The 1,152,058-nt window shown below is 29.6% G+C and overlaps 3 protein-coding genes and 2 long non-coding RNA genes across 9 annotated transcripts; 2 read left to right on the plus strand and 3 right to left on the minus strand.

Annotated features, from left to right (window-relative positions):
• Window positions 1-18,348: 18,348 nt before the first annotated feature.
• LOC142321219 (uncharacterized) lies at window positions 18,349-19,176 on the minus strand. Its single transcript, XM_075359215.1, has one exon. It carries the CDS (start codon window positions 19,174-19,176, stop codon window positions 18,349-18,351), a length of 828 nt encoding a protein of 275 aa, XP_075215330.1.
• A 3,770-nt stretch (window positions 19,177-22,946) lies between these two features.
• LOC142322053 (uncharacterized) lies at window positions 22,947-873,009 on the minus strand. Of its 4 annotated transcripts, XM_075360676.1 has the most exons (8): window positions 657,925-658,156; window positions 624,250-624,308; window positions 476,466-476,525; window positions 351,366-351,395; window positions 185,806-185,899; window positions 125,628-125,747; window positions 36,945-37,254; window positions 22,947-26,521 (listed from the first exon to the last, which is right to left on the minus strand). In XM_075360676.1, the coding sequence occupies exons 2-8, from the start codon at window positions 624,299-624,301 to the stop codon at window positions 26,351-26,353; spliced, it is 837 nt and encodes a 278-aa protein (XP_075216791.1). In that variant the 5' UTR covers window positions 624,302-624,308; window positions 657,925-658,156; the 3' UTR covers window positions 22,947-26,350. The 4 variants fall into 4 exon arrangements, with proteins under 4 accessions (XP_075216791.1, XP_075216790.1, XP_075216793.1 ...); XM_075360675.1 differs by lacking the exons at window positions 624,250-624,308; window positions 657,925-658,156 and adding an exon at window positions 872,758-873,009; XM_075360678.1 differs by lacking the exon at window positions 624,250-624,308 and having other exon boundaries at window positions 657,925-658,155.
• On the plus strand, window positions 120,960-159,176 carry LOC142322054 (uncharacterized). Of its 2 annotated transcripts, none has more exons than XM_075360680.1 (2): window positions 120,960-121,073; window positions 158,748-159,176. In XM_075360680.1, the coding sequence occupies exons 1-2, from the start codon at window positions 121,023-121,025 to the stop codon at window positions 159,135-159,137; spliced, it is 441 nt and encodes a 146-aa protein (XP_075216795.1). In that variant the 5' UTR covers window positions 120,960-121,022; the 3' UTR covers window positions 159,138-159,176. The 2 variants fall into 2 exon arrangements, with proteins under 2 accessions (XP_075216795.1, XP_075216794.1); XM_075360679.1 differs by lacking the exon at window positions 120,960-121,073 and adding an exon at window positions 152,108-152,661.
• Window positions 359,556-428,433, plus strand: LOC142320989 (uncharacterized). The gene is made up of 3 exons (XR_012755534.1): window positions 359,556-359,785; window positions 411,400-411,591; window positions 428,092-428,433. It is a non-coding gene; the product is annotated as an uncharacterized LOC142320989 (long non-coding RNA).
• On the minus strand, window positions 681,872-720,943 carry LOC142321325 (uncharacterized). The gene is made up of 3 exons (XR_012755591.1): window positions 720,866-720,943; window positions 691,523-691,562; window positions 681,872-682,000 (listed from the first exon to the last, which is right to left on the minus strand). It is a non-coding gene; the product is annotated as an uncharacterized LOC142321325 (long non-coding RNA).
• Window positions 873,010-1,152,058: the final 279,049 nt, after the last annotated feature.

Consider the following 1,152,058-nt stretch of genomic DNA (forward strand, 5'->3'; position numbering starts at 1 on the left):
TTATATCGAACTCGGACCAAAGTTGTATACATGGCAGGCTGTGGAGTCGTGGGGGATATTATTGACGTAAATAAAGAAGTTAAACAAGCTAATGGTATTAATAAGTACGTAGTCAATGAAATCCCTTTCAATAATTAATAAGCCTGGTATTGATTGACATTGACGATCCTGGTATTGAAATGAACAAATCAGTGAGATTGCTTCAATCAAAGGAACACTATTTGAGCGTGTTGCGACTATTAAACGAGCGCTCGTCAATTTTGATGATAAAATGACAGTCGTCGATAAGGTAAATACTCTAGCTTGGTGGTCACCGCGATATGCCGTAGGAGTTGGTCCGACTGTTTAGATTATTGTAGTTTTCAAATAATAATTTAGGTTTTTTTAGTTAGTGCTCGAATATCTCAAGTGATATAAAAACTTTTATGTGCACTCTAAATCGTTTTACCAGCCAAAATATCACTTGTTGGACAAAATTAATAAAAAAAGTGCCGGAGATTGGATATCTTGTATCTGCTGATTATGATCAGGTGTTCACATCGCAAGTGACGAGACCGCATTCGATGATGATATTAAAAAGGACCAAGATATAATTGAAATATATAACAGTATGAGCATACACAAATGTATAAATTATTTTTATATGTCTCAGTGGTATTTTGTAACGCCGAAACGATTGATCAGAACATCTATAACTTTTTGATATTACTGAAAGATGTTGAATACATCCGTTACGATCACGTTAGAAAGGATATAACGTTCAAGGATTTCAATAACATATGTTCGAAGGCAAGGAAAAACCGTACAGCTGTTTAAACATCGGTAAAGAAAGGGAACTCAATAAAGGCCGTTATCGGACTGGTTTGTTACCAGTATCGGTGACCGTTAATATAACACGTTTGTTGCCGATGTATGTGATCATTAACACTAAAATTTCACTGTTCGAACTTTAACCTTTGGTTAATACTTTTTTGACGAAAGGTTTGCAGTCCATCAAATATAGAACGTATTGCGACAAATAACAAAGACGAGATAAAGTTGACGTTACAATTGGCCTACTTAGAGGATGTGATACGACGCAAACACTCGGCTTTCGTCAATGAATTAGGCGAGGAAGAATTGGAAAGGGAAAAGTTATTCAAACCCGTAATTAAATCCCTTGAGAGCATTACAGATATATTGAAAATGAAAAGACGATAGTCAACAACCTCCGCTAACTTCACCTGTAGTTGTATTTTGAAAGACTTACACGTATCAACAAGCAATGACGATGCTTGCAATAATGAAAAAACTAATTACAAACATCATGATAACGATATCAAGGACGCTGCAACATTAAGCGGTGAGGATGATGATGATTAATCATGTGTGTTATCATCCTCATCATGACACCTTATAAATCACATGACTTCATAAAGCATGGTCTTCTATTTGAAACAAGTAGTGGACTCGCGAATAGCGAAGTAAATAGCTTGAATGTTTTGTGTGAGAAATGAGAGTGATAATTGGATGATAGGCGATAAAGAAGTAAGATTTGAGCATCTGTTGCATATCGACGATTACACTTTCCAACTCTCCACACATGACTTGATGGATTTGATTGTTTATAGAAAGGGGCAGTTGGACCCGAAAGTTCCGTCGAACTTATTCTGAAAACTTATAAGAAAATAGTGATGGCGACTGGTGCCCATTTACAATCAAACTGTTCATATAGAGTAGCAAATCGTAGAATATAATAAAATAATCAGAGAACTGTTTAAACTAAAACGACCGACAAAACCATTAAATGTGAGTCACTCGTTTTCCACCACTCCATATACGATTCAATTTCGTATGCCCAGCACCGGCATACCGAGGTACGACGATGTACATTACGGAAATTTAAATACTTTTTTAATTTCCAGAACAAGCTGCAAGTAGGAGCGGAGTTACACTTAGAAACTCACAATTCACCACACAGATGCCAAACGAAACACATGATCCTAGTCGTCCTTCGTCTGCACGCAGACTTGACAGAATCTCATAACATGCTTGCAACACTTCGTCCGCCTCCAAATCCTGCGATTCATCTGTTTACGGCAGCTAAAAATCCAAAGACGACATACAAAGAAGCAAAACCTCATGTCGTTCACGCGAGCAAAACTGGCGGTCTGTTACGTAGAGTAGATCAAACTTATAATGAACCTGAACGTCATAACTTTAGCCCTTCTGATCTTGAAGAATATTCTAGCAACCATAAAAAAACTGTAACGTCACCACGAGAGCAAAGAATGAGACCCGAACCACCACCTCTGGTAAGAAAATCGGATAGACACGAAAATGAACATCCACAGTCGCCCCCTGAACATTGGGATTCTGTTACCACGAGGGCGCAGTCAATCGTTGGATAGCGATGAATTACGATTCGGCGTAGGTAAAGTGTAAGACAGTCGTGGCCTCGACTCTGATGATAGCCAATCATCTGTCGTGTTCACCTCAAAAAAAGGAAAATAAACAAACGTTATACGGATAAATTATATGACGAAACAAACGTTCCGATGATAAAGCGAGATAAACCAGCGAAAAAAGATTTTACGAAGACGATTCAGCGCCTAGTGGTTCAGGATTATATTAGTTGTAATCAATTTAATCCATACTACATCTACGAAGTGGGCGGGAAGTACCTTTAGCTAAATGAAATGATTACTATTATGAAACGATTATCTACGCTCCAGTCATGTAAATTAGAAGAAATTGAAGCATTACGATGTTAAAATAATTATTTTTCAAATTGTGTTTGACATTTGAAAAAATAAATTAAACATAGAAGAAGAAGTTCACACCTTGTTCTCTACAAAGAACTCATGTCCCTTAAACCACACCAATTAAAATAAATATTGCATAATTTGAAATCGTTTTCTTTTTAAATTACTTGTAGTTCTACTTTCTGAAGTAATTAAAAAGACCTGGTATTTCCTTAGAGGTTCAGTCCTTGTCCTCCAATGGCTACTAGCTCAATTTAATTCAAAATTGAAAGCTTAGGATATTCAGTTTGTTCTTTCTCAATGTGTCATGTTTCTTGAGGGAGTAGTAAAAACTTCATGGTATTTAAGGTTTGAGCCATGTTTGCGAGCCAGGCCTTCTTTAAGTTCTTGAATACCTTTCATTAAGAAAAAGAGGAATCTGGTGTTATTTAAACTATACAATTCTTCAAAACAAAAGCTTTAATGTTAAAGCAGTTACAAAACCCATTGTCGACCCAAGTCTTCTTTTAATTAAAATTAATAAATTTTGGAAGCAATTAGTACGTATCAGAAAATATTAATTTTCTACCTTGAAATTATGAAAATGTAAATAATTGACCAATTTTTTTTAAAGATTCTTTTTTTGAACTGGGTAAAGAATTTATGATGATCATGTCTGGGACCTCTTAGTTCCTCCACTATCCTTTAGTTATGAAATCTGAAGCACCTCCACACTATTGGCATAAAATTAATATTTGAGAGAAATATATTGTTGTTGAACCTTATTTATAAAAAATTAAACTTTGATGTATGTATTACAGTCACTATGATTTTTATTGTTTACACAAAACCTGACTCTAACAAGCTGATAGTATATCATTTTGTTCTGTTTCTGTATTTTTATTTCTTATCACATAACAGGTGTACTTAAAGTAGCTTTGATTTTCAAGAAGAGGGTATCAAAGTCTTTTTTAATCCCTATGAGCTGGATATATCAGTTAAATAAAAAACCTGAAATGAAATTTAATAATTGTGAAGTGATTATTTACTCTTTTAATAGATGTGTTGAGATAATTTATTATTTTTCCCCTTTATATGCATATTTAACACTCAAGTTTTTAAATTGGTTTACATTATTTTCACTTTCAGAAATGAATTATTTTTTTACAATTTTTAATAATAAAAAATTATTTGTTTCTATTATTATGCATAGTTGTCAGACAATAAAACTGAAGGTGTTGTTAGTGAGGAAGAAAAAGGAGATGAAGTAGTAGAAATTAAAGGTTGTTACCACATATATGCCTAGCTTAATATCAACAGATGCAACGCTAGCAGCTCCACCACTCATAGGCCCCACTAAAAGAACATATATGAGAGTGAATTTTCAATTTGTCATCAACCACCTCTGGAGAAGACCTAGAAGAAGATGGAAGAATACAGAAGAAGTTCCCTGGTCGGCTCAATGTGGGACCTCCCGGCAGATGCCAACATCTCCACCAGACCAGCAGGCCTGGCCGACCTGCCAAGGGAGCCACTGGACACAGACTCTACCTTTCTGCTCTAGCTTACCAGGTTTCAATCGCCGGGCTGGTGGACTCAGCAGCAGGAGCTGACCCAGCATGGGACTGCTCGGGGAGAATCATGCCGGTGGAAGACGACCTGACACTTTGGGGCTCTGGAAGCCCCCACTGCCACGGCATGCTGTAACGGGGATCCAACTGCCACTGAGGAGAAGCCCTCTGATTTCAATAGACGAGCTGCAACTACAGCCAAGTCGACATCACTGGAGACCAGCTTCCAGACCCAACAGTTGTTCTCAGAGCTAATGCAAAAACGACCCTTTTCAGGGCCACCACTCCAGAAACCTCAAACAGCCCTAGGTTTTAAATTACAATGTGCTGTTGAAGCCATTCGGCTTCAATGCCATGTGCCATTGATGTAGAGGAAAAAATTGGAAAAGAGAATGAAGAAATTAATGGAACTGGTAAAGTAGGCAGTGACTCAATGTCCAATGTAAATTAAATGAAGGCAGTGATTTTAGAATTCAAAGAAGATATGAAGGTGGTAACGTTTATATTAAAGAACTATTTATAAGTAAATGGACTGTTACAGAATTAATTATTTCATCAAAGATGAAAGTTGATGGATTTGATAATATTTCAGAAGTTGCAGGGGTAGGTGTTATAAAAAGTGGTGATGAAAGGTATGCAGAAAATCAAAACCAGCAGTATTTGTTGTTCCAGTTGGCAGGAAGCTAGTGAAAAAAAAATCAAGATTAAAACTGCCGATTCTTAATGAAGAAAAAACTACAATGGAAACAATTAATGAAAATCCTATTGCAGCTGGAGAAACAGGAAATGCTGAAACAACTCAAGCACCACAATTCCTGTATGGAGCTGGTTATGCATTGTAAGTAAATTTTTTATATATTAGTTTATAAAATGCATGTTTTTTTTAGTCAGTTGTGTTTTTTTAGTCATTTCTGTATAATTTTAAAAAAATTACCTAAAAGTATTTATATTAATATACAAGGTTTGATAAAAAAATCTACAGAATTTTTTAATTTCTCAGGCTATAAAAGTCCAATTGTCCCGATTTTTTTTTTTTGTTATGTTGGTGCACTTATTCCTCATGTATGTTTACATTGGTAACCACATTGACTACATATTTTATTGTTGGCCGTCGAAAAGGTTACATGTGTTTTGGTGTGGTCAGTAATTTTTAACTTGTAGAAAAGATGGAACAAAAAATTTGCATTATGAATGGAATAAAGTGCAGCACCACATTGGAAATGCTGAATGTTGCTTTTGGTGATTCTTCTAAGAATAAAACTAGCATTAACAAATGATACAAACATTTCCAAGAAGAGCATGAAGACATTGACGATGATGAACGCCATGGATATCCTAGCAATGTCGATATCAATGTCAAAAAATTGACGAGAATGATTATGGACAATTGCTGAATCACTATGAGAGAGTAGTAAGGATTATTACCTGGAAGTTCTACAGCATTTGTGTGGCAATCCAAAGAAAACAACCAGATTTGTGGCTAAACAATTCTTAGCAATTACGCCATAATAATGCACCTGCTCACACTTCACAACTTGTTCGTGAATTTTTGGCTAAAAACAACACCATTATGATGCCTCAGCCTCTGTATTTGCTAGCCATTGCCCCTTGTGACTTCTTCTTGCTGCTAAGTTGAAAAGAACCATGAAAGATGACATTTTGCCAACATTGAAAAGATAAAAACAGAGTTGCTGAAGGATGAGAGCTAAACGCCATACCGGAAATTGAATTCCAGAGGTGCTTCAAAGACTGGAAGAAGCAATGGCATAAATGTACTTTATCTGGAAAGGAAAACATTGAACGTCACAAAATCAATATTGATAAATAAATAAAGATTTTTTGAGAAAAACTAAAATTTCAGGTATTTTTTTTATCAAACCTCGTATTCATAAAATATCTGTACATAACATATTTTTTTTTGTCTTCAGTCATTTGACTTGTTTGATGCAGCTCTCCAAGATTCCCTATCTAGTGCTAGTCGTTTCATTTCAGTATACCCTCTACATCCTACATCCCTAACAATTTGTTTTACATATTCCAAACGTGGCCTGCCTACACAATTTTTTCCTTCTACCTGTCCTTCCAATATTAAAGCGACTATTCCAGGATGCCTTAGTATGTGGCCTATAAGTCTGTCTCTTCTTTTAACTATACTTTTCCAAATGCTTCTTTCTTCATCTATTCGTCGCAATACCTCTTCATTTGTCACTTTATCCACCCATCTGATTTTTAACATTCTCCTATAGCACCACATTTCAAAAGCTTCTAATCTTTTCTTCTCAGATACTCCGATCGTCCAACTTTCACTTCCATATAAAGCGACACTCCAAACATATACTTTCAAAAATCTTTTCCTGACATTTAAATTAATTTTTGATGTAAACAAATTATATTTCTTACTGAAGGCTCGTTTTGCTTGTGCTATTCGGCATTTTATATCGCTCCTGCTTCGTCCATCTTTAGTAATTCTACTTCCCAAATAACAAAATTCTTCTACCTCCGTAATCTTTTCTCCTCCTATTTTCACATTCAGTGGTCCATCTTTGTTGTTTCTACTACATTTCATTACTTTTGTTTTCTTCTTGTTTATTTTCATGCGATAGTTCTTGCGTAGGACTTCATCTATGCCGTTCATTGTTTCTTCCAAATCCTTTTTATTCTCAGCTAGAATTACTATATCATCAGCAAATCGTAGCATCTTTATCTTTTCACCTTGTACTGTTACTCCGAATCTAAATCGTTCTTTAACATCATTAACTGCTAGATCCATGTAAAGATTAAAAAGTAACGGAGATAGGGAACATCCTTGTCGGACTCCCTTTCTTATGTTCTTCAATTATTACTGTTGCTGTTTGGTTCCTGCACATGTTAGCAATTGTTCTTCTATCTCTGTATTTGAACCCTAATTTTTTTAAAATGCTGAACATTTTATTCCAGTCTACGTTATCGAATGCCTTTTCTAGGTCTATAAACGCCAAGTATGTTGGTTTGTTTTTCTTTAATCTTCCTTCTACTATTAATCTGAGGCCTAAAATTGCTTCCCTTGTCCCTATGCTTTTCCTGAAACCAAATTGGACTTCTCCTAACACTTCTTCCACTCTCCTCTCAATTCTTCTGTATAGAATTCTAGTTAAGATTTTTGATGCATGACTAGTTAAACTAATTGTTCTGTATTCTTCACATTTATCTGCCCCTGCTTTCTTTGGTATCATAACTATAACACTTTTTTTGAAGTTTGATGGAAATTCCCCATTTTCATAAATATTACACACCAGTTTGTATAATCTATCAATCGCTTCCTCACCTGCACTGCGCAGTAATTCTACAGGTATTCCGTCTATTCCAGGAGCCTTTCTGCCATTTAAATCTTTTAATGCTCTCTTAAATTCAGATCTCAGTATTGTTTCTCCCATTTCATCCTCCTCAACTTCCTCTTCTTCCTCTATAATACCATTTTCTAATTCATTTCCTCCATATAACTCTTCAATATATTCCACCCATCTATCGACTTTACCTTTCGTATTATATATTGGTGTACCATCTTTGTTTAACATAATTTTATATATTAATTTATTAAACTATTTACTTAGGATCATTTATATTAATTTGTATAGTTGCACCCTGTAAAACTCAGATTATGCAGTTACACACTATTACTGTACGACTATTAACAAAAACGTTTATTTCCTCCATTACTCGATTATAATAAGTATCAAAAATCTCTTCTGCTTCTTCATTTACAAAATATGAAGTTAATCACAGATACTAGTTTACTTTGCAAGTATTTAAATATTCTATCAGTGGACCATACTGATATCTATGTATCATTATACAAATTAGTGGTACATGTACAGTGAGATAATGTATACTACTAATCCACATACGAGGTGTGTGAGAAAAGTAATGAGATTGGTACTGCGAGCAATCTGTGTCTACCGGTCTGTGCTAGATCGGTTTGTTCATCCCTTCCACTTGCTCAGTACGAGTTTCAGCTCCATTCAACCAACACATTATTTTTGACAGCGCCATCAGTGAAGTTGTGTGTTACAAAAATGGAGCATCGAAATTTAGAGAGACGTTGTGCAATCAAGTTTTGTGTTAAACTTGGGAAATCCACGAGTGTAACCTTTGAAAAGTTGAAACAGGCGTTTGGGGTACATTGCTTATCACGAGCACAAATTTTCCGCTGGCACAAATCATTTTTGGAAAGCCGAGAACATGTTGAAGATCAACCTCGCTCAGGGAGACCTTCAACTTCAAAATCTGATGAAAACGTTGGGCGTGTGAGGGTTCTAGTGAGATCAGACCGTCATTTAACAATAGGGATGATGAGTGAACAGTTAAATTTAAACACTTTCACCGTACATCAAATTTTGACAGACGATTTGGACATGCAAAATTGTTACTGAAAAACCTCACAACGGAACAGAAGGGCAATTGAAGAAACGCGTGTGTTGATCTTCTTGAGAGGATTGACAATGACCAAGAATTCTTCAATTGTGTGATCACAGGTGATGAATCCTCTGGATATTTGAGTACAATCCTGAAAGAAAGCGGCAAAGCGAAGAGTGACACCCTCTGTCATCTCCTCGACCAAAATAATGTCGAATGAGCAAATCAAAGATCAAAACCATGCTGATTTGCTTTTTTGACAGTAGGGATATCGTGCATAAAGAATTTGTTCCTCCAGGGCAAACTGTCAACCAAGTGTTTTTACAAAGGTGTCCTTGAAAGGCTCAGGAAAAGAATGATTTGCGTGAGACCAGATATTACAGACAAGTGATGCTTCATCATGACAATGCCCTGTGTCACATGGCCATTTCCATCAGGGAATTTTTGACCTCAAAACATATTCCTACGGTTCCTCACCCCCCCGCCCCCGCCTATTCACCTTATTTGAGTCCTTGTGACTTTTTCCTTTTCCCGAAATTGAAACATGTCTTAAAACGACGTCATTTTGGAACTCTGGAGAACTTTCAAAAGACTGTGACCGACCGGTTGAAAGCCCTACCAGTTGAAGCCTTCCAGTGCTGCTACCAGGAATGGGAACAACGACTCCGCTGTTGTATAGCTGCTCAAGGGAACTACTTTTAAGGGGATAATATTGTTTGAAAAAATAAAAACTTTGGTAAATAAAAAGTCAGTCTCATTATTTTTCTCACACACCTCATATATATGTTTTAAGAAAATCACAGATTACATAACTTTACTTCTTTCCTCTCTTTCGTTTCTAATTGTTAATCAGCCCTGAGTAAAGTGGGCTTCACTTTTGTTTTGTAGAAGTGATAGAAATGACTACTTTTGTTAAAATAATTTTGAGGATTTTTCATTGCTGCTATTTAAGTAATTCATGTTGTTTTCCTTTTTAACTATTTGTTATCTTCTTTTAACTCTTTTCAAAGTAATTTTTTCAAACTTCTAACAAAAAAAGGTTATTATGAATGTAATTGAAATATTGATAGTGAAAGATGGTTTGATATTACCTTCGTAGATTGTTGTATCATCTACTGATTAAATTATATCAAAGATGAATTGTACATTAAAGATATAGAATCATTTAATAATTCATGCCCAGTTCATAGCCTGGTGGTTATTTTAATTTGCATGTTACATTTTCTTTTTTTAGGTAGTATGATTTTATTATAAAGTTAATAAAATAAGGGACTTTCTGTGACAGGGAATTCTAATAAGAGCTTATTTTCTTTATAATTATATGTGGTTAGTTATAAATGTTATCATGTAACTCTTTGAAGAGTTACAGTACTGAAAGATTATTACTTCTAAACCTCTTTAGATTCTTATCTAAAGAGGTTAGGTCCTCTTCTGATTCTTATTTTATCCATTCTGACGCGGCATTATTCTGTAATAAATGCACACACATAAATATAAGTAACTTAATTAAGTTAAAATTAGCAGGAATGTGTTCTAAATTTCATTAAAATAACTATTAGTATGATATTACAATGGGTTTATTGATTAATTATGTGTAGTATGGTTAATATTTATTTTCACTAAATATTGAGATCTCCGATGAAAATTGAATTAAAAATCGTAACGTCGTAAAATTAATTATTAGTGTAATTAATAAATTTTCATCCACATTACTACTAATTTTCACTTAACATCATTTTAAAAAAGTACCTCCTACATATTTTTTTATTTATTTAATTATTTTGATGTTTCATAACCATGTAACAACTTAATTAATCAATTAATAACAAAATTAAAGCACTGTAAACAAGCAACGTAGTTAAAATTTTAGTAGAAATTTTTATCATTCTTTATTTTAGCATATATTTTACCAAATTTTAGATACTTGTAAATTAAAAATAATTTTACAAAACATTTTATAAAATTAATCAGCTAAAACATTATAAATTCAATTGTTTAAATATAATTTAAACTATATTATAAGTAACTTATATTTTAATTTTATAAATGTTATAATTTATTTTACAAACTTAAATTTTTATTTTCAAAGAGCCGTTCAATACTTCATAAGTTGAATTGAATCAAATGAGAACTGACAATTTAAATTTGTAGGTTAAGTTGATTGTTATTGAATGCACGTGTATACATCATTAAAATTCATGTAAAATACTCACTTCAATACCTTACAAATTTGCACAATGTACATTTTTAAATTAAACTTTAAAACGTTATTTCAATAAATAATAATATAATATAATATTCTCCATAAGCGCGCAATTCTAGCAGACTCGGCAATGCTTCGTTATTGCTAGATCTAAGTATACATACACAGATTAAATGACAACAATTGAAAGTTTCATAAAACCTTAAAAAACTGAACATTAGCAATTTAACAAAATTTAACCTTTCACCTCACTAAAAGTCAGAATGTAAATAAATCCAAATGGCAAAACAACAGCACTACCTATCGGATTTAATTCACAGTATTCGGTGGAAAATAATTTTTTAACGAAAAGTGTTGTGGCTGCAAAATCATTACAATTAATACTGAACATTAAGAAACTTACAAAACATTACGGAACCTTATAAAATTTCACCTTTAACTTTATAAAATTCAGAATGTAAATAAATCCAATTGTGAGAACAGCACTACCTATTGGATTTAATTCAAACTATTCTCTAAACACAGTAGTCCGTTAAAAATACGAATTTTAATGTAAGAACAACACTAAGCTACGACGCAAGTAACCGATATGCGAAAAAGCAACAAAATAAAAAAAAAATTCCTAGAATCCGATCGCAGCACCAACTACCGGGTTTGACTGATAAACCAAAAATTAAAAAAAAAAACTTCTAAAACGCGATCGCAGCTGTGCCTACCAGACCCACGCGCTGCATACCGGACCCAATTGTGAACCTTAACCATCCCAAGATCAACAACACATAAATAAATTAAAAAAACATTTTCACTTCAATACTGTACCATACAAATTTGCACAATGTATATTTATTAATTACACTTTAAAACGTTATTTCAATAAATAATAATATAATATAATATTTCTCAATACGCGCACAATTCTAAACGCGATCGCAGTGCTGCCTACTTGTTACTTAATCAGTTGTGATTTTGTTTACATTGGAAACGGCCATACGGGCTCTTTGTGTAAAATGTCGTTGTGTTTGACAGCGGCCATCTTGCATTGATCTGATTGGTTCTCCTTTGTTTACATTTCCATCTGATTTATTAGACTCTTATTTATTAACAAATTGTTTTCTCGCGATTTTTTGTAACACAATAATAACACAAAATTACGAAATATTTTTCTCAATTTGATCGCAGCACCAACTGTTGGGACAAACTAAAATTAAAATAGAATATTATTGAATATTCGATACTGCGATGGTAGTGCAGTCTGCCGGATCCAATGTAAAACATTCCAAAATCAACAACTACTTATAAATAAAAAATTAATTTAAAAAAAATTTTCCAGTGGACCAAATTGTGAATCTAAATCATTCTCGAATCCCCTTGAATACACACAAAATATTTCATCAAAATTGGTCCAGCCGTTTAGGAGGAGTTCAGTGACATACACACGCACACAAGAAATATATATATAAAGATATGTAATAACAAGATAACATATTTTACTTAGAAATATTATCTTTATTAATCTTTTGATACTACACAAACTTATAAATTAAATTCAGTATGTTTCACTTAGAATTCTCTAAGCTTCCTCAGGTGACAATACACATTCATACACACACATCATACAGAATTCTCTTCCACACTAAGAAATTAGGTGACATATCCATCCTAGATAATAATATCTTATCCCCACCTTTTTGTAATAGATCCCCTACTCACATACGACTCATCTTTAGTTAATCATATGCATCCCTTTTTATAGCCTGATTGCTATTTCCTGTGTATTGAAACCTTTACAATGCACATATTTTTTTTCAAAAATTACAAACATTAAACATTATTTTCCTTGAAACTAGATTTGTAATATAAATACATGATGTTTTTTTAATTAAATAAACATATATGTTGCTTAATCTGGCTATGTCCATTCTATTGTTGACAGCATCCTTTTATGTGTATTTTGTTCTTTGTCTAATATTTTGGTGCTGTTGAAATCAAATGAGTGTTTATGTTCTATTGTATGTTTTGTGAGCGCTGTCAATTCCTTTTTTTATGGGCTTCTATTCTTTTTTTAAGGTATTGAAATGTTTGTCCAATGTACACAACCTTACAATCTTTACATGTAATGTTATATACTGCATTGATTTGTTAACTTTTTTATCGGTGAATTTAATTTAGAAAACATACTATTCAGATTGCAAATTTATACAAATAAAAGTGATTTATTTCCCATAAGAAAATTATAGTTTTAAATAATTTTCACCATTAACCATCATAGACAAAACCAATTCAATACAAATTTAAATTACTACAGTTATAAAAAGATTGTAATAAAACAACAAAAACTCAATACAGGATGATATGTGGCAGATTTTTATTTTATTTTTACAACCTCAGACATGCTTTTAAATGAATTTTAAAAGCATGCACCAGCATACAGCTGGTGGACTCCCCGTCCACCAGCTGTATGTCCAGTATGGCAGGTCGGCTCGCCGGTTCAGATCTTTTGAGGAATTCGTCCTGTGCCTTGCCTCTTACAACCCAGAGAGGGATAGTGTGGGCACGACGATGTCGTTCCCCGTTATTACAATGCATGTTGGTGTTTCCTTTCTACAGCTTGGATAAAAGATGATGTTTGCATTCTCATAGGTTGCCATCTCTGTCTCTCTCTTTGTACAATCGGCTGGTCCAGACTGACCTCGAAGAAGATCCCTAGATGATCACTTGTGAGCTCCTCTTGTAACACGTACCATGAGGTGACCTTACTGATACTCTCTTCCGAAACAGCAGTTATATCAATCACATAGCCTCTACCATGACCTACGAAAGTACAGACCCTTAGTGTGTTGATGACTTCCATATTGATTGAGCCCAGTATTGCCGCCAACTCGTAGCCACGGCGAGTATATTTTGTGCCACCAAGTACAACAGATTCGGCATTAAAATCTCCCCAATAAGATGATTGGTTCTTATTATTAGAGCAATCATCTTAAGATGATTGCTCTAATAATAAGTCTGTCTATCTTTAGGAGTGATTCGAAGAAATTCTTCGAATCACTCCTCATCACAATTCGGCGAAATGTATCCACATATGATGGCACACATCGATAATCGTATAGCCAGTATTCCTCTGCCATATTTGATTTGCACGACTGCCCATCGATTCGATACATTTAATACGGCCGTGTCCAAAAGTTCATCCGTGATCCAACCACCAGAAACAACCGTTCTACGGTTTGGTTCGACAGCCAATAGGAAATCTACATCTCTGTAGATAGCTACTTTCCACACCAGGTCTTGTGTCGACTCCATTCTATTCATATTAATATGTATTATCTTCATCGTCTATCCGTACCACATAACCGGCCTCCGGTCCGGTGTCCGACTTTGCCACAATTTAAACATTTTTGTGGTTCTAAACATTCTTTTTCTTTATGTCCCGCATCTCCACAGTAATAACAGAGAGAGGTGCGATTTGGACTGCTGCAGTTCCTGGACAAATGCCCTGCGCCCCAACACTTACATCATTTGACTTCGTCGGTGTTAATCTCGACGCGCCACGAATGCTATCCAACTTTTATTCTTGACTTATTGGTTAAAAGTTTAGCGTTTCTTGTTAGTAGTAGAACTGTTGCCTTCTGGGTATTCCCGATAGCGGGCTTTTTAGCGGCTACCCGGAGCGGAATATCGGACCCGATCTCTTTCTTAAGCACCAAAGCCGTAGAGTCAGCATCGAGATCCTTCACGTAAAATGCCGTCTTTCGTCCCCCGTATGGTCTCTCTTCAACTATTGCATCGGTAACCTTGGCGTTTACTCTCATCTTGACGCCATTTCCCATTAAGTTTTTACATATTCCAAACCCCATTAGGTTTTTACATATTCTCTTTTTTTGTTGTAACAATGATTTATTTACTTTTCAAATTCTATACAGTGCAACATTACCCCACCAACATATATTTTTTATGGTTCTTTAAATCTTATTCCAATTTAAATCCTTGATAGAGCTAACTAAGATAAGAATTTTTTAGGCCTCTCCTAACATGTTTAGAAATAATCTTTATTTAATAAATGTTACTTTGAAACCTTTCCGAGTCTTTTTTTGCTTTCCCAGTTCCTCATCATCAAATCTTCGCTTTTCTCCTCGAGACTATGATCACGTAGGTAGTGAAATTATCAGAGTCCTCATCTTTTGGGTAAAATATATCTGGGTAAAATATATCCGTACTTCTTGTGTCTCCTAAAACTGTGCCACATGACATCTTCGTTCCCGCATCCAGTCTCTTCGATATTCCAGGAGCAGCTTATCTTATTGATTTGCCGAATACACCATTTGCCCAGTGCTCTTATGACAAAAGGTATGCCATCTGCCTCTTAAGCCGGGAGGCCGTATGCAACATCCACGCGTTTAATTTTGGCGCCATTGTACGTTCATAACCTCTTCCAAGTCGCCCATATCTCATGTCTCTAGCGCTCTTCCTATTTTGTCTCTAATCTCATTTCTCATCAGCCTTCGTTTATCATCACAATTTTATCCAGCTTTCTCCTGGTTAAGCACTGGATTTGAAAATTCGTACAATGTGTACATTGTGGCCTCCACATCTTTTTTGCATATTCAAGCACTCGGTATGCACAATCCTTAATTTCACACTTGGTGTTTGCAATATATGCAATAAATTCTTAAATTTCATGCATCAGATGGTCCATGTCCGTACCATCTGAGATATCTCCGTTGCTGCTGTCATCAATTTTCCTCTTAGGGACTCTTGCCTCGGTTGTCTCCATCTTGTCACTATCGTCTCCGTCGCCTTTGGTGTCTTTCAACTTTTCACCTTTCTCCTGAGCTTTATCGCTTTTTCCTTTCACTGAAGATGGTCCTGCAGCTGCAGCAGTGCTTCTTCTTGATCTTCTTTGAATGTCTCTGCATACTGGAGAGCGGGTCAGACGCCTCGTCACCTTAAATGGTTGATCAGCCGTAGGAACAACAAAGGAAAAACAGAAAAATCTAAATTTTTCTGTTTTTATTGAATTCAGTGAAATGCCATTCAATAATCAGTCCGTTGTCCAAAATTCACCAAATTTTGTGTCAATGTCTATCAATCTTTCACCAATAAAATCAATCCACTAATCAAAGAAAATCACCAAAAAATCAATCAAAAACACCAAAGCAAATATACACGTGTCTTACCACTAATGCAATCCCAACTCAACTCCCTTTTTCTGAACCTTTTTGTTTTTCCTCTCAACTCCCCTGGGCCGGACCGGATTGTTGGTATTACGCCACCCAGGGGAGTGTCTTTTAACTCTAATGGGCCTCCCCACCTACCGGCTGTACGTCCGGCATGGCAGGTCGGCCACCGGTTCAGTTTGAGAGTTCCTTATTTAGATTTGCCCATTTCTGACACCACACCATACCTGGTTTGTCGTGGCGTGGTGTCGGGTCTTTTCACTGATCTTCTTCCTTTTCCAATATTCCTAACTTAGAGCCCCTGGAGTACCCAGCGGCTCATTGGAACCGACACACCTCGGCATGTCGGCCCTCCCCGCTGAGGCTGTTCTCCCTACCCTAGTCTATACTAATATCCTTGGCTTCTTTCATCCACATATTTCTGGGTTAGAATCTGCCTAACATAACCTGCTACTGTGTTCCAGTTATATTCACTTCTAGTCATAAATTGCACTATATTGTCAGGTGTTAATCCATTGATGTTCTGATTAAATCTCAAGACGGCCCACCTGTCACACATGAAAAAGGTGTGCTCCGCATCGTCAAGTTGGTCACAATACATACAGGTTGTTTCTTCCCTTCTGCCTATTTTATTTAAATAATAATTAAATACACCGTGTCCACAGAAAAATTGTGTCAAGTAATGGTCCATTTCACCGTATCCTCTTCTTACCCACGGAGTAATCTCAGGGATGAGCCGCCTCGTCCATCGACCCACACCATCATCGGTCCATTTTTCTTGCCACAAAGTATTGATTTCTTCTTTGGCCTCTTGTTCTATTTTTCCCTTAGACCTCTCAATCCTGTATTTCGCGATGAGTTCGATCGGTGGCACCCCCGCAAGAACACAGAGTGCTTGGTAGGACACCGTCCTATAAGCGGCCACCACGCCAAGTAGTATCCTCCTGTGTATTCTGACAAGTTTCTCCTTGTTACGACCAATGTCTATCGCCTGATGCCATACAGGTACCGCATACATGAGTGAAGATATTATTGTTGATGCTAACAGTCTGCGCTTGGATCCCCTAGGGGCGTTCTGCGTTGACATTATGATGTTGAGACTCCTCACCATATTTTCGGCCTTCTTACAGATGTTATCTATGTGTTCAGTGTATTTACCGTTCCTCTGGAGGGTAACACCCAAATACTTCAGACTGTGAACCTCCTCAATGACGTTACCGTTGATAAATACAGCAATGGGGTCCAGTACCCTTCTGCCTGTTATGGCAATACACCGACACTTTTCATATGACAAACTCAGACCCCTAGAGTCCATCCACTCATATATAATGCGGGTGGCCGCGTTCGCTCTTTCTTGCACCTGATCAACCGTTCTGCCCTCCACAAGGACTGCAAGATCGTCCGCATAAGCCAGCAATTCCACTCCATCAGGGAAACTTTTAAGCAGGAGGTCGTCTATGACAAGCAACCATAGCAGCGGCCCCAGGACTGATCCTTGCGGCACCCCACAGTGCATCTCGAAATGTATCCTTCCCTCCTGGACCTCGATGCTACATTTTCTATCGGAGAGATAATCCTCAATTTGTCTACGTAAATAAGGGCTCAGCCCCTTTGAGGTCATCGCACTATTTATATGTCTCCATCTAACTGATCCGAAGGCATTCCTTATATCAAGTGAGATTATCAACGGTATGCGTCTAGTACGCCAAGTTCCTCTTTTGACCTCGTTGGCCCAGTTCGAAATTCTACCGATGACCTGCACCGTGGATCGCCCCCGCCAAAAACCATATTGGTTTGCACTGATCCCGACTCCCTGTTCTAATTCCTGTATAATTCTGCTCGCTAACATCTTCTCTACAAGTTTAGCCATGGTATTTAGCAGACTCAACGGCCTATAAGTGGCGTCCTCTGCCGTATGTGCACCTTTAGGAAGGAAGACCACTCTGGCCTCCTTCCAACATGCAGGGAAAACTTCTTCTCTAAACCATAGCTAGCGATCTCTAATAACTCCCAGGGAGTCTTCCTGATCAAACCCTTTATTACCGCTGCGGGGATCCTATCCGGCCCGGGGCTTTTCTTTAATGCCAGACTTTTGGCTGCCAGTTGTAATTCGTCGACGGTAAACCTCCTGCCCTCACAGGGTGTGGGTCCACTGTCTTCAGGCATCGTTCTGGGGAACAAATTCGCCACCTGTATTCCTGCGTTTGCCCTGTCCAGCACAGACAATCGTCTTCCGAATCTCTTCGTCACTATGCGATAAGCTTGACCCCGTGGGTCAGTGTCTAGCTCTTTACAGAGATTGCTCCAACATTCTCTTTTCTTCTTTTTAATGGTTTTTTCAGGGCCCTTCTGGTTTCAGTATACATTCTTGCTGCATGCTGATATTCCTCTCTACCATTTCTAAGTAATCTCTGTTTCCTTCTCCTTAAGGACTGGAGTTCTTGTCTCAATTTACCAATCTCGGTTGTCCACCAATATACATTTCGTCTCCTTGCAGTATTATTTGCCATCCTGTCTATCTCATGCATAACTAAATTCGATAAAGCTTCAGGGGTCTGTTGCTGCCTGTCCCTTAACCTATCAGCTGTCCTATTAACTATTACTTCTATTTGATCGGCTGTGAAATTCAGTGGACGGGGATATTCCACTCGCTCGAGATTTGCGTCTATCAGGTCTAGTCTCGTTGCACGATGATCACTGGCAATCTCATCAAGGAGGACCATCCAATTGTATTGTTTTCCTCTCCATCTGTTATCCAGGATGGTCAGATCTAAGACCGACTGGTGGCCTCTGGCGACGTAGGTAGGGGTGCCATCGTTAACACAGCAACACCCAGTTATTTCCAGCAGATCTGCCAGAATTTGTCCTCTCCTAATCGTGTAGCTACTACCAGCATTCACCATTTTACTATTGAAGTCTCCCAGCATGACCAATCTCTTCGGCGAATTAATTATTATGCCCTGCAAGATGTCAATAAAGCGAGTGAATTCAGTTAAGTCTATATTTGGTGACACATACACCCCCACTATCATGACAGACTTGTTCTCCAGAGCAACAACACCCCTATCCCTGAACCTGAGCCTCCAGTGAATACTGCTACTAGCAACCATTATGGTAACATCGCCCTCCGTATCAGTTATCCAACTAGATTTAGCGGCTTCGTATCTGTTAGGCTCAGCAATTGCAAGAAGGTCTATCTCTTTCTCAGCTACTACTAGTGCGACCAAGACTCCTGTTTACATTTGCAAATAATGTCTTATATATGCTGATCTTTCTTACATAGCCATGCCCCAGTCCTGTGATCTTTGCTACAGCAATCAAGACACCGCTTCGGCTCTTGGCATTCTACAATCTTATGGTCTCGACCTCCGCAATTGAAACAGAGTTCCAACCTATCCGGGCCCTTACAGTCTTGCCTCCTGTGCCCGGTTCCCCAGCATTGATAGCACCTTTCCTCATCCTCGCGTATGTAGGCTCTACAACTTATCCACCCTATCCTCAGCCTCTGTTCGACTAACTTACACGCGGCTCTGTAAGAAGTGATTACCGTGACATTTCTAGTCTCGCCAAAACCCTTTCTGATTGACGGTATCTTAAAATCATCGTTAGGGCCATTCCTGTTGGTTATTGCGGCCATCACCTCCTGTTCAGCAGTATCCATCTCCACATCTCTGATGTGTACTACCGCTCTCCTACTAGCTCTGCTCTTAAGATCCACATGCAGATCAGCCGCCTTGTCCCTGAGTAGAGTGGTAAAGTTCTCTGCATTCTTTACGCCCTCGATCCTAACGTGTAGCTCCTCATTGCGGCCCTTACGCAACGATATGACATTATTGGCCTCCTCGCTCGACACCGCTCCCTTCATCGACCTAAGGAGCTCAGCGTATGAGTTGCCTTCGGCTTTCACAACAACAGTGCGGCTCTGATCCGCCGGCGGTGTGGCTTTCTTGATGGATATTTGATTAGTGCCCACATCTCTTACACTATTGTCTCCTTGTATCGTCAATATATATATTGGTGTCTCCTTATTTCTTAGCAGATACGATAGGATCTTTTTCATATAGTTTCCAATGCTCCCCGTCGGCAAGCCATAGGCAGCATCTGGTGCTTGTGTTACGACTCTCCTGGCTGCCTTCAAAAGTGTGGCGAGAGCCTCCCTCTCAGATACACCAGAGTTGTAGCATATTTTGTACTTGCTTCTCTTTTTCTCTGTTGTGTTGTCTCCAATAACCGAGACTTTGTCTTTTATAATGTCTCCTACAGCAAATCTAGGGCCTTGTTCTTGCTCTCCCGTCTTCTTTAGGTCGTTTAAACTGCATATTATTTCCCTGTCGGTAGGGAATTCCGTCACCAGACTTATCTTACTTCTCAGATTATTCGGCCACCTTCTTTGTAAGAGCCCTAACAGCTCCTCATCTTCTAGCTCCTTGCTAAGAATTTGTTCCATGTTGTCCTCCGTGGCTGGCAGGTCCGTTTGAGTGGCCTGTGGCCTGTTTACAGAGGACGACTTGTCAACCAGTGCATTCAGGCCCTCATAAACTGCCCTCAACTCCTGTTCATGAGTACTGTTCTGAGGTAGAGGTCTGGACCATTTTTATTCAATTTCTTAGATTAAAAACAAGGAAACACCAAATTTATCCCTCAATTTGTACCCCACGAGAATTTTGGTAGTTTAATTGCACAGAAGGAGCAGAAAGCAGGGCTAAATGTTTCATGAGCTGAAACTTGCCAACAAACCATTTTCTGACCTATGTTTATGTGAACTAATTTCTCATTTTTGGCTATAGAATCACCTCCTGAGACTGACATGCAATTTGGAATCAATCATCGATATGCATCAACCATAAGAAAGACTGTAATGGTGTAAAGCAACAAATTGACATGCTCCTTTCTGTATATCACTTCTACTTAGTAGGAGAATGCAAATTATAAAAACAACCTCAAAATTATAAATATTCAGCAATCAATTAAATCACTGCTGTTTTTAGTGTTCATAGGAATACAACTGCAGTTACTCTTATACATCTTGCTAATACAGATCTAAAATTATTGACAGCCTTTCAGTAATAGTGTTCGCAACAACCGTAGGGGAAGAATCTTGTGATGATTCCCGTCATCACACCACCTCCCCCCATTCCTAGTCCTGACAGGCTTTAACGGGAGTCGTCTTCAGACCTTCTAACTGATTGATTACACCTCACAGTAATAAGCCAGGCCTCAGTTGGGATGCCTTGGTAGACATTTACATCAGTGATTTTTAACTCATCTTTTGCCTTTGCTGCAGGCCTCTTCCGAATATCTTGACTGTCCTACATCATTGCTCTCTGAACTAGCTAACTGAGTTTGCAGAAGCACAAACCCCATTCCTAGTTCTACATTTAAATAAGCTACTTGTGATTGTAAATGTCTCATATCATACAAGTCTATTTGGTAAATATAATGCATACCACCAGCAATGTTCATCACAACGGAATTTATTCCTACTTCCCTTAATGTTCTAATTAATCTCTTTCTGATCTAAGCCTTCAATTAGATTACAACTACTGACTCCGGTCTGGTCTACCAGGGCGAGATGGACAGACCGCCGACTCCCACTCAGCTCCATCGCAGTCCCACATGACATTTACTTCATCACCTAAAACAACCATAGTCAAGATGGTGCTGCAACCTACAGCTGCATGGATGCCCATGCCCTCGACAGTGCAGTCGTCGTCCTGCTAACAGCTTATTCTTTACATAATTTCCAATATACTTCTAACTTACAAAGGCGCAATGCTAATGCACCTACCTATAGCCAATCTAACTATCCACGCGGTACCCTAGTTAGCTGGGGTACTACTCTACTCATAGCCCCTCAGCTGATCTGCTCAGTGCGAGATACTTCAGGAAGCCAGCCACTGCTGTCTATTCTCTATGGGTCTTCCAGTTGACCCGCAGATCCAAAAAGGAATTTACTCTCTCGACTTCCCTAGCGACTCTGGTTACATTCAGCCTCATACCAGAGACAAACATAAAAGTCATGGTCAGCACTGTCATCAACTCCACAATCCAGGCAAAGGCCTGAATTAACCAAACCAAACCTAATTGTCCCTAAATGCACCATGTCCTGATAGAAATTATTTTATGTTCCGATTTGGGGGAAACCCACTTAACCACTTTCAATTCTCTAACATCCGGAAATATACCATGCGTATATCGACCAGTAGAAAATTCGTTCCACCTAACTTGCCAAGAGTCAAAACCTTGGTCTTCAATTTCTTGCATATGCCCTGGGAGTAGAAGGCCTTCCTTCTTCAACACACACCTCTTGCTATGTTCTGTACCCAGAATATCTATGGGTTTATTGCCATATTGCCATAGGGTTGACTGCCTCTCACAAGACAGTTCTGTAGCCCCCCTCAACAACTAGCAATAGAAGACGCTGGGCTCACAATAAAATATCCCTATAACACTGAAATTGCATACGATGAGCACAGCATACAACATTATGGCCTCACAGATACCTTTATAAAGAATCCGCATGGTATAGAAATTCAACCCCCCAATCAGGGTGAACTATCCTACGAACACCAAAGAACGCATCTACTGCCTTCCTTGCAACATACTGTAGGTGCTCCTTGGATTGAAGTTTCTCATCAAGGATTACACCCAGATATTTCTATCAATAATAGTCAACATAAAACAAAGATAAATGTGTGCTTCAGTTATGTACAATCTCTAAAGTATATTTTGAAAGCTTACTTATGTATATTTCAACAAGCTGATTTTTGTTGTGAGAATGATTTTGCTTCAATTATCACTGTTCTTCTTCAGAATTTAATTCAGATCACTATAGGTGGTAAAATAAGTTAAAAACAGATTTTTTGAATGAGAAAACACATTTAATAATTAATATATTTATTTAAGTTATACTTAAAATTTGTGTTTAATCACTTTATCAGTTACAATTAATTTAAATTTAAGAAATACACATAAAAAATTTAAAATCACATAAAATTCTACATTTTTTTACAAATATTATTTCATTCAAATAAATTTTGATAATTATCAAAAATGTTAGCAGTTTAAAAAAGCAACAGAAGTAATATAATTCACACATAAAATATCAGTGAACTGTTTAATTGATTATAAAATATTGTACTTTAATTCCCCTATTAAAAATAAATTTTTTGTTATTTTTAACAAGCAGCATGCATAAAAAAATACCAAAAGAAATTATTTGATAAACTCAGAATTAATCAAAATTACATTTTAATAATCACAATTTTTTTATGTTATTTATTATTAACTTCTGTTTTTCTTCACAATTTTCAAATTCTTTATAATAGGTAAAATATATTTAATACATAGCAAGTTGGATTTTTATATTTCTTATTTTATTACATCAATTAAAACAATAAATTGCATGTTCTGTTTTTACAGAGAGAAGGTGACAATATTTGGAGAAAAAATTTATAAATACTGAAGCCAAAACTTGAACTAAGCAGTATAATGATTATATAAATTTTACTAGCTAATAACGACTAATGAATCTAGATTTTTTTCTGACAAAAACTTGTTATTAAGATAGTAACTATCAGATAAATAACACACAGATTCTATTTAAATTTAAATAAGATAATTAGATAATAATAAATTTATATTTTGGTGGTAATAATCTTTCAAATATATATTTCTAAAAATAAACAATTATAAAATTACTGTAATTATTTAATTTTTTTCTGTTGTATTTTATTAAAAAAAAAGAAAAACTATAATCAGATAAAATACTGTTACATAATATAAAAATACTGATAACATATAATAGAATAATTTTTTTTTATCATATGTATGAAGATATTATAACAAAATAAATATTATTTTAAATACAAAAAACTTTCCTTGTAAGAAATTAAAAAAAAATTAAATGGTATAAATATAAAAACCTTAAAAATTGAGAATTTCAATGAACGAGTATATTTTCATGTAAATAACAACAGCAAGATGGACTATAACCATAATCTTTCCTTTTAATCTAAAATGAAGCCATTTCCAACAAGTGAGATTGTAGCTCAAAGGAAACCAGCCAAATATCTCTACATTCAGTAAGAAACATGCCTAAAGAAATTTTCAGTACATATTAACAAAGTGCTGAGAAAGTGGACTTCTAGAAACAAAATATACGCATAATACACTACAACTTCATCAGAATAGCTACCAATGATTCTAGATGTCACACAATTTTTAAGGTTTAATATTTGTACCACCATAATTTTATGAACTTGAATATATGAAGTTTCATTTGATTTTACATTTAATGAAAATTAAGAAAAATAACTTTTAAAAAATCATCGATTTTAATGTACAATTTAAAATAAATGAGTTAAATAAATAAAATAATTAAAAGGTTAGGAAAGTATAAAGAAATTAAATTTTTAAAAATGTATAAAATTTATTTATTCATGTAATAATATAATAGTATAAATTACAAAATAGAACAAGAAATAATAATTAAAATGACACAAAATCTGACATGACAATTTTTCTACACTTCAACAATACTAAATAACTTACCAAACTAAACAAAAATCATAATAACTCAATATGAGTTAATTAATTAACCAGTTGTGTATGCCTGCATTTAGAATTTTCTTTTATGAAAATTACTAGCAAGAAAAAGCACAACTTATCTACTTCATAATTATTAATTAATATATTAAATAAGACAATCCAAACGATGGACGAGTCACTTCAAATAAACTAACATTGATGCTGCACATGAGTGTAATTGATCGATCATACACATATCATCAGTTACCCATAATCCATCTTCCCGCAGCCGGAAACAAAATTAATAATTATTTATAACTAATATGTACAGTACACTTTTGAATGACTACAGTAAAAACCTACTAAAAATATATTTATTTATATAATTATAAATTCATATTTAATCTATTTATTTATTTACATGGAATAAAATAATGCGGTTCACACATATGCATTAAATGGCACATCATTTCATGGCTAAATTTGTGAACCATTATTTTTTTAACTTAATACATATACGATTCACCACAGCTTTTGACTTATCTATTTACTATCGATTCAGTCAGATCACAGACATCACAAACAACTAACCAAGAAAAAGTGGAAAAAATGTAATCGTAATAAATATAATTATAAGGAAAGAATATAAAGAAGAATTATATTATTACAAAGGGTTATGTTCTGATATGTAAGTTTTTCTACAGTTAAGTCTTTGTGATATAAATTAATTAATGGTTATGTAATTACTTGAGGTTTAATAGAACAAGGTTTTTTTTTATTATTTTTGTATTTATTTTTTTAAGGAAAGAAAATTGAAATAACTAATGTAATAATTATGTATAACATAAAACAATGTACAAACTACTATTCCATGGACTTCTTATTTTAAAATCAGACCACACAAGCTGATAATAATTTTGGTTTTTGGATATCTCATTCTCAATAACAATACTGATGATTTAGTTTCTTTTGGTGCCCTGAAATCTTCATCAGTAACTGAACTCTTCCTTATAAGGTCCGATGAATAGTAGTTTTAATGCATATTGATTGAAAATTCTAAAATTAAGTCTTACTTTTTCAATACATTTCAGTTAATAAAAAGTTTTAATCCTTTTAATTTTAAATTTATTTCTGATATATACTATTATTATTTGCCTATAAGGCACTTTAAAGGCAATTTGGAAATAATTTATTAGTTCTTTAAATAAAAATACAATTAAAAAAAAACAAATAAGTACAAATAATAAAAAATGGTAGAAATACTTGAAGCTCTACATAATTTTTTACAATACTTGTTTTGTTCTTTCATTATTATTTATAACTAAGTAAAGAATGTAATAGTTTTAATGCAAATGACAAACAAAAGATTATGAAATTTTCATGAAAAAGTAACTTAAAGAAAAAATAATTCAGCCAGTTTTGAAATTTTATGTAATAGAAAATACCCAGTCCAAAAAGGAATATGTACTGCAAACTTATAATAAATATTATTATAACGTATTAACTCACAAAAAAAAATTATATATTAATTTTTTTTTTAAATTGTTACAGATTAAATTAATTTGAATGATTCAATTCTGGCTGTATTACATAATTTATTACAATAAATAATAACAATTTACATAAAATGTACAGTATCAAGCTCATGAAAATAAAATAAATTAAAAAATAAAATGAGTGAAATGAGGAAAAATATACAGCGAAAGAAATACTATGAGCAATGAATAAGCTTATTATATTTAATGAACTATGTTCTCAATAAACGTAAATTTGTTTTAATTGATCCCGTAGTTCAGCTGGTATTGTATAGACTGCTTCCTGTTGAGGCTTCTTTTTAACAAGTCGTCGCCATTTCCCTCTTAGATTCTTACGGAAACCTTTGCACTCACGGGGCTCCTCACATTGTAAGTTATGTACAAGATTATCCTGCACATAAAAAAATAAATATATATTAATTTAAAAATACAAAAAAGGAGTTATTAATTGTTAAATACAGTACATAATTATCTACTGTATCTGACCAATAATATACTTATCTGACCAATAATGCATGTAAACCTATTTTAGTATTTGGAAAAAGAATGAACATAGCTGTCTTAATTGTTGCAAATTTATTACATAGAAACTGGAAAAAAAAACAAAATTACAAAGATCTAAAGGGGAGTGCCACAACATTTCCAGTGTACAAGTCAATGTTAATTAATTATAACGGCCATTTTGACAGTATTTAAAATATTCACATTTAATTCTTGTTTAGAGTTACTTTATATTTAATTATAATTGAAATGCAAATCTAGACCCAATTTCTTCTTCTTTTTCAACTTTTAATAAGTTGTTAAAAATACTATCTTTACTGTTACAATTTGTATCTTTTCTTTATTCATTATTTTAGTCGTTTTTGTTGACTTAAATTAACAATTAAAATAGCTTTACTATGGAATAAAAAGATGCATCTCATTAGTTACAGAAAAATGAATACCAATAACAAAATTAATGCAACAATTTTTTTTTAATTCATAAATTACCAATACAAAAACTTATATAGTGGATTCAAATTTAAAGTAAACAGAGAGAACAAAAAAGGTGTGGTAAATGTTACATTACATCAAATGAACTTGAAGTTCAGCACCACTTCCTGTAATAATGGGTGTAACTTATATAACAAATACTACAGACATAATACACTTGTAATTTGCATTACAAGAAACTTTGTGGGCGACTTAATTCAATATATTAGTAATTTATAGTACAGATTCAATGATTTTAACATAATTTACTTTAATAAATCATCTGTTTTGGATAAACTGCTGCATTATTTTATAAATTAATTTAAAAAAACAACATAAAAAATATACCATGGTAATAGATATGTATCACTAGTTCAAACATATTACAAAGAATTTAAAAAAATATACACATATACATACATTTAGCAAGCTGATATTAAAGAACAAAAAAAAATCCTCTAATCTATGCCAGCTGGCATAAAGATAACCTAACTTAAATCAGTTACAATGATACAAATTTGTGTATTTTTGATATTATGCCAGAAGATTTTCGATATTTTATCTACCAGATAGATAGGTAGATAGAGACATACATGTGTCTCTATCTACCTATATATATATATGTGTAAAATAGATTTTCTGAGATATAATTAGGTTTTTATATATTTTGTCACAGATTATAAATAACTGAAAATGATCTGTAATAGAAAAAGAGGCTATTATTGTCTTAAAAAATACCCCTGTTTTTTAACCTCAGAAAATAGAAATAAAAATTAATTCCTGCATTAAATAAAATTACTTATCATAACAAATAGACAACAAACAAATCAAATCTCTATATGATTATACATATAAAATCTTAAAACTAACTAGGCCTACAGTTCAATTGATCTTAAAACTGGATGCTGCAGAAGAAATATATCATAATTACAATTATACTGATCATAAGTTCTTCGCAAATTTATCAATTTGTCTGAAATATATGAAAAAAAATGTTTAATTAAAATTTGTAAATTAATAGGAAATGAAGAGTTTTGTTTTAGATTAAATGTTTTGTATACAGAACAAATTTTTAATTTAGAAAAGAATATCTAATCTTATTCCTATTTATAATTTATTTTACAATATGCTAAACAAAGTCATGAAATGGCAACTGTTAACAGATTCTAATGAATCATAGCCTAAGTAGAAAGTGAATAAATTAACAATAACTCTTATTTTCTATTAGAGAAAGTACGCTAATTAAAATTGCAATTAACTGAAGATGTCAGTTTTTTTTTTTAAGTAAGAATTTAGTAAATATTTAAAAAAATATATTCTAATCTCCTTCGTCTTTTAAGATTATATATTAAGTCTTATAATATATCCTATAAGCTCAGTTAATAACTATGTCAAGTTTATTTGTTTGGTTAATGGAGAATTTAATTAAAAATTTACTACTCGACGTCATAATAAATATGTTAAAACAAACCTTTCCCTCCTAAATACATCATTTCAAGGTATGATACCTATCATGGTAATATTTTGGTGGAATACGAAAGTAAAAGTGCATATTACAGTCGCGTAACAAAGCAAAACGCGTCCTTCGAATGGGGAAACTACATACAGTAATTCCCCGTCACAATTCTCAGGAGCTCAGACATCAGTCTCCCGCGCTTTCACATTTAGTGGATCAGTGGGTCGAGCACAGTCTGCTAATGGCGTCATTATCGTTGCCAACTGGGCGCCTGCCTGGGTGCAACAAGCAAGTATAAGGAAAAGTGACTACGCCCATCATTAAAAGTTTTATAAATAATGGAAACTGATAACGTTAAACACTTATTGGTAATTAATTATTGTTATGTGACAATACATCAACTGTTATCAAAATACATTAATTTTTAAAACGTAAATCTATTATCTGACGATAGAATACTTAAAAACCATTCCATTAAAAATAAACCACAAAAAAATTGTTGAACCCAATCAATTTATTAAAAGGAATCCCTTTACTTTAAAATATCAATCAAAAACGGCAAGTGACAGTAACTCGTAATCAAATCTTATAATTCATAATTAATGAAATAATTTTATCCTAACGAACCAAAGAATAGAATTAACTGCAATAAATAACATCAGATGGGATAAGTAAAAGTACAATAGTATTCCGGTGCACACATTTCCATCAATGTTTTCATTAGAACAAAGAAGTGATATATGTATACATATATATTAATTACTGCACATTTTCCATATTTTAATTATTTTATTGTAAAAAAAATATTGCTGAAATTGATACCTTTACGAAATTAACAAAGAACGCTGTAGTTCAAACTAAACTACATGAAATAGAATACGAAAAATAAAAATTTCAAAATACAAGTAGTTAATTTACAACAATTTTTTTTCACTAGTCCTACTTTTAACAGTAAATTAAGTTTTTTCTAATGTAATCTCTTACGTAGAAAAAAGGAAACCAACAAGCTGATAATAAAATGAGTGGACTAAATTTATATTGCCACAAATGTTATATATATTTTAAATAATAAGGGAATACTGACATATAGTTGTTCATAATATACAAATGAATAAACAAAACGAGGGAAGAACCTAACTGTTACAATTACTTAAAAAAAGGAATATAAAAAAATAATCAGTTAATACTGACAAAGAACTTTTTTTAGATAAAATATATATTATACGAATCTAATAGGTATACAGGAATACCAACGTTTCAGAACTAAGATATGGTAATTTTTTATTTTTAAACGAAAAATTACCGTGGCAAGTAATAAATATTGTACACAAATTTTCCAAAACAACTCAATAAGTTAATATTAGTTATTTTTCTAATATCTTGAAACGGATCGAGAATAAAAAAATTAGAAAGAAATTGGCAATTATAAAATACAGTAGTCTGAACAAAACACCAGTTTTTTTTCTATTACAATAAAAATAGAACAATTTACATATTAGTTAATGATATATAATTTGTAAGATTTTATCGAAAATAAAAGAAATTAAACAATAAGCATAAATCTGATTTCTACCGGATTTTCTTATCGGAAACTTAATCAACAAAAATTGAAATATACAGGTAAATATATTTAACTGTACCATTCAAGATATTTAAAAAAACTCAAGAATTGCATAGCTTACTAGATACGTAAAAAAAAAAATTTTAACACTATAAAAATGAAGCCATTGTGTGCATGGTAACAGAACCTGGCATACACGTATCATAAAGGTAACTCCTCCCACAATAAAATAAGACAAGAAGGTTGACAGAGCTATTTTTAGATTGCCCATAGTTAATTTTAATGCAGGGTATATCTGACTCGATATTGGAACTGATCAATAAAGGACGATCTATTAATAATTGGTAAGTAAAAGTACGTTTAGCAACCTCCATCCTGAAATGTTATATAGCATTTAATATTAAAAGTTAAAAGCACAAAGTTCCGTATCAAGCAACTGACGTAACATGAACTCGTAAAATATATTATAACCCTCTCCACTGTTACCAATCCCCACTATTTCCTAGTCTAAAAGAACGTTATTACTCTAAGCCAACAATTTCAATCGACCTATCACGTGTATACGCGTACATTAAATATCAAAAAGGATTTGGTGTAGTATGCAGATATAAAATTATCTCTTGATTTCTTATTAGATTCAAACAAATTAATTCAATATAAATATAATTTTGCAAGAATTCAGCAGGGAAAGTTTGGCAAAAAAAAACCAAATACAGCTTTCACTTCCTATGTCGACATTGGCTTCTATTTTATTATACTGCCTAGTTGAACAACTTTGTTCAGAGTCGTGTAAAAACTAATAACGTACGTAAACAAACCGTTAAAAGATTATAATACAAGTATCATTTTCTGTTAACACGACTTCTTTGTGTTTGGATTAATCAGATTCTACTGTGATCTTGTATGATGCCGGTTCAAATCTACAAAAAGGAAAAGACAAGTATTCCTTTAGATTTGAATTTCCAGACTGAGTTAATATCTTATATTTTATCACTAATTTTCAGTTGCCGAGAAAAAACTGGCCGGGAAGCCGCGATACAGTAACGCAAGGTAACGAATTTCCCGAATTATTTTTCCCTAATTTCGTTCACAAACAAAAAAAACTGTTTGTCTGTTAATCATTAATCACAAATAAATGTAAATTGCCAAGTCTTGTTAATTCGTCCCATTTACGGTTAGTTTACGAAATTTTAAAGAAATAACAATTATGTAATAAAATTACAACACCGGTACATTGTATTTTGATTACAAAAATTTTATGGGTGAAAAAAGAATTTACAAATTTTCCGTCTGTTTTGAAAAGCTACATCTCATTTCGTCAAAAAATCACTAAATTTAAAATGAAATTTAATAAAATATACATTGAAAATATGGTCTCGTTGTACGCAAACACGTATGAATAATTTACTTATCACTAAAACCTTAATAAATGCGCTATAATTAGTCCATCATTATAAGTTCATAGTAGAAAAAACAAATTTGTAAACAAAAACTAAGCGTTAGTCTACTCACATTATTTTTTATGAGCAATACAAATTATACGAACAGTACTTTAACAAAATAAGATAATTATTATATAACAAGTATAATTAATTAAAATTATTTAATTAATTATTCATTAAAAGTATAATTATTTTTAACCGATCAATTAATTCTTAACACTGGAAATACTTAAATATTTACATTTATCTTAAAAAAATATTAAACGAATGACAATCTATCTATAAATAATATATTACATCAGCATACTACAGCCTGAATTTTTATCTCGGAAATGATAATTACAACAAGAAATTATGAAGTTTATATATTTGTACATTTAAAGGAGGTGTAATAATAAAAATATTCGATTAACAAGTATCAATGCCATGGACTATTGCTATCTGGACTGTTTACTGACCAGGATAAAATTATACAATACAATAAAATTAATGCTAGTTTTGCTATAAAAACATAGTTTATTATTATAAGTATTTCGTTTAAAAGAAAATATCCTAATATAAAAAATTACCTACTGAAAACAAAGTACCCATTACGCATAATATAATGAACAGTTAGGCGGGCGTCAATAATTTACGTTATTTGTTAATGGCATTCATCAGTAAAAATCTTGCCAACTGTTTCCATTTTAGAAAAATTGGAATATAAGACAAAATCAAGTAAAGTAAAATAAAACTAAAATAGCACTTTCTTCGCTATAGTTCTTTAACTAGGCCTTTAAAAACAAATAAAAATATTAATGAAAAAATCGCTGTGCAAAATTCATATTTAATTACTGATAAAATTACAATATTTTTGACGATACATGAACGGTTTGTAAAAATACTACAGAATTAACGTAAAACAGAAATGTATTGTTTATGTTCATAGTCTGCGGAAATTGAAATCTGAAAAGAAAAAATGAACTAGTGAGATTCTTTTTTTCTTACTATCCGTCTTCAGTTTGAAATGAATTTTTGTTTACAGTGAATCGGAGGAATATGGTTAAAAATAAGGCCGCTCTACCGACTAAATTATTTTTTATCCCAATTTGACATCTGAAGTAATAATAAATATAATCATATAAACAAGCTAACAAATGACAGATATAAATAAATTAAACAAAAATCTTGATGTAATTTGTAACCGCATGCGTTCGAGTTGAGGTTTGATTGAACAAGTGCAAAAAGGCAATCTTATACGGAATACTTAAATAAGTTCTGCAAGTTAAATTCGCATAAATAAACACGGAAGGTCAGAAAACTTGACAAGGGCGTAAGGAAGCTGGTTTACCGGTTCTCAACTTGGTTGAATGGATATGGAGGTGCAGTAATAACTAACGGGATCTTTAGACAGAACCACGACCTCATCAGATAAAAATAATAAAATACAACGTTAATATCTTCAACATCAATATTCCTATTACACTACATTTGTGTGGGACATTTAAAAAAGTTTTAATTTATATTAGAAATAGTTTTAATGGACACGCGCCCACACACTGATACACAAGAAATATTTTTTGTACAATAAACCGGATGAAATTTAAATTATAGGAAAAGAAATTTATTACATATTATTTAATTTTTATAATTTTAAAGCTAAAATCGAAGGTACTAATAAGAAACTATAACCCTTTAAACAAAAGAGACGCTAAATTTAAAAACTCCTAGGCCAAATTTATCACAACAGATAAGATGTAACGAACCGTTTAAGAAAAATCGGTTCAGTTTTTTCAAAAATAAAAATTATCGTTAGATAAATACAAAAATAAATCTGCGTCACCAAAATGTTGAAATGGAGCATTAAATAAAGTATAAATTATACGCGTAATTAGTTGTTAAAAGATGTAGTAGATGCCATAACGACATTAACGAAATTTTGACTGCATAATATAAATGTAAATTTAAAATTATTCTATCGGCTAGAAACAGTATTATTCATCACTGCGCAAAACTCACAAATCACAATAGCCAGTTCAAGCATTATTAATAAAGGTATAAATTCAAATAAAGGCATTAATAAAAGTATAATTCAAATTGTTTATACAAAAGGTATTAAGTAAAAATAAAAAGGATGTAATAACTTTACACATCTCTACTTCTATCTACTATTACTTTGTTTAAAATAGATTTTTTTACGGCACGTAAAATAATAATGAAAATTAAACAGCTTAGAATTCCAAAAAAAATATTACGAAAACACTAAATACATAAGGACTGTCAATTATCATATCAGATAGAGCAAAAGTTCCACGTCTACATAAAACTATTGTACAATATAATATAGCCTTGTTGTGACCTCCACGTCCTACGATTGCGGCGCTCATAGCACACGCACGACCTCGCTCCTACGTTCCCCACACGGAAGAGAATTTTCCAAACCCCTACTTTTATTTATCAGATTTTTAAAAGTTCTACAGTTTCATTTGTACATAGAAAATAGCTGCGCCGCAATATCATGATAATTAACTAAGAAAACTTTATGAGAAGCTTTCTGTCGTTCAATAAATTAACGATAAGAACTTCAAAGTAAAGTGATCAAGCGTAACTAATGTTAAATCTTCAGTAAAAGACATTTAAACACTTTTGCTGGAGCAGGTAGCATTATTTAACAAATCCTTTAAACAAATATCTAAAACAATGTAATTTTTTATGTTATGAAAAAAAATATTGTTCGTTTAATATGCCTAAAGGATTTATTTCAGGAAACTAATAAAATATTCTTAAACATAAAATTATTTCCAAGTAGGCTTCTTACAGTTAATAAACTCCACTTATCTGTGGAAATAATATCCACTTATCTTTATTCTGACCTCGTTTGTATTAATTAATTGATTACTAGTTACGGAAACTTAAAGTTAGGTTACATTTGTGTTTCAAAAATAAAATTGAATATTCAGTAAATTGGTTAAAAGAACAAACCTCAATAAATAAATAAAAAGAAGTTGACAGGATTTACGTTCAACTATAACAAAATGTATTAAGATATTTACACTGAAAGTAAATACCATACTGATACTATATGAAAAATCACGCATATACAGGTGTTTGGTGGACCTGGATTCAAAACTATCTCCGAAGAATTAAAAATGCTCTTATTAATTTTATGACTATACTCTATATTATTTATGCCCTCGAAAATCAAAAAAATATATATATACATATAAAACATCTGTTGCGTTAGGGAAGAGCTGGTAACACTATATTTTCTTATGTTCCCAGATGCGCAAACGTGATAGCTAACTTAGAACACAAAATAGTACAAAATTTCACGGGGGCAAAATTTAAAACAAAACTAGTTACTTTCCCGTAAAAAAATGTTAGGACTTGTAAAAACCAAAAGTAAGCCGAGATTAAAATTTACAATAAATAATTATGGTAAAATACAAAATGCATTCTGTCAATTTAAATATACAAAACAAACCACCAAGATCAAATATTTAAACTTTTAAAATTAACGATACACACTAAATATGATACTTAAGCTGAATAAACAACGGAAATTAAAACCAAGCCAAAGGTTTTAAATCGATGCAACAGTTTAAGATATCTGAGAAGTTACAAATAACAGACCTTGTTTTTTACACGTCTGATTTAAATCGACCTTAGTTAGTTTACAAACAATAACAATGCCTACAAAATAATGGACATACATAACATATACTAATCACAACCTAAAAAAAAAATTAAAAATGGTTCCTATAGGTGATTACAAATTTCGTTTATCTAGCTCTACGTGTTAAGAAAGCGTTATATACATATATTTTTTTTGCAACAGTAAACACTAACAGCCACGAAACAAGGCGACGAATGTCACGGTCGAATCGTGCTGCTATCTAGCGTACACCTTATTAACTTATTAAATACAAACAGAGTTTGGTTGGCAACCATCAATAGTAAGATTCTTATGACGCTTATTCTTTTTAAAACAAATAGCTATACACATTTCAATGTAATTTTTTCAAGCGTAATTTTCACTTTTTAAATATATGTTACTTTTAAAAAAATGTTTTTGGAATAATATAATTCACTGAATAGAACAGATTAGTTATTTTTCATTTAAATTTATACAGTAAAGCTGTATTACATACTGTATGCTGTTTATACTGCAAATGAGCCGAGTTATTACTATACGAGTGCCTCTCGTGTTTTCTTTATTAAATACGCTTATCAATTTAATTGACAAAAGACGTCCATCCAAATCATTTAAAATTATAATAATAAAGTTAAAGCAAAAAATCAAAATGAGTTATTGTACATAGTAACTGAGTCACGAATCATCAGTTACGTGGGAAAAATTTTAACATTACTAGAATTTCATTCAAATTTCTACATTTTAATAATTCAAAAGTAATTATAAAAAAATCACGTTAACAAGTGTATGTAACCACACGTTTTGGTAAAAAGAAATGTTAATTAATTACAATGAACACACTGGCATCTTCTTTAATATTAGATCCTAAGCGATAGAACTAATGTTTAGTTTATATTTGTTTTACGACAATGTAAGATTACAAAATCCAAAAATAAATTTTGTTTTAACAAAGCATTATATATGATTTACAAATAAACTAGTACATAATAATAAAATTCAGTTAGTCCCACTTTACAACTATGAAAATAGTAAAAGCTAACCCAAGGTTAAAAGTTTAAATATAAAATCCATCCTTAGTCATAAACTAACCATCTATTAAAAAGTAAATCTTGTAGTATGACCATCTCAAGCCTGCTTAATTTAATGTCTAGATTGGGCATAAACAATAATATTGGTTTGATAACATTAATACTGCTATAATAAGATAATGCAATAATTGTTATCAACTAACATAAACATTATCAATAAAAATTACTTAATGACCTCTAAAAAGTTCAATAAATCTTAAAACTGGAATAAAAATTATATTAAATATAAGACAATGATTTTCTTCAAAATCCGTCGTAAAACATGTTTTTTTGTTGTTTTTTTTAAAAATAAAGTATCTAATTTGTTTAACAATTCAAGATCATTCTCAGTTAACTCACATCAGTATATACAATATAAAATATAAAAACTTAATGATTTTTAAGTGAAAACACAGAGTAGTTATTTATAAGCAAAATCTGTATATATAAATAAATTTAAGTTTAAACTGAAACTGCACATACGTATTTAATCAGCAGAAAAAGACTTCTGCAATAACAATTACGAGTTATTTATAATTTAAAACAAAACGAAAAAGCACCAATTAACCCAGTTTACTTGCAAAATAGGAGGTTACAACTTGCCAGAGATGTTAATCTCTAACTCTGTGTCAGCACAGTAATTAATATTACATATTTAATTAATAGATCATATAATTCTTACCTGATCATTGTTGTACAATGTGTACTGAGAAGACGCGGTGGTTGAATTCCCATTAGAATGGTAGACCCACAAAAACGGAGGTGGAAGAGTTTCCGTCGTCTGGGAAACAGTTGTGACTTCTGGCGCTGATTGTTGTTGCTGCTGCTGCTGCGTTGTCTGGTTGTTAGAATGCAGATGATTGTGGTTATTTGACTGTTGAATAACGTTGTTATTGTGGTTGGTTGTTGTTGTGGTAGTCGTGGATGTTGTGTTATTCGTCGTTGGCGTCGCTGTGGTGGTCGGAAGAGTATCTTCCCGTTTCCTCAGCTTGCTGCGAACCAAACGGATAGCGATTAGAGTATTTCCATTACTACCCACCATTTTTAAACTGTTTCTCAAACTACCGCAGTTAAATCTGTTCTTAACCGATACAGACTTTCCCTCGGCCTCTGCCTTTTTGGCTTCCTCCTTATTTTTCGGAAGGGTAGGAAAATGGAATACACCACCAAATGTAACAGTTTTGTTAGACATTTTTGTTAACTAAAGTAATAATATCAGATCTGTCAATACAACTACACTATCATATTATTTTAACTCACAGCCTTATTTATCTACTAACCCACTCGGAACTAATAACTAAGAGATCACAGCTAATACGGCTTTTTTTAATATGTCACTTTTGACTACAGTGGGATAAAAGTTATACGTTCAAAGTACCTGCTCCGATAGACACAAATCGAAACAAATTTTAAACACTTTGGTTAATATCACAGACGTTACAATATAAAAGCGTTCTCCGACTGAGGCAACGCGACACAACAGTTTTCACAAAAATGGTGTACACACTCCAGTTTTCACCAAATCACCAAACAAAAATCACTACTAAAACGGTATTAGCACAATTTTACAACACTATAATATCCAATTGAATGTGTACAGGGTGAAAACTGTGTGATTATTCTCAGAACGGCGGAGAACGACCATTTGTCCTTATACCAGCAAGGCTGAGACCAGTATGAGCTCTAAACCTCGTTCCCCACTCGACCCGGTTATTTAAAGTCTGCGCATGACGTCACGCCCCCTCATTGGACAGACCTGTTTATCTTAGCCAATAACTATGTCTTGTTTTCCCCACCCGTTTTAACCGCGAAGCCAGCTCGCTAAACAAAGAAGGGAACGGTTTTTGTTTCAATTTCCTTCATTATTATTTTTAATTATTAGAACTTATTTGTTTAACGAACCGGGCTAGCAAGATACTATTGTACAACTTAAAAAGTTTTATATGGCAAATTACATACCAAGCAAATAATTAACAATATATCTAGACTATTTTAAGTAATGAAATAGGACGACTAATAATCACGATTCGTTCCGTTTCTCTAACCTACCAGTATTTAAACTACGATACGCGCTCAGCTGTAGACATAACCGTTAAGTGTGAGAACTAACTACGATAACCATTTCTTTTTTTTTAATTTGGCACACTGTCATTAAAAAATAAAAAGAAAATACAATTTTAATACTTATTTTCTGTAATTTAAACGTACAGTTAATTTTGACATAGAATGTCAATACTGGTAACAAAGATACTATGTATTAAACTATAATTTTAGAAAATATAATATTAATTATTATCAACGTCTAACAGTTTTAATCAGCCAATTAACAAATAAGAATAGTAAGTCCAATAAAATAATATAGTTTTACTAATAACTATTATTTATTTATTTAAGTTATAATTTAGTATTTTTACGGTAACTCAATGTTAGTTTCAAAGACGAAAATTTTTTTAAATAAATTTATAACAAGTAGGCCAACTAAAATCATGCTAAGCTATAATACTAAATACTGCCTAAACGATTAAATAATTCTTAAAACTTTAAAAATATTTCGTGGAATCTACATAGAAAAAAAAGCTCCTTAAAATAGAAGTTTCCAACATGTATGGTAATGTTTAATTACACGTATATTTTTTTTTTACATTTAATATTTTAGAGCGAAATAATCCTATTATTATCCTATTATTATAAAAAAAATAAACATATAACAAATCGATATCAAAATTCATGGTAATTTAATAAGCAAATAGATGTTTCAAACCTGTCAATATTTATACATCAACTTATACTCTATAACAAGCAGAAAAAAATAAAATAAATTTAAAAAAAATAATTGAAAAAATCTTAGCTATATTTAACTAGGATAACTAGATAAGTTAGATTAATTATGAATAATCTGTATATGTACATACTCTACCTATAAGCAACATCTCCTTACTGATAAGCGCCCAGAAAAAACTACTGAAGATAGATTAACGAAATTTGTGTACACTATCTTCTTTTACGGTGTAAGTACACTAAGAAAGAAATTTTTGAAATGCCGAATTTAAAGGTTTAAAATGGAGTAACAACGTATTTACTATTTCTCTTAATTTCTCGGTAACAAATAAAGATATCAACTTGGTTTTGGTGTTTGTAATCTTCATGTAAATACCAATTTCAAGATTTTTTAAATTTGACCTTGAAAGGGGTCAAGAAAAGTAAAAAACGTTTGAACAATAATTGCAATTTTCCCCATTTCCGACTACACTAGTACACTAGACGAGATATTCTCTCGATTTGGACTTGCAAATACTAACAATACTTGGTAAACAATACTTGCAATACTTGGTAATTTATGTTTATAAATCTGATTATGTATTTGGTGAGCTAAGCCGCGACGGGAAATCTAAAAAACCAATTAGTGGATCTGTACTGACCAAACTGTTGCTCTGAATAAATTGAATAGGCTTTAATTTTTTTTTTGTCATTATTCTCATAAGTGTGCGTTTAATGAACACAGGAGGTTCAAGGAGAGATCCCCTGGCTAGTCATCCTCTCACCGCGACGGGAAACTCAAGTAACCATATAGCACAGGCGAAGCCGAGATGAGGAAGTATTTTAATAATAATAATGTAATTACAAGTAATTTAAAAATTATAATGATACAGGAGTACCCCACCCTCCCTATAATATTTACAGTACATAGTGAATATTTGTAAACAACAAATAACTGAGTTTTTTCTCATAACAAAAACTTTTTGTAAAAAAGGATATTATAATAATCTTTATTGATTTATCGGATACAGACCGAAAATGTGGTTATAATTTGAAGAAAAAACTGTGAATGTAATAAAAAATATCTCTAAAACAATAATATTATTTTATAAAAGAATGTTTCTGTTTGAATGTAATTGTTGAAATCTGTAGGACAAAAAAATTAAATTAAATTTAATAATTATATCGGCCGATAAATTAAAGAATAAAAAAAATATACTCGAAATAAACTCGAACCGAAAAAACTAATGATGTAGACCGGTGATCTTACAAGAATAATTTTAACGAGATCGAAGAAACATATAATAACTAGGACTCTTATTTAATTTCGTTACTAAAAGAAAATGCAGCAAATAAAAAATGGTAATAGCGAAATCAGAATAAATAAAATAATTAATTTTTAGTAGCAAAATGTAGAAAACATGTTGATGTTAAAAGACTAGCGCAAAACAGAAGGAATGAAAAGCGCATAAAACCGATCAAATAAATGATAAAAAAAATTGAACGTATAATTTTTAGAAAAAAGATAAATTTTTGTTTATTTTTTACCGTTTTATAACTTTTTAAATCTATTCTTACTGTAACCGTACCAATAAAATAATAAGGATAAAACAGAAATGGTACAAATAGAAGGAAATGAGAGAGCAAAGAAGAATTTTACAAAATAGACCAATATAATGAATAAAAAAAATTCATTTATAAATCAAATAATAAAAATAAATAAATACGTGGTTAATTATTATTATTTTATATATATTTTAATTTTTTTCTAGAATCCGCACAAACAAAAAGCTTTATTTATCGATTATTACTTATTTTTAAATAAATAAATTCCTATTTAATTTAATAGTAAATTCATATTTACTAGGCGTGTAATTAAATTTTTTTTTTGTCTTCAGTCATTTGACTGGTTTGATGCAGCTCTCCAAGATTCCCTATCTAGTGGGAAAATATTACATTATATTTTATAATTAAAATATATATTTCTTAATTTTTATAAAAATAAATTAATATGAATTAAATGTGCGCTTGTACTTTCCACTCGAATTCGCGATAGATAGGATATTATCAGTAAATTTTAAATAGATACCAAATGTCTATTCATATCGTAATTAATGCCTATTGTTCAAGGTAATGGGATAATCAATCAGGAAAATTTAGCGATAAAAAATTATTTCAAAGTTTAAGTAATAAGTGAATACTGTACATAACGTAATGACGCTTTGCAAAAATAACATTACGTTATAGACATAATTATTTAACTAAATTTTGAGACGAAATAAATTTACAAAGCTCAGAGAGCTCGTGTAAAATCTAACTAAAAATAATAACGTATAAATAAAATCAATGCTAGATTAAAAATTGTCAGCTCCAAACATCCAAACTGAAAATGAATACCTTAGTTTTTACCGCCTGCCTCTTAAAAAGGCATTTAATAAGCATTTTTTAAAAGGCATTTAGTAGAAGGAAATAGTAATTATATAATAAGATGAACAGACTTGAGAAAGTTTGTTGAATAGGGAATATATTATCGATGGTAAATAGTATTATTATGAAAATAAGGAGAAAGAAAGGTCGTAGGCATTTTAAAAGTGGACGTAGAAAGGAAAAGAAAAAATTGAATGGATAAAGTGAAAAAGAAGGTTTAATGAGAAAGGTAAACAAGAACAGACGCTCATCAGAAAAATTCCGTTTACGAAAGCAGATGGAGGGGAGACACCTCATGAGAGGAAAGGATCGATTTAAACATTAATAGAAAGATTTAGTTGAAGTAAAAAAGAGGTCTGAAAAGAATAAAAATTACAGACGATTTAAAAGGAAATGAGAATCGTTATCAGGAATTCAAAAATTTGGCGGGAAGTAAAAGAGAATGGAAATAGACATAGTAGGAAAGATCTACCTCAAGGAAGATATGATATAATATTTACGTCTTTCAAAAATTCAATGTCGATCAAAGTTAAAAAAATTTATACTTAATTTACATTTAAAAACCCCTTTAAAATAATTTAGATAAGTATTTAAATATAATAGTATATTATAATTTTGTATAGACAGTGTTCTTTTTAAATTAAATTTTAATCAGAATCCGATCTATTAATAGATCCAAAATGTTTATTTTAAGTTTTATTAAAAAATCTGATGTGGACACCTCATGACTCATGACTTCCTTGCACGACTTAGGGAGAATATTGTCCGACAATATCAGAGGAGTTATGAACTAAAAGATAAGAATTTTTTGCAATTAATTAAAGATCGGGCATGTATGCCCCAGTGTATATGTTGTTCTTGTAAGGGTCTATTTTTCAGTCATTCTGAAGTTAACTTTAATGAGATAAAATTAAACAGAAATTACAGAATAATTAAATAAAATTAAACAGAAATTAAACTATAAAATCCAAAAATAATACGGTTCTAAATTATAATTTTCAATTAATATTAAATAATCTGATGTTTCACCAACTAATATATACACATTTGTAATAATGCCTATTAAATTACATATACACATATTTAAAAGTACATAAAATTTTATTTCACTAATAACTGATTTTTTTTATTTATTGTTATTATTGAATAACTACTTATTGTAAATTGTTTTTTACAATCACGGGTTAATAATTATTAATAAATCAATATATTTTTTTTTTTAAATGTTAAAAAAAGTAAATACAAAAAAATAAAAAAATAAAAAAGGAGATGAAGGATACGAACCGATGTGCCTTCCCCTAATAGATCCAAATATTTCATTAATTAAAATTTTATTTAGCTATAACTCTGGAACCAATGAAAATAAGTGCCATTTATAACATATCGTTGAAACGCTCTCAATGAGGGGTTATTACTGCAGTTAAGCAAAAGTCCAAAATCCAATCTTTTTTATTTTGGGCTTTTTTGGACACTTTTTGTTCAGTCGATTGCAATCAAAAGGGAAGATGCACAACTAGATGTTGCACAACAGTTCTAAATCCAAAATTTCAACATGCTACCGTTAATCGTTTTTGAGTTATGCGAGACGTACGTACGTACAGACGTCACGCCGAAACTAGTCAAAATGAATTCAGTGAGGGTCAAAATTGATATTTCCGTTGAAATTTGAAAACCGAAATTTTTCGCGATCACAATACTTCCTTTACTTCGTATAAGGAAGTAAAAATAAAAAAATATATATATAATTGGATTTAATCGGCTACTTATAATATTAAACCCAAGTAAATTGCATTTGTCTGTTCGTTAACGTGTTTCCTCTGCTCACAAGAAAACCGTAACAACGAATACATTTAACCGATGATTGCTGAACCGACAGTACACAAAGCCTAACCAGCATTAATGGTATCTTCAGTAAAGTTATACGGTGAGATGCCCGGTTTTAATTCCCCTCAGAATAAGCATTATCCGTTAAGTGATACTCATGCGTAATATGTTCGTATAAATAATATAAAAATATGTTATGTGTTACATATACATATAAAAAGACAAATATCTGTAACACATATGAAGGGGAGTTACATATTTTTTGTTTACTATATTAGTATAATCTAGTTTAACACCAGTGGTTAATTGAATTATTCTGGTGACAATTTTGACAAACAGGAAAGCCGCAGAAGTGTTTCAGTGTAGTAGTAGAAATTTTCACTGTATTAAATACAATCCGAACTATTCAAATAATCTTAAATATTATGAATGATCATTATTATTACGTAATAAATCTGTTTGAATCTATCCAGTATTTTTTAATACAAAGGGCTAATTTACCATATAACCGAATTCGGTAAAATACATTAATTTTAATTTCACATTATTATTATTATACATATAAAAGATATGTATAAGTAAACAACGGGAGGTTAGATAATTAAATTAATATTTTACAATGTTTCCCCTCCAAACGTATTTCAAATACCACTCCTGTCAAGTTAATAGCATGAATAAACTTAACCCCTAAAATTAGCACCGTAGAATCTTTTACGTATATGACATGTTTTAAAAAAAATATGTAGTACTCAACAAACTATCTCATAATCTTAGTATAATGAACTATTTAATTAACATAATAAATAAAATGTTCAAGTATCAACGAATTTCCTAAAACTTTAATTAATAAATTAATATTGTAAATGTTAAATCACTATTACATAACTCTATTTTATTATTATTTATGTCGATGTACTTACAATTACAGCCTATATATAGATAAGGTACGTGTGCGTGCGTAGGGGGGTATATTTTAAAAATGCATTCCTCTCTCTGGTTAAACATGATAAATACATAAGATTTAATATTTACACTGTAAATATTTAATTAATGATATAATTAATAAACTAATATAAAAATATATATATACTATACGTTTAAATACACCTATAATTTGTAGAAACATTAAAATTAATTTTTTTAGAACTTATATCTAATACTTACACGTATCAAATAGAACAAAAAAATAAAAATATTTACATTAGATCGCAGTTTTGTCATCTATCAATCTTCAAAAGATATCCAACGGAAAAAACTGACAAGCTAATATGTACTAAATTCAAAGAAAACCTAATACTTGAAATTCAATTTAATTTCTCTTTTGACTAAAATTAGATCTGTATAATTTTTTTTTTTGTATTTATGAAGTTTTGTAATTCAAGGAAGAATGTGTTACATAGATTTTTTTTGCAGAACCATACCTTTAATACGTCCCAATCCCCGTAGGGGGAAGACCCCTTGTGACGTTACCGATCGCCACACGACCCCCACCGTTCCAAGCCATGAGGGGCTTTACAGGAGGTCGTCTTTAGACCTTCTAATGATTACATCTCACAGTCATCAGCCAGGCCTCAGTCGGGATGCCACCGACTGATTTGTAAAATACAAATCAAATTTCGCCTTCACGAAGGTCTCAAACGGACATCTTCCTTCACATCCAACCTAAGACGATTCCCTCAAACTAACTGACCGAAACCGCGGAAGCGCGAACCCCGCGCATAGTAAAAATTTGACAACACCGTTCGTGACTGTGAGAGCCTCAGAAAACGAACGTGTTAAAAGATAAATCAGTGCTACACTCGACCAATCAAAATTTTGTTTTTCGCAACATAGAAATTCAGACCTACACCCGATTAAGTCGACCAGTTTAATACAACTTTAATGCATTTAATACAACTAACTATAAATAGTTTTATTTTTTTAGTGTAATTTATTTGAGCTTTTATAGTTAATAAAGAGTGAACTTAATGTATAGGCGTTCAGCAATAAAGTTTTTTTTAACATCGACAAAAATAGGTTAAGGAATTTTTTTGTAATATTTTATTTTCAATCATCCACAGTTTTTTTTTTTTTTTAAGTGGGAATGTAATAAAATATTAAACATTATTTTTCGATGAATGTTTTATATTTATTTAAATGTAGCTTTGTTAAAACCTAAAAAAAATTTATTTCTATATTATAATTTGTAATTTTATTTCCAATAGGGCTGATCGATTATATATATATTAAAATAGAGTCGGTGAATAAATATAAAGAAATGTTTATCCTTTTTATAAAAAAATTGTTAAAAATAAAATTATTTTATATCATCGACCAAGATTTGAATTGTTATTAGTTAACTTCTTTTAAGAAGAAAACAGTTCCGGATCTCATATCTTAACGTATAATGTTAATTCTCTTTTTCTGTTTTAAGCAGAAAAAGTTGAGGTGGTTCAGAGGATGATATTTTTAAATGAAACGTAGTCTTGTACATTCTCAGGTCGACAACTCCTGAAATGTATCGTTAATTGAAACTCAACCACCAAAGAACATCTGTATCCACGATCTAATAAGTAACTGTCTTTATTAGGATTTGAAACCTTAGAACTCACGACTTTGAAATCAGCTGATTTGCGATGACGAGTTAACTACTAGACCAGCCAGGTGGATTACAATGCTAATTCAATCTCCTTAATGAATTCAATTAAATAACAAAATCTTCTTCTGTTTCTTTTTACATTAAAATCATCGATTTAGTTTTATAATGTTAGTTTTTTATTGTTTATAAATTTATTATCTATAAAATTAATAAATTTCTTTAAATGAAAATGCCCCAAAGAAAGTTTTTGACAGGATATACCGTATGAGTACATAAAAATTAATTTTACATTTTAAATTATATTATTAAGTCTACAGGATTTCAGTCCTTTACGTTTGTATAATTTTCAGAAATGATATATAAGGTGTGTGATTTTCACGCAGTATGACTTAAACCGGTAACAGCTACGTACGGCTTTATAGATCGCTTAATTTTAAAATTTGATCTGATGATGAAAACATCATTAGTATTTTTTCACTACCGTAGAAATTTGTGTTTATTTACTTACGGTAGACTAATTAATCTATTTTTATTACCCTATGTAAAGGTAATAAACACATATAAACACTTAAAACGTAATATGCGATACTTAAACTAGTTCAAAGGCATTACACTAAATAATAGCTTACAAAAAAGGTGGGATAAAACCTACAACTATTTGAAACTAACTGTTATTAAAAGCAATTTCTACAGTTTTTCTGTTTATTTTTTTAATAAATAAGTGGAAAATACAATGTGAAAAATTAAAAAAAAAAAGTTTTTTTGGAGGTTACGGGTATCAACTGCTATGGTCATTAGTCCAAATGGAAATATTTAGCGATGATTTTGTTTTACCGATCAAAATCAAAAATTGTTTTTTTACCTTACAATATTTTTTTTTTTTATTAATATCAGCTAGTGTATTTTATAATGTTTTACGACAAAATTAAACAGATTTATTTATTTTATCATTTAGCTACCACTACATTAACTATCACAGTCATTAGTGACTACACTGGAGTTTATATGTTATAAATTTTTCTGACCGTAGCCGGAAGTCGAACCCGGAGAAGATTCGGTATAACAGTCAAGTATACTATTATTGAATAATATTAAAGGAACCTGTGGTTCAAAGACACTATTAAGCGATCACTAAAAATCTAATTATTAAAAATATCAAAATTAAAAGAAAAATTCAGGACTCTTTCTTAAATATTTGTAGAAAATTACAATAAATAAAGTTTAATTAAAGTTGCTATGTAAAGTAAATTTAATATTTAAAAAAGAAACAATCAACATAACTACAATACGTGGCCGTAAAAGAATCCGATAAAAAAGTTATTTCAATTATATTATCGTTTTTAATAAATCATTTTCATATTATTTTCATTCTCATGCATAAGTTTAATAATACATACATTACATTTAACAGCACCGTAAGTTTAATACTACAATATAATAAAAAATATTAAAACACGTGAGATTTAAATTAAGTAAAGAAATAAATTATATTAAAATCGCAAAAATACAGTCAATATTAATTTCATTTTTTTAAATCGTTTTTTTTTTGTCTTCAGTCATTTGACTGGTTTGATGCAGCTCTCCTAGATTTCCTATCTAGTGCTAGTCGTTTCATTTCAGTATACCCTCTACATAAATCGTTATAAAATGTATAAAATTCAAAAAAGGAAAGAGGAACTCGATTTAACGATTGGTTTGACTGATTAATGTAAGTTTTATTTTAAAAAATATTTAAATAATTTTTAATAAAAAAAAAAATGGTAGGCTGATGTACTTCGAGGGTTAACAAATACAAAAATAAAAACACGTGAATGACGAAAAACAAAATAGATTGATATCTAATTAAGTTATAAAAATTAAATCAAAACGGTAAAAAAAAAATATTAAAAAAACACAGCTAACCTTTTCCAAAGATGAATAGCAGTTCTGCTTGATAACTTCACACGTTTCATTATCATCCTGAGTGAAACTCTTTTTTTATTTACTGGAGTATTACAACTATTACCTGTAATAGTAGTAAACTCCTCTTTAATAAAACTACCATTATTAACAAAATCGAGATCCATCCTGCCCGGATACAAGTTGTTTACTAGTTTGCTATCTGCGTTTCACGGGCTTTTATAGGGCAAAGAGATAAGCTGGTATTGTTTTAAAATATTATTCATATCAATATATTTGTATATTGACGCATATTCTCTTTCTAACATTTTACTACAGATATAGTAATAATAATACAAGTAGTAGTAGTAGTAGTAGTAGTAGTAGTAGTAGTAGTAGTAGTAATATATTTTTTTAAAAATCGTTAATCTATGTTATCCTCAATTAGTACTATATCTGTTGTTAATAATTGGATATTTACATCACCAAGAAATAGCTTTTTCATATTTTTTTCAAAAGCATAAATTTATTTATATGAATTTTTAAACGTTTATAATATATATATATATATATAAAATTTTTGTCAGAATAAAACACTACACTAAAACAATAAATTTGTAAGCTGTTAATTCGGAAATTTCCAACATAAAAAAAATTATAAATAAATTGTAAAAATATAGATACCTCATATAAATTATAACATTATGTTGTTTATAATATTTTAATTGAAAGAAACATCATTTCCTTTTTTTAATTTATGATAAAAACGTTTTTGGAAAGAAAAAAAGAATCTGATTTTAACTGTTTGTTTAAAACTGTGACATCAATGAACACATCATACTGAGGTCGGCTTAGTTATTCCTTTTAAAAAATTCTACATAAAGATCAAATTATAGTAACATCCCGCATTACCCACAGAACGTTTCTATAATAACAAGCATAAAACGGGGTCCCGCTGTATTCTATTCACAGATAATACTAGAATCGTAATTTTGGTAGCCGCACGATAATTACAATAGTAGAGGTACTAGAAAATGAATAAATAAAAAATAAACATTAAAAAAGAGTTTGGTATCGATCGCTTAAACGACAGTAAAGTATATGCCAAGAACCGAATTGGAGAAATCATATAGAGTGAATATTTTTTTCGCTAATCGATAATTAAATCCGAATATTTTCATAACCGTTTTGAACGCTTTCAAAATCGTCTTGTTTTTGGTGAAGGAAAAAGCGTCGTTATTGTTCTAATACTCTACACGTTCTTCGGAAAAAATGAAAGATTTAATTTATTTTCATATCTTTACAGTTTACTGTTTGGAATAGAATTATTTACCTTCAATTTTTTACTTCCTTGTACGAAGTAAAGGAATTATTGTAATCGCGAAAAATTTCGGTTTTCAAATTTCAACGGAAATATTTATTTTGACCATTCCTGAATCCATTTTGACTAGATTCGGCGTGATGTCTGTAAGTACGTATGTATGAATGTATGTATGTATGAATGTATGTATGTACGTACAAACGTATGCATCTCGCATAACACGAAAACGATTAGCCGAAGTATGTTAAAATTTTGGATTTAGAACTGTTGTAACATCTAATTGTTCACCTCCCGTTTTGATGGCAATCGAATGAACCAAAAGTGTCCAAAAAAGCCCAAAATCAAAAAAAAAATTGGATTGTGAACTTTTTCTTAACTGCAGCAATAAACTCTCATTGAGAGCTTTTCAACCATATAAGATAAGTGGTTCTTATTTTCATTGGTTCCAGAGTTATAGCAAAAGTAAATTTTAATTAATGAAATATTTGGACTTAAAAGGAGAAGGCACATTCGGTTCAAATTAGACTTCATCTCCTTTTTTCTTAACTTTTTTTAAATTTAAATATATTGTTTTATTAATAATTATTAACCACTGTAAAATAAAATCTTTTACTATAAATAATAATTTAATAATAACAATAAAAAAATATGTATATGTAATTTAACAGGCGTACAAGGAAGTCATGTGGTGTCCACATCAGATTTTTTAAATGAATAATAGTCCTCCCAGTTAAGAGAAAGGGCTACGTAACAATTCAAAGCTTGTATGATGGTAATCTGGACACTTTTAATTTATTGATTTTCTATAAAACTTTCTCTACATTTAATTATTAACTTAGTAGTATACGCATTTTATGAATCACGGCTGGTGTAAAATAAACGGAAATAGAAAAATAAAATTGGAAATATTTTTAAAAAATAGGTATTAAAAATAAATATGAATTTTTGTTCAGTTTTACAAGTTAAGCGTAAAATTAATTAATAATTCTATGAAAAAACGAACAATTTATTTAAATCGATACAAAATTATAAGTGAATATTATAAAATAGAATTTAAAAGAATCCCTTAGCCTATTTTTATTTTTGAAATAAATTTCTGTTTTATTCAGGATCTATTAAAGATCCCGGATGTAAATTTATATTTTTAATGAAGAAACACTTTTCCTACTTTCAAACGTAAGCCTAGTTATTTTAAAATTATTTTACGCTAGAAAGACTTATTTTATAGAAGATTACTTTTTTAGCTAAACAAAATCAGACTCGATAGATTCAGTCAGTGGCTAAATTTTACGACCCTGATTTCATACCATCGGGTTCTTTCGTTAACCTTTACTGCGTCTAAAAAACTCCATACTTAAATAACTCATTCAAAAACTTTTGGCCAAAAAATGAAGTCAAGTGGTTAACTCGTCGTCGCAATTCAGTTGTTTAACAGTTGGCTTTCAAAGCTGAAGATTCTGAGGTTCAAATCCTAGCAAAAGTTAGTTGCTTTTATACCGATTTGAATACTAGACAGTGGAAATCGTTGTACTTTGGTGGTTTTCCTTCTTTGATTATAATTTTTCACACGTTGATAGATAAAGGTTTCCTTCCATAACTTCTACCCTTATTGTCTACTTTCAATTTTTCTATCATTTTCCTTCAGGAAGATTTGCAAGGCTATTCCAGTTTTTATCATTCTAAAGTTTAACCAGATGTTAGAAGACTTTTAGGTAGATTTCATAAGAAATCTACACATTACCTATTGTAATGTGTACCGTGATTTGACTTCCGGAATATTTCGACATATCTTCGCGTTTCACATCCCCCAGACCCCAAAACCACCGTCAGTTCAAACGTTTATATATATATTTCACTTTCTTGTGGACACGATAACTGCCGTAATTTTACGCCAATAACTTTCAAATTAATACATAAAATATAACGATCCAAAATCTCAGTTGAGTTCTTTAATGGGTAAAATTGGAGCATTGGGGTGGAATGGGGGGCTTTTTCGAAAAAACAATAATCGCTATAACTTTCTTATTAAGAAAAATATCGAATTCGTTTAAAGTTCCTTACTATTTTTTTGATAAGGCCTAAAACTTATGTGAGTAAGGGTTTTTGATATCACCAACCATTGGTCCAGAGGGTGGAAAAATGGGGTTTCAAAACAAAAAATCAAACCTCCCTTAATAGGCACAATATCGAATCGGTTTAAAGTAGTCGTTAGTTCTCTAAACATTACCTAAAACGTTTTTCTGAAACAATTTTTGATATGACCAACCCTTACGGCAAGGGATGACCAAGATGTTGCTGGAATTGTAAGAATATGGGGCTTGTCATATGCTAAATGGTTTTTCACATGAAACCATTGTTGTATTGAGTAAATTTGATGTTTTTCTTAACTTTAAGGTGGAAATCTTTTTTATCCCCTACTCAACACCGGTGAAATCTACCTCCACCTTCCGGAGGGCCGAAAGAGATATTTTTTAGTCCAACTACCAACTCATTTTTATAACTGATAAATCGATTGGTTTTCCCTCTTGTTCCTGTGTTGTTTTTTCGGAATTAAATGTTATTCGTTTTTTTTTTATTGTTCCATTTCTTTGTTTTTACAATGACTGACTGAATAGCTGCGACAAGAATTTATAATAGGTATTTCTAAACTGCAAAATTGTTTTATTAGACAATATGTCTCTTAATCAAACATCCGATGGTGTTATCTTTTTTTTTTTGCTATTCATGTAATAATAATGCGAAAACAAAATTATGGTATAAAATATTCTTGATATTTATATTGGTATTGTTTAAATGTTAACAAAAGGTGATGATACTTAACCTCAAAAAATGTAATAATATATGCCGAAGTTCATATACATAAAAATATTTTTTTATAAAAACAGTCAGTAGAAAAAATAATTATCAATTAAAAAATAAATACGAGCAAGAAAGCAAAGTCTAATAATTTTTTTCCTATACACATTTTAAAGTAAATAAATAGTTAAGAAAAGAAAAATATAATTTATTAAATATTAAATTGATAATAATTAAAATTTAAAATAATAGAATGGAATTTTGTTAATAAGACGATAACGTAGTAATATTTACTACTTAAGATTATATGTCGTTAAAAAAATATTAAAGGCTTAATATTGCTTGTATTTTATCTAACTTGCTAACAAAAAAAAAAAAAAAAATTACTGTAGATATAAAAAACACAGGGATGAAATATTAATTATTTTCTGAATATTTATGGAGTCTTTCTTAAAGAAACTTACCCAGTGGCTCTTCAGTATCTGAAGTAAGTTTAATTTACTGATACGTATATTTGAACCGAAACTAGCAAAATCGTTGATAAAGAATATATTTTTCTTTATTTTGAGTAAAGATGTTCCGATCTCTGCAGGAAATATGGACTGAATGGACGTTTTATTTACTAGAATTATTTTGTTGGTTTGGTTTTTCCATTTTACAGTTCCTCGTAATTTGATCGATTACTTTTTCTATTACTTATCATTGTTCCCTTCTCTCCGGTGTACTGTGGATGGTTTTAAGCTATACTGTTCTTTGGACTCGCGTTACCGAACGGATACATTTGTTATTACTCCATTTTGGTTTTCGTGTGGTTTAGAGTTGGAAACTCTACCGTTAGACATTCCAGGATTCCTTTTCCTACCCGCGGAAAAAATCTTTAAAAAACCGAACATGATAATGAGATAATCTGTAAAACCGGATTTCCTAATCTTCTAATTATATGAAAATAAAAATATATAAATCAACAATAAAAATTAAAACTGGAAATGAAGAAATACGTTACTTCTCTTCTCTTAACATAAGAACAATGAAAAAGAAAATTAAAGTAAATAAATAATCTGTATAGGAAGCAATAATTTCTGTGTTAACACACGTGCATTGATAGAGTATTTAATTACAATGCATCATTAAAAATATAGACTGGTTAATTTTATTTTATTTATATATTAATTTAATAAACGTATGGAGCAACCATTATAAAATACGAATAGTTGCCTTTCTTTTTTGGTACGGTTAAATTCTAAAACTGAAAAACGGATTTTTTTTTATGCTACGATTTTAAAAATTAATTTTAAGTAATCAGGAATTATTTATATAATTTATTGTTAAATTACGTAACAATATGTAAATTTTGTTTAGAGGAAAAACGAATAAAACAATCGTTTTTCAACTTAATTTTAAAACTGAAAACATATTACAATATTACGATTTTATAAATTAACTTTAAAAAATAGGAATTACCTGTAGCATGTTTGTTAAATTATGTAAAAACTTCTATAATTGTTTACAGGAAAAATAATTCTGTAAAAGTAATGATGTAGATATGTTTATAATAAAAAATAAATACAATAATTATTTGTAAATTATTTTTAAAAAATCCAGTGAAATATAATTATAGAAGTATTAGTTTATTTTTTCATCACTGCGTTTGTTAATAAAAATTGTTCATCGTTGCGTTTGTTTATAAAAATTACAGAACATTTTCGTTTAGAAAATTATGTTTAAGATATATCTGGTAAAGTGGTTTATGACAATATTTATTTTTTTATATGGTTGATGTATAAAAGATCAAATAACTCAAAGCTGCAAAATTATTTTAAATAAAAGTAAACTTATTGAATGTTATACACAATAAAATCCTAATTTAAAAAGAACAGAATTTCTTTTTACGTTTTAAAGTAAGAAAATAGAATAATCGGCAAAATTCAAATAAAATACATCCTCTTCTTTTACCAGAGTTGTTTTCCTATTCTCTCAAACTTACAAATAAAAAGACCTAAGAAAAGCCGTATGAAACCGTAAGCAAATAAGGTAAAGTATGAGAAACCTGCAAATTTAAATTAATATGGAAATTAATGGAAAGGAACGTTGTATATAAATTATTTTTATTATTACCTTAAATTTTCCGACTGATTTTCTAGAGTTTCGGATAAAAATAATACATAAATCATAATTATTTCAAGTTATATATACTACTATCATGATAATTATTTCAAGTTATATATACTACTATCATGATACAATAACCCCATTCCATAATTAATAAATAAAATAAATCGTCAAATAGTATAAATTTTTTTGAATCTCAATTTATACTTACAATCGTTTTCGTAGATTAGAAACAATAAGTAAATTTTTATCTTAATCAAGTTATATGGGAGTTTTCCTTGAAACACCTTAATTAAATACATTCTAGACATCAACAGTAAATCAAAAGTAGCGAGAGTGTGTTTGTCATAAGCATTAATAAAGCCCAGCAGTAATGAACTAGAAATTATAATAATGTTCAGTACTACGAATAAAACCACAACAAAAAAAGAAAAAAATAGTTACGAATAACATTAGAAATATAGATGATCATACCCATAAATACTTCGATGATGGACAACTTAAAAAAGAGGCCTCGTCCTGAGTATCACTATCAGGTTCCAAGATCCAGTACATGTACCCGCTTTAATCTTCTTACATCTTTCCCGTCGTCTAAGAGGTTAAGAGCTACATAGTTTATGTGGTCGTTAAGTCTTATTTTTTACTTATTTGCAAATCGAGCGACTTCTCGAACACACGGTAACTCTTAGTACTCGTGAATTTTGTTGTTCCGTACGAACCATGACGCCTGCGTAATAGATCAGAAATTTATTACGGAAACGCTGAATAATCTCTATATTGTTGGTAGTTGCCGTACTCCAGAGTTGAATTCCGTATATCCAAACCTGTTTTAGAATCACTGTAGAAAACTAGCTTGGTAAATAGAGAAAGGTGCGATTTTTTCTGCCTGACAACCAGTATAGCTCCTTAAATTTGATATATTGCTTTTCCTTTTTTCTTTAATGTGAACCTTCCATGTCAAACAAAAATCTAAGTGAAAACCAAAATGCCGTACACTTTCACCTCGCGGGATGTAACCTGCATCTAAATGGATTCTTGGACAGCCATCTCTTCTCATCGCGAATATCGTCATATGAGTCGATTTCGCTTGATTGATCTTTATTTTCCATTTCTTCAATCAAATAGTACACATGACGAAATAATCTTTCGTTTAAACATTCTTCCGCTTGGAAATAGTTTAATATAAGATTATAAAAATAATTTCTTCTCAAAATAAAAAAAAAAAAATAATCGATATCGGTTCATTTTGCCATTTGTACGGTTTGAATTGAAAAGAAAGCATAAGATCGAATTGAGAAACTGATATGTTTAAGTCACTTAATAACAGTGAAATCACAAAACTATAAATGGATTTGAAAATAAGAAATAAAAGATTTTTTTTTATGATTGATTCCCGAGATAAAAATCTTACTTCGCAATTAATTTGCACGGTATTTATACTGGTATTTTAAATTTGTTCGATTAAATTCATTTTTCTTTAACAAATTTGGAATGTGAGAATTGAACGATTTTAAATTATAATTTTTTTTAAATAAGTAAATTTAAATACCTTGGTCATTAAAATACTAAATATTAGTTTAAAATTGAATTAAAAAAGAAACTGTAGCGTAATGAATAAATAATGCAGTTAATTATATTTTTTACAATTGTATGAATGAATCTGATACATGTTTCAAGAGTGTTTGCGCGCGCCTATGCGTTTGTATACATATTGGGCCTACTTCTAATATTCACGTTGGTTGTAATGTGAGAATATGTTATTTACATACGAAATGAAATAATTTATGGAACATATTATTTAAAATTCATATTTATTGCTAAATAAATTTTTATCATATTGAATTATATATTTCTTCGATAACGAACGATGTTTATTTTTAAGTGAATTCTTGTCTAAAGAAATCATTTAAATATAAGTAGAACTTTTTTTCTGACTAAACGGAATAATTAAAATCATTATTTTACAAAAATTACGTTTAAGACACTTTTCCACTGGTTTATTTAGTATTTTAACAATCTGATTTAATATAAATACGTACAAAACTTTTGGTTCTGTGTTTGATCATTTCGTATAATTTTATACTAAGTATTGTTTATTTCCTCCATTATGTCGATGCAATATAGTTCTTAAATCAAATTACTTTAAAAAATACTGACTTCAGTATCATTGTTTTTCCAGTAACTTAAAAAAAAGCAGCGTACTCGTAATTATGAAACATTGAAAAATTTAGCTCCTTACTACAGTAAAAACCTAAAAATTATTCCCACACTGATAAATAATTCCCTCATTTAGAAAAAAAAAAATATTTTTTTAAATTTGTTGAATCTTACCCATTTGGAGAAAAATTATGTTTAAAAAATCTTTTTTTTTTTACTAGTTTGCTATATCGTTTTTTCAAGTGGTATTTCAGCTGGTAATATTATTTTGATAAGCCTAAAACCAATTTTAGTTTGAAATATTAAAGTAATATACTAAAATATTATTTTAGTAATAAACTAAAAACCACCAATGAGTAAATGTGTCACACAGTTTTGAAACATCATCGAGCTGTTTTCAATAACTATCTACTATTAAAAAATAAAATAAAATAAAAAAATTGGATTAATTTATAATTTGCAAATAACACATTAATTTTAGGATCGAAAATTAAAAAAAAAATCTGAATATAACACAAATAGATGCCAACAGATATAATATCCACACTGACGTAATTTTTTAAGGAAGGTTTTTTTGTTTTGGATTTAGGAACTGCAAAAAAGTAATAAATATTAAAATCCAAGGAAAGTTCATGTTTTGATAGCAAAATTCTCCTTTGTTGTTTTTTCTATTACCAAAACTAAACCTGAAAAAGTAAAATGGAAATAAACTTTCCTTTACTACTCTGTAAAAAGAAATTCACCAAACTGTCAAGAAAAATATTCAGCATAGCATACAAAATGCAGTAAATTACATCTAGTTTTTTTAAAGAAAAACTTCTTTTTAGCGTGGAGTAATTCCTTATGCTATTACTTATAAAACGTGTCCATACATGAATTATTTAAGGAAGCTATTATTTGTCAAAATGAACAAAACCAATAAGAAAGCGGAAGTAATTACTGATTCATGCCTATTAGTTTCCAAACTTATCGAAAAATCTTTATAGGTCTAAATCTATAGTTATTAATAGCATAATAGATTAACACAATAATTAATTAATGAAATTCAATCAATTACTCATCCACGGTTATCATTAAATAAATCAATTGTATAATCATAATAACGGGGTGGTGATTTCCTTTGCTGGATAAGAGTTTTTTTTTTACAAAAGATTTGTTTGCAATGACTGGATTTTTATAATGACTTATTTTATTTTATTTATATTTATTCTTTGCTCTTATATATCCATTAATAATTCTATTTGAAATTAATAACGAATCTGTTAACATTTAAACAGAATTGGTAGATTCGCTAATCTTTTGCTTATGAGTTTGAAACTTAATAATTCGCGTCATAATAACGATGAAATTTGGTAGCGGTCTTATTATATTCAACAATTTTCTGCTAACCGATAAAATTGTTTCATATTAAAAATTCTTTTCAAAAAATGTAAGAATACTACTTTTTTTATTAGTTCGATTTTATGGCCTTGAGAGTTGCACAAAAAAATAAATGTAATTCATTTTTTCTCACTATCCTAGTTAGATTTAAGTGTTTTAGTGCCGATGGTTTTTCAGTAACCTTTCAAGTTTTTTTTCAGTATTATCCTTTTTCAAGTAATAACTATTTCAATCAGGAACGATTACTTTTAATAATTAAAAAAAAAACTGATATATTGATTTTTCTGGATTGAAGATGAAAATATATAAAGTATTAAAATTATTATTTAAAATAAAATAATGAAGTATATTCTTCTATATTAACTGGTGTGGAAAGGAAAGTATTGCACAGATTTTTTTATAAACTACATAACTTTATTGTGATCTGCTTCTCAAAAAGCAAGGCGTTGACTAATAATTTTCTTGCGACTGTATATCGCCCATTCTGACACAAAATACTCATATATATATATATATATATATATATATATTTTTTTATTTACAAATCTCACTTCATCTTCCACGTAATAATTATAGTTATCTATTTCTTTACACAATTTCTATTCTGATTAGAAAACCGTTGATTCGAAAACAAATGATGACAATGAGAATTAAATCGGGCAAAAGTAAGTTAGGAATTAGTTAAGGCGTATTTTAAGATATACAATTTTTAATTAGATTAAAAAAGTCAAAAAATTTTACTAATTTATATAAATTAACAAAAAACAAACAAAAGACTGATTTAGGAATAAAGTAAGTTAACTTAGAGTGGGTGATTAAAGAAGCGAGTTAGTAGTCTTCAAACGCATTGATAACGCATTGATAAAAATATTTCGCGATCGTAATATACTTAATAAAAATGTATTTAAATTCTTAACAATATTAAAGCACGTCCAAATATCATACAAGCATTTTTTTGCGAATTCCATATCGTCTAAAAAACATTAAACAAAAAAATTATTCTATCTCTCTACAGCCATTTGAATTTCGTAGTTTGTTTATTTAACCCACATATTTATACAATTATTTAAGAATAAAAAGTAGGCTAAATATTCTTAATCTCTTATCTCCTCACTGCCTGACTTTGAAAATAATGTTAGCAAGTTATGAAACTGAACAAATCCATATTTACAATATTTAAGTAAACTACGTTCATCAGTTCTTTATAAAGAACTACAAACATCAAAGACAGCATTTCTCATTCATTATTATTATTATTATTATTATTATTATTATTATTATTATTATTATTATTTTAATTAAACAAAATTTAAGAAAAAATAATACAATATGATGTAAAATGCAATTTTATATGTCAAAGTAAAATTAAGATAATTCGTTTTGATAACTTTTAATGTTGAACAAGAAAGGGAAATCTTCTTACAAGTATCTCGTACTAACGTGTAATTAAAAGAAAGAAATTTAGCTAGTTAATGTAATAAAAACAAATTGGTAATTAAATGAATTATTTAACCTTTAGATGATCATAAGAATTCTGACCGGTCATTCACGGGTAATTGTTAAGAGACAATACCGGAGGAAAATGTCATTCAACGAAATACATTTAACCAACCATTGCATCAATAAATCCTACAAATATTGAATTCGATATATGAATAATCTAAAAACTGAAAAAGGATTGACTATGTTTTTTTCTGTGTATTCTTTGATTCTATATAATTTTTGCCTTATAGAGGAACCATACTTTCTTTCATTCCATTACCCTTTGATGATGTATAATAAAGTAATCGGTAATTAAAATTGGTAGGTTCAAGTTACAGTGAAGAAGAAAAAAAATCATCGTGGAAAAATGTTTTAAAAAATGTATTGACATGAAGGTTTAGATGAGATTTTCTACAGATATAAATCATGATATTGTAACCTTTTATTTAAAGAAAAACGGAAAAAAGAAACTAAAGTTTGAAAGTTCATAGAAATCATTTTAGAGCCAATAATTTCGTTACATTTCATCCCATACCTAACCATTAATAAGAACCCTTTGGTGATAATGGGTATAATATAATTAAATAATTATAAACTAGTAACTAAGTAACAACTATCTATTTACCTTAGTTAATTCAATCGTCAATTCTATTCTGTTGTTTTGATATAGGGATCATATAACAGCGTGAGTAGTAAGTTCATACAAACGTAAAAATACCGTTTACGTCACTACAAGAGGTTCAGTTTCATGCAACTTACTTTCTGATACATGTTTTTTATTCATAAGCTAACTCATCAATTTTTTATGCTGTGTTAATAGTCCGCTAGTACTCCTACTAGCGGACTACTATCCACGTTTTCACAGATCCAGATGTAAGTTACACACGTACACAATCCTATCTGTCTGCTCTCGGCTACTTGGCAATAAATCAGATCTGAACGTGTGAACACATGTGCTACCAGTCACTAGTTATCAACCTAGTTAATCAATTTACACATTAAACGTTAAATGTCGCAGAAAAAAATTCATTAGTTGTGTGAAAAAATTATAATTTATTGATTAATTAGATAAATCTTAATCGAGAAAAGTTTATTAACGTTTTAGAAACAGAAAATAATCATTCATGTTTATTAGCGATGATTTATTAGTCCAGTAAGATGGTGGTACGTAGTTTCATTCTCTCAGGCTTTGAATTATTCATAGCCCAAAATTTAACCGCGAACAAAAGTATTATTATTATTATTATTAAAGCATGTTTAGAATAAAATCAAGTAATACAATCAAGATAAACAAACCTTCTCTTTAACACTGTAAAAGAAAAACAATATCAAAAAATAGTTAAGAAAATACTTTGTTTTAATATTTTATTTCTGGATTCTCTTTCCCATTTTTATTAGAAAATGAAATCTGAAGAAAGAAACCCAAGAAAACTGTATTTTCTTCCCAAAAGGGAAATAGGGCCAATATTCTTCCCCGGCCTAAAATAAATAGCCGACAAGAAAAAATGTCTTAAAATTCTTCAGTTTTTCTCGTTATAAAGTAAAAAAAATCACAAATTAAAATAGAAAGAAACTTAAATTTACACGGTTATCCATGAAATTGAAAATATACTAATTGCAGTAATATTTATGTAACTGACTTAGAGTATTATCGATAATCAGATTTATTTAAGAAGACATTATCAAAAAAATTAAAAAGAAAACATCCTTGTTCCATTTAATTTACTTTATCAAATGAAACAGATTTTTGTTTAGGTATAAAAGTGTGACCCAAATAACAAATATCTTAGATATTAAATAAACACATTTAAATATTCAATATTTTCTTAGATTCAATGATCATAACCTTCTACATATTGGTCCTAAAGGCCCTATTAATGAATTAAAAAAGATGTCCTACTGTCCTACTTAGCTGTAGAACACTGCTGAAGGAAATGATTGCTACAAAATAACTCCACCAGAACGGACCAATAAATTCTGTTCAGTTCCTACAAAAAATGACAATTTTTAATTTAAATCTTCTAAATTTAAATAGCAAAATTTATTTACACACTTAGGTAATAAATTTATCTTACAGAAATTATATAAAACTACCCGTTGAAGAAAATCGCCTGTATGTTGTTTAACTTTATCTGGTTTATTAAATTTGATTTTGGAAATACTACGATTTGCTGATGATATCGTAATTCTAGCTGAAAGTAAAAAAGATTTAGAAGAAACAATGAATGGCGTGGATGAAGTCCTACGCAAGATCTACCGCATGAAAATAAACAAGAACAAAACGAAAGTAATGTAATGCAGTAAAAATATAGTAGATGGACCACTGAATATAAAAATAGGAAGAGAAAACATTATAGAGGTAGGAGAATTTTGTTATTTGGGAAGTAGAATTAATAAAGATGGACGAAGCAGGAGCGATATAAAATGCCGAATAGCACAGGCAAAACGAGCTTTCAGTCAGAAATATAATTTGTTTACATCAAAAATTAATTTAAACGTCAGGAAAGTATATGTTTGGAGCGTCGCATTATATGGAGGTAAAACTTGGACGATCGGATACCTGAGAAGAAAAGATTAGAAGCTTTTGAAATGTGGTGCTACAGGAGAATGTTAAAAATCAGTTGGGTGGATAAAGTGACAAATGAAGAGGTGTCGTGGCAAATTGATGAAGAAAGAAACATTTGGAAAAATGTAGTTAAAAGAAGAGACAGACAGGCCACGTATTAAGGTATCCTGAAATAGTCGCTTTAATAGTAGAAGGAAAAGATTGTGCAGGCAGGCAACATTTGGAATATGTAAAACTGATTTTTAGGGATGTAGGATGTAGGGAGTATATCGAAATGAAACGACTAGCAGTAGATAGGGAATCTTGGAGAGTTGCATCAAACCACTCAAATGACAGAAGACAAAAAAAGGTAATAACCTATTAGTATGGAATAAAGAGGTAATTTTCAACAACCTCCGATAAAATATTTTTATTACACAAAAACGTTGTCTATAAATATTGATTTTCAAGCTTTCCTGTTCAATCTGCAGTAAAATACACGCTTACATAAAGCTACAATGTTAATTGCAATATTGCGCGTGCCATTATACTTGTAACGCAATGCGTTTTGTAAATATTATTTGTTTATTATCGTGTACTTATGTAGTATGTATGAATCCGATATCCGCAGCTACATACTCGTATACAGTGTACACATACATACAAGCTACATACCAACACATATGAATGTAGCTTACACGTGGCTTCAAGTATAATTTTATTCAAATAAACAGATTAATGGTATTATTTTTCATCATTAAAAGAAAATTCAGTATTTACAATAAATCCAAGATGACTAAGAAATGATTCTTCTTTCTTTCATAGCATCCTAAAAATATTTTACAGTATATATCAAGTTAAAAATACTGTAAATTATTCCTATTATAGAAAATAATTGCCACTCGTTCTTCGATCTATTTTTGGTTTCACTATTAAACCTTCTAATGAAATTGACCACCAAATTGAAACCGACATAAATAAATGTAGAAATGAAAAATTCCGAGTTAAAAATTATCCGTTTCCAAATCACATAATTCAATAAGTTAAACAAACATATTTCTTGTTCGCTAGCGAATATAATCTTAGTAACAAAAATTAGATAATAAACCGTATTTAAAAAATAATTAAGAGCCGAAAAAACTGAGAAGTTTAATAAATAATTGATAATTAAGCTTACTAAATACATACAAAAGATTAGTTGTTTATTAACCAAATAAACATCCTTTTTTATAGAATTGGTCGATTAAATTACATATCAACGGGATGGATGTAAAACTACTCCGCAGCTGATTTCACTTTAAAAATCTGACAAAAAATTAATATTAGGATTACAGTTTATTTATAAGATTTTTTTTATTATCAGCTTTTATTTTCCCCTTAATCTTTTAATGCGTAAAACATTCATTCTATCAATAATAAAAGTTTTAATTTCGGATATAACCAAGAAATGAATCCACGAGTTAACCGTAAGTAAATTTCAGCTGTGTATATTTATATATAACCCAACGATAACATTCGATTTAAAAAAAAAACTAAAAAGAACCTTTCTGACTTTATGATGTTTCCTTTCAGGTTTAAAAGAATTCCCTTTGAGGGTAGGTTAGACCAATATACTTTGGAAAATCATGGAATAACCTCTAAAAAAATTCAATTTTTGCTGGTATCGTCTGTTCATTTAGTCATTATATATATATATATATTTTATAAAAATCAATATCTAATAAATAATAAGGTTCTATTAACTATTTTTATCAGAAACTGAAATTTATTGAGTGAATTTACCCTTGGATAAAATGGTTTTTTATAAAAATAATTTAAAAATATGAAAATCGTCTAAAGAAAAAATAGAGTAATTAAAAACTGTAAGTTAACAAATTAGTGAAGTATTTATTTCCATATCTTGAAAATTAGATTATGAAAACATGTCATTAATATGAAATAAAATTTTATTATATACTATCAATCAATAAAAATAATTTGTAATGTTCAAGTAAAGTAGAATTTATAGTAGATTTAACAGTAAAGGATTTCCATTTGATTAAAAAATAAGAAAACGAGCAGTAAAAATATTAAATTAAAACAATAATGACATTAATAACAAATAAAATCTAACGATAAGTTAACAATCTTAAATAATTAATATTTTAAAAGAAAATATTGTTTAATAAAGATAATTTTTTGATAAATATTTGTTCTTTTATTATAATTGTTTTAACCATATTTATAAAATTTTCAAAACATGAAAATAATGGTAACATACTAATATAACATGGTATATGAAGAAGATTTTATTTTACTTTAATGACGAAAAAAATTATGCTGATATTTTATGTATAATGTTATAATTTTAACTACTAACGATGAAGTAATTAAACTTCGAAACCGTTGACTATATTTGGTGTTGATATTATATTTAATTATTTTGTATTATTCAATGCAGTGGCTCTAGTATCTTTGAAAACATAATATATATATATATATATATATATATATATATATATGTGTGTGTGTAAAATGCTAAAATTTACTTTTTAGACATACAATTAGACTGATTTATTACTCTAACTAAAAATGGAATTTATATCAAACGTTTCAATAGGTAAGTCTCATTAAATAGATAAAAATAAATTATTAATCTCTATTTTTAATTTTTCTTTGTACTAAAGAAAGTCCCAATTATACTATCATAAAAACGTTACTTGCAAACTGTTTTGGAATAAAGTGTGCTTTTTTTATTAAACCTGATCCTCTTAACAGATTTAAAGAACGTTTGTATGAAACACACAGTTTGGATCATTAGTAACTGAAGAATTAATAAAGATATAACTATATCAAGAGCAGCTTACATTTTCTTTAACCGGGATAAAAATGTAAGTAAAATGTGTGAAACAGCCTTTATAAAGATGAATGTAGTGTACTAAGACATGTAGTTCAATAAAATTTAAATACACATTTTAACAGAAATGTTTTTTATAAAAAATATTTATTAAATTAAATTTAAAAAATTTTTTTCATAAGATGATAATTTATATAATGGAATAATTTATAAAACCGAAGTATAGGTCAAATGGCCAATTTTCTAAATTATTTTATTATTAATTATTTACTTAGTGTCTCATTGTAATTAAGCATACTAAAATGAAACTATGGTAAGTTAAGTTCGTTTGAATAGAAATACTTTTTGCAATAAACTTCTTGATTTCCTTATTAAAGGATAAAAAAAGGGAAATATTGTACCTGGTTATTTATTAAATTAATAAATTAATTTTTATTCACATGTTAAAGCGAGTAAATCACAAGCTGGCCGTTTTTTTGTTTTTTCTTTTTATTAAAAATACTGCTAAGATTTATTTCACACAACACTCACTGGTAATAAATTAGTTTTATAAAAAAATATCACTTTCAATATTTTAAGTTCTTTCAAGTCTTTGAAAGTTTTTTATTTTTAAATTGACTAGCTTTAAAATAGTTTTTTCTTGAATTTATACTCGACAATATCACAAATAACAATAAACACACAATATAATTTACCTTATGGCAAGAGATGCGCTTCGAAATAGGCCTACGCGAGCCATAGACGTATTTTAAAATTACGCAATTGTATATTTTCTGATAAATAAGAGTGATAACGTCCTTACTGGATTGAAGCAGTTTTCTTACTATTAGTGACTTCAAAACATTTAACACTATACAGTATGCGCTCTATATAATATTATAGTATACGTTATGATACTAAAATCTGTCTAGTCAAGGATTCAAAGCAGAGCCAGAAGCGGAAATAGACATTGAAGTCTGGCGATGAACCAACTTACTACCCCTCAATATAATGAGCTGGCAAAATACACAATAAAGTGGATGGGTCAACACAAAGGTCATAATTGAAACATCTAATTGGTAATAATTGTAGGCTAATTTTTATTTTTTAATCGTACTTTTATGACCTAAATTGCTCCATACTTAGGTTATAATTATAATTGCAATGATAATCACAAATTGCTCAAACTAAAGACATAAAAGTTTTTATTGTTATTGTTATTTTTCTTTTACATAACTTTTATATGTTTAAAACTATATTTCCCTTCACAATTCCATTTTTTTTGTCATTAACATATTTCTAAATTTTCTACAATATTTTACATACAGAAAACAGTATTAGCTTTGAAAGTAATAATATTTAAGCATATGTTAAAAAATCTAAAAGTATAGGATATTGATTTTTTTTCTGCAACTTTTCTAAATCTTTTTTTATAAAGAACTGAAATCAATTATCATGATTTGTTCTGGCATCGCGTAAGAATAACTGAACCGATTTTCAACACAAAAAGAAAAAAGAAAACACTTGTAGGTGAACTTAAGATTTAAGAAACCTGGATTAAAAATTTAATTCACGTCTTTTTTTAATTTTCTAATTAAAGTACGCCTAATAAAAAATGTTAAATAGGTCAACAATATGCATAACATATTTTGTAGTAAATGTTTTTATATATTTTAATTGGGGCTATGATCTTTCTCTCTAGGGATAACTTACCCCTACTCTTAAAGAATATAAATTGAAAACATAAATTGAATTTGTATTTATATACATAAAAAAATATATATATATTTCAAGACAAATTTAATAATTACCGATAAACGTTTATTAAAAAAAAAATAAGACATACCTTGAAAAAATAAAACGTAACGTAAATAAAAAACGTCATTTAGCTCCATAAAAAAGTTATTAAAAAGGATAATTTTGTAACTTTATAAGCAAAACGCAAAAAAGTAATGGTTATTAAATAAAACTAAAAATAAAACATGATAATAAATTAATAGGTTTTTCCTACAGCATCGACTAAGCTTTCAAGATATAAAACTTGAGCAATAAAAAAGTATAGTATTGGAAATGCATTGTAAAAACTGTTAATTAAGCCTTACCGTTTATATAGTGATATTAAATACGCACTTAACGTATTGTAGTTAGTATATAATATTGAATCCATATGTAAAGTACATTCATTAAACTAAATCCGTACTGAGCGGAAAAAAGATTCTCCTAACATAATAATACAATTAATTAATAAGGTTTATCTAAAATAAACAACAAAACAATAAAAACCGACTAAAAAACTTTGCTAAATAGTAAAAACGTAATAACTCTTAAATCTTTCGTTCAATTTCCCGTTTCTGAAGTTGTTGCAAAAAACTAATTATTAATTTAGAGCATTTTGCCATTAAAGCTAAAATAAAAACTTAAAATATATTACTTTTAGTATGATTTTTTTTTTATAGTAAATTTTATTGTACATTTTAAATATAGTAAAGTTTAATTTTTTTAATTAACATTTAGGTATCAAAAGTTCCACATAAAGTTTATAATGTAGTTGTATGAAAACAGTCGTTTGGAAGATACGTAAAAGATTATAAACCGCTTCTAGATAACAAAAAGGAAAATAATATAGAAAACGACTTAAATTGATTGTTTAGAATGAATTATGGTTTTCTGGAATGTGGTAATACATATTATTTTTTATCCTAAGTTTTCTAAGTAATTTTCTTGAATTTTTCCCCAAATATATACTTTGTATAACAGATTGACATAAAAGTCCGATATTTGGCAATATTGAAGAAAAAATATATATATATATATTTTTTTTCCAAGAAAATAAAGTAATTGTTTTATTTTATTAATAGTCATTTTCAATTACATGAAAATACTAAAGAACGTCTTCTATAAAATAAAATTTAATCGAAAAAGAAAAATTTAGGTCACATTGGTCTCTTCCATATTCAAAATCAAAAGAACTATTTTTGGAGAGTACTCGCACATTCTTGAAATTCGCTCATACTTAAAATTACACTATAATAGTTTATTATAAACTATTATTTTTAATTTTTAAATTATAAATAATTAACTTCGTTGTTAACGTATAATAAAAACTAATTTATAAATGAAAAATCCGCATAAAATTTCGAGACCACGTACATCTGCAGTCGGTAAACCAGTGTAATGAGGATAAAAATTTAGAAAATAATAATTTAATTAAATCAAAATTTATGAAGTGTCTATTCTTTCGAATAGAGGAAGACATCTTCTATATGTATATATATATATATATATATATATATATATCCGCGCGCGCGCACTCATACACACTAACAAACAAAATATTTTGGATGCATTTTAGTAAAAAAAATTCAAGTAAAATGATTAAAAAATCTAAGTAAAATGAACTTTTTTCCTCGTGAAAATGTTTAAAATTATATAACTGTGTTTTCAGGGGAAAAAACTATTACTATAATACACTTGCTGAAGATCAAGTGTAGCATAGATATTCAAGGGTGACGTAAAACTAAATAGAATTTTAAGTAACTTTCATGGAATTTTTTTTCATTTTAAGAGAGAAGAGAAGGTTTACGGCTACTAATTTAAAGTAAATAAATTTAGAGAACGTATGCAGGGAATCTTTTTTTTGGAATTTTTATCAGGTATTTCCCAGTTTCTAATAAATATGGAAATACCTCAAGGTACATTACGTAACAGATTAGCAGCTCGTGCCTATGTATATCTCAAGATGACGTTAAGAATAATCATTAAAACTTACTTAATAATTTAAAAAAAAAAATGAAAAAGAAAATCTAACAACGTCATTACAATTACTGTACACAATTTAACTGAATAAATACTGTATGAAGAAATGCTATCTGTCAATAAAGTCATAACATAAAACATTATTAATCTCTTTAGAAGGTCGCATTTTGTGAGTATATTTAAGTAGAATGTACTTTGTAATAATAATAGTCTTTACACCTCAATGTCAAGGGATTGTACCTTCCAGAATATTTCCCCTCCCACCACATAATAATTATGACCAGTAAAGAAACTTGAATAGGTAGTATTTAGATGTAGGATTTATACGTTGGCGAGAATAAAAGCCATGTTATGCTTTGTTTATATAAGAATGCAAACGATCTTTTTTTTACGAATTGTATATTCAATTTTATCAGGTAAGTGACTGACGTATGAATGCACTCTTTGTACTGTATCACGCTATATTATAATTTACTGAATATGATAACTCTAACAAATACGTATGAGAATATAATCATTAGGTAAAATCATAATATCAATCAATGTTGATGCAAAAATAATAAAAAATATTTTCTAATAATCTGATTGTATACACAATTAATTTATCACAATTTAATTTATCACACACGTTAATTAATATATAAATTATGAGAGGTTTTTAAATAAATATCTATTTTTAATAAACATAGAGGTTAACAAATAAATATTTGCATGAATGGATTTTTTAAACTCGCAAGTACGAGTATACACGATACCTTATTCAGATTAATTTAGTCGTTACACATAGATAGTTGTGTCTCTCGTGTCTGTGAAGTAACAACGTATCGCTGGAATAAAGGAAGATAGTTAATGTTGATTAGTACAATCCGTATCGTAACAATTCCACAGACAAAAATTGCTACTAAGTCTATCTATTTTTCCTAAGCGAGAATTTACAGGGTTTATTTTTTTTAGTTACAAGTTAAAAAGTTCTTTTATTTATTAATTTTTTTAAAATTAAATATTTATATAATGATGTTATATCTATAAAATATGATCTTATTTTAAGTATTTAATGATAGAACAACATTAAACCTCTTTCACATTTATGTACGATCAAACCCGGATGTATATCAAATTAACACTATGCGCAACTGTCGCATATTCTTTACAAACCGTAAATAAATATAAGTTAGAACTTTGGTGCCACCTGTAAAGAGCAAAACGATAAACACAAAGCCAATCAGATATGATATTATGTCATATCTCCTTCATCCCTTCAATCGGTATTAGCTTTTTCATTCTGTAATTGTAGCCGTTATTTTCAATATGAATTTATAAAACTATGCGAAAGTAAAAAACCTTCCAAAACTACGAAATTTTATTTTGGCGTAATATGTGATCCTATCTAAATTACTACTATTGCATACAAATTTCTGTTTTACTTATTAGATTTGGTAGATCAGGATGTATGAATACTTAGAATTCAGAAAATGATGATTGTAATTTAAAAAGGAAAAACGCATATGAAACTTTTTTTACGATCAGTACACACGCATAAAGTGGAAGAACAGTACCTTCTCTTCTAATTAATCGTATTACTGAGCGTAAAAACAAGAATCAAAATTTTACTGACGTTTACAAAAACCATTTGATAAAATTTCATTGAACAAGGAGCATAAAACAGGCCTTAATCTTACAATGTTTTAATTTTTAAATATTCTAATTTTTTGAAACAATGCGGCAAGGTAAACCAATCTGGATGAAGTAGGCTGTAACAGACTTACTTATTTTATTTAATAAAAATTAATATTATTAATTTGAATACCATTACTTAGAATACATTGTCTATTATATATAAAATATCTTTTTGATTCATTCATATAAAACAATTAAGGTGAATATAATGAAACAAAACGTTTTTCCTGTAACCTTCAAAATGAATAAAGCTAATACATTTTTTCTACTTTTTATTTTTTTTATTTAAGACGAACAAAATAACAATTTAAATGCAAATCACTCTAAAATCATTGAATATGGCATAATAGAAAAATCTGTTAGACATTTACAAAAATTAATGACTAGTAACCCCATAGTAGTAGTAATTCGTAATTTATTTCATAAGGTATTTCTACGAATCATTTAACACTGGTCTTTGTTTACTGTCTAAGTTCTTCGAATAATCTACTTTTCATCGAAATTTAAGCAGAAAAGGTTTAAATTATTATTAATTAATAGTAAAGAAGAGAAGTATAAAAAGATTATTAATCAACTTTTAAAATGACCAATTTTCAAAGAAAACATTTTATTTTTTAAATTTATTATTTTTTATCACCAATAATTCTAATGAATTCTATTAAAAAAACCGCTTATCGACAAGTATCGAAATCGATAACCTCTTTAATAAATAAATATATATATAGTTCCTGTTTATTGTCAAAGTAATTTGATAGTTGGTTTAATAGATAGGTATTCGAAGATTGCTGGATGTGTAACATGGATCTTGTATGATGTTGACAAAACCATCTTGTCAAAGAAAGAAAATGTGTAGATTAGAAACCCAAGAAAATTATGAATAGGACGTAGAGTAACAAAGAATCTTGGTATGACAGAAAGAAGAGTCTTGAGCTGTAATTCACAGAATTTAAGTGAAGAGGATGATCTAAAATGAAGTTGGTAGTAGAAAATGAAATGTGACCGACAGAACCCGATGGTGTTACTTAGTTCTGGTGTGTGACTCAGATATGAACCAGAAATAAATGAAAAAAAGAAACAAAATGTAAACGTTAACTGTAATTTTTAACAATTTAGTTTTTGTTGTATCCAAGAATCACTGAACTCTTCTTATGTTATAAGGTAAGTTTGCTCATTTTTTCAACTCGTAAGGCAAAGTAACAAATCCATATAATTCAATTGAAAGGCGTTCGTTTAAGTACTTAAATAATAAAACTACAGAGTATTTATTATACGTATACAGCATTTCAGTGTTAAAACTCAAAGCTAACTAACATGGTTTACGTCTGATCTCTGCACAAATGATCTATATGTGAGAAATAATCGTACATCCCTATAGACGCCATAAGGATAAATGGTAATTGTACAGGGGTCTATCATACATCTTACCGGGTAAAAATTACTAATTACATTTTATTCAAATACTTTCTACTTTTATTTTACCTATTTTTGATTTAAAATTCTTTAAGATTTGATTTTGATCGGTGGAATTTGTTTAAAGGAATTTCAAACAAATTACTTTGGATTCGAAAATTTCAATTTCCGTAAAGAGATTTGTTTTTTCTTATAATATAAAATAACGGTTGAATTTCAACAGCTTCGGATTAACTACTGATGTTAAAGTAGCTTAAGAAAGCAGGCTTCCAAATAATAGTTGAAAGATAGGAAGATGGTAAAACCAAGAGGTATTTTATTTTACCGAATTATAGGTTAAAATATATATATATATCAAATCTTATTTGTATTTATTCACCGATAGTAAGAAGACGATCCAAATTAATTGAAAAATAAGATAAAACATTTTAATGAGCGAAAGGAATATTCAGATGTTTATTAAGAAAATAATATTAACAATCAAGAAAGTCTAATTAATATTTTGTTAAATTAAGATAATATGCTTCACTGCGATAAAAGAAATCTTATTCTACTTCGTTGATGTTGAGGCAAAGGATAATGCTACCAAAACTTTAGTACTTATAACGTGTTGTCTACTCTTAAAATAGACTCAAAGGAAATTTTGTTTACAGTCATGTTTTATACATTTGTCATCAATTTCACTCTCTACAGAATACTAAGCGATTAACTCGAAGTTTCTATAATGACTCATAGAAACGTGAATATAATGTACCGTCTTACTTTGGCTACCTACTTGTTGTCTATCAGGTCGAGGACATGACGTCATAATCAACCCGTATTCTAAGATTCATTACGCAATGAAGAAAAAAGATTTAATTATTAAAAAAAACAAGTATAGTCCTGTTATAAAACTTCGAACATAATATTATCTCCTAATCTTTTACCTTGTGTGCTCATTTTTTTTTATCTGTGGCAAGTTAAAAAGTTTTGCAATAGAATTTATAAATGTTGATTTTTTTCTAAAAATAGAATGTTAAAATTATTCTGCCAAAGTTTAATTTGGACAATAAATTTGTTAGTGTTTCTTTTGTTATACGTTGTATTTTTTATACACGCCGATATGTAAAAGAACTTGCTATCTTTTGTCTCTTGAATTTATTTTCTTATTACAAAAGTGAAAGAGTGTTATGTTTTTACAACGAAATTCGACGAAATATAACAACTAAATTAATAATATTCTTGGTTTCTATGAAGTTTATATAAAAACTAATTCTAGAAAGCAAAGGTTGCAAGTAACAGGTAACTTCTACAATTCGTATAGGATTTCATAAGTCTGTAATAAAGTTTTAGTAAAAGACAGGCTGATAAAATGCAGTCATATAAAACGATTATTATTAGACATTTTATCCGACTCGGTGTAGTAAGAAAATCGATTTTAATATAATCGGCAGTGGCGGTAAAACATACTCTCTCTTTTTACTGTTTAGCCTCCGGAACCATCAAAAGGTATTACTTAAGAGGATGAATGACGATGATATATATGAATGTAAAAGATATGTAGTCAGTCTTGTACAGTCTCAGGTCGACCACTCCAGAGAAGTGTGGTAAATTGACACCCAACCACCAAAGAACACCGGTAACCATGATCTAGTATTCAAATCCGTATAAATGTAAGCTGCCTTTACTAGGATTTGAACCTTAGAACTCTCGACTTCGAAATCAGCTGATTTACGATGACGAGTTAACCTCTAGACCAGCTCGGCGGGCCAGGTGAAACATACGATTACATGTATATTTTTGAATCTCCTTTATTATTTTAAAGATATGCGCAGGAAATGGAAGTAGATTAAAAAAATTCATATTTAGCAAGTTAAATCTATTTAAAAAAAATTATTTTACACAACGGATCCTATCTCCAATCGTTCACATATGAGTGAAACTGTAATACTAGGGCTTCACTGATTGTAATAATCGTGGTGTTCGGTATTATTGTAATAATAATTGTGGTGTTCGGTGGACTGTGCTATAAAATATCATCCATCGGATGTAACATTAAAATTTAAATAGAACATATCGATAATTTTACAGTATTTTGAAATAATAGAATCCGCCAGAAGACAGTCGAGGTTATCTCCTTGATATTTGATTTCTCACGGTTATAATTCTGAATACAATTAAAATCAAATTTTTAAAAATAATTCTGTTATTTATATGCAACTTATATAAAGTGTATTTCCGGATAAATGAGGTCAGAGTTGATGATATGAGAAGAGTTCTACATAATCAAGTTGTTAATTATAATCGTGCTAAGATTACGGTAAATTTAGTGGGAAAAAATATAGTGGCTGAAAAATGCAGTAGAACACGTTTTAAAAATTTTGCCAATCTCCGGAGCGGAGTGGTAATGTCTCGGCCTTTAATCCGGAGGTTCCTGGTTCAAATCTGAGTAAGGCATAGCATTTTTTATACGCTATAAAATTCCATTTCCCTATTATATCCTATTTACAAGCTTCAAGCTTATGTGGTGATATAAAGTCAAAAAAAAAAAAAAATTATCGATCTTTGTACAGTAAAATAAAGTAATCTATTCTAAAAAATCGGAAGTTGTGGTAGTATGCCACTATCTCTCGGATTTGAGTTTCCTCTCCTAGTTCCTTATTATGCTTTAAAATTCTAAGATAATATAGGTTTTTATTTTTAGAAGCTGAATTAAAAATTAATCAAAACAATTTTAATACTTGCTTTCTATTGGTTAAGGATCAGCTTATAAAAATTATTCTTAAGTATTTAAAGTTGTAGTTGATCTACTAATTCTTTTTAACTAAGATTACTGTATTTGCTTTGAGAAGAGGCAAATAACGATTAAAACGGGAACTGTCAATCGGTGGGATTTTTTTACCAATTGTTACCGATTAACTTACCGATTAAGTTTTCCCTATGTTTTTTATTAACTTATAAAATAAGTGTTGCTGATTAACCCATGACAATTTAATTGAAAAGTATGGCTATAGCCTTAACATAAAGAAAAGAATGTTTAGCAAAAAAGAAAAAAATGTAAGGAAAAAACATTAAAATATTTAACATTTTATTAAAATTAAGAATATGTTATCAAGATTACGCTAAAACAACCATTCCAAAATTAAGTTTAGCGAGAGCATAATATAATCGAATATTTATAAAATATATCACGTTATTTCTACTCTTATAACTTTATACGAAGAAATAAGAATCTAAAGAGTAATGAAATTCATTCAACCAATAAGATTGAAAATCATTTTGTATGAGACAATCAATTCCAACCAGTCGACAGTCGAAGAAAACATGCTTTGTTTTCAGTTTCTAATTCATTTCTTTAAATCTGAGATTGAGTTAAAACGAAATGAAATTCATTTAATTATTCAAAAAATAAAGTAAAATAATAATAATTAAAATTTTTATCAGTATTTCAGTCAGTACGGTATAATTTATTTAAAAATTATTACCACGTACTGGAAGTCACAATCGACCTTCTATCTCTACAGTTTTTCTTAACACGGATTACTTATTAAATGCATGTAGTTACGATGATATGAAGTGTAAAAATACAGATACATTATGTAGTCAACCTATAAGATTGAAGGGTAGTATGCTATAAAGTATAATAAAGCTTTTCAGCAAAATGATCATATCCAATTGATCGATGGAATCTTCAGCCAGAATATTTAGCCGATCTACGTAGCTGAGTGGCCTTTCATTTGGGGGGTCCCGGGTTTCGAATCCCGATCAGGCATGGCATTTTTCATACGCTAGAAAATTTCATTTCCATATTTACGCGAACAAATTTCCCTGTATGGGAAATGTATTTACCTTCGGCGGTAAATTAAATCAAGTAAAAAAAATAATAAACAAAATGATTTGGCAGGTTCACAGGATATTGTTTTATGTGGTTGCCCCTTATGCTTTCACTGACGATTTGGTTCTGGTCATAGTGGACAGGACCGGGTATGGTAAGGGTAACACAGCTGTATAGATAGTGAAGGGTTGGACGACCGATAAAGGATTGGTACTGGCTCCGAACAAACAGAGTGGTGATCATGACCGCCGGAGGAAGGAGACTTGAATGGTACTGTGAGAAGGGGAGAGCATTGTCGTATGATGATTTTCTGTTGTATGATCTTCTGTCGGTCATCTCTCACCGGAAGATGTTCGATAGAGGAATATCATACAAGACTGACTACAGGTTGATAAAATATGTGGCGCCACCGGATCGGAAGGAAATTCGATAGTTTGATTATTGGCTGACCCAGTTCCCGTTGAGCCATGGTTACTTCAGGACGTACCTGTATGCCAGAGGTCGGAGCGATGATGACCTATGTCTACGTTAGACGATGTCGAGCACGTCGTATTCCACTGCAGTAAATAAACAGGCCAAAGGGAGCAAAGTGTAGCGGTAGTAGGAACGATTGACACAGACAACGCTAACTGTGCGCGTTAACTTATCGGGCGTCGAAGAATGGCATGCGGTATCCGAGGTGGTGAAAAGTATTATCGAGGAAGGGAGGTGGCATCAATCTGCGTTGGGTAGTAGATGTACATCATCCGTTGATGACCGTGGGACTCCCTTGATTTCCTTACCCTTCCTTTTGTGGAGGACGATTCCGCAATACCCACCGGAGCTTGTATTATGATTAGGTGCGGGAAGGGCTGATGTTTCGTGTGTTGCTGAAGGGGAAAGATTTTAGTCGGTGAAAGCCGGAAACGTGCTAAAAGCGGAGGGTGGTATTTGGAAGAGATCTCCCCTCCTCTGAGGAAGAAAAAAAGTCCACAGACTACTTCTGAATCGGTTTTTCTCTCCTAATTTTATTGCATTAAATTCTCAGAAAAAAAGAATGTTTACTAGATTATTTCACCCGGAAAAGATGATATTTAATAAGTTTATCTTACTCACCTTTACAACTAATGATGATAAGAGGATAGACATTAAAATAATATCGATAGGATGAATGAGGTTTGAAACTAAATTATTATTCGTATTTTTTTATTTAATATTAATTTAAGGAAAAATAATTAAATATTCTGGAACCGTATTATTTTATCTATTTATTTATTATATTTTATATTTAAACTGTAAAAGTAACTTGTAAGTGTTCCATTTGTGGAATAATAATGAAATTTTACCAGTATGTTTTTAAAATGTATCATGTGTTGAATTATGCGTAATGCTTTAAAGTGACTTAACGAAAAACTAAGTTTATCATCATTATTAACCATTTATTATGTATTTGTATACTGCGTCTAAGTATAATATAATATCTTGGGACTCCTTCAAAAAGTCAGAACGAGTTATCAGGATATAAAAATCAACTATCAGAACATTGGTGTACGGCCATAAATATGTCATATGATTGATATTTAGTAAATCAAAAATCTTAACTTATTCATCTGTTTATATTTATGAATGTACAATCTTTGTTAAAAAAAAAAACTGTAATATAATCATAAAATTACAATATCCACCTCTATCAAACAAGATAATAGAACTGTTTTTATGTAATCCAGTACGTCGGCTGCAAGAAAGCATGTTAATACTGCCATTTTTAATAAATTAACGAATAATTTTAAAAATTATTCTGCACAAATTTACTTAAAAAACAATTAATTTTTTTTTACAGAAGGAATAATACACGGACGATGAATTTTTAAATAATGCCGATTAAAAAAAAAATCTTGGATTTTCTGCTTTTCATTCAACATCACCTTAAATATATGCTCAAATAATTTGCATTAACGATTTGTAATTTGCGATTTATTTTGTAATTATTTTAGTATCTTCACATATTTATTTTAATATTATTTTATGCGCTTATATTTTAAATATTTAAGATAGCTACGATTCATAACCATTTTTTATTTTATAATTAATAATATATTTTGTGAAGCTGCTTTGATCAACGTATTATAACATAACGGTTTACCTTAGTCTGGATGGACCAAACAAATTAGAAACAGCTGCTTTTTTACTCGTGGAGTAGCATTCCTATCAATTTTTGACCTGATCTACACAATGTATCTATTTAGTTTTTATTTATTTTGAATACGTCACTTAAATCCAATCGGTGATTTCGAAGTCGAGAGTTTTTAAGGTTCAAATCCTAGTAAAGGCAATTACTTTTATACGAGTTTGAATACTAAATCGTGGTTGCGGGTGTTCTTTGGTGGTCTTTTTTTTTCTTTTTCCTGTTTAGCCTCCGGTAACAACCGTTTAGATAATACTTCAGAGGCTGAATGAGGATGATGTGTATGAGTGTGAATGAAGTGTAGTCTTGTACATTCTCAATTCGACCATACCTGAGATGTGTGGTTAATTGAAACCCAACCACCAAAGAACACCGGTATCCACGATCTAGTATTCAAAACCGTGAAAAAATAGCTGGCTTTACTAGGACTTGAACGCTGGAACTCTCCACTTCCAAAGCAGCTGATTTGGGAAGACGCGTTCACCACTAGACCAACCCGGTGGCCTGCTTTTTGGTGGTCTGGTTTCAATTAATCACACTTCTCAGAAACGGTCGACCTGAGACTACACAAGACTACACTTCATTTATATTCATACATATCATCCTCATTCATCGTCTGAAGTAATACCTTACGATGGTTCCGGACGCTAAACAGAAAAAGAAAGTTATTTAAAAGTAATAATCTGTTAGCTTTTCATTTCGTATAAATAAAGCTATTTAAAACTAATTAAATACAATATACTTTCACTAATTTTAATTTTCCCTAAAAAAAAAAGCAATTTACCGGGATTAAAAAATACTAAGCGATAATCCAGTGCGTGAACAACATACAAGAAAATTTTCATTTAAATCGTTGAAATGAAAATTAATTTTTTTGTCGTCATTCAACGTAATTTTATTATTCGGTTTGTAGCGGATAAGGTTGGTTACTTTTTTTTTTTATTTTTGTGAAAAATCACGAAAGTTTTCGTTGCTGTAATAAATAAAAACAGTTCATCCAAGTAAACTTATAAACCATTAAATAAAAGCCGTTGAATTGAATCGCATGCGTGAAACAACAAAAAACTAATAAAATAATTCTTATATTTTTATATTAAGAAAGATTTATATCATAAAGTACAAAACAAACATAAACGTTAGGAGGTGAACGGTAATAAAGTGATAAATTCAATTAAACATAAACGTAAAAAATAATCAGGTAATTATAATATATAAATTTCGATATACTCTATATATACATGTTATATATATATATATATTATTATTATATATATATATAATATTATTGATATTTTATCTTTATATATTTATTGCCTATATGATTCATAAGAGCGTTAAACAAAAAAAAAAATATCAAAACATTAACAATAGATTTATGTGCGCGCGCGATATAGTTTTTTATATATTTTATGTTATCCAACGTAATTTTCTGTTTAAACCATTAATCTTAGCAATAACAATAACAAAAATAATATTACAATTGTGTAAATAACCTATGAAAGATACTGCTCGATAAAAAAAGTCTAAAAATAGAAATAAATAAATAAATTTAAACGTTACAGTCAACAAGTATTTTTCTTATTTGTTGTTTGGTACCTCATCGTTCAACAAGTAGTAAATGTTATACTCGTATACTGCATTTTTTAAAATGATTTTGTAAATTAACTCGCTTAAAATGGGGGGAAAAGCCTTTTGTATATCAGTTATCGTGTATAGTAGATAAACAGCGTGATATTATGTATATTAGAAGAAATATCGTTTTATTACTTTTTGCAATAATAATTTTTTTTTTAGTAAATTTGTGTTTTTGACCTTTGACTAATTTATTTATTCTTTTCAAATTAAAATTCTTGCTTTCACATTTAGATTTTTTCAGATACTCAGATTACACTTCTTTATTCCTCGAAGAATTCTTCATTGCAATTGTTAACATGTTTCTTAGAAACTAAATGGATAAAGGTTATTTTCTGAAGTAGTATTAAATATAAGAACAACGTAAAAACATTACTTGAAAGCTGCCGTATTCTTTGATTTGATGAAGAAGGATTAGGTGACGGATGACGAATTAATATTAGTATTTAAGCTAAAATAAATTAATTAAATACTTAAATAAATACTCTCGTCGTTTACATGTAATATATATTCTTTTTATACTAGTAAGTCTCAAGATCTACTTAGATTTAAATAAAAATAAAAGTATTTAGTAAAAGAATAACGCAGTTATTCTTCTCAGAAATTAAAATAACATTTCTATATTTTTTAATATAAAAATTAATTGATAAATTGTTGGAAAATGTTAAATAATACGCATTTTAATAGAACTCACTATGCTAATCTTTAGAGATGGATACTAGGTTATAAAGATTAGACGACCTAAATAATTTAGCGATCTACTAAGTTCTGAAGAATTTCATTGAATCGAAACTCATTTACTGAAGTTATCGCGGTACAAAAGAAAAAATAAATAAAACATTGACCTAATGTAAACATTTTATTTATCTCTTCTTTTTTTTACAAAAAGAAAAATTATTATCTATTCTTAATATAAAACATAAAAAACAACATGTAATTTAACAAACGTCGTTTTATAAAATGAAAATATTACAATCCAGCGACCAGTAAGGTAATGTAATATTCAAATTTAGAAATTAAAAGCAATGTTTGATAAAATTACTGAGGAAAATCCAAAACAGTGTGTTTTTACAGCCTTTTAAATATATTATCACTATTGATGAAAATCTTTAGGCCCAGAAGATTCATATCGGACTAAAGTCGTTCTTATTTTGTTAGAAAATTGTTTAATTTGTTCCTTCACTGCATTAAGTCGAATACCATTTTATAAATATTTTTTAATGTACCCCAAGGAGTACGTTAAACAAATTTTAACGTTAAGAACTTCATCCTTAAATGTTTCCTTAGATATTTCGTTTGCAATTGTTCTAAAATATTAGGGTAATTCGATGTACTACAAAGTTAAACTCTATATGTCCAAACAGGATTCAAAATTGATTTGTATTAATTTACTTTAGGTTAGCTTGAGAATTAATGCAAATTAAAAAATAAAATCTGTTAAATTTGGTTAAAAGTAAGTTTTAACGGAATACAAAGCTAGTCTCTGTAATATATGATTTCAATTTAAAAGTATAAAAATAAATTTTACTGTAAAATACATTTTAACGTGTTATTTATTTATTCTTTGTAATCTCTACCGATTGATTATTGTTGCAAAATGCAGTAATTTATTTTCTTGTGGCGATCAATATGAAAAAATTACAAAATTTTAATGTAACTTTTACTAAATTATTATAATCTTTAACACAACAAAGTATCATTTAGTTTTTTGAATAAAACCATTCTGATATAATTACAATGGATTATCTACTACGCATTAAATATATTGCATAAAAGCGTTAAATATATATTTATCGTAATTTACAGAATGATAAATCATTTATTGAAGTAGATGTAATAATTATAATGTAGAAAAAAATTGACAATTGTATAATAGTAGATTGCGACTGCAGAAAAAAATTACATCCTTGACTGCTTCTGATAATCATCATTTAGCTTAATCCGTGGATAAAATAAAGTGAAAGCGAAAAACCTTAGCGGGTGATGAAGGGAGTTTAAATAACAAGTCACAACTTTTCCTTGGTGATAATAATATCTACTAACGATATTTATACGCATTTATTTATGAAGACGAAGGGCCCGATGTTAATTACAATATAAAGTTGTATTTATACTGCTAAAAAAAAATTTTGGTTTGGAAATTATTACAGTATTTATTTTTTTTATACTAGTTTCCTTTAAGGAGATATATATATATATATATATAAAAGGTAAGGCACATAATTATCTTAAAAATTAATCAGCGACTAGGCCCATAACGTAAATTTCTGAAAATATAATTCTGAAACATCTCCAAAGGTCTGTTTTTCGGGAATTATACTTCCATCCCTATTCCCCTTCTGTAATTACGTCACTATATCATTCATAGTCGGCTCAGTTACTGCTATCCGTTCTCACACCAATTTCTATTCTATGGATCTCGATATGTAATAGCAGATCATGTTATTATTCAAATATATGTAAATCTAGTATAATAAAAAAATATATTAATATAGACTACTAAAAATAATATAAATTAAAAACGCTCTGTAAAAAAACTAAAAATATAAACACTATATATTTACAACAAATAATATTTTTATCTTATCTGGTTATTAAACATTTTACCCAAAACTAAAAGTGTTCAGTTAGTTATGCGTCGTCGATTTCATTTCTTGAAAATCAATAAATTTTAGTTTAACATATTACAATCAAGGAACGGATCAGTTACACCTAACTGAAGCAAGAGTTGGTTGTTAGTACTTTCGATGAGGAAAATACCAGTAATAAAATAAAACGAGCGAAAAGCGGATTACGAACAAAGTAATAATAATAGTAGTAATAAAACTATGTCAAATAATACGGGAGAAAATATGAGAGTAAGATGTAAAAGGGCTTTATTCTCACGGAAAGCGTAGCATAGTATTGTAGCTTAATAAGAAGACGTGGAAAAAGTACATTCACTTAGCTTTCACCGTCATTACAAGAAAATGTAACTTCATAAATATATGGCATAATAATTAAGTTTAATTATGGTTGGTAATTAATTATATATATTAAATTTATATAATTATGTAGCTTACTTTTCATGATAATAATATTGTGTACATACATGTTCGTTGTATAAAATAATTACTAATGAAACATTTTGTAATTTACTTAAAAATAAGAGAAGCTGCTCTTTGTTTTTAAAATGTTGGGCACAACACTTTTTTTTAGATCAAATAAAGGTATTATCTTGTATTTGAGGAGATTTTTTATGAAAAGGTAACGATGACTAGAAATTTTGAAAATTAGAAACTGTGTATGCTTCGTGTAGAATAGCGTTTTTCATGGTATGATTTGATTCGAGAACTATCTAACTTTTAATCTAATTTATTAACGTTTGAATTAATTTATTAAAATTAATAATAATTAAAAAAATGTTTTACGTAATGCTTTTTCTTTTCAATGAATTCGTTAAGTGCTTTTAAAGAGATATCTCTTCTTCAGAACCGACTTTTTTATTATTTGAATAAGTTAATTAAAAACATAAAAATATGTTTTAATTTTCTATTATAGCAGTAACTTAAGTATAATAAATTATTCTACTGCTACTAGAATTTACAGCTAGATAATAAAAATATTATTTTGGTATCATTTTAAAATACAAATGATGAATTTTGAATAATTGAAATTCGATTTAATATTTAAGTGAGTCATTTATCATGTTCAAATGTTGTTTCATTCGTTCACTGGTTAATTTCTAATTAACCTTTTTTATGACGTTTATTTTTTTGAATGTGAGGGTTTTAAATTTGTTACTAATTATTACTAAAATTAACACGTTCTCAAAACTAAAAAACGAACGTGTTTCCTAATATGACCAGTAAAATTAGATTTTTGTTTGTTGTAATTATATGCTTATAAATATTGTTAAGGCACTTTTAACGTTATTATCTCTCACTCCTATGTAAATTCTTTTTAAATAATTTTGTTCCCGGCATGCTTTTATTGATACCTGATGAAATATTAATTCTAAAAACTAAAATTATATTTATTGCTATTAATTAATTATTTATTTTTATTGTTATTTTTTTATTCCACTGGATTATCTCTACAGTTTTAATGTTTTATTATGCTTTTTAAAAATTTATTATACAAGGACACTAGGGAAGTTTTGCATACGACGGAATGCAAGTTAGCGAGTATTTATTCAGGTTCCAATCTGCACTGAAGCCGCTCTACTAACTGTCTAGTGTCATTTGCTTTTCTGCTGTGCTAATGAGAAGAAGTAGTCAACTTGTCGTACCCACCGGGTTGGTCTAGTGGTTAACGCGTCTTCCCAAATCAGCTGATTTGGAAGTCAAGAGTTACAGCGTTCAAGTCCTAGTAAAACCAGTTATTTTTACACGGATTTGAATACTAGATCGCTGATACCGGTGTTCTTTGGTGGTTGGGTTTCAATTAACCACACATCTCAGGAATGGTCGAACTGAGAATGTACAAGACTAAACTTCATTTACACTCATACATATCATCCTCATTCATCCTCTGAAGAATTATCTAAACGGTAGTTACCGGAGGCTAAACAGGAAAAAAGAAAGTCAACTTGTCGTGGTCGAAAATTGAATACCGGGCAAATTTGCACGTGAGTTAAGTATCGATCAATATTTAGACGAAATGACTCCTGTGCTTGGTGATGATTATCCTCATCGTAAAACAGCATTTAGCTGGTCCGAGAGTTTGAAAGACGAAATTTTGGCTTTGAGGACGCTCTAAGGTCAGGTCGACCGTCTTCGTCTGTGACTGAGGGAAACATTACTGTACGAAAAATGCTGGGGACAGACAGGCGTGTGTCCACCACCAATAGAAGTGTCGTTGGCATTAATACATCAGCAGTTTGTGCTATTTTGCGAGATTACCTTCAAGTTAGAAAGTTTTTATTCTTTGGGTACCACTTGATCGACGATCAGATAGCACGTAGTGTTTCATGATATCATGAAATGCTAAAAAAGTTTGAAAATGGGAAATTTCCCAATGTGAACAGTATTGTGATAGGTGACGAAACTTGGCTGTACTATTATGACGTCCCGACCAAAGCTTAGAACAAAGTGTGGGCATTCAAAGATGAGGACACCCAGTGGCTATTCGAAAATACAGATCGGTGAAGAAAAAGCCCACCGGGCTGGTTTAGCGGTTAACTTGTCATCGGATATTAACATATACGAATTATTAACATAATACAGAAAATTAATGAAAAGAAGAAAAAACTAGGTATTTTAGTGATTGTTTCCAGCTTTACAACTGATAATCAATCATATTTATCAAATTATTTAATTTTTACAATAATTTTAATTAATTTATAAAAAATAAATAATCATCGTATTTTTGGCAATTATTATATCAACGAACAAATAATATGTTTATAAATTTAAGATTAAACAAATAAATATTCTATAGAAAAGAGTACGTTTCAAGGAACTGACCATGTCATGTCGTTGAAGACTCCGCAATGTGACAGTTTCGTTCCGAGCAATTATTTAGCCGATCTAGCCAACGTTCCTTATCAGCTTTATACAGATTCGGGAATTTTTGTTTTAGTTTCTAGTCAAAGTGTATTTTTGTTTATTTATACATATTTCATATTTGTACAATAATATTATATATTTTTATTGCATTTATATAATACTTTAACGATAAAGCAAGGTCAACTTATTTGATGTTCAAACCGGAAGTGTCCAAAATTGTCGCATAATTATGTGACCAAATACTGCTTTGACAATCTTTCTAGATCCGTACTGATTTTATGCGGCATAAATTTGTACCTTCAAATCAATCATTTTTCCATGGGAGATCACCTTACTTCCACTTTCTTGAAGCCTCTATTACATCATTATGGTTTCATATAACACAATTCTGGATTACGTAAAAGTAAATACATAAATGAAACTGTTAATTTTTAAATGAAATTTGTTATAAACAAGGAAATGCACACAGTACGTATGTATACTTAGTAATGATTACATTTACAAATTATTTTCGGAAGAATTCGAGGAAATTGTTATTGTTTTTATAATTTATATTAAAAGAAGTAAATAACTATCATTAAAAAATTAAGTGTTTCATTGAATAAATTAAATACATTTAAATAATACGTAATCTAACGCAATAATATTTTGTTTACAAATCTTCTATACGTATGTAAATATATATGTTAATAAAATTGAAAACATAACAATAACAAACATGTTTCGGCATCCTGTTACGATAAATTTTATTCTCGTTTAAGAAAGAAGCAGAAGCACTATTTTAAGTTACAATTAATTTATGTAATCACTGCTGATAAAGTACGTCAGTATTAAACGTTTATTTCATTTGCTTAGAGATAGTTAAATTAAATTAGTAAGTAGTTAATCTTAGTGTAATTTTATCCTCCCCTCTTTCAGTTTATACATAATATTTCTATTTATTCTTCATTGAAATTTAATATTAACAAAATGTATACGATTGACAATTTTTTTCTTTTATCCACAGACGAATGGAAAGTTAAGACTAAGAAAATTTGATGATCGAAAACTTCATGAGCACTCTATTGAAAGCCCATACGTAATTAATTTTTCCTTTTGTACTAATTCTGATAATCGTTTCTTTAAGTCGATTTTATGGAATTTTAACACTGCATCAACGTTAAATCCTGTCGACAATATTTTAAAAAGATTAAGAAGCCAGGAAAAAGACGTAAAGGAATTCAGAGTTCCACGAGACACAAATTTTATAAATATCGTATAAAAAGGTTTTTGAAAAATTTGATTTTCAATTTTCTCTGGAAAATAATTCGTGATAATTTAAAAAAAAGAATTAAGGCAAAATAAATTATTATTCATTATTTAACAACAAATATATTACATTTTTTCAAAATCATATCGAAAGTTTTTGAGAAATTCCGCACCGAAATTTTTCAGAAATAGTCGCAGCTATTACGTAACACTTAAGCTTTTCAGTTTATGACAGGTTTTATTTTATCTATAGGCTCCTCGAAAGAGCACGCAATGTTTTCATAAACAGAAATGATATTTTGTTATTTATTTATCGTTCTGATTTTTGATATTTTTGTTTCAAAAGTTTAACAAAGACATACGTGCTAAATATTCATGATCATTGACTTTTGACAATATAAGTAAGAGTAATATCCGTAAAACGTGTTCAAAAATTATACTGTCAAGAATCGGAAGATAAATTATTGATATCACCCGATAAATTAATTCGGTACGGCCAAAAAATCTATCTATAAACGTAATTGAGATTATTTTTAACCGGTATGAATTAGTAAAGAAAGAATTAAATAATTCAGATACAAATATATATATATATATATATATATATTTTGCCAAAAATTATTTTAAGACATTAATTTACAAAATTTAAATCTATGCCAAATGTTTATTAAAGTAAATATGATGTTGAACACCAATTAATTAAAAAGCTAAAATATTTTTATTATTAAAAAAAATCAGTAATTGTCGTCTTAATAATTAGTACGGTTAATAATTTTAAAAATAAAGTTAAAAATATATTTACATCACTATACAGAAGATAAGTCTGCAAATAGGTTTGGCTAAGAATAGATCGTAGGCAATGATTATTTACGACAATTACTGGACTAAAATTATCGTGAGATTATTGAAAAATTGCTTACCCAAAAGATTGTGTTATGTTAATCGGTTTTGAAGAGAGGATTCAGTTGGCGTACAATCAGATACAGAAATAAAATGAGTAAGGAATATTATTACATATCCTGTATCATACCTGATTTAAAAGTGTTTTTTTATTACATTTTACTGTAATAAATATCTCCGAGGTAGAATGGAGAGTTCTCAATACAAAATTTATTTTACAAGGACGTCTGAATTTATATTAATATCACTGAGAAGACGAGGATGATGTGGATCATTATTTGGCTGAAGACATGAAGCATCAACAAGAAAGGTCTATCGATAAAAAAATTAAATTGTATAATTTAAGCAATACCTATATATATATATATATATATATATATATATATATATATATATAATAATCGATTATTATGATATTTTCAAATAATTATATTAAGTAATAATAATTTTATAATTAAAATAATTATTATTGCAATTAATAACATTGATTAAAATATCTGGTTTATGGCTTTTTATTAGCAAAGTATATTACTAGTGATCACGCCTCTAAAAAAAAATTATTAATCACAAATATGAAATATAGGTTACGTAACAGACCTACGATTTTTGCTGAAAAAAAATTATAAGTTTTTGGTGTTTCCCATTTTATAAATAATGAAAATAATTTAAAAGATAACATTGATTGCAAAAATATTATTATTTGAATAATAACTGATGAATAAAATCGTCAGTAAATAAAGTTCCATGTCTTTTTTTATAAGAAAATGATAAAATACGGATGTTAATTTTTACATAACTGCAATAATTATCACAGGTAACGTTTTGGCAAGATATTTGTTTCTAATGTCCTTGATAGACGACGTATTTATTCAATCTGTATAAAAACTATGTACAGTTCATAGTATTTAATGAAGTAATAGTATAATGCATTATAATTATTTTTTGCATTATTGCAAAAAAATGTTACGCATTATTATTTTTATTCTGTGTAAATATAAAATATATGCTAATTATCAAATACTGTTACAAACATGGCACTAAAGATATTCCATGTATCATTAAACTGAATAAAGTTATAAATAATGTAATTTATTTTTAAAAGAAAAAATTATTAATAAATTTCTTACGTCAATGTCGTGATTGAAATAATAATATGCACGTTATTATTCGTAAAGTATTCACGCGCTAAGACAAAAGAAACTATTTAATTATTTATTCATTCAAACATTTTACTGGAGCTGCTTACACAAAATTACAGTAACCTATGACGGTAATTGGATTTTGTAGATAGCAAAAAAGCCCAAGCCTGACCAAAATTCATACCTTGAACATTCCAGATAAATATCACAGGTGATATGAAGGCACATCACGGAGGTTAACCTATTTTACCTGTGTACGTAATATATTCAGAGGAAAAAAGTAATTTAGCTTTTTTACTGGTTTTTTATATGAATTCAAATTAGCTTCACAGATCGAGACTCTGTCAATTTGACCACCCGGTAGTATCGGATTCCTTGGAAATAGTAATTGCAATTATACTAGACGGAGTGTATCTTTGTCGATCAATTTGAAACTTAATAACTGTAATGAATTGAGAGGGGTTGCACTTCTTTCTGTCAAAATATGTAAACTTCATTTGATTACTAAAATACTTATTAAAAATATAAAGAAAATTACCTTTTGGGTAATTTAAAGTAACTATTTTTGGGTTTTTAAGATAACTCGAATTTACGCCCGCGCGAAACGTACAAAATATTTAAAAAAGACGGTCTACTAACTGGTTCTGAACCATAGGCGTGTCCAGGATTTTTTCGAGTGGGTGCCCTGGCCGCCTGCGAATGCCCTCCCCACCATAAATTTAGTCTTTGATGACCCGTCTGATGCCGAAGCAAGCTATCAAATAGATATAAGATAAATTGTTTATTTATAAATGTTTTTAAAGTTTTATTAATGCAACTTTTTAAAAATATAATATAAAAGCTCGATCGTTGGTGGGGGCCGGACGGCAAGTTTTATGCTAAATATCTGTCATTGTATTAAAATGCGAACAAAAACCTATTGAAAATAGCTCTCATGATCTGTGATTACTGCATTTTATAGTTTCAATAAAAAAAATTATCCTCTTCTTTAAATTAATTTAAAATGTGGTTCAACTACCTAAACGTTGGCAAAAGGTTCTTGCTCAATCATCTCGGAAATTGTCATAGCTAAGAACATAGAAATTCTTTCCTTTACTATTGTTGAAAATACAATCGTGTCCTATTTTCACCGCTTGTTCTTTATGTCTTATCTAAAGAGCAGTACAGCAGTACCCAGTATCTAATTTCTGTGCCCCTGTGAAAACACGTGTGGGTAACACGGCACCCACTGGGGCACGCCTACGTTCTGAAGTAAGTTTTTTTTTTTCATTGTTTTCATCCGATTTAAGCGATTTTGTATCAATGGATTCTAGTTATAAACGACTAATAATTAGTTAATATAATTTTATTGCCGTTTAACAATAAAATTATATTCTCAAAAAGAGAAACTTTTAAAAATTACTTGACAGACAACCATGTCGGTTGTCATCTGAATACCTAAATGCATAACAAAAAAGGTTTTGCAACTGAAACTAATAATACGAGTAGTATTTAAGGAGGGTAGGGGTAAGAAGTTTAAAAAAAACTGAAATAAAGTCAACTTAAAAAAAAAACCAAAAGAAGTATTTAAAATGATTACCTTTAAATCTCTTTAAAAATATTTTTTATCGTAAAAAAAAACAACCAGATAAACTAAAAGATCTTTATTACCAATATATTTAAAAATAAATTAATGTTAATAGATTGTGAATGCATTCACAAATTAACACAATTCATAATTTGCGTCAAAATGTTTTTTCAATTGACTTTAACAATTAGTCTCGGTTTTAAGAAACTATTAATAATACTGTTTCAAATAGATACTTAGAAAAAAAATAAATCTACCACGACTGTGCTGACGACAATCGTATACTTTCGTCAATGTACACTGAAATTATTACAATTTAATTAAATAACACTTTACTTTTGACGCAAACAAGAATTTTAACTTCAATTGTTCATATTCAGTAATAAATTATTTCACAAGAACATTTCAAAATGATTTAAGGGTATTTCAATATCCCAACTTAATAATAATTAGACTGGAATAGTAAACTATTGAAACCGCTTAAAATTAAATGTGTGTGTGAACCGTTGTGTGATCTCTTTTACATAAAATTACACTATAGTAGTCATGCTTCTATAAGCATATCGATTTATTTTTATTTTTTTAATACTGATCAACGGTACAATGAATTTACTACATTATTTTACGCTGATTTCACTAATAATAGTAAAACGTGATTGAAAACGTGATGATAATATACGAATCAGAAACATTATAATTGGATAAATTTAATGTACTACTGCTATTTCTCGGTTCTATAAACACGTGATCGTTTACTTATCAACTTTTACCGTATACATGCGGATATATGGGCTTATGCAGTTACAGCGTTCTTTTTGCTGTGTAGCGAATAAAATATTAATACATTACAAAAAATGTTAGGGCTACGTGGTAACTTTCTCTGAGCTACAACAATAAGATTCAATATAATACGGTTAAGTAGAAATACTTGTATTCATCAACAGAAGAAAGAAAGGGAAATTAATCGAGAATGATGTGCAAGCATATGAATAAAACGCACTATAACGATACAGATAGTTAATCGTTATTATTTGAATAATTATTAAAAAATTAAAAAATTGTAATTACTTTCGTTAAATGTTTTCCCTAATTAAAAATAGTTTTTTTTTAAATCAGAAAATAGCGTTTTATAATGCTAATTCATTAGATTAGAGGTTAAAAAATTGCACAATTTCACGAATAATAAAAGGAACCTTTCTCTAAATATCTTGGAACTACTAAGAAAAAATACACTTAGATAATTAATAAATGTTTAAACAATAAAATTAGTCATTTATAAGTAGATAAATCAGGAAAAAAAAGTAGAACGTTCAAAATAGAAACCCAACAATGAAAATATCCTAACGTAACATTCGGCGTTTATTATATCATACATCAATTGAAAGAGTAAAATAAATGAATTTTATTATCAAAGATGTAAAAAAGACAAATAATTTTTAGCGGGGGGATTATCCAGCCAGGAAATGGCTTAAGGAGATTCAGAAAATAATATATTACATTTTTTAATAAAAAAAATCTGTTTTATCTGGCTTATACCCAGAATGACATTAGTCACTCTATTATGTCATATTAATGACATAAATGAAGATTTAAAAAAATCTATTGACAAAATTTTTTTGTTGTTTATTTATTGAGATTTAAAAAAATAATAATCAAATCTTACTTTTAATTACGTTTATAATGTTCATTATTTTATTTTTGTTTTCATTCCGGTACAATCAGTTTCAAACTACTTCATTAAACGATTTCAAACGGTTCTATTTAAATCGATTTATAATTATATGATTTCTCAAATTTAGTTTAATTCTTTTTGTTCATACTCGTATTCTCATAATTATTTCTGTAACACATATTTGTAAGAATTATATTTATTTATATTTTAGATGTGTCTTCAAAAATTTTTATTACATCACAACTTGATTGATGATTTCCAAACAATTTTTTTCTTGGATTGGGAAAAATGAAAATTAATTTTCATATTACCCGATGCGTCATTTGATAGCTGCTTAATGGAAATCGGTGTAGCTTTCCGGGAGTTATAGAATCACAAACACGCAAAGGTACAAAAAACATACAATACATCAAAGTAAAATTACAATTTGAAATTTAACTGCTTTTTACAATTTTAATTTTAATTTAATTAAGAGAATAATTTATTGGTGTTTCAAAACTTTACTCAAAACTATATCCAGATGCGCGCTCCGATATATCGAAAATAAATGAAAATGAATGATTTTTGGAATATAAGTTCAATGCAATTAATATTGAAATAGTGTACAATATAGATTATTTTAAACGTAGACTAATAAAACAATTCTCTTGAAGGATGATGTTTCAATATTGTTGCCAAGGTTTTTAACAGATGATGTTAGAATTGGAATAGACAAATCAGCCTTTGGAATGATAAAATGAATATAGATATTATTGTAGATAAGGTACGATATTATTTGTAGATATTGTGTCCTACGAAGAGGTTTCATTTTTCCCAAATTATTTTATTTACGAACCAATTCGGATGAAATTTCATTAGATATGGATGTCAAAACAAATTTAAAAAAGTACACCATTAAATATAACCCGTTATTTGTCGCATACAAACAAAATATTAACTTTTTAAAATAATATTGCCATTTTCAATAGCTGAGAAAATTTATTTTACAGCGAAACAACTACCATTGCTGGAACAATACTTGTAATTACTAATTCTTATCGGCTGAAAATATCATAATTATGCATAAAAACACAACAGGATACGATTGATTACTTAAACTGGAGTCAATCTGCAGATACACAATGCATTTCGCATGACATACACAAATGACATGTTAGCATGGTTAAAAAATTCTTCAAGATTTAAAAAAAATCTTTTTCGAAGTCCCTCATCGGTATTTAAATACTGAAGTACACATATACAAATAATAAAATCTACCGTTCTTGAATGTCAGGCCTGAATTTCACAGTCCCTGTCCAATCCAACGTCCAGGAATTTCATCATTTAAGTTTTACAGTGTTAGCAAAAGCCGAAACACCGTCTAATTAAAAATAGTAGAATTCATCTCGAAACTATATTACGTGAAATAACATGATTATTCAAGATATCTAAATATCTGTTACCCATCAAATCTTATCGATGACATCGCAGTAAAGAGATTTTTATGCAACAAGAAAAGGTTTATATTTTATAGTATTTTTTTTGTGATCTGTTTGGTTTTTATACACTACAAAATTTCAGTCAAATCGGTTGATAAATAAAGTACCTAAACCATTCAAAGAATCTTTTTTTATTCTATACTCTATACTTTACATTTAATGTAGTTTATTTTAATAAGCCTATTTAAATTACAAAATCAAACAAGTTTTTAGAGGTTAAATTAAATAAATTAATCATGTTGCTAGGCTTTTGTCTTATATAAAAAATAATGTATGTGCTATTTATCGCCTCTTTTATAGCCATAAATAAACTATACACAAGCGCGCGCGCGTGCACACACACACATTTAATTATGTTTTGAAAACATTAATTACCTGAAGGATTATTTACACCTCCAACAAAACCAAAGAAAAAGGTTTTTCTTTCATTTTTACTTAAGTCGTTGCAAAATACATTGAATTTTTTATACAAAAGAAAAATAGCTCGAATATAATGAAATGTAAATATTATAATTACATAAAATCAAAAATCATGTATAAATTATTGCTAATATTTTTTGCATTATTTTAATTTCATCCATAACAGAAGTACAGCACATTTATTAAAGCAGCTTAATGGTAGATATTCTTATACTACACCTATAGACTTCAGTTGGTAACCTCACCAGGTGAACCAGTCTACACCGGTTTGATCCTACTACAACAAACCTAACCTTAACATATTACGGAAGCTTCAACTTTTATGTTTTATGATAAGAATTATTCTATATAGAAAAAAAAATTAATGAGTATAGCGATTGTAAACTTGATTAATTAATCAACTATTAGTGATTAATTATAAAGAGTGTTAAATAACATTTATAAATATGAAGGGTTAAATAACAGAAAGTAATGAACATTTAGCTGTTATAAAATTAAAACAAGTAATAAAATAAAAGCAAACACTAAATTAAAAATTTCTGATGTGGACACCACATGACTACCTTGTACGTTTATTAAATTACATAAACACGTGTTTTTTTTTTAAAATGAAAAGGACATAAAATTTTATTTCATTAATAACTTCAGATATTTTTTATATATTATTTTTATTAAATTATTATTCGTTGTAAATATGTTTTACAATCAGAGGTTAATAACTAATAATAAATGAATATATTTAAATTAAAAAAAAAAAAAAGATTAAAAAAAGGACAGTCGGATTCGAACCGATGGGCCTTGTAAGATTCAAATATTTCATTAATTAAAATTTTATTTGTCTATAACTCTGGAAGCAATGAAAATAAGTACCACTTGCGATACATCATAGAAAAACTCTCAATGACTTATACTGCATTAAGAAAAAGTTCAAAATACAAATTCTTTTGGATTTTGGGCTTTTTGGAAACTTTTAGCTCAATCGATTGCAATCAAAAGGAGAGGTGCACAACTAGATGTTACAACGGTTCTGAGTCCAAAATTTCAACATCATACGGATAATCATCGTTTTTGAGTTGTGCGAGATACTTATGTACAGACGTCACGCAGAAACTAGTCAAAATGGATTCAGGATTGGTCAACATGTATATTTCCGTTGAAATCTGAAAACCGAAATTTTTCGCGATCACAATACTTCCTGTACTTCGTACAAGGAAGTAAAAATTAATTTTAAAAAAATATTTAAGTTTAAAAATAAATTTCGAACTATTCTTCCTAAACAAAGGAAATAGGAGGACCTATAAGTAAAAATATTTTTCATTTACATTAATAAATTTTATTATAAAATAAACACTAATGATGATATTGAAAAAAATTAATTCTTTGAAAGGGGAGCCATATTGCATTTCAAGAAAAACCTTTTGTTTTATTTTCATCTTCAACTAGTTGTCTCCGCCCCCCTCAACATCAATGTATAACTCAATAAAATTAAAAAATATGTTTAATCCAGTTAATGAATTATGTGACATTTCACCCCCCCCCCCATCCGTAACACAAAACCAAACATGGAATACCGAAACAGAAGTCTTGCCACAAAGACTTCTTGGTTCATAGTTTCCAACTACAACCTTGTAGGATGAAAAAAATATATTTTATGTAATCATAAACATTTTCAAAGACAAAGCGTAAGAAAACATAATTCCATTCTAATACGTAATTAAGCCCATTGTTAATGTAGAATATAAATGTTTCAAGATGTACCTTTTTTACTTATTTATTCCACTGAAAATACTTTTACAACTTTACCCTCATTTGGAACCTAACTAAATGAAACAGTATAATATACCGAATCCAGAATGTATCTTATTAAGAATCATTTACATTTCGAACATTTGGCTGAAACAACGTTTTAACTTAACAGTTTGTCATGAAATAAGCTAACCTTTTTTTTTTGTACTCCAAAAAATCATTTACTTGCAAAATTTGTAAATACCTCATTATTGAAACATTTGGTCAAAGTTCAAATTGCAGTCAGCGAAATAAATAAGCCCATATATTATTTATATAGAATTGCATTATAACTATTAAAACATTTTTCATCAGCGCAGGAAAGTTTTATATAATTTGGCCCTATTTAAAAATATTTATTACATATCGATCAACCAAACTGCTTAACTTAACAATATTCGGGGGAAAATCTTTATAAGAAAAAGCACAGAAATTTATGCCCGATTGAAAACAAAGTATTTACTTCCTTGTACGAAGCAAAGGAAGTATTGTGATCGTGAAAAATTTCGGTTTTCAGATTTCAACGGAAATATTCATTTTGACAATCCCTGAATCCATTTTGACTGGTTTCGGCGTGACGTCTGTACGTACGTATGTATCTCGCACAATTCAAAAACAATTAGCCGTAGGATATTGAAAGTTTGGATTTTGGACTATTGTAACATCTAGTTTTGCACCTCTCCTTTTGATTGCAATCCACTGAACAAAAAGTGTCCAAAAAAGCCCAAAATCCGAAAAAAAATTGAATCTTGGACTTATTCTTAACTGGAATAATAACTCCTCATTGAGTGCTTTTCAACGATGTATAAGTGGTACTTATTTTCAATAGTTCCAGAGATATAGCCAAATAAAATTTTAATTAATCAAATATTTGGACTAGAAGGAGAAAGCACATCGGTTCGAATTAGGCTTCATCTCCTTTTTTTTTAATTTAAATTTATTTATTTATTAATAATTAGTAGCCTCTGATTGTAAAAAATAGTTTTATGATAAATAACAATTCAACAATAAAAAAATAATAATAATAAATGAAAATATATCAGAAGTTATTAATAAAATAAAATGTTATGTACTTTTAATTTAAAAAAAAGTGTATATGTAATTTAATAGGCGTACAAGAAGTCATGTGGTGTCCACATCAGATTTTTTAAAATGTAGGAAACAACATTATTCAACAAAAATTTTCCTGATAACGGCTGTAGAAATATAAGATAAGAGTCAGTACTATAATCGTTTTCTTAGTCACTCCAAAAATTAAAACTTGATTTCTTTATTTTTTTAACAACAATAAACTTAAACTAATAAACCAGAGGTCTCTTGATTTTTTTTCTTATTTCAACTACGCTATCCCATCCACTTTTTAACAAGAATTTTGGATGTTTGGTTAGTGAACATCTGAACTATTTGCTAAATTATACTCAATTATTCAGTTGTCTATATAATTCCGAGCCAGAAAATAAAACTCTAAAGAAGGATAAAAACTGCATAATTCTTAACAATTTATCCTGTATAAATCGATAATTTGCTCGAAAACTAAAAAATGAAATTAAAATAATTTGTTTGTTTTTCTATTTTAAGAAGTTTAGTTTTTTTAATAAAACATTCAGAATATTTTTCATCTTTCATTTTTTTTTTGGTAGAGGTAGTGGGGAGGGAAACAAGAAATAAAAGAGAACAAATATCAAGGCAAAGGAATCTAAATTGCGTTAGAATGAATAAGCAAATAAAAAAATTTTTTCGATGAATAACTCATTAGAATAGTAGAACTAAAGAGGAAAAAACCAGTCATAATTTCTAGTTTTGAATCGTGAAATCGTATCTCGTTAATATAAGTTTAGTTGAGTAGGGTAGAACAGTTATGCCAGTATTTATTTATTCTAGTGAAAAACCAGAACTTACTTGTTTGTAAACGTGGGAGATTGCAACGTTTCCTAACAGTAAGCAGGATATGATGAAATATGTAAAAAGAATATATTGTTAACATACATCTGTACTAAAACGATGAATTTGGTTTTTAACACTTTCAACACAAACTGTTATACGCACTACGTCGATCTTCATCAAAACGATTTTTTCTAGTCAAGCAAACCATATTTACCTTAAAGTAAAAATTGAAGAAATTATAATTTTAAAACGCATTTACGCTATGATTTACTTGTCTCATAATTTTCAACCGTAACATGGAGAAGGTTTGTTAATTCACTAACGGTACAATTACTGAATATTTTATAATTCTCTCTTCTCAGATAGAATTATAATGCATATAAAATGCATTAAATCTCGATGAAAGGGACTATTAAAAAAGGGAATATTTGCATGAAACTTTACACTCTTTACAATCTATCTTATGGTTGTGAAGCATGTAAAACAGCCGAATAACAAGCGACACTAGTTACGAGTTGTTGCTTTCTCTGGTAGTAGTGTTGGTTGCTAAACTGTTAACCTTGGGATGAAAAAAATTAAGGTTTCACTGATACTGAACTTATACTTGGCTGAATGTTTCCTGCATTTTGGAGGACTTGGCACGTTTATGTGCAGCAGCATTAGGTTTGGTTCGGTGAAAAATACAAGGAGGCACCACTTCACTCCTCACTTTCAGCAATAAGCTAGGGTGGGATGTATATATATATATATATATATATATATATATATATGTACATACACCAAAAAAACTAAATGGACTAAAACAGGCAAACAAATAGAAAAAACATTCACTACATACAAATTTAACAAAGATGGTCATTACTCTGTGTTATAATTTTAGAAGTAGATTAAGTTGACTGTTTATTTTGAGTGGTTATTTCAGTTTTTTAGTATCAACTTGTAACTTCAGTATAAGCTTGCACTCAGAAATGTAATAATTAATTAAGATTTTTGCGCAGTTCTGCGAAAGAAGACCCACATTTCAATTTTCGAAAAGCCCTCACGATTTTACAGTCAGAAACGCCCTGATTTCCAGAATACAACGCACTACATACGTACGATTAAACACTAGATCCTACACACAAGAATAATTTTCAACTCGCTCACCACTGTGACTCCCTGCATAGCACGTATGAAAAACACACCACTACACACACACACATTCAACATAACCTCAAACTTATTTTCTACATTAAATTGGGCGTAACTCAAGAACGACTCAACCAATCATCATCAAATTTTCACATCCACAACTTCAGATACACTACTACAGCATATTTAAGTTTCAATGAAATTGATTGGATGTAGTTTGGAGATTTTTGAGCCACAAGTTTTATACATTAGGCCTATAAATATATAAGGAAAACCCCAATTTAAGTGAATGGTATTTTCGTACTTCTTATACCTCAAAACGTAAAGAAAATTAATTTTCACATCCCACTCCACTATGCAGCTAAAAGTACTTTTTTTCGAAAATCCGGTAAAAAAATTAAACTAATGTTATAAAATTTCATCAAATATCAACTATACGGGCAAATGTATTAATCAAACAAGTGAGTTTTTTCAATCCTTAAAAAACGGTATCTTGATTTCAGTGAAAGATTTAACAGCCTTTCAAAATATATGGAAACATCTTTTTCTGTATACGTTGTTTCCAAGTTAATCAACTTTCTTAATAATTTTTTTTACATGCAGAATAAAATTATGTGGTTCTTTTTATATAGATATCGATTATCTTTTACCAGACCTTATTTATATCCCAAAAATGAATTTTCTTGGCGACCGATCGTAAAAATGAACTGCTCAAAAAATAAATACAAAAAGAATAAAACCGTTTTTACAACAATAAGTGCAATATATAAGTATAAGTATATATAGTATATAGTGTATCAATAGTGTCTTTTTAATAAAAAAAGACAACAAATTTCAAAGAAATATTGAAATCATTTAAAAATAATTCTCGCTTTAAACTTGTAAAGTTCTCTCTATGCCTTTAATTTTTTTTTTAAACAATGGATATTGTTCACAATAGAAGACAAAAAAGGAGAGATAAACAATAAGAGGGGTTGCTCACTACTACTTCGACTCCATATTATAGTCAAAGAAATACACATTTAGCTTATTATTTTTATTTTAAAATGCTTTGATAACTTTAAAATAGTAAGAGTTTATCTTGAAGATTATGATTTAAGATCTTCGCTTTAACTAACTAAATTACCAATTAAGATATTACTTAAGTAAAATAATACTTTACTACTAAATTAGCCAACAGCTAATCTCTTACATTGTTAAGAATTTTCAAATATTTTAGTTAAAAAAAATTAATGAATTTTTTTTAATCCAAGCAATATTAAATTAGAGGAATTTTATATATAAAATTAGCATTGACTATTAAATAAAAGAAACCTGATTTAAGGTAACTTTTACTTGACTTCCAGGATCTGAATAAATTGTAGGCTTATTTTATAGAAAACATAAAGTAGTGTGTGCGCGCGCGCGAGCGTATAGGGCGCATAAAAAAGGAAAAAGAGGAAGAAACTAAGTTCCATTTTGAAAATTTTAAAAATAATTTCAAGAAGATATTTCAAATTTCTTTTGCTAGCTAAAATGCATCCTAAGCAAATAAATAAAAGAAAAACCTTCCATCAAAAGGGGCTCCACCAAATGTAGATATATTTTTTTTACAATTTATTGCAGATTTTACTTCTTTTAAGTTGTTTATTTTTTTTTTTTTTTGAGGAATTTATCCTGAACAAGTGTTTACCAGAGATATAAACGTTTTCATCTTAAGGAACGAATAACCTTACAATATTTTTACTTATGACTTATTTTAGATTTTAAACAATGCGAAGATTAATTCATTCTGCTAGAGTCGTACAGTCGTTAAAATATATAACTGTTCTTGTAATTTATTAAAATAAGACATTAATCGAGAAAATTTGCTACTTTAATAGAAATATGAATACATCGTGAAACATAATGTGTGCTTTACATGAAAATGTTATTCTCAGTTGTGCGCCTATACAGGTAAAACAAGAATTTTATTACCTTTATCAATGCATTAATCACTTGACTTCTTTTATTTTATTGTCTATTCCTTTCTCTTCTGTTCTGTACTAACATTCAACCTCTACATGTTTACTAGATTCTACAATCTCGATTATCTGTTTCTTATATTTCAATTTCAAGAACAAGACAAAAATTAAAATATGGATATCTTAATATAACGTCAACCAAGTTAGGCGATCTCTTTACATTAATCTGATACAAATTTATTTCCTCTCCTATTTGTTTTATGATTTCATTTCGAATTTTATCGAATTATCTAATTTTCAACATCCCAGCGTGATACCATTTTTCAGAGACCTGTATAACATTTTCTTTGGTGTATGTATGTATTTAACGTATGAAAAATTGTTATTCCAAGTCCTTAACAATAAGAACTACTTGTACAATTTATGAAATATTTCCCATATAAATTCTCTGAAGGCACGTGTGAAACATGTTTTTCCCTAACGTAGTACTAAAGCTTGTACTACAAGCTTCCCGTCAGGAAGGGTCGTCGGGTCGTTCTCTACCTGAAACCACAGGTAGGAACTCCATACAGGCGACAGAGTGCTAGAAAAAGATAGTAGATCGGCGGAACGATCTCACTTGGATGTATATACGAGTATACCCTAAACATTCACGCTCACACAAGCGCACATTGAACAGAGTAGAATATTCAAAAGCAATTCCCATCGACTTGTTCGTCCTACAGCTGCTATACACTTGGAGTATTCCCACAGAAATCTCTAAAAGACGATAACATGAAATAAACAGAGAGTTATAACCGAATAAATATTTATGATATTTAATTATTTTACTGGCTAAACGTTCTCAGAACTTTTAATTACAATATACGAGTATTTCTGAGTATAAAATTAGTACTTTTCACGATAAATAAGTTTAATGAGGATAAGCTTTTATAGCATACTTTAAAAATTGTACCAAAATATTATAAATTACATAATTGTAGCATAATATTATAAAAAAGCATAATAAATAATATTATAGATAATATTGTTATTAATATCATATGGTAATTAATATTACAGGCATAATATTATAAATTGTTTGTATCAGACAAACAATTTTAAAAACTACATCTTGATGCATTTGACTTTTTTTCTGTAGAAGACACTATCTAAATCTAAAATGTACTTTTTTTGGAATAATGACTTATTGTTGTATGTAAGGATATATAATATTATTCTGTATTTTTTAATTTTTCTCAGACAGTGCGTGTTAATTGTGTGCCACAATACTTAATCTGATGAAATTATTCATTAAAATTGATCTCTATAAAAAAAATATACAGCAGCCATAGCAAAATTAAAATAAAGATAAAATCAAAAGAATAAAGGAAAAAGTATTCATTGCGTTATATTTATTTTTATTTTTTTAAATTTATTTGTGCTCTTTAAGCAGTTGTTTTGTTTATGTATTACATCGTAATGATTAATGGGTTATACTTACTTCTATCTTTTTTTGTTTAGGCTCCGGAACCGTAAGTATTACTTCAGAGGATGATATGTATGAATGTAAATGAAGTGTAGTCTTGTACAGTCTCAAGTTGACCATTCCTGAGACGTGTGGTTAATTGAAACCCAACCACCAAAGAACACCGGTATGCACGATCTAGTATTTAAATCCGTATAAAAGGCTATACCAATTGTTTCAATAATAATGTTCTAATTAGGCCAAGGTTTTTCGGACATAGGCATTAATAATCTTTTTAGAAAAATGAATTTACACCCACAAAAAATGAGAAAAAAATTGGTATTGTTAAGTTCTGAAAAATCTATATTTTTCATTTCTAGAATAAATCTTTGATTTTTCGTTGTAGATGTAGGCTATATATCCTACCTAGAGACCATATATGAAATGGATTGAATTTAATCAAAAAAACCAACAAAGCATGTAATAAATAAAAAGCAACAAGTTTTAAGTAAAAAAATAATACAATTAGTACAATTTTTCCAGTTTTTCTTATTATTATAATACATGAAAAACATACAAGAGTCACAATCAAAAATGACTTTCTCTGAGAATAATGATGTTTAATAAACATCCACTTTATATGGTGAACAGATTAAAGGTGTCCCTTTATACGACTAAAACTTACTCGCATTTGGTAATGTATTGATATGCAAGAATCAGTAAGTAGAACCAAATATATATAATTTTTCTGAAATCGCACCCGTCAACCAATCAAATCATTATGAATAATATTTACGGATTTTTATACATATCGTCTATTCTTATTATACGATGTGTGGTTATTAAATAACGAGACTAATGCTGTGAAATATTTTATTATAAATTTATACATATTTAGTTATTATCCCCTTCAATATAAACTCCTCCTCAACCCCTACAACGCTCCATGCGAATTTTCCATTGTTCGAAACAGTGCTAGAAGTCTTCTTTGGTGAGTTCTTTCATGACACGTGCCGCCTTTTCTTTCACAGCTTCAGCGGTCTGAAATCTTGTTCCTTTTCATGCAGATTTGATCTTGGGAACAGATAAAAGTCACATGGTGCCAGATCAGACGAATAAAGCGGATGGTCTAACACTGGGACATTATACTTATCTTGACAGACAATGTAGTTTGAGCCGGTGCGTTGTCCTGATGAAGAACCCGTGACTTGTTCTATCACAATTCGGGTCGTTTTTTTCTTATTTTTTCACGGAGTTGAGCAAGGACCTTGAATAAAGACAAGAATAGTTAACAGACGGTCATATCGGATCAGATTACCAATTTTTTCAATATGTTTATCCGTTTTTGACGTGGAAGGGCGACCCGGGCGAACATCATCTTTAACTTCTTTTCGGCCAACTTGGAAACTCTTAAACCACTCAGAAACCCGCGCACGAGATAAACATTCATTGCCGTAAATTTTATTTTTAATAAAAGATAAGTTTCAGTAGCGGGTTTTCCAAGTTTCATATGTAATTTCACGACAATTCTTTACTTTAATAAAACGCTTATCATTTTTTCAGTAAAACAAAAAAAAACAGATGTTTTCCAAACGAAGGCCACGGCTAGACTAATATGTCTACAGAAACTAGAGTGGCAACAATCGAAAGAGAAGGCTTCACGCTACACAGCTATCAGTCGTACAAATTTGGCGCATGCGCAGTTCTTCTGTAGCAGCATTAGTCTCGTTATTTAATAGCCACACCTCGTACATTTATTTTTAATAAAGGTAGTTTTATTTTTATTATTATTGTTTTCGTGCAAGTCGCATATAGTCGTAATGTTATGATATCTAATATATATACACTGCATTTAATCGGAGTCCGTAAAATCTCATTTTAATATCTATTCTCGCGAAGGCCGTGTGTGGACAGAAGACAAGGGAAGTGGCTATTATGTATACATATTATTGAACTGATTGACGTTTTTATCTGTTGCTCTGTATTGTCCGTACACAAAGACGCTAACATTTATATTATGAAATAATATAAAGATTTAAAGTTGCACAATGTTAATTACGTATGTATATTTCTGCTGCGATAGACGTGCCCATGAATGCAAATCTCTACACGAGTAGTAGAATAATAAAGGTTTGGCTCAGGTAGATAATTTTATATACATCACATAATCGATAGATGTAAACCGCGCTTTGTATGAAACGTAATAATTTACGAAATCGGTTAACATTTATGATTTAAGAAGAGGATGAGCAAAAGGATTTGTACTACCTTTCGCTGACTGACATCCCTTTCACATAAAAATACATAGAGTAAAACACAAGGTTATCCTCTGTGTTTATAGCCTGTATTTTTAAAATGAACGCTACCTTGAATAGAATTACTGCAACAAACTCCGCCCTTAGTTGTAGCAGTAGATTACATTACAACATATTATATATTTGCCAGAAGATAAAAATAGACGTTTCATTTTAAACTTGAAGACAAAAGACCCACTACCAACAACGCCAACGTAGCTTTAGGTTATCCACGCGATCAAACAAAAAATAAAAACTGAGGATATATACGATAATACATGAACGTAAGTATATACTTACATTGTTGCAAAGAAGAATAAATATTTATATAACGCTTTGTTCATTATTAGTTAGACTTCAAACGTAGTTATTTAAAACAATGACAGCTGACAGACAAGTTCAAAAATATAATACAAACAAAATAATAACTTTATTTCTGAATGCAAATAAAAACAATAGGTTTTTTCACGGTTGTAAAAAAAATAAATAACTAACATTAGTAAAATAAATAATAATAATAATAACAACGATCAAGTTTCAAAGTATAAACAGAGAAGTAAGGATTTTAGAAACTTAAAATTAACCGTGCTTTATTTTTGTAATATTAAATTAGCAAAGGTTTTCGTAACAAGCAGGTTACAATTTTAAATTGAAGAGATGAGGGGGTAGACTTTTTTTTTGTCAAAGGTTTTTAGACTAGCAAAAGTCTTTACATGCAACTTAATGAAGCACATATATTTATTACTGATCAGTGAAATTTACTCTGTCAAGAAGTAGAGATTGAATTTATAGAAAAAAAGAAAAGAAAAACGGTTAATTTGATCGATCAATTTGAATGATATTTCAGAAATTCCATCTTTCTTGATATGGAATCTGTAAGCAGTCTCATCATTTGTTCGTGTTACAAGTACACCTGTAACTTGTTATATCCACGGATCGCCAGCGAAGGATATGTTTTACTTGGAATTTAAATTCGATAACACAATGGTTGTTGAGACAGTATCTATATGCCGGTCACGTTAGAATACCTTAACTAGTTCGGCCTAGCTTTTAACCATTATCCTCCCGCATGGGAAGACATTTGCCTAACTCTGTCACAAAAAAGCGATATAGGTTTCTACAATTGGAAATTAAAATTATCTTAAAACTTATATCAGAAAAATTTGATCTGTAATACCTCAAAACATTAATATTGATAAATAGATGCTGATTTTTTTTTTTAAAATAATGTTATTTCTTAATGGTTTCGTTGTTTTATTATGTAAGGAATGGCTTTTCTTTTAATATCTATTTTATATAACCTATAACTATTATATAACTGAATAATTATGCAAAACCAGACGAAAATTAAGTATCCAATAAACATTTTTACAGGTTAAATAAAACGGTTGATTCAGACCGGTTGATTAGATCTTAATCTAATGATGAAACGATTGATTTAGATCTTCAAAACTGCTTCTCATCCAGACGTAAATATTTTACATTTTCCTCAAATAATTTTATTCGTAAATTTTAAATAGATTAAATATTTAATAAGCTTAGTGCCTAGAATTAAAATAGATAAATGAAAATCTTGAAATAATGTTAAGTTAAAAAAAAATTCCGTTCTTTAAAACCATTATTATTAATTGGAATTTTAAAATAGATTTAAATTATAAAAAGATATTGATATTTTTTCTCTCTTTGTGGGACTTAATACTGCTCCTTAAAATTGTCTATTGTCAAGTAACAACAATAGGATGTTTTCCACATGTTACCTTTTTTTTTTTTACTTCAGAGGATGAGATGAATGACAATTTTTGTAGCGTGTGAAAATGCCATGCCTGATCGGGATTCGAACCCAAGATCTCCGGAGAAAGACGCTACCACTTTACACATGCTAATTTAGTTTTAGTAAGTATTACGATTAAATATTGAGCCATCTACTATAATCTTTATCCTTTTTCCTGCCGACCTTTTGTTACAATCGTTTAGAGCATAAGATTAATCTGTATGTACAGTAATGTAATATAATTAAATTAAACTAAGGAGCAGCGCCTACTGGCTGATTCACGGTCAGCATTTCAGCATTTTTCTTACTATGTTATATATAGGGAGGAGAATCAACGTTCGCTCAGAGTCGCGAAAAAATCTTGGGTGAGGCCTCATTAGGTGTGACTTGATTCTCCGAGTGTTTTAAGCCGTTGTCCGTTTTTTTAGATCAATTAAGTTTTGAGTTATTAGAATTTTCACGTTTACAGCATTTTTATTACAATTTTATGATATAAGGAGGTTATAGTTGCTGGAGACCGATTTATTGTAAAACTATTGCACATGGAGTAATTTATTTTAATCCTATGGTTTTCTGGGAACAGAATAGGAAGAATAAAAAAATTAAAAACGTTTCCCCAAAAAAACACCTTTTTGTTAGTATATGGCATGTCATTTTAATCAGAACCTACATCTGTTCGGGAATAATAGGTCTAATTTAAATGGAAATTCCTCCAGCCATAATGCTACCTTTTCTTCTCCCTCCTCTAGATGAAAACTGTTTTTTTTTCTTGAATGTTTTTAAATTTACAACAATCTCATCTGAAACATGTTACAATAGATATTAAAAAGAGTGTTTTCCATTTTTTTAAAAAATAAAATCTAAAAAAAACTGATTTTTTTCTTCATTTCATTGCTTTAAAGAAACTCACTGCAAGGGATAGAGCTTTACAATAAGGGATGAAGATATATAGTCTACAACTGTTGAGTTTTCACCGGTTGATACGTTATGGAAAAAATTAAATTTCACTGAATTCAACATTTAATTAATAAAATTTAAATTAAAATGAAACGTAAAACGGAATTTTTGATAGTGATTGTTTATGGAAAGTTTAGCCAGTGCCAAAAATAATATTATTGAATTAGAAATATTGTAAGGAGTATTTTCCACGGGTACTGGATATCAATGATTACTGTCGAGGCTTATAACTTCCAGAATATTCCAATGTTTTTTTTTCTACTAAAAACAATTTTTCTACAGTGCATACAATAAATACACAACAAAATGTAAATTTACAAACAGTTTGTACAAAGAGTGATGTCTACCGGCGGGGTCTTGGTGAATGGGAGCAACAGTCTGTGCTTTTCCAAGTAACCATATTTTTTGCATAATTTTGTAAAATAGTATTAAAACATTTAATATTAAACAAAAAATTACAAGATAAATAAATTGAATGTAGTTTAACTGAACAAAAAATTTATCTGCAGAAATATTATAGTTGTCTAATTACAATAATTTTATTCTTCCTAGAAAATAGTGGTAGTAGAAATTAGACATGCATTAAATAGCCTGTAACTTATAAGAATGAAAAAATGTAATTTATGAATAGATAATTTCTAATACATAACTAATGAGTTCATTGAAACAACAAAACCGCACGGGTTTTGCCCTCATTGTCCAAAATAAAGTACCATATAATATCTTGGCTATATTCCGAGAGACTGTTGCGGCGCGCGGTCTGCCAGTTAAAAAATTCCAGACAGTTTCTTCTAACGTGTTTTCTTAGTGGTCGATCAAAAATAACTCTAGTATAAAATTTACAGAAACAAATATTTAATCTTAAATCTTCAGCTGTTATGAAAACTGACCTCTGATTTATATCTTATACTGCATTTTTTATAGTTAATAAAAAAATAAAAATAAAACTGCGTTAAAAAAAAATAATGTTAAAATGAACCTTGCGTTTAGATTGTATAACATTTAATAATAATAACATTATTTAAGCCTAGGAATTAAAAATAACTACTTATCATAAAAATATTCAATAAATTACAGTATATCTCCATTTAAAAAATGTTTGTTTTTTTTATTTAAAATAATTTTTAAATAACCAATCGGAAATATGCTTTAAAATCTTCTTTTGGAATTATTGACCAGTGCCATCACCCACTGGTAATACACAAAGCGATGGAAAGTCGGATTGTTTTAGGGAAGATTACGTAAAAGCATTTCAAATCTCCAACGATAATTGCGCCAAGCGGTAAAATCTTATTTTACCGATTTTTTTTTCTAAAAAAAAACCGGCAATCTGTATTTCTAAATCCTAATTTAATTTTTTTTTGAAGGATGGTAATATTTAAAAATATTTTCAATTTTATTTATATATATATATTTTTTTTACTAAAGTCTATAAAATACAGAATACTGATAATTTAATGCTTCTCTATCTTCTGTTATACATTGAAGAAGTTATAAAATGAAGAATTTTTTTAAATATTTATTTTATAAAATAAAAAATTAAAGATCATCTTTAAAACTACTGTAAACAAGTGAGAGTTAGAGCTATTCTAAAAGCTTTTAATGAGAAGTAGGGGATATTTTTCTCCATTGTCTTATTAGCCAATAGATGGAAAGAAATCAGTTGATATCTAACGTACTTATATTTTTCTCTCCCCTCTTTTTTCTCTCCTGATACTTTCTCATTTGTTCATAAACTCTCTTCTTTGTCTGTCTACAAAAAAGATCTTTGATGTAGAAATAGAGAGAGAGAGAGAAAGTGATAATAGTACTTCTGCATCAGGAAATCCTTGAGGGGATACTCAGCTGGCATCAGTGACGTTCTCATAATCGTAGATACGTAGATTAATTTCAAAAGAAATTATCAATATTTAATCATTGTTTCCTGTATAGCAATAATTAGTAACAAAAAAATGAATCTTCATTGTGAAGAAGGATGGAAAACAACATAATGAAAAAGATTTTTTATGTTCATTTCAAATTAAGGACAGTAACTAAGGTGAAAAATGTAATCTTTGAATTTGTTATCAGTAAAATGATTTTACCTCAATTGTGAGATTTATGAATTCCGTTTATTACTGTGTTGCTTCCATTACAACCTCTGAGTTTTTTCACAAAAGTTAATTTAATTTTCATACATAAGAAACATTTATATTTAAAAAGTAATGGGTAATATTAAATATATTGGATTTAACTACAATTGAGATAAACATTAAACACACACACATAGACACACAGAGAGAGAGAGAGAGAGAGAGAGAGATATTGACTAAATACAAGTTTGACTAATTAATTAAAGCGAATTGCCATTTTTTAAAGTTGATGTATATAGACTATGGAATATTAAATATTTTTAACCAGCATATAATTAATTCATGCATAAATAATTATTATAATATAAATTAATACATTTTACAGGAAATTGACCAATAAAAAATCCCTTTAATTATAAACATATTAAACAAAATTCAAATATGTTCTAAAAATCCTCACTATTATTCAGATATGTTTGTTATAGGTTAATAAAATAAAACAAAAATGAAGAATATGGTTAAATCGTATCCCATGATAAATGATTTTTAAAGCCAAGTGAATTTATCAGAGGTGACTGAAACGGAAAACAACAATAATTTTATTATTAAAAAGGGTAAAGTAAACGAAGTTTCTAGAAACTAATAATTTTTATTTTAAATCAAACTGTCAAAACGTTTTGTCCAAACGTCCTTTTTGCCATAATATATTTAATTTACGATTTTTTCCAATGTCAGTATTATTCTAATTTATTGTATGTAATTAATTTTAGTGCTGGTTTATGAGATAATGATAATTAACGTATAATTTAAAAATTATGTAAGAACTGAAAAAAAGTTTCAAGTCACTGTACTACATGTAATTTAGAAATAATTTTATTTTTAGAAATCCAATAAAATATATTAATTTTATGATTAAATAAAATCATGCAATCATTGATATTTTTGTAATAACTTGAAAATCATTTAATTAATGTAAAAAAATAAAGCAAGAGTTAAATGTTATTTCAATTAAACTTTTTTAAGTTTAAGTTTAACTGTTTAAGTTTTTTTCTAGTCGCAGAGTTTAATTTACAATCTAACCATAAGTACTGGAACCAATAAGTAAATTTGAACACAAAAAAAAATATGCATTGAGGGGCAAAAAAATATGCTCTGATGGTTAAATGATGATGATTGATAAATTTCAGAATATAAAAAGCAAAGAAAACAGCAAAAAATAGTCTTATGAATCAAACAAAGAATAACTAATCAAACAAAGAAACAGTGAAACAAATCAAACAACCAACAAAAGTAAATAGCAAAACGAAATGGAAAATTTGACGATGCGTAACATCCTACGATAAGCAGATTCAATGCAAATCTCGGAGAACTTATTTTTATTCAGTCTCATTAAGTATTTTGTACCGAATAACAGTATTTCCTCTCAGACGGTTGGCAATCACAGATAATTGGGTATTTAAGTGTTTTTCGCAAACCACGGCGCTTCTGTTATATTTCTCAATATTTTGTTCTGAGATTTCTGCACGATTTCGATGTTACTCTCGCATTCGTGCTTCATAGTTCGATTCCGTAAGTCAAAATCGGTTTCAGGGCCGCTAAATACAGCAATTGATCTTTAGATAATGTTGGTTGCAACTCCCTGCCTAAGAACCAGTACATCTTCCTGAACTTAATATTAATCTGCGTCCTTTCCTCTTTGACATAAATCCTCCACGTCAGACGCCGATCTCAATTCAAAAATATGATTAAATGTTTAAGCATTAAAATATTAAGTCTTTTAAATATATACGCGTATAAATACTAGCTGGTCAGGCCTCGCTTCGTTCGCTGTTCCTTTCTAGCTGGATTCCCGCTGTGTCCATTATCCTCGTGGTTGTGAGAATAATACCGAAAAATAACAATTAAAGCCTGAGAAGTTCTCTTTACAAATTCCTGAAAAAGAAATCAAATTACAGAAAACAGAATAGTAGTAACTAAAGAATAAAAACGTACATCAAAAGTCTGACTTTTGATGAGGAAAGATTCACAACTTCACCCCCAAAGGGACTAGGGCCTCGATCATGGCTGGGATAACCCAAATGTACCCTGAAGATTTGAAAGCAATCGAATGGTTGGTTCTCGGTGATGCTGTTGTAAACGGTCAGGCGGAACCCGTCACTAACTTTTGCATTTATATATGCTAAACTGAGAAAGTCCATTCTCAAAACTGCAGATATTTGTAGACCTTAAACTTACAGACTTCTTTTTATATTTTTCAATTAAAATAGCATATTATTGTATGCATATATTATATTATATTATTATATTATAGCATATATTATTTTTCCCTTCTGTAGAAGGGAAAAATTGTGTAGGCAGGCCACGTTTGGAGTATATAAAACAAATTGTTGGGGATGTAGGATGTAGAGGGTATACTGAAATGAAACGACTAGCACTAGATAGGGAATCTTGGAGAGCTGCATCAAACCAGTCAAATGACTGAAGACAAAAAAAAAAAAAAAAAAAAAAAAATTATTGTATAATTTCTAATATTATGAAGAATAAATTTAAAAAGATATATATATTTATTGGTGCTTGTACGCAATTTTACAATTACACAATGGTAATGTTACATACGTACACCTAAATTTAGGACGAATTGCAAAATCCAGCGTTATTTATTTATTTTTTTAATTATCAATTTTTCCTGGACTTAGGAAAATGGAATTTAGCAAAGTTTTTACGGCCGAATGCATCTACTGATCCGAAAACCTACTAGCAAATCTGTGTAGCCAAATTAACAATCATAATCCATTTATTATTTTTTTTCTTTCGTTTTATATACCTCCTTCCCGGGATTATTATTATTCAAGCCTTTTCTTTTTCCTGTTTAGCCTCCGGTAACTACCGTTTAGATAATACTTCAGAGGATGAATGAGGATATGTGTGAGTGTAAATGAAGTGTAGTCTTGTACAGTCTCAGTTCGACCATTCCTGAGATGTGTGATTAATTGAAACCCAACCACCAAAGAACACCGGTATCCACGATCTAGTATTCAAATCCGTGTAAAAATAACTGACTTTACTTGGACTTGAACGCTGGAACTCTCGACTTCCAAATCAGCTGATTTGGGAAGACGCGTTCATCATTAGACCAACCCGGTGGGTTGGGAATTATTCAAGCCTAATTTAACTTAATTTAACCGAGTTATAAAAACATTATAAAGTCAGGAGGTTATTTACCATTGATTATTTGTTTGTTGTTTTTAAGAAGTTATCGGGTTTCTAATAAATTCTTAGAGAAATTCCTGCTGGTTTATAAAGAAAATTATTATAATCAATTCCTAATTATTAATAAAAAAATAAAATATAATAATTAATCAGATTACGAAAAAAAAGAAAATTTATATTACGATTTTGGCATTTAAAATAAATATGTACATATTTAAACAATTAAGTAAATTTGGTACATCGTACATTTAATGCTTAATTTATATCGACAAATTTATTTTTTATGTTAAATTTTTAATAATTACAAAAAAGAGCTAGCAAATCTTATGAAAAAATCTCTTATCCAAGATTTTGGTGTGGCTCTGTTATGAACGTAACATCAGCAGTTGTAGAAAAAACCCAACCTTGGATCGAGATTATTATCGGATAGCTGGGCTTTATGTATCTTAATACAAATATACATAAAGCTTACCTTTATACAGAGCTTAACGATTTATCGTATAAAGCCTGTAAGAAATGCTTTACTTATCGATCTGCCCTGTGCTACTTGACGGATCATTATCTTAATGTTCTTCTATTCTACAGATTTAAATGCGCATTATATTTTTATGTTGTAAACTAAGCCTGTCTTATGATCAGACGATAGATTAGAGCTTAGTAATTGTACAGTGTTTATCGTGATACTTAAAAATATTGTAATTTTTTTGTTGTTATGGGTGTAAGACCAGTATATCCATTATTTATGTACTGTCTTAATAAACTAAATTACTAAATTACTAAATGAATATATATATATATATAGAATTCTTTTATATCGAAGTTACTGCTATTCATATTCATTTCTATACAATCAGTTTTTCTTTAAAAAATCATTTACTAAATTTTTGTTTACTTCTTTCTATTTAGTTTCTATTTAAAAAAGAAAAAAATAGGTAATTAGTGAAACAAAGAAGAAGCAAAACACGATGAGTTAATTTAAATTTTTTTTATTCTAATGGGTTTTCCATCCATTAAGTTCTAACAGTTCGTTTCTAAGTAATATGACACGAGGCATAAAACTACTGATTCATTACCAGTTCGTTTTACAATAAAGTACATTATAGTTATATTTCTTTTTTGTCTCGTAAATTCCTTTAATAAACCTAATGAGTGATACAAAGGTATGAAGAATATTCTTTGCAAGAATAAGAAGTGCGCAAGTATAAATCTAAGTTTCAAAGAAAATAAAAATGATATAAAATTTTTTATAAATGCAAAGCATGATTAAGCAGATCAGTTCAATTTTCATCCGAAACAGATTTGTATGTAATGTGTATATATATATATATATATAAATTGCAAATTTAAATAATGTATAAATATAGTTAAAAAAAGAATTATTACATAAGAAAGTTAGTAGTGATTACATTAGAACTGATAACGTTAAGAAAAGTAAAGACTTTAGATATTAAAACAAACAGTAGTAAATCAAGTAGCACGCACAAATCACGCTATTTATTAAAGGCAAATAATGTAACACAAAGGTAAATCCGACATAGTATTCCTACATAAGCAGTCTATAGTGAAAATTTAATGTATATTTTCACAATTACAAATATTATTTTTTTAAATTAAAAAAAAATTCAGAAATTAGTTAATGTAAAACTTGCAGAATCGCGACTCTTATATTAAAAAATGGAGAAAAAAAATAAAGAATTATTTTTAAAAAATAGTCGATAATTCTTGAAAATATTTAAAATAAATAGAATACCTAAAAATAATATTTGAATTAATTTAAAATAGAAAATATCTTTGCGTATATTGCCTAGGTAATTACACACGGTGAGGTTATTCGAAGTTGCCTAAAGCTTAGTTATCGTAATTTTATTAATATGAAAATTATTAAGTTACGAGCAAAAAAAACTTGTTTCAATTTGCGCAGTTCAATTTTTATTTATAGGAGTTTAATTGCTCTCAATTATTTTACTCATTATTTCTTTGTTAAATTAAAGCTTAATACAGAAAGAAATTTTAAAAAATATATAAATTATTCCAAACATTTAAGAACATTTACACCATCTTAAATAATTGACATTACTGGACTAAAATTATAGTAATATCATATAATATTTCTTGAATGCAATGAGAAATATCATAAATATTTCAATAGAGCAAAAAATCTTAATTGGAATGTATGTTCTTATATATTAGAAGGACTTAACGAGAACCGACTTTCTGATAACTATGCAGGTCGGTTATTTATTGCCTGCGGACGATAGGTCTATAGACAGAGCCCCTACGTTAAACCGCAAAAATACCCACCAAGTTCGCAGTAACTCAACAAGTAGGCGTCTAGCCTGAATCCACAGAACACAGAGGGATAGAACGGTTAATTTTTTTCGACTGAAAAGATTAGGAAAAAACATAAATATCAACAAAGTTGTTTTAGGATCAGACGTTTTCTTGATCTGTAAGCCCTGTGTAGATGATCCATATTTTTAACGTTTTATACAACATAAACATCAGCGATATTTTGAACTATAAATAAATGTATTTCTGATTTTAACATTATTTTATCTGTTGTATCCATTGAAAGAGGATTGAAGGACGGTCGGGGTCAAATACTAAAAGTAAAATACGGTTGAGAATTATTGGTAAACTGTGAGGGGACAAGATAGGAAATTCATTTGGCTTTTCGTTTAGTTGAGCAGTACCTACATGAGATAATATTTCCGTGAATAAGGCTCACCTGCTCTTGTGTTATTATTATTATTTTATTTTTATCGTATTATTAAAGAAGACTCTGTAAAATTATTAGGAAGAACCAGTATTATTTCCAATTATTTCATCGAAGACTTTTCCAATATCCTCTTTGTTTTTCTCTGAAGAAAAAGTAAGAAACTATGTTTCAGCCAACAGTTAAAATTTATTTAAATTACTTCACATGTAATAATAATATAAAATTTCATAATAATAAAATAACACTTAAAAAATAATGTTAACATTTTTTTTGCGTGCCTTTTACGTAGACTATACTCTCTATGGAGATCTGGTTAAACGATTTGCATAGTTTGATCGATGCTTTCACACAATACACACTTCGGAGGATGAGTTCTTAAGAAAGCCTGAACACTTCCTCAAGTAATTTTTTAGTATTTTCGGGAAAGCAATTCATTGCAGCATGTGTTAATAACCTGATCTACACAAAATCGTTGGTCATTTTAATGATCAAAATGTTTTGCTCCCATTCTCATTGTAGATAAAAATATCCCAATCTCCGGAGTAATTTGAGGTGGGATGTAATGAGTTTGGAAACAGATCCTGAGGCACTTATTCGGGAGATTATTTTCCTGATCTCAAAGACTTTCTCTAAACGGATCATTCCTTTATCACCATTTATTTTTTTCCCTTCTTTTTATTCGCGTCCACTTCGGTGAATTTTCATGGGTATTTGTCAGACACCTATTGGATCTGTGTTCAGGGTGTAGATAGGGTGTATATATGTCTTACTGGTACTTCAGCGTAAATAAAAGTACAATAGCAGTTATAGGAATATTCATAAATATTATTAACTTTAATAGGAATCATTCGTTAGGTTACAAATTAAAACAGTCAAAGCTGGATTTAAACCAGAAACCCTCAGACTGGAAAATTTAATTGACAAATTAAGAAGAGATTATGATTTACTTAAAAAACAACAAAATGCAATCAAGTTTCAGCAGTCTTTTGTAGCGTTTGAAAATATTAATAGATAAAAGATAGTTCCTGTTAAATTGAATTCAGATGATAAATTATTAAATGTACAGAAGACATATATGTAACAGATTTACATAATTACTATTGTTATTAATTTTTTTATAAGGTTGATTTTTTAATATCGTGGAATACTAAATGAATCTATTTATATTTCGTAAAATATAGTGGTATTTGTTATTAATTGTACCTGAAGTTTTGTATTACCTGTCAAGTAAAAATATGTCAAGAGAATAACATGATTAATAACAAAAGCATTTGGAAAACAATTCATTTTATTTGCAATAGGCTTTAAAATTATAATAACCTAGGTTCGCAGTTAATTTACTTTGAACAATAATTTAAATGCAAGTGAATAAAAAAGTTCTACAGGCCTATGAATAATAACAATAAATTTATTATTACTATTATTATTATTAGTTGCGCACGTTTTCGTACATACTTACCAGAAATAAGCGTAGAACAATGTAAGTTGTAACAAAAAAGGAAATAATCTATTTAAATTATGAAATCACAGTTCATAATCCTAAAATAATGAATAGTGTGCATATATAGTACAGTACTGAATATTGTTCACGCATTCTTTCAGATCAGGGGAAATCCATGAAACAAAGCTTTTGGTAAAGAATTTATCGTAAAAGAGAATAATCAAAAAGATAATAAATTTGTACCGCTTATCAATTTAAAATATCTCTATAACTATTATAAAACAAATCATAAGTATTAGAAAAAAAATTCAAATCAAATGAAAATCTAACTTACCATTTTAAAGTTCAGTTTATCATACATTCTATTCTAACAGTCGTTAGAATTTCAATATTCTGTATGATGAAAGTATTTATAGAGAGTTTTGGGCCAATTAACATAAACGGCAAACTTACCTGAATGATAAAATTTTGTGTTAGGATGTGGGACTTTTAAAGAGCGATCAATTAACAAGGTTATTATGATTAATAAATGAAATTAATAATTAACAAAAGAAGTTAGTGCACTAAAAAAGAAGAAGAAATGAGTGGTGTAGAAAGACATTACTTGGATGTCTTGCTGCAATACTTTCGGTATAATATTTTCTTGTTTCGCGATCCCTTTGTGGAAAAATCGTCCCCTTTCTTACTATTTACTCGTTTGGCCTATACTTATTATATTTCTTCACGTTTATGTTGTATGGGTTTTCGCTAAACGTTCATCGAATCCATGTTAAGGACGTGAGAACCTTCTGAAGCACTACAACCTTGGTATTTGTGTGATCCAGTGGATAACAGCTCTGACCTAGAAAAGGGTTTTGTTTTGTGTATCCGTTATATATATATATATATATGTATATAAATAAAGTTAATTTAATTTTTTTCAATCAGATTAATGTTTTATTATATGATTTTTATTATGATGAACATGTAGAAAATATATTAAATATTTGGTAATACATAATATATTTGAAATAGAAAAACCTAATTGTTAAACACAACCTATCCCAAAAATTTGAGAGATATAAAATTGTGTAAATTACATACAGTATAGTAGATCACTAATAAATAGTAAAAACCACATTATTTACTTATACTGTAATTAAGGGGAAATACCAATTATTAAAATAGGTTTTAAGAAGGAAAAGATAACATAAAAAGGAAAAAAAAGGAAAAAAGATTTGAAAGAACAATTAATTAAAAACCTTTTTTAGTAATATTTTGTTTCATTATTCTATTATTTAAAATCGGTTTAAAATATGTGCTTGTACTATTTAATTTAGAAAATTCTAGTCGGGAAGGAATTAAAGAATATTCAATAAATTATAATTATTCCTATAATTATTATTGACACACACAGTCATAAACAAAAATGTACCAATAGTAAATAAGACAGCTGTAGATAAGTTAAAGTAGTTACGTTTTTTTGTTTTATGTTGTTTGTATTTTTTAATTTAAGTTATTAATTGTAGTTAAAATAATCACAGGCTGGGGAACAATCTATCGATGACGTAATCCGAATAAAAAATTGTATTTAAAGGTACTTGGATTACGAAGGAGTTACTTTAAGAGAAAAAAAAATACAGCATTTTCTTATTTAGTTTATAATCGTCAGAGAAACTTTTAATTTAATTCTGTTTTGTCCATATAAAGAAAAAAGTATTAAAATTAGGAAAAGTTTAATTTCATTAATTTTATGAGAAATGATTTTTAAATTTTTTTAAAATTTCGATCAATCCTTTTACAACATTAGTTTAATGAGGTAAATAAAGTAAACTGTGAAAAACAAGAAAAATGAGTTACACTCAAGTCTGAGTGTTACACTCAAGTTACACACACACACTAAAGTTACACTCAACAAATCTGAGTTACACTAAAAGTAATGTAGTTCAAAATTTATAAAATATTTTGCGAGATAAAAACGGTTTAAAAGTAAGAGATTATGAATAATTGTTTTCTGGAATATATGTCGGTAAGATTTATCTACTTCTTAATAATATGTAACTTCTTTTATAAAATAGAGCATCGGGTATGAATCGTGAGTAGTGTGTCAATAAAAAGCGTCATCTTAAACGCATTCCTTTTGTTATTCCAACCCTCCAAAGTTAAAACAAGGGGAGATGATTCACAAGCGGGAACGGTTGAGAAATAAAGTTAGCATAAGTTATACGTACACAAGCAGGTGTGTATCATAAGAGAGGCGGGTAAGTTTAACGGGCCAAATCGGAATCTGTCTAGCCTATATAAACTGATTTTGCCCTACTTTCATCTGTAATTTCATACAATTATCAATCGGAAATAAGTTGGCTTAAAGCCAAATTTTTGTGTAGGCCAAGCGGATACTCCTGTTTCACGTAATACTTGCACTTAGTTACGCCTAGGAGTTTTCACGATATAAACATTCTCAACCTACTACGTAAATATTTTTAATATACATATGTAAATATCACTCAAAATTATACCGATGTGTATTCGTATTCTTTATTTTAGATAACAATATAATGGGAAACGAGATACTTCATCGATCATATTTATTATAATAGAAGTAGTTATTCTTATGGGAACTAGCCACCTGTCTTGGTACGCCTCAGCAGTGTAGCCTACGTTTTATATAATATCATATGATGAGGATGAAATGAACTTTCAAATTGATGATTCTTACTTGGTTAAGAGCCTAATAAGCTAGCAATCATCACGCTAGCTAATAAATATAATGCAAAATACGAATCTGACCGGGAAATTAGTGCTAATTATATTACTATTTACTGATCGCTTTTGAATACGATACAACTCTAATTCTTCTATGATTAAATACTTATTAAAGTGAGAAGTTCAGATCGGTTGGATGTTTGGGATTAAGTTGTACTACCTCAACATAAAAACAATGTATAACGACCCATATATAACACAGATAATGAATGCAGCGCTTTGCGGGTTCTTTAATAATTTAAAAATTTAAATCATAATATTAAGTAAAATACTATTTTAAAGCAAGCGACTGCAAGGATGTACCAACATATTACTAATAATATTCAAGTAGAGTACGGATAATAAAGGACAAACTCTTATACAAAACTACTAGCACAGTTTCTTTTCATGACTAATAAATTACATAGGATTTTTTACATTTTGCAAAGAAACGTACGGTATTACTTTCGGTCGCATGGTGGGAATGGGGGGATGAAAATGAACTTTCTTTACGTTTTGAAGTATAAGGAGTACGAAAATACCATTTCCTTAAAATTGGGTTTTCATATATATATATATATATATACAAAGCACATAGGATTATGTATAAAATGTTGTGGCTCCAAAATCTCCAAAACTACCAAATCAATTTCACTGAAATTTAGGTATGCTGTAGCAGTGTATCTGAAGTTATATATGTAAAACTTTGATGAAAATTGGTTGATTTTTCTCAAGTTACGCTCAATTTAATGTTGAAAAAATTTGATGTTATATTGACTATGTAGTAGTGATTTTTCATACGCGCTTATGCAGTGAGTCAAACTGGTGAGCAAGTTGAAACTTGTTTTTTTTTTTTTAATGTACTGTTTTTTGTAATTACTCGTATTTTTTTATGGATCATAGGTTTTTTATAAAATTTTAACTGGAATGAGTTGATACTTTTTAAAAAGGAAACAAAATAAAACAATAATGGAAAGTCGGTAATTCAAAAATTTTTTATGATTTAAATAAAATCACTTGTATTTGGTTTGCACCTGATATTAACTGTATTACAGATACTATGATTTGATTTCTTTTCTATTTGCGATCGTAAAACTTTATTACTATTGTATTTTGTAAGATACTTTCTATTGTGTACGACGTATACTGTTATTATTATTAATAACATGTAATAATTCACGCAAGCATCATCATCATTATCATCAATTTCATATCTAAATAAAAACAGTAAATCAGTATGACATATAACTGTAATTACACAACAAATAAAAATGTTATTTGTTACAATAATTTTTATGGACTATGTAACGATTACTATATAACGTAATCGTATATAACGTGACGAATAGTGTTTATCAAGATGAAGACGCTGTTGCTCTGTTTACAATATGAGGATATAGTCTTAAACAGAGTTGTACAGTCGTTTTTACTGCAAGTCTAAGATTAGATTATGATTTAATTATTATTAAATACCACAGACTACCAATACACAATAAATAAAATTTTTATTTGCCATATTAAAGTCGTTAGGTATACTATGTTATCTTTAATTAGTGAAAAATGATTAATGAATTGTATCCTTCTGTTATTTTATTACAATAACATTGCAAATTATTTGTAATAGAACGATTTTAAAACAACACAGTAATAAAATGTCAACATTAAAAAAATAATAAATATTATACGATAAACACGTAGTTTCTAAGAATAAATATTGATAATTATTAAATTAACTGAATGTTATCAAAAGAAATCGTAAACAAATACTTTTTTACTGTCTATTTATTACCAGAAAATATTTCCCTAGTGCCGTAAGATTCATTCATGAAGTTAAGTTTATTAAAACTTGTTACTTGCATTTGACAGTAAAATCAACTGTACCACTCTTTATAAGATCATCTACCATCTCTCTCTCTAGTATCATGTAAACTGAACCAGTGATTCTCTTTTGTGTGGATGCACGGTTAACTTTGTTATGAAATATTTAAATTGAGAAGTTACTGTAAATAAATAAATTAAAAATCTATATACCGAGTAGGTACAAAGAAAGTGGCACTAAACTACTTACTACTGGATAACAAAACAATTCTACTCGTAAGAATTTTAAAATAAAGAAATACAACTGAGCAGAGAAAGTGATGGATTATACAAATACAGTACTATTTTAAATTTATTTTCAGATTCATAACAATTACGGGAAGTCTAAAAAACAAAAACAACAACATACGTAGTACTTGTTAATAACAAAATAAGATATTACATGAATGACGAGAGATGAATGAACTTGGTACTGGTGCCGTTGAACTATAATAATTGCCCCTACAGTTAACCCGACGTGATTCTGTTACGGAAGTATAGTATTCATATAGAGTTACATGCTCATGAAATATAAAAAATATATGAGATACCTAAAATATTCGAATATACGTTTAATCCAGAAATAAAAAGAGTAGTATTTAAGTGTGCATTATTTTATTCAATTTCATTATTAATTTTACTATTATCTGGAATAACATTTTATATTTTGAGAATTATACTTATCTAAAATAATAAAATAAAAATATTACTAAAACAGCATATTGTTATTATGAAATAAACATTTATTTAATAATAAAAGTTTAGCATTCTTGGTAAATAATCATCTTGAATGATGGATAGGAAGACGAAATTTAATGACAAATATAGCAAATAAAAAATCTAAATCTGCATAATTAATGTGTCTTCAATTTAAGTGGTCGGCCACATTTTCTTTCCCTACAATTTTCAAATTTTTCGGCTCGGCTAGCGGATTTACCTACTTACAGCAACTCCTAGAATATGCTTACGAACACAATTTTTTTATGAACGAAGGATAAGTACAATGTCGTTTCTGACAGCTGTTATCTTTTTCAGGGATGTGTAACTCACTCGTTTAATAAGATGATTTCCTTTTCATAAAATTAGGACGATGAATAGATACTGTATGGCTCGAAGAAGGACAGCTGGGTCGACTGGGAAGGTAAAACACCGCCTTTTATTAAAACAAAGCACATCTTTGTTAAATCAAAGCACATTTTGAATTTTAGGAGATAAGCGTATTTTTCATGCGTCACATTTTTTTTCAAAGAATCATTATCGGATAAAACAATAACATTTAAATATAATAGCGTAATTACAACTTTTGAATTTTAACAATTTTTTCTGAAGTGCTCGTTTAATTTTTCTAAAGCATGAATTCATTAATAAAAGAACGAATCATTTCAATAAATTATCATTATTTATTAATTTTAATTCTCGTTTCTTTTAAATACTGGAAAAATACAAAAAGAAAATTATTGTTTATTATTTTCATTTTTAAAATTTTAAGATATTTTTTGGTTGTTTGAGTCTTACGTCTGATTATAATCATTTTACAATTATTAAAAGCAGTGCACGTTTAAACTGAACTGTAAAAAATATGTATATTTTATGTACAATAAAGTAAAACGAATTTCACCTCGCAAAAGTAACAGAAGATTGTTAGTTCATGACGTAACTAACTGTTATTTGTTTATATATTGCGGTAGACGGGAAATAACAGATTTTAGACGGGAAATATAGTAAACAGCTATTGTAATTTCCTATCAAATATGTTCTGATTTTCTCATTCTGTCCTAAAGTTTTATTGACCGTTGAACACATTAAAAATTTTATGATACTCTTTAAGATTTATTAGTAATACAAATGCCTACTTTTAAAATAAAAAAAGGTATACAATTTTTTTTATTTCTATAAAATAAAATCATTATTTCATTCCAACAAAATAAAGTTTGAAAGAAAAGGTGTTTATTTTTTAACGATATGTAATTAGTCTAATCAGTCAGTTTTTTCTCGGAAACCGAACCAAATTTTTAATAATTAAAATTGAAAATAGTAAAGCAATGAATAGAGGATTTTTAGATGTAATATTAGTAAAAAAAGAATCAAAATTAATTTGATTGATTGAGTACGAAACGAAGAGGTTGTAATTCGAAATGCAGAATATTTACGTTTGATGTTATTAAAAACCTTGTAAAAAGAGGACAGGAATGATTCTTGAAGAAGGAAGTGTATTAAACAGATATTTTAATTTAGAATGTACAGATAAATCAGGATGTTGGATGGTGAAGTTAAATAACGCGAATGCAAAAGAACGGAGAGCGCACCGGTCTAATGAGAGAGAAAAACATTAAAAAAACCGGAAAATAATTTTTTTATAATCCTTGAAAATTTATAATGTTAAAATTTAAACTGTCAAGCGGTAAAAGTTGAACTTCTTCCTGAATTAAACCAATATGTGATTTTAAACTAATTTATTGGTATACAAACATCACTAAGATCGAATCTTGTTTTCTTTATGATAAGTTCACACAAAACTATTTAAAGCTGCTTTTCCATTCACCTCAGACCCTTATTTGATAAATCCGATATCTACCTTCTACATCCCTTCAATTATTTTAGTTCCTCAGAGCTCATAATTTGTCTTTTCTTTTTCATACACAATACAAATTTTAAGTAGTTCTGAATACTAGCTATTATAATTGTAATCTCTACTGGATCGATGTAGCCATTGGTTTCTTCAATTTAATTATATTTTGGTTCTGTTTTTGTCTTTTGTAACCTGATGAATTGATACATTTTGAGAAACTATACGTTGGTTTTATCTTTTCATAAGAAAAGATTGTGTTCAAAAATTTTTTTTCAGGTGATATATTTTATATGTAACTTACAAATATAATGCCTGGTTGCGCTTCCAATTATTGTACGTTAATTATAAGCGAGCTCCATTGTTTGTTTAGATTCGGAAACACAGATGTTCTTTTAAATTATGCCTGTTAAAATTACGTAGATGTTTGCAACATACTTAAATTTTATGTCTTAGAAATGATTGTTGTTTATAATTTAAACAATTGCTAGAAAAGATGAGCGATTCTTAAAAATTTTTTGTTGGTACTAAGTTTTTTATTATATGGAATTTTAAGTTTTAAAATTTCATAGCACATTTTTTCATTTATTTCTTAAGATTGAAATAAAAATATAAATAATCTTATCGCATCGGAATGACGTGAGAGTAATTTTTTAAAATAAGGTAAGTTAACTTTACTACTTTTTTAACTTATACGGAAGAAACATCCATTATGTAATTCTTGACTTCATAAAAATAAATTTTTGCAAGTCTAACATTTGAACTAACTGGCATAGGTCTTAATTTTTTAATTCACACAATTTTACTTATGAAACTAATTATTATTATTATTTCATTTTTCATTATTATAAGGTAAATATTTAAGCGTTCATTAACAAAGAAACCTTTATATCAATAATATTGTTCTCGTGAGTGTGCTTCATAAAAATAATAGTCACACAAATTTACCGACAATAAACTGATTATAAAATGACATACAGGAATATATAATTTGTTAATTTTTATAAAATATTCGTTTAATAACTATGTAAAAAAGTGTAAAAAAAAAATCATCGAGTAAATTACTTGCAAGGTCTTTTCAAAGCGTTACTACTTAAAAAGAGTTTCTTTCTATACATTAATACTCTACAGTGATGTCTGCTTCTGCCTATTTGTGGTGTACAATGCAACAGGTACAGAAGATATACACCTGGCCACCTACTCCTCCTGACAGACAAAGAAAACCGCTTGCCTGCCAGTTCTACCCTTTAGTTAGCATAACAAGTTCTGACTAAGATGAGAACATTGTCCTTAAGTCCTTGTGTGAGCTAGACTAGCAGCTGAACACTGTTATTATATATTTGGCCTTCACAAGTTTTTCTAAGCCTTCTTTTCTGTTTTATTTATTTTTTATTTCCATTCTTGTTTAGTAAAATGTTATTGATATTTTTTTCAGTTTTATGTATAAAATACTATTTATCTTTAACGAAAAAATTAAAGAACTATTTTTCTAAATAGATTTTCTTTTCACAATTCTAGAACATAAAATTTATTTTTTATTTTAGAACTCATCTTATTGAATCGATTTAAATTTTAAACATCAGTATGAATAAGATCATGTTATATAACCATGCAAATACGAGTGTAATTAAATTCATCCAAACCGGACAAACAAATCACAGTTATCTCCTGAATTTACGCTTACAAATTTGTGTAGGAAATGTAGCTAATCATATTATTCCACAGTTAACACATTAAAGAGGAAATAAGGATTACAAATTTGATGGCAAATTTTATAATAAATGGAACCATTTGATACAGATTGCAGAAAAAGAAGATTGAGATTTCTTGAACATACGATTAGGATGAATGAATCTAAGAGTGAACGTTGATAAAATTTGGAAATATAAAAATCAGCAGGGTTGTATCTAACAAGTGAAAATAGGAATGCAAAAATTCAATCTAACTCAGGAAAATTTTTCAGAGATAAAAATAAAAAATTCTTTACAATCTTAACAACCTCTGAAACAGAAAACGCCCAGTGGCAGGAATTGGACTGAAGAAGAAAAAAGGGTTAAATCAGAACAGATGAAGAAATTCTGGGAAGAAAAAATCAGTCAAAAAAGTGATCATGCGTGATCGTTGGTCGTCTATTCGCGAAAAGAAAATGGAACCAATACAAAAAAAAATTTGTTACCGATGAACTATATTAAAATTTCTTTTATGGAATAAAAAAATTTGTACTAATATAATAGTGCGTTGTATTTATCAAGAAGTTCATTCGAACTTCTCCAGTCAAGTCCGTAGAACTGGACGGCACGGCGAAGTCAACGAACTATGTTTACAGTTCTAAACATGACGTAACCTAAAAGTGAAATGAAAAATTGGGGGGGGGGGGGGAAATAAGCGTGAAAACATGATATTTCAGTTCAATCAGATTTACAATAAATAATACTTTCAAAAAACCTCGGGGAAAAATATTTGTTAGAAAACGTTTTTTTCTTCCGTTTGATAAACCGCGGGTTTCGAATATGTCACTTTTTCCTCAAAAAGTGGATTTACGAATTGCGCCATTACATTCATGTCGATAAACTTTAAAGAAAGTCTTTATGAAAATGAAAAATTGCCATTATTTTCTTGCAGATAAATTAATGTTTACGATTAAAAATATGATTAAATACTTCGCCGCAACTATCAATTACAAAAGCTATGTATGTGACTGTTATAGCAATTATTATTTTTTTCTTATTCAGCTCATTAACACAATCAGAAAAGTATTTTTAATTTTTACTAATTTCTGACACAAATTAATTTATTAGGAAACACGACCGAGGAACTCAATACCGGCTCGTAGCTAAAATTAGTGGGGTTGCTGCTCCAGAAAATTTTTTGTCTTTGTTTTAAAATTGTATAAAAGAAAACAAACATGTATATAAAGAAAATTTATTCAAAAACTTGATAAAATCCTAAAAGTACAAAATCATGGACAGGCCGCGGTTAAAGTTTTCTGTAAAATAAAAGAACCGAAAAAAAAATGAATCAAATAGAATAGCTGGAAGCAGGATAATAATATAATTCTACACTTCATCACATTCAAGAATATGGTACATGGTTTTTAAGCACAACACACGCGAAGTAAAAAAAAACTACCTTCTACCAGCACGCCAGGGTCGGCACTGAAGGAGTGACAGTGCTCTCTCTCCCTCGCAGCCTCGCTTGCAGCTTCCTATTTGCGCATGCACACAACAGCCAATCACCACGCATCTGGAACTGTGAAGCGCACAGTTATACAAAGATTTTTGTATATTTTTCTTAATCTGGGGAATGGCTATTGACATCAAGCTTAAGGATTATATATTGTACAAGTATAAAGAAAAGACTAGTTATATTAAATTTTATCGATAATATCAAGTGGAAATAGGGGGTGCTGCAGTTCCACAGTGCCTATACGCGAGCAGCCATTGGAAGAACTGGTAAACCACAGAATTGACAGCTTTTATAAAAAATGCCACGATACCATATTTGTTTTGAAGAGCGACTCGGATTTAAAATCACAACCTTGATTATGTTATGTAGCGTTGTCGACCGTCACGTTAGTCTAATGACCGTTGTAGAATATAGAAAATTATTATTATTATTAGTCTACCAACAAACAATATTCTGAAATCAGGGGTTTTTATGGGTTCACTTTGTGTATATTAACAGTAGTAACTAATCACTCCGTAATCATTACTAAAAGAAGGAGAGATGTAGCCTATATTAACAATTATTACCAATAATTTTTAAGGGATAGTGTCCTGCTTACTTATCAAACTATAACAGTAAAACAATTCCTTTTCAGACCAACTTCTTTAATATCTTTCATAAATAAGCTGAACTGATAAAATTTCTTCGCTTTGTATTTATAACATAATAATAGTCAAAGAGGCTAGCTTCTACTATACGACTGAGTTTATAAGTTCATTTCCGACAGAGTATTTATTTATTATATCTTTTTTTAACACCTCATTAAAATAGCCAAGAAAACAAAATAAATTTCAATTTTAATCGCTTAGGTTGGTTGCCATTTTGGATTTGAAATTTAGGTTAAATTTTTAATTTATAATTAAATTTTTAAATTTAATTAATTTTAATTAATTTTTAAATTAAATTTTTAATTTTATAAGAATTATATTTTTATCATTTGTAATTTCACATACTTAAAATGTTTATATACTTAAAAACAACCAATTTATATATATTGAATTCACATAAATGTTCTCAGCGGTGTTACAAATCACTAATATAACATATTTAAAACATGAAATTATATTGAATGTTTAAAAATGGCCTCGTGTTAGCACTAAATTATTAGTTCTGTTACATATACTAAGTATTGAATAACTGGAAGATATATCACTATTTTTTTCGATCAAAAGTCTTTTTTCAAAATGCGAATATCATGCGTTTAATAATTTATCATGTTGGTTGCTAATTTTATTTTATTTTTAATTCTATTTTTTTTTTAAGAACTTGGACATGGTTTGTATGTATTTAACGAGGCAAATGAAAGGACAGATGAAAACATGACAGACCCTTGCTGAGAATCGAACCCAAAACCAGCTAATCGAGAAGCCCAACATACTAACCGCTACTCTGGCCGACCATTTAATTTATACTATACTAGGAAAAAAGCGGGCCTAAGGCCGGCCGCGAAAATGTTACATGGTTTACGTTTCATTACACAAGATTTTGTTAAATGTTTTTGCCAACTGTAACTAAATTTAACATGTGTTAAATTTATGTTGAAACTTATGAAATCACGTCCGTGGATTTAGCATACTAACAACAATAAAAACTTTTGCAACGAAAAGGTACAAAATGCTGAACATTTTTATCTGTTTCTTGACTTGTGATTTTTTAACACAGCTCTAACACCGATGTTTTCCTTTTTTTTTATTCCAAAAAAACAAATATAATTTTAGATAAATCGTTCATATCGAGAAGTATAAATCGTTCGATCGAATGAATCGTTGGTGCGCTGCGCGCAGCTGCCCGGCGCACCACCATTGATCGCTCTGCCCAATAGCAACTAAATAAAAACGTGAGCACATACAATAAACAAACAAACTCACGCGCCATCCTTTTTTATGGAGAGTAATTTTATTTATTGCATGTTTATATTTTTCTGAACTTCACACTAATTAAATTATTTTGTAATTTACTTTTATCGTTGCTACATTCTATTTTGTGTCTTAACGAATAGTATTTACCTATTTCTGTTTATGAATATTTGTGATTAGGATAGTTTTATGTGCTGTTTTTTGTTTTCTAGAAAAAAAAATGTAATGTAATTTCCTTCAGACAACATTAGTTAATTTGGCAGAAGCAGTTAGAAAATATGTATTTTGGATTGAAGATCAATTAAAGATACATTTTTGAATACAATTGAATTTGAATTTTTTTAAATATCATTAATTTTAATTTATTTCAAATTGTTATTTTTAATGTAGTATTTATCATATATTTCGCTGTCAAAAATGTAAAACTAATAATTTTGAAGAAACTATGAATGCTCTAACAAAATAAGAACATAACCCGTTTGCAAAAAATGAATATACATTTTTTTCACTTTGAGTTAGTTACTTAAATACAGTTAACTTTCCGTTACTTTCAATTAAAAATAAAGATGAATTTAAGACTGTAAAATAAAGAACATGGTATTTTATGTTTAGTTCTTTCTTTATTAAGAACCTAAATAAATCTATAAAGTCATATTTCTGCTGCTAAATTTAATAAATACGTTATCCGTAACTTTATTATAAAAATGTAGTCATCAATCTAACAGTAAAACATTTTATGTTAAGAGTAGGTATTAAACAGCAAGTGACAGGATAGATTAAAATGTTGTTTGAGTTATTTGGAACGAAATTTCCGGAATATTTATCCCTTCCAATAAAATGTTGTGGAAATTTTTTCACTTCAAATATATGCGTACAGTGTAGTAAATTTATGGTTGTAATTACATTTATTAAAATTAACATAACCTCATCATCACACTGCTATTATTGACTGAGGTGACATAACATATAACGTACATCAGCTATTCTTGTTAAGTAAATGGGTTGAGGACCAGTTTTTCAGAATATTTTTTTTTAAGCCATTAATTAAAATAAAGATTAAATAATCTTACGTCCCGTAATTCTTTTTCTACGTTTTACAACGTGTGAATAATGATACAAAAAAATAAATAATTTGAAAGTCATGTTTAGTATTATGGAATAGCACATACTAGCAAGGTTACATGATATTTCAATTACTTCAACTAATTAAAAAGGATGTTTTTATATGAAAACAGATAAAAAAACTTGTAAATCACGTCAGTATTTTTTAATAATTTATCTTCTATGTTATACAACATATAAGTGACGTTACTTTTCACGTAATTATATTTTTTTTATAAGTATAGTTAAGATAGTAATAAATGAAAATAATAAAAATTTATTTCACCGTATATTCTATCTATTATAAAACGTTCGCTAGGTATTATTTACGTTTTGAAAGGAGGAATTTGGTAAGAATTTTAATAGGTTAACTTTTCATACTGATCGACATCGATGGTAACAGATTGAATTCCCATTCAATCTCAAGAATAAAGATTCTCCCGAATCTTTATCTTTGATACGGCCCGATCTCTATGATATTAAATAATGGAAACACCAAAATACAAAATAAAAATGTAATTAACACTAAAGTCTTTTTAGTTTTAAACCTGAAGTTAGTAGTTTTTGTACAAAAAGAATAAAATAAAATTAGAATAATTCAGGAATTTTTATTGTTATTAAAAGAATAAAAATCTACTCATAGGAATTTTTGAAACACAGAGAAAAAGAAACAGATTCTTGCATTAGTTAGGGAAAAAATAACTTTTATGAAAACAATAATAAAATAAGAGTATGCACAATGGTGAAACAAAGGTTTGACAGAGGAAAATAGCTGGAAGAAAAAGTAGAAGAAAGTAGAAAGAATAGCTGGAAAAAAGAAAAGAATCGAGTCAAATTTTAATTTATAAAATAAGAATTAGAGAATATCTAGAGGCATAGTCACATGAATGAAGAAATGAAGAAACTGAAGGAAAACAAAAGAATGTTGGAGAAGAAGAATCAGTACCGCCAATTCTTGGATTGATGAAGAAAAGATCTTACTTCAAAGAAATAAAAAAATTCATATAAAATTGTTATAACCCAAAATATATAAATAATCAATAAAATGATGTGAACTGTTTATTTTATAAAGATTATTTGTTCCTCTGTCTCACTCTCATTCTCCCTCTCTCTCTCTCTCTCTCTCTCTCTATATATATATATATATATATATATATATAGAGATATAGAGGTATATATAGGTATATATATAGAGATATATATATAGAGGTGTTGATGTATAAATATATATATATATATATATATTTATACATCAACACCTGCCCGCACAAACGCACACACATAACTATTTATATTTATGTGCGTGTGTATATATTACGTCTTTTATCCATAGATCATAGATCATGGTTGACATGAAATTTCAATCATTTCTAAAATGATATAGCCATTCTCAAGAATAACAAGCATTCTGTACCAGTTTTTTTTTAGGATAAAACATATTTCTTCAAGAGAGAAAAATACTGTTGCAAATCCCATTACAAATTCACCGAATTCATACGATATTTATTTCTAAAAATGACAAATTCACACTTTTCACCACAAGGAATGGCTATGTAGATTACAAAATTACTTTTACACTTAAAGAAAGAAATTCCTGAGTTGTATAACTCAAGTGCTTTATATAAGTCATAGCTATAAAGAAAAAAGAGATTGAGCTAGTACAAAGTAAGAAATGCACTATCAAGAAAAAATATATTTACATATTACGCTTCTACTCGATAGTTTCCTTTTTTATGGATGGAAGTGATATATTTATTGGTTCTTGAACGATGAACTAGAGATATAGTCTTTTATTAGTTTTGATGAGAATACTTTTGAATAATTAATAGCTGCTACATTTTATGAACCGATAGCCATGATCATTTTTTATTATTAAATTAAAAGCTTTCAAAACCGGATGTATTTAAAATATTCGAAACATTTACGGAAAAGATTTGAAAGTGTAAATAAGGAAGTTTTGGAATTAACATCGATTTACACACATAATAAATTAATTTCTCCAACAAATTTTTCAGCTACTACCGGGTCTAGATGTGTGTGTATAGGCAAATGCAATTACTACTACCGGCTTGCCAGGCCAGACATAGCTGCAGATGTAGTGCAATGTAAGTGTAAATGTACCGATAAACATCCATTCTTGAACAGACTCAGATCGACCACTCCTGAGACGTGTGCTTAATTGAAATCCAACCACCAAAAGATACCGCTTTCCGATTTACACACATAATACCGACGTAAAATATTATTAAACAAGCAAATAGATAAATATTTCTGACATTTATTGTACATATCATTCAATTACAAATAAATTGTAGATAATTAAATATTAAATGGAATAGACGTTGTTTAGAGATGATCTGAACGGAAGCAATGTTGTTATCTATAGATGAAGTTCGAATAGGCAACACTGGAAAAGGGTACTGCGATAAGCCACGCTCCATGAGTTAGGGTGGCGTAATCCTTTCCCCTTTAATATTATATATCGTATATTACCAGAGATAATAATTGATTTTACAATCCATAGAAAATCCAGAAATAAAAATTCAAACTTTTATTTACAAGCTGATTAAATTGAGGCATATGTAAAACTGATAAATGAAAAAAAAATTCTAAAAAAATATATTAGCTACTCGCTGTTTGAACTATCCTTGATTAACGACTAACTATTACTGATAAAAAAATTGTTTTTAAACGAGTCAGCTTTTATAATTTTTACTATAATACGTAGTAAAGAACTGAGCTTTGAAATATAATTAAAATCAATAGAAATATGATATTTTAACAAAAGGATATGTTACCGTATACAACTTGTTTACAAATTATACATTCGCCACTTCAACGGCGTCATTTTTTCTACATAAGATTAAAAACATTTGAATTATTTCGTTCATACTTCTGCGTATATTTATTATGTGTAATTTAATACGTTATTGATTTAGTGGTTTTAATTACGTTTTTTCTTAAAAGAGTAATATAACCTTATGAATGAAATCCGTCATTGTAATCTATAGAAATACGGACGCTTTCTAACGTTTAGAGGTTATGGGAATCTACAGCTGAATATGTGTATTATAAACAAATATAGTATTATATTACACTATTTATAAATAAATAAATAAAAGGTTATACTTGCTCACAACACACGCCATACGCCTAATTAAAATTCGGTAGTCGTTAGGTTTAGAAAAAATTAGATTAAAACTCACGAACTACCTACAACTTCAATTTAAATTTATCTACATATCTTACATAGAGTTAAACCAGGTTCCTGCAATATTAATGAAGTACTATAATCAATAGCTGTTCACCGATGTTGTTAATCCCTCATTTTCACTATGGGAGAAATATATAGCAAAGCTTAGTTTAGGAGAATACATCTACTTCTGGACACCAGTAATTGCTAATTACTTTGTTCTTATTAGATCCAATTATTGTCTCATCACTGTCACAAACATGGGAAAACATGACGCTCGTTGAATAAATTTCATCAATAAATTACTAGAATATAAATAGAAATCATTGTTTATAGTTTCTTTTAAAGTTTTTTTCTAACAAAACAGAATGCGAGATTAAATATTTTAAAACGTTTTTCAACATTCGAGTCGTTTGAAATGTCGAGTTAATAATAATAATACTGTGATGAAATTATATGGTTCGGTAATTAGTTTTCAGTCGAGTTAAAAATTACGTTTTCTATATTGTAACTAATAGAATTACAAATTAGTAGTGAGATGTAATGAAACAAGAAAAAATCCGTGTAAAATTTTCGAAAATTAAAACTATAGTGGTCGCGTCACGAAACGTTACACAGGAGTAGTCTAAAATGTTGATTAATCTATCTCTCTGTGATAAATTCAATTCTAAAAACAATGGTTCATGATATATTATATGAACAAGCAGGCCAAGCTGCTGCTCAAAGATTTCAAATTACTATTATTAAACAGTAATGTACTATTTGATGTATGCACATTACCTCTGATGGGAGGAACATCGTATAAATGCAGGACTAATACACACTCGACCGGAGCAGCTCTCGGAGTGGCTCTTGGCTATGTCCAGGAACTGACATAATTTTGTAATATTTGCAAGAGCAGTCCTCAGAATATAAGAAGATGATGCAAGACGACCGAGATACTGAGGATTTTAGTTTACAGCAGGGCAGGGCGGACAGACCCGTTCCTGAGGCCTTACATGCCCTAGTGCGTGGGTTACCGTGATGGAGCGGGAACTCCTCGGGCCCATTAGGTGTGGTTTAATGAAAAGACCGAGACCCGGCCGGCGGTGTGGGTTCCCGGATACGCTTCGACTCCTGCGCCGTCGGTTTGAGACTGGCAAAAGGAAAGACCGAGACCCAGTCATCGATGGTGGGGGGGGGGGGCTGGGAACAGCATAGCCGGGCCTGGTTTCTTCCGTCGGAGATTAGAGGCAGGCAATTAAAAGATCCGGAACCGGGGGGTGTGACCTGCTTTGCCGGTTTGATAACCGGTGAATGGGAAGGCCCTCTTAGAGTCGCAAGGATACTTCCCCGAGCCGAGTATATTTAATTAGATGTCCGGCTTCGGGATGTAGGGAAAAAACCATTACCTCAATTAATACTCAGCAATTTCTCATAATCCGCATTTAGACGCATCCGCTTTTGTATCTGTATTATGTTCCTGTTTCTATATGATAATTCCAAGATGAGAATAGTGTCAATTAATTAAAACTAAATTAACAGGAGAGTGATTTATTATCAGTCAATGAAAGCGATTCTTCTTATGATGACATGACAAAAAAAGTAAAAATAATCTTTGAAATACAATTAAAAGTGTGAACTTACCTTTAAAGTCTACATAACTCTACTTATGCGACCACAATAGAAAGATTTTAGATGACAATAGTTATTCAAGTTTAGTATTAATGAAAATTTCCGGAAAGTAAAGGGATAAAAATGAAACAGAAAATAAAGAATAAAAGACATCAGCCATACAATTAATGATATACAGTAAAACGGAAAAAAAACAGAAGAAACATGAGAAATGCATAAAAAATTATTTATTTGATTTCAAATAAAACTTTAAACTGTTGGCGAATGTTATGAGGCATTATAACAAATAAAAATAAATTTTAAATCATAAAACATTATTTAAATTGTTTTAATAAATTTTAAGGTTAGATGTTCAAGATCACTGTCATCAATGGCAGTTGAGATCAAGGTAATTCGGTTTAACCAATTCAAGGGTTCTATATTCGAATCTTGATTAAACCGGTTGAAAATTATATTTACCATTTAACTCGTTTAAGTATAAAAAAATGCATATAAAAATAATAATAATTATATTCTCATATTTTACAAAGTACTTCAAATAAAGAAGAAACAAAAAAAATAAACAAGTTATGTGGAAATATACATATATAATAATGTATATAGTACTGTAGTAATAATAATGAAAGAAAATACCTGACATATTACGATTTTTAGATGGAAAAAGAATGAGAACTGCATACTTCCGAAGAAATCCTATTTGGGAGTTACCCTCTTTACAACTTGAAAGTGTGAAAATATTAAATAATGAACTGTTTATGCTGGGTGGTATTATATTAACATGCACTCTCATCGTGTCAAAGAATAAAAATATTGAAAGACGATATAAGGAATAAACAAATAAAATTTTATCTAATCCTCATATTTTGAACTTTCATAATTATTTATTTTTAGAATTTATTATTTAAATATAAGAAACAAAGAAGATATGCCGATTGTCTAAATTTCAAACATTTGAAAATTTAAAAGAAATCTACCAGAAATCCTGATTTTTTTTGTATTCTTGTATAGCCGACTATTCCAGTTAAGAATTATGATTGTCGTTAAAAATTAGGTTTATCAAGTTTTCTTAAAGCCCTTTTTCTTCAAGAGAAAAATAAATGTAGTGAACTACTTGAATTCCAAAGTTTTTCTTTAATTATAAAATTTCGGACATTCTTCTTTGAAATCAGTAATGAATTGTTATTATACCGACGTTATTATAATTTGTTCTTTCCATTACAGGAATCGATAGTTTGAAATCCCAGAAAATAAAAACCATTTTTTATTTTTTTTTATTTTTATTTTTTTTTAATTAAACATTTTTGTATTTTATATATTTAGATTTTCATTTTCTTTTGAAGCTGAAACTTATATTCTTCAGATTACGATATTTTGGTAATATTTAATATCAGTTTTTCTCTAAGAGTACACTACAAAAAAATATAAATAAAAGAATAATTCTCTTCCAACAAAAGTAAAATTAATCGTTCATTAGTCGTACGTAGTGGAAAGAAAAGGTAACTGTAAGCTATATAAGTACATTATTAAAAAAAAAACCGTGTTACATTTTTATGAAACACGATTTAATATTTTTTTTTTTGTATTAAGCCTATGTTTAGATTCAGATTTACTGTTTATTTCAATGTCTACATTTTAAAGATATTAATAAAACTGGGGAAAATTTGTGTGTGTGTGTGCGCGCGCCTGTTTGATAGCGGAAAAGGGTGTAGACCTAATCGATTTTAAAACAAGCTGGCTAATTAACTTAAGAAACTCTGTATTTAGTTTTCCCTAGTAACGTTTTTTGGTTGTTTCTCGTATTTTCAGTAACCCAGACTATTTAAGAAACAAAAATCCGTAAGCTTCTTACTACGGATGTTAAGTATGTGTGTCCGCATACACACACGTGCGCACACACTAAACCCTCTCAAGGTTAAATTAAATCAATAAAATTAACATCGCCTTTGTTATCTTTCAGTAAATGAAAGCGAAGTTTACAAAAAACGTTTATTAACGAAATTTCTTGAATCATCATTAAATACCATATTGAGAAAAAAATTGTTTTTCTTTCATTTTTCTAACAAGAAAAGCACAGCACATTTTTTATTTTGTTAGATATGTTATGTATTTTCCTTCACTGAATAAACAAGTAGTACAAAATAACAAAAAAGAGATTATAAGAATATATATATATATATATATATTTTTAACAAAAGAACACATTTAATTAAATAGCTTAAAAGTTACTGTTTTACTGATGCAAGAGTATATTTAACAGTCATCGCAGTGGTGATTTATTTACTAAAAAACCTTGCTACCTAAATTTCAGGAAAATAATGAAAACGATAAAATTCCTCCATGTACCGAAGGGAGGTATAAAAAAATTACTGATTATTGCACTTTTATGAACGGACGATGGATAGTTTATTACCAATGCAAACACAAATAATAACAAATATTAACAGAAGATATTCATAAATATTCTATATTATTATAAATATGAAATTACCATGAGCTTTCAAAATAAATAAATTTTTCTTAGCGACAGACATTAACAACGATATAGTTTTTCAGCTTAATGTCACAAATCAGGATTATTTATATAAAAATATATTCAGAAGTTAGTTTAAATAATAAGTTTCATCTTAATTTTAGCAAAAGGTTGTGGGATCAGGAAAAATACAATAATATTGTACGTGGCCCAAAAACACACGCGCGCGCGCACTCACATATTTAATAGAATATACTGTTTATAAATAGAATATTTAATATTGTCAATACCAAATAAATATTGTAAGGGAAAGTACGTGGTAACGAAGGCTGTAACAATCCTTTTGCACTGCAGGGTACAAGTCCTTGATATAATTGTTTTATTTTATATAGGGTCAAAGTATAAAATCCTGTTGTAAGGTTTCTGCTGAAATTTTAAGTTACCTATGTGCCATTATGATTAAATTATAGTATAATATTTTTTTTGTAACTTTAAATCCCTTAATTTTTTCATTCTAACTATACTCGTACTATAATAGTATTAAAATAAAATTATTTTCTCATGTGAAAAAATTCATTCCTAAATTTTTAAATTTTTGGAAATTTAAGTTGAGACATAGTTTCGGTCAGGCATGGCATTTTTTATGCGCTACAAAATTCCATTTCCATATCCCATGCACAAGCTTCAAGCTTGTGGCGGCGATATCATCAAGCAAAAAAAAAACCATAGATGTAATTCCCAGACATTTATAAACAATGGTTTAGGCATTGTCGAATGGAAAAGTCACACTAGTAACAAAAAGGAAGATGTTTTATTTAAACGTATAATTTATAAGTTACTTGGGCTCGAGTCAAAAAAACTTTTACACGTAAACTGGAAGTATACAAATCTTGTTACAACCCATATGGACATAAATTAACCGTTTGTAGGGATAATGGAATTCTTCATCCAAACGAAAACTTTAAGAAATTCAGTGGAAAATCTGCAGATTCACTTACGAAGATCTGAAATTAAATAGAGTCAGATAATAAAAGAATGAATAAATATTAGTACTGTATATAACAGCAATGACTCCCTTAAGCCTTACAAGTTTCGTATCGAACAAAGAGCCCTCGAAAATTATTGCCCCCGACTATAATTAAAACGGTGACTCTTTCGTTTATAAATAATTTTATTATCGTTTTATTACGATTTCTCGCGTAGTTAAATACAATAAAATTTGTAATATTTATGATTGAACAGTGTACACCTTAAAAGTCTAGTGCAGCAGTCTTGATTTTGAGGTTTCAAACTATACCTGTCGCTTGTATAACCGTTAACGTTAGGATCTGGATGTACCAGGCCTGGATGTGTTATTTATTAGAAACCATCAACAGAATGGTGGTCGGCGGCGACAGTATAGAGCAGCAGGGTGTCCCATTTAAGACGCAACCCAACCTTATATTGACAGGTATTGAAATAATAAAAAGGCATGTGTAAATGTAAATGTAATTTTTATTATTACCATCCATTACCTTACATTTAGAGTAAATGTTGGAAGTGGCCGCCATCTTCTTGAATACAAGTTTCAATTCTTTTTACAGCGTTTCTTGCAACTTTTTTCAAAGTTTGTGGCTGGATATTTAATACAGCTTGTTCAATATTGACATTCAATTGTTCAAGTGTTCGTAGTTTGTTGCTGTAGGCTTTTTCTTTGAGGTAACCCCATAGAAAAAAATCCGCCGCAGTCAAATCTGGAGATCTTGGTGGTCACAAGCCTCGACCGATAACAAGATTACCAAAGAATTCCTCAATGAAATCAGAAGTTGAACCTGCGTAGTGCGATGTCGCACCGTCATGTTGTAGCCAGCAGTGTCTGTCTTCCTCTTCCAAGAGTTCAATGAACTGAAATAAAATATCCTGATATCGTTCTGCATTAATGGTGTACTGGAAAAAAATAGGACCGATTATTTTCTTCGGCGATAAACGTGGGGATTTTCAGCACTCCAAATTCTACTGTTTTGGCTGTTTACGTAGCCATCCAAATGAAACCGTGCTTCTTCTGTGAAAAATAACGAATCCATAACATTAATTCCCTCACGCAGAAATCGAAGGAACCGTTGACAATATTGTAGCCTTTTTTCTTTGTCGGGCTCAAGAAATTCATGAACCGTTTGAATGCGATAAGGTCGTAATTGTAATTGTTTGGTCGCCCGATGAACAGTTGATTTAGACAAATTAATTTCAGCAGACAAAAGTCTGTTCGATTTATTTGGCGAGGCGAGTAATCGGTCTTTGATTTCGGTGACTGTATCTGTATTCAACACTGACGCAGATCTTTTGTGTTCCTTGTGATTAACAGAACCAGTCTCTAAATTTTGCAACTAACCTTAATACTGATGTTTTGTTAGGAGCTGGTTTATCTGGGTACTTATGGCGAAACAAATCTAGCACTGCAACCACTGATTTCGTAGTGAAGTACGACTCAACAATGAAAACACGTTCATGTAGCGAAAACACCATCTTGTCTCTAGCAATACACTGAACGTTATGATTGCATTGCTGTTACTATCGGTAGTGTTCTACTGCGTCGCCACGATGTTCAGATGTTGGACGAGTCCATTTCAGTAACGAGTAGGGGAGTAAGCTTGACTTCTGAAATTTCATGGATGAGTGATTGATGGGTTGCGATTTATATGGGACACCCTTATAACTGGATCGGCCGGATTTCGAAGTAACATCTCGCGAGGCAAGGTTTAACTATCTGCACCACTTTGACACACTCAAATTTAAGTTATAAGTTTATATTTCAAAGTTATAAACTAAACAGAGTTAATTTTTTACTTACTGTTGTTTTTTAAGCGATCAAAATTATTTGTCATAAAGTTTTGTAATTCTGATTATTTGTACACTTATGCGTTATTTTATTTATTTAAGCCAGTACAGTTAGAGTCCTTGAAATTCCAATGTTTTATGTAGCTGATGTAATATAGATGGGCCGGTTTTTTTACCCTTATAAATCGTCAAAAAAACTCCTATCAGAATTCTATCTCTTAGTAAATATATATATATATATATATATATATATATATATATATATATATATATATATATATAATAATAAGCTGAGTGAAATATGTCATATCATGCTAATTTGTTCATGTTACTTCATGTAACATACGTATACAACGCAATGTTTTCAATAAGAAATTTACATCGCTGTGCAAAAATAAAACTCTTCCATAATTATGGAGTTTAATTTTCGTCAATTATATAAACTTTAGTCAGCCTAAATTCTTTCCACTAAACGTACATTAGTTTAGTGAAAACAATTTTAGTAATTGCTTAATTTAAACGATCGGTTTTTTATTTTATTGAAATATGGCGTAACATTGATTACAAACAATATAATTTTGAAACTTCTTCCTACTTAGTAACACTTTCACTAACACGTTTATTGTAATTCATGTAATAAGAAACGGTACAACCGACCCATTATTTATATATATTTTTTTATCTTAATATTTATTTATTTATAAAATTATGATTAGTAAAAGAAAGATACAAGGGAAAGAGAATTCTATTTATATTTTTTTTTTAGAAATATTTTATATTTTCCACCGGTCAAGAAGTAGTTAAGATATCATAAATTATCTCTTTTACAAGAATATAAAACTTTATAGGAATAACTTTTATTATTTTTCAACTTTCTAGATAAGAAATAATTCCTGTAGGACGGCTTTGAAAACAAGGATGAACATTATTACTTGGTGTCTTAAAATCTTTCTCAAAACTTGTCTTTAATTGGGCTCTGCATTTATAATATTCTACTTTCTTTAAGATTAAAAACGTTGGAGGATATTTAAAGTTAATAATATTTTAATTAATGGAAATGCATCTTCATCCAAGAAAGTTATAAAAAATCATAATATTCATTTTATCTAATAAATTTATTTATTGTAATAAAATTTAAACAATTTCAAATATACTTTAGAAGTGAACGCGTCTTCCCAAATCAGCTGATTTGGTAAGCCGAGAGTTCCAGCGTTCAAGTCCTAGTAAAGCCAGTTATTTTTACATGGATTTGAATGCTAGATCGTGGATACCGGTGATCTTTGGTGGTTGGGTTTCAATTAACCACACATCTCAGGAATGGTCGAACTGAGAATGTACAAGACTGCACTTCATTTACACTCATACATAAATTCTCATTCATCCTCTGAAGTATTATCTAAACGGTAGTTACCGGAGGCTAAACAGGAAAAAGAAAAAAAATATATATATATACTTTAGAAGGGAAATTAAATAAAAATTGTTACCTTTTTTCATAAATTTTATTTATGAAAATAATTTTATTTATATTCAAAACACAATTTAAAAAGAAATAAAGGATTAAAAAATGATTCCTTTAATTGACATATATTTTTTTTTAAATAAAAGAATTAATTATATATTATATATTATTAATTATAGTAAGCTGATTATAAATTACATAAATTTAACAAACATCTTTTCTTTTTTTTTAATTAATTAATTTATTGTTCAATCAATACTGATGGTAGAAAATTATATTTATACATATTTTTTTATTTAAATTTCTTATCTATTAGCTAAACTTTCAAAACGAGATTATAAATAAATTAAAAAATAATGAATAATAAGAAAAAAGAGAATTCTATTTTTGTAATTATTAATTTTTATGACCACTTGAAGAATCATTCAACCATTAATTTTTAAAAATCAACATTTTTCACATTAAAATAAAAATTAATTATTCAAATTGATATTTGAATATTAGATATCTTAATTCACCATCATTAATGAACCTGCCCTTGAATTAGGTCAGTGTATCAGATATTTTTCTTCATTATTTTCCTAATTTTAGTTTTTATAAATTAATTTTCTGTGATTATATTACCATTAGTAACTTATTCCTTCTCTTCCTTAATATTTAATATCTTCAATTTTACTGAGCAGTTTTGATTTTTTTTTCTTCTACAATATCCTTGACAGTTATAATCTTTTATGTAACTGGATTAAAATATATTAACATTTATTTACTTTACTTGTATAAATTATATTTACATCTGATGGATTAATCCTAGACAACACACGATAACAACGAACTGTATAATTATATGATACAATTTTCACCTTTCATCTATAATATTTTGAGTTCGTATTCCAGTTAAGTGTGGCTGTAGTTTACAGCTACAAATATTTCAAACCATGTTTCTATGAAAATTCTTTAAGCTTATATGGTAAAAATCAAAACAGAATAATAGTTAAAATTTTTAAGAATAGCCAAAATTTCATCATCGGCAACAAAGTATATTTTCATAGGATTCTTCGCATTATTCAGAAGCAAGTGTCAATTAAACACGCGTTATTATCCTAAAGTATTTGGCTAACTATTTACACCCTTTTGCTACATTTTTTTAATGCGTTAAAACTAGTAAATAGAAGTAATAAATTACTGCAAAATATTTCAGTAGAGATATGTATAAAAGAAATTATGAAATGAATGCTGTATCACAAGGTTTAAAATAATAAATTAAATAAACTATTAGAGGTAAATTTTCCATACTTCTAGGAGATGATGTAAGATTTCAAAATGCACTATCAGATTTTTATTTAGATAGTATTTCATTCAAAAAAAGTTTTCCATTGATAAAAAATATTTTATTATTTGACAAACAGATTGCTTGACAAATCTACATGATTAAGTTATTAAATAAATAAATATGAGTATTATAGAAAATAATAAGTTAAGGTAACTACAAATAAAACTTGGAAACATTTTACCCTTGAGTATAACAACTTATTCAGATTATTTTTTTATTATATCATGATTATATATCAATATATCCCTTGCATTTTATTATAGTGCGCATATGTGTGTATGCGTGCTGGCATCCGAATGTGTATAGATTTATATGATTGGATTTCTTCTAGAAATTTGTTTTTTAGTTTTTCTAATCATGAAATCTAAGCATCTATTTACTGAAATAGATAGTTTATTTAATAAAATCATACAAAATTATTATAGTATTTCCTAAGTTTTAAATGCAAAACTATTAATTTTGTTAAATGTTATACAAATTCGAAGAAAATAATTTTTTTCTTCAAAAATCCTGCAATTAAAAGCACTTTGGATAACTTAACTTAACTTTAGTTAAAAGCAGTTAAAAACATTTTAAACAAAAATTAGCAAAAGTAATTTTTTTGTTTCTTTAAGTAAACAGTTTAGTGAATTGTTGAAAAATTCTAGCTGATATCTATAAAATTAGATATATGACATCCGTTAATAATAGTGATCTTTAGTTGCTTGTAATCCTATTTTTGTTTAGGCATACTACAATAAATAATAATACGAATCTTAGTTGATGGTAACGCTAAGTGGTATAATTTCATTGAAATAAAAATCAATTATTCTAGTTGATATTTGAATATTAGATATCTTAATTCACCATCATTAATGAACCTGCCCTTGAATTAGGTCAGTGTATCAGATATTTTTCTTCATTATTTTCCTAATTTTAGTTATTATAAATGAGTTTTCTGTGAGTATATTACCATTAGCAACTTATTATTAACTTATTCCTTCTCTTCCTTAATAACAGCTAAAGAAAAGTGTAAAGATTTTCTCTACCTTCATTCTTTATTTATTATATATTGCTGATTAGCTAATGAAAATCAAATGTAAATCTGTTGAAAAATGTGACTACAAACGTTAATGAGAATTAAAGGGATTTTTAGACATTATTCCTAAGCTAAACGCTACGAAAATAATAAAAACAAACGAAAAATAACGTTTTATTAAAAATTAAGAAAACATGATTGACCCAAAACAGAACGTAACTTTTTTTTGTTGATTTTAAAATATAGATTAATTTTACCGGACGGCAATAAACTACAGCTTAACATAATAGTTGAATTCCAACTACAAGTTATAAATTGTGAAATAATTTTTAAAAAAACTATAGCTACCGAAAACAAAAAAGCCGGTAGCAATGCAAATAGAACAATTTGGAAGTACAGGTATATTTATTATAGTTTTACATATAAATCTATCGCTTCAGTTTTGTGAACAAAATAAAAAATATACAGTGGCTGAAAAAAATTCTGATCGGTTTATAGTATTTTTCTTGAAAAAACAAATCCCGTTTTATACTTTGCGTTAGACGCTAAAAAGATTTATTTCAAAATTAATAATCAGATAATTAAGAAAATTAAAATGTAGAAATTAATTAACCGAATAAAAGTACTGTAAATTTGTAATTGAATTTGAACATTAAAAGGTAATTTTTAAAGCTGCCTGTAATACAATTGTTTTCTACAATCGGTTTTCCAGGTACAGTGATTGCCAGGCCCGAAGTAGTTGCAGATGTAGTGTAATGTAAGCGTAAATGTACCGGTAAACATGTAGTCTGGAACACTTAGGTCGACCACACTTGAGATGTGTAGTTAATTGAAACCCGACCACCAAAGAATACCGGTATCCACAATTTAGCATTCAAATCCATATAAAAGCAACTGGCTTTACAAGGACTCGATTTTTAGTCGAGAACTCTCGACTTAAAAAATCAGCAGATTTTGTGATGATGAGTTTAACCACTAGACTAACCCCGCGGGTTTGTAATACAATTGTCTGAAGATAATAAAATAAATAGAAAGAGTTTATGTTAAAAAATGGTAATAATAATTGTTAACGAATTTACATATGAAACGGGGGTGATAACAGATACAAATAATATTCGTTGTATTACTATTCAAAAGTAAAGATGTGTATGCATGTATCATAGACAGTAACATATTTATTCCGTTAGGTTTCTTCATTCATAAAGGGTTACATTCTTTTTTGAAGTGAAGATATTTTGAAAAGGCTAGGGTTGTTGAAAAATATGTGCCATTACGGAAATCAGTTGTACTTAACGGATTATTTGAGTAATTTTAAAAACAATACCGTTAAACTCAAATGCGGTGGAGTTAAGTAAACGTCAAACAAAAGTTTATCGGTTAAGAAAATATAGTAATTGGGTTATTGTGTTTTGATAAAATTAAGACCATTTTCCAACACAAATATAAGATATACAGGTAGGCGGGAAACCGGTTTAATGAAAACATAAAATTGTTGGAGTCAGGATGTTCAGACAAATCAGAATATTAGCTCTTTTTGACGAGTGTCCTAGAATCTATTATCACGTAAATCTTTGGGCCTGTGTTAAAATATAGATTATTTTAAAGATATTACTTTTTTCAGTTTTTCTAACTGAAAAAGCCGAGGACCGTCTACAGTGAGCATTTAAATAACCGTCCAAGCCAAAATCACGCGAACATGGGTTCATTCTCTTCAGATTAAAAACCTTCAACTACTGTAAGCCATTCTGAAGCTTCTCGTACAACACCGTTTTACCATTTAGATATTAATGCTACACGGTATACGGTATACGCGTCTAGTGATTTTCAACTCCAAATTAATGAAATTAGATCTCCTTGGAAAAGATATTGAATCTTAAAAGATCATTAATCTTAAACTTCCATCTCAAACATCTCAGAGGGAGAACCGCTTATCAAAGGTGTCCCAAAATGAACTAACATTTAATTTTTTAAACAAATTTTTTATTTGATAATTGATAATAATTTTGCTTTATTAAAAATGAGTAACGTAGAAGTTACATGTGATACAAACATCTGTAAAATGAGCGCCCCCGGCCTTAGCTGCACATGATCACTCTTTGGACAAAATTATTCATAACATGTTGACAATTGCTGGGAAATGTCGGTAATGTTGTGTCGAATTTCTTCTTTGAAGTCCTCAACTGTTTGTGGTTTATTGATGTACACTTTATCTTTAAGATAACCTCAAAGAAAAACGTCCAACGGTGTCAAGTCACACGATCTTGGCTGCCAATTCACATCACTTCGCTATAAGATAACACGACCATTAAAGCTTTCTTGCAATAACTGCATGGTTTTGGAAATGTGTCATGTTAAAACCACATGTCTTTCCTCATCGATATCATTAATTTTAGGCTATAAAAAGTTTGAGATCAATTAACGATATCGAACTCCATTCACGGTAACGGCATCTACATTTTCATTTTCGAAGAAGTAAGGTCCAATTAATCTCCCAACCCAAAATCCGCACCAAACCGTAACCCGTCGAGGATGCGTAGGAATTCTTCAATCTTTTCTGGATTTTCTGATCCCCAAATTCGACAATTTTGTTTATTGACAAAGCTGGTAAGAAGAAAATTACTCTATTTTAATTTTTTTCAGTTATATAATTTGCTGTTGAACCCCATACTTCTATAGCTAATTAATGATTCAAAAATTGATTTATAGAACAAAACCATTATTTTTGAAGGCAATACATCACCGAGATAGTAAAATTTACTAGTAACTACATGAAGTTTTTTAAATAGATTTTTATGACTTTCCCATTTTAATTTACTATCTAGAGTATAATTCCTAATATAAATATTTATATTTAACAACTAGTACATAAGAAACTATAGTAAACATAAAAATAATGCTTACAATAATAATGATAATAGTTCTATTGAATATTTATTGTAACAGAATGAAGTTCTGATAAAAATTTGATAAATCGTTTACTAAAAACAGATTAAGATTTCCGAATAATAAATTAAAGCCGGGTGCGTACAGATGTTTTAAATAGAAAAATAAATTAAACTCAGTTCATTGAACTGTTAGCGAACGAATTTGTTTATTAAACTCTTTTTCTAGTTTTTAAATAAAAATCAGCAAAAACGATTGAGTAATTCAGATCATATTGTAAGTTATAAACTTACGCGATCATATTGCAGGGCGTGCCTACGGCACGCCTCCGAAGCTAGGCCCTCCTGACGGTCGGCGTCCCGGAATGCTATTATTAGGTGTCCAAAATTGATAACCTCTTGTGTAAAAATATTTTTTTTTGAATGATGAAAATTGATCAAGGAAAAGCAAAAATCGTTCATTTAAGGACCTTCCTCATTAGGAAATAAGTTAATCTAAGTATATCTAAATGGAAAATCGATAGTATTTTGAATATCGATTTATTTGTATTGACAATAGTTGTGTTTTAAGATCTGCTACGAATTGAACGAATGAATTACGGTAATAAAATGTATTAATTTATTTTATAATTGTTATTACTGTTGTTATTTATTGTTTATAAACATTTAAGAAAAAAATTTTATGATTTTTTGACGGGCAGTAGGTTCAATCATGTAAGCATTTTCTCAGCAAAGGGGGGCGTACACACAGACAGACACACATAAAAATACCCTTTAGTAGGGTAGGATATATTTATTTTATTTAATTTTTTTTTGCAATCGGTTCCTCCTATATGAAACCATAAGTCAATCGTATGATAAACAATTACATGGAGGAGCATCCAGTGATGTTCCTCAAAGAATACAAACAGTTATAAGAATTAATAGTTAGTAAATAAATAAGTTACAATAGAATAATTTGAAAGTATATTAAGATAATTAAATAATAGATAAATAAAGTAATAACTGAAAAATGTTGTGAAACAATTGTTAAATTGTTTCACAAATAAACACAATCATCCTATCATTTAACATACTATCATCTTAGTTAAGATGATTATTCTAGTCAGAAGTCTAGGATAATCGATCTTTATCATCAGATTGCATCACCCAGGTCCAACTTGTGGAGCCTTTTTAGTCGTCTAGTTTCCTCGCTATCGTCTAACAAATTTACAAAAAGATGATTCACATGTGTATTCAGTCTTGATATATGTTTCGAGACGTTCAATCTCCTCACGAACGTACAGAGTATCTGGGTACTCGTAGATTTCATTATTCTTCACGAACCACGGCGGTTCCGTTATGTTCGTAAGTATTTTGTTCTGAAACCGTTGGATGACCTCCACCTTACTGTTAAAGGTTGTGGGCCGAAGTTGAATTCCGTAGATCCACATCGGTTTCTAGAATACGTTATACAACAATACCCCTGTTTGGTAGAAACAAGTCAGATCCCCTGCCCAGTAACCAGAACGTCCGCTTAAACTTAATGTTTAGTTGCTTTCTTTTCTATCTTAGGTGATCTCTCCATGTCATACGACCATCCAGGTGCAATCCTAGGTGCTAAACATTGCTGGTATGTGGAATTTCGATATTTTCCAGGTGAACTCTTGGGTAGGTCTCCTCTCCTCATCGCAAATGTCATTCGATTGAACTTAGTCGCATTAACCTTTATCTTCCATTTACGTAGCCACATGCTACATATTTGAACTATATTTTTAAAAAACTGGTTTAACTTAAACTTATTTTAAGTAAATTCATTTTAATTTTCAGATTATTTTAATAATAGTTTAACGGTTATTTTGTTAAATAATGTTTTTGTATTTAAAACCTTTTTCTACAAATAATATTTTCATTATTATGTATAATCATGATAACGACAATAAATCTTTCATGAAGAATTTCACTGGATTTAGGGTACTAATGTTGTCCTTATGGTTGACAAAGGAAACAAATCATTATTTTTTCAGTAAACATCTTTAAATGAAAACACCCAGACAAACAAATTGTAAAAGTTTTACTGTACAATAGTTTCTTTAATTTTTAAGAAAAATTTAAATCTACATATAGGCATCAATGAATATGTCATCTTCCTCACTAAATAAGAAATGGTCAAAAATTTGTTTGAATATTTAAGTAGGGAATCGAAATTCAGGTCGCGAAGAACGTAGATCACAAATTAAAATCAAAGCAAAGTTAGACGCGCTTTAAATTACTAACAAATTTATTGTTATTTATTAATAAAAGAAGTCATTATAATTAACTGGTTAGATGTTATTTAGTATTAGGCCAACCACGTTATCATATTTCTTAATGGTTCAATTCACCGCAGTTAGGTCAATATTAGTAACATCTTCGTTTTAGTTTTATCAATATGGTCTTAATATCAATCAGCGTTCATAATTAGCTTCTCTTTTTATGATATTAGCTTCTAGAAACTATTTTAAAACAAGCTGGTTAAAAGGTTTCAATTCAAAATGTGTTAAAATGTATATTATAATCTATCTTTCAGTGAAATGTTATATATCTATTTGGTGTAGAGGTAATTTGATAAAAATATTTCTTTTTTATTCTGAAATTATTGTCTTTTTAAGTTAATTATATCTTAAAAATTTTTTTACAGAAATCCAAATAGAAGAAAAAGAAACAAAATATAAAAAAAATCGAAAGAGATGAGTTATATCGTAGTTTGTAGAGGTAAATCTAAATTATAACAGATTTTTGATAAAAACAGAAGAAATCATTCACATCTTTATGTATTCTTATTAACTTGAATTTAATTTGTACAGGAGTGATTGATGAATAACAAGCACAGTTCTTCAGAATTACGAAAATATGACAACTAATACAATCGAGATATTTAAAAAAACTAACCAATTATATGACATTATTCAGTAACAATCGTGATTGCTTACCCGGGAAGAGAGAATAAAAAATAAAACAAATTATCATAATGTTAATTTTGAATAACTTAATTTTCTCACGGTTAAAATTTTTATAAATTCATTTCCAACGATTAGATAATATAAAAGTGTTTCCGTTTTATTGTGACAGCTCTCTCGTTTCAATGTTGAACAACATTTTTTTTTTAAAATGATTTTTTTCATAATTTTTTGTAATTATGAACTTCTTTCACTCCTACTTTTTTTTGTTGGATATATCTTAAGCAAATAAATTACAGGAAAGTTACCGCTAGGAGGAAATCGAAATCCTCGTTCAATACTTCGAAAAACGATCTCTTTTAAAGTTGACACCAATATTCATTTATCTTCTTTCTTTCCATAGGGGTCTTGTTCAGCCTCCGGGAATCACCGTCAGGTATTACTTCAGAGGACGAATGAGGATGATATGTATGAGTATAAAATGAAATGAAAGTCTTGTACAGTCTCAGGTCGACCATTTCTGAGATGTGTGGTTAATTGAAAAATCCAACCCCACCACCAAAGAAACACCGGTAACCAACATCTTAATTCAAATCCGTGTAAAAATAACTGGCTTTACCAGGATTTGAACGCTGGAACTCTCCACTTCCGAATCAGCTGATTTGGGAAGACGCGTTCACCACTAGACCAACCCGGTGGGTTTCATAGGGATCCTATTTTGCTTTATAATAATGCCAAGTGAAACCTCCAGAAAAAAATTCACACAAGTATAAATCTTATTAAAAACAAAACAGAATTTTTCTAGGACTGATTTCGAATTGGCCTTATTTATAACATTATACAGATTAACATAATCGATTTTTTAACATTATAATATCAACATGTTATACATTTGTGTCAGTTGTAAATCATTACTACTTTATAAGTAGAAGTATAATTTCATTAAAATTATAAACAGAAAAAAATCATCATTTTTTCCCAAAATATTCATACTTAAATTTTGATTAAACAAATGAGTTTTGGTTAACTTTCGTTCATTTGTAGTTTTTAAATTGTAATTAAGAAATAATAATAATTTCGGTTATAATAAAACAATGATCGGAGTTCAGAAACGATAATAAAGCTTGAGGGACATTTTGAGAAATTATAGTGGCGACACTGGGTATCTCCACTTCTACAGTTCATTTATTAATGACTATTTCAACAAGTACATTGATTTTTTGTGTTGTTGAGTTGAATCTTTGTGATTACTATGTTCTACTAAAGAAAAAGCAATTGTTTTTAAGTTTCCCGAACTTAAACCGGTAATTTTTGTTCAACATTGTATTTCGATGTAAATGAACAAAGGAGTATCTTATAATTGAACCGAGTACACTCAGTTCAAGGAAACAGGATCTGTCATCAAACAGAAATCACCTGGAAAGTCAGAATCAAAAGAAAATGTTGGAGAATTAGACGCTTCCGTGATTTCAAATAAATCCATTTCTCATCGAACTTCCAACTATTAATTCCAAACAGAAAAACTAATAGAGTTCTTTATAAAAGGCTTCGCATGGATACATGAACGGGTTTAAATTCATTTGCTACAAGAATTCAAATCGACTAATAGAGGAAAACCTTTTTAATTTTCTGCTCTAATATTATAAAACAGAACCAGTCAAAACGATGCATCTCTACCGTTAATTTTTACAGATGAAGCTACTATACTTTTCACTTTAATGAATGTGTTCTTCACCAAGAACCTATTCTTGAACAGACACAGTTCAAGAATACGGGGGAGTCGAAATCCATATGCTTTTTTGTAAAAGCACGAAACCCATTTATCGTTAAGTGTAGTCAAATGAAAAATCTTGTAACTACGCCTTTTTTTCACGAAAGAAATTAGTGGACGTTTTAATTTTCATTTATTCCCTATCCGATGATTACGAAAATGCAAATAGCTTCTTTATTTTCAACAAAATAGGGCAAGATACATTTAAATGTAATTTTTGTTAGGCATTAATTTAAAAAATAGTTCTTTCGAAAAAGGTACGTAACCTAATTCATTTAAAGAAAAAAAAATACGAAACGCAGTTTCAGCCACAAAACGATATAATTATGTTAGATCGTGTGCGGACAGAAATTAAGTTGAACATAGACTGGAAATTTTCACATCACAAGTGGCTCATACATGGAAATTTTTTATGTAAAAAATATCTGAAATTAAGAATTCAATAAATAAATTGTAAGTTAATTTTTTTCATTTAATTAATAATTTTAAAACTGTACCATGATTCTGCATCATATACCGTAAGTCACAGCATATCACAATAATAATAATAATATATATATATATATATATATATAGTATTTCTTAATTAGTTTAGACGTCCTCAGTAGGTGGCACGCGCGAATGAGTAATTCCATCAGTCATCATGGGAGTGGTATAACTGTGCAGACCGTGCTCAGTGTTGTTTACTGTTTTATCAATCAAAATCGACTACTACCGTACAGAGATAATTTATCACTAAATATCGCAAGCAACTACCTCAAAGACCGTCTTTACTGTACGGTACAATCGTTTCATTGAAACAGGTTGTGTATCACAAGGATGCCAGATTAGGGTAGATTTTCAGTTTCTGAAGCGGTATTCGAACAAGTGCGGCAGACATTCATCGTAGTCCAGGTAGATAGATCAACGGGACGCGTCAGCTTAAAACTGAAAATTCCTAGGGTTACAGTATGGAGGGTATTGCGTAATCGACTGTCATTTAAATCCTACAAATTAAAACTGATACAAGTTTGAGTGAAGGCGATAAAGAAAATGAACTGAGTTTTGTGTAAACATGTTAAACAAAATTGAGACTGAAGATAATTAACTTAATAAAATTGTGTTCAATAGCGAAGCAACTTTCCATACCAGCGGTAAAGTAAATCGACATAATGTTCGGATATAGGGTGAGTGAAATCCACGTAAACTCGCGGAATACTTACGGGACTCGCCTAAGGAAAATGTTTTTGTACTGTAAATTGTCACAAAATTTACGGTCCTTTCTTTTTTGCCTAGTCAACTCTACTTGGCATATTAACCTGGAAGTGATTAAACATTATCTACGCCTTAATTACAGCAGGATATGGGTACAGAATTCATTTTCCAGCAAGATGGCGCGCCAACAGATTATCATCGTGCAGTTGTTGCGTATCTTAACAGCAAAGTGTCGACTTGGATTGGACGTGGTGGCCACCATGATCGCCTGATTTAACTCCAATGAACTTCTCTGTACGGGGTTCCTCCGCTTCCAGGAAATGTCGACGAGCTGCAATACCGGATAATACAAACAGTTGCCACCGTAGTCGAAGATATGCTTCATAGGATATGGCAGGAAACTGACTACAGATGGGACATCTGCCGTGTTACCAAAGGTAGCCAAATTGAACATTTTTAAATGAAACTCGAAGATATAGAGTATTCAGAGTTGAATCAAACATTTCTGTAGTAATTTACTTTTATTGAAGGTTACTTTTGTGTAACTAATTTAGCAATACTCTGTATTTCAAATCAAAATTTTATATATCAGTATTATTGTGCACACATACGCTCTATTTACTTATTGTTTACAATAAAACAAAGATTGTTTCTACCGACACGTTTCAATAAACGGCGACATGTCAGAAGTTCTGAGGACAAGGTCACATGACAACAGCAAAGGGACTGGCGACGTGTAGAATGTTAACAGTTGAGTACTGGCGTCGGGCAGAGGAAACACAGCGAGTTCATCGAACGCAGTCGTCTGACAACGAGCGCATGTCGTCCGACCCTCTTTATTCATGTAATTTATAACCTAACATTCAAGTCAGTATTAACTTCGAAATTGAAAATTTCACTCGCATGTTTCTTTTATTTGATCATAAATTGAAAAGTGAAAGATTTATTTTGCTTTTGTACTTCTTATTTTTTAAATAAAATATTCATGGATTGGAGTAAAGAAAAAACATTAAAGTTAATAGAATTATACAAAATGAAACAGATTTTATGGGATCCTAATCACGAATATTATAAAGATATTCAAAGAAGAAACACTGCTCTTTGTGAAATAGGTGAGGAACTAAACATATCAAAAAATGAAATCGATAGGAAATTAAAAAATCTTCAAGGACAGTTCGCCAGAGAAATGAGAAGAATTTATGAAACATCTCTTATGGAAGTCGAAACGTATGAAAGTACATGGTTTGGATTTCAACCACTAATATTTTTAAAAGATAGATATGCAAGACATCCAAGACAAAGATTCAACAAAATTCAGGTATGTACGCAAACAAATGCATATTCATTTAACTTTTCTTTTTTTTTAAACGAAAATAATTTCTAAATAGAAAATTTAAAAGAAATGCCCTACAAGAATAATAATCAAAATTGAGACATCAAAAAGAGCACGTTAATTTGTTTATAGAAAAATATGAAACTTAATTTATTTTATCATCATGGTTCAAATAATAAAAGCCATCGTTGGAATTGTATCAGGGTTATGTAACAGTTACGAGATAATTTTTTGGTATGCCTTAAGTCTGTAGTAAATAATAAGAGAAATGAACATCAGACAACATAGGATATGTTTCTACTGTTACAAGCTATTAATAATACCTTCACATCTTCTAATTCATTAAATTTTAGTGTTTCTGTACAGAATTTGATCTCCAGAGCCCAGTATCACTATTTTTTTTTTATACACAGACATCTGCAAAAAAAAACCGCAAATGGCATTCATATGGTTTATTATGACTATTTTTAGATATATTTTCTGAGAAAATGCTGTTTTTTTTTTTAATTTGTAACTTATTGTACAGATTTTTGATATAAAAAAAGCAATCATAAGTTTTTTGTGAAAATATATCTTCAAATTTATATTTCTAAACATTCAACAATTTAGTGAAACATATTTGTGAGCAATTTCTCACAAAATTAATGTTATAAATGTCAAAGAGTGCATTAATTGGGGAAAAGAGTATCATTAAACTATATGTAAAGGTCTAGTTAAGTCTATGTAAGCTCTTAGATCAGGTTTAATTAAAAAATAAATATAGAATCCAAAAATCTTATATATATATATATATATATATATAAAACCTATTTATATATATATATATGTGCTCAAGAAAACAATACTATATTGTGAATGAAACGCTTCAATATTTGTAATTGAAGAAGGATAACATTTATATCTGCTGGCAATAAAGAAACACTGCATTTTTCTCTACCAAAATTTCAGCATAAAGAAGTTGGAATACCTGGGAGCTGAGTGTTCATTTTATTGGTAAGAAATGCTATAACAAATGTAAACTGTTCCATTTATGTAAAAGTTAAACCTTCTCTGAGTGAAGACTTAATATCTGAATTCACAACATTTTTTGATTGCTTCTTAATAATGAACTGAATCTATATTTGAAATAAATTAGTTGTCATCACTGTGTTGCAATCTAGAGGAGCAAAAAATTGGAGTGCTAAAGCATTGTATGAGATATTATGCTGAGTTTTCATGGTTCTGCAAAATAAGTATAAACAGCAATTTCAACAAACAACTTAAACCTATTACTAATAATCTTTTTACAAATTGTGATGAAAGTAGGCCCTTACATGGGAAGATAAAGTATGAACCTTATTGTTCTAATTTTTTTCAGGCGGTTGATTACATCTGATGAAATTATTAAATTAATTAATGAATTAAAGGATAATAATAGTTTTATAACTAATGGATTACCTGATTACATTCTAAAGTTGCTTAATCCTTTTATTTGTTTGCCTCTTGTTCATATTTTTAATTTATGTTTTGTCAATGGCATTTTTCCTACATTTTTTAAACAGGTAATTGTAATTATATTATATAAAAATGGTGAAAAAAGGAACCCAATAAATTATAGACCCATAGCTTTGATCTTGCCTTTGTCTAAAATTTTGGAAAAGTGTATAAATTTAGATTGGGTGCATTTTTTGAAAAATATAATCTGTTTAGCAGAAATCAATTTGGATTCAGATCTGGGACAGGAACTGATAATGACTTGTTTACTCTTACAAATCTGATTCTGGAAAGGTTGGAAGATGGTGACCATGTCAATCGGATCTTTGTGGATATACAAAAAGCCTTTGATTCTATTTGTCATTCGCTTCAATTGAATAAATTGCATATCGGTATTAGGGAGATTTGTTTTGAATTTATTAGTCATTTTTAAGTAACAGAACACAAAGTGTTAAACTGAATGGTGTATTTAATGATGATCTTCCTGTGATTGCTGGGATTCCACATAGTGCTGTTTTGGTCCCAATTTTATCCTGGTATATATTCAATTTGAATATTCAGATAGACCATTATTTTTGATTATGGTTCTTTTGGTAATATTGTAATGAGGCTAGGCTGAGTGAGATTGGTTAACGGTTGTACGGTGGTACATACGTACGATTGGTACGGTGTATAAACATTTTTTGTGAATTAATACAATTAAAAGTAAAGTAGTTTACTTTTCTGACAGGAGAATAATGATTAATAATAATAAAATAATTCTAGATACATTTTATTGCTGTCAGCTTAATATGAATACTTGTAATTGTACTCTGATAACTTTTGTTAATTCTGTTAAGTATCTTGGGATAGATTATGATTGTAATCTGAAATTTAATATCTGTATAAATAATTTGGTTAAGAAGGTTAAGAGGCTCTTTAACACGTTTAGGATTCTTAGGCATATTTTGTCTTATATCTAGCTTATAATGGTTTATTGTGAATTTGTTCATGCATTACTTTCATATGGCATTTTGGTTTGGGGGAATGTGTTTGACTATGTACTCCAGCCATTATTAATTACTATTATCCTTATTAAAAATCTGTCTGGTTTAACGGTATATGTTTCCTAGTAATTTGCTTTAGTTTTTGTTTAAAGTTGATTATCTTAAAAACTGATATGTTAAAAATATATTATTATTTATTTATAGATATTAACATTTATTTAAATTCTATTATAATCATTCATACGTAACTAGACATTCTTTGATGAACAATATTTGTATACCTGTTGTTAATAGAGTTCATTTTAGGAGAGGTTTATACAATACAGCTAGTTTGTTATTGTTAATGCTTTATATTGATTTGGGTAATTTTGTTTCTGTTCATTCCTTAAAGAAAATATATGAAGGATTTTTCTCAAAGTGATGACTATGATTTTTAGTGTATATTAATTAAATAAATTTGGGAATTTTTCGAAATTGAGCAGTATTTAAGTAATATTGTTTTATATGTAAATTATGATTTTGATATGATTTTTTTGTTTGATTACTCTATGATAACCATTACTCTTGCTCAAGTATTTACTTTTGATAGCAGGTTTGATATGTATTATTAAAAATGATCTATTGTATCTGTATTTTTAGCTTTTTATTGTATGTGTATTATTGTATCTCTTCAAGTGAATTTAAATAAATAAATAAATAAAATAAATCATCCTGGTCAGCGTGGCATTTCTCATACACTAAAAAATTCCATTTCCATATTTCAGACACAAGCTTCAAGTTATTGTGGTTTATGTGGTGATATCATCAAGCCGAAGAATAAAAAAAATAAATAAAAATTATAAACATGCACATATGATCTGCTTAATGACAATTTCTAAAGTATATGCAGAATGAATGTTTTGCTTTCAGATATGACTTTCAGAGTTAAATCTTTATATATTAATAGCTTGAAATTTTTAATATTTTTTTCTAAAGGAAAATACCCATCATTGTAAGTAACCAAAAAATAATCACTACCCACATTTGTTAAGTATTCGGCATAGTGAAAATATTTCAATTCTATGTGTGTGTTTTCATTAACTGCTTACAATGTTAGCCAGTATCGTTAATAGGGTGTTAATAACTAACCTTCATTGTGCGCCCCAAAAAACCAAAAATGTGTTCTTAATATAGTTATGTAATGTAAGCTTCTAAAGAAAAAAGCGAGAGAGAGGAATAATCCCATAACCTACTCATGAAACATGTTGCTTATCTCATGACTTAGACTGCTTTTCAGCACTTATTGGTACTGATTTTAACAGTTACATTAGTGAATTTTAGGTCGCACTTCAGACCCACCGGGTTGGTCTAGTGGTTAACGCGTCTTCCCAAATCAGCTGATTTGGAAGTCAAGAGTTACAGCGTTCAAGTCCTAGTAAAGCCAGTTATTTTTACACGGATTTGAATACTTGATCGTGGATGCCGGTGTTCTTTGGTGGTTGGGTTTCAATTAACCACACATCCCAGGAATGGTCGAACTGAGAATGTACAAGACTACACTTTATTTACACTCATACATATCATCCTCATTCATCCTCTGAAGAATTGTCTAAACGGTAGTTACCGGAGGCTAAACAGGAAAAAAGAAAGAAAGGTCCCACTTCAGAATTACTTAGTACAATAATTTTCAAGCATTTTGTGCGCCTTTATATGTAAGAAACTATCTCTTCGTATGGTAATGAAAAGACACAGAAAGTAGGTTGTTAGATTTCCGGATTGGAAGGTCAAAATGTGTTGTTAATTAGAATTAAATATAAAATGGTAACCAGGAGGCAATATCGAAGAGCTAATTGGATTAAAATATAAATACTATAGCTTGGCCTTGAACTGTCAACTTTCCGAATGAGAAGGTAGTGATAATCCTGAGTGCCACCCCTATGTAAACTTTGAGAGAATGTAACTTAAACATACATACATACTTATTATCTTAAACATTCTACATGCGATTCAGTTTCTTATAATCAAATCTTTAGCTAACTAGCCAGTATGACAGTTTTTCATTCAACCAATCACAAATTCAGTGCTTTCAGAATTTTGTTGAAAAGTTATGGTGACACTTGTATTTATTTGTTCGACTAAAATTGAAGCTGAATTTTTTAATCCAGGAATCAGCGTGCTACTTCAAGAGGTATTAGGCTCAACAGGAAAGTTGTTAGGTTTCAGAAAATGTATGTTTTCTGAAAAGATGTCCTTTAAATAATTTAAAAAAGTGCCTCCTGAAAACATTGTACATAGAGACAAATGAAACTTTGTATTTATATATTATTATAACAAATAATATGGAGGTATATCTAGTGCTATATTTTTGTTCAAAGATGAAAAATACATTTAAAAAATTGTATCTTATTTTATATATATATATATTAGATGTACTTTATTAATCAGAATGTTTATTTTTGACTTACCATTCATTATATGATCTTTTATTTTATGAATTTTATTACTGTTGAATAAATAAATATAAAACTAAGTTCTTTTATAAAACAGATGAATAAACAATGTTCTAGGAAGTTATTTAATTTATAATATATTTTCCTCTCTATAAACAGTGATTAGTTTTATCTATATTTCCTCCTTTTTTTTCTTTATTTCACAGTAAATACCAGCTCACTTTGGTTAAATATGAATAATCTACTCATTTTCCTCCTTCTTGTAGCATACATACAATTTTGTAGTATTTCCTTTTTTCAGTGGTTCTGTGCTTCATTAGAATTCTGTTGGGAGTAATCATAATCATTGTATATATATATATATATATATATATATATATTTGAACTTAAGATATCAACAAAGTTAAAAGAAAATGAGCTCCTTCATATCATAATACAGATGTTTTATTTGTTATGATTCACAACAGAGAAAAAAGAGAGAATGGTTCCATTCCAGAGAGGAAAAGAGAGAATGGTCTCTTTTTATAAAGTATCATTAGAGCAAAAAGAAGAGCTGTACCTGTTAAATGTTTGCTGCCATTACCTGTTTAATTCATATTATGTCTTTGTAAATCTGACATCTGTCATTGTAGAATCTGAATCTATTTTCAAGCTTCTACATCTTACTCCCAATGAGTTAAACATGATAACTGTTTACCACATGATAACCAATACAGCAACATACAGTACTATAAACATATTACAGTTACTGCAAAGTGAGTCAGTTGCACATACAGTCCCTTTCTACACTGTAGAAACAGATGTTTGGGATCGCTTGCCAGACTCGATGCAAATTTCAGAGTTCTTACAAAGATTATCTACCTCTATAAAACATAGTAGAGTTATTTCAGAAAGTACTGTAAATGAACATGTCTACATAAAAGAACAACCACATTCTTTGTGTCTGATTTCAGGTGAAATCTGGTTTCTTTTATTCACTATGGGAATTGAGAAGTTGAATATTTTATTTCAACCCTAGCTTAATATACAACAGACCCTGTTTATTATTATTATTATTATTATTTTTTTAATAGGGGCCTAAATTATTAATATTGATCTTAAAAGGTCTACTGACCTTTAAAAATGCTTCTGTCTAAAATATTTATGCATATTATAAACTGAAATTCTTTTAATTTAATTTCAGGAAGTTGGAAGTGAAATATTTATTGAAAATCCAGTACTCTCACCACACAGTTCCGATTTGCAAAGCACATCTGATACGTATCTATTTGAAAAACGTAAGTTTACATATTATGATGAAAATGAATTTAAAAGTGATTGTGTTACAAGTAACCCAAAACGAATGCATTTTACGAGTATGAATGAGAAGGATGAATTAGATGCTAATATTATTACAGGTAAAAAATATGCTTGTGATTTAAGAGATTTAACAACTTATCAGCGCATATATTGTGAAAAAATTATTAATGATGCTATTTATTATGCAAAATTAGGTAAACTTACTGAAAATTCCTGTATAACAAATTTAAATACAACCAACGAAACTATTATTGATAATTTTAAAATGTGTTGAAATTAATTATGTGTAAATTTGAAATTTTTTTAATATATATCTGCATATGTAAATGTTATACGTATGAACTAATTATTTAAGTCAATGTGTATCATATACAAATATCATGATTTGTTTATTTATATTAAATAAAAATATTTATTTACAACTGAATGACACAAACCTTGTTTTGTTATTATCCCCTATCCTCTTCCCCAAAATGTAATGACTGAGATTTCAGAGGCATAATTTTGGAACCAGTAGAACATACATAGATAGATATTTTTTCTCTGTGATTGTTAGGACTATGTTAAAACCCTGAGATGAACACTTACTAGTTAATGACAGTGCTTTTAATTTATTTTTACGTCTAATAATAATATTGACAATAAATAAAAAATTGAAGTATTTTGAAATGATTCGTAAGTAATAAACTAAACTTATTAAGTTAAAAATGACACAAATTGAATAATTTGATGAAATAATGAAAATGAATTTAAAAATGATTACATTACAAGTAGCCCAAAATGAAACCATTTTATGAGTATGAACAAGAAGGATAAATTAGATACTAATATTATTACTGGTAAAAAATATGCTTGTGATTTCAGAGATTTAACAACTTATCCGAAAATATTTTTTGAAAAAAAATGTTAACAATGCTATTTGTTATGCAAATTAGGTAAACTTACTGAAAATTCTTGTATAACAAATTTAAATACAACTAATGATATAGCATGATCTAATAACTTAAAATGTAATTTTCTTCTGTTTAAAAGTATAAATAGTTTATAATCAGTTAATTCTCTAAACTAGTATATGTTTTTTTTTGTTAAAGTGGAAATGAAATTTGTCCTACTGAATAGAAACATTATTGGTTAGAACAATGTATATTATGAACTGTTTTGCTGCAAAAGGAGACACATTGATTTCATATTTTATGCAAATCTGTTCCAGACTTTCTAATGGAAGTAACACACGTAAAAGATCAGAAATACAAGCTGCAATGTCTTCTCTGAGAGTAATGATGTTCTTTTATAAATCTACTCCCTGTAGTACACAAAGTGAAATTGTCATTTGAAGGGTTGTTTGTATTATATTACACTTTTACGGGCTTGATATACCGATATATAACAGCATATCTGGCTCAGTGAAGAAGGCAATGAACAATTTCTCACTTTCTATAGTACGTCGAACCCAGGATGCTTTTATTATTACTAAGGATAACTTTGCCGTTTTCAGGATTACTGGTATATTTTATTGGGTTGTCTGCAACCGTTTGATTGTGACGCTTGACATCAATTAAAATAAGCTATTTCAATCGATAGTTTCTTATTTTCTTCTTTTTTTCTTTTGGAAAACACTATTTATGCTAATAAGCACAGTCTAACGTTGTATTATGCTTTTGTAATGTTATAGTTATTTATTTAGGGAATAAACCAAATTAAAAAATAGTAAATAATAACCAGTACTTTCATTACAAGTTTTTAATTAAAAAAGTACATCTGATACATATAAATTATACTAGAAAAACCTAAGTTTACAAATTATGATAGCAGTGCATCTCAAAAATATAAGGAAAACAAAATTATTTTTTAATAATATTAGTCGACTCTTAGTATTAAAACTGATTATAAAATCATTATTTCTGCTGCAAAGAACTCTTCTAATCAGAACTTCAATACAGTTAATTTTTTGTACAAAATAAAACGTTCTAAAATAAATTTTATGTATTTACTAGAATAAAACTACAGTTTTTCACAGAAAACAAATTAAATGAATGTTACTAAAACTAAGCTGTAATAGTAAAATTCACAACAGACAATAAATAAATAAAAATTATTACATTTGAACTGACTTTTAAAACGAAATTGATACATATGAAACTGTGAAAAAAAAAAAGATAATCGGTTAAAAATATATAATAAGATTAACCTTGGCATATTTATTTTCGATTTTTTTGCACTTTATTAGAACCAAATTGACATTACACATACATTTATTTGTTAAATCAAAGGGGATTGCATTTCTGCACAAAAAAAGTCATATGCATGAAAAGTTATATCGATAAATTGTACGTACTTTTTTTTAACCTGGCATAAATCCAAAGAAACCTCTGAAATGAAGTATCTATATAAACTGTCCTCACTATTTTTTTTCATTTCAGTTTCACCCACTTTTCACATTTCTTTTAACGCAATCTTAATGTACATTTTTTCTTACTAAATACACACTGCTGAAATATATATGCACACGTACGTATGTATTTGTCCGTCTGTTTTTTAAATAATAAATTTCGTTATTTAATGATAAATTGAGAATGTATTCTTTGATGTAATCATACACAGCTTATTGAAAGACAAAAATAACTGAATCCAATTATTTCATTTATCGTTTTATGGTGGTTTACTTTTTTGTCATGAAATATATCCATTATTAGTTATTTTGAAAATAAGAAATAAATAATACACGGCGTATATCCTTAAAGTATCAATCAACTTAAGATAATCCCATTATATAAAGATGGTGAGACAACAGGGACCCATTTTATTATCGACTTACATCTTTACTTTAACCTTGTCACTATCTAAAATATTAAAAAAATATATTAAACAATAGATTAACAAATCTATTGTTCCTGGCTGGAAGGTTGCTCACCCAACCATCCAGCCAGGAACCCTGGACACGTTCATTATCCTCATGGTTGTGAGAAACTTTCGCAGTTTTATATATATATATGTGTTTATGGTAATAAATAGTTGACTACAATGAGAAAGATTGAAAAAAATACATGGAAGAAAGACGAAAAAATGAATAATGAAAGGAGACGTTATTATTGTACAAAAAAAGAGAAGAGGGAACGTCGACGAAGGAAGTATACAGACTTTACAGATGCTTGAGAAAAAACTAAATTGCAAAAGACAAAATAGTAGTAATTATATAACTATAGTAGAGTGAATATTAAATATTTATTAAAGAAAAAAGAATTAGCCATTTTAGTTCGTTATATTTCTGTTGCGTGGGTGACAAATATAATGAAGTAAAGGATTAATTTTTATTTCTTTAATGAATCTTTAATTCACAATTTTTCTCTAAGGGGGCTAGGGCCTCAATCTATGGCTTAAAACCTTCTCTAGGATAACATAAATGTATACTGAAAATTTAAAAGCAATCGGTCGGTTGGTTCTCGTGAGATGCTGTTACAAACAACTGATTAACTTTCCCATATATACGAGTATATTGTCGCGTGTTCGCGACTTGATCAGCATATTGAGATATTGACAATTAAGAATGTTTATATAATTACAATTCATTGGTTTAAAAACATAATTAAAACCAGATAGATCAACTGTAATGACTATAGTAATAATAATATTAAAACAATCATAAAATAAATAATAAAAAAAGTATAGTAACTACAACCACGGTAATAATCAGTATAATAATAAAAATAATAGACAATAAAAAAAAGCTCACAATAATAATTAGAATAATGGAAAACACTAAACAATAATAATATTAAATGTCAATAATAATAATAGTGAACAGAGCTTACACACAAACCAGAATTTAAAGTAATCGTCAAGATTTATTCACAGATAGATAAATAATGAAAGCCAGAATTCAGTCCATTGACAAAATACATAGCATGACCGCTAGTCTTAACATTTTTAATCACGAGTCTTGTATTAACAACAATAGTACAATGGACAAGTATAAAGTTCTTTTACTGCAAATACCTTGGCTGTTCGCAAATGAAACTACCCTAACAGTTTATGAATGAAATTTAGTACATTATCTCTTTCACTTACAGTAACTCACCGAACCATTACTTGTGACGTTACCTTAGTTTCATCGAACCTGCACTCGAAATTCGCTCCTTCACTGATCTCGCAGAATATTTTCTTTGACTGATGTCTCTCGGACTGATTCACAGAACTCACATCGTAAGACTCACATCTGCAGACTCTCATCTCGCAGGCTCTTCTCGCGGAACTGATTTTTAACTGATCTTCCCGGGAGTATTTCATATTCCTAGCCTCTTTACCAGCCGGACCGGACCCCTCGAAGCGTGCGAACGATCGACCGAGTCCTTTCGTTCCTATGCATTCCTAACCTTGGTCCGGTAACTCTTCTCACGGAACGAACATCTATTTAATGTGTCAGTGGCAATATTACAAAAGACGACTGTTAAACAAAGCTATTACATTTATTAAAAGTATTTCTTTTAGCCCCTTTCTGGATTCCTCTCATTATTATATTTTCTACTACTTTCTTCTTAATTGGCAGGAATCCGTTACCCAGGTCCGCTATACCGGTCATGTTACAATATTACTGGATAATATTCAATTCAATGTTAAAACTGGTATAGGAGTAAATAATGCCTTATTTTTCTTCAACAGACTATATTTTGAAAAAATGAATGCTGGAAAACATGTAAATGCTATTCTAGATCATTCTACTCTTATAAAAATGCTTGGTAATATTACTATTATTAGATGGTGGCACTGAGTTTTTTCGATCTTATTTATGTGACAGAGCCCAGTGTGTTAAGGTGAATGATGTACTTAAATAACAATTTTAAAGAGTGGTGTGCCTCAGTACGGTTTTGAGTTCTACTTTGTTCCTGATACAATTAACCACATTTCTAAAGTAAATATACGAGATAAAGATAACTTGTTATATTTTGCTAATGAGACTGCTATTATTTTTTTAGAGACGCTACATATACGACTGTTGGTGGGAAAACAAGTAATGGATTTAGGATGATTAAAAAATAGATGGGATTTGATTTTTTTTGTATTAATGATGTAAAGCTTTAAGTTACCTACTTTTCTAATTGGTTAATAAAAGTACCTAACTTTTGTTTTACAGTAGTGTTGCGTAATTCTAACTGTTTCTTGACCTCACTAAATGTTTTTAACTACATGATATTTGAATTTCTAGATTCCTTGTGTATTACTGCCGACAAAAAATGTAAATCTGTTATACGTGATAAAAACAACATAGTCGTTAAAATTACGAAATTTTTTTATAATTTCAATTCAATTTAACTGTAAAGTTCAATGTAGAATAAGTTACGATGTTACCAAATAACAGAATTTTTAAAAAACAATTGTTTTGAATATTTCTTTTGATCTTGATTTGCACCCTCTTACTGTGTCCATTAACTCTTTGTTAAAATTTTGTTTCAATAAATAATTTTTCCAGTAAAACTGAACTGTTTGTTAAAAATGTACGTATATTATTTTTCACATCATTTGTAACTAGACATTAAAGAAAGGTAGTATTTGTTTGGAATTTAGACACATGATTGCTTAAAGGAGTCACATGCTAGTTGGCTTTAGCCGAGGTTAAATTTAAATGACAAAAATTTTAGTAATAGTTAAAAAAAGTTTTAATTAAGCATATGACTTTTGACATTAGTATATTAATAATCATACGACTATAGACATAGTATATGTTAATTGAGGTGTATACTCGTATTATATAATTAGTTTTCTTCTCAGCACACATGATTCTTTTATTATTATTTAAAATTTTTTTGTACATAATTGTTATATTAATTATATGCTGTGTAAAAATTATGAAGACTTACGCGAATGTTTTTGTAATATGTTTTCTGTACTTCTGCTCTTGACTCGTGCGTTGCTTTAGATAATATCTGTGCGGCATTAATTTTTTTTTTATGGGTGTTTTTAATTAATATGGAACTATTACTATATACATTTTCTATAATGAATAAATATTATAATTATTCTTAATTAAATATTTTCTTCCGGTTTTTTTGCCAGTTTGCCAAAATTAGATTTAAAAATCATGTTTTCTTGCGGCTCATATTGTTTTATACAAGTTTGATGAATTTTATTTACAAAATTTGATTTTTATTTTACTGCAATTAAAACCTTTTCTCCCTAATTTGTTAATATAGTCTAAAAATCAATTTATATGGCTGCAATAATGAAGAATTAAAATAATATTTGATCGTTGAATTTTTTTAACCGCTATTTAGGAAATGGAATCTTTTGTAATACGTTTTTAGAACAGTAAGAAGAACCTGTTAGTATAATTTAATTGTGTTTGCGAGAGAAAGCACGGAAAGATCCAAGGACTACAGGTATAAGTAGTGCAGGTGTACCGCGGTCGTGCCAGGAAATGTTCCGTGTAGTCTTTCTTATATGAGGAGTAAAGGGAAACTGGGTGGTTTAGCGTGCTTGCGTCGAACAATTTATTTAGCAACATCCGCCAAAAACCTTTGAATGAGAGCTTTGTTTGCTGGCATATGTGAAATTATTACGAGTAAATACGTATTAGAGAAAAAGAAAAAAAAAACACAAGTATAATTCTCAGAAGGATTCAGACATGAAGTCCTGGTACAACGACTGTATAAAAGTTTGATTTTATTGTAATAGCTTTTGCTTTAAATAAATACATCATGGAGGAACATAAAACAATTTTTGTTACGCAGATCTAATATTGTCTGTTAAACGATAATTTCCACGACAGTTATTTAAAAAATATAAGGTTTTGACCAATTTTTCCAACACGGGTAACGAACAGTGCGTTTCTATGTGATATATGGTTTAAAATATACTAAACTGTGTAAAACTACTAAGTTATAGAACTTACCGACTTTTTGCACGGTAAGCACGGTATGTAATCACTGACTGGATTTTATATTATTTTACCATACTTGTTTAAAAATCCATGAAATCTCACGATGTATACTGCAAACTACTTTTCAAAAACTTAAATGGAAAAATGTTTTAGATTACTTTTCAAAATTTTTTAAAAACGTTTTAATTTATGTATTTAAATATAACAATTAGTATAAGAGTAAATATTAATATTTTGATAAACCGATGTAACATTTGGCCTTTCTTGCACAGTAAACTAATGGCATTTTAAATGCGATACTGTTCCTTTCGGATAAAAATATTTACACAAAATACAGAAACTATGAATTAAAGTTTACATTACATCAACTACGGATTAATGTTTTATGCAACTCACTTCCGTTAAATGTAATCGTTTATTTTTTGTTTATAAAAGTATGTAATTCTCCTAACTGCAACTTTTCTTTCGTAAATGGTATTACTACAAATAATATTAATATAAAACAATCTGAAAATAATCACCTCTACTAGATAAGATGATGAAAATGATTTTATGTTTACAACAGAATATATATAATTTTTTTTCACTTATCTTTGTATAAATATTTGTTAGTATCTTCTATTTTTATAAAAAATTACTTTGATATAAAAATTAATTAATATTAAAATTAAACGATCTAATATTCCCTTAAATACTAAGAGAAATTATTATTATTATTTTGTACACCTACATGTAAGTTTCATCCTAGGATAAATGTATCCATATCTTTATATATTATTTTTTAATGAAACAAGTTTTTCTTTTTTTAAATTCTTTAAATTATCCGTTGGCATGTTTAAACTATTGATAAGATCGTATATATTAATAAATTTCAATAATTTAAGAGAAAACGAGCTAAACTCCATTTTAAGAAAAAATTACTGAAGAACGAAATTTAATCGGAAATACGTTTATTAAAATTTTTGTACATCTTTACTTCCTTGTACGCGTACAAGGAAATACTGTAATCACAAAAATTTCGGTTTTCAGATTTCAACGGAAATACCCATTTTTACCATTCCTGAATCCATTTTGATTACTTTCAGCGTGATGTCTGTTCGTACGTACGTATGTATCTGGCATAATTCAAAAACGATTAGCCGTAGAAAATTTTGGATTCAGGACTGTTGTAAAATCTAGTTGTGCACCTCCGTTTTTGATTGCAACCAAAACAGCGCAAAATCCAAAGTAAAATTTGAATTTTGGACTTTTTCTTAACTGCAGTAATAAGCCCTCATTGAGAGCTTTTTAACGATATATCATAAGTGGTACTTATTTTAATTGGTTCCAGAGTTATAAACAAATAAAATTTTAATTAATGAAATAATCATCTTACAAGGGGAAGGCACATCGGTTTGAATCAGACTTCATTTCCTTTTCTTTTTTTTAACTTAAATATATTGATTTATTAATAATTATTAACTTCTGATTGTTAAAAACGTTTTACGATAAATAATTCAATAATAAAAACAAAAAAAGTATGAAAAATACCAAAAGTATTAGTAAAATCAAATTTTATGTGTTTTTAAAAACGTGTATATGTAATTTAATAGGCGTACAAGGAAGTCATGTTGTGTCCACATCAAATTTTTATTAAAAGAAATGATAGATTTCTTTAACTAAATTAATTTCTTGAATAAGGAATGCAGAATTAATGTTAGTTATCCTTCATCTAAAAAAAAATCTTTAAACTTTTTAATGAACTCATGGGGTAGTAATTAAAAAAAAATCATCCAAACATACGAGGCTTTTGTCATTTTTTTCTGAATTTTCATGTTAATTGAGATTTAGCCTATGTTTAAATCATTTCCATCTTCTATGTTAAACAGTAATATAAACAACACCTAAATGTGCATTAAAAAGCAAAAAGTAATATTTTATTTTTTTGTTGAATTGCAACTTTTAAAAATCGAAATTTAAAAAAAATTAAATAGTATTATATTTTTTAGTGCGTTGATGTTTATTTTATGTTTTTAGTAAAGTTCATTTTATTTTGTTTTTGATTATACAGTATTTTTGTTTAAAATATAGGTAGATCTAAAAAAATGAAGCCCGCTTGTTTGAAAATAAGCATATAATTTATAAAGAAAATTAACTAAAGGCTGAACGAAAATTAACTTTCTTGATAAAAATAAAGGAAGGAATTCTGAATCGAGAATAAATAATTACTATCAAGCATGAAAAAAAATGTAAAAAAATTAAATGAATCATTTTTTTTTAATTTTTAGAATAAGTGTACTTATAATATAATTTTATTTAAGTAATACACGTTGTCCGAGATCGTAGATGGAATAAACTTCATAAAGAATCGGCTGAAAGAACGGTGATGTTTGAACAAGAAACACTTCTGTGAATGAATCCTAGTTAAGTATAAACACATAACATAAATTAAAATAAAATAAACAGGAACTCTAACAAAAATAATCAATCTAAAAGGTACAGGTAAGGACGCTTCAACTGTAAACTGCTTAAAATATACTACCTTGTTTACGAAACAAGAATAATCATGAAGGTAGTACGCTATCTTTTCATATCAGAAGTTACATACGAATTGCTAAGGGCTTTAAATCAAATGTCACAATCAATAACTAACAATAATAATTATAATAAAATGTAGCAATTAAATTCAGCCATTGAATTGCTTGTTAACTATTCAATATGACCTGATTTCTTGTATCATACTTTCTCTTCGTAATAAACAGATCTAAAAACTGTTGTAGGTCATATAAGGATTCTGATTTAATGTTATGTTTGTTTTTCAATAATCGTAATAAAAATAAATTATAAAATAATTTTTATTTGTAGATTAATTATTGAAAAGGTGCAGAAAAAAGCTCCGATAAACTACCTAGTATACCACCGTACTTTTAATGACAATTTGATTCAACGCACTCATAATTACCTTTACTTTTATTTTGTACAGAAATGTCTACAGTTTTCCTTTTTTTAAAAAAAAAGTTGTGTTGCCATGTTAAATAATTTTATAATTTTTTTCATAGTTTAAAAAAATATGACTATTTATGGAATTCATCCTAATAAAAACTCTACTTTGTTAGTTTCCTGTTGAATTTAAGGAAAAAATTTATTAAATCTTTTAATTTTAATAATAAGATGCTGACTTTTTACAGAAATAATTTCAGTAATAATTTCTCATTCACAAAATCCCGACTATCGTTGTCAAAATTAAATATTATATTTTTCAAAACTGCTCTCCTTTAGCATTAAATAAAAAAAATAAGCGAAAAAAGCTACGAACGGGGAATTAAACTTCACATTAAAAACTTATTCAATTTGGATTGCAAAAAAAAAATTATTTTAACTTACTATATCTTTTTTCTGAGATTCCAGGAATCAACTGCTGTGGTCATTAGCCCGATGGAAATTTATAGCGTATGAAATATGCCATGCCTGACTGGAATTCGAACCCGGGATCTGCGGATGAAAGACCGAGACACTACCACTCCGCTACGGAGATCTGCTAAATTTTGCTCTGATCCTTATCTCAAAGGAGTTTCATTGTTGTTTTTCGGTAAAGAAAGATTGCACATGAACTAAAAATTTAAGCCATTTACAAGACAGAATAAACTTATTTTAATCAAGATTTGCTTTTTTTTTTAAACATTAATAACACGATCAATTTGACGCTTTGAATACAAAATAATAATTTAAATAAATTTGTTTGCTTCGGAGGATTACATCTAGGTAAAACCAATATCTCAAGTCAGGGAGAACATTTTTTATGATAAGAGATTCGATGAAAATTAACTGAGAGATAAATAAATATGTTTATTATAATTTACACTAGTCAGTCCTCTACACAGTTAGATTCCGAGTTCTTCTGACCTACCAGAATAACAGATCGGTTTTAATGTTACACTTATATTAACAAAAACTGCTTTAATCCTGCAGCTGAGTATAAAAACTTAGGGATCGGTCGACCTGTCACAGTATGGAAACTGCCTGTGATATTTCAACGTCCTTAGTTTATCACGATATTATCTCTATTATTCTGTTTGATTCTAACCAGTAACATATTCTGGCCTGGCCATCCCGGGCAGAAACAAGTTGCAGGTGTAGCCGTTACATCGACAGCTTGTAAATAGTCGACCAAAAATGTATTCGACTTCTCAAGGGTGTTTAGCCTTACTCAGCGATTTCGCTGAATTTCTTCGACGTAACATAGTAGATGAAACATGGATTCACCATTACACGCCAGAGACCAAAAAGCAGTCCAAACAATGGATGGAAGCAGATGAAAATGCGCCAAAGAAAGCGGAAACTGTTTGCAGAAAAAGTCGTGGCCCACCATGCCGGTGGGTTAGGAAAGATTGCAGATACAAATCGAATCGAATCGTAACCGAGAAAGATTTGGTTTCCTATCGCCAATTCAATGTTGAGAATCCAATTTATTGTTGAGAATCGGAAACAGAATCGGTTTCTCCAGCAAACCGATTCTCGATTCTTTCTTTCAGTATAAAGAATCGAATCGAAGGAACGACTCGTTCACGATACTTCCCGTTACTAGTTTATAGACGCCATAGAAAAATTCAAAATCATATGTTTCACTACTGAACCGATTGAAAGGAGCAATTCGGGCTAAAGATTCACATCTGCCCGAAAAGAAAGTGTTCTTTCACCACGCCTACACGTAGGTCTTGGGTTATTGCAAAACTTCATGGCTTACACTTTAAAGTGCTTTTACATGCGTTAATTCGCAGGATTTAATTTCCAGCGATAACGTTTTCTTCCAGAACCTGAAGAAATCGCTCGCTAGACGAAGATTTACTTCAAATGACAAGGTAAGAGCTACTGTTTAGTTTGCATTGTTAGACTAATCGCATTATGTTGAGAGTAATAAAAATTGGCCTAAAATATTAGTCCTTGGTCTAAATATATTGAATTACAAGGTATTGAATTACATTGAAAATAAAAAAAAGAAGTTTCTGAAAAATCTTGTGTTTTATTTGTCATGCCGAGAAATTTACTAACAACTCTCGTATACACGAAGAAATAAAGTGTAGTAAATGGAAAATATGACTTACAGGATCTACCAGCAAAAATTACTTTGACAACTCTTTTTGTTATTCAATAAAAATGGCAATAGCCCTTCAATTTAACTAATAAAGAAAAAATTTCTGAATATGTTTTATGAATATTGCTGACGTTATTACAATAATAAATTTAATTCAATTACGTCATTATTCAATAACTGTAATAAAATAATATTATTAAAACAATGCAGAACGTCACACTACGGAATAGATCTGTTAAAAAGGTAACCAATAAAAAAATCATAATTAATTCAGAAAATATCTATAAATTAATCGTATTCACAAAAGTGAACAAAAATCTTTACGTCAGTAATTAATATTATGCTATAAAAATATATTATGACCAATTCACGTTAGTCGAACGAACACGAGCGAACGGGAACAAAGGCGAATTGAAAATTTCACTAATGTTACTGAACGGAACATCCACAATTTTAAATGAATGTTCGTGTTCGCTCTGCTGTAATGTAATTAAAAGAAATATGTTTATTGAAATTATGTTATACATTCTAGCCGTGGCAATGAATACTTACTGAATTAAATTGTTGCTGATTTTTCTTTTGTAAGTTCATTGATTAATAAAACTTACGCTTTGTAAATGCTAATAAGTACTGTGTTAAATAAATATTTAATGAGCTTATTAAATGTTTAAAATTAAAATACATACGTTGTTAAATCGAAACATTTATATTTAAGTTTATTCCAGTATAATTTTAATGATAAGAAAGAATTAATAACGTAAGAGATTTTTTTTTTAATTCAAATGATTTATAATCTTATAACTTATCAAAATGAATATTAGCTTTTAATACGCTATGAGACGTAACGGTAGAATTATTATGGTATTAATAGGTTTTTATAGAAAGAGGTAAGATAGCTAAATACAAATTACGTATATTATAAAATAAAACTTTGATTGATGAAGAATCGAATGATAACAATACCACAATTTTATCGTGGTGATTAGCAAGAAGTATTTAAAACAATGAAATTGATGTAGAAATGTAATTCTTCCAAAATATATTAAAAATAAAAAGAAACATAAAGAAGAATGTATTCACAGATAACTCTAAAAGATCCGGATCCGGCGAGCCGGCCTGCCATGCCGGACGTACTGTCGGTAGGTAGGGAGGCTCATTAGAGTCGCAAGGACACTCCCCTGGGCTGAGTAATACTTGATTGTTGAGCTGGCCCAGGGGAGCAGGAGAACAAACACAAAAAAAACTAAAAGAAAAAATGAAAATAGTTGAGCTAAAAACAAACAATCTTTGACTGTAATGATGGTAATGATGACATCAAACAAACGAAAATTATCGTTCAAAAGATGAGAAGTGGAATAAAAGTGATTGAGTGGAAATCTTAAAAAAGCAGATAGTGGAAGACCAGAAAGAAGTTAAGTGATTAATGCGTATATACACATAACACAATTAAGTTCGTGACAAATGTTACAAAATAGAAAAATGTATGGAAATTTATCTACGTGTGAGCAGGTTAAAAAATAAAAACAAAAAGTTAAAATTACTTATAACTGTCACATAAATTATATGTTTTCTAAAATTTTCGAGTTAGGTTCACTACATCACATGTAGTTTGTGATAAAGCTAAATCAAATCTTTTTCTATATGCCTTTAAAACTCACCATTAATGTTAATGCATCAAAATATCAATTTTGCGACAAACTTAATATTAATCGGCATTTTTACAAAAATTATACCCACTGAAAGATAAAAAACAGTAAATAATAATATTAAGCACATGAGTATTCCTTTGATTTGTAGTTTTTACTTTTTCTGGAAAATGTTTTTTTTCGCAAAAAAAAGTTTTTTGGTAAGTCAGTCTTTTAAAGCATGTAAAGATCTTCAAAAGCTTCAATAAAACTTAAAAGCTCGTAAAATACCTTCAAAATATATGAAAGTAACTAAAATATAATTTTTTTTGATGTATATAAAATTGTATGCTTAAATGTAAAAATTATGTAATTAAAATTTAAATAAACAGACGATTTTAGAATCAATAATTTTTATGTCAGCAAATTTTTGGGTGACTATACCGACCAAAATCTTAAACGGCAGTGCCATATTGATCTAGACTGAATGTTATATATTGTTAGCCGATCAAGGGAATTTACTATTTCAGTAAACTTAAAAATCGTCATTCTCTTCCTGCTCTATGTATATCTTAGTTGAAATTTACTCAGTCTACTACTGTTCCTATGACAATATAAGACTGGATTGAATGTTACAAAAATACTTTTGTTAAAATTGAAGACAAAATTTTCATTTTTTCGGTTAACCGAAAACATTTTACAACTTCTGTTTCACCAAATGAGTTTTGATATTTATTTTATTAATAACAAACATTTTATTCTTTCGGGTTATAAAATAAAATTAAAGAACAAGATAGTGTAACAGGACCGGTATAATGGACCAGAGTAAGGGGTTTCTTTTCATTAAGAAGAAAGAAAGAGAAAATTATGAAAAGAAGAATCCAGAAGGAACAAAAATGGATTATTTTCTCAGACTAACAGGTCCATTTAAGAATCTTTTCTTTGTAATACAGACAATGGCACTTCCAAAAGCTATTGTTCGGCTAGAAGGGTACCGGACCGGAATAAGAATTTGTAGGAAAACATAAGGGCGCAGACGATGGAAATTATTACGCTTCAACAGTTAAGGGATGAGGCGGTACTGGTTCTACAGGTCAGGGGATTTAAAAATTGCCAGGAACCAACGGAGAGAGTCAGTTGTTCTGCGAGGCGTGTTCGACATAGTCGTGATAAGTAACGATAACAGAGTAGTTTCGTAAGCCCGGAGTTCGACGCGGTTGCGGTGATGGCGGTATCACTAAGCGTGTGGTAACAACGAGTGAAGAGGATGTCACCAACATTCCATTGTGGACTGTGGGTGAATGAAAGCAGTAGTTCGGTGAGTTATTGGTAAACAGTAGTGAAAGTGACAATATTATATTCGTTCATGAAGTGTAGGGTAGTTCTTCTGTAGACAGTAAAAGTAATAATATTAGCAGAAATTGAATTATATGAACTTAAGATTAATGTTATTTTGTTAATGCAATATTAGGTATTTAATATTATCACTTCAAAGCGTATCTTTATAGCGGCAATAAGAAAATTTTATTCATGTGTCGGTTAGTTGGTGATTGTGAAGTTAAGTTGTATTACAGAAGTATGAAATTATAATAATGTTTGATTTTTATAATATTTGATACGTATCAGAATAATTTAAGTATTATAAAAAAAAATAAAAACAGTTTCTACTTTTTTAGTTTTTAATTTTTTTTATATTGTAAAAATTGAATGTATTTCATATAATTCATCAGTAATTAAGAAAATCGTTCCTACCACGATCGTTTCTAGACGCAGGTTTAGTAAATAATAATAATAACTTAAATTAAACATTGGTTTAGTGCATATATAAAAATACAGTCAATGTAAATATATAAATAAATGAAATGAAATTCAACAAAGAGGCTTTATCCTTTATTATTTACCAAATTTTTACCTTAGATGTAAGACCGTTCAGAGTGATTTTCTAAAAATTTCATAACTTCACAAAACTTCTTTTATCTGAAGTAAGTTAAAACCTGCTTAAAATCCCAATATAATTTTCATTTATCAGTTAGTTAATAACCTGCACTCTTTTACCGTACTTAAGAGAGTCTGTTGATAAGATAAAATTACAATAACTGCACAGTTAGTTTAATGCGTTGCTACTTAAATGAAGTTAAGAGGAAAAGATAAGTGGATAATATATTAAAAAAGTACAATCAAACGAATTTTCCTACTGAGTATAAATAATTTAGCAGTTATTAAAATAAGACTTCTAAAGATATAATTCCCCCTTGTTACTGATGAAGTTACAAAATACTTTTTTCCCAATAATACAAATTCATTATTTTTATAAATACTACATTAAATTGATTCCGTTAGTTACAGTTTTTTTTAAACTTTCCTCGTAGAATCTACCTAAAAAATTAATTTACCCAATCTGTTGGTGAATAATTTACAACATGAATGATAATGTCGTGCTGTGATAGCTTCTTTTTTTTAACCTCCGGGTCCACCGTTTAGGTATTGCTTCAAAGGATGAGATGAATGATCTGTAACGTGTGTGAAAATGCCATTCATGACCGGGATTCAAACCCCGGACCTCCAAATGAAAAGCCGAAACGCTACCACTCGCGCCACGGAGACCGGCGTGTTGTGATAACTATCTTGTTTATACTACAGAACCTTGGTTCAATGCTACAGATAGAATATCTATGTCACCAACTTACTTTGGTGAATGAATTTTAATTAATTGAACCACCTCAGGTGTAGTTGACCTGAGTCTAAAAAAAATAAAAAAATGATATCTTTACAGGATAAATAGTGACTGATTTTCAGGTTTACAAGTTAAGTGTAATCTTTAAAATAGAAATTATAAATAGAGGTTGATTTATACAAATCGGAGGTATGGAATAACACTCATATATTTCCTCACATGATATGGTAAATGGTGACTAAAGATGTATACGTTTATCATTAATTGAGGTATTTTTAAGGATTACTGTATTATTTATAAATGTCAGGATCATTTTGTTAAAAAGACAATAAAATTTGTTTCATGTTTATCATAACAATATTTTATTCTTTTATAAAATAATATTTATTTTTTTGAGAAAAAACTATTTACATCTTTGACAGGTGAGTTCCATTCATTAACTGCATTTTAGTTTTTCAATGGTTTATCATAAAATATTAAAAAAAAAACATGCTGAAAGAAAATCTAATGAAAAGAAAAATAATGAGCCGACTTGAGAATATAAGAATAGTAAATGGAAAAACATAATTCACTACACTAACAGAAAAAAATATCTAATTACTAACTAAATATTAAACGTTTTTTTTGTTGTTTTGTTAGGTGCAAGTTAACGAAGGTGTAGATGTCAGAATATCAATTAACGAACCTAGTATTGTGGTAAATATTTACATGATAAAAAGTTAACTCTGTTTCCAGTGTATGACGTTAGTAGTTCTTTTCCACTGCCACACCTTTCATACGTTTTATTTAAAATTTTAAATGTACATTTTTAGACATAGATTTATTTAAATAACATAGGTAACAAAAAAAGTAGAACATATATAAACATTATTTTTTATTTAAATAATTAAAATATACAAAATGAAAATTTTATAAGTAAACTACATAAAATTATTTACAGTAAGAGTTAATGAGCGTAAATATCTGATTCTGAATTCTAATTCTGAAGAACGATAAGAGCATTTGATAAAAAGAAAAGCAACTTTATTTGGTGTTTATAATAGGTTGGTCTTTTTGATAAAATTAACTGAAGTTAATATACACAACTATAACCCATCGGATTAGTCTAGTGGTAAAACTCGTCATCATAAAATCAGCTGATTTTGAAAGTCGAGAATTCTAAGATTCGAGTCCTTGAACCAGTTTTTTTATATGGATTTGAATGCAGGTCTGTGAATACAGGTATTGTTTGGTGGTCGGCTTTCAACTAACCACACGACTCAGGAGTGGTCTACCTGAGTCTGTTCCAGACTACATGTTTTCCGGTACATTTACACTTAGATTACATTATATCTGTAGCTACATCGGTCTGGCAAGCCGTTAGCGGTAATTGAATTAGCCCACATACACACCCAGACCTGCAGTAGCTGGAAAACTGGTTGGAAAGAATAAACAAGTATGAATAACTAAAGAAAGAGTGGTTTCTAAAAGTTTTCTCTAATTACAGTCCAAAATACGAGTACCAACGAATGCTTGAAGGAAGCACATAAAAAAATCAGCATTATTCTAGTAAAAAAAATTATATAAATATAAAGAAGTACTTTATTAAATTATGACAAATTAAATTCTTTTTTAATGTCATGTTTAGAGAAAGTCTCTAAATAAAATTAATATAAAAAAGTTGGACACGTAAAATTTATAATTATGAATCATTCATCGTACAGGATACGTTTTATTTTTACTTATTTTTTAAGTGTATACATCGGTATTAAAATTTTTCCTGTTCAACACATTAAGATATTTTTGGGAGTGGCGTAATATTACTGTCGGTCTGATAATATTTTGTTTCTGGAAAAAATCCATCAAATCTTAATATAACCTAATGTTTTATGCGCACTTACCGCCTTAAAAATAAATAAATGAACTTAAATATAAGTGAACTGCAACTGTACTATAACTTTCAAACATAATTTTAATTATTTAAAAAATATATAATTAAAAATAAAATCAATCGCAAAATTACTGTCAATGTACAAGAATGTCAATAATTAGACAGATTTTTCGTTAATCTAATTTGGTTTTAATTTCTTAATATATATATTTTTGTTAACTGCTTTAATGTTGCTAACTATAGATACCGCAGATAAAGAAACGTCAACCTTCTAATTTGCAGCATCATAACGAACCACGCTTCTAATTATACTAAGTCAGCTGAAGATTTGGCCCCTGTCTTTGCCAACCGAACTGTCAGCTGACTTGACAGTACAGGCGACCGGGGGTTGCTGTACTCTCTAACCAGATGACATCATCCGATTACTAACATGATACACTTGTATATAAAATGCAAACACATCTTGTTACAGTTTAATTGTGATGTGAAGTAAGTAGTGTGTGCCACGTAAAGTTAATTTGTTTATACTCGTCTGTGTTTTGGTTTTTCATATGTTGAGTCCATTATCCTGGGTATAATATTTTTGTAGTTGTATTTTAATATTAATGAATATTTATTTTCTTGAATGTTTTTAGTGTTCACCGATCAATTACGCAGGGTTTTACGTCAAAACTTAGGAATGGGAAAACTCTCCATAGTCAAGTTCGGGAAATTATATGGAACGTTAACCTGTTCATGGAAAGAGAGGCCAAAGAGTACTAAGAACAGGTGGTTCCAAGCGTACCATTCATTATTCAAGTGTATAGAGAGAACTGCTGCTGCATGTGGAGTTTCGGCTAGGACTCTTAAAACTATTAGAAAAGAAAATAATGGGATGTCGGAGGGTGAATGCTCGTTTCAAACCCCAAAAAGATATAAACGGGAAAATAGAATTACCAATTTAGACGTTTTCGATAAATGTTTAGTCAGGCGAATTGTTTACGATTTCTATTTGCTAGAAAAAGTACTTCCTACAGCTAAACGTATTTGTAATAAACTGAAAGAGCCTATTAGGTTTCAGGGTGGTGTATGGAGCGTCAGGAAAGTTTTGAAATCCTTAGGATTTCGATGAAGAAAAACAAAAAATAACAAGTATTTTCATCGAAAATGATGTAAAACGAGAACAAAGAATACGTTATTTAAGGTTTATTAAATGTTACAGAGAAGAGACACGTCCCATTGTTTATGTAAATGAAACGCACATTTTATCTTCTCATATTTCAAACAAAACATGGTTGTACAATTCTGATCAGGGCATACATCTTCCTGTATGTAAAGGAGACCGAGCGATGAGAATTCATAAACAACGCTCTGCTGATGTGGAAAAGTAGCACGTCAAGTGGGGTTTATTACAACATGAACTCCAAAAATTTCATGAAATGGGTGGAAAACAAACTCTGTCCAAATTTACCCCCGTGATCGGTTGTAGTTCTGGATAATCCTGCGTCCATAATAATAAAGCATCTACCACAACATCTAATAAAATGCCATTGGAAATGGCATTTTGGTTACAGGAGAAGCAAATACCGTTTCATCCTAAAATGCTTAGACCGGAACTTTACAAATTAGTTAAGCTGCGAAAGGCATAAGATGTATATTTCGGATCGCCTTCTGGAAGCTCACGGTCACACACAACCATTCGCCTGCCACCATACCACCCGGATTTAAACCCTCATCGAAATGAAATGGATAAACGTAAAAGGGATATGTGATCCAAAGAAACGTCACGTTCAAGTTAAATACTGCGATTGAGCAATGTGAAGAAATAGTCTCTAATAAAACAGAAAAACTGATCACGATACGTGAGAAAGAAAGATGAATATTTGGAGAAAGAACATTTAATTGATAATGTTGAAGAAGAATTTGTTACCAATTTACAAGAAAGTAGTGGATGAAGACAATGATTCATCTACAAACGAAGCGATTTCAGCGACGAAGATTTAGCAACTCCATTAGAGTAATATTTTCTTCATTACGATATATCAAAATAACTATTTTATGTTATCAGCATTTATCTATAGTATACGTAAAATAAGTGAAATAAAATCAAGGAGAAAAAAAATACATTTAAACGGACTTGTGGAGTTAATAAATTTATATCATGTATAAAACACTGCAAATAAAAAACTGAATATGAACAAGCGACACATGTTTTTGCATGACTAGTACACTAGACACAGCAGTTCTCGAGAGGCAAACTGTACAAAACTACACTTCATTTGCACTCATACAGATCATCCTCTGAAGTATTATCTGAAAGGTAATTACCGGAGGCTAAATAGGAAAAAGATAGAAACTTTTAGTTCACGTATTGTAGCCCCGCTCAAATTTTTTCGACCTTAAATTGAGCGAAATTCAAGAACGACTCAACCAATCTTCAAACTTTCAGAAACACAACTTCAGATACACTATTACAACATACTTAAATTTCAATGAAATTGGTGCAGTAGTTTTGGAGATTTTCTAGCCACAAAAGTTTATATGTAGACCCCCAATTTAAGTGATTGATAAGTACTCCTCAGACAAGTAAAGAAAATTAATTTTCACCCCTCTCAATTTCACCATGTGACCGAAAGTAATACTGCACTTTTCTTCGCAAAGTTGTTAAAAATATTAATTTGTAGTTAAGGTAAAGGTACAATAGGTCTTTATGTCTACATAAGACAGTAAGATCAAATCCATAACTTAATTTTGCAAATTAGGCTTATAACGTTAAACTGCTGTTGGAAAAAAGAAAGTACTTTTCTTGGTGAGAAAGAAAGACAAAAGTCTTTCTTTATAACATAATAACATTAATATGAACATGTATAATCGCAACCCAATGAAGGAACCAGCCGACTCAAAAAAGTTGAAAGTATTATTTTACTAATTACTTATTCGAATGGATTGTTTTATAGTGAAGATAAAATCATCATAAATATTGTGTAATTTATTGAAATGTATTCGTGTAACATGCAACTATAATTTTAGAATCATCTGTCACGTAAATTAATTTGATTATGAACACCAATGATTGTAAATACTATCATTTTATCTGCCAATAAAAAAAGAAATCTAGTTGTAACCAGTGATAAGCAATTAATTAGAATATAGGTTTTGTAGATAATAAAAACTCTACATTCATAATCACGAATGGGTTGCTCTCTGGTAATTACGATGCTAATTACAGTTTTATCGACTATTAAAAATTATAACTTTCATGTTAAGTTTAATACGTATTGTTGTAAAACTAAGTTTATGATTATTTGGCGAAATAAATAAGAAAATTACAGTAAATATGTCGAATATGGAAAACGTATTGTAATCGTATAAAATTCATATATGAACATATAATACCATAATTTGCATGTGCATGTCATAAATGACTCCCTGAAATATAAATGCTATATATAGAAATGTGAAAGTGAACTGTTTTTATGGAGTTTATTATTATTGGATGTAATAATTTTTACTTCCTTGTACCAAGTAAAGAAAGTATTGTGATCGCGAAAAATTTCGGTTTTCAGTTTTCAACGGAAATATCCATTTTGACCATCCCTGAATCAATTTTGATTAGTTTCTTTGTGACGTCTGTACGTACGTATGTATATCGCATAACTCAAAAATGATTAGCCGTAGGATGTTGAAATTTTGGATTTATCGACTGAACCAAAAGTGTCCAAAAAACCCCAAGATCCAAAACAATTTGGATTTTGGACTTTTTGTTAACTGCAGTAATAACCCCTCATTGAAAGATTTTCAACAATATATCATAAGTGGTACTTATTTTCATAGGTTCTAGAGTTATAGCCAAATTAAATTTTAATTAATGAAATATCTAGATCTTACAAGGGGAAGCCACATCGGTTCGAATCGGACTTCATCACCATTTTTTTTAACATTTTCTTTTAATTTAAATATATTGACGTATTAACTTCTGATTGTAAAAATTTTTGCGATAATTAATAATTCAATAATAAGATAAAAAAATTTAAATATTCAGAAATTATTAATGAAATAAAATTTTATGTACTTTTCATTTAAAAAAAAAATGTGTGTATGTAATTTAATAGGCGTACAAGAAAGTAATGTATTGTCCACATAAGTTTTTTTATTGTTAAATAACATCGAAGTGATTTATTAATATCCTTAAAAGAAGCAACTAATAGTAATATAACAAATTTTATCACTGGCATTTAAATAATATTATCTCTTTGTTTTAAATTTCTACGAATTATATCAACAGTAATTAGTCATTAACATGTCCAGTTGGTTATTCATTAGAAATATGACTTCGACGGGCTTTGCTTTCGAGTAATAATTTGTTTATTATATTACTCTTAAAAACTAAAATATACTTACCACAACCTATATTCTGATATATGTGTTTAAAACATTGTAATTCTTGTGTTTACTATTTAATTCCTGTATTATCAAATGATTAAAGACGTACGTTTGACGAACTCTTTACAAGATTCTTTCAAATGTTCCTCTCCTATTTGGTGTAAGATTTCTTAATTTAGTTGTTTATCAACTTACCTTCTTTTTCCTGTTTAGCCTCCGGTAATTACCGTTCAGATAATACTTCAGAGGATGATATGTATGAGTGTAAATGAAGTGTAATCTTGTACAGTCTCAGTTCCACCATTCCTGAGATGTGTGACAGTTAATTGAAACCCAATCACCAAAGAACACCGGTATCTACCATCTAGTATTCAAATCCGCAACTTACTTACCTGATCCTCCTGTAATCCCACATTTTAAAGACCTCTTTTGTTTGATTTTTTTTTTTCGCTGTTCTCTATATTTCTTTAATATAATGTCCTAAACTCTCCACACAAATTTGCAAGAACTTATTTCTAATTTATAGATCTGTATCTGGTACTATCGATCTTCTTTTTTTAAATATAATCTACCCCAACTCTTTCAGATTTTGTAATTTTATTATCTAAATAATAAAATTCTGCAGCTACAGGCGTATTATTTTTCCGTATTTTAATATTTAATTCCTCATTATTTTTTCTTTCCATCATATTTAATTATTTTATTTAAGTCTGATTTATTTATAGATTGAATTTTTCTCTATCAATAAATCTATAACTTAGAGTATTTCTTCTAACTTATTTTTGATTTCTGCTAAAGAACAATGTCATTAAAAGTATTTTAATCATTATTATTTCTCTGTGAATAGTTGTCCCAATCTCAAAATTGTTCTTTAATTTCTATATAGTTTTTTCATATGCATATATAAATATAGTAATTCATAAATAACGAGAGTAGACTGCATTCCTACTTTGCTTGATGAATCAGAGCTTGCGTTTAAGTTTATGATAGAAACAAACTCTTTTTTTGGATTTAGGTATTAAAGAGGTAAAAAACTTAAGTTTTAACTGGTGTGAGTGATAACAACATATTCATATTTACTAATAATCAAGAGAGTGAATATGTAACCTAAATAATAATATTTCTACTGACACATTTTAGAAGTAAATATTAAAACGATTAAATAATCACCGTTTTCAAAAGTACTATGGCAAACACTTTGTTAAAACAAAGTAGATAAAAGCTACATGTTTACATACTATCATCCAAAAGTTTATTATCATTTTTTCATCATTATCTTTTAATACACGTATGTAGACATTTAAATAAAGTCAAAATCGATTTTAATTATGTGTAAAATACGACGTAGTTTCGTGTTAATATATAAATACAGAGTGTTCCAGGAAGATTCTAATAAAGTTCAGAAGCAAATGTTTTCGTTATTTTACGTATTAAAAACAAAATATTTCATAAAATCATGTGACCAGAACGCTTTGTTTTTCAGCTAAAAAAATGTAAAAGTAAAAGTTTTTTCTTTTTTAATTCAAAGATACAAATAATGCCATAGTGCACTTCAAAAACAAAATTTATACGGCTAAATTTATTATTTCAAATTTAAGTTTTAGATAATTTTATTTTTAATCGTTCGAACGTTGTTGCACATTGAGTAATTTTTTTTTAGAAATTTCTGAGAAATATCATTAAAACAGTAGCTCAAAAAACTTATTTTTATACATTTTATGAAAATATTACAAAAATTGGAGAAAAATTAAAAAATCGTGGGTACAAACATTGAAAATTTTAGATCTTGTATTTAATTTAAAGAAAACAAAAACAAAATTCAATAGTAAACTAGTAAAAAACGTTATTTTTTTATTTCAGTAAAAATATAATTCAGAAAAATGATGCTTCTTTGTTTATAATTTTTTTATGGTTTTATATATATAACCATAATATTTCTGAAAATTATTTTTTACTTACATATATATATACTTTCACAAAACAAACAAACATTATTATTTCATAAATTAATTAATTATTTCACAGAATTAACTTTTTCATCAATTATTCAAATTGTTCACCAACAATTTGTTCAATTTAGATCATTCAGCTGTAAATGAGATAGAATTCTTTAACATTTTTTTTTATTGTTCTTGAATTCTTCGGCGATAAAATGAATATTTGTAAAAAATTATTTATTTTTGACATACATAAACGTTTTCATATGTTTCCGCAAAAAAAATAGATAGAATTCATATCATTGATTTGACTGACCGGGTGTGTGGTTAAGCCAATTCATCGGTTGGGAAATATTCTATTCAGATAATGAATGATTATGACAGGGCGATAAAAATGAGTTTCATTATGTTGGAAATCCTTTTATATTTGTCATTAGGAGATTTAAAAATTGTGATATATCATAATGAAGAAAAGTTAACCGTTACCATTGAAATTACGAAGTCCAGCAAGAATATTTCCTAAAAACCGCATTAATCATTTTTCACTAAATATAACTGGTAATATTTTTATTGTACCTTGTATTCAATTTTTTCAATGTCAGTTACAATAGTCAAATGAGGATTGTTGTCATTCCAAAGCTTAGTGTTTCTTGAATTGTTTATACTACTACACCTAACCGATGCTTCACCTGTAAAATTTCTACGACAGTAATGCCTATTTTATTTTCCTATTAATCAATGACAGTCGATTACAATAATCTTTTTCAAGATATTGAACGGCTTGAGGATAATGTAGGCACAGATAGTTGTTATTTAATGTTTGTCTTATACGTTATGGATTAATGTATGAAATTTACAAATGTAGATAATCTACGAGTAATAATAGTTGGACTTCGGACTTATCTTCAAAGATAAAACCTGTTGATCATAATTTTTTTCGGTTTCAACGTACTAGTCTTAGACATATTTATCATTAGAATTAGTTGTCAATTCTCATGCGTTACTGTCGTATATATTCTACAGATGAAGCATCGATTAGGTGTAGTAGTGTAAACAATACAAGAAACACTAAGTTGTGGATCCTCATCTGGGAAATGGCCAGCAATGCTCTTCAACAGCTTGTTACAATAATCATACATGGAATGGATATTAATGAATTTTTTTTTTAATGAAATATGTGTCATTGTTCTTTTGGTGTAACCTAAATTATTGTTGTCAATTATTCTGAAAAACAATGCACCACTTAACTACAAGAAAATCGTAAATACACATGGTTTTAATGGTAAATAACGGTAGTTAAATAATTTCTTATTCATATACAATTGTTACTGAAAGTTATCTTATCAATACCCTACACTTATAAGATCTAATCAATTAGTACTACAACAATGAATAAATATCATAGATTTATCTCATTGTTTCAAACTGCAGGATATGGAATGTTAACTTACGTAGCATAACAGCGCAATTAGCTGTAAAGCGGTATTTCATTACGAAATCAGTAATAAAATTAGTTACAACAGCCAGATTCATCGTATCTTTTTTTATTTATTGAAAATTTAACTTATTTACTATTCCTACATAGAGTTTGGTGCTGAATTTTTTACGGTAATGGTTTTCAGAATTAATTAACAACATTTCTAGCAACAACAATTTTATTTTTCAGCAACTTTTGAATTTTACACTAAAATGTGAAAAAATATGTTTTTGATGATTTTTTTTTGCGATATTTCACAGGAATTTCCTAAGAAGTATTCAGTAGACGATATTAGGACCATTTTTTATCGAATATTTTATTATTTATCGAAAATGATAAATTCAGTCATAGAAATTCTACTGGCGAAAGAGCATCTGTAAAAAAAATATTTAAAAAATAGCCAAAAATTGAAGAAAAGTCTTAAATCGAAAAACAAAGCATTTCCTTTTTTTTGTTTTTTTTTTTTTAATTATTTTAATCAGAAAAATACGATAGTAACGTTTAACTGGAATCTTCAGAAACACTTTTTTATTTATTTATTTTTTATTTTGAGGTTTTTTACTTTATCTTTTAGTACAGGAAATATATTTTTTTATCGGATTGTTCTACGTATAGGAGGGAATTTTTACTAAGATTATATACAGAACACACACATACATAAAAGATTATTACACTTAATAGAAAATTAATAAATAAATTTCATTAGAATATAAGTCAAATATTCATCACTAAAAGATGATTAATTGAAAATTTGCTGCACCACTTTATCACAACATCTTACAAAGGTTTACTCGTTGCAAAATAATTCTTTTTTTTTTATTAGTTCAAATACTTCGTGGTAAATAATAAAGCAAACTAGAATTAAATTTAATGAAAGAATTTTCATTGAAAAAAAAAAACGAAAATAACTTTCACATCTATGTAGTTGTCATTTGTATATTTTATATTTTACTGAAATGTGGACTGTTTTTATTTATTACTATATAGTTTAAAGATGTCTAGTCTTATTAAAGATGTTGTAATAACAATGTAGTACAACGAATTTTGAAGATTACCTGATCGTAACTGCTAGCAGAACAATAATCAGTCCTACCAACATCATAGCAATAAGAACACCGCAAACCATGTACACAGATTCGTTTGGTTCCTCTGTAACAAAAAGAAAAATTAATTTAATTTAATAGATTACTAAAGATTCATAAAATAAAATATTAAAATGGAATAGTGTTTGTGGGGAATTAAAACAATTTAATTCATATATATATATATATATATATATATATATATATATATATATATATATATATATATATATATATGTGTGTGTGTGTGTGTGTTGTCAACTTGTCAACAATAAAACTCCTGTTTACAACTTTACTTGAAGACCAAATGAATCCTAATTATTCAGTTTTTTATTTTATTTATATAAACAATACACCAATATGATAAAACTATAGAAATTAAGTAATAAGTAAAAATATATAATATAAAATAAGCAAAAAGAAATAAAATGTTTTGAGTTGATAAGTTCAATCAATCAAATCTAGACTGAAATAGAAAATTTGTAAAATGATTTAAAATGAAACTTTAATCCCGACAGAAGAAAAAATTCAGTCACTACAAATTAATAAATTTACTAAAAGTAAACTAAAATTTTTCATCGTAATTGTTATAGGGTACGTAAAAATAAATGGCGCCAATCGAAGGTAAGCAAGATCAAACCATACGTATTAGCTCATTATAAACATTATAATCAGTACAACTTATATCAGGAAAAAACTAACGTAGTAACTCTTGGTCACCTTGTTATTATTAATTCATTTCTTCATACGGATAAAAAATAATGATTTCAAGCTAATAATAAAAATTATAAGATACCTAGAATATTGCTGAAATATATAAATTATCACATAAAAAACAGACTTCATTTTTACAAACCTCTTAACGAATTTTTTTTACAGAATAATTTTCTATAAACTCATTTTAATAAAAATATAAATTCAAAAGTGCGGATAAAAAATTAAACGAATTATAAGATAAGGAAAAATCGTTAAAAAGCAATTAACCACACCAATGCCGAAATAATACAGCACTCTTTGACAGAAAATTAGTTTTAGAAAAAATACTTTAAAAGTGAGATAAGTACAGGTTTTAATGCAAGTTACATAACAGTACTATTAGGAGAAAAAACATTAAATTTCAAAATTTATACAAATATAATAGTTATTACAATTCTAGCGCTTAAATTTCAAGGTTATGCATTCATATAACAATTTTTAAACGCAAAATAAAAAAAGATTTTATCTAACGCAAAACACTTAAATAAAAATAAAACGTAATGATTTAAGTTTCCTTATTAATGAACACCGTAGGCATAACATTTTTCAATATAAAAAATAATTCAGAAACTCGAATGTATAATCAATGCATAGAAAAAAAATTAAGTATTACTATACATTTAAAATAAATAATAATAATAAACAAATAAATAACAAAAAACCAACCAAAGTGAGGATGAGAAAAAATTACTAGTGAACAACGAAATTCCGCAAAATATTTTTAATTCTTATATAAGAGAGTAATTTCTTGTAATTTAAGTTACAGCTGTTTTAACCTCCTTTACCCAATATAACACCGAATGCAATACATGAGGAACTCAAAATAACATTTTGAAAAATAATTTTGGAACAACCTGAATCTTGTATATTTTCAGAAAGTAAATCTGATATTTAGCGATAACTTTATTATATAACAAGTTAAAAGCAAAGTTTCTTGTTATTTAATCGCAAGTAAATAAATTGTTTAGAAAAAGAAAATACAAATATTCTTATAAGTTTCCACCAACAAACCTGAACCTGAAAAAATACCAAAAAGAGGAGATAACTCGTTTTGGGAATCGCAAAGTCTACGATAAAATCTGAAAAGAAAGTTCTGTATAATATTAAAAGTTCGAAAGTCGTTAAAGATTTTATTTATTATACACAGAATGTCACTCATCCGAATTTGATAAATTTATTAATCAACATCTTTTTACCATATTTTCCGCAAGTTTTAATCTGTGTTTCGTATTTTAGGAAGTATTTAAAGGCCCAGATTTACTCAATCATTAGATATATTCTACAGTCGTAGGATTCCTGGATCGATACAGCAGCTCCCCTCCTAAATATCAGTAGATCTGATCTCGGACATCTAACTCCGCAAGTCTTGGAATCTTAAGCATAAATCAACAGTGTTAATTACAACAAAACATAAACATGAAAAAGGGGTTAAGGATAAGGGAAAGGAACCGTTGTATAGAAAGGACAGCCTATCCTCTCAGAGAGCACAGTAAGAGACAAAGTAAGAGAGAGAGGGTTCAAGAGACCCTCCTAGTAACAGTCACTCAACCCCTTTAAATCCTTCGGGAGATCGGGGCATTTTTATTCAGGTGGGAGCACCGCAAACAAGAGCTTGTGTCGTGCTTAAATACGTTGCTAAAATACGTCCTATTGCTAAACAGTAAAATTAGTCGGTTAAAATGAATAGTTAACTTTTGCCGATATTAAACTGAAACGATGGAAAATATCAGTGCCAAAAAATGTTAGTGAAGAGCTCGTCAATGTCGATTAGGATGCAGGATACCAGATTATTGCAAGGCTTTATTGTTTCGTCAAGTGATATTTCAATATGACCTTTAGATAACTGCTGTACAACGATCGTCACATTCTTCTTAATTCTGCCAAGGTCTCTGTCAAGTAAAGGTGTCTCTACACTCTGTTTATCACATTGTTTACAATCTTTTTGTTAAATATTATCTGGTACTGTATAAAAATTAATTGGCTCTTAGAACTGGCGGTATTATATTTAAATTATATATTTCAGAATTACTATGTTAATGAGCGAATGAAAAATTAGGAAGTAAAACTTGGGTATGTTAAACAACCACAATCCTTAGTGATACCAACTTAGCTATATTAATTTTTATTACACCTCCTAAAACAATTTAACAGAAAAACCAGATATATTTAAGATACTTTCGGATCTTAACTTAAATAACTGTTTAATTATTTATTAAAAAAAAATGATTTCCTCAAAAGTTCTTTCAATTAAGTTTAAATTTTATTTAAAGCTAAGGTATTAAGGTACTTTGTTGGTTTAGTGGTAGAGACAACTGAAGGAATAATAGAAAAAATAAAAAAATGCTTATATCTGAGGGAGTATGGTGGTAGAAGTCGCAAGAGCGCAATGGAAATAAAAGAGCGCAATAAAATAAAATTTCAACCTCTTCCTTTGCCATCGCTATTCTTATAGAGATGGCAAAGGAAGAGGTGGAAATAACTATTTAGTAAATGTTTCGACCTATGCTATATATGGATGGAGTGTCTTGTATGGAAGTGAAGCATGAACATTTTGGAAGGAACATTGTGGGGAGGGACTGGATTGAGGCTTTTGGGATGTGGATATGGAGAACGATGGAGAAAATAAGGTAGACGACTAAAGTGAGGAATGAGGAAGTAATAAACAGGAATAAAGAAGAGGGAGTACTTAAAATAAAAAAAAACGGTTAGGACTTGTGGCTAGAGGAAGTGGAATCTTCAGAACTACAAGAATCAGTGGAAGCAGAATGGAAGCGAGGAAGAAGAAGGATGAAGATTGTAAGCTACAAGGAAACAAAGGAGAAGGCTTTGGACAGAAATGGGTGGAGAGAAAGGTGGCCTAAGAGACCTGCCGCCAGGCAGAACACCAGATAATGGTTGAAGGGTTTTATACAAAGTTTTAATTAAAAATTTAATTTATTCATTAAAAATTTATTTGTAAATCCTTTAAAATTGATTTTTTATTTAAACACTCGAAGATTTGTCATTTTAGTTATCTGTAAAAAAGCGGAAAATTTTCGTACGTATATGACTGATTACATTTCATGATAATATAATTTTAATATAATTTTCATGGAAGAAAATTCATAATATACTTCCAGTTTTGTAAAGTAACATACGTTCTCTTTTCTCAAATATTCTATTAAAAAATCGTAGTTCATTAAAAAATCATAAATTTCACACATTTTAAGGAACTGTCCTCTCTAAAAGAATATTTCAAATCGTTCGTAGATGTTAAAATTATAAATATTAATCTACCGGATGAACCGTCATACAGACAATGCACAAAAATTCCTCTACGAAGATGTAAAAAAGTAAAAATTTACGTAACATAAAGAATAAGAGTTAGACATGAAAATTAAACCCTATAATGACTTTTTTTTACTGTTTTATAAATATTTATGTGTTTTTTTCTTTTTAGTAAGAATTTTATGCAATATCAGAATTAAAATCATTATTATTGGATGGTTTTATAAAAATCAATATTGTTAAGAGCGATTCAATTTTAAGATGTTGCTAAATAAAAGTTAGACTGAAAGTAAAAAATATATAAAATAATGCGTAATAAAAATAATTATATTTATTATGACTGTCTGAAACAAGCACGCTACAAAATTAACACTCCGTTGGGAGCATGATTCCAACTTGTTTGTTGAAAGCAAATCCGCTGTAAGTAAATTATTCTTATTTTAAAACCAAAGGTTGGAAGATCATAAGTAGCATTAGTTACGGTTAGCAGGATTAGATAATGTAAGTAAATTAAAGAGAGAGATATTAGGTAACACAATAATTGCGGCGTTCAGAAGAAATCCACTTCAATTGTACGTTTTTAGTTATTTCACAGTAGTACTGAATGGTTGTGTAATATTTCTATGCCACTTTATTAAGAGATATCAAACACTGCTCAGTATTATAAGAATTCCCGAAATCAAACGATGAACCGGTAATTTTTATTAGCAGAGTATTATTCCTTTCTAAGCGCACTTGATACTTTCCCAATCATTCATTAATAAATAGGTGCCAGCTAGAAAAGAAATTTATGTGGAACACTGATTATATTATAAAACCTACTTGGAATTTTTAAAGGACAACTTCATAGAAAATCTACATGGCAGAAATTCAAAAGATAATTTAATAACCTATTTTGTTAAATGTTTAAGTGCATAAGCATAAATGCAATTATTGTAAAAATATTACAGAATACCAAGTATAGTTTGTTCATGCCCTGGTACAACATTGCCGACGTATAAACTGTTGTGGAGGCGAGGTACACGATTTATGCAATAGCTAAGTATGTCACTATGCCGCTTACATAGCCAGTTTAGTACATAAAACCTTGACTAAGATTGTGATTGAGTCCAGACAAAGATAAACTTCGATAAACAAACTATTAAAGCTAAGGTAATGTAGTTTACAGCACAAAATATATGTATTTCTTAAAAATTTTTAAATACAAGAAATTTCCAAAATCTTAAAAAAATTGTAAACCAAAACCAGAAATAAAACTGGATTTTTTTAAATTTTAAGTATTAAAAAAGGGTTTCTTCAAGAATCGCTGCCCAGTTATAAAAATAAATAATAATAAAAAATAAATAAATAATAATAATGGGTTTATTTACATAAAATATTATTTTAATACTAGGGCCTACTGCTTTAACCTACAAAGGAGGTTTTTTGTACGTTATTTAAGCAGTATACGTTATTTTCTCTATCTTCCGATAGAGAAAATTACATAACATTATTACTCACCTATTATGTAGATATATCTACATAATACCAATATCTCTTTCATACCAATAACAAAAAACTGGTAATTTTAAAATGGAGAACCAAAAAGAAAGTTCAGAAAATTCCTTAAATTTGAATGAATTTCATGAACCAAATCGTTTAAAATTTAATTCTGAGTTTATTATTATATTTATATTTAATCTAATGTTCAAATAAACTAAAAATGTTCAGTCTTCTAAATTATTGTTTATAAATTTAAAAATTTCTGAGTTTATAATCTAAATTATACTTAGTAAAAAATTGCTAAATAATAGAAATCACTTATTGTACATTATTTATGAAGAAAAGAAATTAAGGAAAAATTGCGCTACAAAGAAGGATAATTCTTATTGTAAGTCACATATCATGTTCCGTTATAGATTTAACACAGCCAAATTAGGTATCATTAACCAAATTATCATAGAATTAAATCGATGCCTACAAAGTTGTACAGCCACTCCAGCCGTGTTGTAATACGTTGGTTGTGGTAATACACTAATTGCCGGATAAATAAATATGGATAATTCACACTTCATTTATATTTAAATTTACATTGAATTAATTAATTAATACATTAAATCATAATAGTTCCGTAATGTAGTTAAATAAACATTTTTAAATTTATGTTAAACATACTATTTAGCTAGAAGAGATATAAAAATGTAATGTTGTTTAATTGACATTTTAAAGGAAAGTGAAGTCATAAGTTATTAAAATAATCTCAGCTGGTTCATTATTAAAATATAAGAAATAAGAAAATGACCGGATATGTGTACAGTTTATTAAGAGTATGAAGAAAACACATGAATTTGAATAAAATTTTCTTATTGTTAAATAAGAAAAAGAAGCATTTACAAAGAACAGTGTTTTTTGAGTTTCTTAAACGAACACAAACACACTGATGGATATTCTGATTTTATGAAGCAAGCCGATGTAAAGATCTCTCTAGATAGTATGAGAAATATAGTGAGAGTATTGGTTTCTTAACACAATGGAAAATGTTCTTAAATTTTTTTAATGTAGGCTCAAAGTGATAAATGTTTCAAATTTTATCACTTTAAAGATTGGTTAAGTATCCATTAGTTAATTATCTACCAAATAAATCCCCTTGCAATATCTAAAGTACTAAAATATATTAAGAAAAGAAAAAAAGTGAAAATTCCTTGATGATAAAAATAATTAAAAAGAAATTTTTTTTAGAAATTATCTTAAAGTTATCTTTTATGAATAAATTTGTTTTAATTATAACTCCTAAGAATGATAATTTAAGTTTCTAACCACACTTCGTTTAACAGCAAATGACCGAACCAGAAAACTGACAAGAATAAATAAATTTCTCCATCATTCAGAAAGAAGAAGTTGATATTCAGCATAAAAACATTTATGCATAATAAATATTAATGTAGTTCTCGTTTTTGCCGAACCAGTTAACTTATATAATTAATACAAGTAATTTTTGTTCTAACCTTAGTAATTAATTGATTATTTTTGGTATATTAACCCAGTAACCTGAAATAAAAATCATATAACTGTTATGAAAACGATTATTACTTTGTTTAATTGAGGTAATTAATAATTTAAAAAATTCGATATCAAAATAAGAATAGAAATAATCAAGAATAAGGTAAAATAAGATTAGTACTTTACCTATTTCTCACGTACCAAACATCAATAGTTTTTGACGTAGATATCTTCAGATTGGAGTAATATGTTATGAGGATTACCATTATTTTTTTCATTCTGCTTAATACAATTGGGTCAAATTCCTAAATAGAGTGGTGTATATATGTTTCCTATTGATTTTTTTTTTTGAGTTTACAATTCAAGAAAAGGATTAGCGAATTCAACTCGGTTTAAAAAAAAACTAGAGACTGGTTTACAGCAAGTTCTCGGCACGCTATTACAGCATTATCAAGAGACAAAGCAGCAAAGATTAAGCTATTGACTAAACTTCCTTTTATGAAATAATTCTGTGTCGCTCGTTTCACTGACCGCAATTGCCATCGTTCTGAATATCAGTGGTAATGAATGAGTCTATTTATTCGCGTCGGGTGTTTTATGAACCGCAGAGTAACGGTCACGTTCTGAAAAACATGTCTTCGTGCTATAGAGAATGTGAGCCGCAAAAACAGCCCGACGTTTTCAAACTACATGGAATTCTTATCGTCTACCTATTCTCACGCGCCGCTTGTTTACCACTAGCTGTTGCATGAATCAAATGTAACCTACCACTCTTTCATTTTTTAGTACAATACTTTGTTTTATGCAGACTAAAAATGGGATGATTTTGATGCCAGTTATAACTTTAACCTTTTGCTTATTAATCGATCCTAAAATCTAAAATAAAAAAAGGTTTCCCCACATTTTTCCGTAAGTTTCCCATAAAGTTTCAAAATACGTCGTCTATGAATCTAGCAGATTTTATGAAATGAACATTCCACCTTCTTTACCGTCTTTTCGCTGACAAGTGACGAGAGGTAAATTGCAAAAAGCGATTCATCTTGTTATACACACTTTTCCGCTAACAGTGATATTATAAATCAGACAACAAAAGTATTTGTTATGTACTCCTCTACAACAATTTTTCTACCGTATCACCCCGGGTTACAAAAAACGGTGTTCATAAAAGCAGCCTACAAACCGTATCGCAATTGCCTGTGAAATGGGCTGCCCAAAGCACCTGCATAAAAGGTTAAGCGAGTTTTTGTTTATTCTACTCATTGTACTGATAATTCTTATATTTTCGTTAAGATAAGATCGTAAGGAAACATCTAGGTGAAATCCTTGAATCGATATTTTCGTAATCAATCTATTCACGGAAGATGAAAATATACTTCTTCTAACTCCAAAATCCAAAAGAATTTGGATTTTTTACTTTTTCTTAAGTACTGTAATCAGTCCTCATTGAGAGATTTTCATCGATATATCATAAGAGGTACTTATTTTCATTGGTTCCAAAGTTATAGCCAAACAAAATTTGAATAATAAATATTTTGAACGTACAAAGGGAAGGCACATCGGTTCGAATCCGACTCATTTCCTTTCTTTTTTTTAAAATTTTTTTAACTTAGGTATATTGATTTATTAATAATTATTAACCTCTGATTGTAAAAAAATGTGTATATGTAATTTAATAGGCGTACAAGGAAATTATGTGGTGTACATATCAGATTTTTACTAATAGGATCCGCTCAGATGTACTGTAAAAAAACACATATATTCCGTTAAAAGCTTTTACCTTCTCCTATTTTTTCGTAAACACCTAACGTGTTAAGGATTAGAATATTTTTAGCCCTACATTCTGTATACAAACACGTTTTGTGTATTCGGTAGGATTGACTTGTAAACATGAACACGCTTACGTTTTAAATTTAAGTAATAGGAAGGGGCCTATGAAGTCTTAAATATACCTGGTTTAAATAAATAAATCTGTGCTTCTGTGGCTTTATCTATAAGCTTGTGTGCTTGTTTTAACAGCAGAATTAATAGTACTAGTAGCAGAAGTTATTAAAAACATTCATAAAAATTAACACGCATTCAGCAATGGATATTTTGATCTAACGAAAGCACTATTAGAAACCTAGTTTTCTACCACTTAGCCGCGTAATTAATTAATAAAACTCATCCAGATAATTCTATGAATGCAATAGGCATTCCTTTTATAGATAACATTTTCGAAATAGTTCAATTCTGGTTGAATAGTTATTTAACCTTTTTTTATTTATGTAAAAACAAACAGAAAAATCAACTGATTAACATTTTTGTTTATCTAGAAGAAAATCAAATCAAATTATTGTTATAATCTACGTACAAAATTTTAACTATAATGTTATTTAAGCTGTAAAGAAAGAATATAACTTAATAAAATATTAATAAATTGTATAAGCTAAATTGTTTTTATTCATAACAAAAGTAAATCAAACAAGTTTGCTTTTTTAATTCTCTTCTTTTTTTAACATTTTTTCAACCACAATAACGTTTTACAAGTTTTCTCCCATATATTTTTAAATTTCTCACTGTTAAACGAAAAATAACCAAATTTCTAGAAAATCTTTCGTGTCGGTCTTTCCAGACAAAACTGGTGTAATTTCCATCATATAATAACTATATATACATATTTTATCATATTCTTAGTGTATGTTAAAACACTTAAGTGTTATTATAAAAAAGTAGTGTAATTTTGAGCACATCAACCAATTAGTCAAGTGGGTTCAGGAGTTTTAGTAAATCAAAAAAAAAATTATCTCTATTCCTGGAATACAAAGCTAAACACTTCAAACCCTATTAGTAAAAAAATTTCAATGATAATGTTATGATGTTACGACTGTGAAGATTTTTCCGTAATAGTACGAAAAATATTGACGAAACTGATACAAATGTTTATAATTTGAGTTGGATAGAGATCCTAGTAAAATGATATACAATCTAGATCTATTTCTATATGTATATATGACAAATATTTCTTTTTTGAGCCTTAAATAGGCTGCTGTAAAACATTAGAATTTATTATTTAATTTCAGTAATACATCATCAATATTTATCAGTTACATCAGTTATATTGAAGATTTACTGTGAAAATATCTTTTCTAAAAGGAGAATTCTTTACATTAAAAAATGCACACGCTCCATGATTTCCAAAACCAAAATGCTTCAAAAATAGTCGTAAAGGTAACACAAAGGTTACCTTTTGCTTTTAATAAAAAATTGTGAAGTTTTCATTTTCAGAAAGTAACAATTTAAATTCAGAAAATAATCAACTTTAAAACAAGTCGTACACAAAATTTTTATGTAATTTCATTGAATACCTGCGTGGTTCTAAATTCACGTTTCATTTTCCGTTGAACCGCGTGCAGTAAATCGACTTCATTCCACGGAATAAATAAATAATAATCATACATAAATAAATTCTGATGGGTTCAGTCGATTTTAACGTGCTTTGAAGTGAAAAGTAAACTGTATTTTTATTTCCATTGTTAAACAATAAGAATAATTTACATCGAATGGTGAGGAGACATAACATGTAAAATGAAATTTCATAGTTTTAGAAGACTTTTACTTTCGCACAGCGTTATAGATTTCATACTGAAAACATCGGAATGCAAATGATACAAACTGATTAGACTTCGTGAATGAATGAAAACATCACGTTATTTCACTTGGCCTGATAGTTATCACTTTGTTTACAAATGGTGTAATATAGTTTTGGCGGAATTTTGTCAGCAGTTTGTAACGGTCACGGTTGGAAAATTTTATTTTAGATAGAATTATGGTTAATTTATTTATGGTTAGAAATATTTATAACCATATAAACGGCAATTGGATAACTCACGAAGATAAACTAGATTAGAAGTTAAATGAATATTTGCGCTCCCTTGGACCAATTACATATATAAAAGGATGAAACAACTGGATTTCGATGGTTTGCGTTGGGAAAAAACCTAAAAAAGATATTATTTCAAAGATCAATAAATATGTTCAAGATACATAATTTTCGGAACTACATACAAGATAATATACTGTAACTAATGAAAAGAGATATCCTTTTAGAAACACTTAATAAAGGCTGCATTACATACTTTCAAGATATAGGAAATCTTCAAAAATACTTCTGTCCAGTTTACTAACCTAAATTATTGGCATGGATCAAAAAAATTCTAGATCCTAATTTATAAGCCTTTTTCGATTAAAAAAAAAATATATAGCTGTCTCCAAATAAAAAAATTTAAGAATTAAAAAATATATACGTATTGCAAACGAACAGCAATTATTTATTTGTTGAAAAAAATTAAACGATGAAATCTTAAAAAGCAAAAAGAAACTTTTCAGAATGAAAGTAATATTGTGATAAAAAAGGTTGAAGAATTTGAACATGTTTTAGGGTTTAACATTTTAAGGTATTCTACTGTTATGGAAAAGGGTTGAAAAACAAAAAATATTAAAAAAAACAAAAAATCTTTTCATATGAAATAACCTTTTCATCACCGATTACAAAATCTTCGAATTCATCGAAAATAAAGTAAAATTAAAATAGTGTTTTACAATAGTAATTGTCTTAAACGCACAGACAGAGATAGACTGAGTGAGGGAGCGCGTGAGAGAGAGAGAGAGAGAGAGAGAGAGAGAGAGAGCGAGAGAGAGAGAGAGAGAGAGAGAGCGAGAGAGAGAGAGTGAGAGAGAGAGAGCACAAATATATATACGTATATATGTTTGGCCCTGTATTATGTTATATTAATTATTCACAAAAATGTTATCAGTAACACAGAGTAGATAGAGGATTTAATGATGCTTGCCGTAACATGAAATGTGAATACATAAAAAATCTGTATCATATTAAAAAAGATTTAAATTGTTAGCATGTAAAAGCAATTTTGAATTTTTATCAGCAACGTCACGTTTACTGAACTAAAATAATTATCAACACTGCCACGTGGAAGACGCCTTAATATACTTTAGCTATAATGATCTACATTTTTCAAAATACTGTAATTTTATTTTAATTACAAATTTATGTATTATATAAAAAGTCTGTGATAAAAAAAATGAGCAACTTACTTTCCTTTAAAATTTATATATTACTATAAAATAAATGAAGAATACTACTATAAAACAATATACTAATAATGTCAATAACATAACAGACCGTTAATATTAGCGTCTTTGTCTTCAGCAGGGACGTTCTGGGTTTGAATTCCATCAAGGCTTGGTAATCTTTACTTGCTAAAAATATCACATAGTATTCCTACACACATTGTGTAAACTTAAGTGGTGAATTAATTATCTAAAAAAATAATAATAATAAAATAACTATTTCGTTTACGTACTTAGTATGTAACCTTTAGTTACGTGAATCTTTTACATTTACGTGGTACTAAAATAGCGTTGGGGTGGAGTAAGGAGTAAACCCTTACCTTTCCATACAAAAGGTCATAATTCAAGGACTAGTCATACTTTACCATTATCAGCTTCTCGATATTGTCTCTCAGTCGCTTTTCTGATTCTTATTATATTATAACACATCCTGGTTTATCGAGTTAGGATGTAACAAGGTACAGGTAAACTTATTTCATTTAATAAGGAAGGCAGCTACATAATTAATGACTTGGATTCAACAAAACAATCTAAGATGGGAAGAGATCACATAAATCAATCAATCGATCAGATAAAAATTCAAAGAAGACTAAGTGGGAAGAGAAACACTTAGCGGAAAGGACGGGTTAAGATGAAACACCTTACATTTATATTTTGCCTAATTTTATTATTTATTTAAATTTACTAGGACAGTAACAAAGATACTGTGATAAGCTTAAAACATGATTCCTTAAATAATAAAAAAAATTAAGATGAATCTATCAAGAGGCGAAATTTTTAGTTTTTCTTTTAGTTTCTAAATCCCTTCAAAATACGGAACTAATCTAGTCGTGTAGGTACTATTTCTTCATATTTTAATATTAAAATAAACGAGTTGTTTTAATACTAATCAGTGTAAAATAAAAAGAAAGAAGGTTTTTACGGATACGTCAACAAAATTACGTGATCCAGTCAAAATTATTCGACATGTCAGCCAAATGAAATTATTTCCTTTTTAAGATTTGAGGAACGAACTTTTAAAATTTCAATAAAATTTGCAGTCTCTTCTTTTTTTTAGATTAATTTAATCAGTGCAATCTGATTAACAATAATCGTCAAAAAAATGCACATATAAGTGCCATAAAAATTGTTAACAGTATGGTTACATTATCACAAAGATTTATAATGTAATTTTTATGGATATTACGATATAATTTTGTTTTAGAATACGATACAAATTTGTGATGCAGCTATTGTGAATTAATTAGTATTGTAAAGAACAATTATGGTTCAAAAAAACTTTTGAAGAAATAATTAATTTTATTACTTTTAATCTACCTGGTGAATCAGATAAGTGAAAGACATTTTTTACAAATGCAATTATAAAAAAAATTTAATAAGAATAAATTAAATAGAAGGAATTACTATAACTTACAATTTCTAAATAAATACATCTTCGACTATTCATCGTATACAACTATAAATTTAAAAAAAATCTGATGTAGATACCACATGACTTCGTTGTACGCCTATTAAATTACATATACACATTTTTTTTTTTAAATTAAAAGTACATTAAATTTTATTTCATTATAACTTCTGTTATTATTTCAAATTTTTATTTTATTGTTATTATTGAATTATTATTTATCATAATTTTTTTTTACAGTCAGAGGTTAATAATTTACAAATAAATCAATGTATTTAAATTAAAATAAAAGGAGATGAAGTCTGATTCGAACCGATGTACCTTCGGACCATTGAACCTGACCTAAGGTCCAAATATTTTATTAATTAAACATTTTAATTGGCTATAACTCTGGAACCAATGAAAATAAGTTCCACTTATGACACATCGTTGAAACGCTCTCAATGAGGAGTTATTACTGCAGTTAAGAAAAAGTCCAACATCCAAATTTTTTGGAATTTTGGGATTTTTTGAAAACTTTTGGTTCAGTCGATTGCAATCAAAAGGGGAGGAGCATAACTAAACGTTACAACCATCCTAAATCCATAATTTCAACATCCTACTGTTAATCGATTTTGAGTTATGCGAGATACATACGTACAGACGTCACGCTGAAACTAATCAAAATTGATTCAGGGATGGTCAAAATGGATATTTCCGTTGAAACCTGAAAACCGAAATTTTTCGCGATTACAGTACTTCCTTTACTTCGTACAAGGAAGTAAAAATGATAATTTTGGAGTTGTGTTTAACCCGGAAATTTTTGTATAGAGAAATTTATTGTAGTTTTATTTTTATATTTAGTTAACCACTGAAAAATATTTTAAACTGGGTGTAATAAATAAAATATTACTCTCAGTTCCCTCGATGATTTCTTCGCAAATTAAAAACAAAATAAATTGATTTATTTTTTACCGATGCAAAAATTGTCACATATATGAATTTATTTTAGCATTTACGATAGAATATTAAATATATCACTTATAAACAAACAACAATGTCAAGTTGTTATTGTTTTAGATGCAAATAAATTTTTGTGTCCTTAAGTAATACTGACATTTCATTCATACTGCATTGTTTTAACAAATGAAGAAATGAGCTAATATTAAAGTAAATTAACGGTAAGGCTGCAAATCGAATTCTAACAAATGTAACTTTTTATTATTTTATTTACTGAGTGAATGTTATCAGACTACACCTGTTTAAGTACATTAAAACCTACGTTCTGTATGAAGAGTATTGTTTCTGATATTACGTGTGCACACATGTTAGGTATTATTCGTAATGTAATTCTTTTGCAAAGAATTTCAAATAACAAACTGAAAAGTCTGATTGTAAAAGAAAAGAGATCTTTATTTATTCAAGAGAAGAAAAAATCAATTAAACTGGCTGTATTTAGAATCCATAAACTAACAGATACGACAAAAGACTGCATGATATTTCGGTATTAAATGTGTTTTACATTTTATATTTTTGATGAAATTAAATCTATTTATATTAGTTCTGTTATACTGGATTGTTTATTTTCCTGTATTTTCCCAAGGGGAAAAATGTGTGAAAAATGCCATCCCGGTCAGGCATGGCATTTTTCACACACGCTACAAATTCATTCATCTCATCCTCTGCGGAATGAAATGCTTGAATGCGGACCCGGAGGTAAAACAAACCAAAAAAAAAAAAAAAAAAAAGTTAATCCAAGGGGATTAATTGATTGATTCGTGTGATATTATAGAAATCTTACAAATCTAATCCAGCTCTGTGAATGGGGGGTCGCAGACAGTTGCACCCTTTATTACATCGTTAATTGCCAGTCCAGGATGTGTTACTAATTAGATCCTAATATCTGAAGGGTAGTTGGAAGACCAAATATAACGCTATAAAAAGCGCTAATTGGCAAAAAATGAAAAAAAAATAATACGATTTTTCTTATCTAGACGTCTGTGGTACCTAATGAAGTTTCTTAATATTATATCTCACGTATGTTTTGAATATTTTACTCTCTTTTTGATTAACAAAGTATTAGAAAGTAGGTGGAAATTTTAAATTTGGAAGTCACAGCGGTGTAAGATCGATAAAAATGAGGTCTGGCCGTCCGTATTAATTGACTTTTATCATTAACGATTCCTCGACACAAACTCCTGGTCAATATTTGTAAGATTATAATAACAAACGTATTCCATCTATACTAGTTCAATAATTACAAGATGCACATAATCCGAACTATATAAGAAGATGCACCCGGTTGGGGGGGTGGGTGGAGGGAAATCTCGGAATTATCACTATTGAATATTAAGATTTTAAAATCAACCGAAGAAATCGGCGAACTGTTTCTTGTAATTTAATTATTTAATTTCCATACGAATCATTTTTTCTGTAAAATAGAAAAAAGGAAACATACTAACCGGAAAAAGAAATCGGTAGTCGTTCATAGAGTAATTCCATTATGGCATCAAACTCTCTATTTAATTATCTCATCCTGCGAAGTTACTTCCATCCGAAATTTATATAATTTTTCTTTAACTTCATTTAAGATAAAAACTACAAAATTTCATAGCATAAGTTTGTTAATAATCTCTGTTTAAACATTAATAAAGATGATTATTGCTTTTGTTTTGATGCAACTCATTGTTTTATTGTTGTTATTTAATGTTTAATTTTTCATAAACATATAAACAAATTGTCGTTTAATTCAAATCTGTAATTTTTCAATCGATTTTAATTTTCCTCGGCACGATCGACGATGCACATTTAAAAATGTCATTGAATAAAATGTATAAAAATGTTTACTTTTTATCAGAAATTTAATTAAGTAAGGTGATATCGATAAGCCATATCAGTGTCCAATCACTGAATTATTACTTTGCGCTGTTATAACACGAATAAATCTGTAAAAAACACGAAACACCGAGAGGTCAAGTATTTGCAGAAACCATCAGTGAATTAGAAAATATATTCTGTAGTCATATTATTCATACAACGAGCACACGCCAGTAGTAACAAAGGCTACACGTATTTCATAAGCGCGCTGGAAACGCTATATTCTTACATGTGAATACGATTAAATAAAAAGAGGTTAAAGTAATTTACGATAAATATCTATATTTTCTGTATTGCTCAATATAACGCCATACTACGTAGAAAATCACCGTAAACTAATTTTTCTCTTACAATAGAAAAATTAACACATAAGAGTTTTAACTGAATTAATGGTTTAAACAATACCTATATAAACCTTGGTATCTCAATGGGCTCTATAGAGGTCGTGTTATACCTGAGCTAAGAAAGAGAACTGGTCAAGGCTTGCTGCGGCTTCCCTTGGATAATTTTGTTCGTGCATTAAAATACGAAGGCTTATGAAATAAAATAATAAAAATATGACATTCGTTAATTCATTTTTTTATTTCTATTTTTTTAACCGCAGAATTAATCAGGATAAGAATAAAAATATTATAAAGAAAGAAGATAAAGAAATATTAAACTTAGTTAACGTTACATGAACGTAATTTGCTTAGAGATTAATATTTACTAAAAATTTCGTTGCAATCTATGATTTGCTGAAATTATTATAATGTGTGACATAATGTTTAAATAATTTTCGACGAAAATATATTACTTCCTGAAGAATCTATTTAACTGTGAATAACAAAAACTACAGAATTTTCACGATTCTTGCTTAACAAAATATCTAAAAATTCTAATGTCGTTAAAAAATAGAAACCAAAATGGCAACCATTAAACTTCAATATTGGTATCAAGAAAGAGAACCGATTTATACGATCACTAAATTTTTGTTTTACATAGCCATATTCACTTATTTTCAAGAGCGGGTAATTTGTCTATCAACCTATTCCAAGTTTATCTAGATTTTCTCTCAACGATTCGATAGTGAAGAGAGGTCGTAGTAGATCCTAAATAATGCTTTGCACGATCCTACTGGAGAAAATCCAATAAATACCGTGTATTTCAAAATGAATATCGGAGTTTTAAACTATGTAATATTTCTCAAGTTTTTGATTAGATGAAATGAAAGAGCAACTCAACAGTTTTAGCTGTGCTCAAGCTCATAAAGTGTTTCCTGTACCTTCCGCTTGAAAGTGCTAGCAGTAAAGATGGCGACTCCAGCCCCCCTCAAGAGAAAGCCTTCTGTGTCTTGCTGTCTGCAAAGTGTGAATATGTAATTACCGTTCAACGTGCGTTCCGTTATGATCCCCCAGTGATAATAACACTGGTATATGGTATAAACAATTTGAAACCATCGGCTGTATTTGTAAAGGGAGGTGTACAAGGCGACCGAGTGTGTTCGAAGACAATGTTGAACGTGTTAGAGAGTCTTTTCTGCGTAGCCTAGCAAATCCGTTAGGAAGGCTAGCCGCGAATTAGCAATTCCAGTGACGTCTGTGTGAAGGGTTTTAAGAAAACGCTTTTCTTTTACAGCTGTTATAAGCTCTAAAGCCTACAGATTATGGTTTGCGTGCTTGCTTCGTAATGATGCACCGTGACGATGAAGACATTATTTACCGTGTCGTATTCGGCGACGAATCAAAATTTCATCTTATCGGGAAAGTAGTAAATACTCATAATGCGCGTATCTGGGATCAGAAAATTCTCACAAAATATTGCAGTGAGAACGAAACTCCCCAAAACTGAACGTTTTTTGTGCTGTTTCCCGACGGCAAGTTTACGGGCCGTCGGGATAGGGCCCGTATCTCGATATCTAATGTTCTTAATCTAATTATCTAATATATGTTCTTAATCTAATAAACATATTGGTAATTTATTATAGTCAACTTCTTGTATTCTGTTTACCAATAATATACCTTCATAAAGTGATTTGTTTATCAGGGAGTTGGAAAAAGTAATAATAATGCGTTGTGTATTATGCTTGGCGCCCTACAATTTTGCTGATCAGTTTAAAGCTTGACTCGCTTCATAAAACCGGTAATAGATTCAGGATGATTCTACTCTATTCCCTATCAGTTTTCTGTTAATCTACAGGAAATTCCGGTTTTATGGCTGGATCTTTATTTTAAAAAAAATTAAAAAACTTTACAAGATATTTCAAACAAATATTTCACCCTGGATGATTTCTTTTAAAAATTTAAAAATTCGCGCGATTCATTTTCGTAAGCCGACTAAAAAAATGTGCAACGTAATTAAAAGTTATCGTTATTAAGCCTGGGATGTAGTGGTATGCGAAAGAAAATTTTTAATTCTTTTAAAATAGCTGCTATGCAATTGCTTTCTTTCTTTTTTCTGTTTAGCCTCCGGTAATTACCTGTCAGATAATACTTCAGAGGATTAATGAGGATGATATGTATGAGTGTGAATGAAGTGTAGTCTTGTACAGTCTCAAGTTTGACCGTTCCTGAGATGTGTGGTTAATTGAAACCCAACCACCAAAGAACAACGGTATCCACGATCTAGTATTCAAATCCGTTTAAAAATAACTGTCTTTACTAGGACTATGCAATTGCTGAACAGAAGAATGTGTACTGTAAAATCTATAATAATGTATAATTATAGAGTAATTATACGTTACAATAGCGGTCTACAGTGGGACCGCTGTTTATAACAGTGTGTCATTTAATCATTTTCTTATGAGTTACTGCACATTATTTCTTCTAGTGTGAAATATTTAATCACACTTTAGTAAATTCCAATTCATCCATGACATAATATTGGTTAAAAATAATTATTATACTACACAATTTCTTACTGAGACAGTCAAAACAATTTTATTTATTTTTTATTATTAAAATAATTCCTGAATAGCTGTTACCTGTCAAAATGACTGGTAAAAGGAAAACCTTTGGTCGGAAACCTCCAGATTAAAGATTATTTAAAAAAATTAATTAGGACATTAGTAATCAGTTATATGTAAAAAAATGTTAGGATTTTTCACGTTTCGTTATATATCAAACGTAAAATCGAGAAATATTACAAAATAGTCCAAAAAAAGTGGCTCCTTTTCTTTAATTTTCTTTTAGACAACTTTGAGTAAATGTATAAAGTTCCATATACTAACAAAAAACTGATTGGGAAATTAAGTAAAGACATCGGAAAAGTTTTACTATTATTATTAATTTTCAAACGCATTGGTTAAGATAAAGCTCGAGTAGTATTTATTTTTTGTAATTACAACTAACCTTCATTATCATAGTTATCATTGTCATCATTATCGTTGTATAAGAACAATATATATATATAAAACATAAACACCTACCCAACCACCCACCTAAGCACACACATACACACACACACACACACACATAGATATATATATATATATATATATATATATATATATATATATATATATAGAGAGAGAGAGAGAGAGAGAGCGAGAGAGAGAGAGAGAGTGAGTGAGAGAGTACTACCCTAACACATCTTTCAAAGGCAATTCTTGCTATTCACTTGAAGGTTAAGAAACAATTACGTTTTTAGATTACTATTATTATAAGTAAGAAAATCTTTTGTAACCCGTAAAATAAAAGAGATTCACTGCTGTCTTTTTTTGTACTTAAAAAATAATTGTGTAGCTTTGTTACAGTCTTAAGTAATTAAATATGGATAATTAAGAGATTGGTAACAATAGATAAATGAATTAAAGATCTAAGAACTCAATGAAAATATGCCGCAAAAAATTAACATTCTCATTCTTTGATACAATATTAGTTTAATTTATATCCCCATGAGCTAGTTATTTAATCTTCAACTTTGTTCATTTTTAATTTTTTTTTTTTTATTGAATCTGTCAATAGACAACACGCATATTCTTCTTTAATTAGAATTAATAAATTAAACTTTTTCAAAATTCGTCGGTACCAAGCAAGCAAATAAAATATCGAATAAAATGTATAATTTAGTTTATTTATTTTAGAGATTAAAAAGTGAAGCTATTTCAATAATTCCAGATGCGAAAGACATTCTGAAAATCTTTGTAAGTTCAATATGTTGAAAAGAACAAAATCCGAACTACTTGTATCATAATTTATCCTCCAGTGATTCCAAAATTAAAATAATGGAACATAATTAACAATTCAAACCAACTGTGAAAGACACAAATTTAGAGAAAATATTAAGGCAAACGAAGTTATTTTAAACTTCATATCATCATATTATCTGTCCTGAGACAGATTCCACGGACAATATTCGTTTCTATATTACTTCAATTTTCAGCTAAACTTTGTACTTTCTTATAGCTTCCATTTCTTTTTAATTATTTATAATTCTTACTCTTTTCCATCCTCTATTCATTCGTACCCTTTACTGATTCATCGACCACTTTTAACCAATAATTTCCTCCCATGATTTGTTCCGTTTAGTGGCTTTCCTATTCTCAATTGTTCTTTTTTTTTTTTTGTCTTCAGTCCTTTGACTGGTTTGATGCAGCTCTCCAAGATTCCCTATCTAGTGCTAGTCGTTTCATTTCAGTATACCCTCTACATCCTACATCCCTAACAATTTGTTTTACATATTCCAAACGTGGCCTGCCTACACAATTTTTCCCTTCTACCTGTCCTTCCAAAATTAAAGCGACTATTCCAGGATGCCTTAGTATGTGGCCTATAAGTCTGTCTCTTCTTTTAACTATATTTTTCAAAATGCTTGTTTCTTCATCTATTTGCCGCAATACCTCCTCATTTGTCAGTTTATCCACCCATCTGATTTTTAACATTCTCCTATAGCACCACATTTCAAAAGCTTCTAACCTTTTCTTCTCAGATACTCCGATTGTCCAAGTTTCACTTCCATATAAAGCGACACTCCAAACATACACTTTCAAAAATCTTTTCCTGACATTTAAATTAATTTTTGATGTAAACAACTTATATTTCTTACTGAAGGCTCGTTTAGCTTGTGCTATTCGGCATTTTATATCGCTCCTGCTTCGTCCATCTTTAGTAATTCTACTTCCCAAATAACAAAATTCTTCTACCTCCATAATCTTTTCTCCTCCTATTTTCACATTCAGTGGTCCATCTTTGTTATTTCTACTACATTTCATTACTTTTGTTTTGTTTTTGTTTATTTTCATGCGATAGTTCTTGCGTAGGACTTCATCTATGCCGTTCATTGTTTCTTCTAAATCCTTTTTATTCTCGGCTAGAATTACTATATCATCAGCAAATCGTAGCATCTTTATCTTTTCACCTTGTACTGTTACTCCGAATCTAAATTGTTCTTTAACATCATTAACTGCTAGTTCCACGTAAAGATTAAAAAGTAACGGAGATAGAGAACATCCTTGTCGGACTCCCTTTCTTATTATGGCTTCTTTCTTATGTTCTTCAATTGCTACTGTTGCTGTTTGGTTCCTGTACATGTTAGCAATTGTTCTTCTATCTCTGTATTTGAACCCTAATTTTTTAAAATGCTGAACATTTTATTCCAGTCTACGTTATCGAATGCCGTTTCTAGGTCTATAAACGCCAAGTATGTTGGTTTGTTTTTCTTTAATCTTCCTTCTACTATTAATCTGAGGCCTAAAATTCCTTCCCTTGTCCCTATACTTTTCCTGAAACCAAATTGGTCTTCTCCTAACACTTCCTCCACTCTCCTCTCAATTCTTCTGTATAGAATTCTAGTTAAGATTTTTGATGCATGACTAGTTAAACTAATTGTTCTGTATTCTTCACATTTATCTGCCCCTGATTTCTTTGGTATCATTACTATAACACTTTTTTTGAAGTCTGACGGAAATTCCCCTTTTTCATAAATATTACACACCAGTTTGTATAATCTATCAATCGCCTCCTCCCCTGCACTGCGCAGTAATTCTACAGGTATTCCGTCTATTCCAGGAGCCTTTCTGCCATTTAAATCTTTTAATGCTCTCTTAAATTCAGATCTCAGTATTGTTTCTCCCATTTCATCCTCCTCAACTTCCTCTTCTTCCTCTATAAAACCATTTTCTAATTCATTTCCTCCGTATAACTCTTCAATATATTCCACCCATCTATCGACTTTACCTTTCGTATTATATATAGGTGTACCATCTTTGTTTAACACATTATTAGATTTTAATTTATGTACCCCAAAATTTTCCTTAACTTTCCTGTATGCTCCGTCTATTTTACCAATGTTCATTTCTCTTTCCACTTCTGAACACTTTTCTTTAATCCACTCTTCTTTCGCCAGTTTGCACTTCCTGTTTATAGCATTTCTTAATTGCCGATAGTTCCTTTTACTTTCTTCATCACTAGCATTCTTATATTTTCTACGTTCATCCATCAGCTGCAATATATCGTCTGAAACCCAAGGTTTTCTACCAGTTCTCTTTATTCCGCCTAAGTTTGCTTCTGCTGATTTAAGAATTTCCTTTTTAACATTCTCCCATTCTTCTTCTACATTTTCTATCTTATCTTTTTTACTCAGACCTCTTGTGATGTCCTCCTCAAAAATCTTCTTTACCTCCTCTTCCTCAAGCTTCTCTAAATTCCACCGATTCATCTGACACCTTTTCTTCAGGTTTTTAAACCCCAATCTACATTTTATTATCACCAAATTATGGTCACTATCAATGTCTGCTCCAGGGTAAGTTTTGCAGTCCACGAGTTGATTTCTAAATCTTTGCTTAACCATGATATAATCTATCTGATACCTTGCAGTATCGCCTGGCTTTTTCCAAGTGTATATTCTTCTATTATGATTTTTAAATTGGGTGTTGGCAATTACTAAATTATACTTCGTGCAAAACTCTGTAAGTCGGTCCCCTCTTTCATTCCTTTTGCCCAGCCCGTATTCACCCACTATATTTCCTTCCTTGCCTTTTCCAATGCTTGCATTCCAATCTCCAACTATTATTAAATTTTCATCTCCTTTTACGTGTTTAATTGCTTCATCAATCTCTTCGTATACACATTCTACCTCATCATCATCATGGGCGCTTGTAGGCATATAGACGTTAACAATCGTTGTCGGTTTAGGTTTTGAATTTATCCTTATTACAATGACTCTATCGCTATGCGTCTTGAAATACTCCACTCTCCTCCCTATTTTCTTGTTCATCACGAAACCTACTCCTGCCTGCCCATTATTTGACGCTGAGTTAATTACTCTAAAGTCACCCGACCAAAAGTCGCCTTCCTCTTCCCACCGAACCTCACTAATTCCTACTATATCCACGTTTACCCTATCCATTTCCCTTTTTAAATTCTCTAGCCTACCAACCTTTTTTAAGCTTCTAACATTCCACGCTCCGACTCGTAGAATGTTATTTTTTACTTTTCTGGTGACCCCTTCCTTAGTAGTCCCCACCCGGAGATCCGAACGGGGGACTATTTTACCTCCGGAATATTTTACCAAGGAAGGCGCCTCCATTATTGCTTTTGAAAATGCAGAGCCACATTTTCTTGGGGGGGGGAAAAAAAAAACAAAAAAAAAAAAAAACACAATTGTTCTTATTATGTTTATATTTCTGTTTTTGCCCACTTTCCTCATTCTTTATTTTCTCCAATGACCTCTCTGCCAGAATTTTAAATTCCTCCCATCTTATTTGTTCCTTTTCCTTATTCGAATATTTCACATCCATCCAGAAATTTATTCTTATCAATAAAACCTTACAAGACGCATTTTTCAAATCCCCGTCTAACTAAATAATAACCGTTTGCCTTAAATTCCTCTTACCATTGGTATTCTGGTATTTATTTACTTTTCAGTTTTAGATTTTCTGTAAACATCCCGTTTTAGTTCCTTTAATAATTTACTTGTTCAGTTCTTTCTTTCTTTATGTAAACATTATCGGCTTCTTGCCGTCTATCATTACTTTTTTGTTTCTCAACATTCATTTTCATACCGCATTCTATTATACTACAACAACTATGAAAACATTCGTTTAATATTTTAAAACCATACATTTCTCTGATTCTGTCGTTTTCTTCCACACAGTTTTTTATCATATCTTCAATATACGTATTAAATAACATTACGGACTGGCAGCACCTTGCCTTTTCTTCTTCATTGAAATTTGTAAAACCTTTACTTCATAGCTACTTCCTGATTACGATTGAATTCTTTACTTAGTTATTTCCCTTTCCATTATACATTTCCCTTCCTTTTTGGTACTTCCATTAGCTTATTCCATTTGAGAAAGTTTTTTGACGCTAAGTAATCGAATAATAATTTATCCTTGATTATTGTGTCAATTCTAAGCCAAGAAAAATGTGAAACGATGCCAAACTAGAACGAAGAAATATATTTTGTTCAGTCTATTTTATAATTAAGGATCGTTAATATGATCGAAGTGTGTCGGGGTTATGCAGAGGTTAATCGCTCCCGTTACGTGAAGAAGGTCGAATTATCGAGACTTAGCCCTGGATCAATTAATTTTTAAGATTATTGGATCTTCGGCTCTAGTCCTTACTCGTTTCTAATTAACGATACGCCTAGCCTTGTGGAATTAGAATGTAATACAACTTTTATGATGCCATTGAACTAAAATATTATTATAATAAACTCTAGAAACTTCCGGAATTACTTGCTGATATGCCGAAAACGGGAGTCATTTCTATGTTTTATTATTCTATACTCTTCATTTAACTGCCGAATGGCGAATGATATGGATCAGAATGCATATTGACTAAAAATAACCGATACAAAAAATTTTAGAAAGACGTTATTGAACGGTGTACAATCAACTCTATTAAGGATTCATTTTTAGTAGAAAATTATTAATGATCATATTAACATGAAAATTATTTCATGAAATCCAAAAAATTAAGAAAAAATAAATTAAAAAGGAATAATGAACTGAAAAACCAAAATATGAGTTTTTTTAGAAGATAACATAACTAACATAACTAATATAACTCCATGTTATACATTCCTATATTTTAGGTTTGATATTTATTCATCCATCCCTTCATTTGAGTTTGTTTACGTATCTGAGATTGTAAAAATCAAAATAAATAATATCCACTTTAATAATTGAAAGTTTCGTTTAAAGAAATAAAAAAAAAAAAATCAATAAATAGAAACAAAATTGAGTTAATTCAATTTTATATACTGTCAGTCCCCGAATAGGCCTATGTATTGTGCTGCAAGATTAGTGAAATAATCTTATTCCGGTTTTGATTTGATACCGACTTATATCTCCTCAACTTTCAATTTAAAATTACTGAACCGTTAATAATAAGAAAGTATAGAATTTCAAATGTATTTACATATTTTTGGATTAATACATCAAAACCTTTTTACCTGAAACATAGTTTGTTACCTGAGACGTAAAAGAGCCCAATGAAATGTGGAACTCCCTGAGTTATAGTAGAAGTAACAGTAGCTTTTCTTTAACCGTGACCTTCTACATCCATATAGTAACTGTGTAGTGTAACGTAAACTAAAATTAAAAATAAATAAGCAGGATAGAAAATAAATAACGATTATTATAAATAAGAATAATATTTAAAAATTATTCTACTCTGTATCCTTGTAATCTAGTTTTATTCTGATATAGCCTCGACTTTTCTTAGAATTTAAGTCTGAAGTTTAACTAGAAAAAGTAATAAGATACGCTAAAATTCTTATTAAATTCAAAACACGATAAAAATATGCTAAACTATAGAACTTTTCCACGAATATTAAGCAGACCTGTGCTAAAATTCCGTTATGAACTAGAGAATTACTAATTCATCGTGCACAATAATACAAAATTACAGCTCTGTAAGAAGTAAATTTCATGTAGCATAACCGTTTTTCTTTAAATTGGAAAAAGTACCATCTGCATTAAAATATATATTACGATGACTTCATGACAATTATATAACTCACGGCTTCTCAACGATTTATGTGATTTAAACTATCAATTACTCAACAAAATGCTTAAAAATATTGATATATTATCTGAAGATTGTACGATATAACAGACTGAAATAACAAATTGGCAAAATCCTTGGACTCAAATTTACCGATTGGAAAACGTAAACAATACATCAATTTGGTGGTTAATACTATATGGTGGAGGTAGGCTATATTAATTTTTATCTCGTTTTCCTCTGTATGAATGGATAACGGTGTTTTTTTTATATATATATATATATATATATATATACAATTTTTGAGGAGAACATAAGTTATCCAAAATTACTTAACTTAAACAGCTGATGAAATACTTCTGAGGATCAAAATTACCCATCGGTCTTATAAATATTTTAAATAATCTAAAAGTTAGATAATTGAAAGAGACGAAAAAATTGGATTAGTTTTTCAATAAGACAGTTAAATTCTTTATTCATTTTTTTTTTTACCAAAAAACCTGGAAACAATTAAGTTTAACTGTTAAAGGAGCATCGGTAATTCGATACAGGAGTTGACAGTAAGATTTGTGATAAGCGCGAGCTTGCATGCGCATATATGTATATATATATATATATATATATATATATATATATATATATATATATATATATATATATACATATAATAAAATGATAACTAGGGTCTTCCCTAGGGGCGCATCATGCAAAAATTGTTGGACAGATTTTAATCAACTTTGCAGATTTATACCTTAGAAGCTTGGTCGTTATCTCTAATTACAATTAACACGATATTCCAAATGGGAGTTAAGATACTAAAAGCATTCATTACGAAAAAAATGATCCTTTTAATTTCTGTTACTATGATAAAAGAAAAAGATCTCTGAGTTCAGATCTATATGCTAATCATCTAACTTATCTGTAAAATATTTAATATTTTATTTATTTATTATTATTAATAGCCGATAAGGGCTCGCTTTTTTTGTCCTTCCTTTATAGCCAAGCGGCTCCATCTGCTGAATTTGTTTATCTCATGGTTGTGAAAATAATACTGATAAATAACAGTTAAAGTCTGAATAGCTTTATTTCTTTCAATGATTCCCTCATTCTTGACCCCCAGCAGGATATCCTAACCCCATTAGGATACCCTCAAATACCCCTCTCACGACATCCCCACCAAAAGAGGCTGGAACCTGGAACTATTACTTAAAACCTTCTCTGGGATAATGTATCCTGAAACTTCGAAAGCTATCAGTCGGTTAGTTCTCGCGTGATGCTCTGATACTCTCCTCATATCCCCTTCGATTATTTCGAAAACTATCAAGTTTGGTGCAAAGTACCAATTGGTGTCATCAGGCAAATCTTGTCCTCTGTTAAAATAAAACATTTGTTTTGCTCGATTTCGTATTAGCGTTACACGCGCGCGCGCACACTTTTTCTTAATAGTGTAGATTACTAGCTTAAATTGCTATTTATCAGTATTATTCTCATCATCATGAGAATAACGACACAGCAGGGATCCAGGGGGTGGAACCTCCAGGTTAGACGGGAAGAGGGAGCGAAGCACACCCTGATCGGCTAGTATGTATATAAATATCTCAAAAACTAAGTATGTTTATTTCATGATTTCATATTAAACAACTTAATCGTTAATCGATTGAACTTTCGTAATATTTTACGTATTTGTCACTGCATAAAGTTATTATATTGATTTATTTATAGTTTCAGTTCGCATAAAAGCCGAGTGTAAAACACATATCCGCTTAACATTATCAATAATGTAATCAATGAGGAACTACTTAAAGATACACAGAACCACAAGTATTACGAAAATTTTGCATTAACCTATCGCTGAATAAGATAAGGTACGATTAAATCACGTTTCCTATTCTTCAAGCATGAATACGTGACATCGTTTTGACACGAAAACGAGGACGGTTTTAATTAATAAACATGTTACACGACCGCAACTTCAGGATGTACGTAAGTACCATGACGTAAACATTAAAAGATAAAATAGGAAGACTACAAAAAAAAAAAATTATTAGCGCTTGCTCTGCCTTTTGTACGCATTAGGATTAATCAAACGTGCTGAGATAAATCGCAGATTTACAAAAAACAATGAGTTTTCAAGAACAAATTTCTTTATCGTATTTTCAGTAAATACAGTATTAAATATAAGTTGTAATTACTACCTGATAATAAGTAATCAACTATGTTTAAATAATATAAATAAAAAGTCTTGTTTTTCTATCCTGAGACAAAAGTGGTAAAGTTGAAAAAAAATATTTTGGCATGTTTTGAATCGTTTATTCAATCTGTACTTTAATTGATTTCTTTGTAGTTATGAATTTTATATTGATACACCCAATGGAATTTCTTCAGTTTTAATTGCTTTGTGTAATCTTTAACTTTTCTCATATTTTTTTACTTTCTTACAATATCATGATTTACATTTTTTCCGACATCAAATTGACCGACCGTGGATGTCTTTACGTGTTTGAAAACTACCTCTTCTATGAGCGGTAATGAGAATTTTCCGATTCAAAACAGTAATTATCTTTTTCCGATTTTAGAAAACATTATAGTTTATCCAAATTACGATAGAAAGAAAATTTTACAAAAGAAAGGCTTTTTTAATGTACCAATCTACAAAACTCTAATGGATGAAGAAAAATATTGTAAATCTTTTTCCATTTTATCTAAAAATTTTCATTTAAATATTTATAAACCCATCAGTATTTAATATTTTTCATAACATCAAAAGCAGAAGCCTTTATTTCTGTATTTCTGACTTTCTTATTGTCATGTTTAACTTCTATCAATTTAATCAGTTAACTTTCATAAAAATATGTTAAGATAAATATTTTTCAAATTTTTAAGTGCAATCAAACATTTTTCTACGCATTTCTGTTCAGTGTGATTTCTTCAATCCTTAGTATTTGTACTGTATTGTTAATTATAAAATTTCTCAGTTTCAGGTGCTCTAAATTCTCCTACGTATTAAAGAGAAAATTAAAATCAAACATAACTATCAACATCTCCTTAAATTTATTTCACTTGTCATATTTTCATCTCTTTATCGAATTAAATAATGTAAATTTTTCATACAAACTTCGAAAACTTTAAAACCTAACTATTCAAAAGATATAGCATGTTTGTATCGATTTATTTCGATTAATTCTGATTTAGTATTGAAAAAAAACATTCGAAAAACCTTCATTTTTTGGCATATATTTGTTTAGTTTATTTTTATGTTAGTTGCAGAGGATGTTGATTATAATTTCATATCAAAATAATTTGTTAGATTAAGCTTTTATTTATTTTTCAGTCTGAGATATTAAGAACACACAGCATCCTAAACTTAGGAATAATAAACACGTGAAATATTAGCAATAACAAATACACAATAAACATGAAAAATACTATTATTCTGGCAGCCAGTTATGTAAGAGGAAAAGCTGAACGACAGCAAGAGACGTCAGCTACACTATTTCTAAAATGCATTGTTGCTGCCGTCACAATGTTGTCGTTGATAATATTTACATTCGTAATTTTACCATATTTTTGTCATAATTGTTAGCTTATGAATGTGCAGTAAAAAAATATGATTTTATTTTCATTAATTTTTCGGTGTTTAAGATAATTTGTGGTTCAAGTTTAAGTAAAATTGTTATTACGGTTATAAGGATATAAGTTTACTATTTACTGTTGATGTTATTATCATTTTGGATTATTCTTCTGTTAGGGTGTAACCAACACTAATGGTAATTCTATTCCATCTGGATCTCACTGTTTCTTCAACAACTGATAATATTCATTTTTCATCAGTTCATTTATATTTTTTATCTCGCTAAATCCTCCTTTGTATCTATCTCTTATCATTCATTTCATAATTTTGACTAAAAGTTTTATTTTTACAAATGGCTTCTTTACCAAATACATTTTCTCTTGTAAACAGAGTAATGATTCCCAATGTTAGCACCACGGCGCCCTGGAGAGTCGTGTCTTTCTCACAGGGGCACCGCGATATATTCTTCGACTTGAGAATGTATGCGACGATCAAAAAACAGGCTCATCTATTCTTCTAATTATTATTATTATAACCGACCGAATTTTTTGTGATATAAAATGAGTTTTAGTTACTGTTACCTAACCGTTGCAAAAGGTTATCGACTATTTCGCAAAGTGTACTAGTTAGAATTTGACACAGGTGCCTTGGAAAAGTATAAATTCAGCAAGGCCGCGGAGAATTGAAAAAAGTTTGGGAACTACTGATGTAGTTCTTTCTTCCTTCCTATGTCCTTACAAGAAGTGTCAGCTTGTTTTTATCTATTTCAACTGTATTTTTTTTACAATTTATTTCTTTTATGTTACTCTGATATTAAATTAGAACGATCCAGTATTAGATCAGACTGAGTCACAGACACATAATCTGTTTCACTTGCACAATTCTTCCTCTTTTACAAAAATAGGACTTTTTTTTTACTCAACTTTTGATTTCATAATTTATTATTTATTTCTCTATCCTATATGTTAAAGAATTTAAATCCTGTTTTAATTTTGTGTCGTCACTATTATCTATTTACTAAAAATATTTTTATTTTCCCGTTTATAATATTATTTCTTTTATTTGTGCTTAGTTCATAATTTTTAAGTTAATTTGACACTAATCGCAGTTTGAATACTCGTATTCGATAAATATTTTCAATGTTTATAAAAAAATTATACGTTCACTTACAAACAAAAATTATCGTGATTTAAAATCTTTATCGATCGATAACTAAATGAAACTACAAGGTTTTAATTTTTTTACTTATTAAACATAAATTTGTTGATAAAATATTTCTGTCATCATCGTCCTCGTCGTAATTGGTAAACGTGAATTAAAAAGTGCCAATTAAAAATTTAATAATGTAACATATTAACTTAATAATAACTAAAATTTAAATTAATTTTTCCACTTATGAATATAAATTGGTTTATAATGCATTTTAAATTGAGTTTTTCCGTTGTGAAAGCACGTTACACAATTATATTACTTTAATTTCACCAGAGAATTAAAATGATGTAGCAATATTATATTGTTTCCGGTTTAACATGTGGGGTTACTCGTGACATTTCACGTTTCGAGTTTATTTGTATAACAGAAAGTCAGTTGATTGATCGATTAACTTCAATAAAATTTAAATATAAATTATTATAATTATACATGATTTAATTATTCTTGTCATAAGTTACGTAAAAAAAATTATTAAAATTACATTATTACTATTTATTTCTTTATTTTTTTTTTTACTATTTATTTATTTATTTTTTTAAAAAAGGCAATAATAATTAATTTATCCACCGAATTAGTTTATGATAAACCCGTCGTCGCAAATCAGCTGATTTGAAGTCGAGAGTTCTCAGGTTCAAAACCTAATAAAGGTAGTTTACTTTATTCGGATTTGAATACTAGTTCGTGAATAACTGGTATTCTTTAGTTGTTGGGTTTCAATTAACCACACATCTCAGGGATGGTCGGGCTTAGTTTGTTCAATACTGCACTTTTACCGGTACAATTACAGTATCGCTAATGACTTCGTGCCACTATAAATAAAAATATTAAAAAAAATTACTTAATACTTTAATTTAAATTTAGAAACGAATAATTTAATTAATTCAATAATAATTTAACTAATTTAATTAATTCAAATTCTTATTTAAACATTAAATATTTTTGGAAATATTTAGTAAATTAACCGTTGCTAATTTTTTAATTCAGTAGTAAGATATTCTTAAACTTAATTATCGATCGTGGGATAAAATAAAAATTATTTTAGATTATTTTTCATAGACTATTACGACTTTGTAAGACGGCTAGAAAGGTTGTATTGTTTGGAATTTTTTTGTTATTTCGGATATTGTTTTGTTTGAGGATTCGTATTATATTTAAAAGATAAATTTAGTTTTAAAACTCGGCAGATCTTTTCAAAAATATCTACTCTTAATTAACTAAATTATTTATGTTTTTAAAGATATAATCCAGATCGTTATAGTGTATTTAAAAACGGGGATATTCAGAATTTTGAGCGTCTTTTCTCTTTCCTAAATTATAAAAAAAGAAAATATTATTTGTTAACAAACAAATTGTAAACAAAAACAAATTAAAATATTGTTATTTAAGAACACTTGTCAGCGACAACATATATTACTATAACAAATAATGCATTTTTGGTCAGGCATGGCATTTTCTCACACGCTACAAAAATTTTCATTCATCTCATTGTCAGAAGCAATACCTAACGGTGGTCCCGGAGGTTAAAAAAAAATAATAATGCATTTTATTAAAGGCCTAATTATATAAATACATTTTATTAACATGATACCGATAGAAAATTTTTATTTTTGTAAATAAATTAAAATAAAATACAACTGATTTCTTTTTTTGAGTAATTTTTTGTACTTCTGTTTTTTTTACAGTATAAAAAATAAGCTAGATAAATATTAAAACATAAGATTTACTAGTAGTTTACTACAAATAAATAAGCAACTCATTTTGTATAATCATACAAAATTAGAAAATTTCTTTAAGTATTTTGAAATATTTAAAAATATTTTTATTGCTAAAGAAATTAATAATAAAAAAATAAAATAAAAACTTTATCCCGTAAAGACGGGGTTTTCCGAAGTAATAGTTTAATTATTTGATAAAAATAAAATGTAGACTTAAACGTTTTTCAACTTTTGAAAAGTATTCTGTCATTTTCCACTTTGAATTAATAGTTTCAAGGAAACACCAAACATTTATTTTTAGAAATTATAGACTAAAATTTCCCCCTTCATACTTAAATACCTCCTACATTTTATAGATGAAAGATTAACAGACGAAATACCTTTTCAATGGTTAATTCTACCTCACATTACATGGGTAGAGACCAGTTACAGTAATTAAAATGATTTGTAATAATAGAAACATTATAAATAACTTTACGATAAAATATATAAACTTGAATGCTAAAATTTATTCATAAATCAGTTATCAGTGATAAGTGAAATAAGACTTTCCCTAACGTTCATTCTTATTATTATTGTTACTGTTCTATCAACTATTAACTACTCTCTAATAAAGTTATTATCGCTAATATCTACTTACGATACATGCGTTAATATCATTTATTTATCTCGTGTTTTGGCGGTTTTATGATATATATATTTTTTTCAATTATTAAAAAGTTAGTTTTTCCGTCATTTTGGGGTCTTCCACCTGATTTATAAAATTGATATTTATATATTTTTTTCATTTTATTCAACCTTATATTAGTGACATTTGAACCAAATTCATAGCTTACACCGTTCTTGCGTAATGATTATTACAAAATTTTAGATTTTACAGGCATTTTGAGCTGAATCCGAAGGCAGATCGCGACCGTTCATGTATTTTTGTAATCCTCTAACGATGCTTAATCCGAATCCGTAATCAAAATCAAGATCCTAAATAAAAAAATGTTTACACAAGTACATACATACTGAATTATACATACCGAACTGTTCGTTTGTTGAAAGTAATGTTAATAAAAATAATAATAATAAATACTGGAATTAATATTGTTTTTCTTTTTATAAAAATTATAACCTGTAGTAACTAATTTGTATTTGATAATAATTCGTAAAAAGCCGATCGTATTTGGAATGAAACGATCGTATTTGGAATGAAACGAATATTTATGATTTTCAAATGAATTAATATTTACGGTTGTAAAGACTTGTTAACGTTGTTAATAAGCAGAACACGTCTTAAGTTATGAAATTATTTATTCGGTGGTCTGTACTCAAGACATATACACAAGTATTTTCAGTTTTTTTAGCCCCTTAAGCTTTTACAGTAAATCATAGAATCTTGCTGCGAATAACATAACTGAAAGTTTTGTCTGTTGTATTTTTGTTGCATCATAAATTTACTTCTATAGTGGTATTTTCAATCCTGTCAAATCAAACGGCTAGCTAATTTACGGCTAACTTAATTTGTATTTTCTTCAGATTTTTCAATTTTTCAAATATTCTTTTTTGTTATTATCCATCTGTAAGGTTTAATCCACTTTGTATTTTTTCTAATAATGTTTTACCAAAAACATTTCCCTCAGAGTAACATTAAGAAATCGTGTAAGATTTGAGAACCAGCTGACAAACTTAGTTCTTTACGGAATTCTGCCTGTAATTTTTCTTTTTTTCTGAATTTATAAATTCAGAGATTCTGCGGATACTCAGCAGAGACTCTGTTACCTTTTTTAAAAGACTTTTTTCAGTTTTTTTAAAACAATTGTTTCTGAATCTCTTTAAAATTTTTATGGTAATTTACAGAGTAAAAATAAAATACATTTTTAGATTTTTCATTATTTCAAATTAAATTTATAGCGTGAAACGGTTTTAATTTCTAAATATAATATCTAGACAAAGCAGATTCTTCATTTTTTACTATGGGTAGTGTTACAATTATATTTTCGAATTATTAAAAAAAAATATATGTTTATCTCTCTACTTATTTAAAATTTTTAATTAATAAAGATAAAAACTAGATTAAACGTATTAAATCTATTAGTATTGTATAGTTATGCAGAGTAATATTAAAACGGCTACACTTACTGTAAATGCAGTTAGTTGTAAGTTAAACTGTAAAAAAAATGTTAAAAAATGATAAAAAATACGGGCATTGAAATTTTGATGATGTATTTATATATATATATATATATATATATATATATATATATATAAATTCACATTGTGTTTGTTCTTTATTGAAATTAAATTGTCAAGATCGTAATCGTATATTACAAGATTGTAATATATATTGAATTTTTTGTTTCTATAAAGTGGTTGAGAATTCCGAGCATAAATTACCCCATATCAAAGTACATAATACAAATATCGCAACGTGATTACTCATAATCGATAACATTAAGCTTTTCTAACAATGTAGGTTAAGCTATCTATGTTTAATTCTATGTTTCGGCGGATTCGTGTGTAATGTATTTTTAATTTTAATAAACTTTGACTTTTTTCCATGATTTGATTTAGAATTATTTCCTTAATACTGTTTGTTCAGCTTTGCAAAATATTTAAAAAAAAAAATATTTTTTCTCGTTGTATTTAATATGTAATCAATTTTCATTTAATGTGCATCGGAAATGTTAAAAAATATGTACGCCATTTAGTGTTAATATAGATAGAGAAACTTTTGCAGTAATAGAAATTAGGTAAAGTAAAAAAAAAATCATACTGCTTGGGCGGTACGATCTCATTCTGCTTTGATTTAGTTTTCTACCCTAAAATTTCTTTTTTGATTTTTAAAAACACTTTTAAACACACTCTAAATCTTGTTTACTCAAAAAGCTGGAAAATTTTCTGTTTGATTTCAGTTTTTTCAACAACAGTAATTTTTAAAAGAGCTAACTACGTAGTTTGAAACTTAACGATGTGGGAAAAATTTCCTTATTTACAATTTGTGTTGATTTAATCAAAAAATTAGTTTATTTTATTATTAGATCGTAGACCTTCATGGTTATTACAAATTTTCAAATTATTTTCATTTTTTTGTATTGCAACTTACTGGTAAGTGAGTAACATTTTTGTTTGTAACAACTTACAACTTCCCAAAAATGACTTTTTTGTTACTTCTATTCGTAATCAAATAAATAAATTAGAACTGATTTGTGTGGAAAAAGTGTACATGTAATTAAATAGCTTAATAATACCTAAATTACAAGAAGGCAGACAACATCAGCAATATGTAGCTTGTTCAATACGCTTAAATATGTTCTATCGATAATCTGAAAAAAAATTCCTAACACAAGATATTACTATAAACTCTGCATATTGTATTTTATTGTGATAATGAAATCTCTTCACTTTATTTTAAACTGGACTAATTAAGGTCAAAAATTACATTCGTAAAAATTAGTGAAAAAGTCCGTTTTTTTTGTTAATCATTTTCCACATTCCTTATTATTTAAAATAACTCATTAAAAAATAACTACGAAAAACAGGCTTTAATTTGTTCTATACTTATTTTTTCCAACGATTTAAAAAAAAATTATTATTGTATTTTTATTGTTCATTAGTAGAACATACATGTTAAATAAAAACTATTATTAATAGCGTGTAATAAAATTATTCAGTAGTATTCTTTTGATAACCCACCGGGTTGGTCTAGTGGTTAAAATCGTCATCGCAAATCAGCTGATTTGGAAGTCGAAAGTTCGAAAGGTTCAAATCCAAGTACAGGCAGTAGTTATTTTTATACGGATTTGAATACTAGATCGTGGTTACCGGTGTTCTTTGGTGGTTGGAATTCAATTAACCACACATCTCAGGAATAGTCGACCTGAGACTGCACAAGACTACACTTCATTTACATTCATACATATCAACCTCATTCATCCTCTGGAGTAATTAATACCTTGCTGTGGTTCCGGAGCTAAACAGAAAAAGAGAGTGTTCTTTTGTTATAGCTTCTCGAATTAAACTTTTACGTACGTTAATCATTAATTTAATCCCTGAAGACGATTAACTAATTAATTTATGAACGAAAGATTTAAAACGGTCCATTAATAGTTATTTAAAATCCATGAAAAAGTAAGTAAAAAAATGACGTATATTTTTTTTAAGGACGTATTTTTTTATGTGTGAAAGGAAATCATAAATAAACATAACATAAGATACTCTGATATTTATCAGAAATACCATCGCGCAATAAGTAATACGAAGCGACTAAGAAGCCAGTCAACAAAGCCACCGTAAGAAAATAACTACGTAGCGTGAAATATTGGTCTAATAAAAACAATTATTAATAGGCAGCTAAATGATTTAATCAAAAGCCGTCTTATAATAATAAACCATTTAAACACTCCGACAACTAAAATTAAATGTTAGAAGTAATTAAAGTGTATCGAGACAATTTAAGATTAGCGAATGAAGTATTGTTGGCTGTTTTTAAACACTTATAAAAAGAAACGTGGAATCACAATTGAGGTTAAAAGAAGACCACACTTAAATTTATGTTGTTAACATTTCGTAATATTTTTGTAAAAAAAAAAAACTGCTATAATATACCTAATTAAAGCCTCTTGTAAAACTGTTCATTACTATGAACAAATTAATACAATATCGACACGGTATCTGAAAATGTATATACAAAAGTTATTTTAAAAGAATTAAGATAATGCCTAATGACGACCTGAAACTGAATAAGAATAAGGTCCATATACTAATAATTAAACTCCTATAGGTATATATATTTTTATAGTAGTAATGAAATTAAAATATCACATATAAAAAAATTATTATTTTTTTTTTGGGAGGGAGTGTGTTAAATATTCTTTGTTATTAAACAATAATTATTAATATGTATATTAATATTAGATTTTACTTGGAGCTTTCGTAATTTCGTATAAAAAAATCATATTATAATATTAATATACATATTAATAATTATTGTTTAATAACAAAGAATATTTAACACACTCCCTCCCAAAAAAAAAATAAACCTTAGATTTTAAACCTTAGATAAAAAAAACCTTAGATTTTACTTGGAGCTTTCGTAATTTCGTATAAAAAAATCATATTATAAGGTAAAACCTCTCTAAGGTAAACTTTAAAAGATTATATATTAATGAAAATAATGTATTTCTTATGTAATTGTTATTTCAATCATTGTATTAAAAAAAAAGATCGTTTGCTTCCCATCCTAATTAATTATGATCAATTTGCAAGAAATTACACAACTTTGTTTTATTCGAATCATAAAAAATAACTAACGATTTTATTTCAACTTTTATTTTTTTATTTATTATTGATTGAAATAGCAATTAAATAAGAAATGACTAATTACGAAATTCGATTGATCGAAAACATATACAAACTGAGTAAGGATTACACACTTAGTAATTGTAAATAAGTTTACTTTCTTTAATATCGTTTAATATACTGAAGATTAGAATTATTCGTATTATGATTAAAATATAATCATTAACAGTAAATGATTGAAAAACTTCAGGCCAATTTATGAACTTTGATAATACCATATATAAACTTTATTATACGTTTCAATTTATTGCACAAATATGAGTCGTTTTTTATTTTAAATAATATAATTTATGTATAAAGAAAATATTAAATATTTTCCGCTATTTTAAAGTGATGTGTCTCCAGAATAATAAAAAAAAAACTCTGGTAAACGTGAAGAGAATATAAAATTTATTTTTGTCATTAATGAATCTTGTCATAAAATGAAAATTTTAATATGAATAAAAATTTTAAAAACATTGTTAAATGAAGCATTATAAGTTGCAATGTGTAATGAAGACTAATTATGTGTCATTTTTCTTCAACGTAGTAGGAAACTTGACGGCATTACAAATTAAACTGAAAATCGACCTTGAAATTTAACGATAACAATGATATAAACAATACCTTATTGCATAAGTAAACAAAATATTTAACACAATCGGCGTCATTACTGGTTTTTATCATTTTTTTCTTTTGAAAATAATGAATCAGGGATCAGCATATCTTAACGTACAGAAGGCGTAATTACATAAACCTGACTGTAGAAATTATTAGAATATATACGACAAAAAATTAAAAATACTACTTCTATATATTAACATAAATAGGTGTTAAAATTTTCACATAAAAATTTGATGAAATCGCATAAGTATTTGTCTAAGGAAAGAAGGAACTTCACGGAGGGAACGAGGACGGAGAATTAGGTCGATATCTTCATTTGATTAAAACGCTTTATTTTTAAGTAATCATCTTAATGAAGAAATATTAGTCAAAACAATCTGTTTTGAAAATCCGATGTTAATAATTAATTTTTAAACGATAACTTTTACTAAATCATAAACGATATTTTAAATGTGACTAAGAGGCAGTTTTTTATTATTGATAGTTATACAAAAATCGTTTTCCATCTTTTTGCTGCATTTCTATGTAACTAGTCTAAGAATATTTTTATAAATTCACTAAAATTTCTCGTACTAAAAGGTTCTTCACGTAGATAACTTTAGCCCCGAAAATCTTATTTTAAAATTAATTTTTTTTTTCTCTCAGCTCCCCTGGGCCGGACCGACCGACTTGTTGGTATTACGCCACCCAGGGGAGTGTCTTTATACTCAAATAGGCCTTCCCGCCTTCCAGCTATATACTGGCATGGCAGGTCGGCCTACCGGTAGCTCTTTTTGAGAGTAATCTTTTATTTTATATGCCCCTTTCAGACACCAAGCCATACCTGGAGTATCGTGACGTGGTGTCGAGGTCTTTTCTCTATATCTTGTGTTTTATTATTCCCTAAACTATATCCCCAGGAGTCCCCAGCGGCTCATTGGAACCGACACACCTCGGCATGCCGGCCCTCCCCGCTGAGGCTGTCCTCCCTACCCTAACCTAAATCAAAAACCCAGTCTCCTTTTGTCGATGTTTTTCTGCGATACTGTCTGGTGTAACACGCTATTTTCTTCTAGTTGGATTCCCGACTAGTCATAAAAGGTACTACAGCTTCGGGAGTCATCCCGTCGATCGCCATGTCAAATCTGAGGGCGGCCCATCTTTCACATATGAAGAAAGTATGTTCTGCATCGTCGATCTCTTCGCAATACATGCAGATTGCCTCTGTTATCCTTCCTACTTTATTTAAGTAATTATTAAATGAGCCATGCCCGGTGAAAAGTTGCGTTAAAAAGTGATCCATCTCGCCAAAACCTCTTCTTATCCACAGTTCGATCTCCGGGATGAGTTGTCTTGTCCAGCGACCCACACCGCTATTAGTCCACCTCTCCTGCCAGATAGTATTGACTTCATCTTTGGCCTCTTGATCTGCTCTGCCTTCGATCTTTCGACTCTATATCTCGCGATGAGGACTATCGGCAGTACTCCGGCGAGAACACAAATATAGGACGCGTATAGGACACTGTCCTATACGCGGCCACCACACCTAGGAGCCTAAAATTAATTATTCATTGCTTTTCTTCTATCTATAATAAGGTATTTATTATTGAATCGTCATAGTTATTTGAATGATAAAAAATGTTAATTAATTTTTTCTTTTTTCAATATTTATTATGCTAATATCGTTATATTTTATTTAATAGTCTTATTTCATCCCCAGTTATTTTTCTGATAATCTGTGCAATTTAATTTCAAAATTGAAATCTATTTTTAAAAAACTGATGAAAAAGAAAGAAAACTATCCTTATTGAGTGATTTTTATTACTAACTATACATTTTATCTCCGTATAAAACGGATAAAAATCTAAAAATGTGCCATATTAACTGTTCAATAAGTAATTTTTCTCTTTGTCCTCGACCAGTCGGACGTTTTTAAATCTACACTTTTCCAATTTCCAACGATTCAGCAAGTTATAGGTATGACAGTCAGTAATGGTTATTTGTCAAAATTTAAAAACTATTATGTTTGCTTTTATAACTCTATATAAAAATGCACATAATGATTAATTGAAAATTACCATTTTTACGTTGCGGGTAAAATTATATCTATAAATAGAAATGAGATAAACAATGTCAGTTTGGAAGCTTTATATATATAAATTTTTTGTACTTTCTAAGAAAATGATTGCCGATAACTTTTTATATGAACTACCGTTCACAATAGCAGTACAAAGCTTCTGTTACAGCTTGGTTGCAAAAGTACTTTTCTTTATAGAACATTTATAATGGTAACTAATTTAAAATAACTACTGTATTTATCAAATACCATCTTGTTCAAGGTATAATAGGTACTTTTGTACATATTTTCTTATTTGCTTTATTTTTCCACATAAGAAAAGTTTCTTTTCAATATTTAAATACAATCATTCCTGACAAAAAAAAATGATTGATGATAACCCATAAACTACTGGTTCAAAAATATCCAAATCGTGTGGGGAAATGACAAAAATTAGACGGTTAGTAATTAATATTTTTAGATTTTTTTGTGTGAAACGTTGCACACGGGCTTAAAGTCGACTGAAATTAAGTATTAAAAAAAAAGCTTTCCTTTAGTTTTCCTACAATATTTTAGAAGAAAAATGTTTGAAATGAAATTAAATTGCATAAATGATTGAATATAAAATTAGGTTGGTCATTAAGAAGCCACTTATTAAGCTTTATACTCATCCGTAAAGATATAACGCGTCTATAATGTTTGGAAAATTTAGAATAAAACACTGGTCTTATGAACCATAGAATTGCCAAACGTATTAATTATCCACTCGTGAATGCAGCTAATAGTTTGGTAGAGGAGACTAATCTGTGAATTTTAGAGTGTTGGTGTCTCGTACTCATGCACATACGCATTATTGTACCCGTCGTCAGCGGTCGATATATTTCATAAATACAGTGAATTATCATCGGAGGCGATCAGAGAATATAGAGGAAAGTATAAAAGGAGTAAAATGGTATCCCGGTGAGGCATGGCATTTTCACACGCTACAAAAATTTTCATTCATCTCATCTTCTAAAGCAATACCTAACGGTGGTCACGGAGGTTAAAAAGAAAAAAAAAATGGTAGCAAGTTAATTTTGACAGTAACAGCCGTAAGATATAATGTAGTACACGAAGCTTTACACATACGCAATATATTTTAGAACAAACCATAAAATCAGGAATGTTATGTATTTATTTACATTTACTATATATATATAACTTTATTAGTAGTAGTACAGTACTCTTTACAGAAAACATTGTTTACAATAACAGTTCATTTATACTTATAAATTCTTAATTCGTCATAGTTCTGTTAATGTTAAACGCTACTAAATAAAAAATTGAAGCATTCGTTTCCACAAAAATGTGCGAGAAAATTATTAATGTATTAAAGAAAACTATACGGATAATTAAGTAAGAATATGAGGAAGCAATATGTGTAGCAAGAGTATTTTGCTAATAATCGATGAACATCTGTTGACATTTTCTAAACAAGGACGGTTCAAGAAATTAATATTGCTCTTACGAAAATAGTTTCAATTGAGAGCATATTAATGACGCATTATAATCATTCATACAATACCACCCGGATGTCCTTATGTTTTAATCAGTTAAATAACCGTCGGTATTTTTAATAACACTGTTTTAACGAATTAGGGCAATGTTAAGAAATAAATAAATGTAAGAATGTAATATATATGATAATAATTTAACAAAAAATATTGAAAAAAAGCTTATCCTATAAATTAGTCAAATAAGTAAATAATTTTTTATTTTTGTTTATTATAATTACTTTTCATGGCGTATCCAGCCAGAGAGGGCAAGGTTACACAGCTGCTCCACCATCCAGGATGGAAAAAAAAACATAAATAACAAAGTTTTGAAAAATTTTAAATAAAATATCTTGAAAAAAACTAATTACAAAATAGAGACACTCCCACCATCTGTGAGAAGATTTAAGAACTACTGTTACACACAGCCTCGTCCGATAGTTCTAAGGTTCAAATCCTAGTAAAGGTAATAGTTACTTTTATGCGTATTTGAATACTAGATCGATGTTCTTAGGTGGTTGGGTTTCAATTAACCACACATCTCAGGGATGTTCGACTTGAGACTGTACAAGACTATACTTCATTTACATTCATACATATTCTCAGTCATCCTCTGAAGTAATACCTACGGTTTTTTTATCTCATTCTCGCAAACTACTGTTAAAAAATTAGTTTTTTTAAAATAAATATTTTATAATTTCTTTTGTTATTATTGTATAGCATTCCCTCTTCATCGACTCTCTCTCCACAATGAAAGAAGTTAAATTCCGAAAGTTGTCCTCCCATCCGTTTTGAACTGAATATTTCCCAGTTAGTTTTCGATTTTATTAATTAAGACATGTCTTCGTACATGTTAGAGATCTTTTGGCTCAGTGAGAGTCTCATCACTTCCTACCAGGAGAGACTTTAAGAGAAAGGGAAATTTAAGTTGTGCTCCAAGGGAAGATATTTTTAATCAGATAGATATGTCGTAGCATAATATTCTATAATGTGCCTTCCCCTTAGAGGATTTCTTAACTCGTTCCAAATCTGCACCCTCATGCCTATTGATTTAAAAAAAGTGATTCAATCGTAACAAGAAGCCAGGGAAGATATTTTAATTTTAACTATACGTAGCAAAAATGTCGTGAAAGTAATGTTATTGTCGATATTTCGAAAATGGAAATGTTATTCAGATGAACTGTTAACAAAAAATCATGTAAATATTTTCTTCTAAATCTAAATACAATGTATATTTCCGACTAACATTTTTTAACTTAGAAAATATATCTTAAAATTCGATTCGTAATTTTATAAAATCTGAAAGTTTTATTTAATTACGTGTGGGAAAGTTATTTCTATATTAAGAATAAAGAAGATTTATCCTCTTTTAATATATTCAGTTAATAAATTGTCAATTATATATTGAAGAAATTCAATTTAAATTTTAACTAGTGCTATAAAAAAAGAAGCATTACTCACTGATTATCCTTAACACTACAGAATTACGTCATGATTCGTAGTCTTATATTTGTCCTAAACAGAGGTTAATGCTATAGAGCTTAATAGCTATTAACCTCTATTTATGCTGTAGCATAAATAGAGGTTAATGCAGTATCATAATTTTCCTTATAGCACAGGATACCTCAATGACTTTTATATATCTTCGTGTTGTTCGGTCAAAACCGACTTAAATTGGTTCAACCTTTTTACTTATCTCCAAACCCATCTGTAAGAAGTACCTTATCTTCATCGAAGGGAAAAATATAAGGCGGTAAGGCCAGTTTCTAAGTCACTTACCATTTTATGAATGGATGCCTGATTACGAAAGGTTGTACTATCTATCAGTACACAATACCACTGGGACGCTATCAGTATACTCTAAAGACCTTGCGATAAAATACGACTACTTAAATTTAATATACATACGTTTACTGCAGTTTTATTTGGAAAAAATAAATAAACGAAATGTAGCCTTAGACCATTTGTTTTTTTTTTCAAAGAGAAAGGTTACTAAATTTAATTAAATGAGATAACTTATTTTCAAGTTTATTTTTGCAGCTCAAATAAAATACAATTTGATTAGATTATATATTTGTTTAAATAGCGTAACCTTCTTTTTTTTTAATAGAGATAACACAATTTAAGTTACAGCAACAAAAAGTTTACTTCCGGAAATAAATAAACAAATTAATTTCAGAAAAATACCAATCAATAACTACTAGAAACTAAAAAAAAAAAAAAAAACAGTTAATATTACTGAAATGTTAGTTCTAATTAAACGGAAGTAAACTAATTAAATGAAATTTGTTAATTTTAATTATTTCTTTTTTTACATTTATACGAGTGTACTTATGCAAATAAAATAAAAACTGCATGGTGTAACGAATAATTATGAACCTTGAATCTTGTAAAACCTCTTTAGGAGTTAGTAAAATATAAGAACAATATACGATATATTAATATGAAGTCTTTGTATGACGATGTACGTAAACAAAAAAAAAAAGGAAGATATTATTAGAAATAATTCTCTAAAGAATGTCTCTCAGCTTATGATCCGCAAAACCAACATCATGTTTGTTATTTTTATTGTATATATTATTCTACTATTTTTCCTATTCTTTTTCTCTGAACTGGTCGGTAAACAGACTCTTTTAAACCTTTAATTTTTTTTTTTTAGTGTAGTTTAAAAGTCTACCAAAGCCGGTCGGACATAAACCCGTGTTCTTGAAGAAGGAGAAGTGGCTAGTTATTGAGCTCTGGGAAAGCGCTGATGTTGAATAGATATAGTCATCAAATACCAAAGTTTTATTTGATTGAATTATCTGCTTACATACCAGCAAATCTTACTCCGAATGTGGGTGAGTGTGTGGATGAAGGTGAATTCAGTACCTCAAAACAGATCTTTTTGGATAAGAGAAAGAAATACCAGACAGGAAAACCGTCTTCTACTAAGCTTCGTCGTAATATCTGTAGCTCTACAACGTAAAAAAGTGATCATTACGAAATTAACAGAAGCCTTTGAAGGTGGAAGAGGAACCTGGAAAGCTATTTTGGAGGAAATTATAATGTTAAAAAAAAAAGCTACTGAAGTAACATTAAATCAGAAATTTAGAAAACATTTTATTTATAGGAGAAAAAAATATTTATTTTTTATTTGTAAGTTAGAGCGCCCAAATTGATAGGTAAGCGTTCAGTAAATGGGGGAAAAAAGGTTGATTTTTGAAAAAAATTAATAGAGTTCATGGAGTTATAGATTAGGGTAAGTATAACTTATTTATATTCGACTGGATAAAATTTTGGCTAACTGGACAAAATGACGGCCGTTCAAATGTAGTGAAAATCTGTTTTTCAATTTTGTAGGCCAAGGTAAACTTCTTAGGCGAAAGGATTCTCAATAAAAATTGTAGGCATTTGCAGTACCTATAATTTAAGCTCTCAAACATTGAATTTTGTTAATTAGTTACTGCAAAAAACCCGAAAAACCGTTTAAATGGCCGGTTTTTTACTAAGCCAATATTTATTGCAAATACAGCTTATTTTGCTATTTTTATTGTTTTATAAGGTAGCTCTTGAAATTCCGTATTCAACGAGTGATTACACAAGAAAATTGGTTTATTCGTTGTTGAGATATTATAATTTGTTTATAAAAAGACTCTTCAGGCGACTAATTATTTTGGCTTTTAAGAACTTTTTCGTGTCCATTTCAAATGCAATCTATTCTTCAAGACTTATACTTTCAAATGGTGAAAAGTTTTAGACCAAAAATTTAATGTAAAACTTGTTTAAACTTCTCTGAAAAAATGAGCGAAAAATAGAACGTGCTCGCGTGGTAGTCGTAGAGGAGGATGCGGTTCGCGGCAGTCGCTCGCGAATAAAGCTGAATTTGTAACTTCAAATCGGTGGTGTGCGATAAAATCGCTCTATCTCCCCTAATTTTGGACGGATCGAGATAATTTTTTTGAAAAAAGGTTTAAAATTTTAAACGCGAGCTTTTTCTATTTTTCGCTCATTGTTTGTGACAGTGGTTTTTTATGATAATAATTCAAAATAAAATTATTTTAATATTGATCTGATTTAACCCTTTTGAACTTAAATATAAAAAGGAAATTCATATTTATTAAATGAATTTTGACGGTTATTTTCATCGAAAATTCTAGAAAGGAGTATAAATAGCAAGTAAACAAAAAACATAAAACTATAATTCTTATAATATTATTAAAAATTAAATTAGAATTACATCTCACTAATGACAAAGACTAAAAAAAAAATATATTTTTGTATCGATAACTTAATATAAGTTACTGTACTGTTATCAGCAAATTATTTAACTTTTATAACGGCAAGAAGATTTTACGACTCTTTTTACGAGTATATCTTATATAATGTAATATTAACACTAAATATAGTATTATAGATTTCTTAATTAAAATTTGTATTTAATGAGGTTTATAATTATTCTTGTTATCCTTCAATTTATGTTTTTTTTTGTTGCGAAAAATTTATGGCATTTATACTGTTTTTTATTTTATTTTAATTTTATTTTAAGAACAGTAGGCCTAATTATAATATTTTTACAATAATTATAGCTTGAATAAGTTATTATATCGCAAACCAAAACAGGTACTTTGTGTGTTAAGTAACTACAGAGGTACTACGGACATGTCTAGCCAACAAATAATTATATTCGGAGTCGGTTAAATATAGGTTTAATAAATATAAATTAGCCTACTTTGTAATACTGTGTGTGTATATATATAAATATATATATATAAAGAAATAAAAGTAACATTTTATGTTGTAAAATTCATGCATAAAAAATCGGTGAATATTTATTTAAAAAAAATAAATAAATAAATTGATAGCAGGATTACTTGAATTAACGTATAAGTAAGCTTCTGTGTGATACTTTCATAATAATATCAAATAAATAACACATTAATATGGATTTAATTACGCAGGTGAATAGTTAAAACTAAATAGCCTATGTTTATGAAGATAATTTAAATATAAATTAATTATGAAATATTAAAAATTATAACTTTACGTAAATATTGGTCCCGTTATAAAAAAAATTGCATAAAGAAAAAATAGTACAAGTTACGTGTTTTAGTAGCTTTATCTTTATGATTTAATTCTTAATTTTATAACTTATAATGTAATTACAAGAAGTTAAACATTTTTCTTTAATAGTAATTTTAAATGTTAACCAATGACAAAAGAACCTTACACAGAAAATTTCAATTAATAAAAAACTATATTGAGTAATATAATTTAGTAAAAAAAAAATAAATTAATAAATATTTAAATTAGAATTAGTAAATAGTTGTGGATAGTTATTATATACAGCATGTCAGAAATGGCAAGACGGAACAAATTTTACAGATAATTTTGAAGAACTGCTTGAATATTCTCCTGCACGGATCGATGTAAACCATGTTACTTTGATCAAAGCAGTTAAACATAGTGAAAATTTAATAAATAAAAAAGGTAAACTGTGTTGTCAAGATGGGTATTGTCAAGATGACAATAGACAATCGTCATCATCACCAACTTGGACATCACTCCAAACATGGGTTTATAATAATTTTTTATTTGTCAATCAAGTAATGCTCGTAGAAAAAATATGCTTTTTGATCAAATACTGATTTATTTTGCTTATTAGATCAATCCTACATTTTATTTCATTTTGCCTACTGCCATATTTTCTTTTTTTGTTTCCGAAACAAAATATTTAAATTAATTTGTATCTTCCAATGTTTCTAGCTGCAATAATAATTCTTCTTTGTCACAAATCATTATTTTGGTTTTATTTTAATAAATTTTCATATTATATCAATTTTCATAATTGAATTGAATGTAATTATAAATACGGTATTATAAACAAAATAATTAATAATTGGAGAGTTTTCTTATCTGGTACATGAAGTATGGTGTGCTTATATTAGAGGTATGACCGAACCCACCGGGGTGGTCTAGTGGTGAACGCGTCTTCCCAAATCACCTGATTTTAAAGTCGAGAGTTCCAACGTTCAAATCCTAATAAAGGCAGTTACTTTTATACGGATTTGAATACTAGATCGTGGATACCGGTGTTCTTTAGTGGTTGGGTTTCAATTAACCACACACCTCAGGAATGGTCGAACTGAGATTGTACAAGACTACAGTTCACTTACACTCATTCATATCATCCTCTGAAGTAATACCTGACAGTCATTCCCGGAGACTAAACAAGAAAAAAAAGAAAAATGAGTGGTATGACCGATAATTATTATTAATTTATGAATCTAAAATTTATGTAAGATTCAAGCAGTTGTTAAAATTTATTCTATCATTCAAATGTTATCATAGATCAAATGAAAGATAATTTAGAGAGTTCACAGTTATCACAGGATTTTACGTAGCCGCTCAATATTTTCATAAGTAATAATTTTTCCCACAAACAGTTTTAAAAAAATAATTTATTTATCTGTTTTTACCATCTTTTATCTGTTTTTCGATAATGTAATAACTGAGCCGATTCAACAGAACACTGGTGACTATTGTTCGGTAATATAAATTGTCTTAAAATTAACAAAATTTGTTTGTTTCTTTTTTTTTTTTTTATTCTGTATTTTGGATCAATAACCTTTTCTTAAGTTAATAAAATGTCAAATCTTATTACGAGTACTTAATGTACTGTTGTTACGCGTATTATTTTCTTAATGGTTAACATGTAAAACGTGTTTTACGATAGTTTTACTCATAAAAAAGTGTAAAAATTCTATTTTTTTTTCAACAACGTTTATAATCGTGATTTTTTAATCAATTTACATTTCATCATCGGCATTATATAAATCTTAAGCAAGATTAAAGTGGTCTCCATTAGGAATTGAAATATTAAGATTTACTGATAATTACTTTGAAGCAATAATTTAGTTAATGAAAGTGTAGCACACACCGCTTATATGTGATGTGCCTTCCGTTCTCACGATACTTTAAACAGACTGAATACTAATTTTATAACTCGGTCATTTACGCACACGATTCAAGAACGAATTGGAATTATTTATAGAAAAGAAGGAAAATCTGAAATAATCTCTCATTAGTGTTTCTGCTCGTACTTCAAGAAATTCAGACGGTCGGAGTCAGACCTGTGTGTCTTCTGTGGACAGGTAACATACCGTCTTCAACTGCCATCAATGGGAGCAGAATTTTATCAGACTCTGGGACATCTAGATTTTGATAACGTTATGGGCTGCATGCTCAGATACAGGAGGACTGGGCTGTGGTAGAGTGCATGAGCACTGACATCATCAAGAGTTAACTGGCGGATGGGTAGTGGATGATGACCAGTCTCCGGGAGTGGGAGCGGAGGCCCAACCGGGTCGTCGCCTGCCGATGACTCCCGGTGAACGTCAGATCCTGCTGCTCAGAAGTCGGCAATACGGGTACCCCGCACTCATCACATAGGAAACATATTCATGCCTTGCGGCCAGGTCCAGTTCCTATTGTAAAAAGGGGGAGGATTTTAGTGGGTCTGAGTCCCACACTGCCGTCAGAGCAGGCCTGACGGCTGCTGGTAGAGCTTTTCCCTTCCCCTGAGGGGAAAAAATTAATTAATTTTAAATTAATTGGAAAAAATTGGCCGATTAACGTACGAATGTTACCTAATTATATGTCTTTTATTTTAAAGTATTATTGTTTAAAATACGTAAACAAAATGACAGAAGCATTTGTAAGATTAAAAACTAGCAATTGAGGCGAACAATGCAAAGCAATGCAAAAATAATAAAAAAAATATATATATAAAAAAATTATGAACCACAAATTTTAACCTTATTTAGTACTTAATAACAGGTCTACTAATGTTTGCTACTTCATTTTGAACTGAAAAAAGAAAATATTTATCATTAAAAATAATATTAGTAAACGAATGATAGATAAATAAATCGTAAAAGTTGAAATCCAAAGAATAGGCTGAATCAAGTAAGCTTGAAGAAAGTTTCTTTGAAATTTTGTTGAAATATAATTATAGCGCCAACAGGAAGTGACCTCTATAAAATCATCAAACAAAAAATACGTATATTTAATATTGGTTGACATCGTTCATAGATTAGGGTGATAATTTAAGAGAGCTATTAAACTATAATTATTAACTTAATTTGCATTAAAATAATTGGAAATAGTAGCTAGAATGTATAATGATCTAGGAAAAATAAAGGGAAATTAAAAATTATATTCTAATTTTACCATATCTAAACAAACCATAACCACAACAGTAACATGTAATGTCGAAGGAAGCAGAAGTAGCTTGTTAATATAATTTATATGACTTCAGTTATTTCCGCCTCAATTAACGATAGCAATTAGCAAATGTGAATGAACCCATCACGCAAAAAAACAAAAGATCTCCTTTTAAGTAAACTGTCATGTTCATTATAAAAGAAGAAAATTTTAAACACTTAAGATTATAGATTGTTTTATGTCGATTGAAAAATTTAAACTTTAACAGAAAAGTAAATTTCTGTTAAAATAAAGCAATAAACTTACATATTTTGTTTATTACGTACACATTTAAATAAACCGAGATAAGCACTAAAGTTAACTTAATTTAATGTTAATAGCTATACTCTAGTTATATTTAAACTCGTGCATATATATATATATATATATAAAATTCTCGTCTAATTCACTTGTCAAAAGATTTTAAATAATTTATTATTCAACTTAGACTAACTGATCTTTTATGTAACATATTCAAAAAATAATAGAAGATTTTGAAATATGAATCTGGAAAATATTAAGAAACAGTTCTTGGATAAAAGTAATAAATCATGACCGCCGCAAACAGAGTAACCGAAACAGAATTGTGTTCTAAATTTTAAAACAGAAGAAGAGTGTGGATGTAAATTATTCTTCAACTGATGCCAGACAATATTGTAAGCGAGTTGTTACGATTTTTTTTGTTTCTTCTTGATATTATTGTTTATTGAGTATTATTTTTTTTGGTTAGTATTTACAAGCGGTACCTCATACAGGACCATACGTAAATTTGATTCATGATAAACACGACGAAACCATTTATTAAAGCATACAAAGATTCAACACCTCTATAGGAAAAGCACTTATATAAGTGGTCCAAGTAAAATTAATACTCAACATAGCACTAGAAATAAATACAGTAAGAAAAGAAACAACGTCAGCAATACCAATTTATGAAAACAACACAATAGATAAAATAAATATTCGTCGGTAAAAAGAAATAGTCAGTCTTCTGGTTACATTTCCCAGGTCCAGCAAAGGAAACGTTCTAGATGCCTGATTCATCGCTGTTGACCATTATATTTACTACCAGATACTTTACACATATTTGGATTTATACATATTAGATGAGATTTTTATGGACAGTTATGATATGTTGTAATAATTATCAGAACAAGAGTTATGAATCAACCAGAAATAAGAAATAACTGTTAAACTCATTCACGCTTGAAATAGCTATTTACCTTTTCAATATTGGGCATGTTTTTTTAAAACGTCTTTAATACAAGTGTATTGACAAAAGAAAAATTGTAAATAAGAAAGATGAAACTGAAAGAAAGAACAACTTAAAATATAAAAAAAATAAATTATTTAAGATAGAAGTAATGTGTGTGAAAAGTCTAAGGAATGAAAGAAAGTAGTGAAAGTAGTTTGGAAAAAACGAAGAGAAGTATTAGTGCCAATTATTCCATTTATTTAAAAAAAGGAAAAAAAAAACCAATTATAATATATATAATAGTATATATATATATATATATATATATATATATATATATATATATGTATATATACATTTACGATTACCGATGGAATTATAAAGTGTATAATCAAATATCTTGGAATTTGTCAACAGATTTTAGTCGAGGAATTGATAATACAATGGAAAAAAGTTAAACGGTTGGCAACAACCAAATGGGAGTGTATAAAATATGTCATTTGATTGATAAATTTATTTTCGATGTCATTACACATATTATAAAATAATTAATGTACAGGGTCATCAGTGACGTGAACAAATACTACGACAATCAAAAGAGTAACAGATAGGAAGAATTAATAAAAAAATAATAACTGATGATTTATACTAGCTTAAGTGTAGTTAAATAAAAAAATAATAATCGATGTTGAAAATTTATTTATACCAAAAGATCCTTGATTATATCACTGAGAATATACTAATTCATATTTTTGATTGATTTGAAAGATTATTAATAAATCCAAGTAAGTTAGATAAATTAATTAATTAATAGGGTGTGGTTTTGTGTCAGTTCTTCATAATAGCTCACGCGCCTATTTGTTATTTAATTAAAAGATTAGACCGTTGCAATAAGAATAAAATTAATAAATAAATTTAGATAATATTAGCAGGCTAAAAATAAATACTGCATTAATAAATTAAACTTAAAAGATCCTTTTTTCCATTGTAACTAAAAGAATTAAATTCCATTTAATATTTGAAGGTCATATATGAGCTAAACTACTCCATCCATTTATTTTATCTATTTTTAACAGTGAACTATCAATATTTAGATCTCGATAACAATTAAGAGGTTCAAAAATAAATATGGTATACTATAACAAATGGATTGATTTACAGTCATGAAATGTTTAAAAATATTTCATGAATTAAAAAAATTTCATGTTATATCCCGTTAAGAATAACTTGTATTTAGTTTTTTACATTAAGCTTTTGAGTATAATTCACATGTTACAATAACATCCGCAAAATTTAAGATGAGGTAAGGTCAAATTCAAATTTACTGCCCGCAAACAGTATAAAATATTAAAAACATCCTGCCTTTCTTCAAATACGTTAGATTTATTGTTACAAAAATAACATTCCATTAGCAGAATTTCCGCCATTATAAAGTATTTATATTATTGTTTTTACGAAAATGAGTTTATAGAATTTTTATTAAACTACATGTGACGGGTCCAGTACAAAAATATATATAAAGGAAATTTTAGGATAGATGAAATATAAAGAACATTGATGTATTGATTGGATATTTCATGTACGCCTATAATGCTTAATCCTTTAAAACCTAAATATCATTTACAATAATAAACTGTGTCGGAGGAAGGTCGAGGGTTAGCGCTTGCCTTCTCGAGGTGTAGGTAGAGGAATCGAGGCTTCTACGAAACGGTTGCATTTTAATGTTAACTATGGACGGCTTCCTCGATAATAATTTAACCCGGCTATCTTTCTATTCGTTAGGTTTTAACACGCAACCTTGATATGATGATCTAGAGTTGTCTAGATCATAACATTGACATTCATTACATAAATTAGGATCGGAGTTGCCCGAGGACTTCGATTCTACAAAACGACCAAGATTTTTGTATGACCATTCATCCTGAACCCCGTAGGAAAAAACAGTCGCCTTGTGACGATCCTGATTGCCAAACCACCCCTCCGTTCCTTTTTTTCCTCTTTAGCCTCCGGGAATCACCGTCAGGTATTACTTCAGAGAATGAATGAGGATTACATGTATGAGTGTAAATGAAGTGTAGTCTTGTACCGTCTCAGGTCGACCGTTCCCGAGATGTGTGGTTTATTGAAACCCTACTACCACCAAAGAACACCGGTATCCACGATCTAGCATTCAAATCCGTATAAAAACAACTGCCTTTATTAGGATTTGAACGTTGGAACTCTCGACTTCGAAATCAGCTGATTTGCGATGAGCGTTCAGCACTAGACCAACCAGGTGGGTTACCTCTTCGTTCATATCCCTGATAAGTTTTACCGGAGATAGTCTTTTAGACCCGTTAAACCCGGTAACACATCACAACCATCAGTTTGGCCTCTGTCAGGATGCAACCGATGAAAATGCCTAGGCAGACATTTCTATCAATGTATTTACACCATTTACTATCGCCTTCGTATGGACTCTTTCAATCACAACCAACTACCATAATTTACAAACCTCAACTATCAAATTAACCGATTCGCGGAATCATTCAGTCAACTGCAATAAATAATATATGTAGCTATATATTAATTGCGAAAATAAAAGCATTAAAGGAGAGATGTTTAATATTGCAAAAGCAGTAAGACCTCAAGGTAACAATTTATTAGGACTCAAAGTAACTATTACGTTGCTTTTATATAGTTAAAACGGACTTTTATTTCTATTAATGAAATCCTTCATTAAAGCAATACCTTACAACCAACATGTGATAACTTCTCAATTTTATGACGTAACTCCATCCGTTCTACTAGATGGTTTTTGCTAGCAACTTACAACCCCTGTTTGCTTACACACGTCATATTTAGTTAGGTAACTAGCTAGTCCTTTAAATTTAGTTATGTTATTTAAGAATGGTGATAAAACAAGGTGTTAAGAACTAAATTTTTTATCAAAGAATTATTTATTCTCTGATTATAGGAAAAAGTTCATCCGATGGTCTTACATTTTTTTTTATAAACATGGAATTTACACAACATATTTAAAAAAAAATAACTTGTTATATCACCGCATCTCGTTAAAATTAAACCAGTACAATTAAACATCGATTAAAATAGGTTTTGAAATAAAATAAAGTTACTAATAATGGCGTAATTCAATTCAGCGTGATTTCAATAATACAGTACAATCTAAAAACAAGTAATGATTTAAAGAAAATAAATATAAAAGTTTACAGAAGATCTAAGTAATTAAGGGCACACTGATAAAAGTAAATATATGATTGCACAATGTTATGTGACTTCAAGTCGTTTGAAAACAAACCGTTACAGATTAAAAAAAAAACTCACGTGGCAATAAAAGTGTTACCATTCGTCTACTCTTTAGTGATTCATGATTAACATCATATTTGTTGAACTAGTAACTAATATTTTTTTGTTCGCATATTTAAAAAGATATAACCTTGTGATAAATCGTCACGGTAGTATGAAATGATGACTCAAAGTAATAATAGATTGTGAATTAGATTCAAAAATGTTATATGTAGTTGATAATGACTACAACCAAAACTGAAACCTGATAGCTTAACGTGAAATTAATATTAGTACAGATATTTTATCAACAGATACAGATATTGGTACCGGATAACGTACAGATCTTTAAAAAATATACATATTTTAATATACCAGTAATATGTAATATAGATCAAACACTCCATTATGCTGTTATTAAAACCTGTTCGAGCTGTTCTCATTAATATTTGAACCCTAGTCGAAGTAAAATAAGTACGTAAAATTTTGTTTAACAATTGTTTTCACACGACTCAACTTATAAAATGTGTCGCATAATTACACAAAGATTAATTTCCAGTATAAGGAAGAAAAAAAAATTATAGATGATATAAAGAATTGATGAACAAGTAATGATAAAATAAGAAACAAATATAATTAATATCGTTTCAAAATCGTACCGAGATGCACAAAGGATTTTTTCATATATGAACATTTGATCATTCATTGAAGAATGGAAGTTCCAGCTAAATTAGGGATGTTCTGATTTGTGCCTAAAAGTACTGCTGAGTCAGATTTCTACATCTGCATAGTCTTACATTATATCACGTATTTTTTTACACGTGGATCAGTTTACTGGAATCCCCACTCATTGCCTGTTCATTGGTTCTCACTATTACAGGCCAGTTGAGTCACAGTTGATATTTTTTATTACCGTACTACTAGATTAAACATACGTAATTTTTTGTTGATTAAGTTTTATTGAAAAAAATAGAAAATACGTTTAATAAAACTCAACAAATCACCCACCTGCCTTAAAAATACATAAATGCCCCAATTAAGAAAAAAAAAAAAAATCTATTACACCTTACTAACTTAATTTGATTCCGATTTCAAACAAAAACGTTCAGAGATGAAAACTGAACAAGATTTTTTATCTGTTTAATGAAAAAGAAGGTACTTATAAGGGACCCCTACTGAAATCCAATTGTTTTTTCATTTTACTTGTTCCAGTAAATTTGAATCGTTTATCTATTACTTTATTATATATGATATGAATTTAAAAGTATAACTTAATCAGACGAGGTTAGCGAGCGAAGCGAGCGTAGATTATATTTTATTAGATTATGTTGAATCCGTATAATGACGATCGCGCTCGTATATCAACATAACCTAACGATATATAACCTACCCTCGGTCGCTCGCTAACCTCCTCTAATTAACGTTAAATATACAAATTATATAAATTTTACAGGTACTTATATCATAAATAATAAAATCATGGTAAATAACGCAAATTTACTAGAACAAGTAAAACGCAAAAAACAAGTAGATTTCAGTAGGGGTCCCATATAACCGATAAATACAAAAAAAAATCTTTATTTAAAATATGGATAAGTCTATCTATCTACATAAAACTTTGTACATCTAAAAACAATCATCCTTCCAAAGGAACGCAAGAGCGAGAAATCTGAAACTTGTTAAAGATTTTTTTTAAATCCTCTGAAACATCGTAGGCTGCTACTGAGAGCAAGGGATAACGTTTTATGAATTGCGGAGATAATTTTTTCCTTTTATTTTACTTAATTAAAATTAACCTATCTTTCCCATTAATACTGTTTAATTTTGCCTAGAAAGAATTTGAAGCTCAGATTAAGATTAGGGTGTTTAATATTTTACTACTGTTCTGTACTAAGCATTGATAACGATAGGTATTTGTGATTAATAGAGACAGTTTAATTAACCGTTTAGAAATATCCAACATGTATAAAAAAAATACTAATTATCGTTCTTTACAAAAAAGAAAACATAATCGAAATTGTCTAACTGGTGAAGTTAAGGATTAAACAGATTTAAACAAAAATAAAAACTACAGAACTGAGAACCTTCTTCTTTTTTTGGAGTCTGTTAAAAGTACATTTTTATTCATCATCCCTTCTTTTCATTAGATAAACGGGTCATTACTTAAATAATTACGGTAGCTCAGGGTAAATGGACGAAGATATCTTGGCAGATATCCTATGTAATAGGAAATATCGCTGTCCGTACCAAAATAGTTTAGGCTCTACAAAAATATCTGCTAGTCTGAACCTTAAATTTACTTAATTATAAATGTTAAACAAGAAAATTACGAAGGATATTTTGCTGTAAGAAGAATACTTTAGGTAACAGAAATACTGAAATATTACATAACACTCAAAGGCATAATTTAATTGTTTAATTACAAAATTATTGAAAACATTATTTATAATTGCATTAATTTCTTGAAGGATAGTGGACTTCTAAGTTATAGTTTATAACGGGTTTATGGTAGTAGTTATGATTAAAATTATTTAATTTAAATTATTTAAACAATTTTTTTTTTTTAAAGGATTACTATTGACTGAAATATTGACAATAATGTCTGGAGTTGTTTACGATATGGCTGACGGTTTTCAATGTCGTTTCCTGGGACGAAGGAGTTTCTTAATAGTGTAGATGGATTTCAGTATATGATTTTTCTTGCGGATCTTTATTTTGCTATTAAGAGTAAAGATTAGAAGATTACTGACTGACTGTACTAATTATAAATCTTTATCTAAATGGTGCTGTACGCGGAACAGCAGGATGTGGTTTTACAGAACATACACTATCAACCATGAAGGAAAAGATTTGCATAGACAGCTATTAAATTCACACTACAGTAATCTATATTAAAAAAAATGTTATTTAAATTATTTGTTGTTAAATTTTACCTTTTCACTTCGTTTGTATTTCTCTTAACATAGAATTATCATCTCGAAATCACAGAAATTTCTAATCTGTTCATTAGTTAAAATTGAAAATAGAAACAAATAAAAACGGATAATTTGATTTCTTCTTTTTAATTTCTGTGTGAAATCAACTGTATAAATAAAGTAAAAAAAAAAAATTATCTTGATTTTTGATATGGTGTTATGAAGATTAATATTTTTTTAAAAATTCATCCTTATTTTTAGTTCAAAAGAAAACTTCTATTATAAAGGGAATGAACTGGATAAAGGATTATTTTTGAGAATAAATATAATTCTACATACTTTCTCTTTTTTACATGAATTACAAAAGTTTTTATTAGGCTTATTAATGTACGGTAACGATTAACACTTCAACACTTCAATAGATGTAGACATGTCATAAAGAAAAACAAAGACTGCATTGAAAAATCTCGTAAGTGTTAGAAGTTGAAGTTATGGTACCTACTGTAATATAATATCACATAAACAATGCTATTTACAACTGAATTACAGACGATCGTTAAATGTGCACTGTGCTAAATGACATCGTAAAGACTTCCAGTACTGTTTGATACCTTTATGACGTAAAAACCTTGTGTGAATTGGATTCAATAATACCACCTACAAAAATATTTTCTAATCGGTATGAATCACAAAATCTATTTCATCTCTGTTTATTTTTAAGGTTATTAATTATTTAAAGATTATAAAATCAGGACTAGATCATTATAGTGAGCTACTACTGTTATGTGATATTTTGTAGTTTTGTAGTTTGCATAATAGGTTAATTATAGCGCATCGAATTTCTAATGCAAAAGCCTAGCTTTTTTCTTTATAAAAAGGGGTAAGATTTTCTTTACTTTTATTCACTGAAGCTACTTAACACATTGTCGATTACTAATATTCGAATTAAATGGAAATTGATTAAAAATTTTCTTAACCAAAACATACACATTTTAATTGGAGGGAAAATAAAAGAAAATTTTTACAAGTTTTTTGTAAAACTGAACATTAAGGCGATATTATGTAGGTTACTGACATTCGTTTTAATAAACAAATATTAATACAAATAGTAAACAAAATAAACAAAATAGTAAAAATTGTCTGAAGTGTTAAGGCGTGACGTCTTACGTACGTATGTATGCACGTACGAAGATATATAAAATGTTTTCATGTGTAACATGTATCTCGCATAACTCAAAAACGATTAGCCGTAGGAAATTAAAATTCTGGATTTAGGACTGTTGTAACATCTAGTTGTACACCTCCCTTTTTGATTGCAATCGACTGAACTAAAAAAGCCCAAAATACAAAATAAAATTTGGATTTTTAATTTTTTATTAACTGCAGAATAAGCCCTCATTAAGAGCTTTTCAATGATATAACATGTGGTACTTATTTTCATTGGTTCTAAAGTTATAGCCAAATTAAATTTTAATTAATGAAATATTTGGATCTTATAAGGGGAAGGCATATCGGTTCGAATCGACTTCATCTCCTTATTTTAACTTTTTTTTTTAAATTTAAATGTATTGATATTAATAATTAATTATTCATTGCCGATTGTAAAAAAGTTTTACGATAAATAATAATAATAAAAAAATAAAATAATAAATATGAAAAAATATCAGAAGTTATTAATAAAATGAATTTTTATGTACTTTTAAAAATGTGTATATGTAATTTAATACAAGGAAGTCAATTGGTGCACACATCACATTTTTTTAGTGCTATGTTTTGGTCTAATTATGCGTAATTTTTCTTAATTTTTATTAATCTTGTTAAACTTTATTCGATTAATTCTTTTAATATTTGCTTTGCAAAAATGTGTGAACATTTCTTTTTTCCAATTAAAATCTGTGATATTTTTTAATTTGCATCGGTGTTTACGACAATGTGTAATTACAAACGCCAGTAAATTAATTTGAGGATATTTTACAATTTTATTTTCGAAAATACGGTAAAATAAAATGATACGTTTTGGCGAAACTACAGTCCAAATTTTGAACTATTAATTAGTCGTCTATTATTACATATATAAGATAATCTGTAAATTTATAAATATGCAAAAAATTATTAAAGATACAACTGACATGTTTAAATGGTTTTAATAGATTTTTTAAAGATGGAAAGAAATTCTTGTAGAAGAGTAAACACAGCAGATAGAATTTTGACATAAAAATAACTACTTAAGATTTGAAAACATTTACATCACCAACACTCAGACGTAAACAACAATGAGAAAAGAGTTAGAGAAGAGCAGAAAGAAGGTAAGAAAAAATATACAAGAGACAATGACAGACATTTTAAAATATCTAATTGATCGACATGCCGCTAATGAAGTACAGTAGTTATAAGAAAAAAGTGGTGACTGTTCAAAATACAAAACGATAATAAATTACCTGCAGGCTGAAAAGAATTCTAGATTTATTTTTTATATTTTTAATTTTATTATTATAAATTTTTTATTTTTTCATATGAAAAATATAACTATAAATTAATCAACCGAATGGAATATTCCATGGAAACGTTTACAAGAAGGAATTTTCTGGATGTAACATAAGTTAAATTTCATGTCATATTGTGTAAGCATATTTTTAAACAGCTGTCATTAACGTAATATATAACAATTGTAATGTAATCAAGATGTTATTCAAAAGTTATATTCAGTATATCATATAATTTCTAGGACATTATTTACTAGTAGTAACTAGTTAAAAATAAAAATAAAACACGTAATGCAATACAGTATAGTATTCTAATATCAAGAGGAAACATTACATATTAAAGTGATTCATTTCAAAATAAATACTGTTTAGTATTCTAAAAACATGATTAAATTTAATAATTATACTGATTGAATATATTTTAATGATATATTGTAAAATGTGGTAATATAATACTGTATAATATTAAATAGACTATGTACTTCAAAATATTTAAAAAAGAAATCAAATTCCATATACAAAACTCGTAGATCGATCGGCTAATAAACAACTGAATCAAATAATAAATCGTTTACTGTAGGTGAAGTTAACAATAAAAACATTACTGTCCGTAACTCACCCGATCTAATTTCGGTAATTTTAATTTCCCCATATCTGTCTCTTTAAATTACTTTTTTTTTCTTAAAGATCATATTAACTTTAAAAGAAAAAAGAAAAAGAAAAGAGTTTTTTTAATTAAAATTTTTATTAGTGTAATTTGATCCTTTACACTATTTGTGTGTTTGTTTTTTTTTACGGATTTGTCGCATGTAAATCATCTGAGGTAAAAGAGGGACTGCTGTAATTCACTTGAATTCTTGATGCTATGAAGTATTGACAGGGCATTCACTTAAATGCCATGAAATTCTTGTGGTAAGAGAAATTATGTCGGTTTCAGGATGACTTGTAATATCAGCTCTCCTACAACTTTTCTGATTATAATGGAACTATCATGATTTATATTTATACATATTTTACCTAATTTTATTTCTGGTTCTTCTAAAAGAGAGCTCTTATAAATAAGAAAATTTGTTCCGGGTTTCATTCGGAAGAGGCGTAATGAAGAATACCTTAATATTCTTTCAGTATCTGAAAAAACTATTTACCAATACATAAAAATTATATAAAATCAAAACAGCTCTTAGCAAAATTTATAAAAACTATTTTACAACAACAGTCTAACTTTAAAAGAAATACAGATTGACAAATATTGATTCTCGCTATCTAGTTTATTAACTCCATATAAGCACTTTAACGTTTTCTAATCTATCACCTCAGTAAATTTTATAAAATTAAAACTAGAATATCATTTCAAAATAAATTTCAAACAACAAAATATAACATAAACTATAAGAGAGTTATTGTAAAATTAAACATTTACATTTTATAAAAAAATTGTATTATCTAAGTAGTGTTCCTGGAATTTTTTCTCTTGATATAAAAAAAAAAAACAAAACTAATAACCTTCAGTCAAGAAAGGAGCCAAGTACTACAAAAATAGTATTCTCTTGATTTTTTATTAACATCATAATCCTCCATTACAATGGTTTCATGCAAAGATAACATTAAGCGACTATCTTCTTGTATAATTACACTATATGCGCCTTATATATTAGACGATAAGTTTGAACCTTAATAACTCACTGTATAATAACGGTAAAAAAATCAAGCATTATCTTATTCTGTTTCATTTAAGTTTTTTCTATTAATATATAGAATTTCATTTTATTACTGAAATTTTCATTCAAAAACGTGAGAAAAAATTAAATGAAAATTACTTCCCTGCAAAATCCACGGAAAAATATTCTAAAACATTTTTACTTTGATAACGTAATTTTGTAATTGAAAATACCGTTAAATATTTTTTTTTTTCACTAGTGCTGGTAATATACTGTAGCCTAATAAAATTATAACAAGACCGGTATAACGGACCTGAGTAACGGATTCCTACCGATTAAGATGAAAGTAATAGAAAATATAATATTGGAAGGAATCTAAAAAGGGACTAAAAGGAACCTTTTTAGTACATAACGGTTAAAGAACCGTTTAACAATGGTTCTTTGCAGTACTGCCTACTGACACATCTAAAGAGATGTTGTTCCGTGAGAAGAGTTACTGGACCCAGGTTAGGGTTGCATCGGAATGAAAGGGCTCGGTCGATCGTTCTCACGCTCAACTGGAGTGTGGTCCTGCAGGTAAAGAAGATAGGAGTACAAATACTCCGGGGAAGACCAGTTGACAATCAATCTAAGCGAGACGTTATGATCTCAGTCTGCGAGGAGGACAGTGAAGGAGCTAATTTCTAGTGAATTAAGTTCGATGCGATTAAGTTGACGTCACAAGTAATTCCAGATTGGACAGTACATGAAAACGAGAAATGGTTGGTGGAGTTATTGTTAGACTATAAGTGAAAGAGATAATGTACTAAATTTCATTCATAAGTTGTTAGTTTTATTTGTGAACAGCGAAGGTATTTGCAGAGAAAGAACTTTATAATTCTTTTATCTATTGTACTATTGTTGTTAATATAAGAGTAGTGGTTAAACGTTTTAAGACTAGCGGTCATGTTAATGTCTTTTGTCAATGGGACTTAATTCTTGTTTCCAATATTATTTATTTACCTCTGAATAAATTTTGACGATTACTTTAAATTCTGTTTTGTATATAATCAATGTTTATTATTATTGAATTTATTATTCTTTTTATCATTGTTATTATTGATTTGTCTTATTTTACTTACGTTCTTAAACTAATAAATTGTAATTATATAAACATTTTCAATTGTCAATCTCTCAATATCCTCGTCGAGCCGCGAACACGCGACAATTTAAAAAAAAAAAGTTAAAGTATATCTCTTGTTATGAATATTAGTCTACTAAAGTAACTAAATAGTTTACAATAAAGGAAATAATTTATTGTTCTACCATAGACATGGCTTATTTCAAACAAACAATTCATGATTAATCAATCTGAAAGAAATTGCGAAATGGAAAACTAATTATGAACATTATTCCTTTATGAACATTATTTTTATACAGAATATTCTTATTGACCTGCACAGTGTGGGATCTTTCGTTTTTAATGAATTATTAAATTTCCTTAACGACGATAAATGAATAAAATACGATGTATATGTAATTAAGATTGTTAAGCTACATTAAAACTTTAAGTGCTGTTTACCCAGATGAAATTGAATTAAATAAAATAATAAATGTAGGACTTTACAATAATTTACACAGAACAATTAAATGAAGAGAAGGTCATTTTAATGAAATAAACTGTACAGTACGCCTCATTTGTACGCCAGACATTTCACAACGCATTATATTAAATAGTATTTTAATTCATTGTATTCATTTGAACTGTATCTTCGAACTGTGATAAAGATGAATTCATTGGTAGATAAAAAAGAAAAAATCTATATATTATATTTTGAAATTATATACGTCTAAAAATGTTACAAGAAGTAAAAGCTTAACATTTAAATATTTAACCGTACTGATACATTATGTAAGCTTTGACCGTTTTAAAATAAATCTTTTAAATCACGTGAAATTCTTATATAATAAAAATTGACATATTGATAACCTTTATTGATAATAGGACATCCTAGAACAGAAATCCCACTCGATCTGCTTTTAATTTATAATTTACAGACTATATTTTTAGAACTATGACCCAAAATAACCTAAGTTATTAATTTAAGAATAGTTTAATAATTTTTATAAAATCCTGTCAAATAAATATCGTATATTTTAACAATTAAGTATTGTCTTTATTTCATAAAATTAGTCAAGTTGTTAACCCAGCTTAACAACAATCTGTCAAGATATATAACCCAGCTTTTTCAATTAAAAAGTGAACAAAGTTTATTACTATTCTTTATACAATAGAAACTTACTTTCTAGAATAATATTAACTTTTTAGGCGGGGACTTACAAGGATTCATTTTGCCTGATTAGGACCGCTTGGATTTTTGCGTCACCGACATATATACACAACTTTAATAAAAGTTGACCGATATTGTAAATAAACTTAAGTTAATAATAAGAAACTTTATTAAGTGCATATACTATAGTTTTTTTTATCAGATACATTGAATGGTAGAATATGGTTGATTGACGGATCGGTATTTTGTCGAGGGTCTGCAGAAGTTTATTGACAATTCGACTACGTGTTGACCTCCTTGACTGTTATGTTTGATGTTCTTCAAAGAATCGTTTTCTCCAGTAATTTATCACCTTAAGTATTTCTTTTAGTTTTTCGGTTCGGGAAAAACAGAAAGGAAATTAATTGTTTGTTACGTACTCTTAAGTTGTTTACCATAAGAGAAGACGTAAACACGAAAAAGGAAGATAAGATTTTGGCTACCTGCAGGAAATGGAATAACAAACGATTTTGGAAATGGATTCATACCACTCTTAGAGCTGGCGATGTGGCGGCCAGGGTCAATGTTATTGCAGGTGTAACGGAGACCCTTCCGTTGTCCACATGCCCCCTGCGATGGCAAGCATGTAGCAATGGTGCCCATGTATGTCGGTGCATGGGAGCTCTGAAAGCTTCGGTGAGTAGGAGCCTGGAGTCAGTGCAGAGACTGCGCATCCGCTCTCTGCCAGGACATATGCCGGTTCCACCGGAGTACCGGATCGGACCTCCAAGGTTAGTAGCCCTGGAGTGGGGGTGTACCCCGGCGGCTAGCCTTGCTACAGAAGGGATCCACTGTTCATGAATATTGAACAATCAAACGTGGCAGAGGGTGCACGTAAACACCCTCGTTTAGAAACCTCCGATTCGCCGCAAGCGAAGAGGAAAAAAGTAAAGAATCTGATAGGATAAAGAAAGATGCTGATAGAATCAGTAAAGAATTAAAGAAAAGTCTATTTGGCTATAGCGCACCAAAGCCAAGATTTTTAATTATTACAAGGGAGAATGGAAACTTTCAAAAAGTTAGTCCATTCCTTATCACAAGAGAAGTTACAAATTGTGCTGGTGGTCCTGTCAAGGAAATTCGTAAAACTTTTAATGGATTGCATGTCGAAACCATCAACGACATGCAAAGCCAGAAAGTTTTGGCATTGAAGAAGATCGGTGAATTTGCGGTTTCTGTCCAACCGCATAGCACACTGAACTCATCCAGAGGAGTTGTTGTTTGTCGCGATCTTCTTAATTGTACAGAAGAAGAAATTGTACAAGAAATATCGAGTCAGGGAGTAACTCAATGTCGCAGACTTACTATGAGAAGAAATGGTGAGATTCTTCCTTCGGCCTCGCATGTTTTGACATTTAATAGGCCGAATCTTCCTGAAAAGGTACGAGCTGGCATCCATCGGCTTGATGTACGAGCTTTCATCCCGCAGCCGATGAGATGTTTTAAGTGTCAACGATTCGGACACACAGCAGCAAGATGTGAAGCGCAGGAAATATGTATATGTGGAGAGAAAACACATGAGGGTTATCCATGTAAAGACCCTCCAACCTGCGTTAACTGTAAAGGGCATCACAATTGTCGTTCAAGAAACTGCCCTACATATAAATTAGAAACAGCAATTCAGGAAGTTAAAACGCTTCAGAAGGTAAGCTATCCTGAAGCAAAGAAGATTGTTAATAAGCGTACACCACGACCATCGATTTCTTATGCAGAAGCAGCGGCTGCCCCTTCCACATCTAAAATTAATGTGGAGCAGTTGCTTAACACGATGGCACCAAGTCTTGCGACGATGATTGAAAGAATCATTGATTCAAAGTTTGAGTCGACTCATCAGAGAAAACAAAGTAAAGATGAGAAGGCTCATCCCCGGACTGACGGCGTTGACATGAGAGACACACCAGCGCCGTTTAAAAAACCAGCTAAATCTGCGATTGTAAAGTCACCAACTTGTGTAAGAATTAAAAATCTTGATTTATCTGACAAAGAGAAACAGATCGCTCCGTCGTGCAGTCACAAATCTAAAGAAATTGTGACAAGAAAACCTGAATCTGCGGAAACAGAGGTGCAAGTTATTATAGAAAAAGCACCAGGCGCAGATGAAATAAAACCTGTACCAATAGAGCCTCCCAAAGCGCAAAGACCAGCTTCGGTGAGAGCATCTATTTCAGCCGGACCCAGTACTGCAGTAGAGATAGAGTCCGGCTCATCCGCCGCGGAGACATCATTGCACATTAATTTAGATTCTTTAGCAAAGATGCTAACAGCGCCGGCGAAAGTTTCATCAACTGACGTCAGCCGAAGAACGTCACTGGCATCCGAAATAGAGGAAGACGATGCCATGTCTGAGGCCTCAGATACGCTGTCATCAGAGGTTGAGGCCGTCAGAAGAATGGAGAAACGTAAAAAAGGATGGCCGAAAGGAAAGCCTAGAAAGTAATTTTATTGGATCAGAAGTTATAAGAAAAGTAAAATTTTGATCATTTTTTTGACACATGAAAATGTGAAATTTTGACCCCTTTTTTATTTTTATTTTTTTGAAGTGGGATGGGGCTAATGACCAAAGTAGTCGATGCCCCTAAAAACCTCAAAAAAAAAAAAAAAAAAAAAAAAAAAAACAAGCTCATGGAGATAAACGGAATTTCATGGGGATGTGTGAGAGCACGTTTCGAGCTGGGTCCGGTCCAGCAAGTAAAGAGGATAGGAGTATAAATACTCAAGGAAGACCACTTGAGATGAATTTTGCGAAATCAGTCTAAGCGAGACGTTATGATAAGAATCTCTGAGAAGAGTTCTGCGAGATGTTAGTCAGCGAGAGTATTCTGCAAGGAGGTCAACGATGAAGAAAATTTCTAGTGAATCAAGTTCGACGCAATTAGTGTGACGTTACAAGTAATTCCAGTAGGTGAAAACAAGAAATGGTTCGGTGAGTTACTGTTAGACTATAAGTGAAAAAGATAATGTACTAAATTTCATTCATAGATTGTTAGGGTAGTTTTATTCGTGAACAGTAAAGATATTTGTAGTGAAACAACTTTATACTTCTCTTGTTTATTGTACTATTGTTGTTAATACAAGACATGTGATTAAAAGTGTTAAGACCAGCGGTCATGCTAATGCCTTTTGTCAATGAGATTGAATTTTGGTAATCATATTTATCTACTTGTGAATAAACCCTGACGATTACTTTAAACTACTTTCTGTATTCTGACGATTACTTTCTGTTTTGTATATTATCATTGTTTATTATTTTATTGATATTTATTATTATTATTACTACTATTATTGTTATTGTTGTGGTTGTGATTACATTATTCTAATTATTATTGTGAGTTGTTTATTATTGTCGCTTTATTATTATTACTTTTGTCATTGTTATTGATTTGCTTTGTTTTACATATGTTCTTTAACTAATAAATTGTAATTATACAAACAATTTCAATTGTCCATGTCTCAATATCCTGATCGAGCCGCAAACACGCGACAATATTACATATATTAAATCAATATTTAATATATTAAATATTATATTTATTATTTGTTTTATATTATTTATTAATTTCAGCGAAATTGTTTCCATGAAAGTTGAAAATTTGACCTCTCACAAGAAGGCAAACTTTCTCGACTTTGTCAAAAAACATTTGACAATAATGAGCCAATGACACCACGATCTCTCGAGTGGTTGGGATGGAATTAAATATCAGCTGGGTGAGACGCGAAGCATAATTCTGGATTTCGCAGTTACTCTGGATTTCGCGGTTTATTCTGTGAGTAAATTGTTTTTTCTCATCATTTTCCTGATCTCTCCTTTTCGATTGGGTGTGGTAGAACCTTACCAAACATTTTCCAGGTTCTTACTAAAGTATGAAAAAAATTATTAAACCTTACTACTATGCTGGTTGGTAGGGACCGCTCCAAGATTTTTTCCCTGTGTATCACAAAAAGCCCAATATGTGGGTGGGCTGCGGTGTTTATTTGCAATAGTCGGGTCTCTTAATTCTTCTCTTTCGTTAATAAATTATCTAATAAGTACTAAATTCTGTGAGATATGTGTAACTTAGACTGTTTAAATACCGTTGTTGTAAAGAGCAGTTTTTCTGTATAAATATTCATAGATATCGGAGAACAAATTTTAAGGTCCCTTAACGCGTTATATAAATATAAACAAGACATCGATTATTAATCCCCGAAATAAAGAAATTTGGGCCCTCATAAAGTATTAATGATGTATCATAACAACATAAAATAGGTTCATTTAAAAATTACGTGTTCTTTAGTTTTCGAACTACTTATTATTGTTTATATTTATACAACAACCATTCAAATATGACAAGATAAGGATATATTGTGTATATGTTTAGTACTATTTCTATGTTTAAGGAAAAAACAAACCAGTAGTTGTCTATAAAAAGTGACAATTCGTTTTGATACCTTGACAACAGAAAAACAGATACCTTGAAAACAGAAAAAAATGTACATAATAAGTATAAGTTACATTCTTTGAAAATATGTCTATACCAGTCACATATTTATTTTCTGTTTTTCTTTAAGTCATTAAACAGTGAAATCTGAAAATAAATATAAAATTCAGTTCTATAAAAAGTAGTTTATGCATGAATTTAATTTAAATATTGGAAAGACAAATTTAAACAAGTTTTATGCTATTTGCATTAAAAATATATTTGATAAAAAAACATAATTCAAATGATTATGTTTTCATACCCGAATGCAAGTTTACAATGTAGGTTTAAGGCAAACAAGAAAAATTAGCAATTTATTGAATTATCTATATTAACTTTTAATAACAACTATCAAAAAAAAAAAAAAATTCCTACATTAAAGTTTTGTTCTCAGGGTGATCCTATCAAAACAAATCCGGATCCACAGTTCTAAATAATCCAGTTGTGGGTAATAAGAATAATTCCGATTGTAATAGCAAAAACGTACATTATTTTTAAAAAAACTGTCAACTATGTGAAATGAGAAATAAAAATGAAATTAATAAAAAAAAAAGGTTATAATAAGAAAATTCTTTCTATATTAGTTTAATCATTTAATTTATTCGTCAACCACCCTATTATAAATACTTTGATCTTAAAATTTATCGGTTAAATCTGTTATTATTGTAATACATTCAAATCTTAGTAATAATTATGGAGTGAACAATGAATAGTTTTAAATCTGTTAAAAATTAAAAAACACGGCTGCCAAAAAAAAATTAGGATATCTTCTGGTCACAGTTTTTGAAATTCGCATTTGATTTTCAAATGAGCGCATTCTAGGCGCGTTGGGCGTGCGGGTGATAAATATTGCTCCTTAATATAGGATAATTATAATATAGAACAATTAAAGAGCGTGCGGTTGATAATTTTGCACATAGTAAAGATCCGAGACCGGGGAGGCTAACCTGCCGTGCCGGGCGTACTACCGGTGGGCGGGGGATGCCTCCTTAGAGTAAATGGACACTCTCCCCAACTGAGTTATACTTAATTGGATATCCGGTTGGGGGGATAAAAAAAAAACAAAAAAAACATAGTATTTCTATATAGTATAATTATTTTCAGATTTTTTAAATTTATTTAAACATGTGCATATAAAATAAACATGTGTATAAAATATATGACTATATTTATATAGCCTATGACACTTCCCGTAACATAAGGATTCCAACGCGCAAGGTCATACATCTAAATCGGTTCAGCCGTTGAGCTGCTATGGTGGAACTAACATACATACGTACACCCTAAATATATTATACTCCTTTTGGACAGTCGTGTAATAATAATAATTTTGTATAATTTTTATAGAAACCGTCGGGTATTTTTGTGTCACGATAAATTAATAAGTTATTATGAAACCATATCACTGCCACGGAAATAAGTTAATAAAATTTACTACCGTAATCATTCATTCAATAACGTAGCAAATATTAAAACACAACTATTTTCGATACTGAAAATACTATCGATTATCGATTTAGAATTGAATGTATGATTTTTTTGTGGCTTTTTATTTACAAGTAAACATACATATATACATATTTATGTAACCTATGATAGTTCCAGTAACGTAAGGGTTCAACGCGGGGTCATACGTCGAAATCGGTTCAGCTGCTACGGTGGAACAAACAAACATACATGCATACACCCCAGATACATTACACTCCTTTTTGGCCAGTCGTATAAAATTTAACAGTCTGAGTAATATTAGATTTTATACTAAATGAAAATTTATATAGAGATTCTTTATTAAACAACGTGTTCAAGGACCACAAAAATATCAGAGTTTGAATATAATTAAAGTATTCGAGTAGCCGACTACGTTAAGACCATATTTTGGTAGTTCAATTTTTCTTAAAGCATATCATTCTGAGAATAAGAAACGATTACGGACATTTAATTTGGCTTACAGGCCGTTGTCAAAAGATAAGATAAGATTTTTTATAAAAGGAAGGAAGGAATTTAATAAAAGAATAAATAATCTCGGAATATGCAAATAGATATTGCTATTATACGTCGAATTATTTTCTACACTTCAACCAATTCAAATTTCAATTACTTATAGAACTGTTTATATCTAGTAAAAATATTTCACCAAGACTGATCGGGAACTTCGATCCCACAACTTTCCATCCATAAATGATAAATCATGAACCAGAAAAATGTTCCTGTATTTAGAGGAAGACAAAACAAAGATTAAAGAAGTATAACTTATAGATTTATTACTTTTTTATCTATAAAATATTCAGAATAATAATAATTATGTTATTATTATTTAATTAAAAGATAAATTAAATTTCTTTTTAAATTTGGGAATATGAATAATTAATAGAAATAAGGGATTCTAATTAGCAAATATGTGGAAACGAAATTAACTTGCCTAAGAGTAGAAAAACGGTACATTTAAAATAATTTCTACACAATTTTTATTGTTCTAGTTCAACTAACAAAAATAATTAATGAATATTTTCATATTTTGAATAATGTTTACTTGAATTTTTAAATCCAATTTGTTCTTATAGCAACTTTGATTTCTAATTTTAACTGCCGCCGATCCCATTTGTTAAGAAGTAAATTTTCCATCTCATAAATGCTTACGTTACACATTTCAATTAATATCTACTTTTGTTGGTCACCGAGGCAATTTTTAGCTAATTGATTTGAACTTTTGAATAACTCATTTCGATTCGAAACAAAAGTATATCGAATGTGGGTCGAACAGGCTTAAGATATTGGAATAATCTGTTAAGATAGTAATCTGATTACAGTTGTGCCTTCTATCATCAGTCCGTTGAATTATCTGTCTATTTCGTTAGTTCTTGATTGTCTATTCCAAAGTACTTCTAATTAGTTTGTATTTAACTTAATTGTTAAAAATGAATCGTAGGAAAAACAATCATTTAATTAAAAGAGATAAATTACAATTTTTTTTTTTTTTAAATTTGGGAATATGAATAAATTATAGAAATAAGGGATTCGAATTAGTAAATATGTTGAAACGAAATTAACTTGCCTAAGAGTAGAAAACAAACTAAGTTTGTATTACCAAGAAGTATTGTTTAGCATATTTTATCTATTTATTTATTTTTACATTTTAATTGTATTCATTATATATACCTAGCCTTAAATAATAACATTAATAATTGTTGATTATGTACGAGTAAAACTGGTTGGAGATGAGATATAATTAAATTATCAAATTCACTATTAAAATACGAAAAATAAAGCAATGTGATCATAGATTCTTTAGAAGAAAAGCTCTAGCGAGAATAGGTGATAAATTTTTTAATTATCTCCTCACTGAAAACTTTAAAAATGTCAACTTTGTTGAAAAAATATAAAATAAACTGTCCATTTTAGAAAATGAATATCCTTTTTGAAAATTATCAATAAATTTTTCAGATTTTCTCAATGACTGTATATCTAGAATTGCGTCAAAGTTTGTTTTAATATTTTTAATTATTTTATTCTCTGTAGATTTATTCTTGTTTCAATTATTGATGTCTTTTAAATGTTTGGATTATACAATAAAACTTACGCATTTTATTGGTATTGCAAATCGATTAGATTAAAACTGACTACTTTTAATAATTTAGTATGTGCAGACGTTTCTTTTTTTATTTTTATTCTAACTGTCACAATCTTAATCCTTTCTATAGAATAGATTTATAATTTAATTAATAAATTAGTTCGAAGAGTTTCTGTAAAATTTTATTTAACAATGAAGACATGTAAAAAAATTCTAAATTTATGTCTTAGAAGTCTTAACTGTTTGAGATGATAAATGCTACTAATTAAACGATCAAAACGATTTTACATAAGTAACAAATCACTCCTTAAAATAACATATCGTTCTCAAAAGTAACAGGTTGTGTGGTATGTTAACTAGGGAAAGTAAAAAGTAAACCGGCTTCCTGTTACCTTTTTCGTTTAGTTGAATATTCTACTGAATATCATCAAGCCAAGCCCACTCAAATATAGAAGATGTTCATCCTACAAAAACAGTCTCTTTCTAGTCATTGTAGGATCTGAATGAATTTCAATATCATTACTTTCCGAGAAAGTTTACACATATTTTTACCTCGATTGTTTTAATGATTCAACGCCATAAACAGACTAGGGACACGTTGCAAAGCAACAAACGTACCTCTTTCGGCGATAAAAAATGTTTATTATAGGCTACATTTGCTGTACTTGGTAATGGAACAATATCAGGAAATATTTTATTTATATAAAGAAAAAAAAATAATGCATTTTCTCTGACAGATATCACAAATAAAACTTAATTGTGTTGGAAAACAAAATTAATTAAACACGACTAGGGTTAGAATACTTTCAGGTGGATCAGATAAATTTGAAATAATATTGATCATGTATCAAATTGTCTTAAGTAACAACTATCGTAAACCGTTCACCTCGAAATCATGTAACAAAATTATTTTTTTAAAAGAGTATCTTTTTTTGTAAATTACTATTCACCTATTAATTACTATTAATTAATTTAATTTATGTATGCATAAGTAAAAAAATATTAAGAAGGTATTTTTTGCTTGTACTTCATTAACGCTGAATTTAATTTACTCACTATAATATGATTCATTAGCGACGTATAAAAATAATAACAAATAAATCACAACTAATTACTAATAATGTTTTAAGAAATTTATTTTTGCAGGTGTTCACTGAAATCATAAGTTTGGAAAAATATTTATTAAAAATATCCGTTCGTTTTAAATATTTACAAAGATAAATTTATAAATATATCTTCTAGGATAATTCTGTGATGTGTCATGTCACATGGCTAGATCACAGACGTCATATTACTTGCATTAAGATATTATATCAACGTTTCTGTGACACATACGCGGGACACACACACACACACACACACACACACACACACACACACACACAATTTTATGTTAACATCTAATAAAATCATACATAAACAGTTCATTTCCCTTAAGATTAAAAGATTTCAGATAGTGTGTATTACATTCAAATCTGAAATAATGAATCAGTTAGATTTATTGCAAGAAATTTTTACGAAAAGGGGTTATAAAAATATTAATGAATAAAGTACTTTATGTTTATTATCATTATTCAAAAGTCATGTGCAATCCTTTTTTTTGTAAAGTTGAAAGTAAGATGTGTTGAGATAAGATGCGACGAAAATGTCTCGGAGTAATATCTTGAAATACTCAGCGTCATGTAATATTCTTTTATTAATTCATCCATCTAACATGCGTTAGATGTTTTTATTTTTATAATAAAAAACTTAGTTTAAGAAAGTTCTAAGAAATTGTTAAATGATTGTTTTTGTAAACTCAAACAACTAGGTTATTTTGGTTGTTTTTCTTATTATTTTTTTTTCTAATGAATCATCGGGAATGTTGGTACGATGTTCCATAGATAAAAGTATGTATGTGTGTGTATTTGTGTCAATGTGGTGGGTGTGTGTATGACGTAAATACAACCCATACAAGCTGCAGACCGCTACCGCTATAGCCTTCTTCTTTCCAGTATAATATAGTGCACGCGTTAACTTGAAACGATACTCAATAAATCTTACCGCGATTGCCATAAATATATGTTTATAATCATGAAAAATAGTATAATTTTACATTGTTAAATTTATTTTTTAGAGTTTTAAATTACATTTTGCAAAACCAAAAATTATTTATAGTTTTATAAAGTGGAAAAGTTTGTAGTCTCCCAACAGTTTTAAAATCAAAAGAATTTTTATAGGTTCAATTTATTAGTAATTTCATCTAAATTTTCCGTTACGATTTTTGTATTTGCAAACTGATACCGCTATACATTTTTTTTTGTAAATATCAATTTTGTTTTATCTCACTTGATTGATATCGAGAAATTATTTCCTTATTAAAATTCTACATTAATAAATCTATTAAAAACTCTTTGGGAAGGAATTTCTTTTCTAAAGTAGAAAAAATAAGGTTACATTTCATTTAAAAAAAATTTCTATCTCGTATCAAGTATTAATGTCTAGATATAATTAATATGCGTTATCTAAAAGTTGTTTTGATATTTTATTGATTTAGGAGTTTATTGAAGGATTAACTAAAAATTAAATGGTACTCAATACTTTATGTTGAGTATAAGATAAATATTAAATGGAACAATACTGAACAATTTGTGTCTAAGTTTATGTATATATACGTATATATATATATATATATACGTATATATACATAACAGTATACCAACAGTATTGATTTGGTATTTAACTACAATTAGACTATAAACCATACAAATACACCATACTTTGGGATCGATACATCGATATATCATTCAGATAAATTCTGGTAATCATTATACCTATCAATATTTCTTAAATAATCGTTTTTCCTACAGCTCTATGATCACACAAAGCTAGTAATAGTAAATATTTATTTTTAATGTATATCTATGCTTGCATCTATTACGAATCTTTATCATCTAACTGTTGCAAACGATCATTGCTCGTGTTAATTTACAATAAAATGAGTTGAATGATGCAAGTTGCCGAAACAGGGCTGTTTCCATATCACGTGTCACGAAGAAAATACAATATACATGATACAGGAAGAACGGCTTGGGGAAGTGCAATGCTGCTCAGTTTTAAATAGGACGTAATATTCTGTGCCCAGAAACAGAGCGGGAGTTACAATGGCAATTACGACTTGATATCGTTTAATTTTAAATATTATTGTACAGGAAAACGTCATTGTAAAGCTACGACAGCCATTAGCGATAGAGCGTACAACTTGCCTCTTGAATTGTAACCTCAGATTAAGGTTTTAGTTTTTACTACTATTCAGTGTTTTCACAATTTAATGTGAAAAAAGGACGCCAAGCATACACAAAATTTAGTGTTATTGTTTATTTATCACCGAGTTTCCACTTTATGCTTAATTTAAAAGGCCTACTAAACCGGAAAACGTTAATATGTATTAGTAGTAGTTAGTAAACAAACAGCAGTAGATTTAGTTAATTTTGTAGAGGTGCCCTCTTCAACGAAATTTAATTAATGAAGTGGAATATTAAATAAATTACAAAGTGGATTTATCTGATTTTAAAAGGATCAGATAATGCCAAAATTAATTTTTCTGTATTAGCTATAATACAGACTGAGTATTACCGAGAAGATATTTCTTATTATGTCCGAATGGAAACAATTACAATAAGTTTGGCGGAAACTGACCTAAGATTAAGTATTTAGTAGTGTACTGATAAATGCAGGATGCTGTTTAACAGTATGAAAATGATCTCGGAGACAAACGTTTGGTGAAAGGAAAAAACTAGATAAAGTATCCTATAATCGCTATGAGATGAGAAGTGGTGGTGATCTGTGGGCCACTTCAGGATCGAAGAGAAGTAATGAGTTCAGTATATTAGGAACGAATGCTTGGCGGAAACAGAAATTTCTTTCCCAACATCTTTTCTTTATCCCATCTAAGAAATACAGTAATCGCCTTTTTGGAACGGAAATTTTTATGAAAATCACTGAAAAAATGTCGTTTTGTCTAATAGCGTGGAATCTTATAACAAAATTTCACAAAAATCGAAAACGCGTTTGTCCGTAAATGCATCACAAATACGTAGACTAACTATGAAAAGGTCAAGTTAAAACTGGACCTCATTTCGTACGGTCATTAACCAGACAGAAATGGCTAGAAAACTACTTTAAAATATAATTATTTACTTCTATTTAAAAGAGCAATAACTAGGATAGTTTTTAAATCTTGTTCTTTGTTCATGTTTAACATAAAATTCTTTGTTTATGTTGCTGATAACATTTGGGTAAATAGCAGAAGCTGATCTAAGTAATACTGTTAGCAAAATTCAAAATGCAAATAAACTCACTGCCCACCTTTCCTATAAAACTACCCTAGCATATGAAATGTCATTTCACTGCCTCCGCTATGTCATTGTATTTGTAAGACATATACCTCTTGCAGATAGAAAAAATAATAATTTTTTACAGCTAAAATTAAATATAAATGTAAATGTATAAACAAAATACTGTGACCTAATTATAAAATAGCGTTAGTGAAATTTCCCTGAAACCGAACGTCTGTGATAGGTAAAATAAATTCAAATAATTTGTTTCTTTGTTATGTAAAAGCGAGCATCAATAGCTACGGTGCCCTGTGTAAATTGGTAGCGTATGAAAAAACGCCGTTCCAAACCGGGACTAGAACCCGGGACTTCCGCACGAAATGCCGAGACGCTACGTACTCAACCACGAAGGTGGGCAACTTTCAAATAATTTCAGTCAATTAAAAAAAAATATAAATGTCACAAATTGTGTTTTGTTTATAAAAAAGGGTGATTATAAAACCGAAAAGGCAAAAATAAGTAGTTTTTGAATATGGAGAAATGGATTCGGATTAGTCTTACTGTATTTTTAAACAGGTCAATTTATAATAAATCTATTGACAGTTAGCTAATACTAATTTACAATATTTTCTTTAAACGTTCTCTTTGAACGTCAAGAAAAGAAAGATTGCAACGCTGCAGTAAATATTATTGCAACAGTTAAGACCGCTGCGCTATATTATTTTAAATCCAAAAACCTATATAAGAACTATGTTGTATTCGCTAAATTTATTTCTCTCAAATAATCTATCAAACCATTTATTACTTGTCAGACGTCAGTAACTTGTATTAATAATTTTAATATTTTTTTCGCAAATAAAATCTTTTTCTAGTTTGTAAGCCGTATTTATGATTCGATGATCTCATATTGTAAATTTCCTGTCTTCTCAGACGACCGGTGACGTTTTACGATGTACAGTAAAATGAAGTAATAAAATTTAAGAATAACTTTTCTAACCTCATTTCGATGTTTTATGATACGTCAAGAAAAAAGTCAAGACATGCAACTTTTATTATCGACTTGTGTTCTTCTTTCTTGTTTTGTTTAAAGTAGTCTAATTTGAGTAATCTTATAATAATTTAAATTTCCATTATGACTTTCATAAAATTATACTTTATACTAAAACAAGACACGTACTGAATAAAAAATTATGATATTTTAATTTCTTTCATTTTTAAAAAAGCTTTGTTATGTTGATGATTTATGTAAATTTATTATTTCGTGATCGTGATGATGATTTAATTACATGTTAATAAAAGAATAATACAGGTTTTTTATTCACCAAAATTTTTTTTTGAGTTTATAACTTATTCCCTACCTAATTCTTATCTGGCATCTTAATTTTTGAATTTTTAATTTCATCACCATTAATATTAAAAGCTTATTTTTTAAAATCGAATTTTTGTTATTTTCATTCTTGGAATATCTTTTAAAAGTACTTATCTCAGGCTAGTATAGAAGAGTATATCAGTCACATAATTTAAATATTATTCCTTCGGGAAGAAGTGCGTTTCATTGAGAGTTTCTTATTAAAGTTCTACTGATCTATCTACGTACAAAGATATGTATTAAAACGTAATACAACAGATAAGCAGTAAATAATTTATAAAACCAACTAAATAATCAATAAAAATGGGTGGATGTAAACGTAAAGTATTAACTGGAGATAAATGTATGTTTTATAAATATGGAAAAAGTATTCGACCGATAGGTATTAAAAAGCTAAAAGTAACTTGTAAAGATAAAATTAATTAATTAATTATACATAAATCAGAAAAGAGTTTTGAGGTAAAGAAACAGTGAAGAGTTATTGAAAACTCTGGAAAACCGAGTGATTTAAATAGGGAAATAAGGCGAGGATGCTGCCGTTTAATTCGAATCCTTATTTGATTAAAAACATATGATTAAAAATGCCCTAAAATAGGGTGAATGTTTAATAACTTGTATAAGGTTCTCCAGATGTGATGGTTGTTTTAGGAAGTAAAGGACAGAATATACAGAAGATAATATATAAAAAATAAATAAATAAAATAATGAGGATAGGAGTCAATACAAAAGAAGAAAGAATTAAATAAGGAGAAAACCAGTGCAGGTAAAAGAAAATAAAGATAGTAAACAAGAATAGAAAAACGGAACAATTTGGAATAACAAAGTTCGCTTAAAACAATGTAGGAGGACCAGTAAACCAACCGGGTTGGTCTAATGATGAACGCGTCTTCCCAAATCAGCTAATATGGAAGTCGAGAGTTCCAGCGTTCAAGTCTTAGTAAAGTCAGTTATTTTTACACTTACACGGATTTGAATACTAGATCGTGGATACCGGTGTTCTTTGGTGGTTGGGTTTCAATTAACCACACATCTCAGGAGGATTGGTCGACCTGAGACTGCATAAGACTCTACACTTCATTTACACTCCTCATACATATCATCCTCGTTCATCCTCTGAAGTATTATCTGAACGGTAATTACCGGAGGCTAAACAGCAAAAAGAAGGAGTATCAGTAGACCAGCTTCCGTGGCGCAAGTGGTAGCGTCTCGGCCTTTCATCCGGAGGTTCGGGGTTCAAATTTCCGTGCCATCCCCCGATCAGGGATGGCATTTTCACATACGCTACAAATCGTTCATCTCATCCTCTGAAGCAATATCTAACGGTGTTTCCGGAGGTTAAACAAAAAAATAAAAAGGAGGATCAGCCGACGACGCAAAGAAAAGAGGCCGAAGAAAAAACAGTCTAAAAGGAAATAGGAACCATCAGAAACTCAATATTTAGTTTATATAATACAAGAGAAGGAGACAGAAGTGGTGCAAGAGACCTGCTCCAGCGCAGATAACCATGTGGTGATGATGAAGGTAACATATTATTTACACAGGAATGGAACAATCACCCGATAAAAATTAGTCCAATTTGAAGTTTAGGAATGTCTAATAAGAGAGGATGAGAAGTTTGTAGAGATAATCTAATTTGTACGTATCATTTATATACGACGAAGAGGGATAAATATCTATTTATATATACCTGTTGGAATCTTGTGAAGTATTTATTGTAGTATAAATTCGTAATTTCCATTGATCATCTACTGTTGGTTAAATATTACTGAGCGATTAATTATAATTTATTAAGTATCATCATACGAAATTCTCCTGTAGTTTGCAAACACAGAAAATGGATTCTAATCAAATTGAAGTCATTAAATTATAGTGAAGGTAATTTAACTTCACGTTTACATCTACAAATACCAGCGTTTTAGATGAGTGGACTGTACACAGTCCAAAAAATAATTGGCTGTTAATTACAATTAACAGCTAAAAAATAATTAACACATCTGCTTTTTGTAGTTCACGTAAGTATCATCTGTTATTAAATAATAATTCCCAAAACCGAAAAATACACAGATAAAGTAAAAAAGAAAACAAAGCTTTAAACAAAAAATATCAATTATTAATTAAGTAACTTATGAATAATGTTTCCGTATAATCAAATATTTAATAAATATTTTAAAATAAAATCGACTGTTATTTATAGATTAAATTAGCTGAAAGTAATATAAATTTACTTTTATTAAAGATTAGTATATGTATTTTAAAAATGAAACTGTATACTTATATTAAACAAAACGGCTTTACTCACGAACAATGCTTATTAAAATGCCTATTTTTAAAATTAGTAGTTTATTTCTCAGAGTAAATATTTACTATAACAACAAAAATGTTAATAGTGTTTATATATCTAAACAAAAATACATGTACTTAATATCCAAACGTTTGAAAAACTGTGTATAATACAAGTACTCATCGACTATAACAATAACAGAAAATACACATTAATTTTTTTTCAGTCTATTTAAAATTTGCTGATTAGTATTTTATTTTTAAAATTTCAAGCAAATTCTTGGAAAGTGATTATTTTTGGAACCTTAAAACCAGTATTAAATGAAAATATTTTTAAAACAGCTTTGTTCTAATGCATTAAAAAAGAAAAAAAGTTGTATTGTTAATAGTAACATAAAGAAAATTTATAGATGAGAAAAGCAACAATCTTTAACAACTGTGCGTATGCTGGTTATTTTTAATTTTTAAATGAAATAAACAGATGAATATTTTATAATATCTAATACAACATTTTTGTAAATTTAGATTACGGAATTTATAGATTAATAATCAGGCACAATTAGCATTACGAAAGATTCATTTATTTCTTATAACGGGTAGGATCTTATTTTTATTTTTTTCATTCACATTTATTTATTATTTAATTAAACAACTAATTATTTTAATTTTAAATAGTTGTCTGATTTTGAGGACATGGTAGGTAATTTTTTAATTTGCGATTTCGGGTTGGGTAAGTCGATATACCGACGCTATCCGTATTTTGTTTTATTTATTCAATTAGATAATTTTGTGGCTAGTTTTAACTTTTTTACTTGCAAATAAGTAGTGGATAAATAATTACTATTATGAAGTTTTACATTTGTAATTAATTTTGTGTGAATAGGGAGTTTGTGTGTATTCAGTTTATGACGTTTAGCGAACAGAGGACGTTTATTGATGCGCGGTTGTCGAGTTCAGGAATTGGGTTTGAGCCTTTCCTCATAAATGTCTTCAATTATGTATGTTAATCCATAAAATTCGATTTTTAAATTGGGTCTTTACGTAGAGTCATTAGAATCCATAATAATTTCGAAAAGCAGATTCCTAGATCCTAGAGATAGGCTTTGCAAAAAATTCAAAATTTTCTAATGATAAAAATCAATGTTGATACTGGGAGAATAAAAATTAAAAAGTGTATACGAGTATGTACACTCAAGACAAAATATTAATTTGTTATTGACAACTCAAACAATTAACTAATATTTTCTAAGGAAAGAAAGCGAATAAATTAAAAATAAATATCCCTTATTTATTATTTTTTTCTCGTCTTTCGTTTGCCCTGCCTTCCAGAGCCGGACCCACATTTAAGTATAAACACAGCTCCGGGAGGAGCCCATCGCCTCAAACTGCCTGGGCAGCAGCCCTGGACCCGGCTATGTCGTTCCCAAGGCCGCCATCCTGACAGTCGGGACTAGGTCTTTTATACCATGCCTCTAAAAAGGGGACTACGGTCTTACAGTGCCTACGGTCCGCACCCGGATGTGAAGGTTCTCCCCCTCGCCATGACGCGCAGAGAGGACCCCAGTCTCTTCCGACGGCACACTACTTTTGACCTGCCGGAGGAGGTCTGCATACGACCTTCCATCCGCCTTCACCACGACCGTGGCCGTAGGCGGTCCCACCGTCCTCTTCAGTAAGGATCTCATCTCCTGTTGATCCGCCAATGCACTCTCATTGTACCAGGAGCTTCCTAGAACACCTCCTGGTGGTATATTCCACTAAACGATACAAATATCGACCGACTTGCTCAGCGGGTCCGCAGAAACAAACTTCACGGTCCACCGCCACGACTTCAGGGATCGCCTTCATAAGGTTGCGGATCACTCCAGCATCACTCTTTGCCGAGTTGACAACTATAACCTAACCGGTTCGCTCAACAGTAATAGCGTCACCGGATAAATCGTCTGTGCTCGACTTTACGACAAGCACCCGTCCCGCTTGAAGTTTACCATCTCGTGCCAGGCGCTCGACCCAAGCCACCACCACGCCCAATCGTCCACAGAGCACCCTGACCACAGACCTAAGGCAACGTCTGTGTGGCTACGTCCATCTGCTGCACTTCTACCCCGTCACCAGACGGCTGCCGACCACCCCGGTCCCCTACCATAGGCGTCTGCGTAACTTTGCTCTTCTGTGCAGGGAATTCCAACCAGACATAGCGAAGACCGTTGATATGTGTCGAATGGTCAGCCGATTCCTTTGATCAGTCCTTCATTTCGATCTTCGTGTTACATTATTACTATTTTTTATTACTATTACATAAAGAAACTATAGTACGAGGACATGTCTTTTAATCATTAATTTTCAAATAACGTAACAAAAAATCCATTAAATTATGTAAATCTATAGATAAATTGATTGGTTGAACATTATTTTAATTGGCACTTGGTCAGAATATAGCGATAATGATAATATTAATTATAGTAAAAAGGAAATGTATAAAATGGGCTTTATTTAGCAATGTGAATCATATCATAAAGGCCGAAGAACTATTTCAGATAAAGTTATAATAATTTAAAGGTCGCTGAGATTTTCTTTTTAAGAATCGTTAACAATCCTTCGGTCATTGGTTATCAAATTCTTATACTACTGATTACAATTCAACGGCCTACAAACAAAAATAATATTTTAATAGTAAGTATGACAAAGAAATTAAATTTGTATGTGATAAAGGGACGACAAAGACTGATAATTATAAATAAAAGAAAGCGGGAGAAAGAAAGATACATACACGTACGATCTACTTACTATATAAAAGATGGAGAAATTAAGGGTTAGATACTATCGTAGGTCAAAGGGTATTTTTTAATTATATCTACGGTTTTAACATTTCCAATTAGTTTTTACTACAAAAAAAGTTATTTTTTAGATAGCAAGAAATACAACATTTAAAAAATTAAATTGTTTAAATTTAAGTTATGAGAAATAACATGACTTTTTAAAACGAGAAAAAAATTATATTCCTTTCAAAATATTGACGAATAATATTTCAGTTAGCATGAGTAAAAAAAAAAAATCTGATGTGGGCACTAAATAACATCCTTGTACGCCTATTAAGTTACATATGCACATTTTTTTCTGCACTTCATTTAAACTTATTTCATTTGAAAGTGAGATACGATCTTCAAATTCTTTAATAAAGTGGACAGTTACACAGAAAAATGGCCCTAAAAATTTCCTTAGCATTTTATATTAGGTTTATATATTTTTAATTTGTTTTCGTGTCGCTCAAGTAGATATGAGGTGTAAGTCAAATCGGATCCATAACCATGCACACACTGATTCGTATCCGACATCATATACATATATTTTTTTAAACTTTTTTTTAAATTAAATATATTGATTTATTAATAATTATTAACCTCTGATTGTAAAAAGTTTTGAATCAAAATGAAAAGAACTTAACATTTTATTTCACTAATAACTTCTGATTTTTTCATATTTGATAGATTTCATAAGAAAGCTACCATGATTCGACTTCCGGAAAATTTCGACATATCTTCGCGTTTCACAACCCCAGACCCCAAAACCACCGTCGGATCAAAAGTTTATTTCTTATGAAAACGATAACTGCCGTAATTTTGTGCCAGTCACTCTAAAATTGTTCCTTAAAAATAACTCGTCCCAAAATCTCGGTCGAGTTCGGTAATGACCAAAATCGGATCATGGGGGTGGAAATGGGGGGGGGGGGGGCTTTTTTGAAATAACAAAATATCGCTATAACTTTCTTATTAAGTAAAATATCAAATTCATTTTAAGTTTTCACTATTATTTGGATAAGGACCTAAAACTTATGATAGTAAATTTTCTTGATATCACCACCATTGGCCCAGGGGGGTGAAAAAATGCGGTTTTAAAGACAAAGAAAATCATACCTCCCTTAATAGGCACAATATCGAATCGGTTTAAGGTGGTCCATAGGTCCTCTAAACATTACCTAAAACTTTTAACTGAAACAATTTTTGATATAATCAACCCTTACGGCAACGGATGACCAAATTTTGCGGGATTTGTAAGAAGGTGGAGCTTGTCGTATGCTAAACATGTGAAACTTTTTTCACATGCAACCATTGTCGTATTGAGTAAATTTGAAGTTTTTCTTAACATTAAGGTGGAAATTGTTTTTTCCCCTACTTAGCACAGGTGAAATCGATCTCTGCCTTCCGGCGTGCCGAAAGGGATTTTTTTTTAAATTGTTATTATTGAATTATTAATTTTTTTTATAATCAGAGATTAATAATTATTAGTAAATCAATATATTTAAATTAAAAAAAAAGAAGTTAAAAAAAATAAATGTGTATGAATACGGATTCGAACCGATGTGCCTTCTTGTGAGATCTAAATAATTCATTAATTAAAATTTTATTTGGATATAAATCTGGGACGAATGAAATTAAGTACCACTTATGATAACGTTGAAAACCTCTCAATGAGAGCATATTACTGCAGTTAAGAAAAAGTATAAAATCCAAATATTTCAAAATTGAAATCGCTTCAATTTATACACATTTTTGGCCCAAACGATTGGAATAAAAAGGGAAGGTGCACAACTAGATGTAACAGCAGTCCTAAATACAAAATTTCAACATCCTACGCTAATCGTTTTTAAGTTATGCTACGTACGTACATACATACGTACAGACGTTACGCCGAAACTAGTCAAAATGCATTCAGGGATCTTCAAAATGGATACTTCCGTTGAAATCTGAAAACCGAAATTTTTCGCGTTTACAGTAATTCCTTTACTTCGTACAAGGAAGTAAAAATGATCTATGGATTAACAAATCTAGGACGTTACGGTTTGAAAAACGAGATCGATAATTATTTTCAATTATATGAGTTCATCGTAGTGTTTCACCATAAAATACTGAAGTTTAGATATTTTAATTCTAATGGATGAAGTTCATTTCTATTTCAACAACGAAATTAACTTAATATTAAAAATGTAATACTTACAAAGCGTTATAACATTTAACACTGTAAACTTTCAAGGAAACAACACAATAGTGACTCTTTTGTTTGCATATTACGAGTATGTTGGAATGCTTTAACATGTTATTTACCAATTTAATGCAGAGTTTAGAAGTGGAAGACTGGAAATTGTGATTATAAGGAGATGCTGTTATAATAACTGTGTAGCATGAAAAACAATTTATATTAATAAAACATGTATCCAGGTCGCTTCAGTTTTCGTAATAATTAGATTGCTTTGCCACATGTTTTCGGGCTAAACACAAATTACTTTTTGAATTTCTTTTCGAAGTTTAATGTGTTCATCAACAGATGATGAACGTTACTGAATGATAATAGTGAACGGGAAATCTCAGTTGACTTTAACGTGCTTGAGTAGTCATTCGCAACTTGGTGAACGAATAGTCGTTCACCACCACTATGGTGAATGGATTACCGTATACCTAAAATTGCGTCGGTCATTAAATAAATATAATTCGAAAAATTTAGGATTGTTATTTAATCGCCATATAATGTTACATCTTTCTGATACGTATACTACAGTTTCTTTTCCTTAGATGTTTAATACAAAAAATTCGATCAACATGTCAAAAGCTATTGCCGCCATCAAGTATGTCAATCTGATTTCAAAACGGTAACTGAATTAAAATCATTAACTATCTACATTGCAACCTTATTGTTTCCATTTTGTTAAATAAAATAATATTTATGATTAATATCTCGAATAGGATCATACGAAATATTTGTGTCAAACCAAGTAGGTAGAATTTGTCGATAACTTATTCACTCTCTCAATTTAGAATATTTGTTTTCCGAATATTCATTTGATAATTGTACCTAGTACCTAATATTACCTCAGTACCTAATATTATTGTAGTAGGTACTTTCTTTTTATATGTTGTTAATTAGAAAAATAAAATTATGCAGTGTCCAAGGAGTTGAACAGTAATAGATTTTTGCTAATGATATTCTCTCATAATATATTATCAAATTATATATAAATATTTTATGATTTTATTGTTCAATATTTCTGTTTTGTTTCAAAAAATTTTCTATAATTAAATACGTGACTGAAAGTTTGTCCCTCGCCAACTGCTGTGTCTAGTGCACTAATCATTGTATTGTACTAGCCTGTTGTGTTTGTATTTTACATATTAATTTGTACCGTTATTAGTAATCGGATGATGTCATCTGATTAGATAGTACAACAAACCCCGCTTGCCCTTCCTACCGAAGACAACAGACAATTCAGTTGACAAAGATAGGAGCAAACCTTCAGCTCACATATTGTAAACTTTAATAAAAACTGCAGCTCATTTAATTAATTAATCATCATTATTATTATATATCTTTTTTTAATAACGTGTATTCAATCAAATTCAACGTATACGAGAAACATTCAGAATTTAAAATAAAATTACAATTATTATCAGCTGGTTTCAATGTTTGACATGTAGAGTGAATAATTTTAATTTACCGTACTCAGCTATATTAGGAGTATTAATTTGACAAGACGTTTTATTGTTAATTCGCAGTTTAATGTTCACGTATAGAATTACAGTAAAATTTATTTTATACTGAATAGTTATACTATGTAGTCTGCATATCTTCTGTAATATATTTCTTGGTAATTACGTCATATATGTTTCATGCATTAAAAAAAATTATAATTAGCGGCAATTGTTAGGGCATATTGTAATAAATATCACTAAATTTCATATAAAGAAAAAATAAATAGAGCTGATATTTACCAGAGTTATTCAGCTCATTTATTTCAAACAACTGTAGAAACAATAAAAAAAAAATGACGAAGATTTTATCGGGAAATTACTGTTTATAACTTTTTGCTTGAAACAACAAACGCAATCTGCACAAAACAAACGGTTTACGTCATTTATTTTGCATATACTCACGTGAGTAAATACAAAGGGGCTCTATGAAATAATAGTTGAGTCACGCATTTCATTAAAATCAAACACATTATTCGTTTTTTGATAAAACTATCATCATGTACTACATTTTAATCACGAAAAAACAACAGAAAATATGATTTTGTACTTAAAAATAGGTAAATATTATTTGGGTTAAAGGTCACCAGAAAATCGTTAGTTTTTTCTATATTATATTAACATTAAGATTACTAAACTACGTATTTTCTTTTACTTGATTATTTTTAACAGAAACATATATTACAAAATTTTTGACTTCCTACAGCTACTTAACACAGGCTAATAAGGAATGTACTACCTGGTACCAGTTTTAAAGTGTAATATTCCATATTTATTGAGATTTCTTCGTGCCCATAACCATATTAACCAAATACAGTAACAGGGAAAAGAAAAGTCCGAGTCCCGGCCGGCGGTGTTGGTACCGGGGCTCTTCGGAGATTCTTGGCCGGCATCGTCGGTTAGAGGCAGGCATCATGGCCGAGTCCCGGTTCCTCGTGGAGGGGGTGGGGGACGGCATAGCCGGACCTCGCCTTCGAAACGGGGAATTAGAGGCAGGCACTGAAAAGAAAAAAGAAAAAAAAAGATCCGAGACCGGGGAGGCTAACCTGCCGTGCCGGGCGCACAACCGTCGCCACCTTAGAGTATATGGACACTCTCCCCAACTGAGTATACTTAATTGGATATCCGGTTGGGGAGAGAAGGGGGGGAAATACAGTAACTTCGAAACAGTTAACAACTGATAAATTTCTTAGTTGAGCGATGATATTCTTAGTTGTTATCTTAAGAATAACTTAAATAAAATTGATAATTTATTTAAAGAATGGGGAAATCCATTCGCTTCCAAAATAGTTTGCTCTATTTTTGGAAGAAATTTCACCCTTCCACTAGTGTATGTAACGTATAAATAAAGACGTAAATAGATTATATATATTTTTACTCGTTGAAAAAAAAAAAGATTAAAGTGGAATTATATTAATCTATAAATATCCTCTTTCATGAAAGATAAGATTACGAAGGCAACAAATGTTAACTAGACTTTTATTTAAGGATCTTTTCACTTTTGACACACACAATGGTCCATAGATTGGTTATTTAGTCCTAATTATTAAGCATAAATCATAAGAGTATACTGTTATAGAGTTAAATTGATATCACAGTTAAGAAATGAAGAAATATAGTAAAACATTTAAAAAATTACTATAATAATAAATATGAATAAGATATAATTACAAAAAGTAATCATCCTAGAGATACTAATTATATATATGTAGGGGAAATTGGGGCATGTTGACGAGCGGGGCAAGATGGAACGGACGCAAGGATAGCGGATGATCTACGTATTTCCTTATTAATCGCAGAGCCTGGACAAAAGTTCCTTGGTGCTGTGTCGTTCTTTTTATCGGGCGGGTAATTATTTATTTGGCGATTATATTTTAATTAATTTATTTGTTTATGGACGGAATTGTGTATTCCATTCCGATCCTTTAGACCAGATTGAAAAGATTTACCGGGGCTGATCTTGGGAGACTAGCCGCATATGTGCTTCGTCCTCCCGGCGTGATCCCCCTTCAGTCCGTACGCTTTCCTTTCGGTGCTAACTCCTTCCGGCGTAGCAGGAATGCGCCTCTTGTGGGCCCCAGTTGTTGGAGGATGTAATGGACTCTCTTCACTGGAGGGGGTCGCACGTGCTGAGAGTAAGATAACTGTAAGAATTAGGAAAGGAGGATGGTTGGTTGGTGAAATAAAGTTGGAAGCTTTTATTCAGTCGGGCTTCTTCATCATCACGCTTCGGCAGATTCAGGATGAACCGGGTTCAATCCGCAGTTGTGGGTCGTTCTTTGTTCTTCTTTCTTCTTTAGCCTGCCTTTCCATAAAACCGGCTGTAGATAACTTACAAACCGTAAAGTTTAAATTCTCCCATTGTCCTGAAAAGGGCGGCACAGAGGAAAATGCAGGTCTCTTCTCTCTTCCGTCGGAGGACTGCTGGGCTTTTTCTTCGGCTTTCGTCGCTGTCCATCGTTGGTCTTCTTCACATTTTTGAATTAGAAAAGAGGATTTCGGATGACTTACAATCCATATAGTAATATTCGCGTTCGCGAGGAGGCGGCAGCGATCGCCTTATTCCAGTTACGATGAGAAGTAATTAAGGAATATGGCGAAGAAAAAAATCTTATTTCTTCTAGACGCATGTGCATCTAGAAAGGGTTAGGGGGACCGCGAGGCAAAAAATGGTGGTTCTTTTCAGCTGTATCGCTGTAACTAGTCTGCAGCACCTGTAACAGACCTGAAACAAAAGAAAAAAAAAACATGCCCTAATACTAGAGGAAAGATATACAAGTAAATATATTATCCCGTAAAACAGCAGCGCGATAAAAACGACTCTCCGCAGGCGGGTGCGGAGTGTCGACAGAATCAACCTTTTACGTCCAGGAATCTCGTTGAGGTGAAAGATTTTAACCGGCTGAAAAATCATTCACGACGGAAATTCACAAAAATGCTAACGATTCCCGGCTTAAAAAATATATTTTAAATCAACTGAGAAAATATTAAATGACAAAAACGTCATTAGCTCCTTAGTATAGTAGTGGCGTACTGTTAATGGAAAAGTAAAAAAAAAAAAAAAATATAATAAATGTTAAAAAAAAAGATTTAATTAACAATTTTAAATTGTAATAATCACTAAGTCGCTCATACACGTATTCCCGATTAGTTCTATTGCATAAGACAGCTTAAATCTCATCATAAAAAATTTATAGAGTATATCGAACTAATTTGAAACATAAAGTAAATCTAGGCATACATCAGCAGTATTTATGGGGAAGACAATGTTTTTTCATGATGTTATTCACCAAAAATGAGTACTTCTCAACAAAACATTTTCATGATTAATCTTACAACATTTTTACATTAAATATTTTTACTTAAAATCTGATTAGACTGTGCAGTAATACAAAAAGAAAGAAGTCGTTTTATAGAAATTATGCCATATTGAACAGCAGTAGTGAAATGCTGAAAAATTTAGATATTCTCTTACTTCTATCACTAATATTTATCATCAGTGGGGTTGTAAACTGTAGAACTAAGCAAATAATGAATAATTCTAGCTTGAGATTCATTTAGTGGGAACTACAGTATTAATTATTATTAATTAAAGATGCATAACATATGGTAAGAAGACGTTGTATTTAGCATTAAGTACTGTAAGTACTGTAGGGTAAAAAATTATACTAAGAATCTAAGTCGTAGATTAAAAATTAGTTCTATATACATGACTTGACAATGAACCATTAAAAAATCAATCGGATTCACGTGATGTATTTTTAATTCAGATTCTTAAATTATGCGGCGGATAGCCTTGATTAGGAGTATCACAGTCACAATGACTAATTTATTATTCCTAGATTTTAAGTTGTTTCAATACATGGATATGTATTGAAATAGATGTTACATATATTACATAGATATGTAACGTATGTAATATCTTTACATAGTAAATCATAGTAAATATAACATACATAGATATGTAATCTATGTAATATCTATCTTTATTCCATAGATATGTAAGTTACATATTATACATGAGCTGCCCAAACTCTTTTAAGATATTTCCGTAAAAGGAATTCGAATCCGTGAAGGCAATTTGTTGGATCAATTAGATTTTTACCTCTAGTGAGATATTAACAGTTCAGAACTTATGTAACTTACCCACCGGGTTGGTCTACTGGTGAACGCGCCTTCCCAATTCAGCTGATTTGGAAGTCGAGAGTTCCTGCGTTGAAGCCCTAGTAAATTCAATTATTTTTACACAGATTTTAATACTAGATCGTGGATACTGGATCGTGCAAATCTTTTCTATTTTTTTAATCGTTTTCAAGCGTGATTATTTTTCAAGGGTGAAATAACTACACGGAATAGCAGTTGCTAGCTATTAATAATTAGGTAGATATCATGCTGAAAAATAGTCGGGAAAAATTATGTTTTTTTTTTTGTTTTCTTTGTATAAAAAATATATTATACGTATTTTGGGTCATATATATTAATAAGGGTCACAGAGCATCATACACTACTAAGATAAAATCGTTCATGAAATCATTATTTTAAGAAAATGACATTATATTTTGGAAGTTATAAAATGAATACTAAGAAGAAATATATATTTTAACCAGCTGTGCTAGCTGAAGTAACTGGAGGTGGACGGACTCTAGTAATTTAGTTTACTTGCTCTTAAAAATAATCAAATGAAATTACCTAAGTCTTGGAATCATACAAGATTTACCAAAAACAAAAATAAAAAATAATTAAGAGTAATTTCAGAAAGTAAATTATGATCCTGTTTTTAACTATGTGGGAAGGAAAACAAAACAGCAATATTACTGATAAAATACGATTAAAACGAAATTAAAATTTTACGGATAAGCTCAAAATAAACTATTTGGTAATATATTATCGTTGCTTTTAAACACGTTAAACAAAATATAAACTTTACGTTTATATATTTTAAGAATGTATTTATACAAATTTTTACGGTAGTACATTGAGCACCTAGTCGAATAATAAAAAACGAACATAACTGCAGTTTTTGATAAACCATATTTAACTGTTAAGAACACTCTCTATTTGTCTTCTTTCATTTGAACTTATAAGTAGGACTGTAAAATTATTTTTCGTAAGAAAACGAAAATTTAAACACTCACTGACGAATTATATACATAAATATTATGTCACGTGGTATTATTACTTAGCTAATGTTAATAAGCCACATCTGACTGCTGTTGGTCGATGTATAGTCTAAATTTACTGTTAACAAAATGAATTTTTGAATTATAAATAAACATCGCGTGATGTATAGACGAAGAACAAAATTACACGACTCTTAAAAAAAAAGTTTTCTAATTTTACTATTTAGTGACATTTCACGTCCTTCAACTAGATATTTAACTAATAAATATTGTAGATATGATAAAAATATAAATCGTAAATGAATTTTCAGCATACATATATCAGTCACGGTTAATATAACATTTTACTAGAAATCCACTGTAAAATTATTATTTATTGTACTGAACAGTTTCCATGTGGACTGTTTCATTAAGAGAATATATTACAAGTACTAGAACAATAATAAATAAATATTTGGAAATTTAAACAATTTTTTTTAACTATTGTTAAGATTACTCCTCAGTAATCAATTACAATTACACCTCAGACTAAACCTATATGCTGATGTAGTAATAAAAAAAAATCGTTGAATTACATTTCTTGGTTGAAATATAGTATAATATTTATACTTGGAACGCATTTCAATAACTGCCCTTCTATCAAATATCAACCATTAATACAATATTTAGACAAAAGAAAGCTGTAATTAATCGTTCCATTATTCAAAACACAATTAAAAGAAAATGTCGTAGAAACCAGTTTGGAAACATCATATACTTAATATTAAGGGAAAAACAGCAACTACCAGGTATTAGAATTTCAAAGGTAAAGAGCATTACCCATGAAAATTAATATATAATAGTGATTGTGCAACACATTTACGTCTATAAATTAGAAATTCTCATACACAGCTTTCTCTATATCATTCAATTTTTTTATTGAATGAAAAGTCCTAGCGAAAAACTAGATCGGTATAGCAGACTTCTACTATCGGGATTTGTACGTAATTTTCAAAGCGAATCATTTAATTACCGGAGTGTAATTTTATTTTAAAAATCGTGCAACACGAAGAGAAACTTAAGACTAGTGAAATATAATCTGTTATGAAACGCCAGTAAGACTGTAGTAGTCAATAATCAATGAATTTACCACGAAAAAGAGAACAATTCATTTAAAGAGAATAAATATTTGCGGAATATATTAAAAGATAAGAAAATCGAAAAAGAAAATAAAGAAAGAATAGACGAAATATATGACAGAAGGTAATGGAAAATGAAATTAAATCTTATTAACTTCTTTACTTTGAACATTACTTCCTGAGTAAGAAGTATAGAATAAGAAAATTAATAAGTTAATAATGTCACATTGAAAAAAAGTCAAATTTGTTGAAATGAATATCTAAGGAAAGAAACAGTGTTTGAGAAAAATATAACAGATATATGTATATATATATATATAACTGAATAGAGACTATTTATTGTAGAACGGTGAAAAAGAAAGAAAGGAACGCTTGGGCGAACCGCAGTTGCCGGACTGAACTGCACTCATTAGTATTCTCACACACTCCTCTTTCTATCAAACCAAGAGCATATTCCCTAACTGCTACTGAATGGCAAGCCGTAAGTGAATATTGTGTGATGATTCGTCAACGTTGCGTTCGTAAGAGAGGAGGTAGGGGTTTGTTGCTATGACAACGGACAACAGCGACAAAATAACTGATGCCGGTTAGTTAATCTGAATAATACGAATATAAAAGTGTTTTGTTTTACGACAAAGCTTGTCGAATCGGTTAGAAAAAGACAGAGAAGAGAATGATTCTGTGTTATGAAACGCTAATGGATGAACTAGTCTAATAAAAAATATTGTGTTTACTTGGCAATGTACGAATTCCAACTATAAAACACCGTATAATACAAACAAATTAATGGCATCAGTGTAAAATAAACATTCTCATTTTATTCGTAGTTAATACAAGAAAAAAAAAGTGATTAAAGTATATGAAGAAAGGAAAATTTAAATAATGGAATAAAAATCGGTAACGGTTTAAACAAAGGGACACTGAAGGAAATGGTATATCTTAATTATTAAATGAAATAACAAGGTTAAAATAGAATGGAGTCATCCGTTAATGTCAGGTGTCTTATGGCAGAACACTTTACCTATGTCGATGATGAATATTGAATAGTTAAATTCACCTAATTAAAAAACTGTAAATGCTTTTAAATGATATTCAGAAAGGTCATTTTTACTTCTGTTTATCCTGTTTCTTTAGTTAATTCGGTTTATTAAATTATCGGTCGATGTAATGCGTTAGAAGACGAAATTATCACAAAGGTACATTTATATGACTTCGTAGCTGTTGAATAAAAATATAAAATGAAACTGATTAATAATTTTAAAAAATTAAACTTTATAAATTAATATAGTATCTACTGATGAATTATTAATAAAAATAAATAATTATAACAAATAATTTCTTTAAAAACAAATATATAAAAAAAAAATAGTGGCTCTTGCTGCTCCGGCAGCATTATTATAACAAATAATTAAAAAAATATATTTAAAAAATCAGCTAAAAACCTATTCCATTTATAACACGTCTCACCGCCAAGCCCTGTTTCCTTTTTCCTTTTCTACCATAGGTAAAATGGGTGCTCAAAACGTATTTCCAGTCCGTGAGACATCTTACTGGAGGGATCGGTTAATTTTTTCTATTCTGCCCGGAATGGGCCGCAGATATATTATCAAGCATCGACGAACCTTCAAAATGATTCTTCTATGCGTCGTAACCCGAGAAGTTCCTCAATTAAGGAATAAATGAAGATTTCTCACAGGAGACTCAAATTTTGGGGGCCTATGATGCTTGATGACATATCTACGGGTCATTTAAAGCACAATAATAAAAAATCAGCCCAATTCGTCCAGTAGAACCCCCACACAGACTGAAATAAGTTTTCAGCCCAATTTTTTAATATACAGAATGATATAAGTTATTTACGATTAAAGGAATTAATTTAAAAGTTCTATCATTAAAAAACAGAAATCAAATTTATATATTTTGTAGGTTATTTTGCGTAACAATGTAAGCCAGATTTTTATTATCTTTATAAGCTAAAGTTTATTTACCAGTAAGTATTATTATTCTTACCACGAAATATGCTCGTAACCTTTCCGATTTCACTTCATTTCACCTCTTTAATTAATAAAGCTGTAATTAGAAACATGGATATTATAAATCTACATTGACGATATATCAGAATAAAGTACTTCTGAATTCTGACACGTTAAAAAAGAAAGTAACAGCATACTGCCATTATTGGTTTAAAGTGATTCCGGCTTCAATAAAACAATTAGGTTGGTTCAGAAGTCATTCTATTTCTTTAGATTAATGTATTATATTTAAAGAGTAAAAAACTATTCTAAACGAAATATAAAATTATAAGTATATTAAAATTGAACAAGATAAAATGCAAGATCGATATAATTTTGATGGATATTGTCATTTTAAGTAGTTTTTGTAAATATAAAAAAATACTAGAAAGTTAAAAAAAGGCTGATTATAGATTTGTAAATTTCATATTCAAGTGGTTTGCATTGGTCATGACAAAAAACAGAGAATTATAGATTCTAACCAGGAAAAGAGTTTTGGGGTATTCTGAAGGAATGGATTGGAGACAAATAACTTCATAACAGGGTAAAAGTAAAAATATCTCTGAGCAATTTTGATTTGCTCATAGAGTGTTTTAAATAATTTGGAATTCGACACCGACCGAAGATTGTTAGAACCTACCTTAAATAATAAACGATTGTAAAAGAGATTGACAGGGATCGTGCAATTAATTATCATTCTACAAGCACATCTTAATTTCTGTATTTGTATATAAGCTTAGTTAATAGTTTTTAAGTTTTTTACGTACATTGATATGCATTAAACCTCCAAAAAATGGCTCATGCATTTCCTGATCGGTCATGCGGTCTTCCGCGCCCACCTGTGTGGTAGGAGGAGGGCGAATGACTTCTACTGCCTTTACTGCGGTGACCCGGATAACCCAGAACACGTGGTGTTCTGGTGCCCGCAGTGGGATGATTACCGCCTAGCTTGCTCGGCGATTACCGGACCGCTCAGCGTGGAGAATATCATCGCCACCATGTTGCGGAGCCCCAAGAGTTTTGATACCATTGCAGGGTTCATGACGAGGATTCTTCAGGAGAAGGATCGGAGGGTTTGTGAATGAGGGACAGCCTTCTGCGGAGCTGCCGTTCGCACGTGATTGCACGAGTGGGCGGTAGCGATGAGGCACGGGAACGCACGGGAAAAGACGGAGTCCCGCCGGGGATGTCCCATTCGGGGTGTCCCCAAAAAGACCGAGTTCCGCCGGGGATGTCCCATCGAGGTCCCCGTTAGAGGCATTGGTTTAAAGACCGAGTCCCGGATCCCGGAGTGGGGACCCAGGGACGGCATAGTCGGGCCTGGTGGATCCTACTCTGGGGGTTTGAGGCGGGCGCAAAGTGAGATCCGACCGGCGGGCCGAGACGTGGAGGCCCGTTAGAGTAAAGGACACTGCCCTAGGCTGTGTAATACTTAACTCCAGAATCCGGCCCGGGGAATAGAAAAAACCTCCAAAAAATGATTATTTTTAATCTACTTACTGTTTTTGTATGGATACGTTACAACAATAATTTTATTTTAATCTGAATCAAATTTTATTTATTTATTTTAAACATTATTATTTATTTACTTTATTTTATTTTTAACGTTACATACATTCATTTCAATTCGATTTATTACTTAGATCATTCAACGGAATGATCCAAGTAATAAAGATCAGTTCCAAGATACAGTATATGATGGAAGAATATGAAGGCAGACTATTTATATTATTTTACTGCTCGATAAAAGGTTTTAGTACATCCGAAATAAATTATAAAAGTGTTATTTTGGCATAAAACCAAACTAAAGGTAGGATAAATAAATAAATTTTAAAAACTCCAAATCTTTCCTGTGGTAGCATAATTTTTTTTTCTGATAATTATTTATCGATAACTTGAAATTACACCAGGTTTTTTGTACATAGTCAGGTGTACGAGTTTATAATACGCAACGAACAGTCGTCCAAAAAGTAACATTTAAAGTAAAAGTATAGATTAGAATTACGTACCTAAAAAAAAAAAAAATTCCTTTTTTAATACACATCCTACTGGCACATTGCATTCGACCTACCGGTTTAACTACAGGTTAAATTATGTATATGATAGTTAATAATGAAGTTAAGTTATATTATATATGATACTTAAAAGAAAATATTACTTAAATATACAGGTAAATTAATTTATGTTCTAAAAAATAAATTAACTTTATTAAACGTATGTGTGCTTATTAAATTAATGTTATATCTATAGTTCTCTTTGTATTTTGATGTATAATTATATATTTATGCTTTGAAATATAAACTGATGAAACAATTAAATACATATCATTTAGTCATAGCAATACCGGTAGTTGTAAATCTATCTGTTACTTAATAACCTGCCCGGTTATTCGAGTGATTAGGCTACGAAAATCAGCTGATTTTCGAAGTCGAAAGTTTTAAGGGAGGAGCCTTGTAAAGACAGTTGCTTTTATGCGGATTTTACTGCTAGACTGTGGATACCGGTGTTCTTTGGTTGGGTTTCAATTAACCATACGTTTCCGGAGTGGTCGACCTGAGTCTGTTCCGTCTACATGTTTACCGGTACATTAACACTTACATGGCATTACATCTGCAGCTACCTCAGGTTTGGTAAGCCGGTAGCATAATTGCATTTGCGTAAATATACATTTCCAGACCCGGCAGTAGCTGAAAACTGGTTGGAGAAAACACAATTAAAAAATATATATATATATATATATATATATATATATATATATGTATTGTATATTTATATATTACGGAAAAAAAAATTACGGTAAATTTATAATAAGAATAGTAATTTATTTAAAGAATAGGCCGGATTATATAAACCGGTTAGTGCGATACACTATAATACTGTAGAAACTATTTAGATTGGCCAGTGGACAACAAACACAGAAATTTAATTCTGTAATCAGAGAATTCTTTCACTGGTCGGTGTAAATTTCACAGTGAAATATCTGTTAACAATATGCTAGAAAGTTACAGTAATAACACCGACTGGTGAATGAGTAAGACGCAATATAATTTCACTCGTTCCGATGTTTTCAGTTTTGCGTTTACTTTAAACTCCAGAGTTGTGGCGAATGTTGTTCGTCGTCAATTAGTAACGGTCACGGCCGGTTATCCTAATTACTTTAGTTACACATAACGTTTACTTATCATCAGTCATCTGACTGGTACGATACAGTTACCCATTTTATTCTTCTGCTCTAATCTTTTACACTTCAACTTACTTCTAACGTGGTACATTTTTAGTATAACATGCTACTAAAGTTATATATACTCGTAGTTAATTCTGTCTTCACTTACCTTCCTTTACTTCTTAAACCAAAATAATTTGGTTTCTTCTTAATTTGGAGTTAAGATTTTTTTTTAGATTTAGTTTTACATTTTTTTGTTTTGTTTTAAAAGAAAACCAAGTTTGGTTTATCTACATTGATGACCTCGATTTATCATTCAAGTTCTTTAAAAATATAACAAAAATATATTATTATATAAACTTATAAAAGTAGACAAAAAATTTGTAAGTAGTCTGTAATTTTCCTAAAGAATTCTGGGCAGGCCTATTATACATTTAAGCTATTTAAGCTGTGATACGCCTGTTGAATGGTAAAAGATAGTTACCAGAATAAATCATAGTAGGTCAACTACACCTACTATGCGATTTTTATCGAAGAAATGATAACGTCAGCAATAGAGAAAAACTTCAGCGACTTATACCAAGGAAAGGCAACGTCAGCAATAGAGAAAACCTTTTTTAGCTAATGGCGACGAAAAACTATTATATATCGAGCTGAATATGTTATGCGTGGAAGAATGATAGTGGCAGGTTTTTGCTATGAGTACAATCAATGGCGATTGGGTAACTGATGATGGCTTACTCCCTTCAGGAAAGTTACATTCAGTTATGCAGGAGTAAATTCATTAAAGGGCGAATTCATCAGAATATGATTTGTAAGCAGTAAAAATTTGAAAATGCAGAAGAAAAATATGTTGTTTTTTTTAAACAAAGAATTATTATTAATAAAGAATTATTTAACAAAGAATTCTTACAATTTTAGTGACATGGTCACAGTGTTCGGTCAAACTGATACAAAATACCCGAAATGGCACAAACATGTTCGAACGATAAAACATCTCATACCAGTTAGGGTAGGGATAGTAAAATTTTAGTAAAAAAATTCTTATATACACTGTTTTCTTGTAAGAGTATCTGTATCTTATTTGTACAATGAATATTTCCTTTCTTCACTCGACGAGTATTGTTACATGGAGTATTGTTCCATGACAATACAAGATGAAAAATAAGAAAATCAAATTGACAGAGAATAGAGTACTTTAAAATATTATTAAAGAATTCTGAAAAAAATATTTATGATAGACTAATCTGTTATGAAATTATCGTGTTTTAAAAAACTAAAGGAAGGAATTTCAGATTCATTTATAGGAAAACATTTTAAATCGGTTGCGTATTGGCAGAGTCTTGTATAAAGAAGATTGAGACCGATGGTCCATAAATTAAGGGTAAATTAATTTTGTTGGGAATCAAACCATACTTCAAAGAAAATCATCAGAATCACTAGATAGTTAGTAGATAAAGTGTAGCCTTATTAAATATATCTGTATTTGACCCGTGACAATTTGAGATGGAAACGTTAAAACAAGATAGCAGAATACTGTGAATTATTAACACATCAGCTCAAATTTTTCACTAAATGCCGTACCGTAAAAATAAACATTTTTAATCTAATGCAAGGACAGCCTAATAAATTTTTTTATATTAATAAAATATAATAGAACTCATAATTTCAATTCAGGAACTTCTATTTGTAAAAATGAATGGATTTTAGAAGATTTCCCTCTACAATATATTATCATACCTAAATCGAGAAGACAGAATCTACAGTATTAATAAGAAGTCTTTCAACTTGAGCGCAAAAAATTGATTGTGGAGAAGACGTTGGTTGATTTTTTAAAATTTTTCTAGCGTCATTTATTTTCAGTAATTTGTAACAAATCTTCATGGAATTCTACTCGCCTCAACAGCGTTTACAGATCATAAAATTTTTACAAATTGGAATCGGTTACAGCTACGTATCGTGCACTTCGCCTTACTTATAGTGTGCAAACAAAAGCACAATTCACGTTTGGGTAAAAAATTCGATGATAATTTTTGTACTTGATGTTGAAATATAATTCACAAAAAAAAATACAAGGAGTCAAGAGAATACTACTGCTATAAGTGCAACTGTTCGTAAAATGAAGATTTATTGGTTTCACGTCGTTCACAATTGGGCCTTTCTTCAACAACAATATGACAATTTTTGTGTCAAGATCTTGGTCTACACCCATATAAGTTTCATCTAACTCAAGAATTAAAGCCGTGTGACCAGTCTTTGCGATTTCTTTTTGCTAATTGGACTCTAGAGCAGCTCGTAGTGGATCCAAAATTTTATCAACAAAAATCATCTTTCCAAAACAACAAAATCATCTTTCCAGATGAGGCTCATTTTTGGCTTGATGGCTTTGTAAACAAGCATAACTTCCGTATTTGGGATGATTCCAATCCATAAATGATTCAACAACGACTATTATAGAGGAAAAAATCACTCTTTGGTGTGGATTACGGGCTGGTAGTATTATTGGGCCAATTTTTTTTCGAAAATGAGCAAGTAGATGTTACAGTAAATATAGTTTTAACAGGATGGTGAAAATTTTTGACGCGTTATTAGTTGGAATTCAAGCTGATTTTTGCGAAAGAGTCACACAAAAGTTTGTTGATAGACTTAGCTATGTCAAACAAAGCCGGGACGGCAATATTAATGACATTGTTTTTCGAACATAATGTAATGTTATAAGCTTAAAAAAAAAGGTTTTGGTTGATATTACACAAACTTTTTGTTTTATTGTAGTTTTACTTTTTACTTTTTACTGTTTACATGTTGTTTTTGTTGTTGGACTTTTTTGAAAATGAAAGACCCTTTATAATAACCTGAGATCGAGCTCTTTATTCTTGGAAAAATTATTGCTAACGAATGTGGTATTGCTCATCAAAGTTTAGAAAGCATATACAGAGGCGCAGTAATCCCATTTAGGATATCTGTAGTAGTGTAAGAATTGGTAATAGTACAATGAGGGAATAGTATACCACGACAGGACTTGGTTGCCGGTCCGGCAACCCTCTCTTTAACTGAGAGTTTCAAACACTGACGAGCAATGTAAGTGGCAACTCTTATTTACTCACTTAACTGAAAACATCTGCTTTCACAAAGAATCATATAATGAAATAATATTTTATCGTGGTAATATTTTTATTAAAACAGTATGCCCAGATTATTAACAGTATTCAGGCTAATTAAATGTGTAACGAAGAAGCGACACATAGGTGTCCAAACTCCATGGAAAATACTTGTTCTTCCTTCTCACATATACGATTCTGTCTCCTAGTTCGTGATGCATCAGTTTTTTTCATAAAAGAATATGCGATCTTTTTTCTGATTTTATTCACACGAGCTGAGGAATCGAGAAATGTAATGGTGGATATGAATTACGTCAGACATCACCTGTTACATCATGTACAGATTCACTAAGCATTGGGTTAAAGCTTTGCTTTTTAGAGAATATTTTTATGGTTTTGTTATTATTTAAAATAAATTTATCAGTATAATAGACTGAATGCATTTAGTAAGGAGATCTGTGTAATCCTCTTGCTTTCTAAAATGGAGTATTAGAAGCAGAATGTGGCAGTTGTAGCCCAGACGTCTGTGTGTAATGTATGTAAAATACGTGTGATGATAGCAATGAGGGTTTTATTGACGGAAATGCAGATAAAAACCAAATTGTGTTTCGTGTGAAGTTTCAGCTCGCATGTGTTTCGATGGTGTTATGATCAAATACTTTATTTTAGGTAAAAATATTACAACGTAATAAGATTTAAAACAATCACTTTTGCTCAATTCTTTATCTTCTTCGTAATTTCTTCATTAATTTACAATTATATTCTCAAATATAAACTCAGATTTTGGGAAAAATTAATAAAGCGGTTGTCAGCGTAGTTTTCCTCTCTGTCATACTAGTAGAACAATAGAATCAAGATATGAACGCATAGCTTAAAGGCTGATTTAGCCTGATACAATAAAAATGTTTCGTTTCGAAGGAATTTTTAACATCGGCCAGAGTACTACATTGGACTCTGATGGATGTACAATTTGTACCCTTGTCAAGGGTATTACATGTAGACCCTGATCATATGGCATCGGGTGACGGTTCAAAATGATCAGAGGTCACAAAAGTACACCCGGCAGAGATGTAGACGACACATTAAATACTACCTAGCTATTCGCATATAAATTTGAACTATTCATTTTTTAAATTACACTTTTAAATGTAAAATGTTGATTTGCGTGGTATTTTAAGAAATATTTGTCTGCCGATAAAAACTCAAAACTTGAATGAGATTATTTGTAAGCTATTAATTGTTTTTATAATATGAAATAGATCTAATTTATTTTAACTAATTTTAACAACTATTTGATTTTCAGAAAACAAATACATTTTCTCAATCAAGATTTTACTTTGTCTCTTCCTCCATTTAATTTCTATGGCATAATTAGGATTATATTACATAATAAGGAACTTTTACGCAAATTCTGCACAGTTTTAACTAAAATTATCAGAAATAAAATAAAAACATTAATAATATATCAAAACATTAAGGATAACTCAAAAGTTTATGAAGATACCGTGAAATAATAATTTACGACTTGATTAATTTAAGAAATTAATCATCGACGTAATTTACTGTTACTAGTTTCAAAAAGATAGATATTTAACAATAGATTTTTAACAGATTTATAAAATGTTTTTCGATTTTCTTTCTGAAATCTATAACAAAAAATTCTTAAGATAAAAGCAGCCAACTATAAAATGAAATACATTTACTGTAAAGAAGGGTGCGGGCGCGCTCGCAAGTGCGTGTACGTGGCGTGTCAGTAGTCGTGTGTAGAGGTGGCGGGACGAACATGGCAGCCGAGCCATCAAGGACAGCCTCACCCTCGAGCTCGGCATGTCCGGTCTCTGACCAGAAGGAATTCCTGCCCTGATCTGACCTTACAGCTATAGTCTACAAGGGAGGGCAACGTTCTAACTTCTATTATTTCATTACAAATTCTGTTTTGAATAAGTAATGCCACTCACCCTTTATTATTTTTCTAATCATACAATTTAAATAATTAATTAAAAAAAAACAAAAAAACAAAGGACTAAATTTTGAATTACGAAGTTTTGTTCTGTTGGTCTTGTTTCTTTAGATAATAATTAATGGGATGATGTTAATAATTTTAGGTAGGATGTAAAATAAAGGATACTTGAAATAAATTACGATAAAAGAACAAAATTTATTAACTAGAAGGTATACAGAGTTCTATGAAAAGTAAAAATACATCAACCTACGCGATCAGAGACTATGGAGACGAATATACTGAAGTTAATGATGAAGTAGTACGTATCTTCACCATAAATGTAAAGTGCAATTGAAAAAAAACCTTTAAATCAGAAACATCAATTACGCCCAAACACTTACGTGTGTGTGTGTGTGTGTGTGTGTGTGTGTGTGTGTGTGTGTGAGACACACAGTCACACATACATATTGATGAGCTAGTTCATAGTTTGCTAGCAAATAAAACCAGTTTGTTAAATGATAGATGACAAATAACAAGGAATAAACTATTTAGTAAACTATTAATTACTGCATACAGTAATAATTACAGCATGTAGATTCTAAACATTACGTTTTAAAAGAATTCTGTTATTATTAGCTTCAATTAAAATAGGGAATTGATTCCCTGTAATCAAAGTTAGGTAAGCAGGACTGAAACTCTGATGTTACATGAAATACAATAATTTGTTAAAAATTATTCACTATTTTAGTAAATATATAATAAGTTTATTTTTAATCTGAAATGATTTATAAAAACAGATTCAGTTCATAGATTTGGTATAGAAGGTTAGCGTGGCACCCTGGCACTAAAAAAATTAAAAATCTGAGTAATATTTTTAAGACAACCAGTACTCGTATTTTCCAAAACTCTGAAACTATAGTCAATTTCTCGAAAAAATCCTCAGTTTTATTCAGAATCAACGTTTAAACGTTTTTTAATCTCTGAATTAAACATGTTCTATGTTATTTAACATCAAAATTTTTCAGTTTAAAAGGATTCTTACAATTTATTTTGATTACAGTACAATGGTTAGATTACAATGGTTTAAAGTAATTCGTTCATTAACGGCAGAAGCCCACAGAGTGGTCTAGTAGTTAAATCGTCATCGCAAAATCACTTGTTCAACAACTGATTTTGGAAGTCGAAGGTTCTGAGGTTCAAATTCTAATATACTTTAGTTTCTTTTATCTAAATTTGAATAGTAGACAGTGGATACCGGTGTACTTTGGTGATGGGTTCAATTAACTACACATCTCAGGAATGGTCGGCCTGAGTCTGTACAAGACTACACCTCATTTGCAAGTCATAGATATCATCCTGATCTCATTGGACCGTGGGGAGGGGTTGCTTATTGTTCACTAGTTGTAACGTACAGATTGTAACGTACACATTAGGAAAATAAATTAACGGGTGAAAATCATGAAGTAGCTACGGCCTACATCATAGTTTTATATGAATTTGGGATTGGAAATTGTATTTAAGTTTATATCAAACAAATTTATTTCCAGTAATTCAACTTAATTAAATAACTGTACTTTATATTACTGAAAAATTAATTATTTTTTAGGTTACTTTTGAAATAATTCGTTCAAATTTATAAATCATTACAAATTAATTAATTTAATGCATATAGACCGCATTATATCAAAATTATTCTATGAAAACATAACTCTTTACTGGATAATCTTCTTTTTTTTTTACAAAAAAAACTAAGCATCATTAAACTGAAATTAACCGTAGGTAATTCTAATTGAGTGAAACGAATTCTGATTCAGACAGATGTTAAATTGGATAACGACGAGTGATTTATCTTTATATTAAAATGAATAAATCTGCCAACAGAGATCACTGGCAAATCAATTTAATTCAATTTTATACATACATTAATTTAGAGTTGTTAGAAAATACTTCAAAGGATTTATTTTGTACATTAAGAATATAATTTTAATTTCTGAGTTATTAATTGATTAGTTTCAGCTGAAAATTGATTGCTACCAAATTGTACACATTATTATTGTTAACTATCAATGCGAGAAAATGTAGTTAATTGTAATTTGTAAAAATAGTATAAAGAATATAAAATTGTAATGGATGAAAGTAATAAGTGTAATTAATTATAAATCAAATTTTATTTACCCTTTGGAAGCATTGTAATTAATTAGTAGAATTTAAAAATTAACATCAAAGGCGTCATTAATGCACTAAATGATAAATGAAGATTGAAATACGTTGATTGTAGACTAATTTTTAAAACGATTTGTAGTTTGAAATAATTTTTAATTCACATTACCTTTGGAAAGATTTATTTTATTATGTTTACTACTTCTATGAACAGTAAGTAGATCTTGCTTATTTTGTACTTAATTTGAGCTTTAAGTTCTACATAAAATTGAATTTATAAAGTAAGAATTAAAATAAAGTAAAATTGATCATGAAAGGTTTTCCCTCGTATAAAAAAAAAAAAAAAAAATTGACTATTAGCATATTATAAGCATTGCTTTTAGAGAATCGGATGTTTTTTACTTTTACTACTGAGGAGCTGACTACCATATCTTCATTTTTTTTAATTTTGTTTTTTTTATTACTCTTTTAAACTTTTTGTAGGAAATTCTATTCTCTAGTGCTGAGGAGGGTTTTTAGATTTGACAGATCACTTGATACGTTACTATCTTTATAGTTGTAAGGACAAAGTTCTATTGGCTGTCATTCTAAAATAAAGAGTTTTATAAAAAAATCGTCACATATGTCTTTTGACTAATGACAGATATATATAACGATTTTTCACTGAAAAGTATGGTTCCTTGCTATTAATTTTCAAATGATTTGTAAGTTTTAAATATTCTTTTTAATTCACAAAAACTTATGGAAAAATTTACTTTGTTTATAGTTCTATGAACAGCAAGGAATGTAAAATTTCACAACGAAATTGGATCTCAAAAGTAGAAATCTGACAATACCGAAAGATCAAGGTAAGGGAAATTTCGCTCTGTCAAAAATTTAAAACGATGAAAATATACAGAAGCTGTATTAAATTTCAGTTATTACGTCGAATCGGATATAATATGGGTGAGTGTACCTCACCCGAAAAAAATTTACATAAAGAACAACTTTATAACGATGTGGCAAAATGATCAATCATAAAATAAAAAAAATGAGTCATGAACTGGTTTTAAATTCAAATTCATTTAAAATTGAGGTATCTGAATTTAAAAAAAAGAAGAATTTTTAATATTTTTAAGAAAAAGGTATTTGTCAATTGGCTTAGGTTGGGAATCTGTTTTTCAAATTAGCATTGAAAAATCTTTTAAGAAATGGATATTTTTAGTTCTCCAGATCAGTAAATTTAAAACTGAGACAGTCAAGCCAAATCCGAGAATCCGAACATATATCAGACCTTGTTGACTGACACAACACATGATAAAATAGCTGATGGATTTCTATAAGTCGACACCAATCAACAACTGGATGACTAAAAAACAATTAAAAATACTAAGGAGATATAACTGAAGAAAACTAGCGAAGACGTCGGCCACGAAAACAGTAAAGAAATTCCCACAACCGAGTAAGCTTTTAAAGGTTTGGAAGTGACACTGGCCTTTTTTGAAAGTCAGGATATTATACTGCATTTAAAACCTCTTTTATTAAACATGTTTTTACAAAAATATGACAAGAATTCTAAACAATAAGAAATTATATATTATTTTAAAGGGTAAAGCGGCATTTCATATCTCGGATAATTTTATTATGATTTTTATTAAAATATTTTTCATTTTCATGTACGCATATAAAAATAAAGCACTTATTTTCGAATTATAAAATTTATCCCTCTTTTAAAAAAAATACCAAACAAACAAATAAGCTACTAGGACTATTTGAAAAATTAACAGGCGGAAAGTTGAAAAAGCGATACAACTTGCCGGCCATTCGAAAAGGGAGTTACCCTTATTGTATGTACTGTTTTTTACATTTTTTAATGTTTCCTATTTTTAATACTGTACAACCAATATGTGTTCAATGATTAAGATACAACGTAATAAATCTGCCGATAATGTAATAGTCGAATAAGACCTGGTGGTATCTTTCATAAACCGGTCAATTCTACAATGCCGGTCCTCGTGTGTCCCGTGCATCTGTGCTGCTATAATCTGGGTTTAATGTACTTCCTTGAAAATTTATTGTCTTATTCGTACAATTTACGATGCCAAACGCAGTCTTATGAATTAAATAATCGTTTATTACTTTTTTTTTGCTTATTTGTCTAATGGAAACTTAAGAAAGATTTAACAGATTCAAACAAAAACTTTTATAATTATTGTCATTACGGGAAAAGAAGGTAGAAAAAGTTTTGAAGATAAAACATTTGCATCACCAAACATTTGAATATCCAAACCTTCTTAGCCTATTTATGAATTTTTGCCAATTTATTCTTTCTGTTATATTACCCAACAAAAACATTCTTAAAAGTTAATAAACGTCCTTAAAAAATAAAATAAAAAAATTAGCTGAAACAAGGTACGATAGGCTGTCGTGACCGCTACCAACTGTTTCCCGCGACCAACTTTCGCCCCCAACTCTGATCCCACTTGTAAATCAAAAAAATATGAAATCAAATCGGATGAAATGATACCAAATCTTAATTATTCATTCCTCAATGTTTTTGTTACTTGTACAAAATAAAGGAAGTATTTTAATCGCGAAAAACTTCGTTTTCAGGTTTCAACAGAAATATCCATTTCGACCATCCTTGAATCCATTTTGACTATTTCGACGTGAAGTCTCTACGTACGTATCTCGCATAAATTAAAGCCGATTAGCCGTTTGAATGTTGAAATTTTGGATTTAGGACTGTTGTAACATCTAGTTATGTTTCTCCCCTTTTGATTCCAATCGACTGGACTAAAAGTGTCCAAGAAAGCCCAAAATCCAAAATAATTTGGATTTTGGACTTTTTCTTAAGTGCAGTGATCAGTCCTCATTGAGAGCTTTTCAAAAATATATCATAAGTGGTATTTATTTTCATTAGTTCCAGAGTTACAGCCAAATAAAAGTTTAATAATGAAATATTTGGAATGTACAAGGGGAAGGTACATCAGTTCGAATCCGACTTTATTTCCTTTATTTTTTTAACTTTTTTTAAAATTTTAATATATTGATTTATTAATAATTATTAACCTCTGCTTCTAAAAAAAGTATGCATATGTTATTTAATAGGCGTACAAGGAAGTTATGTTGTGTCCACATCAGATTTAAAAAAAAATTGTTTAGCATTTATTTGCAGGGAAAGATTTATTTAATGTGGACGTAGAAGCTTTAGCAAAGATAACAAATTAATTTTTGAGTTACAGTTCACAGTTTAATGGAAGTTATTTTGAATGTAATGTGAATTTAGGTACCATTAGGATAATTTATTTTACTGTATTCATAAAAAACATACTATTTATTGAAAGTAATTAATTGTTTTGTTATTACGGAAGTAAAAACAAACATGATTTACACGAAACTTGTTTTTGGATAAATAAAATTTAATTACATTTCTATTTAAAACCAAGGAACGATTAGTCTATATGGAAATAAAGATAATTTATAGATGTTTCCCGTATGGTGGAATTAAAAATATCAGTGACATCGGGAAGCAATTTTTATTTTTGACAAGAATATAAGGAAAAATATTCATCTATGATTCAGGAAATTATTTATTTTTATTTTTATTTTTTTAAGGTTTATTGTCTGTATTTATGTCGACGGTTTAATAGAATTAAATTAAATAGTTTTGAATGACCCGTGGAAGTAACGACGTGGAAGCATTCTAGCATCTCATAGACATTATTATTACACAACCTATTTCTACTTGTATTTGACTACGTTAACGCCTACCCTTTAAAAACTATTAACGAAATTTATTTTTTCATGCATTTGTCATACTTACTAGTTATTACCGTAAATGAGATATTGTAATAAGGTAATACATTTAAACCCTAATTCGGGGATGCCCTGGTACTGGAACGTCGATCAAGTACCTTATTTTGGGAAAAATAAAAAATTGGCCTTTCATATAAAATTTGTTTTAACTTAAATTCTGGCCTACATTTTAACATAAAAAATATAACCTTAATCATAAAAATCGTACCGCATTCAAATTGTCCTCGCTTTGGAAATCCATCGGGAAATGGCGATAAAATAAGTCGTTAAAAACCTAATTCATGAATAAAAAAATTACATTTGAGGTGAAAAAGATAAGTTTTATTTCTTATCATCGAAATCATGTAGCCAGATTGTGGCTGTGGACCATATTCTTGTAGTCCGCTATAATACAAAATCAAATGTTCCGATAATGGAAAATTTACGAATGCAACCCTGCCTCAGTAATCTTGACTTCTTTATTAATGAAGACAATTTAGAATCCTAACCGCAATCCGTTAGACTTAAGTTGACTTAGTCTTACTTGGAAATTCAAAACTGCTACATTTTTTTTTTTCAGAAAGAGAAATCTACCACAGTTCTGCGCATACATCTCGTTGACTAAATTTCAGTAAATTTCTTATACCCTTCAATTTAACATCATAAAATATTCCACATTATTTATTAAATATTCTCTTTTAAATATAATATTTCTTTATTAAATATTATCATTTTTATTTAACATGAGGAAATGTTAAACTGAAGAAAAAAAAGACATTGAGCGAAGAATAGAGTATAGGATTCTGGAAAAATTTATCCTAATAAAAGTTTTTGTAATTCAAGTTAGTATAATTAATGATATGTGAAGTAAATAATTTTAATTATAACACATCAGTGTTCCTGAGAATGGATTACTAATCCGAAAGCGCTGGACCATACTATTAAAGATTATTGGTAAGTGGAAACTATTATATATAAATAAAAAAAAAGTTAAATGTTAAATGTGACATTGCAGCGGACAGAAATATAGAAAGTAAGACGGTTAGATTAATAATAAATAATGAAGATTTAACATTTTTGTGAGTCAATTATTTTTTTTTGTTAAAATTACCAAATTTCATTCTAGAGTTGTTTTTTTTTGTCAGAACAACTAGCTACTAAATCCAGAGTAATATTCAGGTGGAATTGAGAAACTGTAAAATTTTAAGCATTGAGCAAATAAATACTTATTAACCAAATTTTGGTTTTTAGAATTTATTTAGTGATATTTATAATAATAATAGTAATAATACTGATGTTAAATTTGTTTTTTGTTTTAAAATAAAACAGATTATAATACAACAGAAAAATGTAAAACAGACACACACACACACTAAACTTGATAATTTTGAATACTGACTATTGCATCCACCCTGAGGTGGATGCAATCTTATACTTTTGATATTTTAGCCTACTACTCAGTAAACTTATTCTGAACCTTAGTAAGAAATAAATTTGGTCAGTTTATTTAAAAATATTCACTCAGCTCTACCACTTCCTATAATTTATTTTAAATTTAAACAAGTTCCTATTTAGCAAGCATCTTCTAAATTTCAAATTTTGACAGACATATCTTATTCGTTCCGTTCATTTTATTACAAAAATCGTCAAATTAAAAACAATTTATTTGTACGTGTGTATATGTATATATATATATATATATTTTTTTTTTTTTTGGTTGAAAAAATAATGATTTTCCACTCATTATACTACTAGTTTTGAAGATTTTCATTTTCAAGAAAGGAATTCAAAATGTTTTCTGTAAACATCATCAATCTCTTCTTTTGAATTTAATCTGAATGAAATGTGAATTTGTTTTTAAATTCTAAACCCGTTTACCAACTAGATGTATTCGAATCATGAGAGTTTGTCAAAATATTTCATTAAAAATTCATACAATCAGGAAAACAGAAAAAAAAACTACACGAACTACATATATTTATACATGCAAAGAGAATGAAAGACAGATCAGAGATCAATAACACATAACTATCAGAGGGCAAAAGACTAACAGAATATTTTTCTTATTGTCAATACGTTATATTATAGACAAATAATTCGAAATTTATTACAGATATACTAATATGTTTTTGTTAATATTAATATAGATTTGTGACGTCAGTTGAATATGTAAATTCAATTAACTAGTATTACTAAGGCTGGCATAAAGATGAAAGCATATAGAAAGACAATACGGGCAATTAAATCAATCAGTTTTAATAACTCTTATTATGGGGTTAAACATCTGTTTTAATTTAGCTTTTATTATAGGCGGTAACCGACATTAATTCTCATAATTTTGCATCGTTGACTGCATTTTTAAACAAAGGACTAGGTTAAGCATTTAAAAAGTTTAAACTAAAATATCAATGAAAAAAATATACGGGCAGAAAAAAATCTCTTATCATACAATACTTATTTCAAATTATTTTAACAATCATTTTATATACTATTATATTTATCAAGGCGTAAAAAAATTGTATATATTAGTAAGATCTATTGTACGTAATACTGTTTAACTGAATGCCGTTAATGATTTTTTTTTACACAAACATATGTTTAAATAAAAAATGATAAACCTTTTTTCTAAATATATCAAATTTTAAATAAGTAGTTACTTTACGTATTTTTTTTTTATGAATTAGGCTAATATGAACTTTCTTTTTTTTCATAGGGACAAGATTAGGTAAATTCATTAATAAATATGTCTTTTTTTTTACTAGGTTTCTATGATTGTCGCTTTATAGTCTTTTATCGTTGAATTTGAAATTTATATCTTCTTTCTCAATTACTGTAAAAAATCGAGGATAATGTAATTTTGAATCTAATTTTTCTCTCTGTCAACCTAAGCAATCTCACTCTAAAAATTGTTTTCAAAAAAACAAACAAAAAATTCCCTTTCGGCCCGCCGGAAGGCGGTGGTAGATTTCACCGGTGCTAAGTAAGGGATAAAAAATATTTCAACCTTAAAGTAACAAAAAACTTCAAATTTACTCAATATGCGACAATGGTTGCGTGTGAAACAAGGTTTCACATATTTAGCATATGACAAGCCCCATCTTCTTACAATTACAGCAAAACTTTGGTCATCCCTTACCGTAAGGGTTGGTCATATCAAAAATTGTTTCAGACAAAAGTTTTATGTAATGTTTAGAGGACTAACGATCACTTTAAACCGATTCAATGCTGTGCCTATTAAGGGAGGTATGATTTTTCTTGTCTTCGAAACCCCATTTTTCCACCCCCTGGGCCAATGGTTGGTGATATCAAAAAACTTTACTTACATAAATTTTAGGGCCTTATCCAAAGAATTATAGCAACTTTAAATGAATTTGATATTTTACTTAATAAGAAAGTTATAGCGATATTTTGTTTTTTCGAAAAAGTCTCCTATGGTCCGATTTTGCCCATTAACGAACTCGACCGAGATTTTGGGTCGTTTTATTTTATGTATCAATTTGAAAGTGATTGGCGCAAAGTTACGGCAGTTATCGTGTCCACAAGAGAGTGAAATATATATATATATATATATATATATATATATATATATAAATGTATGTATAAACTTTTGAACTGACGGTGGTTTTAAGGTCTGATGGATGTGAAACGCGAAGATATATCGAAATTTTCCGGAAGGCGAATCATGGTACCCATTACAATTGATAGCTTTCTTATGAAACTTACCTAACAGAATATATAGAAAATTATTTCTTTTTTCGACTTTTTAATCTTTCTCGATTTATTTTTGTATTAACACATAAAAGATATTTATTATTATCTAGTATAAAATTTAGATAAATTAAATCTAACTCTTAAATTAATTTAATCCAATATTTTTTCTTATTAATTAAAAAAAATATTTTAAACGTTTTAAAATATAATAACCTAAATAATTCCGTAAAGACGTAGATTTCGTTTTAACAGTGATGTATTATAGGTTACAAGAGGTGGATCTAATTTAGATTTGGCCCACCTGCTGAGGCGAAATGTTGACGAACTTCAGAGGTCGATGTTCTTTGTGTGTTGTCCTCTTTGTTTCATCATTTTTTTTTTGAAAAAAAAAGGTTATTGAATTGGAATTATACAAAAGGTCAGGTAATATAATTAATTTCCAAGAGTTACTTATATTATAAAGTCAATTGTAACTGAATGTATTCTGACATTTCTTTCGCGTTTTAATTGACAAATAATACGCCTCAGTATGGACAAAAATTATGTAATTACTATGTTTTAATTCTATAAGAGAGAAAAGTAAATAAATGATGTCACCGGTATATCAGTTTGCTTCTAATATTATGGAATATATTATAAATTAGACTGGTTAAATTAAATTTTTTATCATGAACGGTTAATTAACACGTAAAAGCTTATAGACAGGCTTATAGCCATAGCTACACAGGCAATACAAACGAATAAAAAGGTGACTTTTTACATTCTTACTTTCCATTATTTACAATCAGATTTCTTTTCCTCAACATCCTAAACTGAGACTAAGAAAAGAAACCTGATTTCTTACTTATTTATATACTTTTTAAATTGATTTAGCTCAACTCATTTATTGAAGCTAAACCTTTTTCATCAATCAATAAATTATATTTATTTTAAATGATTTTACTCGTAGTAATGAATTTATTAACTTAAAATTTAATTACGCTGTAGGTTACTTATTTTAAAAAAAGTACAGTTTAAAGTTATTAAGTAGCAGATAAAAATCTTCTTAGATGTTCATCACTAAAATTACGATTGCTATCCAAAACAAAAATCTTCTTTTAAAAAACACAAGTGGAGTTATAGTATTTAACAATTCTTTTACTTTTCTAGCATCGTAGCTCTAGAGTTCTGATCAAGAAGGAAGAAAGAATGGTAATCAGTCGTAAAATTGGGATGTGATATTCAACCATGCATTTTTTTTTAATTTCTCGGTGTTTCATGATCCAGGGAACCCAAAAAATAAAAAAAAGTTGGGGTAATATTCGTACGTACGACATATGTACGTATGTTGGGGTGTTAGTTTAATAACTTTTGACTGGATAAACCGATTTTGATGAAATTTTATACAGAGATTGTGTATATGGGTCAATTTGTTAGTAAAATTTTGGGGTCAATATCTCCAGGGGGTAGGTATTTCTTTCGAGTTAATTTTCTCAAAATTTTGCTAACATAACCCCATTTTTTATTAAGCTCACTACATGCGTGCAAGCTTATCTAGATTTTTTGAATTTTTAAATTAGTTTTTCGTTTATTTAAACTTTTAATAATAATATTAAATAAAATTTCATCATAATTTACCCCCACTCCTAAAAAATAAATCTTAGGAATGTTTTTATTGGTTATATATTTTTCAGTGAAATTTGTTTTAGTTTCTTCCATTTAACATAGTATCGTGAAAAAAAAAATTTCTTAGAAGGTGAGTTTGAAGATGGGGGACCACAAAAAACCAATATTTTGAATTTTTAAAACATTTTTTTGGTATATTTAAAGATGTAATGATAATTTTACAATAGAACGTCAACATAAATTATCCCAACTCAAAAAATAAATCTTAGGTAACGATTTTCATGTATCATTATTTTTCCACTAAATAAAAATAGCAAAGTATTACAATTTCGTTTCAGCTTTTTTAAAGTTGTTCCTAAATTAAAAAAAAATAAAATAAAAAATACAACCGCCATAAACTTATTATTCCTTTATTTGGCGCTTACTTAAAATGTCGGAATTTGAAGAATTAATTTTACCATTTTTTAACATTATACCTTATGGAAAAGGGATTTCAGTCTCTTTTTAAACTTACTTTATTTAAATTCTTAGTTTAATTTTATTTCTAATATATTTTACAAATAAACGTCACCTCATGAAAGAAAATAATCTAAAAAAGCGAAAAACATAGATATTGATAAAACAAATAAGAAAAAAGGAAAGAATTAGTAGAATTAGCTACAGCAAAGCATAAGGTAATATTGTTTAGAATGAGGAAATAGGTTTATTAAAAAACATCTTTTGGCTAATTCTCTTAAATTTCTTGTAAAAATATTATCAGTATGGTAATAACTTTTTCAACTCGTATTTCATTATATCATTAAAGTCCTAATTTAAGTAATGATGAAAACATAAGGAAGAATATTTTCAAGCCGTTTTTCCCTGATCATGTACGTAATATTTTAATTAATAAATCTTTCGTAGATATTAACCGGAAAAAATTACAACAAACAGAGCAACTTCAACTTCAAAATAAAAAAGAATAATTCATATTTCTCACTGAATCTGGGATCGTGAGTTAACTTTGAAACACGGAAAAAATACTTACGGGATAATTTAAAATTTCCTCATTTTTTCTGAAGCCCGATAAAATGAAGACAGTTTCTGATGCATCTACAAGTTCACTGTAGAATACCGAAACGTTTTGTTTTATCAGAATTATGTAAAATATCAATCCATATTGGTACTAAATAAGTTGTTTAAAATAAATAACTGAAATATCTATACAGAATATGGGAACAAAAGTAACGATGAATGATTACAGGTAGAATTTTAGGGAAATTCTTTAAATAAATTACACATACTCTAAAATTCATCATTATCATGTAGAAAAAAATAGTATATTATAAAAGAAAAGATATATTAATTTTTAGTCTATCCTGTTTTACGAACAGCGCTCAAAATATAAGCAGACCTTCATATTTGGTTAAATAAATTTAACAAATAAATCTTGAAGAAATAATTCTTTAACCTAGAAATAAATACTCTGGGAAAATGTGATTATTATTAAATATTCAACCTTGAAAATACTCAGGAATGTAATATTCTCTTTCTATATAAGGGAATGTAGAATTTTATAAATAGTTGTTTTACCCTATTAAAAAGTTAAATAGACCAATGTAGGACAATATTAAACGTCTTCACTGATCTAATAATCGTTTTCTTTGATCTTCCATATTTATCTCAAATTAAACACACAAGACTAAAACAATAAAACAAACATTAATAGGTTACAGTGTATACTTGTCAGAAGCTAATTTAAATTAACTGTGTTAGTAAAAGAAAAAAAGTAAAGAGCTCTAGTGATGATGTCTGAATTGATTTTCCTATCTAAATGTTGCGCCATTTGCTTATTTTTATCATGAATAATGTTGCTACTCCATCAATAATTCTGAGCGTTATTTTAATTAGCCAGTAACATATTTCAGCTTTAAAAACAACTTTAAAAGACAAAAATTTCCATATTAATTGATATATTAGTGAATAGTAAGTTCTTTAATAATAGAATAACAAGTTATATTAACAAGAAAATGTATGTCAATTACATAAGTTCATTTATTAGCAATTTTTAAAATAACCGGCAGACAAGGGTGTCATAAATATAATCTGTCACGTATTTAACAATATATTTTACTAGTAATTCTGAGAACTGTAGACCTCCTTTATTTTGCACTGAATTTAGCAAATTGAGCTCTAAATTGAAGTTGAATTAATTAAGTAAAAATTATATTTATGTAAAATACGTATTTGAACGCTTTTAAATTGATTTTTGACAGTATAAATATAGCTAAAAATAATATTCCTGAATTAGCATATCATAAGTGTTGTATCCAGGAGTACGGACAACATAAGGAAGGTACACCCACTAAAATATACTATGAGTACTAACCGATTCGTATATTATCTAAGGAAGCCAACATCGCGTGAGCAATGAAGGCATAACTTTGTTCAGTCTGTAAGCAGCAGTGGCTTCTCGACGGGGACTTCTCCGCCGCTTCTCCTTTACATATTAGTTAAGAAAGATAACGGCAAACGACTGATCCAATAAAGATTTTTTCTCGCTTTCAGATAGAACCATTTTCCGTAGAAAGAAATATAGAATCACTCTTTAAGCAGCATTGAAGATAATGTAATTGTTTACTTTTCAAAATTTGATGAAAAGTCGTAACACATGTTCTTCCGCCTAGTAGCGGTAAATTTCATAAAAATTGGAAAACCATGTTTGAAGCAAACATACAAACAATCGAATATGCTACAAAGTTGAGTTAAAATTCGATTCGTTAAGATATTATTTGAAGTATTATCTTTTTTTTTTTTTTGATAAAGGAAATATTATTCCTTAACTCGTTACATATTGACCCAAGATACGTACATTTTAAAACTTGTTACGGAGTTCCATTATTAAGCAATTACCATCACTTGATAAAAGGGATTAAAAAAGTTAAATATCAAAAAAAAAAAAAAATACGACAATAAAATAAAGTAATAATAGCAGAAAGAATATTAAAGAGAGAAAACTAATATCTATTCATATAATAATTTTATGGATATAATAATTTTTGTGGAATCTTTAAAAACATTAAAAATTTAACATGTCTAAATTTTATTTAGCAAGAGGAGTTGCTTAAATTTATGACGTTTGAAGGTTCATGTTTTGTTAAGGTGAACTTTTATCTTGTGGCCTATACAAGGAGGGCGAATTAATAAGGCGTTATCGCCAGTCCGAGTGGGAGTTAAAAGTATTTTAGCCTGAATTTAGGCTAAATTTTCAACTTTGTCTTGGTCAATTTTAAAGATTGTATAATAATTTATTCGGCGGTTGTTTTTTTTATTTTATTTTTTTTAATTTTATAAACACTCTTTTTGTATTTCATTAACACTATATTTTCGTTTCGGCCAGTTATGACTACGAATAATATTTTTTATCTTCTCCCTACTCCCAGTACTTTTTAAGTTTCTAACTGATATTTTCCTGGATTTTTCTGTCATTACTATCTTTGGTTTTGAAAATTCTTCTTCAAAAAACCTCTCTTTTTCCGAAATTTCTTGATTAATTATCGATGTAGTAAGTCCGGAATTTTTATTCCTGCTTTGTTTAAGCCTTTTTTAATTTTACTACAATATACGCTTTAAGTTTTTTTCTCAAAAAAAAAAATTTCCTTGGAAATTTTATTATCACTCATCTTTAAAAAGTTCCAATCTTTTCTCATGCGTAATTCATTAAATTTCTGAAACATCAATTTATGGGGCGGAGTTTATATGGATATGTATATTAAAGAGTGCCGTCCTTTATAGGACCAAATATTTTCTTTATCAGTAAATATTGATTATTTATTACATTTTTTTTTTAGCCGGTATTTATTTTATTTTTACTTTACTAATTAATCCGTATATACTGATGACAGGTTGAGTCGAAATGCGGATCTGATTTTTAGATTTTTATTTTTTGTTTAACAGCTTAATTTAATTTAGTAATCATTTAAAACTTTGACAAAATCTCCTTCTTTAAAGCATTTAAAAAATTAATAAATACTAAGTTTTTCGTATTTCGTTTAGCTCAGATAATCCCGCCTATTTCACTCAACATTTTTTTAGTACTTTACTTTATCTTACAGTAGCATTATGTACTGACTACGTAGTACGCGATACGGCTTCTTGGATGTGACCGAAGGAAAAATTACATTTCTGAAAAAGGATGGGTCATCAGCAATGCGTAACCTAAAAGTAAAGTTTAATTTTATAATTAAACCACAGTACTTTGATCTAGTTCCCAGAAGTAGGAAACAATATTAAAAGAGGCGCTTATTGAGTAAAGTTAGTAGTTATAATTGTGTGTAATTTTAACTTGGTAGTTACGCGATTGGGATGATCATCTCGTTAGAATTCGTATTTTAATTAAAGTTTCGTTGTACGTATTCGTAACCTATTTCATATATTACCATGTACTTAGGAAATGTAGCATGTACTTAGGAATCCTAAACTTTAAAATAAGGGGAGAGTTGAGAGATACTCATAAATATCTTCGGATTCCTAATACAGAGTACCTTCGCATCTTATTTGCTACTACGTGGTTTACCAGGAGAATTACCCTTTTTGTGGTTCCTTTTTCTTTAAACTATTGTTATTAGTAAATAACAATATGAAATGCAGCATGGATAATTTGATATTCAGTATCAAATATAGTTACTAAATATAAAAAAATGTCCAATAGTTTTCAATCGAAAGTTAGTAAACTGTTGAACGTTGTTTTTTCGGAAATTTTCTTTTTAAAGGTTATTAGTTCAATGCTGATATATTGGAAAATATAAACGTTGTTTCTTATATTTATTGTTTAAAGTTGTCACGTAACTTGTAAGTAAAGATTCTAGGTATGCAGTAAATAAAACAATCTGTTCACATTTCCACATTAGTTATTTACATTACTTAGGCTACACAATTTTTGTAAGTTTCTAAACGGCTGAACTGTGAATTGTATAGTCTAATACTAAAATAACTTAAATTAAAACAATGTATACTACATACAAAAAATGACTGCTGAACGTATTTAAATAAATAAATATTTATTCTAACTGGCATATAAAAATACATTATGGAGATCATGTCAATATAAGATATAAATATAAAAAGAAATTCTAATATAAAAAATAGGTTTATTTAAAGTCCATATTAATTATTTACATACAAACACATGAAATTGTGTCAAGGTAAATACATTAAATATAAAAAATTTCTCCAAAATAATTCACAATTAAAAAGCCGTTATTAAAAATTATTTTGAGCAGATATAATCAATGAAATTATGATATATTTTACGATTATATGAATGAAATTATAGGTGAAAAACTCCCAGATCCTGGATTGGATTCGAAACCGAGATTAGGTATAAGCAGTATACAAATTAGGCTATGATTTATTACTTATATAATTTATTTTAATTTGTTATTAATTATGACACGAATTCAGATCCAACACTGTTATATTTATAAAAGTCTCGTTCAGAACAGTTCTGTAATTAACGGATCGAATTACTAACAGATTTTATTTTTTTATATTAGCAGGAATAATACAATATAACTACAGGTGTACAAAAATAAACTAAAATTAATAAAAATTTTTCTTTTTTTTCTTTAAAAAACTTTCTTCTTTATCTTTGAAGCGGAAGGTTCTGGGTTCAAATCCAAGTCAGGCTTGGCATTTTTACACGCTACATAATTCATTTCTCATTGTAGAAAAAATTGAACGGGTAGGTAGTTGCAATTGGACATAGTAATTATGGTGGGTGAAATTAATAAAGAAACTTAAAATAATTTTTCTTGCGTATCAGTAAAACAAGGTCACTGTCGCAAAAAAATGTTTATATGACAAGCCACGTATAATTTTTTTATTATATTTTATTTAATATTTCATTTTTAGTAGCATTGTAAGTGAAGAACGAAGGACACATATCGTTGTGGCTCAATTTGATATTTATCACTGGTTTAATAAGCTCATTAAAATCCAATTTCATAAAACAAAATATAAAATAAAAAAATGCTTATCAATCCATCTGTCACGTGTACTATAGTGCATGTGATAACGACATTTAATTCTAATGAATTTTTAAAGAAATAATGAAAGGTAAATTTAATAAACTGATTAATTGTACTTTATACTGTATGTTATTATCTTTAAAATAAAATGTATATTATTACCACATACATTATTGTTAAAAAAATCAAAGTTCATTAAAAATATTATAAGTAAAATAAAAGCTCAATTTATAGTAATAATAAAATAAAAAATTGAAACAATAACCGACTGATTAAAAAAAAAAGTAAAAAATGAAAAAACTGTATAAAAATCACGCTTGAAGTGAAGTGAAGTGAAGCTTATTCAAAAAGTGACGCAACCTTATGGGAAAAACCCACCGGGTTAGTCTAGTGGTGAACTCGTCTTCCCAAATCAGCTGATTTGGAAGTCGAGAGTTCCAGCCAGTCAGTTTGGAAGTCCTAGTAAAGCCAGTTATTTTTACACGGATTTGAATACTAGATCGTAGATACCGGTGTTCTTTGGTGGCTGGGTTTTAATTTAACCACATATCTCAGGAATGGTCGAACTGAGAATGTACAAGACTACACTTCATTTACACTCATATATATCATCGTCATTCATCCTCTGAAGTATTATCTGAACGGTAGTTACCGGAGGCTAATCAGGAAAAAGAAGGTAGAAGAAATCTTATGGGAAAATAAGTAAGTTACAATAATTCAATAATTGTTGAAAGTGGCCAGCCACATTATGCGATTCACATAATTGAATACGGCGTTGCACGCTCTTAAACACATGTAACGTTTGTTGAGGAGTTGTAGGGACATATCGTTCATTTCACTCTGCAATTCGGGAATGTGTCAGGATGAGTTTTGTAAGCAGCATTCTTAAAGTATCTCCACAAGAATAAGTCAGGAGGGGATAGATCAAGAGACCGAGGGATTCACAACCCCTTCGAAATCACTTGTCCATGAAAACAATGATCCAAGAAAGACATAGTGTTGTTGGCTATATGAACAGTCAATTGTACTGCTGCTGAAACCAAGTGTACTCTAGACGGTCTTTTAGACTCAGCAAAGCTCTAGCTGAAAAAGATTATAGTTAAGTTGAAAATTTCAACGTGGCATATTTTTACAGGTATAGCTTGGGTGAAAATGTTTTTCTAAGAAGCTGACGATTTGAGTCACCCTTAACTTCTGGTCAGAAATAAATATTTATTGCAACATATATTTATGATGCCACCATCATTATTTTGTACCACGGCAAATGACACAGTATGAACTATTATCATATATAAACAAAATACACCACCAACTTAACTTTACAGGTGAATAAAAACACAATAAATAAACAAATTTTCTTGTTCTAACCATTCCAAAAGCAACTAAAAAAAAACACACCTTCAAAGTATACAGAAAAACAACAATGAAATCTACACTTTAACTTACAACACATCAAACCACCCAACCTTAACTAAACTATCTGCTTTTAGAAGTACTTTTAAATGCTTGAACAAAAGCTCAAAGAAAATATCTTGCATATTTAAAAAAAATCTTACTACAATGTAACGATCAGAACAACATAATTAACATAAATTCATTACATGCAGAACATAATCATCAGACAAACCTCAAAGCTGAGTATATATTAATCAGGCAATTTGCTCTATACTGATTGTATAATGTTTTACAATGATCAAACAGTACGCAGTTTTAACCAAAAATGTAATACACACTTAAAAATCCTGCACAACAACAAAGAATCAACGTTTGCGCTAACCATCATAATCATAAATCCATCAAAATTAATAATAATATTGATATTCTTCAAATACACAAAAAATAATCACATCTTTACGTACTTGAACAAACTATGAAATATATAAACATATGATATACTAAATACAGATACAATTCAAATCCGATATATTTTTCAATTGCATTCTTAAATATGTCTGCCCAATAAAAAAAAAAACAAAAAAAACTGCAATAATTTCAGCTGACACCAGTGTGAAATAAACAAGTTTATAAAAGAGGTTGCTTTAAAATAAATTAAATTCAGTTTTTAAAAAGATTTAATGATTTCCCCATTTCATACTGCTGAAAATCATAGAAAAAAACAATGAACAACTGCCGTGAAAGAATGTCATGAAGATTCGCCTACGTGAAATTGCACACCAAACAGCCTCTTTTTTGTCTCTGCAAAGGAGATTCGTGCAGCTGATGTGGATTTTACATAAATCAAATGCGTGAATTCTGTACATTCACCTATCGATGAAGGTGGAATCGTGTAGTCAGACCAAAACCAATCATTGAGTTGTTCCCCATCTGGCGTTACAGATGACATGAACCGTTGACAGAAAGCTACACATTAGTGTGTGCAGTATAATTTAGTATATTTTTCAGGCTTTTGTAAAGCTTTAATACTTTGTTATTTATCATTATTATTCTCACAACCATGAGGGTAACGAACACTGCGGGAGTCCTGGCTAGCGAAGCAAGTTCTGCGGCTCTGAGGTCCGCTCTGTGGCCTCAGGAGAACCCCATGGCCGCCCATGGGAGGGCCTTGGGTCGGCCCGGGGTTCACCTGCACTGATATAGGTCATGGGGGGTGTAGGGAACGGAACCCCCACCGGCTAGTTTTTAAATAATTTTTCTATTTTTATTATCTTTTTTGGACAGAATAAAACCTTTTTTTACTTAATCTATTTAGATTAAGTTCTCAATAATTTTATAAGTTGCCTAATTAATATATATGATTTGACAAATGAGAAATGAAGCACAAAAAAAATTTGATTTTGAGAGATCTTCCACGTTATAAAATTTGTAACAATTGTATCATTTTTAGATCTCAATTACGAACCAAATGGACTATATACGGATTTCAATACTAGATCGTGGATACCGGTGTTCTTCGGTAGTTGGTTATAATTTTAAAGAATTTGGGTGTTTTATCTCAAACTCTGTGTAATACACATCTCCGAAGTTATATAAGCGTCTTTTAATCGCGGAATACAACAGTAATGAGGTTTAAGTCAGTCCTGGTCTAATTATTGAAACCTAGAACATATCCAACTATGCCCAGTTTAGTAATCAACCTATCCTGTGGCAATGAATACAATAATATTACGGTGAATTCTAGTAAAGCGTAAATCTAGACAGAAATGTGAAGACGTATCGGTTCAAGAAATTGACGCAATTATATAGCCTGTAACACATGCGCACTTTTACGTAAGTATTTTTATATTGTATTTTACAATAAATTATGGATAAATAAAAAATTAACCAAACTCAAGGGAATTGCGATATCAGGATTTGGCATTTTTTTACATTTATTTCACAATCGTAAATTTAAAAATAATCGGCCATATAAAAGTTTTATCTGCACTGTTCAAAGATACAAACATGACGTCCGTTATGTGACGTTAATATAAAGGAGCACTCCCAGTACCACTCAAGTCGTATATAAGTAGGCGATCCATAAGTCAAACTACATAGAAGATAGATAGTTTTTTACGACAGTTTTTTCATCACATAGCCCGAGCGACAGGAAATGAAATGCCATAGGCGGGTATTATATTCCTTCTCTCTCTTTCATTGGGCTAGTATATGTGTGTGCGGGCGCTAGCTACTAGTTTCCCACGGGTGGCATCACAATCACAGATGCTGTTAAAACTGAATATAAAATACTGTGACCAAATATTTCTTATTAATTCAACAGGTTATTGTCGCCGTATATATTTTTTATTTTAGTTTAAAACGGGTTTTAAAAGAATATTTTTCGTAATTTGAATAAATTTATGTACAAGCTTCTACTATTAAACAAAGATTTTATTTTTCAGTTTTTTAGTAAAAATAATAGGTCAACTAGTTTAATACAGGGCTACAAAAAACATACTGCACAGAATTAACTAGGAACACCGTGTAATATTGTTTATCTGATTCTACGGATATTAAAAACAAAAAAAATATAATAATCATAGTATCTTTTATCTAAATTAATCTTAAAAAAAGTTGATAAATGTATCAGATTTCAAAAACTGTATTGTGTAACATTTCCTTGAAAAAATTGTGTTCTTTTGAAATAGAAAATCCTGGATTGGTTTTATAATTTCTTCTTTTTTGTTAAAAGATTCTTATTAATACTGAAAGCAAACGATTCTGATTAACAAAACGAAGAACAAAAAATTTCTGTTTATAGCGAGAAAAAACATATATAATTATTAAAATTTTTACAGGTACTGAAAATTGGGAAAAAAGGAATTAGCTAATGCTAATTTTTTCTTTGCTCAAAGTTTTCAAAACCAAATTAACAGTAAAAATATTATAACATATTTTGTTTATTTTTATTTTTTTTTTAATGCTTTTTTTACAGTCGCATCAACAATTACAGTCATTAGTGACAAAATAACACTACATGATCATAAATAACAAAAAATATACAATAAAGAAACAGGAACAATAAAGAATAAACAAAGAAAAGTAAAACAACACCTTTCGTTTTATTTTAGTAAAAATACTGTTCATTATTAAATAAAATATTTCATTAAGATATAATTATGCATTATACGGATAATGACGCTAAATAGATGATGTGTTAGTGAATAGTAACCGAAGGAACTGCTTTGACATATGCCTTGAAGGATCAAGGAAACCGTGGGAAAATCTCGAGCGTCAGAATATAAAAAGTTAATAAGTAAAAAAAAGAAGAATTTCATACTTATACATGAATGTAATGTTCGCATAAAATATTAAAAATCAAAATATGTGAAGGTAATAAAATAAATCATCATGGAATTTGTTAATAATTCTGTAAAAATAAACGAGGTTGAATGAGATTCAAGTTTATTTAATTAATATTTAAAAACCCATCAACGGATTCATTTTTTTTTAAGAAAATATTTTAATATAATTTTAGATAAATGTGATGGAACTTCTGAAAGATGTTAATTAACTTCATTAAAACTACAATGGAAGTGTAAAGGTCTATTCGTAAACAACAGTGATGCATTCTCACAGCGCAGTAAAATTCCATCATTGCCATAATAAAAAATATCGTTATATTGTTTTGTAACTGGAATTTACAAATAGGACCTGACAGAATTATGCATTTTACTCGGTTTGAAGAATGTGCGCAGACTACAAAAATAACATTATTTGCCGACGATATATATATTTTTTTTTTAACTGCCATGACACTGTGAGAGAGAGAGAGAGTGTGTGTGTGTGTGTGTGTGTGTGCGCGCGCGCGCGCTTTAATTGTCAATTTTTTTAAATAGAATGGTTTAATATTTTAAAAGTATTTTGTTGTTATCGACTTATTATTTATTTTATTAAATTTAAAATACTGCGTACTTAAATATGAATGATGAAGCTTATTCTCCTTCGGTTTTCCACTTTAATCACGAATACTTTATCCATTTTCTTTTCTTACTATTTTCTTTCTTTCCGACAAGAATTATGGCTTGGATTCCCCTCATCATCGGAAAATTGAAATATTTTGGAGCAATCTGTTTTTAATATTTTTATACAAAAATACTGGTGAATAGTTGATTAAATTATCAATGTCACCGTATGGATATTGAGAGAGCACGTTACTATGAGAGCAGTTGTTGTGTTTGAAGAGAGATCTAATGAGGAACTTGCTCAAAAGTAGCATGTTAACTAATGAAATCCCAAAACTGCTAAATGAATATCCTTTTTTTTTGATAATTTATTTTAATTAAGGTAATTGATTCGTGAACCTAAATGCGTAGAAATGTTAATTTAATAATAAATGTTCTATATGATTCATACCTACCAACGCCAAAAGAAATTTAACTGATATCTCGTTCTTTTTTTTTTTTTGTGGAACATCCATAAAAACTTACACTGAAACAATACTATTTGATCTTGATAAAAACGAAAGGATCATTCCAAGATAGTTCTTACCTGACAAAATATCAAAAGGTTCACTATCTTGTTTCTATATTAAAAACCTCATGAGGGATACATAATGGCTCAATGAATATTAGTTTTTCTAGTGGTTATCATTATGCAGTTTTGCGCAAAAGCGATGACTGTAGCGGGATAAGATATCAAATATTCCCGAAAGGAATGACGCAGTAATAGAAATTGCTAAGGTTACAACTGCCATAAGGACGTTAAGTTATTGCTAATAATAACAACAATAATAACGCTCGTATTTTAGGGATAAAGATGCGTTGGTAATATTTCTTATTATATAATTTTGCGCCTTGTTTATTTTGTTTGTTACTTGTCTCCCGGACTGACATGTTCTATTTGTAGCATCTAGTGGGGGGAGACACAAGAAGCCAAACATTCTAATGCATAATATTAAATTTCGTTTTAGCAATAACATTCGCTTTTAGTACCGTTAGTGTGATTTTTTTTTGCATCAGTAAACTAATGTAAATAGTTCACTTTTGGTCATTATGAAAATAACCTACTGTAATAGGAACGCGTTATTCAAATATTTTTAGATGATTGCATTTTTTTAACGAAGGTAAATTAGAATAAATATTTCCTGTGAATTGACTGTTAATTTTTTATATTTCCAACTAAATTTGTATGTTTTTAAGAAAATAATTTTCCAGTAACAGGATTTTATTTAATTTCAACTTAAGTCTATTTCTGTTAGTAATTCTTTTTTTAAGAAAAAAAAGAACAAATGCAACTAGCTTCTTGTTAGTTTACGAAAATGGGATAGGTTAGAAAGTAAAGCTGCACTAGGTATTCAAAAGACTCTCAGTTATCATAATGTCTCACTTTCTCGTTTATTTTAATGAGATGAATAAGAAAAATTTGTGTATTATTAATAAAACCACTTCCTGGGATACTGCAGTGGTGCACTAATATTTCGCTCACCCTGTAAAATAGTGTCGTATGTCTAAAATGACTGTATTGAGAAAAATCCAGTTGAACTGTAAAACTATTGAAGAACTGTTGGAACAGTTGAACTGAAGTTTTGAACTTTTAAAAGTGTAAAATAAAATACACATATCTCTACTCAATTTCAATAATATTTTGCAAGGAGATTTCCCGAGATATATATGAATTAAGACAGCATTTTCTGATAAAGTACACAAGTTTCTGAATTCTTTGGTATAAAAATCTTAATTTCATGAAAATATAACTTACGACGCTATTTTACTGGGTGTACGATTTGGTATTTCATTAGTAAATTACTGATCAAGCAGTAATTGAACGGTTAACTGCAGTAAAAATGAAACATAAATAATTTATACAAAACCATGATAAGCTCGGAAATGAAACTGCATACATATTTTTTTAATAAAAACAGTTTGGGAATAAAATAATTTTATTTTAATGTAACTAAATTTCTTGAATTTTTTTGGGAGAAATTATGTAATTAATTGTTTAGTTAACTCGTTCGTAAGATAAAACGCGAATGGTAGAATTAATAGTATATCATGTAAAATCCAAAAATAAAGAGATATACTGAGAAATAAATTTGAATATTATCCTGAAAAAACGTTTACAAAATTTTACGTATAATCTAAAGCTAAACCTATCTGAATACTGCGATTGTAAAAAAAATATACATCATCAGATAGACTGCAGAGAAAAATATATATAAAATAAGCAAACAAACGGTAATAGAAAATTAACTAATAAATAAAATGTATTCACAAAACTCTATAAAACGAGTATTTCTAGCAGTGTTTTTAGGATAAGAGTAAAAAAAGGGTCTTACTGTTTATTACTATTATTTATTTTTTAAAAATATTTATCTGTTTATTTACTTTCTTATTTATAAAATATAATAATAACAATTCGATTGTTTAACAATCGAAATGGCCTTCTAGGATTAGATTTTGAGTAACATTTTTGTAAACAATTTTTTGAAACTAATCTTGTTTTCCAGTTTAGTATTCAGATGAAAATAAAACTACGTCAAATGTTTAGTTGGTATCTAATATTAACTATTATTTCAATTTTTATAATTAATCATACGCCACCTACTTACTCATTATACACCTTTCCTAAATATATTTTTCTAAATTACTAGTGTATAACTATTTTGTTGATAAAAAATAATTAAAAATAATAATTTCAGATTAGATTTTCTTTCAGTATGTTCACGACTATCTAAAGCTAAGTTAAAGGATGGCCTATTACTTATAGCTTAAAAAATGACGGATTTTCATTTGTTAATAAACTAGAATAATAGTCGGCGGGATTTTGAATAATACTCAATTACTGTTATAAGCCATAACCGCTACATCATTGTGGTAATGTAAAATGCTACACAGGTCATCAAAAAAAAAATGTTAAGCCATCCTAAAAAAACAATAGCCGACATAGAAAAGTGAGGAAAAAGCAGTTTACCCTTGTCTTCATTTCTAAGCCGAATAAACTATTTCAGATCAGCATATTAAACTCATCGAAATGCAAGTGGCATTAAATTCAGCAACTAACACCATACTGTTTATCACAGGATAGTTATGGAATAATCGTATATTGAACATCATTACTCTGAGAAAAAACAATACTAATTAATTTTTCTTGTACCTTAAGTCCTTTACATTCATCATATCAACCTAGACTGGGAAAAATACTACAGACAAAAAATTCAGTTATATATTCCTTTTTTAATTATAAAACAGTGCCTTGGACAAAGGTTGCCTCTACTCAGAAGTACTTTCTCTATCGAGGTCATTTGATGAAAAAACTTTTAAATAACGTGTAATAAAATTAACATTTGTTACTCGTTAACAATTGGATTAAGACAAACAGAATTATTGTTATACTGAAATTTCCATGACAATCATACAAAATAAAAACAAAATATTTAAAAGTAAACAATATCAATAAACAACCATTACTTAATATAATGGCGGTATAAAGACATATCACCTAGCTTATAATCGTGCACAGGATATATTTTATTTTTCATTGTAATTGAAAATGGAACGTGGGAAAAAATTACGTTTACTGGAATTTTTTTCCAACAATAGCGTTTTATCAGCAATATAATAATATTAATATTGAAAATGGTACATAATACAGCTATTATTATTATTATTATTTATATAAAATGATGGTATAAGAAAAAGAATGAGAAATGACTGACTGACCACTTCTATAATTATTGCATTATAGGGTAACAATAAAAGAAATGTTATCACAAAAAAGATATTTATAATTTTTAAACTTTTTCACTGAATAAATTGAGGGAATAATAAAAAAATTGTTTGTTTTTATTTTATCTACGAGCGATAATTTATTTACAGTTTAATAATAAAAACGGCCATAGTTTTTTTTGTTTGCCTCTATAGCAAAGCAAGTGCATTGGTTACTACTGGACCTTTTTGATCTTTTGTACGTTTTGAATAAATATAGAAAATAATTTCTATATTTACTACTTTTTCTTGAATGATAACATTACTGCAACCAAACTTGACTTATTAGCCTACTTCTTATATCATGGTAAGGATACTGCTGTTGTTCATTTTTTAGAATTCGATTTAAATGCAGCTACAAATAGAAATCAGCCTAATAAATGAATTGAAAAATCTTATCAGTTGTTATATATGCATACTTTGTAATTTAAATTCTAGTAATGATGATTTTCCTTACTCTTAAAAATATCTTTGTGTTATTTATAGTGATAATTATTTTAATAATCATACTCATAATTATTTTATTATAAAATTCACAATTTAAAAATTTTTTCTGTTACCGTTAAACTTTTTAGTCTATTTTTAATTGTATCTAATAAATTGTAATCTATTAAATTGTATCTAATAAATTGTATCTATTCTAAATTGTAAAATAAATAATTTTATCATTTTAATGTTTATTACGAAAAAAACTGAATAAAAATCACTTGTTTATAGTTTTCGAAAAAAATTATAAAAATGTTAAAAGATGAAATGTTATACTTATAGTGTCAAACAAAAGATCATGTTTCCGCATACATTAATATAAAACGCACAATGAGAGTTAATTACAATTTTTAGCTAGCCATAGTAGGTAATACCCTAAAGTTCGTCTTCCTTTATTTTAACTTTCCTGGCATCATAACTCTAGAGCTATGCTGCAAGGAGGAAAATATGGTAATATGTCAAAAAATGGGGTATGGCTTTTTTTGCATTTTTCGACGTTTCATGACCTAGAGACTCCAAAAAACAAAAAAGAATGTGAGGGTAATATTCGTACGTAGTATGTTGAAGCTACGGCATGTTTGAAGCTTAATAACTTTTGACTGGATATACCGATTTTGATGAAGTTTTGTACAAATACTCGCGTATACGGGACAATTTTTTGGTAAAATTTTGGGGTCAATATATCCAGGGGGTGGGGGTAAAATGTTTTTTGGGAGCAGTTTTCTCAAAACTTTGCAAACATAACCCCACTTTGTATTGAGTTTATGCGTTCATGTTTATTAAACAATTTTAAAAAAAATTTGCCCCAAATTCCTCCCTTCTCCAAAAATTGAAAAAAGCTATCTTTTTATTTATTGTAAATTTTTTTTAAATAATTTTTTTTGTCTTCCTATGCATAATAGTAGTGCAAATAGTTCCAAAAAATACTTTTGGGATAATATGGGGATGGGGAGCAGATCAAATATTAAAAATATTGATTTTTAAAAATTTTTTCATGTATCATTATTTTTCCACTATTTAAGAATAAATAACTAATGCCAGGGAAGTATTACAATTTTTTTTGTCAGCCTTTTTCATAATACCAACTCAAAAATCACAAATGTTTGAATTTTTAAATAAATAAAAAAATCATCATTGAAAAATGATGGTTGGTAAATCTTTTACCAATTTTTTTTTCTAGATATTTCAACAATGAAATGTATGAATACAATAAAATTATGCGATCTATTCAATACATAAAATATGTTTTGTATACAGTTAACGTTCAAAAGTGTTTAAACATCTGCATATAAGCTTATATGAATGTACGTATAACGTCTGTGATACCGGATGTAGACCAGACCTTGTTTCATCTGAGACAGAACAGAAGAATTAGATAAAAAAAAAGTAGTGCATATTGTATATCCTACCTACATTAGGAAATGGAGCGTGATATAGACTTAAAATAAATTTCCATATTTTTACCATAAATATATGTGTAAAAAAAGATCTAGGTCTCAATTTAATATGATGATACAATATAGGATGAATTAGTGGATGAGCAGTGGCAACAAGTGCATGTTTTCGTCTGCAAAAAATAAATTACTACTAAAACGCAAAATAAGTAGAATCTATATATAAATCAATAGAAAAACAACTTAATTTTTTATAATTATTAAGAAGATAATTATTAAATATGAAAAAATAATTATTTTTAATTTTAGTGAATATGATTTTTTTTTAACCTCCGGAACCACCGTTAGATATTATTTCACAGGATGAGATGAATGACATTTTTTTAGTGAGTGAAAATGTCATGCCTGTCCGGGATTCGAACCCGGGAACTCCGGATGAAAGGCCAAGCTATCACTCAAGCCACGGAGGCTGGCAGTGAGTATGAGCTTTTCTCTTTCTTTTTCCTGTTTAGCCTCCGGTAATTACTGTTCAGACAATATTTCAGAGGATGAATGAGGATGATATGTATGAGTGTAAATAAAGTGTAGTCTTGTACAGTCTCAGTTCGACCATTCCTGAGGTGTATGGTTAATTGAAACCCAACTACCAAAGAACACCGGTATCCACGATATAGTACCCCCCCCCCTCCGCCCCAAATCCGTGTAAAAATAACTGACTTTACTACGACTTGAACGCTGGAACTCTCGACTTGCAAATCAGCTGATTCGGGAAGACGCGTTCACCACTAGACTAACCCGGTGGGTGAGTGAATATGACCTAATCTTTATTAACCTTACGTTTTAGTTTATATATTTAATGCGGGTATTTACATTTTATTGTTTTGTTAGTTTAATTTACTTTTCTGTTTTTCAATCCTAACCTAGCGTTGCTAGGAATTGTTTGTTTTGAAACCACGTATACATACATTTGTTTACGTTTTGAAGGTGCTTTTCTTCGAGTTTTACGTTATTTCTTCGAGTTATATTTATGTTATATTTAATCAACGATGTCGGGTTCCGGTAGTAAGTCGGAGTCGCTACCGGTGAATCGTGATGGATCTGTGTTAAAAATGGAGAAAGTTATGCGTCAGACTTCTCGCGATTCCTTACGAAGTACTATACGAGGAGTGGTGGTTACTGAGTGCTCTTCAACCGCTTCCTCCGGGGAGGGCAAGTCTGTGTCTGTTTCTTCGACCATGAAGACTAAAGTTGATGGAGGACGGCGGCCAAAGCGAGGAGAGGTTGCAGAGGACCAATCTCATGTTGAGGAGGCTGTCTTGTCTTGTGATCCTACGGGATCTGTTTGCTCGTCGGATGGCGAACTGTCTGACTCGGTTTTGGGCCCTTGTGTGGAAAATATGGAGGGGGCTCTGTAGGGAAGCCAAAAGCAAGCAACAAACTTCCGAAATGGCAATCTCCACCGTTATCTGGCCCAAAAAGGAAACTTCGAGTGGAAGAGGATGCTGTCGCTCGGTCAGACAGAGGATCTGGTGTTTCATTGGCTGGGACAGAAGATATAGATCTTACAGCATTATGTGAAGAGCAGGCCCAATTGTTGGCGGGTTCTTTTGCTGTGGTGGCTTTACGTGACTATACATTTCAGCCTATTGGAGGATGAATTCATCTGTATTAAAAAGTCTGCATTTCATGAAAAAAGAGAAATATTTATACCAAAAGATCTAAGTAAAAGTAAAAGAACACATAAAAATGTAACATTAAATATGCGTATTGACTAATTTTCTAACAAAAAAGTTTTAGAATATTGATATAACTAACTATATTTTATTTTTAGCTCATCAAGATTACTATATATTTTAATTGTAATATTGCAGTGCAATAAATTAGTATGTACAACATGTTTTATTAAGCAATAAAACATTTATTCTTGAAATTTTTACCTTTACTTTCTTTTTATATTTAAATCTATAACCTTGAAAATTTATCTTAAGACGTAAATTTATAAACGATAAAATATTATGGTACATAGAACACAACAAAAGGGATTTGCGCTTTAAAATATTACAATAGCAATAAGATTACAACAATATAAAGAAAATCTTTCATTTATTTCGTTTGTAATGAATAATAAATAAGTAATTTATTAATAAATTATATTTAAAATTAAGAAAATTAATTATTAACTGAAATATATACAAGCATGGAAATATATACAAGAAAATAATTTGTATAATTTACAAAGCATACTGATTTTTCAGTCTCTTCAAAAAAAATAATTATCTGCTCATACTGCGTTGTGCAGAAATAACTTTACACAAAAGGAAGTAAATAAATATATAGTATAAAAAAATAGTTATTTTAACTTTAAAGATATAAATAATTTGAAATCATTATTTCATAATGACTAATAATATTAAATAATAATAATTTTACTATAATGGAGATACGCAATTCTTGGAATATTTCTAAATAATATAAAATAATGAACCGAGAAATTAAGCAATCTTATTTAAGTTTACTAATACAAAGTAAAGAATACTGAATATTATTAATGTCATGGATATAAATAAATGTAATTACTATTATTATTATTTTCAAGAAAAAATAAACCTCACTTTGTAATGAAAAGCTTTCTACAGATTCTGGCTAATTATCATGGAAAAACTTATTTCAATAAATCATTTATTAAAATAAATTATTATTTTTTTAATATGCATCCTATGTTCAAAAAATTAACATTTTCTTTTCATTTTTTTTTTTTTTTTTTTGATTATGGACTATTCTTGTTCAAGCTTCTTTACAAATCCTATTGTCTTTCAGATTCCATCTACATCGGTTAGTAGTTTAGGATATGTTTTGGTAATAAAATATTAGTCAAGGAATTCTTTCCAGATGGTACCTCATCATTCATATTCAGAGATTTTTCTTCTAACATTTTCATTCCAAGTTTGCAACTGTTTGTTGAAGTACAGAATCTTTATTTACTATCACTTAACACAAAATGGCATCTCTACTTGCAACCTGAAATAGATTATCATCTAGTAGAAAGTCCAAATTTTTTACCATAAAGTTCCAGACGTGAAATGCTAACGACTGGAACTGGCTTTCCTTCCCTTTTTTCTAGTTACTTCCACAACTTCCTCGCCGGCAAATCGCAATGTTGGAGCATAAAGAGGTCATGTTCTAGTTGTCATAATTATTTTGTTTCTTATAGCTTCCTTTATTTTCGGTGATATTTTCATCTTAACTTTAGATTGTACTCGGTCAATCTGTTGAGTTCATATACTTATTTTTAAAGTTTTCCCCGTTTCTTGGATAATTTCATCAATAGAGTACAACAAAGAGATGAAAGACTGAAAAAGAAACAAAGAAATGAAAAACATATTCCCAAATTATTATCAGAAATTATATAGAAGATTTTATTTCCATTATGAAGTAAGAAAGATGTAGGTGATATATACATTCTAACCGTAGTCTGGTTAACTATCTTCCTCGTAAGTTAATCTTACATTTTTAAATCGGTATTGTTGTCTTTATCTATATTTCTTACTATAGCTTCCAACTCTTTGTGGACAAACATCTTCTCATATTTAGTTTTGACTGAATAAATTTTTCTAAGCCTTTTCAGAATACAAAAAGGCTACGAAACAATTAATTTTTATCGAAAAATGAACAAAGCACCTCTTTCCCAGCAAAAAATTACACGATAAGATGTAATATATGATAATCAATCCTTTTGACCGACTACACTTAAAATTTAAAAAAATATTTTCATCTTTATTAGAAAAATTTATTTTCAAAATGTCTATATAATTCCTTTGTACTCATGATAGATGATTCTGGAATTAATAATGATAAAATCTGTCAAAATCATTCAAGGTTGATTTTAAATGTTATCCAAATTTTTACGAGTTAGGTACAGAAAAAATATAATATCTTACCACTTCTCTAGAGATGAAATAAATTTTATTTATAGTAAACAGATCAGTTCTGTTTTATTTATGTTCTACAAAATGGAGACTGTCTAGTGTTACGGTATGAAACCGATAAACTTTATCTGTTGTTCATTAAATAGTTCATTAGATTGAATAAACTATCTAAAAACGCTTTACTAAGCATAGAAGAACGACTAAAAGTATAAACTATAACTTTAAGTATACAATGAAAGTACTGCGAGTGTGAGTTATAATTAAACGTTATGATAAAAAGAATTTCGAACAATAATGCAGAGAATTTTCTTTTTTATTTGTTATAATTCTATACTAATGTTAGATAACCATATAATAGTTTGCCTGTGATTAAATAATATTCTATTAAAAAAAAAAAATTTTACGATCGATTCGAGAATAGAAGAAAATATCTCTGGGTGTATAGTCTGGTTGCTGTAACAACTAAACCACAGGAAGAATAATTAGAAAAAAGTATTTATCAAACTTAATAAAAAAATTTACAATTTTGAATAGTAAATTAAAGCATAACCTTTTGAATAATAATAATCAGAAAACTTTAATATTACAAACGTATCCAACCAAGACCGAGAAAATACTGTATCACTCTACTGTGAAATATTTCAATTAAAACGTACGTTTATATTTTATACTAGCCGTTAGGTTTAAAAACAAAATATTTTTTTTTAATAAAATACAACATTAATAAACATTTTTAAAAAGATTCACGTGATAATCTCATGTAAAAATTACCTTTTTCACGTGACAGTTTAAAGAAATAATTAGTTGTCAAGGTCGAATAAAGTATAATAAAATGTTAAATAAGAAAAACTTAACTTAAAAGAAACGGGTAAGGTAGAAAAAGAAATATAAAAATACATTTAAAAAAAGAAAAAAACTAAAATTTGCATACTAGTAGCCAATATAAATGTATTGTAATATGTTACAATAATATACGCTCACACATATGAGCGTATGACTAAATCTTAGAAGCGAAATTAAACCAAATATTGTAATACGAATAAATTGTTTTGCTAACAATATCGCTGCAGTTACAGAAAATTAAAAATACTTTAAAAAATTAAAGAAAATTAATTAGGTAATTAGTAACATATATAATCAGGTTACTAAAATCATATTATGGCTCTATAATGATTAAACAAAATCTTACAAAAATTATTACGAAACAAAAATGGTAATAAAAAAATTATTATTTTATGAATGTATTTAATTTAACATTAGAATGCCTAATTACATCAACGTGAAGTAATGAATTATTAATTTGTTCCGGCCAATACGTAACAATATTTGATTTAAAGATATGCTTAATTTATTACGTTGATAATACGTATTATTTTCAAATTTTCCACTTACATTAACTTTCAGGAAAAATGTTAAAAAATTTTTTTGAAGACTTTTATGTACAATTTACTTTTTTCAATACTCCGATACGTGCATTATGCGCCCCAAAACCATCTGGCTATTGTAAAAGAAGAGATGAATAAAGGACCTCCGGTAGAATCCTGACGATGTTGAGTTAGATACTTCTGAATCCCCTGCGAATAGCAAGGAAGATGTATAAGGATATTTTATGAGAAACACATAAAACTAAAAGATATTAGCACAATGATTATACCTGCTTTTTTCTAAGTAATCGGAACATGGGTGACAAGAAATAAGAAAAACTTTTAATCTGTTGAAATAATTCTTAATCTTTTGTTTCTGAACGAAAACGTACATGTTTCAGTTTGCTACAGTATTTTTTAGACATTTAAAGAAAAAGTTGTTTCCTAATAAGTCCTGCTCTCGTATTTTAGTTCTTAAAACCCTCGTATACCTTCATATGTTAGTAGATTAGAGGAGATGGGCGTCCATGATGAGGTTAGCCTTATAAAATTCCATAATTTTGGACTGTTAGATTCGCTTCTTCAATTAGAATGTTCTCTCACTCTCAGTTCTTTTCTCTAATCCTTGATTTCTTCCTTAAAGGATAATTATTTTTAATAATCCATTTTCTGAATTTTTATTCCCTTTCTCGAGATAACAAAATTATTCTTATTAGCGACTAAAATGTACGTCAAATAGAGCAAAGCTTCCTACTCATTTTAAAAGAATTAAAAATATAATTTTATACTTGTAGAGTTGTAGAGTTGTACAATCTAAATCTAATCATGATTATTTTTTTTATTTTTTCATATATAAATATAAACATGGAATGTTAATATTTTTATATATGAATGTAAATATAGAAGTAATATGTTTTGTTATGGCTACAACTTTGATGTTTAAATTTTTTTAATAATTAACTTGATAAAAAATGAAAATATATAATCGCACGAGTACGCGTCACGTGTCTGACTAGAAGGGTCAAACTTTCTTATAGTTACCAGCAGCAGTAAATAAATAAATAAAATGAACACGCACACGCTTCTTAACGGGTCACTGGCACTATAAGAGGACATAAATACAGTTTATGGGTATCTCTTATACCACACATTATAGTAGTAAGAATGGATATGTATGACTACGGAGTCCTGTACATCTTATAAACCTCTATAATCTAATGGATGGACTGCGTGATACTTAATATAGAATATGATTAGCCTATAAAACTTTCTAAGCGCCATCTGTTAGTTCAATGGAAGAATACCCAATTAAGAATAAGACATGCTTATTTATTAATTTCCATTTATTATGGTGAGTCATAACAAACATATGTTTGTTTAAAGAGGGATGATCATAATAATAATACCAAGAAATAGTTCAATGAGAAACAGTTATTAGTAAAAAAGGTTTCTGTAATTTATTTTTCGGTAAAAATTTCATCAAATGATTCATTTGAATGATAAACGGAACTAAGTTAACAATTTAACGGAAGCTTTTTAAACTACATTTTTAGTCATCAATGACAATAGCCGTGATGTTCTCTTGCCGTTCCAACCGATGAATTCCAATACACCCTGATTACAATTTATGAGGTACGTGTCATTCCGACGGAAAAAATAAAAATTACATTAAAATAAACAATAAATTAAAAATATCTCAACTTGGATCCTTATTATTGCAGTGAAAGCTCTGTGTAATCACTGTTGAAGACAACATTTAGTGCAACTGAAAAGGTTTTATCGTTTATTACAAAACATCGGATATTTTAATTTGGTTCGAACTGCCATTAATAATAATAATTTTATCCTCTTCAAAACGATTAATAAGCTGCGGAACCTTCTTGATATCAATCTCCATAGACGTCTTTTCCTCTTTTCAACTTTTCTTTCTTTTTCCTGTTTAGCCTCCGGTAACTACCGTTTAGATAATTCTTCAGAGGATGAATGAGGATGATATGTATGAGTGTAAATAAAGTGTAGTCTTGTACAGTCTCAGTTCGACCGTACCTGAGATGTGTGGTTAATTGAAACCCAACCACCAAAGAACACCGGTATCCACGATCTAGTATTCAAATCCATGTAAAAATATCTGGCTTTACTAGGACTTGAACGCTGTAACTCTCGACTTCCAAATCAGCTGATTTGGGAAGACGCGTTAACCACTAGACCAATCTGGTGGATTTCCTCTTTTCAACTGGTTTTATAATCTATCACTGTGAACAGAAGTGTCAATCAAAATTTTCTGTTATGTGATTATAGTTACATTTGTATCTTAATATTCTTTAAAAGAGGAGATACTTTCATTTAATTTCAGATTTGTTTTTCATTTCTTGTCAGCGTAATAACAATAATAATAAAAAAAAAAAAAAACAGGTACAACCAATGTGCTAAGATCCTTGATTGTAATTTTTTTATTGTTTTTTTAACAACTTAAGCATTTAATTCTTCACATTTCCCAAACTGATTAATTCAGATCCTTCTTTATGCTCAAATACGTCAAAACATGCCACATTTTAAAATGTAACATATCGTATCTGTCCGAATTGCTTTTTTATCTTCAAAGACTTTAACTTAAAAAACTATATTTCTATTTTATTATCAGTTCAAACCATCTCTATAAAACGGAAATAATAAAAGGCACTTCCTCCTTCCTTTTCTCTAAAATCTTATCATTATTGCCACAAAAACAAAGGACAATGTTCAATTTAGTAATGATTTCTGAGGTAGAAAAACTGACGAACAAAAAAAAACTAACATTTAGGGACAAGGATATTACTTTCCGACTAGCGCTATAGCAGACCTATAGCTGTAGGAAAGTATTGTAATCGGTCCAATTTAGGCATATGCGGTTTTCATCGGATCTTGACGTTTTGACACCTAAGGAATCCAAAAAGCAAAACAACCGGATGGAAAATTTTCCGGATGATCGTATGCACGTGTGTGTATTCGGTGTCGCATTCTAAATCACCTTATATCTCTAGAATTACGGGGCCGATTTTGGTGAAACTTGGTCAGATTTATATATGGGGCATTGATGCTATTAAATTTTCATCTTAAAAGGTCTTAACAATTAAAAAATAATATTTGCAAAAAACAATTTTTGAAAAATTGCTCTGAACTAGTAGCTAAGTGGGTTTACAGTGTCAATACAAAAATGTCACCACAAGGAGCGCTAGTGTAACAATGACGTGCTAAATTAAGTTGTGTGTGTAAGCCGCGTAACGTTAAGTCCTACAACTGTGTTTCTCGATACACCGGAACACGTCGTGTTCGACTGTCGGACGTGGGTTACTGAACGTCGCTACTGTGAGTTGGTGACTGGGTTCCTTACATTTGACACAATCATAGATTGTATGTTATCAGGGGCAGAGAGGTTTCGTGCGGTAACTGACTTTATGACACGGATACTCCGGCACAAAGCCAGGGAGGATGGCGAGGCGAGGGGTTGGGACAGCCCCATGCGGAGCTGCCGTTCGTCTGTGCTTGCACGGATGGGCGGCAGTGATGAAGCACTGGGATTCATTCATCTCTTCGCAAAGAAGACTGAGATCCGGTGTGAGTGCTCTGCGCAGGGTGCTTTCACTAGAGGCATTGACGTGAAAATCCCCAGAAGACCGAGTCCCGGCTTCTGGGATGGAGTCCAAGAACGACATAGTCGGGCTTGGATACTCCGCCCTAGGGGTTAGAGGCAGCAATGAAAAGATCTAACCGGCGGGCTGACCTGTCGGACTAGACTTATGGCCAGCGGACAGGGAGTTCCGTTTGAGTAAACTGTCCTCAGATGTGCTTTGCTTTATTGTGGATACGGCCCGGAGGGTAGGGTGGAAAAAAACTGTGTTGTCAAATTTTTTTTAAAAACTATGTCGCCAATACTGATATTAAAAAAAATTTATACAGCTACTGTAAGATAATTCATACATTTGTACGATGAAATCCTAGTCAAATCCAAGTAAATGGGCACAACCAGAGAAATCGTAGGAATGTACTGTTTCCCTTTAAAGATTGAATATTAAAAATAAATAAATAGAATCATTTTATAAAAATTTTTAAAATAATGGAGAATTCATACTGGAGAAAAGGGTAAAATTTTGACTTCAAATGTATTTTTAATTCTTATAGTAAAATATCTTCTTTTCTTTTTTCCTGTTTAGCTTCCGGGAATTACCGTTCAGGTATTACTTCAGAGGATGAATGAGGATGATATGTATGTATACAGTGTAAACGAAGTGTAGTCTTGTACAGTCTCAGTTTGACCATTCCTAAGATGTGTGGTTAATTGAAACCTAACCACCAAAGAACACCGGTATCCACGATCTAGTATTCAAATACGTATAAAAGTAACTGCCTTTACTAGGAATTGAACGCTGGAACTCTGGACTTCCAAATCAACTGATTTAAAAATATCTACTTTTACTGAACAGATTTTATAAGAAACAGGAAAGTCGAAGAGAATATTGTAATAAATATTACAATATTACAAAACAAAGTACAATTTCGAACAAACATGTTTATTTTCCTTATCTTAAATTTACACTTAAAATCTGTATTAAATGAATAAAATTGCTTTATATTATGTAAAAGTTTCGTTTCGTGTAGAACGTGCGATTTCGTTTTTCTTTAGTTTTTATATTATAATAATTATATATGAAGAAGAAGTAGAACAAATACGTTTCAGGTTACACCAGTTTTGAAAGAAATAAATCTAATTAAAAGAAGTTAAAGTACAGAATTTTTAAGTAAGTGTTGTTTGCACGCTATGATATTTTTAAATGAAGGTTCTAATATATTTCGTAATATGGAGGTGATTGAAATAATTACAGGGATAAAATAAAAAAAAATGCTTTAACATTGTCATTTTTTTTTAAGGGGGAGCATTGTTAAATTTTCCTATTACTGTTATTAATCATACAAAATAAATACTAAATAGTCAAAAAGGGCAAAATTACGTAACTTAAAGTAGAATTAATTACTAATTCCAGACACAAATTACATTTTCGACACAGAGTTCTACTTTTCGGACGAGCAGTATTCGTCTACTTGGAGGAAGAATATATATATCAAAATTTGTCGGTAAATATGCAATTCTTAATGAAATCAAGAAATAAGATTTTGATAATAGCACTTTTACAAAGAAAAAGGTAATCTAGGTTCTGAACGGGACAAATTGTAAAATGTTAATTATCTGAAACTCTTTTACTCCTACGTAAAGGGGTTATTAAATGAGTTTGATTTAAATTTATAGTTGAGTACATTTTATTTTATTTTCCTGACTTATTTTTACTTTATTTCTTCGTACATATCTGTTGTATTAATTAAATTTTCCTTTTATATTTGTACAAAATATTATTTCTTTTGTGGAAAAATTGATCTCGATAAGTTAAATACTCGGGTGATTCAAAAAGGACTTCACAACTTTAAAAGCATATAAAGAATTTATTGAAATAACTTATAGATTCGGTTGAGATCTCATTCCATAGAAAACCACATCCACATTCGTGTAAAAACTAAAATTCATAGAAAACCACATTTGTCAACCGACATTCACTTTGGTTCTATACGGCTTCCATTTGTAATGCCACATGCATCACACTTGAAGTCGATTTCATTCCAGATTGTAGCCAGCAAGTCAGACGTTACCGCTGCAATTCGAAGTCTTAGCTCAACAAGATCAGCAGCAACAAGATCATAAACCCGCAAAGATGAGTAGGCAAAGGTTCAAGATCATAAACCCGATCTTTAATGAAACTCCACAAAAAAATTCTTGCGGGGCCTAATCTGGGGACTGAGGTGACCATACAATTGTCATTCTCGACCAATGCACCGACCTGGGAATCGAATATCAAGAAAATCTTAGACTTCTAAGCGTTAGTGAGTTGGTGCCCCGTCTTGCTGATAGTAATGGCTTCCGACTTGGTCATCATTGTCTAACTGAGTTTTAGGAATTAAGAATTCTGAAGCGGGTCCAGATAAATGATACCATTTACGATTGCCTCATGGAAGAAGAACGGGCCGTACAGTCTTTACATGCTTAGAGCACAAAAAAACATTGACCTTAGTGCTATTACGAATGTGCTGCAAAATTTCATGAGGGTTTTCGCTACCCCATATTCGGGAGTTGTAGGTGTTCACCTTGTCACTGATGTGAAACATTGACTCATCACTAAAAATTACATCGTCTAAAAATGTATCGTTGTCTGCAATTCTATCCATCGTTTTCTCACAACCGAAGAACTTTGCCGTCATCTATAACGTGTTGAACCACGGCTAGTTTGTGTAGTTTCAAGTTCAATCATTTAAATAATACGCGCCAGACAGTCGTTTGTGGAATATCAGTTTCACGTGACGCACGTCGAGTTGTTTTCTTCGGACTACATGCAAAGCTTTCTTTGAGTTGTTCCACAGCAGCTTCAGGGTCGCGTGTGCGCCGTGGTGATTTTGTATGTTTAACAGAACAACCTGTCTCAACGGGTCGGTACCAAGAGTAAATTGCATGCCTACTAGGAGGTACCCTACCGAACTCTCTACGAAAGTTACGTTGAACTGCAATTGCTGACTCCAAATTGCGGAGCCAAAACACAGAAAGACGTTCCGCACCAGTAAATGTATCCATTTTTAACAACACTGGTCGAATTTGGTACTAATGAACTACGCGAGTCAAAACTTGACCAGCTTTGCTATAAAATGAGACCTCAACCGAACCTGTAATTTATCTAAATAGATTTTTATATGTTTCTAAAGTTGTTTTAATCACCCGGAGTAACAAGCTCAAAGTTTTAATGAATAAATCTATTTACGATGCAAATATTTCTTAATTTTTTTTTTATAGTTGCCCACACGGTACACAAACTCGGCAGACTTTCTATCATGTCTTGGTAAGGAAGTTGAAGTATCATAAGCTCATAAAAACCCTTATTTGTAAAAATGCTGAATATAAAATGTACTATTATTATTATAAATACAAGTATGCTACTTTATAATAGTAACGACATCAAAATCATTATTCGAAGAGTTCTTCAATCTATTATTTCCATAATCTAAAATTTCACCTTCACAGTCTTTCATTAATTTAGTAAATTATGAAAAAAAATATACCACATTATAATTTATAGTGACATCACATCACATTAACTCAAATTCTTCGTTCCCGTCGAAGAATTCAATTTTTTGTTCCCGACGAGGTAGTTAGAGGCAATGGCACCCCTCGGAGCTGAGTTTATGGTTAGTTGAGGATCCGGCTCCTGGGAGCGGGGGAAAAATGAAGAAAAACCACAAATTCTTCAATAAGAGATCATATACATTTTTAAAAAAAACAGTTACGAAATTAATTTTTAAAAAAATCACAATAAACTGTGATGATATACTATCGTTTTTTATTATTTATTTATTTATTTTTTTAGAACTTACGTTTAGATTACGTGAATGTGTCATATTACACAACATTGATAACACAAAACGAAATTAAAATAAAATATAGCAAATAAACTATAATTTACTACCTTATCTTTTTGTTTACAGTTTCATTACGTAAAAGTTGTAATGACTTAACAAAAACTTCTAAAATTATGAGATTAATCTATAAATAATTGTATTAAATAATTTTTAAAATTACAAATAAATTAATATTTCCGAAGTGGGAATAAACATAGTTTATAATAAAAACAAGTATTTTATTCTTTTCATTCCGTTGAATGTTGGTAACAAGTAGTTTTCATGTACTTCTCTATGTTACACAGACAAGCAGTGAAATCAATCGTAGAGACTTTAAGTGACAAAATTACCCTACTTTTCCCCACACATTACATGCCTAGGTCAATCCGTTTTCCCTGTTAAAATTTTAACTAAACGTTACCTTTAGAAGTTCTCTTATTTCTGAGAACTTTAAGTAGTGATCTCAATACAATGTCTACCCATTAAATTTCCCACTTCCAATTTAATAAACTATATTCAGAAAGCTCCCTTGATTTTGGTCACAAAAATATTATGACATAAAATCATACTATTCTATTATATTGAGAGAAATGAAAAAAATGATATATATATATATCATATGCAGAATTATAAACTGAAATTCCTGTCGGTCAGAGAATTTTTCATTTTTATAAATCGTTTAAGTTTCTATTTCAGTTTAAAATTTAATATATTTTTGAGCTATTCATGTGCTGTTTATAATAATAGTAATATATTTATTTTCAAACTTTTTATAAATAAAAGTATTTAAAAAATCTGATGTGAACACCACATAACTTCCTTGTACGCCTATTAAATTACATAACCAAATCTTTTTAAAATAAAAAGTACATAAACTATTTCAGTAATAACTTCTGGTTTTTTCATATTTTCTTTTTATTATTGTAATTAATGAAATTGTAATCGAAGGTTAATAATTATTAATAAATAATTATATTTAAGTTAAAAAAAGAAGAAAATGAAGTCGGATGCGAACCGATGTGCCGTCCCCTTGTAAGATCCAAATTTTCATTAATTAAAATTTTATTTGGCTGGAACTAATGAAAATAAGTATCACTTATGTATATCGTTAAAAAGCTCTTAATGAGAGCTTATTAGCAGTTAAGAAAAAGTCTAAATTTCAAATATTTCAAAATTGAAATCCCGCTTTATTTAGAGGTCTGACTGTACACACATTTTTGGCCCAATCGATTGCAATCAAAAGGGGAGGTGGACAACTACATGTTACAACAGTCCTAAATCCAAAATTTCAACATTCTATGGCTAATCGTTTTTGAGTTTTGCGATATACGTATGTACGTACAGACGTCACCGTGAAACTAGTCAAAATGGATTCAGGGATGGTCAAATGGATATTTCCGTTGAAATCTGAAAACTGAATTTTTCGCGATTATAATATTTGCTAATGAAAAAAAAAAACAAAACAAAACAAAACAGATAATATGACACTTCAACTTTCACAATACATGATCGAAAAGTTTGCCGAGTTTTATTACCGTGTTGGCAAGTATCATAAAAAGAGAAAAAACATTAATAAATATTTGCATCATAAATAGAGCTATTTACTAAAACACTAAAACGCTTGTTATCTATAATATCATTAAGATCAATTGATTACAAAAGAAAGTTTTATTTCAATATGTCTACATTTTTAACTTATTTATAAATTAAAGAAAGTATAAAAATGTTTGGAAATTTTCTTACTTGATGGATTATTATAGTATCATAGTTTTGAATATATTATATTTATTACTTGTCAAGTCCAGATCGAGGTACGGTATTGAGTCGTGGAGGAAGTTATTTCAATAAAATTTTATTACTGGTCAAAAACATCTGATTAGGATAATTTTGAGAATGCCTACTGGAGATCATTCTTTTCTACTTTTTGAGGGAATAAAACTTACGTATTGACACACACATACACACACACACACACATATATATATATATATATATATATATATATATGCAATATATATGTATATATACTATAAAGTATATATAGTATATATACTATATATGTATAAAGTACTATTTACATTTTTCTTTAGAAGCGGTAAAGGGAATTAAAATATTGTTCTGTTAAAGAGATGACAGAAATATTTAACTATCAGCATTTCTAAATATCATCTAGAGAAGCTGATAAATTAATATATCTTAAACCAAAAAAATCATTTTTGTTGCACTTTTAATTGCTAACTAGAATATATGAGCTTTTACAATTTTGTTTAACAAATTTTAAAGGATTATTTCAGTATGAAAAAGGTTTTTTGAATGTTGCTGGATTTAGTTTTTGAGATATGTTATTAATTGTCTTACTTATTTTACTGATGTTTAGTATTTTACAGGATATAATATATAAAGTTTGTATTAAATTCAATTTTAAGTCTACAATCCTTTTTTATTTCCTATTTTACTACTGATGTATCAAATCTTATATTTTTCTCTTGAAAAATACATCCAAATTATGATAGATATTTTACAAGCGCTTTGTTTTTTTTATAATTCATGATAATTAGGTTTATAATGTTATTATTGTTTACACTAAAACCAGTAACTTGATATTCTTATTAGTAATAAGATTACATTTACATATATGAGAGAGTAATCTCAAATACAAGGTCTCCTCAGTGGTAATAATATTTTCAGGATTTGTGTAATAAATATAAGTGTAAAGATTAGTTGTGGATTAATAGAAAATATTTTTTATATTGTATAAAAAATAAAATTATCAGTGTTGGAAAATAAATGTACTAGTATTATTGTTAATCCTTTCAAAATATATTCTTTTAGAATTTTCCTGTTATACAATAATCCAATAAATCACAATGAAGATTAACTTAGATTTCTGATTTTCAGAACACTATCTAGCTGATGAAAACAAAACTATTATTTTATTAAATATTTTTAAGCAAGATTTTTTTTTAATAAATTCATATTTAATCGTATTTTTTTATTTATTTTGTAAAAATTTGTAAAGTATGCGCTAAAACAATATCACAATATACTTGAAATTTATAAATATATATCTTCCTGAAAAAGTAATCAATGATTTGACTTAATTCAAACTTAATTCAGTGCCTTCTTTTAGTTTTCATCCTTTTCAGCTTCTTATAAATTTCATAGTTCTTGCCTTTCACGGTTTGCATTACGGATTCAATATTTTTTTTCTTTTATCTTGTTTCCCTACCCCCTGGGCTGGATTCACTTGAAGCATAAGTACAGCCCATGGGATTGTCCACTCAAACGGATCGTTTCAGTGCCTGCCTCTAACCCCTAGGGCAAGAGGCATCCCCTAGTTGGGCATCCAGGCCCAACTATGTCATTCCTGAACCCAACCAGCCATCATTAGCACCAGCCATCATGATATCTTTGAGGAGCCTGTCTATGGTATCAGAACAGGTCTTGATCTCCTTCTTTGTATTCGTGCAGTTCGCCACTAAAGAGCTCAGCACCTTAACTTGTTTCACCATACTTAGGAAGCTTTCGTCGAATCCATTCAAGTCGTGATTCAAGCAGTCCCCACTCTGACAAACAGGTGTACCTGTGGGATCCATGAAGACTCTCCATGTTTACTCATTTGCACACAAGAGGCCTCCGTACTCGCCTTCGATTTCTTCCCGGTCCTTTCCGTCGGCGGGGACCTGCATATGGGCCGTTTATTCGCGTCTATTTCTGTCGTATCCGGTTATTCTTCTCCTCCATGTCAACGTCAAACACGGAGCCTGGCCCATCGGAGGGTTCGGGTTCGTACCCTTCCTGAGCTCCGCGAGTAGATCTCCGCGCACCACTATGGTTTTCATTGTCAGATGAAGCCGAATCCCACTGGTCCATTCCGACCGTTTCTGTAGTTGTATGTCAGATCTCATCCACCGTCGCCGTTGTCCGTCCGTCTGCCTGGAACTGTCTTTCGTTTTGTGTCTTTTGTTCCAGACGCTGCAGGCCGCGAAACAGGTGTCTTAGAACGCGGTAGCCAAGCTCCCCGCATCGAGCCTGAATCATTAATGTCACCAGAACAATGGGTACAATTTGTCCCGCCCCCGATCCATCCCCCGCCACTCGCATGCTGCATGCTCTGAGGAGTGATCTCCAGCCACAATCGTGGTGTCGGTATCAGACATCATTTAGTTACACTAGTAAAATTTTTAAGTCTAATTTGTAAACAAAAATCAGCAGCTAACATCTAACATCTAAATAAATGGTTTTATAAACCAAATTAAATCCCAATGACTTCTAAAACTTGTTTAGAATTCAAAATATTACACAATAACAAAAGTAACGAAAATAATCGGAAAATGACAGAAAAACTGAGTACAACCTACCGTTGCTAAGGTAACAGACCCTAACAACGGGAGACCGGTAGAATAAAATTAAGTAACTGATTAATTAAATAAAAAGACAAACAGTAACATATCAACACAAACAATTAACATAAACAAAACAAACAAAAACTCACAAACAAAGGAAAACACACGAAACTTAATATTTCAATGACACAACAAACGTACGACTGCACTTGAAATCATAATTTCAGCCACTCCTGGCATTCATTTCAGGGATTCAATCTTAAATCGTATCTACTGTAGACACAATAACAAACGTACGACTGCACTTGAAACCATACTTTTAGCCACTCCTGGCATTCATTTCACGGATTCAGTCTTAAATCCTATTTACTGTACGTTTCTTTCGTTCAGCTTGGCTTTCAAGTTATACATGTAAAATAAATTTGCATGTGTGGTTATCATAAACTAATCGTGGTGAATAAATCTAATTTTCCCGACTAGATTAAGAGATCGATTTTTTTCTTAAAAAAAGTGCTTAAAGCTTGTTTTGTTCTCTGTTATCTCATTTGTCACTCCTTCCCGGTTTCTTTCATCAGTTATATATCGTGTTTTAAAAGCATGTTTTTAAACCTGTTTAATTATTCTATCCCGATAATTAGATATATGAAAACATCTATAATCGTGTATTTGTAAATACATTTAAAAACTGTAATAATATTTTAATATTACATTTAATTCTACTGTAGCGCTTTTATTTCAAGAAAAACATAAAATAGTAACTAATCTTGGAATTATTTTTTAATTAAACACATTATTACTAACTATAAATGGTTTTCTATCTTTTGTTCGTTGAAAAATGAATTCCTTAATAATAATTTTATAAACCGATTTAATATTTTTTAATCACTTTATAATTTAAATGGTTCATTAAAAACATAATCATTAATTTTGCAATATCTACTTTCAAGTTCAATATTGTAATACAATCTAGTACTTAATGATCTACGTCTGACGTCAATAATTATGATTAAATTATTAAAACGTTTAACAAAAATACTAATTATGTGTCTTATAATCAACATATGAAGTTAAAAATTTAACGTTTATACTTCATCTAAAAAAAAAATCATTTTTTAATAATTTACATTTTACTTTTTTTTAAAAATTATAATTAAAAAAAAACCATCGATAAAGTTTTTTTTGTCATATTCTTAATGTTTTCAGAGCAAAACGTATAAAATTGTCTTTATATTTCAATAAATTTACATTTAATTTGTATCGGAATGATTGACAATATTTAAATAACAACGGTACTCAATAAAGATCGAGAAAACAAGAAAAGTCTACAGACTAAATGATTTGTTGTTGGCTATCAGCATTTCTAAAGCAATACAACCGCGAATAAAAACAGAATGGTTTTATATTAACTAAACTCACGTAGTATTAAACTAACCTAATAGGTAGATACCAATGGGATGAAAAAATTGATTTTTACTAAAAGAAAGTTAAAACGAGTGTTCTGCCTTCCTTAAAAAATTCAAGAACGGATGGGGTTAATAGTAAATGACTTCATTTTACTTTCCAGTACGCGTTAGCAAAATTTTTCATAAAAAAAGGCAAAATAAAGATCTTTTTATAAATAAAACAAAATAATGAAATTATGTAAATAAAATTGGCTTAGGTTTATAATCTACTGATTACAAATTTTATTTAAGTTTCATGAAAAAGGCACCTTTTTATGACTAAAAATGTTTTTTATAATTAAGAATATAACCTGGTCTAGAGAACCTTCAATACAAGAACAATGCAGAACAACAAAAATAAAAGTCATTTTTTCATTCCTTAAACAGATATATTTTTTTATTGTTTCAAAGCTTATTTTCAATCGGTTACATTTACATAAACCTTTACTAAATTGGATTACATCCCAAATCACCTGATAAGAAGGGTCCTCAGCGAAATTTCTCAAAAATTACACACTAATATAATAAATACTTTTATGCCAGCTACATACCATTAGCAAGCATAAATAACACTTAACATCTCTAGAACAACAGAAAGCAAAATAAGATATAATAAGTAGCAGTAAAGAAAAATAAGTTGAACCGATGAAAAGAAAAGAATAACAATTTGAAATTAAAAGTAGAAGGCACAATGCTCACATTCGTGTTAACTAAATACATATTAAGACTATAGGAACATTTAGGTCTAAAACGTGGAGTCGGTTCAAGCTTCTGACATCCCCATTGTCTAGTGGGCTAACTGCTAAGTGATTTGTGTGGTAGTTAAATCGGTGTTTTTACCTTGAACTGAAATGTTTTATCTTTTCCCGCACGGACCGTAATCCTAAACAATCTTGGATGTCATTGTTTTTTGTAAATCAAGGTGTCTCTGAATAAAGTAGCAAGGTTTATACCTTGCTATACCTTATTCTGAAACGCTGTAAGATGTCGACACTGCTTCTGCTCGAGGTGCTCCATATTTCGATCCCATAGGTACTGATAGATTTTAGAATTTTTGAGTATATCATCAATTTATTAGATAAAAAAAAACGAGAACGTCTGTCCAACAACCAGAAAATTTCCTTGAATTTTATCTCAAGTTGCCTTCTCTCCTCTCTTTTATGAACTTTCCAGTTTTATATTTTTTAAACAAAAAATGTAAAGAGAAGTTTATTAAGATTAAATTTTTCTCATTATTTTTATTATTATTTTTTTATAAAAGTAGCAATCAAAACAGGAAATATTAAAAACCTTGCCCGATGAGGAGGGGTACGACCTCCTCATAGTTAAAAAATATTAAAAAGATAATAAAAAGATAGTTAAAAAATATCTGCATATTTTTTAACTATCCTAAGTTTGGATAGACAGGTCAATATGCGAGTTCCATTAAATACAATTCAGCCTTCAGTAGTGACACCCGCACAAACACGCAAACATTTATAGATTACATACAGAACATATATGTAACAATTTTATAATTGTTAAATGCTTAACTGAACTGTACGGAAAATATTACTACAAAATTGGAAAGAAATCCGACTTTTATCTCAAGAGTTTCTTTATATATTTACCAAAAACTTCTAAATTTTAATTTATTATCATTTTAGCTTCTTTTAATTATAAAAAAGTTTCCAATTATGAAAATTATAATTTTATTTTAAAAAAATTCCATGTTTTAATTTTTCTTCTTATTGAAGGAAACGAAAGCTGAAAGAAATTTATTTCGTTAGATTTTTGCAACAACTGTTCTTTGAAGTCATAGTTATAGAAAAAGGAGTAATTTTTTTCTTCATATAAAATGCTTAAGATTTTACCAATTGAAATACAATTATACAGTAACACTAATATTTACAAAGATATATTAATATTCCTTAACTATTAAGTCTAAAAATTAAAATGACTGCCAACTTGAAATCTGAAAAAATAATACCACAATAGTTTTTATCATTTATTTTGTAAAGCTTTTAAATTTACGTATAAAATATCATCGTAATATGTTAATCCGTATTTTAAAATGAATTTCTACGAAAAAGCAAATGGAATGTTTTTCTTATTCAAACTTCTTTATTCAAGAAAACGAAGCTTTTTTTTGGATACATCAACAGAAGCTCTTTTTTATTTTATTTTAATTTTTGTACCTACAATTACATCCTAGACTTTGATTACATATTTCTGAAACACCTTGTGGATATTACTAAAATATCTGATAACATGTAGCAAAGTAATATGTGATAAAGATATATAATACCAATATTGTGTGTTAGCTACATAATATTAAAAGGCTACAAAAATAAAATTTTATTGTACTCTTTTTAATGTGGTCTGACATAAAAAGAATTATAGTGTATAATACTCTAATTATTTTTTCAGGTACTAATAAAACAAAGCGATAAATTATTCATTGGTATTTCATTCTTTATCAAATATTCTTTTTTGTTTAAAATGTAAAATCTTTCTGACAAAACGACTAAAAACTAAACATGCAATAATTAAAAAACCATACATGGGAAATCAAAATGAAAATCAAGTTGTAATCAGATAAAAATACAACAGTAATAAGAAAGTTTTATTTTATTTTTTATGAATTTTGTTAAAATTTTGATTATATTTGAAAATTCAAGAATAACCAAAAGGAACATATATTCTATTTCAAGATAAAATAATAATAGTAAATAACATATAAAACTATCTTTTAAATATTTGTAAATAAAGACTGCAGCTTGTTCATCAGTTTTACTGGTTAGCTTTTCTATAACAGTACCCACATCATTATGCTTGATCTCATCTGGTGTCGTTCAACCAGTCGGTTGTTACAGGCTTATTGGCGGCGGAGGCGGTGGAGTAGCGTGTCGTACCAGAAGAACACTGGATATGGGGTCGTTCCACTGTGTTTCACTGTTTGTTCCGAAGGGGGAGCAACGCACTATTCAAGGTTCATAGTAGCTACCCTATTCTCTACATCGAAAACATCTGTCTTGTTTTTCAAGTTACATTTAAAACTAAATGAACAATAAGAAAATTTATTTTTAACTCCTTTTTTTAAATTTATAACTAGTTCCTATAATTTGAAAATATACATTGTAGAAAAATTTAATTATTAAAATCCATATAAATGAAATTGTAGACCGTATTTTCCGCCCTGTTATCTGTTTTCCTAATATTATTTTTAGTTAAATTTAAAAAAGGACTTCTGTATCCTTTTCCTTTCTTTATATACTTTATTATCTCTATATTATAAAAAAATGTTTTTATATATACAATTTTAACTTTATTCTGTAAGCTGTCAAAGTATTAATACTATTTGTGTTGTTCAATCGTACTGTAACTAGAAGTATAAGTTAGTTACAACAATGTCTGAAATAAAAAAAAAAAGTGGAATACAATAAAAAATGTTTTAAAAGTAAAAATGTAAATTCCTAGAAACTAATTATATATCAAAGATTTTCAAGGAAAATGCCAAGTGTGTATATCTAAGTATATATTTTAAAGGAATTAATTATTATAATTACCTATGCTTAAAATCTTAACCAGTATGCAAATTAACTTGAAATTTTAAGGTTATTATTAACAGTATTATCATTGTGGGAATAACATTTGTAATTATGGGACACAAAAATCGGAAATTTAATTTTTCTTTTTCTTTTTCCTCAATAGTTTACAGGAAATTTTAGAGGAAATATATTTAATTCCTTATTTTATTTTTGTTAAACATAATATGTTTCTTTTAAAATAAAATAAAGAAAAAATTAAAATTATTTAATCACTCATTCTTGTTGAAAAAAAACTCCCTCATTTAGCCATTCAAAATGCTTTTATACCATTCATTATTTAATACTTGTATTTAACGCTAATTATAGAATGTAAAAAGTAGAATAATGCCAGGATTTTAAGTAATTTTTAGAACCATGTCTGTATTTATGAATTACAGAAATTCCTTTGATTTTCAAGGTTACTATTAAACGTTTAAAATATGAGAACAGTAATATGTCTTAATTGTTAGGTAGCATTGTTCCTGACACGTCTGTTTAGCCTCATATAACTATTATTATTATTATTTAGTCTTTTTTAATCGTACGATTGATGAAACGATTATCGTTTCACTTTAGTTAATATTTTTAGCTGGCTTCAAAAAGACGAAGAGATATCCACTTTTATCCGGATTTATATTATTTTTTTTTTTTTTAATTATTTTCAAGCCTTAAACTTTACAAAATGCACCAAATCGACGATAATCTTTTTTCTGTTTTGACGAAGAACTCTCTGATTAATTAAGTGGAATATTTTTTAAACTAAATTTAACATGGTTCAAGTAAACGATTTGAAGATATTTATTTGTTGTCATCAGTACTTAGTACTGGATTTTAACAACTTAATGATATTTTGTTTGACGTCATTCTGACATTTGAAGAATTTGTACGTCAAACTTCAACAAAATAGGTAGGAGAACTTAAGGTAAAAAATAAATAAATAAATACTATTTCTGGATCCTAAAGTGGAATCTTAGCTCGTTCTCAATAATAATATCTTAAAATCATTTTAGAATTCCTTTTTCTTGTTTTTGTCGAGACGCAGGTTTTTTTTTACCTTTTACGTCTTATGCGAACTCTTTTTTTTTATTGCATACGTGTTTTTTTAAACTTGCCTATGCTATAGAATGCAAATTAAAAAGTATAAAATAAAACAACTTAAAGAGACGACTTTAAAATTTCACTAAAATATAAAAACAATAATAATTTTTCCCTTAGTCTTTACATTTCAAATATATGAAGTCGGTGTTAAATTAGTGGGTGTTGTTTTGGTATAATTTGTAGCTGACTACCAAAAGCCAAAATTAATGAAATTATGGAAGCTGAAAAAGTACTACTTTCTGTAATTTCAATGACAACATATATTTTGTCATTTTATTGTTGATATTACAATGAAGTACGAAATACATTTTAGTTCATAATCAGACTGATAAATTGTTTTTAACTGAAACTAAAGAGCTAAATTTTCATCCATTTTTTTAAAAAGAAGCATGATGTATTTTGAACAATTTCCTTTTATAGAATGAATTCTTATAATAGAAACAATATTAATGGGAAATAACTACGATTAAAAACAACAGGAATGAACATGAATATTTATTTTTGGAAAAATTTCCGATCAGTCCAAAATGATATAGGTTACCAAATTTGTACAGCTTTAAAAGTTTTTTAAATGGCAAGCAACATTTAAGAACTGAATTACTTAAAAAAATTTATTTCAAACTAAAGCATTTTCTATGTGAGAGATAATGTCAATTAGAAAAAAAAACACTTGCTAATATAAACTGTATTAATCGTAAAAGAAATTTGAGAAGTTTCAATTAAATCACTTTGATTATTAATGAGTAGAAAGAGTGAAAGAAGAAAAAATGATAAGAAGTGGGAAGGGGAAAAGTCTTTTAATTATTGGAACAGTTTAAATAAGAGAAATCGCTCACATGAATGTTGGACACTGAAGAACCTCCTCCTCACCTTCAGTAATCATCAATCTTTGACATTTCCCGTCTACACAACTTTCCTACTACTCGATTAATATAACGTTCGTCATTCTGCGGCGAATTCCAGTAAGTGAGGACATAAAATTTAATTTTGTAACAGGCAACTAAATAGAATAAACGATTTCATATGAATTAAACATTAAAAAAAAAGAAAAGAATTTCAGTGTAATTAATTCAATATACCTATATGAAGTATAAATTTAAATTTAATTCTATATTATTATTATTAAACTTTCTTCAAAACGTCTACGTAATATAAAATCGTATTACGTTAATCTAATCGAATTTACTTTAAAACATGTGTATAAAGTGAGCGAGCAAAATGGATGAAAGAAGCGTGATCGTCGACTGAATTCCCGATGTGCACCACCCACGAATGATTAAAGCACTTATTACAGTTATTATTAAAGCCACAAAGTGGTTTATATGTTGAACAACAGATTAATAAATTTAAAAATAAAACTTTTAATTAATCTTTTTTTAAATTTATTTTACAAATTTTATTTATCTTTAAACTTTTATCCTCATGAGATTTAAAACACAACTTATCAAAATTGTGGGGCCAACTATAAATATATATAAATTCAGGTCTAGAGAATTTTTAATTGATATTTCTGTTTACTTATTAAAGTATCTGATTAAAGTAAATTATATATGTATAAAATATTTTTATTAATTTATATTTAAATAAAACTGCCGTATGTATCAATCCTTACTTTATGTCGTCTAATCTTCCTTCGTTGGTATTTGGGCATACGGTAAGGAAAATTATTTATTTAAAGACTTATTTTAACGGTTATATTTTATGATTCATCAATATTATTCGCTTATATGGGTTTTTCTTTTCGAAAAATCTTTAATGATCAATTTTAACAGTAAAATTTTGAAGAAAAAACCGCAATAAATCTGAACTGAGAACTGCTGTTGTTTGGCTTTTTAAAAAAGTTATCGTAAACATAACGAAAAGTAATTTAGAATCACTTATTGCGTGGTATTGAGTGTTTAGTGTTCTATGAAAACTTAGGTTAAATTTGTACTGCAATAAATGCCCTAAAGTTTAGCTTCCATAAATAAAACACGTATAAAATCCATTACAAAAAGATTTGCTCAGCATAATACCAACGATTCATCAAATATTCATATTTTACCGTAATTTTAGTTACATTTTATAACTCGATTGGATAGGAAAAAAAACTGAAAATAAACATTTTATGAAAAATGTTACCAGAAATTACAGCAGTAATTAAGCGTCAGGTATATTATGTTGAAGAATCAGATCATTGTAATAATTTATTATAATGTTAAAAATATACATACAAATAAAATATACAACGTTATGATTTTTCTGTTATTATTCTTATGACTTAGTATGGCACATCTATAATTTAATTATTAAAAAAAAAACAATTCAGTAATTGTGAAATAAATTTTCAAGAAATATTATAAGCACTTTTACAAATTTTAAAAAGTCAACGTTTAATGGATTATTAAAAAATAGCATTGTGAATGATTTATAAGCGACATAAAATGTTGCTTAAGCACTTCACAATTTATTAAGTGCTTTAATTACTTCAAAGATATATATTACATTTTAAAATAATGTAATCTTATATCGTAAAAATTAAAATTCCTATTTAATTAAGGAAATCGACTCATTTTTTACGTAATAATACTTGTTATTTCTTCATAACTAAGAATTGATTTTTCTCGATGTTGGTCTATAGTGAAGCAACCAGGTTAAACGTTTCACATAAATAAAATTTTTATTTTAAGACATTAAAGTAAACTGGTAGTTTGAAATAAAAGACTAGGGAAAATAACCGGTTCGTTTGAGATTTTACTTCGATGTATCTACATTTTGAAAAAAAAAAACATCTTTTTACTATTAAAACCTACGTGTCCAGATCGTGAAGGTGAATCAACAACGTAGGATCAGCAATTTAAAAAAAAAAAAACATTGAGTAGCGTAGTGGTTTATTTTAAGATTATAGGCTCCTTCCTCAAACATGATATAAACGCATTACAGTTCGGAAGTTATTCTTATCCTATCTCAAAACGACCATACATCGTTATGAGCATCGTTGTTAATAAATAATGATTTTATTAGTATACAGAATGGCTGTATAATTAATAAAATCCTTTCTTAAAGAACTTAATGTCAATATAATTACAATTCAATGCACAATCAATCATCCCTTATCGTAATTAGGCAAAAGTAACAAGTGAATCTGATAAAAATAAAAAAAATAAAAAATATTTAATGATTTTTATCGTATAAAAAAGGCAAGAAAATTACTTCGCCCTCGCAATTGTGTAGGTAGTAGAGCAAAAAATACGTTACTGCAATTAAAACTGATGCGACACGGTTTTAATTTTTAGATATTAAGCTCCCAATGTCAAGGCCTATTCGAAAAAAAAATCGAACCTAATTTTTAAAAAATGATTGCATTAACACACGATATGGGTACAAAAAAAAATCAAATCTCACCTTAAAACATGTGATATTACGTGGGAGTGGTCGTTTAACATTGACGTCACGACAGAAATTTACGTCACACGATATGGAATCCCTCGTACTGCACGGAATGAATGACCATTAAATTAATTTTATTTTTGACTGACAATCTGATTTTGTTTACTACGACTGAATTTAGTTGTTTTAAAAACTCTACGACATGATACAAGCTGTCAAGAAACTACTCTTCTTTCCGTCATTAATTTACTATATGGCTCTCTAATGACGTCATAAATGGCCAACAGCTATTATTAAACAACCTTTTTGTTTTTAACAAATAATTTTATAATCTTTTAATAATAGAATGAAAGAATATTCTAGAATGTTTTGTTTTACGTTATACAATAGTTAATTATATCGATATAAAAATTATTTTGAATAACACCACGTTATGTTATAATCTATTAATATTTTATTAATCCTTTCTAATGGAAATTATATTACGGGTTCAAATTTCAAATCCTATAGTACGTTTACCTAAAAAACCTAAATTTTCGTTGAACTGCCTAGTTTTGTTAACTGACTAACATTCCACTACTTTTCCTCTTAAAATCGTTTTAATAATAATATAATGACAGAATAATGTAGGCCAATATCTCAAGTTACGAATAATAATGATATAATTAACAACAAATGAATAAAAATATAATTGCAAATTTCATCATTCGTTGCCGTTTAATAAATATATAATTATCAACAGTAAATCAAAATCAATTTATCTAAAACGGTAAACTTATATCTATGTAAATAGAAAATAACTAAATATATAAAAAATAGAATAAATAAAGAATAGATGATAAAAAACACGATGTATTATAATCAGTAAAACATAAATCATCGTGTATTAGATAGACTGATTTTCCCTCAATTAATTTATATTATTTTTTTATGAGCTCATTCACTAACAAAACTAATTAGGCCGATATTACTTACACTCTGCGAATATTATTCTCCGATATTACTTATCACAGTTTTATAAATTTCTCAGAAAATTATAAATTTTTGTAAATTAATAAATAATTTTTGTAAATAAATAAAATGTAATTTTATTCATTTATCAGAAAAATCTGACAGGTTTCAATAAATGTCCCTAAAACATTTCGATTTCTGCACTGACATAACTGAGGTATGAAAAAACCATTAAGAAGATGAAAATTGTTCACTAATAATATATAATATCGGAAATTTGAGTTTTTCTTTAAAATTGCTAACTCTGTAATCTTTGTTAATTTTTCAACTTCCTGAAACCAGATCCTGTTTAAATACAAGTCTATAGGTAAATTTAATTTAATCTGGGTGTTGATTATTACAGGCTTGTGAGACTAATAATAAATAGAAATTAAAGCCTGCTCAATTTATAAAAATATAAATGCACTGTAATTTCTTCAGAGAAACAGTTTGTCAGTAGAAAACCCGAAACTTTGAATGATCTGAAGAATGCGGGTTTGAAAGTAGTCGGCTTCATCTTATAAATAGTAGTTATAGCTGGTTACCCGTCCTTCGTACAAGTAAAAATGTATATTGCCCGTTCCTTAGCGTTACCCGACAAACACCACTAGGAGGTGACTGTACTTCGTTTCTCACTTTTTAAAAAAAAATTTTTTTATTTTATGTTTTTTAGTGTCGTAATCGGAGGCAGGTGTAGCCAGACGCATCACACATACAGTAACAGTGGCCAGTGCCTCTGCTGTGAATCGACCAAAACAATCACTGCTGTGCAGGTTGAGCCGCCGCGCGTTACACCGTCGCACCCCTTAAAAAATCGAAATTAAAAAAAAACCGAAAATGGTTTTTAGATATTTATCGGAAGAGTATTTGCAAGTTCACATCGAGAGAATATCTCTTTTAATATAGTCGGAAATAGCAAAAATTTACAATCATTGTTAAAAAATTCTACCTTTCTTCACCCCTTTCAAAGTCGAATTACAAAAAATCTAGAAACTGATTTTTAAATATTCAAATGAAGATAACACACATAAAAAATCAAGTCGGTATCTTCATTTGTTACCGAGAAATGAAAAAAAAATAGTAAAATTCAATGTTACTTGATTTTAACCCCTTAATCTCGGAATTTCTATCCTTTCTTAGGGTGCCATAAGAAGAACGTGTATACAAGTTTTTACCAATTTATATTCCGTCGTTTTTTTTTGGGCGTTGATTATCAGTTGGCTAGGACACGTTGTTTATATATAGATATTTAGCTGTAATACTTCTAATATCACCAAAAGAAGAAAAATTATTAATTGATTTCGTTAGTGAAGTTTATTTGCAAAAACAGGAAGAAAAACAGTTTAACTAATCGGGAAGCAAGAACTTCCATGAATGTACTCGTCAGTTACTATGGAGAAAATGTGGAGCTTCAAGCTTCATTAGTAAGGATTGCACGCACGTATGCGCGCGCGCGCGCTCATTTATATGAGTGGACGCTAAAGAATACCGTTGAGAAGAGTTGTTATACATCATAAGAATAATTATTTTTAATATATTGTAATATTCAAAAAATTCCATTTTTGATTTCAAAATTGCAAGGCTTTCTTTTTACTGACGACAATGGTCAGCGCTAAAAGATAGCGTGATTATGAAATTATTGTTGATATCGGTAATCATCAAACATGCTCTTTAAACAAATGATAATTTTGATGAGAGCAGATTGCTTACAGGGTACATAATTTATAATATTTAATACAATATGATACTGATTTATACAATAAAGAACAATTATTAATTATTTTATTATTAATGATAAACAGGTAAATAATATGATGGATAATTCATTCGATTATTACACGTTAATCCCGCGTGCATAATGCACATTAAAGTGAAACAAAAATAATATATAAATTCTAGATAAATTTAAAATCTACTACCGATTTACTCTTCCTTACCTCACTGTTGGTTCCTTAATAATATTATAATGGGTTAGGTCAAGGACTTCTAATTTTATAAAAAGAATAAATAAATTTGATATTGCATTTCACATTATACAACCGATTTGCAAAGTATGGAATAACAACTTGCTTATTTATGTAGTTAAATATGAACACTTGCCGTCCATAGGTCAACAATCCAATAATCATAATCTCAACATTAAAAAAATATGCAACATTTATAGAAATTGCAATTTTATTAATTGGTACGACAAAAACAATTGTGAATTTGCTTAATTGCATTAATAAAATTATTTAGTACATTTATGTTTTTTACAGATTGATTCGGGAGGAAATGTTAATAATTTGAGAAAATTTAAAAACTGCAAAAATTTTCAAATCAAAACTTGTAGAGAATTTAACTCTGAGAAAATTTATGTAATAAAGTCTAAAAAAAAAACAACAAAATATCTACTTATTAAAAACAAAACTTAACAGAAAAATGTTATGAATTTAAGAAAAAAAAAAACTGTTTTTAGTACATTAAAAATCTAAACGCTGCAGTTGAATCAAATTTCTAACAACAATTTTCGCTGCGGCATGATCGACAACCAATTAATAGGCCGTTTTATACTAGAACAACTTATCACGATAGAGATTATATAGAATTTTCAAACAATGAATTTCTTACAGTGTTTGAAGATTTTTCATTGACGAAATGATTTGAGATGTATTAAAAACTTTATGGAGTACTAACACATTTCACGAATGAAGTAAGACAATTCTGAGATGAAAAATTTACTGGTAAATAGATTGGACGTAGAGGGCGCCGGTAAATTGTCCATTTAAATCACTAGACCTTACTTCCTCAGATTAGTGTTTATAAGGATAAATGAAATGCGATATATACTAGAAAAAAGCAGAACACGTAATGAACTGAGCGCTCGCGTTTTCAAGCTACTGATTTCATCAAGGAACGCAAGATATTATCATTAGGCCTGCGACAGAAAATGTAAGAAATCGTGTTGAAAATTACATCGAAGTCAGTGGTGAATTTTTCGAATATTTATTGTAGTTAATACAGTATAAATCAGAATTAGTATTTTTAAAAAGTAAATTAAGTTTATTTTAATCTATCAAAGGTCTAAATTTACTGTACTAAAACCATCTGCTTTTAATTATTATGAATTCATAACATCTTTCAGTTGTTTTGTTTTTAATAATGAAGGTTAATTTTTTTGGTTTTCAAAATTTATTACATAAATTTTTACAGAATTAAATTCTCTACAGGTTTTGATTTTAAAATTTACACATTTATTAGTCATTTAATAAAATTATTGTATTTTAAACCTAAAAAAACGTGTTTTTCTTCATTGAATTTTTCTGTTTTACGTTGGATATCATGAAATATACGGGATATACATTTCTGGGACTTGTTTTATTCAATTTTTCAGGTCAAAAAACATAGGAAATATCAAGTTTACCTCTTATGTAACGCATTAAAAATTTCAGAATGAACTAATTTCACTGGGAGAACTGAAATCTAGGCGAAATTTTTCACTAACCGCAACCCTATAACAAAACGTTTTCGGACATTTGTTTGCATGAAGTTTTTCCTTATTTCAGTATCTAGAATCAGTTCCCAAATTATTTCCCTATCCGCCTAAATCACCTGTTACGTAAAAAATTATTTATAAAATCATTTGAGGCAATACCCAATATTACTTCTAATTATATATAAAAAATATATGAATATATAAAATTAAGAATACATGCCATTGTTATTTAGTTTTGTGAGAGTGTGTGTGAGTGGGAGAAACAGAGATTGGGAGAGTATACCTGCTTATTTTGAGGCACTAATAAAAAACCGGAGCTTTACAGATGTATTTTTAATCACTTTGTGGTTATTTGAATTACTTTTGGAATTTTAGAATGAGAGTCTGAGCAGCTGTTTTTAATTTAAAATTTATTTTTAAAAGAATAAACCGACTTGATGGATGCCCAATAATAATAGTTGTGAAATTACATTTCGTTTATATATAGATTTGACAACAAATAAACGTGAAACATTAATTAACTAAAGGAGCTGGTCTAGAAATTTTCTGTAAATCGGATAAGAATTCAGCTAAGAATTTTATTATAAACTTTCATCAACGTGGTATGCTGTTTTTGTATATTTTATCTACAAAGAGAATACACGATTATCAAAAACGGAAAATTAACAAAAGAAAACTAATTTATTTCTTTATACAATCATTAAATCAATTTCAATTTTAGTTATTCTATTTAATGTGACGTTTTCACAAGATTTTGTAATGAGACCCATTAGCGGTTAAGGTCAACGTTTAACAGTAATAAATTTATCTGGCGAACTATCTTTATTAGTTCTGAGTTAAAATCCCATCAGGTTTGGAATTTTTTCACGGTTACAAAAATTACCATTCTATATTCCCACAAATTCAAACTGACGTGGTAAATTAAACATGTCCAAAAGAAGTAATAAAAAGAGTTCCTCTTTATAGTAGAGTGAATAGTAAATTCATAGTGAAATGAGACTGACGAAACAGAATTGAAGGTAATATTGACAGTAAAATAATTGAAAATGATAAACATAGAATCAAGTTCCTATTGTAAAGGTAAACATTAGGTTAAAAATGAAGTGAAATCGACTTTACACGCTTCTACAGAGCTGATCTTGGAATTTTGTTCGGTATTTTCTTGTGATAGGGTTAAGGAGCATTTAATTCTGAATTTCAAGAAAATATTTAAAGTTCATATGTGTAAGCAATTTTTATCTGAGTGGCAAAAAAATATTTTGTAGCCAAGTGTTCAGTTTCATTCAGTTAATATATGACATTAAATGTACGATTTAGGACTAAACTGGAATTGAAAAGATTATAACAGGGCAAAAGGTTAAAAGCCAGAAATTAGCCTTAAAAGAACGGCTTTAAAAAAAATTGCTCTATAATTAGTGTAGTTTGAAATAATCTTGCTATGTTGTGCCAGTCCTACCCCATTTCGTCTCAAATTGTTCTAATCCACCACTAAATTTCCAAATAAATTTTAATGATTCAATACGTATCCTGCAGACTAAGCGACGTGCCCGATGTTATTTTGGCAACAAGTTAAGGTTGGTTAAATGACACGGATGTATCGCTATAGGAACAACCAAAACAGCTAACACAAACAAGGTTACAATAAAAGCAGAGAGAACCAAGAACTCTTTAGTAGAGAGAACCAAGTTTACAAAGAATAGAGAAACAATTGTCATTACGTGTTTGCTTTGATCTGGTATATAGTTCCAGAAAATAATTTCAGTTCATAAGTAATGGAACCTGTTTAACATCTCTTCCTAGATTGCAGATGTGATTATTTTCTTTTATAAAAATATACGTAAAATTAATCAAGGTTTCTGCATTGTTTGAAATGACATAAACTACTATTATTTTATTCATTATGTCGGTCAATATTTTGTCGAGCATGATGAAAAATCATGTTGTATGTAAAATAACTCCCAGATTAATCTTATTAAAAATTACACATTTAATAATAATAAGAAGAAAATATTAATTTAATCTTTATTAAAACTGAAAACTACCAATAAATAACACACAGATAATATTACGTAATAAATGTAATAAAATAACAATAGGTTTTATAAATTAATTTATTAAAATATACAAATGACAATTCCCAGGATTTTATGATTGTATTGTAAAATATTTTCGTGACCTTTAACATAATAAAATTACAGACACTCCCTTTTCTAATACAGGGGCTTAACAGGCTTTTGATTAGAGTAACCCCGTCAAATATTTTATCGTATATTTTATTCGATTTGTAACAGTGACCTCAATAAGTCATAGTGATAACATTGAAATTTTCATACATGCAATCAAATATTTTATAAAAGGATAATACTGCAAAAATTAAAATTATAATTTGAAATTTATATTTCTTTATTCGGTTATTAAAAAAATCCCTTATCAATCAGTAACAGAATTAAGCATGCTTATTATCATTAAAGAAGTAAAAAAAAAAAAAACAAATGCGAGCTTTAATTTTTTTCGTGGATACTAAATAAATAAATTTAGTCTAACAGGGATCTAATTATAGCTTGTAAACAAGAAAAATCACAGACACACCTACCAAATATACACACAACCAAATTAGAATTTTGTATATTTTGTGTAGTAGTAAACAACTAGTGGTGTTAAAATTATTCTGAGAACAAGTAAGCAAGTAGATAGGAAATAAAATTGAAAATTTATTTAGAAACCGATATCCATTACCATTATATATAACTTACGACTACCAAGATGCATTCCGGTAAATAGGTAGTATAACATTTTCAAAAGTTTACTCACCAACATGAGAGAGAGATTGTAATTCAGATTCTGAAACAAACATAAATAACAAAAAAACATAAATAAATTAACTAATTGAATTGACTTTAACCATATGCTTAACTAGTGTGAAAAAATGTACATTTTATATTAACAAGAATGAAAAGATAAAAAAAAAAATTATGATCTATATAAAAATAAAACCGTATAATTGAATACAGAAAAAACTAAATAATAGTCACTAGTATTATAACTTAGATTAGTCATATTACATATTTTTCAAAGAATATGAAACAATAATAATAATAATAACAACCGTGTTTGAATCCCGGTCAGGCATGGCATTTTTCATAAGCTACAAATTTCCACCGGGCTAATAACCGTAGCAGTTGATGCCCGTAAAAATAAAAAACAATAATAATATAAATAAAAATTGAGTAATTAATCGACTCAATTAGTTAACCTACTCAATTATTCCCCGATCACTTTTCTGTTGAAATCGTTTAAAAAACGTTTAAGCAAATCCGAAGAATAGTCAATTTAGTCACTAATTTTTCACTAGATTTGGAATTTTATTTATGTTTACACAAAATTAAATAAAAGTTATAATAAAATGGCTAATAAACAATCTTTTCTCATTGCCTTCCTCGTTTTGGTTATTTTTCAACGAAAGAATTTTTGATTAACAAATACAGAAAAAAAAGAAAGTTAAAAAAATACCATTTTCCAACTGATAGTTATTTCTGTCGTAAATAGATATGTTTATGAGAAGTGTAAAAATTTAATTTTAGTGAATCATGAACAATAGAAAGAAAATGAATAGAAGACTTTAAATGCTATGTTATAGGAGGGTATTAAAATTTAGGCAGGTCAAGAGAATTCAAAAAGAGGTCTTCGTATAATCGAAAAGAGAAAAAGTTGTGGCAGAATTCTGTACAGAGGTAAACTAGATTGGTTCTAAATGCCACGCATTTAGAAAACTAGATTTAGTTAATTTGGTAATAAAGGATGTGCAGAAGGTAAAAGTTGTAATGAAGAAAAAACTGAAATGGATAATAAATAATTCATAATGTAATATCGTCGAGGGTCTTTAAGAGTCTGTAAAAAATTTTCACAGAAAAAAGAGAAATAGAAAGTCGTATTAAACCGGCCAACTAACTGATGATTAAAAAAAAATATTATCTTATGAAAATTTACAGAGCAAAAAATTTGGTGCCTTTACATCGGAGTTGGGAGATCATTTGAAAATGAATATACTCTGCATGAATTACTTGGCTAATAAAATATACATTAAATATTTGATCAGAATTAAATATGAATAGTGAATCGAAAGTATAAATTTTCTAAACGCGCGCACACAAACACGCATTCATATTTTAAACAGAGTGTTAAATATCCGAATATATGTAATCTTTGTATATAAGTTACTCTAAAGAGTGATAGATTAATCAAATGCCAAAAATTATTAGTTACGCAAATCCTAAGTAACACTAAACAGGACCGATAAATTTTCAGTAATGACTAAGTAAATAATTTTTTTTACATATCAAAGATAGACTATCAACAAATAAAAGGATTGATTACATTAGCAACATAAAATTGTATGTTACATAATTTATTAATAAACGTTAAGTTATAAATTAATCTTCAACTAGTTCTAACATACATGACAGAAACATTTGCCATCTACATAGATAGTTGTATTTTTCTACGCGTGTGGAAATATACATTCCACAAATGTGGAATGTACATTTTTAAGTTTAGAATAGATTAAATGATTGTAATTTTCTTTAAAGTACCAGAAAGCGATAATAAACAGGTTTATGTTGACGGATCATTACATCAGTTTATCAAGCAGTTTGTCTGAGCAGCGATTGAACTACTTGTTCTTTTTAATGATTAAATTTCAAGAAAAGATGCAAAGCAGTTTTATTTAAACTGCTTTGAAAAGTTTTTCATTTTACTTTAGAATGTTTTTTATTAAAATACTACTAATATTTTGTTTACACATCATTGTATGCCGAAAAAGAGGGGTTTTAATGAAAGATGTAAATGAAGAATAAAAATATTTTGGTTAAGAAATCGGTTGTATATAATATTTCATTTGTTATTCAAGCTTTGTCATCTATATAAAAATATTTTGAAGAAAAAAAAATTAAAATCTGTCACAATTCTACGTTGACGAACGATGTTATATTATAACGATATTATATTGTTTATGGGGGTGGGTGCCCCTCATAATATTGTTATAACAATATATACTATAATTTTGCAAAAATTTACTGTGAAGAAAAAATTCAAGTTACTTTGAGCAATTTTAAATATTTATTTGTGATTTTAATGTAATTGAGCGATTTTGCCATTAAAGTATTTTAATTCTTCATGAAATATAAAAATTGAAATTTAAGTTGAATGTTCACAAAAAACAGATTATTCATTGAATTATAGCAAATCCGGGATAGGTAAAGAACCGGTCAGTTGTATAATAAACTGCGAGATAGTTTTTTTCAGTAAAAGGACTACATTTCTTAATAAGCGAAATTTTAATTAAGAAAAATTTGCATTTAAAAATTATTCGATCCTCCAGGTGGCATATTATATCCTCAATAATGTATTTAAATATACATTATTTAATAACAGATAATTATCAATCCATCATTATCATTATATAGATTGGCAATCTGACTGTCAACGAAAACGGGAAAGTAGATTTTTAACAGATTATCGAGTATAAATAATAAAATATCCAAATACTTCTTCCACTATGACACAATAAACTTTTTTGATTAATATTAATGCGAACCGTATCAAACTGAAAAAAATTGTACACACATAGACATAATTATTACAGCATATACTTCAAAAATATTTATCTTTACTAAATTATGAAAAATTAAATATTAAGATACGTACAGTTTTTATATTAGTTACCAGTATATATAAGCCCTTTTGTATTATTTATTAACTGGGGTACAGGAGAATACAAAATTAGAGAACTGTACTCAATTATTATTCATGGATCCTTGTATACATAAAAGAAAAAAAAATCCCTTTCGACACGTCGGAAGACGGAGGTAGATTTCACCGGTGCTAAGTTGAGGATAAACAAAATTTCCAACTTAAAGTTAAGAAAAACTTCAAATTTACTCTTTACGACAATGGTTGCATGTGAAAAAAAGTTTCACGTGTTTGGCATACGACAAGCCCCATCTTACAATTACAGCAACATTTTGGTCATTCCTTGCCGTAATGCTTGGTCACATCAAAATTTGTTTCAGACAAAAGTTTTAGGTAATGTTTACAGGATTAACGACCGCTTGAAACCGATTCGATAATGTGCCTATTAAAGGAGGTATGATTTTTTGTGTCTTCGAAACCCCATATTTTTCCAATCCCTGGGGCAATGGTTGGTGATATCAAAAGACTTTACTTAGATAGGTTTTAGGTCCTTATCCAAACAATAGTACGAACTTTAAACGCGTTCAATATTTTACTTAATAAGAAAGTTATAGCGATTTTTTTTCTCGAAAAAAATATCCCATTTCCGCCCTCATGGTCCGATTTTGCTTACTAACGTACTCGACCGAAATTTTGGGTCGTTATATTTTATGTATTAAATTGAAAGTTATTGGCACAAAATTACGGCAGTTATCGTGCCCATAGAAAGGAAAATACACACACACACACACACACACACACACACACACACACACACATATATATATATATATATATATATATATATATATATGAACTGACGGTGGTTTTGGGGTCTGGGAAATGTGAAACGCGAGGATATGTCGAAATTTTCCGGAAAGCTAATAATGATACCAATTACAATAGGTAGCTTTCTTATGAAATAAAAGATCATGAGGTGAGTCAAGTTACTCCGGATACGCCAATTAACAACAAACTGAAGGCGAAATAAACATCCTTCGCTGATGTTTTTTAAAAAAAAATCGTTGCTTACGACAGATTAATTAATCTATATTAGTTGAGATGATTCATAGCAATACGAAACTAAAAATTTCTTTAAACATTTTTTACTTAACTAGATTTGAAATATACTTAAAAGTCAAATGCATTAAAATATGAAATGTTGAAAGAATAACTGCAGCTCAGATACCTAGAGTAGAAATCCCGGATTAGTAGTAGTAAACTTCCAGACTTTACATTATAAACATTAAATTACGAGTTACTAAATTGTTCGTTGTCTTTCGTTAAATTGTTCGTTGGAATCGACTTCAAAAAGTCGAAATTAATGAAGAAATAATAAGGTATTTATTTTACTTGTTACGACAGTTTTTAAATTTATTTTATTTCAGTTTGATATATGGAGATGGAAAATACCATTTTATAGTGTATTTTTTTTTAAATTGCTACTGCGACTACATGTAAAAAAAAAAATATTTTTCAGGCTTTATTAAATCAGGAAAATGCTTGCCATTTTACTTTATAAAACCTAAAAAAATCACAAGGAAACCTCTTGTGTACAAATAATAATGAGTTGATTTAATAATCAATGCCATATATTACAGTGACAGAACTGCTGAGAACTACTATAAAAAGATAAAAGAGATAGTTGGCTAGTTTCTTTCACACTAAGAAGCAATAATGCATAATGATAATCAATTTACGAAAATAATTTTACAGTCCACAAAAAGATTTGTATACTTCCAAAGTGTACCTATTATCATTCAATCAAACACCTATAGTCTGAATATTTTTTATTAAATTCACATAAATGTGGCTAATTTTACTCAAGAATTTTGTGTTAACACCAAACGAACTTAAGAGAACTGCAACTAGTTTATTTTACGTTTATTTTCTTTTGAATTAAGAAAAAAAATTAAAACTGCATTAGTTAAATTACTGTTATCATCATCGCTAAGGCTACGGAATTAAGTGAAAAATACAAGTCATCATTTGAACTTATGCTAAGTCATCTGCAATATATTAACTTTAAAAATGTAGTGTAGTAAAACTTTAAAAATACTTCAGTTTGGTTTGTCATCTAATAGATTAAGTTTCTGAAAGTCTACATAAATAATTTATAAAGAAAACATATAAATTAAGTAAATAAAGCATAATTAATAATGTAATAAAATTCAAGTTTACGCGCGCACTTACTCATTTTAAGGAAAATTCAAATTTTTTAAATTCTGTGATACCAAAATAAATTAAACCTTTTTTTTAAAAAAAAACATTCACAACTCTCGAAAATTATTACGTAAAAGTCATTATTTATGATCACCTAATGAAGAATTTGGTTTGGTAAAAGCAAAAACACCTTAAATCTTATCTAAAATAAATAAGTATTTATATAAAAAAGGTTAATTTATATTTAATAATAATGTTTGCATATAAGGAAAAATATATAAATTTAATTTTCCTTGTATACTAATTATATATTTTAAAAAATATTAAAAAATTTTTTTATAGAATAGGCTAACCATTTATAATATAAAATGACGTCATTTACCGTGCAAAGAAGAATTAAAACAGAAGTTTGTAAAACAAAACATTTCGTAATTTTTAACAAAGAAATAAAAATATACGCAGAAGAAACACTTGAAAAAACCGCGACCTATGAATATAGCATGACATTCATACCGTAATTTCACGAAAGCACTGTATGAACGAGATATTGTAATAGAATTAAAAAAATCTTTCACTGATAGTAAATTCCCGCCAGTTGTATTATATAAAAAATTACTCGTTTGACCCTTGGGCTACTGAGTATGGATTTAAGAATTTAATTAAGCTTATTTTTTCACTTCCATTGATCAGATTTTATTTTATTTTTACGTAATACTCTTTTAACTAAACGTTCTGCATCAAATAATCATTGTGGTAGAAAACTTGTAGTATCAAGGAACGTATATGTGTGTGTGCGCGCGTGTTACATCTACAGCTGCAATATTTGTGCGAATAGAAAAATTATAATAACCAACATATAAATTATTATTATAATGAAAATCACTTTTGAACCTACGTTTTTAAAACGTACCTTAATTTAGTATGGTTTTGAAAAAGTCAATTTTTCAGGACATACAATTTTAACTTTTCTGTTGGAAAAAATACATCCCTTTTGTAAAGAGGTGTGCGATTTATTAAATTTTATTTATCTATATTAAATATTTAATTGCATAACCTTAAATACCTAAACATATATGACAAAAAGTGTTTTCTTATTTTAATTAAATAAATGAAACTAACAGCTGATATGTAAGTTCATTTTCGTTTTTAAAAAATAAGAAAAAGAATGTATAAAAATTACGTAAAAAGTATTAAAATTTAAAATAATTCCATATTTATTATCAATAAAACTATAAAAATTATAAATAATAAACGTTTTATTCTAACCTTTTTCTTATAAACAAGGCAAAAATAATGTTAATCATATCAAAACTTATACATGAAAACTAATACTTGATAGTCCAAGTGAAAATTAAATTAAAATGAACATTTGCCGATCTCCGTGGTGAAGTAGTACGTCTCCTTTCATCTCGGGATCCCGGTCAGGCACAACGTATTTCATACGCTACGAAATTCCATTTCCATATTCCCACACACAACCCTCAAAGCTTCTGAAATTTTTATCTTAACTATTAAGAAAAAAAAATTATTTTAAAATTTCATCTCAGTTTTTTTTTAGTGTGAAATGTTACTTTGAGAATACAAAATTTCATCATCTATGGTTTATGTCATGTCACGATCTTTTCTTTTATAAAATTAATTTTCATTTCTTATTTCCTTCCATAACATACAGTTAATATGTAAAATTTCCATTATATTTTCCTTTTTCATTCCATAAACCAGTTATAATTCAAAATATGCTTCTCTACATTATGGTCGGGATATATAATGAAAAAACACAGATGAAAGTAAACAACACATTTTTATTTTATTGTTCGATATTCTATTATCATTATCACTGACAAGAGACTGTTTTCGTTCATTTCCGTTAATCTTATATGAAGTGGAAGGTCATTTCATGTAAAATTAACGGACCATTGTGCTTATGTAAAGACATAAGCACAATGATATTTTTTTTTTTATTTTTGGAAAACTACCAATTAATTTTTTTTTTAATTACTGTATTGATTTTCAATAAAAAAATTCAACAAATAAAATTTTAGTTAAAGAAAACTCAAAAACCGATAACAAAAATTATATAAGTAAATAAATAAAAATCACTGAGTAAATAAATTTGAACATCTGAATAAATCCATACTGATTTTGAACAAAATCAAAATGACATGTTTTTGAATAATCCATATATAGAAAGTTAAAGTATATATTAAAATATGTATAAAAAATTTAAAAGACATTAACAAATAATATAAGTTATTATATTATAATATAATAATAATATTAACAATTAATAATATTCATGAAATAATACAAAAATGTGTCTACTACATTTTTTTTTATAAAATAAAAAATAATAAAATTCAATACGAAAGATTTATTCTTGTATTCATTATTCATAATTTTCTTTATTACTAATAAATATTTGTTAAAAACTATCATATTCGTCAGTGTTTAACAATCACAATGCTCAGTTAATTATAAATTTTTAATTATTTTTTTTTTTGTATATACAATTTCTGAGCGTTTTCAATAATTTTCTTAATTACGGTTTTTGAGAGTTTATTTCAATAATCGTTCAGCGCACCTATTTCTAGTAGTTTATTATAATTATTGACAATGCAAGTATAAATTAATTAACAATAATGAAATTTATAGAAATATTTTTCAATGAATAATTTACTTAAAATACATATTAATATAAAATAGAATACCACAAAAAATTACTTCTACTTTTTACGTAACAAAAATTAATAGAATAAATACTAAAGATTTATTCTGGTATTTATAATTGATAGATTGTTTTTATTACTTCTAAGTAAGTAAATTATTTCAAATAAATTTTAATAATATAGGCTGACAAGAAAACACAGACTAATTTGATGTACAAAATAAATTATATTGGAAGTATGATTTGTAAAAAATAACCGTTGTATGTACGAGTAATAACTGCAAAAGTTGTTTGCATTCGAATAGAAGTATCTAGAAGTGAAAAGAAATTAAAATGACAAGTTCATTACGAAGGTTAAATGACAAATAGCTTTCCACGGTCGATACTGAATACAAATCGATATGAAGGACTTATTTTATTTCAACTTATTGTAGTAAGTAATTTTTTCAGTAGAGTGTATCCACATAATATATAACAAATGCAATCTAGAAATTGTCATTAACTGATGGACACGGTCAAGGTTGTATCGTAAACTACCCAGTAACTATGACAACTAATTGCAAGTTTATAGACTTTTTTTGTAATAGGAATAACAAAATACTTTATATCTATATCATGAATCAGGAAACTCCAATCGTTTGTTTAAAAATTACTTTGTGACATTGAAAAAGATAAGGTAATATGTATGAAAATTATTATTATTATTATTATTATTATTAACTGATTTGAACTACAATGCAAAAAATTATGAGGCTACTACACATTTTAATTGTAATATTAGCGTTAGAATAATTAAATCAAAATAAAATAAATATAAGAAAGCAGATTACCTAATTAGCCGTTAAATACTATGATCTTATTTTACCAAATTTTTTATAAAAAATGTATAATTTATGTACAATTTTTTTTATATTTATTCACTTTGGATACAACAGCGTCAATTCATTCAATGTTGATTACGCTGATGCAAGTCAATTACAAATTGACTGAAAAATAATATTACAATTTTAATGGGAGGGAAAAGTTTTTTATACATTCTTTTAAAGCTAAAAGTTAAGAAAATAAAAACTTTTATTTAAATTAAAACTTCCTCAAAACAAAGAATGAAAGAAGTAATATTCTTTACCAATTATGACAGAGCTAACACCAATGTTTATTTATACACCACTGTCTCCAAATAACAATTATTTAATTAATAAACCTGCTTTTAAAACTGAGTTTTGGTTATTAAAAAATGGAATAAATATATTTTTTTTTTTCATTAATTATTATTATTTCTGAGAAATGGTCCCTATGATGATGAACATTCTAATTTCCTTGTAAAATGAGGATAATATGTATACGTGTACAGATACATCACGCTGTTAAAGTAAATGAAAGAAATAAAATGAATTTTTTTCTTCATCATTTTCTTGTTAAAATAAGACTTGTTAATTAAATTGAAAAAAATCAGGATAAATAAGATTACGCGAAATTTTCTGTACGTGATAATTTCTCTCTAGATTTTCATAAATCTTTTTGGCCGAAATTCCTTATTAGTACAAAAAGTTAAAAAAGTTATATAAAATTCAAAATCTGAAATTTTTTTTTTTTTTTTAAATCACGTTAATCCAATATTTATTTTAACAAAATTTCTTTGTTTCGATTTATGGTGGTTCCTTACACGAAAAGAGATATTAAACGTATGAACTGTGTCAGATTAATATTAAGATCGCTTAAAACTCTTTTCTTATCCTCACTTTTATAAACGGACACCCGTGAAACGAACTGTCTCAATGAATTTGTATCAATTATAATATTAATTTAGCAGAATATGTTTAATTAACAAACATTCTTTCATTTAATTTATGTAAATAAACTACCTTGACAATTATAGGCGACATGAAAAAATCACAAGTCAAACCTTAAAAAAATATTACCACTCTCAAGAATAACAACTATTCAATGTCAGGGCAAAAAAAGGTGAAGATTGAGGTTTCCCGTTCCCTTTTTTATAGAGCAAATATATATTTTATAACAGCATGCCAAGCTCAATAAATTCAGGTCACCTAAATTCTGTTCGCGATAGAAATCGGCTGTATAATGAACATCATTACTCTCAGTGAAAGCAACTATAAATAGTGGCTTTTAAGAACACCTTATGTGCTGTACATGCAGAACAACCATAAGAAAAACTGGGACAAATTGTGCAAGGGAAGAAATTTATTTATTTATTACTAAGGAGTTATTATGAACAGTGTTTCTAATAAGAAATGGAAGCCTTTTAATAATATTCGCAAAAATAAAATTATTATTTTTTGGACGTTACAAGCGATATTACTAAATTTCGGTTACTAGAAAGAGCCGCTTCTTACTAGTTAATGTAAGTTTATCATAAAGTGCACTTCCGCAAGGCCTTTGTTTGACCTTCTGACGACTAATGACGTCGTGGGTCAAACATTGGCAAATCATCAAAATTAAAAATAAATATTAAGTTCTCTTAAAGTATCACGCCACAATTGTGACGAAATAAACAACCTCAAAAAAATAAGAGTACATTATTTATAAACAAAGTTTTGTTTGTTGGACCACATTCGTCGCATAAATATGAGGTATCACTTTACGTAATATTAAGTAATAAATATTTTCTGAAACAGAGATTTTTATTCCTAAAACTACATGTATTAAATTAGAAATAATTTTAATATCAGGATTAAATTAAAAAAAATATTCAGTAATTTGATATTTAAAACATACCGTTTTTTTTTTTTTTTTAATTATTATTATTATTAAGATAACAATTGTGTTATTAGATAAATTAACCAAGAATAAAAGATCTTGAAAATATTAATTATTGAGATAAAGGATAAATTTCGAATCTTCCTGTTTTTTTTTTTTGAATTGTAGATTATAAATTTCCTCCCGAATTTACGGTTATACAACTGTAATTTGAAATCAATGATAGTAATCTAAATTTTAGATTTATAATTTAATACTTCGTAATCAATGTTATTGCTTCAGTAATTTAAATCAGTCTTCTTTAATTCTTATGAACTCTTAATTATTTATTGAAGATAAAATGATATTCAATGTCCGTAGTCCGTACATAATTTTTTATAAGTTCAGGCTACAGAAAGAACTTTCAAGAATTGTTTTTTCCTTTTTTTTCCAAATATTATCATTTTTTTTTAAAGGATTACACTTACATCACCTATAATGTTAGAGAAGAAAATTCATTAGATTATTTTTGTAGATGTTAACACAAAACTTAATGTCACCGAACTTCAGTAACCTGTCGTATTATTTTACTCCAATTAAAATTTTAAAGCTTTAAACACTTTTAATAAATTTATATTTTTTTTGGTTTAAACAACGAAGTTATTTTTAGTAACTTTGTTGCAATGTTCGAAAAAAGTTACTCTTATTACAGATTTCAAAACAAATCTTGAGAATAGTTTCATATATATTTGTTGGTTTTTCATTAAGTGAAATTTTCTTTACTATGAATGTGAAGGTCGCAATCGCAATTAAAAATAATAAAATAAATTACTATGACAAGTGAGAAGGTTGGACCAAAAAACTTTCTTACAAATGCGTTTTATTTTAATAATCTAAAATGGTTTAGCTTTTTTTCTGTTGAGCCGGCTAGTTCAGAAACATTGAAACCACTTCCCTGAAAGAGAAACAAAAAACTAATGCATAATTTATTAGTTGCATAATTTATTGCGTAAGAAAATTATTTATTGCATAATTAATTGGAACGCGTGAACCTTCGCTATTTTGGCAAAACAGTGTTTATTTAATCAGCTGGATTTTTATGACAGATTGTAGAATTTTCATTTTACTTTGAAGAAAATAATTTTGTTGGGAGAAAAATAAAGGCCGATATAATACCAGGTAAAAATATGATAATCTGTTCAAAATATTTTTAATACGTTAAATTTGATTACACTTTTCGTTACAACAGGAACAGAAGTGTTATATCTTTACAACCACTCGATTTAAAATATTGAGTTTTTTCCATAATAAAATTTATTGTTTTCTGTTTTCCTGTCGTAAATTGAAATATATTAAGTTATAAAAAAATGGAACACTTACAGAGGAAGTAGTAAGGTCTCTATATATTTTAAGTTTACTGAAAAAATATTCTTTTCTAAAGGCAGTAATTTTAATGGAAATTCTTATTTATTTTTTTCACCTTTTTTCCATTCTATTGCTTATGAAAATTACATAATTATGCACGTATCATAGTAAGTTGCTAAAACGTATAGTTCACCGGAAAAAAAGATTCCTATGTCTATTACGAAACAGTTTTTTTAATGGCGGTTAAATATTGAAACCGATCATCTGGAACGTTATTTAAATACTTCACAACAGATAAAATTCTGTTGTTACTGAAATTAAAAATTTAAATCTCTAAATTTAAAATTGCAGTAGCCTAATAGGCCAAAAACAGAGTACATTTTATTCAGATAAATTGCAACTCAAAAGAATAAAGCAACACAACTAATTTCAATATGATGTAATATTTTTCAATGAGTGGTTTGTAAGATTAATAAATATATAAGAAACAAGCTTTTTTCCGTGAGAAAAACTTTCCGTTTTTACTTATTTGTTTTATTATAGTATATTTAAAGATACTGCAGTTTTAAAAAATAAAATAACACGTTTATTTTTATAAAATTCACGGCGTACTCATAATGTCATAATGTATCTTAAACACACACACACACACACACACACACACACACACACACACACACACACACACACACACACACACACACACACACACACACACACACACACACACACACACAGACACACACACACACACACAGTGAGAGAGAGAGAGTGAGAGAGAGAAAGAGTGTGTGTGTGTGTGTGTGTGTGTGTGTGTGTGAGAGAGAGAGAGAGAGAGAGAGAGAGAGAGAGAGAGAGAGGGGGGGGGGAGAGAGAGAGTCAGAGAGAGAGAGAGAGAGAGAGAGAGAGAGAGAGAGAGAGAGAGAGAGAGAGAGAGAGAGAGAGAGAGAGAGAGAGAGAGTGAGAGACTTTTTTTGGGCTGTATCACAATATTGGAACCAAATGGGGGGTTGTGGACATCTGAGGTATAGATTATTTGAGAAAAGATTCTGATAAGATCCTCTCCACAGGACAGCTTCGCAAATGTTTGTTATATGGAACTGATGTTTAGCGGAATTCTTTAATCGTACTAATCAATTATAGAAACTATTTCGGAATTCTTACTCACCACAATTCCCTTTTAAAGGTATAACTTCAAAAAAATGATTTGAAGGTGTCAAATATTTTTTCTATAATTGATTCATCGCAAATAATTCAGGTCTGATGAATGGAAATATGATGTATGCGGTATTTAGCAATATTTATTCAGGTGAAAATTCCTTCCAAGCCTCACAACAACTGTTAAATTGCAGAATAACTACCATTTGGTCATGAAGGGAGGGCAGAAAAATACTTTTATTCTTAATGTCAACAGTGTTTTTAAAAATTATACTCTTTTATATCATAAGGTTATAAAATAAGTTGATAAAAGGGTACGGTTGAAGTTGTCCGCTGCGATACGCGTTTTCCCTTCTTGCGGTCGAAGATAGAAAGAACAGTTTTTGTCTATTTATTTAACCTACAGTTCAGCAGTAAATTAAAATTTTATGTTTACTTCAACTTTTGAATCTTCCCTAATGATAAAAGCATATTTCCAGATTTCAATTTTTTCTCATGATTACGATTTTTTTCTAGAAAAATGGTTTTATTTTTTCCGGCTGCACAATTTTTCATTTTTCTTTCCTTAAGATTGAAGTCATTTTGTCAAAAATGTATGTTCATGAAATTGAGCGTCCTTATTAAATTTTCTTATCAGTAAGTATAATATCTTTTCGTTTGTCACTTAAACCATCAAAATATTTACGAGTAGTTTTCAGTTTCAGAATTTTAACTAAGAAGTCGAAACACGCATCCTTATTTTCTACTTACAACGTTCTTATTTCTTTGCTTCTGATTTCATTAGTTTTTTTTTTTAATTTCCTCCACCCAAGTATTACAAACTCAGCCAAGCTAGTATTTAATAGCTCATGGGCGTTCACCTTAATATGGCCTTGACATTAACATTATGGTAATTGTAATAGCGATAACAATAATTGTATAATATAGTATACAATATAGTATTAATATTAACATACATCATTAATCTTGTTATAACTGTACTTATGCATATATATATTATAAGCTGCATTTTTTAAATAGTTAACAATTATTTAACATTACAGTAGGAAAGGTTTTATCACATAAAAGTTTATAGGTTATGTCATTAGAATACACATTTTTATATTAAATATTTTTATTTAACCTCCGATAAAGAAAAACAGTACATTTAATATATATATATTTAAGAACATGTGACTTTAAATTAAAAATACAAAAGAAATATGAAGCTTAATTGAGTACTAAATTTCATTGATAAATAATTTGATAATTTAATTTAAAAAATGTAGAGTTTATCAGTATCATTTCCAGATATCAGTTATACAATAATAATATAAAATAAAATGTAATAACAAATAATCATTAAAAATATAAAAAGTTAAGAAAAAAACTAAAAAAATAAAGAATTCGTCGTAAATTAAAATACTTTTTATTGTAAATAAATCAACTACTATTCCAGTCTAGACTGATAAATTAAATAATAATTAATATAAGTTTCCATATTAATTAAAATAATAATATCTTTAATATTACACTTATCGACTAATTTATCAATCTTTATCACAATAGTGATTCATTTGATGTTTAAATAACTTTATTCTGTATGCTAGCGTTTACTTCATCGTTAGCTTATTCATAATTATAAATATTTTCGTAACCAAATAAAGAAAAATATATATAAGCATACTAAACGATTACATAGATATAATAAGTAACGGAAGGATGTGTAGGTGAATAAGGTTAAAGAAATTGATTATATTATCTGTAAGTTTCCTGTTCACTGTTTCAATCCCGAATTTTTAACATAAATTTTATAAATGATAATTATTTAATTATTAAAAATCATCATTTATGAATGAACGGTGTTAAACGTTTATTTATTTCTTTTCATTGAATATATCCAGTTTTTAAATGAGTATTAAGTAATAAATTGTTATTCAAATATAAATTCCAGAATTAAATGTGAAGTGATTATTAAATAGATCACCAATACAAGTTTTATTATCTAATCACGTATGTAATATATTATCTATTTTACGTTATCTATCCTTACAATTTGCATATTTATTAAATATACATGTACGTACTTTTCCAACCTCTGAGCTCATGGTTGGTGATATCAAAAGACTTTACTTAGATACATTTTAGTTCATTATCTAAAGAATAGTAGGAACTTTAAACGAGTTCGATATTTTACTTAATTATAAAGTTATAACGATATTTTGTTTTTTCAAAAAAGCCGCCCCCCATTTCCAACCCATGGTCCGATTTTTCCCATTAACAAACTCCACCGAGATTTTAGGTCGTTATATTTTATGTATCAATTGGAAAGTGATTAGAACAAAATTGCGGCAGTAATCGTGTCCACAAGAAAGTTAAATATATATATAAATGTAGATATAAACTATTGAACTGACGGTGGTTTTGGGGTCTGGGAGATGTGAAACGCGAAGATATGTCGAAATTTTCCGGAAGGCGAATCATGGTACCCATTACAATAAGTAGCTTTCCTATGAAATCTACCTAAAAAAACTATTTTTCGATATCGTTATATTGAACATCCATACACAATTTTTTTAAGCAGGTTTTTTACTTTCTTGTACGAAGTAAAGAAGGTATTGTGATCGCGAAAAATTTCGGTTTTCAGGTTTCAACGGAAATATCCATTTTGACCATTCCTGAATCCATTTTGACTAGTTTCGGCGTGACGTCTGTTCGTACGTACGCATGTATCTCGCATAACTCAAAAACAATTAGCCGTAGAATGTTGAAATTTTGGATTTAGGACTGTTGTAACATCTAGCTGTGCATCCCCCTTTTGATCCCAATCGACTGGAACGTAATCAAAAGTGTCCAAATAGCCTTTTTGTTAACTGCAGTAATAAGCCCTCATTGAGAGCTTTTCAACGATATATCATATGTGGTACTTATTTCACCGGTTCCAAAGTTATAGCCAAATAAAATTTTAATTAATGAAATATTTGGATTTAACAAGGAGATTGAAAAAAAAAAATGAAAAAATCAGAAGTTATTAGAGAAATACAATTTTATGTTATTTTAACTTTATTTCAAAAAAGTTTACAGAGGTTAATAATTATTAATAAATCAATATACTTCAATTAAAAAAAAAAAAAACGTTTAAAAAAATATATGTAAATGAAGTCGGATTCGAACTGATGTGTGCTTGGTTATGGATCTGACACTTTCTCAGTTACACAGTAAAACTACTTGAGCGAGGAGAAATAAAATTAATATAAAATACTGATACGTACACCACAAAAAAAATGTGATGCAATGTGGTGTCCACTACAATGCAATTGTGTAACTGTCCACTTTATTAAAGAATTGGAGAATTGAAGACTTGGAGGATATCTAACTTTCAAATGAAAGTTTAAATGAAGTGCAGAAAAAAATGTGAATATGTAATTTAATAGGCGTACAAGGAAGTCATGTGGTGTTCACATCAGATTTCTTTCGTTACTATTACGAAATTCTGGATGAGAAAAATTAACATGAACACAATCAAAACTATCTTTTTTTTTATCTATTGCGCAGTGTATTTATACATTGACAGAGAAAGTAGTAAATCATTGTGTAGTTAACTTATATCTAAGGAGGAAATGTCAGTATAAAATGTAATTTGTTTCCGTCAAATCAATGAGAAAAGAGTTTTAGAAACTTACACAAATGCTTTCTTCCCTGTTGTATAATCCCTGTTGCTGTATTAAAGCCTGATTTATTCTTTGACCGGCGTACAATGAGTATCAATTATGTTACAGAATACAACGAAATATGATAATAAACAAAATTATTCTGTATTAGAAATTTACACTACAAATAATAGTTATTACATAATGTAAACATTATGTCTACGCGTGAATTATTTTATTAAGTTTTTCTTTTCCTTTTTATTTCTTAGCACAAAAACACGATTATTCGGAAAAGAAAGTCACTGCTATTTTGCGGAGTTACGTTATTTTATTTAAATATACTATAATAATTAAGTGTAATTTCGTTTTTAAAATCACGTTTTTTTGTGGTATTTTATACAGCTGAAAAATTTCGGCAGTTTTCACTGCAAGCCTGTTATTTAGAAAATTACGTTACTCGAAGAAACGTTTCTCTAAATTAACACAAAAAAAAGAAGAAACTCGCTTTATTAAATAAACCTATATTATAATTGTTACTGCATGAATAAATAAATAATTTATAATTATTAACTTTAAATATTTTAAAACTTTGTTATAATAACTGACGATGAATAGGTGTTGTTGATCATCTGAATGTTAATTGATTATTAAATAAGATTACAAACTGTATTAAAAAAGAAGGAATTTTTAACCCTTGTAAAGATAAATACTGAGAAGAAAAATGTATAAACATAAAAAAAAATACTAAAATTCTGTTAAAAGAAAAGAAACGATTGTTTGCGTCAATACATATATTATATAAAAAAAATCCTTATCCTAACTTTATGATAAAGACAGAGCTGTTAATGAAAGTTAGAAACTAACAACAGTTACCTCGGTTCCTATAAATTGATAATAAAACATTTCATAACAACAGATCTGAAGAAACTGTTTCAAAACGCAGTGTTTTTACTAAAGTTTCCGCTACGATGAACTGAAATACTGTAGAATGGGAATGATTTACGATTAAGAATAATTTATAACTGTGACCACGCATACTTTTTATTCCTTAAACCAGTTTCCAGTACAATATCATATATTTTAGGATCCCATCATCTAATGTGTAATAGAATGGCAAAAGAACATCCACAGCAATGCATTACCCATCTTATCAAAAACATAAATGAAATTCGATCCGTTGAATCGTATTGTAACACAGGAACGATTAATGTTTTCGATCGGATAATAAACAAATCGCTTACGTATTGATTACTACTACTTTCGTGTTTCTGTCATGGTGGAATAGAGAATTTACTATAGAATAAGAAATAATCTAGAGAACTTCGGGACAACTTTCCGTGTAGTACAGCTTCATTTGTGATCACAAGGTCGGAATGTTATTAATTAAAGAAACTTATAGCATATGGTATTTAGGAAAAAAGAACAAAGGTATTGATGGTATTAAAAATTAATTGTTGCAAATAGCTTTGATCTTTCAGTCTTCCTTACGGAAAGGCAAACATTTGATCTTTGAACCGCTTCGGTACATTAATAAACGAAGCTAAGAACTTGTTCAAATTTGTTTCAATTTAGTGAATCTACAATAGTTTATATACAAACATTTATGATGCTGATAACGTTTTACTGTTTAAAATTTAAAAAATATAAGGCTTAAGTATTGTTTTGAGTATAATACTTTAGACGATAAGCTTAGGGATAAATAATAGTAATGGTAATACTAATTTAGCTAAATAACGGAAAAATTATGCTACACCTTAATGATTTTAATCGGTTTCCACAATGCATAACTAATAAGTAGTATGATTGACACCTAGGTCAAGGATTCTTCTTTGTAAAGACTAGGTCAATGAACTATAGTACTATAAAATGTTAATATACTGTTTTTCTAAAGCATAACGGCTATGAATACAGCTTTATACGAAAAAACTAACTGTGAAAATAACCAATAAATATGCTAATACAAACAAGTGATCGTTATGTTAAACACTACAAAATTATATTATAAAAATTTTAAATTGGAAGCGATTTTTATGAATACATAATTTAAATTTCTCGCTTTACGTAATTTACTCGATATACTTCATTTGCAACCGCTCTTGATTCCGTTCATTAATCTCTAGTTAATTCAGTATATGTAAAACTTATTAAGTCTGTTTTAAAATTGTGTAATCGATAGTTATTATTATTATTACTAGTTCTTAGAAAAATTACGAAATGTTAATTTCTTTGAAAATTGTAAAAGAGTTTTGTATTATTTACGAACGGAAACCTGTAAAATATATTATTAAATGTCATTGTTCAATTACCTATCTTTGAACTAGAAGGATTGAATTCAGTGATTTGGTAGGACCTAAGCTGAAATTATAGTAAAAGTAAATAGTTTTTAGTAGATTTTAGAAGCCGATGTGCTTGGTCGTTGGGATTCAGCTAACTATGTCACTGAAGTCACGATCTGATCAAGACAAGACCAACTTAAACACGTCAATCTTATTCACACTGATTAAAATACCTAAACTCTAAATATCAGTTTTTATAAATAAAAATGTAAATTAGTATTGTAATGCACTACTAATTAGACTATACAAAAAGACTTGCATTAAAACACCGTTTTGTTTATATTATGTCCAGATAATATGGTATTTATAATAAATAGGCTGTTAGTTTAATTACAGTTTTAGAGGTGTATTTTCTTGTACAAGTTATTCCTGATACGATTCTGTTAATTGAATCCCAAAACTCAAAGCAAATAAGTAATAATCATCAAGGGTCTGAAATAAATTTTCTTTATTATTCGCCTACATTATTTTCATTATAATTTACTAATAAGCGTAAAAGAAAGGAATATAATGCTAATAGTAAGTTGATGTTGAAACAGAGCAACATACTAGTAATACAGAATATTAGTCAAATAATTTCTTTTTACGGTGAATGTAAGAAGGCATTATGAATATTTTAATAAAAGCAAGAAAATCTTTCCTACAAAACGAAAATTAGAAAGACTGTTTTTGTATCTAATGCTTTATGGCAGTGAAACAAGGAAAAAATGAAAGATCTTGAAAAGTAGAGAGTAGAAGCCTTTGTAATTTTGTTTTACGAACACTTACAATTTACAAGATCGATTCTTCAGAGAGGATCGCCTAAACAGTTTTTATTCTTCAGTTTAGTTCAGTTCAGTACTTTCACGAATACGTAATTCTGAGAAAAGTTTACGGTTTTTCATAAAGTAGACTGTGCCATCTTCGGGTGACTGTCGGCACTCTAAGGTGGCTGTTTAATATTTCGAGTATCGGAATTTTGCTACAGCATGTATTTAAGTTAGCCTACAAGTATTTTTGTCTCTCCACGTATTCTTGGATGGAAGTACAAGTATACGGAGGATAAGTGGTCGGTGTGGATACCCACTACCTGGAGGAGCCTAATATTCCTTGGGTGGGAGTTGTTCGTCTTCTTTCGTGTTCCGTTTCTTAATAGATCACCGTTTTGTTGGCATACATTTCTTTACATCTTATCCTAAGTAAAGATCAAGGGGAGAAAAGTTCTCCTGGATGATCAGTAGATTTTTTTTAGACTTCTTTAGATAATTATATTTCTTTGAGTTACAAACTGCCAAAGAAATCTCATTCCGCTTTAAACGAAACAAATCGCGTTTAAACGAAACAATAATTACGGTAGTAATTAGTACATTAATAATATTTTTAAATCGGTTTTCATTACCAAAAATATGTTTATCAATTAAGGAAGTTACCGTTGAACTGTTGTATAATTTTCTTACAATTTATTTTAATTTTACTACAAATGACGTACTTGGTTAACAATTTCAACCCGCGTAAGATAAGTAATTTTTATATTAATACGGTAGCCTATGCTAACCTCTTATTGATAAATTATGATAACTTAACTTCCGAAAAGCCAAAGTAATAGGCTAACATACTAAAAATAATGATATCTGCCTAATTAAAATAAACAACTTGTTTTTAAATAAATTTGCTTAATCTCTTTTTAATTATAATTTAAAAAACAACTACATATTTTTTTGTTTCTATTCTTATCGTTAAATAAGATTTTTTAAAAACTTAATTAGGTCGGATAGATTTCATGTTTGGATTCTTAAAAAACCGAACATCCCAAATCATTTCCTAAAATATTTATAATATGTAAAGGTTTATCCGTTATGTCTATTCCTAAAAGCGAGGTAATACAAAACACAATTCACTTCAGGAATGCTGTAAGCGTGGTCAAAGCATCCCATGTGGAGAAAGTAAGAAACAATGAGACTTCCCTTTTGTTCCATCAATAACTTCTCAGAAATAAATGTGATCTTATAGACTGTACAATCAAATAAAATATCAGTTATCATTGTAAGAAACTTATTTAAGCCCTATCACTTGCCCACAGAGAATTTTACACTCGTACATAATTTAGAATCTAAATGTGCGAAATTCATGTGTTTGGTGAAAAAATTAGACTTCTTTTTAAGTGAATTAATTTCTGGAAAAAATGTTTATCTCCGTTAGGAATCGAACGTAGGCATTCGGAAAAACAGTCATCAGTATAATTAAATATGATTCGCTTTTTTAATACTTACGTTAGGCAGTATCCGATTTGTCTTATGGCTACTCTGCAGTCGCCAATTTTTTTTAACTTAAGTCCTGCTATGTTTAATATTAAAGTAAATTTAGGCTTTCAAAACTATTATTATTTCTGTTTTATTTTTAGAAATAAGATTTAGATGTAAACATCGTGTGACAAAAGAAGTAATTAAAATTATCATATGTGTGCTTAAAATATAAAATTTACTTTCAATTTAAAAGCTCTTTGTCCTGTTAGAAAGATACAGAAATTTTTAACAAAAAAAAAAAACTGTTTCAAGGGATATCCTGTTACATTCAAACAGACCTTAAATGTAGAGCGGGAAAGAAATTACAGTCGATTCTATAAAACGATATGGCTTCGTTTAACCTGATTTTCCTTTATTGAAGTAAGTTTTTCTAAAAAAAAGAGCATATAGTCAGCTAAATTGAAATTTCTAAGATTTAGGATGGTTATATTTTTATAAACCTATTTAGGAGAAGTAACTTTAGACATGAATAAGGAAATTTTCAATAATTTTTAAAACACTACTACGAGATAATTGATCAACTTCAGAAAGAATCTTGTCTGATAAGAGTTTCTATAAAAGGTCTAAAATATCAAATAACACTAAGAAAAATAATATGACTTAACCTTAATCAAGAAGAAGTTTGAAAAAAATTATAATTAGATCGTACCTAATTGTCACTGATCAAGACAAAACATAATCATTCCTTTCTAATAGTTAGTTAATTAGTTACCTTACCCAGTAGTTTTTTTAAATTAGTTAATTGAATTTAATGAACTATATGATTAAATGGAAGTAAGCCGATTAATATATTCCAGGAATTTTTTTAACGAAAGCATTGGCATAAATTTCATTATTCAATAGTTTCTTGACACGATCCTAGGATTATTTTACTTTCAGTCTGCATATCTGATGCTGACCTGAGAGTCTGTACATCCAATCCAGAAATCCCCGAGAAAAAATAACAGATATTCACGAACTTTGTAGAAAAATTCTACGGGGTATAAGAACTTAGCATATTATATAAGCTAAATCATTGCGGTCATATATCTTCTGTCGTTCTCTTTTATTCATGCCAATATTTATGATAATGGCAAGTCAACATTTCTATAAAGAAAAAGAAATCGCGTGACATGGGACCAAAAAGAAGAGTTTCGCATATCATAGGTTTGTCTGTTGCCAGTTGGCAATACAGACGACCGGCCAGAACGTTAGTTATTTGTGATAACTTTACTGGCTAGACCAATAAGTACTGCAAAGCAAAACTAAAGAAGAGACTCCTATAATTAGACCGTAGCTGCAGCAGACCAAATAAACCCTTTGTAATGTAGCTTAGGTGAATTAAATACATTTCATTCTCTCAAGCCAAGATTTTTTTTATTAACAAAAATAAATCAAGAAATTCAAATTTAAACTTAGCCATTTATTTATATATATATTCTTTTTAATTAAATTTATGTTTTTATATGTTTAAAAGATTGTCTAGGAATTTAACATGTATCTTTTTTTAAATCATCACATGAGTAAAACTAATTTTCATCGGTTTTAAAATAAATTTAAAAAATACAACAACAAAACACCCTATAACGCAGGAGAACGGTGTGTAAAAGTATAAGAAGAACAAACTGTGACGTTTGAATTTAAAAATGACGTTTTTGATGACGCGGTAAAGAAGGCAATGAAAGATTACGAACTGTTTGTATATTTACATTATGAAGTCGACGAATGACTTAAATTATGCAGCTGAAACACAATTGCTTGAATCAAAGTTAATAAAATTTAAAAAAGAAGAAATATTTATATTATGAAATATGATTATTACAATGTAGTCAACTACAAACTAAATATTAATTTTACAGTTAGCAACTTTAAAATTATACCTTTGTAATTATAGATAATTATTTAAAGGAATCCTGTGAAATTATAATAATGGACCAGATAAATACATTAAATGTAAACCTTCCTGAATAACTTTATGCCTAGCTAAAAAGTAAACTTACAGATCATAATATCCGATGAATATTTAATCATTGAAATGAATAAAAACAAAAATCTGATGTGGTTAGTACACATGATTTTCTGCTTGAAATCATGAAATAAAAAAAATAACCACTGATATTTTTATTCTTTATTTTTACATACCTTTTTTTTATACTGAAGCAAAGAATATCTTAATACAAATTTATAGAAATAAAACTATCTTAAATCATTCATCTTCACATTTTCATTTTGAACACATTAATTTAAACAAAAATATTTAAATAAAGTTCTTTTGTTCAGTGAATTGTGTTGAAACTTTAAATAATCAAATCTTTGTCTTTAACAAAATGTATGTTGGAGATTTAAATAAATTAATACTTGTTTACAGTAAACACAAATTTAGAGATACATATATTTATTTAGTTATTACTATTTTTTTTTTTTTTTTGTAATATTCTTCAAATCCTGATACGAAAAAACCTGTCAACTGTTATGTAAGAATTATTTTCGCAAATATCTCAACAAAAATTATTGGTTTTCAGACAAAATCCCAAAATAAATAATCGCAAATGGCAAAAAAAAAAAATCGCCAAATCGGTTAAATTTTCCTTTAAATTTAACCTTTACGTACATTTTGATTTACGTTCTTTATAATTTCATGAATATTTTTGGTTCGCTACTTTTATCTTAATAATTAATCTTATTACGCACCAACCTACGATTACTAACAGAACAATTATTTGATGGCAACAACATTACATTTAAGTATCAAGTTTGAAAGAAAAAAAAATCTGTAGAAAGCTGACAATTTTAACTAAAATCGTTATTTTTTTTTAATTTCGGAGCCATTTTTGGAAAATTTTATGATAAAAATTTTCATTTCTTTAAGAGAATTCAAAATTTTTTCGAGTAAAATTATAAATAAGTTCAGTACTAGCGAAGATGTGATCACTGACCTCTTCAAATCTCTGGGAACCCGACTTCAGAATTTAATAGCGTTATTATTACTACATGTATTTAAAATTCTCCACATCAAATTTTAAACTTTTGATACATGATTTTTGGGACGATTACCATATTTTTTCGTCTTTTATAACTACTGGAAAAGTTAAAATTAATTAAGTAAATTACCTAAAAGTAATTTCATGTTTAAGATAGAATTGAGATTAAACTGAGAATTTGTTCATTGTTTCTTCTTGAAAGATATGATGAAGAGGAAAATATGTTTTTTTTCAATACATTTATCTCTAGAACTTCTAGATTCATTGAGATTCTTTATAGAATTGTTTGTAGTAGTTTCATTCAAACATAATTAAAAGCTTTTTACAAAATGTTTCTTCATAAATCGACTTTTTGAACAATCCTGTAGAAATCACAATACTGTTTGCTGAAACCTAATTCGAACTGTACATGAATTCATCATTTAGATATTTGTGAGATAATAAACGCTGTGTAAAATCCGTTCGGTTGATGGATGAATTCTTAAGGAATTATCACGTAAACACATCAGAATCAAAAATCAATTCTTTAGTGTACAATAATAGTAACTGGACAATAATGCTAAGTCAAAATGGCTTTTAAATCATTTGGCTGTTCCTGAACACGATTCATAATTTTTGTTCTTTGTTATTCAATTTTTCTTTAAATATAACGTAATAGTACAGAATTTTTTTAAACTTTAATGAAAAATTATTATTACAGTATATGTAACTAAACAAAATGCTTGTTTTGCTTATTATAATTATTATTTTTATAAATAATTAATTTGCATCAAACTCAGAGTTTGCGTGGAAAATAGGAATGGAAATTTTGTAGCTGAAATACCAAGATTGACTGGGATTCGACGAATCCATGACCATCAGAGTGAAAGGCTGAAGCACGACCACGCTTTTAACTTCCGTGAAGAATTAATTATACCATACCAAACCATTTGATGGGAAAAGTTGAGTTTCATATTTATTAAATCTTGTTATGTTCTATGTTCATTTGGAAAGTTGCAATTCTTTAAGAACTGAAAAAAAAAATTAAAGATACTGCAACTTAAACATGTATTTTTCGATTGCACAATTTTTCCATTCTAGACATTAAGAAATTATGTTTTTAAAGATATTTAATAACAGCCTTTTTGTCTTGTGAATACTTACAATTTTTTTCCAGTAGTACCGGATATGGAGGTTATTTCATCAGAATTGCTATTGCGAGTCTCAGTAAGATGGGATATAAATTTTTTTTACTGAACCAAGAGTTTTAACAGCATTAACTGTGCAGTCACAGTTTTATATTTTTAACTAATAAAAGAGTGAAAAATCAATTGAGAAGAAAAGTAAATTTTCAACTTAAATTGCTAAGAATCTCTACTTTCTGTTATAAAAGAATTTATATAAGAATAAAATAATGTACAAAACTTATACTTGTCTGTACTCTCAACATTCGGGGTTTTGCTGCATAGAATTCGATCTTTTTAAAATCGAATATGCGTAATTATAAAAACAAATTCTGAAACTTTTTCTGTTGGTTTCACCTATAATTATTTATAAGCGATAATTCTTTGAAGTGCATGTGTGTGTGTGTGTGTGTGTGTGTGTGTGTGTGTGCGCGCGCGCGAGTGCTATTGCACAGACCGTAAACTTATACGGCGTAGTTCTTTATTATAGTGTAGGATACTATTGTCTAATTAAAGACTACACTTCATCTACTCTCATACATATCATCCTCATTCATCCTCTGAAGAATTATCTAAACGGTAGTTACCGGAGGCTAAACAGGAAAAAAGAGAAAGAATTAAAGAATTATTAACCAGACTGATTTTATTTATTCTATTTATTTGGCAATAGTGTTTGTACTACGTGTAGTAATCAACTGAATGTAATATTTATTTATTTTATTTATTTTTCACGATTGTTTATAGTTTGTAGTTTTTCTTAAAATAATTTCTTAATAATTTATTTTATACGAATACTATCAAACTGTGTATGTGTGTGCGCGCGCGCAATATAAGTTTTTTAAAAAAGAAAAGTCAATTCGTTATTCTACACACACTGGGTTGGTCTAGTAATGAACGCGTCTTCCCAAATCAGCTGATTTGGTAGTCAAGAGTTCCACCGTTCAAGTCCTAGTAAAGTTAGTTATTTTTATACGGATTTGAATTCTAGATCGTGGATACCAGTGTTCTTTGGTTGGTTTCAATTAACCACACATCTCAGGAATGGTCGAACTGAGATTGTACAAGACTACACTTCATTTACACTCATACGTAGTATCATCCTCTGAAGTATTATCTGAACGGTAATTACCGGAGGCTAAACAGGAAAAAAATACGTTATTCTTAAGAATATACATTTTTATTGAGGAAGAAAAATAAAAAAATGATGCTTGTAGTTTATGTTATCTAATTTTATAAGAAAAAACGATTCAATGAAGTAGTTACAATTATTTTTAAGTTAATTCGAATTATGGAGTGGTATGGAAGTAGTTTCTTTCACGAAGAGAATGAAAATACTTATCACCCATGTATCTGATTTATTTTCACACAAACAGTTAATCACAATAATAAAAGTTATATAAAAAAATATAAGATAAAATCAAAAGTATAAATAATAGTAGATATTATTTAAAATAGTTTGCGTATTGTATCCTATATTAATGAGATTCTTTGTCGTGTTGTAACTGTTGACCTAAAAACACAGCTGCTACTGCATAGACAGTAAGCTTACACGGCCTAATTCTTTATTTTACTATAGGATACTATTATACAGTCTAATTAAAGAATTATCGACCAGACTGATTTTAATTATTTTATTTGTTCTGCAATAGTGTTTGTACTACGAGTAGCAATCAACTGACTGTAAAATTTATTTTTAATATTTTATTTATTTTTCACGATGGTATCCTCTATAATTTGTAGTTTATTCTCAAAATAGTTACTTAATAGTTTATTTTACACAGAATACTATCAAAACAGTTTATCTCAATTAAAAACGAAATCTTATTCATAAATTTAGAGTTCGCATGACTAGATTTTTATAAATTAAAATTTACCGTAAAAAAAATTAACATAGAATACGCTTAATTAAATTTGATGTAAACAAGTTGAAACACGGCTTATTTGTTTAGATTAGAATTCTAGGAACGATATACAACTGCTAAATTTATAAATATTATTTTATATTATTAGATTACTTGTTTTTAGTTATTAGTTTTAAGAGCGGTAAATTCATTTTCGGCATTGGTCCCAGTTCATAAAAATGAGATATGTTGCGTGTGTAAACAAGGAATTCTATTTTTACGAGTAGTATTTTTGGTAATTTAGAATATATATTTATTAAATAATTAAAAATGATAAAACTTTATTTCGTTATTATAAAATATTATTTGTTATTTATATCTGTTAATTGAACACAAAAATTATCGAGTTATTTAGGCATTCATTCTGAAAACTCAGTGTATTAACCGCTTTATCCACATTCTAGTTATTAATTAAAAATTACATAATTACTAACGTAAAAGGTCTCGGTATTATCTTTATTTATTTACTAACGTTGATTCATGTGTACCTCAATTCCAACTTCCAAAATCACTTGGAAGATCTATTTTATATTGTAGTTCCTTAACTGGAGCAGCAAATCCTTTCTGATGTTTGTTTAGTATAATGTTGTAAACAGTATTCTTTCAATATTTAAATAGTTTTTCTGTACCGGTTCGTTTCTACTTAATTCACTAGGTCCGTACATAAATTAGTTTGTAATCTACAATATTTAACAGCTGTTAATAAGTCTTCTTACTATAAATTTAACTCAGAATATATCATTTTATAAGAACACATTTTATAAGAACCAGTTTCGCTGTAGCGCAAAATTGTAATAACTGTGCCATGTAGTCGTACATCTTAAGTTGAATTCATTTATGCTTTTCACCCTTAATGTTTTAACAGTGTTTAAGTAGGAACATAAACCCTGAAATTTGTTCACCTTTCGTAATATATATTTTTATAATCTTTATATGAGAGCTTACACCCCACGTAATGTCACAGCCTTCTGATATAAATTTCGTTTTAATATCTATATCGGTTGATCTGATGCTGCACGCTCAGTTTTAAAATTTAGAGCTTTGGACTAATATATTACATTTATTTAATAAATAATTATATCTACCTATGAATAATACTCTACATAAATTAAGAAATACACATTTACTCGAGTGAGTGGCTTTAAAAAGAGTTATTTACATTAACATTAATATGATTATCTGATTGCTTAGCTCAGATAACGCATTGATTCTCAAACTTTTTCGCACACCGCCCATATTGAGAATCAAAAATTTTCTAGCGCCCCAAAATTTTAAAACTTAACATTTGTGAAAAATAATAATTGCAATTGCTGTATTTTGGATGCGCTCTTAAAAACAGCAATTGCAATTACTGTTTTTAAACGTGGCATATCCTATTTTTGAGTTGAAACTTACATTTTACTTTACATTTTTTAATGAAATATCAGGAAAAAATAATTTTTGCCTTTTTTTTTAATCAGTCATCGCCTTCCTAGACCGTCTCAACATCTCCAATTTTATGTGGGGCTTCTACCGCCTCCCCCTGAAGGCCTGTGTGCCCACAAGAGGGCGTTATCACCCACTTTGAGAACGAATGGTATAATGGATTAATAACTGGCATTTAAATGTAGTGCTTATTCGTATGAAAATTCCATCACAATTATAAAAGAATTAAACGCAATATTGCGATTTTAGATTGCCATATGGTTCAAAGTAATATCTTTCGCTATTGTCAAATTAAATTTTGCTTAAAAATATATTTTAATAGCATCTTTAGATAAGATTGGACATTTGAACTGTAATCGCATTTTGAATCTATTTGTATAACATAAGATTTTCCAATTCTCACTAAATTACGGTGATCTTAAACTTTTTATTGTTTATGAACATGAATTTGTATTGTTTTAATTTCTGTTTTTTTTTTCTAGTTTATTCAGCTATATAAAGAACTTTTATTTTTATACTTTCCATATGCTGGAAACTTATTTTTTTTTAAATTTATTTATATTTAATAACTCTAATAGTTTTCTTTAAAAGTGTCATTTAACAAACGTTTCAATACTTTGTCTCAACAATCACACAATATTTAATCGGTTCAGCACTAGTGTTGTTTTTTAAAGAAATATCAACTTTGATTGGTCAACAGTTTGATCTAGAACTTAATTTTAAAAGGAATCCATAGTTATGGACTTTACTCGGCGAGATATTAGCGATGCGAGTCAGTAACAGTCATTGTTTAGTTATTAATAGTGGTGACCCAACCGCAAGAAGTAACAGTTATGGGCCGTTAATAATATGCAAGAATTCGGCAAGCACCTAGTTATTTAATCTTCAGTTATATATTGACTGGGGATGTTCACCCATGTTAGCACGATTCTTGATACATTTATGTTATACATTTTTCATTTAAAGTCACGTAGAGATGGTTAGCATCAAGATTCCAAAAAAATAAGTTCATCGTTTATTCGTTTTTTAATGTAATTTTTATTACATTTGTAAGTCCAAAAATTCTAGCAGTATGGTATTTATTTTATATATATATATATATATATATATAAATGAATAAATGTACTATGCTAATTAATTTGTATTTATTTTTTAGTAAAGAGCCTCTTTCTTCTGACGTTCAACTTCCGATAAGTACTACATTTTTTCTAATTCGACATTTTTAAAAAAATGGTTCATCAATATCAACCTCTTAACTCCATAACAGAAATAATTTGATTAAATAAATTTCTCCAGAATAATTTTGAATGTTTAGATTTGTATCGATGGGTATAAGGTAGTAAATTAAATATTTTGTTTTACAAAATAAGAAAGTTCCGAGATGATGTATTTCATTTAGACTCACTAGATCTAAATAAAAATACACTTCATGCAAATAGTTTCACATTTATTTGATTATGTTCACAGTTTACTTCATTTTACGAATGAATGGAAGGTGAACTTTTATGAATAAACGCTAAATACCAATCTCAAAGTTATTTATTAAATAATTAAAAATGCCAAAACGTGTATTACGTTATTAAATTTATAGCGGAGTTCCAAAGGGGGTTTCACTTTCAGCGCAAAATTACAATAAAACAAAAATTATATGTAATATCAGCCAAATTTTTTATTTTTTAATTTGAAGCTTATAACACTACGTTATGTTCGAAAAGAAATATCATTCATAGGGCTTTGCTTGACATAGGCAAGTCTATAAACAAAATTTTGGACTCTTTCGCACATATCAGCCTGAATTCCACTAGTAACGCGTCGAATATTTGCTTTAACTCATCAGTTGTTAATGGTTTGTTGCTATAGACTTGTGACTTAACCCCATAGAAAAATTCTATGGGAGTAAAATCACACAATTTTGATGGGCAACTGATATTATTTCGTAAAATTATTGAATCACCATACTTTTTACACAATAACTGAGTTGTTTCAGCAGCTGTGTGTCGTGTGGCACCCTCCTGTTGAAACCACATCTTTTTCAAATCAAAATTTTTCAAATTTGCAAACAAAAAAAAATCATGAATCATGGTCCGACAGCATTCACAATTTACTATAATAGCATCTCCTTGCTCCCTTCAAAAAATTAACCAATAAAGCTACCTGCTCATAATCCACACTAAAGAGTGATTTCTTTAGTGATTATATGACTAAAGAGTGATATAATAGTAACTGTTGCATTATTTGTGGATTGGAATATCCCAAATACGGTAATTTTGCTCGCTTACAAAGCCATCAAGCTAAAAATGAGCCTCATCTGAAAAGATGATTTTATGATGAAAATTTGGATCCACTTCGATCTGTTCTAGAGTCTAGTCAGCATACCGGTCAGTAGTGTATAAATAGGAGTACGGCGTCAGAAGTGCCTAGCCCTCCCGCGGGGAGCGCTAGTGTCGCGTCCGCCATGTTGGTTTTTCCCTTTTCTCCCTGTGGGAATTTCCCGTTTCCCTGAGCGGGAAGTTTGAAATTCCACAGGGTAGCCAACGTTGGTAATGTTAATTCAGTTTGAATATTATTTAATTATTTAATTCAAAGGTTGGTACCGCTGTTGTTCAGCGGTATGTTTGAATTAAATAAATAAATAATATTTAAAGTGAAAAAAAACTCAAGTTTTTTAAGTTGTATATAAGTCGACGACAACAGCGGCGGGCGGTGGTTCAACCGCCATCTTGTGACGTCACACCTGGCGCGTAATACGGTAAGTGTGTGTGTGTGTGTTAGTAAAATAAACGTGTTTTAAGATACTCACCATATTGTCATAGAGTGCGATGACTGCGGGTGCGTGCGTCCACGGAGACAGACATCTTAACCGTGCACGATCCAACGCTCAACTGAATAAATGACGAAATGATTTTAGTTTAGGTGGAATATTTTTTTCTTTTCACCTGCCGCGCTGTCCACCAATCACAATGTCTGAAACCCAGTACCCACATCCTCGACCTGTGATGTATACAACTGCATCAAACCAGTTCACACTGGTGAACAACTGACCGAGTCGGATTAAAATGGATAATTAAAAAAAACGGTTACATTTTTTTTTTAATCAGTTTCCTTTCGTGTGTATATATAAAGCATTCGCATCATTTAGTCATTTTTTCACTAACTGTTGAATAGTCAACATCGTGTCTAAAAAAAGTATTATTTGCTTGTGAAAGCGGTATTTTGAAGAGCGAACGTCGATTGTAAAAAAAAATAGTATTTGCAAAATCGTTATCTAGAAGAGTGAACATCTATTGTAAGAAAAAATACTACTTTACAAGAGTGCTGTCTAGGTAAGTCTAAATACATAAGAATTCTTTTTTTAAATATGACATGGTATGATAAAAAACAATTTAAAACAAGTCGAAAAAAATAAATTTAATAATAACACAAAAAAATAATAAAAAGGAATAAATACAAACTAATAATAATTTTTAAAAAACTAATAAATATAAACAAGTAGACCGGATGCGAGTTGTTGATAAGCAGGTACATACTTGTTCGTTTGCGGTTTAACGGAAAAAAGTTATTTATTGCAGATGTGGTAAAAAAAAATATAATTATTTATTGCGTTGTTTCTTGGAACACCGGATGCGGGATGATGATAAACAGGTTCAGACTTGTTCGTTTGCGGTTGGTTGAGAAGGGGGAATGTTTGTCATCTAGTGAGTATAAATAGCGGTTCCTAAACAGCATAAGGATCATTCTAACGCTGACTACTGGTACATCATGACAGACGGTACATCGACAAGAAAAGCTTTCGTTGAACGGTTAAATACAAAAACCGTTCGTCTAACCGAAACTAAAACTGTGGCTGCGATGACGGTTGGTAAACCGTATGAAATATTAGCGTTTAAGACCGTAGACACAAAATATGGTAAAAGTATTGTGTGTTCTGTAAAAGGTAGCAGCGAAGAGGAACCGTTTAATGTATTCCAACCGAAACGGTTCTCATCGACTATTGAAGAGAGTGAGTTCAAGTCGATAATAGAAGAGAAACTAACACTCGTATTTAAGGGTCGAGTCGGCAATGCGTACGATGTAATATTCGACTAGACTTGGAGGTATTAAAAAAAAACAATAGTCCTTTTCAGGACTACAACACATTACACATTCAACACAATCTTACACATATATACACAAAACAAAAAACACTTTAAACCCCCATTCAATAAAAAAACTGTAACTAACTATTGTTTTTTTTAAAAATGTTTTCTTTAAAGAAAACAAGAAAAAAAAAGATATTTAGTTACGTTTATTGAATGCAGTGGTTCCAAGGCCCGCGACATGATGTGGTAATAGATTTATCTACTATCGGATTATGTTGCAAATGGTGAGGAGAGTGTTTAACAAATTCGGGTTTAGAACGTTGTTGACTTTTTTTAAAGAGAAAGGATGTAGTTTCAAATCATACAAAATGCAGTTAGGATATTTTATATCAGATGGTTGTTTTTCCCACGTTGTTCGGTGTGGGGGGGATGTGGAGGGGAGAATAGGGTGTGGCTGATGTGGTGGGGATGGACTTATAAATATAGTGTAAACGCGCGAATTAGTTTATTCTTTGAGAAGCGCACGAAGTGTAAACATCATGATTCCGGTTAGTGAAGAAGATATACGCGTACGTGTCGGGAACCAACGTCTGGCACCTATGTGTTTTAAGTTAAAACACAGTTTTGCATACGTTGTCGATTTACTGAACACGATTTCGACAAAAACGGTGATAACTTAACCGTAAGGATAATTTTCAAAGATGATTTCGCGTGTGGTCAAAAGTATTATTGCGAATTTGAATGCGGTGACAAAGCGATTGGACTTATTGACAGTAAAGAGGTTATATTCTCCGGATTCTACGGTGACGACGGGAACGTAAAGGCGTTCAAGTTAAATCAATCGTCGAATATGAAATTGTCAGCGTCGGTGTTAAAAGATCTCAATACGTCGCATCGCAAAAACAACGTACTTGCTGTAAACATTTATGTCGCGTACGAAAAACGACGAGTAGCCGCTAATGTGGCGTCGGACTGTGGACTTTTCTTCAAGACGCGCGATGAGGTAGATTGTTCTGCCGATGGTTGTGACGATGATACCCAACCGCTGATGGTCGCGTACGACACGGATGAAAATTCAAAATTCGATTACGTTAAAACCAATCGATATCTGCGTTTTCTTTTAAAGAAAACAAGAAAAAAACGATATTTAGTTACGTTTATTGAATGCAGTGGTTCCAAGGCCCGCGACATGATGTGGTAATAGATTTATCTACTATCGGATTATGTTGCAAATGGTGAGGAGAGTGTTTAAATATTTTTTTTTATTTATACAACTTATGTATGCGAAACATTTTTTTCCTGTTACTTCATGGTATTTCTTTACAAGACCAAGACATATCATGAAGATACTTTTTGTAGATGAGTGTTTTGTAGGCCTACTGGGGAGAGATATCACTCTAAAAAAAAAATCTCAACGCGCCGCGGTTGCTACCTCTTGGGTGGTGTGGAAATGCATCCATTTTTTCTTATACACAGAATACAAGTCTCTCTTTATTTTTATTCGGAGTAATTTTTATAGTATCCAACTTAATTTTTAGCTTATATTTTAAATCATTTGCTTTTTTTTGTACGAGTGTTTTGTAGGCCTATCGGGGAGAGATTTCACTCTAATAAAAAAAAAATCTCAACGCGCTGTAGTTGCTACCTCTTGGGTGGTGTGGAAATGCAACAATAATATTATCATTATTTTTCAAACTAATATTTTTTTTTGTTTGCAGACTTACTAATATCCATCATCTAAGATTAAAAAAAACAAATAGACTACCGTACTGCGCGCCAGGTGTGACGTCACAAGATGGCGGTTGAACCACCGCCCGCCGCTGTTGTCGTCGACTTATATACAACTTATTTCGCTCTCCGACCAGGGGAGTCGCTGCAGCCGATTGGTCTAAGGCGTCAGTCAGTCAGTCGCGTCCCGCCGTGTCTAGCCGACCTGGTTTTTTTTTCACTTTAAATATTATTTATTTATTTAATTCAAACATACCGCTGAACAACAGCGGTACCAACCTTTGAATTAAATAATTAAATAATATTCAAACTGAATTAACATTACCAACGTTGGCTACCCTGTGGAATTTCAAACTTCCCGCTCAGGGAAACGGGAAATTCCCACAGGGAGAAAAGGGAAAAACCAACATGGCGGACGCGACACTAGCGCTCCCCGCGGGAGGGCTAGGCACTTCTGACGCTGTACTCCTATTTATACACTACTCCGGTCTATGAAAAGAAACGGTCCCTTGGCTTTAATTATTGAATTAGGTGAAACTTTTATGACTGTATCGCAAAATTCGGTATGTTGTTGTTAAATAAAGGTTCAATTCTTGTGAAAAATGTGATTTTTACGAACACTTGCACTTACAACAGTAATATTCTCTTAGCCTCTTGCACTTCTTTTATAAATTGGTATTTCAACATCAAGTAGAAAAGATGCTCTTCGAATTTTTTAACCAAACAATGAATTTTGGTATTTTTTGACCGATAATGCACATCATAAGTATCGCGAAGTACGCGATACGTAGCTGTAACCGATTACATATTTAGATAATACATTTTTATGATTTGTAAACGTTGTTAAGGTGGGTAACGTTCCATGATCATTGATCATAAACTACTGAAAATAAATGACTCTTGAAATAAAATTGACGCTACCAAAATCTGCATTTTTTGGGCTCAATTTGAAAGATCTCTTAATAGGTTTTAGGCTAAGAACTTGATTTTTTTAAGTCACTTTTAACGAAAAATAATAGTGGTTGAAATATGATAATGCTTCTCTAATTTACATTTAGAAAATTGTGTTACCCCTATTTTTTGATCGAAAATCACCTAAAAGATTAACTTATTACAGTACTTTAGTAACACAATACAAAACATTGCATCAAGTATTTTTTATCATACGTCATTTAAATGAAAATTTCATTTGAGAAACGTTTAGTGATTCTGTTTCAACCCAAATCCTGTCACAGTTTCAATAATCTTTACGCTATGAATCAGTCTGAATTATACCAAAACGTTAATAAGTTTATTATCAATTTTTATTAAAGTATTCAGCTAAAATTCCTAACTCAGTAATATCAAATAAAAATCATTTATGGTTAATTCTTTATCAGTCTTCTACAGCATAAAGATAAGTTACAAGTGCCTAAGCCATATAAGTGTATTTATACCGATATAATTTAACCTAGTATGATGTAATCATACATTAATGTATGATTTAAGTTCATACATCCTTTTCGATTGAGCGAATTTGTGTGAAATTTAAATGATAATTTATAAAATTGTGTATTCAGTAAAAAATAGAAAACAAGGAATCAGAATAGAAAAATTACTTTGAGAAACAATAAATAAAAAAGAAGCTGATTTGATTAGTATTTTCATAAAGTATAGTATTTTTTATAAAGAAATTTCAGCGACAATATTCAATAATAAAATATAAGTAATAATTTTTAACGAGTAAACAACTTCTATTTTATAGAAGGAAGAAGACAAATAGTTACAAGACATCACGCGTTAACAACTTATATGTTAAGAATATATAATTTTGATGCAAGGTTTCCCACAATATTTTTTTCCTACAACTAACAATAATAAAGCTGAGTTGAATTAAATCCTTCTAAATCAAATATGGCTGTGCACGGATAAATGGGAAGAATAAAAATTCTATATAAGTTTGTAAATCATTATTTTTGCTTTATAACAGCATTATGTGTGAGAATAGAGAAAAAAATTCATTTTCGTCTTGGTAGAACCAGATGCTCTTGGTAATTGATTAATTATAATTAAAAGGGAGTAAAAAACTATTATTTGATCATAGTCAACCGAAACTTACTATTAGATTACATAATTTTTCGAATAAGTTTAAACAAAAATAAAATACAAATATAAATATCACAAAAAAACCTTTTATCATAAATTATGCTACATGAAATTCGACATAACTCAACTTTTACAAATGTTGGTCTTACAAGCATGCCATTTTTCAATCACCCTCAATTGTTTTTAAAATATGAACTTCTTATTTAATAAAAATAAAATATGAATAACAAATAATAAATAAATATCATAAATAATAAAATGGTTAACTATTTGAAAAATGAACTAATTTTAATTTTTATAAATGTTTTTTTTTTGCTCTCATTATTTAAGATTGTATAAAATCCTTTCGATGTTATGTCCTATTTGACGATGAGAGGTAAAAATTTACTCTACAGGAAACATATTTGAATCTCAGTAGAAATTGTATTAAAAAAGTGGACATAGGAACTGGGGATTTCAAAAAGAGATTCCGAATAAAAGGAAAACTCAATTTTTTTCTCGTCACGACACTTATTTTAAGAAACATACACATTTATCTTATATTATTTAATTATCGAGGATAAAGCTAGCTGTTCTTCTAAACGTAAAAGGAGAACCGAAGACAGAGGATTTGATGAATTTCTGTAAATGATGTAATATTAAAAAAATAGGAATAGGACAATTACGAAATAGCTGGTAAGCGTACAATCATATTTAAAAAAGGAAACTAATCTTATAACTGTTGAAAAAATTACAATAAAAAGTAAATACATTAGTTTATCATGTTTAATAGAAGGAAAAAATGAAAGTAAAAAAACAGAAATAAAGCTTATCGGCTTGCTGGAAGTTAAAAAGTTCAAAAATTAAAAATTTACAAATAATAGGAATAATTATAATAATAATAATAATAATAATAATAATAATGTGCTCGGTGTTATAGTAAATTCTGGTTTTCTGAAAATGAATACCTATTATTTATACATTTATTTACTTTCTCTTCGTGAGGAAAGTACTATTTGAAAAAATATTCATCACGGCAACTCTATACGCTTACTTGACACAATATTTTTACAATGTTTAATATGTAGGCCCATTTAAAATATGAAATATGAAAAAAAAATGAAATATGAAATGTGAAATATGTCTGTATTAGCCTATTATTATTGAAAAGAGATAATTATTTGTAGAAAATTAGTGGGAGAGCGTTAGCGAACAAAATTTAAATTTTAAATCTTCACCTTCAGCTTTTAATAAATAATTAATCAGTTTTAAAATGCAACACCCTACAAAAAAAATTACTTGTACTCATATTAAATATTTATAAGAAAAAGTATGAGATAGAAGTAATATCAGTTTATAAAATTAAAAAGTAACATTTTGAAAAGTTTAAAAAACCATTTAAAAACCACTATTATAATAAATGCACTAAAAAGTAAAAAATATGTACAAAAATTTTCTAAAACACCACTTTTAAATAAAACGTACTAACAGGTAAAAAATAATTTTAGGACGGTATCACAGAATGGATTTGACAACAACATTTGTACTTTGACAGGAGCTGCCCACTCTTTAGGCCATTCATCACGCATATGAAAAAATTGGCAGAAACATCAAATTTTTAATTTGAAGCTATGACTTTCACATACCACGATCAAAGCGTGTTTTCAAATCCATTCTGAGATACCGTCCTAAAGTTATTTTTTACCTTTTAGTGCGTTTAATCTGAGAGTGGCGTTTTAAAATTTTTTTTACATATTTTTTATTTTCTTTTTTTTAATGTATTTAATATAAGACTGGTTTTTAAAAAGTTTTTTTAATATATTTTATATTTTCTACTTTTTAGTCTTCATAAGTTTATATTTTACAGCTGCAAGCAGCTGTAAAAGCGGTTTGAGCGATCTTTTGAAGTTTTCATCCCTCCAATTTCCAATACCGCAGACAAGAGTATAGGCAGATTTAAGAGTTCATATATCTTAAAATATTATTGTACGTACTCATATACATTTCAAAATCACAATTCTTAGGTCTCTCTCTAGTCTCACATAATAAAATCTCTCATGCGCTGAGACTAATTCATACACTGAACCAGTCAGTAATGTCAATCAATACACCAAAGGAAATTCCGGATTTCCAAACTCCAGCCATAATCTAAGAAAAGTTGCGGGCAATATTTTTTTCACCGTGTCTGCGGTCGCGTGTTCAAGTTCTATCGGTAGCAAAATTACTTTTTTGATTTTGTTTTTGTACTTTTTTGAATCTTTTTGATGTTTTTTTTTTTTGCAATTTTAAGGTGATTTTGATCTTAGTTTGTAATTTACGAGGGGAAAATGCGCACTTCTCACTTATGATCGAAGAAGAGGAGTAATGACTTTTATTTACTAACATAAGTATCATGAATCAGATATAAATATTGAATGCAACGGTTATATGAAATTTGAATTTTTGCCTCGCCGTAGAAAAAATACTGTTTCAATTTAATCAATTGAAACAATATCACACACATGGATAATTCTTTCACTAAGAAAATATGCATGTAAACGAGGTTGCATAAGTTCAAGGGGCATTTTTTTTCACTTTATTAAGGGGCATTTGTTCACTAATTAATGCATCTTAGCGACTTGAAAATGTTGCAAAAATGTGTTGTCATCAGGAGCAAACCGGTATCTAAAATTTCAGAGCGAATGAAGAAGCGGAAGTGCTTCAAAATTCGACTGAAAGGTTCCGTAACATGTATCTCAAATACATAGTCAAAGAGCGAGTTAATATGAGAATGGTAATAAAAAATAAAAAAAAATCTGTTCTTTTTCAATTAGAATTTTATTCTGTATAACATTCAATAGGTTTACTTGTATTTAAAATAATTTTGCAGCTTTGAATTATTTGATCTTTTGTTTTGTTAAACCAACCTTATTAAAAAATAAATATTGTTATAAAATATTTTCCGGGAATATCTTAAACATAATTTTGTACACGAAAATGTTCTGTAATTTTTATTAACAAACGTAACGATGAAAAAAAAACTAATACTTCTATAATTATATTTCACTGGATTTTTTAAAAATAATTTACAAATGATTATTGTATTTATTTTTTATTACAAACATATCTACATCATTATTTTTACAGATTTATTTTTCCTGTCAACAATTATAGAAGTTTTTACATAATTGAACAAACATGCTACAAGTAATTCCTGTTATTTAAAGTTAATTTATAAAACCGTAATATTGTAAAAAATATGTTTTCAATTTTAAAATTATCATTGGAAAACAAATTTTCTTCGTTTTACCGGTAAACAATTATGCATATTGTTAAGTAATTTAACAATATAATATGGGTAACTCCTGATTATTAAAAATTCATTTTTAAATTCGTAGCATAAAGAAATCTGTTTATGGGTTTAGAATTTAACTGTACTAAAAAAAAGGCAATTATTCTTTTTTATAATTTTTGCTCCATATGTTTATTAAATTAATATATAAATAAAATAAAATTAACCGGTTTATATTTTTAATGATGCATTGTAATTAAATACTCTATCAGTGCACGTGTGTTAACAAAGAAATTATTGCTTCCTTTACAGATTGTTGATTTATTTTAATAATTCTTTTTCATTGTTCCTATGTTAAGAAAAGTAAAATATTACGTTTCTTCATTTCAAGTTTTAATTTTTATTGTTAATTTATATATTTATATTTTCATATAATTTGTAATCTATATATATATATATATATATATATATGTGTGTATTATAGATAACAATATATATATGTTTGAAGATAAGGAAATCCGGTTTTACAGATTATCTCATTCCCATGTTCATGTTTGTTAAAACGTTTCTCGCGATAGAAAAAGGAATCCTCGAATAAGTCTAATGGTAGAGTTTCCAACTCTAAACCACACGAAAACCAAAGATGGAGTAATAATAAAGGTATTCGTTGTCCGTAACGCGAATCCAAAGAACAATGTAGCCTAAAACCATCCACAGTACACACAGGGGAGAAGGGAAAAAGGATTAGTAGTAGAAAAAGTAATCGATCAAATCACGAGGAACTGTAAAACGGAAAACCCGCCCAAAAAATTAATTCTAGTTAGTAAAACCTCCATTCAACCCATATTTCCTGCAGAGATCGGGATATCTTTACTCAAAATAGGAAAAATATATTCTTTAACAACGATTTTACTTGGTTCGGTTCAAATATACGCATCAATATATTAATTTTACTTCAGATACTGAAGAGCGCGATTGGGTAGGTTTCTTTAAGAAAGACTACGTAAATATTATGAAAATAATTAATAATTCATCCCTGTGTTTGTCATATGTATTTTTTTTTTTTTTTGTTAAATAGCTCGATAAAATACAAGCAATATTAAGCTATTAATATTAATTTTATTTTAACGATGAATAATTTTAAGTAGTAAATATCACTATGTTATCGTCTTATTAACAAAATTCCATTCTATTTTTTTCTTAATTTTAATTATATCAATTTAATATTTATTTTTTTTTTAAACTATTTATTTACTTTAAAATGTGTGTAGGAAAAGAATGTAAGATTTTTATTAGACTTTGCTTCTTCCTCATATTTATTTTTTAATTGATAATTATTTTTTCTACCGACTGCTTTATAAAATAAAAAAAAAATATGTAAAAAAAAATAAATTACCACTTTTAAATTAAACGCACTAAAATGCAAAAAATAATTTTAGAACCGGTATCTCAGAATGGATCTGACAACAAGCTTCGATGGTTTTATGTAAGATTATGTGAAAGTCATAGCTTCAAATTAAAAATTTGATGTTTTTGCAAATTTTTTCATATGCGTGATGAAGGCCTAAAGAGTGGGGAGCAAAGATTTGTACTTTGACATGAGCTCCCCTAAAATTATTTTTTACTTTTCAGTGCGTTTAATTTAAGAGTGGAGTTTAACAAAATTTTTTTCATATTTTTATTTTCTACTTTTTAGTGCATTTAATATAAGAGTGGTTTTAAAAAGTTTTTTTAATATATTTTTTTATACAATTCGACTGAAAGGTTCCGTACCATGAATCTCACATACATAGTCGAAGAACGAGTTAATATAATGGTGGTAAAAATAGTTTTATAATTAATATTTGATAGCTAATTCACTATTTTTTATTTGTTTTATTTCCTAATGTGTTTGTTGCAATCTGTTAGTAAACAACAAGCAACCTCCCCCACAGCCCAATGAAATGAGGATGATATGTAAATTAGGTGTAGTCTTGTGCAGACTCAGGCTGACCGTTCCTGAGATGTGTGGTTAATTGAACCCCAACCACAAAAAAGTCACCGGTATTCACTGTCTAGTCGTCAAATCCGTGTAAAAGCAATTAACTTTTACTAGGATTTGAACCTCAGCTTCCACTTCGAAAATCAGCTACTAAACAACTTATTTGCGACGACCACCATTTTCGATTAACCACGTGATCAGCCCAACGGGCTGAATAATATATTGAATAAAAAAAATAAATAAAAATAAATAAATTCAGTGGTTTTTAATAACGTTTAACTTGTTTTGTAAGTAAAACTGTTGCAAGTACATCTCATTACCAATTTTTTTCTATCCAATTTGAAATGTAAATAATGTTTTGGTTTACCGATACATAATTTTAATGTAAATATAAAAGATCATCAATATTTAAATAATTAATGTCGGAATGAAGTCCGTGAATCAAAGAAACAGGCAGCAGAAATTTTAAACTTTCTTCAAAGAAATATTTTTATACTGTAGATATTTGGATCTAGCTATCGTCTGTCTAGCAACGGTAAGTTTTGTATGGTATTGAATGAATCGTTTTCATTTTTCTATTTTTTTTTATTAAATACTGAATAACGCCATGGTTCACGCGGAATGATGAGATTTACTGTTATCTGGAGCTCCGGTCGGTTCGTGAGGTTGTGCAGCAACGTAGTGCCAAATACCTGCAGAGGCTTGAGAATCATGTAAACCACTTTGCAATTAATCTACTCCATAATACTAGGGTCGTCCGACAGTTGAAACGCATCCATATACTCGACTTAGGATTTGCGTAACAGTTTGTAATCTAATACCGTCAAATTTAGTAGTGTCGTATCTAATTTCTTTATTACTTCTCTTTCTTTATGTTCTTGTTTTTCTTTTTTCTTTTTATTTTTATTCTTTGTTATTAATGTTTGTTCTTGTGAACTACACGGTGTTGAAATTAATGTTCTGTGAATTACGACTTGAAATTTCATAGTGGACTTTTAAGTTTACTTGCAACTAGTTATGGTGCATAACTTAATTTGGGGGTTCCTTAAGGATCTCCGTATCACGTGCTTTTGCCAGAAAACTTACTTATGGCTCCGCAGAAGAGCCGATTGTAATAATTAACAAAAAATTGAATAAAATCAGCTGTTATTTTGTGATTTAGCTGTGTTTATTAAGTGTTGTTATATTTCATAATTGTGAAATAGATATTTGTACTCTTGTACAATAATCTCTTATTGTGGAGTTCGTTGCATATTTAGGAGAAAAAATAAAAACTACTATTTTGTAAGGTATTCTTATTTATACGTCATTTTAATCTATCTTTTTAACATTTTGGTTGGGCTAACCTAGGCCATAGCGCGAGTGGTAGCGTCTCGGCCCTTCATCCGGAGGTGCCGGATTCGAATCCCGATCAGGCGTGGCATTTTCACACACGCTAAAATCATTTATCTCATCCTCTGAAGCAATATCTAACGGTGGTCCCGGAGGTTAAACAAAAAAAAACCTAGGCCATAGAGGAATGCAACATGGGTGAGTTACTATCAGCTGATATGATCGACGAAGGGGCATCTGATTGAGGTTATCAAGTAACATCAGGAAAACGTGGTCCATTAACGTCATCAAATAGAGATCCGAGGAGGGTAGCTAGTAGAAAACTAATTAGAGATGACATAGCGGACAATTTATTCGGAAATTCGAGCGATAACGACAGTGTAGTTATGGATATACCTATGCCGAGAAAACAAACTGCAATTCATAATGCAAACAATGGTAATATCAAATCTATTTGATATTACCCATATCAAATAGATTTAGTGGCCTTCCATTAGTGGATACGAATATTACGAAGCAAACGGAACCCGTCAAGCCCCCACCTATTGTACTTTAGGGGTTGTGCTAAGATTGTACGAACTGTTAGAAACGGTCGTATGTAAGGGAAATTAAAACAATCGACTGGTAGGAGGTAAACAACTTAGAATAATTTCTAAAGATATTGAAGCGTACAAGAAAATCACAAATATAGCCAAGAACATGGTTTAATACCTTCATTAGAAAGGATCTACGAGCCTTTTGTGTCATTATCAGGAACTTGTATCACTCGATTCCACTAGAGATGATCAAGGAAGAAATCGAAGGCCACGGGCATCGTGTGAAGGACTTAATAAATGCACCCCACAGAGTAACTAAAGAGCTTACATCGACTTTTTTCGTGAACGTAGAGCCGCAGGAGAACAATAAAACTATATTTGAATTAAAATACATTGCTAATTGCAGCGTGTTGTTCGAAACACAGCGGAATCCAACAGGCCTCTTGCAGCGCATGAGGTGCCAACAGTACGGGAATATCAAAAACAATTGCATGAGGCCCTTCCGCTGTGTAAAGTGTGGGGAAGGCCACCGAACAGCTGACTGTTTCAGGAAGAACAGGAGTACTCCTGCAACCTGTGCTTTATGTCAATCCGATCACCCGGCAAACTATGGAGGCTGCAGAGTGTACCAAGAAATATTAAAGAGGAAATGAAGGCAAAAGGCGAATCAGAAATCAAAACTTGCTCCGAGAGTCGAATCCGCTAGCCGTAGGGCGACCGGCCTCACGTTTGATGATAAAAACTTCCCCACGTTGGGTCGTGGAGTACCTGGAACCGTCGCCGTAATGCCTGAGGCTCTCCACATTACGTAGGCGGCGGCAGCGGGCCGTACTGGTGAGAATTATTAATATTTTGATTTTATGGACTATGTTGGCAGAAATATTTTTTTCTAATGGAGTTTGAGATTACTGCTTACTGATAACAATTATTCCGGATTACTTATTATGGGAGTTCCTTAAGAACCCCTTATCATGTGCTTCTTATCAAGCGATTTAGTTATGGTTTTACTTAAGGAGATGATTGTAAATATACTAATTGTAAAAAAAAAAATTAATCGAGATTTTGAAAAAAAAAATGAATGCTGATCATTTATTTCCATAACGCATCCAGAGCTAATAAAATTAGTTAAAATACATACATCATCGTAAATATGACCATGGAAATTCGAAAGAGGTTTTAAAAGAAAAGACGAAATTAATAGAAAAACAGAAACAGTAAACAATTTTTGGGAACAATATCTTGGGGTTTGTTTTACTTATTAACGTATTAACATCTGAAATGAATAAATTAAGGTGTTCTGTCACACTTAAAATATGCTCAGATTAATTTAATACTTTAAAGACACATAATATTATCTGTTAAAATTTACCTTTTTTATAATTTTTGTTAACAATTATAAAAAATTAAACCCTAATGCGCAAACGCACACGCACAAAGCGGATATTTACGAATACAGACTTTTTATCTATTAATATAATTAGATTCAACTTTAATTATTAAGGTATTATTTTAATTTTTAATATAAATGTAAAACATAATAATACTTAATACATTAATAATATACATTATTGATTTATGTTTTAATATAGATTGATGGTAATGGACAGTAAATGTATAAAAAATTATGTTTCATAAAATATTTGACATCTATGTTACAGAAAAAAAAGAAAATTAATTAATTAATTCATTCATTCACAAAACGTAAATAAAAGTTTATTATTGTTGTTATTTTTAAGACGCAATAAATGATTGTTTTTAACGTTTATCCTTCAATTTAAATAATAAGTATAGGTTAATTAACTTAAACCGTGTTTAAAAGATATTGTTCACGTAGAGTTCATAAAGTATAAAATACAAAAATGTATTAAAATAATACGAATTAAGTAAATAAAGTATATTAAATTCTTATCAAATTCAATAGAGCACACGCATGTAAATTTAAAAAAATAATGTATATGGAAATGTAACGTTATAATATTATAGTATTTTTATTTTAACTATTGCAAACGGTTGACTGGAAATTCATTTTTCAGTATAATATAACAACAAATTAAGTAACAAGAATATTACGAGAAAATTGTTTGTCAGTGAGAGGTATTAGGTACCTATGAAGAAAAGACTGCAAATTTTGATTATAAAACACAATAAAAACCTCTTTCCTTATACAGGTGGGAAATAAAATACCACCCGCGGACCAAAACAGGCAATTGGCAGGTGTGTTAGCAGCTCATCTGCCGTATATAAATTGCTCCAATCACTAGAAGCAAAGCCTCGGGTGTGCCAGTTAATGAGCCTGCAATTGGCGCACTAAGACGACAGGCTCCTTCTGGGGAAGAGAACAGCTGCCTCTCGCCTCAGTCGCTTGGTGAGCAGCAACCTTGACCGTTCAATGTTGTAGGCGACGTTACACCTGAAGCTCAGATGCCCGTCCTTACAACCCGGGGCAGGAGGCGGTTTAAATAGACAATGGAAATAAACACCTTCCTTTACCGCTCCTACCTTCAAATAACAAAAATGGAAACAGATATGAGACCATACAGTGTTGAACTGTACCGCATCATGGTAGAGCGCTTCCCTGAGTAGCAGAATAAGACGGTCCAAAACATTCTTGACCAACGCAGGTCCCTTTTTATATCGCATAGGGTGCCTGCAGATATTGTCACGGCGATCAGGTTGGAGGTTTCGAGGGAGCTCGGTTTGTTGTCCGGCCCATCTTCTGATGACGGCACAGTGGATGAAGCACCCGTTCCTCCCAATCCTATTGATGATCTGTTAGCGGAGAGTTCGCTGCTCTATAGTAGAATGGATCCGACATTGAGACCCAGGATTCCTAGGTTGTGGGAGAGAAGTGGCACGAAAATCATAATTGATCACATCAATCAGCTTTTACCTAATAAAGTTTCACACGTGACAACAATCTAGGGTCTTCAAGAGTTGGTTTACGTCGGTGCTTTCACGGTGACGGTCGCTAATGGCCAGCGAGTTTAAAGAGCTATGAGATGAGATAGATCTCGGATGCCGGCTTGGGAGTTTCGTCTGAGGAAGGTTAACAAGCTGCGGAGAGAGATTGTTCGTCTGACCACATTTATGACAGCCCAGAACTCCAGCCGGAAGGTGCGAACTGCTGCGGAGACCATTGTCAGCATCCATAGAAGCCCGGAAAATAACTCGGTTGCCGAAGGTCTGAATTTATTGAAACAACGCTTCGCGGTGCCATACTGTAGGATGCGCCGTTACAGAATAAGTAATATGCGGCGTGAGCATTTGTTCAGAACCAACCAACTTGAGTTCTATAAGAGGCTGCAAACACCAGTTGTGCAGCGGCTTTAGGTTTCGGCAGCTCCTTCCAACGCTGAAATTTTTGATTATTGGACTCCAATCTGGTCGAGCTCGATACGGCATCGTGATGGAGCTGAGTGGATTTGTGATGAGAAGAGTGAATCGGGTGCCATCTATAATTGACCATATTGTAACTTTGGATGATACGATTGGGTCTGTTGCTCGGACGCACAACTGGAAGGCACCCGGGAACGACGGAGTGAAGAACTTTAGATTCAAGCGCTTGTGGGCGCTTGAATCTAAGACTCAGCTGTAAGTGGGCGTCTTTCTAAAATTTCTTTGTAGAAATATTGGTTAACTGTTTGTCCAGCAGGCACCCACTCTTTATGAACAATTCCCTTGGAATCGGAGAAGCACACAAGCATGCATTTCACTTCTGACTTTGACATGCGAGCTTTTTTGGTCTGGGTGATCCCTTTGAGCACAATTGCCAACTTTGGCGTTTTGTCTCTGGATCGTATTGAAAAAAACCAACCTTCATCACCAGTGATAACACGGCTCAACAAATCTGGATTGATTTTTGTTTGCTCTAACAGATCGGCTGCCACATTTTTCCGTGTTTCTCGCTGTTGTTGTGTAAGATTTTTGGGGACCATTTTTGCACAAATCTTTCTCATACCAAGATCATCAGTTAATATTAGACGAAACGTTTCTTGATTGATGTTGAGTTCTTCTGCAATCATTTTCACGGATAATCTTCGATCAGATCGTACGATTTCACGCACCCTGGTCAAGTTGACATCTGTCCGTGAGGTTGATGGTCGTCCACTGTGGTCTTCATCTTCAACATTCGTTCTGCCTTCACTAAAAATTTTATGCCATCGAAAAACTTGAGCTCTTGCAATAACCTCCTCTCCAAAAGCCTTCTGAAGCTTACCATAAGTTGTCGTCGCGTTTTCATCCAATTTAACGCAAAAAGAAATGGCATACCGTTGCGCAATATTTTGCGGTTTCATTTCTATGATGAAAGACACAAACACGTGTTCACTTATTACAGCACAGCTCACGACTGAGCAGTTTCATCAATGTGCCGCTTGGACTAGAAGTAGCTTATAGACCAAGGTCAAAGATGCTGTGCCTACGCAAGCTGCAGGGTTGCCACATCTTGCAAAGAAAAATCTGTCTCATTACTTTATTGTCGCACCTCGTATATAGGAAAGCCTTCTACTCTGTGCTGCATTCTTGGCTCGTGAAGGTGCTTGTTTGATCCCTTGATTGTCAGGCTCCTGTGATGCGCAATGGATAAATGGTGCACCTGTCTTGTGTTGACCGTCTCTAATAAGGAGTCCGCGACCATTGGCGAGGTGGTTATTCAACAAGGGATATTTCAGGGTGGTGCTCTTAGTGCGCTATGGTTTTGTATGGCGCTAAACCCTCTGTCCAAGATCCTAAAATCGGCCAATGAGGAGTCTGCAATTGGTCAGTACTCTTATAGCCACCTCATGTACATGGATGATATAAAACTTCTTTCTGATACTAAGAAGGTTGTCCAGCGGCTTGTTAGGTTGGTCGAGAAATTCAGTGTCATTCATAAATTCAGCAAAAGGAGTTTGGTCGCAAATGGATGATTGTAGCGTGCCGTTCATGGATCCCCCTTCGGTGATGACAGCTATGCAGCGTGAGGAAACCTACGGTATATTGGCTACATTCAAGATGTGGGAATCAGCCACGGCCAAGCGAAGGAGGCCCTTACATCTGGTCTCAACGCTTATGGGCGTGCTGTCATGAAGTCGCAATTGAGCATGGACAATAAAGTGAAGAGCATGAATACCTACGCTGCTCCGCTGGTTGTACTGTTTCAGAGTTCTGAGATAAACGAGAACAGAGCTTGAAGGGCTTAATCGGGTTCTTAGAAGTGAGTTCACCGGGCACCGGGCACATAACTCGCGCAATTCTACAGTTCGCTTTCATCTGTCCAGAAGCAGGGCCGGAAGAGGTGTACCACTGCAATAAAATGTTTGTTGCAGTGGTCGTGGATAATTTTTGTTTGTGTGAAAGTACAAGCGAATCTGTGGAGCATGTGATTAACGGCTACCAGATTCTGGCCCCAAAAGAATACACATCCCGACACAATAACGTGGCTCGCATTCTCCACCAGAAGCTGAACCTGGACCTGGGACTTCTTGATGTGTCCGTTTCTTACTACAAGTATGCACCTCTGTCCTTGTTGGAAAATGACTGCTGTAGGATTTATAACAATCGCGCGGTCCTCACGGATAAGCCAGTGGCCCATAATTGTCCGGATATTGTTATGATTAAAAAGCAGGAAAACATCACCTGGATCATCGATGTGACGATACTACTGGCCTCTAACATCCAGAAGAAATAAGGAGCGATAGTGTAGCACTGATGTACAGCTGCTGTAGTCGTTTCTTTTTCTTGTTTAGTCTCCAGAACAACTGTGAGGTATTACTTCAGAGAGTAAATGAGGATCATATGCATGAATGTAAATGAAGAAGTGTAATCTAGTACAGTCTTAGGTCGACCATTCCTGAGACTGTAGTCATCTTTTCTTTCTTTTTCCCGTTTTGCCTCCGGTAATTACCTTTCAGATAATACTTCAGAGAATGAATGAGGATGATATGTACGAGTGTAAATGAAGTGTTGTACAGTCTCATCTGTACACTGTAGTCATCAGCTATGTTGTAACGTCATAGGTGAACGATAGAATTAAATAAATAAATAATATTTAAAGTGTAAAAAAGTATTTCAAGTGGCCGCTAGTACTGCCATACCCGCGCGATTTATATGCGCACGCAATTTAGTAGAATCATTAAATAAAATAAATAAAAAATTTTATATTTAAATAAAATTATAAAATTTTACATTAAGTTATGTGTGTATGTGTAAACCGTGCATCAGAAAAAACCCCGCTTGACGGGAAAGTGCTACAACTTTGTTATCAGATTTTTTATTAAAAATTCGATTAAAAAATCATACAAAATTAACCGCTACTAGCGTCCAGCTTTCATAGTGGACAATTAGCACAATAGTACCGAAATTTTTTAAGTCCTTCATAAAGAGATTTTGTTAATGAAAACTAATAACCGTTATAATTTATGAATTCTAAAGAGCATATAAATTTTTTCGTTACTGAGAGTTATCGGTAAATCAAAGATATCCTTCAGTGATAGAAAGATTCGCGGTATTTATTTAACTAAAGAAATATATTTATGAAGGACTATATAATACAGTATGTAGTTTTCAATGACACCCCTTTTATACTTAAAATAATTTCCGGTTTCCTTAACAAGAAACAGCTTCCTTCAACTTGTTAACACAGCGGTAGAAGGTCGCACTCGAAATATATAAACGCATTACTTGGTAGATCGGCTTTTAGTACTAATATAAAAATGCTTCCTACGTTGTCAATTAAGGACATTATAATTCAATTACTTGCTATTTATTATTCCAATCACAATTTATTTCCTCATAAGAATGGCATTACACTTACTTATATATGTAAATATATTATTTATAAAAAATCGTAATTTCCACTGTGTTTTTATAATTTTTTAAATGAATTGGACAGTATTCATGCACAGCTATAAAAATTTTCCCTTAAAATATGGCTTTTTTCAGGATATTTAAATCTAAGAATAACCCACATTATTATTTTATAAAATCAGTATCTTTCAGTATCTTCAGGATACTGAAGCAATTAAAATACTCTGTTACGCCTACGTAAGAAGTCGCCTTGGAGTGCGCTGTACGTATATGAACTCCATTTACCAATTTTATCGGATGTACCGATTAGAATCAATCCAAAACAGGATTTTAAGTTATTCGTTTTTTAAGATTAATAATTACTTTTGATGCTATAATTTTTCTACGTCTCAGTTACGTGCAATGTTAAATATCATACCTCTTAAATTAAGACGTGAGTTATTGTAATTATTAATGCTACTAAGTATGTAAATTTACTAGTAATTTAATCTACTATGTATTTCGCAATACTAATATTATGTATTAGTATTTTACGTGCGTAAGTTAACTAGGGGTAGCTGTTTTTCTTTCTTTATTCCTAAATCTTGTCTTATAGTGTTGCAATTCCTCGTTAATTCTCTTCTTAAACTGTTCAATATTGTGACCTTTATTAACAGGAATACTGATCTCTTAATGTTGGTTTATGTAGTTACGACAGGATTACTGTAGCAAGTTGCTTTTTTCTGTAAGTGGACCGTCATTACATTTTTATGGTTTTTTTTTGTATTTTCATTTATTTTCTTAATTAATTTTTTTGTCTGGTTTTTCTTGTATACTATTTTTTTCTATAAGTATTTCAGAGAGAAACTACGTATTCGTTTAATGTTTGATATTAATTAATAATGTATATTTGGGCTGATATATGTTACCTTCATCTGTAATTATTTGTAAAAAGATAAATAAATATATTAAAGATATAAAAATAGATTAAAAAAAACAGATAAATATATATAAGAGAGGTAAAATATATTTAAAACTTTATCAATGAAATTATACAAAATAATTCTAGAAAAAACAAAGGACTGATTTATGGTTATAAAAGCTCTCAACTTTCAATTTCTACTGAGAAATCGAAAGTTTCTAAAAGCACGTTCAAAATATAGCGAATTGGTGCAGACGTAAAAATATTTCATAAGAACTTACAAATATATTTATATGGAAGAACGTAAAAAAGGTGAACGGAAAATTTATGGGAATTCATAAGAATTTATGAGAGTAGAGAGTAGAATCTAGTCATCAAATTTAAGAGATGAACACCAACATTCGTTTTAACTGTTGCAAATTGTTTAAACAGAAAGTTAATCATTTAATTATTAATTAATAGAAACCCTATTAAAGAATATCAAAGCGCAGAAAGTGTTACAGATGGGTGATAATCATACAATATATGAGTATTTAATTGGTAGGCGGGGAGTTTAGTATTAGCCAAAACGAATTCTAATTAATTTAAAGGAATTTCAAAATTAACTTTCTGATTCTTAGAACTTCATAGGATAATTCTTTTTTTGTTTTTAAGCGAAAAAAATACAGCCCACAATTTTATGTTCATATATACTATTTGAATCTACCATCATTTGAATTTAACATAAATATTATCCTGTTCAGATATAAATCTTTTTGGCAACTTCATAAGATAACATTTTTATCTGAGATTAAATTCTAAGTTATTAATTGAAATACACCGACTCTTGACGCACATTTACGTCTGACGGAATTACTTTTGTTATCTGTTTAATGGATCGCTGAGAAGTTAAAAAAGAAATTATTGTCATATACCTAAGAATAGAAGGTTAAATTTGAAGGGAAATTTAAATAAAACGTTTAAAGAGAATGAATAAAATCCATATTCCTTTACAAATATTTCTTTAATCTCGCAAATAATTATGTTATCAGAACAGATTGTGAAGACTTTCTTTTATTATATTACAATATTCGATCGGAAAGTTCTCGATCTGACAATGAAGTGACAAGATTTTTCAGAAGTTTTTAAAATTTTTTAATTTAGACACCTTGAAATTCGATTTATTTAGAATAATTACATTCCATCTTTTTTAAAACCCTTAGTATAATGCGATTTGTCCAACTTCGGAAAATATCTCAGTTTTGACCTCATCATCTTCGTCCAGAGAGCCGTTTTATCAGGTTTGGTAAGAAGTAATCACTGGAAAAAAATATCCGGCGAATTCGGTGCGTATGTAAGGACTTCAAATAGGTCATGGAGTTTTGCAGAAATATTCCGAGAAGTTTGTGAAGGCGCATTATGGTGGTGAAAGGCACTTAATTTTCGGCCAGTTGTGGACGTTTAGCCTGAATAGCATTCTTCAATCGATTCAGTAGTGAAGAGCAATATTCCCCGACGATGATCCTGCCTTTTTTTTTAAGTAGTCCAAAGCACACATCACGAGATTCGAAAAAAAACCGTAGCAATGACTTTTTCGGTTGATGGGACTGCTTTCAATTTCTTAGGCGCACTTTCACCTCTTCCATCCACTGTTTGGTTGCTAGCATGTAATGTTGAATTCGTTTATCGTCTGCTGTTATAAAACGTCCAAAAAAACTCGGCAGAATCAAGTTTAAGTAAGCCTAAACACCTTGAGAATTGTTCAGTCGAATGCGTTTTTGGTCGACGACCCAACGACAGGAAAGCTTTTTCATACCTAAAACATCGTGTAAAATGTAGTGTACGTATGATCAACCGAGATGTTTGGAATGTCAGCAAGCTCACGTACCTTCAGTCGACCATCAGTTAATACGGAATTGTGGATTTTTGCGACGATTTCGTCGGACGTAGCGGCTTTTGGGCGTTCCGAGCCTTTATCATCTTGAATAGATGCGCGAACATGTTTAAATTCAGCAGTTCTTGGGGGTTAAATCTTTTAAAACAAAGTCCTTTATAATAGCTCGAACTTCAATTTTATCCACTTTTCAGAAAATGCCAAAACTTGTTTGCTTTACTGGGTATTTACTAACAGGCAAATTAATGCACGTTCTATCAAACTCCGCAAAATGCCATATAAAGTACAGTACTTGATGAATATCATAGTCAGTTGGTCGTACTTGCACCACCTCTGTTGTCAGGCTGAGAACTTTACGAATGACTTTGTAAGAAATTCATAGGAAACATTACGCTATTTTTTGGGAGTTATACATAGGGGTAAATTCCAGTTACATTTAAAATTAGAAAACGGGTGCTTTATTCCGTTTTTTGAACTAAATTTTCTTTTAAAGATATGAAATTGTTCAGGTTAACAGAAAGTGATGGATAGAAGGATAAGTCCATCGACAATTTTTTTACGTTATTATTAAGCCAGTAGTTTATAAAGTTCAAAGTCATCGGTAAAGATATTTATCTATACGCCATTAGTAAATATCGAAAATTCTCTTTTAGCAAAGCCTACGAAATTCGCCTGTAAAAATTGGTCTCCTACATTTTCATATTTTAGACTAAAAAAGTTTATTTTTAGTCAGTACAAACTGGAGATTTTTAAAAAATAAGGAAGTTAAAAAAAGAGATTTTTCTCACGTGTAAAATTCTTAAAAACAAGATTATCTTGTCGATTATAATATCTTAATTTCTTTTACATAAAAAAAGAAATCATATAAAAAATAAAAATTGATTGTATTCATCTTAAAATTATCAAAATTCTTTTGTTATAACTTCTGAGTGGTTAAGCGAAACAGAACACCTCCAAGTACAACAACCGATATTTAGACAACTACAGAAAAGACCCGTTTTTTTCTAATCAAGCCGTTAACTTTCTCCACCACTTATTATTAAACAAGAAAAATACAATGTTATAAAATCAAATCATATATAAATTAAAATTAACCATTGTAGATTAAGAAAGGTCAGTTATGAAAGAGTATAAACGTAAAAGTGAAAGTTAGATTGCGTTAAAAAATGGGAATATGTATTTTTAACTATAATGATTTAAATAATACTATTAGTCGTTGTATTACTTAAATAATCTAGAATAACGTATATTTAAATTATCCTTAGGAAAGTTTTATTTTTTTAGTAATTAATTTAACGTATGTTAATCATCGGCTGACGATTTAACTATTAAACATCTTCCTAAACAAAGTAAAACGATAACGCTAATTTAAGAAACCAAAGTTCAAAATACAATGCACTCATTTATAAATAAACTTAGCAGATTAATGTGCACGAGTCTGACAGTTCGATTATCCCGGTTTATAAATATATTCAGCACAGACCTAACAAATGATTTATTTCTAAAATATTCACGACGACGAACATTTTTTGCTGAGATAATCTAATCTTGGCAACATAAAGGATTGTCAGTCAAAAGAAAAAAAGTAAATGTAAAAAAAAAAGAAGATAATGGCATACTTATAAAAATAATAAACAATCATTACTTACTTAGTAATCACAACAATTTTACTTTAACACAAACAGCTTAAATTCATCGTCGGTTTTAACATATCAACCGTCTATTAAGATTTTGGTGTACTAAAATAAAAAAAAGCTTTATATTACTTCAAAATTATTTTATAATTTTTAAACAAAACTTCATGAAATGTCGAAGTAACAAGTTTTAAATCTTTAAAAATGAAAAACACATCTGCCTTAAAAAAAAACTATAAAAGATAAAATAGGATGTTCGACCGTTACAGATCATTACACAACAGTTTAATGGAGAAGTGCGGAGCCCTTTAATTTCCGACCATTTTCGTTAGATCCGTGAAGGCTTTATGCCGATATGACCGAGTCCCACGAATATTACGCATCACAAGGTAAAAATTTTGAACAACAGTTGAGTGAGCCTAACAAGTTCATTTTGGCGTAAGCGACCACAAACAGTAACATTTTGCTGAGTTTTCTGTAACTGTACTGTTGAGAAGGCGTAAAACAGATATTTGTTGGTTTTTTACTCTTTTCATTGCTTCTTTCATTACCCTTGATCGGAAATAGTTGAGTGGAGTTATGGGCACTGACCGATATTCTTTGAACTCATTCCTACCGTCTGGAAACAAGTTTAACCCATCCCACTTCCTCTGCCCTTCGTTCTCTCATAACGCTGATGGGAGGAGCTGTTTTACGCTTCAACTGATAAGTAGATATCGGTGGATCGTCGGTAACATCAGGTAAAATATAGTTCATATTTGCTATATCGGTGACAATTAGCATTATACTAGTGATAATGATTTCACCGCCATATACGAGGTGCGGCAATAAAGTAATGAGACTGATGTGATAAAAAATGTTGCTTACCGTTTTAGTCATGTTTAGTGTTGTCTCCTTCAAAGTAGTTCCCCTCTGATTGCACACACTTATTTCAGCGCTTTTGCCATTGATGGTAACATTTCTGGAACTCACTGTAATATCCTCCAAGACCCTCGTTCCAGCTTTTTGAGCATTTTGTGTTGTTTGAAAATGGTGTCCCTTGACTCTTTGACTCTTTTGACTATTGGAAATAGAAAAACGTCGCACGGAGCGATATCTTGTGAATAAGGTGGCTGTGGTAGTACTGAAATTTGTTTTGAGGTTAAAAATTGCTGTACTGACAGAGCAGTATGTGATGGCGCATTATCGTGATCCAGAATCCAATTATCAGCAATGTTGGCACGGACAAGAAGAACTCGTTTACGAAGCCTTGCTAAAATTTCTTTGTAGAAATATTGGTTAACTGTTTGTCCAGGAGACTCCCACTCTTTATGAACAATTCCTTTGGAATCGAAGAAGCACACAAGCATGCATTTCACTTTTGACTTTGACATGCGAGCTTTTTTTGGTCTAGGTGATCCCTTTGAGCACCATTGCGAACTTTGGCGTTTTGTCTCTAGATCGTATTGAAAAAAACAACCTTCATCACCAGTGATAACATGGCTCAACAAATCTGGATTGATTTCCGTTTGCTCTAACAGATCGGCTGCCACATTTTTCCGTGTTTCTCGCTGTTGTTGCGTGAGATTTTTGGGGACCATTTTTGCACAAATCTTTCTCATACCAAGATCTTCAGTTAAAATTAGACGAACCGTTTCTTGATTGATGTTGAGTTCTGCAATCATTTTCACGGATAATCTTCGATCAGATCGTACGATTTCACGCACCCTGGTCAAGTTGACATCTGTCCGTGAGGTTGATGGTCGTCCACTGCGGTCTTCATCTTCAACATTGGTTCTATCTTCACTAAAACTTTTATGCCACCGAAAAACTTGAGCTCTTGATATAACCTCCTCTCCAAAAGCCTTCTGAAGCTTACCATAAGTTGTCATCGCGTTTTCACCCAATTTAACGCAAAAAGAAATGGCATACCGTTGCGCAATATTCTGCGGTTTTATTTCTGTGACGAGAGACACAAACACGTGTTCACTTATTACAGCACAACTCACGACTGAGTAGTTGCATCAATGAGCCGCTTGGACTAGAAGTAGCTTATAGACCAAGGTCAAAGATGGTGTGCCTACGCAAGCTTTAGGGTTGCCACATCTTGCAAAGAAAAATCTGTCTCATTACTTTATTGTCGCACCTCGTGTATTATCAACTAAATCGCTACATTCATTCTTATAATCTTGTTGCCGCAGGTAAAACGACGCCGGCGGGTAAAAGTAATTCTTAAATATTCTCACAGATAGTGCGAGTGTCTCTATTTTATGATTAGTTTCTTTCCAACTTTTGTTTACTTTAAAATTTTTCAAAAATTCGTTATTATTTATAAAGTACATATATTTAAAAAAAATTCCATCTTGGAAGGGGGGAAGCTGTCCCCCTTTGCAGTCCTCTGGATACGCCCATGGTGTAAAATTCATGCACACACCTACACATTGGTGTCAGTTAAAAATAAATATGTTATAATCTATATAACATTATTTAGAACCTTTTAAGGGTTCTGTTAAATGGATATTATAAAATTACAGTTCAAAACGCTGATTCCGAATAAAGTCACGGATTTCCATTTTCAGAATCTCAAAAAGTGATATGGAAAAACATTAAAACAGTTATGTAATGTGAAAAAATACGTAAGTACGAATATTTCAACAAATTAGTTTAACATTACGTAGAAATAAAACAAAAATATAGTGTTATAATATCAATTTTTAATTTCTTAGTTATATTACTTATTTCGGTTTATTTAGTTTTTTTTGGACATAGCTTACGGTGATCAACCAAATATGATTGTGTACACTACACTTATATATCTACAAGTAGATGTCAATTAGTACATTATAATTAACCAAAATTTATTTTTACTCTTTCAGAGTTCTATTTACTGGCTAGAAAAAAGAAATCTTCAGTTCTTTACTGGATACAGATTACACCGGTTTTAATGGACATATAGAAACAGGGTCGACACTTAATTAAAATTTATATTTTAAGAACACAAAGACTGGAAATTCGCATTAGTGCCACCACCATCAACTATTACAGTAAACCTTGACAGCAAAGTCTAATTACATTAAGTCACTGACGAAGTAAGAAAAGTAATTCTTTATTCCTATCTATGACATACACTACGATTTATGCAATAATCGGAACTATGACACAATTAACACTTCCACTACGCATTAAATCTTTATAACTGCCAGCAATATGATCCAAGAATTGTGGCTACTGTTTTTTATAATTTATATATTTCCTTATTAATATAGAAAGAGGTAATTTTTAAACTTGATTAAAGGAGGAAAGTCTTTTTCACATCAAAGTAAACGAAATAATCAATCGCTATTAAATTATAATAGAAAACTCGTTACAAATCTAATAATAAGTAATTTTTTATTAAAATAAAGGGTAATAACAGGTGTAGATTAATAGTATAAGAAAATTAAGGTTAAAAGAAAAAAATATACTAATTCACTACTGACATTCAAGTAGATCCAGAATATATGAAAATCTGCAACACTTACCTGTAAAAAATGATAAAAATATGATCAGTATATTAAAAATAATACAGATTTTTTTTTGTCTTCAGTCATTTAACTGGTTTGATGCAGCTCTCCAAGATTCCCTATCTGGTGTTAGTCGTTTCATTTCGGTATACTCCCTACATCCTACATCCCTAACAATCTGTTTAACATATTCCAAACGTTACCTGGTTGCATAATTTTTCTTATCTACCTGTCCCTCTATAATCAAAGCGACTATTCCAGGATGCCTTAATATGTGGCCTATAAGTCTGTCTCTTCTTTTAACTATATATTTCCAAATGTTTCTTTCTTCATCAATTTGCCGCAACACCTTTTATTTGTCACTTCATCCACCCATCTGAATTTTAAAATTCTCCTATAGTACCACATAAAAAGCTTCTAATCTTTTCATTTCAGGTACTCCGATCGGCCAAGTTTCACTTTCATATAAAGCTACGCTCCAAACATAAACTTTTAAAAATGTTTTCCTGACGTTTAAATTAATTTTTGATGTAGGCAAATTATATTTCTGACTGAAAGCTCGTTTCGCCTGTGCTATTCGGCATTTTATATCGCTCCTACTATGTCCATCTTTAGTAATTCTACTTTCCAAATAACAACATTTTTTTAACTCCATAATCTTGGAGGTATAAAACACATGAATTTATAATTTAATAGATTACCTCATTTTGCTTCTTTACTTTAAAAACCAACCTAACCCTAATGAAAATTTTACCACATTTCAGAGCTGTATTTTTTAAAAAGCGGTTTATATAACTGAAGTAAAATATTCTTGTGATGCAGATCTTACTACTGAAGAAGAGAGCAACAATTTTTTTTAAACATACCGGCCAATTATCGTAAAATTTTGATTACTTCTTATTTCTTATTCTAAATTTAAAAAATTCCATTTCTGAAATTTGAGACATTTCAGCAAAATATTTTCAAACTCAGTAAACAAAACGTACTACATGAGTCACATATTATATTATATTATATTCTCCATTGAGTAAAATCCCCTCGCGGACGTGCCCAAAAATGTATTTACTAGATTAAAGCCGGTATATATTAATACCATCAATTGATTTCGTGTGTGAATGTTTGTAAACGATTCTATTATTCACTCTATGAAAATAAAACAGCTTAGAATTTACGACGATAATAATATTTATGAGTAAATAATCCACATTTATAGATCTTTCACGATCTGTTAAACTACTATTTATTAAATTTATTTAAATTCTTAGTAAATAAAAAGATCTGTCTTTATTTCACTTAATTTTTTTAATATTTAACTAGTTTTTCAATATTTTAAGCTTGCTTCAGAAGTAAATAGTACATGCATACAGGATAGCATCTATTAATTACATAGAATTTAAGAGTGGTTTCAATTCAATCTGAATAAAATAATTGATAAAACAAATTCTATAAAAAATGTATTATATAAAAAAAATAAACGTTAATTAGTTTTAACGTAAACGTTTTAAACGTAATAATTTCGTTTACTTTGATTCCTTTGCTTCACTTTTTAACGAGAAAAACTTTGATAACATATTCAGTTTCTACCAGATATATATATATATATATATATATATATATATATATATATATATATAAAAGTATAAAAGTTTATATGTAAAACCGATGTGTCGTACAAAACAATAATTATTAAACTTATTTCTATTTCAGGGTTTTTTTTTCAGAAAAAAAGTCTTAGGCAAGTATTTATGAAAATCATATTTTCATGCTTATGTAACTTATTAACGGACTCTTATTGGTGAAACTAGCTGAACAGAAAGTAAATTTAATAAATATTTAATAGCTTATGAATAAAGGGAATACAAAAATAAATACATCTACATGAGGAGTTATCCACTCAAGGTGAACTAGTACTTACATTACGACATACTTCAATTAGCTTATAAATGTAAAAAGAAAAACCTTTTTCTTTTTCCTGTTTAGCCTCCGGGAATTACCGTTCGGGTATTACTTAAGAGGATGATATGTCTGAGTGTAAATGAAGTGTAGTCTTGTACAGTCTCAGTTCCACTATTTCTGAAATGTGCGGTTAATTGAAACCCAACCACCAAAGAACACCGGTATCCACGATCTAGTATTCAAATCTGTGTAAAAGTAATAACTGCCTTTATTAGGACTTGAACGCTGAAACTCTTGACTACCAAATCAGCTGATTTGCGAAGACGCGTTCACCACTAGACCAACCTGGTCTAAAATGTAAAACCTAACATTATTTAAAGTAACGATGAGGGATTGAAGATTAGCAAAGGTAAATGTAAATAATTACTATAAAACAGTAAACGATGCAATACAGTTATTTACGAACTAAAACAGTTGTATTTGATTACTTGTGAAGTAACTGTTTAAAATCAGAAAAAATTGGAAGAAACTGGCGAAACCATATTTACAAAATTAATGACTACTCATTCGCATATACAATTAAGTGTAGCATCTGCAATCTGTAAGATCAAAGGTTTGCTCACACCTCGTAAGAATTTATTAGTGTGTGCATTTTATTGTGGCTCTAAATATTTCAAATCGTGTGCGTGCGGATAATATATAAAGATGTATTATTTCCTCTTTTATAAATAGGAGCCGTTGATCTCAACTTTTCAACGATAACAAATTTGTAATAAAAAGGTAATATAAAAGGAGAAAGTTAATTAATTTTTTACATAAGGTTAATTCTGTATTTATACATCAATATAATTAGATTTTAACTTCAAAAGTTTCTTGATCGATAAAAAATGTCGGGAAATTGTTTTTTTCTACGTTTGAAAAAAATTGAAAAATTTAACTCTCTTTCACTAATTATTTGACATATAAAGTTTTCAAAGTGTAATTTTTTGAAAACACTCGTACCATTCTTTGTTGATTCGACTTTTATCTATAAATAAATACTACTGTATGGAAGGTAGGATAAGTTTATATAATTAAATATATTACGGTATATTATTAAAAATAAAGTGTCTGAGCTAGATTTTCAATACGCACTTGGGATTTGAGGTTAGCTCAAGATTATTTTACCATTGTAATAAGTGCGCGAGTGTTAGAAAAAAATCTTTTTATCCGTAAAATAAGTAGAATCAAACTACTTTAAACGTTTATAGTTGAAATTAATGAAATAATTTAATCAAATTTAAAAAATCTCATCTATTATATATTGATAGTTGTATATATAATTACACCTACTATATATAAAGCATTTTTTCGTGACTGACTGATTCATCAACGCCCAGTAAAAACGACTGAAGATGAAAATTTGTGTACATGTTCATCTTCGGTGTAAGTGAATACTAAGAAAGAATTTTTTGAAATTCCGAGTTTAAAGGATTAATATTAGTAACAATGAAACTCACTATTTTTTTAATTTCTCGATAACAAATGAAGACATTAACTTGATTTTTGGTGTGTGTAATCTTCATGAGAATATCTGAAAACCAATTTCTAGATTTTACGATATTCGTCTTTGAAAGGGATGAAGAAATGTAAAAATTTTTGAACAATGACTGTAAATTTTCTCCTTTTTAGGCTATAGTAAACGAGATATTCATTAAATTGGGGCTTGAAAACACTCTTCAGTTACATACTGATACTAGTATATATGTATATATTTTACACACACACACACACACACACACACACACACACACACACATCATATACTTTCACATACATTATACAGCCTTAATTGCTTAGAACTGTATAACTTAAATTAGTTGGATTATTTAAATAATTCTATCTAAATTATTCAAAATATTTTATAATTTTGAATGATATGATGCAAAATCAATCCTACTGAAGGTCAGTTTGGAAAGGCATTTTAAAATTTGAAATTCCATTTTAAAAACGCATTAACCAATCTCGTAAACCCAATTGTTTTTATTTTACCGATTCGAAATTTTGAGTTGTAACATTTTAAAAATTATTTACGTTAAATAATTTCCTTTAAATTTAAAAAAATTTATTAAGTCTGAAATTTATTATTTAAATAATATCTTTCAAAATTTTGTATAGAGATAAATTATTTAAATTACGTTTAAGTAATTCATATTTTATTTCTTGATGTAGGCAATTCTTATGCATTCAAAAGTTATATATAATAACAAGCCTACAAAATTTGGGTTGTGGAATGTTTTTAAGTTTTGATAATTGATTTCCATGTATTTTGTAACGCTGAATGTGAAAATAACCTTCACTTTTTCCTATCAAGTTAGGATTTTTCGCAAATTTCAAAATTTGTAAAAAGTTGAAAAATTGCAAAAATGTGATATATAAAATACACATAAAACATTTTTTCTAATAATAAATTAATACAGTATATTCACTTTTTTGGCTTATACTATGCATTCTTATAGCTAAACAGTTGAGTGGTCTGAACGGGAAGACGTGGGAAGACATTCCTGAGATGTGTGGTTAATTGAAATCCAACCATCAAAGAACACCGGTATTCACGATCTAGTATTCAAATCCAGGTAAAAGTGCCTTTACTAGGACTTGAACGCTAGAACTCTCGACTTTTAAATCAGCTGATTTGGAAAAACGCGTTCATCACTAGACCACCCGGTGGGATAATGTGACACGACTTAGCAAGATGTAACATGTTTATTGGCAGCTATCCGTGCCGCTCATACACCGTGCAACTACTATCAGTGCTGTTTCAACCACCAGCGTGCGTAAATCGAGTTTTTTTCGTCCTCCGTGATCAAACGCGTTTTTTTCGGTGGAAAATATATTTTCAGGTCATAAAGCAAACTTTCCAACATTATTGGTGAGTTAAAAGGCAAAAAAGAAATATACTAAGTTTCGTTCGAGAAGTGTACCTTACGTGTTTTGGAGTGAAAATAGCAGATAAAGACAAAGCTTGGGCACTCCACTTCGTTTGCTACCCAACTGTTGAAGGACTTAGGAGGTCAAAGGGTGAACAAGAAGCGTTCAGATTTGGAGTTCCAATGGTGTGGCGAGAGTCACGAAATCACACCAATGATTGTTACTTTTGTTGGACTGATGTTCACGGTTTCAATTTGAAAAATAAAAAAATAATCGTGTATTCCAAATATGCCATCCGCTTTACGCCGGGTTAGTCATGGTCCAGACGTACCAGTGCCAATTCCACGAGAAAATTTACCTGAAATAGACGGTTCCACAAGTGATTTAAATGAAGATAACATCGAGGAGTACGAACCCGGAGATATCTGTGCACCAGAGCTTTATTCACAGTCTGTACTAAACGATTTGGTTCGAGGGTTATATCTAACCAAAGAAAATTCAGAATTGCTTGGTTTGAGGCTTAAAGAGAAGAACCTGCTAGCAGCTGGCGCCTCATTTTCCTGGTTCAGGTACAGAGAAAAGGATTTTCTTTTCAGGTACAGAGAAAAGGAGAATTAGTCTTCTGCACTGATGTTTGTGTACTTTTGACTCGATTCCTTGTTTCCTTGTTTTTCGTGTGAATGCGACAGCAGAGACAGAGAAAATCAGTGGACAAGGAAAGATTGGCCAAAAAGAGCTTCATTAGAACCTGGAACCAAAAATGTGCTCCGTAAAGCTTTCATAGATCCGAATAAAGTTGTCCTTCCACCTCTGCATATCAAGTTAGGCTTGATGAAGCAATTTGTAAAAGCCTTATAAAAGAAAGTAAATGTTTTAAATACATCTGGAACAAATTTTCAGTCTTATCAACCGCGAAACTAGAAGAGGGCGTCTTTACTGGTCCTGACATTAGAAAACTTTTCAAAGACGGTAATTTTGAGAAACAAATGGAAGTTGCAGAAAAAGAAGCCTGGGAACCTTTAAAGACGTAGTAACCAAGTTTCTAGGCAACAAGAAGGATCCGAACTTCAAATCAATCGTTGAGAACATGCTGCAGAAGTACAAAAATTAAGACTGTTCCATGAGCCTGAATGTTCACTTCTTAAATTCACATATGGACTATTTTCCTGTAAATCTGGGTGCCGTTAGCAAAAAGATGGGCGAGAGATTTCACCAGGACATGAAAGAAATGGAAAGGAGGTATCAAGGAAAATGGACTACTACGCAGACTATTGCTGGATGTTACACCGAGATGGACCCTATAGAGAACATAGAAGGAAAAGCACGAAGCAGATTATTAGCCGTCCAAAGAAACATTGACACGTGGAATAAAATTGTAAATATTTTACATACTTTGTCGTTAAGGATTTAGGGAAGAGGGGGGGAGGGGTGATTTCCAAAGGCATGACGTACCTCATAAAAATTAATAAAATTAAAATAAATTAATTTAAAAATGCATTCTAATAGACATTAGGCTTATTTTGTGGCAATTTTCATTAGAAATTAAGAAGTCAATGACCCCCCTCGCCATCCTCTTCAGACCACTGAATTGTTTAGCTATACACTCAATAGCTTACACTCAATAGTGTAAGCCAAGAAAGAGAATATATTACATTAATTTATTATAAAAAACGTTTTATATCAATTTCATTGTATCACATTTTCGCAAATTTTCACCTTTTTACAAATTTTGAAATTTGCGAAAAATCCTGACGTGATGGAAAAACTGAAGGTTATTTTCGGATTCTGGGCTAAAACATACATAACAATCTTTTATCAAAAACTAAAAAACACAACCATCGCTTATGTAATATTTTTACGTTTATCTAGAATTGTAATTTAGTTTTAATGAACAAATGTAGGTACGTAAATTGGACCGGTACGATTCTTTTACTTGTATTTCGCTTGTGCGAAGCAATGTGTTAATATTTGGTAACACAAATGTAATAAAAAACACATGTTGTTTATCACAATATTGCGATGATGAAAACACATGTTATTTATTTCAACGGGCATTTATTTATTTAGCACAGCAAGAAATAAGTTAATATGATCCGACATAAACAATAATCCAAAATATCTTCACGCAGGTCATCCTTCAAACATAATTAAAATTTGTTTGTTTCCCTTTTTTGGCCGGAAATTTATATTTCGCTTGTGCGAAGCTATGTATTTAATTCCTTTAAAAATTATCACGTATTTACACATTTACTAAAAATACACGACATATTTTTATCGTTTGTATCTAGTGAATTAAAGTTTGAGTGCAAGAATGTGTGATACTAGTAAGGGAACTGAGCACGCCATTGCTCCATAGCAATTGGTAGTTTTACTACTTGCGGTGTCAGAGGTGGTTTTCACGGAACTTAATGAGAGACCGACCGGTCAAAGCGGTCAGTTAAGAGATTCGTTATCCTAATCAATAATATGCAGAGATTGAAATACATAAACCAGTCAGTAAAATAGTTATTCTGACCAATATCGTATCCCGCGCTGACGAATCTCTCCATCACTGGTAGTCTGGTAGGAGAAATAGGAACCTGTCTGCTCACAATGAAATAACGCCGTCAATGGAGACTGCGATGACTTGCCGAGAAGAAGAAGATGTTAGCTGGAACCAACTAGCTGTGCAGATATTTCTACCGCCTGACGGCAAGCCAGAACTTTTCTTTTAGGAACTAATTCGAGGTTAAAACTCGAAACCAATCCTTGGTCGAAACCAATTTGCCTCGGCCATCAAGGCTGACCACCCAAGCAGCTTAATTAATAAATGAATCCCCTCATATTCAAGATGCTTTTCCGAACGATGATTACAACATTAAAAAAATTAATAAACCCTCGATTTGAATAAAATCAGATGAAAGTATGCTGGAGATTTGCTATTTTGAGACGATAAGACAAATAAAATAAATTACATAATACCAAGGAAACAGTAAGTAGAGGACATGTAAAACTAGATACTAATATCATACAGACAGGTAATAAAGAATGAGAAGAGAAAAGCCGGAAAAGTGCCTTGTATAAAGCAGTGAGTGATACTTCATCATAAATGGTGTATGGACTTAGCCACACCTGAAAAAGACCGGATCGATTATTTAGATATCGATGTGGAATTTGATAGAACAGTAAAAATTCTCATTGTTATCAATCTACATCTTCGAGTATTTAACCTAATTGAACATTTTACATATATATTGACATTTACAATTTTAAAAATAACAGTAAAATTATAAAAACTTGACGTAAATAACCGATTAACACTCCTTAATTATTGATATAACATTCATATGCTAATATCAGTTACGCTTTTGAGTTATCCCACGACTGGACCGGATTTATCTTTTGGAATGACTGATCGGATTTATTTGGAATGCTAATAATTATTAGCATAAAGTGGATTCCATATTTCTAGAGGAAAATAACTCTGACATTTAAACCGAGGTGTCGATTTCTTCATTTACTTGATTCATATTCACTTTATCTAATGGCTAATGATGACAGCAATCTTGACAAGGGTTTTAAATTCGTTTTCCGGTTAGTAATTAATTAAAGAATAAATAAGCGACATATAATATTACGTACTGGGCATAATTAATTATATATTTTTTAAAAATGTGTGAAATACAGAAACAATTTATTTACAATATTAATTAGTAAGCTAACGAAAAAAATTTCTATTTCCTAATAGGAAGAAATTAAAGTTTTCGTAATAGGCAATAACTACGCTAAATTTTACTTTTTAACTTTTCTAAATAAAATGAAATATATACATTCACATATATTAATTAATTACATCATATAATTTTTTATCTCATCAACCAAACAAATAAAACGAACAAAGTAACGAGAAATGAATTATTAACCCTAATTTTTATTTCAGTTTAGCGAATTATTGCCCCATAAACTTTTTTATACAATTATTACTGTATCTGATTAAAACATTATATAACGGTAACACACACACACACACACACAGACACACACACACACACACACACACACACACACACACACACACACACACACACACACGAGGGCGCACGCGCATGCACACGCACATTAATACTAGTAATATTCAAATGACCTCGATGTGGGAACATTTTATTTAAAAACTGGCGAAATGCCAATTGGACAATAAGCCCTTTTCGCCAACGCAACCGAATGAGCGCCACCGTTTTGACTGGAGGGTGTTTATGTTTACGTGAGAAATGTTACAGACTCAACTAAATGTAAACTTGTCATACGTCAAGTGTTTTTAAATGATGAAATCGTGAAAAAAAATCAACGGTTTTAAATTTCGGTTGATTTTTTAAGGATAATTTTACCAGAAAAAGCAAATAAAAATATATTATCAAAATACTTATCGTTATTTAATTAATTACAAAAAGGTTATTAATATTTTTAATATATTTAAAATATAATATTATTAATAATATATAACATTTTCAATGATTAAAATACAGGATTGTTTCTATTTTAATTAGTATAATCAGTTTTAAAGCCATTTTTAACAGGGTTAAAATCTCAATAGCATCAGTTAATGAGATCGTTTCTTATACTACTTTTTATGTAATAACGCAAGTCCGTTGGGTAAGAATCTAATGATATTTACAATATACCATTTTTACATGTTTATAATTTTTTTTTAATTATTTAAATTAGGCTATTTTTAAAAGTTTTCTTAGTTCATCTCATGACACTGATTTATTCATCTGTGTAATACTGTTAAAAAATAAAGATTTTTTTTTAAAGAATATCTTTAATACTTGTGTTCAGGGGTTATATTTTCACATGTTTAGGATGAATTGGCCTAGCCGATCTGACGATCTTTGAAATATGACTCGCGGTAAACATAGAACACATTTATAGATAAACTTAAAGAAATTTCCTGTAAAACTATGCAAGTAATAATTTCCATACTTGAAAAAAAATTTAACATATATACATATATATCACATTTTTTAAAACCGCAGTTTATTTAAGTTGTTACAGTATACACATATACCTCACGAACAGTAAAATACATCATATATTAAACCCGACGAACATAAACCTTAAATTTTCGAAAATTTAAGAAAACATTCGTAAAGTAACTTATACTTTTTTATTATTCTATCATTAATATATAAAGTCTACGATTTATTTTCCAAATAAATTATCTTATGGTATAAATACAAGACATGTTACTGCGAAATATATTTAAAAAAAAAAACTGAAATAAACTTTCAGTTTGTGTTAACACATATAACGCTGAAAGAAGATGCAGAAAAGGAATAATATAAATATTATTTGGTATAATTCCAAAATTATTAAACATTTTACTGAATGATACAAATGAGGTTTATAAGTTTTGATGCCAGTAATAATAATTAGATTATTCATATATGTTGGCAATGTTTTTATCTTTCTATATCTTTAACTTGATCATACTGTGTCGGACACGGTGGGCCAAAAATTCTTTTGTTGTTACGACGCAAAAATAACAAATTGTTCCGTTGTGACCTGTTACTATTTAGGACTATAAGCCTAACGGCAGGCAGATACATCGCAATTATAATAAATATAATATGAAAATACTTTGTAGTACGTTACAGTAATGTAATAAAACAAAGATTTTGCCAGTCACTACACGTACATTGTGTTATAAAAATAAAAACGTGTGGTACCGTGCAGAATGTAACAGTAAATTCAAATAAATAATGTAAGCTTTTACGTATAAGTTTATTCCTAATAAACTACTCGAGATTTTTTAACTGAGGTTTTATTTTTCGTAGGTGAATGAGAATTAAAACTCTGAATTAAAAGTATTTAACGTTTGAAAACCGCGGAATAAACATTGATTCAGCACCTCCAGTACTTAAATTTTTTTTAAAGAAAAACTTTAGAAATATTTATATATTACTTATACAAATTAAGCAGTATTAAACAGACTTATTATAACACATTTATAATAAATATTAACCGAAATTATTTGCTACTGAATTATTTTTACTTTGCTTAAATTTCACGGTAAATACTTATTTTTACAGGAAGTATTATGATTTAATTTTATAAAACGAAAAGACTTGATTATTGTACAATTAAATACCTTCTACAACTTGGGATAGATATGCGCTACAAGTTAATACAATCTGCCTTGTAAATAGTGGGACTATAAATTTGGCAGACTTCTATTATCTTTTATGCTCTGACACATGAGCGAAAGTGTTTAAGAAGGCAGCGTTAAGAAAATCAGATTTTATGAATGATCTGGCTGCAGAGGAAAAGAGCCTGTACCTTAGAATATTACTGAAAGAAAAGTGAACTAACCTTAGTGAGGATAATCTCTATACTCAGTAACAAAAGTTAAAATAATTTTATATGAAAAGTTACAATATTTTAGTTCGGGCTATTTATCTTTCATAGAATATAACATATGAGACAAAAATGGAACGCGGGCTGTCAATATGAGTTTAATTAACCGAAAAAGAAAAAGAAAAGAGGTTACTGAACAGGACCGATGTACACACAGGTAATGGACTTCTAAGTAAAAACATGAAAGAATAAGGTAGAACTTCTAATAAAAATTTCTTTATTGTGATTTATTTAATTAATTATTTAATATAATTCAAGAGCAACAACTATTCAAATAACCTACGCCAGTTCTAGTGATCAGTTAAGTCAGCAGTAATTAAATTTCATTAGTGTTGCCAGACAGATGGGTGAGGTCGGATTTTTTGTGCGTAGGAACGTCTAAGCGCGGTAACCTGTTTGGTCTATAATAACTACAAGGTATTAGGAGAATATTTTTACTATTTGTAAAAACTTAAATTAAGCATTGGTAAACTTTTGTGGCATTTGGCATTATAAAATATAAGTAAATAGTTTTAAAAAAAGTCGACTACATTATTGTGTTCAGTTTTAATTATTATTCAGCTTTTTAACACCAATGAAATAGCATAGTCCAAACAGGTATAATTGTTAAATTTTTTATTGTAGTTGTATTGGGTTTGGTTAATAAAAGAATTTTAGTATTGTAGTAGTTTTTAAGTCAAAAAATAATAATCGATAAAATTCTTAAATGTAATTGCAACCTCAAATAAAATTAATTTAATAAACAAATTTTTTGAGTATTAGTGTTTGTGTTCATTTTCTTCTCAAATTCTCAAGAATGTAGAACGCACAATATTGCTTACGATATTACCCAACTATTGTAACATATGTTCTTATAAATACAGTTAAAGGTTACATTTATTTATTTTTTGTAAAAATCCATGGCTTTAAATAAAATTTCAAAAGTGATTCTCGGTCTTTTGGTTAACTGTTTTAATTGTTATTAAGTCGGTTAAAAGAAATAATATAAGTTTTGTGTTTTTAAATTCTCAAATTATGGAGCAGGGGAAAATAAAAAAAAAGTGGTGCATCTTTAGTAATTCTTGCAATTATCGATAAGACGTAATAAACAATTAAATCATTTAGTCCTTTCTTAAAAAGACTAATATATAAACAGATAATAATCAATTCTAGAAACGTTTCTTAACCACTAAATACTGCGGTAAATGAAATTTTCCTTTATTATTTGCAGCCGATTGAATGAAGCAAAATATTTTCTGAAAGGCTACACTAGAAATTTTAATAAACAAGTTACTAACATTATCATTAGTAAACAATAAGTTACTAATAAAGTGTGACTGATAACCCAAGCTTAAAAAAAAAAACTTAAAATGAAAAATCGTGGTCATTTAAAAATCATTGAAGCAATAAACTTTACTTTATCCATAGTGTATGAAAATATAAGCCCGACAATACTAATTTCAGTGTAGAGTCAATGTTTTATTTCTCTTCCACAATAGAGTAAAAGCGAATCATATGAAAAAAAGAAGAAATTAATTAAATTCTTTTAAAATTTGATCTTTTGTTCAAATTTTTAAGATTCTGGATGTTGGGACAGCGATGTTAATCCAAAGTTAGTGTTTTATTTTTCAATTTCTTTTTCAATACTGCGAGCATAAGTTAATAAGTTATCCTTATATCAAAAGCTATTTATTGTTGAAATTTATGCTACGAGCAGATATTGCAGTATGAAGCCCGCCGGGTTGGTCTAGTGGTGAACGCGTCTTCCCAGATCAGCTGATTTGGAAGTCGAGAGTTCCAGCGTTCAAGTCCTAGTAAATTCGGTTATTTTTACGCGGATTTGAATACTAGATCGTGGATACCGGTGTTCTTTGGTGGGTTGGGTTTCAATTAACCAGACATTCTCAGTAATGGTCCAAATGAGACTGTACAATACAATATCATCCTCTGAAGTATTATGTGAACGGTAATTACCGGAGGCTAAACAGGAAAAAGAAAGAAAGATATTGCAATATGAAAATAAATATTAAATATTGAATTATAACTGATAAAGGTAAGAAAACCGAAGCTTACACTGGGAATCAAAGAACATAATAAACCTACTGATAAATACAGATATAGCAAACGTGTTATAAACCTTAATAAACATCATTGTATAGAAAAAAGTAATAAATAATACGAAAATTTTAATTTTATAGTTTGAAACGAGAATCGCATAAAATCGGGGAAATTATTCTTAAAAATTAAGCATTATATTACAGATGTTTTACATTATACATATGGTTGAAGTAAAATAAAGGTTTTATGATAATATAAACATGTTTCTAGAAAGAACTATTCTATAGAGCAAAAACATACATGTTTACACATACTTTTACACAAATACAGGCTTAATCGTGTTTGTATAAGTGCACGTAAATTTTTATTACAAAAAAAAATAGATAAATATTACATAATATAAACGTATATAATATCAACGATGTAAATATTTACCAAAGCTTATTTAAAAACAATAATAAAAAAATAACAATAATAATAATAATTAAATGTTTCTGGAAAAAACTTAAAATACTTTAAATTTAATTTTACTCGAAAGTACTTTAAAAAAAGAAGATTTTTGTTTAACAGGCGCAAAACCACTTGATGATGAAAGTTAAGTTTAATTTTGAAGTGGTAGTTAAAAATATAAAAAAAAAAAAAATAAATAAATGTGACGAAATCTAGATAAATAATTTAGTTTATCCATTTGCTACTGGAAAGAAAATAGGTAATCTTTGAAAATTGCATCTTATGTATAATATGATTTTAAAATGAATAACTTTGTGTGTTCATTTTGAGAAGAGAAATAGAAGTAAAATCAATTTTCAAATATTTTAGAACAATAGTTTACATTCGCTGACCGATTATGATCCTTCTAAAAACGTCTGGATGTACTCTAACACTAGTTGCGACGATTGTTAAAGATATCTTTACTTACGATCTTCGATTTAAAAAACGACCTTACTACAACAATATAACTTTGTCTTTATACAGATAAGAAAGAGAAAAGAGTAACCGTAAAAGCGGTAAAGATCAAAAGCAAGAAAGAGAACGAAGTTCTATTGACTTAAAAACCATAAAATTTGCTATGATGTTAAAATAAATAATAGTCTAATTTCTTATCATCTTTTAGAAAATAGCAAGGATCAAGATGCTTGAAGAAATAATAAGATGCTTGATTTGAGAAAAATAATTTTTAACAAAGCTTCAAAAATGTTATTTTACAAATTGTTATTTTCGGTACTAATTCTTTCACGTTAATCGCCTAGTTATAACTTTAGCAACCGTATAATTAATTAATTAACTTTAACTTAGATATTGTTCGAAGTTGTGAAATTAGAAATAAATTATTATTTGCTGGTTTAATTTGACATATTAGATAATAATTTGCAGAGTTGATGCGATTGGTACATTTACTCTCTTTTGGGTTGTAAAAGGAATTTAAGGGACTATATTTTTTTCCAACAAAATTAAAATTGTTTCCTAATTTTAATAAACTTTTGAAGCAGGTATTTTCCTCAATAAAAGACATGAATAACTCGTTAGAGCTTTTACCATAATATGCTATGCTTAATTGTTTTTACTCGTCTGTTACTACATGATTACCTTTGAGTTTTGAAAAATTTGAATCCGCCTTCCAGTTAAATATACATCAATATTTTTTTTAACAACCTCTTATTCAATCATTTTCTTGATAATGTAGACCTAATTATTTATTCTAGTAATTATAAAATTTAATTTTTACTTAATTATTATTTTACAATTCATGTAATGTTATCTAACACAACCAGAACGGTTGATCGTGAGTTATAAGTTAACTTCATAACAACTACCATGAATAACTAGAAAAGGATAAGTTTATTGATGAAATTGAGGAGTGAAGTGTTTTTTTCCTATATCCTTCTTCTTCCAACAGAAAATACTGCTGTACACAGAAATGCTAACTTCATCAAAATGCAGTTGATATTTAGGCCTACAAGTTGACACCTTCATTGAGCTTACATAGGGGATGGTTGGACGACTAACATCAACACTCTTAGAGAAACTAACGCTGACTGGTCCCTAAGAGATTCACATTCGTCATGTACGTAAGAAAAATTGTGAACGATAGTGCAAAGCAACGAATTCATTTACATTGTGAAAAAATACGTTAACAAAGCCTGTACTGCCTCGCCTTTGTAGAGAAAATGTTCGCTTTAATTAATGCTCCTGGATGTTGATCCTGACCTTAAATAGATATGAATGACTATAAGCTTAAGTAAGGTTACTACTCGTTTAAAATGATTTTCCTTTTATTCACTGTCGGCTGCAAGCCAAGGTTAAACTATATTAAGTCTGCGTAGGAAAGGCTACACGTAGGAACAAGAGCACTTCTATGTTAAACTTGTCTCTATGTTCGACAACAGTCCCGAAATAAAAGTATATTAGTATTAGAGCATAATGGAAAATGACAGACACAAGTTTAAAAACTAACGACAAAAAAACTGTTTTACTATTAGACTGTATTTAACACCTCTCCGTTAAATAAGCAGATTTATACATCCTATGACATTTTAAGTTGTTAGATATTCATAATTTTAAAAGTTGAGTCTAACAAAGATTTTCTGAAAATTAAATTGTTATTTCACAAAAAAAAATTGTTAAATTATTAACAATTTGCCAGGAATATCTTATCTTATACATCACTTCCAAACATCACAATCATAAAATTTATTTAATAGAATTAAATTTGCCAATTTGAAACATTTACTTAGAAATATAATGCACTTTACAATTGTTTTCTCCAACTACTACCGGGTCTGGGTGTGTGTGTGTGTGCGCGTGAGCGTGTGTAGGCGAATGCAATTACCGCTACCGGCTTGCTAAGCCTGAATAGTTAAAGACATAGTGCAATGTAAGTGTAAATATACCGGTAGATATGTAGTTTATTACAGACTCAGGTCAGTCACTCATGAGACGTATGGTTAATTGAAACCAAACTATTAGAGAACACCGGCATCCTCAGTCTAGCATTCAAATTCGTATAAAATCCTTACAAGGATTCGAACCTTAGAACTCTCGATTTTGAAAATCAGCTGATTTTACGATGACGAGTTTAACCAATAGACTAACCCGGCTGGTTAAGTTTACACTTATAATGTTAAACACATATAATGCATAATATAAAAACACAAGCTCCCTCTCTTTCTTTATTTATTTATGATATGTTAGTTTATATATTTAAAAAATTAGAATCTAAGTAAAGTAATTGATCTGAATGTTATTTTCTGCCCTTCATAGGATGGATACTCTTAACATTTGTAGTTGACGCGTTTCGGGGTACCTCCATTCTTTTTAAGTCTTAAAAGTGATTAATAACACTTAAGTGACAAAGGCTTTAGCACTTCCTGCTAAAAGTTTTACCATTAAGTGCTAAAAGTTTTTAACACTTAAGTAATTAAGTACAAGTGTTTTGAGAATGAAGGTAATCCGAAATGGGGTCAACTACTAACGTTAGAGTGACAATGTTCTGTATGTACTCTAAAAGCACTCTAAGTGCTAAAAGTGGTTTTGATATGAAGTTACAACGAAACTCGTCAACTACAAATGTTAGAGTAATAATGCTAGGAAGGGCAGAAAATAACACTCAAATTAATTACGATAACCGTAGCGGAAATATAAAACATTGTGACAATTTTAAGTAAAATAGATTCGAAACAGTCTGTAATTTGAGATGCAGTTAGATAAAGAATGTTGTCAGTAATTGTTACATTAGCCCGCCCATTTTAGATACATTAATCTGTTTGAAATGACTAGAAATAAAAATTTTCCATCGAAAAACGTTTCCAAAGCGTAATATATAATTTTCATCTCAGGTTTGCAATTTAACTTAATTAAATCTACTCTTCGAAAGATATTTCCATTTGTTTAGTACGTTTCCTTCAAAATAATTTTTAAGATTATAATAAAAAATAAGTAGAACTATAGCTTAGAGTGTGTTTGAACAGAATGAAATAAGTTTCATGCCAAAATATTACTTTGTTTAAAAGATATTCTACATAAAGTATAAGAGTCAATGGAGGAATAATGAACTACGTACGACAAGCATCAAGAAATAAGAACAAATTTAAAAACAGCAAAATACACCTTTGAATTTTGAAGGCGAAATAGTTAAGTCTATAATATCATTTCAGTGATGTGATTTTTACTATTTCATGATACGAAACTTCAAATTACTTCAGATTCCGTAAATAAAACATCTAATAATAAAATTAAAAATACTAACCAATTATAATTTATTGCATTATTTCTTACTAATATAATTATTTGTATGATTTTTAACCTTTAAAATTTCCTTCAAATAAAAATACTTTATAAAATACATTAAGAGTATGTAGAGTAAAAATATAATTAAAAATTTAGATTATATATTTTGCACTTATGTTAAGACTATATTTTGTAAACCCGTATGTTAAAGACTATTTTACGACGGAATGACATTCTTATTATACATCATAAAACAAAAGAAAGAAAAATAAAGGTCTGTACATCCACATTTGTATCTATATAAGATCCATTCCACGTTATTTATATATTTCCTCTTACAAACGATGATACTTATCGATGTTACGGCTCGCATAATTTACGGATAAATGACTGAGAATGATGTAGTTTGATGAAACAGGGCGTATTATCTACTACTTGCTACATGGAAGTCATGAAAAACACACACACACACACACACACACACATATATATATATATATATATATATATATATATATTTATACATACACAAGTGTGGACCATATCACAATAGCATCTTAAAATCTAATATTCGATTACATTGAAAATTGAATATATATATAATTTATACATAGAGTAGTTAAAAACAATTGATAAAAAAATAATATAATTATATTGTAGTCTAATTTTTAGAAATTCTCAATTAATAAATTATTAATTTATCTTTCTGCACATTTTTATCTGAACAGTAATAATAACATTATTTACATTTGTATTAAAAAATAACGTTAATTATGATTTATATTTTTATTAATAAAATAAATTAGCTGTATTTTATGATGAAAAAAAAAACGTTAAAATATACGTTGTTACATTTTATTAATATGAACAAATAATTATTATTTTATATGATGCAATGAAAATAATATATTTCTTAATGTTTTTATTCTGTTATAGATATTTTGTTAACGTGAAGTAAACAGATAAGCACATCAACAGATGAATGAATAAATTTAAAAAAATGAAGCGTAAGTGAAGTGTTTGCGGTTTATTCTTTTTATGGCTTAATATCGCAGGTGTAACAAAGTTTACCTTTGTACGACAAACTGCATCAAAATGAAAATGATCATAAATAAATGTGATGTAATAGTTCACTCCTATCTTACACCCATAATTATACTTATCTTTCATCACCGATGGAATTTTTTTTAATTTACATTCACTTCTATAGTACTGATCACAATTTCATTAACGTAATGTGGGTGTGTATTATTATAAAGATTATTGAAAGAAATTATACCAATCACTTCATAATAAAGAAAAATAAAACGAATCTTTAATAGAAAATATACTAATAGCGTTATCTGTTTATTTTTAGTTTAACAATTTTTTTTTCAACCAAATGCCTATCTATTCAAAAATAATTTTAAAATTATTTGTGCATAAACATTAGAACGTAACGACGCCACTTCTCTAGAGAAAAATTAACATGCACTAAACTAGCATGCAATTTTATTTATTTTATTTTACCTACAAATTTATGTTTTACTTTCCTGGCATCATAGTTATATGATGCCAGTGTTGCCATAGTTATATGATGAGGTGGAAGAAAGAAAGTACCGTAATCAGTCCAAAAAATGGGGTATGGGTTTTATTTGCATTTTTCGACGTTTCATGATCCAGGTATCCCAAAAAACAAAAAAAAAGTGGGGATAATTTCGTACATATTTACGTACGTGTGTTGGCGTGTCTGAAGCTTAATAACTTTTGACTGGATAAACCGATTTTGATAAAATTTTGTACAGACGTGTATATGGGAGAATTTGTGGGTAAAATTATGGGGGTCAATATCTCCAGGGGTGAGGTAGATAGTTTTTTGGGGTCAATTTTTTCAAAATTAAGTAAACATAACCCTACTTCATATTATACTCAGTTCATGCGTACATGCTATCGTACCATTTAAAAAAAAAAATTGCCCCAAAATTCCCCTTCATCCAAAAATCGAAAAATGCTGACTTTTTATTTATTGCATATTTTTTAACCAATTTTTATAACTTCCTAGCCGTAGTAGTAGTGCAAGTAATAAATAAAAGTACTTTGGGAGCATTATTAGGGGTGAGGAAGCCGATCAAAGTTTAAAAATATCGTTTTTTAAATGTAAAAAAAAAATGGTTTATTTAAACTTTTAATAATACTATAATAAAATTTCATCATAATTCACCACCCACCCCCAAAAAAATAAATTTTAGCTAACTTTTAACTGACTGTTCATTTTTCAGTGAAATTTTTTAGTCCCTCTGTTTAACTTACTGGAAGTAGAAAAATTCAAAAGATTTCTTGAAAGATGATTCGAAAATAGGGAACAGAAAAAATAAAAAGTACCGATTTTTTGTACATTTTGAACTTTTTTTGGTTTATTTAAACGTATAACGATAATTTTACATATAATTACCCTCGCCTCAAAAAAGAAAGCTTAGGTAATTTTTTCATCTACAATTATTTTTCAACTATGTAGGAATAAAAACCAATGCCAGGAATGTATAACAACTTTTCTGTCAGTTTTTTATACAGGATTTAATACGTTATGTAAACTTATAATAATTAACAATCAAACAATGTCCGAAGCATTTCATAACATCCACCAAATCAAACAAATAAAAAGCAATCGAATGAAACTCATATAATTAATTGCGTATTGTCGGTTATGATGTACTTTTAATCCTAACTTGATTGGGATTGAAACACAAACCTTCAGTATTTGTGTGTGTGTGTGCGCGCGCGCGTGATTGTGTGGGAAGGGTAGTGATGCTCCACCTACATTAATGGCAAATAACATTATAAATCAGTGTTCTAACGATCTGCGAAAATCACTACACGAAACGATTCTTTATACACAATATTAAATGAAGTTTTCTATATGCAAATAATATGGATAATATGAGTTAAATGGAAAATATTAATAAGCAAAAGTTGTTTTGTATGTTTAATTTTGCATATAATTACAAAGTATACATTAGTTTGTATGTCTATGCTACTTTATAATAAATTATTATAAGAAAGAATTTACATAAAATAAAATGTTTCTTACGAAGAGCATGAGATTCAATAAAAAAAACTTTGTGGTAAGATTGTTAATAATATTCGTGTAACGATATTACACAGTATAAGACAGAGAGCGAAAAAAAATCGGATGACATCTACATTTTTAACAATTATAACGGGTTTTTCCTTAATGGGTAATTCTTAAAAGTTAAAGGAAGTACTACGTTAAGTAGAAAATTTGAAAGCGAGATAATTAGGTTCATAATTTATTATTTTTAAACTATTTTATCTGCGTAAACTTATATAAAATTTGTAAACGCATAAGGATGACTTTATCAATGTGATTCTTTTACATTAAACGTTATTCCTGCAATAAATATTTTGTATTATGTAAATGAAACCTTTTCAGGAAATGGACACATTGTAAGGATTATTGACCCCTCAAATGTTTAAAAATACAATAATGAGTCTAAACCTTATGTAGAAATAAAATGTGAGTTTTGAAAACAAATAAATAAATCGATCAAATTTTACTGTTTATTTTAAACATAGACTGTAATGGTGGAAAAATAAGGAAAGACAAATTCAAATATTTAGAAAATAATGAAATATAAAATTACAGAAAAATAATAAAAAGAAAAAACATTTTCTATACTATTAAAAACCTACAATATAAAATTTCCTTACATATCTATAAAATACAAATAAATTGAACTAAATATTTAAGTTATCTCAGGGATTTTTACTTTTTTATTTTTGGAGGCTTTAAAAATAATAAACGATTGAACATAGGTCAGCGCAGGCTATCAGTAAAAAATACTATCTTCGGTCAAACACAATTCAATAGACAATCCAGCTTAAGGGAAATCTTCTTACCGAACACGTTACATAATGCATGTATTTTTTTCACTTGACTTCGTATGTACATAATAATCTTTATTTTCAATATATAAGTTACTTTTCATTACATTTAATTTATTCTTATTATATCATGCTACTATATACTGTATATTAGTTTTTTTTTAATTTTATGATTTAACCTTGAACAATTAATAAAAATCTCTTTCAGTTTGATATTCAATTACGTAACTTAAATGGTGGTATTATATTTCTTGTTACTACTGTTACCACATTTTAATCTATTTAAACATTTAAAACAATTTTTAATATTAAATTATATCTTAAACAGTAAGTTTATCATTTATTAAGAAAATATAATTATTTTAATTTTATAATAAATATTTGAAAAATGATAACTGGAATTCAGTTAGTCCAAAAATTCCCGAATCGGATGAACACAATGAAATATCAATAATAATTAGGCAGCTTATAGTCACACTTATAGAATTCGATTTCACATTGGGATAGAATCAGGGTATTCAAAAAGGTACTTTCCTTTTTCTTTAGTTTTTGAGGATAGATTTTAGTAATGGAATAAATGAGAAAATCTACTAGAATTAAAAAACCACGATTTTTAGCCTTTTGAGCGAATTATTTTTATCTGACTGGCCAAGTTATAGAGTAAATAGCATAATATTAATCGAGTAGGAACGTAATCACGTCCAAAGAAAAATTTATATAATGTTATTCTGAATGTGGTTTCGTTTAAGTAGATTGATTCAATGTAGAATAAATAATTGAAGCAAATAACTGAATAAATAACTAGAAGCAAATAACTGGAATTCAATTTTTAGTTTTTATACTGTCAATTTAAATCAATAAATTTAAACAACCTGACTTCAAGTTTAAATTAAATGGCCTTAACTGAAAATTTACACTTATTAATATTTATTTAGGACAATAAAATCATTCATGCAGGGTGAGAATTATAATTTTCAGAAATAAATAAACAAATCTAAGATTAAATTTCTGCGTTGTGTACTGTTTCTTTTTCTTAGCTTCATTCTTTTATTATACGTTGACGCGTTTAGGAATAACTCCACTGTCAAAACTTATTGTACTCTTAGTAAAATTAAGTTAAACGTAGTACAAATTTATTACTTTATACTTTAGTTAAACTTAGTACAATAAATCTTGACAATGAAGTTAATCCGAAATGCGTCAACATATAATAATAGAATGAAGCTAACAAAAGGTAAACAGTACTCAATATAGAAATCATAGTGTTCTTAGCAGAAAATATAACAATAATTATTATCTTATTTTTATATTTTGTAACATAAAAAAAGATATGGCTTCATTCACTAGAATGATACCTTGATTTCTCATAAACGCACTTCAAGTTTCAGTTAATCAACCTTCAATTCAGGAAAATATGTTCGGGTTTAAGAAAAAATTCAAATTTTTATATTTAGTTGAAGCAAAAGTAGAAATTAAATTCAAGGCTTACTCGAGTTAACTATATTATTAATTGAATGATGTAATTTAATCAGCTCATATACCTTGAAGATTCATGCTTTGTGCAACATTGAATCAAATAATTTGAAAAGTGTAAACCGGATTTAAGAAAAAAAAATCTCATATGTTTACTTCCTAATATTTTTACCTATTTGCAGGTTAGCCTGTTTTTATATAATATTGATTTAACCCCCAATTTTCATAAAAATGAAACAAAAATAAACATTAATCGGACTGACATTCTACATCAATGGCCGTCTACTTATATGAAACATCCTACATGGGCTGGGAGTGTTGACTGTCGATTTATATCGGTTATAATTGATAAATTTATTCAGTTAAAATATAAAAGGTTATTATATAATTGCATATTTATAAAAATATACTCGTAGTTCTATACTTACAAAAATAACACAAAAAATAGTTGCTAAAGGATTAAACACTAATTGATATATACTGTTTATATACTAGTTTATCTTCTTTTTCCTGTTTAGCCTCCGGTAACTACCGTTTAGATAATTCTTCAGAGGATGAATGAGGATGATATGTATGAGTGTAAATGAAGTGTTAGTCTTGTACATTCTCAGATCGACCATTCCTGAGATGTGTGTATATACTAGTTTATCTAAGACATTACATCTAATGATTAGATAGGGATGATATTTATTATTTTAACCAATATAAAAAATTATAATTTTCATGTAACAACTGAAACAAGCGTTGAGCACTAATAAGTTATCGAGCTCAAACATAGCTCGAGATGATCTGAGACAATGTGTGCCGTGATCCCTGATTTGGTGATGTAGTACTCTGCCTTTGATCAGGAAGGGGCTCTGGGGTTTCGAATACCGTTCTAACGTTTTCATTTGCTACAAAATTAACATTTTACCACCAAATATAAACGTAAGGAGATAATAACGTGAGATTGGGAGATAGCCTGTAGTTACCAGTTAGATTAAATATAAATTTTATTCTAAATCATAGAAATTATGGATAAGCTATAATAGACATTTTTTATTTTAGAAATAGCTTATTCCTTCCCTACTTAGAAAAAATTGTAAATAAACATTAATTATTTTTGTAGCTATTTTTAAATACTATGATTTATAAACTGCTCCCGAATAAATTACGTAATATAAAATGATGTCGATAAATTAATAACTAATTCACGAGCGCTTAAGAATCGTGAAGTATCGTTTATAAATAATTTACCATTCTTTTTCGAGAATAGTCATTAATAATTAATTCATCACTGGATAAATATAGCTTACTACGTCGAAAATAAAAATTGTGACAGTTTCTAATTTACACGCAAGTAAGCGTTCTCACTTACACATGCAAACAACAAATACACACACAAGCAAGAATTTTATTTTATGTAGATTGTGTAATGAAAAGATAAGACATTTATGCGCATAAAGATTGTTATTTCAAAGTAATGTTTACGTTGAAAATTATAATGCGATGTCGGTGCAAACATGTTTACGACTTAATCTAATCAACAACTTTAATTTAAACTTAAAAAAACAATAAATAGCCACAAAAAACAGTTAACTTAAACTTTAATGAATTAAAATTTGATAGCCTAACTTTCCGCAGTGAGTACTATTTGTGTAAATAAAAAACCTAAGCTAATTTCGATGGTTATTCTGATGAAATAAACGTTTTATCTTTCACGCATTTTTTTTCTTAATCACGGTCGGAAAATCTTATACTGATGCTAAATAAATATGCTGATAAAGCATAAGTACGGTCTCCAATATTCTCGTATTTACTTATCAAAATGGTAATCGTTGTAATTTTTTTAATTATCTTTTCTTACAGTATTGTAAACGTAGATGTAACTAATTTTAATTTGGAAGTGTGTAAGTTAATTTTAATATTTTTTCATGAAATAGGTTAGCATAGAAATCTTGTAGAATTAAATGATATTGCGCAGTTTAAATATAATTAAACTATACGAAATGTTTTTTTTACAGCTTTTCTCAAAAAAATTAATTGATAATAAAACCTTTTCTTCATTTACATCAGTACTCTTTAACAGACTTTAAAAAAGCAAATAAGGAGGTTTCTAAATTCGACTCGTATGGATTTATTAACAAGCTTTTGCCAGATAACTTAAGTAGAATATATTTTTAAAAAATTCTACTTAGACGATTCGAAGAGATTTTTAATTTTTTGTCGTTATCTTGCTTAGGCTTATTATTGGGTGATATAAATTTCAAATTCAGATTAGTTCAGCTCAAAAATTTAAGACAATAAGTTGGAAAACAAAGGGTAAATTATACATATTCCCGCATTTCAGAGAGCCTATCAGTAAGTTTATACTTGGTTGCAATACTCTTCGCTGAATGCATTCCTTGGATTTGTTTTCTTAATTTTAAGAAAACCTTAGTCATTTACCTTGTTTTTGAGTATGGAATTTTTTTGTACGAGCATTGGTATTTTGTAGACCTATATATGTCTTAAACATAAATAATAACATTTAAAAATGTAAAAAAAAAACTAAAAAATAATAAATATAATTTTAAAACTCTCTAAGAAAACAACTTTATCGTTATTTTAAATTTTAACCTTTTGAAATAGGCGTCAAATTAAAGGTTAGTAAATTGTAATAACCTAATTTTTGGCGCCGACTTATAAGGGTCGAAATTTAAAGAAATAAGAATTGACAACGTAATTTTTGATTAACTTTTTTGACCTTCTGTTTTAGGTTGATTTTTATTAATATTATTTTAAAACTTTTTCTAATAATTTAATATATGATTCAATTTTTAGTAAATTTTTCAAATAAAAAAATTTAATAATTATAAATTCTACTTATACTGTGTATTAAAATAATTATATTTGATCAATTAAACATTCTACAGTATGACTAAAAATATTTTACAATAAAATTTGAATTTTTAATAAAAGAAAAGAAAATCATATTCATCATATTTTTATAACAGCATTTTTTTAACAAAAATAATTATTTTATTATAGAACAACATAATTACATTTACAATACACAATTTTTATTTTCATTTAAATTGGAATGTATTCTCTGTTACTTAAAAAACCGAAGCGAACAGTTTTATATCTCATTTATGAAAATCGGTGTAGATATTTTTATTTACAGTGTCATTAACATACATATAGTGGAAATAATATAGATTGTCAATGGTAACGTATCACGCGAAAATGAAATGAAAATGAAAAAATTGTTATTTCACAAAACTATTTAAATTTAGTATTGAAAAGAACGAATGTTAAAAAAAATCGACTTAATGAGAATGAGATTGAATTATTACATAATGTCATTTTAATCGGTCTGGTTTTATTGTTTTACTTTACACATGAAACCATAGTTGTGACGGAAGTTGGTTACCAGTTAATTAAGGTCACGACGATCATCCTTTTTTCTTCCTGTTTAGCCTCCGGGAATCACTGTCAGGAATTACTTAGGAGGATGAATTAGGATGTTATGTATGAGTGTAAGTGAAGTATAGTCTTGTACAGTCTCAGGTCGACCAATTCTGAGATGTGTGGTTAACTGAAATCCAGCCACTAAAGAACACCGGTATCCACGATCTAGTATTCAAATCCGTATTAAAGTAACTTTACTAGGATTGAACGTTGGAACTCTGGACTACGAAATCAGCTGATTTGCGAAGACACGTTCATCACTAGACCAAACTGGTGGGTTTTGACCGATCATCCTACTTTATTTCAGCTGTACTTACTATTTGTAAGTAATAATTATGACTATATAGATGATAGAAAACATGTCTCAAGATGTACATAACTCATGAGACCACCCCATTACTGTTATTATTTAACTTTATTGATTAGTAAAAATTTAGGTATATATGTTTGCAAGATTATTTATAGTGATATAAACCTTACCTTACCAAAATTCTTCTAGTTCATACACACTCAAATAGCATCCTTCAGTGCATAAATATAAAACAAATGTATTTTCTTTTCACAATTGGGTGAAATAGATGAATATTTTAAACTACAACATAGACACAAAAAATTCAACTGAACTCTGTACTTTGGTGTTATTTGAACTGTCTAACTCAAGCTGAACTCTACTATTATATATATGTTTTTTATTACCAGACTTTTTATTTTGATGAATGTTTAATTGTTTTTAAGCGATAATTCAATAAAAAAAATTATAGTGTAATTATCTATGTTCTAAATTAAAAATAAAGGATTTTAAAATTAAATAATCACAAAGAAAATTAAACTCTTTTAATTCATAAAAGGTCGCCAAGAAATTTTTAATTCAACAGTCAGTTTTTGTAACCGACTCACTTCTGCAGTTATAAGTCGTCATAGAAATAGTTACCAGGATTTTAACTATATTAAATATAAATAAAGACTTTTAACGAACATATGTGAATTATCAACCTAATGTGGTTTGAATCTCATTCAGTTACAGTTGCTACACAAAGCCTTGACAGAGTGTAGTAGGTCAAGAATTATGTAAAGATCGGCTAGTTCCTTTAAAATAATAATACTGTTTATAACTAAAAAATGAACTGTGCAATTGCATAAGGCAAATATGTACGTAATAATTACGTATCTCCACCTCTACCATGAAGTAATAAAAAAAAATTAATTAGGCATTAGATGTAATGTTTATCTAAATTGATTAATCATCTTGTAATAATTATATCTAAAATAAAATGTCCGAAAACTTAACTTTTCATTGGGTTAAGGTTTCAAATTAGGTTAACAAACGTTAAAAAATTCGGTAATTCCAACAGAGATCTATGTATTTTTTAATTTACTTTATTTATTGTTCTTTATATGGTTTATTTACAAAAATTCGACTCTTTTAACTGACAACTATTCAAAATATAAATTTAGTCAATTTACATAAAAATAACAATGCTGTATTTCCATAAAATTCATCAAACAAAACCTCTTCTTAACCAAGCATTGACTCGTATTATCAACAGCCTTAAATTATTACACTTTCTTTCTTTTTATTAATTAATTTTAGTAAAATTAGATAGAAAATGTAAAATCGATAATTACCAGCTCGATTTAAAAAGTATAAATTGCAAAATTCAAATTGATATGAAAATAAAAATAAAAAATGTCGAATGTCATATACTGCGGATTGTAAAACAATGAGAGTTAACGATGATAATGACTAATAGGATGCCACTAAAAGTCACTCGTATCAGTTAGACCATAGATATGACTAAACCTCTCGGATATAATATCTAACGGTTAAAAAAGGGCAAGTCTTCACACCCTGTAATATATTGTAATGAATATCTATCAAAACAACGTGTATCGAAAACGGCATGTTTGACCTCTCGCGAGTTAAAACAATTAAAACTACTGTTTTTGCATTGATTAACTAAAATATGCAATCACGAATTAAAGTAAAATAATCTCTTAAAAACAAATTCTAATCTAATCTAATTCTAGTTATAATCTATTCTAATACTAATCTCTTAAACAAAGAAAATTCATCTACGTGTACGAATTTACACGAAACTTCCTTCATTTACTTTGACGAAAGAGTTTTCTTCTTTGTTAAGAAATCTTTTTTGTCAGGATGGTTAATTTGTGCACTTGTTATTTTTCTTCTTTTCCATATTTATTAAAATCTATTTTTATAAAATTAAAAATATAAACAACGACTATGAAAATAGATTCGTCATTCGATTAAGATGTTTCATCGCATCGTTTCTTTTTAATGTCTTCATAAACAATGAAGAAAACGACGAAATTTCAACACAAATAAATAAACCCAGTTACGAAAAACCAATTTGAATTAGTCAAAATGCAATTATGATAAATATCGTGGCAACCTACTTATTTATTATATTAAATTTAATTCTTAATTAATTAGGTTATCATTAAATTACGTCTGCTAATATAATTATACAACTTCAGTTTAAAATTATTTTTATAATTTGATTGATTGATGTAAAATTTTACATGATATATTTAATATTAAAAATTAATATATTCTACAAAGTACTTTTTTAATCCCCAAATTTCTTGTACAGCTTTGTTGAATTTACAGCTTGTTTCATAAAAGTACTTATAATTTGGTTAATCTTTCAACTAAGCTAAGCTAATATGATAAATTAATGACAACTGCATAGAGTTCACTTTCATACTACAATTTAAGCAGGTCATATAGATAATTTACAACAGTCTACCGGGAAAATATTTACTATTTCAAAATCGTTATATATTTTTAAAAGTTCGTCTCTCTTGTAGAAAGAATTAATTACGAAAACATTAATTTGTTCTGCAAGTGTTCAATATAAATATATACTTTTTTATAGCGCTAACTGATACGACGTTGTATGAAATAATAGATTTCCCTCTTACGAGTGGTATAATTATAAAATCTAGTTAAAAAATTCCAAATTTTTTCTATGAAACCACATATTCAAAACATAAGGGGAGGATACCGGGGGAATTTTTGCCCCGATAGAGAGCAGATTATTTTAAATAACTCAAAGCTCGGACAGAGGTAACACCATGTTGTATAATCATATTTTAACAAATTTTGTCACAAAATTGTAAATATTATATTATATTATATTTATATTTTTTACAAAATATAAATTTTGTATTTTTCATAATATATATTTTCTATAATTTTTTTTTACATGGGCATCCAAATTGTTAGGGATGAAGGATGTAGAGGGTATACTGAAATGAAACGACTAGCACTAGATAGGGAATCTTGGAGAGCTGCATCAAACCAGTCAAATGACTGAAGACAAAAAAAAAAACATGGGCATCCACTTCTACCGTCATTTGCCCTCGTCACATTCTTTAAAATAGAGTTTAATTCACCAGCAGGTTCGTCAGTTGTATGGGTGTAAAGGGCCCTTACACTTACATAAAAAGAAAAAGAAAAAAGAAACACATTAGAAAATAAATAAAATTCGAAGAGTCTTGGCAAAACCATGAAGACCAAATAAAATCCATTTTCATATAAAAGTTACTTTAGATAGAGAATTTTTAAGTAATCACAAGTCATCTGACTTATAGACTTATTGATCGTCCGCTGGCATGTCGATAAGCTACTAAATATAATTTCTTCTTCACTATTTTCCAAATCAGCATCGATATTATGTGTTGGTCGATACCTCTTTCTGAGATCCTGAAAATAGTACACTCTTCGAGATGATGCACAACTGTAAACTGTTTATCACATATACTGCATATTGGTCTTTCTTCGCCGGTTAAAAAATATGAATTTTTTATTCCTGTGTGATAGATTCTGAGTCTGGTCGCTGCCACTTGTTCTCAGCGAGTTATTTTCACGTCGCTCTTCCAAGTTTTAATTGAATTTAATTTTGTATATAGTCTTCTCCATTGTTGGTTAAATAATTTTTAGCATCTGCCAGTCGAACCGGAATTACATCTATATTATCATACATTGTTGCCAATTTGGCAGCTTCGTCTGGTCTTTCATTTCCTGGGATACCAGCATGCCCGGAGTCCATACTAATCCACATCGCTGTCCTCGTCGATTTAAAATGTACAGAATGGAAAGGATGTTTGCATAAGGAAGTCCTTAAAAGTTCTTGTTTCGAATAGCAGTTAGCGCTTAACGAGTCGGAACATATGAGCACTCTCTCTTCGCAGAAATGTTCTGATTAGCGAAGAGCTTGTTATATAGCAATAAGTTCTGCCGTATAAACACTTGCTATATCTGTCAGTTTCCATTAATGGGCTCCTACATTTACGTAAATGAAGCATCCAACACTGTGTTCGGTTTTAGAACCATCATCATACATTTTTATGTATCCTTCTTAATTACCGATGGTTGACGAAAATTCCTGTTGGATGATTACTGCTTGCTTTTCTTTATTTTTCCATAAGAGAGATCCAATCTTGTGCTTACCGCTGGTAAAAGCCGTGGCAGTATTTCTCTTGTAGAAATTGCTAATGTGTTTAGTAAACCAATTCTATATTTCCTTGTCAATTCATGATACCATATTCCGGCTGGTCTGGAGTAGGTAGCACGACGTTCACATAATACAGCCAAAGGATGATCGTTAAATGTTCTGTACGGGTAGGAAAGCCCATATGTTTGCCGCATATCTTAACAATAGGATCTCTCTTTTGTAATGTAATGGTGAAAATTTGAAACATTATTTCTTGCAACTTCGTTTAGAGCGTTTATCGCTCGTTGAAATTTATACTTCACCATAATCGTCAACGTAAATCGCCAGCGTGATTTCCGCCGGAATGGCTAATATCAGTCTATTGATGGGGATCGTAACCAAGGTATCGTTCAACGGCAAGCTTTGTGGTATGCCATTTTCCAATCTTTTCTCTGATGAGTATTCATTATAAAAGCGTTCTTGAAAAGTACGGTCGTTTATATAGTTGCCAAGTAATAGTGGTAGATTGCCGCGATTGTCTCATTCATATAGTTGAAACATTATTCCATTACGCCAGGTCATATCAAAAACCTTCTGCAGATCAAAGAGACTCCGACACAGAATTTCCTTTTGATGTAGCTGTTGTATATAATATTCTCTAAATTAATCATTTGATCAGTAGTTGATGGTATTGTAGAAATCCTGCTTGATGCAAGAATAAAAGACCTTCTTTCTAAAATCAAAACGAGTCTATTATTTATCATTTTTTCAAGAATTTCTCCAATAGCACACGTCAAGAAAATAGAACAGTAACTATTGGGACTATTGGATCGGTCAGATTTTTATCTTTTTTGGGAATTGGAACAATGTATGCTTTCTTCCATTGCCGTAGGTACATTCCATCCCACCATACTTGATTATACAATTCTAACAATTTGAGTTTTGCAGTGGTGCTAAGCTGTCTACATCATGATATAATGTATTTTGTCTGGACCAGCAAGTGTATTGCCAGTTTTCTCCAAAGCTTTCACAAATTCTTCTATTTTGACTGGTGGAAGTGCTAAAAGTTAAGAAAGCGTTAACACAAAAGTCAATGCGCAGGGTGGGGATGGATCGGTATACACCGGTGGGGGAAACGGATGATCAGCTACTTTCACTCACACACACGCAAGTATGTATTGTGTATGTGTGTGTGTTAGCGCGCGCGCTCAACAGCGCGCTGAATGCTCACAGATACATAACGTGTGACCGTTTTCCTTTTGTTATTTTTATTTATTTATTGTTTGTTTAACCTGCTAATTTTTTTTTTTAATCTTGTTTGTTTAAATTGTTGAAATGCTCATTTTTTTTTTTAGTTTTACAATTACAATTTTTATTACTTTTTGAAATTTCATTTATTCTTTACAAGTTTTTTAATTATTTATTTAATTAACAGAAAGAGATAGGAAATTAAGTTAGATAAAGATTTTTTAATCAAGCGGCTCAATCCCATCCATATCATCGGATCTCGCATCAGTTGTATCATCCTTGTTCGATGACTCTGATTCATCGGCGCTTTCATCACTACTTTCACTGTCATTGTTACTGTCATTAACGCAGACTATAAACCTTTCACTTTGCACGTCAGCAACTCGGCCTGTTTCATAATAATGTTTTTCTATCGTTAGTGCGTGTTCGCAACATTGCTTCCAATATTCCACTGACAGTTCAGAAAATTGCTGCTTCACTGCCAGCGTGAATCATTATCAACTTCGAGCCTTTGGATACAGATGTTTTATAGTCTTTATTTGAGCCATCGATCCAACCATAACTTTTCCCGTGTGTGAAGTGAATATAAGATTCATCTGAAAAAATTATTGATCTTCCTTTCCGTTCGTAAATGGTCATCTTCTTTAGATAATTTACTCGTTTAATAGGTATATCTTGTTTTTCTACTAAACCTTTCCCGTTAATCACTCTCTCTCTATCATTGTAGCTAATACTGGAACGAGGTTTCTAAGAAGCTGGTTTGGATCAACTGTTGGAGCAGAAACAGTAGCGGCTGCCTGAGCATAAGTTGTCGCTCTTGGTTTGCGGTTATTTACAATAACCACAATTTTTGGCTTCGAAGTAGCTAACTTCCTGTAAGGTTTTCACTTCTTGAATAGCTACCTCGTCTTTGTAAACAGGATAGTTTCATGAACGGCATCAATCCTGTTCTTTACAATTTACGTTGGGAGGAGGATCCTTGCGGTCTTTTACTTCGATCGGGAATGTGGCCAAATCGCTGACACCTGAAGCATCTCATGGATTGCGGCAAAAAGGCCTTACATCTAGACAGTGTATTTATGCGCGCACTTTCTTCGGCAGGATAAAGGTGAGGACATGAGAGACCAGAAGGTAGGACTACGCCATTTCTTCTCATGTTCAGCCTTCGGCACTCTATCACTTCCTGCGGTGACAATTCTTCAACAATTCCCTGTTCAGTACAATTGAGAAGATCTCAGAAGAGTTCTTAGTGAAGATGCTGCATCTTCACTAAGAACTCTTACTAAGAACTCAAAGGGTGCTGCACCCTTTGAAGTATTGGGGATGCTGTGAGGATCAACTTTTACAGCAAACTTGCCTATATTCTTTAGTCCAAGAATCTCCTGCGACTGGATGGTATTGGTAATCCCGATGTAAAGACCGTTGCAGGTATTTAAAATTTCCTTTACAGGACATCCAGCACAATAACTTACTTCACGACGGATAAGAAAAGGAAAAATTGTAAAATTACCATTTTCTTTCGTTATTACCAAATACTTTGGTCTAGGTAGACTGTTCTTGAAGACAGTTCTCTGCAGACTCTTCTCCTCATTTCGTATTCTTCCTGACTCATAACACTTTCTGGCGACACGGTTGGTTCTAAACGAGAGTGTTTACGTGAACCCTCTGCCACGTTAGGAGTTGTTCAAATTGCATGAAGATTTAAACCCTTCTGTAGTAAGGCTAGCTGCCGGGATACATCCCCACTCCAGGGCTACCAACCGTGGTGGTCCAGTCCGGTACTCCGGTGGAACCGGCATATGTCCTGGCAGAGAGCGGATGCGCAATATCTTTACTGACTCCAGGCTTCTACACAGCTTTCAAGGCTCCCATGCACCGACATACATGGACACCTTAGCTACATCCTTGCCACTGCAGGGGGGCCTGTTGACAGCGGAAGGTTCTCCATTACACCTGCAATTACATTGATCCTGGCCGCCATGTCGCCAGCTCTAAAGTTGGTATAGGTCCGTATCCAAAATCGTTTTTTAAGCTGGATGATCTGCAGGTGGCCGAAAACTCCAACCCATATGGTTTCCTGTAGATGGAATCAGGTAAAAGAAAAATTATATTTACCGAGGAAAACACTCGGGACCCCGTCAGCGAGCTATATGTATTATACTTATGTACAGCTATTGCAACCCTGGATGTGGAACGTAGATGGTATGTTTCGGTAGTAAGGATGATCTACCCCAGGGCTCTATAATATTAAATACATAATTCTTTTTATATTAATTCATTGAAGCGTTTCAGTATGTATGCCTTCTGTTGATCACACCGAGCAAATTAATTTAAATTTAAGCTTATAAATTTTAATTAGAAAAATGGATTTTTACATGATTACGTAGTACTAAAATAACAAAAAATAATTTTTTTATAAATCATTTATTGTGTAAATAGTTTTCTGATTAAGAGACGTTAATATGATTATGTGAAATCAGAACAAGAACAATTCACAGAAAAATTCTAATCTGTTTTTGCTGATGTTAAGAATTTTAACAGTTAACAGTTTTTGTATTTAAATGAAATATTATTTTGATAAAAATTAAATCACTGTTATTTAGAATTGATATTCAGACTGGTTGACCAATATTTGTTAACAGATTTTTCAGAATTCGAATCGGTACTTGTTTCAAAATCGAAATACTTATGTTCTCAAATTTAAAACAAAATTTTTGCTTAAATTTAACAAATAATACTTCTTTATTGTTTTTATTAAATCCACTTTCTTTAATAATATAGTTTCCTATCAGTATTTAGATAAATTACATGAAAAATTCAATTCATAAATAAATAAAATTCTACAAGGAAGAAATATACCTGATCCAAGTTCCAACCAGGTCAGGTAGAAAGGACACATACAATGATCTAGTCGTGAAGCGTGCGCAAGTAACAATGAAACCCTGTTATTATTTGTTCGATCCTTCGATCGTCTAAATTATTTTGCACACCATTACTAGAACCCCGTACTTTGAAAAGCTGGCTATAGAGCATTAAAATAAATAAATATTATATTACACGTGGTAATGATAAAAATAAATCTAATTTCACTTTCAGTAAACTTCTAAATTGACATTATACAACATCTCAATTCCCCCCCGAGGGGAGAAGATCCCGCCTTGTAGCGTGTCAGGTCGCTACACCCCCCCCCCCGTCCATAGCCAGCAATGGCTTTCAACGGAGGACATCTTCTTGCCCTCAAACTGTAACACATTCCACAGTGTACAGCCCGGCCACGGGGAGATGCCACCGATGCAGATGCCCCGAGGGACATCTACATCGGTAATTCGTCACGAGAGATAGTATGAGTGCTGTCTTCCGTAGAAGACAGCTGACACCTAACGCTACCACGTTGCCCTCAAGAACTAAGGAAAAGCCTAAAACCGCGGAGAAGAAGACCCCGCGCCTACCACAATCAGTCTAAATTATTCCATGCCGAAGCACATCTATTATACAACAACAAAGGCTTAGAAAACTTTTAAGAATATTTAGACATTTATAGAAAAAGTAATAAGCATTTTAAATGATATTGTATTTAACCGCCGCCGTTTTGCAATTTGGCAACTCATCCCCTGTAACAATTCTCTCTTTTAAAGAAATCACTGCCATTTAAAGTTGGAATGTAACGTGGTTACTATAAGTATGGAGCAGGAATATTCCTGTAATTTACTAATCCGTTCGAAAGTTGAATAAGAAACACAAAAAATGCCATGATGGAAATGTTAGCATAAACGGTTAAGATTTACTTTTATTTTATTACCCGTCCCCCTAGGACCGGATCCGCTCCGTTAGGACTACTTCAATCCTAGGGGTGTCATGGCCTCAAGCCTCCCGGGCGACTATGCTGGACCCGGCTATGCCGTTCCCACCCAGTCAGCCGGGAGCTGTGACGCAATATTCCTATTCTAGTTAATCTGTAAAAACTTAATCATTTTTGGGTCCACATTTCCCACTGCCTGTCCTGGCCCGACCCCTCCACATGTCAGACAAGCCGGCCTCTCTCTACAATCTACAGTCTTATGACTGGCAACCCCACAATTAAAGCATGACCACGACCTATCGGAGCCACGACCTTGCAGCCACATGCCCAATTTCCAGACATCGAAAACATCTGGGCTCCCCCCTGTCTCAGAATGATCCGACACAAGACCCAACCCACTTGCAGTCTCGCCATCGACACCAGCCGGGTTGCCGCAGCCTGTGGCAAAACGACCGTGGCGTTCTTTGTACGTCCAAAGGCAAAGGCCTAGTTGCAGTCACCTTTGGATCCACCACTTTGTCATCCATTCCCCTGTTAAAGGCCGCAACGATTTCCTCGTCCAACGTGTCCCTCTCAATATCTTTAATAACCACGTAAGCAGGCTTACCCCTCACCTTACGGGTAAAACTCACATCGACCAGCTTGCTCTTAACTTGCCGCTTGACATCCTCCACTTTATCCTCCTTTTCCTTTACCCGGATGTAGAGAGCCCCACCCGGACCCTTTTTAATAGAAAGAATGTCACCCAAGTCCTCCTTACGCACAGCTTCTTTGACCCTCCTCAACAAGTCAGCATACGTAGTAGCCTCAGACTTGAAGACGATCGTACCCACCGACTACCCCCTAGTTTACTGCCCACTCTTGCTTACTGCCTTAGGCGATGAGACCTACTCTACATACAGCGTAACCTTCTCGGCCTTACTCCTCCCAAAACCCACTTGAGGTATAACCCTACTTGGTTTCCGAGAACACCAAAAGCCACACTAACCTTCGCTTCCATTAACTTCTTGTAGGCCCTCTGCAGATCCTACACGACTGACCTACCATCCGCTTTGGAGTCTACAACAACCGTACAGCAACCCCCAAGTCTATCATCTCCCACATCCCCAAGAACAACTTCGGTATGCCTTCTCTCAGCCACAACCTGACCCCGTCGCAACTTAACCGCACGAAGCATCTTTTTGACAGCCGTCGCCCTGTCCAACAGTTTCTTGTCATACTATGTTCTACCGTCCTTATTTAGATAAAAAACAGTCACAATATCAATGTTCTGCAGGGCAAACACAGACTCCCGCACCTTCTCACAGTTTACAAACTAGTCGGCCACCGCCTCATAATCAGCCTCGTAAACTCCTCTTCAGGAAATCCTCCTCTATCTGCTCTACTATCTTCCTTCCCTCCTACGGCAAGGTTTGCGAAGCCGCCTCAGTTTCATCTCGCTTCGACTCTCCCCGGCAGCAATATGCCGCACTTATCAGACCGTCCCGCCGCCTCTTCAACTCTGTCAGCCAAAGAGAACACTCCTTTACTTCAAGCTAAAAGCTTGAAGGTTTTGTCGCTACGAATTTAGCTAGCTTCTTCACCTGCAAAGCAACTTCACTCACTAGTTGCTCATATGCGCAAAGCCCCTGCGACTTCGCAACCTCCTCCTCCCCTTTACACCTCTGCCTGAGCATTCGATCCAAGGACCCTGTTCTCTTAGGCGATTGAACAAGAACCCTAATCGCTCCCAGTCTTTCCACCACAAACGGCCCACCTTCCTCCTTTTTTGGCGCGGGTTGTTCCTCTTTTCCTCTCACCGGAAGCGGTTAAGATTTTCTTAGTGACTTTCCGTAAAGTTTATAAGTTTAAAAAATAAGTTTAATTTTATTTTATTCCTTGGGAATTTTATAATTAGTAACTTATCGGTTTAGTTGGAATATTGTAATATGGAATATTATTAGCTTAAAGGCATTTGAGAATGAATTTAATAGTGAACCTAAGGCAGATAAAGCACGTAAGGTGTAACATTTAGTGAAAACAATAAGATTAAAAATAATGTAAATTGATAAGTATATGAATGTTCCATTGTAATTGCTACTAACGCAGAAAAGTAGCACGTTTCCTTCAAAGTAAACAAGTACGCTTAAAAAAACTTATTGAACATACATCACAAAGGTGAACTCCATGACCTAAATATCTTCAATGTTATTTAAAGATTTAAGTCAATATATTACTGGTGACAAATTAATTTTGTGATGTACGTTGTACCTTGCTGAAGATTGTATATCGGTTACAGTAAGTCTCTACGCTTTCTAACGGCGATCAGTTAAACTAACTGTACCGCGCAAGTTACGGAGTATTAGAAGTACATTGTATCAACTAAATAGAGGTTATTTTAATGTTAATATTAAGTTATTCAAGAGTAAATTATTAACATAAAATAGATATATTTATAATATATATTATTATATTACATACCATTCTTTATCATTTGGTAACCTCAATAGTTATATTATTTGTACTCGCATAAGAGCAAATATAACGCAACATGGAACTACAAGAAATACATAAATATATATAGACTTTTGTAATGTATAAGTTCAAATAGTATGCGCAATTATTTTAAAATTTTCTGTCAGGTTTAATGCTTTGTAATTAATTAACTATTTCAAAACAAAACAAAAAAAAATAAATTTTTATAAATTACGTTAGTGATATATATTAGTTCTATAACAATCTTGTGAGCCATTTCCAACTGTATGTTTATATACATAGCAAGCGCTATCTCTTGTAAAATAATAGAACTGAATGTGATGATACTGACTAGAAGCAGTAATATTGTTTCCCTTTTTTTTCTTAATAAAATTTGCTCTTTCTGCAGGTTTAGCTATTTTAAATGAAGTATTAATGTGATCTAAGATTAATTTTTTTTTTTTAATTGGGAAAATATTAGAAAACAATATTTACACAATCATTTTGGAAGTAAAATATTTCAGTTTGAATAATTCTTATCCTCTTTTTTAATAATAATATTTTGAATACCTAAAGCTTTAAGACTAGATTGTAAGAAATATGAATTCTTATAATCATAAATTTAGAGAATAGTGTTAGCTTGTCCATTTTCAAAAGGATTCCAACATATATGAATACAAGAAACAAATAAATTTTCTTATCCTTATCATAAAAACAGACTAAGAATATACATACAAAAAACCAACAATAGACCCTCATTCACATATTAAATTATCACACATCACAATATATCTTTACTTTTTAAACAAAGATATGTTTATAGACTGTTCAACATACTCATCATCAGCTAAAGACTATATAGAAGTAAATGTATCCAGTACACATACCGAGATAGATATAAAAACAGATTCATGGTCTGAATTCTTTATTAAATGCATATTAAATGCACATGAAAAAAAAAAGATTCAGAGAAAACAGCTCATAAATTACAAAAAGGCATGGATATAATGTGGTCTTCAAATCAAAGATAAAGGCAAATTTTTAGACAGAATACAAAAACAATGCTCTTGACATATATAAGATGAACTGCTCTGACCCTATAATGCTCTATTGCTATAATGGGACATAGCTTCAAACAAAAATACAATTAACTAAAATTCTTCCATAACATAATTTGCTTCCAACATACAGGCAACAATGTCAAAGATGCAAATTACAATCCATGATTAACTAACAACTACATATCTTCAAAAATAGACCACATTTTAACATAACACAAACATGAAATTTACAAATTCACTACAATGACAAACTAAATGAATGAGTACAGTTTTTAAATCCAACTAATTTTTGACCACATTTTAAATACATGATTGACAAAGACTGTCTGACATCATATTGAAAAGAGCAGCACTAGACACAGAAGGTGGTTGCAAGAGTGGCTGCAAATTTAATGACATGAGTTTTTAAAACATTAAGTTTTAAGATTTTTGTTAAGTTCAAAAAGTAAATAGTTGTAAACAAAACATATCACACAGAACTTGAAAACATAAGTAAGCCACATTATAATAAAAGTAATTTACAAACACAAACATGATTACCAAACAGCAAAAAAATAAATGAAAAAAAATAGAGGATAATCCAGTTCAACAGGTTAGTAAAAGAACGGTCAACAAGGTGCAAATAAATAATTTAGAAAGACATCTGATTATTCAGTTAGAAAATATGAAGAGGAATTAATTGAAATTCTAATAATCTGCTATGATTAACTTTTATGTTTGATCTCATCTGGTTTAATGACAAAAGGCTGGCTTATGTAAACCAAATGAATTTTCTTTTAATTGTTTCGGGAGTTTCAGCAGAATTATAAAACTTGCAGTGCAATATACATGTGATCATACATGCATATATTTACTTATGATCATAACAGATTAATAAAGGCTGAAAAAATTATTTAGGAACAAATTCAGGATCAAGTAAAAGAGAGTCAACTTGCAAACAGCGGCAAAGTATTTGCTCAATTTATTAGCCTGATATTGCAGCATGAATTTCTAATAAACCATCATAATTTGATGTTAAAATAGTATTTAAAACATTTTTTACCAGCTCATAGAGGACTTTTTCTGAGGTTTCAAAGCAGTTCTCACTTTTGGAACAAGGAGTAAAAATGATGAATTTATCATATACAGAGAAAAATTACCCAAATAATAATTATGGTACTTTTAAAGTTAAAACGTATTGTGAATACCAAAATAATTTATTATATGAAATTCATCATTTACAAATGTTTTTCTAAATGATTCATCTGTACAAATAAACTTTATAAGCAAAAACAAAACTATGTTACCTTGTTTACAGATTTGCAAACAAAACCTATATTATACAATAAAGATTTTTTTTAATGAGATATTGAATAATTTTCTTTATACCTTTCTTTAGTTTATGTTATATAAACAGTAATGTGTAGTAAATAGTCTACAAAATAAATAAAACAATAAATTGTAGTGTTGAATGGATCCTTTCATCGGTTTGAATGATGAATTAAACTGATTTCAGTTCATTTCATTGTTGTTTTTTTAACTACGTTGTGTAATATTTAGAGTTTTACAATGTACGTCATTCCTTACCTTACAGTACAATTACAATGACATAACTGATATCCTACTCTTTATAGCTGTACTGTATTTAGTCACTTTTATACTTAGTTCAGGTGATGCTCTACAGATAGCAGTACAATACACTTGTTGCTTCATTAGATTTTCAGTTTTATAAGAAATATTAAAACATTCTGTTGCTTGCAGTGGAATACTAATTTGTTTTTTATTAGATTGCACTTATATTCTTACACACAATTGTCTGAAGATTAGGAACAACTTTAAGTGATGATAACATAAACATGATTAAATAATAATATGTACTGCCTTATGTAACAGTAAGTAAAATGGAGTAAATAATTTTTGGTTTGTGTTATTCATTGCCATTTCAGTGATGGTGTTAGCAATTAAAGGTTTCGAAGTACATAGTTAAGTATACTGAGGGTGTTAATGCAATCTTATGCCCAACTGCTACACTATTTTTATGTTATTACATTATCTTATTTTAAATAGTAATATTTATTTCATGTTGGTTTGTTTTATGTATAACTACATTTTCACTAATAAATGATCTTAAATGGGAAGGAGACTTGGAAATATTTATTGCCTCCATAAAAACTACTGGTAATTTGCATTAATTAAAATCAATTTAGCATAATTATGGTGGTTATCATAATCAAATTTTATTCGATTGTTGGTGAATTTTGGAGATTTGAAACTAGTGCAGTTAGTGTGATTTAAAAATAGTACCGTTTATTAATTCCCAGTATTACCAGAAAATGGACAGTGAATTATTTAAGAAATATAATATAAAATCAGCCAAAATGAAAATATTTACAAACATTAAAACTAATGAAGAAATTTAAGGTGTTTAACTAAATTTTTCTCATCAATAACTTTTATAATCTTTAATTTTAATGAAAAAAAATTGTTTTTTGGTTTACAGTCATTTCAGATTTACCAAAACAACTTATACTTCTAATCATCAGTAAATCATCCTCAATTAAAAAGTGATTAACTTATTTAATGTTGAAATATTTTGAATGATTAAATATTGAGATATAAGTACATTGGACTATTGACCTAACTAAAACTTAAAGAAGAAAACTTATTGATTTAATTTCATTGCCAGCATATCCAACTCATAATCTATGTATCAATCCTGCAAATCATAAATAGTATAGGAAATAAAATAAAAAGGAAAAAAAGTAAATGAATATTTGGTCAAGTATTTTCAAATAATTTGATTTTGCTAATGCAGATCTGTAACTTTAAAAATACTTGAATTAATATTTATGCCACTTTTCTCTGAATTTCTTAATTAATCATATTTACAGAACATTTCCTGTATACTTCTATAATGAGTATGACTTTCAAACCTCACAAAAGGTCCAGTATGAGCTAGTAAAATAATGTATGGTATTAAAAACTATAATATCAAAATTGATTTATGTTAAATTATTTCAATGTACTTTCTGTATATACTAATATTTAACTATTTTTTAATATAATTAATATTTATATTTTAACATATTATTTATATTATGTTATATTTTATAAACAAACAAGGATGGCCTAAACAAACCAAAATTTACCAATTGCCTTAAAACATGGCCAACAGATATAGGGATGACTCTGACCTAAAATTACATACAAAACATAAAAATTTTAAGAATGGTAATGGTAATGATACCGTTGAGCATTCCTACCTAATCTAACTGATTCACAGGCATAACATTAATTTTAATGAAATAAATTTAATAATACAGATTTAGATAAAACAATCTTTCAAACTTATGCAACATTAATTTCAGTTATAAAAGCTACAAGAATAGAACTGCCTAGAATATTGTAAGTAATTCTTATAAATTATTTGTTAATAATCAGTCAGATTAAGACAAATCAGATGATATTTGTAGAAATATACTATCTGATTAAAATAAGAATATAGAAGTACACATTTACACACTGGTTACTACTGATTGCACTGATCATCAACGAGATTCATCAGAATTATTTAGTATAAACATTCAAACAATATAAAAAAAAACTGCCTGAATGAAAATTACTTATAAATCTTAATATTTATTAATTAACTATATATTTAATAATCCAACTATTAGGTAAATAAATCAATAGACCCTGTCTTAATACTGAAATCAAACCAATTAACATGTGACTTTATTCCTATTGGTAATGAAACATTCCATTGTGCTATTCTTATGACCAATCAATCATTGCTTCAAATTATCAGCTTTAAACAATTTTATTTATCCTAACAGGTTTTTATGAAATTCTTGATATCCATATTATAGTAATTAGATCTCATCGAATATGATTTTAATTAACCAAAATCTAAAATGATTAATGGTTGACCATTTTGTTGATTAGATAATTACTAATTAGCATTAATGTTATTTTCAACAAAACTAGAAATAATTTTTTTTGTTGTAGTAATAACAGATCATTCAATTACTTACATTAAATACCTCATACATTACTTGAATAATTACAAATTTAAGTAGACTTCCTTTTAAAAGAATTTAAACTTAGTTATAAATATAGTAGTATTGTTTTTTGGGTTTGCAAGTGTTTTTAAGTTGAGTTATAAATACAATAATTATAACAGGTTTTGTATTATAACGGATATTTTATTTTTATTTTGTTGTTTGTTTCAGCCAACTACAGCTGAACAGGTCAACTAAGTTGAACAGTTTTCTTAATGTCCCTAGCCTTCCTTAGCTATCAGTACTCTACAGTCTCCCATTGGCCTTTTTCCTGAATTCTTCTGTAAACACTCTTCTGTTTTGGAGCTTTTACTTCATAGAAAATTGTACTTTCTGAGATTTATTTTAATTTCTTTGTGATTAATTCCATTTTTAAGCCCACATTCTTTATTCCTGCTTTGTTTAAACCTTTCTTAACTTTATTACATATGTACTTTTTTTTACAGATAAAAGAGGAAAACTTTCTTAGGAATTCTATCATAACTCATCCTTAAAATGTAGCCTAAGAAACCAAATTATTCTTAAGCATTTTAATAATCTCTTAAAGTACAGAGTTCTCTTTGTTATTATGAATTAATTTCACATTTTCATTTTTAAAACATCGAGTCTGAACTTTGTAACCTTTTAATTTTGATTAAAATTTTTGTTATAAATCTTTTTGTTCATTGTTCTTTTTGAAATTTTTTTCAATTTTGTTTTGCTGTTTTTTTTCTGTCTCTTCTTGTTTTCCTTAATACTGGAATAATGGAAATTATTAACTGAGAAAAAACATATACGAGTTATGTTTTTAACATATAGAATCGTAGTTTTGGATAAGTCTTATATGTTCAGAATATTACTTTTTGTTAAAATCAGTCGTTTTTTAATGCGGCAATTAAAAACTGATCAAATTGTCAAATCAAACTTAAATTATAATAAAAAACAACAATACTAAAAATTATATTACATCATAAATATTAGTAATTCTCTCTTTTGTCCCGTTTCATAACGTGCTAGACTCATATTTGTTTTGGAAAATAAAACTGCAAGAGTTTATTAAATAAGATTTTTTTGAAAATAAAATTCGGCCAGACTAGAAGACCAATTGTTGACATAGAAAGTATACTTAATCAAGTCAAAAACTTATTTGAATTATTACAGTTTCAGTAATCACTGAGGTGGTTCGTAAAAAGTGCATGATTTAAGATAGCCCCTAAACTTTGTCAAACTTTGTCATATTTCAACTATTTATAAACAAATAATATGAATTTAAATTGTTTTTAATTAAAATAATAATAAAAGATCACAGAAAAAATAATAAAAATGGAAAAAAGTACCAGAAAAACTGAATGAGATTCACAGCACTAGATGATATATTCGTTACATTATTAAAAAAAAAAAATTAATAATTTTTTATAAGTAGTTATTTAATTTCACACGGTTCTACCTAAACTAATCTACATATTTAAATGTAACATTTATTTGTGTGTAAAAATGGGAATAGATTGGCGTTTAATTACAACGAAGGCCGACCAGATTCTTCTTCTTCATTCGATTAAAGCTTAAAAAAAACTCCCTCAAAAAAACTAGTTTTAAGAAATTTTTCGAGTTTTATAATTATTAGTTATTATATCTTACGTTACAGTAACAGACGTATTCAGCACACAAGATTGACTTAAATGAAATATTTACAATCAATTTTTTAATGATAACATTTAAGGACGACCAGATTAATCTCAATTTTAATAAACCTTGTAAACTGCCAAAAAAATGTACAAAAATGAATGTAAATTTTGACCATTTTTTTATAAATATAACTACAAATATATGAATTATTTTAAATAAATCGATGCATTCGTAATTTATAAAGTTGATTAAAAAAATAATTACAAACAATTTTATATCCAACACCATCGATAATATACCACATTCACCTCGGTTTGGTTTAACCTTCCAATCTTCCGTAAAATGTGTTATAATAGACATAGATAGTTTTTTAAACTAAATACAAGTTAGATATTTTACCTTTTTCTAAATATTCCAGAACAGAAAAAAACTCTTGCGCAGAAGACCGATTTTTCGATAATTTAATTTGATTTAGCGTGCTAATAATGCATACCGAAGATAAAGAAATGTCAACCCACCGGGTTGGTCTAGTGGTGAACGCATCTTCCCAAATCAGCTGCTTTGGAAGCCGAGAGTTCCAGCGTTCAAGTCCTACTAAAGCCCCAGTTATTTTTACGCGGACTTGAATATTAGATCGTGGATACCGGTGTTCTTTGGTGGTTGGGTTTCAATTAACCACACATCTCAGGAATGGTCGAACTGAGAATGTACAAGACTACACTTCATTTACACTCATACATATCATCCTCATTCATCCTCTGAAGAATTATCTAAACGGTAGTTAGTGGAGGCTAAACAGGAAAAGAGAAAGAAAGAGATAAAGAAATGTCGACTTTCCAACTTGCAGCATCATAACAACCACGCTTCTAACTTACTCCGCGCAAGTATTTTCGACTTTAAATTGATCGTAACTCAAGAACGACCCGACCAATCTTCATTAAATTTTCACATGTCCAACTTGTGAGAGACTACGACAGTATATAAAAATTTCAATGAAATTTTTAAGTAATTTTGAAGATTTCGAACATAGGCCTATACATGATATACTCTGTAATCATGTAGTTCTTGCGGGACTTTTACAACCTATTCTATTCGTAAAAATAATGGAAAAACTTAATATAAACATACGAGTTTATATGATTGTGGGACTCGTATGTCCCACAATTCTTCGCTTGCGAGTTACGGATAGAGAAACATTTAGCTCGGATTTCAGCTACCCCGGTGAAATGAGGTCTTACTGAAATTTCTAGGACCTTTATTAAGGAGCAGAATTAGCGACTTCTTATGGTTTTAGAAAAATCTAATAAAGTAGTTCCCAGAACCATATATGCAGTAGTTGTGAGAAATCTGGGGTAAAAAAACAATAAATTGGGGTAAAAAACTCTGCGTAAAATAACTTTGTTAATTAGGTAATAAACAAATACAACTTTTAAACAAAACTAGGGGAGAATTTAACTTTGAACAGAATAGTGTAAGGTAAGTTGAATAAAACAAAAAGAGTTCGAATTTTATGTAGAAACAGTACCCTAAACCAAAGTGGATTATATATACCAATTTATAATAAGTGTTCAAAAATGAACCCTCCATTTTCAACTATTTCTAGGCACGCTTTTTTATTGATTTTTTTGTTCTTTTTAGTTCTTCAGGGTTGTCCTGCCGCATCCATAATGCGGACAATTAATTCCTTCCGAGAATGTGCTTTGTTTTGTATAAAATATTTTTCATCCATCCCCAGACGCAAAAATCTAAAGGTGATAGATCAGGCTATCTTGATGGCCAGGAATTTTGAACTCTATCCATTTCCTAGGAAATGATGATGTAAGTGAGTGGAAGAGGCACGGGAGAGGTGGGGAAGCACGCCATCGTGCTGGAAATACACTTTGCGTCTTGGCGCTAGAGGAACATCTTCAAGCAGCTGCGGCAATTTTTCTTGAAGTAAGTGCAGTGAAGAAAGTAGATCTCAGCATTTAAGCGGACAGGTAATATAAACGGTCCAAACAGCTGATTGTGAAGAAAGCCACACCGTACTTTGACGCTAAATCGGTGTTGAAAATTGGCTTCCACCGTTTCATGACGATTTACTTCTGTCCATGTGTGCTCATTGCTTAAGTTGTTGACGGCATCTCTAGCTGAAATTTGTCTCAACTCGTCAGTAAAAAAAACATATTTGAAGAGTTGTCGATTTGTATTCGACCAGTTGCAAAAATCCAAACGAAGCGGACCGTCTCCTGGGTGTAGATATTGAACTGGCTGTCTGTGATAAGGATAAAACTTGTTTTTTAAGTTTCCTGCAAACTATTGAATGTGCAAACTCCGATCCGCTGAGAAAGATGTTGTGTACTGACTCCTGAATTGCGCTGAACTGCATTGATAATAATTTCATCAATAAGAGCGTCATGTTGGACAGATCGTTCGTAGCTGGTTCGAATACTACATAGTGAACCTGTTTCCCGAAGATTGCGAATTGTTTCGGAATCTGGAATCCTGCGATTCAGAAAACGTATTTCGTACGGTAGCATTACCATTACACACCCAAAATGAATACCATATCAGTGTATTCTTTTGTGGTAAAAAAGTACGGCATTAGTTCAATTGCAAACCGATCATGTTCAAACTAAAATTCATAGAAAACCTTCACTAACGGTAGTACAGTTCACAGTACCCGCTATACTTAATGTACCTTACAGAATGATTTAAATACTAATATAGTATTACCATTTTTGATCGCTGTTGTTATTGCCAACTTTGAAGTAACAATTTTTCAAACAATTTATTGTATATCTGTCATTAATGAAAAGATTATTATCTAAATAATTTTTACTTTACAACTGTGTTATTTCCAGTTTTTTTTTAATTTTTAACAACAATTTTTAACAGTAAATTTTGTTTTCACAAAATTTTCAAATCACCATAAAAGGATTTGGTTTTTGTTAGATTAAATAAGTACTTTTTGGAAAAAATAATAATGTTCTGTTTCTAAATAAAATTCGAATTTTTCTAACTTTTCTTTGTTTTATTCAGCCATATCATATACCAGTTTGTTTAGGATTAAATTCTCTACAAATTTTTATGTATTTATTACCCATTTAACATAGTTATTGTACAACAAACGTAAAATCAGAGCATTTTACCCCAATTTATTGGTTGTCACCTCAGATTTCTCAAAAACTATTGCAGTTACGGTTCCGGGATCTATTTATTCGATTTTTCAGGTAAAAAAAAACATACGAATTCTGTAATTCTGCTCCTTAATTAACCTTTTTAATTATCCTTAATTAAAAAATTTCTGAACGATCTCATTTCACCGGGGTAGCTGAAATCAGAGCGAAATCTTTCACTAGCCGTAACTTGCAAACGAAGCATTTTGGGACATATGTTTATATGAATTTTTTCCATTAATTTACGTATAGAATAGGTTATGAAAGTCCCGGGAGAACTTCGTGATACATTCTGTATATGGAAACCCGATTTTAAATGAATGGTTTTTCGAACTCCTCATACCACAAAATGTAAAGAAAACTCATTTTCACTTCCCATGGGACTGAAAGTAATACCGTATTCTTCTTCGAAAAGTCGGTAAAAGAAATGTTGACAAATTAGCATCCAGTACCATCCATGATCTAGAAGTTTTTAATTTTAAGTTATCTTCAGAGTGGAATGTAAAAGAAAATATTATAGTATTCTTCTTTTTTTTTTAATATCAATTGTGTTTTAAAACAATTCTAATATACATACTTCCTAATATTTTACTCATGTCAATTGGAACCAATCACATCTTTGTATGTTTTAAATATCATACAATAACCATAATTTTTGTAACTATTTTTGTACTACTGTTTTTAATAACGGTTTAAAGATATCCATCCAATCTAATCCGGAGATTTCAGAAGCTCACCGATATAAATTTATCTACATTTATACTTAATTAAATTATGACCGTATCATAATTTATTAAAAAATGTATAAAATACAATAATTATTAGATGTTCAGTAACATTGTTTAAATAAAGACATTGGAAACGCCTAAAACGAGAGAAGAATCCAGTGTTAAGTATTATAGGCTACTGTACCTGTGTTTGTGAATTCAAACAAATTAAAAATGAAATTAACAACGGAATTTGAACAAGTTAAGCTTTTTTGTATATTTAAATAATAATTAGTGATACGGTATTGTCGATCAATATTTATATTAATTGGATTAAGCGGTCTAAAAGAGAATCGATCGATTCAGAAAATTAATAGGGCAGATTTCGCAGTAATCATTTAAAGAATGGACGAAGCGGTATTATCTTATTTTACTTAATATTCAATAAAAGTTTACATTTTTCTCTATCTTTATTTACTGACAATGTTAAGTAGTTTACACAATTGTCGATCACCTGATGCTTATTAAACGCAAATTGACTGAAAAATATGATTACAAATTTTAATGAAAGGACGTAATTTCTACAAATTTACGGAAAATTAAACATTCATATAATGAGAAAAAACACGGTAAAGTATTTACAGTTTTATGAAAATTACGAAAACATTAAGTATGATTGCGACAAAACATAGCATTAAATAAACTTCCTTAGTTTTTTGTTGTTGGTTTAAGACAAGAACTGTAACTGAACGCCGTAACCTATACTACACAATGTTACCTTTGCATTTTAGTTAGTACTTTCTTTCTTTTTCCGTTTAGTCTCCGGAACCACCGTAAGATATTACTTCAGATGATGAATGAGGATCATATGTATGACTGTAAATGAAGTAAAATCTCGTACATACGCAGGTTGACCATTCCTGAGATGTGCGGTTAATTGAAACCTAACCACCAAAGTACACCGGTATCCACGATTTAGTATTCAAATCCGTATAAAAATAACTGCATTTACTAGGATTTGAACTTTGAATTCTCGACTTCGATATCAGCTAATTTGCGATGACGTTCACCATTAGACCAACCCGATGGCTTATTTTAGCTAATACTGTATTATGAAAGTTTATTATTTTCTTAATTTAATTTTTTTCATTGTTCTTTCAAAGCAAAAATGTGATTTTATTTGAAGCAAAATAAAAAAAAATTAAATATTTCACATCATTTTCATAATTTCAGGTATAAGTATGGTTTGAACAAATAATGGTAAAGGATGAAATGGAAAGTTTTCATTGGTCAAATCAGCTTCTCTACACTAATTCAATTAAAGCTAAAATAAGAACAATTTTATTGAATAATTTTGTAATAATTACGTTTTCAATTATAATTAATTTAAAGCTAATCAGTTAGCTAATCATTATTACCCTAATCAAATCGTCAACTGATTAGCGATATTTCCAAACTTCCAAAAACTGACTAGCGATAACTTCCAAAAAAATTGGAAGTTATTTCTCATCATTAACAGAAATATGTGATGTCTAAACAAAATGATGCTACCAGTAATCAAAATCATTTTCTTGTCCTCATTTTAGAAAAAAAAAATCGGAATTGTTGTTTCAGGTACTAAATTATGATCAGCGAAAATTTAAATAGCAATAAAAAAAGTTATAATCTGATGAGAAATCCATGAATACGTTAATATCAAATAATTAATAATTGCATTATGAGAGGTACGTAAAAATTATTGCAAGTATGGAAAGATTAGCCTCTGGCGGTGTAAAGAAAAATTTTTTTTTCTTTATTATTTAATTAATTCTTTATATACAAATTTTAAAAGAGCAAAAGTGGATGGCTGATAAAACAGGATTCTAATAGCGTTTGATGAAACCTGTTTAAATCCAAAATCCTGAATGTACTGAATTAATAATCCGAATGGGTTTATTTATTAATTGATTTAATAAAAATTTCTGGAAATAAATTATTAATATACATCATTTCTCCTATGAATTAAATGCTTCTGAAGGGGTTGAACTTCATTTTCTATATCTGGTTAATCAAATCCACAAGATAGTGTAATTTGATAAGTGATTTTAAAAAATTAACTTAATTTTATTAAATTGTTTGTTGTATTTTCCAATTTTAATTGCTCATTTCTTTGCCGTCATCATATTACGATTGTAATAGAAATACTGTACTTTACTATTAGACTTAGAAAACATTACTTTATTTATTCAAGTGTTTAGTTTCATTTTGTACTACAGATAGCCCTAGTTGCACCATTCTCAGTGCGGCAGTATATCGTACGTTGAACAATAAATTATAATAAATTTAAACACAAAGATTTAGCTTTATTTTTTAATGTATGCTTCAGAGAAAATTTGGTAGGTTAAATTTTAGTTGAATTGGAAAATCTGTTGAAATTATTTAAAACATTGAATGGGTTATAAACATCGAGATATAAATAAGATCGGGATGTACCCATCTCTGGAAAAGCGGATCTCATCTGTTTGGATTTCACTCTCTATTTACGCAGATGCATTACCACAAATCGTCTAAATAAATACAGAGATTCTTTCAAAAAGGCATCAAACGTTTTAAAAAAATTTAGGAAAATTCAAGGATAAATGATGTGCGGGTAAGCGGATAGAAGAAGGACGGTCTCATACAAAAAAAAAAAATTATAACGATAGATTTCGCGAATTTACACGGAATTTACAGTTCTTCTGGACATGAGGGATTTTATCAAAGGCATATATATAAAACTCTGATGGAAACCCTTTTCGATAAGATTGAAAAAGTATTATATCTGAATTTTGCTTATTAAGGATCATATGAAATTATATAAAGTAATTATTTATTTTTTTTTTACGCCAATAACTTCGAATTTCTTGTTTTATGAGAACAGATAGACATAAATATTCATTTCAAATAAAGTATTACCATAAACAATGGGGTTTGTTTAAATTTAATTAAAAAATTTAACTTAACTTCATTAAATTGTTTGTTGTATTTTCTAATTTTAATTGCTTATTTCTTTGCCATCATATTACGATTATAATTGAAATACTGTACTTTACTATTAGACTGAGAAAACATTACTTTATTTAGTCAACTATTTAGTTTCATTTTGTACTAACAGATAGCCCTAGTTGCACCACTCTCACGATGTGCGGCAGTATATCGTACATTGAACAACTTAAATTTCTAATTTATCTTTTCCTCACTGAAAACTCAGAAAATATTTGTTACAAAATTATTTACATTTTTAAAATATACAAATGCATGAATGTAAATCATTAACTTAATTATAAAATCAATTAAAAAATAAATAAACATTTAATAATGAATAACACTAGCGAGCAGAGGTTATTAATCAATCGAGTACTTAATTGTAGATTTAGTTCTATTATAACAAATTTATTTAAGATGCTTAATAATGATTTAAAAAGAAGTATTATCCTTCTTTTCCTATCCTTTTATTGTTTGCTTATATACAAATTTTGAATGTGTAAATAAATTATTTTCCTCTAGAGTTATACTAGGAATATTGAATGTTTAGCTCAGTACTAACTCTTCAATTGATCACACTTCTGAAATTTTATTTAATTAACATTTACTTTTTGCAATTAAATTTTACATATATAATCCTGTATCGTATTTCTCTAGTTTCTAAAGTACACTATGCTAGATACACAAGCATATTGTAAACATATTTACTTTCCTTTTTTTGTGATAATAACCAACAACTTTCTAGTGGACTAACACAACTGAACTTTTCCAGAAATTGCTGAAAAGTTCTTTCACTCCCCACTGAATTGTGAACATGTGAATTTTTTTGTTTTGAGTAGCATAAAAATTTATCTATATTAAAAGTTGTTTAAAGGTAGAAAATGCATTATTACATTGTATTCTGAGGTAGGTAATGAATCTATTTTACTAACTTTTTTTTATTAGTTCTCCTTTGTGGCAGGTACCATCTCTTCCTTTCATCTGAATGGTTCTGGGTTCAAATTCTAGTCAGGCTTGACATTTTTCACATGATTCAAACATTCATTTCATAACTAAAAAATAAAGGAATATAGCTGTAATTGGGTGTAGGCCTGTAGTAGTAGTAGATTGTATACATTAATAACTGTCTAACAATTATTAATGTGTAATAATGGGCGCTACTCATGTGTTACTTAAAGTAAATTGTTTTTTAAAATATGAGTGGTGCCTTGATAAATTGGAAACAAAAAATTTTTACACTTTAAAGTTTGTTATTCCTTATTATAAATGTGTAATATTAATTCTTAATAATTCTGTTTATTGGACTACAGATACAACATGTTCTAATATTAAAAATAAGGAAATTGAAGCACTTTTTATGTCCAATTAGCTGAATTTGAAGATGAATCACAGGACATCTGTTATTTCAGCTGATAAAAGCAAAGTTGTCAATCACATAAACAATATCATCTAAAATAAATGATTTTTTTTTTTTAATAAATTATGCCTATAACAGGTTGTAGAGAATTAATTTAAAACATTTCATAATTTTTTTGCACATCCAAATTAAAATGTAAAACAAACCTTTATTTATTAAAAATTAAAAAAGGACCTTTTTATCACTGATGGACCATTTAACATTCAAAGTAAAAAAGGTTCATAATTTCAGCTATACTCTACAGTATCCCTTTAAAAAACTTAAGCCTAGTTTGAGATGGTGTTCAGTTTCTGGTAGAAAATAAAAACTGTTACAAACATATTTAAGTTTATATTTTTTTATATTAACATTAAATTGTTGACCAGTAATATACTGCTTCTCTACTGGATTAAACTTACCTGATTTTCAAATCACTTTTAATATGGGTGCTCAATGCTTGAAAATAACTTCAAAATAACCTTTGGGTGAGATTGTTATGACATGTAATGATTTTTCCTTTGGGTAGATCATCTTTCTTGACAAGAATTCCTTTTTCCTAATTTAGGTTCTGTGGGTTTGGGACAGATAATCATCGGAGTACAAACTTACTGATGGAAAGTAGTTTGTGTTTAAAGCCTAATTGGATGTAGTATTTCTCAAGTAAAGCAAGGTGTCTTAATATCTCATAATCAAGGTAAACTTTTTATAATAGTTTTTGTTTATGCTCCATTTAATAATAATATAAAGTACAGATGATGGACTGGATAGTTTTAAATATAATAATGTAAATTATTATTAAACCTTAAAATTAATTTCAGAAAATATATTTTATGTTAAACAATTATGTTACAGGCTACAGGTACTCATAAAGATAAAAGTGGTTATTAATCATCAATTGTAACCCCTGTAATGTGGTTAAGCATAACTTAAATACAGATGCTAATATTCTTTAACAGCAACCATAAGCTATCAAGATATAATTGGCAATTCTATCTTGAAATGTCATAACTGAATATTAAATTTAAAAAAAGAATTCCTTTTTTTAATCATAAATTATTACTTACTAAGATGTAATTACTGGGTGTAACTTGTATATCTACTTTGATAATATTGTAGAAGTCTAACTTATTACCTTGTTTTCTTGAACATATAATAAAAAATTATACATTAAACAATTGCTTAGTTCTGATAGGAAATTATTATGAGTAGGAACTAAGTTATTTTTTTAATTTTTATTTTATTTATTATTATTTTTAAAATATAAAATACATTAATTAACACAACAATCAAACAGGCTTTAGTCTAATATCGATAGCCTCAAGAATCTAAATAGTTTCTGACTGACATATAAAGAAAAACTCAAATTAACCACCATTTATTAATATACCATTACTTCTTAAAGAATATTTTTAGAGTTAGTAAAGGCTTGCTATGTATTTGGTACTACTCTAAATCCATCCCCTTATATTTGAAACATCCAAGTCTTCTTACATCATTTAATAATTTAAATAGTGCAATTTTTATACAATGAACGACTGTTCAAATACAAATATTATGAAGATGTGATTGAAGTCTGCGATAAACACAAAACTCAAATAGTCCTAATGTAGTGAATTCTTGTATTGAATGAAACTTAAACTGGGTAGTGTTAATTTTATTAAAAAAAAATAATAGTGTAAGGAATTATAAATTTCTCTATAAAATTTTAAATGGTTTCAAAATTTTGATTACTGTCCATTTTATTTGATATTTATTTTAAATTAATATAATTAAATATACATCATCTGTTTTTATTAAAATTTTTTTTATATGTTATAACTGATCTAATGTAAAGTTTTCTTACTTTGAAGGCTGCATAAGAGTTTTAATGAGTTTAAACGGAGCCTAACTTGAATAAGTAATGAACTGTAATTGTTTTTAGGTAATGAACTGTATTGTTTTAAATTTGAAATTAGGTACTGTTGTATTACCAAATCCTGTTGGCAATTACAGACTGAAATCCAATTACAGGTGTTTATTTTTTTTTATTTTCGATGAAATATTAATTTTTTAGTATGTGAAAAATATCATGCTTAATTACAATTTTAACTCAGAACCTTCTGTATGAATTGTAGAGATGCTACCATTTCAGTACAGAAATTAACATTGATAATACTTAATTATGGATTAGTTGTTAGTAAAACATGGAGGTTAATAAATTCTTTAATTAATAATATTTTATCTATCTAATGCAACTGATCTTATCTAGTGAGGAAGAAGAACAAGATTACTTCTACACAACTCTGGGTCTAATACATCACTTAAAATCTACACAGATTATCAAGGTAGCATAAGTAAGATTTTGATCAGTCTTTGGGGTTAAAACATAATTAAATGGCTGTAATCAATTCATTCATAAAAATTATTCATATATATAGAGATATTTTTAATAATTTCATAATTCACACAAAAGTTTATATTTTATGTGTGTGTATGTGCGCACACACACGCTCATGTAAGTACATGTCATATCTAACACAATTAAGGAAGGAAATCACAATCGCAAGCAAGTTAATTAAAATAACATACAAAATTATAATCGTAGTAAAAAATAATCCAAAACAAGACAAAACATTACATGAAAATGCCTACACAGTTATTAAATTTAAAATATCTTAATATAAAAAAAAAAAACAACCTAAACATAATAAAAGTATATAACCCAGTTTATCTTATCTGTTCTGAATGAAAGAATTTAATAATAATAATTTATGATATTATTCTATATGAATTAGGTTTTACAAAACTTAAAGTAATTCATTAATATGATAATAAAATAATAAATTAAATGTTAGAATTTGTGTCAAGAGATCACACTTATACTTGGTACAAAAACATTTAACGTTATCCTTTGTACATGGTTTACATATTTGTTTCTTAAATTACGGATTAAAAATATGCAAGAATATATATATATGTTTATTGTTAAAATCTTGGAGAATTAGTTTCATCAATTCAGTCAGAGATAAAGTAAATGAACAATTAAATTAACAGTTGATGACTAAGTTTCAAACAAATTAAAATTTAAAATTATGACATCCATATTTATTTACAATACCAACAACAACCTAATTCTTTATAATCTATCACTTTTAAAAGTATTTCATAGACTATTCATCACAACCCGTGAGCTGATCAATTGAAAGAGTTTATAACTATAAAATACCTGCAATACTTTGGATATGCTAGGTATGCACACCCTGTGTTAAGGATGTAACAACACATTCAAAAATATTCATAAACAACATATAGAAAAAAAAAATGAAATAAATTTGATCAAAATAAGAAATATATATTGTACCCTTAAACAAAGCAAAACATAAATGAAAAAATTCTCAAAAAAATTGATGAAAAAAAATTAAAAGTAATAAAACATAAATTATAAATTAAAAATGATAAAGTATGAATAATAATCAGAGAAAAGATCAAAGTTGAAAAAATATCACAAATAATGTACTGATCAAAAGAACAAAATATCCTAAACATACAAACAAAACTGATCTGGCTACACAACATTTTACTATTGACAAATAGGATGCAATTTTAAACAGGAATAAAACCAATGCATCAAATCACTCCACAGCAACAAAGAGCTGGCGTTTGTCAATTATTTCATAAACAGATAAAAGTATAATGAATGGCGTTACCAATTTAGATATTCAACTTATAAATAAAAATAATAAATTTCATTATATTGATCATATTTTTCAACTAAGGGGGAAAATCCCTGTCAGAAAAAAATTTGGTCCTTTAGATTGGGTGTTGGAGCTTCAGATTTGCAGTCTGTTCTTTGTAAAATTGATAGTTGCAAAACATTAGAGCCGTAAATGTTGGACACATCTTTCAGAAAAACTAGTAAGGAAGGAAAAAAATAAATTTTTTGGTTTTGTATAGTAGATGTAGACCTTTTGTCTGAAATGAGAAAGAAGGGAAAAGAGGAAAGGTTATTATTGTTCATGCTATTAAAGTGGGATTAAGGTAAATTCACAAAGACTTATATTTCAGGGCATGTGGTATTGTGGCAAGGTTATAAATCTGGTATGAGTAAGAAAAAAGAAGATTAAAAGAAGAATTACAATTTGGATGACAAAGGATATGTTATCAAACTGAGTCATTGAAATGGAAACCACTTGAAGAAGAGGAGGAGGAGGAGGAGGAGGAGGACTGATAATGGTGGAAGTAATATATGAATTTTGCAATAGAAAGGACAAGCATAGATGTCAGCTGGTGAGAAGACTGGGAAAAGTGACATGTAGTGTAAGAAACAACCAGTAGTGTAAATACTTGCCATAATTAATTATAATAAATGATATAGAATTTTATAAAAAGGAGCTGGTACTTTTAAAAGGATATTTTTTTATGAAGAAAGGTTAGATAGAAGAATTAATAACATATCTTCTTATGTAACAAATAATGAACCAGGATGTTTACTTGGCTGTCTACGTATTTATCATCTACCTATAATACATTTCCCCATTTTATTATTATTAAAACCTTGAATATGTACTTTAACAAGGAAGATTTATTTTCCATGCATTTTAGAGAGTCCAGTTAAGTTTTGCCTTTTATTGAAGTCATAAGAGGATACTTGTTTCACGATATTTCAGTAGACCTACTATATCACACCTTGGTCTCCCCAAACTTCCAAGCTTGGAAATAGAAGAAGATGAATTGATGTGATGTTCTATTTCAAGTTGATGAGGGAGTGTATTGACAACTGTCCTAAGCTGCCTGTGTTGATTTATTTCAACATCTTAAGCCAAATAAGATCAGTGTCAATTTTTAACCTGTTACCACTTTGCTTGTTTGGATTAATTTATTTTATCTTCTTCTTATTGATAATATTAGTATATTATTTGTTATTATTGTTGAATTTTTTTAATAGGTTTCATTTGTATTTTTTTGACATTAGTTTATTCTTAAGATTTGTGTAATACTGTTCCATTGCTATGAGGATAATATTTACTGTGTTTTTTTTTTTTTTAATTATGCATGTTAACTAATATATATGTTATGTCAAATGGGAAGCAACATAAATAAATAAAGATTAAAATATGTAAGAATGAATTTTGCAACTTGTTTGGAATCTAAATCTAGACAGTTGATCTATGCTAACAGTTTTAGTATGCTAACTACTATCTCAACTAGTCAGCCAGCCAATACTTCAAACAAAAAAAATTATATAGTTTAAGAATCTGAGATAAACTTTTTGGTATGACAATAATTAAAATGTAATTTCTACACATTTACGTTGATAAATTGCAGTAAAAACTGATATAAACTTATTCTGGAATATAACAGAGATAAAAAAAATACAAATTTTAGCTAAAAATAAGTAAGATCTTTTTGAAATACTTAAATTATTATAAAATGTATTTTAATTTTTTTGAGAAGTTGTAACAATGGTATTGGTATTTGAGATGAGGATGATGGAACATGAGGTATGTTATTCTGAAATAATGGGTACTAATCCTGAGACAGTACTATAAGTCTAGTCAATAATATATGTACATTTTTAAGGCATTGTGTATGTGTAGTTAATTTTTTGTATTTAATGTTATTCCTTCATAATATTCAGTAAATATATGGCTTTCTCATTGATCTACATATAATACTGTTATATATAGATTAACATAAGAGATTATTTAACTAGGAGTGGAGACCAAACTTCCCCTATTGAATGGAGAAAATAACTTCTGATGAAAGGAGTACATTTTACAGCTTTATATTATTTTTTTTTGTGGTTGTGATATACCTGAAGTATCTGTGATGGAAGTGGGGGACTTTTCAGGTTTATTTTCTAAGTCACTCCCTCTGGTACAAGTTAAATCTTCAGACTTGTCAGGGTGAATATTTTCTGTCTTTCAGTAGGGTTGGCATACTTAAAGAGATCAGTATACTTGGATCAGCGAAGACAGCAATCAGAAACTACTTTCTTCTTTACTATTCCTTGTATACTTGGCTTGGGATGATTGTTATCATTAAGATTAGTTAAAATATTTCAAGAAGTGACAGGCGTTTTATCTCTTGTCACCTAGAATCATTGTGATTATGATATAAAATTAATTTTAACACAGGGATTTTTTTGTTTATTTCTATTTTGTGGCTACACTGCTTGACCACACACATTCTAAGTTTTCTGTGTAACAAGAGGTTATTGCTCTTTGGTTATTAAACAATTTTCTTTTTATAAATAGTGTTTTGTTAAAGTTATTTAATTAAATTTTTTTTGTTGTATTTTTTGATCTGTGTATCTTGAAAATATAATAATGAACATAACTCCAAGAATGTGTTTGAAAATTGTTTCTCTTTCTGAGGATAACAGTATGACACAGTGAAAAATAATTTCTGAATGTGGTGTTGAACTAGGGACAGCAAATGCCATTTTCAAACAATTTAAATAAACTGGTTCATTTTCATCTCAAAGGAAAGGCAAATATGACTGTGAAATAAAACCCACTTAAACACAGGATCGGTTATCAGTGTAAAGAAGTAAAATTGATTCAAAATTATCTACTGTGGACTTAAACTGAGAATTAGCAGTCACTTGAACAGTTTTATACGTGCCAAGTTTTAGATTCCAACTTCTTGGATGGAAAGCTCATCAGCCAGCTGAAAAGCAGCTTTTAACACCAGCAATGTGCAAAAAAAGGATCTTTTGGGCTAAAGCACATGCTAACTGAATGAAAGAAAACTGGAAAAATATTATGTTTCTCAATGAGTCACAGTTTTATGTTCAGGGGTGTTTTTCTAATATATGTCCCATTTGTTACAAAATTACCAGATGAAAATACATCACTAGCTCATATCTAAAAATTAGTTAAACATCCCCAGAAAAAGATGTTTTGTGGTTGCTTCACATCTGAAGGTCCTTGTTCATTACTTCCACCAGACTATGTTGAAAAGTAATGTATAATTATATCAAGATTCTGAAGAAAAGGGTTGTGACATTTTGAAACTAATTCCCACAAGGCAATGGAGTGGTCCGACAAGATTTGATGCCATGCCACACTGCCAAAAAAGTGGAAAAAGCTTTCAAAGAATGAAACATTAAAGTGCTCCTGTGGCCAGGCATCTCCCCAGATTTAAAACCAATTGAAAATCTTTAGGCAATAGTAAAAAAAATGACTTTTAAAAATGAATTGTGTCAGAAAAATTGACCTCATTAAAGCAATATTATTGGTATGGGTTTCATGATGAAGAAATTAAGAAAATGTGTTATACACTTGGTTTATCAATGCCAAATTGTGTATGTGAAGTGATTAAGAATAAAGGAGGACATATTAATTACTAGATATTCACAAATTGTACAAGTATGATTTTTTTTCTAAATAAAGTTACTTTTTATTAAATAACATTTGTGTTTGGATTAATTTCTATGCTACTGTGTAACACAGATAAATTAGGACTCTTTGGGATTAATAACAACCAGTGGGCCCAGTTTTAAATTAGATTAGAAATTTTGAAGACGTTTAGTTCACAATATAAACCATTAATGTTCAAATTTAACTACAACATTCATTCATTGTATTCTCTAGAAACTCATCTTCAATTTTTTCCCCAATCATTATGGTGTAAATTACTCATTCCATTTTTATCTTAATCACTATGGTAAAAGTAAATATAATAATTACATAATATATACTTTTGTTCAGAAATACAATCAATTGAAAACTAGTAGTGAATTTTTGTGATAGGAAAAGAAACTAGCAATCTAATTCGTAACTAAGTTTTGAATCTTTTTCACACTGATAAATTACAGACTAAGGTCTACAATGAAGAAAGAGATCTCATTGAGGGTGTTAAAAAATAATTCAGTATGATAACAGCCAGTATTATAATTAGTAGCAATTGCTTACAAAATTATTTGGAAAAATTTGCTAGTAAAATTGTTTAACTTTGTACATAAGTACTCAAATTTTGTGGATTTCTGAATTGTATGTAGAATAAGCCATTCAAAAGTAATATTAAACCTCCCTTTGTAAAATATTCTTATCACCATTAATAATAAAGATTGTTGATGTAATTTTATTGAGATTACTTGAAGTGTTTTTAAATAAAATAACGAACCTTGAATTTCAATTAATTTAAAAGTAAATTAATATTACACAAAATTTGGTTTTATTGACATTAACAATATTAATGGCGTATTTTAGAATATATTGTTATATTAACTTGAAGAGGTGTTTTTATTCTAAAATTTTCTTTAATTATGGTACAATATGTATTATACAACAAAAGTCAATTAAAATGAAAATAAAAACAATTTTTTAGACAAATATTTTGCTTTATATTAGTTTTCAAGATTCAGTTATTCTATTAATAACAATACATTTATATGTTTGTTTTCAAGGACTTCAAAAAATTACAACATAAAAACTCATTCTATGTAATATAGTGTCAAAATGTAGAATAAAAATGATTTAAACATCAAAAACAATGGTGTATATGTACATACACACACACATATATATATATATATATATATATATATATAAAATGTGTGTCTGTGTGCATGCACGCCTGTGTCTAAAATGTTATTGACTGGCTGAGTATACCATTAATCTTTTATATTCTTTACAGTTACATCTAACAATTGAATAAGCTAATAATTAAGTATTTAATCTTATTATTTCCAATAGTTCTGTGAAGAATAGATCTTGTTCATTTTGAACAAAATTTAAGAAACTTGAGCTACACAAATACTCATAAATTCAATTAATAAAGAGTAAATTAAGATTAAGTACAAAACTTAATTGTCAATCTTTATTGATTATACAAAGTTTAGCCATTGCTAAAAAAAATTATACAATATTAGTAGCAATACTGTAAATATTGTTTTTAGGAACATCAGACATAATTGGCAGATGTTGTCATGGAGGTAATGTCATGTACCCTGTGACTATTTTTTGTATTTTTCAAATTATTTTCTTTGTACATTTCTTTATCCGAGTGGAAAATAATAAGTTTATCAAAAAAGTAACATAAGACGGAAAATATTTCAAAGAAAAATTTTGTTATATATATATATATATATATACATATTCTGAGTAAAGCATTTAATCCGTTAACATTGAGAGATACTTTAAAATAGTGGGTGATGTCAAGAGTGGAGATCATATATTCAGCTGCCAGCAGTTATTAGGTGATGGAAACTTCCCTTCCATCTCACTTCACCAACAACCCTGTTTAAGAAAACTAGCATCTTATAAAAAATCGTTACACATATTGTCTTCTCCCTTATAGCAGTTAATATTACTGCAAAATATCATAAAAATAATATATTTTGCTGTAGCTCCATTGTAGATACAAAAAATTAAACCAAGTTATCTAAAAGTTGAGTTAAAACTCAGCCGATTTTTATAATCTTTCTAAAAAATGAAGAGAAGATATGCTATTGATCATTCACAATAAAATTGGGTTATTTATTTTACATTAATGTAATATGTAATAATGTACTCTATTATGTGATGTAATTTGAAATTATTTCATATCCATACTGCTTCAAGTAATAGAAAAATATAATTATAGTATTTTAGCTATTCTCCATGATCAAAAAGAATGTTATACTTTGTCTATGATTTCTTGGTATAGTAGTGTAACCTTGGAATTATAAGATTACTACCAGCTGTTACGAAGTAATAAAACAACAGGTGTTATTTAACAGTACGTAACCTATATGAGGTTTTAAATCTAAAAAAGGAATAAAAAATATAATCACCTTTTATGTAATAGTAAATGGACAGAAATTAGAAGTGATTATTCTTTCAACAGTAATTATCAGAAAATAAAAACTAATTTTTTATGCATGACTTAAGACACTAGAAAAATTATATTTAAAATCGATAAATATATACAGAGTGATTCACAAAGAATGTAACTTTCAGGACATGTTCTACTGGTGAAAATAAAGAAGAAATTTCATATAAACATAGGTTCGGAAACGCTTCGTTGGTGAATGTCGGCTGATGCCGGTCCGACTCGAACTGAGAATGTACAAGACTACACTTCATTTACACTCATACATATCATCCTCATTCATCCTCTGAAGAATTATCTAAACGGTAGTTACCGGAGGCTAAACAGGAAAGAAAGAGAAGATGCCGGTCCGACTGGTTGGTATTACGCCTCCCAGGGGAGTGTCTGCTATACTCTAACGACCCTTCCCGCCTACCAGCTGTATCTCCGGCATGGCAGGTCGGCTCGCCGGTCAGATCTTTTGAGTACTTATTTTTGCCCTCTTTTCTGACACCACGCCATACCATGATTTGTCTTGACGTGGTGTAGGGTCTTTTCTCTTTAATATAATTTAATTTTGCAATTATTCCCCTAACCTAATTTCCCATGGAGTGTCCAGTGGATCCTTGAAGCCGGCACACCTCAGCATGCCGACCCTCACTGCTGGGGGTGTCCGCCCTTCCCTATCACTATCCCTAAAAACCTAGTGTCCTCTCATCCGCATCCTTCTGTGATATAAGCCCCCTCGCGAAGTCCGCCACCTTCCTCCAATTATTCTCATTGACCATCATATATCTAAATACTTCTATGGGGCTTTTCCCATCAATTCCTGAGGTGGCCCTGAGTGTTCTCCATTTACCACACTCAAAAAAGGTGTGTTCGGCACTGTCTTCTATCCCACAATACATGCAGCCCAGTTCCGGCCTTCTTCCAATTCTACACAGGTACTCATTAAAATTTCCGTGACCTGTAAAGAACTGAGTAAGATAGAAGTCGACCTCTCCGAATCTTCTATCCAACCATCTAAATAAATCTGGGATTACATCCTTTGTTCGTTTGGCGGTCCCCTGCACTCTCCATCTATTTTGGCACTTCGTCCTTAATCTATTTTTGTTTCTTGTACCTCTATCTCCTGCATCCTCTCTATCCTACTCAATGCATTAAGTCTATAGGGGGAGACCCCAGACAGAACACATAGCGCCTCATATGAGACTGTTCTGTAGGCTGAGACTACCCCCAGCAACAGTCTCCTATGCACCCCAGTAAGTCTGCGAAGATTTCTCTTTATTTCCACCGAAGGCCACCAAACTGGCACCGGGTACAATATTGATGATACCACTGTAGATGCGATAACTTTCCTCTTTGATGGCCTAGGAGCTCTCTTATTAGACATAATGACATTAAGGCTCTTTGTCATTATTATATAACCTGATTCCTGCATCTAAACATTTTTGAGAATGTGTAACCGCAAAGCAAAGGAAATTAACTATTCATTTCCAAATTAGCAGATCACGAATTTCATAAATTAATTTCTCTCTCATCCTTAACAGATTAATATTGAATAATAATTGAAATTTCCTGAGGTTCAAACTAAAGTCAATGATCTAATTTCACCCTCAATGTTACAGATAAGTTATTTTAAACTCCATTTTCGATACTGGGATTATTTCGTAGATATTTTGGTGAATTATAGGAGTGGTAGAACGTAAATTCAGTTCTAAATGCAGTTAGTCTGTTTGCAGTTTTGCAGTTTATTTTTAAAATTTGTATAAAAATTCTGTTGTTAAAGTTCTGATTTTAAATAAATTACGTGGAAGGTTAATTCTGAGTGGCTCTAATAGTCGGCAATAGTTCACAAACAAGAATACTTCCGTGTAGCTTTAAGCCGATAAATGGCAAAATCAAAAAAATGCTTTATAACAAAATGGTAAAATATTAGTTTTTTTTTTTGCTGGCTGAATTAATTCACCACAGAAGCTATAATCTTCTACTTACGTGGGAATATAAAAATGAAATTTTGTAGCGTATGAAAAATGCCATGCCTTAGCGTGATTCGAACAATAATTACATTAAATCATTTTCTGAACAGATCCTGATAGTATAAACGTTTAATTGTGTAACTTAAATGCAGTTAAATTGATTAAATGAAAAATAAATTATAGAGTTCTGTTTCATAGTATGGGAATTTTAAACAAATTATAGCTGCTTTTTGCTGTTTGGAAAATTTATATAAATAATTTCCTGATAGCGTAAATGTATGAAATAAATTTCAGTTTGTAGTCATTGTACCCTACATTATACTTTTCTATAAAAATCAATAGGAGTTGAATATAATTAAAAACAAATTCAGTCAATAAATACGTAACCTTTAGATCGACTATAACGGAGATCAATGACGACGACAAATCTGTATAAAATCACATGCGATTTCCGGCTTAAAATAATATAAAAGAACTAATAAAATATTCGTACATATTCGCACTCCATTGGCATTTTAAACTTACTTTAATTAGCGTACTGAAGTATTTTGCTTAATTACTAAGGTAATGATTCTAAAAATGAAGTAAAACTCTCGTGCTTTGAAATAACATTGATAATTTTGTCAACATAGTTTTATGACGATATTTTATGTTTAAATTTGTTCAGGATTTGGAAAATATATCTTAAGTTTACAGTACGACAATACATATAAAGAAAACCTAAGTACTGAATATAAATAGACTTTTTAACAAAAATAAAAAATTACAGTAATAATTTCCAAAAAAAAATTAGATACTTTTTCTTCAATTGGTCGTATAATATTTATTTTATTTCATTTTTTGTGAAAAACTTTCTGTTAAGTCTGATTTTACAATAACATGTAAAGTTATTGAAATTAAAATAAATTAATAACAACAATAATTGAATAATAAATGAATTCATAAAAAAATGATTTAAATTATGATGAAAGTACTGTACTGAGGATAAAAAAAAATTAATCAGAAATTCTTTATACTTAAAATCAAATTCCAAACAGGCCTCTTAAAAAAATAGTTACCGTAAATACATACTATGTTTGTTACTTTGTTATTTAAATAAATGCTAAAGTATAATCTCCACTTATAAATAACAGTTAAAGTTAGGCTTATAGATATTGCTTCCAAGGTAATAATAAAATGACTGTACTGAAAACGAAACATTACATTACAAATTTTTTTCCGATTTGAAGACTAAAAAAAAGGAGTTTAAAATAAAATTAAATAACCTTTAGAAATGTTGAAAAATATTTACGGGTCAAGTGGTGAAAACGAACTATAATTTTCAAAAAAAATATTTTCGTTTTGAAAAAAAATTTTATTGATATTTTTTTCACTCAGTAACGGCGTAATTATCCAAACAGAAATTAAAATAAACTGGAAGCGAATTTATTCTATAATAAAAAAATTTCAAACCCGTAATTAAACATTTCTCTAAAAAAACAGTCAATTTATTTATTTATGTTTCATCTAAGAGATATTTCAGATAATTTGTTTCACTTTTTGCTGAAAGGACTCTTAAAAAAACCTTAAAAAGGACTCTTTAAACTCCAATTCGAATTTAATTTAATTTTTACGTGCAATATTTACTTAATTTTAATAATCAATTATCGCAAATGGTTGCAATCTTTTTAAGATCGAGTATAAACTCTAAAACGCGAAAAACCTAACATTAAAAAAAAGAAGTCAATCTGGTGATAAGTAGATAAAAATTAAAATTATCTGTTTATACATGAATTGAATAAAATAAAACAATCAATTTAAAATGCTTTAAATAAATTTTTCTCTTTTATTACTCACCAGTTGTGTTATTAAGAATATCTTGTTCAATGTTTCTGTCCGCCGCGTCTCCTGACATAACTGTAACAATAAAAATAAATAATAATAATAATTTTATTACACAATTTTAATTGTATTTAGGCTATAGATCAACAATTTTATAACAAAAATAAAAAATAAGCATATGCAGACCTTTTTTGGATGTATAACCCAAAATTTTGGATAACCCAAAATGTAATATTTTTTTCTCAAATGATTCTAATTTCTGTAAATAGCCATTAATAAATGCAATAATAATGTAATGAAATTGTTTTCACCTTTGTTTAACTGTGGTAATGCAAGGTACGTTTATTAAATGTATCTTTGTTCATTAGAACATTGCTCAAACTGGTTGTTTTAATTTTTGAAGATACACTACGATATGGAACTATCCCAATTATTCTAGAACCATAAAATTTTAAGGAATGCGTTTATCTGATTCAGAGACCAAAAGTCTAAATAAATATGCTATCACCTATTACAAAGGTTTCAATATGTTAGACGAGGCGTATTAAATTTAGATTTGGCAGGTGGGTCAACCTGTTTTTTTACCTTTTTGAAAAATATTCTGCCGTATAAAAAAAAAGGATGTAAGCCTAATATCCTAACTAATTTTATAGAACAGAGTTTAATGTACCTACATTACGAGAACAGATAATTCAGAGGTTGTCTGAAAGAAGCGTTAGTACATAGCACTGTTCATTCATAAAACAGATATTGTCTGTATAGTTAGCCATTAGTGACAGTTAAGTCATTAATAACAGTTAACCAATAATTTGCTTTCATTCTCTAAAGAATGTAAAAATATTCATCACGTCCAAGATTTGAAGCCAATTTATCGAGCAGGAAATTTTTTTCATGTTTAGTTACTGAAACACCTGCAATCAAGGTATAATTTCAATTCTCTAATTTTAGTCAAAAAAAAATCCGTAACCGGCAAAATGCAACCAGTATATAAAGAAATCTTGTTATCTATTTCTGTATAAAAAAAATAATAATGCTATCATCATTTTGTACTTTCATATTCTATGTTCTGATGATATTTAAAAGAAGCTTTAATTTTTTACGTGTTTAGAGTTTTAAGAGAGTAAAATAGATTAATTATCATTAAGACAAACGTAAAATGATTCTTTATTACTCATTTCTTAATATAGGAGACCTTGGTGATCGTTTTATTAACCAAGTCAAGAGGATAATTGTTAATTAAATATTAAAAATTGAATGCGAAGTTCCTTTAATGTTTGTATTTCCAATCATTTTATTTAAAAGAATTCTATACCCAGTTTGACAAAAAAACTGAATAAATGGACAACAAACCTTTTCTCTATCCTTAAAGAAATTATTTAGAAAAAAAGGAAGCAAATTATAAAAAAACAGTTCAGGTCTTTGCAAATGAAAATTGTATCTATACACTTCACAAAGAATGAGGGAGACTGCGAAAAGTAATTTAACTCCTCCCGTAAATGTTCTCATACAACTATGACATATAACATAAGAAAATCTTGTTGTCCTTGGACTGTTGCTTAAGGACAACCAGATATTCTAGTACTAACTCTGATTTACATGTAAAAAAGGATTAGCATTTTCAAAGTTGACTCGATATCTGATATATCAAGATTTTCACCACGTCTTAAGTCCGCACGATTTTTGAGATCATACATAAATCATACGGTTAAAAAAGTAACATAGTATTTCAATCAAAATACTTATGTTAATTTGAACGCACCCACATATCTCTAAGCGAAATTTCATAAAAATATCTATTACATTAGTAAATTAACTATCAACCAATAAATTTTGTTTGGTTTTAATTAATGAAAAAAAATGGGGACTGATAAAAAAACTATGTCAATATGAATTGCAGTTACCGTACGTTTAATTTTAATAACAATTTAGGCTTCTTTCTCTCTCCTTAAAAAAATTCCATAGTTTCAAATATTTGAAAGCGAATTAAATTAAAAAGTTAGTAAGTTGCAGTATGAAAAATAAGAAATATGTAGCTCTGAATCAAAATGGGAGAAAAAAGTGGATAAAATTGAAATTTTCCCGAAAGCAATTAATTACAGTTGTTTACTAAATCGAACTTTTTTAAATTCCAGTTCATTCGTCATTAAATTACGAGATAATAGATAACTTACAGGTAGTCTGAACGTAACATTAAACATAGCACTGTTCATAGGTGAAACATGTATTGTCTCTATAGTTAGCCATTAAAAATAAACAATTAACTATAAATTATTGCTTAGACTCTCTAAAGAATGTAAAAGTATTTGTAACGGACAAGATGTGAAATCAATTTTCCAAGCAGAAGCTCTTTTTCACGTTTAGTTTCTGAAACACATGTAATCAAAGTGTAATTTTAATTCTAAAATTGTGGTAAAATACAATCTGGCATAATACATTCAGTATTTAAAGTAATCTTGTTATCTATTTCTGTAAGGATTTTTCTGCCTCACTCCCTAAAAAACTTTCATAGTTTCAAATATTTTAAAGCGAATGATATTAACAATTAATAGGTTGCAGTATGAAAAATATATAGCTCTAGATCAAAATTGGAGAAAAAAGGGTAAAAACTGAGATTTTTGCTGAAAAGGATAAATAATAAACGTTTACAATATAGAATCTTTTTAAATTCCAAGGTCATTCCTCATCGAGATTAATAAAAATTTATTTTACGAATATTTCTGCTTCTATATTTAAGTAAAGAACAACTGATCTAACTACAAACTGATTTTTTATATTGAAGAATTGAGAAAATCCAGTATTATTATTTTTCGTACAGTTAAAAAAATTTAAATGCATACATCTTTTACATTTACTGAATTTCACAACATGATGAAAAAATAAAATGTTTAAGATTTAAAAATAAGGTAAGAAAAAGTCATATGTGGTGCATATCAACGGAAAATATATAAAATATTAAGTCTAATAACAGAGGGTAAAGACTGGTTGAGACGAAAGAAAAAAGATAGATTGAAGAAGATGGTGTTTTAAAAAAAAACAAACACATCCGAAAAACTACGAAATCATAGTAAATGATTGATGGCTGAAATAGATTATGAAAGGGTACGAATGTTGTCGATTATTTTTCAAAATGTAAAAGCTGAAATATGAATTCAAATAAAATTTTCAAATGTAAACCGGTTATCGATGAAAACTCTAATAAGATCTCACGAACGAATATTCTTATTATTACTGTTCTCTCAATTATTAATTTATTTCTAACAAAATTTTTTTTCTACTTACGCTACATACGTTAATATGATATATTTATCTCGTGTTTTGGCATATGTTTATTGTTTTATGGCGTATTTTATTTTTTACAATTATTAAAAAGTTAATTTTTCCGCCTTTTTGGGGTCTTATACTTGATTTACAGAAGTGATATTTATATATTTTTTGGATTTTATTAAACCTTACATTAGTGTGTTATAATCTACTTAATAGCTTACACAGCTACTGCATATCTTCTAACGATGCTTAATCCGAATCTGAAATCAAAATCAAAATCCGAGACAAGACATGTTCACTCATATATAAACATTGAATATAATAACGGACACTGTTCATTCGTTGAAAAATTAAGAAAACTTCAATATTCTCAGAGTAGAACCATGATAACAGGAAATATAAATCTCACAGGTTATCCAATTAATTAATACTCGAAAACGGGCTTAATGTGTATATTTTACGACTATAATTGAAAGAAAAAACTTAATTAAAGCTTGTACTAACTCTTAATAACTTTTAATAGGCTACTTATCTGTAACGCGTAAACGTATTTTAGTTGTTTAAATATGCAGATAAAACCGCTATGTAAAAGAATGCTGCGGTATGCTTCTCGTTAGATAATTGTTAATTATCTTACTACATTCGCATGATTATCAGACGGATAATCATTTAAACATTTTATTCATAATAAACTGCATAAGAATTCATTAGAGTTTATCTACTATTATTATCTGAACATCATTTCATTTAGTTCCAGTAAAATAAGTAAATCTAAGAGAGAGAGAGAGTGTGTGAGAGAGAGAGAGAGTGAGAAAGAATTAAAGTGAACTCAATAAGTGCAAGTAGTAAGTATAAAATAATAAATAGAGCTGGATACTTCCCTTTAATAATACAAATAATAATAAAAATAATAATAATAAAAAAAGACAATTATCTAACCACGATTTCTAACTCTATATTACATTATAGATGAGTTACCTGCGTATTCATAATAAAATAGCTCAAAACAATAATTATATTACAAGATAACTGTTCTCAATTGCTAATCCTATTGTAACATAATGAACGTAAAAGAACAAAATATTCTAAAGAAAACATGTCTAAATCAAACAATATTTTATATTCATTCAGTATGTAGTACGAGTATTATAAATTATAGTGTACTTCACAGAAGTAATTACAACAGTGAAAACAAGTTTTGGATGCTTTTGATTGATTAATGTATTATACTGTTAATATAAAATAAATAACATTAAATTGTTTAATATGTATGTATTTATACGCATGGAAAGGGGTCAGAGACGGATAAACTTATCTTGGGGTAGGCATAGATGACGTAATCGGTTACGCAAGTAAGACAATTTTTATTTATTTTTTTAATATACATATATATGTTATTTATCCAACGATCAAGGATAACAAGAAGCGTCTGCCTTGGAAACAGCAATACATATAGCCTATAACACAGCACGAAAAATTATTACTACTATGATTGTCAGAAGTATAATTAATAATTAGTTATATAGTAGACAGTCCCACATGGAGAACTATTCTTTTGTCACTAAACAACGAAACTCCACCTGTGAGTATAACTTGGCTCAAGGACCTTCCTGTTATAACAACGTAATGAATAATTGTACACAAGTTTTAATAGACTGTTTAAAAATAATAATTATAAATCAACATTAATAATAATAATAATCATAATATTACAAATTTCAATTCTCATAGAGCAAAATGATCAAAGCAGTCGATGCCCATCATCTCAAAAAAAAACTTCCAACAAACGAAATAAATAAATTTCACTTTTTTCACTCCAATTATTTTCCCTCATAATTTTATATAGAATGTAAATAAAATACATATACAGAATGATTCAAAGAAACGGGAAATTTTGAAAGTTGTGTTGGTAGCCGTGGGCGACTGGTACCACTTGATAAGTGGCGCCAGCCTCTCTAACCTAACCTGGCATTTAGTTGTCATGGATCCTTGGAGTGGTACGCAACGTGCATTTGCTATCAAAGCGTTTTACAAAAACAATGACAATGTGGAGGGAGCGCGTAGAGAATTTCGCCGTAATTTTAATCTGGGACGGCACGACCGTGTTCCATCAGCACATGCAATTAAAACATGGATATTTAATTTTGAGGAAACTGGTTCGGCAATGAAAAAGAAACCTCGTGGCCGTGAGCGAACCGTCCGTACACCACAGAATGTTCAAGCTTTACAAGATGCTGTCACACGAAGTCCACATCGGTCAATCCGTCGTCTCTCAGCATCTTTACAATTGCATAGTTCAAGTGTTCGAAGAATATTAGCGAAGGACTTGCAATTCCATCCATATAAGTTGAAGATCGTCCAGGAACTGAAACCGAACGATGCAGTTGTGCGAGCACAATTCTTTAATGTAATGCTTCAGAAGATAAATGATAACGAAGAGTTTGTTCACGAACTGTAGATGTCAGACGAAGCGCATTTCCACCTCAGTGGATTTGCTAACAAGCAAAATTTCAGATACTGGGCACAAGAAAATACTACGCAGCTACACCAGCGTCCGTTGCACAGCCAGAAAGTGACCGTGTGGTGTGCTATGTCATCTTACGGTGTTATAGGCCCTTATTTTTTTGAGGATGGCAACGGTCTTGCGATTACAGTGACGTCGGCTCGTTACGCAGCCATGCTTGAAACCTTTGTTGTGGAACAAAAATTCTTAACACAGCCTGGTTTCAACAAGACGGAGCAACGTCACATACTGCACGAATATCGATGGCAGCTGTACACCGATTGTTTGGACAACGTGTCATTTCACGAAATGGTGACATTAGATGGCCTCCCAGATCGCCCGATCTCTCAGCTTGCGATTACTTTTTGTGGAGTCACCTTAAAAGCAAAGTGTTCCACAGTAGACCTGCTACAACGGAAGAACTGAAGGCAAAGATCCGAGAAGCAATTGCAGAAATTCCAGTTGAGATGTTACGTTAAACCATGAACAATTTAACGAAGAGACTTCGTGAGTGTTTACGTAGAAGAGGAGGACGATGTCATCTTTAAAAAATAAACTATAATGTATGTATCCTAAAATGGCAACATTTGTACAATTACATGAAATAAAATTGATTTTCTAAAAAAAAATTTTCATTAACGTTATTTAATTTTTAAAATTTCCCGTTTCTTTGAATCATCCTGTATATTTTCGTTTTTACCATATTTCCTTTCCGCCTTTCCTCCTCCTTTCTCATTCCTTCCCCATTTCTCTTTCCCTTACTTCCCTCTCCCATCCTCTTTCCCACTTGCTCTTTTCTTTTTTATCCTTTCCCCTTTCCTCGTTTTCCTCTCTTTTTCTTTTTTCCATTTTCCCCTTCTTCCCTTTTACGTTTTTCGATTTTTCCCTTTCTCTCTTTTTCCCCACGAATAAATCGGTCCAGTATTTTTTTAGTGTATAGCGGACACACATATTAGAAACACTGAAATGGAATCGTAAAATATTTAGTATAGCGTATTTTGCTTTTACGTCCAACAGATAGCGCTGTTAAAAAAAAAACATGTTTTTACCTGTCACATGTGTGACATCTTATATATATAAATAATAGGTATATAAAAACACGCGCGTATTAGAATGCAACGTTGTGTCAAAATTTCAAAACAATCGGTGAAGAACTATCGGAGATTTAAGATTTTGAGCAAACGAACATTTACACTTTTCTTTATATAGATAAATGAGTTACTTGCGTATTTTATTCGTTCACGACAAAAGGAATAAAATAAATATTTCTTGTACGTTATGTCTCTTAATCTTTCTTATGAATGTGTCACATGGAAAGTACCTGAGGTACAATAGACATTTCCAATAGCTGATTTCTGTGAAAGTAATGTTTAACTTTAAACGCAATTCCTCAGGTAAACACAGTGAAATTTTTACATTTATTAGGATTGAACATCGCCTGAATTTGATTGGGCTTGGCACACAGTACGTATATATATACGTACGTATATATATACGAAGAATATAACAAACGTTCAGGGCATGTTCTATTGGTGAAAATAAAGAAGAAAGTTAATATAAACATCGGTTCGGAAACGCTTCGCTAGCGAGTGTCGAAAGATTTCTTCTCCTTCGGTAAAATTAAGCCAGACTGTAACTCTTTGGAACCCAAATTAAGCTGCAAATTTAGTAGTTTTTGACAAATGCAGGGTAAAAAACAAAAGACTGGTGTCGAAAAATACAATATTTTTACGTTTGGCTTAAAATAACTTTCTTAAATGAGTGATAAATATATAAAACTTTTAAACAAAACTTATAGAGAATTTGATTCTGAATAAAATGGTAAGAATAAAGTCTACAGAAACTAAATGCAAACATAAGATTCTCGACGTTTATGAAAAAACAAAAAGATTAAAATCCTAGCAGAATTTAACTAGGTATTATTACTAAAATTTCAGAAAACGACTTAAAAAACTGACTTGTCAGTAACATAATTTTCTTCTTAAAACAACAAAAAAATCATTAATGTAATCAAAAATCATTTCCTCCTCCTTTTTTGGTTGTATAAATTATTTTATACAAGATATTAAAAGTTATATTAACTTGTGTAAACTAAAATTAATTCTGTATTTCATTAAAATTAATATTAATACGTATATGTGTGTATGATGCCTTCTTACTCGTTTCTAAAGTTAATAAAAGTGCTTTATTATTTCAGGAAAATGCTTTCAATTTTAAAGACAATTAAAACAGGTTAAAGTAATAATAGAAAAAAAAAACATAATAAAAGTAGCAAAACAATCTATGTTATTAAATTGTTTATTAAAACATCTACCTGTACGAGTATATACTTGAAATTCCCTACTTGTTCATTAGTTCATAAAAATAAAGAAGGAAATAATAATTCCTCTTGTGTTTAACAACACTACATGTATAATATTTATTGTACGTACAAAATCATAATTAGTGTGTGCAATAAACTGTTTTATTACTTTTATTTACAATACTATAAATAATTCAATCATTATTACGATTAAAATAATAAAAATCTTACTGTTATTTACAAAAACTATTCTGAATAAATAATCCAAACGGTTAAAACTAATATAAAAAGTAAATACAAATTTCTTTATAGTATCAGATTTTGCTGTGTTGTGAATGCAATTTAATTATCTATTCAAATATATTAATAATAATGGAGATTTGCGATTTTAATATTATTACATTTTATGGTAATTTTTAATTTCTAAGAAAATATTAGTAATGGTATGCTGGTAATATTTATGGTGAAAACTATCAACAAAATGCATGAAAAAGTTTTTGTTTTTATTAAATCAAAGCTAAACATATTCTTTATTGATATAATTATTTCACTGATAACCTATTTTTCAGTACATATTTATTGTTAAAAAGTTAACAATAACTAATAAAAAAGTTTAAAAAAAGGCAATAAAAAAATGTTTTATAAAAATTTTAAATCCCAAAACAATGGTAATCCCAAACAAAAAAAAAAAACATTTATGTTATAATACAAAAGAGTATGATTTAGATAAATAATTTATTATGTAAAATGTATATAAAAATAAAATATAATATACATAATAAAAAAAATATATTAAAATTCTCCAACATTACATCGTAAACTTACATCCTTCTCCCAAAAATTGAAAATTAACTTAAAATAAAAATAATAAAGATTTATCAAATGATTTTTTTTTTTAAATAGAGAAAAATACTAATAAAAACATATAATAAAATGGATTTCAAAAAATTAATCTACAATAAAAATCTAGTTTATTTGATTCGTTAAATGCTATTTTTGAAGTTACCGCCAAATTAAGCTTTAAAAAATTGTTTATAATTTCAGAAAGTTGAAATTTAATGAACTATAAAATCATATTTTTTTAGTTTTAACAGCGGTTTTTTAAAGTAAGTTTAATTTCTTTTAAAAGTTTATTTTTACCTTTTAAAAATTAAAAATTTGAAATCGCCTGCAAAAATGCTGCCCTACGGAAAACAAACCTTTGGATTAAATTCAAAGCCCTTAAAAAAGAAATGGAATGCAAAGAAACAACGTGTTAACAAGCGGGTCAATAAAACTATCTGGAAAGAGGTGTAAATATTATTTTTTACCCCAACATTCCACTGAGATTTTTATTTTTTCCAACTGACATCTTGAATTTTTAGATGACAATAATTTGAGTGTCATTATGTTATCCAACTAATTTTGTTATAAAATTTAAAAAAAGGCAGTTTATTTAATTATTAAGGTTGAGATTGTTATATTCTGGTAAAAAATTGTCAGTCAAGTGGGAAAAAATTACAACGGGAACACCAAAAAACCTTCACAAAGTAAAAAAATAAAAATATCGAAATTGATCCTTTAGTTAAAAAATAAAGCTTAAACGCACATAGAACAAATTATAAACGGATCAAATTTAAAACTCTTCTTTTTATTATAATCAGTAAAAATAAGTAATAAAAATTGGCACAAACACAATTTCGTGACTAAAATAATCGGGCTTAAGGTATAACTAGATGATATTAAAAACACTATAATTGGACAAACATTACTTTTAAAACGTTTAAAATCTACCTTCTCTTTCAAGACTGAAAGGGCTGAAATAATTCCAACCGTCATTTATAAAAAAAGAGAAAAATCTAGTAATTAGGTTTAAAAAAATGTAATCAGAAAACTGTATAAGAAATCTAATTTTTTAGTGGTGAAGGATGATTTTATGAAATTTTTTTTTTCTAAATTATTCAGAAGTATTATTTATTTTTAATACCATCAAAACAATTTTGATAAGCGAGAAAAATCACGCAAGAATTAACTTTCATTTCTGCTTTCCTCAAGATACATCGTTTCAATGTTTCTCCGTATCTTTCAAGGATTTCTTTAAAACTTTGATACTTGGCATAAACTTAAACTGAATTTCATGACTGTGAATCAAATATTTCCTGACCTATAATCCCAATAGAAGGTAACATAAACACATCATATGCATATATAAACCCTTTACTTTTAAAAATATTCCTTTAAATTTATCAATTTTACTGTTACAGCCTACCGACTTGAATATCTGTTTATCATTATTTATTATTATCTCATTTAAGTAATTTAATGTGAGGATGATAAGTATTTTTAATAATTATCACAGGTAAATATTTAATCATTTTTAAACTTTGAAACAGTACACAGTGTTATGCCAATTGAAGTAATTTTTATTAAATCCTATGGTACAACATACACCTATTTCTGCTCAAGATAATTTGTGCTTATTATTACAAATTTTTTTCCGGTTTAATAAAAGATTCTGCGAGATGGTTTTTAAAATTTTTAATAAGTAAGAAAATAGTTTAAGTCAGTGTTAATAAGAATTTTCAGTTTAATCTCTTGATAATTTATCAGGAGATTTCCAATAATATAGTGGCCAATTATTTTATAATATCGAAATTGTGTAAATCGATTACTTTCATCCTCCTGTAACATCGATTTTACGATTTTAAAAGAAGGATAATTCCTTTAGCAAATTATTGATAACAGATCAATAAAAATCAATAAATTTAATGAAAATTAAATAAATTACAGTTGAATGTATCATTAAAGTAGGACCCCGAAGGGATATCCTCACCGGGACTCCGGTCTTAATGCCCTGCCTCTAATGGGGAACCCCCCAAGGGGATCACCCACCGAAACTACGGTCTTACATTTCCTCCCCCAGAAACGCTGCGAAGGAGTCCCCGTCCAATCATTGATAGTGGAACGCCGAAGCCTCCCATCCCTCCTGGTCGAAGCTGTCCCCCACAAACATCCATACTGTACTGAGTATTGTACAGGTGCCGCATCTTCATGTCACAGATGAAGCCTTGCATCCCATACCCCCGGGTGCATGTCCATGCAACCGACAGGAAGGATACCGAGCCTCTCGCCGGCAGATGACCGGCCTCACCACAGGTGAAACAGTTGCCACTACGATCTGGCCCGGTACACGAATTGGCCCTATGGCCTGGTTTCCAGCAGCGAAAACAAAGTTCTTCAAATGAATGTCTCATAGCCCTACAAGCCACCCATCCAATACGGATACATCCATCAGCCAATAATTTATCTGCAAGAATGGGCGGCACAACCACAGGGACCACCTGCGTCGCACCATAGGTCGGTCGCGTGAACATACCTTCGATCGACACTGACTCCCCCGTGATTTTCTGAAACTCCGTAATGAACTCATCCTGAGTGGTGAATACATCCATATTCTTAATAAGGACGTGGACCCTCCTACCACCTCTTCCCGTCAGAACCGTAGTGGTGCCCTCGACCTTCGCAGAAATATCCACTATCGGTCCGCTTCCGGATGTGTGGAGGTCTTCACCCTGACCCTTACGCGCGGGGAGGACCCCGAACAGTTTTAACCGTTAAGTTTCCCTTCCGATTTTTACTACCACTGTCGTCGTCGGCGAGCCTACCTGCCGACATCTTTCTACATCAACACTAGCAGGTGCACGAAGTGTTTCATCCCGATCCGTCGACTGAAATATTCAACTGTGCGGCGCAATAGTTGCCGAAATCGCCTAGATTGTCCTGAAAAACACACGGCTCGACTGTGTCCATCCTTCATCACCTGAGGAACCGACCGGTAGACAATGGAGGCCACCTTCATCTTCTTAACGGTCCCCAGCTGCCGAGTTAATTATTAGAGCGTAATCAGTACGACCAAGGTCAATTTTGGAACTACCACCGTCTCCAAATAGTACAACAAGGACTTCGCCCGCAGTCAATTTACCCGAACGAGCCAGGTCCCCAATCCATGGTACTTCACGAAATACCGCAGTGTGATTTGGGTAGTCGCCATCCTCCAAATCAATTATCCATGCAAATCCAGTACTCTCTTCTACCCCAGCGGTGTCCTCACCAGGACTGAAGATTGGAAAACATCCTCAGGCCAGCTTCGAAGGACCAGTCTCCCAAGGTTCTCGTCAGCAACACCATCATCAATCATTCGACAGAACTCCGCACCTGACCAGGATGCAGTTTGGTCAAGACCCGCGACTGGAGTCTGCGAAGCCATGTCCGTGACAATGAAATACGTCTGGGTGGTCTCTTCCACCGTACCCAGCCGAGTTGATTGCCTCTCCTGAGGTTCTACGATTATTTCATCAAGAACATCTTGAAACATCTTCATCATACAAACAGAGGCACCCATACGTTCGGAACAATCCTTGATTTCTACTTTTGTGTTCGTATGCTGCCGCACAAGCGAGCTGAACTCCCTAACGTGGTTAAACAAAAAAGTCATGTTATTAATAAAACATCTCTTCCTAGTGTAAGGCTCTTTGCAACACCTGCACTCCTCTTCCCATCCGTTTCACCCTCCACCATTCGGGAGACGTTCTGGAATAACCCACACTTCTCCAATACAGACGCCTTTTCTGAGGAGTACAAGGAACTGCTACCACCAGACATCGACTTCCTTGTTTTCTCTGCAACCGGTGGAGAAAGGCGCAATCTTCGTTTCCCAGATGTCTTTGGAATCCCCTGCCCCACTTCCATATCATCGTCAGACTGCACTGGAAGAGGCGGAAAGTCCTCCGCAAGGCCGCTACCACCTGCGAAACCCGCACGACTAAAACCGGTGAAGTGACAGCCTGTCCCCGCCGTCGAGCCGACGGGCCTTTTTTTCGGTTTCTTTTTCCATCAGTCGCTCCTCACGCCGATATTTTGCAATATCCATTTCCATCGCACAATCGGTCCCGCTGCTGTCCGAGGTGACTTCACTTACCAAAACCCGAGAAGCACCAAAATCCCCTCCAACTGGTCCCCTACCACCCCCGGACCGATCTGGCTCGGTCATAGTCCAACAACAAAAAATAGATTAAAGAAAATAAATCTAAAACTAAAAAAACTAACCAACGAATGTAAACAAACTGAATAAATTAATACTAACAGCTGTGTAACCAAGCAAACAGTCCTTGGTTACTGTAGGCAAACACCAGAAAATAACATTTAAAACAAACAAAAACGAAACAAAACGACTAACAGTAACATAAAACAACAAAAGTAACTCAAAAACGGAAAAAAACAACTAAATTACAATACAAAACCGAAAGAAAACTGCAGAAATACAGAGCGGGAAAAACACGTCCGAACGCATCGAGAGCTTACAAAACCTCTACATATTATATTATTTACATTATATATAATAGCTATAATCTTAAAAACTGAATATAATTTTATAATACTCTCTTCAATCCCTTTATCACTGAGCGAAACTAAAGTGTTTTTGCAGTTTTGTTCAGGAATTGTTATTTATTATTCTTGTTGGACAAAACAGCATCAGTAATACTTGATGCTAGTCTGCATTATCCGGGAAACAACGTTTTAATCGGGTAGGAAAATGTAAACCATATGATCTTTTTCTGGAAAAAATATTTTATGCAATTTATATAATGAAGATAAAAATAATAAATTATTACTCTCAAGAAAAACTATTTTTCACTTTATGTTATTAAATTTAGTTCTTTAAAAAATATGTACAGATTTTGTTTTATTTTATGTTTCCAGAACAAAAATAATCATTTTTTATTCAAAGAGCTAGGTGGCATAATTTCATAAAATTATAATATTTATTTGGAAAGAACATAAATTTGGATACAAATTAAATTATTATTGAAAGGAAAGTAAATAAATTCTGATATTCATAATATTCAACATTCTCTAATATTGATGTAAAACTTCAACATTTTTGAAAATGAAAATTATTGAAACAAATATTGATGAATCTCCAAAATGTTTACAAATTTTGTTAGCAAAATTTATTTTTTAATTTTTTTTTTAGTACTTCTAAAACGGTTGGTATTATGTAAATATTAATAATAAAATAAATAAATTCTGTACCTACACTGTCTACTATAAAGGGATACAATTTTCATAAATTTTTACATATTACGAAGGCGTAAAAACCTACGCTGCTATAGTTGTTTTATGCAATATAAAAAAAAATCTAAAAAATATTTATTAATATTAATGATTTGAAAGTCGACAATAACAAAATACACCTACGTGAAAACAGCCAGTTATTCGCACGTTTTTATATATGGGCGATCTGGTGATTTATAAAAAATTAAATATAAAATCAATTTCAAATAATTACGTCATAGGTGCAATCATTGTTTAAAAATATAAAATTTTTCAACCCGTTTTTGCACTCATGAAAAAAATACAATTCATTTCAAGAAAGTAATTTGTTTGTGTTACTGCTTTCCTCTAATTTCAGGTAGAGGTCTATATTGTTATTAATATGTTTAATACTCTGATACGCTTTTAAATACGAAACTTAAGTAATATGTATGGAAAGTAAAAATAAAGACAAACTTTGTCCGTCTAAGTCCCCCAAAACTAAAAAAATATAAGGTGAAAATTTATATATTACTTAATGTTCACACAAGTTTTTTGAAAATATTTTGGTAACCATTAGTAAATAGCAGGAAAATGATTTTTATAACTGTATTAACCAATGCAGGCCGAAAACCTACAATGAAGAACTGGTAAATAAAAATTTAAGCAACTAAATTAAGTTAACAGAGAAGAGCACAGTTAATAATTTTTACAATCTAAATCTACATCCAACATGTGTGAGTGCAAAGAAAGATATTTTTTTTTTTTATATTTGTAAGTAAGCACAGATGAGATCAAGTCGGTTGCGGGTTTTAAAATTTAAACATAAATAATTCAAACGAAGTTTTTAGAATTAGAAGTAAATGTATTTTTATGACTTTAATTAATTTATTCTACAGTCAGATAAAATAAATATTTTGAGAAACGAGTAAGGATTTTGTGGTTTTGTAATAATCGTTATTGAAATTTACCATGTTTAATTCATAGGTTATTATTAGCAATATAATTCAGTCCTAAGGTACATTTCATTTCGTTTTATTTCAAAAATTTTCAATTTATACAAGTAATAAAAATGTTTGGTGTACTAGGTAAAAGTTTTTTGGTTTTACCTTGCGATAGGTTACAGTCTTATATTTTATTGTTTTATATTTGATATTTTTGAAGTAATTATTATAAAAACCTAATTATTAAATTAGCTATTTATTAAAAACGAACATATAAATAAATATGCATATTATTATCGGAGTAGTAGCGTCTCTGCGTTTCATCCGGAGCTGAAACGGAGATCTTACTGTTTCATCTGAAACCGAGTCCAGATTACTCAAGTGACTTTTTCATTTAGGAACTTGATATACCCTTGAGTATGCTGAAGGTAAATAAAGCTGTTGGCTTTGATGGCGAATATCCGAAGTTTCTTACGGCCATCGGACTTAAAACCAGACTGTGGTGGTTCATTGAATTTTTCAATGAGACTGTGAGAACTGGAAAACTGCTGAAGCTTTTCAAACAGGCTAAGGTAATTTCCATTCTGAAACCAGGCAAAGACGGAACTGATCCTTTTCACTATCGACCAGTATCGGTACTCAGCATGACCTATAAGCTACTAGAAAGGCTTATTCTGAATCGCATTCAAGAGGCCATTGATCAAATCATCCCCATCGAGCAGGGTGGATTTGGAAGCATCGGAGCTGCTGCGACCACGTCTTAACTTTGACAACTCTAGTGGAGACTGGATTTCAGCGAGGTCTCAAATCGGCTGCAGTTTTTGTGGAACATACAGAAGCTTATGACACTGTGTGGAGGGAGGGGTTGATGTCAAAGTTTTTTGACGTCAACCCATGTCAAAGGCTGGCGTTTATAGTGAGCAACATGCTCTTTAACAGGTGCTTTAATGTTAGTAGCTAGTAGTGCTTTAATGGCTAGTAGATGGAGGACTCTAAATAATGGTCAGGGATCAGTTCTGGTCCCCTTTTTGTTTGACCTATATATCCACGACATGCCAGACACGGATTCCATGAAAACCCAGTATGCGGACGATCTAGCATTAATATTCCCGAATAAGGATCTTGTGAGAGTGTGCTGACAGATGATCTGACGAAATTGAGTGATTACTTCCATAAATGGAGACTTTAGCCTAACCCAAACAAGACTGAGGATACTGCATTCAATCTAAATAATAAAGAAGCTCTAAGGAAGCTACATGTGACTTTCGACGGAATGGAAGCCTCGTAATTATAATCCGATATATCTGGGAATCATTCTGAATCGGTCCTTGACATTCAAACAACAATGCATTAGGCTATCCAAGAAACTTGCCTCAAGAGTGAATCTACTTTGCAAGATTGTCGGAAGCAATTGGGGTGCTGACGCCAGTACTCTACGCCCTGCTGAACTCGCTCTTGAGTGTTCGGCTGGTGAATATTGCGCCCCTGTGTGGAAAAACATCGCCCACACAACAAAAATTGATGTACAGCTCAATGAAGCCATGAGGATTATTAATGGTACTGTTAGATCTACTCCCATTCAGTGGTTGCCTGTCCTGGCTAATATTGATCCGCAAGATCTGAGGAGGAAAACAGCTAAGGTAGATTTGCTAAAGAGGATCACTTCTCATAAGAACTCTCCCTCGTACGATGCCCTACAAGATCTACCAACAACTCGGCTGAGGTAACGTAAACCGCCCTGGGTTGATTTAGAAAGTAGCAATTCTGTTGACTTTGACTCCAAGTGGTGACAACGCTGGATTGAACGTCCACACAACAATGTTCACCTGGTTCAAGATCTAAGAAAAAAGGCTGAGGGATTCCAACTACGACGCCAAACCTGGTCGAAGCTGAATCGCATTAGGACGGGAAAAGGGAGGTGTGGTTACACCTCCCTTGATGAGAAGGGGTTTCCGCCCATTTTCTAACTGCGACTGCGGAGCGGAGGAGCAGACCATAGAACATATTGTGCCCACTTCGAGCATTTGACGGTGACCTGGGGACTCTACATCAACTGATTCCTAGTGCTCTGGAGTGGTTGTCAAATTTGGACATTTCCATTTGATTGTGGATACTTTCGTGTACTTGTAAAATCACATGATATATATATATATATCCGGAGCTTCCGGGTTTGAATCCCTGATTAGGCATGGTTTTTATCACCATGCCTAAAACAAAATTCATTTAGCATCTAAAAGTTTAAGAGGGCGTAAGCCTGTTGTAAATAAATAAATTATTAATATGTTTGAAGAATTAAAGCGTAATTCAGTTTAAGTATGAGAAATGGATATTTTCTCATCTTATTTTATGTATTTACTCGTGGCTTTTATCGTTTTGTAACAACTTAAAATAATTTAATGTATATATATATATATATATACATTATATTATATATATATATATATATATATGCGTGTGTATGTTTGTGTTGTGGGTCTATGTACATTTTATATATATATAAGAAAGAGAGTATAAGCCTGAATTGTAGATGCTAAAATACATTAGTTAAGCGAATCTTTACATTTATCCGCAAATATATAAAAAGATTATATAGAATTTATTATCAGAAAACATTCAAATTGCAGCAATGATGCCTACGTATACTGATGACATAATTACATAACGTAGTTAACATTTTTTCTTACCATAAAAAGTCAAATTAGTTACTCATAAATTACAGAAAAAAAACTAAAAACTAAAACGGGCATAAAAAAATAATACATTAAAATAATTTTATTTCGTTTTTTTAAGTACACACGTATCAATTGATAAATAACAATGTGTGTATATATATATATATATATATATATAAGTAAATCAAATAAAAATGAATATAAAATACGTAATATAAGAACGTACATAAAGAATACAAAAGCTTACATAAGTTATTATTATACCTCAAGAATTTGGATATAAATGTATGCAAGATTATTGGTTTATACGTCAGATAAAAGATTTATTATCTACAATATACAACTGGTTTGTAAAAATAAAAAATATTTCTCTATTTTAATATTAAAAAATATAATTTTGGATTTTGTACTGATGTGGGTTTATTATTAACAATGCTGCTTCTTTCACTGAATTCAAAATGAATACATCAAATTTTGAAAATTTTTTTCTAAAAAAATCTCAACTCTCGCTGTAATAATTTTTCAGTATAAAATTATTGTTATTTTTATGTTTAATAAATTAATGATTAAACAACTGGTATAATAATTTCTGGTATTATATTTTTCAACGTATTATGAAAAAATTGAACATTTTATGATATAGAACAAATATATATATTTTATATAAAGAACAAAAAACTTGATGAAAGAATTCTTATTATTCTCCTTATTCAGAACAACGCTTCTTAAAATATCAAAAAACTTATGTTTACCCATACATTATATTATTCTACTATTAAAGTTAATCTAATATGTTTTATAATCTATAAAATAAAGATAATTTAAAAAATAAATTACTTGTTCTACTTACATACTGGCCGGAGTTGCATTTCAGCTGATATTTAAAATTTTTAACTTCAAAATACGGTTCAAATTTTTTAAAAGAATTATGCGTATTGTAATTTCTATCTATATCAAAATATCTTGTTGAAATTAGATCCATTCTTAAAGTTTTCTGTTTAAATAAATCATGTTATATTTTCTTCGATACCATTTTTGAAAAAAAATCGAAAACGGTTCATTTGTTTTGGAATGGTAAATATTATGTAGAAGATTCTACACAAAGTCTTCTAAACAGTATCTAAAATATGTTAATAATGAAAAAAATTTCGAATAATATTTTTATTTATTAATTTTATACAGTTTTTCTTTAAAAATTGAAATGTAAAGTATAAGTAGAAGGATTTTTAAATATGTGTTACTTTAATGAGTATTCTGCAATTTTATATAAGAAATAAAATATTTATCAGAAGCAGCTTTAAAGTAAAACTAAGTTCTATAAAAATTCCAATAATTTATTTTAAATAATGAAAACAAAGTAGAAGAAAGGACGTCACTTTTTGGAAACTAAAAAAAGAACAAGTATTAATTTAAGATAAATTTATAATAAAAATAAATTTATACAAGATAAATCGGCACAGATTACAAAATACAGCCCGCTTATTGAATTATAAAAATATTCCTTACAGTACAGGTTAATAAACTGCGGTTTAAAACAATACTAACTTATAAATTCAGTTAATAATTTTTTTTTTATCAAAGTTTAAAACTAGATAGTGGATCTTTTGCATTTTAACTGTTTAGTAAATATATGTTTTTGCCATATTCACAAGTTGTGTAACAAAAACACATTAGATAGATAGTTTAACTGATATTTATCAGTAAAAATAACATAAATTTTTATGCAATCAATTTTAAAAATGTTTTATCATCAATATAACAAATGCACACTAGCGATTATTTATTTTTTTTTAGATGAAATATTAAATAAAAATTTATAATAGTTATTAAAAAAATAATAATTACGCGTTTGATAAAAAACAGTATTTTAAAAACATCTTCAATATTGATATTATTTGGTTCACAACGTGACGAATAGCTCGCTTCTTTCTACAGCTACAGTGGGAACTCTTCGTGATTCAGGAGAAAAGTTTTATAACTATGATGGAAAAGTCCAGTTATATGGATTTGATGATGGCTACATAAGTTTTACGTTAATTTATAGAAAAATAAAGCAGCCCTTTATCAAACTTATTTCGATTAATATTTACTGCCATTGTTAGATTAAAATGTTACATTATAGTTATTTTAAATACCGAAAAGGTATAACCTTGACTTTGGATTATGTAATCTGATGCAAAACAACTGTACCTTCCGTGTTATCTAAATACTGTAATTATCACGCATCAGTAAATAAATCATTTCTACGTAAAATATAAATTATGGACTGTATAAAAGCGAACGATCCACTATACTAGGGTAAATTTATTATAGTATAGGAAAATAAATAATTCCATAGACATCTGGTCTGTAGAAAAACAAAGTATAACAATTTCTGTAATAAAAAACTCTGTACGAAGTAAGTGTTCTTTCGACAACAAAAAAAGATTTAAACCTACAAATTGTTTTCATATTTCATGGACTTTAAATAGTTCGTTACGTTAATTTTTGTGGTTAGGAATGTATCAATCGCTTAGATAGCCTTCATCCGTGAGTGGTTAATAATGTGAGGGTCGGATGAACCAGTTATATTGTAACGACTCCTAGATAACGATCCCCCTGACACAGTTATGTGATTGGGTTCAAATTAACAGCGACATATCTTGGGCTGCAGCCAATCAACAGCAGCCATATATTGGGATTTATAGATGTCCAAACTACAAGCGTACATTTTAAACGAAAATAAAAGTACTTGTATAGGATCCTGAATAAAGCTACACTAAATATCTGAAGATTATAGAATACCATATCTGATTAAACGTTCTGAAAAAACTAGTATTTAAACGGTTGATCAAAGAAGCGACTTTACCATGTAATAGGACAGCCGACGAATTTTATTATTCGTATAGCATAATAGCGTATTGTGTTCTATAATGTTTATTAAAAAATCTATGAACTCATTCAAATAAAATTTCTTAAAAATATTTGCTATTGAGTGATAAAAAAAGTTTTGTCTAAGACATTCAAATCGATGTAGCACTAAGAGAAATCGATTTGATATCTCTGAATTTTGCTGGGGTATTAAATTTAGACGAATTTTTTCCATTAATTAACGGTCATAGCTTTCAGACAGAAGCTACTACTTCGAAGCAATTTATCTTAAGCAGCATTTTTATAGAATCAGAGCCTCAAACTAGCAAGATGTGGAGAAAACTGTAATTGAGCTCAAAACTTTTTTTACACGACTCGGTATTTTCTTTTCTATGCTTGTTATTTTATTCCTAAACAAAAAAAAAGAAGTGACTGATATGGTTAATACAAATTATTTATGTAATATGTCCTCCCAAAATAATTATCAAATTAGAAAAAAAGTAAAAATTACAGAAACCAAATGTCGTTCCCCGTTAGTAAATATTATACAAGAAATTTTTAGTTTTTACCGATTTTTTTTTTATATTACGTTTTTTACGTATTTTTTTAAAAATGAATAAGGACTTCGAAAAAGTAATAAACAACGTTAATTATGTGTCCAATAACGAGATTCATAAAACAATTGTTCATCGTCTCAGGAAAACACAATGGAATATTTATGTACACTATAATTATTATTTAACACCTCGCTAGGAAACAGCTGGCTTACAACTATATTGGAATTTTTAATTTAATTGGAATTTATTTATGTTGGCAGCACCGACAGATTCCCCCTCTTTTTTTTTATGAATGCAATAAAACTTGAGTACCTCTGTGCGCAAGTATTTTTGATTCTCGTCAAAGTTATTTGTAAATTTGTGAGTATAATGTACAATTATGTCATGTCTTCCATACACAAAGAACTGCGAAATAAAAATAAAGTAAAGAAGATTAAATGAGATTAAATCCTACAAATAAATAAATAATTTTTTTTTGATTAAGCGATTTTTAAAAAAAAGTAAACACGTAAAAAATATTATTCAAATCCAAGCCAAGCGGACTGGTCTAGTGGTATACGCATCATTACGAATAACTTGTTTAACAGCTGATTTTCGAGGTCGTTGGTTCTGAGGTTCAAATCCTACTAAAAGTTGGTTACTTTTATACGGATTTGTATAGTAGACAGTGGATACCGGTATGCTTTGTTGGTTGGGTTTAATCAACCACACATCTCAGGAATAGTTTGTCTGAGTCTGTGCAAGACTACACCTCATTGGGCCGTGGGGGGTTGCTTATTGTTCACTGGTTGAACAGTTAGCAACGTAGACATTAGGATTAGTAATAGATCTATGTGTAACGGAACAGTTTAATAATCGACTTAATTTTAATAATAAACAATTATATATATATATATATATATAATATATATTAACACACATATATATATATATATATATATATATATATATATATATATATGTGTGTGTGTGTGTGTGTGTGTCTTTATATACAGTATGATTAAAAAATTAACTATATCATCCTAAATCAATAATCGATGTTGAACTTAAGATAATAGAGTGCTGAATAGAAATAAGAAATAATTTGAAAAACGCATCAAACTAGTTAAGTGAAGAAAACAAACAACCTTATAATCTTACAAAAATTTTGCTAATATAATATTGGAAAGTATTTATAAAAAAAATTTGTTAAGTACTTATACCTGATGTAAAACCTGATTATTTAAAAATGAATATTTAAAAACCTGATATATTTTTTAAATCCGCATAAATAAAAATATTAAGTATGAAACAAAGTTATTTTTCATGTTTTTTTTTTGTTAAAAATGAATCTAAAATATTTAAATATGACGGATATTCACCTTTTATGAGAATGAGTTAGAGTTCAAAAACCTCGATTAAGATTTTTGAAATGATCTTATCCCTAATAGCATTTAAAAAATGTTATTAATTTGTTTATTAGAAAACAAATGAAGAAGGTGAAGATTGGAACGTGGTCTTTCAGAAGCCAAAGTCGAATACAAAAAAAAAAATGAATAAACAAAACTTGATATATAGTTTAATAGACAAAATAAAATATTTGAGGTCCAAAAATGTATTCATATCAGAGTTACTAATTATAACATAAAAAGAAACAGCTATGCTAAACGGTTATTGCAATGAAACTGTAAGTAGAAAATGGCCAAAACAGTTGAAAAAAAAACTAAAACTAAATACATGTTCCTTTGGTTAACTAATCAGCTTCAGAAGCTACAGGAAATGATAAAATTACTTTAAAAAAAAAACACATAAAAATCATTAAAAACAATATTTATTTAAAGTTATTTAATATTATGATTCATACATAAATAACAAATACTTTACAAAAAATTACGTTAAAAACAGAGATAACATTCTTAAACCGTCACAAAATGACGTATCTGACATTCTTAAGATCTTATTTGCTTTATGAAAGGGGTGTGGTTTAAGATGTATTATACGGTCCGAGTAGATATATTAAATGGTTTAGAATATCTTAAAGCTAACTTTCCGCTTTTGACTTGAACTTTCTAAAATTATATTGAATTATTTTTTATGATCATAGATGGAAAATCTCTTTTGTAGAGTTTCATTCATAATTGTATGTTTATTCATAATTATGAGTGAATAAATAAAAACAAATTGTTTAATTTGTAGATATTTTTAAATGTTGTTTTAATTTAATCTTTGAAACTTAAATGCCTGAGTACTTACTGATTATGGTTGTTTAACAATCGAAATGCACCCAATTATTTTTTTAATTATATTTAAGCGTTTATTATTTACTATTTTATTTTTAAATATCTCTTAATTATCCTCTAAGTAATTATTACTATAATCGACACCCATTACTGGTTAGGTAACTCAGGGGGTTCCGATCTAAAAAAAAAAATATGTCTCAGCGGCCCAGTTACTTCCTTCTTGCAAGAATATAACATATATTGCTTACTTTTGGAGTATAATGTTTGCTGTTCTTTTAAAATATTATCTTCAGCAATTTTATTGTTTTATTTTGCACTGCTAAGAATACCGGTATTTTGCATTAAATTTGCTCCAAAGTTTTAAATACTCGTTATATCATTGCTGCATTGCTGTGCAACCTTTAACAAACAGATCAATGGGTTTTTAATTTAGCCTCTTCCTTTCTTCTTATCCATTTATTTTTAGAATTCCGAAGATTAATATTATTATCATAAACAATAACCGATATAAGTTATACTATTTTATGCAATTATTCCGTAAATTTTTTCTAGTATTAAACCTAATATTTAAATCTGCTTGGGAAACTTTCAAAAAATAAAAATAAAATTAAGTACGGTTTTAACTTACGGGTGCTTGAATGGTAATGCAAATTGATTTCTATCCAATTGTCTGTATACAATTTAGAAACTTAATAAAAAATGCTTCACTAAAAATTAAAAGTAAAAGTTTGTTTGTTTTGAAATTTCAGCAACATATTATAACTGGACCAATTTTAAAAAACCGGCTAAAAAATTAGTTTTTTTTTTTTGGATTTCCATTTCTATTCTACTATTGGAATTCAAGTAACAGCGTTGTCAGAAGTGATCGGTCTGAGAATAGACTAAACTTACTGCTTTAATATAATCTCAATGATAATGACTATCAGAATTACGTTGAGTGAATAATTAAGTATTGCTAACTGAGATAATAAATATTTTTAATCCTTGTGAGGTTATCTGGGTTGTATACAACAGATTATGATAAACTGCTGGAGCTGGTATTATTAAAATAAAAATAGCTACATGTAATGTTAAATATGTAATTCTTATTTAAAAGTTTTAAATGAAAATTGTAACTTTGTACAGAACTTAATTTTGTACAGAGACTAATGCATATTAGGGCAATTTGTTGGCAATTTTATGATTTTTGGGGGTCAATATCTCCAGGGGGGAAATTTTTGGGGATTAAGTTTCTTAAAGTTTTGCAAACATAACCACGCTTTACGAGTATATTATTAATCTCAATATATTCTTATCTTACCATTAAAAATAATTTCCTCAAAATTCCCCCTCCCAAAAAATCGAAAAAGGTATCTTTTTATTTACTGCATATTTTAACCGATTCTTTAAATGTCTTCTTAGGCATAGTAATAACACAAACGACCGAAAAATACTTTACGAACAATATTGTGGGGTGGGGGAGCCGATAAAAATTTTAAAAGTACCAATCAAAAGTATCGATTTTATTGAAATTTTCAAAACTTTTTAGGTTTATTTAAACTTTTAGTATTATTAAAAGTTTAAATAATAAACTTCTAGTATAATATTACAATAAAAATTCATAACCCCCATTCTCATAAAGAAAAATTAAATAACTTTTTACTGGTTGTACATTTTTCAGTGGAATTTTTTTAGATTCTACTGTTTAACATAATAAATGTAGAAAAAACAAAAAAATTCTTGGAAGATTATTTTGGAGGTGGAGAGCAGAAAATAACAAAAAAACCCCGATTTTTTAAAAAAAATGTTTAAAACTGTTTTTGGATTATTTAAACAAATAATGATAATTTTACAATAAAACTTCATCATAAATTATCCCCTTACTCCAAAAAAGAAATCTTAGCTAACTGTTTTCATGTATAATTATTTTTCAACTATATAAGAATAAATAACCAATTCCGGGAAAATGTTGATGGTAGAAATAGAAAGCTGAACTGGATGTATTATTAGTGTTGAAGAGGAAAAACGGTAAAAAAAATAAACAAAGAATTAACATCATTTTCAGGACTGTATAACTACGCATTATTTTGTATAATTAATTAATTACTTTATTCAAATCACCTTACGTTTTTACGTTTTCAGATACAAAGTGTATGAAATATGAATGACAAATAAACTATAAGAAAAATTAATATTATGAATAGAAATATATTTAATACAGAATAAATTAATTCTTAAATAACAAGAGGAAATTGAGCAGAAAACAAAATTTTAAAGGCCTGAAGAAAAATAGAAACGTAAAAAATAGTTATTTGCAGAAAACGTGAAGTCAATTATTAAAATTACGTAGGCTACCTAAAATCTTTCACGTGACTTTTGTTTTATAAATTAACCACACATAATGATATAATTTACTTTAAAAATATTTACACTGTTAATAGACTTAGAAATAATATTTTCAAAAGGATTTTTTGAAAAATTTCATGAAGTAATAATTATTTTATTTCTTAATTTTTTTTTAATAAAAAAATTGAGTTTACGTGATACTGTACTTCATTTCCATTACGTTTACATTCGTTTCTCTTTACACTGACATTTTAGCTGAACTTTTTTTTTTGTATACTAAATCTTTAGTTGTTTGTATTATTAATTTTTATCTTTGTCTCCATATTATTAACGCTTTTATCATCAACATAGCTATTCAAAAGCTTTTATCTACATCATCATATTTACTTCAATACTAAATATGAAGTATCTGCAAGTAGTTCATCTAAAATGTTGTGCTTATTATAAGATTTAAAATGTTTTTGTTGCAGATTTTTTACTTTTTTCTTGGGAGCAGGTAAAAAAAACTTCTTTTCAATACAATAAAAATAGTAATCTTATCTTTAAATTAGTATTTTGCTAGTAATCATAAAAGCGTTGGTCATTATTATTTTATTTTCAAATCGGGTAAAAGTATTTCTCAGGTTTGTCAACCGAAAGGTTTTCGATGGGAAGCATAATTATTTATAAAAGTTACCTTGAGTTCTTCTTTTTCTGTTGGTGGTGGTTATTTGTCTCGTAACGCGGTTACACCATTGGCAGATCTTGATTCCTTTTTCCATTGAGGATTCTGTTATCATGGGCCGAACTCTGCTAGATCAATACTGAGATCTGGTTTACATTAAGCCAATGTCGGCTTCGGGTAACCTGGTGGCTGGGATTTATATGGAAACTTCGTTTTCTATTTGGTAAGTACAAAATTAGCGTAATAATGTTTAAAATAAATTTAAACAGTTAAGAATTTTTCAGATTCCGGCATTTTCCTCCTACTCATTATTAATTAATATTAGATGTACAAAATGTTTTTATCGTTGTATAATACCAAATTTTTTTATACTTAACCACCACATATGTAATCATTTTTTATTAAATCTTTAATATTTGTTTGATATATTAAATTAAGGAGTTATTTTTTCCTAGATATTTAGAAAATGCAGCTAAAATATCTCTTATATGGTATCCGATTTATTTTCGAAATTAAATAGTGGCCCTTTCTTTAGTTACATTACCAGTAGCGCTGTTAATAGCATCCACCTTAAAAATACAAAAGTCTTTAAAATGTCTATACGGTAGTTAATATGAAAATCATTTTTTTGTGTCTTGTTTCTATGAGGTGATTTGAAAGATTTTATTCTATTGTGCTCCTTATATTTATGAGATGAATGCATCCAGTCTGTCCAATATAATATTTAGTGTGACAATTAACGTTTAATTTAATTTTCTTTAGTTGCTATGTTTTGTCAGCGTGAGTTTTGCAAGTATTTTAACAAAATTTGTTCCAAAAAAGTGATCTTATGTTTTTATTATATTTCTTGTTTTGAAATGAAACAGAACTTCTTTATAAAAAAAAAAATCAGTTTTGCTAAACTGTTGGTTTATGTATATTATTAGTATAATACAGTAAGTTGTTTGTCAGTAGGAATGTATCTAATTTTTTTCTATATTTTATGTATATACGATGTTGTTTATAAACGTCGGGCGTCGAATCTGATATTAACTTGCTTCAGATGTTTTATTGTATTAAATTCTTCAATGTAGTTGTCGCTGGATAACTAAAAGCATTTTGAAAGTGAGTCATTCAATGTTTAATCATTTTAAAGCGTTATCACCTTTCATCATACTGTTCGGAGAATTTAAAGTATACTTCGCCTTTCATTGTTAAAATCCTTACTAACTATACATTTTATGTCATTTATCCTTTGTAATTTTACCTTGTCATTAGGAGGTGAAATGCTAAGATGTATAAAAATAATATAATATTTTTTAATTTTATTTTTGTACAATAGAACAACGTTTATGTATACGTAACTTTAAGGTAAACACACAAGTATAAAAGTAAATAACATGGATCGTCTCGGCATCTCATGCGGAGATCCTGGGTTCGAATCCCGGTCAGGTATGGCATCTTCTCATACGCTAACAATCTCCACCGGGTAATGACCGCAGCTGCTGTCAATGTCCGCTTTTTCAAAAAAAAAAAAAAAAAAAAAAAAAAATTGTCTTATCTTGTTAGGTACATTATATTAGTATTGTTAGGTTAGGTTTATACTGTAAGGTGAGGACTCGTGTTTTATTTCCTTTGAGGGAATAAGTTTAGCTTGTAAGAACGGTGTTTGCCTTGTTGGCATGTTTTCGTGGAATGATCGCCGTGTTCTTCGCGTTATCGATTATGTTTTATTTCCGGGTTTTCATGTTTTTCTTTAAAAAATGTGATTATTAGCTTGTAAGATTTTCGTCTGCCTTACTGGCTTGTTTCCATGTCGTGTTCGCCTTTCGTTCTTCAAGTTCTCGCGTTGAGTTATATTTCCGTGCTTTATTCTCGTGCTGTATTTTAACTAAGATTAGGTTAATAGTAAGCTCGTTGTACGCCTTGCTGGCTGGTTTTCGTGTCATGCCTATCGCCTTCATTGTGTTTGGCGAAAATTTATGCGTGTATTATGTTGGTCTCGAGCATTCGAGACGTGTTCTTAGTACGAGTGAGTTCGCAAGGGGGCCTGCACATCCTGAAGTTATGCCTTCGTATGGTCCCGGAGTGTGTAGGTTTTACTCTAAAAGGGGGTGGTTTTAGTCGGTAGTCTGTTGATGGCGGTTAGATTAGACCACCAGCAGAAGTCCGACACTTTCTTTTGTTTCCCCCCCAAAAAAAAACAAAAAAAAAAAACGGTAGCCTCATTGATAATACTTGATTCTAAAGCTACCAAAAATGTTCCGTTCCTACGTGTACGATTAAAATTAAGGATACTTCTCATCGTCCTCATCTGGGTCATTTATAAACGTCAGTTTAGTTTGAATGATAGCGAACAAGTTTGCGCACTATACAGAACGTAAAGTATACACAAATTATCAGTAGTTAACTTTCAACTTCTTTGAGTAGTTCCCTGTAAAGATCATCCTTAAAGACCAACCGATATTTACTCAAACCTAATTTAACATACTAAACGAATGCCTTGATATTTGATCGTGGAATGATAGAATTTTCCCCAAGTAGGTAAAGTCGTTCACTACTTTATAATCTTACCTTTAACCGTGATCGGAGGTCCAATACAATTCAGTCATGACTTTGGTTATCTAAAATTCAATAACAGTCCTGCATAATATTCACCTACCATTCCTTTTGAGGATTTGTCAAACATTAGACCATCAGCAAATTTTAAGTTTGTTAATCTGAATTTTCATACTTTCAGAATTTCATTTAAGCGTGTGAATATGTTGTTCACAATATATTATAATATTCAATATATTATGTACAATTGAAAACGATAGAAATAATGGACAGCCTTATTTACACAACTTAAATATCTTCCCTTCCTTTCTGATTATACATAAACCTTACATTCTTCATAGAGACTTTTTAAGCCATGTGTATAAGGTTTATCTATTCCTTCCTATTGTAAGAGACCCATATGTTATCGAGTTAAAGGGAATAAAATACCTTAAGAAAATCTATAAATCCTACGTGGGTGAAGGGGTATGTTATTTGTAATTTAAATTTAAGTGTATAAAGGAAGAAAATTATTGACAACAGTCTGCCAGAAATTGTTAGTATTCTAATCTGAATGGATAGTATGAAAACTGCAAGATCATCTCTAGCTTCATGCAGAACCTTCAAAAGTTTTTGTTAAGTACGGATTTGCTTCAGTAGAAGAATATTGTTGGTTTGTTAGGATGACAACTTTTTTGGAAGTAGGATCAGTGGTGGCTCGCATACAGGAACGGTGGAACTGCAGCAACCCCTATTTCCATTTGATATTATCGATAACATTTAATATAATGAGTCCTTTTTTCTTTAATTCTTTCTTTATACTTGAACAGTATATAATTCTTAAGCTTAATGTCAGTAGTCATCCCCCAGTTGAGAAAAAGGTACAAAAATCTTTGTATGGAACTGTGCGCTTCACAGTTCCAGCGGGGGTGGTGTTTGGCTGTTGCGCGCATGTGCACATAGGAAACTGCACGCGAGGCTGCGAGGGAGAGAGCACTGTCATTCCCACAGTGCTGATCCTGGCGTGCTGATGGAAGGTGGTTTTTTTTTTTACTTCGCTTGTGTATAGAACGTTCCTTGTTCGTTCTCTTTTCTAGTTTAGTCGGTGGAAGGAGTATTGAAAGTGTTTAGTTGTTTTTTCAGTAGTGATCAGAAGATGGCAGAAAGTAAGGGTTCTTTGATTACCAAATCTGTCCAAAAACACGCTGGAAGGGCGAAGGAGAAGGTAATTAGTAAAAACTAATTTTGTATTTGTTTCTGTGTACATAGAAATTTAAATTAAGCACCGTTGGACTATAGTGTTTTTAAGAGAAAATTTTATTAAGTTATTATCTAATAATATTAAAAAATATTATCTGTATTGATTTTTTATTATTTATTCGGTTAAATGGACCGAATACAGTTTTTAAGCACCATGTGCTTAACAACTGTATTCGGAAACAGTGTACCATAAAACCAGTGTACCATATTCTTGAATGTGATAAAGTGTAGAATTAGATTATTATCCTACTACCAGCTCGTATTCTATTTGATTAGTTTTTTTTCGGTTCTTTTATTTTACAGGAAACTTTAACGGTGGCCTTGAAAAGCCCCAGACAAAACATTTCTGGGGCACCACTTTCACTAATTTTAGCTACGAGCCGCCACTGAGTAGGATGTTAAGGGAAGGTCGTAAAAAATTATTTATTTAGCGAATTCTTCACGATATTAATTATTGTTAACGAGAAGGCAAAGAAGAAAACATAAAAAAAAATTATTATATCTAAAAACCCGTATATCTCTTATTTCTTATCAGAAGAGAGACCTTACTTAATTATAACATAACAAGCAGGTAATTATTTTAGTACGTCATTATAATGAAAAATATTTATAAAAAATGACCTTTAAAGTTACTTTTTAACAGGGCTTCCTCAAACAACGTTTAACGGGTAGAAAAAAGAAACATTTCATGTATAAATTATACAAATAAATAATTAAAAAAAAGATATCAAACTAATATCGCGTATCATATATTGCAGAGTAAATCAAAATAAATACAAATTAACAAATTTATTTAATCGATTCATTAACTTGTACATAAGATAAATTGTTTTAAACATTTTTAACACAGCGTTTAACCAACAATTTCAATTTTTTAAATTTATTTAGACATTTATTAAACGGTTTTCTTTTTTTCATTTTTAATGATGGTCATCTTTCATATTCAAACAAATCTAATATTTTTTAATATTAACCAATGATAATAATTTTTTAATGTTGAAGGTCACACACAAGTAGAATTGAAACAAAGAATAGACGATTAAATATCAAGATGAATTATTAGTATCTTTAATATTTGTTTTACATAACTTATCCCTTCTCCCTTCGATCTGTTATATAAATATAACTAAACAAAATACATATTTTATTTACAAACTATAGTAAATTACTTTAATTAATATCGATAAATAATAAATTCCACAATAGGTCTTATACCACAACATTAATGCCGATTTATAATTATTTAGCCGTTCTAAAATAAGTATTTTGCGTTACAATATTTAATTTATATTTTTGTCAAACAAGTATTACATATTGCTATTGCGTTTTAAATTGAAATATATTTTCTCTTTTAACGTATACATTTTGATGTTAGTCACGTTAATGAATTAGGGAGGTTTATGTGTAGTGTTTAGTTTCTATAGGTTCCAGAAGATATATTTTTATTTTTAGATTTCTTTATATTTTTTACATTATTCTGTTTTCAATGTATTATAAATAGATATATGATTTAACAGAATATTAAACAAGAATAATTTAAATGTAAAGTGAAAACAATGAATAAGGCATATCGCGGTGTTTCCAGTTTTGATTTTTACGCTATTTTTAGCTATTCTTTACTGTATATGATGATTATTCTCCTGCATATTTCTCCAACAATTTACATGGATTTTCTGTATTCTTCTGTAAAATCTATATTCATAAAAATAAATTTTAAACTAAATATTCTATATAATAGTATATATTAACTATATAAAAATAACTTAAAGCGAAAGAGTAGAAGAAACAATTATATATTATTAAAAAAAATTTCAACTTAAAAGATCAAGGGAGTGAGGCTGTAGAGCAAGGTCACCCTCAGAATCTCGAGATTTCGCCTAATTAAGGTCATATTTATCTTAGGCATATTTGTTAACAATTAAAAAATAACAATATCTGCAAAAAAATCTTTTGCAAGATCGCACCCCCTCCGCTTCAAAAATTCTCTAAATATCTAGTGGCTAAAATGGTAAAGGGTACACTGCGTCAATAGTAACCCCTCTCACCACAAGCTGACATCACAGTTGTAGGACTTACCTATTCACGCGGCTTTTTTCTGATGAACAGCTTACACACACACACACACACACACACACACACACACACACACACACACACACACACACACACACACACACACACACACACACACACACACACACACGCACACACACACACGTACACACCCCCCCCCACACACACACACACACACACACACACACACACACACACACACACACACACACACACACACACGGGTGCGGGTGTGGCGGTACCGGCGGCCACTTTAAATATTATTAATTTATTTAATTCTACCTCTCACCTGTAACGTCACAACACACAACATAGCAGTAGACTACAGCAGCTGTACGTCAGTGCTACACTAGCGCTCCTTATAGTGATATGGGGAACTATTGACACAATATATCCATTAGTCACTAGTTTATTTAGAGATTTTTTTGGGATGGAGTGCGATTTTGCAAAAATCTTTTTTGTAAATATTATTTTTTAATTGTTAACAAATGTGCCGAAGAAAAATAAGACCTTAATTAAGCGAAATCTCGAGATATTGAAGGTGACCTTGCTTTACAGCCTCATTCCCTTAACCTTTTAAGTTGAATATTTAATGGTATCAATGCCCCATGTACAGAAGCAATCTGACCAAGTTTGGTCAAAATCAGTCTAGTAGTTGTGGAGATATAGGTGATTTAAAGGATGACACCGAACATATGAACATCTGGAAAATTTCCATCCGGTTTTGGAGTTCCTTAGGTGTCAAAACGTCAAGATCCCGTGAAAACCGCATATGCCCAAATTAGACCGATTACAATACTTTCCCTTCTAAACCTGCAGCTCTGTTATAGCAATAGACGGAAAAGTAATTAAACGGTATTTTTCTTTTAATTTCATTAGAAAGTTTAATTTTCATAAACTTGTGTCAAAATAGAAGATAAAAACCTCCGATTCTTAAGAACTTTTCATAAATTTTTTGTCGGAAAACAAATAAAATATTACAATTCTGACCAAAAGTTTTTTGCACCATTGTAATTTATAATATAAATAAAAAGGTTGCATCAATAATAGTACAAAAATTAATCTACAGATGAATTTTTGTATTTAAAATTCTATTTTCTATTCAGGGATTTAAATATCAATATTTTTTGAAATTTGGAAGTAATATTTTGTCACATCACATTAATTATTACATAAAACATTCTTTGAAAAAACGAAAGTTTGTCAGTTAGACGACAATCGCAAATTAGTAAAAACCCTTGCGCGCTTCTGAGCAAGACCAATTTTTCGTTTCCGACGGCCTCGCTATTTCGCAATCAGAAACACATGATTTTCGGAATACGACGTACTACGTACGTTCGATTGACTCTACACACAAGCATTGACAACGAAATTACCGCTATGACAAATGAGCGTATGAAAAATATACCACTATACAGTCAACATAACCTCAATTTTTCTTCTACCTTAAATTGAGCATAACTTGAGAACGATTCAACCAATCTTGATGATATTTTCACATGCATAACTTCAGATAAACTAATACAGCACAACTAAATTTCAATAAAATTGATCGAGTAGCTTTGGAGAATTTCGGGGCCACAAAATTCTATACATAGGTCTATATATAATACCCTATATAACAGGCCTTATATGTATCCCACTTTAAGTGAGTGGTATTCTCGTACTCCTTATACCCCTCAAAACCTAAAGAAAATCTATTTTCTCCCCCTACTGTTACCATGCTCACGTATCGAAATCAGCTTAGGAGGTTTATGAGTCTTATTGTAGCGAGTGAATTTTCGGTTTGTTATATGCCTGGGTCATCAAGCTAGGATATGAAACTAACATAGAATGGCAAAAATTAGCGTTAAATTTGATCCAGCTGGCATAAAACTGGCTAGTTTTCATACGGTAAGGCAAGCTCTAAACTTGTGTTCCACTCCGACAAACACTGCTAAAATTATTATGTTATTAATAATTATTATTAAAAACAATTATTATATTACAATTATAATTGTACGGGCAGTTTGTAAGCATCGTGTAGTTTTTTGTAATTTTAATAGTGTTGTATTTATAAATGCATACATCATGTTATAAAAGTTACTTGTGGAGACGAATACATAAAATGAAAATAAATAACAAAGTAATCTGTATTTTTTGAACTCTTAAAATATATTGTTGTTGGCACAAGATCAATACAATTTTACACAGAGGCTAAAGATATAGAATAATTTTTGTTAGCGTTCATTCTCATTTAATAAGTATTGCTTAATTTTAGAAAAAGAAAAAATATTCTACGAATAATCTTACGTTTATATCATTTTTAAATAAGTAACCAGACTTTATAATTTTTATATTTTATATCAGGGATTGGAAGAATTATCCGATATTTTTCAATAATTATTAGGAAAAACTAAAATTTAAGTAATAAAAAAATTATAGAACCTTTTCAAAACAAAAGAAATGAAAATATTTAATAATGATTCATTATTAAACAAATGAAGATAAACTACCGAGCCGTTGGAATGTAGGTAAGAATTATTGGTTTCTATAGTAATAGTTCTGATAAATAGTTAATAATAGTAGTTAGTAATAGTTTTGATATATTAGTAGTTTTAATAGCCTTTCATAGTTTTGCTGATAAGGAAAAATATTTTATACAAGTAGAAAAAGGTGTTATTTTCAAAAAGCCTGGATCACAGAAGTAACGAATTTAATTAACTACACATTTCAGAATTTGTGACTTCTGCAAGTGGAATATATCATTCCGCTGTCAGACTGCTATTAAATTATTTACGAGTTACGCTACCTTAAATTACTCCAGTTAGTACCGCGGCTTTGCTTCTGATTATAATTGTTTTCTCTCATACTACGTTGCGCTCCCGTATATAATTTTTATTATTAATAAATTTTATTAAACTCATATTCCATGTTCCACGATTGTGGGAATATATCATGGAGATTCAGTAGTTAACATAATGCATTTCTAAATATTCGGGAAAGGAAGCAAGTTATTAATTTTGTATTATAAACAAAATGTAAAATATGAAATATTATATAATGAGTTAATATTATTTCAGTAATTTAGTAAATAATAATTAGTTAATATTAAAGTAAAATGTTGGAATAGAAAAATGTAAGAACTATATGAATCATACACACAATTATATTGCAACAATATTTTAACGTTTCTAAGTCATTATTATAAATTACTTTTTCTAGAATGATAAAAAAAGTTAAATACACGCGATTTGGTATTTTATTTAACTTTTAAACATAATATCAGTTTTAATTTTGCATTAGTAAACTCTGTGGAATTTTGTGTTATATAGTTTATTTATGGTTTGTTTAAAAAAAAAAAAATTAATTATTGCTTAAACTAATAATCTTTTTTTTTTAATTTTTAGATTATTTACAGAAATACAATTTATAATTTTTATTTCAAAAGCAAATAGTTACGTAGTAAAGAAAAAAATATACGGCCGGTAATAAATGAAAATGTAATCCTAAAAAGGAAATACAGAAGCTATCATTCTCAATAAAGTTTTATGGAAAAGAAAAATTTATTAGATAGTTTACTTTTTTAAATTAATTCTCAGAAATATAATGGCCTTACAATAAAACGTTTGCGTAACCAAACCACAGGGGGATGTGTTATTTGGCAATAACATAATTATACTGGATAAATATTTTTCCTTAATAACTTTTGTTTTCATATAAAACAGTGAGATTCAATTATTACGTTATAAATGTATTGTAATGATTCAGGTTGACGAAGTAACGTAAGCCTCTAAGTTAAACAACACCCGAAATGTAAACATTGTTTTACCCATCACACATAGTTAAATCTGACAACACTGCCATAATTTTTCATCCGCTAATTCTCGGAGATAATCAACTCTGGAGTAAACAGTAGTGTGCACAGTCCGTATATCATTGAAATTGTACTGATTAAAATTTCTAATAAAGTGAAAGAAAAGGTATAGGGAATATAAACCAAACGGTAATAAAGTTATGCTTATCGTTAATGACAAACCATTTAATGGTGTCGATCTGTTATGAAGATATACTTCCTTGAATCTCATTATTGTATTTTATAACTTTCTTCTGGATACTCGTGTGTGCAGTTGATTTAAATCTGACGTTTCATTAACTTTGCTTACATCGTCTACATTAAATAATAAATCATTAATTTATTATTTTATGAAGAAGATAAATGCAACGAATTAGAAGATAAATGTGACTAATCTCAGTTGATAAGATAACATAGTAGTTGATAAATATATCATGCTACGATATATGGAGTTATATAGACAGGTATAAAATTTAATTTTAATTATATATGTACAACAGTTTGTAAATATTAACATCCATTAAGAATTGTGTTTTATACGAAAGTCAGACTTTACCATATAGGTGTAATATACCAACATCGATAAAAAATATAAATTTAGTTAAGTAAATCATCCTTTCTTTCTTTTTCCTGTTTAGCCTCTGGTAACTACCGTTTAGATAATACTTCAGAGGATGAATGAGGATGATATGTATGAGTGTAAATGAAGTGTAGTAGTCTTGTACATCCTCAGTTCGACCATTCCTGAGATGTGTGGTTAATTGAAACCCAACCACCAAAGAACACCGGTATCCACGATCTAGTATTCAAATCCACGTAAAAATATCGGGCTTTACTAGGACTTGAACGCTGTAACTCTCGACTTCCAAATCAGCTGATTTGGGAAGACGCGTTATCCACTAGACCAACCCGGTGGGTTTAAGTAAATCATCCTAGATAAATACAAATCTATGCATATAATAAAATAATAACTATGGTCGTTCCTATACGCGCATCATGCAAAAACTACTCAAAAAACTTTAATAAAACTTAGCAGATTTGTACTTTAGAGGCTTGGTCATTAGCTGCAATTAGAATTATTATGTAATTCCTAATGGGGATTAAGATATTAAAAAAAAAAAAAAAATAGTTTCACTTCATTATATTTCTGTTACCATGGTATCAGAAATTTATATAATATTATTAATCATAATAGGAATAAAGTATTAAATATTTTACAGTCATCAAAGAAAAAAACAAATTTTATAATAATGAAATTATTATTCATTTTTATTAATTTATAATAATTAATATTTTATTAGTTTATTATTATTATTGTAATAGGCTTAAATCAGCACATTTAGCAAACCTTTCTCGGTTTTCATTGTTTATTTTTTTGCTGTCGATATTAGACTTAAAGTTAAAAAAATATGCTTTCAAGAAATAAAGTAACTTTTCTTGAAGTAATTATTATAATAATTAAGTAATTATTATAACAATTATCATATTATAACTATTGTTATAACTTAAAATCTTATTATTCAAAGCCTGTTAAAAGAAAGAGTGTCTCGGCCTCTGAAACAGCTCAAATGCGTGATCTCAGTCAGCTGGTGACAGAGCGCTAAGCCTAGACTTGGCTGTAGCTTCGTCTACAACAGCAGCAGCGTATCAGAGCTTCTACGACAAGATCGAGAGAAAAGTAGGAGGGAAGAAAGATTTTCAGGCTTTAATTATTATTTATCGGTATTATCACAACCATGAGAATTATTTCTATATATAAAAGTCGTTTCAAATAATATTACATAAAAAGGGTTTTGATTTTATCAGCCATATTTTTTCAGTCTGATTTACAAAGTTAAAGTAATTTATTCTTTTTCCTTTCAGCATAAATTACAACCACAATAAAATGTGGTTATATATAAATACCAATATCGTATTATATGCATAATATGATAAAATATAAATACCATCTAAGGAAAGATACGATTTAAATAAATATATATATATATTAAGTTACAATGAAAAATAGTAAATATAGTTTCAGGTAGATTTACTGTCTAGTTACACATACTAAACCTATTAAACCTACAGCGTGAGTAACATTGATAACGCTATAGTCCTGATGTTAAAATTGTAACATTTTTTGATGTTAGATTTAGATGTTAGATAACAGATTGGTATCGGCCAACAAAAAATAACTTATTTTTTTCCGTTATTATTCAATAAATTATCTGATGTCATATAATCAACTCATTTATTATTATGACAGTTGTTTTTAATTTTACTTATTTTCATTCATAACAATACAATCTATTGTTTCGAATTCATGCATATTTAATATAATACGTCTTTGTATACTACAAGGGAGGTCCAGAAAGTAACTTGCGTTTGTGCCTAGCTTGGAGATGGATGGGTATAGAGCCGCCATCTTAACCCACCGGGTTGGTCTAGTGTTGAACGTGTCTTCCCAGATCAGCTGATTTGAAAGTCGAGAGTTCCAGCGTTCAAGTCTTAGTAAAGGCATTTACTTTTATACATTTGAATACTAGATCGTGGATATCGGTGTTCTTTGGTGTGGTCAATTAACCACACATCTCAGGAATGGTCTAATTGAGACTGTACAATAAATACTACTCTTCATTTTCAGCACTCATTATTTTGTTTTACTTGGCATTTCCTCCACCACCAACCCATTCGGTCGCCCTAAAGCATAAGACCGAATATCTGTGGCATAAACGGCTACTGAGCCTCGAAACAGTTTAGCGACCAGTGTTCTAACTAACTCCTAGAGCTAACCTAAAAGCGTGAGCGGAATAAGCATGGTACCATCCACCACTCGCGTGTCCCACTGCCTACTTGTCATATGTCATTAAAATGGGTAGGCGCACCCCGCCAACTTCTAAAACATGTACGACTATCTATAATTAAATATATTTCGTTTAAGACAGCAATTCTCTGCCACGCCTAGGCCACTGAATGCCAGCAAGTACCTGTCCACCATTAAAGCGCTTGAAGCCTTAATCTGGTAGCCAGCGATATCTCTTGGCTAGCTTCCTACGGCAGCGCGGTAGGAGTCTTTTCCCTTAGGCAACTACTGATATTGGTTGAACAAAGCAACGCATCAAGGAACTCCCACACGGTCCGACAATGCGGCTCTTGCCACATTGACTCGCCGCTTGTGAGTTTCATTTACACTATACATATAATCCTGATTCATCCACTGAAGTAATACCTGAACGGTAATTGCCGGAGGCTAAACAGGAAAAAGAAAGAAAAAAGAGCCGCCATCTTGGCGTCAAAACGGTTTTACACTTAATACCCATCAAGCTGTCGTAGCGAGTGAACTGTGATTTTTCTACTTAGTTAGTTGTGAATTATTGAAATGTTCGCTTCATTAGAAAATCCCGCGAGTTGTCAGGTGCGTTCAATGATTAGGTTTTTACTGGCAAAAAACCTCAAACGAATTGAAATTCATCGGAAACTTTGTAAGGTGTACGAAATGGAATAATGAGTGAAGATGGAGTGAGGCAATGGTGCTTCAGTTTAAAAATGGCCGCACTAATGTTCATGATGAGGATCATAGTGATCGGCCTAGCCTTGGTACTGATGAACTGACGATGAAAATCTACGATAAAATTCATGAAAAACGCCACTTTACGATTAAGGAAATCTCGCTTCATTTCTCCCAAATTTTACGAAGTTTACTGCATGAAATTGTATCGGGGAAGCTTGGTTATCACAAGGTGGGTGCCAAAAATCTAAGGCGGCAGATTTCTACAGAGAAGGTATTGAAAAGCTTGTGCATCGTTATGATAAGCGCCTCAATTTAAATGGCGAATGTGGAAAAATAGTTTAAAATTGTCCCTTTCAAATGTATATAAGAAAATATTCTTTTTTTTATTTGGTTGGTATTTTACTTCAAAACGTAATTTACTTTCTAATATATATATGTGTTTCTTGGTTAGTTTTAACCTTAATTGTATGCAGACAATATACATTTAATATTAACTCTTTTTTTTTTTTGAAAGGTTACTAACAATTAAACATAACAAAAATAATCTGCATAACGTTTCTTTTACGGTTCTAAATTTTTCAAGCGCTTACTGAAGTATAGTACAATATATTGCTATCCAATGAAATGGACTACTAAACAATCAACCAATGATAATTTATATCTTGTACTACAATTAATAAAATGACTTCCTATCACAAACACCGTCTATTTCCCAATACCACACATATCTCAATCCGACTGGTTTTATCCATTCTACCTTCTTTTCACTCTCACTAAAATTTATTAATTACAATTTTTTGGAGTGCATGCATCATATAGAATTTTATTATACTGAAATAATATTGTGATAGTTTATTAACTGTCATGAAATGATTGTTAAAGCTAGGTAGCTAATGTAATGTAATGTAGTATGTGCGTGCGTGTATGCATGTGTGTAAAAACTAAACATAAGTGAAATGTCAGGCAAGTTATTAATGTTATGTTTTTTATTTTTTTAATATACAGCTGGAACTTTACGAAACAATAAATGCAATATTAAAATATATGTTTTCTGTGAAATACTCATCATTAAAAACATAAATATAATTTACTAGGAGGATATTATATTATTATTATTGTAAGGAGGGGAACACTATAATTCTTTAAACGGAGGATTTATTAAGTAATGAACAAAATCCCACCACAAAAAATTCCCGCTTTACAGTCGATCTTGGCTGAATTATATATACATGTTTGCAGAAAGAGAAAGAATTAAACTATAATTTTTTGTTAAACTGGCATTCACAGGTTATACGTGACTGAAAATTCAATAACACTCACAGAGCATAGAGGAGTTTGTGATATTAAAAAAAATTCAGGTTGTTGTAAAATCAGTATTCAAATTCTGATTATTAATTTAAAACATGTTCTTTGTCTTCTTTAGATAAATAAAAAAAAAAAAAAATCAACTTAATACTTCTTAAATATACATATTTTTTTAAAAAAGAGAATCATTTTTACTTTTTAAATTATTAATTTATAATTTTTCAAATTTATTGAGTTACTAGCATCCCCGTCGCGGTCTCGCCTGCGCTATATGGTTATGGTGTTCCCGTCGCGGTCAGGGGATGTTTAGCCGGTCACCAATGTTTTCCGGACGGGAAGTTTTCCCGTCTAGTCGGCAGGGCTCGGGTCATTACGAAAACAATGAAACGAACAGTACTACGAAAACAATAAATTGTACAATAATTATTTTCTTTCTTTCTTCTTATGACCCCCGAAATGTTTACCACAGTTCAAACCTCACCAATCTCCGTACTATATAATCATTCAAAAAATAAATAAATAACCCATAACTTCTTTTACTAAATTTAATGTCGTTGTATACATCGAGAGATATCGTCTCTATAGATTGCCATTGTCTACATCGATCGTTGTCTATGTCTATAATTAGACTTCCTCAAACAGTTATTATGTGATAAAAAAATATTATTATTAAATTTTAAAATTTTATGGAACTGATAACATGTAAACACTCCCGGGACAAAAAAATAACAAATTGAACAATTTTCAGCTAAATCGGTTAAGCAGCTTTTGAGTTATTAGGGTACACACAAAGCGAAGATAGTCTTTTATTTATATAAATGTATTAAATTATAATTTACTAAATCTACTTCAGTCGTTTGATATGTAAACAAACAACACAAAAGAGGATATCAAACACAACGTTCTCCTCATAGTCGGTTTAAAAAAGAAAAAAAGAAATTCCATTACAGAAAATATATAACTGGAATCTATCTTTACTGAAGTAAAAAATATTACATTATGGAAAAAAAGAAGAGGAAAATCGTACGGTTTTTAACAGCAAGTTTCTCTATTTTCCATACGAGTAGAATGGAATATCTTATAAATATATATATACTAGCGGACCCGACAGACGTTGTCCTGACGCGGCATTATTCTGTAATAAATGCACACACATAAATATAAGTAACTTAATTAAGTTAAAATTAGCAGGAACGTGTTCTAAATTTCATTAAAATGACTATTAGTATGATATTATCAGTTTGTGATTGTTGTATTATTGTAATGCGTTTATTGATTAATTATGTGTAGTATGGTTAATATTTATTTTCAATAAATATTGAGATGTCCGATGAAAATTGAATTAAAAAATCGAAACGTCGTAAAATTAATAATTAGTGTCATTAATAAATTTTCATCCACATTACTACTAATTTTCACTTAAAATCATTCTAAAAAAGTACCTCCTACATTTTTATTTCTTTAATAATTTTGAGGTTCTATAATCATGCTTAATTATATATAATATATATATATATTATAAGTAACTTATATTTTAATTTTATAAATGTTATAATTTATTTTACAAACTTAAATTGTTATTTTCAAAGAGCCGTTCAATACTTCATAAGTTGCATAGAATCAAATGAGAACTGACAATTAAAATTTTTAAGTTAAGTTGATTGTTATTGAATGCACGGTAATACATCATTAAAATTCATGAAAACTCATGTAAAATACTCACTTCAATACTGCACCTTACAAATTTGCACAATGTACATTTTTTAATTAAACTTTAAAACGTTATTTCAATAAATAATAATATAATATAATATAATATTCTCAATAAGCGCGCAATTCTAGCAGACTCGGGAATGCTTCGCTATTGCTAGATCTGAGTATACATACAGATTAAATGACAACAATTGAAAGTTCCATAAAACCTTAAAAAACTGAACATTAGCAATTTAACAAAATTTAACCTTTCATTTTATAAAATTCAGAATGTAAATAAATCCAATTGTCAGAACAGCACTACCTATCGGATTTAATTCAAACTATTCTCTAAATACTAATTTTAATGTAAGAACAACACTAAGCTACGACCCAAGTAACTGATATGCGAAAAAGCAACCAAAAAAAAAAAATCCTAGAATCCGATCGCAGCACCAACTACCGGGTTTGACTGATAAACCAAAAATTAAAAAAAAACTTCTAAAACGCGATCGCAGCTCTGCCTACCGGACCCAATTGTGAACCTTAACCATCCCAAGATCAAAAACACATAAATAAATTAAAAAAACATTTTCACTTCAATACTGTACCTTACAAATTTGCACAATGTATATTTTTTAATTACACTTTAAAACGTTATTTCAATAAATAATAATATAATATAATATTTCTCAATACGCGCACAATTCTAAACCCGATCGCAGTGCTGCCTACTTATTAGTTAATCAGTTGTGATTTTGTTTACATTGGCAACGGCCATACAGGCTCTTTGTGATTGGTCGTTGTGTTTGACAGCGGCCATCTTGCATCGATCTGATTGGTTTTCCTTTGTTTACATTTCCATCTGATTTATTAGCCTCATATTTATTAAAAAACTGTTTTCTCGCGATTTTTTGTAACACAATAATAACACAAAATTACGAAATATTTTTCTCAATTTGATCGCAGCACCAACTGTCGGGACAAACTAAAATTAAAATAGAAGATTATTGAATATTCGATACTGCAATAGTAGTGCAGTCTGCCGGATCCAATGTAAAACATTCCAAAATCAACAACTACTTATAAATAAAAAATTAATTAAAAAAACATTTTCCAGTGGACCAAATTGTGAATCTAAATCATTCTCGAATCCCCTTGAACACACGCACAAAATTTCATCAAAATCAGTCCAGCCGTTTAGGAGGAGTTCACTTTCATACACACGCGCACAAGAAATATATATATAAAGATATAGTTCGAATTGACATATACTTTGGGTCAGTCTAAGATAAAAAACAATTTACAAAACTTGTATATAAAAATTCAACTTTATTTTCAAAATTTTATAAAATAAATATAATCAGACTATATTCATTAATCTAATTTATAAATTATGTATCAGCGAAAAAGATTTATTAACAATTATTTCTTCACATTTATTTTTATATTCATGAATATAAAAGTTATTAAACGTTTCTATTTTTACGATTGTTTCAGATAGATGAATTTATTTTATTAATTTTTTATGTGTAAATTTTTGTTAGAAAATCCCATAATAAATATTTTTAAACCCAATTTTTAAGCAGTTCTATTTGATGATTTTTACAATAGATTTTTCTTCAATTAATGGCTGTATGCTTGCCATTACTACTTTATTTAATTTAACATTTATTATGTGTTACTCATTCAGTAGCAAGAAACATATAAATGTAAAATCTTAACAAATTATTTTCTTTATTGCATTTCCACGTGAAACCAGTATTACTAGTTGAGTTTTAAAATAAACTAAGAGTGTTTTTCATCCTCGTTTAACGCGTGTATAAATATCCATACATTCTTTTAAACATCTCCGAAAATTACTGTTATTTATTATATCTATATATTTGCAATATTATTTTCGTAAGTGATAAATTACAAACACATTTCATTTTTTATAAAATAAATTCTCTATTTCGTGTTGGTGATAGTTTGATCAAGATTTTCCAATTGGTTTTTTGGTCTGGCAAAGCAAATAACAAATTAATCCATTTTGTTATGAAATAAGTAAATTAATGTTTTATAACTATAGCATGTTCTATCAACATACAATTATATATTATGAACAAACATTTATTTGTGCAAAATGAAAACTTTCTATTGTTTTGATAATATTTTTTAGAATTATAAATCTTTTGACTGATCTGATGCTATTCTTTATTTCTTTTTAAAATGATCTTTTTACCTCAATGTAACAGATTGTTTTATAAATTCTAAAACTTTTCTTCCTCTGCGATTTCTACCCCTGATACATCGACCACCGAATTAAGTAAATACAAATTTCTTAATATGTGATCTATCTACCTAATCGTCTATTTATAGGATTCTAGCTCTTCTTTTCCTACTCATCTAAAGCACATTTTTAGTATTTTAGCCCTAATTTTCAACATACTCTTGTAACATTCCAATTCAAAGGCCTCTTCTCTGTTCTTTTTCTTTTCTAATACTTTTCCTTTTCTTTTCAACTTTTCCAATCGTCCAACTGCCATTAAGTGCTTCATTCCATTTAAATATTACTCTTTTTCTTATTTTAAACCTGAATTTCTCCCCTAGCAATAAATCTATGCCATTTGGATTTAACTAATATTTTATTTGTACCAAAAAATAAGTCGTCAGTGAATCTAATATTTTTACTTTTTCTTCATAGATCATTACACTATTAGAGTTTTCTTTCAAATACTTAATTTTTTTTTAATACAAATACATTTTAAATTGTTGATAATAGGAATAATGGACTAAAGAGTTTCCGTGACTTTCTGTCATGAATTACCATTTTGTGTATGGTTATTATAGAAAAATTATTAATTAAAAAGAATAAATAAATTACGTTTGAAAGTAACTTCTAAATAATTACTTTTTTCCACAGTCCATCTTTTCAGATAAACGAAAAACGCAATTAGAAAAATTTAAAAGCTATCTTCTATTACGATGACAATAAAATCGCAGATTTTTATGTTTAATTGGGTTTAAAATAAACGTTTTAAAAACTTAGAAGAATATAAATTGGAAAAATATAAATTCATTTCGTTTTACTTAAAATGAAAAGAATAACTCCTGTTACAACTATTTCATAAAAAAGTTATATAAAAGTTTAACTTTGATTTTATTATCTTAACAAATATTACAGATTATTAAGATGAGCTTACAAGTATTTTTAGAGATAGTAAAAAGTAGAGAAAATAGTATGATAAAATTAATGTAGTTATACGATGGTAAACAGGTGAAATGAATTAATATAAATAGCTCGACATTAAAATAAAATAAAATTAGAACAAAAATAAATTATTCCAGCATATAGAAATTTAATACATATTTAACTGCAATAAATTTCAAGAATATTAACAAAAATATCAGTTTAGAAAAAAATCATACTAGCGCTTTATTTTTTTTTAATATATAAAAATATATTATTTATTTTCGAATTATAAAACAGGCACTTATCTTTAATTTACTGGATGACTGAACGAACATCCAACATGGAAAGAACAGAAAAACTTCAGAAACATACAGACTTAGATGGTTGCACTATACAAGCGAAGTATATCGGGTCAGGCGTAACTCAGACATTGCAAGACAGTCGTGCTGCCAGAACCATTATACACATCAGAATATACCACAATTGGAGAACGGAAAATACTTAGAAAAATGTTTGGAGCAGTACATAGAAGGTATATGGAATATTGATGAAGAAACCAACCAAAGAATTATATGAACAAACGGACACACTCGCACATGATCAGAAATCGCAGACTTACATTCTACGAGCGCATACAGCGAATGAACAACAACAGATTTACGAAGAGGATCTTTGATGTGGTGAACGGCTCAATCAGGAAAACCAATTGGCATTAAGAAATAGAGGAGGACCTAAGACAAGCAAGATCAACGGGGAAATGATGGGAAAAAGAGGAAAAGTTAGAAACAAAATTATGAACACGAAATATGAAGTGAAAGAAAATAGGAAAACAAGAGCAAATTGGACAGAACAGAGGAACACAGTCAAAGAATGAAGAGATTTTGGGAAGAGAAAAAGGAGAAAACAACTTGGCATCGCATAATGATGAAACATTCAAGTTCAAATACTGCCCTTAAGGACAAAAATGAATAATAATAATATATAAAATAAATAAATCTTTTGAGTTTTTTTTAACCGCTCTAATCTCAGAATCTACTGAAGTGATCTCAATGAAACTGATGAAACTGTGCGCGCTTATAGAAGGCGCTGAGAAGAAGAGTTTCCACTTTGTTTGATATCGATATGTTAAAAAGAACCGGAGTTATTACGAATTTTATTCAGTTATCTTCTTTTCGTTCAGCTGGTGTAAATTTACTAGCTGCTTGCTTTTTTCACGAGCAATTTTGTGTGACATCTTCTCGAGTAAGCATGAGCAGCGAGCTCTTTATTTGTTGTGACAACGGAAGAACCAAAAATGTGGATTGTAATGAGGTGCTGGTGTAAAAATTTATATAAAAAAACTATTTGCATTATTCTACAAAATAAAGATTTCATCTATCTCTATATATAATACATATATGAATCGTGTTACTGCATGTTTATAATTATCGTAAAATTATCAAATTTTGATTTTTATATATCGACAAATATGAATGATGAATCTAATACTTCATACTTTGGATATTCATAAATCACAATAACAAATATTTTACACGTATTATTAGCGATTTATAAACTCGACCACTATTTCAACAATCATAGTTGGCGTGCGAAGCTGCGGGTATCTGCTAGTATACATATTATATCTTTATTTATAACACTGCATAAATAACATCACAATAACTAGTAATACAGTGGTTAAAAAGTAATTCGTAAAAAAAAAGAAAATAAGTAGACAAATTATATTTTATCAAGTAATTTTTCTCTTGTTAGCTATAAAGATTAAAATTAGTAGGCTTTTTTTTTATAATTACCAATTTTAATTTGGTTTTACTCTTAAATATACCATACATATATATTATATTGAGTTGTGTTTTTATATTATGTTATGCAGTTTTAAACATTACTTCTTCATGCTGAGCCATGAATATAAAAACAATTATTTATTACTAAGAATATCGATAAGTATATTATTTTTTATTCCAGTAATTACTGCATATTTTAAAAGAAAAAACTGATTTCAATGTCGTGATAAAATTTGTATAAAGAAACTTTTAGTGCATAATGAAGTTTTCAATTAACGTACAAATCGGTCAATAACAATGAATTAGACTATGAAATTCCACTGGGGAATGTAGGCCTAGTGATTGTCGGCTCAATTGAAAGAAAGAAGGGTTTTGTCCATTTGTTTTGACTTAGAAATTTCTTCGAGGCTGACCTTGGTTTATTACGTAAAATAGATGGCAGCAGCAGAAAGAGATCGGAGTACATACAGTCGACGTGTGGGGGGCACCTATATTATTGGTCACACCCAAACGCGCATGTGCTGACCAACTTCAAGATCAAGGTTAACACTGGACGTTTCGCTTCATAAATGCATAATACGGATTTCCCTAGCTTTTTTTTATACAACTTTTTTTCTTGAGTATAAAACTACAACACTTTTAATTGAAAAATCACACCCAACACGATTTTTAAAAGAAGTAATTTATATCAATATTATATATATTAGTATGCAGAAAAAACGTATATTGTGCAATACATACAACTTAAAAAAAATATTCTAATCCACCCAAAAACAGACATACTTGTACATATATAATGTATAAATAAGTTTACCTCTCTATGAACTGGTTTTTTCAAAGAGTAGCCTCACTGACGTAATTCAGTAAATCGTTTAAGTTAATCGCTTGCTTTATTTATTTTTTTGCTTTAAAATTACGAATTTAATGTGTCCTTAGGTTTTTCCACTAATAATTAGCTGCTCTTGTTTTGTAATGAAAAAAGTTGAAATGTAAAAATCATTAATCATCCCAAATTCCATTTTTATAATTTGTTCCCTCTATTCAAACTGAATTTAATAAAATTAAAGAAAATTCAAGGATTTTTAAAAGTGGGAACCTTTTATATACGCTTAAAAAATCTACGCGTTGGAAAATTAATCTTATTTTATCCTGTAATTTATTTTGCATTCGTCTCTAGATTTTAACAATTTATTATTGGTTTTTGCATTTCTATTTCATTTCAATTGTATCTTTTTTCACTAATAAAATTCTGTCATTGCAACAGTTAAATAACTAGTTTTGTAATTTATTGCATATTACCTTCGTTGATAAGAAGGTTATTGTTTTTGAAATAACTTTAAAACTAATATTAGTTTTTTTTTTACTTTTAAGTCCATAATGGATCACTTTAGTTCATTTTTTGGCAAGTTCCTTCTTTTCTTGCTGATTTGTCTGTTACGGTCCAAATATGGTTTCGCATCCGTAAAGTATTTCTGGTTGGGTAACTGAGTTATAATGTCTTATTTTTGTGTTTATGGACATGCATTTTTTGTTACAGATGTTTTTATTGTGGCTTTGATGAGTTTATTTATTCTTTCATTCCAGTTTGAATTTTCTTGGAGGTTGTGTGTGATGTTTTCCCCCAAATACTTAAAGTTTTCTATTAGTTCTATGTAATTATTGTTTATTTTTACTTTGTTTATGCATAGTGGGTCTCTCACCATAATTTTGGTTTTTTCGTATGAAATTTTTAGACCAATTTTTCCTGCAATCTCTTCCAGGGTTGACAGTTGGTATCTGGCCTCTTCTATATTTTGGGCTAGTAGGGCTAAATCGACCGCAAAGCCTAGGCAATTTAATGAGACATCTCATATTTTAACGTTATCTTTATTTAATTTTTTCCAATCCCGTATTATAAATTCAAGGGCACAGTTGAATAAAAGCGGTGACAATCCATCTCCTTGTCTCAGTCCTGTTTTGATGTCGAATAGATCAGATATTTCTCCCCTGAATTTAACCTTGGATTTGGTATCCGTTAGTGTTAGTCCGATGATTTTGACTAGTTTTGGGTAATAATATTAGTTTTATTAATACTAAATTATACTTTTGTAAAAGTATATATTGATACTTCTTACTGTGACATTTTAAAAATTAATAAATAAAAATCGAATGAACGAAATACAGTTACTAACAATTTTCTATTTTATTAATAAAAATCATCTATTTTATGACATAAAAAATTACATTTTGTCGTTTTTTATGTGTAAATATTGATTCGTATTATTATTCTTTTATAATTAACTGTAATGAAACACTTATTTGATTAATATTAACGTTCCTTCTTTTGTTTTTTTATATTTATTCAAATCACACTACGTTAACTTTCCCTGAAGGATAATACAAGATTAACATGCTCACCTTAGTATTTTTTAATATTGCTATTTAACTTTAATCTTCGCTAATAACTTTAACACTTCAAATGGTAATTACTTAAAATTGAATTAAAAATTGTTCTAAGAATTTTTTTTGGATCTGTTAATTTATCATTGTAGTATTGTTTGGAAAACGTTAAAAACAATAATTTAATACTACTAGAATTTTGGTATGCTTATATGGTCGGACTGATTAGATTTACCTAGACGAATTATTTATTATTTTTTTAGTGACAGCTGATTTTTACTACAAGCTGTACAATCATCATCTCCTGACAATGACAGAAAATTGAATTTCTCCAAAAAATTATTACAGACTGGTTAGATATAAACAACATTTAAAAACTTTGTTACTCTCAGGAAAATATTCTGATAAAAAAATCTTCTATAACAGTTAAATCTAATTCTATGTGTTTTGATATATCTGTTTTAAATACTTGTTTATATATACATCGTAAATTGTTATATTAATAAAAGTGGATGGGTCAGGTAAATATTTTTTGTTAAAAAAAACTTATAATCATGAATAAATTTAAATGCCCCCTGAAAAGTTCGTTAAAATCAGTTCCAGTGTTTGATGAGAAAAAACACAGACCGATACAAATGGAGATAATGGGCTTATTTTCTTCGTTTTGTATATAAAACGCAACGATACGAAGAGAGCGTATTGTATTACATAGACAAGAGTATACTTATGCAGCTTGTCCTTCAATGGGTTTTTTTTTATTGATAGCAGGTATTTTATTTACTGACAGATTTGACTAAAATTTTCATGGAAAAGTCAGAAAAAATATACCGTAAAATACACGTATTAGCCATCTTTTAGTGTACACAGATAAATATTGCTAACTTTCAAAATACTACTAATTAAGAAAGTTTTCAATTTATAGCAAAATAACTACCATTATTGCTTATTTATTAATAGTTTTTTTTAATTTTTGGCATCGACTGTTAACGCTATTAGCTACATATTCTCATATATCTAACACACTTTCTTTTTTTTTTGACTCTGCTCCCCTGGGCCGGTCCGACTGGTTGGTATTACGCCACCCAGGGGAGTGCCTGTATACTCTAATGGGCCTCCCCACCTACCGGCTGTATGTCCGGCAAGGCAGGTCGGCCCACCGGTCAGGTCTTTTGAGTCTCATTTGCCCTTCTGTATCGCTACGCCATACCTTGGAAAGTCGTGACGCATCGATGGGTCTTTTACACTTGTATAGACCTATTCTCCCTCGGAGTCCCCAGTGGATCCTTGGAACTGACACACCTAAGCATGCCAGCCCTCACCACTGGGGCTATCCACCCTACCCTAATCTATTCACTCAGAAGCCCAGTTTCCTATCGTCTTCGGTTTTTACTGTAAAGATATTCCTGAAAGTTCCTTCAATTCTTTTCCAATTGTCCTCACTATGTAGCATGTTACTGTAATCTCCTCAGGTCCTCAGGTCTCATCGTTGATAAATTTGTGTCCCGTCTATTTTGTATCCATCTGATGCATTCCTTGAAGGTATGGTCTGCATCGTCCTCAATGCCGCAGTACATACAGGCCGGCGTTTGTCTTTTCCCAACTCTGTGAAGGTAATAATTAAAATTACCGTGGCCCGTAAAGTACTGCGACAAAAAGAAGTCCACCTCCCCGTGTTTCCTATTGATCCAACTCTCAAGGTCAGGGATTAGCAGTTTTGTCCTGCTAGCAGGTCCTACCTCTCTCCACCTTTCTTTCCACCTAGTTATCAGCCTATGCTTAGCCTCCTGAGTTTCCAGTCCTTGCGATATCTCTACCCTGTAATGGGCCATTAAGTCGATTGGAGGTACTACTGCCAAAACGCAAAGTGCCTCATAGGAGACTGTTCTGTAAGCGGAAACCACTCCCAGCAACAGCTGGGATATATCTAACACACTGCTTGGCCAAAAGGCCACGAGTATTCCTAGCCAAAGACTACACTAATCACCAAAGGATTAATTATCTTTCTCTACAGAGAAACGTAACGATAAAACATATTCGATTCTTTGCTATTCTCCTTTTCTTTTCAGTCGTCTTTTAAGTCAGCCAGAAGAAACATCAGGGGAATATTCTAAAACCCGTTCCACCATGAGGAACGATTATTGAAACAATAAAGTTGAAATTACTGTTATTAATAGTAATTTAAAATTTTCCTATAATTCAAAGAAAAAAGTTAAGTAAGACTACTCTACCTAAAGCCTATTCATATGTACAACATGATAAAGATAAAACCTGATAAAAATAGGTGTTTTCGGTAATTGAACGGTTTGAAAATTAGTTCTGACGTAAGACAACAACCACACCTGAAAATTTTGTAGCCTTTCAAAAGATTAACAAGCGCCCTTACCAGGCTTACGAAGAAAAGTTAGAAGTGAAATGGTTTCCAGTTGTCTTTTTCATAGAGTCACGTATAATGTTGAGTAACAGTTTGGCAAGTCCACCAAATATATAATTGTTATTCAACTCTACAAGTGATATCTACATTCTGAGTTTCATTATTTTCAAAGGAAGAAATTTTACTGTAATCTTGAATGTATAATGAACATCATTACTAGCACAGAAAGAAATAATGAATTTATCTCGTATATTTTACATGTATGTCACTCAAAAGAAATATTGGGGCACGTAGTAAGAAATATGAAACTAACATTTTTGACTTATCTAATTTTGCATTAATTTCAAAACTTTTTATATTGCTGTCAATAAGTAAGAGGTACAAAAAAGATAATTGTTTTGAAAACACTGAGTCAGTTGTCCGTCTAAATTTTATGTTAATTTTCCTCAAAATTTACTAATTAAACATGAATAATCTTAGAAAACAGGAAAAATTATTTAAAAATTGTAATCGTTCGATTCTGAGTCAGTGTTCAGTAATAAATGATATTAAAGTATGTTAACACACAGTCAAGTTATATTCCTTATAAATATTGCCTTAATATTTCCTCACGTGATTCATTTATAAGACCATTTCTTACTAACCTGTAGTAACTAAACCGATACTTTTTTAAATTTCAGATTATTGTAGGACCTAAAATAAATTATATTTATATTCCTTATACAACATTACTTTTACTTCTTAGAATTTGGATTACTTTTATTACTTAGATATACATAAATAATATTAGGGATTATTTCACGATGAAAATGGAACACTAACTTATTTTGCTACAGACACTCTACGTCTGAATTTCGTAATGGGTATAAAGTATGTAAAATAGCTGAATTAATAGACGCAACATGCAGAGTAACCTTTACTAAGATTACGATGTTTAATCATAATATCATTATGTTTGGTGAAAAAACGTCAGTAGTTTATAATTATCGTAGGATGAATGTTAACTGCATATCGATGAGCTTAGAATCGTTAAAACGGTCAACTGCTCAATTTTTTTTTTGATGAAAACAGTAGAATAACCATTTCTATGCCACTTTTGAAAATGTATGTTATTAACAGTAATATTATATTAAATGTTATTAGTAGACATTTAAACACTAAAAATTTTCTCTTGGAATCATTCGTAGCCTAAATTATGTTGCATAAAAATTCACGAGATTTTTCTCAACAAATAAAGAAACTGGAGTTTTTCTCAATATGTTAGTGTAAAATAAAAACACTACTGCTTTACTGAGAAGTATTGGAGACAAAAATAACACTGTGCACTTATGTTTAATTTCGAAACATTCATAGAAGTTATAAAAAATATAATTATTGTACTTTCATTAATAGATCTTTTTTCAACAGAACCATCAAATAAACGTTCCATGTAATAATAAAACATCTTTTTAACATTAATATAGTTTATGGAATTCAAAAACTCTTTTATTAGAATAAACTATCCTACTAAATTAAAATTATTATATCTCTAAAAAATTTAAATCATCAATTTTTTTCACCGACTTTTCGAAGAAAATTACGGTAATACTTTCGGTCGCTTGGTGAGGTTGGGGGTGAAATTGAATTTTATTTACATCTTGAGGTATGAGGCGTACGAAAATACAATTCACTTAAAATGTATTATATATATAGGCCTATGCACAAAATGTGTCGTTCGGAAATCCCCAAAACTACCTAATTAATTTTATAGAAATTTAGATATATTGTCGTACTGTATCTAAAGTTGTCCATGTGAAAATTTGATGAAGATTGGTTGAGTCGTTCTTTAGTTACTCTCAATTTAAGATCGAAAACTGAAAACATAACCTCGATTTGAGGTTACGAGGATATTGACTTTTATTGGTGTATTATTCATATGCGCTTATGCAATGGGTTACAATGGTGAGTGAGTTAAACTTGATGTTTGTGTGTAATAGGTCTACTAGTTATTTTTAATTATTTCATCAAATTACGGTTATAATAATTTAATTTTTTTATTAAAAAAATATATATTTTAATATTACGTAAAAAAAATTACTCCTTTTAGTTTTCGCACTTAATTTACGTTTTGTGTATTTCTAGCGCAAAAAAATTATGCATACAGAATAAAATAACCAAAGGTCGGTCTTCTAGCATAGAACTGCGCAAAATTTTTTTTTTGAAAATAAAACCTGTATTCAAAATAATGATCATATGGATTTTAAATTCCCTTCATTTCAAAAAATGAACAAAAAGTTAATTTGAACAAAAATTTTGTTCAAAGTAATTTTTCAAATTTACAAAATTTATTTCAAATAATGTTTTTTATTTGAATACTAGCAATCAATACTGGAATAATTTTCTTGCAAAATAAAATCATCAAAACTATTATTATCTGTTGTTCTTTTACGGAGAAGTTTGGCCTATCATGTACTTTATATAACTGTTAAGTCTACGTCTCTAATGATTCTTTTTCAGCCTATATCACTCAATAATCAGGCACAATAAAAGAATTTTCTAATGTAGATGGAGGGGAGAAATAAATTAAACTATTTAAAAAATATTACGCATAACGGATTTAAATTAATGTATTCTAATGATATAAAAATAACTCTACATAAAAAATAAAATTATGTAAACATTTTTATGACATTTTTCATCCGAGTATTAAGATAAATGTAGCGTTATTTGTAACATTAAAAAAATGATTGCCCATCCTTATTTTCTATGAATTATTTGATGTAGAGACCGTAGATGCAGAACGTATTCATTAATACTTATAAAGGAACATTTATTTATTTGTAGAACAATTACGTAAGATTTCAATATTATGTATTGAGTTTCTGTATAAATAATTAATAATCGATAGAATACCCGTCACATCATTGAAAAATAAAAGTGAATGTTATAATTCAATAAAATACAGCGCCAAAACCTATTATTTCATCTAATAGAAATAATAATACAAAATAAAATACACCGGTCACAAATACTCGTTCTTCATACTTTACATTTTTCTTGTATCTGAGGTAACGATCGTACAGAAAATATCTAATCTGCTGTTTCTTTACATTAATGGTCTATAAATGATGGTGGTGATCATGTGATCGTGTCATAACCCGAACGTATTTGAAAAATCTTTAATTATTCTTAATGAGGGTATACCATTGAAAAATATATGTGGCATGAATATTCAAGTTACCAATAAAGTAGTAAAAAGAAAATCTAATTTAAAAAAAATTATTTGTTCAGGAAAATATACTGTGCATTGAATTGAATAGTAAAGAAATTCCCATCTTTTGTAATGAGTATTACAGCAGCTCCTTTAAATTCATGACATTAATAATAACAAATATATAGAATATTCCCTAAAACATCTATTTGTAATTTGGCTAACCACAACTCAATGAAATTTTCTAAAGTGCATCTAACATGAAATAACTGTTGAATTATAATTAAGATTTAAAGAAAGCTTTTGTCCTACAGTGCCACTGAATTACGAAAACGTCAAGAAAGAGCAAGATAATTTAGGAGGGAGTTTAGCAGAGATCAACCAACAAGACCCACATGTCCTATAAGAGAAAAATAACTGCTGAGAACCCTCCTTCGATCACCAAAGAGGTATTCAAAGCGGTTTATGAGACAGGCATCTAAAAATTGAATATCAATCACGTTTTGATGCAAGCCTAATGGAAAAGTGACATTCCAACATTAACTCATGCTCTCAATTAAGTTGATTCTGAAAGGAAAGTTGAATTTTGTAAATGGTATCTAAACAAATGTGTGGGAGATGCCAAACAAAATTATCTGGAGCGATAAGCTCACCTTTAAATCGCTAACCATTTGCATCTACTGGATACCACAAAATCCGTTTGTTGCAGTGAAACATCATTTGAATTTAATTTATTAGGTGTTAAAGATTACAACGTGGTATGGCATATCATATTTTTTTACGAAATTATCACTGGAGACGTTTACCTAATTTGGTGCAGGAATCTGTCAGTCCGTGCATTGAATAGATGTTTGGTGAAAATCGAAGAAATTTATTTCGTTACTCGCTTCTATTTTTCAGTGATGAGACATCACAACCATCGTGATGAGACATCACAACCATCGTGATGAGACATCACAACCATCGTGATGAGACATCACAACCATCGTGATGAGCCATCACAACCATCGTGATGTAAGATCTATCTTAATGCAACTCATGGGTTAGGTGAAGAGGTTGAATTGATTTCTCTTTGCTTTCTCCAGATCTCACGCTGATAGACTTTTTTTATTGGAATATCTCAAAGATAAGCTTTTTCAGAACCAACAGTCAATGAATGTTTTAACTGTAGGGCAATTTATTGTAATTCCCAATGAAATTATTAGTAACGTTTGCGAATCTATTGGTCTACGTTATAATCTGTGTCTCAAAATTATGATCAGATTGAACGTTTACAAACAGGAGAGTGGGCTAAACTTATTACTCGTATTTTATTTTTTTAAACTGTTTTCTTTATTTCATCTAATTTTTATAATTTAAAACAACTAAACATGTATCTACCTTAAAAACGCAGAATTTCTTGTTATTTAAAGTGAGAATATTTTTTCTGGGACATCCCGAATGTCCCAGAAATATATATATATTTAAAGCGTTTATTGCTACACCACGTGTGGTTGCGTAGTATCTATTTTATTTCTTATTATCTAATTAAAACTTTATGTAACTTGTGGCGAGTGATAATTACAATTGTTTACTAGAACTTGTATTTTAGTTACCTTTAAATTCTATCGTGCCGGCCTCCGTGGCACGAGTGGTAGCGTCTTCGCCTTTCATCTGGAGGTCTCGGGTTCAAATCCCGGTCAGGCCATAGCATTTTTCACACTTAACAAAAATTGTCATTCATCTCATCCTTTGAAGTAATACCCCTAACGGTGGTTCCGGAGTTAAAAAAATTCTTTCTTTTACGTGTGTGAAATATTAATTCCAACCAAACTTAATTTTTTAGTTTAGAAGAATATATTTTGTAAAATAAATTAGAAAGAAGTAACAAAATAACATAAGGGTAGGATAGGATAATATGCGATATTATTAGAATATCCCAATAAAAAAACTATTTTTTAATAAAAGTAATTATGATGTTTTGTGTTCTTATCGAGTTAAAAAAAATTTTAATATAGAAAAGTTTATTCAACATGTATTGCAAAGTACACGCGCAGTTTTTTTAGTAAAGTGTATGCTAAATGAATAAATACAATTCAAACACAATATACATATACGTACGTCTTAACTTCAGAAAACTGCCATTAATGATATTGCCTGAAGGTAGGTGCAGAACAGCAGTTATCAGTACTAATCGACGAACGTAATTGAAAAGCAATTAAATTTGTTATGACGTGAGTTTTAAAATAATTTACAATAAATTTAAAATAATCATCCATTTTAGCGCTATTTGTAGTAGTTACCGGAGTTCATTATGACCATAACACAAATTTAGCAACATACAACATTCATGATACAAATTATAAAGCGATTACTGATATATTGCACAGTTAATTATGTACCTTAAATACTTTGTAAAATTGATGTCTGTCATCAAGTCCCTTTATTTTATTTACTAAAACGTTTAAGAATTCAATTTAAACAAATATCTTTAAAATTCGTATCGTGTTTTTTGTAGGTCATTTGTATATTATGTTAAACATAAGAGAATAACTTTAGAAAAGAAAATCGTTATTTAACGTATAATCTGAGAAAATTATAATTCATATAAAGTAAAGAAAGTATAAGTTTACAAGGTAAAAGTTACAAATCATATACATTTAAATATGAAATAAAAATAATGTAAAATTAACCGTAGGCTAATCTTTCTCGGCCATCTATTTCATAAAATATAATAACCTATAATATTACATTATTTTATAATATCTAGGCTATATGTATTATACAATGTAACATAACCGTGGATGTCAATAAACAAGTACTAATTTAAATCACAAAGAACAATACTGTTAATAACTTTATTACAACCCAGCCCATTGTAAAGCAACAAAAATACAATATAAGATAAAGGTTATATGTGTCTACGAACTGAGCTGTTATTATAAAATACTAATAATAATAATAATAATAATATGAGTGAAAATAAATAAGTGATTTCGAAATAAAATTTATGTTATTGAATAAAGTAGATCGTTCTATTTTAATGTTTCTGTTGGATTACTATTATTATCATCAGAAAATGCTTTAGATTTAATAATGACAAATAAATTTATTACTTAGTATAAAGTGTAAATATAGGCGTAATTAAACAAATTACAAATTTTCTGAAAAATTAAAATAAAAAATACAAAACACCATTTCTGTTAATAACACGTGAATACACCATACGAAATTTTTTGTTAAAAAAAATTTTAAGTTAGATAAGTGGGACATGTAGAGTTACCGTTTTAAAGAATCGAGGAGCAGATCATGCATGCTATTAGAATAGTTTGTAAGTTAATAGAACGTATACAGAAGATATATTAATAAAAAATAGTTTGATTCCAGAAAAACCATGGGCAAGAGTCCTTTTTCAATTCAGGTTAAGTTTAGAGAATAGGTTTTAGAATATTAAAACCATTAACTAGTTATATTTGTAGATGTGGATAAAGCATCTGATAATACAAAATGCAAAAGAAATTTATAATTTTATAGAAAATGCGTACTTACATGTATTGAGAGAAAAGATATTTGTAATTTATATAAGAATCAATTATAATAGTAGAATATAAGGGAAGGCTAACTTAGATTTAAAAACTGTTGAGGTAAGTATTATTTTATCCCCAATAAGTGTGTATTTTACACACTTATATAGACGAAGCAATACACAAATTGAAGGAGACTTTGTATAAAATGAGTTAATATTCAAGGAGAAAATAAAAACATTGCTGAGATTCGCTGATGACATTGTTCTTTCAGACAAAACCAAAGATGAATTGAAAGATATACTGAATGCCATGGATTTATCACCAAAACAGAAATCTACCTTGTAAATAGATAAAATCAATTTTTTTTTAAATCAAATTTCATTACTATTAAGCAATGAAACATGCTAAAAAGAGGATTATAAGGAATAAATATTAAGAATAAGGGAACACAACATAACAAAACAGAGTTTTTTTTTATTTGCACAACAGAAACATAAGGGATGGAGACTAATACAGATATCGAAAGCTAACTAATATAAGCAAAATTTTCATTAAAAATTAAAACAAGGTTGCTAGTTTTAAGTATAGTTCTAGGAATTGAAGGAAACCCACCGGGATGGTCTAGTGGTAAATTCGTCGTCGTAAATCAGCTGATTTCGAAGCCGAAGTTCTCAGGTTCAAATTCTGATAATGGTAGTTGCTTTTATTCAGATTTGAATACTAGATAATGGATACCGGTGTTCTTTAGTGAGTGGCTGTTGATTAACCACACGTCTCTAAAAAGATCGGCCTGAGTTTGTTCAAGGTTACACATTTACCGGTAGAGTTACATTGCACTGATAAGTCGCTAATGACATTAATTGTTGATGCGACTATAAATAGAAGAATTAAAAAGAAAAAAAATAATAAAAAACAAAGTAAAAGAATAGTCGTTTGAAATATGTGGTACATGTTACAGAAGGATGTAAGGAAGGAAAAGTAAGTAGATCGACAAAATTCGAAAAGAAGAAAGAGATCGTAAGACGAACAGGAAAGGAGAGTAATTTGTAATTGAATTTTGGAGACGACTATGTTTGTTAGCCGTACGTAAACAACACATCCAATTTTAATTAATTTATTTATTGAAGGACGTGTAGAACTAAAAACAGTCGAGCAAGACAAAAATAAAAAATAATAAAACACATAATGGAGGACGTAGGATTTAGTAAGTTTGTTAAGATTAAAAGATTAGCACATAACAGAAAGGATTTGAGAATAGTATCAAACCAATTAATTGATTGATTAAAAAAAAAATAATAATACCTGTACATATATTTTAAGAAGGTTAGGAGGTCCGATTTTATCCGATAGACACGTCAGCGATTAGGCTTATTTTACAGCTACCGTGTAGAATCGGTTTTCAGGCTGTACTCAGACCAGATCATCAAGGACTTTGTGAATCTATAACCCCGGTCACCTCAGCGTAGAGAACTGAGCAGAATGCAGATCTACATCTTCAGAAAAGATAATGGAAAAGAAGAAATCAAGAACAAGAAACGAGATGAGTGATATGAAAGAATAATTTACTTTCGGAGAAACCACACATGAGTCAAATTACTTCCCTCGAGGAAAACTAAACTGTGGGCAGGAAATTGGTGTATTTTTACCAGAATAGCAATAGCAGGAAGTGAAAAAACATTCAAATTCATGGTTCCTCAAGGAAGAAGCTCTCACATCCGTAAAACTGTGGCGTGCGGAGGTATCAGGTGAAATATAAACTGTTCAGTCAGACTTTTATTGCAGGTTTATAGTGTAGATAGGAAGAATATTAATGCAGTGAAAACATACGTAATTAAAGCTATCTATAAACCTCAATATCTTAATTGAATAAATTAGTATTATAATAATGTTTAATATTTATTTACAGGTAATTGGCGTATTGAAAATAAATTAAATATAATATTATGTTGACCATGTTGCTTGCGTAAATGATAATGGAGTGAACAACTGAAGTCAAATTAGGCTTGGGTTGTAGACTATGCTTACACGCAAAATTTATTTGGCTTATTAATAGAAATTTCTAGGAAAATCCTACTGTTTTAGTGCGCAGTTCAAAGCCGTAGCTCATTTACAAGTGAAGAATATAAATTATATCCTTATTCAATAACATAATTATTTGTAAATAGATTATATGAGAGGGTCATCGGATTTGACAGATAGGAATACGTCAATTAAATCTACGATTATCTGGTCAGACATTAGTTATATGAATTCTGTTGCAACTAAATCCTTATTACTATTAATTATACTATTGACAGTGCTGTTTAAGCCTAGATCATGGTTTTTCTTTCAATATAAAAAAAAAAAAAAATCCTTATTAGTGTATTTTTCCAAGTAACTAAACAGAAATAAGTATAAAATTACTAAAAATAGTTCTTGAAAACAATCTGAAAATTTAAGTATAAATAATATTACTTTTAAAATTATGTGTATGATGTATGAAATACTTATAGAAAACAAAAATAAATTCCGATTTAAGATATTACATTTCTTATAATATCATTAACTTTTAGTTAGGTTATTCTTTTTTCTCTTAATTCAAAAAACAGTTGACTGACTTTTGTCGTATAAAAATATAGTAAATATTTAAAACTGATTTGATAAAAATCAAACAAATTACATTTAGATGTAAAGAAAAACCCTAAAGGAAAAAATTCCTGTGTTATGTTCAGACGTGAAAATTCTTTAATTGTATTTTTTTTGTGAAAAAAGTAGGATATTTAAAGATTTTTTAACAAGTAAATAACCGTTTCGTGCTGTTCTGCATCGCAAATCGTGTGAAGAGGATATCCAAAGATAGCAGAACAAGGAGTAAATGATAGTTAAGTTCTACTACTAAAAGTTCTTCTTTTTGTACAATAAAATATTTCATTTTCTTAAAATTTCTTAATTTTATTGTACTCATTGATTCTACAATCTAAAGAAACTTTATGTAATTACCCTTGGCAAAATATTTGCGAAAATCACAGAGAATTAATTTGATTGTCAGCGAACTGGTATTGAATTTTGAGCTGGGGACCTTTACAATGTTAAAAAAACCTAGAAGTCTATTTTCCTAATAATTTTTAATATTAATTACAAGGTAATCTCCAACAATGTCAACAATAATTACTTTAAATTAGCGCAAAATTTATTGGAAGATCAAGTAAAACTGTTCTTAACAAAATTTATCCAGACTATACTTCCAAATATATGAATATATAAAACACACACATACTTCTTTCTGTTGTATGAAAAAATTACACTCAAAAACCCATAACAAGGCGAAGAAAGTTAATAAAAAACAATAACTTAAAGGTATCAAATCTATTTATCATTAAAATAAATGATTTAAAATTTAAAAATTAGATTGGACCACTAGGGCTGCTCTAGTGATTAACTCATCGCCGCAAATCAGTTGTATAACATCTGATTTTCGAAGTCAAAGGTTCTGAGATTCGAATCCTGCTAAAAGCTAGTTGCTTTTATACGGATTTGAATATTAGGCACTGGACACCTGTGTACTTTGGTGGTTGTGGTTCAAATAACCACACGTCTCAGAAATGGTCGGTCTGAGCCTGTACAAGACTACACCACATTTGCATGCCATAGTTATCATCCTCATCTCATTTGGTTTTTGGGGGTTATCTTGTTTACTAATTGAAAAGATTGTAACGTACACCATAAGGAAAAAAAAATTAAAAAGAAGGAAAAAATCTCATTTTTAATTGTTTATTTACATAATTAAAACATAAAGGAAGGGTATGCAAATATAATAAAAAAGTATTTCGTTATTATTTATAATATCTTAAACAATATGTAAACTCGTAAAGTCATTGAGATAAACAATCGGCATTTAAAAATTAAAAACTTTAGTTTACATTTTCATTTCCTCACATTCAGCGAAAAATCTTTGAAGTAACTCAAGTTCACTCCTTGTTAAGATTTGTAAAATACCGTAACGTATCGAACTCTATCCGCCTGGAATTACTAAACAATAAACATCAGTCGTATAAAGCTGAATTAACACGTATACAAATAGTGATACTAATTTTACAACTATGAGTAAATATCTCTTTCTTTAGTACTTGTCTAACAAACGATTAAAAAAAAGCAGAGAGAAATAAATAAAGAAGCAGAGGAAGAAATATCAGACCCTGACATTAAATAAAGTAGAAGAAAAAATTTTTTTAGAAACTTTAGAAACAACAAAGGGAAAAATATTTTCATTAAAAACATTTATGTAATAATTCATTATTAGTTTAATAATTATTATTTTTTTAATTCATTATTTTTTTCCAGTTCACTGCAAACAAATAATATTTCTTTAAAAGTTATTTATTCAATGATAGCAGCTCTTTTCTAACTTTGAAGGACTGCAGGAAGAGAATAAACGCTAATCTTATGTTTATAATCTATTTTTTTTTTTTTTTATATTAAAAAATAAGAAAAACATAAGGAACAAAAGATTTCTTTGAAGGACAGATTAGTAATGTATAAATTTTCCAGGAATACAATAAAAAAATTACTCTAGTTTAATCGTGTTTTTTTAAAAATTTTAATATTCTATAAGTTACCATAACAATAATTAAAAGAACTGAAAGTGACTTGGAAAAAATATATTTCTAGCAAAAATCAATAGTTTAGGTAAAAAGCATTTGAAACAGTATTATTGAATAATAACAAATTAGTACATTATTAAGCTGCAATGAATTGAATTCAAGTTTTTTGCTTTTACTCTCAGTTTTAAAAACGATAAGCGTCCACTATACATGTTTAATTTTTTCCAGGACTGTTACCGAAGCCGTAAAGTTGTGACCTAGTAATGAAATGAGGATTTCCCCTTGCCCAAAGGCACCGCCTGAGGCCGTGTAGTGCTTGATCGTGGATCTGGCCCCAGGATGGGGAGTTGATGAGGTGGTTAGGTTTAGTCGGTAGGGCGTAAAAATACATACGGACTTTCATAACAACTAGCGGAACCTGTTGAAAGTTCGACACTTTGTCCGTAAATGGGATTCCCCCGTCATCAGGAAAAAATGAAATGAGGATAAAAATACAAAAATCATTGAATGGAAAGTTAAATCCAGAACCTCCACGTTACTTCCAGTAAGTTAATATTAATCAACCAACCAATGTATTTTTTAATTTTTACGTAGTAATCAAGGAAACTTATCTTGTCTCGATTTTATCGAGTAAGTGTGATTGTAAATAAATTTAATATAAATAAAATATCTGAAAATAATGTTCCAATCGTACAAAAAAATCTAAGAACTAAGTAATTTGGTCAGTTAACAATTTAATTATTGCATAATTATTAGCCTAAATTTTATTATTCAACTCATAGTTTAACTGATTATTATAAATTAGCTAAAAGTTAATTTTAAATATTCCGACAAACATTGGAAAACAGCATATTAATTTATTCTTTTCCGTGTAGATAATACTATGCATTATACTACTGCCGCTACTTTATAGGAAACTTTTTTTTAGAAATTTTGCTGTAAATTGGCGTATAGAAAGTATGTACATGTTTCTTATTTGTGTAATCATTTTCGTGTACTCAAAAAACTGCCAAATATTAAAATGTGTTATTAAATCTACACAGAATTTTTAGGACGATTTTTTTTATTAAAGGATGCTACGATTAAGTTTCCGCGGATCTTTGAATGGGGAAAAAAATATAATTATTATTAAAAGATTATAATTATATAAAGTTATAGTTAATCAATTAGTAAATATACACTTTAATAGATTAACGAAAATGGCGGAAATAAAAAGCATAGGAATAAGCTATATAAAAAGCAGTTGAAAAATGACCTCAATTAGGAATTAGAATGAAGTTTTCATTGTATACGAACAGGTGGTACACATAAATATATTTATATATAACTCATTACAAGACAGCTGTCAGTTTTCTTTCATATATATTATATTATGTAGCGTAAAAAATAACATTAAATGTGTTAAGAATGTACTTGAAAATAAAAATAAGGAAATATTTTTGAAATGTTGCAGGATATTACATAGAAAGTTAAAATATTAATATTTCAATGATATGAAATTTTAAATTTCTTATATTTATGTGTCTGATGAGTGTTAAGGTCAGGAAACATTTAAAAAAAACTGAGAGTATCTAGTAATTGCCGGAAACCTGTCACCGTAAACTGTCAATACTTTTTTATTTATCATGTTAACACACGATGTACGTGTAAATAATTAATAAAATAAAGTTACTGACACGGCTAACTTCCGTGTTAAATTAAATCTGGTTAAGGACTGGCTGATGAGTTACATATGATTGCGCACACATAACCATAAATCAGTAATAAAGTCTTGGTTAAATTTATTTTTAGAAGGTTGTTAAAGTTTACAAAATTAGCAAGTGTCCATTGTTCGTCTTACAAAATTTAATTAGTAGAAAATACAAAAGTTCAAATTAAATAATATAAAAAGCATTTTAATTATAATTATTATACTAATAAATTAACTTTTAATGTTAATTTTATATCATTTGTTTTAAATTATTATTTTACTTAAAAAAAATAAATAAAAAGTTACTGATAAAATTTTCATACTTAGTGTTCTGTTTGTTTGTTTTTTATTGCATTCTAGTTTTATAATATTACAAGATAATTATAATAATCTCTTTACGTCTGAAATTAAGTATCTAATAAAATCTTTAACATTTTTGTAACAAAAACTTCAGTGGCTCTACTAGAATCAATATCAGTAATTTTATTGGAAATTTAACAAAAGAATCAAAATTATCGTCTAGCAATAAATTACTACACAGAAAAATCCTTAAACCCATGAATACAATGCAAAGAACTCTATAGTATGTCAACAGAAACACTTAGTTTAGAAATTCCAATCAAAAGTATTTCTAATCATTACGAACTCACCCAGGTACGTAACCTGAGTCGAAGTAGTCATCAAGAAAACTGTCAACTGTCATGATACACAAAGAAAATAAAAATTTTCATGTAACACATAAACAACGAAAAATTTCATCAATACAAAAAAAATCTAGAAGATTGAAATGAATAAGTGGATTTATTTTAATAAACCATAATTCATTATTAAATTTTAGTTTCAATCGATATACAAAATAATTATAGTGTTTATTTATTAATTTAAAATTAAAAAAAAATTGTAATGACAAACCGAAACATATTGTATAATATAATGTTTCTAACATCTTACTTCAGAACATTTTCAGCATTTGCAACCATCTCTCTCTTTTTTGTTGCCTACGGAATCACCGCAAGGTATAACCTTAGAGTAAAACCTTAGTTATGTATGAATGTGAATGAAGTGCAGTTTTGTACAGTCTCAGGTCGACCACTCCTGAGACGTATGGTTAATTGAAACCCATCCACCAAAGAATACCGGTATCCACGATCTAATATTCAAATCCATATAAAAGTAAAGTAAAGTGCCTTTATTAGGATTTGAACCATTGTTACTATCTTCAGTGAGACCCTGAAAGTGTTATAAAGTTTGATTTGCGACTTTTATCCTTGCAAAATTTAATTAAAAAAACAAAAAAATTATAGCCGCCTGTCTAGGACAAAATTATGTATTAATATAATATATAGTATATATAAATTATAATTGTTACATATTTTCTAAAAACAGTTAGTGATGTTGAATTACAGAATTCATTATAATACGACATTTATTTATATATCTAGTTTAATTAATGAATGATATAATTATGAGTAATCGTATAATCACATTAATAAAACTGTAACTGGTGTAAAATATTTTAATAACATAGAATCTTTATGAATAAAATAATTAAATAAATGAAATGATAAAATAATTACGTCGAAAAAAAATTATTAGAATTATTTCAATAAAAATTTTTACGAAGTATTCATAACGAAGCTGTAACTATAAACTAGTTTTAGTAGTTTCTCTTTATAACGTAGCGTGGAAAGATGATAAAATTCCACAATTTAAAACAACGATTGACATTGTGGAATGTGTTGTTTTTCTTTAAAGATAACTAATAATTAATTATATATTTTATGTACAGTTCACACTCAAAAATACTATTTAGGAAATAAAATAAAAGTACCTTTTTTTATCTACGATCATTTCTTACCCATTAAAAAATAAGTTATTAGTATATAATTGTTTTCAGTCTACCTTTGTATCGCTTCCATAAGCTTAAATAAATTCTCTGTTGTAGAAAGCAAGTTCTCTTAAGTTACTCATAAACTATTAATATTCAGCGGGAAAATGCTATATCAATGAACTGTTATGTGAAGGATTCGTTATTTAAATTTAATTTATCGTAAGGTCCATGTTGTTAGCCTGTTCAGATTATACGTTACCACAACTGGAATTATAGACAATATTTTAACATACTGTAGTATTTATTGCGCTATTTTGTAAACAAGACAGATGTGTATAACCCCAAAAAAAAAAAAAATGGATAACTGCATAAATTTGTGCTGTGGCTACTGGATGAGGACACAGTCCTTTCCTTCCTGCTCTTCGATATTATTATATGCTGAGGTTTTTAAAGACAACTCAGACCATTTGTTACTATTTTTTGTTCAATAAAAAAAAATCATAGATAATAAATGAAAAAGATTTCTATTTGTTTAAATTATTGAATAATTTTGTCTTAAGGAATAGAGTAATAATGTGTAAATTGTAGGTACACATAATATTTTTAATTTTAAACAATTGCGATACAAGAAGTGGGACAAGCAGGTTTGTAGATATCTAAAGAAGTACAATTATGTGGCTATAATCCATCTTGTAAAGGACGAAAATTATGGAGAAATCACCTTATGCAGTCGCTAAGGATGTAAAAAATTAAAAGAGTGCGGTGTAAAAAATCCATCGAAAAATTTATAAATCATTTATTACAATTTTTTTGTTTTGTTAAGTTAAATCAAGGAAAATAAAACAGAGTAAATAGAGAGTACTGCTGTAAGTTATCTTATGTAGTATAAATGTTGGTGGTTTGGCTAATTTACTAAATCGGTAAGCTTTTCTTTTCTGAAAAATTAACTTTATGTAAATTTGAATCATGATAATCACCTGACGAGAGGTCCCCGATGAAATGCTCATTAAAGCATTCAACCCTAACATATAAGAAAAGCACTTGTACATGTGGTCCAAGTAAAGTTCAATATTTAAAAAATACTCATAATTCGAAAATAGCTAGTAAGCTATTTTAAAAAAAAGATCCTCGGGAGAAAAATTCTTTAGGTCACTCAACTACGCCAACGTAATTTACGGACTGTAAAACGTAAAATTATACAGTTAGATAACAAATTTTGAATGGCCATTAAAATAATAAAACGAATTGCAGGTTGACCAAGGAACGAAACCTCCAAAGGTTTCGTTCTTTGGAGGTTTCGTAATAATAGGTTTTTATTTGAAATAAAAAACGATTGATTTTTATTTAAAATAATTTTAAGGACTAAATTAGAAAAAATTATAATCAACGACAGAAAAGATTATGTTGGCACTTTTCAATTCCAAAATAATTGAATTACAGGCCAATTTTTCACCACAATGAATTAAAATAATTTCTGGTATAAGAAGAAACTGCAGAGTTTCATCAAAATCCGTTGATTGTTCGAAAACTATCATCCCACAACAACACGCGCGTGCGTACATACACACACGCGCATATATATATATAAAATAACAATTAAAAAAAAACAACGATTTGCATCACAGAGACCTCGGTTAACTGCGTAGATAACTTTACATCAAAGTAATGTAGTAGTTTACGCAGGTGTAGTAAAAACTATTAAATAATTAAGAACTCTACGAGGTTACAATACCTAGAAAAACCTATAAAATAATATTGACAAGGTTACAAAGTGGTAGAAAGAAAACATTCTAAATTATTATTTTATAAAATTTTATCGGTCATGACGTAGTGTAGTCTATAGCTACTTTTAAAGATAGACTTAGATATCACAACAAGGATAATCCTTATGTAAAAATAATGTATAAGATATGTAAAATTTGAATTACACTCATATCTGGAGAAGGTATCATCAATACAAAGGCATATACAATATATATTTCCAAAGTAGTTTTTTTTAAACACACACACACATACACACACACACACACACACACACACACACACACATATATATATATATATATATATATATATATATATGTGTGTATGTGTGTGTGCGCGCATGTGCGTGTTGTTGTGGGGTGATAGTTATATATATATATATATATATATATATAACTATCACCCCCCGTATATATATATATATATATATATATATATATATATATATATATATATATATATGTATATATATATATATATATATATATATATGTATATATATGGTTATTAAAAAACTATTCAATATAAGGTCAACCGGCTTTAAAAATCAAATTAGTGGAGTTAATCGTAAACAATTTTATATTTTTTTGTAATCCTTAAAAAATAATATATTAAAACATTCTTATCTTATTAAAATTAGGGAAATATTAAAGGAAAATAAATTGTAAAATAAAATACACAATGTTATAAAAATAAATATACTAAGTTTTTATAAAATGTAAAGTAAAATGTAATATGTATAAAAAAATCTATCTATCTTAACAAAATATTTTAACAAACAGAAGAACCTCTAAAAAGAACAGAATATTTCTTAAACAGTATGATATACCCACCTATAAACGCATACATACCCCGTATATATATGACAATAAACGATTTAAGGAAAAGAAGAATTGAATATCCAAAATAATGAATGGAATACTTGATGGATTATATGATAGCTTAATAGTCAAGGAAGGACGAAAGGCTATTGTACGCGTGAACACAGGAATTCAACTGCGGTCTGTCACCGACGAACTAGTGAATTGAGTTCGACATTTTGGATATCCGCCAGTGTACTTGCAATTGAAGGGAAGTAATATTACGGTACGCAATTCATTGATTTAGACAAATCATCTTCATAAGCATTCTTACAAAAATAATTCTGTGTTTAACATTATATATTATGAATACCATCATTACCTCTTATTCTGGGTAATTGTTTAATAATCATGTTAATATTAGGCAACAAAAAATGAATTGGCTTATAATAAAATTTAATTAAAATGTTTAATGTCATAATAAATTATAGTATATATACGAGTGTATATATATATATATATATATATATATATATATATATATATATAAAACAGTAGGCCTACTATTTTAAAGGGTCATAAATTTAATGGAAAGAAAAGAAATGCTTAGTATAAAATAACTCTAAAATTTAATTATCCATTAAAAAAATATTATTCTACATTTCATCATTAATATTAATCATAAAATTTGTACTATTATAACGAATTATTTACGAAATTTGTTCATAAAATAATATAGACTTGTTACCATAAAAATTATAAACGCAGGTATGATTTTAAACTGATAGTAGTGAGGTTTAAATGATTCAATAGCTGCGATAACGTAATTTAAATCGGCTTGATGGTCGTTACTATGAAATTTCTTATCTTACCTTTTAATGATTGTTTGAGTGTAACCGTTTTTAAAGTATTAGAAAGAAATACAATCTTTCATTGTATTACTTTTCGTAAAATAATTAACGATAATGAATTAAAAGACGGATGTAAAAAAAGAAATAACGATAGTTAAATTTTAAATCGTTGAGATATTTTGCTAACGTATTATAAATTTAATGAAGGTAACATTATGGTTATCATAATTAAATTTTACGTTATAACAATATAACAAAAAAAAGAAGAGAATAGAGTCGATTTTGACTAGCATGAAAAATTAAATCCGCAGAAATCGCTTAACGTTTTATAAAGTAAAGAAACAGAAAAAATCCAAGTGTTCTTGTTATCTTTTCGTTCGTTCATAACGAATAAATTTTTCTGTAGTGAAAATTATCAAAAGTCATTCCCAGATTTACTAAACAATCTTTGAGACCATATTGAAAAAAATTGTTATTTATATAAAATAATTATTTTTTAATATTACGGTTGAAGAGGAATACAAATGTACGAAGTGGTTTAAACGCATAGTACTCTCTTTACACAGCCACACAAAAATTTGTTTCCTTTTTGGAAAAGATACTAAAACATTTATTTAAAAAAAAATTGTTGGAAACAGCATATTACATATTTCTAATGAGGGTTAAATCTTTTTAGGTATGGTTTTGTAGAATAATTTTGATCTTGCTTGTGTTATATAGTAAAATATAAAATATTTTGAAAATAAAATGAACAAGGAAGGTTTTAACCTTGGGAAAAGAAGTCATCTAAGATATATTAGTTTACTTGTAGAGAGAAATGTAGTTTGTTGAAACTATGGAAAATATCAAAGAATAAACTGCTTAATACGGATAGAAGAGCACGTAAGTTAAACAAAATATGGTCAGATTAAAAAGGAGTAACCCACCGGGTTGGTCTAGTGGTAAACTCGTCTTCCCAAAATCAGCTGATTTGGAAGTCGAGAGTTCCAGCGTTCAAGTCCTAGTAAAGCCAGCTATTTTTACACGGACTTGAATACTAAATCGTGGATACCGGTGTTCTTTGGTGGCTGGGTTTCAATTAACCACACATCTCAGGAATGGTCGAACTGAGAATGTACAAGACTACACTTCATTTACACTCATACATATCATCCTCATTCATCCTCTGAAGTATTATCTAAACGGTAGTTACCGGAGGCTAAACAGGAAAAAGAAAGAAGATTAAAAGGAGTAGTACGAAAAGGAAAGGAATGTAGAAAAATATCAAAGATAGTTAATGAACAAAAAAATAAAAATAAAATAATTTGAAATGTATCTTTTTAAGGATTGCAAGGTATAAATAATGTTTATGATTCTTGTAAATTTAATTATAAAAAGGATTAAACAATTTTAAAATAAATTTCAATAAACCAACAAATTTTCAGTATCTGTAAAAATATATAATTTTTAAATCAAAAACTTCCTAATTAAATCGGACAAATCTGTTAATTAAATTAACAAATTAATTAAATCGGTACAAAGAATGACCTACACTTAACAGTTTTTAAAATAAATTCGAAAATAGAAAACTATAAAAAATAAATTATTTTAAAAAAAATCTAAAACTAGATTGTTATTTTAATAGTTAAGCAAACGCCATTGCTAGAAAGGAATTTGTTTCAAAATAACCAAACTTCTAAAGTAAAAAAACACGCACGCGCACACACATACACACACACACACACACACACACACACACACACACACACACACACACACACATATATATTCAATGATAAAATAAAATAATATCAATTATAACTAAATCGTATTTACGGAACGCTTCATAAAGAATACTAGCTGCAGAAATGTGCTGTAGGCACGCCTTCCGCAGCTAGGCCCTCCGGGCGGGTTGCCCTGGCGGGCGGCGTCTCCGAATGGGTTATTAGTTGTCCAAAATTGATTACCTCTTGTGCAAAAATATTTTTTTTTGAATGTTGAAAACTGATATAACGAAACCTAAATTAGAAATTTAACTCTTGAAATTGATACTAACGAATCAGGATTTTCCGCTAATGATTGGTACATTCCGATGCCTACTTTTTGGTTATAGCTCATTATTTTATGAAGAAAATCAATCACAAATAGAAAAAAATATATTATTAATATATTTTTCGCATACATATGCGATATATCGGTATATAATAATATAACAAGCATACACCAGACCACCACGAGACCACCACGAGCGAATCGGGATTTTCTGCTAGTGATCGGTACATTCCAGTGCTAAGCTAAGACACACACACACACACGCGCGCACGAACACATACAAATACTCTTTAGTAGTGTAGAAGAATTTATTTCTTGTTAGAAGAATAAAAATAATTATTCATTAAAATCTATGCAGTAATGTTTTAGAAAATGCCAGCCAAAAACGAAAAGTTGATTTAAAAAAAGACCTAACCTCTCTGGAATTGTTTCCCATATCTAACCACGAGATTTTTCATTTATTTGAATAACAGAGTGTTGAAAATAAATATTTATTTTTCTATTTCAGATATTAATAAATTATGTGCCACCATGAATTTCACAGAACCTATTCAAAAATGAAACATCCTGACTTCCATTTTCAGTTCGAGGTTGTGCAGTAAGAATTAGAATTCGAGAATTTTTGCGTTTGTTCAGGCCCCGTGAAATTCATGGTTTACTTAATTCCATTGTAACATTAATTTCAGGATAACAAAAAGGAATAATTAATTAATTTTCAAACATTCTCTAAGAAAAAAAAAAAATTAATTGTAATAATTTTATTTCGAGGACAAAAAGTAAATAATCATTCATAGATGTTATTATACAGTACTTATAATACAAGTAAATTACTTCGTAATAAAAACGAATTAAAAGTTCAAATTAAATAATAAATACGATTCAATAAAAATTAATAATATTAAATAGAAGAAAAGTAATATTAAAAATAATAACGGGGATTAGTTAAAAAAAAAAAAAAATTAATTACGAAATCTTGGAATAGAACGTATTTAAAAATAAATGTAATAAAGTCAAGGTTCATGTATCTAATTATTGTTATTATTATAGCCTACAATTATTTTGACACTAGTTTATTTTTTAAGGAGAATTTTGATGAAGAATTCGTGACACAATGTTATTCATTTTAATATTTAATATAGAAATAACGAATAAAATAGAATTAAACTGGAATTTATGAAATCTATTGGGATTTTAAATATTAATAATATTTCATCCTTCAAAAAATCTTTCTCGTAAGTACCGTTATTATTACAGGTTATTGAAATTTATCAATAATTTTTAAAAATAAAAGATAAAAAAAATTAAAAAAGGAGCTCAGATGAAGAAATATTTTGACGTATATGTAATTATTTAAATTTGTTATACTGCTTTTTTTGCTTGCTTTACTAATCAAACAGTAGGTTTCCATGTTCTTACACACATTTGCACGCATACATGATATGCACCTATTTTTCGCAGTTTTTTCAATGTCAGCTGCCTAATAGTACACAAGTGTGCATTCACACTCACTCCAATACAAATTACACATATAAAACATTTAATTAAAACGCACATTATTATATTTATTTTTCAATTTTTGAACATAAGACTAAAAAGTTTAATAATTAATCTGAAAAAAAATATATAATTACAAATATTCACAATTTTATTTAAAAAAATAAATGAATAAAACTAATAGTTTATAGCTATAACTAAAACATACAAGTGATGCAATTAAATCCTACCGACTTGTACCAGATTCTAAGTGAGAAATTATTGAAATACATTGCACAGCTGTAAAAAATTTAATTTAGCTAGCGGAAAAGGAAATTTAAATTTACATGTGTAGCAAATCATTTACTGTATTATAATATTTTAAATTTTATAATAAAATTTAATGAAAAATATTGAGTCATGTTCTGATGTTACAAAGTTTATTAAATTTAGGCGTAATAATTATCGGAATTTTGACGCATCAGGAAAGTGATTCAGTACTTCAAAAATAATAAATTTATTAATAATATTTAAAACATTAAAATTAATATTAAACTATTAAATATTAACTTAAAGTTACTTTAGCTTTAGTTGATAATCTTTTGATTAAAATCACATTAAGAAACAAACAGTACGGTAAATACTTTTTAAATCTTACTAAATAAATTTTTAGTAACCACTATGTTAACATACGCAACTTTAAATGAAAACAAAACATGCAATGTAGATTTATTTAATACCTTGCCAACTGAAGATTAGTGATCAAGCCAAATCGAAGATGACTGAAGATTAAATAATGTCGGCGATCAAGGCGCTTGCCGAATTATTAAATACGACGTAATGGCACATATAATTGTTACTACATGCCCTGGCACATAAAATACTGATGGCATATGATTTCTTACTGATGTAAGAGTTTGCAAATGAGCGCTAACAATCGCCATTACATCGTATTCAAGAATTCAGTAATCGCTTTGATTAGTAACCGACGATACTGAATCTTCATACAACTTCGATTAAGCATGAATATACATACACCTTCTATTGGGAAGGAATTGAATATTTATCTCTCTCTCTCTCTCTCTCTCTCTCTCTATATATATATATATATATATATATATATATACATATATATATAAAATGCGCTCGCGTGCGCGTGTGTTTGTATAAAAATTCTCATTTATTACTGAGAGAGTGTTAAACTGAAGTTTTAATAGTTATTTAAATAAACAATTAATAAATATATATTATACGGATTTATTTGTATCTATGTTTTTTATTTTATTTTTTTAAAAGAGTTTCTTTTGAGTTCCAGTTATGGTAATGTAAATTCTAATGGTGTGAGACTATCAGTATGCGGTAGTTCACTGCAGTGAGACAGTTTCTTTGCTTGTGTGGATACAAACAGATACATCGTTTTATAATAGTAATGAGTTCACTAATTGGTCTATTTAGTTATCTTTCCCGGTGTTTATGTAGTTATGACGCACCTGAAGTAAAAGAGGGATCAGTCAACAGTACTTTTATTGAAAGTTACGATGTTCAATGCAAACATTCTCATAGGAAACAGAATGAATGTTTTGTTTATTGATACGCGTTTCAATGGGCTACACACGTTGATGTTCAACAGCATATCGGTTCAGTAAAGAACCGACGATAAACTCATTTCTTCCTCATTTTCCCTAGTGAACCTGGCAGCTTGTTATTCTTGTATATGAATATATCATTTTTCGGAATAACCTAAATCCTATATCAGGAAGCCTGCAACCGTTTGGTTTAGGTTGGGAAAAATGTCAAAATCTCGCAGAACGAAAAATAAAAACAAAATTTGTTTAATGCGACGAATTTTACGCGTAAAGATTTTTATTTATAACAAAACATTTGATATTGTCCCTTAAAAACTAATAAATAGATAATAATAAGCTAATTAATCCTCTCACGGCATTACATAGCATCCGGTAGAATGTGCTGGAGAAACCTCTTTTCCCGAGTAACAGAAGAGACCAAGTCATATTAACTCGGCTAAAGATTGGACACACCAGGCTTACCCACACTCATCTATTTGGCTCTCCTCAGAAGATCTGTGAGGCTTGCAAGGTCAAATGGTCCGTGCACCATCTGCTCTTTGATTGTCCAATATTTGAAATAATCCGACAAAACTTAAACCTGAGTTCAGATATGAAATTCCTGTTAAACCAAAAAGAAGGTATAAAACGTCTGTTGCGGTTCCTCTCCTATAGTGGAATGAAGAATACGGTTTAGTGATTTTTGTCTCATTTATGTATTTTAGTTTGTATTTGTTGTTAATTGTTTATGTTTATTCTTTATTGTTCCGTTTCTTTATTTTTGTTGTTTTATGTAACACTACATGAGAGTGTTACTTTAGTCGCTAATGACTGTAATTGTTGATGCGACTGTAAATAAGAGCATTAAAAAAGAAAAAATTAATAAATAATATTAACATATAAAATCAAGGCAGGATTTTTTGGGGTGTTTCATTTGTTACAATATTCGTAATTAAGATTATTATTTTGCGTTGTGTCAACATTAAAAAAAAGGGAAAACTTTTTTTTTATTTAAAATTCAATTATTAATGTAATGGATAAAATTGTTAAATACAAATTTGATAAAGAAAATACACTATATTTATTGGCATCTATGTCAACATCATGGAAGTAATTTTTTTTTGGCGTAATTACATGATAAAACAAAATTGCATTAAAAAATAGAATAAACGAGAAAAAAAAATTATTTCTACAGGTTTTTTCTGATTACGAAAAATAAATTAAAAAAATTAATTATATAAAATTTTAAGCTTTATAGGAACAATTAATCTTGTGTCCCTTTATTTTTATAAATAAATTACACATATTCTAAATATTAATATTTAATTTAATACTTCGAAGGACGTATTATTAATATTTAATAAAAATTTTAAATATTAGAATTAATCATTTACATACTAAAAAGCTGATTATGTACATGTATTCGTAAGTAAATCTGGATAATCTGGTATACATAAAAAAATTAATTCTTTTGTGAAATGAATTTACTTTTTTGTTATTAATTTTTATAAAAATAAAAAACTTTAAAATAAAACAATCTACGCGAGAGAGCAGGCAAACCATTCAATTAAAATCAAATGAAATAAAACGAATAAATTGTTACGTTTTTATTTATTGTTTTTTTTATTTGAATTATTGAGTTACATAATGCAGTTTTATTAAATCAAAGCAGTTTCTTTTTTTCTGAACAAATATCACGCGTTACGCGAATGTAAGTGAAAAATTATGAGTCAGATCAGTACCGAAGTTTTACTTTATTTTGCTTTAGGCCATTTTATTATTACTGAATATAATACATATACAATTTATTATATACATACATACACACGCAAGCACTTACACAGATACACGTTCACACATATATAATAACAAATCTAGGTTTTCCCAGCGTAAGACTGAAAAAAAATTTCAGTAAGATAATAAATCTACATTACAAGTGTTATACATTTAAAAAGTAGCCTATATTTAATTTACAGTATATAATATAATTTTTTTGTTCGTACAAACTATATGTGCTGTTGGGAAATTACGCATTTCTGATATATTTCATTGTGGGATTAGTAGCCGACTATACATTTTTTTTTGTCTTTTATTTATTTAAAAAAAATATAACTTCACGAGTTCCTAAACCATTATATATATTAAAGTAGTCCTTTTTAGATTCTTAGCTGTTATATATTGAACTGTAACAGAAGGAAAGAGTTGGTATCGGCCAAAATGTTAGACTAATCTTGATTTTGTGTTCTGTACTTAATATTTCAAAATGTTTTTCCCAGTAAAACTCTATTAAAAATTTTCATATCTTTTGATATTGTGATGTATTTGTTAAGGTCTAGTTTTTTTTTTTTTTATTACAGGTGAGATTTAATCTCGGATCATACACTTTTTTGAAAATATCATTTGGGAGAATGTAAGGATATTGAGTATTATAATTCAAACAGTTGAAATTCTATTCAGTAATGGAAGTAAATCCTTGATCATTTAAAATAAAAAAAAACTGTAAAAAATCATCTCACAAAAAATTGATCTTAATCACTTTTATTCAACCAATTAACTTGAATTTTTTTTAGACTTTGAATTGGCCGTGAATTTTTCTATGTACGAAATATTATAGCAGCGGAAAAGGAAAGAACTTCCCTCTTCAAATTCTTTATCTCAAGGGTACAGAAATAAATTATTAATTTTTTAATAAGATTTTGTTCTAGCAACCTGAAAATATTAATATTTGATATGTTTTAAATAAATTTTAAGATATTCGTTAAAAGTCATAGCTATATATAGGACTAAATATGGACAAATTTTTATAATATTTTATTAGTCTTCAAAAGCAATCTAATAATTTGGAAATAATTTCTTCAGATGAGAAAAAACAATTAGACAGAGTAAATATAATTTTCAACATTACCATTGAAGGAAAGATTAAATTTCTAACTCCATGATTATGTAAGGATAACTCAGAAAAAATCGGCTGAGTTAGCTGACTGTTGGCTTTAGCTTTATAATTTCATAAAATATTTTCACAAAATTTAACAAAAACTAATTTTGAAAATAATTAACTCGACTATTCTAAAAGGAAATTTTAAATTACTCGCGAATACTGATTTTTTGCCCAAATAATTTTCTATTTATCTGAAAAACTCTGTTTCTAAACATTATTTAGATTTAAATAAATAAATGTCTTTTAAATACAATTTCTAGAAAATTATGATACAAGTTTTTTTCATATTTTTGAGTTTGTTTAATTATAGTGCTAATATTTCATGAAAATTACGGCCAAAAGTCGAATTCATGGACAAAATATAATTTCAACAATTATTCTGTATCCATTACAGCTCACCTCGTTTGAAATATTCATTCTGACATATTCTCGAGTACATTTCTCTATTACGTTTTGGGAACCTGTAAATAAATTTAATTTTAATGTCGTGATTCTAATTTAGTTAAATTATGTTCGAATATTTAATTAAATCACAACCTAAAAACAGGAAAGGAGTTTTATAATTATTTTTAAATGCGAGAATATTTATAACTGTGAATGTCAAATAATGTGAACAGAAGAAGGGACGTAAAAATTCTTAAAAATCAACAACTACGAGATTCTTAAAAATCAACAACAATACGAGATGGTTGTAGATCGTACAATGAGGTACATTTAGTTTCATGAGACAGACGTAAATTGATCTAAAAGCAAGTTTTTTAAAGGTTTTCGGAAATTTTTATAACTAGTATGAGCTAAATTTAAAATCCTAATAACTGACGTAATCCTAATAGCTAATCACTGAAATTTGAGTAAATAGTTTAGATGCAACTAAAAAAAAAACTACAAATTTCTTAAACGGAAAATGATTTTAATGTTCAACAAATTTTTTAATTTTTTCAAAATGCATATAAAATTAAAATTATTGAAATATTCTATAGACGTTTGAAGTTCATACAAATAAAGGCTAAAAATACATTTATGACATTTAAGGTAATATATAATGATATATATAAAGATAATACAGAATAGTAATATAGAATAACATACGATAAATTAGATTTAGCATTTTAAGTAATAATTTATACCTATTTCTAATGACAAATCCATATTTTTAAATCATTGCTACGACTATAGCCATCAATTCCAATCAAGTTTAAAAAATTAATTTACAAAACACAAAATAAATTCATCTACAAATAACAGATATACTAAAGAAAAAAAAGAACAGTATTAAATTAATGTTTTCAAGGTAACAAGAATAGGCTATATCATCATAAGAAGTACACTTAAGTTAACAATAAAGTACATTAACATTTTTATCTTTCGGTATGAGGCTGCAAAACAAAAAAAAACGTTCGACCCTGATTACAAGAGCAAATTAATTGATCTATTTCGAAATTAAATCCAAAGTAATTTAAAAATCATGTAAAAAATAAAAACAAAGAAATATTTAACCTTCAAAATTCAGTAAAGTAGGCTAAATTTTTAGTTAACGGCGAAAAATAATTATAATCAATTTTGACTTAATACAGAATTCAATAATCATTTTATCATGGGGTTTTAGTATTTAATTTCATGTGGTATTTCCAATAATACTATCATGTAACTAATAATATATTATTATGTAACCAAGAAAACATGCTGAAAAAATTTAATAAATTCAACTTCATTCAGTGTATAAACCTCCTCATCCAATTTTTTCAAAATCATTTACCCTACACAAAATTTAGAAGATAAAATTTCATATTTATAGATTAGTTCCGTTCTTCTCATAAATACAACATAGAGACGTATACAAATATGCAGTACTTAAAATATTCGGATTCTTGTAATAATTTTGGATTCTAGGTACGCGGAACATGAAGTACGAAAATCCAGACACAATTTTTTGAACAATAAAAATACCTCTCTCTGATATATATCAACATACGAGAAAAAAAAAACAACTGTTGAATTTAGTAATGATGATTTGAGTACAATATTTACTACACTTGTTTGATTCTTTATGCAGATTAACGTTCGTTATCTCTGCCATATTCAAACAAGTTGTTTCATATATGCATAGAAAATTGAGATAGAAACATGGAGAACCATTTACGAATTCACCTCATATTCAAGTATAACTTAACGTTAATTTAAATTATTTTAAGAAATATCAGAATTCAATAAATTACGTTTCTAAGAAATCATTGGTGGTATGGGCAAGTTTTAGATTATTCAATTTTACGTAAATTTGAATAAAATTGGTAAAGAAAATAAAAATAAATTTTATATTAATTGAAAAATATTTGAAAAAATGTTATTTGTAACATTAATCAAGTTTATGAATTGACAGTTAATCTTGAATTTTTTTATTGAAGAAGTTGAATACCTCAAAACTCTCTTTGCCTTTGGATTCCGGCTCATAATGGAGCATCCAAAACTGAATATAATCCATTACTGTACTAGGAAATTCATCTCTTTCGATTAAAAAGTGATTTTGGAGTTTCCTATTCATTTGAAATCTAATTTATTTATCAATTCTACCATGAATAGTTTGCTGATTTGTACAGTAACAGAAATTCTGTTACCTTGAATAACACTACAAACTTCATCAATGGGAGATTGCAAAATCGGATTAGAAACACAATAAGTCATCCTCCATTTCGGTTATTGGTAGGAATTCGAAAACTTTTGAATGTTCAATTTTTATAAAAAGGTTCATACTTGTAAAAATTTACATTTAAAAATGTTTTTTTTTTTTTGCGCATTTGGGTAATACATTTTAATTTGTTTTACATTCTATAAAACACTAGAAATCTAATAACTGAGCATTTTTCTTCCAAAGTATCATTTTCAACAGGATTTACATTGCCAAATGAATGGTGATATGTAAGAATCGGCTTTTTTAAATTATTGAGGAGGTGTTAACTTATGATTAAGTTTTACAATTATTATTCATTAATTGGTTAATAATATTTTATTAACTTTTTCGCACTAGCTTGACCAGTGCTGGTCATCACTAGCAATCATTCCTTCGTGCGTGCATAGAAACCAACTGATATATACCAGCATTTTCCCTCAGATGTTAAATAAGTTACCTTAAGGTCAAATTCATTTTCAACTATACAAATGTCAAATCTCTCTCTAACTCTGTGCATATTTTGGGAATGATCAAAAACATTTTTGGCAGATTATTTAAAATTCTTTTTTATAAATATTTAATAATCATTTAATTTACTTTATTATGTCAAAAAGACATCATTTGAAATAATAAACTTGCCAACGATAAAACCATTACGTGAATTTTGTTTCATAATTTCTAATAATTATTATAGTGGATTATGATTCTACTTAACAGAGTACGTGTTAAAAATTACATCACGTATGATTTTTATAATTTAAAAAAAAACGAAAAGAAGATAATTTATCTGCCATTCTTACATGTAACTTACCACTTGTATCTTTTATACAAATTGTTATAAATAAAGTATCATCTCTTTGCCTCAGTTGTGCACATGACGCTGGGATAAACAGATTTGAGAAAATAAATATTTCGAAAAATCTCACTAACATAACTCACACGAAATACTTCTAACTTCGTTATCTTAAATAAGTGTTTTATTTACTTTTTATACGTAGTGAAAATAATGCCGACAGTACGGGGATTTTCCGTAACAAGTCGAGATTTTTTTGTCGATTTTTTTTGTCGAAATTTTAACAACGTACTTGTTTAACTTTAAAATGAAATAACTCATCGAAACGAGATAATTCCACATAAGTTAAAAAATAGTAATAATGCTTTACTGATGTTTCACTTTTTAAATTTTAACACATACAAGGGTGATTCAATAAATAAATACCTACACCTGAAAAAAACATGTAAGTAACAACTACAGGTAGCTGCGGTCTACCACCATCATGAGGTGTACCACTACAGTACATACGGTCTACCTCACTATTGTCTACATTAATTGTATATAATTAGACGAGGTTAGCGAGCGGTTTATTGAGAGGCGCTTGAAGGACCAAATCGAGCGCCTAGGGAGACTATCTCCCCGGCAGTATGGTTTTTGGAAGAAGAGGTTTGTGGTCCATGCTGTCAGGTACGTGATGCGCTTTGTGGACGAGGCGGCGGGAGGTACCTGGAGGACCAGGGAGGTTCCAGTGCTGATCAGCCTAGTTGTGAGGAACGCCTTCAACAGCGTCCCGTGGCAGGTCATCGGCACATCGCTGGAAGAACTGACCATATCGATGGTCAACTTCTGAATTTCATTAAGAGCTTCCTTAGTAAGCGTACGGTAACCACGTCGACGGAGGCAGGGGACTATGTGTTTGAAATGAAGACAGGGGTTCTACGGTAACCACGTCGACGGAGTCAGGGGACTATGTGTTTGAAATGAAGACAGGGGTTCTTCAAGGTTCAGTGCCCCTCCTCTGGAACGTTGCGTACGATGATGTTTTAGGGTTGAAACTTCTGAGAGAGGGTGGAGGTTCTCGAATTTGCTTGATTTGGCGGTACTAGTACGAGGCACTGATGAGGATCAGATAGAAATGAAAGGCAACAAGGCGCTGGAAGCTGTTTACGGGTGGCTCTCTTCGCGGAGCCTTGACATTGCTCCAGATAAATCCAAGGCCCTGGTCTTCACTCGAGAAGGCGGCTACGTGATGTCCGTCTCACAATCAACAACTCAGTGCGGTTAAATATCTTGGCGTATGGATGGACAAAAACAGGTCGTTTGGACTCCAAACGACCTGGAAGAGTTCCAGCGTTCGATTCCTAGTAAAGGCAGTTTTACTTTTATGCCTATTTGAATACTAGATCTTGGATACCGGTATTCTTTGGTGGTTGGGTTTCAATTAATCACACATCTGTGGAGTGGTCGACCTGAGACTGTACAAGACTACACTTCATTGACCTCAGTGTGTACAAGACTACACTTCTTTACATTCATACATATCATCCTCTGATGTAATACCTTACGGTGGTTCCGGAGGCTAAACAGAAAAAAAGAAGGTTATATTGATATCGTACTAAGTTCAGCACACGCAAATTACGTTACCTCTTTTTTTCTTTTCCTGTGGAACCACCATAAGGTATTACTTCAGAGGATGGATGAGGATGATATATATGAGTGTAAAGAAGTGTAGTCTTGTACACACTGAGGTCAACCATTCCTAAGAAGTGTGGTTAATTAAAATCCAACCACCAAACAACACCTAGTACACAAGAGAAAAAAGACGATACCAAATGAAACTTAACCTAACGTTTCGCTTCGCTCGCTAACCTTTTATAATTAACATTCAATATACAAATTATACAAACAGTTTGTATATAATTTATAATATTATTCGTCTATTTAAAATAAATTAGGTGGGACGTTTACCGAGTAGGTGGGTCGGTGCTACTTTAGACCTCATGATGATGATGGTAGAAATCAAATACTAAAGTAGCACCCAATTATGATATTTTCAAAATCTTTAATTGACATTAATTTACAGCAGATGATTGACAACTATTTTAATTCATTTAAATATTATAGATACCACCCAAGATAATATAATTAAAGTTTAAACATACATTAAAAAAAAAGTATAACGAATAAAAATATAATTAAGCGTAACAAAGTACACACAATTCGACAATTAAATATAAAGAACGAAAGAGTTAAATGGTTAACATAACGTAGCTATAGAAAACAATAAAGTTAAATGATTAATATAACAGAGTAAGTAATTGAGTATAATAAATTGTCACAAGTCATATATAAGAAACAAAGAAGGCATAACAATTGATTTGAATGTTATTTTCTGCCCTTCCTAGTAGTGTCATTCTAACAGTTGTAGTTGAAAGAATTCCATTCTCAAAACGAGTATGTTAAAAGTAGTTTTGAAAGTGTAGGTTCCGAAACGTGTCAACTACGTATGTTAGAGTGACAATGCTAGGAAAGCTAAAATATAACACTCAAATCAAGTATGATGATCCTATCAGAAATATGAAATATTGTGAAAAGTTTAACATATAACAGATTAACACTAGTCAATATAAGAAATAAAGTCACAACCACGAAAAAGAATAATTCAGTAAACTTAAACAATTCATAATTCATATTACTAACCAAAATAACTTCATAAATAATATCAGCAAAATTTCAGTAACAAAAAGGATGATATCACCGCACAGCAGTCTCTAGATCCAATACATGCAGCTTTTTCAGCCGTCTCACATCCTTACCCTTATCCAAAGGGTTACCATCCCGATGGTTTTCGGGATGGATTAAATAAAACCATCGGGATTTAGCTTAAATAAACAGTTTGAACTTAGACGGTGAATCTCTTCGCAAACAGACGGCATTCCTAGGTAATCGCGGATCTCCTTGTTCTTCACAAACCTCTGCTCCTCTGATACGCTCCTCGGCAATATATTCTGGAACCATTGGATGATTTCGATGTAGCTATTGCTTGTCGTACCCCAAAGCTTTCATACTGCAGGCCCATATTTGCCTTAAAAAGTTTTATACAATAGCAGTTAGTTACTAAGGTCAATACGACTTCGTGCCTGGAAACCAGTTCATTCACCTAAGTTTAGTATATAATTTCTCTTCTTCTCTCTCACGATTTTTCCATGATAAGCGGCGGTCCAAATGCAGGCCTAGGTATCGTACGTTGTCCGTATGCGGGATGCGAATACCATGTAGGTGTACTGCGGGCAGCACATCCTTCATCATCGCAAACGTTGCATGACTTGACTTCGCAACATTAACCTTTATCTTCCATTTAGATAGCCACCAACTAATAAAGTCTAACTCTGATTGTAGTTTCTCCGACTCCAGTTTTGGATCAACGTCAACCACCATAATCGCCCGTATCATCAGTAAAGGATGCAAGATGACATATTTCGTGCTAGGAAGGTCGGCAGTGTTGATGGAGTACAAAACCGGTGCCAAGACTGAACCCTGCGATACCCTGATTTGATATAAAAAAACGCAGACTAGTTAGTTATAGTAGAAATAATAAAAAAATTAGATTTCGACTATGTTGGTAACACTAAAATCCTTTTTTAATTGAAAAAGGCAAATTTTTTCAAAGAGTGGCATATAGTTCGTTATGGATCCATCATTTGAGACGAAATCTAACCGATACACAGAGTACGGATTTATTCCAGTTTTTCAATCAGAAACAAATTCAAGACCAACAAATTAATATTTATTCAACAATTTTTCAATTAATATCTTTACTGTTATTTTATAGTTTTATTGATTACCTATCTTCATAAGATTGCCGCAATAATACCTAATAAATCATAATTTTTTTTGCAGTAATACTTTGTACTGTAATTCTTATTATGGTTTTTACACCTAGTATTCCTTTACATCTACTATGGTGTACACCTATTATTCCTGTATGTGATCTATATAATGTATAATTATATTGCAATTTGAATAGAGTATTTAATTTTATGTACAAAACATTTTCTGTAATTAAGTAGAATTATATTAGGTTTACCATTTTTTTTAGGTCAAAGTTTTCTAAAAAAATTTTTGATTAATTAAAAATTAACTGAAAAGTAATATATGTAAATGGAACAAAATACGAGTAAAAGATAAATTATATAACAAAATACAAAGTACTTGTTAGGATTTCCAAGGTAAAAATGATTAATTAAAATGAGAAGAAAATTTATGTACATGTAATATTAAATAATTTTGAATAAGAAATTAATTATAATTTAATAAATTAAGGAACTTCAGCTAAATCAATGTTAATTCTTTTAATCTTAATTCATATATTTCAAAATAACATTCAGTGATTATTTAAGAACAATAATTATAAATGTACTTAAGATTACTTTAATTATCTTTAAATAGCTAATTACTTTGACCTTGTACTGGACAAGAACTGTGAGAAAATAACAAAATTCCAAACGAAGGATTAAAAAAAGAATAGCTGGGCTATATAAAAACAAAAGTATTATCGTGTGAAAATGAAAAAAAACATTTGAAACTTTAATTTAAAAAACAAAAACAAAATCGATTATGTAATATATTGTTTTAAATAAAAGATATCCAAAAACATTTTACTTTTGTATAAAAGACATCATTTTATGTTCATTATAAAGAGAACGTGTTACATTCTACAAGAATATTTTAAATATTTGAAGTTGCCCTTTCAAATATAATAAATTTAGTACAACGATAAGAAGTTATTCAGTTATTAAGTTTGTACAAAAAGAAACACAAACAAATAATCAATAGTGAAAAAGAGGTTCAAGAAAAAAATCTAGTTTTATTTTATAAAATAATTTAGTATTCATTTGTTAACAATTATTTATTAAATTCAAAACCGTATGGTAAATTTTTACTTTAATCAAATTTCTAAATTTTTATTACACGTATATTACAAACTTTCGTGGATAAAAACAGATATTTTGATGCGGTAATTATACATGCACATAAGTATTTTTGTTTCCATTTTCTTTGGGACTGAACAGAAGCGTTTTGGTTGGTTCATTTCTTTCCTGAACTAATAATTATAGAAATAAATACAATTGCATTTTAATCAATTCATGTGTCGATATTGCTTTAATGAAGACGATAGTAAAAAAAAAACAATTTATTTTTGTTTTTCATCATATTCCTGCAGGTTTTATGTAAAGAACGGGACGGGACTTTTCCATCACGCGGCTAAAGCCGCGTTCCGGGAAGTCCTACAACTGTAGGCTGCTTTTATGCACGGCTTACACACACAATTTCATTTAAAATATTTATCATTTTATTTAAATATAATATTTTTTCGTTTATTTAATTCAATGATTCTAATTAAAGCGCACGCGCATACCGTATTTAATTCGCGCGGATTAGGCGGTACTAGCGGCGATGGTCGGCACTAACTAAACCAATGTAATTTCACAACTTACAACTTAGAACAAATTTCGCTTGTAGAGTTGGCAGACTGGGTAGCCGCGAGGCTTAACGCACCAGGATCGAGTCAACCGAGCGATCGATTCGCGACCCAGCCAGACAGAGTTACTTTTTTACACTTTAAATACTATTAATTTATTTAATTCTACCGCACACCTGTGACGTCAGAACACAGTAGACAACTACAACAGCATTTTTTTGGGTTGGAGGTGCGTTTTTGCAAAAAAATGTTTTGGCAAATATTTTTATTTTTTAATTCTTTTAAAAAAATCAAAATCAAATATTTTTTAAGAAAAATATGACCTTAATTAGGCGAAATCTCGAGATACTGAGTGTGACCTTGCACTACAGCATCACCCCTTTGACCTTTTAAGTTGAAAATTTAGGGGCATCATATATAGAAGTAATCTGACCAAGTTTGGTCAAAACCAAGTTTCAGTCCGGTAGTTCTGAAAATACAATATGATTTGTAGGCCAGCACCGAACACACACACACACACACACACACACACACACACGAATATTAACATCCAGAAAATTTCCATCCGGATTTTTGGGTTGTTTAGGTGTCAAATGTCAAAGTCCGGTGAAAACTGCATATCGGCCCAAATTGGACCGATTACAATACTTTCCCTTCTACAGCTGTAGCTCTGCTGTAACGCTATCTAGACGTGAAAGTAAAAATCAGGAATTCTGAATGAAAAACCATTATACCGAATTTTTGGCTGAGTGTTTCAAATTTAGTAAATATATTTTGTTTCTCTCAAATTAATAAAACAGAGTATACAGCTAGTTGAATATTTTTTTTCTTATTTACTCTAATATAAATAGAAAAAAAAACTTCCTGCCAATATTCCAAAAACTTAACTTATAAACACCTTAAACTGGTAAAATTCCAAGATAAAGATGAGGCAGTTATAAAACAAACTACTAATTATAGTTATTACATTATTTACAGTAAATTACATTTACTCTATACAAGTAAAAATGAAAAATATGTCAGAAAAATAATTAATAATCGTTTAAAAAGTTTATTCTGAAATTTAATAATCTGAGATTTTTTACCAAACGAAGATTGAACTTGCATTTCAAAAAATCAGTACCTACTAACAGATTTTTGTTGGTTTTTTTTCAGATGTACCACTTGCATACAAAACTTAAAAATTTTACAAAACTTTAAATTTTATTAAAAATAAAAATTTTTTCTAGAAAAAACATTTATTACAAATTTTATTTATTTTTATTAGGACGGAAAATTTACTGGGATCATAATATCGATATAGTGTCTAATATTAAAAGGAAGGAGGTACTCCTTACCTAGAAGCGTGCATATACCCGATTATCGAACATTTCGAAAACAATTAGAAGTAAAGTAATCTGACCCGTAATAGAATTCCAATAGATGATAGGAGACCATAGATAAACTTTTATGCCAAAGTTCAACAAAACGTTAGCGGAAATGAGAAAAGGTACAGATAATCTGAAAAACTGAAGAATCCTTGGGTTTTAAAAGTAAAGGAATAAATAATATTTTAGATTTTCTTTTTTTACAAGAAAATGTTTGACAATAAATCTGTAATTATCCTACGGATAGTTCTGAAAATGATATACCTTTTTTTAAACAATTCTTTTTCTCTCAGTAAAAAAATGGGAAATAAATTTCATAATTATTTATATTTTTTAGTTATAGTAAATCGGTCATCAATCCTTCAGCACTTTCGTCGTGTCAAAATTACTATAAATATTTAAAAAATAACAGTTATTAAATCACATATATGAGATAAAATGACCTTCGGCTTATTATACACACCTTCCAAAACAGAATTAAAACGTATAATAAATACGTTAATTTTAAGATGTTTTAAGAGATTATTTTCGATAAAAAAAAGAAATAATAATGTTGTTCTTGAACTATAAGTTTTTAAAAGTATGAAGAAAAATGCAATCGAATAATAAAACATGTCGTAAGATACATTTTATTATTCTTTAAGTGGGCGGCTTGTTAAGAGTGCAGGGCCTGCTGTGATATCAAGTAGGGAGAGAAGGAAGATGTCCTTGCAGTGTATTGGGGTCAGGAACATGTATAATATCATACAGCTAATGTGTAGTTAACATATATTAGGGTTCAATACTGGGTCACATACTTAACGCAGTGGACACTTTCGAACTTTCCTGTGTATGGCGTTTAGCTTTCATGTCAACCTCATGTCAATTACGATTTTTTACACCTATTTATAAGGCAGAGTTCAATCACTTATATACATTTTTGAATTAGTGTTACCGTTTTAAAAAATAAAAACGTAAAATAATTTTTAATTAATTTAAAAATTATTTAACAAAAATAGCCGATTATTTCAGTTATACACGACTAGTTTCTACTTGTATAAATGTTTTTATTTTAAAAACATACGTACAATGGAAATAAATTTTTTGTGATAATTTTGAGTAATTAAATTATAGTAAAACAATTACCGACTACTAATCCGAAGGTCCCGGATTCGATAACCGTTTTTAGATCTAATCTTTCATTAAGATTTACGAAAGATGGAATTAATAACAACCTTTTGAAGTTTTCCTCTGAGTGAAAGTCGTATAATAAATAACAAATTAAAAAAAGATATTTATTTGAGAACTACGACATGTAATGCCTGCAGAAAAATGGTGTTTGGTAGTAAAAATAATATATGATAAATCTGCCTAATTCATTAAAACACTAAATTACAAGTATTCATAATTATCAAAAAAGTATATGATTTAAAAAATTTTATTAAAAAATAATATTTTTTACGAGAAATATAAATAATTTTATAAAGTAATTAAAAACTAGTAATAACCTAGTTTCTGTTTTTTATACTTTCTCATTCTTAAGTAATAAATTCTCAAAAGTATAAACAATTTCTGAGATGGAAGTTCTCCACCTCATCACACTTAATCACTCCCCGCCGATAATGTTATGGTCGAACCATTCTTGTAGTTTTACTTTCTTGGCATCATAGTGTGATAACCACACTTTCCTTCTTGCCTAATAAAATTTATATCTAAAAACCCCAACATAAAATAACTGGAGGTATGGTTTTTTTTATTCTACTTAAGTTGCTACATAAATATCTCTTTAAATATATTCAAGTGTTTTTAACTTTTTCCTTTGGTTGAAATACTTCTTGATCTGTTTCAAGTATATTACTCTCGTCTCCATTTGGTTTTATCCAGGAAGAAATTCTTGGAGAATGTTTTTCTTGGGTTCTAGTTGATTTTTACTCTACTGGCATCATAGCTCAAAAGCTATACTGCAAGTAGGTAAGTACGGTAAGCAATTAAAAAATGGAGTATGGCTTTTTTTTATTTCTTGACGTTTTATGACCCAGGAATCCCAAAAAACAAAAAAGTGGAGGAGGGTAAATTTCGTACGTACGTACGTACGTACGTACATATGCACTTGTGTTGGTGTGTTTTAAGCCTAATAACTTTTAACTGGATAAACCAATTTTGATGAAATTTTGTACATAAACTTGTGTATATGGAGCAATTAGTTGGTAAAAAACTTTGGGGTCAATATTTCCAGAAGGTGGAGTAGGCAGTTTTTTGGGGTTAATTTTCTCAAAATTTTGCAAACTAATCCAACTTTATATTAAGCTCAGTATATGCGTATATGATTTAGTATATGCCTATTTTTATGACTCTTTAAAAAAAATTGTCTCAAAATTTCGTTCTTCTCCAAATTTCATTTTTATGTATTGAATATTTTTTAACAAATGTTTTTGTCTTCCTAGGCGTAGTAGTAATGCAAGTGATCCAAAAAAAAAACTTGTTGGGGCAATATTGGTGGTGGGGGGCCAATCAAAGTTTAAATATAATTTTTTTTTAATTTTCCAAACCTTTTTTGTTTATTTAAATTTTATTATTATTAAAAATTTAAATAATAAATTTTTAATTATTGCAATAAAATTACATCATATTTTCCCGCAGCCCTAAAAAAATTTAGGTAACTTTTTATTTGTTGTACGTTTTTCAGTAGAATCTTTTTTAGTTTCTTCCATTTAACATAGTAATGTAGAAAAAGCAAAAGGTTTTCTTGGAAGTTGATTTGGGAGGGGCAGTAGAGAGAAAAATACCGATTTTTAAATTTTTTTGTTTATTTAAACATACATATAATAATACAATAAAAGTTCATCGTAAATTACCACTACTACAAGAAAAAATTCTTAGGTAACTTTTTTCATGTGTCATTATTTCTCTACTATGTGAGAATAAATATTCAATGCCAAAAAAGTATCATAACTTTGTGGTCAGGTTTTTTTTACATCTGTACGTTTTGCTGTTTTCGTGACAGGTATTTTTAAAAATCTTTTTACTTTATTTCTTTATAAAGTTTTAATTTAATGAACATCTGAAAGTTTTAGTCCTGCAGTAAAATTTATAAGACCTTTTCCTATCAATATTCTCAACAGAAATGATTTTAAAATATCAAGACGGTTGCTAGGATAATGATTAAATATTGTTAAAAAAGGATATTGATTTTGTTTACATGTTAACTCTTTTTATCTAATTTTTAAAAGCAACTTTACAATAGCAAGCTAATATTTTACTGTATATGAATGTCTAATTAAGAAACACTACACAGTATTTCTACATATACTCATATCTTACCATACATCTACATTCACATTGATTTACACTTTAACCGCAATAGTTCGTTAAGATAAATCGGTTTTTCGCTATGACATCTGAACATATGACAAATTTTTTTTTTCTTTTCTATTTTATGACTGTCTTGTAAGCTACAGTAAACACTTTTTTTAGGTCATCTGCTATTTAATATGGATTCTTCTTTCATGATTTTCACCTGTTAATTTCTGTTTAGTGATAACAATTATACATTAACATAACTACTACTCAGAAATTTTGTAATCTTTGTATTCCTTCATAGATTTTGCCCTCTATAACAGTTGTCTATAAAGAAACCAAACTTTATTTTAAAAAGATTTGTTTGATAATTTACTACTTATTCTTGAAATTTGTTTGTGTGATAACAGAAAACGATCTCTTCCATTATTTTCAAATGTCTCAAGGTTTTATCCTAAGAAGGAAAAGTCCGCGGAAGTAAATTAGGAACAGTAGGATGGTTGTGGAACAACAGCAGTAGCACATTTCTCAAAAGCTCATCGGTAAGGAGCGGCACTTGAGCAGATATTACGCATCCTACCTTTGCAGCACTAAAAGTAACCATTAATATCAATCCAACGCCTATGACACTTTCGTTTTCACCTAAACACTTATCAAATGAAATACTTTGTTGCCTGTCAGGAACTCTTGAACAACGAAATGTGTGGTAGGGTGACTTTATTACTTTTTTCAGGTGATGATTTTATTAGTACTATCATGACTATATTCTGATTTCCATGTTATAACTGCACAAAAATCTCATCAATCAATTACGATATTAAAAAAAAAAAAACTTTTTTCCATCATCACTTGAAAAGATCCCAACAAATCCCAACAGAAACTTATTTTTGCCGGGTAGGATACGTGACACTGATTTTTTCATAGCGCAATAAATGTTCAGTTTTTAGGCAAAATTAAGCGACACAATGTTTTAAATTCTCACTTCTGAGATTCAGATAGTTAGTCAACTATTTTCTCTCATAACACCATGAATTTTTTCATATCTAATTGTCATTTACAGTTCATGACCCTCCAGATTTTATTGCGCTGAAATGTAATTTTTACCTAATTTGGAAGAAACAATTTTGTAAAATTTTATGAACTGTTAAATAATAGATAAATATTTTTTTGTAATTTTATTAAAAAAAAGTATTAATTGTATATAAACCATTATATGCCTGATAGCGGGAAACGCATGTAATACTGAATCATCTATTTTCGTTGAATAATAAATAAAATATTTTTTTTCGAATGGGCTAAAGAAATTCAATAGCCAGATTCCACCTGCAGGAAAATAGACAGGGAAAAAGACTCGCATGTAATGGAAATTTCCGTAACTTAGATTGTGCACGATAAACACGATACAATATCTAAGATTATCTCACATAGAGTAGAATGCACTTTAATGACAGAGAAAAGAAACCCTAGTTGAGAAATGTAGCACTGCAGTAGATAAACAGTTCCAAGATAATAGATGAAAATCATGAAATTAAAAAGAAATAACAATAAATAACAGTTCTCAAACAACAAAAATTCTGATTTAATCTGGATAATTACTTTCTAAATGAAAGTGATTGGTTGCACCGTTAAAATGCAGAAGTACCTAAAAAGTGATCTAGATAGTGGACAGATTGAAAAAGTCTACTTATCAACTTATCGTAAAATAAAAATGACTAAAAAAGAAACAATGTGTTATGATTTGTATAATATAAATAGACGTTTTGAATAGGAAGTATGAAAATAAGAAATTTTTAATAGACTTAACGCAAATAAGCAACTATTTAAATAACGACTAGAAGCTCACGATTTCCACGATTTCATTGCGAACTTATATAATAAGCTATACTTTTTAATATTAAGGCATGACATTACATGATTCTACCGTATTAAAACAAGGTTGCGTACTACGCCGTATCATAGCGTCTAGTTTTGGATATATATGTAGAAAAAAATTATTAAAATAAAATTCTTCTCTGAAAATAGTAATTTGTAACATTCTTGAATTATTAATTTTTTTATAATAATTCTTTTCTTATCTGATATCTAAATAATTATTTATTCCAAACTGATTTAAATGTTCAGTAGATACAATATAAATTGAAGAAAAAGTATGTTTAACTTTCTTTTATACTCGATTGCAAAATAAAATCTATATTATGTTATTGTGTATGCTCATTCGTATAATTTTTGTTTAATTTAACACTGGTATAAACCTCACAAGTTGGTATAAGAAAGAAAAATTGAAATAATGTGAACGAGTAATTTTTACCAATGCATAATTTAAATAAATTAAACATTTACATATTAATGATATAATACTATTTTTAATATTATTTAAGTGTAAAAAAATATATATGTAATACCAAAACAGTTATTTAGATCCAGATAGAAAGGTATGAAGATATATGCAATGAAAATACTAAGAAAATATGTGCATTACTCATATCATTATAATGACGTAACTGCATGTGAAGAACAAATCACTACTCCAAGTGAAATTTTTCTCAGTTAAGGAAAGTAACAAGCCATTACCTTGTTACCTTCCAAGAGAATATATTTATTCATAAACTTTTAAATTGAATGATAATGCACGAGAAAGAGTGAATAAATCCTCTTTAAAAAAAAAAAAAATTTAAAAGTATATATAATGATGCAGGTAAAATGGATAAGATGGAAAAGATACCAGTCCATGAACTAGACCCTCAAGGTCGAAAACTTCAAACAACGCCCGGAAATCATGCTCAAGGCAATTCCCATTGTCGATTCCACCGGCAGTCAAACTCAGTATGTAATTATTTCCGTTTTTATACAATACGAATAAAAATGTTTTAACGAATTAAATAATATAAATAAAACATGCAAAAATCATATGAACATCATGAGAACATTCTTCAGACCATGAAGAAAAAAAATGTAAATCACTCTAGTCACGTGCCGTATGCAAATTTGCTATGAATACATAATAAATAATTTTAGGTTTTATAATATTCTATTTATTTAAAATAAATATTACGTCGTTTGAAAGCGGGATCGTTTACTATGAGTACATAGGACTTCGGCTTGGTTTATAGTTTAAAATTACTAGACTGCAAATGTAAATAGATTAAATACTAAACAAGGGGTATTATTTGCATTTCCTTTCATTACTTAATCAGAGATACAAGCGGAAATTAAATTACAAGGTAGATATGGTGATCGTATTATTTATATCATTGGTTTGATTAGTTTAATTGCGGTACTTCATTACTTTTCATCCATCTTCCATTACTTTTCAGAGCCTAATTTATCTTTAACCAGAGAAGATTGACTATTTATTTGAGAATGGTCGAAGTGTATATATTTTTAAACGTCAAAAATTAATATTAATGAATTTAAGATTAAACAAAAGAAAAAGAATTTTATTTTTTTTTCAAGGGATATCCCTCTTGATTTAAAAGATTAATTAAAAATAATATATACCTATTATTAGGTGAAAACCATTAACTCTAAAAACACACATAAAAATATATAAATTATAAATTCAGCTTACCAACCAATGTAATTAATTAATTATTATGTCCTATCGCTTTCGGAAGTTATTTTACCATCTTTAGGAACATCTGTTACACTTGCATATAAGTATTCACTTTACATATTAATTTGATATAGTTTAAAATAAAAATAAAATAAAATTTCCATAAATATAAAAATCGATCGTCAAGTTATAAAATAAGTCATACATTTGTATGTCTAGTCGATAAAATCGACTCAATTGTTATGTCTATGGTATAAATTGTTCTAAAAACACAGACTGAACAAAAAAATCTAATTTTTAAAAACAAAAATATAGTTTGTTAAAAATATAAGCTAGATAAAAATAAACTTTCTTTAATTTGTACTGGAAGTTTAAAGGCTTTTTTGGGCTTGGTGCATATATTTTGTAGAATGATATAAATTTCCGAAATTCGAACATCACCGGACAAGTATTGTCCTTTCTGATTAATAGGACATTAAAATATGAACTTTATAAAAGTTATCAGAAACGAATAACAAGAGGTTGTTCATATTAGCTGAAAGAAAAGGTTATAAGATAAAAAATACCTCAGCAGATATGAACATTGAAATTTGAAACTAACAAAATTTTAACACTTATAACTACAGAGCTTTATATAATTGGGTAAAAAAAATACTATTTTATGCTCTGTAGTTTTAAGTGGGTAGTTTTATTTACATTCTATAGTTTTATACGTCAAACTAATTAAGTTTTTAAAAATATTACCATGTTTGGAACTAAATTAAAAATATACTTCCTTCCATTCTAATAGAGTAGTGAACTGGTATACAATGGTTTACACAAATACATACATATATACACACAATGTGCTTCTGAAGAAATACTGAGACTATAGCTGAGTTATTAGAACTTGCAAAAGTCGGAAGTGTATCCGGAAAGAACAGAATATTAGAAATGAATACACTGCAGAGAGAGGACCTAAAATTGATCCTTCTAGCTGGAACAGAAAGGTAAGACCATTTTACTGAACCTAACCGCTGGGTGAAAATCTTTACGGAGACAAATCTTTACAGATTACGGAGGAAAATCTGAATTATTAGCAAATAATCAATAGAAATCCGCAGAAAGGAAATTAATTACTAAAGCAGATCATCGTGTTACTATCAATTGGTTGAACGACTAGTCAAAGAAGATGCCAGTACCATATTATTTTATTTCAGGGCTTGTTTCAAGATTATCTAATTGGTGAGTGAATTCTTTTACTTAAAACCAAACTGATAAGTGAATTTTTGAGTTAACAAACAATACTCAGACGATTGGTATCCCCAGTTAGTAAATAATTTAATTTCATTTACTTATGTTTATAAATAGGAATATATTTACATCGTTCGTATTTTAGAGTGGAAATGAAAGACAATCAGAAGAATATACTTGTGTATATTAGTAAAACGTATTATGAAAAGATAATGCTCAGCGTACAACTGAAAGAATGACAGATATTTGGATTGTAACCAATTGAACAAACAGAAATAAATAACATTTTTAAACACTAACTAAAATTTCAACGTGCATACATTTATTTTATGTACAATACACTTACACACACCACACACGCGCGCGAGCGCGCACACGCACACACACATACACTTTCATACAAATTATTTAGTTCTTCTTTCACATTTCACTGACACCTAAAAAAAATCCTACAACACAAATGTCTAAACACCTACCTACACCTTCATAACTTATAAATAGATTAAAAAAGATTTTATGAACGATTTTTAACAATAAATTGTAATTTTTCAGTTGAATACTTTTTTTGTACAGATTTATAAAATTTTAGTCTTTAAATTATTTTACTAATTACTCTGAATATTTTTTAATATCACTATCAAACTAACGTTTAGCGGGTGCTAATACTATCATTTTAATGAACCATATTTTTTGTACGAATAGTTAAATATCTGATGATTATTATCGTTGACAAATTCTGTAAAAATTTGTGTTATAAAATAAGATAATTTTAATAACTTAGCAATTTTATTAAATTTTAGCCTTAAAAGAAGCTCACGGAATTTCGAATATCAATTTCTCATCCAAAAAAATAAATAATACTCAGTTAATATTTTAGGAGGATATTTTCAATTTTATGGAAAATTCCAATTATTTGAATGTAATTAACTAGAAGTATACCATTTCATATGGTTTTCATAAGATTATATAATAAATACACATATTATTGCCGTACAATAGATAGTAAATAAATACCTTTACAGTAGATAGAAAATTAGTATTTTTCAAGAGCGGTGTAATCTATTAATTTTTTATAATCCTTATGAATTTATAATTAAAATGATTTAGCAATTTTTATTTATAATCTCTCCTATAAAATGTAAACATCCCGACTATTTAAAGTCATTGATTGTAGTATGAGTCTGCTTTTATGTATTTTATCTTAAGCTGTATTTCTACTTTATCCAGTCTTTAGTCTATCGTATGATGTTGTTAAATAAAATTATTACTAATACGTAGAACAATAACTTAAGTTTATAGGCAACATTCCTTTAAGAGGATTTATTTTCTTTACCATTATTATTATTATTATTATTTTTTTTTTTTACATCAGTAAGATGTCTTAAACATCACAAGAAAATTGAGTTAAGATTTTTTCTATGTATATTTCTTCAATATTTGTAGTAATTTTAACTGTTTGGGTAAAAGGGCTGCTGTAGAAATCTTGATAAAGTTTAAAATTTTGACAATAAATTTCAAGAAACAAGAGGGACTATAATATAAGGATCACATCAAATATTCAATTACACGGACAACGCAATGCTAGAATCAGGCACCCAATACTCTCTTAGACACCATCCTACAGTCTGTCATAATAAAGAGCCATAGAACCACCCTTATCGATTGAATTGCTCCATTTCGTTTATTAGTTTATCACCGTTCGTTCATATTGAAAAAAAGGTTTTCGAATTAGCTCCATCTATAATAAAACCAGTTGGTCTGTCCTGTGAATATGAGTTTAATGAATCCTCAACATCTGACCTTACTGGTGGGTGGAACGGGTGAGAAACGGACACAGATATTTCGTATGCGTGAATTGACAGTAAAGCAGAGCTTGGTGGGAGTTAAATTAGACTTAAGCATTATTGCCCTCCAACCTTCATCATAAAACTTATTGGTACTTTAATCTTAATTACTTAAAAAGAAATTAACCGCATAATTTGGTCATTTAAAGAATTACATTTTTTTGAATCTAAACCCACGCACGTAGCGAGCGGGGGGCTAAGGAGGCTATAGTCCCCGCCGAAATTGCCGGGTGATGGGGGCTGCAGCCTCCATAAATAATTGATTACTGGGGATTTTCCGCAAGCCGGAAATGCAACACTTGCTTATCGCGTTCCAAACACATGCGTAGGCAGCTAGACGGCGTTCCAAAAATCTTCAAGAAGTTTTCAAGTTCTTTTGCCAAATTCAGCCAATCCTGGAAAAGTGGATTAACTAAAACTCTTAGCGATGTATTATGATAATAAATTTTCTGGATCTGTCCTCCAAGCGAAGTATCTTATTTCGTGCGAAGAGATAAAGTCATTAAATTTAAAATGCGATCTAGAAATGACTGACGTAATGGATCACTGCAGTAAAGAATATTTGCCGAATATCCATTATCTCTTGCAAGTTTTAGCGATTCTTCCGTTAACAACATGTACTAATGAACTCTCGTTCTCTACAATGAAGAGAGTCAAAAAGATAGCGTGTAATAAGTCGGGAGATGGAAGATTAAGTTCGTTACTTTCTTTGTCAGTGCATAGACATATTACTACTAATCTTGATGAAGTTTTAGATATTACGGCGAGAAAGAAAAATAAACGACTAGCTTTCTAATAGTTCATAGATTTTATTGGAGTGTTAAGTGTGTGAATGTAAAGTATAAATTTGGATTATGAAAACAATTATTTATAACATTATGATTCTTATTTGCGTAATAAATAATATATTAATTGTAAGTATATGTTTTGTACCCTTCAAATGCAATAAAGTATTAAAAAAACCTTTTCAATACAAAATAATTTTCATTATTATTATTATTTTATCATCATTATCAGCTCCCTTAGCTCCCCGAAAAAAAATCCTAGATACGTGCCTGAAACCCCCGGGTTGGACTAGTGGTGAACGGTCTACCGTGTGTTGTTGCGTAATAGCAATCCAGGTTTAACCTAAATGTTGTTGATGTTTGGTTCTAAAACTTCTCATAAGTGGGACTGGCAGGGTAATGAATATTATATAATTGTCAAAAAAGTTACTTATGTTGGTGCTGCTTAAACCTAAAGTTTTTTACGTGAATTACAGATACAAGAAAGGCTGGAAGAGTGTGTGAATCAGCTAATAAGTAGGTAAGAAGTACTTATGAAAAAATACCAAAATTATTATTATATACACTCAACTTTCGGTATGGGATTATCTGAGTTGCTGTAATAAAATTATTTATGGTGCTCTCAAGCATTTTTCCAATTATGTCATATTATTTCTTAGTAATCTTATAGTACCTAGTTTATTACGTTGAATTTTATTTTTGTTCTTGAACTGTATGTATTACTACTTTATTTTAGGAACTTACAAACATAATACAAACTGTTCATTCGGTGTATGAAGAAATTTTGATTTTTTTTTATAGCTTTTAGGTTTTTATTTTTTTCACTTAATGTCCTTATAGGCAAACTATTGTAATAAAATATTTTTAATACAATATTTTAAAAAGCAATAAAAAACTGAAAAATTCCTACATATATAATTTTTCTTTTTCCTAATGTGTACGTTGCAATCTGTTCAACTAGTGAATAATGAGCACTCTCCCTCTCAGCCCAAAGAGATGACGATACGTACGACATGAAAATGAGTTATAGTTTTGTAAACTCAGGCCGACCATTCTAGAGACATACACCGTTTTTAAAAGTACACCAATATCTACTGTCTACTATTCAAATTCGTATGCTCGTATAAGTAACCAACTTTTACTAGGATGTGAGCCTCAAAACTTCGAAAATCAGGTGTTAAACAACTGATTCGCGACGGTACTAGATCAGTCCGGTGGGTATATATACAATTAAGTGGTGTATACACACACACACACACATATATATATATATATATATATATATATGTGTGTGTGATATATATATATGTGTAACACACACACACACACACATATATATATATATATATGTGTGTGTGTGTGTGTGTGTGTGTGTGTGTGTGTGTGTGTGTAATTAAAGCTATAAAACTTTTATTTCTCAGTTAAAAAAAATACGTAAAATTTTTAATATTTTAAATTGATCCGAGTTATATTGCAAATTTCTGAATATCAAAATTGGTTTACAGCTTTTCTAAACCGCGGCCCGTAGCAGTTTTATCCCTTGTTCATGAAGTTTGGGTAGTCAATCCATCATGAATTGTTGATTAGAGTCCAATAACCGAGCAGTAGTCAGAATACAATTTATACTAGGTTCATCCTATCGTGATGAAAATATAGATGTTCCTGGCCTCCATACTTTTTTATTTTCTAATTAGTAACAATACATTCTGGCACGGTTATAACAAGTTACAGGTAACCTGATAACATGAAAAGGGAAACAACTGCTGTGAACCCCGATTCAACAAAGCTGTACAAATGCTGTACGAAAGCTTGAATACAATCGTACATAAGGACTTCCAGTATATCATACAAAATCAATCAATCATTATGTTTTTATATTTGTACTCTTCGTTCTAAATATCAATAGTCCTTTAAAAAAAAAAAAAAACTTATATTTTTCTAAAAAAAGAAATAAGAAGTACAACATAAAAAAACAAAAGAATCAAACTAAACTTTCAGTTTATGTAAAATGCTAGATGAATTAAAAAAAAAACAAGAGTTTTCTTGGAAGTAGAAAGCATCTTCATAACAGTTGAATATATTGATTAAAAACATTGTATATTTTTAATACATTTCTTCTTTTTTACTGTAAACATTCCTAAAGGTTTGATAGCTTTATCTATTTCATTCCGAAAATTATGTAACCATAGTTGTTTAATAATTTATCTGGGATTCTAATTCATTTAGCCATTCTTCAGTTAAATTTTCTGTTTTGTCAAGTCTCAAATTTTTTATTAAACATTTTATTATCAATAATTTTATTTTATTTTCATCTTACTTTTTGAAGATTAAAATTCATGAACATTTTAAAGGTTATTCTCCGAAACTTGAGCAATATTAATCACAGCTTTAGTGATTAAAAAGTTTTAACAATGTTGAAATAAAAGTTAGGAAATTATAATTATTACATAATGTGTACAAATCTATAATTATTTATAAAAATCGTTTAAATAAGCACATTTAGTGATATTCTCGTTACCAAATTTGTGAGGATATATTAAAGTTAACTCTTTAATTATATGCATACTTATAGTATAATTTTATAAGTATCATTACATTTTGATAAGATAAAAGAAATTGCTTTACTACAAATTGGTATAAATTTCACCTTTCACACAAACACTTTTAAACGATTAATATGATGTGATTTCAACGTGTATTTTAAATTCAAGGAAATTTTAGAGTAATATGGTAATATAATTAATAAATAGCCTAAAATCTCTTAACCTTGTCTTATTTATTACAAATCAAAATCGGATTTAGTCATACAGCACGGCCGATATCAGTTTTCTCTGTAAATATTTTACTATAGTTGATGTGTTCGCCTTTTACCACTCTAATTAATGTTTTTAATTAAAATATTATTTTTATCAATTAAGATGTAAATATATATTTATTACCAAAAATATGACATTTCCACAACATTTGGCCCAAGTATTTATTGTCTTTACATCAATCTCAGCTCTGTAATAATAAATACGGTATTCTTCACTTGATCTGTTTTTTGCTTTATAACCTTTATTTATTCGTATTTACAAAAACAACCGGTAAATTTGACTTTAAATCGATATTGATGATTTAAATCACTTGAAAGGATTAGAGCAAACCAACGCTGAATAACGTTACTCCAGAGTGTATGACGAAGAAAGTTAGTAAATTAGTAAAAGACTGACATGTATTAAAATTTTTTAACTATATTTTGACGATGGGGCTACGTCAAACAGTCATTTAAAGTTGGTTCAAGTTTGTCTCTTTGTTTCAGAATAGCGTTTTATTCTAAAGTAGAATCAATTAGAAGTGAGTAGGTTTATTACGAATCGTTTTAAACTACCCTCCAGTACAGTTTAAAACCGTTTATACATCGGCAAACTTGCGCCGATAAGGTTATTAGAGGCAAAAATAAAATTTTAGATTATTTTAAAATTTAATTTATTATTTCTGATAGTGAAAAGAGAAGAGTCAGTTGATGATTGTTAGTTTCTTCGAGTTGCTGAAAGAAATGATGAGTGAAAGAATAAATTTTTATAATAATTATTAACGATATGACAGTTATTATTGTTCGCTCTGTATTTACTATTTTAGAATTATTTGTTTAAATTCAGAGCTATTTTACAGTAAATTTAAGTAAAAGACGAGACGATAATAGGAGATTAGAAAAAATGTCCGAAAATCTATTTTCTGTACCCTTATATTTACTTTTGTTCTTCACAACTTATATTTTTCTTAGGACTTGTTTTACACGATTTTTTTCCAAAATTAAATCCTTTACAAGATTTCCAGAAAATACGAGTATATTTTTATACGATGTATTTATTATTTTTAGAACTTTTAAAAGAATTTCCTAAAAAAAACTTAAATTTTTTACATTGGAACAACTTTTTAAAACTATTTTTGTTAAAGTATATCCAAAATCACGAAAAATTATAAAAGTTGGTATTCGTATGCTATCAATATTTTTTATCTTTTAATTAAAAAAGAGGAAATTACTATTTGTGTTTTAACTCGAAATAAGTTGTTCTAACACATAGCTATAAAATTTTTCTAACATTTTTTAAAAATCTCAAATAACAATTACAATCGGTTTCGTAGATTAGAACCCATAAGTAAATTTTAATTAATTGAGTAAAAGGAATACACCAATGACGTAAACCAGGAATTTCCTTCAACACTGTATATAAAATTAAAACTTAACATTTTTATTCATTAATAAATCATTTACAATCGTAAATATATAGATATATATATATATATATAGTAAATCGTAATAAATAGATTAAAAACGATTTTACTGAAAGATTTATAACAATAAATTGTAATTTTTCAGTTAAATAAATCTTTTTGTAAAGATTTATAAATTTTTAGTCTTTAAATTAGTTTACTAATTACCGTACTAATATTTATTTTAATATCACTATCAAACTAAGTTTAGTGGGTGCTAAAATTATCATTTTAATGAACTATATTTTGAACGAGTAGTTAAATATCTGATTATTATCGTTTACAATTATTATTGTAAATCATTTACAATCAATTTCAGAAAGATAAAATTACGGGCATTTTTTCTGAGACGATAAATTAAAAACCTCTGTAAGAATATTTTTATTTTTTTGATTGGGGGATTATTTTAGCAAACAACTAAAAACTTTACCTACAAAGAAATTAAAATAAAACAAAATATAACCTGAGTACTTCGTGGGGAAGAGCGGTAGCGTCTCTGACTTTATCCAGAAGAGTCAGTTTCGTATCCCGGTCAGGCGTGACATTTTTTTACATGTTACAGAAATCCATCTGTTATTAATAAGTAACTATAATTCGGGCATCATCCTTTGTTACTAAGGGAAATAAATACTATCTCCATCTTCTAACAATAATGATAAATCAAGTTAACCGCCAGCTGGAATTTTTCCATTATTAAATTTTAAATAAAAAAGAATAATAATAAAATTAAGTAACATTAATTAAGTAATTTGGAACACTTTTGAATTAACATTTTTAGTGATTATTAAAGATTAACATTTTTTACCCTATATATCATATGTGTAAAAAGAATGTTACATTTTTTATGCTTTTAATTTGACTAGTACTGAATCACCGATCAAGGTTTCATACTTTTGCTGATGTTGTCCATTAAGAGCATCAATATTTATTTATATAATACAACTGTTTTAATAACTGTTTATTAATGATGTTGTTTTTAATTAGTCTATAAAAATTTTTATTATGAATGTACTAAATATGGCTACTAAATAAATTAAGAAGGCACATCTTGCGATTTCTTTAGGAACAAAACATTGTAAGGCTATTATTAGTAGTCCAATAATTTAAGTAATTTTAAAAATACTCATTCATTTTTTTAAATTGTTAGAGATAATTTTTAAAATCAAAGAAAAATAATTTATCTAATAACGAAACGAACAAAAAAATATAAGCTGAGTTATAAAAAACATTTTTTATCAAACAAAGGTAATTAGTTGTACGATTAATATAAAACATTAATATAATTAATAAACAACTCTTACAAGCGAATAGAAGAAAGAGTCCAAGATTCGAGCGCTTTCAGAAATTCAAACCAACATCAGGAGTAAAAGTTACTTAAATTTAATAAAGTATAAAATCATAATTTGTTCTAAAAAAAAACTTTATTATTAATATTTCATTTAAAATATTTAGGTACTTGTCGGTTAGCGTCTCGCCTAATTTATTTTTTAATATGAGCACTTTTTTCTGAAATCTTTATTTACAATCGGTTCTTCCTATGAGAAACCATAAGTAAATCGTGTGATAAAGAATTAGGTGTAGGAGGAATATCCAAGGATATTCCTCGAATAATACAAATAACTATAAGTATGACCAATTAAAAAAAAAAATAAATAAAGGAATAACTGAAAAATGTCATAAACAATGAAACAATTGATAAATGAGATAAAAACTAAAAATAAACAAAATCAACCTATCATTAAACATATTGTCATCCTAGTTAACATGATATTGTCGTAGTCGAGAGATTTATTATTTTTACCATTAGGTTACAACACTCATGTCCAACACGTGGAACCTTTAGAGTGGTCTAGTTTCCTTGCTATTGTGTAAAACATTTACAGCAAGATGGTTCACATATGTATTTAGTCAGATATATTTTTCGAGCTCAGACCTTCAATCTTCTCAAAAACGTACGGGATCCCCAGATTCTCAAAATCTCATTATTGCTCACGAACCATTGCGGTTATGTGAAGTTCCTGAGTCTTTTTTTCTGGAACCCTCAATGATTTCGACGTTGTTGTTACATGTTGTGTCCTGTAGTTGAATGTCGTAGATCCATATCGATTTTAAGAATACGTTATTCAAAAATACCTTATTTGATAGAGACAACTGAGATTTCCTGCCCAGTAACCAGTACATCCACTTAAATTTAACGTTTAGTTACTTTCTTTTCTCTTACGTGACACAGTCTGGGCTAGGAGGGTCTGCAGTGATCAGGTATAAAATCCGCCCAAGAACTGAACCATGTGGAACTTTTGAATTGGTGTCAAAAAAGTTAGGCAGCTTCTGATTATATCTAACTTGCGAAAAGCGACCATCTAGGTAGCTACGTAGGATTAAATAGAACGGTTGGGTAGACTCGACTTCGACTTATAAAGAAGACCAGGCAACCAAACCTTGCAAAGCTGCTGCACATCCAACAATGCTGCTGAGCAATATTATTACTTCCTTTCCAGAAACTGGGTAACACTAATAATTCTATGAGTTTGTGGATAGTTGAATAATCACTTCTGAAGTTAAACAATGGTCGGCTATAATATGGACACTGATAAAAAAGAAGAAACATTAAAAAGTATATTTAATGTTAATTAAACGTGGTTAGCGAGCGTCAGGTTGTGTTGATAATCTAACTAACGATTCCGTGTACTGAACTTCGAGCGATATAACTTTTTTCTTTTTATTTCTTCTGTTTAGCCTTCGGAACCACCGTAAGATATTACTTCGAGGATGTATGAGGATGATATGTACGAATGTAAATGAAGTGTAGTCTTGTACAGGTCTCTAGTTGAACAATACTGAGATGTGTGGTTAACTGAAATCCAACCACCAAAGAACACCGATAACCACGATCTAGGATTCGAATCCGTAAAAAAGGTTCAAGTCATGCCTTTACTAGTATTTGAACCTTAGAACTCTCGATTTCAAAATCAGCTTGATTTGCGATGACGAGTTCATTACTAGTCTAACCCAATATGTTCGTACGATATAACCTACATCTTTTTTTAACCTCCGGAACCACCGTTAGGTATTGTTTCAGAGGATGAGATGAATGAGAATTTTTGTAGCGTGTGAAAATGTCATGCCTGACTGGGATTCGAAAACGGGATCTCCGAATGTAAGGACGGTGATCTATCCTTTTTTTCTTTTTTCTGTTTAGCCTCCGGAACATTGCAAGGTATTACTTCAGACGATGAATGAGGATGATATGTATGAATGTGATTGAAGTGAATTAAGTGTATTAACATTAAATAATTTTTTAAAAAAATCGAAATTTTTTCATGTTATAAAAGTTTGTAATGGCTATTTTTGACAAAAAAAAAAGGAGTAAAAAAAGTGAAAAATAGGTAGTGTCCAGATAACCGACAAGTACCGATATTTACAAGCAAAACTAATAATTTTATCATAAAAGAGAAACTAGGCAATATTAAATTGATTATCTACAAAACATAAAATTCAAATGATGTTAATTAAGAACAAATAAAATAGCATGAACTGAATTAATTACTCATTTTGATTATTCATTAATTAATGTGATGATGTAGCAGGAAGAAAAAAAACCTGAAGAAGTGAGTTGCGATGATTTTTTTACAAATTTATTTTTTAAATGAAAAAAATTCAATTAATGTGGCTAATACATCAAATTTATTGCGTCCTTTTTAATTTCCTCTCTAATTCCTATGCAATTCATTTTTTTAACGATAATAAACATATTTAATGGTTTGAATAAATTATCACGCTAATTATGTTGTATAAAATCGGTTACCATGATGGATTCTAGTTTTATTAGTTAAACTTCAATTAAGTAAGCTTAAAAATTATTTTTTTTGTACTTTTACTACGATAATGGCAAATGAATAATTAAGAATACACTTTTTTTTTTTTGGTTGACACATAGTTACTCGAATTTGTACGATAATATAACCTACTAGAATATTTTTATAATAATCGAATCTATATTAACGTGGGTTGAGAAAAATATTTTGAAAATGTTTGCCAGCAAAAATAAACAAGTTTATGTTTCACTAATCCATGATCTGTTTCTGTTAATAACTCAGATCAAAGATTGATAAAAGTATTTTTAGCAGATTTAATGGTATTAAATAACAATTAGCGTTATACTAAACGTTCTCAAATAAATAGCAAGAAGAATGTTTATGTTTTTAATTTTGTTTTAAATATACTTTAATTTTATTTTCGTAACTCTGATGAGGAAGAGTATCTTTCTAATTCATGAATGTAAGGGACAAAACTAGACAATTACAGTAATTAAAAAATAAAATATAGATATGAAAATATTCATTAAACAAAAAAAACAAATAACAAATATTACGTAGGTTCAAAAAAATTAAGAATTTTAATTTGGTGAGAACAGATCTTAGCTAATATTGCTCTTCTAATTAAAAAAATATATATACATAAAAAGTATGTATGTTACATTTTGATACGTTTTTAATAAAAATCGAAATTCTTACTTTGTGTTTAGTTTCTGTAAACCATTTATAATACCATTTACCATTTTATTAATAATCAAATTCTCTAGATGTTTTGTTTATACTTTTAGATGATTTTAACTAAGTTATTTTACGACAAACATAAAATAGTGTGTTTTTTGACCCAAATCTTTTGTATTACCCAAATTTCTGGAAAACTACCAAAGACATAGTTCTGGGGCTCATTTTATTTTTCAGTTTTTCAATTAAGATTTCATATAAAACCAATAAATTCACCCCTTAATTTGGGTCCCAAGAATTACAGTTTGGCTTAATTTTATCGAAGGCACAGAAATCTTTCGCCGACCGACATTTGGTAACGAAGCAATTCCGAACCTATGCTTATATGAACTTTCTTATTTATTTTTACTAGTGGAAAGGTTCTGAAAGTTGTGGATTCTGAAAGTTGTGGAAATCCTCTCTAGGATTTATTTCTTTTAATTTTATTTTACTTATTTATTTGATAAAATTATCATCATTTTGAATAACAAAATATAGAATTATCAAATCCTCGAATTATTATGTGTTTATCTTCTCTTATATATACAAATAAAATAAAGAACTGAAGTTAAAATAAAGTACCATTTCTTTTATACGGTTCAGATGAATATTCAGAAAAAGGGTAACACATTTTAATTAAATTATCATGTATATTTATGACGGAAGAAAATTAATCATTTAAATCTCTAATTTTTAATTTTTATTTCACAAATTTTATTTTCTATCAGTTAAAAAGAAGGTTAAACCTTTTAAATCAACTTGAGATCTAGATAATAAATAGTGGATAATTCCTGAAAATTTTATCTTGATTATTCTGTTGAAAAGAATCAGCAAGAGTATGAGCAAAATTAATGTAAATTAGTATTAATATTACATTACGTGTTACATAATACAGTTTTTTTGTGTATATTACTATATGTATAATCAGTTTCCTGAACAATGAAACTATAAGTAAATTGTACAGTTTGTAATAATGATGTGAAAAGGAGGCATTCAGTGATACTTCCCAAGACAATATAAAGGGTTAAACACAGTATAGTACAATAAAAAGTATAACGAATACAAAATTAACTAAGAGTAATAAAGTAAAAAAAATTAAAATTAAGTGATAATAACAAAATTATAGATCTATCAGCCTTTTACCTAATCTCTCTAAGATCTTTGAGAGGTTTTTCTGGAACGATTAGACCTATTTTAGTAGAAGGGGTTGTTATTCCTCACCACCAATTTGGTTTCCGGAGTGGTCACGTCAGCAGTGAATAAGTTAGTAGAATTGTTGATGTCATCATCGGTTATTTGGAAAGGAAGGAATACTGCTCGGTAGTATTTTTGAATATCCAACAAGCTTTTGATAAGATATGGTTGCTTGGTCTGCTTTACAAGCTTAAAATGAGCCTGCCACAGCCACATTACTTGGTATTACGCAACTACCTTCATGGACGGTTCTCATAGGTTAAATGTGGCAAGAGTTATCAGACTTTTCTGATACAAAATCGGGGGTTCCGCAGGGTTCAGTCTTGTGCCCGGTTTTGTATTCAATCTACTCCGCTGATCTTCCTAGCATGGAGAATGCTACTCTTGCGTCCTTTGCTAATGACACGATGATTATGGCGTTTGACGTTAACCCAAAAGTAGCGTCGGAGAAACTGCAATCTGAGTTAAGACTTTCTCAGTGAATGGCTACTCAAATGGAAGGCAAAAAACGGAAGGTTAATACTGTAAAGTTGAGCCATGTGACGTTTGCGATGAGGAGGGAAGTTTGCCCACAAGTCTGCCTGGATGGTGTTTACATCCCTCATTCTGATAAAGTACGATATCTAGAACTTCATTTGGATCGCCGCCTTAGATGGAAAAATCATGCGAGAGAAAAGAGGAAACAAATATCAAGCGTAGACGGTTGAACTGGTTGTTAGGAAGAAGGTCCGTGTTATCGTTAAATAACAAACTGATGTTGTACAAGGCGTTTTAAATCCAATATCGGCGTACGGGAATCAACTTTGAGGTACGGTACATCATTCAAAGGTTCCAGGAGAAAGTGCTAAGGAACATTTCGGAGGCTGATTTGCGTAGAACAAAAAGATCCCGATTATCTAGGGGTGCCATCTATTCGTGAAGAAATCCATCGGCTAAGTTAAAAATATGTACTTAAGCTTAACGCTCACGAAAACTAGCTGGATATTAACCTTTTGGGTAATAGTGAAGTTCTGAGATGACTAAAGAGGTTACATGTATTGGATCTAGAGGCTGTTGTGCGTTGAATATCATCCTGTATCATCATATGTCTTCTTTTTTCTCATGTATGACTTGGGACAACTCTTTTAATACTCAATTACTTTTACTGTTTAATTATTTGCTCTCAATACCTACGTTATGTTACGTTATCGTTATATAATTCGCGAGCTTTTTTTATGGTTTTAGGGCAATCTCAGAAAGATAAACTATATACTTATATAAAAATTATATACTTTATAAGAAAAGTAAACGATTGTCGAAATTTCCCTTTAAACCATTCCTAATAGGAAGAAACTGATAAAAAAGGGTTCATTTTAACAATTCCAATTACTAATTGCTGAGAAGACTTAATAAAAGAATTACGCGGAAGAAAAAATCTTAAGATCATATTGCCATTTACATTTTAAATAAACTGAATTTAAAAATGTTAAATAAACTAAATTTAAAACTGTTAAATAAACTAAATTTACAAAAAATGATCTAATAGCACAAATTGCATATTGTTTTCAGGTAAAAATATTTTCTTGAGTTTGAATGAGAAAAAGAAATACACAGAAACGAGCTTACAAATTCAGTATTACCCGTGCGAAGAAAGACCCTTCTGACGTTCATAAAATATGTAATAGTCGAGATACTCTATGTTAAAAACTTTTATTTACGAAAATTATAATAGAGTACTTAAGTAGAACTTAACTGACTTAATTAACTCAAGTAGAAGATAGTTTGTGATACACTTTTTGCTAAGTAGCACTACCCTATTGGTGAATTTGATTCATCTCTAAACTTAACTATAATATTGATGTGATAATACTTTACAGAAAGTTGAATAACAATTAAATGAATCCTTTAATACGTATTACATAAATGATTAAACGGTCGAGTATAACATAAGAGATAACAAATTCTACTGCGAACTTATCATAAAAAAGATGTAATTTTTTTAATAACTTTCAATAATTATCAGTAATATATAAGTGATGTATAAAAAACATAATTATGACATAGTTATTATAAAAAAATCAATATAATTGGAAGAATTATAAGAGAAAGCGTTTTTCTTATTTATATCAGGAAACTTATATATAAATTTATAATTAACAAACAAACAAATCAAATACGTTTAGTACTGACACATATTTAAATCCAGAAACTATAAATATCTCTTCAAACTTACCTGAAACATAAAAAGAAGAAAATTATAAATATATTTTTAAATTATATTTTAATTTTAAATATATTTTAAGTATATTTCAACAATATTTAATTAATTTTGTGTAATTCTGACAACGATTTAATAAAATTTTTCAACATTTGATTTTCTCTGAACAATTTTTTAATCTTATAAAAGAATAACCCTTTTCAACATTTTACCTTCTTCCGTAAAAATTAATTATTTTTATTCTTATAACTATATTTATTTTTGTGTTATTTTAAAATTAAATTTGAGATGCAGCCTCTTATGGGTTCATATTTCCTAAAATTTTTTCCAGTTTCTCCAAGTATTTAATAGTATTTCTTAGTTCAATTCATAGATTCATTGTACCAATATTCGTGAAAAACAAACATCCATTACGGAGATGTAAAAGAAAACTAGTGAACATATAGACGCACAAATTTTACGAAATGGTTCTTTTTTACAAATTTAATAAAATTAACAAAAAGAAAAGTCATAAAATTATCTGTTAAATATGAATGAAGAATACAAAAAAAAAAACATTAACGTAAAGGAGGTGAAATTTATAATATTTTAAATGGTATGTTTGAGTTCCACTTAAAAATAAATTGATGAATTATGAAAAAAGGAAGAAAGGTTAAAAGAAGTTGAAGAACTAATAGAAGAAGAATGACTGCAAGAAGAAAAGCAAAGTATATGGAATATGATAAGAATTTAAGGAGAAGGAAATGTGAGAAAGGAAAATAAAATAAAGAGGCGGAGAAAACAATTGAAAGTTATCATTAATAAGTAATATTTTCTATATTACAAGCGCAAATTGTGGGCTAATTGAAATTTTTCAAAATCTTTTGAAGCAGATAACACAATATTGATTGCAGTAGAATGTATATTGTTTAATTAGAAAAAAAGTACGGCAACTGAAGGTTACATTTGCTATAAGTATAATGTAAAATGATTGATTACTCAATGAAGATTAAATACTAATAATAAACTCTTGCAAATATAAAATATTTTTAACTAAAATATAAATTTTAAGTTGGCCAATGAAAAATTAATAAAAAAAATATTAAAATTGTCAAATTAACCATAATAAAAAAATAAAGAGAAAATAAATAAATAAATGATTTATTAACAGAGTATTTTTTTAAATATTCTAATAAAAAAACTCTTAGTATCAATTTATGTAAGTTAGCCTTGATAACAAGTTATAATATTATAATTGAACAAGGATTCTAATAAGTTATTATCCTAGTAGTATTATATCTTTACCGATGAGTTTAAAACTTAATAGCTCCATTCAGATTACCAATAAAGATTGATGAATTTTATTTCTTAATGCTTCTCTCTCAACCGAAGCAATTTTATTTGATGACTGAAATTTTTCTTAAAAGAATCTAAAAATAGTATCAGAAATTATCCATTCTTGATTAATTTTTAACTTAACACGAATTTATATTCTTGTGAAACGCACAAAAAATTCTACAGACATTTTCTAATACTTGTATAACTACTAATCTTTTATCATTCTCCTCATTTATTTTGAGTATTTTTAGCCAACATATTTTCCATTTAATCGTAATTTACCAATTAAATTCTTTAGCTATTATTTAAACTTAACTTATTTAACTTCCAAATTTAAAAGCTGATATGATCGTTTTGATACGGTGAATAAGAAAATCTGGACTTGGTGTTACTGTGGACTACTGTTCCTACGAAAGAGACTACATTTTCATATTATTTAATTAAAATGAAACTTTTTTCTTATTAAAGAAATTTTATAATTAAAATAAAGTGGTACGAAGATTGCTCAGACTGGCTGAACACAACAAGTAAAGATGAAGTCATTAATCAATCTTTAAGACATATTAAAAAAAACTTTTTGCATGTCTACGAGCTTAAAATCGGTTAAAAAGAGAAAAAAAGACCTTTCTCTTTAAACTTCTTCCCTTTCCCTATGAAGAAATATATTAATAATAAAATAAAGTTACATTAATAAACTGAAAACCGATTGCAGTATAAAATAAGACCACTTTAAATTTTTTTAAATTAGTATGAAAGGGAATTATTTTTTTTAAACTAATTACAAATGCTCACTTGTACGGAAAAGCTTCATGAAGTACTGGTGGATTTATCATTTAAGATTGAGGACTTACGTGATCTAGTTTCCCGGTGGGCGTCTCGGGATGATTTCTAGGAGTGTGCCGGAAATTTGATTGCTGATGCACGACGGGTTGAGACCTTCAAAGATTTTTGGAGCAAGAACGTGCTGCCGGAAATGGCGGAGAGGTCTACGCAGACATAGCCTTCCCCAGTTTCGGAGGAGTTCCGGGAGGGAAGGATACTGGACTTAATTAAAACGGCTTTAACGAATGAACAACTTCTGCGGCTGGCGGTCAGGAGGTGGCCGGCTGAGACTGTTAGGGCGGTTATTCAGCTTCCCGATTATCCTGCTGGTGCGGGGAAGTTCTAAATCGGGAGTTATAAGGACCGCTCCGGCTGTTAGTGATAGCAAGGTTATAAGGGTGCAGGCGGCAGGAAAGTCCTATGCAGATCTTTTAAAGGCGGTTAAGGGGACAGTGACGCAGGAGGAAGTGGGTGAGTTGCTGTCTCTCCGACGGGGCGCATCCGATGTGAAGTGTGCATGCGAGTCAAGGGAGAAAATAAGGCTGAGGAGATGTCGGCTGCCTTACGAATCACAGAGCCAGACTTACGCGTTGATATAAAGTCTCGGGGCACTAAACGGACCGTTGTGTATGATAAGGACGTTGATGCGGATACAACTGACCGAGAGATACACGAAGCTGTAGCAGCTGTTATTGGGGCGACTGACGGCTTTCGGATAACGTCCATTCGTCCCGCTTACGGAGAAACTGAAAACGTCACGATTATTACAACGTACAGAGCGGCTAAACGTATGACGGAAGGGAGGATCAAAATCGGACTGGTTCATTGTAGGGCGGTCATCCGGGAGGATGAGAACAGATGTTATCAGTGGGGCACGTTTCGGTTACGTGTACGGGGACCGACGTCGCAGCTCTGTTACAATTGAGGGAAGCCGGGACACCGGCGGATGGGATGTACAGCGCCTGCGACATGCGCGATATGTGGTATGGAGGGCCACCGGACTGAGGGCTGTATTTCGTCACAATGAGGATGTCTGAGTCTTCACGAGCAAGTAGTGGGTGGGGGAGCTAGGGGATGACGGACAGCCCCCTACGGAGCCACTGATCGTCCGTGTTTGCGTAGGTGGGCGATGGTGATGAGGGATTTCAAAACCCCCGCGTTTAAAAAAACCGAGTCCCACTGAGGCTGCCCCTTCCGGGGTGTCTCCGTTAGAGGCACTGGCGTAAAGACCGAGTACCGGCTTCTAGGGTGGGGCCCAGAAACGATATAGTCGGGCTTGGTTACCTTACTCTGGAAGTTAGAGGCAGGCACGAAGGAAAGATCCGACCGGCGGGCCGATCAGTCATTCCGGATATAGCCGGTAGGCTGGGAGGCCTTTCTTTCTCTTCCTGTTTAACCTCCCGGAATTACCGTTCAGATATTACTTCAGAGGATGAATGAGGATGATATGTATGAGTGTAAATGAAGTGCAGTCTTGTACAGTCTCAGTTCGACCGTTCCTGAGATGTGTGGTTAATTGAAACACAACTACCAAAGAACACCGGTATCCACGATCTAGTATTCAAATCCGTATAAAAGTAACTGCATTTACTAGGACTTGAACGCTGGAAATCTCGACTTCTAAATCAGCTGATTTGGGAAATGCGATTACCACTAGACCAACCCTGTGGGTCAGGCTAGGAGGCCCGTTTCAGTATATGAACACCTCCCTGGGCTGTGTTATACTTAATTGTGGATCCGGCCCAGCGGAGAGGGGAAAAACAATACAAAAAAAAACTCAACAAAGATATAATGCGAAGAGTATAATGTACATTTATTAACAATAAAGACGTGAACCAATCAATTATTCTAATATTATAAACAATTCTTGTACATCTATTTATATAAGTTAGCCTCGGTAACATGTTATACTATTATAAATGATCAAGGATTTCTAATACTTGAACTATTTTGTAATACTATAGACATTTTATTATGTAATAAGAATAATGTCACTTTACATTGTTTTTTTATATTACATGTACAATAAACAGTAAATAGTAAATCACTTTTTAAGTTATAAAATCCACGTAATTTATGATTATAAAACATATTAGCGATATGATGTTACTATCTACAAAATAAATAATATCATTGGTAGGTCTACTGTTATTTGTATTGCAGTTATAAACTAATTTAATATATCTTTCTAGTTTGTTAAAACATATTTATATTTTTTATTTATTGGAGTATAATGTTTTATAAATAATGAAGCCGTTAAATATTTATTTATTATTATTGTCATAAAGAAAATTAGCATTTCTATTCATATTTAGTTTTACCATTGAATAAAAACAACCTATGCGTTATTAAGCTACGTTATTATCAATGGATTCATTTATGTTAATCTTTATTTTCATTCTACTTCATAGTTCCGTAGATAATAAAATGTAGTCTATTGTTGTAACAAGATGACAAATTTAAACTGTACTTGTTGCCAGTTTAGTTGAAGCAATTTTAAATGACTACGACTAATTCTCATTGGCTAAAATCCAAATTTATTCAATTAACTGTTCCTAGTATCTCGATCCACCTATTTGTCAATAAAAAATAAATAAATAAATAAAAAACCTAACTGTAATTTTTAAATAATTATTTATGGTTTAAATAATTTTAATTGTATTTTTTAATAGTTTTTTTTTTCATTTATTAAATAAAAATTATTACAGAATACTGAAGAATAAACAAAAAATTATTAAAATTAACTTTAATAAATATTATTAATAATGAGTAATTCACAATTTGACTAATTACAGCTTTACTATTATGAATATGATTATAATTGTGAATTAACTAGATTAAATTAAAAATTTCGTTCTGGCACGTACGATAACTGACGTATGGTTTAGAAGAAACTTCGTTAAATAAATTTGTGATTAATTTAAATGCAGTGCGTATAAATTATTAATTATTGAGATTATTTATATCGAGGAATTTTATGCGTTTAGAAATATTTGAGGCTATCCTTAGTCAAATCAAAAGAGGCGGTAAGAGGACGTCAACAGTGAAATATTGTTGACATTGTATACGAGTGATAAACGAAGTGCTTCATCCTAACGTTCATCAGTTTTATTTGTTTATACTCACTTCAAGCTTGTCTGGTGCCAGGTCTAAAGAAAAATTAAATTAAAAATGTAAAGAAATATTCTATATCGCATCGCAAATAATTTTTTTATCCTTATTTGACCTTCATGTGTGAATAGTTTTTGTGAAACAAGGTTTAGCGTTTTTTGATATCTACAAAATTAATTACTTTCCGGTCTTATTTAAAAAAAAAAAACACAAAGATAGTTAAATTGGGAGTCAGCTTGTATTTCATAGAAGTAAATAAATAAGTAGCGTTATAGGAAAGTTAATGTTGGTTTAATTATGATATTTGATACTCGAAATATTTCATAATCCTATGTATTATATAAAAAATTTAATAGATCTATATTCTAATTATAAGAGTTAACGAAGAGGGGTTCTCAAAACCTTTTAAAGTCATTTTTAACTGATCGTTATCAGATCCATTAGTACATTTTATTTATTACAATATTATAAATAAAATCTTGTACTTAAAAAAAAATATTATCATAAATTGCTTTTTGAAAATTAAAAAAAAAAAATCCATGAAAATTCAGACGTATTTGGATAACACTGATAAACTTATCTCTTCAGAATTATAGTTTCATAAAACTGGAAAAGCATAATGAAATCAATTTTATTTTGATAAAAAGATGTAACGAAATATATCGGTGGACTAAACGTGATAAGTCATCATGACTCGACTTAACATTGACATTGGCTAGGTCATTTCCAGGCTTGACTCGACATAAGCTGTTATCATTCAATTTATTATTGGAATCTGAGGAAAACGTTTATTTTGATCTTGCATTATTAGATTATTATTATTCTGTTTTTCTTACTACGAATTTTGTCATAAACTTCACAATATTTCTTGCAAAATCCAATGCAGTATTAAGGAATAAATTGTTTGATCTCGTAAGTAAAAGAGCAGAGCAGTATGCAGATTATCAGTCACACCATTTAAAATTTACGTGACGAACAACTAGAAAATATTTTCTAGTGAATAAGACACAATTTTAGATTTCCATATAATTTAAGATTTATAGATGAAAAAAAAAAACAAAGTAGAAAGAAAAACTCTTTTATTGCAACAGAAATTTTGTTATCTTATATACTAAACAAATTGGGCTGGAAACCTATTTCCAGTCCGTCCGGGTTTTCTACTGGACGGACCGGGGTAATTTTTTTTATTTCCCTTGGATGACCCTCACCTATGTCATCAAGTGTCATCGGACACACAATTTGAGTCTCCTCTGAGAAATTTCCATTTATCCCTTAACTGAGGAACTTACCGAAGTTATTACACACAAGAAAACCGCTTTGAAGGTCCATCGATATTTGATGATGACATATCTACAGATCATCCCGAGCATAATAAAAAAAAAATTTGCCCGATCCGTCCAGCAAAACGTCTGGACGGACTGGAACAGGTTTTGAGTACATAATTTACCTATGGTAGATAAGGAAAGAGAAAAAGAAAGGGTTGGGGTGAGACGTAATTATAAATGGAAGAGATTTTTAGCTGACTTTATTAAATATATAACATTATTTTGTAATAATAACGCTGGAGAGCAGCAAGGAACTAAAAATTTCTTATTTTTTAAACACGAAGAAATTCTTAATCATAAAAACATAGTTAAAATCGAAAATATAAGAAGTGTTCTTGTAATTCCCTAACACTGATGTTAGGGAAAAGGACTTCAGTTCAAACCCGATATGGATCGTTGAGTTCTGAATTCAAAAACCAATCTTGGGTCCGCCCAAATCCAGTCCTGATTTATAAATACATGTTTAATTTAAAATTATAGAAACGAGTTCACTTCTGGATTTAAACGAAATCAAGTTCTAATCTATTGATGGTATGTGTTAAAGGCTAAACGTCAGCGTTACCTGTGCTTCAGAAAAATCAGCGAAGTTAAATAAATTATATGGTGTTCTTTTAGAGATATATTTGGAAACAACAAATTAATGTTTCTGGGTAGATAGATAATTTAAAGTGGATTGTAGGCCACAATCGATTTAAATATTTTCCAGTAGAAAATATGTGAGTAACAATATGATCCTGGAAGTATCCAAATTTATTATAAAAATAAACATTATTTAAAAAAATAAAAATAAATGTTTTTTTTTCTGGGATGTTTTAAGTTATTTTTTCTATCTTTTAACATATTTTCATTATTATTTGATATAAACGTTTATGAATTTTATTATTTACGAATATATTCATGGCGGCCTTCATACGATCTCACATAAATAGATGTAACCTGCTTCAAGTTTAAGTGACCGTGACTATCACGGATCAACTTTTGAATGTATATAAAATAATTTCCATTTAGATCACACAAAAATTACTAATTATTTCTTGTTCTATTTTATATATAGATTCTAACTTTTGTTTTCGTAGTAATTAATTACTAGAAATATTTTTTAATTTTTTTCTAAAGGTGCTATTAAATTACGAGTAGAGTCTAATTGGTTGAGCAATATTATTTAGATAAAAAAAATTAAGATTACAATTTTTATTAGGGAAAATAATAAAGAAAAAAATTGTTAAAAATTGACTTAAATATTGAGTTTCTTCTTAAAACTTTGTACTTAAATCTTATTAGCAATTTTTTTAAAAACTTAAATTGGTTAAAATTTTTTACTTTTTAAAAAAAAAAGAATAATCTTTGCAGGGTGTTCCGACAGGTGTTGGCCAGCTTAAAGGACTGATTCAGGGCATCAAACCAATCAAAAAAAGTTCAAAATTTGTTGACAAATACTTATTTTAAGATATTTTGCTTGATTAGGTATTTTGAATTTGATTATCATATAACCAACGAATACGTTAAAAATTCCAAAATGGTAAAGTTAAATTTTTTTTAATCATTAATGCCTCCGTAAAAATCAATTTTATCCAATCTTCTGTTAAATAAAATATTAAGCCTTTTATTATCAACAAAATGACATCTTAGTTATTTAAATTGCTTGATATTGTGAAATATATTTTATATTGGCTGAGATATTGTGAAATTGTTAAAGCAGATCGAAAAAATAATGCAGTCAGACGATCTGTGTTGTTTTCACTTCCTTTATCAACTGAATTAAAGATAACTAATAATAATTACTATTATTCATTATTAATAATTTATATTTTAGAAGATGTTGTTGGGTACAATTTCACCAAATTTCTCTGAAGTATTTCAATGTATTCTTATGACATAAATTTTTGTTTAAAAAATATAAAATGGTAGACAAAGGAACTAAAGCGAATAGGGCATTTTTTGACATAAAATGTTTAGTTTATTTTGATGTCTTGAAACATTTTTTAAGTTTGGTCAACGATTCTCGACATATTATATACTATGTATATATATATTCTTTTTAAATTGTAACTGCATAATTTATGGTTTCTCTCGGAAAATTTTGAGTAATGTGCATAGAACCGTAAATTGTTTTTTCAAGATAGAATTTATTTTTTGAAATTTATTAGTAGTACAATTTTGCGATGAAGATTTAAATCTATTGTTTCTTTTTTATTTTTATTTGTAGAATTATTAATTTTTTATTTAATCAGAGTGGTTTATTTTCACATGAAACTTTTTTAATTTGTCATATTTATATTATGAAGTTGCATAAATTCTGAATTTTTCACTGAAACTATGTATTGTGTAGTAAGAGAATTTTTGATGATTGGTGACAAATACATCTTATCACCACCTTCTATTTCTTTTTTCATACTTAGAGAAATTATTTAATTCATCAAACAAGGTTGCTATATTAATATTGTAAAAAAACTACAATAAACTGTGTAATATCAATTACCTGTAATTTTGTTCTAAAAAATTCATTTAAAACATCAGTCGGTTTCAGTCGGTTCTTCAGCTACATCAAACGGAAAACTTCTTTCTTTTCTATTTAGCCTTCGGAACCACCGTAAGGTAATTCTTCAGAGAATCAATGAGAATGATATGTATGAATGTAAATGAAGTGTAGTCTTATACAGTCTCAGGTCGACCATTCCTGAGATGTGTGGTTAATTGAAACCATACCACTAAAGAACATTGGTATCCACGATCTAGTATTCAAATCCACATAAAAGTAACTGCTTTTACTACGAATAGAAAACTTACCGACATTTAATATGTGCTGGCATAAGCATAACGTTTTAAAATAAGTAAAAACACTGAAAAATGTTTAAAAAGGATGCGTAAAAGATTCTTTATTAGAAATATTTACAGAAAGAATAATACGATTGTCTGTTTCCTTTTTGTCTGTTTTGTTTCAATAAAAAAACAGACTTTCAAAAGTTTATATTAATTTTTTATTGCTTGTTTTTACATTAATTTTCTCACAATTAAATTCTCTTCAAGTTTTACTCCTAAATTTTCCACAATTATTAGTTAGTCATTTAACAAAGCTGTTGTACTACAATGTTAAAAAAATTTGTTTTTCGACATCGAATTTTGTTTTTTACAACGGATATTTTAAAAACTATTGGACTTAAAGTTCTGGAACCTATTTTATCCTATTTCTCAGCTCAAATTACATAAGAAACCACACTAACCTTACTCTTTAATGTGGATCCCAAAAATTACAGTAGGGCTTCTTTTTATTAGAAAAGCTGAAATTTGGGCGAAATATTTCTCTAACCGTAACTCGAAAACAAAGCGTTTCCAGACCTATGTTTATATGAACTTTTTTCATTTATATCATCTAATAAATTATGTCCTGAAAGTTTCTTGGGTCACTCTTTATATATAATATATATTTAAAACTTTAACTAATGATTAATAATAATAAAAGTATATTGTTAAAAAAAAAACTATTAATTTTTATTTTTATAGTTGAAATTCATGTAATATTTAGAGAAAAGTAATTGGTTGCTTCTGCAAATCTATTAAAAAATGTTTATAATGCTGAATTTATTTAGTAATTTAAAAAAAAATTTGACTGGGAAGGTAAAATAAGATTTTATTTACTAAAAACCAAAATGAAATAACTATAACAAATTGAAATTATGAACCATGACTATTGAAGTATACTAAAGTTTACTTCTTAAATTATTAATTTTTACTATATAAATGAAATAAATATAAAAAAATTGTAGTATATTAAAATAATTTACTTATATAATTTTAAAAATAGTCAAACTGGAAAAAATGAATAAAACTGCTGTAAAAATATACACAGTTAAATACTTCTATAAATAAATGAATATTTAATAAAAATAAAAGTGATGATACAGAAGCAATGGTAGCGAAAGAATTTTCATTCTTCTTGACACAAGGTTAAGTAAGTAACGTTAAACATAACATAATAAATATAACAGAAAAACGACACTCATAATTACCACGAAACTTTATTAAACTAAAAGTCATTGTTAGTTGCAAGATATATTTATACCTAACATAATGCAATACTTTATATTTTTTTTTAATGTTATATTTATTGATACAAGAAAAGCAAAACAATTAATGATAGTTAAGGGAGGATGATATAATTTACTTGTTTGGCATGAGATTTAAATCGTCTTAAAATTCCGTGAAGGTGAATTATTTTCAAAAAAGTTCGAATTTAATTAATTTAGAAAAAAATATTTTAAATTATGCAAAAGAATAATTAAAACGTTTTCTGTTAAACAGAAATAAAATATTTTTACTTTTTTTTTGAACAATTATAGTAGACTGTAGTATATGTACATCATAACAGGCTTTTTAATTATGTCATAGTAAAGAGATAATTTCAATAGATGGAAAATCTTTGACATATGTAGCGTGATCAAAAAGTATCCCATCTTGACTTATAAAACAAAAATACTTAACCTATTTTGTTCCCTCTAAAGTAGGTCTCTCCTTCAAATTGTAATTATATTTTGTTCCCTTCCCTTCAAAGTAGGCCTCAGATATAACGCAGTTATTCCACAGATATTTTCATTGTTGGAACCATTTTTCGGAGTCATGTAAATCAGCTTGTTATTATTCATTAGTATTAATGCATTATTAGTATTAATTGCAGTCTGCAGACTGCAATATGTATTTACTTCATATTATATTGTTATCATGTAACCTGGTTTAATAAATCAATCAATCAATTTTTGGTTGGTACCAAGTTCTCTTGTCGCATTTCTTTTGATCTCTTATCGGTCTTCAAATATCTTTCCACAAGCGGAATTTTAGTCCTATGAAATATCCAAAAATTGCAGGGAACCATGTCAGGAAAATAAAAAGTCTGTTGAAGTGTTCGATCCTGCCAAGAATCTCTTGATAAGTTTTGATGCACGGGCGGAAGCGTTCTCGTGATGAATTCAAGGCGTGATAAACCGCTTTGATAATCAAAAAAGATTACAATTATGACTAAATTGCTTCGTGATTGTCTTGGTTTCTTTTGCCACGGAAAATTCAGAGTTTTCCAATTGGATGGCTGTTCTTTTGTCTCAGGGTGACAGCTATAGACCCATGTTTCATCTCCGATTATTATATTTTCATTAAATCAGGATCATTATTAGTACATTCCAACATATATATATTTTTTCCCTTACTCCCCTACGCCGGATCCGCAATTAAGCGTAGAACAGCGTAGGTGTTCTTTCTACTCTAACAGCCCTTTACACCTATCGGCAGTATGTCCGGCATGGTAGGTCGAGCTGCCGGTCGGATTAATATTTTTATAATATTCTCTATTAGCAACCCATTACAGTACCCCACTTCCTGTGCAGATTATTAGCAGTGTTCCTATATGAGGCTATCCAGCTTCCAGTTGTCATTATACAAAAACTACCACAACAGGTTTCCGATCCTTCATCAGAACCGCCCACCACGGCGAACCGTCCTCTCTAGATCGAGGCTGTCCTCCCTAACTAAACACACGCACAGTTACACCGATCGAGGTCCCAACCGTCACAGGATTTTGTCTTCAATATTCTTGTAGCTAGTCTAGTCTTGTGGCTTCTCCACATTTCCCCAGGTTTGCCTACTGGAAAGCATATAACCCATAGTCCTTTCTGGAGTAAGCCAAGTCAAATCCAGCCCCTGTCGAACACCGTCCCACCTACAACAGTAGTATATGGTGTGCTCTGGTGTGTCCTGTGATTTGCAGTATCTACAAACAGAGTTAGCGCGTTTACCAAACCGGCACAGGCACCCCTCAAACTCACCATGCCCGGTTAAGACCTACCCCTGCGGAACCCCACTAAACATATCAAAGGAGATCGCTACATCCTCATTCAGAGTCGTCACCTTCCTCTCATGCAAATAACAATTGACAATACTCAATATGAGGTGCTACCCAAAAGTTCGGGGAATTTTACCATAAAAATAAAATAGCTTACCATAACTTATAATTTCCACTGTCTCCTTCAAAGTCTCTTGGGCATTGATATAGTGATCCCAGCATTTTTCCCATGATTCCATGCATCCCTGGAAGTCTGCAGGTGTAACTGTTCGAAGCACGTTCTGCGTTTCTTCCTGAATCTCCTCAATTGTGTTAAAACGACGGCCTTTCAATTGAAATTTTATTTTCGGAAAGAGAAAAAAGTCGCACGGAGCAAGGTCAAGCGAATAGGGTGGGTGGGGAATCACTACCGTCTTTTTGAAGCCAAGAAATTCCGAACGGCTAGCGATGTGTGCGCGGGCGCGTTGTCATGGTGCAGAACCCAGCTGTTGTTACCCCAGAGATCTGAACGTTTGCGCCTAATGCTTTCACGTAACCGCTTTAAAACTTCACAATAGAACATCCCATTGACATTTTGACCAAGAGGAACAAATTTCTTATGGATAATGCCTTTGATGTCGTAAAAAACAATCATCATGGACTTCACGTTGCTGCGAACTTGGCAATTTTTGGCCACGGTGAACTTGGCGACTTCCACTGCGACAACTGCTGCTTAGTTTCAGGGTCATACCCATACACCCATGTCTCATTACTGGTTATGATGTTGGAGATGAAGTTAGGGTCACCTCTTGCTGAATTTTTCAATTGACTACAGACAGCTACGCGATTTTGTTTCTGATCGCTGTTCAACAGTCTCGGTACGAATTTTGCAGCAATGCGTCTCATGTTCAAATTGTCCGACAAGATCCGTTGCACGGACCCATATGGCATTTATACGATTGCACAAACATCATGGATTGTTTGTCTACAATCTGCAACAATAGTTTCTCGCATTTTCGCATTGTTTTCCGGTGTTCCGCTTGTTGATGGTCTTCCTGAACGCTCATCGTCATCGACTGTCGTTCGTCCATCTTGAATCGTTTGTACCACAAAAAAGATTTACTTTTACTCATAGCGTTGTCACCAAATGCTTCCACAAGCATGCGATAGGTTTCTGCACCAGTTTTTTAAGCGTGAAGCAAAATTTGATGCAGGTTCTTTGTTCTTTAAAATCTGCCATTTAGAACTTCACCGAAGCAGTAAAACATGACGTTACACAACCAGTACGTTGTGTCCAGTCTCGAATCCTATGTTCTATCTGCTCGGAGGTCACCGTAAGGTCCACAACCGACCCATGCCCCCTACCAGCATAAGTAGGTAAAAAACGCTCATTATTGACAATAAGCCCAAGTGCTGAGAACAATGCTGCCAGAATGTATCCTCTTGGGTGGAAATCATTCCCCAAGCTCCAGACATTGCGAGTTAAAATCAGCGGATAATATAACTGGGTTTCCTGCACGTTGGATACAATCCTCCAGATTACCAATAAAAGCTTGATACCGTTCATCGCTGGAATTTGGTGAAACATAACCAGATATAAAAGTGCAATCGGTAAGATTCACCGATACATATCCATCAGCTCTTGATACCCGGGAGAGAGCATACCGGCCCGAAACATTCGTTATGGCAGCATCCCCGGATCGATCAACAATCCTCGAGTGCGTGGCCACCCTACTTCTGTTAGGCTCCGCAAAAGCCAGGAAATCTACATCATGCTCAATCGCAGCACGCCAGATGAAGTCATGCGCTATGATCTATTAGCGTTAACTTACCTTATTCCAATTACGAAGCCTGCTTACCCTCCTTGGACCCAGCCCGATATCCAACATCTTGCAGGCTCCTGACAATTTTCCCTAAAGTGGCCCTGTCCACCACACCTGAAGCAGCACTTCGACCGATCTGGGCCGATCAGAACGCAGCCACGTGGCCGGTCTCCCAGCACCGGTAACAGGGATCATCAGGCTCCCGAATTTTCACGCGACAGTGAATCCAACCAATGCATATTCGCTGTTCTATCAGCTTCTTAGCCGCCCGGTAGCGGCTAAGAAGCTGATAGAACAGTGACAACTGTGACTATCCTAGAGTCTCCAAAGGCGGACCGAACATATCTAGCGCAACTTACAGTTGGTTTTCGTTTTATTCATGCGTGAGAAGTTTGCACAAATTTTGTTTTTACGAGCCGTACCCTGAGATATTTCGTTTAAAACAATTTCAGTGAGCCAAATGAAATGCTTACTTCACCTTCAATCTCTCTAATTGTCGACTGATCGGTCGAAATTGCTCGAGAGTTCGTGGTTTTTACTAGTATAAGGCCTGCCACGACGTTCGTCATCTTCAACAGACATTCATCTTGGGAAACAGCGATACTACTCTTCAATTTGTGTTACACCCATAGGTAGATAATTAAAAGCTGTTTTAATCTTCCTTGATGTCTTTACTTTGTCATCAAGTTTCTGACAAAATTTAATGAAGATTCTTTGTTCAACACGTTCAGTCATTTTGAACGGCAATGAAAACATGACAAGTATTACTCACACGTTTTATTTTCACGACTGCTTAGAAACGACTGGCTGCAAAGGCAGCAGAGCAGTTAATCATATTCAACAAATACTAGTCAAGGTCACATTCCACGACAGTTTCCCTCCCGCGCTACCACTTGTTATCGCAATAAAAAATACAGTCAGATACACCTCGATTTTGATCACGCCTTGTAAAACAGAAAAGAAATTATCACAAAAATGTCAAAAAATTTACCATAAATATCATCAAACGCAGATATATTCCTAAAATAAAAAAAAAATAGCAAATATGTTGAAGATTTTAATTAAATTTGAATTTTTTCATCAACATTTCGTAGATTTTGATGATATGTATCTAAACATAACTAAAATAAAATCCTATTAAAACCGAAGCACATTTTTGTTAATTTTTTAAGTAAAACTCAGTCTTATAAAATGGTTTAGCCATTTTCAAGATAACGAAAATCTCATGTAGGCGTACTAACAGAAATTAGGAGTAAGCCAGATTACCTTTCTTTACAGAACCAAACATAACGTTAAAAAAAATGTAGATGTTCAATTGTACAAGTGACACCTTCACTCTTTGTTGAACACAAGTACTGGTTGCATAGTAATCATTATTACGATTACGAAAACAACTCTGGGAAATGTCTCTTATAACCGAGATATTTTACACGAATTAAAACTATGTAAATAAGAGATAGCGTAAAAACTGTAAAACAACAGAATAATTTATTCTTTCTGTCGAATAAAATTCATAATCTACATTGGTTTTATTCAGTAGGAGAAGAAACCGAATTAAAGGTATAAAAATAACTATTTCTATTTCCTTTTATTATGATGACGCTGAATATTTCTTGGCACTTTAAGTCGTAAACATGATAAGAAATAATTCGAAAATAACATCAGAGATAGAGATAATTACTTCAAACAGGTTTTTAAAAGTTGTATAAAGATTGCTTGTCTATCTTATCTTTATAAACCGATTTTACTTATTTTCATATATTCACTAAAAAACGTTTTCAAAAAGTGAGGGAACTGCTAGTTAAAAACGGATAATCCTTACAGGAGTGATATCCTCGTTAAAAGTGGTGGGAAGTTTCTAACTTTATTCTTAAGGTATTTTTTCTTATGATATTTTTAAGAGTATTACTCCTTAAGGAGTTAATAATTGAAGCCTGAGTTAAAACGCTGTTGTCTTCGACTGTCAATATTTTAGCATACATTAAGTTAATTTTTTTTTATAAATAGGGGAAGAAATATTTTTTTTTGTAGTGTTCCGTAATGTAGGCTATATATATATATATATAAAATATGATTTATATATAAATTAATTTAAATTATGTTGTATTTATATTTAATTTTTTGGTTCATCATTAATAATGCAATGATAAAATTTAACAAGAGAAATGTGCGCCTAATTTTTTAAAAGTTTATTTTTTCTACGTAACCTGTTTTTTGATTATTTCTCATTGATAATTTATTTAAATAATAAAATAACATACAGTTGACAGTTAAAATGAAGAAATAAGTAAGTGTTTTATTCAGATCATAACATTAGGCACACAATTTTTTTTACATTAACAAGAGAAACAGAGAATTGGTTGTATTTATTATTGTTCTTTATTAAAATTATCCTAAGACAGGCATCAACTTTTATTTCCATCTATCTCTATTCTGCGCGTCCTTCCTTAGATTACACACTTCCTTTCATCATATCCGACAACATACTACTCTTTTTTCTTCCTCTTCCTTTTTACCTTTCTACGATTCTTCTCTAAAAGCAGTCCCTTCTCAATGTATGCCCAATCTATGACATTTTTCTATAATCTATATATATAAATATGTTAAGTTCGTTTGTGTACGGCTTCAAAAACTCAAAATGTTCTGCACCGATTGAGCTCAAATTTTAGCACGATATATAACCCGCATCAAAGATTGTTTTTATCTATTTTTCGCATCAGTCATATACCCGCGACCGCGAGAAAACAGTTTTCTTAACGGTCAGCTGTGTACCAGTGACCGCGCCATCTGCCGGAAGTGAGGGGAACACTTGCCATACTAGCTAACGACAACCGCAGTCACATGTGAAACAATACCTGTTCCCAATTACATTGTTTATTAACAAAAAAAACAAAAAAAAACGTATCCACTTGCATCTGATTCAGATTATTATACAATTTGAATTAAATATTCACTTTAATCGAGGTAATTTTGTGTGATCGTGTCGTGATTGAGCTGCGCCTTTCACCAAGCTCTGAATTTCTTAGAAAACGACCAACAGTGGGATATATGTATTAATGACGCGTGCAACACTGCACATCCAAACTAAATTCGCGCATTATTTGCAATTATATTGACCGCTTGCTTCCCTTCATCTCCCACAGAGTTATGGGAAAGATATTGATCGCATATGGCTGAGGATATATTGCATAGAGTACGCCTAGAAAATACCAATATGACCATGGAATTTACAGAAGGCATTTACAACGAAGCATTGATAAATATTGAAGATAAGTGCTTAGCTATTGCAAATAAAGTTCTTAGTCAATTGGGAATGCCAGCACCCACCCGAGCTGCGATTGCATCATTTGATGTGGATTTACGCCGTGAACAGAGTTTGAACATTGGTGATCTTCAGTCATATGTCCAATCAAAAATTCCCAAAATAACGCGTGAACAGAAAGGCATTTATGATCGCATAATGCAAATGATAAATGACGGAGTTGGGGAACTTCTTCTTGGATGCGCCAGGAGGAACTGGGAAAACATTCCTCATTAGATTGATTCTAGCAACGGTTCGATCAAAAAATGACAATTATCCTGTTGCGGAATATTAATCAGCCAAAACTCTGCAACGGCACGCGACTTGCAGTTAAGAAATTGATGAATAACGTAGTGGAAGCAACGATTTTAACGGGGCCTTTCAAAGGTGAAGATGTCCTCATTCCTCGAATACCCATAATCCCGACCGATACACCATTTTAATTTAAAAGATTGCAATTCCCAATTCGATTGGCATTTGCAATCACAATCAATAAAGCTCAAGGTCAATCTTTAGAATTGTGTGGTTTAGATTTAGATGCGGATTGCTTCTCACATGGGCAACTGTATGTTGCGTGTTCCTGAGTCGGTAAACCAAATAGCTTTTATAACTACGCGCAGACAGTGGAAAAACAAAACATATTGTATATCCACAAGTATTGCAAAATTTCTAAGTTTTAATTTAGTTTATTTCATAAATAAGATTTATATGAAATATTAATGAAGTTAATAAATAACTGAAATCAATAAACAATAAATTGACATATTTTTGAATGCGGTAAGTATTAAGGAGTTTACGTATTTAAGTAAAGGTTAAAATTTATATAAAAAATCTAGGTTTATCGAAACTCAACATAATATTTTACTGGAAAGGATATCTTTTAATTTTTTTTTTTTTTTTTTTAATAAATTGATCAAAAAAATGTTTTGATCGTTAGATAATTCGTTAAAACTAGAAAGTGAAGTATAATAAAGTCCTTTTTCGTAGATCAAAACATTATACAATATATCGCACGTAGTTTAATGATGTTCTATACTATATGTTTTAACATAAACATAAATACACAGCTATGTATGATCATATAAGAATAATTTCAACTAAGCTTACTTCGTTGAATAAATAAATGTGTAAAATTTTATGGACAAAAATGAATTAAGTAGCTAGTAAGTTTAATGAAATATTTTCTGTGTTCCGGTCAACTTTTTATAGGATTAATTAAATTTAATTCATATAAAAATTCATTTGACTCAAAATTTTGAGAATGTGACGGGTTGAAATAAAAATAGAAATATTTGTGAAGTTAATATAATGATAACATTTTTAAGCAGACCGACGTCATGAAAAATGAAAGAAAGGAGGTAAAAGAAATAAAAACGTAGTTGATAAGAACAAAAATTTATTTAAAAAGTAATAATTTTTTTATATCACTCGACTGGTGTAACTTGTGTTCTTATCTTATAATTCATAATTTTTTCTCTACTTATTAATTCTTGAATATCTAACAATTACCTTTTTATGTTTTCTTTTTCCATTGTAATATGTTTTAGGATTCCTCTTCTCATATATTAATTAACCAATCCTGAAGTGAATATATATTTAGTAGCTACAGAGTAAGTCGTACTAATCAACTAATTAAAAAATTCCATTAGCTAATGGTATTACTGAATTCTTTGATTGACTGTCTGGCGATAACAATTAATTTTTCGCCACTCAGTATTAAGATATAATTTAAATTAAATCAATTAATAAATCTATTCTTTCATAAGATGGTAAAATTTTAACTAGAATTTTCAATATTAACACTAAAAAAAATAAATTTGAACATATGCTCCTATGTTGAAAATATATATATTTGTATTTCACCTGTAACATTATTTAGTTTATTCCTACTGTGAAAGAGAAAACTAACTAAAAAAAAGGTTTTATCTACTTTTTATGGTTTAAAATATATTTTTTTTTATTTAAAAAAATACTTTAAGGTAAATAAACAAGTTTCATTTACTTTATTTAGTTTTTACGCATAAGGAAAATTGTTCAACTAATGATAAGTTAAATACGGCAGTTTGTCATGAACTTATTAATTCCACAAACAAAGAGACAGACAAACAAATAAACACACACACACAACAACAAACATACACTCACACCTACTACCACACTAGATAATAGCATTGTTTTTAATACGCCTCTTTAAGTTTTAATTTAACAGAATTGTTAATTTCAACAAATAACTTAACGTAAGCAGGTTGTATAATACATGACTATGTTTAAAAAAACCTTTCATGATTATACATGTGTTTATAAAACTGTGCATTTATAAAGGCTAACTTTAAAAAAAGAACAAATAGAATCAAATTAGTAAAACACCAAGAGTAATCGAATTCAAAGTATGTAACATCAGACGGGATGCGGAGTTTATTCATAGAGAGAGAAATTTAAGGATTAATGAATTTAAGGATCTTTAATGGATTAATTTTAACTCCTGATGATGCTTCCAAGTAAGCCGAAAGATCTAGAGAACGTGCTCGCAAGGTGGGTTATGTTAACTGTTAATTTATTTATTTAACATATCAGCGGTAACGTGTTTGAGAAAGTAATTTTATTAATCGTATGAGCATTTCAAGTAATTAAGCATAAGAAAATATAAACCCACTTTTAAACCAAAAGCTGATATGTTTTTAATATTGAGTAATTTTAATGATATTCTAAGTCAATGGAATAAAGTTTTTAAAAAGTTAGTTCTTGATTATAAATTAATCTTATAAGATTAAAAACAAAATAAAATAAAATTAGAAATTATTAATAGTTTTTTTAATTATCAATCAGTAAAAAATAAAAACTCTTCAAAAAAACCAAACTTACATTTCTAAAAATTAAATACTACCACTTTTGCAAAGAAGAAAAACAAATTTTTTCTCAAACAGAAACGTCAACTTTAATTAAACACATAATGATCTATATTAGGTAGATTTTATAAGAAAGCTACCTATTGTAATTGGTACCATGATTCGACTTCCAGAAAATTTCGACATATCTTCGCGTTTCACATCCCCCAGAGCCCAAAACCACCGTCAGTTTATATATACAATCATATACAGATATTTCACTTTCTTGTGGATACGATAACTGCCGTAATTTTGCGCCAATCACTTTCAAATTGATACATAAAATACAGGGTTATCATAAAAGAATGGTGCGGTTTCAGTAATTCATAGGAAGATTGTAGGGACATTTCTAGATGTTGGTATCCCTGAAAGCCTCCAACCCAAAAGTTTGTTTATCAGCAGTTGTAACCACAACGTCAGTTCTTATATTGTTGTTGTGGTGAGTTTAGTGAGTTACTATGTTCTAGGATAAAGACAAAGCAAAGTGTGTTTAATTGATGGCTGAAATAAAATCCGTAATTTTAGTTCAACGTGCGTTTCGACGTGAATTCGGAAGAGATCCACCACACAAAAATAACACAACACGTTGGTTCAAACAATTCAAAGAAACTGGATCGGTTAAGAAACAGAAATCAACCGGCAGACCAAGTGTACCAGACGAAACGGTTGAACTAATTAGACAATCGGCAATTAGAAGTCCTGGGAAGTCCATCCCCCGTCGAAGCGTCGAATTAGGTATTCCAAAATCAACAGTTCACAAAGTTTTACATAAAAAACTGAAATTACATGCTTATAAAATCCAGATACTGCAGGAATTGAAACCCGATGATGGTGTAAAACGTTACAATTTCGCTGTTGAAATGTTGGAGAGAATAAGTGAAAACGAATCTATTTTAGATGATATAATTTTTACAGACGAAGCTACATTTCCATATGAATGGATGTGTTAACAGACACAATTCACGAATATGGGTCTCTGAAAACCCATACGCAATTATTAAGAAACAACGCGATCGCCTAAAGTTAATGTTGGTGTGGTGTGATGAAAAATCGTGTAATAGGGGCTTTCTTCTTTGCTGAAAAAACAATTAATGGAGTTGTATATCTTGACATGTTAACCGATTATTGCTTTCCTCAGCTGGATGAACTCGAAAACATTCATCAACTTCATTTCCAACAAGATGGTACTCCCTCGCACTTCAATGCATTGGTCACGGACGCTTTGAACGAAAAATTTGGAGAACGATGGATAGGTCGGCAAGGACCCATACCTTGGCCTCCAAGGAGTCCAGACCTGACACCTTGCGTTTTTTTCTTGCGGGGGTACATCAAAAGCGTTGTTTATACACAAAAAATTCGCAACCTAAACCACTTAAGCAGGATAATGAGCAATGACAACCAACGAAGAAGTGTTAACTAATGTTTGGAGAGAAGTTGAGTATCGTTTGGATATTTGTCGAGCGACTAAGGGCGCAGATATTGAAATTGATTAATTATGTAAAAAAATGTTTGAGACGACAAATTTGAAAAAATAAAAAACATAAACTGTAAGTAATTCTGTTTTAATTTAAACCATGTTCAAAACCGCACCATTCTTTTATGATAACCCAGTATAACGGCCCAAAATCTCAGTCGAGTTCGTTAATAGGCAAAAATGGACCATGAGGATGGAAAAGGGAGGTTTTTAAAAAAAAATAAAATATCACTATAACTTTCTCATTAAGTGAAATATCGAATTTGTTTAAAGTTCCTACTATTCTTTGAATAAGGCCTAAAATTTATCTAAGTAAGGTTTTTTGATATAACCAACCGTTGGCCCAGGGGGTGAAAAAAATGGGGTTTCGAAAACAAAAAACCTTAATAGGCACAGTATCGAATCGGTTTAAAGTGGTTGTTAGTTCTCTAAACATTACCTAAAACTTTTTACTGAAATAATGTTTGATATGACCAACCCTTATGGCAAGGGATGACCAAAAGTTTGCTGGAAATGTAAGAAGATGGGGCTTGTCTTATGTTAAACATGTGAATTTTTATTTTCACATGCAACCATTGTCGAATTAAGTAAATTTGAAATTTTTCTTAACTTTAAGGTGGACATTTTTTTATCCCCTACTTAGCACCAGTGAATTCTACCTCCGCCTTCCGGCGTGCCGAAAGGGAATTTTTTAATTTTAAATACTAAAATACCTAAAATTAGAGAAGCCGTTTTGGAGAGTCACTGAGCCACAGACAAATGAAAGAATATGAAGATCAAACACATTACTAACACTAATAAGATTACACATTACACAAGACTAATAAGTTTTCCAAGTATAACAAAAGATTTCTTCACATTAAAAATAAATCCTCTATAAATATTTAAATTTTTTTTATTAACATTTTGTAGACGATACTTTTTAAAAACGTTATTTAAATGAAAATAAAATGAAGAGAAACATTAAAAATTAATAAAAAAACCAAGATATTGACTAAAAAGAAGACTGAGTTTTTCCTGTAAAGATTAAGGCGATAAAAATATTTCATTTTTATTTAAGATTATACTTCCTAAAAACCAGCTATTCTGAAAATCTAACCAGAGTTTGACAAAGAGCATATTTTATAATTTTTTTAAATTTTATTTGTGAAGTTTACAAAAACTATCTTAAATTTATGAGCAAAGAAACAATGCACTCACTGCATTTCGAATTTAATAATGAAATTTTTATTTAAAAAAAAAAATAATCTCTACCTTTAATTTCGAAATTAAAAATGAATATAAAGTCATAATAAATAAACTTAAATGAAGGAAAAATAAATTTATTATAAATTGATTACAAACTGTTGACTAAATGATTTTTCTAATGATACTCAAAGTTTTGATGAGGACCAGCAATAAAAAAAGTTAGTTGATGACTTCTTTATCGACTTGGTGATCAATAAAAAAAAAAGAAGAAAAACACAAGATATAATTAATAATATCTAAATAGATAATAAATAATTCTTCCTGAATGCATATTTCCATATTTCACTCTGAAATAATAATAATAACACAGCGATTGTTACGTGTGTGTGTGTGTGTGAGTATATATATATATATATATATATATATATATATATATATATGTGTGTGTGTGTGTGTGTGTGTGTGTGTGTGTGTGTGTGTGTGTGTGTGTATTATATATATATAATTATTCAAGAAGTAAGATTGGGCATAATTTACCTTTACAATTTAATGACAGTAGTAATTTATAAAATAATTAATGATTATTACAGAATAATAATATACTAATTAAACATTCTTCCCACGTTATATTATAAATACAACACAAATATAATATACGTAAAAAATGTTTACTTTTTTGAAGGTTACTTACAATTCAGAAGATGAAATTAACTAACTATTTTGACAACTAATTATTAAACATGATTAGCATATTGGTGTAAATGAAAAAAAACAAAAAACAGAAGTCTGTTATTTTAGAAAGAAGAACCAGCCTAAGCCGAACGCAAAATTTATTAATTTTGATTGATAAACATAACTTTTATTTTGAGAAATTTCAGAGCTGATTTTTTCAAAACGGTTTAAGAAATTTTTATAAAGTTTTAATTACGGGTCATGCAGAAAAAGTTTTTCATACTTTCTCCATCTACAAGTATTATTTTAATGCGTTATTACATATGTCTCATTTTATTTGGTATTATTTTAATAACAATGAAATTAACGATTAAAAGTTTACGTACTTATTCCTTTATTTGATTCGGTTCTCTATTTTACCTCTATAGCTTAAATTAATCTAAAAATTGTTATATTTCGGTTAAAACTTATTCATTACACGTTGTAATTTTCTATATCATTAATTATAATTTCGTTTATAATTTGAATACTTTATTTCTTTCAAAATAAAATATTTTGGTTGTAAAAGTTTCTTGACAGTCGGTACCATTGTTCAACTTTCAATAACGTTAATATTTATTGGTACTTAAATAATAATATTTATTAAACATAAATTAAATTTTGTAGCAACGAAAAACTTGATACGATAAATATATTTTAATTAACAAACAAAGAACTTCATTTTACATTATTCTTCTGATGTTAATAAGCTTTTGCTGAAAGCCCTATAAGATTAATATTTTTTTATTATACGTTTGTACGTTATATAAGTGTTTATTTTTATTTACGTAAAATTCTAAATATAAGATACGAAGTTTAATTGTATTGCAGTTTATTTTATAAAAAACTTACATAATTTATATAAAGTTAAATTTCGTTTTGACAAAATGTAACAGTTCCTGTGCAAACTGTTTAACGGTCAATTGTTTCCATCATTTACTAACTGGATTTTTAAGTTAACATTGTTATAGGATATTATTATTCATGGCTACTAACATAAAATAAAATCTTTTAGAATCAAGTTTTTTATGAAAATAAAGAAAAGATAATTGATTTGTTTACATTTTATTCCCCGGTATCTTCAATTAATTAAGTTAGAAGAATACTATTTGATAAAGAAATATAATTCTGAACAATTTAAATTATTCAAAACATTTAAGAAGTATAAATACGTTTACAATTATCTGCGTGAATTTATTATATAACATTATTAATTGAAGAAAAATTTCAAGTAATAACTTTAAAAAAAAACCGGTCAATTTTAATTAAAAAAGTGCATTATCATCGTCACATGTATCATATAAGCGTAATGGGTATTAATTCTCATTTTTTATGGGAATTAATACCACTCATTATGGTAATAAGATAAGATATTATGTAAGGAAACTTTACGTAATAATTGTGATACCTACATGTGTTTTAGAGTGTTCCTAGAAGTTAGCAATAGAAAAACCTGTAAAGATTGTTTAGACATTGTACATCTACCTACTCGTACAGCCAATAACTAGTTTCTAAAATTTGCAAAAAAATATGTATTTATACTGTCTACTGTAAATTATAGTGAAATTGCAAACAAGTTCTTTCTGCTTCCAAAAAAGTTATTTTCCATTTTTATTCGAACTACAACAAAACTATAATTGAACTTAAAGCCTGCTGTGAGGTAATACGTAAGTATAAAACTTAATATCGGGTCAGGCTTCGCATTTTTCATAGATTAGAAAATTCAATCCTGTATTCTTACGTACCATTATCGAGTTCACTTGGTAAACTAATCGTCTATAAAATAATAAGTAAACTTTAATTAATTTATATATATTATCTGCGTAACAGAAATTCATACGGAATATGTTAAGATTAATACGGAAAAAGATTCCGTAAATATCCAGCCTTTTCTGAAGGCCGTTAAGAAATACTAGAAGAAGATAAAGAATAGGTATGAAAATACTTTATACCTTTCCTTATTCAGTGAGTTATATTTTAATGTTTTATACAGTTTCAATGAATATAAAGTAATAAATGTGTGTTGCAAGATTTAAATTGAGTGTAAGGAAGTGTGAATATGAATGACTGACCGTTTGTTTTTTAATTAATTCAATAAAATATGCCGGATGAATTTAATTAAGATTAGCTAGCAGTCTTAGCAATTAATGTTTAAATTTCAGAATAAAGTAAAAATGATGATGTAATAAAATAATTCAATTATTTATGGAAACTATTGGTTTCTTACAGATTCATATATATATATATATATATATATATATATATATATATATATATATATATATATATACATCTTTTAACAAGGCTAAATCAACTTATTAATAGATACTAAATGATTTTATTTAACCTATAATATCTCATTTAATAATAAAAACGAAAACGAAACTCATGTGTTGATCATTTCATTAAATATAATTATTTTTCTACTTCTGCTTATTTTCTCAATACATTCCTGAATTTAAAGTATGGGAATATAAAGTACTACCCAAATTTATTTTAAAAATGTGCAGTTAGTATTATTGTACTATGATCACTTCTAGGAAAAAAATTGAAGTTATTTTTAATAACTTGGTAATGAAATTCCATTTCATTACCATTTTCCAAAACATGCAAGAAAAATAGACAACTGAATTAACAGATCTAATCTATTAGATTGCCTTTGGTTAAAATTGGTTTATTTTATTGGAAGATTAATTAAAAATTAATTTTTTTAAATTCAAATTGTTTGGTCACATTTTATCAATATATATTGGAATCTTTAAGAAACCAAGAGTTTCCATAAATAACTGAACTATTTTATTACATATTCATTTTTACTTTTTTCTGAAATTTAAACATTAGTTGCTAAGATTCCTAGCTATCTTAATTACATTTTTGTTTTTATTTTATTTTTCAAAAGATTTTATCACGATCATAAATTACTTTAACATTAAACTGAGATATGAGTAATCGGTAATGGATGAATCGAATTATATTCAAATTCGCGTTCTAACCCTTTACCTCCACTTGGCGTTAGTCAATCTAAATAATCTATTCAATAATACTTTACTATTTATTCTGGAACGAAAACCAAACATTTTCTTATGCGCAAGTGTTTAAAAGGAAAATGAAATAAGATAAATCATTTTTTTTCAGTGTTTCACTTATTTCCATCCCCTTAACTATTAATAAATTATAGGATAATTTATGCTGAATATTTTTTGTTACGTGTGTTATAAATCGTCGAATTTCAACTTTCTAGATATCCATTAATTTTGAGCATTAGAAATGAGTGAGAGAGAGATTTTACAAATTTATTTATTTATACTATAGGATAGACATAATTATCGAGAAAATGTAAAAATGAATTTTTTTTGTTACATTTTATCTAAATACAGTCTTTATTATCAAACAGATTACAATTTGAGTTCAAAAAATTTTATAAATTCGAGGACAGAATTTGAGATACTCCATCATAATCACTGAAAATTACCTGGTTTCGTTTATGTAATATCGCTGTAGAAATATCGATTAAATTATCTAAAAATTGTACTCCTCTTGGAGGATCGTTTACAGCAAACGATCTGATGTGAGGTATGTTTTAAACATGAAATTGTTAGTTTTATATGTAACGTATAATACAGAACAAAAATCCGATGTTTGGTAATTCAGACATAGGAAAGTAAGGATGAAGTTCTTACGCCAAGTACATCTGAAAATTCTATTGCACTTAAGTATGAGGAAGATACTGAATTGCGGGTAGCTTTACTGTTTTTGATTTATGTTTGTTCTGCGACTTTCTCTGGTTAAATTTTTTTCTAGGATAGGAGTTTTTATACAAACATTGTTTTTTCTGTTTTGGTTGGATCCCTTTTCAAACCCTTAGCGTAGTTTTCTGACGTTATATAGCACTATGTACAAAACTTTTATATGAATTTATATGATTCAACATTACCACAAGAGTGGATGGCTATAATGGTTTAACTTTAACATTATCATTTATGTGCGGTTATTCGCTTTCTGGTTTTTCGCCAATGAAAAACCTTTTCACCACAAAATATCTTCTCAATTTAACAATTAAAATAATTTAAAATTAGACTAATAGACATGAGAAATATTTTTATCGGCTTTTTAATTGGTTTTTATTAGCGTTAATGATCTTTTTTATTTTGTAATATTTTAAGAAATATATGTAGGAGTGTGATCAGCATAGAACAAACTTTCGTCACTGATAGGCTGGAATCTTTATCTCACGACTGTTTAATAAAGCCGATAAAAATTTGTTAAAATCGTATCGGTAATTGAATTGTATCAGGATTTGTTTATTATTAAAGATTTTGTAAAATATTTTTAAAATCTAACTATAATAACTCAAAAAATTTTATAGATTGGCTGGCCGATGTGAACTTCTTGACGTTGGATTAATTTTTTTCAGATTATATTTAAATTATAGAGATAATTAATTTTTTTTACATTCTAGCAGGTTCTGTACACCATTAATAAGTTTAGTTCTTAAAATTTAAATTAATTTAAATTTAATAGACAAAGGAATAATATAGAATCATTGTGAAAGCTTGAAAAACTATGTCCCGATGGTAAGAATCAGCCTATAAAGAACGCAACACAAATTTCTTCAAAGCTATTATAGGTAAAAATTTTTTAATGTATACTAAGTTTTGTTTTAAAAGGAAAACAATAAAGAAGAATTGCATTCATGACCTAAAAAAAGACAGAATAAAGAACGATTCCAATGACTCTACGTATTTAATAAATAAATTAATTTTAATTTTTATGTCCTTCACTTAAAGACAATTGTGTTAGATTACCTAACTAATGATGCTGAAATAGCTAAACCTGAATCACATTTTTCTATAAAGTAAATTTTATGTGTTTGTATAATAAAGAAAAATCTCGTTTTACTTATGTTTAATTTGTAAATAAATAACAGTTTAAAGTTAAAAAAAAGTAAGATAAATAATTAGATAAAAATAATTAGATAAATGTCCTTCAGTATTTGATTTATTTTGAATAATAATTAAATAAAAAAGAAACTGAATATACTCACTTTGCATATGAATTCACTTTTTAAAAAATAATAAAAGAAAAATGTTAACTGACGCATTCTAAAATGATATGTAGTGGTGTTAATAACCGAAGAAACCATGACATGTATAAAAGAGAACCACTGGGCTTAAAATAAATAGCAAATAAAACGAAATTAGAAAAATGTGTTTGTGTATTTTACGTTGATGAACAATATGTTAAAGTGGAAGAAAATATTTTATCAACTTTTAATACCTCTTTATTATAAAATATATTTCTTTATCGAGCAGCAATACAGAAAAATTAAAATAAAATTATTTTTGTATCTGAGAATAAATTAATTAAAATGTACTATTTTCAAGAACAGTTACTAGACACCGAAAGACTGAAGGTATCATTAGAGTTATAATTGATCTAGTTTAATGTTAACATGTAAAATATATTTTAAATAAGAAAAAACTCTTGCGCAGAACTGTGCAAGAAGACCGACTTTTCGTTTCCGACGCTCTCACTCTTTCAGTCAGAAACGTACTGATTTTCAGAGTACAGCTCATCACATACGCTCGACTAATCAGTGGATCTATACACAAGCATCAAGTTTCAACTCATTTATCACTGTGACTAACCGCATAATTGCGAATGAAAAAACACCACTACACAGTCAACATAACCTCAAAATTTTTCGACCTTAAACTGAGCGTAACTCAAAAAAAAAAAAAACTCAACCAATCTTCATAAAATTTTCACATGCACAATTGCAGATACACTATTACAGAATATCTAAATTTCAATAAAATTGAAAATAAATAAAACTGATAGTAGTTTTGGAGATGTTCAAGCCACAACATTTTATACAAATATATATATATATATATATATATATATATATATATATACATAAAACATTTTAAAATTCCTTATTAATAAAAATGTATTACAAATATATATAAAGAAGATATCATATAAGGAAACTATTTTAAATGAATGGTATTTTCGTTAACTTCATACCTCAAAACGTAAAGAAAATTCATTATCACTCCCCTATTCGCACCATGCGACTGAAAGTAATACCGAATTTCGGCAAAATTTTTTTTAATAAGATGTTTAACAACGAAAATTCTTTTTATAGACTCTTACGAAACATTGTTTTAATTTTTTTTAATACATTTTGTTCTGTATAACTTATATACAATCTGTAGGCGTGTGCTATAATCTGAATCAATCTATACTCCACTTAATATACTATCTAGTAATATTTTATTACAGTTTTTGAATAACAGTTTAAAAATAATCTAGAATACTATCCTTTATCCTTTGTTTAATTATTTATTTTCTTCGAAGCAAAAGACTTACCGGTCCAATTACAATCATTTTATGACATAAATTATGTATAATATGAAAAATGCCAAACCTGACCGTGATCTAAACTCAAAAAAAAAGTGAGTCTATCCCTCTGTCGAAGGTCTGATTTTATTTTGAATGGTTCGAAAAGTTCGCCTGTATATTTCACTTTTGAAATTGTGTTTCACAATTTCAAAACAACAACAATAATAATAATATTTATTAATAATGATAATTATAATAATACAAATAATATTAATGTAAGCAATAGTTAAAAACAGATTATTTAGTAATTTATTCTGTTTAAAATCTAGATTTGAATAAAAATGTGCAATAAAATATTTTAATATGCTTAAAATAAATAAAACTCATTCATTAATATAAAAATCATTTTACATACAATCATATATAAAGTAAAAAACTCTGCTTTAAACCTCAAAAATTTAAATTTAAAAAAATCATACCAGTAAAACTGAATATAATTTCTTTATTAAAATAATTAACATAAAAAAGACAATTTGATTGAAGAAGTGTTCGTTTACAAAAACACTTCTAAATGTAATTGAATTTATCAGCAGTATTAGACTAAAATAAATAAGTGGTTGATAACAAACCGGTATTGTAAACCTAATAAAAATTATTTATTTAGAAGTGTGTAGTTTAAAAATGAATTTATTTACTTCATTTTAAATAAATATGCAATTTTAAGCGACCTCTGTTGTCTATTAAATAACAGGAAAGCTTGAAGTAAAAAACTAAAGACTTGCTAAAGATAGAATATACATGTAAACAGTTGGGATTGTTATATATAACTTTAGGTTTAAAGTTTCTGGTAAAATACATAAAATCTATAGCTTTATTTTATTAAAAATTATACAGAATTAAATTCCTTTGAACAGTAAGAGTACTTAATTTTACGTTTAAACAGTAAAGAGTAATTAACTTGTCAACTTGAGCATCTCAGAATATTAGGCTGGTTTTTTGTCTTCATAAAAACGTCAGCAAACCATATTACAATAAATCAAAACATAACTGAGACGTTTGAAATGTAGAAGGAAGTAAACCTATGTAAATTGAATGCGATAGGGAACTAGTCCAGATCTTGACTTCCGTAACAAAGCAAATAATGGAGATACGATCTCCACATATATTTTAATTTTAATTAATTATTTATCTACTAAAGTGGCTTATAATCTTTATTATGCCTATGATTTGGTTATTGTAAGCATATGTAATTCTTTTAGAAGATTCTATATCTAAATAGATATAAATACATTCTATAGTTTTGTTTTTAATACCGACTTAACTAGGAAGTTTTCTAACACTTCCTATTATAAAGAATCTCAAAATATTATTTTCAAAATGGTAACTAGCATTATAAAACAATTTATAAAAAACAAAAAAAAAAATTGCCATATTTTCTGAAAAACGTTTTCTAAGTAAATGCTTTACATTAAGCAACAAATTAATATTCCACATCACCATATTTATAAAAATTCTATCAAAATCGATCGAACGATTTTTTTTTACTGTAAACTATATTCAATATTAAAAAAAAAACTATTTGTTTTGAACAATTATGATAAAAAATCAATTTTTTGATAAGACTCAACAGTGAGAGGCAAATTTTTTTTTAATCATTTTGGAATTAAAAAATACATTTGTAAATATACTCAATATTTTAAAAAAGAAGTTATTTTATGTAACCCCAAACTATCATTTTATCAACAAATTAATTTTTTTTGTGTTTTATGAATTTATAATAAACTTCTTCGTAAAATATTAAAAAAAGTAAGTTATTATTACACAAAAGTGGTACCAATTACGTTTGTCTTAGCAAAAAAAAAACCACATAAATTGTTTCATTTTCCTGAAACAGCGCCTGGGAAGCAAGAAAGCATGTGCTTACTTGCTTTTTCACCATTTATAAAATACAGCTTCAACGCAAAGTCCGAGTCATATATACTTTATAATACATCATACTGAAGAAAGTTGTTTGTTAAATCGTTGAACTAATTCAGAAAATCTTTAAATAATAATATTACCACATTTAGCTAAAAAAAAAAAAAATTAAAAAATTGAAAAACATTTTTTTAAAATATAATCATTTTTCTATAATATACAGGTTCGTTCTTATAACCTACGTTTGCATCTTCTCGGTAAGCAGAAAAGAAGAGAGGTTAAGCGGATGAATGTAGCTAATTCAAAGAGAATCTACAGCTTATAGTAGAAGGAAAGATATTAGTAATTTAGCAGATGAAAGAAACTATATGTATGGTGGGAGAAACTCACAACAGCGCATGCGCTACCTCAGGTCAGTTTTGCGAGTCATGATATTTTACTTCTATACTAATGTGAACAACGCTTGCTTTTTTGTTGTCGAGTATAATATACAGGTTAAGAAAAAGAAAAAAATCTGTTACACGTATTAATGCAAAATATCATACACGGTTATTCAAGAAGAGTATTAATCAAATTTTACACAAGCACATGCAATTAAGAGATACCTTTTCTTTAATCGAATATAAAAAAAAACAGTTCTCGGTCAGAATAATTCATCTTTATTGTCATTATAACATTTTCAAAAAAAATCTTATATTATTATACTACACGTAACTATGATTTTCTGAATCTGAGAGCTCAAATCCATTTTTACTAACTCTCATGCTTTCTACCGCTCATTAATTCTCTGTTAAATTAAAATAGTTTTTAAGTACATTTTTCTTCACTTTCAGTACTGTAGAGATCTCTAGTTCATCAAAGTTTTACGAAGAAATTATTTTCAAAATATTAAAATTTTAGAGAAATATATTTATATGAATTACTGATATAAAATGAAATATTCTGTTGCTGCTTCTACAGCCGACGGCAAATAATGAAACTACTGTTTTTATAGTAATTCGAATATATATTTTAAATATAAGTTGAATAATTTAAATTAAATAAAAAATTTATTTTATTCAATCATAATGTTCAATTTTACTTAATTATATTTTCATTGTTTTTACCGACTTTAAAGAAAATTATGGTATTATTTCCGAACGGAATAGATAGGTGTGATTGGGAGGCAAAAATTTTTTTTTTTTACGTTTTGAAATATGATGAGTACGAAAATACCATTCAATTTAAATGGGGTTTCCTTATAATGGGATTGTATTTTATATATATAAATGTATATATATATATATATACTATACACAAAGTTTTATACATATATAAAGGATATACCTTTATATATAAGGATATCACAAAAACTTGATTGGCAAAGTTATACGATTTTAAACTAAACAATCTACGTACAAATGCTAAAAATTGTTAAAATCCAGTTATGTGTTTTTTTTTCTAATTAAAGTCGAACTTCCCAAATTTGTGTTCAACATTAATAGATATTAATTACTCCAATTTTCTCGGAATTAAATTCTCAATAAAGTTAACTAAAAATTTTTATTTGTTTACTGGTAAATCAACAAAGTTATTTTATTGAAAACCTAAAAAAGTGTATTTTCCGATAAAAGTTTTTAATGTTTTACCCCGTTTTTCTTAAAATCTAAGTAAGATATGGGATGAAACCTAATATGATCCGGGACCACTTTTATTCAATTTCTTAGATTAAAGACCATAAGAAAGCACTAAATTTACTCCTCGATTTGTACTCCAAGAATTTTAGTACGGTTTTATTTCACAGAGGGAGCAGAAAGTACAGCTAAATGTTTCACGAGCCTAGACTCGCTAACAAACCGTTTTCTGTCCTATGTTTTATGAACTTTTTGGCTATAGAATCATCTCCCGACAGATTGCTGTGCAATTTGGAATCATTCAGTGTATTTATTAAATTCATTTCTTTATTTAATTTTAGAATTAACTTAGTTTCGAGTTCTAGTAATCATTTTGCAGTATAATGCTCATTTTTAGTGACGGGGTTTATAATGTTTTTTATTAATTTTTGTTTTTGGTTAATAATGGTTTACAATAAATAACCCAGTCTTAATTTTTATCCCTTTTTACGAATAAGATGTGTTATTTAGTTATATTTCTACAGTGTGTATTACGAAAATAAGTTTCTATAAGTGTCGTTATATTTATGAATATTATTTAGTTAAGTATATTATATAGTATTTTTAATTAAATTTTTACTCTTTTATCAAAATATCATTAGCTTATCTCAATCCGTAATCTATTTTACGGGTATTTATAACATTGACAACTATTACATCTTAAATAATTTGGAAAAATACTTGTGATATTACGCTAATTAGGCATGTTATTTTTCATACGCTAAAAAATCTCCATTTAATATTCGCATGCAAAAGCTTCAAGCTTGTACGGTAAATAATCCATCCAAAAAAAATAATAATAATAAAAAAGTAAACGGAAGCCTTTAACTATAAGCCTTTTTGTTACCAATAGTTAATATTAAATTTAAACTAATTTTTATTCGTGATCGAGATTTGCTAATGATGGTTCATTAATAGTTGATTAATCTACATTGATTTTGTTGAATATATTTTAAAATTATGTTTGTACTATCATTTAACGGGTTTAAAACAGTTATTTATAAAAATCTTTTTAAATATCTCTCACATAAAAAAGTGCACTATCATAGAATAAGCTTACACAAATAAAATAATCTTATTTAAACATGTCCGCATATTTTGTATGGTAACAAAATTGCCAGTAAATAAGCCTACAATATTAAAAGAATCACTAATTTACTAAACCAATCTCCATTGGAGTGAATTATTTATACGAATAACATTCATATTTTCAGCTATGTAGTTCAGTCATTTTTTTTTTTTTAATTAAAATATTACTCTGTATATATTAATATAAAAGTATTATAACCTACATAAGTTTGTAACGTTTGTATACACCTGCAGATATTTCACATGTGAAATTGATCTAATAAAAATCAAATGCTTTTTAAAACTGAAGATTTATATTATACTAAAAGGTTCAACAAATATATTCGGTTACAGTATTTACTGGGAAAAAAAAAACAGTAAATAAGCACACAAGGGACAATATTCATAAATTCTTTAATCTAATCTACCATTTGTAAGAGCACGTGCTAATTTTGATCCCCGATATTATCCTGAATATGTTTTTCTTTATAAGACCTTTATCTTGTATGATATTTCTCTTTTGTATGCACCAATCCTTTTAATAAAACACACGTTAATTTTATCCTATTTAATTCAATTTTTTTTGTGCATTGCAGTCATAGTTATATTTTATTTAAATTACATTTATATCTTTTATCAACTAATTAATTGATCCGTGAATGATTTTACATTTAAGAAATATAACATAACAATTTAAATCTATTTTAACGTTTTTATTACAATTTTTTTAACGAACTTATTTGCTTCAACCGATCATAAAATATATTCTATTTCTAATTGTAAACAATGTTAGTAGTTTTTGAATATTTAATAGTACAAAGATATGTATTTCAAAAATAACTATTCACATAAAAAAAAACTTGTATAAAATAAGTTACTTTTTTTACTAAATAGGAAAAACGTTTAAGTACGCTCTATTCTTCTCTATACTTTCTAAATATATTTAAAATGTAATTTTAATATGTGTATGGGTGCACCAGCGTGTTTCATCTTTGACAAAATCAAATATCAGTGCATATAATGTTTACCTTCTTGGTTAGGTATACAATTTCTTTTATATCATTATTTATTAAATATTATATACATAAAAAAAATTAAACAACCAAAAACATATCGTTAAATAATGACCAGTACAATGTTTTAGAAGTCATATTTTAAATTCAAATTAATAAATGGAAATCTGTAAAAAAAAATTAATTTATAATTATTTTACTTTACAAGATTCATAAATATATGCCTTCTCAGTTCTCTACATATTTATTCCACATTATACCATTACATTATAATAACCGTTAAATTTATAATTGAGATAAGATAGGATAATAAATCTGCTTCTTAATTAAAAATATACTATAATCGAGCATACAAAAAAAAAAAAAAAAAAACAAGAGCAAAATTAGTATTAAAAAAACTTACCGACAAACCAAACTTGTTTAATTTTGATAATTTGTTTAAAAATCAAGTACATTTTGTATCTGTAAAATGAAAGAAGCAGTTAGATAATAAACATTATGAGAAGGTACTCAAAGAAATAATAAATTAGCATTTCATACGTTCAATTTATAAGTTAGTAAAATACGTATTGGTGCTTAATAAACATGTGCTGCAAATGTTAAACATTAAAACAAACAAGTATAGAAATTTAATGCAAGGTTATATATTATGGCTGTATTTGGGAGTGTTCAAGTGTGTTAATGTATGTTTTTTTTTTAGTTAAATGTTAATTAAATTAGCGAAATATAATGAACATAATCCAATAAGATGTCTTTCCTCGAAAGAAAAATTTAAAGTAAAAGAGGAAACTGTAGGATATTTACTTTTACAACTTCTTAAAAATAGAATTTGTATTTAAATTTCATAGTATAAGGAAAAATAAAATAATACTTTTGTTTAATGTAATTTAATAAATTTTGAGCGTCAGTGAATGTATGATTTAGATAATTTAAATTTTCGTCAGTAATAAATGTTCTTTGCAAACTCCTCGTAAAAATGATAATTTAATGAATTCCAGGACCATGAGTGAATGTCATGTTCCGAGAGCTTAAAATTATTTGCTACATTGCTGTGCTAACTAGTTTAAAAAAATAAAAAACTCTCATTATAATTTTATTTATTTCTTATCTACAAAGCTAGAATCTGTTAAAATTTACCGAAAATTTGAAAAAGAATGATGAATAAGAATAAATGAGTAAAAGTTAGTTATTCAACAATTTTTAACCTGTTGATTATAACTGAACAAAATTAATCAGGTTGAGTTATGACTCATTAACACACACACATACACACACACAACACAAAGAAAATAAACAAAAATACTAAAATCACGAAATCGTTCATTAAATCTAGTAAATTGCTAGTGTTAGTTTCTTAAAATAGTTTCTTTGTATCTAAAAATTTTAGTGCCAATTAATATGTTTATTTTATGGTGCCTTTAATTGTATTTCTTCTTGAATTTTTATATTTCTTGTTTCGTTTTAGAAATAGTAAGATATGCAAAAACTTATGATTTGATGAAGGACGAGACATCTCCTAATCTTGGATCGAAAGCGTTCAAGCATATACATTTGAGCTAAATATGGCCAGATGAAATTAGCTATTTAACGTACATTTGTAGATGATAAAATTTGATGCTATGGATAAATGCAGTATACGACTATTAATCAAGCAATTTTCTATTTTTAATAACTAACTGCTTTGATGCTGAAGACCAAAAATGTAGTTTATTTTATAATATACTATATTCGTAAAAATGCAACCTAATATTTTTTGTATGCCTGACGAATTTAGGAGAAAAAAGAAAAGAAATTAAAAATTTAAATCTCTAGATAAAAAATTAAGTATAAAAAACAGAATTATCTAATAATATACATATAACAATGTATGTTATTATTAGCTACAATTAACTTTTTCTTTAAATATACCATATTCTAGTAAATAATTTTTTATAGAATGTTAAATTATTAAAGTTTTATTGAATTTAAAAAAATTTAAACTGACTTTTATTCATTTAGATAAGTTTTAAGTATTGAAAGAAGAATAATAGTGAAAAAATAAACCGTAAAATGCACAATAGTTATTTATATAGCTTAAGTTGTATTAATCTACGACTTAAAAGTGTACAGAACATGAAATGCAGTCAAGGTTGCTTTAATGAGTCGCATCAATTAGAATAAGAAACATTTCTTTACAGATTTGTAAAGAAAGGTTCCACATATGCTACGTTTCGCTTATATTAAATATTTTACATAATTACTTACAATTCTTATCTTTAGTTTCTATAACGTAATAAAAGAGTCCTCTTTGGATTAAATGAAAAATTATAAAACTATTAAGTCGCTGATTATTAAGAAATAAAAATAAAAAAATCAGTTAAAATGATATGAAAACATTAAGAAAAAGGGTAGAAAATATGAGAATATAATTACATAATAATGCGATCAATTAACTTCATACAAAAATTACAAATTTTTTTTACCTCGATGACGATGTTTGTTCTATAAATTTCATACTTCTGTTTCTCAGAGAGGGTTCCTACCATTTTGATAAAATTTTGAATTGTTTAATGTTGTGTTTTTTTTTAAGTATAATGAAGTTCTTACAGCGTTAATTTATTTAAACAGAATTACGAAAATCACTATTAAAGAAATGACTTGAATAAACACAAACACACACACACACACACACACACAGAGAGAGAGAGAGAGAGAGACACACACACACATATATATATACATTCATATATATTTATATATATACACTCTCACATACACAAAGATAAAAAACGGACTTTTTAAACGATCAAGTTTTAATAAAGGAATTTATGTAGGTCGTAACTAAAATTAAGTATTAAAAACCATGAATTCTACATTTAAAATTAATGGTATTTCATTGAATGGGAGGCCAAGACACAGTATATGAAAACACTAGATCCTATCGAAAAATAAAATCCAAGATATTCAACTTAGACATAGGATGTACGGTGAAAGAACTAAATAATAAAGGATGAAATAGAAGGAATTATTTAATATGATTATGGAAATGTACCAATTTTTTCAAGGCATTATATTTGTGAGGGTAACCCTAAGGGAAGGAGAAAATGAGTATAAAAGATTTGAATATTTTTAGAATAACTGCTTGAATCAGATTGCTATCAACGTTAAAAGAGATATTATAAGCCTACACTTTTAACAGAGTTTTAGTTTATTTTATTATTATTATTTTTTTAATTATTATGTTGAACATTTTTTGCATAAAGAATTTTTTGGTTTTTTGTAATAAAGAAAGCATCTTAAGATTGTTTTTTTAATTCACGTTATTATTTTATAGATAATACCACGCTATTTTAAACCTATATTTTTATTAAATATTTGGGATTATTATGAAGTCAATATATACTCATAAAGAGGAAATTTATTTATTTATTTTTTCTACGCCAGAGTAAGCATTTCCGTCATTTTATTCCACACTGCTCAATATATAGCCGCCATATTAACATGTTTCTTACAGCTAACATAGGTAAAGTTGGTGGACACACAAACAAATGATAGGCTGTCATTTCTTCTTCGTTGCGTAGGATGGACTGAGAAGTCTCAGCCACGCCTATTCTGCTTAGATAGAATCGAAAATAATCGTGTCCAGTGGCTAGCACTGCTACCGCAGTAAAACATACACTGCTACCGCTCTAGGTAAAGTCAGTGGAGGTCGTTTTTTAGGGCCGAACATTGACGTCCAGCATTTGTCACCCCAATCTCTAAAATTTGCTACTCTTGCTCTCTCCATGAAAGCACTTTTTTTCAGACCGTTCGTTTCGCATTACGCAATGAATAAGCAGTATTGGCTGCGATTGGCGTGCAACCAACTGCGCAAGGCGATCCGCTTGTTCATTTCCATAGATACCGCAGTGGGCCGAAATCCATTGCATAATTAGTCCATCTACGGTTTTACTACGGGTGATCATGTTTTTTTCGGCACGAGAGAATTCCATAAATAGAAGAAATCGCAAGCAGTGCTACCTACGAATCCGACAGCAGCACTATCTTTTTTTCGGCAGCATCCATCATTTTTTTCAAGGTCAGTGCAATAGCAGCAACCCCTCCGTCAAAATTTGTGGCATTTTCCCAAGAGCTGCTGAAAGCTGGAACAGGCTTTTATACACACCTGCGCCTGCATCAGTATTTGCTCCAGTAGCTGATCTATCTGTGTATATTCGAATTCATTCTGACTCAGGAGCGTGCAGCTAGGATACCGCCTTTTTTTCTTAACAGAAATCAAGAATTTGTTGATGGACATTATTAAGTCTAAAGCAACCGTAAACGGATACGTCCAAAAGCCATGTTAAGATAGGTCTGGCAGAGGCCCTCTTAATTCAAAGTTCAGGCCTAGGTCTGAGGTGATAGATTTTGTCACATGGCTAAATGTCATGTGTTTTTAGCGTATGGGTTATATCCCTATTGTTTGCCCAGTTGTCACTGCCGCTTCTAAGAATGCGCTCATAAAGGAAGATGGCATTCCTTTCTCATCTGTCTTTTAGAGACTCAAATTCTGCCTGTAATTGCATGGCTAATATCGGGGTTGATTTTGCCGCACCGATAATGATCCTTAGTGCCTTATTTTGAACCAAATCAAGACGCCACAAAGCTGAGTCAGTAACTGTCACCATAATTCCGGATCCATACTCTAGAACTGGTCTTAAACCTCTGGAATAGCTCCCCACTTTACGTTATTCGTTTCATCAGTCGCAGTCTAGATTTACCTTTCACTGCAGCATGTTCACTTTGTTTAGCCCAGGTCAGTACATTATCCAACACTAGTCCCAGATATTTCGCTTCGTTAATCCAACTTATGGACTGATCGTTAAACTACACTTCGAGGACATGTTGCTTTGTCGATAGCGAATATAACTGAAAGACTGTCTTCTGTGGGTTGATGATCATTTCGTTTTCTTCCGACTAGCTCTTTATCACCATTAACGTATCGTTAGTCCACTTTTCAAGAACTGAGATCTTGCTGCTGATACCCCAGATTATCAAGCCGTCAACATAAAGTAAGGTTTCTGTATCATGCAATTTTTCCATGAGAGTATCGATAACATCATTAACCGTAACATTAAAGAGCATTGGACTGAGTACCGATCCATGGGGAAGTCTCTGTTTGAATCCCGAGGTGTTTCTCTTATATTTCACATTAATATGACGTTGGGATAGGAATGATTTGATCCACCACATTAATTCACCATCAATTTCCAGGAAAAAAAAAGTTTGAGCAATAGTTTATCCCTCCGTACTCTATCAAACACAGATTTAAAATCAATGAAGGTCATGTTCATTAATTCAAGCTAGTGTACTTTGCTTTTTATGGAATCCTTCTTTAATCGCCTGGAAAAGGTATGCTATCTGCTCGATGGTATCTCTATGCTTCATAAATCCTGCTTGGCGCTGCGATATGCCATTCTTGATATTATTTAAGGCAGATAATGTAATCTTCTCATAACCATTTTTCCGCAACCTTGCAGAAAGTTCTCGTCAGTGATAATGGTCGAAAGTTATCAAAAGCGTTATTCGGCTTGTCTTTTTTAAAAATTGGTATGACCTGAGTTTATTCCACAGATCTGGGATATATCCATTTTCCCAGATTAGATTAATAAACTTTAAAATAACCATTTTCGCCCTCTCCCCGATGTGTTTGAGGAATCTGGGTACATGCCGTCTATGCTAGGTGCTTTTCCACTTTTTGTGTTCTCTAGTGCCATAGAGGATGGCAAGAATGGCTCATTTATCTGACTAGTAGCAGCTTCCTTACACCAGGTTAAGCGGATTTTTTTTTGTTTGGGTTGAAAATTGGTAGTTTGAGCAAATATCTTGCAAAATTTATCGGCAATATCCGCTTATCTTGTCAGTACTTTTAACCCTTCTGTCAAAGGTTCGTTGGCTACGACATGGCTATAGTTAATTCTGAAAATGAACTTGTACGCTCTAGCTTCATCTTTTCTAAAGTCCATGTTTTCAAGGAATCTTCTATAAATTTCACTATTTTAAATTATAATGCGTGTTTCAAGGACGCCGTTCTTTTGTCTCAGGGCTACGCAATCCTTATGGTAGCTGCTTGTTTGAGCTGTATTTCGAGCTGCATCTCTTTCCACCCAAAGTTTTTCAAATTCATCTATCCAGAAAGGAGTTTACCTTTTGATTAGACCACTCGGTATGAATTTCGCGGCACATTTGATAATTTGGTCTTTTATTTTCTTATATATGTGGTCTATACTACCTTTGAGTAATTTTTCAGTAATGTCCACATCAGATTGTCATGTGTATTCCTCTCATTTAGCTGTTTTAAAATTCTACATAGGGAAGCTTGCTCCTCTTAACTTTTTATATAATTTTCTGTTTTAATCACAAGTAGGAGATTAAAACATCTTCTTTGCCCAGAAGATCCAGCAGCCTGGTGCAACTTGAGGCTTAATTTTTCTTTTAAGGTTGGATTACTAAGAACAAGATCCGGGTGCGTTTGCTGCCCATTGTAGGCGCGCTATCATCATTCTCGATATATACCACTGGTCCGCTATCTATGAAGTCTCCCACTATGCTAATTATTGGATCAGTGGTTTGATATCCCCAATTAAGCGAGCGGGCGTTGAAATCTCCCATCACCAGTGTTTGATTGTCTCAAATATTTTCCGGCCAGCTGAGATCGCACTTGTTTGTTGGTGGATTATAGATAAAATAGAATTTTCACCTTCTATTGTCCATTGTTACCTGTACTTGCATAGCCTAATGTTTATCGTTTACATTAATTTCACGCATTACACATACTTCAGTTGTAAACTTAGTCTTCTCTCCTATCACAATACCAAATGCAATATGTTGTGACCGCTTAAGTGACGTAACTGTGTGTCCTGGTAGCTGGTAATGTATGTCATCTGCCGATTTTCCTGCTTCCACTACGGCGAAAATGTCAATGTCATTGTTGGTAATGAGTGCTTTTAACTCTGTATATTTATCGTGGATCAATCCTCCGGCGTTCCAAAACAGAGACTTGATTTTAATACCAGATTTGTCAGAGCCTTTAAAAAGGCCGTTTATTGGCCTATAAGACATTGATCGTTGCGTTATGTCGCAATGTAAATTTACGGTTATGGGCTGTTTGGCTGCAACTGTTGATCGTTTGGATTACGCAGCGGGTACCACGAGAAGGCGATCAACTTCACCCCCTATAGAAGAAATTTATGGAGCTGTTTATTTATTGAAATAATTAAATGAAAAAATGTTTATTAAATTAGATGTTTATATATTATAATTATCATTTTGAAAAAAAAAGGTCTAAACAACTGACTTTTAATCGGAAAATAAGTTGAAATATTCTGCATAAAAGATAGAAAATTAAAAATTCTAATTTTTATTCAATTATAAAAGTTATAAAATTAATCTACTATAGAGACAGTAATTTGAAGGAAAACGTTGTATAATTAAATCACAATTGCTATTTACGGCAATTAAGTGGAATAGTATAATCAATTGGGAACCTTTGTGATACGAATTTATTTACGAATAATACTTTATCGGATAAATAAAATACGTATTTAAAACGGCAATGTCGAATTATTTGCAATATATATCGAACGATTAAAAAGTTATACAATACAAAACAATAATTTACTTGCCCTGAGGTAGATATTCCCCACGTCCGGAACACAACATCTACGTTCCACGTCCAGGGCGGCAACAGCTGTACTCAAGTACATTACATATAGCTGGCTAACGGGGTTCCGAGTGTTGTTTCTCGGATATACTTTTTTCCGTCGATTTACATCTATAGGCCGAATTACAGGACTGGACTTTACGGCCACCTGCAGATACGACATTATTAACGATTACGGAAATGGATTAATACCGCCGTTAGAGCTGGCGATGTGGCGGCCACGGTCAAAGTTATTTGCAGGTGTAACGGAGACCTTTCGTCGTCCACATGCCCCCCGCGATGGCAAGCATGTAGTTAAGGTGCCCATGTTCGGAGCATGGGAGCCCTGAAAGCTTCGGTGTGTAGGGGCCTGGAGTCAGTGCAGAGACTGCGCATCCGCTCTCTGCCAAGACATATGCCGGTTCCACCGGAGTACCGGAACGGACCTCCAGGGTTGGCAGCCCTGGAGTGGGGGTGTACCCCGGCGGCTAGCCTTACTACAGAAGGGATTATTTGTTCATGAATTTTCCTGAACAAACCAACGTGGCAGAGGATGCACGTAAACACCCTCGTTTAGAACCAGCCGTTTCGCCTGAGGCAAAACGGAGGAAAAGTACGGAAAATAAAAAGATAGAGATTGAGGCTAGAAAAAGCTTACAAAAGGCTTTTTTTAAAAGTAGTAATGTACCGAAACCTAAATATTTGGTCATTACAAAGGAGGATCGAAATTTCTCGAGGGTGAGTCCTTTTCTCATCGCTCGAGAAATTAACAAATGTGCTGGAGGCCCTGTTAAAGAAATAAGGAAAACTTTTACGGGACTTCATGTAGAGACTGTTAATGATATACAGTCTCAGAAGATTTTAGGGCTGAAGAAAATTGGAGAGCTAGCGGTACGTGTTGATCCCCACGGCACGCTCAACACCTCAAGGGGTGTTGTGGTCTGTCGGGATCTTTTAAATTGTTCGGAGCAAGAGATTGTAGAGGAACTGGCAGCACAAGGAGTAATAGAGTGCCGTCGATTGAACATGAGAAGGAACGGTGAGGTCTTACCCTCAGCTTCTCATGTCCTCACTTTCAACCGGCCTACTTTGCCAGAAAAGATAAGAGCGGGGATTCACCGTTTGGATGTGCGGGCATTTGTCCCACAGCCAATGAGGTGCTTCAAGTGCCAACGCCTTGGCCACACCGCTCTTAGATGCGAAAGACCGCAAATATGCGTGTGCGGTGAAGAGGTGCATGAGGGAGAGCCGTGTAAAGAGCCTCCTACATGTATTAACTGCAAAGGAGCGCATTCTTGTAGATCAAGGAATTGTCCTGTCTACAAAGATGAAGTAGCTGTGCAGGAAGTAAAAACCCTGCAAAAAGTCAGCTACTTCGAGGCAAAGAAGATAGTTAACGCCCGTAAGCCTAGAGCAACAACATCTTATGCTCAGGCTGCGGCTACTGTTCCTGCTCCTGCTCCGATTGCTGTAGATGAGGCTCAAATTATAAATAAACTTGCGCCTACTTTGGCTAACATGATTGAGAGGATCATCGAAAACAAGATGAAACCTTTTGGCAATAAAGAATTTGTTAAGCCAAAGATAGTGGTACAGCCTGCTGAAGATAAGTCGATAAAAGCAAAAGTTGCTCCTCCAGAAAAGAAAACGGACACCAAACCAGAATGTCAAGTCCGTCTCAGCGAGATTCTTGATGTCAAGAAAACAATAATACCGACAGAGACTGTTATGGAGGCTCCCAAGCCTCCTGCAACTGAAGTGGCCTCTAAGCCTCAGAGGCCACAAAAAATCACACAGGGGGGGCGAGTGTCCCCCCTCCCACAGGCGGTGACCGGTGCGACCCCCGTGTTGGGGAGCGGCCAGGTTGCCGCCTCTCAATCGGCGCCTGAAACCGGCGCCGATCCATGCCCGTCGTCGTCGGCGGCTTCGGTGGTCTCCGATACGGAGACCGGAAGCCTTACAGGCGACGACCTTCTCCGCGAACACGATGCTGTTCGTAGGATGGAGAAGAAAAGGAAAAGGGATGGCCGAAAGGAAAACCCAGGCAATAATTTAATTAAAAATTAGCGAGTCGATTGTACAATGGAACATCAATGGATGTTTTTCAAACATCCATGAGCTCCAACGCTTGGTACATGACGTAGACCCGATTTGTATATGTCTGCAAGAAACGCATTTCCGCCGAAATGAAAATTTTAAATTAAAAGGATTCGATATATTTCGGCGAGATCAACCGCCAAATGTAAGAGTTAGAGGTGGAGTAGCTATATTAACATCGACTAGAGCTACCACCGAAGCGGTTGTTCTGAACACCAACCTACAAGCGGTCGCCGTTAGAATGAAGCGACCGCTTAAGATCACTGTGTGCAGCATATACTTACCGAACTACGATTGGAATAAGGATGACATAGAAAGACTAATTTCCGAGCTTCCCCCACCTGTTTTACTGGTGGGTGACTTTAACGCTCATAATTCTCTCTGGGGATCGGATCGAGTAGATCCCCGTGGAAGAGAACTGGAAGGGTTCCTGATGAATTCTGAACTTATTATTTTAAACGACGGATCAGGAACCTGTTTCAATGCCAGAGATGGATCGACGTCCTGTATAGATCTTGCACTTATAAGCGGATCGATAGCACCGAGGTACAGCTTCCATGTTATAGACGATCTGCATGGAAGCGATCATTTCCCGGTGTAAATTGTAACTGATGTTACAAGAACAATATATGAATCATCCCATGGCTGCATTATACGAACGTCGTGCTACCTATTCCAGACCAGCCGGAATTAGGTATCACGAATTAAGAAGAAAATATGAGATTGCTATACCAGAGACACTAGCAATTTCTACTAGAGAAATACCGCCATGGCTCTTGCCAGCGGTAAATACAAGTTTGGATCTCTCTCAAGGAGAAATAAAAAAGAAACCAGCAGTGATCATCCAGCAGGAATTTTTAGCAACCGTCAGTAGTTACGAAGAACATATTAGAATTTACACTGACGGTTCTAAAACCGAACATGGTGTTGGATGCTCGATATATGTAAATGAAGAAGCCCACTCTTGGAGACTGCCAGATGTGGCCAGTGTCTACACGGCAGAACTCACTGCAATTCAGCAAGCTCTTCGCTACACTGAACACTATTGCGAAGAGAGAGTGCTAATATGTTCCGACTCATTAAGTGCACTCGTCGCAATTCGGAACAAGAACATTAAGGATGTCCTAATTGCAAACATCCTGTCCATTTTATACGTTCTAAAACAACGAGGACAGCGATGCGTATTTGTATGGACTCCAGGGCATGCTGGTATTACAGGTAATGAAATCGCAGACGAAGCTGCCAGAAAGGCAACAGTCTGCGATGATTTGGATGCATTTCCTGTAAGAGTGGCAGATGTTAAAAACCGTCTAACAAACATAGTAAGAAACAAGTGGAACGCTGAATGGAGGAGTTTAAATACAAAATTAAACTCAGTTAAAACTTCTCCTTATAAATGGAAAAGCGACTTTAAGTTGACTCGCCGTGAACAAGTAGCGGTGACCAGACTTAGAATCGGTCACACGCGATTAACAAATTTATATTTGTTAACCGGCGAAGTGAGACCAATGTGCGGTGTTTGTAATAAAACACTGACAATCAAGCATCTAATAGAAGAGTGTACCATATATGAGGACCTCAGAAAGAGGTTCCGTCTTACAAATAATATTAGTGCTGATCTGGATATTGGAAATGAAGAAAATATAGTTGCTTTTTTACACGCCAGTGGACTTCTTAAAAGTCTATAAAATGGAAGTTTAAAGCTGTGGTAAAAGATACTCTAAGCGGTAGTTTTATATATACATATAGAAGAAAGAAAGAAAGATATGGTATTTATAAGATTAATTATAATTTTAAGTTCATGGTCTTTTGAGAACCTTATCTCAAATTTTAATATTGGGGCCCTTTACACCCCGTAAGTGTTTTGTGATTGTCCTTGTCTTTCATGTTTTACTGTTTATTGTGAAGTTTGTGTTTTTAAATAAAATGTAAAGGCCCTTTACACCCTTACATATGACGATCCTGATGGAGATAATAATTTCTTTTAAAGAATGTGACGAGGGCTAATGACCTTAGCAGTCGATGCCCGTAAAAATTCAGTTAAAAAAAAAAAATAATAATAATAATTTATAAATCAATAAATTAAAACCAGTTATCGATGAAAAATCTAGTAAGACTTTCTGGAACGTACATTCTTATTTTTATTATTACTGTTCTTTGAAATTATTAATTTATTTCTTAATTAATTGTCATTTCTTAATTTTTTTAATCATAATTTATAGTTTTATGTCCCTTTTCAGCATTTGTACCAATTAAAAAATTATACATTTTTCTTATTTTAAATTTTAAACATTTTTAATAATCTGCAGGTGGCTTAAATAAGTTTTTATGGTCTTAATAATTCTATATTGGGTTCTACATACGCTAAGTTAATATAGTTTCTTTATATCGTATTTTGGAGGTTTTATGAGACATTTATTTATTCTTTCAATAATTAAACCGTTAGTTTTTTCGCTATTTTAGGAGTCTTACACTTGATTTGCAAAATTGACATTTATATTATGCATTTTAGTAAAGCTTACATTAATACGTTTGAACCAACTTGATTGCTTAGACCGTTATTGCGTAATTTAATTTAAAACACATTTTTAATTACGGTGATCGTGCTTAGGAATATAAAGAAAATTTTATTTACTTATATTTTATGTTTTTTAGTCAATTATACGGAGGCAGGTTGAACCAATCGCGTCACACATACAATGACAGTGGCTGTTATTACGTATCGCTGCCACTCACCATTCTTCATGCAGATAATGATAATGATAGTAATAATAATAATAATAATCCTTACTTTTCATAGAATTTATTTTTTCAAACAAATACAAGTAAAGTAATTGTGGTTACGAAAAATAAATAGTCTAAAAATTGAGTTACGTCATATACCAGGTGCTCTTAAGAAGGATTTTCTAATAGATAAACATTTTCTGACAGATTAGTCAAAGAATTTAGTTAAGAAGTATTTTGTAACAGATAATCAATAAGGATAAACAAATGTAGACAGCCCATTACATCCTTTCTAGTTAAGCTTATCAAAATAGAAAAAAATACAAGAGATCAAGAAAAAACACCATTCTGCAAATTCCCCCGGCAAAATAAAGTCGCGAATCATTTTTTTTAAACGTTTACATCAAAACGATTTTATTTCATTTCCATAAAATATACAAGGTTCTATATAAAACGAATCAATAAAAATAAAAAGCAAACTTATAAATTAACGTTAAACTAATAATAAATAATTGGTTGAATTAAAGAAATTTGTCAATGAAAAATATAGGAGTTTGACATTAAAAAAATCTTCAATACTTAACTAAAGTAAATAACTCTTAACGTTACAAGAGATATAAGTTGAAAAACTTCATAAGATTATTCCCACGTTTTATTATTTGAATGATTCAAAAAAATATTTCTGCTACAGTTTACATTTGTTGATATCAATTTTTTTATTTTTATTAAAACTTTTTTGAAAAAAAAAACTGACAACTGTGGGTTGTTTCTGATGCACGACTTACACACAAAACTTAATTAATTTTTTTTTTGTCTTCAGTCATTTGACTGGTTTGATGCAGCTCTCCAAGATTCCCTATCTAGTGCTAGTCGTTTCATTTCAGTATACCCTCTACATCCTACATCCCTAACAATTTGTTTTACATATTCCAAACGTGGCCTATCTACACAATTTTTTTCCTTCTACCTGTCCTTCCAATATTAAAGCGACTATTCCAGGATGCCTTAGTATGTGGCCTATAAGTCTGTCTCTTATTTTAACTATATTTTTCCAAATGCTACTTTCTTCATCTATTTCCCATAATACCTCTTCATTTGTTACTTTATCCACCCATCTGATTTTTAACATTCTCCTATAGCACCACATTTCAAAAGCTTCTAATCTTTTCTTCTCAGATACTCCGATTGTCCAAGTTTCACTTCCATATAAAGCGACACTCCAAACATACACTTTCAAAAATCTTTTCCTGACATTTAAATTAATTTTTGATGTAAACAAATTATATTTCTTACTGAAGGCTCGTTTAGCTTGTGCTATTCGGCATTTTATATCGCGCCTGCTTCGTCCATCTTTAGTAATTCTACTTCCCAAATAACAAAATTCTTCTACCTCCATAATCTTTTCTCCTCCTATTTTCACATTCAGTGGTCCATCTTTGTTATTTCTACTACATTTCATTACTTTTGTTTTGTTCTTGTTTATTTTCATGCGATAGTTCTTGCGTAGGACTTCATCTATGCCGTTCATTGTTTCTTCTAAATCCTTTTTACTCTCGGCTAGAATTACTATATCATCAGCAAATCGTAGCATCTTTATCTTTTCACCTTGTACTGTTACTCCGAATCTAAATTGTTCTTTAACATCATTAACTGCTAGTTCCATGTAAAGATTAAAAAGTAACGGAGATAGGGAACATCCTTGTCGGACTCCCTTTCTTATTACGGCTTCTTTCTATGTTCTTCTTTCTTATGTTTACTGTTGCTGTTTGGTTCCTGTACATGTTACCAATTGTTCTTCTAACTCTGTATTTGAACCCTAATTTTTTTAAAATGCTGAACATTTTATTCCAGTCTACGTTATCGAATGCCTTTTCTAGGTCTATAAACGCCAACTATGTTGGTTTGTTTTTCTTTAATCTTCCTTCTACTATTAATCTGAAGCCTAAAATGGCTTCCCTTGTCCCTATACTTTTCCTGAAACCAAATTGGTCTTCTCCTAACACTTCCTCCACTCTCCTCTCAATTCTTCTGTATAGAATTCTAGTTAAGATTTTTGATGCATGTCTAGTTAAACTAATTGTTCTGTATTCGTCACATTTATCTGCCCCTGCTTTCTTTGGTATCATTACTATAACACTTTTTTTGAAGTCTGACGGAAATTCCCCTTTTTCATAAATATTACACACCAGTTTGTATAATCTATCAATCGCTTCCTCACCTGCACTGCGCAGTAATTCTACAGGTATTCTGTATATTCCAGGAGCCTTTCTGCCATTTAAATCTTTTAATGCTCTCTTAAATTCAGATCTCAGTATTGTTTCTCCCATTTCATCCTCCTCAACTTCCTCTTCTTCCTCTATAACACCATTTTCTAATTCATTTCCTCTGTATAAGTCTTCAATATATTCCACCCATCTATCGACTTTACCTTTCGTATTATATATTGGTGTACCATTTTTGTTTAACACATTATTAGATCTTAATTTATGTACCCCAAAATTTTCCTTAACTTTCCTTGCTCCGTCTATTTTACCAATGTTCATTTCTCTTTCCACTTCTGAACACTTTTCTTTAATCCACTCTTGTTTCGCCAGTTTGCACTTCCTGTTTATAGCATTTCTTAATTGCCAAAATTTCTTAATTTAAAATATTTATCATTTTATTTAAATACAATATATTTTCGTCTATTTAATTCAATGATTCTAGGTAAAGCGCGCGCGCACACCGTATTAATTCACGATGGTGGGGCGGTACTAGCGGCGACGGTCGGCATTAACTAAACTGATGTAATTCACAACTTATATACAACAAATTTCGCTTGTACGGTCGGCAGACAGTTGTAGCCGCGAGGCTTAACGCAATAGGCACCGAATCAACCGGGTGATCGAGTTCGAACCCCAACCAGACTGAGTTACTTTTTTACACTTTAAAATTATTCATTTTTTAAATTCTTCAGCTCACCTGTGAAGTCACAATATAGATCACATTTTAACAGTTTAGATCACATTTTAAGGTGGGGATGCGATTTTGCAAATAATTTTTTTGGCCATTATTGTTATTTTTTAATTGTTAACAAATGGGCCTACGAAAAATATGACAATTGGGCGAAATCTCGAGATACTGAGGGTCACCTTGCTCTACAGCCTCACCCCCTTGATCTTTTAAGTTGAAGATTAATAACATCAATGCCCAATTTACATAAGTAATCTGACCAAGTTTGGTCAAAATCGGTCTAGTAGTTCTAGATATATAAGGTGATTTAGAGGTCGATACTCAACACACACACGTACATACAAACATTAACATCCGGAAAATTCCATCCTGTTTTTTGGGTTTCTTAGGTGTCAAAACGTCAAGATTCGGGGAAACCGCATATGCCCAAATTGGACGGATTACAACACTTTCCCTTCTAGAACTGTATCTAGCACTATAGCAGAGTGCTATCTACACGGAAACGTAAAAACAGGATTGGGTAATTAGACAAACAATATTTTTTTTAACTTATAATTTAAGAACTTTTAGAATTTTTATTCTCCTAATTTATAAAAAAATGAGAAGTAGTTACTTTGCGGTTTGGATTATTTTAATTGTTTATAAAAATTATAAATGCGATATACTTCAAATAAAGCGTTAATTTTTCTATCAAGGTTCAGAAAAATAGAGCAACAGTCCGTTGAGGATTACACAACGCAGCAAGAGAAACACTAACCCAACGGGTTGGTCTAGTGGTGAACTCGTCATCGCAAATCAACTGATTTCTAAGTCGAGAGTTTTAAGGTTCAAATCCTAGTAAAGGCAACTTTTATACGGATTTTTATACTAGATTGTGGATACCGTTATTCTTTGGTGGTTGGATTTCAATTAATCACACATTTCAGGAACGGTCGACCTGAGATTGTACAAGACTACACTTCATTTACATTCAGACATATCATACTAGGACTACGACTTTACGAATCTCAGTAATATCTGGATCGCTTTAGGAATTAAAATTCTTGAAACTGAATTACAATACTGTGAAAGTATTGTAATTATATATAATATATTAATTACACATTTAATATATTTTCCTCTAGACTACCGAAATTAAATAACACTGGATGCAATTTTATTGCAAAATATTGGCCTTAATATACTATCTAACGAATATACAACGTAAAAATTGTAAAAAAAGAATCATAATAAAACCAGAAAGAGTAAGAATAAAAGCGACACCTTACATTCAGAAGAAAAGAGTTTAAACAGATCAGTCCAATAATTTTTATTATTCTAATACTGAATTAAAAATAGTACAACATAATAATACATTTAAAAAAAAAACCTAGTCACGTTTAATTAACACTAATCATGACTTGTTAATAATGCAGTTGTAAAATATAAACAATTAATTTAAATTTTAAATTATGAAGTACGCATAATTCATGAACAAGAAAAACTTATAATGTATACAAAAGTCTGATGAAATAATACTTTTTTTAAAAACGAAACAATTACGTACTTAAAAAAAATCAGTCACATTGAAAATTGAAGGCTACATAAATCAGTGCATTTAAAATAATACTTGTAAATAAGTACATAAATATAAATGTAATTCAGTTAAAACAGTAAACAACAAATTTGAATAAGAGTAACTGATAATGTCTATGAATATTCATTACTTCCACCTGATATAAACTTGATATTATATCCGTACAATAAGTTTTCATGGTACCTTATTTTTATATATAAGACGGTAAATAATATTTATTCATTTTAAGCTAGATTTTGATCTCTATGAAACATACAAGTTTGAAATCTATGAGTAAAATTAATAAAAATAAACAGAAGTTAAATTAAATTTCAGAATTATATACTGTTCTAAGGTAACTAAAAAATATCCTTTACATAAAAAAAAAATAATTTTTATGATGATTTTAAAATTAAGTTGAAAGTTGATTTAATGTGAAGATGCAAACTTCAACGAAAAGTTTTACATATATTGTTACTTTTACATAAATATATTGTAAACATACTTTTGCACATTTCAATTAATTATTAACACAGGCATACTCCGAATAAAGTGAAACATACAAAGGTTTTTTACTGTGTTATCTCTTCGTACATGTAAACTCCAATTTCAATATGATTATAAAACTATGATTCATGAAAGAAAAAACTTGTCTTTGAAAAATAATATTTTATAAACCCTTTCATTGAAAAACTGATCTTTTATTTAAAAGTAAACCTTGTTATTTTATGTTTTATTCTTAAAATTAAAACACTGTCAACTACGGAAAATTGCATATAATACTCAATTTATTCCTGTAGTGTTAATTTTATTGCTCCATACCTCATTAAAAGATATTATTGAAACGTTAGTATTAAAATATATTTAAGAATAGTGCTTTATCTGTTGTGTTAAGTATTTAAACAAATTTTTCATTGTTAGGTTTATATATATTAAATTCAATTACGAGTTGTAAGATAAGTAGAGATTTTTTGCACTGAATCTAGTATATTAACAGAGCTGTAAGGAAACATTCATAGTTTCATAATTTTAACGGGTTATGATGAATAGAAAAAAATCTATTACAACTACTACAACTTCGAATATTTGCTAGAAAAAATAACAGTCGCTTCACTCTAGCATAGATCGTAGTGTACAGACCTTGCAACTACATGTCTGTACAGCTGTTTTGCTGTGGGCAATAGTGCGGCTTAGCATCATTTGGACAATACTTATTGTTTAAAATGAAGGGTATCTCTTCTGAAGATCTGAAGAATTTTAAGAACTTAAAAGTAACCAGTAAGAAATGAATAATAGAAAGAAAGAAATAAGAAGCACATACTAAGAATCGATTTGACGTCAGATAATCTGTATTTTTCTCAATCGAGCTACAGAAGCCAATACGTATTAATTGCTATTTATTTTATATTAATGGTTAGATTCAGCTATTATCTCTGAACTTAGAGAATTTTATTCCACCTTGAAAATTTGCCAATATAACAATGTTAGCGTAATTTACGCAGTAAAAAGAAAAAAAAAACATTGAATCGTAAAACTTTAACATTGATAATACGGGTTATTATTAATTATTAAATAAACATTTAATAATAATAATAAAAAAAAATTTTCCTTATTAAAATATTAACTTAAAATCGTGTTTTACTGACAGCATACTTCAGTAATGCATCAAATTTTATTATTTTTTTACGTTTGAAAAATATAGAAGACAATTGATTTTACCTCTTATTTTACATGATTTTCAAGATTCTTTCAAATAGTTATAATTATTCCAATTACAAAGTGCTTTCATTGATGTTATATTAATTAATTTTACTTTGTGCATTGTTATTTTTTAATTTGTCTTCAAATAAAAAACAAATTAGTTTTAGACATTATTTTAATTTAATTTATTATCATAAAAGTGTTTCTATCAATAATTTTACAAAACCTACAACTGATAGGAAGTAATAAGTACTCATAATCAAGAGATAGATAGATAGATAGATAGAGAGAGAGAGAGAGAGAGAGTGAGCGAGTGAGAGAGAGAGAGAGAGTGAGAGAGTGAGAGAGAGAGACAGAGAGCCAATTAATTATTTTATGCTTTTCAGAAATTTATGCATAGTCGATTGAAAGCATTAAGTTATTGCCCTGTATCAACCAAATTATATAAATACAAATAAAATTTAAAATTTATGAGGTATATTTATATATTTTCAAGATGGACTTTGGTATTTAAAGGTATTACGTTTATTATTTCACAATGCTTAAAGTGTTTTTGTAATAAATGACACTCTATGAATATTTTTAATAATACGCAAATCAATATTTTGCTTCAGTCGTTGATCGTTTCGTTCCTGTGGCAAATAAGAAATAAGACTATTCCACCTTATGTCCAACTTAAAAGTGTAGATAGCTATAAAAACTAAGCTGTTAATAATGGAGTATGCACAAAAAATTCTTTCGATTGTACACGATAAAATATTTTTTTATAAATATTATAGGAATCTTAGTGCGTTATTGTAACTTCATCTTTACCAGCTGAAAGAATTTTTATATTTTATTTGTTGGAACGAGGGATGATACAAGTAAATATACAATATGTTTGTTGAATTAAGTAAATATTTAGCAAGTTAATGAAGATAAACAATAAAAATTAACAAATAAAGGAACCCTTGTGTCGTGGAAAGGAGCCAGCCCTTATGTCAGGGTGACAGGGCTCGCTTCACTCGCCCAGCCGTCAAGCCAAGCGGCTCCACTTCCTGAAACCTCGACGGGTTCGTATCCTCATGTTTGGGAGAATATTAAGTATTTTACAAATATTGTTTATCGTAAAAATTTTTCTGCAGAGGTTAATAATTTTTAATAAATCTATATATTTAAATTAAAAAAAAGGTAAATTAAATGAGATGAAGTCGGACTCTAACCGATGTGCCTCCCTCTTTTAACATCCAAATATTTCATTAATTAAAATTTTATTTGGCTATAACTTTGGAACCGATGAAACTAAGAACCACTTATGATAAATCGTTGAAAAGCTCTCAACAAGGGCTTATTACTGCAGTTAAGAAAATGCCCAAAATCAATTTTTTTTTATTTTGGGCTTTTTTGGACAGTCGATTGTAATCAAAAGGGGAGGTGCACAACTAGATGTTACAACAGTCCTAAATCTAAAATTTCAACATCCTACGGCTAATCGTTTTTGAGTTAGGCAAGATACATACGTACGTAAAGACGTCACGCCGAAACTAGTCAAATTGGATTCAATGGGATTGCCAAAAAACGAATATTTTCGTTGAAATCTGAAAACCGAAATTTTTCGCGATCACAATACTTCCTTTTCTTCGAACGAGGAAGTAAAAATGTGAGCACATACAAAAAAACAAACAAACATACCGTGGTTTTTTTGTTTAGAAGAGAAGATTCATTTCATTAGAAATTAAATTTTTTTTACTGTTATTAAATTTAAATTTTTCCATTCATACGTATACAAAAACTTTTCTTGTAAATTTATATTAAATGAAAACCACGATAGGTATTTTTAATAACACTCATTTTGATATGATTTTAGAAAAATTAGGTAGTTAAAACCGACGTGAAAACTTTAATAAACTCACGATTTTTAATTATTAAAACAGAAAAAGTAATAATAAAGTGAAATAATAATTTATTTTTTCATAAACTTGAATAAACTTTATTATGAACAAAAGACAATAACAGGTCGAGTTATCACTGCTAGAGCACTTCTTTTTTTATACGACACAACTAAACGAAAAAAAAACAACTAAATAAAATTTTTAAATTATACTTGTAGCCTCATATCATTGCTAATGAATCTGAAACTAATTAACTCTCTCATAAAAATATTATAGAATCGAAAGATCTTTTGATTTTCAATCAATTTTCTGTTAAAGTTTGTTGTTCTTAATCTAATTTCATTACTAAATTTTCTTTAAAAAAATTAATAAAAAGTAAAGAAAATATCATCGTCTTACTATTTTTATAACGTTTTAACATAAGTACAATTAATTTAATTACTTAATCGTAATTACTTTATGGATGAATGGGGTATTTCAATTACATTGGTTTTGAGTTTGGCCAAACTGTTGAACATTTAATTAAGAACTGCCCGCAGCGAGCATAAAAGAGAGATCCACAAGACGTATTGTGCTACCCCGCCGGGAGTTGAGTGGCTGAAAAAAATGATGTTAATTTAGAGCTAAACTGAAATTTATAATTATACCTGTTTTAATATAATATATTTTGCTATCGTAGTTTGAAAGTTTACTTTAATATTTTGGACACAGCAGATCTATTTAACAAAGATAAATAAGTAAATAATAACTTTTTTTAGCAGTGTAAAACGCGCAAACACCTATAAAAATACGTCCTATAATATATGCTTGTACTTAAAAATTATTCTTGTTCCATTGTCCAATTTATAATAAATTGGGTATTATTTTCTTTAAATTTTTTTCAGTCTTTTTAAAGATAAATTTCAATAACGAAATAAAATTTACCACAGTTCAACAAAAACTCTGATCGGCAAGTAAAATAATACTATTCTAAATTTTTCCCGATGTTATGGAACAATAAATTAAATTTCAAAATTATTGAAAATTATACAACACTTATTTTATCACATTACCCATTTCATATTATATTTTATCACAAATGAACATCATTGATTACAAACCAATTTTGGAATGAAATTATGACCCGTAGGTCTCTTCTTTTTTGACACAGTTAGATATCTACAATTCCCTCGGAATAATGAATAGATGCGTTGAATATCTGTAATTGATTTGAAGGCGACAAAGCAGAACAGCAATTCACTGTTCTATATTTCGCTTTATTCTGACTGGCACCCTGTAACAGCTACCGATGGATGATAAAAAATGAATTTTTTGCAGCTTGTGAAAAAATCCCATGCTTGAACGGGACTCGAACCTAGAACTTCCGGATGAAAGGCAGAGACGCTACATCTCCGCCATAAAGATTTTTTGTCTTGTTTGTATTAAGCCATTTTATTAACTTCTACTACGTTAGAATTTTCCAATACATTTTTTTATAAAAATAAAATGTAATATAGTTATACATATAGTTTGCATCATCACGTCTTTAATAGATAAAATATATAGTCCTTACGTAGCTGTAACATATTTTTAACCTCGTTTGCTTGTTCTCTGTCAATGTGAAAAAGGAATTCGTACACTAAAAAAGTTCCGAAAGTTTTCTGTGGAAGGTTAAAATATTGAATTAAAAAAAAAATTAAAACCAAACTTTTTCTGTTAGTCACAAAATCATTAATCAGAATTATACAGTCATTCAGAATTACAGAATTAATCAGAATAAGATTACAGAATAATCAGTCACATTAATCTCAGAATTATACTCAGAATTAAATTCTGTACAAGTTCGTTTAAAACTTTTAGGTGTTTAATCTTCATTTAACAAAGTTGTTTTACGCCAAACATAAAATAGTGAGTTTTTCAACTCTAATCTTTTGTCTTTTACACCAACTTCTAAAAAGTACTAAAAATACTGTTCTGGAACCTATTTTATTCAATTTTTCATTAGATTTCATATAAAATCCCTAAATTTACATCTAAATTTGGGTTCGAAGAATTATAGTCTGGCTATAAGGCCAGACTATAATTCTGAATAATTCAGAATATATATATATATATATATATATATATATATATATATATATATATATATATATATATATATATATATAAATATATATCAATCAATCATATATCATATATATATATATATATATATGATTCATGAAATATATATATATATATATTTATCATTTCATGTAACAAAAAGCGATGAAAATTAATTAACAAATTTGATGAGGATAATAGTAAAAAAAAAATAAAAAACAGATTTTATTAAATAAAAGAAAAGTAATTCAGAAGAAAGAGCGAGTAAAATAGTAAAAAAAAATCAGTTTGAATAAATAAGGAAAATAAATACTCAAACTAAAATTAATTAAAAAATTTCATGGGTAAATAAATAATGTGATAGAAAAAAAAAATAATAATATAAAAAAAAAAATTATGTCTGGCAATGAAAATATCTTTTTACTTCCTTGTAGGAAGTAAAGCAAGTATTGTGATGGTGAAAAATTTCAGTTTTCAGATTTCAATGGAAATATCCATTTTGACCATCCCTGAATCATTTTGACTAGTTTCGCCGAGACGTCTGTACATACGTACGTATCGTATGTATCTCAAAAATGATTAGCCATAGGATATCGAAATTTTGGATTTAGGACTGTTGTAACATCTAGATCTGCACCTCTCCTTTTGATTGCAATCAACTGAACGAAAAGTATCCAAAAAAGCCCAAAATTAAAAAAAATTCGGATTTTGGACTTTTTCTTAACTGCGGTAATAAGCCCTCGTTGTGAGCTTTTTAACGATATATACAATAAGTGGTACTTATTTTCATTGGTTCCAGAGTTATAACAAAATAAAATTTTAATTAATGAAATATTTGGATCTTAAAAGGAGAAGGCACATCGGTTCGAATCCTACTTCATCTCCTTTTTTATAACTTCTTTTTTAATTTCAATATATTGATTTATTAATTAATATTAACCTCCGATTGTAAAAAAAAAAATACAATAAATAATAATTCAATAATAACAATAAAAAAAAGTATGACAAAATATCAAATGTTATTAATGAAATATAATTTTATGTACTTTTCATTTTTTTTAAATGTTAATATGTAATTTAATAGGCGTACAAGGTAGTTATGTGGTGTCCACAGGATATTTTTTCTATTTTCATTGAAAATCTTAAATATATTTATTGAAAAAAAAAACGGAATAGACTATTTTATTATATTATCATTAAAAAAAAAAAAATATTATAGGTATAAAAAAGAGATATTATTAAGTAATTATTTTAAAAAACCTTATTGAAGGTAAAATACATAAAAAAGATTAAGTGCAGACTTAGGTTATCGGTTTTATACAGGAAAAGATCACGAAAGTTACATTAAATTAAAATAATATATTGATGACAAAAAAAATTAATTTAAATATGAGTATAAACAGTAAACTGTTAACTATTTATAAACTGTTAATACAGTTAACACTTATAACTTATAAGCTATACGCTTATAAGTTATAATCTATTTATTTGTAAACTGTTTACTGTCATTATTTTAATTTTATTCAGATTACCTAGTCTATACAATCTACTACAGTATTAAACAGCACTGACGGCGGATCACTGGTAAATACTAATCTTAAAAATAATAAAAATTGTTTTTTTTTCATTATTTTCTTATACTTCTCTTACTTCGTTTTCTGTGTGAATGTTAAGCAGCTTCTGTTATTAACATTTAGTGGAGTGATTTTTACTTTTCTGTACTCTATTGTATTGCTAGCGATCAGAAAATTACCAAACTTATTTTTTATTTTTTGGAGTTCTACCGAAATAAAAAAGTTAAAAAACATTATACCTATTTCTTTATGTTGTAGGCCTCTATTAAATGATGTGTTAGAATGAAAACAGTTTCAAACGTTTGTACTAATAAAACAGGATCTGTACCAAATAAACAGGATATTTGTATATTTGTTTCCAACCTATCAATTTGGGGCTTTTCAGTAAAATCTTTTCTAAATGAGACGCTATCACAATGGAAATAGTTTATTAAAAGATTTAAAAATAGTTTATTAAGTGAGAAATGTTCTTATCATATTAGAAAGCTATTAAAACCGAAATGATTCGGTTTTATGAAACTATTTTACAAAAAAAAAAAATATATTTTACCTCTTTTTAGAAAGAGTTCATTATCACAGAATTTATCTTTTGCTAATTTTATAGGTAGTTTAAAAAATCTTTATAGAGTTTGTTTGTAACATTTCATTAGTCTTCAGGTGCCTGTTGGAGTTTTCTTGATTCAGGACTTTTTTATCTTTAATAAGAAAATAATTAAAATTGTTATTAATAATAATTTTCAACTGTATCTCTCAGAAAACGTTTTTAAGCTCTATGAAAATACCGGAAAAGTTAGAAACTTTAGTTTATAAAGATATACATATTTATAATTTCTGTTAAGAAATTCCTATAAAGAACTTATTAAATTTAAGACGGAATTCTCACGCTATTTTCTTCAAATATTTTAATTGATATCTAATCAAATAAAAATTTCTAAATATATATTCTTTTAAGAGGACCGTAATTATCGCCCTTTAAGCTAGTGCAAGCGGCTCAATAATAGACCTTAAATAATGGGATGAAATATAAGTAACCAGTTTATTAAACAAAGCCCCTTATTATATAATTAAAATTACAGTGTAATTTTTACAAAAGCCTATCGTAGTTAAAGAACACTATAAGTATTCGAAAACTTGTTTAACATATTTACTTTGATTCACCATTAAATGTGTCGATAATATGTGTAGGTAAATGAGCATTTGTATGTGTATTCTATAGGAATAAATAAATGGTTATTTAGTCGATAAATCTGTTAATTACAGATGGGTGTATTTGGGTATTATTTAAAATAACTGAGTTGTAAAAACTTCAAGTAAATCGAGTGAAATCAATTTTACGTCTATTGTTCCAACATCAAAACAAAACATAAAATTATATATATATATATATATATATATATATATATATAAGGTAATTACACACACACACACACATATATATATATAATTGCTACGTATAAATTATTAGTAGTTTAATGTGAATATTAAGGCTGTATTTTTATTATTTTATATAACAGTTTTAGTATTGTCTCGCTTTAATCTTTGACCTTGATGTCTTAAGCTTGTATTATATTTTTTATCTATTTATTACAGTCTACAGTATTCCACAGTCCACTACAGTGTACCACTGACGTAGTATATAAGATTATTTTACTTCAACCAATAATATATCATCGTTAATTTTAAGAGTATTAAAGAAATTGATTATAAGCAAAATTATAATAAAAAATTGTTTGATTTTCTTATCTTTGTTTTGAAACAAATTTCGTACTTTTTGATTTTCAAAAATGTATGTCACGGGTTGTTTTTGCCAAACGAATTTTGTAAAAATATATGACATCCTATAAAAAGTTCATTAGCAAAAGCTTATTCAATGATAAAATAAATAACACCATATAGCAAAATGTTCTAATACTGGTGTATAGCAATCGAACAGGTAATTTGGAAAATTGATTTTTATTATTAATGATTCAAATATAACAGTTTGTATTCTTTAGTCATATGTTAAAAAAGATTTTAATAACACAATTAATGATACTTTTTTATCAGTCTGTCATGAACCATAACCTGTCTTTGTAGGCGAACTGACCTCAGACACAAGACACTCCCGAAAAACCAAATCATATCCGTTCTCAAAATTGTAACGAAACTACCTCGGCAAAATAAAAAATGAAGCTTTTTCCTGTTCTCTTCTTTGCCGAAGCGATTACGGTGATGCAAGTTAGAGCCACCAATATATAGGTGAAAATCCAATTGCTTTGTTAAAAAATATTGGCTCTAAACGAACAATATCATTCTAACAGAAATTTTTTACCTTGTATTAAATAGTGTGTTACGTAGATTAAAAACAGATAATATTACAAGAATTTTAAAAAATGTTTAAAAGCTTGCTTTATACTTTTTAGTCATACTTTAATCAAATTATTATGATACATTGCAGTTAGTATGAATTTCAAAACATAACATAACATCACATATATATATATACATATCACATCATCAACATCACACACACACACACATATATATATAAATATATATATGAATGATGAAATGTTGTTGTTGTCAAATTCGAAACCACGAAAACTCCAGTACCAAGTTTTTGTCATTTTTTTAATGTCAAGTAGCTATCGGATTTGTCATCTGCGACCTCTAAAACCCTGCATAGACGTTTTACAGGTTTTTCACTTTTTTACACCAGCACCATCAATTTATCCCCGTACGAGGGCTGTTTGCAAATGGTAGAATATTGTAATGCCATCCACCTTAGTAACTGTGCAAAATTTCATCAATAGGCAATGTCAGGAAGTATGTTAAATTAAGGATACAAGATTTGAGGACAAACGTGAAAAAAATTATGAGTTAAAGAAAAGCAAGTAAAAATAGAAAAGAAATAAATAAACTTATCATTTTCTATCATAGAAAGAAGTATTATTAACATTATATGAACTCGTTCACAGAAACCAAAATATCTATATGTTGTAAAAAGCTGAAAAAAATAATTATAACTTTCTCAATGTTAGTATAGAGCGTAAAAATTAAACATTCGCTGGATAAAAGTTATATCAACTTTTTATCTTTTTACCCTTTTAATTTCTTAAATTAAGAAAGTATTATAAATAAATATTGCAGATCTACTAGTAAACAAAAAGCAATCAAAAAATTATAAAAATTTCATTATTTTTCTAGTCGTGTGTTCAGTGAGTGAGAGATACTCTTTCTTAAGTATTATAAAATTTAGTTAAAATATTCTATGTGACAGTATTTTAATAGGTTGAAGTATACATTTTTCTTATAAAAAAAGTACGAAGTAACACAAATTTAAAATAAAACATTACGTTTTACGGATGTATTTTTTTTAAATTTGCATCTGTTGGGATACTTTTTTAAACACTAAAAAATCCTCAAAGGAATGATATTCATATTAAATTTAAAAAAATAAATAAATAAATAAAATATTTATAAGGATGTGAAATTGGGTTTTGTCAAAAACAGGACTAATTAAATTCATTTTTCATTATATTTTTTTAGATTCACATCTTAAAGAAGTAAATAAAATTGTACGAAATTTGCCAGAAAATTGATTAGGGAATAAAATTATTTCCGTTTCAATTTTGAGTGTAAATTTGAAGCAAGCTAGTAAGCTGGATCTTTATTTTCAAGAAAGACATTATGCATGTAGTGGAGAACAAGAACTGTATTTTACTGTGCTGACTGTATATATATACATTTTACTTACGTAATAATACGTATTATTATAATTCACACAATGATTTTTTGAAATGAATAAATTAGTCTTTATTCACCTTTTTAAAACATGTAAAAGCTAATTAATATGTTGTTAAAAATAAATATGTACTGACAAAAATAAATATTATCAGCTAAACGAAACAATAGCAAGGTTATTATTATTTAATTACAGCAATTTGAGATACTCTAGAAGATATGGAGATTAAAAAAGAACAATAAACAACGTGTTTTTTAAACAAAGGTATGTTTAGTTTATGTATAAAATTATCAGTATATTTTAGAACTAGACGTTTATTTAAGTAATTGAAAATTTGAAAGAAGAATGGTAGAATTTTTCATTTACGAGTGAATTTTCTACATTATTTATTTTTTTATTTGTAATCTGTTTATTATTATTTTATTTATTATTGTTAATTTTGTTCAGAACTTCACACAATACATTTAAATATTGTTATTTTACAGTATATCTATTTTTCACATAAAAAGACTCACGCAAGCGTACTTCTTAAACAGCAATATTAATACTTCAATTAATATGTACACGACCTTCGTAAATTGCTAACCACTGGTTCTGTTTTCTTTGTAGAACGTTTTTACATTTTATTCTTCAGTTAACAGGTAATAAAGGCCTATAATACAATGTAAAATTTACACCGTTATAAACCGTTTAGTAATTGTTGAAAACAACAATTAATAAATAAACGTACATTTAATAACGTACAATTAATAAACGTAGACAGAATGTCTACGTTTATTAATTGCGTCGTATATTGTTGTATTGTGTCGTATCTACGTTTATTATTTGTATCGTAATAACTAGAAATTCTGCCTTCGTTTATAAATTGTTTTCGGTAACTAATAAAATAGAAATGAATATTAAGAGAATGAAAAAACATTTCATAAAAAAACGTTATAAAATAATGTAGATTTTAAGTGGTTACACTAAAATGTAACTTTAAAGTTTAATTAACTTTATTATGTTACAATTTAACTTTTATGTTTAATCTACTCGTACATAAAAATTACGTTTTAAGTCGTTCAAGAATTGATTTACACCTTGAACTGCATAATCGGGCAGTCGTAGAATTATCAGCTCAAAAGCTAATTAAACCTTTAATTACTAGTTGATTGATCATTTTAGAATGGAACGAAGAAATACTAATCATAATTGACTATTTTTTATTAAAGGGATAATATTTTCAATTTTTTTTTCCCATTTGAAAATAATAAAACCATTTTTGTTTCATATACTACATGTGAAAGTACGATACTTGTTAGATAATTGTTAAAATACTTATTACACGTTGTGTAATTATTAGTTTACAAAATTTTATCAAATTCATCGAATTTTAAATAAATATTCAAATTCAGGGAATTTCAGGTAGTGTTAACAGCGCTTTCCGAGATCATTCTACAAGAAAAGTAATGCAAAACGTTCGTTTAAACATGGGTCCGGAAACGTTTCGTTAGAGAGTTACGGCTAGCGAAAAATTTCGCTCTGATTCCTGGGCAAAGTGTGAAATAAAACCATACCAAAATTCTAGGAACCCAAATTAAGGGTACACTGATGATTTCTTGTCGTTTTTGAAAAATTGAATAAAACAGGTTTCAGAGCCATATCTCCACTAGTTTTAATAATTTCCTACGTAACATAGAAGTTGTCTAAAAACATGTTATTTTTGCAACAAAAAAGTTTTTCTTTATTTTCGCTTGTAGAATGAGCTCAGAAAGCGCTGGTAACATTATGTGAATCACTCTGTAAATCCGTCAATTAACTACACTGTAAATCTCAGGAATGGTCGGCCTGACTCAGTACAAGATTACACCTCATTTACATGTCATAAAAATCATCCTCATCTCGTTGGGCCGTGGTGGAGAAGTTGCTTAATGTTCAGTAACTGAACAGATTGCAATGTACACATGAGGAATAAAAATAATAATAATGGCATAAAAATATCTTTGCATTTGTGGCATTGCAAGCACCACTTAAATAAAAAATAAAAATAACTACATAAAATTCACCATTATGGATTTGATATCTGTATTTTTAAGTAAGAATTGTATAACGCTTGGAAAAGATAAAATCTCAGAATCGCTCGGCATCTTTTTAAGTCGTCGGCGTGTTTCAAACACCTGTCTTATGGAGATTGGTAATGTAAGATGATGATATTAAGTATGTTTAAACATTAGATGAAAAAAAAAACTACTCACCGGCACACTCAAAATAAATAAGTATTAATTTTTTTAAATTCTAGCTCTCTAGTAGAATTAGTCTTACAATTTTGTTCGAGTAATGTTCAAGGTTATTAATTTCTTTGAAGGGGAAAGGATGTAGAATTATTTAAATGCAATCGAATAATTTATTTCATAGAAAGAAGTAATACAAGTATTCTGTTTTTAACATTAAAAAGCTTAAAATTTTGATCACACTTATGTATCAACCGATATATATATATATATATATATATATATAGTAATCTTATAGTTTTATGGAAGGAACTAACTTTTAACTGTCTACTACGTGTATATATATATATATATATATCAATACAGAATATCTGCTTAATTTACTTCACTCTTTTGCAGTTTTGCGCAGCAGGAAGAAGACCAACTTTTCGTTAATTTTATCTGATTTTAATATTTTATTTTAATTTGGTTTAGTATTACTAACAATAGATAAGGCAGATAAAGAAGCGTCAACGTTCCAACTTGCAGCATCACAACGAACCGCACCTCTACTTGCCCCTCTCAAATGTTTTCAACCTTTAATTGAGCGTAACTCAAGAAAAACTCAACTAATATTCAGAAAATTTTCACATTCACAACTTCAGATTTACTACTAGAGCATACCTATATTTTAATGAAACTGATCGAGTAGTTTTAGAGATTTTCAAGCCACAAAGCCTATATATATGTAAAGGAAACCCCAATTTAAGTGAATGCTATTTTCTTACTCCTCATACCTAAAAACGTAAAGAAAATTCATTTTTATCCCTCCCACTCGCTCCATGCGACCGAAAGTAATATTGTACTTTTCCTCCAAAAGTGGTAAAACAATCCGTTTGCAAAAGTTTCTAGAGAAACATTTAAAAAAAAAAAAGTTAAATTTTTTTAACAAGAAAATTTTTTTCACCTTAAATTTTTATACAAATTTTCTTGTAGTTTCATGTGAAAATGTTTAAATGTTTTAGATTACGCTATAACAATTCTATACTACGTAATGATGACGGTTAACAAAATATAAAATTTATGTAACTAATTCTTCATTAAAAAAAGTTTTATCGATATCAACTGATGTTAACCTATAAATGAGGTTTCTAAAAAGAAATTTCTAAAAAAAATTAAAGGATTTATCAAAATTATTTAATCGAGAGTAAGGCTTAAAGAACAAAATTGAAGAATAAAAAAAGGTTGAATTAATCTCTTTTTTTGAAGTTATATAAAAGCATTTGTTTAAAATATTTAAAAAAAATTGTGGAACAGTTATATTACTTATGGTGTTTAACAGCAATCATTATGTATAAGATAAAATTACAAACTTGTAACATTAGGTAAGGTTCACTGACCTACGTACGGATAAATGGCTTCAATCAGGGTAACTATTACCATTGATCTCTGGTAGTACTGCTAGTCAAGTGATAATTTATCTAATTTAGCTCAGCAATAAAATTATCCTTGAGAAAAGAACATAGTATTACATAGAAGGAATATTAATAATAATTATATTGACAGAACATGAAACTAGAATTTATAATAATAATAATATTTTATTATAAATTACGGGTTAATAAAATATAATAAATATCAACAATGAATTTTTTAATAATTCTTCTTAGTGGCTGATTACTAAATAATTCTTAATGTTATACAGAAAATGGTTACTGATGAAAAAAATGACAATCCTAATCGGGACTTGAACAGGGGACATTATATAAAGGTCGATCGTTATACTGATTGAGTTACTGTAAGTTACATTAATTACTATTATTAAATTAAGTATTCTGTTCAATCAACGGTAAAAAGTAATGTAATAGATTTGGTTATTTGAAAATATTTATTTCCTTTAATCTTTATCGTTTTCAAAAATAAATAATCAGTGAGAAAAACCGTATAAAATTCTAAAAAGCTTTTCCATATTATAAGATATAAAAAAACGTAAGTCTCGAATTTGTGTAAAAATAACTGAATAAAACACGATCTCAAAAATATTCGGTTACGATGTTTAATCTCACAAAAAAATGTAGGATTATGGGAAAAAAGTTTAAAATAAATTTTTGTTAAGATTTGGATATATTAATTGTATGTACGTTAATACACACACACACACACACACACACACACTTATAAATGTGTTTGCTACAAGTATAACAGTTATATAACATAATATTAAGTGCAACTAATTACCGTTATTAAAAATTATATATAGGAAAAAAAGCTGATAACAAGACTGTTATAATTTCCTGGCCTTAGTTATTCATTCTGACATAGTGAAAAAATAATAACGATACATGATTAAAAGTATTAAAAATATTTTTAAACTTAGATCGGCTTCCCCATCGCCAATATTGCCTCTTAAGAATTTTTTTCTCACTTGCATTACTAATGTGCCTAGGAAAAAATAAAAAAATGCAATAAATAAAAAGATATTCAATTTTTAGGGAGGGGAAAATTTTAAGGCAAAATTAAAAAAAAGGTACATAAGCTAGCAAGAGTTTAAGATGCTGAAGTTAATATAAAGTGGGGTTGTATTTGCAAAGTTTTGAGAAAATTGATCCCAAAAAAATCTTCCCTACCCCCTTGGAGATATTGAGACCAAACTTTTATCGACAAATTGCTCCATGTACACGCGTTTCCGTACAAAAGTTCATCAAAATCGGCTTATTCAGTCAATAGTTATTAAGCTTCAAACACGCTACATACTTACATACGTACTTGTGTAAGTGTATAACCCTACAACTTTTCTTTTGTTTTTTGGGGTACCTGGATCATGAAATTAAGAAGTACAAAACCCCACACCCCATTTTTTGATTGATTACCCCATTTTTTTACTTTCCTTCTTGCAGTATAGCTCATCAGCTATGATGTCAGGAAGGTAAAATTTACAACTAAATAACATAAACGGTAACCTAAAAAAAAGTTATGTTTGACAAAAATACTTTTTAACAGATAAATAAAATCAAAAAATAAGATTCATGAACTATTTTGTTTTTTTTTTAATTTTTATGGCAATCGTCCTTTATTAGGTTAATAATATAAACCATCCAAACTACGTTAAACAGAGTTATTATGCAAAGTGAGACTTATTACGAACAATTTCTTATTTATGTACTGTAGTTTTAATAACTACGAAAAACTACTGATAATTTTTTTTCTCTATGAACTTAATAAAAAATGTGTGATCCATTATTAATAATGGTAAATTACGTATGTCTTGTAGGCATGTAGTTTAAGAGTAAAATATTAACCGTAAAATAAATTCGGGTATACCGAATAATAAAGTGCAACTTAACCTAAAATTATTAAAAATAAATATGAGTTTATGTAGCTCACAAAAATTAAATACAAAATTTTTTCCACACTGTCTTAACAACACTACCATATTACTTAAGTGTTAAGTAATATTTAAACATAAGCTATGTAAGTTTATTAGCTATCTCAGTACTATAGTAAGGAGACGATTGATTAATTGACATTAGAATTTTAGTAATATGGGGGGAGAGGTACGAGATAAATCTGGCTCTAACAGAATGCCAGATCGTATTGTCGCACGAGTTGGGAAAGTTACCAAAACTTTTTTTGTTTTCAGGTTGTGTTAATCTGAGCGAATATACAAAAAAAAAAAAAATTAGTAGATATGCAATGTCAAAAGTAAAGCATAATATAAAAAATAAAATAGCAAAATCAGTATTACTGAGATCTTAAAATATAGTTTAGCAGATATAAATTAATGATATGATTTATCACACTTATTTGTATTATTGACTTTAACGTTAATCGGAAAGAAAATTGCAGTGTGTAAAAAAAACAACAAAACTTTCGATGACTGTGAATAAAATAAAATAATTTAAATGTAAAACAAATACAACAAAAATTGTAAAAATAAATAAATGCTTACCGGTAAATAAATTAAAACTGATTTAATATATCCATACTTAAAGAAAATAATATATACACATTCCAAAATCACAGATAATATCACCTCCACACGCATGAAAAATTGTTATCACTCACTATCACTATCGAAAAAAAAATAATAACGATATGAGGAACAATATTAGCAGTGGTATTAGATACCGGCAACATGTATCGCGCGCTTTGGCCTGCCGTATTCTACAACCCTACCACGACCGCGACCTACCGTGGCACTGCTTTGCCAAGCAAGACGCTACCTGGCGGCAGTGTACCCAACTTTACACACCTGTCCTATACCAACAATTCCCTCGTATCATCCTTTTACCTACCATATACTAGGAGATATGTGCGATCTTGTTGTTTCTTTTTCCACGAATGTTGTTATTGTTACCTCTGCACGCGTCTACATTGTCATGTATCATACTTTTAGATTTTTATATCTACAGACCTAATTATTACGCAGCTGTCGTACCGTTTAGCAATAGGTTTATTATCTGTTACGTAACGCACTTTGAACTTATATTGTTTTTAACCGATTCTATCTGTTTATTTTTTTAAATAAACATTTTTGTTTTTATAACTTAAAAGAAATATTGGTGTGGAATCGTGTAACTAAATTTATACTTTAATCTGAAAACTTGACTGCGCAAAAACACATTTTTTCAATATTACGAAATTAAAAAAGTTTTCTGATTATAAATAAAACTAAAATAATTGTAAACATGATCTGAAAACCTTAATCATTAATTTATATCTTTATACCTTGCTTCTAGTTCGTCATTATATGTAGGATTATTTTAAGTTCTATCGTTTAATCTTATGTAGTTATTTCATGATAAGCCGTTAGTGTATTATATTGAGGGAAAGAAACTAGCCATATTACATAAATCAAGTACTCACGTATCATTACCAACCACCTCTAATATAATAACGTCACTACTGAGAAAATTGTTCAGGATAATAATTTGTGCGTAGTTTTGCATTTAAATAAGTTACATACAAACCTACTTTTCAAAAACAGTGAACAAGTTATTCGCTGAACGAGTTTTTCAAAAACTCGTGGGAAACAAGGAAAAATAGTAGCAAATATAACCCAATTAATCATTTCATTTATACAAGTAAGAAACCTTACTAATTCAAAACATTAAATAAATTGAATTTAAAAATTGTTAAATTGTGGAATTTTCTATTCTTCTCTATATATTCTTTCAAAATACTTTTAATCTATGACTCAATTACCTGTTTCGTCTATTTAATTCCTTGTCTTCCTTTACTACTTTTACCATCGAAAACCAAATTCACTTTTTCCGGATGCGTTAATATATAATTCATCATCAAACTTCCTACAAGGATATTTTTACAAAATTCTGCCGCAAACTAATTTTTTCTACTGTTTCTTATTTCTTCTACTGCTCATTTCAACCAATCGAATAATATCATCCGAAAAACTTAACATAATTATTTTTTATTTGTAGATAAATATTAAAAAGCAAAGAAGATATCCATCTCTCACCTCTCATTTCATTTCAACTTGCCTTTCCTCAGATTCTATCCTTATTGTAATAACCTTTACAAATTTAATTACTAATAAGGTTAAACTAAGCAAAAAATAAGAAATAAACTATTAATCTAATTTAAATTATAAATAATAATAATTATTAAAATATTAAATACGCATTTAAACACTATATTTCGTAATGAAATTTAATGAAATAATCCAGTTCTATTCTTTTTTAAATATTATTAACTTGACGTAAATACTACACACGATAAAGACTTTAAATACTGCTTGACACTAATCAAAAAGAATAATAAAGAAAGATTTTATAAAGCAAAATTAATTGTAAATCTACTTTCGGCTATCCATTTTGTGTAGTTTCTTTTCGTTTTTAATTAAAAAAATTTAAATTATTAAAACTAAAATAATTTGAAATTACATGTAAATGTTTCAAAAAGTTTGATGTTTTAGAACTGATTATATCGCAGACTCAGGATTTTCCTAAAATAGAATTGTGTTACACATTTAATGACCCGTTAAACAATGCAATTTAAAATTACAACATAAGATGCAGAGTATACTTTGACAAACATAAAAATACCTCGTAAATAGTTCTCAGTAGATGTTTCTTATCTTATATTTATTTCAATATTAAAATTCAGAAATTAATACAAATTATTTATATTCAGGATTAAATACATTTAGATTGTTGAAAAAATATTGTTTTTAAACAACATGACAAATTATTTTCAGCTGAAGATATAAAAAAATAATTTTTATAATATGACAGGAAAATTTCAATATTGTAAATTAACTGATGAAGAAATAAAAAAGGAGAAAATTCGGAAAATAAAATTTAATTAAAAATAACAAAAAAACATGAAATTGAAAAAATCCTTTGAATGTTTACTACTCTGGTGGAATTCATCGTAATCTCCATAGTTTTTTAAACGAATAATAAAAGGGGTTACCCATCGTTTTTTAATCTAAATAAAATACTAAAATCCTACACTTTTCATCAATTTCAATCTCCTTTCAGATGGATAAAAATTAATTTTATTTTTTTAAATATGATCACACTTTTTATAATTTAAATATTATATTTGCTTTATTATAATCTTCAAATCTTGAGCTTTCAATCTCAAATACAATACTGAAAATTATTTCTATTAAAATAACTAAATGCGTAATTGTAGTCAAATATAATATGTGTCACGAAAGATTAAGATTGTCTTTGAAAAGTAATATCCTATAAAGCACTTAACGAAAAAAGTAGTTTTATACATTATTAAATTTTGTTTTATGTATTTATATGGAGAAAAGTAATTATGGAAAGCTATCTATAAAATGTCTTGTTTTCGTCTTCTTTCTCAGTAATGCTAATTTAACTCTAGATCCTAGAAAAAAAAATGCCTTTAAATCACTTAATAACAGAGTTTTATTGGTAGTTGAAAGATTTAAGGATTTTTTGACGAACGATTTCAATGTGGCAGCAACTTTAAAAAAAACACAATCGTTCCGATTTTCGGTAGACAGAAAATTATCTATAAAATTAAATAATTTTGTTCAATTTTAAAATTGAACTAATAGTTTTTCCAATATTAATAATTTACGTAAAAAATGTTATAATTACAATTAACTACTGAATGGTATATGAAGCTATAATTTCCATTAGAACCAATATGTTATTTCAGCTGTCTTTTGGAAACAAGCTCAGTCGGTTTTCCTTAAGCGTAAAATAAAGTACAGTAATACTTGCTCAACTACCTATTTTTTCAAAAATATTGTCTCTTCAAATGAATTAAAATTTGAAAAAAATAACATGAAAACAATTTTAAAAAAACATAAATTCTTTTACTCAGTGGTACTCAAGATGCAAATCCGAATTCATTTAATTTTTGTCTTATTCAAACTAACTCTAGTAATATTATAATTCCGCTAATAAATATAAATGAAAATATATATTTTTGATTTAAATGGTAAATTAAATGACTTATTATTTTATTTGTTGTATAATTTTAGTCATCCTACAAAGGCGTTTTACTGCATAAACTTGTGAGTGACTGTTTTTCTATGAAAATTTACAATAGTATAAATGACCTTTATGTAATTCCCGGAAATATTTTATACGATATAATAATATTTCTTATTCTTATGTATAGATTTAAAAAATGAATATCAACAAAATGACAAAAAAGAGTAATTACTAATTTTATAGATAAAAAAAATAATGATAATAAATTACTTGACAGTACATTTAGACGTATTGTATTTTTTTCCTGTATGTAATGCTAATGGTAATTAAATGGAGGAACTATGTGAAATGACTTCAAAACAAGGTCTTCAAACAACAGCTGCGTTTATTTTAATTTATATTACAGATATACTACCAAGGTAAAATACGGTAATCCTGCCTGGTAGGGGCTGACCGACGGTTCGTTGCTCTTTAACAACCGAGAGCAAACTACAAGAAAAGGAAATGATTTTAAAAGAGTGTTCATCAAAAGCCACACCCAACAATATCAAGTCGATAAGCATTCTACTTTTATTTTACATTTCGTTAGATAATATTTTACTTGATTATGGAAAAAGAATAATATATTCTTTGATGTTACAATATTTATGAAAAAATTAGATAAATATTCAAAAAATTTGTCGTTAAAATAAAATAATTAACAAAATAATCGCAAACGCAAACTAAATGATAAACTAATACGTTCTCGATTAATCATTTAAGCATATGTAACTTATGAGTAAGGATTATCACTGAATATCCCTTTAAATATGAAATACTTTGCTCACTATAATAATATACTCTATCCTCAGCCCAATAAAATTACTACTTCAGATTGCTAAAAAATACTAAAAGTATTATCAGTCTGAAGTTAAAGGAATATCCATCCACATGAACGCGTGATGATTTCTAGTAAGCCGAGGAATTTATTATGGATCATATTAGTTTAAAAAAAAACGTGAACATCAGGATCAACATTTATGAATATAACAGTATCATTTTACTTACATTATCTTAAAGGTAATCTATAAACATCTATGAACCTCTAAACCTCTAAACCTCTAAGTAAATTTATAGTTCTATAAAGTTAAATTTTTAACTGTTGTAAAAAAATCTGATGTAAACAAATGAGTTACTTGTACACCTATTAAATTGCATATACACATTTTTTTTTAAAATGAAAAGTACATAAAACTTTATTTCATTAACGACTTCTAACATTTTTTCATATTTGTTTTCATTATTATTGAATTATTATTTATCGTAATTTTTTTTTACAATCAGAGGTTAATAATCATTAATAAATCAATATATTTATATTAAAAAGAAAGTTAAAAAAAGGGATGAATTCTGATTCGAATCGAAATGCTTTGCCATTGAAGATCCAAATATTTCATTAATTAAAATTTCATTTGGCTACAACTTTGGAACCAATGAAAATAAGTACCACATATGATATATCGTTAAAAAGCACTCAATGAGCGCTTACTTCAGTTAACAAAAAGTCCAAAATCCAATTTTTTTGGATTCTAGGCTTTTGGTTTAGTCGATTGCAATCAAAAGGGGAGGTGCACAACTAGATGTTACAACAGTCCTAAATCCAAAATTTCAACAACCTACGGCTAATCGTTTCTGAGTTATACGAGATACATACGTACGCACATACATACTTACATACCTACGTACAGACGTCACGCCGAAACTAGTCAAAATAGATTCAGGGATGGCCAAAATGAATATTTCCGTTGAAACTTGGAAACCGAAATTTTTCGCAATCACAATACTTCCTTTACTTCGTATAAGGAAATAAAAAGATAAAAGTTATCCATTTTAAAGCGTAATTTTGAAAACGATGCAACTGAAAAACGGCACAGCCATTTCCAAGAATAAAAAACATTCCAAATTAGGCTTTTTCTAAGAAGTCAAGAATAAAATGTTGAATCTGATTAGTTGCTAATCGAATACCAGTTACACGGCAGGATGCCAAGTCTACTGAAATACAGATAATAATTAGTTCAACAAATCACGCCTACACAGTTTTCACCACAGGATCATGCCGTGTGTTAATCTTTTCCTCAAATGCTTTACAAGAATTATTTACATAAGAAAAAGATAGATATATAATAAAATTACTTCTTCACAGTAGATGGAAATAAGAAATAACAATATAATTGTAGCAATTAATATACTTTTTTTTAATAAAACCAGTTAATTTACTTCGTGATAGCAGACAAAATTTTTTGTATCGCAAAACATCTAAAACATCCAGATTATGAATTGATAATAATCAAATATTGAATTATGTGATAAGTCACGTTGTAAAATGAACGGGTTTAAAGGCATCCTTGGCTATTCATCATCGAAATGTACAATTACAAATATATTTAGGTTTTTTTTATTATAAAATTTCTAATTCAATGAATTGAATTATGAAGGTTAATTTCAGATCGATTCAGTAGGTAATCTTTTAATTCCAAGGATTTCATACTTAAAAAAGAGCAATAATGTTGTTCTTTTTATAGAAAATTATAACTAAACGAGGCAAACAAGTAACCAAAAAAAAAAATTAAAAAAATAAATAAATAAATAAAGGTATCTCTTTGCTATTCATCGTTTCCTTCTGTTATGTATTACTGTATGTACAAAAAAAGTAAAAAAAGGTAAAAATAGTTTGCTTTTTTAAATTAAATAGAACTAATTATTTCTTTTTTAGTTTGATGAATTGCTGTAGTACTAAATTAACATTGAACACTAATAATTAAGATACAATTAATAGTGTTAATAAGGAAACGTTAAACAATCTTAAATTATATATTAACTGTTTTCTTTTTTTATTATTAACCGTGTCACAGAATTAAATTATATGTTTTATTTATTAAGGGTTTAATAAAGGACAAAACCAAATTACCCTAATTATTTTTCTTAATCAAAATGTTTTGAAGCAGTTATTCTAATTTAATAAAAGCGACTATGGTAGAGTACATCGATCCCACAATAAATTTTGATATCCACAATATTTTGTAATCCCACAATAATTTGAATTATTTTCTTGCAGTGGTCTACCTTAATTAAATAAATGAACGTTTAAAAATATCGAACATTAGACTAGAAGTTTTACTGTCAAATTTTTTTCATTCTTCACTAAACGAAAATTAATCTCATTGATAAGTGTTATTTTATTGGATTATTAATTGACAGTATTCAAGACGCTTATTAAAAAAATTCTGGGAACAATATTGCTTAAGTTTTTCATCAATTGGATTGAACTTATAATTTAACCGTTCTTCCAATAGAATGTTAAGAATTATTTTTAACACTTTACCTTGTTAATAAAACATAACTATTATTTAACAAAAAGTGTTCAGAATCATTTTTAATAACAGTATAAAGTTATGAAAATTTTCTTATAAAATTATAATATTTTGCGCTATTTCAGTAGAAAATTGTTTGTTTATTATTAATATTTTATTTTTAATTCCAATTATAGCAGAAGAGAAATATTCCCTGTAAACTAAGCCTTGTTTAAAAGAAAAATATTTTTTTAAATTTCAAGATTATAAATAATAGGAACAATAGAGATATATAAGTATTATTAAAATTTGACTTTTAGGGATTGAGTGATTGTATTTTTTATTAATAACAACAATTTTTTTGAAAAAGTCCCATCCAAATTGTGTTTTTTTGAAAAACGTATTGCAACCCAGAAATTCATGCTTTTATATATTTTTATAATTTTATGAAGACCAATTTGGTTTCAGGAAAAGTATAGGGACAAGGGAAGCAATTTTAGGCCTCAGATTAATAGTAGAAGGAAGATTAAAGAAAAACAAACCAATATACTTGGCGTTTGTAGACCTAGAAAAGGCATTCGATAACGTAGACTGGAATAAAATGTTCAGCATTTAAAAAAAATTAGGGTTCAAATACAGAGATAGAAGAACAATTGCTAACATGTACAGGAACCAAACAGCAACAGTAGCAATTGAAGAACATAAGAAAGAAGCCATAATAAGAAAGGGAGTCCGACAAGGATGTTCTCTATCTCCGTTACTTTTTAATCTTTACATGGAACTAGCAGTTAATGATGTTAAAGAACAATTTATATTCGGAGTAACAGTACAAGGTGAAAAGATAAAGATGCTACGATTTGCTGATGATATAGTAATTCTAGCCGAGAATAAAAAGGATTTAGAAGAAACAATGAACGGCATAGATGAAGTCCTACGCAAGAACTATCGCATGAAAATAAACAAGAACAAAACAAAAGTAATGAAATGTAGTAGAAATAACAAAGATGGACCACTGAATGTGAAAATAGGAGGAGAAAAGATTATGGAGGTAGAAGAATTTTGTTATTTGGGAAGTAGAATTACTAAAGATGGACGAAGCAGGAGCGATATAAAATGCCGAATAGCACAAGCTAAACGAGCCTTCAGTAAGAAATATAAGTTGTTTACATCAAAAATTAATTTAAATGTCAGGAAAAGATTTTTGAAAGTGTATGTTTGGAGTGTCGCTTTATATGGAAGTGAAACTTGGACAATCGGAGTATCTGAGAAGAAAAGGTTAGAAGCTTTTGAAATGTGGTGCTATAGGAGAATGTTAAAAATCAGATGGGTGGATAAAGTGACAAATGAGGAGGTATTGCGGCAAATAGATGAAGAAAGAAGCATTTGGAAAAATATAGTTAAAAGAAGAGACAGACTTATAGGCCACATACTAAGGCATCCTGGAATAGTCACTTTAATTTTGGAAGGACAGGTAGAAGGGAAAAATTGTGTAGGCAGGCCACGTTTGGAATATGTAAAACAAATTGTTAGGGATGTAGGATGTAGAGGGTATACTGAAATGAAACGACTAGCACTAGATAGGGAATCATGGAGAGCTGCATCAAACCAGTCAAATGACTGAAGACAAAAAAAAAATAATAATTTTATGACATTTTCAACTGTCGATTTGAAAAATCTTTTACTTATTTTTGCTTTCTTTAGAGATCAATATGGGAAAATAGTATTGTACAAAAATTCTCAGCAGCTAGCTTTTTTCACTTCTCGATGTTTTGAAATAGTCCTAAGTAAAAGAATCAAACATTTGGTTGCAGTTTCCATGTACATATTTATCATATATATGTATATATATAGTGTTTATGTATATGACACGGCAATCCCGGCTAAGGATGCTGACCCTATTATAGCTTTTGCTAAACTACAAACAGTGTTGGAACTACTTGACAAGTGGTTTGCTAGGTGGAAGATGAAGATTAATCCGGCTAAGGCTACACCTACGTAGCATTACTTTTGCGATGAAGAGGGGTGACTACCCGCAAGTTAATCTTAATGGCGTTTTTATCCCGCATGCTAACAGCACGCGATACTTAGGACTGTATTTGGATCGCCGTCTGACGTGGAAGAGTCATGTCAGGGAGAAAAGAACGCAGCTTAACGTTATGTTCAGGAAGATATAGGTTACTAAGTAAGGGGTCGCAATAATCATTATCAAACAAGTAATTACTGCACTCAGCGGCCCTGAAACCAATTTAGACCTACGGAATCCAACTGTGGGATACGAAAAAAGTAACAATGAAGTCGTACATCCCAGCCCCTTAGAGAAAGACACCCGCCTAGTGACGTTCCGGTCGCCACAACCCCCCACCCCGTTCATAGTCCTTTGTTGGACTTTAATGGGAATCGTCTATCGCCCACTAACTTTTTACATCTCATAGTAATAAGTCTGATCTCGTTGGGATGCTATCGATATAAATGCCTCGGTAAACATCTGCATCGGTGATTATTTAACTCAGCTTTTGCCTTCGCTGTAGACCTCGTCCGGACATCTTGAATGTCAATCAAGTCGTACAGCGTTTTCAGAACAAACTATTGAGAAATGGGATAGCCAAACGTTTGAGAGGAGATACGGCGATTGGGTACGAGATACAAAATGAGACTGAATAAACATGTGAATTGGCTCGCGATTAACCTCCTGGATAACAGCGAAGACGTTAGGCGCCTAAAACGAATGTATATATTAGATCTGTATGTTCTCTGAGATCTGAAGTGAATTAGCATCACCTCATCTAGGGTGTAGTGCATCGTCAAAATTCTTCATTTCGTTTCACCACTTACTTTTGTTGGTTCATTGATTTGTTTCACTCTTTCATTGATTAGTATTGTGTGATTTTATAGGCCTTGTGTGATTGATAAGACTATTTTTTGGTCTTTCCTTTGGGTTTTTATGTTGAGAACTTGATCAGTGTTCTTTGGACTCGTCTATGTATGTACTTTTTTGTTTATTATATATTTATGTATACTGTGTAAGATACGTATATAAAGGGTGATTCACAGGAACCGGATGTTTTTGAAGTGGGTTGTACTCGGGCGTTCGTGGTGGGAGGGGCACGTGGCTGGTGTCTGACGTTTCCTTTGTTCATAGCATTTACATTTTAGTCGTTGAGATGGAGCCGTGGACGCTAGACCAACGCCTGTACGCGTATGACAGTCTTGTGCGAAATGACGAATCCGTAACTGCTGTTCAGCGAGATTTCCGCCGTCAGTTTAATATCCATCGTAATGCAAGTGTCCCTTCTCGTAACACAGTATTGCGATGGGTAAACAACCTTCGAACAAGTGGTTCAATATTGAAGAAAAAACCACCAGGTCCCCGACGAACTGCTAGCACTCCGGAGAACATCGAACGAGTAAGGGAAGCCATTGTCAGAAGCCCACGCCGCTCTATTCAGAGGCATTCAGCAGCGCTTCAAATGAGCACAAGTACGGTAAGACGAATTCTGCATACAGACCTTCATTTCCATCCTTACAAGATAGCCGTCGTGTAGCAGGTAAACGAGCAAGATTTCACGTAGCGATTACAATTTTGTCGACAAATGCTTACCATTTTTGAAGAAAATGAAAATTTGTTATTGTTAATGAGTGACGAAGCCCATTTTCATATGAATGGAAAAACAAACAGAATTGCCGGTATTGGGCAGAAAGAAACCCACATCAGCTTCACGAGAGACCACTTCATAGTCCAAAGGTGACTGTCTGGTGTGCAGTAGGAAAGGTCGGTGTTATTGGACCATATTTTTTTGAAGAAAATGACGCTGCCATAACTGTAATAGCTGATCGTTACATTGCGATGTTGAATACGTTTTTCATACCCGAGTTACGAAACCGGGGAATCGATTTTCAAAATGTGTTATTCCAGCAGGATGGAGCTACAGCGCACACAGCGAGGGCAACGATGGCTGTTCTCCGTAACTTGTTTCCGGGACGGATCGTTTCCAGATTCGGCGACATTCCTTGGCTCCCTCGGTCCCCCGACTTGAGTAGTTGTGATTTTTTTCTGTGGCGGTTTCTAAAATCGCGTGTATACGGCAATAAACCGTGTACATTGGAGAACCTAAAGATCGCAATTCTCATCACGTCACTCAGATTGATGTAGACATGCTGCAAAGAATTGACGCCAGTTACCGTGAAAAGCTACAACAATGTATTGCCCAAAATGGACATCACTTGCCGGACATAATTTTTCGTTCATGAGTAAGTAACAAATGCTTTGATTTAACAAGTGTTTCAGTACCAATAAATTTTTTTAAAAAGTAAATATTCAATTTTTTATGATTATTTTAAAAACATCCGGTTCCCGTGAATGACCCTGTATGCATACGTAGACAGTTCTTTGAGGGATTTCAATGGAAAACCCTCTCTACATGTCAATTGTTTTGGTATTCAAATTTACTTATGGTTCCGACAAATTGGAACCAATTATAAATTAAACATTGCAGCCAAAAAAAGAAGATATATATGTATGTGTGTGCTTAATATCTCTGTAATTTGACGTAGTAACATTTGATTTTATCTGGAGCTTGCGCGATAATTATCTATTATATAGATAATTTATTATTTTTAATTTTTTACATGGTTAATATTAGACATAGTTTACTCTTTTCTTTTCCCAAATGATTATATTCATTATTAATTAACAAAATATAACTTTTTAAATGTTTAAAAGTTGGCACAGTATGTGGGTTAATAATAGCCAAGAAAGTTACATATCCACGTTGCCAGTTAAGAAAAAAAAGAAAAAAAAAACCACTTTAAATAATTAAGATGAAAGATTTTCAATATCTTTTACACATTCGAATATATTTTATAGTTTTCCGGTTTAATTTAAAAATGTGGTTAAGAGAATATGATTAAGAGGGTTTTACATTTTTTACACTAATACGCATCTATAACATTCATCTCTAAAACAGATACTCAAATGTGTTTATTTACTTTTTAGTCTATAAAAGTAAAAGGTTTTAGTGTAAAAGTTAATGTAATAACAGTAATTTTTATAAAATTTTACTATTTCAAATAATATACTTAAAACTCCTTTTTCAATAAAGAGTTATAAAGGCTAGTCTTCATCATTTATCAAAGAATTTATAGACTTTTTTTAAAAACATCTTTCTTCAAATATTTTAAAAGTTTTATCTTTTGAGGTCAAAAACTTGATACTTTTTTAATGAATTAATTTTAAAAAAATGTTTACGTATTTATTTAAATCAATAAAGTGGTTAAAGTAAAAGGGTATTTTTTTACTTATTTACATTACTTGTAGGAAGTTACGTGGCTGAGTTATCCCAGCATTTGCATGAAGTTAGAACTCAATACTTCACTCAGTCTGGGAATACATATTAAACTTTGGACCATATTATTTTCGTATTTATTTGTACATTAATTTCCTTAAAAATAAAAAAAATGAAAGAGTGGTAAAATTATTTGTTAAAAATTGTTTAGTTTTTTTTTATTTTCGTTCATTTGACTGGTTTGATGCAGCTCTCCAAGATTCCCTATCTAGTGCCAGTTGTTTCATTTCGGTACACTCCCTACATCCTACATCTCTAACAATTTCTTTTACATATTTCTGTTTATTTTTACTGTTAATTTGTTTTTACATATTTGCCTGCCTGTAAATTTTTCCCATCAACCTGTCCCTCCAATATCAAAGCGGCAACTCCAGGATGCCTTAATATGTGACCTATAAGTCTGTCTCTTCTTTTAACTATATTTTTCCAAATGCTTCTTTCGTCAATTTGCCACAACACCTCTTCATTTGTCACTTTATCCACCTATCTGATTTTTAACATTCTCCTATAGCACCACATTTAAAAGCTTCTAATCATTTCTTCTCAGGTACTCCGATCGTCTAAGTTTTACTTCCGTATAAAGCTGCGCTCCAAACATATAATTTTAAAATTGTTTTCATGACGTTTTAATTAATTTTTGATGTAAGCAAATTATATTTCTAACTGAAAGCTCGGTTTGCCTGTACTATTCGGCATTTTATATCGCTCCTGCTTCGTTCATCTTTAGTAATTCTACTTCCCAAATAAAAAAATTCTTCTACCTCTATAATCTTCTTTCTTCCTATTTTTAAATTCAGTGGTCCACCTACATTATTTCTACCACACTTCATTACTTTCGTTTTGTTCTTGTTTATTTTCGTGCCGTAGGTTTTGCGCAGGACTTCATCCATGCCATTCATTTTTCTTCTAAATCTTTTTTACTCTCAGCTAGAATTACTATGTCATCAGCAAATAGTAGCATCTTTATCTTTTCACCTTGCACTGTTAATCCGGATCTAAGTTGTTTTTTAACATCATAAACTGCTAGTTCAATGTAAAGATTAAAAAGAAACGGGGATAGGGAACATCCTTGTTGGACTCTCTTTTTTATTACCGCTTCTTTCTTATGTTCTTCGATTATTAGTGCTGCAGTTTGATTCCTGTAAATGTTAGCAATTGTTCTTCTATCTCTATACTTGAACCGTAAATTTTTTAAAATGGTGAATATTTTATTCCAGTTCACGTTATCAAATACCTTTCCTAAGTCGATAAATGCCAATCATGTTGGTTTGTTTTTCTTTAATCTTCCTTCTGTTAATGTGAGTGCTAAAATTGCTTCCCTTTCCCCTATACTTTTCCTGAAACCAAATTGGTCTTCTCCTAGCACTTCTTTCACTCTCCTCTCAATTCTTCTGTATAGAATTCTAGTTAAGATTTTTGATGCATGACTAGTTAAACTAATTGTTCTGTATTCTTCACATTTATCTGTTCCTGTTTTTTTTTGGTATCATGACAATAACACTCTTTTTGAAGTCTGACGGAACTTTCTCTTTTTCGTAAATATTACACACCACTTTATATAATCTATCTGTCACATCCTTACCTGCACTGCGCAGTAATTATGCAGGTATCCCGTCTATCTCAGGAGCCTTTCTGCCATTCAAATCTTTTATTACTCTCTTAAATTCAGATGTCAGTATTGAATCTCGCTTTTTATCTTCCTCGACTTCCTCTTCTTCCTCTATAACACCATTTTCTAGTTCATATCCTCCGTGTAACTCTTCAATATATTCCACCTTATATATCGACCTTTTCTTTGGTATTATAATCGGTGTATTATATTTATTTAACACATTCTTAGATTTTAACTTATTTACCACAAATTCTCCTTAACTTTCCTGTATGTTCCGTCCATTTCACCAATGATCATTTCTTTTTCCACTTCTGAACACGTTTCCTTAATCCATTCTTCTTTCGCTAATTTGCACTCCTGTTTATAGTATTTCTCAATTGTTGATAGTTCCTTTTACCTTCTTGATCACTAGTATTCTTGTATTTTCTTCGTTCATCCATCAGCTGCTATATATTTTCTGATACCCAACGTTTCCTACCAGTTCTCTTTGTTCCACCTGAGATTGTTTCTGCTGATTTAAGAATCTCCTTTTTAATAATCATCCATTCTTCTTCTATATTTCCTGCCATATCGTTTTTACTCAGACCTCTTGCGATGTTCTCCTCAAAAACGTTCTTTAACACCTCTTCCTGAAGTTTCTCTAAATTCCAGCGATTCATTTGACATCTTTTCTTCAGCTTTTTAAACCCCAATCTACATTTCATTAACATTTAATTATGGTCGCTATTAATGTCTATTTCAGGATATGCACTGCAGTCGAGGAGTTCATTTCTAAATCTCTGTTTAACCATGGTTAAATTCCTTGCAGTGCTAAAATTAAATTCCTTGCAGTATCACCAGGCTTTTTCCATGTGTATATTCTTCTATTATGATTTTGAAACTTTGTGTTGGCAATTACTAAATTATACTTCGTGCAAAACTCATTAAGTCGGTTCCCTCTTTCATTCCTTTTGCTCAACCCGTATTCACCCACAATATTTCCTTCCTTGCCTTTCCCGATGCTTGCATTCCAATCTCCAACTATTATTAAATTTTCATCCCCTTTTATATGTTTATTTGCTTCGTCAATTTCTTCGCATACACACTCTACCTCACCATCGTCATTATGGGCACTTGTCAGCATATAGACGTTAACAATCGTTGTCGGTTCAGGTGCTGATTTATTACAATGATTCTATCACCAAACTTTTTAAAATACTCTATTCTCTTCCTTATTCTTTTTTTTCACTACGAAACCTATTTTTGCCTGCACTTTATTTGACGCTGGGTTAATTATGTTAAAATTACCTGACCAAAGTCGTTTTCCTCTTTTTACCGAACCTCACTAATTCCAACTACATCTACATTTAACCTATCCATTTCCCTCTTTATATTTTCTAACCTACCATCCTTTTTTAGACTTTAACATTCCACGCTCCGACTTATAGAGTGTTATTTTTTAATTATCTGGTGACCCCTTCCTTAGTACTCTCCACCCGGAGATCCTAATGGGGAACTAGTTTACCTCCGGAATACTTTGCCAACGAAGTTGGCAAATCCATCTTTTTTACACGAAAATGAAAGTGCAGAGAGTTACATTGTCTTGGAAAAAAAGCAACTGTAATTTTCTATTGCTTTCAGCTGCACAGTACTCAGAAGATTGAGAGATGTTGATATGACCGTTTAAGCCCTCCTGAACTACGCTCTTAACAACTACTGAAAGAGCTGCTGCCCTCTTTCAGAAATCATTCCTTAGTCTGGCTCTCAACAAATACCTCTCCGATATGGATGCACCTTCAGTCCAGCTACTCTGTATCATTGAGCACTCAAGCCCTCTCACCATCGGCAACGTCTCATGATTCATATAGGGAGTACTTAGTTATAAAAATAACTAAACATTCTTTCCTACTTCTTACCCATAAGGAGAGGTGCTTCCTCCTGCTTTCACATGTTTTTATGTATTTCTTTAAAATGAAAATTTAAAATTGTGGGCAAGAGAAAGGGATTAGGGAGAGTTTTACATATTTTATACTAATACGCATCTCTAAAACAGATACTAAAGTATGTTTAGACAGTTTGTAGTCTTTAAAAGTATGTAAATAAATTCACTCACATTGGGTAAAAAGAGTAAACACGAGCCCCATATATTTTGGGTCAATTTTTACTTTCCCGTATAGCGCTATAGCAGAGCTATATAGCATCGGATCTTGACGTTTTGACACCTAAGGAACCCAAAAAAACCGGATGTTAATGTTCTTATGTTCGTGTGTGTGTGTGTGTTCGTTGTTGGCCTCTAAATCAGCTTATATTTCCAGAATTACTGGGTCGATTTCGACCAAAATTGGCTAGATTACTTCTATATACGGAGCATTGATATCATTAAATTTTCAATTTAAAAAGTTAAGGGGGTGAGGTTGTAGAGAAAGGTCACTCTCAGTATCACGAGATTTCGCCTAATTAAGGTCATATTTTTCTTAGACAAATTAAAAAAATAACAATTAAAAAATAACAATATTTACCAAAAAACGTTTGCAAAATCGCACATACACTCAAAAAAAGTCTCTAAATTTTGAAACTTTGTTGTAATTGCTATGATCGTTGTTTTTCATTGTAGTTTCTTCTATTGTCGTCTAATTACGAATATAAATTAACCTTTACTAAACTGGGAGCCCCAAACACCACCAAGCAAAAGTTTAGAAACACCACCAAGACCCAACCAAAAGTCATGCGTTTTTTAACATTTTTTTTCTTTCCCATTTTTATTGTAATCAAGACTACTTTAAAATATATATATATATATATAAAGCTGAACTTTGACTCCCACTTTGGGGTTCGCGCAAAAAGTAATAAACATAGTCAACCACAAACATGGTAACAAACTTTTGAGGTATCAATTACACATTTTCAAGGGTGCTAAAAACCATTTTAATATTTAAATTTGTTGAAATAGAAGCTTGTTTTTTAGTAATACCAGTTTTACAATTTGCGGTTTCAAACCAATATTATTTTCTTGTAATTATTATGTGGAATTTTTTCAATACGTCAATTATATTTTATATATAAATAGCCGCGTGACGGGAAAGTCCTACAACTGTGTTGTCAACTTCTTTATCAGTTTTGGGTAAATAAGATGGGGAGATTTAAAAAAATTGGACTACTATTAATCTTGAAAAGTTTTCCGGTAATGATTTCACTATAACTCATAGTAAACTGTAATTTCGTGAAATAGCAGTCATGAGTTCAAGGGGAAAATCTCTACCTCCTGGTCCGATTTTCATAAAACCTTTATAGCATTAATGCCCTATAACCACAAATCAGTAACTATACAAAGATTTATGTTATACATTAGCCCGTTCCTTAGATACATAAGTACACGCACATACGAACCGAACTGTAATTTATTCATTTGAATTTTTTTTTTTGACTGAAAAGAGCTCTAAACGTCGAAAAATGTAAAAAAAAAACCGGGAACCCATCATTTTTATTTCTTGGAATATTCTTTTATTTTTATAATCTGTACTGTAATAGTCAAGAAAGGAAAAAGTAGTTTTTTTAACGATTTGCAAGATTATTTCAGTAAAGAAAACTAATCAGAATAAATTATAACCAACATTGATATTCTCATGAATATGTAATTACACATACAGGGCCAAATGATGCAGTTTATGATATACGTATTAAGCATTTAAGGAGACTGTTACCACTTTTATTTAATAACATAATTATTTAAATAGAAATATAACAGTAAAATAATGTTCATTAAGGACAAACAGGTATTTCAATTAAATAAAATCGTCATTTTAATAGAAAATAGTAAAAATCACGGTCACAATACCTCATAAATTTCCCGGAAACTAACTTCAAATGAAGTGGGCCAATGTTAAAGTGAATTGTAGTTTATTGCGTGTGATAATATTACTAGTTCTCAAATACGATATAATAACAGTAATATTGACTGCAATAAATTTAAATGGTTTACTGCAACTCGTTAAAGGACGAAAGTTTTTATAGCTACGCGAACGAAAAATTATCTTACAATAAATATTAAGTATTCAAGCTTATTAATGCGCTGTATTTTATTTCCAAAAAAAGGCATATGCTAATGTATAGCAAATAGAAACAATTTAACTTAAAAAAATAATTTTGTCAACAAAGAACGTAAATATCTTTGTTGATGAAACATGTAGTTTATCTGATAATTATTTTCATCAGAATGGGTGGAAAAAATGTCGGTAATGGATGATTCGTTTTTTTTTTATTTGCATTTTACAGAGTAAATGATTTTTTGTAAAGACGATTAAGAAGTAATTTTTATATATGCATCTCTTCCGGGATACATTACATATAATAAGATTTCATCTAAGCAAATGAAGATTTTTATAGTGAAAATTTGATATTTTGCTAATTTATTTTTAAATGAATTACAAATAGTTTAGAAATAACGTTGAATACTACCGGTCCAATTATTTTTTGTTTATTCATAATTACTTAAATATTAAAAACCATTTTGAAAAAAGATTGTAAAATTGTGAAGGAATGTTTTATTTGTAATAATTTCGTTTGATTTATTACTAATATGATAAAACTTAAAAATTTTAGGAAGTCTATTTTAATTTCATTTCTTTCTTATCTTTAGCATTTAAAAATTCAAAATAAAGGTTCGTTATTTATTATAATTATTATTTTTATGAAAGTTTTAGATTTGGTGGTAGCTCTCTATTTTTAACTAAAAATATATATTCCACCTACAATAGAATTTTTGTAAGGTTATTTTATTATATAGAATTTGAAAACTGGATAAATTTGAATAATCTTAAACAATAACAATTTTAAACACGTATATATAATTGTGATTACCATAAATGGAGATTTATTAAAAATAATTTATTTTCAATAAAATAAAGACAAATAATAAAAATAGTCTAATATAATGATTCGAAACAACTCTTGGGTACTCTAAATATGAGCTCTTCTCATATTTAATTTATAACTCAAAGTTAACTCATATCTTTATTTACGAGTTGATAAAATGAAATTTCATTAATAAAGGATTTTTTTTAGATTTATTTCGATTTTTTCTTTCTTTGAACAAATCTTCGAACTAAGACGTCGGTACTGTATCATCAATACGTTTGTATCATCATCAATATGTTGGGGAAAAACAATATAAACATTGGATTTTCCAAAAGACTGTGGAATGCAATTAATTAAAGAATGTTTCTCAGTAATTATGAGAAGCTTACCTACCAAATCTTAAAATATTTAATAAGTTTTCCGAATAAAAATTAATATATTAAAATATTACATAAATATATGAAACAATTTTTGATGAAATTTAAAATTTTTTAAATAAAAACTACAAAATAATTATTTTTCAATAATTTTGTGAGAATTTTTTTTCACGTGCTAAAACTTTTAAGACAATGTATATTGTTTTAAATTTAATATTATTTAAATATATTAAGGTGGTATAAAAATTGCAGCGAATGTTTTAAGAAAAGTTAGCTTAAAAATGTTTAAATAGTGGTTGTGTTTAACAAACATTTTAACCTAAGTGTTCAGCATTGAATGAAGTTACTAGTTTCTACGGTTTTTCAATTTTATAGCAGAGAAATTTACTTAGTAACATTAAAATGCTTGATGTTGAGTTTGTTACATAAAAGTTATTTAAGCTTTTTAAATTTTTGGAGATGGTAAACAAATGTTATATTGTTTTATACGCGTACGGGGTTTACACAAGGCTTTAGTTCGCATTACAATAGTGTTTTATGCGAATATGTGTGTATACATACATTAAACATTAACTTTTTGTTTTTTGTAATATAATTTGTTTTTTGTAAAGGTATCTGTTTCATTTATAAGAAATCATATTTATCATATTAATTTATATTTTCAAAATTACTAAAGTAAGATAACATTTCAAAAAATTAGTGTACGCTCAAATAAATATAAAGATGCTGTAAATAAGAAAATTACGCATAAAATTTGAACACTGTTTCATGAAACGTACGTATTGTTCTTGACATGGATATGTATACCTATTATTACGTCATGCATTCGGTAACTGATATTTTATATTAATATACAATATAGGATCAAAAATTAGAATTAGGTCAAGTTGCTCATTAAAAGTACAAAAGACTTTAAGAGTTATAAAGCTATTTGTAGATACTTCTAAAATGATGTTAAGTAATTATATGTCACAAAAAAGTTTGAATAATTTTGTTACTTTTTATTTATAATAACACTAATTATAACCAACGAAATAATTTTTTATTATTTTTACGACACAATTTTTAACAACCTGTTCGTAAATTGTTCCACATAATGATTAGTTCCTTTAGAGAAAAACAAAATTATAATTGACTATTAAAATTAATGGAAACTTATGTAACTTAATAACAAAAGATTCCTTAACTCATTTTTTATTTATTTGTTACCATCAGCAAAGATTGCATAGTGATAAGATCAAGTTTCTGGATCTGTAACTGGTTATACTAAATTAGAGGAGGGAGACAAAGAATGTTGATATATAAAAGAAAATGAAAACTATAAGAAAGAGATGTGATGGAGTTTAGAGAACAGTAGAACGAACAAGATACATAAAACGATCTGTAAGAATGAAGAGATGACGTAAGATAGCATACACCTGTATTTAGAGAGAAAAGAAAACAGGAAATATATATGACTATTTATAGCTAATAAATTAACTGATTACTAGTTTCACAAAATTAGAACTTGTTAGAAAAACTAAATGGAAAATTTCTTTACAACTTAGGTTTATTTTTGATTAATTTACGTAGCATCTTTTAAAAAAGTTTAACAAAAAAAAAGAAATATTTAAAAAAAATATTAATATATAACTTTTATTATAAATTATTTTGCTGGTATATATAGATGCAATGCATCATTTAAATTCGTGATGAAATATGACGTAAAGATGTAACAAGTTAATAATAGCGAACCTGAAATAACAGTAATTCTGGAAAATGTACTCAATGCATGAATTCATGGAACAATGTCATGAAACATAAATAACAACTACAGATCTGACTTAATCTGATGATTTTTATCATATTACCGTAAAGTTAATAAATTCAGCAGTATTAATAAAAGTACTAAGATTAAATCTATATCGTAATTATTAACAACTACTGAAAAGTGTCTGTAAAGAAACAAAGTCTTCATTAATGGAGAACTAGTGTTTCTCCAAATTACAAAATATCTTTTATTTGCAATGACCATATTGCGGGGAAAGGTGTAAATGTAACCTACATTGATTACGTGTTCTCATTGTAATAAGAGAACGTAACTGACAAGGAACAATACAAAATTTCAATCATTAAATCAAGCTGTACAAGAAAAACTGAACTTTTCATCATAAAATCATAAACCTTAATATAAAAAATGGAATAAGACCAAAAACAGTCTACCTTAAACAATTATAAAGAAGAAACTTATCGATAAGGGATTATCGATATCAGTAAAGTAAAATCTAAAAATTTTTTTTTTTTTTTTTGTTCGACAACTGGTATACTTACAATGGGCTCCTTAAATAGAACCATACGTAAGTCGCTTGATAAGAAGCACATGATACGGGCTTGTTATGGAACGCCCGTAATAAGTAAATCACAATAAAAGTTATCAGTAATCTTAAAGTCTATTAGAAAAAATATTTCTGACTATACTTCATAGTCCATAGAAATAAAATATTAATAAATAAAAAACCCAATAAACAAATAAATAGTCAAATCAAAGAAAAATAATAGTCAAACAAGAATAATATTACTAGATTTGGCGTTGTCATTTATCAAACTGTCATGCAGTAGCCCCTAAGTCAAGCACATGGAGACGTTTCAACGTTCAGATGTCTCTGCTATTATCAAGCATATTGATTGCTAAGTGGTTGACGTGATTTTCAAGTCACTGGTGATTAACACTGCGCTGTCTTACAGCCTCACGAACCGTCGGAAGCTCTTCGTGAATTTCATCATTCCGTGTGAACTATGGTGCCTCTGCAATTGTTCTCGTTACTTTGTTTTGGAAGCGTTGTATGATATCTATAATAGTATGTTACTATTATTTGCTGTTTCCCACATCTCCATGCCATAAGTCCAGATTGGTCGTAGGATAATTTTGTAAATCAGTACTTTATTGGACAACGCGAGGCGTGAGTTTCTTCGTATCAACCAATGCAGTTTCCTATACTTCGCTTATAGTTGTTTTCTTTTCACCCTCATGTGACACTTCCAGGTCAAACGTTGATCTACGTGAAGTCCTTGGTACCGCAAATTCTCCGTTTGTGGGATCAAGACACCATCCGTGTACACACTGGGACAGTCACACGTTCGCATGGCGAATGTGATGGATATGCTTTGATTTATCCTGATTAACTTTAATCTTCCATCTTTTCTGTCATGCGTAGACAAGGTCTAATGACATTTGCAGCTCTCGCGAGACCAAGTTAGGGTCTTCGTTAACGGCAAAGATAGCAGTGTCATCGGCAAATGTGGCGACGATGCAATCTTCCAGGGCAATGTAAAAAAGTGAACTTATTTTTTATCCTTTTAAAGCTTATTTACAATCGATTACATTTACATAAACGTTTAGTAAATTGGATCGCATTCTAAATCACACGATAGTTTGCTGAGGAGTCCTCAGCGAAATTCCTCAAAGATTACACACTAGTATAATAAAAAGTTTTATCTCAAGCACATTCAGTTAGCGCTCAAGGAATTATGAATGACACTCAACACCACTAGAACAATAGAAAGTAAAATAAGATATAAGTAGAAGTAAAAAATACGGTGAACGAATTTAAAAAAAAAGAAAAGTATGTGTAACAAATTTGAAATTAAGGGTCGAATAGATAATACATAATACTCACATCCTAGTTTACTAAAAACACATTAAGACACAATATCGACACTAAGGTCTACAACGTTTAACCTTTAGAAGGTTGAACCTTGTAATATCATCCTTATTGTCTAGTAGGTTTACTGCCAAGTAATTTTGTGTGTCAGTTAAGTCGTTGTTGGTACTTAGACCTGAAACATTTTATCTCCTCCCATACGGACCGTAATCCTAAATAATCCTGAATATCATTGTTACTTGCACACCTCGCTAGCTTATTCTGAAATCGCTGTAAGATGTCGATATTGCTTCTACTCGTGGTACCCCCTAGTTTGATTCCATATGTCCAGATACTTTTTAGGATTATTGAGTATACAAGCAGCTTATTAGACAAGGACAAACGAGAACGTCTGCCCAACGACCATAAGATTTCCTTGAACTTTATCTCAAGTTGCCTTCTCTTCTCTCTTGTATCAACTTTCCACGTTAGTCGACGAATTAGGTGTAGACCTAGGTTCCTCCCGCTCTCAGTTTCTGGAGTTAGAACACAATAAATTTAGACTCGTGGACAGTCAATTATCCTCATCGTGAATGTCATATGATTTGATTTTGCTTGGTTAATGCGTATTCTCCATGTTCTCAGCCATCTATTGATTAAATCCAACTCAAATTGTAGGCTACTAGTTAGTAAAATTGGGCTGGCATCAACAGCGAGTCTGTTGGAAGGTTTTTGCAATAAAGATGGAGATAATACGGGCCCCAAGACAGAACTCTGTGAAAACACCGACTTGATTTTGAAGAACGTGGATAATTTCTGATTATAATTCACCTGAGAAAAACGTTCTTCTAGGTAAGCGCGTAGAATAAGGTAATAAGGTTGAGGAACACTCTTCTTCAATTTCAAAAAAGATGCCAGACCTTCTCAAAGGTCTCTTGGATGTCTAAGAAGGCTGTCGAAAAATATTTTCTCTCTTCAAGGCTTCTAATGATTACGTTTACGAGCCTGAGTGCTCGATAGTGGAATACCACAGCGGAAACCGAACTGATGGTCAAGAATTACACGGCCATACTCCAAAATAGGCCACATCTTCCGAAAGAACAGTCATTCGAACACCTTTGGTAGAATAAGTAACAGGCTTATTGGCCTTATGAAGTCACTCTATGTAACGGTTTGCCTGATTTCGGGATCAAGACTATTTGCAAAGCTTTCCACTCCGCTGGATAGAATGTTGTCCTGAGAAAACGTGAACTTATATCTGACTATTGTATCTAGTATTTAAAAAAGTGAAAAGCTAATATCCATTTTACAATTTTTATTTATATTTATGATACTTTAAAGTCTTTAGGCAATTTGAAATTTTTTCTGAATGGATCGTGTAGATTAGTCTTGATTCGGTTTAGAATTGTTAATCTTTCTTCACGGGAATATTTGCACTAAATACCAATATACTCCCGAAACTGCATTTTTGTTCTGAAATAAAAAAATTTGAATGTAAAACAATATAATTAATTATCAATTAAAAACAAATTTTACAGATTCTATAAAAAAAATATATATTGTTAAAAATATGTAGGCTTTAATGAACTCAAGATATTTTATAGCTTACGTAAATGTTTACCTGCCAAGCTAACAAGGCAGAATAGCCTAAATATTTTACATTATATTTGTAAACTAAAATTATGACAGTAATCTAAAACCTTTGTTATAATTCAGTTCATCCTCAAATTTAACAGCTATCTTTATAATAACTTCATACCAATTAAATAAGGCTTTTAGGTACCGTCTTCAAAAAAGGTGAATGACACATTAGATAGCTGAATGGAAGCGCAAACTTAGTTTATAACGTACTTAATGAATACACAAAAAATATTAGCACTTCGTAGACACAAAACTTTAATTGTGTTAAAAATACAAAAAAAACTTTATTTTTTTGTGTAAAAATAAAAAATTAACTAAAAGTTGAAAGAAAAGAAAGTTCTAAAAAAAAGGAATTATTAAAATCAAATGATGTAACTTAGATGTGTTACAAATAAATTGATATTAGTAAGTCAATTTAATAATAATCCAGCAATTTTAAAATTGTTACATTTATGAATATAATAAATATTATATTAATAACATTTTTATATATTGCGTTTACGATGTCAAAACTTTCTGTATTTAGGTTTTCAAATGTTTACATGAATTCAATATTGCGCGTTTTTGGAGGTTTGAGATCTTCGTTTTTTGATACTTTTTCTTTTGATTTTTTATCTGTATTCTTTTAATTACCAATTAATATTATGCACGCAATTTCTTGGTAAAAATGGTCGACCCTTGCCTTTTACTACACTCAAAAACAGCAGTTTTAAAAAAAGTTTAGATTTTGCAAAATCACTTGGCCGAATAAATTGAAGTCTTGAAACATACGTTGAAACACTTATTACTTGTTAAACTAAGTATTGATAATATATTCCATTGATAAAAACATAGTAGCTTGTTTACTATTTCAACGTATTATACTAGTAAATTACTTTTCTACTTATTTGCTTCTGTTACTTATTATAATAATTAATATAATTTTATAATCAGTGTAATTATAAAGCATTAATATATCCTTGTCAAAATATAATCAAATTGTCGTAAAATATTGTGGTAAAAACATCTGTATTTTAATTGGAATTAATGAACAAAAACAAAATAAAAAAAAATAATAAAATCACCATTCACTTGATTTATACTTACAATGCAAGGACCAACTTTACTAGTAGCGACCACGTTTCCGCGTTTAAAAACTTTATTAGATGTTTAGATGTAACAAAAAAATAAAGAATTCAGAGGCCGTAAAAATACTGCTGCCTGGACCTTCAACAACTTCTGACTTTCGCTTATTTCATTTCAGATCAGCGAATAATAATAAAAAATAAATAAATAAATACACAAACACTTTTTTCTTCTTTTAGATAATTTATGTTAAGTGGCAAATATTTAAGCTTTATGCTTTTTATATATAAAAATTATTACTTGCATAATGTAAGGAAGGTCCATAAGCAGACCCTTAAAGGATAAAGGTCAGATAGTTTTTTTTGTTAATGTAGGCTTACTTATTACACAACTGCCAAAAAAGAAGTGCAATGTATTTAGGGTGTATGTATGTTTATTCCACCGTAGTAGCTCAACGACTAAACCGATTTAGATGTGTGACCCTGCGTTGGAATACTTACGATTCCGGAAGTGTCATAAGCTATATAAAGTATATATATCCAAAAAAATTAGATTGAAATTGTAAACCGTACGGTAAGAATCTCGCAGATATCATTTCTTCCGGTCAAAAAACAAAAATTTTCTGTAATATAAATAAAACTGTTTTTAACAAAACCATACTGATATCCAAAAAGATAAGACACTACATTCTATTATCGAAATCTGTTATTAATTTTATTTAAAAAATAATATATGTTAAATTTATGTAATAGTCAATAGATGTACAATAGTACGTAATAAACAATGCGTTCCATATAATAAAAAAAAAGAAAAATTTGTTACAAAACTCTTACCGGTCCGATTTCATTTATGAAACAACGAATAATCATAAGAATTGTATTATTATATAAATGTGATATGTATTATATATAAATTAAATCGAGCCGGTAAGAGTTTTGTAACAAATTTTTCTTTTTTTTGCTTATTATATGGAACGCTTAAACATTGTTTATTATCTATTATTGTATCTCTATTTACTATTTCGTATATTTAACATGTATGTTTTTTTAAAGAAAATTCAAAATGAATAACAGATTTTGGTAATAGAAATGTAGTGCCTTATCATTTTTGATACCAGTGTCTCCTTTTTAAAGACAGTTTTATTTATATTACAGAAATTTTTGTTTTTTGAGCGGAAGAATTGATATCTGCGAGACTCTTACCGTATGGTTCACAATTTCATTGTAATGTTTTTTGGATATCATTGCGTTTTCTTAGATTATTCTTCTTTTTTTTTATGAATTACTGATTGTTATCTTATGGATTTATTATTAAAATTTATTGCCTCAGAACAAACAAATTGAATTTCACGGCCAATTTTTTTTGTAGATAGTCATATCATTAACTTAATATCATATTTTTCCTTTTTTAATAAAACCAGTATAATGCCTTCACGAATAGAAGATCCGTGATGTTATATTGCACTTATTACTTTGTCGATTTTTAACGTTAAATTCGATTTTACCAGTCGAATATATTTCTGTTTTATTTTTTCCTTTTTTAATAAATCTAGTACAACCTCTTAAAAACTAAAACTTTTATTATTATTTTTTAATTAAGTGATGGGAATTAAAAAAAAATTGTTTCATCTTCAGTACTTTCATTTACATAACGGTATTTACTACTAAAACAAGCGCTATAGTTTTTTTTATTTAAAATTTTATTATTTCAAGTACATTATCAAGTTTTTTACGCCACCTAGTACTATAAAGTACTGCTATCTAGCGGCGCAATTCATAAAACGGAAAAAAAACGTTGTCTAACAAAATTTGAGGTATTTTTTGAAAGTATTCTTTATCAATAATCTAACTGAACTTAAATATAATGTTTTCACGGGTTTTCTTCCCATTTTCATTTCACTGTTAGGTTAGATCATGTTTAGAACTGTAAACGTAGTTCGTTGACTTTGTTCTCTTACCAACGAAGTTCTAACGAACTCCGTGATATGTATGTAGTGGAGATTTATTGGATGAAGCACAAACTTTAATGAATTGAATTAATGAAGTGTGAACTTGAGCCTCTATCACTGTGTGAGCTGGGTTTGAAGTGAACGATTCGAATCGATGGAATGAATAATACACAAAAATAATAGAATTAAATTTACGTTAAATAAAATAATATTAAATAAATTAAAAAAAATTCTGTTTAATAATAATGGAATTCTCGTGGAGACTGCATGTGAGGCTAGATTGGTGAGGTGATAGGAGCACTTCGTTCTAGGCTAGGCCAATCATCACCATAAACTGGTAACAATCAGGGTGACCCTTGGATGCTGTTTTGGGAGATGCTATGGGAATCTCTTATAGTATCTCTGCAAACAATCGTCCGATTTTCAAAATTCAAACGGGGTATTTCTTAGTAGGTTGAAGGCTAAGGTTAACTTTTGCATGCATCAAGTATACTCGCGATCTAACAGAATACAGTATTCGGAAATGTTATATCTTCACAACCATCTTCTGATTTTAAAAATTCATACAGGGTAATTTGCTAGTATAATATAAAATCACGATGGAACCAAACAAGAACAAATATAACTGATATACTCAGAAATGGATTTTATTACTTGACTACCCAAAATGGATTGTAATGTATTTAGGGTGTATGTATGTTTGTTCCTCCGTAGCAGCTCAACGGCTGATCCAATATAGATGTATGACCCCACGTTACAATCCTTACGTTAACGGGAGTGCCATAGGCTACATATATATATATATATATATATATATATATATATATATATATATGTTTAAATAAATTTAAAAAAATTGAAAAAATGTTATACTATACACAAAATTGTTACCCTTTTAATTATCCTATATTAAAGAGCAATATTGTGATAATATTATATTTAAATAAAATAAAGATCGGAAAGAAGAAAGAAGGTATACCTGGATATACTTATTCTATTTTAAAATCATCGAGATCGCAAATCTTTAAATTTAATCTACTGGGGCGATCCGAAGTTTATCTGACCAAATATTTACTGCAAAAGACTAATTTTTCTACTTTATTAACAGATATTACGCATGCAATAACGTCAACAAAAAAAAAAATTATTTAAATTACAAAAGTATTTTTATTTATTTATTTTTTTATTTTTTCTAGAGTTTACTTGGTATTGAATCAAGTAGATTTTTTTGTTGTCAAAAAACCTAATGCGGTTAGCCCTTAACTGAAGGCCAGTCATATGCTTTTACCTTAACTAATAAATACCTTTTAACTAATAAAAATGAATAAATATGCAATGTATAAATTTTATATTAGGATTGTAATTTATGTATTTCAGCTAATATGCATAGGCCGTCGAAAGCTTCGGTAAACAACAGTAGTAAATAATCCCAGAAATCCAGTTTAAGAATACTGTTTAATAAGGCACTGTTGCTATAAATCTCTCTGTCTGTAATCAATGCATATTATTTTTCGAACTGGATACGCAGTGAGAGATTGTTCAGCTTTATTGCCAAAGCAAGCAACAGCCTAAAAAATGAGAGAAAAAATAGATTAAAAAATTCATTTTAATGCAAATTTATTCTTTTCTTCAGCTCTTAGTGAGATATGACCTTAAAAAAATTTTTCTTTGATTTCTGGTTCACACACAGACAAAAAGTTGTGAGTACTAAATTGAACACTAAACATGTAATACTACAAGACACTATATGTGGTGAACTATTTCATACATTTCGAATTCGTACTTCATTGTTCCATACTTTGATTCCAGAATAACCAACTTGGAGGACACACAAAACAAATTTTTTATAAAATAGTTTTTATGGGATTTTCAGTGCTTCTGTTAGGTTGTTAAATGCAATCGGTATTAAAGAAAAAACTGAACTTATTTATTAGATCTTTTTTCGAAATAATGAAATAAACTGAGCAAAATGTATTTTTAAACTAATATAGAATTTGCCACCACAATTTTATTCCATTAAATAAAATAAAAATTCTGAAAAAATAAATAATATAATTTTTTAGAGATAGCAAAAAAGAACTGAATGACAATTTTGTTACATCTTATACCATTCTAACACCTATCAATATTACACTCGATTCAAGAAAATATAACAATTGGTTATTACGTTATGTTTGTACGCGTTCGCAAGCGTGTGATACATATAATAGGTATTATAAAATTAATAATACGTAATTATAAATAAAATTAGTATTATGTATGTTAAAATGTTTTGAATTTTTTCAGTAATGATATATATATATATATATATATATATATATATATATATATATATATATATATATATGTATTCAGTAATGATATATATTTGTATTTAAAATCGTGGTTACGGCATCGACTGATTGACTATTTTAAATTATAAAAAAAAAAACATTTATATAATATCAACAGTATTGAGTCATAATCACGAACATTAAACAGAAACACAAAAATACTGTTACATTTTCCAGTTTTTTCTTCAAACTTTAAGTTTACTAATTACTAAATAAATACCAAAATGTTCACAGTTGATCATCCAGAAACCAAGACGAAAAGTATCATATGAAGACTGTGTACAGCTGTACAGCCGTTAGCAGTATGTGTTTATAGAAAAGAAAGACTTTGTAGAAAAGAAAGAAACGTAAAACAAATTTTTTCCCTAGAAACAGTCGCTTAAAATTTTTATTTGTTTTTTTTTTTTATTTTCCTTGCCTTTTTATTGTAGTTAAAAAATAATTATATTAGGTATTTTTTTAGTTGAGCTGCAGTTATGTAAGAATCTATTTTTTTGACGTCAGTACTATGACTTTGATTAAGGATGTTACTGCGTTCTCAGATTCCGTAAAACAACTATTAACTTATAATTTCAGATTAAAATTTATTTTATGTCAAAATCAATTTATCTGTTGTTTATAATCCCCATTTATTGCGTGTGTAAGATAGTAAACATTTAAAGAAAATTCCTTGAGAGTTGTTATGATCACGTATTCACTGTTAATACGTATATAATTACCTGAATGCCCTAAGTGTTGAATGAAGACGAGCGTAAGTGTACTAGTAGCCTGTTACTGAATATACCAGCAGTTGACCTTGAAAAATATCTTGCGGCTATAAGAAAGCTTGTGTATTTAATATTTGTGGCTTAAGAAATATTACATAGATACCGAACAGTAGATATGAAAAAAAATATCCTACGCTTTTCGTACTTTAAGACACCCAAGGACATAACAAAAACCTGGTGAAGAAGATATCATTGAAATAATATGCATAAAAAGATGGCAGTTGAACCTTTCACATTATAACCACATCATGCCAGCACATCAACGGGGTTCTTTGTATCACATCACGGGGGAGGGGGGGTTCTTTGTATAAAAATTTGCTAAATTCAAATAAAGATAGCTTATATTCAATCTTCTATTTAATGTTTTAATTTCATGAGATGTTTACGTTTTTTTAATTTTATTTACGTACATAGTAATTATATAAAGTCCATATATGTTAATATGTATGACTGTATATAGAGAATATATATACATATATACGTTTTACTGAGGGTGTTCGTTGGAAACCCCTTATCATGTGCTTTTTGAAGTACGATTTATTTGTAGTTCCTTACTCTGAACCGATTGTAAATAAACAAAATAGGAGGCCAAAAAAATATTGTTAAGGAATTAGTACCAAAATTCGTACTGTATTACATTTTAAGAAATTTTACGTTTTTTCTCACCTAATAATCCTAGTGAGCTTTTTTAAACTGAAAAATATGTATTGTAGAGATGATGGGAAGTGATCACTTTACCTACCGTCTAGTATAATAAATCTTGCAAAATATTGCCAATTTACTTTTACTTTAATAACTAACTTACTTTTCTAACAAATTTCAACAGAAAACTTTAATTCAGGTATGAAGTTTCGTATAATAGTCCCATTTTTACCAAAATTACCATAGTTTCTTACTACAGAATAAACGAGTCCCAATTATATAATCTAAAAAGTAAATACATAGACAATGATTTTTTTTTTAATAAATAAAATTAATAGTAACTAAAAAAAAATCAAATACAAAAAAATTAGTAAATCAAATACAAGAAATCCAATTTTGGGATTACAAGGCCGGCGTAATCTTAAGAACTTAAGACTAACGTTGGACTTTTTCTACAGTCACTGGATAAGAAAATGAGTTCCTAGATAAGTCCAAAAGCCACGCCACTTCCATCAAAGGAAAAAATATCAAGATTACAATATCTTCATCGATTTTCACATCCATAGCACAGATCGAATAAGCCTTTACTCATAAACCAAAGAATTTCATTGCGGGTTGGAATAATTGGTTAAAGAATAAAATGGATAACAAAAAAAATAAGAAGATCTTCCTACTCGGGAATCCTCAGTAACTAACAACCAAACCCATAAGAATGCTTCAAACCACTTCCAATCAGTGTGCAACCGTTTCAAACAAAATCCATCGGGAGATTTGGATATTCCTTAGATGAGAGCAACAGATCATTGAAAATAATATTTTTTCAATTGTCTAAAATACACAATGCAGTACTTTTTCTAAATATTAGTACATCTATTAGATTTAATATCTACAAGGATGTGATATCCTTCACATCAATCAGTTCCAAGAGGAGGCACAGGTTTACATGAAGAAAACTCTCTCTATCCTCACAATTGTTTAGTTGGGAAGTATTAGACAAATATCTTAAAATTTAATCAGCCCCCCCCCACCGGTAGTATCCACCATTTTAAAGCGAATGAACTATTATCATTAATAGTGATCATAATTAGAGTGATTTTACTCTTATCATTAATTGACCACGTAACCTTAAGCTTGTCCGTAAGAATATGGAACGGACATTTTTAGAGTATGAAAAATATCATGTCTAATTCATGATAATTGAATCTGACCTTTGGAATAAAAGAATGAGACGCTAATGCTGCTCTTTATATGTCGACGGTAATTAAAAAGTACATGATAACTGCAGTTAAAAATGCATTTCAAAAAGTAAGAATCCTCTTTCTACAACCGCTTTAACCCTAATGGCTTAACAAGAAATGGAACATTTGGGAAATAGAATCCAAACGATTAATCAGTATCACTAAAGATAAATATGGTAATGGCATTTAGGTTTAGTAAACCGGTTCCTGTAGTGCAGTGTTAAAAATTTTAGCTGCATTTTCCCAGTATGATCTTTTCATTTAATGGATAATGTTATAGTAATAGATGCCGTTTGAACAAAAGGAAATCCTGTAAGAATTTTCACCTAAAAGCACACTGTATTTTATTACTAATATTAATAAAAAAAAAGAATGTCTGAAAGAGATAAAAAGAAACTGTGATTTAGTTACCAGCAGCTGGCTACTCTGTGTTGAAGATATTGCAACACAAATTCTGTAAAAAGAGCAACCATTTTTTTTAATAACTTAGAACCATTTAGTGGTTTGACACACACACACACACACACACACACACACACACACACACACACACCGCCACACACACACACACACACACACACAAGTATACAAAAAAGCGCACGTAAAGTGAATTTTTATACCATAAACTCACACATGCACCAACTATTACCACTACACCAAACTTTCCTCGTTCAAACCGGTTATAATGAACTTATACTTGGCTCTTGGTTAAGACAACTCTTTTTCCTAAAAAAACCTTCCTTATAAATTTCCAGACACTAAACAATGAAATAAAATAAAAAAGTTAAATATTTCAACCTGATGGTTTAACTTACATACATTACTTATTATCTTAATAAATAATTACTTTCAAGCTAATTTTAAACGGTCCATAGTTATTAAAAGCCGGTTTTAATATAAATTTTATACAGTAGTTCATTTTTTTTTTTAAATTTAGACCTCACTTGAAGAAAAGTGATTTATTAAACATACCGTAAATTTATAGTTGATATAACTAAAACTAGTTTCAATTATTTAATTGCTGCATAGTTTTATTAAAAAAAAAATTAAATTAACTTATTTTACATCCATAGACACACACACACACACACACACACACACACACACACACACACACACACACACACACACACACACACACACACACACACACATTATTTTTTGTATCTAATTCAAAACTCATAATGGTATACAAATAATGTAATTAACCAAGCGTGTTATAGCTTGATTATTTCGAAATTAATCATATTTGTAACAGCGTATTTGGTGTTTTGATGAAGTTTATTGCAGGATTATTTCTTGAGCGTTAAAGAAAAGTAAACTTAGTGAGGAGAAACAGTTACACAAATATATAAAAATACCTTTACTGATTTTATTTTATTTTTCTGCCAGTGTCTTTTTCTGTAACAGAAAACAAATGTAATAATAATAATAAAAATATAGCCATAAACTTTATTAAAATATCATCACAAATCATCTAAACTTTTATCGCAATGGCACAATCTAATAATTACTGTGAGGTTTGCCTTAGATGCTACTATTATTACACATTTTTATAAAATATAGAAAAAAATTATTATTTTTATTACTCGTATGCAGTTTATAAACAATGCTCTATATATATATATATATATATATATATTTTGTTAACAAGACCTATATAACGAACCTGAGTAACGAATTCCTACCAATTAAGAAGAAAGTAGTAGAAAATATAATAATGGGAAGAATCCAGAAAGGGGCTAAAAGAAACCCTTTTAGTAAAGGTTACAGATCCGTTTAACAATCGTCTTTTGTAATACTGCCTATTATACACATCTAAACAGATGTTATTCCGTGAGAAGAGTTATCAGAACCAGGTTAGGAATGCATGGGAACGAATGGGCTCGGTCGACCGTTCTCTCGCTCAACTGGGACCTGGTCCGGCAGGTAAAGAAGATAGGAGTATAAATACTCCGGGGAAGACCAGTTGAATTCAGTCTAAGCGAGACGTTATGATTTGAGTTTGCAAGGAGAGTTCTAAGAGATGTCAGTCAGCGAAAGTATTCTGCGAGAAGGTCAATGAAGAAGAAAATTTTTAGGCGTACACGTTTAACGCGATAAGGTGACGTCACAAGTAATTCCAGTGTGGACAGTACGTGAAAACGAGAAATGTTTCGGTGAGGTACCCCTAGACTATAAGTGAAAGAGATAATTTACTAAATGTCATTCATAAATTGTTAGGGTAGTTCTATTTGTGAACAGCAAATGTATTTGCAGTAAAGGAACTTTATACTTTTATTAACAACAACAGTACAATAGAAAAGACAAGTATAAAGTATAAAGACTAGTGGTTAAAAATGTTAAGACTAGTGGTCATGCTAATGTCTTTTGTCAACGAGAATGAATTCTGGTTTTCATTATTTGTCTACTTGTGAATAAATCCTGACAATTACTTTAAATTCTGGTTTGCATGTAATCACTGTTTATTATTATTATTATTACTATTATTATTGTTTTTGTGGTTGTGATTACTACTATCATTATTTTTTTATTTATTATTGTCATTATTCTATTATATTGTGAGTTGTTAATTATTGTCGCTTATTATTATTATTATTACTATTGTCATTATTATTGATTTGTCTTACTTTACTTATATTCTTTAACTAATAAACTGTAATTATATAAACATTTTCAACTATCAATCTCTCAATATCCTGAACGAGCCGCGAACACGCGACAATACATATCATTTTATCGTGGATTCCGGTATTCTTTGGCGATTGGGTTTCAATTAATCACACATCTCAGGTGCGTTCGATCTGAGACTGTACAAGACTACACTTCATTTACATTCATACTTATCATCCTTATTCATCCTCTGAAGTAATACTAATACCTTACGGTAGTTGCGGAGGCTAAACAGAAAAAAAAGTAAAGACAGAGATACAGATGTAGAAAATATAAAACATGAATTATTGAGGACCAGATTTCACATGTTTTTTTTTATGCTTCATTTATTGATTGAAATGAAAGAATAAAATAATTAATTAACATTGGAAATTTTTAATTATGCGGCTTAATTTAATGATCTAGAGTACAGATGAGAACAATCAGAACAAAAATTAATCTACAATGAAAGAAAAACGTGTTTTTTTACGTACTGATGTACATTTTATTTTCAGTTAACATGCAATAATTCTCTTCTTTTTCTTTAAACAGATAAAAATAAAATAGTTTTATTGAGTTGTACTGCTATTTCACTGATGTAAATTGTGCAAGTGAAAGATAAGTTTTTTTTTTAATAAAACATTTAAAGACTTTTTCAAGATAAAAATAACGTAAATTTATTTACGATTTTCGGGTTGGAGATTAAACAACGATATTTCAAATTCTAGATCAAAGTTTTATCACTACAACTTATTCGAAAAACATGTATGTTCAATAAATAAAAATTTATTAAAAAATTTACAATACGTATTTACTGCCTGCTGCTGTAGATAGACATTTAGTTTTTTAATAAAATAATTTTATTAGCCTGAATATTTATAGTTTTCGAATTCATCATTCGAACTATCATAGAAACGATCATTCTCTTACATATGCAGACCGATCTACATATTCTTGTGATCTATGCAAAGCACTTCTGAATTCGAAGTTATATTTATCATGGATTTAGATAAATATGAATTTTCTTCGAGTTAATTGATTTACAAGTTGAATAATTTTATATGAAATAATTTATCCGTAAATTTTAAAAAGAAAACAAATCCTTTTTTTAGTTATTGTATACATAAAATTATTCATTACAATAACAACATAGTGTAATATTAAATATTTAAGCAAATGAAAATAATTTCAACATATCACGATATGTTTATCGTCAGTTTACGTATAATTCCGTGCAGTTCAGTTACGATAATACATTAACATAAGTACATAGTACATCATAGAACACGATACATTGTATACGTAAAACTTCCTGGAATTTATTATTATTCACATAAATAAAAATGCAAACTATTATAATCAACAATAATTTTTTTTATTAAAAAAACTAAAAATTACACAATAAGATAATAAAATTGTCTTCTAATAAGAATATTTCATTGTTTATAATAAAATATAAATAATTTTGATTCGCTCTCGTAACGAAACGGAGATAAAAAAAAAAAAATGATATTTATTTTTATATATAAAACTGACGGAAGTCAGTTAACCTTGTAACACAAAATAATACACCTGTTAATATAAGGTAAATAATATTAGCATTAAAATACTATAAAAATTCACATACTTTATATCTAAGGTATTCGGACAAAATTGTAAACAGAAATTAAATAATGCCAAGAAATACATATATGGTAAATAATCGCTTATACCCATAATTCATCAAAACAAAAATAAGTTTAATCAACGCCGTATTACATTTATAAAGCGTAATAATCAAAGAATTTTCTAATCCCTTTTCCGTATTAATTTTTCTAAATTGATGATAAGTTCGAAAACATGTCCCAAATTAATAATACACTTCAATTTTGTACGTACCATTTATTAATTATGTGTTGTTTTAAGAAATCTTAATTAATTCATAATTTTGTCTATTATACTATTCGTTATTTAACGTAATGATTCAGAAATGGGATACCCAAACTCCTACAGTTAGGACATTCAGATAAGAATAAAAGAAACTATATAGAGGCACCGAGGAATATACCAAGTTGAATGACATGACTCGAGCCTCAAAATAGGAACAGAATTATAATTGTGAAATTAATTCAACTGATTGAAAAGGGATGAGAATTTATTTTTTTACATAATTTCAGGAAGAATTTATTATTTCATTTATTTATTCACTCAAAATTACAATAGGAAATTTAAAAGTATTACGTTAACTGAAAAAATAGTATCAAATTACTTAAAACCAGAAAATTAACTCTATCGTGCGAGTTATTAGGTAAAATTTAAGGCTCGCTGTGGAAATATCAAGCAACATTACTAAAATCAATCTTACAATTATAATATAACAAATAATCAAAGCCCCTTAGATTTCTATTTTCAGTTACATGAAGTGAGATAAAATCACTCTTACATAGGCATACCTCTTTTCAAGAATAAGAAGTACGAGTATCAAGCACATTAAGGAAAGTGAGAAGTGAAGGAGTTTCCCATTGTTTTCCATATTGAGCCGAAAGTACTGTTACATATCAGCATCCCAAGTTCATTGAAATGCGATATTAAATTCAACAAGTAACTGCTTTACTCTGTTCAATACATTGACTAGGTATTTACTGTACATCATTACTCTTAGAGAAAGCAATTCCGATTGATGCATCTCTTGTGTTTCAAGTACTAAAGTACTTATATTTTGGTCATGGTATAAATACCATTAGAAAAGAAACAATAAAAATTAAAAAAAATACATTTATACATCCTTTTTGTTGTGAAACAATACATTATGTACAAGTACAATGTTTCATTGAGTAGAAAATAGAAAAAGTTTTACAAAAACGTGGAAATGAATATAATTGTATTGGCACCTACCTTGTTTAGGAACTGTTAAATCTGCTGTCATGAAGTTTAATGTAATATACTTCGTGACCTGGAGTAATATCTTTCTGTACGTTTGAAAACTTTTTAGAGGTGTGGAGATATGAAAGAATATTTGAAGCGGTTTAGATCATATGAAAACATTGCTCCGCATGTAGTTGAGATTTTCAAAAATCTACTTAATTTGAGATCATTGAGCACGATATTTTATTTACGTAAAACTTCATGGAATTTATTATTATTCACATAAATATACAATTAGTATATCTATTAATATATAATTAGTATTAATTATTCATTATAATTAATACTAATTATTAATTACTGTCAAGTAATTAAACTTATTTTGGTTTTTTATAAGTACACCTCCAAAATTCATTTTTGTTAATGTCTAAAAAAATATACAACATACTCTACCAGCCATAAACATTTTAATTATATATTTTTTTTCTAACCTATGACCATTTGCTAACATGAATTATATTTTCTTTTAATAAAGGATAATCAGCTCGAGACAGTTTTTCAGAGAAGTCAGGAGTACACAGTTTTCTAAATATAGAAGTAATTTAATTTTAACTTTTTATCGATTCAGCCTATTAATTAAAAATTTGTATTACTCTTTTCTGGAGAAGTCTTTATGTATAACAGCGTTTATTATAGAGATATTAACAGATTTCGAGTTTTATAGAAAGTAATTTTTTTTTTGTTAAAAGCTTTTAATTATTTTAATTTATGATATTTTAAATCAATTCTGTATTTGATTATAACATCATAATTTAGCACAGAACTAAATTTGAATGAATCTTTATTACGTTTTACTTGACAAATCACTAGTATATATTATTTTTATTTATATAATAGAATAAATACGGTCGAAAGAGTAAAAATTATTTAAAATTTTTTCTACGAAAATTCCGGAAAAGTTTAAGAACAACGTTGCCGACTTTTATAATTTTAACTATATTTAAACTCAGGTTTTAAATTTAAATTATTTGACTACATTTATTTAAACAAATTAATTCTCCTGTTTATTAATCACACACTGTTAAATTTATATGATGAAGAATAAACACGGCAAGTAAAGCTGGATCATTTTTAAGTATACCCATATGTAACAAATCATCTGAAGCATAAAATGTTTTATTTCATTGAATTCACATGTTGCAAAGTTTTATGCAGATAAACACAGAAATACAAAAGTTCCATTATAAACCTGACTCCTTCAGAAGTGAATTAAAAAAGAAGTAAATAAATAAATCTTGATTCTATAAATGTAAGAAAATAAATAAAGTATTATTACTAAAAGTAAGCCGTGTTTAATTATATGAAATGAGGCATGTTTAAAATTACGATATAATTTACTTAATGTGATGCACAAAAATGTTTTACAAAAGTGGCGTATAACTTAAACAGTTGTGAGGTTTTAAACTGAAGTATCTTTAGTTCTATACTTTGGTGAAATGAATTCAATTACCATACTTCAAATACATATTACACAAGTCATAGAGCTGAATGGTTCATCAGCATAGTTAATTGGAGTTAAGTACCGTTTTATTCAATCTACAAAATCTATTAGTAGCAACGCACGACAAGAATATTCTAAATGTTTTCAAACGAAATTCTGTTATATGTTACATTTTAAATACGTTTTTAAACATTCAGCTAAGTTAATATTAATTATTTAATCCAAGATGTATAGTTATTTAAAAGAAATAAGAAATAATGGACTTAAAAACTTAAAATACTCCATAATATTTTAATTAAAATTATTTTTAAAAAATGCTGCTAAAAAGTTTTAGTTTGTACAAATAATAAAATTAAGAAATTCGAAACAAAATGAAACATTCCTTCCATTTCATTCGCTTTACTTCTAAGGCAACAGAAAATAATAAAATTCATAATATAATATAGTAATAATATAATTTTTTTGTAAATGAAATAAATGTTTTATTATATCATGTTCTGAAAAGTGTTTTCTACTCTGGAAGTTATGAGTTTTCTAAAAGTGAGACTTTTTTCTTTCTAATTTGTGTTTGTTTCTTTTTTAATAAAAATTTAATGTTTTTCGTGAGTTGGTTTTTTATTGCAAATGTTAACAACAAAATTTAATGTAATTTGTCTTCTAATTCCCACATTATTGTTATTCTGTTATTTGTATGATTCGGGTAAAATAACTTCGCTTCATACCTAATCTTCTAAAATGTTTTTAAGTTATTTAAGTAAAGATTTAATATAAAAGGACCAATTTTTCAAAATGTTAAGGTAAATGCAGACAAATTATTCAAATTAAACGGAATGAAGGATTCTTGTTTAATAATTTAATTATAAAATCTATAAACTAAGTATGCATTTCTGTAAAGAAATCCTAAGCTAAGAATCCTAAGCTATTTTACAATTCTATTGTAAAGTAAAAGCTACGGTGATTGAGTGAAATGAAATCCTGCTTTCACTGATTTTCGTATTTCGTCTGCTCGTGAATTTGTGATACAATAACAGCCAAACGAAATTCTCAATTTTTATGAAATTTTACACAATAGTTTTTTTCTAATAAGTAAACCGATATATTTGTGCAATTTTTCATAAAATTCTCCATTTCAAGATAGCGGCTGTTATCTTTCCGTGACAGGAAAATGGTGAAATGCGGAGGAGGGAAAGTTTCCATTGCCAAGGAACCAACACTGTTATCTCCCCTTCCATTACTAACGTCGCCCGTCATATTAGTCATTATCATAGCAGCTACGCTTCGGATATTTCACCATTACATATTATTACATCTTTACGTTTAACTTTATCTCAGATAGTGTTATCCGGCTGCAGTTTATCATTGCACCTTTCTTAGTGCACTATCAATCAAGTAATTAATCTTATTTTGGTTTTTTATAAATATTCCTTGTTTTCAATTTTCCTCTGCATATCTTACTGAGTAAAAAATTTTCAAAAATACAAAAAAATCTTAAAAAGCACAAAATCCCATGTGGCGTATTTCCTTTATAGTCATCAATCAGTGTCCCTGAAAACAAAGCTTTTTATGTCGCTAATAAAATAAGGTTGTTTTTTATACTTGCTAAACCTTCCACAATCAACCTCAATCGACAATTCTATTATGTAATTTAATTCAATTTAAATTTTATTTATTACTTTTCGTTTTAAAGCTCAGTTTGTTAAATAAGTAGAAAATGAGAGAAATTTGCTGTTCACAGTAATAGTAATATATATGTTGTAATCGGACAACATGGAACTAATATATACTGATTGTTATATGTGTAATAAAATACTGTATGTAATAATAATAAAACACATTTTGAAACACTGTATATAATAAGAAGATTTATGTTTTAGTATAGAGTATAAAAGGATATTGAGAATAAAGAACTCGATGTAACAGACGTTACGCATTTTTTAATTTGACTTAATTTGAATATAATTTTCGAGGCATACAGTTTCGAAAACGTTTATACCTTATTCACTGGTATTTAATTTTATTTTTAAAAAAAATTCAACTATTAAACTTATATTTATTTGATATCTAAGCGAAAGCATGATGAATATGAATATCAGTGAATGCATTCAGAATAATTTCCACAATACATGTACAGACAATGGCCAACAGTCTTATCAAAAAATGTATTAATTTAATAAACAGAAAACGTGATTCTTTAAACAATTATTATTATTATAAAGTTAATTTTTTGTTCTTACCCAATCACACTAAAACACACTGAATAATAGAATTCGGCACACTTAAACCACACAGTATAGAATTTTGCATATAAATAGCGGATCCCCAAATTAACTAAAATCGTTTTTCAACCAGTAAGATGATTGATTGATTTCTGCCATTTATTGATAGATACTGAAAAACTTATCCAAATACTAGCAAACAAGAAATATATTTACGTAAATTACGTTAATTATATGAATAAAGATATCATTATTATTACAAAAAAGAAGGCTTAATACTGCGTACAATATTGGAGATAAAAGAAACAAAAAAAGAAAATAAATCAAAATATAAAATAAAAAAATATTAGAAAGGTTGACAAAATCTTAATCTTCATTTCTTAAAAGCGAATTAATTCCTTTTTGAATTCTTAAGTAAAGTGAAATGCGTTCAGAAAGCGAATTTAAGAAGCGAGTTGCTAAAATTGCAAGAGATGAATCAAAGTAAAAATCTGAGAGAAGGAACCTGGAGGTAACACGTACGTGAAGAGCTACCGGTGCAAAAACTGTGGCATCAAGTCATAGTTTTGGTGCAGATAAATGGGATCTTTCTTCAGAATTAACATTTTGTAAACAAAGCCTTATAATGCAATCTCCGTTCATTCAGTGTTAGCATTCCTAAAAACTAAATAAAAATAAAAAATAAAAAATAGCGAACCCAATAGTTCAGCACCGTCTTGAATTGTTTTAATTTCCCGTAAAATCTTTACATATGATACTGCAATAATTAAAGATGATCGTTAACCTGATTAAACTCTAAATTACTTTTCCCATGTTAGTGGCTGGAAGATATCCTTACCTATTTAAGTGTGGATACCAGCAAAAACCCGTTTATAAATAATTTAATTAGCAGTCATTTGTAAACAACATATTTTTAGTTGTGAAATATTTTGTTGGAAAAACTAAAAATAACGAAACCTGTTGGTAGATAACCGCATTTGAATGAATTTGAATAGTATTTGAATTCTCATGATGCATCATTTATAAACTAGCATATTCATGTTTTAATATATAGGAATATCTAAAGTATTTAAGTACAGGCTATCATTACAATGTAAGTAATAAAGAAAGATAAACAGTTTTTAATAATTCATCTAATTTTCTGGCTGGATTTGGATGGATTGTATGTCAACTTCAGAAAAATCTGTATTTGCAAACATAATTTCCTGTAGTTTATTTTTATCGGCTATTTTTTTCAGCATTCACACCAACTGGCATCATGTTTAATTATAAATTGTGATTAGATGAAAAATTGAGATTATTTTTTAAAGTTGTTTTTAATGATTGCTAAACTTGTAATACAAAAAATACAAATTAGCTTAAAAAAAAGAAAAATAATGAAATAAAAGTACTCAAAATTTAATGATAAAAGCATTAAATATAAACGTACAAAAACTAATGATCAGAAAAATAAATGTAGAAAACATAAGATATCTGTATATAACAATTTCGATGAATAACAATTAGTGAATTTTGTTTAAATGTCTATTTTACTGTCTATAAGCCTAGTTCACAATTGTTAAATCGTTAAAGCAACACTAGTTATAAAGCGTCCAATTAGCAATCATTTAAGGTTTTTTTTACATCATTTTTTTATCTTCTTTTCATAATTTTTAATAATTTCATACATATTTCCTAAAAGTATGATCACTTTATCTCAATTTATTTATCAAAAAAGACTAATCAAGTGTTACCAAGAAGTAATTTCATTGCCATTACGTAAAAAAAAAACTATAATTTAAAATTTGAAGGCAAACTAACCTCGATAGTCAAAATATTATTGAAGGATACCAGAATTTTTTCTTCCAAATTACGTCATATTTTTCAATATTGAAGTAAAATATTCTTAAATATATATATTTTTTTTAATATATAAATTTTTCCATAAATATTTTAAAGCATTATATATATATATATATATATATATATATATATATATATATATATATATATATATAATAAAGTGCTATTATCTGCAAATTTTGTCATTAAATAGTCTATAATGACATTCATTTTTATGATAATTATTATTTAAATATTTTCAAAACGTTATTCACACTATTGCTGAAAATAAACAACTACTTAAGTTAATATTTTCTTCTTCTTTCTATTATTGTTGTTATTATAATCAATGGACTAGATATTGAAAAATACATTTTTAAAACCATCAAATTTAACAATAGGGATAAACTAATACTTAATAAATACATATTTAAATAACTTCCTAGAATATCGTTGACAATAAATACACTCCTTAAAGTCAAGGTGATATAACCAATACTTTCAGATAAACGAATACGTGTGAATTTTTATGGGAACTTGAAATCCATTTCAAATAAAAATGATGAGTAAGAATGGAGAGAAAGAGAGGGAGAGAAAGATTATGTGTGTGTAGTTTAGTTAAAAAATAGATAAAATTTAAAAAAGCAATTTTTTCCTCTAAGTTAAGCAACAATTTACCTACAAGTTCTGTATTTCATCAGTACTAATATGAAATAAATTTCATGACAGGATTTTTTGTTTTTTAAATAAGAATTTAATTAAAAATATATTGGTTATTTTAAATTCAATATAAACAAACTATTTACATTATAGAATTTTTTGGCAATTTATTAATTATTTTGTTTACGATGAAACTTGAATATTAAGATATTTTTTTATAATAAAAAACCTAACACCATTTTATTTATAATAAAACTCGTTTATCATGCCAAATGCGTTACAATATTTAGTGCATTATGTAATACGCTAATAAATATACGAAGATTGTATACAAAGAAATAAATTTTATTTAATTTCTCTGAATAATCAGACAACGTATGTGAACGCATGCCAAGAATTTTTATAATAAATCTATTAATTTTATTCATACGATAATGATTAAAAAACGAACAAACTTAAAACACCGGAGTAGTTTACCTTATGCTATGTTATAAAACATCAACGATTTATAAAATTGGAGATTAGGTATTAGGTATTTATAAAAACAAACCAGAAATTTATTATTATAAAAAAAAATACAAATATTTATTTAACCAGGAAGTTTTACAATTTAATAATTAAATGAACTAAGATGAACCAAAAAGAGGGGTTATTTTTAAAGTGTTCACTGTAGAAGATTCTAAAAAAAAAACAAGTACAAAAAAATAAAAAACGCAAGTCTGATTACATATAAAATAATTTAGAAATTGAACGGAAATGAATGTGGTTTCAATGCACAACAATTTTTCAATAAAGAAATACTACTTTTTATACTTCCCACTTGTACGTGTAAAATATTATTTTAATTTGTAAAATAATTGTAGAAGAAATAACTTTGAAATTTTATTATAATGACGGTTTAATGCTGCGGTCATGTACTAAAATACTTTAAAAAAGCTTTCTCATTTTATAAAGTATAACATTTAATAATTTTAAAATCATTTAAATAATTAAAATCATTTTCTTGATAACCGATTATAATAATAAAAAAAGGAAAACTTTTTCCTTTAAAAAAAAAATTAATTTTCTATTGCAGCGGTCTTCCTTTCGTTACAACAGAAAATTATTTTTTTTTTTTACTATTTGCGTGTTTATTTTTTATTAACGAGTACAACATTTTTTCTTAAAAACTTTTCTCAAAATGTTTCTTAATTAATTTCAGGAGGGAGGATGCTTTCAATGAAGTTTTAAGACAACCTCACTGATCTATATGACATAAAATCCGGGGTGCCGCAGGAAAATATGTTTAGCTTAATACTGAACCTGCTGTAATGAATCCGCAGATTCGCCTCAAACTTCTTTTACCAACGGTCATAACATTTACAGATGACATATTGAATCTTGATATTAACTTGTAAAAGGAAGAATTTAGATCTCAGTTTCCAGAAAAATACATTTTTTCTTTCTTTCTCCTGTATAGCCTCCGGGAACTACCGTTCAGATAACACTTCAGAGGATGAATGAGGGTGATATGTATGAGTGTAAATGAAGTGTAGTCTTGTACGTTCTCAATTCGACCATTCCCGAGATGTGTGGTTAATTGAAACCCAATCACCAAAGAACACCGGAATCCACGATCTAGTAAAAAAATCCGTGTAAAAATAACTGGCTTTACTAGGACTTGAACACTGGAACTTTCCAATTGAAATCTAAACTTTCAATCCATAAAAATCTGACAAGCCGGTTAAATGTATGGAATCCAATTAAAGAAACATCTATTAATTTTAGTATCTAGAATGAATTTAAAAGTTTCACTTAGTTAAATTTTTAACATCCATCAGTATTCATCATGTTTATCAGCATCGGGTATGCTTATGAAAATCTTAAAGAAATGCTGTTAAAAAATATAGTCAAATTCAGGTCAAACTACAAAAAAAGGCTTAAAAACATTTGAATCTTTTAGCCCTTAAGGCCTGTATAATAGTTCTAGACATTCTATAAAATTAAAGAGACAACAATTAACGTTAATGCTAATTCGATAACGTTAATGGAATTAACATATCGAATTAATGGATAAAATGTTAAAATATCGGATTAATGGATTTTGTTAATTATAAATATAATTCGAAATTTTTAAATAGTTTAGTTATTAACGTAATCATAATTACATGTTTGATCATCGACATTGTCATTATCTCTTCATATCATCCTGTGTAATTCTACGTCATGCAGTGTATTTTCTATTAGTAGAGGGATGTAAATCAATACAAATTTAAATAAACATTTATTAGTTAAGTTATTAGTTTAAGATTTATTTATCATCATTATTACTAATGAAATAAATGTTGCATCAGAAATTCTTGTGTAATAGTATTCTTATTATTTATCATTCATCTTAAACTATACGTCATTGAGCATCTGTTTTGGTAATGATGGATCTTAAATTTAGTTACTTATTGTTAAGTATTGCAGTCAAATCAAACTCAGTCAATCAAATTCAATAAAAATTTTCTGAAATAGATGGAAGAGGACCTCCAAGGCTTGAAAAGTAGTATAAAAATGTATTTTCGTGAATATGTTGGACTTTGTTCCCACATGGTAATCATTAATTTAAAAAAATTTTAAATACGTTTATCGATCACACGGGTGCAATGTTCTTAATTGTAATTATTATTAAATATATTTTTTTATTGATTTTAATAGCTTATTATAAAGTTAACATCGTTTTATATAATGGAGGAAGGAAATTTTTTTTAAATACTGGAAGGAATATTTTTACATGAAAGTCACTTCTTATTTTATTTTTAATGATTACATGTTACTGTTTACAAGTACTAATGAAACCGGTTCAGCTAATTATTTAAATTACACGTTACGAATTTTTAATAAACGTTTTTATATTATAATGTAATTTTTTATAATAAAGTTTTTCTATGATACTTAGTTTTATCTTTATTTTTTACCAAAATTTAAATATTACACATTAAAAGGGTAAATATAAGTCGGTGAGAAATATTAATATTATCCCATTAAATGTCAATGTTAACTTTAAATGAAATATAAAACATAACCTGAATTATATGCTTTAATAATAATTGATAACAATGTATGTTAATTAAGAAGGTTATATTCATTTACGTCAACTCATATTAACTCAAGTTTAATTTATGGGCATTACTGACTATCTGTTTTATCACTCCCTCTCTTTCTTTCTCTACACACACACGCGCGCGCACGAATACACATACAAATTTACGGATCACATTAATTATACTTATTGTCATGGTTAAACCTAAATTTAATCAACAAATACTGCGATGTAAAATAAAATTAAATTAAAGTAAAGGCAAATTGTTAATTCTTTTGTCGTAGTCAGTTTAATAGTTCGATGGTATTCTCCATTCTTTTCCATTTATGCTAATCTTTTAACCTTTTTACATATTCGTATATTTGTCTTCCTTTAAAGTTTTAACGTTCTCATCACTTTATTATCAGATTAATTTCACTTTGATATCTTGATACACAGCCCACCAATCCAGATTATTTCACTAAAACAGCCGCCAAAACCGCTTTTCTACTAAAAGTCTTTCTCTTCGATGATCTCTATTTCGTCCTTTCATTTTTCTTGTTCATATTTCACTATCATTACACTCTCTAGACTTCATAAAGATATTTTAAACAGCCGGTTAGGCTCGGTGCGCTCGCTCTTCCCGTCTAAACAGGGGGCTCCATCTCCTGGATTCCCCACCGAGTTCATTATTTTCCTTATGAGAATAATACTAATAAATAGCAGTTAAAGCCCGTTCAATTTATAAAAACGTAATTTCTTCAGAGCAAACAGTTTGATCAGCACAATACTCGAAACCTTCTGAAGTATGCTGGTTTCAGAATAGCCGGCCCCATCTTAAAATAGTAGTTATAGTTGGTTACCCGTCCTCCTTAAGGGTAAGAACTATTTTGTACGGTTCTTAGCGTTACCCAACAAATGCCACAAAGGAGGTGACGTATTTCGTTTCTAATTTTTTGTTATTTTTTTTTAATTTGTATTAATTAATTTATTTTTTTGGAACACTCTGAAGAACGTAATCCAAACAATGCACTTTGTTCAATATTTATAGACTTTCTCTCTGGAATGTATATAAGCAGATTGTCCCCACAGGAGGCTTTGGAACAATCTACAGTTGCCCATGCGAAAACGTTGACTTTTAAGGGGAGATCAGCCACATAAAGCATCTGCCCTTATGACTTATTAATTGTCATCGTTAAAGCACCTTTAAGTGAGAACTGGAGCTTGAAAATTAGCGGCAAGTCTAAATTAATGTATGACGTACCCTGACGCACCTTTAAAACTTCTTTTATCGAGAACAGAAAGATCCGTCGAAAAAGACAAAAATCTTTTTTGTAGAAAATTTAATTTCAAATACTGTACGAGGTTTTTGAATTTGATTTGACCAATATTTTAGCCATATTAAAGTTGAATATAGTCAGGGAACGTAATCCGATTATTACTAGCCATTAAAACAACCACCGTTCTCAACGGTGAAACATATCTTAACGGCTACGTTCTTTCCAGGTATAAAAAATACGTTCGTGCAAAATTTCAATTGAATCGGTTGTATAGTTTTTGCGCGAAAGAGTAACAGACTCACAGAAACCACTATTCAAATTGATTTAAAAATGACTTTATTGAAGAAAAAAAATTAAATCGAACATTACACATTTTTTATAATATATAATCTTTAAATCTACATAATCTACAATTATATAAAACGTAAGTAAACTTCGTGTAAAAAGCTTTCAAATTACAGAAGTTCTTAAACGACGACACATAATGAGTTATTTTCTCGTTCATTTCGTTCACACACACACACACACACACACACTCACAGAGAGAGAGAGAGAGAGAGAGAGAGAGAGAGAGAGAGAGAGAGATACACACACTAAACATAATATTTTAAAATACAATTGCAATAACTTTAATTTCAATCAAATTCTACAGAAAAGGAAATTATATTATAAATTTTATGTTTGGTTTATATTTAGAATAAACCGCAAGAAGAAGAAAATTAAGTAATTATTTTCACATATGATTCAGTTACACAGCAAATGAAGAGTTCATAGTACATATACATTCATACGTAACTCGTTAATATTTATAACAGACCTTGGACAATAACATATTCAATAAAAGCCAAACATAGAAGATCTAAAAGAGTTGCTTGGTGGCCATCCAGTCGCCTACAACCACTAGGAATCGTTGGGTCAAGGCATACATGTCATCTTCCGAAATTTTATTTCCTCTTTCTTTATGTTAAAACTCATATACAATTCATTCACATCTGTTAAGTAATACATCACGTTTTATATATACCTTTACTTTAAATCTTTTAGTTAGAAAAAATAGATCTTTTTAAGAACCGTTTTTAAATTAATTAAAATATCAGGTAATCATGAGTTAAGATAATGATCTACTAGAAGAAAAATAAATTAAAGATATTTTTAATATACAGCACATATTTTTTTGTTTAGCTAATACTAAAAAAAAAAAAAAAAACAGAATATGTGCTGGGAAAAATGTTAAAAAACAAGGATTATTGGGATGAAGAAGGATCTCGAGTGATCTGAAGAAGAGTTTAATAAATAATTTGTTGGATTATATACCGGTAATATGAGGAGAACGGAGGAAGTGAAATGCACGAAAATTATGAGAAATGAGGAAACATTAAGACGAATAATAAGAGTAGAATTTTGACAAGGAAGAGGTAACCATCTTCGTTAAGACATTCATTGAAATTATTGTCAGCAAAGATTCATAGAGGGAAGGAAAGAAAGGAAAATGAATAAAAGGAAAAGGAAAATTGGAATGATGACGTAAATTAGAAAAGGAAGATCCTATTAAGAAGTGAAAGAAAATACTTAAGCGGAAGAAAAATGGTATATGTTGAGTTGAAACCTGTCTGAAGTATTCGTAAAAAAGGAATTTGAATTATTCGAAAAAAAATATTAAAACAAATTTTCATATTTCTAAAATGAAAAGGAATTGATCTTTTATCTTACCGTTAGACAACTTTTAGTTTTGATAACAGACTTTCTACGGCATCTAATAAATGGAGAGATCAAACTAACCTTCTATCCGTAAAACAAACATGAACCAAATATTAAAATAATTCAGATAATGAAAAATATTGTTGTAAAATCATTTAAATTACGATTGCTTGTAAATAATAAACAAATTAACACTATCATCAAACGTAGATAGAGAGCTAAATAATAATAATAATTACAAATCTGAGAAAAAAAAGATCAGATACGTCACATTATGGAAGGGTTAATTTAATTTTTCTATCCTTAAGGTGTATTTATAATGTGTAAATTATTTTTTAATAAAATTTATAAACGATAATAACACTTAATTAATGTATGGGCTGTGATAAAAATAAACAAATAATTTTTGATAAAACCAGAACATAATGTATTTATAGTGAACTAAATTTTTGTTTCATTATTTTATCAGAGGAAGAACAAAATAATCGCAAAACACTCCATAAATTAAATAATGTGTTAAAGTATAAATTAAAAATTTTAGAATTATTTATCGAAATCCTTATGATTTACTTTAAATCAAGATATCACTATTATATTATATTATTTAAAGTCAATAATAATAAAAAAATACAATAAAAAAAGGTAACTGAAGATATGGATTAACATAATACAAATTAATATTAATTGGTGTTTAAACATTTTATAGTGCAAGAATTTTAATAGATTATATAAAATTTAATTAATTTCATGTATTACATCGTTTATGGTAAGTTATACCAATTTAGAATTACAAACAAAATACTTTCCAGAGCTTCTCATCATTGTTATAACTAAATGTTAATGGTGGAATTATATGACTTAAAAACAAAACAAAGTACAAATATTTCTATGTAAAATTATTGCTTAACTAATTTTTGATTAATTTTATTTAAGAATCAAATTATATGATCAAAACTGATCAGTGTTTAAATACGTACGAGTATACTGAAAATCACTTTATTATTTTTGTTTACGGATATCAGATTAAAACTAATGTGGCCATTTTTATTTTAATTCTTCACGATACCATTAAATTTCTTTGATCATGAAAATAAAATTTACACTGGAAAAGAAACTGATGAGAATTTTTAAAAGCAGTCTTATGACATTCGGTTTGTTTTGTCCAGAATAAAATTGAAAAATAAATTAGGTTTAAAATAATTGTTTCATTAATAATTTTTTGTATAATAAAAAATTAATTTTTTGTTCTTAAATAATTCAGGAAATATGTATTTTTATTAGAAATTTGGAATTAATAATTGATTCAAATTCAATAAAAAAAAATAAAAAATAGACAATTTTGTAGGTTTATTATTAAGTAATGCAGATTTATAAATTTTACCATTAAATCTATGATAAACTCGGGTAAGATATTGGAATAAATAAAAGCTTAGAAAACAAATAATAAATACCAGTTCTCTGTTTATTAAAAATAGATTAATCTGCACCGTACAAAAAATTTGAAAAAAAAAATAGGATGTAACAAAAATTGTTTATAATCACCAAGAAGTGTTCTTTCTAAATGAGTAACATCAATTATAAGTAGCAGATGAAGATGTACGAGTAATAGAACAGTTACTATTATCTTACAAATTTCAGGCAGGTAAAGATATACAGATGATAACAGTGTTGTGAATGCACCTTGAAGATGAGCAAATAGCAAACACAGATCATGCGTAAAGGGGAAGGGAGGAACAACTTCTAATGTGGACGGTCAAGGTTACTTGACCAACACAAAAAATTACCTTCTCATCTTGCTCACTTCACTTCCTATAGAAACCGGTTTTCTCCGCCTCCTAATTCTAAACCACATACGTAACTCTCTCTCACTCACCCACTCTTTTTCACTTGTTCACTCATTTACTCTCTTTCTCCTCTCTAATTCTGTTTTAAGTTTCCTACTGTTCTAAGGATTTTTTAAATTTAATAATCAACATAAACATATGATTGAAAAACACCAGTAAATTATATATTTGCGAGTTATTTCTCTATTATGGGAGAAAACTAAACTGGGTTTTACAATTTCATCATAAAACGGAAGAATCATAAAAAAAAGAAAACTTTATTGGATAATAATTAATTTATGACTATGCTACATGTAAAAATATGTTCATATTAATAAATAAGAGATTTAGAATAAAATTTATTTATAAAAGTATACTATGTAAAATAAGCGAAAAAATTAACGCGGAAGACTAGGCGTAGAATTACTCCTTAAATCATATATGATAACCATCGGATTTGGGAAGGAAAGGATTTCCTCATTTAATAGCCAGCGGTACTTAAAAGGCGATGCGACTAATGAAATAATAGTTTCTTTTACTTATCTCATCATAAAAATAGTCGGTAATAATAGTTGAAGGACAAAGGTTATTTCAAATTTATAAAAAAACTTATATAACAATTTTAATTACTTTATAAAAATTACACAATGGCCTACATACATGATTTTTATATTTTTTGTTTAGATTTTTTTCCCCTCTAACGTTGTAGACTGTTATTATGTGTTAGATTTCATTACAATACTAGATCGTGGATACCGGTGTTCTTTGGTGGTTGGGTTTCAATTAACCACACATCTCAGGAATGGTCGAACTGAGAATGTACAAGACTACACTTCATTTACACTCATACATATCATCCTCATTCATCCTCTGAAGAATTATCTAAACGGTAGTTTCCGGAGGCTAAACAGGAAAAAGAAAGATTTCATTACAAAACGGTTGTGGGCAAACTGACGTAAGCCATTCCTGAAAATAGCCGTCCCCGAGAATAAAATCAATATACACTTACAGGTCAGTATATCAAAATAATCGAAGTATATATTACAATCAGTTCAACGAGTTGCGGCTTCTCTCAACTCACAAAAATAGACTACCTTTTAGTGAACCTTATTACCTTAACATATATAAATCAAAAAGTGCCACAGATGTTTTACACGCATTAAAAAATTAGGACTTCGTATAATGAATTGCAATTAATAAACGTTTTTATTTTCGAATTTTATTTTCGATATTTCGACTTAGAAGAGAAGCATTCATCTAAAACGGGAAAGAAAGTACTTATTTTAGAAAAATAAGCATTTATTTTACATGTAGGTAGGCGATTTCTGCTACAACATATACCGTCTTTAGTTTTTAAAATGTAAAGTTAAAAATATAACCGGCTTACTAAATAGAATTTAAATAAAAATGTTCTCCCTGGTTATTATATACGAGATATTTGCATCATTACCTCACCTGGTATGGAAGCAAAATTTTTATAAAAGTTTTGCTAATTGTCTTATTACTAAAGTATTTCTTCGTATTACTTGTTAAGAATTCTGTGCCTTGCTTGGAAATCCATCTAACTTTTCTATTCTTTTAACAAAAACTGAATGTTCTTCCATAAGGCATCAAATATGAATTACATTTATGCCACGTCGATGAGATTCCTCGATATCATCCGAATTCAGAGGTTGATTGGTATATTCAAGTTAAGGGGTTTTGTACTAAAATAATTTCTCATAACTCCAGTGTATGCTTATCGCCTAATGATGAATTATGGAATATTTACTGCCAGATAGTTTTTCCTTAATTATCCTACGGGTCAAATGTTGGAGCAAGGTTGAGGATTGATATACTTTTTGTTTTAAAGATAAAAACCATTAACATTAACATTATATATATCATATGTTTTCAAATTTCTTTTTCGTTTTATGTCTAGGGATAGGTCATTGTATTATATTTCCAGGGTCACAAATAACAAGGAACTTTAAATCATATTAACAGCCACTTAAATATCATAAATAACGATATCTTTGTGAAAAGTTTATTCACTTCAAATGACTGCCATCCTCATTATGAATGCCAAAGGAATGAATGTTAAGTATAAATTATGTATCTGATTGATAAATTCCTGTATTCTACTGCTGACTGACTTATAAATCGCTCATTACCTAACAGTCATGTTTGCTATTTGTGACTGTTATATCAAATGGGAGGTTTTTAATGTAAGATTTTAAATTAACTAGTATTCTTAAAATATCTATGGAAATATTTAATTAATACTATTTATTTTTAGTTTCACTATGGTTTAGTTAATTAAAAAATAAGTCTCGAGTCACTAAAGAGCAAATGGGTATTAGTATCTACCGCATCTGCGATGGAGTGGTAACACTTTCATTTATCACCCAAAAGGTTCTAGCTTAGAACTCTAGTTAAGTTTTGGATTCTTACTAACTATAAATTAATTTTTCGTTCTAAAAACATTGAAATTAACCACGAGACTAATGTTATTAATTTAATAGGTAATGTGTGGATGTATAGATATAATTCTTTTTAAATTAATGTTACGCGTTTATTTAAAATATATAAACGAAATAATACTGTTGAAAATGGAAGAATATTGTAAAAATCCCTTCTGCCTGTAAAACTTGTAATTTTGTTATTTTTGTAAATTTCACTCTTTCACTTTATGGATTAGTTTTTTTATTAGTGTCTAGATGAAGAACTTTTTTAAGCTATTTTTATACAGAATAGTAGAGAATATGTATTATTAATAAGTGAATTCATAACGAATAAGCTGATGTGTAAAAATTTATAATTTCAAACAGGCTTAAAAATATATATTATTAAAAAAAAAATTTAAAAGGCATGCTGCCTTTTTTTAAAGTGATTCATTTAAATAAAATTCTCTGATACGTTAAATGTAGAAAATTATTATTAATAAGTAAATTAATCCTTACGTTCATATTTAATCCAACTAATAACATTTTATTCTAAAAAAAATTGTAATTAAGATATTTCATAATAACGTGACATAACTTTTTAATTAAAAGGTAATATTTTCATAATAACTATTAATAATAAAATCATAAATTATTTTTTATACTATAAGAAATTTACCAATAGGTTATTAATAATAATAATAATAATAATAATAATACTAATAATAATAATAATAATAATAATAATAATATCAATAATAAGAAAATAGTAAAGTAATTGTAATTAAAAGTAATGATGGATGATGATCTAAATTAATGATCATTAAAACTAATTAATTAAACAACTTGTATAAAGTCGAATTAAACTGATTTCCATATTACTTTCCGTCTAGTATATATATTTTATAATTACTACAGTATATATATATATATATATATATATATATATATTATAATTATTAAAGCCGCAATAATATACACGTTGAAGCTTGTTTTAAACCGGTTTAATGTCAAGAATTCACGACGTATTGTGAAAATGACCTTTCGCATACACGATTGTGGTGCTTACTAGATAAAACCCGGTGGTAAATATTATCATAATCAAATCCGTGATATGTGTTTTTATGAAAAGATGAGTTACAACCGTACGGATTAAAAAATGATAAATTTATTTATCTATGTTTTAAAACGTTTAAGAACAGATTGTAAATTAATCATATTTACTTACTATTGCTCAAATAATAATTTAAAATATTTATTAAATAAATATTATTTAATCATAACTTATATGCTAGATCGCGTGTAAGTATAATCTTTCAATAACTTTCTCATTCGCTTCTTACACATAAAACACTCCTGCTGTTATTGGTAAAAATACTACACACTTTTACTTTACATTCTTTGTTTAGGTTCACAAAAAAACCTCATTAGAATTTAATCATTCAGTCATAAACTTGTACAGGTCTAAAACAATCAGTCATAAACTTGTACAGGTCTAAAACAAATCATAAAATTATCAAATCACACTAAGCTTTGTAACAACGAAAACCAATTGTTTTGTAATTATACTAAATCATCAATTATTTTAAGTATGTTTTATAACGGTATATAAAGTGACAGTAGTTCATACTATCACTTCAAGCATATGATGTCTTCTATCTTGAAGACATAAACATAAATGTTAGCATTATTAAATATTATACTTTTAGTAAGTGGTTTAGGTAACAATTCATTAATTTATTACAATTATTAAAGAAAGAAAGCGTTCAGGATTAATTTATATTAAAAAAAAAAAACAAAAAAAACATTAATTAGATTCAGCTTATAAGGAGTTATTCAGTCCGATTTTTTCAATTTAAATCCCCAGTCCACAGTGTTCTACAGTATACACAGTGATATTTAAATATGGAAAAACTTTATACTACATACTACATATGTGAGAGGTATTTGGAGGCAGAAAGAAATGGAGTTCCACATATTAAAAAATTCTGCATTACGGTGGGTTTTAACTTTTGTCTGCCATCTTGGATCCGCCATAATAAATCAAACTGAGTTGTTTAAATAGGAAGATAGATGTATGACACACGGTTTTGATTTAAAGTTTTACAAGAAAAACAATGGTGTAACTTGTTTTTCTCTTAATACCATCGTTATCGAGTTATAAGCATTCAAATTTTCAATGAGAGAAAAATCTTGTTAACAATAAAACGAGATAAAACGCACTGCATGAACAGTGTTATTACATTTTACATTCATAATGCGTACAATAACGAACCTTAAATAGTGCTATAATATTGATAATAATAAACAATAACTAATAATTAACAAAACAACATCAAATTAAACGGTTATATCAACTGATATTATTTTCTGAATAAAAATTAATTTCCATTGTTAATATCTGATGATATTTGTTACTTATCGTAAATTATACAAATCAGCTGGAAATACTTAAAAAATGTTACAAATTTACTTGATTAAAGTAGTTTATATTACGTTGAAACTATACAACTTATCAATTCAATTCACATTTTTACTTCAACATATTTTTAATGATAAAATTTGATACCGCTTGTAAAAATTATGCTATAGGCCTAATGGTTCATATTTGTTTCTAGTTGAAAGTTTTATTGTTAGTTTCCTCGTTCGTTTATTTAGTTTTATTAAATATTGAATCTTGAAATAACAATGGATTCTTTAAGTGCAACCGAAAGAATAAGTGTTGATGATATACGGGAATGGTGACTGACTTCGGCCTTTAAAAGAGGTAAGTGATTTATTTAATAATAAATTTCCAAACAGAGAACCGGTAAGTAAATTGACTGTGATCAAGACAGTACAAATACGATTTGAAGAAACCGGTACTGTAAAGAATCGTCCTCGCAACGGTAGCCCAAAAACTGTCACAACTGTTCCAAAGTCATTAAATGTATTGCAGACATTCGTTGTAGATCCTCATTCATCGATTCGGAAAACTGTTGTCCAACATGAAATCAGTTATTTTTCAGTTAAAAAAATTCTTAAAACAAATAAATTTCATCCTTATTATTAGCTACACCTGGTGGAAGAACTTTAGGAAGATAGATCTATTGCTTTTTTTTTCATTAAATTGATATTTGAAGTTAGGGGTAGCTTCATTTACCGGTGGGGGATAGCAAATTTTTCTAATTCAATAATATTTATTGATGAAGCGACTTTTATGTTAAATGGTCATGTGAATAAGCAAAATTATCAATATTGGAGTGATAATAATACCAGATGAATGTTGAAACTCATAAAAAATACCCTCCGAAAATGAACGTTTGGGCGGGAATTGTCAGTCATTGTATTGTATGGCCTTTATATTACGTACAATCTTAAAGGAGTTGCTTACTAACAAAGTTGCTTATTGCAACTTATTACCCGATAGGATTTCACTAAATTTCCGGGAAAACTTTAGACAAGAATTAAATAATAACGTATGGTTTCAGCAAGATGGAGCATCACCTCATTATTATCTAAACGCACGGAAAATTTTAAATGAACAATTTCCAAATCGCTGGATAGGTCCTTGAGAAGCCATAATGGTCTGCCAGTTCCCCAGACCTGTCTCCGCTGAATTACATTTTTTGTGGGTTATTTGAAACATAATGTTTACAAAATAAAACCTCCAGACATTAACGAGCCGAAGAGATGAATAAAAGACGAATCTGCTCGTGTACTACCAGACATAATACATCATATAAACGGATATTACTTGAGTTAGCATATTGCCAAGTTGTAGAAAGGAAGAATTTTGAACATTTATTGTAGTATGATATGCTTTTAAAATTTATTTCATTATTAATCTACGATTAAAAATATTTACTTAAAATTTTAATATAAATATTGTAATATTTAATGTAAGTATCACTGTGAGTATTTAATGTAAGTATATCAGTCGATATAGCCGACTGATAATTTATTGTTTTGTTGGTAATTATTAGTTATTGTTTATTATTATCAATATTGTAGTACTGTTTAAAGTACGTTATTGTACACATTATGAATGTAAAATGCAAAAAAATTGTTCACGTAGCGCGTGTTATCTTGTTTTATTGTTAACAGCGCCTGTTATCTTGTTTTAATGTTAAAAAGATTTTTCTTTCACTGAAAATTTGAATGGTTATAACTCGATAACGATGACATTAAGAGAAAAACCATTAAAAACATTAAGTCGTTAAGTATGCCATTAAATAGATGTGTTATATACACGATAGCTTTTTGGACGGTAGCATAAACAGCATTTTGTTTGCCATTAAATCAAAGCCGAGGCTCTTATGTGAGCTTTTTCCTTTCTTGATCACATGAAGAGCTGCAGAGGTAGAGAAACCCTTTATAAAAAAACCACATAGACTATCTAAGAAACTGACGATTTCTTCCTCACAATGATAAACAAAAGTGACCATATAAAGTAATAACAAATTTTAACGATATAAGAAAAAAATCAAAGTACATTTTATTCTACATATTCAGTAGACTTTTTTTACTGAACAATCTAAATGACATAGCAGCAATTTAATTGGACTACATACAAATACATAAATATTATATACAAATATATATATATATATATATATATATGTGTGTGAGTTTGTATGTGTATATATATAACAGTAAATAGAAATATAATAATAACTGTTCTCTACTATAAAACCCGTTCGACTTGTTTTCGTTCATGAAACAAACAATCTGAAAAAAAATTATTTTTAAATAAGAATTTTTAATGTTAACCATATTTGGACAAAATATGGGTAGGCAAAATATTTAAATAAATCTAAAAATATTTGCTACGCAGCAAAAGTGATGAAAAATTAAAAAAAAAAAAAAAAAAATAGCTAGCTTGTTCCACCAGGCAAATTTTATTAATTCTTTAATAGGTTTTTCAATCAGTAAAACCGTTTATATTGATTTATGACAATATTTACTGAATATGTGGAAGTACTAATTTTTGTTGTTTATTTTAGTTTTGTATAAAATTTTATAAAAATTATAAAAAGCTGCTGCCCACTCCTGAAAGAGGGCAGCAGCTCTTTCAGTAGTTGTTAGGGGCGTGAGTCAGGACGACTTAAACGGCCATATCAACATCACTCAGTCCTCTGAGTACTGCGCAGCTGAAAGCAATGGAAAACTACAGCTGCTTTTTTTCCAAGAAAATACGGCTCTGCATTTTCATATAGCAATGATGGAGGCGCCTTCCTTGGTAAAATATTCCGGAGGTAAACTAGTCCCCCGTTCGGAACTCCGGGTGGGGTCTACTAAGGAGGGGGTCACCAGAAAATTAAAAAATAACATTCTACGAGTCGGAGCGTGGAATGTTAGAAGTTTAAAAAAGGTTGGTAGGCTGGAAAATTTAAAAAGAGAAATGGATAGGATAAATGTGGATGTAGTAGGAATTAATGAGGTTCGGTAGGAAGAGGAAGGCGACTTTTGGTCAGGTGATTTTAGAATAATAAACTCAGCTTCAAATAATGGGCAGGCAGGAGTAGCTTTCATAATGAACAAGAAGATAGGGAAGAGAGTAGAATATTTCAAAACGCATAGCAATAGAATCATTGTAATAAGGATAAAATCAAAACCTAAACCGACAACGATTGTTAATGTCTATATGCCTACAAGCGCCCATGATGATGATGAGGTAGTGTGTATACGAAGAGATTGATGAAGCAATTAAACACGTAAAAGGAGATGAAAATTTAATAATAGTTGGAGATTGGAATACAAGCATTGGAAAGAGCAAGGAAGGAAATATAGTGGGTGAATACGGGCTGGGAAAAAGGAATGAAAGAGGGGACAGACTTATAGAGTTTTGCACAAAGTATAATTTAGTAATTGCCAACACCCAATTTAAAAATCATAATAGAAGAATATACACTTGGAAAAAGCCAGGCGATACTGCAAGGTATCAGATAGATTATATCATGGTTAAGCAAAGATTTAGGAATCAACACGTTGACTGCAAAACTTACCCTGGAGCAGACATTGATAGCGACCATAATTTGGTGATAATGAAATGTAAATTGGGATTTAAAAAGCTGAAGAAAAGGTGCCAGATGAATCGGTGGAATTTAGAGAAGCTTGAGGAAGAGGAGGTAAAGTAGATTTTTTAGGAGGACATCGCAATAGGTCTGAATAAAAAAGATAAGGTAGAAATGTAGAAGAAGAATGGGAAAATGTTAAAAAGGAAATTATTAAATCATCAGAAGCGAACTTAGGCGGAATAAAAAGAACTGGTAGAAAACCTTGGGTTTCAGACGATATATTGCAGCTGATGGATGAACGTAGAAAATATAAGAATGCTAGTGATGAAGAAAGTAATAGGAACTACCGACAATTAAGAAATGCTATAAACAGGAAGTGCAAACTAGCAAAAGAAGAGTGGATTAAAGAAAAGTGTTCAGAAGTGGAAAGAGAAATGCATTGGTAAAATAGACGGAGCATACAGGAAAGTTAAGGAAAATTTTGGGGTACATAAGTTAAAATCTAATAATGTGTTAAACAAAGATGGTACACCAATATGTAATACGAAAGGGAAAGTCGATAGATGGGTGGAATATATTGAAGAGTTATACGGAGGAAATGAATTAGAAAATGGTGTTATAGAGGAAGAAGAGAAAGTTGAGGAGGATGAAATGGGAGTAACAATACTGAGATCTGAATTTAAGAGAGCATTAAAAGATTTAAATGGCAGAAAGGCTCCTGGAATATACAGAATACCTGTAGAATTACTGCGCAGTGCAGGTGAGGAAGCGATTGATAGATTATACAAGCTGGTATGTAATATTTATGAAAAAGGGGAAGTTCCGTCAGACTTCAAAAAAAGTGTTATAGCCATGATATCAAAGAAAGTAGGGGCAGATAAACGTGAAGAATACAGAACAATTAGTTTAACTAGTCATGCATAAAAAATCTTAACTAGAATTCTATACAGAAAAATTGAGAAGAGAGTGGAAGAAGTGTTAGGTGAAGACCAGTTTGTTTTCAGGAAAAGTATGGGGACAAGGGAAGCAATTTTAGGCCTCAGATTAATAGTAGAAGAAAGATTAAAAAAAAACAAACCAATATATTTGGCGTTTATAGACCTAGAAAAGGCATTCGATAACGTAGACTGGAATAAAATGTTTTGAACATTTTATAAAAATTAGGGTTCAAATACAGAGATAGAAGAACAATTGCTAACATGTACAGGAACCAAACAGCAACAGTAATAATTGAAGAACATAAGAAAGAAGCCGTAATAAGAAAGGAGTCCGACAAGGATGTTCCCTATCCCCGTTACTTTTTAATCTTTACATGGAACTAGCAGTTAATGATGTTAAAGAGCAATTTAGAATCGGAGTAACAGTACAAGGTGAAAAGATAAAGATGCTACGATTTGCTGATGATATAGTAATTCTAGCCGAGAGTAAAAAGGATTTAGAAGAAACAATGAACGGCATAGATGAAGTCCTACGCAACAACTATCGCATGAAAATAAACAAGAACAAAGCAAAAGTAATGAAATGTATTAGAAATAACAAAGATGGACCAATGAATGTAAAAATAGGAGGAGAAAAGATTATGGAGGTAGAAGAATTTTGTTATTTGGGAAGTAGAATTACTAAAGATGGACGAAGCAGGAGCGATATAAAATGCCGAATAGCACAAGCGAAACGAGCCTTCAATCAGAAATATAATTTGTTTATATCAAAAATTAATTTAAATGTCAGGAAAAAATTTTTGAAAGTATATGTTTGGAGTGTCGCTTTATATGGAAGTGAAGCTTGGACAATCGGAGTATCTGAGAAGAAAATATTAGAAGCTTTTGAAATGTGGTGCTATAGGAGAATGTTAAAAATCAGATGGGTGGATAAAGTAACAAATGAAGAGGTATTATGGGAAATAGATGAAGAAAGTAGCATTTGGAAAAATATAGTTAAAAGAAGAGACAGACTTATAGGCCACATACTAAGGCATCCTGGAATAGTCGCTTTAATATTGGAAGGACAGGTAGAAGGAAAAAATTGTGTAGACAGGCCACGTTTGGAATATGTAAAACAAATTGTTAGGGATGTAGGATGTAGAGGGTATACTGAAATGAAACGACTAGCACTAGATAGGGAATCTTGGAGAGCTGCATCAAACCAGTCAAATGACTGAAGACAAAAAAAAATAAAAATTTTAATAGGCTATATTAACATTTACCTTAATATTAATACTAAATGTTAGTTCGAAAAGGCATCGTTAGGGACTATTAGCTGGCGAAAAATTTTGCCCTGATTTCTGGACCTTCGGTAAAATTAAGACAGGGTGTAATTATTGAGACCCAAATTAAGGGGTAAATTTATTGGTTTTAAATGAAATTTGAACTAAAACATTGAAATAAAAGGTATCGGCACTCTGTTTTTTTAAGTAATTTTCGAAAACTTTGCGGTAAAAGGTAAAAAATTGTGGTCGAGAAACACACTAATTTATGTCTGGCATAAAATAATTTCATTTAATGGGTAATAAACACGTAAAGGTTTCAACAAAAACTTGTAGAGAATTTGATACTGAATTAAATGGTTTCCAAAGAAGCTAAGTATAAAGTAATAATTTAAAAATTTATTACAAACAAATACAACATCTAATCATAAATTAATTTTCTAAAATATTAATGAATTTTCTAAAAAAAATTAAAATAAATATTATGAATAATATTAATTTATAAAAAGACATTGCATGTGAAGTTTAACGAACCTACATCAAAATCATTTTATGAAGGTTTGGATCATTTACATCATTCTTTGTTAAATCATTTTATGAAATCATTGTATCATCGAAGTTAACTGCAGTAAAATATAGTTGATATTTTGTAGATGAAGTAACATATGCAACTGAAGAAATCGTTTTAACACAGATTTTTTACTTTTATAAATGTAAATGCCACTCTATTGCACATATGTAATACTGTAATTGTGATACTATACAAATATAACGCAATGAATGTGTAATGAGTGAAACTATAAGTAACCTACATACTGTAATACAAATATTCTGTATATTCAAGTGTCTCCTGATGTGCATGATTTATGCTTTGTAATCAAGTTCATTCACGGAAAAAATTATTATAGGATTATTCATTAAGCACTGCCGACCTTCGTGGCATAGTGGTATCCCTTTGGATCTCATCAGGAAAGATTCTCGTTTGAATTCCAGTCAGATTTGGCGTTTTATCACACGCTTCAAAATTCATTCTCATCATTAAGAAAGAGATTAGAGAAGCTGTTATTGAGCGTAGCCCTGTAGTTACCAGAAAATAAATAAATAACTATTGCTATTCATAAGAGAATCATAATTTTAATACATGACCTATACATGATTCCATATGCTTTGGAGGTATAGAACAATTCTGAGGTATAGCAGTATATCTAGAAAACTTGATTTCTAGACCTCACTGCATATCAAGAGAAAGGAATGGAGAAGCAAGATATTGTTTGGATAATAATAAGATAATTGAACGAAATACGAGTAATTAATTAATATCACTAATTTTTATGATTTACATTCGTTCTTGTTAACTGTGTTTTAATGTGCCAGATCAAAACAGTTTACATTGCGCGTTATTCAGCTGGTCGTTCCATTTAGTACAATAAATAAAGTCCTTCCCGATTAAATTCCTGGCAGTATAATCTTTTGCATTTTTAATCTAATCAGTTTTTTTATCTTATTTTCCTCAATTATAAGCTTGACCTCAATCATACAGGAGACATCATGGCACTCGACACCCGGAGAGGTACATGAGGAGCAAGAAGGTGACAACGTTAACAGAGACCCGCGCGTTTCTTCAGGTCTATATGCTATAGAACTATCCTCATAGAAAAGGATTGCTCCCAGGTTAAAGAAACTGCTGAAATCAATAAAATGAGTGTGGTTCAGGGATTACGTTGAAGTCTATTCCCTCTTAGCAGAGATGATTATTCCTTCTGGAACAGCTCACTCCCATCTCATCCACACCTTTAAGAACATCGAAAGGATGGGCTTGCAGCGACAGCCAAAAGGTCGAGAGATTTTCTGCGCGCTGAGCAAGGTCTTCCAGCCACATGAGATAATACGGGAGCTGATGAGAAGGAAGTTACCGATTTCTTGAGTAGCCCGGTTACTTTGTGTCTCCCTATAATAACCTTCTCATCTGTAGATATATCACAAGAATTCTGGAGAATGGAGAATAGGCTCCTGGATTTGACTCAATTACTCATAAATTATTATTTATGCTGCCATCTAAAGCCACACTGTAAAACATTCATTTTTAAGCAATCGTTTGAACAACATATTTTTGTGACAAATCTCGGAAAAATAATAGCATCATTTGCATCTCATAGCATCATTAAGCATCTCATACCATCTGCATCTGATATGTATTCAGAGAAGTATGTTGTAAACCTATGCACAATCTTCTAACAGATTTATATGCTTATTGCCGAAAATATCTAAGATATTTGAGAGGCTCTTCTTTCAAAGACTATGGCCTGTTTTAGAAAGCGAAGGTGCTATACCCCACCACCAGTTTGGCTTCAGAAGTGGTTATTAAATTATTGAATAAACTCAGAATTTTTAGTGTTATCATCAGATGTCTGGAAAAGAAGGAATTATTCACCGGCATTTTTAGATGTGCTGCAGGCCTTTGACAAGTTTTGGTTGCCTATTCTTTACAAGTTGAAGTCGAGCTTACCCCCAGCCGTTCTATTTAATCCTACGTATCTATCTGGATGGTCGCTTTTCGCAAGTTAGATAAAATCCGGAGTTGTCTAACTTTTTAGAAACTAATTCAGGAGTTCAGTTTTGAGGTTTTCAGGTTGAGGTTTTGAAGGATTTCATCTTCAATGAAATCCTTCGTAGTCTGGACTGCGTCAAACTTGCATCATTTGCAGATGACACTGCAATTTTGGCGGTTAACGATGACCTTACTCTAACCTCCGGTAAACTGCAATCAGCGTTAAATCTTGTCAGCTTGTGGCTACGTAAATGGAAGATAAAGGTTGGCAATTGGTTTGCGGCATTTCTCCCGCCTCCACCCCACATTCGCCATAAAGCATAAGACTGAATATCTGTGCCACCAACGACTACTGAGGCTCGAACAGTGTACCGACCAGTTTCCTAACTCCTAGAGCTAACCTATCAGCGCGAGCGGAATAAGCGTGTTGCAATACACCACTCATTTACGTATCACACCGCTTACATGTCATATATTCTTAAATTTGATAGGCGCACCCCGTCTAATACTAAAATATATGAGATATCAATAAATAAATTTATTTCGTCAAAGACAGTATTTCGCTGTCACGCCTAGGTCGCTGAATGCCAACAAGCAACTGTCCACCATTTTATAGCGCTTGGAGCCATAATAATTGCTGGTGGTCACCCATACACAGGGTTAGCTTCCCACGGTAATGCGGTAAGAGTCTTTCCCTTAAGTAAACTACGGATGCCGGTTGAACAAAGCAACCGCATCTAGGAACTCCCACACGGTCCGACAATGCGGCTCTCGCCCCATTGACTCGCCGCTTGTGAATGACGAATTTTCCCCTTGACCTACAAGTTTCAGGGTGGCCCTGTCTCTGGCCCACCCAAGAGCAGGGCACAGTCAAACATCAGGTGTACATTTAACGCAGACGCACAGCTCATCAGCTGCCAGCCGGAATCGAAACAGATATTGGTTTAAGTTAGCGTGGTTAGTGAACACTAACAACAAGCCGGATAAAGGTTAATCCGACAAAGTTCAATCAAATGACGTTTGCGATGGAGGAGAGGAGATTTACCCACGAGTTAACCTGGATAATATCGAAATTCCGCATAACAACAGTGTACCGTTTCTAGGTTTGCACCTGATCATCGTATGGCATGAAAAGGTCACGTAAGATATAGAAGAAAGCAACTAAACATTAAGTTTAAGCCGATATACAGTTTACTGGGCAAGGGATCTGAGTTGTATCTACCAAGCAGGGCATTGTTGTAAAAGGTATTCTTAAAACCGATGTGGATCTACGGCATTCAGCTATGGAGCACAATTGTAATAACAAAGTTGAGATCATCAAACGGTTTCAGAAAAAATACTCAGAAACATAACGGAACCACCATGGTTCGTGAGGAATAATGAGATCTATGAGATCTGAGGATTCCGTACGTTCCTGAGGAAATTAAATGTCTGAACTCGAAATATATATCTAGACTAAATACACATGTGAACATCTTGCGGTAAATTTTTTAGGCAATAACGAGGATATTAGACATCTTAAAAGGCTACTTGTGTTGAAAATGAGTGATGTAACCTGTGATAAATATACGTCTTTTGACTAGGATAATCATGTTAACTAGGATGATAATATATTTAATGATAAGATAGATGGTGTTTGAGTTACCTCATTTATCAACTGTTTCATTGTTTTATAACATTTTCCATTTTTTAATTTATTTACTTATTGTTTAATTACTGTATTTTCTATTATTATTCAGTTATTCCTTTATTTATTTATTGTTTACTTATTAAATTTTCTAGTTATTTTATTTCAACTTACGTATTTACCTATTGCTTAATTGCACATATAGTTATTTGTATTCTTCAAGGAAGATCACTGCATGCTTCTCATTCATGTAATTTTTTATCATACAATTTACTTAAGGTTTCACATATGAGGATCCGATTTTAAATAAATAATTACAGCAAAAAAGAAAGAAAAAAATATATATTTAAATTTTTCATTTACTCTGATAAAAAAAAATTGCTTTTTTTTCTCTTGTACGACTTCCTTTATGGTAGCCAATTAACATAAGTATTATTTTATTCTGTCTTTAAAATTAAAAGAAAAATAAACAACAGGAGCAGATCCGCGATTCCCGAAAAAAATGTATGATGGATCTGGATTATTATCTTATACCCAGTAGTCCTGCTTAATGTACTTTTTTTCAGTTGTGAGATAAATAATAAAAAATAAATAAATAATCGTTAGATTTTTCTAATAAAAATGTAATTTCATGGTTGTTTTTTTCTTTAATGATATAATCGTAAATTAAATAGCTAATAAGATACTTTACGTAAGATACGTAACGAGATTTATTAATACCTTTAGTCTACACTTATTTTAGTTTTATTTAATGAGGATGTTATAAATGAGAGGAAATCTCTTTTAGGAAACACCGGTAGTTGTAAATATTCAGTTTGTCGACTGGATTATTTCTTTAGTTAATGAACATTTTAATATAAAATCAGTGTGTTCAGATAATGAAAAAAAAAACCGTTTAACTTTTTAAATTTTTAAAAATAATAAGAAAAAATTAATATTTAGAAAAATATACACAAAATGCGACTAACGTATTAGTAAGTATCTTGGATAAGTAACAGAATTTTACATTTTCTTTTAAGTACTTAAAATTAATTTTTTAGAACTTAAAATTAAAACTGTTTAAATAAACTAATTTAAAGAAAGAATTTACAAAACTTAAAATGGACTCCTAATACCGGTCTAAAATAAAATGAAAGAAACTGAAATTTTTTAGAAATTATGAAGCAAACGGATATAAATAAATGTCAGATAATTGTGTATGGAGTGATTTCCTTATACATTATCAGTTATTCAACTATGAGAACTCCCAGCCAATCGAGTGCTAGGTTAAAAATGTATTTCGATGTTATTTATGAAGACGGTCTTCTTTAAAAAACAATCGTAAAAAAATTATGAATTGGTATTTAATGAAATAGCTATTTTAATATGAGATGAATAAAATTATAAAATAAAAAAGGTAAATTCTTACCTGAATTGAACTTGATTAAGAAGCCTTTCTTCTCTTTTTCCTGTTTAGCCTCCGGTAACTACCGTTTAGATAATACTTCAGAGGATGAATGAGGATGATATGTATGAGTGTAAATGAAGTGTAGTCTTGTACATTCTCAGTTCGACCATTCGATGTGTGGTTAATTGATACCCAACCACCACAGAACACCGGTATCCATGATCTAGTATTCAAATCCGTGTAAAAATAACTGGCTTTACTACGACTTGAACGCTGGAACTGATTAAGAAGCCTGAATGATAACAAGTAAACTGGAAAGGCCATTTTACTGTAAAGCTATGGAAGGCTGCGTTATTAATGAAATTTTAGTGCACGAAGTATATTGTAATAGTTTTATTACTCGGAGATAATAATTGTAATAATTTTAAGTTGCCACACTAAAATAAAACGGAGTGGTAAAATAGATGATAAAATAAATTTAAAGGAATAAAGGAAAACGTAAGTGATTGAAATTAAATAATACACGTTGTAATATTTCCTAGAGTGAAAGTAACAAATCAGTTAGACATGTGATCTTAAGAAAAAATCCCTGTAAATACATGTTTTGTATCTCATGTTCAGTAGCGGTGTCCCATGTTTATATGCACAGACCGTGGCGGTCATGACACTGACAGACAGAATGGAAATCTGTAACGAAGATGATTAAAGAAAAAAATGATAACAAAGAAACTGAAATTATTTTCAGTAAAAGTAAAACAATATTTCAATACACATTAATAGTCATTGTCTAACCTTTTCACCTTATTTTCAGAGAAAGTTATTTTGTTAGGAAATAACTACCATAAATCTATTTTCTAATTTCTTGTCCACCAGAACAGTAATTCTGCATACAATTAAATTAAAATTGTTTCTAAATCACAATGGTACTCCATTTCTATTTATAAAAATAAGATCTATTTAAGAAATCAAATTTCTTTATTTATTAATTCTAAATCTTATAAAAATTAATTTAAGTTACTTATAAAATAATAAAGTTATTTATAAAATTCAAATATCAGTCATTACTGATCATTTATTTTTAACCGACTTCTGGAAAAGAAGGTTCTTTATTCAATCTGAGTAGATAACATTTTTTGGTCTCTTAAATATTTTCAACAGTAATTTTTCTCAAAATTCCTTTGGTAGACCCGTTTATATTATTATTCCACATTATAAACTATAAAAGATAGTTTGAAGTAAAAGATTTTACGGTATATGTAGGTGGTTTGCAGATTGTCTCGTAAATTAGTGTAATTTTATAAAAAGATTGATATTGATATCATACTGATATTTAATCTACCTTAATTAGAATGTCAGACATAATTGGTTGGAAAATTTGATCCAGAATGAATTAAGTAAATTTAAAATGATTAGAAAAAATACTATTTTCAATAAAGAATACGGAAATATGTATTTTCGAAAGGTTCCTTATTGGAATACAGGAATATGAATTACTGTACATCAGTAAAGATTGTATTCTTAACTTAACCCGTAGTTCGGTATTTTCCTACTTTTATCAAGACGAATATATCTCGGCTTTTTTCGTATAGTTAGCATAACCTGTAGTCATACTCTTACTTTAAATAGAAGTACAATAAAACAATTTTTTTTTAGTACAAAAAAATACTGATCTAAACAATTTTTCCAGTTCTTTAAATTACAATTTTGAATCTGCACCAAATAAAATAACAGTAGTTATCGGCAACTCTACGTTTTTTATTTATTAATTTTAATTTGGTTTCATCTATCTATTATTTTCGATAATATATATATATATATATATATATATATATATATATATATATATATATATATAGTTATATAGAATGTAACAAAAAAAAACTGACTATTCACTTTTGGTTTTCATATGCCAAAATTGACAAAAAATGAAAATATGACTTTCTTTTTTCATTTATCCTTGTGTCCACCACTTTATATTTTTAAAGAAAAAATGTACTCGTTTATAATTCAAGATCGAATGAGGGATCGATAAAATATTTGATACATATAATTTATACCAACTACTTGTAAATAAAAAATTGTGACCAAAACACGTTCATAAATTTCTAAAAATCAGATCAATTTTTTCATCTTTTATGACTCGGTAATCTGTTGTTTTATCAAAATATTTTATTGTTATTTCACATAATAAATATCAAATCGATTGAAAAGAATAATTGGTTGAAATTGATGAATTATTTAAATAAACTATTACACAGTAATTAAAAACAAAAATAACTAGTTAACAACAACGGAAATTATTCGTATATTTATCACTTATATCATCTAATTTTCATTCTGAAGTTATATTCATCTTTATCTTAAAGAATCTGTGGTGAAGTTTTTGCACGAAATAGTTTTCGGAGTATTCAAAGTTTTACTAACTGTAAATTTTTATTTATTGGAGTATAGAAAAATGGATGAATAAAATAAATCATAAAAGTTATATAATTTTCTTCTCTTCTTAGTAAACGCCATTTATCCAAGTTATGATGAGAAGGTTTTTCCTGACCATTTATTGTGTGGAATCTGTTAAAATTAGACGAGGTGTTTTTTTGAAGTGCGATTTTACTGATGGACTGGCAGGTGATGCAATGATTACACCTGATTTATAATATAAATAAAATACTCCTTACATAAACTCAATTTAGTTTTATAAATAAATACTTTTGTATAAATTACAAATTGTTTTAAAGTTAAACACGCTGCATACCGATTAAATGGTGCGGATTGCCAATTATGAATGTTGACACGCGCTTGACTGCAGTTCGAAACAAATGTATTATCGAACTATTTGATAAGAACATTGTAAGCCTAAAAAAACTACTTGCGTAACTTAAATTTCTACTTATTTCCTTTTTTTAATAATTAAAAATTCAGTACTCCATACAAAATAAAAATAATTTACTTTTATTACCAATATTAATTTAATATCGAGCTGGGAATACAACAAATAATTATTTAAATTGAACATTCATATTCAATATCATCTTCATTGCAATTTATATAATAAATATAGACTAAATACACTTAGTAAAAAAAAAAAACTAAATTATTCATCAATTATCTTTCATTTAACATATCAGAAAAATAATGCAAATTGATAGTATGAACTTAAGTAATCAAAATTGGATTAATGGTAACTTAGATTATGATACACAATTAAAGCGGTTTTATGTATAATTATCCACAATAATCAACCGGGATGACCGTTTTATGGATCATGTAAATTATGGATAATAAAGGTGCAACTTACTTTCCGGTTATGATATTAAAGACATCTCTAGTAATAATTCACCTTGTTTTTTCGACAACAGGAAAAAACTTTTCTTGTTTAAAAGTTTTTTGTCTACTAGCAAATAAAATTTTCTATTACCAGCTAAAAATAAACAAAACATTTTTTATTTACTGGTAACCTCAATATGTTCTCTTTGGCGGCCTTCTTTGATGTTTAGTAGGCCTTTGACTGCTCCATAAGCTGAAATGCAACCTTTCTAAACTCTCTACCTGGTTTTGCGGAACTACCTCGACGGCCGTTTTTCCCAGATTAGATACAACGATGAGTTAGCTGAATTCTTTGACATTAGATTAGGGATTCTGCAAGGCTCTGTCTTAGGATCAGTCCTGTATTTAATTTTCACAGCGACCTTCCGGCTCCGGACCATGTCATCACCTCGTTTGCTGATGAGACATCCTTTAATGATGTCATCAATTTTCTTTGTTTGTTTTTCATTAGAAAATTGTGAACTATTGAACGTGTACGGTCTTATTCAGTAGGAGTGTGTTTATATATATTAACTTCATATATGTAGGTAAGTATATACAAATAAAGTTATTTAATTTTTTATATACGACTATACATACCTTTTATTGAGGATGTTCGTTAGAAACCCCTCATCATATGCTATTTGTAATACGATTTATTTGTGGTTCCTAACACAGAACCGATTGTATATAAACGAATTGAGAAATTCAATTTATTTTAGGAAAACTTGTAGGAATTACGCCAAGTCGCGTTTACATATTACCTGATTTTCGCCTTAAATTATGGTTCGTAATTTTAACGTTTTACAGCTTCATTAATGAATTACGTAAAAATAAATGTAAATATATTAAGAACAGACCTTATCAATCATTAATACAGGTATTCAAGAACTTTCGTAAAATATTATCTAGGTGTAGTGTTATTGTACGGGTTATATAAGAATGGCTTTAGAACAGTTCTGATTCAGATGATAAAACAAAAATTTTAGTTCTAAAAGTAATCTTAGTGCAATCCTAAGAACTATAACAGATAACTGACCCTTAAAATTAATAGAGTCTATCGACGGTTTGCACTCAGGGTGGCGTAGGGGTACAGAACAGTGTCACTGGAGGCGATGATGGTAATAACGAGAATGCCTCCGGTGGACCTACTGACGGTTGAACGTCTAGAAAGATTTGAGGGTAGAGACGCTGTGGTTGTCGGAAAAGAGCTGATCGAGAAATGGGAGGAGAGATTGTTCGACGCGGTTACCGGTAGATAGACCTTCAGGTTGGTACCACGGATCAAGAACTGGATTGAGAAAAGACATGGGGAGATGGACTTTTGAACGGTCCAATGATCGCTTGCGGGTCATATCGTTCGAGGTCTACCTCCATGCTAAGGACAAGCATGGCTCACCACTATGTCGCTACTGTGACAACGAGGACGACGTAAAACATACATTTCTCAGATGCCCAAGATGGACTTCGGAGCACCGTTGGATAGGACGGTTTCATCTGAGGAGGTGCTGGAGAGTATGATCGGCTCGGGCGCAGGTTCGGACAGGTGGTCGAGATGGTTCAAAAGAGTTCTTTCCGTGAAATTACAAGAAGGAAGAGAATAGAGTAGTGTGCATTCCCAAAGTGGAGGTGGAAGATCAGCCCTAGGGGTTAGGCGGTGGGGTCTTACAGGATCGTCGCCGTATGGTACTCCCGGGGGACTCCGGAATTCCTTGCGGAAGGACCACACCCGGAGTACCCGTAGGCACGCGTGGTGATAATGTGTAACTCACTAGGTGGTTCCGCCACCATACCGCGAGAGGAGGAGGGTTTTTAGTGGGTCCCTGCCTTACGTGAGAAACTCCACACACCCAGCGGTACGGGCCGCTGGGCGTCTGGCAACAGATTTTCCCTCCTTCAACCCGAAAAAAAAGATAAACTGACCATGAAAAACATTTGACATTATCCTTGCTTAAACGAAATCAGAATTTTTTATCCAGAATAATTTTTTTTGTTAATATTTTGTTTTTAATGATTACTGGTAACTATTATTATGATTAACTTATGGGAATCCTTAGGAACCCTTTATCATGTGCTTCTTATGAAACGACGTACTTACGATTCCACTTAAGGAGCAGATTGTAAATATACTGGTTGTTGAACAAAAAAAAATTTGGAATCGGCTGCTTCCCATTATACTTTTCATCAGATTTATTAGAATCTGAATCTGATTTAAAAATTACATATAAAAAGAGAAAAATCGTTATATAAATTATTTAATTTGTGACAAGAGATAAAAAAATATTTGTATATTTATTTTTTATTATAATTTTTTTCTTCAGTCATTTGACTGGTTTGATGCAGCTCTCTAAAATTCCCTATCTAGTGCCAGTCATTTCATTTCTGTATACTTCTACAACCTACATCCCTAACAATTCGTTTTATATATTTCAAATGTTGGCTGCCTGCACAATTTTTCCCTTCTACCTGTCTCTCCAATATTAAAGCGACTATTCCAGGATGCTTTAATATGTGGCCCATAAGTCTGTCTTTTCTTTTAACTATATCTTTCCAAATGCCTCTTTCTTCATCAATTTGCCGCAACACCTCTTCATTTGTCACTTTATTCACCCATCTGATTTTTAACATTCTTCTGTAGCCCACATTTCAAAAGCTTCTGATGTTTTCTTCTCAGGTACTCCGATTGTCCAAGTTTCACTTCCATATAAAAGTACGCTCCAAACTTATACCTTCAAAAATATTTTCCTGACGTTTAAATTAATTTCTGATGTAAGCAAATTATATTTCTGACTGAAAGCTCCTTTCACTTGTGCTGTTCGGAATTTTATATCGCTCTTGCTTCATCAACTTTTAGCAATCCTACTTCTTAAATAACAAAATTCTTCCACCTCCGTAATCTTTTCTCTTCCTATTTTTATATTCAGTGGTCCATCTACATTATTTCTACCACATTTCATTAGTTTTGTTTTGTTCTTGTTTATTTTCATGCGGTAGCTTTTGCGCAGGACTTCATCTATGCCATTCATTGTTTCTTCTAAATCTTTTTTACGATCAGCTAGAATTACTATATCATCAGCAAATCGTAGCATTTTTATCCTTTCACCTTACACTATTACTCCAGATCAAAATTGTTCTTTAACATCATAAACTGCTAGTTCAGTCTAAAGATTAAAAAGTAACGGGAATAGGGATCATCCTTGTCGGGCTCCCTTTTTTAGTACGACTTCTTTCTTGTGTTCTTCGATTATTACTGTTGCAGTTTGGTTCCTGTAAATGTTAGCAATTGTTCTTCTATCTTTGCACTTGAGCCCTAATTTTTTAAAAATCCTGAACAATTTATTTCAATCTACGTTATCGAATGCCTTTTTTATGTCTATAAACGCCAAGTATATTGGTTTGTTTTTCTTTAATCTTTCTTCTACTATTAATCTGAGGCCTAAAATTGCTTCCCTGTTTTCCCTAGAATTTATTGAAACCAAACTGGTCATCTCCTAACACTTCTTCCACTTTCCTCTCAATTCTTCTGTACAGAATTCTAGTTAAGATTTTTGAAGTACGACTAGTTAAGCTATTTGTTCTGTATTCTTCACATTTAATGCTCCTGCTTTCTTTGCTATCGTGACTATAACACTCTTTTTGAAGTCCGACGGAACTTCCCCTTTTTCATAAATATTACATACCAGCTTGTATAATCTATCAATCGCTTCCTCACCTGCACTGCGCAGTAATTCTACAGGTATTCCGTCTATTCCAGGAGCGTTTCTGCCATTTAAATCTTTTAATGCTCTCTTAAATTCAGATCTCAGTATTGTTTCTCCAATTTCATCCTCCTCAACTTTCTCTTCTTCCTCTATAACACCATTTTCTAATTCATTTCCTTCGCGTAACTCTTATATATATTCCACCCACCCATCGACCTTTCCTTTCGTATTATAAATCGGTGTACCATCTTTGTGTAACACATTATTATTACATTTTAATTTATGTACCATAAGTCTTTCCTGTACGTTCTATTTTACCAATGATCATTTCTCTTTCCACTTGTGAACAGTTTCTTTAATCCACTCTTTTCTCGCTGGTTTGCACTTCCTGTTTATAGTATTATTTTTCAATTATCGATAGTCCCTTTTAATTTCGTCATCACTGGCATTTTTATATTTTATACGTTTGTCCATCAACTGGAATATATCCAAGGTTTTCATTCAGTTCTCTTTCTTCTATCTAAGCTCGCTTCTGCTGATTTAAGGATTTTCTTTTTAACATTCTCCCATTCTTCTTCTACATTTTTTACCTTATCTTTTTTACTCAGACCTCTTGCAATATCTTCCTTAAAAATTTTCTTTACCTGCTCTTCCACATGCTTCGCTAAATTTCAGCGATTCATCTGAAACCCTTTTCTTTAGGTTTTAAACCCCAATCTACATGTCATTATCACTAAATTATGGTCGCTATCAATGTTTGCTCCAGGGCAAACTTTGCAGTCGATAAGTTGATTTCTAGATCTTTGCTTAACCATAATTTAATCTATCTGATATCTTACAGAATCACCTGGCTTTTTCCATGTGTATATTCTTCTGTTATGATTTTTAAACTGGCTACTGGCAATAATTAAATTATACTTCGTGCAAAACTCTATAAGTCGGTCCCCTCTTTCATTTCTTTTTCCCAGACCATATACATCCACAATATTTTCTTCCTTGCCTTTTCTAATGTGTGCATTCCAAGTTCCAACTATTATTAAATTTTCATCCCCTTTTATATGTTTAATTGCTTCGTCAATTTCTTCGTATACAAGTTACTTCATCATCATCATCATGGGTACTTGTAGGCATATAGACGTTAACAATTGTTGTCGGCTTAGGTGTTGATTTTATCCTTATTACAATGATTCTATTGCTATGCATTTTAAAATACTCTACTCTACTCTCTCCCCTATCTTCTTGTTCATTACGAAACCTACTCCTGCCTGTCCTTTATTTGAAGCTGTGTTTATTATTCTAAAATCACCTGACCAAAAGTCGCCTTCCTCTTCCCACCGAACCTCATTAATTCCTACTACATCCACATTTATCCTATCCATTTCTCTTTTTAAATTTTCCAGCTTACCAACCTTTTTTAAACTTCTAACATTCCACGCTCCGACTGGTAGAATGTTATTTTTTAATTTTCTTGTGACCCCCTCCTTAGTAGTCCCCACCCGGAGATCCTAACGGGAGATTAGTTTACCTCCAGAATATTTTACAAACGAAGTCGTCTCCATCTTTTTTACATGGAAATGAAAATACAGAGTTACATTTTCTTGGAAAAAAACACAGCTGTAGTTTTCCACTGCTTTCAGCTGCGCAGTACTCAGAAGACTGAGTGACGTTGATATGGCCGTTTAAATCCTCCTGACCTACGTCCATAACAAGAGCTGCTGCCCTCTTTCAGGGATCATTCCTTAGTTTGGCTCTCAACAGATACCTCTCCGATATGACTGCACCTTCAGTACAGCTACTCTGTATCACTGAGCACTCAAGCCATCAACAAGGTCTCATGATTGATAGAGGGAGCGTATTATAATAAACGCTATATAAAATTAAAAATATAATTTCATACGAGATAATCATCACAGCTTTCGTACACCATATTATTCCGATTATCGATACTAATTTATTGTAAATAATTTTTTTCTTAAACCACTTAAAACCGGTTTAACTAGGTAGAAAAAGTTTAATCATAAAAGTTAGATAACAGTGTAAAATGATACATCGCCAAAAAACAATTAGTATAATATTAATAAATAATTTTTTTTTCTTTCTTAAGTTTTACAGGCATCAACTGCCAATTAGTAATATATATATATATATCATTCCAAACGAATTAATTAAAAGAAACTAATATTCTATTATTATTTAATAAATATAATCAATATTGGCTTATTTTTTACATTGACGGAATGAAAAGGCTCTTAGGCAACAATATTTCAAGGTCTTTTTATTTTCTTTTGTTTGATATTAAGACGTAAATGAATAAATTACCAACTAATAATTGTTATTTAACATAACGTATTAAACAAATAATAATCTTATTTATCTTGTTATTACTATTATAAAAAGTTTGTCGTAATATAACTGGTAACTATTGGTAAAAATTAAAAATAATAATTGAAGAATACATCGAAAATAAATGAAGTTAAAAAATGTACGCACACAATTTACCAACAATAGAATTATTTTACACAAACTAATAACCTTCAGTAATTCTTTATTTTATTCCATCTACTTACTTAAAGTATTAGCTCATATTATTTATTGCTAATAGTAAATATTTAAAATAATTTTATGAGATTTCTTCTTTCATTACTTTCTGTTGTCACAATAAACAATTTTTTTAAATAAGCCTATGAAGGCAATTATATAACTCTTCAGTAAAGCTACATTACTTTAAATAATATGAAGTAAACAAACTTAAAGTTGTGCGTCTTCATTGTATCAATACCCATCCCGGTTACAATGATTAAACTATCTAAAAGCAAGTTATAACGTACATATTTTGGGCTCCATACCCCACCAGTTGTACAAGAAACATAAATAATTTATAAGAATGTTATAGCTATTCCCAAGTATATAAAAATTTTCACGTTTGTTAGGAGAAAGTGCGGGATGAAGTAGTTTTCCATTACCTTTTCTACTGAATCTGTAATACTGTCGCGTATTTTTACAAGCTTCAAAATTTCAGATGGTATTCAACTTTACAAATGAAATGTTTTAATTATTTATCACAGAGATTGGCTGTGTAATCAAAATCTTACACTCAAAGAAAATAACCCTTCAATATTACTGCTCTCATGTTTTACATGCGTCGCAACTATTAGAAAGTCTGCATTCTATAGCGTAAAAATAAAAGAAAATTACGCAGTAGTTCTTTCTTAAGAAATAATTATACAACCAATAAAGGCTGCATACGTACAGCATACAACCAATAAAGGAAAGAGTTATAGAGTATTACATAATTAATATAATAATATAAAATAAAAATACATAGCAAATTTTAAAATGTATCTGATACTGGGCATCAGTATTAAATTAAATAAAATAAAAACTTTTTGTATTAAAAATTTTACGAATTATTTTTCTTTAAAAAAAAATTGTTTTTCTTTTGTCATAATAGTAGTAGAAATGGTATTTTTTGTAAGAAAACATAAATTCTACAACAGAAGGTGTATTTTATAGCGAAAACTTTTATCAAACATGATAGAAAAAATTATTAAATGATTTTTTGTTTTTTAAATTATTATTAACATAAATATATCAATTGTTATATCCCATTCATAGTACTTCATCGAAGAATTGTTTTATATAAGACTGAAATAAAATTTAAAAAAATAACAATATTTTATAAAAATTTAATACCAGTATATTGAAATAAATGATAAATTAATATCAAATATTTTCCAAAAAAATCTTGTAATAGGAATTAAGATTATGAATTTAAAAAAAAACACTTATAATTATCTTAATTTTATAATCTATCTTCAAGGTAATAAAAATGTAATTTATTTTTTATGTAAATATCTTTACACAAAATAGAAATACTGTAAAATACATTTAATAAAGAAGATGAGGAAATGTTGAAATATAAAACTAATATATTATTATGCGTGCAACCAAGTAAATAACGAAACAAACAGGTTACTCACGTAAGAATGATATGTTTCAGGTTACTTACCTGAAAAAAAAATAAAATCATTAATAGACAGGAAACCAATTAAATTTTATCATAATAAATATCATTAACCAAAAGAGTAAATAAAAAGTTAACAAAAGTTGAATATTCTAAACATTAAAAAAAAAATCTGTAGAAAAAGTAATGTATACAATGTATTTTAATATTCTACGATTGTTCTCTTTTATTCGCTTATTTCATCACCTGGGAGATGTAACCAGAGGAGTGACCTGGAGAAGGAATTTTCTCACTGTGTAGTGAACCTCAATTTAATAGTCTACGATTTAGTTTTATCTATTTACCGACGAATATTTGTTTTATTTATAGTGTTGTTTTCGTACTCGTATATTGCTATTGATTGATGAATTGTTTTTCTTTTTTTTTACTGTGATTTATTTCTAGTGTTATGGTAACTATTGGACGATTGGACGATCTATACAACTGCTTTTCCTGTGTATGAGGTGCTGAACCTTAGTATGTTTTAATGAAAAAAATAATAAAATTACAATTAATATCAAAATAAAAAGCTATGGTGGGCACATTTAATCAATAGTACTATTAATTATACTATCTATTTTGCTATATCAGTCATAATTTTACACTTTCATTTAAAGTGATTTTCTGCACATCTAGTAAAGATTGAACAGGGAGGATATCATGTTACTATGACAGAGTGCTAATGTCAATAAAAAAAGGTAATAGTTGAATGAGCCGTTGTTTATATAAAAATTAATTAATTAAAGGAAAATTAAAAGTTTTGTTATACAGTAACAAAATGTATTAATTTCATTACAAATAAATATTACCTACAGCGGTAATTATAACTTTGATTGATAAATTTTAAGCATTAACTGAAAATTATTTTTAAAAATTCAGTTTGATAATATTTTAATTACTTAACTTAGTAAATGATCAATTATTAATAGTAAAATACTTCAATACTAAAATTAAGTTTTAATATCGTGACTATTATCAACGAGTAGCATTAAAACATTTCTTAGACAACTGGAGCAACTTAGGCAATGTTTATACGGTTGAGTATTGCAAACAGTATAATCTACGCCTTGATCATCCCCTTCAACCCCAGTATAATAGTAACACCCACTATGATTGTAATAACGTACTATGTAGTCTTCTACAAACCTGCAATGTCCTGATAATAATTGTTAATTCATTATCTTGTATAAAAATATTTTATTATTAACAATAAATTAAATTAATTAATTTACCTAATTAATACCAAATTAACGATAAAGCCAATTAACGACAAATATATATATATATATAAATATATATATATATATATATAAATTATACGAGTATAATAATCAAACAATTACATCTATAATTTAATTTAAATATTACTAATTTTTAAACTAATAATAGAGCATTTAACAGTTAATTAATTGTTTATTTTTTAAATACTTCATTTTACCATCTTTTGTAAGTTTCTTATTTTAATATTTTCCTTTTAACGAATCTTGTTTAATTTTAGGCGACACAAAATCTTTTATTAGGAATTTCCATAATCAAACACGAACTATAAGTTAAGATCCATCTATGTTAAGATATCTGTATCTAAGAGAAGTTCTTTTTGACAGTGCGTTAAAATTTCCGAAAAAATAGAATTACAAAAAAAAACGTAGTTTCAGGTAATCTTTAACTTCATTTTAGCCATTTTCAGGTAATTCCTATATACTTCCATGCGTGTAATGTGTATATTTTCTTGTGTGTCAATAATCTAATCAACTTTCAGTTATTATTTTACCTTTTTTGGATAGGTTTTTATAAATAAGATTCAACATTGCACAAATATGAATCTCTCCGACAAATATTTCTAGAGATTTATTTTATAAAAAATATCAAGTGGGAATGTGATGCACATTAAACTAATAAAAAAATTCTATATAAATTTTCTCCCTGCGCTAACAATTTAATAGCCGAGTATTCTTTAGATAATAAAAGTACTAAAACGTTATTAAATTCGGTTAGAATATTTAAATTCTGACAATTAGTGTGTTTAACATATACAGTAAAAAAATATATAATTATAATAATGTAATCATTCCTTGCAGACGCTCCTAACATGCACGAATAAAATATAGTATTATTCAGAAATATATAAGTATACTAAACATTCATAAAAATTGTTCCAACCATTTTTAAGAAATTCTTATTGGAAAGTTTTTCAAAAATTATAGTTAAGCTTATCTTAGTAAAATATTATGTTCCTTATTTAAACATTAAAAATACTGAAGGGAATTTCCATTTGTTCTTTAATGTTCTCTCTTTTTTATAGATATTTTTCTTATCAATTCTTCTTTTCTAATTGAGCCTTTTTAAGTGAAAACTAAACATTTGAACCCCACTTTGCTAGTTCACATTTCTGTTGTAGTGTTGTACTGATATTTGTACGTTTGTATGTACGTTAATTAAAAACGGAATAAAATTTATAATTAATAATTCTTAAAGTAATCTTATTAAATAATTTTTTTTAATCACAATTCGTTTATTTACAATCGGTTTTAAGAAAGAACCATAAATAAATAAAATCATAATAAGCGCTTGATGAGGGGTTTTTAATGAATCCCCTCAATGAAACATACATACATAATATAATGGCCAAAAAGTGATGTAAATATAAAACAATATGATATAAATATAAATACTGTATATTAGACAACAGTTCCTTTATTTAAATGTACTTGCACAGATACACTTCATGAATAGTATGAAGTCCGTATAACCTTAACAATAAAACAAGAAAAAATCAGATAATATTACAAGATAAAGGAAAAGAAAAACAGAACAACAACATAATTTGCTTATCAAATGAATTTAGGTCCTTCATAAGAAATAGAGAAGATACTCATCACTTAAGGGATGTAGCTCCAGCCCAAGAATCAATCAGATCCCCCAAGCTCAGTAGACGAAGGCGTTTGAACCGCTGGACATACTCACTGTTGTCTAGGAGATCCAGCGCTTGATAGTTTACATGATTACTTAGCCATTATATGTAACTTGAACCGAACCGCTTGATTTCCTCGCGGGTATAAGGCAATTCCAGATAATTATGAATCTCTTCGTTCCATGCAAAACACGACGCTTTTGTAATGACTCTCGCCAACTTATTCTGAAAGGGGTTGTTTATAACCTCAATATTCCTCTTGCTCGTCGTACCCATAGCTGTATTCCATAGGTAGAATACAATTTCAGTTTAAGAATGACTTACAAATGTGAATTCTTGCTTAGTAACCGATAAAGCTCCTTAAATCTGATGTTTAGCTGTTTTCTCTTCTCTTTCACATAGTTCTTCCATGTCAAGCGACGATCAAGGTGGATCCTTAGGTAACGTACTTGGTCAGAATGCGGGATGAAAACGCCATCTAGGTTGACCCGGGGACAGTCAACCCTTCATTAAATAAACTGGAAGATATTTTTATTATTATTTTTTTTTTTACTGGAAATTATTGGTACATGATATGAAAAAATAAACTTTAATTACAGCTGGTTTATAAATCCCTTTTAAAACAGCACGAAAAGACTCAAATTTGGACAATTTTTTAAATTGATTTTTTTTTATTGTAAAGATTTCCACCTCAAATTTAACCCCTTTATAATAATGCACAGGAATGCTGGCTAAAAAATTGTAAATTGTAATTTGATGAAGTGCATCCAAATTTATGAATGATTTGGTAAAAAATCGAACTGTAATGGTTGTTTATATTCATTATTGGGGTTTAATGAAACCGGGTATGTTAATAGCTAGATCACCCGTTTGAAAAATACATAACATTTTTGTAATAAAGCAATTGAAAAAAAGGAAATATAAAAGAGTAACATATAGAAAATACTTACATGAATGCGGTTAGAATAATAAATTTTTTTTTTAAATATCTGAATTATTACAAGCAGCGTAGTAAAATTAATAAAAACAACTTGACACTGAAAAATTGCTATCTATCTGTATTCAGTTTTTAAAAAAATTATTCATAATAGAATAAATAATATTTGTAACAGAAAGAAACATAAGTAGGAATTTTTGATAAGATTTTAAAATATTTCTATTTATTTATTTTAATTATTTTATATATGCAGAAAAAAATCTGCTGTTGTTTTGCAGATTACTTAACTGAAAACTATTTAGAGTCGTTAGCTGGATTGAAATGATTATAATAATTCATAATTAAAATAAAGACAGATATTTTGGGGTTATATGATCATAATAAACACAGAAGATAAATACGTATACGGATTATATAAATACGTAAATAATCAATACATTATCTTCCTTCCGTACTCTGATAGAAAATGAAAGGATAATAAATGTATTATATCCTATAAACAGGAAGATTGAGAAGTAGAAAACTGGTTATAAAAATGAAATTTATCGAATTGGTTAGATTATATTATGTTTTGAAGAAAATGACTGCCTGAATGAATATGAGAAGGTGCTGTTTCAAATTAATGATGTTACGCGTTATGCAAATAGAGAAGATACCTGTACTGTATTAACAATAAAAAAGAGTGGGAGGAGAGAGAGTGAGAAAGAAAGTGAGAGTTATGATTTTTTTTATAAATAAAGAAATTCAATCGCTACTTATTTGTATTCTTGATCTAATATAACGAAAGATTTATGTTATAAATGTAACGTTACCCTTGTAAATTGAAGAAAGTTCATACTGTAAATACGAGTTAACACAAACTGCAATATTAAATTTTGGTTTAAATATATATTAATATACGTGTGTAAAAGAAGAATGTTGCGTCAAGATTAATTAAATATAAAAAAACAAGATGAAAAAAGACATTGATAAATAAAATTAAAGTATTTTATCAAAAACATGATTTAAAATTTTTTGTTCTGTAGTTTTGAATAAATTTTACTATTATTGTTACAGCAACATTAAGACGGTAGGAAAAGGTATTACTTTCACCATATCGTTCATCAGAAAGTGAAAGTCGGGACAAGGTCAAGACAACGCGAATTAAACTACAGTAATCTACACGCAGTGGTCAATAAAACCGGCATGACAAAAAACTATCAAAAATAATGGGTTGATTAAAAAAAAAAATATTAAAAAATTCTATATTCGTTTAGTTTTCACTTAAATATTATCCAGCTTTTTTTAAATTGAATAGCATTAGGCCTTAACATTTTTTCATACAGCATACATATAAATTTATACGCCATATACATCCATACCATCATAATTATCTTTAAAAATAGAAGTTTAATATAATTTAAGAAAGTAAGAAGTTATTTAATCATAATAAAATATCACGTAAATAACTTTTCGTTGTTTTATGTACTTAAAATTGAATATTAACTGGAATTGCGGTCGTCAGAGAATACGTTTTGTAATAAATCAATATAATTTGTATAATAAAAAAAAAGATCTCAAGAAAGAAATTTATGAATAGATATGAGTTTAAAAAATAATTTTTAAGAAAAGTTTCAAAAAACTAAAATTTTCAATTTTAAACGCTATCATTAGTGTAAGAGATTTCTTGAGGATAGATTGCCGAATGATATTTATGATTTAATCTTACAAGTTTGCATTCATCAATTGTCATTACGTTATGAAACGTCTTAATTATTTTTTTATGAGAAAATACAGTAAACTAGATACGAATAAAATTATAATAACATTAATATAGTTAATAAAAACGCGTTTTTTATGGCATTTTTTAAACGCCCAGAAAAAAATCTGTGCACAAAAAACATAAATAGCTCTATATTTACGAATGCAGTCTTTGTATGTTTTTGAAGACCTAAAATTTTCTTTAAACTTAGAGAGATTCCGCTTACTAATTTTATAATAATTTACAAAAGAAGTTAACAAAAAATCTGACGTCTTTTAAGAATAAGAAGATGAAATATTTTTATAAATAAATATTTTCTCCTTTCTATACAATAATTTTTCATGTATTATTTGTCGACCCAAAACCTTTTTTTTGATTTTCTTTTCATAAACTTAACAATATTTAAAATTATTAAAAATATATATATATTGTAACGTACACATTAGAAAAAAAAATATTACAAAAATATTTTCTTTTTCTTCTTGATAGTCGTCCTTAATTCAATATCAATAATTTATTGCTTCAAATATATTATAAAATGCTGCACTGAAATTGTTAAATATTATAATTGTAAATTAAAAAATTCAAGGGAAAAATTCATTTAATTTTCATTTATTTATAATTTAGAGAGTGTATGTAACTAATATATTATTGTCTGACGACACACTTACTAACTGAGGGATAAAAATAATAATAAAATATTAATCTAAAAAAAAAACAATAATAAAATAAAACTTTAATAATAAAATGCTAAATATAAATCATATAATTACAAAATGATTTTATTAAGCAATAAAATGCGTGCGGTTAAATTTCAATCAATCTTTATCTATGGATTCTATGAAATTTTAATATCTAATTTATGAACTCTCTAACCTCAATGATAGATAAATTTTTTTGAACAACATGAAAACTTCGATTTACTTAGTAGATTAATTCTAACGCTTAGATCTAAATAATAAAACAAAATTTATCTTTATTTGCTATTAAATTAAAAGGTGAAAAACGTTATTCAGTCGTCTTTCAAAGTTTATTTTTCTAATTAGTGTGCAGTCAAAAATATGCCTCCATCATTTCGTTCCTGGTACTTATTTGTCACTCAAATGAATTTTTATGTTACTTCTTATCTACATATGTCCATCCACTTAAGTCTGAGTAGCTGTCGTTTATTTCCCCTGCTCAGATATATTTTAACAAGATTTCTTTTTGCCTATCCATTTAAAATGTCGTTTTTCTTTTAATCCCTTTTATGTAACCTTATGAGTGGCTTTTTCTTGGCGGTGGTAATAAAAATCTTTTATCCAATATAAAATAACTTCCTTCGTGATTGATCGTCCAGCTTGGAGGACAGGTCCATTGTAATCTGGTGGCAGATTCTGGATTAGAAGAATCATTACCGTCAAGTTCACTGAACACTGAAGAAGCATTTTCTGTCTTCTACCAGTCGTAACAATCACCGTTAGTACCTTCATTTTTTTTATTACCCTTATACTAAACACAGCAATACTGTGGGAGAAAGAGAAGAAAATGTTCTATGAAAGCGAAATTTCTAGGGAAAGGATTTATTATCTAGCGTAGTGTAAATATAATATTCTAGACATATAAACTGTTAATATTCTTTATGTAATAAAAGTACTATAAAAATTTAATAGCTGAAATTAAGATTTTTATACGAAACTATTTTTTCAGTTAAATTAATTATCTCGTAAAAAGATGATATGGGCAAGAGGCTACAATATTTGTTGGAAATAGAACCCAATATTATAATATAGTGATCCAAGAGTTTTCCAATTTTATTTTCCTGAAATGAAGTCGCTTTCATATAAAGTTAATAGAAAAACGATACAGATTTTCATAAAGTTATCTAAACTTTAGAAAGTTATGGTAAAAATTATAAGCACTCAGACGTCAATACTGATGTAACTAGCTGACATTGAAAACCCAGTTTGTAGCAGTAATGATGCAGAAGTTCGTTGCAGAAGTATATAAAAAGACACAATAACTTTCTAAAGAAATGAGCTACCAAGTTAAATATGTGTATTAAATAAAAGAAATTATCTAAATTAAAGGGTAAACCCAGTACTACATCATAATAACAGTGCGGTCACTAACACATAGACTTAACATTATAAAACATATAATTAATTAATGATATAAAACTTAAATTATTCAGTCAAAATCTTTGTTAAAAAGAAAGTACAAATCTACTTTCAATTTTTAAAAATCAAATACTGTCAACTAAAAAATGATCTGTCAGTATGGGTTTTAGGTAAATACTTAATGAATATTTATGTAATAATATAAAAATATAAACTAAATTAGTTGAGATAATAAAAATACATTTTTAAAATTCATTCTATTATAAAACATCTCTCGTAATCTCTTAGAAAAAGAAAAGTTTGAAATATTTAAGCGATTTAATCAAACATTCAAATGAGATAAATTCGTGAAATAATTCTATAAAAAAAATCTAATTCTAATACTAAAAAATATTAAATACTAACAGGAAGATTTTACTACCTTATTCGTAAAATTATTTGTTTTTTTTAATTTTACACATCATATTCAAAAATATGCAGTCAACATAAAACGATTGGTACTATTTGATGAAAATTAATCCAGTGATTTTGGAATTTTTTTTGTCTGTTACTTCTCCTTGGGACCGGAGTTGATTTGAATACGAACATAGCCCCAAGGGAATATCATGGGGAACTTACCCCTTCACTTCTTCCAACATCTTTGTGTGGATAACTGTGACCAGTATCTTCGATACTCCATACTCTGCCCGTTCTATTCGCTGCATAGCCTCAATGATATTGGGGATATGAATGCCAAATTCTCTCAGGCATGCTGTGCTAAATGAACCGCTCACACTTGTACACCATGTTTATTGTGGTCTCCTCCCTTCCAGAATAATCACACTTGGCAGAAGTTTTCAAGCCCTTACATAATCCCTGTGCACCCGGATAAGATCTGAAAAGGCTCTCTTCTTTTCCGGCGCAACAAACTAAACTGATGTTCCGAACATTTTCAAGAATATTACCTGTGACAAGAATCTCGGGTTTGATATTCGGGAATCCCCGATGTTGGTCATTATCCGATCGAAGGTGGCTGCCGTTTTTTCGGTATTCTGAGACACCTTGGTCATATTCCTCAGGAACGTGGCGTTTTTATCTATCCATACCCAAAGTACTTCACAGCAGAGGCAGGATGGACTACCATGTTTCTGACCCCAAACGAAATCAGGATGAGCTTCCGCCTGCCTGAGACCGCGACCATTTGAGTCTTCTTGGGCAAAAGCTTCAGTTTTTATCTTTCAGCTTTAATTGTTGCTGAGGAAGATCAGGCCTCATCTTGATCTTCCTCAGCCACAAGACGATCATATTTATTCCCTCGTTACTAGTGTCCATCACCACTTGTTCCGACTTGCTGTCATGACCTGCGCCAAGTCGTCGGCAAACCCGGTTAGCGCTGCCGCTTCGGGAAACACGATGGATAGAGCTTCGTCGTAAGCGATTTTCTGCAAGGCTAACTCTAACACTGAGCCTATGGAACATCACAAATCATCCTGATCCATACCTCTTTCTCAGTGGATCTACTCGTCGCTGACCTTTCGGAGAGGTAACACTGAATAATCTTCCTTAGGTGTGGCATGGCGCCACATCTATTCATTGCTCCGAAAATAATGCCTCACAGTGTATTGTTGAACGCTTTGTTTGCATAAAATGACAGCAATAATCAAACGCGTATGCCATGAGGCCGATCTGGCCTTTCAATCGCTCTGGAAGTGTCATCCAAAACTGTAGATGCTATTGACTTGTCCTTACGGAAGCCAAACTTGAGTCACTTACACCAACTCTGTTACCTCCAAATCTTAATCAAATCTGTTAACCTGCTCTCATCGAAAGACTTGCTCAATTATTTGAGCTTGCCTTTCAAATAATTGTGCGGCTAAAAGAATGCTCGGTCGAAACCTTGCCACCCCTCTTCTCTTCCTGAGGAGCACAAGCCGGGAAGACTTCCAAGAATTTTTAAATCCATTCCCGGGTGATGATGTGGTTAAAAAACCGCAACTATATACCACGGAGCGAAATTTATAACAAGCTCGACCAACTCCCAGGACACGTCGTCCAAGCCGGGACTCCTACCGCGTGTGGTAATGTTGTTATATGAAAGAGTGGATAGCGATATTTTATGGCAGTTCATGTTCTCGCGTGGTGGAAAGAAGAGTGGTTTTAGAATATTTCAGCAGCATAAATGAAATACCAACTTTAGTTATACATTAATTTAAAAAAAATTATTTTTAAAATATTCATTACTTTTTAATTTATTTGAATTTTGTATTTACTTGCTTTAATAATGTTTTATTTTTAAATATTAAAAGATAAAGAAATTTAAAAAATAAAAATAATCTTTCAGACATGCAAGAGAACTCTAATAGGTGAGAAATTAGGATTTTCTAATCTACATATCAATATTTAATTCCAAAGAAATTATAGAATAAAATTATCCGTTAAAAAACATTTAGTCTTATAGTAAAATTAAAACAATTATTTCATTCAAGTGAAAATAATACAAAACAAAGATTATAAGAAATTTTTGTGACGCAGAAATTATTTATTACCGATTACTGCATTTCTAATTTATTTATTAAGAAAAAAAAATTACAACAAAAAACACATTACAGGAAAAACGAATAAAAAAGACGAATGGTATAAAAACGAAGAACCGAAGATATAAGAAGTAAGTTGATAGGGCACTATGTGGAATACAAGGGCGTGTCAATATTCAAGGCTTACTACATAATTCTTATTATAGTATAAAAAGCAGACATGAAAAAATTATTTTAAGATTATTAAAATATAATTAGAGCAATTTTTATTGATAATTAAAACTATTACAGACTAATCTTTTTACTTTTTTCATATAAGTTTTATTTTCATATTTATAAGGATTTATTTTTAGGCTATATACTTCTAATTATATTATTACGAGTATGTACTACTAAATAGACTATGTTTCTAGAATATGCATAGTAATCTGTGACAGAAATAATTGACTTACATCAACTATTACTTTGTATTAGATAATATTTCGAACAGACTGCTTAATTATGTCACGATTAATTACTTGATTTACTACATTCTAAAAATATCCTCACTACACTTCGATTAAACCTCACTACACTCTAAAGAAAATATTTCTTAACATGTTCGAGAAGAAAAATCCACTTTTAACTCAATTCAATTCATCCAGATTAGTTCTTTTGAAATTCAGATTTTTTAAATTTTATTTTTTTAATATAGGTGGAAATTTATTCAACATTTACGTTTTACTAAATGATTCAGTGCATGGAATAATTCTGATAGCACATTTTATCTTAAAGTAAAAGAATTAAATTATTTCTATACTGTTATTGTTATACTGTCTAAAAATAAATTAAATGTACGCAAAATATAAACATAAATATCAATAATTTATATTATAAAAATAAAATATATGAAGATTAAAATTAAACGACGGAATGAGTGGGTCGCAAACGTAGGTAAGTGAAATAAATAAAATAATAACTTTTTCACTGATGAATTAATTCACTACAGAAGCTTACAAAGAAGCTCGTATGAGGGAATATGAAGATGGAGATAACGTACGAAAAATGCCATCTCTGAGCGGGGTTTGAACTGAGGATCTCCAAATAAAGGCCGAGGACCATTCCGCCATAGAGACTGGCAAATTAAACTTTAGTATTTGAATAAATATTTAGTGATAAATTGTTACCATTATTAATAATAAATAAATAATATTATTTATCTAACACATTTATCTAACATATTATTTATCTACATTTATCTAACACTTTCACCAGTATAAGATTTACATGAGTTTATGGACTTTAACAAGTCTACAAACTTGCAAAAATGAAGAAATTAAAAACTTGTTATTTAGAAAATTCAAGAAGTTGCCGCTTATTATAAGTTTACATTTAAGGAAAAATAAAGATGGTTGCTTTTATTCTGTAAAAGAAATATAATTATGGTTTTTATTATTTTTTTATTTAAAAAAAAAAATATTTTTTATTAGCGGTAAAATCTAGATGACAAATTTACAACGTCCGCGATCTCTAAGTATTGAAATCAACGTTATAAGTGCAAAACGAGGTGATGAATAACCTATTTCCAGTTTTCCTCATTACAGTTTTAACTAATTACCCTTAAGATATTAAATAATTTTTTTATTTTTACATTAAGCAGTAAGTTTTTTTAGAAAAAATTAAAAAGAAGTTATAATACGAGTAAAATGTTTTGAAGACCAAGTATAAACTAAGAAAGAAGTATTTCTTTCTTCTAAAAAAAAATAAATACTACAATCATTTAAAATATTTTACGATTTTTTTCAGTTAGATTTATAAGAGATAACGGATTGAATATTATTTCTGCATTCTTGCTTGCTATTCATTTCATATTTCACAAAATGTTTTAGATTTGTAAGAAAAAAAATATATATTAAAACACTGAACATGGATTTTTTAATTTTTTCGCGTAGATTGGAAGACATTCGGTTATAAAAATAGAGGCAAACTAAGAAAAAGAAATGGTGAAAGCAATAAAATAAATTTAGCCTTATTTTTCGAACGGTGACAATAGATTTTTAAGTTATATTAAAATAAATTCTTTTTAAACAACAATATTATGTAAAGACTATTATTTTATGAATGACAAAATAGTCATTTATAATTAATCACTATTGTAATTAATGATAATTATCATTTAATAACTATAACTATACCTATTGTCACTAGTAATACTAATGTCGCTTATTATGCCGTTTATATTGCCTATACTGATTTTATTTTGATTTAATATAAATTTTATATACTGCATTTTTTTAAGTGAAGTTTAGAAGTTTTAAAGCGAAACAAAGAATTAAAAAAATTAATAATAATTTTCAACGATACGAGTAAATTAAGATATGTATTTGAAATATTGTTATAAGTTCAATAAATGAATTTAAATTAAATAAATAACAAATAGAAAAAAAATTGGAGAATAAAAGCATAAATAAAAAATAAGAACATGATCAGAATATTAGATAAATTGATATCCCCAATAAACGCAATTTAACAATGGTAAAATTTCGCTATGAATGCGAAACTAATCTCAGGACGAGACTAGTTTATCAATGATGTTTGGCGATCAGCCAAGTATAAACAAGTGCCAGGGCACTCCTTCTCTTCCCCTTGGCTTCACTCTTTCTTTCTTATACACACTTCTATTTCACACACGCACACACACACACAAAAAAAAAGAGAGAGAGAGAGAGAGACATTCACTCACTCACAAACCTACAAGTTTTTTAAACTCTCGCACAGCAGTTCAGAACAGCTCGCAGAGATAGAAGTGAATGCAATTGTTAACATAGGCGTAAATACAAGGTAAAAGAAGCAGAGCAATACCATTTATTAAAAAAAAAAATTACTGGTTTAAATTAGTGACTGTCTTACTTTAACATCCGTTGAGAGTAAACTCTTAATAGTTTTCCTTTTTTTTTATAATTCTCCCTTTTAATTTCATTTATTAAAGCTTCCTGCTTAAAGTAACGAAAAAACAAATATTAGCTCAACAAATTTCATAAATCTGATGCGGTAAAAAAATAATATTATATACATAACTTTATATTCAAAAAATATACCAGTTATAATAAAAAAATATATTTTGTTTTCGATCGACTTAAACATTAATCATTGTATTGAGTAAAGTATAGTTTTTATTAACAGTTACTTATCAACATTATAATATTTGAATAGTTATTTTCAAAAAAAAACTTTCAATACGAATTTATAAAAACCAGAATGCTTTGCACCAACCTTTCCAAAGTTTTTAGATATGAAGTATGTAAAGGACCTGGTACAAAAAGTATACCAGTAAGTATTTCTGAGATAATTGTTACTCCTTATACGGCCAATCCCTGCGGTGATTAAACTTAAAGTGTTGTTTGTAGGGCTGAATATGGACTACATTTCTGTGGACTAAGTATGCTGACATGCAACAATGTATTAATCCTCTCATTAAAGAAGATAATACGGAATTCTTCGCTTTTCACTTTCAATTAAGTTTGCCACGAGATGCTTAATGTTCACATTAATGGCTGTTCCACTTTCAGTAGGGACATGTTTTTCATTTAACGTCATGTGATTGGATATAGCATCTGATGGACAAACACGAGTAGAAATATGATTTTCATTGTTTGACATCTTCAATCAAAAAGGTTTTTTAATATCTTTAGTTAGTTAATGTATTATTTCCCTCTATTATTAAAGAAACTTGTTCCATTTCATAAACTGAAAATTATGTGAGAAGATCAGAAGAAAAAAATACATATGACCCAATTTATCGTTTTTATCCTTTTCTACCTGTGATTTATTTCTAGTGCTGTGCTAAAATATTGAACTTTACTTAGACACATATGCAAGTGATTTTTCTATATACGAGATGTTGAACCTTTGTATTATTTCGTCCGGACCTCTCTTCAGGATATTATCAATCATCAAATTTACTATGATCTCCTATGAGGTAACGACTGTAAATATTAACAAAAAAACAAAATTTTCGTTAATATCTCACAGGATACTGACAAAAAAAATCTTTGAATGTTCAAAATGAATATTTGAATATATTTTTATTCAAATGGATGTTTGTTCAATTATCTACAAGAATAAAATACGTATGTAAATTCTAAAGATTTCCAAGAATAAGACATGTTAAGAATACTTGTTTGTGTGGGGAAAACCATAAGCCGGAAGTTTCAGCTTTTTTAATATTAATTAAGGATTGATAATAAGTTATAAGAACATACATACAAACATTATAATGCTAAATATAAATGAAAAACGCGAAGTTAACTAGAATGTAGCGTATTTGGAAACAAATAATGTTAAGTAAAAATGGAGCAAGGGTTGTACGATCGATCACCCTCCATAAAAGGGAGGATTTATCGTTTGTAAATTTTAATCAATAATTAGAATTAATTAAAGCTAAAGAAAAATATTTAAACAAATTTCTAAATGAATTAATTTACACCAAAAAAAACTTTTTTTCTTGCCTGCAACCTTTAGATAAAATTCCAAAAGGTTTTGTCAAATCTCGTTAACCTTTTGAAACGGAATTAAGAGCACTTATTCAGTCAAACAGTTATGTTAATTTTTGTTAAATTTTCAAAAAAATTAATGTTAAAAAATTATTTAATATAATACTTGAAAAGAGTTGTCTCGTTAAGATATGGCTTGTAATAGGGAATAAACAAGTTAATTGTAATATTGAATTCTATTTTCTTGGCATCATAGATCTAGAGCTATGCTGCAAACAGGAAAGTATGGTATTCAGTCAAAAGTTAGGGTGCAACTTTTTTGCATTTCTCTACGTTTCATAACCAAGGGACTCCTAAAAACAAAAAAAAGTGGGGGGTAATATTTGTACGTTCATATGTTCTTGTACTGGACGTACAAGAACATATGGCTTGAAGCTTAATAACTTTTTGACTGGGTAAACCAATTTTGATGAAATTTGGCGAAGTAGTCATGTATATGAGGTAATTTTTTGGTAAATGTTAGGGGCCATTATTTCCAGGGGGTGGAGTAGGTATTAGATATTTTCTTTGAGGTCAATTTTTTCAAACTTTTACACTTTATCCCAACAACATAACAACCCCAACATTACGGATTATGTTGCAACATAACCCCACTTTATATAAGTGGGGTTATGCGTATATGGATATCTTACCATTTAAAAAAAAATTTTGCCCCCCAAATTCTCCCATTCCGAAAAAATCGAAAAGCTATCTGTTTGTCTATTTTATATTTTTTAACCGATTTTTTTATGACTTCCTAGACATATTAATAATGCAAACAACTCAAATATATATATATATATATATATATATATATATATATTGGGAGGTAGGGGAAAGTTTAAAAATATCGATTTTTGAATTTTTGTAAAACTTTTTTGTTTATTTAAACTTAAATAATAATATAAAAAATAAAATTTCATCATGATTCACCTCCACTCTTCAAAAAGATATCTTACATAAATTTTTTTCTGCTTGTATATTTTTCAGTGGAATTTTGTTTAGTTTCTTCCATTCAACATAGTAAATGTGAAAAAAATAAAAATATTTTATTTAGAAAGTGATTTTGGGGTGAGGGAGCAAAAAAAATATCGATTTTCTGAACTTTTTAAACTTTTATGAATAATCTTTTTCTACTATATAAGAATAAATAACCAATGCTACGGAAGTATAAAAACTTTGTTGTCAGCTTTTTCTTTTTATGAAAGTTCAATATATATATATATATATATATATATATAGTAACCAAATTACGGAAAAAGATTTAATAAATTTCTCTATAAAATATTCTATATATTTATATTTTTAAGAACATTTAACGTAATTTTTTTTGTCTTACAATTTTTTTTGTAAAAAATTTACAATCGGTTAGGAAAATACATTTTTTAGATGACATTAATTCTAACGAAAACTGTAGAAGAAAAATAAGAAAAAATTCTCTTTCCGTTAAATTTTACGATAAGCTTTCAGATAATGTCTCAGCTGATCGCCCATTTATAAATTTACCCAGGTAAATTAAGATTTGAGACCTTTCTTAATTACAATAAATGCAGCGGTAATAACTCATATTGGCTCAGTGATTCCAAAGTTTTAATCAAACATCGATACAAAAAAACGAATGAGCACTTTGGTCTTATACGTAATAAACATTACAAAATTAAACCAGGTTTACATTTGCGAATATGAATCGTCAGTTAACATACAAAACTATGTAATTTACTCGGGCACACACACATACATACACACACACACAAACACACACACCTTCATAATTACATGTATTTTTTGTGTATAATTATAAATGTAAATATACTGTGAATTACAGCAAACAACCTACAGGCAACTTTCTTCTAAGCAATTATTTTATGTTAAATCATTTTTATTCAGATCAATCTATACTGTTAATTAAAACAAAGAAATCAGTGCACGTCGTTATCACAAAAAATAACATATAATTTATGTTTATAACAATGCTGGTACATAGCCAGGTGACATCTCGCATACAAGGAAGTCGATATTAATTCACTTAATATAATCAAGATATAGTACCCTATAGTGTATGATGAATACAATAATTTAATGGTTGTAGTTGGCAACGTTGAGCATTGCATGTCCATTGTGTCACTACGATTATGGTGACGTCAGTTATTCATTCCTAAGTGGTAGTAAAGCATTAGTTACAGCGGCTTGGAATTGATCTAATTCTTTAATGTGTCTGCAATTTATAACATATAAGCTTTATCAGATAACCTTTGCAATTGAAAAATGATATAAATATCTATTAATATGATAAACGTCATACCCTTTACATTTAAAATAATAAAATAGTAAATTGAATTAAAAAATTGTCAGGCTAAATATTACAGTAATCCATCTATTAATAATATAATTTACGGGTTTTATAAATGTTAGCTAATAATATAGAATAGATTTTTATAAGTACAACTTACTTTTATATTAAAAAATTTAATGAAAGAAGATGATATAGTTTTTGTCTTAATGCACCATGAAATGATTGAATCGATTTTTACGGTCTGTATTTATATATATATATAAAAAGTGCACAAACATAGAGACACACATACAGACACAGACTAGTCTAATCAATAGGATTTTTTTTACCTAAAATATAAGAAGCTAATTTGTAACAAGTCCATAACAAATATTTGAAAAATTAACAAAATTTGTTTAAAATTTAATTATGAATAAGAATTTCAATCCCGATTTGAGTAAAATATATATTTTATTTTTGCTTTATTTCCTATGATTACAGAAACAAAATAAATTAAATTAATAGAGTGTAAGATTTTCATAGACCTTTGTAGAAGACTTAAATTTTTACGGAGGTTCCTCACTCTTGACGATGAAGTAGTTTTTATGATTTATCTATTCCAGAAGATAAAATTAAAGAAATTATTTTAAAAATCAAAGTGATTAAAATAATTTTAGAAAACCTTTGGAAGAATAAACATAACAATGCGCAATAATTTTGAAGAAAAGTGCATAATTCAATTTGAAAGTCACAAAATGGATCCAAATACTCTTAAAATCAACGGCAAGATCTTCAAACGGGAAATTTCCACCCAAGATTTCCCCACTCTGCTTTTATATATTTCAAACTTTACATTATACGTTATTAATTATTAATTACGAACGCCTCTTGTATACATAATATAATATAAAATTCCAACCAAATTTTAGGTATGTTTTAAAATTTTTAAACATTTCATGTTTATTATTTGATTTTTATTGTGGTAAAAAGTATAATTACTGATTTTAAACAATAAATTTTACGTGATGACTGTTTTCTGACATTCAAATCATTGCACACATTCAAATTTGAAAAAATTCAACGATCATAATAATGTAAGAGTAGGAATATTATTTCAGGCTCTCTTTCTAGACTTCGAATCCTATTTCAACGTGTGGTAACGAACCCAAATTTTGAACAAATTTCGTTACAGAATAAGAAATAATACATAATTAAATAGTTAAAATTGGGCGAGTAGTCAAAAATTACTATTTTACTGCGTACATTAATTTTTTCATCGATTTTAATTATTTAACTTTTTTCCTGAAAAATACTTTAACCAATTTATTTATATGTTAAAGATTGTCGATTAATATAACACCAGTAGTAAATATTGCGGTTTTTTTTTTGTCTTCAGTCATTTGACTGGTTTGATGCAGCTCTCACAGATTCCCTATCTAGTGCTAGTCGTTTCATTTCAGTATACCCTCTACATCCTACATCCCCAACAATTTGTTTTACATACTCCAAACGTGGCCTGCCTACACAATTTTTCCCTTCTACCTGTCCTTCCAATATTAAAGCGACTATTCCGGGATGCCTTAGTATGTGGCCTATAAGCCTGTCTCTTCTTTTAACTATATTTTTCCAAATGCTTCTTTCTTCATCTATTTGCCGCAATACCTCTTCATTTGTCACTTTATCCACCCATCTGATTTTTAACATTCTCCTATAGCACCACATTTCAAAAGCTTCTAATCTTTTCTTCTCAGATACTCCGATTGTCCAAGTTTCACTTCCATATAAAGCGACACTCCAAACATACACTTTCAAAAATCTTTTCCTGACATTTAAATTAATTTTTGATGTAAACAAATTATATTTCTTACTGAAGGCTCGTTTAGCTTGTGCTATTCGGCATTTTATATCGCTCCTGCTTCGTCCATCTTTAGTAATTTTACTTCCCAAATAACAAAATTCTTCTACCTCCATAATCTTTTCTCCTCCTATTTTCACATTCAGCGGTCCATCTTTGTTATTTCTACTACATTTCATTACTTTTGTTTTGTTCTTGTTTATTTTCATGCGATAGTTCTTGCGTAGGACTTCATCTATGCCGTTCATTGTTTCTTCTAAATCCTTTTTACTCTCGGCTAGAATTACTATATCATCAGCAAATCGTAGCATCTTTATCTTTTCACCTTGTACTGTTACTCCGAATCTAAATTGTTCTTTAACATCATTAACTGCTAGTTCCATGTAAAGATTAAAAAGTAACGGAGATAGGGAACATCCTTGTCGGACTCCCTTTCTTATTAGGGCTTCTTTCTTATGTTCTTCAATTGTTATTGTTGCTGTTTGGTTCCTGTACATGTTAGCAATTGTTCTTCTATCTCTGTATTTGAACCCTAATTTTTTAAAAATGCTGAACATTTTATTCCAGTCTACGTTATCAAAAGCCTTTTCTAGGTCTATAAACGCCAAGTATGTTGGTTTGTTTTTTTTAATCTTCCTTCTACTATTAATCTGAGTCCTAAAATTGCTTCCCTTGTCCCTATACTTTTCCTGAAACCAAATTGGTCTTCTCCTAACACTTCTTCCACTCTCCTCTCAATTCTTCTGTATAAAATTCTAGTTAAGATTTTTGATGCATGACTAGTTAAACTAATTGTTCTGTATTCTTCACATTTATCTGCCCCTGCTTTCTTTGGTATCATAACTATAACACTTTTTTTGAAGTCTGATGGAAATTCCCCATTTTCATAAATATTACACACCAGTTTGTATAATCTATCAATCGCTTCCTCACCTGCACTGCGCAGTAATTCTACAGGTATTCCGTCTATTCCAGGAGCCTTTCTTCCATTTAAATCTTTTAATGCTCTCTTAAATTCAGATCTCAGTATTGTTTCTCCCATTTCATCCTCTTCAACTTCCTCTTCTTCCTCTATAACACCATTTTCTAATTCATTTACTCCGTATAACTCTTCAATATATTCCACCCATCTATCGACTTTACCTTTCGTATTATATATTGGTGTACCATCTTTGTTTAACACATTATTAGATTTTAATTTATGTACCCGAAAATTTTCCTTAACTTTCCTGTATGCTCCATCTATTTTACCAATGTTCATTTCTCTTTCCACTTCTGAACACTTTTCTTTAATCCACTCTTCTTTCACCAGTTTGCACTTCCTGTTTATAGCATTTCTTAATTTCCGATAGTTCCTTTTACTTTCTTCATCACTAGCATTCTTATATTTTCTACGTTCATCCATCAGCTGCAATATATCGTCTGAAACCCAAGGTTTTCTACCGGTTCTCTTTATTCCGCCTAAGTTTGCTTCTGCTGATTTAAGAATTTCCTTTTTAACATTCTCCCATTCTTCTTCTACATTTTCTACCTTATCTTTTTTACTCAGACCTCTTGCGATGTCCTCCTCAAAAATCTTCTTCACCTCCTCTTCCTCAAGCTTCTCTAAATTCCACCGATTCATCTGACACCTTTTCTTCAGGTTTTTAAACCCCAATCTACATTTCATTATCACCAAATTATGGTCGCTATCAATGTCTGCTCCAGGGTAAGTTTTGCAGTCAACGAGTTGATTTCTAAATCTTTGCTTAACCATGATATAATCTATCTGATACCTTCCAGTATCGCCTGGCTTTTTCCAAGTGTATATTCTTCTATTATGATTTTTAAATTGGGTGTTGGCAATTACTAAATTATACTTCGTGCAAAATTCTATAAGTCGGTCCCCTCTTTCATTCCTTTTGCCCAGCCCGTATTCACCCACTATATTTCCTTCCTTGCCTTTTCCAATGCTTGCATTCCAATCTCCAACTATTATTAAATTTTCATCTCCTTTTACGTGTTTAATTGCTTCATCAATCTCTTCGTATACACACTCTACCTGATCATCATCATGGGCGCTTGTAGGCATATAGACGTTAACAATCATTGTCGGTTTAGGTTTTGATTTTATCCTTATTACAATGATTCTATCGCTATGCGTTTTGAAATACTCCACTCTCCTCCCTATCTTCTTGTTCATCACGAAACCTACTCCTGCCTGCCCATTATTTGACGCTGAGTTAATTACTCTAAAATCACCTGACCAAAAGTCGCCTTCCTCTTCCCACCGAACCTCACTAATTCCTACTATATCCACATTTGTCCTACCCATTTCCCTTTTTAAATTTTCTAGCCTACCAACCTTTTTCAAGCTTCTAACATTCCACGCTCCGACTCGTAGAATGTTATTTTTTAATTTTCTGGTGACCCCTTCCTTAGTAGTCCCCACCCGGAGATCCGAACGGGGGACTATTTTACCTCCGGAATATTTTACCAAGGAAGGCGCCTCCATTATTGCTATGTGAAAATGCAGAGAGCCACATTTTCTTGGAAAAAAAGCAGCTGTAGTTTTCCATTGCTTTCAGCTGCACAGTACTCAGAGGACTGAGTGATGTTGATACGGCCGTTTAAGTCGTCCTGACTCACGCCCCTAGCAACTACTGAAAGAGCTGCTGCCCTCTCTCAGGAATCATTCCTTAGTCTGGCTCTCAACAGATACCTCTCCGATATGGTTGCACCTTCGGTCCAGCTACTCTGTATCCCTGAGCACTCAAGCCCCCTCACCAACGGCAAGGTCTCATGATTCATAGAGGAGGAATATTGCGGTAATGTGTCACTAACTTTATAGAGTACTAGTTCATAAGTGACCTTAGACATTTATTCAAAAAAATAAATCTTAATTTACGTGTCCTCATACAGGCCAATAAGCGTGGTATTCAAAACTCTATTCTAAGTTATTCGTAAGGCTATTTCTTCAGAGATTGTGATCTATATTAGAGGAAGGACAAGTTATTCCTGCAGTTCAGTTTGCGCAGTGGTTACCTTACTATTGAACCGACACAAAGGATCATTCGTGTTGCCACCAACTGCTTGGAGGAGAAACTTCGGCTACCTTTCTAGATACCCAGTAAGCATTCAATAGGTTTGGCTGCTGGTCTGCTATACAAACTAAAAAACAAATCTGCCTCAACCCTTTCATTTAATATTGGATAGTTACTTGGACGGGCGCTTCTCCCAGATTAAAAACAAGGACGAGTTATCTGAATTATTTGACACTTCCTCAGGTGTTTCTCAGAGCTCAATGTTGGGGCCTATCTATCCCATCTTCACTGCGGATCTTCCAGTCATAACGATACCACTAATGTATTTACCACATGGCAATCGTAACTGTCGATGAAATTCCAATTCAAACCTCGACTAAGTTGCAATCTGGGTTAGACCTTCTAGTCGAGCGGTTGTAAAAAATGGAAAATAAAAGTCAATCAAACAAAATCGATTTAAATGACATTTGTGAAGAGAAGAAATACTGCCCAGGAATACTTTTTAGATTGAGGTTAAAGTGGAGGTTACCGGAACTAAAAGTGTACAGTATTTAGGTATTCATCTAGATCGTCGTCGACATGGAAGGTTCACATTAAAGAAAATAGGATACAGCAACATATCAAATACACAATCACCGGGTTGGTCTAGTGGTGAACGCGTCTTCCTAAATCAGCTGATTTGGAAGTCGAGAGTTCCAGCGTTCAAGTCGTAGTAAAGTCAGTTATTTTTACATGGATTTGAATACTAGATCGTGGATACCGGTGTTCTTTGGTGGTTGGGTTTCAATTAACCAGACATCTCAGGAGCGGTCGAACTGAGATTTTACAAGACTACACTTCATTTAGACTCATACATATAATCCTCAATTATCCTCTGAAGTATTATCTGAACGGTAATTACCTGAGGTTAAACAAAAAGAAAAGATATCAAATATAAGGAGCTATACTGATTATTAGGCAGGAAGTCGCCTAACATACCTACCTAACATTCTAATTTTATACAAAGTGATTCTAAATCCGGTGTGGACATACGAATTCAACTTTGGGGTACGGCAAGTACCAGCAATATATAGATTATGCAGCATATTCAGAATAAATTTGCGAGATGCATTACTCAGGCGCCATGGTTCGTATAGAACAATGAAATTCATGAGTACTTACGGTTACCGTTCGATCGAGAGGAAGTTGATCGATTGCAACTAAGTGTAAAATAAGAGTTAACGACCACGTAAACTATGTAGCTGTTAACCTCTTAGACAATGGAGAAGATGTAAGGCGATTAAAGCGGGTTCATGATTTCGATCTAGGAAACTAATAATGATACTAGGACAAGGCCTCTCTTCTTAAGTTATGCATCATCTAAGTATTTATGTTTATAATTATTTATCTTTCTAATGTTATTTGTTCCTATTTTTTTCTTTTTACGTTGAGGTTTTATTCGTAGTACTAGACATTGTTATGACTTCTAGTTTATTACAGGCTGGACTTTATTAATGCTTACACTACCTTTGATTTATTGTTGATAAATAGAATGTATTTAATTAAGGTGTTTCAAGGGAAACACATAATCCGCTATAATTTGATTATTGCTTTGATTACGGCTTGTAATCTATAAAACCGATTGTAAATATAATTTGAAGTACAAGAAAATAAATTACTAGGTATTATGTTTATTACAGATTTCATAGCCTCATTAGGAAATAATTATTAGCTCTTTCTGTTGAACATGTTAAGGTCCTTTTTGAAATAATAACAGAAATTAATGTGCTAAATTTGTTTCTACTTTATGCCTATTTTAGACTGTAGAAATCTTACCTCAAAAAGATGACGCTAATTGTACGGCTTATATATCAGATGGCATATAAAGAACCTTAGCAACATTATTAATAGTAATTTCAGATCGTCAAAAATACTGAAATCGTGAATTCTGTGTGATGCTTGAGCGTGTGGTAGTGAGTACTGGTATGTTATTTGTTTCTGCGGGGGAATGAACGTACGCCCTGTTTGCCCGATATAACAAAATGATATAAGTATTTAATGAAGTCACTGCAATTTAATTAAGGTATTCTTGATTAATTAGTTTGAAAATGTATGGTTTGTTAGTTTATAATATGATTTTAAGTATATCGTAAGTGATTTTTAAACTGACCCAATTACCTACTTTTATGAAAATGTTTGCAATTAACAACATTAATGCCATTAGTAACTTGATGAAAGAGCTATATAATTACCTATGAAAAAAAATCTTCTAAAAATAATATTTTCGTAATTTTAAGGTTAATCGTTAAAGTAAAAAAAAAAATTATATATTTATAATAATCCAAGAAGTGTTATCACTTTTCGTTAAAATTTATATTGTTTTGTAATAAATTTATTGTCCGATCAACAAATTAATTTATTTTTGATAGTCCTTATTTTTTATACTCCACATTTTTTTTTTATTAATGTATTTTTCTTGCGGGCGGTTTGAAAAATATTTAAAAAACTATTAATTATTTTTTTGTTTACATAAGGAAAATAATTATTTAATTCTGTGTACTGCACTCTCTATAGAGATACATACAATATTATTTATGAAACTGCGTGCTGTTACTATTTTATTAATTATTTTATTTATTAATACACTAAGTTTAAATTTTGAAGTTCTAATTGTTTTTTATTCTGAATTCTTTTTTGCAATATTTTTACTATACGTGATAAAAAATAATTTTAAGAACTTTATCTTAAATTGTAAGTGAGTAAGGTAATTTAATGTAATAAAATCATTTTAAAAGAATTAATGTAACTATAATGAATGAAAATTAATAATTTTAATTCAATTTAATAAATATTTATTAAAAATAGTTTACGAAATCTAGAAAAATAAGTTTTCCTCTGGCACATTTTAATTTCAATATTTATTAATTATTTATTTCTTAATACAAATAAGAGGACATTTATTACCCCTATGGCTGTCTCCTTAAGATTTAAATAGCGACCTCCCCACTGGAAAGTAATGCTGATATATAATTAAATACTGAAAGGTGAAACTATTCCAAGCAATACAAAGAATAACAATAGACATAGTTTCGGCTACAAGGGCAAACAGTGACTACAGGGGTTCTATACAACTACAGCCGGTCTTCGCAATGATTACTGTTGCTTGCTATCAGTCGCATTTGGCCCTAGGTTTATATAACTGCAAAGCATACCTGCTGTTGAACTAAATTATTAAATACAAAAGGGTATTCAAACAATAATAACGATATTAATCTAATACTCAATATTCATAAAAAATATCAGTAATGAGCTATTTTTTGCTTTATAAAGAAGTGTACAAATTTTTCTTCCATCTATGGAAAACTGAAATAAATTTAAAAATAACTAATGAGGATGGAAAAAATATGATAAAATAATAACTCAGATGATGGATATTTAGTTTAGAATTCAGAAATAAAGATAAAAAATTAATTCCACTATCCAAAGCTTAGAAATCTATCGTATAATTAACATCCTCGTAGCGGCTTTGACGGCGTTATTTGGTTACTTGCGTTTCACGTCGCGGTCAATTTGTTTTAATTTTATATTTTTTAGCCAAGTAACCGGAAGTAGGTGCATTCAGTCGGGTCCCACAAACAGAAGCAGTGGCAGTGGTTATACTGGTTGGGACACATCGCACCGCTTAAAAAATCGAAATTCAAAAAAACCAAAAATGGTTTTCAGTTATTTATTTGAACAATATTTGTAAATCTCAATCTAGTGAATATCTCGTTTAATATAGTCAGAAATGAGGAAAATTTGCGATCATTCTTTAAAAGCTTTTACAATTCGTCACCTCTATCAAGAACAAATTTCAAAAATCTAGAAATTTTTTTTAGATATACACATACTAAAAATCAAGTTGATATTTTCATCTTTTACATATTTTAATTTAAATTTTAAAAAAATAGTAAATTTTTTTGTTACTTCATTTGAAACTCTTATTCTCGGAATTTCAAAAAAAACCTTTCTTAATGTGCACTTACACAGTGAGAAACACGTGTATACAGATTTTTAAGTATTTATCTTCAGTAGGTTTTGTTGGATGTTAATTATGAATCACTCACGACATGATCTGTTTTATATATATATATATATGTATATAATATTCTCGATATTTCTTAAAAATGATAAATTTCAAAATTTAATCTCTCAAAAATTTAAACATTTAATATCATCATTCTTATGAAGAATAAGAAAGTTTTCCAAATTATATATTTATATTTTATTTTTTATATATTTTCCATGTTATATATTTTTGGAATACTCACAATATTCAAAATAATTTGCGAAATAAAAATCATTTTAAGTTTTTCACTAATTTTAAAATAATACGTAGGTTTTTTAAACTAATGTATTAATTAAATAAATATTAGTTAATAAACTCTTAAAAGACTGACTGTTTGTATTTTATTCTCACATAAAATATTCAAATTGTCTAGATAAAACCAAAGGCACTTTCTGGATTATCCGAAACTATATTATTCATTTAGAAATTGATCATTTTCAAGTTCAGTAAACGTTTAATGATCCCAATATCACAAGATATTCGTCTACCAACCGATACATGTCGTGCCTAAAAACGAAAGTGTTCCAATTTTCATGAAAGATACAAATACAACCGCGCGCGCGCAAACACAAATACACATACACAAACAATTATTATTATTATTTCCGAATATTCCCCTTCAGGAGAGTGCGTGAACTTGAGCCAATCATGACTTTACTTCCTTCCCTTTTCTCTTCTTACCAAAATCTCTTCATCCATTCACTATGTTTCTTCTTACTCTCCATTCTTCTTCCTCGCCACCGTCTATTTTTTTCCTACCGTTTCCCTTTTTCGCTCTTGTTCAATTTTCTTATTTCTAACGTCATCCCTAAAGTTCCTTCTGTCCTTGATTTCTTCTTCTGAGATATTATCGTTCCAGATCGTCTTGTGTTTCTTTCATCCAAATTGACTTTAACTTACTTGCCTTCAACGATATTGAAATTTTTCTTAGTATTGTATCTACCTTCACCTATCCTGCGTAACAATCCGTAGAATTGTAGACGTCTTTTCCTAAACCTGTCGGTGATGGAGTCTGTGTTTTCATATAATTTCCTTTGTGGGTCATATACACACACATTATATATATATATATATATATATATATATATATATATATATATATATATATATATATATATTAGCACACGTTGTTTTTTGACATGTATATCTGTATGTAAAAAACAAATTGTCCTGATTCATTCCCACTAAAAACTATTGAAGATAAATTGATGAAAATTTGTATAAATAATCTTCTTACGGCGTAAGTGCACATTAAGAAAGGATTTTTTGAAATTCTGAGTTTAAAATAGAGTAACAAAAAAATGTACTATTTTTTGTAATTTAAAATATGTAGAAAATGAAGATATCAACTTGATTTTTGGTATATGTAATCTTCAAGAGAATATCTAAAAAGAGATTTCTAGATTTTTTGAAATTCGACCTTGAAAGGGGTGAAGAAAGGTAAAATATTTTGAACAATGAATAGAAATTTCCCCCATTTTCGACTATACTAAACGAGATATTCACTAGATTGGGGCTAGCAAATACTCTTCAAATAAATATCTAAAAACTGGGTTTTCTTGAATTTCCAATTATTAAGGGGTGTTTCGGTGTACGGCACGGCGGCTCAACCAACACAGCCACTGTTACTGTACGTACGATGTGACTGGCTACATCTGCTTCTGGTTATTGGACAAAAAAATATAAAATAAAAGTAATTAAAAAAAAGAGAAACGAAGTACGGTCACCTCCTAGTGGTGTTTGTCGGGTAACGCTAAGAACCGGGCAAAATACATTTTTATCAAGATTTAAGCGTAACTCGAGTCTTAGTTTAATGAATACAGCGGAAAGGATTTTTCGAAATTCCGAATTAAGGTTAAAACGAGGTATACGTGTACTTTAAATTTTCGCGCATTTCTCGGCAATGAATTGAGATATTAATTGTTTGTATTTTTATATATCGGTGTATTTTATAAATATTTTCATTATATTTAGGATTGATGTTAGAGTTTCAACAAACTCAATCAGTTGCACCAAGTGGAACTCGTGCTGATGAGGTTATACATGCATTAAGACTTCGTATTTATGGCCTTACGTACGCAAAATATCTTTGAGAATAAATATGAGAGTTCACTTGCGAGGAGACGTTTCGGCAGGCCTGTTTTATAAACTTCTTATCATAGGGAAAAGAAAATATCTCGAAGACGCAGGAAAGATTTTGATCACTAAAGATCTCTGCACTGTAGTGACGACTTTAAATGATTTCATATCCAGGATTTATCCTGATATTGCCAACTTAACCCACAATAAGCCCGCGCATTGGTTGCGCAAACGAGCTATTCTTACGCCACTGAGATAAATTACATCTTACTGAGGTCACTTGAAGGAAAATATAAAGAGTTTAAGTCCATCGTTTCTACGTTGCAAGCAGATGATGCAGTGAATTATCCTGTAAAGTTCATCAATACTATCGAACTTTCTGGTTTACCAGCACATAAGCTTTTTCTTAAAGTTGGAACTCCCGTAATACAGTTACGAAATCCTCAGCCACCTAAACTGTGTAATGGTATCAGACTACAAATAATTTCTTTTCAAAATAATATTGTAGAAGTTATTGTAATTACAGGTTGTACTCGAGGGGAGTCGGTTTTAATACCACACATACCGACCGCGTATACCATCAGATTATATACCTTTAAATTAAAACGGTTGCTATTCCCTCTTAAGGTATGTTTTGCTATGACAGTTTTGATGTTTAAGAGAGATATAATGTTTTGATTTAAGAGAGTGCTCTGCTCACATACAATATTATGTTTATTTATTACTGCTTCATAAAAACAACTGCCGATGTAATTTATAGTTCTGAAATAACAACTTAGTATTAGTTGAAAACTAACTCAGCAATGATGATATAAAAATATCTCAAACAGCACTTTTCAGTGATACATTATAAATTGGCCCTTATCAAGGATATATATGTTTAAGCATTGGGGAACAATAAATTATTTATCGTATATTCTTGTATATTTTTAATACAATTTTTTATTTAAAGTTTTATCAGGATTTAATGAAAATCCTGATATTCATTCTTGAATAAATAATTTTTATTTATAAAGAAGTAAGTTTGCTATTAAAAAAGTTTTGGAACCAAAAAAAGTGAGTCTTCAAATGTAAAGTATTTAAATATTTAACCATTGAAATAAAGTACTTTTAATATATAAACTATATGAAGATTGTAACGAACAAAATATACGTCTTAACTAGAATGTGCGGAAGAAATGCAATGAAAAAACACAGTAAGGAAAACAATACATTGATAATTAAATATTGACCTATTCTGACAATCCCAAATTTAATCTATACACATACTTGTAGGTACACAAAGGTACACACTAAAGCAAAGTATGAAAATCTAGAAACCATAAAGAAACAATTTTTCTAGTGGTATAAAAGAATAATGCAAAAGAAGCAGATAAATTATAAAAACCGACAATATTTTTTAATCCATGAAAATAAGCAGTAACTGCTAGAAAGTTTAAGCCTATTTTATTCAAAGATGTTTACTCAGCAGAAGAAAAAACACATTAATAATGAAATGATGCAAGTAGTATTAGAAAAACTGAACCAAAATGTATATATTAAATCTTCAATCAATGTTGAAAAAATAAAGAACACAAGCAGAAGAAAAAACATAAGAAAATGTTTGAAAAACTATTTGAACTATTAAAAGTTCAAATAGTTTTTATAAAACTAATTTGAATTATTATCTTATTTCTCTGGGGAAGTGAAGGAAGAAGGCAGAAGAGAAGAAAAAATAAAGGAAAGAAGAGAAAAAAATGACGATTATGAGAGGTGAAATAAATGCAGTGGAAGAAAATGATAAAAAACTTATTGTAGATCAATCATAAAAATTAAAAAAAAAGAAATTTTGAAAATATTTGAAAAAATATTATGAAGTAATATTGCTATTTTTAATTTTTACTGTTTTAACACATCTATTCCTGAAATTATTATTATTAATAGACAGTATTATAGAAATATTTTGTTTAAACGCAAAGGTTTACACGTACAGACAGGCTGTATCTTAAAACGTATTTGATTCAATGAATAACAATGACAAACTGTCATCAATAAATTTCAACGTCCATTATCTATTTATTTACTATTATTTCAATGAATGACAAAATATTAAAATCCACTCGTACCGTGTACTAGTTTCTAGTACCTGAGGGTCCTCCTTTCACATGTGCCTTCATGTTCTACAATGAGTTCAACGAGTTGGTGACCTTGAACAAGGTCGTCATTGCTCCTGTACACTGTACTCAATCTTTTGAATTGATTAAAATCTGAAAGATCAATGGTATTAATAAAATATTGCCAATAAACACGTCATTTATTGTTAAATTACATAAAAAACTGTTAATAAAGTGAAATAATAAGGCTTTATGAAATTTAAAAAAGCTATTTATATGTGTGTATATATATATATATATATATATATATATATATATATACACACATATATGTATACACATTATGCGTTTCATAATGTCTTAGGAGTTACAAAAATTCAGTACAAAAAAGTATTTCATTTACCTAAATGAAAGTTGTACGAGGTGATGCAGGGACTCAAACAGTTTTTGTTAAAATCTATAAATGTTCAATATGTGCTCCTTTGGTGACACGGCACACATCAACACGAAAGTCTATCTCTTGCCAAACTCGTTCTAACATTTCATTTTCGATACAGTTGATTGCATTTATTATGCGATCCTTTAACTCAGCAATATCGTGCGGCATTGGTGGGATAAACACCTTATCTTTCACGTAACCCCAGAGAAAGAAATCAAATGGCGTGAGGTCTGGTGATCTTGGTGGCCGCTGCATAATGTGTTGGTCTTCTTCAGACGCACGTCCTATCCAGCTCAGAAGCAATGTTGTGTTAAGGTACTGTCGATCCTCGTTATGAAAACGGGCAGGATAATCATCTTGCTGGAAAATGAAGTCGTTGAGTAGCTGAGGCATAAGCCATAATTGTAATATATCGAGGTATATCATGCCGGTTACCGTCGTTTCCTTAAAAAAAACAGCTCATACACTGCCTCACGAGAGATTGCACAAAAAAGTTTACTTTCGGAGAATCCCGAATGTGTTCCACATAAGCGTGTGGGTTTTCAGTTCCCCAAACTCGCACGTTATGACGGTCTACTTTGCCGCTAATATGGAAAGTAGCGATGAAGCGAGCTTGCTTCATCGCTGAAAATTATCTTGTTTACAAAACCTTCATCTAAAAACATCTTTTCCTGTAACTGTAAATAAAAATCGAGCCTACGTGTTTTATCTGCATCAGAAAGACGCTGGATTAATTGAAGACAGTACGGTTTGCATAATAAACGTTTACGGAGAACTCTCCACAAATTTGTTTTCGAAATTACTAATTCTCTGCCTGCAGCCGCAGTCGATTTTGACGGGCTGCGAATGAAACTTGCACACACACGTTCGACATTGACTTTTGAGGTTGATGGACGATCGGTTGATTTTCGCTTGCACAAACAACCAGTTTCACTGAATTGTTTATACCGTGCACGAATTGAATTGTCACTTGGTGGCTCCTTATGAAATTTCAACCGAAACGCACGTTGCACAGAAATTACTGACTTTGACAAGTGAAATTCTAACATACAAAACGACTTCTAGCTTCCCGTGGCAGCCATTTTCTCTACTGTCGACGCCTAGCGAGAGAAATGGTTTACTAACTGCCTAGTATATGTGGTAAAAAACTATTTAAAGTACTCTTTCGTACAGTGTTTGTTTTATTCTTATGAGTGAAATAGTTTTTTGTTAATGGATTTTCGAAACTCCGAAGAACATTATGAAATGCCCTGTATATAAATTTACTATATTTTGATATAATAATAAGCTACATAAAAAAGATTTTTATACTTCATTATGATGAACGTTTCCTTTTCTTAACTCCATCTCACATAAGGTAGTATGTTGATAAATTGTCATAGTACAGAAAGTGTAATAAGTAATGAAACTGTAGTTATCGATCTACCGGCACTGGTTATTTGAAATACGGATTTCTCAAAATTTCGGCAGAAGACGAGTAACGTTCCGTGTTATTGATATATTCAACATAAATGATTTATCCATTAGAATATTGGAAATCGAATGGAAATTTTACACTAAAAGAAATATTTAAGAATTTTTAGTACCTTGTTTAAAAAAAAAAAATTACCATTTTTCAGAGGAAGTTAATGAGGGAGTTTCAGAGGGAGTTTATTTTTAATAAAGAATGATTGATTACAGAACATTTAGTTCTGATCATATTTTGGAATTAGTATTCTTATCGTCTAAAATAGAATAGCAGTAATTAAATAATCTATAAACAATACATTGATTGAATATACTTGTTTATTTCTGTTTGTTTGTACTGATGTTCGCTTAAATTCAGATCGCTGGGACGATCTCAATAAAGCCTTTTTTTAATGTTTTTGTTGACGTTTGGGATAGGATTTAGATTACAAGTTTACCCGCATAAATCCATTATTAACTGTTCAGCAAAGCTTAAACAGAGAGCCTATCTCATTGTATAAAGTGTATTTTTTAGTACAGTAATATTTCCAGTTGGTAACTAAACATATTACTGTAATAGATAAAACGCTGTATGGTTTCGACAAGTAAAAATTAGAAAAATATCTTCAATTTTGTTTTATTTAATTTATTTTTTAATCGAATTGAACCATTTTTGGAATATAAGCTATTAAACAGAAATATTATTACAATGTACTTTACGTAGTCAGGAGAGAACCTAATTTTTGGAAATGACCTCTGCCTTCATACTATCTATATAATTAAAGTTACGTCACTAAACAATTAATTGTTAAAATTTAAACTTTTTAAATAGATTTTAAATGTTTTATTTTATGTTTTTTTTTTCTTATTCGAAACTGTATTAAAAGTACTTTTGCCTTAACAAAAATGCTAATTTGTACTTATTTTCGATTAGTGAGTATACTAATTTTTCTGCGCAGTTACTAGAAACAAATTTTTTTTAAGAAATTTGAAAACAGACCTTATTTTATCTATACAAAAATTCTTTAATTGAAATCACAGCAAAATTTTACATAATTGCCAGTGGGCTGCCTCCTCTTGATTGAAAAATAGATTTTATAATTTACTCAATTAGGGAGCGCTTTATAAACAATTAAAAACATCATCCTTTTGTTTAAAATTCTTCTTATGGTAATTTTAGCAAAAATTCAAGCAATGAAAATTATTTCAAGCAAAGAATAGAACTGTGAACATTTTTTTTTGAAATTTCAAATGTAGATTCCTTATTACATCTTGTGAGGGGAAAAATGTGTAATTTAAAAGTTGTCAATGAATTTTATTAAAAGATTTCAGAGGGACAGAAATTAAAGAAAATAAAGTCTAAAACGGTTTCACTACGGATGACTTTTGGGAATGTTGATTTAGGATTCCCGTTCACGTAAAAAATTACCACAAGATACGGTAATCCAAGGAACACCTGGTAGTTCACTTTTAAATAAATTAATATATAAATGAGTATTGAATGATTGTAATTTTATTGCTAATGTTCATATATATATATATTAAACCTTTGTATATTATGATTACCGTTAAATCTTTTTTGTTACCCGGTAACTGATTTTACATTTCTATATTAAGTATTTAAAAAATATTTAATTAATTAAAATCACGCAAATAAGTATTCTTATTTTTAACATAGAAATTCAAAAAGTAGCCTACAATTTGATAAAGAAAAATTTACTGGTATATATTTTTTAAATCCATTGTATTTTTATTCAATAAACACATAAGCCCATAAAGCTGATCTGGTAGTTAACTCGTCGTTGCCAATCAGTTATCAAGCAGCTGGTTTTCGAAGTCGAAGCTTTTGAGGTTCAAATTCTAGTAAAAGTTAGTTGCTTTTAAACGTATTTGAATACTAGACAGTGGATACCGATGTATTTGGGTGAGTGTATTCAATTAACTACACGTTTGAGGAATGGTTGGCCTGAGCCTGTGCAAGACTACACACCTCATTTACATGTCATTCATATCATCCTCATCTCATTGAGCCGTAGGAAGGTTGATTATTGTTAATTCGTTGAACAGTTTGCAGCGTACTCATTAGATCATTCGATCAAACGATACTTTTAATATCAATGATTTTGATTTTTAAAATTTATTGTGTTTATAGATTTTTACGATTGAATATTATCGATGTTAAATAAATGATATCATACGATTATCTTTAATGATGTGAAAGTTTCATTTTCTGATCTGCCGGTCTACTTAGAGACAGAATTAAATAACATGACAATTTACGTTTGAATTAATATAACCTATTAAATAGCCGGCTAATTTATTTTTGTCTTTTATAGACTACTTTTCTTTAATTATACGTTTTCACGTTTGTGTGAAATATGTTTATTATAATATTAGTTGTTATGTAGTGTACAGTAATAAATGAATAAAACAACTTGTTTTTAGTTCCTTGAAAACAATTTCAAACTACGCTGTACGATAATATATTCTACTAAACAGTGAGCATGTAAATTAATGTAAGGTGAACAAATAGATAATTCATGGTCAATACTTTATCATCTACTGTTTATTCTCTAACATTATTAATCTTCTGCTTATGTATTTATTAACACAAAAAAAATGTTTGTGTTGTAAAAATTTATGTATAAAGAATAGCTGAAAAGCGGAACATAGAATAACTTATTGCAACGTGGCTCAATGATAAAGCCAGCAGATTATTACGTTCCATTATTTTCAGTCTAAGCGTTACTGTTAGAATCCAGCTCATACCGTTGAAAATGTGCAACCTGACTTTTAATTCTTCCAAGTGTAAATTAAATTAACCGAGATGATCTTGACTTGATGGGGAAAGTTGAAAAAAGAATGAAAAAAGATGCCCATAACCTCTGAGAAATATGATTAATTTTTTATCATTATAAATTTAACTGGCTCGATGAACTTCTTCCGTTATGAGCTAATTTTTAAATGACTAGACATTATACATTCTACACTCTGAATATTATCTTTTTATACACTTTTACGTTTATTTTACAACCACTTATTTTTGTTACCACATTTATACTTATCTCCGTTTGAAAGTAAATATGTAAATAGTAAACATTTTATAATATTAAACAACCAATATCTTATGTTAATTTATTATATAAGCAGCATATGAATTTAAATGTAGTTTAGACAGCTTAAAAACCATTTTAAAAACATTCAGTGACTATGTAACAAAAAAACTCACGGAGGTTCTTTGTTTTTAAAATCCTGTTTACTTAAGATGAAGAAATATATATAATAAAATTAGGATTGTGTGGAATATTTTGGACATTTTTATGTAAATTAACTATTAAAACAAGAATATTGGTATTAAATTAATAAGAAAATTTCTTAGAATTCCTCTTGTTTAAAATATAAAATTACCATTTTTTAAATGAAAAAACAGTTTTTTTCATTTAAAACATAAACATACACAAAAAATCGTGGAATTTGCATCATTATCTTCATAATATTATTTAATACTTGCTGTTACATTCACAGAAAATACAAATTACAAGCAAAAAAAAAGAAGCCTAAAACCTCTTGCTGCGCAATAAGACCGACTTCGTTTCCGACGCCCTTACTATTTCGCAGTCAGAAACGCACTGATTTTTATAATACGACGTACTACAAACGTTCGACTAACTAGTTATCCTGCAAATAACCATCAAGTTTAAACTCATTCATCACTGTAACTCACTGCATAAGCGCGTATGAAAAATACACCACGACACATTCAACATAACCTTAAATTGAGATTATGTTTTCTGTTGTTTACTTTTAATTGAATTTAACTCAGGAAGAACTCATGTACGCTTATTAAATTACATATACACATTTTCTTAAAATGAAAAGTACATAAAATTTTATTTCATTAATAACTTCTGATAATTTTTCATTATTGTTTTTTATTGTTATTAAAGAATTTTTATTTTCAATTTTTTTTTACAATCAGAGGTTAATAATTATTAATAAATCAATATATTTAAACTAAAGAAAAAAAAATTAAAAAAAGGAGAAGTCTGATTTGAACCGATGCGTCTTGTAAGATCCAAATATTTCATTGATTAAAATGTTATTTGGCTTTAACTCTGGAACCAATGAAAATACCACTTATGATGATATATCGTTGAAAAGCACTCAATGCGGGTTTATTACTGCAGTTAAGAAAAAGTCCAAAATCCAAATTTTTGTAGTTTTGGGCTTTTTTGAACACTTTTGGTCCAGTCGATTGCAATCAAAAAGGGAGTTGCACAATTAGATGTTACAACAGTCCTAAATCCAAAATTTCAACATTATACAGCTATTCGTTTTTGAGTTATGCGAGATACGTACGTATGTACAGACGTCATGCCGAAACTAGTCAAAATGGATTCAGGGACGGTCAAAATGTATATTTCCATTGAAATCTGAAAACCGAAATATATCGCGATCATAATACTTCCTTTTACTTCGTACAAGGAAGTAAGGAATCCTTAATTTTATTATTCATTCCTTAGTGGTTTATTTTTCGGCTTTTTTCAGAAAAATAATTTTTATTCTCGGTAATATTTGAAGGAAATACATAAATAACGGATTTTAAGAACATTTAACGTGTAAAAAATTTTTTTTTAACAATAATGACATACCTTTCTATCACACGCAATTCATTTTTTATTAATAGGGTTATTAAACACTAAAACTTTTTGTTAGTTGTCTTCAGTTATTATTATTATTTAAAGAAAAATAAATCTAAAGCCACTGTTACGGCTACTAGCTACTGATAAATATTAACAGCGTGAATTAAGACTGCAGGCTACGTTGATTAACTTCTATGATCTACGGAAACAATTCTATTAAACGTGGCTTAGGCCGTACAAATTTTATTTTACATTAAACTTTTCAATTTTTAGGTTGTTTTGAATCCAGGTCTTGCTATACCATCATGTAAGGGGATTATTAATTAATAATTTTGTTTAATAAAATGTAGTATTGTATCACATTCATTTTAAATTTATATCAGAGAGGGTTGTGTGTGGGGTTAATCTCATTCATGTCCATGAATATTTTTATCGAAGAGGGATGTAATTATTGATGGTAAAATACAAAAAAATAAATAAATAAAATAACTACTTATAAATCCATTAAATTTAAGAATAAAAACATTATTAATTGCAACGTTAATAATATAAATTATAAATATTGCATGTAACATAAACGTGTAATAATGACAGATAATAAATAAAAATTAAAATAAATTGCAAAAACTGAATATAAGTTTCGATGTAAAAAAAAGACCATAAGTATAACGCACATGAACTATTTGAACTATTTCTCAAATAACGTTTTTTAAAAGAAACACAGTACAGTAATTATTTACTGCTATATAATAAAGACTCTTCATTATCTCACTCACTCTTTCGTGTTTATGTTCTTTCACATTCTACTTCAATTCGGACAGGTTATAGAAATAGCCTAAACCAGTTGTATGTGAAGTTTACGTAACCATCGGCTCGGTCGGACATGTGTTCGTTCAGTTGTCAACTTCCCGCGTGACGTAACTGACCAAAGGACAGCGGTTACGGAGACATTACATTGCGAAATTAACTACAGAAATACAGACATAAAATAACTTTTAAAAAAAGGGTGCATGTCCGACAACATATGATGCAAACAGGTAATTTCCTTCTTATATGTATTTAAATAATTAAAAGATCGAAAATATTAAACTTCATTACCGTATTTTGAATAACGCAAGTAAACTCCTTAATAAATACTAAATAAATGTGTATCAAATAGAATTTGGCTGGGTATTAACAATTAAGATTATAGATTATTTTAGATTAAAGTACGGATTAATAAAATCCACAATTACAATAACTCAAAATACTTTGATCCTAAATATCCTTCAATTTTATTCGCAGAACAATTATCCATTATGAATAATGCTTTTTGCATTAAAAAATGCAAGTGACATGTTATTATACTTATACTTAAGCTATTGTTATTATACTTTTAATTTAGATAGATTTCAAATTTCAAGAAACAACGCAAATAAAGATTGATTATGATTCAAGTGTATATCTTTACAACGTCAATGTACATTAAATTTTGGATGAAGTTGCAAACTTCTTCAGAATTGTTCCCCTAAAATTGGAATAGTAATTCTGTTGAAATTAACCGAACTAACAAATTAGTTTGAGAAAGTATTATCTGAAAACTATATACAATAATAACAATTTTATTCAGTTTTTAGAGAATCTAAAAAATTTTCATTTTTTTATAATCGATCATTAACCGTGTAAGAAATATTCCTAATAAAATAGTGACGAACTAGATACGTCTCTTTATTTGAAATTTGTGGTAAAATCTTATGAACCTGCCACATGTGTCGCTATCTTCTATTTGTCTTGTAATCTTAAGTAATAAAAGAGTTCATTCAGCCACTAAAAAACATTGGACTAAACCAACCTTAGCAGGGCGTGTAATCCATTCCTATTAAAACTCCTTTGTGATATGTCGGTCGGAAGTAGTTTGGCAGAAAGATGGTTGTTTGTTGTCCATCATAAATTGCGGCAAATTAAACATCAGTATTGCCGTGGAAATCCATCAGTTCACGGTAATCATCATAAAGAAAATGCTTGGTGGTTACACTTTTCTTTTTTTTTTTTCTTTTTTTTTTGTTTAACCTCCGGATCTACCGGTAGACATTACCTCAGAGGATGAGATGAATGATTTGTAGCGTGTGTGAAAATGACATGCCTGACCGGGATTCGAACCCGGGATCACCGGATGATAGGCCGAGACGCTACAACTCACGCCACGGAAGCCGGCTGGTGGTTACACTTTTCTTTTTCCTGTTTAGCAGAAAAAAGAAAAAAAATTATATATATATATATATATTTTTTTTTTCTTTTCTTTTTCTTGTGGACACGATAACTGCCGTAATTTTGCACCAATCACTTTCAAATTGTTCCTTAGAAATACCTCGTCCCAAAATCTTGGTCTATTTCGTTAACGGCCAGAATCGGACCATGGGCATGCATTTTCGAAAAAAAATATCGCTATTAATTTATTATTAAGTAAAATATCGAATTCGTTTAAAATTCCTACTATTCTTTGAATAAGGGCCTAAAACATACCTAAGTAAATCTTTTCTATATCACCAACCATTGATCCAGGGGGTTGAAAAAATGGGATTTCGAAGCAAGAAAAAGAATCATACCTCCCTTAATAGGCACAATATCGAATCGGTTTAAAGTTGTTGTTAGTACTCTAAAAATCATGTAAAACGTTTGTCTGAAACAATTTTTGATATGACCAACTCTTACGACAAGGGATGACAAAAATGTTGCTGGAATTGTAGATGGGGTTTGTCGTGTGCTAAATATGTCAAACTTTTTTCACATGCAACCAATAACATTGCACTTCAATGCACTAATAACATTGTCGTATTGGGTTAATTTGAAGTTTTTCTTAACTTTAAAGTGGAAGTCTTTTTATCCCCTACTTAGCAATTCCGCCTTCCTGCGTGCCAAAAGGTTTTTTTTTTAACTTCGATTGATTTACTTATTCCTAGATTACTTTCGATTTATAAATACTTATCTTTGCTTATTTGAAATGTTGTTGTATTTACTTACATTTAGTTTTTAACTTTTACTTGTGTTATTCTTTTCATGAGATAGATTCTTTACACCCACCTTGGTTTATATTTTTGTTTTGATTTACCTTTTACTATTCTTTATTTTAAGTCCTTTCTACAAAACTGATAATAGATTTATTAAACTTTTAATTAGATATTTTTTGTTTTTATTCAAAATTTAACTTCCCAGATTATTCATCCATCAGCAAACTAAAAAATGAAAATTTGAAAATCTTAATCCATCTTGTTTTTGAAACATTAAATTTTAAAATCGCTGTTATTTTCCTTTATTATTTTATAGGCTATCTTACAGCCATGTTTAGTTATCATTGCCATGTTTAGTTATCATATAATGGTATACTCTACACAAACATTTTTAAGAATTTCTATTTTAATTCCTATATCAATGTTTGATATAGGAATAGATATCAATGTTTATTAATAATAGATATCTTTGTAGTAGTTCCGTTCGTGCTAATCCGCATCCATCCTGTATTGTAACAATTTTAATATCTAAATAACAAAATCAACAAATTTTAGCATATTTTTTTCCTTTCTTTATCTTTTATTGCTCATATTTCCTCATAATTAATCGACTTAGTCATCCGTTCATTAGGATTAAAACTAATCAGGATATATATAGTTAAATGTCAATTATAAATTCAATTATCAAATGATTTTAAAATTATTAATTAAAAAATTTATTTTGTTTAATATTTCACTAATTTAGTCTTTTAATTTTATTTTCTATTAATTTTAAAATTGAATTTGAAAAGAATGTATACATATTACATTATAAAAACATAATTGTATATTAATCGTCTTATTTAAGACGGTCCCATATATGAACTGTTTTGGGCTGGAAATCGGTTTACAAGTTATAATTTTATCATATTATCTTTGCATAAGAAAAAGCAAGCAACCAAAACTAAGTATTTTATTAAAAAACTGTATTTCATTAATTCAGTTTTTATGTTTTATTAAAATAACCCAGATTTATTTGGATTAAAAAGAAAAGTTAAAAAATAAACACATAAACTGAGAATTGAATGCTGCAGTTTTATTTTAAATATAAATTGTTCAAGAATGAACACATTTAAATAAAATGCAGCTTTTAATACATTTATTTAACAACAATGATAATAATAAATACTAAATAAATAAAAAATTATAGAACAATGCTACAACGATATGTAAGTGGGTGTATTATAAAAATTATTCACTGGCCTACATTCGATTATAACAACACGATGTAGCTAGACAGCAAGTTGCAGGTTTATGGCTGTATCTGCTATTTGGGTCGGCAAGCAAGGAAACTAGGGTTTCTCCTCAAGGTAAATAAATTTATTTCTCCTACTTACAAAAATGAACCGATTTTATTTAATTACGATTAGATCGTTTAGCACTTAAAAATTCAAATTACTGAATTTAAAGACGAGAACTGATAACATAATCTGCATTAATAGATTTTTCATTAGTGAAAAGTTTAAAAAATTTCTGAGCTTGCATTATTTATAAAATTATTGAAAGAAAAATTCTTTAATGAGTGAATATTTTTTTCAATTGTATAACATACTTAACAACAGTGTAAGTAATGCGAATCGGTTGATCAAGTAACATATGAAGTAACGCAATATTAATGCGATCATAAAGATATTCCTCGAAATATTTTAATTATAAATAATATAGTTGTTTAATGCAATTTAGAAGAATAAGATTGCGAACTGAGTCCTGAAATATGCGAAATATTTATAGGTTTATCGTAGAAATAGAACGAAATGTATTTTATGGAAAAATATGTGAAGACGTGTTTGATAAATAGTCGTATATACATAAAAGCTTGTTCAAGGTTTACACTTAGAAAAATATGAAAGGGATTTTATTAACCTTCATTAATTAAACTACCTTAACCATTTTCTGATGTGATTCCATATTTGAAAATTAATTATAAAAAAATTGCATTCTAAATCTTAAGCCGTTTGAAACTTGAAAGAAATAGGTTTGTACAAGGTCCGGAATATAAATCTGACGATTTTGTAGTAATTGTTATGTTGGCACCACTGTTAATGAGAAGGCGGGAGTTTTGTACATCGACAGGTCTATTCATGCTATTTCAGAAGCCAGTATGTCGGGGTCGGGTGAACGAGCATTTGTGATTGAAGCCTATTTTAAAAATAATAACTCGGTTATTGTAACACAGCGTTTATTTCGCAGACATTTCAATTTAAATCGACATGCGTCTGTTCCTAGTAGGAATACGATATTGTTGTGGGTGAAGAATTTTAGGAACACATCGTCTGCTTTAAAAATGAAACCAACAGGACGAAAACGGACTGTGAGAACGTCTGAAAATATTAATGCTGTAAGGTTAGCTGTTACACGGTCTCCACGATATTCAGCAGCGAGACATGCTGCTGCGCTGCCATTTCTGATCGAAGTGTACGACGAATTCTTCATCCGTATAAGTTGAAATTCCATCCGTATAAGATGATGTTAGTTGCAACTTAATGCAATTGATTGGGCGTCTCGCAAAGCAAAGCTTGCGAGGTCATCCTCGAAAATGTCCACCAGGATGCCATTATTCTTTTAAGTGACGAGGCACATTTTCATCTGTCAGGATTTGTGAATAAAAAAAATTACCGTTATTGGGCTTCGCATAATCCACGGCAAATTCTTGTAAATCCACTTCACATTCAATATGTTGCAGTGTGGTGTGTGGTTTCAAAGTTCGGCATAATTGGCCCATATTTATTTGAGGAGTTAAATCGCAGAGTAACAGTAACATCTCATCGATATGTAAACATGTTGCATGAATTTCTGCGACCAAAACTGAATGACTTTCAAGGACATGAAATTTGGTTTCAACAGGATGGTGCCACCGCCCATACGGCGAGAATCGCAACAGTTCATTTAGTGTTTAAGTAATACTTTTATATGCATGCTTGGTAAGACATTTTAGAGCCTTCTTTCGCTTTATTGAAGTCTTTTAAGTTTAAAATTAAAAAACTCCAACTGTTAAAGTACAGAAGTTAAAGCTAGCTAATTTCATAATTATTAAAATTCAACGGAAATATTTTTATGTTAACATAATTATCAAACTTTAATAAAATAATTGTAAAATCTTTGCAATTGTCAACGAAATATAAATTAATTAATATATATTAGAGTGTTTAACACATAATTAACATACAATAAAACAATTCAAATCATAATATTAAGTTCCAATGAAAATTCATATAAAAATTCAATAATAGAAACAACTGTTAAATACGTACAAATTAATTATTTATAAAATTGATTTCATCAAAAAGTCATTAAAAAGTAAAATTTCATTATAAATATTTATTTTACTTAAATAAAAATCATCCATAAAATTTACAACGATCATAAATCGGGTCAAAATGAAAGTTAGTATTTGTACTACAAACCTCATTTCAGTCTTTCTTAATTGCAAAAAGAGATTTTAATTGCAATAATATACTCGTACAAATAATATTGGTTAAAATAAATTACAATGAAAACATGAATGAAAAAGTAAATAGTTTTATACCCTACTTCTGTAGATATTATTTTTATAATATAGTCATATATATCTACAAAATCTCACTTAATGGCTTTTCCTTTAATGTGTCAAATTAGTTAATTTTTTAACTAATTGTTTAATTAATTTCAATTTTTCGGAAAAATGGAAATGGTGTTTTTCGGAAAAGATATTTTATTGAGATTCAAATTTATTTCAATTTTGGATTCGGAATTCTTAAGAAACAAATTTTTGCGTGGGAAATTTTGCATTTAATGGAAGGATAGAGATATATGTATGTATGTATATACATTTACATTTGTCCTTCATATGTTAGTATACATTATATATTTTAAAATGCTCAATTTCAACTTAGCAACCCTTAGCAAGCACCATTTATTTTTAATATTTTTTATTAAAATCAACGTTGATTACATAAGCATATCAACGAAAACGATAGTTTGGAAGAGAAACAAAATAACTTATTTGCATAAATAATGGATTTATGTAAAGATATACACACACACACACACACAAACCCAGTTTCTCAATCTCTCCCTCTCTCTCACTCTCTCTCTCTTTTTGTGTGTGCGTGTGGATGTGAGTACGTATTATGCTACATAAAAAAAAAAAAAATTTATTATGTTAACACTAGGCAAAACAAAAATACAAAAAAAAAGTTCCTGATTTAATTTCAAACCGGCTTTCTGAAATGTAATATTATATCTTTATATATAGACATATGTAGTGTATATACTGTATAAAAAATGACAGTCCAATGTCAGTGAGCGCGTGCGTGTGATTTATAAAACAACAGTAACTATGTAAGATTACATACAATCGTCACAGATTTCAAAAATAGTCAAACAAGTACGCGTACATGGAAAAAGAGACTAGGAAGCTTGGATTTATGCGATATCCATCTCAGCCCTAGTTTAGACTTTATGTTTAGAAACCGGATAAGGAAGTCTTTGGATACAATGACAAAAGACATAATATGTTTTATTATAATCGTATACTCCTTACATCTTTAGTATTTGAGCGTTTGAATTCTTTTTTTAATGCTCTAGACACGATAATTCTGTTGTGCTTTTGTGATTGCTAGTAGAATATATATGTTTGGCCTTCTCAGCATCGCCAGTGTTTTCGTCGCGGAGCTGTATGCTAATAACAAGGCCTTAAATATACATAGTCCAACATTCCGACACGTACTTATCTGTTCAGATTTCATGAGTGCTTTGCAGGCGATTACATGTACTACAGATAGCACATTGCCTGTGATATACAGTCTGTTATCTCTGAAATGATATAGCGTAATACAACCGTGAGTTTCTTCTGGATCCCTAATCATTTTGGAATTTCAGGCAATGAGTGCGCTGATCGTGCGACAAAACAGGCCTATTTTCAGCCTCCTTTCACTAATCGCGTTTTTTTAACGATCTTGTCTGTTTTCTGAAGAGGGTGGTTTATGATGAGTGGCAAAGTGAACGGAATGCTACCGTCAACGGCAAACTTCGTCCATTTAAGAACACTGTGTCCCCTTGGAGCTCCTCATGCAGGAATAACCGTCGAGAGAAGGTTATTATTTGCCGTTTGCAAATAGGGCACACTAAACTTACTAATGCACACCTTATGAATCAGACCGATGCACCCATTTGTATTCGCTGCGATTGCCAACTAACGCAGTACCACATCCTTGCGGACTGTGCCTGTTATGCGGCATTGCATTGTCAGAAGTTTAAACTAGGGGCTAATATCTGAAATATGTTAGGCAACAAATTATCGTTGTTGACTAATGTCTTACGATTCCTTAAGGGCTTGCATCTGTATTATAATCTTTGAATAAAACTGTTCAATTTTTTTGTCTTTTGATGTTCGGTAATTTTATTGTTTTACGTTAGATTTTTAATAATGGTTTTATTTCACACTTAGCATACCGCATAGGCGTTTTACATCCTTTTAATTTTTAAGGTAAAATTTAATTGCTAATTTGTAATCATTTACCTATAGTAATGTCCGGGCGCTAATAACGAACGACACCTCGTTGTGTTCCCAGGAAAGAAAAATGTTTTTACTGGTGTGATAATTCGTCCACTAGTTTGAATCTTTTATTTTTTTAATTTCCAATTTCACTTCATGGACTATTCCATGAAGTTTGAAGGGTAAAACCTTCAATAGGGAAAATACCTTTGATCACATAATTTTTATAAAAATTATATATTTATTTAAAAAAATAAGTAACCATTCAAGACAATAATAAAATGTTTATGTGTGTGTGTGTGTGTATACCAGGTAGTCTATTTAAATTAACACATCTATATCTTAAAAACTACACATTTTAGAAAAAATGTTTCCTATTAAATTTTTTCCATTTCAAGGGTGAAATACGTTCACAACCTATGTTGTCCTTGATAAGGTCATTTCAAAGCCAACCTAATGTTTTTAAATAGGTACCTTATTTTTTTTGCAGAATCGAATCCTTTGAAAAAAAAAAATGTCATTTCAAACTTTTTTTTCTAAAATTGATAGTTTTTTAGTGATTTATTTTCAAAAATGCTGTAGGCCTATAAATTGATGTTTTTAGTTTCATTGAGTCTGGCCCAGCTGACGAGTTACATCCAGCTGATATTAAATTTTAAATTAAAAAAATAAATTTTAAATAAAAAACAAGCAATGCCATTGATAATAAAGAAGAAGAAAAAAGAATAAGTTAAGCATGTAAACACCAGCGAACTTTTTAAAATACGAGTAGCATAAAAGTGAAGTTCAAGTTGCAAATGACATTTGTCTAAGTAAGTGAATTAGTATTATCTGTACGTATCAATTACGTATTATCAGTGTCTTTAATACATTTTTTTATTACTTTGTTACTCGACAACTATTAATAAATATTAAATTATTTAGTTTTTATTTATTGGAAGTTATGGAACGATTTACAATTAGAAAAAAAACTGAGGTAATTTGGCTTTACGGGGAATGTCACCGAAATGTTGATCAGACAGTAGTTTTGTATGCACTACGATTTCCCGGTAGAAATACTCCAAGTAGTTCTTCTGTGTATAGAATTGTAAAACAGTTTAGTGATGCTGGTAGTGCGGGAGCCAAAAATAGGAACCGTCAAAATACTGTCACAGCAGAAAACAATAAAATAGCGGTGGCTGCGGCGGTCATTACCGATCCTCATGTTAATTAAGAAAAATTTTGCGTGACTCCGGGATATCAAAAACCCGTGTTCTGAGAATACTCAAATGCCTGAAATCCCATCCGTACTATATTTCACTTAATTAAGAGTAGATTTTTGTCGATGGGCGCTGGAAAAAGTACAGGTAGATCAACATGTTTTTCTTAATGTTCTATTTTCCGACGAATCAGGTTTTACTTATCATGGAGCAGTAAACAGACAATATGCATTATTGGTCAGTGCAAAATCCACGGTAGCTAAGGGAAGTAGAACATCAACGTCCATGGACTGTCAATGTTTGGTGCAGAATCATAGGCTGTACATTAATCGGACTGCATTTTTTCGATGGACATTTGAAAGGAGAGAAATATACAGATTTTCTAGAAAATCAGTTATATTTACTGCTTGATGAACTATCCTTGGAGAAGAGAAGAGCGATATGATTTCACCATGATGGCTCTCCTAGATTCAATTATCACCAGAGTAATTTTGGACCGCGGTCAGAGTATTTTTGAACAATGATCGTTGGATTGGTCGAGCTGGTTCAGTTCATTGGCCTGCTCGTTCCCCCACCATTACTCCAGTAAACTCTTTTTTATGAGGTTACCTTAAAGAAAAGGTTTACCTAGAAGTACCAACTACCCCTGAAAACAGGAAAGAGCGTATAACAAACGTCTGTAGAGAGAGATATCAGGTGAAAAACTCTATTAAGTGTTCATGGATCGTTTTCAAAACGTATCAAAAAATGCGTTGAAGTAGAAGGACACCACCTCAAACTTATCAACTTATATGAAAAATGGCAAAAATTTCAGTTATTTTTTCAACTCACCCAACGCTAGAAAAGAAACAAAATTTCTTAAATTTTATAAAGGCTGCTCCTCAATGTATAATTCATTTTAAATGTGTTGAGATTCAGAATTATTTTTGGCAAGATTAATAAAATAACCTTCACTCATATTCCTATTGAAATATAATTTAAAAAAAAAGCTTCTTAAATTTTAGAACTTATAAATTAAAACTTTCTAAAACTAGAAAAACTAGATTAGCTATAAATATTAAGCAACTACTACTACGTCGCTGCAATTTATTGCATCAGTTTTTATAACATATTATTTTGTTGTGATATCATTATAATGAACTGATCCGTATTATTACCACTTAATAAATTACTTTAAAAGAAAATGTAATATTCGAATCAAGGAATCTGCGAATAAGAATTGTTTCATTTCATATGAATGTTTAAATTAAATTTGACTTTTAAGTCAAACTTTGACTTTTAAATTTGGAATGATTAATTTAAATTATGACGAGACATATCGAACATTACATTCGTTGACTAGTCCATCACAAAAATGTAATATAGTTTAGAGGACTTTTTTTTGCCGTAAAATGGATGGGGTTATTAATTTTCTTTTTTATACATTTACTAGGTTTTGGTCAATTTAAAAAAAAGTTATTTATATTAAACAAACAATAACTGATTCTTATTACAATCTACTAAAACCTTTTCTTGCTTTATAAAATTTATTGTAATTTAATCGGTCTCTTCCACTGGCAAAATATGGTTCTGAAATTTTTTTTTAAAATGATACTGAAGTTACCATATTATTAATAAAAATTAATAAAATGTTTAGTGTCAGTCGATCAGAAAGTCAACAATACATTGATTTTAGACGCGTAGAAAAAATTAGGATATAATGAAATGTGTAAAACGGGAGCCTAGTAGATCTTTTTAGTTTACCAGTAAAAAATTTACTAGAAATTTTAATAGATTTTTTTTAATATATTTGATTATTTCCTTATTCAGAGAAATATAGAAAACTTTAATTAATCTCTCTTTCAGAATGACTTATTAAACGGTAAAAAGTAACAAAAATGTATACAAATATAAATCTTGTGTAAGATATCTAATCTTGTCACAACATACAAATAAAAAAACACCTGAAATCAATATTTTTGAAAATTGAACAAAACCTTTATTTAAAAGCAAACGTCTAGTTTATGCCTTATTCCTGTGATTTTATTTTTAAAAGTATTTCTCCGTTGATAATACCTCATTTAATAAAAAATTATCAAAAATTTGATAATTTTTTATAAGTTTCGAGAGATCGAAACGGTTAAAGTTTAGAAAAAAATTATTTTGTTTACAATTTTTTGGAATGAAGGTTTTTTTAGGAATGGGATTGTTTAATTTAATATTTAATAGTATTTTTATTAGTTCATTTATTTTAAAGTTCATTTTTTTGAACATCATACTGAAAAGTTTTTATAAATTCTTCCGCTCCAATTTAGCATCCTCTCAGTGAATCTTACCATCATCTTATTTGATTTTATTATAAAATTTCACATTCGTCGCTTAAACCTTCCTTGAGATATAGAGTAAAACAGATGCCAACACTATCTTAAACAAATCACACGGAGATTTTTATATTTTTACATACAAAAGAATATCAAAGGGTTGTGAAATAAAAAATCTAAGAACCCAATTTTTTACTATAAATAATACGGTAACATTTAGGATAATAAATGTTAAATAAATTAAAATCTGACTGGTTTAACGCTACTAAACGTGATGCAGTTTATTGTCTTTAAACTGTTCATAACCTAAAGAAACATTTGGCTTCTACGAACTGCATACAGACTATGCATACATGATAAACGATGTAATATAATATACATCTAATTGCATAATATATATAACATGTATGAACTGGTAAGTAATCCGCCATTATTAACAGAAACCTTGCAATGAGCAACAAAACATTATTGTTGATGACCGTGAGACGGCGACGAGCTCATTAATTATATTTCAAATAAGATGAAAAAAAATTAAAGATTTTACGCGAAGGTGTAAATATCAAGTATAAACATTAAATATGTAAGACTGCAACCTAGTACATCGCTTACATGTAAATTAATCTGCTTATGTAGAAAAATAGATAAGTAATTTTAAAACATTTAAAATAGCAAAGCAAAGAAAATAAACGTAATATATGCTGAAAAAGGGATAAATGTCTCGTCTTTTATAAAAATACGTCATAACCGAGATATATAATAAAAACATAAATAAATAAGAACAAAACCTTTTTCTATCTCCTACTAACAGAGGTCTTATTCATAGATCTATACAATTAAATATTGTAATAAAAGTGTTCATTGCTTGAATATATATTTTACCGTTTATTAGAGATTATTTTCTTCAACTGGGCAAGTAGAAAAATGCATAGAGGTCATTAACCTCAAGAAGTTATAAAGTGATACACCGAATAAATATCACTTTTATTAAGTCTAATTTAATATAGAACATTTTTAAGAGATAAGTTAATACATATTATTATTGTAAGAGATTTAAACAGTTATTTCGACCTATTTGAACTCATGCGGGTCAAATTTATATTAATGGATCCTTTAATTATTTTATGAATACAACGCTTTCAGTTACAAAGGTATATTTCAAATAAAACCATCAACGATTATTTAGGAATAGCATAAACTAGTGCCGATTACTTGAGATTATGTCGTCGGTTTAAAGACAAATTGACGTACTATTTCAACCCACATCACACTGAAAACGTTTATTCCTACCCACATTCTTTGACAATCCTATGTAACTTGTAAATATACAATGAAGTAAAGATATGTTGAAATTAAATAATAGCATATATTTTTAATGCCGCTGACAAGAAGCTAGTAAAAAAGTATTGCATAACTTTCCAAGTTAATAATAATAAAAATTAAAAGTTGAACCCAAAAACAAAAAACAGAATATATATATTTTTTTAGTGGTAGGGAATAAAGTTTAGAGGAGTAAGAAAACTTTTTCTAAAAATAAATTTTATACATAAATAGGTCAAGCTTAACAAATTCGCTTCAGAAAAGTTTTCTCTAAATCCAACATCACCTTCAATAAAAACTAAAAATAAGAAAAAGAAAATTTTATTTTAGGTCTGGGTATTGTAATTTTAAAAAAATTATATTTTTATAGCTCTATATATAAAGTATAAACTTTAAAAAAATATTTAAACCGAAAGGAGAGAGAGCAAGAGCACAAAAGAAAACTATATTTCAATTTTAACAATGAGAGTTGATTTTTTTAAAAACATTTTTTTGTATTTATATATACATTGTAGGTAACAAATTTGCTTTAATAAAGTTTCCTCTAAAAGGCCTCTGAAGAAAATCGGAATTAGTTTTTTCGCTATATCTCTTACCCACTTACCGAATTAAAAAAAAAAACTAATACGGTCATAAAAATGTTTTTATAGAGATATTATAGCTATTTATAAAAATAATTAAGCCAAATTTGAAGAAAATTGGTCGGTCAATCCTGAAATTTAAGGCCAAGAGCAATGCGACACAAACATGTATTTTTTTGGTCTAGATGAACTAGTTAGACTCTAAAACATAAAAGTTTGATATCCCTTTTTTGAAATTATTACCATATTTTTCCTTTTAATATAGGTATTCTAGCTATATTCGCTGGAAAAGTAAAAAGACACACACACACTATCTGGCCCGTCTAGCTATACCCTGGATCCTCGGGGCTCAGATCAGCCCAGGCGAATCCCGAAACCAACATAGGGGTTCCTCGGGGATTATCCCATGGCCGCAGAGCTCGCTTCACTCGCTATTCCCATCTACCCAGAAGGTTCCACCGCCTGGACTGCCTCACTGTTCGCTCCCTTCATGGTTGTGAGAATAAAAGTGATAAATAATAATTATAGTATTCAGGCTTTATAGAGACCTGAAAAGAAACTAAATTACAAAAGATAGAATAACAGGAACTATGATAACTAAAGTACACACACCTTTGACAACGAAAAATTTATTTCTTTGCTACGGTAGCAAAAATATAACAACGAAGTAAAAGGATTAATCTATTTTTTCCTTAATGAATATCTTTAATTCACAACTTCACCCTTCTTGGAAGCAAAGAAATAATAAATATTTTTAATATTTTAACCTTTAAGAGAGCTAGGGCCTAGGTTAATGACTTAAAACTTTCCCTGGGATAACACGAACGTATCCTGCAAATTTGAAAGTAATCAGTTGGTTGGCTCTCGCGTAATGCAATAACAAATAAACAGACAAATTTATATGTATATATATTTCAGAATTACCATGATCTGTTGGATGAGAATGTACCTGTTGCATGCAAAAGTTAGCCTTCAACCTACTAAAAATACTTCGTTTGAATTTTGAAAATCGGACGATTGTTTGCAGAGATATTATAAGCGTACCCCATTACACCTTCCAAAGTAGCAAAAAAAAGTCCAGTATTCCTATCTAAAATTTTTTTTAAATCAAAACGGATGGTCCAATTAATATAAAAATTTTAATCAAATACAAAACAATAATTGTGAGGAAAATTTGAATACGTATATCGGTATTTTTATTTTAATTCGATTTTAATTCATTGCACGAAAATCACTGAACTTGTGACCGATATTAAAACAGACCATTTTTGAAGTGACTGTACTAAAGTGTGGGTTGGCAGACGTCAGTTCGTAACAAGGCACGTGCGTGATCACAAATATACTTGCGTCATCTGTGTTTCAGATTTTGAAGTTTCAAATTTCTACTGTTAATATAATAACAACTAAACTGTAAAATGTGCATCTTATTATCTGTTAATTACCTCAATTTAAAGAAAAATTGAAATTGCTTACCCCAATTTGCTGAAACTAATAAAACCTCTTAATAATGCTTGCTTGACGATTTAGTCGCGGAAGTGGAGGGGGTGGAAAATTATGACAAATTAAGTACCTGGAGAGACTTATTTTTGAGGATGGAGGATGTGAGGTTGATATCAGAGCTAGGATTGGCCGGGGAATAGCCGTGATTCGGAAAGTGACTTGCTTACTCTGGTCATCAAAGATAGCAGTCAGAACTAAACAGAGTTGTATAATGGAGTAGTTGAACCTATGAAGGCTTTGGAAATTATTTTTTTCCGTAGAACGTGCCGACTTTTAAAACTGGACCGAATAAGGAATGAGGTAATTAGAGATACGATAAAAAGGACAACTTTCATAATTAAAAGAATCGAAGAAAAACAATATGATATGAACATTTTCAAGAGATGAGTGAGAAGAGGTGGCAAAAAAGAGTGTTAGATTATTGTCCTGGAGCAAGATGGAAGGGAGGTAGACTCAGAAAGACGTATGAGGAGTGATGCAGAGGGCGATGGAAATGAGAGAGATGGTGGAGGGACACTGGATAGACATGAAAGTTCGAACCCACAGGGTTGGTCTAGTGGTTAACGCGTCTTCCCAAATCAGCTGATTTGGAAGTCGAGAGTTGGTTACAGCGTTCAAGTCCTAGTAAAGCCAGATATTTTTACATGGATTTGAATACTAGACCGTGGATACCGGTGTTCTTTGGTGGTTGGGTTTCAATTAACCACACATCTCAGGAATGGTCGAACTGAGAATGTACAAGACTACACTTCATTTACACTCATACATATCATCCTCATTCATCCTCTGAAGAATTATCTAAACGTTAGTTACCGGAGGCTAAACAGGAAAAAGAAAGAAAAAGAAAGACAGGAAAGTTCGAAGATCGAGATGCTGGATTCAATCCGTAGGAACCCTGCTTAAAGCAAATAAATAATGCTTTACGCACTAATTCTCATGATAATTTAAATACACAGATCTAATTACTTTTAGTAGTCTATAGGTATGTAGAATTTTCGTATTGTATTCACAAATAAAACCGACTTCCAGTAAGAGAGACAAACAATCTTATCTTTATTTCCCTTCAATGTGTAAGGTAGAATTTTAAACTGATTGTAGATTCAATACCGAAAAAAAACCATAAAATGACTTTTATAAACTTATTATGAATTAAAAATTAAGAAATTTAATTTCATTCTGGAGATCTGAATAGTTGATAATAATAGATTTACATGTTTACATTTTATAATTCATTCAGAAGAATATGAATTTTTATAATCCCTGAAAAAGTTAAATTTAGATAGTAGTAACAAATACGTAACTTTCATAATCCGCAAATATATATAAAAGTTATTTGCGACAGCTGTAAGCAGAGAAAATGTTTTTTTATTTAGACTAGTTGTCAATAAAGAAAAAAAAACTCAATTGCTTCCTCATTCAATCATAGATATCTTCTAACATAAATAGTTTCAGTGATGTAAAATATACGATTATATATTTTAAATGTTTTCAGCTATATGTTACAAATTGCTAAAAGTATTTAGTATATGTGTTTGTTGTTTGTGTCCATGTAAATGTGCATAATATATATTTTTCTTTTGCAACCTTAATTCTTCTGAGAAGCGTTACTTCTATAAGTGAACGTACTCTAATGCAGTTTTTTTTTATTTACATTTAAAATATAATAGTGAGAGTAATGTCTTTGTTGCCGATTCACAGAGAGAACTTTCCCAGTACAAACAGGAAGAAAACTTATGATATAAAATGCACATTGCGCCGATTAAAAAAAAAATATATATATAGTACCTTATAACAATTTATGAAACACTGGATTATTTTTCTTTCTTTTTTTTAAATGTATTTTTATATCATTTGTATTACGACAAAATTACTTACACTTTACTGAAAAACTTCATCAATAAACTTAATTTTTTTTTTTTTTAACATTGGTTGCTTGTTTAAAAGTGACAATGTTAATATGAAATACTTATATTGTTGGGACAAGAGAAACTTAGAAGAGGACTGGAACTATTTATCTATAACTGGTAATATTTTTGAAGGATTCTGATGAGTTGGTAATAACTGGGTTTGTAATCGTTAATTAGCATTTTCAATAAAATTACTTATTTATAATTTATTACTGAAATGCACATATTCAGTAATGAAATGAAATGAATAATATTCTCTTATATGTAAATTAATAGGGGTATAACTTCTAATGATAACTGTAAATCTGATTTAATAGTGTTAAATGATTTAAACTGTATTAGCTAAACAAACATAAAATCGTTATTTGTTACTTATTGGAGAGTACATCATTCTCCAATAAGGAGCCATTGAGTATATAAAGGGTCCGGCATATAAACCTGACAATTTTTGGGGATAATAATTAAACTGTGTTTCGTACTATTAAAACATTTAATATATCAAATTAGAGATCAATTTTTGCAATTTATAGTGAATTACTTACATAGATTTTTTTTATTTGAATATTATGTCGTCCAAATGTTTTCCATTACTCCTCACACACTCACTTAACCTCATTTTAAAATTTGACATTGCTTGCTCAATCATCACTTGTGGAACTGCTTCAATTTCTCGTTGAATGGCCTCCTTGAGTTCTGCAATTGACTGTGGTCGACTACTGAAGACTTTACCCTTTGAGATACCCCACAGAAAAAAATCACAAACAGCCAGATCAGGTGAACGTGCTGGCCAAGGAATGTCGCCAAATCGGGAAATCAAACGTCTAGGAAAGGTTTCTCGCAGAACAACCATTGCGATCCTCGCCGTATGGGCGGTGGCACCATCCTGGCATCATGAGAAGGTGGGAGCTTCTCATTGACAGTGGTGCCAACATAACAATTACTCCAAAATCGTTAGATTTATATGCCGGACCCTGTAGTAGCACAGATTAGACCTGTTGTCTACTCTCTATAAATAAGCTAGCAAATATGCTTCTAAAAGTCAGAGCCATTCTCTTGTATTCTTAGATACGTTCCTGTGGAGCAGGCAAACAGGATTGTTAACGTTATAAATCGTGTTCTAAACGAGCAAGAGTACTGTTCAGCAGTTTTCCTCGATGTCAGTCAGACTTTTGGCAAGATTTGGAATGCAGGGATGCTCTATATACTGAAAAAGGTTTTACCGCGTGTTTTCTAAATGTGGTACTAAAATCTTACCTAGAACACAGGGGCTTTCAGGTTAAATATGGTGAGGTTTTGACGGATTTGTTCCTTATACAATCAATGTTACCTCAGGAAGCGATCTCGGATCCATCTTGTTTGTTCTGTTTACGGCTGACCTACCAATTACGGCAGATACCACAGTTTCTGACGATACTGCAATTCTTGCTGTCCACGAAAATCCGACTACTGTGTCTCGTTTTATTCAAAATTATATCATTCTCCTCGAATCGTGGCTTACATGTTGGAAAATAAAAATAAATGAAACAAAATCTAAGCATGTCACGTTCACCCTTCGTAAGGAACACTGTCCTAATGTTTATTTCTTCAATGTTCCGATTCCGAGATCTCAGGACTGTAAATATTTGGGTTTTCATCTTGATCGACGACTTACTTGGGCGAAAATATCACTTCTAAGCGGAAACAATTGGATCTCAAGTTTAAAAACATGAATTGGCTGATAGGACATCGATCTCGGCTTTCAGTGGAAAGTAAATTATTGATTTATAAATCCGTTTTGAAGCCTGTTTGGACTTACGGGCTTGAATTGTGGGGTACAGCGTGCAACTCCAGTACTGACGTATTGACATATTTGAACGCTACCAAAAAAAAAACACTGCGGAAAACGCTCAGCATACCCTGGTACATAAGTAATAGCCTTATACACATATGTTATACGTATACATAGATACGTATATAATGATCTTAAGTTGCGAACCGTTCGGCAGGAAATATCTCTGGTCAGCTTACGGTATCAAAATCGTTTGGATCGGCACCCGAATTATTTGGCAATCAATTTATTAGATAATACGATCAATGATTTTTCAAGATTGCTGAGGAAAAATATTCTTGGTTTGCCTTATCGTTTCAATTAGGTGAGTTTATAGTCTGACCGTACAGAGTGCTTTTCTATTTCAATATTAAGTCACAAGCCGTTGGGTCTGTGGCAAGTTGATGATAGTTCAAATACATCTTATTTACTTTTAGTTCAATTATCTTGCTGCACAGGTTGTTAAGTTTAAGCTTTAGGTTGTAAAGTTGCTGTGTCGTGAGCTTATTTATTACGTTTCATTCATGGCAGGAGAATAGATATTATTTAGAACAAAAATGTTTCTTTTTATTTTAGATTTAAGAGAGATTTTAGATTTTAGAGAAAATTCTAAATATGAAAAACTGTGCTACTTCACATTCGTAAATAAATAATCCATATTATTCACTTCTGCTGACCTTCTGGGCGTATTATGAGTGTAAATATACAATTTGTACATAAGATTTTTAGTTTAGTAGTTATCTCAGGTAAAGCAAAAAAAAATCCCGAAATTTTATTTCTTAGTTTTTGTTTGTGGCTTTAATTAATAGAAGAAGTTTTCTTATTATATGTAATTTTGGAATATATAATGAAATTTATATAATTAAAGTTCGCTTAAAATAAAAATGACTATATTCATTTAAGATCAGTAGAAAGTAAACTTACGGGTGATGATTACTTAACATGTACAAACGGAAATTTTAATCCCACTTTTACACAAGATCGGATAGTTTTTATGGATTAATTTCATGGGAATTCAGGAAAATACATTTAAAAAGATAAATCGTGGGAAAAAAATTAGATTAAATTACAAATATGAATAATGTATAAAGCTTCAATAAATAAAAAGGTAATAATAATAGTTATAATAATAAAGAGGAACTGAATCAGACTTACTGAAAAATAAAAAATAGAATGATGTATATTTGCTGGTAGAAAGTGACATTCTGGCAATGTCAGATTTTTTTACTTCTTTAAATATTTCTACTATAAATTTATAAGTATATAATAATACATACATGATAGAAATTTTATTTACTGAAAAGAAAAGAAACTATAAGATATATTTTCTTTTTATTTTCAATAACAGGCCATACATTTAGAAATCTTTTTTCAAAAGAAATGGTACTGCAGAAAGTCATTATCAATCATAACAGTTTTTGAAGATGTAATTACTGAAAAATTACCATTTAAGATGACAAACTACTCTTAATAATTTAAAGTTCAGAAGACTTCAGAGCAAACTGTAGGACTAATTTTTACTGAATTTTCATTAAAAAAAAGTTTCGTTTATCCATTATTTATTTATGTTGTTCGATAACAACAATGAAAATAAAATGTTAATTGATCGAAAAGTATGATTTAAAATTTAACGAGAAATGAGAGTTTTTTAGTCCTTTGAACAATTAAACAATATGAAAATAATAAAAATAATTCATCGAAAATCTAAGATTTAAAAGAAGAAAAAACGTTTTTGTTTTAGTGCATGGTTGCACCAAAACAAAGCGTTACAAGTTTTGTACCTTTCTTTTAGGAAGAGCATAACAATAACGCATATTAGTAACCTACACTATGTTGCCTCATCTCTCTTTAATGATATTTTTTATTAACATGTTGTAATAAAAAAAAATCCTTCCACAAAGAAGAATAAATAAAACAAAATTATTAATTTCAAAATATTAATATGATCATGTCTCGAAAAACCTCTTTAAGGATTTAAAACTGTTTACCTTTTTTTTTGCTAGTTTTGAGTACCAGCAAAACTTTCTATCCCCTTTAAGGATTTAAAACTAAGGATTTAATAACTATGTTATTGTATCAACATACATTTTACTTCCTTGTACGAATTAAAGGAAGTATTGTGATGGCGAAAAGTTTCGGTTTTCAGATTTCACCGGAAATATCCATTTTTAACATACCTGAATCTATTATGACTAGTTTCGGCGTGACGTCTGTACGTACGTATGTATTTCGCATAACTCAAAAACAATTAGCCGTAGAATGTTGAAATTTTAGGTTTAGGACTGTTGTAACATCTAATTGTGCACCTCTTCTTTTGACTGCAATAGTTTTCTTTACCAAAAGTATACAAAAAAGTCCAAAATAAAAAAAAATAGATTTTGGACTTTTTCTTAACTGCAGTAATAAGCCCTCATTGAGAAGTCCTTATTTTCATTCGTTTAAGTGTTATAGCCAAATAAAATTTTAATTAATGAAATATTTGGATTTTACAAGGGATTTTGGATTTTACCTATCATCGGTCCGAATCAGACTTCATCTCCTTTTTTTTAACCTTATTTTTTAATATAAATATAATGATTTATTAATAATTATTAACCTCTGATTGTAAAAAAAATTTACGATAAAAATAATTCAATAATAAAAATAAAAAAAAATGAAAAAATATCAGAACTTATAATGAATTTAATTTTTATGTACTTTTAGAAATAAGTATATGTAATTTAATAGGCGTACAAGGAAATCATGTGGTGTCCACATCAGATTTTTTAAATGTATTTTTAGAAAGAACTTTAATATTTAAAGAAAATTGTTTCACCTGCTTTTATACTACTGTATCTCAAACGCATATGTGATGTTTCAAGCAGGCCAAACACATGGACGATTAAAAGATCTGTCCTTTGCATTTAGTATAACTACCCCAATCCAAATAAACATATAATAATTTTTCATAACAGGGATGACCAAAATTTCAAACCTGAGTTACTCAAAAATATTTCGAACGATTATAAAAAAAACTTAACGTGATCATTTTTATTTAGGAAAATAAATTTACTACACTATTTATTATAAGAGAGATCTTAATAAAAATGAAATAATAATTTATTTCTATTTAGATTAATTAAAATCAACAAATTTAAAAATTTCTCACTAGTTTTCACCGCATCATACATGTTTTATTAGATTACTGGAAAAAAAATCAATTTTTCAATTTAAGGCACTTTACATTAATGACTACCATTTAAAAATATCGACCAAATGGAATTTCTATTGCACTGTAATATTCTTTTATACCTAAAAACTTGCTTCACAGCAGACACAACAGTCACTCATACGTGGAAATTCTTTGTTAATGCCTCAGGGAGGTTTCAGGTCAGTCTAAATCAATTCGAAAATTTACATTTTTTAAGAAAGTTTAATGTTTTGTAAACCTAAGATTATAAAGCACTTTCTGTTATCTAATATCAGTGGTCATACTTAAAAACTAAGTGCAATACCTAATTTATAAATATCGGTATATTAATTATAATAACTAGAAATGTCACGAAATTAACAGTTTTGATTGATCCACAATCTGAATAGATGAGTAAAATCCACAAGAAATTCATGAAAAGAAAAAATAACATTATTTTTAATATTAACTTGTATGATACAAATACCTGAAGAAAACCTAAAGATATTACCAAGAATTATACTAATATAACATCCTGGCCTATCCTTATAAGCCGGCTCAGAGTTCATTGACATGTGTAACACGGTGCACACCTCATATTATAGTGTTTAACATATCCTGTGGCCACATAATGTTATAGACAGTAATAATACATTGCAAAGTACATTTGAAAATTTATATTAAAAGATAAGTTTAAAGGTAACTGGCTAAAACTAGTACGGTTTTATATGCCTACATACGCTTTTTTAAATTTAGTATAATATTGTTATTTCCGCTAAAAATAATGATATAACACGAAACTCTAACGAGTGTTATGTTTATTTAAAGTTCTTTTCATAATAATCTTCTCATTTTTAGTTATAAAACACTTGAACTGAAATTATTCATAAAATTTATCGCATGACTAATTTATGTCCAACTATTATATAAGATGCCCTAAATTAAGACGAAACCACAGAATTATTGTTGACTCTTAGCAGAATTATTGTTTTTATTAGTCGAAGTTTATTAGTACAATGTAACTTAAGATTTCCTTGCAATCAAAGAATTTATGAAAAATCGTAGAAGTTAATCGTGCAGTAATTACACAGACGGAAAATCACAAATAGATATCGTTAGCACATGGGAAATTGGTATTCGTTTAACGATTCTTAAATTTGATATCCTATATTATGTGTAATAAAAAAATGTATATGCTTCTAATAAACTGAAACAAATACAATGTTCAGTAACGGCTTTAGTTATAATTATAGGATATCATTAACGCAAATAAAAAATTATCTTATTGTTTAAAAATTTTTTAAAAATATTTATAGTTGATAGTCTAGCAGACTAGATCCTAGCAGCAAAACATAACTATTTGTAAAAATAGAATTCTTAATATACTTACTGCTTAAAACTATTATTTTTTCTTTAATGATAAGTGTTTTCATGGATGTCTCTGCTTAATCAAAATATGAAAAACGTATTCGCATATTTATATACGCGCACTTTATAAATAAATATATTCTTTTTTTAATGTTATTTTATATTAGGCAGCTTGGAAGAACAACCACAACGTCTTGTTCAGACGATTATAAAACGCCCTAGTAGTACGTAACAACAAAATAAAATTTAAATAATACTGATAAAAATTTATTGAGAAAGATGTTATCTGTTGGATACATCATTCTCAAAAGTCGAACATTGAAACTGGAATTTCATAAAATTTTTAAGTATTTTTGCTCAATAATGAAATAAAAAGTATTACCGCATGGTTTTTACCGCAAAAAAAATCCCTGGAAATTATATGTTTTTATAATTTATTGATTAATCATCATAATTTATCATTTTAATCAAAGACAGATAAATAATCTTAAGCTAGAACTATTTCTAGATAGAATATTAATTATATGAAAAATTTATATATAATACGGTTTTATTCGTTATTTTTGACAGAAATTTTCTCTTCTACCAAAGACTAATCCTATCTTTCTAATTTTAACTTGATTCTTCATAGCATTTAGCTGCCAGTAGCAAATTTATAATTTGGTAACATATCAAGATGGCATTATATAATGCCATTATTAGATTTTATCATCATCATCTTGTTTTTTTAACTTTCCATTTTATTTTTTTACCAATATTAATTTTAATTAAAAACAATCCGATCGTCATATGACAATAATGATAATCTCCATAATGAAGAGATCAGAATCAACCCTTGATTTACTACATTACTTTATACAAAGAATAATTGATTACTTAGCATGCAATACGGTTTCTAATACTTTCACGTGACTGAAAACTTTCCTTAACTTCGTAATAATAATCCACCCAACGTAAAAATATTCTAAATAAATTTACTTTATTACTTATATTCACTTAAGAATTTTTTTTTTCATTTACTACATAATAAAAAAAAAGTCACAATCGTTAAATCCAGTTGATTTAATCCAACTTAATAAATTATGCCATACCTGCAGTAAAATCCTGTAAGATTGTTAGTTGTTCCTGCTGTGATACAAACTGTAAATATCCTTAAACAACATAGTTAGAAATATTAGATCATTGTAATGAAATAATTCTTTGTAAAGTTACTTAAATTACGGTAAAATGTGAAAAATGAATAAAATTAATAGGACACGGAAGCATTAATTTATGAAATTTTTAAGACTGGAAAGGTATCAATTTTAAACATTTATATTCTAATTGTTTGAGTAAATAAACGTATCATATAGAGTGCTAGTATGATAACAGAATTACAAACGCGTGAAGTCAATAACACTGTAAAGTAATATTTATCTTTAAGAGAACATTTCATTGATAAACAATGAATTTATTACCTGTTATATTTAACTGTACTCTGATGATGACCCGAGAATTAATTCTTTGTATTAGAAGGACTTTTTTGTGATCACAAACGAAATAAAGCATACCATGTAGCCAAACTGGAATCAGTCCAACATAACTTACTATAGAAAAAACAAGATCAGAATTAATATCGTAAGTTTAACGACCTTCTTAGAAACCATTAGAAATAGTATTTGAGAAGAATAAAAACAAAGAATGATAAAAGTAACATAATAAAAGGTCGATAACAATTAAAAATTTTTCTTTTTTTTTTAATTGAGTGATAAATTATATTGAAGTATTTTATTTGATCGGTTTCAGAAGAATGCGGTCGTTACATCTGGGAATAATAATAAAAAAATTTAAGCGATAATATTACTAAATAAATGAACGTGTAGTTCTTTACTGAATCAGTGAAAAGAAATATAATCAAAATAAGTATAAAAAAAGATTTTCTTAGATAATTCAAAAGTAAACTTCACAAAATCAGATATGTTGAAAAATCAAGTGTTTTTAATAAGAAAAATTATTAAAATTTTATCATGAAGTATTATTTTACTTGCAATATTTCAGCAAGAAACTACATATGAAAACCAACCGGAAATAGGAAATGCAGTATAGAGAGTTTTGATAAAATTAAATTTCTTTTGAATTATGAAGAATTTAAATTTTAAATTTGATTTTATTTCTAGTTATTGAATTTAATTAAGAAGCTACATACGGAAAATGCCATATAATTTATCAATAAGGATAAAAGGATAAAGAGATATACCTGCAGCACAGAATTTAATATCTTTACTAACTGTATAAACAGTCCTAATAAGGAGATGGATTGTTTATATAGATAATAACATGACGTCACTAAGGAGCAACCTAATAAACATATATGACTTATTCATATTAAACACGTCTTTTTAAAAATAAATATATAATTTTATTGGTTTGATGAACTCAATTACTAACTTCACTTACCAATTTATGGAACGCGTATAATTAAAAAAAATAAAATACTAGAAAAAACTTAAAATTTTTGTCTATATGTAAGTAATAAATCAAAATTCCTATTCATTAAAAACACTCTAAGTATGAAAAATCATGATAAATAAATAAAAGTATAATTCAAATTTTTCTGCATTTAATTGATAGAAGCAGTTTATCATGGACAGATATAGAGAAGAATCTATAGATTCAAATCAAGTAAGTATGCACCTACCTTTATAGCTCAGCGGAAGATGCCTCATTTTTAATTAACAACAAAAGATTTACTACAAATTAATTGCAAAGAATTATTTGAATAACTCAATATTAGGTTTAGGTAAGCATAGACAATAGGTAAACATAAACCGTTTGGAAAAACCAATTTATAAAAAATATTATAATAAAAATTGATCCGTTTATTAAAGAATTACAAGGTAACATAATAAAATTTGCTCATATGCCCCGGCAAACCGTCAATGATAAAAATGCTTAATTTAATGCAGCTATTTATTGCTATTCTCATTATTTTTGTTTTTATTACTATGTTTAAGACTTAATATAAAAGGTCTTAAAAAAGTCCTGTCCTTAAAAATAAACAAGTCCATAAAAATAATTAATCTAACATTGAAAAATCTAAATCACATTTAAAGGAAGTCGTTTTATGTTACAAAAGAAAGAAATTAATTTGGAATATTCACTTTCAGTTTTTAAGGACAACCGATCATGGAATTAACCTTAATCCCTAAACTATTTTTTTGTCACGTGATATTTCTTTAATTTTCTTCGTAATATGAAAGTAATGAAAATAAGACAGAAAATATAAATTAATAACAAAATAATAAATAACGAATGATGACAAGGATTTGTTGAGTCTAAGCCTAATTTTTACTTTAATATTTAAAAAAGCAAAATAAATGCAAGTGAATGTAGAAATCGATTTTTAGAAAAATTGTCGTAATAGTTTGGAAAGATCAGTAACTTTTTAATGTTAGATTAATTGTTTTTATGGATTTGTTTATTTTTAAGGACAGGACTTTTTGTAGACTTTATTATTTTAAGTATTAAAACACAGTAATAAAATCAACAATAATGCGAATAGTAATAAATAGCTGCATTAAATTAAACATTTTATCATTGACAGTTTGCCGAAGCATATGATACCCGGTTTGCCGGGTCAAAGTAACAAAAATCAAATGAACTTAGACGGTATTAAAAAGTACATATACATTTTGATTTTTTTTTCAAATAAAAATATTTATTTACTAAAATTTTAGTGTATTTTATAGTTTACCGATTGTTTCTACACTAAGTACTTTTAAAAGCTTTGTGATGTAATACTGATGATAATGTATGTTTTATTCGAAAAATAATTTATAATACATAAGTATTGAAAAAGGTGACATCTTAACAGAGGATATTGTTAAGGTGATAAATAATAAATAAAAAAAGTATAATTCAAATTTGTCTGCGTCTGTTTGATAGACCATGTATTGATAGATCATAAAAATACACGATTGGCGAATAAAATAAGGTATTATTACTTTGAAAAGAATTTTTAATTTTTTGAACTTTTAACCTTAAACACAAGTATCCCTATATTTATAAGTATGTCTATAAATTTTCTACGTTTAGTACTGCTTACCTTTCTTAGCTTTACTCTTTTATCTCTTGTTGACGTGTTTCGGAACCACTCCGTTGTCAGAACTTATTGTACTGATGTTTTACATTTCTGTTAATCTTTACATAGCGTTTAGTCAGCGTCCTTCCCTATGTTGGGCCTTATTTGCCTTCTGTGGCCTTGATAAGGTCAGATAAGGCATGATCTCAAATGAGATGGCAAATAAGGTCAAATGTAAGGAGGGGCGTTGACTAAACGCTATATAAAGAGTAACAGATGAGGCACGGGGACTCGTCTTTTTGTAGAAAAAACCGTAGTCCCGGCGAGAATGCTCCTTTGGGTGTTCTCGTTTGAGGCAAAAAGGCATGAAGACCGAGACCCGGCTGCGAGACCTGGCATACTCGTACCTGGTAACCCTACTCTGGGAGTTAGAGGCAGGCATTAGTAGATAAGATCCAGTCGGCTTATAAAAGGACACTCTCCCGGATTGTGTTATGCTTCACTGTGGAATCCAATGCGGTGGAGAGGAGAAAAAAAAAGAGTAACAGAAATTTATATGAGCCGTACAATAAGTTTTGATCATGGAGTGGCTCCGAAACATGTCAACAAGAGATAAAAGAATGAAGATAAGAAGTACTAAACATAGAAACTATAGTGATCTTAGCAGAAATGAAAATAGTAAATATTATCTTAACAACAACAATAACAACGTTTTTAAGCACATATACTACAAGTTTCATTCCAGAAGAAGTTTTTTTATGATTAATTTACCATTACTATTGCATAGGAATATGAGATGGAAATATTTTAGGGTATGAAAAATACCATTCCTGATCGCGATTCGAACCCGGGACCTCCGGATGAAAGGTAGATGACGCTCCCACTCCGCCACAGAGATCAATAAATTATTTATTTATCTTTTTATTATTCATATTTTAAAAAGTGTATGTATAAAGTACGAACCTTGCTCATTTTGCGGCTGTAAATCTCCGTACAAATTCTTTATATAAGTAAAGTAGGAATTCTGTAAATTTTACATTGGCAAAATATTACACCCACATAACGTAATTATTAATGCAATACATTTTGAAGTATTAAAGGTCAATTGTCATTTTAAATATAGTACATTTATAAAAGTGCATTTAAATTGATCACTAAAAGTACATAACTAATATAATAACTCTAACATTAAAATAGTTTATTTTCTTTAATAAATTAATGTTGTAAATTAATATTATGTAAATATTTATACATCCCCACAAGTTTAAGTTAAATATGACTTCGCCTAATAAAGATTTATCAGGAATATTATTATTTGTCCTTTCTTTCTGATAATAACTGAATGATTGAATTATTTTATTCTGTGATAGATAAATTAATATTAGATGAATATATCAGGTGTAATAATAATATGTAATGATTAACGTGATCAATAACCGAGTTGCATAGTAGAGATAACGACTTCGTGGCTTTGCATAATTTATGTCATTCAAATTAAATCTATGAAAACAGTACATAAAAAGTACTGTTTTCATAGTACTTTTATGTTTTCATAAAAGTACTATGAAAACAGTAACAAATGGCTATCCGAAATTGGCACCATCTTTTGCCAATTTCGGATAGGCAAATCCGGTCAAAATCCGTTATATGCCCACAACACTTCCGTTGGTTAGTTCTTAGATGGTGCCACTGAAACGCTATATTGAAATAAGAAAATAAATAAAATTATAAATGTAATCTAACCCAACTTAACCTACGCTCGCTTCGCTCGCTAACCTTGACTAGCGAGCGTAAGTTAAGTTTTGTTAGATAATATTTATAATTTTATTTATTTACTAACTGCAGGGCGTGCCTAGGGCATGCCTCTGCAGCTAGGCCCTTGGGGCGGATTGCCCTGGCGGACGGCGTCTCTCAATGGGAATATTAGGTGCCCAAAACTGATTACCTCTTGTGTAAAAATGTTTAGTATGAATGATGAAAATTAATTAAGAAAAAGCGAAAAAATATTAGCAAATCTTCCCAATTAAATTTTGTTAAGGAATTTTTTAAAAATTGCACACTCAACATTTTCATCAAAATCCATAATATCCATATGGAAATTCACTCACTATGAGAGCTGGAAGTTTAAATACAAATAAAATTAATTAGTTTATTATTTATATAATATTATATTCAATTTACGAAATAAATTATTTTAAGAAGAGAAGTTGGCTACAAAATCAATAAATGGCTAAGGAGGATGATATACATAGGATTCAAAATTCTAATTTTTATTATTGTTTACCATTTGATTTGACCCACTTGCCTAATGTATTTAATTGTAACTAAAAGGAAAAAAAATCATATACCTTTTAAATTTATTTATATGATTTTTTTTTAATATTTATTTTTATCGAAAAAATTGTGTTATAAGATCTGTTGCGATATTGAATGAATGAATTACAGTAGTAAAATTTATTTTATAATTATTACGGTTCTTATTTATTGTTAATAAAAATTTAAGAAAAAATCTTTATTTTTTGAGTTCATTTTTATTCCTCCCCTGGAGCCCGACCCTTAACTAAGGTTCTTAAATTGTGCGCCATGCTTCTAATGAGGGGATCCCAAAAGGATCCCTCACCGAGTCTACGGTCTTAATTTACCCCCCGATATGAAGTTCTAAGGGAATCCCAGGTGAGTCCCCGCCCAATCATCGGCAATGGGACACCTAAGTAGCCCAACTGTTCTAGACGGGGATGTCCCAATGCAGATCTTCTCCAAGGCACAAGCGATGGATCTCATTTGCCGAGCTAGTCCTGCAGCCCCCCCCCCCCCAAAGAGTGACCCCGAAAATTATAAAGGGAGCACTTGGCCTCTGTCGGACAATCCGCTCGAAGATGTTCCATAACCTAATAGTTGAAACAATGACCTCGTTTATCGGGACCGCTGCAGGACCCAGCCCGGTGCCCGATTTCCCAGCACCGATTACAACGCTCCTCCACGGACCTCCTCACAACTCGACAAGACACCCATCCCTACGTGAATGCGGCCGTCCTTCAGCAGTTTGTCGGCCAGCAGCAGGGGAATCGCCACTGTCGCCACTTTTGTATCCCCAAACGAGGGCCTTGGGAAAGGACATCAATCGTGGCTGATTCCCCCGCCATCTTCCACATATCACGCACAAGTTCCTCCTCGGAGGTAAGGGCGTCGACATTCTTAACAGAGGGACTCGTCGAACGTCCCTACCGTCCCCTGTGATGGTCCTTCCCCTGACATCTTCTTGCAGAGGGAATGGTGCCTCGCCCGGCGACACTGTGTCATTCACTGAAGAAGGAGATCCGCATATGCGCGACCCGCCGCCTTTACTACCACTGTCGTAGTTGGGGGACCTGCTAGCTTCATCACAAAAACCCAACCACCCCTTGGCCACCAACAGGAAAACTTTTATAAACACTTGCAGATTATTTGAACGTCTCCGAGCCATATATTCGGCAACCTTCTGAAGATGAAGCCCCATTCTCCCTTGAGACCCACAAAAACAGACATTCGGGTTTCGGCCAGAAACAACCAGACCGACTCAACCAAAGGAGTTATTGACCTCGCCGCCAGAGGAGTCGACCGTCATCACAAAATTAATCCCGCCAACATTAACAGCTCCACCCGCCAAATCCATGACACGGGTATTGCCGATCACCACCTGGCCCATCCGCATTGAGCCCGTCCGAAGCATCTGCCCCGCCAAGAGCATCTCCTCCAATAACCTCGAATGCGATCAAACATCCGCACCCCGTGCTTGGTCGACCACCCAAACCAAACCGTCGATGCCACGGACATCCTTAATTACAGTAGTGGACGTAAATACCTCCTTGGGCCACCGCTGGATGATCAATCGGGACAGGTCATCATCATTCACCCCATTACCAAGGGCCTGCCGCACCTCAATACGAGACCGGACACCATTGCCCTCCCTCTGCGTAGCCACATCAGAGATGACAAAATATTTTGGGTGGCTTAATCCACAACATCAGCAGTCTTCACAAGTAATTGCGTAGCCGCAATAGGCTGATCCTCTAGAACGTCATGAAAAATTTCCACCACTCCAGCTAACCCGTCCATATTCCGTGAGCAGTCTTTTATCTCACTCTTAGTATTTGTATACTTGCGGACCAAGTCGCTCATCTCTTTAACGCATCGAAGAAGACAACACACGTTAAAGGCAAGGCTCTTCCCTCTCATAGCTCTTCTCGCCAGTAGATCCATTTTTACAGGGACTACCTTTGCCGCCACCTCCATCGGAGTCGACCAATCAGAATGTCGGCCAGACCCCTTAAACACAGAAGAGCCCACAGCTGCCACTCTAGGTTTTTTCTTCCTCCGCTGTTAGGGGGGAAAGCCTCAACCGCCTCTTATATGTTTTCCCCACCGGTAAATACACCTCCTCGTAGGCAGAAACCTCCAAGAAGACAAGGGTAAAATCAACATAACACTCGCTGATATCATCGTCGTTACTTAATTCCATGTACAGGGCTTCGGGTCGTTTCTCCCGATGCCCAGACAAATCCACCTGCATGGAATTCCTCCTTGAAGCCTCCATTTGCCTAGCGACAGATTGCCGGTGTGACTCACGGTCAGCACTACCCGCACTGTCGGTACCACTGTCCCCTGAAAAACTTTCGCGGACAACCCTAATACACTGTCCTACCGGATTGCCGCCTTCCCACTGAAGTAAACTCCTCCTTCATGGGCGCAGGCGTACCAACAAAAAAAAAATTACAAAAATAAATCTAGTAAATTCCATAAGACTTTTCTTAGTCCGAAAATTCGACCAAGTAAATTCTATAGCTAGAATGTAAACAAAAGATGTAAATAAATCAATCACCTGCGGTTGCCAAATAAACAGCTCTTGACAACCATAAGCCAACTAATATAAAAAACAGATTAATTAATACAATAAGCAACGAAAACGCAATAAACACAAACAAAACGACTAATTAACGCCAATTAGAACGAAAAATAACGGCAAAATAACGAAAAAAGAGAGAGAAAAATAACGGCTAATACAATTAGCCCGCAAGGTGGGCTAACCAATGCGGCACTATCTTAGACAAACGAATGAACACTGAAACACAAAACGAAAGAAAACTTAAGGAAACTAAGAAAATAACATTAACCAACGAACGAAACAACTAATAACAAATAAAAGAGAAAACATAAAAGACAGACTCAACAAAATACAAACCAGAGAGCACTAACAAACACGTATCTGCTTATTCAGCTCATACACCAGACGGTTTAGAAGATTTACCTCTTTTAAAATCGTATGATTTTTTTTATGAGCAGTACTTTCAGTCATGTAAGCATGTTTTTTCTTTTTGCTCTTATTTGTTGGTGTTGCTTCTTCTTACTCGTTGCTTATAAACAAAAAAAAAAAAAATCATATAATTTTTTTACGGGCAGTATGTTCAATCGTGTAAGCTTGTTATCAGCTACGGGGAACGCGCGCGCGCGCGCGCACACACACACACGGACACAGATGTCCTTTAGTAGGTTGGAGTTTTTTATTTCAATATAGCGTTTCAGTGGTGCCATCTGAGAAGTAACTACAGAGGCGTTGAACGCATATAACGGATTTTGATCGGCAAATCCTACTAACTCGTCTCAACATCACGGACTGGAGTCCGGAACAGAGCCCAGCAGAGATGCGTCCTGAAGGGCAGCCATACCAGAAGCGGATGAAGAGCTTCTAAACATCCTCTCCTTTTCAAAACTTACAATAAGATAAAATAACCCAGCAATTGCGACTCCTCCGGAAAAGGGGACGCATTGCTCCCTCCTTACAGGTAGTGCCCCGTTGTGGAGTATTCCTGCTAGCCTATTAAAGAGTTAGCACCGAAAGGACTTCAGTGGACGGTCTGAAGGGGAATTACGTCGGGAGGACAGGCTTTATAAGCCTAGCCTTCCGCGGTCGGCCCGTAAAATGGGTTCGATAACGTTGGTTTAACAACGGAATTGGAATGCAATTAAATCCGTCCTTAAAACACTAAATAATAATAAACAAAACTTGTAAAAATTAGACCCGCTATTTAAAATTAACCCTTTAAAAAAAACAAGCCCGATTAGAATGATCCAGCAGCAAGGGACTCTGTCCAGGTTCTGCGATAATGTAGGGAGTAATAGACTCTTGCCAACTTTGCATTCCATTCCATTCCAAATCCTACTATAATGAAGCGATGTATTCTCTATACAAATAATACAGCAAGAGGTAACCTAATAAAAATGAAGATATACTCGTTTTTACTGAAAGCATATGATTAGGTTATATCATAATTTTTATTATGTTCCTACCAAAATTATTTCAATAAATAAAAATCATTATTTGTAATGTAAGATCTTTGTATTACTTTACAATAATCAAGTACAAAATAACAATTATAACGATTTCAAAACAAAATGGTAATAAAGTTCCAACACTAAAATAAAAATGGGAAATAAAAAATAAATCAAATTAAGTTTAATATTTATAATTTATATTAATGTTTTTTTGAAAAAAAGAATAAATATAGCGTTATAAAATTAGAAATGACAGAGTATTATTAAGAGATATCACGTTCGTAAAATTCCTTAGTGGTCTATTTGTCATGAGAAGATGTTATACTTCTGTTGTCAGATTTAAATAAACATGTTTAGCAAACAGCCGGACTACTAGTTGGTATTGATGCCTGATTCATATAGTAGTTAGATTTTATATACAGTAGATATATTTTTGTGTGTGTGTATGTGTGCTCGCGCGCACTAATGTAAAGTATATTAAAAAAGTAACAAAAAAAAAGCATTAAGTTTTTAGTTAGATGAACAAATTAGTAATTCCGTTCCGAAAGTATCACTACATAATTACGTAATCCCAAGAGCTTTTATTTTTTATGTTGTGAAAGTATAACTTCGACATAGCATTATAGGTTATTGCAAGAAATACTTGATGAATATTAAAGAAGCTGAATACCGTACTTAAAAAAATGTTTTATTTTATATTTTTATCTCGTATTGCTACAGTAATTAATCTTTCAATAAAAATTGTTTGTTTGGCCCTAACAAAGTTCCAGCAAATATATCTTTTTTTAATAGTGTAAATTTTAGTAAAGAAATTAACTAAATCAACAATCTAGATAAAGTATTTTCTTCAGAATTAGGTAATTAATTCAAATTTTATAAAAGAAAATTTTGCAACCATTAAGTAAATTATCCAACATATTCAAAAAACAGATCTACATCTAGTCCTCTAAAACAAATATAAAAAAGAAGTATTAGATTGCTAAAATTACGACCTATGTAAAAAAACACAGTATTCTACTACATAAACACATAAAAAAACAAAAACAAAAAAAGACATAAGCCTACCAAATTTCGGCGTTGTTTTGTAATATCCTGAATAATAAAATATTTAATTTTTAATCAGTCGTTTTATACCTCTTAATAAGTAACTTGTTTATTAATCATTATTCCGTTAGTTAGGCGAACGGTTAACATTACTGACAATAAATTATTATTACAGTTTGACCGTGATGCTGCTAAAACCTGGTTCAATTCCAGTTAAACTTATAATTACTTTTAACTGGTGACTGAATTTCTGTAGTACCAGTATAATTTTATCGTTGGGGTATAACTGATGGCAATATCTCGGTAACAGTCAGTTTGGAACTGAAGAAGATAAACTACAAACTACGAACTGTAACAGGAATTTTCATTCCGTTGTGAACGTGTATAATTTTAAAATAAAAACCCTTTCATCCGGGGCCTCCGGATGAAAGGTCGAAACACTACCACTCTGCCGTGAAGATCGACAAGAACGTAGGTGATCTAGGTCTAGATGATGATGGCTAGATGATTGTAACGAGAAAAAAGATTGGTGTAAAATGAGTGCTATAGCAAATATCTCAAACACTATTGATCAAACCAAAAAATGTAATAACAAACCTTACAAAATTTCTTGGAATTTGTTTCATGGCTTACTCTGTACGATAAGAAATAACTGATATGATTGATAAAGTTTTCAAATTTTTACCTTCTCCTTTGAAGGAGTGCATGTATGCATTCTTCTTCCCAAGTAACTTTGTAAATAAAGATATAAGTAAAAAAAAAAATCCCTTTCGGCACGCCGGAAGGCGGAGGTAGATTTCACCAGTGCTAAGTAGGGAATAAAAAAGATTTTCACCTTAAAGGTAAAACACCTTCAAATATTCTCAATACGACAATGGTTGCATGTGATAAAAGGGTCACGTGTTTAGCATACGACAAACCTCATCTTATTCCAGCAACATTTTGGTCATCCCTTGACGTGAGTGTTGGTCATATCAAAAATTGTTTCAGACGAAACAAGTTTAATGGACAAGTAAGTTTAATGAAACAAGTAAGTAATGTTTAGAGGACTGACGACCACTTTAAACCGATTCGATACTGTGCCTCCTAAGGGAGGTATGATATTTTTTGTCTTCGAAACCCCATTTTTCCCATCTCCTTTTTGATTTGTGATATCAAAAACCTTAACTTAGATAAGTTGTAGGCCCTTATCCGAAGTAGTAGGAACTTTAAACGAATTCGATAATTTACTTAATATGAAAGTTATAGCGGTATATTTTTTCGAAAAAGTCCACCCATTTCCACCCTCATGATTTGATTTTGCCCATTAACGAACTCGACCAAGATTTTGGGTCGTTATATTTTATGTATCAATTTGTAGAAACATTTTTTTCTACAATTTTCGTTTTTTTCATTACTTTTATTTTAAATTTGACCGAGATATAAAGAAGATTATGCAAGAAATCATTAGTTTCATAGTTTTTCTTTAATTTTTTATTTTATGCACAGCTGAATGAGCAAGTTGTGTTCCTGAATAATCTTTTAGATGAACCAAATGCATTAATCAAAGTAAATTTCTTTATTTTCTTAAAATCTTTATTATTCTTTTAATACAAAAAGGAATATATTAATTATAAAACATGCAATTACTGAAAAAACTGTAAATAAGATTAATTTTTAATTTTTCCTAAAAATTAATATGAAATATCTAAAGGGCTTTTTGTGAAATAAACAGGCCACGCAGTGCATAAAACAAATATGTATGGAGGTTACATTGAAGAAGATACCAGTCGGCTCTGGTTAGTTAATTCATTACGGCCTAAGGGCTTTTAATAATATCATTCCTCTTTTCAGAAATTTATTACAACATAAAATTTATTACAACATTGAATTAATATTACATTCTTAGTCGATGCATTAGAAAATTAAAATAACAATAAAAAACAAAACAAAAAATAATAAAATGAAAAAAGATGAAACGATCATCAGTAAAAATAATACTTAATGTAGCATATCTCTTATAATTTTTTTCTAAATCATTTTTTTCTTTACTTCTGACGTTAATGTAATATATAAGGATCAATTTATTTAGTATTTATTAACCTTTTACGTGTGGGTACTAGTATATGTAAGTACTTGAATGAAAGCTTAATTCAGTATCATACTTTCGTTATTTGTGTACAATTCGGTTGCGGTTCAGTTATTTCATATTATTGCACGAAATGAATTTATCTTTTTCTAAATCAAATTCGATTATTATTTACGTAATATAAATAACACAACTCTTTCAATATATACTTCTAACCATTCAGTAAAAAAAATGATTCATGTAAAACAAGTTTCCACGTTAAAAGAAACTTAATTTTTTTTAAAAATTCATTTATTAATTACAGTAATAATTTCACCTTCTTTTTTTAGCTATGACATTTAATGTAGTTTACTTTTTTATTTAATCTTTATAAACATATATTTCTTATCAGATATATATCATTATATCAGATAATATATGATATCAGATGATATATCTTATATATATATCATTAGATATATGTGAAACAGAGATATCTTCTCTTGCTCTCATTGTTTACTGAAATACATTACGAGTTTTAGAATTGATTTATGATCCAACAAAAAATTATGAATATATATATATATATATATATATATATATATATATATATATATCATTAGATATATGTGTAACAGAGATATCTTCTCTTGCTTTCATTGTTTACTGAAATACATTACGAGTTTTAGAATTGATTTATGATCCAACAAAAAATTATGAATATATATATATATATATCATTAGATATATGTGTAACAGAGATATCTTCTCTTGCTTTCATTGTTTACTGAAATACATTACGAGTTTTAGAATTGATTTATGATCCAACAAAAAATTATGAATATATATATATATATATCATTAGATATATGTGTAACAGAGATATCTTCTCTTGCTTTCATTGTTTACTGAAATACATTACGAGTTTTAGAATTGATTTATGATCCAACAAAAAATTATGAATATATATATATATATATCATTAGATATATGTGTAACAGAGATATCTTCTCTTGCTTTCATTGTTTACTGAAATACATTACGAGTTTTAGAATTGATTTATGATCCAACAAAAAATTATGAATATATATATATATATCATTAGATATATGTGTAACAGAGATATCTTCTCTTGCTTTCATTGTTTACTGAAATACATTACGAGTTTTAGAATTGATTTATGATCCAACAAAAAATTATGAATATATATATATATATCATTAGATATATGTGTAACAGAGATATCTTCTCTTGCTTTCATTGTTTACTGAAATACATTACGAGTTTTAGAATTGATTTATGATCCAACAAAAAATTATGAATATATATATATATATATATCATTAGATATATGTGTAACAGAGATATCTTCTCTTGCTTTCATTGTTTACTGAAATACATTACGAGTTTTAGAATTGATTTATGATCCAACAAAAAATTATGAATATATATATATATATATATATATATCATTAGATATATGTGTAACAGAGATATCTTCTCTTGATCTCATTGTTTACTGAAATACATTACGAGTTTTAGAATTGATTTATGATCCAACAAAAAATTATGAATATATATATATATCATTAGATATATGTGTAACAGAGATATCTTCTCTTGATCTCATTGTTTACTGAAATACATTACGAGTTTTAGAATTGATTTATGATCCAACAAAAAATTATGAATATATATATCATTAGATATATGTGTAACAGAGATATCTTCTCTTGCTTTCATTGTTTACTGAAATACATTACGAGTTTTAGAATTGATTTATGATCCAACAAAAAATTATGAATATATATATATATATATCATTAGATATATGTGTAACAGAGATATCTTCTCTTGCTTTCATTGTTTACTGAAATACATTACGAGTTTTAGAATTGATTTATGATCCAACAAAAAATTATGAATATATATATATATATCATTAGATATATGTGTAACAGAGATATCTTCTCTTGCTTTCATTGTTTACTGAAATACATTACGAGTTTTAGAATTGATTTATGATCCAACAAAAAATTATGAATATATATATATATATATATATATATATATATATATATATATATATATCATTAGATATATGTGTAACAGAGATATCTTCTCTTGATCTCATTGTTTACTGAAATACATTACGAGTTTTAGAATTGATTTATGATCCAACAAAAAATTATGAATATATATATCATTAGATATATGTGTAACAGGGATATTTTCTCTTGCTCTCATTGTTTACTGAAATACATTACGAGTTTTAGAATTGATTTATGATCCAACAAAAAATTATGAATATATATATATATATATCATTAGATATATGTGTAACAGAGATATCTTCTCTTGCTTTCATTGTTTACTGAAATACATTACGAGTTTTAGAATTGATTTATGATCCAACAAAAAATTATGAATATATATATATATATCATTAGATATATGTGTAACAGAGATATCTTCTCTTGCTTTCATTGTTTACTGAAATACATTACGAGTTTTAGAATTGATTTATGATCCAACAAAAAATTATGAATATATATATATATATATATATGTGTAACAGAGATATCTTCTCTTGATCTCATTGTTTACTGAAATACATTACGAGTTTTAGAATTGATTTATGATCCAACAAAAAATTATGAATATATATATCATTAGATATATGTGTAACAGGGATATTTTCTCTTGCTCTCATTGTTTACTGAAATACATTACGAGTTTTATAATTGATTTATGATCCAACAAAAAATTATGAATATATATATATTTATATATATATATATATATATATCATTAGATATATGTGTAACAGAGATATCTTCTCTTGATCTCATTGTTTACTGAAATACATTACGAGTTTTAGAATTGATTTATGATCCAACTAAAAATTATGAATATATATATATATATATAGTTTTAAAAAATCTGAATGAAAATATTTTATAATAATTACATTTATAAAACTAATTATTCAAAAAAAAAACGATGAAAATGCGACATTTACAACGTTTATTTCTAAATAAATTTTATTAAAACAGTAATGTATTTGGATAAGTACATTAATTAAACGAATCACCTAATTTTTTGACGTAACATTAGAGGATTCGTAGAAAGATTATATTTCATAAATTACTTTACTGTTACTAAAATAACACCCGATAAAAGATACAGATTGTTTCACATAAAATGTAACGAACTTTCAGGACATGTTCTTCTGGAAGAAAGAACAGAAACTATTGGAAGAGTCCCAAGAGTAATATCGTCTTAATTTTACCGAAAGCGAAAAATCAGGATGGCTTTTTTAGACGTCACTCGCTAACAAAGCGTTTCCAAATCGTATGTTTATATGAACGTTCTTCTTTATTTTCACCAGCAGAACTTTTCTTGAAATTTTATATATTCTTCGTGAATCACTTTGTATAACAATGTTTATTTATATTGAATACATAAATTACATTACAATATTAATACAGACTGCAATTTTATGTTTTTGTAAATAAAGACTGAACTGGCATTTGACTGAATGAGAAAGCTGAATTGAATGAGAGACGATGAATTTTCTCTTGAAAATTCATCGTTGGATGAAAAACTGACTGGCATTTCGATAGGAAATGCCGATCATCACATAAATTATTAGCAGCTTTTACTATTCTAGAGTTTTATTATAATAAGTAGCTGTACTTCCGACTTCAAATGAAAGTAGTTATTTTAAAGATAAACGGTTTTTAAGTAAGGGAAGTGCCAATCTTTAACATATAAAAGTAATGCGTGTCTGTTATTATGATATTTTAAAGATAATCTGTAATAAAACCGACCAATGAGAGGCAGGTATTAAGAATATTCAACCACTCATGAATCGCACAGAATAGTCGAAAATTTCAATATTTGAGACGACAATGATTCAAACAGAATTATTTCAAAAATCTTTGAAACGTTCGAATTTTTTAATATTATTCACGAATAAACGCAACATATAATAGGGAGAAATAAAAAATTCTTAAGAGTTCTTTCAATAAATTTGAATAAAAGAAAAACTAAGAAAATGACATGGAACCATTTATAACCACGGTAGTGGTGGACCGAGACGAAGAACAAGATTTACTTGAGTCTTTTACACAAAATGTTTGCTTTAGTTTTTTGATCTATAGCAGTTCAAAATTTCCGCAGTTCAAGCATGCTACGAGGTGCCGGGCAATGGAAGACAGTTGCGGGAATGGTTGCTGTAGCTGTGATCCTGCGGAAGAATGAGTCAGAGTACAGCGTGTGGAGTGCAGGCTGACTGTTGTGTAGTCTTGTGGTGAGGGGATCTACTAAAATGATGAAGCATGGGACGAAGCGTGGCGACGTCCAAAGCTAGGGAGGTAGCCTCCATGCCTAGGGTGTTCTGGTTCACCCACATGCAAGAGTGGGGGATTGGGATGCCTTCAAGGTGTGACTCAACGAAAATTCAGAAACTAATTTATTCCTCACTTTTGCAAGTAATCCTATCTTGTGATACTTGATAATTTAAAGAACGACTTTCTCGTTTTTGGATTTGATTTGTGATTCATGTCAGGTTACGCACAATCAAAATGGTTACGGCACGTAACATACGTAAAACATTGACGTAGGTTATAGAACATTGTATGATTTAAATTTTATTTATTCGATTTTTTTTTTTTTTTACAGAACGCTAAATAATCAAAAATATAATAGAAAATCATTTCTTATTAAAAGAACATTCGTCCCAAAAGTATTTTTAAAATACTGAACCATTTTTTGCCTGTATTTTTTTCTAATAATAAGTTTTATAAGGTAAAGGTTTCTCCTTCGAATCAAACAGTGTTTCTTAGGATATAAATCAGCAACTGATAAACAAGTGTATAAATGATGAAAATTATACGCGATAAAATTGTAAAGAAAAATCTTTAAAGCTATTGAAAATTACGATAGTTTGCTACATAACTGAATTTAACGTTAACATGAGTATAAATTTTTGTTAAACAAATTATTTCTCCTTGGAAATTATTCAGCAAACATTTTCATCGAAGTGTTTTATTTCCAAGTGAACGCAAACACGAATTATAATGTTGTGAAGTTCGCTAAATAGGTCGATGAATGAAACGAGCAGAGAGAACTTGATAGGAAGTAGAAAGGATTTCACATGTTATAAATTAAGTGAACTGAAAAATAATAAATGAAGATAAAGAATACCTCGTCAGCATAATTACTTGTAGGTGAAGGTAAAGGTCAAAGAAAGTACTGTGGACATACTCGTACACTTTACGATAGCATTAATTTATTAAAGAGAGAATATTTCAAGTTCTTTAAATCGTGTAGCAGCCTATGTGATATAAAAAGTGAAAGTAAGTAAATAATTAAAGTACAATAATAATACGTATTACAAGTGAAAATATTTATGAAGCTTAAAAGGAACAGATTAAAGTGGGTGTCTGTAGGTTGAATTTAACATACGTAAATGAGTATTTACGTAAAAGAAACCTTGCTTATTTTATAAATTTACTAAATACTTTTGCTACGAAATTGAAAGTTGAAATTGAATAATCTTGGAACATGAAATAAATGTTAGACACGAGTTATACGGAAATTAAACATTACAATCGTTTACAGAATTAAAATAATAATAATACAATGCAAATGCAAAAAAAATAAATAAATTTGATTTAAAACCGCATAAGAACAGTGAACTACAATTCCTTCCATATAATAATTTATTTCTTTAACAAAAGATTATCCGAAAGGATAATAATGTTAATAATAGAGAAAAAACAATGTAAGAAAACAATTTTCAAAGACAATATGTATTGCCATAATTAAATATATATTGCATAAAAAAAAATGTACGAAGAAAACAGCAGTACAATTATAAAAGTTGTTCTCTCAGACGAGCCAATTAGCTAAGATTTATCTCGAAAATTGCTGATGGTTTTGAGTTCCATTACCGCACCTTTTTAAATGTCAGATTACTTACGCAAGTAAGAAAGCAATATTTTCTTTTATCTGTTTAAATTATGAACTAAAGATACAGTTAGTGTCCAAACTACGTGCGTTTTATGATTTTGTAAGTTGTAAACGTTAGGAAGAATAATTAAAATTTATTTGGAAAAACAGTATGATAAATTAAAAAAAAAACAAGTCATACATACGACAAAAAGAATTAAAAATTAACTTTAACTTACAAAAAAATTGTTTAATGATTGCTAGTTAACATTGTTATGAACAAACTTATCGTTCCTACAGAACGATTTTATATACTGTTGTAATTGTTAAGATATAGTTTTTTTTTTTTTTTAAATAACATTGTTTAATTAAGTATTTCTTTGAAAAAAGCCCTCGCTCATTATTTATTGAATTATACAATTTCAACTGTTCAATGAAATTAAATTGATAAAGTGAAAATTAAAATAAAGTGCAAAAAGGAAGTTTCATTTGTAATTTATTAAGGAACGTTTTTTCCATGTCAAAAATAATTTTACAATACCAGCAATATAGTAAGCAATGTTTCTAGGATATCGGACGTCACTAAGTTATGAATGTGTAAAAATTACTTACTATGTACACACATATATATTTATTTTAAACGGTAAAAGGTAAGAAAAGAAAACAGATTAACGAAACACAAGATTAAGTATTTAACAATTACTGAGAAAGGCACGATACAGTACAGCAATAGAAGAAAGTTTAAAATATGAAATTTAAGCCTAAATATGAATTAAAACGTTAAATATTGAAGTATCTTAAGTGTAGCTGCTGAGAAAAAGACTGAAAATTGTGCGTAAAATTAATAGGAAAGTGAAACCACGTATTCAGACTTCACAAGAATAGTCAGCTCTCCATTACTTCATCCATATCAGCATTACAACGGTAAGTATTACCGTAGTAATGCTTGAAAAAATTGTTACACATAGATTCCACCGGATATCTGGGATTTTTACTGTAGAGACGGGAAAACGCAAATCGCCGTATAAGCTATTACTGCGTAAAAAACACCACAGACGAAATTCCAAACGGTCGAGTTAAAAACGGTCTTGTTCCGCTTGTTCAAAAATAATTGTTTTGGTAAAAAGTGTGAAGATATTGTTTTAAGGTTTATATATCACTAGCATTTCGGTGGGTTTGGCACGCTGGTGCGGAACAGTATATTTGGCTCGGTGATGATAGCAACGAAAGGAGAGAGACTACTTCATTCCTCTCTTAATTTTAACACTGTAGAACAGCTATGCCAATTTCGTTGGTGGCTTATGACTCATATCAGATTACCTGTACCCTTTTTTGGTAATAGTATTTAAGATACATAACCAAAAATATTTTATAACAAAATAGTAGTTTTCATTTAATTGTAAAATGAAGTTCGAATGGCAAGACTAAATTATTACGTACGTTTAAATTCTCATAATATTATTTGAAAAACAATCAGTACTTATCTATTCCAAAAAAGTAGAAGTCTTAAGAAAAAATCAAAACACATACCATATTAACAGAATATTGCAAATGTGAACGTCAAATAAATAAAAAATACCTATGGGTAATCTAAAATTCAACAAAAAGAAATAGTTATATAGTAAGATGGAATTGAATAAGCGTTCTTGAGAAATGTTACGTATGAAGTATACTTCTTTCTCTATGGATGTGAAAAATACGTACTAAGATAGAGGAAAAAGGAAAGGAGGAAGGTGTTTGAAATATGGTTTTGGAGGAGGTGAAAAAAATTAAATAGATGAACAGATTTTCATTACATTAATGTAATGAAAATAGTTATCTAGAGTAGAAGATTGACCCCAGAACAATTTAGAATGGGAAATCTATCTAGCTCAGACATAAAATGAAATGAGAGAGAATAACTGATTAAAAATGTTAAAAGGATCAGCAAAGGTGCAAAACAGAATCACCGGAAAAATCAAACAAATTACATAAGATACAAAAGGAGATGAAAGGTATGACAATTTCAAATTTTTAGCTGGAAGCTATTCAATCTTATAATAATGAATAATATTAGATAAGCTTAGCTAAAAATAATTTATTAATTTGTTACAAAATTAATCTTTTCATAATTCAGAATGTATAAAACAGTAAAAGGAAACGAAATAGTCAAACAAAACCCTGTTAGAAATAACAGTATATTCTCCAAAATAAATATACAAACAAAATGATCTACTCGTAATTTAATGATCTAATTATGGTAACTGATCGCGTGATCCAACGAAACAGAAAACAATAGCGAACAAAACAATTGTCTATATTGTATACAAAAAGTAAAACAAACAAATAATAACGTATAGGTAAAAACTTTCACATTAAATCGAAATTTAATTAAGTTTTGTCAAAAATATTTATTATGAGGAATAAAAACAAAACTTTTAATGGCATGATTTTCTAGCCTGAAAATGGCCGTGCGGAATTCACGATCACTAAAAAACCAAATTCCGTCTTAACTTCTGGAAATTAAAATTTCAACTAAAATATCATTAGTAACTTTTGAAGTTCAAAAAATGATTTAGGTTTTTGTGGGGAAAATCAGTCCAACCGTTTAAGCTGTAGCCTACTTTATACAAAATCTCATACATTCGTATACGACTGGTTCCAGTACCCTACAGCCGAAGTCGGCTAAAACATTAGAAATATTTCCGTAAACTATTTTCTTCTATGAAATTTACAATAAAAATAAATTAAAAAAAAAAAATTAAGTAACATAAATTAGATCCTACATAAATTAAATAGTTACTGATGATATTTTGAATTCATTGAAGGATACACTTGATTGGTTGACTGATTACCAATCGGACTAGGGGCTTGGCTTTAACCAGTAGGTACCTCAACCAACATTTTGACTTTTTATGCAACTTTCCTGATAGAAAAAGTGTCTTTTTACAGTTTTGAAGACATCTGTAGACACCTCATCACAGACGTCAAGGTCTCTACCTCAGATTAAACTTTAGTAAAGAAGCGGGTTAGTCAGAAAATGCCTAACAGATATGAAACCACGGTGAATGACCTAAATATTTTGGCAATTTTCTAAGATATAAAGAATAAAGAAAAAAGGGGACCCGCAGAGGGACTGGCTTTGATCAGGGTAGTTCACCGTTTTGCCCAGAATTTAATAATATATAGGAAGGATTTTCTTTACCGATAAATCAAAACTTTAAAACTTTCAAACTCAACGGGGCTTTAAAGCATCATATAGCACTGTTTGTAGAGCAATAACCAATATTCCAAATACGCAGATTTAATGATTTCAGGGTGGAAGAAAATAGAATCAATTACTTTATTTCTTAATTTTTAATTTTGTTATAAAATGATAATAAAAAACTTTTTCACTGTAATTTGTATAACTGAAATTTTCTACAAAAAAGACGCTGATGAATATTTAAAAAAAAAATGTTAACAGCTAAGAATACTTATTTTTAATATTCCAGAGTATAAATAATATTCTAGAAAATGTTTCATCATGCTACAGATAAAATAAATCTACTATTATAAGTGAAAAAGTTAAATAAATAATCCACCACTGCACACGTAGCACACGTATTTACAACGAACATCCACACACTCATGCACGAATGCATGCGTGCGCGCACCGCAAATATACATCGATATTTATTTTTTAATAATAACATTTGTTGAATATGCCACGATCTGCGATAAAGTTAAGAACATTACTTGTTTGCCAGATACTGAGATTGTACCATCACTTGGCCAGGGACACCGTGTTACAAGTATTATGTAATTAAACGTCAGGCTGTCCCAATTCACGTGTAAACCTTACAGAATATTTTCCATAAATTAACTCTAACTGTTGCTGTATTAAAACTGTAATATTAATAACCTCATAAATATATACATTTTAAAAAATACGTCAAAATGAAATGAAACAGATTATTTTATTTAAAGTAGGTTAATATTATGCCTACCTTAGGTAACTTATGAATTATATTACAATTCGATTTTATAAAAGTATAAAAAAACCAGTTACATATAAATATTTAATTGAATTAATATAATTAATTACTACTTATAATTAATTCTTTAAAAAAATAAAATAAAAAACTACATGATATCAAAAGTTATTTCATAAAAGGTTTGATGTCGTTTTACAATCCCGACTATTACAGAATACAAAAGAAGGTAGTATTGCAATAAAAAAATGATCCATCGATAAATATAACTCCAGTAGAATATTTTCTGACTCAGTGGACCATTAAACACAAAGATCCCGTAAAAACTACAAAGAAAAATGTGTGTGTGTGCATGGCCCTCTAGTTCATTCACTTAATATCTCACGATAAGGGGTGGCATAGAAATTTGAAAATTGGTAGAAAGCGTTCTATATATATATATATATATATATATATATATATAAATAGAGCATTTGTTCTATTAAGTTCTTGATAAAATCCGTCATAGGAATGAGGAAATACAGAGATGTCCTGTTAAAAATTTCCGGAGGGGCAAATCTTTCCGTTACTTATTTATTTCCTCTTCAATGTAAGTATTATATGTGAAAATAGTTTTCCAGGAAACAACGCTTTCTCACGAATATTTCAAACATTCAAATTTTCACTAGCTGTAATTGATTATAATTTGTTAATTATTGATTTAAAATATCCTTAATCAATCTGATAATTTGATAACTGCTACAATCTATCTGATAATTATTTTAAAAGAAGCGAAGAAAGTGAGATTAACTACAGATATTAATTTATTTATACAGTAAAAATAGGGTAACACCCATTAACAGTTACAGATAAACGAGAATAACTCACATCTATGAAAACTGTCATGCCTGGTTAGAATTCAAACCAAAATCTGTGGATGAAAGTAGAATAGTTATCACTTCGCCACAGAGATCGATATTGTTCATTTCGTTGAAATAAAAATTTGAAATCCGGGAACACAACTTCTATATATAAGATATTGCTACCAATAAATCTAAAATTTAAAAGCATTTTTTTGTATAGGGTGGAATTTTCCCTTAACACGGGAAAATTATACAATCGTATCCACTTTTTTACATTAACATCTCTTCCGTTCTCATAACTATTATCTTCATATATTATATAAAATATGTGTAATTTCTGTCTGAAGATAACAAAATGAAAGATTTAAGACTAATTATTTATTGAATGGGAGTTGAAAGAGAAAAATAAATTATATAGAAATTAAAAAATTAGTGAAAATAATAATATATTTCTCAAAAATTTATCAAAATTAAATTGAAATATGAAAAAGCCAACAATTCGATTAAAAAAGTGAAAGTATTTTAATTAATGCATCTTTGTAAAATATCTGGACGTTCAGAAATTACATAATATACATCAGTTGGAGAATATTCCGAAGTTACATCAGTTTTAAAACATTATCACAATTACTTTTACATATGAATTCAAAAATAATTATTCGTCTAAAAATATTAAAAGACAGGAAACATTTAAATCCGGAATCCATAATTAAATACATTTATATTGCACAATAATCTTAGAGATTGATGTTGAATGTAACATTTTCACTTCTAATTATGATTTCATTACGAGATAAATCAAAAATGAGTGGTGCAAACATTAAAATTAATTTTAATTTTGTTTGTTGTACGTGTAGCCTAAAAAAATGTTTGCTGATAATTAAAAAAATTCTTCAGCATACATAAAAATCTACAGGTGTATCACGAAGTTTTTCGGGACTTTCTACTGCACTTGTGAAAATAATTTTAAAAAATCATATAAACATATGTTCCAAAATTTTCGTTTGCGTATTACGGCTACTGACAGATTTCGCTCGGATTTCAGCTACCCTGGTGAAATGAGGTCGTACTCAGTTTTTTAAGTCCTATCCCCTTACCCTCAAGAACTAAATAGAGCAACAAAAGCAGTACAGAAGTGTACCAAGAAATGTGTTGAAAATAGCGGGCTCATTTTTGAACATTTATTATAAATTGGTATTTACTTGTAATGCACTTTGATCTAATTTCAGAAAATACTCGATTCTAAAAAAATTGAATTTTTCTAACATTTCTTTGTTTTATTCAACTGATCTTACACCATTTTGTTAAGAGTTAAGTTATCTACAAATTTTGTGTTTATTACTCATTTAACAAAGTTGTTATTGCACGCCAAACATAAAAAACACGGTTTTTTACCCCAGATTTCTCAAAATCTACTGCATTTTTTGTTCTGGGACCTACTTTATTCGATTTTTCAGGTCAAAAGCCATAAGAAATCATTAATTCTCTTCCTTGATTAATGTCCAAAAGTTTTAGTATGACCAAAAGTACCTCATTTTACTGGGGGTAGCTGAAATCCGGGCGAAATCTTTTATTAGCAATAACTCGCGAACAAAGCATTTTAGGACATATGTTTATATGAACTTTATTCATTACTTTCAGGAATAGAAAGGTTATGAAAGTCCCGGGAGAACTTCATGATAACTCTGCACACATATATAATTGGAAATTTTTATAAAGAATAAACAAAATGTTTTAACACCTCACTTATTTAGACCCGATTTCAAATTCTAATCTTAAAAAATTATTACAAAACTTAAAAATGAATATTTCACTAATTTTATTTTGAAGTTTGTGCGTAGGAATATGAAATGTAATTCTTTTAGCGTATGAAAAATGCTACGCCTTTCCAGGATTCTTACTTAATCAATTAGCATCTATTAAGAAGATTACAATTTTCATAAAGAAGATTAAAAAAATAAACCTCTTTATCATATTACTAAATATTTAAAAATTTATTAAAATACAAAAATATATAATCTCATAAATTCACTAGTGTAGCCTACAGTTTTGGTGAAAATTACGTTTACACTTAATAAATCAATAAATTGAATTAAGTCATAATTACATAACTAGGCATCCAAAACGAAAAGATTTAGTAGAAATAATAGTACACACAAAAAAAAGGAAAATTTATTTATGTAAAATACTGTATTATAAAAAAATTGTTCAGAATATTCTTTTTTTAAAAATCACTGCTTCATAGAAAGCTGATACGAATCAGCTGAGTATTCAAATTTATGTCTTGTTATCTGTTCATGAATTACACAGAATGTTTAAATCAATTTTACAAAATTTTCCGTTGAATTAATTAATCTTAACCCTATTTGAAATCTAGGTTATAGTTTACGTTAAAATATTCACAGGAAATACCTACCTGTGAATATTAAAAAAAAAAAAAAATGGTATTAACTGGCCGCTGTACGCAGTGTCAATGTTATTGTATTTCATACGGAAGACTAGACTTTGCTAGTTTGACAATTTTCACAAGTAAAAAACTGTTCCATTCGTAAATTAAAAAGTAATCAAGCAGGAATTTGATTTAGACTTCACTAGGACAGCGTTCGTGGCGTTAATTTCAAAATTCTTGCTCTTTTCTACATTTTTATAGTAAAACTACCTCTTTGATTGATGGAGGCCATGTAAAAAATAAAATTTATGAAGATTATCAAAAATCACTGTTTATCATATTATTTGTGTAAAATAATATGGAAAGATGTTCACATCAAATTTTTATTCTTGCTATTATATGTTTTATATTCCTAAATGTTTTTTTTTTTCGATTGAGGGCCTTTTTTATAAAAAATATATAATTGAATTCGATTATTATTTGAATTTTTTCTTAATTTTTAATAATGATCATACTTGGGCGAAATAAACACAAAAATATCGATAACTAGAAAACCTTTGATTGAAAAACGCCAAATTTGACGAAAACAAAAAAAAAGAAGATAAACCGTTATAAGGATGTAACGAAGTTATTAGGACATAGTTTAAGAGATCTGTTTTCGCGTTTAACATGGGTGTATAATCCAATTAGGATAAAAAACACTTTTCTTAGTCTTTTTTTCAGGTTTTAATGATAGGTTTCAGTAATAAAATAAAATTAAAATTTTGACATCAAACATTGCAGAAATTAAGATCACCCTTGATTTTTATAATTGTTATGAGCGAGTTAATAGACTTCAAAAATATTGGCAAATACATAATGCGATAATTATACTTAAACGAAATAACAGTAATAAACAAATTACAAAAAAGGTTATTAAAAAAAGGTTTAAAATGTTAACAAATTCCTGTTTAAGCAAATGACAATAAATAATAAACATATTACATCGTGATATTACAAACATCATTATAAATGAATCATTAAAAATTACGTAACGTTACGTCATAATATTATTTTTTTTAAATTAAAAGAAAAACCACAATACTATATATTAAAAATAATTATGAATGCATGTTATTAACAGTAAATAATAAAAATAATGTGAGAAATGTACAAATAAATAATCGTGCTAAGTATTTATTAAAAATTGTTCTATTTATTAAATAATGAACTATTATAATTATATTAAACGTGACGGAATATAAATAAACAATTAGAGAAAATTCATATCCACAAGAAAAGGTGTAGAATGGTTATTTATAAACCATTTTATAACTCTGACATGTCAGAATAGGAAGTGAAGGACGGCGTAGTTCGAACACTAGGTGGAACAGAGGATTTCAGAATTATTCCGTCAGGCTGGCGTATGTGGAGACGAAAAATTTTAACGGTGATTACGACCCACCGAGCGCCCGGTGATTAACCGAGGAACGCATAAGGTTCGGGTTAGTCCGCTGCAGGGCCTTTCTTTGGGAGAAGGATGAAAAGTGTTACAGATGCTGGGGTCTGGGCCACGTGTCGGCCGACTGAAGGGGCGAAGACAGATTCCGCCTTTGTTTCAATTGTGGCAAGCTGGGACACTGGGGGTCTGAATGCAAGGACCCGCTGTCACGTGCCATTTGTGATAAGGAGGGCCACAGGACCACAAATTGTAGGATCCCAAAATAAGATTCATTCAATTGAACACCAATAGATCCAGGTGGTTCCTCGACCTATGCTGGGAGATGGCTCTGCGTCACCGGGTGGAATGCTTCTATTGACCGAGCCGCACATTAGATCAGTGTCCGGGTCACCGTGGTTGGTGGACCGACCGCGGTGGGGCTGTGGCATTCCCGGTTGCAGGGGTCCCGATAGTCGACAGCGGTGCGGAAGTCGGGTTTGTTTGGGCCGACTTAATGGACATAGTATTTTCCTGCTACCACTCGCCCAAGTCAGTGGGAATTTATCTCCTTCCTGGACTCCTTGGACGAGGTGATTCGAAGATACCGGAGCCGGAACGTGTTAGTGTCAGGCGAATTCAACGCCAAGTCTCCAGAGTTCGAGGGTGACTTGCGTACCATCGGAGGAATCCATCTGGCGAACCGGATTAACTCTAGGAACTGAACTGAATAAATGGAGAAGGAGCCACATTTTAGCGGGATAGTCGCGCTCTGTCTTGGATTTGGCCTTTGTCACAGCTGAGCACGTAGGCTGGTATCACGGATGGTAGCTTCTAGAGGACCACTGATTTATAATGTTTGACGCCTCCCACTGTGTAGACCGCAGACATGGGGTGTGGAAGGTGACATCGACGCCGGTTTGCAGACGATTCTCGATGGCGATTCGGAGGAGGTAGTTGGATGGTGTCACATTGGAAGACTTCAAAACAATAATTCAGGACGAGTATGTGTAATTTAGGGTGGTAGTCAGCTGCCCAGAAAACAGGGGCGCATGTTGGTGGTCGGCGGAAGTGGCGACCTCCGACGGCGAGCCTGGGCAGCTTGTCGGGCTAAACAAGGCGCCGGGGGTCGGAACAATCCAGCAGCCAGAATGTTCTGTCATAGGGAGTATGTGGTGGCAGGGAACCTATAACGTGCAAAAATAAAGGAAGCCAAGTAGACCAAAAATGGCGGGACCTAATGGCAGAGATATCAATAAGGATCTGAGGGGCAAAGGATATAGAATAGTGAACGGAAGGGTCGGACGCAGGTTGCCGGTGTTACCAGCAGATAGAGTGAGGGCAAGTGTAGCGGCCCTGTATCCGACGTCCCCCCGGGGACAGACGGTATAGTGACTGTGGAGGTTGCTTCATTCCGAATGGATGAGCAGATAGCGGCAGGGAGACGGTTAAGGATTCAGAAGAGCTCAGGCTCGGACGGATTTACTGTTTTGGTCAAGATAATAGTTGAGGTGGTTCCTATTAGTGGCGCTATTAGGCATGATGAATATGATGTTACTATAACGCCACATCCCTCTCTCCTAGAAGGAGACGAGGATGATGCTTCTGCGAAAACCTGGAACCGCAGATTCACCGGAGTCGTATCGACCAATATGTCTGTTGAATAACTTCAGTAAACAGCTAGAACGAATGATGAAGAGCCGACTTCACGAGGATATGTAGGCCGCTGCAGGGTTCAGCAAACATCAATTCGGCTTCCGGAAGAAGAGGTCAACGGTGGACGCGGCGAAAGCGATAATTATGAAGTCAAACCGGTCGGCCGCTGGAACCTGCATAACCAGACTGACTCCGGTACTAATCACTCAGGACATGAAGAACGCTTTTAGCTCGCTGTGGTGAGAGGCGCAGCGATACCTTATAGGTATTGAAGGACAGGGGTATATGAGGCTCCCTGAGGCATCTAGTTCAGGACTATTTATTGGACAGGTTCCTGACCTACGTGATGGAGGCGAGTGAACTGCGGTTCCCAGTCACGTGTAGGATTACATAGGAATCTGGTTTGGGCCCTGTGTTGTAGAATCTAGAGTACGATGTGATGATGCTCGGCATAGATTTCCCGGGGGCGTTACCCCAGTGGTTTTTGCCGATGACCTTACCCTGCTGGTCGTGGCAAAGAGGGAGGTTGATGTGGAACTGGCCGCAAATGAAGTCATTACCAGTGCGGTGCTGGTTGGAACGGAAGGGCCTGCTCTTGGCTCCGGTGAAGCTAAGGGTGGCGGTGGTGGCGGGGAAGAGGTTAACACCAATAACCCTTCGGGTGGGGGACCACCCGGTAGGTTTTTGAGAGTCGATCAAATATCTCGGCATATGGATATTCCACTGGCGATCATTCACAACCTTTTAAGAAATACCTGTTTTGGAGGAGAAGGGCAGACAATGAGAATTGTCCATACTGCTGAGGCAGGGACATGTCTGAGCACTATTGTTCAAGTGCTGCAGGTGGAATCATGACCGACAGATATGTGAACGGCTAGTGGGGCCGCTGAGTGTTTGGAACTTCCTAGGGAAGATGCTGACGAGCGAGGGTTGGTACACGCTGATCTCGCAATATGTAGCAGGGGTGATTCATCAGAAATTTTGCGGAGCGAGGGGGTGAGGGACAGCCCTCTGTGAAGTCCTCGTTCGTCTGGGCTTGCTCGGATGGGCGGCGTTGAAGAAGCAGAAGGACTCCTTACCCTCCAAGCTGAAAAGATCAAATCTTGGCGATGGTACCCCTGAGTGAGCCCCCGTTAGAGGCCAGACATCAAAGGATCAATGGCTCAAAACAATTGTTTCAACTACCTTCTGTTGTGAAACAGTGAAATTTAGCATGAATAATCAGTTTATTATTAATTAATAAATATTTTAGTGTAACAGACCCAAACATTTTTAATGATGAAATTCTTCAAATAAAAAAAGAAAAATATAAGAATAGTGCTAAATTTTATTATTATTTTAATTACCACTTGATTATTTAATTTTAATTCAAATAAATTTTATTTTATTATCTTATTAATTTGAAAATAAACTTATGGAATAAAAGTAAAAATTATTAAATTAAATGAAATTGCTAGAAAATAATATCAGAGCAGGAAAACAAATAATACGTCATTAGAGTCGTCTGTAATGTATAATGTTTGAATTATTGCAGCTAAAATAAATGTTTATATGAACGTTTTAAAATATTTAACCTGCTAATTTTTCAGTGAAAACCTCATTAAAGATGTTTTAAACAGCAGTTAGAAAGGTTTTTTAAAGACAATTTAACAAATTAATCGATCCGAACAATTATAAGTTTGATCTACTAAAAATCCTTGATAAACTTGATTTTAAGACGTTTAAATTAGCAACGGATTTACTAAAACAGAAAAAATATATACGTATACAAAACCGTTTGTAAATTACTTCATTTAAAATATTCAAATGTATATACAAAAACAACCGAATCGTGTCGCCGATTAGTTTTTATATACACGTTTTCCAAATCATGATTATCATCTTTGTATTCCTTAATTACAGAACATCTAATTAATTAGTAAATAATTTGAGTTAAAAAGAAAAACGATTGTAAATTTGTTTTAAAAAATGTAATATGTTAATAAAAATAAAATTAAACAGTTAAAAAAAAAAATCTGATGTGGAAACCACATGACTTCCTTGTACGCCTATTAAATTACATATACACATCTTTTAAAATGAAAAGTACATAAAATTTTGTTTCACTAAAACTTCTGATTTTTTCATATGTTTTTATTGTTATTGAATATTATCTATTGTAAAAGTTTTTTTAATAAATATTTAAATTTATTATTAGTAAAACAATATATCTAAATTAAAAAAAAAGTTAAAAAAAAAGAAATGAAGTCGGATTCGAACCGATATGGCTTGCTCTTGTAAGCTCTAAATAATTCATTAATTAAAATTTTATTTGGTTGTAACTCTGGAACCAATGAAAATAAGTACCGCTTATGATATATCGTTGAAAATCTCTCAATGAGGGTAGGGCTTATTACTGCAGTTAAGAAAAAATCCAAAATGCAGATTTTTGTCATTTTGGGTGTTTTTGGACATTTTTAGTCCAGTCGATTGCGATTAAAAGGTAAGCTCTACAACTAGATGTTACAACAGTCCTAAATCCAAAATTTCAACATTATACGGCTAATCGTTTTTGAGTTATGCGAGATACGTACGTACATACAGACATCACGGCGAAACTAGTCAAAATGGATTCAGGGATGGTCAAAATGGATATTTCCGTTGAAATTTGAAAACCGAAATTTTTCTCGATTACAATACTTCTTTAATCTGTACAAAGAAGTAAAAAACCAAACCAAATAATATATCGACCAATTAACTTGTTGATTTTGTAGAAATAGTTAATAAATTAATATTTAGTTTTATAAATTATTCCAGTTAAAAGTTTTCTTATTATTATTTTGGATTATACATTATTCGTGAAATATATGTATTAAAAATGTTTCTATAATTCTAAATATAAAAATTATAAACTTTTTACATCGGAAAAAAATTCGGTGAAGTATTCATTTCAATCTTTCATATACACGTTTATCATAAACAATGAAGAAGATTAGAATTTACAATTTCTTACTTAAACATTTAACAGTGAAAAACATTCTTTTATTTATAATTTATTCTTTATTAACTTTTATTTATTTTTTATTTTTATTTTTCTATTAACAACAATTAAAAAATTGCGTATTATTAGATGTATTAATAATAACATTTATCTTAAATCTAACGTTTCAAAATATTTATTATTATTCTAGGTTTAACAAAATAATCCACATTTTATCAAAAGCAAAGATTCATTTTTCAGTTAAATGTGTAATGGAGCAAAAGATAAATTTGGAAAAAATTAGAACTAGTCTATTAGAAATAAAAACATAAGGTTCATAATTTAAAAAAATTAGTACAAAAAATATGTTTAATTAAAAGAAAAAATTGACATTACATGAAAAACATGTCGCTTGTTTCATAGTATTTCAATGGACAATAGTATATGGAAAAGAAAGTTACGTAAAAACAAAATAATAATATAATTGTATGTTATACAAAATCAAAAATTGTTATAACATACTCGAAAATTAATCTGAAAGCAGAAGGATTTTAATGCTTTTTTTTTACAATTTTTCGAAGAAAAGTACTATGTTACTTCCGTCGTTTGGTGGAATTGTTGGGGGAGGGGTGAAAATGATTCTTCTTTACGTTTCGAGGAATTAAAAGTATGAAAATATCATTCACTGAGAATTTTATGAAGATTGGTTGTCGTTCCTGAATTACGCTTAATTTATGATCGATAACAAACACCATAAACTCATTTTGAATTTGTATTAGCATGTTACTTCCTTGTACGAAGTACAGGAAGTATTGTGACCGCGAAAATTTTGGTTTTTTGATTTCAACGGAAATATCCATTTTGTCCATCCCAGAATCCATTTTGACTACTTTCGGCGTGACGTCGAATACGTACATACTATACGTACGTACGTAATTACAACGTACGTACGAACGTATCTCACATAACTCAAAAACGATTACCCGTAGGATGTTGAAATTTTGGATTTAGGATAGTTGTAACATCTAGTCATTCACATTAACCCCATCCCCACAGGTGCAATCGGCTGGATTAAAAGTGTCCAACAAAGCCCAAAGTCCAAAAAATTAGGATTGTGGACGTTTTCTTAACTGCAATAATAAGTCCTGCCCCCATTGAGAGCTTCTCAACAATATATCATAAGTGGTACTTATTTTCATTGGTTCAGAGTTATAAACAAATAAAAGTTTAATTAATGAAATATTTGGATCTACCAAGAGAAGGCACATCGGGTCAAATCCGACTTCATTTCCTTTTTTTAACTTTTTTTAAAATATAAATATTTATAATTAATTATTAACCTCTGATTGTAAAAATATTTTTACGATAAATAATAGTTCAATAATGTTAATGCTAAAAAAAATGTTAATGTCAATTATTTAAAAAAAAAGGAAAAAAACTCAGAAGTTATTAATGAAATAAAATGTCATGTACTTTTCATTTAAAAAAAATGTGTATGTGTAATTTAATAGGCACGCAAGGAAGTCATATACTGTCAACGTATTTTTTTTTTCATGTGCACTTAAACAGTGAGTCACAGGGGTCGATGAAACCAGTTCGGAAATAAAAGTGCCCATTCCATCAACATAAAGCAACTAGAGTTCAGCAAAGTCTGAGAGAAATGGGGTTTAAGATTTAAAATGGTGAGACGTGGGTTCTTTATTACACTCCCAACTTGAAATCGGCTCGAATTGTTTCATAAAAATGGATAGCCTTCCATCGTAAAGCTGAAAACGCGTCCGTTATCGTAAATTCCTCATGATCGTCTTTTTGGACGAAAGAAAGACGTACTGCACGTTGTTTTTCACAGCCGTTGCACTGTAAATTGTACTTATTAGGTCCCGCTCTCGGACAAAGTCAAAGCCAACTATGGAAACAAAAGACACCGTCAGCCGATCAATTAGAGGTGTGATTATTCTTCACGCTACGTCAGGCTTCATATAGTCGTTAGCAAGCGGAATAAGCTGGACGAAATTTACTGAGGATCCTTAAAACATCGCCCGTACGATCCAGATCCTCTAGGAGATTAGTGTTAGTTTGGGTTAATGAAAGAGGCACTGAGAGGACATCGATACCGTAACAACGTAGTAAAAGAGTTAGTGCGCAAATGTATCGTGCATAATACGTTTTCACTGTTCTGAGAGCAAAATCCAGTTGTATTATTCGTTATTTATATATTTCACAATATTCCCTCAAAAACTGAGTATTGCTTAAGAAAATTATGCATAGTTCTTTGAAAGATAAGTTATTTAAGGCTTAGTGTTATTCTGAGCAACTGTTATTCTCTCTGTCACTCTCCCTCCATCTTTCTTTACTCACCTTGTCTCTCTCAGACTCTCCCTCTAACGCTATCTCTCTCTCTCTCTGTGAGTGTGTGTGTGTGTTTGTTTGTGTGTGAGTGTGTATGTGTTGAAGATGGACGAAGCAGGAGCTATATAAAATGTCGAATAACACAAGCGAAACGAGCCTTCCGTCAGAAATATAATTTTTAAAGCGATAATTTGTAATTCTGTGATATGAATGCAATACGGAAGTATAAATTAAATTTGAAAATAAACAAATTAAGAATAAAAAAGTAGTTAATGCAATGTGGCGTCAACGAAGGATATATAACTTAAATATTAAAATAGGAAACCATAACACAACCGCTGTTCGAAAAATATACCCTACATAGATAGAAATAAATTATTAAAAGCAAAAAGTAAAAATTACGTACGAAAAAACAAGCATAGACATTTTTGCTTTAATATTCCATGTCTGACAAACGCATTTTAAGTATTAATATGTAACTGATGAAATTATGGTGAAAGCACAACAGATACTTCCAAGAATCGAACCCAATATGTACAGAAAAAACGTCGACAATATGAATAATAAATTCACGAATTAGAAAATTACATTTTTAAATTTTTAGAAAATGTAGTGCTTCATCAGAGCCAGAATGGGCTACTTACACAGGAGAGAGATATGAAGAATGGTGAAAAGAAACAAATACTAAAAATTAAATGTTTAGGAAAATCAAACTGAGAGAAAATAATTCATTTACAAATTTTTACTGGAATAACATGTACAAATAATTACTGTACCATACAGTGAAGAATCATGCTCATGCATTGATACGATAAAAATAAAGAAATAAGTAATAATTGGCATTTCTCCCGCAACCACCCTAATTAGTATCAACTTGTAGGGTAAAATTTATAATTTAACAGTTACATCAGTTTTCATCATTCAAAAAAAAAATATATTTTTACACGAGAGGTAATCAATTTTGGACACTTAATAATACCATCCGAGACGCCGCCCGCCAGGAGGTGCTAGCTCAGGACTCTGCAGCTAGTTAATTACTAAATTCTAATTCATATATCAAAATAAAATAATTAAAAGATTTCTCAACAATAAAAAAAATTAAATAAAAATAGATTAATTTTATTGCTACAGAAACGTTGTTAATAAATTATCATTTCTCTGATAGGAACTGCAGATGTTACACGTACGACTGCCTTTGTCACTGGAATGAATTTTAAGTTGATTTTACAGAGGGTACCTCCACTCCGATCCTGTTATTATGCCAGAAACATAACACAAACAAGTTAGTCAGGAACCTAGTACGTTAGGGCCGGGAAGGGCAGCTCCTCTGTGTATGGCATCTCGGCTATCCACAAACGGAAAGTCTGGTTGTTCCTATGATGAGAGGGAGACCCCGATGGGGGCCTCTGATGGAGCCATCCAGAGTAGGTAAATCTGCTGCGACGCCAGCAGTAGTTCAGTCTTAGCGAGAAGACTAAATTTTTTTTCTCGTTTTCATTTACATTTCAATGTATACACCAACACAGGGATGCGAGACGGGCAAGTATCGTTCAAAACTATTCCATGTTAAAATACAATAACACACAAGCAGGAACACACACGTAGGGGCTTGCCTGTCAAATGAATGTAGATACCAAGTGTGTATTAGCAGGAAGGAGTGGACGTATCCTCACAATAATATTAATTTAGCATTTTTTCAAGAACCAGAAACCAATAAACACATAATATTTTTAATGAAAATAATAAATTTTCACTAATGTATTAATTGCATTTACAACTATAACTTTTAAAATAAATGCTTTTGATTACTATTATTATTAAAATATATATAAATATATATACGTATGTAAGAATATATAACAAATCCATAGTAAACTATACAATTATTTATTTAGTATTTTTTTTTAACTACTTTATTATTATTACTTTTTAATAACTATTTTTTAGTAAACAATTACTCGTGAAGAATACAAGGTTGATGTAGGAATACATTTACGAATAGAGTAGTACAATGTGTATCACAAGCACCTTTTTGTCACAGCCTAGCTCATATTTTTGCCTAGCGCACTGTATACGTAACTATGGTACAAGGAATTTTTGGAACAATTGCAGAACTGATCATATCTGAAGAAGCTTAATACCTTAAAAATATTATGAAACATACCTACGCATGTAATATCGCAACTAGGCTTTGTGAAAATAACAAAGATCATTTTAAACAGTATTTACGAGAATCAAATATAAACCGGTTATATACCCCCAAGTTCAACACAAATCTTGTCTTCATGGCTCGTATACGAGCATCAGGGAGCTGGTGCAAAGGTTAATGTAAGTTGAGGCATCATTGAAGATTCCAGCATCCTTTGCTTCCGTCTTGTGATCAGCAGCGTCTTGTCGGAGCAAAATTCTATTACCGAGAATTACTTCAAGAATGAGGGCTCAAATCACTGAAATGTTGACTATACTTCTTGCGTATTTTGGGATATGACGTCATGTACCCAATTCTACAACTGAGTCAGCACATTTAATGAAGGGCAACAAGCTCTAGAAAGTGAGCCGGAATAGGCGTTCAAGGTCGAGTGTAATTGATGAGAATATCGATTGAAATATGACCTTGTTGAAGATGATCGGAACTCTACGGTTGAGGAAACCAGTTCGGAAATAAAAGTGCCCATTCCATCAACATAAAGCAACTAGAGTTCAGCAATGTCTGTGAGAGATGGGGTTTAAGATTTAAAATGGTGAGACGTGGGTTCTTTATTACACTCCCGACTCGAAATCGGCTCGAATTGTTTCATAAAAATGGAGAGCCTTCCATCGTAAAGCTGAAAACGCGTCCGTTATCGTAAATTCCTCATGATCGTCTTTTTGGACGAAAGAAAGACGTACTGCACGTCGTTTTTTCACAGCCGTTGCACTGTAAATTGTACTTATTAGGTCCCGCTCTCGGACAAAGTGAAAGCCATTTATGGAAACAAAAGACACCGTCAGCCGATCGATCAGAGGTGTGATTATTCTTCACGCTACGTCAGGCTTCATATAGTCGTTAGCAAGCGGAATAAGCTGGACGAAATTTACTGAGGATCCTTAAAACATCGCCCGTACGATCCAGATCCTTTTAAAATTAGTGTTTGTTTGGGTTAATGAAAGAGGCACTGAGAGGACATCGATACCGTAACAACGTAGTAAAAGAGTTAGTGCGCAAATGTATCGTGCATAATACGTTTTCGCTATTCCGAGAGCAAAATCCAGTTGTATTATTCGTGATTTTATATATTTCACAATATTCCCTCAAAAACTGAGTATTGCTTAAGAAAATTATGCATAGTTCTTTGAAAGATAAGTTATTTAAGGCTTAGTGTTATTCTGAGCAACTGTTATTCTCTCTGTCACTCTCCCTCCATCTTTCTTTACTCACCTTGTCTCTCTCAGACTCTCCCTCTAACGCTATCTCTCACTCTCTTTCTCTCTCTCTCTCTCTGTGTGTGTGTGTTTGTGTGTGTGTGTGTGTGTTTGTGTGTGAGTGTGTATGTGTTGAAGATGGACGAAGCAGGAGCTATATAAAATGTCGAATAACACAGGCGAAACGAGCCTTCAGTCAGAAAAATAATTTTTAAAGCGATAATTTGTAATTCTGTGATATGAATGCAATACGGAAGTATAAATTAAATTTGAAAATAAACAAATTAAGAATAAAAAAGTAGTTAATGCAATGTGGCGTCAACGAAGGATATATAACTTAAATATTAAAATAGGAAACCATAACACAACCGCTGTTTGAAAAATATACCCTACATAGATAGAAATAAATTATTAAAAGCAAAAAGTACATAATTACGTACGAAAAATCAAGCATAGACATTTTTGCTTTAATATTCCATGTCTGACAAACGCATTTTAAGTATTAATATGTAACTGATGAAATTATGGTGAAAGCACAACAGATACTTCCAAGAATCGAACCCAATATGTACAGAAAAAACGTCGACAATATGAATAATAAATTCACGAATTAGAAAATTACATTTTTTAATTTTTAGAAAATGTAGTGCTTCATCAGAGCCAGAATGGGCTACTTACACAGGAGAGAGATATGAAGAATGGTGAAAAGAAACAAATACTAAAAATTAAATGTTTAGGAAAATCAAACTGAGAGAAAATAATTCATTTACAAATTTTTACTGGAATAACATGTACAAATAATTACTGTACCATACAGTGAAGAATCATGCTCATGCATTGATACGATAAAAATAAAGAAATAAGTAATAATTGGCATTTCTCCCGCAACCACCCTAATTAGTATCAACTTGTAGGGTAAAATTTATAATTTAACAGTTACATCAGTTTTCATCATTCAAAAAAAAAATATATTTTTACACGAGAGGTAATCAATTTTGGACACTTAATAATACCATCCGAGACGCCGCCCGCCAGGAGGTGCTAGCTCAGGACTCTGCAGCTAGTTAATTACTAAATTCTAATTCATATATCAAAATAAAATAATTAAAAGATTTCTCAACAATAAAAAAAATTAAATAAAAATAGATTAATTTTATTGCTACAGAAACGTTGTTAATAAATTATCATTTCTCTGATAGGAACTGCAGATGTTACACGTACGACTGCCTTTGTCACTGGAATGAATTTTAAGTTGATTTTACAGAGGGTACCTCCACTCCGATCCTGTTATTATGCCAGAAACATAACACAAACAAGTTAGTCAGGAACCTAGTACGTTAGGGCCGGGAAGGGCAGCTCCTCTGTGTATGGCATCTCGGCTATCCACAAACGGAAAGTCTGGTTGTTCCTATGATGAGAGGGAGACCCCGATGGGGGCCTCTGATGGAGCCATCCAGAGTAGGTAAATCTGCTGCGACGCCAGCAGTAGTTCAGTCTTAGCGAGAAGACTACAACTGCATTTACAACTATAACTTTTAAAATAAATGCTTTTGATTACTATTATTATTAAAAAAAATATATATATATATACGTATGTAATAATATATAACAAATCCATAGTAAAGTACTTAATTATTTATTTTATAGTTTTTATAACTACTTTCTTATTATTAATTTTTATTAATTATTTTGTAGTAACCAATTGTAAATTGTAAATTTTAGAAATTAGGTTATTATTATTATTTTATATTTCTCAGTTATCATAGTTATATGGTACTCTATATTGTAAAGACATTCTCTTTTGTACATGTATTATGGAATAAAAAAATTTTTTTTTTGTTTTTTTACGGTTATCGACTACTAAGGTCATTTCCCTTCGTCACATTCTTACAGGAAGTTAGTATTACCATGAGGATCGTCATATGTAAGCGTGTAACGGGCCCTTACATTTTATTTAAAAACACAAACTACACAGAAACATTAAAACATTACAACAACAAAAACAAAACAACACTAGAATTATTATTATTATTATTAATATACAAAATAATTTCTCATAAAATATTATACAAATTATAATAAGAAACGTCGGTCTACTTGAGACATTTTTTTTATATTTTTATTTTGATATTAATGTATTTAGTAGAATATGAGGCTAAGTATTACAGTTGTCACAGTTATTACACTCGGTGGCGGCTCCCGTATAGGCCATGTGGGACTACAGCACCCTCTATTTTCACTTAGTAATCAACCCTATTATAATCGATAAAATTTAATGTAATGAGTCTTTTTTTCTTTAATTCTTTTTTATACTAGTAAAATACATAAGCCTTAAACTTAATATTAGTAGCCAACCCCCAGTTTATGAAAAAGGTACAAAAACTTTTATGGAACTGTGCGCTTCACAGTTCCAGCGGCGTGGTGCTTGGCTGTTGTGCGCATGCGCACATAGAAAGGTGCATGCAAGGCTGCGAGGGAGAAAGAGCCAGATGCTCTCGCAATACCGACCCTTGCGTGCTGGAGGAAGGTAGTTTTTTTTACTCCGCGTGTGTATGGAACGTTTCTTGTTTGTTCCCTTTTCTAGTTTAGTCGGTGGAAGTAATATGAAAACGATTTAATTGTTTTTTCGGTAGTGATCAGAAGATCGCGGAAAGCAAGGTCTCTTTGATTGCAAAACTGTCCAAAAACACGCTGGAAGGGCGAAAGAGAAGGTAATTAGTAAAAACTAATTATGTATTTGTTTCTGTGTACTTAGAGGTTTAAATTAAGCACCACTGGACTATACTGTTTTCAAACGAACATTTTATTAAGTTAATATCTAATAATATTAAAAAATATTATCTGCATTGACATTTGATTAAAACGAATACGGTTTTTAAGCACAATGTGCTTAACCGTACCATATTACCATATACGTGTACCACATTATTGAATGTGATAAAGTGTAGAATTAGATTATTATCCTGCTTCCACTTATTCTATTTGATTAATTTTTTTCAGTTCTTTATTTTACAGAAAACTTTAACCATGGCCTTGAAAATGTTCAGAAAAAATTTTCTGGAGCAGCATCCCCTCTAATTTTAGTTACGGATCACTGCAGAACCATCGTGTTTAACAGATCTCAAATTACCAACCTTGATAAAGCGGACAATCAAATCCGGTTAAAAGTAATTTTATAACTTAAACTGGAATTGAAAGTGGGTTTCAGAGGAGCATCGAACAGCTGTAGTACAATCTATTGAAGATAATGTTAACCAGCCACTCAACTGATTAACTGAACCAAATAGAACGTTAACCAACAAAATAAAACTTTGTTACCTCATCGGAAAGTTGAATCATCAGAATCAGATATTATTAGAATACTAGCCAAACAAAAATACAGGAAGTAAATAAAACTTGGCCAAATAGATGATAAGCGAACACCATAATAGATGCAATTGTAATTTAAAAACCTTGAAGCGAAGAAGAAGGAGATAAAAATACTTACTATAAAATAATGGATGTTCAATAACAAAAAATATTGGAAGGAAATACAAAGTTTTCCTTTAAAGGATGCATAAATAATTTATTATAATTATTATTGTTACTACAATTCATTTGGGTATGTTAACATTGCGTAACACATATATGCACTTTAACATAAATTATTGTACAGATATTAAACAATAACAGAATACTTCCTACATTACTATAAAGGCAAAATTTTATTAACATTACTATATATAAAATCTTAAAAATTATTTCACGTACGTACAGTATTTTGGTCACGTGAATGATATTCAGATAGAATTAACTGTAATGGAAATGGCGATGAACGGAATGGATATATTATTATTTATATCCAAGTATAACAAAAGCACATCGAATAGTCTATAAGAAAAAATAATCAATGACCAAAATACAGACCATTAACACCTACTGGCTTCCTTTAACCAGGGTCAGTAAAACCAAACCCATGTATGTTGTAATATATATACACGTTATTATGTCGAACCTGATGCGTGAACAGATCGTGACTAGTATATTATAAAAGGTGTATATGTATATGTAAAAAATATTTCGTATACCGTCAAGGACAATGGAAACTCGTCAATTTTATTAGCAGGATGACTTAAAACAATGATTTGCATGTAACCGTTAATGAATTCTGCACTATCTGCGTCATTATGTATAATTACTATATATCCATGAGATAGAAAAAAGAATATAAAAATACAAACGCAGTGAAGGATGATCTACTTATAGATAATACCTAAGCCAATAATTTATTTTAGATTTGAACGTGCCTTACAGACATATGTAAGCTTAATGATAACTATCAATATTTACTTGCTAAAAATAATGATTAGTTTCCTTACTGATGTAGGCTAATTAATTCTTGTCATCAACTACGTATATCTAGTTTTTTAGTCCTTTTTTATAATCGGTTAGTTATATAATTTCTTGTGAAGGTAATTATTTATAAAAATAGGGCTACGGATGACAACTATAGTTGTAGAACTTACATAATAAAGACTTCCTTGATAATAAAGAAATTTAGGAGTCCTGACCTTTTTAATATACCATAACTAAATATAAATAAAAGTGTTGCAACGATGTTACTGACGTACCCGGCAATTCTGAAGAATTTCAAATATCACTACTTACATTTCCAATGATCAAATTTTAAATTTATTTTATCTAAACGATATTTTCTATTCTCTTATATATTTTTTGTCTTTTCCACAGCAAAATAAGAGTTTTATATATATATATATATATATATATATATTTTAAATAAATAAAAGGTTTAAAATCACCTTTATTAGCCGCTGATGATGGGTGAAATGTATGCAGCGTCTGAAAAATAAGCCTAAATCAGATTGGAACTCAGAAGCAGATGCGTCTGATCAAAGCCAGAGGCGTTACGATTCAGCTTCAATGCCCATACCAAAAGTTCCATTGCTAAACTTGTGTACTAATTTGAGGTTTTTGGTCTATTCAATTCCGAATCATTAATACAAACGCTTGGCAACTGTCTCTCTAACACACATAAATTTACATACAGAAATTACACAATATTAATTTATATAAATGTATTAAAAATGATATTCGTCTAGAATGTACGTTTAAATACAAGGTTTTACTTAGTTTATATTTATTAAATATTTTAGTTAAATAAGCTCTTAATTAATAATAATTAATTAATTTAAAAGTTATTTCATAACAATAATCTAAAAAATGCATTAAATTATTTATTTTTACTTCCTTGTACGAAGTAAAGGACGTATTGTGATCGCGAAAAATTTCGGTTCTCAAATTTCAACGAAAATATCTATTTTGACCATCCCTGAATCCATTTTGACTAGTTTCAACGTGACGTATGTACTTATGTATCTCGCATAATTCAAAAATGATTAGCCGTAGGATGTTGAAATTTTGGATTTAGGACTGTTGTAATATCTAGTTGTGCACTTCCCCTTTTGATTGCAATCGACTGGTCAAAAAGTGTCCAAAAAAGCCCAAAATCCATTTGTTTAGATTTTGGACTTTTTATTAAGTGCTGCAGTAATAAGCCCTCATTGAGAGCTTTTCAACGATATATCATAAGTGGTACTTATGATGATATATTTTCATTGGTTCCAGAGTTATAGCAAAATAAAATTTTAATTCATGAAATATTTGGATCTTACAAGGGGAAGACACATCGGTTCAAATCCGACTTCATCTTCGTTTTTTTAACATAAATATATTTATTAATAATTATTTACCTCTAATTGTAAATTTCTTTTACAATAAATAATATAAAAAAAAAGAATTAATATCAGAAGTTAATGAAATAAAATTTCATATACTTTTCATTTAAAAGAAATGGGTATGTGTAATTTTACAGGCGTAAAGGAAGTCATGTAGTGGCCACAACAAATTTTTTATGATTATATATAGCCCACCTGTATATAATGCCCACCACCAGGTATAGTGGTCAACTCGTCATCGCAAATCAGTTGTTTAACAATTGATTTTTGAAGTCGAGAATTGTTAGGTTGAAATCATAAAAGCTAGTTTTTTTATAAAGGTTTAAATATCAGACATTGGTGCACTTTGATGGTTAGGGTTCAATTAACCACTCGTATCAGAAGCGGTCGACCTGAATCTGTACAAGAATACACCTTATTTACATGTCATACTAATCATCCTCATTTTATTCGGGGGGTTGCTTATTGTTCACTAATTGAACAGATTTTTATGTGTACAACGTACACATTAGTAAAATAGATTTAAAAAAATAGTTTTTTAAATATATAAACTATTATTCATGAATTAAAAAATTTATTTTAATGAATAGTTTTTTTTTTAAATTAAATGTTCATAAATTATTTAAATTATTATAAACTTTTATCATTACATCTAACGATATGAGGCGATCTTCTCAGTTAGTTGTGTAAAGAGTATAACGTTTTAGATAACGTTCAACGTTTCTAATTTTTAGAGGAATACAGAATAAGGTACTATTTTTCATATTTATATTTTTATTTTGAGGTGAAAGGCTGAATTAGCTTTATCTTTTTTTAAGTTGGAGGAGGGAAAATCTCTTAACAAATACCATCAGACCGCGCAGACCGCGTAGTGTCGGGCTCCCACCGACTAAAATCTCTATTAAAAGATATAAGACCGATTGACAAACATCTCAAAATTTATTTTGTCTTGCTACGTAATAATTTATTTACATAATTTATTTTGTAAAAGCTACACTGAATTTTTACACCCGTATTTCTTTCATGCATATTTTTTTCTGCAACAAATCTTTTCCTAGATATATCAATGTTGTTTTAACATCCTCTATAGTTTACCAATTTATGCCATTTTACTACCAGAATAACAAATCTTCCTGATACCCCATTTATTATTTATTCTTTTTGGTTTGATTTATTTTCAACTTGAATTTGTTTACTAGAAATAAATGTACATCCCCTAGTATTTATTCTAACTCATTTTTAGGTTCTGCCATACTTGCGTAATCAGCGAGTTTTAAAATTAATTGTTATTTCGCTATCCTCAGATTTCTTTCCTCAGATTTCTTTATTTTTTCCTATAAATTAATCTGAAAAATACCAGTGATAAGTTTAATCCTTATCTCACTTTTTTTTTACGAACTGGAGCTTGTCATTCTTAGTTTCCTATTCTTAACACACCTACCTGATTAAAAATATAGTATATTATTTTTATTTCTCTATGTTTTAAGCCGAATTTTCTTGAAATTTACAAATTTATTCCATTATGCATTATGAAATATATTCTCAATATCTTTATACCACTTATGCTATTTCATTCTTTTAAAATCTATCTGGTAAGATTCTGCGCTCTGTATTTATCTGAGACTGAATTCGTTTTCACATTTTGTAACACAATATAAAAATAAGTTGAATTATTATAATCTGCCGATAATTTTTTTTGGCGCAAGTCACCCATACACCTACACTCTGTCTTCCCAACCAAGTCGACTCGTAACCAAGCATAAATTTTGAGCTGTAAGAAAAAATGCTTTTGATAAAAATCCTTATTTAAAATTTATCTTTCAAAATTTCTTCTACTTTTATGTATATACACTGACACTGTTCAGGGTGACTGTCATGGATAATTTTATGCTAAAGCACGAAAACATAAAACAATAGCCTATACATATATAAATTTACATTTTGTATTCATGTCATTTCATGAGATATTTCTATGATATGTTTAGTAAATTAATTAGAATGCAAGAAAACCAGCACATAGTAAATCTTTTTTTATTATCTTACAAAGTGAGATTTGACAAAGAACATCAGAGTTAGCCCCCGATTTTTTCAAGTTTATTAGTAATACACTCAAGAGATATAATTTCAGTAGGAAGTTTTTCTTATTTTTTAATTTTTTATTTATTTAACATATTTCTGCTAAAAAGAAATTAGTATATAATTATTTAATTAGCAAATTTGGTGAAAGTTATTATTTATATAATGTATGCGCTACACTTCCTTGTTAAATTATACGTTACAATAATAATATCAAACATATTACAATAAATATAACGTTATAAAAGGTTTATACTAATTTATTCATAAGCGGAGTTCTATATTTATTTAAACATAAATATTTATTTATGATATTTTGTGGAGAAAAAGATCAGTAAAGTATTTCCTTTTTACTTTTTTTAGTTAATCTAAACGAACACTTTCTCAAGGGGAATGATCTCATTAAATATTATTCTGCGGTAATAGAAAACTTATCATTTTAAAAAGGACCAGGTTTTGTGTACAAGAAAATAACAAAGCCTAATTTTACTGTAAAAAATTTCAACTTATAAAACTTTGAATAGAAATTAAATTTCTGTTATGTAGAAAATACCATTAATATAGAAAGAATTTAAAAAATAACCAGCGAATCACTTAGTTAAAAATTAACGCTGTAACTGTATTTTGCAGACTCAAAACGATTTGTTAACTATGTCAAATATCAAAATGTTCTCTTCTTCTTCATAATTTCCTGGGTTAGTTGTCTATATTTCTTCCAAACCACCTAAGATTGCCAAAATCCTCAGTGGACGTTCTCGATCCCATTTCCTCTTCGGTTTAATTTTATTATTTTTTAAGTTAGTTTAACTTCATCCATTCTATTAAAATGGTTTTCCTTTTTTCTCTATTTTCTTATTCTTATAATCTGGAATATTAATTTCTGGAGTCGACCCTTTTTATTGGAAAAACCTACCTGGTTGTAGGAACCTCATTTGTCCGGCTGCAATCTAGTTTTGCCTGTCTTTGATTATACCCATTACCTCCTAGTGTTGTTATCATTGTTTTATAGAATTATAATCTGGTTTCTTTTTTCGTTTGATTTTTAGGTGTATATATATATATATGTAAGGATGATGTTTACAAATATACTAGAGTAACCAATCTTATTACCCGTGTATTAATGATAAATGGTATCCTGCAGCCAACCCATGAAAATGAGACACTTTTTCTAAAAATCTTATCATCTATCACTATTGTGATTTTAGTCCGTATTTATGCTTCTTAAAATCTTAACGTTATTTTTTGAAGATGTTTTAAATTGTGTATCCCAAAACTTAAACAGCTTAAACAATGTTCGATAATTCACGTTTAATCTACTGTAATATTATCTGATGTTCAGATAGTTTAATACGACAAATAGTAAGCGATTTGAAATTTCTTCAAAATGTATACTATCTAAAATCTTCCATACTGTACAGGTAAAACGGTTAAATGTTATATTATAAAATTTCACATGATTTCACGCATTAGATGTCAATTATTTATTTTTATTCCCCATGTTCTTGTTTCATTACCATATAGATTAAATGTATATAAAATTAATTTAGTCATTTAAGATATGTAAAATTAGTCATTTTTAAGGAAAGGTTCGATTGAAATAGAAAATAAAGTGAGGCGAGCAATTAAGACATATTTAAAAAAATAATTACGTTAAAAACACAATAATTTTCTTGATGTTTACACTATTATTGTACAAAAACGTTGCTGAAATCTGAGAGAAGTAACACTGAATTTCATCCGAAAAGGTTGTTAACGCAATCAGCCTTGGAATTTTTTTGAAATGCAGAAGATTTTTTCATATCATATTCCCAGTCACAATTCTTCAGGCTTCCTGTGATGTATTAATAATTTAACTGTATAAAAAAATAAATAGGTTCAGAAAGCTGTGAACCTACTTCACCGTAGTACAAAAATTCATAGTTGAAATAAGGATTTTTCCAGAAAATTTTAGTGGCAGTCGAGATCTGATTCAAGAAGCAATCTGTAAAAAGAATTTACTTTTTTTACATTTCATGGATTAGACCAGTTTTGGAAACCATTTCATACGTAGATTTTCAATATTTCATAGCCATAGGCTTAAAAAAATCTTTAAGACAAGATCATTAACGGTTCAAGCCAATTATGCCATAACATAGTATAAATGTTATATTTTTTTTTTTTCAGAATATGTATATACATGAAGGAACAATTTTTAGCAGTGTAATTTTTATAAAAAAAATTGTTTTTTAAACTAAGGATTACAATCAAGCCTGAGTTAAACAGCTTAAAATATATAGACAACATATAATTTATTAAAAAACATATATTAAGGATTCGATAGTAATATTATTTAAATAATATTGATAGAAGTCTAAAACATAAGTTATTTATTTGTTATATATGTACTCGTGTATATATATAAATATATATATATAAATGAATGTTTGTTGGTCCCGTTTGCTTTCCTATACCATTCATCCGATTACGTTGAAACTTTTGTGAGGTTGTGCGCACGAAGGTTTCAGAATTAGTTTGGACCCGCTCGGTGGCGCTGGGGTTGAGATATTTCGAAAAATTGTATTTATGGCCCGATTTGGTACATATTCAGAATACATATTTGTTACATGGAAAGAAATACCTCTACAAAAAATGGCCCCGCTAGATGGCGCTGGGGTTGAGATATTTAGAAAAATTTAATCACATAATGACTGAGGAAATCGATATTGATAAAGACGACGATAGATTTAGACAATGACAATCGATATAGATGATATCTCTCGATATATACAACTACATTAAATTTATTAAAAAAGGTTTTAGGTTATTTATTTATTTATACTTTTTTATGGTTTTAATGAGTTAATGTTTTTTATGTTTTTTTTTATGAGTTTAATGAATAGAGAGGGGCTCAGAGTGCAGAGCCCCTGGTTAGACGGGAAGAGCAAGTGAAGCGAGTCTTAACTGGCTAAACATCCCAGATGCAACGAGAAAAGCAAGTAACCATATAGCGCGGGCGAAGCCGCGACGAGTCGGCAAGTATATATATATTTATACTTGCCGACTATAATATATATATATATAAAAATACGAGTATATTATCTGATTCGGAAAATTGAAAATTGAGGAGTAAAATTTGATTCTCCATTCTCATTTTCACAGAAACAAAAACATGGCGTACATTGGAATGAAAGCCTATAGAAGGTGATGTTCAGCCTTTCAATTGCCAGGTTCACTCGATTCACCAACTAATTAACGTACCGTAAGCATCATTACATTAACAGAAAGCAACTTAATTACTTCTTTTACTTTAAGTCCTTCATACGCATCACATAGATAATAAATATTGGGGTAGACAATGCTAAGCAACAAATTAATGTGTCCTTATTAAAAATGATATTACATTATAATTTCTTATTCACTAATGAGTAAATTAAATGTTTAATATATTAATGAAATAATTTAATTTTAATTATTTCAGAGTTTGGGGCTTCAATACTGATTACTCATCAGGCACATAGATAGGATTTTTTTTTGGGGGGGGGGGAGCTAAGGAGCTGATGATGATAAAATAATAATATGAAAATAATTTTTTATTGAAACGGTTTTTTTACTTTATTCCATTTGAAAAATAAAAAACATATGCTTAGATTTAATGTATCATTTTTTTTATAAAATTAATTTTTCATTACTTTTTTAATAATCCAGATTTATACTTCAGACTCACACATTTACACTTCGATAAAAGCTATTAATTATTGGAAAGATAGTCGCTGATTTTTCTTTTTCTCCGTAATATCTAAAAGTTCATCTGGATTAACAGCAATATCTCTATGCATTGACAAAGAAACTATCGAACTTATTCTTCGATCCTCTACTTGTCACGCGAAATCGTTTTGACTCTCTTCATTGTAGAGAACGATTGTTTATAGTACATTTATTACCGGAAGAGTCGCTAAAACTTACCAGAGATTATGGATATTCGGCAAATATTATTTATTGCAGCGACCCAATACTTCAATCACTTCTAGATCGCATTTTAAATTTAATGACTTTATCTCCTCGTACCAAATAATATACTCTTCCACTTGGAGGACAGATTCAGAACATTTATTATCATAATACATCGCTAAGAGTTTTAGTTCATCCACTTTTCAGAACTGGCAAAAGAACTTGAAAAGTTTTTGAAGATCCTTGGAACACCGTTTAGCTGCCTACGCATGTGTTTGGAATGCGATAAGCAAGCGCTGCATTTGTGGCTTGCGGGAAATCCCCAGTAATCAATTATTTTCATTAGTATTGCGTCAGAGTGAGCGCGGCGGTCACAGGTCGAGAAACGGCAGGATAAGGTATATAGGAGGGGATTAATGACTAGGGAGATGATTATGTACCGATTTATCTCAAATTTTGTGAAAATACTTTTGAGATGTTAAACATTACGAAAACGTAAAATGTTAAAAATGGATTTTTTCACCCAGCTTACTAGATTTAATCCCTGAATGATAAAGTCTAATTATTGTCGGGCGATGAAGGCTGCAGCCCCCTTTTTTTGGTTAATTTCTCACGGTCTACTTGTAGATATTACATATTCTAACAAAATTTTATTTTGCTTTTCTTATAATATGAGTTAAAATGTAGCAACCTCTGTTAATTTATGTTAATTTAAATTCATAATTTAATATTACGAGCAATAAACCGAAGCTAACTGCCGAACTGTCGCGAAGATATTTAAATAAATTATTATAATACTATTTCATTCGAATCAGTCACACTAATGATTTCAAAGAGATTATTGCATTTAGAACTTTTTAAATATTTCTTGATCTTCTCTCAGGAGAAAGCAACTTATATCTAGACACGCACGTCTACACATTTTTATGTTTAATTATATTTTGATTTGTGTATTGTAAAGTAGTTGCCTTAGGTAGTAAATAAATATTTGAAATAGAACTGAGTGAACGTGATGCCACCGTGTTAGGTACATGACCTGATATCCCCTCAGCATAAGTAGTCCCCGACGTTGCTACTGTTCATCGTCTCAAATTGATTTGCATTTTTTTTCTTTCAACAGGATGCTGCGGCACTGCCCTGAAGTGATATTTAACTCACAAGGTCGTTTTAAGGCAGCAAACAATGACCGTCGCCTTAAGCAATATTTTTTTATTCTCATTTTTCGTTATTATTTCTTTTTAATCACTAATGCCTCTTCTAAGTTATTATAAATTAGTCTTTATATCCAAGCGCGTTTATAAATAATTATATTTGGTATAAAGGCTTCGTACATTAAGAATCACCGTCATTGTAAGTTTCATTATTACATAAAAGTCATGTTACTCTTCTAGGATATTCCGTCATAACACAGCTAGCGATATCATATATTTAAATTCTTTCAAAACAGTTTTTAGAGTTTCAAAGAGTTTAATCTTTGATTTTTAGACCGATATATATTTAATATCACTATTAATATTAATTGTTTTAAAACAATTATTTATCGTAACCTTCACAACATTTGAAAAATATACAGTAATAAAAAAAAAACGTATCGATGATGTAATTGTTATGTTCAGTGATGTCAATACATTTATTATAGTAGCTTTACTTTAAACTAACAAAACATTCCTTTATTTTTAATTATTTTATATTAATTATTGAAATAGTAAATAATAATAACATCACAATTTATGGATCATTAAATATGATCAACTGTCAAATTTTATCTATCGAACTGACGCATTTGCGTTATTAAGAACAACCATATATATGGCTTAATAAAATATAAATGTACCACACTGGACATCGCACTAGGGTGTGTTATTAAACAATTTATCATCTTTAATGTAAGTCCATTATAATTTGTAGTTGATGAAGTTGATTTTTACCGACTTTTCGTAGAAAAGTATGGCATTACTTTCGGTCGCATAGTGAGAGTGAGAGGTGAAAATGAATTTTCTTTACGATTAAGTTATGAGGAGTAAGAAAATATCATACACGTAAATTTAGAGTTATTGATGTATATATATACCAATGTATAAACTTTTATGGCTCAAAAATTTCCAAAACTACTGGATAAATTTCATTGAAATTTATTTATACTGTAGTAGTATATCTGAAGATATGCATGTGAAAATTTTATGAAGATTGATTGAGTCGTTCTTGAGTTACGCTCAGTTTAACGAAGAAAAAATTTGAGCCGGGCAAGTTAGGAGCGTGGTTGTTGACAGAAGTTGGAATGTTAATCTTCTTTATCTGTGATATCTATTGTTGAGTTAAACGTGACTTATTTTCCCAAGTAATGACATTTTTATTTTTATTTTTTACTGTAGTGCGTTTTTGACATGTAACTATTTTTTATAGATCAAGGTTTGTTTTTTGTAAAATTTTAGATTAGGAGTTGAACTTTAAACTTTTTGAATATTAGTTTATTATTTAATTAAAAATCAGGGTGAAATTTTCGCTTGTCTTTAATCGAAATCAAAGGGTATCTAGATAAATATTTTGCTTCAAATAACTCAAACGAGTCGTTTTTAAAATTGGTGGTAAAATTTTGTAAATTAATTATTATATGTTCAGTTTACATACATGTATATGAGGAAAAAGGATATTCCACATCCAAAAATAATCAATTATACAAGCATGAAATACATAATACTGTACTATTACAAGTATAAACTGGTTCTAATTAAAGTAAAACCAGTTATGATTTAATTAATAGACAATATGTAGCTAGTAAACCTATTACTAAAATAATTGTTCTATTGCTGTGTAAGTCATAGTTAATTTCTACTAGATTCACTGAATATAAGTACTTTACACAAAAATATAAACTGATTTTCTATTCCATGAAAGAAAAGTGTTTTAATATACACTTAATTAGTTAGATGTTGAAATCAAACGTATACGAGGGCGTGTATCTAACAAATACTTCTGAATAAAGAATTTATCATAAATAGATTATATAGTGTGACCTTTAAAAAAATATAGTTACATATGGGCGGAAATTATTCTAAAATATTACTCCAGGTCAAGTACAAAAATTCCGTAAAAGTTATAACTCCATTAACTTACAAATTAATTTTTATAAATTTACATATAATATCTAAATATTAATAATCTAAGATAGTAGTGACACTCTTTATAATCGACTCAAAAAAACGAATATAAAAAGTGTTGCGCATTCACATACCTTATAATACCATAAACGAAATTAGGAGTCATTTTGTGTTTGTGTATGAATCCAATGTGCGCCGTCTAAGAGTACTAGAATTCCGAATAAAATTTTGTACGAAATGAAAATTTTAATACACATTATGGCGATATTTTTACTACCAAATACTTTATTTTTACTGAGTGTGATATGTGATCGTAGCAGGAATCAATGCCTGCATTCTAATAGAGATCAGTTTTTTTTCAGTCAAAGCTCACTAATAATCATAGATACATAGTGCTGTTTAAATATTTTATTTAGTTTTGTTTTATTTTGTAATTAGTACTTCGCTTATGACGCACAAATGAAGACTTGGTCCTTTATTCAGGAAAATTTGTATTTTTTTATAGGATTCTCAAAATCAAATCATATACATTTATTTAATTTAAAACATGTAGCCAATTTTCAATTATATTTTTTTTCAGTACCAATTTCGAACCACTTTTGTTACGAATTTACAATTATTCTATTTACATTATCTATTCATGTTTATTGATATAAAAAAATTATAATCTACAAAATATTAATTTCTATTTAATTAAGTTACAATAAAAAGAATATTTACAAGAAACAGTTTACAAAATATAATACAAATTTATGATTAAGATACATAGTTCAACTGTTAAAAAAATCATCAATAATGGCTAAATGTAGTATTATATGTAAAAACTAAATAAATACATCTATAAGTAAATCTTTCTAAATACTTACTTTTTTTAAACATTCTCATGATTTATAAGATAAAAACTGAAAATAAAAAATAATATATCGTCGCTGCAAATAGTCTGAGCAACTTAAAATGCTTATTAAAATAGTAATACATAATACCGTTTCAAAACTTTTATTATTCTTAGTGAGGTTAGATAATTTTTTTTATTTTGCAGTCTTCATAGATATAGAAATAAGTTTTTAAAATTAATTTTAATTTAGTTTTTCTTTCTTACACATTTTACATATAATGTATTTATACGCTATTTATGTTCTCAATAACTATTTATATCTAATGGTGACTGTTAATAATCAAATGCTCTTCTATTAACAGATCTTTTTTAGTTTTTTACTATTTGTATTTGCTGCTTTATTTCAATTAACGTTTACGGTAGATTATTATTTGTATTTATTATATAAAATAATCCTTTATTTTTTATTTATTTATTTACTTTTTTGGTGCCTTAATCATTCGGTTTTAAATGATCTGACTTGGGAAATCAGTCCTAAACGGCAGAGTTATTCTCAATAAGCATCTCTATCAGGCTTAATACAAGGTGATAAATTTAGTTGTTTGGAAGAAAACACATGCCTGTTGTTTTCTTCGCCGAATTGAATTTATTTTTGGATATCAGCAAGCCAAACCCACCGTAATTCAGTTGAAATTCGCTTAAACAAGTGATATTTCTACACATTCGCAAGAGGGATTATCTGTATAATGTACATCATAACTCTCAAAGAAAACTATATAGATTTGTGTTGTTTACACTTTAGTGCTTTTCGTGCATAAAGCTCATAATGAAGCCCGGGAGAGATGTTCTAAAAGTTACATAATAATTCACTCCTATCTTTAAGAAACAAAACACGATACACAACATCGTAATCATTATCGATATCTAAGTAATCATTAGGAAACCCTTAATTATAATAATATCTTTTTTATTAATAAACTTCTGTTTTATTTACCTTATAACTTAACGTGTTACTTAACACTATACACTATTTTACTTAGATTAATTTACACGAATAAGAGTTGAAACCGTTGATTTAAATTAAACGTTTCACGTCATATCCTGAAAGCAAACACAGTAAAATTCTTCTCTAACAGAACATGAATGAATGGGTGTAACAGTTTAGCCTCAACAATTACCGCCTATTCCATATAATATTGCATAATCTGAATTAAATACAGATTTTCTACTTCTTATTTTATAAGTAGCTTTCACCGTACATATTTATTGATTCTATTTTGTAAAATATTGTAAATAATTAAATCCATGTTTGCAGATCTTTAAAGGTTCTGACATGAAAAATTATTACTTTTTATAGTTTTTTAACAACTAAACTATTCTTTTCTTATTATTTATCATCAGGCTAACCTGTTTAATTAAATTAACATTCATTTTAGAACATTTATCTCGGTCAAAAGTTAAATACTTATCCCACAGCTGCATACAATACGTCCAAATAAGTTTCAGAATAACCTTGTACATTAAAAGTTTGTTGGACCGCGACAAATGTGAATTCCTGCTTACTAACCAGTTAAGATCCTTAAACCTGATTTTGAGAGTTGTTTTCTCTTTTTTCACATGGTTCTTCTATGTCAAGCGTCGATCAAGGTGGAGCCCGAGGTAACATACTTGCTACTAGTAATAATAATTTTAATAAATTTTTACTCAGAGAAAAAAAAAATTATGGTCTATCTTTTGGTTGGTTAATCTTCACTTAAATGGCTATGGAAGGTAGTTTTAAGCGGTTAAAAAAATTTAATCCAGCCACATCCTTTCTTGTTCCGTTCACTTTTCTGTTACTTTAATTTTCTAAGTTCTTAACATTTATTTTTCTTTGTGATTGTGAATCGATACATGAATGTAGAAACCAGAAATGATTTTTTTATTTGTTAAATGACCAGCTACCTGAATTTGATTCTAAAGAAATATGAATGTTACTGTGAAAGACCGAAATTAGAGAATGCCAATATTCTCTGATGAATGTCGTCACATACCAAATACGTCGGTAAAAAACCGGTATATTTGCTTATATTATTATACATTATATATGTCGACAAAAACAGATAAGTTCTGGTGGGGGGTCGAAACGATAACTAGAATTAAAAAAAAAAAAACACCCAATACTAATCTCTAAAATAAATAGATTACGTGAAACCCTTGTGAAGTTTAAATTTAAGCCAAACAACCTATGCTTCCTTCGCTCGCTAACACCTCCTAATTAACGTTAGATATACAAATTATATGTGTTATTCTCCAATATTAGAGGCGATTAATCAAATTCACCGCATTCAGCATGTACTGATGGTGAAAGTTGAATAAAAATATTTTTATAAACAAACTTAACAAAGGGCAAACCACCTGAGCATTTATTTGAATCGTTATCGTTCATAAATACAGTTAACATATTCTGTATATCCTAACTGGCCCTTTCAATTTATAAACGCTGAAAATTTGAAAAAATTATTTTATAAATTCGGTGAATTTGATTAATATTAACGCCACTTAATTTATAGACAAACAATCCATTTCTGTGTTATGTATATTATTCATACGTAATGGTTATATTCTTTATACATCATCAAAAAGTTCTATATTATTTGAAATTAATTGTTTAATTTTTTATGTTGTCATGTTTTGTAAAAGTATTGAGTTGATTTTTACATCCAAGTATCTTTGAGAATATATAACTTATGTGTTTATAAATACGGATATAATGTTAAAAAAGCGAAAATTTTCTTCTGGCTGTTCAAGAAAGGACAATATCGGTGGTTTGTAAAATTAAAACTCAGTTAAAAATCAGTTCGTGAATAATAAACGTTTCCAAATAAAAACAAAAACACTTCATAAGACGCTTTTTCACATGCAATTCTATCTTAGTACGTAGTAAATACTTACTTAATTTTTTAAGTACTTCCTTAGCCTTTGCTAATCTTGTCCTTTTAATTTTTAAGTCTCTCTCGCCCCCCCTCACTCACTCACTCACTCTCTCTCTCTCTCTCCCTATGTATATATATATATATATATATGTGTGTGTGTGTGTGTGTGTGAAACTAACAAATTTCAGTTACCAGAATTGTTGTTTATTTCATTTTCCTAATCTTTAAAATTCACATAAAGGATGCATTTCAATAAACGAACATTTGTAAACAAACCAACAAACCGATGGGAAATTAAAGACAAATAAATGAATAATTATTCTTAATCCTACACCTTAGCGACTCACTGATTAAAATATTGAGATATCTATAATAAAAAAAAAAAAGTATGCATATGCAATAAGAAAAATAGCGGAAAAGATAAATTTAATTCACACAAGTTAAACATGTTTATTTACGACATAGGTTAGACTTCAGAAAACAAATTTACATAAAGGGAAACCTATAAAAATTTATTTTTAATTTTTATTTACTTGTAAAGATCTGTAAACAACTTGATATATTTTAAATTAATTCCTTTTAGAAGCTCAACCCTTTTTATAATCTAAATAATCTTTTATTGTCTAGATTATATAGAAATATTTCAATAAAATTATGATAATTTAATAATATCTGCACTTGCAAGAACAAAAATTCATTTCATTAATATAACAACTTGGTTTATTAATAATCTGGTACCGTGTTATGGGCGCGGCATTTACCGTGTGAATTACAATGTAGGGCGGGGCTCTTGTATAATGACCTACCAGTACGTATGATGGCCCATAGAATTTATTTATTAAACTATTTTTTATCAGACGGTTAAAAATTAATTATTTAAAATATAAAATCACATATAAAATAACACTTTCAAACAAGCCGATTTCGAAGTAGCTTATTTATTAGTCAGAAAAATAAATTCCTATTTGGTAATTTTATATAATGTAATCTGACGTATTAAAACTTAGCTCATTTGTAGTAAAGACGTCAAGTTACTTACTGGACTAAAACACTTTTAATTCACCCGCATTGTAAAATAAAAGCATACTTCTACGAAAATGTATCGTATAATAATAATTTCATTAATAAAAATAAATTATAATATATGATACGCTTCAAATTTCGTGAACTCATATTTGAACAAAACTAATAAAAATAAATGTTCAAGAAATTTTCCCAGAAATTGTAATTATAATTAAATAACAACAGAAATGATGTTATTTTATTGAACAAATTTATTACAGAATAGATACAAATAGAACAATTATATTAAGCTATTACACAATTACGTAATATAAATATGATTTACATATTATGAGGCCTAAAAACGATATAAAATTCATATAATATAAAATTAGATATGCTACACGCTATCTTTACTGTAAAAAGGGAAAAATTTAATTGGCAACATAATACGTAATCAGAGTATAACAACAACTTCAGATACTTTTGTACAGCATATCTAAATTTCAATGAAATTGATCTAGTAATTTTGGAGATTTTCCAGCCACAACATCTTGTAAATAGGTCTATATATATATATATATATATATATATATATATATATATATATATATAAGGAAACAATTTATGTGAATGGTATTTTCGCACTCCTCGTATTCAAAACGCAAATAAAATTCATTCCACCATCACTTTCACCATGCGACCCGAAAGTAATACAGTACCTTTCCACGAAAGTCTGAAAAAAAAAATTAGTTAAATAATGGAGGTCAATCATGATCAGTATGACGACATGTAATTGAAAAATTAACTCCAATTAGGAAGAAGATTGTCACAATTAATTGGATACCTTAATTTACTAGAAAAATACGAGAATGAATAATGATAGAAAAAAAACGAATGAAATGGTCTTGGGGTGTATTTCTATGAAGATTCGAGTCAGTAAATACATAAATCAAATTTAAAGGAAACGCACGATACATGTGCTGAAAATATATTTTACAAAGTTGAAGAAAGAACTGATATATGAATAAATTTCCAGAATATTTATTATAATTCAGAAACAAAGTACGGTAACGGCACATTAAACGCAGGAAATAAGACATTGGTAAAAAGACGTTATGGATTACAATACATTGTTAAAATCAATCATAAAGGATTAATAATAATAACGATAAAAACAGATATATGCAAGTGCAATATCTTATGTTTTTATAAAGGATGTTCTTTTTGCCAAGTAGTAGATTTATTTTTTAGTCAACAACAAGGACTTATCAGATATAAGATCTCAGCAACTTTTGAACCGACTGAAAAAAAATCAGGAGGTTTTTAATTAAATTATGTGCATTCATATTTTAAAATCTTAGATCAATCTTTACTCTTTACCAAAAGGACCGATTTTTATGAATCATGTCTAATTTTGAAGAAGGAAGTTCAGTCTTGACCTAAAGGGGAACAAACCCTCCATCCCTCCCTCCATACCTAGCCCTTATGGGCTTTACCGGAGGTCATCTTCAAAACCTCGGCATATGACATATTTCAGTCCGCCTCAGCCAGGACGCCACAGATACGAATGCCACAAGCGATATTCCCATCGGTGTACTACTACTTACGTAGAATTCAAACAAAACACTACAACCAAGTCTGAATGACCAACCAAGTCATCGAACAAGATCGAATGAACTAAACTATAACGATAACGAAGGAACTGAACTACGTACCCGAAAGGAAGTTCTGATGATGAATATAACTTTTTTAGATTTATTTATTTTTTTCATTATTGTAGCATAATTAAAAAATGAAGCCATTAAGATATGTAAAGATTTCCAAGAAAATTCATGAATTCAATTTGGAAAATTTAGGGTAAAAAAAAACATATTCCTACATCTCAGGAAGTCTTCGTCACGATCTATAATGCGATTCTTTAGGCCGTTTCACTCGAAGTTTTTCTTACTTTTATCAAGATATATGCTTATCTCTTTTGTATTAATTACAAAAAGCCTTTTTTCATAGACAGCATTTTTTGTAGATTTATTCATATTTATAATTAAATTAAATGTAAAATAAAATATAATACAATTTTTAAACTAGTGAACAAACTTTAAAAAAAAGAAGAATTATAAAAAGTAAATAGTATACTTTCTTTCAATTCTACTTTGAATTTCACCTTTTTCAATTTCGCTTTACATTAATTAAGGAATAGTAAGTTGTTAGTAATTTTTAATTTAGTATCAGCTTTCAAAAAGTTGAAATGAAAAAAAAATTAGATTTTAACGAATAAACGTTCTTTTTGGTCTTTCCTTTTAATTATTTTTTTTATTTTACCTAGGAAAGGAAATTCAATGAAACGTAAACCATACAAGATTATTCCCTATCGTTATTACTAAAATGATTATACAAGAGTCTTAGAAAACATATACGTGTATTTTATAAAGCAGCCAACAACAAAAATTAACAAAATATCGGGTCAATTCATTGTTAATAATAATTAAAATAAACAGTTTATGAGAAGAAATATTCAATGAAAATTTTAGGGAACTCTTCAGGCAATTATATTTTTATTAACATTTATTAATATTTAATTAGTTATAAAAAGGTTTTCAATTTAAAAAAAAAAGAAACTAAAGAAATCAAATGTGAGGCAAGAGTTTATTATAATATTCAAACAATAAAGCAAAATACGTGCATAATTAGTAATGAAAATCGTTAAAATAGTCATACCGAAGTATGTGAAAGTAGTATAAAATAAAAATAATAATCAAAATTTTAATAAACATCCCAGATCATATAAAAAATTGCATTGACGTCATTAAAAATTAAAATGAGTTGTAAAGGAATCGTATGAAAATTTGTTTGAATAGTTCGTTAATTAATAATTAAACGTGATTAATGATTTTTAATCAAACACTTTAAAGTCATTCGTCTATTTAAAAATAAATATACTTAATACAATACAGTAGTTCATTAAATAATCTCGGATGAATGCTTAATCAAATGTTACATTAACTGATATAAAATATTAAAAAGTAACAGAAATAATACAGTAATTTAAATTCATCCTAGACATAGAAGATTAGATTTAAAAAAGGATAGTAAACTAAGAGTACACTTACCACCGCATCTATAAATTAAAAATATTTTAAAATAATTAACTAATAGTCGTTAAAAGTAGATTTCATTTACTTTGAACTGATTTTAACAAACTGAGCTCTACAACGAACAATAAATGAAGTGAAAACTAAAATAAAACAAAAAACCGAATCACAGTTAATTTTTGAAGATGTAGCCAGTGCCAAAACCAATCTTATTAAATTATTAATGTCGTAAGTATTAAGGAGATCGTAAGTCCACTAGCTGATGAGTGAAGCTATTTCTTTTTCGAGGAAGCTATTTCCAGATCTCTTTTTTCTTTTTTTTTGTGAATAAAGTGTCAAAAAAGAAGAATAATAAATGAAATTTCATTTAAGAGCAGAGTAAAATTAAAAATTTAATAGTTTTCTATTCTAGAGAAAGTTAAAATGGTGTAAAGTAGCACAGAACAATCTAAAAAGATAAACATTAGGCAGAAAGATCGAGTAAAATGAGGAATAATGAAGTATTTAATGCTTTGTCACTCAGACATAGATTGAAAATAGTGAGTGAAGTTAGGAGTAAATAATGCATTCAGAAATGGAAGAGAGATCCAAAGTTCAGTTGCAATAGCGGTGGCTTGCCAATGAAAATTCTCATCCAATCCATCAAGTTTTTCTGAGATGGAAAATTTTATGAAAGATTTCGAAAAATGAAGTCAGATTCAGTCGTCGTCCCGTCTAATAGCAAATTTATTAATCCAAAACTCCATAAAACTCGGAATACGCGTTTGTCCGTAATTGTATCACACACAAACGTAGGAAATGTCAAAAGTTCCTGTAAAAACATTAAATCATTTCATCCTTCAATTAAATATAAACGCTACGAGCAACTTAAAAATTGAAATTAACCAAAAAATTAATAATTGTTTCATATTTCGTTTTCTTAAAATTCAGACGCTGATGAAATGGCAATATATATGAAATATTATGTAAGAATAAATACTTAATAATAAAGAACGAGATATTTTTTTGAATAGACCTTGATAGCACAATTACTGTTATTTGCTTGTTCATAAATAAATGTGTGAGATACAAAAAGGATATAAAAATGTCAAACTTAACACCATTCCGCGTCTAAATACTGAAGATAAAAATATTCTTTCAGATCTTTTTATTCTCAATATTTTTTTTTCTATTATTACTTTTTTAATTCTTTTTAAGCATCAGAGGAAAAATGTTGCGAAAGTAGCAATACATTGGTACTTTCCAATATTCATCTAAATTTCGAGCACGTACGGACAAACATATATTTTTTTAAACGAGTTTCGAGCAAAATATTACGAAAGCGAATGAATATATATGCATGTCATTAAAGAATACTAATCATGTGTTACATAGTGTAGAAAACTAATAAAAATACATGTGACAAAATATCAATTATTTTTATGTAAAAATATGTTAGTAAGAAGTGGGTATAAACTGTAAGTACATTTTAATTCTTTTAAATATCTCTAATTTTGCAATATTAGAGCAAAATAAAATTTACAAATTGTTTATTTAGTAAATAGTTTATTAATTTAAGACATTACTTTTTTGGCAAAAATAGCCAGAATAGCTATGTTAAAGAGGAAAGTATGATAATTATGTCAAAAATAGGTTTCGGATTTGTTGCAAATCTTTACGTTTTAGGATCCAACTAGTACATCTAGATAAACAAAAAAAATATATGTATGTATATGCGTACGAACGTATGTACATACATACGTGGGTCGCAGTGCTTTTGGCCTTTTATCTCAAGATTGACTCAATCGATTTTCTTCAAATTTGGCTCAAATATTTCTATATATGAAACTGATCGAATTAATTTTTTTTTAATTTAGCTAAGGAGGGATATCGAGAAAAAAACAATTTCGATTTTCTTCAAAGGCATTTGAGAAGAAGAAAAACCATTATTAAAGCAAATTTGTAATTATTAAACAAAAAAAATCTTTTCGATTATTTATATATGCATCATCGAACATTTTTTTATAATAATCAACTTCCACCTATAAAAATTTAAATATATATTTTTTGTTCTTTTGCACTGTCTCCCTTTCGTTTAAGTATTCAAAATTTTTTTGAAAGTTTATACTTCATAATATGGAGCTGTCAAGAAATGTTTCCAATTTGTTTCAATTAAAGATCCCGAACCTAAACTGCAGAAATAGTTTTTCGAAAACTTTTAAAATTATTTTTTCTCATTAGAGAATGATAGTGGTGTTAGATTTGGAGAAAACTTTAAACAAATTTGTTAAGCTTAATCTATATATGAATATTTTTAGAAAAACTTAAATATTTTCCATCTTTAAAAAAAATTATATTCTGTTTTTTGGCACTAACTTGTAATTTTTATTATTAAAAATGGTTTTTGTATCTTTCTTCATCATTTATTAAAATTAAAGTAGCTTTAACACATGTTTTATATCCCGGACCCTAAACGAAAAGCAATTTTTTTTACTTTCATAAAAGTTATACTTTATTTCTTTTGTTAGGAATCAGTTCTTTATAAATAACATTTTCCTACATTTTTCCTACATATAAAATCCTAAAATAAAAAAATAAAAATTATTCGAAATTTGGGAAATTTGATGCTTAAATCTTATTTTGGTAATCGTGACTTTTATGTTTGGCTTTTGTTAATTTATTCAATTCGTTGCAATACGAGTGTATTCTTCAAAAATCTACATTTTAATCTTTCATAAAATGTTATCAGCAGCCATTCTCTATTAAAAATCTTTGTGATTCGTACCCAAAGCAAAAATTTAATTTTTTTTAAATTTTCATTTATTTTTTTCTTTCTTATATATTCTTGTTTACAACAATAAATAGGTACTGATGACGTTTAATAGAAATTTTATATTAGTTCCATAAAGAAGAAAACCGATGTCCCTTCCATATCAAAAATTGGGAATAATATTTATTTAATATATTAAATAAAATATAATACATAATAAATTTATTTTAAACACTGCATTGTTGGTATTTCAAACATTTTCTAGTTAATTTAATATTTTTTTAAATATATTAATTATTTCATATACTTGTTTTAGTCTTTTTAGTCTTCCATCGGGTAACTGTACTTATTTGTTAAATTTACAACAATAATGCTTATAGGCGACCTGACATGAGTCGCCAAAAATGATATTTATATCCTTAAGAATAACAATCATCTCATACCAGGATTACTAGGAAAACAGAGAAATGTAGCAGTTTCCCGTTACCTTCTCCTCTATACGCGAGGAACAGTGCTGTTTGTAATTGTCGAACGAATGAGTATTTATGTTATCCTAATTTACATAAAAATTTTTTGCAATAATTAATTTTAGTTTTAGTTAATATGTCATTTGCTAGGTACAGTAAATAAAATCATTTCGTACGTAATATGGTTGTTTTATTGAAAGTCAAACGATTTAATATAAAGACTGAATAGGGCTATATTTTAAAGCTTTTGTCAGAACTGAATAATGAATTCAGATCGGTTTTTGAATACATTTTTATATATTGCGGAGTTTTTTTTAGATAACGGCAAAAGGAGATTAACAACTAAGATTAAAAAGTTATTTTATTCTGAGAGTAACAAAAGGAAAAAAAATTCTAAAACATATATCCCTTATCAGATAAAAAAAGATCAGAATTAAAATAACACTGTCTAAATATTACTAGACTATAAAAAAATCTTTGTTCCAAAATATCAGCTAAAAATACGACAGAATAATACTGATGGAAAATAAAACACTAAATTGTTAACAGTTTTTTAATTCTCTGAAATAAATCAGATCATTTAAAGCAATATTACCTGATCATCAGAAACTCATACGTTACAGAAGTACACATTTATATAAACACCGTACGACTGATCTGACAATAAATATTTAGTTTAAATACTGTCTGGTTTAAACAGTATAATCCAGTTAAAATGTTTAATACTTTTTTCTGTTAATAAGCAACTGTTGTTTGTTATTGTTATTGTTATTCGTCTAAAAAGTACTAAACTAGGGCAGAGTAATTGAACCGCATATGTATTTATGTACTTGTTCATTGATGATGAGAATAATCAATTAAATTTTTAATAAAACATGAACAAAAGTAAATCTGAATAACAAATAATACAAAAACAAACAAAATATAGCCATGATGTATATATGCACTAGCTACATGACTAACAACACATTATCGAGAGCAATTAATTTTATACGATAACGAGGAAATACGTATAGAAATAAATAAAAAAAAAAAAGAATGTATGATAACAGTAACGAGAGAATAATGCAGACAATCCGTACCGATCAACAAAAAACACATATAGCCTTAAAAAAAAAGTCTGATTACATATATTTGTAGATAAAAAGCAATAATATTTCATATTAAATTTTGCCACAGGTTAACAACCTGTGATGCATGAAATACATGGCATGCAAAACGATTATTTCGAAAGAAACAAAAAACACCAAAACACAAAAGACCGTTTTCAAAATTTTTAATTTAATAACAGGGAGATATCTGTTTAATTATTCTAACCGTAATTTACACGCAAGAAAAATTTAATGATCGCCGATTCGCATAGCTGAATTTCGATTTTTGGCTTATCTATTGTACAATGAATGACCTACAATCTCGTTTAAATTAAAAAAAACATAACTTAACTTATTATCAGAAATATGTAAAAATACTATTAAACATTATGGATAACAAATAAGACTGAAGAATATACCAAGAACTAATTCCTTGCTAACCCAAAATAAATAGAAAAAGTTGTAATTATGATTTAAAGTTGTACATTTCTACATAATAAAATTTTATGAATACTTTTTTAATAAATTTTCAGTCATCAATAGCAAAAATAATTCTAATGCTTTACAATATTAATTTAATTAAATGACAGAACTACTTTTGTTTTACATATACTTCAGCCGGTGAATAGGTATTTTCCTTTTCAAATTTTAATTGAACATTTGATGAAAAACTTCTGGATCAGTTAAATTTAAGATTCCTTTTACAAAAACAATATTACTCTTTGTGAGTTTATAAATAAAATTAATTAAATTCAATACTGCAAGAATCAAATGTAGTTCAAAAAATAAGAAATAAATTCTTAAAAATATTTATATGAGAGCAGCTATTCATCATGGCAATAAAATAATGACAATGGAAAAAAAGGATGATAGAGGCTATGAAATGTGTTACAGAACGATGTGGAAAATTAGATGGGTTAATATAGTATTAAAAAGAAGTCTTACAATGAGTAGGAGAGAAGAGAAATTGTGCCGGAATCATATAAAGAGGAGAATTAGGTTCGTGGGGAGTGTATCACGTCATCCAATGTTTGTTAATTTGGCGATTGAGGGCTTTGTTAAATCTGTATAGGAAGAACAAAGATCGGAATACATAAAAAAAGATGATTGAGGTTATAGGAAATGATAAAATTATTGAATTAAAAATTAGCACAGAACAGAAAAGTATGGAGTATCAAATCAGTCAGCTGACTAATTTAAAAAAAACTAATTAGGCAAACGTGAATTTCCTATATACTCGTTTTAGTGCATTATCATGCTCACTTTACGCGTACTGAATACATAGTCAAATATACCTTGCGCAAATTATATTAAGGTGTCTTTCAAAATTTTAATTTTACTTTGAACCGATTTATTAAACACACGTCTCGGAAATGGTCGGAGCCTGTTTAGAGATTATACCTCATTTACATGGCATACACATCATTCTCATCTCATTGGGCCATGAGGGGGGGTTGCTTATTGTTCACTAGTTGAACAAATTGCAACGCAAACATTGTAAAAAAATAATGATTTAATTTTTAACGGATTTTTTCAATAAAATATTAATTATTTTATCTTATTTAACAGTTTTATATCCAGTAGTCAAATCTCTTAATTAAAGTCTCAAACCTCCTTATTGAAGACTTAAAAATGATATAAAATAGAGATATAAAAATGATATAAGATAATTTACTATACTAAAAATATGAACTACTCGTGTAATTTTTAATTATAATGTTTTAATTTTAATTATATATTAATTAATTAAAAGTAAGAAGTTAAGATTTTATCTTTAATTTTGAAAACTTAGTAACACTAAAGCGTACCAATATTTAATAATTTCCATAGTTGTGAAGGAAAGTTGTAACAATTTCTTTTGTTTTATTATTATTTTTCCCCTATCCCCCGAATCGGATTCCACAATTAAGCATGACACAATCCGGAGGAGTGTCCTTTTACTCTAATAATTCGGCTGGATCTTAACTATTAATGCCTGCCTCTAACTCCCAGAGTAGAGTTACCAGGTCCGACTATGTCGTTCCTGTTCCCCGCCCTAGGAGCCGGGACTCGATCTTTATGCCTTGCTTGCCTCAAACGAGAACACCCAAAAGAGCATTCTCGCAGGGACTACGGTCTTTTCTACAAGAGGACGCGAGAGTCCCCGTGCCTCATCACTGCTATCCATCTGTGCACGCAAAAACGAATAGCAGCTCAGCAGCGAGCTGTCCCTCATCCCGTCGTTGCCCTAGCAGCTACCCTATCTCGGAGGTGAAGGCCCCTGATGTCCGTAACATTCCCAGCGAATTCAGCCGATTTTGCATTAAAATTACCAGCCACCAACAGACTTTCAATCCGATGACGCCGAATTTCCAAAAATAAACTATCCAGAAATTCAATGTAAACATCAAAACCGGATTTTGGGAAGCAATAGCAAGAGAATACCCTCAGGACTCCAAGATTTGCCCAAACGAATTTGGGCAAACGATTTGCCCTATCGGCTCAACTTCACATCACAGGCACTCCTGTTCATAAGAACTCGATCGCAGTTTGGCCGATGCCAAACTGTCCAGTAACCACACTGCACTAGGAGAGACTGAGACGGGCGGCTCAGAAAGAATGACATCTGCAGATCGTCGAAGCGCCACTTCCCAGCACACGTCAAGAGAACGTAGACTCCTGCCAGTGTTGAGTTGCAAGAACCTCATATTCGGGCGACACAATCATCCATCTTGTGACTGTCCGAACCAAAAATGAACATCTCCGTGGGCTGGTACATTGGGCCCGATGGTCCCTTACCTGGCCACAAGTAAAACACATCTTCGTAGGTCGGGGCCCTTGCAGCCTGGCGACATGTGTCCTAACCCCCAGCACCTGAAGCACCGCTCCTCGGGGTCTCGCATGCGAACCCGGCAATGTACCCAGCCCACTTTCAACCGCTGAGCAATTAGTCGTTTAGCCACCCCATATGTCGTAATGAAAGTGGCACTCTGCGTCCTATCAAATGCAGGGCGGGAGGAAGACACACGAAAGTCAGCGTACGCTCCGACCACCCGCCCTACTGCGTCACCACCTCAGCTTCAGTCACGGAGTCCTCAATATCGTGTATATGCACGATAGTGCATCGGCTCTTCCGTGAGTGTAGGTCAACCGGCAATCCTGGTGTGTTCAATCCACGGATAACTGATTTCAGGGCCGCCGCCTTCTCGGCTCCTCTCATCCGTATGCACAGCTCACCCCCGCTGCCTTGCCGTAAAGACAAAACATCTCCTACCTCCTGATTTGCCACCGACTGCTTACTAAGTCAGCATACAACTGCCCGGTGGATCGAACAATGACCGTGCTACTCTCCGTCTCGGCCGGCGTCGAACGTCGTGTCGGAGGGTTGATCACATAACCTCTCCCAGTAGACGTCTGTCTATCTACCACCTTGATTCCAGAGCCCTCTTTGTGAAACAAATACAGGACCAGCCGCTCAACACATTTTCCAACCCGACCAGGTGGAAGAAATAAAATGAGGTCGACCGCCTCACGACCAATGTCACTCAGGATCGTCACGAAAGTCACTTTTTCTTCAGCCCCGGCATCAAAAAAGATGGTGAAATTTCTTGAAGATGGCTTGGTCACCTCCCGGCCGAGAAATCGGGAACTGTTTTCCACGATGTCCCGAGCGGCTGCTCCAGAACGTATCCCATGACCTTCGTCAGGCATAGACTTCGATAGATCTAAGAAACGACATTTATCCACCGTAATCGACGACTTCTCAGCCACACGGGTCACACTAGCCATCACGCTATTCGGTCAGGGGTTGTTCACCGCCTCCACAAATTCCTCGTCAGAAAGCGATCGAGACAATATGTCCTTTAATTCACGGCCTCTCGGGTGAGGGGGGGGTTGAGTCCCAATATCAAATCGCCGAGAGGTAGAAGCACCCTCCTCCACCGCCGGAGCCTCCAACAGGGACGTCCATGCCACAACCGGCAGCCTTCTCTCCACCACCAACATCTGCTCCAGACCACTCTTGATGTCCCGTCTCGTGGTTGGACATTCTTGTACCAGATAAACACTTTATACCGTCTCAAAGAGTTCCCGAAGAGTCGTCATAACACCAGGACCCGGTCCAATCTGAGGCGTCTTCACGTGACAGTTGTTAATGATAACAACAAAACGCGATGCTGGTGCACGTTCTGGATATCAACTACGACTAACATTGAAATTCAAATCTTATAATTAAGTTTTTCTTTTTATTAATGCGGATTTGGCCTTATTCTTTCTTCCTATCAATTTTCTAATTAATTCACTTAATCTTCTTTAAAGATTAATTACAAATAAAGTTATAATTTAATATAAAACTAATTAAATCCCACATTTTCTTGCGTTATCATCGACATAGTCGTTTTTTATATGCATCATATTGAAAACACATATTTTTTATGATTTTTCAAAAACAAATAACTGACCCGTTTTATTTTAAAAGATTCTAATGAAGTACTGTTTAATAATAATTATAATTTATGAAATTACAGGAATATCCGTAAGAAATCATTTAAAAAATTATTCATCAACGAAATGTTAGTTACCCTATCTTTACCGGTTATTTGAATTTTAGGCTGGCGGGAATTAAAAAAATAGATTTTATTCATTGTAAAACTGCAATCAATAATACCTAGCTAGAAGGATATAGATTAGAAATGTAGAATCCTTAAAATTAATATTTTTTAAATAATAAATGTACTATAAGAGGACGAGTTTGACAATCATTTACAACAAACTTAAAAAATTAACTTTGTTAAATTAACCACTAGAACTATACGAACGCGTAAAAAATAAATTAAAATAAAGTAAGCATTATAAAAATATTTAATGAAGATCAAAACATTTGAAAATGTTTCTTAGCTTAGGCATTGAATAAAAAAACGTTTCATCTGGAACAGATAAATTAAATAGAAAAAATTTTATGTTATTTATTGTATCAGTTATACGAATTTTTTGATCATAATTTCCATTCCTTTCTGTTCTGTATTAATTATAGAAAATTCACTTCTTTATAAATTCGCAATATTCAGCTTCACGTATTTTAATCTTTGTCATCTCTTATAGGATTAATCCTATACAGTTTCTTTCTGTATAAACATAAAGAATATATAAATTAGAATCATATAATTCTGAATATAAAATTCACATTATAAGTCTGGAAACTCCATATCATTTATCATCACTGAAATAAAATAGGAAATAAAACATATATATATATATGTTTTATATATATATATATATATATATATATATATATATATATATATATTCATTAATTGGAAGAGATAGATAATTTACAAATAACAGCAAATATAAAAATTATTAATTATTCAACATTAGAAAAGAAATTTTGTCTAAGTGTTACTTAGTTTAAAAACATGGAAAAGGAATATAATTTATTACGTACGTGATAAAGTGAAGAAATATGAGGATGCATGAATACAGTGATGATAATTAAGGTTTTTTAAATAATATTAAAAATAGAACAAAATTTAAAATAAATAATCTTTATCATAAACTTAAGGCATAAGACTGTTTATTATTCTTATTTATTTTTAATTTGAAGGTAGAACAAACTACAAATTGGTAATAAACATTAGAAATTATGATTAATAGGAGACAACATCATTGCGGGCAACCTATAACTATAAAACTCTTTAAAAAAAAAAGAAATTGAAACTGGATAAAAAAGTTTATAAAAATTGACGAGAATTAATACAGACAATTTATTTTAATTAAAAGGATAGAGATTTTAAAACAAGGGAATGATCGTATATTACAAAATGGCCTACAAGATAAAAAAATTATACCAAAAAAACCTGATTTTTTCAAATAGTAATACAATAATACTGTCTATAAATACGATCTACAAATTATTAATGATTTCTTACTACAACAGATCTTTTAAATTTACTATCATTATATTAACCTTTTTATAAAGAACAGAGCTATATAGAAATGTTATAGTGACAAATCAGACCAAAAGAATTTTAAAATAAAATCAGGTTTAAGTTAGCGGTTTAATTAGATACGTTTTTTCTTGGAATTTATGTTATTTACTTTTAATTAACATAAAAATTATTTACTTTTATTAAAAAGAAGGAAAAAAAATCATCGTCTAAATATTCAATTAAAAAGATTAAGATAAGAAATTTTTTTTATTAACGAATTATTACTTGTTTACAAATACTGTAATAAATTGAAAACTTTTTAAATCCGTTAAAATATTACTGTAAAGCATATTTTACTAAGAAAACTATTTTTATAGGTCTACATAAAAGTGACCTTCTTGTTTTTAATTGGTTTAAATAACATTTAAATGCTAATTGATTATTCAAAGTATATTACAACAAATTAAATTACTTTTTATTGAAAACGATTTCTCCAACAAAAATTACGGTTAATAAAAATATTATCAGATAATAGTAAATATTATCTAGAATTGCCCTACGCTAAATTAAAATTTTTTATTCCACTAATAAAATTAATCGATCACTAATCTGTTATAAAATTAAAGAAAAAGTGATCTCTATCATTATAAGATAATATATATATATTTTTTTTTTCTATACATATAGAAAAAAATTCAATTTAATTTAATTGGTATGACCATCAAGGTGGAAGAACGAAAGAGAATTGATGCATTGGAAATGTGGGCCTACAATAGAATGCTCCGCGTCACATGGACGGGAAACAACTCGATTATAAACGAGCTGGGTATACAGAGGAGTTTCTCCACAATATGCATTCAGAGCATCCTTCGCTTTTTCGGCCATATAATCCGTAGACCCACGAGAAACAGGGAAATGTCGAGGGCAGTAGGTCATGCGGAAGACCGCGGAAAAGATGCTGGTCCAAATTGAAGAGGCGACAGGAGAAACGTTAGGCACATTGATTCGAATGGCAGAGGTCCGTGAACATAAGAGAACCGTGACATAAGAGAAGATGATGGTTTTTTTCTTATTGAAAAGGCAAGGAACAGATTTATTCATTAATATTTATTCGTAGCTCAAAAGTTTTTGATTTAAAAACTTTTGTTACACTTTATTTGGTTTATTAGTGTAATTTTCACCGCCGATAATCATGCACAATAAAACCTTAAAATAAATTAATTTTCTAAACGTTATTTTCAGTGCTTTCTTTATAATTAAAATAACCGTGTAGGAATATAATACTTGAAAATAAGTAACGTATCAAGTATATAAAACATAAAAATGGGAATCAATTACTCGTTTAAAAAAAATTACTCGTTAATAATTCTCAACCATTATTTTTTATATCTATAGATTATTACGGAGCGATTAGAATTCCACCTTGAAAACTCATGTAATTAAAAATAATCATTGAAATACGTTTTATAGAATTCGGTTCTCATAGTTCATATTTATAAGAAAGGAGACAAGAATGATCGTCAAAATTATTTCCATTTTCCCTGGACCATTTGTATGAACGATTATGTAAGGCTGTAATCAATCAATGAGAGAATAGAGGGGAAAATAGTATTCTTCGAAGAGAAAACTGGATTTATTGCGAAGAGCTCCTGTAGGGATAATTTTTTCATTTGTTCAAACATCTGGCTGAAAAGAATATGACAGGAATTTGGAAGCAACACACATTATCTTTGTGAACTGGAAAACGGATATGATGCATCAGAGACATTTTTACTATCAAAAAACCACATGTGATCACGTGTGAAAAACCATGTATGAGAGCTAAAAACTGTGTGACGGTAAAAAAATCAGCAGTTAAATGAAGATATGTCGTCAGTCAAGACGTTTAGAATAACTTTTAAGATTTTTCGATGAAAATATTTTATCGATTGTAAAGAGTACTGGTATAATTTTAATTTTCCCAAAGTAATAACTTTAATAATAAAATTAAAACCTACTTCATTTATTTTTTAAATAAAACTAAATTGAAACGTAATAGGTTTAGCAACAAAAATTAACTTACCAAAGTTGTTGACTGTCAACTAAAAGGTAAAATGTTCGATTTATAAAATAAATAGATTCAGTTTCACACTTGATAATACTTTATCGCATTCATTCTCCAAAAATAAATCACATTTTCGGTGTGTTTAGTTTTCAAAAAAAGAGATTGAGGTTCTTTACCAGTCAAAGGTTATTTTTACAATATCGTAGCAAATTTTCATTTGATTTTATTATATTAGAACCTTCTTCATTCTTTAAGAAGTTAAAAATAAAGTCTATATCTTTATAAAAGAAACGGGATTTAAAAATTATGACATAACCCAAAGTCATAATGACCTCTATCAAAAAGTCTTATAAAAGGTTTTTTTTTTTATACGTGCATATCTATGCTCATCGTTACCGTTAAAAAAATGGATGTGATTCATCACACTTTTTTACCTTCAAAAGGTCATATATGATGTGTGAAAAAACGATGTATGTGTAAGAACTAAAAGCTCTGTGATGGTAAAAAATTAGCAGCAAAATAGAAATTTTTGCATCTCAACACTTTCAGAATAACGAAGAGACTTTATCAAGAACGATAGAAAAACTGGATTTTTCGTGGTCTTTTTAAAAAAATATTATGTACATACGAGTATTACACATATAAGAAGGCTTATCTATAGAAATTTAATTAAATCAAGTTACAAATTCTGAATGAATTGGACTGAATAATCCTAATCAACTGGTGTATGTAAGTTACATAATTATAATACATTACAAAATGGATCACTAATAAAATACAGTACTCTACTTTGTATCGATTTAATTAACATGCATACTTATATGTTTAATATCAATTCAATACTAATATTACCAATCCATCTACAGAATTAAATTAATAGTAAATTACATACAAGATTATGTTTGCTTACTTAATTAATAGTAAATCAAAAAATTAAATAAAGAACTGGTACGTAATAGATACATAGATATTAATTAACATTAATAAATATAAAGGCTATAAAACAAAATTGTTTCTGTATTTATGTACGTCGATAATAATTAATATATATATATATATATGAATTATTGTACAATATATATATATATATATATATGTATATAATTTATTCTAAAATTTTTTAGGTCGTGAAATTACATAAATTAAAAACGAGTATTTAGTTAGATTAATCATCATCATCATTATTAATTCCACTGGTATGGTATTCGATATTGAACTTAATTCGTTCAATTAATTGTAATTACGAATTTATTTTTTTTATTATTATAATAATTTTAAAAATTACCTGAATCGTTTGAGCGCACCCAAAGTAAATATCCGCTATTTTCGAGTGGCTTACCACTCGAAAACAGGACGTTTATTCATTGTATTATTCTATTAATACAATGTGAAGTACATAAAAAATTACATGATATTTTATACATAATATTACAATATTACATGAAAAGAAACAAAAAGTAGCGTCATGTGATGTCATAGAATTGTTACTCTAAAAGGATATGGAAAATATACACGAATTTCTAAACTTGATATATATTTTAATTTAATTAAAATAATATTAAAAAGAAAAATTGGATTCAGTCACACCGCGAAACCATGCCAAACTTAACATATTTTAATTATTAAATCCGGATTGCTTCCGGGAATAATATTATTAATTTTTTATAACTTAAAAAATTCCTTGAAACTTAAAATTAATATTTAAACATTATTTTGCATATCTAAAGATTATTTTAAAATAAAGAAGTATTAAAAACTTATCGATTATAACACTTATCTGATCGTTACTTCCTGTTCTATATAAAATAAAAATAGAATAAATAAGTAAGTGAAAGTTTTTTATCTTTTTCTTAAAACTTAACCGGATGATATTTAAATTTTAAATAATGTAGGTCTAAGATAAATAAAGTCCATTACAGAAAACGTCAAACAATGATTAACGTTTACAATCTAGCCATGTAATGCTGTGAACTAGTACCATCTACTCACTCTACTGGTTATTCATAAGGCTTTTGATCAATAAACTTAATATCCCATCGATCAGAATCACCAATTATTTTCTTTCAAATGTTTGATAGCAGCATATTTACTCTTAATTAAAAATATTAGTTAAATAAATATTTTTCATCGGTTAGAGTAACCTCTATAAAATAAAAAAAAAAAAACGGTTCTCTGTAATAATAAAAATAACTTGAAAAAACCAATTATGTTAGCAAAATAATAAAACCATCGTTACTTACCAACATGGTGATGCTCATGATGTGCTCTATTGTCCTGCAAATGATGTTGAAGTTTGTTTTCATGATGATAATAATGATGATGATGCAGCATACATTCTATATCGGTGCAGTTCAACATAATGATTCCGTGCTTCCGCGCGTGCGCGCACAATTAAAATAATATTAAAAAGAAAAATTGGATTCAGTCACACCGCGAAACCATGCCAAATTTAAGTACGATACACACGTACATAAATAATAAATTATATAAAACAGAAAACAACGAATAGTTTTAATAATAGTAAAAAATAAATAAATAAATAAAATGATAATGATCTGAAAATAGATTATGTAATAAAATCACTTTTATAATTTATAAATAATAAATAATAATCGATATTTTGATTTTAATTGAATTTCCATATTTCAATTATAAAATGTGAAAGTATGTAACCTCGTCTAATCCATTTCGTAGATAACTGTCAATATAATGAACGGTGAAATTTCTGTATTTTTGTTCTTCGTAATTTATCAAGTTTTAACTGGAAAACCTGAAACAAAAATCAAAATCAACTTAGATTATTAGAAAAAAAAATTAATAAAAGATATAATAATTATATTATAATAAACATTGTTAATAATAGTTATAATTATTGTGTTTTATTAAATTTAATTTGTGCAATAATTAGCAATAATTATGTGCAATAATGTAATACGTGCAAAATTCTAAAATAACATTTCTAGAGACAACAATTCTGTTCGCAAGACCGACACAGAATTAGAAACTAATACTGTAAATTACAAAAGAAATTTAAAAAAATTAAAAAAGAAAATTATAATAAAATAAAATATTAGTAATTAAACTCTTCAATTCAACTAAAATATGCCCAAATCTTTTTACAATATTACAATATTTGTTTCAAAGGACCCAGTCATTTAAATACTAATAGTTTTTTTTTATTTTATCAAATGAGTTCCTTTATAATGCAACCTAAACTCCTGTAACACAGGATAACTGCTATAAAGTAATTAACGTTCTCTTCCTCACCCATATTATAAATGTGGATGATATCTAGTTTGTGATACATGGAAAACAAAGTAGATACACTTGTTAGAAAATTTTGAAAATATTTGTTTAAATATTGCAACTCATTTTGCGTTTTAAATTACAAATTTATTAGATTAATAATCTCCTTCCTACTTACACACTTAACCGATGACTTCCACTTTTGTTCAATTATTAATTATCTAAATCAATCTTATTTTGATTATCATTAAAAATTCTGTTAAATTTATATCTGTATATAATTTACACACACATACACATTACTCGTATTTTTAACTTTATTATTTAATTTCAGCATTGAAAGTTGTTTTGAAAGTGTACAATATATTCTTATAAATGAACCTGAATTACATATAAACATTAATTAATAAAAAATAATCCGAAAATTTTGACATAAATAATTAAATTCCCGTAATTTGAATATTTTAGTGTTTCTTCACGTTTCAGATAACCACGTTTTCAGTAAAGTTCTATAAATAGTATAATGTCGGTAATTAACATTGTATACACTCTTCAGATTACTTTGTTACGTAAAAAAGTATTTAAAAAAATTATTTTTTTGTAATCAAACTGGATATTTTACGTATGGAAAATGAATACGTTTTAATTCTAAAGATACTGTAGTATTTATCAAGATAACGATTATCAAATTTTTGAACTGAAAACAAGCTTTTTAATTTATATCTTACTCTACGATAAACGTTTCGCTCTCATTTAAGTTCAGAAAGTAAAATGTATTAATACAATAATAAATTACTTTATATAAACGAATACTTATTATAAAACTAATCGATTTAATGAAGTAACATTTTATTAATTTTTCAGATTTAACTTCTAAATATATAAAAATTATTTCGTTGTATTAAAAGATATTTAATATGATTTTAACAAGAATGTGAACAGTGACTTTCTCTTGTCACGTGATAACGTTACATGCAGATGTATGAATTTCTAACCCTATTCATGTGCTTTACAGCATAAAGAAAATTGCGCTCAGGGCACAATGATAAGAACATCTGAGACTAATGGAAACGTTAACAATGTTGCCGCGTTTCATGTTTAAATTTAATGTATCAAAATAAAATTATGAATTACTTTTTTAACGGATTTCAAAAAAAAAATCCGAAATCAATACTGCGCCCAGTCATGTTTGTATACAGGCCCCTATGTATGTATGTATAAAACTTTTTCGTCCGCAAATCTTAACCGATTTTGACGAAACTTGGTAGGGTGATATAAACGTATTGGGAATAGAGCCCTATTGATTTTCAAGCGAATCAGTTCATAGGGACCAGAATTAGAGCCAAAAAACGGGGTTTTTGGATACATTTCAGCTTTTATTTTGTTCTACTAGGCACAAATTTCTTTCTTATATTTACTTTCTATTTTCTTAAGACTAGGTTATTTTAAGAGGCAGCACTGGTTTGATGCTTATCAAACCAGGTGAAGCACACAAAACACTTATATTTTTACCGTCACAAGGTAATATTTAAATAAATGATACTATACACTAAATAAAATATTTAATTATATGCCACTAGAAGTTTTTTTTTTATTAAGTTTTGGTATAATAACCGAGATTTTTAAATATAGAAGCAATACATTTTTTTAACGGATTTCCAAAGAATTTAAAGAAATTGCTACTGTGCTCCGTCATATTTTTTAAGTGTGTCGGAGGGAGGCAACCTTGTTACCTTCTGCGTTCTTCTGAACACGATTCTACAATGTTTATATGCATATGTATGTATAACTCACCGGGTGGTCTAGCGTTTAACTTGTCGTCGCAAATCAGTTGCTTAACAGCTGATTTTCGAAGTCGAAGGTTCTGAGGTTCAAATCCTAGTAAAAGTTAGTCCCTTTTTTCGGATTTGAATTCTAGACGGTGGATACAAGTATGCTTTGGTGGTTAAGGTTCAATTAACTACACGTCTCAGGAACGGTCGTCCTATGTCTGTACAAAACTACACCCATTTATATGTCAGACATATCATCCTTATCTCATTGTGGTGGTGGGAGGGTACTTATTGCTCACTATTTGAACAGATTGTAACTTACACATTAGAAAACTAAAAAATAAATACGTTGTATGTATAAGATATTTTGTCCGCTCTACCGGACGCAAATCTCAATCTTTTTTGCCGAAACTTAGCGGGGTGATGTAAACCTATTGGGAATAGAGCCCTATTGATTTTCAAGCGAATCCGTTTACAAGAAAGGAAGTTAAAGGTAAAAAACTGGTTTTTTTGGTACCTTTTCAAGGTTAACTAATACCGGAAATCAGCCTTTCTGATCTATTTACTGCGACAGAGTTTAATTTTTAAGTAAAATTCTCCTGTATGGAGAAAGAAGAGTCTGCAGGACAGAAGCGTATAGGGGGTATGGGGCAGTCTTGTGTCGCAGAAGTGCTTTTCCCATAATCTGGCTTCTATTTCGCAATGTGTGGGAGCTGAAACTGTTGGTTCGACAACATTCGAATACCAAGGTTGAGATCAAAAGGTGCTCAGCGGACATGGACAGAAATGTTCGTATGTTGGAAACATTCGAAGATGTTCTAGACAGAATAGATGAGGAATCTCAAGGGGGAAGGACTATTCCACCGATTATAACAGAAAAGGCTACGCAGATGTACCACAATGAGACATCGATTCCGATGTGACATCGCAGACTCCGGACCGGGGATTGGAACGGGCCATGGCTTGGTCGATAGAAGAGCTTCGGCGAGCGGTCGAGAATGGAGTTGCTGATGCCGATATTGAGTGGCTGGTACTGAGGGAATGGCCGAAAGATATATTTCAGAACTCAGCTTTAGTGGAGGATACTGCCGGCTTGGAAGATGGCGTTGGATCCGCCTGGATCATTGACATGGCGGTTGGAATCGAGCATTCACAACACATGTCGGTATTCTGAAAAGCTCCGCGGCTTCAAGACTTTACCAGTGCGGGTAGATTGAGGACGAGCCAGATCCTAGTTTTGCAATCTTTTTTTTTTTTTTTTCTCAGCTCCCCTGGGCCGGACCGACTTGTTGGTATCACGCCGCCCAGGGGAGTGTCTTTAAACTCAAATAGGCCTCCCCACCTACCGGCTATATACCGGTAAGGCAGGTCGGCCTACCGGTTAACACTTTTTGAGAGTTCTTTATCAATATTGCCCCCTTGGGGACGCAATATTAATACACCACATTATTACACCACGCCAGACCCAGTTCGCCGAGACGCGGCGCCGGGTCCCTTCAGTATTCAGTGTGCTGTTGCCTGACTGTTACCCGTGGAGTCCTTGGTGGCTCATCAGTGCCAACACACCGCAGCATGCTGGACCTCACCAGCAAGGCTGTCCACCCAGTCCTATTCTAGCCAACACCTTGTCTTCTCTCATCGGAATATTTCTGTAGAACAACTTGTCTAACAAAACCAGCAAAATTATTCCAGTTTGACTCGCTTCTTAGCATATAGTCTATTGTTGTCTCTGGAGTTATACCTGTGAGTGCCTTACTATGTCTAAGTGTGTCCCACCTATTGCACTCAAAAAAGGTGTGCTCAGCATCATCTATCTCGTTGCAGTAGTTGCAAATTGGCTCTTCTCTCTTGCCTATTTTGTGCAGGTAGTTATTGAAGGAACCATGTCCTGTAAAAAACTGCGATAGGTGATGATCAACCTCACCAAATCTTCTCGACAACCATGGCTTGATGTTGGCGATGAGGGTTCTCGTCCATCGACCCACAGCTTCCTGAGACCATCTTTCCTGCCAGATATTATAAACGGCATCCCTGACCTCTTGTTCTGGCTTGCCTTGTGCCCTCTCCACCCTCTTTTTTGCGATTAGGTCAATAGGAGGTGTACCCGATAACACGCACAGGGCGGCATAGGACACTGTCCTGTATGCGGACACAACACCTAGGAGCACACACCTGTGCGTCCTCGCCAGTCTCTCTTTGTTGCGCCTGATGGCGATAGAGCGCCACCAGGCCGGAACGGCATACATAAGCGAAGACACGACGGTGGTCGCCAGTAAACGGCGCTTTGAGGCCCGAGGGGCATTCTGCGATGACATAATGATGTTTAGACTTTTTATCATCCTTTCTGCCTTGTTGCATACATTGACTATGTACTCGGTGTATCTACCGTTTTTCTGGAGGATAACTCCTAAGTACTTGATGTTATTCGCTTCTTCTATAGCATGACCGTTGATAGAAATATTGAACGGTTCTAGCACTCTTCTACCCGTAAAGGCAATACACCGGCATTTTTCCGTAGACAGTTGCAGACCCCTGGACCTCAACCACTCCTGTATAGTGTCGATGGCCGCATACACCCTCTCCCGCACCTCCAAGACCGTCCTTCCCTCTACGAGGACTGCAAGGTCATCTGCATAAGCCAGGACCTGGACGCCGACAGGAAACTCCTTCTGAAGGAGTTCGTCTATAATCACCAGCCACAACAACGGCCCCAGAACAGAGCCCTGCGGAACTCCACCGTGCATTTGAAAATGTACTGTTTCTTCCTGTGCTTCCACCAGACATCCTCTGTTGGACAAGTAACATTAAATTTCCCTACGAAGGTACGGGCTGAGGCCCCTAGCCGCAATTGTGTCATTAATGTGACCCCAACCAATAGCCCCGAACGCGTTTTTTACGTCTAGTGACAGCATCAGTGGAATTCTCCTGGTTCGCCAAGTGCCTCTCTTCACCTCGTCGGCCCATCCCGAAATACGGCAGATAGCCTGCACGGTGGATCGCCCCCGCATAAACCCGTACTGGTTAGGACTGATTCCGGCTCCCTCTTCTAGTTATTTGATGATGCGGCGAGCCAGCATCTTTTCTACTAGCTTCCCCATCATGTTAAGGAGGCTCAGGGGTCTATAGGTTATATCTTCCTCCGAAGAGGTGCCTTTAGGTAGGAATACCACTCCTTCCAGCATTCGGGGAAGTCTCCGTTCTCCATGCCATGGCTGGCAATCTCGAGCATCTCCCAGGGAGCCTTCTGAACCAGCCCCTTGATCACTGCCGCGGGATCTTGTCCGGACCAGGGCTCTTTTTGGTTGCCAAACTCCTCGCCGCAAGTTGTAGCTCTTCCATGGTGAATCTTCTATTGTCGTAAGGTGTGGATCTCACGATATCAGGCACTGTATGCGGGAACAACCTAGCTACCTCCCTTGCAACACTGGTCTTATTGAGGATAGGCATACGTCTCCCGAACTTTTTGGTCACAATACGATATGCCTGGCTCCAGGGATTGCTGTCAAGCTCTTCGCAGAGCCTGATCCAGCAATCCTTTTTACGTCTCTTAATAGCCTTATTGAGCGTTCTTCTTGCCTCGAGGTATCTATTGGCTATTTCCTGGTACCCTTCTCTGTTATTTCTAAGAATACGTTGTTTCCTTCTCCTAACGGACTGGAGCTCTTGTCTCATTGCTTCAATTTCAGCAGTCCACCAATATACGGAGCGCCTCCTTGTATTGTTAGCTGCCATTCTGTCTATTTCTTGCTTTATTATATTAGACAAAGCCTCAGGTGATTGTTGATGTCTATCAGGCAGTCTATTGCAGTCCTGTTGACGATTTGCTCTATTTGTACTGATGAGAATCTCGGTAGGGGGGAGTGCACTTCACGCCTGAAATCTACGTCTTTCAGATCCAAGATAGAGGCGCGGTGATCGCTCGCTATATCTTCTGAGAGAACCATCCACTGGTACTGATTCCTCCTCCACCTACAGTCCAGGATGGTGAGGTCAAGCACCGACCGATGACCTCTCGCTACGTACGTGGGCGTATCGTCATTAATGCAGATGCAGTCGGCAGTTCCCAGGAGATCGGCAAGGATCTGTTCCCTCCTGTTGGTGTGTCGACTGCCAGCCGACACCATTTTGCTGTTAAAATCACCCAACATTACGATCCTCTTGGTTGAATTGGTAATCACACCTTGTAAAGTGTCGATGAAGTTAGTAAAGTCCGCGATCGCAATGTTGGGCGAAATGTACACACCCACGAATAGAGTTGTTTCGGTCTCAACAGACACCACGCCACTACCTCTAAACTTGAAATTCCATTGTATACTATGACTTAAGTCCATAATGGCAACATCTCCCGACATATCAACAGTCCATCCAAGTTTGGCAGCTTCATATTTATTGGTTTCGGTGACCACAAGGAGGTCTACGTTCTTGTCTGCAACAACACGACTAATTAAGTCGTGAGCGAGAATACTCCTATTGGCATTCGCTAACATAATCCTAATCATGCAATTTTTTCTTACATTGCCATGCTCCAGTCCTGTGTTCACCGCTCTTACAATCGAGGCATTGCTTAGGTTCAAGACAATCCGCTATCTTGTGACCTCTGCTACCGCAGTTGAAGCACAAATCGAGCCTATCTGGGCCCTTACATTCGTGCCTTCTATGACCCGTGCCCCAACAACGGTAGCACCTTTCTTCATCTTCCCGGATGTACGCCCGGCAACTAATCCATCCGATTCTTATTCTTTCCTCGACCAGTTTGCATGCCGCTCTGTAAGAGGTCATGACCATAATATTTTGTGTCTCGCAAAAACCTTTCCTCATGGATGTTATCTTGACTTCCTCGCTAGAACCCACGCGATTTATAATGGCAGCCATAACCTCTTGCTCTGTTGTGTCATGCTCGACATCTCGGATGTGCACAACAGTTCTCCTTCCAGCTCTGCTTTTTATATCAACGTGAAGGTCAGCAGCCTTGTCCCTCAGGATAGATGTAAATTGTTCCGCTTTCTCTGCACCCTGTATCCTAACGTGGAGCTCCTCGTTACGGCCCTTTCGCAATGAGATGACGTTATTTGCCTCCTCGCTGGTGACAGCATCCTTCATGGACCGGAGGAGCTCCGCGTACGTTTTTCCTTCCGCCTTAACAATCACTGTTCGGCTTTGCTCCGCCGATGGAGTAGCCTTCTTTATCGGGATTTGATTATTACCGATGTGCCTGGTCCCACCATCCCCTTGGAGAATTAACACATATACAGGTGTTTCCCTTGCTCTGAAGATATAGGATATGATCTTCTTGGCAAAATTTCCCATACTGCCCGAAGGCAGTATGGACGCTGAATTTGGTGACTGTATAGCTATCTAGTTTTGCAATTTACTGCTCGAGATCTTTCTGAGGAGGGTAGAGATGTAAAATTGCTCTAGGGCGGACTAGAGCAATTTTACATAGGGACATTTACTAAGGGACAGTGTCGCCGGGCGAAACTGGGGTCCTATCCGTACGGAAGGGACAGGGAGAGGACCTAAACGTCCGGGTGCGGGCCGATAGTAGTGAGGCCAAACAGTTGAGCAGAGATATCGCCGAAAAAGTGGATACGGCTCTGACTGGAACGGGTGATAGAAGGACCACTTCCTAGTTAAGGACGTGGATGCTCTTACGATACAGGATGAGTTTCTTGGGGAAATTCGCAAAATAACGGGCGAGTCGGTCATTGTAGATGTTTTATCAATGCAGCCGGCTTACGGCTCAACGCAGATAGTCACATTAGCAGTGCCGCCCATCCTTGCGGACAAGCTGCTGTTTGACGGGCGTGTTTGAATTGGGTGGGTGGCTTGTCGAGTGATGCGGCGTATCTCTGACGACCTCTGCTTCAGATGTTGGCGTCCAGGCCGTAGAGCCAAGTTCTGTAATGGCACCGATAGGAATGGCCATTGTTTCACGTGTGGTAAGGTGGGCCATACACGTAAAGATTATAAACAGGAGCCTCGATTACATCCTGCAAGCTGCACGGTCATGCGTCCGGAGGTCAGAGATGCAAGAGGCTCCACCTACGTCAGGTGTTATGTCTTCACAGTAACGTCATGGTGTCTTTGAGGGACAGCCCCATCCGGGAGGGGTGGAAAGCTTCGGTCTACCCTCTTCAATGATCGGGTGAAGACTCCTTTTAGATCCTATTGGAGGGAATGTAAGACCGTAGTTCCGATGGGGATTCCCTTGGGAGTTCCCCACTAGAGTCGAGGCATTAAGACCGGAGTCGCGGTGGGTGGTTCCTTTTAAGAGCTACCCATTAGAGGCATGGCAAGCAAGAAAAGATCGAGTTTCGACTACTTTGGTGGGGGAGGGGGGGTCTTGTGCTCTTCCAAAATAGTTTGAGGCGATGGTACTCCTCGGATCTAAGTCCGGATCCGAGGGGCGGGGAAAATAAAGAAGATAAAAAAGAAGTAAATATTACGACAATATACTTCAATAACCATCCGAATTATTAATACATATAGATCTTTTAGGTAACAATGATGATATTTTAAAAATTTAACAGACATCATTTACTATATTTAGTGGATAGGTTTTAACCTGAAAATTACAAGTCTGACTGGAATCCTAGCCATACATGGAAAATGTTTACTCGAAAAAATTTGAAACCATACGAGTATAGTTAAATGTTTTTCAAATGACAAACATTTAAGCTTCTGTGATAAAATTAAATAATCTACAAAACCATTATTTTTAAAAGGACACAATCAAACATGACTTATTGTCTGTCTTAGACTTTGAACTCTTTTCTCTTTAGACCTTTAATTGTCTTATAAAATTATTAATTAAATAAAAAATAAATAAGTTTTCTTTGTTTTACTGAATAGAATAAAATCTGTCTTATAAAGATCGAAGATTGTGTTTTTATTATTAATTAATCTACTTATAATTTTCTAAATAATACTTCTTTAAGAATTAAAATATTCTTATTGAAATTGAATGAAAATAACAATAATAATAATAATTAAATAATTAATTTAAAAATAGGAAATAATTTATAAAAATTAGTATCAACCAACAATGAAAATATTTTTGAATAAATTTGTTGGACTATTAGTTTCGTTGACCTAAAAAATATAAAAATTTAATGATTTATTATTTATTTAATAATACGACTATATTATTGATGAGTAATGTGCGATAAACAAAAACGGGACACAAAGTAATAGTTATCTATTGAACTTTGAATATTATCTTTGTAAAGGTTCATTACCGATTTTGTACGAATATTAACAAAGGATATTCACTAAAAATATTATATTACTAAAAGAAATATAAACACGTGTGCTTAAATACCCATAAATAACATAAATATTTAGAAATTAGCCAACTAAACCCAAAATTTTTGAATCTTTTTTTGTCTTAAGAGAAAAACTGGTTTTTCTATTATCTATATAAATTCAAAACTTTACATAAAAAGCACTAAAAAGGAAGGAAAGCTCGAACTAAATTAATCCAGGATAAAAGGAAATAGCTCAATCTTAAAATCAGTAACAATCTTTTACGTCATTCTTGTGTAAATTACAACTCCTCTTGTATAAATAACACCTTCACTTCATAACGTGAATTTTCAGTACTAATCGATGATTCATCAATACATGAAAACGGAGAGTGGAGACAAAAGGAATGATTGGAAGAAGAAAAAGTATTATAGATTCTCTTCTGGTCATAATTTTACTGATTACATTAAAATTTATAAAATGGGTTATCCATTAATAGTATTATCCATCAATTTCCGGAAAAAAAATTATTAAAAATAATAATCTTCGTAGAATATTTCTAGATATCAGTCGAAAATTAATATCTAAAAAAATTTAAATTAGATATACTCTCGCTATAAATGATTAATTCAAGATAAATCGAGAAACTGAACTTGAAAATACGAAATGTGTTGGGAAAAATAAATGTGGTATAAAGTTATTTGTATTTATAATAGACAATTAAACGCATAAATAGAGAAAATCCGTAGAATACGGATAATGATTGCAAAAAGAGGGAGAAATATTAGCTGATAGTGAGATGAAGACAAGAGCAATATTTAACTCTAACCAGCCACAAAGTATCTATAATACAGAAGTTACCAAGTAATGACATCCGATGCATGTGTTTTTGCATTGGATCTTCCCATATTCGTAGAAAGATTCTAACCCAAAAATTTAATACAACTAGTTATATATATATAACTAGTATATATATATATATATATAGTTGTAACCACATTTTTTTCAATTATTCACTAAAATTCATAATTTTTTTATGATGACAACACCAACAAAAAAACTGGTTCAAGTTATAATCGGTCTAATTACAACACAAAAGTCTTTTGTACTTGGTAAAAAAACACGTTATTAAGAATCTTATTCCAACCTGTCCCATCGTTATAGACGTAATTTTAAGATATATATTTTTCAAGACTGATTAAGAAGGTTTAAAAACTTCAAAAATTCATAAATTACTCACATATTTCATATTAAATATTTTTCCAACGATATATAAAAGTTTTTTTACAAGCAGAAAATGTATCGATGTAGTACACCACTTTTGCGTTTGTTTTCCTTTAATGTACCGTTTCCGAAAGAGTTACAGTGAGGTCAAACCATACTCTAACAAGTTATATTTTCTCATGACCCGTGATGCGGCGTACCTCCGACAACCTCTGCTTCAGATATTGGCGTCCAGGCCATAAAGCCAAGTTTTGTAACGGCACCGATAGGAGTGGCCATTGTTTCACGTATGGTAAGGTGGGCCATACACGTAAAGTATGTAAACAGGAGCCTCGATGTACATCCTGTAAGCTGCACGGTCATGCAGCTTGGAGGTCGGGGATGCAAGACGGCTCCATCTGCATCAGGAGTTGTGTCATCACAGTATCGTCATGGTGTCTTTGTGGGACAGCCCCATCCGGGAGTGGTGGGAGGCTTCGGTCTTCTACCTTCAATGATCGGGGACTCTTTTGAGATGTCATTGGGAGGGAATGTAAGCCCGTAGTTCCGACCGTAATTTTATTAATTTTTCTTTTATGCTTCTGGACCGCTATTTTTTGGTAATAATTAACAAAGCATCTTGGTAGCTCTGAAATAACGTATCAGAATGTTTGAACCAAACACAGAAACATAAAGTTACTGATTAACGATTTAAATTGATCAGCTCAAATATAATTTTAAAATAAATTACCTTTCTTCCCGTATTAAAGAACGTTTTAAGAACCATCTGGAAAGACACAGGGTCTGTCTCAGGAAAAATCCGTACTGAGTAACTTCAAATTTTATGCAAGTGGAAGTAGTCACCTTAACTTTTAACTATCTAATAAAAAGATTCCTACCAAAGTATAACCTGCAACACGTACCGAGTCATTTCAATAATCACAAACGGTGGATGTAACTATTAACTGATTTGGTAACAATGAACAAGTCCTGGTTATATGAAGGTGATACAGATAAACCGAATACGTTCAAAATACCACAAAATTCATACGATTATTGATTATAGAATTTTTGTCCGTGATTAAAAATAATAGTAAACAAACGCAAAATAAAGATTACACAATCATTTCTTCAGCTGAAGATTGAAGAAATGTGTATGTAATAAAAAATATTTTAGTTAGGCAATAACATTATACAGTATATCAATAAAGCGAGAGGGGTGGGTACTAGCGAAGCTTAATGATGAAGAGGATTAAGACAAAAAAGTTCCTCAAAATTTTCCTGAAAGATTCTAAGAAAACCGGGGGAAAACTTAAAATCAGAGTATATAGAAAAATATGAAACTAATAAAATGGAAATACAGGGAATTTTAACAAGTAAAATTAATAAATTATGTGAAGTAAGCATAAGCTTAACTTTAATGAAAAAGCAAATTAAATAAATAAATAAATTAAAATAAATAAATAATTTCAATTACTTAGTATTTCTTTATTAAGTTATTAGAACGTAAATATTCCTGCGACGACCTTCTGTAGAATAAAAAAAAAAACAAGATTTTATTATTGGCTATAAGGAAAATAATATTATAAATGTTTTTCTTGCTCACATTTTCCTTGTTGTACCACTTAACAGCTACATAAATAAATGACCATGTTGTTTAATATCAGTAAAATAAATATTAAAACTGAATTAAAGTGATTAGTCATCACAATTTTACAAATAAAATTAGAACTTTGATTAGTATTTGTAATACAATGATAAATCTGTATATTTTCGAAAACTATGAGTATTTTGCAATATAATGCAAATTAAATGAAGTAAGATATCCTACGCGAAAGCATTTCTCCACTAATTAAGCAATTTTCTTTGTTAGAAATTTGAAAATGAAAGTTTTGTTAACAGTATCCAATAATAAAATAAATTTCTCTGAAATTTTTTCACCAAGTGAAACAAACATAACGATCGGCCATATTTTTTTAATAATTTAATATGATCGTGTAAACATAACCTAATAAAAAAAATATTTTTCCCACATTTCAACAAGGGAGGAGTTTATGCGGAAGAGATCACAGCATCTTCTTTCTTTTGCGACGTTCATCAAAAACAGAGTTGGATAATTAGTTTGTCCAAGATGAATTGGAGTGTTCGTAACTCATACGCTCTTAAATTAATTAGATAACTAGATAAAACGTTTTCCACCTCAGTAAAAATGCCCTCCTGATATAATAATAACCACTGACCTTTCTTTATTTCTAGAAGAAAACTATTACTATATTTTTTTGAAAAAGCCATCCCATTTCCACCCCCATGGTCCGATTTTAGCCATTAACGAACTCGACCGAGATTTTGGGTCGAGTTATTTTTAGGAATCAATTTTAAAGTGATTGGCGCAAAATTACGGCAGTTATCGTGTCTACAAAAAAGTATATACATATATATGTAAACTTTTGAGCTGACGGTGGTTTTGGGGTCTGAGGGATGTGAAACGCGAAGAAGTGCCGAAATTTTCCGGAAGTGGAATCACTTATTTAGTAGGTTTGATTTTTTCCTTGATGAAACGCAGGGTTGTTAAAACCCTGATGGTTGTTAAAACGCAGGGTTATTGAAATGAGGAACTTTAAATTTTATTTTAAAGAAGGACTTTTAATCTTAGGACAGCTCACACAGCTCCGTACAGCTCACAAAGCTCCTGGCGGTTCACTCGGCTCCATCCACGCAAAAAGCAAAGCTTTACTATACACTGGCTCCCCACTAAAACAGTTAGTCTTCTGCCAGCCGTCAATGATTCCACATGTGTTAATACAATATTGGTATATATAATGTTATTACAAGCTCAAATGTAATAATAAAAATAATAAAACCAATTTAACCAGTAAAACAAAGGACTTGTTTTTATTTTGTTTAACCTCCGGGACCACCGTTAGGTATTGCTTCAGAGGATGAGCTAAATGATTTGTAGCGTGTGTGAAAATGCTAAGCCTGCTCGGGATTCGAACCCGGGACCTCTGGGAGAAAGGCCGAGACGCTACCACTCGCACCACGGAGGCCGGCAAAACAAAGGATTTAGAATAATTAAATCAAACCAAAGTACTAAACCAAGGCGGCAGTAATTCGACAATGATTTTGCCATATAAGCTTGAAACTTGTGCATTGGATATGGAAATGGAGTATTGTAGCGTATTAAAAATCCCATGCCTGACCGGGATTCGAACCCGAGACCTCCGGATAATAGACCTAGACGTTACCACTCCACCAAAGAGATCGGTAATTACTGTCGTAGTTAGTTTTAAATCGAATCTTTCCAAAATAAATGAAATTTAATTTATTTTTTCGACTGTCAAAAATTTATTATTTTTATAAACTTTAATAAAATTTTAAAATATAGAGATATAAGAAATAATTGACAATCGGAACGTTTATAAAAGAAACAGGTTACAAACTACTTTTAAAATAAAAAGTAGTAAACCGTTGGTTTAACATAAATAACAAAGAATAATTCTAAACATTAATTAAAGAATTTTTATTGGATAAATCCAAGCACATATCATTGACAAAATTATAAATGCAAGAAACTTACATTGAAGTTAAGTACGTAGTTATTCTAGACAAATAATCATATATGTAGGTTGTATCTGTATATACTTCTAGAATTAACATTTAACAAACTGGTTTAAAGAAAGCAAAGATTGCAAATTAGCGATACATACATAAATTTTAACTTTGTATATTATTGAACTAGTTTTATATTACAGGTGAATGCAGTCTTTACTTACAATCTATATTATTAAAATAAAAAGTGTAATAACCTTATACAGATAATATATTATACATTGTGAAATAAAGAAATGAAATAACAACCTTAAATATAGGTTATTAAAGTTGTTTAAGGAAAATAATGCGCTAATAAATAATTAAGATTATTTTAAAGCAAAAGCTAACTTTAATACTCAAGTGTAAGGTTTTATAATAAACTCATAAAAGTTGAAGAAGTAAAGAAAGTAAATAAGTCCCAGATTTTTCAAGATAGAGAAATAATGTTTTCAAATGTTATGCGTAACTCTACAATTATAAAGTAAGATCAGCGTAATTTAACGAATGTCTTTTTTCTTCTGTTTAAAAAAAAAGAACACATCCAAATACGTAAGATTAAATCTTTTAGGTTTTATGTGTCTGTATGAGATTGTAAATGATATTTTATCATTAAAAGAATCATACTTATCTAAAGTAATTAAGAAATTAAAATAAACGTAACATAAGCACAATAAACATAATGAACGTAACGTAAGCACAAAAAGGTACTATTTTAATAAAATAGTAAAAAAAAATAATAATAATAAAATTTCACGACAAATATTTTAATAAAATATTAATGTTGTTAAATTTTTAAATACAAAATTTTAGAGTCAATTAATGAAATGACCATTGTAATTTTAATAAATAATAATATGTTTTTTTTTTTTTATTTTCGTTCCAACCATTACGGATCACGTTTGCATAGTTTTGAGTTTTTCTTTTCCCAAAAAATTTTCATTCTTTTGCTCTATTGTTGTCGCATTCTTCCGTCTATCTATTCAGGTTTACACCCTTCTTCTTCTTTCTCTCTGGGAAACTTAGATTCTCGAATCACTTTTCTAAATTTATCTCTGTCTTTACAAAGATACTTAGAAATTTTTTATGTTTTTAAATCCGATCCTACTTCTTTAAGAAGTTCGGTGACGGGTGATCAAGGGAGGCCAGCTTCCGGGGATGGGAGGCGGGGGCTCCTCGGAGTCGTCGATTACCCCCTGGGGACGCCTTCCGGTCATACGGATTCGGATAGTAGAGTGCCTGGGTGATCATGCCCCTGCATGATCACCCAGGTATGTACAGCCATATGGCTTAGATCCGGCCCCTGCATGATAGGAGGGGAGGTTTCTTTAGCGGGTGAGAGCCCCACACTGCCGTCAGTGCGGGCCTGACGGCGGCTGGCAGAGCTTTTTCCTCCCCCTACGGAAAGATTAAAAAAAAAGTACAAAATAAATATCAATTTAGAAGGCATTAACGAAAATGATTTATAAACGTTATACAAGAATTCAGAAAATTCAAGGTTTATTTATATTTTTTAATTAGTACTACTTTTTGCCAGTCTCCTTGGCGCGAGTTGTAGCGTTTCGGTCTTTCATCCGGAAGTTTCGGGTTCAAATTCCGGTCAGGCATAGCATTTTCACACGCTACAAAAATTTTCATTCATCTCATCCCCTGAAGTAACACCTAACCGTGGTCCCGGAGGTAATATATATATAAAAAAGTACTGTTTAAAAATATATCAAGAGTAACTTTGGTTTTGTAAAAGGTTCCCTTTTAATTTACTTTTAAATAAATTGGTTAGAAAATATTTTAAGTAGCACAATAATTTATTAAGAATGGCAAGGAAAGCAAAAAAAATTTTGAAATTTCTGCGTAAGAATACCGGCTATATTTGGAAATCTTTCGCATGGTACAAAATTCATTTCTTATTACAAAAAAGGGAGCAGGGACGTAGATCTGTAATTACCAGATAGGGAATATATGAATAAATAAATAAGACACTTTGTAGTACGTGAAGTCTTATTATTTTACATCAAGAAACGATGTTACAAGTTACAAAGAAGCAATTCAGCTCTCTGGTTTGACTGATGGATCTTGTTGTTTTGAAGGTTTAGTGAATTCTTTTAAAAAGAGGAATGAACATTTGTAAAAAGAAAGTAAGGATATTTTACAATTTTTAACTTACTGTCTTACTCCTGTCTACGTATTCATATTTAAACATACCAGATAATGATTTGACAACCCACTTTTGATTACTGAAACTTCGTGGTACTTTCTGAAGGAGCCCCAAGTTATGATATTATATTTCAGATGTCAATGTAAGTAGCATAATGAATGTTTAATAAAAATGACAAGCTTATCGTTTATTAAGTTAATTTTAATCAAATTCATATTTTTACTGACGAAATCAATTTAATTAAAGGAGATTAAATCGATTTAACTTCCCACGAGAATTTATCATCTAATAAGACACCCTAACATTTCATACACCAGGCAATAAAAACACAATCAGTTAAAAAGAACATCATAATTTATGAATGTATTTTAAACACCTGCAGCCAGCTGATATAATCTTATTTGCAAACAAACAATCATGTTATAGTTAAATATCTACATTATGAGTTTTCATTTTGGAGAAAAAAAATATTGATTACATAAGATTACTTCTTTGTGATACCAATTTGTTGTATTCCACTTAATGAACTTTAATAACTTTATTTTATTTCTAATTTACCAATTAAGTTACAGAATTAATTTTGTTGACGTTCAGTAAGCATTTTGAATTCTTGTGTCTGAATTCTGTCTTTGAACACATTATTGTCTCGAAATTCAAAGACAAAATTGTCTTTGAATTCTGTATTTTGAAAACAGAAAAATTAAAAAAACTAAAACACCTATTTCAATAACAATAACAATAATTTGTTTCACTTTTTACCAGACTGTATCGGAGGATGAGGTTATGTTAAGTAAGTACGTTTTTTGTTTGTCGGAATTTTTAGCCCTGCACTAATTTTCTTGTATTATGAATCATTCGATTTCTTTTAAGCAGCCAAGAAAATGATTGTAATTATATATACATATATAGTATATTTACAGAATGAAAAATGAGACAAACTTTCGGGACATATTCTACAGGACGTATTCAGGACATATTGTTTGGTGAAAATAAAGAAGGAAGTTCGTAACAAACATAGATTCGGAAACGCTTCGTTAGCGAGTGTCGGGAGGCGAAAGATTTCGCCCTAATTTTTGCGCCTTCAGTAAAATTAAACCAGACTGTAATTCTTGGGACCCAAATTAAAAGGTAAATTCAGTGGATTTACATGAAATTTGGCCTGAAAAATTAAAAAAATAAATCCTAGTTTTGTATTTCTAGTAGTTTTTGAGAAATTTGGGATAAAAGAAAAAAATGGGGTCAAAAAACTCACCACTCATGTTTGGCGTAAAATACCTTTGTTAAATGGGTAGTAACCACATAACATAAAAAAAAAACTGTAGAGAATTTGATTCTGAATAAAATTGCACGAATACTGTGCAGAAAACATAAATACAAACGTAAGAATTTCGAAGTTTATTAAAAACAAAATATTGCAAAATGTAAAATTTAACTAGATATTAAACCAAACAGAACTTTCAATATCATTTAATACATTATTATACTCGTATATGAATGGTCAGTTTACAATAAATCGCATGAATATCTTCAAGTACTTTGAGATTGATATTACAAAAAAAAGTCCAGCTGTTATAAAATGATTTTATAACGTAAAACAATAATTTTCATGAGTACAGAATCAAACTCCAATAAATCCTTTGAGTGTCACGTGGTACGTGCCAATTAAGAAAAAAAAAATTAATATAATTTAGTATTTGTGATGCTCCGACATATTTTTCCAGGCTATTGTATCCCATTCTGAGAAATCATATGCTTTTTTTCTTTCGTAAAAAAAAAACTTTTTATTCTTTCAGTACAATATTGATAAATTTATTAAAAATCAGCTGTTATGTGAAGTTTTTAGTAGTCAGAACTTTTGTTAATTTTTTGTTTTTTGTAACAATCTATTTTGTTAATTTTTAACTCACAGATTTTGTTCACAGTCTTAACTTCACGTAGAATTTAATAAAAACTATGTACGACGAATTTTTTTTAGAAAACAAATATTAAAAAAAATTACATCGCTTTCGTTAATCACAGATTAGAAATCGTGAATACCTTCCAGATTATTTTATAACTGTAAGATTTAAATTTGCTGATATTCCATGTAATCTTTTATATGATACTCCCATGGTGGAGTGACAGTGCCTTACACCTGCAGGCTGTGGCTTTCAACCGGATAGGCGTAGAATTTTTTCAGAATGTATTGTTTAGTCTATGTTAAGAGTGGACTATAAATAAAACAAATACTGATTCGAATTAATAATTGTATATTAACATGTTCATGATTTAATCTAATCTGAATTACACTGTTAAAAAAAATATATAATTTAATGTATGTACATGTCTACTGTATGATGTGTAAAATATGAGTCTTCGAATGATATATCGAGACTAGACTAGCCGAGACGAGACCGACAGATTCTAGTTCTGAGCTGACTTATGTAGTATAGATGGAACCGAGTGAATTGCCAGGAGCTGTGTGCTGTACGGAGCCGAGTGAATTGTCAGGAGCTGCGTCTCAACATACTGCCCGCCATAATTTAACACATCTTACGATAATATAATAAGATTGAATCCAACAAGCTTAGCGACTAGGCCGTATCGTATGGTTGCGTTTTACGCACTAACAATTAATGAATAAAAACACATGTTTAATAAAATACAAACAAATTATGTTGAAAAGAAGGAAAACTAATATTTAACATCACATGGTGTCAGACAGCAGTGTTATCTGAACATGTATTTTTCATTATAAAAAATAAGTTAGAATAGCTGTAATTGGACGCAGCTGTATGTGAGCGTGCATTTACTGGACAAATAATAAATTAACAAAATCTCTTAGTAAAATATTAATAACAGCATACAATTTTTTTTTTTTTTGTAAAACAATTAACAAAAGATTGACTGCTAGATAAAATATACAATTTGAGTGGCCGGTAACTAAGTAAACAAATTATTTTTTAATGCAATGTAAATGTATAAATAAGTAAAAGAGAAGAAAATAAACGCAAAACTCTGAAAAAAAGTTTCAAATATTATTTAGAATGGCTATGCCAAAAAAATAACTCTGGTTTTTGATATGTCATTTAAATCTGTTCTTACTACATAAAATCATAAAATACTGTATATTTTAAAAATAATTACTCAAAGGCAAATTATATATATATAAAATAAAACAATTAATTTTAAAACTGTTATAAACGAGGCACGTTTGCTGTTTTTAATATTCAAGTTAGCGAGTTAACACAGACAAAGTAGGCCGCACAGCTAGACACGAGTTGCCAGGCGATTCCAGCTAAAGCTGTCCAGTAAGTAATTCAGCCGGTCGGTACATCGCGCTTTGTCATTAAAAAGAAAGAAAAAAACTGGTAAAGCTTGTCAGAAACCCGCATAAAAACAAGTAAAAGCAATCCCTACCACCATTCAGACTGACACCTCAACGAGATATGAATTGGAGAGAGTCAGGTTTGGCAAATAACAACTGCAACATTTTTCTTCCGGTAAAAATGAATGTACGTAGTTTCATTTCATTCGTCGTTTTAAATTATAGCTTTAGCAAAAAAAAAAAACCAATAACATATGAATCTAAATAACATTAACATTTTTAAATAAAGACAGAAGAATTACTTTAAAAAAATTTCATTTATATTATTACTAGCAATTTACCTAATCGATAATTTGGTTAGCAATATAAGTACACGGTAATACAATATTAGCCAAGTAGAAAAAAAAATTAATCATAAAGTAAATTAAACTGTAATAAAAGTAACCCCAACTTTTATATAATTTTGAAAAATAATAAGAATATATAATAATAATAATTTTCTTTATTGATTTCACAAAAAAAAAATACATTACAGTAAAACAGAATAACATTATACCTACAATTAGACAATACTCATGATCCTTGGACAGTCCGAGGAGTTGACAGTAAAAACATTAATAAAAATATCACTACGTGAATATTATTATAATAAAAAAAATAAAAATAAATACAAAACAAAATTAAAAGTAAATACACACATATATATATATACACACACACTATATGTATGTATTTACTGTGTCAGTTAAAATGAAATTTAATAAGCAAAACACTAAAAGGGAAAGAAATATTAGAAATTAAATTCCTGAATCAAACGGAAACAATAAGTCTAAGCATCTTTACAAAATTTGCTCACAATTGTGAGCTTTTATTTTATCCTGATAACATCTCTTTTTCTCTGCAGCCCATTTCAACTTAGGAAGAATTGTTGTAATATAGTTACCCCTATTATCAGAACGCAATTTTGTAGCTAACATTTATCGGCAAATGATCCGAAAAATTTGCAATACCAACTTTAAAAAAATCTATATAAGTCAAAAACTGCATTGACGCAGCATACAAGTCGATAACCGACGAACCTTCAACCGCAATAAAAGTAGATTCACCTTCAATGTCTTCAGATATCCGACCATTCAGTACAAGTTAAATTCTTCAAAAAGCGATAACAATCGTCTCCCAATGCAATTAGTACCAAATCCATAGAGTCTATTGAAAACTTAGATGAAAATAAGTAGTTGTAATCAAGTTTTTTTCAATAAATTGTTCATTGCTTATTCTCCCATTGAAATTTCCAATTAGTATCATATTCATGTTACCATTTTCGATAAGAAATTGTAAAGTTTATTAAAGTCCCGATTCCAAGTATTACAATTTAAGTATTCCGGAAAAATACACACCGATTCAGAATCACACTTCATCTCTTCAACTTCAGTGTTTCATCTCTTCAACTTCAGTGTTTGATACTGTACAAACGTTTGACACAGAATTATGTTTTCATCCCTTCTTTATACCAAAAAATGAGCTTCCACTTGCTCTTCCAAAGTGAAACGTTTTTACAGCAAGTACACATTTTACATCAAAAATTAGCAAAAAATTTCTTAAACTAACAAAATAATGTTCTTCAAATATAAAAGTTTCAAACAGAAAGTAAATAACACATCATGCGTCTCTAAAAAGCATTGAAATTCTAGATTATATAATCTATCCTTAACACCTTATACATTATAGGCTATAATACTTAGATTGATACAGCACATTAGGGTTGTCCCTTAGGCTTCAGTTGTCTCAGACGACGTTGCGAGATCGGTTCTGGGATAAAAAAAAATCGGTTATATTTGACCCTTTTTACTTTGTCACTGTTTTTGATAGACGCCCCTTTCCTCTTTTTAACCTTTTCTTCCGTAGAATTTGTATCCATCACCATGTTAGCTTCATTATTATATATTTCCATAAGATCTTCATTCGTATTAAATTTCCCATCAGCAAAAAGTCCCATTTCGACGCAATCTAGAAGACTGCCCTGATGCGTACAGCTTACTTCTAAGACCCATCAATACCTTACGCTTCTCCCGCGTCTCTGCATAAGAGTCCTGAGAAACAAAACTCTTCTTACCCTTCAGTTTCACTCCATCGCGTAAAATCATTCCTTCCTTTATATTAGACACAAAGGAAACTTTAATAGGCCGATCCCGGTTTATTTGACTCCTATCCTTCTGACATAATTAAGTTCTCTCTCATTTAACTCTACTACCGTAATATTTCTACACAATTCAACAGTTTCGCTTTTCAAACCATCCAGATTTTCAACTACCGTCTCAGTGACGGTGAGTATTACCGTCTCAGATACCATAAAAACCCAAATTTTTTGTCGCTGAATACAATCTAAGACTTTCTGCTGCGTGACAACAGTCTGATTTAACTAAACATTTTCCTTAGATAACCTTCTATCTTTTTATTTTGATCTTCCACAAAAGCAGAACTATATTTAAGTTACATATTTCTCTTTTAACTACTTTCTCCATATCAGACTTAATTTAATTTTTTAATTTCTTCAAAAGGAGTAACAAGAATTCCATATCGATTGACAAAATGCAAAATTTATAAATACAATATTAAATACACAGTTTATGTTATTATTCCAGCTAACTACTCGAGAACTTTATAAGACACTGTTACCTAAAAATGTAATTATTATTCCAATAGATAATATATGACGCACAGGAAAAATAAGGAGTCGCCAAGAGGGCTATCACAGCATTGGAAAGAGCAATAAATAAATAGATAAATAAATAATAATAGATAAATAATAAATAATAGATAAAAGATAATAATAGATAAATAAATAAATAAATAGATAGGTTGCAATAATAGAATCGAGAAGACGTGATAATATTAAAATAATAATCAAAAATAGAAATAAATAAAAATATGAGAATGGCTAATAAAATTTTGAAAACTATACACGTGTCAATAAAAAAAACACTGAATGTTATGAAAGAAAGAGCATAAATTGAATTCTTAGAAACGTAAAAAAATAAATAAAAATAAAAACATATTACATGACATATTACTAATTCTCAACTAAACCTGAGTTTTAAATGGAAACAAAGCGAGTCACACTCCACAGGAAAAAGCGTACGTGCTTTTTTTAGAACCCAGCTGTAGTTAAATAAGAGCTGATATACTACTTCACAGACCAGTTTTTAAGTTATGAAGACTCCGCACGCTTAATTTAACTATAATTAACAATAAGATGAAATAATTAATTGGAAAGTAATATTAACTAATACACAAATTTCACAGGATCATTTTAAACCAGAATTCAACCAAAAAAGAGCGTAAAAAGCCACTCAAAAACAACATAACACACAGATTAAATGAAACCACCTTCTAACTAAATCCACACAATACTGCCCCTAATATGAATATATTCGCTTAACGAATATTCAGTTAGTTGGATCTTAATTAAGGTCCTAAAAAAGTTTTTTCTATTGTAGAAATACACAAATAGAATTAAAAAACCAATCTTATGTAATTCTTAAAATAACTGTTTGGTTTTTTTAACGGTTTTTAACTTGATAATACGAGTACATAAGTATTATAGAAAATAAATCTAGATGATAGAGTTAAAGTACATTAATTGTAATATCAAGTATTTAAGTTTGATTTTCGATGAGAATTTAAATGGAAAATTATATGTACAAAAACTAAAATTGGAACGTATCGCAACATTAAGGAGATGTTATGATTTACGTTACTTAGTCTATTGTCATTATTAAAAACAATCTACTACGTTCTTGCAAATTCAAGGTTAAAGTATGGCCAAACATGTTGAGACGCAGCTCCAGACGGTTCACTCGGCTCCGTACGGCCACACAACTTCTGGTGGCTCACTCGGCTCCATCCACGCTATAAAAAGAATAAAGCAGTCTCTACCAATCCTTCGAAGACTAATTTGTGCTTGTTACAATGTATGATTAATCTGATAATGATATATATTAATTACAAAATCAAGATTATAATAAATATAATTTATACAATAATGAAGTAAGGCTCTTTATTTTCGTAAATGTACTAGCGAATAATAAAATATTTAAAATAATTAAAACTAACCGAGGTACTTCACCAAGGTGGCAATTATTTCAACACATGTTGGGAAGGGCCCAAGCTATCTACCTAAGCTTAGATCATTAATAATGTGCAGAAGTAAACAGTCATGGTATGTTGCTAAATTAAATAATTTGGCGTTGCATCATCCGTTTGCCTATAGATTACCGAGAATATTTTATCTTAAAAGTGACATGAAAATTTAAAAGTATATTCAGTCAGACTAAGAAACGTTAATAGATATCAAATACTACAGACATTCAAACTTTATAACAAATTACAAAATAATGTCATGAAAGAAACTATTCCTTACTATCTGTTTTTATAAAGTATCTAAAGGAATTTTTTAAAAATTAGGATGGAATTGAAGTTTGGTGTACTGAAGATAAATTTATTGTAAATTTAAAAGTCAATTGAAGTTTCCTTTTCATTTGGTTATCTACCATCTCGCAGGTCCATTGCGCGAAGGTCGTTTCCATTTCCTTTGACTACTAGTTAAACTTTTAAGATCTTGGCATTGCCCACATTATTTTAGATTATTATTAATATATATATTTTCTACTAAGATCGTCATAATTTTTGTATTGAGTACATTTATCTTTTTCTTAGCTTCGTCATTACTGAATTATATATTGAAGCGGTTCGGGTAGACTACATTTTTAAAACTCACGTACTGGCACTTCTTTTACTTTGTAAGGCTTATACCCCATTGAGGATTCGATGAAAATTATTCACAATTTTGTAAAAGAAAAAAGATTGAATATTTTAGAAAATTTAGAAATTTTTAAATTGAAAAATAGTGGAAAAACGATCATAAATGAACAGTTTAATAATATAGTGGATGTTTTACTGAGGAACCTTAATTTGTTCAGAACAGGAAATAGATAATTATGAAATAAATAGACCAAGTTTAATCGATAAATAAAAAAAATAGGAAGGATTAGCCAGATGATTACATGATTTGAGTGGGTGAGAGGCGTGACCTAACGCAATATAAAGCCTTACAGAGTGGAAGAGTGCCAGTAGTGAGTTTTGAAAATGGTGTATATCCAAAACGCGTCAACATATGATCTAATTATGTCAAAGCTAAGAAAGATCGACAGTTGTTCTTAATACAAAAAAATCCTTTTAGGTTATCTATAATTTTTATTCTTTTCCCACCTCTTATTTTTGTCTTCTACTGATCCATCTAACCTTGTTTTTATTGCCCACCTGGGCTGGTCTAGTGGTTAACTCGTCATCGCAAATCATCTGATTTCGAAGTCGAGAGTTTTAAGGTTCAAATCCTAGTGAAGGTTCTAAACTGGAACTTTTATACGGATTTGAACACTAAATCGTGGATATCGATGTTCTTTGGTGGTTTACTATTATTACTTTTTCCTTTTTAGCCTCCGGGAATCACCGTTCAGGTGTTACTTCAGAGGATGATATGTATGAGTGTAAATGAAGTGTAGTCTTGTACTGTCTCAGTTCGACCACTCCTGAGATGTGTGGTTAATTGAAATACAACCACCAAAGAACACCGGCATCCACGATCTAGAATTCAAATCCGTGTAAAATAACTGACTTCACTAGGATTTGAACGCTGGAACTCTAGACTCCCAAATCAGCTGATTCTTTGGTGGTTGGCTTTCAATTAACCTCACATCTCAGGAATGGTCGACCTGAGACTGTACAAGACTACATTTACATTCATACATATCATCCTCAGTCATCCTCTGAAGTAATACCTTACGGTGTTTTCAGAGGCTAAACAGAAAATAAGAGAGCCTTGTTTTTATTAATTATTTTTCTTTTAGGAAACATCCCTGACGGTTACTTTTCTTTTTCTGAATCGATCTGATGAAGCTACTGTTCTCGTACATTCTCCATATTATTTCATTATTTTTCATCTTTTTGTGCCTATTTAATCCTCACAAGCCTTCTCCATGTCAACATCTAAATGCCTCCAGCCTTTCTTTTCCCTTTTTCTTACTGTTCATGTTTATAAAAAATTTAAACATAACATTTAACAAGTTCATTATTCGAGTTTAATTCCATCTTACCTCATAACAACTGTTTCTTTATGTTAAATACTTTCGTAGCCATTGCTATTGTTTTTATTTCGTTTTCACTTTTGTAGTCTTTTCAGTAAAAATGGTACATAACTGTCGGTACTGATTTACTTGCTCAATTCTTCCTACTTTTGTGAAGACATTTACTTGCTTTCTGTCTCCTATCCTTGTTATTTTAGAATCATTGAAGAACATAAATGCAAAAAACGTCTATTTATTTTTAATTCTTACTATATGAATTGTTTGGTATTTTGCCTACCCGCATACATTATCCCGTTCAGTAGCCCCATCAAAGGCTAGAGGGATAACTTATGTTCTATAATATGTATCTTAAATGTGATTTCAAAATATTTTATCTGGAAGATTCTGGGTCCAAATCCTGGTTATACTTCGCGTTTTTCACTTGCTATGAAATTCATCTCATCTCATCCAGTAATTGGGCGTAAGCCTATATGAGCGTTAATAAATAACATTTAAATTAAATAGTTTTAAATGTTTAATGTATCTCAAGTTTTTTATTTGTTTCTTGATTAATGTAAAATACTGCAGTATTTTGTAACGTAAATTTTAATGAATATTTATAACTGTTTTTGTATTGCAGAATAAAAGAATCTTAAAGGTTCTTTGATCTTAAAAACCTTATAGCAATTTACATTAAGATTTTTATTATATAATTACAGCAATAAATCTTCAGGGAAAACTGGTTGTTTTAAAACATTCGAAATATTAAAATCTATTTTTAAAAATTAAGAGAACAAATGGCAACTAACCTAATACTGTCAACAAAAAAATAAAGCCTTTATATATATGACAGCGTAACGTTATTAAAAACATAATTTTTTAAACTCAGAATACCTTTCTCTTAATTCATTAACTGTTTTCTCATTCATCTTCTGAAGGAGAACCACATCATCACATTAAAGTTCATGTTATTTTATATATTTCGATAATTTATTCTTGATTAAGTTGAATTTCTTCGAATTTAAATATTAAATTTTTTAATAAACTTTTATCCTTACTTTACATTCAATGAACATTTTTTTAACGTAAAACATTTTAAAATATAAAACTATTCTTATTTCAAACATTTAAATATGTTTTTACGTGACAATTTTATTTATTTTCTTTTCTTTTTTTTGTTCCAATTTGTATAAATATCCTTCACGGGATCGCTTTAAAAAAAATTATAAATCTTTTTTTAAACTAACAGAATGTAAATATATAATAATATATAATATAGAAAAACATTATAAAATCAGATACTAACCTTTAAATTTATTTGCAAATTATTTTTAAAACTTTAAAAAACAGCATTATTTTTAGTATAATATTCAAACATTTTTATCTGTTATCATATACTTCATTTTTCTTCGATGTATAAAATATTTTTCCCTCCTTCTCCCACAGAAATCTTGAAGACGTAGATTTAAAGATTTGCAAAATTATTGCATAACACATTAAGGGAAAGGAAATCCGCACTAAGTGAACTGAGTGTGAAGTTATTCTATAAATTAAGTCTTGTAGATAATATAACTAAAATATTTATCTTATTTATCTAATATAACTATTTATATAATTAATATTTCTGAAGAAAATTATAGTTTTTAAAAATTAATTTTAATCTTATTGAATTAGAAACGCAATAATCTTAAAAGAAATTGAATTGGACAATATTAATACTCTTTTAAGTGTTTTAATTAGTTTCCGACAGCTTATTTTGATGTTTACATCTTAATTTTAATTGGTTATTTTTAAATCTAAACATTTATACAATTTTATTTGAATCTCCAACATAAAGATTAAGTTGTGTATAAAGAAAAAAAAAGATTTTTTTACATTTGACAGAATACTTGTTTCTCATTGCGTTGTAAACAGAGCACCATATATTACTTTTATATCAAATCAAAAGTACATGATATTTATATCTTTTATTAATATACAAAGAAAAACAGCATTTATTAGTTGTAAATCAAAGCACAAAATCATCAGACAGAAGATTTTAAATTAGTTTTGTATCCTGCTAGTTGAGAAGGAGATTATTATTCTACATTTCGAATTATATTATTATTCTGAATATCCATTAAAAGGAGCGGAATGGTATTTCGTTGCTGATATATATCTAAAGAATTATGATATCGTGATGTTCTGCATAAGAAATCTTAATAACATCCTAAAATTGCAAGTCATTATATCTTAAAATATACCACCAAGTATATCTATAATATAATATAACATAAGCGGATCAAAATGATGAAATTAATGTAAAAAAAAAGGAAGAAAAACAATCTACGATAATAAAACCTACCTTTTTATAGTTTTAAAATTACAACCTTTTAAAATTCTAACCTAGGTTACAAATTTATTTATACTACAATAAAATTTTGCGGGTAATATGTAGATTATTTCCTTATTAAAACAACTTTATTATTAAAAACAAATAATTGAAATTCATAATTATTACTAACCAAGATAATTTCCGTTTAACACGAGTAAGCATTTAGTAAAATAACACGATCTAACTTGTGATTTCTTCGTTCTTTCATCTTAACAATCTTAATTTCAATGATAACAAAATGTGTTTAGAGGTATTTGATAATTTTAATAACATAATACTTATATAAGAATAGATTAACTTTGTGCAATTAAATAACGTTAACTAAATAGTATTACTGTTTCAGACAACTTCAACACGAATCAATATAATTAAGTATATATTTATGATATTTATACTATAATAGTTATTCTTAATCATTTGTTTTCTCTGTCATTCAAATAATTTAAAACAATTACTTCCAGGATCCGAAATTTGTTATTAATCAACAAAAAATTTACGTATTAAGTTGCTTTGATGTTTCCGATTTTTGTTACTTGTTTTATTACTGTATTTTTTATATCTTTTATAGTAACGATAAAAGTTATTTAAAACAACAAACTGTTCTCTACTAGCACAGCATGATTGAAGATGTTTTTATATCTTTTATAGTAACGATAAAAGTTATTTAAAACAACAAACTGTTCTCTACTAGCACAGCATGATTGAAGATGTTATTCGATACCGAGGAAGAATAATTGTCATCGATTAAACAGTTCTTTACAATCAACCGAGCATAGTTTTATTACATAGATGTAAAACAAGCGTGAATCTCATTATTACAGCCATAACATACACAAAATATTTAAAAGATCATATTAAGAAACTCTTCAAGTACTCGTATAAAAAACTGCTTGAACCTGCCAAATACAAAGGATGATGATGTAAGAGGTTCACGTAAAAATAGTTGAGATCGTCATTATTACCAGGACGGTAGTGATAAAGAAATATTTGATAAATTGACTGAGAGATTTGGATTGATGTTAACATATGCAAGATCACGGAGAAAGCAGTAAAAACACAAGAATTGTTCGTAAATTTCTGGTAACTAAATAACTAGTCAGCGTCAGTCACTGTGCTTTGATTGTAAATGATTTTTATTTTTATCTATATTAAAAATAAATAAAAAAATGAATAAATTAAATTACCCATAATGAAAGAATAAATAAATAATAATGTATGTATATGTTGGATGAAAATTTCAAAAAAAGGCTACCTGACATAGGAAACAAGTCACCTCCGAAAGCAGTGAAACCATTCTAAAAAAAAAAATACTCATGCCACGCTTATCGTCAGTTAAGTGAGAAGGAAACTGGATTACTCTTATTTTCTCTACTAAGTAACAGATAATGATGTACACCAACATACGTAGTCCACCGAAATCCAGGTGATATACAAACCTACAAGTGACACTTTTACTCCTTTCATAACAGTGATTGGTTGTATAATATCAGTACTCTCAGAGAAGGCAGGTCTTATCGGAAGTAGTAGTAAAGTATTCTATCCCACTATTCTTTTACATTAATAAATAAAATTTATAAAAGTATAAATTTATTATTGTTTGAAACAAATAACGAATTTTTACTTCCTTGTACGAAGTAAAGGAAGTATTGTTATAATTTCGGTTTCCAGATTTCAACGAAAATATCCATTTTGACTATCCCTGAATCCATTTTTGACCAGTTTCGACGTACGAATGTATCTCGCATAACTCAAAAAAGAAAGCCGTAGGATGTTGAAATTTTAGATTTACGACTGTTGTAACATCTAGTTGTGTGCACCTCCCTTTTGATTGTAATCGACTGCACCAAAAGTATCCAAAAAAGCCCAAAATTAAAAAAAAGAAAGTATTTTGGATTTTTTTTTAACTACAGTAATAAACCCTCATTGAGAGCTTTTCACCAATATTTCATAAGTGTACTTATTTTCGTGGGTTCCAGAGTTATAGCCAAATAAAATTTTAATTAAAGAAATATTTGGATCTTACAAGAAAGCACATCGGTTCAAATTCGGCTTCATTTTTCTTTTTTTAACCTTTTTTTTTTTAATTTAAATATATTGATTTATTAATAATTATTAACCTCTGATAGTAAAAAAAAATTTACAAAATATAATAATTCAACGGTAACAATAACAAAAAACAAAATGAAGAAATATTAGAAGTTATTAACGAAATAAAATTTTATGTGCTTTTCATTTAAAAATAATGTGTATATGTAATTTAATATGCGTACAAGGAAGTCATGTGGGGTCCACCCATCAATCTTTTTTAAATAGTTTGATATAATTATTTATACTTTTGTTTTTTATTTATTTAGTTTTTTTTTTATATATATAAATGAAAAATTAATTTAATTATCATATATACATATATGTAATAAAAATACATATACATATACATATTTTTTTTACTTAAAAATATTATCTATATTAATTTCTTGGGGGTAACCAATCACCTATACAAAATTATAACTTAAATACACAAAGTTTCACTTAGAAATCTCTAAGCTTTCTCAGATGACAATACATGTTCATACATACAGAATTTTGTATGATGTGTATATGAATGTGTATTGTCACCTGAAGAAGCTTAGAGAATTCTAAGTGAAACGTTGTGTATTTAATTTATAAGTTTGTATAGGTGATTGGTTAACCCAAGAAATTAATAACGGTAATACTTTTAAGTAAAATATGTATTTTTATTATATTTAATTCTAGCCAATCAAGAGAAAAGTAAACTTAAATAAATTACATTTAATATATACATATATAATATATATATATATATATATATATGCGCGTGCGTGCGTGTGCGTGTTTGTGTTGCATGCATAAAGGACACAACTTTGGATTTCAGCTGAATTTAGCTCAGAAATATTAATTCGTTTACTTCAAAAACGAATACCAAAATACAATGGCATAAAACTTAATAATGATAAAGGATTAATAATTAATTTTTCTCTTCTGTCTATTTTTATTTATTACAAAATAATTAAAAATTAAAATATATTTTGTGATAATATATTTACTTCTATCTTTAACGTTTAACGTGTGTTTTTATATTTATATAATTAACTACGATAATTAAGGAAAATGGTTAAAAAGTCAACAGTTTAAGCAAATTTGATTTTATAATTACAATATCTTACCTGAAACAACATACCTGTGTAATTTCATGTTTAGAACATCTATGAAGTAAATAAATAAATTATCTTTTATATAATTATTTATAACCAAATAAATTTTAAAACCAAAAATGACGAAACGGACATTAAAAGAACTTTCCTAAAGACTAAAATAATAATTTTTCAATTTTTTTTTAAATATCAACTTTTACAAGTAGGAATCGAATAAGACTAAAATAGATACCAAAAAGAAAAGAAGAAATAGAAATGAAATAAGAAACTGCAGTTATGCGAGAGCTAAATTCCTCTTGATTAAGGGAAAGTATATAACTTTAGTAAAATAAGTTTACTAAAGAGTTTTCTTAAATTTTCGGTTGAAAATACCTTGAATATCAGAATGACATTAGAGTGTATTTTTATTATAAGTTAAGCAATAATGAAGAAAATATTTTCAACCATTTACAATATAACTGATGTATGTTTTTTTATAAAAGCTTGCATCGTGTGGGGGGAAAACTTACGAACGGATCAATAGAGGAACTGTTTCTAAACTACAAAAATAATATTCAGAATTGATACATTGAATGAAGAGCATGAGATGACATCTCATTTGGCAAAGAGATGTCTACAAAATTTCATTTTAAAACCTCCTTGTATTAAAGTCGATTAAAAATGTAAACGATTACATAAAACTATTTAAATAATGATTTAACTGTATGGCGTTAACTAACATTTAAAGTTTATTAATTAAAATTATTGCTTACTAAAGGAATGAAATTTATAATATTTAATTATTTATTTTTGAACTTAATTGTAAAATTAAAACATTCCAAATAAAGAAATTAAATTTTTAAGCTTTATTAATATTTGAAAAACTAGCATTTACATAAAATCTATTATATAATACTTAAGTATTTATTTTCAAGTTAGTATTGAAGGTACAAATATGTTGTTGACAAAACTAAAATTAAATATTCAAATATTGTATCAACCGGTGATGATTGACATTTAGAATAGTCATTTTAAACAACATTTTTAATAAAAACAAAGGTATAAAAATAATTATTTAAATTACATCTTTTTTTATAACATAATATCAGAAAAAAATAACAAGTGTAATATTTCTATTAGAATAAAATATAATGTCATCATTTTGAAGCTTTCTCATGAGAAAAATATGAGTTTTTAACAAACACCGTTTGTTAACAGGAATATTAAAGAATGACAATCAACAATAATTAAATACTCATATAATATAAAAATATACGTAACAATGTTGCATACAGTATACGTAATATAAATATTTAATGCATTTGTGTTTCCAAATTTATAGAAATATTTTTATTTTTATTTTTTTTGAGGTTTTTAGGGGCATCGACTACTTTGGTCATTAGCCCCATCCCACTTCAAAAAAAAATAAAAATAAAAAAAGGGTTCAATATTTCACATTTTCATGTGTCAAAAAAACGATCAAAATTTTACTTTTTCTTATAATTTCTGATCCAATAAAATTACTTTCTAGGCTACGGTAACGATCAGCAATAATATCTATTATTGCCGTTGGTTTCCGTTGTTAGCTGATATTATTATCATTATTATGCAAAGAATTCGCTTATTAGAAGGAATAAGGATACTCGCGTTCTCCAGTAACCATTTTATTCCTGAATAGAACGTTTTTTGCAACAACTGAATAGAAAGCAAGAGTCCTCATAAAGTTCTATAGGCAAAGCTGAACCCACCGAACTAGACAAATACTGAGGAAAAAACTACTCTAATTCCGAAATCGTAAGCACTGAAAAGTGGACGTCTTGCCATACGATACAGAATAATCCTATTTGAAAAAGAGATCGAAGAATAAGGGAACGGATTGAATAGGAAAAAGAAACGATATATTTACAGTGGGGCTGAAAAACGGAAAGTAAACTGACCTGAAGACATCTACTACTTTAATAGATACTCAAATAATAATCCTTCCACAGATTTGTACATCTTTACCTAGGATAAGAGCACCATATTGAAGACCAACGATTTTGTGTCGATTAGCTTTACCTTTGTTGTCGAATTGTTTTTTCGTCTAGTTACCAAACAAGTCATCTTGGAATAGACTAAGATTTCACTGAGAAGCCCGTTACTCAACCATTATTCAGATTCGAGTTGGTTTATAGAAATATCGAACTGAATTATAATCCATCACCCACTCAGATTCCTATCTAGAAGTCGTAGAGACTGTTAGGAGAGATAAGAAAACAAAAATGATTCTTGTATTACATTCTGTAGTTGAGTAAAAGATTATTAAAAATTAGAAATTAATTATATAATTATTATGTTAAATATAGAATTATATTTCAACAATTGTATACTTTCTTTTAAATTTAAATGACTTCATTATAAAGCGACAGAAATAAAATTAAGTTAATTAATATTTGGCCTAATTTATTACGAAATATATTAGGTATTTAATATTATAAATGTTGTCTACAACAAAAGTACATATATTATATTTTTATAGGACGCCTACACAGCTTCTCTAATGTTTGGTACGAATATTACGAAATAATAAGTTACGAAACTACGTAAGTAAGCCGCTTTTTTAACCAATGTAAAACGAAGCACGCACAATGCGGTTATTGTTACACGAACGATTCATTCTTTAAAATAATTTAAATTTTAAAATACTGGTACCATGAAATACAATACGAACTGCACTACATAAATAAAACATATGCAACAACGCGAAATAAGATCCTTTGACCACAATTTGCTCTATTGCATATACAAACGTTAATTATACAGTTTTAAAGGCCGTTACCTAGTTTTTAGATAAGTTAAACAATGTGCAGAAATATATACCGTATGCTAAAAATAAATGTAACACTTCTGAAATAATACTTTCATTATTATTCAAAATGCAAATTAAACGAATTTAATCTAAATAAGAAAGTGCAATATTAATTTACTATTTTCAGTAACTGAAAAAATTTTTAAAATACTAAAGAGTAATTTTTATTGCTAATATTTCAATATTATTTATAAAAGTTTTAAATTATTAAAATCTTTACTCTAGGTTAAGAAGTTTGGGTTTAAAAACTCTGTAGTGTAGCGAAGATTCTTATAATATTTAATTACGTATCTATTTCAGCACAAGCTAAACGAGCACAAGCTAAACGAGCCTTCAGTAAGAAATATAAGTTGTTTACATCAAAAATTAATTTAAATGTCAGGAAAAGATTTTTGAAAGTGTATGTTTGGAGTGTCTCTTTATATGGAAGTGAAACTTGGACAATCGGAGTATCTGAGAAGAAAAGGTTAGAAGCTTTTGAAATGTGGTGCTATAGGAGAATGTTAAAAATCAGATGGGTGGATAAAGTGACAAATGAGGAGGTATTGCGGCAAATAGATGAAGAAAGAAGCATTTGGAAAAATATAGTTAAAAGAAGAGACAGACTTATAGGCCACATACTAAGGCATCCTGGAATAGTCGCTTTAATTTTGGAAGGACAGGTAAAAGGGAAAAATTGTGTAGGCAGGCCACGTTTGGAATATGTAAAACAAATTGTTAGGGATGTAGGATGTAGAGGGTATACTGAAATGAAACGACTAGCACTAGACAGGGAATCTTGGAGAGCTGCATCAAACCAGTCAAATGACTGAAGACAAAAAAAAAAAATTTCAGGGATCAAGCAACCCAATAAATGACGTATGTGGGAAGGACTGTTTGAAAAATAATGAATATTATATTATTATCGATCAATATCTAACAAAGAAAGATAAAATACAAAAAATTCCATTTAAAAATGTCTAGGATTTATCCAGACTTGAAAAAAATATTGGTAAGCAATACAACATTAAAAGAATAATTCAAAGTAAAACATCGGGCCTAAATAAAATTTATTTTTAGTTCTCATCCTTGAAGTAACATTTAATTAAACGTTAAAAAATAAAACAATAAATCTTGGTCTTCAGGTAATTTCTTAAAACAATAAGATCTAGGCACTGGATTATGCTGTTCAGAAAAGGCCGAGCATATTGTCTGAGATAAAAATATTTTCTATTCTTTAAGTAAGATTTTATACGTGTTATACATTCACACATACGAGTATAACGTATACATCATTTTATTTGTGATAGTGTGTACGTGTTACGTTCGGTTTTGTTCATATCCGGTCTTATATCGCAATTATTTTTATACAATATATGAAGATGTATGTGGACTTAAAATTGATAGATACCAACAAAGCAATAGATAAATATTTAATAGAAATAGGTTTTTAACGGGTAAATCTATACCCCGAACAGGGATACATAAAATTACTACAGTTATGTATTATTATATTTTTATCAGATCATATTTACAATCAAGTTATAAAGGAGTTTCCCTTGAAACACATTCTAGACATCAACAGAAAATCAAAGATAGCATAAGCACTGATAAAGTCCAACCAGTAATGAACTAGAGATCATAATAATGTCCATTATTATGAATAAAACTACATAAAAAGAATAATAGAACATAGAAAAAAATAAAATTAGAAACAAAAATGATCATAAACATAATACAAACACTTTCATGACGCATAACTTAAGAAGAAAGGCATCGTCCAAAGTGTTCTAAGATCCAATACATGAACACGCTTTAATCGCCTTACATCTTCCCCATTGTCGATGAGGTTAACAGCTAAATTAATACCACTATAATAATAGGATTATTCATTAATAACATTACAACAAGCTCGTTCATATGAGAGTCATTACAACAACGAGGCTATTCCTTACCACAAAATAACTCTCGAGTAATGAATTTCATTTATTCATTTTATGAAACTATCAAAAATGAATCTACAAATGAATTAAATTGTATGAAGAATGATGGGAAAAAATTTTCTGTAAGATAACGGACTGGTAAGAGAAATTGCAGATATTTGAATATCAACGTACACTAACTTGAAAAGATTTTGATTTAGGATTAGCTCCGATAGCAAGTTCTTGTGATGCTAAGTCAACGTTAAAACTGATTTCCGAGAAGCTAAAGATTTTCCATTTGGACCAAGCAACTTATATAGTTGCATCAACAAATTATTGCGCTGTTGTTATGAAAAGGTTTGGCCAAATATCATCAATAGTTAATCAACTGTGCTATTCACATGCCATACACTTAGCAGTTACTGACATATTATATAAAAATCCTGTTGAAACAGATGTAAATGCTACAAGTGAGAACTCTGAAAATAACGAGTCTGAGGATGACTATGAGGAGTTAGACCCTGTTGATATGAATGATTATAGATTACCTATTCTTGTATTATTAGATAATTACCAAAACTTATTTCTCAAATAAGAAAAATTGCAAATATTTTAGGAAATTCCCTGTCAGAAAAAGCACTCTTCAGAATTATGTGAAACAGGAATACGGAAAAAAATTAAATCTCATTTTTGACTTTCAAATATGATGGAATAGTTTAGAGACCATAAAGGAAAGATTTGTACACTTAAAAGAATGTGTTGCTTTAACTCTGAATGACCTTAATGCTTATCACATGAGAATGAAGATGAAGAAAAATATTGCAAAATTGAAAAGCCTTTTAAAGTTTTAGGACCAATAAGATTAGCAGTCGAAGCCTTAGGCAGACAAGACACAAATTTATTAGCAAGTGAAGGCACATTTGAATTTTTGTTTGTTGTACTCAAAAATTTGAAAACTGAAATTAGTTGCAGGTTATTACACGCTGTAAAGACACGGATTGAAGAAAGAAGAGACTTGGGATTGGCAACATTTCTCCTCTATTTACAAAATTTGCAGATCGTTTGGGTAAAATATTGTAGTAAATTTCTTCCATTAGCTACAAAAACTGACAATTAAATTATCCCGACAGATTATCAAGATTATATAAAGATTATTCTACAGAAGATGAATGCGATGTTAAAAAAAGTGACGAAGAAGAAAATCAAGACATATCTATAATGAAAACTGCTATGGAAATAGCAATAAATACATATTTTCAAGAACCTGAAGAAGTGACTTCCTTTATCCTCAAACATTGAAGGAGTTTTAGGTCTTAGTAGAGGCTACAAATAGAAAAACAAAAAATTTAAATGTATTATTTAATGCTTTAAAGACAATTAATCCCAGTTCAGTAGCAAGTGAGCGAGTTTTTTCTATTTCTGGTAATTTTGTGTCCAAAATGTACACGACTAACCAATAAATACCTTGACGTTCTTTGCTTTATAAAGGCATATTTTATTAAACAAAGAAAGAAGTAAAATAATAATTTACATAAATATAAAAAATTTGTTAATTTCTGTGATTTTTAAGGGTAAAATTTATTTTTACCCCTCCCCCCCACCAAGGGAGAAGAAAACCCGTCTCGTGACGTGTCTGATCGCCACACCACCATTCATAGCCATGAGTGAAAACACTCATCTTCATACCCTCAAACTGATTACATTCAACAGTCGGCCTCTTGAGATGCCACCGATGCAAATGTCTCGAAAGACACACATCAGTAAATTCTGCCCTGGTCAAGTTTTGCCTTCTAAGAAGACATCACACACGTAACTCTACCACGTAGCCCTTAGGAACTGCTAAACTAACAGCTTACCCGCGGAAAATCTAGGACCCTGCGCGACTAACTCTATTACCATTACCACCACCTAAACCGTATGTACCCATTTTACAATACGATGATTTCAGTAATTTCATGCCACGACAGCATAATGATAGATTTAGTGATTGGAGTGCTAACCAGCGAAAATATCGTTCCAGAGGACTTCAGGTCTTGTCCGTTCGGAAGCTGAGTATAACCTCTAGTCTCCCACTTCAGCTCCAATTTTGAGGACCGCTTGGATTTACAGCTAAGGTGATCGCAACCAACATTTACTTATTTGCCTCTTAATAAGTGTGCATTCCAATTCAACAAATCGCCATGCTAAAGTTAGTGAATCGTACCCAGGAGAGTGAGATCACGCTCCCGAGCACGATCCCCATTGGTACTGGAACTACTCTAAGCGGGGCTCGGTGCCAAGCACGCCTACTTCCGGTCAATCAAACTGTTCTTCGGCTTATTTACCATCAGCATTTGAGACACTTTCTACTCCGACTGGTAACATATCGTTCGAAGGATACATTTAACAGTTAAGTCTTATAAATTACAGCCTTCCTTATATGGGAGCATAACGAGCATTTTTTTGGTAACTAAGACAAAGCCAGGAGGAGCTTTCATTGAGTTCCGCTCCTTTTCAATGACTTCTGATTGAAAACCGGAAGACTCATCGGAATCGGGCTCTCTAAGTCTGGAATTCCCTCTTCACCAGCGCTATAGATGTTAAGTGGCTGAAAGACCGATCGCATATGACTAGCAAAAAGGTCGGCCTTCTCATAATTTTTAGATCTATCTGATTTCTTCTGTGGAGGGAAACGGAGCGACGGCCGTTGAAGTTTCCTCGTGGCCTTCCACAAAAATTAGTTGTCTCTTTTTGATGGCGAAATATTAGCGAGGTAATTTTTAAAAGTTTCCTCTTAAAAAAACTCAAGGACTCGTTTTAACCTTCGAGCAGCCCTGTTTAAAGATGTTTTTTCCTCTGGTCTCTTTAACATTGCCATATGAGGATATGGCAATGCCATATCTTCATATCCTCCTGAGCCGCCTTTTGGTTGAAATGAGATCCAGTAATTCTCGTCAATAGTCTACTTCACCTTGCCCCTTCGTTCTTGTTCTCAGGCGTTGAGCGCCAAGCTGCTTCCTGTAACACCAAAGTGAGGTAGCATGTCGCATAGTCTATATCAGCCGAACATTTCAACTCAATGGGTACGGCCAGTACATCCTCGATCCAGCTTCTGACTCCCAATCTGTCCTGTTGCTTTATAGAATAAGAGATTTAAAAAAAACATATTTTTTAATGTATTAAATTTTGCATAAACTTTGAAAAAGAATAATATTAGTCATACAAATACGCAAGCTGTAACGTAAAGAAAGATAAAAACGTAATAGAAATTTTAAAAAAATCAAGAATTATAAAAGGACCTCCTCACTAAATGAAAAATAAACCTAATGATTGTAAAACTGGCCAACAATGAACATATTCAATTGAGGGGAATATGTTTCTTTCTAGTTAATCAAAAGAAATACAATTTTTAATAAGTAAGTCGTAATAGATAAATTATTTTTAAAACAAAGTAATCTATCAGGGATGTTTGAGGTTTCCACCTGATTGGGGAAAAAATATTGCAAAATTTAATTAAAACTATACATTAAAATAAAAGAATGAACACTCTTGAAAGCTTCCCGTGCGAACGACAATATGGAAAACGAATTACAGAAAGAATATGCACCTACTGTATCCCTGTGGAGCTATGCAATCTCATATCCGTTCGATCTGAGACTGTACAAGACTACCAATCAGTTACAATCATACATATCATCTTCATTCATCCTCTGAAGTAATACCATAAGGTGGTTCCAGGGAGAGAGATCGAGATCTGTCCGATTCACGATGATGTAACATCAGAATTATCTGCCTATATTTTTGACTGCGGTTACCATCACTCGATATCCTAACATCAAAATCATCATGCCTATCAGAAGGTAGCAGCAGTAGGCTATCCTTCTGCTACCTATATGTCGTTTTGGGACGCGGAACAAAATTTATTACTGTTAATTGACCGGTACTTTAGATGTCAGTCCGGGATGAATTAATATTTTTCATCTGAGGGCCGCGTAGATTATTTAGATTAATCCTCCAGTAGGCCTCAAATCCGACGAAAACGAAATTTTATTACGTCCAAACCTGAATACAACCAGGATGAATGTGTCGAACAGTTACATAGTAGTTGCTGCACAGATGATATATTGATGGAACTCCTGACATGGGAATTCATTTGTTATCCTGATATTCCTCAAGCAATAACAGTTAAAAGAGATGGAATATAAAGGTAATCTTATATCGGAAATGTGGTACGGTAGCATAATTTACATAAGGAAGTATTTCTAACATGTTTAGAAATGTTCAAAGCTTAAATAATACAAACAATAATAAAAATCTATTTTGCTATTATTACTATTATTACTTCTAATTATATTCAATCCTTACGTTAATAAAACAATTATTTACCTATTAAATGAAACGTACTAAAGAAGAAGCGTATAAAAATTAACAAAGTGTGGAGAAGGTCGTATTTAAAACGCAGTATGACCTTAATATATGTATTGTATCATTAGATCATAAACATGTGTTAGAACATGAAAATCGTGAATATTATGTTTCAATTTGAAAGGGTCACATGACTACATCGGATGGCCGGAAACTAGGGTGAAACAAGGACAATGATGACATAACAAGCAAGGGCAAGTAAACCCTTTAATTCTAAACATTAAAAAATTTGTTAAACCCATTACGAATAATAAAAATATTCTGAAAACACTCTCTATTTTAATTAATTTAACCTTCTACTTTCAAATAATGTCAACATTTTTTTATATTAATAAAAATTCACAATAGGTTAGTGTTAAAAAAACAAAATATTGTTCATAAAATTCATAAATATCACTTGCGGTAATGTTAACTCTACTATGACTAAATGTTTATATTACGTAACAGAAAATTAAAAGCAATTTATCATAAAATTACAACTGACAATAACCGAATACAGTAGAAATGAAACGTTGGGAGTTTATTTATATATAAAACTTTTAACATGATTAATACTCAGTTTAATAATATTTATTAATAAATGTTACGTACTTGTATTAAATAACGGAAGAATATGCATCACTAAATTGTAAGTATATTAAACAAAAAACATAATATTAATTTTTTTTAAAAATGAAAAATAAATCTCTGGTTAAAAAATTTAATTGTAAATTTCAACATATATCGACTTAAATTCAATCTAAAAGTCGGTGGAAATCGGTTTTTAATGATTTGGCGATAAAAATTCAGTAGGTGTACTTTAAATAAACTGTACGACTGATTAGTTTGTACATGTAAAGTTTTTAACATGTACAAAATTGTCATCTCTGACAAAATTGTCAGAGAGTTAGATTTCTAATGATAAATAAACTAATTAATAAACCAACAGTGGGAAGAAAGTAACGAACCTCATGATAAAACATTAACACCTACCTGAAGAAGAGGAATAAATTTGTAATATATGTACTATTATAAAAGTTTTTTCAAAAGTCAGTAAATAGAACATTAATTCAAACTATATGATCGAGAGGAAGTAAAATTAAAAAGCTGTAAGTAACCAAGATCTAATTTTTCCTTTACTGCTTAATGGAAGTTTTATCTACTATTCTGCTACAGAAAAGCGTCCACTCCGTCAATCTAATGCCAATTCATCCCATCTTAATTTTGGCTGTAACTTATTAAAAGCCGAAGTATAAGATATCATCAGCTTTCTCTGAGAGTAACAATCTTACAATGTAAATGGCTTAACATTTTTAATCCATCTAATTAGGATACTTCCTGATTCGGGTAATTTGTTTTCAGAAACGTTTTACGGTAACACTATCTTCCCTTTGTCCGGTCAATTTACCAGTCTACTTTTGATTGAATAATGACTGATGGTAGTACATAAATTTTCGACTTTCTTCGTCCCTTTTCTTCCAACCCTACACATCAGAACATAGGAAAATAGTGTTCTTAAAAATTTTCTATTTAGAGATGAGTAGTATTTTTACATATATCTCATACTATTCACCATTTCGCATCCGTAGCTTACAGTATTCTAAGAAAGTATTTAGGAAAAAGGAAAAATATTAATTTTTATTATAGATTAAACTTAAAAAATTAAATCATTTAAAAAACGTACTTTAAAGATACTAAATTACATATAACAGGTATAATACATATTTTATTTTTTTGTTTGTTTGTGTATGTGTGTGTGTGTGTGTGTGCGCGCGCTGTTATGTGTAGGTCAAGGTCATTACTAGGTTATATTTCATTGTAAATTTGATTTTATCTTCATTTTTAATATAATACTAATAAAAAAAATACAGTGCTGAAAGAAATCGTCATTTACATGAAAAATGACCGGAAGAGTTTTAAAACAGGTAATTCTGATGGTCGCGTATTACTAACCTTGAAACACCTACGCTTTTAATTTTTCATTAAATTACTGTTCATAAACTGAGTTATGCTCGATTAATTTTCTTCTAACCAATATTTATGAAATTGCAATGAAAGTTTTTGTCCATTTTTTATTTTTGTTTAATTGTACGACATAAAAATATGATTATAATAATATTAACTTATTATTTTTGAAATATTAACTGAACATAAAAAAATATGTAAATAAATAACGTGTTCAACAAATATGGGTTTTTTCATTTTATTTCTACCAAATATCTCTTATTATAAGATAATCTGATGTGGACACCAGATGACTTCCTTGCACGCCTATTAAAGTACATACACACTTTTAAAAAAAAAATAAAAGAACTTAAAATTTTATTTCATTAATAACTTTTGATATTTTTCATATTTTTTTTTTATTGTTATTATTGAATTATAATTTATTGTAATTTTTTTCTACAACCAGAGGTTAATAATTATTAATAAATCAGTATATTTAAGTTAGAAAAAAGTTAAAAAAAAAGGAGATGAAGTCGGATTCGAACCGATGTGCCTTCGCCTAGTAAGATCAAATATTTCATTAATTAAACTTTTATTTAGCTATAACTCTGGAACCAATGAAAATAAGTACTGCTTATGATATATCGTTGAAAATCTCTCAATGACGGCTTATTACTGCAGTTGAGAAAAAGTCCAAAATCTAAATTTTTTGAATTTTGGGTTTTTTTGAACACTTTTGGTCCAATCGAGTGCAATCAAAAGGGGAGGTGCACAACTAGATGTTACAACAGTCCTAAATCCAAAATTTTAACATCCTACGGCTAATCGCTTTTGAGTTATGCGAGATACATACGTATGTATGTACGTACATACATACGTATGCGTATACTAGTATGCGTATACTTAGTATACGTACGCCGAAACAAGTCAAAATGGATTTAGAGTGATCAAAATGGATATTTCCGTTGAAAACTAAAAACGGAACTTTTTCGCGATCACAATACTTGCCAATTACTTCATACAAGGAAGTAATACTAACCCAATTCAAACACTAAATTTATACTCATGAAAAAGAGCGAGTAAAGAAATTTCGTGTAAATGCTGTAAAATTATAAGAGATTTAATTTCTTGCTCTAGATAGAACCCTCATAGAACAAAATGTATTATTTATTAGGTGAAACAATTTTATTAAAGTAGTTATTTATCCATCTTGCTTAACGAGATGTATTTCTCGCTGTTTAGAAAATACTCCTCTCTTTCTTCCGTGGTATCTCTTTCTTTATTTAATTCACTAAAGAACTTTTTAATTTATATATTACACATAGTTTTATTATTGCACCGGAAATATTCTTAAATTAATTTTAAGATTTATTTAAATTAAATGTGTTATCAAAACCTAATGCAAAAAAAAACACCGATATATTTTATATTCTATAATTTAAAAGATATAATGTTTCTATAAATGGAAATAGGGGTAAAATTAAAAACCGTAACACAACTTATTTTTAACCTATTGATAAAAGTTATGTAAACATTAAATATGCAAACATAAATTTTATTTATTTTCATGCAAATTTTATAAATAAATAAAGAACAAGGTCAAATTTAAAAATTAAGAAAATGATGAACTGGAAAGCTGTAATATGAAAAAAAAATCGAACATTTCTTCCAATGAATGCTAACTTTCTCTATAAGTCAACGCAGCAAGGGACAACGCCTTTATTTAAACATCTATAAGTTAAACATACAATCAGTTTTCTCATGTGTTTTAACTACATAATATATTTATTACTTTTTTTCAAATTACTAATTTAATAATTGTTGAATTAGATTTTAATTTTGAAAAAGGTATTCTATTTTTATTTTATAAATAACTATACGGAAACAAATTTTCTTTTTTATAACAATCTCTTTTAGTTCCAACCATTTTACTTCAGGAATAAAATGAAAACTTTACTGTTAGCTGTTCTAAAGAAGAACAACAGAATTCTAATGAAATATCAATTCCTCATCTATTAAGAATATAAGTTGTATCAATATATAAAAAGTGATTCAGGAGGAAAGGGAACTAATTTAGGAACTGATTCTAGAGATTGAAATAAGGGAAAAGATTCATACAAACATATGTCTGAAAATGCTTTGGTGTTGAGTTATGCCAAGAAAAATTTTCATTCGGATTTCAGTTCCATCGGTGAAATTAGGTCATACTGAAATTTTTAAGGTGTTAAAGGGGTAAACTTTATAATTTCTTATGTTTCTTGACCTGAAATATCGAAAAAACAAACTCCAGAAGTATATCTCCAGTAGTTTTCATGATACCCAATGTAAAACAGAAAAATCCAGTGACGAAATGCCAATTTATTTTAGATTTTAAGTACAATAACTTTGATAAGGATAAATAAACGCGCCGCCAATTTTATTACCAAAACTAGTACAGAATTTAATTTTAAGAAAATTGATGTAATGAAGTCTAAAAAAACAAAAAAAGTCAATTTTTAATAAAAACAAATTTCGGTTAAGACCTCATTTCATCGGGGGAACTGAAATTTTCTGCTAGACATGATTCAATAACAAACCGTTTTCAACCATATCTTTATATGAACTTTTTCCCTTATTGAAGTTCTAGAATCAGTTCCCAATTATTTCTTTCCTCCTGAATCACTGTAAATACATAAAATGTGTGTTCATGTTTTTTATGCTTGAGTGTGTGTGCGCGCGCGAGCGTGTATGTTTTAGAACTCTATGAAATAATTATACACAGCGTTACAACATAGGTAATAATTTTGTTCTAGGCATCATGAGAAATTGCAGATTATGGCTGGTTATATTCTTAGGGATATAGATAGGGTGTTGTATCACATAAAGGAAAAACATTTGTTCGAATAGAATACTTTGAGATCTGTTATGGCAACAAGAGATTTAATGGAATTTTTTTTTTGTGTGTAAAGAATGAGGAAAATTATCAACATGAATATCCATTGCCGAAATGCGCTAAACAACAAGATTCGTCTAATGTTTCGAAGACATAACCATAAACGTTTACAGATTAAATTCCTTAAATAGCTCCACACAGTCAAAAGAAAATAACAATAAAGTTCAGGTACCACCAAATTTCGGCCACGTGATCATCTAAAATACTTTTATTTCTGAGCGTTAGTTCAAATCTCCGACGCAATGTCTTATGATATACACCATCAAGAAGTATGCTATTCACCGTTACGTAAAGCAAACGGCCCCTTCTTTGGTTAACCAAACGGTTCATATTTATTTGAAACAGAAAGTACTTGAGTGCACATTCAGGGTCTTGTACATCTTCGTGATTGTATAATTCCTACAAAATAGTTTTACTTAAGCTCTTTACAGAATAAATTACTCCAGTATATCAAATTATAATTAAAATGGTACTTTTATCTTTCTTTGAAAAACCTAAAATATCTTGAAAAAGGAGTTAAAAAGACTGGTAGATGTTACATGCTTTCTTTACTATTCGCTGTCCTAAGTCCACGACAGTCATTATCTTGTAAACAAATGTTCAGTAACCTCAAACAGATGTTTCGTTTTGTTAGTGACGGATTTTAACAACAATATTAAAAAACGTTTTGTAAAATCCTTATCTTTATAAAACACCTATAGTTATAATCTGCTTCCTAACACGGCTAGTAGATTTTTTGATTTCTTTCAAATCCAGGCAAAGAAGTATTTTAAAATTCAGTGTAATTTGAACCTACAAAGGTTTAAACATTAAAATATTATTACTTTAACGTTTATATAACTTTCACCTTAATTTATGCTTTCTTTTTCTTGAAATTAACGATAATTTTCTGAGGCTGAAACGCTACATTAGTTCTAACATTTTAATCTTTTTCGTGTACTTAGTAATTTATTTTAAATCATCCATTGTTTATACTAACATTAAATTTTATAAATTCACGTACTATATAAATATAGATATCTGTAACCCAATGAACAACCGCAATAAGATTACGCCATGACTCACATTTAGTAATTAAATATAATTTATTCAAAGATAATTCATAAGTAACTGAATTATATTTAAACTACACCACGATAAACATTTTATAAACAATTAATTTGTATAAATAATGAACAAAAAAGTACACAAATAAAATATAAAGCAATGTGAATATGAACGAGGTTATGTGAAAGTCCAGAAAATGAAGGGGCAATGAAGTGAATGGCAATTGATATCGTGAGAGGATGAGCTGAAAAGAGTTGCAAAGCGAACTGTAGAGCAACATACCTTGACCGTATCAGTAGGCTAGGAAACGCAAAGTAGCATCACACTCACGATGGACGTGACTTCACTTGTTTTAATACCCTTCTCTTAAATATATTATTATTATTATTATATTATTATTATTATTCCAAAAAGAATAAAAGAAACAATAATACATAAATGAAATAACTGTTAATATCAAATAAATTTATAACAAACACATATCAACTCTGAGCGATAATAATATATAAATGAATATATTTATTATATTACTCTCCTTTCAAAAGAATCGTTTGATCCGATTTTAAATATCACTTAACCGCAAAACCTTGTTAAATCCACTTAATTATATTAGTCAAATTATCTTTTCCAATAAGTTTAAACTTTAATTACTCGTTTCATGATAATGCTAAAAAATGTATCTAGTATTATTTTATTCTCCGCTATGTTTTTTAACCCTTGTGAAAGGTAATTTTTTTTTAATTTAAAAAAAAAGAAAAAATTTAATTTTAAACTTTCTTTTTATTGTACTCACCGAAGTTTTGCATTTTTCGACAGATGGTATTTCAGTTTTATAATAATAGCTGGACCAATCATGACTGATTATTTATGTTATAATGAAAAATTTTGTTTTTTTAAATGATAAAAGAAAATATATTAACTATATATATAAACTATGCAAAATATATATTAACTAAAATTAACCATTATTATGATTAAATTATACAATATTATTATTATTATTAAATATCTTATTTTTAAGCTAAATTCCAACCACAAGTTAATTTTTATCACCTCTTACTTTCAATAAAAGTAAATCACTCATTCCTTTAATATCCCCCAATCAATTTACAATAATATTTTAATATAGCTTTTAATATAACTCTTCTCAATAACACGTAAGCTACCACTCTTAACTTTACAATTCTAATCTAGATAGTTTCTAAGATGTAAAGCCAAATGTGGCTGAACACACACAAGCATGTGTGTTTAAGAATGTATTAACCACGATTTTAATATTTTTGGACTCAGGAAATCGAACTCAGAGCATTTCAAGATGTTGAGAAATGAATAATCCGGGTCATTTATCGGAACGATAACACTTTCCCTCATTGGAAGAGAAAACTTCTTACGCTATCTTCAAATATGTTATTTAGATAGCTTATTTTATTTTAAAATTAAATTTTTTCGTACAATAGGCTGAAATCTAAATTATAATTAGGCTGTTATATTATTCAATTTAACTTATTATAAAATAATTAAAATTAAGTTTAAATTTGTTTTTAATGAAAGAAAGACCTTACTTAATCTGTTTATAATAAAAGTATGCCGTTAAGTCAGGAGGTGTGTCCTAGTAAGTAGTAGGTCAGATCACTAAAGTAGAAGACGACATTTAAAACAACTTGCGTTTCCTGCATTCATTTTTTTCATTTTCAAAATTTTTCGGGTTTTCATTTTAAAAAAAAAGTTACGCGTAATAAAAACATAAATTCAGCCTACCTACTTACCTGAAAACAATTTTTCAAAACCTTGAAATGCTGACTACTAATTTTGAAAACTACTTTTTAATACATTTCTTTTTGCCGCAGTGCTTAATTTACAAACGGACCAATTTACCAGAACCATAAGTAAATCTCAATACAAAAAATGGCATGCAGATAGGTGTTTCCATTGAAATTCCTTAAAGAAATATATATGTATACACATCTTAAACAGTATACATAAATATATAATAAAAACATACAAACATGAGTTCAAGAAACATCGATAATGTTAAAAATATAAAAAGCAAAAAAAAAAGTTTAATAAGTGTTATTAATCAGATAAAGAATAAATAATCAAGCACAGAAATAGTGAAACAAACAAAGACCTAACAAGAATAAGTGGCGAAATGAAATGAAGAATTTCGTAGAACTTACTGATCTGATATGCGGTCGCTTTAGGTGCCTTATGTCCTCGCTGTTATTCAGGAGATTAATCGCGAGCCAGTTCACATATTTGTTCAGTCTCGTTTAGTATCTTGTACTGAATCGCCGTATCTCCTCTCGAACGGTTGGCAATTCCAGGTAATCACGTATTTCAGTATTTTTGGCAAACCAGGCGCTTCTGTAATATTTCTTAACAGGTTGTTCTGGAATCACTGTCCGACTTCTATCACTTTTCATGCCCCAAAGTTGGATTTCGTAGATCCAAATCGGTTCCAGGACCGCTGAGTACAGCTATTGCTTGTTAAGTAATGATAGTTGCGTTCCTCTGCCTAGCAACTAGTACAACTCCCTGAACTTAATGTTAAGCTGCGTCCTTTTCTCCTGACATGAATCCTTCACGTCAGACGGCAATCTAAATGCAGTACTAGTTATCGCACGCTGTTAGCATGATAAAAACGCCATTAAGTTGAACTCGCTGGCAGTCACCCCTCCTCAACCCAAACGTAACGTGTGTAGACTTAGTCGGATTAACCTTCACCTTCCATCTAGAAAGTCATTCGTTAATTACATCCAATACAGTTTGGAGTTTAACAGAATCTACGATAGGATCAGCATTCACAGCCATAATCGTCGTGTCATCCACAAACGATGCAACTGTGATATTCTCTTGAGTCGGGAGGTCGGTTGTGAAGACCGAGTATAGAACAGGGTCCAGAACTGAGGCGGGAGAAAGAATTCACACTGACATTTGACACTGAGCCCAGAGTCAAAGAATTCAGACAAGCCTTGATTACTTGGGAAAACGTCTCTCCAGGTAGCTGGGTAGGATCAAGTAATAAGGTTGAGGAAGACTCCTTTTCAATTTATAGAACAGGCCAGGAAACCAGACCTTAACAAAGCCCTGCTGGACATCCAAAAAAAAAAAAAAAAAAACAGCTGAGCCATACATCTTCTCTTCTAGGGACTTGCTGATAACATTGACAATCTTAAGTACTTGTACGATTGTCGAGTGACCACGTCTGAAGCTGAACTGATGATTAGGAATAACACGCTCTTCCCCCAAAATAGGATATACCATCAGAACAAATAATTTTTTTGAATACCTTTGAGAGAATAGTTAATAGGCTTATCGGCTTGTATGAAGCTACATCAAGGTCGGCTTACCCGGTTTCGGGACCATTACATATACGACAACTTCCATTCTCCTTGGGAAGTTCATAGTTCGAAGAATGCCATTAAAATGATGTATTTTATACATTATTTAGTATTTAATGAATAAAAGAAAGTTGTTTGTAAAACATTGAATTAATTATTATAATGCTTAATTTAAAACCTAGCAATGGTGCTGCTATATCCGGATACAGACTACCGGAAGCTTTTAACATGTAGTCATCGGATTTTTTTTCTAGGAGCGTCCAGATGACCTTTCCTTTTCAGTAGCATTTCCTTTTTTCCATTTCTAAATATGAAATCTTGTAGTCTTTTTACTTCCTTGAACGAAGTAAAGCAAGATCGCGAAAAATTTCGGTTTTCAGATTTCAACGGAAATACCCATTTTGACCATCCCTGAACCGATTTTGACTAGTTTCGGCGTGATGTCTGTACGTACGTTGTATCTCGCATAATTCAAAAACGATCAACCGTAGGATGTTGAAATTTTGGATTTACGACTGTTGTAACATCTAGTTAGTTGTGCACCTCTCCTTTTGATTGCAATCGACTAAACCAAAAGTGTCCAAAAAAGCACAAAATCAAAAAAAATTGGATTTTTTACTTTTTCTTAACTGCAGTAATAAGCCCTCATTGAGAGCTTTTCATCGTATCATAAGCGGTACTTATTTTCATTGGTTCCCGAGTTATAGCCAAATAAAATTTCAGTTAATGAATTACTTGGATTTTTATAAGTGGGAAGGCACATCGGTTCGAATCCGACTTGATCTACTTTTTTTTAATTCATATTGATTTATTAATAATTATTGAAAAAATTTTTACCACAAATAATAATTCAATAATAACAATAAAAAAATTATGAGAAAATATCAAGTTATTAATGAAATAAAATTTTATGTACTTTTCATTTTAAAAAAATCTGTATATACTTCAATAGGCGTACAAGGAAGTCAAGTGATGTCCACATCAGATTTTTTTTAATTTATTTGTAGAAAATGGTAAATAAGTTGCAAATTAATAATAAAAAGAATATTGTAATTTCAGTTGCGAGATAATATTATTTATTCATTGCTTTTATGTAGATTTTCTATAATAACAATACGTTGAGAAAAATTAAATAAATTTATAAAACAAAAGGAATTATAATAAAATTATTTAAAATAACACCTTCAATGAAATTTTTTTTGATAAACTAATAAAAAATGATTTAAACAAAAATTAATTGAAGCAATTAATTTCATACACAAGAATTTCTTCCATAAATATTCAATGATTTCAAATTCAAATGTTCCTGATACATATTAAACATATTTATGACAATACATATCGATATATACCCAAACTGATACACACATTCAGGGACATACGTCCATATTTTTAAAGCATTTAGATTTTTATTTAAGGACCTTAAAAACATCGGAAACACAAAAATCCGGAAGAAGGGATAATTTATTTTTACATGACAGTACTTTTCCTCTGTTCAGTATTACTCTGAAGTATAAAGTCATTAGAGAAAGGAATTTTGTTAACAAAAACGTGAAACATCATCCTATTAAAGCTGACTTATTATTAATAATAAACAAGATGCAATTTTAAAAAAAATATAAATATTCAACTCATATAAATTATTTTCAATCTTACTCATGAATAAAAGAGATTATATGAGAGAAAAATGACGTTTCTCTTCAGTGTATTACATAATTATAAAGTGTATTGCTCTGAAATGTAAATAGGAAACTTTATGTTTCCTACTTGCTTGTTTTAATATTAGTAGTATACAATATATGCATTCTTACACTACAAAAGCATAATCAAATTAATTAAGTCTCCTCATTAGTTATAAAATAAACATCATTTACTTTAGATGATTCCTTACTGTAAAGCTAATTAAAATATATAATAATAACGTAACTTATGGGATTTCAAAATCTACTCTCATTGTACGATTTTAAATAAAATTTCAGGAGATAAATTTTATTATTCGTCCACTGACTTATTTTGATTTTCTGATTACTGTCGATAACACTGCAGTCATTGTTATTTGATTTAAGGACTAATGCAACAAAATAATTGCAATATCTGACTACGAACTAAAATTTTAAAAAGTAGTAATGGTGGAGATAGTGCAAAAACGAGGTAAAGCCAAATTAGAGGGTGTCGACTTTGCTAAGGGAATGAGAAGTAAACCCGTGTATATTCACATCAAAGACCTTGAGGAGGATACCACGGATACGTCGATACTATCGGCTATACGGGAGGTTGTGGAGACGGCGGAGTTGATGCGAAGGTGACATCTCTCAGGCCAGCGTATGATAATATGAAGAATGTCATTGTAGCACCACCCTATGCAGTGGCAACTCGTTTGGTGAAAGCAGAAAGGATACAGGTCGGCTGGATCCTATGTCGTGTTGTCCTTAGGCATGAGAAACTAAAATACTACAGGTGGTGTCATGAGGTAGGCCACATTGCGGCCAATTGCAGTGGCCACGATAGTTCGGGCCGTGTTTTAACAGTGGCAGAGGTGGTCATCGGGCCTCTGAATCCAGCGAAAGGTCCAAATGTATGAAATGAGGCCGGTTGGGCCACAGGACGGGGAGTGGACTTTGACGACGTGATTGTCTGTATCTTGACAGCGAAGGTGCTTTAGGACCTGGAGTGCAAGAAGTGTGATTGAGAAAATAGCTTTCTTTTGGAAGTGAGCTAGTGTATTAAAAGACCACAGACCCGGAGGGAGGCACCCCTTCGGGGGACACCGACTAGAGGCAAGGCATGAAGAAGAGCTAGTCCGGGTGGGCTGCTGGAGTCGGCATGACCGGGTCCAGCGTGACTGCTCAGATGGTTAGAGGCAACGGCACTAGAAATAACTACAGACCCGGAGGGGATTCCCCTTCGGGGGGACCCTAGCTGGAGAAGAGGCACTGGGAAGACCTAGTCCCGGCTATCTGGGTGGTGCTGCTGGGAACGGCATAGTTGGCCCCAGTGTGGCCACTCGAGTGGATAGAGGCAGAGCCCCCCCTCCCAGTGCTGAGTTATGCTAACAGCGGATCCGGCCTTTGGCGGAAGGGTTGAATGGAAGGAAATGAAGTATATTACTAGCTAAAATGGAATTAGAAAAAGAAAGGTCACGAAGAGGAGGGATGGAGTTGACCGAGAACATGAGAGAAATTATAACCGTGAAAAATTTTTTTTTTTCAGAGGGAGACTTGGAAGCGTATCTTTGATTGGACTTAAGATATCATGAACAAGGAAACAGCTAAAGCAAATAATATAATACTACTTCACAAAAATTATTAGCGCAAAAATATTTCTTTAATGTTAAGATATGATCAGGTAAGCCGTTTATTTACTGATATAGACCTGTAGCTAGAATGTTTAAAATTAAAAGGAAAATTCAATACCAAAGATACTATCATCTACATCTACATTAGAATATTTGTGTCAAAATATTTCAGAAGAAATTTGATATATTTGTTAAGTCAACACATAAATTTAAGAAAACCGTTTTTAGATTTTACGTTATTAATATAATCTCCAGTTTTAAATGTAACCAAATAAACATAAAATTTAAAATGAATTCCTCATATTTAAGTATTATTACCAATAAAAATGTTCATTTATACTAACTAACATATTTCAAATTAATCAATCAGATAGATTAGTGAAGTTCTAATGAAAATATATTACATGTTTTAAATTTACCTGAAAATAAAAACAATATTAGAAAAACTTATCACAATCATTTAATAAAAGAAAAGGCAAATATTGACATTAATAATTAAGTTAATATCATGATGATGATACTATGAAATTAGTGTAATGATAGAAGAATGACGAGAAATTTTCGAAGAGCGAACATTGACCCGGTTGCTGTGATTGTTTTATCTACATCATTATGAAGTCCATAATAAATAATCAAGAGACTAAATAAAATAGTACTTTAATCCACTTTACTTTTATCAAAAATATTAAAAATAAAATGAATAAATATAAACATTAACAAAAGTTATTAAAAATTTTGTTATCTTAAAAAAACGATCAAAGCTAAACTTTTAATAAGCTATTTAAGTTAACTTCCATCCCACCCCGAAAAATGTTTAAATGACATACTTAACTGACACAATATCAAAAAACATCCACTCATCTCAAAGATTTTTCAATAAGTTAAATATAAAAAATAAAATTGTATTTTACTAAGAAATGTAAAATCAGCTGAAATATTTATTTTTGGTTCCTTGTATCATAGCTATAGGACTATGCTGCAAGAAGGAAAATATGGTAATGAGTTAAAAAATGGGGTACGGGCTTTTTTTTCATTTCTCGACATTTCATGACCTAGGAACCCCAAAAAACAAAAGTGAGGAATAATGTTCGTATGTACGTACGTATATATGTTACTGTGTTTGAACCTTAATAACTTTTGTCTGGATTTACCGCTTTTGATGAAATTTGGCACACAAACTCGTGCATATGGGGCAATTTTTTGGTAAACGTTCGGGGTCAATATCTTCAGAGGGTGGGATAGATAGTTTCTTTGGGGTCAATTTCTCAAAATTTTGCATACATTTATACTTTATATTGAGTTCAGTATGTGCGTAATAGCTTATCTTGCCATTTAAAAAAAAGTTTGCCCCCCCCCCAAATTCTTCCCCTTCCCAAAAATAGAAAAAAAGTTTTTTTTTATTTATTGAATATTTTTTAACCAGTTTTTTAAGTCTTTCTAAGCATAGTAGAAGTAAAAGTGGCCGGAAAAGATACTTTGGGGGCAATAATCGGGGTGGAGGAAAAATATAATTTTTTTGAAACATTTTTAGTCTTGTTTGGTCTTGCTTTGTCTTATCGTTACCATCCAAGGAGCAACATCTCATCATAACATAATACTGGATTAGTTTTTGTTTTTATTATTATTATTATAACGACACAGCGTGGATTACTAAGAATACAGAATTTTTTACTAATGCCACGAAAGTATAACAACGTTGTTGTCAGCCTTTTTTTTTAAATAATGAACAAAAATAATTTTCTGAAATCAGTGACATAAATACCATTAAATGACTATGAAATCATCATTATTTAAAAATCATACATAGCAATTTTTCAATACATAAATAATTTTAATTATTAAAACTTAATAGTACTATTTATATGAATAACTGCTTAAATAGGTTATGAATATTAAAACTGGAATTAGCATTTTTAAACAAAAGAAAAAATAATATTGAATAATGCATTTTTTATCATCTCATGTTACTTAGTGAACATTATATTTCATTGTTCTAATTTTATTGAAATTGTTTATAAAATCTTCAAACAATGATGGAATAAATACTCAAGACTGCCTATATCAAATCGAATATTATGTTGTTTTATTTTTTTTCATTTTACATATTATGTTTATATCAGGAACTTTATTTACATTAAATCTTAGAAATTTCTAAAATTAATAATTTTTCTAATTAAACATCCGTAACAGTCCAGAAATTAATTTAATTTTCTCTAATTCGCGAGTAAAACTTTTCTACAGATTTCAAAAATTTATTCTATAAGTCTAAAGATGATTTCAGCTAACAAGAGACGTAAAATGCAGATGTATTTTACAGAAATTATATGAAATCGTGTCTCTTTTTACTTTCCCGGTGAATATTAATAATTACAATAGCTACATTAAAGGGAAAAGTGTGGTGATCATGTCAAAAATACGGTATCGGGTTTTTTTTTATAAATAAATCCGTTTTATGTTTTTAATAGTTTTTTAGAATCTAACTGGTTCATACAGACCAAAAAAATATATGAATGTATATGTATATGTATGTACATACATAAGTGGGTCGCAGTGCTTTTGGCCTTATATTTCAAGATTGGCCAAACCAATCTTTTTTCAGATTTGGCTCAAATATTTTTATTTATGGGGTACTGATCCTATTAATTTTATTATTAATTATTTGAAATAGTAGGGGATATCGTGAAAAAACAATTTCGATTTTATTTAGAGAAAACTTTATTATAGCAAATTTGTTACCAACAATGCATATAAAATAATTAAAAATTTTTATTTTCAAAAAATCAATTCCCTACCTATTACGATTGAGATATATGTATTTTTTTTTTCTTTTTCTCCATTCGTTATAAATATTATTTAAATATTTTTGAAAGTTAATAGATATAGAGCTATTAAGAAATAACTACAATTTTTTTTTTAACTGTAGAACCCGGACCTAAACTACAGAAAAACTTTTTGAAAATTCTATTTTCCTTATTGTCCTTTATTAAAGGAAGTGTTAGATTTAGAGAAAACTTTATATAGCAAATTCGTTAAGCTTAACCTTTATATGAGTATTTTTAGAAAAATATTTCTTAAAATTTATTCCCAACCTCTAAAAGATATATATATTCTATTATTTTTTTTAACTCTCTTTTAATTTCTATTATTAATAGCCGGGAATGTCATGTAATACTTTGCCAGATTTTTTTATAGGTCCTTTATTTGGATAATGGGATTTAACGGTCTAGCGCACCTCTAGGCCTATGACTTACATTACCTTTATCATATAATATCATATTATATCGGTACGGGTCGGTTACATTATTTTGTTACAACGGCGAAAGAATAAAAAAACAAAAAAATTAATTCTTCAAAATCCATCATGCGTTCAGGCATACCGGCTACCCGAAATTTTTTATCCATGTTGCAAAAAATTAATATATTATTAGGTTAATGTAAATAACGTTAAAATTCATAAAAATAATATAAGCACACATAATTAAATATTATTAATGATCTTTTACTTTTATTTTTAGTAATATCTTTATATTATAAATAAAATTTCATCTATCCTAGAAGGATTATATTTTAATTCAAGTTCATGTAATAAATCTACCTCTACTATTTAAATTTTATTTTTGGTTCTAAAATCTCGACTTATACACCTAGATTTACGAATTAAATATTACAGGTTCTTAAAACAACAATAATTTGATACTACCAATGGATAAATAACTTTTAAAACGGAGAATTAAAGTAACTGAATACGGCCAAAGGTAATTCATCTTTAATGAAATTCACAATAATTCCATAAATTTCAATAAAATATTAATAAGAAATAATTTTACGTTCTATTTTATCAGATAATATTTTTATCGTGTTTATTTTATACGGAAAGGTCTGACAGTTGCAAAATAAAAGTCAGTATCGAGTCACATCCATATGAATGGTTGACCTAGTAAGGAGGTTACACGCAGCAGCATAACCTGCCTCACGAAAAGTCACTGTGATATCGTTTAACATCAGCTATATAATAATCTCATATATTTGAATCATTTCTGTTTTTTTATTATTTTTTAATTATTCTTCGTTGCATAATACAATAAATATATTTATAAATGTATAGCTCCTCCTTCAAAAACCAGTTCATAATTATCGAAATCAGACTAAAAGAAATTATTAAAAAACGGGATAAAAATACACAGATATAATCTTCATCTCGTAACAACGGAATTTCCAGATCATAAATTCTTTTTAATTGTTATTTTAATAAAATTTTAATTCTGATGATTCCGAAGTTAAGAAACACCCATGTGTTTCTCGTTCAGTAAAATTGTTCACATAGTCCAAAACGAATAGGTTATTATACATATAGTAGGGTATATTATTAGTTGTCCTAGAAATGATTGGCATCTTTCTCATAATTAAAAAATACCATCCTTCAAGTTTAGAAAATTACGCCATTCAGCTTTTGTAGTTTATAACTTTATATATATATATATATATACATACACATAACGTTATAAATTGTTATAACAAACGTTATAAAATATATATATATATTTATTTATCTTTAACTTTTAACCGATATTAGATAGAGGTTCTAAATTCGACCCACATGTTTTTTTTTTTTATGTATGCGTATGTTGAGACCTGACTCTTTACCAGATGTAATCACGTTGACAATTCTTATTTTATTTTGTACGAGTTTCTCTAATGATCCCGCACTAACATAACCCGTGGTTGAAACTTGAAACAAAAATTACAAGATCATGGTCCTGAAACCGGTACCCGATGTGGCATCATACAGGCCAATAAGCCTATTACCTATTCTATCGAAGGTGTTCAAAAGGTTGTTCCTTCGGAGAATGTAGCCTGTTTTGGAGCTTGGCCATGTAATTCCTAACCATCAGTTCGGTTTCCGTTGTGGATATTCCCCTATCTAGTAAACACACAAGCTCGTAAACATAACCACCAGCAGAAGCCTTGAAGAGAAAAAATACTTCCTTAGACCTCTAACAGGCCTTTGACGAGGACTGCACCCTGGTGCAAATTGAATATGAGGCTTCCCAACCTTATTACCTTATTCTACGCGGCTATCTAGAAGGACATTTTTCTCCGGTGAAATATAAAAAGGAGTTGTCGTTCTTCGAAATCAAGTCGGGGTTCCTCAGAACTCTATTTTTTTCCCCAGCCTCTCAGGACTGACCTGCAATCAAGCATCACGCGGTCCTAGGAGCCCCAAGGGATCTCCACCGAGACTGTGGTCTTTACTTCTTGCCTCAAGTGGTGAATCCCCAAAGGGATCACCACCGGGACACGTTCTTAACTAACCCCTCCTATACAGCCCTCCTAAGCCACAGGCTCTACTACCGAGACCCCCGGGGTCACCAATCACTCATCGAGTGCGGCCCCCCTCAGCGAGCCGCCACCTCCTGTTAAGGGCTGTCGCCCTTCCCTTACCAATAGATCCTCAATATGCTTCCCAGCCACGATACTCCTCCTCCTTCGACTTCAGGATCCCAGCCGCTAGCTCCTCAACAGCCCGCCATTCATTCGCACCATGCAACATGTAATCGACGGTGGTTTCTGGCATTAGCCACCAGACTTGTAACGTTTCCAGTCGCTACACACACCCACCCCGTTCCTAGTCCTGATGGGCTAACGGGAGTCGTCTTTCGCCCTCTTACATCTCATAGTAATAAGTCAGGCCTCGTTGGGATGCCACCGACGTAAATGCCTCGGTAGACATTTACATGTTTATCATGTGATTGCGAGTATGATCTAATTTACTCAAGGTTAATATAAATGTAACCGACTGTAAATAAACTTTGAAAAAAAAACGTTTCTTTATTACTGCTTTGTACTAAATTCCTAAGTAATGATGGTATATTCTCATACCATTCTGACATTCAAAGTATTTTTAAGTAAAACGTAAAGAAAATTAACGGATAAATTTGTGTTAATGTAATCTAATTGTAAAACATACATTTAAAAACCATTCGATTTTCTATTTAATTAAAAGCCCGATTTTGAAAAAAATTTGATATGAGACTTTTTTTGCGATGTACGAATATAAAATTTGATTAAAAAATAATACATCTCCACTTTCCAGACAGATTTACTTACCTCCACCAGTAATCTCTTTTCGTCCTCTCTTTGCAGTTATTTTCTTATTTTTTTCAAGCTGCACGGCTCTTTATCATACAGGCAACATTTTTATTAGTACTATCCATTTTTAATGGGTATAAAATGAAATAGTCATGAAAAAAACGTATGGTTTTTCAATTCTTTATACTTCGACATTTTGAAATTAATCAATGATATCAACTTTGTGCTGACACAGTAAGGTTTGATGATTCGGCGCCAAATTAATGATTGATAGTTGTTATCTGTTTTTAATTTTCCGCCAACTTCAAAATATGGAAAATTGAACAAATGAAAAAGTAGTCAAGTAATTTTCTTCTTTTTTTTGATTCCGTTTCATTATTTTAATTATAAGAGAAATTTTAATAATATTTTTTTAAGATTACATTCAAAGTTTTGATATCATGTACGGTACTACAATACGGGACGTTTTTTTATAAAAAATTATAAAATTAATAAATAAACAAAGTTATTTAAAACAATTAACAAGAAACAAATAACTAGAATTTTTTATCGTAATTAATGCGCAGTAATATTGCAAGTAATAATAATCATAACCAAGGCTGTGAAATATGATACAATTATATTATTTTTATTGTTATAATAATACAAAGGCCAAAAAAAGTAACTATCCTTAATCTTTTAAATAGTTATTTTCTTTTTTAATTTTTTTATCATCCGAAATATCAGTCCTTGAATCTAATTTGGTTCCCCCATAGATTTAATTTTATTGTTAAAAACAAAAAATAACAGTAATAGATAAAGAAATTTCACAGCTATTATGAATGGAAATAAATACTTTACACTGATTAAATATAATTAAAATAATTTTGTTTTAACTAATCTTTAAAAAAGAAGTAAAAATATAATAGTATGAAAATATGATTGCATTTACTAGCAAAATATTTATTTATTTTACACAGAACCCACAGATTATTTGATGAATCATTATTTCATCTTTATCCATAAAATTTCCAATAAATATTTTATTTCAGTAATATGAAAACAAACCTTTCCGTATACTTATACATTAAAGTTTATATTAATACAAAAAATAAGTTAATTATTTGATTTACCCGAAAAAGTTTCCGTGATCCCAAAAATCTCACATAACTCGAATTATTGTGGTTAAAAGTAATGGGGGTTTTCAATTTATTACAAGTTTAGCGTTCTATTAATAAATCATAGTAATAAAAACATACTTCATCTTTATTAAAAATAAAATAATAGAAATCAATTCGATGGAAATAAATTTCTAAGGTTAAACATATATGAATATATAAATTTAGATTTTATTTTGGATTTAAATACATTTTTTAATCTTCTATTTATGAAATTTTTATATACAGTATTTTTTTCATATAGTGGGAATCAACTACTGTGGTCATTAGCTATTGTTACAACCTAAAACTTTCCCACTTTCATTAAAATAAGAGACTAAGTCAAAAGTACAGTCTCTCCAAGCAGACCAAACACTTGCCATAAAACAATAAAATCCCAGAAGAAACACAAAATGACGGTGTGTAGAGCCTTGCCACTTAAAAACATACAATCCATACCTAAAGATATGTTGATAAAACTATCAGAAGCGGGAGTAAAGGGCCCACAATTGTTAAGAACATATCCTTAAAGAAATTCGTCTCAGCTGAAAAGAAACACAAAACAGGTAAAAAAGGACATCAATAAATAGTCATCCTGACATGAAACGAATCATATGTTGGCTTAAAAGTCGCTCTAACAAACCTCTTTTTTCACTTTTTTTCTTATAAAACAATTAAGTCCACTTCACTCCATTTTTTAAGAATTTTTTTTATGTAGTAATTAATTTCAAAATTATTGTAATTATTTTGTAATTTTTTCTAAGCATCACAGTTTAAAGACGAATAATAATGCCAAGGAAATATAAAATACATAAGTTATTAGATATTGTTCTTTTTCATAACAACAATACAAATAAATTAAGAAATATTAAGAACACTTTTTAAGAATAAAAATAGTTGAGGCTTTTAAATTTATAAGATAAATTTTATTTTTATAAAAACGGTTTTACAAAAGGAAAGAAAAAGTATTAATTTTTTCTGCTTTACAACCGAATGTTTCCACAGAATTTTAACGTAGAAGAAAAGAAAGGATGATAAATAAGTATGATCAATAAATGTCTCGCTAAAGCAGCTGATGATTATTTTAATTTTAATGTTTTTTTTGGGTTTTTTTTTTGTAAATCGTTTTCAAATTTTTTTTTAATAAACTAAATTTAATCTTATTTCTGTCATACATATAAATGTATAGATTAAATACTCTGTCTCACGAAAAAAAAACAGAAAGAATTTTATAACACGTTCTACGAGTGAAAATAACGAAAAAAGTTACATAAATATGGATCCACAAATGCTCCGTTTTCGAAAAATTTCTCGCTGATTTGTTCTCCAAAGATAAAATCAAGCCATAATAATTCTTGGAACTTAAATTAAGGTATAAATTAGATTATTTCACGTGGGTCTCTCAACTGTATCTTTAATAGTTTTTGGGAAAATTCTTGACACAAAAATTTGGTGTCGCTAAATACGATGTTTTAGGTTTTACGTACAATAACTTCATCCAGTAAATAAATAAAATTTTGCGACAAAATTTGTAAAGAATTTAATTCTAAGAACATTTATAAAGCACCAACAACTGAAAATGAAAAAGAGTTAAAGAAATTGAACTTTTATTTAAAATAAAACAGAGTGAAATGTGACAGAAAAATACTGTATTGCAATTTTAAACTAAAACGAAAATCATTTCATTATTGGAAAATATCTAGAAACAGACTAATATAAAAAAAAAACAATTATTAAAAATATTTCAGTTCAAAATTTCAATCCTAATCAGTTTCAATTTTTCAGGTTAAAAACCATAACCCGGTTGGTCTAGAAGTGAATTCGTCATCACAAATCAGCTGATTTCGAAGTCAAGGATTCTAAAGTTCAAATCCCTAGTAAAGGCAGTTTACTGCCTTTACTAGGATTACACTGATCTGAATACTAACTAGATCGTGGGTACCGATGTTCTTTTGTTGTTGGGTTTCAATTAACCACTCATCTCAGAAATGGTCGACATGAGACTGTTCAAGACTACACTTCATTTACATTCATACATATCCTCTGAAGTAATACCATAAGGTGGTTTCGGAGGCTAAACAGAAAAAAGAAAAGATCATAAACCATCATATAATCCGACAATTTAAATATGGCATCATCTTACTTTTGGAGCAGATATCAAGGCGAAAGTTTTCGCTAGCTATACCGGAAAACGATGCGTTTACGGACAAATGTTTATACAAAAGTCTTTCTTTCTTTTCACTTACAAAACTGAAATTCTTTTTGTTTCTTCGTGAGGCAATAATTTGTAGAAATAAGTCATGTACAACATTTTATATAAAAAACCCTAACCAACAAACTAGTAATGGTTAATTAAGGTAGAATTTCATAGCAATTTAAACTTATAGTTTAAAATTATATACAGCAGAAATTTAAAAAGTTGATGTAACACTTATTTATTAACTAACATAATTTGTAAAATAGAGAATTGAAATTAAAACCTACTTCAAACCAAAAATTAGTGTGACTGGATTATTTGAATATAATTATATTATTCAGTGATTATAAAATATAATCTTTATATACGGTAATAATGATAATACATAATATTATCATTATAGATGATAATAATTATATTATTAAATTATATTATTCAATGAATAATAACTGCTCGGTAGTAATAATTTTACACTGCTCTTGTAAAACTGCATACCTGAAAATGATTACCTGGCGTTTAGCAGTATATCATTTAAGTCAACAACAGTAAAAACGAGTTTCAGAATTTTCGACTGGATGGACGCTCACAATAATCTACTTTAAATTCACAACCAATGAAAATATGATGAGATATGAATCCTAATTAGACTTAAGATGTACAATTAAATTCGTAAGTAGAATTTTATCAAAAAATAAATTAAGCTCTAGCTGAAAAACATAGAATTTTGAAAAACCTCAACTTTTGGTCAAGATATTGAAAAACCAACATATTTATTATTTTTACAAATAGCGTGAATGAAAAAAGCTAAATTAAAAATTAAATGGTTTAAGTCATCAATAAGCGCTTAATTCAGTCACAATCTATGATTAAATGATAAATTTCCATCTCATAATTTCATTTTTCTTTGAAATCCTTAAAAGAAAAAACAAAATCCTTCAAATTTAAACAAGAAAAACAGGGGATACTTCTGCTGAAAACTGTACAGAAATCTTCGTTTAATAATGCAATCCCGTTTTTCGGGTAATAAAATATTTTGTTTACTAAACGAAATTAAAATGTATTTCTTATTGCGAAAGAAATAAAAAGGTTTGTTAAAAACGTTATTTAATAAACAGACTCATGTGCATCCAAATAAATCATATTTAATTTTATTTTTATATTACAATTTCCTGCATACTACTCACGTACTTTACCGATAAATATGTAATAAAAGAAATTATAGGGGAAAATTTTCAGATTCTTCCTAGGAATTAAAAACCGATACTACTCGTATTAAAACATTTAATTAGGTCAATAAAAATAAGTAAAAACTATTATTCATTTTTAGAAGTCATAAAATTATTTGTCCTGTAATAAAATAATTGATGCAAATGATTTAGTAATTAAATTGTTTATGTATTTTAATTACGGTTAATGAACAATAAAACTAGATTCACTCATGATTAAGTGTAAGGTTTTATAAAAATAACGCTATAAATCTATCATTTTCGTCTCCAGGTTTCTATTATTTGCTAAAAGCAGCACCAGTAGGTAAACAAGCATTCATTTTTCAATTATTTTAATATATAACCATAAGGATTAGAATATTCAGGTATAGATGAATAGATATATAAAATGCCATACTGTACGTTTATCTTGTTTTTCATCAGTTGATACTTCGTGAATAAATAAATATATTTGAAATTGTGGCCTTTTTTGCGAAATGGAATATTTTTTAAAGAATTTCCAATGAAGAACATGTCACTTTCTTCAAAATTATCAACTCGGATTTCAAATACCGGTCAGGTTTGGCTTTTATACGCTACAAAATTTCCATTTCATATTCCCAAGGCTTCGAGTTTACGTGGTAAATGAATTCTAAATAATGTTTAATAAATGTAGGCCTACATTTTTATAATTTTACCTAATTTGAGATCCGATTAAAAATAATCGGCCAAATTTTTAATTTATTTATTTTAAGAGAAAGGAGACATCCAGTTCCGATTCTAAAAATTACTTAATCGATTGTTTATAGTCTGCTATAATTTTTTGTGTAGCGCCACAGTAAGTTTGACCTGTAATAAAATATGCCGATAATTTTTTATTCAAAGTTTTCCGTAAAAAATTCACTTCTTTGAATTTTTCAAAATAAAAAAAAAAGGGATAACTATTTATAAATAAAACGTTTTCCACAAGGTAATAAAAAAAAATACGGACCGTAATTTCAGTTTCTCTTATTTATGGTAGTTTTATTTAAATGAACCTCGAGTTTATCAATCTAGTTCTTTTTCAGTGAACAAATATGTTTTTAGTTCTCTGCCAACTTTTACTTTCTAGAATGACATTAATAATTTACTTATTGGAACAGGTTGAGAGTAGGGAATATTAAAACAAACTGTAGAAATAAAATAATAATAATTATTATTTTAACACAATTACTCAGCAAATAATTGAAAATTTTGAACAAAATTTACGGTTCGGGTTAATTTATGTATGTGGTATTTAATTATTAATTACAACGTGTAATATTTATTGCGCCATATTCAGAATTTCCTGAGATAATTTATTTTAATTAATTTTTTTTACACTAACTGAACTAAATATTTTATTTAAATTAAATTGAAAAACCATTATTGCCCAACATTTTTTTTATTAATTTAATTACCAATGACAACTTAAAAACAGTTTATTAACTAAATAAAAGAAGTTTTACAAATACTTAATTAAATCGATGATAACACCGGATGGCAGAGTCTGTCCTAATATTTGAACAGAAAAACGGAAACATCCTCAACACCGGAAATTCAGTTCCTGCAATTTGTTTATCATGCAAATACATACAATAACAAACTGCGCAGGTAAACTCGTACTATCAAGTCCATAAAATTCTATTATAACATAAGAGCGTATTGTTGGTAATTTTCAATTCTTAATTCCCTGAAAAATTCATATCCTACACTAAAGGTTGTAAAATTATAAATTCGTTACCGTAATTACAGGGTTATTAAACAATAAACAAATCGTACTGTTAGCGTAATAATGTCATTAATACCTACAATTACAATAATTATTCCTCAATTTAATCTCCGAATAAAATATCATAATTAAATTTTTTAAAACAACGTATTAAATAAAATTTAAACAATAAAACTTTCATGCTCAAATTGCTACACCGTATTGATTTGTCACCGTTTAACTTCTTTTTTTTTGTACCAATATTGTGACATTGAATTTATTTTAGAAAGATTTGTACTTCTTTGCTTCATCATTTTACGTGTAAGATATGTCATGAACCATCATCGTAAAGAATTGAATGAGATGAAGTCAGAAATTATTCTACTAAAATATTAGCCCAAGTTAAATGCAAATTCTTCTTTAGTATACACCCGTAAGAAAATTATTATTATTTAAAACGGAATTTGTTAAAACCTATTCGTTTGAGTTTGAGAAAACTTTCAAAATTTTTTAACCAATTTTAAAAAAAAGAGAGAAAGGTTATCGAATCAACTCGTTTTTTTTATGTATGTTCAAGAATTACTCTTTATTAAACATAACAATTTCTATGATACTTTTTTATGTTATAAACTAAATTCCTCTAGCTGTCCCGTTATTAATTTTTTCTGATAACTCAAGTGGAACACTTTTTAAACGAAAATTACATTGTCTGCATAGAAAATTTTATTATCGTCATTGCTTAACAGATAATTATTGTAACGTAATGATTTATAATTTAGTCATTCTGGTCTTTAGAGTATTTTAGAACAAAAATTCAAAATTTTATTGGAAATCTTGAATTTAATTTCAAAAACTGAAATAAAAAAATTAATGTATGCGCTCTTAATGACGTAACTTTGCATTCCCTTTCCTATATTTATCAAATCTCATAAATGATCATTTTAAACGTTTTATGAACCTTTTTTTTTCATAAAGGCAGATAGATGTTTTGTAAACCTATCAATATTTTAAATAAAACTAAACAATGTAAAATAAAAAAAGTAAAAGTAAGAATTTACTGAATAAATCGAATAAAGAGTAAAGTCGACTTCAGAAAAAAATCGTATTTATCAATAAAAAATAATACTTTTATTATTTTTAATTACGAGTTTTCGGAATCGGCTTCAAATTAAGGATTCGTAAGCCGGTTATGAATCTTTTTAGTTGGCACCGAATCTAAGAATCACTCAAAATGTATTCATATTTTCGACTGTTATAAAAATTTTGGTCAAAATAAATTCATATCAATTCGATACCAAATTTTTGCTGCCTACCATCTGTTAAAGGAATGATTAAAAATCAGTTAAAAAAAGTTCTACACAGGTTGACTCGTACAAACACATACACAAATACACCAACAAACCCCCCATAGAGTACCGAAAGAGGGTTCTGTACGACTGAAAGTATTTCTTTAAGATGAATATTTTCAAAAACATTAGATTATGTTGATAGCAATATTTATAACTACCCCTTTTGTCGATAAAAATTTGTAATACCTAAAAATGTTATATTATGTTCAAAGTTATTATTTCAGATTAAAAATAATTAATATAAATTTAAATTTTTTACTCATTACGTAATCGTCATTACATTAAAAAAAATGTAATATTTTTATATTTTTTCGTTAAAAATTTAATATAAAAAATGAGATATATAGTTAATGAAATATTCTTCCGATTTATTTATCATGAATGTTTATCGAATATGTAAATATGAAAACGTTTTCAAGAATCCAATGTTCTGTAGTCTGAATTACAGAATAACTTCATTTAAACTTTTTTTATTTAATATTTTCAACCATAAAATAATAAAGACAAGTATGAATGTTTTTCAAGTAAATATTTCCACTCATAGAAGTGGCTTTGCCATATAATTTGTAATATTTCAAATTCACAGTTGTTCATGACGTTGAATTTCAAAAACGTTTTATTTCGTGTAATTTTTCAATTTTTTAATTTTTTTTCAAAAATTATTAATTTTCGTAATTACACAGTAATTACTCGTAATAATCAGTAAGGAATTAAATGAAGCTAAATTATAAGTATGCTTCGTATTACGCACTTATTCGTTAGTAAATTATCTCCGTAATAAAAACCGCTGTACTTTTATAATTTTTATATCGTTGTTGCTAAAACATCTACTAAGGGATATTTTCTTAAATTTAGTGATGAAATTTTCTTAAATTTTGATGAATTCATGATGTTTTGTTTAACTGTCTGAAGGAATAGAACATTAATTATTTCTACTTAAAAAAGTGAAAGATATAACTCGTATATATTTTTGACTACCCAAGTGAACTGTTTCCGTGTGATCTCCCACACTTGACGAATTTTTTTATCACATGTATAGAATTATGTCCAAACAAAATAATACATATTTTTTGTGTACATTGTTGGTCCATAAGAGTAATAATTTAAAAATCAACGAAGTTGCATCTAGGTAACAAACAAAATATAGGTGAGAATTAATTCCTCGAACGTGGTACTGCTGGTATATTAATTAAATAAATAATATTAATAATTATTAAAATCCGTGATTATGATTTTAATAACTGTTAATATTATTTAATTAAACAAATATAGTTTACGTCTTTTGTGGTGCCCTGCACCACAAAATCTAATCTTTGAATTTCATACAAATTTTAATATTTATGATAAATCTGTTTTTTTTTTTTTTATTCTCTACTGTTAACATTTTCTATTAAAGCAGAAAATAATACTGAATATTATGGATGGAGACTTACGCGTGATTAACTTGATTTTCCGTTCAATTAATTTTTATATCAGCTTAGAAGATTGATAAGAGAAGTTATTCTAATACGACAGAATGCAATTGTTAGAAATTTAATGTAAACGACGAATTGAACTAATAAAGATTAATAATGCATTAATTAGACTAAGTATAAATATAAATAAATAGTACAACCAAAAATAATTTACTAGCACATCTGCTGAATGGGTATGATGAGAAAACACAATTTTTTTTCTTGTTTCTTTTTTTTTAAGTTTCTTCATGGACGAACAATCAGAAAGGTTATTATCGCCCAAACACAAACAAATAAATAATTATTAAACTACTCTTACGTACTCTATTAAACTAGTCTTATTATTTTGTGCTGTATTGAACTGTATTGTTTTGTGCTGTAGGTGTTGCTTCTACAGAAGTGAGAAGATGATACATAAAGCTTCATTAACCGTTCATTTTTATGACGATGTACAGTTAAATAAATTTTAATATATTTTGAAACAATTTTATTAATATAGAACTGAGTAATATCCAAGTACACTAGCGGTAGCTCCCTCTGTCTTATATCTGCTCTCACAAACTCACACACACTCAAAACTGTACGACACTAAACACATGTATAATAAATACATCTTAGATAAGCAAATTATTAATTAAAATAAAATGCTATAAAAATAAAGATTAAACGAAATATACTGCGAGAATAAAGGTCATAAGATTGTTTTCTTATTGTTAAATATGGATAATGAGGACAGATTGACCTACGTTTTTTATAGGATAAATCTTATCTCAAAAAATTTCACTTGGAAGATTAAAATCAAAATGGAATGAATGAGATAACTGTACTTAATTATTTTATATGGAATATTCCTCAATTATAATTTGTTAAAATTTTTAATATTATCCCTTCATACAAAAATATTAATTTCGTAGTATTAATTAACATACGATAATATAATAAATTATTTCCTTTAATTAATTTCCAGTGTATAGAACTTAATTTATCGTATCTTATTACGCTAATTTATTTAATATTTTTAATACGCAGTACCTGACAATACCATAGGCAATATCTCTACTGGAGAACATATTATTTCTAATATTGTTTACAAATTTAAGTTAGTTTTGTTAACTTAGAGTATTACTATGGAATAAGGAAAAAATAAACGTGCTTTTTATAATTAAGAAATTTTAAGCGTAAAATTTCACATTTTTACGGTTACATTTTTAGGTACAAATGCCACAAAAACAATAAAATAAAATAAATAACGAAACATAAATTATATTGCTCCTGTATTTCATTTATATGCAGAAAACATAAAACTTAATCTAAAACGTAATATTTATATTCATTGTTTTATATTTGAAATAACATTAAGATTTTTTTCGACACATTTAAATATCTGTAATCCGTTCCTATGAATACAATTCAATGAATATTTATAATTGACTTGACGTAGACAAAACCCAACAGCAATTAACTCTTCTATTTCGTTTTACACTCTATCTGACACCCTTTAACAGCTGCAATCTTTTTATGAAAAAATGACTTGAATAGGTTAGTCTTTCAAAGCCTAATCCGCAATCTGTACTGATGATAATAAAAACTATATATATTAACTGATAAATATTAACGATAAATAAGGAAGATGAAAAAAATAAATGTGGGGTTTTCATGATACCTCAAATCTGTGACGCAATGGATTATTTTAATATAATTTATTCACTCTATGAATTTTAACATAATTCAGTAATTTATAATAATTTCCATCAAATTGTAAAATATCTGGCTATTATAATAGTAATAAATCAACATATACATATTATACTACAGAAAATTAGAGAAATCCTAGTTAAAAGGCGGTAAATTCTTGAAAAATTCGGGTTAGCCTTTGAGTATAACCGATATATTTATAAAATAATGTATAAAAAGTTGCATGATGATCGAATTAACCTTTCTATATTACTTAGACTTAGACTTCCTAAGACTTGGCAAATGATTAACCAATTTTATACTGCACATATTATTTAAATTTAAAAAAGGTTTAGAAAATCTTTTAATTAATCAAGAACTTGATGAAGGTATTTAAAAATGAAATTTAATACTATGTAGCAACAAGTAAACACTATGTTCCCAAGGCCAAATATTTTAGATTGATATCTAAGAAGAATGGTGGATGAAATATGAAACCGAGGAAATTATATCTTAAAAAATTAAACCAGCATGTCTAGATGTCAATCTGTCAGCCCCCCTCACCAAGTGGAAAGTAAAACATTTAATCTCAATTTTGTTTATTTATTAATTTTTTTTGTTCTTTGTTGTTAATCTTGAATAATGAATAAAATAATTAACCTATGGCGAAGAACGTGCTTAGTTAATAATATTTATATCGATATAATTAACGTACAATGATTTTATATCACATATTTTTTTTTGTCTTATACATAAATCAAGTGATGGTGTATGGTTCGAAGTGAGTACGAATATAACTACTTACTCGTCTGATTTCTACCTTCTGCTAGGCATACCTTTTTAGTATTGCCTATCCATTGAATACTTGATGATGGTAATGGGAAGATCAAACCTACATTCGGATCGATGACCATACATATATTTTTATTGTTGTAATAGTGATCCTATGTTAACAGCTTGACCCAGTTCGAATTCATTAGAGAAGATAGCGGTTAGAATTCATTGGGTTAGTTTTATAGCGGTTAATATCCAACTATTAGCTGCTGCCGTTTAGGTTCAGTTGTCGGCTCTTTCTAAATAATTGTAGGCTGAAAGTTACATAAATGACTAGGACAAGGCCTATAATAGACCGTATCACTGACCACAAGTTCTCCAAAAAGCATAACTTGAATTTTACAGGCTAATATGAAATTGATGGAAATAAACAAAATAAAATGAAATAAAATTTACTACAAACGATTTATCAAATAATTTTAAATCCTTTACTATTTTTTTAAATATAAGATTTTATTTTATTTAACCATAGCCGTTGATAAGCAATATACGACTAAAGAAAAACTAAAAAATTGATCAAACAGCTACTGTTAAGTGCACTTTCAACATTTCTAATTGGGTTTTGCTCACTTTTCCTATTACTACAGTTAAATATAAATATATATCACAAAATTATATTACAATTAACAACAAAATCTGAAATCTACATAATTATAGAAAATATACTTTTTTGTGAAATACGGTTTTGATTAGTTAATTTTTCTCGGAGTGTTCTTAAATTAATGTTAAAAAATGTAAAGTTTATAAAATAAATTTCCCAGAAAAGGATACTATTTATTAGAATCCAAATAATTTGTGAATTCAGACTTTTTTTTGAAAAAGATGAAATGTTACTGATGAGATGTTATTGTTAGTGCGATATATCGAATTAATTTTTTTTAGTTTATAGTTTTCTTATTACTCAGAGATCGTATTTTAGAACCACAGTAAGGAATATAGAATTTTTATATGGATTTGCATGTGCTACTTCTTGTAATGAAATCTTAATATGTCATTCGTATGGCATAATAAGTACTTGTGGCAAGAAGAGTAGACGACAATTAATAAGGATAAAAGTATATTTAACGAATTAATTATGTTGTTCTTCTACCTTGGGATTATATTTATATAATTTAAAAAAAGAAAAGGAGTTTATCCCTAAAATACTGAGCTAAATCTGATTAAACGTTACGTTTCGGAATGGCGACATAAAATCTCTAATCTTAAAAAGAAATGTAGATATTGAATTCTATGCTATTGTATATAATACTTCATGTTTTCAGACCTACGTACGGGATAAACACGAAATACTATTAAACGTTGTCCTAAACTTATAAAATTATTTATTCATTTATAAAAAACATTCGTGTAAAACATAGATTTATTTATTACTACGATTTACTTGAACCGACTGATATGAATAATACTGAAAAAGAGTTGCAAAAAAACGAAATTTTAAGTATAAAAGCCCATAAAATCACTATATATTATGTAAAACGTATAAGATAAATAATAGAATAATGATTGGTCAATTTGTGGCTCTTAACTTCTTCTACTAAGAACATTTTTCTGCTAAGATAATCTATTTGTATTTGTATTACAATATTAGGAATATTAACAATGCGGCATTCACTCACCTTAACTTAAAATCCCATTAGAAGGTCACGTCTTATTTTATTTACTTAGTTTTTAAGGAAACTGGCTATAGAGAATAATAATGAAATATTTATATAATAATGAATTTTGCATATGAATTACCTGTTCCTCACAATAAAAAGGTAAAAGATATACCGCTGACTTTCCAAATATTTCAAGAAGATTTTTGGTTAATGATATTAATAAGGTAATTAAAATCATTATTACTTGATGTCCGTACCGTTGAAATTATTGAAAATGATAAAAATTTGAGAAGCTTTTAAAATTTTCAATTGTTCAATTGATTGTATGAACTGATATAAAATATAAATCCAAGAGATGTCAAAATTTAACCTTATTTTTAAAATAAGGGAAGAGAAATCTAAGAGTTTTCAGTAATGAAAAATAATGAGTTAGATCTGCTAGACGTTTGCTATTTATTAATTTACTTAAACTTATTGTTTAAATGTTTGCCTGTTCCTTTCCACCATCGTTCACGGTAGAAAGGACTAATTTTAATTTATTAAATAGACTACTAATTTAATATGAAATCTATCTTCTTTCTCTTTATCTCGGTGTAAGTAGTATGTTCACATTTTATTTGCTTAGATATTAAGAACTTAAAAAGCAATATTATCTTACATTTTTTAAGACAGGTCTTATATTAAATTAATAATTTCTAGCAAAGTTAAAAACATCTCCAAACATACCAAAAATCACATTCATCCGTATTTATTAATATTGATAAATATTTTTTAACATGATATAATTTAAATAAATATAATAACGAATTATTCAAAATTGATAATAATATATTTAAATTTACGTAATATGAGACTAAACTTCAAGGGCGGTAAAAACACAGTAAACATATAATTACTGTATAATGTACTTATTTTTATAACGTATTAAAAAAGAAAGAAACTCAATATTCTGAACTATAAATGTTACAAACGTAGTAAAACATTATATTATGTCAGCTGTAAAAATTAAAGCTTCAAGTAAGATAATTATGTTTAAATGACCATGAAAATAATTAAGGTAATGTATTGTTTGCAATTCTGTTTTTGAATGCATTACGTGATACGAAAAGATGTTATAAAATAAATAATGAATTAATTTTATTTAAATATATATATATATATATATATATATATATATATATATATATATATATATAGCTTCTATGAAATAATGAATAATAATGTCATTTAAATAATTTATTTATGCAAAAAAATAACAACTTTAATAATGATAACTTTAAGCTGTTTTAGTCTTCAACTAATTCTTTTGTTTACATGCACTTCTACACTCCTTTCTACTCTGTGTCAATCATTTAGCTTCAACATAACTCTTACGCCATACATAATTTATGTTTTTTATGTATGCAAGTCTTAGTCATTCTTTATTATTTCTTTTCTACAATTCCTTCTGAAAGAAAATTTGCTAAACCTGGATGTTAATGTAAGCATCTCTAAGCACTGGTCTTCCTTTTAGAAGATTCTGATAAAAGTTTCTCTCTTACTAGTCGTCTAAATACTTTTTCACTTCGAAGTTGAAAATTAGATAAATTGATGTGATCAATTTAGCTAATTTTTAACACTAATGTAACATCTTATTTGAAAAGCCTCTTTTCTTTGATTTTCCGGCTTCACTTTTTTAAGGAAAACAAACGATTAAACTTATGTACATCAAATAAATTTACCATCACCTAAAGCCTTAATCAACCACACTTTCCTACTGGTAGTATGAAGAAAAATAATTGTAATGCTTATTAACAAAGTGGGTAGTGCGTTGACTTCTGCGTATATTTTTATTCTGATTGAAACAACCGTAAATTAATTTGGAATTTTTAATAGACAATACAAAGAAAATTGGCATAAATTTTATAGATGAAGAATTAAAATATATTTTATTTTCAACAACAACAAAAATCATACACGTGATCCAAAATTACAATGAAATATTTGAATAGCAAAATGGACAAATTTAAATACTGTACGCATCATTCATTTGATAGCATTCAAGTAAAATATAGATCTATGTTATAGATATATCTACACATACCATAGAAGAAGAGATTTACGTATACAAAATTTGTATCATTTTATTAAACAAAATATTGAATTAAAAATTATTACCAAAGCTCATATTGCCAGCCCATGGGCTGATCTACTGGTTAACTTGTCACAATCAGTTGTTTTACAGCTGATTTTCAAATCCGAAGATTCTGAGGTTCAAAACCTGGTTCGGTAATTGATTTGAAATTACTCCAACAGGACATTTCTGTCAACACCTGAAATTACTCCAACAGGACATTTTCTGGGTTTCACTAGATTCAAAACCTAGTAAACGTTAGTTGATACTGTACGGATTTAAATACTAGACATTGGATACCGGTGTACTTTGGTGGTTGGGGTTCAACAAACCGTATATTTCAGGAGTGGTCGACCTGAATATGAACGAAATTACACCTCATTTAAATGTCATACATATCATCCTCACATCCTCATTCCATTGGACGTGAGGGTTGCTTTTTGTTCACTAGTTGAACAGATTGTAACGTACAAATTAAGAAAACAGAAAAAAGTTAAAATTATATTTTTAAAGAACACGCACATTCATGGATGTAATGCAACGAAAATACTGGAATCAAAACAGGGATACATTGAAAATAAAGAGTTGAGGATAATTTAATCTTGATTTAGTATAGGAAAACAATATTGAAGAATCAGGAAAAACTAATAATTAAATTATTTAATGAATTGGATATAGTTCATTATGATAAAGTGTAAGAATAAGATACCTGAAAAAAATCCTAAGAAGGAAAGTGGATAAAAGAGTAAAAACTGTATTAACGGGTAGGTTTAAGTTTACAAGATCATTAGGAAGACATAAACAAAGACGGTGTGATAGATTCAAAAAGGAGCCCTCGAGTATAATCCATTTTTGGCTTGAAGATGTCAGAGAACTGACTGGAGTGGAAGTTTCTGAAACATAAGGATGTGAACAGAATATAGTTTTGTCGGCTAAAGAAGTAATCTGTATGAACAGATACTTCTGAAGAGATTCCTCTTTCTTTTTTCAATTTTTCCTTTTTCCTCCCGGTTCCCAAAAAAAGGTATTTATATTTTATTTTTATTAATCTGAATTTTTATATGACAACAATTTTTATAAATTAAAAGAATATTCCAAATAATTAAAATAGAATAAAGTTATTAAATAACAAAATAAGAGAGAATTGATGAACCAAATGAAGAATATAATTTTAAAAATGATGATGATTTTTTACAAAATCACGATATGGACCATTAATCACGAATTATAATTTATTATATTGTTATATGAATAATCTCTAAGATTAAAAAAATTACGTAAATTCTAAAAAAAGAACAACGTTAATTTAAGAATTATAAAAATTATAGAAACTTAATAGAACCGAGTTCATAAATTTTCTTAAAAGAATCAAATAAATTACAGTACATTGAATCTTTCTAAAATATAATAGATAACATAAACTGATAAGTAGTAGATAGAATGAAAAGAAATCATTCTTTCTTTTATGTCAGTTACGGTAATATAGATATTTATACTGCAAGTAAAAAGTAAAAGGTATGAAATATTTATCTGTTTATTTACATGATATTTCTATCGTAAATCAACCCTAAAGTATTTTATTAAAATATGCTATCCCTTATTTGAAAAAAAAAGAAGGTTTATCAGACACCTTCACTGATCACTTAATATAACAGCAATAAAAGCGAAACGCGAAACTAATTTGTCCCTGAAATACGTAAAACACGACATTCACGCTAACATAATATGACAGTTTTTAATAAGCAACATGCGTTACACGAAAATTTATGTAACACTACATTATTGATTTGTACTTCAATATTTTAAAAATTAAATTCAGATAACTTTTTATTATTTTTTTTGATAATTAATTTACCTATAAGCATCGAAGCTAATATATGGAAGTATGAAATGGAAAACTTTTAGCGTATGAAAAATGTCATGCCTGACCGGGATTCGAACCCGGAACCTCCAGATGAGAGGCTACCACCCCGTCACGAAAATTGGCATAATTTTAACTTACTCAAGCTAACTAGATCGAACAGAACAAAAAAATAATAAGTAAATAAAAATTTATTTATTTAAAAATATTTAAAATATTGCAACAAAAATACACAGTAATAATTCTCATTTAAATCTGTTTAGTTACCTTGCGTCGCGGGGTTAACAAACGACCAAATTATTTTAAGACGTTATTTCTATGAACTATTAATAATAATAATTAATTTTTAGTTAGTTCTATATTATGTACACTTACTACACAATGATTATTTAAATTAAACATTTTTTTTAAAATTCGTTTTTACAACTATTTTAAGGTAGCCTAAACATTTTGCAAAAGCTATATTAATTTTGTTGAACAAATTTATGACAATGAGTAGTATTCAGATAAATTCCGAAGCATACCAACAATTAGGTTGGCATTCAGTATTCCCAACCTAATTTTTCAAACGTATTTTTTTTTTTTGTTTTTCATACACTTTATTCCATCAATTTTATCAGAATTAAATCTTGTAAAAGTTTTGATAATCAAAATTTATTAGTCGTTTAACCAAGTTATTTTTACTTCAAACCTATAAAAACGTGTTTTTCGTCACGAATTTTTTCGTTGTACGTTGGATGTCACGAAAACTACGGGAGACCACCTGGGCAATAAACCTAATCCCGGCTATGCCGATCCCAAGGCCCCACCCAGGCAGCCGGGACTCGGTCTGTTCTTGCCATGCCTAAAATAATAGACCACCGAGGGGGTGCTCTCACCGGGACTCCGGTCTTTACGTTACCTCGCCTCAAATGGGGAACCCACGAAGGGATCCCCCACCGGGACTACGGTCTTAATTTTTCCCCCGGCGGCTCCGGAAGGAGCCTCCGCCCGATCATCGATAGTGAGACGCGGGAGCATCCCACTCCTCTCGGACGGAACTGTCCCAGACCGGAACCGCGTGGTATCCAGGTACAGCAGCAGCCGATCCTCATGCCGCATGGGTGATTTTGCAACCTCGGCCACCATGGATGTGTCGATACACATTCCACGAAGAACATCTGGCCTGCCAGCGACAGTCCTTCCTGACGTGGCTAGCCTCCCAACAATTAAAGCAGTGGCCGGTACGGTCCGGGCCACTACACGCTTTTTGTGCTCCGGACGCCAGCAGCGGAAGCAGTTATCCTCCAGGGATCGCCGCACTACTCTGCATCCGACCATCTGCTAACAACTTGTCGGCGAGGATGGGTGCCTCAGTCACCGTCACCACTTGTGTCGCTTCATAGGCCGACCGCATAGACAATACGTCGAGCGTCACCGCCTCCCCCCGTCACACGGCGAAGGTCTGTTAAAAATTCCTCTTGAGAAGTGAGTGCATCCACATCCACATCGGGAAAGAGTGGTTGGCGTCCACAGGATGTAGACTCGCCGACCAACCTTCCCCGCTAGCGTCGTTGTTACGCCCTCAACCGTCTCCGAAATCTCTCGACTGAGTTTTTCGGCGGTGCCCCTTTGGCCAGCACCCAGATATGGAGGTCCTCCCACTAGCCAAGACGAGCCGATAGAACCCCAGTCTCTCCCGGCGACACATTACTCTTGACCTGCCGGAAGAGGTCCGCATAGGACCATCCCGCCGCCTTCACCACAACCGTGGTCGTGGGCGGTCTCGCCGGCCTCTTCTCCGGTGCATCCATCCTCAGTTGATCTGCCGATGTACAGCCACTGAGGTCAAAAAACTTAAAAAGCTTCAAGTTTACGTCATATATAACGCCTTAAAAATTTAATTATGACTTCATTTCACTAGGGAAACTGAAATCCGGGCGAATGTTTTCGATAGTTGTAACTTAATAACAAAGTATTTTGTGGACATTTATTTTTATAAACTTTTTCCCTTATTTTAAGCACAAGAATTTCTTCCAAAATTATTTTTTTACCCGCTCAAACACTCTGTATATTGTTGTACTTCGTGTTTTTATATTTATTGTTCAAACCAAAATTTATTAAAAACACTATTCCGAATACTTTTTCTCTACGGTAGACTATACTACACAGGTCTCCATGCTTTAAAATAGCATTTATGTTGGTCAAAAACCCGAGTATTGCCATAATATTTATAAGTTTTCATGACAAGGGTATGACTTAATGCATATATTTTATCCCATCATTTATTATAATGAAATTTTTAATGAAGATAAAAGTTTAACCACACAAGGTGATTGGCATTATAAAGAGTGTGATGATTCAACAATTCAATTACGTATTATTAAGCATCATATAAAATTTATTTAGATTATTTATAGTCTTATTTTAAATGATTTAGGTTTAAAGTTAATCTGAATCAGGTGAATTTTATATTAATTAAATAATTTTTAACTTGATACTTGTTCTTAACCTCAGTTAATCAATGAATAATTGCTCTTATTTTAATATTTAATATTATAAAATCTCGATGAAAAACTTATGAACGGAAGAACATCACCAACAGCGCATGCATAATTTTATCTTATCTGTTGCAATCTGGTCTGCTTTTGCTAATTATTGCCAATTATCATTGTTACTATCACATGTACATGATCGCTTTTCATAATTCAAAATGATTAACAGAAATTAAAATTAGTGGGAATGTTATTTCGAGAAGAAACTGATAATTGTTTACGGAATGGCTACCTATGGTGTAATAAACCCAAAATTAAATAATTCCTTTCATGTTTTTTAAAGGAAAAATACTACTTAGAATAGTTAGTTACTCTAAGACTGCTTCTTAGCTACCTGTATTTTTCTAATTTTGTGAAATTTTTTAGATTGAAAAATGTTTCTGAGTATTTACTTAAGTTGTAGTACTGTCTTCTGGTAGGCCGGTAGTAGTGACCAAAATTCTTATTTCTAAATCGGCTAGTTTTGATTTTTATTCTTAGCAGAGTCGGGGCATCCTTTTATATATTTCCTCCATCACATGTTCGTCGTTCCTTCCTTCGTCTTACAATTACTAGTCAGGCAACCGCCTACAAATACCACATGGAACTCCCTTCACGAAAAAACAGTACTGGATCCTTCATAAACCTAGGACCCCCATCAGGTGCGTTATCTAAACTGAAATGCACTAGCACCGAAAGACTCTCAGTGGACAGACTGAAGGGGAATCACGTTGGGAGTAGGAAGTAAATATCTTGCTAATTTTCCAAGAAATAACTCAAGTAAAATAATTTAGAAACACGATTTACAAACGATCGAAACGCAATCCTAAACTCCATCCATCTTAATCTACAAATAAATATGTAACTGCCACAAAAAATTAAATACCCGCCAGATAAATAGAGAGACCCAGCAGCAAGGGATTGATGTCCAGCTTCTTTTTTGTTATGAATAGGAGGATAAAAATCTGCCGATATCCTTACGTTGCATTCATCGTTAAGATACGAATATCAATAAATGTTCCGTCAAGTTTTATTAAAAAAATAAAAACATGTTTTCTTAACTGTGTAAACCGCTCATCTTGCATTATTTTTTGTTTTACTAAAGGTTTTATTTACGTATTTAACAACTATGAAAACATTTCTTTTTCTATTATTTTTGATAAAAAATTCAGGTTAAAAATCTAGTTTTATTAATTGCAGTAATTATTTAGTACTTATTTTGTAAAAAATAATGTGATTTAACTTAACGGTCAGTAAGTATTTTCATAAATAAAAAAAGATTTGATGTGGAAACATCAGACTTCCTACGCCTATTACTCCTTATACGCCTATTAAATTACGATATACACATTTTTAAAGTTCATAAAATGTTTTTTTTCTCTAATAACTTCTGATTTTTTCTTTTTCTTTTACTGTTATTATTGTATAATTATTTATTGTAATTTTTTTTTACACAATCACGGGTTAATAAATCAATATATTTAAATTAAAAAAACAAGTTAAAACAAAAGAAAAGGATATGAGGTCTGATTTGAACCGATCCAAATAGGTCTTCCCTTCTAAGATCCAAATATTTCATTTGGACACTTTTGGTCCAGTCGATTGCAATCAAAAGGGGAAGTGCGCAACTAGATGTTACGACAGTCGTAAATCCAAAATTCCATAATCCTACAGCTAATCGTTTTTGAGTTATGAGAGATACATACGTATATACGTCACGCCGAAACTAGTCAAAATGGATTCAGGGATGGTCAAAAAGGATATTTCCGTTGAAATCTGAAAACCGAAATTTTTCGTGATTACAATACTTTACTTCGTATAAGGAAGTATAAACAAATAAAATAAAATTGGCAATATTTGAAAATGAAAAGTGTTTTCGAAGTAAAAACATTTTTTTTATACAAATAAAAAAAAATTAATATTTTAAATTAATTTTACTAATTTTTAATAAACATCTTTAACATCTAATATAAATATAAATCTATATGCATGTTTTTTTCGTTTTTGTTAAATTTCATAGACGTGACTCAACAATAATTCTTATGACCAGGAAGTTTTCATTAAAATAATTATTTAATTTTATTTTTGTTATTTAGCAATTGGAAAATTGGCGGTCAGACTGCAAGTATTATTGAACATTGTTTGTTTTAATGCTTATCAGCAATTATTTCTTTGAAATGGTAAACAAAGCAATAAAGCATTAAAATAATTCTAAGAGATCGTAATATTAAAAAATGTGTAATAATCGTTAAAAATTTACAGTTTTTTTCATTGTTTTTTTTTTTTATTATTAATTAGTCCGTTTTTTATTTCTTAATTATTATAGTAGTTTAATTTAGATTTGATAAATTAAAAAATCTTTCTATATTCTCCCTACAAGAGAAAATATTTTTTATAAACATATTTTTTTATGGTTACTTACTAATTTATTGATGTGGATTACAAAACACTCTTTTAAAATATAATTTTCCTATTTATTATTTCTTTTTAATAAAAAACAGAATAAAAAGTATCTGATAACTACGATATTAGTGCACCAATAATAGTTATTTTAAATTAGCAGTATTATATTAAATTTTATCAAAAATCATTAAATTATGTTATCTGAAAAACCAATTTTCAGTTAATTTCAAATTTGATTAATTAATATTCATTTTAACAAAAAAAATAATAAATTAAAACTACTCAGTTTATAAATAATTTATAAAAAAATCAATTGATTTTTTTCCCTAATGTATACGTTGCAATCTGTTTAACTGACCAATAAGCAACAGCAACCCCCCCCCCCCCGGAAATACCCCATTCAGATGCAATTAAAGACTTAAATAACATTTTTAAATTATAATATGTATATTTTTCGCGAGTATACATATTATTTAGTATTAAAAGACAATTTTGTTTCTTAATTAAACCGTGAAGTACTTTTTTACAACATTAAGAATGAAATGTTTTCTCTTTTTTTTAATAGAAACAGAGAAAGTTATTCTGTTCCTGATGTCATAACAATATGTTGTACATATTGAATTGAGACGTATGTTAAATATTTCATGAACGTAATGGTAACAAACCAAAGATAATTACCTATTATATAAAAATTTAATGATCATATAACATGACTATTACTTTTGTCATGTTTTCATCCGAAAATAAAAATTTATAAAGCACTTTTGAAATAGATTTTTTAACTCTACTTAAATACCGTTCTATATCCTATTCTAAAATGTACGGTTGTTTCATCAGATCACAGTTGGTGAAAGATTTCCAAAAAATGTGTAATTCATTATTCAGATTGAGGAAATTTTTAACAACTCACAAGTACAACAGTTTTCAGCTCGGTACTTCAGGAGTAGAAAATATGTTCCAGGAATGTTTGTACCCGTGTAACTCCAGAACGGCTACACTGAATTCCATCAAACGGGTACCAAATGATTTGTTCCGTTCCACTAGTAATAATGAATATGAAAATCTAATAAAATGGAATAGCGGACCATATTCTCCATTTTTACTAAGCCGAAAAAGTTTATGGAACTCATCAGACAGAGATCAAATAAAATTTTGTATTTAAAATACAAAAAGGATCTAACGGGGTTACAAATATATAACTATAAAAATTATATTACAGAATTTTTCATTAAAATATATTATTATTATTTAAATTTTTTTTTTTTAAATTTGCATTTTTTATGTAATTTTTTTAAAATTACATAATATTATATGTAATTTTAAAAAGTTAGTGAATTGTAATAAATTAATAAGAAGAGGTAATTTAAAACAGATTAAAATTAAATCAATAGAAAGTTTTTAGAGGTGTTTAAAAATTGATGAGAACCAATTCAACAGAAATAAAAACGTTTTTTAAAAATATAAAACTGACTAAAAACTAACTTATTTTTTTAATACTTCTTAAAATAATTCAGTTATTGAAAATAACCACCTAATTTATATTTCGACTTAAAAAAAAAATCGAAAATTAAAGAAAAAGTGAATGATTTTTGATAAGCCTATATAAAAGCTGCTCGTATGAAAAAAGCGGTCCCCAAAAAATTATGGTTAGAAACCTTATATTATAAACATAAACATAAGTAAAGGAATGCTTAATGTAAAGATATTTAGAGGGGCAGTTTCTACTAAACTTGAATTAGGACTTTCTGGAATGCAAAACAAATATTATTCTTTCTCCGAAGTTATCCAACCAATTTTCTATAATTTTAGTTTCTTGAACACCAGAATGACGTCATCCATAAATTATTACTCTTTAACAATCATATAATAAGTAATGATGATGTAAAAAATAAAATATATACATATATATCTTCAAATCGTCTGCATTCTTTGTTGTTTGTTTAAAAACTTATCATTTAAGTTGCTAGAGTAAAAATTAAGGGAACCTCATAAAAAAATCGTCAAAGTTAGCCCGTTTGGAAAAAAATTAACAACATAGGAGTAAAATTGAAAACCTCATTCTTTTTAAATTATTTTAAAAAATGCTTTATATCTCGTGAATTCTTAAAGGTAAAAATGATATAATTAAGTCTTTTGAGTTACATAGGTGCGTGCCAATATGAAATAAAAATTTCAAATGCCTAAAATTGTATGTAGTGCATTAATTTTTTTTGACGCTGATCCACTTCTGGACTAAAGAATTCAGCCATCGGAAATCGTGTACTAATAAAAGCTTTTAAAAAATATAATAAATTTTTAAATAACTATTAGGGTATTTCATAACTGTATTTATTTAGTTATTTAAATGTAATGATATTTTTATCTTATTAGGCAGGTGACGAGTTTTAAATAAATCTCTACGTAATTCAATTATTTCTGTACATTTCAATCTGTGAATCACGAGGTTTAATGTTATCGATATTAAATTTTTATCCTTATCTAAAATTTCAAAATATTTTTCATTGTAGAGGATAATTACCTTTTTTATCGTTAGAATTCTAAGATTGTTGTGTAATGTTCCATTCATGTTATATCACGAGACTACAATGTAGTTTTTGTAGACCACTTTATATATTTCTTGAAAGATAATTTTTTAGGTTTTTGTATTTTTTTTTTGGTTAGAAACTATTATTTATTTGATTATTATCATTCAAAATATTTTTACCTTCTGAATGGTATTATAATATATATATATATATATATATATAAAACAGATAGAAAAAAAATATATATATATATATATAGAAAAACGTAAAAAATGTTATTGTTCATAAAATCTTTGCTCGATTATGTGTTTTCTTTTCGCTTTTCAAAACGTTTTGTGTGATTTATCCTTTTAATGACATGCACATAATTTACTTTTACTTAAATATACACAGCGATTTAGGAGGAAAGGAAAATAATTTGGGAACTGTTTCCAGAGCTTGAAATAAGGAAAAAAGTTCATACAAACATATGTCCGAAAATGCTTTTTATGAAGTTATGAATAGCGAAACATTTTACTCGGATTTCAGTTTTCCTGGATGAAATGAGATCATACTGATATTTAAGGTGTTACATAAGGGGTAAAATTGATGGTTTCTTATGGTTTTTTACCTTTTAATTTTTACAAATTCGTAACATTTTTCTGTTAAGTTTTGTTTTTAATAATATTTTTTTTTTATAGTTTCAAAGTTTATTTACAATCGGTTACATTTATATTAACTTCGAGGAGTTCCCAGCGAAACTCCTCAAAAATTACACTAGTATGCCAAAGAAATCTTGTAGCAAGCAGCACAAACATTAAATAATTATGAACATTTAACACCTAACAGTAGAACAGGAGAAAAAATAACAGAAGTCATAAATAAGAAAAATGAAACAAGAGAAGAAAAAGAAACAATGCAATAAATTTGAAAATAAAATCGAAGAGGTAATGGACAACACTCACAGCTGAAGTTACACTTAATACACTATAGAGTTAATAAGGTCCAGAATGTGTAACCGTTTTAATCTTCTAACGTCATCCCCGTTGTTTAGGAAGTTCACGGCTAAGTGATTCACGGTTATGTCGCAATTCATACTTTGAACTGAAACGCTGTATTTTCTCTCCGACGTATCGTAAACCTAAATATTCGTGTAATTTACTGTTTTTAGCAAACGAAGGTGCCTCTGTTATACACCTCGCTAGTTTATTTTGAAACTGCTGTACGATTTCGACATTGGACTTGCTCGCAATACCCCAAAGTTGGATCCCGTAGGTCCTGATCGGTTTTAAAATTGTTAAGTATACCAGCAGTTTATTAGATATAGATAATTTAGAACCCTCTGCCCAACTATCAGTACATTTTCTTGAACTTTACATCAAGTTATCGTCTCTTCTCTCTTATATGAACTTTCCACGTTAGTCCTAGTTAGACCTAGGTGTTATTATATACACACACTCTCAGTTATTATTATATACTAATATTAATATTTACTCTATGTAAATCTACATATTCATTCATACACATACGTGTATTATTATCACACACTCATTCGCACATCTAACGTTTCTGTAAGAGTTTTCAGGTTATCATATAAAATAAATTTTACAACAGTATGTATATCGTCAAAGCTTATTTTATAGAAAAAGCAAATACCAATAGATTAAAAATAATCAGTAAATATACTAAAAATTAAATTATATAGACATACCAGATATTCTTATCATCCGCTGTACATGCACTATATGAAGGAATAATAATTTACTCTTACAACGAAATAATATTAAAGAGAAAGTTAAAAGTTGTATCATAAATTAAATTCAATAAACATTCAAATAAAACCGATAGCTATTCTGCAACTGATACACAGAGATCTGTTGTAATTTTACGAAATAATTATAGTTAATGGTAGGTATACTTGTAATTTTATACATATTATTTGACCAGATTACTAAGATTAAGTAGTCTATATGACCACCGCAGGCTTTTAGTTTTTCATATGGTTGGGTCAATGTTATTTTATAATAGAGTAATACTTTTAAAATTAGTTTCATTACTTTAACAACAATTATTAATTTCTTCAAATGTGAATAAATTAAAAAAATGAAATTACAAATTTAAAAACTGAAGAACCATAGACTAAAAATTATAAATATAAAACATGAAATAATAGATTTATCCGTTATCATAACTAATATCGTTTAGTGCTGGGCTGATCGTTAGCTTATCGTTAGTATAAATTTTTACCAAAACCTTATTGACGAAAAGACTTATTTACAAAAACTTTTCTATCTCCTAAGTTAAGTGGTAGCATTTGGCTTTTCATCCTAAGGTACAAGGTTCGAATCCCGGTCAGGTACAGCATTTTTCATACGCTAAAAAATTCCAATTCCATATTCCACGACACGCGGCATAAGCTTCAGGCTTATATGTTGAGTCAATCACAAAAAGAAAAAAATTATATATATATTATGGTTTAATTATAACCGATACGATAATCTATATCACATTACACATAAAAATCGTTAAAATATCGAATATTATTTTGAATCGATATTTAAACAATTTTGGTAGAAAGTGAAAATAACCGTCACTAAACATGAAAGGGTGGGTTTATTTTTTCAAGTTAATAACCTCTCCAATAACTGATATATTATGAATAAATATTCAGTAAACTTTATCTTTGGTTTTAATTTAAAGTATAAATTGCTTTTGAAAGAAAACAGTTATTTCATCAGAAAAAGTACAAGCAATTTTATTATTAAATTCTTTAAATATAAAACGATAGAATTTAGTAATATTTTACACATATAAAATTATTATCCATAAATTATTAAAAATATTTTTTTATTTATATTTTTCATAATTAAAGACATTATTAAATTTATCATAAAGGGTACAGTTATCTGAATCTTTCTCCAGTAGTTAGAGCTATTAATGCATTATAATAACAACATATTTTTAAACGTTTTTTTAAAATTCATATTTATTAAAATTAAAGATATAAAATATTGATGCCAAGAAATAGTTCAATTTAACGAATAAAGATGTTTCCAAACCATGAATGAATGAACTTTTAAGATAAAACATTAAATACTGTTGCGATTTTAAAAAAAAATTAAATATTTAATTATAAGAAATATGAAAATACAATAACTGGTAAATTTAAAAAAGATAATACAATTTCAAAAATAGCAATGCAGTAAGTGATAAGAGGTAAGTTTTGTAATAATAAAGAATATTAGTTTGTAATGATATGCAATTTTGAAGTAAATGTTTAACATAATAAATTAATAATGTTAAAGAAGATGCTGATAAAGTTGTAATGCTTTTCTGGCATTGGTTATTTATTCCTACAGAGTGAAAAAATAATGATAAATAAAAAAAAGTTACTTAAAATTTATTTCTTTGGGTGGGGATATTTATGATGAGTTTTATTGTTAATCACTGTATTATATATGTAAATAAACCAAAAAAAAATTTAATTCAAAAAGTTGGTTCTTTTCATTTCTTCTGCTCCTTCATCTTAAAAATCACTTTCCAAGAAATGTTTTTGATTTTTTGATGTTTACAATATTAAATGGAAGAAACTAAAAACATGCCACTGAAAAATGTGCAACCAATAAAGACTTACCTAAGATTCTTTTTTTTTGGTGTGGGAAGTGAATTATAAAGAAATTGTATTGCAATATTATTATTATTAAAAGTTTATTATTTAAAATTTTAAATAAATCAAAAAAAAGTTTAAAAAGAAAATCGATTTTTTTAAACTTTGATCGGCTCCCCCACCCCTAATATTCTTCTCATTTTTTTGTTGGGTCTCTTACACTACTACTATGACTAGGAAGACATAAAAAGAATTCGGTTAAAAAATATGTAATAAAAAGATAACTTTTTCGATTTTTTGGGAAGGGTGAATTTTGGGGAAACGTTTTTTTTTAAATGGTAAGATAAGCATGAAGATACGTACTGAGTTTAATATAAGTGGGGTTATGTTACCCCATCCCCTGGAGTTAGAAAGATAAACGAAAATGAGGAGATGGGGAGATCCTCTGGAGTTACTGGCCCCAAAAATTTACCAACAAATTGCCCAAACTTTTATAATTGAATACACAAGACTAAGTAAGATTTCATCAAAATCGGTTTATCCAATCAAAAGCTATTAAGCTTCAAACAAGCCAACACGAACATTATCCCCACTTTTTTGTGTTTTTGTATTCATGAGTGTTCAAAAATGCAAAAATCCTATACCCCCCCAGCTTTTGGTTGTTACCATAATTTTCTTTTTTCCGCATAGTTCTAAAGCTATGATGTCAGGAAAGTAAAAGAAACTATTCATAAAACCAAAGTTGCCAGAATATATACAGACTATACTTTGTAGCTTGTGTTTGTTAAGAATGCTAAACAAAAAAATTGCTTATTTAGTAAAAGCTTCCAATGAAGCCTGTTATAAATCTCAAAAATAATATACATTTTTATTAAATGATATTAAATGGGTGAAAATTGAATTTTAAGAGAATCTAAGATATCTTGAGTCGTTATTTACTGAAATAAGGTTTATCAACCGAAAATATGTAAGGTTTAAACAAAAATCTGCGATTATTTTGTTTACAACTACGTTAGGGACACGAATCAATACTGTTTTTGAAATCGAATTAAATCTTCTACAATTTAGGCAATAGTATCTTTTTCACTATTATGAGTTAGTTACATTTAAAATTTATTTTTCTCGAACAAGACAGAACGAGCACTGGGAGCTTACTTGGATGAAGCTTCGTCTCAGACGTTGGGATTGTGATGCGTCAATGCTGAAATTTAGCATCTAAGATTCATATCAAGAGAATAATCTTAGCCTTTCCACTCCAACACCAAAACTTAACCTGCACGACACTGCTAAGCCGAACAACCCGGTGGAAGATTGGTTATCCAATCCAACGGCAAACCAGATCGGTGAACAAACTTGTGTTGGGGCTAAAGACTTAGTTTAGTTCAAAAACTGATAGTCACTGTGCAATAAGAACATCTCAGGCATTAGTAATATAAATACGAAAAGCTTGTGAAGAGGACAAATTACAAGCAAAATCAAGTGACCTAAAGGAGGTATCCCCTCCACTGATCTAGAGTTCTGAGGGCTCACAATCCTCATAGTTAAAGCCTTTCAAATGATAAATATGTTGAGCCTTGTACTTCGTCTTCTCTTCTACCCGTCAAAAGTACAAAAAGTTTTTTTCCAATTTCTTACTATTAGTAACATGAAAAATAATATAAATGTTAAAAAGAAACTCTGTAAATTTAAATACTTTAAAAAATTCTATTTCACTCCTAGTGATGAATAAAAGAAATTAGGTCATGAATATTTAGCTGTTACCTTTTGATACAATGCTCCAAAATGTCAAACGAAGATCATTCAGTTTTAAAAATTACCTTCTTAATTTATTTAGTATTACAATGATACAATAGACGACAACATTGGTTTAAAAGGATTTCACAGGAGGGTTCAAAATATTTACTAAACAAATTCGTCGGTCAAACTATAACCGAGTGACTTGGTTGGATACAGTTATATTGCTCTGATAATGATTATTAATGATACAAATTATAATTAGCATCATTATATTAACTGTAAAAAAAAATTATAAGGAAAGTAAACGTGAGTTGTTAAGTATGACTAGTCTCATTTCTAAGTATGTAACTGTCTGTTAATGTTCTAACTTTCTTAGGTAGACCATAACTATCTTAGATCCATTACAAATTTTTGGGTTTGATTCTTAAAAACAAAAGTATTTAAAGGAAATTCGATCAGATAAAAGTGTTGATAAAAAACATTTTAAGTCACCATTTTGGGATCATTAATAGAAATAAGTTTAAAAAAGTTTTTCATAAAAGTTTCTTAAAAGTTTTCGTTTTTTACTTTTGTAATTTACATGTATGAAACTTTAATTTTATCCAAATATACTATTAAAAAATCATTAGGACTATAATAATATTATATTAAATATATAATAATAATAATTTTATGTATATATATATATATATATATATAAAAGCAATTATACTATATATTTTTAAATGTAGTAATTAAAATTATTGTCATTAATGTTTAAGGACATTGTTAGTGTATTTTTTCGACATGATGTCATAAAGAGAAACTTGAATAATTAGAATTCATTAAATGTTCAATATAAAAGGTCGAAAAATCACGCTGGTAAATGCAAAAATAGTTATCAGTAAATGAAAATTAAAAAAAAAAAAACAAAAAAAAAACGCGAGCTGAATTTTTATATTAGTATCTAAGGAGATACAGAAAATAATTCATAAAAAAGAAAGTGAAAAATAAAAACGTTAAGTAACAAAAATACAAGTAAACAATGAATAAGTATAGTGTCCGTTAATAATTTATCACTGACTGAATCAAAGCAGCGTTCGACAACGTTGTACTGATATTACAAATAAGCGGTATTTAGTAGTCAACACCGTGTACTGTAACTGTTAAGGCCAGATTCAGATATTATCTTTCTTCTTTCTTTAATCTGACCTTCATAATCCGTTACTTATCACCTTCGTTGTGTCGCACTCTATTGATACATATTTAGTTATACGGTGGCGGTTGGCCACAAAACAATACAATATGAAGGTTACTCTTCAATATGATATTAAACGCCCGCATAACAATTTGACTTAAAAAAAATTAAAATTAATTAAATAGTACAGTGTTAAATTCCAACAACGTCTAAAAATCACGTCAACCACCTTGCTATCAATCTGCTTGATAACAGCGGGGACGTCCGAAGGTTGAAATGTCTCCATGTGCTTGACTCAGGGGGTTACTGAATGACAGTTGCAGTTACTACTTCCATTACTAGCGATGTTATTTTTATTTCTTTACTTTTTGTTTATAGTTACTAGTTGTAATGTTCTTGTCCATTTCTGCTTTGTTATGTGCCTATCTCCTGATTATTTGTTTGTTTTTATTGACTATTTATTTGTTTATTAGTTGCTATTTGTTTCTATGGATATTGAAGTGCAGATAGACGTAGTCTTTCATTAATAAACTTTAAGACCATTACTTACTGATAATTTTAGTCATGGATTGATTTCTTATGGAAGTTCCTTAGGAACCCCAAATGATATGCTATGAATTTATTTTTGGTTCCACATAAGGAGCCGATTGTAAATATACCAGTTGGAACAAGCAAATTAAGTACTTAAAATTTATTTTAAAATGTTATTTTTCTGCAAACTAACTTTTATTCTAGATTCATTAAGAGATTTTCCTCAGTTAATTCTAATTGTTTATCTGCTTGTTTTAAATTCCGTAAGTATGATAATCCTTTGTAGACATTTCAAAAAAGGATGGTTCAAATTAAAGTTTGAACCAGATGACTTTATAATGCACCTGGAATTGCATTAAGAGCACAAAATTAAGAATTTTACAATTTATTTTTTCTAGAAAAATCAAAGAATAAGAAAGACATTGAGAAGATAAGAAGATATATATATATATATTTTAAATTATAGTAAAAACACATAAAATTTTATTGTTATTACATCACTAACTGACTATACATTTTTTTTTTTATTAAAAAAAAACTATTTTAGTAAGAGATTGTTTAAAGTTACTGTTATTACTTCCAAAGTTTTAGTATATATTTTTATTAGATAGAAAATAAAATAATTTTCATAAAAGTAATTATTTGTCTAACCTAAATTAAATGATAATTTATATAATTTCATGACAGCATATCATGTATTTCAAAAGGTAAAAAATTAATAACACAGTTAAAACTTGATTTTTTTCCTTTCTGTAAAAGTTTTTATAAGAAGATAAGTCTGAAGAGGTATAAAGGCCATTAAATAAATAATCAATATAAAAAAAAAATTAACAGTAGAAAAGATAAGAAAAAATAAGATTTGAATAAAAACTGATTCTATCGCCTGAAGTCAATCTTATATTCAATGTATTTCCGAGCGAAACTTCAAGGAAATTGTTCCGAAAATTTAAGCTAAAAAGCCAGTAAAGAATTCTGTATTCCAGACAACCTTTGTTCATCTTGGTCACTACAAAAACGTTAAGCAACCACTGTTGCGTAACATCGTATTCCAAAATTCATTAAAAAGTTAAGTATCACCCTTAAAAATTATTGAAACGTATAATTTCTAGAATGAAAATATTTGTACTTTAAAAAAAACAGGTAAATTTAACAATAAAAATAATAATTTCATAACAAAAATGTAATTAATTTACCGGTGGTATGGGTTAATTTTCAGCTACTGTAATAGTATACTTCAACTATGTACTATAAAAACAAGAAATAATTTTATGTTTTTAATGCAGTCTTCGTAGGCTTATTCTATAAAACTACCGATCTAAAACTTTTATCCATGCACTTATACATATATTTAAACACATCCATACATACAATAATTATATACATTAAATAGCCTTAAGTACAAATTACAATGCAATGTATACATTACATATAATCACGTATGTATATGTAACAATTTGCTGAATAGATAAATATAAAAGCAAATAATTGATGGTTTTTTTTTATTCATTTCGGAAGTGACAGAATTAAAAAGATATTACTGTGATATTATATAATCCAATTCAAAAGCAATGTATTTTCATTGGACAAAAATTATCATATAAAACACTTTCCATTACCCTAAACTGATTGAACTTAATTGTAATTGTTATGAAAAACTGTTAGTTTACATAACCGTTATGAAATACTTTACAAGAAGCTTTAGCCTAATATTTATTTCTATATTTTAGCCTTTTTTTACTTCCTTGTACAAAGTAAAGGAAGTATTGTGATCGCGAAAAATTTCGGTTTTCAGATTTCAATGGAAATATCCGTTTTTTGACCATCCCCGAATCCATTTTGACTAGTTTCGGTGTGACGTCTGTTCGTACGTATGTATCTCGCATAACTCAAAAAGGATTAGCCGTAGGATGTTGAAATTTTGGATTTAGGACTGCTGTAACATCTAGTTGTGCATCTCTCCTTTTGATTGCAATCGAGCGAATCATAAGTGTCCAAAATCCAAAAAAAATGGAATTTTTTACTTTCTCTTACCTGCAGTAATATACCCTAATAGAGAGCTTTTCAACGATATTTTATAAGTGGTACTTACTTTCATTGGTTCCGGAGTTATAGCCAAATAAAATTTTAATTAATGAAATATTTGAATCTTACAAATGTAAGGCACATCGATTCGAATCCGACATTTCATCTCTTATTTAATTATCGTCTTATACATGATAGAATAACCAACCATGATATTTCATTCCACTTAACTTCCACCTTTTCTGAAGGATTTTTTTTGTTTCGATAAAAACCAAAAACAGATTTTAAGGTCAAAAATACTACGAGACTGTATAATAAAATCGCATCACAAGAAAATTAATTATAATCGATCAGAAATATTTCGTTATTACATTAGTGAATCTGTTTAAGAGGTGACATTAGATCACGCAAAAAGACGATTAAACCACAAGAAGCAATGGTAAAATTTATAAAGTATATAATCACTGAAAGTAATACTATAACCAAATCTAGATAAAATTTATTCTCCTCAATATAAAAAAAAGAATAATGCTTATGTTAGGAAAATATTAGCTATTTAATCTAATTATATTTAATAACCTAGAACATACTACTTCTTTTCATTACACCCTTTAATATCTAAGTACCCAATTTTCTTTCAACTGGAGAAGGGAGTGAATGGTAAAAGAAAAATGAATAATTAAAACAAAGGAAAAACCAAAATACAGAAGAAAGACGATAAAGTAATTTAGTGATTATAATTAAGAAGTAAAAATGTAGATTCATCAAATAGATAAGAAAACCAATTACTTAGTCTAACTCTTCTAAAATATTAATAAAAAATATTTTTAATCGTCTAGCTTTACTTTTACGCAATTGTACCTTAAAGGATACATTTATAAAGGAAAATATCTCAAAATTCCCACTTCCTATTGTAAACTAAACTCGTTACTGATAAGTACAAGAAGAGAAACCTTCTCTTCTGAAAACAATACCTCTCTTTTAATGACAACAATTTTTTTATTTGAATCTTATCACCAATTATTTGGTTAAAAGAGTTTTTGGATTTTATCTGGAACTAAATTTTTTATAATTTTCTGCTAAAGATATACTTTAGAAAAAACATTTGGATAACAACTTTATATTAAAAAATTTCAACAGTAATATTTTTCTACTATGAATTTTACCTCCATTGGTAAAGTTAGAGATAACATTGTGATCTACAAAAAAAAAAGTATAAGAACAATCGAATGACTGATAGTGTTTGTTAATATTAAATTGTAATTTAAGAATGAAGTATTGAAATATTCATGGGTAAAACATGATAATTTTTGCAACTAAAGAAAAGAGAACTGAAGGGAGAATAAAAGTAAACGGAAAATATCGAGAAAGTTTTCAGTATATAAAAATGAGATTCACAGAATGCAACAAGAAATGACACTCGTAAAATAGTATAGATAACAGAATATTTTTTGAAGGAAAACGTTCCTTTAATTCTTCATTCCAATCTTGAATTATAACACGGTAGCACGGGTCAATTGAGATAAATTTGAAGTCAAACAACGATTAAAAAATTTGTCAGAAATATAATAGTATGACTAAATCTCATCATATCACAAATGAAGTGGTAAGAAAAAAGGAAAACGCTTTGTAATGCACATTGAACGAAATAATTCGCTTCGGTTTAGGCATGTGAAGTAAATGGCTAAGAAATGAACAAGATAAAAGTGCTAGACTGAGAAGTAAAGGAAGAAAATCGTAAGTATAAACAAAATAGTAATGAAGAATAAAATTGAGAAGGATATAAGAAGAAGAAAGAAGCAGTGATAAAAAGAAAGCATTTGAGAACCAAGTAAGGAAAAGATTACAATGAAAATCTTTGAAATCCTAAGGAATAGGACAATACAAAATGTATGTACATATAAATTGATGAACCGTGTTGAATCTATTAATTTCATATAAACACCAGTAATTTCACACTAACACAATTTTAGAAATATAAAATACCTTACTTTTATTCCCAAGCATATTAATTTTTTTAAGCATGATTACACCATATGTAAGCATAAGTATTATACACTTTTTACTGTAGGACTGTATCTCGAGTGACGGTCCTTGTTATTTCTGGTATTAAGCCCGTTGATATCCTTGCGGCTGAGCACCAATTACTTTATGATAACAGAAGGTAGGCCAACTTAGCTCGGGCCGCATAAAGGAAATAGATTACCAAGTTTTCCATTTTTGGCAGATCAGGTGGACTGAATAGTCCGGTAGCCGATACAGGCAAGGTATTTTTCCTGATTGGAGAAAGTATGGAAGATGTTAGGTGGGTTTTCCCCAATCGGCATATTACACAGTTTCTTTCTGGACATAGTGCTTTTCCGAGTTAGACTGGCCAGATTTCGTTTGATTAATTCTTCACGGTTGTGTCCGGAGTGTAGAGACATTGATGATGTGCGCCATGTCTTATAGGTCTACCCCAGGTACGAAACTGGACGTATCAAAATAGTTAGAGAGTTTGCAAGGATCAATTCTGGTTTTGATCTGCAAGTTAATTGGAAACCGAAAGGGAATAGAACGTAGTTGCTGGCTTCCTGAGATTCGTAGTCTTGCGGAGGATGGCTGAGGGGGTCTGATGCTGTTACGGATGTATAGATAGTATAGCAACCCGGGTGGCTAGGGGCCCGGCTGGTTGCTTTCTTCGCCAAGATAGGCGTTTTGGCATCAAGCCCTGCGTAGCTGAGATATTTGCTACTGGGATGAGAATGGATGTACGGAGAATTCTGTGATGGAGGTGCAGAGTGGGATGCTGTAGGCATTTGCATCAGTGGCATTCAGAAAGAGACCAAATTGGTGACTGTGGTGTGTTATCAGGTTTAGAGAGTCTAAAAACTATCTCCGGTAAAGCCCATCAGGGCTAGGAACGGAGGGATTGGTGTGGTGACTCATATCGTCAAAAAACGGTATTTTCTCCAACGGAGGTCAGGATGTATAATTTATTTCTTAGATTAAAACATAACTGATAAATATATCAACTTAAATCGAGTAACATTTATTTCCTGTTAAAAATAAACTAAAATTCACGTCGAAGATTATTGTAGAGAAGGTCAAAGATTAAAGATAAATCGTTAAAGTAAAGTGTACATTCAACCAAAGGTAATATAAATATCCTATTAACAAAAAAACATAGTAGATCAAAATAAAACCATAAAAACTTGAATAATAATTAACTAAATGATATGAACTTTCAAAATTAAATAAATATGACAATCCAATTAAAAAAAAAACGTTATCTTACATTGATAAATAAATTGACATATTATTAATTGCAATCGAATATGGTGAAAACTATTCTTACATTAATTATTGTTCTTCACTTTAAAATTCAGTAATTTGTTTTTATATACTGACAGCAAATGTTAAAAGTTTTCAATGAATGAAATCAGGTCAATGTTAGAATAACGCAGCATAACATAACAACATATTAAACCCAAATAACAAAACCCGAGTTAAGCTAAAATCACATTGTTCGATTTTTTTTTTTATAAATAAAAAAATTTTAATTTAATAATAAAAATACAATTAATATTTTTATAAATGTTCAAATAAATACATATATTAATATTAAAGAACAATAACCTAAGAAAAAATTAATGCTGGGAACAAGGTCTCGTGACTATTAGTTACAGATTTTATGTTTATACTTAGAGTTCTGAACGAACGAACGAATCACGATAAAACTTTCTGTGAACGTTATTTTATTTAAAATTGTTATCTTTAAAAACTACATTTATTTGATTTTGGAATATATAGCACTACCACACTGAAAAATTTAATTTAATTATGTCGGAATTTTTCATGTTTTTCCCCTAGATAGCTTTACAATAATAATGCTTCAAATATGATAGTAATTAATCTAAAAAAAAAATTGTTCTAATAATCATTTTCTATTTAGGATGGTTTTAGAGGTTATCTGCTTTTCAAATCAATCTTCAAGTTTTACTTTCAGTTCTAAAGGTATGCTGCCAGAAGGTAATCAGTCAAAAAATAAAGTATGGCCTTCTTTTGCTTTTTTCAACGTTTTATGACCTAGAATTCCCAAAAAATATAAAATAGTAGGGAGCAATGTTCGTACGTAAGTGTTTTGTGTTTGGAGCTTAATTTATATTCCAACTGCATAAAATGATTTTGATGAAATTCTGAATAAAAATTAATGAATATGAAGCAATTTGTTAGTAAAATTTTGGGGTCAATATCTCCAGAGATTCGGGTAAGATATTTTTTTGGGGGGTCAATTTTCTCATAATTTGCAAAGAAATCACATTTTATATTAGGTGGGTATAAATATTTGGTCCAAAAATCGAAAAAGGCTAACTTTTTATTTATTCCCCATACATTTTAACCGAATTTCTTTTATATCTTCCGAAGCATAGTAACAGTGAAAGTGACCCAAAAAAAACTTTGAGGATAATATTGGCGGTAGGGGAGCTAATCAAAGTTTAAAAATATCGAATTTTGAATTTTTTAAAACTTTTTTTGGTTTATTTTCATGAAACATTATTTTTCCATTATATAGGAATAAATAACCAATGCCAGGAAAGTATTACAACTTTGTTGTCTGCTTCTGGTTTTTATTTAAGCTAACAGCAAATAATTCTTTTCTTTAAGTCTAAGCCATTATGTACATTTGATTTACTTCCTTGCTATGAATTTCAACTTCACAATAACTCCTTGAAAAGCCAAGAATAAAATTAAGTCTAATGGGATGAAGTCTTGACACTAAGATGGATGTAAAAAAAATTTAACTCGGCGTAATTTTTCTATGATTGCATTGACCAATTTACAGACAAGCTTTATCCTGATAAAGAACACACCTTTTCTTCACCCTATTTAAGAATCGTAGACGTCATTTTACCTTCAAGAAAATCTCTGTCGTAATGGCAATAGACATAAACAAAGAATCTCAAAAAGTTCACCTTTAGCATCCCGAAAATATTAAAATAATTTTTTTCTCACGATGATATTATAATGATTTTTTTCTTGAGTGGTGAGTGGGATGATTCTAGTCTTAAGGTTATTTGGCGCTTGGTTCCTGCTTATATTAATGGATATCAACACAATTCTTCAATCAGAATTTTTCTTTAAATTTATCGACAACAATTTTTTTACGGTAAATTACATATTTTCTTAGATAAGTTCATCAACGCAAGATTCTAGATCTGGAGTTTAAGTCTCATTTAGTCTTCCTCACTACGATTTCAGTAACATTTATTCGGCAATTTTTGAACTTTCAAATCTATTTTTAAATATTTTCACAATTCCATACAACTTTACTGTTACTAGAATAATCGGAAGTAAATTCCAGATTATATACTCTGAAACCTGAAATCTTATCGCTTAATTTTTTTTTAATTCACAAGTTTACATTTCAAGGAGATTAACATTTTTTAATTATTAATAACTGTTACTTTAATTGAAATAGTCGTCAATCGATTCTTTTAAATTGATGAAAGGTATACCGGCTTACGATTTTAAAGTATAATAAGATTAAACTACCATATAGGATTTTTTTAACTACACATGTGTCTCTTAAAAACATAATAATCAAAAGTTAAATAACGTTAACTTTTTCAGTTTTTTTAAATGTTTCTTGCTATACAGTTTAACTATGTACAAGGTGATGACGATTTAAATTTTATTTATTTTAAACTGTGTTCCAGTAATATTAAATTCAATAAAAAAAATTCAAGGATAAAGTTAATAAACCAGTATGTGTGAGAGCAAGATGGAAAGGGTTATTTTTTATATCTCGTCCATTAAATTGAAACATAAGATTCTGATTTATAAAGCTATTAAATTTTTTAAAACCATTAAATCAGTATATTACTAAATTTATTTGCTATTTTTATTACTGTTTTATTAAATGTGATTACAAAATTAAAATGATAATATCAGATTTTAATTAACTTCAACTTTATTGAAAAAACAGTTTTTGCTCATGAAAAATTTTTTTCATGAAATATCATAAAATGATTCTGCAACCTTATTATAAATATAAAAAAGTATAAAATAAAAAAAAAATGCAAAAAGTATCTATATTAAATATTTTGCTTGTTTATACGTCACATGCCCAAGAATTCTTTTTTTTATAATTTTTTTTTAATAATACTAGCAGACCCGGCAATGCTTCGATATAGGTAGATTTGAGTATAAATATAGATAAAATGAACATAATTGAAAGTTTGATAAAACATTAACAAAATTAACATTATGGAACTTCACAAAATTTAACCTTTCAATTTATCCCTTTTTTCTTTTCCTTTTTTCCCTTTGCCCTTTTTCCCTTCATCCTTTTTCCCCCGCGTGTAAATCGGTTCAGTAGTTTTTTTAGTCTACAGCGAATATATATATATATATATATATATATATATATATATATATATATATATATATATAGGAGATATATCTTATATATATATAGAAGAAGAAAGTCTGCATCTATATTTGTTTGTTTGTTTCGTAAATATCTTGACACCGGCGTTACCTAACGGGTATAGTTTTTACAATTTTTTTTCTTTTCACATAACTAATATTTATTCTGAATATGAGCCAAATCGGACCAAAAATGCATTTTTGCCAAACATCTCAACCCCAGCACCATCTAGTGGGTTCATTTTTTGCAGAGGTAATTTTTTCCCATGTAACACATATTCTGAATATGAGCACAATCGGATTATAAATACAATTTTTTCGAAACATCTCAACCCCAGCGCCACGTAGCGGGTTCAGAAACCTTTGCGGGTGTGCCCACAACTCACCAAAGTTTCATCGCAATCAGATGAATGGCATAGGAACGTATACAGGACAAAAAAACAAACATTCATTTATATATATATATATATATATATATATATATATATATATATAAAATAAGGTATGATAAGCTGAATTAACTGCCCTTCCTTTATGAACTTTCTATCAGCTAATGAAAGGAAAATATCTTTTAATATTTCAAAAAAATGTATCGTAAGAAAATAGTTGCAAGTTTTCTTTCAATTCTTGCCATCCTTAAAACAATTTACTAAAATAAATTGAGTAAATCACAAAATACTTCCTGCAATTTCGGCTACGGAACCCTTATTTCAAGTTTGAAAGAAGTTTAAAATTCTATTTGCTTTGTATTGTTAAAATGCATCCCGCCTAGTAAACTAAACAAATATTCGGTTTTACAAAAAGCGGGTCAAAAACCTCCAGTTTGGAGCGAAAAATAAAAAATTCCAAGGCAAATTCATTCAAATATCATTTGTTACTACTGATATTTCTTTGTTATAGTACATCCTAGCATTCAGATTAAGAAAAAAAGATCACATTTAATTTTTTTTTAATGCTTTTACATAACAAGAGAAGGACAGAAAAATAATATAAACAATTATCTCTTATTTTTCTTTCTACAACCAAATGTTATAATTTATTTAATTTCGATAAAATGCTGTGAGGGCTTTCATTCATGACGTGGGCATAAATGAACTGACATTCAGCTAAACGGAAACAAAATAATTTACATAACCGTTTTTGAACAACATTCCTACTCAAATCAATAATTCTTTCATTCAAACTTTACTTTGAAAAATCTAATATTTTTATAAAAACCCCTTTTCTTCAATAATATAATTACATCGATTTTTAACGAACGTATCTTTGTTCTTAAAATTAATAAGATACAAATACATTGGAACCCGCGAATAACTAGCTCACTTGTACCGATAACTTAGTTGTAACGAGGAAAATTCCGGGATCTGTTTGGTTTTCTATCTCATTAATTATAAATCAACTTGTTTTTATCGAGATATCGTTTTTTAAAACACAACAATTCAAAAAGAGTTAAATAGCAACTAAATAATCTCAACCCAAGGGAAATTCCATTTCTTCAATTAAGAAATATACATTTACGATTTACACGTAATGATTATGACATTTTATCTTAGGCTAGTTTAGGTCAGGTCTGAGAGCAAACAAAGGGTTTGTAACAGGACGTTGTACAGTACGTACAGCATAAGTTCCATGGGGATTACAAAAGCTAATAGTTATTTTAATTACTCGGGTTTTTCTGTTTGCAAAATTCCAGAAAGACTTGGGCCAAACAATGATCCATTAAACCGCCCAGATTCATCGAACTGTATAAACAATTTTAAACGATTTAAGTGAAAGTCTGAAGTAAAGATAAATTTTACCTGTTCTACTCCCACTGGTAAATTCAGTAGTCATGATTTTCAGTTTAAAAATACAGTACTGTACCTTAGACTCAGTTAAACATTATCTGATTCAACCTCTTTACTCGACAAAAAATCAGCCTTTCTAGAATACTCATTAGATGACTACGCAACAGCCGATGACGACGTACATACTATAGAAATTCCGACTGATGAAGACATTGTTACTGAGGTAACTCATAGTCGTACAGCATAACTCATAGTCGTAATAGCAAAGCTGAAACCGAAAACGAAGATGAATCTACTACTACTCTCCCAGTCGTAAAAATGACTGACGCCAAAGAATATTTTAAAAAATTAAGGGAGTTTAATGAGACTAATAATGTAAGTGATGAATTTGCGCAGTACTTGAAGAATAAACTACAAAAATGTTTTGACGATTACAGGTATAAGATTATTAAACAAACAAAAATAAACGATTATTTTAAGGCTAATTTGATTGTATGCGCAATTAAGTTTTGACATATTCTCTTAGAATGAAGAAAAAATAGATTAGAATGATTTTTTAGATTTAAAAATAATTACAGTTTGCGCGTAAAAACGTGACATAGAAATTTTTGTGTGGTGTTCATTTATTACTTTCCTCGATGGTTTTGGTAATTTTACTGCACACTTATTATCATTTTTTTTTTTTTTTTTTTTTTTTTTTTGCTAATTCATTGAAGGTTAACAGTTTTGGTTAACAGCAAAACGTATTAGCGTCTAAAAATTGTATTACATCTAAATCTTAATTGTTAGTCTACAATACAAACCACATCGATATTTTATTTTAAAACAGCCTCTTCTTAGGTGTACAGTATATTTTTTGTGTTATAATAGATCATGACGGCGTAAAAATGTACGGTTACGAGGTGGCAAATCGGAAGTACCAAGCACTCGGCTGTAACGAGCATATCTGATTGGCCCCTTGAATCTCGTTATAATCAAGTTTTACTGTACGTATTCTTGGACTTACGCTGGTTAAACATGCGCAAAGTCCTTTCTTTTCTTGTTCAACCTCCGAGAATTACCGTTCAGATATTACTTCAGGGGATGAATGAGGATGATATGTATGAAAACAAGGGTAGTCTTGTACAGTCTTAGTTCGACCGTTCCTGAGATGTGTGGTTAACTGAAACCCAATCACCAAAGAACACCGGTATCCACGATCTAGTATTCGAATCTGTGTAAAAATAACTGACTTTACTAGGACTTGAACGCTGGAACTCTCGACTTCCAAATCAGCTTATTTGGGAAGACGCGTCCACCACTAGACCAACCTTCGGGTGTGCTGTAGGGACAAGAGACTATTATAAAAGATCCGGAGGTCACATCACGACTTGCAGGCATGATGTGGTTCCATAGAGGACATAATAGAGAATAAAAAATCTCAAAGGAGCCACCGGTAGGCCTGACCTGCCATGCCGGTATATAGCCGGTAGGCGGGGAGAGCCTATTAGAGTAACGGACACTCCCCTGGGTGGCGTAATACCATCAAGTCGGTTCGGCCCAGGGGAGTAGAGAAAAAAAGTAATCGTAATCAAGCTGTATTCTTGAATACAGCGTCTTAAGTAAAAACAATAATGCTGATAACTGTTTCAGGGTACATATCAAATAAAAACGTTTACCAAACATAATGTTTACTTAACATGAAAGAAGCAGTTTAAAGTCAAATCAACGAATCACTCTAACACAATAGTTAATAGTTTCACTTAAACTAAAATTTGTGAAAATGAAAGTTTTATTTAAAAAAAAGGAGCGAATAAATATTTTTAAGTTGAAATAAAAAAATTAATTGAAAAATGAATTAAGCATTTTGAAATTAAACAGCAACCCAATTATATTGAAACTGTGACGTACAAGTATATCCATGAAATAGAATATGTATCGGTTCGATGCTACAATACGAAGTTCATTTCACCTGAAGATTAATTATTTATATATTAATATTTTCTATAATACATTACAATCGCATTTCTTCAAACTTTCTAATGTGTAAAATCCTAAAGAAGTGGAATTTTTAAAAGTGAATTACTACAGTTAGTTGGGAGGAGCTGTAGAAAACCACAACCCACAAAACAACTAATCGAATTGCTAATGACTTACATTTCTACAGCGATTAGGGACTCCGTAAAAATATACATTTCTTTATAGCTTTACACCCAGAAAGGTTATTTTTTAATATTAAAACAATAATAAAATGTTGGTGTCCTAGCTGGGTTCGCTTCACTTTAATATTATAAGCATGTCCTATCATCTGCAGTTCAGATTTACCGTAGTTTATAATCTGAAAAACAGTTTTTCTGATAACAATATTTACACAATCTCATCCGTTTTAAATTCAATTTTAAAAATTATATCACCAACTTTACTAACCACCTACAATTAAAATAGAAGGAAAAAGAAAAAAAAACTTTCGCAAAAAGTATGATGACACTCTGATCAACATTTAAGAGTGTATATTTATTTAAAAAACAACTTTTGTTATAATTTATTTATTACAACGAATATAATAAAGTTTTAAAGTTTTGTGTTCAGAACTATAAAAAAAAACTTTTTAAGCAATGTTTTTTTTTTAATTATGTGAAATCTAATTTTTATCATCGAAAGCTTTTCATTGAATACATCATAAGCTAGAGAATATGAAAAAATCGAAAAAGGACATTTTTTTCGAGAGAGCAGTAAAGTCTTACGTCAAAATTTAACTTCTTAAAAAGACTGTTGAATGAAATCAAATTTCATACTATAATTCCATATAGTAAGTACTGTAAGTGAGAGAAAATAAAAACCAATTTTTAATTAAAGAGAAGTTGGAAGTTCTACCCTATCTTTTTTACTCTGGTTTGAATAAAATCATACCGTTAATTTATTTAAAATCTATATTGTAAATCTTAATAATAATGTCCAGAAGCACAGACTCTTAATGAAACTTAAAGGTATGAGAATGATTTATCTGATTGTTATAACTTATACAATAACAGTAAAATGAAGATGGTATCCTTACAGTAAATTAACCCCTTCCTTTTTTAAAATAAGAGGAATGAGTATAGCTTAAGATACATATAAAATTCAAAGAGGTTATTTACAGAATAAAACTAATGAATTATTTGACTGAAAGAAAAATCGTATAAATGTAATCAAAGATTCAGCCTAAACTTTATTAATATCATTGTCATAAATTTACCCTGATATTTTTGAAAATATACGGCATCATATATACTAATCATACCTAATTCATTATCACACTCATACACACATGCGCACGCGCGTATATATATATTTACTTATCTATCTATATACGGGAGATAAGTATCCCCCGTAAGATTAATGGAGGAGCAGCACACAAGAAAAGACGAGATGCATACTTATTCAACACAGGCGAGTGTAAATAATAATCATACACACTACACCAGTTTCTAAGTGCATTTACAGAAAACGCTGTATCATCCGTATTATTATTTTTTTATTATAACTAACTCTACAACATGGCAATGACATCTACATAATGTCAATCTAAATAACAAATACTTTTTTCAAATAATGTGAAGGAGGCTGAAATTTATATAATGCTAATGTTCAAGATTTCTTTTACAAATATCAATCCTATACCGTATCTAATTTTTAAACTAAAAGAGTGAGATGTGAATGTGTTGAACTCAACATATACTTAAACAGTATCCAATTTACAATTATATTTAGAGAAGGTAAAAATAATATTTTAAATGAATAAACACAATATAAATCAAATAAACTGTTTTACTCTCTATTAAAGTGGTTTCATTTCTTTCCATAATGGATACCATCTAAAACTTCTATTTGCAGAGTATAACTTACGTTTTATTTAACTGACATAAAAGCTGAGAATTATCTCCGAGAAATCTTTTAGAACTATATTTTATAAATAAAAAAACTGAGATAGATTATTATTTACTGACAGTTCAATAAAATAAATTAAATTTAACTTTCAAGCACAGATTTAAAAAAAAAAACGATTATACATAGATACGTAAAATCAAAAAAACCGCAAAGCTTAGTTTTAAATCGGCTATAACATCTCGGCCTTTCATTCAGAGTTCCCGGCTCGAATCCTGGCATTGACAATGTATGGAATCCTGGCATTGACAATCCTGGTATGACATTTGTCATACGCTACAAAATTTCCATTTCATATTCCCATGCACAAACTTCGAAGATTATATGGTGAATTAATTATAAAAAAAATCATGCGTAAAAAAATCGTTGGGTGTCTATTAAATAATTAAATAAATGTAAATAAATCATTTTAAAATAAAATTACATACCTTTAACGATTCTATTAATTCCGTTTACAATTACTTAGAATATTTTTCAGTATACTATCCTTACTTTTTCTCTATTCTTTTATCTTTGTTTTCTGCAAGATGAGTTTTACAAAATTTATAAATTTTAATTTTTCTGAACAATCAGTTCAATATAAATTTTAATAGATACTTCAAAAGAATTACGTTTTTTTTATTCACGAGTAATTTAATTCAATAAAAATTTGTTTTATTCAATGAAACGGAAATAAACAAACAAGAGTTCTAGGAACAGAAGTTATATAATATAATAATATTATGTAGGCCTATAGCGCGCTGTTTTGTTTAAAGATAAAAATAATGTAAACAAAATAGAAGTAACACAGTCAAATGAATTCAGGAAATACAAAAATAGTATGCATTTACGTAACATATTTACCGAGGAAACATAAATGCTATTAGAGTATCCACTACATGAACTCATCTTTTTCTTTATATTGCAATTTATTTTTAATACACTCTACTGTAATACATGAATTAAATTGCATCTGAAGAAATTACTAGTATTTAATTATTTCTCCAGTATGTCTATAATCAGTTACAACCAGCTTATTTTTTTCTTTTTTTTTAAGACAAGAAGTGAACTTTGTATCCTCTGTGAAATAATGCCAAGCCTGACCAGAAATAGTAGTTAATAATTAAAAAAGTACTATTTAGCAAAAAAATTAAGATAGGTCGGAGAAAGGATGTTGTATTATTTAAAAGTTTTTTTTATTTCATTAATTCTGTTCTGTAGTGTTGAAAGATATTTAAAATCAATCATCTAATGATTAATTAAAACAACTTTTTTATATAATCGTTGTGTAGGTCTTATTTATTTATTTTTTACATTTTATACTTTATTTCAGTAATGATTAATGTTAATTATTTTTATTTAACATTCATCAAGCGTTAATAAAAATGGTTTTAAAAAAATAGACTTATATAACCATGAAAGTTTTTAGGATGTTCTGTAGATCGCTTTTTGAGAACAAATACCAGCTACTCGACATTTCGATTGACTCCCTATGAATCCATATATTTCTCCTTCTTGCTTATTTTAATGATGAGAAAATTAAACGAAAATATAACTTCTATATAAAAGCTGATGAAATTCAATAAGAAAATAACAATTTCTGTAATTAAATTATCTATAATTTAAGATTAATTTGAAATAAACGATTAGAGAAAACTCGTACAGTCAGTCACGATCTTATGATTACATCTTATTATCAGTTATAGCTTATGTATCTTATCTTATTAAAATAATGCGGAAATATATTACCAGAAAGTTTTTTAAATTGTTATTCCTATCTCGGACACGCTCTATATGTATTTAAACTGTAAAGATAGAATTAACGTAATGATAGGAAAACTAATACGAGACCTTGACCAGGAATCTAACCAGAAATATTTAATTTCCTTTCTTTAATACCAGATAGACGATTCTAGTTAACTGACAGTCCGGTCTACTGGCTATTTCTCTGGTTCTATACTACATCTATTATTTCTAAACTACATCTATTATATAACTAATTCTTCTATAAGAGAAAAATATGAAATAATGAATATTAAATTCGTAACGGGATATTTGGAAAAAGTAAACAAAACTTAAACTTGTTTACTCACTCCTTAAGTGGTTAAATTACAAAAGGGTTTGAAAAGGTGTGCCGTTACCAGAAAAGCTAGAAACCTGAAACCTGTTGTATGTAATTCAATTGGATAGCAAACTACGAGTACGATTAAAAATTATGTTTCTCTTCACTCACTTTGAAGTGGGTGTAAAGGAGCGCAAACTGAATTTTCTCAACCAGGTATTCAGTTAAAATGAAAATAAATATCTGCTCCATCAATAACTGACAGCAATATTTAGTATAATGTTCTCAACAGATTATTGTTATCAAAGTATCAACAATACTGAGTAATATTGTAGATTTCCTATTTATATTTCAAAAATTCTGGAAAAATTAAATAAAGGTACAATATAAAGACAAATTTTTATATCGAATCGATGTTCATACAATCCTTCTACAGACTGAATTTGAAACTTACTTGAGTAAATAAAATACATATTGATTTTCCACTACAAAAACTACGAATGAGAAGTTAAAAAATTTATCCTTGCGAAGAACCAGTATTTCAGGATTCTCAGCGGTTCGAAGAAAATTCAGTTTCAATGGAAACGTAATATATATTTAGAAGTTCAATGAAAAATAATAACAATAATGATAATAACTTGTAATAGATTTAATTATTATTTATGTCTAACATAATATGTATCTGTTTTACATAAAATAAATTAACCCCTATTAACTTCCATAATGTTTAACGATACAAAATAATACGATTATGTTACTTCCTTCCTATATGTATATATGTTATCAATTTATTAAAATATTTCGGTTATATAAGTAAATAATAAATAATGCTATTAATTAAAAATGATATTGTTATATAATTTATAAGTAATACACCACTAAATTTAGATACCTTTAATAGAGGTACTGTAGATAATTTATAACGATACATTTTTTAGATAAACCAAATTACTGTATAATTACATTGCAATTTAATCATTAAATTCATCGAAGTATTGAAGGTAGTAAATGAATTCAACGCATAACAATGCACATTACACAACACACACTGGAATGTTTAACACGCTCTTGCACACACATCGATAGAATGTAGATCACATTATTCCAATAACCCCATTTGGACATTTGTTTAACAGAGTACAGCCCGGTCGGCTGTACTCTATTAAACCTTTTACATACTGATTAAAGATTACAGACAACGCTGCGCCATTTCGTAACTGTATACAATGGTTTCAAAAAAGCTAGTAGGCTATTGTCAAGAGAAGAAACTTCTTCCTTATCCAACTGTTACAGTCCTACGACAAATGATATGTGTAACAGACAGTATTAACTGATATCTTGTAATAACAATGTAGACGGAATATAAAGCAAGTCTTTTAAATTTGTATACGATTCATATATGCATAAACTGGTCTAGAGAATTTCTTTTACATAACTTAAGAAGAGTTCTAACAACATTTACACCTCCAATTCAATTTTTCATTTTAATGTATTTATTAAATAAAAAAAGATTTTCTAAGAAAGTATTAATAATTTTTTTCATTTAAATAAATATTCAAAAGATAGCCTTTTTAATTACTAAAAGCTAGCTTTTAATTCAAAATTCGAATTACAATACAAACAACCCTACTGTTAATCATAGTTTTTGTAAGTATTCTTAAGCGTTCCCACTATTTCCTATTTACTAAACTATGCCAATTCTTTAACGAATTTGTTCTGTAACTTTAACTTGAGGAAAAATTAAAATTGTATATAGAAATCTATTAAAATATTTTCATATTTTTGTTATAGATAATGCACTATATATAATAAAAATATACGTTAGTTATTATATATGTTATAAATATCTATATATTTAAGTACTGTTATAATTTACAGTATACTGATATTTTAAAGTGAACATAAAATTTTTATCCACTTTCAAAGGAAATTTATTTTTAAAAAAAAAAAAAACGATTTTTGGAAACTGTTTTATTTTTAATATTGTGATTTTAATAGTGAATATATAAAAATCTGATGTTTTTTTTTTTATTTTCAGTGGTGAATTATTTACAGATTGTTGAATAAGCGTTTCAATGTAATCCGGGAGAATATTTGGATATTTACAGACATTTTCTTGGCATAAAAAATACAGAATGTGTACTAACGTTTTACAATTTATAATATTTAAATGGGTAAATATAATAAATAATTTTTTATCACTTTGTTGAATGTGGTTAGCGTATCGGTAATAGTTATAAATTGATTTGTTATTCTATATGGTGTAATGTTTTATATTATTTAATTTAATTTAGTTTACATCTATTTTGCATTGTTATGGCGTGATAAATACCAATCTGCAGCAGTTCTGTATTACTTTTAAGCCTAGACACGTAATAAATTTTAGATTTAAATGAATAAAAGAGAAAAATATTCCTCATAATCTCTCTTATTCTACCTTGTTATACACAGTGTGTATAGACGGTATTTACTGATAATTTAATCACACACAACACACATAAGCTAAAGGTATGAACTGATTCAAAACTAATTTGCAGAACTAATGCAATAACATAATAAGTTTAAATTTAATAAAACATAAGCTAAACTGTAAAATATATTTACAGCAACAAACTTTGAATAATACTCATGAATAAAGAAAGAGTGAGGAATAATTTTTCAGTAAGTTGTTAGATACGTAAATAAATTAAATTCATTTGAAATCCACAGAGTATAATTACGTAACCCAGACGTAGAAAAAATGTAAAAACTATGCGCCTAAAATACAAAAAAAAAAGAATTATTACGCTGGCATTTTTACGTCGTAATCATATGAAAATAATTTTTTCATAAATAAACCTATGGAATAAACTGTTCTAATTTATGATTATTTGTCTGGACAGGGGCGCTGGATTAGCGACTTCAAACAAAAATTAAGGAATAAACAATGCTTGCAGCACTAAATAAGCAAAGACATACAAAATCAATACTATATAATCCCAATACATAACCTTTTAATGTTTTTTAATTAATTACCAATAGACTATTATACAAAAAAGAATTTATCTTTTACTTTATACAACACAAAACGTTTTTACTGTACATGATAGTGAATACTTACTAGACGAAACTCCTTTATCTATTTTAAAACCCCAAAATTATAATTAATACTGATCGGTATGCAATTTGAATTTATTAAATATAAATTAATCAATGCTATTAAAGCAACTAGTTCGCCTTTCCAAAATAATTAATGATCTTTTCATTAGTCACAAGATTAATGAAATAGATAAATTGACTAAGATATATAATAGAATTACAGAGATAAAACTTTTAAATAAAATTAAATAACATTCATTTAAGTTTTTATCTCAAGTTATATTTGTCATATTTAAATATGGTTTGGATTTGTTTATATCTTTTTTACATATCTATAAACATTTTATTTTTTTGTCGGAATAATTTGGTGAATGAATACTGATTTATAAAAATTAATTAATTCATTAAAAAAAATGTATATATTAATTTAAAATGAACTCTGTTAACCAAACTTCGTTGTTTGGTGATAACTTATAATACGGCATTTCTTATTTGTTAATGAATATTGGTATAAGTTGTTTGGCTGTATCGCTATAATAAATAAATGAAAAAAAAAAAAATGATTACGAATCATTTCTTATTAAAACTGTATTTCATCCAGGAATGAAGAACGCATTTTAGAAATTAAGATCTTACTAGACCCTGACCTCGTAGGGAAAGACTCACCAAGTGCCATGTGACAGTTGCGGTCGCCACGCCACCCACTTCGTACCAGCCCTTCTGCGCTTTACCGGAGGTCATCTTTAAAACCTCGGCAAAAGGCATCTCTCAGCCTTGTTCTTTCCTCAGTCAGGATGCCATGCGAATGCCACATTCCCATCGGTATACTATTCTCCCCCCCCCAACCAAAAAACCCCACTTACTAGACCCGTCTATTTTAATCTCTACTTCTTATGATTTATGCTTTTATTTATTGTTTCTTCCTTTTTTTGCTAAGGATGTATGTTACGCCATAATATTTATTTCTGTAGCATGTTTGCTACGATCACAGCAGGGAGTAACTTTTGTAACGTCAAGCAATTCACTTAATACCTCTTTTATTATTTATTATATGCGGCTAGAGTGGTCTACATGACATTAAGCCCGGTTTCACACGGAGCATACACATATAATAGATACAGAGTTATCATTGAAACAAAGAGAAACAAAGTAGATAGCGATACGTAACATACAGCATAGCGACACTGAATTCGTCACAACATTACTTCGGCCGCCCGAGCTGTATCTTGAATCAAGGCGTCAGACAAAGACTAAGTTAGCAAACGCTAATGAACAAGATGTTTTATTCAACACTGATTTTTTTACAATGTTTAAAGCAAAATTTCTAAAAAAAAATCCTATTTGTTGTTCATAAACCAATATTACGCCTAGTTTCAAATCGTTGGCTTTTTAGAAAATATTGAAATAATAGTTATTTTATAGTATTTAAAACTGTCCAACTTAAAGTATCATTTTTTAATCCTCTCTCCTGAAAAATATTTTCAAAAGTAGTTCTAAGCAAAAATTTCATAAAAGCATATGTTTGGAAATGCTTTTATTTACGAGTTACGAGCAGTGAAAAATTATCCTGAATTCTTTCAACTAGGACAAAATAACGATGCAATGAAATTTTTTGAAACAGTGAATTACTAGAAGTTTCATGTGTCATTTTACCTCAAAAATTGAAAACCCCAGAAAAAAATTATAAACCCCAGAATTGGACAACAGCAGTTTCCAAAAAAATTGATAGATATCTCAACACATTTGAGTTGAAAATCACATCTTTTCCACTTTAACATAAATTAAATTGGATTACAATAAGTACGTAAATTAGATTAGAAAACAAAGATAATGTTAGGTAATATTAATTTTCGGTTTAGTTTAGAACCATAATATTTTTCTACCAAATTATGATATATTTAAATGATATGTTTTAATTGTGTATAATTATTACAACATGTTTAACTGTTATGTTTAATGATATGTTTTGTTTTATAAAAAAAAATTACTTTAATTTTTGATTGATATTATCTACATCGGTTTTCAGAAATAAATATTCTACAATCTTAATATAAAATTTAATTTTTTTCTCGGTAATTTACCAAAGCTTAAAAAATATACTTTTTGTAAATTTTTAGAGTTTTACGACAATTTCCTAAGAAACTGCTGGAGATACTATTTTTTTTTTTTAAGTTTTTTAGGTCAAATAAAATATAAAACCGTTAATTTTACAGGACAGAATTTTATGACATCGTTCTTAACAGAAAAAAAGTAATTTTTTTCCGGCCTAAACAAGAAAACTATGAACTTTTTGCATCAGTGATTCTCAGGAATTTTCTCAATGAGTGGGAGTAAAGCCTCATGAATCTATTTATATATACTTTTAATATAAAAAAACTATCACGTAGGTGTATATACTGCTACAATGAAATACAATACTTATACAAATATTCGGTAAATGCACACCTTCATTGGCGTATACGCCCAAAAAATACAATCTTAGTATAAAATTATCATTAATGTATAAAGCCTTTACCTTGATCTAATTTTGTTGGATAGTTAAAAATTAATTGTTTGTATTTCTTATATTCTAGTTTTTGTGACACTTCTCAACATTGAATAAATTGATTTTTACTTTATCGTATAAGATCTAATTTTAAAATTATAACTAGTAGTAATCATTTTAGTATCTGTAGATAAATATTTATTATATGTATCTACAGACTCTACAATACATATGTATTATCAATATCCATTAAATAATATAATTTATTTGAAGATACAAGAAGAAAAACAGATTTACATAATTTATAAATAACATGTTACAGTAAGTAATAAAATTACAATAAATTTAAAATAAAATAACTAAAATGTTCAGTACAAATGGATGATGGAGAAATTTGCTAATAAATTGAAAGAAAAAAAAATGTACGATAAAGCCTTCTAGGAAATATGAAAACAATAAGATCGGTGTAAAAGAGAGATCAAGGCTGTTAGCTTGATATGCTTATATTATTAGTGAGATAAATATCCATGATTGTAGAGAGTAAACTAACCTACAGTAGAAGGTTACGTAGTGATTTTGCCCTTGTCAACGCTTAGATGTGTTCAGATACAGGATAAAAACAAATGTTTTTAACAGCTTAACGCTAAAAAAGATTGTTGTTAAAAAAGTAATATTAATCTGTAACACAAATACTATTTAACAAAAACAAACACGTAACAAATACTAAAACAACACAAAAACTATTTAACTCTCATCAAAAATAAATAATTCGTGTACCAAAAAACAGCAGTACGTGACAAAAACAGCTAAAACTGAACGAATAACATCATTACACGAGAGCTTATCTCTAAAATAAAGACCTTTTCATTGTAAAAAAAATTATTCTGAAAACTTAATAAATATTTTCTATTTCTCTTTAACTATATGTCTTATACTACTTCTCTATATAATCGCCACATGAACTACATTTATCGTAGCGGTACACCAGCTTCAATATATCCTCGTCGTATTCTTTTGCCACCAGTCCATTTAGGCACTGATTAATAACATTTTAAGTTCATCGTCACCCACTAATTGCTTACCACTCAAACATTCTTTCAATTTCTCAAACAAATGGTAATCAGAAGGAGCTAAGTCTAGATTATACGATGGGTGATCGTAAATTTCCCATCCAAATGTTCTCAGTAAATCAAATGTCGGACCCGCAACATGTGGACGTGCATTATCGTGCAGCAGGACGACACCATCGGTCAGCCGCCCACATCGCCTATTCTGAGTAACTAACTTACGTAGAGTTTTGCAGTAGACATTTACATTTATAATCGTTCCACGTGTCATGGAATCAATCAGCAGTGTGCCAAACCGATCCCAAAAGACTGTGGTAATCAGTGGCTTGACCTTTGTCGGTCTGGTTGGCGATTGAGTATAACGCCATTCCCTTGACTGCCGTTTTCTCTCTGGCGTGTAATATGAAATCCATGTTTCATCGCCGGTAACGATTGAATTAAGGAACTCATCACCTTTTTCTGTGTAGCGCATCAAAAATTCCAAAGCAGATCCTATTCGGATTTTTTTGTGGCATTCCGTTAGACGCACGGCACTCAACATACACAAACCTTTCTGAAGCCTAAACGGTCATGAACAATGCGACCGATAGCAGCTCTTGAAACATTAGGAAAAAGAAGGGCCAGGCCGGAAATCGTTGAGCGACAATCTTTTCGGTATGACCTCGTATGACTTTTTTTTTTTAAGATACCGGACCTGTAATCCTTGTTTGCAACCCCCAAAACTATTATTATTTACTGTGTTACATCCTACTAAGAAAGATTGAAACTGATAATGTAAAGCAACAAATATTCTTGTGAAATAATGTATTACGTATATTACGTACATTCCTTTCCTTAGTAAAAGAATAATTGCTTGATTATAGATCATTAACCATTATAACATAAAATGACATTAAGCGGTTTGACCGTTCTAGAATATTTTTAAATAATATCTAAATATTTATCACCCGGGAAGTTATGTTGATCTCATGATTTTTATCTTTTTCCAATTTATATCAAATTAAATATAACAATGTTTAAATTTGTATAAAATTAGCGAAAAGTAAATGAGTTGTTTAATATCAATAACAGGATCACCCAAACATCGTTTGGCGGGGAATTGAGATTAGTTCTATTCTAGCGAAGACAGAAGCGGCCGCTGTTTTACATATGGTAAGGGTGGCCATTTACGCAAGGACTGCCAACAGAACCCTAGGTACTTATCCTGCAAGTCACATGGTCATGAGTCGGGGGTTCGGGGATGTAAGATGGCTCCATCGGCATCTGGAATTGCTTCTTCGTAGCAATATCATGGTATCTCTGAGGGACAGCCCCATCCGGGAGGGGATGGGAGACCTCGGTCTCCCGCTTACGATGATTGGGTGAGAACTCCCTTGCAGTACCGTTGGGGGGAAAGTAAGACCTAGTCTCGGAGGGGGATCCTTTCGGGGGTTCCCCATTCCCCGTTAAAGGCAAGGCATAAAGACCGAGTTCCGGTGGGGGGATCCTTTGGGGTCCACTCATTAGAGGCATGGCGTCTAAAAGAACAAGTCCCGGTTATTTGGCGGGAACTTTTTTCACGATGTTAGTTAGAGGCTATGGCACCCCTCGGAACCGAGTTTGTGGTTAGTTGCGGATCAGGCTCCGGAGGGGCGGGGAAAAAAGGAGAAAAAAGAAAAAACAACGTTTGGCGGGAATATGGATAAAGTGTCGATGTATTTGTTTGCGCTTAATTACGAAAACCGTTCCGATTAACTAGTTGATTATTTAATAAATTACAAAAATATTTAAATTCAAATTTATTGTTTTTTTTTTCTTAATTTCCTACATCAATTAAGCTAGTTATTTCTTAAAATTTGGTTAGTACATTCCGAAACTTTTCACTCGATTATCAACATATATTATTATTGATGAGTTTTTACAGCACAATTTTTATTACGTCCTGTAGTAGAGAGCACTAGAGAAATCTCTTATATCAAGCACAGTTCCTTTCTTAATCACAAATACGCTTTGATAATTAATTATTGGTCGGTAAAAATTTTCATTACAGAATTATTCTACCTCTACAATATCCTAAAAAATATTCTTGACGAGGCTCAAAACCGAAGAATACTACAAACAGCTTATAAAAAGTCGATTAATATTTGTTGGAGTTACAATATACCTATATACCTTTCTTTATTGCTCATGAACCATTTATTGGATAATATTCAAGAAATTTTTGAACGAAAACGACTGATGATAATTTTTTTTACAAATTTATAGATTAGATATAAAACGTATACATATTTTAAATTAAAAATATTTAATTTAATAATTAAATTTTTAAAAGATTTAGTTTTTTTAAGACGTATATTTTTTTTAGAGTTCTAAATATTAAAAAATTATAGTTAAATCAAATGAATTGATGATGTCTGGTATATTTAAATTACTAACTAAAAATAATATTGTAAATGGTTAAAAAAAGGAAAAAAAATATCAAAAAATATAATTTCTGACACTATCAGGAAGTATAGATTAGAATCACTTCCATTATCCCACAAGGAAACTCAAATGAAAGTGTACTTAAAAAATTTGCCATCGCGTGTTTGTCTGGTGTAGCACGCATCATTTTTTGAGAATACTCTTTTTCTCTGAATGTATATGTTGAAATACGCATAGGTCGGACACACTTGTTTCATATAAATATAATTATTACTTGCAATAATCTCGCAAAGTCTAATAACTTTACTCTTAGTATAGTGTGTAATAAAGTATATAATATATTTATGAGTTAGAAAATAACCTCTAGCTTTGTAGATTTCTCTATAATTGAGAGAAAACTTGACATTAAAGTAGAATAAAAAACGTAATTTTTGCACCAACACCCTTACGGTAAGTTACATATTATTCCGGAAAAAGTTTGCAAGATAATTAAGAATTTATTCTTATTTATCATAAACATGTCTTATATAAAACATAAAACGCAGAACAATTAATAAATTAAAAGAACTCAAAAGAGAATCTAAGTAAATTTATACTATTAGAACGTATAATATAACACCGTTTTAAAAACGTATTTAAATCTTATCTTTTAAGATTATAATCACAGAAAATCCTGAATAAAATCAAGTAATATAGTATACTCAACTTATAATGTTAAATGTGAAAGAAATTTTACATATCAGAAATAATCAAAGCAGATTAGAAAGATTAACCTGCATATACAAATCGGATATTATGCGTAAATAAAAACAAAGAAATGAAAATAAAGGTGATAATATGTACAAAAATGTAATAGAGTATTTTAAAGAATATAGCAAGATAAACGAGAAATAATGAGAAGCAATAAAAAGGTAAATTAAAAAGAAGAAATAAAATCGGATAAATAAACGAAATAAGGAACCGTAGATAAAGATAGGTTATGGAGCTCTCCGATAAAAGTAAACAATAACTACCGGATAAAAACTTCAGGAAAATCTATTTGCCTTGAAAATTTATTTGAAGTGTCAATGCAATATACACTGCCATCCATAATAATAGATTTGTCATTGTTTCATTCAAAGCTGGGTATCTTTGAATTTACTGCTTTAGATTTAATTTTTACTAGTATTTCTTATGACTGTTCCTCAAGTAAAATACTTAGTGAAAGTAATGATGTTCACCTCAAAGCCAGCTCCTGCCATGAACAGAGAGAAGATGCCACTTATATCGACTACTTTTCGGTAGGATTAACATGATATATTATAATAAAACGTTTAGTTCAGCGAAGAACATAAACTGAAAACAATTCCACTCCTACAATTTCCCTAGTAAGCTTCTTGGCATTATTGTTATTTGAAAGTATATCACCTAAAACAAGTTTTTTATTGACTTTATTCAAGAACTTTCAATCTTTTTATGATTCTACTATTATAAGGGTTTTTGGGAAATCAAGCTTAAAAAAATTAATATGGACTAGATGCATTACTAGATTGTATCGAAGAAAATTCTGGAAAAATATAATTTTGTAGTAATTATTAAAAATAAGAAAAAAACCAGAAAAAATTAATGAATTTTTGAATTTAATGACGTTTTAATAGAATTCAATCCATCATGAAAGAAAAATGATTTAAATTAAAAAAAAAATATTGGGGCATGAAATTGTTTCCACAAGGATGATGAAAATAAAAAGAAAATAAGGAAGAGAAAAGGATTCTGAAGAAAAAGAGAAAAAAGAAAATGATAAAAAAATTTAAAGAAAATTAAAATTAATTAATATTATTGTACATCACCAGAGAATAATAACAAATTGATATTTCTCATTACAAAACTAAAATTAACACATTAACTAAAATAAAATAGAGACTATAATTTTTAAACCACAGCTTTCACTAAAATAATGAAATATTGGATCCTAAAAACATTACTGTATTAATTATCAACATGTTACCAACATTTACAAAAAAAAAGCAACTAAATAAAACCGAGTTAAAGAAAGCAAAAAGCACAGGCTTATTATTTAATGAAAGGCACATAATTCAACCGATCCCGGATATATTTTCCTTTAGAAACACCAAACTTTAAAAACCAAAAAAAGGTGTTTATGTGATTTGAACTTTTATGCAGATATGAAGAATCTAAACGGATAAATCAAATCTGATGAAGATTTTTAGGCTTATCTCTGTTATTATTTACCGTATTCATAATAAAGACAAAATGCTGCGACCTATAAAAAAAAACACCATCCCAAAATATTTATACTTTTCCGTGTTTTGATATTCTCTAAACTCAAAACTGTATCTGGTGAATTAAACTATTGCATAGGTGTGGACGCACATTTACGTGTTGGCCTGATTTTTATAATTAATCCTTAACATCATCTGCCAAATGAGGTTACATTTTTAAAAGCGTCATATGAGTTTAGTCATCCCAACCCCGTGGAGAAGACAACCCGCCTTGTGATGATCCCGGTCACCATATCACCCCCTCCATTCATAACCCTGATGGGCTCTACTGAAGGTCGTCTTCCTTAAACATACTAAACCTGATAATACATCACAATCATAAGTCTGGCCTCAGTCAGGATGCCACCGCTGCAAATGCCCGGCAGAAATTTCCATCAGTGTATTAACACTTATTGCCTGTTCCAACCACGACCACGTACGGTAACTTACAACCCTGAACTATCAAATTAACCGATTCGCGGAAGCGCGGTCTCCTCGTCTTCCTCTAACACCGAAGGTTTCACACAAAAACTCTTCCTATATCTAACTTCAATTAAATTATGCATAGATCATTACTTGATGGAGTTTTTTAAACACCAAAAATACTGCTCTCATACCAACAAAACAAGTGTTGACTGCAACTAGCCACCCGGGTTGCTATTCTATCGATACGTCTATAACAACATCAAATCCCTCAGCCACCCACCGCAGGGCTAAGAATCTAAGGAAACCAGCAACTACGTTCCATTCCCTTTCGATTTTCCAATTAACTTGCAAAATTTCAGTTTACGTCGAGCGGAACAGGCCAAAATTCTCTGTAGAAAATTGAATTTATCTTATACTTTCACAACTTATGCGAAGGAATATGGTGTGTAAACCATATACACAATATACACCATATACACATATGGTGTGTAAACCATATATACAATATGAGAAATGATAGGCCAGACCGGGATCACATAGGGCTTTCCCCATGAACAATTGAGGTGCTACCATTTCTTCGGAAAGGTACAATAATTAGAATTGCTTGATAGTGGTAATTATAACTGTTAGGAAATAATGGATTTATTATTTCGATATATTTTTATAGATTTCGATTGAAAATCATATTGACACCCATTTGTATTACCGGACCCGATGAATCCATTTCCTTTTTTCTTGCCTTACGGCAATGAATTTTAAGTTTGTATTTGAATACGGGCCGAAGGATTTATCTGTAGTCAATGTTCTTTGCCCATCATCAAAAAGAAAGATTTGAGCATAGCTGAAACTGTCCACTACAGTCGGCCCCCTTCTCTCTCTCTCTCCGAAGTTCATGTAGATAGCTCAGATCAACCGGTAGAAAGGTATAAAATATAAAAGTTGAATTTATCTTATATATTCAGAACTTATGCGTGGGAATATGATTTTACACAATGTGAGAAGTGGTAAGCCTGAACGGGAATCGCACGTAGAACCTTCCCGATGAAGGATTGAGATCCTACCATTTCTTCACAATATTCACACGAACATTTCGACGTTCAAGGACAGAAGGCAAACATAGTAAAAATGAATATATTTTTTAATTTTATCTTGTTTTTTAAATCGTATATTTAAATGTCTTCGTATAATAAAATTAAGAAAATCGAATGAGTAATATTATAGCAATAATTACAGCGATTAGTAAATTATAGTTGAATATTCAAAACAATAATTAAGAAACCTAACAAACATAATGAAGCTAATTAATGGAGTTTAGTTTAAGATTAAAACAAACAATAATTATAATAACAATCAATTTATCACATAAAACAAATAATTGTTAAAACAATTTTTTTTTAAATGTAAAAGTTTTACGTTATTCGGGAAATAAACAGTTTATTACTGTACTTGACTTCGTGAGTAATAACAAATTATTTATTGTTTTAGTGTAATATATAAAATTTAAATTAAATGAAAAAAAATAACAACGTATTGCAAACGGTATAAACTAATATAAAATTACTTTTAAAGTATATATACTAACAGTAATATATATTAAACAAAAGACTACCGTTATGTAGATAGTTAAATTGTATAGTTTTTACTGCAGTACTGCGAATAGCATCAAAGCAATTAGTACTGAGTTAGTAGTCATTTTTTATAGGGTATATGTGTATATATTTACGCGTGTGTATATGTTGAGTTTGCGCGCGTTCCCGGGAGCATACACACACACACACACACACACACTAACTCACCCGTAAGCCTAGTTGTAGATCATATAAAACCACAAATACTACTTAAAGTACAAATAATATTTTAAATACGTATTGGTGTACTTACAAGGTTGATTTAGCTGAAGGTCGTCAAGTAGTATCCATAGAGAGGTATCAGCATATGCTTTTATCGGATTAGTTAATGTCTGTCGGTTTTTAACACAAAAAAAGAATAAATATATTAAATAAATTTAATTTTAAAAACTAATAATATAATCACTACACCATTTTTTCCAATGTATATCTGAAAAAAAATTCCGAAAAAGTAAATTGAATTTTAAAAAACTCCCGAATGTTTACGTTCAAAATATTAAAATCTTATTTCACGCAAAACACTATTTTTAAAACACACACAAATTTGTAATTTATTTACAAACTTTAGGTATATAATTTTCCACGATATATTTTTGTTTTTAATATAAATCACTACCTTCAGTTGTATGAAATCTTTGCATCTACCTGAAACAAATACGGAAAAAAGAAAATTAAAATTACTCGTTACGTAAAAATAGATTACTGATTTTTTTTCCACTGGAATATAATTAATCAAAGCGATTTTATCCCCTAATAGCATAAGTTATAAGATGATTGAAACCCCTGACTAGTACCGAACGCATTTCAAAATTTAGTACATCAATCCGGGAAAATTTCATCTTGAAATGTCAAGAAAAAGATATCACAAGCCAGAAGCACATAATAAGAGCTATTCAACCTAAGTACAAATGACTCTGGGTATTTACATAATCTTTAAAATAAAAGTAGCTTTTTTATAAACTTAAGAATAAACCAATTAAAAATATTTTTAAAAAACTTAAGCTTTCGTTAATGTTAAATAAATTGGATTCAAAATAATTTCATATCAAAGTTCTCCTATTGTAATATCATTACATTACATTAAAAATAACTTCAGTAATATATTTGTTTTCTTTTATAATTGTTGTCTCAGTCTAATATTACAGTGTGTTATAACAAAGTAAATGTAAAATATCGTTTAATTCGTGTTATACTATTGTTGAAATCCCAATGTAAACAAAAAATAGCCAGAATTTTATCCATCCGTTTACTTAATTGTAATATCGTACATAAATCACTATCGGTTTTTAAAAAATCTGTAAGAGTATTACCATTTTTTAAATTTTAAATAGTTCTCATTAAAACGGTCTTTTTAATAATAAATGTAATAATATTAATAATAAATTAATTTTATTACAATCAAATCTGTAGAAAACTGAAGTTTTTTTAATTTATTGTTTATTGTACTATTGCGTGTTCTTGCTTCATCGTAAAAACTCACTCGATTGAAATTTAAAACCTGTTTACATAATCTTCTAATAGGATTAAATAAAATATACTCCTCATGCAAAATACTCAATAATCCAACAAAAATATTTCCTTTTAAATTAAAAATAGTTTTTTGTTTTCTAAATAAATAGCCTTTTAAAATAGTGGTTGTTTATTTATTAATAGTTCGTTCTTTCTCTTTATATATCTAATTTGTTTTATAAAACTTAATCTTCTTGCACAAGAGCTTAAAAAAGCATCCACATTTTTACAAAAATTTAGGCGCTAACAGTCCTTTACATCAAAGTAAGTTAACTTCGGGGGGCTAAGAGTCAAGAGTAGCGTGCCCAACAAAACTACTAAAATATTATTAAATTAAACAATGTAAATTTATAATTATTATTAAAATTAACTATAAAAAAATTAATTATTTTAATTTTTAGGGGAAATTAATTTACTTTTTATAGTTTGTTGAACGGCTTGGTGGAATAAGTTTTATTATTCCTATTAAAAAAAATTAGGTAAATAGCTATTTAAATTCCGTTCGAGTTAGTTTCTACGATGAAACAAGAGGTCGTAATTCCACCACGAATTCAAAGATTTCAGCTCAAAGATGGTCATTTTGTAATTAAAATTAAAAACAAATTCTTCAATGAGAACTATTTGAAATTACTAAAATAATTAAATTGTGTTAAATTTTGTTATAAATGGTTTTTTATATGCTCCCATTTAAAAATTAACAAAAGAGCACATTTTGTAAATTTTCGGAACATCTATATTTTTAACACATTTTCAGCATACCCTGAGTGCAGCTCCAGCGAAAGGTGGACTGAATCGTCCGATCGTCGTTACACGCAAGGTATTTTTCCTGATGTGAGAAATATGCAGGTAGTTAGGTTGACTTCCCCAATCGATATATTACGTAGTTTCTTTCTGGGTATGATACTATTCGAGATAGGTCAGCCAGATTTAGTTTGATTAATTCAGGCTTGTGCACGGAGTGTAGGACCATTGTTGATGTGCGCCATATCTTATATGTCTGTCCCAGATACGAAGCTGAGTACCAAAGTAGCTAGACAGCTTGCGAGAATCGATTCTGGTTTTGATATGCGACGTTTTGAGTCTACAAGTTAATAAAAAAAACTGAAAAGGGATGGAACATAGAATGGAATGGAACATAGAATGGATATTTGAAAAACTCTTTGATGGAACTGCGGTGTGCAAGAGTGTAGGTATTGACCGCGCTTCCGAAAGCGTACAAGAGCAGGGAGAAATAGGACATATTTTCATTAGGGGCTTATTAAATTTGTCAATCTCTTTCTTGATTTTTACGTAAATAAGAAGAGTCTGAGTAAATTGAATTATAGGACAAAATTGTCGTTGTTGCGATCAACACTTGTTTTGTTGAGATGAGGATAGTATTTTTGGTGTTGAAAAAGTCAATCAAGTAAAGATGTGAGTGCATAGTCTAGTCTCATGTATCTCTATCGAAGAGCTTTTCAACACCGCGTCAAACACCTTAAATAGCAGCCGGGATAAAACATACGTTACAGACAGACTTCTGTCCTACCATGTTTACACATATTTATGGAGTTTACTTTCTCGTATATATACACAGGTAGATCTACACCAGAATAATTAATATCGTTGCACGTTTATAAAAACCGATTAGTTACAAAGGTGCCGCTATAAAAATTTAGCAAAAAAAAAATTCTTGTCGTCTTTACACTTAAAACACAAATATTGCAGTAAAATTTAATTATATTAAATTATTATAAATAAGATCAATGTAAAAATAATTTAAAAAATAGAGATAAGACAAGACTAATGAGATGAAATACAATAGATTCATGTCAAACGAAAATGGTTTACAGGTCACGATGACAGTGGTATACAAAACTGACAATGTCTTATCGTTCTTTATGTTAACAAAATTAATCCCGCAAACATTCCAAATTGTTTATTGTTAATTTAAGTAGAACTTTATTGTGTAACTAATAAAAAAGAAAAAACATAACTAGTCAGATTATATCGTGTATTATATAAGATTATATGTGTACCATTTAAGTAAACCTAGCTCTGTTAAGTTTTAATGAATACACATAAAGTGGAAGTTGTATTACTAATTTAAGAAAAAGAGATTATAGCAAAATGAAATGAAAACAAAATATCTTTCTTGATTTTTACAAAAATTTATTAAAAAACTGACAGTTTTTTCGGTATACAGTACCAGATATTACGTACAGAATAAAAAACGTTAAAAGAGATGAAAGCTTCTTGACTTTGTCAAGAAGCTTGACACTGACAACACTGACTTGAACACTGACAACATTGACAACACTGACTCGAACACTGACTTGAGTCAGTGTTCGATAGAAAAAAGGTAAATACATAAACCAAAAGAGATAAAGTTCATAAAGATAAAGAACAGCAATAGGAATTGTATACATAAATTTTACAGTCAATACTATTGGTCAATTCAGAAAAACAGGCAGTACTTACAATAGATACGAAGCCCATCAATTATTTATAACTTCAATAACTGTGAATCAATCAACTCTAAATGACAATTTAAAGGTAAATTAGAATTTTTAAGTTCACTAATTTCCAATGACCGTAAAAGGTTCAATTTCAAATCTTTGTACTCAACATAAAGTACCTACCTCCTAGCTACGTGTACACACCTCTTTAAGCTATGTGTAGTGCTGCTCTTTAAGTATTTTATCTCTTTTGATTTAAGTATTTACTTTTTTCTTTATATCGTTCATTTAAACTTTTGTATTTTGTACGTAACATGTGACGAAGTTACTGCGTATCGAAACAGCTGCAATTTTTTTTTTTAATTTTGTAAAAATCAAAAACATATTTTGTTTTTATTTTTTTTTGTTACGATGGATTTTCATCAACTAAAGACTTCATCCATCAATTAAAAAGATTATCTCAATAATTATATAAACGGCTGGACTAAATGTAAACAAACAAAACCCACCTTAAAATTTCATTTGTGCTATTTGATTATATCCTTAGTTAACATAGATCTTCATATAAAGATATGCTATCGATTATACTTTTTTAGTTCTTAATAAATTCACCGTTACAATGGTCATACGGTGACAATATTTCAATAATCTATGAACATTAATTTAATTAATGTAATGTGAAAATTAATTAATTTAATGTGAAAATCAATTCTTAAAAATTCATTAAGAACCTAATTTAGTATATGAAAACACCAAGCGATTTAAAATATGTTATTTTAATACGTGTATTTCAATGAATATTTTGTTACGGTCAGAATTAATACTGCGGGATAATTTTTCCTAAAAAGCTCTAATCAATATAATCGTATAAATAGTTCACTTATCGTAGTTCTTGAGCTCATATATAGGATAAAAACAATTTACCCTATTACCTATTTACCATATTTTCTCCTAAATCCCATCTTAATACATAAAATATCTATCAAAGCATTCTCTTACAAAAAAAAAGTCTTCTCACGATGTTGTATCGTCAAAACACAACTACCAAAGCCCGCATTCAGAAAAGTGCTTGAAGGATATTAGAAGATGCCATTGATGGTGACCCTTGGGATCAAGGCTACCGAATTATTAATAAACGATTTGGTCGTCGGTTACCGGTGGTACCGGAGGACACCATACGAGCGAGTGTTGCGGCTCTTTTTCTAGTGATGCCTGATCCATTGAGGGAAGATGTGGAGGTTCAGAAGACTGAACCCTTTGACATGGAGGAGCTGCTACGGCTGGGACAAAGGATGAGGCTTCGTAAGAGTCCCGGGCTGGATGAGATACCGGTAGAAATAGTAAGGATAATGATAGATCTGGTCCCGGTGGCAGTTCTGCACGTCATGAACACTATTCTGATGAGTTGATGTATCCCTTCCTCGTGGAAAGAAGCCAGATTGGTATTGTTGTGGAAGCCAAACACAGTAGATAGTCCTAGATCGTATCGCCCAATAAGCCTTACGAATAGTTTCTGTAAGTTGTTAGAGAGGATGGCGGCGAGCCGGATCCTAGGAGACGTTTAGGCCAATGTAGGATTCCATGAAAGTCAATATGGCTTCCGGAAGAAGAGGTCAGCGGTGAACGGGATGAATGATTGTGGACCACGCTGACCGATCGCCGGCTGACACTTGGAGAAATAGATGTATTCCGGTGCTGGTCACCTTAGACGTGATGGTCAACTCTTCCTGATGGAATTCCATATTCGCAGAACTCAATGATAGGGAGATCAAGGGATCCCTGCGCGGTTTGTTCAAAACTATCTTGCCGAAAGGACTCTGATTTACGTACTCAGAAAAAAAAACTAAGATTTAATATAACGTGGTGTTCCCCAGGGGTCTGTGCTGGGCCCTCTTCTGTAGAACTTAGTGTATGACAGGATGCTCAGCACGGGTTTCTCTGGAGGGGGGTCACAACGTTGGCTTTCGCGGACGACCTTGCCCTGCTGATTACAGCTAAAACTGAAGACGAGATAACTCGAACAGCTCGTAAGGCAATAGGACGTGTGGAGTCTTGGTTAGAGGTACGGGGCCTGCGACTGTTACCAGAGAAGAAGGAGCAGTGACATTAACGGGAAGGAGGAGGCTTTCTCTGATCAAAATTCATGTTCGGAGCCACTTGGTGGATCTCCAGCCGGCAGTCAAGTATTTGGGTGTACGGGTGGACGGTCGTCGGTCACTTACCAGTCATGTACAGGTGTGCCAAAAAGCTAAGAAGACAATGACGGGGCTCAGTAGACCTCAATTAGGGAGGCTAGCTAGACCTCGTACTTCTAAAGGGCGGCTTTATACCGATGTAGTGGCCTCGGGTTGCTTTACGGAGTCCCGGTATGACGCAGAGCTATGGAGATTGAGCGTAACCGCCACGACGAATTGTTCTGCGGCCGGCGGCGGTGGCTTACAACTCCGTCTCGACCGACGTTGTGTTGATAATTGCCGGAGTGGTTCCTCTGCAGCAACCAGCGGGGCACAGAACAAGGGTGTACAACGGGGAGGGACGAAGAGGCTGTTTCGAAACGATGTTGGTTAAGTGGCAGATAAGGTGAGACATGACACCAAAAGGCCGGTGAACTCACCCATCGATTGGAGAAGTTAGGCCGTGGTTTGGTGAGCTGAGCTCACCCAATTTCTGACCGGCCACGGTACTTCCAGAACATACTTGCACGGGAGGAGGACGGTCGATGACTAGGGGTGCCCATACTGTTGCGAGGTAGATACCACCGAGTATGTGGTACTTCAATGTGTAAAGTAAACTGATGATCGTAGGGCGTGTGAGTTAGTGATGGGTCCACTGAATGTGGAAAATGTCATCAGTAAAATGTTGCAGAGTAAGCGTCTTAATTGCGGATCGGCCTTGAGAGGGGAGTTGGTGAGACAGTAGGTTTAGTCGGTAGGGCGCAGACACACATCTCACCAAAACAGAAAAAAAATACTCGCACTCAGACTTGAGGATTTTCTCAGCCGTTTGTGATTATAATCGAATTATGCTTATTATTTTTATAACCCTTTTCACTTAACTTATTGATTTTCATGGGCGAAAAGTCAAAACGGTTACTTTTGCTCAAACACAAACAAAGATTGTTGCACTACATCTTAGATAAAGCCTTTATTTCACTTTGTAGAAATATCGAAAAAAGTACATAAATAAAAAAGAAAAAACCATACAACTGTAATAAAAGAAAAGGATGCTACTGATTGAAAGGCGCAACATAGATGACCGAGGTTGTAGGGCTGACTATTGACTCCTTGAAGAAGATGCTTCCGTGCATCCGGACAGACGAAGCACAGCCATATAACGCGGATGGAAAGTTAGTGAAGATATTATTTGGTAATCCGAATAGCGGCGGGGCACCAAGAAGAGAATAAGAGTGACTAAACCCAACGTACTATTGAAGATACTATTTCTGTACTACAAAGCGAAAGGTAAACAACTGGGACAATTGATTCAACATTCAAATGACTTTCAATCAATTTATTAACTAATCAATATTGATGAGATATTTATAAATTTCAACCGTTAAGGCCTTAAAAGGATTAAGGAATTTCTATATTTGGAAGCTATTTGTTCCGGGATGGTATATTGGTTTTCTGTTTATTTAAAAAAAAAAAACATTATTTTCAGAACAGATACAGTGCTGTTTTGCTTTAGACTTTCATTCGCCTCTTTAATATATTTAAACATTTTTAATAAAAATCGTTCATCTAGAGAAATTTTGAAAGTGACGAAATCATATCATGTGAAAAATTCATAAAAAAGATTAAATTTTATTTTGGTTTGTACTTCATGGAAATTGGATTTCCATTATTGAGGTACGATAAATTATTCCTTTTATTAAATGTGTTGACATAATGATTTCAAAATCAGTGTTTTATCAATAACTCTACTTGAAAACTTCAATCTTCAAAATTTGATCCAAAATCGTTTTTCTGTCAAAAATTATCTATCGGATAATTTTTAAAAAAATAAATAAATAAATTGCTTAACAGTAAAGAGGATAATCATTTCATTTGCAGAATAATGCATCTTAATTTTAATTAAAACAAGATGGATCAGAGTCAGTGCTACCTGTAACCTAATAAAGTCAGCCCCCGCGTAAATACTCTACTATACTCGTATAGAATAAATATGCGTTCAGGCAATATAAGGATGCTGAAGTATGCTGTAATATAAGTATTTGGGGTATGAGGGTTCATTTCCTTCATGGTTTTAACATTTCTTTCAGTTATAATTTTATATTTAATTTCATATCTACACGTCCAAGGTTATAATACATATATAAATCAGCATTTAAAAAAAAAGTATATTCACAGGGTACACGTACACGAAGTGACTACAACAGCGTGCACACTATCTTATATTGTAGTAACTACAGACAGGAACTACTACTACGATAATACACAAAGCACCTAGTAATTGTAACAGTGTTTCAAACAAAATTAACTGCTGCTACTTTGTAGTTGTATTAACCACTTTATTGTAACTATAACAGTTCGCGTAATACTTTATTTTGTAATTAACGGAATATGTAATTTTTATTTCATTTTGTTATACATCGTACATAAATGATAAAACATTTTCTTTGTTCTAAGTTAACTTAATTCAATTTACATAAAGAATTAAGGAAAATGTATTTGTTTCTGGTTCCAACAATAATAAATCTGAACTAATATAATAAATTGTGAATAAATCCGTAATAATATCTGTATAATAAATAAATCTGTAATAATATAATATACTACTGTTTCTGATTTTGTTTATTCTATTACGAAACAAAATTTTATTTGGTAATAACAAAATTACCAAATAAAATAATATAATTTTCCAGTTTATAAAACAATAACATTCTCGCGCAACGAAACATGCAAACAATGCAAATTTACATTGTCAAGTGATTATTTTTCAAAATAGTAAATACGTTTCCTTTAATAATTCATATAATGTTATTATTTGTCGATAATTCTGTCAAAATTGAATTTTACATTACGAATAAAAATATACACTACGTCTAACTGATCCATTTTCAAATTATTTTTTAAAAAATTCCAAATTGCTATAACATAGACAGTAATTTTTTCATTGTCACTGATGATTATAATATTAGCTATAATTATAATATACGCTGATAATTAAAATAGGCTGTATTATTGGGGATCATCTAGTTTTTTTATGCTACTGTCGAAGTATATGCCGCCTTGTTTCAATACCTGGGTTAGGTTTAATTATTCTAAATATTTTATTATTCGCTGGTTCATTCAAATAAATAAGTCTTTATTTCGTTTATATTTTTAATTATTTTTATTATAATCTCTGAACTTGTAATTCATATATATAACATTATTGTATTAATTAATTACATACTCGTAACAAACATGTTGAGTCTTTGAAGGATGCAACAAGACTTACTAGGAATAGAGCGTTAGACAAATTCATTTAATGAGAGTAACAAAAAAGTGAGAATTTATAAAAAGTACCAGAAAGAGTGAAAATTTATCAAAAGTAAAGATTTTTATTTTCACAAATAAAAACGGAAAAAATGAAACATGAGTAAAGACTCATGTTTCATTTTTGAAAGAGAGAGGTGAAAGAGAGAGGTAGCTGTTAAAGAACAGCTACCTCTCTCTTTCACAATGCACATGGTATTGGAATCCAAAGTTTAAAAAGAGTAATCTAGTATAAATTAAATATTTAACAAATGAATAATATAATTAATTATGTAGTAATTATATTTTGATTATATATTATTATTTCACATCTAATCTATTGGTTTCGAACAAAAACAATTATTTGAACCAAACTTAATCACGTTTTTACAATTAACACTCGGGCTGCTGAACCATTTATACTGAGATTATTACAAATTGAGTGACCTAATTAAAATAACTCTTTACATATGACCAGAAAAACCTGTTTTCAAAATCATATTTAGAACGTTCATAATACATAATACTTAAGTATTACTAAATATATTACCTAAAATATTAATTTCTAACTATAAAACTGGTTATACCAAACAAAAAATGGAATTAAAATAATAGCTAACGGGCAATAACACATGTTCAGGGTTAAATTTTCTTAGTTCAGATTTAGTTATTATTTTTTTACGTAGATTTACATCCTTTGTTTTACATTAAGATTGTTAAAATATTCACTCAAGTTCTTCAGAAAGTTAAAGTTCTTTTATGAAACATATAGTAGAACAGAATATGTTGAAAAAATGTACCGTATAAGTGCACTCTTTTTTTCACTCTTTTTTTCTTTTTGACCGCTTTTTGACACTATTTTAGTTTGAGCTTATTTTAAGACCTTTTCAGTACACATTTTTAAACTAAAAATATTCAATAAAAATAAAATTTTGTTGACTGGAATATTAAACGTGGATTTTCATACCTTTTCCATCTAGGACCAAAAAAAATTTGTCACTTTAGGCAGACGATCAGATTTCAAAGGTTTTCACACTAATTAGTTCAATTGTATTAATTCATAAAAACGGTAGTCATTGAGCACAATGCGGATGCTGAGCCTATCGTAGCTTCTACTAAACTGCAAACTGGATCTAATTAACGAATGGCTAACTAAAGGAATTCATGGAAAATGAAGTTTAATCCGCTAAGTCTACGCACGTTTCGTTTGCGATGAGAAGGGATGACTGCCCGCGTGTTCAACTTCATGATGTGTACATCCTGCATACTAACAGCATATGATACCAAGGACTTTATCTGGTAGCCGTCCAACGTGGAGGTTCATGTTCAAGAAGAAAAGGTTGCACCTTAACATTAAGTTTAGGGAGATGTACTGGTTGTTAAACGGGAGATCGAAACTATCTTTACCTAATAAACAACTGCTGAACTCAGCGGTCCTAAAACCGATTTGGACATACCGAATCCAATTATGGGGCACGAAAAGTGAGAGTAACATAGAAGTCGCACAGCAATTCCAGAATAAATAATTGAGAAATATAACAGAAGCGCCGTGGTTTGCGAAAAACACTGAAGTACACAATTATCTGAGACTCCCAACCGTTCGAGAGGAGAAACAGCGATTCGGTATACGATGCAAATGAAATTGAACAACCGTGTGAACTGGCTAGCTGTTAAACAGTGCCAGGCTCAGAATAAGAGCAAAGACGCAGGCGACTACAGTGATTTGGTTTGCTAGGCATTTCTCCCTCCACCACCCCATTCGGTCGCCCTGAAGCATACGACCAAACCTGAAGCAACGTCTACTGAACCTCGAAACAGTTTAGCGACCAGTATCCTAAATAGCTCCTAGAACTTACGTAACAGCGTGAGCGGACTAAGCGCATTGCCATACATCACCGGCTTACGTGTCCCAACCGCTCACTTGTCATATATTTGCTAAAATGGGAAGGCGCACCCCGTCAACTACTAAAAATATATATGGCATCCATAAATTAAAATTCATTTTGTCTGGACAGCAATTTTCTGCCACGTCTAGGTCGCTGAATGCCAGCAAGTACCTGTTCACCATATTAAAGCGCTTAGAGCCTTAATTGGCTGGTGATCAGCCATATATAACTAGGTTAGCTTCCCACAGCACTGCGGTAGGAGTCTTTTCCCCTTAAGTAAACTACTGATGTCAGTTGAACAAAGCAACCGCATCAAAGAACTCTCACACGGTCCGACAATGCGGCTCTCGCCGCTTGTCAGTGGCTAATTTTCCCCTTGACCTCTAAGTTCCAGGATAGCCCGGTCTCTGGCCACTCCAAGAGCAGGGCAGTTAGACATCAGGTGTTCATTTGACTAAACCTCCCCACAGACGCACAGCTCAACAACTGCCAGGCAGAACCGAAACAGATATTGGTTTAAATTAACATTGTTGGTGAGCACCTGGGCACCCGTTGCCCTTTAAAACGAGCTTGAGGTATACCATCCTCCCAGGTCCTGTATAAATTTATACAAGGATCTTCCCTTAGTCGTAGTGTGCCATTCCAGCTGCCATGCATCCATCGCGAGGCTCTGCAGCCTCTTCCGTAAGCGGGCCTACAGTGATTGCAAATATTAGATCTTTAAGTTCGATATTTGATGTAAATCAACTAGAGTGCTGTGCATCGTCAAAAGTCTTCATTTCGTTTCGCCACTTGCTCATGTTGGTTCTTTGATTTGTTTCACTGTTTCTTTGTTTGATTAGTTATTCTTTTTGTACTAATAAGACTATTTTTTAGTGTCTTCTTTGCTTTTTATGTTCTGAACTTTGTTAGTGTTCCTTGGACTCGTGTTTGTATGCTGCACTTGTTCATGTTTATTATATATTTATGTATACTTTATAAGTTATGTATACATATGCATACATATACAGTTCTTTGAGGCATTTCAATGGAAACCTCTCTTTGCATGTCATTTTTTTTTTTTGTATTTAAATGTACTTATGGTTCCGGTAAACTGAAACCGATTGTAAATTAAACAATCAGACATTAAAACGGTTAGTATGCTAGTTTGTAGATCGCTGGTCTCTACTTCAATATCCGCAAGAGTATAGTATTTTTTAACTTTCATTTAACTCATCTTATCTTCCTCTTTAAAATACGTGGAAAAGTGAAAATAGATTAAAAAAATTTTCGAGAGAAAAAAGAATGAAAATTGGATTTCACTCGAGCAGAGGAGATATACCTACTAGGGGAATATTTAATTTTTCATAACATTTGTTTATTTTAGTATTATGAATTTATATATTTTTACAAAATTGTACTTTAGATGTAATCTTATCAACCTACCTGATGTTATAAAATTGTTCATGAGTGAAATTAGTGGAGATTTCTATACAACTAAAATCAAACTAATGCTAAAACATTATTTATTTTCTTCTTACCGCTAAGTTTTATACTTATAAAATAAAATAATTTAATTCTCTAGGATTTATAAAACTTATAATTTGCCACTGTTCTAATACTTGCACCGTCTTAATTATTCAAACAGATTTTAAGAATGTTGCAAAATTATATAAGTATACGAGTAAATGGCTTGACAATTCTTTAGAGACCTTACATGAAGTTTTTAAAATTCATATAAAAATTAATCGTAAATTGAGATTACAGATAGTTATTAACATTATGACATAAAGCGAATAAACTGGAACTCTTTAAGCAATTTAAAGAAATTATTTCGTTACTGCCTGACTTAAGTTTTAGATATGTAGAATGATCCATTTCCTACCATTATACATTGTACGATTTGCACACGACCCCCGTATATTCAAGCATACATTAAAATAAAGTTTTTTTTATAGGTTATGAATTATAATTATTATGAATAATTATAAACATTTACTAATATATTTAAATACTAAGAAAAAAATTAAAAGCATTAATAATAACTAGCTTTATTATAAAAGTTACTTTCATTTTTCATTAACATATGAATACAAAATTTAAAACACATGTAGGAGAATAAAAAAGCTAAGAATAAAAAGTGATTAAATAAAACGGATTAATAAAACAAAACATAAGTAAATTAAACAGCGGCTGCGGCGGAAGTAAAAATTAAAGAACCTTTCGCTATTGGACAAGACAAGGCAAGGTCACGTGAATTATAGTATGTCAACATGAATTGGTTGGTCACTTTAGATATCTATTTATAGATATAATTGTAGAAAGAACATTTTAAAAAAATATATTTTTTACAACCGATTTATACGTGCATAAAATAAACGGTAGTTATATGTATAAAATTAACTTTATTTTTGGATAATACAGCTGAAAAGAAAATAAAAAAATAGTAATTGCCGTTAGAGTCATATTTATCCTTTAAATTATTTGCTCTACAATATAATATTTTATTTTTTATTCACTGATTTTTCCCATCATCCCATAGTTTGATCCTTGAACTAAAAAGAAGTATAAGTTAGATTCTGCTCTCTTTTGTATACGATATACTACGAAAAAAAATAGGCAATAATTTAGTTAAAAAATATGAACATTTTCGTAGAAATATTTTATTAAGTACTAAACATATTTTTAGATAAAATTTTAAGTACTAAGATAGCAGTTATGTTATTTGTACTCTTCAGTTAGATTAGAAATCTTAAAATAGTAATAACCACTTATAACTCCGTAAATAAATTGAACCTATCAAATAAAATTTAGAACTACTTGAAAAAATGTATAAGGTTTAACTACAAAAATACAGTTATAATAAAGTAATAATAAATAAAAAAACAACAACAATTTCCAACATATTCTGAAATATAACGTAATATAATACAGAGGTGAATCACGAGGAAAGGAAAATAATTTGGGAACTGATTCTAGAGCTTGAAATAAGGAAAGGTTTAGTGCAAATATATGCCGGAAAACGTTTGGTTATCGAGTTACGGCTAGCAAAAATTTCACTTCCCACTGAGGAGGTCACACTGAAATTTTTAAGGCGTTATGTAAGAGGTTTCTTATGTTTATTGACCCGAAAAATCAAATAATACAGGCCCCAAGAACTGTATCCTCCGTAGTTTTAATGATGTCCCAACGTAAAACAGAAAACACCGGTGACAATAAAACACATTTTTTTAGGTTTCAAGTAAACTTTGATAAATTACTAATAAATGCATAAATTTTATTATTAAAATTATAGAGAATCTAATTATGAGAAATTAATGTAACAAAAGTCTATTAAAAATATAAAAAAATCAACTTTTATCATTAAAAACAAATTAGAAGAAAACTTTTTTTGCAATTCAAAAAATTTACAATCGGTTTCTCCCGACGAAACCACGAGTAAATAATATGTTAAAAATGTTGCATGAGAGAGGGCCATCAATGATGCCCCTCAAGAAAACAGACTAAAAGATACAATATAAACGTCAGTGTTAATAAACATACTTATAGTAACAAGTAATATCTAATAAACACTCATTATGTCAAAAACATCTCTGAGATCTTCAGTTTGTTCAATCTATGAACCACATGTGACCAACACATTCAATTCGCACACGAACACATGTAAACATCACTTTAGTAGTTTAAGTGGTTTAGTGGTCGGGTCACTTTTCTCGATATATTGTTGTGTGACCTTTGGATCACGTTAATGTTACTGTCACTAGTTGTCTCCCAGAGCTGAATCCCATACGTGCATATCGGTTTCAAGAAGGTCTTATATAGAAAGATCTTGTTAGAGAGAGACAATCGAGAACCCCTAACCTATAAATTCCAAATAATTTAACCCTGGGACATATTGTTCTTGTATAAAGAGCCTATTAATGGTTGTCGATCATGCCATCATGTGGCATGATCGACAACCATTAATAGGCAACCGAAAATTGACGATCGCCGAAAATTGTTGCTAGAAATTTGATTCAACTTCAGCAAATGGGTTTTCTTCAGGCACCGATATAAATTCCGTGGGTTGTTTATGTCATTACGGGTAAAAGTAGATTCGTTCGAAAATAATATGAACGGAATTAGGTGGTAATTGTGGTTAATCCATAATTACCACCTAATGCCAGATGACTGCAGTCATCCGGAACGGTCACCGAGCTGCAGGTGTTGAACTTTCTGAATACGATAAGAACACAGTCCGTAAGCACGTAATATGTACCTGTACTTTGTAAAGAAATGTACTTTGTAAAGGAATGTAAAGTCGTGTAGAAATTCTTCACTTGCTAGGACTAAACAGTTCCACCTAACGAATGTTTTCCTGAATGAAATGTTACCTAAAGAATGTTTAGTTTCTAATAATAAAAGTTGATTTTTTTTTTAAAGTTGGTTTTATTAAAAGTTTCTTTTTGTTTTTCATAGACTTCATTAGATCAATTTTCTCAGAATTAAATTTTCTATAATTTTGATAATAATGTTTATTCATTTATTAGTCATTTCAAACCTAAAAAGTGGAGGTGCTTTTTGTCCCAAACTCTTTCTGTTTTACATTGGAAATAATTAAAACTACGGAAAATAGCGTTCTGGGACCTGTATATTAGATTTGTTAGGTCAAAAACATAAGGAACTATCATGTACACCCCTTAAATAACACCTTAAAAATTTCAGTATGACCGCATTTCATTGGGGAAACTGAAATCCGGGCGAAATTTTTCAATTGCCCTAACTCGATAATAAAGCTTTGTCTGACGTACATTTATGTTAATCTTTTCCTTATTTCAAGCTCTGGAATGGTTTCCAAATCAAACTATTTCCCTTTCCTCCTGAATCAACAATATATTAATATATAAGATGTATACGAGGTAACCTTATAATATACGGTATATACGAGGTACCTTATAATATATAATATACCCATAGATAAAAATGATAGTCGAATGCAGAAAATAATACTCTTCTGAACAATTCATTTTAAGGGTAACTTAAAAAAAAAATATATATATATATATGCACAACTAAAATACGGATACTTTCACGACCCTACTACAGGATACCCTAGCACCATCCTCTTTACCACCATACTATCTTCCTTTATCTCGGTAATTTAATATATTTCCTACATCTTAATAGTTAAAAGAAATATGTATATGTACACTATAGAGTGTTAACAAAGTATTGGAACGCTTAAATAACTTTTTAACAATTAATTTGAACAATTTTAACACAATTTTCGCACAATTTTAACAATTAATCGCACAAAAATAGAACGTAGGCAAAATCATCCAGCATCAAAACAATGTTTTTTTTTTTTTTATATGAGATCACCCGAATTCCCAATCTTTAATGAAAGAGGGACAACTGAAATATTTTTAATAAAAAGGGTCAGGTTGTGATTTCATTCGAAAAGGCATTGAAAACCAAAAGTTTTGAGTAAAAGCCTTCATAGAAAATACTGGGCTATAGACAGCAATTCTAACCAAAATGCCTTTTAATATTTTTCACAGCTAGTTTAAAAAATGACCTACCGTACACTTCATTCAAGTAGCGGTTTCACACCGAAAAAAGATAATTTTTAAGGTAGAAGCATTTGCTAAATTTCACTTTCTATGTTCAATAATTGAAAAATTATTTAGGTTCCCATAATTTATTAACACTCAGTAAATGTATGTTTTTATTTATTTATTTTTAGTCGGCGAATTACATAGGAGTTCTACAGCTTGTATGTGGAGTATTTAATTGTAAAGGTAATTATACAATTTTTTTTTTATTCCTAGAGTGTACGTTACAATCTGTTTAACATATTAGTTGAACAGATTGAACAGTTGTTGAACAATAAGCAACAACCCCATCGCCCAATGAGATAAGGATGATAACTATGACATATAAATGCAGTGTAGTCTTGTACAGACATAGGTCGAAAATTTCTGAGACGTGTGAATAATTACACCAACCACCAAAGAACCTCTATCCTCTGCCTAGCGTTCAAATCCGAATACACAGGCAATATAAAAAATATCTAAAAAACTTAAAATAAATAAGAGTATATAAAGAAATGTTAATAAATAAATAAACTTCCTACGAAACTGTACAAACATTTCACACACGCGCACAACTCACCAGTTTCATCACAGATGAATACCATTCATCTACATTCCTACACCAGGAACGCATACGGGACAAACAAACAAACATTCATTTATACACATATATACAGTACATAAATATATATATATATAATTAAATGAACTTTTTTTTATTTCTCCATCAGTTAGTAAAAATAGTTCTAATTGTAGAACAAAAACATTATCAATCGAATTTATTTCTGTTTTATTTATTCATTTTTTAATAAAACTAGTATAATCTTGCAAACTAATACTTTTTTTTAAAAGAAGTTATAGGGATTAAAAAAAATTGTTTCATCTTCACTACTTTCATTTACATAAGAGCATTTACTATTAAAACAAGTTGTAATACATTTTCTTTTAAATTTTATTATTTCAAGTACATTATCAAGTTTTTTTTACGCTACCTAACACTATCAAGTACTGCTATCTAGCGGCGCGATTCGTAAAGTCACCTTAAAAAAATTACATATTCAAGTCCCGCAGTCATCAAATGGAAAAAAACGTTGTCTAACAAAATTCGAGGAATTTTTTGAAAGTTTTCTTTACTACAAATCTAACTGAACTGAGAAATAATGTTTTCATGCTATGTTTTAATTTTTTTTGGATAGGTCATGTTTAGAACTGTAAACAGTTCGTTGACTTCGCCGTCCGTACAGTTCTGCGGACTCTTACCGTCGAAGTTCTAACGAACTTCGTGATTTGAATAAATAATATTTTATTTAAACAAAAAATAATGATTAATATAGAATGATTAATAATGGTTTATGATTACTACATCTATATTAATATAGATGATTAATACACGGAGATAAACCGCAGAATAAAATAAAGACGAGAAAATTAAAATTTATTATGATGAAAGTAGGGTTAAAATAAATGCACTGGAAAGGAATAAAAGTAAGCTTGTTACTAAGTGATACTGTTACAGGTGAAAACCTCGAAGGGCGCTAAAGTTAAATAAAAAGACGGCAAAAACAGTTGATAAGAAGAGTAAACTTCATTCAGGTTATACGAAAAATACTGTGTAATATAATTATCAGTACCTTATAAAGTTGCAAAAATTATTTACATTCTTCTAGTGATTAACAGAATTGCGCCTGAGAACTTTAATTACATGTGTAATTAAACTGACTCAAAGGATGTCAGTTAAATAAAACAGAAAAAATAAAACATATAAACAGCGCTTCCATACATTACAATCAGCAAACAGATGGTTAAAATTTATCGGAATCATCAAACGGCAGAGAAAAAAAAAGTTTAAGAAATTAGTCATATGCTCTGATTTGTGGACCATATGGAGACCAGTTATTCCTGTTTATATATATATATATATGTATATATATTATTACCTAATCAAAAATATAAAATTTAATAAAAAAAATCAGAATTACAAACAAAGCCAATAAAAGTAAAATTAATAATCGAAAAATAAATCCACTTACTAATATTATGTAAATAATATAATATTAATTTATAATGGCTATAATTACGAACAATGTTTTATTTAAATATCAAATATTTATCATTTTTACCGCGATAATTCCATTAACTAAATATCTAAATTTATAAGTGAGTAATGAATATTTCTAAATAAATTATATACATGATAAAAATTTGTTTAAGAATACCGCGTAAATCTCAGCGCAGGATGTATACGCATGTCATCAATTCGGTGTTGTTATATGGCATTCCCGTTTGGCATGGTGCTGTAAAAGTTGAACGTAACCGGTGTTTGTTAGAGGCGGTGCAGCACCGAGTGGCCCTAACGTTAGCAGGGGCGTGTAATTCGATGTCTACGGAGGCGATAATGGTGGTCGCGGGCATTGTCCTGTTGAAGCAACTGACATGGTACAGGACTAGAGTGTACGAGGGAAGAGATCGTAATGAGTCCTTGAAGATTATGATGGAGGAATGGCAGGCCAGATGGAATGACTCCAACAAGGGAAGATGGACCCATAAACTAATCCGGGAGATAAGGCCGTGGTTCGGAAGGGAGTTTGGTGAACTGAGCTACTGGCTCATCCAATTCCTGATCGGCTACGGTGCCTTCCGGACGTATTTATTAGGGAGGCGGAGGGCAGAGGACAACCTATTCCCGTTCTGTGGAGAGCGAGACACGCCTGAGCACGAGGTGTTCGGGTGTGTTAGATGGGCCCGTGAACGCCGGGAATGTGAGCTATTGGTTGGGCCAATGAACCCAGAAAACATCATATCAAAAATGCTAGTAGATGAGCAGACGTTTGCCCGAATCTCAAATTTTGTGGCGGGGCTCATGCGACAAAAGGAGAGAGGTGCGAGGAGGGAAGGATAGCCCGTCGTGGAGCTGTTGTTTCGTCCGGGCTTGCTTGGGGAGGCGGCGACTATGAAGCTGCGGAACTCCGAATACCTAGAAAGAAGCAAACTATCCAGTCGGAGCGGAGTAGCATGATAAAGTCCTGGGTCACAGAACAAGAGAAGTACCGGTGAGCGAGGGGATGAAGGACAGCCTCCTGCGGAGCCGCCATTCGTCCCCGCTTGCGTAGATGGACGGCGGTGATAATGCACGGGGATTCTGGATCCCCTGAGCTCGAAGGCACATTCCCGTATCGCGTAATGCTGAATTACGGATCCGGACCAGTGGTGGGGGGGGGGGGAGTCGGTGAGATAGGAGGTTTAGTCGGTAGGGCGCAGGCATACATACGCACTCTTAATAACATCTTGCTGAATTTGTTAGCGAGCCCGACATGTTGCCCGTAAATGGGGTTCCTCTGACTCATTGGGGAAAACAAAACACAAAAAGAATATATATATATATATATATATATATATATATATATATAAAATTAATTCTTTTTTTATGAAATATTTAATGTACAACAATAATGAGTAACATAAAAACAAATAAGATATGGCTTTGCATTAACAAATTCAGACCTAAATCTCGTAGAATAATAGTTAAAAGATTTCTTTATTATAAAAAGAATATCTTACAACAAAAATTTCTAGAAATACAGTACTATGTTAAAAAAAAAAGTTATTTTGGTATAATTATGAAAAGTAATCCAGAAAAATTAAATAAGATAACATTTCTTTATTGTTTTACTTTGCAGAATTTTAATTTATAAAAGAGATGTTATAAGTGCATTATCATTAAAGTAGAATTAGTAGGTAAACCTCGCGTAAACAGAATGGAAAAACTACTACAGTTGCATGACAGGTTAAGACATATGTTTTTTATATTTAAACGCTTTAGATTGTTACCTTCAATTTAGAAAAAGAAATATTTCTTCGACTAAAATGGATAGTTTTCATTTTATCCAGTTAAAAAACAATATATATATTTGTGTGTGTGTGTGTGTGTGTGTGTGTGTGTGTGTGTGTGTGTGTGTGTGTGTGTGTGTGTGTGTGTGTGTGTGTGTGTGTGTGTGTGTGTGTGTGTGTGTGTGTATTAATACGCGGAATAGTAATTGTAGTATCGATTATAAAGTTATTTCAATTTTTTTATACTCAAAATCATAATTTCTCAAAAATTCTTTTAAAATAGTTCGATCAAGCTGAGATATAATCGTACATTCACTGTTATAAAAAAAATACATAAACTTTTACAAAAATAAATTTTTACAAAATTTCAACAAAATCCTTACACTGTAGTGTCATTCCCTTAACATCGGACATATTCATTATATAAACTTCATAGTTCAACTTATTTAATATTTAAGACAAAGACAAAAATAAAAATGATTAAGATCTATTAAGTAGAATTGATTTAAAAATTAATACATAAATGTACATAAACTGACTCACCGGAGTGTAGTGGAATGCGCTCCATATGACCCAAAACAACTTATTTAACCTGTGCAATTTATAAAGATTACTATATTGGTAATTTTAATATATTCTATGTAGAGGTTGTATCAGAAGACTACTTTTTCTTCCTAAATTTAAGTATTATTAGTTAAATCTAAATATAGGTGGCTTAGAACCATTTTAGTTGAATACAAGAACCAATATAACTTGAAATATCGTTTAGGTATTAAATCAATTAAACGTAGCTACATTTTAACACGGATTTGGACATGAAAGCATTGCAACACAATTATAACTAACTGTAACTGCTGTGAACAGCAGCGATATTCAGCACTACATAAAACCTACAGATTACTATTTCTTCTCTCCTTCAAAAATATTTACAAACTGACACAACATAAACAAAATTGTATAACCAAAATAAATAGAAAAATATATAATCGACTAAGATGTAGAATTTTATTTTTATTTCAGTAAACGTAATTACTTAATTATACTTAAACATTGTTATTTAATTATGTAAACATTATTACTTAATTATAGACGTAATAAATCATAAGACTCAGTTCAATCAGTAATAATTTAGACTGTGGCTAAAATCATATATCTTCAAAACTTTTTATTATTTTTTTTATAACATGTAATAATCATAGATAAAAATCATATAAGATTCCTATTTTATAAAAAGAGTAAATAGGATAAACTCAATTTCTTCAAATAAACTTATTTTAATTAACTAACCAATTGATTTTTGTGCTATCGAAGCGCAAATTTAGTACCTTTTATCAATATGCACTCATAAATAGAAATAAACATGTTTTATGGAATTTTTTTAAATTAATTATTTTATTTTCAGTATTCACAATATTTTTATTAATTTATTTAATTAAATCTGTATTTATAAAAAATGGTTAATATATTTAAAAACCTGATGCGAACAACACATTACTTCCTTGTACGCCTATTAAATTATATATATACACATTTTTGCTGCAGTTCAACACTTCCTACATTCTACGGCTAATTTTTTTTGAGTTATGCGAGATACATACGTACGTACGTACATACATGCATACCTACGTACAGACGTCACGCCGAAACTATTCAAAATGGATTCAGGGATGGTCTAAATGGATATTTCCGTTGAAATCTGAAAACCGAAAATTTTCAATAACACAATACTTCGAACAACGAAATAAAAAGTATACTGAAGACAATTAAAGTGAATTAAAATTTTTATTAAGCACTTTAGTAAATAAAAATATTTAAAAGAATATAAATAAATATAACGTAAATAGTAAGAGAATAGCTTGACACGAATAAGATGGTACCGTTTTGAAATAAGCTAGTTACGAAATAAAATAAATTATAGAACACATATTTTTATGTAATGTAGACATTTATTCCATGAAAAGCTATGTTTCTATTAATTTACCTACAGTCTAAAGCTTTAGTTAACCTTTTTACGTTATGAAAAATTTTGAATTTTAAATCTTTCAACGAAAAAAATAACAAATTAAGTTATATACATCTGTTTGCATTTACATCGTAAAAACGGTTGTTAAACATTTATAATGATACATGCTCCTTCTATGAATCATGAACCGTGGCGATGGTGAGCGGGTTTGAGTGCTCAGTGATACAGAGAAGCTGGACCGAAGGTGTAACCATATCGGAGAGGTACCTGTGGAGAGCCAGAAGGCTCACAACAAAGGAAATGATTCCTGAAAGTACTATTAAAACAAGCTGTAGTATACTTTCATTTAAATTTTATGTCAAGTACATTATCAAGTTTTTGTACGCTACCTAGTAATTGATAGTACTGCTATCTAGCGGCGCGATTCGTAAAGTCACCTTAAAAAAATTAATAAAATGAAATATTCGAATCCTGGGGTTCATCAAATGGAAAACAAAACGTTGTCTAACAAAGTTCGTGGTATTCTTTGAAAGTATTCTTTATTACTAAGCTAACTGAACTGAAATATAGTGTTTTCACGCTCCCCCCCCCCCATTTTCATTTCACTGTTAGGTTAGGTCATGTTTAGAACTGTAAAAGTAATTCGTTGACTTCGTCGGCTCTTACCGACAAAATTCTGACGAACTCCGTGATAAATGAATAATACTTGAAATGTAAAAAAGTATTTGAAGTGTGAGCTAGTACCGCTACACCCCCGCGAATGAAATACGGTATATGCGCGCGCTTTAGTAGAATCATTAAATTAATTAAACAGCAATTATTTTATTTAAATAAAATGAAAAATATTTTTAATTAGGTTGTGTGTGTAAACGGTGTATCAGAAAAAAAGCCGCGTGACGGGGAAGACCTACAGTTGTGTTGTCAGCTTTTTTAAATGCATCTCAGTTTTTCAAAAATATTTTTCAATAATTTTAATGAAATTACTTGAAGATAAAAAAAAAATGTAAGTATTTAATACCCATTTAATATCATGCCGAAGTTTAATTAAAATTTTAAAAATAATGTTTTAATAAAAATGTTATATTAAATATTAATAAAAAAAAGAATTATTTTTTCAATAATGCAGAGAAAATTTCTGAAAAGTACTAAAAGTGCGCGCAAAAATATAGTACTTTATGAAATATTACATTTTTAAACATCAGAACTTAAACGAAAGAAAATGCGGAAACTTTTTACTCGCCTTTATAATACAAAGATAATTTTTTTTATCTGTGTGAAATCAAATCACCACTCTTGTAACGGATAGATTTTAAATAATCTATTTGAAGAACGGATCTAGCTTTATACACTTCAGCATAAAAGGCTTTTTGTACACTGCTTTCTACCTAATAACCTTCCAATTTTATTAGCGCGAATCTATATCACCGTAGTAAGACGCAAAATGTGGATTACATACTTACCAGGTAAAGAGAATTCTTCAAATATGATGTTTCATAGCGTACCTTAGATTTCAGGAGTAAGTACCTACTGGTCTACTTTGGTACAATCTAGGTAAATGATCATCTTGAAGAAGGCCTACAGTTTTCACTATTTCCTAAATACATATTATATCCAATTAAGGATCTGATAGTTTGCTGTTTAGTCTATAAACCTGCTAAAGATACGTCTATATACAAAAACATGATTAATTTATAATTTTTCTTTTGCTTAATTAGAAAATGTAATATTGCATTCGAACCACGATAATTCCAATATTTGAAGTAATAATATTAATCTTAATACATAATAACCACTAAGATAATTACTGTATAAGAGTAATTCGTTTTTTAAAAATTAATAATTATAGAGCACTTCTCTTTGAAAGGACACAAACTCTTTAAAAATATGGATTTTAAAAGATTTGTTTACAATCGTGAAAAATTTATTTGAAACAAACTAATTTTACTATTGTATAATCCATGAATTCTTTTTTAATAACAAGCAACTGATACGATGGTGCGTGTATATGCATTTATAATTCTGATGGAATGATGGAAGTAAATACAATCAACTTTTCCAAGACAACCCGTTTCACCTATTTATTTCGTTTGAAAGTGAGATACGATCCTCCAATTTACTGATATGGACAGTTACAGAATTGCTGAAATATTACTTTTTATTAACATCAGATATTTATACAATTATTAATGTAACAATCTTTCATGAAATATTAGGATAGAGTAGAATTCCCTTTATTACTTGTATTAATAGATTAGTATTATTCGTATCTTCGTGAGTCGCTGATTAACAAAAGTTTCGCATTTCTGGTGTGTCGTATAAATAAAAATTAATAATTAAACTATTCTGTTTAGGTTAACTCCTGCATACTAGTTACAAACGTTAAATTCGACGTTACGGTGTAAAATATTCAGTTTTTATTATTGGATTATTTGGTGAATAATCAAAAATGAAAAAGAAACAATCATACAGGAAAAAGAAAGATAACATGAAGAAATATATCTCAAAAAACGACAAGAAGATGAATATGAAGAGGAAGAAAATGTAAAGCACAAGAGAAGAATAAAAAAAATTAAGAGAACATGATAAATATAAAGAGAGAAAATCTGAAAACTAGAGAACGTGTACCCAGATAAAAATTAGAATTATATCAAACCAAAGAGCGATTAAATGATTGGCATCAAAAAACAAATAAACGAAATGATGATCAACTACGACTTAGGAGGAATATTGTCGGACAATATCAGCGGAGTAATGAACTAAAAGATAACATTTTTTTGCAATTTATTAAAAATCAGTCATGTATGCCTCAGCGTATATATTTTTCTTATAAGGCTCTATTTTTCAGTCACTCTGTAGTTAACTTTAACGTAGATAAAATTAAACAGAATTCCCGAATAATTAACTAAAATTAAACTAGAAAACCAAAAAATAATACGATTCTAAATTATTAAATAATCAGATGTTTCACCAAATCTTATTACGTATACACATATGTAATATATTCTTTCTTTTTCCTGTTAGCCTACGGTAACTACCGTTTAGATAATTCTTCAGAGGATGAATGAGGATAACATGTATGACTGTAAATGAAGTGTAGTCTTGTACATTCTCAGTTCGACCATTCCTGAGATGTGTGGTTAATTGAAACCCAACCACCAAAGAATACCGGTATCCACGATCTAGTATTCAAATCCATGTAAAAATATCTGGCTTTACTAGGACTTGAACGCTGTAACTCTCGACTTCCAAATCATCTGATTTGGGAAGTCAGCTGAATATATGTAATATATCGCCTATTAAATTATATATACATTTTTAAAAGTACATAAAATAATATTTCGTTAATAACTTTTGATTTTTTTCATATTTTTTTTTTTTTGTTGTTGTTATTTGAATTATTATTTATCCTAAAAATTGTTTTACCATCAGAGGTTAATAATTATTAATAAATCAACATATTTAAATTTAAAAAATTAAATAGCAAAAAAAAGGAGATGAAGTCTGATTCGAACCGATGTGCCTTCCCTTATAAGATCCAAATATCTCATTAATTAAAGTGTTATTTTGATATAACTCTGGAACTAATGAAAGTACGTACATCATGATATATCGTTAAAAAGCTCTCAATGAGGATTTATTACTGCACTTAAGAAAAACCCAAAATCCAAATTTTTGGGGATTTTGAGCTTTTTTGGACACTTCTGGTCCAGTCGATTGCAATCAAAAGGGGAGGTACACAACTAGATGTTACAACAGTCCTAAATCCAAAATTTCAACATCCTCTCGCTAATCGTTTTTGAGTTATGCGAGGTACATTCGCACATACGTACGTATGGACAGGTGTAACGCCAAAAATAGTCAAAATAGATATTTCCGTTGAAATCTGAAAACCAAAATTTTTCGCGATCACAGTACTTCCTTTACTTCGTACAAGAAAGTAATAATAATATATATTATTATTAATTAACAGTACTTTTCCTGTCCGAAGCACTTAATTTAGAGTTATGATAAAAACCTTTTTCGAAAACACTACATTCACTTCTTAAAAATTAATAAATTTCATTGTCGTACATGTTTAATTAGTCAGCTAATAAAAATGAAAATAGTGTTTTTATTACTTTTTAGAAATAAGTTGAATAAAATGGCTATTACTTGAATAATATTTATAATAAAAAATCGTATTCAAACACACCTAAATAAACGAGTATAATGAGAAAAAAGCTAACAACAAAATTGTTATATTTTCTCGGCATTAATTATTTATTCTTATATAGTGAAAAAAATAATGATACATGAAAAACGGTTTAATAATTCAATATTTTTTTACTTAGTTCTGTTCCCCTCCCCCAAATTCCCCTCCCAAGAAATTCTTTTGATCTGTTTAAGTTTGCTATGTTAAATGAAAAGACTAAAAATAAATCCAATGCAAAATGTACAACCAATAAAAAGTTACCCAAAACTTTTTTTTGTAGGTGGAAGTGAATTATTTATTGTAACATTATTAAAAATTTAAATAAACCAAAAAAAGTTTTAAGATTAAAAAAAACTGATATTTTTAAACTTTTAACGGCTATCTTATCCTCACTAGTACCTCTGAATTATTTTTTTTTGTCGTTTTCACTACTAATATGCTTTAAAAGACAAAGCGGTTAAAAAATATGTAATAAATAAAAAGGTAGCTTTTTTCGATTTTTAGGGAAGAGGGAGAATTTGGGGGCAACATTTGTTTTTACTTCCTTATTCGAAGTATTGTGATCACGAAAGATTTCGGTTTTCAGATTTCAACGGAATATCCATTTTGACCATCCCTGAATCCATTTTGACTAGTTTCGGTGTGACGTCTGTACGGACGTACGTACGTATGTGAGCATGTATCTCGCGTAACTGAAAAACGATTAGACGTAGGATGTTGGAATTTTGGATTTAGAACTGTTGCAACATCTACTTGTGCACTTCCCCTTTTAATTGCAATCGGCTGTACCAAAGTGTCCAAAAAAGCCCAAAATCAAAAATAATTTGAATTTCGGACTTTTTCTTAACTGCCGTAACAAGCCCTCATTGAGAGCTTTTCAACAATATATCATAAGTGGTACTTATTTTCATTGGTTCCAAAGTTATAGCCAAGTAAAATTTTAATTAATGAAGTATTTGGATCTTTCAAGGGGAATGTACAGCGGTTCGAATCCGACTTCATTTCTTTTTTAACTTTTTTTTATTTAAATATATTGATTTATTAATAAATTAACCTTTGTAAAAAAAAAATTACAATAAATAATAATTCAATAATAATAATAAAATATTAATATAAGTTATTAATGAAATAAAATTTTATGCAGTTTTAAAAATATGTATATGTAATTTAATATGCGTTCAAGGAAGTCGTGTGGTGTCCACATTAGATTTTTTTAAATAATATAAGCATGTACGCATCGTACGTAAAAACATTACCCACACGTTTTTGGTTTTTTTTTGGTATTTAATATCTGAAATTAAAAAACCTGTACCCCATTCTTTGACTGATTACCATAGTTTCCTTCTTGTGCCATAGTTATAGAGCTACGAAATTAAAAATTAATAGATGATAATTACATTTTTTTGTGTATTTAAAACTGATATAAAATCGTATTTTGATACAAGGTAATCAAAAAGGTAATTTCCTTTAGTTTTTCTTCTGATTTTATTTTGAAGACGAATTTCAGTAATGAAATGAAAAAGTACTGATTAATAAAAAAGTAATTGGTAAACAAAAATAAGACTACGCTCAATTTTTTACCGTATTTATAAAACGAGTCGTTGATGGTGCTTTAAACTCACTGGTAAAGTATAACGTGACTAGTATGGTCTATAAAGAAGCAATTCAAACTATAACGTTATATCCATGTACTTGCATGCATTTTTAATTAGGGTAAAAAGAAACAAAAAGTTAAACTATTTAGTAATATCAAAAAGAAAAAAAAAACTGAAATATTGATGTATTATAATATTTATGTCTTAACAGCCGATTGAATTTTTATAACTTTGGTACTCATTGGCATCAACAGTTACTTAGACAAGTTAACCTACCATGACGTCAAGACTTCATGAGATAGAAAAATTAGTGCATAAGCGGTTGACGTTATAACACTCAGTTTATAATTTAGTCGGCACCTGATTATTCATTCAACTCGGAGGCGTTATCATTACTAAAAATATAATAGAATTTTATGTAAATTTATTAACCACGCAGCAACTTAATAATCTAGTTTTATGTAGCCGAATTAAATACAGTGTAATTAAAAAGATTAGCATTATTATTATTTTTCCATACAACTGCAATGTTACGTTAAAATTAATTAGTTATTTTTTCAATATCTTTGGTGGTTGCGTTTCAATTAACCACACATCTCAGGAATGGTCAACCTGAGACTGTACAAGACTACACTTGATTTACATTCAAACATATCATCCTCGAAAATAATACCTCACGTTGATTCCGAAGCCTAAACGAATAAAGATTTTTAAATAGTAAAAGCACCTCAATTGTTTTGCCGCTTGTAGAATCTTTAAATCTCATACAGGTGAACGTATTAATTTTTCCCTATCGATAGAAAAAAACCAGTTTATTAATATTTGGATACCTTCACTTTCCTGTAATTAATTATAATCATGTGTATTACAGTAAAGTAAAAAATATAACCGGCTTTAAACATGTGCACTATAATTTAGTTCTAGTCTCGAGTTTAAATATATAATTTTGTATAGACAAATCTGCGAAGATATTATTTTCATGATGTTCCATACAAACAGATTATTTAATAATTAAATTAAAATAGAAATGTCTTCTCAGTCTATGAATTATTTTTTTTTTTTATTTTTACGGGCTAAATAAGGTATACTTAATTTCTTAAGTAATTACTTCCTTGAACGAAGTAAAGGAAGTATTGTAATCGCAAAAAATTTTGGTTTTCAGATTTCAACGGTAATATCCATTATGACCATCCCTGAATCCATTTTGACTATTTTCGGCGTGACGTCTGTACGTACGTACGTATGTATCTCGCATAACTCAAAAACGATTAGTCGTAGAATGTTGAAATTTTGGATGTAGGACTGTTGTAATATCTAGATTTGCACCTTCCCTTTTGATTGCGATCGACTTGTCCAATAAAGCCCAAAATCCAAAATAATTTGGATTTTGGACTTTTTCTTAACTGCAGTTAAGCCCTCATTGGGAACTTTTCAACGATTTAAGTTGTACTTATTTTCATTGGTTTCAGAGTTATATCAAAATAACACTTTAATTAATGAAATATTTGAATCTTTCAAGGCGAAGGCACATCGGTTCGAACCAAATTTCATCTCTTTTTTTTAATTTTTTTTTTTAATTTAAATTTATTAATAATTATTAACCTCAGGTTCTAAAAAAAGTTTTAGAATAAATAATAATTCAATAATAAAAAAAAACAACAAGTTTTTAGAGAAATAAAATTTTATGTAATTTTCATTTTAAAAAATTTGTATATCTAACTAAATAGGCGTACAAGGAAGTCATGAATGTGGCGTCCACATCAGATTTTGTTTCTAATATTTTAAAACGTTAAACAATAAATTATACTATTTAGAAAACGATCCACAAATAATTTAGAATAATAATAATAAATAATTTAGTTATTTAGAAACAGTAACTAGACCATTCAGGAGTTAAAACGCTTCAAACAGTTAGCTACCCTGAAGCGAAGAAGATTGTCAATCTACGTACACCTAGACCATCGACTACATACGCAGAAGCAACTGCTGCTCCCCCCACATCTAAAATCAACGTGGAGCAGTTGCTTAATACGATGGCGCCAAGTCTCGCAACAATGATAGAAAGAATCATTGATTCCAAGATCGAGTCGACTCATTAGACACAACTAAGTAAACATGAAAAGGCTCATTCCCGGACTGACGTCGTTGACATAAGACCCGTACCAGCGCAGTTTAAAAAACCGGCAAAACCTTCGATTATAACGCCATCAATAGACGTAATGAGGAAAAGTCTTGATTTATCTGACAAAGATCACTCCGACGACGAGTCATAAAGCTAAGGATACTGTGACAAGAGTACAGGAAAAATCTGAGTCAACGAAAATGGAGGTGCAAGTAACTATTGAAAAAGCACCAGACACAGACGATAATAAAACTATACGTTATGAGGCTCCAAAAGCTCAGAAAACAACTGTAGGGAGAGCATCTGTATCAGCCGGCCCAAGCACAGCCTTAGGCATTGAATCAAGTTCATCAGCCGCCGAAAGTGCATCGCTTGCGAGGTTAGATTCAATTCCAACGATGCTTAGAGCACCAATGAAGCTTTCATCACCTGATGTAAGCCGGCGAACGTCATTGGCATCAGAAAGAGAAGACGATGCCATGTCCGAAGCCTCAGACACACTGTCATCGGAAGTTGAGGCCGTTCGCAGAATGGAAAAACGCAAGAAAGGATGGCCGAAAGGAAAGCCTAGGCGGTAATTTTTGATTTGAAATTATAGAAGAATGTGAAATTTTTAACATTTTTTCATGAGAATGTGAATTACTGAACAAAAAAAAACTAACTAGACCAAAGTGCATTATACGTACCAGTTTATAAAAAATGTTCAAAAATGTGCCCGCCATTTTCAGCACATTTCTTAGTACGCTTCTGTTCTGCATTTGTTGCTATTTTTAGTTCTTCACGGTTATCCTTAAGTTGCTCAGCCGCGACAATAATGTGGACAATTAATTCCTCACGAGAATGTACTTATATTTTGTATACAATATTTTTCATCCGATCCCAGAATCAAAAATCTAAAGGTATTAGATCAGGTGATCTTGGTGGCCAGGAATGTGGACCTCTACGACCGATACATTTCTCAGGATGAGAAATGATGATTTAAGTGAGTGGAAACGGCACAAGAGAAGTGGAAGTATACTTTATATCTTAGCGCTAGAGGAACATGTTCAGGTAGCTGCGGCAATTCTTCTTGAAGAAAGTGCAAGTAGATAGTAAATAAATTATCATATAAAATAATCCTTTTAATAACAAACAGAATTATAAATTCAAAATTAAAGCAATTTTTTCTGTGGTTATAGTTTGAATTAATTAGTTAGTGTTTGGAAACCTATTCGGAAAGTGAATTAAAGTATTCTCCACAGGAGGTCAGAAAATAGTGGGATTCAGAATATAGCCAAATTATGATCAGCAAGCTATTTTTTTAAATTAAAAACACCTTAAGCTACAAAATTTCAATTTTAATTCTTTTTTTTACGTATTTAAATATGATAACAGAATTTACTTATTTAGTAAGTTCATTTAAATTTCTTCTACTAATTAAAAAAAAAAATCAATAGTTATTCATTTAATTTAGAATATGTCATACCCTTTTATTTTATTTATTTTTCAACCCACTTCTAGGATGTTTGATTCGGATTCTAATAAAACAGATTATTCATCGTTTTACTAAATTTTATTTATTGAAAATTTATTGATTTGTTATAATAAAACTTATATATAACACATATATCTTAAAATGCTACTATTATTTACTAATAAAATAATTCTAAAATAAAAATTTTGCTTTGCACAACGATTAACGTATTTTATTTAAACTAGATCCGTACAAAAGTTAGGCTGGAACAAAACGGACAAGTTTGTATCGTAGAAGAATTTAAAAATACTCATTTTTTAGTTTCTATTTAACTCCTGGAACTATATTAATTCGGTATGGTTCCGGAAACTATTTCCTGTTTTTATTGAGCACCAATTTCGTGGAACACATTTAACAGTTAAATGCGTTAAACACATATCAATGAAATGACAATAATAATGAAGAGATTACAAGGATTATCTCAACAAAAATTCTATTTTTTTTAAACACGTCACTAAGACTCCAGACTTTAACGCTAATATAATACAAATTAAAAAAAAATGTTTTTACAGCTGAATCATAGGTCCACCGACGTTATCGACGTCTATATGTCGAACTTGATTTCCGAAGCATTTATATAAGTGGGTTCATTCAGTTGTAACTATCAAAGATTTCACCATCAAAATTCAATAATTTAAAGTAATTAGATAAAGCTATTGGAAAACTGAGAAAGCAATCATAACAGAAACATCCTCACCTATTTTTTTTCTCCGCTGTTTTTTTCCTGTAAAAATATTTTATAAAAATTTTAAAAAATGAAGACTTATCAAAAATACATCATTCTTCTTAACAAAAACACATTAGCATCTTTTTGTATTGAAAATTGTTAAAATTTGTAGAGAAAATAGAATAATTTATATCACTTTAATATAAACATAAAGAGTATTTAATTTGCAAGTACAAACTATTTATGAAACCGTTTATTACAGTAATTTAAATGATGTAATTAAGATAACTGAATAATAAACTAATTCGTTAGTAAAGATTACTTTAGATTGGTCGATTTTTAAAAACGTTACCAAATTACCTATACTAAGTAGTTAATATTTTTTCTCGAATAACATTCCCTAACAATTCTATATGACGGCTAACCCGAAAATACCGCAGAGTTATGGTAAAATAATACAAAACAAATGTTTAATAATACAAAAAAAAATCTAATTAATTACAATAGTGAAAAATAAATATGTATATGTTACAATCCTAATGTTGAATAGAAGTCATAAAAGTCTTTCAAGATAAATGTCATTTATACCCAGACTTAAACACTAGCTATATATAATATAATGAATTTATTAAATAAACTAAAATGAAAAACCAAAAATACAAAACATACGTACATGACGCACTATTATGAATATAATATATACTATATACTAATATACTAATATTTTCAACATTCTACTATGGTAATTATAATACACCAGCCATGTTAAAAATTCAATAACACAATGGGAGTCATCGCGCTAACAATATACAGTATTACAATATAATATTTGTTGTTATAAAAGGAACAAATGTAATTAGTAATTGCGACATTATTTGCTAATCTGGGAAGCAATTTAACGTAAGAAAGTAACGAAGAAGCCAACATCAGTTACCATTCATTCACTTCACTTTAAGTTTGTCTCTGTTCATTTTATATTAACTGCTGGATAGCAGGACATTTTGTAATACCGGTGTAATAATATTTCATGCATTGTTTAACAAAAAGTAATGTTCTGTCATATAGTAAAATAACTTAAAACAATATTATTTCATAATAAACTATAATCACAGATGGAGATATTTAAGATTCGATCAGAAATATTAATGCGTTTACGAAATACAGTTAATTAGTTTGATAATACAAAGGCCGATTCGTGCGTAATACAAAAATTAATTTAAAACTAATGAACAACGGGGAACAATAGTTGTCAACCGCGCTATCTTAATCACGCATTCTCCCCCTGCCACCAAAAATGTAATTGTATGTAAATATGGTAGAAATCTAATGAATCTTTGTTATCGCGACTCATTAAAAGTAACAGCAACACAAATTTTAATTTCAACAGTATTTATATAAAAATAACGATCCACCTAAAATTTTCTCTTTTTTCCAAAAAAGAGCATTCCTTGATGGCTTAGAAAGTTACAATCTATCAAGAGATATCATTTGATTGAAATGCATACAGCAACAAAACAAAGAATATTCTTAAGGAGAACCAAAATAAACGAACATCCTGACCCCCGCAGGGGAAGACACTCTCCGATACCCCTCCACTCCTAGCCATTATGGTCTTTACCGGAGGTCATCCACGAAACCTCTGATTTTGACATATTCCAGTCATTATATATATATATTATACCTAGTTATTATAATGGCAATTAATTCTAAAATATGACGTAATCAGATTTAATGTCGCATTTTATAATGTAAAAAAATTTTTTTCTTTATATTAATGATAATGATAAACAAATAGTTTATAACATATTTTTAAGGTTACTGAAGAACATTATTGTTTAATAATGTAGCTACTGAACAATAAAACGTTTATAAACTACTGATTTGGATTTCGTTACTCTACCTACATATTCTACAAATCACATTTGATAATAATTTTTTTTGTAATACCTTAAAATAATCAATTAACTAAACTTAAGCGACTAAAATTCATGAAAATGAATTTTAAAAATTAAAGTGAATCACACGATTCAGATTTCAGACCAAAATGGACATTAATACAACCCGACTAGAATATTTTAATAGAGCATTTAATTTTAAAACTCAATTAGCTGTATACTGTTATCAAAATAAATTGTTAAATCACACTTTGGTTATATTTCTATATCGTACGAAAGAATTGTATTTTCAGACAAACAGTCGATCATATAATTTTTATAAAATTTCATTCTCTAAAAAAAATTGTAATAATAATAATAATCTGATGCGGTCAGCAGATAGAGCTTTCTCTTAAAATTAGAGAACAAAAACGAAATTTTTTTCACTTCCTCTTTATACTTCTTCCTATAAATACGTACATCGTTTAATGTTAATTTTTTTTTTAAATTAAAAAATATAATGTATCGAAAATATTTTTTTTTAATTAAATTTTTAAAAATTAATTTTTGAATAAATATTTTATCACAATTTAATATTGAATATAATGAATTCTACTTGTTTATTAAAGACTGAAATATTAACTTTTTAAAAACCATACCAAAAACATAATTTTCAAACTTTGTTAAACAAGGAGATTTTGTTTAAATATATTACTCAGTTTAATTTACAATAAATACAATTTTCTGATGTTTAGAGAACGGCTAGTATGTAGCCAGTATATGTCAGTACATGGCAATAGAAGTTAGCTTTAACGTCTAGCCATGTCTGGACTCCCGCTGTGTTCGTTATGTATTTTGAAAGCATAATTTTTTAACTGTTTACAATCCAATATCGACAGCAAAAATAAACAATCAAAACCTATAAAAGTTCGCTAAATGTGCTGATTACAATAATAATAATAATTATATAATAAAATAATTAAAAGTATTTAGATATGAACTCAGAGAATTTTCCTTTTACCATAGTCAGAAATATAATGAAGTAAAAGGATTTTTTTCTTCTTAAATGAATATCTTTAATATCATACCCCATCCCACCAATCAGGATATCGTAATCCCTAATTGGAAATAATAACCAAGCCTCTAAGGTATAGATATGCAAAGTTTGATTAAAATCTGTCCAGTAGTTTTTGCTTGATACGCGCACAGGGACGGACCCTAGTTATCATTTTATTATATTTATAGACGATATAAACAAAATATGATTAAAGGTCTTTAAATCTTAGCATACACATACTCAAAATCATACTCTCTCACATAACTCGCGCGCGCGCGCGCACACACACACACACACATTAAAAAAAATTAGAGACAATCTGCACAATTTAATTTACTGATAAAGATTTTAAAAAAATATTATCACATAATTTAAACAATTTAATAGATTTTAATTATTAGACTAAAATTTACAACAAAAATTCCAAACGATTTCCAAATCAAATATTATATCAGCGTAACCTTCTCTTACCAGTCAAAACAAAAATATTAATCTTTATGTTATTACAAAATTGTTTATGATCAGCTATAAGCTGTTTATTTATTTATTTAAATCATCGACAAATTTAAGTTAAAATTATTTAAATTTCAAGTAGTTTTTCCCTCCCCTTATCAATTACCCTTTAGTCTTTGTTGCATCCGTCTTCCAAAACCCCTGTCAGGGTTACGATCTAGAATGAATACTTTAATCGTTTCATTTTCTTACTGAAAACTGGACTGATTAAAAAAAATTATTCAAAACAGGCATAGATGAATGAAAAATGTAAAAAAATACCGTTGAACATTAAATTAATGTCACAATTAAATTATTAAGTCGGCCGAATCGATTGGCTAATTAGAAATAGTCGATGAATAAATTAATACATTTAAGTATTTATTATACCTGGTATACCTAGTAGATGACCCAGTTTTATCGGTTATGTTTGAAGTAAACATAGAATACAACTTTCCAAAACTTGCCAGAAATAAAAAGAAGAAAGCTTATGCCATTAAAATTCGTTTTGGAAAATTATTTAATAGACCCATGAATTCAGAAAAAAAGAAATAATAGATAAATTTTACAAAGTTTAAACCGATTCAAAAATATATCCGCGAACGTACGCGTATGCAAACGCAGGAAAAAATATTGAAAACGTTTCCAAAAATAAAGACTGAATATATCCTGGTAGGTCTTTCCCTTTAATTATGATTATAAAATATAAATAGGCTAATTAAATAATCATTACCAAGATTTCAGCTGCTAATGTTAATTTTTTGTTGAACTGTGTAATGGACAATGACAGACTGTTTAGCCTGCAGAAAATTACCGTACAACTTTCAAATACTATATTTATTAAACAGGAAAGTTTTATTTTTGCAAAAGTGAAATTTTTCGAACCGTTCTCTACTCTAACAAATCATAATTCTATTTTAATATTCATTCGTTATAATGTACAAATTTTAACTATAGCAAAATGCTTTAATAATCCGAAAACATATCATATAATAAAATAAATATTTAACTAATTTAGATAAAAAATAGCCATTCACATAACTCAGTTCACAGTCACAAAACTAATAAATATTAAAGAGAATAAGTCCATGCACGAGATAACACAAATTTCAAAGTACAATGGCTCAAAGTAGATTAGTAATTTATTCATAAAGTTAAAGAAGATGTGTTACCAACAAAAATTTAAAACGGATAGAAGTATTAGAAAAAAGTGTGAAGTTGTTTAGAAAATATGTTTTTCTTGTTTATTCGACCTTGCTCACGTAATTTATCGTACTTCTGCATGAAAGTTGTCATTATTAATCACAGAGACATTAAACAATTGTTTTACAAATTGTCGTTGTTTAAAAAATTAGAAATAAAACCCTTTTTAAGAAAAAAACACCAATATGCAGTGTTCTTAATTACCGCTACTCGTAGTCATTAAAAAAAGTATTAAAAGAACAATTAATTGATTCATCACTTATACCTTTATAAATATCTGCAAAAATATTTGTCATTAAATACAATCATAACCTTTTACCAAACATACTATTAACAGCCGCCATAAAAAGTATTGTCAACATACCAAATCCTTTTGTAAACACGGAATCCACAACAGGTGATGTTTCCGGCAGTAAACAAAATAATAGTACATGCAACTACAACGTTAAAAACTGAAAGGTAACAGAACGCGCGCACACACACTCTATACCACACTACTACTGCACATCTATGCACAACGACCGCTAACACAAGACTAAGCCGGGTCGGGGTGGGGCTGCGCCTGCCGTATTCTGTTGCTGTTGCCACTACTGCTGGCTAGGTCAGTGGCGTCCAACCGGTCTCGCTGCTGTTGTCCTCATTGCATTCGCCAAACGTATACCTAACCTCACTCTGCCTGCACCAGACGTAGACGTTCGTGGCCAATTCAGCATATAAAATACTGAATAAACACTGAAACAGGCAGTAGAGATTACCCGTTCTATAATATATCGATTCTGCACAGCGTTCCATCCGTTTCATTTTCCTTATTAGTAAATATTAAAATATTTTTACTACCAAATTTACGTACACTCATGTTACATAATTCATCTACTTTTTCTTAGAATAAATAAAGTGAAAAATGTGTAAATTAAAAGCCTACAGTGGATTCATTTTTATTTTAAAAATTGTATTTTAAAAGCAACAGAAATAAATATAAACGAAATAAAAAGTATACAGGCATTTAAAAAGAAAAATAAAACTACCACCAGCAAAATTAAATTTTTCCACTAACAACTTCATCATCATACAGGTTGTTTGCCCTAAAGCAGTTCATTCGCACCGTATCTGTCTATTTTTTCTATTCTCCGTAAAACTTTTAAAATCTTTATACCTACCATATCTTTTATGTCTTATATATATATATATATATATATATAAATGAATGTTTGTTTGTTCTGTATGCTTTCGTATACCATTCATCCGACTGCGATAAAACTTTGGTGAGTTGTACGCACGCCCGCGAAGGTTTCTGAATTAGTTTGGACCCACTAGGAGGCGCTGGGATCGAGATATTTTGGAAAATTGTATTTATGATCCAATTTAGCTCATATTCAGAATATATATTAGTTACGTGAAAATAAATATTTTTGAAAAAAATGAACCCGCAAGGTGGCGGTGGGATGAATTAATATTTGCGAGACATTTCGACAAATAGAATTTATGATCCGATTTGGCTCATATTTAGAATACACGTTACTTACGTGAAAAGAAAAATGTTTGCAAACACTAAACCCGCTAGGTGACGCCGGTGTCGAAATATTTACGAAACAAACAAACAGATACACAAACAGTGTTTCTTCTCCTACATATGTATGTGTGTCCACTATAAACTAAAAAACTACCAGACCGATTTACGCACGGGGAAGAAGGGTAAAGGAGAAAAGGTAAAAACGGGAATAAGGGAACATAGGTAGAAAAGGGTGACATGGGAAATGTGAAATAGGGAAAAAGATAAAGTGAAAGGTTAAATTTTGTCAAGTTCCGTAATATTCAGTTTTTTAATGTTTTATTAAACGTTTAATTGTGTTTATTTAATCTATATATATACTCAAACCTAGAAACAGCGAACAATTTCCGGGTTTGTTAGTTGTCTATAATTTTTTCTTCTTTCCGGCCTCTTATATTTCACATCGACTATTGATAATTCTGGCCTTGTTACCGTTCTATAATATATCGTTTCTGCATAGCTTTCCATCCGTTTCATTTTCCTTATCAGTAAATATTAAAATAATTTTACTTCCAAATTTATACCTTTTGTAAAACAATCTACGTATACTCAAGTTACATTTCTCACTTACTTTATCTTAGAATAAATAAATTTATTCAAAATTGTTCTGATTTATTTTCGTTTCTTTTTAAATTTTCTAATTTGCCTGTTTGAAGAAGTACTCGTACATTCAAGATGTCTATTCGTATCTTTTTCCATCTCTTGATGATTCCTTTCTAGCATATCGTACAATTTCTCATATTTCTTCCCCCGAACGTCCGAACGGGAAGCGATTTTACCTTCGGAACCTTCAACACAAGAATACTGAACCACAATGCTAAAACATGGAAATTATTGGGTCTTTCCAACGTTCAGTTTCCTTCCACCTATAGATCGGTCGCTCCTAATATGGGAAGTAGATATCTCTATTAATTACTTCTTAGTCTAGTTTCTAACCTTCGACTTCGGGAGGCCCAACAGCAGTTAAATTACCATCGGCTTAGCCTACAGTATCAACGGAGGACGCAAGGTCCACCACCAATATTATATTCTGTCCTTCCTAGATGGAGAATATTAACTTTTTATCTCATAATTTGGCTATTTTTGATTTATTTTATTTAAAATCTTTTTAATTTAAGTTTTATTTAAAATATAAGTATTCTTATAAAAATACCCTATCCATATAAAAAACTATTTGCAAAAATCGCATAAGGCAAGAAATTTCCTTTAAAAAAAAATAATAATAATATAGATAAGGTTAAAAATAATAATGAAGAGACGACATTAATTAAAAACTTACCAAGCGTGAGCTAAGGCTGCCTTGAGTCCGTGAAATACATTAATTTTTTTTTCAAGTTTCATTTAGTTTACTTGAACGTATGCTTGAATATATTTATATTATCAAAATACCTTTGAATTTTATTTATATTAATTATGTAATTATATATGTAGGTACCTCTTTCGTTAAAATATTCTTCCATTATATTTGTCTTTAAAAACTTATAAAGGAATAACTTTGGAAAAAACATCTTCTACGAAAGAAAGTAATCAAGGAAATGAATTCATCAGGAAGAGTAGAACTAGAACATCCATAAACAAATTCATATGAGTTCAACTGAGAACTCGTCATTTTTTTTTCAAATATGCTCTTAAAGATAATTAAAATATATTAATTATATTTTTCAATGTGTACTTTCTGACCTCAAACACATTTTTATTTTATATAAAAGAAAATCTAATCGCGAAAATATTTACAGTAAACTAAACGGACAAGATGTTCGTTTCATGAATGTTAAAAAATAATTATAACAGAGTAAATATGATTTCTGATCGAATAAGTAGTTCTTCAGTATTTTAATTTTCATATCTTTTTTATTTTGTCAATTTTTTATATTTCCCTTGAATCCAAAAACACAAAAATGTTATGGCTCTATATAACATGGCTTATATATCAAAAGGTCTTAAAGTATAAAAAAATACTGAATTGCTGTACATATAAAAAATAAATAAAACATCATAAAATAATTTCCAAGATTAAATTTTCTAAATGACTGCTTTGTTATTAAAATGGCCGTACAATATAATACCGTATTTAATAGACCTTTACATAAGTTCAAATGTAATAGGTTTTATCGCACGTTAATTTCTAGTAACAACGTATAAACAGTAGTACGTTAACTTATGTTTTTACAGTTTATTTTATATTGGCGGGTTCAGTAGTGGCCGCATGGACAAGAAGAATTATCCCGGACCTGGATTCTTGGCTAGATCGCTCTCATGGTGAATTAGATTACCACACAACGCAACTCATGTCGGGACATGGTGCGTTTGAACAATACCTGCACAGGTTTGGCAGGAGAGAGTCACCAATCTGTTGTTACTGCTATGCGGTTGACGATGCCGAACACACTATTTTTGAGTGCAGACGATGGGAGGAACAACGTATATACGTGCAGGACTGATGCATACCCGACCGGAGCAGCTCTCGGAGTGGCTCTTGGCTATGTCCGGAAACTGGAATAATTTTGCAATATTTGCAAGAACAGTTATCAGAATAAAAGAAGATGAGGCAAGACGACTGGGATACTGAGGGGTGTAGTTTATAGTAGGGCTGGGCGGACAGCCCCGTTCCTGAGGGCTCACATGCCCTGGTGTGTGGGTTCCTGTGATGGAGCGGGGACTCCTGGGGTCCGTTAGGTGCGAATGAATGAAAAGACCGAGACCCGGCTTACGCTTTGGCGGCTTCGGCTCCTGTGCCGTTGGTTTGAGGCTGGCAAAAGGAAAGACCGAGACCCGGTCTCCGGCGGGAGGGCTGGGAACGGCATAGCCGGGCCTGGTTCTTACGTTGGAGATTAGAGGCTGGAAATTAAAAGATCCGGAAAGGACACGTCCCCTAGTCGAGTATACTTAATTGGAGGTCCGGCTCAGGGATGTAGGGAAAAAAAAAGAAGAAAAAAGTTTATTTTATATTACATGGAATGTATTGAAGTTTGTGTGTCCAAAGGGGTATACGGGCGTTTATTAATAAATTCGCAGAAGCTAATTCAGTCAAACTATCTGTTTATATATAAAATCCTGTTTTTTGTTTATATATATATATATATATGTAATGTTTATATATGTTTTTCTACGGCTGTATTATAACGTTTGAACTACACGACTAAAACCAGTATCATAACGACGATCATTATGAAGCAGCTTTTCATTATGACACAGGTGTTCAACTAGTCAAACGCCTACTCTTTTCAACCTCTGACCGTTCAGAAGCGGGTATTGTTTAATGTATCAGCTGTTTTAAACTTCCTTGTACAAAGTAAAGGAAGTATTGTATCGCGAAAAATTTCAGTTTTCAGATTTCAAAGGAAATATCCATTTTGACCATCCCTAAATCCATTTTAACTAGTTTCTGCGTGACGTCTGTACGTACTTATGCATGTATGTACGTATCTCGAATAACTCAACATCGGTTAGCCGCAGGATGTTGAAATTTTGGATTTAGGACTGTTGTAACATCTAGTTGTGCACGTCCCTTTTTGAGGGCAATAGACTGAACCAAAAGTGTCCAAAAAAGCCTAAAATCCAAAATAATTTGGACTTTTTCTAAAAATGCAGTAATAAGCCCTCATTGAGAGCTTTTCAACGATATAACATAAGCGGTACTAATTTTCATTGGTTCCAGAGTTATAACCAAATGAAATTTTAATAATGAAATATTTGATCTTAGAAGGAGTAGGCACGACGGTTCGAATAAGACTTCATCTCCTTTTTTTTAACTTTTTTTTTAAATTTAAATATTTATTAATAATTATTAACCTCTGATTGTAAAAATATTTTTACGATAAATAATAATTCAGTAATGTTAACAAAAAAATATGAAAAAATCTCAGAAGTTATTAATGAAATAAAATTTTATGTAGTTTTCATTAAAAAAAAATGTGTATATGTAATTTATCAGGCGTTCAAGATAGTCATGTGGTGCTCACGTCATATTTTTTTACTTTGATTTAATCTGATTTAGTAGTTGAAAGCAGAATTTAATATGAAAGTACACCGATAAGTAAATAAGTTTCTATATAACAAATTATTCTTTTGTTAATTTAGTTAGATTCAGAGGAAGAAATGTCTTTAACACCCATCGATATTAAAAAAAAAATTGAGAACTTATGATTAATAATCTACTGCCACAGATATGTATTGTTTAACATATTTTTTTAAATATTAAAAATTATTCCGTGAACAAGGTATTCTGTCATTGATTTAAATCAATAATCCCAAATTTTCTTTATAACAAAATATTCAATATTAGTATTTAATTATTTATTATTATTGTATTTATTTACTTACTTATTACTGTATTCATAAATATCTATTTATTTCAATACTTATTTCCGTATTTTTTCTGGCTGTAGAAACAACTCTGTAATAGCCATTAATGTACTCTTGCAAAGTTTACGCATTCGCCAAGGCTCGTGTCGTAACTTACTTCGCACTGGTGCATCAATGGCTACCACTATAATAGGCTCGTTGCATAATGTATTAATACCAAACGGAGTGAAATCCTAGAGTTATAGTATAATTATTTTCCACGGAAAGATACCAATATAATCTAATGAAATTAATTATTTACTCTATTTTGTAGTATTGAAAGGTAGGTTATTGGGTGGGAGTTTAAAAATAAATTTTGGCGATAACATTTATCCACTAATAAAGATTATCTATTTGATAACATTTATTTGTACAAAAATGTTGTCGATTAAAGAATCTTGTCTTTACGAACGTTTCACTACGAACTATTTACCTTCTTTTGCCTTTAAAATATTTCAACTGACTGACGCGGTATTCTCGAAATTTGTGTTTTTAGGATTCTCCACAATAACAAAAAATTATATCTCAATAGTAAATTTAATTTAAATTATTTTATAATTAATAAAAAAATTTATCATGTTTTAATACTTCTCTTTTCTAATATTAGCAAACAAATAATAGCTAAAAATACTGAGTATTGATGATTACATTTAAACAAATAAGAATTTTAAAAAACAACATACATAAATATATCTTTTGTAAAACGAGTTTTTATTCGACTCCAATCCTGTTTCAAAATTTTAAGAAGTTGCATCTCATCATCGTATAAATTATCACAAAATGCTTAAAAAAAGTTTCTTATAATTTTATTACATTATAAATCATTTTTTGATTTAATTTAGACGTTTACAGCAAACCTCAACGACGGTAGTCCTTTTCTATATTGAATGGTCTGAATCAAGTTAAGCGAATTCAAAAATAGTAAATTTTATATATGAATTTACTTGTCATCGATTGCAATTACTACAAAATAAACGTCACTTTTAACGTTTGATCTCAATAACTATCTTGATTTTTCTTTTAATCGTATTCGGTTTTGTGCAAAATGTTACATATTAACTTAATATGTATATATTAAAGTTAATATATAACATATGTTATATATTAACTTAGTTTTTATTCGCATAATTTATTTATTTGTTTTCATTTTATTTCAGTTTTGACATTTCAGATATCTCCAACTCTTAAATCATTTCACGACAAGGGTTTTTTAATAAAAATAACGTAACTGTCAAAAAATATCATTTTAAGAACTCAGAATATTTATTATCACTAAAAAAAAAAACACAAAAAAAAACAGGAATATATAAAAAATATAATCATTTAGCATTTATTCAAATATAACTTGATTAATTTTCTCAGCTTATATTAACGTAAAAATTTTCTAATAACAATACCAGCTAAATATTAATCTATTAAAATAACACATTTATACAAATACATTACCGCGTGCACACACACACACATCACTCATAAAATCTGTCAATCATAAAACAAACACAGTAAATACAGTTTTAAAAGTAGAACTGTAATAAATAGCTGTTACTACATTAAGACTGGAGAGGAGCAAAGATACATTCTGCCTCAGCCAGCTGTGCACGTGAAAAAATGTTAGTTTTGCTTAAAAGAATAAAACAATAAAAACTTATTAAATTACTACCATAAATAAAAATAAAGATCTGTTACAACAGAGTTCCGATAATAGAACAATAAAATAGAACTACCTATAAAAATATTTATATTAATAGTCATAAAGTAAAACTAAGTTTACTACGGGTAAATTTTAAATTACTTTGACTGATAAACACAATTTAAATTTGCTGTATTCAACAATGAAATAAAATTAATAAAGCTTACTAATATATTTCTCCTAAAGGAGATTGTAAAATTATTTTTCTTTTAATACTCTTTTCTTTAACGTATGTTAGTTGTTGCAGTTTTCTCCATCCTACAGCCACTAGTTTTTTCATTTTCTCATATGATTTGCTTATAAAATTTTTCATGATCGTCTTTTTATAGGCTTACTACATACGATTTTATTCTTTTTCTTTTGTAATTATGTACAAAATTGAATGCTGCATGTATGTTGTATATTTTTTTCTTAACTCCTTAACCGGTCAACAACTCAAATTATCTACCATCGTCTTTTACGTTATAAGATAAAAGGTGATAAATCACAAGAAAGAAGGGTAGCGTCTCGGCCTTTTATCAGTAGATCCAAGGTTCGATTCTATTCGGGCATAGCGGTTTTCATACACCATAAAATTCTCATTTCGTATTCCCACGCACAGCTTCGAAGCTCATACGATAAATTATTCATCAGGAAAATAAAATCCCTTCGTATGAACAACTACGTATACAGGTCTTACGAGTTCATAAAACTTTCACAAAAAGATTTTTAATGAATTAAAAATTATAAATGGCTATTATGTTGGTCCATCGTTCTTAAACAAAAAAGTTCCTTATTTTACCTGTTTGTAAAGTAAGTTTCAGAACCGTCTATTTCCAATATATTATGAATTTTTCCTTATTAATTTTGAACCAATTTTTAGACAGTGTTAGATTATGACGAATTCTATTGTATTTTATATTTATAATAAGACAAATAGTACGCAATAAATGTATGGAATGAAGAAATTCAGAAATTTGGAATTCGGTTTAGTGTTGAGAAGAGTAAAATGATTATCCAAGACAGAAAACAGGGAAATTCAATGGACATAACTACGAGTGGTAAAAAGATACAAAGAATAAAAGAGTACACTTATCTGGGAACAGCTTTTGTTCTGAGGATGGGAGAATGCTTAAAGAAATACAAAAGTACAGAAGATAAGTAGATTCTATCAGAGTGTACGAAGTCTGGTCCGGAACAAGGAGGTACCTTTGCAATATAAGAGAATTATGTATACAGCCTACTTTGTGTCAATTCTTACTTACGCGGAAAAAATCTGAATAGAAGGTAGAAAGATGGAGGGTCGAATACAGGCAGCAGAAATGAAATTCAAGAGAAGCATGCTATTGAAGACAAGAAAGGATAAGTTAAGGAGCAGTATGATTAATGAGGAACTGAAATTGGGAAGTCTTGTCGAGTCGACTGGAAAATCAAAGCTTAGGTGATTGGGAATATTGAAAGGATGGATGAGGAAAGATTACCGAACAGGATGCTGCATGTAGAGGAAACAGATAGAAGACCAAGGGATAGACCAAGAATGAAATGGATAAATACGGTGATGAAGGAAGTGCGCATGAAAGAGGATGTGGTGAGAGTAATGGAAGATAGATGGTTCATGGATCAAGCAGATGGAGAAATTTTGTAGACGGACCAACCCGAGGAAACTTGGATTAAAGAGAATTGAAAATTATAATGAATAACCCAAATGCTTTTTTTTAATCTCAGTTCTTATCTTGGTTTGCTCCTCATTCAATTCGTAATAATTGAATCAACGTAATAATTTTTACGTTGTAAAAATTATCTTTAAAAATCAATTTATAAACGCCAGCTTTTTTATCAGGTATTGTTTTATACGATCAGGTTCCGAGGACAAAAGTCAACTTGGTTAGCCGTTCAAAATCTTTTTAGCTAACTTTACGCTTTTGATTTGAATTGCCTGAACCGATACTTACATTTATATTTCTTTTTGGCCGACAATTGTTTTTTATTATCCAATAATAATAAAAGAAATACTCGTTTTTTAGTTTTTCATAAAATTGTTTATTTGTTAATTAATCATTATTATTATTTTTTAAATACTAATTCCTCAGTATCTGTTGATAATGATTGTATAATAATTGAAATAACCATTTGATATCAGTTTCTGTAAATCGTTTTTGAGCGCTTTCTGATTTACTAATTTGAAATAGCTCAAGTTCAACTTAAATGAGATTCTTATACTGATGCAAAACGCTTTTGTTTTGATGCTAAAAGATTTTTTTTCATTATTCCCAATGTTTCTGAATTTCTAAATGTTCATTAGTATTTTTAAACGAATTTACTTAAATAATAAAAAAATAAAATGTAGCAAATATGCATGTAAGAATACCTACTCTGAAAAAAAAAGTGTTATTAAATTGTGTTTCTAAACTATTAACATACTCGTATATAACTAGACTAATTTGGGCTTCAGTTTATTGTAATATAAAACCATACAAATTTTTCAGTTATTTTTAATGATAAATGACACTGCACAATAAATAAAGAATTTTGTTTCTTTTTTAACACTAACATTTAAAAAATTAGATAGAGACAATTTTTAAAAAATGCAGTGATAATTTATTTAAGCCAAGTACTAATTACCACCACATGAAACGTAAACTAATTGTTCATTTAACACCTTAACATACATAACACACGATGTGTAACACATGTAGTACTTCGTTAATACCTAATTTTAAATTACACCAAACTATAAGATGGAAAAAAAAATGTTAAGTATAACACACACACACACACACATACATACAAAGAAAGAGGGGGGAGATATATATATATATATATGTAGGTTTTTCATTTTTATAATGACAGGAATTTGTCAAAGTGTAGATAAATGTATTATCTTTCTTTAGCCATATATAATTTGTGAGAGGTATTTTACTTAATAGAGTGAACTTTGTTCTGACTTCGAGGAGAAACTCGTCATTATTTGTTACGTACCATAAAATAATATTTTCTCTATTTTATGTTAGTTTATAATTGAACAAAATTTTTAATTTCATTGTTTAACAATTTTTCAAATTAATAATATTATAAATGTATGTGTTTTTATACATATGTTAAAAAAGTAATAGGAATTAGTAGCGATAAAAGAAATTTTGCGTAATATAAATAACGTAAAAAATTACTCGATTCTAAAATTTATACACTAACGTTTGCAACTAATATTTATGTAACCTACTCAAAAATAAAGAACAATTCCGGTTTATTTTTCCTGCTTTTTACTATTTATTATATTTGTTACAGGTTATTTTTTCCATATTTTAACAGAAATATATGAAACAAGAGATTCATAAACAATCAATCCTTATTTAGTTTTGTTCTTACTACTACAGCAGTTCATAAAATAAAAATAAATTTCTACGTATACTGAGAAAGCTATAAAAAAGATATATTATGAAAGTTATTTAAACGTTTTAACAAACTGCAAATTACAATGTAGCAAATTTTCTAAATAAACACTACGCCGCCTAAGGTGGACGTTTTCATTCTATTTCTCCCTCTTATTTTGATATGACCCCTCCAATTATTTTCGACCATTCCAATTATTGTTTTCTTTTAATTGTTTTTCTAGATGTTTTATATTTATATGTTTTTGATTAATTACATTTTAATAGCCGACCTCCGTGGCTGAGTAGGTAGCGTCTCGCAATTCGTTAGGAGGCCGCGGGTTCGAACCCCGGTCACGTAAGGCATCTTTTCTTACGCTACCAATTTCCACAGGGCTAATGACCATAGTTGTTAATACTCGTTTTTTCAAAACAAAAAAATAATTTTAATAAAATAATATTCAAGAAACAAAGATATGTAATTACTAGCAAATAAATAAAAATAAAGCAATTACGCTTTTAAATACAGAGTAATTCACCAAGACTGTAACAAAATTTCAGGAAAATAAAAAAGAAAATTCATATAAACATATATTAAACGTTTTTGTTAGCGAATATCGGTTGGCGAAAGATTTTGCCCTGATTTCTGCGCCTTCATTCTTGGAACCTAAATTAAATGGCAAATTTAATGGCTTTATATGAAGAATAGCCTGAAAAATTGAAAAAAATAGGTTACAGTAATGTATTTTTAGAATTTTTTGAGAAATCCAGTGTAAAAGACAAAAGATTAAGATCGAAAAACACACTATCTTATGCAAGTTTTACCCATTTACTTTGCCTATAACTTTGTTACCCATAGCTATGTTAAACGGTTAGTTTTAAACAAAACTTGCAGAGAATCTTATTTTGAATAAAATGATATGAATAATGTCCATAGAAACTAAATACAGACGTAAGAATTTTGAAGTTTATTAAAAACAAAACATATTAAAATGTTGCAGTTTTTAACTAGATATTAAAAGAAGCAAAATTTTCAATAAGCCTTCTTGGAAAGATTTAACTTCAAATTATTGTTAAATAATGTATTAATTGTCCTAATTTTTAATATATTTATGGCTTTTATTTTATATATGTACGCCTTATTTATAATTTTAACAGGATATTGATTTGTATTTCTTAATTTATTAAATTATATATAATTTTAATGCCTTTGTAAACTACTGAGTGAGTATTCTCTGCCAGTGTCGGTCTGTCAGAGCATTCCTGTTTCTTTGGAAATGGAAAGGTAATTTTTCTCCATCTAATTGCAGTGTTCCACGTTACGTAGTTTTCCGAGCATACTAATATTTTATCAGCTTTATTATTACAAAACAATTTATATAGTTTATTAATTATTATTGTTTTTTTTTTCAAAATTTTAAAATATACTTTGCACTTCTTTCACTGTAAAATGGATCTGTATCTTCGGTTGATTAATGATCATGGATTTGAATTTAAATATGAATAAGTTTCATGAAGCCAGAACTTTCCGAATTATATTTTGAAACTGGACAGCTGTCTATTAATTTATTTTTTTTCTATATAGACCAATTCTTTTTTCTTTGTATATTTTTAACTGAATCTAATATTTTCTTCAAACATTGGATAAGATTATAAAATGCTTCATTTGTTTTTTTTTTATTTACGTTCTGTGTGTTTATGGGACCAGGCTGAGCCAGAACAAAAAGAACCATAATAAGAACTGATTTATTTTACAGTCCACTACAAAATGTGTCAATAAACAGTACAAAAAAAGTATCACATCAATCAACATTCATCCAAACATCTTTGTTACTTACTTCTTATATGCAATTTTTGTTAATGTGAAGTCCTTTAAATCAACTACTGACTAGATTTATTCTATACTGTTTTTTAATATTTATAATTTAAATTGAATATATTATAGATAATTTAGAATATTATATTATCACCTCAATAAATTTCTTTCCCTTATTACAACATTATCGTATCACGTAAATTATATATATATATATAATTATATACACACACACACACACACACACACACCATTGAGCGTGTATATGACATTACACGCGAAAAATAACGAGAGATGTGTGCACAGTTGTTAATATCATGTATTGCATACATTTAAGTATGCAACATCTGAGAAATACTTAGTACAAAATATGTTTACTTAATAAAAACAACACACTCGTAGTTAAATGAATTAGCATAAATGTAGTTCACAATAGCATTTTATTACAGACAAACTGACTACTAATCAATATCATACTCTAGCAATCCAATAAACAGTAAATACGTAAATAGTAAACAACATTTATAATATTCATAAATATTATTATTATTATATATAATCATCAATTTCATACAATACTATAAATATCAACTCCTTCCTCGTAATAGCTTATGTAATATGAAAATTAACCGCACTCCAAGAAATGAGTAGTAATAACTCTGACCTCTAACATCACATGACCGTCGAACTTACGTAACAGGCAATACAACAAAAATTAAACCTATCAATGTTTGGTTATTTTATTCGGCATGTAAGAAGTATTTATAGAAACATGATAAATTCTGTGAACGGGAAGAATTCTCTCACTTATATAAATAACCCGTTTTAAAATTTATTTATAATATTATTTTACTCTTTTTTCTAAAAAAAAAGTTTACAAATAATTATTCTGCTTTACTACAGGCTTCATATACTGTAAATCTTAATCTTGCCAAGTCTCAGTTTGATCATTACTGAAACAGTGCTGTTAACTGAACCCCTTTTTTTGTTTTTTTCCTGGTTAGCTTTCGGGAATCACCGTTAGGTTATTACTTCACGGGATGAATGAGGATATGTATGAATGTAGGTGAAGTGTATTCTTGTAAAGTCTCAGTTAGACCATTTCTGAGATGTGTGGTTAATTGAAACCCAACCATGAAAGAATACCGTTATCCACGATCTAGAATTTAAATCTGTATAAAAGTAACTGCCTTAGGATTTGAACGCTGGAACTCTCGACTTCGAAATCAGCTGATTTGCGAAGATGCGTTCACCACTTTCCAATCCAGTAGGTTAACTGAACCCCTGAAGTATCTAAATAACACCGCTGATAAAATAATAGATTAATCTTAATTTGAGCATGATCTTAGCATGCATTTGAGCATTATCTGTCTTAGCATAATCTCTTACGCGGCGCCCGTTTGGGCGCATAGGTTGGATATGAATAGAGCACTTGTTCAAAATTTAAGGAGTGCCCAGAGCTGAACCTTAATTGTATGCACTGGTGTTTTTAAAACAACCTACTACGGGGCTACCACCGTACTGGGAAAGGCTCTGCCAATCGATTTAGTGGCGAAAGTTCGGGCAGCCATGTGGATATTGCGAAGAGACCGGGAGGTCGAGGTATTTGAGATGCGGTTTCGGGCCGGGCCAGTACCGGAACGGAACGGTGATCACAATGCACCGGATCTAAATTTCGTTCAGTTGCCCATCTCCTGTCTGCGAAAGAAGTTGTAAAGCCTCGCGATGGAAGCATGGCAGCTGGAATGGGACACCACGACTAAGGGAAGACTCCTGTACAATTTACACGGGATCTGGGGGGATGGTATGCCTCGAGTTCGTTTTTAAGATCAGCGGGTGCTCAGATTCTCACCAACCATGTTAATTTGAACCAATATCTGTTTCGGTTCCGCCTGGCAGCTGATGAGCTGTGCGTCTGCGGGGAGATCCAGTCAAATGAACACCTGATGTTTGACTGCCCTGTTCTTGGGGGGGAACAGAGACCGGGCCACCCTGGAACTTAGAGGTCAAGGGGAAAATTGGCCACTCACAAGCGGCGAGTCAACGTGGCGAGAGCCGCACTGTCGGACCGTGTGGGAGTTCCTTGATGCGATTGCTATGTTCAACCGACATCAGTAATTTACTTAAGGGAAAGACTCCTAACGCACTGCTCTGGGAAGCTAACCTTGAGATATGGGGTTGACCGTCAGCCAGTTAGGGCTCCAAGAGCTTTAATATGGTAGACAGGTACTTGCTGGCACTCAGCGACCTACGCGTGGCAGCGAATTACTGTCTTGACAAAGTAAATTTTAATTTATGCATTTCATATATATTTTTAGTAGTTGACGGGGTGCGCCTACCCATTTTAGTAAATATACGACAAGTGAGCAGTTGGGAAACGTAAGTCGGTGGAGTATGGCACCGCGCTTAGTCCGCTTACGCTGTTAGATAAGCTCTAGGAGCTATTTAGCACACTGGTCGCTAAACTGTTTCGAGGCTCAGAAGCCGTTTGTGGCAAGACATTCGGTCTTATGTCTTAGAGCGACCGAATGGGGTGGTGGCGGGAGAAATGCTAAGCAAACCAATAATGTTAACTTGATTATGCAACTACAAAGGTTCTGTAGTATTAGCCTTTGATCGTCTTTGATGGTAATTATTCAGCCAATCAATGGAAAGCTTAGTGAACAATTATTATTACTAATAAAAAATTATTTATGTATACCTTAATTTTAAATTACAAATAGTAAACACAATCTCCCTATCTATCTGTATTAAAAACTACTAATCTTGTTGGTTTACTGTTTAGTTATTTAATGGTATATTTAAAAAGCCATTTAATAGCAGAAGAAACGAACTGTTTTTTTGTTTCTTTTTGGTTTTTTATTTAATAAATTTCATACCAATTTTCACATGATATCCAGACTTCTTATTTCGTCTTTCAATCATCTTGCATACGTTTTACTGTCGTTCAGGTTCGTTATGAATAATTGAATCAACTGTTTCAATGCTTAAATTGTAGTTCTCAGAAATTTTTTCAACAATAATTTACCTATGATCTTTAATAAGTTCATCAATACGAGATTCCAGAGCTAAAGATTTAACTTTAGTTAGATCTTTGCATTTACTCAGCTACTTCAGAACTGTTAACTAACTACCCGATTCATAGAACTTTTAACAACATTTTTTGTGCGTCAGGAAATAAATTTCATAAAATATTTACATCCCCCAGAAATCTTATTATTGAACTTAGCTTTTCAGAAATAAATTTTTCAAGAGGGACTTTAATGATTGATGTATACTAAAATCCGGTATGATAATCCATGATATCGTAAGAACATTATTTTATCACTAATAGTATAGCGTCATTATATTATTTTTCATAGATTTTATGAAGAAACCGGTTTAACTAAAACGTAAATATGACAAAGATTTGCTGAAAATTCCCAAAATTTACATAAAACTATCAATTGAACTATTTCCCTCAGATAAAGGTAAAAATTATTTTTAACACCATGACGTTTCTTAATAATTTACTTCTTTCTTATAAAAAAAGAATATATAAATAAAACGATTCTAAAATGATTTGTTGAATCATTAGTGAAATTAGCTCAAAGTCTAAGATACTCTAATTAAGATACTTTAAAACAGTCAAAAACATTTCAATTGTATTTGGGGTATTTGGAAAAAGATTAACTTCTAAAGCATTTCAAAATTTATCTTCTACTTTCCTATCCTAACTTTCAACTTTCAGTAAACCTTGAAAGTTATTCCTCGCTCTGACATTATCTCACTTAGAAAAATAGAATAAAAATAAGTCTCAATTCTCAATAGGTGAAAGAGTAAAAAATTAGAAGAAATTATATAACTCATATTTTAATGAATATTACCTCTAATATTCCGATAAGATTTAAAAACTGTTCTTCTCTAGGAAGGCTTATTTTTATTTAAAGTAAAATACTTTTTAAAACATTTCGATCAGTGTAAAATAAAAATAAAATATCAATAGAAATTTTAATTTTAAGGGTGTCTGTATATTATCACCTAATATTGGTAATAGTAAAAATTATTCCGATTCTGATGACGGCTTATTTAGAGAAAACTTTTAAACAAAATTTCCGGTTGAACAGCTGGCAAAGCCGAAAAATTTTGTAAAATTTTAATTTCTGAATTAATTTTAGGTTTGAAAAGTTTTTCATTGATATTATTCCCAATGATATTACACATGCTTATATATAAAATTTTGTGAACCAGGTTTTATACTTTTTTAACTCAAGAATTTCAACATCTAATAATTAAGAAAATTTGTGACGAATAAATTTTGAATAGTAGCTGTACTTTTCCTCCATTACAGTCAGCAGGTGGGAAAGTAAAATAGTATGAATTCATTAGAAAAATATTCTTTACAACAAATATTTACAAGATAGACACCAACATGAAACGATGGTAATTAGAAGCAATAATTTCTGCCAATTCAAGCAACTCTGTAACACATGCTATAGCAACATTTTGTGGAATACACGCGCGTACTACTAATATCACAGATATTTGTATTAACTGGTTTAACAACATAATTATCTTGCTGTATCAGAAAAGTACTTTATTTTATTTTTCTTTATATGAACTTACCTTTATTATTACAATTGTTTCCATTACTTCATATTTTATATATCGCTGCATTGAGTCTTTCTATGCGTAAATGTATAATAATTGTTTCTCTCATCACTTATTCTCTCTCTCTCTCTTTTCGATATCACCCTCTCCTTTCATCCCTTTCTGTTGCTGAAAGCATAGCTTTGTTACGCTAACTGTTTAGAAAAATAACGTATTAAATTAATACGTTATTTGAATGTATTAAATTATACAACATTTACGATGTGTCTGACTTACTACGCCATGATATGATGTTTTTTTTAATTTTTAGTCGATTTTTCCATCGTCCACATTCAGCCATTGATCAGATTAAGGTCGAAGGAAATAATGATTAAAATTTAAATAATTGTTATTGTCATGTAGAATTATTTTCACGTGTTTTTTAAATCGTTTGATCTGTATTACTTTAATCGTGTTCCTAAAAGAAACAGAAACACGTTTAGATAGTATTACAACTAATTTTGCAAAACATAAAATTACAGTACGATTATGAGAGTATTCAATACTAAGCACTTGTGTAGTTTACCTAATATCCCGTAGTAAAGTTGCAAATATTATTTTTTTAAATCCAAAAAGTAGAGAGTTATAGCGCAAATTCAAAAATAACAGGGAAACTTTTTCACAAAATTCTGATCAAATAATAACAAAAAAAATTCAAAACAAATCTAGCATGACTGGCAGATTACAAATTAGTTTGTAATCTGCCAAACTAATTTAATCTGCCAAATTATAATCTAATAAATACAGAGTTAAGTTTTAACTCTTTTTACTCCCTTGTACGAAGTAAAGGAAGTATTGTGATCGCGAAAAATTTCGGTTTTCAGATTTCAATGGAAATATCAATTTTGACCATCCCTGAATCCATTTTGACTAGTTTCGGCATGACATCTGTACATACGCATGCATGTATGTACATATCTCGCATAACTCAAAAACGATTAGCCGTAGGATGTTGAAATTTTGAATTTGGGACTGTTATAACATCTCGTTGTGCACCTCCCCTTTGGTTGCAATCGAATGAACCGAAAGTGTTAAAAAAAACCCAAAATCCCCAAAAAATGGATTTTGGACTTAACTGCAGTAATAAGCCCTCATTGAGTGCTTTTCAGTGATATATCATAAGTTGTACTTACTTTCATTTCTTCCAGAGTTATAGCCAAACAAAATTTTAATTATGAAATATTTGGATCTTACACGGGAGTAAGATCCAAATATTTGGTTCGAATCAGACTTCATCTCTTTTTTTTTTAATTTTTTTAAAATTTAAATATATTGATTTATTAATAATTATCATCCTCTGATTGTAAAAATATTTTTACGATAAATAATTCAATAATAACAATAAAAAAACGAAAAAATATCAGATGTTATTAAATAATTGTATGTACTTTTCATTATTAAAAAATGTGAATATGTAATTTAGTAGGCGTACAAGGAAATCATGTGGTGTCCACATAATATTTTTTTAAAATTATTAATACACCCATATAATAATTATTACCTAACATTCTTTAATAGGACAGAAATTCACATGACTAAGTATATTAATTAAGAAATTAATTAAAGACTGAAAATAGAGCACTCTTTCATTTGATGTTAGTTTCCTTCGTTCACAATAAATTTCCTACAAAACTAAAATGATCAAAAAATCAAACTATTACGTTAAGATGGATAATAAATTTGAAGAGAGTAATTATAGATCGTAAAATAATTTTTTGAAAGTTATTAATAACGCTTCACTGATATTTGTTCATCTAAATAAACATAAAAAAGCGGCATATTTTGGCAAAAGAAAATTCAGTAACATTACCGCTCTATTATACTCTAGAAAAAATCCATATGGACACCACATGACCTCCTTGTACGTCTATTAGATTACATATTCACATTGTTTTAAAATGAAAACTACATAAAATTTTATTTCATCAATAACTTCCGATATTTTTTCATAATTTTTTATTGTTATTATTGAATTATTTATCGTAAAAATGTTTTTACCATCATAGGTTAATAATTATTAATAAATCAATATATTTAGATAAAATAAAAAATAATAATAATTATAAAAACACAGTTAAAAAAAGAGATGAAATCTGATTCAAACCGATGTGCCCTTGTAAGTTCCAAATAATTCATTAATTAAAATTTCATTTGACTATAACTTGGAACCAATAAACATAAGTACCACTTATGATATATCGTTGAAAAGCTCTCAATAAGGGCTTATTACTGCAGTTAAGAAAAAGTTCAAAATCAATTTTATTTTAATTATGGGCTTTTTTGGACACTTTTGGTTCAGTCGATTGCAATCAAAAAGGGAAGTGCACAACAAAATGTTACAATAGTCAGTCCTAAATCCAGAAATTTCAACATCCTACGGCTAATCGTTTTTGAGTTATCTTTATCAAACAACAACACTGAACATCGATGTATACGCCTTCGCGATACTGTGATCATCTGATTTCCGCGTCTAATCTCAGAAGTGCCTTAGTTTTACTTATCAGGCTGCAGAAAACTGCATCTGAAGACTGTCTTCACTTACGATTGCATAAAAAAGTAAGGCGGCCAGACGTTTTCACTACAGATTATTAATTTCGTAAAATCTTTCTGAACTATGAGCAGGAGAATTTGCTTTCAGCAGAATAACACCGGCTGCAGCCCATAACAGTGATTGACCCCGTAAATTTTTATTGTTAATATAGAAGAAAATCGTCACGTGATTTTAAAACTGTAACCTCATCGATTCTTTTTAAGGAACAAAATATGTTCAACGGCAGTACAAATTCCAGGACACATTGCAAAGTTACATTTTTTTACAGGACCAATTATGATTAATATCTTTAGGTCAGCTGATGTTTCCCGTTTCCACTGATGTTTACATTTATCTATATCCTAAAAATATATATTATTTTCCGAAGTAATTCTCGGATTAAAAAAAAACAAATTTTCAATTTGAGTCAATCTGAGTCAATTTTGAATTGACTCAGATTAAAAAAATAAATTAAATGAAAGCTAATAATTTAAATTCTGAGCCGCAGGCTCAATTATGATTGACAGCTTTAATCAATATCTTAAAATCTATAGCTATTAGAAACGGCACAATTAAACTCTAGTATTAAGTATGCAACATACTGATTTTATACATTAGTAAAACGCAAAAACAAGTAGGGTTGTAAGCATGAATAATTGTCAGTCACGATTTAAACATTATAAACTTACTTCTAGTAAGTTACTTATAAAAGAAATAATACTACATGAATGACCTAATTAAATACAGTTGATAATTTAAATAGTTATTGAATGCATAATTTTTTTAATTTGTACAATGTGGATAAGAACATACGTGTAATATCAATGATGTATGCTACCTTACCAATTTCAAACATTTATTCATTAGAAAAATATTTGAAGCCTGCATCTCACTTCTCATACAATAAATCACGTGTAATAACTATGTCCTTCATAACATTCGCTTTCTAATTATTTATCACATACATCATATATTATTATAAAGTAATTAATTAACAATAATCGATTTTTACGGTTGTGCTTATTAAAATATATATATATATATATATATATATATATATATATATTTATAAAATTTACCAATAGTCTAACTTGGTTTAAATAAAATTTTTTTTAATTTATAAAATATAATTTCTTTAACAAAATATAAAAAATAGAGAACTTTAAGATAATTCTTTGAAATTATTTCCGTTTTTAACGAAAAATTGTCAGTAATATAAAAAGCTGACAACAAAGTTGTAGTACTTTTCTGGCACTGGTTATTTATTCTTTAATAGTGAAAAAATAGTTTAAAAAAAGTACTTAAGATTTCTTTATTGGTTTGGGAGTAATTTATGATGAACTTTTATTATGAAATTATCATTACATGTTTAAATCAACCAAAAAAAGGTTTTAAAGATTTTTTTTAAATCGGTAATTTTTCTGCTTCTCCATCTCCAAGATCACCTTGCAAAAATTTTTTTTTTATTTTTCTACGTTTACTACGTTAAAATGGAAGAAACTTAAAAATCCACTAAAAAATGTATAACCAATAAAAATGTTACCCAAGATTTCTTTTTTGGAGGTGGGGGATGACTTATGATGAAATTTTAATAATATTAAAAGTTTGTAAATCAAAAAAAGGTTTAAAAAACTCAAAGAAATCGATATTTTGATATATTGATCGGCTCTCCCACCCCCAATATTGCATCCAAGGTATTTTTTGGGTCGCTTGTTCTACTACTATGCCTAGTAAGATATAAGGAAAATTCGGTAAAAATAAACATGCAATAAAAACAAGATAGCTTTTTCGATTTTTGGGAAGGGGGAATTTTAGAGAAAATACTTTGTTAAAATGATAAGACAGACCTGCATGCATTCACTGAGCTTAAAGTAAAGTGGGATTATGTTTGCAAAATTGTAAGAAAATCTACCCCAATAAACTATCTATCCTACCCCCTGAAGATATTGAATCCAAAAGTTTTCCAACAAACTGTCCCATTTACACGAGTCTCTGTACAAAATTTCATCAAAATCGGTTTATCCAGTCACGTAGCTATTAAACTTCAAACACGCCAACACACGTATATACGGTATGAATATTATCTCTCCTTTTTTTTTGGTTCCTGGATCATAAAACGTCGAGAAATGAAAAATAAAACCATGCCTCATTTTTTGATTGATTGCTACTCTTGTACTTTCCTTCTTGCAGCATAGCTCTAGGGCTATGATACTAGGAAAGTAAAAAAAAAAAAAGTTTAATAATGAAAACAAATCCAATATCAAAAATAAATTTTTAATAGCATATTAGAATATATACATAAAATTTAAATTAATTTTGTTTTAATGTTTCCACAAAAAAGTTGGAGATAGGAAATAAATAGTAAAATTATATAAATATAAATAATAAACGGTAAATAATAAACATAATTATAAGTGAATAAATAGTATAATAATAAGTAGTAATATTATGAATGGAATTTTATGAACACCTTCATAAATTTAAAAAAAACTGATGCAGTTCGTATTTTTGGATAACAATAGATCATGGGAATTAAGAACATAGAAACAATTCATAAGAAAGAACGGCTTTACTTAACAAATCAACTATATTACCAAAAATTTTAAGTTATACTGAAAAACAAATAAATAGTAATAAAACGTTTAGTTCTGAGATTAAAATAAACAGACGAAAATATGCGATAATGCTAAAAAGATTAAAAAAGAATCAGTGATAACCAACAAAATATTATTAGAAATCCTCTAAAAATAGCAAACACAACAATAATAAATATTATTGTTATAAGTAAATTTTTTTACTTGTTGATTTCCATGTAAAAGCACAATAAAAATGAATGCAGTTTTATCCGGTTACTAATATTTATGTATAATTTTTTTAAAATAAATCTAGGAGAACAGATAATAGAAATAAGTTGATGAAATTACTTTTACTAATGTATCTGCATAATTAAAATTTTAATTAATGTAATTAAATTTATTTTCATCAGTTACATTTTTCATCTTTGAAGATCTACAAGAAAATGTGATCAGCGGTTGTGGTTCTATATGAGAATAAATTATATTATGAAAATGAAATCTACCATGGCTCTCGGATATAATTTCCAGTATAATACTGTCATATCTATATGTTAACTGATTTGTCAAATGCTGATTTTGGAAGTACCACTTCTCTTCTAGTAGTGGCAGATCGATTAAAATATGTACCACTGTAAAAGCAGAAGAATAAATAATTACTTTACTTTGTATTGAATTGTTAACAGATATCAGTCCCAAATTATTTGACGTCTTTATATAACCTAAAAAATTAAACGTGTCCTAACAGTAAGAAAAGTGTACAAGTAGTAAATAGGCATATTTTCTTCGTGCTACTGCACAGTTAGAAACATTTTCAGAAGAAATCAATAGTTTTCAAACACTGCCGAAATTTAAATTGCCTATTATTAAAATTACTGTTGTCTTTTTTTATCCGACACCTTACCTATCGACAACAGATTTTAGGTCCCCTCTGGAGATGGGTGTTTAAAAATCTTCTTCTTGTCAGTCGTTTTATTCGTTGCTGACATCATCATCCCATAAAGCCATGGAATTATCAAAAGAAAATTATTAGGGGTAGATTTCCGCTGACCTCCAAATTCTGTCTTTTCACCGACTCAGTTTCCCGCTGGGGTAACTGAATAAACTGGGGGATTTAAAATAAGGATGCATTTATTAACATAAAAGAAAGATATTCTTTAAACTACATGTTTGAAATTAATTTAAAAAATTCTCATTCTAGTTTTATTATGGGTTTTAAAGTCGGCTCAGTAGTATTCTCGATGTTCTATCGTTGCAGAGTAGAAAGTTTTACCAAGCAATGTAGTCTGCATATTTTTTTATTAAAATAAATAATCTCAGGTATGAAATATGATCATCAATTGTCTTGTAACATTGTTTTAATTTTTCTAAGTAACTAGTTTTTAATTTATCAGAGATTTTCTTGCTATTATGTGAAATAATTAGTTTTTAATATATTTTTTAGCTAATAATATATAAATTTAAACTAACAAACTTCGTAAAAAATTTTTTAGTTCAATTTAATTTAGGTAAATGTTAATTTCGAGTAATTAATTTTGTAAAATGCACGAGTTGACTTAAATTAATTATTATTTTCGAGATGATAACGTCTACTATATATAGTAAAGTTGAGATCTTCCACTAACCATATATTCCAGATAATAGTCGTAAACATCTTACGGACATGACGTTACAGTCTTATTGAAGTATAAATATTTTTTATTTCTTGCCGACCGACTATTATGAACGTAAAAATTTTAATTTAGATGTAATTATACATATAACATATGAATTTTGAATTAAAATCTTATAAGAAATCCCTGATTATGGAGTAGCAACTCCGAAAGTACTTGAAAATACATTTGAAAATTGTTGGTAAGTGTAACTTTAATTTATACAAGTTGTATTAATACCAACGGTGTCAAATGTTTAGAAAATTAAATATATTCCAGGTTTTAGTAAACTTCTTTCATCCACTTTGTTATATGAAACATAAAATCCAGAACTTATATAGTTCGAAAGCTGAAAAAAAGAAAACAAAGGTGTCATCATTAAATGTTGCATCATTAAGTGGAAGGTCTCACCTTTCACTTAATGCTATATCTCTACAATACATAGTTAAACGAAGTATAATTAAGTCATTTGTGTATACTGTTAAAAGTAACGTGTAGTACATAACAACCGTTAACCGAGACAAGTTTTCTACTTCATTAAAGAAAATAATTAATTATGTTCTCATATTCTGTAATCTATATCAACTACAGCTTGCATTTTAAACATATATTTACGCTGAGGAATAAAATAAACCATACCATTTAAAAATTTCTCGATAAATTGCTCCCACATTATGAAAACAGTGAAGCAGTAATTCTCAGTGTTACCTAAGTTATGCTCCATAAGTGTAATCTTTTTAAGTGAGAAATTAAAGAGACAAAATCTTTATTACAAAGACATTACTGAATGCTTGATAATCGATATCGATGAGTGCTTAATACTGAATGTATCCGTTATTAATTGTCCGGTTTATGACAAAACAGTGAGTGACGTTGATTTATTTCAAGGTGAAAAAACAAAGCTGCTAATAGATTTGAATGATTACAATTAAGAAAACATACAAGTTTTTGTTTTGTTCACGTATGTCTAAAGACATACGTTGAAATTATGGACGAAACATAGGTCTCTGAAAAAAAAATTACTCGGTTGTTCAAACTGCTCAACCTGCTTTCATGAACCGAATACCAAAAACTGAATTTTAGCTCAAATTAATGTTTATTCATTTCAGTTTCTCTTATTGTAATCAAGTTAAAAACGGCGTAAAATATTTTTTTTATCTCTTTTTCATCTAAAAAAAACCTTTCCTTCATAGAACAATAATTTTTAATCTTTTTATTCTAATAATCTTTAGTTTAATGTACACTTTGTCGCAAATATTCCAAAGGTTTCAAAATAAAACTTCCAGGAAATGGCCAAGGATATTGTGGGGAAAATGTTTCATTTGTCTCTCAGAAAATATTTAACGGATTTTCATTACTAAAAAAAATTTGTAACTTTAGCGTTTTGCTTTCTATTCTACATAACAAGCCTCGTTCAGTTTCAAACACATGCATTTTTAATAAACATAATTTTAATGTACAGTATAAATTAGGGGCGGTTTTTTAACACACTATCACATCTGCATTACGTATGCTGATTGTTGTAAAGAATGCTTAAAGTAATAATATATAACATACAATTTAATTTTATTATTTTAAGGATATGTAAGATATCCTAATGTACGTTAGATTACTGAAAAAAACTCAAAATGTGTAACTTTTGTTTTAGGAATTCTGAATTTCATATCCCATTAAAACATAACAAAAAACGAATGAAATATTTCCTGATAAATATTTTGTAAAATTTAATATTTATGGTTTTATGAAATTTCAGTTTTTCTCGCATTCATCTTTTTTCTCTGTTCTAAACATCTGCCATAGAGTTTATTCATCCAAAATCTCAGAAAATTCCTAGTGTTTTTCACATGCTGAGATAATTTTCTATCAATTTTTTTAATTAATGCACTTAATGGAATACATCACTATTTGCTACCTTCTTGTCATTCTTGATCGATAATCACCCCAAATTGTAAAATATTCAAAACAGCGTCTCTTGTCCTTTTTTTTTCTTTTCTTTCTTTTTCCTGTTTAGCCTCCGGTAACTACCGTTTAGATAATTCTTCAGAGGATGAATGAAGATGATATGTATGAATGTAAATGAAGTGTAGTCTTGTACATTCTCTGTTCGACCATTCCTGAGATGTGTGGTTAATTGAAACCCAACCACCAAAGAACACCGGTATCCACGATCTAGTATTCAAATCCGTGTAAAAATAACTGGCTTTACTAGGACTTGAACGCTGTAACTCTCGACTTCCAAATCAGCTGATTTGGGAAGACGCGTTAACCACTAGACACTAGGTGGGTTGCGTCTCTTGTCCTGGAGGTCATGTAACTTGTTTGCAACTGTTACGTACAAGCTTTAGTAATTACGTACAAGTTACAAAATGCGTAGAGACGTACGTATTTTTTGTTGATAATAACAATTTGTCATTTTTATTTAATTTTATACCATGTTGAAAATAATACAACAAAATAAGATTATTAACACTTTTGATGTGAATTAAATTTTTGCAACTGCTTCGCATTTGATGCTGAAATGTATAACAAATACAGAATGTTTTTGTAAATCGATCCCTAAAAAAATTATTGTACGTTAGTTGCAGACGTTAATTTCTCTGATGAGATGTTAAATTTCTCTGCTTTGTAATACTCAAAAAATAAAGTATATGGAATAACGTAACTACTTGGAGAAAATATCTGAATTCATTCTACAATATCTGTTAACCTAACAACGCTTACTACGAACTTTATATGAAATACAATTCATTCTAAAACAAAAGTCATTGCCTCTCATAATAATAATAGTCATCCCATGCCAGGCCTACTAAAAATGAAGTGGTTTTCTTTTACTTTCCTCCATGAACTGAATATTCTGTTGCACAAGAGCAGGCCAAGCCCAACTGAAACATTCACTGTATTAACCGCAAGAACTGAGCGTTGTAATGAAGATCGTTATTCTCACAAAAACTATATAACTAAGATTTGTGCTACTGATACCGTATATTATATACGTATGTCACATCAATAAATATAAGCACATGTACTTACTTCGCGTAACAGCTTATAAATAATCACAAATATACGCCTAAGTACTAAGTTTTTTTACTAGATTTCTAAATATTTGATATTATTCTTTCACAAATTTTCTAAATCATCACCTTTTAAAATTGTAGTTATTTTTAAAGTAAACATCACTTCGCTACTGTAATTTATCATATTCACACTTGTGTAAGTGTTGAAATAAATAAAGAATTTCTCTTTACAGTAAATAGTAAATAAACATTACCCTAAAGACAAAAACGTAGCTTCAAATATATTACGTAAGTAGTTACATTATGTAAACAGTACATGTAATAAGTTTCCTTTCAAAAATAAGAACTAATTAATTCGCCTTAAAAAAAAAACCAAATAAATTCACAAAGTAAAACTAAGAGATTCTGTTCTTTAATGCCCACTTAATTCATGTCTTTCAGGGCTCAGATGGAAAACGTTCGTCAGGAACAGCATTACGCCTAAATAGCATAATTGTTTAAAAATGTTTTTATATTGCTAATTAATGTTGTCTATAAATTAAATTTGTTTAGAATGGATGAAAAAACCAAAAAAAAAACATTGACTAAGTATATTTTTATCCGTAGATTTATAACTTTTTTTATAAGTTTATTCTTGTAGAACTGTTTTAAGGGTAGTAATTTAAATGAATCAGATACATAAGACTACACAAAAACAAAAACAATGTGTATTAAATATCTAGAGTGTATAAGAAATAAAGATATACAATAGAATAATAGAGAAATATAGAATAAATAGAAAAGAAAAACAAGCAAATTTAAGATGAACTGACAGATAGATTATTGTAAGAAATAATGTATTCCGAGCAAATTATGAATAAAATGTAGTAAATTATAAAAATATGAAAACAATTAGGAAGTTCAGTAGCATAAGAAGATCAAGAGAATAAAGAATGCAGATAAAAAATAATATATATTTTTTTTAATTTAAAAGTATACTTCTCAAAGAAATTAATACTGAAAGAAACAGACACTATTCTGTAAAACAAATGCACGACGTAACAGAAATTAATGCGAGCGCATTACATAACTTGGATGTTAGTTGAGATATTTTAGAAGGGAACTCACATCTTAGAATAAGAATAACACAAAATAGAAATTAATTCGAAGAATTTCCTAAATGATCTAATAAAATAAATGCAATAATAATAAAAAAATAATAATAATAGAACTCTCCGGGATAGCTAAGTTATTATACTATAGTAGTAAATGCAGTAATCTTATATGGCAATGAAACATTACACCTAGCCACCACGAAAAATTGTTCGAGATCAAAAGCTTATTAAGAAAATACATCGTCCAAAGGTAACACAAAAAGGAAACCAACTGAAATCTTCAGAAGCTATAACAAAATCAATAAACAACGATAAGGAAAAGAAGATTAAATTCTTGGGGCAAATGATCAGGATGGATCCAAACGATTAAATTAAAAAAAAAACCTTTTGACAAGCTGTAGAATACGAAAAGCAAATCAAGTTGCTTGAAGCAGGTGGAAGGATCTCCAAAGGATATGCTTGACATAGAGGACTGTTACTTATTTCTCAGCGTGAGATAACTTCCGAAGAATAATTTACAATAAAAAAGTTCTAGTGGCAGAAAAAAGAACAGGAAGAATATGGACAAATGATCAAAAACGAAGCCATGCCGAAAAGAATGAAAATAAATGCGTAGAAGAAGAAAAAATAACCTAGAAAGAAGTGATATTATCGTGGTCCTAAGTTGGCCTTTTTGCATAAAAAATAATAACTCAAAATCAGAAAAGTACAATATGAGTAAGTCAAAATTTTTTATGTATTTCAGCTTACTATTTTAGTGAAATGAAACTTTTAAGAGATTTTTTGAAAAAAATTTATTCCAAATTTACTACTAATAAACATATTAAAAAAAACTTTATTTTACTTGAATGTTTTAATTGAATGAAATTTTTTGTAAGTTTTTCGACGTTTTCGGAAACATTCTAAGCTTTCAATGGAATAAAAGTTATATATATATATATATATATATATATATATATATATATATAAATAACTATATATTCTTTTTTTTTTATTTATTTAGTAAGCCATTTATTTCTGAAGATTATTTCATAATAAAAACAACCTATTTTCCAAATAAATTTCTTAAGTATCAAGATCTTAGAAATTATTGTAAATTAAATCTTTGATATAGTAACCAAAGGGGATTCAGCAACCGCTTTTTTAAAAAATAACTTAGTTGCCTGGTTAGTTTTAAAACTAAATGAAATTTACATCTATAGTGCCACAGAATTTCATTAAAGAAGTAAAAATAAAACTTTATTCTTTACTTGCCTTTTAACAAGTTAGCTTAATCACATATACACGAAGAGTACAAAAAATATACACACAATGGACAACAGTGTATGCATAAATACATAAACATATAATAAAATTAGTATAAAAGATATTTATTAATGGTTCCTAAAGCAAATTATACTATAAATTAGAAAATTATGTGGTAAACAGTTTATGGTATTTACATAATGAATTGTAAATTTAATTTATACTAATTACCATAAATAGCATTCTATATCGACTAGAAACAATTTCGGAATAAAATAGAATTCTTTTGTATAAATATATTAAACAAATTTATCTGGGTTTTCCAAATTATTAATCCGGTAACGTATTGAATATCATCAAGTACTAAAAATACATATTTGATTCTTAAGTCGTCATAAGGTGGTATTTTCCGATTTCAATCACGTAAACCGTAAACATACTACATTGTCACGTATTTATATTTAACGTGAATATATTTCTTTGAGAAATTTTGGGTTTTCCAAACGAAATTACTAAAATTATGATCAAATAAACATACATTATTAATATTAATTATAACAGACTTCTCTGAATGGAGCTGTGCCTACAGTCTATAAATAATAGTACAAAATTATATAATAATTAAGTATATTATTCGGTATAAGTTATAAATTAAGAATACTTTTATAACTTTTCCCTATCTACCTATTTTATCAGAATACACTAATGTTATTGAACTCAAGTGTTACATCTACATACAAACATGAGAGCGTGTTTATTAGTAACAGATCAAACGTGGATTACAAGGAACCTAATTAACTGCGTTCATGCTTGTGTCGTCACTCGCTACTAGCTGCAGGTCCAGTTAGACCGGTCTCAAAAGCGTTATGTATGAGATGTTCTTTTATTTGTCTAATAGCTGTTTAGGTTATAATATATTGATTATTAATCCTTGTAATCGTCCATAAATCATATTTTAAGCTTCCACGCATTTTAAGGACTTATCTTTTTTAAATTAAAATAGATTTGTAGTACATTTGTGATTTCTTAAATCGTTTTAATTACATTATCATATAGTTTTAAAGAAATTGTCAATTTCAAAATCCGCAGATACTATTAGTTAAACAGCTGTTTAATATAAGTTCTCAGTACTAAGGTATATCATAATGCGAAGTGATGCTTTAATGGAATGATGAAAATTTAAGTACTCCTTCAATCTGATTTTTTCACATCGTCACTACCTGGAAATACACCCGAGCTTACAGATTATATCGGTAAAATCTACTAGATACAAGTAAAACATTTTCAGCGTATTAAATTCCGTTTATCCCATTTTATTTAATGTAAGTATTTAACAAATTTATTTGATTATCAGAAAAGATTATGTGGCGAAACGGTTGTATCCCAGTCTTTCATCCGGCAGTCCCGGGTTTGAATTCGGTTAGACATGTCATTTTTCATACACTAAATTTTTAATTTCATATTTCTATACCGCAACCTTCTCAAGAATATGTGGTGAATTGTTTATCAAACCAAAAAAAAGTAGTCTCAACCAAAGAGACTTTAAAGTATATTTAATTTTGAAATTTCTACGAGCTTTCTAAGGGGAAGCCTTAGTTTTCTGTCGTTCCGGCAGCTTTATAAGTTATGAGTTATGTACCTGTTAATATGCGCACTTTCCGAGACATCGAGTATTATAAATTCTGATTTGGATTGAGTAGATTTTACAGAAGTTAAATATGTTCCCACAACCAAACTTTTCTCTATTGTAAGCGTGAATTTTCTCTGTTATAGACGTGCTTATGAAATTCACAAATTTCATAAGTAGGTTGATGTGTTAGTTTATTTGCTACAGTACTTTAAATTCTATCTCCAATTGTTAAACTTTATATTTTTTTTATAAAAACCTTAAATTTTACGTCATAGCTATAATTTAATATTTATGTTCTAATATTGAACTCATAAGAAATCCGGCACAGTAAGTCCAATACTTCTGCTTCTTATAATTGAAAATATAAAGTTTTCATAAAATGTATAAAAAATGGTAGATTAGGTAGATCAATTTTAAACATTACAATGCTTCAAAATTTGAAACTGTTACAGAGCTGTAGAACAAACTAGAATCATAGCTCTAAAAAGAAACTCTTTTTTCAGATTCACCTAAACGAAACCTCTCAAATGAAGTACATGAAAACTTTTAACACTATCAAACAACAAACACAAAATTTAACGTACTAATTTTTTATGTACGCTTTATAAAAATTTGGCTTTTTATTTTGTATAGTTTTTCCTCAAATTAAGATTAATATATCGTCAATACATTCATTATATTTAACTAAGTAGAAGGTGGATTTAGGAATTAATGGAACAATTTACTAATTCATACGACTTACTTAATCTCTATGTTATGTAAATTAAGTTAGTTTATGTTGTCTTTTAGAGAAATTCTTTTGTTTATGTAAATCAGCCCCTTTTTTGTCGACAAGTACGAGTATTTACCAAGAATATAAATTAGTTTATTTTATTTGTGACTGTTTCTCGTAATTTAAATGAAATAAGAAAGAAAGTAGAAACTTGGACGGTTAATACAATACGATTAAAAGATCAAGAAATAATCTGATTACTAAAATAATTAACGTTTCGTATGATTTAGGAAAACACTACTAATTTTCTCCATCTGTAATAAAAAAAGTGAATCTGAGAATTTACGATTTTTTATGAGGTCGCACATTTTCATACATTCGTCAGCCTTAGCCGTCTTAATATAACGATTTTCATATAAACATTAATTAAATAACCTCGAATTTGATGATAGATAGATATGAACGTTCCATTACATTTATTTTGCTGAAATCCTGTAGTAGTTTAGCACCGGTAAGTGCACCCAAACGTACAAATCTGCCAAACCACAGTAAAAAGTAGATTCTAAAGACAAAAATTTAAATTGTAACAATCCTAAATCCATTCAACTTTTATAAAAGTAGAGTTATGCGCATCTGTCTGTGTGTTGCGCAAATATAACTAAATGTATTACCTGTAGAACTAAAAAAGAAATTTAAAAATGGGAAATTTCTGATGACGTTCTCATCAGATTTTACGAGAGAGTCTCGCAAACCCACTTATGTAGCAAAATGAATAACAATAAATGACGAAAGAAAGTTTTTTTAATTATGTCCTTAAGCTATTACATAAAAATATTAAATTATATTTTTTGATGATAAGCGAAAAATACAGGTATATTAAGGTTTCAGTTTATTTAACTTATTTATATTTTTATTTTAAAATTTACTGTTTAGTGAAAAATGAATAATATTTTTTAAATTAATAATCTATAAAAAATCATATCTTTTACTAAATAGAGATATTAAATGGCACGCATTATTTCCCATAAGAAGTATTCATTTTTTTATTTGGTACTGAATCTAAATATTTAATTAATTTTCTTTCTAATTTATTTATTTTTTAAGAACTAGAAAAATAAATTCTAATGTATGAAAAGTGTTAAATGGAGCATACCCTTGGTACTTCATCCTTGTGTTAAGATTTTACATTATATTACTCTTTAAAATTTATTGAACCGACTGTGTTTATTTATTTATTTTTTACAAAAAGAAATTAATGAATATAAGACATACTGATGTACACCTCATTTGTGGTAAATAAAAGCTAATGAATCATAACACTCATTAAGGAAGAAATAGTCTATTATGTTAGCACATCGTAAGGTAAAAGATAAACTTATTAAGACAAATATAAAAAAAGTATTATAAAATAAACTTCTTTAATTATTAATCATTTCAATATCAAAAACTTGGAATCCTACCTTTTATTAAGCTTTTCAAGGGTTCTAAAGTAATACTTACTTACTGGATTAAATTTATTGATTTTTATTTTATAAGGAAACATCGTAATTTTTTCCATTTAATTCATTATTATTTATAAATAAATACATACATATATATATAAATAATTCTTCACTACCAATCTTCTTCGCGTAGAATGATAAAATAAAATGTATTATTAATAATCGTAAGATGGTACGTAAAAAATAACCACTTAGTGCAATTCTAACTAACAACAAGCGAAAGATAAAAAAAAAACAATTAAATCCGTAAATTACAGAGTTTACACGACTTTAAAGAAAAATTAATTAATTTTTACTTTCGTGTGTGTATATATATATATATATATATATATATATATATATATATATATATATTCATATAAAAGGTCAGATTCATAGAAATTATAACTGACAACATGAATTATTTTCCTCTTGTAATTTACTAAGGATAAATATTGAATTACTTGCCTTAATATACATACTAATAAATTCAACGAAATATAAAGTGTATGAATATAAAGTGTTACATTATATATCATTACTACACACACCTAGTATTTCAATTTCAAATTATACGGCATAACTTCAAAGACATTAATTGTATGTCCTCTACATTTTTTTTTTTGGGGAAAACATTTCTCTAAAATGCATAGATTCAGAGAAAAACGCATTTCAAAAACTTTTAGAGTTTTCAAAAATCTATGAGAGGGGGATGTTAAAAATCTGGAGTTAAGCTTCCCTCATCACCCCTAACATATGGAAAAAACATCAATCGGTAGGTAAGGATTTTCAAATAAAAATACAAATTGACTGTACTATATATAATTAATTTCCTTCCTCAATCAGTAGGAAAAAACAAAAATTTTTAAACAATTATTAGTAAAACAAATAAAGAACAAGATAAATTATTCACCAAGATCACTGTTTCATATTTTATTTCTAAGTGAATAATGTTTAAAAAAAACATTATTATTTAAAATGAGTAATGTTTAGGGACAAAGTAAACAAAATTTTTATTAAAATACTTCTATAACAGATAATTTATGTGAGAGTATATGATTTGAGATCATATACGTTGTGATTGTGTTTTACCATTATTACTGATTTTTTTTACTTTGAAAGTTATAATCAAAAGTTTTTTTTTGATGTACAACACAATGCACCCATTTATTTTATTTATTTGTTTTTTTTGTTTGTTTAATCTCCGGGTCCACCGTTAGGTATTGCTTCAGAGGATGAGATGAATGATTTGTAGCGTGTGTGAAAATGCCATGCCTGACCGGGATTCGAACCCGGGACCTCCGGATGAAAGCCCGAGACGCTACCAGCACCCATTCATTAGATAAACATAAAAGAACTCAATATTGTACAATAGCTGACATATTATAAATGTTATAATAGTCTGCGTAAGTATACCTTTCTACACAGAATAAATAAAAACAAAGATAACGAAACAAAAATTATATCATATTAAGATATAAAAAGAAACACTCAACGGGAAAAACAAACCACAAATTTTAACGATGTGAATACAACGTTGCCATTTATTATGTAAGTTCAGAACAATATATAAAACAAATCATTGCACGTAAAACACGATCACCAGATCAATGGTGATCTTAAAGGAGGATCAATCGTGATCGTTTACAGGGGGGGTAAACTAAAAATGCTCTGAATGGATACTGTTCTATATTGGACAAATGGAACACACCAAAACAAAACAAAATGTAATGAACACTAACCCATTCAAAGAAATAAAGAATGATATTTTCATACTATCTCCTACGTGCAATCACAAATCCATCAACATTAACAAACTTAATATTAAATATACGGGATGGCTAGAAATTAATTTACAATCCCCTCCACCTTTTTTTATAGCTGAATGCGGTTTGCGGCATTCTTCCTTGTAGCAAGAGGCTACTTCAATGAACGTACATTTCAGTCTTTTTGATTTTTGGGCGGCGACGGGTAAATTCAAAAATTTCAAATGGACCAATGATCGTTTGATATATCATTTTAAAGAGCTTAATGAGACGAGAAAAATTATACAACTAAAACTAAATTCTGTTCACCCAATCCAAATGGGCGGCCAAGAATTTTTTTATCTCCGAGACCGAGAACTGCTGCTGTATGCTGCAACAAAAAAATTAAATTTTGTTATTTGAGGTATCCCGTTTCTCTCTTTGGAAATCTTTCCCTTAAAGAAAGGCTTACTCAGTAAGCCCCAATTTAAAGAATTCGGCCTTCAAGGTGGAGCAGGTGGCAGGGGCGGCTCAAAACGTTTACATGGAATATATGGTCATGTGATACAGAAAACTTGGTTATAACGAAATTCAAGGGGCCGATCAAATATGCTCGTTACAGCCAAGAGCTCGGTACTTCAAAGTTGCCACCTCGTAACCGTAAATTTTTACGCCGTCTCTCTATTATCGAGTAATACAAAAAATATACTGTATACCTAAGAAGAATTTGTTTTAAAATAAAATATCGACGTGTTTTGTATTATAGACTAACAACGAAAATTTAGATTTAATACAATTTTTAGACGCTAATACGTTTTGCTTTTAACCAAAACTGTTAGCGTTCAATAAATTAGCCAAAAAAATATGGTAATAAATGTGCAGAAAAACTTACCAAAATCATCGAGGAAAGTAACAAACGAACACCACACAAAAATTTCTGTCACACGTTTTTACGTACAAACTGTATTTATTAAATCTAGAAAATAATTCTAATCTATTTTTTTTTCATTCTAATAGAATAGGTCAAAACTTAATTGCGCATACAAACTAATTAGCCTTAAAAAAATATCGTTAAATAGTCTAAATTTAAGGTTTTTGATACGGTTTTGCTTACCTCGCAAAGACCTTTAAAACAACTTATCACATAACCGTTTCTCCTATTTAACATTTTTTAGTCGCCCCTGCCCTGGCAGCCTTTAGGGTATTCGATATCCTGAAGTCCGAGTACTCTAAATTGGGGGTTACTGAGTTAGCCTCTCTTTTCGGAGAAGATTTCCAAAGAAATATTTCAAACAACATAATAATTAAAGAGGAGCATGCAAATGTAGTTCTAGCTCTTTGAAGGTAACACATTGCTGCCTGCCATTTTGGATTGGGATATTGGACTTTAGTTTTAATTGCATAACTCCCCTCCCACAGCCCAAACGCTCAAAAATCAAAAAGAGTAAGTATACGTTTACTGAAGTAGCCCCTCGGTACAAGGAAGAATGCCACAAATCGCATCTAGTTATCTCAGTTATAAAAAACTTAGATGTGGTGCAAGTTATTTTTCTGCCACCCGGTATATATGGAACCATCTAAATAAATTCAAATGTTATGAAGTATAAAAACATACAACAATGATATACAAAATAAACAGACATAATTCAAATTTATGACATTTTTTTAACCGCATTTTAAATTCGTATACTCCTAACTCAAAAACCGCTAAAATATCAGCTAAATCAGAGCGATAATAGCAGTACTAGTAACTGAAGATGGTCGGAAAATCAACTGCAATCGTTATGACGTGAGAATATTTTTCTTGGTTTAATGATTAGTTCCCTACTTGAAATTTATGCATGTGAATACGAAATGAGCGTATTGAAAAATGCTACGCCTGATCCGGGTTTCGAATCCAGCGCCTTCTGTATGAAAAGTTAAGCGTTTAAAAAATTTGATTCGATTGGTCGTTAAAAAACCGATAGTTTTACTTCACTTTCATAACGATTGTCATGAAAAAACATTGAAATGTTATTACTTATAAATCTAATTAATGAAACATACCGCTATAATAGCAGAAAAACTTTAAAAAGAAAACATAATCTATTATATATTCATTGCATCAGTATTTCCAAGAGATAAAACATACAGTTGGAAAAGAAACGCGTTTAATTAAATTTAAATTTTGAAAAAAAGGTTATATAACGATGCAATAATTTTTATATTTTAAATTAAACTAAAGAAAACTGAAAATCCCGTGAATTAATATGAAATATTTCCTATCGAGAATCTGAAATCAACTCCTGTTATTATGAACTAAAATTAAAGAGCTAGGAAGTATTTATTTCTTTTTCCCCCCACTAAATTAGTTTTAACAATGAAGTTGAGGTAACGCGGCATCATGAATTTTAAGAGTCTGGACTTCGTGTTCCAGCACTCAAACATCTCTCATTTCACTTACTTTTTACTAAATGACAAATTATAGTCACGCGCAACACGAATAAAAAATGACCACAAAACCACGCTGTGAAAAGTAGAAGCAACCGGTGTCCCACAACCGGTATTTAACTAGTTATATTTGTAACATAAGATGGGTTTGGCGGACCTTCAGTAAATTTTTTGAAAGTTATTTTTTATTCACCCGGAAATTTAAAAGTTATCAAACATCGAATATCATTCACTTTAAACTTAATTTTGGTCATTTTTAGTTTCGATTATTAAATTATAAGTAAGGAAAACACATATATTAAAAAGTCAAAAATTTTATAATTTTATTTGATTAAATTATTTTTTAAAAATAAATTAAAATACAATGAAAGTTATTGAGTGGTCTATTGAAAATTCTCCTCATAGAATCCTATTAAGATATCGATTCAGATATTCAGTATACACTTTTAGAAAAAACCGTTATAAATATCAAATTCAATTTTCTCTCTTAAATTCATTACGTTAAAAATATATAAAAAATAAATTAAACAATTACTTACAAAAAACATACTATTCCATTACTTTGAACTCATTAAATCGAAATTAGACAAATAACACGCATTTAAAATAACGTATAGAAAATCCACAACAACATGCGCACTTAATTAATTACCCGACACAACAGAGCACGAAGTGTTTTTACAGATGCTGTATCGCCTAATAGAAACACGTATTTTGGTTCAGAACTCCTATAAAGACCTCTAATATAATGCAATATCAACAAAAAACTATTAGCTACACCCACATCCAAAATATTGTACATAAAAAACAAAACAAGACAAAATCACAGCTAGCGATCAAACTCTGTAACGCAAATATATAACTACGAAAATTAATACAAAACTGCCAACGTACGTTCTTAGAAGATACGAAAAAAGTGTAACAATCCAGCTAAAAAAAAGAGTGTTACTAAATAAAAACTTTTGAAATTATCAAATTCTTATTTACATAATTACAAACAACTATAAATCTGTAAAACGTAAGAAAATATGTTTTCTAAAATGTATTTTATTACTTCCTTGGCATCATGGCACTGCTGTAAGAAGAAAGTATGGTAATCAGTTAAAAAATGAGGTATGGGTTTTTTTTCATTTTTCTACGTTTCATGACCCAGATACCCCTAAAAGAACCAAAAAAAGTTTGCAGTCAATATTTCCACGGGTGGAGTGATCGTTTTTTGTGTTCAATTTTCTCAAAATTTTTCTAATATAACCCCTCTTTATACTAAGTTCAGTACATGCGTACATGCTTATCCTACCATTTTTAAACAAATATTTCCCTTCAAATTCTCTCCTTTCCAAAAATCGAAAAATGATTTTTATTTATTGCATATTTATCAGCCGAATTTTTTTTATGCCTTCCTAGGCATAGCAGAAATGCAGTTGACAAAAAAAAATACTTTAAAGGCAATATTGAGAGTAGGGAGCCGATCAAAATTTAAAAATATCGATTTTTTTATTTTTAAAAAAAATATTTGTTTTAAACTTTTAATAATAATACAACACAATAAAATTCCATCATAATTCACCCCCACTCACAAAAAATAAATATTAGGTAACATTTTTTATTGGTTGTACATTTTCAGTAGAAAGTTTTTTAGTTTCTTCCATTTAACATTGCAAACGTAAAAAGGTCAAATAAAACTTTTTTGGGAGGTGACTTTGAGAGCGGAGAAGCAGAAAGAGTAGAAAATACCGATTTTTCAAATGTTTTGAACTTTTTTCATGTATCATTATTTTTCCACTATATAAGAATAAATAACCAATGACAGGAAAGAATAACAACTTTGTTATCAGTTCTTTAATATCACAATGGATGAAAAAAAAATTATTCGCTTATTAAATATTAATTGAAATCAACCTAAACTAATCACAATATCTTCTATCGACTGAAATCCATAAGGTACATAAAATTAAAAAAAGGGTTTTGCTAATAAAACCCTAGAAGAAAATATACTCTTACCGTTTAAAAATTACATATATTTCTGAGAAAAGAACAGAAATTACGATTTTTACTGCGACAGACTTGCAAAGTCCTCACTGGCAAATATAAAACCCAGAAAGCATAAAACTTAAATTTCAACGGTTCTTCTAAATACTTTATAAGGTGATTGTATGTACATTTAACGAAGACACAGATAACACATGCAAATAATACAGTCAGATATTCGGCCTCGGATTATTTTTAAACTAAATAATACATATCAGCTGGTTCTAATTGCCAGTTCTCATTACGTCACAGAAGTGTTTGAACTTATTTACAAATTCATAACGATTAAAAAACCACTCTCATTCAATAAAAATTGTATATAATATAATATATTCTTTTAAATTATGCAAAAATAACCCCAAATAATAAGATAAGATTAACATGGAACATATCATACTCATGGATATTAACCAATGTGAAAAAAATAATCACGGCAAGCTTGTTTCGCGGTTTTTAATTTAACAACTGGATTTTTCTTACCACTCGTTTTTTAGGAATAGCAGATTCGGAGGTAAAAGATAAGACTTTTTTTAATTTCTTGCCTTCTACTGATCTAATATGATCGATTATCCGAAACCAAGTCCCGTGCACGAGACTACGATCAGGAAACACGCGACTAGGCTGTATAATCGACTGTAGATACGCATGAGAATTGTTACAAGAATACGATAGGCTACTTATTGTTAGACTCCAGTGACATGGAAACGTCAAAATGTCCACTGTGTTAGCCGACTAAGGTTGGATCATGGTGGTCTGGGCACGCATTATTCCATAGGGCAAGCAGGAGAGCTGAACTATCAAACCCAAAACTGCTCTGCTTTTCTCATATCTTGTGTTTCAACTTGAAATAGTCGTAGAATTGTAGTGTTGATGGTGATCTCTGAATACCAAGCGCGCGCCGGATCGTGAGTGGTTCGAGATCGAGTCTAATTTCTGATCGTTCATTGGCGAACCGGTTCTCTTCTCACGATGAGTTGGTTGGAACCAATTGACGGCAACAAAGTAACATTGTTCTCGGTCATACTCTGTGATGTATTTAGAGCCCTGAATAAACTAATGGCTCTCAGCAGAATCCCCTACTGAAAGTAAGGAAGGTTAGTTAACACATCCTTGGAAGGATAAGCCGAATACAAGCTGGAAATGCCGATTTTACATTTAGTTATTTACAATTAACTGGGAATTCCGGAGAATGAAGAACTCTAAATCTTTTTACAAGACCTCAGCGATATGTGCGATAGGAAGATACTCTTCGGCTTATCGAGATAAAATCTGACGCTGCGATTAAAAATTAACGTTGAATACAGGAGATAGAACTTAATGGTAGGTAGGTGATGTTTTTCCGACTCTTATTAGTGATTGCTTCAGCAATCTTTTTTTTTTTTTTAAATACTCCCAGAGCGACCGGTACACCCTTAAAGCATTACCTCAATCCCTCCGGAGTGTCGTGCCAGCAGATTGTCCCACCATGACTTGGCCCCCATCGGGGTTTCCCCTGGATCATAGGAACTACCCGATTCCGCTTCTGGATAGCCGAGATGCCCCTCCCCGGGGAGCTGTCCTTCCCGGCCCTAACCTACTAGGTTCCAGGCATGCATTTCGCATGCCCTTCTCTTCAACACGCCCTCTCATACCATCAGGGTCCTCCGTGCCACCATCGGAAGCACCCCGACTTCCCTGCTCTTGCGTGCGGGCGAGCCAAGGTGTCCTAGGCAAGGAGGTTGCCTGCCAGGTCCTAGACGCCGCCACGTTTCATCCCGACTTCCTTTATTTTTTGAGTCTCTTCCCGTATATATATTTTTTTTTTTCTAATGTCTCCCGCTCTCCTTGGATACCTCCTTCCCGGTGCTGTGTTCTGCGCTTGATTGATCACCTTCAAGCTGTTAAGGGAAGCTACTACTGCTAACATTACTTATACAACAAAATATAGAACATGGAATACAAAAGAATACAATCAAATAAATCACTAACCTATTACATTATTTACAAACACATGACTATCGGCATAGCCCAGAAAGCTATGATCACAAAATTAGTGCCACAATCAATGATGCCCACAAGCACAAAAAAATTAGCTCATATTATCGCTTCAACAGTCTATTTTAAACTAGGGATACGTGGCTTGATACAGCTCAATGGAAATAGACTCAGACTGATTTGTCGCTCATTTGCAGTATCTTCCTTATAAAAGGAAATCTACAAGGATGCTTTATCCTTTCTACATGCTAAACTGAAAAGTGTACAGCATACATACTTACATAGCGTACAAAAGTACAGCATAGTGTACTGGATTATAAGGCTTAAACGGAAATCGGTCAAATTCCGCATACAAAATATAAATAGTAGTAATCTGATTTAGTAATAAATATAAATAGTAGTAATTTGATGTAGAAATTATTAAAACATTTAAAGGTTGAGTCGAGTACGTTCAAAATAAATCTATCTAACCGAGTAATACTCATTCAACATAAATACAAAATAATAATAATAATAATAATTAACGTTACAGTGAAAGTATTTACGTCAACATAATAATTTCTTTCAAACGAAATTATTTCGTTCGAAATATCGAACAACAATCATTACAACTACTGGTATAAAATTTTTTATGTAATATTCAGTTAGTTACTCTAAATTTAATATGAAGAAAAATATTTTATGTGGAAATTAAAAACAAACCCTTAAATTAAAATGATAAATTTTGAAAAATGGAATTTTTGAAAATGAAAGGAAAATTATAAACAAATTTTTGTGAATAAATTAGGATTTTAGAAGCTTACTTTAAAAACTTACAGGTACAATTAGAGAGTCACTTTCATCTATTGTAGTATCTATTTGATAGAAATACACAAACATCGTTAAAAAAATTAACGAACTATTGAGAAATCTGTCTAGCGAAGTTAACCTTTTATCTCGGTACACTTTATGCATGGACAGACTATCTTGATTTTATCCATGTACTATCTTGATAATTCACAAACTTACATACAATACAAATTGTACTTACTTATTACAAATTGTAATAATTGGAATTTTCAATGCAGAAATTATAACAGTGAAAAATTCTTTACTGATGTATTTCAAACATATACTGAAATAATTGCATCTGGATACAATACCCAAATGGTGGATATCAAAAACGGATTCTTCTGTATTAAAATATTATATTGGTTACTGTTGATGTTGATATCACTGAACTTTGTTTCGAAAGTAATTTTACAACTCTTGGTGAATTCTACCTAAAATGTTTTAAACAATGTGTGACATCATTGCAGAAAAAATATTGAATTTCATACTACCAATGTCAAAAGAGATATCAGTTTAAAATTTATAGTTAGTAATGTAACAATTTCCAAAAATTGGCTAATAAGGAATAAATAATAAAAGATAAAAAAATGTACTGAAAAAAATGTGTTGCCGTTGAAAAAAAAACAAAAAATTAAGGCCAAAAAATCTTTTGCTTAACCGTTTTATTCTCCATCCGATGAAACGGTTTGGGCTGCAGTTAAAACAGAAAACAAAAGGAAAAATTGCAAATTTACATTGAGTGAAGTTGAACAATTAATCAAACTGAAGGTAAATGTCAACAATCAAAAGTTGTTTAAGAAAAACAACCTTTAAGAAAAACAATCAACATATTTAAGAAAATTAAGAAAAATTCCTTAATGAAGATAACTTGCTTGAATAAGGAATGATCGTCGATCTTAAAAATGTCAGTAACAGTGATGTTTCCAGTGCATGTAGGAATAGAGAAAATGTGATTATTCTCATTAATGAAGCAACAATTTTTTTATTATATATTATTTATTATTATGAAGAACCTGTAACTTTTAAAAATATTAGAAACCTGTAAAAATACAAACCTGAACAAAATATAACCTGTAACATTTTTGTACTGAAAATCAACTCATGTTATTTGTGTACATATCGAAAAGTTATTTGGACGCAAATAATGTGCAGTATCAGCATTTCTTAAGACCCAAGACATATTTAATCTAATAAATATAAGTCTAGTAAAGATGCCGGCCTTCGAGGCGCGAATGGTAGCGTCTCGGCCTTTCATCCGGAGGTCCCGGGTTCGAATCCCGGTCAGGCATGTCAAATCATTTACACGCTGAAAATCATTCATCTCATCCTTTAAAGCAATCCTAACGGTGGCTCTGAGGTTAAAAAAAAAAAGAAAAAATGTAAATATGAAGTGAAAATGTAAGAAATCTTTACTTTAAAATCGTTAACTTAACGTACTAAAATAATAATTTTACTGAGAAATATCTGTACGACCAAACAATGCAAATTGTTTATCAAGACAAAATCGGTGCACTTGTTTTGTTAATATTAGTTCTTAGAGAGAGAGGGCCTCTGATAAGAGTGGTACAGTCGCTTTTTTATTTCATGCATACGATTCACGTTACATGAAGTAGAAAAATTGTAAAACAGTACGGTAATAAGATGCTACGTTAAAAAGAAAAGAGTAAATTAAATTATAAATAATTCAGTTAATACGTAGTGTTTCTGAAAATAACAATCAGTAGTGCGTAATAAACAATTACAATAGAAACGTTAGAATAGAAATATGTGAAAGATATCACGTACTACAAAAATTTTGTTTAGGCCTATTTACGAAATAGGTGTTAAATACCTAACGAAAGGATATCAGATTGGTATAAAAATATAGTTCACCAAGCCACCGGTGAATTTACTTGGTTTTACTAAGTAAATTAATAAGCTTCACTTAGTGATATGTGCTACATTTAAAATCACAACTGAATCCATAGAAAACTATTTTTCTTTAATAAAGGTTAACAAAACAGATCTGATTCTGTACGAAACTTAGAAGATACGTATAAAAAGATCTATTATAAAATACTTTTCGATTAACACCTTAAAAAATGTTTTGTTTTATTTTGTACTGATTTCAGTCGCATTATTTTCACTTATTTCCACTGGTATTGTTTGTTTCGTGTGACTATCATCTTTATGTATTAAACTATTCCTACCATTTTAATCTTGTGTATTTTATAATTTCATTTTGCTCTATCCAAGATTTTTCCATTGTGTTTCTTGATTATTCACGGTAACAACGAGCATTAAATTTTATGGAGTAACTAGCCTACCTATTCCTAGTAGAATATATAATTATGTTTTGATTTGAAGAAAACTAATTTATTTGATAGTACTGATCTGTTTTTTATCTGTTAGAATAAATAAGCGATTAAAAAATGTATTAAGATCGCTATAAAACTTTTTAAAAATTTCTATTAATTTATTTATAAGCCAAAAATTTTTTCTTCGGAATAGCACAACCATATCTGGTAGGTTTTTTGAGTGATTTTTTGTTGTTAGGTCGCATGCACCATTCGGTTATTATATATGATAAATATCCAAACCAAAAAACTTAAAACGAATAAGATGTTGCCCAGCCGTGGTAAGACTATAGAGCGATATCAGCATAAACAGAGGTTATTAAAAAGCGTTGCGTTGCTAGGAGTCCTGATTTAGGCCTGAAAGATTGAAGATTACGAAATGGAGATCAAAAATTCTCTATGAAATAACAAGTTGGACGTTCCAATTTGAAGGAAAAAACTACAAGTATTTAGTATTTGAAAAGTCTTCCGCATTCATCCCGGTTCAAAAAATATCATTATAAATAATATAGTTTCCTTTCCTGCTAAACAAAAATTTTGTTTATTGTTTCGATATACATAATTTAATAAAGAACAACAGCAATATTGGGTGTTTTATGTTAAAAAATTATTTTTTTAAATGATGATGATAAAATGGCACAAAATTATCCTTGGTGGCAAACCAACCTAAGATCAAATTAGTTGAAATGCAATGTTGACTACTAGAAGAGCTTTCTTACAAGAAAGTATATGTATGATAATGTGGAAAGATAAAATGGAAAACGATAGAGCTGAGAATCATATTAACTGATATGTAAAATCAACTGATAATTCTTACATTTTTTATCCTTATCTCCGTTTCGCGCTTTCACAGAGATTTCTGCTTCTTCAGTACTCTACTTCAGATTTTTATTTAAGTGATTGTGATAATTAACATGTAATTTTATAATTTTTTCTTTCATTTTTTCATAAAAAAACCGTTCTGAGTAAACTTTACAAAAGACCTAAATAAATGCGGTAATCAAAAAAGAAGAACTATAAACGCGTATTTTTAATTCACTTTAACAAAATAATTATATTTTCCTGCTTTCATCTTCTAAATAGAAGTAATGTATAATTTTTTTTTTGTTTTTCAGCAGAAGGGGTACACATTAATCATTCATTTTGCTTTACAAAATATATCCTATTCTTTTTTATGATTGTGACGTATATTAACAGAGTACAATTCTCGACAGTATGAGTCGTTTTTAGATAAATTAATGATGTTCGCTGTACAATAAATCCTACTGTACTGATACATTTGTCTTAAAAATGAATGGCTTAAAGATGAATTGTACTTTGGCTTAAAAATGAAGGCAACGAAAAACCACATTACTTCCTCAGTACGGCTGATATGGAGTGATTATTTGAGACTATGCAAATTCCGGCGGTGATTTATATTTACTGTCAAGTAGACTGCAACCTTTTTGGTTACGATATTCAGCTTTATACTGCTAAAAGTTGTTAAGCTATTTAGCCTACTACGCATATAAAATCAGGTAGATAAAGATGTATTCTCTTAGATCTCGTAAGGGAACATTGTAGGTAATTTTAGAATGTAAAATTGTATTTTTTGTAACATAGAAATCTTCCACAAACTTCATTTAGTTATCTTCGAGAAAAAAGAATCATTAAGAAAAGTGAGGCATGAAGTGGTTTCCAAACTTATTATATATTGCTCCAATTATACTATTTTGCACATCAAAAATTCAGGTGACATTCATCTCCCAACATACGACGCTAACTTTTTTCACATGAGGAATTGGCTACCTAATACACATCATTACGTATAGAGAAACCATCGGTGAACAGTGCCACTTGTAAATTAAGTGCAACACAGCCAGAAAAAATGTTAGGATGAATAATGGCAAGCAATGTATCAAAAGAAATATATTTAGTAGTTTACAGTTTGTTTGAAACTTTACAGGCCTATTATAACAAAAAAACGAGGTCATTAAAAAGTAACAGTAGGTCACTTAAATCTACAAAATGACTAAATTTTACGACCACAATTTCACGTACGAGAACGTAGAGTACAACGTGTGAAGAATTAACTATAATAAAAAAAACACACACACACACACTCATATATATATATATTACAGAACCTTCAATGAAATGATGATTCTGTAGACTGTCTTCTGTGTAATATAATAATAGGCTATTCAACTAGAAGATTATTGTTTAAATAAATTAAATTTTAATATACTGAATGACAATGAAGGTTAACTAATTTCCAATTCATATAATGTTTATAAAAAAAGGAAAACCTTGAATTGAAATTTGTCACTTATAAAACTCGTTGCACTTTCAAACAATACGAAAGCTATATTAGATTATAATCGTTTAAAAAAAAATCCTTAAAAACATCGGAGGTTGCTATGGATGATCAGCTAGGTCAGCTTCGTAAACACCACAATGACAAACTGATCGAAAGAATAACGTCCTAAGAAAAAAATCAAAGCGGAAGAAAGCGTAAATTTTTCTTAATCATTTACTGCTCTGTAACTAAAATGCCCATGTCAATAACAAACCATTTTAGAAGTCATTAATTTTACTATTAATTTAATGATAATTGCATTCCGTTGAGGTACAGGAATTTAAAATAAGTAATAATATAAATAATTTATAGTACTTGTTCGTGGAAATAACGGCAATAGGTGATGATTATAAATTGTTAATTACTGACGTCATTTACTAATAGCAATTCTATAATTATTTTCAATCGTAATATTAAACGTCCATTAAATCATTATATAAGCAATTTTATTTTTTTAATTAACAAATTTATTCTCTAAGTTAATTGAATTATTATTTCAATTCAATATTTGATGTTTTTTAACTCTTCCAAACGAACTGGGTTAGAATGTTAAATTAATTAACGAATGTTTGATCTACTATGATACGAATAAACAGTTGTATATCGTTTAATAATATTTCAAAACAATAATTAAAATATTCCTACGCAGTTTTGCGCAAGAAGACCGACTTTTCGTTATTTTATTTTCTATAATATTTTTTGTACAATTCTTTTCACCACACTGCATAAGCGCGAATGAAAAATACACCAAGATGCAAGATAAAATCAACATAACCTCAAATTAAGGCTATGTTTTCTGTAGTCGACCTTAAATTGAACATAACTGAAGAACGAGTCAACCAATCTTCATCAAATTTTCACATGCACAACTTCAGGTACACTACTACACTATATATAAATTTCAATGAAATTGATTCAGTAGATGTGGAGATTTTCGAGCCGTAAAATGTTTTACCCGTAAATGGTATTTTCGTACTCCTCAGACCTAAAACCATAAAGAAAATTAATTTCCATCCCCCAATCCCACCGTGCGATCGAAAGTAATACCGTAATTTTCTTCGAAAAGCCGGTAAAAAGAGTTTCTGTTCCATGTCCATCTCCACCCATCAATTACAGTTCTCTTCTTTTGAATTCTAATGTATCCGATCAACAAATCATAGAAAAAGAAAATATAAGTATTTAGGAAATAAAACCATCAAATACCTTGGGAAAAGATCAAGCAATAAAGTTTTCCAATGTCACTAAACAATCAAAATGTGATAATTTTTAAAAAAGATAAAAGAAATATTATTTAATATATATTCTCTTACCCCTTAAACCCTTAGAAAAGTATTTTTCAAAATTTATTGCTCAATATTACATGTTACGCTCACTTTTTCTATTTTTGAATTTTGTTTTCTAATGTTATATACGAACTATTTTTATTCTTTCTTGATAATTTCCAGATTTCGACTTCGATATATAGTTTGTTATTTCCTTTTATCCTTCTCTGTTTCTAAAACTTCTAAGCTGACGAGACTTCTTCATTGATGAAATGTTATTAATATTTCCAAGATTAAACTCATCTCCAGTATTAGCTATCGTTCAACCGTTCTTCAAGAACCTTTTTTCCATTCATCGTGACATTCCAGAAGTGGCTGTGAAAACTTAATTTATGTTTGGAGTTAAATTTGCCACTCAGGTCAAGGTTACTGTGCCTTATACAATATAACAAGAGCTGCGTTTTAAAACTTGTCAGAGTTCTCCCGTCACTTAGAGCAGTCGGTTTGTTTCAGCTCATTAAATATAAAATACTTCGAAAAATTTTCTTGATATTTGAGAAGGTCTTGCAACAAAAGTAGTTTTGATTAAAGAAGTCAAAAATTAAAAATTCCAGATCTCTTTATCCTATATACTTATTATTTATTAATTTATAATACAGCATAAAATGCATAAATGATATTGACAACTGAACTATTTGCTATGAAGTTAACATTGTATGCGGAAAAAAGTGCACTAACTTTTAAACCGTCAGTTGACTCAACAGTCATGTGGTTACAAGTAGACAGGATCAAGCGTATATTATAGTTGTTCATTTATTTTCTATTAAGCATTGTTATTTTCTTTTGCTATTATTAATAAATATAAAAAATATATTATTGTAACTATTTTTATTCAGTACGGATCATGATATTTAATTTTGCGTTTATTTAAAGAATTTTCAGTTATCGTTAAATCTAGAGTCTACCAGTTTTTTTATCGTCTATCCCATTGTCCTTTTAGTATTTATTTTGAATATAAGTTAATGCCGTAAACAAGAACAATTCAGCAAATATTAAAAACTACACATTCATTGTGAAAGTAGTTGTAGTATTAGCCGCTGAAGAGAAAATCAATTAGATTATTTCATATTTTTTCTTTTTCCGTTTAGCCTCCGGAACCACTTCATGGTATTACTTCAGAGGATAAATGAGGATGACGTGTATGAATGTAAATGAAGTGTAGTCTTGTACAGTCTCAAGTCGACCACTCTTGAGATGTGTGGTTAACTGAAACCCAACTACCAAAGAATACCGGTATCCATGATCTAGTATTCAAATCCGTATAAAATTGCCTTTACTAGGATTTGAACCTTAGAACTTTCGACTTCGAAATCAGCTTATTTGCAATGACGAGTTCACCACTAGACCAACCCGGTGGGTAGATTATTTCATCTACTTAGTCGCAAACTTCAAGTTCACATTTTTTCCTATGTGAAGTTAAGTGGCTCTGTAAATTACAGAATTCTGGTGACCATGTCCAGGCGCAATGTTAATTCACCTAGATAATAATTATAATTCATATTGTGGCAGTAGTAAGAAGCTTTGCATATATTTTTTTTTTTGCTGTAGTAAAAAAATGTACTATCGGTTTCTCTTGACGAAACCATAAGATGTTGTTTATCAAATAGAAGATCACATGAACATATGAACACAGATAGATAAACGAACAAATGAAAAATTAAACGTAGACATAAATAAAAGGCTGACAAAATTAACGAATACAAATAATCTGTCGTATTCTTGCTTACAAACAGTAATAGCATTAAAACAACAAAGTAAATAGATAGCGACAATGGAATTAAGAATAGTAACAGAAAATCTAATCGGTGATGTTCTTCAACGACCATCACCAAGGTTCAGTACATGAGCCCTTTGAAATCGCCTAATGTCATCACCGCTGTCCAACAGGTTCAAAACAAGGGAATTTAGGTGTATATTTAGCCTATTCATGTATTTAGAACTAGAACTGTTTCACTAAAATTTATTAGTGGACTTTCTCATAGAGAAAACAAAAATCGTGTTTCAGATTTAAAACAAACATCAGTTAACGAAAAAATAACTAAATATTAGATTTATAAGTTACTGACAAGAAATAATTATCATTGATCAAAATGCTGATATTTTATACTAACATTTATTGGTATCATTGTTCATATTTTTAATCGATAAACAGAAAATTTACAGAATTCTTTTAAACTAAACCGTTTGCGAAATTATCTCTTTAAATATACACACATTTAAGAAGAATTTTTTTTTTTAATTTTATAACAAATTTCAATTAATGATAAATTTTATTTAAACTTAAAACAATTATCTAATAATAATATAATTAATTTAATCAGAATTACATACATGTTTACTTTACACAGCGGTAAGAAAAACAATCAGTTACATTACAAGATTATTTAGTATTGAACAATTATTATTTAATATTATTATTTTTATTACACTAATAATAATAGTAATAATAAATAATAGAATACAAGGCACAATAACAATTATTATTTAGTATTGAACAATAACTGTTTTAACTGTTCTGATAATCCAGCTAACACTTGAACAAAATATTAAAAAAAGAAAGAAACATATTCAATTTTATTTATTTTAGGGTTTTAAAGAAATATTCAAATTATAATTTAGCTGAAAGAAATTTTAATTTCAATAATTTAATCAACGTTTAATTCAAAGCATTTATGTAGTCGGTTGTTCAGATCTATCTTAACTAAATTAAAATTCCCCAGGATGCTGCTAGTGAAATGATTCGGTTTCCAGTTTGGAATTTTGTTTTGCAGATTGTTTATTGATTATTTTAGGCTACTAATAGCCTAAAAAATATTATAAATCGCCCAATAATTGGGCGATAGTACCAAATAAAATTCCAATTTCTGTGCCCAATAAAATTCCTTCTTATGTTGACAATACATGATAGTATTATCTTTATTGATGTTTTTATAACAAAACAATCGTGGGAAGTAAATCGGAAACAGATTACAATAAATCTATCGTTTTAAAGGAATATTTAAAATTGGTTGTAACTCAGATACCATGAAAAGAAGAAGATTAGTTACATGCTGATTTCGCTGTACATTCGGTCAAATTGTATTTAATTGTACAACCCATATGTTGGTTCTTTTCGCGATAAAAATTTCCAAATTTTACTAAACACTGTTAAGACAAAATTAATCATAAATTTCATTTATTTTACAAATTTTCTTCAATCTATATATATTTTTTCTTATAAAAAAGCATCAATTTAATTTGAGGACTATATACTACTACAACAATTCACACTCAAATCGAAAATCGTGTGAATTGTTGTCTCCTTGGAAAAATGTAAGTATATACTGTAAGGCCGGCCTCCGTGCCGCGAGTGGTAGCGTCTCGGCCTTTCATCCGGAGGTCCCGGGTTCGAATCCCGGTCAGGCATGGCATTTTCACACACGCTACAAATCATCTGAAGAATGCCTGGTGAATCCGAAGGTTAAATAAAAATAAAAAATTAAAAAAAAGTATATACTGTAAAATCTTTTTTATTCATGTATTTAAATTATCCTACGTAACAAAATATTGTTTTATTTACGTAGCGACTATTTTTTATTTTATCATAATTTTTAACAAACTAAAACTAGAATGTTTCTAAAGAAAGGGGTAAAGGTTACAAACTCTTCAACAATACACCTGGGATTAGAAAATTTAAATACGTTATGAAATAAATAGATTTGTATATACATTTAAAAATACTTCTAAGAAGTAAAAATAACAACATACAATAAATAACGAGTATATAATTAAGCAAGAAATTTCAATGAAATTAGAAAGAACATTTAAACTAATACAGATCGGGATGACATTTTGTGAGACCATGGTAAAATGGGTCAGTGACAAAAGGTGGACGGACAATAGTCTGACATTGAGTGCATACCATAAAAAAACTTCATGCTATAAAACTACTGTACACAAACTACGTACACAGGCCTATTATATGAGCGGGGGTGTTTTAATATTAAGTATTAAGGTCATAAACGATTTGAATAAATATCCCACATGTATTCGCATAAAATTATATTTTAACACGGAAGTGATATTTTATATTAACATTTATTATTACCATCGTTCACATTTTTAATAGATAAAAAATAAATTTATAAAAATAACCAAGATTCTGTAAAGGATGCAACACATTTTTACTTCGTATATTTTCTAATTTTTATCCAGTCCAAAAAAGAAGTTTCTTTTAATTTAACATACTATTTTTAGCGTGTACGTTAACACACATATTTTTGTTTACTTATGTATATTTAAGGTTTTATTTTACCACATGCTCTGTTTTCTACCATTTTTTATTGAGGACGTTCCTCTGGTTGTCCCTTAAAAAATTCTTCCAAACAAGTTTAATATAAACGATAAAAATATTTTTGAAACTAAAAATCGATTTGATAACACTTTTTATTTTTTTCAACCGCGCATATACAGTTTTGTGTATTATACAAAGTACTTTATTATACAAGCAAATACTGATTGCCGATTAAAAAGTCTTCATCGAAAAAGTGCCCTTCGGTTACGAGCCACTTGGATGTGCAGTTAGCAAACAACTGTTTCTTTTGTTAGCCGTTTCGTTTTATAACCTCTGGCAGTTATTGTGCTATCCAGTAGTCAATTGGTGTGAACATTGTTCCAAAGACTTGCTTAATAATGTTTCATGTATTAAACTGAAACGTTATTTGACGGACATTCGTGAATTAAATTGAGTTCGGTGTGCTTTCCTTTAAGTTTTCAAATTTTTGCATTGCAAAGAGTCTTACTTTCTCTATTACATTAGTCTTTTTTTATAAATTCATCTTCCGATTTTTCATCAAGAAGCAGGTTTTACGCATTTTACGTTTTTACTTCCAAAAGGGATAAGTTTTGTAGGTCTATTCGTATTTTAAATAAAAGTAAATAATTTTAAGTTTAAAAAAGATATATATATATATCTTTTTTAAACTTAATACTATATATATAATATATATAATAACTATATATATATATATATATATATATATATAATTAAATGAATTGAGTTCATTAAACACAGTTTTTTAATTCTGCCGAAAATTTAAAAAGTGAATAGTTTATAGCTCTAATTTGACGCCTAATGCAAAAGTTTAAAGTCAAAGAATTTAAAAGGTATAATTTTTTACATTTTATTGACTTTTTGTAGAAATCTGGCTTATTTTTTTTAGGTTTAGCGTACTTCTGGAAACAATTTTTTCCAATTGTAAAATATCACGTAAACAAAAACTGCTAAATTAATATATCATCGTACGTTCTTTGATAAGAAAACCTTATAAACTACGCAAACGTGATGTATCCATATTATTGCGTTCCCTTAATTAATTAATTTGTTATTTTGTAAATTTCGTTAATTTTCTAATTATTGACTACAATTTATATCATAGATTACGACACTGATTTTTTTAACTTTACGTATGTTACTAACATGACGGTGCGTGCATTTTATCCTAAATAATTTTTTTTTCGTATTACTTACTATAAAAACTTTCTAACTTGATAGTGACTGTGCCAATAAAAGGATTCGGTAGTCATTCGTTCGGTCCAACTGATTGAACTAACTATACGCTTCATATAGAAACAAAAAACCTGCATGAGTACTCGAAAGTTTACTTTCTATTTCTTTTCAGATCAATGTGCAAATGTACACCTGATTTAAAATGTACAACATAAATTTTCTAATCCGTTCAATATTCTCTTTATTTACCTTCTCTCATCAAAAAACCTCCCTCTAATTAACCAATCTCCTCCGAATTTTACTGTGTAGTGCTTGTCAATAAAGATTTTAAAAACTGTTCTTCCTACATTATACCTTCATATTATTATATTAGTCATGTATAATTAATACAGTTAAGATAACATTTGCTACATTACAATCAAGTTTGATTCTCAACACACGTACACAGATCCCTTAACACAAAACTTCGATACAGATTACATTTTTAACAATTTATTTATCTTTTTATGTCTCTAACCTTTCCTTTCCTAAAATCCATAAAACAATATAACTCAATCTTAGAACGTAATATTTCTTAATTTTACTCAATGATTAGCAAAAAAATCATACCATACTAGCACCAAATCAACTATTATAGAAGAATTTTTTTATTACGTACCCCACGCTCAAATTAATTAAAGGTATAATTAAGTCTTAATGTTGGTCTTAAAAATCAAGTTTGATCGTGTTTCAATTAACGTCACTGTTCCCAGAGTAATTTGAGTCTAAAAAAAACAGCTACTAAACACTAATAAGGCTTATCACCTGTTATTTCTCAATAAAATAAAATTAAATAAATTAAATTAAATCTGACATAGGATGCTTATTATTCTTGAGAATAGCCGTGCCATCTTCTGAGTTGACTGGAATCTTGTATAAGATATAATAGGCACAAACAATTATAAGACATTATAACTGTTTGGTTATGTCTCCTGACGTATATTTAAGTGTCTGTGTAACTGAAAACTCATAATGAATTGAAATGTTTGAACTATTTTTATTTTTCTCGCTTAAACCAACATTTACGATTTGTATCAAGATGCAATTTGTCAATGGATGTAAATACAATTATAGTTAGCAATTATAGGAAATTATTTTTTTATAGTACAACAGGAAATTAATATTAAAAAAAAAAAAATCAAAGCTTTCCGTCCTCCATTATAAATCAGTCAAAGGTCTATTTGGGAAAGCCTGATTGACCTATGAAGAGGCCTTGCAATGGTTAACATAATTAATTAAAGGGAAACCTGTACTGTAACGATTATAAACAAGAGGATTTTGACCCCGGTTTAGAGAACTTCTATGATTAGTCGTGGTAGAATCTAACGGCAAATTAATTTATACTGATTTTTTTAATATCCAAAATAAAAAAGAAAAGATTTTTTTAATATTAACTAGATCTTTACTTGTTAAATACATTACATAAATGTTAAATTAACGGTAGCGGGATCCGCGTATTAAACATATGTGCAAAAAGTAACTTTGTACGCACACATCAATAGTTTTTTAATTTTTGTATATTTCTGAAATTTTAAAAAGAGGCTATCGCAACGGTTTATTAAAAATTACTCACAGCAGTAATTAAATAAAACGTTATTTCTACTTGTGTAGATCATAAACAAAAATCGTCAACCAAGAAAATTTTTATTTGTAAATAGTTAATGGCTAATTTGGAAACTGATGTAGAACATATTAGCCGTTATTTATTTATTAACGTTTGCGAATAATTTAAATCTATTATTTTACAATGTTTTATTCGTTTATGAGCTTAAATAAATGTTTGAACCGTTGTTAATATTTAATTTTATTTTACTCATCCGAACATCTTAATGATATGAGAAGATTAAAAATTCCTAAATAGCAACATAAATTATAATTTTATTCTTATTCTGAAATAATTTAAAATTATAAAACTGTAAAAAAATAAAATTATTCTCTTTTTTACAAAAATTTGAATTTAGAAATTGAAAATTTATCAAATTCGTTCACCTATAGTAGAACTTAAGTCTATGTAATACCTTAATGACTATTTCGCACAATCACCCGTATTCTTTCTTTATAAATGGGCAATGTTACTGACAACCTCTAAACATGGCAACACACATATTTCAAAATATTCAACCGTAAAATAAATATAAAGTATATATGAATTAGTTCTTAAACTGTAATCAATTCGTGTTGTTTTGTAATCTGTATCTTGTAAAATGTGTTGATGAAAAGATAATCCGCTGGTGTTCCTTTCTACGACATTCTTTTTGTTTTCTTTAATTTGGAATGTTGTGTTTTGAAGTTGAAAGAATGTATCGCTTTATGTTTCCTTTTATTTAAAATAAATCTGTCAGGTACCTGCGTCGTAATTACCATATAAGTAGATTTACGTATACAAGAATTTATATGTAATAGTGTAAACTAACATACACCGAAGGAGGCAAATATTACCTACTACAAAGTTGCAGGTTATACAGTTTTAATTTAATTTGTAGTGAGTATAAATAAACTGAACTAGAATTCCATTTTAATTTATTGATTGACCACGGTTAGAGATAATTTTACGTAACGTCCATCTAATAATGTTTAACATTAAGTTATATTAAATTCTTCTTATTACATTGGATGAAATTTATGCAGCTAAAATTCAATTTTTTTTAATTTTAAGAGAATATTGTCATCTTATATTGTAAGTTGCAATATTATTTCATTAATGATTTGAAATATTTATGGAAATAGTAAAGTTTTATTAAATAATTTTTGTTAAATTACGAGTATTAATGTATTATAGATTACCATCTTCTTCCTTTCTTTTATTCATTCTCAGTGTACAAAATTGAGTTAATATACGTCGTTAAAATTGTCGGATAAGAAAAAACTGAATTAAGAGAGTAAGAAAATAGGCAATAATCAAAATCTAAACATCAACATCTAATTTGTCTTCTAAACGAAATTTACTTTATTATCTTATATGTAAATAAATTCAAAGTACAATCACGCACTGCTCCTGATATCCTCAGAATAATCAAACTTCGAAGGTTAAAATTTGGTTACTTGGTTTCTCTACGTCATAGATGCTCGCCAAGAAAATGTTTTTCCAAATTTCAACTCCTAACAGATTTTAAATTAGGACTCCCGTGGTTAATTGATTAAGTTTAAAATCATAATTTGATATTGAAGAGGTTACTCTTTGAAAAGTGCATATCAGATTTGAAGAAAATGTCTTCAGAAGTCTCTGAGAAAAGTGAACCAAAGTCGTAAAGACACAGTCGGACATTATGGTTTTTTTTACGAGTTCTCACTGAAATCTATCTAGAAACAAAGTTTCCTGACAATCTGGAGTAAACTTTTTCCAAATATTCTGAAAGAATCAAAATCTCTCTTTTCAATATGAATAAGGAAGTAAAATTAAAAAACAGAATTGAAATTAAGATAACAACATAGGTAAGTGAAGCACGAATATATTACTAGTAAATTTATATATTTTTAACAGACTTAAAAAAATTGGAGAATGAAACATTCGATCAGTATCGTTTTTTCCAAAAAAAAAACAATATTTTAAATGAAAAATGTCTACGCAGACAAACATTTGAAGACTTTTTGCAATTTATTTTGTCCTCATTATGGTTCAGAAACAAATTAATGACATAGAGAAGGTATAATAATGTCATACAGACTAAAGTTATTCTGAGTACTTTCACATTACACTTTAAAAAGTATTAATATATTGACATAAAAAAATAATTCTGTATTCCAGAAATCCGAAAAAGAACTACAGAGAAACCCTGATTGGTAGCAGTCAATTTACGTTTCTTTGCATTCTTTTTAATTTTAAGAATCATTTTTTTCTCCCTTCTCGTTTCTTATGAAATGTTTTCACACTAGAAGCGTTTTTTAAGGTTTACTTATATTTTAAATATTTTTTTTTAAATGTAAGATTAAATAAACTTTTTAAATTTACAAAAGAACGATCAAAATTTAATTTTAAAAAGATTACAATGTCTATGGAAAGATACCTAAGTACAATTGCAATAAAACCGTACTAAAAAGTAAAGAAGATTCTTTTTAATCTCTTTAGCGTTGCAATTTTAATTATTAGCAATAGCAACACCAAACTGTTAAATATCAAATTTGTATTCGGAATCGTTTAGTTTACAAAATTCTATTTATTACTAATTATTATCTTATTTTAGTTTGATAGGTAGAAAACTCTATTCGACTAAATAACGTACAATAATATACTTAAGTAATAGTTATAAGGTATATTTTATTGGAAAGTTTGATGGATGAAAGTTCAAATGATTTTAATAGTTATTAGTTGATACGTTGATAACTACTGATTCGCTTTTAAGTTAAGAGCAGATATAATAAACAATGATATTTTTGCGTCGCTAAACTTTATACAGCTTCACACAGACCTTTGAACTTTTTTTTATAAGTAATCTACCATAGAAAAGACTTGATACAAAGACAACCAGAAAAATTTTCTTTTTCAGTTAACTGCTTTAGCTACGATTTCAAATAAAAGACAAAATCTCAACTTTCAATACATAACGTTTATATAACCGTAAAAGGTTTTTACAATTAAAATCAAGATTAATCCCGTATTTCTTACATATGACTTAATATAATTATAATTTAACATAAAAATATTTATTAATATCTTAAAATAATTATACATTATACTCAGTATTTTTTTTAACAATATAGCCAAAAACTAATAATTTTTACTTCGTAGTACAAGGAAGTATTGTAATCGCGAAAAATTTCCTTTTCAGATTTCAACGGAAATATCCATTTTGACCCTCACTGAATCCATTTTGACCAGTTTTGGTGTGATGTCTGTACATACGTATGTTCGTATCTCGCATAACTCAAAATCGATTAGCCGTAGGATGTTGAAATTTTGAATTTAGGACTGGTGTAACATCTAGTTGCACACCTCCCCTTTTGATTCCAATCGACTGGACCAAAAGTGTCAAAAAAGTCCAAAATCCAAAAAGAAATTGGATTTTGAAATTTTTCTTAACTGCAGTAATAAGCCCTCATTGAGAGCTTTTCAACGGTATATAGTAAGTGGTACTTATTTTCATTGGTTCCAGAGTTATAGCCAAATAAAATTTTAATTAATGAAATATTTGGTCTTACAAGAGGAAGGCAAATCGGTTCAAATCGGACTTCTTTTCGTTTTTTTTAATTTAAATATATTGATTTATAAATAATTATTAACTCGTCATTGTAAAAAAAAGTTTTACAATAAATAATAATTCAATAACAATAAAAAAAAGAAATTAAAAAATCAGAAGTTATTAATGAAATAAAATTTTATGTACTTCTAAAAATGTATATATGTAATTTAATAGGCGTACAAAGAAGTCATGTGATGTCCACATCAGATTGTTTTTTTATAGCGGTCGTAGAAAATTGAGCTTTAGTACAATGAAAATACTTATATATTTAAAATTTTAAAACCAATCACATTTAAAAATGGAAACATTCTAAATATTCTTTGCCTCTTATCTCATTTCTTTAAAACTAAAAATCTAAAAGAATCTAATAAACAGTTAAAGAAATCAAATCAAAATTATTGAGTAAAATAAATTCTTTAATACAAAATTAAAATCTTTGTGCTTTGTTATGACATAATGCCGGTGCGCAGATGAAGTATTTTTAAATAATTTCAACATATAAAATTACTTTACTGTTATTATTGATCAGTACTGAAACTACTAGCGTTCAATCAAAAATAATTTCCAAAGATACAGACATGTTATATTCTTGATGATCACGTGATCATGTTCTCGTGACAAGTGAAGTTATATGAAGCAATACAATACATACGATGATAACAGTGAAAGTTGGGATAACAAAATTTATTTAGGTAGCTAAAAGCGGTACACCGGAATAAAGACTCACTTTATAGTTTTAACTTAAGACGTTGCAAATAACAGAGGTTGGGCAATATTACCCGCAGCTGTTTTATTAGTATAACGAGATGTATGTACAGACAAACTGCAAGCTTGTCGCTTCTAACCTAAAGGCTACGTAGATTATGATTTTGAAACACTTTCTTTTCAAATAAACTTTTTAAATTAAAATAGTGGCGTTTTAATTTCGCCGACGAGTTTTAAACTTAATAACTCTCTTTGTTATGATGAAAAGACAGGAGGATGGTCGTCTTATTTATTTGCCGATTAAACTGTGCATTTTTCTCTCATTACTGAAATATTACATAAAAAGATGAAAACTAACCATTATTTTTATTTATTTTTTTTTTTTTTACTAATTTTTAACATAACTGGAATTCTATTGCGCGTGTCCCTAAAAAATTCTACTAATCTTTTCTATTATCCTCCACAGTTTTTGCATCACAATTTTTCGGTTATGGCGAGAATTTGGAATTAATAAATATTTTTTGCAAAAATAACCATTTTTAAAATCACATTCCTTATGAATTTTGAATAAATCACTAATGTTTGGATTGCGTCCGCAATCACAGCTTTAATTAAAATTTAAAATTTTGAAATTATTAGACTTATTAAGTGATTTTTTTCTTTCTGTTATCTTTTCAGATGAATTCTTATATCATCTGGTGATTCTTCATTCCGCCTATTCTCCGTAATAGTTAATCACGTTGATTTTGTATGTAATGCGGCCTTGCGTCAAAGATTCAAATTAGCTCAAAATTTGGCGGTACTTTCGGTAATAATTTAATGTAATCTATTAGGGCTTTGTCTAAAATTTTATTTATATTTTTATAAAGTTTGAATTCATAATTATTGGGAATCCTTATCTTTCTTATTTGATTTTAACTTCCGTTTGTTGGCTTTCCTAAAAACTTATTGTTGTTTCAATTTGTCTGTATGCCAATACATGTAAAATATCTTTTAAGTAACACTATAGATTTCATTTTCTTAATTTTTTCTTCGAAATTATAAATTTTTTTATAATTAACTGCAATACATGATTTTTTTGAGTTTTATGGATGGTTCTTCCCTTTTAAAAAAAGAGTTCTCCCACAAAAAAAATTGCAAGAAATTTTTTTTCGAGCAAAATCTATTTTTTACTAAAGATCTATAGAATTAATTATCTTTATTTAAAAATTATAACCGTAATTAATCAAGGAAGTGTGAAATAAAATTTGCTACGCTAAACATTTTCTTAAGTTATAAATTAAAAATAATATAACACTACCTAAGTACGTGTGCGAAAATAAATATTGTTTTAAATATACATGTATATTTTTTAATATACTGTATACATATTTATACCTACATAATAATAAAACTTCATTAGCGTTTAAACGACTAAACTACTTGCAACTAACCGCTAATTTATTATGAATGCAATAACTTTCAAAATAAGCCAATCAATCATATATATGTACAGTAGGCTAACCATGACGGTTATTTAATTTATTGGCATTTTTAACCACATGAAAGACAGATCCGGGCATTAACCTGATACCTATATCCAGAATTTAAAAGAGTTCAGATAAACAATAGAACATAAATGAGATACAATTATTTGTCTTAAAGTGGTCGGAATCAATGAAGCGTAGTGAAACTTGCTCAGCGTGTCTCGGCTGCAGCATGTAACGGAACACGACGTCTACGAGAAGGTTGTAATCTATTGTGTGTGTGTGTGTGTGTATGTGTGTGTATGTGTGCGTATATATATATATATATATATATGTGTGTGTGTGTGTATGTGTGCGTATATATATATATATATATATATATATATGTGTGTGTGTGTGTGTGTGTGTATGTGTGCGTATATATATATATATGTGTGTGTGTGTGTGTACGTGTGTGTGTGTGTGTGTGTGTGTGTGTGTGTGTGTGTGTGTGTGTGTGTGTGTGTGTGTGTGTGTGTGTGTGTGTGTGTGTGTATTGTACGTGGGCTTATCTTAGTAAATTACGATGAACCATTTTCATACTTTTTTAATGCATTTTTGAATTCAGAAAAAATACCAAATAAAAAGCCCTAACCGGGAACATCTAGATTTAAAAATAAAAGATTTATGGTAATTTTTATAGGTTTCGTATGTACTTCGATTTTCCGACTTAAGAAATATAAAAATCTTAATTTAAAAAATCCACATAGCTTATTTAAAAATCAAGAACATGCCGTATGCGCGCCGGAAAATTAGGCCAATCAAATTGTCGAAAATAATTCGTTTTTTCCAAAATTAACTTCCGTTAGGTAAGACATGTAAAAAATAGGAAACATTATGTAGAACAGAATGAACTACTTTTCCACCCTCTCATTTTTCCTCATCATTTTCAAAATGGCGTCCAAAGTTTGCGAAAAACTGTTTTTTTTTCGTTTTAAAGAAAAACTAGACGTTTTACAAAAAATGATTTTAAATAAAAGTTATAAAACCTTTTGAAACAAAAATTTTAAGCCCACCCGATGTCAACAGATCAATAGTTATTGCAAAAAAACTAAGGTTTTCTTCAATTATAAATTTTTAAAATTAAAAAAAGATTTGTTGACGTAACTTCCAGAATATTTAGTCCATGACGAGTAGAATAAATACCTTTTTTAATTTTGCGAAATATTCAATAGTTTTTGCAAAAATCGAGTTTTTTTTTTAAATATGTTTTCTTAAACTTCAAATAACTCATATTGTAATGCACCTACGTGGCCCATCCGGCGCTTTAAATTTTCTTTAAGAGTTGTACTAACTGAGCAAATAGGGAGCGTATTGCAAAACAATTGAAAATATGCGAAAAATTGACCAACATATCGACTTTTTTCGGCTCGAAAAACTTAAATTATTTTTTAAAGTTGGAAGTCCATCGAAATGGCATTACTGCCATTCGATAGCTCCCATTTTTCTACGATTTTTAATAAAACATTTTTGCTATACGATTGGAACAAAGATAATTTTTTTTTCAAAACCTACGGCCTCATTTGTCAATATTAAGGTCTGAAATTTGTACACGTTGTTCTCGAATACTTGTACTTTAATATAAAAATTATTCCGCAGCGATCGATTTCGTTTTCTTCAGTGTAAGCTAAATTATATTGGACCCATAAAATTCTATTTTCATTCGGCATGTTGATGCGCGTGGTGGACGGAGACTTCGATTCGTCGGTTGACAGACTCTGAGGACGCCAAGTCGATGTCTACCTCACCCCACCGCGGGCATCAACGTGCCGAATGGAAATAGTATTTTAAGGGGTCCAATATAATTTAGCTTACACTGAAGAAAACGAAATCGATCGCTGCGAAATAATTTTTATATTAAAGTACAAGTATTCGAGAACAACGTGTGCAAATTTCAGACCTTAATATTGACAAATGAGGTCGTAGAAATGTTTTGAAAAAAAAAATTATCTTGGTTCCAATCGTATAGAAAAATGGGAGCTAATCCAATCGTATCCAAAATTCGTAGAAAAATGTGAGCTACCGAATGGCAGTAATGCCATTTCGATGGACTTCCAACTTAAAAAAATAATTCAAGTTTTTCGAGCCGAAGAAGTAGATATTTTGGTCAATTTTCGCATATTTTCAATTGTTTTGCAATACGCTCCCTATTTGCACAGTTAGTACAACTCTTAAAGAAAATTTTAAGCGCCGGATGGGCCACGCAGGTGCATTACAGTATGAATTATTTGAAGTTTAAGAAAACATCTTTGTTTTGCAAAAGTCAAAAAAGGTATTTATTCTACTCGCCATGGACTACATATTCTGTAAGTTTCGTCAACAAATATTTTTTTAATTTTAAACATATTAATAATTCAAGAAAACCTTATTTTTAGCGGGTTTTTTTGCAATAACTATTTTATTTGTTGATAGTTAACATAGGACAGGACATAAAATATTTGTTTCAAAATGTTCTATAACTTTTATTTACAACCTTTTTTTTGTAAAACGTCTAATTTTTCTTTAAAACGAAAAAAACGGGTTTTCGCCAACTTTTGACGCCATTTTTAAAATGATGCGAAAAATGAGGGGGTGGAACAGTAGTTCATTCAGTTTTACGGAATTTTTCCTGTTTTCTACATGTCTTACCTAACGGAAGTTAATTTTGGCACGTAAAAATCTAATTTGATTGGCCTACAATCGACATTAATATTTAAAAGTAATGCGTTAATTTTTATTAACTTGTAGCAACCAAAAGCTTAAGTTGATCACTTAAGCATTGTCTAATTATTGAAATTTATAATAAAAATCTTTTCTCTTGATCCATTTTTACGTTCGCGACATCAAACGGTTTTAATTTCTTGAATTGGTAATGATGTTATATTTTAAAAGCAAAAGAAATAGAATAATTAAAAATTTAATAGTTTCATAAATAATAACTCGATTAATAAATGTTAATGGACAGAATAAAGCTACCATATTTTTTTAAATGATTAATTTATTGACAAAATAGTCTTTACGAAAACATAAAAACTGTATTTAGAATCTCTAATACGTAAGCATGTACGTTTATAAAAAATAATATCACATCCTATGATATATCACTAGCTCTTATTTTTACCATTCTGCCAAACAGTAGGATTAATTAATAATAATAATAATAATTGACAATCAGTCTTTACCGTTTCCGATTGACTGAATATCAAATTATAATTAAAAAGGGAGTTTTTTTTTAGTTCCCATTACTTAACCACATAAGATGAAGATTTTTGCCCTGCAAACTTTAAACGCAACATAAAATTTATGTTGGACAAAAATTTATGTAGATTTCTACTGAACACGGCTATGAACTGTATCCGCAACTTCTGTAACTATAAGTTGTAAAGTAGAATTAGATTTAGCAGACAAAAATCTATATAGCAAAAAAGGCAGCCGATAGAAAAATTTCGTTACTTAGAAATCTAAAAGTAAAATATCTCTTAAAAAACGATATTATTAATTTAATAAATATAATCAGAACCTATACGACGCGTACAATTTTGAATACTGAACCAAAGACCTGAATTATCTCAAGTTGAAAAATATGCCTTTTTAAGTAAATATCATATTCAGGCTTAAAATAACTGGTAACAAACAAAATTTCAAAATATGGAAGATAATTAAAAAACGTTTTCATGAAAATACAAGACGCTCTGATGTTTTTTTTTTTACTTTCAAAGATCTGGTAACTCAAAACATAGTATAGGATCACTTCTCGTTCACGTCAGTTTTGAAAAAAAGAAAGATTCTGAAAAAGAAAAGAACGTCTGCCATCCGGATTTTTTCCTTCTGACTAAGATTAACCCGCACATGTCATACAAGGACTAGAACGCTTTAACGATCACAAGTTTAACACGAAGAATTGGTTTCATGGTCTTACATATAATGCGCTTACGGCGAAGAAGCCTTGGATAAAAAAAACATTCGCCAACTAATCTGTTTATCTACTCAAATCACACAGGTAAGTAAACAACAAACAGTTAAATATAATAAAAATAATACTTATTTTCAAGTATATTTTATTATGTAATATGTATAATTCTTTACTAAAAATATTACTTTATTTTAAAAAGGACGCCAAATATTAAAATACTGAATAGAAATGACTGTAATTATTTAATAACGAGAATTTTATGTCTATATGAAAACATGTCGGTAAAAATTGTTAGCACGTATTATTCAGGTCAAAGTTTAAGTAATCATTGTTGTAGTTACTTTAAACAGTAAATATTTTTTCCACGATGTAATATGTTTATTACTGACGTCATTTTTAGCCGGCGGGTAATTTAAGTCGCGAATAAAACCAGTATACTTCACTGTTGCAAATACTAGACTACTAGTTGCTTAGGATTAAATCAGCACGATTTTTAACTGTAGGCATTATAATAAACTACTAATATTCACGGTATAATTTCGGTATGTACGAAATGAATAACGTATATTACTGCCAGAAGTATTTTAGAAGTCTTTCTCTTTGCTATACTACTACCTAGATCTCGTTAACACAATTTGACCAAGTCAAACGTTAAGTCATACCAGTGATAATAAGTTTATTTGTATGAAACAAATAAAACGCGTTTGCATTTAGTATTATTGAGCCAATAAACAATTTTTTAATTATTGTAATATATTCATTATTATTATTACGTAGAATTAATATTATATATTTAAAAACATATTGACCAAATAAAATTACATTTATGACAATTTAAATAAAAAATATTATTATTGAACTGCAAACATATAAATCGAAGTATTTATTCGAACTCGGTTAAAAGGCAACGTTTTTACTTTTTTAATGGATGAATTAAATTTAGTTTTTTAATAAGTGAAAATGATGTTTCTTTTATTTTCACAGATCTGGTAGCTCCAAAGGCAGTATAAGTAGTTCAGATCACGTAACTCGTTTTGAAAAAAAGGAAACATTCTAAAAAGAAAAGAACGTCTGCCATTTGCATTTACTCCTTCTGACTAACACTACCGTGTAAATATTTTCTGTCATTCATAAGAATGAGAGATTTTAATAAACCGCCCCTACGTTATGTTTGGTCACATAATTTCTACCTCTCGCACCTACAACATTTAGTTTCGATTTTAATTAATAAAATCTACCTGTAAATTCAAATTTTAGAAATCATTGGTAAAATAAGAATAATTAAGAATTCTGCCTTATCAATATTTGTTTACTTATGTATTGAAAAAAAATCTTTTAACCTTTTAAAATTCAAATCAAAGAATAAGATAACTTTTAAAGTTATCATTTAATATTATTTACGTTACAACATTAACATTTAAAAAAATACTGATTCGGTTATTTTCGCTTTTTTACAAAAGTACAATTTTTTTGAAATTTCATGCCTACCCTGGTGTAATGATGTTATATGGACAGTGAATCGATTCTAATAACGTAAATTGAGTAGAAAGATGACGTTTTTAAAGTTTTTTTAATAGGAGTTAGTGACTTAATATTATTTATATTTTCATTATTTTTGTATGATCTATTGCCCTTTTTTTCAACTGTCTTTTCCAAATATTTTTTTTACTCTCATATACAATTGTTTAAGGTTATATTAAAGAAAAAAATATACGTTATATATTAGAGGATGTAACTTTTGTCTGTTAAACTCTTCTATGTAACAAGAAATATATTCGTTGTTCATATAAATTCACCAAGTCTTGAATTTAATATCGAATCAAAGAAAGTCTTCGTCTGAAAGAAAAGGAGAATTATTCTGTACAGTTTAGGTCTAGCTGCTTTGTTAATTACTTAATCTTCGTAATCATTATTTTATCTTTAACTGATAGCAAATTTTTATCGAGGATTAAACTTAACTCGTAAGTTTAATCGACAAAAAATAATTTTCATTTTACGATTTATCATAATTATGAATCAGTACTTGAAATGCTGAATAATATGAAATAGATTGGTAAAACGTTTTTCTAACGTTAAAACAAATATTTTATCTGCTCGTTAAGTATTTCTGGTGTTAATGGAATTTCATTTTCTTAAAAGGAAAAAATCCTTTTTTATCACTTTCTGCTGAAATAGACTAGTATAGTACTTATGGTCGCATGGATTTAATGAAAAAATAAAAAATAATAGTCGGTTTCCCAATACTTAAAAAAGATGTTACAGTTCAGTTGTGAAGAAGTTCACTGATGCAGTTTATTTAATAGATGTCACACTTCAATTGAATTCCAATGGACATTTCCTGTAGGATAAAACATCAAGCAAGAATGTACCGCCGCGCAGCTCGTGTTCTGATCAGTCGTGCGGGCTATTGGGGCAGGTCATGTCTCGACATACTAACCCATCAGCTACCGAGCCAACAACCCTCACTGTCGTTAGTACATTCTACTTATTAAAGTGAATTTATTACACGTACTCTGTAACGAACATTAATTCTGATGTATGTTAATAAGATCACCGGTCCGGACTTGAATACTCCAACTGTGTTTCCTGTATATATGAATTCAGATTTTCCGGATCGTTTATTCATAAAAATGACACATGGAAGCCTATTATCCTGATTTGACTGTGAATTTCATTTATAAAAAAATAACGTCTCACTTATTATAAGAATATTTTGGTCGCTTGCATATCAAAGCAGCTTTAACGAAGAGTGAAAAGCAAACAAGATATTTCTTTATTTAGCGACATTATTAAGTAGCTAAATTATCTAGTTTAATAAATTCCTAAGTTACAATTTACTCAAAATTAGTTATATATAACTTAAAATAATAAAGGTTGAATGTTATTCTCGTCATTTGTGTAGAGCTTAAATTAAACCGTCCCGCAAATAATAAAAAACTGTTATAAAATGGAAAATAAAGGCCGTTTTCAAATAAAGTTACTTTAATGAAAACTACACGGCCGTTTTGTTGAATTACCATTATCAGTGATGAGGGAGTAATTTACACAAACAAATAATAAATAAATGAGAAAATATTAATGAAGAAATAATAACAAGCATTTTATAAATAAAACATATTATGAAACACTAAATAACGAATATTTCTAACGGTTTATAAAAATAACTGTTTAAACAATACCAATCGAAAACGTAAAGAGAGCTTAAAAAGTCTATACAATTGAACCCTAAGATTCGATTAACAACCATCCAAGCGACAGTTACTTTTTATTTTTTACACCTTTAAAGATTCGTTTTGTAATACATCATAAGTTATTATTTTTTTATAAATTAATATTTTTTTATTATTTCAATTATTACTAGTACATTCATTTTTTATCTTCTGAGAATAATCGTTTAACAATCGAAATGTTAAATAACTAATCTTTCAGGATGGTGGCCTCTCATTCCGCGGTTCCTCCATGACCGTTCTTATCATTTATCCCTTTTCCTAATTCTTGTTCCCTTCTTCTCCTACTTATTTTTTTGTGCCGGACACTGATCGATCCATATTGAAAATGAGGAAATTGATGTAGCCGATGTTTATTATCATGGACTTCCTGTAGAAGTAGACCATCCGGTTCTTTGTATTCTATGCTTTAGCTGTACAATAAGTCTGAGGATTGCCTTGTAGCTGAGATAATTATCTGGTAAAACCGGTCCTCTTAATCCTACCAATACAATAAAAAATTTTAACTAGCGTTCTAAATCATGGAAAAAATATGCAAAGTGTCCTGGGAGGATTCTACTAAACTTCGTAGGCGTATTTCTCTCATTAAAATAATGAAAAAGGTTTACGTAAACATGGCTCCTAAAATGCTTCGTTAGCGAGTTTAAGGCTAGTGAAAAATTTCACCCTGATTTCTGCTCCTCCGCCTTAATAAGCTTTACTGAAATTCTGAGAAGGTAAATTAAGAATAGAATTTAGTGATTTTATGGTTTTTGATCTGAAAATGTTTAAAAAGTGGGTCCCAGAACTGCATCGCCATTATTTTCTACGAAATAGAATGTAATAAACAAAACATCTGAGTTGAAAAACACAGTTTTTTAGCTTTGGTGTAAAATAATTTGTTAAATTGTCAACAAAAAATAAAACTTAATGGTTAAATTTTAATAGAATTTAATTTTGAAAAAATTGATGTGAAGAAAGTAAAAAAAAAAAAAATCAAATAAGAGTGCAAGAAAATAATGTATTCTTTAATGCAGAACAATACGTACCGATATGGAAAATATTGAATTACACTTTTAGACTAAAACTAACAGCCTTCTATTATTGAATAAAATTATAAAAATAAATTAAATTAATAGCATACGTTATTCTTTTCCTTTCCTATTTAGCCTCCTGGAATTACCGTTCAAGTATTATTTCAGAGGATGAATGAGGATGATATGTATGAGTGTAAATGAAGCGTAGTCTTAGTACAGTTTCAGTTCGACCGTTCCTGAGATGTGTGGTTAATTGAAATCCAGCCACCAAAGAACATCGGTATCCACGATCTAGTATTCAAATCCGTATAAAAGTAACTACCTTTACTAGGACTGAACGCTGGAACTCTCAATTTCCAAATCAGCTGATTTGGGAAGACGCGTTCACCACTACACCAACCCGATGGGTTAGCGTACGTTGTTGTTACATAATAACTGTTCATAATGTCCGCTATCAACTTGAAAGCACATTTCAGCACGGCGAGTTACAGTTGAGATAGCATTTTCTAGAATTCTTGGGTTGTAAATGATTTTATGATTTTTATGAGTTTATGATTTTTGATGGCCCACCTGATTCTTTGTAAAAGTTCATTTACACTTTCTGATTTTTATCCACATACTAACGCTTAAAGAAATTCAAGACAAAAAGGGCTTCATTTCACCGAAGCAGAAATCAGGGCAAAATCTAGCTAATGAATCTTTAACTCGATAACGAAGCGTTTTAGGACCCATTTTTATGTAAACTTTTTTCATTATTTTAATGAGAGAAACACGCTTATAAAGTTTAGCAGAAGCCTCCCAGACACTCTGTATAGAACTTAAATAAAAGAAAGCTATGAGGTTCTGCAACAGTTTCGCAATTCTTGGCATTTAGGTTTGTTACAGTGTTTATGACTTTAAACATCAGGAAAGGTTTTGATGATTTTTACTAGATTCTTCCTTTAACCTTACAAGAATACTTAAGGACAATGGGGAAATGACCAAGAGATATTAAATTTGTCATATTAGAAAATGACTACTGAATTTTCATACCGATTCAGTCTTCCACGAAATTTTTTTCCAACTCATTTATTTAACGATAATTAAATAAATACTGTATAAAATAAGGATCTGCTGTTTATAGAATGATTTAGTAACATCATACCTTACATTTATTATCTGTTTTTATCACCCGATATTAAATTTATAAATAGCTGGAATTTTATCGTATATTATTCAAATTTCATACGAATTATAAGCTCTGCGAACGAACCTGCACTGTATTCAGCCCTACGATTAAAGCTGTACATTATGTAACTAATTTATGGAAAACCACATTTCATTGATTTTTGATTTTAAAAAATCATCCTTCATTATATAAAACAAAAATAAAATTCCCGATCTGATTCAGCACGGAATGACATACAAGTTTGGAGAATAAGTTACTTTCAGTCAATTTCATAGTTATAACCTACATTAAAATAGTAATATCAAATTTCTTGATGAAAGTTATCCTAAACGGCATAATACTGATACAAGATGATTCATCAACATTAAAGTTATTGAATCAGTTTTCTCAAAAATATCACTAAATGTGACATAATGACCGGAAATAATGACTAAGCTTTAAATCAAATTGATAATATCTTAGTTTATAATGCCAAGACACCATGGAGTTGTGTACTACACTAATTAGTACTATTACTATTATTATTATCCTTATAGTTAACAATATTATAATTATACGAGTAGTATTATAAAAAGAACTCCAGCAAGGATTTTCTTCCATCCCTAAAAACACTTTCTTAAATAACAATTTTTACGATCTACATACAATTCAGAATTATATATTTACTCTCACTTCTTAATTTTTGAGTTTTTTATTATTATTTCATCTAAAATTCAAATAATGAAATAAGTTATTATTACAGCCTAAGCAATTTCAATTTTTCAGACTATTAAAGCTTTTATGAAAAATAAAAATAAAATGGGGCATTTTATTCTAAAATTCTTTAAACCTTTAAGAAATGTTTCTTTCATCTTCTTTTTTCTCGTCTATTCAGGATTTTGGGATTTTTAAAGCAAGCCGTTTCAGGATATTTAATTTTGGAATGTAAGAAGTGTTAATTTATGATTTTAGCTGTATGTAAACAGCTTCACAAGTAAATAAATAAAACACGTAAAGGGAAAAAATTTAAAGATGAGATACGATGAAGAAAAAAATAAGATAAGGAGAGAAGAAAGCCAAAGAAGAAAGAGTAATGAGAATGAAGAAGAAGAGGAGAAAAAAGAAAAGAAGGGAAATTGTATACATACGAAGTAACATCGGGTAAACACTGAATCACAAGACTTCAAATGAAACAAATTAATGTAGTAGGAAATTGCGGATTACTGAAAGTGAATAATTTATCACTGTAAAGTGTATAAGTATTAGTTTATTTGTTGAAGGACATGATCTATCAAAATTTAAATTGCTTAACTAGTTCATTATGCAAAAATAGTTTTTACTTTATAACGTAATAATCGTAATAAGTGAATAAAAATTTAATGGGATGATATAACTTAAATGCCTACATTAGTGGATAAATAACTCCAAAGATTTAAGTATAGTGTTTTATATATATTGTAAAATAAGAAAGCTAAGAAACCATTTTAATAATATAATATACTTAAAAACTAATCTTACTGACAAAGAAAACAATTTTAATTAATAATACTAAATTGTTTTATCTTGTAATTCATCATTATTATTATTATTATTATTATTATTAGGCAATTTGTGACACCGGTTGGTTGCACCGTGTCTCCTATTGAGCGGTGTACCAGTGTTGCAGTGAAGTTCCAGGATAAGCTAAGCTTTTGGGAAGATGAGACGACCTTCATTAAACATTTGAGAGGGTTACGTGGCGATGGATTATTGTCCTTGGTGTAGTGCTCACTTTCATAATTTTAAAATTATTGTTTTTTTAAGGATTCTTGCTTATAACTTGTTTTATTTGGAATGTATTAGTAATATTGTGTTTTTGTATGTTTTCATATATGTGTTTTTATTATCACTCCATAGCTACCCTTTTTAAAATTCCAATTATTATTTTTTTTGTATTTGACTATATAATTGTTATTATTATTATTGTGTTTTGAATATTGTATTTTTAATTTATATATGGGTTGTTGACTTGTGGCTGTTCTTTTGTGATTTTATGTGATATTGTGCAACATACAAACGTTTTGTGTAACTGTTCTGTTGCACAAACAAAGCAAATAAACAAATAATAATTGTTATTTAAATTACGAATATCCCGGTGACAATTTTGAGTAGCTCTTTTTTCAATTTATTTCGAAACTATTTTGCATAGATCTTTCTCTGTATTTTATACAATAAATTTTTTTTATTTCAAATTTTTATTTACAACCGGTTACATTTTTGTAGGAATCTTACGTAAATTATTTCACACAGATTCACTTTAAAAAGGAATTCCCACAGAATTTCCTGAAAAATTACATACTAATATTATATTGAACGTCTGAGGGTAGAACGTAAAATATACATTAGGAAGTTTTAAAATTATATCAGATTATGGTAGAAAACAACAATAATAAAAAGAATCATAAAAATAGCAGATTGATGAAACACTTAGAAAATAAAAAATAAACCAAAACATAAAAGTGAGAACAGAAACAGAGAGGAAGGATTGATGAATGCACAATATTCAGCTAATTACATTATACAGTTACTAAGGTTCAGAACATGTAGCCACATAAATCTTCTAACATCCTCACCGTTGTCTAGAAGGTTTACGTCCAAGTGGTTAACGTGGTCATTTATTCAAAGTTCATATTTCAAAGTGAAACACTGCATTTCATTCTTGACATTCCGTAGATCTAAATATTCATGGATTTTACTGTTCATAATCGTGAGTACAAACCACGGCGCCTCAGATACACACCTCGTTAGTTTGTTCTGAAATCGCTGTAAGATTTCAACATTTGTCTTACTTGACAAATAGTTGGACACCATATGCGGATACTGGTTTCAAAATTGCTGAGTATAAAAGTAGCTTATTAGGCAAAGATAACTCAGACCTTCTGTTCAGCAATCATATACATTTTCTTAAACTTCGTGTTAAGTTGCTTTCTCTTCTAGCTCGCATGAACCTTCCACATCAAATGACGATCCAGGAGAAGACCCAGGTACCTTACACTTTCAGTACGCGGGATTAAAATGCCATCAAGGTGTGGACCTGCGGGCAGTCTCCTTTCCTATTGTGAATGTCAGACGGCTCGACTTAGTTTGATTAACCTTTATATTCCACGTACCCAGCCGCCTGGGGATTAGACTTAATTCAGATAGTAGATTAGTTGAGAACACACTTGGATTGTAATCAACAGCCAGAATAGCCGTGTCATCGCCAAAAGAAGTGAATACAAAATAATAAATATAATTATTTTTTTAATTAATAAAATTAAAAAAATATAAAATTTATTTTAATAATCTTTAGTTTTTATCAAACTTTATTTTTTAATCTTTTTTATTAATTTTACAGATTGTTGGTCCTTGCCCCTTCAAAGTACTCCCCTTCCCTGTTCACACACTTTTCCCATTCGTGTTTCCACTTCACGAAGCAGTTCTGGATAGGTTCATTTGAAATGCCTTCTAAGGAACGCGACGAATATTTTTAATATCATCAATAGTCTCAAAACGGCGTCCTTTCATCACTGATTATAATTTCAAAAATAAGAAAAAATCGCAAGGAGCCAAGTCTGGCGAGTAGAAAGGCTGACGGAGGACAGTCGTCTGATTTTGGCACGAAACTGACGAACTGACAAAGCTGAGTATGCGGGCGCATTGTAATGGTAAAGGAACAATGAATTGTCTCGCCACAACTCTGGACTCTTTTTGCGGATTTTTTCACGTAACCGTTGTAAAACGGCATGATACGGTTCACTTTTTAACCTTGAGGCAAGAATTCAAAATGCATCAAGTCAAAGCATCACTTTCACATTGGATCGAAACTGACGTGCTATTTTGGGCCGTGGAGCTCCTTTACCAATCCATTGTGATGATTAAACTTGTAGTCTCAATGTTGTAGTAGTAAAATGTCTCCCGTTATGATCCTTTGCATGTTTCATCGTCATTGGCTTGTACAAGAAGTTGCCGACAAACGTCGGCTCAATGTTCTTTCTGCTGTTCGGTCATTAAACGAGGAACAAACTTTGCTGCAGCTCGATGCATGCTCAATTTTTCAGTCAGAATGTCATGGCATGATTCAATCAAGATACTAACCCTTTCTGCAAGTTCTCTGACAATCAATCGGCCATTTGCACGCATCAGATCGTTAATTTTCTGAACGTGGGTGTCATGAGTTAAATCGAAGGCCTTCCTGATCGAGAGTCATCTTCAAGTGACTGACGACCACTTTTAAATCGTGAAAACTATTCGTAACAATACGTACGACCCAGAGCATCATCTCCGAAAGCTTCTTTCAAAAGTTGAAACGTTTCAGTGAAAGATTTCCCGTTTCACGCAAAATTTTACGTTGTATCGTTGCTCCCGAAAATCGCTACTAACACAAACAAGTTGGACTCAAATAACAACACGAAAAATAAACGAGATATCAACAATCCAAGAACATGTGATTACAGAGAAGGTTATGCGGAACACAATGCTGCCAAACGCACATCACTAAATATCTTCGTTGGCGGCGTAATTAAAAATGTTCGGTTATTTTCTGAACAGACCTCATATATTTAATCAATAATCTTAAACATGTTTTATATTGTATCAGAATGTTTGAATAATCTAACAGATGTTTCGTATTATTGAGTTTTGATTTTAAACTTTTCAGTCCTTTTTTCATTCACTCACAATTATTTGTATTATAAATAATCAGTACAGCACTGTATGTTGAAATAAATAAAAGAATAATTTCAGTTAAATAATTGATATGCTGAATGTTTAGTTTACGTTGTAAAGTTTTTTTTTTACTATATAGTATCATCATTATATGATTATGTATTTTATCCAAGCATTTCAGAAATTTCGTTATTTCAAAAGAATATATGTATGTTACAAATAAACAATATATATTCCAAAACTATCAAATCAGAAAAGCATTTTGAATATATATTGTAATACTGCCTATCCTATTATTTATTAAGTAATTGTATACTTAATAGGTAGATTTCAGTTTGAAATGGTGTTTATCCTGAACAGTAATACAATACATATTTTACTTCAGGGCTAAAGACGTATGAGCACACCCTTTAGATGTATTCATTAATACGTACATTAATACAGTCTCAGTATGAGATTTAGTAAAACCTTGACATAAACAAATAAAATGAAATTTGAAACAACTTTCATAAAACGTTTTTAATAACTTTAAATGCACCTCTAGGTAAAGATATTTTCTTTGCGAATTCCTCGATGACGATGCAGTTTAGTAAACATTTTCAAGTTGGATTGAAACCAAATACAATATTTCTACATTTTCAACGAGAATCCACTCCCACGTTTCAACAGCGGAAATACTGTTTTTTTTTTTGTAATACATTTTATTAAAGGACTTTAATTAATTAAAATATGTTGTGGTCAAGATATGTTTTTAACTAACTTGACGCGATATTTATGTTAAAAGGCTTCACTTGAATAGAAACTGAGAAATCATTATCATTATTAGAAAACGAGAGAGTTTCTGTAAACCACATGAAAAAAAATTCATTATAGGTTTGATTTGATAATTAGTCATATCTAAAAGTCATTTAAGTAAGCCCAAAAGAAGTAAAACGAAAGTAAAACATGAGAAAGCTTTTGAGGTGTTTCCTAAAAACCAGAAGAAGTTTGTAATCACTTTTTATCCACTTGCAAATGAAAATTTCAGCACGCCTGAACACAATTACTGAATTGATAGTACTATATCAATTCAAGGTGGAAAGGAAGGAGCCGCGAAATTGTTCGGGTGCACAGGGCTCTGTCTTCGAATATGCTGCGGTATAGGACCATCTCGAGCGATACAACCGACGCAGTTCGAGCCTCTTCTGGATCTCCTCGTTCGGAAGAGGGAGGAGATATACACGGGAGCAAATAAGGCGAATGCGGAGGCATCGCTTGTCTGCAGGTGGCAGGAGAGAAGGAATCAGTCCACGAAGGAAAGACGGGCCCACAGGTTGATCCCAGACCTCCAGAAATGGCTGTACCGCAAACACAGGGAAATGGGTTACGAGTTGACCCGGTTCCTTACCGGTATTTTAAGATATATCTGTGCGTGAGGATGCTGAGGCTCTCCGCGAGGATACCGCATAACACACGATATTCGTGTTCGATCGGTTCCTGCAGCATAGGAAACATGCCGGAGAGAATTCGGCGTGTTTTCCGCAAAAAAACATTACTAGGACTACGCTGAAGACCAAAACGAGCGTGGCACAAACATCTATGATGTCGAACAAAGGTGATGGAAGAAGTGCCAGGAGTTATTATTTCTTGAATATCCCTTGGAGCTGATTAATACTGATCGCTTAGAAAAAACACAGCTTTTTAGATTTATCATAATATTGGAAATTAGGATAGAATATCCTGATTTTCTAGAGAAATACTTGTTCTCGGGTTAAATGACCTGAGAAAAAATGTTTAATGAATCCGACTTCTTATATAATGTTTAAAAAAATAAGTGATTAACATTTAACTATTATTATTTTCAAAGGTTATAATAAACTGGTAAACTATAATATCTTATGTTGAAATATAATTAATGAAAAACAAACGTAATAAAACAGTTAGGTATTAATATATTGTATTTTAACTGAACAGCAAAAAAGACGGGTAAATAGAATACAAAAAATAAAATGAAATAATTTAAAAACAAGAGAAATACGTTAAAAAAATTCTCCTAGATTTAATAGGTATGCATTTCTCGTAGTCTCGATCATTTACCTCCTTTTCCCCCCTAATCAAATAAAAGAAAGAATCGCAAAAAGCTTAAGATGAAAAAATAATAAACAGGTTAGATTGATACAAATCTGTGTGATATTTACTTCTATGTGTGTAAAGTAGTCGTCCTTGTCCCGTTTGAATAGTAAAGCATAGAACTGTTAAGGTCGCTAACCCAATCAAATAATACACATAATATATCCGTAGCCTATACACTTCAATGCATACGGTGTGTATTTTGCAATTGTGCGTACATAGAGAGAACTTTATTATTATTATTATTGTGTTAATTTTACTTACGGTTCTAACAATTAGTCCATGAAGCAGATAGCAGATATATATATATATATATATAAAATCGGAAAAAGTAATAAAATAACATATTTGACATCAATATTTATCACAGTTAAGTACCATTCTACATAAAAAGTACTGAAGAAATTCGATTATCTGCTTCTCAAATTATCAACAGTTCCTGTTAACATTCGATTACTATTACGATTATTATCAGCATTTTTTTATATTTTTTTTACATATATTTTATTTTTAAAAACTATAGCGTTGTTAACAGAATGGAGATAAACCAAGGTGATCAAGGTATAAACAAAAGTATAAAAAGGCAGTGCTATAAAACTAATCTGAGGAACTTATTCTTAGAGAGAAAATACACAGTGAACTATTTTTTTAGTTTGCTCAGAAAACAGAAAAAATGTCAATGTTAACAATAGTAAAATAATGTTTCAACATTAATAATCTATAAGATACATATGGGAATTAACTTTCTGGTTAGATCTGTAAACATAATATCATAGATATTTTGTATTTCCACAATTATGAGAGCCTTCCTAATTGACTTACAAATTATTTATTAAAAATTCAGAACATCATATTTTCATATCAGATTTATGTTAATAATTTTCGTCTTCACATTTGTCAATAATTTGAAAGTACAGTAAGTTTTTTTAACAAAGTAACACTTATACATAAATTATTAAATATTTTCCTTTACAAAACCAGTATTATTTTTTGTTTATGTTTTTACAAAGGATGGAAAAGTAAAAATCCAAATTGCCCCGTTTGGTTTCTACTTTTGAAGATCTTTTGAATGATCAACTTGTTTAAGACCATTATTGAATGGTGAATAGCATCACACTACGTTAATACAAATATTAATTTTAAAATTAAACTTCCTAAAATATGTAAAAAAAGCTTTATTTTAAATGTGAATCTGTTAAACATTTTAATATTAATGTGAATCTGTTTAATATTTTTAATCTGTTTAATGAAAATGGTAAGGTAGTTTTAACACTTGCAAAGGATGAAAGCATACAAAAAATGGCACTCCCAAACATAAAAAAGAAACAAAATTAGAGAAATAAAAAGAAAGAAAATAAATAGATTTTAATAATGGTTATTTTAATTTAGAAGAATTCTACAAGTTCTATTTTTATTACCAAAGAAGTGTTGAGGTCGCATTGAATCACATATTTGAAGTCATTAATCAGATGCATTATTATTATTATTACTTAGGGACACCTGTTATATCACAAAAATATTAAAAATTGAAAAGAAAAAATCGTTAAATGTTAAAATCGTTAATGTTAAAAAATCGTCATCACATATTCTCTTACTGGGAGTTGTTAAAAACAACATTCCTTTGGCTGTTTCATGAGATTGCACTATATTGGAGATGGCAGTTTTTGTTTGTCAACAATAGTATCCAAAAAAAATACAATGAAACTGTAAACCGAACGGTAAGAGTCTCGCAGATTTCTTCCGCTTAAAAAACAAAGATTTCTGTAAAAAAACTGTTTTTAACAAAGTGATAATGATCTAAAAAAGGTAAGATACTATATTTCTATTATCAAAATCTGTTATTAATTTAGAATTTCGTTTAAAAAAAAATACAAGTTAAATGTACGTAGTACGACCCCAGCGCCACCTAGCGGGTCCATTTTTTGCAAAAAATATTTATTTTCACGTAATTAATATATGTTCTGAATATAAGAAAAATCATACTAACAAACAAACAAACATTCATTTATATATATATATATATATATATATATATATATATATATATATATGTATATATATATATATAAGATTAAATGAACATTTTTTTTTTCTCCATCAATTAGTTCAAATAGTTCTAATCGTAGAAAAAAACTTTACCAATCGAATTTTTTCTGATTCATTTATTCCTTTTTTAATAAAACTAGTTTATTCACTTGTAAACTAATACTTTTATTTTTTTTTTAAGAAGAGATGAGAATTAAAAAATTTGTTTCATCTTTAGTACTTTCATTTACATATGACCATTTACTATTAAAACAAGGTGTAGTATACTTTCTTTTAGATTTTATTATTTGAAGTACATTATCAAGTTTTTGTACGCTACCTTGTAGTATCAAGTACTGCTATCTAGCGGCGTGATTTATAAAATCACCTTAAAAAATGACATATTCCAGTCCCGTGGTTCATCAAATGGAAAAAAAAAACATTGTCTAACAAAATTCGAGGTATTTTTTGAAAGTATTCTTTATTTCAAATCTAACTGAACTGTAAAATATAATGTTTTCATGCTTATTTTTTAATTTTCTTTCTCATTTTCATTTCACTTTTAGATTAGGTCATGGTTAGAACTGTAAACAGTTCGTCGACTTTGCCGTCCGTCCAGTTCTGCGGACTCTTAACGTCGAAGTTCTAACGAACTTCGTGATAAGTGGCTGACACAGAATTGCATAAAACTAAACAAGTCACTGTCGAGACTTCCACTTGATTAGGCAAAGAAAATTTGTCTTTGAGGGTCAGAATTTTATGTAAGCAAGAAATTATTTAATAAATTACCTGTAAATTTGAATAAAGAAGTGAGCTCGATGAAACATCTATTAGTGAGCAAGTGATTGCATAAAAGTATTTTTATAACGTGAAAGACTATGATTTATAATAATAATTTGAACTGGAAGATACCTAAATAGGTATTTTATTGTTTTTAAGATAATTTTATATTTTTCTAAACCGTTAAATATTGCGTATTTATACTTTTGGTTTAAGGAAAATCTATTATTTTAAATATTGTAATGAGAATGTTTATGTTTAATGAGAATGTTCCTTAACTGACAAAAAAAGAAAAAGGTAAATAAAAAACACCAATATTTTAAGTCTACTCACTACTGTACCCAATATCAATATATGCAAAAGGATACTAATTAGATCCCTTTCTGCTGTGTCAAAACCTATAATCTTACTTTGTGTTATAGTTTAAAGAATTGGTTCTAACAGTTTATTTACTGGCTGATAGTATTTTTTATTATCAGTCAGAAATATTGAAATGCTTTCATATAAGTTATTGAATACAGTTGGATTTCCCATTAAGCGATTTCGCATTAGGCTACAGTATTAGGTGAAGCTATTCATAAGATCTTACCGTTAACTGACATTAAGATATACTGATAGAACTAACAATTATTGAATACTGTTAATATTTATGATTGACACATTTTTAATTTTTCATTAAAAATTATTAATTACACTGATAAACATAATTTTTGTTTCCTAGCATGCGATACATGATTTTAATCTGTTTTTCGATGCTGAAAACAAATATGAACTCAGAATCTTTCTATCACCCACCATTTTTGAAAAATTTTTAAATTTTAATTAAAGGATTTTTTCATTTTTCAACATAGAGTTAGAATTTTAAGCTCCTATGCTGTATTTTGTTAGCTCATTTTTTATTGTTTAACTTTGTTAACATAATTTGTAAGCTATAAATAAACAATACTAGACAAAGAATTAAATCATATCATAGTCAAGTATTATGACATATCTAATACTGAAGAGTGAGTCTTCATGTGCAAGATTAATCATATCTGTGCAGGTCAAAACATGTAGCTGAAAACACAGCTGTGTTGTTTGTATCAAACACTGGATTTAGAAATGAATTAATTTTGTTCAGTCTTATTGCTGTCTTAAGTTTGTTAACAGTGCAGTATCATAATGCCTCGAAATTGTGTAAATGATGTAGATGCCTTTTGTTACGTATGTGGCAAGTTTACCGTAAAATCAAATAGAAAAAACACTATACCTTTAATTAAAAAAACCATATTATTTGTACTTTCAATGTAAAATTGGTGATCAAGATAAGAAGTGGGCTCCTCAAATAGTATGCACTAATTGTTCTGTACATTTAGGAGGATAGCTGAAAGGTACAAGGAAAGCTTTGCCATTTGGTGTACCTATGGTTTGGCGTGAACCTAAGTTCATGTAACCGATTGTTACTTTTGTTTAAAAGGTGTGTCTGGAATTTCTCAAAAATGTAAACATACTGTAAAATATCCTTCATTGCAATCTGTAATCAAGCCTGTACCTCACACTGAAATTATTCCATGAATGTATGTTTCGAAAGCAGCGATGAAGAATCAGGCAGTACTGAAGAAGACAATAATGATTTTGATTTTGAATTACCTTCCAATAAGCCACATCTTATATCATAAGGTAAATTAAATAACTTGTTAGGGATTTAAGTTTATCAAAAAATCAAGCTGAACTGTTAGGATCAAGACTGCAAGGTTGGATGGAATTTACTTCAAAAAAATACAAAAATTTCCAGCTTTCGAAGCCGATAAAAACAACTTTCTCAGTACTTTGTTGATGAAAATAATTTAGTTTATTGCACAAACATTGATGAGCTTATGTTGCACTTAGGACAAGTTCATAAACCTGAGGACTGGTGCCTTTTCATAGATTCGTCCAAGTATAACTATACTTTTATACCACTTTTAAACTTAAAAGTGGTTCTACAACACAACGGTAACAAATATCCTTCGATACCAATCACTTATGGTATTAATTTGAAAGAGACATACGATGTGATGAAAGACATTCATGAAAAAATAAATTATAAAAAACATAGCTGAAACATATCTGGTGATTTAAAAGTTGTAGCTATTTTGTTAAGCTATACTAAGTACATGTGTTTTCTTTGCGAATGGGTCAGCCGAGCTACGGATAAACATTATGTTACCAAAGAATTCAAGAAGCGAGACAACTTAACTCCAAATGGGAAAAATATTATTCATGAGCCCTTAGCTGAACCCAAAAAAAATATTTTTAACCACCCCCCCATACCAAGCTAAGATTAATAAAAAATTCTGTAAAAGCAATGAAGAAGGATAGTCCCGGATTTTTGTACATCAGGCAGAAATATCCGAATGTAAGTGAAGGAAAAATTAAAGAAGGAATATTTGTTGGTCCTCAAATAAGAGAGTTGGTCAAAGATGATGTATTTAACTCAGTATTAAATAATGTAGAAAGTGCAGCTTGGGCTTCATTTAATGACGTTTGCAAAACTTTTCTTGGCAAACAAAAATCCAACAATTACTGCGATATTGTTAATCAACTTCTTACATCATACAGAGCTATGGGATGTAATATGTCTTTGAAAATACTATCCTCCACTAATCTGGATTTTTTCCCGCACAACCTCGGAGACGTAAGTGACGAACATGGTGAACAGTTCCACCAAGACATTTCAGTGATGGAAAGCCGCTGTAAAGGGAAATGAAACACTAACATGCTAGCCAATTACTGTTGGACATTAATTCGGGATGTGCCTGAGGCTATTTATAAAAGAAAAGCATCAGCGAAATCATGCTAATATAGGAATGGCCATGCAAAATTATAAATTTTACAGATAGTAACTATATTTTCCCTTAATTTTTTTTGAAGCGTAATTTATTTAAAACTACGGGCGATAGAAAAATTGTATACCTGTAATGTATACAAAAAGGCAATTGAAGAAATGGTATTACACTTAGAGAAACATTAAAAAAACTTTTTTTTGTCTATCAGTGTAATCAAACATATTATTACGAAACAAAACCAAAACAGAGTTTACCTTCATTTGATGAAAACTTCATCAGTGTCTTTAAGATAAATGCAAACATAATTACTTTTTTTTACAGCTGTATCATTAAGTAATTACTGATAAAACTACCAATCAGCACAAATTTCACCCATATTATTTTGGGGGGAATATAGGAATTTATTAGAAAAATACAAGTTAAATCTAAATTACTCCAATATGACAAACAATCATGTGCAAACTGTTTAATATGTGTCTGTAAATATCCAGATGAATTATAGGTGGATACCTTCTCATGCCACATAATTTCAGGAAATGAAAGAGGGTGTTAATTAGAAGGTCTAAACCTGTTCCCAAATAGTTCTTTATTTTTCTGGAGGAAAATCAATTTTTATGTTGATTACAATATTTAACCTGATCAATGAGATGGTGCCTATTCCATAAAAAACTTTCATGGTCTTATGTAATAGTAACCGTACTGGATATACTGTTTTGCTAACATTATATGAGGTTATGTTCAGCCAAATATTGAGTATGACTTCAACAGCTTGTAAGAGCACATCAGTTAAATGGGGAAATTTAAAAGCTTGATTATTCATCAGACAATTGGGTGAGGATGATCTATTGATGATATGTCAGTCATTTAATGCCATTTAGTAAACATGGAACAGTAGTCAGATGCGCATCATGCTGTACCATCTGTACAACAGATGCACTACCATCTGTTCATGCAATTAACTTATGGGTTAGATAGTTTGAGGAAACTGAGTCCACATTAAATCTAAAACACAGAGGAGGAGCAAAAATTGTTAGAACATAAGAAAGCATTGATAAGTTGAAACTGCCATAAAATGCAATCCAAAATGTTCTGAAATTAAACATGCATTAGCACTGAACATCAGTGAGCCATCGATTGTTCAAATCTTACAAAAAGGACTTAAGGTTTCACTGCTATAAAATTAAAATTGTTCAGAGATTAAAAGATGCTGATGTGGTTGCTGGGATAAATTTTTCTCAAGAAATGTTGTAGCATTTGGATGGTGATGAAAGTTTAATTCACCATATGTTAATGTTAGATAAAACTCATTTTTACTTGAAAAGCTATGTAAATAGGTAGAATAGTCAATATTGGAGCACTGAAAACCTCCACTACAATTACATGAGAAGCAATTACATAGCCCGAAAAGGTCACAGTGTGGTGAGCCCCTTCATCATCTGGCATTATTGAAACATCCTTTTTTTCAAGATGATCGAGGAAACGCTACAACCATTGCTGCAGCGTTTTACACAAGCATGGTCACAACATTTTTGAGACAAGAATTAGTCTATTTCAGAAATTATGTAGTTCCAGCAAGACAGTGCTGTGAGTCATACTGCTGTCTGTCTATTACTGTTTTAAAAACCTCTTTCCGAACCATATCGTATCCAAAAATGGTGACATTGTTTGGTCAACTAGATTTCCTAATTTGTCCGCACACAATTTTTTTCTCTGAGATATGCTCAAGAGCAAGGTGTACATCAAGTAACTGCTAACATTAGTGGAACTTAAATTAAAATTCATGAAAAGTTGCAGCATTATGTCAGCTATGTTATGACAAGTAATTCTCTAATTAAAAAGTTTTCAATTAAGACTACAAGAGTGTATAGATCAAGAGTGTAGACAAGAGTCTACCTATCAATCATTATTTTCAAAAAATAAAATGTTTTATTTAACAGAAAACTGTAGAAACATTATGTTAAAAACCTACTTAAATGCAGCAAGTTAAAATTTTTCAACTTCACTGGCATAAAAAAAAATTGATAAGACATTACTGCCCACACCAACATCAATCACTCTTATAAATGACATCATAATTCATTCAATAAATATTGGTCAAATTCCATGCAGAATTTCTCACAATAGTCAGTACGAATGCCTTTTTAGCAGCCTTCATTATGAGTTATATGAACTATATGATACACGGAATGGCTCTGGACATGATGTCTATCTACTCTAACACTGATTTTTTTCTTTTCTTTTATACAGAGATTATGTTGTGTAAATAAATATGTAATAAAAGAGGGTATATATCATGTTAACAAAGAAACAAGATGGAAAAGAAGGCTATATTAATGAATATATAAGTGTACCAGACTTAAGATATGTGCTTACCGAAACAAAGATGATGAAAAAAAGGTAATGTTGGGATCAAAGAGTTCTCTAAACTTAATGCAAAGAAATTTAATAATATAAAGTTGAGAAGGGTTACAATTCATTACAATTTAAAAGTAATACACTCAGAAAATAAAACACTTAATGGAAAAAATGATGTGCACAGTTGGATGTGTAAGCCCACCTATTTTAAAAAAATTAAGTATGAGCATTTATGACTGCAAATGAAACCTGCTTCTTGTTCCTCCTAGTTACAGTTACTAAGAGGAGAGTTTTTTACTGAAAACTCAGCAACTCTGCATGAATTCAAGATTAGATATGTTAGCATTTCATTTTTCTATTACATGGGTTTTTTTTTCTATATTTTATGAAAAATGTTACCTAGATGTGTGGAATAAGCTATTATTATACATTTAACAACTAATCTGTTGAATTCTTCCTTTTTGTTCATCTTCATGATGTACAAAGGTGAAAGGTGTAATACTGTGTCTGTTATGTTGGGTTTTCTACATCCCAGTGGGTGAAAGTATGCTTTTTCTCCACTTAGGACACGGTGACATCAAAATTACATTGATTTCTGTGTGCATATTCAATAACAAACTTTAAGTTTGAGAATAATTTTGATGAGTATAAGGAATTAATGACATTGTCCTGTATTGTCTTTCTATGAAGTCATCAATATTATATTATATCACTATAATGTTTTAATTCTTTAATATATATACAGAGCGATTCCAAATTTTTCCTTCGAACTTTTTCCTTTGGAATTGGATGAAGTCGCTAGTCTATTCCACTCATATTGGCACACAAGAAAATTGAGACATTGTTTAATAGAAGCTGGAGCTATTAAGAAAAATAATGGTGCTATTAGACATGCCTGGCTAGTATGGATTCTTCGAGCTAAACTGTGCATTAAACAGAATGGCGGTCAAGTTGAGCAATTGCTTTGAAGAAATGTTTGCAGCTTTATCAAGTAACCATTTTGATAATTAAAAGTTTTTTAGAAAAAATCCAAAAAGTATATATTTTTATTTGTTTAAATCTCTTTTTTACTCATTTTTTTCAGTTATTTTTAAGTTTTTTATTTGTTTTCATTTACATTATGTTGCTCAAACATTGATGATCAGTTTTTCTGGAACCTTTTCATGTTTTACCTTGTTTTTCTACAAACCTAAGTGCGATAGATGTCTGAGACCACTTTTATTCAATTTTTTGGATCAAAAAACATAATGATGCATCAAATTTACCCCTTGAATTCAATCCAAAGAATTTTAGTACATTTCAATTTTACAGAGGGAGCAGAAAGCAGGGATAAATGTTTCATGAGCTGAAACTTGCTAACAAATCGTTTTCTGACCTATGTTTATATGAACTTCTTTTTTTTATTTTTGGCTATATAATCATCTCCCCGAAAGATTACCATACAATTTGGAATCATTCTGTATTATTATTTCCAATTATTCTCCTTTAGGAGAGTGCATGAACTTGAGTCAATCATGGCTTTACCTCCTTCTTCTCTTTTCTTTTCTTTCTAAAACCTCTTCACCCGTTCTTCTTCCTCTCCTTCATCTTTCTTCTCCCTTCATTTCTCTTTTTTGTTCGTGTTCAATTTTCTTATTTTTAATTTCATCCCTAAATTTCCTTTTGTCCTTGATTTCTTCTGAGATGTTCAGCCATTCCAGATCATCTTGTGTCTTTTTAAAGCAAATGGACTTATATTTACTCGCCTTAACAATGTTGAAAATTTTCTTAGCGAGTCTATCTTCACCCATCCTGCATGTGTCCATAGAATTGTAGATGTCTTTTCCTAAATTTGTTCATGATCGAGTCTGTGTTTTTATATAATTACTTTGTGGGTTGTTTGAGCCAAGTTCCATCTCTGAAGACCGCAGCACAGATTTTCCTGAGGATTTTTTGTTTTTGCTTCTCAATTTCATGAATTTTAGTCATTGTAATTACTCTGGTTTCTGCTGCATACAAGGCCCCTGGAAAGACAACTGTATTGTAATGTCATAGTTTTGCATTGCAAGACATGGCCCTTTTGTTATAACGATACCACGTTAAGCCTGTATGCCTTTTGCAGTTTGAGTATTCTTTCTGTATTAAAAGTTGTATTCAGTACGTGGACTGGTTTCTCCAAAGTACTTGAAGTGGGGTGCTTGTGAGATTTTGCCATACTGTGTTTGCAGCGAAAATTTTCCAGGTGATTTGGTGTCCATATACTGTTTTTTCATAAGAAGTTTGGAGTCCAGTTTTACAGGATATTTCAAGCAGTTTCTCCAAAGCAAAAATGGCTTCATCTTTGTTTATTAATTTAGCAAGGTCATCTGCAAAGGCCAAGCATTTCATGGTAATTCTATTTCCTTTCTGTTTTCTGATTTGGGTGCCTTCAACTTGCTTCTCCCATTCTCTGATCACCTTCTCCAAGATGATGCTGAACAAAAGTGGTGATAACCATTCCCTTGTTGCACTGCTGTGTGAACTTCAAATGGGTTTGAGATTTCCCCCATGCATTTGGCTTTTGAACTGGTTTCTGATAATGTTGCCTGAATGATGATGACTCTGGTCTTCCTATCAACTCCAAATTCTTGTAGGAAATTACAAGGTTTATCTGTTGATAGATTCATAGGCTTTTTTAAAGCCGACAAATGTGACTGTGGTATTCTGAGATCATCTGATGTGTAGAATAGTCTTTAGGTTCAATTTGTTCAATACAGGACCTTCCTTTTCTGAATCCTGCCTGATAGTCGCCAACCTGCGGGTCCGTTTGGGATTCAAGTCAGTTCAGCAATGCTCTAGAGAGGATCTTACAGGTGACTGGCCTCTGTAATTGTTCTACTTTCTTATGGAGTGGAAAATCAGAAAATCAATCCTGTAGTTTTCTGAGTCAAAATGGCATTCATCTGTAAACTGGAATCATTTTGGTACTCTTCCATTCTTTTGGGATTTACTCTGTTCGCCAGACTTCTAATATTATTCTGTAAACTTTAAAGTGTTATGTTTTTTTGGTCCAATTTCCAGAATTTTGCAATAATTCCATCTTCACCAGGAGCACTGTTGTTTTTCAATGATTTGATTATGTTCACATTTTCTTTGTGTGTGGATGGAAGCGAGTCAGGATTTGGTGTAGGTTTTACAAAACTTAGTTGTTCCAAGGTTGTTTTGCAATATTTGGATAGAATTTCACAGTTATTTTTCATGTTAGTTTATTCTTGTCCGTTTCTATTGGGCTGAAATTTTACCATGATTTGGAGTAGGTGGTGGTCAGACTCAAATAATCCTTTACTTGTTTTTACATTGAGCACTTCTTTGTGTTTTTCCTGGAGATGGCAATGTGGTCAATCGGGATTTCTCAGAATGTTTTATTGGAGGGATTTCCACGTCTTAGTTTATGTGGAGGTTTCTGGAATTGCATTGACATAACTTTGAAATTGAGATAATAACAGAAGTATATGAGGCATTCACCATTTTTACTGGTCCTGTGGTGGGCAGTATATGGTCCTGTGACTTTCCTGTATTTCTTCTCCTCCCCTAATTGCCCGTTAAGTCAACTAGTAGTAACTTGACATGATGTTTGGGAATTTTTTTCATGGTTTCTTCCAAAAGTTCTCACAAGTCTTCTATCACCTGCAGGTTCTTTCGGTTATAGTCATTTGTTGGAGCATGCACATTAATCAGTGTGTCCACCTTGTTTCCTGATTTTACTGATAGCATCGAGATTCTTTCCAATGGTGAGGTAAAGTCAATGACAGAATCTGTGACTGACTTGTGAACCACAAAACCTGTACCAAATTGTTTGGGTCCCATGTTTATCTGCATTGCGGGTATTCCCTCATAAATCCTGTAGTTTTCTGAGTCAAAATGGCATTCATCTGTAAACCGGAATCATTCTGTATATATATATATATATATATATATATATATATATACAGAATATATATTTACAGTATATATATATATTTTTTTTTTTTTTTTTTAAGTGAAAATATTTAAGCTAAGAGAATAGAAATTGGTAAGGTTACTGGAATGTCATGTCAAGATGTTTTGTTTATTGAGCATATACATTTATATATTCTCTTTGAAATAATTTTTCTACACTATAGCTTGTGTTAATGTTATAATTTTAATTCTTCATTTTATTGCTGTGTAGTTTTTTTTTCATAGTATCTTTCCCTAAATTGTGGAGAGGGATTGCTGTTAGTTAATGACAAGTGTAACGATGAGTGGATTTTTAATTGACCATTAAGTCATATACATTATATGTTTTTAGATTAGAATTAGATTTTTTTTTAATTAACTATTATATTTTTTGTTGATATTTCACAGTTGAACCAGTTGTTTGTTCAAGTTTGTTGGTTTGTTCAATCAGTTGTTTACAAGTTACTGTTTTTCATGATTTTGCTATTATGTACAGGAGAATTTTTCTGATATTTTGGTAATGATAGTGAGGTAAATCAGCAATTTTACTTTCTAGATGAGTGACATGTGCACTTTTTTTGCAAACAATATGTTCCTATGATACCACTGTCCAAGAAGTACAGAATATTTTAGGAATAAGGAAAAGAAATAAAATGGAATTATTTAAGTAACTAATAAAAAGTGGAAAGACTGCTAAGATTATTCAGCCAAAAATTAATCAGATATAAAGGTAACCTCTTAACTACAGTTGTTAAGAGAATGAGTAGTCATTGATGTATACAGGCAAGAAACATAGTGTAGTCAGCTACTGTTAAAAGAATTTAGTTCTAAATCTATTAGTTATTAGTTAAAAGACTTCAACTGGTGAGATGTCAAAATGATGGTGCATGTCTGGTTGCTACGTGATTACCCACACCCTTGATCACATAATGAAACATGCTTTGCAGTAGTTGTTTCTTTTTTAGTTATAGTTAGATTACCTGGAGTGAGAGTTTTTATTGTGTCTAATTTTTCTCAATCAACTGTCTGACGTGTGCTCACCATTTATGCAGTACAATTTCCTTTCGTAAAATGATCGTATAATGTGGATTTTTGCTTAAAAATAAATTTTTTTGCATCCAGATTTTTCAGTTTATTAGCACATTGTATTAATTTTTTTCCAGTGTAAAACTGAACATGATTAATCAGAATTTTGAAAAAGCAATTCTTCATGAATTGGATGGATGGGAAAGTGAGGATTTCGATATTGATGAACCAATTATAGGTCAAAATAGGGAACAAGGTGCAAATGGCAATCAAAAATAGGCTGCAGGTGGAAATCAAGAGGTGGTTGCTGTAGGAAATGAGGAACAGACTGTTGATCAGAATGACTGTATTGTCAACAAACATGATACAGATTTTGAGGTCAAAGTTTCAGGAAGTGGTGAGAATGAAGGGCTGATAAACATGGAGAAATAGATGAAAATATTTATCTGAGTAAAACCAATTTTAGATGGTCTAAAGTAGAACTGAGAAGAAATGTCCAACTTGTTACAAACAATTTTTATAATCTAATATTATGTGGATTAGTCTCCTCAATCTCTCAAGTTCTTTTTTGTCATTACTGCATAAAAGTGTTTTACTGTATTAAAAAGTGGTTTAAAGTATTAAAGGTGTTTTAAAAAGCGTTATTCAGTTAACAATAACTAAAATTAAAAACTTACTTAAAAATGATGTAAGTAGTAACAAAAAATTAAGGGGTATCAAAATGACATCACCTCACCATATGTGTCAGTGAAACGTCACCTCACCAACTGAAGGTTAAGTTATGAAGATTTAAATAAGATGATTTTGATATATTTTATAGGTTATTAGTACAATGCAGTAATTTGTTTTTGATATACAAAATTTAATTGTAGTCTTCTAAAAAACATAGCAACTTATCACAGCACAGAGGGAGAGTATTTTATTCGTTTATAACATGTCAACAAAGCTTTATTACATTATTCTTATTCTATCTATTTTAACTAAAATTATTAGTTCTACTCCAAGGGGTAGATGTAGAAAGGTATCTAAAGAAATAAATAAAATAATGAATTTGAGACTGTTTTTATCTTTTTCAAGATATAAATTAGATAGAGAGGTAGGTTTGTAGGAATAAACATATTATCAAATTCAAATTCAAATAAAAAATTCAAAGCTGATATTGAGGTCTTTACATGCAAGAGATAAACTACAATTTTACTATCATTTTAGAACTTTTATGTAGCATAAAAATTTTCAAAAACCGCTTTTATATGTGGTACATAGGAATAAATTTCAAAAACATTGATTCATGAACATATAAATGTACGGATATTAAGCTGAATCTATATTTTATTATGTTATGAACCTGATTTAACTTCAGTTAGATATTATTGCATTACAACTTTAATTTTTGTCTGTTTTCCGATTCATCATTCTATTATTCTATACTTCTTGAATTTTCAGCACTCTGATTATTGTATTCATAGTTTTGCCTTAAGAAACTATTATAGTATCTACTAATAATGTGAAAGTTTTTAAAAATTAGTGTTTCAAGATTTAATGACCAATAAAATCTATTACAAGATAAATTTCAAAAACATTTAACCTCTTCAATATAATTTGTTCCTTTTTTAAATACATATGTATATGTATGTGTGTGTGTGAGTGTGTGATGTTTTTAATAAAATACTAAAAAAAAAATAGTTATTTGAATAATATGATAATAATCAAAATAAATATCTGACAGCATAAATTTTCTGCAAGTGCAATCTCATTGTGCAATTCCACCTACTCTATAGTATCAATAACATTAAACTCTACTGGTATTTTTTTTAAACTGCTGTTCATACCTTTTTTTACTAACTCATTATGTTCTCAGAAAAAAAAGGCGATCCAAAGAATCAGGAGGACACAAAAAAAGATGTTTTAATCCATTAAAAGCAATTTTAAACTCTGTTAAAGAATGAGAGTACTAGTGAATTGGTACAAATGAAATAAATTAAAAGGTAGATATAACTTTTCTAACTGATATAAGTTAGTCAAATTCAACATATTGTTAATAATTTCTCTTATATGCAGATGTTTCAGAATTTCTTTCTTCATTGCTGTGAATAATGGATTATAAGAAGAGATGTGATAAGTTTGATTTTTTTAATTAACTATTTTTTTTTTGTTGATATTTCACATTTGAATCAATTGTTTGTTCAATTACAAGTTACTGTTTTTCATGATTTTGCAATTATGTACAGTACAATTTTTCAGATATTGTGGTGATATCTTTATCACCATACAAGGAAAGGGAGGTATTCTGTCTAACATCCCCAGAAAGTGAAAGAGTATTTATGAATATTGACATGAACAATAAGTCAACAGGTGGATAAATAAGTTTAAAGAATATGGGAAATCAGCATTGAAAACAAATCTACACAATGGAGATCTTCAATTATCACTCAAAACATAAATGAATTGTCATGCTCAGAACATACTCATTTTCTTACGGTGTAAATGCACAAGTGAATATTAAGAAAGGAATTTTTGAAATTCCGAGTTTAAAGGCTTGAAATGAATTAACAATGAAATTTACTATTTTTTTATTTAAAAGTACTTTAAAGAAGTGGTGAAATTTAAAATAAGTTATCAGAATGTATGCACAAAGTGGGTTCCTCAGTGGTTGATACTACTTGAAAGAGACAAGTGAAAAACCTTGTTGGATCAGCTGGAAGCATTTTGATGCAAATGAAGACAAGTTTATTCCAATCTGATGTTTAAGGTTAAATGTGAGTGTAGCTTTATAATGCAGAAATGAAGAATTAGTTCATGAAATAGCAATACACTTCTTCTCAAAGGCCTAGGAAGTTCAAGCAGTGTCTACACTGAAAGTTATGGTGGCTGTTTTTTTGGGATAACAAATTAGGATAATCGTCATTCCCCTTGATAATGTGGTCATATTATACACAGCAAGAAAGATACTGAGACACTCAAGAAGTTGTCAGAATGACAAGACCAAACAAGAATCTGCAAATAATCCAAATTTATCATGATAATGCAAGACTGTGTATACATCACTGGCAACAAATCAGGTGGTAGACAAATCACAGGCTGACCAGTGGTCCGTCATACAAGCCAAATGAATTGTGCTTTGTTATGATGTTACAAATAATGTTATGATTTTGCAAATAGTGTCTTTACTAATGTTTATATTACTCAACAGTTGTTGTAAAATAGTCATAGAGGTAACAAACAACCATTTTTTTTTTTAGTTTTGTATGGATGCATGTAAAAATAATTTTGAAAAAGCCATCAGATACTATTGTTCAGTAAGCCAAGAACTGCACGATGACAAGCAGAACGAACATTGCTGGCTGGGTAATATTAAGTACTAAGTTATTTATCTAGAATCAGCATGTACAGACTAGGTTTTTTTGACTCACCTATGATAGAGCTGTAATCCTTCTTCGTTGATTCATTAACTTTCATTTGTTTAATGATTTTATATTTTTACATGAAGAATATTTTATAAAAATATTTATATATTACATTAAAAACCATTAAAAAAGTAATACTATTATTTACAACACTGATAAAAATTATAAAAGGCAAATAAATCTTTAAAAAACAAATAAAATAACAAACTAAAACTTCTTAGATTCAAAATTTTTAATTTATATGATAAACACGAAAACATGGTACTACACACAACCCTGTATCACATTGAGTACACTTATATCTAGACTATTTCCTCTTTTTTCATGTATTTCAAAATGTGTACAAACACAGCATTTTCTCATCGCATTTTTTCTATTTGGAGTCTCTTGCACAAGAGAAAGAAAATGTCTCGGTGAGTCTGAGTGGCTCTTTAGATGATAGTCATTTCCCAGACTGAAAAATCCTTTTTGTTCAAGTGTTTGTTAAATGACTTCAACTAAGGTGACGTGTTTACTATTAGATAAGGAAACTAAATCTTGGAATGGACAGAAAACAGCAGAAAAGTTATGTTTTTCGTTCTTTGTGAATGGTTGAAATTTAAAAAATATTAGCACCAACAGGCTGTTTTTTATTATTAGAAAAATGTAGCATACTTAGTAGATTTATATATCTATTTCTAGCCATTATTATTTCTGAAAAAAAAATCATTATTTTTTCTTTAGCCACTATTTATGAAAAGATGAGGATTTGTAACAATCTATCAGTTGACCAGTATTCTTTTATGGATTTTTTTTTAATACTGGCCATAAGCACCAATACAACTATAAATGTATAATGTTCATTTACATTTGTATTTATCCATCTTCTAAGGGTAGAATTTGAGGCAAGTTTTATGGCTTCTATTACATGATTATGATACCTGTTAGTTTCAGCTGGTATTATTTCAACAATTTTGTTGGTAAATAAAATTTTAAAATAACCTGCGTAATCAGTATCATTTGGGATATGAATTTTGATGCCAGAATATGAATTGTGAAATGGATAAATAACAGGTTAAAAAGTTACCTCAGATCACGGTAAAGCAGGTTTGACTTTCTTCGTTTTTGTGTTTTTCGTTGGCTCTTTATTTTGATTTTTTCGTCAGTCGTCTTTCGTTCTTTTCCCGAGTTTTTTTTGTGAAAGTTGCAGTGTACCATCATCAGTCGAGTCGTCATTCTTTTTTTATTGTAAACACTGTTGTCTTGGGAGATTTAAGTCACTGCATTATAAACAACACCTTGGTCTCCTATACTTTTGTGGGCGGTTAAAAAAGTACGCGGATTTTTAATACCTAGATCACTATCGCTATCGCTAAACTCACCATCCGATTGTGATCAAATAATATTTCACGAATTTCATATTCATCCGTTAAATTATCACAAAAACGTTTAGAAATACATGAAAACGAACCTCTACCGGCCGTTGTTTACAAACTATAACACATAGGTACACATTCCCGCCGTTCTGTACGAGTTGAGGTAAGCGGCTGGTAACATGATTTTCTTCGCAGTTTATTTCAGCATTAGATAAAGATATCGATAGTACAAATAGTTACTTATAAAGCCAATAGAGTGCAGCAGTTGGTAGCGTGCACCAATAATTAAACTATTTGCGTTAACACGACCATAGTACTTGGCGGGGAATTTCAAAAACGAGTATATGTATCGGCGTACGGGTGCATAAAGCTGCCGTCGCATACATCCGACGCTAGTACTTAAAAGGTTAAAGAATTAAAATTTTCAAACATAGTAATAATTTATTTATCTGGATGTTTTCTTGATTTTTAATGGGTTGATGGGATTGCATCATTACAATAATATTGATGTGCTGTTGAAACAACTGTTGTGCAAACCACAAAACTATTTCCATTTTGATAAAATAATTTTACAATAAATGTATACTATTTTTCAAACAATGGTTCATCATAAATGCATGCTATAGAAGAAACCATCATTTATTACTACTCGCCAAAGTTTAGAAAGTGTAAACAAAGAGTGCAGTAATTTTATCTGGATGTTTGAAGAAGTAGTGTTTTTACTTCTAATAGTACAGTGGAAGAGGTAGTGCATTACAACAGAATGTTGTACTCACTTTGTTAAAAAAGGTGTTAGTATTGCATTCTTCTTTTCCACATATTTTGAACATTATTTTTCAATGTCATTCTTTCTTTCTGTATATATATATTAGGTATAACCCACTCATGTGAATGCTTTGAAGTGTAGAGCGTGTTTTTGCTTTGATATTTGTTGGCCAGTCAAGCAATCCATCCTCAACCTTCACATCAACTGAGCTTTCTAAAGTTTAACGAGCAATACTAATTGTTAACAAACGCAGCCAAATGTTACTGGTTAACTCACGTTTATAATCTCCCTATTTCTTTGATTCTAATTTTACCTGTTGATGGTAATGTCTGTTGGTTTATAATATAATTAATTACCCACAATACATCTAACTTTTCTTGCACATGAGATCGCCTAATACATACACCTTTATCAACCCGACTACACACTGAAAATTTAATATAATAAACATTTGGCATTGATTAGTGACTAGTTACCCCAACTTCTAGACATATGTAAAATAGAAGACAGACAAAATCATAGAATATGTACATGACAAAAAATGTACTCCAACATACATCAACCATGAGCTGAACAAAATACCACACAAAATAACTAACACTTCTCAGGAAAGAAAGTTCAAAATAACAAAAAAAATAGATTAGATCATATGAAAAAATTACAAAAAACACAGCAACCCATGCATACACAGATTAAACTTCAACAATTACTTTAAACTACATTGGACACAGCAACAGCAGAATAAAATTTATAAATCACCTCAGATAGGATGAACACAAGTATAAAGATATTAACATGCAAATTTTACATATATAACATAAAAACCAAGATCTCAACACACTTGAAGAGTTTGGAATATAATCACTTAAAGAAAAACAATATTTTGCATAAGATACAGAATAGATCATACACATTATGTCATTTCATATTTAAAGAATTTCATAACCATTTTAAGACTGCCGCCATTAACAACAGTACTACCAGTAAATCCGTTGAAGAAGATTCAGCTAATTATCTCCAGAAGGTTTTTTGGAAGAGAATATTCCATCACTTTGAAAATGAGTTATTAAATAATTTTCAAATCTTACCATGTTAAGACAGGCTGTAGATAATCTGAAAATTTTGTTTTAGTAAATCATAACTTAATAATGTATATATTGGCACAGAATTTATGGGTCTGGAGTAATCTCTTCAAGTATTAAAAAAATATGAAATCAATCACCCACTTTCCAATCAACTTAGGACATATATATTCCTTGCTATTTACCTTACATCATGTAAATTAGTACTTCATTGCTTTTCAAACTATATGTAGAAGAAGAAATAAACTCAATGAAATGTTTAAATGCAAAAGTTTATGTATAGAATAACAATCCATGTAAAGAAGATGACATGGTTCATTAATTACAATATTCTTTTGACAGAAACCAAAAATGAGTTATAAGAAATAGTAAATGGGAAAACTGGTGGCTTGGGAAGAAAATAATTTTAAAAATAAAAAGTAAAGATAATTAATCTAAAGAAAGGAGTGTAATGAATGAAGAATTAAATACTAAAATTACAACAACAAAAAAATATGGGCCGAGTAAGGACGACACCAAAAGCCAACTGGAAACAAGCAAGAATAATTTTCATGTAAAAATAAAGTCTGCTATTAACAATGTACAATGCTGTTTAACCAACTCGTTTTTTTAATTTTTGAAGAAGGAAAAAAGTAGAAATTTTTAACAGCAGAAGTAAAGTACTTTTTCTGACCTCTATTTATATACAAAGTGTGTTCAAAAAGTAATGAGAATTTTTGTTTTTTGTAAAGAATTTTATTTATTTGTCTACATTAATGTTATCCCTTCAAAATAGTCCCCATTAGATATTATACACCAGCATATTATATCCCAGCACTTTTTCCAATCCCCAAAACACTTCAGGAACTCGATCTTTGTAATAGTATTTAGCTCTTTCAGCTATTCGCTTTTAATCTCATCTATGCTTGTAAACGACGGCCCTTTAAGGTTCTCTTTATTTTTGGAAATAGAAAAACGTCACACGGGGCTATCACTGGTGAATATGGTAGCTGGGATATCATTACAGTGTTGTTTTTGGCTAAAAATTGACGAACAAGCAGTGAAGTGTGAGCAGGCGCATTATCGTGGTGCAAAAGCCATGAATTGTTTCGCCACAAATCCAGGTTTTTTTCGGATTGCTTCACGCAAACGGGATTGATCTTGTAGGTAATACTCCTTATTGATCGTTTGACCTTGTGGAAAAATTTCATGATGCACTATGTCGTTAAAATCGAATAACACGGTGAGCATAACCTTCACATTCGACCATACTTGTCGATCTTTTTTCGGTCTTGGTGTTCCAGAATGCCTCCACTGGGACGATTTAGCCTAGTTTCGACATCATATCCGTAAACCCATGTTTCATCACCTGTTATGACACGTTACAGTAGTTTTGCATCGTTGTTGACTTCATTTAGCGACTCCTGAGTAACTTCCAATCGCCGCTGTTTTTGTTCGAAATTCAACAATTTTGGAGCAAATTTTGCTGTCACACGTTTCATACCCAAAATATCCAAAAAAATTTCACAGCATGAGCCAATTGATATCCCAACATCATCAGCGACTTCTCTGATTGTGATTCGGCGATCATTCATAATCATTTCTTTCACTTTTTCCATGTTTTCGTCGGTTGTAGATGTGCTGGGGATTCAGAGCGCTCGTCGTCTTCAACGTCTTCACGACCTTCTTGGAAACGCTTATACCACTCGTAAACCCTTGCTTTACACATAGCAGACTCACCAAAAGCAATAACATTTTTAAAACATTGCTACACTTCATTCCATTCTTATAACAAAATTTAATAAAAATTCTGTGATCCACTATTTATACAAATAAAAAATCGCCGATCGTACCTTAACACGTATTATCCTTTTGACAGCTGACAACAAACTAATCATCGAATATGGCTAAAAATCTACAGATACTTTTTTGACATGTTTACCAATACAACAATGAAAAAAATCCCGAGAATCGGATTAATACAACCCGTGGAATTTCAAAATTCTCGTTACTTTTTAAACACACCTCGTACATTAACGTGATGACTTTTTTGTTTTGTTTATCTTTTTTTATTTTAATTTATTTTTTGTAGGTTTATGTCATTCAGTGTCATTATATTCACTTGTATGTGCTACACATTTCATAATGTTAAGTTCTTCTATGTGGTCTTCAAGTAATAAGAGTGACAAGAATCTTAAGTACTTCTAAAAGTAAACAGTTTATGTGAGATAAGATGGTTGATTCAAGTATGATGTTAAGTATTTTGTAGTTGTTTTCTGTTGATTTTCAAATTGTGTTTTAATATGTTTCTGTGATGGTGAAGCCATGAAAATGTTTCCTTATTGTTCAAATCTATTTTTTGTGTTCTTTTCATGTATGCTAACAGTTTAATACATGTTCATGTTATTTTGGGTTGCTTTAATACATTCATCTCAGAAATTATAACCACTAGCTCTTGTTCTTGTTCAAAAATCACAATCACACATTAATCATCAAAGCCCCATTATACCTAAAAAAAATTAGTGTCCACCAACTGCAAAGTACATTTTATGTATTTATCACTAAAAAAAAAAAACAAATTTTACCTTTTTTTATTTCCTGAAACTCAGAAACCAGTCGGCGGAATGTACTTTTAAAATAGTATTGTTTACCAGAAATGAAATTTTACCGCTTTCATAGTTCAAGTACAACACCCCTATCAATTTCAGACTTTTCTCACTTGAATAGCATCATAAATATATTATTAACAAATTTAACCAGCAGGTTGTCACAAAGTAGAGAAAATGTTTACACGATTAAGATTTATTATAACTACAAATATATCCTCATAAAAAGTCATTGTTTTTATGTTACTGAAAAATGACGAATTCATAACTATAAGTAAGTGAGAGAAATTACTAGTGTTCACACACACACACACACACACACACACACACACACACACACACACATGCTTGCTCACAAACTGAAGTATGAAATGCCCTTAATTAAGTTCTAAAAACAAACATAACTATTGTGAAATGTAATCTGAAAATAATGATTAACTATTCATGCATCAAAAATCTTAACTAGAATTCTGTACAGAAGAATGAGAGGAGAGTAGAAGAAATGTTAGGAGAAGACCAACTTGGTTTCAGGAAAAGTATAGTGATAAGGGAAGCAATTTTAGCACTCAGATTAACAGTAGAAGTAAGATTAAAGAAAAACAAACCAACAGACATGGCATTTATAGACTTAGCAAACTCATTTGATAATGTAGACCGGAATAAAATGTTCAGTATTTAAAAAAATTTAGGGCTTAAGTATAGAGATAGAAGTATAATTGCTAACATTTGCAGGAACCAAACTGCAACAGTAATAATCATAGAACATAAGAAATAAGCAGTAATAAAAAAGGGAGTCCAACAAGGATGTTTCCTATCCCTGTTAATTTTTAATCTTTACATAAACTAAAAGTTATTGATGTTAAAGAACAATTTAGATCCAGAGTAACAGTGCAAGGTGAAAATATAAAGATGTTATGATCTGCTTATGATATAGTAATTCTAGCTGAGAGTAAAAAAGATTTAAAAGAAACGATGAATAGCATGGATGAAGTCCTACGCAAGAACTACCGCATTAAAATGAACAAGAACAAAATGAAAGTAATGAAATGTAGTAGAAATAATGTAGATGTCTTACTGAATATAAAAATAGGAAAAGATTATGGAGGTAGAAGAGTTTTGTTATTTGGAAAGTAGAATTAGTAAAGATGGACAAATCAGGAGCAATATAAAATGTCAAATAGCACAGGAAAAATGAGCTTTCAGTTATAAATATAATTTGCTTACATCAAAAGTTAATTTAAACGCCAGGAAAACATTTTTGAAAGTATATGTTTGGAGCAAAGCTTTATATGGAAGTGAAACTTGAATGATTGAAGTACCTAAGAAAAAAGATTAGAAGTTTTTGAAGTGTGGTGCTATAGGAGAACAATAAAAATCAGATGGGTAGATAAAGTGATAAATGAAGAGGTGTTGTGCCAAATTGATGAAAAAAGAGGTATTTGGAAAAGTATAATTAAAAGAAGAAACAGACTTATAGGCCAAATATTAAGGTATCCTGGAATAGTTGCTTTGATATTGAAGGGGCAGGTAGACAGGAAAAACTGTGCAGAAAGACAATGTTTGGAATATATAAAACAAATTGTTAGGGATGTAGGATGTAGGGAGTGTACCAAAATGAAAAGACTGGCACTAGATAGGAAATCTTGGAGAGCTGCATCAAACCAGCCATCAAACATAACTAACCTAACCTAACTTTTAATGTCTAAAAAATACCTACACAATGACTACCATTTCACTGCAGAAAAAACATTCAGCATTTCTAGTGATCTTTAAAATTAAACAATTTACCTCGATTTGAAAATTAAATACATACTTCTATTAGAGATAGAGAAATTTTTAATATACACAGTCCTAATAGATACCAAATGGCGGTAATTTTGCATATGTAAATACATTAATACTGTTACCTACCTACCTTACAGTACAAAATTTAAAAAATTGTTTCTAATTTCATTTAACCAGCATTATGCATACAGTAGGGGACATACAGTACAGTAGAGGACATTAGGGCATACAGTATGTGGTTTTGTGTACAAATTTAAATACAAGAAATCTTAATGCATTCAAACAGTTGTTGAAGCTATAGTTAGTGGGTTGTTAGTGAAGGTATCATTTATTTCAAACTATACATCAAGCAAAGTTAATTTAATGGCCCTTAACGGTAATGAAAAATTATATACATCTGCATGATTATCATATTAAATTATCAGCTGGTAGTTTTTTATCTGCTTTCCCTCTAGCCTGTGGGGATTCCTTTTACTTATATATTTTTTTTTAAATCTCCATCATGAAATTTCAATTCATAATTAATTATATATTATAACAGTTATAGATTATAGTTCTCCCCTTTCCTGATAGATCAAATATAGTACATTTAAAGCTTTTATAACTGTCCTACTGCTTGCTTCAACACTAGAGTAGATCTTTCTCTCTTCCCTGGCTCTTTGCATGGAGGTTAGCAATGGCTATAAGGGGTGTGAGGAGGCCATCCTTTAAAAAATAAAAAAAATTATTATTTATTTGTTTATACGTCTCCAGAGTAATAAATTGTATTTATAAAAAACTTTTCGTTTGTTAGTCTCTCATTATCCTGGTTGAATTGTGAACACACAACAATATGTATTTTTACCCACGACAGAATGGAGACGGTATATGTGTTTGGAGTTAAGAGGTTATGTTTATGTGTATGTATTACTACTTTTCTCAAAAACTATTGGACCGATTTTGTGGTTTTTTGCATTACACAGGTATCACCTCAGAGCAGGTTCTTAGATTACTTTTACGGTTGTAAGCTGCCAGGGGATGCTGCAGTAGATATGTTTCTTCAAAACGGCTGTTGATTGTTTCTAAGTCTTTCTAACTGCAGGAAGGCTACATTATTTTGTGGATTATTAAATAATTTGCACTGGTCAAGTATACTAAACTTTCATCATCAGCCTATAAATGTCCCACAGTGGTCATAGGCCTACTAATCTTTAAAAAGTAAAAAATAAAATTAAAATGTTAAAAAACACATGACGAAACAACCTTAAAAAATTAAATAACTGTATTTTTACCTTATAATGTTTATGACATTGTGATATTGTTTTTAAGACAATAAAATTTAATATTTTGATTTAAAAGAACTGTTTTTTTTGTCCGTATGAGGTCGGGTGTTATCCTGAAACAAAATCACATCTTTAGAAAGTTTACCACGTCTTTTGAATTTGATTTTTAGCTTCAGTAAATGCAATAATAGCTCACAGTAGTTGTCACTGTTTATGCATTGACCTTTAGGTGTGAAGTAAACCAAGAGTGAACCTTCTACAGAATATAATATATAATATAACCTTTCCCAGAAAATTGTCATCACCTTTCCTGCAGACATGTGATTTTTGAACTTTTTTGATGTTGGAGATGAAGGATGTTTCCACACTAAACTTTGGCGCTTACTCTCAGGTTCAAAGTGATGGACCCATGTCTCATCAATGGTTATTATTCACTTAAGAAATGAGTCTCCTTCATCTTCATAACGTTTCAAAAGCTTCTGAGAAATTTTCAAACGATTCTCTTTGTGGATGCTGGTCGATTGACGTGCAACCCAGCAAGCAGACTTTTCAAAAGTTTAAAGAATCATGGCTGATTGAAAATGCTGAGCCATGGTATATATTCATCTCACATGCAATGCCATCAACTGTAACTCGTCGATTACCAAGAATCATTTGTTTAACCCCTTCAATATTGTCGTTAGTCTTTGAAGTGGAAGACCTACATGGCTGCTGTTCATCACAGAGAGGAATTCTATGTGTTTATTACCCATTTAACAAAGTTGTGTCAAACATAAAAAAACATTGTATTTAACCCCAATGAACGAGTATTAATGCTTATTTATTTATAAGCATCTTAGGACATATGTTAATATAAACTTTTTCCATTATTTTTACAAGCAGAGTATATTATGAAAGTCTGGGAGAAATTGGTGATAGATACACTTTGTATATAGAAATTTTATTTAGAAATTGAAATAAAGATTATAATGAATAACACCATGGAAGATTTAAACAGTTTTCATGAGGTTTACCATCACTTATTTATAACGATTATTATTAGTTAAAAAGTTATCTTTATATGGTTATTACTGTTTAGAGACAAATTTAAGAGTATTATACATGTCTTTGAATTATATGAAGTGTGCATGCATAAGTATTAATATTTGTGAGCATGTCTTATGTGAATAGTCATGTTGTAAGTTCTAACAATATTTTTATGTCAGCCACTCATCAAGATCAAATAATGTAATGATCTAATGATAATGGGGTGGAAGTGTTCTAACTTCCTATTTACCCATCTCCATTCTTTGTTCAGATGAACGTTAGCTTTATGTTTTATTTAATTTTATATTTTTTATTTTTATATGTCAAGTTATACGTTATGTTACAATTCATTTCAGTAACTGTCAAGACAACAATTCATTAAACCATTATTCAACAAGCAACAAGGCGTTGTCTTCATTCATCACCAGTGATGGATTTACCATAAAGCAAAACAGGCAGCTGCTTGAGGCCTCACTTTGACAGGGGCCTCGAAGTAAAAAATCTTGAAAAATAAAAGTAAAATTTTGCAGCAGAAAAAAGTAGGAAGAAACTGTAAATGTACAGTACATAAAACTGTAAATAAAATAAATATTTATTTGATCTTTCTTTTATTAAAAAAAAAGGAGAGAGAAGACAAAAAGTTTATCCAATGGGGGAGGGGGGCCTCAAAAATATCGATTTGCTTGGGGCCTCGTCCAAGGTAAATCCAGCACTGTTCATCACCTATGAACATACAGTCCAACCTCGCTCTAAAATCGACCAAAGAGTAATAGTAGAATCAAAGGTTACTGATGGTATGGTATTATGGTTACTATACTACCTTCATCAGCAGTTCATCTGTAAACTAATAAAGTTTATAAACACATCAAAACTGTATTACAAAATGTACTTTTCTTAGGCAAAATGAAGTAATTGAAACATTTTTTATATAGAATAACAACATTTTTTTTATATATAATACAACTTAACGAGATCATAGGTAGATGTATCGTACTTATGCAAATTGGTAACATTTTTTATTTGGAAAATAAAAAAAATTTACAACAGACCTGTCATAATAAAAAAGTATACATCATGAATACTTTCCATTAATGTTGAAAATAAAATTTATTGTTGGTAGCTGAAGTTTTTGTCTTATAAAACTTATTTCGGCAACAAATTTTTACAACAAATCTTTTGCTTATTTTGATTTGATCTTCTTTTTTCAGCATAATTTATTATACAATTATTCAAATATTTAAAAAAAATATATAGAAATAAAGCTATAAAAAACAAAATAAACCCAAAGATGCTCACTGATGTATTGATGTTTATTGTTGTACCAGTTGCTTTAATTATTATTATATACAAGTAACTTTGGAATTTAGTTTGAAGTTTAATAAACAGCTTTAAATGTAAATAAACAGTTTCAAATAAAAAATTTAAGAAAATAAAAGAAGAGAATTTTGATTAAGTTTCAGCCTCACGCAAATTTAATTGGTTATAGTTTTATAAATTAAAAAAAATAGAGTTCAAAACATAAATACTTTTTGCTTTATCTTTATTCCTGAATCTAGCCATATAAGGCTGAGTAGAAAAAGCTGAAGGTAGGTAAGAATTAATTGGTTCAATTCTTTTCCCACTTGCATAAATTTCTCTCTTACATATCTATGTTTTAACGAATATTAGGTTTAACCATCAATTATTCTAAATTGCCCTTCCTCAAATGATATTTGTAAAATTTTGTGTGAAAAAGGTAAAAGGTAGCCTGTCAGTTAGTTACTAAGTCCCAGATTCTGGGAAGTGTTATTGTTTAATATTCTAATACCTTGTATATCTATAATTCTTTCATCTAATTTTGGTCAGATGCTGAAATCTCTCTTGACTAACACACAATTTAAATATAAACCCTAGTTCTAGTAAAGCCTCAGAAAAATGACTTCCTTGGGTTTAATGATTTCACTTGTAATCACTGATATCATTTGAACTAATTTGCAACTCTACACTTAGTTCAAATAGCTTGATTTTAATATTCAGTCTTAAAAGGGTACTAAAGGAAATTATTCTGAGAAATAATTTCTCTTGCTGTGGTGCTAGCTCCATGTGTACTTCTGATAAATGCAACCTGCATCATAAATTTATCATTCCTGGGGTATCATGTAATTATAAAATAACAAGAAGTGGCTGATGTTGCTTGTTCTTTTTCTCTTACCAGCTTTCTGATTCTTCTTTTTGAAAATGTCTTCCAATGTTTATTACAATAGAAATTTTAGTCCATCTTCTAAGAAATCCTTCATTCAATGGTTTGTTGTGTTGCATAATTAATGTTTTATCAACCTAAACTAAGATCTAAGTGAACAGTCAGTATCTTAATGAGTTGTTTGTGTGTCTTATCAGTGAACTGTCAGGTATAAAAATATCATATATCACATCACAATTGAAATAATAAAAAGAGAAATATTACATAAGAGTACCAATAATCTCTTTAACTTGTGCAAATGTAAAAAATAATAAAAATAGTGATCATTAAAAATCGTCTTTTTTAAATGATAACACTTTCAGTATTCTCTTCAAATATCGAGCTGTAATTTAAAGATTGATTAATTCCCCTGTTTAATGAAAGACTGTCTGAAATGAAAGTTACTAAAAAAAGATAAAAGATTATAAAATACTGTCTCTTACAATCTTCTCTATACAGAGATGAAACAAATGATTAATAGAATTTGTTAAAAGGATTCATAATATTTAAGAATATTTTTGTTAAGTGTATGACAACTAACTGCTATTAAAATAAATTTATTGTTTATCAAATACTATTGTAATACTTATCAGTCAAATACAATTTATGACGAAATATGTAAATAAAAATTTGTATACAGATAATTAACACATTAATTATTTACAGATGAAATTAACTAAGAATTGAAATTAGTTCCTACCAAGAAATAAATTTCAGTTTATGATGTTAACACCCTTAGAAATTACTGTATGGCACTGAATTCCATATTAACTGGTATTTCACTAAAACTCTAATACTAGGATATTTATATATGTTTGTTATTGTGAAATAATTCAAGTGTGAATTTTATAATAAAGTTCTAATTATTTAGTTTTATTGATTTTTCTGAGTTTGATTTATTATAATCACATTTTTAATTTCTCACTCAATATTTTTACCAGTTTTTAGCATTTTATATATATATATATATATATATATATATATATGGAGTTACTCAGATTATTATGGTATGCACTCAAGACTACATGTATATTATAGTTCCAGTTAAGGTGCTTGTGTAAATTTCTTCAGTTCCTTAAACTTAGAAATATTTTATTAAAATATCATAATGTATTACAATTAGATCTGTAATATAACTTAGTACATTTATATTTACGTATACATATTTTTTGATTTTGTTTTTTAAAAAATTATTTAAGATCTGTTTTGTGAATTCAATACCAGAAATAGAGAGTTGCTATTATATTTTATCAAATAAATATAGAAATATTATTTTTAACACATTAATGGTAGTAGAAGAATAGTAATGGAAGAACTTCTTTCTTCTTTCTTTTTTTACATTTAGCAGCATAAACTACTGTGTCATTAGCCCCTTTCTACATCAGAAAAGAAAAAAATTATTTCCCTTTCCCAATAAACCGTTAGCAACATAGTCAACAAACTAGTTTTGTCAAAACAGATCATTTAATAATACACTTGTCAAAAGGTTATTAAAACTCCCCCAAAAAAAACACAACATGACAAGGGTGTAAAGTGCCTTTGCCACTTAAAAATACAAAACATCTCTATTGAAACATTGTCAATTTTATTAAAACAACTATAAATTCATATAGTTATTAAAAACTCAAACTTTCATTAAATTTTTCATCTCATAAAACTCTTGCAATTATTTCTTTCCGCCTAGGTTTGCCCTTAGGCCATCCTTTCTTTCTCCTTTTTCCATCTCCCTGAAGGCCTCATGTCAAATTCCAAGGTATCTGAGGTCTCAGAGATGGAATCTTCTGATCCTGCACAGTAAATTACAGAGGATGTCTTGCTACCTGATACTGGTGCACTTGTTACAATCAGCAGTGCATCTGAGTCAAGACTCAATGCACTTCCCGCTAATACATGTGAGGCAGCTGAAGTGCTCACCCTCTTATTTAATGGCCTCCGTGCCTTCAAAGGCTCTATCATTGGTCTTTCAAAATACTTTACACACATAGCAGTAAGGGCTTCAATACTCTTACCCTTGGAGCAATCCCTTCCAAGGGCTGAAGTGACTGACTAACACTACTCAGTGTAAGACTTTGGCAGAGCAAGCTCACAGCAGCCTACCCTCAACCCGGCTCCACAACACAAAACCGGGAAGAGGAATGAGCAGTCTCCGTTTGTACTGCACCCAGCATCAGTAAAAACAGACCACGGTCATTCCTCCCATCCTCACCATAAACAGCGAAACTAAGAAGCACAACCGCAACCAGCTCGAGCTGCTCGTGGCTGCCAATCCTGTACTCCACAGGGGGCCCCTGAACAAAACCAATGTCCCGTTGGCCAACATAAGTGAAGGTACCGAAGTAGGTTGTCGGTTCTCTGTGGATTTGATGGGCGTTGCTCAGTAATAAAACAAGACGTAAATTGTTGAGGTGTGATTGAACATTCTTCGTTTTGTTTGGTACTTTTTCGTTTATCGGAGTCAATAGTTGCAAGAAATGTAATGGTTCTATCGATAGATGCAAAAAATTTTTCTCGTTAATCTTTTTTCCTGGACACACAACGAGGTGTCGTTATCAGCGCCCGGACACAAAATTACAATAACAAATAAATTAAAATTTACCTTAAAAATTAAACAGATCTAAAACGCCTATGAGGTATACTAAATGCGAAATAAAACTGCAGTAAAGACAATATTAACAATATTAAAACACGCATAAACGGTATACATGGAGGAAACATATTATAGGAATAATCAAATACGTGAATATGTGAATCAAATATGTGAAATACACAACCTTTATAGCTTCTGCTGAGGATCCAGCAGAATCTCACACTTTTATTACTTCGAGTCATTTCAGAAATAATGGACTGTATTTCAAGGACGTCTCCCGTTAAAGCTCGTCAGGGCTAGGAACGGGGCGGTTGGTGTGGCTACTGGAAGCGTCATAAGGCGGTGTCTTCCCCTAAGGGGTTGGGATGTATTTCAAGGACAATAAGGGTATTTAGAGTACATGTCACTAATCACTTGTAAAATACTCATGGAATCTGAACAGACAAGTACGTGTCGATATGTAGAGCTAATTACATTTAAGGCCTTATTAATAGCGAACATCTCTGCGAAGAAATCATTGATAATGCTGGGAAGGCCAAACAGGTATGTTCCACTGCTGACCACAAAACCACCAACCAACAGAGTTATCATTTTCAAAGCCATCTGTATAAACTACAGCATCAGGATCCAAGCTATTTACAATATTATAAATTTCTTCTTGTAAGATAACTGGATTCGCGTACTTTCTACGATACCGACAAAGGCTACAAACAGTAATTTACCACAGAAGGCCACCAAGGTGGTTAATAACATTGAGTAACAGTAAGAACTAGAGATAATTGTATTTTTAGCGATAAGAAAAGGCACTGAGCTCTAATGCCTAGCGAAGCAGTAGATCTCTGCTGTTACTGATATGGATTAAAATTTGGCTTACAGAACATCGCATCAAAGGTAGAATGATTTGGATTTAATACGAACTATATAGAAGCAAATTATTTAGTTTCGTATAAACCAAAGAGATGGCTCTTCACTGTCAACTAGTAGACTTACCACGGGGCTTGAACGAAACGCACCTGTTGCAAGACGAATAAGTGAATGATGGACTGTGTCTAACATCTTTAGAGCGATGGCCCGTGCGGAAGAATAAGCCATGCAGCCATAGTCTACGTGAAAACGGACCAGAGCTCAGTAGAAATGTAACATGCATGATCGGCTCCCCAACAAGTATTAGATAGAACAGGGGTCTCCAAACCTTTTAACCTAAGGGCCACACTGATACCTCCACTAAGTCCCAAGGGCCAAGACCTAGCTAGCTCATCAAACCAACATACTGTAGCTCTGAAATACGCGCAAATTTTCCTTATAGCCGGCAAGTGAGATATCTATGGCGCAGGGCATGGGGGTGGACTCCGTTCCGTTTGCAATTTGGAAGGTACTTATGGGTAAGTGTCACAAGGATATTTCATTGTGGTGGAGATAGCTGATGGGCATACTGGGGATTACGTATTGTTACAACTACTTAAGACCATGCTAAATGTATAGTAGTGACGTCTTGGGAAGAATAAAGAAGTTAAGTGCAAGACATGACAAAATTACAATAGTATAGCAATCTGAAAAGTTACATGTAGTGCGACTAGTGTGTTTTGTGACTATAGTTTCTTAGTGAAAATACAGTGTGTTTAATTGTGAGTGTTTAATTTAATTAAAAGTGCCTTAAAGATAAATCCAGTGCATTTTGTTTAATCAGAACCCCCTGCTCTTAATAGTATTAATTGGCATTATTTTGATTTGAAGTTACGTCCCTTTCGTGTGGATTTGTATAAATATGAAAAAGAAATGAGAGATAGATTGTTAGTGCAAAACATTTAAAGAGTAATGGGGATATCAATATTTCATGATTAAGTAATAAGGTAATGTGAATAATTTGCAATGAAACAATGATCAGTCCTCAAAGAATACAATATAAAATGTCATTATGAGACTAAGCATTCTCAAAATTACTCAAAATGTACAGGAAGCCGACGGTTAGAAAATTATGAATCTTTGAAACGGGAGTTGAAATCTCAGCAATTGTTGTTTAAAGAAATAACTGCTAAACCAAAAACAGCAACTCGTGCTAGTTTCCACGTGGCTCATTCAATAGTGAAACATGGGAAACCATTTACTGACGGCGAATTAATTAAGGATTGCATGATTGCAACAGCAGAAGAAATAAGTCCAGAAAAAGCTAATTTATTTAAAAACATCAGTTTGTTAGCAAATACCGTGGCTCAAAGAGTTGATGATATTGCAGAAAATATATTAACTCAATTGTCTACAAAAATCGACAATCGAAACAAAAGAAGTTTCTTTCTTAAATATCTTGCATTGAATACATATTTCTACACAGGATCCACACACATTACATTATCAGCATAATAATAAGAAAAATTTATTATTTATTAAAAATGTATTCAAGAAAAATTTAGAAAAGATTGAGTAAAATGTAAGATTCAACATTATTATAAAATAAAGATGCTTCTATTGCTCTCAGTTTTGATAATCATAATGAATATTAATGCTATTATTATGAACGGTATAAACACACAGAGTTCTTCTTATTCCTTTAAACTATTCTGCAATGTTAATGGTACATAAAATACAAGTATTATCTTCTTTTTCCACCTCAATACCTTTTTACTTCCTTGTACAAAGTAAAGGAAGTATTGTAACCGTGAAAAATTTTCAGTTTTCAACGGAAATATCCATCCCTGAATCCATTTTGACTAGTTTCAGCGTGATGTCTGTACATACATACGTATGTACCCAAAAAAACAAAAGTGTCCAAAAAGTTAGTTAATGAAATATTTGGATCTTACAAGACACTTCGGTTCGAATCAGACTTCTTCTCCTTTTTTTAAATTTTTTTTCTTTAATTTAAATATATTGATTTATTAATAATTATTAACCTCTGAATGTAAAAAAATTTTACAATAAATAATAATTCAATAATAACAATTAAAAAAATGCATGAAAAAAATCAGAAGTTATTAGTGAAATAAAATTTTATGTACTTTTCATTTTAATTCAAAAATGTTTACAGAGGTTAATAATTATTAATAAATCAATTTAATTAAATTAGAAAAATATATATATAAAGTCAGATTCAAACAGAAGTGTGCATGATTACAGATCTGACATGTCCTCACTTACACCACCTAACTACTTGAGCAATTTGATCTGAAACAACAACTTGACGTGAAACAAAATTAATATATAAAGTATATAAAATTCTGATACGAACACCACAAAAAAGTGTGATGAAATTTGGTGTCCATTACAATGTAATTGTGTAACTGTCCACTTTTTAAAGAATTGGAGGATTGTATCTCACTTTCAAATGAAATAAGTTTAAATGAAGTGCAGAAAAAAATGTGTATATGTAATTTAACAGGCATACAAGGAATATTAGCATTTCAGAGCAAAACAACACAACTTGATTTTGTTGAAATCAATTTTATCATACCACAAGAATTTTTCATCTAATAAAACACTCAGAAATTTCACTTTGTGAGTAACAGAAATACTAGCATTTTCATAAATGGGAATTATATTCAGGCAATCAACAATGTTACATCGACCTGAAAAGTACAATACAAACGTTTTATCTATATTTAAAGTTGGTTACAATCTACCCATTGAAAACATTTTTGAGCAGCTATCCTCCACAATGGGGTCCTAAAATATAAGGGGGACCGCAAAGTAAAAAGGCTTTTATTTTTTTTTAAAGAATTTTCCAAGACAATGAATTTTAGTAAAAATAACTATTAAACAAACAATTTAAAGTAGAGTATTGTTTTACAGACCTATAGCACTTGTCGGGCTGATATGTGCAACCTTGAAACCAAGCTCGAAAGAGCTGTGGCACATGGAGTGAGGTAGGGGATGTTATCTTTTTCCATCTCTTTCCTTGACCCTTCCTTCAATTCCCAGAATCTTGCACACAGTATATTTTTTGTTCACACACCCAAATCTTTGATCAGTTGTCGGTATTTATTTATTTATTTTATGTTGTTTAAATTACAAATATTAATTTTTACAATTTTTCTATTTTTTGACTACATTGTGACCTAATTTATATTAAAATGAAGCCTTTTGAAAAACATTATGAACATTTAAGTGGTGCCCAAAAGAGGAAACTCAAAAGAAAACAAACAGAGGCTGCTTCAAAACTAGTAAAATTAAGACTAATTTTTAAGACGGACTGTTCAGTTTGACTTCCACTGAGCAACAAACTGATGTCAAGTCCTTTAAGGAAATTAGTACTTATAATTTGAACAGTTTTTGTAATTCAAATGAAGAGGTTTTTCAAGAAGGTACGGCATCTACATCTTTAGCAAATGTAGGTGAAGATAAACATAAGCTTTTTTTTTTTAATTATTTGTATCATGAGTCAACTCAAACAGAAAACAATAATTATGCATTTAATATAACACAAGATTATCTAACAGGCTATGCAAATTTCTCCTATGTATTAAGTGATGACATGAAAAGATTCATACTTAGAAATAGTTGTAAAATGAAAGGTCCCTTCCCAGAGAATCTAGAACAGAATAACAGATCATTTTCTGATAAATATTATGAAAAATACACAAAAACAAGGCTGGAAGTAGCATGAGCGTGGCTTTATTATTCTTTAAAAAAAAGAATGTTTGTACTGTGAAGCCTACTGGATATTTTTGTAAAGAAAAAATACATCATATTCCAACCAGATAGATGGTATTCAAAACTGGAAGTGCTTTCCAAAAAACTGACAACACATGACACAAGCATTGCTCATTTGAATGCATGTGTTATTTTTTATATTTGGTGAAAAATCCTACTGCTGCTACTAACTTGGAATCTGAGTTAAAAAAAGGAGACAAGTAAATGGACCAAAATTTTAGATCATATTGTAAATGTTACTTTGACATGGCAACATCAAAATTTATCTTTTAGAGGGTATAGAGAGAAGATAGGGGAGTCCAACAGGAGAAATCTCTTGGCAGTCGTCAAACTTGTAAATATGATCCAGTGTTACAGGAACTCATCATTGCTCAAGACAAGGCTATGATTGAGCAGCAAACATATGTGGCATTTACAAGGCCATAAAAAACTAGAACTGTGAAAAGGTAAGCAATAATCAAGTATATTACCAGCACCGCTAACAACTTAAACCTAATATTGAATGATGCTATATCAAATACTCAAGAAAACACTGCTTTTTTCAATATTGTTGAAAAGCTGTACATCTTTTTTAGCCAAAGTATCAAATGATGGCAGCATCTCAGCTCAACTTGCTACACTCTAAAAAACGTTGTACCATACTCTGATCATTGAAACTTAACTTGACTCCTTAAAATGTTGAGATACAACTGTGCAGCTATATGAAAGCTCTAACCAAAATAATCTTGAGTTCCTTTAAATCAGTTGAAAAGACAGTGGCTAACACTTTGAAAACATGGATAGAGAACTTCAAATTTTTATTTCAAGTTGTTCTACACTGAGTAATATCTGAATTAACTAACATAGTGTGCAAAATTCTCCACAAACCAGATTTAGATCTTGCTAAAGTTCTATTAAACAATGCTGAAGAAGAGCTTAACAATATGCACAATAATTATGATACTGCAGTTGTAACCACTATAGCTATTGCTCAAGAATGGGGAGTCTACACAAAGTTTAAAAACAAAAGAAAATGCAAGGTAAAAAAACATTTTGATGAATTATCTGAGGATGAATGTCTTTTTGCTCTAACATGTACTTTTACAAACTTAACATATTTTAAGGTACATTATTTTTATTATAGATGAAATAACCGACAGATTTGAAGGCATGACACTTGTCATGACTTCAGATCTGCTTACAGGAGGAATTCAGGACTGAGGACTCAGAAAATGCATCCTCATTCCTGAATTCCTTTCATCAGCCTCTGACAAACAGTTGATCAAAAAAGCAACTCAACTCCGTCAATAATATAATGAGGACCTCAGTCAGTTTGCTTCCAAAATGTTAAGCTTTAGGAGAGCACTGTGAGAAGAAATCAGAGAAAATAAATTCATTGAACAGATTGTCAAACTTTTATTTATTGATAATTTCTCAGTGGCTTGTAGCATCCCAGGTGTATGCACAGTTTATTTGCTGTTCCTTGCTTCATTACCAGGTAAAGTTGACTCGTCCAGTTGAATAGAAAAATGAGTTGTTTGCAGATAATTACACAAGAAACTTTCAATATCAGAGCTCATTTCATCAATACGTCTTTGTACAGTATTGTTACTCAAAGGAATTCTTTTGAGTATGTCAAATGGAGATTTGTGCAGAACAGTTTTTAAAACCTCTTCAACAGCGGGTAAAATTAAATGTTCTCCAATGGTTTGCGGTTTTCCAGATTTTGCTATAAGTAATGAAATATTGTACGATGCCCGCAAGCCTTCATCGTTACTTACAGACGTTGAAGCGAACATACTGTGCACGGTAGGTCTCTTTTCATATTTTTCCTTCAATGTTTGAAAATATTTCAAATCTTTACCTATTTTATCAGGATGACACCTTCTTAGATAATCTTCGAGCTTCGATGGTTTCATAGTGTCATTGCTCAAAATTTTGCTGCACAAAAGGCATATAGGCAATCGCTTGTCTGCCTTTGATGGAAGAAATCCAAATTTTAAATAATCAACACTGTACAGTCGACATTTCTTCTTAGATTCAACCATGTTTCGTATCAGTTACCTACCGGTAAATAAAAAAAAAAACTTTGTTTTAGTAATCTCAAGGCGGTCTTACTTAACAGGATATGACTATTTTAACAGAATAGGATTAATTAATTATTGCAATGAAATAAAGTTCAGCGGCAAACTGATTCTAATTATTAAAAGCAATAAATCGGTAAGATCCATAATAAAGTTTTATGAAAATGGCTAAACCGATTTTAATGTGATGTAAAACATTTTTTCATTAATTATATTTCCTGTAAATTCTATAGAAAAATTAAATAACCAATATTTTGATATTACAACTCTGCGATTTTAATCATTTATTTATTACTTTGATGCACGTTACGTGTATGTAAAGACAGGTACAATTTATGAAAATATACAACGTGTTACAGAATAAGGGTTACAACCGGGAAATGGTATGTTCAGGATCAGTTTTTAAGTCGATTCCAATAGTTTTTTTTATATATCTGAAAAAAAGTTTAGACCAAAAATTAATAAATCCTTAAACGGAGACAGTAAAAAGTGATCACATTACAATATTGTGATGTCGCGTAGGTAGCGTAGCCCCCGCTGCTTTGACCGCGCCGCGCGCGACGTTTCAATATTGTGATTTGACCACTTTTTACTGATTTTTTATTAATTTTTGATCTAAATTTTTTTTCAGATATATAAAAACAAACTATTAGAATCGACTTAAAAACTGATCCTGAACATAACATTTCCCGGTTGTAACCCTTATTCTGTAACACGTATAAATGTATATAATTATTAGTGAACCACCACACAGTCGGGTAAAAAAAATATTACTAATAAAGTAGGAACAAAAAGTTCAACCTTTCTCGGCTTTCTGTTCTTTTAGGGAAGTCTCTAATAATGGCTCTGTTCAGTATTTAATTTTTAATACGTACCTTTTTTTTTTTTTTTCTCTACTCCCCTGGGCCGGACCGACTTGATGGTATTACGCCACCCAGGGGAGTGTCCGTTACTCTAATAGGCCCTCCCTGCCTACCGGCTATATACCGGCATGGCAGGTCAGGCCTACCGGTGGCTCTTTTGAGATTTTTTATACTCTATTATGTCCTCTATGGAACCACATCATACCTACAAGTCGTGATGTGACCCCCGGATCTTTCATAATACTCTCTTGTCCCTACAGCACACCCCAAGGAGTCCTCAGCGGATCATTGAAACCAGCACGCCTAAACATGCTGGCTCTCACCGCTGAGGCTGTCCACCCAACCTAACATACTAGAAACCCATACTTCTTTCATCTTCATTCTTCTGTTTTAGTACTGTCTTTATATAATCAGCGACCTTCCTTCAGTTCTCCTTACTGCTGAGCATGAAATCCATGGTTTCCTTCGGCATTTTTCCATGAATACCCGCGTCGTGTCTTAGTCTTATCCATTTATTACATATTAAAAACGTATGCTCAGAATCATCGTCCTGTTCGCAGTACATGCACGTGGGTTCATTCCTTCTTCCCACCTTATGGATATAGCCATTGAAACACCAATGTCCCGTCAGGAACTGGGTAATCCAATAGTCAGTTTCTCCATGCCGCCTGTTTATCCATCCTGTTAATTCTGGAATTAAGGTTCTTGTCCATTCAGCCACTCCAGCCTCCGCCCATCTCTCCTGCCAGATTCTATGTATGTTTTCCCTGACTTCATTTTCTGCTCTCCCTAAAAACCTGTCAGTTCTATATCTGGCGATAAGGTCAATCGGTAACATTCCCGAGAGCACACAGAGGGCCTCGTAAGAAACAGTTCTATAGGCAGATACTACTCCCAGTAGTATCCCCCTGTGTGCTCTCTTCAACCTGTCTCTATTTCTGCCAATAGTGAGAGCACAACTCCATGCCGGCACGGCATACATCATTGTTGACACTACGGTTGTCGCTAAAACTCTTCTTTTTGATGCCCGAGGAGCGCTCTGCTTTGACAAAATTATATTTAGGCATTTAGTCAGTTTCTCCGCACTCTGACAGACACTTAGTACCTACTCAGTAAATCTGCAGTTTTTCTGTAAGATGACTCCAAGATATTTTAATACTGTTACTTCCTCAATATTATAGTCTCCAATTCGTATATCTACTGGCTGCAATACACGTTTTCCAGTGAATTTAATGTATTTACATTTTTCAATCGAAAGCTGCAATCCCCTATCAATGAGCCATCTACCAACTGTCTCTAATGCAGCGTTTACCTTGTTTTTAACTTCATCGATCGTTCTGGCCTGCACAAGGATTGTAAGATCATCTGCGTATGCTATAATTTGTACACCCTCAGGAAATGTTAGCCGAAGCACACCATCAAAGGCAATGACCCATAAAAGTGGTCCAAGGACTGAGCCCTGCGGTACTCCGGCGCTCATACTAAAGGATATCCCTTGCTCTTGCGCCTTGACTTTACAGCTGCGACTTTTGAGGTATTCCTCTACTTGCCTTCTCAAGTACGGGCTAATTCCCTTTTCAACCATGGCCGCATTAATATGTTTCCATGGAATCGACCCGAAAGCATTCTTCGCGTCTAAAGAGACAAGCAAAGGAATGTTTCTTGTCCGCCAAGTACCTCTTCTAGTTTCGTTAGCCCAACTAATCACCTTACTAATTGCCTGAACTGTTGACCTGCCTTTCCAAAAACCAAACTGATTAGCACTTATTTTCGCACCATCTTCCACCTCCTCCACTATGCGGCCAGCCAACATTTTTTCAACCACTTTTCCCATCGTGTTGAGGAGGCTCAACGGTCTATATGTCAATTGTCCTGTATCATTTGTGCCTTTAGGCAAAAACACAACTTTTGCCTCCTTCCAACACCCCGGGAAAGTCTTGTGAATCAGGCCGTAGCTGGCCACCTCGAGTATCTCCCAAGGTGCTTTCTTGATGAGATTCTTAATTAATGCAGCTGATATTTGGTCCGGTCCGGGGCTATTCTTAGTCGCAAGCATGCTGCCAGCACATTGCAACTCGCATAAGGCAAATCTTCTGCTATCGCATTCAGTGGGGTTGCGCTCCTCAACAGTTATATGCGGGAAAAGACTAGATACTTGTGTTTCAGCCCAATCCTTGGAGAGTATGGGAAGCCTTCTGCCAAACCTCTTTGTAACAATTTTAAAAGCCATGCCCCATGGGTCACTGTCTAGTTCAGCACACAACCTCGACCAGTGTATTCTCTTCTCTTTCTTTATAGCTTTATTGAGAGCTCTTCTAGCCTCTTTATAGTTGCTAACTGTCTCCTGATATCTCGAGTCACCCGCGGGTCTGAGTCTTTGCATTACACGTCTCCTGGTTTGTAGCGTCTGTCTAAGGAGCGCTATTTCACCTGTCCACCAATAGACCGTGTGTTTCCTGAGGCCATTGCGCGATTCTCTATCCATCTCTTGCATAACAATATTGGTCAAAGTATCTGGCGTAAGATGTTCAGCCGCCTCTAGTCTTGTAGCCACTCTATTGGTAATTACTTCTATTTGGTACGCCGAAAATCTAATCAACGAGGGTTGTTCATTCGTCTTAAAACTGACATCGTTCAATGATATCATCGTGGCATAATGGTCGCTAGCTATATCATGTGGTATCACCTCCCAATAACACTGCTGACTCCTCCATCTATTGTCAAGTATGGTGAGGTCCAGGATAGAAGTATGTCCCCTGGCCTCGAATGTAGGCGTCTCATCATTAACGCAATGGCAGCCAACGGTCTCCATCAAGTCTGTTAATAATTTACCTCTCTTATTCGTACATCGACCGCCAGCCGCCACCAGCCTACTGTTGAAATCTAATACCATGATGATCTTCTTATCCGTGTTACTAATTAGCTCTTGTATAGTATCAAGGGTGCTAGTGAATTCACTAAATGCCACATTGGGAGATATATGTACGCCAATTATCAATGTTTTGGACGTTTCTAGCGCCACTGTGCCTTTGCTTCTAAAATTTAATCTACTTGCCACTCTATTACTGACATCTTTAATCACTACGTCACCCTCAGTGTCTGCATACCAACCAGACCTAGCTGCCTCATAAATATTTGGCTCGGTAATAACCAATATGTCAACTTTCTTCTGTACAACCAATCTAGATACCATGCTGTGTGATAGCGTGCTCCTGTTTACATTTGCTTGTAATACTCTAATCATTTTTATTAATATCGCATTGTCATGCACCAGTACTATGCTCATGGCTGTTACACGTCAGACATTTCTTGGGCTCCTGACAAATCGCAATAAAGTGGCCTCTGCCCCCGCAATTAAAACACAATTCAGATCTGTCAGGACCTTTACAATCCTGACGACTGTGACCCGTACCCCAGCATCTGTAACATTTTTCACCATCTTCTAGTATGAATGCTCGGCAGTTCACCCAGCCGATACGTAAACGCTGCTCCACCATCCTACAGGCTGCCCTATAGGATGTGATCACCGTAACATTCCTGGTCTCCGCTAATCCGGGTCTTATTGAAGAGATCCTGACATCTTCCATATCACCAACTCTTGCCGTTATAGCCGCTAAGATTTCTTCTTCAGTGGTGTCTCCTTCGACGTCTCTAATATTACAATAGTGCGACACCCGGCTCTTGTTTTCAGATCCACTTTTAGGTCAGCAACTTTATTTTTTAGAATACTCGTAAATTCTTCAGCACTTTTGGAACCCTGTATTCTTACCAGTACCTCCTCATTTCTTCCTTTTTCAATGAAATTACGTACCTAAAATACGTACCTACTACACGCAAACATTACAAATATACTTATTACAACATAAATATATCTTTATCGCAGGTGGGTTGGAAGAGATTTCTTTTAGGAATAAGCCTCGCCTTTTGTACCTACGTATTTTTTGTAATATGTGCATTTTTTGTTTACTGACGTGTACAATAAATTGTCAAATAAATAAATAAACAATAAATAAAATAAAAGTAAGTATAACAAAAAAGCAGGTAAGTACTTACTACTTTTTCCGACACTGGCAAACGCTAACATCTATTCACTTTACTTTACTTTTCTTTTCGAAATTCCGGAAACAAATGAGTAACGTTTATCCTTGGCAATCGTATTTATATTAGTGAAGAATCAAACAAGTTCATGCAAGATTGCTAGCACACACACCACAAGTCGTATTTCGTCCCTTTGCCCGTCTGAACAAGCGTTGCGGACGGCAGCGGCGGCGCTTTGCAAGTCTCGACACGTTCGTTGTACTGAATATGGAATACGCAAGTTTTTACAAGTAACAGTCGCTGAGCTTCTCAAAACATTATCTGCCTAGATTGATACGCAAAGTCAAGCCAACATTTTAGTTCTTCACTATCGAAACCAGATGAATTTTCGTGGACCCCCGCTTACGAATTGTGAACCCCCATTTTTTTTCACGCCAACGTAGACCCCCGTCGAGTCTCCCGTGGACCCCTGTGGGTCCACCTGGACCACTTTGGGAATGATTATAGTTTTAGATGATTATAGTAGCATCAGTGGTGTATTATTATATTTTTCAAATATACAAAACCATTATGTGTGTCTAATTGCTATTAGAATTAATAAAAATGTTAGTTCTGCTGACAATAGCAAACATTCATAATTTTTGCTTTAAATAAAAATTAAACTTTTTCATTAATTTTTTTATTTATTTTTATTACTTTCTACTAGTTTTTATATTTTATTCCTTTTGAACAAACATAATCTATGAATAAATTTTAATCTATTTTCATGGTTCTTTTTGCTTTCTAATTAACAGAATAATGTTAGGAATTTACATAAATTTATTTAATTACTATATATCAGATATTATGTAACAGAAAGAATTTAATGAAAAATATGATGTTCATTAATAGAACATACAATGAAAATTGCAGTCATAAAAATGATAATTTCATATAGTCGATTCTACAGTAAATGTTGTAATAAAATATTGTAGTTAGGAAATAAATAAAATACACACTTTTTTTAGAGAAAAAATTGTAAAATTTACTTCTCTAAGGTAGTATAGAAAAATCATACAAGATCTTTAATTACTGAAAGATAATATAAAACCACAAATTAAGAAATGTACCTTATTAAACTGGTAATATTCAAACCTTAATTATAATAAGGTAGCAAAACTCAATAAAAAGTAATTTATTTATTTTTTTCTAAGCAATCACG

Source organism: Lycorma delicatula, chromosome 3 (assembly GCF_047948215.1).
Source record: "Lycorma delicatula isolate Av1 chromosome 3, ASM4794821v1, whole genome shotgun sequence".
Classification (NCBI taxonomy): Eukaryota; Metazoa; Arthropoda; class Insecta; order Hemiptera; family Fulgoridae; genus Lycorma; species Lycorma delicatula.

Excerpts from the sequence above, each read along its gene's own strand:
- LOC142321219 (XM_075359215.1), bottom strand. The coding sequence starts at position 19,176 with ATGGTTGCTAGTAGCAGTATTCACTGGAGGCTCAGGTTCAGGGATAGG.
- LOC142322054 (XM_075360679.1), top strand. The coding sequence starts at position 152,329 with ATGGATTGGAGTAAAGAAAAAACATTAAAGTTAATAGAATTATACAAA. Across the intron at positions 152,662-158,747 it reads AAAGATTCAACAAAATTCAG|GAAGTTGGAAGTGAAATATT; the intron begins GTATGTACGCAA and ends ATTTAATTTCAG.
- LOC142322053 (XM_075360675.1), bottom strand. The coding sequence starts at position 872,875 with ATGTTGAACTGCACCGATATAGAATGTATGCTGCATCATCATCATTAT. Across the intron at positions 351,396-476,465 it reads TATTCTTAATAACACAACTG|AATCTGAATTACAATCTCTC; the intron begins GTGAGTAATAAA and ends TGTTTGTTTCAG. Across the intron at positions 26,522-36,944 it reads CATTGTACAACAATGATCAG|GATAATCTTGTACATAACTT; the intron begins GTAAGAATTATA and ends TTTTATGTGCAG.